The sequence below is a fragment of the Zonotrichia leucophrys genome, chromosome 3 (genome assembly GCF_028769735.1).
Source record: "Zonotrichia leucophrys gambelii isolate GWCS_2022_RI chromosome 3, RI_Zleu_2.0, whole genome shotgun sequence".
Taxonomy (NCBI): Eukaryota; Metazoa; Chordata; class Aves; order Passeriformes; family Passerellidae; genus Zonotrichia; species Zonotrichia leucophrys.
The window spans coordinates 111,120,764-111,955,221 of NC_088172.1; the positions used below are offsets into that span (position 1 = coordinate 111,120,764).

General features: G+C 44.1%; 6 protein-coding genes across 31 annotated transcripts in view; 2 read left to right on the plus strand and 4 right to left on the minus strand.

The window, feature by feature from the left end:
• Positions 1–166,013, minus strand: part of MSRA (methionine sulfoxide reductase A) — a 243,412-nt gene extending 77,399 nt beyond the window's left edge. The window contains exons 1-5 of one of the 2 annotated variants that reach the window (XM_064709948.1): positions 165,847–166,013; positions 76,814–76,882; positions 51,948–52,067; positions 20,827–20,931; positions 5,217–5,323 (exon numbers count right to left, since the gene is read on the minus strand). In XM_064709948.1, the coding sequence (XP_064566018.1) occupies positions 5,217–5,323; positions 20,827–20,931; positions 51,948–52,067; positions 76,814–76,882; positions 165,847–165,988 (543 nt within the window). In that variant the 5' untranslated portion in view covers positions 165,989–166,013. Of the gene's footprint in view, positions 1–5,216; positions 5,324–20,826; positions 20,932–51,947; positions 52,068–76,813; positions 76,883–147,226; positions 148,439–165,846 lie in introns of those variants that run through there. The other variant, XM_064709949.1, reaches the window with a different exon arrangement.
• An 83,532-nt stretch (positions 166,014–249,545) lies between these two features.
• Positions 249,546–375,492, plus strand: KIF13B (kinesin family member 13B). 4 transcript variants are annotated; one of them, XM_064709950.1, is made up of 41 exons: positions 249,546–249,691; positions 261,680–261,773; positions 299,561–299,576; positions 301,010–301,070; positions 302,743–302,835; positions 303,441–303,621; positions 304,017–304,104; positions 305,395–305,529; positions 306,933–307,045; positions 307,489–307,600; positions 311,991–312,203; positions 317,034–317,144; positions 320,151–320,285; positions 322,332–322,462; positions 323,532–323,618; positions 324,256–324,446; positions 325,059–325,269; positions 326,943–327,105; positions 328,088–328,234; positions 328,677–328,826; positions 329,441–329,569; positions 330,978–331,148; positions 332,131–332,288; positions 333,274–333,406; positions 336,297–336,431; positions 339,057–339,086; positions 339,612–339,711; positions 340,020–340,146; positions 341,427–341,482; positions 342,427–342,551; positions 343,650–343,826; positions 345,242–345,334; positions 346,558–346,710; positions 348,045–348,122; positions 348,611–348,664; positions 349,511–349,531; positions 355,880–355,997; positions 356,802–356,935; positions 366,249–366,311; positions 367,752–368,712; positions 371,026–375,492. In XM_064709950.1, the coding sequence occupies exons 1-41, from the start codon at positions 249,637–249,639 to the stop codon at positions 371,307–371,309; spliced, it is 5,787 nt and encodes a 1,928-aa protein (XP_064566020.1). In that variant the 5' UTR covers positions 249,546–249,636; the 3' UTR covers positions 371,310–375,492. The 4 variants fall into 4 exon arrangements, with proteins under 4 accessions (XP_064566020.1, XP_064566023.1, XP_064566022.1 ...); XM_064709952.1 differs by having other exon boundaries at positions 249,582–249,691; positions 299,564–299,576; XM_064709953.1 differs by lacking the exon at positions 349,511–349,531.
• A 2,585-nt stretch (positions 375,493–378,077) lies between these two features.
• HMBOX1 (homeobox containing 1) lies at positions 378,078–501,478 on the minus strand. Of its 12 annotated transcripts, XM_064709965.1 has the most exons (12): positions 499,413–499,577; positions 453,298–453,381; positions 452,108–452,191; positions 439,558–440,037; positions 437,126–437,211; positions 428,822–428,932; positions 420,997–421,150; positions 400,516–400,598; positions 398,241–398,336; positions 396,737–396,831; positions 396,472–396,573; positions 378,078–393,226 (listed from the first exon to the last, which is right to left on the minus strand). In XM_064709965.1, exons 4-12 carry the CDS (start codon positions 440,022–440,024, stop codon positions 393,089–393,091), a joined length of 1,332 nt encoding a protein of 443 aa, XP_064566035.1. In that variant the 5' UTR covers positions 440,025–440,037; positions 452,108–452,191; positions 453,298–453,381; positions 499,413–499,577; the 3' UTR covers positions 378,078–393,088. The 12 variants fall into 12 exon arrangements, with proteins under 12 accessions (XP_064566035.1, XP_064566037.1, XP_064566033.1 ...); XM_064709967.1 differs by lacking the exons at positions 452,108–452,191; positions 499,413–499,577 and adding an exon at positions 501,168–501,478 and having other exon boundaries at positions 396,505–396,573; positions 396,737–396,825; XM_064709963.1 differs by lacking the exons at positions 452,108–452,191; positions 499,413–499,577 and adding an exon at positions 501,168–501,478 and having other exon boundaries at positions 396,737–396,825.
• Positions 501,479–501,691: 213 nt separating this feature from the next.
• INTS9 (integrator complex subunit 9) lies at positions 501,692–564,169 on the plus strand. Its single transcript, XM_064709968.1, has 17 exons — positions 501,692–501,796; positions 506,240–506,367; positions 510,526–510,586; positions 512,720–512,782; positions 516,387–516,526; positions 518,146–518,232; positions 522,305–522,425; positions 524,153–524,287; positions 526,880–526,991; positions 533,286–533,466; positions 535,662–535,722; positions 542,372–542,543; positions 547,219–547,343; positions 550,199–550,366; positions 560,886–560,984; positions 561,910–562,047; positions 562,918–564,169. The coding sequence occupies exons 1-17, from the start codon at positions 501,788–501,790 to the stop codon at positions 563,092–563,094; spliced, it is 1,977 nt and encodes a 658-aa protein (XP_064566038.1). The 5' UTR covers positions 501,692–501,787; the 3' UTR covers positions 563,095–564,169.
• Positions 564,170–567,922: 3,753 nt separating this feature from the next.
• EXTL3 (exostosin like glycosyltransferase 3) lies at positions 567,923–726,456 on the minus strand. Of its 8 annotated transcripts, none has more exons than XM_064709973.1 (9): positions 704,531–704,774; positions 677,722–677,796; positions 645,368–645,492; positions 623,255–623,357; positions 598,567–601,191; positions 576,771–576,898; positions 572,939–573,083; positions 571,990–572,118; positions 567,923–571,097 (listed from the first exon to the last, which is right to left on the minus strand). In XM_064709973.1, the coding sequence occupies exons 5-9, from the start codon at positions 600,712–600,714 to the stop codon at positions 570,888–570,890; spliced, it is 2,760 nt and encodes a 919-aa protein (XP_064566043.1). In that variant the 5' UTR covers positions 600,715–601,191; positions 623,255–623,357; positions 645,368–645,492; positions 677,722–677,796; positions 704,531–704,774; the 3' UTR covers positions 567,923–570,887. The 8 variants fall into 8 exon arrangements, with proteins under 8 accessions (XP_064566043.1, XP_064566044.1, XP_064566041.1 ...); XM_064709974.1 differs by having other exon boundaries at positions 677,722–677,799; XM_064709971.1 differs by lacking the exons at positions 645,368–645,492; positions 704,531–704,774 and adding an exon at positions 726,368–726,456.
• An 8,748-nt stretch (positions 726,457–735,204) lies between these two features.
• FZD3 (frizzled class receptor 3) lies at positions 735,205–833,823 on the minus strand. 4 transcript variants are annotated; one of them, XR_010439710.1, is made up of 7 exons: positions 833,791–833,823; positions 778,751–778,947; positions 775,740–776,757; positions 752,580–752,728; positions 751,126–751,359; positions 736,865–741,615; positions 735,205–736,573 (listed from the first exon to the last, which is right to left on the minus strand). XR_010439710.1 is itself a non-coding variant. In XM_064709978.1 (6 exons), exons 1-6 carry the CDS (start codon positions 833,794–833,796, stop codon positions 741,402–741,404), a joined length of 1,818 nt encoding a protein of 605 aa, XP_064566048.1. In that variant the 5' UTR covers positions 833,797–833,823; the 3' UTR covers positions 736,680–741,401. The 4 variants fall into 4 exon arrangements, 3 of the variants coding, with proteins under 3 accessions (XP_064566048.1, XP_064566049.1, XP_064566050.1); XM_064709978.1 differs by lacking the exon at positions 735,205–736,573 and having other exon boundaries at positions 736,680–741,615; XM_064709979.1 differs by lacking the exons at positions 735,205–736,573; positions 833,791–833,823 and adding an exon at positions 833,670–833,690 and having other exon boundaries at positions 736,680–741,615.
• Positions 833,824–834,458: the final 635 nt, after the last annotated feature.

Sequence of the window (834,458 nt, forward strand, 5' to 3'; positions counted from 1 at the left end):
TCCCCAGGGCTGGAGGTGCCCCAGCAGTGCCAGCACAGGGGACAGCACTGCCCTGCTCTTGCTGCCACCCCAGAGCTGCCACTTTGGCCTCTTGCCCACCTGGGCACCCCTGGCTCATGTCAGCATCACCCCCAGGGCCCTTTCCAGCCCCTCTGCCCCAGCCTGGAGCTGCAGGGGCTGTTGTCACCAAGTGCAGCATCATTCCCCAGCTCTCCCTGTGCCCAGCCATCACCAGTTCTTAACCCAGCCCTGAGGGAACCTGCCCAGGCCATGGCTGCTGGATTTTCCAGGAATAAGCCATGGGAGATGTTGTCAAAGGCCTTGCTGGAGTCCAGGTAGACACATCCACAAGTTCATCCTAACTTCATGCCATTAATGCTTTTATCTTGCTGCCACTGTCTTCAAGAAATAGATTAGGATTAGTTTTGAGAGATTTCCCCAATGTGAGGTGCCCGAATTTTATCAGAGTGGCAAAGTCAAATTTTCTGCAGTTACAGTAACATGAAAAGAGTTCACAAGTGCTCACACAAAACCTCCTCATGCATAGCCAAATGCAGCTTTCTCCAAGAGGCATGAACATACAAAGGGTATCTCTGCAGCACAGAAAAGTGATTACAACCCAAAGAATGGCTCAGCTTATCAGATCAGCTTTGCTTGTCTCCACAAGAGCCACCACCATCAATCAGGAATCAAGTCCTTGCCATTCACAGCAGAGTGAAGCAGAGATAATTTGACACATAAAGCTCTGAATTAGACATAATTTGAAGAGGAGTAAGCAGGTGTTATTTTTTTATTGACTATTGTATTGCTTTAATAAAAACAATCTCATTTTTAAAGAGCTATTTAACTTCTCCCAACCAAAAATCGCCCAGGCAAAGCCTGCTCTGATTTCACACAGCAGTCAGATAAAACACAGATGAAGGTTGTGAATTCCCAGTGCCAGCCATTCCTTCATGGAATTAACCACTCAGAACTGCAGATCCCAGAGGTCTGTAAACAGCCCTGCCTCCAGCTTTGACAAATACAATCCTGACCACTTCACCTCCTTGCAGGTTGCTGCTCTGTCGCAAACATCTTTTATGAAAAATCCTTTCCTTAGGATTTTTCCTCCTGAGAAGTTGCGAGGCCTCAGGAACAAAATGTAAACATTGATTATCTGCTGCTGTGGAATGCCACAGGTGCATCTGTGATTGGTCTCATGTGGTTGTTTCTAATTAATGGCCAATCACAGCCCAGCTGGCTCAGACTCTCTGTCCGAGACACAAGCCTTTGTTATCATTCCTTATTTTTCTATTCTTAGCCAGCCTTCTGATGAAATCCTTCCTTCTATTCTTTTAGTACAGTTTTAATGTTATATATGTATCATAAAATAATAAATCAAGCCTTCTGAAACATGGGGTCAAATCCTCGTCTCTTCCCTCAAACTGAGACCCCTGTGAACATGGTCACACTGCTCCAAAGCTCATTGCTTTTGGAATGCTTTAGGAAACTCCAGCTTTTCAATCTTTTTCCTTAATAACAAATGTAAAGGTCTTTTTCTTGCACCTGAGGGTTTTGCTGGTTTGTTCCCACATCCTATCTCAGAAAGCTGATGGAAGATTCCCAGTGTCTGCTGAAGTGCTGTGCTGCAGGGAATGTTGCATCTTCTGCTAATTCCTTGTGTTTCTGATTCCATGGAATGCATCCACCCAGAACCTGTGCTCTGGAGCCAGGCTGCGAGAGCTGGGGATGTTCACATGAAGAAAAGAAGGATCCAGGGAGAGCTCAGAGCCCTTTCCAGGCCCTAAAGGGGCTCCAGGAGAGCTGGAGAGGGACTGGGGACAAGGGATGGAGGGACAGGACACAGGGAATGGCTTCCCACTGCCAGAAGACAGGGAAAGATGGGATATTGGGGAGGAATTCTTTCCTGTGAGGAGGCCCTGGCACAGGGTACACAGAGAAGCTGTGGCTGCCCCTGGGTCCCTGGAAGTGCCCAAGGCCAGGCTGGACAAGGCTTGGAGCAACCTGGGATAGTGGGAGCTGTCCCTGACCATGGCCCATGGATGATTTTTAAGGTCCATTTTAAATCAAACCATTCTGTAATTCCCTGCAGGGGAGGCACTCAGTGTATTCTCAGAGCCTGACAACCCAGTGCTAGTGCTTGACAAAACAACTGCAAGGTCTGACTCTGAAAAAAAGAAAATAATACAAACTTCTTCCCACCCTGATTTCATTCTCTGGATTACAATTGCCTCGATAATTCATTTGAAAACTAAACCCAGCTGAGCAACTGTCTTGAAAATTGAGTAACCTCAGGTTCACCTGTATTAAAAAACCTCAGCTTCAGGCAAAGCTGTTCATTCACAGTGATTTCACCAAGGCCTGGCCCTCATTTGATGTTTTTCTGATTACAGTTCCATTGTGTCACCGTTTAGCAGCAGCACTATTGTATTACAGTCTGTCACCAGCAGCTGACTGTGACTCCTGCTCTCAGCTCCCTCAGCAGCTCCAGCCCCATGGCTGGATGTGAATTCAGTGCTCTCCTGCCACTTCTCAGCTCTCAAAGCAGCTGCAGGAATCAGCAACAAGTTTCACAATTCAAAATAGATGGATACCTGGGCTCAGGGCACCCGAGGGTCTCCTCACAGCCTGGTAATAAATCTGATTATTGGCACTTAAAACTGAATCCCAGCATCACTGAGGTTGGAAAAGCACTCTGAGATCATCAAATCCAAGCATCTCCTAACACTGCCAAGGCCACCACTGATCCATGTCCCCAAATACCATATCCACAGCTTTTAAATCCCTGTAGGAATGGTGATTCCACCACTGACTTGGGAAACCCATTCCAATGCTTGCTCACCCTTTCTGTGAAGAATTTTTCCCCAATATCCAATCTAGACCCCACCTTGGCACAGCCTGAGGCCATTTCCTCTCATCCTGTCCCTGTTCCCTGGGAGCAGAGCCCAAATCCCCCTGGCTGTCCCCTCCTGTCAGGGAGTTGTGCAGAGCCACAAGGTCCCCCGTGAGCCTCCTTTTCTCCAGGCTGAGCCCCTTCCCAGCTCCCTCAGCCCCTTCCCCAGCTCTGTTCCCTTCCCTGGACACCAGAAGCCAGTTAGGAAAAAAACCCAAACCTCATCTAGCAAGCCCATCATTTTCTGGTTGAAGGCCATTTTTAGGGCTCTTTCAGGCCCTCAGCTCAAACCACATCTAAGAGCACATGCACAATTATTCAGGGAACAAAAAAATAAATGACATTTTGATTTTATTTTTCTTCCTTTTCAGTGCCAAAAAACGCTGGAGTCACCCATGCACACTGCAGTTATTGTAGTATTTGTTAGTCCTTCCTCCCTTGCTGCAGGCAGCACTGCTTATCACGGAAAAAATTGTGCCATTCCCACATTTTTATCCATGATTATCTGGCATGTGTCACTGCCAGAAAAAGCTTGATATTTATTTTAAATTGCTGCAATAATAAGGAAAGTGGCTGTATTACATTTACATTAAAATAATGGAATGCACAGCATTTAATATGAAAAGGGATTCCTGAACAAATTGTTTGCTCAGTGTGTTTCCCACACAGCCATTCCACTGCTCCTGCAATACCCCAGTAGATAATATTGGAGATATTGTTGTTAATAATACATGGGAAACACACATCCCTGAGGAATTTCAGTGCATATTTGCTGGGTTTCCTTAGCTGGCAACACCATCCCTTCCTTCCCCACTTCAGTGCAAAAACAAACTCTACATGTGCTCACTTACAGTTGTGCCTAATTATATAAATGTACTAATTACACACACTTTTCAAAGTAGGTAAATTTTAAATGGTGCCATTAAGGAAATCTATTTGATGATGGAAATTTCTGTAATATCATATTGCAATCTCACACATGGCAATTTTGCTCTCATGTCAGTATTTATTTAATGACAAATAACAGCAGAGGATAATAGAGTTGGGAAAGCAAATTAAAGCTGTAAGATTTGCAGGGTGATGTTGGTCAGCAGATGCGAAAGGAAAGGAATAAAAGGAATTTGGAAAAGCAGTGGATCTGAGGTAAATAATGAGTAAAAAGAAGTTTTAAATGATAAATGTCTTCCAAAACCACCAGATAAACACCTTCAAGAGTGACTTACTCCCATCAGAAACAAATATAAGCACTGAGCACTTCATTAACACACATAGTTATCAGATCTGGAAATCACTTACCTGCAGTCCTGAGCACCTCTCTGCACTCAAAATAATTCCAATTTCAAGTAGGAACCAGTCCTAGGAGCTCACCCAGTCATACCCACACTGGTAAAAAACAATCTGCTGCCTTTTGGGACCTTCTGGCTAATGTAAAAAGAGCTTTTTACTTTAAACATAAAATATATACCAAAACTCCTGATTCTTTAACACAACACGTGTGAGGTGATTGAATAATTAAATATAATGAACACTGATTGTCTTTTGGTACTACTTAAGTTTACTGCCCTGATGTCCCAAGTGAGTGGGGTTTTTTCATATAAATTAGAATAATTTAATATTTTCCTGCTGCAGAATCTGGGTTTTGCAGAGCACTGGGCAGCACCACAGTGCAACAGCACTGCAGGATACTAATCCCTCTGCCTTTACTTAAATAACAAAGTGGCAGGAAAGAGACAGAATCCATTCTCCCCGAAAAACAGGGAAAAATTCAGTGTAAGAAAGGGAATTGGTGGATGTTCTCTCACACAAATCCTTGTGTCACAGCAAACACTCTCAGTAAGTCACAGGCTGTCACACCTCACCCAAGACATTCATGGAAAGGCTTGATAGAAGCATCTCATAAGCATCAGGTGGGTGATCCTGAGTTATCTAGCTCAGTGATTGATCAGCAATGTTCAGGAACTCTTGGATCTGGGATTTTGGGTTCACCCTTCATGGTTTGGGGTCCAGAAAAGCTTGAATAGCTTTAAGTACACAGATTTCTGTTCTGGTGAACCCACATTAAATAAATTTGTAGAAGAGACTCAAAATATCTCTGCACAAGGAGCTATTTCTCTTTCTGCATGGTTATAAAATTACTAACACCAAAAAATGATTCCTAAAACTTGGAATTTAAAGCAACTATGATGCAAGTTGGGCATTGGACTGAGGAGCTGCAACAGCAGCACGGAGCGTGCAATGCGCAGGGAATGATTTTATGTTAACTGGTGACATCTGTGACCTTGTGCTCACAGCTGAAACCACTCCACCCCCTGCCCAGTGTTACCTTCTGATATTCTTCCTTGGACCTCAGGGCAGCTTCCATCTGTTCCTGGGAATAGGTGTAGATGGCCGAGCGGTACTGAGTGCCGACGTCGTTCCCCTGCCGCATCCCTGGGGGAAAACAAGGCAGGGGGATCAGCTTCCCTCCTTCCATGGGGGCTGGGAGAAGTCCAGAACCTCCCCATCCCACAGAATCCCAACATGGGTTGGGTTGGGTTGGCTTGACTTGGATTGGGTTGGCTTGGGTTAGGTTGGGTTGGATTGGGTTGGATTGGGTTGGGTTGGGCTGGATTGGATTGGGTTGGATTGGGTTGGGTTGGGCTGGGTTTGGTAAGGTTGGGTTGGATTGGATTGGGTTGGGTTGAGTTGGGTTGGGCTGGGCTGGGTTGTGTTGGATTGAGTTGGGTTGGGTTGGATTGGCTTGGATTGGGTTTGGTCGGATTGGCTTGGATTGGGCTGGGTTGGGTTGGGTTGGATTGAGTTGGATTGGATTGGGAGAGACCTTAAAGCTCATCCCATTCCAACCCCCTGCCATGGAACACCTCCCAGTAAATTCAGCACAGTTTCTGCCATGCACACTCAGCAGGGAGTTTTAGGGAGTCCAAGTCTTTGGTTAAAGAGTCCTGAAGGGATTCAATGCTGATAACTCTTTTAAATGTCATGGAAACGAAATATGAGCATTTATGGTTTTGTTCCATCACACAATAGTCAAATACAGATGTCAAACCTTAAATAATTAGTCTGCAGTCACTGTAATCATGATGCTCTTAAAAAAACTGATTTTGAACCATGCAAATGGTTACCAAAAATGTTGACTTTATCAAGTGCTTATAATCTTTCTTGTGCTGTGGGAATACAACTTAGTGGGAGAGAGGTACAAAATACTTTTGGAGAAAAATAGTTATTTTTGTGACAGGCTCCCCAGAGAGTTTGTGGACTTCCCATCCCTGAAGGAGTTCAAGACCAGGCTGGATAGGCAATTTTGGCACCAGGATTCTGTGATATTTCTGCTGATATGTGTAACCCCTTCAAAAGGCCCGATGTATGAAGTAGTTCATGTACAAATTTGCAAAATATGGGATGAATTCTCCCTGCAAAGCTACAAAACACTGGGCCAAAGCAGAGAGGTCACAACTGTCCCCTCAGGTGACCAGCCCAGATCTGGTTTGGCACTGCAGTACTGGGAAGCCACTGCTCATTCCCATTCCTATTCCCATTCCCATTCCCATTCCCAGTCTCTACAGCCAGCTTTGCTGTGCACCATTCCCTAAACTCAAACAGCCTCAGAGCAGCTTTAGCATCAAGAATTCTCTGGACATGTGCTTCTGCAGCTGTATTGGCAGCTCTGTTATCGCTGCCTTTCTCCCCTTCTTCCCAATTTTGTGTTCAAGAACCCAACTTTATGCTTTGCTGGAATAAAATGTGTGAATTTTGACTTTTCTTAAGAAACTCCAATTTTTTCACTTCCCCATGTCCATCCAGACCAGCAGACAGAGTCCTCCCAAAAAGCTGCAATCCAAGACAAATTGGAAATCATCAGGATTGGTGTTAGGATTGCCACCAGGCTGCAGAAGCCCCTCTGAGGATTCCCATCAAGTGTCAGGATTGTGGAGATGAAATGGAAAAGGAAATGGATGTCCTGATAGGACAGAGGGTGGAGAAAGAGCCTGTGGTACTGGAGGGAAAAAGATGCCATCAACTCACTACTCCTCATTAAATCATGGATTTATCCCTCTTGGACTCCCCAGGGCAACAAAAAATGATTTAAAGGGAAATACAATAAACAAACAAAAACTGCCTGAAATATTCATGAAAAACAAGACACAAAAATATTTTAAAATATGTATAAGGACAAAAATTCCATTCAATGACCAACAGTTACATGAAAGAATCTAATTCCAAAACATCTTCTGGAGTTTTCTGATGATTTGGGTTATTTTTTAGCTGTTAAAATGTATTATTACAATAAAAGCAATAACAATGTTCTTCATCAATACTTAATAGTGGCAAGTGCCACCAGAGGATATTTTGCTCATTCCTTTGGAAGTTCTTCCAGGGTGGCAGGGAGCTCTGGTAAAGCCAATTTGGGATAAAATGAGGACAGGCCAGGAAAGCTTTAATTTTGCCAGAATATGTTAATGCTGATTGATGCTTGAGCTTAAGCATTAACATTCTGCAAATCTATTTATTGCTTAACAAACTGTTTAACAACCAACTAGGGAGGAGATTACAAAAATCTCTCTAAATGGAGGATCACTACAGAGGGTGCTGATTTCCAGCATGAATTTTGGAGTGCAAGTTTGGTATGAGCTCAAGTGAACATGCTCTGAGTGAAAAAATCAGATTATTTAATATCTGCATGTGCCACCATGACATAATATCTGAGAGCCAGTCAGCTTAATTAATTTATTGAAGAGAAGGTTAAGAGGAGAACTGACTCTAAATTAAAAATACATTTCTAGAGAAGAAAAAAAAAAAAAAAAGAGAAATGAGGCTCTTCAGTCTTGCCAAAGTTGTTCAACTTGGAAGGGCAATTGAAAGTCAAAGTATCCAAAATCCAGGTGGGAAATAAGACAACATCCAAGCAACAAAGAGCATTTATCTCTTGAACAATGCACCTAAAGCCACATTCCACTGCTAAGAGCTTCACTTCTAAGAAATACATTTTCATAGAATCATGAAACAGTTTGGGTTAGGAAGGACCCTAAAGATCACCCAGTGCCATCCCTGCCATGAGCAAAACCTGCCAGTTTAGGGATAGATTTTAGGGTAGCTCCAGGAGATCAATCTTTTCTTCAGGGATAAGAGGGAAATATGTCAGTAGGACCTGAACCTCCCTTTCATTCAGGACTGAGATGAAAAACAGATTCCTTCTTAAAGTTGGAAGATCTAAATTTCTTAAAGAAAATTTATTAACCCTGAGGAATCAGAGAATCCCTGAGGGTGGAAAAGGCCTCAGAGATCACCAAGTCCCACCATCCCCCAGCACTGCCAAGGCCACCCATGTCCCCAAGTGCCACTTCTACATGGATTTTAAATTTCTCCAGGGATGGGGACACCACCCCTGCCCTGGGCAGCTGTGCCAGACCTGGACAACCCTTTCCATAAAGGAATTGTTCTCATCCAGATCTACTTCAGTAATATCAGTGGGGCAAGACAGAGACTGGAAAAGGCCAACCCTGTGTCCCTGACCAGGTGATCAGGAACACATCCAGCACGAAAAGGGACAAACAGACCTCTGAGGAAACAGCCTGGCAGTCACTGGTGAGGCCTGGAAGAAAGAAAATCAGCTGATGTGCCAGGAACAGCCAGAAATCCTCTTGTCAAAGAGGTGCTTTGACAGAGAGGCTGATTTTAGAACAGAGAGAAAAGCAGAGAATTTGTACCTCTCTGGCAAAAGACAAAAATATGTGGGGTTTGGATATGGTTGTGTGGTGCCAAAGTATGAAAAAGTCCAAAATCCAACAGCTCAGATCCTGTGTGAGCATTGAGTTGTCATTGTAAATTCTTCTCTCTGGAGAATCAGAGTAGATGAGGGCATCTGCAGCTCCAAACATGTTCAGATGTTGGGCATGGATCATATTCAGGAATTTCCCTCTGGCTGACCAAAGCATCTCAGCAGAGCTCGGCCCTGACCACTCTGGAGAACATGAAATGTCCTCACTGTGCCAGCAGAGCCCAGAGCACCAATTAACCACAAAAAGCCCCCAGGAGCTGAGCTCTGATGTATATGAAATGGAAACTTGTGTGAGGATGGTGGCTGGAGAGAAGAGGGTTGTGATGAGCTCCCAGATCCTGTCAAAGGAACAGTTCCCAGGTTGAGACTGCCATGGAATAAAAACACATTGCCAAGCTGATATCTGCCCAAGTATAGATAATAGGCAAAGAAATGGCTCTAAAATCCCTTTCTTACCAACACTTTGGTATCTTCTGATGCACCTGGGTAGGAATGATTTAGTTTTGTCTTCTTCACATTCTTTGGCATGAAAGCATTAAATTCTGGCTCTCCTTTGGTTTGAATGACTAGAATATGGACTGGAATATGGAATCCCCATCCCTGGAAGTGCCCAAGGCCAGACTGGACAAGACCTGGAGCAACCTGGGATAGTGGAAGGTGTCTCTGCTCAAGGGCAGGGGCTGGAATGGGATGATCTTTAAGTTCCCTTCCAACCCAAACCATTCTGTGATTCTCTGATTAATAAGAAAACATATTTCCCAGTACTGTTTTTTTTCCTTCAGAAACTGCAAACAAGCAGATTTGTTTCCAAAAAGCCGATGTTTAATACATTACCTACAGAAAGCTAAAGCAAAAGACACTTTATTTCATTGGCTAAATCAAGGAATTATTTCAAAGACTCAATCCTCTAATGACTTGAAAGTAACACTTATACACCACTCCTTATCTTCCTTCCATTTAAAAATAATAAAAAAAAGGTAATGGCATCATCCGTCAACTTTGCTATTCTCGGAGGATCCCAGGCATAATGGAGATAAATGGCTGAGGTCTCTTCAACTCTTCTCTGCCATCCAGTGAAATTTTAAAGGGCAGTTCATAGCTCTTATTTTTATCATAATTTTTCCTGTGATTTATAGACTTTTCTGCAGCTGTCACTTATTTTCTTATACCTGCAGCAACCTGAGATACGGATTGGTCATTTTCTTCTCCCCAATCAATCCTTGCTGAGTTAAGACTAATAAAACTCCTTCTTCCAGCTCATCATATCATTATTTAGTAAAAATCAATGGCACCATGTCAGCCTGGCTTGATGTCATCACTCACTCTAATGATTACATCCATACAGCTTAAAAGTTGCCAGGGGAAAGTAAAACTCTTTATGGCACATGATTAAAGGAGAAAAATGTTAATAGGAAAGAATTTTGTTACAGAGCTGTGCATTGAGAGCTCTGGATGATTTTCAAGGTGCCGTGGTGCAGGAAGTATAAATTAAATAGAAAATAGTTTCTTCAGGAGGTTTAAAAGAATTAATGAGCTTGTACATAATAAAGAGAAGTTTTGCACTGTCAACAAGGTTTAGAAAGTTTTCAACATACACAGTTTTTAGTGTCAAGGAGGAAACTCTGGTTTTGGTCCTTTTTTGTCACTAAAAGATCTTTGAGGTCTTTTCCAACCCAAACCATTCCATGATTCACATTGCAGGGACAATACTGCTCCTCTAACACTTCAAATATTTTATACTTATTTTTAAAAACTAGAAATTCTCCAGGAAGACTTGGTTTAGAAGAAAAGTTCCCTGTATATTCATTATTTATTAATTCCCTCAGATATAACAATGTACCAATGCATTTTTGAATGCTCTTTGACCTTTGAAGGAAGCGCATCATCAACCTGAACCCAGAAAAAAACCCCTCACAGGTTTGCTTTGGATGAGTGCAACAAAGCTCAAGTGTTAACTCAAGTACCACTGGCAGGCAAAAGTGTTAATCCATTTCTAATTATTAATTGAAAATTCATATTTACCTGTAGTGCAAAGAACAGATGAATAGAACAGTGAATTATGCACATAAATCATCCTTAATGGCACTAAACTTATTGTAGGGGACTTTTGCTTTAATCAAACTTGAACTTCACTTTAATCAAAAGTTAAATAATTGGGTTTGGGCAGGATTTTACACATTTTCTGCCATAAATAGGCACTAGGCTTTTTCAGAGGTACTTTCTCTTAAAAACCTATCTGGGGGATGGATGAACCTCAACCTGCTGGTGAAATTCCAGAGGAAACCACCAAGATGCTCCAAAGGCTGGAGCCCCTCTGGATCCAAGCTGGGAGAGCTGGGAATGTCCAGTCTGGAGAAATGAAGGAACCAGGGAGAGCTCAGAGCCCCTTCCAGGGCCTAAAGGGGATCCAGGAGAGCTGGAGAGGGACTTGGGACACGGGATGGAGGGACAGGACACAGGGAATGGCTTCCCACTGCCAGAGGGCAGGGATGGATGGGATATTGGGAAGGAATTCCTGGCTGTGAGGGTGGGGAGGCCCTGTCACAGGTTTCCCAGAGAAGCTGTGGCTGCCCCTGGATCCCTGGCAGTGTCCAAGGCCAGGTTGGACAGAGCTTGGATCAACCTGGGATAGTGGGAAGTTTCCCTGCCCATGGTAGTGGGTGGGATGTGATAGCTTTTAAGATCCCTTCCAACTCAAGACAATTCCACAATTCTATGAATATGGGAAGGGAATGAAATTTTTATGCATATTTATTGGTGAAGCTGGAACTGAGGTTTGGTTTAGGCAACCAAAACTGACCAAACACTGATGCCTCATTTGAGTCAACAGTGTTGTCCAGCTCTTCCCACACCTGTGGCAGCTGAGCCCCTCCATGCCCATGGAAACATCTAAATTTAAGTGGATTTAGCTCAGCCTTTATCCCTCCTGGCTGTGCCGGTGAGACAAGCCTGCTTGGAGATCCTGATAGCCTGCAATCCCCAATAAAATGCATGCAGCAGGGATGTGTGGAAGAGACTGGAGGATATGACAGAGGGCAGAATTGAGCTCCACATTTTCTAACTGCTGGAAAACAGGGATAATACCCAAAAGCAGCTGATATGGTGAAGGTACTTCTGTTTTGGCACCAGAATTGGGCCCTCATTGCTGATTTTCTTCAGGGCTTAACTTTGCTATGATGCTACCAAAAGTTGGACAACAACTGGTGATGGGGAAAAATATAATTAAGAAATGCAGGGATTCAGAGCAGTTACCACATGGGTTCAGCTATGGAATCACACAGATTTGCTGTTGTTTTCTTCATGTGCCTTCTCCTTTCTCTTCATTTATCTGCTGTTCATTAGTGCCTTGCCTCAATTTAGGCATTTGCCAGCACTACGAATCCAAACCCACTCTGATCCACCAGGTGCTGTTGCAATAGTAATAAAAATAATTAGTGATAATAAAAATAATAATGTTGTCATTTGCTTTTATCAGCAGATAAGCTCATGGGACACTGCTCTCTCAAAACACAGACAAGTGTGCTCTTATAAATATGCACAAGGAAATTGCAGGCAGAGAAAAACAGTCATTCATTGAAAATATTGTTGTTCAGAAGAGAGTCAGCTTTGACCTCTTGTACCTAATTATACACGAAAACAAAGATTAAAAGCCTACTAATAATCACCATAAACTATGATTAATGATGCCACGCTTCAGTGCCTCAGATTTCCAGACCCAAGTACAGTAAATTCACTATTATTTGAAGAAGAAAACAATGTTTGGTATCTCTTTGTTTTGACTTCATCTATTGTTTTCCTTGCCTAAGGATTAGGAACAATCCATCAAAAAATTCTGCAGAAAAAGACTTTCTAAGGTTGCCCTCTCCTAATTCTACAAACACATGAAAATTTAGATGCTGTTATTCCCACCACATTCCCTGTTGGCTTCATGGATAGAACCACGGCATCGTGGAATGGACCTTTAAAGATCATCTTGTTCTTATATCACAGAGTCACAGAATATTCTGAGTTGGAAGAGACCCACATGACATTTTATTTTATATTATAAAATAAATATCTTTATTTTATATTTATATATATGTATGTATATAAAATATAATCTCATTTTTCCAGTGTAAACCTCACCTCCCTCAGGTGGATTCATGTTTCCCACAGTGTCAGAGTTTTAATTTTCAGTAGTTCTGGGGGAATGGCCCACACATCCTTGTCAGGTGTAAAATAAAGAACCTAAAAACAGTTGAACGAGGAATTCAGAGCCCAGAAGGACTTTTGCCCTTGAGCCAGAATTGATTCAGCAGCACTCACTTCAAAATGCAAAGTGTTCAGCCCACCTCAGGAAACCACTGCTCTGGTTAATAATCCCCTTCATTAAGAAAGATGCAGGGAAAACATCATCTCCTAAACTGCAAATATAGGTCAGGAAAAGTCTATTCTAATTTATATGGATAAGAAGAGTCTAACGTGCAAATTAGGGCACGGCAGCTGAAATTCCTGGGGATGCAAAACAGCCTAATAACACCAATTTATTTTTAATGCCTGTTTACTCCTGGAGAAACACAAAGAGTGGGAACAACAAAACACAAGATTTCAGTTCAGGAAGGAGATGAAGCTGCATTCTCAAAGTACAACTCTGCCAAAGACTTTGCTACTTTAAAAAACCCCAGACCACAGGTATTTTGGAGGTGGTTTTGGGCAGGGGACTAAATTCATAGCTGGTGAGATGAATCACCATCAATCAACTGTCCCACCACTGGGATTTCATTGGAAAGAGAAGGAATTAGAAGAAGACAACAGAAAGACTCCTATCAAACAACCCAGTTCTACTCTTGAGTGTCCATCCCTGAAGGAACCACCTCACATTTATCTTTATTGTGTCCTGGCACATCGATTTCCATGGCTTTTGTTCATTTATCAACACAGGGCTGTGCTTTATTCGCTTCCTTCAAGAGCCTTCCAGCAATGTCTGTACCACTGATTTAATTAGCATCCTCTTCACTGTATCCTCCGAGTCATTAATGAAAATATTGAGGAGTATTGGACCAAGAATGGCTCCCTGAGGGGCTGGTAATTCTATTTTGAATATATTTAATATGCCTGGTGACAATAGATTTTGTATTTTTACTGGTTTTTGTTACACCTTGTAATAATGCTGAGACCATCAAGGCTCTTTATAACGTTTGAAATACATGACAAAGGTGCTTTAATCTGAGACTCACAAATCTCACTCAAATTATAAAAGGGAAGCGAGTTACAAAAATGTAAAGGCAAAACATAAAAATGAGAGATTCTTTTTTTGCCTTTAATCTCCAAATGGAGTTCCAGGCCTGTAGCAGAATACCAAATGTTGGTTTAGGGTGGCTGCAGCGTTTTTTATGTGTACAGCTGTTCTTCCACTGGTATAAGTAGACACATCTGCTCATTAGCAACACAATGTCATTTCTAGTGTCTAATTTTAATTATTTGCAGATGATAGATTCCTTATGCAATGTCTAAAAAAAGTACAGGCCTTCAAAGCTGGGGAGAAATAAATATCGCCTCTGCAAGCAAACTGGGTCAGCACAACAAAAAGCAGATATTAATCTGGAGAACTCCTGTATCAGCACCAAGGCTAAATGCCAGCATGTTTGGAAGGTCACAGGGAGGAGAAATGGCTCCTACATTTCTTCTTTATCATGGATACACAAGACATATGGACTGAGAGACATTCTGAGCAAGTCTGGCAGGTGATGAGTTTGTTGTAGGACAGATGGTCCTCAACTGCTGGAAAAACATCAGCCCTGCTTACATTTCCTGCACAAACACAGGCAAGATAAGGGCTTGTCCCTGACAGGAAAGGGGGGAATGAGATGCCCTACAATGACTTTGGTTCTCTGGGTATTCACAAAGGATCCACAAGGCTGGAGAGGAAATTCCAGCAGCCCCTGAGCAGCAGTGGCCACAGGTTTGTCCTTCACCCTGTGGTCAGAGTGACCACAACTATGGAGTGCTGGCTTCCTCTCTGCCACTAACTCAAAAATCCAAACAGAAAGGCAGAAGAAATAAAAAATGCTGGGATTTGTGGACAACAGGCACTCAGCACAAGGAATTGTAGCTGTACCTGAGTTGGTTCCTGTGGGCTGGGAATGATGGGGTACTTTTGAGGAATGTGGGGAGCAGAACTACCCAAACAAACAGAAATACCAAAACTGTGCTCAGGAAGGAGCAGAGCTGAAGGAGACAAGTGGATTTTTCATTTCTCCCAAACACATTTTCACAGCATCACAGAATGGTTTGGGTTCAACAGGGCCTTAAAGATTATCTTGTTCCATCTCCTGCCATGGATTGGGACGCTTTCCACTAGACCAGCCTGCTCTTAAAAGAAATTGGCTTTGTTGTCTGCTTGACTTTTGTACAGACCATGAAAGCAAGAAGGAGCCTTTCTTTAAAGTCACCTTGAACTGGCTGAAATCCCTGACAGATAAAGGGCTTCACCCACACACAGGTCAGGAGAATTTCAAGATTAAAGCTCTTTACAGGACTCATATTTGCACCACACCAAACACTCTTCTCTGGTATGAGATTGATTTTTCCAAAGGTCTGGAGAAATAGTTTCTGACACCCCACAAAGAGCAGCCAAACTTCCTGATCTGATGCAACATGACACATTCCTCCCCAACCAGGAGCACAGCAGCAGGGTTTGGAATTGGCTCAGGCACTGCAGGTCAGTGCTGATGCCAGAAGGGTGATCCCACCAGCATCCCTGCTCCTGGCAATTTAAATCCTGGCTGGAAACCACGTTTCACTTCCATTCATGCAGGGTTAATTTACAGCCTGAGCAGAGAACTTTGTGATTGCCAGAGTCAACACAAACAAAGAGCTTGTATCTGGCTGAAAGGTCGGGGAGAGAGGAGAAAATCACCCTTTTTCCTAACAGGGAAGTCAAATATTACTTTACAGAAATTGTGACACTACAGAAGAGGCACAAAACTGATGGGCTGAAAGTCCAAGTCCCTCTGTATGGCCAGCAGGACCATGGTCAGGGTGCAACTTAAAGGAGGCAGTCAAGATTACAATCTAAAAAATCTGGAAAGCTCTGAGGATGGCCTCATTAAAAAAACAAGCAATACACACTTTGCTCTACACCTCTGCAAACATTAAAAAATAAAATTATCTACAAAGATTTTTTGGTAGTATTTTTTGCATATCCCATTCATCCCCCTTTTCTGTATCAATGACAGAGAAACAACATCTCGAGCCCTTACAGAGCCATCCAGAGCAATCCTCTTATAGATCAGCTCATCCCTGGGAGAGCAGGAATGCTGAGCAGGGCACTGGAGGCTGAGCAGAGATGACAGCCATATGCCACTTGGCAGAAGTCAGGGGGTTGTTTGTTGCTTTTTCAGTCTCCCAAATCTAATGAATTATAAAACAGAGCCTAAATTAACAGTCAGGAGGACTTTGTCAGGGCCCCACACTTTGGAGATGCTCATTGGGGAGGATCTCTTTCAACTGTTTGATTTGATCAAAGGTTCTTGCTTTTCAATTGACTTCTGTGCACTCCAGAGCTTCCCTAAACAAGAACCAGGCTCCTTCTCAGGAACAATTTGAATCCCAGTGAGGTGTCAGTCTCTTCTAAAGGACAACTGCTTGGAAAGAAGGAGTTTTTGAATATTAATACACTCATACAATGATGAATGATGGGACTGGTAATCTGTATTCTTCAGCAACCTGGTACCAACTAAACCAATACTGAAAGGTCTTAATCTGCCACAGAATGTACACATTTGATGTTTAATGACATCAGAACAATGAGACAAGTCCATTATCTGTGCTGGGGGTAGAAGAGGTGAAATGGTGTTACCCCAAATTCTGGAAAAAGATAAAACACGCTGAGCTTCTGTATTTTTGAATGAGAGCTGTACTCAAGAAGTTCAGCACTTCCTACATGGGACACTGGATTCACCCAAAGATTGTGCTGGATTTTACAAATAAGAAATCATTTCATTTACTTTCTTAGTCAAAATCTTCTCATTGGCAAACTGAGTCCTGCATTCCCACAAGGCTGCCTGAATAAAACTCACTGTGTGCACACAGCTCAACCACACGGGAGAAAAACATTGCAGGCCAGAGAGGGAACTCTCACTTCCAGTGTCTTTACATAAAGCCACATTTCCCACAATCAGCTAAAAACAGGGAATAGGTACAAATCGAGGCAAAGAAACAATCCCAACTTAGAGATCTTCCACCATCCCCACCCTACAAAACAGAAATTTGACATTGGGACCTTGTGGTTCAGGTTTTTCTCAAATCAAGAAATATGAATGGGGTGTGAAGAGCTTTGCAAAATTCTTGGACTGAGATTAGACCAACAATATCACAGAATCACAGAATCATTTAGGTTGAAAAAGACCTCCAAGACTTCAAAGATTAAGTCCAATCTCCACCTTGACGCCAGCCCAGAGCACTGAGTGCCACGTCCAGTTCTAGTGTTCCATGGGCACTTCCAGGGATGGGGACTCGGACAGGAAGGGGACAGCCCCTTCCAAAGTTTGACAGCCCTTTCCATGAAGAAATTCCTCCGGGTATCCAACCTCCCCTGGTACAGCATTCAGGAACACAAAAATACCCAGGTAAAGCAACCCATGCAAGGCTGGGGCATGCAAAGTCTTCTGAGAACAATTCCATCTTTTCCAGGGGTAAAGTGATGCTCTCACTTTTGGCAAATTATTATGGAAGAACCACAAGGAAATTCTGTTGATCCAAGCTTAGATGAAGGTTTGGGAGTGTTCCCACCGAGCACTGCCATGCCACACAGATGTCTGAGACGGTTGTGAAGTTCTTGGGTATCTCCAGGGCTGGGTGTCACATGGAGACAGGAGCTCATTCCCACAAGAAATTCAGCCACATTAGCACGGCCTCCTGCCTGGGCTAATTAGGTGATGCTTCCCAGCTGCCAGAAATCCAAGAGTGAATCACACATCTGCCACAGCCAGCCTTCTTCTGAAAGCGCAGACTGGAACGGTGCTGAACCTCAGTTGTGTGAGGATATAAAGACATAATGCCATGATTTTACTTTGGTTTAGAGCCAGAAAGAATCACAAATTCAGCTGATGAGTTTATCTGACCTGTTACCAACACTACTACACTTCATCCACATAGCAGTGTGCCCAGATAATGAACTTCAGTCATCCTAAAGCCCTGAAGTCCTTCAGTCCCTGTTCTCAGTAGGCCACAGGCTGAGCCCAACCACTGCCAAAGTCAAGACTACAGACATGGCAAAAGACTGATTAGGTGGGTGTTGTCCAAATTATTTCAGCAGAAATCCATTCCTCATACCTGTAAGATGAAAAATCATAAATTCCTGCCCATCAGTTCCCAGCTCTGGCAATCAGGATGAATCCAAACATATGAGTAAGACACTTGGACCAATTGTCCTGATGTATCAAAACAGCCAGCCCATAAGAGTCATGGAAACCCAGAATGGTTTGGGTTGAAAGGGATCTTAAAAACAATCTCATTCCACCCCCTGCCATGGCCAGGGACACCTTCCACTGTCCCTGGTTGCTCCAAGCCCTGTCCAACCTGGACACTTCCAGGGATCCAGGGGCAGCCACACCTTCTCTGGGCACCCTACGCCAGGGCCTCAGCACCCTCACAGCCAATAATTCCTTGCCATTATCCCATCTAAACCTACTCCATTTCAATTTAAAGCCATTATTCTTTTCCTGTCTCTCCAGACCCTTGTAAATATTCCTCTCCATCTTTCCTGCAGGCTCCCTGTAGGTACTGGAAGGCCTCAATGATTTCACCCGGAAGATTCTCTTCTCCAGGCTGAAAGAAAGAAGCCATCCTCTGGTGATGGCAATTTCTGATAATCCAAAGAAAAAAAGAGCAAGAAAAGATCTAAAACCAAAAACTGGCAGGACAGGAAGAGAAACTCTTTCATAAACTCTACAAGAAAGCCAGGAGGGCCCAGCAGTGTGATTTGAGGGTGGAGATTGTCTTAGAATCACACAATCCTGGAAAGGTTTGGAAGAGACCTTAAAGAACACCTCGTTCCAACCCCCAGCCACAGGAAGGGGCCTTTCTCAAGGCAGAGCTCCAAATTTTTCAGGAATTGTGCAGATGAATTATCCTGAACACAGCTCTAAAGGAGGGGGCTGGAAAGGGAGGCTCATCAATCATCAGCATGGGCCACTGCATTCGACAGATTCACAGGATGCCTTCTCCTGACTGGAATCAAGCCCCTCTTTTAAAATGATGGATTATCCCATCTGAAAGGCTCGAAAGGATGGTGATGGAAAAAAAACTCCAATGTTTAATTACACTGAGGGATGTGAAGCTGCTTCATTCCCAAACTTCAGCTCCCAGCTACTGCAGCTTGCTCTGGTTTATTGGGGTCAGGTGCTCAACCTGTCACAAGGTACCTGCAGGGATGACTTGATCATAAAATCACAGAATATCCTGAGTTGGAAAGGACCCACCAGGATCATTGATCCAATTCCTTGGGGTCTCCCAGGACACCCCAACAATCCCATCCTGTCCCTGAGAACATTGTCCAAACACTCCTGGAGCTCTGGCTGTCCCAGGGCCATGACCACTCCCGGGGAGCTCTTCTAGTGCCCAACCAACCTCTAAAAGAGAATATTTTCCTGATATCCAACCCGCCCCTCCATGACATGGTGTTCTCCCTCTTTCATGTCTCTATTCCCAGCACTGGGGCAGTTTTCTGGGCTCTATATCCTTTTATTTTCCCTCTTCAAATCCCCAGCAATCTTTGCATAGATCCCTGGGATGGCAACAGAGGAACTGCACAAAATGTTCTGATTTCCTGGCCCTGCAGACAGAAAATTCCTGACTCAAGCCCTTTCCATACAGGCAGAAGTTGCAATAACCACTTTGGGCTCAGTGGAAGACACTTAATCCACAATAGTCCCTGGATCCCTCTTTGAGTTTCTCTTTCCTGGGATGGCATCACATTTTGGAGGTATCATCTGCAATTTTTTTGTTCCCAGATGCGGTAACAAGTGGCATAATTACGATGGCTGTTCAAATATTGAAATTAGTTACTTGTGTGCAGCGTTTCTGGGAGATGGGAGAAGGGATGAGGTTTATTGGAACTCTATAAACATGCAAAATGTTTTCTGCACACAGTTTCCCATTTCTGTTTGCACAGATGTGGGTCGTGTCAGCACAAAAACCTCTGCCAAGAAGGATAAATTAAATCCAAAGGTTTGGATAAGGCAGATAGGTAGAATGATCCACTGGTGTCTCTGCACAACATCTCTAACTCCTTTTTGCTCCCTTTTTCTAATCACAAAATATACTCAGTACTGTTGAAAAATGTAAAATCTCAAGTTATGATGAAGGATAAAGGGCCTGGGTAGAAATGAAATGAAGTGAAATGAAATAAAATTTGAAAATAAAATAAAATTAAATTAAATTAAATTAAACTAAATAATAAAATAAGGTAAAATAAAATAAAACCAAAATAAAGCAAAATAAAATAAAATAAAATTTTAAAATAAAATAAAATAAAATAAAATAAAATAAAATAAAATAAAATAAAATAAAATAATAAGGTAAGATAAAACCAAAATAAATCAAAATTTTGGGTTTTTTATTTTTTAAATTAAAAAAAAAATCTTTTTTTTTAATTTTTATTTTGGTTTAAAAAACCAAAATAAAGCAAAATAAAATAAAATAAAATTATAAAATAAAATAAAATAAAATAAATTAATAAGGTAAAATAAAAGCAAAATAAAGCAAAATAAAATAAAGCAAAATAAAACAAAATTTAAAAAATAAGGTAATGTAAAATAAAATAGAATCAAATAATAGAAATTTTGAAAATGCAAAGAAATACACTCCAATTGAAGAGACAAAAGAAATTACAGAATAAATTGTCATAATCAAAGTTGAAGAGAATTTTCCATTGTCTCCCGTGCCACTCTGTGGGAATTTTCCCAGCCCAGGCAGCTGTAAGGGAGGAGGGGCACTCGGAGCTTCTGTGCTCCCATTCTCCCTCTCCCTCTCTTTCTCTGTCAATAAATGTCTGCAATCATATTCCTGAGCTCCAGTGTGATTTCAAGGTTCATCTCTTCCATGCAGCTCAAACACTAATTATCCCAGCTGTAATTAGTAAGATAATTAAATACTGGCTCGCTCATCACTCTACCTTGTGTCGGGTCATGATTCTCCCAGAAGACCTTGAGCAGTTGCTCAAAGCTGATGTTTTGTGGCTCAAACACCACCCGGACGGCCTCGGTGTGCCCAGTTCTGCCTGCAAATTCAAAATAAAATCAGATTTTAGCTGTGACAATTAGCCATGGCATACTCAGGGTTTTGTCTCTGCGATTCCAAGCACGGTCCTTTGGTTTTGTTTCATGTTTTCCTAAAAACACTTGGATTTAGCACCATTTATACCTGATCTTTTTTGCACAATATTATATATTTATGTCAACTCTACTAAATCTGTTTGTTCAGACAGGGCCATCATGAAATAAACTGTGTAGAGAGACAAAGAAAGAAAACAATGATGTTATTACAGCAGTTTGTTAGCTTAAAGGAGAAAAAATTAAAAATTCTAACAAATATATAACAGAAAACCAGCAAAATATTTTAAATATTCTAAATAGAGTATTAAAATATGAAAACTCTTATGTCTAAGCTCTCTTGATTGGATTTTCTTTCCATGTAGATATGGATAACATTATTGATTATTAAATAATTATCATTACTATAAAATTATAGTAATGATAATTTAATAATAAATTATGATTATTAAAATATTGATGATGATAAAAACATACTGATGTTTTTATATCATATTGATGATATAATAATATCACTGGTAATAATATCACTTGGTAGCATTTTTTGCATATCCCATTCATCCCCCTTTTCTGTATCAATGACAATAATATTGATGATGATAAAAACAAATATCAAGGGTGTGTTTACATACAAATAATTCCAAACTGTTTCACAATATCCAACGGGCTCAAAAGTGTCAAAGAAAGCCTGGTGGCTGAACTTCAAATTTCATGACAGCAGAAATACAAGGAAGATTAGCAGATGTTACAGCACTTACAAAAATATTATACTTATATTTCAGTTACACTCTGGACAATTTTTTTCATATCTGACTTGTTTATGACTCACAATATTATTGAAAAATCCAACTTCTGAAGGATCTGGACACATAATTCATTTAAATTTTAATTAATAGTGATATTGATGAGTGCTCAGACTTTGCAGGTGAGAATCCACTGAACAAAGTGCATTTTAGGTTTTATATGTTTTATATTTTATAATTTAAAAATTAGACATTCATGAATGGGGAAAAAATCTCATCCTTCAATTAAATCATAAGAAGTAAATCTCAAAAGAATAAACTGGATCTGCCTTTTAGTGGGGACATATTAAGTTCCTTGATCACATTAGGGAGATTTTTATTTAATTTACACCAGAACAAACTCCAGATTTATTCCACTGATTTCAACAGAACCAAGGAATTCCACAGAGGGTGAATCTGGCCCAGTGCTGGCTCCAGAATGAGCTGTCACCAAACAAGAAAAATCAGATTCTGTAACTGAGGAGAGTTCAGTAGAGGCATGAGGAGAAATCTGACTTCAAAAAAAATAGAGAGAAATAAAAAGGACGCTGGAAAATACTAAAGAGCAACAATGGGGCAAAGTGTGTCAGCACTTTATCAGTTAACAGGGCACCTGAAACAAAACCTAAATGAAGCACAGAGGCCTGGGCCAGCTGATAAAAGGGATTTGAAAGACTGGGATTAAATTTAGTCTGGAATGCAGAGGAGTAAAAGAGGACACATCTGAGATATCTGTAGTCTAGATCTGATAAAATCAAATTCCTCCCTATCTCAACGTAGCAAAGATCTGCTCAGTGAAATGAAAAGAGAATATCCAGATTTCCTGGGAGCTGGAGTGAAGCCAGGTCCCCCTGTCCTGCAGGATGTCCCCAACTGTGACCCAATTTGTCTCTGCCTCTTACAGTCCAGGGAAACATCTCATTACCTGAAGCCAAATTGGGATGGTGGGAAGCAGGAAGGATCACCCATTCAGCTAAATAAATACAATAAAATACAAATAATAACTTAGAGATAATTGGCTTAACAACGAAGCAAAATGGTCTTCAACAAGAACTGATGGCCAGCTTACATCAGGGATGGAATTTATTCCAGATTTCGTGGTTTAATGTCATTGATCAGCAAAAATAATGAATTTGGTGGTGCCCAAATTGGGACTTTTGCTGTAGCTTGAGGAAAAAAAGGAGAGAGCACTACCAGTGGTGTGTCCAGGTTGCCAAAACCAACATCCTTCTCATTAGTCACACAGGCACAGGGCAGGCGTGGCACATCTCTATGGGCACATGTCCTAGGGTGACATTATGAGGCTTGCATCCCCATTTGTATGTTCTGTTTATGCTGGATATTAGGTTCTGTGCCTTCAAGACTGGCTCTGAAGAGCGAATGTTTTGTTTTGGTTTTGTTATCAGCCATTCCTCCACAGCTGGCAGGACACACAGACACGGCAGTACATTGTGCTGCTTTTGCTTTTTGCTTGGCTTTTTGCTTTGCTCTCGCTTTTTGCTTCTGCTCATTAGTTTAGCTAAGCAGTCTGAATTTTTGCCTGGACTGTTTTTCCTTTCCCTTTTCTGGAACCACTCGAACCTGCTCCGGACTGGGGCCTGGCAACACCGAGAGTTTGCACCTTGTGGCCTAGCAGGGCCTACTGTGGCAGCAGCTACCCCAGTGCCAGAGGGACTGATAACAGAGTGACCACCCCCAAGAGAGACTTTCTGAATTTGTCATCTTTTTCAGAGCGGTGAAAGAGTGGTGTCATCTGGTATTGTTCATTTTGTGTGCTGGGGATGCTGTGCCTGTTAAATAAACAGGTTCTTTCCACTTTTCTCCGAGGAATCCTTCCCAAACTGGTTGAGGGGAGGAAGGGCTGTGAGGGTTCACTTTCTGGAGGGGCCCACTGTTGAAGGTTTTCCTCCAAATTTGCCCTAAACCAGGACAGAGTGGCATGGAAGTTTGCAAGGCGAACAGTGGTGTCACACATCTCTGTGGGTGTGGCACAGCAATTTGCACAGCAGTTTGCACAGGCAGGGTTGCAGGTTTCCTCCTGCTTTTGGGGTTTTTAGTTTGTTGTTTGCTGTAGTTTTGTTGGTTGGTTTTGGTTTGGGTTTTTTTTTTTTTTTGGTTTTTTGGGTTTTTTGTTAATAATGATTTTTACATGATTAAAAACTGCAGTTAGTAAAAGTGTATGCAGCCAAATAGAACCCTCCAGAAAGGATGTGTCTGTCCAGACTCCTTCCTGTGCAGAGTGTTTATCAGTGGTAGCAGGGGCCATTCCAGAAAATGCCTTCCTGTGGTGTGAACAGGAAAATGATCTTTTTTTGCTGGTGGCCAAGCTTAGGGAGAAAGTAGAAAGGCTAAGGAGTATCAGGGAAAGTGAAAGGGAAACAGATTGCTGGGGTTCTGCCCTTCCGTCCTTGAGGGAGGCCCACCAGGAGTCAGAGAACTCCCATACCTCCCACAGACGGACATACCTGGTGGATGAAGGGGAGTAGAAATGGTCCCTACTCCAGGAGGTAACAAAAATTCCTCCTGACCTCCATCCCCTTCCCAGGAGCCACTTCAGAATAAGGATGAAGCCCTGGATGAGGAGGGTCAGCCAGATGATGTAGAAGAAAATCATCTGCCCAGGGAGCCCCGCAATTACACTTCATCTATCACATGGATCACCACCTCTGACATCAAAAAGGAAAGAAGGGTAGTTGTGCTGGGTGACTCTGTTCTGAGGGGAACAGAGGGCCCCATATGTCAAACAGACCCATCCCACCGGGAGTTCTGCTGCCTCCCTGAGGCCCAGGTACAGAATATCACTGAGGAACAACCTGGGCTGATCCAGCCCTCTGATTATTAGCCACTGCTGATACTGCAGGCTGGCAGTGATGAGGTTGAAAAGAGGAGCATCAGGACAAGTAAAATGGACTTTAGGGCACTGGGTCAAGTAGTTGATAGGGCAGGAGCACAGGTAGTGTTCTGATAAGTCCCTTTAGTGGACAGAAAAACAATGAAAGGAATTGCAGAGCCCACATTATCAGCACGTGGCTCAGGGGTTGGTGTCATCAGCAGAATTTTGGGTTCTTTGATCATGGGGCAACTTTTACAGCACCTGGCCTGCTGGAACTGGATGGGCTCCAACTTTCTGTTAAGGGCAGAAAGGTTTTAGCTCAAGAACTGCAGAACTCATTGAGTGGGCTTTAAACTAGGTTTGAAGGAGGAAGAGGATGCAGCTGGGCTGTCTGGAAGCAGGCCCAAGGGTGGTAAGCCTGAGTTAGAGGTGAAATCAGTAACCAAGTCTCGGGGCTTTAGCTGGTCACAGTGACCCCGAGATGCATTAGAAAGTCTCTTTTCCCAGCCTGACACTCGAAAAAGGAGGCAGAGCTCTTCAGTTCTCATTCTCAAGGTTTTGTTTATTATTTCTTATCTATAAAATTCTTTTTCCTGGCCTGCCAAGGTCCGCTCATCCAGTCAGACAGAGGCACTCTGACTGCCTTAGGGCGGTGTTATCTTTTTATACTAAAAGCTACGTGTACATTATTTACAATAATTTTCCAATACCTATCACCTATGTTAGACAGTGAGCTTCTACTCTAAACCAATCTAAAAGTGCCAACAGGAGGCCAAGAAGAAGAAGGAGAAAGGCTGGACACGCCCAGATCCCTCCATCTTGCCTCCTGAAGCCCTGTTTTAAAAACCCAAAAAAATCTGTTTTTCACCCCGTGACAAACTAATTATGATTCTACTTAGACTTTCATGGCGTGCAGATCTTCATCTAAGGTTGGTAATTTGCTCCATGGGTCATAATCAAAACCACAGGTGTCTTGGGCTCTGTGCCAGGGTCTCTGAGCCCCCTGACAGGGATTCTGGCAATCCAGGACAGCCAGAGGGATTTCCTGAATTCTGACTACCAAGCAGTGGTGGAGTCCCCATCCCTGGATGTGTTTAAATAAAGAATGGATGTGGCACTCAGTGCCATGGTTTACTTGAGGTGTTAGGGCATGGATTGGACTCGATGATCTTGAAGGTCTCTTCCAACCCAGTGATTCTGTGAATTCTGTGTGTGATTGCACAACTAAAATGAGATTAAAGAGTGGCTTCTGACTTCAGTATTTTTATTTTTTGTAAGCCAATATTAAGCTTATATAAGGTTTTTATCACTCAGGAGTAAATTATTTGTCTAAGATGAACAGGTTTAGACCACAGGAAAGTTTCCTAAAGAACTTAAAAACAACAGAGGTTTTACCTTTCCTCCTGACTGAAACAGCAATTACACCTTGTCAACACAGCCTGCTCCTGCTAATCCAGAAGTTCAAAGGATCAGCCTCCTTTTTTTCCCAGAATAAGGAAATAATGGTGCTCCTCTGAGAACTATAGCCTGACCTCTTGAAAAATATCCTCAGATGTGTGGCTAAGAGACTGTTAGAATAGATTTAAAATCAATATTCACCCTCAGGGGAAAAGAAAGGAAGTAATGCTGCTGGTCCTACCAGATTCACCTCTCATTTTCCTCAAAGCCTTTCCACAATACAGTGGATTTTCTTTCTGTTGTGGCTATTTCTAATAACAATCTTGGCATTGGTGACTTTTTGCATTAGACTTGAGTCTGACTATGAAAATAGAATAATCCCATTTTGTTGATGTCTCACACACTTGGTAAATCCAATGCCAAAAGAACACAGCATCAACCCAGCTCACCACTCCTCTGTATGGTGAAAAAAACAATTGAAATATTTCTAATCAAACCATTTTTGCAAGAGCTCTTAAAAATGGAGAGGCAGCAATCAAAGAGAAACAATAAGCCCACTTGTTCTCCAAAAACCTGCATGCCTTTAACATTCAACAGCCTGACACTGAGGAGCTGCAAGGATTTCAAATGATGTGAGTGGGAGATGTGATTCTCTCAGTGACATGCAGCTCTTCACCTTAGTGCCTCCTTCAGAATTCCTCCTGAAATGTCCACTTATATTGTCAGAGTGTCACGGTGTCCTCAGTTCACCCTCTGCTTTTAATTAGAGGATCTTTAATATCCCACAGCAAAAGTTTGAACGAGCACAGACATTTCTAGAACCCTCAATGTCTGGATCACATTTTTAAATGATTTATGGAATTATAAATATAATTCCAAGTGCTGCTCACTGTGCAAACAGAAACCCTTTCTTGATCAGAGCCATTATCAGATTTCCAGTGCTGGAGCTCGGTTCCTTCAGCTCTGGAAGGGCTTTAACCATTGAAGAACCTCCCAGCAGAAGGGAAGACTTTATTACACTGAGGCAGAAAGGGCTGAGTGCCAAGAGCAGATTGTCTGTTTATCCTGGATCCATTTCCCACTTAGAAAACACGGCCTCTCCCAGAGGATTAACTCCAGCGAGCTCCTTCAGTGGGGATTCCAACCCTGGCAAAAACATCCCCCCGCAAAGAGCAGGAGAAAAAGATGTCTGAGTGACACATTTTCAATTCCTTTCCTCCCTAAGAGCATTTAGACTCTCACCTTCTTAATCATGTCCCAGGTGAGTGCCCAAGCCGAGGGATTAGGGAAGAGAACTCATTCTTTTTAACTGGCTGGATCCAGGGAGCGTTTAATTATCTCTGGGAAAGTGGAGCAGATTCCTAGGGCTGGCTGGAGAGCTCCTCACCTGGGAGTGTCCCAGCAGCCACCTCCACCTGGCCCTGCCTCAGGTGAATTAAATTCTACAGCACAAAAATTCCAAAACTACTCGCTCCTGCTTCGGTTCTGAAATAAAAAAGGGCCTGGCTCTTTTGAGAAATAAGGTCCTGACTCCAGTAAATCACAGAATCCCACAATAGTTTGGGTTGGAAGGGAGCACAGAGATCCTTTTTTCCCATTTATTTGTACTCAGGTCCATTTAACAGCTCTTCATTACAAGAATGGCCCAGAGTCTGAGGAACAGCTTATCCATTACAGCTCCTGCTCCCTGTGTGTTCCACAAAGAGCAGATAATGACTTCTCTCACATTTTCAAAGAGTTCTCAGAAAATATCTCCCTCTTTTCTCACCTCTTCCAGGAATCCCTGAACTGCCCCTGTGCTTGTCACACCAACAACACCAACCTTTTTGGGATCCCAGATTGGGTTTGGGTTGGAAGTGACCTTAAAGATCATCCCATCCCACCCTCTGCCATGGGCAGGGACACCTTCCACCATCCCAGGTTGCTCCAAGCCCCATCCAGCCTGGCCTTGGACACTTCCAGGGATCCAGGAGAAGCCACAGCTTCTCTGGGCACCCTGTGCCAGGGCCATGATGCTAATGTGGAATATAAAGAAACACAATCAAACTGCAGCACTCACCAATTTGGGAGTTAAACCAAACTCTGTTATCCGAAGTCACGGCCCAAGTGAAAACTACTGTTTTGTTTTTGGTAGTATTTAGCAAAATACTACCAAAAAATTGGTCATGGGAAGGTCTGTTGAGCATCTCTTCCTCCAAACCAGCCTGGGAATTTTTATTAAGTCATGGTTATTGCTTCCAAAATTTCCAGCACCTTACTATTAGTTAAATAAACAAACCAAAGGTTCAGCACTAAAATACTGAAAGCCCAAATTTTGGGTGTCCCCTTCCCTTTACATTTTTGCCTTCGAACCAATAAGTATAAAAATACTGGAAATAATCCCAGATTCATAGATTTTTAATAAGGTTGCATTAAAATATTTTTATTTTAATTCCTGCCCCACACTGAAAGAATTTAATGGAACAGACCTTTATTTTGTACTTCTGCACTGGCATTAACATGTGGCTAATTTATTTTACCTCCTTCTTTGTATTTTAAACCACTTTAATGACTTTACCAGCACTGAACTAGGAGATAATGCTTGGTTTATTAACCACTGTGAATTTCTGCTTTGGAAAATATCATTCTTTAACTTCTCAGTGTGATCCACACTCTTTTTTCATCCAGTTTTATCAAAACATGTCAATCCTCTCCAGCAAGAAGCCAATTTATCACTATGGGCTGGCCAGTCCTGCAGTTCTAAATCAAAATAAATTGTTCATAAATTCTAGAAACTTCCCAAAACTTCTGCCTGGACCACAGAAAATCAAGTATTTTTAATACCTACAGAAAGTACCTCATACAGCAGCTATGGTGTGGTGCCTCTGCAGAGAAAATGCTATTAAATTTTGTTTATTTGGTTTATTAGAGGACCGGTGGATTACCCAGTAAGAGGAAATTCATAAAGATAAGAAAATTTGCTGATAAAACAATGAACAGCTATTTCTGGTGCCTTCTAGAATGACTTCATTTTTTACCCCTTAGAAACAAAACCAAGAGAATAAAATTGCCAGTAAAAAATGGGGTTGAACATGTTTTTTTCACAGCAACGTTCATATTTTTCAGTAAACTACTTGAATTAAATTAAGAAAGATTGGCAGTATTCACAAAAAATACTGATTTTTTTTTAAATCTGCCAAACAAAAGTACTAAATGAACCTGTTTCCTATTTGCAAGTATTTAAAATTTCTGTGGCAGAGCTGTAAAAATTTTCACTGTTGTTTGCTAAAAATTCTGTCTGTTCTTTAGCAGCAAGATGGGTTTGATAAATAGAGTATTGATTTGTTTTGCTGAACAGAATATCTGGAAGCAAGACCACTGCTATAAACCCTTTTTATCTGTAAAATGGCTGTACATTGAACAGCCAATAAAAGGAAGAAAATAAATTATATAAACCTGTAGGAAAAAAAGGAGATGATAAAACTTTCCTTATTCACCGTACTTATTATAGGTTATGTTTTTATAGGCTGAATGTCCACACTAAAAGCCTTTAAAGGGGGATTATTTTAGACTCCCCCTGGCCTGGTCCTGCGGATCAGATCCTGTTCCCAGTTGGAATGTGCTCCTAGAAAAGATATTCTGGTTTAATTTCAGCCAAGTGAAGAAAAAATGTCGAAGATGGGTTTATAATTAACACCATGGTCCTATGGAATACAAGGTCTTGTCAGCCAAACTCCATTTCATCCTCCCATGAAATTACAAGTCTGGCTGTAATAAATGTGGGATGTAATAGCATGGATGGAACTTAGGCTTTATTAGTGCATTTGACTTATTACTTCATGACTGATTAAAAAATTAACACTCCCCCATATCGATAGTGCACATGTTAAGTGGATTAAGAATTGTCTAAATGACATCTCTAAAAAAAAAAGGTCCAAAGGGAGCAAGGCCTGAATGACAGCATTTTTATCTCTCCTTTCCAGGGACTGCTACAGAGCCTGTTGCTCTTAAAGCCCTTCATCAGGAATTCCAAAGAAATATAAAGTCTCAATTTATAAATGCTGTGGATAACTCAGATGAGGAGCTGATGGGATGGTCTTACAAAGCCATTTCTTGCTGTGCTGGGGCCACTGAATCAAAAATGTATTAAAGAAGTCAGAGGTAAAATCTCTGCTGCAGGGAAAAAGTGACACACCTGGTACATGCATTTAGGGAACAACCTTTGAGGTAAAGGCAAGGGTGGAAATAAACATGGAATTTCATTGCCACACTGCAATAAAAGGAAATAGGGCCTGAATTGGTATGTCAGAGAGAAAAAGGGTTGTAGGAATGGCTCTGGTGAGATCAACCTTGGCACTAAGAAATCCTGAAAAGTCGTTTCAGTGACAGCCACCAAGTGCCAGATGAATTTACCCTTTCCAAAAGAAACCCCTGGAGGTTTTTAACTCAAGGAGATGAGCATGGAATGGGAAGAGGATGCAAAAGGGGCCTTTAAGAAAGCAATGAAAAGACAGATCAAGAATCAGAGGTAGAGATGGAAACCAGGGAATTCCAAATGGAAACCAGCTTTTAGACATGGATATGGAAAATGGTCCCTGCTCAGTTGCTCCACTGGATCTTGGGTTTCTCCTCTAAACCCATGTCCTATAAAGCACCTCTCCATTTCCTGACATTTTCAAATCAGATCAGATATCCTTCTGGGAGAGACTCTTCAGTCAAATATCAGCTAAACTTAAAGGAAAAAGTGATAGGTCTTGATAAAACAGTAACACAATGAAACATAATGATCTATAATATAAAAATGTCAAATTAAATAATGCAAGGAGCTCTTACCAGCTTTAAAGGCTGGGAATATTTGAGTGAATTTCCCCTTTTTCTTTGTTCATTTGGCTTTAACAAAGCTTTTCTATGCCAAACTCATCTGTGCAAAGAATTGGGACTTTTCCCTTATCTTCTTTTCATCATGGTTGATGAAGAAGACTCTGACCTAACTACGAGTTCTATATCATTTTTATATAGTGGAGTTGAAATCTTTTAGCTATGGAGTTGGGGAAAAAAATCCATATTCTCACATCAAAAAAATTCTCATTTAAAGCCCAAATTTAACCCTTAACTGATACATTCAATGGATGGAGCCTTTATATTCCAATAAATTGCATTTCCTGGCAAATGGGTTATGCAAAGATACTCCCTGGAAGCTGGATGGGGCTTGAAGCCCAGAGAAGCTGTGGCTGTCCCTGAATCCCTGGAAGTGTCCAAGGCCAGGCTGGATGAGGCTTGGATCAACCTGGGACAGTGGAAGGTGTCCCTGCCCATGGCAGGGGATGGCACTGGATGAGCTTTAAGGTCCCTTCCCACCCAAAGCATTCTGTGCTTTTATGCTTAAAATTATCACATTATAGGAAAGATTTAGTGACTGACAATTTCAGATTCTGTGTTTGGGCAGAATTCAGCCTTGAACTGCTGAGTTTAGGCTCCTGTTGGATCTTTTGGGCTGAAAGAACTGTTTCCTCTAGGGAAATACTGAAATGGTTTGGGGTGGGAAGGGACCTTAAAGCTCATCCTGTTCCACCCCCTGCCATGGGTAGGGACAACTTTCACCATCCCAGGTTGATCCAAGCCCCATCCAGCCTGGCCTTGGACACTTCCAGGGATTCAGAGACAGCCTCAGCTTCTCTGGGCACCCTGTGCCAGGGCCTCCTCAACCTCACAGGGAACAATTCCTTCCCAATATCCCATCTAACCCTTCCTCAATAGCCCAAATATTGAGTTTTAACCGTTTGCTTCAATTGTGACTCATTCTGAAGAAGGCAAATGGAAAACAAGAATTCCCTTTTGGCTGGAAAGGGAATGATGTCCCAGGACACAGCAGGAGCAGAAGAGCCAAATCTTCAGAAAAGAATTTTAAGGCATGATTTATTGCCAAAAATGGGTCCAATATCCCAAACCAAAGCCATTCTGGGGGTCTGCTCTTGTACAGAGAAAAGCTTAGATTTCAAAGTCAATAATAAATACATAAACAACATACCTGGATTTAGTAACCCAGCTTCAGTCTAGAAAGGGAATTGCTTTCATGTCAATATAACAGAAAACATGATTGATTTTTTTTTCCTGAAAACTTTACAGCTTTTAGCTTCCAAGCCTCTCTGCCACTGTTATGCAACACAAAGAATTTCCTTAAATAAATGGGTGTAACAGAAAGCAAAGAATAATAGGAATGTGAGGAATATGTCATATGAGAAGAGCTTTGAAAAGTGATAAATGGAAGTAAATATAATACCTGGGAACATCTATTAATAGCAAGCTGAAGAGTTGGAAAATAATAACTATTCTGGAATTTAAAAAACAAGAAATGAGAGTAAGATATTCTAATATTTAATATTTTCTATTAAAACTACAAAAATTGTGGTTTTCTCCTTGTCTCTCTAGAATAAACCCAGTAAGAGAATACTACTTGGAGGAGATCTCTGATTAAAAGGTTTGGTTTCTGAAATGTGACAGTTTTGACTCTTTCTGAAGCTGGAAACTACCAAAGAGCTTAGAAAAAATTGTGCAGATCTTATACCTGAGAACTTTAGACAGAAACCCATAACAACAACAAAAAAAAAATGGAATTTTTTTTATTTACTCTGAAAACTTCTCCTTCATAGACAATTTTTATTAAACTACTCTGACAGCTCTATTATAAACATAAATAAGACAGGGATCATTGTTTCTCTCCTAATTTCCCAAAACAAATCTGCAAAAAGCAGTAGAGGTAACCTGGTTTCTCCAGAGAGCATCAAAGTGCAAAGACAAGGCAACAGAGCAAAGTTTGTGATGATAAACAGACACTGAGAGGGCAAAAAGGGAGCTGGGATGAAAATTTAGAATTAATTTGCACTAGACTAATACTTCTAAGTCCATCAAAATTAATAAAAGAATTCTAGAAAGTTCTAAAAATGCCCAATGCTGAAAAACTCTTTAGGAGAAACTATTAAAGAGATTCAAAAGATAAAATTTTGACAATTTATATATCTAGAACAGCTATAAAACACATAATTAATTTAAATTATATATAATAAATTCATTTGCAGTACTTTCCCTCAAAGAGTTTTAGAAATCCTGATATTTCTTTTAATTATATATTACAGCCATTGCCCCTCTTCAAGTGATATTCCTGCAAGGTTACTGAATGAGGGGGCCAAGAATTTGCCCAGTAGAGATATTGAAAATTGAAGTAAGGTCAGAAACTGGGAAATCAGGAATTTGCAGTCTTGGGTGTGTGGTATGAATGTCTGCCAAGAGCAAAAAAGGAGAGTTCAAATCACAAAAAGTTACAAAATTGGTTGTCTGGTTGATAAAAAGATATTTAAACCACTGAAAACTCTGTTAATCAAAAGAATTTGGAGGCAGAAAACCATCCTGGGAATTCATTTTTGCTTCAGCTCCTTGACTGTAAGTTTATTTTTCCCAACCACCATCACCTTTCCCAAAGGTCCCTGCAGGGAGAAGAATTTGCTCCATTCCCAGCATCATCGGAGGCTCTATTCCAGAATATCCCATTTCTGATGGTGGAGAGAGGAATTCCTCATTCCTGGAACCTGAGCACCAACCCCCACTTAGAGATGAGAAGAATTTTCTGAAGGACTTGTGAGAAACACACTCCACAAAGGCCATTAAGCACAGAACGAGATCAAACACCAGCTGAGAGACTTCTACAGCTGCACAACCCAGGTCTGAGACCAGGTTTAAAAAACAAAGAGGAGTAGATCAATCACAGTCCTTTAATAAATCTTTACAGATATTTCTCCCTTTTTTTGGGGGGGTGGCAACTTTTTAGACATTATTAATTCTCAATTTTAATGAATGGCTCTGCAAAGCTTAACCTCAAGAAGTCATGTAAAATGAATTATTACCATGATTAATTATGCTGGGATAAGCCAATAAGAGCAGCCCTTTTTTCAGCCACTAATACAATTAATTACAATTAGTTCCAGTAAACACTGCAGTGCTCACACAAAACAAAAAGTATTTTTCCTTTTTTTCTTTTGCTAGAATGTAAATATCATCATTCACATTAGACCAGTAAAACCATTTCCCTCCAGTTTAAGCCTAATGAACATTCACTGTATTTGATTATCCATTATTTCTCTTCAACCAGCCCCAAAACAAGAGTTTTCAACTACACATCACTTGTATCCTTTTTATATTCCCATTTAAAGGAAATTATTTCAGCAGAGAAGGGATTTTTAATTCAAGTGAGACTAGTATTCTGTGACATTTACTCCTCCAAAAAGGAATGACCAATTTGGATGACCCAAGAAGACAATGAGAAAAAAAACCCCCTATTGTTAATTTATTAAAAAGCCCAAAAGTCATGGAATTAATATATGGAAATAATCACTGTGCTCTCATTTATGGATTTGTACATCCCTGATACTTGGAGAATTCCTTGGAATTTAGGAACAACAATGCTGGCAAAAGAGGGGTACAAATTTCCTTTCTCAGAGCTAACAAGCCTTGGAGATTTTTTTTTCTTATATTGAAATGAGCTCTGGTTTTGCTGCACTGGAAGATCATGTGGCTAAAAGCTGAGGTTACATAAATCCGACATGGAATAAAATGCAATTTTCTAACACTGAGGGAGAAATGCTTGACATTATTTATCTTCTTAGGATGTAATGGAATCATAGAAGGGTTTGAGTTGGAAGGGAGAATGAAGATTACCTCGTTTCACCCCCTTCCATGGGCAGGCACACTTCCCACCATCCCAGGTTGCTCCAAGTCCAATCCAGCCTGGCCTTGGACACTCCCAGGGATCCAGGGGAAGCCACAGCTTCTCTGGGAAACCACAGCCAGGGCCTCAACACCCTCACAGGGAACAATTCCTTCCCAATATCCCATCCATCCCTGCCCTCTGGCAGTGGGAAGCCATTCCCTGTGTCCTGTCCCTCCATCCCTCGTCCGCACTCCCTCTCCAGCTCTCCTGGATCCCCTTTAGGCACTGGAAGGGGCTCTGAGGCCTCCCTGGATCCTTCTCCTCTCCAGGTGAACCCTCCCAGCTCTCCCAGCCTGGCTCCAGCCCTTGGAGCATCTCCATGGCCTCCTCTGGATTCATCCCAGCAGCTCCACATTTTCTTTTTTCGGCAGGGATAGAGAGCCCAGCAAATGACAACAGCCATATCCCACAAGGTGGAAGGCTCAAGCAGGAAATTTGGAGAACCTCTATCATTAAGAGGACCATCCTGCAGTGCATCCCTTCTGTAACCTCCACCCTGGAGCTGTTCCTGAATTACCCTGATGGCCTGATGAGTGTTGGAGGTGGTCCTGCTTCCCATGAGAACTTGGAGTGAAGACCTCCAACCCCAATCTCCAGGATCCTACTCCTTGACTCTAATTATGGCCACAAATCACAGCTCATTCTCATCGTTCTCCATGTTAAATCAGAAATTTGTTTTAGGTGAATCAGACCAGTCTGAACAAACCAAGAAACTCTGGCATCTTAAATAACTTTAGCCAATTTTAGGAGCGATTTTACTCGCAAATCCACAGTTCTGGGAGCTGTCCCAGGTACTGGTATTCGATCTCTTCATTTGTCAATTGTTGGAATGGTCAATCCATGGTATTGGATCATCCTGTAAATGCCTCTCTCCCTACACACACAGTGTCCAAGGACAGGCTGGACAGGGCTTGGAGCACCCTGGGATAGTAGGAGGTGTCCCTGCCCATGGCAGGGAATGGAATGGGATAAGCTTTAAAGTCCATTGTGGAATTCTGTCATTCTATTCAACGATTTTTTAAAAATAAATGTGTATATATATATATATATAATATTTTTAAAATACTTTTATTATGATTCCATATATAAATTTGCATGGATATAATTCCTGAGTTGGGAAATAAGGCAAGATAAACACGAACCCTCCCCACAAATGGGGTGTAAGTGTGTGAGAGATGGTCCTCCTGCATTATGGGTCATATAAGAGCTCTCACATGCTCCTTCAGTACCTGGCATGGTTCTAGGATCAGAAATGTGTGCAAATAATCATAACAAATTATCCTCTCTTATATTTTATGTCTTCTTAAGCCTTCCAGAAGTCCCAACTCTGCTATGGCCTGGCCCAGCTGTTATCAGTCACATGAGAGACTCTCCTTTACAAATCTTCAGAATTAAAGATGGGATTAAAAATAAAAATAATACAAAAGAAACCCCACCAACATGCATTTAGCAAGCTTATAATAAAAATTAAAAGATACTAATAAATACTGTGCTTATAAGCTGGTCTAAATCTATCCAAAATGCCCCGCAGTGAAGTCTTACATCAGTTATTATTGAAACATTAAATGCTTTTCTTCCAGGCTTCCAGCAATCAATTTAACTTTCAGTCATCTTGTCCCCATATGTGCTGCTCCTGTTGATGAAATGGCTATTAATAAAGGAATAGATGGCTATGAATCAAAGCAAGCTCTACTTAATCACATTAATCCAGAGTATGTTAAAGGCTTCAATTTTCTAAATAATTTTGGGCTTAATGCCTCTGAGATGGGCAGACTGCTCTATTGATGCAGCATCTGGTCCAATTTAAGCTGCATTGTGAAGGAGGAATTGTTAGGCCCTTGCAAAATTAAGGAAGACTGACAGTTTTAGGGATGCAACCAAAACTGCTACGGCTGAGACAAAAGATCCTGCAAGATATTGAAAAAGGGCCCGCGACAATTAAAAGGCAGCCCCTGCTCTGCAAATGCAGCTCCAGTGCTCAGTGAATTGTGTATGATTAACTTACTCCTCCTGATGGGATGAGCACTCCACACACTTCACCAGCGCCGTATTTTCCAGTCATTGAACATCCAACAGCTGCTGCTGTGAAATATGTTCACTTACCCATTACATTGGGATACCAATTAGGGAGGAATTATTTCAAAGGGAATGGCACCACCACCAACACTACCCTTGCAAAAGCAGAAATTTCTGGCTTTGGGATTTTTTTTTCCCCTGCCGAGTGTATTTTTTATTATTATTATTATTACTATTATTTTGTAAATGGAGGAATTCTGCAATGAAATTAGATTTGCCTTGGCTTGTAGCACTGAAATGCTGCTGCATTCAACTCAGATTTTTTTTAAAAAGTATTTTAAATACTTCTAAGGGGAATAAAAACCTTCATTAGAGAACTGGTTTAAAATGTTTTTCAAATATTTCTGTAGGAGAATGAGTTTTAAAACCCAATCTTCATAGAAAGTTGTCAGTGAAGGAGACAACATGGTACAGTCTATCTACATTTTAATATTAAAATGAACATTACATTTGCTATTACATTTTTATAATATTTAATATTAAAATTACAAGAGCTTCAGGGGCAGATATTTTGTCAGTAACTTGATTAGAAATTAAAAGTAAATCCAATGAACTTAGTGAATTTTCACTCCATATGTAAGGAATGAATGAAGCCAGAAAGTCACATTCTGCAGAGCTGTAAAGATCTGTCTGAAACCTTTAATTTAAATGAAAATAATGTTTTAGTTAAATATACAGAGCAGTTAAGGGGCAGACATTGAATGTAGTTTGTAATATTAAATATTGCAAAATATGGACAATTATAAGAAGACTTTATATTACACACTGGAGCATCTACTTCATCTTACAGGATTGGAGAGGAATCAGAACTTTAAAATAGAGCTTAAAATTAAGCAAAATATTCAAATCTATAGTTCCTCTTCAGCTGAATAACATAATTTAGATGCATAAATGTTACCATAATATTTTCTGAAAAATCCTCTTTGCCCAGGATTTCTCTCCTGGGAAGCTGAAAAGCCACAAAGAAAAAGGAAAACGATATTATCTCATTTGCTTCTCCTGTGTTTTGCTGCTTTGGAATGTGGTTGGAGATTGTTTATCCAACATTTGAATTGTTTTTATTTAATGGCCAATCATGGTCAGGCTGTATCGGGACTCTGGAAGGAGTCACGAGTTTTCATTAGTATCTTGTTAAGCCTTCTGTAAGTATCCTTTCTCTATTCTTTAGTATCGTTTTAGTATCGCATTCTTTAATATAATATAATACAATACCATAAAATAATAAATTAGCCTTTAGGAACATGGAGTCAGATTCATCTTTCCTCCCCATGACAGGGGACCCCGAAAATACCACATATAAGCACCAAAATAGATCAGCTAAAATTCTCTATGACTCCAGGAGACAAAACACAACTTCTGAGTTCCTTCCCCTTGCTGCCTGTACTTTCCTCCAACATTCAGTCCCAGAAAAATCCATATATCCATGGATTTCAAAGCCCCTTAGAAGATAAAATAAACTATCTCCCTTTTTTTCATGAGTGAGGACACTGGGCAGGAAAAGATGAAGGTCACCTAAAGTCAGCCTTGGAGCCAGGAATGAAAGGGAATGAGCTGAATCTGCAGGTAACAGCCCTGCTGCCCCTGCTCTGTCTCCCTGATTTTTTAAGATTTTCTGAGCCTTCTGATGTTTACATTCCTGTAATGGACTTTCTCACACACTTTCTGTAAATAACTCATTGTTTTGCATTCTTTTATGGAGGAGGAGAAATCTGATGGTTTGTCCAGTGTTGTTGGAGAGGTGGCACTTTCACCCTCCAATCCACTGGCACTTTTGGAAATCTATAAATGTTGGAGTCAGTAAATAAACTTCCCTTTTTTCACCTTGAGAACAGCAGTTTGTGCATTCACATTGTTTCGTGTCCTAGAGCAACACTGCTCCTCCTCCCATCCTGCTCCAAAGGGCTGCCAGGCAAATTCCAGCAGAAAACCACTGCTGAGGAGCACCAGAGAGGCAGGATCAGCAAAGGGGAGGAAAACAGATCCCAGCATATCCCCTGAGACACCTGTGCTGCCCTGGGAATGGAGTGGGAATGGCTTTGGCTGCAGCCAGGGAGCAGCTCTATTCCTAGGAAAGGTTTCAAAAGGGGTTTTATGACAGCAGGGGAGAGAGGGATTCTGCCCTTCTGTCCTGCTCAGCTGCCTCCAGCCCTGGGATCCAATATCAGAGGGACATGGAGCTGCTGGAACAATCCAGAGGAGGCCACAGAGCTGCTCCAAGGGCTGGAGCCCCTCTGCTCTGGAGCCAGGCTGGGAGAGCTGGGGGTGCTCACCTGGAGAAGAGAAGGATCCAGGGAGAGCTCAGAGCCCCTTCCAGGGCCTAAAGGGGCTCCAGGAGAGCTGGAGAGGGACTGGGACAAGGGATGGAGGGACAGGACACAGGGAATGGCTTCCCACTGCCAGAGGGCAGGGATGGATGGGATATTGGGAAGGAATTTTTCCTTGTGAGGAACAATTCCCTGTGAGGCACATGGGGTGCCCAGAGAAGCTATCGCTGCTCCTGGATCACTGGAATCACCCAAGGCCAGGTTGAACACGGCTTGGACCAAGCTGGGATAGTGGGAGATGTCCCTGCCCATGGCAGGAGGTGGGATGGGATGAGCTTTAAGGTCACTTCCCACCCAAACCATTCTGGGATTGTGGTGTTGGCGTGATAAGCACAGGGGCAGTTCAGGGATTCCTGGAAGTGTTGAGAAAAGAGGGAGTTATTTTCTGAGAACTCTTTGAAAATGTGTGAAAAGTTGTATCTTCTCTTTATGGAACACACAGGGAGCAGGAGCTGTAATGGATAAGTTGTTCCTCAGACTCTGGGCCATTCTTGTAATGAAGAGCTGTTAAATAGGCCTGAGTACAAATAAATAACCACTTGTCGTGCCGCTGATTTATAAAGAACTCATTTCTAGGTGTAATTCTATGGCAACAGCTTTTGTAAGGCACTCTTTGACACTGCAGCAGAGCTCCTGTTTAACAATTCAAATGCAGAAAAGATGGGAATAAAGGAGGCAAAAAGCAACTCCGTGAGATCCCTGCTTGCAGCTCAATTGTTTTGATGAATTCTGCCCTCACACGTTATATGAACATCTCATGTGCAGACAAATCCTGTTTCATGGGAACAATGGGTGTGCATGGAGAAAAGTCTATTATCATATGGAAAATAAAGGAATTAGAGGAGAATCAGAGGCGATAAATAGATGAATATGCAGGGAGACACTTGGCTTTCCACTCAGTTGGTCTGCAGGATTTGCCTTCCATATCTGCTGTGACACTGATTATTCCCTCACTTGGGTGGATCAAAACTGCCTGGCAGAGAAGCAGAAGCAACAAATGCAGTTCTGCTGCAAAGCAGTGCCATTTTTAATTCGCTATTTTATTTTCCAGAGCTGCCTGAAATAGTCATCCCTCAAGCAGGCCATAGAAATGACTCTCTTTATTATGCAAAGTTCCATAAATCTCAACTCCTGTACATGAAAGATACTGCTAATCTTTAGAAACTTTGGGTTGGAGTCTGTAAATTTTTTGGGAAAGACCAGGAAAAGTATTTTGCTCTTCCTAGTTAATAAGTTCTGGAACTGTGGGAGCTGGTAGCAAAATATTGCCAAATTTTGGTGTGACAGCCCTTGGTTCAAACACCTTCCCAGGGAGTTTGCAGTCAGGATCCCAAAGGACTCTCAAAGTAAGAGAATAATCTGTTGGGAGTCTTCTAACTCAAGGTTTAGGGGAAGTGTTCAGGAAGCACATTCCCTACACGTCCTGGTAAAGCCAGGCCACTGCTGAGACCCAAGTGTGAGATTAAAAAATTATAAAATCATCAGGGTTGGAAAAGCCCCTCTGCGATCATGGAGTCCAACTGTTCCCCAACACTGCCAAGGCCACCACTCATCTGTGTCCCCAAGTGCCACATCCACACGGCTTTTAAATCTCCCCAAAGATGGGGACTCCACCACTGCCCTTGGCAGCCCTTTCCAATGCTTGACCACCGTTTCCATGAAGAATTTTTCCTAATAATCATCCTGAACCTTCCCTGGCACAGCTTGAGGCTGTTCCTCTCATCCTGTCCCTGTTCCCTGGGAGCAGAGCCTGACCCCCCTGGCTGTCCCCTCCTGTCAGGAGTTGTGCAGAGCCACAAGGTCCCCCCTGAGCTTCCTTTTCTCCAGGCTGAGCCCCTTTCCAGCTCCCTCAGCCCCTCCTGGTGCTCCAGCCCCTTCCCCAGCTCTGTTCCCTTCCCTGGACACCAAGAGCCAGGTGAGAAGTTTGTTTTCTTCTACTGCTTGGGGCAATCTTGGCAGGGAGGAGAAGAAGAAGAGACAGAAAGGAAAGGTCCTGGAATCCATTCCCAGAGTTAACATCTGGGCTGATGCACCTGGAAGCAGCTTCATGCCAGGTACACTGTGGGAAGCCAAATCTCTGCTTTTCCCTGTGCAAGAATCTCATCTTGTTTGCTTCTATTTCCACATTTTGGATTATTTGGGTTATTTGGATATGGATTCCATTTTCCCCTTTGGATTACATATTGCTGCACATTTAGGAGAAGAAGGAAAAAGGTCTTCTCTCCACCCAAAATCTGACCTAGTTAATACAAACTGGATCCTACTTTCCTTTTGCTTCCCAGCCTAAATTCAGCTCAGACTAAAGACACCAGATCCCAGCCTATACATTTCCATTTAATTTTAGCTTCACCTAAAGACTTCTGACCGGCTCACAAAGGCAGCTGGGACATGAGGGGAGAGCTCATTACACATTGCTCCTGCCTTTGAACACCTCTGAACACCTGCAGAAGGGTTGAGCTGGCCCTGAACACAGAGCAACGAGGCAGGAGAGAAAATGAAACCATTTGTTAAAACAAAATAAATGAAGCGGTGAAAAATAATGGTCCCATCTGCACCTACCACTGGTTCAGGGTCAGCTCTGCTGGAGCCAAAAATTTCAAAGGAGGAGGATGGAATAGAATCCTGACCACCTCCCCCACCATCACCAGCCCATTCAGATAATAATAATAATAATAATAGCAAAAATGTCAATATTTAGCAATCTTGCAATGCTTTGTATCTTCAAAACATTGCAGAAACAGGGCAGGATCAGTGAGAGTGGAACTTTTTTTCCCAAGGTCTGTTTGCTCCTTGGTAGCCACATTTTTATCTTATCATCCTATTAACAGGCTGAGAGAAATTTCTTCCTGATGTAACACCATTAACATCAGCAGAATTATGTCTAGGATCAGTTTGACCCAATTTATTACTTTTTTAGGAGATGATAAGTGTGCTATAATGGTGTTCCATTTGACTTGGAACAAAGAATTTTCACAGCATTCAGCAGAGGGAATGACATGATTAAGCCTTGTGTCCTTTCCAAATAAAAATCTAAGCCATTATAACACAAAAAAAAAAAAAATCAGTAGTGAGAAAAAAATAAAAGAAAAAAAAGAAGTAAACAATGTGTAATTATGACAGTCAGTGATAATTCAAACTTTCAGTTTAGCCCATGGTACCTGTCACCTCTCTGGATGAATAAAGCAAATTTGTGGCCAGGATAAATCAGGATCTCCTTAATCCCAGGTCACGGATCACATTTTTGCTTTCTACAAGACACTGACAGGAGGGTGCAGGGAGTTGGTGTCAGACTCTTCTGGATGAGACAAAACAGCCTCCAGCTGCCTCAGGGAGGTTTAGGCTGGATATTAGAAACAACTTCTTTATGGAAAGGATTATCACATACTGGCTCAGGCTGCCCAAGGCAGGGATGGAGTGACCATCCCTGGAGTGCCCAAACAATGTGTGGATGTGGCACCTGGGGACATGGTTTGCTGGTGCTGCTGGTTGATGGTTGGACTCGATGACAATCAGATTTTTTTCCAAAATTTCCATCTTTACTGATTCCATGAATGGAGACCACCAAGTACCAGCAACAGGAATGCAGCTGTGTTTTTCATGGCTCACAAAATCCCTGAGAGGAACGACCAGCCCAATCCATATCATGTGTCACAGACATCTTTCATGAAAAATCCTTTCCTTGGGATTTTTGCCTCCTGAGAAGCTGAGAGGCCTCAGGAACAAAATGCAAACAATGATTATCTGCTGCTGTGGAATGCAACAGGTAGATCTTTGATTGGTCCATGTTGGTTGTTTCTAATTAATGGCCAATCACAGTCAGCTGGCTCAGACAGAGACCTGAGCCACAAACCTTTGACATCATTCCTTTTTATTCTATTCTTAGCCAGCCTTCTGAAGAAATCCTTTCTTCTATTCTTTTAGTATAGTTTTAATGTGATATATATCATAAAATAATAAATCAAGCCTTCTGAAACATGGAGTCAAATCCTCGTCTCTTCCCTCAACCTGAGACCCCTGTGAACACGGTCACAATCATGCTCCAGTGAAACCCCAGGAACAGCCTGGGAACCCAAGGATAGCAGAATTAAAGCTGATTTCCATTCCCTTCCTCTCTACTCCAACCCAGGCAGTGACATTTCTGTACACACTGAGATCATGGCTTTTCATATTAATTTTAATTCTCCTAAGCTTTGATTTCTCCAACTGTCTGCACAATCTGCTGCCTTTTCTCTCAGTCTAGCACAACACTTTAGGAGTAAAGGACCTTCTTTTTTTCTTCTGCTTTCCCCACCAAGGTCCCAGTCCACACCAAGTCCAGCATTGAGAACATTAAACCCAGTTTTTTAGCATTTTTTCTGCTGCTGCACTCTCTTTGCAGAAAGCAAAGCTTTCCTAGATTTTATGGAAATGTGACATTAGGAGAGAATCACTCGAAGGCATTTCAGCTACAATTAACATTCTTCACTCCTCAGAAAGAAAATAAAAACAGCTCCTAATTGAATCACTTGACTGAGTAAACACTGGATTAAACTGAGAGGGGAAAGGAGTCGACAAAAAAACTGCACTTGGACAAATGTTGGGATTTGGGTTTGTTTTCCCAGTAACATTTGATGTGTGTGGATACACTGTGGGAACACAGATACTGCCACTGCCACAGAGCTTTTCTGGGCTCAGTAACAGGCACAGAAACGTCTCCAGGCAAAGAAACCTCATCATTCCTTCTTGATTCTTCCCAGACAGAGCATTCCGAGGATCCATGGATTTTCAAGGGGTGGTTGGGAATGTCAGTACAGACAAAACACCCCAAAAGGATTGAAAACAAGAGCAGGGCAGTGCAAAGAGTGCACTGAGCTCCTCAGAGCAAAACATTCCTTGTTAAGTACAAGTCTAGGAGGAGTCCTGGCTATGTAGAATAATGGAATTAGAATGGTTTGGGTTGCAAGAGACCGTAAAATTCCCACCCCTACCATGGCTAGGGACACCTTTCACTATCCCAGGGTTGCTCCAAGCCCTGTCCAGCCTGGCCTTGGATGCTGCCAAGGATCCAGAGGCAGCCACAGCTTCTCTGGAAATTACATCCCAGCTACTCAGCACTCTCACAGGGAAGAATTTTTTCTTTCAGTATTATCCCATCTAAACCTGTCACTGCAAACCCACTCCCCCTTGTCCTGTCTCTCCAGGCTCTTGTAAAAATTCCCTCCCCATCTTTCTTGTAGGCTCCCTTCAGGTACTTTCTGAGTGTTTTCCTTTGCTTTTAACAAAGAAGCTGCTTTGGAAGACAAACAGGACAATCCTTCAGCTGATTTTTAAGAGCTCCAAGAGGGTTCCATCCAAGGCAGGCAGCTTCTCCTCCTTTGGAAGGACAAATTTAGGGTCAGCCTGGAGATGTGGACAAAGTGACCAGCCTGAGGTGACCTCATCCAAGTAGAAATCAGGTTTGCTCTGAGTGCTGCAGGAACCAGATCACCTTAAGGACCCTCCCTCATTCACAGTTTGGTAGACTCAGTAAGTGGCTTTGTAGCTTGTTTTCACTTTACAAGCGTCTCCAGAGCAAAAACAAGGAGTACTTCAAGTACAAGAAGTACAAGAAATACAAAAAGTAAGAGACCCCACTGGCTGCCATAACAACAGTGAGCTTGTTGATAACTTCATTTTCACTAACACGCCAAACTGTTCCAGTGCTGGTGGCCACAGTTCACATCACAGTGTTAATCCTGAGTAGATGAATAACAGCAACTATTTGAACTGTTGGGTAAGAAACAACACATCCTGACGGCAGCCTTGTGCATAAGTGATATTTTCAGACCTCCTATGGCAGATCTGTCTTTTTTTCCCCCATTACCTTGTTTTTTCAGCACTTCCCAGCTCACCTATTGCTCTGAGCCCTACTGATGGTATACAGAAGTACAGCACATCACTATGGAATACTCATAAATAAGGGAAGACTATCAGTAAAGGAAATTTTTCCTTCCTCCTCAGAATAAATACTTAATTTCCAGACACGTTGATTTTGAGCTGCCAAGAATTAACCTTTAGCAAAATATCCTTTAACAAGTTCTCTTTGAAACTTCCTGCACGGGCTCAGCACTGGAGTTAATGAACCCCCAATTTCCCCTTCTATTTGTGAATGCCAGGAATAAAATCATATTAAAGAGGTGGATAAACAAATTAATACGGAAAAGGTCATCAGTGATGATTAAAGACTAAATCATTAATACCTGGAAGCTGGGAGGTAAATGAAGACAGAACTTGGTCTGGTTTGGGTGGGAAGGGACCCTAAAGTTGATCCAGGGCCAGCTGACCCTAGCCCAGGCTGTTCCAAGCCCCATCCAGCCCAAGTCAATGCTGATTTCTGCTGCAGTAAATTCTCAGATCAGCTGCATCCTTGGTGTGAATCAGCACAGCAGGTACATTCCAAACAGTCCAATATCCTCCCTTCCTTTTATTCCTTTTCTGAGATTCTATACCCAAGGAATTTCCAGAAAAGTAGCTTAAATAAAAAGGGGATTTGGTGCCCAAGTGAAGGGCAAAATAAACTTTTGAGTGACCCAGTTATCCCAGCAATGGCCAAGGTATTCCTTAAACATCCTGGGGTCAGGAGAAGAGTGATCCACCCTCCCTCCTGCCCCTGTTGTGGGGGATCCAGGTCCCAGACACAATTTTTGGAAAGGGTTTTGAATTTAATGAGCAAAAAGCAGCAGGAGCCTCAGCTGTACCTCAATTATTTTTTGTCAGAAGCATTTTGGGTGCCTTGTGGGTGATCCCTGGGGCTCCGCAGGCAAAGATCTCTGCTGCAGTGTTAAAAAGAATTAACTGAGCCCTACAAATCATTTAAGAGGGGTGCTGCACCCTATTATTGTGGGGAAGTTGGCCACAGATGGAAATGGTGGAACTTCCATCGTTCTGGGTGTTCAAATAAAAATTGGATGAGTCTTTTCCATTGCTTACGCCCAGGACTTCCAACCTGACAGATACAAAGGCATGGATTCTACTTTGCAATGGGTTTTGATGTTTCATCCAGAAGTTTGCAGGTGCCATCCTACGCCTTCTCTAATCCCAGCTCCACCATCTGCCATTTTTTAGTGCACCAAACCTTCTGAAAGGCTTTTGTCTCTCTGCAAAGAATTCACCTGCAATGAATGTGCTCAAATCTTAGCCCAGGAAATCCAGGAACACCCCTGAGCTCTGCCTTTCCCCAAAATCCTTCTCCAAATATCCTTTAGATTGTTGTTGCTGCAGTGCACCACAGCCATGAGGATCCAATGGTTTTGCCTTTCCTTTCACTGGATGGAGTTCTTGTCTTCCTCATGGACCAAATTCTCCTCACCTGGAGGAAGCTGAGGTAAAAATGAGCATCTGCAAAGGTGAGACAGAGCACAACTTCTCTATAAAAATTTACTTATTGAAAGCTGAACTACAACAGCTTGGGCACAGCTGAGCAAATAGAAGTTAAACTCCTGTGGTTTGATAATTTCATTATTCATCCAACACCTAGAAACTGTGCAGGTCACTTGCAGAATTATTCAAAATCTTAATTACCTCTGTGAGACAAGAGTTAATTTCTAAACTTTTCTATGCCGGCACAGGGAGATATTCCATAAAACAAGCAAGTCAGAGGGGGTGATGTTTGCACAGAGTAATTGCAGTGCTCTCCCAATTTCAGGAAAAATACATTATCAAACATATCCACACTGACACCACAGCATTTCAGTCCTGAGTCTGAAAGGAAGGAAGATTTCACCTGGAAGAATGAGCAGCAAAAGAATAGGAACACAACCAAATAAACAAGAAAAGCAGGAAAAACACCAACATGTTCCATCACCTGCTTTAATTCCAGAGTCACGGTCTCCCAAGAGCTGCAGCTTCTCCCTGGTTTTATAGACATGGTTTGGGCTGGAAGAGACCTTAAAATCCATTCCTTTCCACCTCCTCTGCTATGGAAACTATCCCAGGTTGCTCCAAGCCCCATCCAAGTGGCCTTGGACACTTCCAGGGATCCAGGGGCAGCCACAGCTTCTCTGGGCACCCTGTGCCAGGGCCCCACCACCCTGAGAGGGAAGGATTTATTCCCAATATCCACCACCTCTATTAACCACCAGTTCTGGGAGCACAGTTTGAGCACAGCCTAACTGCCTTTGTAGATTATTTTTTCTTAACAAGGTCTCCACAGCAAAAAGAACAAAAAGTAGGAACCCCCCCCCACCAGCCACAACAACAGCACTGAGAGTTTTTACAACACCATTTTCACAGACACAACGTGTTCTGATAGTTAAAAAGAAGCAGCTCCGTGCTGCATCTTCTGTTTTCAGGCCCAGTGACACGGGGAACATCTCAGCCCTGCATGGAATCTCCTGTGAAAATGAAGCTCCTTTGGGAGCTTCCTGCAGGCTCCAGGTCAGAAGATTTTGTCTTTGACTTGCTCTGTAATGGCTCTTTCAACCTCTGGGGCTGCCACATTTTCATCTTGTATATATCTTTAATAAAGCAGGAGACGGGGAAGATGGAAACAACACATCTCAGTGGAATACAATTCAAATAAAGTTGTTAATAATAAATAATATATTTGGAATTTATATTGCTGCTGCTACAACCCAAGCCTGTGATTGTGGGCAATGCTGGAATAAACAGATGAAAGGAGCAGAGGACAGCAGTGAGGCTGTGAGGATTTTAAATTTGCTAAGAGGCACAATCAGGTATCTAAATAATAAATATCACTTAGATTTCTTCAAGCCTGAACCAGACAAGACATTGACCCTGAGAAGTCAAATTCTGAGATGGAAAATGGACTCAGCCTTGATTACAGATGGAGCAGAGCTCCCTCAGCAGAGCTGCTCTCATCCCTTGTGGGCAAGGAGCTTTTTGTTTTTCAGGCAATGGCAAATTTACTTATCATTTTTTTACCATGAAAAACATATATTTATTCTGCCTTTCATTTTTAAATGACAAATCTACAGATTCCATTCCTGCATCCTGGATTTTAAGGTACAATAAAGTTTTCTTGGTCAACTTCTCAGCTGAAAAATAACATGTGTCAGGAGTGTCAGCTTTGAAAATTTGGAGGTAGAGCTGCAGAGGAGCAGGTAAGTGAAATTCAGTGCATCTGTTGGGTTCTTGTTGCCAAGGTTTTATCGTTACAGCAGCATCTGCCATCACCTTTCCAAATTATTTTTGAAGTGAAATTGCTACATTCATTTTATTTCATGACTTAGCAATTCAATGGAGGACAAATTATAGTTTCTAGGGTCATATCAAGGTTTAGATGCACATCCAGGAGGATCCTAGGACGATAATCTCATGATTGCAGAGACACAACTTGTTCCAACTGTTCTAGTTAACAAAAATTACAGATTTTCTACAAAATCCTGTTCTTCAATTTCTACAAAAAATACACAAAACAGTAATTCCCACATTTCATGACATTAACTTTGATTGATGCAGTATTCTGTACTTTGGCTGACCTTTCCTTCCTTTCTCACAGGTGAACTAGGGGGGAAAAAAAAAGGGGAGAGGTGGAGCAATTGGCCAATCCTATCAAGGCACAGATCAAGGGCATGGTGAACACTGAGATTCTTCACAGTCATTAAAATTCCTATATCCTGTTCTTATAAGGATTAAAAAAAAAAAAAAAAAAAGACCAGACAAAGGCACAACAGGAATCTATTCTCTTGACAGCAATTTAATAACAAAAGAAAATGTTCTGAGCCACTCTCATTACTGCTTGGAAACTTTAATCTTGAGGACTCAGTTCCTGTCCATGGAAACCTTCAGATCCCTTTTTACAAGCTGCAGAAAGGGAAGGGAATATTTGTAGTTTAATTATACATTTAAACACTTTGGAGAAGCCAGAGCCACTTTGGAAGAGTGCTGTAGTGTCCAGCTGAAGGGTTCTCCAAGGAATGCAAGGCCATGCCTGAGCATCGGGAGAGTCACAAATTCATCAGAGCTCTGGAGCCAGGCTGGGAGAGCTGGGGGTGCTCACCTGGAGAAGAGAAGGATCCAGGGAGAGCTCAGAGCCCCTTCCAGGGCCTAAAGGGGCTCCAGGAGAGCTGGAGAGGGACTGGGGACAAGGGATGGAGGGACAGGACACAGGGAATGGCTGCACACTGCCAGAGGGCAGGGATGGATGGAATTTGGGAAGGAATTGTTCCCTGTGAGGGTGGTGAGGCCCTGGAATAGAATTCCCAGAGAAGCTGTGGCTGCTCCTGGATCCCTGGAAGTGTCCAAGGCCAGGCTGGATGGGCCTTGGAGACACCAGCCTGATTTAGGTGAGGAACCCAAGTCCAAGAGCTGTGGTGATCTCTGCAATTAAGGGACAATAACTGCAATTTCATCCTCAATTTATGTCTTCTGCAGGACACAGGGAATGGCTTCCCACTGCCACAGGGCAGGGATGGATGGGATTTGGGAAAGAATTCTGGGCTGTGAACCTTGAATAGAACTCCCAGAGAAGCTGTGGCTGCCTCTGGATCCCTGGAAGTGTCCAAGGCCAGGCTGGATGGGGCTTGGAGCAACCTGGGATAGTGGAAGGTGTCCCTGACCAGGGCAAGGGGTGAAAATGGATGAGCTTTAAGGTCCCTTCCCACCCAAAATCATCCCAACATTCCAAGATTCCATGAGCATGATGATCGTTTGTCACAGGACTTTCTTCTGCATTTTTAAGGAAGGGCAAATCCAAGAAGCCAAGAACATTCCAATATTACATTTATTTCTCTATTGCTATCAACAACTCCTGAAAAATTCCCATCAGATTTCCCATTGTTGCCTTTTATATCAACAGTTTATGCACAAATATGTAAAATTAACCCCACATTACCCAGCCAAACCCTCCCCACACCTTTCCATCCTTAAATCACAACATCCCAACCACCACCCTGCTCTGGGCTTGTGGAATTAACTTGGGAAATCACCAGCTGACCACAGGGACAGGAGGTAACAGAGCAAGAAATTAATTTTCCCTTTCTCCACTCTCCTCCATCAGCTATTTAGAAGCCTTCCAGGTGACCTTTGGGAGCCAAGACATTTTAAGGAGAACTGGAAATCCAATATGGAAGAATCAGTCAAAATAATAATTCTTATAGAAGAAGCTGTAGTTTTTCTCAGAAAAACATGGATTTTCTGCTTAGGAGATGTGAAACAACTTCACAGTCAAATATTTTACATAACTCAGAGCAGAAACAAAGTCTGTGTGGCACATTTTTATATTGAATTGTTAACTATTAGAAACTGTGATTTGTGCATGAGAGAAAATGCCTCAGAAAGATGAGAATTGACAAGATTATAAATTGGTTTAATTCACTGAATCTCAGCCTTCTAACTAATATCATACAATAACCAGACATGCTTTATTTTTCTCTACATTCCAGTCACTGAAGATAAACAAAGAAAACAACTGAAAGCAAACCCAAATGACCTGCTCACATGTGAACAGCCTGAACCACAAGCCTATAAACGACCCTGTTTTTAAGGAAATCATCGTTAGCTGCGTATTTTATATGGTAATTGTACATCCCCAGTTTATGAATAACAACAGCAGAGTTCTTCCCTTCTGATTTCAGTGCCACTTGAGCTATGCAGATTTCTAAAAGCTTATGAATATACAGAGCAACAGAATTGTTCTGAACATCTGTAAGCAAAATATGAAAAGATGTTTGGTGCTGAATGAACATCCTGGGTTGTCTAATGCTGGCCAAAAATGGTGTATTTATGTATTAGGAGAACGCACTGAAAATAGCTCCAAATCCTGCACACCCTCCAGAAGGCTTTTTCAGATTGTCCTCTGTATGGCTGTCACCAGAAAATGGAAAAAGAATTTTCCATTCCAATCTAATCAAATTTAATTTCCCTTCCCTTCTCCCATAAAGTGGAAAAATAATTTTCCATTCAACTCAAATTTAATTCCCTTTCCTTTCATTTTCCCTTTCCTTTTCCTTTTACCTTTCCCTTTCATTTTCCCTTTTTTTTCTTTTTCCCTTCCTTTTCCTTTTTTCTTCCCTTCCCTCCCCTTCCCTTCCCTTTCCCTTTCCATTTTTATTTCTATTTCCATTCCATTCCATTCCAATTTAATTCCCTTTCCCTTCCTTTTCCTTTTCCTTTTCCTTTTCCTTTTCCTTTTCCTTTTCCTTTTCCTTTTCCTTTTCCTTTTCCTTCCATTTCTATTTCTATTTCTATTTCCATTCCATTCCACCTCAAATCATCCCTTTTCCCACTTTTCACCATTTCCAGAAAGTTTCTGCCTTTTTGGCTGCCTTGCAGCACCTCTGCACAGGGCTTCAAGTGCCCATTATTTGTCCGTGTCACTTTTCAGACCCTTTCCATGAAGCCCATGTGAGAGTTTGTCACTAAGAACAAGACCCAGTGTCACCATTTGGCATAAAAATGTTAACAAGAAAATAAACCAAAGGAAAACTTCCAAGTGTGTCCAAGAAAGAACAGGATTTTCTCCTCCAGCAGCATTAGGTGGCTACCAGAGTTTCTGTGGTTTAGATCACAGAAAGAAACTGCATTGGAGTTTTGTAGTGCAGAGTAAAAAATAAATGCAAGGGTTTGGCCTGGAAATGACAAGATGCTGTGCACTGAAGTGTGTGAAGAATTAACAGATTATTAATCAGAACAGAATATTTGTTCATACACTGACTCATTAATTATTAGGAGACAGCAATGGGATGAGCATACATAGATTTCAGTACAGTTTGGGATGTAAATCCAACCTCAAATCTCCTCAATCACTGCAGCCACTCATTTCACTCTTCGTTGTCATTCATAATTCAGAAGTCCACTCCTGATCCTTAAAAACCAAAGAGGAAAGACTCACCTGAGCACACCTCCTTGTAGGTAGGGTTTGGGGTATGTCCTCCTGCATAACCCACTTGAGTGGAATACACTCCTTTCTGCCTCCAGAACTTCCTCTCCGCTCCCCAGAAACAGCCCATGCCTGAAGAGGGCACAAAATACACATTGAGAGGTCAAAATCTGCCAATACTCAATCACTCATTTGCATATTAATTGATAGGGGAGGTAGTGGAAGGAACATCTATAGGCTGCTGGTCAAGTGTTGTCCAAGTTTATTTATAGAGTAACTATAAAGAGAAATCCATTCTGCATCAGAGCACAACTCAAGCACAGCCTGATTTATGCTTCTGAATATCAATTTATCACAGAGGACAAACCTTGAAAGGGTTTGAGGGCCCAAACAAGGAGAAATCTCATGCACACACCAAAAAATAGTTTCTTATAAGGCAATTGTGCTGTTTGTGCAGCACCATTTTTACCTGAAGTGATTAGGAAGCTGTCAAAACACAATAATTTGTATTAATGGCAAACATTTATTTAATTTTCTGCTTTCAGGCAGAGGTGGAAGCAATAATGGATTATATTATATGTTATAAAAAGGGAAAAATGCTTCAGCTTAACAATTTATGCACAGAGATATTTGATGTTCAGACAAGATTTTTGTAGTCATTCGCCCCCATGGCCAATTATCAAAGGACATCAGACTGTTTAAGGGTCTAAATTAAAACCTCTTCTGGTTAAAGGAATAAGCACCACCTACACTGACAATTGTCTGATGGCTTAGTTAAATAAATGTTTAAGGGACTATTTATTAAAGTTTTTATTTAGAGTGTCATGGAGATTCCAGTATTGTCAAGTTGGAGCAATGCATTTTTCTTTTCAATTATAACATCCTGTTATTATTCCCTTTCTAAAACAGTTGAAAAAAAGGCAGTAAAAATAAACTAAACATTAAATACACTATTTCTATATACACAGAAATTAGGGATTCATGAGAGTTTTCTCCAGGTAACCCTACAGATATGACAGGGTAAAAGTCATAGAAATGATTCTTCAAAGCACAACCAGAAGAGCAAAGCACCCCTCCTCCAAACTTGATGCCTCACAATGTTCCTTCTTAGAACCTTCAGAAATTACCTTCAAATTTAAGTTTTAATGCACCAAAAAGTACAGAACTGGGATTTCTACTTCTAATTCAGATGCTTAAGCAACCTGCAGCAATTAAATGCCAAGGCTGCTCCTGGAGATCCTGGAAATAGGCAGGAACTCTTGAGGACAATTCCTGCAGAAGATACAAATTGATGATGAAATTGCAGTTATTGTCCCTTAATTGCAGACATAACCAGAGCTCTTGGACTTGGGTTCCTCACCTAAATCAGGCTGGTGTCTCCAAGGCCCATCCAGCCTGGTCCTGAACACTTCCAGGGACCCAGGAGCAGCCACAGCTTCTCTGGGAATTCTATTCCAGGGCCTCACCATCCTCACAGGGAACAATTCCTTCCCAAATTCCATCCATTCCTGCCCTCTGGCAGTGTGCAGCCATTCCCTGTGTCCTGTCCCTCCATCCCTTGTCCCCAGTCCCTCTCCAGCTCTCCTGGAGCCCCTTTAGGCCCTGGAAGGGGCTCTGAGCTCTCCCTGGATCCTTCTCCTCTCCAGGTGAGCACCCCCAGCTCTCCCAGCCTGGCTCCAGAGCAGAGGGGCCATTGGAACTCCCATGGAATTGGGAACACCAAGGCTGTATGAAACTACTTCCAAGGGTGACTTAACTTGTTTTGGGTTTTTTTGCTTAGATCCCAAGACTGGATCTGCATGAGACACATGGAGAATAAACTCCTGCCCAACTCTAATACTTCAGTGCTTTGCATCCTTAATATTCCCAGGGAAATTTGAGTTCCAGCTGCCTAAAATTCCAGCTGTGCCCACAGCAGGTGAGGCTGAGCCTCTCACAGGAGGCAATTTATCAAACTACCACTGGCTGGATAAACACACTGAGGGGAGGCCAAGGAGCAACATCATCCATGCCAAGGAATGGGACAGATCCATATTTTCTTCCACATCATATTAAGAAGACAGCCCAAACTCAGGTTTGAGCTCAGATACAGGCCCAACTCAAAATACAATACAGAAATGCCCATTCTTAGTGTTTTATTTCAGGGATTTTAATGCTCAATAAATCCCTAAGGTTGCTGTTGAAACCCCTGATCACCAGGGCTGTGGCCAATGACCTGATCAATAACTATTATTGGGGATTCTCTCACTGATAACCATCTCTGACCCCTCTTTCCAGGGGCAGGGAAAGAGGCTGAGGCTCTCATAGGAGGCAATTTATCAAACTACCACTGGCTGGACAAACATGCTGAGGGGAGGCCAATGAGCAACATCATCCATGCCAAGGAATGGGACATATCCACATTTTCTTCCACTTCATATTCCTAGGCCAGCACCTGAGTGTGAATGAGAAACCCAAGATTTAGAAGACAACCCAAACTCAGGTTTGAGCTCAGTTACAGGCCCAGCTTGAAATACAAAGCAGAAATGCTCGTTCTTATTTTTTAGAATGTGTTTTATTTCTGGTATTTTAATGCTCAATAAATCCCTGAGGTTGCTGTTGAAATCCCTGATCATCAGGGCTGTAGCCAATGACCTGATCAGTAACAATTATTGGGGATTCTCTCATTGATAATTATCTCTGGCCTGCCTTCCAGGGCAGGGGTGGATTCCTCATCCCTGGTGGGATTTAAAAGTTTTGGGGATGTGGCACTTGGGGACATGGGTCAGTGGTGGCCTTGGCAGTGCTGGGGGATGGTTGGACTTGATCTTGGAGGGCTTTTCCAACCTGAACTATTTTGTGACTCTGTGGATTTCACCAGTGACCTGTGTCCCCATCATGGTTCCTCCATTTTTCCCTCTTCCAGCTGATCCCTGAGTTTATTGTGCCGCCCTTTCCCAGAGAGAGAGGGATTTTATTCTCCTGAAGAACTGCTCTCATCATTTTCTCAAGTGCGCTGCCACCTCACACAAACAATAAATCCTCCCATCCCCGAGAACAGATGAAATTGAAATCTTTGTCATAATAAAACAACCTGCTGGTAAAGAGACATCATTTACAACAATCCAGCACTAAATTGCTTTCCCCAGCATTAATCCATTCATCTGATGTTTGTTATTCTGCTAAAGTGGTGCCACGTTCGACAGAGAAATTGTCATAAGGAGAGAAATATTAACAATAAAATCCCACATAATATTCTGGAATTAGACACGTGAGCTCATGGAGTGCCTGTTTTCCAGAGCATCGGCTGCCTCTAGCCATGGTTAATGTGGACAATTATCACCAAAACAGGGAAATAATTTCAGTTCAAGGTTTCACATGGTCTTGCAGCATAAAAGAAAAGTTTAAGTCCCTTAATTATTACTACTTTAGTAAAGAAACTGAAGAAGTAAATAATTTAAATAATAAATTTAAATAATTAAATAAAACTCTGAGGGGGAAACAAATAAGTAAAAAAAACCAAGGAGGTAAAGAACGATAAAAGCAAAATAAGCCACCCATATTGTAATTTAAAACTCAAAAACATGAATGTGATTTTAAACTATTCATGAAGAGATTTGCATAATCCCCAGTAGTGGGGAAGTGAATGCTGCTTTGGAGTTACAGAGGGAGCTTCTGGAGGCATTCCTAAGAGGAAGAAAAAAAAGAAGGAAACAGGGAAACACTCATGCTTCTAGAAAAAATAAAAAGTCTTATTTGAACATAATGGGTATTGCAGAGGAGTGTTTAAGCACTGAAGACATTTGTCACTTTTTAATTGCTAATTTGCAAAACAAAAACAAGAATAGTGATGGGTTTTGACTGACTCTTAATTGAAATTTCAAAAGGTGTTTTAATTTCTTTTTTTTCTGGTTTTGAACTTCAAACCCAAACAGATTCAGACAGGAATCTTTAAATGTTCAAGCATCCCTATGAAAAAATATTAATCAAACAATTGGGGATTAAATTATAGAATCTATATTCCTTTCCAGCATCCACATCCATTTTCTCCAGCTATTCTCTTTATGGATCCATACTCCTATAGATCCTCTGAACAAGGTTTTTTGTCACCAAGGACCCTGTGTTTCCATAGGCAACCCTGCAATTTGCATATTCTTAATAAATAGCATAAGCTGAAATATTCTTCTAAAATAATGAAAGCAAAGTGCTACTCTGATAAGAGAGATAAGCACTCCGTTTGTAGAGATAAAAAAAATTTGAAATATTCCAAGACAAACAGAGCAGAATGGAAGCCCAAGTGTTAGCAGGGATGAGCAGCTTTATGGATTAACCACATTGACCAGGTCTGCACAGGAGCTTCAACATCCAGGGATTCATTTATTCCCCTAAATGGAGACATTTGGGATCATTTGAGATGCCTGAGGATATCCAGGACATCTGCATGCACAAGGCTGACACAAATGACACAAAATTCAGGAGAGACACGTGAAAGGGCAGGGTAAAAACTCCTGGACATGGCAAATGGAAGTCATGGAATCAGGGAATGGTTTGGGTGGGAAGGGACCTTAGTTCCACCCCCTGCCATGGGCAGGGACATCTTCTACTGTCCCAGGGTGCTCCAAGCCCTGTCCAACCTGGCCTTGGACACTTCCAGGAATCCAGGGGCAGCCACAGCTTCTCTGGGAATTCTATTCCAGGGCCTCACCACCCTCACAGCCAAGAATTCCTTCCCAATATCCCATCTATCCCTGCCCTCTGGCAGTGGGAAGCCATTCCCTGTGTCCTGTCCCTCCATCCCTTGTCCCCAGTCCCTCTCCAGCTCTCCTGGAGCCCCTTTAGGCCCTGGAAGGGGCTCTGAGCTCTCCCTGGATCCTTCTCTTCTCCAGGTGAGCACCCCCAGCTCTCCCAGCCTGGCTCCAGAGGGGCTCCAGCCCTTGGAGCATCTCTGTGGATTCCTCTGGACTCTCTCCAGCAGCTCCACATCCTCCTGATATTGGATATCCCACAGCTTCAGTTGGGTCACACCACAGTGTCCCATTTGCATATTTTAAGGCAGGAGAAACCAGTCCCTACCCCAGACACAGACATTACAAAACCCTGAGAGTCCCTGAATCTGAAGTTGAATCAAATCTCCCTAAATACAGTTATTTGTGTCTGATTTTGTGTCTATTTCTCTTCCACATCCATAAAAAATGACCAGCCTGACAAGCTCAGTAGGACTCTGTGCTGCAGAGATGAGTCCCAGACAAAATTACTAATTCCAAAGTTATCTATCCTCATAATAATGTTCACAGCTTGTAATATTGTTAATTCCTTTTTTGTGTGTACTGTGTACAGAAGCCATCAAAGAGCACCAAAAAACCGACTGGAAAACTTATTTGAAAATTATTCAACATTCCAGACATTTTCCCCCAGTCCCACAAGGAACTCCACAATCTCCAAAGGAAACCTTTCCTCACCTTTGTTCTGATCTCTTCTCCAATGCCTGTTCCTATCATATCTGAATGATCCTTGGTCTCCATGAAGATTCCCTGGTGAAAATTCCTATTTATGATTCCATTATGCAAATGAGCACGGCAGCAGCAAATCTGCATAAGAAGGGTGTTCCTGACCCAAACTCCAGCCTCACAAGCTGCACCCATTCCATGCTAATTAACACCCATTAACTCCAAAGCTGAGTGGAAGCTTCGGGGACCCTCAGCCTCCCATTTATTCCATTTATTTAAAGAAAGCCACAGGGGTGCATTGTGTTCTATGCTGGCCAATTTTCATTTCTTATCATGTACAGATATAAAATGTTTTCATTTGTGCAATATTTTTAATGCCTTTTGTCCTTTATTTTTGTGGAATATCCTTCTCTGGCAGCATCAGGTGCAGACACACCTGACTTCCCACCGACCTTTCCCTCCTGCCAGCTTTATTTCCAAGCCTTCCCTCTCTCCCTGCCTTCCCACAGCAGATCCAACAGGACATCCAGAAGACTCCTTTTTTTTTGTCATATTTTGAAGAATGAATGCATTATTTCCTTGGCATGCCAAGCCTCTCCTGGCCCGCCGCCTGCCATCCCTACACCCACACTCCAAGGCACTTTTCCATGCAGCAGATTAAGGAGCTGTTCCCATGCCAGCAATGCCTCGCTGAGGAAGATGAACTGCAAAGGACACGGATCCTGCTCCTCCTTCTGTTAGCGGGATTTTGGGATGTGTTCCACCAGCTGGGAGGGGTGTGTGGGGTGGATGGAGCGGGGGAAATGTCAGCTTTAAATATAATAAAACGTGCTGGGAGAACAAAGAGCAGAGGAAAACCTCTTCCCAATGCCCAGAGGAGGGGAAAGAGCGGGACAGGATCTTTCCAGACTCTCGTGCCAGGCTCTGCTCGGAGTCCCTGGGAGCAGTGGCTGTGCCAGCTGCTCCAGTGCCACAGGATCCAGCCACAGGCTGCTCCCATACACTGAGGAAGCAAAGGACAGCCAAGAGCACATCCCACCGACTACCTCAGAGCTTCCTGCCCGAGCCAGCATCTCCGGGAGCTGCAGGCACAGCTGCCAGCATCCTGCTTCCCTTGGCCAGAACAGGACTTGGCCCAGATTTTGAATACTATTGATTTTGTTCCCTCTATAAAATCTGGAGAAGGAAATGCTCAGCTGCTTCGACCTGAAATGATTTTATTTTTTTTTTTTTGTTTTATTTCCTCCCCTCCCCATCCCTCCCCAGCTGGAATTGAGCCTCGGCAAGTTCCATCCCTATAGAATAATGCTCATTCCATACATTTCAGTCAAATGCTGAGTGTGATTGGCATTTTCCTCCTTAAAAAAAAACTGTGGAGAGCAGTTGGTACAGCTGATTGATTGAAGACAGTCCAAGTACTGATATTTCTGAGCATGGAGCCAAAGGGATATTGATGCTCTGTGCTCTGAAATCGTGGCAGCCATTAATTCTTAGAGCTCCTCAGGCTGAAGAGGGGACCTTGGCTTCACCAAGGAAGGTCAGGATGAGATCTTGGTGAGCACCATTGTGTTCCCTCCCCAAAAAAGTGGGCAAGGAAGCAGTGATGGGAACCTGCAGATCTCTGGAGGATCTGTTGGGGAGACTCCACAGGAATCCACAGAAATTCACAAATGTTCCAAGGGCTGGAGCCCCTCTGCTCTGGAGCCAGGCTGGGAGAGCTGGGGGTGCTCGCCTGGAGAAGAGAAGGATCCAGGGAGAGCTCAGAGCCCCTTCCAGGGCCTAAAGGGGCTCCAGGAGAGCTGAAGAGGGACTGGGGAAAAGGGATGGAGGGACAGGACACAGGGAATGGCTTCCCACTGCCAGAGGGCAGGATTAGACGGGATTTGGGAAGAAATTCTTGGCTGTGGACCTTGAGTAGAATTTCCAGAGAAGTTGTGGCTGCTCTTGGATCACTGGAAGTGCCCAAGGTTGGGCAGGGCTTGGAGCACCCTGGGGCAGTGGAAGGTGTCCCTGTCCATGGGAACTGGATGATCTCTAAGGTTCCTTCCCACCCAAACTATTCTGTGAGTTTTTGATCTCCCTGTTTGGATAATCAGATAAAAATGTCCTGGGAATCCAGGAGAACATGCAGCATACCCAGGTGACACACAGTCCATGTTCACCTGGCTACAATAATTTTTCTTGACTTTATGTAACTCCATAGCACCAATAATGCCATAGCACCAGGTTTCTAAAATATTCACTTTTGTTCTCTAGAGGGAAATACTCCTGTCCCTTTGGCTCCACTCTGATTGTGGACACAAACCCAAGAGCAAACTGGATCCCAAACCTCTTGGGAAGGGATACAGCTTTGTTGTGCTGTATCCCTCAGACAGAGCTTTGCTGAACACCTTGATACTGTCTGTGCACTTACACAACTCTTATTAAGGCCTTGAAAATCTAAAATTATCAAAGCCATGTCCTCAAGATAAAAATACAGCATGAAACTACCCCAGAGCCTTTGTTCTGAGTTTCTTCAAGTTCTTGTCGAGGATCTGGAAAGAATTCCAGAGTCAGATTGAAATGCACTCTCATCTTTTGCACAGCGCTGAGACACGTAGGGTGCTTTGGAAGCCATCTGGATCCATATAGGATTAATGTTATCAATCAGGATTTAAACAAAATTGTACCACTGATACCCTCAGGGGTTTAACATCCAACAGTCCCTGAATGTCTGAGCAATCACAGAATATTTGAGATCACTGGGAAACAATCAGCTAAGAAATGGTTGGGAGGAATAGGGGGAAAAAACGGTAAAACAGAACAAGTTGAGCTGAAAGAAATGAAACTGCTGATGACAGATGGCATTAAGAGGATGATCTTCCTCGATGAGCGTTGGCTCTAATGCTCCAACAGGGTTGATAAATATGTTGAACAGCTTGCCTGGGGCAAGTCAAACAAAGCCCTGGGCAAGAAATTTAAAATGCAGTTTGCCTAACAGAGCAACTAAAGAGGAATTTCTTGGCTCACCGTTTTGCCAAGATGTGTTCTGTTCACACTGCATGAATTCCCAAGTGAAACTGTTGGGTTTGCTTTTTTTTATTTTTTTTCATAGGAGAAGCAGAAGCCTCATGTTCATTCAAATTAACAAATGCCCAGGAAATTGGCTCCTGCCTGTGGCTGCTGACGTTGGACGCGGGCGTGGGCACGTGTTTGTGTACGGATGGATGTTTGGATAAAAGCTGCACAACAGATTATTGCAAAAGGAAAAGCAGATTATCATCAGAGGGAAGGAATATTTTACTGTCAAGAGAAAAAACTGCCATGTTTTCAGCATGGGAAATGTGTCAGAAGGATGACTTTGGAAAAAAACCCTTGAAGACAACAGCACTCAAACTGGGAAAAGCAATGGGGAGATACAGAAAACGACTTCAAAATGTGTTTATCAAACCCATCCTAAAGCATGTTACAAGTTATAAATAATACAAACTCAACAGGATTCAAACAAAGCTGAAGCCAATATCCAGAATGTTAATAAGGCACAAAGCACAGTTGCTCTGAACTTCCCAGGCAGAACACAAGAGGTTTCATATATTCCTATTTCAATGCAATTTTGAGCTTAACCAGCAGAGAGCAGGGACAGACCCAAGTCAGTGAATCCCAGCACTTCCCAGGGTGGCCTTATTCGCTGCCTCCATATCCTTCCCACCCAAAAAGCAGGGATATTTAAACCATTTTTCTCCTGAAAATCCAGAGAGCTGCTTTCTGGTGACTCCACACAATAAAATTCCATCACCAAAATTCTCTGTCGGAAAACATGCACCTAATTCCCAGAAACTGGAAGATACAGCCTAGCCAAAAAATCATTTTTGGTAACCTGAAAGGTTCTCACCACACACTGGAAGGAGAATATGGAAAAGCAGCAGAGGCCAAACTTTGTGACTTTGAGAACTGGCCCAGAATGTCCCTGTGCCTATGACACTTCCCCAAACCTGGCAGAGCCAGGAGAACATTGGTGCACCTCAACTTCCACCCATGAGCAGCACCTGGACCCTCCAGAAGTTTCCTGTGGATATGAATAATCAGAATCTCAATATTCCACTTTTCAGGAAGAGAAGGAGAACTTATGAGAGTGAAGAAAGCCAAGAGCTTTGTCAGTTCTTCTCTCTCTTTTTCCTTAACCTTGGGAGTTTCTATCACTGCAAATAATCAAGCCTCATATAAATTATAATATATTAAATTTTATTTAAATACTCCACAAGTGAGGTATGAGTGGTACCAAAGCAAAACGAAGAATCCTCTTTGGAAAAATACCAAAGGATCCCAATTACAGGTCTTTGTTAAAAATCTCTTTTTCATGCCTTGCCTGTGACTTTCAAAGGTTGGACTCGATGATCTCAGAGGTCTTTTCCAACCTTATTGATTCTCTGATTTTGTGTCTGTTGAATAAGACAAACGCCAATTGATAAAACTCTGTATTTTCAAACTTTTTCCTTCCTATATTTTCTTGGTTTGTATTTTTCAGTAAAACTTGGGATGAGTCAAGGGAATGGTGACAGCCCCAAGGCTGCCAGAGCTCCAGAAGGGTTTGGACAATGCTCTCAGGAATGCACAGGGTGGGATTGTTGGGGTGTCCTGTGCCAGGTCATTAATTCAGTCAGTGATCCTGGTGGGCCTCTTCCAATTCAGGATATTTCATGATCCTCTGAAGATCAAGCATGAGAGAATAGGAATCAGAAATGTCTAACAATAAATAGATAATTCATCCAAAAAGCAGTTCAATGTCTTATTCCTGAAGGTTTCCATCCTAAAAAATGTATTTGGTCATTGATCATGGAAACATCACGGACCCCAGAATGGTCTAGGTTGGAAAGGACCTTAAAGCTGATCCCATTCCACCCCCCTTCCACTAGACCAGGTCAAGGTCCAGTCCAGTCCATCAATTAGATCAAGTTTCATTCATGAAAATTAACTAAAATCTGTCTACTTGGCTTTGTATAAATCATCAATCCAATCATATTTAGACAGGTGGAGCACTGGGAAAAACGAGATGAGCAGGAGGCTTTGGGAATTCAATGCTGAGCTCAGACTCTAAAAGGCTTTCTCTCTGAAGCTGATTTCCATCATTAGTGGTGTTGCTGTTTTCAAACCCACAGTATTTTCAAACCCACGGCACATAAAGCCTTTGCCACAGATTTGAATTCCACTGTGCTGGGTTTTGGGTACAGACACAGAACAAAAGAGAAATATCCCCAAAAGTTGACTTTTTCTATTTACAGGGTCATTGATATTCCTACGTTCCATAAATATCAAAGAGAACTGTCACAAACTGTAAAATTCAGGAAGGGGAAACCAATAAACACCTGTTTCCTTTCATGTTTGTGGATTTGGGAATGCAGCTGATTGAATGTTTGTGGATGGGATCAACAGGCAGCATTTTCCATGAACAACTGACTGACATCCAAAGCAATATTGCACCACAAATGGATCTGACCTGCAGGAAAGAAGAGCTATCCACAAAGCAGGGACAATCAGTCCTTAAGTGCAAAGTGTTGGGATTGAAATTGCTTCTGTTTCATGTCTAATCCATCAAAGAGTCATCTTGAGGAGTCCTGTAGACACGTGTTGCTTCTAGGCCACAAATATGATGCCTGAAGTGTCCCAAGGATGCAGAAAAAAATGTCAAAAGTTTATGGTCAAAACTCTGATTCCTTGAACTATTTGTTTATTCCTTCTAATTTCTCTTACCAAATAAATTATTTGAGCAATGAAAATGTGATGAATAAAAGCTTCGGAAGTTCTTAACACAGCCCTGAATTGTCCAAAAATGAAATCAAAACTTTTCATGGAATGGTTTGGGTTGGAAGGTACCTTAAAGATCATCCAGTCTCACTCCCTGCCATGGGCAGGGACACCTTCCACTATCCCAGGTTGCTCCAAGCCCCATCCAACCTGGCCTTGGACACTTCCAGGGATCCAGGGGCAGCCACAGCTGCTCTGGGCACCCTGTGCCAAGGCCTCCCTTCCTGGATATAGGATAATTGGATATTAGCAAGGAATCCACCCTCACAGGGAAGAATTCTTTGCTAATATCCAATTTAAATCTGTTCCCTGACAGTTTGGAGCCATTCCCTCTTGTCCTGTTATTCTAGGTCTTATTTCAAAGTCCTTCTCCATCTCTCTTTCAGGTTCCCTTTAGGTACTGGAAGGGGCAAGTAGGTCACCCTAAAGCATCTCTTGTCTAGGCTGAACAATCCCAATCCTCTCAGCCTTTCCCACAGGACAGCTGCTCCATCCCTCTGACCATCCTGGTGTCTCCTCTGGACTTGTTCCAGCATATCCACACCCCTCTGATGTTGGAGCCCAGGGCTGGGGCAGCTCTGCAGGTGGGGTCTCACCTGAGGGGGGCAGGGGGGCAGAATCTCTGCCTCCCCTGAGGTTTCTGGGCTGGGCCATGTCCAGCTCTCACCCAGGTCCCCCAAGTCCTTCTCCCAGGCCTGTTCCATCCCTTCATCCCCAGCCTGGATTGATCCCAGGGGCTGCCCCAACCCAGGTGCAGCACCTTAATCTGAATGAGCACAGCAGAATGAGCCCACAGATTCCGTCACTAATCATGCCTCAACCTGGCCACCCTCCTCTGTTCTTTCAAGAAGAGAGCAGTTTCTCAATATATTATGTTTCCAAAGTCTGTTAGGGATAAAAAGAACCTCTGCTACAATAATGTGCTGAAGAGATTGAGATAGAGCTACACGGTCCTATCATCAAGCTGATTATTTGCTTCATTGCAAAGCATCACATCTTTAGTTCAGCCATTGATTTGAGGCTTTCAAATCATTTTGTGATCTTCCTTCACTCCGAGCATTCCAGCGCTTGGCAGAGATTCATTTTAGATCATCCCCGGTCATTTGCCACACTTTAGTGCTCCACTACTCAAGTAGAACTTGATATACACAGAAAATAAGAGATGTCATCAGGGCTGTGTAATCCATTTCATATAAATCCATCTCTGCAATAACACCGAAGCCTTACCCTTGTCTTGTGAAAATCTCTCTAATCTCCCAAGCCACCTCGGGGAGCTCGAGATAGAGAGAAGCAAAACAAAATATATTCTACTCTTATAAAAGCAAAGAGCCACGTTTTGTTACCAGCAAAATAGGAATCACTTCCAAGGCCTTGCTGCAGAAAATAATAACTTGTTTACAAGGTTTGTTTACTGCAAGGAATAGAAAAATTGACTTTTCTTTCTTTTTTTTTTTTCTGATGACTATTGCTGAGTTAAATGAACTGCCATAGCCACATTCAGCAAAAGTAATCTCATATTCCTTATTATATTCGTAGCCTTAGATTTCAAACAACAACAGAAAGCTGTAGGCATCCTGACAATTATTTAAACCTACAATCTATAATTGCTCAGGAGCAAAAAAATAATTACATTCATATAACAAGCAATTCAACAAGCAGCCCTTTCGTCCTCCTTTCCCCTTAACCCTTTTCCAAACCAATAAATGCCTTCCAAGAGCACCTAGATCATTCAAATGGATCTATTTTGAACCATAGCTGTCCTTAATGGAAATAGGGAAGTTCCAAGAGTTATTTTCTCATCTGTTGCAAGGCAATCCAATGATGGCGAGTTCTTACTTGCAAAAGAGAATAAGTCTTCCTACCCATCTCCAAAAAAAAAAAAACCAAAAAACCCAAAAGATAATTACTCAAGAAAATACCAGAGTAGATTGTTAGAGAAAAACTAATTTATATCCAGAGGGGCAGACAGAGGCCAAATATTAATGTGGTTAGTCATTTGCCCATGTGTGCAGCACAACCATTCCCAAGAAACCTGGACTGGCAGCGTTGGAAATAAAGAAACTATAAAAAACTCCAAGGCAGAGTGGCACCAATGGCTCAGCAAAGGAATTGCCATCATTCACAGCAAAGTCCATGACCTGCAGCTCTCCAGATCCATGATTTCCTTAGACATCCCATAAAAAACCACCCTGTGCCCTCCAGACTGAGCTGAAGGGCTGTGGTAGCACAGTCCTGCTGCAATAAACAGCCCCCCTAACCCTGAGCTGGATTTTGGGGAGCCTCTCCCACAGATCCTTGTGGGAATGTGTTTGGACACCTGCAGCTATCCAACCAGGCTGGGATAACTTGGGATAACTCCACAGTCATGGGGAATGAGCTGTGGTGCTCCAAGATGGAGCTTGATCATTCCATGCTCTGCACCCAGCCCACCTGAGCCCAAGCACATCTCCTGTATCCATGTTGGAACTCAGGACATCCCTCTGGCTGTCCTGGACTGCCAAGACCCCTGCCAGGGGGCTCAGAGACCCTGGCACAGAGCCCAAGATGCTTGAGGTTTTGATTATGACCCATGGAGCAAATTACCAACCTTATATGAAGATCTCCAAGCCATGACATTTAAAGTAGAATGATAGTGAATTTATCACGGGGTGAAAAACAGATTTTTAGGGGTTTTTAGAAAGGGGGTTCAGGGAGACAAGATAGAGGGATCTGGGCATGTCCAGCCTTTCTCCTTCTTCTTCTTGGCCTCCATCTTCTGCTGCGATGTTGGCACTTTTGGATTGGTTTAGAGTAGAAACTCACTGTCTAACATAGGTGATAGGTATTGGGAAGTTATTGTAAATAATGTATACGTAGTTTTTAGTATAAAAAGATAACACCACCCCAGGGGCAGGCAGAGTGCCTTGGACTGTCTTGCTGAGTGGACCTCAGCTGGACAAGAGAAAAAAAATTTATAGAGAAGACACAAAAAACAACCTTGAGACCGAGAACTGAAAAGTTCTGACTCCTTCTTCGACCGCCAGGCTGGGAAGAGAGACTTTCTAAAATATCTTGGGGTCACTCTGACCAGCAAGAGATCCTGAGACATGCCAAGCCACAGACACATTCACAATGAGTTGTTGTCTCATTTACAGCATCATTGTGCAATCAGCCACTTCATGTCCTTTGGAATTTTGGGGATTTTTATGGACATACAGCTTCAAGGCAGATCAGGGACGATTACTGGAATGTTTTATCAAGTTTGTAAAATTTGCCCAGCAGAAAAAGATTCACAAAATACCTTCAAATCATTATTTCTCATGACTATCATGGAATGAAAAGATGGGTTTGGGTTGGAAGGGACCTTAAAAATCATCCAGTCCCAACCCTTTCCATGGGCAGGGACACCTTCCACTATCCCAGGTTGATCCAAGCCCTGTCCAGCCTGGCCTTGGACACTTCCAGAGATCCAGGGGCAGCCACAGCTTCTCTGGGAAACCTGTGCCAGGGTCTCCCCACCCTTCTAGCCAGGAATTCCTTCCAAAATCCCATCTTAATCTACCCACTAGCAGTGGGAAGCCATTCCCTGTGTCCTGTCCCTCCATCCCTTGTCCCAAGTCCCTCTCCAGCTCTCCTGGAGCCCCTTTAAGCACTTCAAGGGGCTCTGAGGTCTCCCTCAAGCCTTCTTTTTCCAGGATACCCAGGATGAATTACTCCCAGATTCACACAGAGGTCTCCAGCAAATTACACAATGGTGTGAAGAGGGAGCCTGTGAGTGACCAAAAACCCTTCTACATCTAAAAAACATGCAGTAAAATGACCTTGGGTTTGTTGGTCTCCAGAAAGCAAAGCAAATTAAAATCTCTTTATCCATCACAGGGATAAACCCCATCCCATTGGGTGAGTCTGAGTGTCGCCATTCTAACACTTAAACCCCTGCACTTGTCTTCTCTTGGATTGTCAGGAAAATCCCAGAGAGTCACCTAAATTAATCCCATCCTGCTGCGCAGCTGGATGTTGGAGTCAGGGATTGTCTGGAGCCTTGGGATTTCCTCACTGGTGCAAATTCAGAGACTGAGGGCGCATGAGGGACAGACACAGTGACAACAACATTCCTCACCACACTTTCCATCCCAGAAGAGTCAAAAACAGCTGGATAATCAATATACAAACAAGGCTCCATGTCACCCCTTTGGACATGAGGAGGACACCCTGCCCTCTCTCCATCCCTGTCTGTAGATGCCATCCCTAATTCCAAACACATTCCAGCTCCATCCCCTCAACTCGAGCACGTGTCTGCTCCTGCATAATTCATTACATGACTCTCAATAATTTTCAGTCAAGGTTCAAGCCGGAATATGTCACACCAGGATTAGATTATTTATGAGCATAATGTTGGATTTAAGCCAATGACACACCAATAAATTTTATCTCCAAGCCTGACATATCTCATGCTGTTTTCCCTGGCTCACAAACAAATAACGACGCCTGTCTCAGAATTACTCGCATTCAACTTAAATCAGATTTTTTTTTTTTGTGGTTAGCTCTTATCTTGCTTGAAAAACTGATCATGTTGTTTCTTTCTTTCAGAGGCTGAAGTGTGATTTTGCCTTCGTTTCCCAAGTGTGTCCTGCACTGAGAACAAAGTTTTTCCAGAAGAAAAATCTGGAATAAGGTGCTGTTTGAGCCTCTAAAAAAGGATGTTCTTACTCTTTTCTAAAGACCAAAGACTTGTGTCACCCAGGAAATACAGAGCCTGTACCAGCCAGCACTAACTGCCATTGAAAATAATCTAATTTTAGCACTACCCAAAATAAAAGAATAAATAATGTTTAATACATAATACATAAATACACATTATATATATGTTTAATACATATATATGTTTAATACATAAATACACATTATATATAAATGTTTATTAATATAAATATTGTTACATAAATATCTATTGAGACAGAAAGGATTCTCTGAGCAATTCTAGGAGCAATTCTTCCCATCCAACCTCATGCAAACTTGGAACAACTGCACTGAAATCTCCACTATTTGTGTTCACATGTGACAAAAGGTGCCCAAGCTCCCATGACAATCACATTCCAGTTCCAATGGAATAAAATTACCTTTAAGGTCCCTTCCAACCCAAACTATTCTGGAATTCTGAGATTCTATTCCAATTAAGCCCTCCACATTTCAGGAGTATTTCTGAGCCAGTATTTTAAAAGTTGGTGAAGGTTTTTGTATCTTTGATCTGGAATAAAGTTATCTAATGATATATTTTTTCAATAACTTCATCAGATGAGAAAAACTCCTGAAAATCAGGAAAATCACTCTAACTTCTCCCAAACTCAATAACTCAGGAGTAAGTAATCCATATTTTTTAATATAGAACCCTCTTTGCTCAGTCTCACATGCCCAGATCTAAGATTTCCAGGCTGTGCCAGCAGCCTTGTGAAGATAAATCCATTAGGATCTGCTGACAACACTTTGTGGATGTCACAATATATCTGAAATTATCAAAACAGCACAATTTTGCCCCTCCAAAAACCCTCATGTATATTTTTTTTCGTGGCTGAACAGAATAAATCATCAGCACTCCACGTGTTTTATTCCATGTCACCACTCTCTTGTGCTTTATTAGCAGAAATCCAAGGATAAATCTGATGGCAAATGTGCCCATCCCAGCACATAAACAAACACATACACAAATATATCTCCTGCAAAGCAGCATCAATCTGATCAGGGCAGCCTCCAGTCATTAACAGGATAATTTACTTCTATTTCCAACTTAAACCAACTCAGAATGATGCCAAGCATATGTTCTCCCTGCTCATTGATATACTCCTATTTATCACAGGCAAGGAATTACTTCTCTGCAAGGCTTTTGCAATTGCTCAAGGTGCTCGTGCTGCCTTTTTAGCATGGGAAATAAAAAAATTAATTAATTTTTTTTAAAATTAAAACCCTAAATAAATACAATATTACTAAATTTTAAAAATTAACATTTAGATAAATAAGAAAATAATTATCTTCTTCAAGAAAATTCCTGCTGTTGGAGATCACTGAGCCATATCCCAGAAGTCATGGAAATTAACTGTGTCTCTTCTACTCTTTTCTGTGGCAATATCCCAGAATTAAAAGGTTGTTTTAAGGTGAACGATGCTGATTAAAAAGCTGCAGTCTGACTTTTAAAAATCCCCAGATCTTCCCTAATGTGCAATAGCCACTCCAAGCAGCAATCCACACAAAGCTGAATTCTTCATTACCTCAAGAAACCTAAATTAACATAAAAAACTCCCTGATGGAGGAGCACAGAGATTGTGTTTGAAGGCCACATTACTTTAGTTTTCTGAAGGAAAAAGAGATGTGGCTCCTTTGAAAGCAAAGGATGTTTTGAAGGGTTGTGTTCATCAAGGACATCTTTCACTTTGTGTTAGGGATATTTTATTGTCCCTTATTAGTGTTTATAAATGTCAGGAAATGTCTTTGGTGAGGACTAAGCAGAGCTGTAGCATTTTGTTTTTATCAGGGTCTCCTTGCCCAGTGCTTTGCCCATTTACATTCCCACAAAGCTGATGCACAACTCCATCAAATCAGAGCAGCAGCATTTAAAGCACAATGTCCAGGATATTCCACAGGACAAGAGAAACTGAGCATTGAGATTTTTTTATTTCATAAGGCCCCAGAGTTAAAATTTTTTTGGTGTTTACCTTATTGTACAACAGGTTCAGGGGTAAATTTTCAGTTCAGGGGTAAATTTTCAGTTCAGGGCTTTTCTGCTTAGGCTTTAAAATCTAAACAAAGAACATTCCCTGGCAATGATTAAAAAAAAAAAAAAACCCTAGAGGTGTGACCAGAAAACCAGAGCACCTCACTTCAGACAAGGTTGTGAGGAAGACGATGATCTGAGGAGAAGAAATTGGGGATGGTGGTGAAGGAAAAACTGGGCACACCCTGAGCCCAGAGTCCCCCATGCCCTGGGCTGGTCCCCCAGTGTGGGCAGCAGGGGAGGGGGGGATTCTGCCCCTCTCAGGGGAAACCCCACCTGCAGAGCTGCCTCCAGTTCTGGGATCCAATATCAGAGGGACATGGAGCTGCTGGAGAGAGTCCAGAGGAGGCCACGGAGATGCTCCAAGGGCTGGAGCCCCTCTGCTCTGGAGCCAGGCTGGGAGAGCTGGGGGTGCTCACCTGGAGAAGAGAAGGATCCAGGGAGAGCTCAGAGCCCCTTCCAGGGCCTAAAGGGGCTCCAGGAGAGCTGGAGAGGGACTGAGGATGAGGGATGGAGGGACAGGACACAGGGAATGGCTGCACACTGCCAGAGGGCAGGGATGGATGGGATATTGGGAAGGAATTCTTCCCTGTGAGGGTGCTGAGGCCCTGGCACAGGGTGCCCAGAGAAGCTGTGGCTGCCCCTGGATCCCTGGAAGTGTCCAAGGCCAGGCTGGATGAGGGTTGGAGCAATCTGGGATAGTGGGAGGTGTCCCTGCCCATGGCAGGAGGTGGAACTGGATGATCTCTAAACTCCCTTCCCACCCAAACCATTCCATGATTCCATGTTTAGGCAGTGGCTGCAATAATGATGAACCAGGGCCACACAGCAGGGGTTGGGAACTGGGCTGAGTTTCAGACCTCTCAAAGAGGCAGCCAAAAGACAAAATCAGTGTCTGGAAGAGAGGAAAGAGGAAAATGAGAACTTAGGGTAGATTTCTTTAAAAAACACACTGGAAAGGTAAGAATGGGTCCCCAGTTTGGTTTAAGAACAGAGCAGTCTCCCTTTAGGCCATTCCCTTTTGTTATGCCCTGATTTCCCAGGCTTTTTCTCTCATTCCAGAGCTGCAGAAATGCTGTGTCCACTTTCCCATCACTATAAAACAGGCAACAAACCAGGACAGCACTAATTCCTGAAAACAGGACAGCATTAATGCCTTAGAACTCTGCAAAGCCAGCCAATTAATACACTTCCTTCTCTTTTCCACATGCTGAAAGAGAATTAACACAAGAGACATGAACCCCTTCTGCAATACATTCCCTCTGGCTCTCAATTTTTCCACAATGTGATCCTTGCACCATGTGATGATATTGCTGTGGATGTTTCTCCTCCATTTGGGTCAGAGCAAACACGCCTGTTTCAAAATCATCAAGTCTTAAATTTTCTTCAGATAGAGATAAAACATCTTCTGATGTGTAGCATTGTTTTAAGTTGTTTTTTTTCTTTCAAAAAAAATTGCTTGTTCTATTTTTACTGTCTACAGAAAAAAAATAAGAAAGAAGGAAAGGGAAAATAAAAAGGTGTTTCTCTTGAGGGTCAAACTTTTGTTCCCTGTGGTTTTCTTTTTCTGGTGAAAAATAGTCATTGAAAACTCAGCTGGACCAAAAGACTTCCTGACACTGGTCCTCCTCTGACACAGCCACCAGCAGCTGTTCCAGGGGGGACAAAAAGAACCCCTGTATGGATTTATCTGTTCTTGAACCCATCATCCCACTTCCAAGGGAAATAATTTTCTTTTAGTTGAGAAGTTGCCCTAATGAGGCCTTTATCCATAGAAACAGAATGGTTTGGGTTGGAAGGACATTAAAACTCATCCTGTTCCAGTCCTTGTCATGGGCAGGGATAAATTCCATCATCCCAGGTTGGTCCAAGCCCTGTCTTGTCACTGTCATATTTTCTGGAAAAATCCCTTCGCCCGGATTTCTTCTCCTGGGAAGCTGAAAAGCCTCAGAGAAAAATGAAAACAATAATTATCTGATTTGCTTCTCCTGTGTTTTGCTGCTTTGGAATGTGGTTGGAGATTGTTTATCCAACAGGTGGTTGCTTGATTGGTTTCATGGGAATTGTTTTTATTTAATGACCAATCATGCTCAGGCTGTGTCGGACTCTGAGGAGTCAGCCATGAGTTTTTAGTTAGTATCTTGTTAAGTCTTCTGTAAGTACCCTTTGTCTATTCTTTAGTATAATATAATATAATATAATATAATATAATATAATATAATATAATATAATATAATATAATATAATATAATATAATATAATATAATATAATAATAAATTAGCCTTCTAAGAACATGGAGTCAGATTCTCAATTCCTCCTTTCGTCCTGGGGACCCAGCAAATACCACACTGTCCAACCTTCATGGGAAGGAGCTGAAGTCCCCAAGAGCAGGGTGTGCTGGAGGACCTCAGTTTTCCAAGAGCCCCAAGGAATAGCTGAGACCTTGCTGGACAATCCTGGGGAACCCTGGTTGAATTTTTAAACAACCTTTAGAAGCAGTGGGAATGCAATTGTGACAGGACACAATAACTCACAATAACTCAGGCAAAACACAACAATAACCCATAACAATTCCATAATCCATGGAATTACTGGAATGTGCTGCTCTCTAATAAGTGCAGAGCAGAAGGTGACCAGGCCTGGATCTGTCTGCGAGCTCCAAAATATCCATAATTAGACCTTATCAGTTCCTTAACATCCTATTTCTGCCTGCACTTTGTTTACATCAAGAAACCAATTATCCCATTACAAGCCAGTCTGTGTCAAGCAAATACAGCTCAATGTGCTCCTACATTCTAAAAGTGTTGTAATTACAAATCTGAGCTATTGCCAGATTTTACTGGAGGTAAATAAGAGCCCTGCTATGCACACAGCATATGCACAATGCTCCCTCTTGGAGAATCAGGTGACATAGAAATCTTAGGGAATACAGAGGTGCTCTGGGATTAACTGGAGTCTTTCAGCAGCAGCTGATAAGGAAAAGGAGTGCTTAAAATTCAACAGAAACCTGATCAGAAACATCTCTGAGCATAATTTACATGCCTATGGCAGGGGGTTGCAATGAGATCTTTAAGGTCCCTTCCAGCCCAAACCATTCCACGATGTTATGATAATGCAAAAGCGCATTTAAAACTGTTTAAAATATGCAAGAGTTACAATGGTGCTGACGAAAAGACTAATTTCTTGAAGTCGTGAATGTTCTGGAGCTTTCAGGCATTTGGGGGTTTTTTACCCCTGGGAAATAAGTTGAATTTAAACCCTAAACTGCTTCTTTTCAAAATATTATCAACCCTCCTTATATATATATTTGGATTTTGAGTTTTGATTAGGTTTGGGGTCAAAATCAGTCTCCTAAGACAAAGAATTTTTAACTGAATATATCCATGGCCATAAAACTTCTAAGGAAACTTTCTGGACAGGCATTCATTGAAGGACTTCTACTTTATCATTCATAACACAAACATGAAGCATTGAGTTCCACTTGTTCCATGGAAACACAGAACCCCAGAATGGTTTGGGTTGGAAGGAGATCACCCAGTTCCAACCCCTGCCTCTGTCCCAGGTAGCTCCGAGTCCCATCCAGCCTGGTCTTGACTCCTGGGCAGCAGTCAAGGAATTTGGGAATAAGGAATTTTTGATGCAGCATTCCAGTGTTTCCAGTCAGGCTGTGCCTGTGCACATCATGTTCCCTTAGTGCTTAAATCCTGGCTGGGAGCTGGATTATGAGGTCACAGGATGGGGAGCATTAAGAGATTTCCATTAAAGAATCACCCTCACCCTTGAAACGTGGCTTTTTTTCCCCACTGCAGAAGCAAGGACACATTTCTTTATCCTGCTGAACAATAGGTGCACCTCCAGCAGCTGGGTGATGCTGAACAGACAACAGGAGAGCTTCGAGATAATTTAAATAATCCTTTGAAACCTGTGAGGTTCTGCTGTAGATGGGAAAGCTGCATGAACAATGCCCTGAGTACATTCACCCTGTCCCTTGATCCAAACAAGCAGTCACACCATCAAATGAATAATGCACCATTAGGAAGAGAATCTTGAGGAGGTTTTGCAGGAGAGGGAGCTGTGGAATGAAATCCAGCTGCGTTTTGTAGCAGGTGGAAGGCTCAGTGTTTACAACCCTGCATTATATTTCATTCTGCTGGTTTATTGGTGCATCTAAAACCATCCAAGCAAGAGGAAAATTCACTGCAAATTGGCTTCTCTACACAACCAACTTTTGGGTTTTGCAGATCTTTTTAAGCAATCACAGGATGGGTCAGGTTAGAAGGGAGCACAGTGGGGTCATCTGGTCCAACTCCCTGCTCCAGCAGGGTCATCCCAGAGCACAGGGCACAGGATTGTGTCCAATGGGTCTGGAATAAAAACCCAGTGAGGGAGACTGGGATAACCCCAGTGAGGGAGACTGGGATAATCCCAGTGAGACAGACTGGAATAATCCCAGTGAGAGAGACTGGGATAACCCCAGTGAGGGAGACTGGGATAATCCAGGTGAGGGAGATGGAATAATCCCAGTGAGGGAGATTGGAATAACCCCAGTGAGGGAGACTGGGATAACCCCAGTGAGGGATAATCCACACCCTCTCTGGGCAGGAAGAAGGATCTCTGCTAATCCTGCTCTTCCCTGTGAATCCCAAGGATTAAAGGATTTTTCTGGAAGAGGGGTATGAAAATCCTGTCTTGGTGAGGTGGAGTCAGAAATTCAACTGGCTCAGGCTCTCTCCTGAGTTTACACAGTCCCAAAATACAAAGAACTTGGTGTCAGCAGGACCAAACATGGATAGGATGAGTAATAATCCCAGGAGAGGAATTCCTAACTGATCGTTTTCTTCTTCTAGTGCTTGTTTTAGAATCAGAGAATCCTGGAATGGTTTCATTTGGAAGGGACCTTAAAGCTCATCCAGCTCCATGGGCAGGGACACCTTCCACTACTCCAGGTTGCTCCAAGCCCCATCCAACCTGGCCTTTCATTCCCATTCACATGGATTGGAGGGAGGAAATTGAACTGCAGATCAATTTTCCCAATCCCATCTCCCCCAGACTGGGATGCCAGCACCAACAAATGCCAGGGATTGTCACCAGAGCTGTGTTTGTGCACTATTCCAGTGCAGGTCTAATAGCAAAAATCAGGATGTGGAAGCTTTCTGTTCCTTCACAGCACAGATGGCACCAGCCTGAGCTTTCACCACTTAAACCCAACACTTGCAATCACAGCCTAGTGGAAAATCTAGGGCAAGTGAAAAACTATGGAAGTTCCCAGCGTTGATAGGAATGTTACAGAGTTCCTCAGGAATGCTTCAAAGTGTGCTGTTTAATTAGATTTTACATTTTTCCAATTAAATTCTGTTGCTTTCTGTGATTTTTTGCAAATTGTGTACAACAATAGAACCAACACCCATCACAAACACTGGAAATCTCATCTGATCGTGACACAGAAAATTAAAAAAAAAAAATTTAAAAAAATGAGCTTATTTTTTAAAAGAAAATATCTAAACAGCACAGACTGCATCAGTATCAGACTGTACCAGAACCCTCTGACCCTAAGAAATTCAAAGAAGAATCTCTAAATCCATCTCAGCCTTGGAGATTAAAAGGTTAAAATCAATTTCCGTTTGCTCCAAAAGAAAATTATGAAACAATCACTCATTCCACCACTCCAATAATTTGTTTATGTTCCCAAAATCCACAGAGAAGGAGACACTGACAAAAAGGCAACACTGGATTGGAGGAACTCTGAGGAGAAGTTGAATAAATCATGTTGGAAATTGAAGGGTGACACCCACAAACCATTTCTCCTCTTCATCCATGAAACTACACCAACATTAATTCCACAGGAAAGATGACACTCACCAAGATTTTTTTGCCATCATCAATTTAAAAGATCATTTTTGGAGTATAAAATTAATGTGTAACAAGGAGTGATTTAATATTTACTTCAGCATCACAGACAGAGAAATATTTAATAGAATATAATACATTTCCTAAGGCATTTTGGACGATCCTGCACATGTTAGTAGAGAAATATATCCTTTGTAAACAACTTAGTTGTATCAAAACAGCATTAGGAAATTTTTCATTCTCTGTAGCAATTAATTTTAATAATAACTGCCATAGAAATCCACTTTTTTTCTTCCCAGTAAATCCCAAAGGCTTGCCTTAAGGACAAACATCAGCACATCCCAAAAAGAGAGCTCTGACAATTCCCAGGTTTGGGTAAAGTCCAGATTTTGGTTGGAAAAGGGTGATTTTGATCCATTTTAGGATGTTTATTACTTCCAGTAGTGATTAATTTCTCTGGAGAAACACCTTTTCAAGTCTTCAAAACAGGCTCAAAGAACGACATTTTCATAGAAAAGAGACAGATAAAGAGAAACCAAACTTTTTCATTTTTCCACCTGCCCCTTCTCCAGCTCTGATGGCTCCTGACAGGAATTCCACAGGAATTCACAATGTCAGGCAGAAACCAGCAGGTTTGGTTTGGGGCATGTAAAAGGTAAAAACCTTCCAAGTCCAGGAGATCCCAAACAGCTGGAGTTCCTTGCATGGTTTAAAGTGTAGAGAATCATGGATCATCTTCCGAATTTTATTTAAACTAATGAATGATCTTTGAGAAATTATCATACATTAAAAAAGCTATTATTTTGGAATTTCTAGGGAGCAAAATACAGGATTTACATTTTCTGTTTGTATAACTGAGGAAAAAAAAACACTTTTAGTGTATTTCTTTATATGTAAATTACATATAAAGGACATCTCCAAAATGCTCAGTGGCTTTAGCTGATGTCAGTGATTGGAAAAAGGCAGGAGCAGCCCAGCCCAGGTTCTGAAACTCAAAGGAGTCAGGCTGAAATTAAGAAATTTGGAATGCAGCAACACCGCAGAGTTTTGAGCTTTTATTTTCAAACTGATGCCTTACCAAACAGAGCCATCTGTGTTCCCTCTGGGAAAGGTTCAACCATTCTGTTCCCATTGACATGATGTTTATCTAGAAGGGAAAAAAAAAAAAACACCACCAAGTTAAAATGTGATAGAGTATTTGCTTTGCATAAAAATCAATTGTTTATTTCTCACAGATCCATTGAAACCTGAACAATTCCTATGGGCAGGGACACCTTCCACTATCCCAGGTTGATCCAAGCCCATCCAACTTGGCCTTGGACACTTCCAGGGATCCAGGGGCAGCCACAGCTTCTCTGGGAAGCCTTTTCCAGGGCCTCCCCACCCTCAAAAGGAACAATTCCTTCCCAATATCCCATCCAACCCTGCCCTCTTGCAGTTCAAAACCTTTTCACTGCCATCCCCACATTGGTTTTTTGCTGCTAAGGCACATTTTAAACAACGGCGGCAAGAAACGAAACTGCCCGAATTCAAAATACAACTTTCTGTTCACAAAACATTTCCCAGGGAGAAAATCAAGATGTTTTCTCAATGCATGCACTGTTTTAATTCCTTTAGTCCTGATGCTGGTGAGGAATAAACCAGGTCAGATAAGGAATGTGGGCTCACTTGTGAATTCTCTGGAAACAACATTTCTCATTAGCAGGGAGGCACATTCCTAATCCCAGCTGGCATCCAACATTTACCAACAGCCAGAGAGAAGGGAAAATCAGGGTCATCTGCAAGTGGAGCAAGAGGTGCCACAAGTCAATTGGTGGCATTTAGGAAAATTGATTGTCCTGTGCCACAGGAGAGAAGCTTTGGGAAGAAAATTGTTGGGAAGCTCCAGAGTGGGAGTAACACGACCAAGGTTTCAACCTCGTTAGCTGTAGCTGCTATTCCCAACATGATCTACGGCCACGGGAGAGGAGTGAACAGTCAGAAAAATTACAGAACATCTTGTAAGATCAAATAAACTAACCCTGCCCTCGCCCTGATAGCTGCCTTCATTTACAGAGTGAGTGACATCCATGATGTATGAAGCAGTTATCATTTCAAATGGCCAGGCTTTCAATATATTAAAATTAAAATTAAACTTTCAGAGGTGAGACAGGCTTGAATGAAAGTAATATTTTCAGAGTTCCCAAGTTGTCTCCCAATGTCTTCATACTTTAATTTCTAAGATCTCAGCCAGATAAAATGATTCATTTTCTTGTCATTCATACTTTGGCTCACTATTTTTTTCCAGTATTTCCTGAACAGATGCATTAAATAGTAAAAAATAAACCCAAAACCCCCCAGATTTAAGTGGGCCTTAACAAAATACACATTCAACCTTAGGAAGAAAGTAACAACACCTAAATAGCAATGTATAACTAACAACAACTCTCCCCAAGGAGAAGTAAAGAATGTCCCAGTTTGGGGCTTTTTACTGAACAGTTTTCAGTAAAAACAGTTTGAATATGTGAAAATATTTTCATTCTCACCTACAAACTGGATTAACTAACTCCAGAAAATCAGGAATAGTTTGGCCCCACAGAACTGGTAAAAAAACAGGACTATCCCTGCAGCTTGCCAACAGAAAGAATAAATTACTTTTCCAAGCTCATTGTCATTCCAGAGACAAGGGATTGCAGTAAGTAGGATAAAACCTGGTGTTACAGAGCCATGGAGAGATTTCCAATGAGCACTGGACTGGCTGTGTGTTCATTTCAGATTTCTGAGGCTGAAAACAGCACATTCCACCCAAATACTGTCAATTTATGGAGGCAATTCATTAATGGGTGCAGAAAGCTGAATTAGAAGGACATGGATCATCAAATCCCAGAATGGTTTGGTCGGAAGGGACCTTAAAGTTCATCCAGTCCCAACTCCTGCCATGGGCAGGGGCACCTTCCACTATCCCAGGCTGCTCCAAGCCCTATCCAAGCTGGCCTGGAACACTTCCAGAGATGTCTCTATATCACTTTTTGTTTAATCTCCTTTATCCTCATGGTTCCCAAGTAAAGTTAAGGAATAGATTCTGACTTTTATTTCATTGATATTCACGCAGTCCAAATTTTCATGAACATAAATTCATGAACAACAACCTCTCAAAACTTCCAAATGCTGCTCCATCATCAACCGCCAAAACTCTAAATTTTCCAAGTTAAGAGAGAGATTCCTGTGACACACTGATGAAAAGAACCAGTAGGAGCTGAAAGCCACACAGATCCTGGAGGACTTGACATTCAGTCTCAGCTTCAGGCAAAGTCTGCTTCAGACAGGTGCAGTGTCTGCCCTGTGCTCCTCAGAATATCTTGATTTTAACAGAAGTAATCCTTCACAGATCCAAAATATATGGAAAGATAATCAAAAGTTGCTTAACAGAGCCTCAGTATTTCTTAGGCATTGCTCAGTTTTTCTGCCTGTCACTGGATGGTTTCTAACATGGTCCTACAATAGCCCTTGGCTGAAGAGTCACTGACTGCAGGTGAAGTTCTGTCTACACATGGATTATCTCAGAATCATGGAATGGTTTGGGAAGGAACCTTAAAGACCATCTAATGATCTAAAAAATCCACCCCCTGCCATGGGCAGGGACACCTTCCACTGTTCCAGGTTGCTCCAAGCCCCATCCAGCCTGGCCTTGGACAATTCCAGGGATCCAGGGGCAGCCACAGCTTCTCTGGGAATTCTATTCCAGGGCCTCACCACCCTCACAGCCAAGAATTCCTTCCCAATATCCCATCTATCCCTGCCCTCTGGCAGTGTGCAGCCATTCCCTGTGTCCTGTCCCTCCATCCCTTGTCCCCAGTCCCTCTCCAGCTCTTCTGGAGCCCCTTTAGGCCCTGGAAGGGGCTCTGAGCTCTCCCTGGATCCTTCTCTTCTCCAGGTGAACTCCCCCAGCTCTCCCAACCTGGCTCCAGAGCAGAGGGGCTCCAGCCCTTGGAGCATCTCCATGGATTCCTCTGGGCTCTCTCCAGCAGCTCCACGTCCTCCTGATATTGGATCCCAGATCTGGAAGCAGCTCTGCAAATGGGGTCCCATGAGGCCAAGCAGAACCATCTTCCTCCCTGCTGCCCTCACCATGAGTCTGTACCACTAAACCACTCAAACAGACAACTTCTTATCTACAAACTATCCAAAAGTTAATTAGTCCAGCTGAAATCACGTTTGATCCAATCCCAGCAATTTATCAGCGTGGACAATTGAGTTCCAATGCCCAGACCTGTTTCTCTGGCACATTTTAATTTGTGAGGATGCATTTTATTTATCCTCCCTGTTCCGTGGGTTGATGTTATCACACCCATGATAGATAAAGTTAACAATGAAATATGTTCAAATGGGAAAGTTCTGTAAAAAATGTTTCCTTTCAAACTACCCTGACTTAGGTTCCAAACAGATTTACAAGCCCAGAGAAATTTAAAGAACTCAGGGTTAAGATACCCCCAGTCATTTAATTTACATCACTCCTCTTTTTGTGGGCCCAAATGAAGATGCTTAAAAATGGTTTGGTTTTCAGAGAATGCTTATCCAGCAGTGAATGAAAATCAGGAATTTTCTGGTCTCAAAATATTCCATCCCTAGCAATCACAGCAAAGATTTGAGAACATTTAAATTCTATTAACAAGAGATTCATATGTTCTTCATATTTGTCTTTTGATTTTTTTTAAGCCATTAGGGAATATTTAGATTACATATCCAAACTTGTTTCATCAGAGCAGCCAGAAAGTTATTATTTTTAAATGAAAACTGAGATTCTTGCATAATCAAATTAATCCAGGAGTAGGGGTCATATTTATACGCAAGGACTGTTAATTTTCCATGGTAAGTACAGCCAGGAATTGAATTGAAAATAGCTGATTAACCAATTACCAGGAGCCTCCTCCATCTCCTAAAGCACAGTCACAGTGGGAACGGGGGAAAGGAGGAGGAAAAGGGAAAAGCAGGGATGGGAACATCCCAAAGCAAATCAGCTGCTACTTGAAGGACTCCCTTCCCCTTTCTTTTTTGCCTTTTCTTACATTTTTCCCACATTTTCCATCACACCACCATGGTGGAGGATTTGGGCTACTGAAGGGTTGGGAATCTGGGAGAAAAAACAGATCAGGGAACATAAGAATTTTCTTAAGCAGTTATAAAAGGATCTCACAGGTTATTATTTCCAGAAGTGGACTATAAGGCATAATATCACTTAATTATATTTCACTCGCTTACTTTAGAAAACAGGGATCTGACCTTGGTTTTGTGCCTGAGTAAAGGAACTGATTCCAGGAACTTCAGGGCTCCAGAATTTCTGTTCACTTTTCACTTATGAAAGCCACAACGTGCCAGTACTTCTGTAAAATAGGTCATTCATTTATAGGCCTAAATTCCTTCAAGCCTGATTTTTTTAAACCTAAGGATGTTTATTTATTTTTTCACTCTTTCCTAACCCAAGAGATATTTCCTTAAAGAAATGGTTTAGTTCTATAAAAAGGTACCTGATATGTGTGCCAAGAGAAGTCAGACACATCTCATGTACCAAATTCTGCTAAAAATGAGGATTTGGTAAATTGTGCAAGGATGGAATTGCCCCAAATCCTCACTAATTCAAACAGAGAGTGAAATAATTCATTTTATTTATATCCATGCCCTCTCCCAAGTTCTCCTGGACACCAGAAAATGCTTTTGGGATGGTCTGCAAAGGACAGAGGGAAAGTTTGGCTGTTAAAGAGAAAGATTGCAGGAAGTGCTTCTGAAGGAATAGGAATTACCTGCTAAATGCCCCCTTTTCCAACCTAAACTAAGACCCTCCCATTTTTCCTTGTTCCTGAAGGTGGAATTCAGATTTCAAATTCTAGGATTTCAAAAACTAAAAAAAAAATGGGGGAAAAAAGGACAGGAAATCAGAGATTCACTGGGGCTCTTGGAGGACTAAAGAGAGGCACACAAGGGGAGAGCTGCTCTCCTTGAGTGGGATGAGATTTTTGATTTATGGCAGAATTTCATCCATAAATCCTTCCTAGCTGGTGATGAAACAGAAGCTCTTCTTTCTTTTCAGGTCTAGTTCAACGAGCAGAACTGTCAGTTCTAAAAGCTCTTGTGCAATAAGAAAAGCTCCTGTCATCTCAGATGAACTCTCAAGTGCTACAGTTCAAACCCCTCTGTCTCCCAAAGGATATTTTCAGCACAGAGACATCGATCCCCAATCCTGGTCATTTATGTCTCCACCTCTGATGAGCCATTTGGATCCTCAGCATTGGCAGAGATGGTGAACAGGATCTGCTGGGTTTCTTTCACCTCTCACTTCTCCAGTTCCATCCTCTCCATCAGGAGAGATCTGCTCATGACAAATTAAAAGGAGAGGTGGCTATGTCACAGCAGTTCAACAATTTGAATTTTGAATTTTTTTGAATTATTTGACCCAAAACTCTTCGTAGTATTGTGGTGCTGTCCTCACATGAGGGATCCTAGCTATTATTTAAAAAAACCTGATATCACTCAATGGAACATTTTCATAAATGTTGTTGAAAAATATGTAAGTTTATTTATCAAAACAGATCAGGAAAGGAAAAGTGGCAGCTGAAACCAGTTTGGAAATGTATTCTGGAGATGATGTCCCACAATGTGACACACTGTGCTCTCTGCATCCAGGCCATCAAACAGATTGGGACACAGGAGCTGACTGATGGCACAGAATGTGATGTGTCCTAGCACAGAGTGTCAGCTCAGCCTCCAAAACACATGGGCTCCTCAGAAAACAGAGGTGCTGCTAAATGAACAAAGGCCAGAGATCACACACTGGGTTTGTTCTGCAGCTCCTGACAGGAAATGGACCAGGAGCAACAGGAAAATGAGATTTTGGACTGAAAATGAATAAATTTCTTAAAGAGAGTGGTGGAGGTGCAGAGGAGGAGAAACAGTGATTGTGAAATTCCCAATCCCCTGGGGTAGAGGTACTGGGGACTGGGGGAATGAATTCATGGCAGCTGGGACAGAGGAGTGGGGTGTGAGATTAAAACATGGGGATCAGGGATATATTAGGGGATAAATAAAGGAAAGTGTCCTGGAAAGTACAGTAACACTTCCTGCTGTTGAGGAGACAAGGTCACAACTATGGAGGGGCTGAGGGAGCTGGGAAAGGGGCTCAGCCTGGAGAAAAGGAGGCTCAGGGGGGACCTTGTGGCTCTGCACAACTCCTGACAGGAGGGGACAGCCAGGGGGGTCAGGCTCTGCTCCCAGGGAACAGGGACAGGGTGAGAGGAAACGGCCTCAAATTGCACCAGCAGAGGTTTAGGTTGGATATTGGGAACAATTCCTTCCTGGAAAGGGCTGTCCTGCCCTGGAAAACCTGCCCAGGACAGGGGTGGATTCCCCATCCCTGGAGGGATTTAAAGGCCCCATGGATGTGGCACTTGGGGACATGGATCAGTGGTGGCCTTGGCTGTCAGGAATGGTTGGACTCAGTGATCTCTGAGGGCTTTTCCAACCCAAACAATTCTGATTGTTGAGATTATGTGACCCATCACAGCCTGATTGTGACCACACATTCTGCTTGATCTGTTCTCTCTGTAGGTGTTGAACTTTGGAAGTTTGGAGTACAAAAATTAGATATTCTTAAACTTGGACCCTTGCACTTGGCTTTCATCTTCCACACTGGATATCTACATCTGAGTATTCAGCCTTGAATCCTCCTGTACTCGGAAAAGAATGAAACATTTGTGTGGTGATTCATTTGGCACAATGTTTTCTTCAGGATAAAACCAATCATACTTAAAAATGTCACTTTCTGAGCACTGATTATAAGGAAAGTAGTGACAAACTTGGATGAATTCCACCTATAACCCTGCAGCAATATCACAGAGATTCGGGATCTGTTCAGGGGAAGGATTAGATGTACCTGTGTGTACACAAATATTTATTAAAATATTGCCCTGACACTGATGGAGATTATGGGTTATGAACCAGAACAAACGTTAACAGTAAAATACATGATCAAAACAGCAAAGGAAACAATGGCAGAGGAAAATAATGACACCAACCAAAAGGAATCTCAGATTGTGTAAGAATCCTGTCTAGAAGGGCTGCCAGATCAGAAAGATAACATAGACAGATATATGAGATACACAAAGTAATCAACTCTTGTGGTATTTCTGAGACTGTGACATCATTTCATTTCCCAAAAGCCTAGCTCATGGAGTTCTGTCATAACACAATGAGCAGTTCTCATTTTTAAAACTTATTCTTTTTAATCTCCTAGAGAAGCTGTGGCTGCCCCATCCCTGGAAGTGCCCAAGGCCAGGTTGGATGGGGTAACACAAAAGAAAATAATGAAAAACCAGACGCCTTCCACTATCCCAAGTTGCTCCAAGCCCTGTCCAGCCTGGCCTTGGACATTTCAGGGATGGGAAGTCGACAACTTCCTAAAATATAAAACTAAAAAGAAAATAGAAGAGCCTTAAAGCTGAAGCAGAACCTATCACTGAGGTATCCACATACCACAGACTATCCAGGCCATCTCTGCCATTCCTGCTTTTCATGGAGCCTCTTATTAGCACAGGAACTGAATGAAGATGATAAAACACAACTGGATTTACTTCACAATTACAGACAACACCTCTCAAAATCCCACTTGAAACCCTTATATTAACCAGCTTGGGTAAGAATGGCATCAGACAGGCTGGAAAACCAAGAGATCCAGACAAAGGATGGTGATAAACAGAGCGTGAGGGAGCGGGAGGAGATGTCCAGCGGGGTGTGGCGAGCAGGGTTGTTAAGCCTGGGTTTGTTTAGCAGCTTTATTAATGATCCCAACCAAGGGGTGAAAAGCACATGAATAAAACATGGCCTGGATGCTCATCTGGAACACGGTGTGTGCACCGTGAAAAATGGGAAGCAGCACAAAGCCCTGGGCAGGAATTCCAGAAAGGAGCACGGAGAGAGGAAAAGCAGCTCCAGGAACACTTTGTTCTCCTATTATGGAATATGAGTTTGCATCTCATAATTCTTGAGGAAAAAAATGTCTACAAAGGGCAGGAACCACCTGAGGGGAGGCCTGAAGATCCATGGGAGAAATAAACTCATAAACTCTGGAAAGCCACGGGCTGGGGTCTGATCTCTGCTGGTCAGTGAATTCCCGGCACTGCTCAGTTCAACTCTCCTCACTTGGGAATCAGCACCAGAAATGTCAAATTCTAGGGAAGCCTCTGCAATGCAAAACAAGGCAGACCTAAAAAATCCCCTCCCAACTGCTTTTAATCCTGTTGTTTATTAACAATTTCCTTTTACAATCCTAATCCTTACCCTGAACAAATCCTGAATCTCTGTGATACTGCTGCAGGGTTATAGGTGGAATTCATCCAAGTTTGTCACTACTTTCCTTATAATCAGTGCTCAGAAAGTGACATTTTTAAGTATGATTGGTTTTATCCTGAAGAAAACAGCATGCCAAATAAATCACCACACAAATGTCTCATTCTTTCCAGAGCACAAGAGGTTAATATTTGTATAAATAACCTCCTAAGTGTGACTTTGGATTTAGACTGCTCCCTTTCTGAGGGCTCACCCTGAGAGCAGTTAAACCTCATGGCACGTAACACTGATGAGCTGGTATTGATTTTTATGTCCATGGCTTCTCAAGATGAGACTCAAGATAATTTTTGCTGGACATTCACACTCATATTCAAAGTGGTAAATACTTTTGAAATTCGTGGCTGGACATGAATTTGTAGACAAAGTGCAGAGATGTGTTGTTTCAAATCTTTAAGTACATATATGGAGATTGGAACTGGACCATCTTCAAAGTCCTTTCCAAACCAAACCCTTCTGGGATTCTACAATGCTATGATATTGAAACTTTACAACAATCCCAGAATACAGGTGATCTTTAAGGTCCCTTCCAACCCAAATCATTCTATAATGAAAGGTACTTTTGGGCAGATTATCCCAGTAAGAAAATAACAGGTTAAAGAACCTCACAACACCATTGGTAAAACATGTCTTGATTCACAAGGCCCTTATTCCAAAGGGTTTGTCCAACTCCCTCTCCAGCTACTTGGAAAAATGTGTTTACTGGGCTAATAAAACCCAGTGGAGGGAATTCAAGAGTCACTCTCTATTAATGAGTTAACATCACTCAGTCACCTACAATTTAATTTTTCTGAGGCCCTGAGATTTTAATTTGGGTAATACTTCTATTAATTACAATGTCTAATAACAATGTCAACTTCAGACATCTGTTAAAAACATGTAATGTTAATTTATTGGAAAATCTCCAGCAGTGCTCAATTAAAATGTTCCCCAGTTAAGGCAATGCATATGATTTGTCATGAAAAGCAAAACGGGATACAGTTAATAAAAATCACAGCAAATTCAAAACAATAAGTTTTGAGTTGCAGATTGACCAAATTCAAGACGCAAAACTTTTTTATTAGGTGGCAGAACAAGAGTTTTAGGAATGGGGATATTCTCACACTGGCTGGGGAGCCTTGCTCTAAATTAGCATCTACAGGAAATACTGAATGGAATTGTGGAATGGTTTGGGTAGGAAGAAACCTTAAAGTTCATCCTCTTCCACCTCCTGCCATGGGCAGGGACACCTTCCTCTATCCCAGGTTCTTCCAAGCCCTGTCCAGCCTGGCCTTGGACACTTCCAGGGATCCAGGGGCAGCCACAGCTTCTCTGAGAATTCTATTCCAGGGCCTCCCCACCCTCACAGGGAACAATTCCTTCCCAATATCCCATCTATCCCTGCCCTCTGCCAGTGGGAAGCCCATCTCCATGCTCTTGTAAACATTCCATCTCCACCTTTCTTTTAGGTTCCCTCCAGGTACTGGCAGGGGCCGCAATTAGGCCACTCTAAAGCTTCTGTTTTCCAGGCTGAACAATCCCAATTCCCTCAATCTTTTTTTCCACTGAACACTGCAGAAAATATGTATCAACCGTCCCTTATCAGATTTTTCCTGCTGCAATTTCAGTTTTACATCACAAGACATTTTTCTGGTTCTCTAAAATATTTAGATTCACTGAGGCCTGTATTTGCCAGGGTAGGTTTTGCCATTTTTAATAGGACTTTGTAGCAGAATTAAACTGAGATGTGAAACACCCAGTCCCTTCCATTCCGTTATCATTCCCTCCCCACACATCCCCACCGCTCCATCCACCCGGATTCACAAATCCACAAATCCATGGCAGCGATGCCCAGCCCCGTTTTAGCCACACATCCCAATTCCCACCATCCCTTAAAGCCCTGCTGCTGTTCCCTTTTGTTAGAATCCAGGAAATTCCTCTGGCTGCCCTAGAAGACTGGAGCCCCTGCCTAGGGGGGCTCAGAGACCTTCGCACAGAGCCCAGGACCCCTGTGCCTTTGATCTTGACCGATAGAAAAACAATTCCCAACCTTTACATGAAGAATTACAAGCCAAGAGAGTTTAAGTAGAATGATAGTGAATTTGTCACGAGGTAAAAAACAGATTTTTAGAGTTTTTTAATGCTCATTTCTATGAATAGCCCCACAAATCGCAGCAGATTTCAGCTGAAAATGAGAATTTATTTTTTTTAGAATGGGGGCTCAAAGTCCCAGGATAGAAGAATTTAGGCGTGTCCTGTCCTTCTTCTTTCTTCTTGTTGGGCTCCATGTTCTGGGTAATGCTAGCACTTTTAGATTGGTTTAGAATAGAAGCTCACTGTCTAACATAGGTGATAGATATTAAGAAGTTATTGTAAATAGTTTACATGTAGTTCTTAGTATAAAAAGGTAACACTGCCCCAAGGATGAGAAGTGTGCACCAACCTAACCTGCCAGACAGACCTACAGCAAGCCAGAGAAAGAATATGATAGATAAGAAATAATAAACAACCTTGAGAACGAGAACAAAAGAATCCTGACTTCTTCTTCAACAGCCGGGCTGGGAAAAAGAAGCTTGTGTGTATCTCAGAGTCGCTCTGACCAGCAGAGATTCTGGGATCCTTTTGCCTGGTGGAGCCGTGGGGAACAGTGTGGTGCTGGTGATAGAGTATCTCCCTCGCACACGTTCCCTCTCCACGGCAGATTATCTGCCCGGAGGTTGCGCCAGGCTCCCGTCAGCTGTCACTGCGCGGATGAGCGCGAACGCTCCAGCGCCTCGTCCCCCCTGGCCCCGCTGACAGTGATAAATGACCAGCCCCAATGCTCAGCTGAGCCTCCCAATCTGCTCCAGCCTTTTTCCTGGTGATTTCCCCCCTCGGCACAGCGAAGGGAAACTGGGAGAGCCAAGCTGGGCTTTGTTGGGAAAAAGGGAATTGTGATTTTGCCACCGGAAGCAGCTCAGAAGGTATTGGCAAAATGAAGGTGTGAATGGTGTTACCAAGCACTGGATTGGGCTTGTGAGGCCAGGTTTTGTCACACAGATGATCTTTAAGGTCCCTTCCAATACAAACCACTCTATAATTCCATAAAGTTGGCCTTTGTTGAGAAATGGGGAATTATGATTTTACTGCCTGCAGCAGCTCAGAAGCTGATTGTAAAATGAAGGTGACAATGGCATTACCAAGCACTGGTTTGAGTTTGTGTGGCCAGGTTTTGTCACACAGATGATCTTTAAGAAGCCTTCCAACCTAAACCATTCTATAATTCCACAAAGTCGGGCTTTGTTGAGAAAAAGGGAATTGTGATTTTACTGCTAGAAGCAGCTCAGAAGCTGATGGCAAAATGAAGGTGAGAATGGTGTTACCAAGCACTGGTTTGCTCACACAGATGGTCTTTAAGGTCCCTTCCAACCTAAACCATTCCATAATTCCACAAAGTCGGGCTTTGTTGACAAAAAGGGAATTGTGATTTTACCGCCTAAAGCAGTTTAGAAGCTGATGGCAAAATGAAGGTGAGAATGGTGTTACCAAGCACTGGTTTGAGTTTGTGTGGCCAGGTTTGGTCACACTGATGAACTTTAAGGTTCCTTCTGAACTAAACCATTCTAGAATTCCACCAATTTGGGCTTCGTTGAGAAAAGAGGAATTGTGATTTTACCGCCTGAAGCAGCTCAGAGGCTGATGGTAAAATGAAGGTGAGAATGGCGTTACCAAGCACTGGTTTGGGCTTGCGCAGCGAGGTTTTGTCACACAGATGATCTTTAAGGTCCTTTCCAATCCAAACCCTTCTATAATTCCACGAAGTTGGCCTTTGTGGGGAATTATGATTTTACTGCCTGAAGCAGCTCAGAAGCTGATGGTAAAATGAAGCTGAGAACGGTGTTACCAAGCACTGGTTTGGTCACACAGATGATCTTTAAGGTCCTTTCCAAGCTAAACCATTCTATAATTCCACAAAGTTGGGCTTTGTTAACAAAAAGAGAATTGGGATTTTATTGACTGAAGCAGCTCAGAAGCTGACGGCAAAATGAAGCTGAGAACGGTGCTACCAAAACCAACCTGGTTTGCATTTGTGCAGCCAGGTTTTGGTTGTACAGGTGATCTTTAAGGTCCGTTCCAACCTAAGCCATTCTATAATTCCACAAAGTCGGGCTTTGTTGAGAAAAGAGGAATTGTGATTTTACTGCCTGAAGCAGCTCAGAAGCTGATGGCAAAATGAAGGTGAGAATGGTGTTACCAAACACTGGTTTGGGTTTGTGTGGCCAGGTTTAGTGGTACAGGTGATCTTTAAGGTCCCTTCCAACCCATATCATTCTATAATTCCATAATTTCATGCAGATTCCAGAGCTTTTCCCCATGTATGTACAGGGCCAGTGGTGCCTGGCCTGGGAGAGAATTGGCCAAATGAACACAACATTTGTTAATGAAATAATTCATTATCGCCAATGTAGCACCTAATTCCACTTTAATTTTACAGAGAATCCAGTAGCCAATGAATCTCACTCCTATGAGGAAGAAAATAACCTCATCAAGCCTCGTAAGGGCTGACTGTGTTATCAGATGGAGTGGATGGGGAAAGGATTTTAATAAAAAGCATTTCTGAAGTGAAATGGGAAGTAATTACCCCAGTTCTAAAAAATTGTTATGACTTCATCATGAGCAGCTGACACAGTTTAAGGCTGATATTCTATTCCTCAGTGATGATAATTGCAAAATAAAATATATCCTAGCCAACAAATTTTTCACTTTTACCTTAAGCCAAATAAATCACTCCAAAATTAAGGATCAAATTCTGTTTCTTTACTGCAGCTGTGACCATCAAAAACCAAACCAGCCACCAACCACTACAGAACTGCACCTACAGGATCCATCCTGAAGGGATGGCTCAGAGTAAACCCCCAGTTCCCATTCTGCACCTTCCCAAGTGTATGAGTGATTTAGGACGGGACGCAAAAGAGGGTTTGAAATGAAGGAGGATGAGTTTGGCTGCTCAGCAAACCTCAGTAGGTGACACAAGCTCTCAGAAGGAGCCAGGGTTCGGCACTGAACCACAGAATCATGGAATTGGATCCACAGAATGTCCTGAGTGGGAAAGGATCGTGAATTCCAGCTCCTGGCCCTGCCCAGGACACCCCAACAATCCCACCCCGTGCCTGGGAGTGTTGCCCAAACACTCCTTGAGCTCTGCCAGCCTTGGAGCCGTGAGCAGAAAACAATTCAGACAATCTAAAATCACATTTCAGCTTTGAACTTCCTCCTGAACAAGGTTTTCTCCCACTCTCTGTGTCTCCATTGGCCGTGGAACAAGAAACATGGGAGATTTTAGCTCTCTCACGCTAAAATTAGCTTCTTTAGGCTAATTTCTATGAATAGCCCCACAAATCGCAGCGGATTTCAGCTGAAAATGAGAATTTATTCTGAAAATCATCAAAATTAACATTTCGACCTGCTATGGCAAGAGAGATAAACAAATAAAGCGTGGAGTGTTGTAGGCTGGAAATTCTAAACATGATTCATCGCATCCTAAAGCCATCAGCTAAAATATTCCAATCATCCCTTGAGGACATTTATCCTGTTGTGATGTGATACAGCCAGGGGTGACTGGCCTGGGGTGAGATTGGCCAAATGAATCCAACATTTTTTATTATTTGTAAAGAAGTGATTTGTCATCTCCAATGCAGCACCGGATTTCATTTCAATTTTCCAGGGAACCCTGTATTCACAGCGAATTTCACTCCTCTGAGGAAGAAAACAATCCCATCAAGCCCAGCAAGGGCTGGCTGTGTTATTATGTGTTAGTAGAACCCCAAAATTTATTATTTTAGTAGATAAAATTCCATAAGTAACAGTGAATCCACTTTCCTTACATAATAGAAATCCAACCTTTCCCTCAATCAAGAAATATAAAGTACTTGTACTCAAATCCACAACCCATTCTTTTTTTCCTAAAAGTTTCCTCCTTCTATTAACAAATAAAGGTATAACCATAAATTAACCAATAAAGGTAATCTATTAACCAATAAAGGTATAACTCGTTTAGAAGTTTCACATTCTTCCCAGTCTCTTTTTGCTCTGAACAATCGTAATAACAGAATTTAAATATTCTGATCTGTCATACACTGAAATTATTGACAAACTGAGCTCATCCTTGTGGTTTCATGACAACCAAAGCAGATTTTTGGGACACAAAAGAGATGTAGGGGATTTTAACAATTTTTTCTTTCCTAAAACAACAAAACTAATGATGGTTTTAGTCCTTTAATGTGTCTTGATTTACCAGAAATAAACACAACAAAGTGCCCTGAGTTTTTAAAGCCTATTTAACAGAAAACCACAACAGTTCTACCACATTTTTACCCTTCTGTTGCTGAAACAGTGACACAAATGTGACTCCAATTTTGCACTGACTTTTCTTGCCTCAGCTGCAACTTCTGGTGCTACAGAATCAAGGATTCTTTTCCACAATGATTCAACAGCTCCCATTGAACTGACGGCAGCTTTTCCGGAGAGCTCAGCACTTAACACTGTAGGATCTTTCCAAAAACTGGCTCCTGGGTATTATTTCAACTGGCATTCAAGGAAAATAATTGGATTTTAAATGGGTTGGTGCACATTTAATCACATAACCAAGAGAACCTTCCTCGTGATGAGGTTCAAGTTTCTTTTTAAGCTACAACTTCTCACAAATTATCCAGGTGCCAAATTTTATGGCAAGCAATTCAAAAGAAAGATCTGAGCCTGGAAGTTAGGGTTCTAAATTTGTGCTATTTTTGGATTTAAACTTTTTTGGAAAGAGGATGAATCTTTATCTTTGTACAAATGGAGATGGAATAGGGTTGAGCTGCTGCCAAAATTCAGACAGCAAGTTTTGCTGGCTCCTGACTATCAAAGATTATGGGGTGATGCCCACAGAAGAAAGGCTCTAAATGACATTACCAGAGCTCAAAAATACCCAGATAATTGGTGAAAAAACCCTATAATTAAGTTTCTCTGACCTTCTCACATTAAAACATTTCCAATAACAATAATTATGTTTTTCTCAACACTTTATAATACCTCTCAAAGTAAGATAATGTTTATTGCTCTAGATCCATAAAACACTCCAAACCCAATTTAACAAGCAGCGAGGGAATAATGAAAATATAATTACTGCCTTTATTAAGTTACTGCTGAACTTTCCCTGGTATTTGAAAATTGGCAACCAAAATTGTGCATTCAATATAAATACACAGAGAGAGGGACAATGATTTATCAGGTAGGGTAATATAAGTTAAAAAACAGTTTTGAGTCAGAAATTACAAGGGATCCTAAAGCTCATCCTGTTCCCTCCTTGCCATGGACAGGGACACCTTCCCCTATCCCAGGCTGATCCAAGCCACTCCAGCTCTTTGCTTACTTGAAGGCAAAGTTTCTCTTCCAAATGAAAAAGTATTCAATTCTCTTTCAGGAAAACCACTTCAAATTTTATTTACTGCAGCCGTGGGATTCTGGAAGCCTTTATTGTGAAGGGTTAGAATCGCACCATAAAAATGGGAACTTGAGGAGAATGACAGGCTCTTTGTTTCTGAAATAATCAGGCTGAGCTTTTTGTGACACTGATGTTCAAAACCATATTTCATATTTCAGGAAAAGACCACAGAAATGGAGTCTCCAAACCAAGCTCTACAGCAAAACACAAAGCATCCTTCCATCTTCCCTATTTTTCTGAATCCTTGCAATCTCAAGATTCTTTCTGAGCTCAGGGTCATGTCTCCATTAATGTTCTACATTATCCTGCAGAGTGGAGCACCATGTTCTCAACTTGATGTGTCAGTTAAATCAAATTATTATTGTTATTATTGTTATTTTATTTAACAATGCCGCAGCAGAACTTTTAATAAAGGACTTTTCATGATGATGAATGAGAAAATTACTTTGGAGGACAATAAAGGAAGCCAGGTCTACACCTTCAATGATACTTGAAAGTTTAAAGACTGGTAGAAAAAGCAGATCTTATTTATCTGAAGAAAAAAAAAAAAAAATTTAAAATACCAGTGGTCACTTTATACAGGTTTTGTTCCTTTAAACCTCCCCAACAATGGCAGGTAAAAAGGTTTAAAAATATCTCAGCCCAAAACACCTGGAATTCTGAAACAACTTGGAACAACATCATCCATGTAATTAATTTTAAACCTTCCTATACCACTATTTAATTACTTTGATACAAAAAAAAAAAAAAAAATATATATAAATTGAGACACTTGTCTTTCAGACTCTAAGTTTTCTGCATTAAACACAGCTTTTCATTATTCCTGATCTAATAAGTCCTATTCTCATCTGGGCTATCAGCAACTCAATAAGTAATTACCATCCACCTTGGGCTGTTCCAGTCCATTAGACCAGTGCTGATGACTCAGTGGAGGCACAAAATGAGGAGCACAGGGGCTGACAAAGGCACAGAAAATAAGGAGAGGAAATGCTGCAGCTGGAACTCCTCCCCATGGCTGGGTTTACTGAGAAACACTCAAATAAAATAACATAAAATTGATATGATCGAAGGTAGACTGAAATGGTGTTGCACAAATAAATATAAAAGCTGTCCTCCCTGATGAGGGGATGTGAGGGCAGGAATTTATTCCTGATCTAAGCATTGGGAATTTACTTCTGCCCAAGAGACACCACTGGAAGCAAATGGCACCGATTCATCTCCACACAGCACAGGCTCTGATCCCTCCCTGAAAACCTGGAGTTACTCCATGGAGTCAAAGAGGTTTGGAAGTTAAATTAAATCTGATTCCTTTCTCACCCAGACCAGTCATTGTGGCCTTCCAGCACCTGATGGGAGCCAACAAAAAACGATGGGGAGGGAATTTTTACAAGAGCCTGGAGTGACAGGACAAGAGGGAATGGCCTCAAATTGAAAGAGACTATGGTTAGATGGAATATTGGGAAGGAATTCCTCTCTGTGAGGGTGGTGAGGCCCAGGCACTGTGGCTGCCTTATCCCTGGAAGTGTCCAAGGCCAGGATGGATAGAGTTTGGAGCAACCACAGAATCACAGAATTGCTGAGGTTAGAAAAGCCCTCTAAGGTCATTGAGTGCAATCCCTATCCCAGCACTGCCAAGGCCATCACTAAGCCCACAGAATCACACAAGTACAGAATCATTTTGTTGAAAAAGGCCTCTGAAATTATCAAGTCCAAACCATTAAAAGTCAAAGGCATTACCCAAAAAATTGCTGCTTCTTCACTACTTGTTGCTCTATGAAAGCAGAGGATGATCACTTAAAATCCTGTTAGGCAAAGGAAGGAGCACGAAGCTGGATTTCTCCACTGAGAGCATCCATGTCCCAAAATTCTTGGGTTAATTTCAGCTTATTCTTGCTTTATGTCCCAAAGTGATACACTTGGGTTTAAATCCATGTCCCCAAGAGCCACATCCACACAATTCTTAAATTCTTCCAGGGATGGGGACTTCACCACTGCCCTGGGCAGCTGAACGCTTTCCATTAAGAAATTGTCACCAATATCCAACCTAAACCTCTCCTGGAACAACTTGAGGCTGTTTCCTCTTGACACAAATTGGGAGGGAAGGTTCCCAGTGGATGTAGGGAGGATTTGAGGGTGGAGCCCTGGAACACTTTGTACAGAGAGATTGTCTGACCCTGCTTTGCCCTGAGACCTCCTGAGGTCCCTCCAGCCTGAGTCAGTCGTGTTCCTACCAGATGATTTGTCCTTCTGAAAAGAGAAATTTCAGGAGATGATTGAGGGGCCACCTCTGTCAGGACAAACAGATTTATAGGCAACATCAAGTATCCAAATAAAACCACTTGGTAATGAACTTCACACCGAGTTTTCAATCCCAGCTCTTAAATTAAAGATTGCCTGACACAGCCCGTACAGGGCTTGTGACTCACAAATTTGTTCCTCACTGGTGTTTATACAAATGAATTAAAATTACATAACTGTCAACAAAACCTTTACAGAGGATTGAGATGGTTCTGCTGACCAGGGTAACAGCACAAAACCCACTTCTAGATAAGGGCCCACAATTAAAGGGACATCCAAACATTGAAATAAAAATGTAGAGTTTCCAAATGCAGGAAAAAATATGCCTGGTTTGTGTGAAGGCTGTTTGTCATTATACAGATAATTTTACATTTGATTTCTCTACTCAGGATGGCTCGTTAGTTTAAGCAAAACGAATGTTCAACATTCATTTTATTGAACTCTGTCTCATCAAATCAAAATCAGAGTTAGAGCAAAAATGCTTTCACTGTAATTGTATTTTTCTGGAACATTCCAATCCAATCTCAGGTTCACAACAGCAGTTAAAGACAGGGTATTTTTAATACCAATATTTCTAACAGATTCCTTTCATCAAAACAATCCTCTGACCATTTGGTCACCTCTGTTCTATCCCCATTTTACAGACAGAAACCCACAGAATTTTACAGGATCAGTCACAGCCACTTTACAGCCTTGCAGATGACACGCACTAGAAAATTTTTAATGAGCTGATCTGTAAGGAAAAATGTCTTTATTAAGATGTGTTGTTCCTCTCTCAGTGGCTAAATGATTGTTTCCAGAAGCAATAATCAGCTACTGATATGAAAGCACCCAGTTAATTAGCAAAGGGTTGTACTATTCAAGGAAGCTGCATTATTCAGTCAACCATAGGAAACAGTTTTATTTTACAATATTATTAAATGCAGCTTTTGAAATTGTTTAGCTGGTAATGCAATTTTTGAAACACGATTTTCACTAGAAAAATATCTCTGTTGGTTAATAACTGCAAAAGAAAACACACAGAGTCTGGCAGCCCCGTTGTTGTGCAACAGGATTATTTCCTTTTATTGCTTTTCATCTTTTAATTATTGTAGTAGAGATTACAATAATCTCTAATAAACAATTATATAAAATTCTTGGACAGTGAACTGAGAATCAAAATGCAATTACATTGCTTTCCCTGTTGTATTTCATGCAGAAAGTGGTGGATAAAGTCTTTCATATCTGACTTTTTGGAACTCCAGCAAACCACTAAAATATTACCTTAGGTGTCAAAGATTGGGAAAGAAACTTGGTTCAATTACATAGAGAGAATGCTCACACAAAGACAAGGGACTGCTTTGTTTGTTTCCTCAAAAAATAAATCCAGATCAATTGAACAGCAGGAAAAGAAGATCTGCAAATTTAAACTATGACATTTATCCAGTCACAGAATAATGGAATGGTTTGGGTTGGAAGAGACCTCAAAGCTCATCCAGTTCCACCCCTTCCACTATCCCAGGGTGCTCCAAGCCCTGTCCAGCCTGGCCTTGGACACTTCCAAGGATCCAGGGACAGCCACAACTTCCCTGGGAAAACCATTCCAGTGTCTCTGATGGAAGCTTCTGGACTGGACCTCACCAGCAGTAAATGAACTTTGTAAGGGGAGATGTGAAGGCACAAAAATAAATCACCAGGACACAAACAGATCATTGATTTCACCACTGCAGGGAGTGACAGCAAAGAGAAAAGGGTGCATTTAAAAGGCAGAAGTGAAAAGTTATCCCAATTTCCTAAAAAGGGGGGGTTGGCAGTGGGACTGACAGATTCTGAGATGGCATAGTTCAACAACAACTTACTGGGGAGTGAAAAAGGAGCAAAACAAAGAAGATGAGCCTGGAGAGAGGTTACAGGAGTCCCATCTCCTCTCTCCTCCCTGCTCATCCAGTCCAGCTGTTTTATATGGATTTCACTAAAAAGAAAGACATGAAAAGATAAGGGAAGTGTAAGAGAAGATTCTCATTAAAAAGTGAGGATGAGGAAAATTTTATTTATTGACTGTAAATTTGGGCTAAGGAAGCAGCAACTTTCAACCACAGCACTTCCAGGCACTAATAAGGATCAATAATGACAAAATGACACTTTGATTACAGCCAACCGAGAGGAAAAAAAGATTTGACACAGTTCATGGCAGCAGGAAAAAGTAGGGACTGGAAAAATGCCAAGCCATTTAATTTAGAGCTTGATTAGGCCACCTTCCCCTTACACTCCTCCACAAACAGCAGAGCAAGATAAGGGGCAAAGCACTCCTTGAACTGGAAGAAGGAGACTTGATTTAATACCAAATTCTGGGAGATTTCCAAATCTGAAATAGGCTGTCAGCTTGTTGATAAGTTATAGAACACCACAAGCAATATTTAGTTTGGGAACTGCTCTCCAAAATTCCTCCTCCTTTAATCTCTCTCCTTGCTTTTCACTAATCCTGCCTCACCACCACCCCAGGCATGCAAGGGTTGTAAGGAGTTTTTTAGGGCCATCACTTCAGCTTTCAGCCAAAAGAGTGGCTCAACAGCAACTCAAGGCATCCTCAGAAGCCTCCAAGTGTTTTCAATTTGCTTCTGTTCAGGGTTTTCTTTTTTAAAAAACTTGATTGATTGTTTGCTTATCACCTCGAGCACATTCAGTGAGTGCTCTCCTCATGCAGGAGAAAAAAAAAGAACAACTGGAAAACTCTTACTCATCCTGCTCCTCTCCAAAAGACCAGGAACAGGCACAAAACCTTTGGAAAGACATTCTGCCAGATGGAAGACAGCAAGTGGCCAGAAACACGGAGTTCAATTATTTGCTGCATTGTTCTCCAGTGATAATTCAGAATTTGGGAGAGCTGCTCAGTGGCTCTGGGCCAAATTAAGCGTCAGCAAAAATCCCACCCTGCTGGGGGAATAACTCAAAGCAGGCAAGAGGCTCACACTGTTGGCACCTATATTTATAAATGTGTATTTAATGTAGTAAAAGAAGAAAAAAAATTAAAGGAAAAAAGCAAGGAATTTACTGAGTTACCCTGCACATTGGAAATATTCAGGCACTTAAATACAGCCTGATGCTATTTTATAGGCCTGAGGTCTCTGAGATACAAAAATGAACAAGAGTGAGAGATTTACAGTGATGTTGTGGTTATTACAGTTCATGGGACACGCGTGGAATTCTACATGCCCAGGAAAATAAGAAAAAGCCACTAGAAAGTGGGAAGGCTTATTGCAGGAAAGTGGCATAAAGACACACTATTAAAAACACCAATTCAATCATATTCAAGCTCAAGAATCACAGAATCATGGAATGGTTTGGGGTGGAAGGGACCTTAAAGATCACCCAGTTCCACCCCCTGACATGAGCAGGGACACATCCCACTATCCCAGGCTGATCCAAATCCATCAAACCTGGCCTTGGACAATTCCAGGGATCCAGGGGCAGCCACAGCTTCCATGGGCACCCTGTGCCATCATCCATCATCATCCTCACAGCCAAGAATTCCTTCCCAAAATCCAATTAAAATTCCCCCTCTTTTAGTTTAAAGAAGATGACCATGAACAAAAAGTCCTGTTTAGAAAGGAAGGATTTGTAAAGATGATTAAATGATAAAATGGGAACATGTGGTCATCCAGACTGATTAATTAGCAGACCATTGCATTACATTCATTTATTAACAGAGTTTTTCCTCTATTAAACCCAGTGGAATATTTATCACAGCCACAAAATGGAATCCATCATCCTTGCCAAGGAGAAGTCCACAGGTAGAGAGTTAGGAATGATGAACAAGGAGGGAAGAGGATGGACAGATCATGGAGTAAATTAATGTACTGGAAATGGACAAGGCTCCAATTACCACAAAAAATATATTAAAAAAAAAAAAAAAACATTATCACCAGCCAGGGGAACAAAGAAGGTAGGGGAAGAAATCCCTCCAAGTTCTCCTCACAATTCAGGAAAAATGCTGCACCAGAAGTTGTTTGTGCCCTCGTGATCCATAACACATCCAGCACAGCCCAGGTCAGGGGGAAAGCTCCAAACCAGAGCCATTAATATTTGTGCTTGATTAGTGGTTTTGATGTTCAAATCAGTACTAAATGTTAACGACTTAATCAGCAACGGAAAGAGATATAATTTGAATTAGTGCTAGATCTTGACAAGGAAACAAATTTATTACAGGGAAATGAAGCGACTCAAGTAAAGAAGTCACAGTTTTTACAACAGAGGACATGAAAGTGTGGGAACTCTAAAGATGCTGAAGTCAGACTTGTAAGATTTGGATTCTGCCCTCAAGTGTCTCACCACCTTTCTGAACTGGGACAGGGCAAACCACTCCAGTTAAACATTTGTAGCTGGTGAAAAGCAGAGGGCAGGACTTGCAAGAGAAGCCCAACTCAGAAATGGAAACCAACGAGCTGCAAACCCAAGGCCTGACCCTGTGAAACTGAACGAAATCACTGCTCCAGTCCAACTGAACTCTGTTATAGGGCACATAAAATCATAACATGGAATGGTCTGGGGGGGAAGGGACCTTTAAAATCATCCAGTCCCACCCCCTTTCCATAGGCAGGGACACTTTCCACCATCTCTGACGGGGTGTCTGAGATCGAGATGACCCTGAGGTGTTGGAAAGTCTCTTTTTCCCAGCCCCACGACTGAAGAGGACAGGATTCCTTGGCTCTCGTTTTCAAGGTTGTTTATTTTCTCTTATCTATTACACTGTCGTTCTCTGACCTGCTGAGGTCTGTCTGGCAGGTTGGGTTGAGGCACAGTGACCAGCTTGGGGCAGTGTTAGTTTTTTTATACTAAAAACTACATGTACATTATTTACAATCATTTTCCAATACCTATCACCTATGTTAGACAGTTTGTCTCTACTCTAAACCCATCCAAAAGTGCCACCATCACAGCAGAAGATGGAGGACAAGAAGGAGAAGGACAGGACATGCCCAGATTCCTCCATTTTTCCCTCTTGAACCCCCATTCTAAAAACCCCAAAATTCTACTTTTTCACCCTGTGATAAATTCACTATCATTCTATTCAAACTCTTGTGGTGTGTAACTCTTCACACAAAGTTGGTAATTGTTTCCATGGGTTAAAATCGAAGGCAGCAGGTGTCTTTGATTCTGTGCCAAGGTCTCTGAGCCTCCTGCCAGGGTCTTGAGCCATCCAGGGCAGCCAGAGGAATATCCCGGGTTCCGACACATCCCAGGCTGGTCCAAGCCCCATCCAACCTGGCCTTGGACAATCCAGGGATTCAGGAGCAGCCACAGCTTCTCTGGACAACCTATGCCAGGGCCTCCCCACCCTCAAAGAGAACAATTCCTTCCCAATATCCCATCAAAATCTACTTTTTCCAGTTTGAAGCCATTCCCCCTTGTCTTGTCCCTCCATTCCTCATCCCAAGTCTCTCTCCAGCTCTCCTGGAGCCCCTTTAGGCCCTGGAAGGGGCTCTGAGCTCTCCCTGGAGCCTTTTCTTCCCCAGGTTGAGCCCCCCAGCTCTCCCAGCCTGGCTCAATAAAATTGATGCACAAAACAAACTCCAGCCAAGCCCATTTATGCCATTACAAATCTCCAGACAGTAATTAGTGATAGAGAAAAACGCTCACCACAGGTACCACTCTGCATTATTTTACAGTGTGTGACACATTAATGCCTCAGCTCACCCTGGGTGAAGGACAAGAAGAACAAAGGGGCTCCTGGAGGTCACAGGATTTGGGCATCCTGCACTAGAGCTGATCCCAAAACATTCCTGTGGAAATCTGGGCTGAGATTCCAGCAGGATGAAAACACTGGAATCTGCTCCATTTCTGCTTAAGCAGAATTTGCTGCACAGGATTGTGCTCAGCAACTGGGATTTAACAAATTAATCACACAGGAAGTCTTAGGTGTAATATCCACCAAGAAAAGGGGCAACACAGGAGGAATAGTTTGCAAAAGGTTGATATTTGCTGACCAAACTTCAATCTCAAGGAGCAAAATATTAGAAATCACTCCTAGAAACCACAATCATTCATTGTGAGGAAAATATGGGAACAAAACACAGGGATTTTCCATCAGGAGCTCAGTGGTAGCTGCAGTGTCCATACACTGATAATTGAGCTTGACCATTGCTCACAGTGGATTTATTTCACATTGCCTATAAAACTTCCATTGATCAAAGAAAAATTTTGTGTTTCATTGTGTCTATACAGTTTTTATAAAAAATTTTCCCATTTCAACATCTCCATCTATTCCATTTTTATAAATATCACATAACTTTAATTCAGCTTCTTCACAGGACATATTTTAAGAAAATAAAGGAATATTTACCCACATTCAGAATAAAAATCTTTACAAAAATTAGAGAGTTCAAATTTGCCCCCCCTATTTTAAAGCAGGAATTTTTCTGTAAATCTTGCCTTACTCAGTGTTAAGTATTCATTTGGATTTCTCAGTCTGGAATTCAAAGCAGAAGCCTCAAAGCTCACTGCTCTCTTCAATCAATCTAAAAACTGTCAAAATCATCTGCTCTGGAGACAGGCTGGGAGAGCTGGGGGTGTCCAGCCTGGAGAAGATGCTCTGGACTTTGTTATTAATTACCACTGACACACATAATTTGCATTTATTCCCTCACATGTGTCAGTATCCCACATTAAATCCCAGAAATTCCCAGCTCAACAACCTTATTTGGAAGATTTTAAACAAATAAAATTTATAACAATAAATAAAAAACAAGCTTCAGGTTTAAGCTGATGAAAATTCCTGCCTTATTGAGGAGACTATTAATTAAGTACAAACACATATCTTAAAGAATTAAGCCATTCTAAGATTCTAATTAATTTTATGGTAATAATTTGCTATGACATCATGGAGTTTCTCTCCATAATTTTTCCCAAGAAAAAGAACAAACAGTAGCACTTGCCAGAGCTTTGGTGAAGGTCGTTATCTTATGGTTTGTTTCATTTTGGTTTTAATTTGTAAAAAGGTTCAATTCTTTGTACACTGTAAATCAAATTAAGGCCTGCCTGGGGACTCATCAGCCCAAGCATCTAATGAAGAAAATACATCAGGGCTGATGCAAATTTATTGGCTGATTTCTGCACAAAGGAAACAACAAAACAGCCAAGAAGAACCACATATTAATGAGGAAGCAGATGATATTTAATTAAATAAATATCCTCGGCACTGCTCCAAGGAATGGCATTACAGGGGTGTTGGATGGCCAAATTCTGAAGCAGGTTACTGAGATTTAAATTACATTGGGTTTTTTGCTACTTATAGAGCAAATGAAGAGTTCCTAGAAATCAAACAAATAAAAGAACAATAACACCACAGGTTCTCTGCTGATGTTTAATTGCTTCCCTGAAAAGAAAAAACCTATTTTTGTTAACGCCACATTGATACTTATTGAAAGCACTTTCATTCCTTCCATGAAAATAATTCATCAGGTTAATTATTCTGTTACTAATGGAATCTCAAATGATACACTGAGAATGGGTTAGAGAATTTCAAGAATTCCTTATTTGGATGACAGGTGGAGGAGGGCTTTGAGGAATAGGTATCCTCTGAAGTGTTTTAGGAACAGCACAGCAATTTAACCCTAACAAAGAACCTGGGCTGGGATGGGGATGAGAGAGAAGATTCATTTCACCTGAGTGAGGCTGAGACACAGCCCCAGCCAAGGTTCCTTCAACTGAACCCATGCAATAGAAGGGGCTGGAACTGGATCACCTCTGAGGTTTCTCCCAACCCAAACCATTCCAGGATTCCATGAAATTTAAATTCTGTTGGTCTCAGAATCTATTTCAGTCTTGGACCCTCAACAGGAAAAAGGTGTAACAGAATCAGGGTCTCCATAATGGAACAAAATACTTGGTATTTTTTGTTCATATGGAATGTGTTTATATTTACTGGGAGGGTTTTGCTATGGTTTTATTTTAATTAGTGAGATGGGGAGGGAATGAAGTTTTAGTGGATGACTAAAATGGTTGGTTCTCCTAGAGGAAAGTGAGGTTTAATAATGGACTTCAACTTAATCCTACTTTAGTCTGAAAGTAAGAACATGATGCAATCTCTACTGATTTTTGATCTGTCCCATTTGGGATCCCAAATCCCTTCCAGATCCCAAACACCATCAACCACCAGTAAAAGCTGACCAGATCTAATGTCACTTGTGCCCCTTTTGGCAGCCAAAAAAGTGAAATTGCCTTCAGTGCAATTGCAGGGAATTCTCTAGAGTATGTCAGGTTTACTCTCACTTTTTAATATATACATTGTGTGATGTCTCCCAATTTTCTGTTTCTCCATTTTCTCTCCCCTTTCATCCCATATCCATTTAGCAAGGGACAAAAATCCACTTTTTATGCTGATGAGCAAACTTTGATTATTACTTTCATCCCTTACATGTTCATTAGCAAATACAAACCCAGACAAACATAAAGGATTCCATAATCTGCAAACAGTCTGTGGTTCAATTCCATACAGGATTTCATTACCCTCAACAAATGAGAGCTGTTAAAAAGTCTGAGCAGAAAAATCATACAGAACTAATATCTATATATCTGCAATATCTACCAGGGAGTTTCTATCACTTCCGTTAAATTATGTAATGCTCTCATCTTCACCATAATTCCAACAATTTTTTTTCCTGGACTGTTACTGAGCTTTGAAGATGTAGCTGACAGGTTTGTCAGCAAAGCAGCGATAGTTTGAATCTTCCCCAAATCACTCTAATAAACCACAGCTGTACTTTGAACTAAAACATCCCATTATCCCTCTTTTTGCAAGATTCATGTTGATTAGTCCTCAACTAAAGGAGAGTGAACGCCTCTTGAACATGTTTTACAGTGAAGAAACAAGCTGTGTGTGCGCATGGGAGATAAAAGGAACGTTCATCTCGGGAAAGTTATCAATAAACTATCTAAAAAAATGCAAATTCTCCCTTTCATTATTATTAATCACTGATTTGGGCCCTCTCTCTTGCTGGGAGCTGAGCAATCTGGCTCCAAGCCAGCAAAGCACTTAAGCATTTTCTTATCCTGCTGCACTGAAGACGATATCACCATTCACACGCTCCAAGTTAAGCCTGTGTAAAACAGAATGTTCAGCCTCGCTCCAGCCTGAGCACCCCAGAACAGTGCAGCTAATGGAATATGGAAATGGGAGAATCAAATCCTAGGCCAGGATGTTCTACAGATTGAAATAATGCTCGTTTTTAAATAGCTCTATTCCTCCAAGATCTGCTCCGTTTCCTCGGGTTGACGGTGTCTGACGGAGGAGAAGGATGGAGGATTACAATTCAAATATTATCTTATCCTATTTATCCCTGTATCCTATAAAACTGTAATTGCTGGGGACTCCGGCCATGGCTGGTGGAGCTCTGGCTGAAATCAGAGTTGCAGCAGGGCTGAAACTCTCCCTGTGTGCTTTTTCCGTGAATGTTGGGAGACTTCAGGACATTCAAGCTTTTGAAAACCTCCATTAAAGAGCTTTTATGAACTCCTGTTGCAGTTTCCATAGAAACAGCTGATCATAATTTCGGGGAGAATATAAAACCTTTTTCAACACATTTGATAGTAATTTTCTCCAAATGACCTCCAGGTAATTAATGTGATGGTTTGACCCCTGCTTTAACATTATTTTCTAAGAAACAAGCTGCAATGCTCCATTAAAAACCTGAATGCATTGTTCATACCAGGCAAAAAAGACCTTGGAAGTTTGGGATCTACTCAGGCAGGGATTGTGTACGTGGCCAGTTCATGTTTCTGGTTCTTTTAAGACGTTTTTCTGATCTTGGGAAAGATCACATTGATGTGATAACCTCTGTGCCTTTGCAGAATTCGCAGTCAGAAACCTTGACTTGAAATCAAACAAAACCAGAGTTGTGCATCTGTCTAAATCCCACAGGGAATCTGTGGTGTCAAACTTCAGGATTTACTGCATGACCTGCACGCAACCTAAAACATTTTGTAGTGGTCACTCTCTATCAGAGCAGTGCTGCCTTTCTGGAAATGCCCCTGCAGCACCAAGAGAATAACTCATTGTTCAGATTTTTCTTTATTTTCTCAAGATGAAAAGCAAATCAAGTCAAAAGTATTTTCCTGTAACGCCAGATACTTAAATGAGCTGGCTGATTTCTGTTTACTTCAAGAATTATTTAGGATTTGGTTCTGACGGTGGACAGAACATTAGATATTCACAATTTTGGAAAAGTCATCAAATCATGGAATGGTCTGGACTGGAAGGGACCTTAAAGCTCATCCAATTCCAACCCCCTGCCATGGGCAGGGACAACTTCCACTGCCCCAGGTTGCTTCAAACCCTGTCCAGCCTGGCCTTGAACCCTTGAACCTTTTTATTGTTCCCAATATTTCACTTTCCCAGATGAAATCTGTTTATCCAATGATATTTCCAGTTCTGCCTACAGTCCTATATTTACTTTTGTTTCCAATTTTGTTTTTAATTCCATAAGAAAATGTAACACATCACCTGTCACTTTTCAGAAATCTCATTCCTGGTTATGCACTCGTGTCTTTTTTTCATCATTTTACACAGAATGGTACCTTTCCTCAAAAATGAGTAAATCTAAAAAAACTCAAAGGAAAAAGTAAAAGACTCAAATTAAAAGGATGCTGCTTTCTGTATAAAAATTTTGCAGTCTTCTCCAAATGGGATTATTTGTAAATGGAATCACAGAATGCCTGGAAAAGGCCTCTCACACCATGGAGTTCAATCAGTATGATCATCAATACATGAAAACCACCAGCTGATCAAAAGTATCCTGACAAATAAATCCATCAGAGCGTGTCCTCAAACAATCTAGGCTATTTTGTGCATTTTTTTAGAGATCTCTGCTGAGGTACAAAATAGACACCCACTGCTTAAGGGAGTGTTAAATCGTGCAGAGCAGAAATCTGTGTCTGACTCAGATCCTTAAATTGTTCAGCTCACGTGGATGTTTTATTTTCCATTGGGTTCTGTTACCATTGGAAACGCTGCTGCTCTCCTGGACAGAAATTTAAAATACAGTTATGATTATTTGCCATGGATCTCAGACACCTCCTAGCTAGCACAGGAGGAATTCTGACATTCCTGACATGGATGATTTCTTTGCTGCTCACTCCAAGAAATGGGAATTCCCTGCATAACATCCCTGGATCATTGCTTTCCACAACCTGAGACAATGTAACTCTATTTATAAGGAATAAAAAGGCATTTGTACAACAAAAGCTACTCTAATTGACTGTTGGGTGGAAAAGGAAGAAAATTTATTTCAATATTTCAGTGGTTTCTCCACAGCTTTCAGGATTTGACCAAAGTTTCCAACTATTCCAACAGGTTCTTCAGGCTCCAGGGTGGAAACCAAGGGTTTTTCCTGACAGTGGCTGTGTGACCCATGGGTGATGCTAAAAGAAACAGAGGTGAATTCCTCCAGAGCTTCTCTCTCACACAGGAGACTTTGGAGTTGTAGTTCCATAAACAAGGAAGAAACCCCTCCCTTTTCTTCTTGGATTCTGCATAACCTTGTAAATGTGCATTTAACCTCATCACTTAGCTGGAAGGCACAACACAATTTTAGTTTTGCAAAGATGCCCTCACTGCTGTCTTCAATCTCTTTTTCTGCCATCTGAATATCCACTGGTTATTTACATCTCTTCCTTCACAATTCTTTTTTCTTTTTAATATTCCACTTCCCTGGAACTTTACACACCAGGAAAATCATTACCTCAATTTTCATGCTCCAGTATTTATTGCCACAGGACACATTGCTGAGTGGGCTGTCCAAAGTCCCCCCTGTCCTCCTCTAAGGGTCAAAAGCTGCTCTGTTTCCCTTGGAAAACTGCAATGGGTGCAAAAGTCCTGTAAGGTGATCCTGCTGCAGAAACTGCTCTGATTCAAAATTTTACTGTCAATAAACTTTCTCTATAAATGTCTTTCTCAAGGGGGAGCAAAATCATGGAAATAGAATGGTTTGGGTGGGAAGGGACCTTAAAGACCATTCCATTCCACCTCCTTCCATGGGCAGGGACACCTTCCACTATCCCAGGCTGCTCCAAGCTCTGTCCAACCTGATCTTGGACATTTCCAGGGATCCAGCAGCTTCTCTGGGCACCCTGTGCCAGGGCCTCCCCACCCTCATAGCCAAGAATTCCTAATTCCCAACATCCCATCCATCCCTGCCCTCCAGCATTTTAAAGCAATTCCCAGTGTCCTGTCCCTCCATCTCTTGTCCCAAGTCCTTCTCCAGATCTCCTGGAGCCCCTTTAGGCACTGGAAGCTGATTCTTTTTAATCTTGATTTATTATTTTCAGTTTTGTAAAGAACTTTTTCTCTCCTTGTTAGTCTTTAAAATGCAAGAGGGAAACTGCATTTCCACTCCACCAGAATTTGTTCAATTTCTTGGCGTGCTTTGCTCAGCTCCAGCTTCTTGAGAAAGAAACCTGACACATGAAATTGAACTTTATATCCCCAAATGATCCTTAACACTGTTCAGGATTTCCAGTAGAAATGTGAAATGCTGAATCTACTGCTCTGTTGTTAAATGAGTGAAAAATTCCCTTCTTCGCAGGCCGTGGACCCTCAGCTTCCCTCAGCTTATTTATTGAGGGGAAACACTTTGAATCCTATTGAAATCTCTGTTGAAATTTTATTCTGCAAAATTCAGTGTATTGGTTGATTACAGACACAGCCAACCCAGTTTGTTTGTGCTATTTTTAAAGGAGTGTCCAAAATAGAACACAGCACTCAAACCAGGCAAGTAGGGCAGAATAATGACCTTATTGGAGGTGTTTGACATTTTTAATAGGATCACATTGCTCACTCTCTGAAATTCCTCAGCTCCTGCAACCGTGAATTCCAAACCTGCAAAATCCAATTTTCTAAGACAATTCCGAGCCCTTTATGTATTTTCTATATACCTCACACAGTTTATTTGCACTTCAGCTGCCATTTCACCACTCTGCATAGCTTTAACACCTCAATCCCTTTTTTCCCTGCTTGCTTCAAGGTTCCTAAAACTTATCTGCAAATTCTCACGAGCGCACTCACTGGAAATTGTATTTTAGATCATCCAGTGATAATCTCTTCTACCATCAAACTGTAGTTGCAGTTTGTATTAAGAACAACTCAAAGAGAAAACTGGATTAAGAACAACTCAAAGCCCCAGTTAGGACACCTGGAGTGTCCTCTGGAAATTTAATGCTTGGTTCACTGCCCTGCTACATTGAATGTTTATTTATTAAGTGAAAAAAGGTCATGGAATAACTTAAATTGGAAAAAACCTCTGAGATCATCAAGTTGAACAATTAAAGGTCAAAAGCATTACCTAAAAAAAAAAGAAAAAGTGTTTTCTTCACTGCTTGGTGATCAAGAGAATCCCTTAGAAAGCAGAGGAAGATAATTTAAAATCCTGTTAGGAAGAAACTGGATTTCTCTCATCTGCTGAGAGCATCCCTGTCCTAAAACTTTTGGGTAAAGTTCAGCTGCTTCCTGCTTTATTATGTTTTCCTAGAGGTGTCCCAAATATGGGACCCCAAAATGGTTGGGTTTAAACCAGTTTTACCCAGTTTCCTTTGCTCAACAGGAATATTCTGGATTATAGAAGTCACAGGAAGTTTTAGAAGTCATAGAGTCACAGGAAATTTTGGGCTGGAAGGGACCCTGAAGCTGATCCAGTTCCACCCCCTGCCATGGGCAGGGACACCTTCCACTGGAGCCGATTGTTCCAAATTCCATCCATAATTTCTTAAATCAGATTTGTTAATGAGACAGAAGAGCTGATTGGCTGCACAGATCCATTTCCACCTCCTTGTTTGTACCCCCATTAATCCCAGCAGGGAAAGCATTCCTTGCCCAGGAGCAGGACAGGGACACCCCCCGATGTCACTGCAGGGCCAAGAGGCACCAACAGCCACTGCAAAGGGAGCTTGGAAAGAACTGCACTTAAACAGCCCCAAATTCAGGTGTCTAACCCTGAGCTGAGTCCATGCCCTGAAGGTGCAGTTTTATCTCAGCAGCTGTTGAGATTTTTGGCAATTCTTCCCCCTCCTATTTCCCACCTACTCCTGTGGGGATCAAGTTGATATTATGCTGTTGCTGCTCATTTTTACACTAATTACTTCAGAAAGAGGTTTGTAAAGTGTCCAATTTCCATTTATTCTTGAGAGCTCCATACTTAACTCCCTTTTGTCTTCTTAGAGACATTCACCATAGTTTACAGGTAAAAATAAGAGGGATACTGATACAAATTCTTATTATTATCCAATCATTTCCCAAAGAGGAAATTATGATTTGCTGGCACTCCTCAAATAATAACTGAGCACACAAATCTTACTTTGCTCAGAGAACAGGTCCTACACAAACACATTTATCCTGCTGTCAGCTGTTTGCCACTCGCTGCCTAATTCTCTCCAGCACTTCTGTTTTCCTAAAGAATATTAAAATATTCAATCATGCCTTAAAAATGAGATGATAGAAACAGCATTATTCAAAATAAATTTTAAAAAAGAAAGCAAAAAAAGAGGCAGATTTGGCAGTATCACCTTGAGGCCACCCTAGGACTGGGACACTTCCAGGGATCCAGGGTGAGCCACAGCTTCTCTGGGATATATAAATCTATAGAAACACACAGATAAATATTCACACACACAAAGAGATAAAGTCCATCTCTAACAAGAATAAATTGATAAATGACAGAAAATTACCATTATTTCTTGATGGTAGATTCCAGAGTTCATTTGATAGTATCATGAGGAACATGATTACTTCACATTTTTTACATTCTTGGATATGATGTAATGTATCCACACATTAATTGGACGTCTGGTCACAATTAGCATGCAATAAATTCCTGATTAGTTGTACTCATTTAGAGGACTTTAATTGGTTTGTTTCCATTGATAAAATGTAATGTGGTTTAAACTCTGTAATTTAGAGGTTGCAGTTAGTTATCATTGATTGGCTCATCAATAGCATTGTCACAAGTGTGGGAGGGCTGCCTTAATTGTGGCTGCAACTCCCATTTCTCAGGAAACAAGTGATGTAACAATTTTCCCTCTGGCTGTGTTAGCACTTCATTTGCTGCTTTTATTAAGTGCTGTGGATTGTAAGATGAGTTTGCATTCTGTCCCTTTTTTTTTTTTTTTTTTTTTTTGTGAAGCACTTGAAATGTCTCACAGCTCTATTCCTGTCATTAATTTCTTGTAAACTTGTAACTCCAGTGCTCAGAGGAAATATTTACCACACCTTCACTGCAGTGAAATGAAAAGTTCACTCAGCACAGGCTGGAAAACTGGCAGCCCTCTAATCACAAATTCTGTTTTGTTTTGAAAGGTTATGTAGGGTTTTCAGGATTCTTCATTGGATTATGACTCTAAAAATGACACTTAGGCATATTTTAAAAATACATCTCTTTAATACCTATCTCTCTACTTCTGCTCTGAGTTCTTTTTGCAATTCCCAATTGAAAATTGATTTCCTCTGTGAATTTACCCTCTTCCATTTATTTTGTTTTTCTCTCTGATTTCAATGGAACAGAAATCTTGCTTAACACTAACTTCAATTATTTGAGATCTATGTTAGTTCAAGACATTCTCATACAACTATTTCAAAGTGTTACTCAGCTAATTGTGAGGGAGTTCATAAAATCACAGAATCGTGGAATAGTTCATAAAATCACAGAATCGTGGGAAGGGACCTCAAAACTCATCTTGTTCCAACCTATCACCATCCCAGGCTGCTCCAAGCCCTGTCCACTCTGGCCTTGGACACTTCCAGGGATCCAGGAGCAGCCACAGCTTCTCTGGGAATTCCATTCCAGGGCCTCACCACCCTCACAGCCAGGAATTCCTTCCCAAATTCCCATCCATCCCTCTGGCAGTGGGAATTTCCTGTGTCCTGTCCCTCCATCCCTTGTCCCAAGTCCCTCTCCAGCTCTCCTGGAGCCCCTTTGGCCACTGGCAGGCCACAATAAGGTCATCCCTGAGCCTTCTCTCTTGCATTTCTTAGTAAGCAAATACGGTGACAATACAATGAGCTTTTGAGGTTGTACCAAAATCCAGCAATAAATCCCCACAACAGCTGTAAAATTCTGATCCAGAATTACCAAATTCACTTTGCAGGCCTGAGAAACAGCAGAGAAACAAACCTTGCTGAGTTATTTCCATTTTTCCCTTCACTCCCACATCAGACAGGCCAGAAGTGACCCCCAAGTTATGACTTAGGACCAAGGAACATTTTAAATGTTCCCTAAACCACCACAGTAAATTTTCAGGTGCTGAGTTTAATGCTTTGGCCTCACGGTCATAACATAGGCCAAGACAGTTTAGAAATTGCAAAATAAATATTCCCCAATGCTGGAAATGTTTCCAGTGGGAGACCATGAGGTTGCATCATTTCATCTGGCTGCCAAGAAGGTTTTGGGAGTCACACAGCAAGGCAAGGGCTGGAGTGGGCCTGGTTCATTCCAGGTCATCAGGAGACTCCCATCAAGGTTCTCATCTCAGTATTCCATACGGAATGGATTCCTGGGATCCATACATCTGAGAACATTCATGCTGGATCTGGCCAAAACCACGTCTGGGTTCCTTTCTTTGATGGTGCTTTAGATGTTTCCCAGTGCAGCAGCACAAGGACATTGTGGAAATCCCCCACAGATCTCTCATTCACAGCTGCACTAAAGGCATCTCCTGGAAGCTGTAGCTGCTGTTTAACAGCTTTTCATTGATTTTTCTTCTCTGAATTTCTCTAACTCCTGGAATTCCCCTCAGCCTTTGCCAGTGAGTTCCACAGGCTGTGTGAGCCACCGAACCAAGAAATTCCCAACCGTCCAATAATGTAAACAGCATTTTCTTGGAGTATGAAGAGACCTCCAAAACAGCAGCTGTCCTAACTGCCTTTTAAAGAATAACCAAGGAATCTGGTTTCAATTTAGGGGTGTTTCAGATGGAATTAGCTGTAATTACCCTGTTCCTCTGCGGCTGATGCAGTTCTATTAAAGTCATGTCCAAGTGCTCAGCCTTTCAAATTAGCAAGATAAAAACACTCCAGTAAGAACTTTCTGCACAGAATGTGTCATCCAGCAAACTCATGATTTGTTGCGGTACAAATCCTTGCTAAGTGCTTGATTTGGATGTCTTGTGCTTCTCACTAAACACTTGGCCACTCAGAAAGAACACGGCCAATTCACATTCCTGTAAATAGAATTTTTATGTCTCACCATGCACAGCTTGGGCTCTCTTCTTGCTGCTCTCAGTTGTCCCAGTGAACCCAAATGGATCTTGACCCACTGCAAACTCCAGGTCAATTGTTTAAAGAATCAGTGAAAACAATTTTTATTTCTTTCCACCCACAAAACAGAGACAGTTACAGCATTGTGCCTGTGACTAATAAAACTCCCATCTTAAGAAAACATTTAAAGGTTAGGCTGCTCAGAGAATGCAAAATGAAAGATTTTCAAACTAAAGGAACAATGTGTGAAATTGTAAACAACAAAAACACAAAGAAGCTTGCCTTACAAAATAGATGATAATACAGATAATCAGAGGAGCCCAAACAGGTACCATGCTTTGAATTATGTGAAAAACTCATAAGAAATGGGTCTATTTTCAATTTCAAAATACAAACATCTTGAGTGTAGAAGAAGCTGTGTAAGGATGGATTAAATAGACACCAATTTCCTTTTGAGATGTCTTTTAAAAAGTTCACAAAGAACGACACCTAACCTGAACCAGGTGACACTTTACCTGTGTGCCCAGGTGGGCAAGAGGCCAAAGGCACCTGGGCTGTGCCAGCTCTGGGGTGGCAGCAGGACCAGGGCAGTGCTGTCCCCTGTGCTGGCACTGCTGGGGACAGTTCTGGGACAAGAGGGACATTGAGGGGCTGGAGGGTGTCCAGGGAAGGGAACAGAGCTGGGGAAGGGGCTGGAGCACCAGGAGGGGCTGAGGGAGCTGGGAAGGGGCTCAGCCTGGAGAAAAGGAGGCTCAGGGGGGACCTTGTGGCTCTGCACAACTCCTGACAGGAGGGGACAGCCAGGGGGGTCGGGCTCTGCTCCCAGGGAACAGGGACAGGATGAGAGGAAACGGCCTCAAGCTGTGACAGGGGAGGTTCAGGTTGGACAACAGAAGAATTTCTTCATGAAAAAGGTGGGAGATATTGGAAGGAGCTTCCCAGGGAGGTGGTGGAGTCCCCATCCCTAGAGGTTTTAATGTCTGAACATGGCACTCAGTGCTTTGGGCTGGTGACAAGGTGGGGATTGCTCACAGGCTGCCCTCGATGGTCTCAGAGCTCTTTTCCAACCTCAATCAATCAGTGAACAGCTTGTTCAGCAACACCAGCTCTGCCTTAGCTCCCCAAACATTTCAGGAGAGTGTATTTATTTATTTCTGTGTTTCTGGTAACTGGAAGGATGGCACTCCAGAACTGCACAGAATTACATCACTCAGTTCCCCTCAGTGGCATCCCTTCCCCCCTCTGGTGCCACTTGATTCTTGACTGAGCTAAAGCACTGAAAAATTAGACTTCATTTCAGTATGCTAATAGCAATCTATCCAAAACAATGTAATCAAGGCCTCATGTGCTCCTATAATTTCATTCTTGACATAAGTCTGACAGCTATTTATTGTTGGAGTGAACTGTGGGGAGGGGAAGAGAAAAATTCCTGTAATTTCCCCTCCCCCCCAAACAACACAACAGCTTTGCAGTTTGAAGCAGGATCTTTGTGAACCACACAAAATGGGAATAATCAGGGGGTTTACATATGTCTTGTCTTAAGCAATCAAGGCCCAGAGTTAACGGAGAGGCACATTCAGATGTGCCAATTCCCAAACTGGCCACCTCTGATGAGCCAGCTGTGAGCTTCAATTGTCACATTATAATTTAGGCAAGGAGGAGGAGGAGGAGGGGGGGAAGAGAAAGGCATCCAGCTCCACACTGGATGAACATAATTATTCACAGCAGGATGCTGCAGAATTAATTTAGCCAATCAGAATTATAGCGGGGGGCTGGGCATTGGCAGCAGAGAATGGGGAAAAAAGGAGAGGAAAGGAGAAAGAAAATCAGGAGAGGGATCAAAACAATGTGACTAACACCTTGCTAATGTTTTGATTGTGCATCCCTCAGTGTACTTGGGATACAGTGAAGTGGAAACAAAACTGTGACATAGATGGGCCTGGCTCTGCAGGGCTGGTTGGAATTGAGAGATGCTGGGAATTTGGTTCATTGGGGGGGGGGGGGGGGGAGCATCAATCTGAGGGGGAGTTTGTCAAATATCACATGAAATGCTACCTGGCTGGATCATACTGATAATGTATTGCCAGATAAAGGCGAGGCTGGACAGGATTTGGAGCAACCTGGGATAGCAGAAGGTGTCCCTGTCCATGGCAGGGGGTGCAACAAGATGAGCTTTAAAGTCCTTTCCAACTCAAATCATTCTGTGATTCCATGATGAACATAAATCTGGGAACAACACTTGCAATTTCACATCCTTCTGGGGCAGAACTTGAGAAACTCTGCCAAAATGCCACTCAAGTAGCAGAGCAGGCAGGAAAACAACCCCCAGCCCAGGCTGTGCCCAAACGACGCGATCCTCCCAATTTCAGCTCAAAATCCACCACGAATTTTGTGATGACAACTTTGGGTTGTGTGAGTGAAAGGAGCTGCCCTGTGGGAGTGAAGAACAGGAGCTCTTCCCTCAGAGAGAAGTGTTTTGTTTAATGATTCCATTAAATTCATCTCAGGCCAACGCTGAGCAATATTGGTCATCACTTCAGCATAAAACCCCTGCTGAGAGGAACAGGGACTTTAACTCTTCTCATATGGTTTTCTGTGAGTTTTGACTGCAATGTTTCATCAATTTACAATTTACCAACAGCTTATGTTTTCGCTTTTTTCGGAAGTTAAATTATATTTTATATTTTTGGCAGCAAAGGAAATAGTAGGATATATTAAAGGAATCAAGCAGAATTGTCTATCTTTAAGCTCTCAGCATCCAAAGAAATATTTCAACCCAGGTCACCATGTGAGTAAATTTAGACGGCAAGAATTCTCCCCATTTCTATTCCCCCTACAGGGAACATATCAGGACCAGGGAATTCACACTCTGACCCTTTGATTCTCCTTTACCTGAAGAAGGATCATAATACCTACACCTGTTTGTCCCTACTCCTGCCAACACCTCTTTGCAGCTGCAAAAACAGAGGGAAGATTGAAAAATAGGGAATATTTTAGATATCCAAACATGGAGTGTTGCATCCTCCATAAAAATAAATCTCTCTGTTTTCAAATTTCTTATGCTTAGATGACTTTAAGCTTTAATTCTCCCTTAAGAGATGCTCAAAGAAGGGCTATGTAGACAACAGATCTCCAGAATACTCAGTTTAGTTCCACTTAAATGAAAAATAAAATTATTATACTGCTAGGCAGACTGCAAGGCTTGGTTTGGGGTTTTTTTTTCCTGGAATTGTACAAGTGTGACAGATGGAACGGAAGCAGAATCCTGGAGTTTCCTGTAAAAGTTAACTCAAGCTTCTGCTCTCTGCTTCTGGTAATGGAGAGGAAAATGCCAGGAAGGTTGGTCAGGTTTTATTTCTGGCGATAATGTTTGATGAACACCACTGTCAACGAGAGCTGTGATTTAATCTGGAAGGATATAAGGCCTTGTGGTAAAAATGGTATAACTACAAATCCTGATTAACAATCACTGCAACAGTAAAATTGGTTCCCATAGCAACGAGAGTGGAATGATACAACAAATGGCAAAGCCACATCGGATAAATTACCCCATGAAATGGCCCTTTTTGGAAGTCATTTGCCTTTCTGCTGCCTTCATCTTTAAGGACTTGCAAATACTACTTTCAATCTCCTGATCCTTGCTGCTCATCCTCTAAATTCCATCATCATTTGTTCTTCTAATAGCCAATGTAAAAGAATAAAATAAAAGTAATAAGAAGACAATATGGTATTTAACTTCTGAAAGCTCTCATGGCAGAGCCTGACAGTTTTTTAAAAATACACATTTCTATATATATTCTAAATTTTCCTCTTTTCATCTGCTCTATGTTTATTTTATGGTATTTCCATAACTTAGCTTCCAAAAGCAAATAGCAATTTCAGATATTTTGCATTTGTAAAACAAAGGACTGCAGCCACCTGCTTTGCAGGCATTGCTTAGGGAGCAAACACGGAACCGAGGAAGAAAATAGAACTTAGAGATGGAACTGGAGATTAGATATTCATCACTTAAAACACTTAGAAAACATCTTTCAATAAGAATGGCCCTTTGAGTTAAAAAATGTGTAGTTCCAGCTGTGTAGCTCATGTAGCCACATCCAGCCTGGCCTTGGACACTTCAGGGATCCAGGGGCAGCCACAGCTTCTCTGGGCACCCTGTGCCAAGGTCAGTTGTACCCTCACAGCCAAGAATTCCTTCTCAATATCCAATCTAACCCTTCTGGCAGTGGGAAGCCATTCCCTGTCCCTCCAGGCCCTTTTCCAAAGTCCCTTGCTGCTCTCTGTCCTGCTGGAGGATGTAGGAAAATGAAATTAAACTCTTCTTGCAGGTGTAAACTAAATAGACAAGGGGCAACAAGGAGAAGCTGAAACAGTGGAAATTCCAACTCAGAACAAGAAAGAATAATAAATTTACCACAAAGCTGGTCAAGGAAGGGTTTAGAAAGACAGAGACCCCCTTGGTTCTCTGAGTGACCAGAAATCCCTTCCATCCAATGTGGTCCTGTTTCCCCTGGGCCAGAGACAGCATTCATCTTCCAAATTATAGTGATCCATCACTCCAACACAGTAATTTTCTGAAAAGAGCTGGAGAAATGAGTCACCCCATAAAACACCAGGATGCCTTGTGAGCTTCACACAGTCAGAAACAAAAACACCAAAACACCAAAACACCAAGCCAGGAGCTGCTTTGGTGCAGTGACCAGGGACAGGACCCAGGGAAAAGCTGGAGCTGTGTCAGGAGGGTTTAGGTTGGATATCAGGGAAAGATTCTTCCCCCAGGTGTTGGAAACTGAAGAGGTTCCCCAGGGAATGGTTACAGCCCAAGGCTGCCAGAGCTCCAGGAGCATTTGGACAACTCTCTCTGGGATGCACAGCGTGGGATTGTTGGGGTTTCTGTGCAGAGTCAAGATTTGGACTGGATGATTCTGGTGGGTCCTTTCCAGCCCAAGACATTCCATGATTCACTTTGTACTTGTTTAAAAGAAAGAGTCAAAATAACCTCTTATACCAGTGGCTTATAAAATCCTTTTATTCCTGATTTCTAGGAGGAGAGCCCTGGACACCTCATCTGCCCAAGGCACCAGGAATATTTCTCTGTCTGCTCTGGGGTGCTCTGACCCCCAGGGCAGCACTGACTTTGACCCTCGTTCATGGAGAAAGTTTCCCAGACTTCAAGATAGACTGGAATCCACAAAAGTGTGAAATAGATTATAGAGAGTAGTGTAGGTGTATCACTTGGTGAGAAATTTAGGTTTTGGGATTTTTAGTTGTGGATGGAAGCAAGATGGAGGGCACAGGATGTTGTCCTGAGTTTCTTCTTCATGCTTCTTCTTATTTCTTCTTCATGGGTTTGGGTGGCATTTTGTAATTGGGCAGAAAAAGAGTCCACATTGTGGGTTCTTTGGGATCAGTTATTGGGTTAAAAGGGAAAATAATCTAGGTGTCAGTTCTTAATTGGATAGTTTAGTCTTAAAAGACCTTGTAACAAGAGACTGTTGGCCGTTTTTTGCCTTCTAATGAAAAGCTGCCGAACTCACAGTAGTGAGACTGTTTTACTGATAAGAAATATTAAACACTTGAGTCTGAACATGAACATGAATTATTGTCTCAAGTCCCTTCAATCCAGACCCAGATAAACCAATGACTGGTACCCCCACAAGTGATATGAAAGGGTTGCCAGAAATCCCTGCTTCCATTTGGATTTCTGTACCTTTCAAGCCGTACAAACCGTTCCTGTCCCCTCAATCCACCCCAAGTTCCTGCAGCACCACCCTCCAGTCCCAGTCCGACAGGAGCTCTCCATGGTGCAGAGTTTACAGGAGAGAATTCAAATAACAGAAGAGTGAAATCACCACATCTCAGCTCTTCAAAGAGGGGGTGAAGAGCAGGGATTCCTGCCTTAGTTTAAATCACAGAATCACAAAATAACTGGGTTGGAAAGGACCTTAAAGGCCACCTAGTTCCAATCCCCCTGCCATGGACAGGGCCACATGATGCAAATTATTTCCCTGAAAATTTGGAGTGAAAACAGAAAAATTTTTCTATAACACACTAAAATGTAATGTTTCAGCATATAAAAACTAATTTAAAAATACAGGTGATAAAGTTGTAGTTCTGAAGTTACCCAAACCTGTATAACCTCATATTTCTCCCTTCAAAGCAGCAGCTACTTGGAGGCAGAATGGAAGTAGAAAATCAGTTTATTATCAACTTCCCAAATATCCTGAGTGCTGAAAATCCAAGAAGCTTTAAGACCTATAAAAGGATCTCACGCAGCACCATGCAGGTATGACAAGAATCAAAGAATCCAGCAGAAAAGAATGCCAGGAAAGAGCAAAAATAGCAGTTTTAAAGAGCTTTAACGATGAGCTGGCACCAAATAAATAAGCCTGAATGGCAATCAAACAATTTTCTGCTTCTTAAGTCTTCAAAATTTACTTTGTCCAGCTATTATTAGAGCTGAATAGGTACGAAAAAAAGAAAGACAAAAGCTTGGGAAGGAGATGTTTGTTGTAGGCTGCTCTGAAAAGCAGCATCACGAACTGAGCTGGAAATGCTCTTTATGACTCTGGGCAGGAGAACTATTCATACAAAACAAAAAAAAAAAAGTAGATTATATATAGATATATATATAGATATATATGTACACATTCAGGTCACTTTATTCAGTGGGGCTATTTAAAGAAGTAGAATATTTTACCAAGGATTTGATCAACAGAATTTATATAGGCTGAAAGCAGCAGCAAAATATCCTCTATTCATTCCTCCAAATGCCATAACTGGAGTAAGCAGTGTGAACTTGGGAAGTAATTCAGATAAATATGAGCATGGAAGTGGCCAAAATAATTCCTCCATCATTGCCTTGAATCTATTTCTGATTCAGTTTTGCAAGGATAACATCAGCACATTTCCACCTGCTCTTCCTGCCTGGGAGAGAACTTCAAGTCTGTTTGCTGAAAGATCCCCTCAGCATGACTTTACAGGTGCTCGTTGAGTAAAATTAATAAAATCAATAAATCATGCATTCAGCTACTTACCTATTGCAATTAACTCAATTTCAGTCCTCAAAATCGTATATTTTTAAGCCCCCAACTGGTTTAAAATGTCAATCACCATATTGAAAGGTCTCTAAGATATACTGGTCCAATTCTAATTAGAATTAAGATGAAATTTTGTGGAATGACTTTGTTGAAGTGAGATTTAATGTTAAAACATTTTCCAGAAAAATAAACATTTATATGCACAACGCAGCACTTTGGAAAAAACTTCAAATACTATAAAAGGAGACAACCCCTTTTTCTAAAAGTTTTACATAAAGAACATAAAAATAATCTTGTAAATGGAGCAGAGTGAATATTTACCACCCCTATGAAACAACAAGGTTTTTCATATGTTTAAAATGTAATCATTTTGCTCTCAGTAGTTACTTAGGCAAAGCAAACAGAATATGCCAGTGAAACAGAAAATTAATATACATCATATTTCTCCATGAAATACAGCATTTCTCCATAATTCCACTGGCTCAAATTTAGAGGCTGATGTACTCAGTAACCCAGAGATTTACCATAAAAGCTTCCTCCATAGAAATATGTGTTTTTAAGAAGCTGCAAATATTGGAGCTTTTTTTAGCAGAAGGGACGAGTTAATCTTCATTCTATTAACACTGACTCTTGGAATCTGAGACAGCATCTTGGTGGGGCATTTAACCTCAGCATTGAGGCAGCCAGAAATCCACAACTGATAAAACCAAAAGTCAAATCAGATCCTTGGTCCTGGCATTTACACTCAGAATTTGTTTTTGAATCATAACTTGAAGACAGGATTATTTATGATGCCATGTCAAAGAGACACAGACCTTTTCATGAGCTAAACCCACATTATTTGATGTCACACTGGGCTTGCCACCTTCTAAACATTCCCATTATCTGGAAATTCCCTTTTTATGGCAGCAGTTACTGAAGTTCAGATGTTTCACCCCTCAGTATCTCAATGTCACTCCTGAGGGGGCACATTTACAGTTTTTATTACAGGAGAAAACGAGTACTTTGTTATTTCTAAATATTGTGGCCTTTCCCTTTTCCCCTCTAATTAGAGGTGGGGGGGGGGAAGGATTTCATTTTTATTGATTCTTTTTAACTGCGTTGCAAACCCTTTATTCCTTTTTTCTTTTTGATATTAACTCCTTACTGATCCAATGTTTTTTTTTACCTCCCTCCTGTAGGAATTTCAACCACAACAGAGTCCCTCCAGACAAGAGGGACATTGAGGGGCAGGAGAGTGTTCAGGGAAGGGAACAGAGCTGGGGAAGGGGCTGGAGCACCAGGAGGGGCTGAGGGAGCTGGAAAGGGGCTCAGCCTGGAGAAAAGGAGGCTCAGGGGGGACCTTGTGGCTCTGCACAACTCCCTGATGTCACAGACATCTTTTTGTGAAAATCCTTTTCTTGGGATTTTTTCTTCCTGAGAAGCTGAGAGGCCTCAGGAACAAAATGTAAACAGTGATTATCTGCTGCTGTGGAAAGCAACAGGTGGATCTGTGATTGGTCTCATGTGGTTGTTCATAATTAATGGCCAACCACAGTCCAGCTGGCTCGGACAGAGAGACTGAGCCAGCTGCCTTTATCATCATTCTTTTCTTTTCTATTCTTAGCTTAGCCAGCCTTCTGAGATGAAACTTTTCCTTCTATTCTTTTTAGTATAGTTTTAATGTAATGTATATCATAAAATAATAAATCAGGCCTTCTGAACATGGAGTCAACATTCTCGTCTCTTCCCTCACCTGAAAACCCCTGTGAACACTGTCACACCTTGACAGGACAAATGACAGGACAAGAGGAAATGACCTCAGGGGAGGTTCAGGTTGGATATCAGGAAAAATTTCTTCATTGAAAATGTGGTCAGGCACTGGACAGGGCAATGCTGGATCCCCATCCCTGGAGGATTTAAAAGACAGGTGGAAGTGGCACTTGGGGACATGGGGCAGTGGTGGGTTAATGTGATGGTGTTCACAGGGGTCCAAGGTTGAGGGAAGAGAGGAGGATCTGACTCCATGTTTCAGAAGGCTTGATTTATTATTTTATGATATATATTATATTCAAACTATACTAAAAGAATAGAAGAAAGTATTTCATCAGAAGGCTGGCTAAGAATAGAATAGGAAAGCATGATAACAAAAGCTTCTGTCTCAGACTCTCTGTCCAAGCCATCTGACTGTGATTGGCCATTAATTACAAACAACCAACATGGGCCAATCACAGATCCACCTGTTGCATTCCACAGCAGCAGATAATCAATGTTTACATTTTGTTCCTGAGGCCTCTCAGCTTCTCAGGAGGAAAAATCCTAAGGAAAGGATTTTCCATAAAAGATGTCTGAGACAGGTTAACAGCTGGATTTGATAATGGATTAGAGGTCCTTTCCAACCTAAAAAATCCTGTGATCCTAGCCTAAATCATCCTTTACTGCCACATGCCTTCAGCTTTAGGGAAAACACCATCAATGAAAACACCAGTATCAGAAAAGGTTCAGGGGACACCTGATCAAACCTCTCCCACCACGTGGCAGAATTCTTACCTACAGAAAATAAAACTGTTTTTCCACCACTCTGTCATTCCCTGGGCCAGCACAGCCACACCAGGACTCAGCAGTATGCTCTGCACAGACAACTTGGCTTTTATGTTCTATTTATAACAATAATGTGGTCGTGATGAGACTTGAGACTCCAGGAGCTGAGAGAAGAAACCTCAGGCAGGGCTTCTGCTTATCCAGAATAAATTCTCATCTTGTTATAGAGGATCTTTGGATGGCTCTTTTGTTATTGCAGAAAGAATCTGACAGTGTTGATAACAACACAACCCTAGATCTTGCAGTGCCTTTGAAAGCTCAGACAGAACCTGTCGGTTCAAAAAGTAACAGAGAAAATCTTCTCCCGACTTTAAATCCCGTAAAGAAATCAACGCCTCCACAAAAATAGAGGAAAATGCCTTGAAAAGGCTTTGAAGGAATAAAGAAGCAGCAAAAAAACCTCAAGAAACAAAATCCTCACTGCTTTTTAGGTGACATACACAAAATCCAGCAGCGCAGGAGCCAAAATGTTAAAATTAGTGCTGGTGCCTGAGAGAACCCTGAGGGAGTTTGCATTAGCACAACAAAAGTTTGCATAGAGCAGCTTTGATGAAGTGAGCAGGCCCTGCTCCGAGCAGGAGATGGAGTTACAAGGGTGTCAAACCCGCTGTGCAGACTCTTCTGATGGTGCCTTTCATGGAACTGAGAAAAAAAACAAATTATTTGCTAACATTTTATAGCCTCCTCGTGGTGGACGAAATGCCACAGTGCAATGAACCAGAGTAGGTCTTCCCAGGTGACAGAACAAAATATTTCCAGGTGTTTAAGGCAGGTAACAGTCACTGATGAATGGTCCTAAATTCATCATGGAAATAAAAAAAGCAAACAAAAATACTAAGGGATAACTGAGATATCCCAGTGCTGTTTGCAGCACTCCCACAGCAATAATCTACAACACCTCTGCCTTACTTCCCAAGCCAAACAGCCAGGTAGAATCCAAGATATTAACAGAGTAATTAAGACCCAGCTACATCATTTCAAGCACTTCCAGTAGAAAAGGATCTTAAATTCAGGGAAAGAATTCTAAGGGTGCAGAGCTGTGCTGAACTTGTCACTGAATTGAAGCTTCTAAAAAACTAGCAGGTAAATTAGAGCCACACAGTTATATTTTAATATAGAAGCACAAGAATGAAGGTGCTCGTATTAAAAACACTGAGTGGAAGGTTCACCACGTGCTCTGAGAGTCAAACATCCCTGATACTCAAATTACTCAAATAATGGAATGGTTTGAGTGGGAAGGGACCCTAAATTTCATCCCATTCCCCTGCTGCCATGGGCAGGGACACCTTCCACCATTCCAGGGTGCTCCAAGCCCCATCCAACCTGGCCTTAGACAATTCCAAGGATCCAGGGGCAGCCACAGGTTCTCTGGGCAACTTTTGCCAGGGCCTCACCACCCTCCCAGCCAAGAATTCCTTCCCAAATTCCTATCTAGCCCTGCCCTCTGGCAGTGGGAAGCCATTCCTTGTGTCCTGTCCCTCCAGCCCTTGTCCAAAATCCCTCTCCAGCGCTCCTGGAGCCCTTTCAGGCCCTGGAAGGGGCTCTGAGCTCTCCCTGGATCCTTCTCAGAATAAACAAAGAGTTGTCCAGCCCTTGCACAACTGCCCAGGGATTCCCCATCCCTGGAGGGATTTAAATCCCAGTGGATGTGGCACTTGGGGACATGGGTCAGTGGTGGCCTTGGCAGTGCTGAGGGAACACTTGGACTCAATGGTCTGAAAGGGCTTTTCCAAACTAAATGATTCCATGATTTTCTGATATTAATTAAATTTCTGTTGGCTGCTCTGGGCCACCAGCAGCATGTCAAGAATCCCTTTGTCCCAGCATTGCTCTATTGAAATAATTAATTCAAGTCATGTTAAAACCCTGAAATCAGGCGCTCAGAAGTTTGGAGATGGCAGAATTATTCCTGTCCACATCCATCCCAGCAATCCTGCTGGGTGTCCCCATGCTGCCACTGACTCCATTATGCCATTCCAATTTTCTGGTAGGATCTCAGCCCTGTTTTGTGACGAAGAACTTACTCTGTGCTTCATTATAAGCCAGCACCTGCCTGTGTGCAAACTCTTTGCAGCTACAACTGATGGTAACCATGGAATTGCTCAGCCGGTGCTGCAGGTCCCAGTCCACCTCCCAACCCTCCAGGTTTTACAGCTCACAAGAGCCACCTTTATCCACCCAGCACAATTAAGCTTTCATAATTTAATGTACAAAAGCAGAGAGTTATTCCAACTGCTTCATTAAAACCTCTGTATTTGTGATAAATCAATAAATAACTGTATTCTATTTATTATTCAAGCTGCTTTATGAACATGTTCCCACGGACTGCCAAGATCAAAGGAAGTTGCCAAAGCTTTTCAGAGCACAGGATGCAAAGTTGGGCTCCACAATTTAATTGGATCATGTGGAAAATGCACAGAAGCTGAAATTCAAGTGATGATCACATTTTATTTTACCAGCAGCACAAGGACTGAGGACAACAGGGACAATATCCATGCCCTTCTTCCTGCACAAGCCTGGAAACCTTGCCAGTCACAACTCCAAGAAATCAAACTGGTTGTTTCTTATTTGTTTTGTGTATGTGGTGATCAATTAAATTGGAAAAAAATGCTACTCATTTTGATTTGACAGAAATTCAGGATTCTGAATGTGAAATGTGCGGTTCAGGGCACTCAGCACACAGAAACTTACTCTGAGAAAGGGAGAAGGGTTTTTTAATGTTAATTAGAGAAAGAAAGAGATTTAGACTCAAAACTGCCAGACAGACTCCTTTGGGAGGACCTGGGACAATACTGAACAACAGGAATTTGGCACCTTCCAGTCCCAGATCCAGAAAATTCATGTATTGAGAGGTGTGCCATGACTCCTGCCAACCATCCCACAACTTCCTTAATGCTCTCTACAAGGCTGGAGGGAATTAATGAGAATTGTCATTGTGTCCTCAGAAAATGACAGACATTACTTCTGCAAATCTCACAAATAAACGCCAAAAAAAATCATAACAGGCACCATCACGGGCTTGAGTCTCATTTTCAGTGTGCAATCACATTTGAAAACCACCCATTTAACAGCAAATGCATAAATACACAAAGTAATCATTTTTATCAGGTAGCTTGCAAGGTATGAGTCTGCATCTTAGACCTGGCTTTCAAATTAACTTGTCATTTTTTTAAATTACAAAGAGTGGTTTCTGCCATAATTTAGTACACCGTGAATGTTGTATCTAAATAAATATTCACTTCCTGTCTAAATAAGAAAATAATGCTTTTCCTATCACATAAAACTAATTATTGGAGTTTTGCATGGCCATTTTTTTCAAAATTGCATTATGAATTATTCATGATGCTGAGTTTAATACAGTTATTTTAATGATAATATCTCATTGAAAAAAGTTTTTGAAGAAGAATTAAACACATCTTTAAACAAAAGAAACAAAGGGTACTGAGTTAAAATCATCCTTTTGGTAGTTTCATGGAGATTAAAGTCACAAGCAAATAGAAACTAGGTCTCTTCAAAACCAGGCAGTTCTTTGGCTCCAGGGTGACACTTCAAATTAAAATGTAACAGCTGAGCTAGGAGACAGTATTTGAGCAGAAAATATTTCCTTGGAAGTACTATATTGGATTGGGCAGGTGAAGAGGATTTGAACTTCCACCTTCAGATTTTTGACCCTTTTTGTACAGTGAGAATGAGGGTGAAATGTGAATTTTGGAGACTCATGCTGAAGGAGGGGGCAAAGAAAGGCCAATACCCTGAATGACAGTTTATTTCACTGCTGTGTGTAGGAAAACCTTTACATGGAAAGCCTGGCTTGGCTTCACACCTTAGAGAGCCACAGAATTCCAGAATGGTTTGGATTACAAGGGATCTTAAAGATCACCTTGCTCCATCTCCTGCCATGAGCAGGAACACCTCCCACTACTCCAGGTTGCTCCAAACCCTGTCCAACCTGGCCTGGAACACTTCCAGGGATGGGTTTTCTATTTATTTGCAAGCTTTGTTCCCTCTACTGTTTCTCACTGATCACAGCTCCTCTCCAAATATCAACTGATGCCTTTTTTTGCTGCCGGAGAAGCAAATGGAGTTTGAGACTGAATTAGACACCACCAGGACACCCTGATCCATGTGACAAGGGCCCCTGGAGCAGAGGAACTGAACTTTCCTGCCCCTGAACCAGAGTGAGCCCTCACTGCTCTGTTCCCCTCAGTTCATGCCATCCTTCCCCCAAATCTCCCTGAGGAACAACAGGGACATGTGGAACAACCTCAGACTCTTTGTCTGGCTCTAACACAGAGCTACAAGCTGGAAGGATTTTTTTACACCTTAGGCAGAAGGAGATGAAGAAGAAATAAGAGAGAAACACGACCAAAATGGCCCAGATATTAAATGTCACAGAATCATGGAATAGTTTGGGTTGGGAGGGACATTAAAGATCATCCAGTGCCAATCCTTGCCATGGGCAGGGACACCTCCCATAGACCAGGTTGCTCCAAGCCCCATCCCAACCTGGCCTTGGACACTTCCAAGGAGAAATCTTCTCTCCTTTGTCTTCTCCAAAGGCTTCCCAGCTTTCTGCAGGATAAATGAACAGTCTTGAAGACATCTCAGCAAAATGATTCCTCCATTAGGCTCCAGTGGCCAAGGAAAGAAGGTTCCCATTCCCCCACGAAGAGGAAAAAGAGGATCAGGTGGTCACACACATTCTCTCCTCCTCCACAGCAGTAATTCAAGCCGGTTTTCTGCAATCAAACTGTCTTAGGGCTTTTTTCTTTTAATAAAAAGCTTTTTTCCCTCAATTTTTCCTGCAGCTGAACATATATAAAAGATCAAGATATGAGGACCACGGATTGTGTGTTATCTTCTGTGTCATTATATCAGATCTGTCTATCAAAGCTCTCCTTCACCTCTCCCCTGCCACAGTTCATTACAAGGACCTGTTCTTTTATGACTAAACGATGGAATAATATTAATCCCTGCCAAATGTAAAAAGGGAGATATGATAGCAGAATTTAATAAAAATACTTTTATTCGCCAAGGTATTTTTCTGCAACTATCAAATGGAATAATAGCACATCTCAAGGCTCCCAAAGAATGGCAGCGTATTTTCCTCAATGAGTTAAAATTTTATCTTCAGCCTCTAGTTGTACAATTCATAAAGGCTGAAGAGTCAAATCATTTTTTTAAAAAAAAGTCAGATGTTCTGATAAACACAACTCATATTGGAAATTATTTTATATTCTCAGTTACTGTTTAATTGTTGTTCTATTAGGAAGGGACCATCTGGGTCACTGAGTCAATCCCATGCTCCCAGCAATACACTGGCCCTTTAATTTATACAGCATTTACATGATTTGCCTCATTACTGCCTTTGGAAAGCCAGTCCAGAACTTGATGTTTGCAATTTTTGGAAATCCTCTTCCAAATTTCAGGTAATCTTATTTTTGGCCAGTATTTATTTACTGCTCTGAACTGAAAAAGGAGGGATTGAAATGAGATGTGAGGAGGAGTTTCTCCCTGTGAGGGTGGTGAGGCCCTGGCACAGAATTCCCAGAGAAGCTGTGGCTGCCCCTGGATCCCTGGGAATCTCCAAGGCCAGGCTGGACAGGGCTTGGAGTTACCTGGGATAGTGGAAGATGTCCCTGCCCATGTCAGGGGGTGGAACTGGATGAGCTTTGAGGTCCCATCCAACCCAAACCATTCCACGATTCTCTGACACCCCAAGCTGATGCGTTAAAAAGGAGAACTTTAAAAGTCATGAAAGATGGCAAAAAGAGGGGAGCTTAAAGGAAAGCCAATTTTTTCCAATAAAAAGTACAGCTATTCAACATCCCTTCTAATATCTTCTCTAAAAAAAAAAAATTATTTATTTCTCCCCTTGGATAATTACTGAGTAATTAATGTGGACCTACAAGGGCATCATCCAAGGGCTTTGCCAACACCCAGCAGAGCAAGGTTACAACTGAGCCTGTCCCTCTTCAACCCCACAACATTTATTTCAATCACCTCTCCATGTGTCCTGCTTGTCAGGGAGAAGCAAGAATGGGGCTCACCCCTGTTTTGGGGGTTAAATTTCCTTGTGTGTGCTTTTCACAGCGTTAAATCTCATGTAGAGCAACTTCGTACAAAGAACCTCCCGGAGCTGAGGATTCATTAGCATTCCAAAGGAAGTTGTTCCAGCAAAGATGATTAAGCAAATACCCCTGCGAGAAGGGGAGAGTTCTTTGAAATGTCTCTCGTGGTTCAAGGCAGCGTCTTGGAAAGTGCAGAACGATTTGTGAACTCCCCAGATCTGCAGCAGGAACAGATTCTCGGTGAGCTCGTCCCCATTCTGACAGGGTTCTTGCTACCCTCATCTAAACCATGATTAGAAACTGGCATTTTTACAGGGACAGAGAAAATCTGTGTGTAAAATGTAAATAAGTACAAAATGCTTTCCCTTAATTAAAAAAATCCTCCTCTGGATGGATGAATAGACTTGTGTGACTTTGTTTTTTAAAAAATGGGTAAAAAAGTCCCTTAAGCCAAGCATGGCATGAAATGGTACAAAGCTGAGAGATCAAGATTTTTCCAGCATTCGAGTTTATCAACAATAACTTTTTAACATCCCCAAAAGCTTGCAGTAACTACAGGTATCAAATGCAAAGGTTATGCCTTCATATGTGCTGCTTCTGCTCTGTTTAAAATACAGTTTGCTTTTAAATGCAGGTTTAAATAATATTTAATATTAATGCTCACAAGCATCCATTATGCAGGGATTGTGCTCTAAGACAGAGTGGAAACATGAAATAAATTAAGCCAAACTTAAAATCCTAATAAAGTCATGAAATTAATCAAATTAATCTCAAAACCCATTTGGGCAGTGAGCAGAAATCAGGAATTAAGGGACTTTATAACCCACTGGTATAAAAGGACATTTAGGAGCTTTTAATCTGGTACAAAGTGAATCACAGAATCACAGAATCCCCTGAGCTGGAAGGGACCCACCAGGATCATCGAGTCCAACCCCTGGCCTTGCACAGGACACCCCAACAATCTTACTTAAAAAGTGTTAAAATACTGAAAAGTACTGAGCAAATAAAGAGGAGTGAATATTTAAAAAAATATATATATAGCTGCAGTTTTCCCAATTACTAAGTGCATGAAATGAATGCATAAGTAGGGAAAAGGAGATTTCTCCATGCACAACCTTTTTTTTTTAATTGACTTCAGCTGCTAAGGCACTACAATTCCAAATCATCAATAATTATGGACATTATATTAAATTTATCTTTATTAAAGAATGATCAATACAACCTGTAACTTTAAAATTATGTGAAATGTATATCTTTTAACTCAAAAAATTCCTAACACAGTAACTCAATGTATTAATAAATAATGTTTGATACACAGTCATAGAATGGTTTGGGTGGAAGGGACCTTAAAGCTCATCCAGTTCCACCTCCTGCCATGGGCAGGGACACCTTCCACTGTCCCAGGTTGATCCAAGCCTGGCCTTGGACACTTCCAGGGGCAGCCACAGCTTCTTTGGGCCAGGGCCCCACCACCCTCACAGCCAAGAATTCCTTCCCAATATCCCATTTCTCCCTGCTCTCTGTCAATTTGAAGCCATCACCCCTTGTTCTGTCACTCCAGGATTTTGTCCAAAGTGTTTCCATCTTTCTTGCAGGCTGCAATAACAGAATTATCACTGACAGACACAAACCAGAGAATATTTTTAGGCAGCACAGCTCATCCTTTGCTGTCCTGGCAGGTACCTCCTGCCACAGACCAAGAGTCATTTTAAACAGAAACTACAGAAAAGGGATTAAAACCTTTTGGTACTTGTGGATGAGGTGAAGCTACTTAAAGACACTTTAACCTGTCACTTCTATATCATAATCATAATCAAAATCAAGGTTTAGCGTGCATTTACAATGCAAGGAACAAGGTGGTCTGGCTTGGCAACCAGGATAAATCCAGGTGTTTATGGAGTCCATGAAGAAATAGATCTGTAGTTAGCAGAGCCTTCACTACACCAAAAGCCAGAGGGAGGCCATTTGTGCTTGAATTTGTGAGCATGAGGAGCATGAATGTTCCTGGGCTGAATAATGAACCTCCCTGGTGCTCTGGGGCTTTGGTTTATGGTTCCTGGAAGCAGCTGCTTTGTATTCAAATGCAGGATTTTATGCAAGCTTTAAAAAAGATACTTTTCACATTTAGTGAAACCTCCTGATATTAAAAATGTGGGCACATCACATGCCCTAATTTGGGGAAGGGACTCATGAAAGAGATAAAATAAAACCTTGCTGCTCATGGATTGTTGGGGGATCTGTTTCCAGCATAGGAGGGTCCTGGGGGTACTGGGAACCCCAGCAAGGGGAGCTGCCTGCTCATGGTGTGGTCAGTGATGAGGAGGGGACATTCCAGCTTCTTTTGGTGGTTTCCTCTCTGCCTCGCGACCTTAAAACCCGTCCCTTTAAAATTCTACATCTCCATCCTGTTACAGACATCTTTTATGAAAAAACCTTTCTTTAGGATTTTTCCTCCTGAGAAGCTGAGAGGCCTCAGGAACAAAATGTAAACATTGATTATCTGCTGCTGTGGAATGCAACAGGTGCATCTGTGATTGATCGTGTGTGGTTGTTTCTAATTAATGGCCAATCCCAGACCAGCTGGCTCGGACAGAGAGTCCAGCCACAAGCCTTTGTCATCATTCTTTCTTTTTTTATTCTTAGCCAGCCTTCTGATGAAATCCTTTCTTCTATTCTTTTAGTATAATTTTAATATAATTTATATCATAAAATAATAAATCAAGCCTTCTGAAACAAGGAGTCAGATCCTCATCTTAAGACCCCTGTGAACACCGTCACACCATCCTGCTTTTCCCAGTTGTGCCACAGCTCCCCTGAAAGCCCCAGGATCTCAGTGCTCACCTGAGTTCTGCAAATCATCCTCCTTTCTTCCCTTCTTCCACTCCTCCATTCAGATTTCCTGGGGCTCCATTCCTAGCCCCTTTTCCAGCTTTCTTACTCCTTTATCACTTTACCTCAGGAGGAATTTCAGGCATTGGAAGGGGCTGCCCAGGGAGGTTTGGAGTCCCCATCCCTGGAGGTGTTGCAGGAAGGGCTGGATGTGGCACTCAGGGACAAGGTGGGGATGGGTCACAGGTTGGACTCAATGGTCTTTGAGCTCTTTTCCAACCTGAATGATCCTGATTCTATAATTCTGCCTCCAATTCTTTATTCTGTCACTGCCAAATTGACCTCCTGACCGTCAGCCAGACCTTTGGTAATATTGTTGCTTCTATTCTTGAAAGAGAAATAATAATTAGCAGATCTTTTAAATTAACATTCTTACCCTTAGTCCATAGAGCCAGGTTAAAGCAGACCCATTTTTTCCTACAAAATATTTTTTATCATTTTTTCATTTTGTCATTGACATTTTGGCCACTAATAACTCCCATAATAGAGACAGCTCAGAAAAAGAAATAAATCTACTTTTACTTTCCACAAATATAACATTTTTGATAGAGAGCCATCTGTATTTAGATGGGTGGGCAACTTCACCTCCACAGACTTCCAGATGACTCTTCCAATCTATATTACCCTACAATGACCCAACACACTGCAAATCTTCACTTTTTAGTTTTCATTTTAAATAAATTATTACCAAAAAAAAAAACCCAAAAAAACCAATTAAAAAAAATCCCCCCCAAAAAACCCCTGCAAATGCTTCACAAGTATTAGCTGTATGTTTTTGAAACAAAAATAGCCACAGCAAGAAAAACTCCACAAAAGGAAAATATTCTTCACAATGGAAGTAGTTAGTACAAGACCAAGATGCCTAAAAATGGGATTAAAACCTTGGAGATTTTCAGAAGTCAATGAACAAGGCCCAAAGTTTGAAGGCTGCCTTGCTCAGAGCAAGGAACTGAAGTACAAAAACTTCCAGAATCCCTGTCTGGAACAGTATGAAAATAATGATATTTTAGTTCATTGTTGTTAGTTTTCAAATTTAAGCAGGATAACAACAATTTTAAATGGACAAAAATACTTCTAGATTTTAAATCTCTCAACATTTTTACTTCTTTTACCTTCCTCACTTGACTGCAGGTATTTCTGAACCCTAAAACACAGAACAGGCCAAGTAGAACTAGAAGTCAGTTCAGAACCTGGCTCTCCAAGAGAAGAGCAACTTCCTAGCATATTTTCCATCCCTATTCCATATCCCCCAGTGGTTCTTCCATGAGTTTGCCCAGTCCCTTTTAGGAATGTGGACACTCACAGCTCACAAAGTACAGGTGAGATTTATGTCCTGTTGTCCTTTACAGCTTTAAAGCCATTCTGTACCAGGCTGATTTTTTTACAAACACTAAACAATAATTAACTGGAAAAGAAAAGCTTTTAGAGAATGTTTTTCCTTAGTCCTAATTCAGTGGGTGGTTTAATATGAAGAGGTGCCTGATCACTTCCCCTGCAGCAGCTGTGCCATTTCCACTCTTCAAAAACCCATTCTCCAAACCTGACACTGGAATTTCTCTCATTAATCGAGCTCAATAAGTCCTCCAAAGCCTTTGGTAAAACAGACACTAGATTACATTAATTAATCATTTAAATTTTCTTCTGATTTTGCTTCGACTGCCACAGGCAGCTCTGCCTCTTCAAAGGTACCTCCAGTGCCAGCACAATAACTACAGTTCAGAAGGGCAGCAGGAGAATTGAAGCCGAGGTACATTAAGGGAAAATTTGAGCCAATTTATTTGCATCATATATCCTACCAATTATTGCTCTAAGTGAAGTTAAAACCCCCTCCTGCTCTGACTTCATTTGCACAAAACAATAAGAAATTAAGGGGTGGGGGTGCAAGAAAGTATTTCATTTTTAAGGGATGCCTCTCTTGAGGATACATAAAGGGAAAATATTTATTAACCTGCATGTCTCAAACCAGGTGATGGCACATGAGGATTCCTCTTTTCTGAATTTAAATTGGTTCTTCATTAGAAACCTTTTCAGAGATTTGCTGCAACCAAAACCAGCAATTCAGCCCTTTAAATGCACAGTAACCTTCTCCTGCTGCTTCCCAAAACTCATCCTCCTACCTGTGCATTCCTCCTAATTCTACTTGTTAGTAAATAATCTCTTTGATAATTGAATATGTTTATCCATTCTACCCAAAATTTAGACACAGTAAAAACAAAAATGCCAGTACAAACTATTAAATAACTGCAAATAATTGTAAATAATACAACACCATTCATCAGTACACACTGTTCATAAAACCCTTTTTGATATTGTTAGTGTTAAACTGATTTACACGGGTAAACTGAGAAAAAATTAGCTTTATTCTATGGTTCAACATGGTTCAGTGGTGGCTTGGCAGTGCTGAGTTAACAGTTGATGATCTCAAAGGTCTTTTCCAACCTGAACCATTCTGTGATTCTCTAATATTCAAGAATCAAAGAGCTTTGTAAAAGTGAAGAGTCATCAGCACCAATCACTTAAATCAAAGACCTGAAAAATTCTCATTTCTTGGGCGATCACACCTGTTACCATTTCACACACAGAACGGCAGACTCTGTGAAGCATCCAAACATCGAGAATTTCTAGAGGTATCATGAATTCCCTCAAAAACAACACTGAGGATCAGACACCCAAAATCCACTGTCACCATCAGGTGGTGAATCCTCAATGTCTGGTCTCAAACAAAATTCAATAGCAGGACACAGTAATTTCCCATTCATGTGTCTGTAACACCCATTTGTAACTGCCTGTATTTATAAAAACCACAAAAAGCAGGGCACAGAATGTCACTGTGAAACCTGTGCTCTGCCTTATTGGCTGAGAAAGAGGAGTGACCCCACCAGGAGTTAATAACCTCCTTGTAATTCAGTCAAGCACAAGAGGTTCTTGCATATGGAGTGTCAAAAAAATAGTGTGAGCTCAGTGTGTGAGGTCACTGAGCTGTCAGGAACAGAAGCAGAGACAAACCAACAAAAAAACAAAAAAATCATGAAGCTGAGGAAAAAAAGAAAAAGGAGAAAAATTCTAATTTAAGGAAATTTAAACATTAGATCCAAGCTGGTCTAGTGGAAGGTGTTCCTGCCCATGGAGGGGGTTTGGAAGGAGGTGATCTTTCAATTCTCTTCCATGATTTTGGGATCCAAGAGAGTCCTGCTGTGCATTTTTCTACTCAAAAAGTGTCAGTATGGACCAGGAACCTCCCCAAAAGCTGATTTGGGTGTTGCTGTAGTGCTCTGTCAGCTGAAGGAGTTTAACAGTGGTCAGACTGACTCAAAATCAGAAAACTCATTTTGGTTCTTCATTAGAAACCTTTTCAGAGATCTGCTGCAACCCAAACCAGCAATTCAGCCCTCAGGAAGTGGGAAAAGACTTAAAAATTTTATGGAAGAGCCCAAAAACGTCAATCAACAATATTTAGGGGTTCAACACCCATCTTGGTGCTAACAAGAGTTATATATTATAGCCTATCACACACAGAAATGTATTCCAGGTGTGATCCTGGGATGGGTCAACCAAGCATGGGCTGAGCTCCTTTCTGTGAAGTATTTGAAAAGTTTGTAAATATTCCCCACCCCATTCTCGCCTCACAGGGGATGTGTGGATTGAGAGGAGCTGACTCCACAAAGCTACTCCACTTACATTTTGAAACATTAAATGGAATCCCACTGGGAAATTAAATGGAAATGTCACCTCTAATACTGGGAGAGCCCCTAAAACCAAACACTTGTGCTTGTCCCACACACACACACAGACCCCAAGGATGGGTTCTCCAACTTTTCCAGAAGTTTCTCCACATGGAGAAACTGCCCAGTTCATCAACTTCTAAAGCAGGAGAATGAGAAGATGGCTCCCACAAGCAGTGAGAACACAGAAAAGCTGTCGGACATGGAAGAAATTCACTGGAACCCATGGCAGCACCTCTTACTTTCAGTCATTGAAGGATGCAGTGTGGAAGGATCACTGAGGGGTGGTATCAGAATGAATCATATGAGACCCCATTTTCTTCATGCAGGAAAAAGTCCATTCTTTATTCTCATAACTCATTTTTATACAATTTTCACAGACCCTGTGTGCAACACCAGTTGGTTAGTAGCTTTCTTGCCAATTACTCTGTTGGTTAGTAAAAGGCATTTTACTTATCCACCAACTCTCTATTCTTAAATTGTTTACAGATTTTCTTCACTGATTCTCATGGGATAGATCTATTGTTATGCAGGTGCCACTCATTTTTCTCCTCAAGAACAGATTGTTCTCCTTCTCAAGTTATTTTCACATGGGAACTTAACTAGCTGCTTATCTGCACTTAGAAGAAGTGACAGGCTAGCTGGTAATCTAGCAGAGCAAGGCCTGGTTTTATGAGGCCTTTCTTTTATAATTCTTTCACCTATCATGACAATGTGGAGGCCAAACTCCCTGCTCACAGTGGAACAAATCCAACATTCAATCCAACTGCTCAGGGTCACCTCCAATCAAGTTTTTGAATTCTCCAAGGCTGGTGATTCACACTCTGACTATGAAGAATATTTTCCTTAATGCAATCACGCCTTTCCCTGTCATGGTTTTGCTGTTCATCAGGAAAACAATTGATAATCACCACTGATGTAGAGCTGGAGGTGTGATAAATCCTCCGTATCAAACACGGCTCAGGAAGCTGCTGGTCACACACAACAGCTTCAGCTTCCAAATTATTTTCAAGCAGAGTGCCCATTGTGTGGAGGCTGATACATAAATAAATCAGGAGTGGTGATGCCAAGCACAAATCATAAATGTGACATCCAAAAATACCCATTCCCTCATTGTGCACTGAGCAAACACCCCTCGAAAAAGACATCAGAACATTATTCACACTCCTCTTCAAGCACACAAATTACAGGTGATGTTACAAATCCCATAATCTTCCAATTTGGACAGGGTCTATCCATTTGGAACTGTGCCTGGCAACACTTCCAACCTGACTGTCCTGCCAGCTTACCTGGAGTTTGGGAAATGTCCTGCCAGCAACCACCTGAGCACGGCTGTGAATGGCTTCTTGTTATTTCAGCTATTTCTGGACTGCTCCTTCCCACTCCCAGAAAGCCTCAGGAAGTGGAAAAATACTTAAAAATTTTATGGAAGAGCCCAAAAAGATCAATCAACAATATTTAGGCGTTTAACAGCCATCTTAGTGCTAACAATGACAATAGCTTGATGAGGTATCAGCCCACATTCCCAGCTCCAGGAAATTCAAATAGGTGCTACCACTGGAGTTCCCTGCTAACATTTATTTATTGCAGGTTTATACATATCAGTGGCTGCAAAAAATGTGGATGTGTGGTAGAAAGTTGAGTAAACTGTGCTTCCCCTTTACTTGGAGAAAATAATTGTGTAACATGCTCATAGAAGAACTCCCAGATTGGAGACTAATGTTCAAGTGCCACAAACTGAGAAAAACTCAGCTTTTATTTGTGAATTCTCAGAAAGCAGGACAAAGCCATGAAGGAAAGGAATGGGGAACGCTGTAAAACACAAAGTACTCCATGAGCAGAGATTTATAATTAATCAACAAGAGGGATGCAGCACTGTTTTACAAGGCAATAATCCAGTCCCATTCCCTGAGGAAAAGCCTTGGAGAATGAAGGCCAAGTAGCTTTTTCAAACAAGGCAACTGGATTATTGCCCCATAAAGCAGCACAGCTCTGTGATTATTACCTTGGTGCTACATGCCCTTTTTAAAATGGTTTTCCCCCATAAATGTTTAAAACCTCCCAAGTAAAAAAGATCAGGGGAAGGGAAAGGAGACGTGGGGTAGAAAGCAACACATTTAATGTTTTGTTCTAATTTCCTGGAAAATACCAAGCACACGACGTTAAAGAAATGCTTTCAATCAGGGTTATTACAAATAGCAGCAATAAATCCTATTAATAAGCAGCATACTAAGATTTTATGTCTCTCTTATTCTTCACATGTTGTTTCCCCTCTCTGTTTGTTCCCTCCCTTTTCCCACTCTTCCAAAAGCAGAAGCATTTTTCTTTATTTACAATTTTTTGTAACATTTCAGTTTCACTTTATATTTGATACACCAACACAAAACAAGGCAGAGACTCAAATATCTCCCAGAATTTTATTAGTAACGGCTGATAAAACTTCAAGCCACAATTAGCCTTTGTCCTATACTAAAAATAAGATTTTTTTGAGAACACAGAGTCTTGTCCCCTTGGCTGAACCCTGCCTTGACCTGTGACAACTCCACGTGTGCTCAGGGTCAAAAATCACTTTTATTTAGAACAGGCATATCCAGGGCAGCCTGTGTACGTCCCATCAGAGCAGTAATGTAACAAAAATTCAATATACCAGCTGAAAAAAATATTCCTGGTCAGAATACTCTGAATACTCCAAGGATGGGCTAAATTCTTCACGTGTGAATTAAAAGCAAAGCACCAGCTCCATTCACAGCACTAAATATGCACAATTCACTCAATGAGAACAGGATCAAAATAAGAAAATTCAGCAGACTCCCTAATTCTTGGTTTCTGAGAATATTTAGACATGTCCCAGCTGCCTCACTAGTCTGACATCTATTCAAGGTACCGGATTTGAAAGAAAATAACAAGTGCAAGTTTTACAAATATTTCCTGTCTAAAGACTTCTTTCTTCCATTTGAAAAACTTTGCAACTCCTCTCATAAAAAATTTCTTTGTAAAGGCAAACAAGCAAAACAAATATGATTTCGACTGATGTTGTTTTGAAAACATTAAATGGAATCCCACTGGGAAATTAAATGGAAATGTCACCTCTAATAATGGGAGAGAAATGATTCATAGGCAGACTCTAACATTTTAAAATATGTTACCTACGTAATTAGAGGAGCCTGATTTTCCAAAGGAGCAGTCTCACACACCTTCCAATAAAATCAAAGCCCAAATACAGGCTGTGAAAGCCACTTTCAACATATGTGCTTCAAATATTTTGTCACAGAGCAGGAATTAAATCTGGGAAGCCCTGGAAGCCTGTTCCTGCCACCTCAGGCATGGAACTCACAGGGTTCCAACTGCTTCAGGAATGTCTTTCTGGAATAGCTGCTGACACCAATGGCAAAATGACAGCTTGGTTTCACAATGTTTGAGCTACACAAAATATCTGTAATCATCTTTGTGACCACTTAAACTTAAGCCATCCCATTAAAGGCACTGGGACTTTGGAATCTGCAACTGCTTCAGCAAAAAAATAATCAGATAAAGAAGGTAACACTTCCCAGGTGGGAAGAGGAGAAGAATGATTTAATTTCACTTACTGGCAAACAAAACAAATTTGTAAAAGCTCAAGTTTTAGGTAATTCAGACAGAAGCTGTGTGGGGATAGCAAATGCCCAAGTCCCATCATTCCAGTCCAATCTCAGTACAACCCGAGTGAGGTGCAAGTTTTGACTCAGCCAAAAGAGAGTTAACAACAAAGAACATTTTCTCCAGGCTCTTCAATTTCATACAAAGCCAATTTTATCTGAAACTGCTAAGCAGTATTCATAGGTTATGAATAAAACTATTTAAAGGGTAATCTAAGGGAGCCTTCCCATCAATATAAAAGCCATTGCACATTATACTGAGTTACTGGAGAAGGATATTTCTCATACTGCTCCCAAAGTGTGATTCCCAAACTAGGAATTGCAGCCTGGAATGTGGGATCTGCAGGTGATGCGTACAAAGCTTGATTTTCAGCTGTATCTCTGACAAGAAGTTTGAAGTCCTTCTCTGACAACCCACAGGAGCGAGGAAAAATCCTTTTTTGTATCATTTATTTTCTTATTGAGGAGCCAGGATTTGGGAGGGGTTTTTTTAATACAGCAAGTGGGGTTTATTTGCAGGAAAAGATGGGAACATTTTCATCAACTGCACTGAATGTCTCATTTCCCCCTTCTGTAACTGCAGCATGTCTTTGGGGTGAAGCACCATGGAATGGTTTGGGGTGGAAGGGACCTCAAAGATCATCCAATCCCAGCCTCTGCCATGGGCAGGGACATCTTCCACTATCCCAGGTTGTTCCAAGCCCCATCTCCAAGGTGGCCTTGGACACTTCCAGGGATGCAGGGGCAGCCACAGCTTCTCTGGGCAACCTCCCCACCCTCACAAGGAAGAATTTCTCCATAATATCTAAGTTGGCTTCACAGCAAAGCCTCACAGCTTCCCAGTAAAAGGATGGAATTTTCCATGCTGCTACCATCTCCAGAGGATCCTTAAGAACAAGAACTTTGAGATGTGAGTGTCTGGTCCAGGAATACAAAAGGCCCCATCTGGACAGAAAATGGCAGGAAAAACTCAGGTGACTCCAGCAAATCCCAAATGAAGCAAATTGTGCAGATGCCCTTCAAGGCAACACAAAGACCAGTGGCGGTCCTGCCTTTCAGTTCATGAATGGTTTTAGGATCACAGGAACTGCACTCCAAGTTTTCCATCAGGTATTTTTGACTTCTGGGCCACACAAGCCTCCCAGTCTCATCCTGAGACACACAAATGACAGATTTTATTTTATTTTATTTTATTTTCACACATCCCTCAGAAAGGTGAGTGAAGGATCAGCATGTCCCTCATTGCAGCAACAAAAGCCAGCCTGAAGCTCAAAAGCACTTTTTAAATCTAGTAACTGCTTTCACTACCTAAATCTATAAACTTTGTACACATAAAAATGACTTGTAACCAAAAAAAAAAAAAACCTGTGTATTTGAGGCAACATGAGAAACTGCAGCTCCCACCACAGGCTTTTAAGGAAATGCTTCACTACAGGGTAGGCAGACAAGGACTTTACACATTTCCTTGGTTTATTTTTAACTATTATAAGTGAAATTAGAATTACTTGCTAGTAAACAATCACAGAGTTTTTGGTCTAAATGTCACCCAGAAACTCAAACTGAAGCAGGTGTACAAACTGAGTTGAATATCAGAATATTTGGAAAAATTATCAGAAAAACAAAAAAATCTTTAAACAAACTTTACAACACCTGATTATAATGCAAAAATGTAAATGGTTTGATTATCTCAAAGAAGAACACAGGCAAAAAGTCTATTACTACATAGATATAGATATAGATATAGATATAGATATAGATATAGATATAGATATAGATATAGATATAGATATACATATACATATACATATACATATACATATACATATACATATACATATACATATACATATACATATACATATTGTATAGATGCATACACACCCCTCTCATCTTTAAAAAATCTTCTACATGAAAGATTAAGTTTAATAAAACACACCAGTAAGCTAAGAATAATTTTTAAAAAATGCATATAAAGACATTGCAGTTACCCAAAACCAAAGGAAAGAAAAATTTCTTGAACATAAAGAAAAATCCAAATATGCTAAAAAATTCCAAGCAAGTAGAGGGTGCAAATAGCTTTAACTGACATGCAGCCATTATACAATAGGATTACTGACTCTTAATATGCTGTCCAAAATTAAATTAATTTAATTGGCTCTGTTCCCTCATACCCCAGGAACACAGGACAAAGATAAAACTCTCTTTCCCTGCCAGCACAGGAGGTTGATCATTTGCTACAAAGCATGGAGGGCAAGGAAAATCAATGCTGCAGAGTAAAAGAACTCTGTGTAACCAACAGATTTCTGTTCCTAACAGCAAAAGAAAAGTGACCATGAAAACTTGTCTGGAGTCACTTCTTGGCAAGACTTCACCTAAAAGCATTTTTTCTCATCCCCCCTTTCTTTACTGGCTTTCCTTCCTCCTACTTCTGTTGTTTTTTGCATTTTTCTCACTATCTCACTAAGTTAATTTTTTTTTTTCATTTTCAAACTACCTTTGGCTGCTGAATACCCAAAAGATTTGTTTCAATGAGCTCCTTGCAAAGGAAGCCACAAAGAAAATCCAAGCCTTGCCACTCCAGGGCACCGGGCTGTGCACTTTCACAATGAGACACGGTCAGGAATATTTTCCAGTAATATCAGGCATAATTCCTGCCAGTGGGATTGTGCCACTACAGTCAAAAAAATTTCCACTTTGATGCAATTTATCAGAGAAAAAAACAATGTTTTTATCATGCTTCTTCTCTTATTCTTTTAATATTCATTTATATGGAAGATCTTTTCATTGCAGTTTAGTGAACTCAACCAAACCATTCCAGTTTCCTCTGGCATTCAGTAAAAGTGTTGTGTCCGTATGAGGGAGACACTTTTCTTGGGATGTGATTAATTCCTAAACTGTGGATCTGAAAGTGCCTGAACCATCAGCCATGGACCAGGGAGGTGCCTCATCCCAGAGGATGGAACAGGTGAGAGGAAATACCGCAGGCAAAATTCTCCACATTTCACAGACAGCTCAAAGGGGACGTCTGCAGTCAGGAGCACTGGGATTGTCTGTGATAATGACAATTCTGAGGACATTTGTCATGCAAGGGACACACAAGTTTCATGTAAAAAAATGACAACAGAGCACAGAAAACACTTCCCTTTTCAAAAATAAAAAAGTAGAGTAAGAAAAAATCCTAAAAGTTCACAAAGAGTGATCAGAGCACAATGAACTTTGTGGCACTACAAGGTCATAAAATCCAGAGATGCTGCTGGATGAAAAAATCCCAGAATGGTTTGGGTCAGGAGAGACCTGAAAGTCCCACTCCCTGCCATGGGCAGGGACATTTTCCATTAACCCAGGCTGCTCCAAACCCTGTTCAAGTGGACTTGGACACTTCCAGGGATCCAGGGGCAGCCACAGCTTCTCTGGGCACCCTGTGCCAGGGCCTCAGCACCCTCACAGCCAGGAATTCCTTCCCAATATCCCATCCATCCCTGTCCTCTGGCAGTGTGCAGCCATTCCCTGTGTCCTGTCCCTCCATCCCTTGTCCCAGTCCCTCTCCAGCTCTCCTGGAGCCCCTTTAGGCCCTGGAAGGGGCTCTGAGCTCTCCCTGGATCCTTCTCCAGGTGAGCACCCCCAGCTCTCCCAGCCTGGCTCCAGAGCAGAGGGGCTCCAGCCACTGGAACATCTTTGTCCTCTTGTCTCCAACCTTTCACACATGTCTGTGTCTTTTTATGCTGCTTTTAGGAGAAAATTATTTAGAAGATTCTGTGGTTTTTTGGGAACTATTCCACCTGCAGCTCCAACAGCTTGGAATTAGATAATGACCAAAAGTGCCCAGCTCTGGCTGCTGACTCTGAGGGAAAACAGGAGTAATGAGTCCCACACATCCACACTGCAGATCCTGATCCTGGCCCAATTCTCTCATGACAGTCTAAAGAGACCATTTCAAGTTAAAAATCTTACAGAGTCACAGCTAAGACCACAAGAAAATGAATTTACAAGTTGTTAATTGGGCATCCATAAAAATATTATCTCTTTTCATCAAGACACATTGGGCAAAGTGCATCACTCTTAAAATTGTTGTCTAAAAAGTTAGAAAGGTTGGAGAGAACTGGAAATAGCTGGGCCTTTACATTAGCATAAACACATCAAATATTCATTACAGCTGAGCACTCATTATGTCAGCAGCTGAATTAAATAACAAGAATAATGTTTCCCAACTATAAAAATAAGTGCCACAACAGTCTCCTGCACCAGAGCAATTTTCAAGAGGACACAGTGAGACAGTGTTGCAGGAACCACATTGTTCCATTTGCTAAAACTGCTTCATTCACTACAAATATATTGGCTTTTAACAGTTCCTTTTCAGATGAATTTCTACCAAAGAGAAAGAATTATGTTCTGCAGCATGTATCCATATGAAAGGAAAAGCATTATACTGGGACAATGGGGTTTATTGCAACAGCAGAATGTATCTTAAATGCAAAATTATACCAACACTATGTGTTTACCAGTTTAATCATAGCTTAAAAAAAATAAATACAGCAGACATTACAAAAACTCATTTATATGAAGTTCTTACACTGGGTGCACAAAAACAGAAAAGTAGAGCCAGAAGTGTAATGGCAGCAGAACAAAACATCTCAAGCCCTTGAAATGCATCACAACTGTGAACAACTAATGGAAAGACTTATAAAATATAAATATAAAGGCACAGATATAAACAAAAGCCATATAAAAGGTAGGTAATAAAGCCATTAGGACAAGGAGGAATAGCTTTAAACCAAAAAAGGGTGGATTTAGATTAAATAGAGGGAAGGAATTGTTCCCTGTGAGGGTGGGGAGGCTCTGGCACAGGGTGCCCAGAGAAGCTGTGGCTGCCCCTGGATCCCTGGAAGCATCCAAGGCCAGGTTGGACAGGGCTTGGAGCACTCTGGGACAGTGGAAAGTGTCCCTGCCCATGGAAAGGGTGACACTGGATGAGTTTAAGGTCCCTTTTAAACCCAAATGATTCCTCACTTCATGATTCCATCATGTCAATGAAAGCAACAAACCTTAACCAAGTAAAGAGGAGATCCTCTCTTTCCTTGAAGTCCTTCCTGCCTTCCCACCTCTATTTTTCAGAAAGAAAAGGGAAAACGAACAAAGATTTCACAGCCAAGGACAGACCAACACAATTCTCTCCAGCTGGGAACAGATTATAATGGAAACTCATGGGCAAACACCAGGCTGGTCTTAGAAATGGGAAAACTGAGGTTACAACAGGTTACAAACGCCCTGGAGAAGATTTTATCAGTGGATATCACCTATAGTTCACTGGAAGACTTCCCAACCTACCCTGTTCAATCATTTCTACCAACAGAGGTCAAAATATATTGAGATTTTTCTGAGTATGCTCCTCCTGAACCTACACATTTTCTCACAGTCTGTCCTCTCCACAGTCTCTGCAGGTGCTTTAATCTGGGATGGAATTTTTATTACCAAAATTTTTATTACCTATGGAAAATGAAAATTTGAATCATCTTAATTAACACTGTACTGTCTGTAGAGTTCTTAGTTTTTACTTTCTGTGCATTAGATGAACAAGAAACAGACTTTATTCCTATTCCTATCTGTAGGACTGGAAAAAACACAGCTCTGGGGCTTCCAAAACAAAACCACACAGAAATCTTTCATGGAGCAAAGCGCTTTTACTCTGTGTTTCCTCTTACACTGCACACTTGGTGTTGTGCTGAGGCGTAAAAGGGATGAAGGTTTGCATGGAAAAATCAATACAATGGAAACCTCTCAGTGCTCAAATCCAAAGTTTGCATTTGGAGAACGAGGACTAAACCCTTGTTATGTGTCAGAAAAAAAGAGGGAACTCTTACATGCATTATCCAAGAAGACGGTCAAAGAAATTTTCAACTTTGATGCAATTTAGCAGATTTAAAAAAAAAAAACATTTCTTTCATGCTTCTTCTCTTATCCTTTTAATATTAATTTATAAGGAAGATCTTTCCATTGTAGTTTAGTGAACTCAACCAAACCATTCCAGTTTCCTCTGGCATTCAGTAAAAGTGTTGTGTCCGTATGAGGGAGACACTTTTCTTGGGATGTGATTAATTCCTAAACTGTGGATCTGGAAGTGTCTGAACAATCAGTCATGGACCAGGGAGCTGCTGGATGTCCCATCCCTGGAAATGTCCAGGGCCAGGCTGGAAGGGACTTGGAGCAACCTGGGATAGTGGAAGGTGTCCCTGCTCAAGATCAGGGACTGGATATTCCCTGATTTCTCTTCTATTAATCTGCTGATTAATAAAATAACAGCACACAGAGCAAACCGTGCTGCAAACACTGTGCATTTCCTATCTTAAAACCCTAAAATTTACTATTACAGAGGTTGTAACTTCAGATAAACCAGAATTTGACACAGGCTGAAGAAGTCAGCAGCAAACAGGAGAAAAGATGACACAAAGATTCTGCTCGATCCTGGCAAACTTAGCAAAAATAGGTGATTAAACAAATGGAAAAGAAAGACAATAATGGGAATTTTTTGTGTGATCTATGATTTATCCCTAAAAACTTTTTCAATTCCATAGCATCCAATAAATATGGAAAAACTGCTGTATTGACTCAGAGGGACAGATGTACGCTGGGCATAACTTATTTATAAAGAAAAATAGTAAAATAGAAAAATAGTGAAAACATGCATATCCATAATTATTAACAGTACAAGTTTCTATTATTTCTACAACAATTTCATTAAGAAAATTATCAGAATCAGTCAGATCCTAAACAACTGTAAGCTATTTCTCATCTATAAATATGTGACAATATAACTTAAAATTACTACAAATTAATATTTTTATATTCTCACCATTTTTTCTTCTATTTTCCAATTATTTATGGTCAATAAAGAGAGTGACTCAAAGGACTGATGGGACAACCGCCCAAATCATCTCCTAAAGGTGTTTATGCCTCCACAATGACTACAAGAGTTACTCAACTCACTTAAATGACATTTTAAGAGTTACAGTGGATGAAATAATATTGACTTTGCTCAAATTTTTTGTGGCATGGATAAAGACTGTGGCTTATATGGAATAAAGAAGTGGAATTCCACCCAAGTCAATCCCACTTTGCCAAGAGGAAACACCTTGGAATGGTGGACTACAAAATAAGCAATTATTCTGGATTAATGGTAAAGAATAAATGGAAAATAGAAAAAGCCTTAAAATATATACATCAAATATAACTTTTGAAATTTTTTTATTAATATCGTTATAGACACTGAGGACACCTCAGCACATGGATTTCTACCATATGCAGAACCTCAAGATAACCTCCCATGGCCATAGGAATGCAAAATAACACCCCAAACCTCTATAAACTGCATTTTAACATTTGTATTATTGTCCTACAACAATTTTTAGGGAGAATCCACAGTCATACTGAGAAATGCTCATCTCTTCCTTGGCCAATAACCACAGGGGTTCAGAGTAAGCGCTGATTTTTTAAAATGCTTTGATATATCAATATTAAAGGCACAAACTAAGCCCATTCCAGGCCCATTTTGATCTCAAACTACTTTGACACTAATTAAAACAGGAGAGTAAACCTTTGTTTATGTCCTGTTAATCACCACAAGTGAAATCAGACATTGGCCCATCACAGTATCAAATGTGATGCTCTAATGTGAAACATGATCTGTGATTTAATAACAAAAATGAACTCAAACCCCAACCACCAACCCTCATCTCCACACTGAAATATGCCACGTTAAGGAACTGCACAATCCAATCTAAAATAGATATTAATGATTCATTAAGAATTAAACACAAATTGTTAATTTATGAAGTTATTAAACCTATCCAATAATTAAGGATCATAGATGAATGGTGGCAATGAATAATCAGATTAAAGTATCCAGAAAAGTCCAGCTGATAAAGAAAATACATAAATACAATAAACCATTACACCAGAAATTCCATTTGCATGCAATCCAACCACTGTTCAGGTTCCAACCATTTAAACCTTGCTATTCCAATTTCATTTTTAAATTACCAAGTTGGGATATTTTCCAAAAAATTAGCACTTAGATGAACTTTCAAAATCAAAGAGTTCATCAGGAAGAAAAATATTTTATTATGTAGGCCAAAAGAAATGTGCAGTGGTGTGTATCTCATTTAGGAACCCAAAATGTACTGATGAGATATTTCAGAGATAAACAGTGTTTCCAGCATTGTAGGAACAGCTCCAAAATAACTTCAGTGAACACAGATGTTGAAATATTTGTACAAATATTTCTCTTTACAAACGCACTGCAAGCACCCACATGTTGATCATGTCTAAAACCTGAATTTATGAAATTATGTAGGTACTTGGGAGAGAAATACGGTTATTTTAATGTATCACTTAGAAATGTAATGGTCATTTTAATATTTCCCTTAGAGGCAGCACCATAAATGTTTTCTGTTGTTTTCTGAGTTTTAGTAGGGGCACCCAGTAAAGATTTGGTCTGGAATGCCACAATTAAAGAAAACAGCAAATGCTTTGATGCTGCACAGGATTTCTGAGAAATAATGGGAATTCCTTCCAGAATTCCCCACGGACAGGCAAACTTAGGGCACTGTTGTGATGCAAACTCAGCCCAGCACATCCCCGTGTCCCCAGGCACATCCCATGGCAATGCCTGCGCAGGAACAACAGACAAGAACCACACAGAGAGCAGAACTCAACTCCTCCAAACACTCCCCTTCCACCCAGGATCCATTTGAAATCCCCCACGGCACACCTATTCCCACACTGAGCTGCTGAGGATATCTTTTAAGGATTTTGAAAGGCAGAATAATAGAATTTTTTTCTTCAAAACTCCCCAAGAAACCCTATTAAAATGTTTCAGTGAACCAAATATTAATCACAACAGCATCTTACCCACTGTTTAACTACAGCATCTTTCAAAAGGCTCACTGATGTAGTAAAAAAAAATCAGACAGATCTTGCTAAGAAACCAATTTAATGTAATATTAAGTAACCCAAGTTCTTGACATCATCAAAAAGGCCAGTTAATTTTAGCAGTCTCACAATCCAAATGCCACAGTTAAAACACAAACACATTCCTATTAAAATCCTCTCCATTAAGGTTGTTTCTTCCCTTCAGCAGGGAAGAATGAGGGAAATGCACTTGTGCAGCATGCCAGGAATTGCACATCTCAGGCTGAACAATCCAGTTTTTAAGGACAGGGTAATACTTACTCCAAGCGAAGCCGATCCATAAAAATCTACGGTTTACAGTTACTCCCTGAAATAATAATGCTGATTGTCACAGCAGCAGGAGGATAATCCCAGCACATCCAGGCCTAATAGGCAGTGTGATCATATTTGCTCCCAGGAAATCAGAAGGCAGGTACCTCTCTCCCTGAAAAACCAGGCACCTTTGCAGAAAACAATGGACTTTTAGGTCCTTCATTTTATTGAAATGGTAAAGCGTCCACGCTTCAGCCATCACTGATTTTTTTAGTCCATTTTCTTTTAATTCCTGAGAAAGGAGCCGATTTTTTTCACTGTTTGCAGCAAACAGGTCCTGTAACTACAAACTGAAGTTTCCGTATCCAGTGCCATCAACTGTGTCATCTTCAAACATCCCTCACTTGGCAGCAGCCGATATTTTTCCATCTCTTGTTGCTTCTAAAAGTAGAAAATTCAGCGATTCCAGAGGCTCTCTAGGAAGATGCACTGAAGGGAATGTTTGAGAGCAGGAGCAGAATAACCATGCTCTGATTTTGCCCTTCAGGCACAGCCTGGGTGTCTTCGGCGTGTCCTGCTGGGTCTTCAGGTTTGTCCCCAAAGGCTGGGACATGGAGCCAGGACAGCACCAAGCAGCAAAAACAAACGTTGTGGCTTTAAGAACGTACTCACTTTTCTATTGAAGTCACAACTTTCTCTCTACTCTTACTTCACTGCTGGGTCAGATGAAATCTTTAAGGAGGTTCCATTAAAAGTTCGTTTCTGTTGAGAGAAACGCCGGAATTCCCGTTCCGAACGTATTCCGAAGGAGGTCAGGTTCGGTTTTAAAGCATGTTTGTGTCGATGAAAAGTTTTTGTTTTGCTGCAAAAAAATGAAAATTCTCCCTTTTATTTACACATTCCCTCTGCAATCTTCCAAGTTACTCGGCTCCCTTACAGTTTAATCAGACATAAGGAAAAAAAAAAAAAATCACCAAATATCGTATTTCCCATATGTACAAACTGACATTGTGGAGGCTCCATTAAAAGCTTTTATTTCTCTGCTCACTGCTAACTGGACGTCATTTAATGTCACCACCACTTCCCAAGAGCCCAAGAGACTTAAAAAGCGACGGAAGTTTGAAAACCAAAAAAAAAAGTTGTGAGTTTTTCTGTACCCCAGGACGGTTTTCTTTCGCGAAGCTCAAGCCGAGACAGCAGACAAAAGAAGCTGATTTGACTGAGCCGTGCCAAGTCTTGCCTTTTTTTCTTCCCTCGCCTCGCTCGCTCTCTCGCTCTCTCGCTCGCTCGCTCCCAGCATGGCAACCTTCCCGAGCAGTCTTGGCGGAGCTCCAGCCTGTGCCAGCCTGTCTGAATCCTTGTTTTCCAAAAAGATGCTCTTTGCGAATCAATTAATAGATTTCCAAACAGGAAACTGTGGGTCAGTAACCAAATCTTGGCACCAACAGCAGCTTCTCCTGCCAAATCGGCTTTATAGATTTCATGGTTGCCTACCTTTTACAATGGATGCAACGTTTGTGCTCCCGGGATCGTGGAGCACTGGAAGCCATTCCCTGTTCTCGCAGGGATAAGAAATCTGCTCGCTAAAAATGTCCGCATGCGACACATGAACAACCTGCAGTAAATCAAGACTCTTTGGAAGGCGGGCGTTATGTGTAATTTTAATAAGCACCAAATACTCCTTAAAATAATGTGTTTTCATTCTCTCCTCCCCAGAATCATGGGAAGGTGCCAGGAGCAGGAGACGTATAGATTTGAATTAAGATCACACTCAGAAAGTCACGCACGTTTTAACTTTATCCGAACTCCAGCTTGAAAACAACCAGTCTTCTCAGTTCCACCATTATTAAAAATCAGCTGAAAACTAATAAGAAATCGGATCCCAGCTCACACACAAAAAATCTCCCCACATCCATAGATCCAATGATGTAATCTGTTAATTCAACAGCTCAAGTTCTTGTGGCAATCAGAGCAGAAATGGCTCAGCATTAACAGTCAACTCTGATGGGAAATTTTCTGATGTGTTGCAAGACTTAAAGGATAGAAAATTATATTTGGAACTTCATTCAAGATATTCTAAATGACAAGAATTCATGTGAGGAAAATTACAGGAATAAACTTTCTTTTATCTTCAAGCTATTTGCCAAGGCAAAATGCCAACTTTTTAAAATACATGCATTACATTAATGAGCTAAATAGAATATTCTGAGGGAAAAAACCTTCCTGAAATGTTTAATTTTCTAAGTTTATTCAACAGGGAGTCTCAGAAGTTACAAGGATCATAGAATGGTTTGGGTAGGACACTAAAGACCATCCAGTTCCACCCCCTGCCATGGCCAGGGACACCTTGCACCATCTCAGGTTGCTCCAAGCCCTGTCCAACCTGGCCTTGGACACTTCCAGGGATCCAGGGGCAGCCACAGCTTCTCTGGACAACCTGTGCCAGGGCCTGCCCACCCTCACAGGAACAATTTCTTCCCCCAGTATCCAAGGAAATCCCTCTGTTTCTAAAGGTTCTGTTCTGTCAGAGATTGGGTGACCTTATCTAATGATTTTTTTAATAAAAACAGGTTCATTCTCTGCCCTTCAGACCTCAGACATCCACACAACGTTCCCCTTGTGTGACTGTAACAGACCCATCCATGTTTTTCCCAGTAGCCTCCCAACTCCAGAAGAAACACCATCAACTTAAAAATCACATTTTTGCCTCAAAATATTGCACGCGCTCTCATTTCCATTTGCACCTTGCATCCTCATGACAGGGCCAACTTGGGAAAAAGCCTGTGTATAATCTTTCTATTTATTTTCTTTGTGCACTTGACAGCAAACTCTAACGTGTCACTCTGCCTTTACTGAAAGACCATCAAGCATCAACACAGGAACAGAAAGATCTCATAGAAATTATTGACAGTGGAATTAACTCTGAAAGGCTACACCACTGCAGCAGTCACTATTAAATGTTCAGCTTTTAATTAGTTTTCCTTCAAAAAATGTACATATTGACAACAGGGGACTTCAGCAATACTAAAAAGATATAAAAAATTCCAATAGAGATGAACTATTTTAACTATTCCTTCATTACTCTTAGTGAAATTTAAGGGAGTAAAAACAAATATATTCCTGAGCAGCAAAATGCTTTCCTGAAAAGAATTTGCTAACAGGATGAAGAGCCTTATTTTATCCCTCAAAATACTGCTCCAAAGGCAGTGGACCCAGCAAAAGTGGATTTCATGTTCAGGAACGAGTCCACTCTTCCTACCTTAAAGCCTTTTGTCCAAGGTGTATTTTACTGCAGCTCTAATTCCCTCTCTAATTCCTAATTCCCTCTCTCTTCTTAAGGACTCCAACTGCACCACTCCACTGGAATTGCTCCCAGCTCCTCTGTGACATCTTCCAAGATGCATCCTCCAGCCCGAGGTGTTGCTATCTCTCAATGGAACTCATTTCCCCTCCTTCACTCCTCCTCCTTCACATAAAGAAGTTTCCAGCCCAATGAATTGAGTGTTGAGTAACCTCCAGACAGGAAGAAAACATAAAACTTTCTCCACACCTTGTTTTGGGGCCATTCTTCATGTTTTCACCATGTTCCCCCCTCAGCTTCTCCAGTTTGCTCTTCTTGTTGTCGTCCACAGTTCTGAAGTCAGCCCTTTCCTTTCCTTTCCTTTCCTTTCCTTTCCTTTCCTTTCCTTTCCTTTCCTTTCCTTTCCTTTCCTTTCCTTTCCTTTCCTTTCCTTTCCTTTCCTTTCCTTTCCTTTCCTTTCCTTTCCTTTCCTTTCCTTTCCTTTCCTTTCCTTTCCTTTCCTTTCCTTTCCTTTCCTTTCCTTTCCTTTCCTTTCCTTTCCTTTCCTTTCCTTTCCTTTCCTTTCCTTTCCTTTCCTTTCCTTTAAATTTCCTTTCCTTTCCTTTAAATTTCCTTTCCTTTCCTTGAAATTTCCTTTCCTTGAAATTTCCTTTCCTTTCCTTTCCTTGAAATTTCCTTTCCTTTCCTTTCCAATTTCCTTGAAATTTCCTTTCCTTGAAATTTCCTTTCCTTGATTCCTTTCCTTTCCTTTCTATTTCCTTTCCTTTCCTTTCCTTGAAATTTCCTTTCCTTTTCCTTTCCTTTCCTTTCCTTTCCTTTCCTTTCCTTTCCTTTCCTTCTTTCCTTCCTTTCCTTTCCTTTCCTTTCTTTCCTTTCCTTTCCTTTCCTTTCCTTTCCTTTTTCCTTTCCTTTCCTTCCTTTCCTTTCCTTTCCTTTCCTTTCCTTTCCTTTCCTTTCCTTTCCTTTTCCTTTCCTTTCCTTTCTTCCTTTCCTTGTTCCTTTCCTTGTTTCCTTTCCTTGATTTCCTTTCTTGAAATTTCCTTTCCTTTCCTTTCCTTTCCTTTGAAATTTCCTTTCCTTTCTTTCCTTTGAAATTTCCTTGAAATTTCCTTTCCTTTCGAATTTCCTTTCCTTGAAATTTCCTTTCCTTTCCTTTCTCTTTCCTTTCCTTTCCTTTCCTTTCCTTTCCTTTCTTTCCTTTCCTTTCTTTCCTTTCCTTTTCCTTTCCTTTCTTTTCCTTTCCTTTCCCTTTCCTTTGCTTTTCCTTTCCTTTTCCTTTCCTTTTCCTTTTCCTTTTCCTTTCCTTTCCCTTTCCTTTCCTTTCCTTTCCTTTCCTTGAAATTTCCTTTCCTTGAAATTTCCTTTCCTTGAAATTTCCTTTCCTTTCCTTGAAATTTCCTTTCCTTGAAATTTCCTTGAAATTTCCTTTCCTTGAAATTTCCTTTCCTTCCTGCACAAAGTCTATGGATTTTCCTTGAAAGGATGCAGTAATCCAGTACTCAGCTTCCATATAACTGGACCTCACACCAGGTTCTGTATTAGTGACTCCATAAAGCGCTTTTCTACCCTCACATGTTTCTCCTGAGCATTCTCCTCTCTCCAGCTGTGCTACTGATGTTTCTTTGATGTTATTCTCTTCCAATGCACAAAATATGGAAAGAGTCAAATTCCTCATCATTCCAAATATTTTTCTATCCATTTCCTGTCCAAATTTGACCACCTTTGATGTTTACTATTACAGAACCACATGAAGCTGTCTCCTTCAACACCATCTATATCCCCATGTTCAGAGAAAAATCCCCAAATTTGTCCTTTTGCAGTATCCCAGCTATCACTGGTCCTTCTTTGAAGAATTAGGAAAAAATTAATATTGATTTGTGCCTTGGTCATCATTCACTTCAAATTTTTTTCCATCTTGGACTTGATGATCTCAGAACTCTTTTCCAGCCTTAATGATTCTGTGATCTTTTATGCATTTTTACCTTCATGGCCCTGGAATTTGTTCATTTAAACTTCTCACACTGAAAGTCTCCTGTTGTCATCACATTCCCTTTTATCCAGGGATTTTTCCATCTCTCTCAAATGCCTCTTTGTCTCCCCAGTGGGGTACACCTGGACACCTGTCCCTGTGCACCTGCGAACTGAGAAGGATTTCCCTCCTCCCAAGTGGAAAACTTCAGAATAGAAGTAGTAACTCATTCATTTAAGCTGTTCTGTTTGGAATACAACCCCAAAAAGTTACTTTCAAATGTCAGGTATAGCTTTTATTTCCATTTTTCTCCTCCTTGCTGGACACCTCAGTGCCATGGGCCAATGAAAGCTGTGTAATGCTTCATCTGGACCACATGACACGAGGTCAGTCTGGCTGTGATGGTCCCCAAAATATTTTATTTTAAAAACAAACACATTGGAATATCTGGTATATCAGGTCTAACTCTATCAGTCTTTCTGCTATTACACTCCTGTTATCATCTGTGGGCATTCCATTAGACATAAGTGAAGCCAATGCCTCTGAGGACAAGCCAGAGGTTTTTTAGGAGTCTAATTTTGGAGCCAGATGCTTTGCTGATTTATTATTGAAGGGTGAAAGTGCATCACGTGACAGGAAAAAGGCTCCTTTTACCTGGGCTGTTCACACAGAGATGATGGCAAAGAATTTCCTATTGACTCTCTACTTTCCTGGGTTTTGTTCTTAAACAGCCAAACACTGGGGAAGCTCTAAGAACATATAAGTGACTGTAGCTGTCACATAGAGACCAATTAAATGAAAAGGAATACTGAGAGAAGGAAAAAATGAAGGAATATTGCAGCCACCCAGAAGAGGCAAGGGAAGACAGTGAGAGCTGAAGTCAACATTTCAAGAATTAACCAAATAAAATGAAAAAAATAATACAAGAACACAAGAATAAAGGCCTATAAATGCATGGAAAACATGGAAAATGAAGGACTAGACCTGCAAGGGCCTCGAGTCCTGCAGATTCCCAAGGTCAGTCAATAAAGTAATCACCTTTGGCAACTTCTTTTGCAGTTTTGCACATCCCCAATTAATTCTGGTCCAGGATGGGCTGAGTCCTCCTGGCAGCTGCCCCCCTACTAGCTGCACTTACCATTTATCATTTTGACACCATCATATATGCCTGACTGTGTTCTTCCCCATGCCATGGAAAACATTAGCCCCAGGAATGGAGAGTTCCAGCCGAATCCAGGTGAAAATCAAAGAAGCGGATCCGCGAGCCCGGTGGGTTTAGGGCTGGCACTGTCCCACTGTGGGGTGGAGTCCTCCAGCTTTGCAAAGTGAATAAATGACAAGACCAAACTCTATGGGAAGCTGTCAACAACTTCCTAAAATCACTGTGGGATTATCCTTCAACTGCTCATCATGTGCTGGCATTCCGCCCCAATTTGAAATTCCAAATCCATGGGTCAATCTCCACTAAATGTGCTCTTCTTCAGTTCTTTTAAGACCAGATGGTTTCCAAACAGAATTTGCATTCCTAGGTTAAAATATTTTCCCATTCTCTCCATCCAGTACCACCCAGAATGCTTCCAATTTAAAGTGTAACATGGATTTTTAAATACCATTGGTACCATTGTTTATTATCTCCTTTTAATTCTCAGGAGAAAAACAGTTACAGGCAGGGATGAGTGGCATTTAAAAAGTGATTGCAGTATGCAACACAAAAAAAAACTGAGGTAGAAATAGTTTTTCTTAATAAAATCCACTTACAGTCAACTTGGGTGGAGTGAAAACAGACTTGTGGCTAGAAATTCTCAAATATCTTCAATTATTATGAAAATGGAGGCTCTAAAAAAATCAAGTAACTAAGAGAATTCATCCAAAATTTGGTCCAGTTAGGCTCTCATAATTCCAGGTATGAGGAATAAGAACATATACTTTGTTTTGCACTAATAAAGGAATTTATTGTAAAATTCAGGTACGAAGTGCTTTGTGTTCAATAATGGAAGTTTCACTAATTCAATATTTTAAATGGTTCTACAGAGATCAGTATCTCAGAATTCCTCATCTTCACCCAGTCATCAGCCCAGAGGGAGCTGGGTTTTCCTCATTTTCCAGTTCCATTATACTTAATACTTTCACAACAGGAGTACCCAGGAATGTCTGGGCACAGGCATCCAAAAGAATAAAATACACATTTGGTGGTTTTTTGCCTCTCATTCAAAAAGTTTGCTTTTACTTATTGTAAATAAATCAAACACTGAGAAGGTTTTAATTGGTGTGTGAATGTTAAACATGAAGATGACTCCTTAAACAAGGACTTGAGGAGAAATGAGTTAATGCAAAAGGGTGAGTGTGGGAGTCTGCAATTCCACACCACCAAGGACTGGATGGAGGGACACTCAAATCCTGCTGATGGCTCCTCCACATCCCATCCTCTGGACTTGTGTCACCAGCCCAGGCACAGCCAACAACATCCAAAACACAAAGTTGTGCCCAACTGTCAACTGGGAATGGTACCAAATCCAGGAATTTCAGAGGAATGTACTGGTTAATCAAGGAAAGGATTAACCTTTCCAAAGAAATCAATATCCAGGATCTCTCCAAGGATTTAAGGATGATCTGAATCATCTCCATGTCCCCAGCCAGGGGCACATTCACAGTCACAGAAACAATCTGCAATTCCCACCCTGGAATGCAGTGTGAAGCTGCATCCAGCTTTTCCTGGGTGGGATGGGATCCTCCTCCAGTAAAAGACAGCATCTTTCAGGTCATTTGAAAAGCAATTTGATGGCTAAGAATGGCACAAGGGACCAGCAAGAAGTGCAGACAACTGGTTAGAGGAACAAATTCATTAAAGACACTCAATGGGAAGATATGAGGTGTGAGGTCATATCCCAAATCCTTTCAGTGCTCAAAACTCAGGTTTTAAACAGGAATTCTGCTCAGCTGCCAACAACATGAGAAGACCTTTCAGAAGCAGAATTTCAGAACTGAATGTGGCAAACAGAAGGGCTGTTGGTCCTGCTGCTCCATTCCAGAGGATGCAGCTGGACTACAGAGCAGTTATACCTATTTATGACTGGATTTATGAAAAATGCTAACAAAGTGGAGGGTCAGAACATCCTAAAACTCTTTTAAAAAGGGATCTTCTCTAAGTTCTGACTTTCTCAAATTAATATCTTAAGAACCAACTATAAATTTATCTCCAAGTCATCTTATGAGTATTTTTTTCTTCATATAAAGACATATTAGAACATATTAGGACATTCTGCTTAAGAATCCATCCTCTACATTTGGTTTGCATGCTCATTTCTTCCTTTTCCTGTTCCATTTCTGAGTGGTAGCTTGGAACATTGTCACTCAAGATCCTACTGAAATGAAGCAAACTTCTACTTTATTAGAAGTTGTCTAAGTGCAACCTCTTCAGCATGAGATTTTATCTCTGCTGCTCCCCAGGACAAGCTCAGTAAGTACAGAATAAGGTTTGCATATCCTTGTTTAGGGTAAGAAGAAGAATCTTTAAGGAAGAACATAAACAAAAAAAGGAAGAAATATAAATAGTCCACATGGACCCCATATATTGTCATATTATCTCTGGTGCATTTATTTTGATTCTGATGATCACACACGAAATCTTATTGCAGTTTGCTAAATCAGCCACTGATTCCCTGACTTGGAATTTTGCCCTTTTTTAAAATGTAAAGTCAACATTTGGGAGGAGCAGATGATAGCAAACATTTTTTCTCCAAGAGGAGCAGATCAGCTGCCAATCTACTGATCCCAATCTCAGTGATCTCCTGAAGTCCCTTCCAGCCTGGATCATCCTGAGATCCCATTCTGCCATACACAGGTACCAGTCCATGCCAGTCCCACCAGGAGCTGTCTGGAGTCATCCCTCTCCTCCCTCAGCTGTTAAGTCATCAATGCCAGACTCCCTCGATTCCTGCTCCCACTTTAGGAGTGCTGGGATGAAATTTTCAGGAGTTGAATGTTTGATGAACCAAAAACTACCTTTCCGAGCCTGGAAATGGTGATGGGCAATGTCAGAAACACAAAGACACTTCCACTGTCTGTCCCTTGCACAACACTGCTCATTCCTCACTGGGTTCCTAAAAGTTTTGAGCCAGAGGCTCAGGCACCAAACCCCTACCCCCAAAGTCCTCAAGTCTAAACAAACTTACTCAAGATGAGGGATTTCTGTCTCATATTGAGGACACTAAAAAAATTTGTTCCTGCTGGAGTTCTGCTTCTCAACCATTCCTAAAATGTGGGCATTCCTTAAAGCATCTCTGGAGGCTCCTACAAAGTCAAATTCCTGACCAACCAAGCCCAAACTACAGTAAAAATACAGGTATTATCTACCTGGCCAAATTTCTCAACAGAAAATAAGATCTTATCTTCAAAATAAAGACCCAAACAATCTCCACTAATTCCAATTTTGCCTTATATGCAACAGGAATTAAATACAAGCAATACATCAGAAACTCCAATAACCATCCCTGGATTGTGATGGGTTTTATTTATCTGATTTGTACTAAGGGCTTATTTATGTGCATTATTTTAATTGTACTGGAAATTTAAATGCAAGTTTCACACCTATCATAAAAATTTGCAACAAAATAAGTGCAATAATCAAATGTATCCATATCACACAAATTCCATACATAATAATTAAAAGATAAGCACGGAAGGATAAAGCAATGCCTATCACATAATAAATTACAAAACAAATAATTAAATGATTGCAAAGTAAAAATAAATTCAATAAAAAGTACATAAACCCGAAGTTAAGGCAATGTACACCACTGTAATTTGAAGGTATAAATTTGACAGGAAGACATTAATTAAACCAGAGAAGCTTTTAAAGCTGAAAAAATTCAAAAGGAAGTATTGTACATCAAAGAAACAGAGAAAGACTAAGACACAGGAATTAGTACCTGAAATATTCAAGCTACCTTAAATCTGCCTTAAGGACTGTTCTGCACTTATGTTCTCTCAAATCAATTAAAGTGAAGTTTTATTATTTACTCCTTGTGTGTTCTGAAGGAACTAAAGATGTGGCACCTCTGCAGCTCCATGTGTAAACAGCTTCACTCTCATTTGGATAACCTGACTTTGGAAATTCATTAATTATTAGCAATTATAAAAATATAAATTAAATATTGAATATTTTGAATTAAATATTAAATTAAATATAAATAAATAAATTAAAAATTAAATATAAATAAAAAATATACAATTAAATATTGTATACCAGCATGAACCAGGAAAATCAAAGAAAGTAAAGGAAAAAACTTTGATTCTGTGAACTGGTGTTTGGTGTAGAGAGTTAAATAAAAATATAGCTTTTGACCCTGGGTAATAAATAAATTTTTAAAAAATTAAAGGCTTTATACTGAATATCAGCTACGTGGACAGGTCATTAATAGCAAAGCCAGGGCTCTGTCTGTGGCTGGTTATCACACAGACACCTCCATGTGAGCTGGTCACTGGACCCTCCTGCAGCCAGTGGAAGGAAACAGCATTTTGGGCACTGTTTCCCTGATTTAAATGTCTTTTGATGAACCAAAAGCACCAGTGCCTGTTCTACCTGTGACAGCCAAACTCTGGATATTCCTGCAGCACCACCCAGCCCCTTCCAGTGCTCTGTCCCACCCAGTTCCTGCTGCAATGGAAAGTTTGCCCCACACTCTCCTACCTGCTATGGAAAGAGAAGCAGTGGGAAACCTAATTCCGTGTTTGTACCTGGGATATTCATTCATTTAATTATGGAGGAACATGTGGGATCCAGGGCACAGCGTTACCTAAATGTGTAGTGCAGTGTCATTCCTGCACCAAAGATAAATGGACAGAATCAGTCAAAGCAGCCAAATGTATCCTAGGATGCTGGGAAGGATGAAAGTTTGACAAGAAAGTCTCACAGATATGTAGATTTTTAAATGTAGAGTCTGATGAAGGAACAGAGATGGAAGCAAGTTTTGATATAGAAGAAAATAATTGCTGAGTCTTACTGGCTAACCAAGGAGACAAAGGGTGTGTTAGTTAGAAGGGGGTTTTATGGCTTAGAGCAAAGGATAAACCCACCTCAAACAAGAAGATGTTTTTACCAAGCAGAAAGAAGCACAGGCAAACAAGGCAGCAAAGGTGCAAGTAGAAAAAAGGTCTCAGAATTTTCCACTGCAAGGAAACTGAATAACAACTTCTAGCTTAAACTGTGATGTACTAACTTTTAGTGATTGAAGAATAATAATATGAATATTGGAATTATAGTAGTTATGATAGGCTATAGATAAAAGTTAAGGTATAGATTGGCTCTACTGTATTAAGATGCTCAGCAAAGAAAAGTATAGAATGCACTGTAACCAAAACCAAAGGGTCTCCAGGCCTGCCTGCAGCTGGAGCACAGCTGTGGGCACAGCTCTGTCACCCACCACCCTGGGCTGCTGTAACCTCTTAGATAGAATAAACTGCATTTTGGAGAGCCCCTGGAGTCCCACATCCCTCATTTCGGTTCTTACACTAGGACTCAAACAAAATCAGATACAATATTCCTAGTCAGGAAAAATAACCTGAGTAAATATAACCTTGTGTTTAACTCTCATAACTGATAGGTTTAACACCCCAAATCTGGCAAATTCACACATTTACAGCCCTTTTCAAAACAGCAGCAACGAGAAACTCCTGCACCCTGCACACCACAACCACCTTCACCCAGGAATAATTATCCCCTTTTATTACACAACTCTGAACGATCCCCTCAGAGCAGCATCCACACACAACCCTCTAGGTAAAGATCCTCTGCATTCCTTTTTCATTTCGGAGAGGGAAATTACAGCACGAGCACGAGAAGCCTCCAGCAAGGCTCATTTGGATGCACGAGGCTGCCAGTTGGGTGAAGTTTCTCCCCATTTAGGCGCTGCTGTCTCCCAGCAACCCGGGCTGTTGCCAGGAGAAGCCCCGGGAGCGCTTCCTCCGCACCCCCCGGCTGTGAGCCGCATGCTAAGCAGAGCTCCAGGAACTCCAGGGACTCGAACAACACATTTTTATTGTTTTCTCCACTTTTTTTGTTGTGTTTTTTGAGGGTGTTTAGTGATGAATGATGTCACCCTTTCTCTCGGGATGCAGTGAGAGGTGATAAGTAAGCACAGGGCGATTCCGTCAAGGTTATTCCACCTCAAAAGCAGCATTTGGCAGCTGGATGTGCAGCTCTGTAAATATATTTCCTGTATGCTTTCCATCTCTCCAGCATCCTCTGTGCCTGTTAACTTCCTCTGTTAACAGGGGTTGCTGTTTCCCAGCTGCCAAGAGCATAAACCACATGCAAACAACAGCAAAAAAAAAAAAAAATCTCTTTATATTGACTTAAATCTTTGCTTCTCCTTGCAGCACCTTCCAAAATGTAAAATGCAACGGGGGGGTTAAAAGCAATTCCTGTTTTTCCAACACAAGCACAATATTTACAGCTGTACAGTTGGCTTGAAAATTAGGTGTTTAGTGTGTGAATATAATTACCTGACAAAGCGCACAAAAAAAATTAGAGAACTGAAAAAAGCCATGATAGGCAGGATTTCCAAGGAAATTCATCCTGGTTGTACCTGTAAAGAAGTTGTAACCACAAATTTGAGAAGTCTTTTCAGATAATAAACAATCACTGGGGTGAGGTGTTTTCTCTGCTGTGCATTCTGCTTTCAATCTTGGCATACACAACAAAATTGTAATGAAATTTAATAATTTATGGAAATTGATGGCTTGAGTGTGTTTGAGGCAAAAACTGTCTCCTAGAATGAAGAAATAAGTAATTAACTCTTCTGAGTTAGAAAGGTAAATTGCAATTTGCAAAGTGCTAAATCACATATGACATTGTTACTCAACACACTCCTGCAATGGAAGTCAAGTCTCACATTTTTTGGCCCATATTTCATAGAATCTCAATAAAAATTGACAACTAATTAATTCATTATGTAGAACTGTACCACATAAACAAAGTGGTGGAAATTTTGAAGAAACAAATCCTTCTAAACCTTAAAGATTAACTTTATTTTGAGGTTTTGTCCTGAGGCATGATCTCAAGAATCTTTATTTTAGACCTAAAATACAGTGATACTGAATTCATGTCTGAAAAAAATTTTGTATTTGCTCATTATTACAAATTCTTTTAACCAGTAAAGGAAATGAACATGAATATTTCTCATTTTATTCCTTATTTTGAGGACATCGTTTAATGGTGAGTGGAAGTACCAGACCATGGAAGTATCAACCAAACCACAGGCCACTGGTTTGACCACAATAATTTCTGTTCAGTGTCTCAAGAATGGTAAAAAAGGACTAACAGGGAGAACATGTGGATCCTCTGTCAAATGACATTTTTAATCAATGTTTTCTTTAAAGAGCGTGATCTGATTCAAGCAAGAATTAATTCATGGCAATGCTGTGCTTTTTTTTCTTTTTTTACATAGAAGGTCAGACTAAAATTCACCATGACCTCCTTCACATTGGTAATTACTGCTCTATTAATCTTTAGCTATAAAGCTAAGAGGCCTAATGGGTTTAGACAATCCTAAGGCTCTCTACCCATGAGCTGGACTTTCTCTGCCTCAAAAAAGTCACTACAAATGTGTAAGAAGATATTCTCTGACATTGTTCATTAGGAACAGTAGGAAAAACATTATTTTCATTTATTACACATTGGTACCTCAGGATATTTAGCAGAAAAAACCTCTATGTGTGTATATATGTGTGTATAAATAAATATATAAATATATATATATATATATATCTCAATGTCTACATTCATAGGCTCCTTGACTACTGCTCCTACCACTGTCATAAAATAAAACAGTTCATTAAATAGTGTAAGCAATAAATCCTCACATACTCAGAAAACACAGCCATGTTTCAGCAGCAATCAAACTAAAATTAACTCTGAGAAGTAGAGTTACACTAGAAAGGTAGGAGCAATAAATAATGTGTGTTTTTACTATAAAGCACAACATCTTATTGCACCATTATACAAGGATATGAAAGAAGTAATTTAAAAAATGAATGCAGATGCTCTATTGCAAGGAAAGAAAACTGCACAACAAACTCTAATTCCCAGATTATGAAATTTGAACAACACCTGATAAACTCAATTTGCTTACAAAAAAAGTAAGTGATGTTTGCTAATGTCTGTGCTCCTTTCAGCTAATGCAAAGCAGTTTATCCAGGTCTAACTGCATGATTTTCTTGGATCCCCAGTGTGCACTAACATCTCTGGAACTTCAGCCTCCCTCCAGATAAACTTTGGGAAGAGCCCGGTGCTCCTCCACAGGGATCTCAGCAGTGGCAGCAGCACTTTTGGGAGCTCTGCTGTGGCAGATGGAGCTGCTGCAGCACAAAGGAGCTCCAAGGATGTTTCATTCCATCAGGATGAGGAGCAGGGAATCAATGGGATCTCCAAGGGACAAGGAGCTGAATGTTCTGCAGCTCTTCACCTAGGAAAGCAAAAGGCTGCTAGCACCACTGAAGGTGAAAAGGATGGACACTGGAAGAACTTCTCCTCAAGTGTCTGCACCCTAAAGCACAGCTTGGCTCACCTGGATGTCCAGGTGTTGGTCACGGACCTCTGATGTGACAAGAATCAGAGACTGGCACAGCACACACAGGTGGAGCAGGGGTCAGAACAGCTTAAGCAGGATGTAGGAATTATCCTTCCTAGCACAGAAAGACTGGATGGGGAGTTGCACTCTACTGAAACACAACTCCTTGAGAGCACAGGGCTCCAGAGGGGAACAGTCCTGACAGGAGCCAGAAGACAGTGGAGATGGGGATCCAGAGGAAGGCTGGAAAGGGACACAGAATTAGCATTTTGTACTTGCAGAACTCTGGCTTATATAGGGAATCACAGAATCACAGAATCCCCTAAGCTGGAAAGGACCCACAAGGACCATTGAGTCCAGTTCCTGCCCAGGACACTCCAACAATCCTGAGAGTGTTGTCCAAACACTCCTGGAGCTCTGACAGCCTTGGGAATGTCACCGTTCCCTGGGGAGCTGTTCCAGTGCCCGACACCCTCGTGGAGAAGAACCTTGCCCTGATATCCAGCCCAAACCTGGCACAGCCCCAGCTGTTCCCTGGGCCTTGGTCACAGAGAGCAGAGATTGGAGAGGTAGAAGCCCCTGGGAGGCTATCACAGGGAGAAAAAGGTTCCTCAAGGTGGTCTGAATTTGGAAAAAAAACTTTCTAAGAGAGTTAAGAAACAAAACATCATGTAGTAAAAGTGAGAACTTCATTAGAAACACACAGCTGCTTAAAGGATTAAAATACAGAGATCAAAAGCAAATAAAGGAGGCAAAGAAAAGCACCACCTCAGCATTTAGGCACAAAATCAGCAAGGCCAGAGCTGGAGTTCAGCCTGGCTGGGGACACAAATGGCAATAAGAAATGAATTCACAAAAATTACAGGAGTAAAAAGAAGCTCAGAAAGAATCAAGGTGTGTTGATGCATACAGGAGACAGCCTGGAAGTGCGTACAGAAAAGACTGAAGTACTCAAAACCTCTTTTGCACAAGTCTGCAGAAACAACAACTGCTCCAAAACCTCTCCAGGCTGCTACAATCAGAAAGAAAAGTACCAAACAACGAGAGGAAAAATGGGTTATGGCTACTTAAAGAAGCTAAATGTGTTTAAATCCAAGGAGCCCCATGGAGTTTTTCCAGAGCTGGGAGGGCAGGTTTGCTGGTGAGGCCATCAGAAATAATGAAAAATCAGATGGATCAGAAATAATGAAAAACCTCAGAGACTGAGGATCTCTGATGATGAGAACTGGGCTACAGTAACAATTCCTTTTAAGAAAGGGGAAAACAGAACTGAGGGGGTACAGGATGCTCAGCTCCAGCTCAATCCCTTGAGATATCATGGAGAATGCTCTCCTAGAAATTATTTCCAATCAGGGAACAAGAAAGTAATCAGGAATAACCAACACATTTACCAAAGGCAAATCATGCTTGTCCAGCTGAGCTGCCCTTTCAGGCTGAAATGATGCCTGTAGCACATGTTGACTTCAGCAGGGTTCTGCCACCCTCTCTCCCAGCATTTGCTGTGGAAGCTGACAAACTCCTGGCTGGAGGAACAGCCTGCAGGTCAAAAACGGGCAGGAGCAGCAGGCTCCAAAGGCAGAGGGATCAATACCTGCACGTCTGGTGGGCAGCAGGTGGCCCCAGGGGCTGGTGCTGGGCCAGAATCATTGGATGGCTGAAACAGCAAAGTGAGTGATGTGACAGGAAACACGCTCAGCAGATCTGAGGGCAGCGTTACACACAGCCAGAGCAGACACAGCAAACAGCAGAGGAGAGCTGGAACAGCTCCAGGTCTGAACCAACAGAAACCTCAGGGAGGTCAACAGCAAGAGCAGGATGATCTCAGAGCTGCTGGGAAGGAGCTGTGCTTCTGCTGGATGCCAGGTTAAATGTGCTCACAGTGCACATTTTCACAGAGAAAGCAAACTGTGGCTCTGGACAGCAGAGAAAAGAAAAATCCCTCTCTTCTGTGCTGTACTGGTAAGAATTCACCTGGAATACCACGTCCAGTTCTAGTTCCTGACTCACAAACAACATTATTAACATGGCAAGGGTCTGCAAGGTCAATCAGCCTTGAGTTGATCATCAGCCTAAATTTTAATTGCCATTCTTTTCTGAGAAATTTACATCTTAATGCTGACAGTTCTCTGGAGGGCCATGCTGTTATTAAATACATAATATCACATTTAGCCACAGAAAAATATTTTTAAAAATTGTATTTACTCTTATCAGGATGCTTTTTCTGCAGCAGGCCAAAATTGTTCTACCTGTGCAGTTACTCAGCATAAAATGAGCTTGGTGTGTCTTCTGTTTTCTCAACAAACAACATGAAGCTGCCACTTCAATCCAGGCAATGTGCTACTGTTGGTGCCATCTCTGGCACTCCTGGTATCACCTCGAGTTCACTGCTGTATTTCCACAAACCCCACCTCTGCACCCCTCCTTTGAGTTCACTTTCTCTGCAGCAGAAATAACAGTCTTCCTGCTACCTTTATTTCACCACTGCCTTCAGCTTTTTACTAAGTATCTATAACATGCAAGATTTTATTATCCTCTTGACCACTGGGTCTATGCCATCATCCATTTATCGTCCTTCCACCAGTACTTATGCACTTAAGGTGTTTAAGTATTATTTATTTTAAGCTCTAAGTTCTCATACTTTGTTAGGGTCCATAGGACCCTGCAGCAGAGATACATATAAATAACACCTTGTTTAACAAACACCTCAAATGTGAAACATCCACTAGTTAGAGGACCTCAGTGCTACTAGAACTCCTCCTGAACAGCACTGACTGTCATCCTGGAACTCCTTCAGTTCCTAGGAGGACTGTCAGAAAGTAAATTCATTAATTCTAGTTTGCTTACCTGACAGCACACATCTACTCAAAGGAGAAAAATAATAGGAAGAACTATTAAGAACTTAAGAGCACTTTGCAAACAGAATCACAAATTTATTTGGGTTGGAAGAGACATTAAAGCTCATCTCAATTTAATTCCCTGCTATGAACAGGGACACTTTGCACTGTCCCAGGTTGTTCCAAGCCCTGTCTAACCTGGCTTTGGACACTTCCAGGGATCCAGGGGTAGTCACAGTTTCTCTGGAAAACCTGTGCCAGGGCCCCACCACCCTCACAGAGAAATATTTCTTCCTAAAACACCCACAGAAGATACAAAGCATCTCATGGTTTTATTTTTAAGTATAATTGTTTAACAAAGGCAGTAACGGCTAAGAAAATCAGTTTAAAACCCTGTTGCTGGCTTCAGTAAAGAATAAAAGAAAAAATTCATATATAGCCAAGAGAAATTATGGAAAAAAACCACAGGATGGTTTGGTTGGAAAAGAATCTTAAACCTCATCCAATTCCATCCCCCTGCCACAGGCAGAGACCCCTTCCACTATCCCAGGTTGCTCCAAGCCCCGTCCAGCCTCGCCTTGGACATTTCCAGTGACGGAGCAGCCACAGCTTCTCTGGGCCAACGAGAGCCGCACTCGCTGGCGACTCCATCAACCCGTCCATTTCTATTCTTACGGCACACAAGAAACGTCACTGCGAGAGCGAACCTCGACACGAACGCCTTCCCAAGGCACATTTTACCCCCTGTCCCTGTCTCCCCTCACGGGACGCGCCCCCCGCCGCCGCCATGTTCCTCCCCACGCCCCCGTCCCGCCCCTCAGCGCGCACGCGCAGCGCCGGCCCCGCCCCGCCGCCGGGGCACCGCGCATGCGCACGCGGAGCGCGGGGAAGGGGCGCGCGGCTGAGGCTGCGGCGGGGACGGGGAAAGAGAGAAGGGAAATGCAGTTCGCACTTACCTGGCACCGCCATGCGCTGGCTCCTGCCGGGCAGCGCTTCGCTCGCCTGCGGCAGGCGGGAGGCCCAGTCGCCCATGCCAAAGGCAGAGCCGTGCAGGGTGCGGAGGAAGAGCAGGAGGTGGAGGCGGTGGCGCGGCAACATCGCCCGCTGGGGGAGATAAGGGAGCCCCGGGGAGGGAGGGGCGGGGAGTGCGCCCCCTACCGAGCAACACGGCCAAGGCAACGCAATTCACCTCACCGCCCTCAGGGAAACGCCTGAGGTGCCCCCAGTGACTCTTTAACCCGAAATGTCCCTTTCCATGGGCTCTGCCCGCTTGTGTGAAAAATGCGTATTTTATTATTGGCTTTCCGCAAATATTCAAATGAATATTACATGTGTTGTGTTAGAAAGTAATGCTGGATTCATTCTCTGAAGTAGTGTGTTAAATATAGTTTTAGGTTATAACAAAATGTTGAAACTATGCTGTGTAGGATACTTTTTTTCTAAAGAAAGGACTTGCACTGAGATAGCAGCCACAGGACACCTAAATCTTTCAGAGAAAGAGAATTTATTACTCCATTATCAGGAGAAATGAACTTCTTCCCACCTTGCTTGGGCAGGATGATGCCATCAGGATTATGAGGAAGAAGTTGAGGATGACCAGACAGAATCCTGTGTTTGAATGGAATTTATGCATCATGTATGAGGTGTACGAATATGCAAGAGGCTGTTGTTTTTAAGGGTTAATCCTTTGTTAATGTGTGTTCTTTTTCGGGCTTATGTTGCCCAGAAAAGGTACCCGGACGTCCGTAACCCTTTGTTTCTATTGTCTCATATTGTCCTAATTCAAATTGTCTAAATTGTTATTACTCTAATTGTATCACTATTTTTATAACCATTTTATTACTATTAAACTTAAAATTTTAAAAACAAGTGATTGGCGTTTTTCACACTGGGAAGCACCTCTGTGGAACGCTGCTTGCTCTGAAGTCTGCCCATGGCGTTGTTCCCAAAGTTTTGGGACCCTCATGGAGTCCATGTTGCCTCCACCTCTTTTCTTCATCTGTGTCACATCCACCCTCTGGCCTGTCCACACTCCCATTTTTAGAGGGAATTTTGCAGACTCATTTAAGAAAACACACTACACATTCCTTTGATGCAGTAATGTGTTTTATTTGTACAATTACCACAGAGTGGTTTGGGTTGGAAGAGGCATTTAAGCTTATTTTGTTCTAATCCCCAATAATATATCTGTATTTAATTTTTTTCCATGTCTTTTCTGGCTGTTAATTTTGACAGCATTCTCCTGTGTAGTGTTTAGCCAATGTACTGTACCGTCCCAACTTTGCAGAGTATTTTTTCACTGAGTATATTTCAGATAACATAAACCTCCCAGGAGAATTTTCTGTACCTTTGTTTGCAATAAAAACACATGAAAAGTGATCAGAGTGTGGGTGCTTGTGTGAAATACCCTCTTTGGCTTTGGGGGTAATACACTGTAAATTCCTACAATCATAGAATCATTTGGGTTGAAAGGGACCTTAAAGTTTATCTCATTCCACCACCTTGCCATGGGCAGGGACACCTCCACCAGACTATACAAGAAACAGGGTATTTATTGATTACAAAATTCATCTGTAGGGGTTTTGAAAAAATTGAGTTGTTGGCTGAATAGACTGAAGATGACTTAAAAAAACAGACTAATGCCTAGTCTGAGAGGAAGGTCAAATAATTCTCTCAAAAAATTGTCTATGACTGATGCAGTTCTATTCAGTTAATAATCAAGCTGGGTTTTGCATGGATACTGCTGAGGCCTGGAATTTAATTCATATATATAAAGGTGTTGGATATTTACAGCAATATTGAGAATTCCCAGGTGCTCTTGAAAGAATCTAGAGCAGTGGGAAAATCATGTTTTAGGAGTCAGGTTTTCTTCAAAATTAAAAATTCAGATAGGAACAGGAGAAACAAAACTGTCCCACCTCAGCTTTTACGTTCCATGTTTTGTGTTTGAAAGGTGAACTAAATCCTCTTTGAGTGCAGGTGGTCCCAGGATTGTAGTCAATTTTTCAAGTTTTTTTACATTAATAAAATTTCTGATTAATAGTAAGTAGAATTACTGAGGTCAGGACTGGAGAGGATCTCAGGTGACCCCAAAAAATACCTTGTAATAACCTGAAGAAAATCCATTGAATAATGAGTGAGTATAGAGATATTTGTGATAAATATATGTGATATTTTGAGAGTACAAGTCAGTAAGAACCAGAAATGCTCAATAACAAAGTGTGAATTTCATTTAAAACGTGATTGCCTAATTAGTTACTCTCTCATTATGGTCCAGGTGTTAATTCCCATCTCTTTCTTTGTAAGAAACCAGTAAAGATGACGACATCCACTGGTTTTACACTGCCCATCTCTTCATTTTCACCACACCCCTCTGCCAACGTGTTCCTAAAAAACGCACTGCTCAGTGTCACGATGGATGGCAATGGAATTTTCCCCTCAGAATTAATGTCTCCACCTGCGAGCTTGAATTTTTTTTGCCTCTAAATGACCAGTTTTGGTTTTATTGCCATCTATCCTGCGTGAACTGAGGGCAATCAGAGGTGAGGGATAGAAAAACAGATTGCTCAGCCTCACAGGTGAAGCTGAGGTGTTCCAGAGCCCTGATGTGCTCCAAAATTCCAGCTGCTGAAAAGCCAGCCTTGCTCCACTCCAGTGATCCTGGCTGAACATGCTGTCCTCGGGTGTCGATATTCTGTATATTCCTCAAATCATGGGTGCCTTTTCCACTGCTTTAATACCTCCAGGAAAAATTGCTTCGTCACCCATCACCCAGTCGAGCTGCTTTGTTCCTCTGCTGAAAGCAGCAGAGGATTGGGATCCAGAGCAGTGACAGCAGGACTGCTGATGCTGGAAAATTACAGCTCTTGGGGGCAGGAATCAGCCTGGCGTTCCCTGTTTGCGTGGCACTTCACGCGCCCTGTCCCTGACTTGTCACTGAATCCCAAGTATTAAATGGTAATAAGCCACCGTGCCACTTAACAAATAAAAAACTGATTTTCACAAGGGTTTAGTGCTTGTTGGCTCCATGGAAACAGAAGACTGTTTAAATTAGATAAATCCCGCTTATATTTCAGGAAAGTGTGGGCTATCCCCTCCTCTTGTTGCAGAGGGTGAGGTCTGGGTGAGAGACTCTGAAAATTACACTCTAACTTTATTTAAAGTTTACTTGTTTTTTTACCTCTCCAAGCAAGCAGTAGAATGTGATTTTTTTTTTATTTATGGTGTATTATGCTTCACACTTAAACATAGACTTTCCATGTACTAACACACTGAATTAAGAAATATATCAGGGAAAAAAGCCTGGGTTATGGCACCTACACAGTGCTTGCATTCCTGTGTAATTATCACAGTATTCCCAGCACAGCAATTTTATGGCAGATGCTAAAAATTTTCCATGAAGATGGAAAAAGAGGAGAGAGAGAGAGAGCAAGAAGAAAAGGGATGTGGGCTTACCTCTCTCCTTTCAGCCAGGGCTTTGCGCAAATTCCTACTCATCCAGTCCTAGGAACTTGCTCAAAATACAAACAATTTTTTTTCCAGGACCTGACATTTCCTATATACAATCCATCAGAGTTAAATTTCCTAGTCTTTGTGGTTTGGAATAGATGCTTTTTTTCCCGTGTAACAAAATCTGCCGTATCTTGAAACTGATAAAGCCCTGTGTGGCCATCTCCGTGGAAAAACAGGGATTGGGAAGGCAGGTTTGTGCTGCAGTGTGCATCTCCTGGAAAAGCAATCTCTTTTTTGTCTGAAAACATGCAGTGAAAGAAGATCCTCCACAGGCTTTAGTGGATTATTCAGTGCTTGATTACTGTTAAAAATATGCAGCTTATTTTTAGGTTGGCTTTGGCTCCCACCCGTCACAGCTTAGCTTATCTTCCCTGGAATGAAGAGATTGCTTTTATCCAGGTTTTGTTATCCAGACTTAGTGCTGCAGGCTGCGGTCATCCCTCAAGGAAAGATAAACAGGAGTCTGGGAGTTCATCACTGTCAAGGATGTTTTCTAATTCTCTTAAGTCATTGCACATCTCTGGATGCTGTTCAGGTTTTCAAGTGACGTATTTCCTGATTTTTTTTCCAGCTTTGATGAAGATGTGAGTAAGGAATTCACCATTCTGGTGCTGCTCAGACCAAGCAAGTGCCAGTATAATCTGGTTTCTTGATTCCTGGTTGGATGTGCCTTGATCTGTCCAAGAGGAGTATTAGACCTTCCAGCCTCACAGATGCATTGCTGTGACTTCCCAAAGGCTCCCAAAGGAATTGATTACCAAAGTATAAAAATATAAAGGTGATTAAGGCAGATATGTAGAAAACTGAATTCTGTACCTAGACCTTGTCACCATTTAAATCACTAATCTAGGCTTGTTCCAATCCCTTGTCTTTGTTGCTATTGCTCCTGCAGCTTCTCCTCAGCTGCTGACAGAAATCATTTTCCCAGCTCTTCTCCATAGCTGATAAAACTGTCAAATAGTGAATCACAGAATCACAGAATATCCTGAGTTGGAAGGGATTCAACAACAATCATCAATCCAGCTCCTGGCCCTGCACAAACATCCCAACAATCCCACTCTGTGCATCCCTGAGAGCATTGTCCAAACACTCCTGGAGCTATGGGAGCCTTGGGAATGTCACCATTCCCTGGGGAGCTGTTCCAGTGCCTGATCACCCTTTGAGGGAAGAACCTAAAGCCCCAAAAGCGGAGAATTGTACCCAGGGTGTGCCTAGGGCTGCTTTGGCCACGGGGCCATGTCTGTGAGTCCAGCATGGCCCTGCCTGTCCTGGCTCCCTGGCTGCTTCTGTTGGGGAATGGCCTCAGGGAATCCCCCTCCAGGACTGCCTGCACTGCTGGCAGTCACTCAGATCTGGGGACTTCTTGGTGCCCTTAGGGGCTTGGTGGCTCTGCTGTGGGGCTCAGCGACGCTTTTGCACCTCTTGGCTGCCATTTCCTGGGGCTCTCTGCACTCCCTTCCCACTGCATGCAGACACAGGTTATGGATGGAATTGTTTTAATGGAAAAGCAGAACAGTGAACAACATCATCTACATCTGAATCGACAGCTACAGCTACATCTACAGCTACAGATACATCTGAATCTACATCTGAATCTATGTCTACAGCTACATCTACATCTAGAGATACAGCTACAGCTACAGCATCAAAAACACCCTGGCTCCATCCCCAAACAATGCGAGCTCTCAAAAAACCTAGTCCCACATTTCTGCTCCAGCTCTGCCCGTGGGAGCTTTGAGCTTGCTGTCAGCTCTGGGCAGAGGGTCCTCATTCTTCTTCTTCCCTCACCTTTCCAGCCTGATGCCATGTGTGGACACACTGCCCTGGGGTGGTGGCATGTCTGTCCCTGCATCCTGCTGTGGCTCCTGATGTTTCCTGCCAGGGGTCCTGCCATGCTCTGTGCTCAGGATGACTTTGGAGCTCTGTTCAGTGAGGGGCACCTTCCCAGGCAGCCAGAGCTGGGGGGTTTTGCACTGGAGCTGGTGCCACCAGTGCCTGCAGAGTCCGTGGGGACATGGGGACAGTCCTGGGGTCACCCAGGGCCTCCAGGGCCTGGCAGAGGAGCTCTCAAAGGTCTGCCCTGGGCAGATGTGGCACAGACAAGGCCAGGGGTGCTGGCCATGCCCTGCTGAGCCCTCAGGCCACAGCTGGCAGGGGCACAGGGCTGCTGGGGGGGCTTGGCAGATCCTGTGGGAGGTCACAGCCCAATCTGGGGGTCAGACACTGAGGGCACTGAGGAGGAGGAGGAGGAAGAGGGCCAGAAGGGCTGGCAATGTCCCCACACTGCATCCCTGGGCTGCTGCACTCGGGATCAGGCCCTCCCTGTGCTGCAGGAGGCCTTGGGGGAGAGCAAGGGCTGCAGGAGCTGGGCCATGGGGGAGCTGCGGCTGCCACAGCGGTGCCACAGAGCTGACAGGACCATGGTCATTCAGGGCCTCTGGCCAGTCTGCTCTGGTGACCGGACACACGTCTGGACTCTGCTCTTTGAACCTCTCCAGGGCTGCAGTGTTGGGGTTCCCACTGTTCTATCACAAAGCCAGGAGTGCTGGGGGTCCCCTTGTCCTGTCCCACCCACAACAGCTCTGCCAGCTCTTGGTGGGGAGAGAAAGGGTGAACCACAGAGCTGGGATTACAGAATATCCTGAGATTTATGGGACCCACCAGGATTATTGATCCAACCCTGGCCCGGCACAGACACCCCAACAATCCCATCCTGTGCATCCCTGAGAGCAGTCCAAATGCTGCTGGAGCCCTGGCAGCCTTGGGAATGTCACCATTCCCTGGGGAGCCTCTTCAGTGCTCAGCATCCTCTGGGGGAGGAACCTTTTCCTGATATCCAACCTAAAGCACCCTGGCGCATCTCCAGCCTATGCCTCAGTTGGTAATGGAGCTGAGGATTGATGCTGATATTATATCACTATAAACACAGCAACCCCATGATGAGTGTCTCATTGCAATCACATTTTGTGACTAGTCAGATAACAAGACCTTTGAAAAAACCCAAATTTTCACCAGGACACACAAGTCATTTTCCCAGTTTTAGCAAAAAAGCCACAAGCTAGTTCTCAAGGGTTTTCAGTCAAGGGCCTCAGAGACTTTAAGTGCCATGGTTCTTTTTGGAAACATGAATTCCTGTATCAACAGCTGTATCTGTTACTCAGAAGGACAGCAAAGATGATAACACAGTTAAGGAGCGATGTGAGATGGTTTCTAGAGAGAGGAGGGAAGATTAATCAGTCTTTCATCCGCCTTCCATTTGGGATCTAGATGAGCATTGAGATAGAGATTAAGCTACATAAATTATCCTAAAAATGGAACTGACATAGAAGAGCCATCAGCACTGTACCTCAGGATAATGCAGTGGTGTGGAGTTTACAGAGGGATGTCAAAAACAATGGCAATTTCATGGAACACAGTCTACCGTATGTGCCAGGCAGAAGACGAAAACACAGGATACAAACAGTCTCTTCACACAGGTTCTTTATTTTTCCATGGCACTATAGCAATGAGGGACAACATGCTGATACAGCACAAGCTCTCTGCAGGGAGAACCTTTGGTTCTCTCTTCCCTTCACTGGAGTTCAAGGTACACTTTTATCACCTCACAACCCCAGGTTGTGGCTGCCCCACCCCTGGAAGTGTCCAAGGCCAGGTTGGATGTGCTTTGGAGCAAACAGGTCTGGTGGGAGGTGTCCCTGCCCATGGCAGGGGTGGAATGGGATGAACTTTAGGGTCCTTTCCAACTGAAGCCATTCCATGACTCTGTGATAGGCACCTGGTGGCCCATCTGCCTGAGGTCAGAATTCACACTTTGCAGCTGGGTACCCCCAGCTTCAGCAGAGATCTCCTTCAACAGCATGGCTTCTCACAGCTCCATGGATTTCCTAGGATTGAATTCCAAGCAGCTGAGGCTTGGCCCTGCAGCTTTCAAATCATGATTTCCCACTGTGGTACAGAATACTCTGTATGTCATTTTCAGAAGAGGACAAATTCCTGGGAGCATCGAGAGGCCAGTGCTGTGCACATCAGGTTAGATGGTCACTGGCAGTGTCCTTGCCTAAAATCTGACATTTTAATGCAGATTTCACCAGTTTGTGTCATCATGACACTGTTCTTTTTTTGTAAAGCTGTAATTTTGGTAAGAAATTTCTCAATAAATATTTTTGATTCAGTTCGCTTTGAGGTTTCTATGGTTTTATCACCCTGAGCTCTGTTTTTGCAGAACTGACTTTATGATTTTTTTTTTTTATTTAACTAGGAAAAATTGAAGACTTTTAAAGAAAATTTTAACCCTATAAAAATATTGCTTATATTACACATTGACTAATAATTCCAAAATAAATTGACTCCTTAGCACAAAATCTTTCACATTCTCCATCCTAAGTAGTATTTTACATTCCCCACTCCAGATTTTCCATATTGATCTCATAGTTCTCAAGATTTCATCCCTCCCTTACTAAAAACCTTTTTTCTTTCTGAATCCCAAATTCCTATTTGCTCAAATATTTGTTTTTAATCACTGAAAGTCCGAAGTCCATTCACAAGCAAGTGGCTGAAGTATGTTAATGACTTTTATTTACTTAAACTACCATTAGTGAAGAAATAAGCATGATATTAAATTATCATTAGTGAAGAGATAAGCGTGAAAACAGATAAACTGTTAACTTTGGGGTAACATTTCACCAAGGCAACTGCTCTGCTAGAGGTACTGGTGGGATTGAGCTGGAAAATACAAGGGGATGGTGAATAACTGGGATTCCTTTGTATCTCCCATAGTAAGGAATGATATTAAAAAAATGTAATCAGTTGTATTTTTTGGTGGAAAATTAGGGATTACACCCATGCTCTGGTGGTGGTTCTAAATGCATTGCCTCAGACTCATCAGTGGGTGCTGGTTTGTGTTCAGCGGCACTGATGACTTTATAAAAACAAATGAGAGAGCTGTTTACGCTGCCCTGATAAAGAAAATAATCTGATTTAATGGTGCTGGTTTCCCAGTTTAAAAATAAAAAAGAAAAAGAAAGAAAAAAGGAAAAGAAAAAAAAAACCAACAACTCCTGTGCTATGTGCTGTAATAAGCTTTTTATAAATGTGCTCATGTGGTGCTGAGCGGAGCCCGCTGTGCCGACACCATAAAACCGAGAGGGAGCTTCATCAGCTCTAAGTGCCATCGTATATTCCCTGCAGCAGCATTCCCCGGGATTAATAAAGTTTGTAAGAAATACACAGGCAAAAGATTAAAAATACATGCGTGATACTACCCGTGGTAATAAAAGCTGATGTTGTTTGGACTGCTTGTTTATTGGCTTGCCCTAGATGAGATGTTTTAAGGTGAATATGATTGAAGAGATGAGCTTTCCCTCAAGGCCCTGCTTTTCCCTGCCCAGCAGCTTCCCAGGGATGCTGGTCCAGGGCTGCTTCCCTGAGCCCTCTCGTGGGCTCCTTCCTCCACTGCAACAGCGCATCCTGCAAACGAGGCATTTACTGATCTCCAAGAAGGTGATCTTTATGGAATGTGAGCTGTCTCCTCATCTCCCTGCCTAAGGAATCATGTAAAAATAAAGCCAAATTAGTATTTCATTAAAGGCATGAGAAATGTTTAGGGTTTCGACCACAAATACCTTGTTTTTGTTGTGGCATCCATCAATAACAGTGATTATGGAATTGCAACACAGGATGCTCTTCTGGGAATAGATCTGCCGCGCAGCCTGTCACTGCTTGGCAAAACGCACTCAGGTGCTGATGGAAATGGAAAGGTTGTGTATTTGAGGTGGTTTCATTGAAAAAATCATAATAAAGTGGATTAAGAGACACCTGAAATGCCTCCTGGCTTTAAACAAAAATATCAGGACAATTTCCTGACAGCATCTGGATCCTTGAGGGAAATTAAATGCCAGGTAATATTCTGTTTGGAAGAAAATAAATTAACATATATATGTAAAATATATCTGATGCCCATTAGATTATCTTTAATCATCCATGGGATGTTGTGGCTTTTGATTCCATTCTTTATTGGAATTGCCACACTGGGTGTTGCTGTGCAGTGCTTGCAGGAAGACACAGGTCCAGATCATTGAGTCACAGAATGGTTTTGTTGGGAAGGGGCCTTAAAGATCATCCAGTCCCACCCCCTGCCATGTGCAGGGACACCTTCCACTATCCCAGGTTTCTCCAAGCCCTGTCCAACCTGACCTTGGACATTTCCAAGCATAAAAGATCCTTAGGTATTTAAGTTTTCCCAGGGAAATCAGTGGGACTTTGTCACCTACTCTGACCTCCAGGAAGTTACATTCCAAATGAGATGGAACATCCCAAAGTGGGGCTCTGAGCAACCTGTTCTAGTGGAAGGTGTCCCTGCCCATGGCTGGGGATTGGACTGGATGACCTTTGAAAAGCTCCTACAACCCAAACTCTTCTATGATCCTGTGAAGGCCATAATGAGCCTGGTGCAGATGTTGCTTATTGAATTTGTTTTTCATTGTGGTGGGGTAGAATTGTGAGGCTGGTTTGGAAACGGACATAAAGAGTATTCAAGTACTGACCATCCACAGAAGAGTGTCACAACAATTGTGGGGTGTAAGGCACCAAAATGAGCCTGAGAGGGTTGGGAACACAGAGGGTTGGACTATTATCAAACCAGATTAGAAAGAGGAATGGAACATGGGAGATTGGAATATGGAGTGCTGCAAAACGGGGCATGACTATTAGGGGCTGTCAACAGCAATATTTTCCCAGACAAAGTGGGCAGAGCGTAACTTGCAACCCATGTCCATGGATTAAGCAAAGGTTGTGACTTTCAGCAGCAATGTGCTTGAACAACCAAGTGTCCTGCAGCTGCTGTGAATAAAAATTCAACATTTGTCGTATCTCAGTAATTGCAATCCCTTGGTACCTTCTATTCTGAGTGTTGGAGGTTATAAATATTGTTGATGACTCAGCATTTGCTTTAGACTTCTTGGGCTTTACCAGCCCTGTTTGCACTCCTTATTCCCGTTGTCACTGTTTGTCAGTGTGAACCTTCACCCAAGTGGAGGAGATTTACAATGAATTCTGGGGGACATTTGTCTTTAGTTCAGCTTACACCAATTTGGACCTTTCTGTTATAAAGATTTCTAAAATTTATTTGCTTTTCATTGGACGATGCAAAAGAGGAACAAGATGATGCTGTTTTTACCTCACTCTGGGAAGGGCATGTTCCTTCAAATATTTTCCAGGATGGCTGGAAGGATACAAAAATCCTGATTTGGGGATGAGCAGTTCTGGCACAAATACCAAGAGACGACACTTCCATCCTTAAAATAAGCCCCCCGACATAAGTGATAATTTAATATACATCATGCCATCTGCTTGCAGAACTGTGCAAGCTGCTCCCAAAGAAGTCAATGGGAAATGAATTTTTCCTATTATTTTAAACATTCTGGGATCAATCTTGATGTCACAAAGGCAGGCAATAGTCACCTTTCCCCAAAGACAAATACAGCTTGTCACTAGAGAGAATAACCACTGCTGCAAACCCACCATTTCTACTCCTCCTCCTCCTCCTCCCCCCTCTGCCCTTCCCAACCCTCGGGATGAAAACACAGAGTGCTCTGCCAGTTAAAAAAGCAGATGGGGAAAGGAGAGGGTTTCAGAGCTACAAAGCACAGGAGCCCTGGCAGCAGCTTTTCCCTTTATCCCCTGTGAGCTTCCATCTTGGAAACTTTTACTGATCTTGACCTGACCTACAGAAATGTGTCAGCAGCATTTGAGGTTGGAGGAAGGACTCATTTCACTGTTTTCCCTTTATTCCAGTTTATACAAAGGGTGGGTCAAGCCTTGCAGATGTATTTTTGTGCGTGGGTCTTCTGCTGCTTTACTGCAGGGTCATTGGAACTTGGAAAGAGAGCACAGGCTCCACTGAGGAGTCTTCTCTTTCTGATGAAATCACAAACGTGTAGAAAAATGGGAGATTGTGGTCGATTCTTCCCTAGCTCCTGGCTGCTGGTGAACCTGCATCTCAGGCATTTGCTCAGATCATCTCTGGATCTTCGGCTATGAAATTATAAATGTTGCCTGCTCATCTCCTTATAGCAAAGGAACTCCCTCCCTCTTTCTTCAGCTCAAGTGTGCAGTTTAGTCAAATTCCCTTCTTCTCTTGTTAATGCAGTTCCAGCACTCCCATCATCCTTATTCCTGTCTGTCATGGGTTGACCCGGAAGGAGTGAGAATTCTGGGAAGCTGTGGTCAAACCAATGAAGGTTTTGGGTTTCATACTGACACCTGGTGTAGCCAGTGGGGTTTGGACACACCTCCGAGAATACACAGGGGTTAAAAGCAGGGCACTGCCCTGGCATTTCCTCTTTTTGGACATCGCGGCCGAGGAGTTCAGACCTCTCTCCCTCGCCCGGCCCGCTGCTGCTGGGCGGGGGAGGGGCCAGCCATGCGGTGAGGCCTGGGGGCCTGGACAGAGATGGTGTTGAGGGGGCTTCGAGGATGGAAGGGTGGGGGAGCCCCAAGAGACATCGGGCAGCCAGCCACCCCCCCCCCCCCCTCTTCCCCCCCCAGGAGAGCAGGAGAGCAGCCAGCGAGAAGGGGGAGGAAGACTGCCCGGCCGCAGCGGCAGCGTGTGGGCAGCGTGCGTGGGAGCCGTCCGACAGACAGAGACTGAAAACTTTTAACCCTTTCTTGCATGATTGGGGCCTTACAAAAATGCTAATCCTCCTCGAAGCTGAATAAGAAGGGAGATGAGAGATAAGATGACTTTGGCCCGGAGTTTGTGGAGATGATTGGATGGGGAGAGATGATTTGGAGTGGCCTTTGGGCTGGACGTTTTCTTGTAGCCATGGACTCAGTTGTTCCTGTGACACAGACTGCATTTAGGGGGAGGCAGTGCCTCAAAACCAGGAGGGTTCATTTGTGAGGACCCCCCGGCCCCAGGGGGTTGGAAATATATGGGGGGGACAGTTGTCCCAAAAGCAGAGACTGTGCCTTTTTGGAGTGAGACAAGGCATCCTTGAAAGACCACCCTAAAAGCAGCTCTGATCCATGCACGGTGGTGAGAGCACTGGGCATGGAAGGAACATGTCACGAGCGGCAAAAGGACTTTTTTTTCCCCGGGCGGTGCCGAAGTGACAGGGAAGCACACGAGGTTCTCAGTGTGTCTCCACGAGAAGCCTATGGAACAAGAAGGACTCCCTTTCCTCTTCATGAACTGCAGTTTGAGTATACTAATGTGTGGGGCCAAGGCTGGGCAGTTGGTATTTTTGAGAGAATGTATTAGATTGGGAAAGTCAGGGAGTGGGGAGGAGGAAAAGTGGTTTTGTAAGGTTTTCAATTTTTTTTTTCTTTTCCTTATAGTCTCTCCCTATGTCCCTGTAGTTTAAGTAATAAAGTGGTCTTTATGTTTAAGTTAGAGCCTGTTTTGCTTATTCCTGGTCACATCTCACAGCAGACACCAGGGTGAGGAATTTTCATGGGGGGCACTGGCTCTGTGCCAGGCTCAAACCATGACTTTTCCAACTTCCCAGCATCCTTTTTGAGGGGAGAGAAAGGAGACACAAGCAGCACAGATTTTTCAAGGTGCAGAGGCACCAAGATCTAGAGACATGCAAAGCAATCCTGGTTGGACATTTTGATGTCTCCACTCAAATAGTAAAAGGGGGATCATGATATGGTTTGGGTTGGAAGGAACCTTAAACCTTTTCCAGTTCCACCCCCTGCCATGGCCAAGGACACCTTCCACTATCCCAGGTTGCTCCAAGCCCCATCCAGAGTGACACTTCCAGGGATCCAGGGCAGTCACAGCTTCTCTGTTACAATTCCAAGCAACTTTCTCTGCCCAGACACTTCAAATTCAAGTTCTTTTGGTGTTCTTTGATCCATCCACTATGGCCTGCGGATCAGAAGTTATTCATTTCACACCCTGCTCCTTTCTTGGCCCTCCACACTGCCTGGCAGGCTTCCTAATCCACTCGTGTTTGTAAAAGGATTGATAATTCAGTCCTTCTCTTAGAAAGTAGTTCTTCAAATCTCTTAGTCTACCTTTTAATAGAATGCCTGCTCTCTATTTTTTCAGTGTTTGAACACGAAGTCTTCTTACTTGTAACAGCCTCCTTCGCTCTGATCTTTAATTACAGTAGCTTTCTTCTGGTCTTTTTAAAAGTCTTTTTTGATACACTCTGAGTATTTTCTCTGAGCCTCTAATATGGTGTCTTTAAACAATATCTCTGCTGCTTGCAAACATTTCACCCCATCGTGGCTCGTACTAATTTCCTTTGAACGAGTCGCCTCATTTTTTGTAGGTCTCCTTTTTAAATCCAGCGCTGTGCTTGGTGATATTTTTGGCTGCCTTGTTCCTATGACTATACTGGAGCTCAGCACATTATGGCTCTTCTCCTACAGAGTCTCTCTTTGATAACACCATAATGATCCCGGGCTGCACAAGGAGTTCTTTCTCCAGTGGCTTAATCTCCAAGGAGTGTTTGTTCACAGGTATCTAAACATTTACCCTCAGTAGCCATTATATTTATCCATTGTACATGAACAAAAAGGTTTCCCCCTTTTATTGCATCTTGTGTACCCACAGTGTCTTTGGGCTCCTCTAGGACACCTCAGGCAGTGGCACTGCCCTGGCCAAGCCATTGAGAAGTAGCTCTGCTGTTGTCCTATTCTTGGCTCATGCCCAAAGAGATCTTCACCAGTTCCCACCGTGTCTTTCTCACCTTTCATCGTACCCTTCACTCCAGAACAAACAATCCTTGGCCGAGATTCAATTTCCAGACAAACACCATCCTTTACACTCACACCAGGGCACTTGTTCAGCCAGGAGGGAGGAGCTGAAGGTCAGGAGAGCATCTTCACAGCTGGGAGCTGGAGTCTGGGCTCACAGCAAGGAAAGGACATTGCCTGGAGGGTGGGAGATGCTGCTTTTAATACACTTCATGTAATGACTCTGAAAATTAGGCTCTGAGCAGCCTGATATAGTGGAAGGTGTCCCTGCCCGTGGCAGGGGGTTGAAAGGGGATGAGCTTTAATGTCCTTTCAAACCCAAACCACTCAGTGATTCCCTGATATTATACCATACATCTTACATAACTTTATATCCTTTTATATCTATATTTGATCCTGTTTTATGTGCATTTGCTCATGTTTTAGGGGACTAAATCTTCCCTCAGCCCTACTTTTTGGAGGGGACTGCCACCAAACCCCAGTGGCATTGTTGATCTGCAGATTCTGGAGCAGCAGGAGGCCCTGCTGGGATCCAGGCATTGTCCTCTGCATCCTGTGAGAGTGGAGCTGCTGGTCTGGGAATGGAGTTGGAAAACATTCCAATGCCAGGAGCTGTGTGTACTTGCTGCAGAGCTCGTACAGGTGTGCTAATGAGAGACTCTGCTCATCACAATCCTGAGACCTTGGAGAATATTAGTAAAAATGCCAATTTGCATGTCTTGGGGTTAATTGAGGAAATCTCCAGTGGAAAAATCTCGCTGTCACTTCGGAAGCCGGTTCTGAATACAAATTGTGTGTCTCCATTGGATATCGCAAAATCTTTTCAACTTCTTTGCAAACCTGTAGGAACAAGGAAAGTTGTTGGCTTTCAGAAGTTTTCCTCAAAATTTCAGACATTTTTTAACTGTTTTGACATTAGCATGGGACTCCTACACCAAGCATGGAGAATATGTGGGATCCTCCACCAAACAAACAAGAAAGAGGCATGAATATTTTCTCAGATATTCCCCAGGCCACGTGTTTTTCGTAGGAAAACACACATTTCTACATGCAAAATACCAGTTCTTTTCAAGTGAGGCAACACACTTACTTTATGCCTGTACTCTAATCCAAGTTTCTTGCATATAAAAATAATTACTGGATGTTTTTATCTTTGCTTGAGCTGAGCAGTTGTTTGACAATATGCAGTTGTCTCATTGAGAAACAGGGAAGCAGAGAACTGCTTCATTCACCTGATCCTGATTAAGAATCAGTGCAGGTTTTTATTATCCTCGGATCACAATGTATTTTCTCATCACCTGGTCTTCCAGGGGGGTTTCTTTCCTTTACAACTGTTTTATTATATGCCATTTTAAGATTACCACCAACAGTGCAAAGCACAACCAGAAATCCTGAATATTTCTCTGTTTAATTGCAAATGTTTTGTGATGCTCTGATCATTCCATCAGCCATTTGGGGATTTTATAAATGTCTTGCTCCACATTATGTCTGTATAATTAACTACTCTTGTTGAAACACCTAATTTTTGGAGGAGTTTATGGAAGAACACAAGGGAGACGCATGGGTTTGATGCTGATTTTAAATGAATTATTCCTCGGTTTTGAAAGTTTGCTTTTAGTAGTTTTGACATTCGGTCTTTCTTTTTTTAAACTAGCATGTCCTATGGAACAAAAAGATAAAAAATTAATTAGAAAAGACAAGAAAAGAGAGCAAAAAGGCCAAATTTTCCCCTCAGCAAAAGTTTTTTAAAACCAAACTCGGTTTCTGAGCGTCCAGCAGAACAGGAAAGTTTTACCAAATTCTTTTCACTTCCCTTTCTCCAGTTTTCCTCGTTTGAGCATTCCGATGGGGCTGTGTGACGCTGCTGATTTCAACATGTCACAAGGGGTGTAATTAAAAGCAGAATTCTGCCTTGATTATGGCTCTGGTACGTGCCCTTCCCAGCAGTTGGAAGATGATGAGCTCTAAAACCATGGAACCATGCAAAGCACTGCTGCATGGATAATGCTGCATGCCGTGGTACGGATGAGTGACGGGACACAAGGACATGGCCTCCAGCTGTGCCAGGGGAGGGTCAGGTGGGACATCAGCAGGAATTTCTTCATGGAGAGGGTGGTCAGGCATTGAAAGGAGCTGCTCAGGGAGGTTTGGAGTCCCCATCCCTGGAGGTGTCCAAGGAATGACTGGAAATGACACATTGGTGTGGGTGACAAGGTGCAGATGGGTCACAGCTTGGACTCAGTGGTCTTGAAGGTCTTTTCCAACCTACATGTGCCCTCATCTGAAGTGGGTTTCTATTTAATGCCGCAGAGGCACCTGTGGGGGCAAAAAATCTTGGGATGAAACCCCAAGGAGGTGCCAGAGCCATGTCTGGGGTCGGCATAATCGCTCCTGTGTTCTCTCTTTAGTGGGTGAGTCCAAATTCTGCAGGCCCAAGAGAAGCTGTGGCTGCCCCTGAATCCCTGGAAGTGTCCCAGGGCAGGCTGGATGGGGCTTGGAGCAGCCTGGGATAGTGGAAGGTGTCCCTGTCCATGGCAGGGGTGGGATGAGATGTCTTTAAGCTCCCTTCCAACCCAAACCACTCTGTGATTGTGTAGAACACCACATCCATGAAGTGGGGACAAGCACACAGTGTTTCTCCTCTTGCAAAGGCAAGGGGTGTTGTGAGGATAAATAAAATTAATTACTGCCTGAAATAGTAAAGATACACACTACATTGGGGAACTGTACAATGAGGACAGGTTTCAAGATCTCTCACAAGCTGCTGAAGGAGAAATAAAAATCTATTTTTTTCACCAGGTTTAACATGGGAAAAGCAACCCAGGCAGTCGCTTTTGAAGAGAAATTAGGAACAAAAGAGAACACATGTGGTAAAATGTTATAATAGTCAGAGCCAGAAGATCCTACTCATTTCCTGTAGGAGGAAAGTCACCAAGAATTGGAGAGGGGAAAGCCCACATGATTAAAGGAAGAACAAGATTGACTTCTCTCTGACTGACAGTCTCTGCATCAGTGCTGTTCTGTTCCAAGACTCCTGTTCCCAAGGTAGTACAATCCAGCCAAAGATAAAGCTGCGGGAAGGCAGAGAGAACATCAAAGATTCGCTTACTGATGGAAGAAAGAGGCAGAAAATTAAATCTCAGGTGGCAAATGAGGTTTCCACCCAGGCTAAGATTGACCAGCAAGACGACCCTAGATATGAGATATGAAATAGCAAGTGCAAGACTGGGGAAAATGGGGTGTTGTGGGTGTGTTTAATGTGTGACACACACAGTTCTGGCAGGGTGTTGAGCTCCATTTCCACCTCTAGTCACAATGTGGATATGAGTTGGATGAAGCCACAGCAAAGCTGCTGCATCCTCAAGTTTTATGGTAAGATGAATCCTTTCAAAGAGACATTTTTCCTTATTTACTCTTTCTTGTGAAATTACTTTAAAGTTTCAATGTTTTTGTGTGTGTGTGTCAAAATCAGCTTATGTAGATATGTTTACATACAGTCAAATAAAAAGATGTGCAAATATTTATATATATAGATACTTGTACTTTCACCCTTCTCTACTTTTATATACAGCTCTATGTGATGAGCCTCACACATGGAACTCATTTCTTTGCCAGACCATAATTTTCTCTGACCACAGACCTGTGAGCAAATTTTCTAGGACCAGAACTAAATTTTCCAGGATCAGAACTGAATTTTCAAAGGAGGCTTGCTATGTCCCAGAACCATAAAGCCGTGAGCAGGAGCTGTCTCAGCACCTTGGTGTGCTGTCTCCTGAGATCTGCAGGAAATCAGGGCTGGGATGAGCAGCACCAGCCTCTGCAGCTTTCCTGTGGCATCAAAAGGGCACTTGTTTTTCCATATCTTATATAGGAGCCTTCCCACTTATAGATTTCACAGTTCAGATACTTGAGACTTTGCTGTCATGAAAAAAAAAATGTGGTTTTCTTTTCAAACTCAACAAATTGGTGCTGTTACAACACATCCAGTAATCAGTAAATTGGTGGGATGGACAAGCAGGTTTGCCCTCACATTTCTTCCTCTCAGGGAGGGAAGCCTTTTAACTCCTTGTGCTGAAGCTGTTGAGATGGGTCTCTAATGGGCCATATGTTCCTGGAGCTGTTGGGAGAGCCCTGTGACCCAGCCCTTGCTCCACCAATTAATCCCTCACCTTCCTTCTCACTGACAAACTAAATGGGAAGGAACAAAGGCCAGGGAATGGCTCAGGCCAGGGAATGGCTCTTTGCCCTGAGGCCAAGTGGTACAACTGAGGTCCCTGTCCCCAAAACAAGGCTGGCCATGTCAACTCCATTCCCTGGGAATGAGCCCTGGCCCTTGGCTGTGCCTGAGGAATTTTTGGGTCAATGTTAGTTGGCACAGACCAAAACTAGGCCAGGGAACGTGCTGACCATTTCTCTGCCCTCACAGCCTTATAGCCCAGCACCACAGGCCTCACCTGGGCCACCATTCCAGGCTAAAGGGCTGTGTTTTCTTCAATTTAATATTCAAATGCCAAATAAAGCTGAAAAGCTTCCAATGAAGAAAGATAATCCACCTACACCCCATCTTGGCATCAAAGCTCTGAAGAGAGATAAGGGCTGAAACTCTTCAGAGAAAGGAGGGCATAAATCCCTGATATCCAACATCCTGCTAGAGAAACCCATTCCCAGAATTAATGAAATAAAACCATCCTCCAATTCTCTAGCTGGTCCTGACTCGCTAAAACCTTCCTACCAAATTGAACCTCTGAAATGGGATTGATGGGGAAAACCTAAAACATGAGCCATGACTGGTTCAGTGCCCAATCTCATAAACTGGAATTAGGAATGGCACATCTAAATAAACCATTAGACTCATGAGATTTACCCAAATCCCTTTGAGAGTCTCATTCACACCTCCCCACCCCAATGAGAGAATCACACAAATATAGACAAGGCATTGCTGGGGGCTGAGGCCTTGTAGAGGGCTCCCATTGCTTGGTGATGGAGCCAGGGTGTTTTTGATATTGTAGCTGTAACTGTAGCTGTAGCTGTAGATGTAGATGTAGATTCAGATGTAGATGTAGATGCAGATGTAGATTGAGATGTAGATGTTGTTCACTGTTCTGCTCTTCCACTAAAACAATTTCATCCATAACCTGTCTGTGTCTGCATGCAGTGGGAGGGGAGTGCAGAGGGCCCCAGGAAATGGCAGCCAAGAGGTGCAAAAGCATCACTGAGCCCCACAGCAGAACCCCAAAAGGCACCAAAGTCCCCAGATCTGAGTGACTGCCAGCACTCAGGGAGTCCTGGAGTGGCACTCTCCCAAGGCCCTTCCCCAGGGGAAGCAGCCCTTTGGAGTGGGAGCCAGGACCACAAGGAGTTTTAATTTGAATATCAAATTTTTTTGTTCACCTCCTACTTTTGCAAATGCTCCATGTTTTTCAAGACTCATTAATCCTAGACCAGTTTGTATTGGAAGAGACCTTTAAGGTCTTCTAGTTCCAACCCAGCCCTCCATGGGGACAGACTCCTGCAGTATCTCTGCAAGTGCAGGTGTTAAAAAGTTCCTTCAAAAATGAAAGTTGGTTTTCTCATGCAAGGAAATAACAAATAGTTCTTGGGAAAAGGTCCCAGGATTATCCTTAAAATTGTGAGATGTGCAATGAAATCATGGGCGGTAGTGACCTCACCTTTCTGCCTGGGTAGGACACTCTGTGTTTTTCATATCCTAAAGGTACAACAGTAAAATATTTCAAAAAGAAAATAAATGTAATGTATTCATAATTGCTAATGTGATTGAGAATGTACATTTAAGAAATGTAATGGCATAAACCTGAAGAAATCTAATTCTGAAAGGAAGCTGTCTAAATTTAGAGTGATGTAGTAATAATTAATCTATTTAGCATTCCATGCTGGTTTCAGCCCCAGGAATGACTAAACAGAGGACTGCCCCCAGCTTAGGAGGGGCAAGGAAAATGGAAGAGATTATTTATATAAAGATATGGGCACTTTTTCTGCCAAGTCAAAACAGATCATCTCTGATCATCTCAAACAGAGATATTTTTTCCAGGTCAGTTTGCACTCTGGGTAAGATGAAAATGCTTTCCAGCAAAGTGAGGGCTAAACTAGATCACTATCCTAGGCTGGTGTCCAAGCCTTGTCCAGACTAAACCTGGACATTTCCAGAGATCCAAGGGCAGCCACAGCTTCTCTGGGAAAGCTGTGCCACGTCCTCACCACCCTCACAGGGAAAAATTTCTTCCCAAATCCCACTTATGGTTTTGTTGGAGGTGTCCCTGCCTGTGCCAGGGGGCCGGAACGAGATGAGCTTTAAGGTCCCTTCCCATCCAAACCATTCTGGGATTCTGTGGAGCATCTCATAAAGGGAATGCGTGAGGGAGATGAACCTGTTCAGCCTCAAGGAGAGAGGATTGAGAGGGGATCTTATCCACACACACAGGGCAGCTCTCTAGAGGATGGGCTCAGCCTCCTTTTGTAGTGTCCAAAAACAGTGCAAGGGGCAATGGACACACAGCAAAACACTCAGAAGTTCCATCTGAATATGGGGAAAAACTTTCTTATTCTGAGGGTGAGGGAGTCTTGGGGCTTCTGCTGGTCAGAGTGACCCTGAGATGCATTAGAAAGTCTCTTTTCCCAGCCCAGCAGTTGAAGAAGGAGTCAGAACTCTTCTGTTCTCGTTCTCAAGGTTGTTTATTGTTTCCTATCTATAAAATTCTTTCTCCTGGACTGTTGAGGTCTGTTCAGCAGGTCAGGCAGAGGCACACTGACGCCCTCAGGGCAGTGTTATCTTTTTATACCAAAAACCACGTGTACATTATTTATAATTACTTCCCAATACCTATCACCTATGTTAGATAGGGAGTTTCTACCTTAAACCAATCCAGAAGTGCCAACATCACAGCAGAAGATGGAGGCCAAGAAGAAGAAGGAGAAAGGCTGGACATGCCCAGATCCCTCCATCTTGCCCCCTGACCCCATATTCTAAAAACCCCAAAATTCTATTTTTAACCCATGACAAACTAATTATTATTCTACTTAGACTTTCATGGCTTGCAGATCCTCATATAAGGTTGGCAATTTTTTCCATGGGCCATAATCAAAATCATAGGTGCCTTGGCCTCTGTGCCAGGGTCTCTGAGCCCCCTGACAGGAGTTCAGGCAATCCAGGACAGCCAGAGGGATGTCCTGAATTCTGACAAGGGAGCACTGGAACAACCTGCCCAGGGAGGTTGTGGAGTCTCCTGCTCTGAAGATATTCCAGAGCCACCTGAATGAGACCCTGTGTGACCAGGGAGGTGGCACTGGGTGGTCTCTAGAAACCTCTGCCAATGCCAACCCTCCTGTGATGCCATGGAGAGGTTCTGCTCTCAGGCCTTAGTCCTGGGGAAGAAAAAACAAAACTACAACAACGACGAAAAATAACCAAAACAAAACCAAGCAAGAAAAAAGAGTCATTGGGATCATGGGACATAAATAGAGACAGAGATAAAATCCATTATCATTTCTGGCCTTTGAATTATGGAAACCATAATATAAGCAATGCAACAGGAAGTTCTTGTTTAATTCAATGGATATCAATGAGTTCTTCTCAACTGAACAGCATCAAATCCCAGTCCTTTTGCTTTCTGTCAAATATTCAGCCTGTTGTTTAGCTATTTTTATTATTATTTTTTGCTTATTATCTTTTCTATTTATTACCTTATTATTCTTATTTATTTTTCCCCCTGTTCCTTATGAAAAACCTGATAACTGTTTTCAAAACCTACTTAAAGTCTGAGCCAAAAAGTTGGTGAAATATTGAAATGTCATACAGATCTCACCGAAACACACACAGCTTCATTCTCCACGAAGCTTGCAGTGAAAAGGAAGCAATTACATTGTAGGATTGAAGACTAAAGCATCACCTGAGTGTCTTGTCACACAGAGCAGGCAATGTGGAGACCCCAGAGGCAGAACTGTCACCTGAATTGAAAGCATTCAGTGTCAAGGGACATTACCCTGAGGGATAGGGGACAAGGGAATTTTTCTCTCTGTGTTGGTCAGACATGTAAAGCTGTGGGGCCCTGGCCCAGGTGTGCAGGAGCTGGTGAATAACAATCAGGCTACACTTGAGCTGTCACGGGCTCTGGGCAAGCTCTCCCCATGAAAATATCCACTGGGAAGGCCCAGGACTGGAACCATATCAGACACTGTGACAGGGAGGTCTCCTGGGGGACTGCCATGCGGGAATGAGCATGATCCTATTGGCCTCTAAAAAGAAAAAGGCTTTGAAATCTAAAATATAATACATATATACATATATTTATATACACATCCACCTCACTCTGTATAAATAATATACACTTTTTTTTTTCACATTAAACCCTTTCTTCATACCCAGCCTGGCCTTCAGGCGCTATAAAGTGATGTGCCAGGGCTGTCTGAGCTCTGCTGGCTGCGGACATGAAGCCACAGGGAGAAGGGAGCAGCAATGAATGCAGCTTCGCTGGAATTACGTAATTACTTTCTTCAAGCTAAAAGTATTTCAAGTGTTTGATTGCCAGTGCTACATAACAATCTGGAGTAATTATATAATTAGCAAGAAATTGCAGCTCCCATTAGGTACTTAGAAGAAGTCAGATTTAGGTTTGATTTTTTAAAAAGGTGGGAAGTTGTGCACATGTGGGTTTTTTGCATAACGATATGACCTCGAAGAAGTGAGGGAGTTGATTTTTTTTTTCCTTTCCATAAAGGAACATTTCAGTGTTCATTGTGAAAGTAGATCAAGTAAGACTTGCTTGAAAAGATTGAGAAATCTAGTGAAATTGGTGATTAAAAAGTTCATTAGGATTAATTGCTTCTAATTGTTACCAGAAAGCTTGCCAGGATAGGTAATATTGGATTTCAATACCCCTCTGAATAGCAAAAGACTTGGATTAGGTCCAGGGACAGTCTTCCTGGGGAGAAGGCCAGAGGGTGGTTAGAGTTGGAAAGGACCTTGGAGATCACCTAATTCCAGCTGCCATTGGACATGGGAGAAGAAACCAGGTCTGGCACCCAGATTGTGGTTGTTCCCCTCTGTTGGGAGCTGCCCTGTGACACAACAGCGTTAGCTGGTACTTCATACCCAGGGCTGGAGAAAAGGGCTATCGCATCCCTGCCATATTGCTGATCCTGTTGTTCAAGTGTTCAGCATTTCATTCATTAAAGCCACTGGAGCCTTGCCATAAATATCAGCCAAATTTCCTCCCGGAGTGAGCTCCTGACTCTTCCAATGGTAAGCAATTTTATACAAAAAGAAAAACCAACATGAGAGGGGGAAAAAATACCTATGCATTTTCCACCCAGATGTGCAAAATGAAGATCCTGCCTAAGTAACCTCTTTTAAAGTCTTGAGCAAGGCCCAGGAGATATAATTGATTTGGATTTTTTAAAAGCCGGTGCCAATTTCATCAGAAAGACGCCTTGTGCAGCTCAAACCCACCGGGAGCCGGCATGAAATAATGGAATGGTTAAGTAACTTATTATGGACAGCAAGGAGAATTTGTAGCAGAAACTGTCGGCATGTCATTCCAGTGCCAGGGCAGAGAAATCAGTTCTAAAATTGATTTCATTTGGTGGTGATGCAAAAACACAGCGGTGCCAGACAAAGGGAGATGGGGCAAGTGGAATATTCCTGTTGCAAAACCGAGCTGCTGAAGGGGGAGAGAGCAGTGAGACAATGGGAGAGGAGGGAAAATGGCTTGAAGAGCTGCATATGAGACTGAAATTATGCTGCAAACTTTGGAAGCTCCGCTGTCACGTGGAAAAGTAATTTAATAGCCAGGCAGACAGAGGACTGAGCCTTGGCTAAATGCAGGGCTGAGCAAGCCTCATTGATTTCCATGGAAGGCAGCAGTGGATGCAGACAGATCCTGCACTGGGGCCACAAAAATAGGGAGCATCCTGGCACAGGGATGGGGTAGGGACCAGCATCTTGTGCCACGTGTGCAGCACCAACCTTTCCCCACCACCAAGCCCCAGCAGTGGGATTGTGCCTGATATAGGATGGGAGCTACTGCTGCTCCCTGCACAGATTTTACAGTCAAAAACGGGGGGGAAAAAGCAATAAATTCTTCCAAGGACAAGGAATTTGATGGTGGAGGTGGCAAAGCGGGGAATGGCTTTGGGAGATAACCGGTGTCACGCCGTAGCCGATGTAAATCCCCGCAGCCGGCTCTGGCCGTTTACACCGTGAGGATCCAGCCCTTTGTTCCCCGCAGACTCCGGGATTAGGGAAAATGAAAAGGATAAAGAACAGCCCTCCTGAAGCTGCGATTCACCCGCACGTTAATGTATGCGCATAAAGGAGCGGCCACCCGGGCCAGGCTGCGCTGAGAAAAGATGCGAAGGTCATTCAGGAGCAGATGTCACCTTAGCAGAAAACAAAGCAGTAAAATGAACAAGCCTCAATGGACCAAATGCCTTTTCAGGCAGGCTCCAGAATCCGTGTTCCAGTAACAGAAATAAATGTACAGGGGGAAAATGTGCGTGTTTGTTTCTTTTCTCTCGCCGCAGTAGAATCACGTCCCCGCGTCTGGGCAGGAGCTACTTGAAATAAAGCTAGAACAACGCTTATCTCTTATCAGCACTCGGGATTTGCAATAATGAAAAGATTTGCATAACAAATGCTTTTTCTCCTTCGGGTTGGGATGGAAGTATTAATTTCCCCTACTTTTCTACCTTTTTTTTTTAAATATATCCACCTTCAAGCCAAAACACAAACCTTTCTACTTTATAACCACTGCCTCAACCCTTGTCTATGCTGACTCTCTCCTGCTGCAGTTTGGGGACTGAAAGAAACCCATTTTTGGCCTCATTTATATCCTTACAGCCTCCTTATGGCTTCTATGCACTTACAGAGAAAATAAAGACAAAAGGCCTCATTCATCCCTCGCGTGGCCCCATTTTACACCCATGCCACTCCGCTCCTTCAGAGCCGGGGAGGTGAGAGAAGGATCCTCCCCGTGCAGTCAATTAATTATGAAGTCAATCAGGAGGTAAATATATGCATTAGCATCGGCGAGGGCTGGAGGGGATCTCTGCTGCTGTATCACAGCGTCTCTCTGCACATCAGCCCGCTCTGCCCTTTGATCATTTATGCTGCAGCCGGGCCCCCTCCTGCGAGCGCGTGTTGGAGCTCCCGAGCTTTGTGCCTCGGTGATGGGAAGGGCTCGGTGCTGCTCTGAGGGCTGGGAGACAGAGGGATGCATGGATGGATGGATGGATGGATGGATGGATGGATGGATGGACGGACATCCAGAGGCTTTCCAGGATGGTGGTCTGTCACTTCAGTTTTTTAAGATTTTCTAAGCCTTCTGATGTTGATATTCTTGTAGCGAACTTTCTCACACATTTTCTGTAAATAACTCATTGTTTTGCATTCCTTTATGGAGGAAGAGAAAGTTGATGGACTGTTAGTCTGTCCAGTGTCATTGGAGAGGTGGCCCTGTCACCCTCCAATCCACTGTCACTCTTAGAAAACTATAAATGTTAGAGTCAGAAATTAAACTTCCTTTTTTCTTCACCTTAAAATCAGCAGTGTAAGCTTGTGTTCTTTTGTGTCCTATAGCGACAGTGGTCAGACTCCTCTTGCCCCAGAGTAGAAAGAAATAGGCTCAGTGAATATTTGACTCATCCCTCCATCCCACTGAGGCCTTTCCGGGACCTTCCCAGACCATGCGCCAACACAGAAGCATGGGAGAGTGATCAACACAGAAAAGTGGGAGAGTGATCCCCTACAGCCAGGCCCTGTCTGAAACTTCATGTGGGTCATGTCAGATCCATGAAGTTCCCCACTCAAGCCACAACTGCTTCTTGAAAATGTCACAATCATATCGATGCATTATTTTTTTACCAGGTTCTTGGAAAAAGTCTTCTTACACTCTTAGAGTGGAACAGCTTTCCTTATATCTAACCCTGAATCTTCATTCTCCAAATAAAGCCTTTTTCTACCAGTCCTTTTACTGGGGAAGAGTTTCATTTGCTTCAGAAGTGCATACACACTGTGCATGCCCTTCTCATGCCTTCATCATTGTATTTCTTGTTTGGTAGCAAAAAAAACCCCGAAACCTTTTTTCTCCCCTTCTCTTTATCTTTATTCCTGCATCAGCAAAAAGTACAATTCAAGTGTCAACCTAAACTGACAAAGCTGAATTACACCTGTAGCCTCCTGCAAAATCATCATTTTACTGACTTTATAACCAAGGCTGGCCAAGCTGACTGCAGGAATTTTGAGCTGTTTTCAACCCCAGGTCACTAAGGAAGAACGTCCATGAGCCTCCTCTGGAAAACTCATTAGAATTTGTAGTATTGATATTGTTTTCCCAAATAATGAGACTGCATTCTGAGATGCCCACAAAATCCAAGATAAAGGCCAGAAGTCAGTGTATCACCCATGTGAACATTACTGTGGAAAAGCATCTATTTCTCCCCAAGAGAGGAAATTAAAAATTTTACCATTCTTTCCAGTTCATTGTGCTGGAACAGTCCATATTAATGATATCCATAGGTCAAAAAGGAAAAGGGGAATGTTTCTTCATTCATGAACATTATGGAAAAAATTTAACAGGCCTTTTATTTATTTCTTTTTCTTTATTTAGGACATTCATGCATGCCATCTCTTATTTCAGGGCACAAGGACTTTTTTAATTAGGGCATAGGCTTTGAAACAAATGCACTTTGGAATTCCTGAAGAAACAAAACCAAAGGATCTCAAACTAAAATGACAAGGAATTAAAAATTTGTATGATTTTCCCCAATTTTGAAATTGTTGGGCCATCACCATCCCTTTTTTTAACTTAAAATAGAATAAACTTTTTTCTTTCCCTAATAGGGTGGTGAATCTCTGCAACATAACAAATAATTGTTGAGTTTTGAAATTCCACACTTAGTTAAAGTCTAATTCAGTATCCAGACACTATTCTGCCATGACAATGTCCATGACTGACTTCCACATTCCTAACTACTAAGGAAAAAAAAGTCAGGTATTTCTATCTCCAGTGTTGGTCATACAAGAAATGATGCCTGTCTCCCTCAATTTCTCCTCTTGACAGTGAAGTGCCAAACAAAAAGCAGGAACAAAAAGGATCAGCATTAAAAGTTAATGCTGTAGGATTCGGCTTTTGTGTCTCACTTACAGGGGAGGAATTACAATGACAGGTGAATTGATCTGGTTTTCCTGCCCCGGGATGGGTGACAAGTTCAGAGAAGTTATGGATAGTCTAAGGATCTTCTTCCAGAAGTCTTCAGAGTAGAATCACAGAATGATTTGTGTTGGAAAAGCCCTCCAAGATCATCCCAGCTGTTAACCCAGCACTGCCAAGCCCACCTAAACTATGTCCTCAAATGCCACATCCAAGTAGCTTTTAAATACTCCCAGGGATGGTTGCAGTTGTGCAGTCTCAATCCTTGGGTATTTTTAAGACCTAACTGGATGAGCAACCTGGTCTAAACCCTTCAGGGCTGATCCTTCTTGGAAAAGGAGGTTGGACCAAAGACTTCATAAATGCCCTTCCAGCCCAAATTCTCCTACAATCAAGCAAGACAACACTTCGTTAATTTTCCTTTTTTAGCTTGAACCCCTCACACTCAAAACTGTCCTCCCCTTTAAACAAGACACTCTGGTACTGGTTGATGACCTGGGATATCCGATTTCATTCCCTACTTCACCTGACTTTCCTAAAGGGTTCTCCATGTCTCCATCTCCATCCGCAGAACAGAGAAATTTCTCTGTCTGCAAAAGGCAGCTGCGAGATTAATTTGTTAGAGATCAACGGGTCCTGAATTCAGTGGTAATAAGGGCCATAAGACAGACAAAATACAGGGTGGGAAAAATCTGACAAGATTTTGATATCTGGTCTAGTTGCCTGGATACTCTCTGCTGGCACAGAAAACTCATGCGCCACAGCCACCGTCACATGGTGTGAGCTCAGAAGTTGATTCACTTCAAGGCAGGAGGAATAAACAGAAAATAAAATGTCTTCCACGATTATTTCAGGGCCAGAACATTAGCAGTTATAAATTGCTCGGGACCTTTAGCTTTCACACCTAAGAGTACCTTGGCTGATGCAGAGGAGCAAAATTGTCTTTTTGCCACGAGGCTTGGGCTTGGAGCAGCCTATGGGTGCGTTGTGTCGGGAGCATGATTTTGGAAAGTGGAGTGTGTTAGACAGTCAAGATCTGCAGCCTACTTCCATATGGCCACATTAATTTCACTGCAACTCTATGGAGAGGAAGATGATGCACCTCCCACCATCCTTGTGGGGGAGAAGCAGTGCTCCTGCCAAGCAGTTTGCACAGGACAATAATTCTGAGCACTGTCCCCTCTGTGAACAGCCCCAAATGGGGCTGCTGAATCCTCCCATCACTTCTCCAAACCACTGCCAGGGCAACCCCTTGTAAATCCAAGAGCCCAGTGGGTTTTTTTCTTCCTGGGCCACAGCAGAGTGAAATGAGAGACATAAAGTAAAATAACTTCCCTTTGCTAAGGAAGGAGACAAAGTGTAACTGTGGTTCTGAAAAAGCTTGAGGAGCTTCCAAAATACAAGGGTTGGAAGTGTAGCCAATTCAGGGAGATCCTTTTAAGGGCATTAAGGGCATTATGATACTGAATCACCAAGAAATGTAAATGTAGATTCAACTTGAAGACCTGTGGTTCTCTCATGGCAAGGAATGAGCCAGAACATATTCTGGAGCACCACCACCATGGAGGCTCCCTGCCAGCTCTAAGTCAGTGTGCATCATCCAAGGAGAGACAGCAGCCTGCTGTAGCCCATGAAAATGCCAGGCTGGGAGTCATTAAAGTTAGGAAAGTCTTTCAGGAAGTGAGTTATTGGCACAACAGTATGGTGCTGTGGGCACTTATCGTGAAGAAATTGCTTCTTCAACATTTATTTTTCCCCTCACATTTCGTTCCATTGGAATTCCTCAGTGAAAAGTTTGATTCCCATCAATGTGGGTCAGAATTTGAAGCTTTAGATTTGAAGTTTCAAGTTCTGGATCCACAATGGAAAGGTCCTGACCCAATCTCTCCCTCTTTGTGGCTGGACAAGAGAGGTGAACAACAGGAATTTGTAACAAAATTGGTTTATTTATTGAATTTACTGGATGGGGCCCTGAACAACCTGATCCAGTGAGTGATATCCCTGCCCGTGGCAGGAGGGGGAACAAGATAAGCTTTAAGGTCCCTTCCAACACAAACCTTCTGTGATTCTTTGATTACAAAGATTCTTTCAGAAGACTTTATGAACATGGCACTTTGACTTGGCTCAAAATTTAGGATCACACAAAGATGAGCCAATTAATCCCAGCAGAGCACCCATAAGTATCACACTGTAGGAAAGGTTTTAAAACTCCAAAGACTGCTCATTTTAATAATTTAAGGGCCACACCTCAAGTGCCAGCTGCCCATCCACAGACCTGGAACACGCCTGCTCTTGGCTGCTCAGCACTACAATTGCAAATGGCCCATTCTGCTGCTTCCCAACATTAGCCCAGTGAGAAATACACAAAAAAAAAAAAAAAGCAAACAAAAAAAAAAAAGGAAAAGAAAAAAAAACACCAAAAACCCCAATATATTTATTTTGCAGAACATCTGAAAAGGCATTTTCTGTTCATTTAACAAACTGTCCAGTGCAAAACCTACAGGCTGGAGGTGCCTGCTGGATGGGGGCTCCTCTGAAATTGCACAGGATTGGCTTTGGCCAAAAATGGCAGGAACTGGAGTGAATCCTTCTGCTTGCTCCCTGGAGTCCCCCCATCACTGGGAGACTTGTCAGTTGTAGATGGATGGACAGAATACTCATATCAAAACCCAAGTTTCAGCCTCTGGAGTTAAACTCACATCCATCTTCCTCAGAGCAAATTAAATCTTTTTTAAACAAAAAAAAAAGCAAAAGGCAACTACTCCTCCAATAAGTTTACTATTTAAACCAGGGGGAGCTTCTCGTGTTAAAGACTCTGGGTTATCACTACCAGAGATAGCAATTAATTTTCTGGAAGACTGCATGACAATAATGCCCAAATCAGTCCTGGCACTTGGTCATGCTGGACAATGTGCTGGTGTTATTAAAAAGCCAATTACCATCAGCTTGTGTTCCAGCTGACAGCAGGAACAACTTGGATGAAGTGGAGTGTTCCAGGGAATCCTGACATCCTTTCACCACTCGTGATAGTTGCAGCTCCCACCCAAGTAATCATTCAGCTGCAAAAGCAACCCTGATTAAAATGTTTATAGAAGCATTTCTGACAGGAAAGGAATTTCATCCTCACCCACTGATAGATGCCTTGTTCCTTTCGCTGAAACGTTCAGCAGCAGCATCACGGGGGTCAGCTTCAATCAGCTAAGATAACTCAGATATTCTTAAATTAAAATCCAGGAGAAAATAGAATATTTCCTCTTGACTTCCACCTGGCAAGTCAAATGAGGACAATAAAATAAATTAAATTTTATGATCAACTTGATTTGTTCTCTCTTGCAGGGGGGAAGGAAGACTCATCTCATGGGTTTTGATAGGAACTGTTACAGAAGTAGACTATAAATATCAAGGATATTTTCCATTTTAGAGATCCCTTTTGAAGAGAAAACACTTCCTAAATTCCTTAACATCTGTGAGTATGGATGGAGAATGCTATGATGGCTGGATCCATATCCTTTCAGGACAACTTCTGAGAAGGAAGAGAGTGTTCTCTCTCATTTTGTTGGTCTGTATTGGATGACCATCCTTATCCTATGACAATCCCCCAAGTCCTGGCTGCACAAAGTTGGGATCTGCAGCCTCTGGCTGACACAGAACATTGCAGGTGGCTTTTACTCCTGTTCTTGAGCACCCCTGGGTGTGTCAGTGCTGCTCAAGCTTGGTTTGTGACCACTGGTGACATTCACAGTGCCAGAACACGTGTCCTTCTGAACAGAATTAACTGCAGTGTTCTGCCAAGCTCTAAGTTGAATAATGATGGTCTGTCCTGCAATTTATCTTTGAGAAACTGAGTTTGGTGTTCTAAAGAAGGGGTTCTTCATCATGAGCATGTGAGATCCCATTTCATGGATGTTCATAGCTACCCTCCCACCACAACAGGCTGGATTTTAGTCTGAGGTTGTGAATCTTTGTGTCCATGACCATGGAATCATAGAATCACAGAATTTAAATCATCTGTGTTGGAAGGAACCCACAAGGATCATCAAAGTCCATCTCCTGGTCCTGCAGAGGACAGGCCCAGCAGTCCCACCACATGCCTTATACAATGGATCACAAATCACCTTCTGAGGCACTTGCTCAGTCCATAAATGCAGGACCAGCTCAAGGTCTGGGAATTGTGAGAGTGTAGGTCTAAGAACAACCTGAAATCCATGGATGACACCTCCCAGGATCATCAGTTTCTCCAGTGACTGCTTTAGGGATGGACTGTCCTGTGGTCTGGGAGGAAGAATTATAGATCCTAATGTCCGCAACTTATTCGCAGAGGACTTCAATGCACTTTCTTTGATTAATACTTGTGAAGGGCTTTCAATAGAGGCCCAGCAAGGGTACAAGGTTTGTGACACTAATCATGGAATCACGGAAGGGTTTGGGTGGGAAGGGACCCTAAAGCTCATCCCATTCCACTGCCTCTCATGGGCAGGGGGACCTTCCACTATCCCAGGTTGCTCCAAGCCCCGTCCAGCCTGGCCTTGATGGCACCAAGGATGGTTATTCTGCCACTTATCTGTTAATTTTGTCTTGAACTTTGATTTTTTTGCCGGGTTTGAGGACACCAGGTGGGAGATGGGCCAGGCCAGACATGCACAGAGATGCTTCTCTTTTATTGTCTGATATTTCCACTCTTCCCATAAACAGGGAGCTCTTGTTTCCTTCCCAAAGAAGATACATCCTACAAGAGGCTATTACAAAGTGCAAGGAATAACTTCTGGTTGTCAGGTTTTCTCCCCTAATTGACTGGCAGAGAAAAATAAAACAGCAGCAGCAACAGCTCCATGCTGTCTTTCTCTTGAGCTTTCCCAAGCACTTTGAAATCCCGAGTGAAATAAACTTCCCAGCCTCTCCTGAGGCAGGTGGGGAAAATAGGAGGGAAGGTGGAAGGGAAATAATTTCCTGAGCTTACCCAATAAATCGAGACATGGTTTCATCTCTCTGGACTCACTGTGATGAGATGGCTACAGGATGGGACACAGCATGGAAATCAGGGTTGGGTTTGCTGGGGAAGACTGAGGAAGATCCCCCTGATGTGAAAAAGAATCTTAATGCTGAAAGTTTATTCCCTGCTTTTTCCCTAATAGTCAAACTGACCTAACTGGGATTTCAGTGCTTTGCTTCCTATTCAAACCTGTAGAAAGGAATAATCACCATTCATCCTCCCTTCTTGTGCCCTCTGGAACTTTCTTAAAGCAAACTCCTTCTCCAGAAGCATCACTTGTTTGCAGGATGCCCTAAAAAGCCGCATTTTCCCCCAAAAAGCATCAAGCACAGAGTGAAGACTGCAGCTCCAGCTCTTTGAAAATCCCAGCTGGGCACAGCCCCAGTGGGGTAGCTGGCTCTGGGGGTGCTGTGTTCCCTGGGGGAGCTGCCATCCCTGACACAGAGCGGGGCATCAGCTGCTCGCCGCATGCCAGGGCTCGACGTGCCGAAAGTGGAGGAGGACGAGCTGCTGCCGCCCTCTGGGAGAGCCGTCAAAACATCTGTGATATTTGGGACCGTTCCAGGGCTGGGGAGTCAGAAGTGGATCCTGGAAATCTGCCTATTATCCTAATGAGGATGTTTCCGTGTCGTGGCAGGGAGGCTGATGCCGGGGAAGGGTTGGTCCAAGTGACCTCCTGCTGTCCCAAAGGGTGGCCCAGCACAAGGGCGTCCCTGTCCTCCCCATCAGGATCGCTTACTGGGTTGTGTCGTGTGTTATTGCCTGTGTAACTTCGGCTCCCAGGAGTGTTTTCCCATTAGGAAAAGGAGGGGGGCTGGAAAAAAAACCAACCAAAAAGCAAACTAGAAGCTTTGCACGGGCTTTTAAGCAAACAAAATGTGGAACATGTGTGTGCACAAGATTTCACACCCACGCACAATTTCCCTTCTAACGTTGCAAATGGCTCGTGCACAAGGACCTGGCGTAATGCAAGGCAGGGAAAAGTGGGAAAAACAAGCGGAAAACAGGGAAAAAGACAAAAAAAAATTCAGTTATTGTTTCATTTTAGGGAAACCATGTAAATTTTCAGCAATGAAAATCAACCCCCATCCTGTTTTGTCTGATGTTTTATCAAGTTGAAAACCCTTCCCATGCTCTACCACAGGGGTACTGTAAAGCAAAAAAAAATTGGGAATAATAATAATAACAACACATCTGGGGTGGCAAAGTGATTTTATTTAGCACTTATTTTCATCAGTCACTCAAGGTTTGCTAAATTCTTTTGGACTTTCAAGTGGGAGTCATAGCCTGGCTCATAGGGCAACAGCCTGAGGAAGATTCTGGATCATGATTAAAAGCTTCCCAAAATTTTATGAATGACAACAGGGAAGAAAAGTCCTGCTATTTCCAGCTTTTTTTTTGAGGGAAAAAAATGATAAATGAAAACCAGTTTCTCTGTGCACATCCAACAGTGCCACTTTGCAGACTTTTCTGAATCCTAAAAATATTCCACTTTATTGGTGGCGTTTTTTGGCCATCATTCTGCATGGCCTTTTTTGTCAGTGAAGGTTTCCCATTGAATGATACATAGAATTTTGGGAAGATACTAGAAATTAGGAAGAAATTCTTCACTATGTGGGTGATGGAACAGGTTGCCCAGAGAAGCTGTGGCTGCCTCTGGGTCCCTGCAAGTGTCCAAGGCCAGGTTGGATAGGCTTGGAGCAGCCTGGGATAGTAGAAGGTGTCCTTGCTCATGGTAGGGGGTGGCACTGATTTAAGGTCCCTTCCAAACCATTCTGGGATTTTATGAAAATTACTTTAAGGCAAAACCACTTGCAGAAAAACATCCCAAATGAAGTCCTGGCCAGGAATCCCACGTGCCTCATCCCTCTGATCTTCTCAGAGCCAATTTCTCCTGATGCTCATTGAGTGTCCGAGTGCTTCCTCCCCACCACGTCAGAAACACAAATGTGAAACACGTGCTCTGCTTCATTAAAAATTATGCTAATGGGAGGCATCATTTAAATTGCTAATACGGTTGGCTGTTTCTAGTAAGACATGACAAACTGTCTGGAAGGAATTTTTGCATTTTTAAAGATCCCCTTTATTCCCAAAGGGAAGCGAGTTGTTTCAGAGGGGAAAATATATATATGTATTTATATACACACACGAGCACGCACACAAACACACACACAAAGACAAACAATTATTATTTTTTTTTGCCTCAACAAAATGCAAGTGCTGCAAATCAGCTTTTCTTTTGTGGGTGCACCTTTTTTAACCACAGTGGCTTTAGGAAAAGGGGTGTTTGGGTGCCACTGCAGCAGGAGCTGCTGGAAGGGTGTCCCTTCAGCACCCCACCACCTCCCCACACCCTGCACGCACCAACTCCTGCTGCAGATTAGCAGCTGCTCTTTGCAAGGAATGCTGATTAGCAGCAGGCAGGGGAGGGAAAAGCCGCAGGGATGGATAAAAGATGAAGCCAGAAGAGCAACCAGGAGTTCTGCTCCCTCCCGGGACTGGTTTGCCTTGGAATAAGTTATTTTTGTGACAGATTGGAGCAAACCCTACAGCAAAGGGGCAGCCTCGTTTTGTCTTCACTGGGCAGGGCAGTGTCTATCCCATTCTTGGGCAGAGTTTTGAGGTGCCTGCATCCCACCAAGAGATATTTGCTCCCCTCAGCAGTGATAGGAGGGAAAACCTGACCCCTGGAAGCGCTCAGGGAGCCCATCCCTGCCTCTGGATTGTGCTGGCGGGAGGGGGACAGATGGCAGCAGGGCCACTGGGGACACCCCCTGCCACACCACCAATCTGCCAGAGGGAAAGGGCTTCCAACAGGGAGCAAAGGAGGACAGGGAAGCACTGGGAGGTGAAGCCAGGAGATAAAGTCAACTGAGGACCTCTGGCAGGCGCAGGTGGCTGTGAGGGACCGCAGCTGAGCTTCTCCAAGGGATCTGGGCACCTTCCACAAACTTCCCAACAGCCCTCCAGCTGCATGGAGCATCTCCACGTGGTGTTTCTGACATCACTGGCCCGACAGAATAACTCTGTTTGCATCCTCCTAATAATAATTTTTTGGTCAATACCTGAATCAGCTCTTGCCCCTCACCTGGGATGAGCTGTCCAGCAGCAGCTCATGAAGAGTCATGGCTTAAATGCTGCTGTTGGTTGTCACTTCATCATTTCAGTGGTAATTAATAAATTTAAGCTTTGATAGGGATGTCAATGAGTTAATTGGTATTTTAGATGACCTTCTGTCACGACTTGAAACTGGCCCAACACATTCTTCTTTCAAAGGCATTTGTGTTGAATGTACCTTGTTCTGTGGGGTTTCCTTTTAATCCTTCAGTTTTATCTGTTTGTCCTTACAGTTCCATATTTAAGAGCAAAAACAGCCTCAATATGTGGGTTTTCCTTGTGCTTCAAGCTCTCCATGCAGATTTGGAAAATTACCTTAGTCCAGATAATTTCACTCTATGCTGCTTGGGGTCTCTTTGGGTTTTTCAGCAGAAATGGGTGCAAAGAGATGTGGATTCAGCGCTGCCCTGAGCTGATGGGAACTGGGCAGGGAACCCAGCTATGGAAGAGCCAGCACAGCCAGAGGAGGTGACTTTCCTCCTTCTGCCAAGGCTGCCAAATCACCTAAAGGTGATATTATCTTAGGAGTACAGGAAAAGTGACCATTGTGCCCATGGACAGACTCTTTGTTTCTGCTCCAGACTCAATTCCAACATCAGCTCCTCTCCCTCTCCCAGTCCTGGCACAATATTATTAACAGCGTGACAACCACAAGGCTGAGCTTGTCTGATTTTTTATCTCACGGTTGTTTTATCTCACCTAAAACCACTGCTTGGCCATTCCTTCTTTTCTTTCTGAAAAATGGCATTTTCACCATTTCTTTTGCCTTTTTACCAACATAACTCATAACTCCAAGGTCCACAGACAAGAGTCCCAATAACCAATATTTACATGTGTCATGGAAAAAATAAAGAAAAAATGAGCAAAAAACAAACCCAAGGAAGGCCAGCGGGCCTGTGCTGCACTTAGCAATGAAGGACACACCGGTTAATTCTGCCTCTGATGGAATATGATTATATCTGGCACACCATACAGAAGAACTGCCCAACAACCAGGCAGCCACTAAATTAAATTCCAAGACTCCAATTGCAACTTTCTCGCTGCACAGCTTCAGGAAATGCAGATGAAGCTCATGATGCAATAAATACCCAACAGCACAGAAAAATGGCTCCTCCAATAACAGGCTGGGATTCCAGGACATTTGTCCTGGTGAAATGAACAGTGCCAGGATCTGCCCCTAATCTGGGTTTGAGGACTATTCCACAAAAACATCAAATCACAGAATAGTTTGGGGTGTAAGGGACCTTTAAGATCAACTAATCCAACCCCCCTGACACAAGCAAGGACATCCTCAGAGCCCCTTGGCTTGGCAAAACTTATCCCAGGCCAAAACCATTCCAGAGTCATGCTGATGATGATTTCTGGGCTCCAAAACACTTCAGATTCTCTATTTCTGACAGATCCTACTTTAAGATGGATATTGGTCCTCGAGGACATGAAGTTTGGGTCTTATATCTGATTTGTAAATAATGGCCTGAGGTAGAAAACAATGGAAACAGAGATTGGATGAGGCAATCCTGGAATATCAACCCGCTTTCTTGGGCCCCTTTTCCTTCCTGGGCATTATCCCATGGGACTGACCCAAAAAGATCCCTAAAGAGACTGAAATTTGCTTTCCTGCAGCCCAGGATAATGCACTTGCTCTGCACCCTCCTTGCTGCCTCAAGGGTCCCCAACTCCACCATTCCATGGTCCAGGCTGCCCTTGAGCTTCGCACATCCCACCAGCCCCTCCTTTTTGATGGGAACAGGTCCAGCCTGGCCCCTCTCCTCCTTGGCTCCTTATCTCTTAGAAGAGGAAGTTGTGGCACTCATTCCAGGAGTGGGATGGATCCAGGTTCCGCTCGTGTGAGCGATGCAGAAAATACGATACACACTTGAGTAAACAGGTGAAAGTACTTTACCTGCCATTTTTCAAGGGAATTTAGTGAAGAAATGTATTTTTTAACATGAAGAGGCTGTTCAGGAAGATCTTGTAGCCTGTTTTTTTTTTTTCATGAGAGAAGAGTGAAGTGTCAGAACCACCTTCAAGGCTCACAACAGGAGCATTGGGAAGATGGGAAATAGTGTTCGGCCCTATAGAAAAGGTCTGTAAAATCCTCTGCTGCAGCCAGAGGTGGAATAAAACACAATTGCTCCAGGCGGAGGTGGTACTCCGAGTTTTATTATTGGGATCTAAAGGATTACCTCAACTGCAGATTTATTTCAGATGTTAGATTGTATCAGCACAAGTTTACACCAAGAGAAGGTCCCAAAGGAGTGGGTCTATACCAGAAAAAAAAATCCATTGCAGGCCTTTAAAAAGGTTTTTAAGGTCATTAAGAGATGTGAACCTCGTCCACTTCTATTCTCTTCTGGTTTGCTGTATTGATATTTGGAATGTGTCTGAAGTTTAAGGCAGGACAAGGGGGAATGGCTTAGATGGGATATTGGGAAGGAATTCCTGGCTGTGAGGGTGTGGAGCCCTGGCACAGGGTGCCCAGAGAAACTGTGGCTGCTCCATCCCTGGAAGTGTCCAAGGCCAGGCTGGATGGAGCCTGGAGCAACCTGGGGCAGTGGGAAGTGTCCCTGCCCATGGCAGGGGATAGGATGAGATGGGCTTTAAGGTCCCTTCCAACCCAAACCTTTCCATGATTCAGTTTTTATACCCATACAGAGCCTGCAGTAACATGGATTCTGCCTCTGATGGAATATGATTATGTCTGGCACACCATACAGAAGAACTGCCCAACAACCAGGCAGCCACTAAATTAAATTCCAAGACTCCAATTGCAACTTTCTCACTGCACAGCTTCAGGAAATGCAGATGAAGCTCATGATGCAATAAATATCCAATAGCACAGGAAAATGGCTCCTCCAATAACAGGCATTGGAAAATCATAGAAGAGTTTGGATTGAAAAGGACCTTTAAAGGTGACCAACCCTCCTGCCATGGACAGGGACACCTTCCACTATCCCTGGTTGCTCCAAGCCCTGGCTTTGGACACTTCAAGGGATGGAGCATCTACCACCTCTCTGGAAAACCTGTGCCAGGGCCTCACCATCCTCACACCCAACAATTCCTTCCCAATATCCCATCTATCCCTGCCCTCTGGCACTGGGAAGCGAGTCCAGGCTGCCCAGGAGAGGGTGGCTAACCCTGAGTGTGTGTGCGGCACGTGGCACCACTCGTCCCTAGCACTGAGTGCACCCTCCTGGCCTCCGTTTTTGTTGTATGTCCCACTAATCCTCCCTCCCAATGCCTCCCCTAATCTCCCCAAGCCTTTCCCCCGTTGGCTGGCACTCCTTAATCCTATTACAGAGATTTCTATTCTAAAAGTTTGGCTGAACCACCCTCCAAGCCCTGCCCAGAGTTTCACCTGGGTTGCTGAGGAAGCCGCCGGCCCTTCGGCCATTCCGGTCCTTTCGGGAATGATGCATTGGAATGCTACCCCTGAAATAAAGCCTAAATCCCCTGTCTCTTCTTTAGCCCTTGCTCAGCACAGCCACTCTCAGAGTTTGTCCTGAGAGACCTCTGGGGAGATCAGGGAAGGCTTGGATTCAGTCATTTTGAGGCTGGTTTAGTGATACTGAGATGGGAAAGAATTGAGGATGAACAGCGATCAGGATCGCTGGGCTCAAAACCCATCCTGGTCTATTAGCACTTTTAGGGTTAGATCCAATTTTTTTGGATGATCCCATTTCCCAGCTTCCCCCCAAAATTGTAGGGAGTCTGACTTCAGCACAGTCACATCATGGAAGGGAAAATGAGATGAGTTCTCATTTGAAATGCAGCCTCCAAATCTCACTTTTTGCTGCCTGCTATGGGATGAGTGATGAAACCTGCACCCACATCTGGTGTAACCCCAAATTTGGGCACATCACACACTGGGTTCACCCTCACATTCACTGTCTGAGCAATTGGGGATATTTTATTTACATTTCAAATAACTCACAGTCACCTGTGTGGGTACAAATCTCATCTAGGTGAGGCTGGTTTGGAGACATGAAGTTTAGCTCCTCATCATCAGCCACTTCTCTTTCATACACTTGATGATGGATAATTCTCAGACCCCCAAAATTTCATTTAAAAAAAAAAAACCTCCATTTGGAGACAATAGCATTTAAGTGTCGTGGCCCTTGCAAATTCCCTCCCCAAAAGCCACTGACTCCTCCCAGCTCTGTGTGCAACAGAAATGAAACATTTACTGCTTGAATTTCTCTGTTTCAGCCAACAATTGATCTCCAGAAATAAACCCCAAAATACTCACCAAATTTTCCTCCCACATTGCCTAATTTTCTGCTGACATTGCTTACTTTTTCGGATTAGTGATACTGAAAATAGTCAAACTTGTAATCACATAATCTAAACAAGACTGGTTTCAGCTCCTCTTCCTATAGATTTACCTTCTGGTCTCTCACTAGGACATGAATTATCACAAGTTTGTGGGCTTTAAAAGTTGGATTTGGTGCTTATTTCACCTCACAGTGGTGTATTCTCGTTACCTCAATCCTTCTTTATGTAAATAAACTGACCAGTGGTTGGGAACTGCTTCCAGAGTTTCTTCCTAAAGCACCAGCAGGGGCATTTTCCAGGATAGCATAAACCAGAGCAAATTTGGGTGAACATTCCTGATGCAATTACAGCAAATCCCACCCTGGCCAAGGCTATGCTATTCCCAGGCACACTAATCCGCCCAACACCAGCTCTCTCCCACTGCTGCAAAATCAAAGGAAAGGTGGAAACCCTCTCCTTCAAGTGTGACCATCACCTGCAAATCTCCTCCAGGTGCCTCCAGGAACCTTCCATGTGATGTGAGCTGTCCCTCCATGCAGAGCCAGGCAGCTTAAAAATAGGCTGAATATATTAAGTGGTCAAATCAGGTTATAAATATTAAACTGTCTCTGCTGCCTGCTGGCGCATTGAGCTCAGCTGAGCCGGCCCAGCGTGGCAGGGGGGGCTTCATTTGCAGGTCTGTGCTCTACGGGGCCACAGCTCAGCTGTGGGGTGGCAGGATCCCAGCAGAACTCCGAGGTAATCACAGCCCTCCCAGAGCCGACTCCTGAATTCCTGCTCCTGTTTGTGGCATTCATCAGGCTTCAGAAGAAAGGAGAGAGCAGGAGCACTCCATCCACTAATGAGCTTCCTCCCTCTCTAATTTCCTCGCTGCTTTATTCTCCTGTCCCACCAGAATCCAGGAGAGCCAAATCTAAGAGCATTTGAAGTGTAAAAAAAGTGTCTTTTGCCATTAAACATGGCTCCATTAGCAGGACAGAAGAGGAGCACCTGGAGAGAAAAGGTCCAAATGCATCTCCCCATCCACAGCAAGCTGGGATAGTGGAAGTTGTCCCTGCCCATGGCAGAGGGTTGGAATGAGATGATATTCAAGGTCCCTTCCAATCCAAACCATTCTGATTCTAGGTTGTGACCCAGCACAGGCAGTAGAACAAATTCCTTCATGTCAACAGCACCACACATATTTTACAGAATTTAAATCCACATTGCAAATGCCTTCCAGACATGCCACAAGTGACCATGCATGGATCCTGGTTGTGGATCACAGACCAGGGACAGAGCATCCAGCATTCTGCAAGATCAAACCTCAGGAGCACTGTGCTTCTGCTCAGAGAAAAAAAATCAAAGTATGATTGAGTTAATTCTAAATCAGCTTGTGTCACAAGCAGCTCTTTGCCTAGATACAGGAAGAAGAACAAGTTATGAGTCTCTTCTGCTTCAGGAACCGGCACTGGTGATTGAATTCTGACAGCCAAACTCGGCATATGGTCACAGAGCATGGAAGAGAAACAAAGAGAAGATATTTTGATTTCATAGAATCACAGAATGGTTTGGGTCTGAAGGGATCTTAAATCTCATCTCATTCCACGCCCTGCCATGGGCAGGGACACCTTGTGCTATCCCACGTTGCTCCAAGCCCTGTCCATCCTGGCCTTGGATACTTCCAGAGATCCAGGGGCAGCCACAGCTGCTCTGAAAAACCTGTACCAGAACCCCCTCATCATAAAAAATGTCTTCCTTCACTCTAGTCTGAATCTCCCCTTTTTCAGTTAGGCTTAGATCATTACCCCCATTTTAGTCAACGCTTTTATTTTCTCCCAGCTCCATCTTCTTCCCACTGGCAGAAGTACCACAAGACACAGGACATGGTTGTGGGAAGAAGAAGCCATGGCTGCCCCATCCCTGGAAGTGTCCAAATCCAGGTTAGACAGGGCTCAGAGCAATCTGGGATAGTGGAAGTTCAGTTCTCCCTTCCCATGGCACAAAGCGGAATGAGATAATCTTGGCATCCCTTCCAACCCAAACCACTCCATCATTCTGTGTCTGTAAGAGCAGCCCCAGCAAATTCACCTTCCATATGTGCCCAAACCCTTCAGGGAAAGCAAAGCACAAGGGTAATCATATGCTGCCCTGGAGGAGGAGTCATTTTGTGTTTCCTAAAGGACTTTCTGGAATATTGGGGTGACACTGGAGAATGAGTCAAAAAAATCTATGTTTTGAAGACTTTGAGGGATTTACAGAGCACTGAGCCACTGGTAAGAGGAGGGTGATCCCCCTGTACAGCAAGATGGCACCAGTGCTTGGAGAAAACATGGGATGCTGTGGAATAAAACCTGGTTGGGGGCTTGCAGGATGTTTCTGCATTAAGGGGAGGGCTGCTTAATGGTAGAATTGAGTGCTGTTATTCAAAGTGTGGCTGTAAATTGGTTAAACAAACAGATCTGCTCTGTTGGGTTGTCTGTGATAGTGAAATCATGATCAACAAACAACTGGTGGAGGAATAAACCTGTTGGGAAGAATTGATGCACCTCACACCAAGGCTGAGCATTCCCAAGCTCCTTCTTGCACCACAAGAATTGATTAGCAGGGAAGGGATTATTGCCAATCCTATAAATCTCAGATTAGACTGTTCAATCCAGCTAAATTATGTCTGTATAACCCTCTTTAGGCACTCTGGAAAAAGTCATGGCTCTGGGATAGATCCTGACATTCCTTTTCAGGCGCTTTAAGGAATCCACGTTACAACTCTTGGTTAGCCCTGGCTGTGCAAGATTTGCCTGATGCATTGGAGATGGTTGTGTACAGATTTTCAGATTTATTCCCAAATGAGCATCAAGCCCCACATGAAGCAAATCCCTCTGCCAAAAAGGTGAGCCTTGAGTTTTGTCTTGAGCTTTGTCTTGAGGAGGCTTCGTGCTCCATCCCCCTGGTTTGGCAGCAGTTTTTTTGTGCTGGGTTCAGCACTCAGGCCCTGGCACAGTGGTGGAAGGACCATTTCTGCCTCACATGGTGGCATCTTACCCCTGAATTTGTCCTTGGGGTGATCAGGCTAAGGGGGTGAGGAAGGCAGCAGAGCACACAGAGCAGTTTGGGGGTCTCCGAGCCATAATCAAAATATAATTTTGTCAAAAATGTGGAAATGCTCCCCTGCAATTTGATTTTCCTCCTCTGGTTAACTGAGCCAAGATGACATTGAAGTGGGAAGTGGAATAAATACACACAAGAAGTCTTTTCACCAAGTTATTTAATTCACCAGAAGGGACACTTAACCATACAGCAGCTCCTTATTTACATCGAACTGCTTTTTATGCATCCTGTAAACATCAGAAGCAATTTCTAATAAATTACAATCCAGGGAGCAGCAAATCAACAATATCACTGAGTTGTTTAAACGAATTCATTACAAAATATATTGCCTTTTTCCCTGTGACTTCATTCAGACTGCACTTGAAAGCATTATTCTCCTGAATTTTTTGTTCAGGATATACATGTGCAAAAATATCTTCAAGCAAGAAGAGATTGTATTTTAAACTTCATTGCCCTTGACCTCAGGTCCTTTTGAGTCTGTTATGTTCCAGCCTCTCTGGCAACACCATCACTGGTGACATCTAACAACAAACAGCCCCAACAGCAGGTCCCAGCTAATTCAAATTGAGATCACAGATTCAGCCATGTAAGAGTCTGAAAAAGAAATCCCTAAAATTTCTATAACCTCTGGGCTTCTCTTTACCAGAAAGGATGTTCTACACAAAGTAATAGGAAAATGTAATATTGTTTGCCAGTTTAATTGGATGTGCTCCTGTTATGAAAGAGATTGGCTCTTGCTGACCATGTATAAAACACAGGATGAGAGCAGATCCTGGCTGTTCAAAGTGACAAAAAAGCCAGCTTTGATTTGAGATGATGTGACAGCGATGGGGACATTTTCTTGGCCTCCATTCCAAGTGCAGGAGGAGGCTTTGAACAGGTTCTTTGGGGTGGACATCACTTGGTGGAGGACAACCCCATCGTCTGCCTGTTTAAAATGAGGTCCAAGGCAGCCCCAACAGCACAATTCCTTTGTGGGAATTTGCTTTGATTTTTGAGGTTAGTGGTGGCGATGCCCTGCATCCCACTGCCCCTGCCCATGCAAAAATCCACTGTGGAAGCACATGGATTTCAGGGATACAACGGAGAGCAGGATAAGAGGCCATAGGGGACTGTTCTCACTCATCCCTCACAGCCCTGACCACTATTTTATTATGAAACCAAGAGCTGGAAGAGCAGAAAAGGGAACCTAGGCAGAGATGGCAAAGCAGCAGGAGGTTCATCTGCGGCAGAAAAGCCTTGTCCCAGCATTCCCACAAAGCTCTTGTAGGCTCCGGGTGGAGTGGTTCGAGTAGCTGCTGTCTGCCTCGCTTTCTCTGCCTTTACTTACGGAAAGCCACGAGAAATATTTCATCCTCTTTGTTGAGACAGTTTCCTTGCACTTAGAGAGGCAGAACAAGTGCATTTATGCTCTCACTCCAGGACTTTGCTGATGGCTGTGAGAGGCAGCTGGGGACCAGGACTGGGCTTGTTACAGCTTCAGAAATTCAGTGCCCGAGTGCCTTTGCTTTGGGTGAGAACGAGGAGAGCTCTGTGCTGCCTGACCTCAGCTCCCCTCCTGAGCTGCCACAGGAACAGGAGAAGGTTTTACTGCCAGGGGAAAGTGGTCTCCAGTTAATTCCCAGCCTCACAGAATCACAGACAGTCCTGAGTTGGAAGGGACCCACCAAGATCATGCAGGACACTCCAACAATCCCAACTGCATCCCTGAGAGTGCTGCCCAAACACTCCTGGAGCTCTGACAGCCTTGGGGCCATTCCCATTCCTTGGGGAGGTGTTCCAGTGCTCAGCCACCCTCTGGGGAAAGAATCTCTCCCTGATATCCAACCCAAACCTTCCCTGACACAGCTCCAGCTGTTCCTCGGCCTTGTTCCTGGTCACAGGGAGCAGAAACTGGAGCTGTCCCTCAGGAGGAGCTGCAGCCCCCGGTGAGGCCTGACCTCTGTCCCCTCTTCTCCAGGCTGAACAAACCAAATTACCTCAGCTGCTCCTCATAAGGCTTCCCCTCCAGGTCTTTCACCATCTCTGTAGCCTATTTTGGATGCCCTCTGACAGCTTTAGATCATTCTTAGTTTGCAGTGCCCAAAACTGCTCGCAGTGTTCAAGGCGAGGCCGCCCCAGTGCAGAGCAGAGTGGGACAATCCCTTTTCTCTCCCTGCTGGTGATGCTGGGCCTGGGACATCCAGGACAGGGATGTCCCTCTTGGCTGCCAGGGCACTGCTGCCCCAGATCCAACCTGCCATGAATCATGGAATGGTTTGGGTGGGAAGGGGCCTTAAACCTCATCCTGTTCCAACCCCCTGCCTTGGGCACCTTCCACTATCCCAGGTTGCTCCAAGCCCTGTTCAGTCTTGCCTTGGATACTTCAAAGGATTGATAAATTACAGGAATAAATAAACCAGTTCCAGAATCTCTTTCCTTGGCCTTGAGGCCTTGTCTTTGGGGTGGAGGAGCTGTCACAACAGGGTGCACGTGCAGTCTCAGCTTTCCCTTGGTGTCCCCAAATTGCTGCTGGTTCAGAGACACCTTGGAGCAGATTTTGGCACTGGGCAACAATATTCCTGAAGTTTGAGGGAGTGAATGAATCCCACCTCACCAGACCTGGGTGTTGTGTAAGCCTTGTTCTTTCACTCTATCAAAGAGCTGAAGCACATTTTGCTATTTTTTCATAAATTAGGCTTTGAAGAATTGTCTAAGAAGGGTTTTTTGTACTCTCTGGTGGGATGCTGTCATCAGCAGGCCTTGCCCATCCTCCATGGAGCTGGTGTCAAAACCTGTCCAGTAGAATCCTTTTTGGTTTCTCCATCCATAAAATGCCTTCACTAACTTCCAAAAGGAGAAAATCCCTGTACTTTGGTGCACCTCTGCAGTCAGCCATGCCAAGATGGAAGATGTTTCCTTGGCTATAATTATATATATATATAATTATATTATAAAATTATTCATTATATAATATATATTAAATAAAATATATAAAATATATATTATATATATTATATTATATTATATTATATATATAATTATATAATAAAAAGTTATTTCCTTGGCCATGGTAAATTGGTGCTCTACTTATCTCTCTGTAAGTACTGGCATCTCCTGAATTTTGGAAAAGGTGCCATTGTTTTTTCTGCCAGTCCTAACAAATGGAGGTCACAGCTGAAAGGCTCAGCCAGGGATACCCCTGGCATAAATGGACAATGGTTTATCCCTTTTTGGAAAGGACATTTTCTCCACAGAGCTGGAATTTGCAGTTTGGGTGGTGACAGGAAGAATGCACCTTGGGGAATTTGGGCTGTAGTGGGAAAAGTATTAACAAATAAAAGCAGATTCTAATTGTGCCTGAAATACCACCTATAAAACCTTATTCAGCTGAAGAAAATGCTGACAGCAGGCATGGGGATGGAACCAACTGCATTTTCTGCACATGAAAATGGGAGAACTTCTGGAAATTGATAAGATTGGGCAATCTGAGCAAGTCCATTTTGGAAACCAAACCCATTAACCTCTGTCTTGGCACAAGGTGGGATTGTTGGGGTGTCTGTGCAGGGCCAGGAGCTGAGAATCGATGATTCTCATGGGTCCCTTGACACTCAGGATATTCCATGATTCTGTGATTCTCTAATAATTACTATGAATTCCTGTGTTCTGTTAATGACCTGGGTATGATGAGCTCAGGAGAGAACCAGATGAGGCTCAGACTTCAGCGCAGGGCTCAGACTGTGAAGATGGAGCTCAGTTCTTGGTGGACTCCCTGGGCCACCCTCATCCAGGTGCTTCTCCTCACACCTTAATTCCGCATATGCAAAATAGAGCTAATTCCCTGTAATTTGCTCAGCGTGTGAGCCTTAATTAACATTTTTAGGAGAAACCCCGGGCAGACCTGGGCTGGGGAAGTGGTTGTTGCCGTATCAGAGCAGGCATCATTCCAGGCCTGGGCCAGCAGCAGGAGCTGGCTGGGATCCAACCTCCCTCTGTGCCCCACGCTCCGGGTTTGTTAACATCCCAATCAATACCACCACGACACAAAATCCACCTTCAACTTTCCAGCTGCACCACGGGCCGTGGGGGTTTTTGTTTTATTTTTTGTTTTCCTTCCCATCTCACACCCTAAATCCTATTTTTCCAGCTCCTTTGAGCCCCGCTGGGAGATATTAAGGTGTTATTATCGTTCCCCGTTGCTGCGGGGGAACGGGGGGAATGCTAACGAGGGAGACGCGTCCTGTCCTCTCCATCAGTTCACCTCTCCCACCGCTGTGAGCTTTTAAAAATAACAAATTGCGGGTTATCCTTCCTTTCTTTGGGAGGGTGACCTTTAGGGTTCGCAATGCACTTCGCCGAGGGATAAAGAAATTTATTTTCCAGGAGAAAAAGGAGAGGAAAGCTGTGATTCTCAAAAATTGGACCTTGAAGAGAGGGGGGAAATAGTATTTTGAGGAGCTTGATAAATTTAAGAGCTGCTGGAATGTGGATTTGTCAGGAGCAGGTCCGTTCTGGCTGGCATGGGAACCAGAGGGATGAGGGATGTGGTCTAAGCAAATATGAGCCTATTAATAATCAATAACTGCTCACAGGACAGAGATGATTCAGGCCAGGTTGGTGTCTAATTGCCATTATTGTTATTCTGGTTTAAACCCCGTTCCTCTCCGCTGCTGCCACCAGTGATCTGAGGCGCTGTATTTTTAATTTGTTCCCAGGCACGGCACAATCCATCACATGCCTGGATCCAAATGCCAGCGCCGGAGCAGCAGAAGCAGAGAAACATTTTTGTTATTTAAGTTACTGTATGCTAAGTTTATGTTGATTGCTCTGAGTATCATCTCCCAAAGTTAACTAGCGTTAAAGTGTTGATAATGTCCCACTTTCGCAATCAGATTTGCATAGTGCACAACGGAGTTTAGCAGGAGGAAAAAAATTAGCTTAAGTGCTGTTTTTCATCAGCCCTGTCAGTCTCACACTGTTTGCTTCATCTGGGTGCACGGGGCGTTTGGTGACAAATGGTTATGACATTTTCCATCTCAGCATTACGTCATTACAGAATCGCTGCCGTCCTCTGGCTCGAGGCTGCGTCCTGGCCTGGCAGAGAGGGAGAAGGGGTGAAAATGGGGGCAGAAAGGCAAGAATTGTCTTTGGGGTTTTTAAAGTATTTTATTATTTACGATTTTCATTTTCTCTGGAAAAAAAAATAATAAAAAATTTCAACCTTTCTCCCTTTCCTCCCCCCTGCTTTAGGCAGCATCCAGGAATATTCCCGTGGGCAAAAGGGAAAGCATCCTGTTCCCGTTGAAGCCAGCGGCAAATCCCTGGATGTGCAGGACCTGGATACAAACAGGGGTGACCTCTCTTTGTTCGGGGTGCAGATCCAGGACCACTCTTCCCAGAGGCCTTTCCTGGCGGACATCCCCCCACCTTCCCATTCAGCCCTGGATAAACGATGGAGAATCAGGCTGGAGATCATCCCTGCGACACCGTTTTATAAAATATAATTCAAACGTTTCCTCCGTGTTAACAGGTCTAAAATAAAATCCCCAGAATGCAGGAATATGTGATATTCATAGCAATTTTGGTTTGGTTTTGTGTTAAACTTCCCCCCCACCGCCATCCCTTACTTTTTATCTTGGTTTAGTACCTAAATTAAGAAGCAATTTATTCAATTTATTCCTACCCTGGATCAGGCAGAAGTTTTCACCTGCATTTTGCGGGGTGTTAGGTGTCAATTCCTCATTTTGGGGCTCTGGTTTCTGTTTCACCCCCTTGCTTTAGGGGTAAATACAGCACTGTTAAAGCCCAGCATTATCCTGGGATGTGTTTTTTAGCCTGAGCCCCCCCTCCATACATTAAGTAATTCATCCTTATTGCCATTAGGAATTCAGATGTTATTTTACGGAGGGGGAAGGGAGGATGGATGTGCAGAGCAGAGCATAGCTTATATTTTACAGATATTCCTTTCTGCTGTGCGAGTCACTGATTTACTCTTGGAAACCTGCTAGAGGAAGGTTTGAGGGACGCTTTATGGGGAAAAAAATAGGGATTTTTGATGTAATTCAGGCTTCTCCCTGCTCCCGTGCAGCTCTCGCTGTCTGGGTGTGCAGAGCCGAATAGGGAACGGCCTCCTTTGCATTAATAATAGTCCAATAAAACCAGACAATATTCCTGCTTAAACGCACTGAGTTATGTAGATCCTAATTCTAGCACATCAGCAAGGAAAGAAAAGCAGATATTTCGTCCTCGCCACAACAAATTCCGTGATACAAATGCGAGCCGACATATGGTAAAAATTGCCTGCAGCCCTGCTGATTTACAGAACTGTTTTCACTCACAGATAATTCATTAAAAATCATTTCATACTGCCTGTATATACATAAAAAATATTTACTTGTGTAAATATCAGTCAGGAAGGTATTGCTTTTTTTTTTTTTTACCTTTTCTCTTTTCTTTTTTATATTATTGACAGCTGATGGGGAGGGGAAAAAACAAATCCAGTGATGTATGATGGACATGGGGGAAAGCAAAGGTATTCCTGGCATCCATCCGTTCATCCTGGATATAGGTCAGGCCTGGGGGTGGGCTGGGACAGCTTTAAATCCGCTACCTGAGCCATCTGCTCCTCCATGCCAGTGGAATCTGCTTTGGGGAAACACACGCTAGGCAGACGTGGATACTGTGGGATACGGCACAAAAGGGACTTTTACCTGATTCAGGGCTCTCTGCTGACCTGTGGAACAATAGGGGAATGCACACCCTGGGAGATGTCGCTGGAAAAACGGGAGCAATGGGATTCCAAGGCCGCTGCTGCTGCTGTGGCAGAGCAGCCTGGAAAATAAAGAGCAAATCCCAGCAAGGCAAAGGGAGTTTTGGGGGTTTAATCCGTTTTTCAAATTGTCCTAAAATAATGGAAGCACCAAACACAAGGGGGACAAATGGTATAATGGGGTTTGTGGCTCCTAAAGATGAGCATTCCAGGTATAACCGAGACAAGCCCTGAAATCTCCCTCCCAGCCCCACATTCTTCCCTCTAAAGCACTACTCAAAATGCTGAACAAGGCTCCAGCCCGACACTGCATCTTCCCCTTTTTCCCTCTGCTTTCTCCAGTAGATTTGCCTAAATACAATGCATGTTTTAAACCTGAAGCTTGGAGACCTTTTGATGATTTTTTTCCCTCTCAATGAAAATTCAGAAATAAATCATGGAGTACAAGAGATTTGGGGTGTTTTGTTTGCTGCAGTTTTTTTCTCTCTACAGCCAGTAGGTGAAACAACATTATTTAAAGTATGGAAGGGAATAAGTACTTGGAAGAGGGATCTGGTCCATCAGCTTTCATCCTCCATAAAACCCAGTGGTAAACAAAGCAATAATATTTGGGGGCTTGGAGAGGGCAGCTCTGGGGAGAGCTGGGATGTTGATTAAGATGGAATGGCTACGTGGGGAAAGGGGGGGATGCTGGAATCGCATCCCACGGCTGCACCCGGCATGGCAGTGAGGGGAGAGAAAGTTTGGGCCCTTTTCCTCTGGAATTTGGTGCCATGTCTCACTCCGTGGAGCTGCTGCATCAATGGGAAGCTTTCCTATCAAGCTGAACCCAAAAGGGAGGGTAAAATCAACTCTCACTTCCCCATCGGAGCGTCTACAGCGCGAAAGCCTCTCCCGCTCTATTTATACGCTGGATAAATCAGTCTCCAGACTGTTACCATAGATAACAGAGTTTTTCTCCTGCTGTTGTCTCTAACAGCTTCTTTTTCCCCCCACTATATTTTGCACGGTTCCTACCTATCACCTCGGTGAGTAATTCCCCTGCTTTAAGTCAAATTACTTGGGGGAGAGACGGGTTTTTAAGGCACAGGGAGATTTTTCATCCCCCTCTCGCCGAATTTCGCTCCCAGTTCTCTGAGTAACCCTGAGAAATCCTGCAGAAAGGGGAGCTATAGGTAACTGCTTCTGATCCTGATACATATTTAACCTTCTCACAGTCTCCAGGAATTAACTATTTAGGAGGTGAGCAGCCGGCGCAGGCGTTGCACCAGGATAACACGGCCAGGCTGGTTCGCAGCAATGCCAAAGCTTCCACAAAAATCCCTAATTCTCACCACGGAGCTTCTGCAGGAGACATTGCCACGGGCTGGGATCTTTATTTGAAATAGATAACTCATTCAATGCTGCAGGTCCCTATTTCGGGGACCGGTGGATGCGGAGTTTCCCCTCCCAGGGATGGGGTGTTAATGGGATTTGTTGCTCCTGGCTGGGGAGCGAGGGGGGTTAATCCCTTTCTCCATGTATATCCCTGCTAAGCTGGTTTAGGTCATGTTTAGAGCTAAGTTTTGTGGTGCAGGCTCTGTCCACCCGTCCATCCCGCATTGCCAGGCACAGGGATGAATCCAGCTGCCATCTTTGCTCCCCTCGCACCTCCCAGCGCTTAACAATTCGAGTGAGCCCAAGAAAGAAATTAAAGGAAAGGTTTAAATTTCACCAAAGTGGTGAAAAACCCTCTAAAGGCTTTTAGAAACCCTACGTTGTCGATCGGGGAAAGCTCCCAGCAAGGCCCAGAGCCCTTTGTTTGCTGCAAGGGGATTTATCCTGGAGTGAGTAGGGAAGGAAAGGGACTTTTTCCCTCCACCTGCAGGGACCCATTCCCCCGACATCACTTCTGCCATCATCCCCAGCAGAGGTGAAGCTGCTTGTGGGGAGGTGGCTCTGGGCATTTGGCATCATTTTCTAAAGCCTTCAAGGAGGCTGCAAAGCGTTAAATAGCCTCACCTGACCTCCTCCAGCAAAGCCAGGCTCTGCATCCTTATTTAGGGACATACATCACCTCCACAGCTTTCCCTCTGGCGCTGGGGGTGGAGCAGAGAAGTGAAATGTCGTGAGAGGAGGGAAAAAAAAAATAAAAAGTAGCTCTGAATCCATCTGAATTTGCCTTGAAACCCCTTTCCCAGCCCAGTGTGGCCGAGCACATCCCGGCCGAGGGCCGGACACATATGCCGTGCCATATGGAGCGGCGCGATCCCAGTCAATCGGATCTTTGGGAGTTTTATCGTTTAATTTCTTAATGTGCTAATAGTGCACAGGGAGGGGATGGATCACCGCTTAAGTCCGAGGATTTATGTTTTTAAGGGAGGGTAATGTATTTCCGAGCGGGCTTTAAATATCCTCGGCCAACGTGACGGGCGGCGGGCAGGAGGGTGAGCTGGAAAAGGGCCTGGAAGAGCCCTCTGAGCTTTAATCCAGCACAGGTTTATAACGTGACATCCAGCCCCGTGTCAGCTGAACTTCAGGCGGAAAATCCCCATGTCCATTTGACAAAGCCATTTTGCCCAGCCCTGGGGGCTCTGAGCCTTGTTCTGGGTCTGTGTCCCCCTGCTGCTCCCATAATTTCCATCCATGGGATCATTCCATTTGAAGCCATGAAGGATGGGTGGCAAAATCTCCCCAAAGCCCCCGATCCTCAGTTTCCCCTCTTAGAGAGAGAATTGCATTTCCTTCCTTCAAATTGCCATTGGGATCAGGGCTTTTGCCGACTCCCAAGGTGCTTTCAGCTCCTCAAACGGAAAGGTCTTACAGAGAGATAAAAAATAAACGTTCATAAAAAACATGCAGAAGTAATTTCAGGGGAGTACTGAAATTGCAACCGTTCACCTCCAACCTGCCACGGAACTCATTTATTTATTTTTAAATAAACCACCTCAGCTCTCCATAAATCTCCGGGGCAGGGAACCAAGGAGGGGATGAATTAGGCATCACCGTGACCCCATCCCGGTCCCCGCTGGGCAGCTGCCTGCGGGGCAGGGACGGATGCTCGCATGGCCCCGTGGCTCCAGCTGCGGTTGGAAGCGTGGCAGTCTCAGAGGGATGCTCTGGCTGTTGGCTTCTGTCAGCCAGACCTTAAAATCTGCGCCGTTAGAGGCCTTATTTGAATTGCAAACGGCTCAAGGGAGGTGTACTGTGGAGTTGCTCTCTCAGGGTAAATAGGGTTTGGGGTTGTTTTTTTCTTTAAGCTAATAATATTGTGTCATGCTTTGAGGGGGGTGACGGTATAAAGGGCAGGCGGAAAGATTTCTGTGGCTGAGCTGGTGGCTCTCCCCAACCATTTTTGACAGCTAATTTCTAGCTTTTCCTTGAAAACTCCTCAGATCTGATGCGTTAAGTGAAATGTCATTAAGGCAATGGGAACACAAACGGTAGGACTGTGAGACAGCACTGAGGGGAAAGGGTAAAGGCTCCCAGAGGTTTCCAGCCACATGTTTTGGACCCCCAATGTGCCCAAGGTTCTTGTGCTTACTCAGAGCTGGACGCTCCTGCCCCTCTCTGAGCACACAGACCCACACTCGGGGTACCAGCCACCTCCTCGCGCTTCCATGCGGGTTTTTCTCAGCAACTTCTAGGCCTCAACAGGAGAGGAAAAAAGGAAAAGAGGAGAGAAGGGATGTGTTTGTGTTCGTGCAGTGGGAAGGGATGGAAGCAAGAGACGTGCGCTGCGACTCGGTGCGGCGCTGGAATGATCTCAGGAGCTGCAGCTTGTGCAGAGAGATCCCAGGAGCGGGCACATGCCCTTGACACCAAATCACCCGGCGAGTAATAAAGGATTTCCTGCCTTCAGAGCCTGCTTGAGCCGGGGTTTTAGCCCAGGTTAGGCTGTGCAGCGCCCTGACAAGGTTACAGGGTCTGACAGGGTGCTCGGCCAGGGCTGGTGTGATGCTGGGAATGTGTAGATATCCCTGGATATAGATGTGTGGATAACCATGGCGTGCGCTCCTCGCCACAAACAAAAACTGCGCTCTTCTCCTTGAAATTCACCTTGAACACGGTGAGATGGGGTGGGTTCGTCGCTTGGTTTAGGTATTATTATTATTATTATTATTATTATTATTATTATTATTATTATTATTGTCTCCCCCCCTTCCTTTTCCCTGACTACTGTCAGCAAGAGAGGCTGCAAAAAAAGCTGAGGAGCCACTGCAGGCTGCGCAGCGCTGGGAGCTGTCAGCCCCACGCCACTGCAGTGATGTCAGCCGCAGCCACAGCCACTGCCACCCCCAGCCCCTGCACACACGCGAGTCGCAAGAAGAAGAATTCATAATTACAGTAGCGTAGCCATGAAACCAGCAGTGCTGGGGGTGAGGGAGGGAGGGGGAGAGAAAGCGAAGCCTCGGCCAAAATTGGTACTTTCTTTTTTTTTTTTTTTAATACCTTTTTTTTTTCCCTCTCTCCCCCTGCAAAGCTGCACCCAGCTCTGCAGCATCCTTTCTCCGCAGCGGGGTTTGGGGGGGCCAGGGCAGGGGGTTCCCCCCCGCAGCCCCCCCAGAGCGGGTGGAGGGTGCGGGGGGCTGCGGGGGGAGCTGGGCAGGGCTGGAGGCTCTTTCCCCGCGGGTCGCTCCTTGTTTTAAAAGGCAGCATTTCTGCGGACAACACCCGGAGCATCTCTGCGGGAGCGGGGCTGGGGGCGAGGGCTGCAGCCGCCTTGTTTGCGGCGCACGGAGTCAGCAGCTGGGTTTTTTTTTTTTTTTTTGGCTGAATAATCCTTTACGGGGAGGGGGTGTGCGGGAAAAAACGGGGGGGGGGTTGAGGGGGGGGGCTGGGGGAGGAGGGAGGGAAAGTGAATCAACATCACCGAAGGAGGACAGCGAGCAAGATTAGGGCTGGCTAATGATAAATGAGAAGGCGCCGCTGACAGCTCCGCGCTCCGCGCAGCGCCCGCCCGGCTGCTCCGCGCTCCCTCCGCACCCTCCGGCCGCCCGCTCCGCTCCCGCCGCCGGCCTGGCTCCAGCCCCCCCTTCCCTTTTCTTTTCTATATATATATTTTTTTATTTATATATATATAATTTTCACCCCCCCCCTTCCGCATAGCGCGGGCGGGGCGCACATCCCACCCCCTGCCTCCCCGAGCATCCTCCGCGGGATTACGCGCCCGGCCGCGCTCCGCACCGGCTGCAGGACGGAGGGACCACGGCGGGGCTGCCGCAGGGGGTATTTCCTTCGCTCCTCTTCTTGGGGGGGGGCGTGTTTGGGTTGGGGTCGGGCCGGGAAAGGGGGGGTTGGATAGACAGGACACCCCTCAGCACCCCACGGGGGAGGGGGGATGCAGTGGGGGCTGCGCTCCCAGCGCCCCCCCCCGCGCCCTTTCTTCCCCCCTGGAGGGCTGGGGCGGGGGGGGATGAAGGATGAAGCCAGGGCGGTTTATCCGTGGGCTCTGCCCGCCCCCCCTTCATCGTACCCGGGTGACCTTTCAAATCAAAGCCCGGCTCGTACCTACCAAGGTGCATTGGGCAGCCAGGGCTGGGGGGTGCTGGGGACGGGGGGGGTGATGCACCCGGGCTCCCCCCCTCCCTCTGCCTTTCCCCCTCCCTCCCTCCTCCCTCCTCCCTCCCTCGCTGCTCCCTCCCTCTCCTCTCTCTGCTGCATTTTGCATGAGCTATCTAGGTCATTAGCATTTTAGCGTATGCAAGACTTGACAAAGCTGATGAGAAGCCAGATGGGCCCCTCTCCTCTTTTTTTTGCACCACTTGGGATCTGAGCGAAAGGATTGACTGCAGCAGGCGAACGGGGGAAGGTTTATTGCGCTCCTCCAGACCCCCCCCCCGCTTATAGCAGCGCGGCGGGGCTCGGGGCAGGCGGCAGAGAGCGGGCAGCGCTGGGCAGAGACGGAGGGCAGGTAACGGGGCCCCCCCGCCGCCCCCCACCCCACAGCTCGGGGCTTCTTTGATTTGATACAAGGGTGGGTTTTTTTCCGACGGGGGGGCTGGGGGGGTGTTAGGTTGGGTTTTGTCCCCCCCCCTCCCCCCCGCCCATGGGGAAGGGCGCGCCGAGCCTCCGCGGGGCGCGGAGAACAAAGGCTGGGCTCCGCGGGGTCCCTCTCCCCCCTCCCTTCCTTCCCTCCTCCCTTTTTCTTCTTTTCTTTTCCCCCGTTTCCCCTTCTCCTTCTCTATATTTTCTTCCTTCCCGAGGAAAGGCCCCTCTCTCCGTGTTCACAGCGGACCTTGATTTAAATGTCCATACAATTAAGGCACGCGGTGAATGCCAAGAACGAGGCTGACCAGCATCGAGGCCGGAGGCGGCTCCGCGGCTCTCCGCACCCGCGGAACCCCCCGCACCCCCTGGCATCCCCCCCTCCATCCCCCGGGCTCGGCCGCGGGGCGCGCAGGCAGCGCTGCGCAGGTGGCACCGCAGCGCGGGGAGGGGGCGGACAGGGATGCGCGGCACGGGATGGGATGCGATGGGATGCGCTGGGATGGGATGGGGACGCACGGCAGCATCACGGGGGCTCTCCGGGGTGAAGGAGAAGCGGGTCCTGGCGAGCACAGGAGCCCGGGGTGTGAAATGCGGAGCTGTCACTCGGGGGTGCCCCGCGGGTGGGCCCCGGGGGGACGCGGCTGCTGCCCCCGGGGCTGCTCCGCTGCCGCCGCTTTGTGCTTTGCCTTTTCTCTCGCCTTTTCTCCGCAGAGCGATGGGGTTTTTCCCTGCTAAAAGCAAGGGCAGGTCTTGGGGTCACCGGGGCTCACGCTGCTCCCCCGGTGGGGGGGGGGGGATGCTGAGGCAAAGCCGCTTTTTTTCTTTATTTTTTTTAAAGCTTTATTATGATTTTTTTTATCCGGTGGCTGTTTGTGTGTTTTTCCCCTCCGCCCTCCCTCTCCTTTTAATCCTTATAATTTAAATCAAAAGTGCCGGGTAGAAGAAGGGGGGAGCGCTGTGTCTGCAGGGCGAGGCCGGGCGTAAATCTCTCGGAGGGATAAACATGTCATTTGTTCCCTTTGTATGGTAATGCTGTCCCCCCCCCCCAGCTGCCCCCCCACCCCCCAGCAGCTGCCCCAGCCATACATCCTCCCTACAAAAGATCCCAATTACCCATCGGCTGCCTCATTATACTCCTTACACAGCCCCGGCGAGAGGCGTGTGTGTGCGAGGAGCCGAGGGGAGGGGGGGGGAGGATGAAGGGGGGGGGCGAGAAACAGCACCTGAATTATTCAGAAAATAAAATAAAATTCAAAAATCTGGAGGCGGCGGGAGGGAGGGATGCTGCGACCCCGCAGGGATGCTGCGACCCCGCGGCCTAACACGGAGCAGGTGCCCCCCAGAGCCTTCTGCAGCACAGGGGCTGCTCCCCCCTCCTCCCCCCGACACGCCATTGGTTTCTTTTTCCCCTTCTTTTTCACGCTTTTATTTTTATTTCGGTTTTTTTTTTTCCCCCCTCCACCCTTGTAAGCCATCCCCACCGCTCTGCTCCCCGCTGGGGCCCTTCACCTCCTTTCCCTTCTCCCATCCCTCTCCTCCCCTCCCTTCTCTTTGCAGCTGGAGGCCGCCCCGCATCCCTTCATCCCGGCCCATCCCAGTGCTCCCAGCAGGTGCCTGGCACTGGGCGAGGACAGGCCTTACTGCAGGGGACAGTCCCCCACCCCTCAGGGCATCTGCAGAGCTGTCCCAAATTCGGGGGGCCCTCGGTGACAGCGCGGGCGGTCCCATCTCTCTTTGCAGCTCCGTGCACAGAGCCTCACCTCTGGAATGGTGCCCTTGGGAACGCTGACAGCAGCCTGGGCTCCCTGGGACGCCTCTTTGCAGCCGCCGAGGGGTTCTGCAGGTATTTGGGGCCATCCTTCCCCCTGGGCTCGCATCCCGGCCGGTGCGGATGCCGCAGGGAGCCCGTCGGGTCGTGCCAATAAAGCTCTTTCCTTGCGGGTTCCTGCATCCTCTCCTTTGTTCCTGGAGGTTTCTCGCCCGTCTCTTTATGGTGGCGGAGGCAGGACCCCCCTGAAGGACCCGCACTCAGCACCAGGTGGGGGATGAATGTTAAAATCTGCCCCAAAATAAAAACCTCAGCCTTGCAATTCGGCAGCCCACGGTCGCCTGCTCAACCCTGGGTGGGCATCGCTGCATCCTGGACCTCCAGGAGGGTCTGAACTGCCAGAGGGCTCCTGTGTAGTGAATAAAAGGGGGGGAAAGAAAGAGATTTGGGGTGCATTCTCTCTGGGATTGCCCCCATCCCAGCAGGCAGATCCCTGCCATGCCGCACTACGTGCAGAGCATCCCTCTGCGGCGCCGCCGGCCCCACAGCGCCTGGCCCTCACAAACAGGATGGATTTTCTTTTAAAGCTGCGGCATGGGAGAGGAAAACAAGACCTAAATAACCCCAAATAAATACACAACCTGTTTTCTGTCTTGTGAAATGGCTGGGATGAAGAGACGCCATCACCACCGTGCATCCATCTGAAGGCCTGGTACCCCCGGCGGGGCCCGGCTGCCTCCCTCGGGCTCAGCCCAGAGGGATGGAGAGGAGGGGGCAGGAGGCTCTTATTAATACTAATCCCAAGAAATATTGCTGTACCCTGAATAAATCAGGTCGGGGGTTCCTGCAAGACCTTTGCCCCCTTGAGATGAGCTGCAGTGCAGCCCCTCCTCTCTGGGGTGGACTTTGGGAAGGGAATTGGCACGGGGGGGGTTGGGGGGGTGGACAGATGCATTTGATTTTTTCACTGAGGGATGGAGGAGGAGGTGGCACGGTTTTATTCCAAGCACGTCAGCTCCCCCCTCCCTCCCCTGTCCCCTCCTTCCTCCCTCCACCCGCAGTCCGATGTAAACATAACGGCAGGGACCTGCCAGGCTCCATCCCCACTTGGATTATGGGGGGAATTAAGCAGCTTTGATTAACACAGCAATGCCCCCAAATAACCTTCAGGCGTCTGGCCCTCAAGGTCGTGCGCTAGAAGGGGCTGGGGACAGAGACCCCAGAGCACCCATACCATGGGCAGAGGGAAGGGGTGGATGGAGAGGATTCGTGGGGAGCAAAGATCTTTCCATCTGCAGTTTTATGCTGTTTTTTTTCTCCCTGCCCACGCCCACCCCTGACCAATTCGCTCGCCATTGCAGCACTGGTTGGGCTGGAGATGCTCTGGCTCCAGCAGGGAGGTGGAATGGAAGATGTGGGAAATTCCTCTGTTTCCCTCATTTCCCAGATCTCTGTTGAGTGCCAGCCCCACTGTTCACCCAGTCCCAAGCAGGATGATGGTCTCCATGTAGAAAGGTCTTTTGCTTCGTATCCCTGCAGCATCCAGCTCCTTTTTTCCGTTTATTTTTATGCCGTGTACCTCCATGAACCAAAAGCCAACACATCTCCTAGCAGCAGCAGTCAAAGTGGGCGTTTTATTGGGAAATCTAATCAGGTTTCGAGGGGAAAATCCTTTCCTAATGTCTCAGCTAAGCAACGAGCTCGATTAAATTGGTTAGACTATAAAAAGGGCCGAGAGTCCCATCTCCTTTTTCCTCCCTGCTCTTCCTGGACAGCGCTGTCATCTCCGCGCTCCACTCCACCGTCTTTAAAGCCCAAACGAGCCTCAATGACACAGGACTCACATGTCATTCCCCGACATCCCCCCCCGCCCCGCCTCCCCCCAGCAACAGAGTCACAAATCATCTCAAACACTCTAAATTTAGCCCGGCAGCGCGACCACGAGCAGGGATTTCAGTGACATCACTACTGGAAATTAAGGGGTCAAACAGGGAGGCTGAGCGTGGCACCCTGAGGAGTGGGGACAGCGCTTCACTGATCCTTCCACACAACGAGGCCACCCTGTCTTGAGACATCTCAAAGCATCCCCTCAACATACATTTCTCCCAGAGTGAGAGCAGGCATTAGATTAATTCCCATCAGGAGCTGTGCTGGAAGGCCCCGATGGATCAGCGCTGCGGAGATGCGCGGTGCAACCGCGAGAACCCCAAGGAGCAAAGCCAGTGATCTTTTCTCCCCCAGAGTGTGGGAGAATGGGGGACCCACATCTCACCCTGGAGCTGGAAGGTGGGTCCAGCACTCCCTGCATGGCTGGGAATGCCAGGCCAATGTTCCCATGGCATTTGCAGAGCTGTGTGTGCTCACGGTCCCCGCTGGTGCTGTGGTTATGGGGCAGGGGTGATGCTGTGGTATTCCAGCGCCTGGAGTGATTCCTGCCTGCTTTGCTCTGCAGAGCCAAAGAAATCACTGCATATGGGGAAAAGGGAGCCAGGGCTGAGTCCTGAGGTGGGAATGGGGCTGATCTCATGCACAAGGTCCCATATTCCAGAGGATGAAGAAAGAACAGAGATTCTGATGGCTGCGCTGCAGTTGTAGGGGCAAATCCTGAGCTCCTCAACGAGATTGGATGGATTCATAAACTCACACAATCACAGGATGGTTTGGGCTGGAAAAGACCTGGAAGAGCATTTCATTCCAACCCCCTGCCATGGGCAGGGACACCTCCCACTATCCCAGATTCCTCCAAATCCTGTCCAGCCTGGCCTTAGGCAATTCCAGGGATCCAGGAGCAGCCACAGCTTCTCTGGGAATTCTATTCCAGGGCCTCCCCACCCTCACAGGGAACAATTCCCTCCCAATATCCCATCTATCCCTGCCCTCTGGCAGTGGGAAGCCATTCCCTGTGTCCTGCCCCTCCATCCCTTGTCCCAAGTCCCTCTCTTGGAGCCCTTTAGCCCCTGGAAGGGATCCTAAGACTTTCCAGTGCCTTCATTTCTCCAGACTGAACAATAAATTACTGCTTGGGGGGCCATAACCAGAGAAGCTGAGATTATATTTTTGGGCACCTGTTACTCACAGCACCTACATCCTTTAGTGGTCAGCAACCCTTCACTTCTGCTGTGTTTTTTTGGCAGCACAAAACGGCTGGAAAATGCTGCCTCTGCCTTTTGAATGTCATGTTCCCCTTGCCCCAGTGGTGAGCACTGAAAAATAAACCAACAAGCCAATGTCTCCTACAGCATAAATTCCTCCTAGAGGCACAAAATATGATGTGGTGGGGAAGAGGGAAGAGGTTAGGGGCTAAAATCTGCTAGAAATCCCTTAAACCACAGCAGCGCACGAGGGTTTCTCTGCTGTTGATGCACACGGCGGCAATTCTGCGAGCATTCACTTATTTTTATGGAGATTTTGCCTTTTCAGACCAAGTGTTTCCGTGTGGCACCAGCTGTAGGGATGAGCTAATGCAAAGCTCAGTCATTTCCCTGCTCACCCAGGCCTTCCTCCGCAGCCACAGAAGCTCTCATCCAGCGAGAGACAAAAGTGATGCGTGTGCATGTGTAATTTCCAATGTCAATGTGTTCAGCCAGGAGTTGGAATCATAGAAGTTATTTCATTTATTACAATCATACATAAAGCCTCTTAGAGCTGCAGACTTGGAATAGGCAATTATGCCCATAGGTTAATAACACGCAGCGATTTGACTGACAACTGGAATTAGATTTAAACACGGCAGAGTGGCAGCTAAAGGCACTTTATTAAAACTGTGGCTGGGGATTTGTTCAAAATACCAGTTGCATACCTTTCCTGGTAAAATATTTATAGGTAGCACCATATTGTGGCCCATTATATTGCATTTTCTTCTCCTTTCCCTCACCACTCTGCTGCACGAGGAATTTCTCTGGTCAGATTTTCCTGGGAGGGAGGGAAATGCCCGGGGTTGGTTCACATGGAGCGATGTGATGGGATGTGATTCACAGTGGGAAAGGGCCCTACAGCAGTGATTAACTCTAGACCTAGGAGGGACCTGGATTTACCTCTCCATCCTCTCTCCTTATCACTCCCCAGTGCAGCATCCTCTTAACGCTGCCCTCATTAGCCCAGAGTTAATGATCCCAACAGCCCAGACAAAACCAGGGTCAGTGACTGATAGAGTCAATAAAATAAATATTGTTTGATTCTGTTGATGCTGGGAGTTTTTCCTGCTACCAGGGGAGATCCTCCTTGTGAGATTAGTTTAGTGTGGGATGGATTACCTGCAACCAGGATGGAGTCCCTGCTCCTGGGGGAATCCTTGAGATCTCCTTGAGATCCAAGTTGGAGAAATGTGTGACAGGAATGACAGGAGAAAACACTTGATCCTGTCTTACGATAAGGGGCTGGGTTAGAGCACAGTATTTCCCATTATTCTTGAAAAAAACCCACTAAATTGCTTTAAAATAATAGCTAAGGACCAACTGGGGCTGGGTCAAGTGAGATCCAAAGGTCTTGTTTCACCCTAACATCAGTCCATCAGTCCAGCTAACCTAAAAATAACAATGAAAATCCCAAAGGCTCTTTGTGTGCCACTTCCTTCACTGGCAGTGAATGGAGAAGAGAGGTGGCACCTGAAATGCCCTTAAAAATAACTCCCAGTTCCCATCTCTTTCTTTCTTGCCTCATTTGTGTGGTGTGAAAAATCTCTGTATCATAAGAGCTGCCTTGCAACCATCCATGGGCCAGGGGTTAAAATTCAGGAGCACTGTATGGGATTCAAGGATTTCTCTTTAAAATTAGCAATGCCAAAATCAGAAGAGAAGAAAGGGCAATACAGTGTCTGGAGAGGGAAAGTTGACAGATTTTAACACACTGAAGGATGGTACAAGTAGATCTCCAAGCTGGTGGCCAAATCCAGCAAGGTTCAAGGAAGATTCTGCATGGATTTAACAGAGGGAAAACTTCCCAGCCAGCGCTTCACTGGCAAACCAGAGTGTACACTCCAGACCCCCAGATTCCCATCCTTCTGCAGCAAAACCTAAGTGCTCAAAATCAGAGTTCAATCCAAAATACTTTCTTTAGTTTCAGGAAAGGGGAAGCTGGAGGTACACTCAGGTGAAAAAGGAGCTTGAATCCACCATTCCATCATCATTCCCTGCCTGGCTCCAGCATATTCCAGATCAGGAGCCATCTTCTGGCTGAAGGTGTCCCAGCTCCTTGCAGGGGGCTGGACTAGGTGACCTTTAAAGGTCCCTTCCACCCCAAACTGTTCTGTGATTCTATGATCCATGGGGTCCCCAGTGGTCCCTGGTCATCAGCATAAGGAATTGGCTCCAGCAAAGCTCTAACTCCAGATTTTGATCCTACAGACCTCTCCTGCCAACCCGGGAGCCCAACCCCAAATTTCAAACCCTCTATTACCCAACAATTAAAATAAAACAAAGTCTGAGAGCACCAGCTATAAAAAGATCATCCCGGTGCTGCTCATGCATTAAATATGAAGGCTCAGATCCTTCCTGCGATGCCATGGCAGGGGAGCAGCTCCCTGCGCTGGGATTACCTGCTCCTGGTGCCTTGACCTTTCCCCAGAGAGCAGCCTGTGGAGCAGGGTCAGCAGTGGCCATGGCACAGGTGGCACCAGCCCCACACACAAACACAACTCCCAGCAGCTTTTTCCAGCAGATTTCCTCAGTGGCAGCTTTGGAGGAGAAAGTGCCAGGAGGTGAAATAACCAGAGGCATGTGAGGGGCACAGACTCAATCTCAGAGCAATCCCCTTTGTTAAAATGCCCACGGGAGAAGAGAACTCCTTTTTAAAAAAATTTTTAAATGTCCTGAAAGATTTATAACCCTTTATGTCAGGTTCTCTCTCCTATCACTAATAACACTCATCCTGGCACAACTTGAAGCCTGGATCAACTTTTAAAGCATAGCAGAGAAAACCTTTGTGATTTAAAGCAAGCATCCAGTCCTTGGCTGCAGCCCAGCCCAATTTCAGGGAGTGTCCCAATGTTTCCAGACATGGAAAGGGGGTTCATGTGTGAAACCCACAAGGGATCAGCTCAAATGAGCCCAGCCAACCTTTGCCCACTCACATCAGTCCCTGCTGCATTGGGTGTAGGTGATTTGTCATCCTCTCAAAGAGATCCTTGTCACCAGCTTGTTTAATTTTACCATTTTATGAAGGTAGAAATATCTGCAGGAATCCATATATATATATTGGAATCCATATATATATATATATATATATATATGGAATATCTCCATATATATATATATCCATATATATATATATATCCATATATATATATCCATATATCTATATCTATATCTATCTAGATATCTAGATAGATAGATCCATATATATGTATCCATCTATCTATCTATCTATCTATCTATCTATATATGTAATATATCCATACATATATTTCTTGTTTTCCCTAAAGCCCCTGGCCCCAAAGGCAAAACTCAGTTCTTAAAAACCTCAGTGTCCAAAAGCTTTGAGGGATGAGCTGAGTTTACTGAAGCAGCTAAAAAAAAAAAATAGAAGGCAAACCCAAAGTACATTAGAAAGAGAACTAAAAATACAATCAAGAAATTGGAAGCAATTTCGTGATCCGGGGGTTTCTTGCTGGGTTTTCTGGGAGTTTGGGGTTGGAGATAATGGCAGTGGGAGTGGAGGGCAGCATGGTTTTATTTCAGGATCAATATCAGGGTGGAGCAAATGGTGTATTTATCTGCGAGGCTGAGAAGATCTAATTGTGCCCTGTTTTGCACTAATGCAGCTCTGTGGCACCACCAGACAGTCCCAGAGTACCCAAAATGTGCTTGTTTTCTATTTCACCCCTGTTTTTTGTTGTGCATCCTGTCCGTCCTGGTCTCACCCCAGTAGTTTTATGGGTTATTTCAAGGATGTCCAGATCTCTGCTCCATCCTTCCTTTATGCCTCAGGGTAAAAAAGGGACCAACATCATCCTGTAGGAGTTCCCACTTGGAAATAAGGTTTTTATTGATGACTTAAAATGGGGGGAGACTTCAAGGGCATACCCAGAGATATCCAGGAGCAGTAATTGCACAAGGAGATGAGGTTCCCAGGGAGACCTAGCCCAGCCCCATGGACATGAAACCACAATTGTCATCTGTGATGAACAACAGAGAGGGGAACGTACAGGAAACAGCAATTAAACCATTAAAGTCTTGGGCAGCTTCCCAGTGACCAACAGTCTTTAGATATATAAATATCTCACATGGCATAAAAGGAGCTTTTCTCTATACCCATTATGTCCCCAGTGACCTTCAAGAGGGACAAGGGGGCTGGGATTGTCACTTTGAACTGGCATCTTCTGCTCCATCTGAGCAGTGACACATCCCTTGGGACAGGGATCTCCTTGTCCCCTACAGCACTGCTTGGAAATCCCAGCATAAAGTAGAAATCCTGTTGAGATCCCAGTTTAAATTATCCTAATTACTACCCAGGTCTGCCTCCTATAAATCCCTGGCTGTGCTGTAGGGAAATAACTGAGCTGGAAGGTGGCAAATGTGCTGCTGTTGCCACATTTCAGTGTTAAAATAGAAGTTTCCATATTTAATGTGAGTGTTTTGTGCTCACGTTTTGTATCACACCCCAAACACCCTGAGAGATCAGCCCCAGAACAGAGGGAGTTTCTGGGCTCCAAATCCTCCTGGCTCCAGTTTACTTTAACAATCAAGCTGAGCAAAATGCAAAATATCTCAATGAAAATTTTGGTCAGTAATTAACAAATGGTTATCCTTTAATTAGCCAAAGGAACAGCCCTGAGACTGAGATTGGAACCAAGATAACCCAGGGAAGAAGATCCATGATCATAAAGACAGCCACAACCTGAGTTTCCATCAGTCAGAAATCATTCTTGGCAGGTGCTGCTTGTTGGGAGAAGAGTTTTGGGGACAGATATCAAGACTGATTGCTCCATTCAGTCTGGATGGGTTTTGTTAACACCACCAACAGCAGATTTAGTGATGTTTACATTGACGTAATCACCCTGGCTTTCCAAAGCCATTCCTGCTTCCATAGGCCTGGATCTGTGGCTCTTGGATGAGCAGTGCCTCACAAACCTCTGGATATTCCCCCTGGGGAGGTTCAGATGTGCTGCTCTATTGGTTCCCAAGCAGGAGGAAATGCTGCCCTGCACCCCCATCTTCCCAAAACCTGCACAACATCCCCCAAGCTGGCCAGAAACCTTCATTGCTGGTGCCAGGTGTGGTGGATGAACCCCAGGAAGGGCTGCAGGGTCATTCCTGCAGGCTGAGCTTGAAGGGGATGGAGAAGGGGAGATGTTGGTGTTGAAGATTGCAACTGCAAGTTGTTTTCTATTACCATCTGTATGGCAGATTACCTTTGTCAAGTGGGCAGTTGGCCTTATCTCTCTCTTTGAGTGACCACATTCACACCTCCCTGGAGGGGACATCTGCTGATAACAGCTATTGAATGTCACTGCATGACTGATAAGAACTACAGCATCCCATTGGGAGATGTGAGCCCAGAGGGAGGAGCCAAGCATTCCTACCCAGATATAATCCAGAAGTTTTTGAGACAAGGGCATGGCTTTCTTCACGGGTTTCCCCAGAGGAACAGCAGCTGTCTCTTCTTCCCCTGGATCTTCAGAGGTAGAATACATCCTTCTCTCCTTCTCCTCAGATCCCCCTTGCTCCAACAGAACCACACCTGATAGTTCAGAAGGACTGTAGTCGCATTTCCAATTGAACTGCTACAATCACCCACGGGGTGTCAGGTTGGGTTCTGACTCTGTCAGTGTTGTTCTAGTGTACTGCATTGTTTATTTTATCTTTTTTTTTTTCATTTTCCCTATCAAAGAACTGTTATTTCCTGCTCCCATATTTTTGCCTGAGAGCCCCTTAATTTAAAATTTATAGCAATTCGGAGGGGTGGGGAGGGTTTACATTCTCAATTTCAGGGAGGCTCCTGCCTTCCTTAGCAGACTCCTGTCCTTCCAAACCAAGACAGTTGGGAGTCCTGCAGCACTCCTCCTTTCCCACCAGGCGTGGAGGCTTCCCCTGCAATTCCTGCTGGAGTGACGCTGCAGCAGAGCACGTCTGCAGGATGATGAAATGCAGAGGGGCCATAATAAGATTTCAAATAAAGCCAGCTTTTCCCCTGGCATGTCTGGTCTGGATAAATCCAAACTGTTGGCAAGGCAAAAGCACCAGGAAGGAGAAGCGTCCTTGACCTGACGAGGCTCTTCCCATTCCCACCCCTCCCTGGGGATGGGGACGGCAAATGTGGCATCACAAATGTTATGAGTAGAAAAGCTGCCCATTTTTTTTAAAAAGTTGCAGAGTTCACAGGTTGGGCCAGTTGCTGCCAGGGTGGAGTTCTGTTTGTTGTTGTCATCACCTGTCGTTTTTTGTTAACTACCTGTCATTGATGGCTAAAAATTCCCCTTTGTGTCAAGTGGTACGTGATGCTTTGGTGAAGAGGAGGGGACATTGGGGTTGGCATGCAAATGACATTAGAGCCAGCATGCAAATAAAGAAGCCCCTCACCAAACCTAGCATAAAACCCCTAAAAACAACAAGCCAACACAAAATTGACAGAGCGAAGTGATGTCTAGATGTGAGGAACAGAATCCAGTGTCCGCTAAGACCCTTTTTACCCCTCACCTTAACCTAAAAAGATATCAGCTAGAAAGACGACCTCGAATGTCAAACCAAAAATGGGGAATCTCCTGATGCTCTCATGAGGATGGAACCCCCAGCTCTGCCTGCAGACCAGCAGACACAGCTGCACTTTTCCTCCCGCTCCGAGTCACTCCTGGAAGCAGCGGCGCCATGAGCACGACCCGTCAGTTCTTCCCATTTTATTAATGGTTTTTAATAAAAGCATTAAAAAGGAGAAAGATCTCCTGCCCTGTTTATTTCAGCAAAGAGCTCAATCCAATGGAGGAGCTGGAATGGCATGGGAGAGGCCAAACCCAACGTGGCACCAGAGGAGGATGCGTTGTGTGTGCTCATTGGAATTATTACCAATATAACCAGATGGGTCGTGCCTGGGCTTGTCTGGCCCTTGCTGCTTGACCAAAAGGTGGCAGCTGTTGTGATTTCATCTCAGAGGCACCTTTGGTTAGCTGGATGCTGCAGCTGGGTGCATGGAGACAAATCCGAGCATGCAGGAGCTCAGATTTACCTTGGCGGATGTTCCAGATTGCAAGGCAAGACCTAATCCATTACCATCTGTAGGGCAGTTGTCTTCTGTCAAGTGGCCAGCTTGCCTTATCTCTCTCTCTGAGTGACCAAAATCACTCCTCCTTCGGGAGGGGGCTTCTGCTGATAACAGGCTATTGAATGTCACTGCATGACTGATAAGAACTACAGCATCCCATTGGGAGATGTGAGCCCAGAGGGAGGAGCCAAGCATTCCTACCTGGATATAATCTGGAGATCCTGGAATACCAACACAGATCCTCCACTGGATTCCCCAGAGGAACAGCAGCTGCCTCTTCCACTGGGTTTTCAGAAGAAGACTACACCCTTTTCTACAGGATCTCTGCTCTAGCAGAACCAGACCTGACACTGCAGGAGGGCTGCAGCCGCAATTCCAATGGGACTGCCACCAACACCCTGACCAACAGAGTGTCAGGTTGGGTTCTGACTCTGGCAGTGTTGTTCTAGTGTACTGCATTGTTATTTTTTTATCCTTTTATTTTTATTTCCTATTAAAGAACTGTTATTTCCTGCTCCCATATTTTTGCCTGAGATCCCCTTAATTTAAAATTTATAGCAATTTGGAGGGGTAGGGAGGGTTTATATTCTCCATTTCAGGGAAGGCTCCAGCCTTCCTTAGTAGACTCCTGTCTTTCCAAACCGAGACAGCAGAGAAGTTTTAAGGCAATGGTGAAGGAAAGCAGTCGGTTCTGCTGGAGGGTTTCTAATCCAGAGCTTTATTCCTGGCCCACAGGCCTCTGAATCCAGCTTCAGCTCCAACAGAACTCCCAACTGCATGGTGTGCTTGCCCTTTTAACCTGGGAGAGAGGGGGAGGATGGGGAACCAGGGACCACCAACCAGGTACAGGGCAGGCAGGTCTCAGGTGAAAGGGACACCTGGATGAGCCAATAGCCCCCAGGGACGGAGAGCATCTTTTGAATCTGCCCAATCACTCCTCTGGAATTTCTGGGTTGATAAAAATGCCCAGCAGGAGTCAGGGTGGAGGAAAGGAAAGGTGGTTGACCCCTGGGGAAGGACCAGGATAACTGAGGCAAGCCATGACATCGCAACAGGGGCTGCTCCCTCTCAGGGCTTCTGTTGGTCACAGTGACCCCGAGATGCGTTAGAAAGTCTCTTTTCCCAGCCCAGCAGTTGAAGAAGGAGAGTCAGAACTCTTCAGTTCTCGTTCTCAAGGTTGTTTATTGTTTCTTATCTATAAAATTCTTTCTCTGGCCTGCCGAGCTCCGTTCAGCAGGTCAGACAGAGGCACACTGATGCCCTCAGGGCAGTGTTATCTTTTTATACTAAAAACTACATGAACAATATTTACAATAATTTCCCAATACCTATCACCTATGTTAGACAGTGAGCTTCTACTCTAAACCAATCCAAAAGTGCCAACGTCACAGCAGAAGATAGAGGCCAAGAAGAAGAAGGAGAAAGGCTGGACATGCCCAGATTCCTCCATCTTGGCCCGTGAACCCCCATTCTAAAAATCTGATGTTCACCGAATCACAGAATCACAGAATAATGAGGTTGGAAGAGACTTCTAAGATCATCAAGTCCAACCTATGCCCTAACACCTCAACTAGAGCATAGCACCAAGTGCCATGTCCAGACTTTTTCTAAACACATCCAGAGATGGTGATTCTACCACCTCCCTGGGAAAAGCATTCCAGTACTTTATTATTCTTTCTGTAAAAAATTTTTTCCTAAAAGAATGGATGGACATATCCAACACCTCGGTCACTCCTGAGGTGTCTCTGCCCCTGGAAGGTTTTTGGGGAGCCAGGCAAGGTCCAGCTCCCACCTTGTACCCTGCCTGACCTTTCCAATCACTTTCCATGACTTATAAGGAGAAAGGGGACAAATTTTTTATTAGGGTTTGTTGCTACAGGATAAGGGGTGATGGTTTTAAAGTAAAAACCAGGTGATTTAGACCAGATATAACAAAGAATTTTTTTATTATGAGGGTGGTGAGGCACTGATAGAGATTTCCCAGAAAGGCAGTAGATCCCCATCCCCATAAACACTTCAAGGCCAGGTTTGATGGGACTTTAAACAACCTGATCTACTTGAAGATGTCCCTGTCCACTGCAGGGGATTGGACTAGATGAGCTTTAAAGGCTCCTTCCAACCCAAACCATTCCATGGCTCTGTGATCACACACCTGGGGGCCAGGGCTGGACCTACAAATGTCCCATTTTGCTCCTGCTGATGGAAATTCTCCCTGTGAGCTAAAGCAGAGGTTCTTCCTGGAATGGCCAGCTCTGTCCATCTCCCAGCTGTTTGCTGCTGCAAAGCTGAGGTTGCTGTTGGCTGGGAGGGGAAGGGTGGGGTTTTCTTTCCCAGGTGGAATCAGGACAAAATGGTACCCACACCGTGGTGTCCTGGTGCTGGTGGTACTCCATGGATGGATGGAGGCTGCTTAGCAGCCCCTCAACACTGGACAGGGAGAGTAGGAGAATGGAAGGGCCACTGCTGCTGCTGTCTGTTGGGGCCACATGTGGAATTCCCCCAGAGCATTTGAGACGTCATTCCCAAAAGTTTCCTGACACTGATGATGGATGTCTCAGTTTAGAAAGACAGGAGTCTGCTAAGGAAGGCAGGAGCCTCCCCTGAAATGGAGAATGTAAACCCTCCCCACCCCTCCAAATTGCTATAAATTTTAAATTAAGGGGCTCTCAGGCAAAAATATGGGATCAGGAAGTAACAGTTCTTTAATAGGGAAGAAAACAAAAAGATAAAAATAACAATGCAGTAAATTAAAACAACACTGCCAGAGTCAGAACCCAACCTGACAACCTGTGGGTCAAGGTGTTGGTAGCAGTCCCATTGGAATTGTGGCTGCAGCCCTCCTGGAGTGTCAGGTGTGGTTCCGTTGGAGCAGGGATCCTGTAGAAAAGGGTGTAGTCTTCCTCTGAAAATCCAGTGGAAGAAAGAGGCAGCTGCTGTTCCTCTGGGAAATTCAGTGGAGAAGTCATGCAGTTATTCTAGGATCTCCAGATTATATCCAGGTAGGAATACTTGGCTCCTCCCTCTGGGCTCACATCTCCCAATGGGATGCTATAGTTCTTATCAGCCATGCAGTGACATTCTGTCTGTTATCAGCAGAAGCCCCCTCCTGAGGGAGGAGTGATTGTGGAAGAGATAAGGCAAACTGCCCACTTGACAAAAAACAACTCCCATACAGATGGTGGTAGAATCCATCTTACCTTGCAGACTGGAACAATGTACTCACAGAGTCATTAAGGTTGGAAAAGCCCTCCATGATCATCAGGTCAAATTATTCCCCCAGCCCTGCCCTGTTCACCACTAAACCACATCCCCAAGTGCCACATTCACACCCTTGGAACAGTGCCAGGGATGGTACTCCCACCACAGCAGTCCAAACCCAGCCGGTCCCAAATTCACCAGCTGTGGGACCCACATGTCATGAGGGGGCAATCCAAGGTCAGCCCCAAAAACAGGTCCTGGGACATCCCAGGGAAATGCAGCCCCTGGTGAAGAGTCATGGTTGGGAAGGACAGCTGGCAGCTCCAGTGCAGAGCAGCACCTGGATAAATGAGCTGATTTGGAGAGGGAATCTTCACAAATCACTCTCAGTCTGTACAGCTTTGCTGGGCTAGATTACAACTTTAAATACAAATCTGAATTTCCTAAAGTTATCCCTAGAGAGCTCTGCTGCTGTAACCTGCAAGGACACAGGCAGGGAAAACTTTCCATACAGCCTGAAGAGCTTAAAACAGGAATGTCTCCATGCCCAGGGAAGTGCTCAGCCATGGATGTTGCCTGCTCCTCCAAGGCCTCCCCAGCCTGGGTTTTTCTAGTTTTGCTTGAGCACTGAAAATCCTCCTCCATTTTCCCCCATGTAGAAGGTGTCTCTCTCTTTCCCAACCCACTGGAGTTTGTACATGAGAATCACATTTCCAGGCTGGCAAGCAGGATCAGATCCGTGCACCTCTGCTGTTCCCTATCCCCACTCTTGGAGACAGAATTCTGGGCTGGATGGACTCCAGCCTCCTCCAGGATATCCAGTCTTAGGATATAAAGGATTCCTTACTGGATGAGGAGCAGCTTCCCTAAGGGTACTGCCCTTTTAATGTCTATTTTAACACCATATCTACATTATTCTGAGGCTGCATGCTCTATACCATGCAGTCCCCTCAGAGTAAACATTTTAATTTTATGGGAATCCCTAGCATTTGTGTTTCTAATCCAGAATTAACATGAATTTATGCCCCTTCAGTCTACAGATTTCTTAAAATATATTTAGCTTTACACACAAACCTTTCCTCTGGTGTTTTTTTCTCTTACAATTTCTCTCTTGAAGAGCACAGGAATACCCTTCTCTCCTTCTCTTCCCTTCCCAGTGTTTTGCAGATTCCCTGATACCCTGCTCTCCTGACTGCTGTCATCAAACTTTTTCTGTCCCTCACCCTCCTGCCACCAAATTATTTTGTCAATTGGTGGCAATTTATTGCTGAGACAATTATTTTTTTGCATTAAAATAGCCATGAAGACACAGTTGTTTGGAATACAGCTGCAAAACCTGTACAATTTTAAGTAATTCAATATTATGTAATTAAATATCACACCACCTCTACCGCCTTGTGCCTCTGTTCAGGGATGGGGTTTGGGTGGGGATGATTTTAAGCTGCAGGATAATGCCCCTGTGCATTTCAACTGCTCTGTTAAACATTGATTCTTATGGGAAATTTGTTTTCCTTTCCATCAAACCACCACAGGAATATTTTTGTTTTTCAGGACTGTTTAGTGGAACTCCTCCCTACTAAAGTTTTCTGTCCTAGATTTGTATTTGGGGCATTTTTTATTTTCAAAATTTTTGTCTTTCTTTTGCTATTTCTATAATTCCATGTAGGGCTACTCTTCATTTGTATTTTTGTACTTTCAATCTCTCTGAATTCCTGCTTCCTGAACATCATCTCCATCAGACAGATTCTCATCCTTTGAACAGAAACACCATTTCCAGTTTACCTTTTTGAGTTTATCTTTACATCACCCACAAAACCACAAACACTGGGAAGGATTTCTCCCCCATGTAGGCTGAAACCTTCTCCTGTTTAATGGGATGTTTTTCTTGGCCAAGCTTCTACTGCAATTTCAAGTAAAAGTTAATGTATATCTCAGCATAAGAATTCAATTTCTATTTTTGGTGTTGATTATATTCTGTATTCTCCAAATTCTCACTTCTAGTTTTAAGGGATGTCCTACCAGCCTTCAGCTGAGGTTTTCAGCTCCAAGTTCCTCTACAGCCTCAGATTCCTTTAGCCCTCCAAACCTGCACATTATTTTCCCAGTCTCAAATTTCTTTTTGGGAACCAAATTTCTGACTTAGAACCAGCACAGTGGTAGTGCCATTAATTCCTTCTCTCAGGAAGAATTTCTTGTCAGGAAAAATTTCTTAATTTCTTCATGGAAAGGGTGGTCAGGCATTGGAACTGCCCAGGGACGTTTGGAGTCCCCATCCCTGGAGGTGCCCAAGGAAGGGCTGGATGTGGCACTCGGTGCTCTGGGCTGGTGACAAGGTGGGGATCAGTCACAGCTTGATGGTCTTGAAGGTCTTTTCCAACCTAAATGCCCCTGGAATTCTGTAAAGAATAGCAGAGATATATGATAAAACCCCAAGTCAAAAGAACCTCCTTGCTTCAAACTCCTCAGAACGAGCATTAAACCTTTTATTGGAGAAAATAACCAGAAACCCATCCCAGGGGGATGAACTGTGGGGGCTCTCAGAGCTCAAATGAACTCAGTGGTTTCCCTGGATGCACAAGCATGGATCAAAATGTTGTTCGTGGGCTGGAGAAGGATCTGTGACTAAAGACATGCCTGGAAGCTTCTGTGCTGAGAAAAGATTTGAAGGGGGTTTGGGCAGGGATGAAAAACCTCCCCTGTGCTTTCATTCAGCTGCTCATCCAGAGAGGAGTTCCCAACAAAAGCCCAGAGCTTGTTTAATGGTTTAACATTCCCCTGAATCCTTGGGAAGCATCTGACACACTGCTTCTGTACAAATAACCACAGCAGCACTGTACAGATGACTTATTTGGTTTCCCAGTGGGTGTGTAAGTAAATTAGCAAAAAATAAATGTCACACGGCAATGACTTACTCTGTTTCTAAAGGCTCTGTTTTACCTCTGGATTTTTGTTTGTTCAACAAGTTCCTAATTAAATTCTGCTTTCTGGCATTCGAGCTGATGTGATGACACAAGATAAAGTTGTTTAGAATTCAAATCTTCCTCGATTTCTCATTGTGGCAAAGGAAGAGATAAGAGCAGTCAGGCCCTGCCTTCCCCTGGCTGTGTGTGGCTGTAACTCCAGCCAAGCAGGAGTTTTTCTCAGTATTCCAAAATCCCTCCTGCTCTCATGGGTTTGTCGCTGCTTTGAGAAGTTCATACACAAAAAATAATGTGTGGGCTCCCCCTTCTGCCTGAGAACATCAGTGTCTGGAAAAGAATCGGGATGATGGAATGGTTTGGGTGGAAGGGAGATTAAATCTCATCTCAGTCCAACCCAGACTCTTTCCACTATTCCAGGTTGATCCAAGCCCTGCCAAACCTGGCCTTGGACACTTCCAGGGATCCAGGAGCATCCACAACTTCACTGTGCCAGGGACTCCTCACCTTCATAGGGAACAATTCCTTCCCAAAATCCCATCCATCCCTGCCCTCTGGCAGTGGGAAGCCACAAAGGAGGGCCAGGATGGGTTCCTGAAGCACCAAGTTCCTGTAAAAGACACCAGGCAGGGCACTGAGCATCTCTGAGCAGCTGGAACAACCTGTTCCCAGAGCCACACACCTCCCTGATAACCAGAAAAAGCAGCTCCACTGATTCCTGGGGTGGTTGGAGAGACAGCAATGAGGATCACTGCAGATCTGCAACCTAAAACATGGAAAAGGTTGTTTGGAATGGGAGTAATTTCCTTTATCAAACTATAAATTAGACCCTCTAAGCCTTCCTGTTCCCCAGAGAGAGATCAGCACCAGCAAAAAGGTGATTTATCCCATGTATCTTTGATACTTATTCCAGAAAAGCAGAATTGTCTTCCAGGTTTTTTTTTTTTTTCCTTCTCTTTCCCACTGCAAAGACAGGGGAGATGATTGATCTCATGGAACCATAAAATCTTTAAGGCTGAAAAATATCATCAATGAGGCCCAGCACCATGGGCACCCCTAAATCACATCCTCAAGTGCCACATCCACACATTTTTGGGACTCTCCCATGGAAGGTGACTCCACCACTGCCCTGGGCAGCCTGTTCCAGTGCTTTACAACCCTTTCTGTGATTGGATTTGTAATTTTTCTTGTATTTTTAGGAGTTGAAGCAGGACAGAAAGGTGCCCTCCTGTTTCTATCTAAACCTTCAGCAAGCTTCAGAGCATCTCTGTAGAAAATACAGAGTGGGAAGCAAACAATCTCATCTATCTAAAATACAATTTAGAACATGGAGACAATGATCTGAAGGCTGGGATTAAAACCAAAACTGACTCAAAGTGGAGATAAAGCACTGGCAGCTCTGGCTATGGAAAGAATTAAAGATTTAGGGAAAGAATCAGTGTGTAAATTCATCATTTCTGCAGAGCAGAGGGCTCAGATATTTCAGTGGTCCCTCCTTGCTCTGGGATATATCATTAAATACAAATTCTGATTTGGGATAAATCTGGGCATGCCCTGACCAGTCTCAAATCCACCACTCCAGTATTTCTGGTTCTGCTGTGAATCAGTATTCTCCTTTTGCAGGGTGATTTGTTTAGCTAATTCATGTGAATATTTCACTTCTGGGTGCCTATTTTAACCCAGGCACTGCCCCAAGGGATGTGCACAGCATCACCCGTGAGCTCAGACGAGTTTTGGGCTGGAAGAGTAAGGGATGGCCCCTTCCTACAGAGCAGAGGTGTCAAAAACTGGCCAAGAAAGGGATGTGCAAAACTGGAAATAAAAGACCTCCTGTGGAAAGCAAGGGGAAAAGTTCCCACCAACTCTTGGTGAACAACACAGCTTTTCCTCTTTTTTTTTTTTTTTTCCACGTTGGTAATTCATGATTTGAGCACAGATTAGCAGTGACTTAGCACAGAGCACATTCAGTGAAATCTTTAATGCAACAGGAGATCCCTGGGATAACTGGAGGCAGTGAAGGTTGGCTGCATCTGGCAAAGCCCTGAGCACATCATTTCCATGAGAAAACACAACAAAACACAACATCTGCATCAGCCCTTGGACTCAGCTCAGCTGAGTCTTCCCGATGCTTCACATTTTGATGATTTTATTTGGCTTTTCCTTATTTTCACCTCACAAGGGAGAGGAAGAAACAGAGAAGCTCAGACTGCTGAGGTTCTATGCTGAGGCTGTGCAAGGATTTCTCTGTGGCCTCAGGGATTTCTGAGCTAAAAATTCTGAAAATTCCCATTTTGTTGCATTTCCACCAGTGCCAATGCTTCGAGAAGGGAAAAGGGAGATGGAGGTGGAGAAGGGAATGGAAAAGAAGGAAAAGCCAAAGGGCAGCCTAGCACAGGAGGACATTTTCATTCCAGAGCCACTTTCTCCAGATGAAATTTGTTGATCCAATATTTGCTGAATGCTGAGAGTTATCTTGAAGCTGTGAAGCTGTTTGACAATGGAAAAAGGAGATTTGGATGTCTGACTGTGTCCAGAGAAGGGAATGAAGCTGGGGAAGGGTCTGGAGCACCAGGAGGGGCTGAGGGAGCTGGAAAGGGGCTCAGCCTGGAGAGAAGGAGGCTCAGGGGGGACCTTGTGGCTCTGCACAACTCCTGACAGGAGGGGACAGCCAGGGAACAGGGACACGATGAGAGGGAGCAGCCTCAAGCTGGGCCAGGGGAGGCTTAAATTGGATATTGGGAACAATTTCTTCCTGGCACAGCTGCCCAGGGCAGTGGTGGAGTCCCCATCCCTGGGGAGGGTTTAAGGCTGTGTGGATGTGGCACCCGGAGACATGTGATGCTCATAATCACGTGGTTTTTGGCATTTTGAAAACACAAAATATTTAGTAACACAAAAGTGATGTTCCTTTCTACCACATTCAAGAGAGAATTTCATTAGTTACACTCAAACATTCCCACATTTTGAGAGATTTCTGCATTTTCTTAATTTTGCAGCCAGCCATGAGTGAGGGATCAGAGCACCAAGATCTCCAACAACCCTCCCCTGCTCCATGTTTCCAATCTGAAACCATCACCCAGCTCCTAAATCCAGCAGCACCAGGGAAGCAGAGAACTGGAAGCAGAGCCAGCATCAAGCTCCAAATATCAGAGCTGGGCTTTATCTTCTCAGTGAACCAAACTGGAGTGCTCAGACCTCAGCCTGAGCTGCCTCTCTTTGCACCTTGAGATATGGACGTTCCTTAGGGAATATGGAATATCACAGCTCTCCCGCACAGAAACATCTCAGGAACTCGGATTTAGGAGCCAAACCATTGCTTTGCTCCATGGGAACATTTCCAGGGGAGTTTGTGACACCAGCTCTGAGCAGGGCTCTGCCAACTCTTGACATTTATTAAAGCCACAGCTCAGTGAGTGATGTAACTACCTGGACATTTCCATTTTCATGTTTAGTAATTCCAAATGAAATTCCAAATAAAGCCCATTTTTCATGAAATATTACAAATTTATCTCTTTTTTAGAACTCTTCTTGTGGTATTTAACCATTCACAGTGCGCTTCAATAACCACTTAGTGAAGGTATTCAGGTTACATCCAGAGTAGCAGTAGAAAAATGCTGTTTCATTGCTAACTGCTGTTTTATTCCTTTTGTCCCACAATTTTTAGTGTGTAATAAACAACATCTAGCAGGCACAAAGTAAAAAAGAGCTCCCAGCTATCTACCTGTCTCTGATAACTTGTTATTTTAAATGAAATAACAATCTTTCGTTATTTTAAATGAAACATGGTTCAAATCCCACCTCATGTCCTAATGACCACAAGGCTGGACAAAACCTGGGAAGGGCTGTGGCAGGATCAGTGGAAATCCAAATTCAGGACACAACCACTAAACTAAGAGAGAAAAAGGGAGCATCGCAATCAGAGCTGATTTTATTTTGCTCCACAGCCACCGGGTGTCACTCTTGCCTGTGGAGTCAGAAAGGAATTTTGGTGGCTGATAAAATCCTTTTTCATCAATAAAATCCTGTGGCTGCACTGGTGACAGCATCACCCCCACTTATCAAAATTTCAAGGTTTCAGAATCGAATCACCAGCTCATTAGATCTGGAGCTGGCCTGGGATGATATTTGTAAAATGCATTAAATAATTTTTACTGTTATTGGTGTAAATGCAGCTGGAAAATTTAGATCTGGGTTTAGACCAGGTGTCAGAGAGAAAGTGATGAGGACAGAATATAAGGATGGGTGAAAAAGCCCAAAAATGTGACTTTTTCAGGTGTCTCCTCTGCAGCAAGAAGGTGATTGAGCAGATGAAGCTGTGACACATTGCAGCCTTTGAAGTCGAGGCAGTTCAGGTCTCACCGATCCTGTACCTCAGAATCAGGAGGAGATAAAGGCTGCAAACATTACACAACTCCCTAAATATGCATTCTTCAGAGTATCGATGACTGCCTTGTGTTGGGGGGGGGTTGCTTTTCTGGGATAACAAACTTGTCTTGCAACAGCTAAACCTGCTCTCCTGCTGAATTTTGTATTTTTTGAGCTCTCTGGAGATTCTCTGTTTTGTCCAAGGACAAAAAAATCTATTTTATTTTCATACAGAAGAAATCCAATGTGGAATCTTTGTCTGAGGAAGGAACCACTCCAATAAAATGCAACATGACAGGTAAAACCAGTTGCTTTGGCATAGGCTGAATCAGCAAACTGAGCTGATAAGGAAAATTAAAATTTTTAGTCAAAAAGAGGAGAAAATTCTAATTAATGTCCTCATTCTACCAGCACATAAATTGCTGATATTACCTGGCCCTGTGTTGAAATCCCACTATTAAAGCACAGCTATAAGGAATTTCCCTTCCATAAACAGGGCATGGATGGGATTTATGGAGAAATCAGAGCCTGGGACTCCCTCTGGTAACATAAGAATATCACGTCCTATAATGCCATAAAATGTATGGCCAAGACTTTAAACTTTGGAATGACTTTTAAAAAGTGGGAGATGTCTATAAAAAGTTTGTTTGGGGGTTTATTCTGTTATATTTTGCTGCAAGAAGACGTCAAGGATTTGTTTATTTATCTGGGGATTCTTTTCACAGTGAGGGCACCAGGTCACACACAAATACCTTTAAACATCTACCTCAGGATCAGTGTAATTCAGAGTTATGGATGGCCTTGGAAATGATCAATCCTTCAAATTTCCAAAGTTCCCATTAAAATAATAAAGCACAGAAAGTGCTGTGCAAGAATCAGGGTGAATCTCCTGAACCTGCTCATTTGTTCAACGTGTTGCATGAGAAATTTCAGCAATTCCTCTGGAAATAAATAAATAAATTTTTATAACAAGCAGAATTCTGACACAACTGATTTGGAAAAATCAGTTTGCTGTTTTATCCAGATTTCTTTTTTTCACCTGTTCTTAATATTGGTTTTCCTTGGCACTTTCTTTAAAGTAGAAATAAATGCATAACATCTTCTGGTTTTGCTTGTACCTCCAAATTTCTACTTCGTTTATACATTCATTTCTTCAGGCTGAAAAGCAAGATAAACCAGAAGACAAAATCAGGTGAAAACTTATTACCCCAGGGACTGGACAACACAAAAATCTCTGAAAAATACACAATAGCATATATATATTATGCTATTATATATATACATATATATATTATTTTTAGGAATAATATATATTATTTTTATAATATAAAATAATATCTTTTATTATTTTATTTTTTAAATGCTTCATCACATATTTTGTGCTGAGGTTCTGATCCCTGCAGGTGCTAAAGAGCTGCTGGATGCATCCCAGGACTGTCCAGAGATGCTGAGATTTTTGCAAAAGTGGTGAGGGCTTCAAAGTTTGACTAAACCCTGCTAAGATCCCCTGGTTTGGTTTCCCAACTCCTGAATGATTTATGGGCACAAAGTAGGTCTACAGCAAATCCATAATTGATGCCTCTCTTTCGGCGCGCAGCCGAACAAATGGAAAAGTGGATTTAAAACGCTCTTGATTTGTTGCTTGTTGAGGTTTGGATGAACGGATATCCAAAGGGCTGTCGTGTTTTTTTGGCTTGCCCGGAGATAAAATTCTTTCTAGATGATCTGAGAGCTGAAATATTCCTTCATCCAGATAAAAGCAGAAACTTCTTCCCTGGCAGGCTGGTGATAACGCACGCCTCAGGCAGAACACAAATAAAATACTTTTTAAATAAAAGTAATCAAATTTAGTTGTTTAAAAAAAGAAAAAAATTAATTTTTAAAAAAGAGATAGAGGACCTGTTTTTTTTTTTTTTTTTTTCTTATCCACATCCCTGTTCCAGCCCTGACACAACCAGGTGGGCACAGCAATAACTGTGGCTCCTCAACCTGATGAAAACAGTGTCGCATTGAGAAACTCGATAAATGAATGGGAGGGACGAGTAGTGCCTCCCCCCGCCAAGGATGTTTTGTTAATTAAATTAGCATTTAAATAGCCAGAGCTAATCTGGGAAGTCAGCCCCTCATTACAGTAACTAGGAAGGGGGAAAGGAGCCGCAGACAATTCCCTACAAGATGGGGTTAAGTTGGCGTTTCACAAACTATTTGCCCGGCCTGTCCCTCCCAAGTGAAAGCTGCCACCCCCCCTCTTTCCTCCCAGCATAATTAGCATGTTCCAGGGCTGTGAATGGAAACAATATCCTCCCTCCAAGCTGTGCCCCTCCAGGGAGATGCTTCCCACAGATTGTGGAGCCCTGAGCCAGGGAAAGGCCTTGTCGAGGAATTCACAGTGGGGTAATTACACCGAGGCAGAGCTTGTGCCAGTGCAAGAGGAGCTGCACTGCTGTAATTCAGCGCAGGAAACAGGGGGAAGCAAAAAGGGAAAGTGCAGAGGCAGGACTTGCAGAAGGAATGAGAATTTATTGCTCCCGAGCATCTTCCCAGAGCGCCGAGCAACAGCATCAAAACTGGGATGGGTGTCTGGACTCTGAGGATGTCTCTGTCTTTGAAGAACTTCACAGAAAATAAATAGCAATGGTTATATGTAAATATCTTTTCTCCTTGGCAATTAGAAGTGAAGGAAGGCTAAAAGAGTGATTTTTCAGATTTTAAAAGGAATTCTTCATTCCGAGTAGAAAACTGGAGCAAAGCTTGCAAGAAGTGTGTGATTGCACTTAAAACGCACCAGGCACCTCTTTGGAACAAATAAAAAAGTGGTGTGTGATCCTTCCCCTAAAAGATTTGCTGCTTAATTTTACCTTAACCAGTGGTGAGTGACACAGGAGAGGAGATGCAGGAGAAGGGCTGGCTTTGGGTGGCACCTGCCATCCCCACATCTGGCCATGGGCTTCCTCCCATTTCTCCAAATCAAATTCCCGAGGTAAAAACCACCCATCCTCCTCCACTCATTGGTGTTCAGCTGGAAAGTGAGGATTAAATTCATTCTCCACGGCCAAAGCACTCGGTTTCAGAAAATCCTTGGTGCGGTTTTGTCGAGGCCCCAGCTGGAAAATACCACAAGAAGTTCAAAGCTGGGTTTCATCCTGTAATTGGATCCTCAAGTTCACAAGTGCAAGGACCAACTGTGCAGGCTCAGAGTGGGATGTCCCCTCTCCCAGGGAGCTGCAGAGATGATGCTTTGCCCTGCTGCAGATAAAAACTCAGTTTTTGCTTCAAGCTTTCACAACTCTGCTTGCTCTGAGCTGTTATTTAATTTTTTTTTTTGTAGCTTTAAGACATCTTCCCAGCCTTCATCTTGCTTGGGATGTTCTTAGGAACGTGGGCATTAATCCCAGCGTGACTTAAATGCCAACTTAATATTTGTTTTCTTTCTGCTTTGACAAGATATTCTTCAGGTCAGAGAGGCATGAAATGATAAATATTGAGTGCAGTTCTTCTGGGCAAAAAGTGCCACCTGACAAAATCTTATCTTGAACCTACTTGGACATGTGTTATTTATTTATTTCTGTCACAAAACCTCGTTCAGTGTTGGGAAGCCAAAGGATTACAACTGTGAATTTTGGAGGGGAGGGAGGTGTTTCTGTCCTTGCTGAAATCTGCCTTTTCAAAACAACATTGAGAGAATCCTTGTTTTGAACTAAAATAGCAGCTGCAAGGGTTTTCAACCATGACCATTTAAATGAGGTTTGGGGGTTTTTTTGCATCTTTGCATTTTAATTTCGTTCTCGGCCTTTGCAATAGGTGGCTGTGGTTGAGCGGTTGAGGGGTCTGGTGAGGATAAATTGTGATATTGTTTGATATTGTTCAGGCTGTGTCTGAATATTCCTGCTGAGGTTTTTACTGAGCTGCCTTTGCTGACACTGAACCCACTGGGGGTTGCTCTGTGAAACCAGACCCAGACGGGACCTGACCCATGGTCTGTACCTTGGGTTGTGGCTCATGATGGTTCTCTGGGATCCTTGGCACAGGAAAAATGTGGAGCTGTTGGAGTAAAACCAGAGAAGGCCACGGAGATGCTCCAGAGGCTGGAGCCCCTGTGCTCTGGAGCTAGGCTGAGAGAACTGGGAATGTGTCAGCCTGGAGAAGGGTCCAGGGAGAGCTCAGAGCCCCTTGCAGGGCCTAAAGGGGCTCCAGGAGAGCTGGAGAGGGACTTGGGACAAGGGATGGAGGGACAGGACACAGGGAATGGCTTCCCAGTGCCAGAGGGTAGGAATAGATGGGAAATTTGGAAGGAATTCCTGGCTGTGAGGGTGGGCAGGCCCTGGCAAAAGGTGTCCAGAGAAGCTGTGGCTGCCCCTGGATCCCTGGAGGTGTCCAAGGCCAGGCTTGGGGATAGTGGAAGGGGCTGGGGTTGGACCAAGATGAGCTTTTAACATCCCCTCCAACACAAACCATCCTATGATTCTGTGATATTTGACATGATATTACTTATAAAGTGATTTCTGATGGACAGAATCCCCATGGAACACAGAGGAAATCCCAAGGTGAGGTGTGTAAGTTCCAGTGGAGATGCTGTTGTCTGCTCAACATGAAATACCTCAGTATTTTCCCCAAAGGAGGGGACTCAGATGTGACGGGCATCCCTTGCAGCATCCCAGGGGTAGAGTGGCAGGGTCTGGGGTGACCTTGATCTCCTTCCACTCTATAAATGCCATTTTGGCTGCACACCCTGACAAATTCCTCTATTCTGAAGGACTCCACATCCAAGCATACAATGCCTGGGCCCCTCTCTTCAATGTGGACATTGAGGGGCTGGAGCATGTCCAGGGAATGGAATGGAGCTGGGGAAGGGGTTGGAGCACCAGGAGGGGCTGAGGGAGCTGGGAAAGGGGCTCAGCCTTGAGCAAAGGAGGCTCAGGGGGGACCTTGTGGCTCTGCACAACTCCCTGACAGGAGGGGACAGCCAGGGGGGTCAGGCTCTGCTCCCAGGGAACAGGGACAGGAGGAGAGGGAACGGCCTCAAGCTGTGCCAGGTTGGTCATTAGATTGGTCATTAGGAAGAATTTCTTCCCAGAAAATCTGGTGCCTGGGAAGTTCCACCTGAACACGAGGAAGAGCTTCTTTCCTGTGCAGTGACCAAGCACTGGAACAGGTTGACGAGAAAGGATGTGGAGTTTCCCTCACTGGTGATGTTCCAGGACTGTCTGGATGCAATCCTGTGCCCTGTGCTCTTGGTTGACCCTGCTTGAGGAGAGAGGTTGGACCAGATGACCCGCTGTGGTCACCATGAAGTTGACCAGTTCTGTGATTCTCTGCTTAGACATTGGCAGGGGCTGCCCAGGAAGGTTTCGGAGTCCCCATCCCTGGAGGTGTCCAAGGAACACCTGGACATGACACTCAGTGCTCTGGTGACAAGGTAGTGATGGATCACAGGTTGCACTCCACATCAATTCCACATTAATTAATTCCGTGATTTAATTAATTCCGTGATTCAGCCAGCCTGCTTCGTTACCAGGCCGGGGGCAGCGGGAAGAACTACATCCCCCAGCGCGCACCGCGGCGGCCCGCCGGGAGCTGAAGGGGCGTGGCCTTGCGCGATGCTCGCTGGGAATTGTAGTCCTTTCGGCATTGGCCCGGCGCGGCACCTCCCTCTCTGGCGCTCCTCCCCGCTCCGGCTCTCCCTCTGCAGACGGAAGCCGGGCAGGGACGGGGGAGCCGGGAAGGCTGGAGCGGCACGATGGGGGATTCCAAAGTGAAGGTGGCGGTGCGTGTCCGCCCCATGAACCGGCGAGGTGAGACTCCTTCTTCTTCCTCAGCATCCCCCTGCCCTGTCCTTCCCGGGGGCGGCGCGGGCCGGGGGTGCCGGTCCTTGGGGACAGGTGTCGGTCGGGACAGGTGTGTCCCAGTGCGGGTGAATCGGTGCGTGTCCGTGTGTCCTTCATTATTTATTTATTAATAGACACAGCCCGGCTCGGCACAGGCGGCTGTGCGGCCGCAGCCGCGCTGTGCTCACCCCCCTCTCCCGATATCTTTTCCCAAACCTGGATTTTTGGCTTTATTTTGTCCCCTCCTCTTCTCCGGGGATCAGCCCTCTCTGCACCTGCTTTACAGCCGGTTCCTGCTGGGACAGCGCTTCCTTCTTCCTGCTTTGCGGATTTGGGGGAAAATGCCTCTTTTTCTGCATTTTGCCCCGTGCTAATTCACCCCGCTGCTCTCCAGCCCTCGGTGCTTTGAGTGGGACGCTGTGAACCAGATGACAGCGGCACAAGGACAAAAAACAAGCAAGAAAATACAGAAGAGGAAGCGAGAATTGACAAGAAACATTTTTTGTTGTTGTTTTTGGGTTGTTGATGGCTTTTTTTTTTTCTTTCCCCTCAACGAAACTTGCCTAAGGGTTATGTTAATCAGACCGTGGTCTGGGCAGCTGTTTAAATGTTTATTACTTGTCTTAATTAGAAAAACTTGCTCTGGATGATGAGGAAGCGAGTATGAAAAGGCAGCTTCATCCAAAGAATGGGAAGGTGAAGAAGGCAGAAATCCAAGAAAGTGTAGGGTGTTTTTTTTTTTTAATCCCACATTCTCACAGGAGTATGCCAATAATTCCTTTTGGGGAAAGGGAATCCAGTGCAGTCGGTTTGGTAGCTGGAGCAAAAAAAAGGAGGGAGAGGGGAAGGCCTTTATTGCCTACATCACCTGACATATCTTTTTAATTCCTTTCTATAAAAAAAAAAAAGGGTTAAAGTGTTAAATACAGTGATTCTGTGCCTGTAAAACGTCAGCAAGGGAATGTTCACTGAGTTCACAAGAGCTCCTGAGTCCCACTTCCAGCACAGGAGATGCAGTTGATCTCTTTACAGTCTGGTGGTTTAGGGAAACTGAGGATATTTTGACCAAAAGTTTTGTTAAAGTTTGAGGTGCCAGTTCTCAAAATTGAGGAGAACCCATCCTTCCAGAGAATAGTTTGGAGGAGATGGAGTGGCAGTGTGGAGGAGCTGGAAGGTGGTGCCTGGTGTCGGTGACAGATTTGGGCTTTCCTCTTGCTCATGTCCCTTTCCTGACATAGATCATTTCCTTGGCTGTGCCCCAGATGTCTCCTGACTCTGCTTGGTGTTCCTCACCCCCAGGATTAGACAATAATTCAGGTTGGAAGGGACCTCTGGAGCACGTCAAATGAGATGAGGTTGCACAGGGCCTCCACCAGTGAAGTTTGGGATCTCCAGGGGTGACTAATGCGCCTCTCCCTCCCACATATATCCTTCATCTGTTCAGCCCTGAGTTTGTCCTCATGTTCCTTTCCAGCCAGGAACTCTGGGGAAGCAGTGGGGGAAGTGAAGGAATCTAGAGAAATCTAGATTGTATCTTGGTATTCTCTTTCATAGAATATCCTGAGTTGGAAGGGACCCACAAATCCAACTTCTGTTTGTCCTTTATTCTGTATAAACTTAAAAATCTTATAGAGAGGATGACTCCTGTCAGGAGTGAGGGACATTTGAGTATCAGTCCTTGATGCTCCTCAGAGAGAAGGGGGGCCTGACTGAATCCCCCACTCTTGGCAGTTTGCTGCTATTAAACATCCTGTTATTTGTGAGTGATGCCTAAATCCATTTAAGTCTAGCCTTAAGATCCATGTAGTTTTCTCCCTCAAACAAAGTGTCCTGGAAGTGTTTTTTGGTTTTTTTTTCCCAGCAGATTATTTGTCACAGTCCAGATGTTTTGGTCAGGTCTAAACAACTGATACCTCCCTATGGTATTTCTGATGCACCTTGAATTTATAGAAACAGTGATACTAAGGCAATAATTTTTCTTACCTTTTTAATGTTAAACTTAAGCATTTGTGTAACTGATTTTCTGAAGAGTCATCAATTTCCAAGACTTTTGTGGCCTTGCTTTTTTTTTTTTTTATTACGTTTTGAGGCAAGAGACAGCTTTCCTGGAAGCTCTTTCATACACATTTTGTTCTGAGCAGTATTTGTATGAACTTCTGGAGCTTTGGACCTGAAGCAAGTATTTGTTTTCTTCAGGATCACGAGTAATGTTCTTTCCTTCCCTCTGTAGCAAAGGGCTTAACATTACAAACCTGTCAGATGGCTGAGACTGTGGAAGGTTAAGCTTTGAAATATTCTTGGTGTTTACTTGTGGTGGTGGTGGTTGTCTTTGGTGTTTGAGTTATGAATTTCTTAAGGCAAGGGTTTATTAGGTTAATAAAAGTGGTGTGCTTAACTGTTAGGAGTTTTTTACAGCTCATAAAAGTATAATGGGTTCCTTGCCTGCATGTGGAAGGGGTTTGTGTATCAAATAATTGGTTATTTATAGCACTCACATTTCAAGGTGTTTGGATTGAGGGTCCTTCTCCATAAACTCAGTTTATAGCACTAATTTTTAGCGAGGGGAATAATTTCTAATTGTACTTGGGTTTGGGTTTGTTTTTTTTTTTTTGCATCCAGGCTACTTTATTTTGAGTCTCTCTTCAAATTAGACCTCAATCCTACTAAGCCTGTGAGGACGTTTTGCTTTTATAAAAATGCTGCTGTGCCCACACGTTCTCAGTGCCACGTCTGAGGTTGGAGGCTCTCCTGGGTGGCAACTGAGGCGTCTTTTTTTACATCCCTGCTGCTTTGCAAACTGGGATCTCGATTAACAGGCTTTTATGAATTAAATAATTCAGTACTGCTCTGTTAGATAAGGCTCCTGGTCTTTTATTTTCTTGGCTCTGTAATTCGCTGAAGTATTTCCTAGTGCACTGCGTTATTCAAATGGGGGTTTGATAACAATCAGGAAGTTCTTTTGCTGTTTTATTTAAGATTTGCAGTGGATTTCCTTTCATAAGTGTCGTGTTTGAACTCTCTTAGCAGATATTCATCATATTTCAGGTAAATGCAAATCTCAAGCCATATCATGAAGCAAAGCAAATGACAGCTGAAGGCTTTTTAATTAAGATTTTTCTGACTGAATGCTTTGTTTTCAGGTGATGTTTGGGTACAGGCAGTACATAAGTACATTAAGTCATTGTGTTTCCTTGTGCTTTTGAATCAGTTCAGTGTCATGTTAATTAATACTGATAAAAGTTGCTCTATTTTAAAAGAACATGACTTATGTTCAAGGATATGGCTGATGCCATTTAAGGCAGTCCAAACTGATCTAACTTGAGTCAATACTTTTTGAACAAAGAAAAGGCAGGAAAGCAACTGCCAGTGTTCTGGCAATGCTGCCATATTAAACTATCCTAGGATTGTAGTGTAAAACCTGCTGTTCCAGTTTAAATATCTGGATTAAACTGTTCTAGAACTGTAGTGTGAGACCTGCAGCTCCAGATTAAATATTTGGATTACACTGTTCTAGAACTGTAGTGTGAGACCTGCAGCTTCAGCTAAAATATTTGGATTAAACTGTTCTAGAACTGTAGTGTAAAACCTGTTTAAACCTCCAGTTTAAATACCTGGATTGTCTGTAAATACACATTCAGGTACCTGTTATGTTTATATGTATATTTATCCAGACTGTCAGTGTTGAAACAGGGATCTTCTCATACTTAGATGCTAAAGTGAGGAAGGAATTTGCTTCTGTATCTGTACAAGCTTCTGATCATTGTGTCAGGTGGTAATTTTAAGTCCTCCTACTCTTTTTGGAGGAGATTTCATTTCCATTTGAAATGTTTTTGGGGTTTGAGGTGAGGACGTGGGAGTTGTTCCCGTGCTCTTGTTTGTTTGTTTTCCCATGGAAATTACAACAGAGACAATTTATCTATAAATTGGAGTTTGTGCAAGTGGATTTATGAGCTTAATTACAGTATCAGAGGGCGTGAAATGGCACCTGTTGTATATCCTGATGGCAATGTGCAAACCACAGGGCTTTTCTTCACCTTTATCCTTGTCATACACGAGTGCCTGGAGTTTGGAATATTTCCTGGTGATGGTTGATAAGCCATAAAACAGTGTTTGGGCTATGCGCAGGATTAACCTTGAGATAAGGTGCCAAATGGGTAAAGGATGCAGAGTTAATGTTTCATCTTGCGAGGCAATTGTATTTTAAGAGCTCCTAAGGTGCTGCAGCCTTACTCCTCCCCACAGCCAGAGACTCCCAGACATCCATCGTGGATGCCACAAAGGAATTTCAGTGCTAATTGCACCTTCCCAGGAATTTTAGTGCTAATTGCACCCTCTGAGCTCCAAGTGCAGGGGGAGGTTCCCTTGCTGCTCTGGTTTCAGGTTGGCTGCTCCTCCTGAAGATCAGATACACCTGGAACAGCTCTGCCTTGGCTTTTGGGCGCTGGGTGGCTGAGCCAACTCCGGCATTTCATGCCTGTTAATAATTCCAGAGTGCTGAACTTCCCTGGGAGCTCACCAGAGTCCCCACACTGATTTATTTACTCTGTCCCTACGAGCCCAGGGGTGTTTGCAGCAGCAGAGCTGGCTGTGAGCAAGGTCCATGTCCAGATCCATGAAGTGCCTTCACTAAAGCTGCTTGGGAAGCTCTTTCCTTGCAGAAAACGAAGCAGCAGAGAATAGAACACATTTTTAAGCATTTGGACAACATGGAATTAACATGAGAGGGCACCTTGCCTCTTCCATGTGCTCGTGAGTTTGAGTTGATTTTCCCCTCATGGACAATCTTTGATAGCATCATGTGCCCTTCCAGATGCACTCTTGCATATTTAATGACCTTTAATTGCTGCAAACTGAAAATTTCATGACTTACATTTGAGCAGTTCATATAACAAGAGAAGCTTGAAAGGTGCCTTCATGTTGGTAGATGTAAAATACAAGAAATTACTCCATTTTTGTCAGAATTTATCACTATGTCTTGCTTTTGCACTCTTTTTTCCATATAAGCCCTCAGCATTATCATGTAGATGGAAGTTATTTTCACATTCACTCATCTCCTCAGTTAGTTTTGCCTTTATTTGTGTTGGCTCCTACGTGGCAAAGAGATAAGTCACTCTTGGGAAACAAATCTTGGCAGGGAAACTTGAGGACTTGTTGTCTTTGAACTGGCTTTCACATTTCTTTTTCAAACAAAAAAACAACAGAAGACCCCAAACAACACCTTCTCTTTTTTGTTTTTTCTTTTTTAGTTGATTGGTGTGATAATCAAATATTTTAATTTACTGTTTAAACATTTCTCAGTTTTTGCTGCTTGTTTTTCCAGACCAAGAAAGTTATGAGAAACCAATTGTGATTTCTTATCCAATGCAACTTGACGGCTCAGGGTACAACATTCCAGGACTAACCTCCAAGGGAATGTTAATCTCCTGAAAATCTACTGGCAATTTAAAATATAAAATTTCTATCGTCTGTCTTCACAGGAGATTATTTGAGCTTTTGTGTTTGGGGCCAATTTTGGTTTATGAGCTTAGGAGGGGCACTTTAAACCTTTCACATTTTATTTGTTATACTTCAGTTGGCTTTTGCAGCTTTTGTGAAGCTCTGCAAGGCCAGTTGTTCTGGTTCCCAGTGACTCTGTAGAACCTGAGGCCCATCTCCAAAGGGTCCTGAGATGGCACTGAAGGTACAGCTGCCCTAAATCTGGTAGTGGGACCAGGAGGAATCTGAGACAACTTTTATTTGGCCTGTCTTGTAACACCAGGTTCATGGCTCGGTATTTGAAAGGGCTGGAATGTTATCAACCTTCTTAAACTAATTTCTTAAATTGAGATGTAATGGAAAAAACTTGATGGAAATCAAAACTCTTGATTCATTGGGAAGTGCTTTCCCTTAATTCATAGAATCATGGAATGGTTTGGGTTACAAGGGACCTTAAACTCATCCTATTCCAGCCTCTGCCATGAGCAGGGACAGTCCCAGGTTGCTCCTAGGGATTGTCCCAAGTGTCCAGCCTTGACTTTGACACTTCCAGGGATCCAGGGGCAGCCACAGCTTCTCTGGGCACCCTGTGCCAGGGCCTCAATTCCTTCCCAATATCCCATCTATCCCTGCCCTCTGGCCATGGGAAGCCATTCCCTGTGTTCTGTCCTTCCATCCCTTGTCCCAAGTCCCTCTCCAGCTCTCTTGTAGCACTTCTAGGCACAGGAAAGTTGCTGCCATCTTATACAATGAGAAAAAATAGGGAATACAAAGTTGAAAATGTGGAGAAATAATTTGTAACAGACCTTTCATCTGCCCTGGCTGTAGTACTAAAAGCTCTTATTACACCATGCACCCCCAAACCATTACTTTAAAACTTTGCATATTCCCTTATTTACTGTATCGTTCTTCACTTTAAGATTATTTCAAGCTGCCCTGCACAAGCCTTCTCTTAGGATCATTTTGTTTGGGTCTGAAATGCAGTGGCCTGCAGTGGGATGGTTTTTAGGGTCATGGCTGAGGAAGATTCAGTGTCACCACATGGCAGTTCAAGTGTTTTTGTTTTGCCACCCAAGTTAGCCTCTGGAGTTGGGTGCACAATTATCCAGCCTCTGTTGTCAGTAGTTGCAGCCAGTCCATGGAAACAGTTCCCTGCCAGATCCATAAGCAAAGACAGGAATTTCCCATCCAGCATTTTCCAAAATACCTCTCTCCCCTTCCTCCAGGATTCACACACACTCCTTGTCTCTGCCCCAAACCTGATTAGTGCAATTCCAAGTGGCACCTTTGCCAGTGTTTCTTAACTGTGTTGTGGAAAATCTGCTGTGGTGAGTTTATCATTACCAGACACGTGACTGCTGTTACAGAGGGATTGGAAATTCTTACCTGTGGTGGGAATGGGCCAGTGCCTGCTGAATCAACCATCCTGGGTTTGCTTTTCCAGCTCTCTCTTGCTTGCTAACTTTTCCATCCTGTTTGAAACTCACTGAATTTCTTAGTGAAAAAGCCCAAAGTGATGGGGAGTTATTTTTATAACACCCACAATGCTTTCATCCAAGGCATAGTAGCGATTTGGGACTTACACAAGTGTGGTTTCAGCTATGATCTACACCGAATCCCAGTTTTAGAAAAGTCATGTGAGGTGTTGAAAAATCAAGGGAATGGGGAAGGAGAGTGGCTTCCTTCAACTCCCACCTTTCAGTTTCACAAGTGAAATCAAAACTCCTCCAAGGAACTCTCTGTGAGCAGCTTGGGCACAACACTCAAACAATTATTCTTACACTCAGCCCAGCTTTGCTTAACACTTGTACTGCTGTGAAATGTAAATGTGGAGAAGTGACTCACATAAGTGTTACCCTTTTATAATGGATGTCACAGCTCTCTTACTCTGAAGCTGTGGAAGAGATTTTCACTCTCTGCAATAAATGGTTCTTGATGTTGAGAGTCTGAGTTTTTATTCTTGACAGAGAAATTAGCTGATTAGTTTCTTGATTTTATGAAGCAAGTGAGTAGTTGATTGTGTTTTCTCAGTAATGACTGAAGCTAGAAGCAAGTTAGCAATAATAATAGGTGAGATTTTCTTTTTGTTTGAGGTGCAAAATTTGAGATAAATCTTTAATGAGCTGCTTCTGACATCTTTTAATTTTACCTTTAATTTCTGAATTTCATGCTGCCTGAAAAAACCACACCTAAATAGTTGAAGAAAATAATACCAAACTCTGTTAAGTGAGTCCTTACTACAGGAGGAATTAATTGGGGCGTTTGGATGTGCATCCTTCTGATCTTATCTTGGTGCATCCCAATTTTGCTTGTTGTTCAGGAGCAGCAAGTACCCAGCTCACCTGGGAGACACTGAAACTAGTAAAAGTAAGGGTGGAGTCCTTGTGTGATCATATCCAAAAGAGCAGGCAGATCATTTGACTATAAGGCCAACCTGCTTTAATGATATTAAAAATGTAATGAGGTGGAAATGATGATGATATAAGTTTCAGTAGTGGCTGATGTAAGATTCATCTCTTGATGAACTGGAAGCATTTAAGAATTTAAAAATTTGCCAAAGAATGTGATGGAGGCAGGATTTGAAGAAAGTGAATGATGTGCTGTTCAAACAGGATTTAAACAGCTGAAAGGAGAGTTTCCATGTGAGCCTTTGGCCAAGGTAACTGGGATAAGCAGCCTTAAGGCTGTCTGGATCCAGACCCAGCTTAGAGGCTCAATATAACTGTTTCTTAGGGGTTTGTTTCATGTGACACCATGAACTGGTAGAGCAGTTCATCTCAGCTGGGACAAGATCTCTCACTGCTCCTCTCTTCCTTCTCCCCACCTGTTTGCATGGCCAAGCTTTCAGTGGGCTGATGGAGCTTTCCATGGGGTCCGGATACATCCATCTTCCATGCTGAGTAGTTTTCTGCTGTTGAAGCAACTTGAGATGAGTTACAGAGGATCTGCTGAGCATGGTAGTGGCAGAAGGTGAGCAACAGGGACAGGAGAAAAGGACTGGAACCTCTCTTTTGAAAATAGCTGCTAGTTTGGCTCCAACACATTTTCCAAAATCATGCTGCACACCAAGGTGAGGAGTTTTAGCATTACCTGTGTGAGAGTGATAATCAAACAAGGTGTGTTGCACAGGACAAATTGGCTTTGAACCTTTTTTCTTGCGACAACATTTGACTGTAAGGAAGTCTTTTATTCTGCCTGTGTGCTTTCTTAAGGTCATTTCACAGAGAGAGGTTTAATGAGCACTGGTAAGATGGAGTTCACTGGGCAGTCATGGATGCAAAGCCTGCCATGGGCGTTCTCTCTCAAGAGCTGCATTTAAAAACGTGGCAGAAAGCATGCTGCTTGCAGACCTTTATGCTTTGCATGGGGCAGGTAAAACCCTTCCTCAGGAGCTGGGAAAAGCAGGTCACTGCAATACAGAGTGTTAATCACTAACCAGCCAGACCAAGATAAAGTGCCTTGTCGGATATGGGACGTACGGAGAACGTGGTTTCATCTGAGCAAGCATGTGTTGCATATTAATGATAGGTAAATTGGCTTTCAGGGTGTGGGGAGAAATTAAAATAAACACTGGCTTCTGGAACTCATCTGGCTCTTCCTCCTGCAGAAGCACAGTGTAATAACAGAGGAGCAGTTTTGCTCAGGAGAGTTGCAGTTTCATGTGGCTGCCTGCTTTGGCCAGTGATCTAGAGTTTTGTTTTGTGTGAGGTAGGAAAAAACTATAACATTTCTTTCCAATTTTCCAGCATTTCAGGGAAGAAACTCCCTCTGATTATTGTGTCACTTACCAGGAGAGAGAAGTCTGCAAGATGCTGTGCAATAAGCACAGCCTGAGAGATTTCCAGACTGAGTTTATAAGGTGCTGTGAGGTGAAAGAGCAACTACAGGTGACTGAGGAGGAAAGAGCAGAGATGAAGGAGGATGAGGATTATAATTAACATGATTAGACACGAGAGTATTTGGGTGATTCAGCTGAGGTGCTGAACCCTGTGTGGAGGTTATTCCCTGTAGCCCCTCGTCATCCTGGCGTGGGAGGGTGTGAACAGTGTGTCATGGCCATCAAAATCAGCACTTGGGAGCCCTTTCCAGGGCCAGTGACACCATTCTTGACCTGCTAACTTAATTTAGTTCTGGCCTTAATTACAATTTGTGCTATCATCTCTAAAATGGTAAAAATAGTCTTGGGAAATTTGTTGGGAAGAAAAAGTTATTCTGTTATTAACAAAGGTTCTGTCTCAGAAGGGTTCTACTGAAAAAAGAGATGACAAAGTTGCATATTTTTCCATAAAATTGTAAAAAAAAAAAGGTTTTTTTGGAATACAGCGATGAGCTTGTCATCTTTGGAGAGTTTCTATGACTTTGTCAAGGGCTGTACGAGTTTTAGGTGTTAAGAGTTCTAGGAGAGTTGATGTCACAGCTTTTTTAAAATAAATTGAAAAGTGGACTTGGTTCATAGTTGGTAATTCCCAAAACAGGTCTGACTCAATTGATTTTTGTTTCTAGAAGCTGTTGTAAATGTTTGTGTGTAGGCCCCATGTCCTGGGTGTCTGTAGCAGTGACTTTGGTCATGACACCCATCAGAATCAGCACTTGGGAGCACTTTCCAGGGCCACTGTCACCATGCAGGGACTTTTTTGTGTCTAGGCTCCAAGTCGTGGGTGTCTGTAGCAGTGACTTTGGGTGTGAACAGTGTGTCATGGCCATCAGAATCAGCAGTTAGGTGCAGTTTCCAGGGCCAGTGTCACCGTGCAGGGCCTTGTTTGTGTGGAGGCCACACGTCCTGGGTGTCTGTAGCAATGACTTTGGGTGTGAACAGTGTGTCATGGCCATCAGAATCAGTATCTGGGAGACCTTTCCAGGGGTGGTGGGAGTAGTGTCACTGTGCAAGGACTTGTTTGTGTGCAGGCTCCACATCTTGGGTGTCTGTAGCAGTGACTTTGGCCATGACACACTGTTCACACCCATTGGAATCAGCACCTGGGAGCCCCTTCCAAGGCCAGTGTCACTGTTCAGGGACATTTTTGTGTGCAGGCCCATTTCCTGGGTGTCTGTAGCAGTGACTTTGGCCATGACACCCATCAGAATCAGCACTTGGGAGCCCTTTCCAGGGCCAGTGCAGGGACTTGTCTGTGTGCAGGCCCCATGTCTGGATATCTGTAGCAGTGACTTTGGGTGTGAACAGTGTGTCATGGCCATCAGAATCAGCACCTGGGAGCCCTTTCCAGGGCCAGTGTCACCATGCAGGGACTTGTTTGTGTGCAGGCCCCATGTCCTGGGTGTCTGTAGCAGTGACTTTGGCCATGACATCCATCAGAATCAGCACCTGGGAGCCCCTTCCAAGGCCAGTGTCACTGTTCAGGGACATTTTTGTGTGCAGGCCCCATGTTCTCAGTGTTTCTAGCAGTGACTTTGGGTATGAACAGTGTGTCATGGCCATTGGAATCAGCACCTGAGTGCCCTTTCTGGGGCCCGTGTCACCGTGCAGGGACATGTTTGTGTGCAGGTGTGCAGGCCCCATGTCCTGGGTGTCTGTAGCAGTGACTTTGGCCATGACATCCATCAGAATCGGCACTTGGGAGCCCTTTCCAGTGTTAGTGTCACCATGCAGGGACATTTTTGTGTCCAGTCCCCATCTCCTGGATGTCTGTAGCAGTGACTTTGGCCATGACGCCCATCAGAATCAGCATTTGGAAGCCCTTTCCAGCGTTAGTGTCACCATGCAGGGACACATTTGTGTCCAGGCCCACATCCTACAGCAGTGACTTTGGTGCAGGCTGTGTGCTTTATCCCATACCTAACTCCATTTGTCACTGGGTGGATACCTTGGACTGCTCTCAGTGTTATCTGAAGCTTTTATTTTCCTTTCCCCGCCTCTACAGCCGAGAATTCTCACACACTCCAAATATCCTCATTACTCATAGTCCACATCCCACTGCCTGATGCCACTTGGGAGAGCTGGACTTGCCTGGAGCCTGTGGGGGAAGGACAAGCCCTTTTCTACGTGCTTGCACCTAAATTATTTTTGATGGGACTTGAATTTCTGTGAGCAGGTGCCCCAGGACTGACAGCTGGCACCGTATCACAGCAGTGGCCGGGGAAAATGTGCTGCAGATGGCAGGGGCAGCTTTCCCTGTGAGGCATTGAGGGAGCAATAAGAAGAGCTGTCAAAGTGGTACCAAGCCTAAATGGTTCTTTTTCCCCAGAAGAAATTTCATACTGCCCTTGTATATGCTGATTGTCCTTCAGTGAAACCCAAATGCTTTTTCTTGCTCTGAAAAGAGTGCTTGCTTTAAAGCTGGACAGGATCCATCCCATCAGAATATCCCTCGAAGTGGAATTTGGCAAAAGTCCTGTTTCTATTCTCTGGCTGATGGGTGGCTGTCAGGCTGCATGAATAAATTTGGTGTCTGGAGGAAGTAATGGTGTATATAATCCCAGTGCTTTAGGAGCAGCACTTGACACTCTCTCATTTCTTTATAGAGCTTGATCTGCATACAAAATGTGTGGTGGATGTGGATGCAAACAAGGTTATTCTTCACCCCGTAAACACCAACCTTTCAAAAGGAGATGCCAGGTAAGATTTTTGAATTGGGAAAGTCAGGTTGCATAAATTAAATATGAGTCTAACAACTAGGAAATGTAGGCCTTGATAGAAGGCTTTTAGTTAAAAAATTATGTATATTCTTTCTGCAGTGTAATTGCCATCATCCATAAAATAAGGCTGATTTTTACCCTGCTGGGAAGTTGCTTTGAAAACCTTGTGCATTTTCTTCCTGCTCTCAACAATGTGTTAGTGGTTAATGAATCCATGAGCTTTCATTTTTTTCTCATGTGCTGCTACGGGACAGGAGAAATTTAAATCTGCAAAACAATTTGAGCAAAGCACAGTTTGTAATTTTGGAATGAAATTAATTTTCGCAGTTGTTTTCTTATAATAGGTCATGGTGTAAGAAGGTGAATGGGAGCATTCTGGAGAGATGTAGCTGTAGGAGTTTCTTGACAGTGGGGCATTCCATGCATCAAAAATCCGTGGAGAAGTTTATGTCAGAACTGGCATTACTCTGTTAAATTACTGTGAAACTGAAAAGTCATGTAGTGAGTGATAGAGTTAAGCTTGTGACTACTTAATTTATTGCTTGATGCAAGGGGAGGAAATGGAAAAAATACATGCATGAAACAAAAGAATGGTGCAGGATAAGGCAAAACCTGATGCTGGATGTCTGCTGTCAATAGTCTGTTTTCTGAGAAGAGGTCTTAAGGGTAACAGGAGAAAAATTCTATGTGTTAAATTAAACACACAAAAAAGCTTTGTTTAAATTTTCATGTGATGCTGAGCTGTGTATCAGGGGTCAGAATTCATTAACTGATCTCTGATCATTTCAACTCCTCAAACCTAAGTGGACAAGGAAAGAGATCATCAGGTGCAGTATTTACCTTCCATTGTCATTAGCTGAAAGATTTATTACAGACAGTGGGACTGGAGCTTTAATAAGTTACTTAAAACCAAACAGGCTGTGTGTGGGGGTGTGTTTTTGTTTGTATCAATATCCTCCTCCTCCAGGAACATGTGCATTGTTCAGCTGCCAAAACCCTTCGTTGATTTGAGCCTTTAAAAACGGCAGGAAATTGCGATTTTTCAGAAGCCAAGTCATCCACAGCTGGATTAAAAACTTTACTCGTAGTTTCTCTAAAACATGGCAATGAAATGCCTGGTTTATAGTCCCTAATATGTGTTTAAAAACGTTCATGGGGCAGCCCCACATCATGCAAATCCTGTCCCTTGGCAGGGGAGGGCTGGGTTGGCAGTGGCTTGAGGTCCCAGACAAGGTGGTGAGCTCAGTGTGAGAAGAATGCTTCATTTGCATCCTCACAAATGGCCATTGCTAATCTAAGCAGGAAGCATAGGAAATTTATCTGGGGGTGATTTCATAGAAGAGGGGAAAGTGGAGGCCCATTAACTGCACTGTGGGTTTGCCTGGACATGGGTGAGACAGCAGATCCCAAAAACACAAGTTGGAGCGGTGTGAGGGTTTGGAACAGGGTCCTTTTGGAGCAGGTTACACCCTTGGGAGGCTGCTGCTGAATTTTCTTGGCTGCTGCAGCTCCATCAGAGGAATCTTAACTATCAGCTCAAGGAAAAGGTTTGTTGTAGCTGCAGTTTTTCTAGGTCTGGGGTTTAATTTATGCTCAGGTTCTGCTTCCGTTTCCAAATCCACCGTCAACTACTTTGCCTTCTGTTACAAAATCAATTTCTTTGGATTTCGGAGTTTTCTGGTGTCTCAAGTGAGCTGAAGGAATTCTGGCAAACCTTTTAACTAAACAGGGAAAAGAGAAGTAATAAATATTGTAAATACACAGTTCAGCTGCTTGTAAAGCAGGGCAAGTTTTGAAACCTCCAGAGCTTTGCTGCATTTCTCGTTGAGGTGCCAGGGCCAATTTAGGAACTGGGAAGAGAATTTTAGAGGCAGAATTCAGTGCTGTCACCTCCCCGCTTGTCATGACTCAGCCTTGCTCAGGCAGGGAGTGACATTTGGAAAAACAACCCATGACTTCTGGATTTAAGCATTTTTTTCCCCACTTCCATCTCCAAGTCTGGGAGATGAGGAGAAAAAATAAATCCCCCAACTTGAAGTGTGTGGGAACTGACTGTTGCATAAGGCAAATTGTGTCCATTAATTGCCACTGAAATATTCCTAGGTCTTCAGAAAAGTGTCTGTAGCTGTTTCAAATTTGGCATTAAAAATTAAGGAATGTTTTGAAAATCCTGGTGATAACTGATGGACCTCAGTTCTTCTTGTCTCTACAAACTGAATATATTATTTATACATTCATCTAGAGACTTGAGGATTAATAAGTACATGTAAAACACTTGCTCTTAAAAAAAGTCTCTTTTCATATGGCTGAAAAAATGTGGTACTCTCCTGTTATTAACCAAGAAATGACCTTTCCTGAGCTGGAGAGAGACAGCAGTTATTTTATTGAGCAATCCTTAGTGCTGTTGTGCAGGTTTCAGTAACTTGATCACGTACAAAAGATCAATTTTAAAATCCATGGGATAACCTCTAGGCTGGGCAGGCTTTGCTATTAACCTTGGGCTGCTGAGGGGGTGGCTTTGGTTGGGTGGTCGTTTCTTGTGTTAAAATTAAAATTATAGTGTGTGGAAATGCTCACCCTTCTCTTCAGCTGCCATCACAAAATTAATTGTGACAGATCTTGGAGTTCTGTCACAAATTTCCCCAAATGACCTCTGTGAATGAAAACCTCCCCTCAAGGATGTGTGAAGCTCCAGGGATTCGCTGTGGATGGATAATGTCATTAGCATGACTTGTCCCCTCTTTTGTTTGCTTTCCTGAGCTGTCTGCTCCCTCTGCTCTCCCTGTTGCAAAGGTCAAGGCTGAAGTTTCTTTATCTACTCGGGATTTACTCCGTGCTGCAAAGATTACTCACAGCATTCTTACCCGGTGGTGGCTGGGGCTTGGAAGAGGGTGTGAACTCATTGTGATTGAAGTGAATAGATAAGTCCTGGGCAACAATTGGAATGTTTATGGGAATTATTTTTTGGAAAATCTCCAAATTGACTCTAATTACTCCAGGTTCGTTTGTAGCCTTTTTTATTTTAACCATCAACTTGCTTGTGGTGTAATTTTACATCTCCCATACAAGACCTGTTAAAAAGATTGATTTATTTTTTTCTGACAGGACAGACAAAGGAGGTTTATTCTGTCTTGCAGACATAACTGTAATTGATGTGTAACTGTTATGAGCTCAGAGATCAGTGGTGTATCAGTCTGGCACAACCCTGTGAATCAGCCGTGGTATTTGTAAGGCAAAGCATTCATTAAATCTGCCCAGCAAACCCTCTGAGCCTTTTTATTAAGAGAAAATGCTTAAAAATGAAACAAGTGCTGACTTCACTGTACTTTTGTTGCAGTTTGTGGTTTCTCTAGCTGCTTTCCCTCTTGTTTTGCAGAACAGAGATTCCAAAGACTGGCACAGGGTAAAAACCTCTTCCAAGGAGTGAGTGCAGCTAACTGGAGCTGACAAGTGTGTTAAACCAGGCTGGTTTTTCCTCTTCAGCTATTGTAATGTCTTTATAATTAGTGCTTTGTAGTAGATGATTCAGTAATTGAGGATCTTTATAAAGATTTGCTTTTAAGGTATCTATTTCTGGATTTAAACCAGTTTACTTTTCTATACCCACACACACAGTTTTTTTGCTCATCAAGTCTTGGTGCTTAAACTCAGTTTGGTTGTTTTTAAGGAGTTCTGGAAATGGCTAAAAAATCTTGAGGATTTTTGTAGCCTTGCAGCAGCTGAGCTCAGTGATTTCTGCTTTGATGAGGAACTGGGTGAAGCCCAAGTATATTTTACATGGGAAAGAATATTTTTAGAAGATTCTTCTGCCATTCCAATTCCTGTTTTCTTTCTGAAACATATGACAGTCCTGAAGAAGGTTATGAGGAGATGGGGCTTGGAGCAATCTGGGATGGTGGAAAATGTCACTGCCCATGGCAGGGGGTTGGAATGGGTTGAGCTTTAAGGTACTTCCAACCCAAACTATGATTCAAGTGGATAATAAATTGCTAATTTCAGGTAGATTATGGACTTCAGGCAGCAGTTGGGTTAAAATGAACAGCCCAGTGTGTTAAAACTTTCCTGAGTTTGTCTTTGGACTGAAGTTTCTTTCTCCTTACAAAGCTGAAGAAGCTTTTAATCCTTTTGAAGAAATGAAGATTAGGACCAATTGAGACAGAATCCTGGCAAAGATTAAAATATTAAGAAAACTCTACCAGAAAACAAGAATTAGGGTCTCAAGAACCAAGCAGCATTAATTCACTCTTTTTGAAGTGTTAGGCACAAAGTGGAGGAACGGTAACAAACACACATGACTTGGAATATAAAAACAAACAAAACCTGGAATGGGGTGTTCTCGCAAGCCCACACAAGCTCCCTGTGCCCTGTGCTAGCCAGGAATCCCGTGCTGGGGAGGCAGGATAAGCCCTGCTTGGCACAGCCTGGGCAGTTACACAATGCTGGCTCTGCCCAGAGCAAGGTGAAGCCGCCTTTCACCTGCCTGGGGTGTGTGGGTGACTCCTTAGCGTGACTCCAGAACTCCCCTTAGAGCTGCTGGAAGCTGGAAATAAGCCACGACTTTGGAGCTCTTGCTGTGGGGAGTGTCAGAGACCTCGAGATCCCTCGATCATGATGGGAAATGCTAATTTTAGTGTGGAGGTGCCTGAGTGGTGAGGTGGTTAAAGTGCACGTAAATTGATTTTTTGTGAGAAAATTATAGATAAGGGAGTGTGTTGGTTGGGGTGAATGCACATTGAGTGGAAAAACAGTTATAAATTAAAAAATACCTCTATGATGTGGCAAAGTATATATATCACATATTTCAGTGAGCTGTACAAGGAATATATGTAATATATTCATTGGAATATATGTAATCTATTCCTTGGAATATATGCAATATATGGAATAATAAGCAAATATGGATATATGGAAATATGAAGCTATTGAATAATATGAAATATGAATATATAAATATGAATATACAAATATTACTATATTAAATAATAAGTAAAAGTCCCAGTTAAAAAAATTGGCAAAACCTGAACATATCATGGTCCTACTTACCTTTGTTCTGTATCTTACAATTTTGCACACAAAAATCCATTTGCCTCACTCACAGAGTACAGATGCCTAGAGAGGAAATGCTGACAGGATTATAGAGATGTTCTTAAATATGTAGATATATAAGAACTGGAAAAGTTGACTGATAGGAGTAACCAGGAAAAATTTACTTTTAAAGAATAACTCATGGCAGCAGGAGCACGCTGGGGTGCAGACTTCACCTCCACCCTAGGAGAGGACATGCTGGATCAGAAAAGGAGGCAAATGTATGAAAGCATTGCTATTTATGGAACTAATCTGCAGAACTCCACACTCCCAAGAAAACAGGCAATTACTGGTAGATAGTCATGGAAAAATGCCCACATTTTCTTGAAAATCACCCAGGATCCTGCCTGATGTTAGGCAAGAACCACTTGGAGAGCTGTCTCATCTCAGGCATCTGTGTCCCCAGCTGTTCCTGCATTTGATAGAGGAGTCTCAGCTGTTGGACACCACCAGAAATGGAATATTGGGCTCGCTGAGACCATTTGCATGCTGTGGTATGGTTGCTATTTGACAGCAAAGCAATTTAAAGGGAGAAATATTATTGTCTTTGAAGATGGGTGAAAGCTAATTGCTGTGCCTTTGCTTCTCCATATCTTTCCTGGCATTGTATTAATTCTGTATAAACCACTCGGGGGTGGGGAAAATTCAGATTACGATGTGTGGAAAGGACACAGAGTTGCATTAAGCAGGGATGGCTCCCCTGGCTGAGGTGTCACATTGGTGCATAAAATTCTGAGTATGAAAAGTTCTGGGTTAGTTATTATTTCAGCATTGTCATCCAGGGAACAGATTTGTGCAATGTTTTCATGTGCAGCAGTGTTCCAGGAAGCTGAGGGGGCAGGGAATGTGTGTGTGTATTCCTGAGGCTGAGAGCTGACATCCAGAAGAAAGGGAAGTCTGCCCCTTTTGACATCCAAACTGGTGGGTTTTGGGCACAGATCAGCTCACAGGAAGTTCATGTTTGCAAAAACAGCACCATGAGATTTTCCTGTACTGCCAGCTTGGCCTCTGTTTTACCCCTGCTCAGCTCTTACTTCAAGCATGAGCTTGTTCTGTAAAATTATAGTTATTTCTGCTGGATTTTATTGGTTACTGAACAGCCTGAAGAAGTTGGAAGAGAAGAGAAAAATAAGAGAAAAATAAGAGAAAAATAAGGCTAATTTGCCATTGACAGAGTCATTTAAATGAGTGAATGAAATTGCTTTTCCAGTCTACTGTCAAAGCTTATTCTGTAGGAAGTGGTATTAAACCTATAATTTGGAGGTGAACTTGTGCTGGGGGAGGTTTAGTTTGGATATTAAGAACAAATTCTTCACTGGGAGGATTTCAAGCATTGGAAGGGGCTGCCCAGAGAAGTGCTGGAGTCCCCATCCCTGGAGGGATTTAAAAGTTGTGTGGATGTGGCACCTGGGGACTTGATGGTTTTAGAGGACTTCTCATAATTTTGTGTGCTAATTAAGGCTAGACTGTCATCTGTTTCTCTCAGAATTATCTTCTGATGTCAAAATTATATGACTAAACACTTCTGATGAGTTTCTGCAGTACGTAGAAATAATTATAAATGTGCTGGGGACAGCAGGAATGGCAACAGGGCTGTGTCACTGCACCTCCCAAGGCTTTGGCTGCACAAAGGAGAAAAGAATTTGCACAAGGAGGTGAAGGCTCACCATATAAACTCCTTATCTCGTGTAAAATTGAGAAGTGGGAGTTCTGCCAGGAGAGAAGGAGGGGTTGCTGTGCTTCCAAGCTGTGCTTTTGAGGAAGTGTTTGCTGCAGCTCACGTGCTTTGACTGAAGGAAAAGTGAAAATCTGAGATAGAAACACTGCATTAATTTTTTCTGATGGATAAAAAGTAAACAGAAGTTTTGAACTGTGCTTGTGTGTGTCAGTGTGCTTAAAACAGACCTGTAACCTATTTTGTATTGTTTAAGTAAATAAATGGTGAGTATTGTGTTAATGATTTCTTTTATAGCTGATTTCCCTTCCCACCAGCTGGGTCACACCTATTTATGTCTACCTTTTTTAATGGCAAACATTGTCATAATTAATTAGCATTATCTGTTATTTGAAAGCTTTGTGCCCATGTGGCAAGTGAAAACTGCTTTAACATGAGCCATATCTTCCTGAAGTGAGAATTTGGGTGGCTGTGTCACTACCGGAATCATCCTTGCCCCCCATATTCCTTGGATGAACATCAAAAATGCCTTTTTTTAATCTTGCTGCTCATTTGACCAAGTTGTTAATAACCTGCTGCATTTGAGGGGAAGAGCAAATAGATGACAAATTCATTTGTTTCACATCATGTGATCTGAAGTACAACCCTCAACTTGTGCTTTATTGATTCTTAATCTCTGGTGCTTTTTCTCCTTAAAACCCCAAACATTTGTAAAGTACCTGCAGCCTTAATTCTTCACTGAATTGAAGGGTTTTGCTGTGCAATCTGTCTGCAGGTTCTGAAGTACTCATGGGATTATTGATCTGCTTGCAGACAGCATTTGGAGGTTGGGGGTGGTAATTGCTCAGCATCCAGGAAAACATTTTTCCTTCAGGAAAACTCTGAGGCTGGCAAAGGGTTTTGGCTGGGATTTCTCTGAGGAATTGACTTCTGCTGCAAACAAAAAATTGTCCCTTCCCAACAGCAGAGCCACTTCCCAGAGCTGGATTGTTTTCCTGAGAAAACCTCAACACAACCAGAAAGCAAAACCAAAACCCCTCTTGGTGCCATGTTGAAGCTATTAATGTGTTTAATATTTGAGTGGAATGCAGCTTTTGTTGAACCATTTATGGCAATTTTGAGGGAACTATCTCAACAGTTTTGGTTTTCAAGCCTACCTGTGTTTGAAGCTTCCAGTAACAGGTTGTTGAAGCTTCAGGGAGACTGTGAAGTTTTGTTTTCTTGACTTGTTAAATCTACAAAACAGACAAATTCTTTTGTTTTAAGAGGAGTCCCTCTCTCTCTCTATATATATATATATCTCACTGTTTTTATACTCAACCAGTTTTGTTCTGCAGATGTTTGAGTTTTAACTCCAAAATCTTGATCTCAGATGAATATAATGAGATCAGAAAGAGATGCAAGAGAGGATATTTCCCATCCTCCAACATGACTGATTAGTAATAATCAGGATAACTTTGTGCTGTACAGCTCTCAGACTCTCTGTTGCAGTCATTTTGATTGTGTCGATGTGTCCCCCAGGCTAATTTGGAATAAGATAATCTGAATGTTCAGGGTTTGATGCTCTCCTAAGAAGGTGGATGATGCCTCATCATATTATCAGTGATTGTATGGTCAACTGGAAGGCACAGGCAGATAATACCATATATTATCTTCTAAATTCCTTGTGTTTTGAAAATGGAATAGAAAAACTGTCAGGGTTTGTTTCCTAAGTTGTATACAGGCTTAGTATGAAAAGTAAAGAAAAGGCGAAACCTCTTAGTGTCTTACAGTGATTGTCCTGAGGAAATTTTAACAGGTTTTTAGAGTTGAGTGAATCAGTTTGAGGTAATTTGTCCTTTTTTTGTTGTGGTAGTGTTAATTTTAGGATGGCACTGTTGCACTTGATGCTGAGGTTTATTCTGATTTTGTCACCAGCTCTGTGAAGTCTGAAATGAAGCTACTGAATGCACAGGAACTTGTTTCTGTGTGTGTTTGTTACAGTAAAATGAGCAAATTGGAACTGCTGTAGCACCTCAAGATTTGGTTCAGTATTTGACATTCTTCTATTTGAATTTCAGTAGATGAGGAAAAACACAACAGGCCTGTTTGTTCTCCTCCTCCTGTGAGGAGAAATCAACAATCAGCATCCTCCAGGTATTTCTGCTTTCTGTTTTTCATGAGCTCTGTGTGCAGGAATGCAGCATCTGCTGCTCTTGCATGGGCAGCACCCTTCCCTCTGTTGGGAATGCTTTTCCTGCCTGGAAAGAAGCTCTGGAAGTCTCGCTGTTTATGGCCTCCTCCTAAAAACAGCACTAAATTTTGTGTGGTTGCAGTTTTAGAGGTACCAAACTCTCTTCCCTTGGTTGTAATGTGCATTCAAATAAGTTGTGTCTTTATCCATTTGTTTTGTGTGGAGCGGGACAGATTCTGGGTATATAAATCTGCCTGTGGGATGAGCACTGCACTCACTGGGAGTATGTGAAATAAAATGATATTTTAATTAGTGCTCAAAAGTTCATGGCAGCCTTGATAAGCATAAGGCTTGATAAGCATATACTGCTTTACAAATCTAATTATCCAGTTGGAGCTCCTTTGAGGAGAGGAGCAGCCAGGGCCATGGTGTTGTTTTTTTTTTTTTTTGCTAAAGGAAGAGGACTGGACATAAAGGATATCAGGAGAGGAAGGATGGACTTCTCTAAGAGTGGTGGCTGCACAAGGGGATTTAAGTTTTGCCTCAGCTCTACCATATGCTTCTTATCTGACTGTGAACTGCAGATTCCTCTCTTCCATTTCAAGCCTCTAAAATAAATCTAGCATTTTTCCCATTTTTTTGGTTGCTATCTAGTCCAAGAAGCGTTTTACTGTGTGGGAGGGTGGCTTTTTATTGGTTTTTGGTTTGTGCTTCTTGTTATTGTTGTCATCTTGTGGTTTTTTTGTGTTAGGGGATTTTTTGGTCTTTTTTTTTTTTTACCCCAGCAAGAATCTTCCTGTGCTGGTATATAATTAATTAGGTCACATCACTCAGTGGGGCCAGAACTCTGGGCATTTATATTTTGGTAGTGACGTAAAGAAACCCTATATCTTAATGTGCATTGTCTGAGGTTCTTAGGCTTACCCACTTTACTTGAATTTTCAGCCTTTTGGAAAGCACAATACCATTCTCTTCCTTTCTCCTCAGGGTTTGTAGCCTCCTGCCAGCGTTTTGTTCTGTCCCTCAGCATTTGTAGCCTTACTGTGCTGATCAGATAAATGAAGTGAAGGAACAGGATATCCACTCAGCTTTATCTGAGCAGTCCTGCAGTGATGAGCACTTCCAGCTCTCTGGATTTTTTAAAGCATTACTTCATGTGTACGTTCATGATCTGAATTTTATTTAGCAAATACAACCACTCAAAAAATAGTAACTAATATGAATAACTCCAACCAAAATTGAGCTCTGATCAAACTGCCAGAGGTCAGGGTTAGATGGGATATTGGGAAGGAATTGTTCCATGTAAGGAGAACCTGGCACAGGGTGCCCAGAGAAGCTGTGGCTGCCCCTGGATCCCTGGAAGTGTCCAAGGCCAGGCTGGACAGGGCTTGGAGAATTTAGAAATTCCATAAATCCCAACTTGGAGGCACCAGGTGCCTGAAATCCTGCACAGATTCAATCCCAATTCTGAGAAGCTGTGGCTTCCCCTGGATCCTTGGAAGTGTCCAAGTCCAGGCTGGACAGGGCTTGGAGCAGCCTGGGATAGTGGAAGGTGTCCCTGCTCATGGCAGGGTTTGAAAGTGATTGATATTTAAGGTCCTTTCCCACCCAAACCATTCTGGAATTCTGTGGCAGTGACATTATCCATTGTTTTATCCTTCCTGCTTTGAAGGTTCTTCTCCCTCCTCCTCTGGGCTCTTAGAATGGTATTTGCCATCACCATATTTCCATTTGGAATGTTTGTATGTCACAGTCCCTATATTTCTGATTTCTTCTCAGAAAATGCACCTGAAGATAATATCTTTGCAAAGTTTGCAGCCATGACACTGTGGAAAGGGAGAATTACAATTTCTGCAGAAACTTCAGAGGTGTGAAGTAAAAACAAAAAAGACCAAAGACAGAGAAAAACCACATGCAGATTTTGTGGCAGAGAAGACAGAAATAGGGATGGTTGTGAGAGGAAGCAATTTTCTGGTTGCTGACACCACATTTGCACCAGCTGAGGCTTACCAGCATCTCTAGTGCAACTCTACAAGTTTCCTTACTTAAACACCTGCCCTAAGCAGCAAAGAGGCTGTGAAGGAACTTCTGCTGAAAGCTCCCACCCTTGCTCTGCTCCTGCCTGTGCAAATCCTCTCTGCAGAGGTTTTATCTCCCTGTCACCACTGAGGTGTCTTCCTGTGCTGCTAAGAGTTTAATTGAATTGCAGGAGGAGCACTGGCAGGCCTCTCACAGGGTTCCCAGTGCAGGAATTATGTGGGATTAGCAGAAGCATGGCAGGTTCACACTGCACAGGAGTGCAAGTGCTACAGAGTAATATCTCAATTCTGGGTGCTGAGTAATTATTGCAGCATGTGGACATAGGTTTGGAATTGGGCACAGTCCTCCATGACCCCATTTCAGGTGATAATTAAGAATTTCATGGTTAAGTAGTGAGCTGTTTTACTTGTGAAGGTGGCACAAGGTGAAACTGGTAGAGTTGAGTTCTGAGAGAGTGTGTGATGGATATCCTGGTAGATGCTCACTCAGCTTTTTGTGAAATGTCAGTCTGTGGAATCACAGAATGGTTTGAGTTGCAAGGGATCTTAAAGCTCATCCCATTCCACCCCCTACCATGGGCAGGACACCTTCCACTATCCCAGACTGATCAAGCCCCATCCAGCCTGGCCTTGGACACTTCCAGGGATCCAGTGCAGACGCAGCTTGTCTAGGCAACCTATGCCAGGGCCTCTCCACCCTCACAGCCAGGAATTCCTTCCCAGTATCCCACTCAAATCTCCCCTTTTCCAGTTTGAAGCCATTCCCTGTGTCCTGTCCCTCCATGCCTTGTCCCCAGTCCCTCTCCAGCTCTCCTGGAGCCCCTTTAGGCCCTGGAAGGGGCTCTGAGCTCTCCCTGGATCCTTCTCTTCTCTGGGTGAGCACCCCCAGCTCTCCCAGCCTGGCTCCAGAGCAGAGGGGCTCCAGCCCTTGGAGCAGCTCTGTGGCCTCCTCTGGACTCTCTCCAGCAGCTCCGTGTCCTCCTTGTGCTGGGTCCCCAGAGCTGGTGCAGTGTCCCAGGTGGGGTCTCACCTGAGCAGGGCAGTGAGGGAGAATCCCCCCCTTCCTCTGCTGCCCACGCTGTGGGTGAGCCCAGGGTAGTGTTGGCTTTCTGGGCCGAGATTGTTGTGCACTCTGTAGCCAAACATTTCCTCATACCTTTATTTTTTTTGTCCTCTAGTTCCTGTTCAGGTTTCTCAGGTGACACTTTCGCAGGTCAGGTCATGCCACCAGCTCCTTTCCAGAGGCCATGGCTCAGTGTGAAAAAAGCCAATCACTTGTTTTAAAATTTTAAAAGTTTCATAGTAATAAAATGGTTATAAAATAGTAATACAATTAGAGTAATAGCAATTTGGACAATTTGAATTAGGACAATATGAGACAAGAGACAAAGTGTTACACATGTCCAGGTACCTTTTTCTGGGCAGCACGAGCCTGAAAAAGGACACACATTAACAAAGGATTAACCCTTAAAAGCAATAACCTGTTGCATATTCATACACTTCATACATGATGCAGAAATTCCATTCAAATACAGGATTCTGTCTGGTCATCCTCAATTTCTTCCTCTGAGTCCTGACAGCGTCTTCAAGGTGGGAAGAAGTTTGTTTCTTCTGATAATGGAGCAATAAATTCTTAATCTCTGCAAGATTCAGGTGTTCTGTGGCTGCTATCTTGCTTTGAGTCCTTTCTTTGAAAAAATTATCCTACATAGCATAGTTTCTATTTTAACATTTTTTATAACCTAAAACTATATTTACCACGCTACTTAAGAGAATGAATCCAGCGTTACTGTCTAACACAACACACATAATATTCATTTGAATATTTGCGAAAAGCCAATCATAAAATGCATGCATTTTTCACAGCTGAGATTCTGTGTGCTGTGTGACAAGCAGAGCAGGGATATCACCTGGATCCCTCGAGGTGAGAGGCAGAGGAGTCCTGGAATGCTTTGGAGTTGCTGTTGGAGTGATGGCAGCTTACTCATGGCACTCTTGGACACTGGGATGTGCCTGTGCAGTCATAGGCTGGAAGGATCCTTTGGAGGTATCTTCTCCATCCCTCCTTCCTCAAGTGCTTCTCCTGGAGTTGTTTGCCCAGGATTATCCCAGATGTTTCTTTACTATCTCCAGGGATCATTTATGTAGCTCTCTGTACATTAATAAAACCATAAGGCATTTGTGCACTGCTGAAGAGTGACCTGGTTCCGAGTGGAATTTGGATTGCACCTGCCTTGCTGAGATGTGGGAACTGAGCTGCCAGAACTCAGTATAAATACCAGCTGTCACTGGATAATTGTGTCCATAATTAATATGTTTGAAAGTGAGAGACAAGTTCATTTTCAAGGCAGAAGTGATGTCAGCAGTTAATTGTAGCTTCATTTGTGAGGCGTTGTTGGCAAGCCACAAGTCTGCACCTTTTGGTAAATTCTATTCAGCAGGAGATCCATCCAGAAACTATAAAAATTAATCACAATTATCTAATGTTCATCTTCAGTAATTATCTTCTAAAGGAAAATTTGATTTATACCTCATGTTGAAGTGGTACCCAAAGAAATTCCAATTCAAGCAGTGCTGGAGGCTTCTTGTGTTATTGACTGCTTTGGTTTGTGTGGACACAACTTCTGCAGGACATCCTTTGTCCTAAAAAATCAAGGATTTAAAAATATTTTTTTCTTTCCTTGAGTCCTTTTTCATTTGGGAAACACCTGAGTTTTGTGGTTAACTCTGGGAGGTTTTTCAGCACATCAGTGATTATAACCTTTAGCAAAACTTGCCAGACATTCTCCAGGTTACCATGGTTTTAAAACAACTTTTTTCCTTACATTTTGGACATTAACTACTTAGATCCTTGAACCTTGACAATACAGATGCTGGCAAAGTGTTTTTTAAATTTGCTGTAATGAAAAACATTGGATAGGAAAAGATTTGAAGAGATTAATTCAGACACTGCAGGTGAGGTAGAAAGATGAGTGTTTAGGAGTTCATGTTCTCTGCTCATGCATGTGCCTTGCTGCAAATTTTGGCAGATACAATTCCAAAGACTTCGCTGGCACTAACAAGTTCTAAAACTGTTGCCAAGTTTATAAAAGTCATTAAACCTCGTTTATTGTCAGGATTAATGCTTAGAAAGAGCTTGATTCCTTCAGGAAAAGTATTGAGATCCATCCTTGCAGAAAAATGAAGTTAATTTTTATCACAAAAGAAAGTAACTTGACAGTTTAGTCTCTCCTGGCATCCTTAGGCCAACAAGAAACTAATTACAGCATAATTGTGATTTCTCCTGCTGTTGTCCCATCTGTGTACAGTGGTTTATAAAATATTATTAAAATGGAAGAAATGGCCATACGTTAAAAATCTTTGCTGTTTTGCAAATGATTGTGCTTGGAATTATGACTGGAGTTTTGGAGCAAGATTTTAATCTGCATTTGCAGGGGAACATAGTGAAAAATAATGAGTTTATAATTAGACTTGAAAAATCTATTTATGGGAACTCAAAAAGGGGGAAAAAATCTTATGCTGAAACAATTACTAAATTTTTAATTATGATTTGAAGGATGTCATTTGAAGACATTTGAAAACCTATTTATAAATCAGATTCTTTTAGAAAACAGTACCAAAGGCAGTATGGAAAATGAGTAATAATGGCAGGAGTACTTGTTCTCCCTTAAAAGGAGATATTCAGTTTATTATTTGAATTCCAAGTCACTGGAGCCTGTTCTTCTGTGAGTCTCTTGCCACTGATGCTTTATAGGGAATCTTTTTCATTGCTAAACCAAGTGAATATACTCAAATTATGGCTTCTCCTATAAGGCTCATTTGTAGCCTTTTTCTATTATTAAATGATAGAAGAAAGAAAATTAAAAAATCAGACCAATGGTGCGTCTGAATTTGGGGGAGGGTTTCCTCTGTCTCTCAAACCTTGTTTAAGGTTTTTGAGTGACAGAAGGGAAGGGACCCCAAAATGTCCTGCAGGGTGACCTCACCCTGTTGCCGTGGTGGTGCCTCTTCCCAGGAAGCACAGTGCCCCAGACAAATCAAACTTGTCCAAAAAGAGAATTATCTGTGCTACAGGATTTGTGCAGAGACCTGTAGTGATCACAAAGGACAAAAAAACGCCCATTGGAAGTGATTTCGGTGCTTTCAAGATGATGCTTGTTCAGGAGGTGCCTTTTTCTCCTTCCCTGTCATCTCCTTTCCCTTTCATCCATCATGTTTGTGATGTACACACATGGATAAGCAAACTGTTGGCTTGATCTGAGTGGAATATATCAAATTATAGAATGGTTTGGCTGGGAAAGGACTTCAAAACTCATCCCATTCCAACTCCAGCACCTTCTACCATCCCAAGCTCCATCCAGCCTGGCTTTGAACACTCCACAGATCCAGGAGCAGCCACAGCTTCCCTGGGCAGCCTCTGCCAGTGTTTTGCCACTTCTGAAGTATTTTGGGGAGCACAGTTCTCATTCCTGTCTGGTCCATCAGTTTGCTGTCCAGAATCAGATGGATTAATGAATTTTTGGGGTTCCAGCCAGCTGTTGAATGCTGCAGAGTAGCTGTAACACCAAACTGGGGTGGTTTGGTCCTGTGCTGGGTCTGAGTAGCACTGTTCCATCTCTGAGCTGCTAATCCAGGGTGTTTAAGGTCAGAAAGGCCAAATCCAGACCTGAGCAATTCTGAGGAGGCATCAAAACTCCCCCAGCATTTTCTGCCCTATTGAGTGAATCTCCCTTTTTAAAGGGCATGCTTTTCCTGGCCTGGTGTTCTTGCCTAGGTGACCACAGCTGCTCTAAATGTTTTATTAATTCTTATTAATATTTTTAAATGCCCATATTTTTATTAATTTATTGTTTTTTATTTATTAATTTTATTAATTTTTAATTAATGCAGAGCCATGAGTTATTTCACCAATAACTTGGAATATTTGATGGAATCAGTGAAGTGAGCACGTGGCAGCTTTGTCTGCTGGCTCACACTTCTCCCTGAAGCCATAAAAGAGCTGCAAGTGCTGGAGTTTTGTTTTAACCCCCTGCAAGGTTTACCTTGCCGTTTATCAAATGAAACAATGCAGCCACAGAGAACTTCAAAGTCTCTTTGTTTCACAGCCATGATCCAGGCAGAGCAGGTTCCTTCCTGTAAACACTCACTCTCCATGGCTCAAAGTCTTTATTTTTAAAAGTATCTTTATTAGGAATCACCTACTGATGCTGTGTCCAGAAGTTTTTCAGTGTTTATGATCCTCCTGTGCTGTGGGAAATTAAACTAATCTTTCCATATTCTTAAAGAGTTGGTCAGGGTGGATTGAAATGAGATTTTTTGTTGATTTTTTTAAATGTTTCCTCATGCTATAACTTTTTATTCCTGGTAGTTAAAGGTAGACCTTGCACACAGTGCATATCATGTTTATCTGATGAATCACTGCTTCAAAATAGCCTATTCCCTTTCATCAGGTTTTTAATTAGCAGTGGTTTAGGATCTGATGCAGATGGAAATATTGTTGATCATCTGAGACTGCTTATTGCAGTGCAAGATTTACTGCTGATAAATCCTGTGGTGTCAGCAACAAAAGTGATGCTGGTTCAACACTGCTCACTTCAGGTAAATAGGGGCAAATTGAATTCTTAGAGATGACAGCTACTTTCTAATAATCTGAGTGATTAATTATTCCTTTTTCTACCTTCTGTCCCACTTGTTTACTGATACTGTCTGCTCATCTCCTGGCACTCAAGGCTTGTGATGCCGTGGAGATTTTGGCTGAGGATCTGTGCTGCTCCCATGTGGGGATCCCTCTTTAGATGGGGCATTAGTGTAGCATTTTCCTTGACAGAAACATGAAGGGCCTGTTGATAGATTTATGCTTTCCATTTAGCTAAAGCAAAAAAACAGAAATAATTTTTATTTTTGCCCTTTGGTACTTCAGAATTGAAAATTAGGTGCTTTTAAATTTTTTTTGCAGTAGTTGTTCTGTGAAAAGGCCATTTTCTGTGCTGTAGCCTTGTGTGTTTGCACTTTGCCATGGTATTTTTCATTCTGGGATTTTATTGAAATAATTCAGTAAAATATCCATTCCCATTATATAAATGTAAGCTGGGAGTATGGAATAGCTCTAGCTGCTTATCTCTTGTTTTTTAATTCTTGATAAGGAGGTCTCATGGCAAGGTTTGTAAGACACCCTAGGATGGGACTGAAGATAAAATGTTGTATTTTGTGTGTAAGATAGTTCTGTCAGCATATATTTGTCACATTACTGAAATTACTTTGTTTTACTGAAATATACCTTCACACCACAGGTTTCAGAGGCTGAGGGATCATAAATAGTGAAGTACTTCATGTTCTGGGGCTACCACAGGACCTCAGTGCTTGATACAAAGTGCTGCCATCACCTTGGGAAACTGTGTTGTGGGAAAGGTGGCATAAAAGCCTAAAACTAGAAGAATAGAAATTGGGAATTTATCTGTATCACTCTTAATGGCAAAGGTTATGGACTGTTGGAACTGGCTGTGACAGGTAACAGTGAGTTCTTGTTGGGAGGAATGAGGAAAAGATTCAGAAGGGAGCAGTGATGGCCAAATGTTGTAATTGTTGAGCTGGTGTTTGCAAGGTCAGGTTGGCTGTGTAACTTTTCTTTCCAGCTTTAATATCGCTGAATATTGAGAGGATATGGTGGCCAGACTTAGTGTGGTGCATGGTTGTGGTGTGAGTTGGGAGGGACTTTAAATCTCATCGAGTTCCACCCCCTGCCATGGTCAGGAACACCTTCCACCATCCCAGGGTGCTCCAAGCCCTGTCCAGCCTGGCCTTGGACACTCCCAGGGATCCAGGGGCAGCCACATCTTCTCTGGGAATTCTATTCCAGGGCCTCTCCACCCTCTTGGGGAGCAATTCCTTCCCAATATCCCACCTAACCCTGCCCTCTGGCAGTGTGCAGCCATTCCCTGTGTCCTGTCCCTCCATCCCTTGTCCCCAGTCTCTCTCCAGCTCTCCTGGAACCCCTTTAGGCTCTGCAGGTTCTGGTTGCCTTGGCAGGAGCAGCTCCATGACCAAACCTCAGATGATGTGGCAGAAAGGAGGAATCATCTGGGATAAGGCAGGGCAATACTTTGGTTTTGGGCTTTAAGAAATACCATCTCCTTCCTCTTCCCTTCTTTCTGAGGGCCTTCAGTGCTGGACAAAATGATTTGTGCTGTGAAATTCTCTTCCTTAGGTTGCCATGAGTGGCAATAAAACATGGAGCAGGGAGGGGGGTGAGAAATACTGAGCTCAGGCTCTGCTGCCAACACAGCCTTGGATGAGTTACTGTTCCCCTTGGTCATATCCATGCAGTGGGAACAATGCAGGAGGCATCAACAGACTTGTGATTCTTTTATTTTGTTCAAAAAATCTAAAAAATAAAGGAAAGCTTCACATTTATTCCATCTGTTTCTCAATGACCTAGTGTGTGTTGATGGCACAGGTAGCTGAGTTAATGTCAGTGAATCAGTGGGCTGATGCATTCAAGAACCCAAAGCCAGCCTGATCTAAGGTTTATAACATTTAAATGTAGATATTTTTTAAATACCATGCTAGTTTGATAAGACATATTTAAGAACATAAAGCAAATAAATTCACTGGGCTTGAAATACTGCCTGCTTCATTGTGTATTGGTAATTGATAGATCTCTGGGCTCATTACTTAAACTAAGCAGGATTATTTTTATTGAATTTTATTTGCATCAAGTGCAGGGATGTTTATGTGTGTACTTGTCCATGGTTTTCTTTCTAATGAAGGGTTGTTTTCCATTAAGGGTTGTGTCATTTGAAAGGTTTTCATGTTGAATTTTTCTTTTAAATGCTCATAAGTCATTGGAAAAAATCACATTTAGCAGTTGAACTTAAAAAAGCAGTTCCATTGGAGAAGAATAAATAGGGGAGGATATTGAGAGATCTGATTTTTTTTCCCCTGGTAATTTCTTTTGGGTTTGCTCAGTGATTTTTAGGCAGGCCAAGTCCTCTGCCTGATTTCTGAAAGGAGCCTTGGACTTGACACAAGCCAGGATCCTTTGAAAGTCTTAACAAAAGAGCTTGAGAGTTTAAAAAATCACTTTCTTGCTATTGGAACCCACTTCAGCTTAAAAATAAAAATAATTCTAGGTATTGCTGATGTTTGTAATGTGCATGGGTTACAAAGGAGCTGTGGGGAATTGCAGCACTGGCAGCCTTTCAAGCAGCCTCTTACAATGCAGCTCTATGCCTGTAACATATTTTCCCTTCCTTTCTTTTTGCAAGTCATGTTTTAAGCACATTTCATTCCCTTTCAACTCTGGAAGGCAAATGTAATGTTTGAAATGCTGTGTTGTACTTGGAGAGGCTGGATTTTCCTCTTATTCTGTGAAACAATAAATGGAAACTTGCCTGTTTGGAATTGCACAACCCAACTCTTCCCCCTGGGAGCATTCAGTCATTAAATTCCTGATGGGAAAATTGAAGTTCAAGGGTAAAAATAGAGGTGTAAGAAGGGAGGTGTGTGCAAGGAAGGGTTTTTTTCAGGTATTTGCTTTTAACACAAAGATATTTTGAAGCTCTTCTGTGTGGGCCAAGTGTTGGAATTTATTCCAGTTCTGATTCTTGAGAGTTAGCAAAAGGACACAGGGTTTTGTAATCAATTCTACCCAAAACCAGGTGGCCCTGGGTGCCTGGGCAGTCAGGTGAGGCTGCATCCCAGTGCTCCAGTCTTGCACAAATGCTGATTTATGGATTGTACTGGGGGGGAGAGAGAAAATGGCACAGAAGCCGCCCCTCCACCCCTTTGATTTGTAATTGTGCCACTTGTACAAAGTGCTTTATTCCCTGGAGATTGATTTCCTGGACACTGTGACCAGCAGTGCTTTGCTGTCACCTAGGGCAGGTTGTCCCCAAGGATAAACAAACCCCCTCTGCTCATCCTAAACACGTTGGAGTAGTCACAGCTCACAAGCTGCTACTGATTAATTAAGCAAAGAAATTGGATGTGACGAGGCTGCAGTGACAGTTCATCATTCAACATCCTGCCTTCACCCTGTGCTTAAAATAGCACCTTAAATTTCTCTATGGCTTTGTTTTTATGGCAGCGGGTTAGGAAATCCTGGATTGCACATTCCAAGAGCTTGGGCAGTTCTAACAAGGGCAGTGCCTGTTCCTGCAGTACCTGTAGAGAGGAATTTTCTCACTGTGCCCTGTTTTCCTGGGGCATCAAGTGACCAAACTGAGTATTCAGCATCTTGTCTGTGTTTGTTGTTATGCTTGGACAGACTCATTCAATCAGCTGCATGAATGAGCATTTAAGGGTTTTATAAGCCAGAGTGGGCAAATTATGGTAATTAGACATCTTGTCTATTTGTTATCCTGGCTGCAGAACAATAATGAGGTTAAAGGGATACTGTCAAGGTGACAAAGGTACCAGACTGTCTTTCCTAAAACCTGTACTTTTTCTGCTGTATATATCTGAATACTTTGATTTTAGAGTGTTCTTTCTGCCTGTATTTAATTTCATGACATTTAGAGGCAGAAACAGTACTAATTTATGGTGTGAAATCCATATCAGCTTCTTATTTCTTGGAGCTTGTCTCTTTTAAATGCTGTCAAATAACTTGACAGTCTCTGAAGTTAATTTTATACAATAGGTCACCTTGTAATGGTTGTAGAAATTCATATCTCACTACTGAATATGGCAAATATACATTTAATATTACAGAAAACTGAATGCAATAGAGAATGGGTAACTCCTTAGGGTATTGCTGCTTAGGAATGCCAGTGTCTTTTATATGAGCTTTGCTGAATGTATTTACATGGCTGAGAATTTGATGCTCATAATCAGAGGTGATTAAACAAACAGAAAAAAAAATGCAACCAGCTAAAAGCCAACCAGTTTAGTAACAAGAAAAGTGGATAAATTAGCTGATATCATATGTTAAAACCAAGCCTGTGTTCAAGGAGAATCAATAGTAGTAGCCAAGGACAGCAAGGGTATCCTGAAGGCTGAATTTTGAGGAACTCACTCAGCTGGAACATGTGATCTGAACTTTACATCAATATTCCTTTGCTTTTTTTTCCTCTTCTGTACTGTGTCAGTTCTTGTATTTAGTTCTTACGGTGTCACAGGTTTTTATCTGAAAGTCTGATACTCATTTTAGACATGTTAAGTTTGGGGGGTTTTTTGTCAAAGTCCTTTCCCTTTAAAAAAAAACAGAACACAAAACAAAACAACTGAGGGAACTGAGGGAAAGGGACTTCTTTTACCCACCACTTTCAGGCTGTGTTTTGGGGAAAACAACTGTTAACAAACTATTTTTTTGCAACACAGACATCATTTAGAGCAGCTGACCTTGGATAGTGTCCCAACCTGCCTGCAAAATAAGGACTTTGCCTTTCTTGTTTCTGTTGGCAGCAGCAGGAGGAGGAGGATGAGGAGGAGGATGGTCTGGTCTGTCTAAAGGAGTGGGTTCCAACCCATGATTTTAGGGCTGGCTGTGGGAGAGAGGCATTCGTGTCCTGCACTGTCACTAAAGGCTCTGCAGAAGGTCTGCTGTCTTTAAATGCAGATTTATTCATTTTACCCTGACAGGCTCTTTAGAAAATTGTGATGGTTTTATTAAGTGGAGGGAGGAAAAGCTGAAAAACATTTGTAGATGGTGTAAGAGCAAGAAAACTTCTCTCTCACTGTGGCTCCAGCCATGGGCTGTGTGAGACAACCAGCAAGAGCAAGGAATGTGGAAAAGGAAAGTGTGTGTGGCTGTTCAGAGTGATTTTATTTTACCCTGCTGCCTGCTCATCTCCCTGATCTCAGCCCTGTGCTCCAGATGAGCACACCAGACTGTGACTCTCAGAGATAATTTTGGCTGTTGATTTTCACCCTCTCCCTGTTCAGAGAGGAAGGATTGACTAAATGTTTGTGTTTTCCCTGGTGCAGCACACTTTCAATTTGTCTTTTTCAATCTCTGCTAGCTGCTGGTGTACAGCAGACTTCTTGGTGAAGTTACCAGTTTGGTGTTTATTATTTTTCCCCTCACTTACTGCTTTTATGACTAAATGATGGTTTGTAGTGGTGGACAATGTGTGAGCTCTGTGCAACAACCAACCCACAAATATTCTGTAGTTTATTTTTAATGAGACTTCTGGTCAATTTTCACACAGTAACTTTTCCTCCCTCTTTGACAGGACTCCTCCTTCCCATTCCCACCCCTACCCCCACCAAAACAGAGGTTGGCCATTAAAGATAATGTTTTCTTTGGCAACTTGTATGTGTGGGTAGGCTTTGTTTTGTAAGGAGCTGTTTGGGGGAGTTACAGCCAGGGAAACATCCCCGTGGAAATGAAGATGGTTAATTTGATCTAAGTGGGCAAACAATTGTAACAAGGAACTGTTGTTATAAAACATTTTTTATGGTAATGGTACAAGCAGAAAGGAGAGGAGCTGACCTTCAAATTCCACGTTATGTTCCAAGTGTGATTGTTGGGTTTTTGCAGTGGCTGTGAAGCTGCTTTGTGACTCTGAGCAATGCAGCCACCAGGGAATCCAGCAGGGCAGTTTGAGAGGAATAATTTATTTCATGATTCTTGTTTTGTTGTTCTATATGAAGAGGTGTGTGTTGAGCATTAGATGTATAATCTTCAATGGACAATTTAATATTTGGCTTCCAGGTTCTTAAAATGGTTTGATGTCTTTTGGATTTAGAAGAATAAAATATGGGTGATTATAAGAGCAGTTGCTTCAGACTGAGAGTAAGCCAGTCCTGTTCATCTGATAAAATTCCATTATCTGCCTGTTCATCAACACAGACACTCATAGCTGCTCTGTGTAATTCAGGATGAGCAGAAGGTATTGTTGAGCACATTTCTAATCCTCAAATTTCATTCAGCATTAGCAAAAATAAAGCATTTCCTGGTGAGATGTGTGTTGAAAATAATTAAAAGAGCTTCTCAAGATACAAGTAGACATCTGCTTTTATTCTTGTTTTAGGGAACTGCTGTGCTCAGTGCTAAATCATGATAATGTCACATAAAGAGCTTTTGCATGTGCTGTCCCATATGAAGCACAGTCAAGCAGGCTACAAGTTGCATCTAAAAGCAAAATACTTTTCAGCCAGAAGAGAGGAGCAGCAGGCAGCCTGGGAGTTCAAAGTTAGAATTCAACAGGAAACATCCTTTGGTTCTGTTCAGTGCACATGAAAAGCCTCACATCCCATCCCTGTTTATGAATACCAGCAACTTGCAGTGTAGCCCGCACTTGCAGGCTAAAAATAACTTCTTTGCAATGCAAACTTGGCATCAGGAGCTGACAAGTTTATTTGGTATCACCTTTAGGTGGTTTTTTTTTTTTCAGGGAAATTAATGGCTCCTTTACTGTGTATGTGAGCTATCACACTTTATTTTCATTAATTTAATCACTGAGACCACAAAATATGAAACTCTTTTCCACATGGCACGTACGAGAATTTGTCTTCCAAATAGATCCTTGGAAAAGGAAAAGAGAAGTTTTAAGTGAAACCAGCTGCCAGCAAGTGTCTGGTGCTGGTGGCTACTGTGGAATGAAAGAACACTGCGAGGAGGTAAACATTAGTTCAAATTTTGGGTGGAGTTGATTTTTTTTTGGTCTTGTTTTTGGTTTTTGCACTTCTAGAATTTCAACTTTCTGCAGAGTGTTGTGCCCCAAATGAGCCAGGCTCACATGGAACACAGGCTGTATTTCCCTCATAAAGAAATGATACAAAATTTGCTATATTTGTGATATTGTAGTGATGGTAGATTAAAGGTTGCAAGAGTGCAGAACTTGCTGAAAGGAGCTTGTAGTGAGGTGGGCTCAGTCTCTCCCAGGGAACAAGTGACAGGATGAGAGGAAATGGCCTCAGATTGTGCCAGGAGAGGTTTAGATTAGACATTAGGAAAAATTTCTTTGTGGAAAGGGTTTTCAAGCATTGGAACATGCTGCCCAGGACAGTGGTGGAATCACCATGCCTGGAAGTGTTCAAAAAAGTCTGGATGTGGCACTTGGGGACATGGTTCAGTGGTGACCATGGTTGACAGCTGGACTTGATGCCCTTAGAGGTCTTCTCTGACCTTTAATATTCTGTAATTCCACATTTAGGTGAAGAATTTAGAAGTGCTAAAAAGAAATTCCTCAGATTCCTACAGGGAAATGTGATTGCTCTTCTTGATTATTAAGGGTTTTTCTCTCTTTAATTAAATTGCTTTTAGACAGAATTATCTGGTGACAGTATTTTTGCAGGGCTGTAATACATGGTCAGTGATGAGAATGGATATATTTTGATATTTTCCTCAATGCCCAAGTATCCAATCACTTGTGGCAGTGGAAATCAGCACAGGGGTCCCAATTTTTAAGTGATGGATTGCTCTGTTCACTAGGACTTCCTATAAAACCACTTTATTATGGTGATGTTCACAGAAAAGCCAAACAATTGTTGTCTTCATCCAGGACGGGCACTGTAGATGTTTTAGTCCAGAAAAAGCTTTGGAGCATTGAAAATACAGCATTAGATCTGTCCTGCAGCTGCAGCAAAGTAATTTTGTATTAGATCTAAGAAGTTTTTTAAAAAGAGGTGGTGAGGCTCTGGCACAGGCTGCCCAGAGAAGCTGTGGCTGCCCCTGGATCCCTGGAAGTGTCCAAGGCCAGGTTGGATGGAGCTTGGAACAGCCTGGAATGGTGGGAGGTGTCCCTGCAGGGTTGAATGAGATGACCTTTAAAAAGTCCCTTCCAAACCATCCTAAAATTCTGTTCTCAGTAACTACATGAGACTCACAGCCCTGGGGCATAATTTCTTGTTATCCAGCTCTGTGATTCCCTGTTCTGTCTGCTATTCTCCCTATTTTCAGCCCCTTTATATTTTCTAAGTGAGGGGAAGGTACTAAAGAGCCACAGAGCTGCATTTGTGCAGCACGGAACACTTGACCATACAATGAACTTTTAATTGGCCTGAACTGAATGTAACCCAGCACATGTGTAATGTCCTGAAAAGGACTTTTTAGAAATATCTACAGCCACAAACAGCTTTTGCTTCAGAAACAGTGTTATGGAAAGGTTTAAGTCTCCTTTTGGGGTGCTTTTTTTGTTTGAGGGAGAGGTGTTGAAAGGGATTTCAAAAGAGAAGGCATGCTGGGGAGATAAACAGCTCTGGGAATAGGAGCAGCGCAGGAAGTGAATCCATGGTGTTGCTTGTGGGAAGCTCTTAGAAGTAATTAGGGATAAGAGTGAGGCAGGAGGAAATCTGGTTGGCAGCTGTGGCACTTTCAGCAGCAGCTCTGACCTTGGCTTGGAGGTGCTTTGAGGCTGCTGGGGGAAGATTTGCTGCCGGAGCTCCTGGGTTTTACCTGAATTCCCTTGGAAAATCTGCCGGCAGCCTGCAGAGTGTGAGTTCTCATCCCATGGGCTAAAGGTCCTGCATCCCTCCTTCACTTCAGGCACTGCAAAAATATGTGATAAAAGTCAGTGATAGACCAGAGGACTCATGTTTGCAATTTTTAGAAGCCTAATCTAATCCTGGAGCACCAGGAGCAGTCTCCCAGAGGTGGGAGTTGCATCCTCCTTCCAACTTTTCCCTGCCCTGCCCTGGGACAACATGAGGGTTGGCAAAAGCCAGTGATTCTCTGGCCAGGATCCAGGCCCAGGAGATTGTTTGGCAGGAAAGTGCACGGTGGGATTTAGTCTGACACAATTTACTTGGCTGAGAGGGATAAGTGATGGTGCACGGTGCGTGTTTCACCTTGTTCAAGATCTGCTGCCAGAGCATGAAATGATAACTTAATCCCTGATTGCTCCTTACAGCCCTGCAGGCCACAGTCTCTGGAAGAATGTTTGTCAGCCAAAAATTAAGTGTAGCTTCACCAAGCCCAGTTTCAGTGCCTTTTCCAGCTAACTCATTTCTGAATTAATTTGGGGCCAGATGGTTTTGCACTCTTGATGTTGTAGCTCCTGCACTTGGTCCCACCAGTCACACTCCTCTGCTAATGCCTGTTCCTGATTCCTATTTTCCCCATCATGAATAAATCAGCAGAAATAATGAACAAACCCTTCAGCAGCTGCCACATTGGTTTTTGGGGTGCTGGGTGTTGATGCAAGTGTTTAGTGAAAGAATTTTTTGTACACAAGAATAACTCATTGCAACAAGAAGTAAAGAATAAAAGCATATTCAAAATTATCTTCCTCATTAGATTCTTCAGGATTATCTGATTGTCCAAATGAGAGCTTAAAGTTGGAACACAATGGGCATGGAAGAGCTCCGGTGCTTTGAAATAGTTCTGGAGTGTGTTGACTCAAGACTAGTTAATAAAGTACACTTAAAAATTATCACAGCCATTTGCTGAGGTGGGAGAGAGAATAGACAAAGCAGATGGGTAGGTTCATCATGTGGCCAAAGGATGCATTTGGGAAATTTAAGGTGCAGAGGATTGCTACAGTGAATCAGCAACACCTGTTTAGGAAGAAATAAATTAAAATATTTAAAGAAGAAATAATTCACTAAGAAATAGTGAATCAGCAAGACCTATTTAGGAAGAAATAATTGGGCTTTCCCCACCAAATAATGAAGGGGTCTCTCTTTCCTTCTCACTCCAAAGGTGTTATTTTTTGTCTGCAGAACAAATTCTCGATGCAGATCTGTTCACTTTAATGCAATTCTAAGTTTAAGCAAATATTTAATTCTGCCTAGAGCACTCTGACATTTTTTTTGCAGCAATCTGGAGCCATTAGCAGGGCAGATACAGGACATGGGAGCTGAGCTGTCATGGTGAAGGCTTGCCTGTAATTTTCATAATATGCTGTATTTTCCCTTTGCTTTTCAGCAAACAGGTCAATTATAGCTTATTTCTCATCCTCATGCTGGGAAGGAAAAACAGCTGATTGCCGTGGTACACTGAGGATAAGGATTGCTTTTCTAGGTCAGCCAGAAGAGAGCTAGGTTCAAAAATGTTACCCTGGAAAACAGTTCTTTCTTGCTTTCTTTGGGACAAAGTTTGTATTTATTTCCTCATGCCAGGTACTCCTGTAATAAGATTTCTGGAGTTAGGTGGGATATTGGGAAGAAATTGGAATAGTAGAATTTTAGAATTGTTTAGGTTGGAAAAGAAATTGGATAGAAATTGGAATAATAGAAATTGGAATGATAGAAATTGGAATAATAGAAATTGGATAGAAATTGGAATAATAGAATTTTAGAATTGTTTAGATTGGAAAAGACCTTTAAAATCATGGAGCCCAACCATTAGCCCAGCAGTGCCAAGCCCACTATTAAAACATGTCCCTAAGCACCAGATCTCTGCATCTGTTAGATCTCTCCAGGGCTGGTGATAAGGATATTGATTGCTGCCTCCTTCCTTATCTCCCTGTTGTCAGTCAGGTTGTCTTAAATGGGTTGGAGGAATATAGACAGCATTGAAAGCTTTGATCAGGGAGGGTACAGAGTCTGTGCTCCTGGGAAGAGCAAAAGGCAGCATGACATCATTCTCTTTTGAGACATATAAACACTCATTTTACTCTAGCTGAATGTTTGAGGCTTCTCATACATGTCAGGTTTTTGTTGAAGTGCTGTTTTTGGGATGCCAGTGCTTTGACAAGCTGCTATTCTCGTTTGCAGCATGGCTCAGATGAGTTGTGCTGTTCTTTCACCTCCCAGGCTCCTTGGATGCTGATGGAGGGTTTGGGTTGAGAGTAGCCAGGTCTTGTAACAGCCTCTGGGTTATCACTGTGATCATGGAATGTGGATGTGCTGAAGTGAGGAATTTCAGGGTTACTGAGTGGTGGAGCCAAGACAAATCTCTTTTTTATGCTAATGACCAACCCTTCTTGCCTACAGCTCTGATCTTCTCCCTCCTCCCCATCCACCATCCATCAGACCAACATCATTTGTGCTTTCCAGTGTGTTTGTATTTTAAATACTGCTTGAATCCCTCATTTGGGGCTGGATCAAAAACAGGCCATGAATAGACTTCACCACATGAAAATAACTCTGTGCTTATCAGGCATCTGGTTCTGGAGGCACCAGAAATCACTCTGAGGTACAAATTTTGGCACTGTGCATGCATCCTCTTCATCAGCTGGAGATCCAATGGTGCTGAAATTGCATCAAGATTCAGAAAGTGACAGGCTGCTGTACCCAGTGAAATTCCCAATCTTGTAAATGCCCTGTGCATGCACAAACAGCACCATTAGGATTGATTTCTTTACAAAATGTGGCCACAGCAATGTTCCCTTTGGAACTGCTGCCACTCTAAACATTTCCTACTTGCTTAATGCCTGGTGGATGTGGTAAAGAAGTTGGAGAACCAATTCCAAAGAGAGGAAGGTGGAAAGTCCTCCTCTCCACTGGAGGACAAGGCAGGCCTGTGGAACCAAAAAAAAGAAAGTGAAGGAAGCAATTTCACTTCTTATTTAGGCCTCAGGACTGTAAGGTGTTTCCCAAGTTGCATTGGTGATTATCTAACACAAATTGCCCGGACAGTTGAGAGATAAATGACTGAAAGTTCTTTGGGAATGTCAAAAAATGTTGACTGTCAAGTGTTATGAGTACAGAGCTGCCTCTTGGTGTTGGTAATTTAGCAGGAGAGTAGATGGGGAATGAGCAAGTACTCAAGAGACACCTCTTCTACACATTTGTGTTTGGAGGGAGCTAGTGCCTATTTAAAAGACATAGAAAAGATTACCAACATTTTCAGAATGCTTTTGGTGAGGCATTTGTTTCCCTGAGTTGAGGAGTCTTTACAGTAATTTTCTTAGAGTGGAATAAATGGTTAATGTGAGGGTGAAGAGCTTGTGGGCTGCTCTGGAGCCTCCATGGCTGTGGACCCCTTTGTACTCCAGCAAATGTCTCATTTTGTTCTTTTTCTCTTCCTTGTTTGAAGCAGAGGGGAGCTGAAGGAGATTTTAGAGAGAAATCCTTCCCTGTCAGGGTGGTGAGGCTCTGGCATGGGTTTCCCAGAGAAGCTGTGGCTGCCCCTGGATCCCTGGAAGTGTCCAAGGCCAGGTTGGACAGGGCTTGGAGCAACCTGGGATAGTGGAAGGTGTCCCTGCCCATGGTAGGGGGGTGGAACTGGATGAGCTTTAAGGTCTCATCCAACCCCAGTTGTTCTGGGATTCTTCTTTCTTCAAAGAATATCGGGTGCCCCCATTTGTATTTAGGCATTTGTGTAGATATCACAGAGTCCATGGAAAAATCTGCTCTCTTTCCAAGTGATTCTGGTCAGTATATTTGTGTTTTCAAGGAAGACAGAAACTCAAACTGGTGTAAGGTAGAGGCTCTAATGAGTTTATGGATTGGATGATGGATCAGCTGGGTGATCTGCCAGAGGTGGAAAACCCAGTCTTGGTGGACCTGAGAGAGTTCTTGAAATACCCTTTCAAGGATTAAATTCCTTTTAGTTCCAATCTTTTGCTTTCCATAGTGCCCAGGGGATCATTCTGGGATTAATCCTGTGTGCCAGTGGCTTAGCTAAAGGTTTTCCTGGATGTGAATGCTGAGTTTGTTGATGCTGTAGAACAAGATTACCATACATTGTATATTTTCCTGTACGTGCTGCTCCACCTGCCATCATTTTCCATTTGGGATCTCCTGGAGGAGTTAAAAAGCTGCCACATCCTAAGGAGGCTCTTTCCCTCCCTCACATGGCTATAGAAAGGTAGCTACAGCCCACTTGATTAAAAAATACTGTAATTAACAATGGTAATTGAAAGTTTGGGGACTGGCTGTTCACCAAACATTCTCTAGAGCACAATAGTATCCTGACATCTGAGTATTTACAAACAAAAGGATAAAGTTGTAATCCCCTTGTCATAACACCAGCTTTATGGGATCCATGCACCGCTTGAATGTGGTCAGGACTAAGCAGATTATTGTACCAACAATACAGAAAATTTAGCTCCCAAGTACAAAATACCCCAAACCCACAAAGCTGCTGCTCAACCAGAGTTCTTGGTGTTTGGGGCTTTTTTTTTTTTTTTACTTTTTTTTTTAAATTGTTTTGAGTGAGCTGGCAAAAATTAGTTTTGTCAGTAGAAACTAAGTAACCGCCAACTACGCCTGGAATGCCTTGGAGCACTGGAGGAATTTTCCAAGGAACAGTGATTACCTTTGTTCCTTTTAGCTACACAAGTTTAGGCTTTGAACTGTGTATGCTCTTTCACAGTTTTTTTTTTCCTTTTTAATGTATTTGGGGATTTTGTTTTAAAGAGGCTGTTTCTGATTGCAAAAAAATCTTTTGCTCAAATAGGGCAGTGTGGTTTTCTCCCGAAGAATTCAGTATTGCTGTGGAAATAAAAATGAGGCTCTGTAAGAAAAATATTAATTGCAGGACATCATCAAAAATTGGAGTTGGATGGACCTCAGCATTTTGATATCACTTGGTCTGAATGTAAAAATGGGGTGAAAATATCTATAAACTGTTAAACAATTCTGAAACCAAACAACCTTAAGCACTTTACAATCTGAAATATTCTGTGAAAATGGATTTCTTAAAATAAGCTTAAAGTGATCAGACTTGATTCAGTTGACTTTTCCTCTCATTGTATATACAGCAAAATGGATTGCAAGTTATATTTGTCTGATACGCAGAAGGAGAGGAAACAGCTTCTCAAAGAATTCTAATTTTTGTTATCTGCTATCATACTGCTGCCTTTTGGTTATATCTGTGTTAGTAAAATCATTAAATCTATTCTCTATATTTTATTTCACCATTGGCTGGTGCTTTTTTATGCCATGAAAGAAATTCTGCAACTGAAATTTAAACAATAAAACTCTGACCATTGCAGTTCTGGCTCTTAAGAATACTTCATTCTGAGTCCTATATTCCTACAGGAAAAAAAAACAAAACCAAAACTCACACAAGCTACCAGTTAAAGGATCTGCTTCAGAAAGATAACTGGGCTCCCAAACTTCAAACAAATCCAAGATCTTCCTGATACTTTTTTTTTTATATATATTTTTTTTGTGGCTCCTTTGCATCTGTTGCAAGGCCTTGAGACTTTCTGGTGCTGGAGCTCTTCAGTAATTCCCACACCACTTATCAGCTTCTTCACTCTAGGAAGGTCCTGCAGTAAAGGATAGGGAAGCTTGGACATCATTCATAAGCCAAATTTGTTCAGAATAAAACACTGGGTTGTTAAATGCCATCTTCTGGTCAGGCAGGTGTCTAATGCTGAGGCAATGAGAGCGCTCCCTTTGAAATTCCACTTCTCACACCCAATATTTGCCCTCTGAGATATGGCCAGGGGACATAAAATTATAGAAAATCCTGAGCCAGAAGGGACCCACCAGGATTATTTATCTAATTTATGGCCCTGCACAGACACCCCAACCATCCCACCCTGTGCATCCCTGGGAGTGCTGTCCAAACACTCCTGGAGCTGTGGCAGCCTTGGGGCTGTGCCCATTCCTTGGGGAGCCTGGCAGTGCCCAAACACCCTTAAGACCCAAAAACCTTGATTGAAGAATGAGATTTCTTGAGAAACCCTTCAGTCCATGAAATCCACTATGTTCTAACCCACTGCTCTTCAAACAGAGCCTCATTTGCTTAGCCAAGCTCAGTGCTGAGGTGTTGGGAATGGGATATTTGATGTTCCTGAGGTGCTCCTGGCTCTGCTGTGCTTGAGTAGGGGAGCTCGTGGCAGGTGAGTGAGAAGGAACAAAGGAAAACATTTTTCCTTCCAGTGGAAAGTATCCAGGGGCACAGGATTGCAGTGGGATGATCTTTAAGGTCCCTTCCAACCCAAACCATTCCGTGATTCCATAAAACACTGTACAGGAGTGTCTTAGGTTACAAGATATGGCTGGGGGTGTGTATTCTGTTTGCCATCTGTTAGAGGTGGGGCAGTTATCTTCTGTTAATTGGGCAGTTTTCTTTATCTCTTCCACAACCAATCCTCCTTCTGGGAAATATCTTCTGCTAATGAAGTGAGTGTCACTGCATGGCTGATGAAATTCCATCATCCCACTGGGAGATGCTCTGCCCAAGGGGAGGAGCCAGGCATTCCTACCTGGATATAATCTGAGTTTGGAACACCACAGGCAGCCTTTTCCACTAGTTTCCCAAAAGAATAAGTTTCTTTTCCACTGAATTCCCAGAAAAAGACCAGGCTCATCTACACCGGCACTAGACCTTCAGAAGAAAACTCCACCCTTCTACAGGATCACTGCCTCAACAGAACCACGTCTATCACTCCAAGAAGACTGCAGCCACCATTTAATCAGACTGCTACCAACACCCTGACCAACATGGTGTCAGGTCCTATTCTGACTCTGTCAATGTTGTTTTGTATTAATACATTTCTATTTTAATTTTTTCCCTAATAAAGAACTGTTATTCCTACTCCCATATCTTTACCTAAGACCCTCTTAATTTCAAAATTACAATAATTCAGAGGGAGGGGGTTTACATTCTCCATTTGAAGGGAAGCTCCTGCCTTCCTGAACAAGCACCAATCTTTTCAAACCAAGACAAGGAGCCACAAAAAATTGTGCTTCAGGGTTTTTCATGCCAGTGCTATTTTGAGCCATACTTAACCAAGGGAAGAAAGGAAGGAAAGATTTGAGGGGATGACAGACTCTGCCCAATGTAACTTTAGTTCTTTGATTTCAGGGAGTATTGGTAAATGATGCTGTTGTGCCTGTCAGAACCTAGGATAGTTATTGTACAGCTTCTACCTGCTACAACTTAATAATAAAATCCCAGAATTCCAGAATGACTGCATCCAAAGAGTAAATTACTGTTATACATCATGTCAACTTTATTTTTAATAATACGATTTTCTTAGGCCAGCTGGGAACATAAAGATGTGGCCTTACAGAGTGATCTCTGGGGGGACACTGACACCTTTTCACTTGTAAAACCCCAAGGAGTTTTTCCCCATCAGTTTCTTTTTCTAGTTGCATTTTTAGCTGCTTTCTAGAGTTCATGCTGGACAGTTTCTGCAGAAGGGCATAAAATAGCACTAATTACACTGGAATTTGGTATGGTTGTTTTTGCAGTGGTTATGGAAGATTGAAAGTGGAAAGCAATAATAATTTCTGCAGAGATTTGCTGAGAGTTTCCTGATTCGTAGTTGGAATTGTTGCCTCTCTTTTTTTCTTTTTTCTAACCCTTAAATTTGTACTATATTTTTGTTAAAGCTTCTGAAAATGACAAAATGTTATTCCATAAATTCCATAAATCCAGCATAGCCTTGTGCCACTTGGCAGCATCACTCTTATGTACAGTTTGGTTGTTGCAGTTGCTGTTGCCATAGGAAATGTTCTTTTTCAAAAAAATGCAGAGAAGAAAACCCATGCCTGGCATGTCAGCTCCTGTCCTAGAGCTTCTGGAGCTCTTTCCCCTGTTTCCTGCCTTGCCACCTCCCACCTTTCTCCTCCCTTTGCCCCATCTGCCAGTTTCTGATTGAGACAAGAAGGGAGATGTGCTGTGACTGATTTAGAGCATGTGCTGATTTGCCAGCTGGCTGCTGTCTCTGAGCTGGGGGGTCAGCCAGACAGGAGAGATAAGGGCTGAGCTCTGCTCTCCTCTCCCCAGCCAGGGTTCACCTCTGCTCCTTTGCTGGGGTGTTTTCCCCCTCAATATTTGCACAATCTGAAATACACTATGGTTACTAAACCTTCCTTCCCCCCTTTTGAACATGGAAAAACTGGGTGTTAATAAAATGCCACTATTAACTATGGTTGAACAGTTTATTGTGTTTGAATATGTAATTTAATTATTCTGTTAAAAAGCTGAAGCAGTAGTTGTATTGCACATGCACTGATGGTCTCAGCTGGGACCTGCTCTGATTTTATTTATATTTTTACATTGTGCTTGAGATCTGTGGAACCACCAGAATTCTCATAGAAAAGCAAGTGTGTCCTCATCAAGAAACTGGATCAGGACACATTTACACTGTGTAAGAGTTTAAACAGAAATTATTACCTAAGCTCCGTGTCTTCATTCACTCTCAAAACAGCAAATATATTCATGGTATCACCAAATTATTTGAGTTGGAAAAGACCTTAAAGATCATCTTGTTGCAATTCTCTGCAGTAAATAAAATACTCTTAAATGTAGGATGTTGTTTTGGAGTAGTCTTCCTCCTTTTTTAATTTTAGAATTAAATTAGATGCATTAGATTCCCTCTACTTCTGTTTGACATTGAACTGAGAAGAGATAAGAGAAGGGAGTAGGCAAATTCCTGTCAGACTGGATACAAGTGAAAACAAGTAGCTGGAAGCATCTCAGTGACATCCTTCAGTGGCTGAAAGATAAAGTTTTCCCTCCCTGCCTCGGATGCTTCTGCTGTATCTGAGATAGATGGGAATTTTTGGCTGTTGGCCGAGGAGCTGCCTGCGCCTCAAATGGCAGCATCCTTGGGGATGGAGAGGGACCTGGGACAAGGGATGGAGGGACAGACACAGGGAATGGCTTCCCACTGCCAGAGGGCAGGGATGGATGGGAATTTGGGAAGGAATTGTTGGGTGTGAGGGTGGGGAGGCCCTGGCACAGGGTGCCCAGAGAAGCTGTGGCTGCTTCATCCCTGGAAGCTTCTCTGTGCCAGGGCCTCCCCACCCTCAAGAGGAACAATTCCTTCCAGATATCTTAACCTACATTTCCCCTCTTCCGGTTTGAACCCATTCTCCCTTGTCCTGTCACTGCAGTTCCTGATGAACGGTCCTTCTCCAGGCTGAACAGCCCAAAATTCCCTGGCCTGTCTCCTTAGGGAAGGTTCTCCAGTCCTCTTATCAACCTCATGGCCTCCTCCGGACTTGCTCCACCAGTTCTGTGTCCTTCCCATGCTGGGGACACCAGAACTGTGTGCAGCATTCCAGGTGGGGCTGGACAAGAGCACAGGGGAAAAGTCACCTCCCTGTTCTTGGCACACAAGGTTCCTGTCATGTTGTGTTGTAGATCCTTCCCTGCTGTGTGGGTGGTGCTGTTCTCAGTATTTACCTTTTCCTCACCTCTGGGATGGACAGGAGCACATGGATATGATCACCCAGTGTGTCCTTGCAGCCACCCAGGCTGCTGTGGGTGCTCTATTTCCCCATCTATTCAATTCCCAAGGGATTTTGCATCAGGCTGAAAATCTTTTCATGGGTTTCTGGGCCCAGCACGCAGCTGCAGCATTAATGGGCTCATGTGTTCACAGCACAGTGATGCAGGCTGCACCCTTAATGCTTTCCTTGGGGAAACATTTGTCCCATTTATTCTCTTTGTGGTCAGAAGTACATGACACAAGCTGCAGCTCTGTGTAGCTGTGCTGTGTCCCAGATGCTGCACTCTGGGTTTTGTGGAGCTTCTGTTCCCTCAAGTTTGGATTAAGCAAGACCCAAGACCTGGGTTTGTGTGTTTGTGCAGCCCTTCAGAAAATGAATTACTTAGCTCAGACTAAAGGTCTTAAGTTAAGCTTGATGATACATAGCCCTGTGTAATCCATAATCTTAAAATTGTATCTGTGATAGAACTTTTCAGATGATACCCTTATGCCTGCTTTAACCCAAATACTCAATAATATGCCCTATATTGAGGGCTGGGCAGATCAGCCGGGTTGTTGCAATATAATCCTGCCTTGGAATTGGGCTGGGGAATGTGAGCAGGGCTGTGTCGCATCTCTGAGTGCTAAACTCAGACTCTGAATCCAGGCTTGCTGCTCCCTTTGTTTTACAAGGAGATTTTTGTAGGAATAGTAATTAACCTGCCCTGTAAGTAGAGCTTCCCTAAGGGCAGTTTCCAGTGAAGTCCTGCAGCAAAGTGCTCCATGAGCATTTCAGAGCACAGAAAGCCATGGAAATGCTCCTGTGTCTCTCTGAGGGGGATCCAGAGGGGCTCTCTGGAGTCTCCTGTATCTGGATCAAAGCCCCACTGAAGGAGATTCCCTCAATAAAATACACCCAGGAGTAACAGCCACGAGCCCACACCAAGCGGGCTGCCAGGATCTTGGGAGAGACTTTATTTCAACTAAGCCAGATGGCAGAGGAAAAGGGGTCATGTTGTCATTGCTGACTTGGATGACCCCGTGACATGGGTTGACCTTGACTTAAATAATCATCCTGCTCTCCCAGGTGCCCATCTTTCCTTTTCTGTCCAACAGATACAGCAGATCCAGGCATGAACAAAAAGGGGTTATGGATTTGTGTAATAAATAATTGGTTTTGAGAGACAATGCTCAGAAATTTGAGAGAAAATGCTCAGACCTTGACTTCAATAATCGTCCTGCTCTCCCAGGTGCCCATCGTTCCTATTCTGTCCAACAGATACAGCAGATCCAGGCAGGAGTAAAAAAGGGTGATGGATTTGTGTAATAAATAATTGGTTTTGAGAGACAATGCTCAGAAATTACTATTTTTAAACTTGCTTCTCAAGCCCTGTGAGCAGCAGGAGCTCTGAGGGGATCCAGAGGGGATCTCTGGCGTCTCCTGTATCTGGATCAAAGCCCCACTGAAGGAGATTCCCTCAATAAAATCCACCCGGGAGTAACAGCCACGAGCCCACACCAAGCTGGCTGCCAGGACCTTGGGAGAGCCTTTATTTCAACTAAGCCAGATGGCAGAGGAAAAGGGGTCATGTTGTCATTGCTGACTTGGATGACCCCGTGACACGGGGTGACCTTGACTTAAATAATTATCCTGCTCTCCCAAGTGCCCGTCGTTCCTGTTTTGTCAAACAGATACAGTAGATCCAGGCACAAGCAAAAAAGGGTGATGGATTTGTAATAAATAATTGGTTTTGAGAGACAATGTTCAGAAATTTGAGAGAAAATGCTCAGACCTTGACTTCAGTAATCATCCTGCTCTCCCAAGTCTCCCGTCATTCCTGTTCTGTCCAACAGATACAGCAGATCCAGGCATGAGCAAAAAGGGTGATGGATTTTTGTAATAAATAATTGGTTTTGAGAGACAAAGCTCATAAATTGCTATTTTTAAACTTGCTTCTCCAGCCCTGTGAGCAGCAGGAGCTCTGAGGGTAATCCTGTATGGCTCCCATGTCTTTCTCCTGCTCTGTTCAAAAGAAATCAGTGTTGCTTGTCACAAGACTTTACTCGTTGCTGATGTCAAGAGTTTCCTAATGCCATTTGGAAGGTCCAGGACAAGGGGAATATCAGTGGTTTGTTGTGTGTTTACTGCTTTCCTCCAGCCTCTGATGTGGGGAGGCTGCATAACCTGCAGTCATCCACTGGGGCCGTGCTGGTATTTTAAAGGTCACTCCAGTAATTTTGTGCTTGCTTAAAAACAAACAAACAAAAACCCCCAAACTTTTAAATTCTGCACATAACAGAGTAGAAGAATTGCTGTTCTCTGCTCATTCTTTTGGGGAAGCAAATGTTTGCTCTGCTGTCCCAGCAACCAGAGAGAGCTGGGTTGGGCAAGCCCAGGGGCTGGGCTCTGAAATTTCCTCTTGAATAACACTCCTGAAGTTCTTGTTCAAGTGGTTTTGGAAATTTTTATGTTACTTGGGTACTTTGTTTTTAAGAGGTAGTGACACCCAGAGAGAGGGAGAGGTGTCACAAGAAAAATAAACCCATGAGAGAACAAGAAAGACATGCAGCGTGAGGAAAATCAGTGGCTTTGAATTTTAAATCAGCTCTGAGCAGAATCTCAAATCATGCCCCTGAAAGGGTTTATAAAATGACTTAGGGTCTGTAAGCAAGGAGAGATCTGAGGAGAGAAATGAACTTTTAATACAGCATTCCATTGATTAATGATAGCACAATTAAGCTGAAATCACTACAGCTAACAGTCCATGTTTCTCTTTTGTCTTTTTTTTTTTTTCTTCCCCTGACCTTGTACCAAATCCTTTCTACTCCTGATGCATTGGAGAACAGCAGAACTCACCCAAAGGTAAGGGCTTTTTATCAGTGTGTGGGAGTTGTCCTATCCCTTGCTCACTCTTGGGTTATCCAAATATTAAAAGCATTTTGCAGAGCTCTGTTGCTGCTCAGCTGCTGAGTAAGAAACTCGAAGCATCTCCTTGCTGCAGAAATGCTCTGTGCAGCCCGTGCCAAGAAATGAGTCAGAGGAACAAATGAGAACATCCACACTCAGCACTGCAGACTCTGAATGGAGGATATTTGTTCTTTGTGGGCTTTTTAAAAAGCATTTTCTGGTATTTGTGTTAAAGGAAACTCATTTTGTTTTTATGGTCCCGTGACTTTGTGCTTGCTCTGAAGACTCTGCCCTGGCAGATCAGGGCTCAGCTCCATGGATGTGCTCAAGCAGCCAGTGATGTTTTATTAAATGTTCTGAAGGCTTGGGATGCTTCAATAATATGTTTAGTTTTAATACACAAGCTGTTGTTTCCTCAGTTAGAGGATATAAAATAACTACTTTATCTCTTGATGCTGGTACTGGAGGGGAAACAATGTAATTTTGAAGATAAATTATGAAAATTTCAAGGATTTTGCTATGTTAAGCATTTTCATAAATGTTGGTAGTCAGCAGTGTAACAGAGCAGGACATCCAAAGGGGAAAGAGCAGTTTCCATTCAGCTTAGAGGGGAAATCCACAGCCTGAGAGCCCCACACTGCACTTCCCTTTTCCTACATCCTACAGAATAAATTCTGTGAATGTAGGTCAGACATTACCCTAATTAATATTTCTCCTTGCAGACACATACCCAGGGGAGCTGTTTTTGCAAACATCTGTCCCAAAATACACATTGTATTATTTCAGGTCATCTTTCAGGACGAAAGGTGCCTGTGGACCTTTTGGTGGATTTATGGCAAAATTGAAAATTTTCTATTAAAAATATTATTGTGCTGCTCTTTTCATGATAAAACTGATTTGCTTTCTATTATTCTTTGCAAATATTAGACTTTGATGACTGCTTTGGTTTGTCATGGAATGTAAATAAATACATACTCCTCTTGTATGGAAAGAGCTCGCTACCCTAAGGCTTGTTTTTAATTTATGCAGACAAGAGGCACGGGGAGATGGGAGGCAGAAAGAGCTAGAGGACATCTGTCAGTTTGCAAAAGAGAAACTCTGGTGAAAAATGCATTGCAAGGATGGGTTTGGAGGGAGAAATTGAGAGGTCCTTGACATCCCCTGGGTTGGCACATGGAGAGTGGGGAGTAGGGCTGGCACAGAAAGGAGCAAATAGAAACAAGGAACAAATAAAAGCATGCAGGAAAATGAAGTGTTTGTTAGGCTTCAAACTCCTGGAAAATAAGGAATTCAGTGGGAATGTGTGTTGAGTTCAGAATGTCAGAATGTGAATAACTTGTTGGATTTGGCTGTAGCTGTTCTGAGGTGTCGTGGTTGTTTCCCTGCAGGTGTTTGCCTATGATCACTGCTTTTGGTCTATGGATGAATCTGTCAAAGAAAAATATGCAGGTAATAATATTTACTGTGGCTTGGCTGTCTCCAAGTGGGAATGATCTGATTAAAATACAGTCCTTGCTGCAGGGCACAGGCCATATGGCGCAAAGTGCTGTCCTTTCTGTGACTGGCTGCTGTCAAAAAAGGGAAAATCTTCAATCATTCCCGTTCCTTTTCTCTAAAGATGACAACAGCAATGGGCACTGCCACCCTTTGCAGTGCAGAGACTGGAGAAACCCAGCACAGTGATGCTTTACTCCTGTTTACAGCTTTATTTAAAATACTGCTCCAACTCCATCATTTTAAATGCATCAAACCCATTTTTTTATTTTGAGGAGCATTGTTATGTGTAATTTCATGTTTTTCAGTGCTGATGGGAGTTTGACATCATAGTAAAACCTAATAAAGGAATATTAATAAAAGCCTAATTTCGTTTAACTTCATGTGAATTCAGATGCTTTAGTGAGAATGTGTAATGTACTCATTAAAAGTTTTCATTAAAGTTTTTTGTGTATTATTTTTATGCATTTTGGCATATAGTTATGGTAAAATATGAACTGTATTTGGACTTATCACTCCTGTAATTTATTCCTTTCACAGTTGTTATCCTTTAAAATTTAGATCAATTGAACTTAATATTTATTTCCTAAAAATCATAAAAAAAATCAAAGACACATACACTTTTTTAAAATTTCTTTAACAAATAACTAATGAATAATAGCCTATCAAGGCTCTAAGAAAAATGTGGCACTTTCAGCCATACAAATTACATAGGAATATTACATATTTTGTTTCTCAAACTAAAGGTGGTGCCTGTATAACTGATATTTTGGTCTGTTATACAGTGGAAGTGTTACCCCAGCTGATCTGTCACAGCTCTTGGTGCTTTTGATGGAGAATTTAGCGTGGATTTGCCTGTAAAGATAGGAATTTAATGAGGGAAAGGAAGAGCTTAAAGGAACATTATTTGCGAGAACTTTTCAGTCCATAAAGTTCTGTCATGCCTTGTTCAGACTTGAGTTTTTCGAGTTATAAAATTAATTCTGAAAATAGATTTTGTTCAAGAAGTTACTACCCAGATATTTTAAGCCTTCTTTCCTCTGCTTGGAAAATTATCCAAAAAATAAATCAAATCAAAGTTCAATTACAAAAGAAATGTTACACCTTACTTTTTGCCAGTACAAAATACTCTGTGAATATCCATATCTTCCACATACTTGTGATTCCTTCTCTGCAAAAATCTCCTCGTGGTATTATCCAATATCATACACAGTAAATTTTCCCAGTGTTCTACTGATTCCCTTGGATTAAAACCAACTGTCTGTCATTAAAATGTACATCTTGAGTATATTTTGAGGAGGTGTCATTCCCCAGCAGATTAAATTCTGCAGTTGGTAACAGATTCTCTGCTGATAAAACTTCTGAGTGTGAACCTTGATAGGATATTTGCTTTAATCACATCCAGGTATATCCATGGTAATCCCAGCCCCTGATTTTGACAGCAGCATAAATCTGGAGCACATCTTCTCCAGATGTGTTGCTTTCCAGGGAGCAAGCCCTGGATGTGATTTAGGCAGCAACAGCAGGAAAACCCTCACAGCTTCTACCTAATTGTCAGAGAATCCAAATTGAGGGACAAAAAGCTCTTTCTGTGTTATAATGTTGGCTTGTGTGTCCTTTTTTCTAGGTCAAGATGTTGTTTTCAAGTGCCTTGGAGAGAATATTCTTCAGAATGCCTTTGAAGGCTACAACGCTTGTATCTTTGCCTATGGGCAAACAGGTGAGTCCCAGAGTAAGGGAGAAATGTTCCCTCCAAAGGTGTTGTGTTCTGGTTCTTTCCACGGCTCTTGTGACATTGTTGGAGGAGAAATACCTTCTAATGTAGATAAGAAATGTTTTCCTCTTTTGTAACATCAGATATGAGGTGGGCAGGACGAGAAGTAAGGTTTTGTTGCTGCTGGCTACCCTTATTTCTCACACTTCATGTGATAATCTTTGGCGTGACCATGATCGTCCTTGAGCTCAGAGCAGTGCTCAGATTTTCTGCCTCTGTGCTTAAAATAGTCTTGAATTGTCATTTTAATGTAATATTTAAAGAATAATATGAAGGGTTTTCTCATTAGTAGCTTGTCATCTGCAGTACGGTTGTATCTACCTAAAAGTTCTCCAGCACTCTAGAGAGCAAAATTTCTTGTTTTCCTTTTTCTTTTAATTAAAATAGTCTTTAGCTCAATGGTGTTTGGGTTGCTTTAAAGCAGAAAATGGAACAAATACCTTTCACTGAAATGCAGAAGAAAAAATTGTAACCTCTTTTATTTGCTATCAATATTCTGCACAGCAGGAAATTTTGTTGCATGTTCTCTAATCACAGCTTCCCTCACACAGGGTCTGGAAAATCCTACACCATGATGGGTACTGCTGATCAGCCTGGATTAATCCCTAGACTTTGCAGTGGACTCTTTGAAAGAGCACAGAAAGAAGAAAACGAAGAGCAGAGTTTCAAAGTGGAAGTATCCTACATGGAGATTTACAATGAGAAAGTCAGAGATCTCCTTGACCCCAAAGGGTGAGGAATTTGTGTGTGAATGGCACTGTAGAACTTGTCCTACACTCTTCCTTTACATAACCAGTTTACCTTAATGGATCCCATCTAAAACATTTGCCTAGGATGGCTTTTGCTGCTTCCTGATCTCAGCATCTCCTCATTATAAATCAAAATAAAGTAGCAAGACTAAAAGCCTGGAGTAAATGTGCCTTTTGTGAAGTGACAACGCTGTCTGTGTCAGCTTTTTATGTGTTATAAAGCTTTTTTTGTGTTTGCATTCTGGCCCTTGCTCTGTGCTTCAGTGGGTATTTGTGAGACCATCCTGTTTGAGAAGTGTCAGTGAGAAATGGACTTTGTGTAAATGTTGTCTTAAGTCAGTCATGTGCTTATAAATCCCTTTTTTTTCCCCCAACCAGAAGCCGTCAGTCATTAAAGGTTAGAGAACACAGTGTTTATGGCCCTTACGTAGATGGCCTATCCAAACTAGCTGTTGCTAGCTACAAGGTAAGGATCAACTTTATGAAAGGCTTATCTTCACATCCTAAAACACCAGGTGCTGTCCCTTAAGCTGGACAGAACTACTAAAATGCTCCTTATCAGTAATCTTAGAGCAAGAGAGCTGCAGATTGTTGTGATGTGATCCCTGGGGAGAGCAGGGCTGAGAGCAGAAACTCCCTTCATCTTGTGCTGCTCAGTAATTCTGGAAGTAATTCAGCTGCTGAATGGAACAGATTTCCTCTCAGCATTAAGATGAGTGCAGACTGTCATGAGAAAGTGTTCTGTGATTAATTACAGGCCCAGGATTAAGCAGAGACAGGCTCTCAGTGCCCCACTGTGTCACTTTTTGCCTGTCATGCTCTACTCAGTAATTTCCCTTCCCAGTAGCACACGCTGGAATTATAAACTAATGGTAGTTTACCCAGTAAATACTTGAGAGCATCACATGAAACTGGTTTGCAGGACAGTAAATGTTTATGTGTGCATTCACAAAATGCCCTGTTTTTTGAGGAGCTTTAACTTACTGTGGTGAAAATGGATAAATATGGGATGGAAACTGTCAGCTTAAGCAAAACATGAAAACAATGCAATTGCAGTTCCTCCAGGTGTTCATCCAGCTCTCCGTGGTGGTTTCTGCTAAGACAGGACACATTTCATGCTTTGCCTTTCCATGTTGCCCAGCAGCTTTTTGTAATCCAGAATTTGGAGTCAGTGGTCTGTGGTGGTCCTTTGTTTGACTGTTTATTTGAGTTGTTTTAGCATCACCCAGCTAGAGATGCAGAAATAGAAGTTTAGCCCAAGACCCTGAGGTTTTAACCATATTACACAATTGCTGTGAAACCCCAAAGCAGGGGAGCTGCACCTCTCTCAAGCATCACAACAGATCAAAGCACTTAATAAACTCTTAAAATTTGGAGGAATATAATGTCCTTTTCAACATGGTTCTGTTTTATAAACCTCTGAGCCTTTTGTCAGTATTCCAGATCCTCAGATCATGACAACTTGAGGCAAAAATGTGACAGGGTTCAAACACAAATTGCTGTTCCTCACTTCTTTCTCTGCTTTTGAGTGTTGCTGTGTGCAGCCAGGTGCATTATTTTTGTTGATAATTTAATGTCTAGGTTGAGGAGTGGGTGAAGTCATGACACTGGAGTTTTTTTCATCACATATTTCTAATTAAACAAATGGGAGGCTTAGCAAGAAAATGCTGTATTTGACCAAGATGAGGTGATTTTTGGAGGTAATTGAAAAAGATGTCAATGCGGATATACTCATGGCTGTGAAAATTGTATTTAGGACATCGAATCCTTGATGTCTGAGGGCAACAAATCTCGGACAGTGGCTGCCACCAACATGAACGAGGAGAGCAGTCGGTCCCACGCAGTCTTCAAGATCATCCTCACCCACACCCTCTATGATGTGCAGTCAGGGGTAAGAAAATCCAGCTGCAAGCTCCAAGTGTCAGCCTGGGATGTGACTCTTGCTTTAATGTATTTCACAGGAAAAGAAACACCTCTTTGGAAGCAGCAGTTTGTAGTACAGGCTAAACATAAAATAGGTGAAAAATAGAAATACACCTGAGTGTACATTTGGTGATCCAAATGGATCTCCTGATGTACACTTGTGGTTATTTAATGCAAATTGATATAAATTACCAACTTGCTAAATTATCAACTTCCTAAATTGAAAAAAAGACTAATTTTCAATATTTTACATTCTATGCCATGAATGCTTTTATGTGTAAATATTCAATATTGGAAAAGCATTTAAAGCTGCAAATATTTTAATTTATGTTGCCTTATACATAAATAAGCCTTGGAGAGGTGCATGAAATACATTATGTCAATATTATTTAATCCCTCACAGAAAATGGTGATAAATTGGAATTGAAAGAAGTATCTTTAAACTTCATTGATAAATTCTGTGCTTGGATAATTCTTTAATGTTTTCAAAGCCTTGGAGAAATTTTGAGTGTCCGCAGAGCAAATCTGAGCCTAAATATTGGAAAGCATAATGAGAATTTGGGCTTTTTTTCATCCTATTTTCTCAGTTTCCACCAATCTTATCCGCACATTTTTCCTTTTGAGAGCTTACTGATTTTAATTATCTTGTTCATTTATGGGGTGCAGCACTTTGTATTTGGGATCCTGGGGTACTAAAGGTGCAGATGCTGCAGAAGAACTTGATGTGAGCAAGCTGTTCCCAAAGACAGTTGGCTTTTCAATTTCAGATTGATTTAGGGAGTTCATGGAGTGTTTCAGAATGTCATTTTGGGTCAAATGAGGTGAAAGGATTTGTAACAAAATGTGCATTACAGGTTTAAATACTCACATAGCTGGGATCGTGTTCCAGGAGGCTGATGAGGATAAAGGAGACTTTGCAATTGTGATAGTTTATGTAAATTATAACATGCTTCTTGTCAGGTTCTTTCCTGGTCACTGAAAAACAGAAGAAAATCTGGTATAAAATCCAAGGATTTTAGGAGACTGTTTTCAAGACTGGATTGTGAACCTCATATCTCTGCTTGTGACTCCCTTGGCATAACTCTGAATTTTTCATGGTTCAGCACTTCATTAGTGTGCTGTCCTCTGGAGATTTCTGAGATATTTGAGGATATCAGAATACCTGGTTTCACAACATCCATGACTTCCCTGTTGTTTCTGAGACAGCAGGTAGTGACTTAGCACAGGGCACTGTTCAAATCCAGCCACTCTCAAAGGGGGTGGAACAAGAGTTTACCCCAAAAATGAAGTTTGATTGCTGTTGTAAAATACATCAAACAGTGTGACTTGATTGAAGTTACTAACAGGGGCTGTTCTCTGGTTCTTCCCCAGACATCAGGTGAGAAGGTGGGCAAGCTCAGCCTGGTGGACTTGGCAGGTAGTGAAAGGGCAACTAAAACTGGTGCTGCAGGAGACAGGCTGAAAGAAGGAAGCAACATTAACAAGTAAGACTTTGAAATAGTTTGTTTTCCTTTTTTCATCATCACTTCCTGCTAAATACAGCCTACTTGTAAAACAGTCTGAAGCTCCTGTAGTCAATTTTCTCCTTTTCTTCTCTGTACAAAGCTCCTGTAGTCAATTTTTCTCCTTCTCTCTATTTCTCCTTCTGACACGCAGTACTCTTAGATATGGGAATAAGATTTCCATCTTTTAAAAGAATATTTGTGCTCCTGCAACTGCCATGAATTTCATTGTGAAGACCTGATTATTAAGACTGAAAATATACTGAAAAAAATAAGAGTGGAGCTTTTGTGAAGAAAGAATGATCAAAATTAAATGAGGAATATTTTCCTCAGAGCATGTTTTCAGAGAGGAAGTCACTGTCTAAATATGCATTTGACTTATGAATATTTACCCTTGTTAATGACTGTTTGTGTTCTCTGGGCAGATCCCTCACAACTCTGGGGCTGGTTATTTCTGCCCTGGCAGATCAGGCTGCTGGCAAGAACAAGAACAAATTTGTTCCATATCGTGATTCTGTGCTCACTTGGTTACTCAAAGTAAGTAAGGATTATTTTTTTAAAATCTTCTTTTTAAAAGTTAAATAAAAGAGAGGAAAGGGGGAGAAGAGTCTTATTGAATGAAATCAAAATTGCGCGCTTTTTGCCTCATTTTCTGGGTTTGATGTTAACCATAATTGTCTTTGGAAAATGAGCTGGATGTAAGCCATTAGTATCTCTGCAGACTAAATATGTGTCTTCTGCTGACCTGCAATGGCCTAAGGATTAAGGAACTTCAAAAATAAAATTAAAAGCAGTGTATATTTTATGGGTCGGTGTAAGTACAGCATCACACACAACCTTGGGGCTAATTTAATTTGGGTTAGTTCTGCATACAGCTGATTTTACATCCTGGTATGCTGAGCTCTGAAGATGTTGATTAAGACAATTACCTTTTTCTAATTGTCTAATTTAATTGTTAAGATATTTTACTTTTGTCAGCAGAGTATAATTGCAGAGCATTATCCCAGTTACAGTCTGAGGAACAGGTCAGGAGACTTCAGAGATGCTGTTCATGTGAAATGAGCAGTTAAATCATTTTCTGAACTGTGCAGGACTCTTATTTGGTCTTTTTTTGGGGGAAAAAGGAGTGTTTCATGATGGCACTTGGATGAACGTGTACAGTCTAAATGAAGAAACCCAAATTGTTAAATATGAGATCTGTATAAGTAAAATTTCTTTTTTTTTCCCTTGTGCTCTGTTTATTTGGTATCCAGCAGCAATTGAGATACTTAATGGTAGGAAGAAATATTCTGAGAAGAAACTGATTTGTGGCATCACCAGCCTTTCTTTGTCCTCTTACTCTTTTGTAGGTGCTCTGGCTATACTTTGTTGTCTTGACTTTCCCCCCTTTTCTTAGCAGTGTTTTTAGGTTGTTTAAATTTCATATCCCTGGGATTTAAGTGCATGGAAAGAAAAAGACAAAGTGACTTGCACATTGTACAGAAGTGTGGAGATTAAAAAAATCACATTTTTCCTTGCAGAGGTTTGAAAACAAATTGAATTCAATGCTTAAATAAAACAAAATCCCTGCTCCTGTAACCTCTTGACACACAAACCTTCATTTTTCTCAGTGCTGCCTTTTGATGGGCCTTTTAGCACGGCTTGTGAAGTTATTTATCCCTAACAGATCTGGACATCAAATAACCACGTAAAAATCTTAATAGCACAACACAGACAGTGTCTGACTAAAACAAGTTCTCACAGCACAGTGTTCTTGCACTGAGGCTTCTTCAGTGTTCAAATACATCTTTACCTCTCTGTATTTACACTGAGTTTTTACTCTTATTTAGAAGAAACAAGTGATGTTTTTGGCTCTCTGCAATTTGCCAACAAAGCCACTGCACTGCTTCACTTCACCCCGGTGCGCTCTGGGTTCCTGATGTGGCTGCAGCAGGGTGGAAACCTCCCTGATGAATTTCCAGCCTTGTTGGAATTAGTTCTGCTGCTCCATTTCTAAACAAATCCAGGGAGCAGACTGCAATTCCTGTTCAGCACCTGTCTGAGGCATTGTGGCCACGGTGCCGCCGGCCGGACGCGGCGCAGGAACGGGAGCCCACTTTTGTTCTGCCTCCTTTCAGGCAAACCCTCTTTGTGTCCAACATCAAGGCTTGGGGGCTTTTAGGGTTTTTTAACAAACAAGCTCTCATTGAAGCTTTGTTTTGAAAGGGGGTACATTTAATTTTTTTTTTTTTTAATTAGAGATCAAAAGAGGGATTTATTCATTTAAAGGGGCCTGTTTGGAGAAGCCATGAGATGGTGGGCTGTTGAATTGCAGTCAAGAGATGAGAATCTTGCCTCCATGTTTCAGAAGGCTGATTTATTATTTTATGATGTATATTATATTAAAAGAAAATGATATATTAAAACTATATTAAAAGAATAGAAGAAAAGATTTCATCAGAAAGCTAGCAAGGAATAGAAAGGAATGATAATAAAATCTTGTGACTGAACAGAGAGTCCGAGACAGCTGGGCTGTGATTGACCATTGATCAAAAACAACCACATGAGACCAAAGATGCACCTGTTGCATTCCACAGCAGCAGATAATCATTGTTTACATTTAATTTCTGAGGCCTCAGCTTCTCAGGCGTAAAGATCCTAATGAAAGGATTTTTCATAAAATTTGTCCATGACAGTGGGCTGAGCTTTCTCCCTGGCTTTTAACTTGTAATTATGATACCAAAGCAGACTAAATGTGTTCTAACTGCAGGAATATCTCTCACACAGTGTCTGTCCACAAATCTGAGAAATCAGTTCGGGAGACCTCAAGATCTGACACTTTTTGCTTAATTTTGTTGAGGATTTTAGACAAAAGTGCCAGGTGAAAAATATCATTGCTTGAACAGTGGCATCAAGTGATGTGCAGGGAGCAAAATAGCTTTGTCAGTTCTGGAACTTCTGGTTTTAATCAAGTTGTATTGGCACAAACATCTTGTTTTCCCATGTTATCAGAAGCCTGATGGCTGCTATTAAAAATACAATTTCTGAGCTCTACATTTTGAATTGTTTTCACAGTAATCTTGCTGCTAGAGGAGAAAAAGCTAGTTAAGTCTTAGAAATAACTTCTTTGTTTACATTCTGTCTCTCTAACACTTGCAAGCCCAGCCTTGCCAGGCTGGTTTACAGACTCTTTTCACTAATGAGAGGCTGATTTGCAATTTTTTCACCTTTCTTGCTTATCATTAAAGAAACCAGTGAAATCAGCACATGGGGTTTATACATAAAACTTTATCAGACAGTCTGGCATTGGGCTTGAATTGCTACCAGAGGGACTTTGCCCAGTTTATAATGGGTGTATTGTGGGTTCTGCTGTATCACTGTTACAGCGTTCTCAGCTGCCTCTGCAGCAGAGCTGCAATTCAAATAATGAATTCATCCTATTTTGGAGCTAATTAGTGCAGTGAGGGACATTCCCAAAGTGCAGACAGTTAAGGTTGGATTTGGAAGGGGAGTACCTGGCCAGCTCCCTGCCAAACTCCAGCTTTTTATGCAGAAAGGGATTGCAGTTGCAGGGTGTCATTCCTAATTTTTGGCCAGGAAATCCCGTGGAATGATTCATTAGTGCTCCTGTTAGTCTTGAAGTTTCAGTTAAAAAAACATTTCTGTGGTACAGAGGGGACCCTCCCAAGCCATGGATTAATTTAGAATAAACACTGGCTAATCCTTGGATGAGGAAAGTCACGGTGAGATCAGTCAGCAAGCTGTTCCTTTTTTACTGATTTCTGTATAAATACACTTACCTGCCTGTGCTGACTGTGTTGAACACTATAAATATACAGAGATTTATGTTTCATATGAGTTCCATGCCCTTTTGCATGACCAGAGACAGCCAAGTGCTGCCAACAGCCTGACTCCTGTCAAACTGGTTTAGGCATCACGCAGCCAAAAGGAGAGTCTTGGGGAAATACTTAAAGGGGCATTTTAATGATTGCTGGGGAAAGCTCCACGTGTGTTTTGGAACTGAAATGGTTTGACAAGCAGCTAATGCAGTCAGATTGTTCTAATGGCAATGCCTGACCTACATTTCATGGGTTATTGAAGACAAAAATTAAGAGCGTGGTTTGTCTCAGAAAAGGATATTGGGTTAAAAACAAACAAACAAACAAAAACCCACCCCAAAATTCCAGACAAACCAGAGAAACCAAACTGCCACACAGAAAAAAAAAATCTGCTGCACAATTTAAACCAGAATATTTTATCTTCATGTATCTATATTTGGCTGAAATTGTAAACCATAATCTTGTGGTCAATAAAAAGACTGAATCCTTCCTTCCTTATTTTCTTCCTTCTTTCATGCCCTTCTTCTCTCTCAACCAAATTCCAGGAGGGTAATTTCTTACATAACTCAGTTTAGATTTGTGAGTTGTGCCAGTGGGAGGAAGGGAAGGGCCCCAGTCTGAAAGTTTATAGGAGTAAAAGCAGCTATATTGTTTATGAACAGATATCTCAGTAATTTATTTCTTGAAGACATCTGTCTCATAGTCTTTAAAATGAGATAATCTGAATTCATCATGTTTTTTCCTGAGCTCCGTCAGTAGCATCTGAGAAGTGAACGCAGTAGTGTTCAGTGTGGTGAACACAGCTGAAGTGTTTACATTTCTGGTTTATAAACCTAAGCAGAAAACAGAGAAAGAAAACTTTGAATCCTTTACCAAGCCCTGTAAAGCCCAAACCAGGGCCTTTTTCTAGTTCCTGTTGAAACTAAAAAAGCCAAGAATGCTGAAATCCAAGAACAACATTTCCCAAATGAGCTTTCAAAACAAACATTGAAAATCACGACCTTTTCTTAACTGGCACGGCTTAAACTCTTAACCCAACAAACCAAAATAAAAATATTGATTCTAAACCAAAATGGTGATTCTAATATTGATTCTCCCAAACCTTCCAGGACAGCCTTGGAGGCAACAGCAAGACGGCCATGGTGGCCACGGTGAGCCCGGCGGCCGACAACTACGACGAGACGCTGTCGACGCTGCGCTACGCGGACAGGGCCAAGAACATCGTCAACCACGCCGTGGTCAACGAGGACCCCAACGCCCGCATCATCCGCGAGCTCCGCGAGGAGGTGGAGAAGCTGCGGGAGCAGCTCACCAAGGCTGAGGTACAAACCTGAGCCTTGCAATTGCAGAGAAAACCCCTGCCCAGGCTTAGCTGGTTCTGTGGTGTTATTATATTGCAAAGGTCCCATATTGTTCTCTCCTTATTTGCAAGAGTTTCGTACCTCCATGAGGTTTCTCATAGGCAGCTCCTCTAAGCACTGGCTCTTCCTTATTCTCACAGTAGCCAACTGACTCCTAAAGTTCCCCTTTTAACCAACCAACCCACTCTTTTATAGCACTCTTCTCATTGGTTACAGCTGTGTTAAAGTCAGGCCTGTTTCTAATCTCTAATAATTGGCTCAGCTGCAGTTTCTTAGGGGTAAGATTACTTTCTATACTACCTTCATTTTCTTATATTCCATCCCCCTACAGCTCTATAGAAGGAATTTGTCCTGGTTTGAAAAGACAGGTGTCTGCTGAGGAAGGCAGGAGTGTCCTTTGAAATGGAAAATGTAAACGCCCTTCCTCCTAATTGTTATGGTTTTGAAATTAAGGGGCTCTCAGGCAAAGATATGGGAGTAGGAATAACAGTTCTTTGTAGTTCTTTACTAGGAAAAATTTTAAAAAATACAAATGCAATAGTACAAAAAGAAAATACTACTGACAGAGTCAGAATATGAACTGACACCCTGTAGAGCTTAGCCAGCTCTACAGAAGGAGTTTGCCTTGTGGAAAAGACACGTGTCTGCTGAGGAAAGCAAGAGCGTCCCTTGAAATGGAAAATGGAAACGCCCTCCCTCTGATTTGTTATGGTTTTGGAATTAAGGGGCTCTCAGGCAAAGAGATGGGAACAGAAATAACAGTTCTTTACTAGGAAAATTAAAAAGAAATACAAATGTAATAGTGCAAAAAGAAAATACTACTGACAGAGTCAGAATACGACCTGACACCCTGTTGGTCAGGGTGTTGGTGTTGGTAGTAGTCCAATTAAATGGTGTCTGCAGCTCTCTTGCAGTGGGATGGGCTTCCTTCTACTCCTGTAGAAGGGTTTAGTTTTCCTCTGAAGATCCAATGGTGGTGTAGATGGGCCTGGTCTTCCTCTGGGAATCCAGTGAAAAAAGCTGCTCCTCTGGGAATCCAGTGGGAAAAGGTTGCCTGTGGCATTCCAAACCTCAGATTATATCCGGGTAGGAATGTTTGGCTCCTCCCTCTGGGTGGAGCATCTCCCAATGGGATGGTGTAATTTTATCAGCCATGCAGTGACACTCAATGGCCAATTAACAGAAGATATTTCCCAGAGGGAGGATTGGTTATGGAAGAGATAAAGAAAAACTGCCCAATTAACAGAAGATAACTGCCTCACCTCTGACAGATGGCAAATAGAATGCACATCCCAGCCATACCTTGTAACCTAAGACAGAATTCCATGAGGGAATGTTGCAGGGCGTCCAGGGAACGCTTCCATCTCCCTTTATATAATTTATTTACATTTTTCTATGTGTCCATCTTGAGACATGGGCATTCATTGAGATGCTGACCACCTTGTTGAGCTTTCTTGGTTATACTCTGTGAAGCAGAGGACATGGAGGCATGGATAGTTCCAGTTAAGACTGGATGATTTTTAGGCAGAGCTCTGCTGATATATTTTAAGAATTCAGCATGGCCACATCCTGTGAGATGTGACTTGAGTTAAATGAAGTTTTCTTGCCTGTTTCCAGCTGTTGAATCTCTCACAGGCCCTAGGCAATATCTCTCTACAACTCCCTGAAGGAAGCTGTAGCCATGTCGGGGTCAGTCTCCTCTCCCAGACAAGCAGTGACAGGATGGGAGGACGCAGCCTTAAGCTGCACCAGGGGAAATTTAGGCTGGACATTAGAAAAAAATGGGAAATTAGGAAAAAATTCTTCATAGAAAGAGTGATTGAACATTGGAATGGGCTGCCCAGGGAGGTGGTGGAGTCACCATCCTTGGAGGTGTTTAAAAAAGACTGGATGTGGCACTCAATGCCATGGATTAATTGATAAGGTGGTGTTTGGTCATAGATTGGACTTGATGATCTCTAGGGTCTCTTCCAACCTATTCTGTGATTCTGCAGTGACATTTCAAGAGAAACATGGTCTAAATGTTAGATGAAGGCCAAGAATTAGTGTAACTCTGAGTTCTGTTTCCAAAGGGACTAACCAGTGGTGATGTAATGCCTGTGGTTTGCAGTTCAGAAAAATTATGATTACAACATTTGCATCATGAGGTATGCAGGGAATGCTGGCTGTGATACTGCAAATGACTTGTGGATTTTGGACTCTTCTCATTTGAGCTGCTTAATGTGCTAAGCATCCACTGTGTGTGGATCAGTTTCTTTAAGGTGTCTCAAGTTATATATCATAATATTAAATATCTAAAAATTCCTCTAAAAATATCAGCCATAGACTTAACAGTGCTCTGAGAGTTGCAAATAATCCCCGTTTGTTTCATTTTTTAGTATTACTCCCAAAATAATGGCAGCCGTCCAAAGTAATGAAGTAGTGTTTCCTAAGGATGAAATAATAAATATTTCATTTCCTAAGTATTAAAATCCCACCCTAGTTGTCATCCCAGTGGCATTGACAAAGAGCAGGGAAAAGCCAGAGCAATTTGCTGTTAAGAGGCTGCACAGTAAAGGTCAAACCCTGCATTCACAGCCTTGTGCTCCTTTCAGTTCATTACATTTGTTGCCCATCTAATTGTTCTTCCAGAAATGTGCATAAATAACTTGCTGAAGTGAACAAAAGCACTGACTCATTATGACAGGTTACATTTTCAAAGCTCATTTCCAGATATAGGAGTTGCCAAGTTGTGGGGTTTGGGTTTTATTTGCCTTTTGGTGTCAGTGTCCTTTTCTCTCCTGAACAACCAGGACAGAGCTTGACAGTTGACTTTCCCTTCACAGAGTATGGAATTATCCTCTTTTCCCCTTTTATAATCCATGCATTTTGATTGTCTTTTTGTTGGAATGAGCATCATGTTTTTATTTGTCTGTGCCAAGACCACCAGCTTGTCCTTCCTGAACCGGGAGTTCACCTGCTTCCAGCAGAGAAGCAGCGTGTGGGTCTGGAACCCATTTTTTTTGAGTTTATTTAGGCATTATAGGCAATGAGGAGAGTTACCCAGGCTATTGTGCAGCTGAAATGTGTGAAAATGTTCACTAATTGTCCAAAGAAGTGGTCAAATTACTCTCAAGGCTCAGATACTTGAGAGTATCTGAGCCTTCATCATTCTGCCCTGGTAGTGTCCACCCCTTTGCCCTGATGATGTTTTTTCTGGTATTGTGAATTTTTGTTTGGGAAGTTGCCTTGGCTTCACTTCCTTCCCTGTGTGGAATTCACAGAATCATGGAGTGGTTTTGGGTTGGAAGGGACCTTAAAGCTCAACCAGTGCCACCCCCTGCCATGGGCAAGGACACCTTCCACCATCCCAGGTTGCTCCAAGCCCTGTCCAGCCTGGCCTTGGACACTTCCAGGGATGCAGGAGAAGCCACAGCTTCTCTGGGCATCCTGTGCCAGGGCCTCACCACCCTCATGGCCAGGAATTCCTTCCCAATATCCCATCTAATCCTCCCCTCTGTCCATGGGAAGCCATTCCCCTTTATCCCTCCAGACCCTTGTCCAAAATCCTTCTCCCTTTTACCCCATATTTGGGTGTTTAAAGCAGAAAAAGCCCACACAGGACACATCAGCTGACAGTTCCTAGACTGTTGTGTCTTGAGGCAGAGGAAACTCCTGTCTTAAAACAGGATTTTCCAATCCTGGCACTTGCTCCATTTCTTGAAGGAACTGCAGTGTAATGAGGCCGCTCTTTGATCTGGATTCCTGTGAGGAGTTTTGGGTTTGTGGTAAGGAAATGTCTGATGCTGGAGGATGATGCTCCCATTGTTTAATTGGCATTGCATAAATGCCAACCAGCCAAACCCATGTTCCTCATCAGCAGTAATGAAATAATGACATGAGGAAGTCCACAGGCTTTTTGAACAAGGTTTGTAGAGGAGGAAATCCCACTATGGAGATGGAAGTTTAAAAGTCATAGAATAGTTTGAGTTGGAAGGGACCTTTTAAAGCTCTTCTAGACCAAGCCCCTGCCACATGGGACACCTTCCACTATCCCAGGGTGCCCCAAGCTCCATCCAGCCTGGACTTGGACACTTCCAGGAATGGGGGGATGCAGATACCCTTTCAGTTTTTGGGGTGTCTGATGGGTAGCTGTGGGAGTATCTCCTTAAGGTAGTCTGTGTTTGGAACATGGGCCTTGGAAAATTTCACCAGACAAAATTAGAGCTGTGGCAAATTATCAAGAAAATGGAATTTCAGAGTCCAGAAACACATTGTAAAGCTTCTTTTGATACTCACCCTGTAAACTGCATGTAGAAATGCAGAGGTGTATAACCAGAAGAGCTGCATTTTTCCTATAGAAAAAATAATACATCAGGCCATTTAAACATGAGCAATAGAAATATTTTGGTGGCATGGCAGTGTACTGAGATGTGAGGTGTCATTTTGAGAGTTTGATAGCCAGAGCAGCAGGATCTTTAAAAACAAAACTGGTTTTAATATGAGTCACTTGAAGTGTAGAGATAAGATTAGTTTCTGTGTGAACATCTTTGTGCAAATCTGCCAGTATAATGTAATTGATGCACATAAACTCCATGTTAACATCTGTACTTGTAACTAATTAAAGAACTTTTGGGTGGATTCTGCTTTTACGTGCAATGTGTGTTTTTAAGACCCCTTTACTTACTGCTTAGTGTGCCTTGAAAAATGAGTCATGTTGCCTTTATTCATTCCCCCGTCTGTGTGGCTGCAGAGGGAAAAAACACAGAGCACAACAAGCTTTTCTTGTTTCATTTGCTTTTATTCCTGCAGGCTATGAAATCGCCAGAGTTAAAAGAACGATTGGAGGAATCAGAAAAGTTGATTCAGGAGATGACCGTGACCTGGGAAGAAAAATTACGAAAAACTGAGGAGATAGCTCAGGTTTGCTGCTTTCTTTCCTCCTTCCCTGCCCCCATTTTTTATGAAAAATAGGTTTGTTTTCTTTGTCTGTCAGTTCATAGAGGTTGTCTGAGTCTCTCCCCACATTTATGGGTAAGTAGGTCAAGCTTGCTGCCCTTTTGAAAAGCTTCACTTAATTCCTGTGATAGATGGGTGCCTCCCAGATTACCACTCCAGTGACAATAATAAATTGTCACTGTATGCAAATGGAGAAGTTATTTAACAAAAAAAATGTAAAATAATCCACGGATGAGAGGATTACAGGGGTTTTTATATTCTTCAGGCAATAAAATTGTTTGTGATGAGGGCATTGAGAGCATTCAGTGCAAGGTTATGGACTGAGTGCCTCAATGCACCAGGCAAAGGGCATTCAGAATGATAAAAAATAGAGCTATCAAGAATCTCTGTATGTTTTAATAGCTCCTAAACTGATATTTAGGGCCTCAGACCATAACTGGAGATGATTACCTTGGAAAAATGATGCAGGTCACCACGGTTGTTGCATGACACTCCTGGTTCTTCCCACACAAATGCTGATGTATATATTTGCAGAGGGGAGCTTTGGAGGGGGAGGATTGTGGGGAGGTGATGAATAGTGTGTAATAAATAAGGGGAGAATGGAGCCTCTGGTACAAAGCCCTCTTGTAGATGCCACAATCCGAATAGACTCTGTTGACTTTGGTTTTAAAGATCCATTGTAAGAAGTGCTGCCTGTGACTGTGAGGGCTTCCTGCCTTTCAGTGCAATTCCTCCCTGTGTATAACGGTGTAAAAAAAATAAAACAAAAAATAATAACAGTAAAAAAATCCTGCTCTTATCCTACACAATAGTTTCTAGGCTTTGAATGTGTGAGGAGGTTGAAAAACTGAAGTAATGGGCTCAGCTCTTCAGACTAAATTTGCCTTGTTGTCTGCTTGAGCTCTCTGCCTTTCTGTCTCTAAATTCCCAGCCTGGTAGGATGTTTCAGAGCTGGGAGTTTCATGAGCCTTGAAAAAGGGATTTTTTTTTCCAGAGGAGGGATGAGGACAAGTGTTTGTGCAGCACAGGCTGTTCCAGGACTGTCTGGAAGCCACTCTGTCACTCCCCTCCTCACCTGGACAGGGGAGTGAAGGTGTAACAGAAGGTTCCTGGGTCCGGATAAGGACAGGGAGAGATAAATCATCCATTACTGTCACAGGCAAAACTGATTTGAATGAGGAAAATGAGTTAATTTGTTACCAATCAGATCAGAGTAGGGTAATGAGAAATAAAAACTAAATCTTAAAACACCTTCTCCCCTCTTCTCCTTTTTTCCCTGGCTCAGCTTCACTCTTGTTTTTATATTTCCTGCCCCCAAGTGGGACAGGGATATAGGGAAAGGGCTGTGCTCTGTTCTCCACATGTTGTATTTGCTGCTTTTTCATCTGTCTCTCAAATTGTGTCAGGGTATAAACAGGAAGGAAGGAGAGATATTTGTAAATCTTTGAGGAAAGGATGATTCCTAATAGACAGCAAGGACCATCAAAGAGTCATCAATAAGAGTTCAAAGTCTTAAACACTAGTCACATAAACAGGCTATTTTTCACATTTTCAGTGAAAAATTTCAGCATTTGACATACTTCTTTTTTTTTCAGCATTTAAGTTAATTAACATTAGCTCTTGAGAAAAAATTAACAGGAACTGGCTCTTTTTCTCTCAGTTAATCCTATGAGATTCACATTGTGGGCCAAGTTCTCCTTAGGGCAACATGTGCTTTATCTCTGCAGATAATGAGGATTTTTGTGAACTTCAGAGCCTGGCACTGGTGATCGGAAGAGAGATCTTTGACATCACTCTGCAGTTTCTCCTCTGTTCTTTGTTTTCTCTCTCTCTCTCACTCACACACATGACTTTCCCTTACAAGGACATCATGTTGGGTTTGTAAGCCTGTGTGGAGACAGGGAACAGAAAATCAAGAGCGAGTTGTGCCATTTATTTGCAATATTAATCTTGATTAGACCTGGTACAACTGAGCAGGGAATGATCCTGAATATTGTGACATAGTCAGTTTTTAAATATAAAGCACACTGATAGGTAAAGATAAACATTCCAGGATTATTCCTACATTATCTAATTTGATTTTTTTAAAAGTCTCAGCAGCACAGGGAAAGCTCTGTAGGTCTCTTGTATGTTTTTTTGCTTATTTCACCCTCTCCTGTTACTGCTTCCCCCAGTAATCCTGTGAGGATTCTCTCATATTTATTTCTAATTTTTTTTGCTGTTGCAGACAGTGAGTCTCAATTCAGTTTCTCTCTGCTCCTGGGAACAATTCTCAATTTTTCTATCCCAGTGGATTTTTTTTTTTAAGAAAAATCCCTTTCTGTTTCTAAGTCAGAAATGTTTAATGTTCCTCTTTCACTGTTCTGGTCTCACCCAAACCCTTCCCTTTGAGAGATGGACATTTTTTGCACAGTAATGCTTTGTTGGGCATTTCTATGAAGTCTTTTGACAAGAACAAAACACCATCCAAAACGCTGCTATTCTTGTTCAGCAGGAAGTGTTCTTTGCATTACTTAAATAGCAGGTTGCCAGTTTTTTGTCATTTTGATTGCTCTGGAACAAAGGATAGACATGGAGCTTGGCTTGGCAAGGATTTAACTTAACTTCTTGCTTTTTAGCTGGAAAGGGAGAATAAAGGGCTCTAGAGATGGCTTTGTGGTAGCATTTTGCTGTTCCAGTGAGGTCATGGAGATGCTCTGCAGTGCTGCAGGAGGCTGCTCCCAGCTGCTTTCATTTCCCACTGGGAATTTGGGAATGTGTGGGACCAAAGCACGGAGCCACAGGAGGAATCACAGATACCCCTGAGCAGATACAGCTGAACCTTCTGTGCCTCACCTGTTGCAGAAGAAAGAATTTCCTGTTCTAGAAGTACCAATCCATCATTTTTGCCTGGTGGCTCCTGCAGATGGGAATGGATTTCAGAATGGTTGGGCATCAATCAGCTCAGTTTTGATGGCTGCTCTCTTCCAGGAACGTCAGAAACAGCTGGAAAGCCTTGGCATATCCCTGCAGTCCTCTGGAATAAAAGTTGGGGATAATAAATGCTTCCTGGTTAATTTGAATGCAGATCCAGCTCTCAATGAACTCCTGGTGTACTATTTAAAGGTAAAAATATATCTTTGTATTTAAAAGTTTTGTCATGTCAGGCCTCTAATTTATTTGGCAGAGGTGTACTTGGAGAGTTCTATAAAACTGTATATCTAAAAATATTAAGATTTTTATAGTACAACCTTTTTATTTCAAAAGTAATTCTTTGATGCACGAGAAAAGTTTGGGGATTTGATGGTTTTGTTTGTTTTGGTTTTCTTTGGCGTTTTGGTGTTTATCTAAAAGAAATTTAGACATGTTGTTTTTGAGAAACTGTCTCCTATTCTGGGATGAGATTTTTTTTTTGGTTGGGGTTTTTTAATGCAAACTTTCACAAGCTTTTACTTTTTATATGAAAAGGGTGTATCAGTAGTCAGCTTCTCTGTGTGTAGTCTAAATTCTGGCTGCTGTCTTCAGTTTATGAAATGCATTTTTAATCCTCTTGGTGCAGCTTGCCAGAAGTGAAAAACAAGTTCTGTTCTGCCTCAGCACTTCTGATGTGCAGTCCCTGTTTCTGATATTAACCATCAAACACATGATGTGACTTTTGGACCCTGTACTGAAATATTTGGGCAGTTTATTGTGGCTTTTACAAACTGTAGATGGAGGACTCAGGAGGAGAAGCAAGGTACAACCATTTTAAAGTCACAACTTGGAGTGGAAATTCTGAAAATTTCACAGCAAACATCAGCAGTTTGAGCTTCACATTAAATCATTCTGTTGCCTTTGAAGTGGGGTAGTAACTCTCAAAACAGCCACAAAATCAGCAATTAAGCTGAAAGATGGTTTTAGTTTAGTCAGTCTTAGGAAATATTTGATCCTCTTTTATATCAGCCATTGTGGCTCTGTGATATCTCAATAGAAACAAGGGAAAACGCTTTTTCCATGTTGTATCTGCTAAAAAAACACATTAAAAAGGAGAAAAGAGCTGAGGTTTTGGGAGAGGTTGACTCTTTCCCAGACAATTTGCACATAAAAGTGCAGAGTGTGACTCAGCTGCTAAATCACTGACAGATACTGGGACAGATCCCACTTTGTCCCAGTGGTCACTGGGGACAAGGACAAGAGTAGGGCAAAGCCTTTGGCCCATCAGTGCCAGAAGGAAAAATCTCAGGTGGTTCTGTGCTCTTTTCCTTTTCTAGGGAAAATTCCCTGGGGTAGATTTTGTCTCCTTCAATTAGTCTTTGTCATTTTTTTAATAACTCAGATTTGTCTTTCTCCTGGGGAATTTTGGTGTAAAAATCCCTGTGCTTTGAAATTATTGTGATAAGATTACTTGCAGGTGTTTTTCCTAAAATCCTGAGATTTAACTCTCTTGTTTCTCAGAATATTTGCCTACTTTCTCTCTAAGCTGTGTGTGCATCAGGTTCTTCAAGTACTGAAGAACGACCTGAACTGACCTGTCTAAACTGTTAAATCTGTTCCTCAAAAATTGCTTGGAGATGCCTGAAAAAGAGATTTCTGTCCCAAAAGGGGGACCCAGCCCTGGCAGTGGTGGAGTCCCCATCCCTGGAGGGATTTAAAAGCCTTGTGCAAGTGGCATTTGGGGACATGGGGCGCTGGTGGCCTTGGCAGTGCTGGGGATGGTTGGATGGTCTTAAAGTGTTTTTTCCAACCTCAGCAATTTGATTTGTGGGCTGATCCTTCATCTTCCAAATGCCCCTCACCTTGAGTATCCAGGATTTTCCTGAGTGTTGCTGATCTAGGTGGAACCTCCATACATAATCGCCATGGATCTGCCACTGAGAGCCTCTCTAAATTCCTGCCTGAAATCCTTTATTCCTTTGGCTTCTACAACATTCTGAGGCACTGGATTCCTCCATTAAATCAAAATTATCTTAATTTTCATGTTTAACTGTTGACTGTAAACTTTCCTGCATGCTCCCTGCTTATTATTGTGAGACAAAGAGTTGATTTTCTTCTCTCCTTCCCTCTAAGGGAAGTATTGAACAGCTGTGAAATTTTGGGACCAGATGATACAACACATCCAGAAGGAGAAAGGGTGAATTAGACCCAGTGAACCTGTGCAATCCATCATTAACATCTGAATTAATTTTTCCCCAGGAGCACACATTAATAGGCTCAGACAACTCTCAGGATATCCAGCTGTGTGGGATGGGAATTCTTCCTGAGCACTGCATCATAGACATCACCCCAGAAGGCCAAGTTATGCTGACCCCTCAAAAAAATACCAGGTGAAGGAATAAAATGCAGCCACAGCTGTTTGATAGTTATCATTTTATCCAGTATTTTATGATTAATTGTGCACAAAGATACTTGGAAAACAAACTTCTCTATCTCCTTCGTGGTAGGAAAAATTCTGCTTTTACATTTTAATTGTCACCTGTTCCTCTGTCAACTCATGTTCCATTCCAGTGGGATTTCTCTCAGGGAGAGTGTTTGCAGCCCAAATTTTTAAAGAGGAGATGAGTAAATTGCATGTGCTTTCAGCAAGTAGATACTCACTGATTTGCAGCTGTGTAGATGTAACTCCTATCAAAATTTGAATTAATTTTCCAGAAGATCTGTTGATATGCAAAGAGCTGCTGAAGCATGTGTTGCTTTATTCAATTAAGTAGCTCTACTTGAGAAGCAGCTGGCATATTCAGATTGATCACAAAATGACATGCGGAGTCAGCATCTCCAATAACTTATTGTTAATACACAAAATTCAAACTTTGCACATTTACCCTGATTTGTGGCTGATCCTGCTTGGAGCAGATTGGACTGGGTGACAGCCTGAGATTCCCTTCAAATTTGAGTTATCCCACAATCCTATTTCCAAACTTAATCTGACTCAGAAACAAAAATAGTTTCTGATTATTTTAATTAGTGAATTTAAGCTGTTCATGTAGCAAAGGTGTCTATTGCCTTATTCAAATATTTCTATTTTGTGTCTGTATTTCAGAGCAGTGTGCAAGTGGTTTTTTTCTAGTGACTGTTTTTTCAGGCTGCTCATTTTTAAACCCTAATTTTATTCCCCAGACACAACTGTAGTAATATCTGTCTAAATGTACTGAACTTCATGAGCTTAGGAGGTCAAAAGAAGCTGAATTTGAGCAAAATATTCCCAGAAAATTCACTGATCTACACAGTGAAACAGCACTAGGTAGATCAGTGAATTTTCTGGGAATATTTTGCCTGTTCACAATCCCTAAATCTCTTCTCCTACCTTTACTTATTGCAGTAATGAAAGTAATACTGGGAGGGGAAAAATGAAACTTCATATAAATATATTTATTTGAGATTTTTGCCTTTTCCCAGGACATTTGTAAATGGCTCTGCTGTCGTGTGTCCCATCCAGCTCCACCATGGAGACAGAATCCTGTGGGGAAACAACCACTTCTTCAGGTAACAGAAGTTATTCCAGGAATTGTAAATTGGCAACCACTTTGTTTTGATTTAAAGTACAAGGAAAGATGAGGATTATAAAAGCAATACTGATGCTAGACTGGTTTTTAATGCTAAATGTTATTACTGTGCTCTCTGTCCCCTGTAGTCCCAGCCATATCTGTGACCTTCCTGTGTCAGACAGGATCACTGGTAGATGTTTTCTGTTCTAGGCTGTGCTTTGAAACCCTCTGAAATACCTCAAAAATCAGTGGATTTGAATGATAATCTAAAATGCCATTGCTTTATTTCATGCTTAAAAGGAGAACCCACATAAAAAAGTGAGCTATCACTTCGTTATTGCCTCTAAATTATTTGGATGTGGAATGACTAAAAAATGTCATGATTATCTGAACTGTGTTATTGGTAGCATGAGGTACTTAATTATGAGAATGTAGAATGGATTAATTAGTTTACCTTCTGCTCCTGTTTTTGCCCTGAGGAAAATTGCACTCACGGGAGATCAATAAAATTTGAAAGGGAAAAAAAATCTTCTGATTTCAAGGCTTTGCTGAATTTTAACAATATTTGAAAGCAACCCTGTGTTTCAGAGCTGAGCAATTTAATAATGATCTAAAAATTTTCCTCTTATTTAAAGGCTGAATTTGCCCAAGAAGAAAAAGAAGGCAGATCATGAGGAAGAGGAGCGGGACAACTCCATGAAGTGCAGCAACAGTGTGGAGCAGCTGGATATAGATGGAGACAATTCCAGTGAGGTGTCCAGTGAGATTAACTTCAGCTATGAGTATGCCCAGATGGAAGTCACCATGAAGGCTCTTGGTAGTAATGGTAAGGAGCCCCAAAAAATTATTTGGAAATGTGTATAAAATATGAGGATAACCACAGACTTTTTCCTTTATAACTTCCTTTTGGAGAATTTTTCTTGTGAATGACTCATCACAGTCATTTTTGTGCTTGAGGAGGGAAAAATAACCATGGCAGACTGTTTGGTTTGGCAGTTCTTGCTGAGGGGAAAGCCAGAAGTGGAATGCTGGTGGAACTGCAGTCTCAAATCAAAGTGTTTTCACTTGGCTGTTTATTTTTCTTGTGTTATGTCTCACTCAGGCATTAACTGCAGTGATTTCTGTCTCTGAAACCATGTTTTTGAGTTTTTGTGGTCTTATGTAGCTGTCCCAGAATGACATTATTTTGGGAAACAGGAAGACATTTTTTTTTTTTTTCCTAACTTGGGCTTTCCCTTTTCTTAATTCTCCTAAATCATCTGCCTTGTGTAAACATTTGTTATGCTTCAGAATTCAGCAGCACTTTTTAAATACACACTGCAACAAAACCAGAGTCTCTTTATCTCTTTACTTGATCCCTGCGCTCCCACCATACATCAAGGATGTTCCTCAGCATGGATTTCACTGCAGTGTTTCTTTATTTTCAAACTCTGCCTAGACCCGATGCAGTCAATCCTGCAAAGCCTGGAGCAGCAGCACGAGGAGGAGAAGAGATCAGCCCTGGAGAGGCAGAGGCTGATGTACGAGCACGAGCTGGAGCAGCTGCGGCGCCGGCTCTCGCCCGAGAAGCAGCATTTCCGCAGCATGGACAGGTTCTCCTTCCACTCCCCCAGTGCCCAGCAGCGCCTCAGGCAGTGGGCAGAGGAGAGGTGGGTACCCCCCTGGGGCCACCAGGGGCGTTCTGTCAAATTTCTGCAGCAAATTTTGGTAAAATTTTCATTGTGCTGCAATTGCGGTGGATTTCTGTGAGGACTCGTGTGGGGGCTTGGGGAGGATACGGCCAAAATGTTCATCTAAAAATCACAGAAGGGACATTAAAGACCATGCAGTTCCACCCTTGCCATGAGGAGGACACTTTCCACTATCCCACTTTGCTCCAAGCCCCATCCAACCTGGCCTTGAACATCTCCAGAATAACCACACCTAAAATAGTAGAAAATATAAGAAATAACGAGTTCCTGCTTTGTTGTTAAGGAGAAGATCTATGCTGATCAGCAGCAAATTTAACTAAAGATGAAGTGATTGGATGAAATTTTGGGGTTTCTATGTGAGTTTGTTCTTTCATGGGTCATGCATGACTCAGCTGCTGGAAAGTTTTTCCTCTTGACTCAGATCCAGCTGTCTGACCTGGGCAGGTTCTGGCAAGCAGAAGCAAATAAAAAAAGGGAGTAAGAGAATGATACAAATAATTTAAATCCAGATCATTGTAAAAACCATTTAATAACCACAGAGGGGTCACTGTCCACTCTGCCTCTTCCTGGGTAATGGCACTGAGGTTATTTACTTCAGCCCCTAAATAATCTTTTCCACTATTGCTGTCAAAAAGAGCAGCTGCAGGAGGAGGATGAAACCCTAAATAAATGAGTGTGGTAAAGACATTGTCATGAAAAATACAGATAGAAAAGCAACTTTGGAATGAAAAAAATATTTCAGCCAGCCTGACAAGGTGCTAGCTGTGTGCCTGGGATGTTTTGTGGCACCAGATTCCTGGGCTGCACAGAATTGCCACTTTCTCTCACACTTGTCAGGAAGGCCAGTGAGCAAGTGGGTTCATGTCTGAATAAACCTTTCTCTGTAACATGGAACGTCCACATCTGTGGTGGGAGAACTCTGGAATGAGCCACACAAAAGCTGCCTGTTCAGCAGATGCATGGAGAAGTGTCCAAAGCCAGCAGCATCCTAATTTTCATATTGCTAAATTCATACAGATAGGGGGGGGATTTTTCCAGTTAAAATGTGATTTCATTAGCCTGATTTTTTGTATTAAAAATACAAATTCTATAAATATAATGATAAAATCATTTTGGTGTGAAGGGACCTGAAAGTCCTTCCAGTCCCACCCCCTTCCATGGGCAGGGACACCTTCCACTATCCCAGGTTGCTCCAAGCCCCATCCAGCCTGGCCTTGGACACTTCCAGGGATCCAGGTGCAGCCACAGCTTCTCTGGGCACCCTGTGCCAGGGCCTCACCACCCTCACAGTCAAAAATTCCTTCCCAGTATCCCATCCATCTGCTTCCCTGTGGCATTGGGAAGCCATTCCCTGTGTCCTGTCCCTCTATCCCTTGTCCCAAGTCCCTCTCCAGCAGTGTCCAGACCTTTGCACAAGTTCTGCTGAAGTCCAGCGCTTGTGAGCATGAGGTTTCTCCTGGGTTTTCTGGAGGGGCTCACCTGTCCAATATTTGTAGCAGCCCCACTTTAATGTCACCTGTCCCTTCCCTCTTTAATCCTCACCCACAAGCTCTCAGTTGCCTCTTCATCCATTTATTTTGCTTTTCATGAACCTCATGATTTTCCCTGTCTCCCCATTCCCATTGTTCCAGGGAAGAAATGCTGACCCACAGCCTGAGGAAGCTGCGAGAGCAGATTGTTAAAGCCAATCTGTATGTGAGAGAAGCCAATTTTATTGGAGAGGAACTGGACAAGAGGACAGAGTACAAAGTGACCCTCCAGATCCCAGCTTCAAGCCTTAATGCCAACAGCAAGGTACAGTCACCCTGACTGAATTAATAGTGAGTTTGTCCCTCAGTGTTCAGATCTCTTTGACTATAATGGTTGAGTTAGTTTTCCACTAATGTGCATTAAATACATCTCTGCTGCATCCTTATCTTATTTTACACCATGAAAATCTTACAATATCCCTTAAAAGATAAATATTTGGGTGCAAGACCTTTCCCCTGGTGTTGAAGTTCCCACTTGTTGTTGTTGCAGAGTGACAAAGTCTCTGCAGGTTGGGCAACATCTGTCGCAAGTGTTTACCATCCCTTTGTGGACATTTGGCTTTGCATCATCCCAGTGAGCTGTGAAAATTCTGCCATCCCCATTATGGAGGGAGGAACTGGAGCAGAGAGGATTTCAATTATTTGTTCCCAGGCATCGTAGAAATTTTGGAAGGAATTTTGGAAGACTTCTGTGTCTCAGGCTGACAGCTGAAGCTGGTGTTATTTCTTGAAGCCAAATCAGTATTTTGGTGATACTCAGACTGTCGTTAGTGCAGCAGATGGATTTTATTCCAGGATTATAATTGTTGTCAGTTGTTTTAGAAGTTTTTCTCGCAGTCTTCTAGAGAAGACACATCCAGAGACAGGATGATAAAGGGGGTTAAGTGTCTGCACTGGTTGAAAGTTGCAGGCATTGGTAATTTTAGCTGGAGCTCCAGGCCTGCTCTAACTCGAGAGTATTTGTGAAATACTTAAATGTTCCCATTTCTAACACTTATGCAAGGTGAAAATCCATGGAAACCAGTGCCTGTAGCTGTGATTACACTGCCCAGTTAAAATGAGCACCAATACACTGTGACAGCTGAACTCAGAGCCTGTCACACTTGGATTTGGCTGCTCAAGCCAGAATAAAAAAAAAAAAGAACAGACTTTTCCCAAAGATATTCTCAAGTCTGTATTAGTTTTAAACTCTTTTTTCACTGTTGTGACACGAATTCCTTCTTGGCATCCCTTTAATTGTTTCACAGAGAGGTGCAATTCTCAGTGAGCCTGCAATCCAGGTGAGGAGGAAAGGGAAAGGCAAACAGATCTGGTCACTGGAAAAGCTGGAAAATCGACTGGTGGATATGAGGGACCTCTACCAGGAGTGGAAAGACTGTGAGGAAGACAATCCAGTAAGTAAAAAGTCCTCCTGTAATTGCATTCCTGTGCATTTTCAGGAGGATTGTTGGGTGGAGGTGGGGAGGGAATATGCAAAGAGCTGAGTTTCCCTGAGGTTTTGCTTTTCCTAGTCCTGAATTGATGCTCAGCATTTCATTAACCCTTATCTTGTCACTCTGATCCCTGCCTGCATGCATCGTTTGGTGAGGGAATGGGGCACACAATAGGAGGCTGCAGGTGACACAACAGCAGTTAATGTTCAGGAATCTGTCAGAGTTAAAGAGGACTTGCTCAGGACAGGCCTTATGCAAAATAAAATTCTTTTCCATTCTTCTTGTGATCTAATCTGGCCTCTTGCTTGAGTCCCTTTTTCTTTCACTGGGCTGGTTGTGCAACACTTGGAGAAGTATTTCCTGGGAGGTTTGGATTCCTGACAGACTCTGGATTTGCTTGCAGGTGATGAGAGCTTATTTCAGGAGAGCTGATCCCTTCTACGATGAGCAGGAGAACCACAGCCTTATTGGAGTAGCCAATGTTTTCCTGGAGTGCCTGTTCTATGATGTGAAGCTTCAATATGCTGTTCCAATCATCAATCAGAAGGGAGAGGTTCGTCATTCTTTAAAATCTAAAATTTAAAATCATTCTTTAATTACAGCCTGTGGATCTCAGTACCAGCACAAAGTAGATAATTTCCAGTTTCATGTACTCAAGATCTTCCCTAACAGTGTGGAATTGTGTAAATCCCATAATATTTTACTGCAGTTTTCAGACAGTTCTCAATCCCAGCAAGGTGATTGTGAAAGGAGAAAGCTTCCTGAGGGAAATAGCCCAAAATAAGTCCTTAGGATGAGCTATAGCTCCACTGGTTTCACTGCCTGCCATCAAGAAAATAAGTTCTTAAATATATTCTGTAAGAACAACTTCAAAGGCAGCAGAGCACACCAGGCAACATTCTCCATGCTCTGCATCAAGTGTGCACTTTGCAGACCCTCCAGAGACTGGTTTGAAGGTGAAATTGTTCCCTAAGTCACCCCAGTGTCTGATTTCTTTATGATTTTTGCAACAAAGGCTTTTTGATCCTTGCTCCACAGTGTTCCTCACATAGTGCAACAAATGCAGAGTGCAGAAAGGAATAAAGTGTTGGTTGCTTACAGCCTGGGAGGGGGTGAGCCTGTCACTGTTTTCTGGCACACAAATAACTCTGGCTCCTGCCCTGCCAGGTTTCAGGCCGTCTCCACGTGGAAGTTGTTCGAGTGAGCGGGGAAATCGATGACAGGCTGGTGGGAGGTGAGGACAGCCCTGACTACTCCAATGAAAATGAAATCCCAGAGAGAAAACTTGTCTGCAGGGTGAGTTCCAGGTGTCTCCCAACCTCTGAGCGGCCTTTTCTCTCCCCATCCTGAGTCAGAAAGAAATTCTTGGCTTCTGGACATTGGATGTCTTCTGTTTGTAACCTTATTTTGCTTCTGGAATGGCTGAAGTAACACAAGATAATTAGTTGGGGTTTGTTCCTTTCATTAATTGCATTAATATGCTAAAGGCCTACCCCAGGAATTTTATTGGAATCCAGAGAAGGTCTTTGTATTAGGATTGGCACTGCAATATCCAATTCAAGAATATCTTGCAGAATCAAGAATCACTGCAGAATCCAAGCAAGAGATGGGAGATAAACTCCCACCATTCTAGGAATCATTATCAATTAATATTTCTGTTTCTCATGATATTTCGTTCTCTAAATATTAAATATTTTGTAAAATATGTACAGTGTGTTTTAACTGTATGTTAAATATTATAATAATATTAATATATATTATTTATTAATGTAATATTACTATTATAATATTAATACTATATTAACTGTGTGTTAATATGTACTCTGTGTGTTAACAGCTTTTATTACTCTTAATAATAAGAATAAAATTAGTAGCAAGTATTTACTAGCAGTTCTGTGATAGTAAAACCACAAGCTACAGATAAGAAAAGAAAGGCAAAAAACATTAGAGGGTCTGGTCCCCAGCCTTGCTGACTTCTGGATAATGTGAACAATTTGGGAGAAATTGTGCTTTTTCACCCCCCACTTTTTATCCTGTTCCATAGAGCTCCAGTGCTTACAAGCAGGATGGGGCATTTTGGCAAAAAATTCCTCCTGCCTAATCATGAAGTTCATACTGCAGAAGTCCAACTCATTTGGTCTTAATTTGACAAATGGAGAATAAAAGTTTATTAAATATATGGTGAATATGATGGCTTTGTTTAGATCAGAATGAGAATTCACAATGTTTTGTTTCTATTTGACCTTGATTTGATGAGAGGACAGGTTAATTTTGCTTTCTTTGGGGTTCATTCTAGGTTATTTCCAGCATTACAGAATAAGAACAAGTAGTATCTTAAACCCAGGATTTTTGGAGCATAAAGGAGCCACTGGAAATATGAGATTTTTATTGTATTCCTCTTCAGTTGCAATGGATTTGGTGCATTTCACCATTAAAAATGAGCAGAATGTCCCTTCCAGGAAATATGAGCCTGGTGACATCTAGTGACTGTCCTCAGCTGCTGCACTCCAAATATTGCCTGCAATGAGTGTCAGTGCAGAAATTTTATTTTGCTAAATTGTTTTTGGTTTGCTGTTCTTATTTTTTTATTTATGTTCTTATTTTTTTTTATCCTTTGCAGTGGAGCATTGTTCTGCCAGGTGATGTTTTTAATTCCATGCCTGATGAATAAGTGCTTTCCATTTCTTTCTCACCTCCTTTCCAGATTAAAATACTTCAAGCTACAGGTTTGCCACAGCACCTGTCCAACTTTGTGTTCTGCAAATACACATTCTGGGATCAAGTGGAGCCAGTTGTTGTTGCACCTGAGGTGGATCCTTCCCAGTCTTCCATCAGCAAGGAGCCTCGGTGCATGGTTGTCTTTGACCACTGCAATGTAATTTCTTTTTCTGTTTTATTCATTTAACTGTAAGGCAGGCAAAAAAAAAAAAACAAAAACAAAAACAAAACCAATTTTAGTTTGTGTAGCAGTTTTATCTGCCTCTTTTCTCACATTTTATTTCATGATGCCCTGATACCATTTTTAATTTCATTATGTTGATACACTAATCTTTTTTTAAATAGGAATTCAAATGTCTTCAGAGTCCATTTAAGTTTGATTCTTCTGCACTGTTCATTTTTACAGAAATCACTGAAGGTGAAGTGGGTTAATAAAGGAAAACATGACTTCATCTGAGAAACTAATATTGGAATTTATCCGCAGTAAAATTCACCTGTGGATGAGGGATATTTATCTGAGGTTACATGATGTCATTAACTGAGGTGATCACTCTAAAGTCTGATGAAATGAAGAGAAATGTCCCAATTCTGGGACATGGGGCTGCTGTGGATGCTGAGGTTGGGTTGTTAGAGGTCAGAACAGACTATTTAGGACAGACTCTTTCTTCCCACTGGCTTTGGAGCAGCTGAGCATTTTATAGAGACATCTAAAGTCAGCTGGATGAATCTCAGCCAAATCAGCCCAGCTGTCATCATGTTCTATCACTTCTTATCACACTGGGCAATTTATTCCTCTTCCCATTTGTGAAATGGATGTAACACCTTCTGATGAGTTTTGATTTTCTGATTCTGAAGCATTGCAGCATATGCTTTGATTTTTTTTCTGAGCCATTGGCTCAGGGCTTGCAACAGCCTGTGGTCATTTTTCAGCTCCTTATAGACTTTAATCTTTGGAAAATCACATTCCTTTGACCTGCCTCCTGATTTTACAGACTGAGCCAACAATTCCTTTCCCCTGGATTGTGTCTTGGGAACCAGGGGGATTTTAATTTTACTAAATGCTTTTATTAAAGTCAAGGCAGTAAAATCTCCCAGCTGAGTCATGTAGTCACAGTTACCAACTGATTTGTCCTTTCCAGGAGGTTTCTGTGAATATTTCTGAAGACTTCATGGAACATCTTTATGATGGTGCTTTGGCCATTGAAGTTTATGGACACAAACAGAGTGGGGACCGAAAAAACCCAGCCCTGTGGGATTTGGGAATAATTCAAGCCAAAACACGCAGCCTTCGGGACAGGTACGTGTGGGAAATGAATCTTTGGTTTGGAATTTGGGAAAAATCACCACCTGAGGTGCTCAGTTTTGAAGCAGATTTGGGTTAAGGAGTCAAATTTCAAATTGAAGGCCACTGGTTGACTCCAGTTCATTCCTGGCCATGAAATGCCATCTCTGTAATGCTGCCACTGGAAAAGTTTTATTCCTTTTTACCTCAATCTGGATAAAAATTCAATATTATGGAAATTCAGACTGCAGGGAGGTGTTTTTTGTTTGCTGGCACCATTTGTTGTCCCCAAAGTAATATTGTAGTAGCATTTTCTTAAATGTGAGTTGTTTTGCCTCTTCAATTAGAAGGCAGCTTTGCATCTTAATTTATTGGCAGTTACTTCTCTTTTTACTTGCAGCTTAATCTTATGTTGACTATTAAGCTGCACATAAGGAAATTTAAAATAAAAGTCAGGGAAATATGGCAAAGAGGAAAAGGGTGCTCTAAAATAGTGGGTTATGTTTGGCAGCTAAGTAGTGAGCACCTCTATCCTTTTTAATTTTTAAGTTCTACAAAAATGGCTGCTTCTTATTAAGCTCTGGGAAGAATTGAGAGAAGGCAGTGATATGAAGGAGGTCAGGAAAGTGCTCTGAATGTTGATGGCTTGTGAGACAATGTCATATTTCATTCTTCTGTCTTCCATCTCAGCCTGATTGCCCTGACAACACTGAGCTTCTCTGGCAGGAGTTGAGACCAGAGCTTAAATGTGGAATTGGGGTTTGTATTGGAATCAGGAAAAGGCTTATTTCTGATGTTTGACTAAAATAGCTGCCAGGAAAATTTAGAAGCTCTGCACAGCTGCTACCTGTGTGCTCACAAATGGTGCATTTATTGCAGCAGTTGTTGCTACTTCAGTCTGCGCTGTAAGCTCAGTGTTTTGATGTTTTAATTCCTTTTTTTGGGGGAAAAAAAAACATCCAAAGAGAAGAAACAACCCAGTCCATGGCTTGTTCTGCAGGTGGAGTGAGGTGACGCGCAAAGTGGAGCTGTGGGTGCAGATCCTGGAGCTCAATGAGAACGGGGAGTACTGCCCAGTGGAGGTGACCCCTGCCAAGGACGTCAGCACAGGAGGCATCTTCCAGCTCAGACAGGTGAGGTGGCACAGGCAGGGCTCCAGCTCTGCCAGAAACACCTGGGGGGCTTTGCCTTGGGTGTCCAAGGAAGTGTCAAGCTGTGGTGCAAAATGTGATGTTGTGGAAAACAGATGTAAAGTGGGAGACTCAGATCAAAGGCCTTCCTGTTACCTTTTTGCTGTGTCCTGTGCCAGCACCTGGCAGAAGGGACATCAGTCTCCTCTGAACTTCATCATTTTTTAAAGAGGTCCAAGAATTCTCTTTTATTTGATCCTTCCAGCCAAGCACTCCTTTGTTCAGGGAAGCGTCTTCCAGCTCAGACAGGTGAGGGTTCCAGCTCTGCCAAAAACACCTGGGGAGCTTTGCCTTGGGTGGCCAAGGTGTCCAAGGAAGTGTCAAGCTTAGGTGCAAAATGTGATGTTGTGGAAAACAGATGTAAAGTGGGAGACAGAGCAAAACTCAGCTTAAAGGTGATCAGAGCTCTCCCTGTTACCTTTTTGCTCTGTCCTGTGCCAGCTCCTGGCAGAAGGGACATCAGACTCCTCTGAATTTCATTATTTTATAAAGAGGTCCAAGAACTTTCTCTGATTTGATCCTTCCAGCCAAGCACTCCTTTGTTCAGGAGTCAGCACAGGAGGCATCTTCCAGCTCAGACAGGTGAGGTGGCACAGGCAGGGTTCCAGCTGTGCCAAAAACACCTGGGGAGCTTTGCCTTGGGTGGCCAAGGTGTCCAAGGAAGTGTCAAGCTTAGGTGCAAAATGTGATGTTGTGGAAAACAGATGTAAAGTGGGAGACTCAGATCAAAGCCCTTCCTGCTACCTTTTTGCTGTGTCCTGTGCCAGCACCTGGCAGAAGGGACGTCAGTCTCCACTGAACTTCATTATTTTATAAAGAAGTCCAAGAATTCTCTTTTATTTGATCCTTCCAGCCAAACACTCCTTTGTTCAGGGAGGCATCTTCCAGCTCAGACAGGTGAGGGTTCCAGCTCTGCCAAAAACACCTGGGGAGCTTTGCTTTCCATAGCCAAGGTGTCCAAGGAAGTGTCAAGCTTAGGTGCAAAATGTGATGTTGTGGAAAACAGATGTAAAGTGGGAGACAGAGCAAAACTCAGCTTAAAGGTGATCAGAGCTCTCCCTGTTACCTTTTTGCTCTGTCCTGTGCCAGCACCTGGCAGAAGGGACATCAGTCTCCTCTGAACTTCATCATTTTTTAAAGAGGTCCAAGAGTTCTCTTTTATTTGATCCTTCCAGCCAAGCACTCCTTTGTTCAGGAGTCAGAATGGGAGGCATCTTCCAGCTCAGACAGGTGAGGTGGCACTGGCAGGGTTCCAGCTCTGCCAAAAACACCTGGAGAGCTTTGCTTTGGGTGGATGAGGAAATGTCAAGCTTTGGTGTAAAATGTGATGTTGTGGAAAACAGATGTAAAGCGGGAGACTCAGCTTAAAGGTCATCAGAACTCTCCCTGTAACGTTTTTGCTCTGTCCTGTGCCAGCACCTGGCAGAAGGGACATCAGTCTCCACTGACCTTCATTATTTTATAAGGAGGTCCAAGAATTCTCTTTTATTTGATCCTTCCAGCCAAACACTCCTTTGTTCAGGGAAGCATCTTCCAGCTCAGACAGGTGAGGGTTCCAGCTGTGCCAAAAACACCTGGGGAGCTTTGCCTTGGGTGGCCAAGGTGTCCAAGGAAGTGTCAAGCTTAGGTGCAAAATGTGATGTTGTGGAAAACAGATGTAAAGTGGGAGACAGAGCAAAACTCAGCTTAGAGGTGATCAGAGCTCTCCCTGTTACCTTTTTGCTCTGTCCTGTGCCAGCTCCTGGCAGAAGAGACATCAGTCTCCACTGAACTTCATTATTTTATAAAGAAGTCCAAGAATTCTCTTTTATTTGATCCTTCCAGCCAAACACTACTTTGTTCAGGGAAGCATCTTCCAGCTCAGACAGGTGAGGGTTCCAGCTGTGCCAAAAACATCTGGAGAGCTTTGCTTTGGGTGGCCAAGGTGTCCAAGGAAGTGTCAAGCTTAGGCACAAAATGTGGAAAACAGATGTAAAGCAGGAGACAGAGCAAAACTCAGCTTAAAGATGGTCAAAATAACCTGTAACCTTTCTGCTCTGTCCTGTGCCCTGTCCTGTGCCAGCACTTGGCAGAAGGGACATCAGTCTCCACTGAACGTCATCATTTTTTAAAGAGGTCCAAGAGTTCTCTTTTGTTTGATCCTTCCAGCCAAGCACTCCTTTGTTCTTTGAATTCTACCTGCTTTAAATTGTTAATGCTTAACTGAGCAGCTCACATTTTTAAAATGATGAGCTATTGATAAGCTGCTGCCCAAAGAACACCAGGAATCAGTAAAAGTTAGATACAGGCTGCTCCTCTGACCTCACCAACTCCTTTGATTTTTATTTTAATTTTCTTTTTTTATTATTTACCTTTTTTCCTCTTACAGTTTTTGTAAAGAGCAGGTGCTTTGCTGCACTGATACCATCAATGAATCAGAATTTTCAGCCAAGGAGAGCAGAGCCAGAAAAAGTTCACTGAAATTCCAGTAGCTCACCAAACTGGACTATTTGCTCTCCCCTTTTATAGGTGGGAAGAAGATCCCATTTTCTACCTTCAAAAGTATTAAATATAAAATCATATGAAGTTATGTTTGAAAACCCTCCAGAAAAATAAACTGGGAAGCTGCTGAATGCTGAACATTTATTTTTCTCTGTAAATTCATAAATTATAACAGGAAGGGGATCTCTTGACCACTGGGTCATTGGGATTGCAGCACTTTGTTCTTCCCAAAAGATAAATATAATTCTCCTTGCCAATGGCTGCCAGTAGAGGTCTCTCTGGAATTAAACTTACAGCACTTTATATTCATTTTTTTTAAAACAAGCATTTCAAATTGTTCTTTTTTGGCCAGGGGCAATCTCGACGAATCCAGGTTGAAGTGAAATCTGTGCAGGAATCTGGGACCTTGCCACTGATGGAGGAATCCATATTATCTGTTGGTGTTGGCTGTGTTCAAATAAAACATGTCAAGTCACAAAATTATCAGGTAAAACTCTGAATATTTACTGTCAGCTATTTCCAGGAGCTGGAAAGCATCAAGGTAATCATTTCCCATGGCAAAAATAACATTTTTAAGATGTTTTGTGTCTCTTCTGGTTTTGGTTGGGATTTTTTCCTGTATTTGAAAGCAGCACAGCCTCAACACACTCAAAGAAGAAAAGAATATGCACATCTTCCTAAAATCCATTAGGGGTTTTTTGTGTAGATTTTACTTCAAATATTAGACATGGAAAGCAATATTAAGTAATTATTCAAAACAAAAATTAATTTAAAGTATTCAAATTAAAAATTCAAATTAAATCAGTGCAACATATATTTGAATAGTGTCAAATTCCAAATGTTAGAATTCCAAATCTTAGAACTACAGGAAGCACTTGTGGCCCACAATAGATGTTGGGCAGTTCTTGGACAGTCTCATACAAACTGCACACCATGTGCATCCCTCTCTTTTTAGGGATTGTCTTCTTGCAGTGCTCCTGTGAGTTTCTGGTGCACTTTGACTTTTTCCCCCTCAACAGATAAATCAGAATTCAGTGACTCCCTGGAGCTGGCAAAGCCAAAATCTGGTGCAGCAGAACAGGTCTCTGAACTTGTTTGATTTGAGACAAGGCCAGCTAAGTGGAAAAGTAGGCGATGTCCCAAAATATTTACCCTATTGACAGTGCATGATCCAATCCATGTCTGCTCCCCTTTTTTTGCTTAATCAGGACAGCTTTTCCTTTGAGCTCTGAAATACTTGGGGGTTTTTGTTGTCTCCTAACCAGGGCAGTCCTTTCCCATTGTGTGTCTGGGGTGCAAAAAGGGGAATTTTTTCCACCTTTCCAGCAGCATCCTGGGCAGATTGTTCCTGTTATTCCCCATGATGCTCCTGCTGCCTGTCCCTGCAGTTTTTCCATCACAGCAGCCCCACATTTCCTTCCCATAAAGCCAGGAAATTCCTGAATGGAGGAAGTTTCTCTCCTAGGACAGCATGATTGATTCTTGCAGTTTTTCCTTGACCCACAGGTGCCCCTTTAGGGAGAATTCCCAGGGGAGCATCCTGTGTGCCTCACCTTATTTATTCCCCAGAGAATTCCTGATCCACTGACCAGTTCCAGACCTATCCCACAGAGCTGGCAGTCCCCAAAATAGTACATTCTATCAAGGAGAAAGACTTCAGCTCAACTTGAGAGAGAGAAACCAGTGAGTTATGCCTGACACTGATAACTCCCATGGGAAAGGGCCATTGAAAATCATATTTTATGAGACCTGTTGCTGACAATAGGCTTTGGACATCAGCACGTGGATTTTTAGTCCCCTCATTATCATTTCTCTTATCTCAGGTAAATCAGGTATCCCTGGAATGTGAAAGATTTTCTAAAGACCTTGAGCTAAGGAAATTCCTCTTCTCTCTGGCTTTTTAATTTTAGCTTAGCTAAGTTTTTGCTTTCATGGTAAAGGTGGAAAAGTAGGCTCTGGTGGCTCGTTTTTGCTTAACTAGCTAAGTAATAACTCCTTGAGGATTGGAGCCCTCATTCCTTTTCCATTCCCTGTGAGGAGGAGGAGCAGTTGTGCTCATTGCAAGTGGCTCTGCTTGGGATGAAGGTCAAGAATTAAAGGTGGGAAAATAATGGGAATAAAAAGTTGAAAGTCTGCATTGTCACTCCTGGTGTGGCTGCTGTTCTAATTCCCCAATAATTGCAGTAGATTTTTGCAGTTCTTCTCCTTTGCAGCAAAGTTACCTCCAATTATTTGGACACATCTCAGTTTTGGGGGCATTTCTGGGCCCCTCATGACAGGAGAGACCCTGAGAGGCTGGAGAGTGTCCAGGGAAGGGAATGGAGCTGGGGAAGGGTTTGGAGCACCAGGAGAGGCTGAGGGAGCTGGGAAAGGAACTCAACCTGGAGAAAAGGAGGCTCAGGAGGGAATTTTCCTCTCTGGAATTCCCTGACAGGAGGGGGCAGCCAGGTGGGATTGGGATTTTTCCCAGGGAACAGGGACAGGATGAGGGGGAACAGCTTTAAATTATGCCAGAGGAGATTCAGGTTGGGTATTAAAAACAATTCCTTGATGGATGGAAAGGGTTGTTCATCCCTGGCACAGCTGCCCAGGGCAGTTGCAGAATCCCCATCCCTGAAAGTGTTAAAAAACCTGTGGATGTGGCACTTGAGGTTCAGTGCTGAGCGTGGTGGTTGATGGTTGGACTCGATTGTCTTAAAAGTCTTTTTCAGCCTTAACAGTTCTGGGATTCTGTACCAGATTCTGTAAGTCTTAGAGGTAAAACAGTATTTTTCTTTGCTGTCCAGGATCAACAAATTTTAAGGTGTTTCTCCTGTTTATTTATTGTATTCCACTTTATTTCAATTATTAAGACTTCTGATAGTTAACATTACTGTGATTTTTTTCCATTATAATTATTGGATTGTTCTGGTTGGTGTTTAGATGAGATGATATCAGTGAATCTTTGGGATGTCAGTGGGTTTTAATTCTGTGACCATTGCTAACCTCAGACTTTTATTTTTATGTCAGACTGTTAATATTGCTTAAAATAGTTACACCTTTTGCATTCACTATGTTTCCTGCTATCAAAAAAATAAAAAATTAATGGCTTTTTTTTTGTGTTTTGGCCTAGGAAGAAGAGGATGAAATGGACAGTTATCAGGTAAAAAATTAAAATTCTCTCCTACAAATGCAGAAGTTTTCAGATTAAAGCATATTAGAGGAAGAACTGAATGTTCTTAGGGATACTCAGGTGTTTTGGGGTTTTTTTAAAAGGACATGAGCACTTGAAAAAAATCATTTTAAGGGCACATTAGCAGATGCCATAAGAGTGGGATGGTGTGGGGTAAGGATGAGTTCCTGACATGAAGACGCTAAACACTGAGGGGATTGGTGAGGAGTGGGGTTTCCAGCTCCAGTGGTTGGTGAGTTTTGGAGTAGTTTGAGGGAAGAGAATTGTGTAAAATGAAGGGGTTTTTTCAGGTGGGTAGCACAGAAAAAAAGCTAAAGAGTTGGCAAGCAAAAATACTTCAAATAAAATCTGGAAAGTTGAAGAGTTTGGATGTGTCTTCTTCTTCTGCTTGGGTGTAGGATGAGCAGAAGGGTTTGTAGAAAATGTGCAAAGCACAATCAGGAAACTTTGGCTTTCCTGGGGCAATATTTAATGTGGTTTTTTTCCCCTTTTTAGGACAGGGATTTGGAGAGGCTCCGTCGGAAGTGGCTGTGTGCCTTAACAAAGCGCCAGGAGTACCTTGATCAGCAGCTGCAGAAACTCGTGGGGAAGCCTGGTAAGGAAAATGCTGCTAAAGGCAAAAGGCTGAGAAATGGGCACACACTTTTCATCTCAATATGTTGTCACATTTAGAAAATATGTCCATGGAGAGTTGGATCTCTGAACTCAGCAGTAATTCGCTTTATTCAGGGGTGAAGTTAAAGTTGGAGAAGCCTCTATGAAATTGTTTTGGGGTGTTTCTTTGTGTGCTGGGTTGTGAACAGAGCAGGTTTATTCTGTCCTGGGGGGTACAAAGTCCCTGCCATGTGCCAGAGGCTCTCAGGGCTGCTCTGCTGTCCTGACTGCCCTCCTGACTCCTTGCAGATAAAACCGAGGACGACGCGGATCGGGAGGCTCAGCTCTTGGAGATGAGGCTGACCCTGACAGAGGAAAGGAATGCTGTGATGGTTCCTTCTGCTGGCAGTGGGATCCCTGGAGCTCCAGCAGAGTGGTAGGAACATCCATTCCCAGAGGAGGGATGTAAAAATGATGCACAGCCCATTCCTGCCTTTGGATTGTGGCCATTTTTTTTTCCTCTCCTCAATCTGGCCTCTGTACCCTGCATGAGGAAAGTTGTTAAAATTAGGCCTCTTGCTTAAATTATTTTATCAGGTTGTGTCTCTGAAATCCAGAAATGCTGTTTGGTAAACGATGCTGTTATTGATCAGGGTGTAATTATAACCTTCTGGAAAAAAGGAATCAATATTTATTACCACTGCACTTGCCATTTAAAAAAATTAGCTAATATGTTAACTACCTAGTTCATTCACTTAAAAGGCTGCCCTCTCATCATAAAACTGCATCTCCAGGAGCATTTTGTTGCACTCCTGGTTTGAGAACAAACTCTGTTTAGTCAGCAAGTGTTCCATGTAATTTTCTGAACATTAAAAATAGTAGAGAGCACTAGACTGAGCCTGCTGTGCTGGATCAGCTGTGAGCAGCAACTGCAGATAAGGATTTGGGGTTGTTTCACCTCAAACTCAACTTCAGTTGCTTGAAACTTCCTGAATATCTTTTCTGAGCAAGCCTCTAACAGTATTTATTGATGGAATTGAATGTCATGGAGTTTGAAGCTGAAGTTTGTTGGAGCTTCTAAAACATTAAGAAAAAAAAAAAAGTTCTTGTTGGAAACACGTAACTTTCACATCAGTGTTTCATTAGGTTTGAAAACAGGGAACTTGCTCCAGGAAGAATCTGGTTTGCACCAGAGGAAATGTTCAGTATGATTCAAGCACTTTATATATTACAAGACTCTTGTTCACTATAAATTCATCAGTTTTGGCTCAAGATGTGTTTTGTAAGAAAGAGTAATAACTGTGTGGAGTGGCAGCATCGGTGTTAGTTTACAAACTTTGAGACTGGCTTTTCTGATGCCCCATTTTCCCTGTCATCACTGAAGTAGAGAGGTTTGCATTTCATGAATGTGTGTGTCAGAGTGAATAAACTTAATTTTGCTATTAGCATTTGGGAGAAAGAAAACACTTCAGAAAGCAGAGGTCAAAGAAGATAATAATTCTAAGAGAGCTGATATAAAAGAAATACTAATTTATTTGAGTCTCTTGGAATCTGCAGCAGTAAATTAAAATAAAAGAGGTTTGCCAAGGTTATCAATGGTCTGGCTAAAGATTGCAGACTGAATGCAATGTCCTGGGGGTTTGGACCACCAGGGACGTGTGCTGGGTAAATCTCTCTTACTTTAAATGCCTCCAGTGTCCCTGTCTTGTATTTTAGGACTCCTGTGGCTGGTATGGAAACCCACATTCCTGTTATATTCCTTGACTTGAATGGTAAGTGGTCCTTAAGATGGCAGAGTAATTTGGAAACAAACTCTGTCCAGCCACTGAGTGATATTTCAGAATTGAAGCAATCTCTTAAAATTAAAAGCCTGGAATGGCAGGTGGATTAATTGGAGAAGTGTCCATTTTTCCTGAAACATATTGTTTAATGTTTTAAAATAAATAATACTATGTATGGAAGGAACCACAGGGTTTTAATAATCCGTTGTTTCAGTGCATCCCAATGCAAGATCCAGTTTGAACAATGTATTTGTCACATGCTCCTACCAAAGATGGGAAGTTGGAACCAAGAAGCCCCAAAAACATCCAGGGAGCAATCAGTTAAATAAATCCTTGATGGGATGTTTAAAAGAGGGTTAACATTTGGGTGAGAGGGGTCAGGTGAGAAGGGGAGGTGACACTCAGCCTGTTGGGAGGAGTCCTGGGCTGCAATCCTCTGGCACTGGTGGTTTGTCCATCTGGGACAGCACATCCATGGATCCAATGGCTTCAGAGAGGAGCTGGTTAATAATTCATGGGCAGGGAGTCCAGCCAGGACAGGCTGAGCTTCTCAAAGCCCAGATTAAGAGTTTGTTTAATCATGATTTAAAATTACTGTGTTTTCTCCTGTTCAACCAGCGGCTTATCTTAACAGCACCATGTATTTAATGCCAAATGAGCTCAGTGCTGAAAGGGGTGTTTGCCACAGGGGGAGATTCCTGCCCTTTATTAGGCACTTTGGAGTCTGTGTCCCCAAATCTTTGTGCACACTTTCTGTATAGAAATTGGATATTTTTTTTTAAGTGGAACAATTCAGCTTTAATTTTGTTGGTGAAGTCTAAGTAGCCATGGTGGGGAGCTGGGGATGAAAATGTGAATTCCTGACTTGCTGATGCTTTTTAAAAGGGGTTATTTCTTTGTGTTTCCTCACCTTCCACATCCCCTCCTGTTTGCAGCTGATGACTTCAGCTCCCAGGATAACCTGGATGACCCAGAGGCAGGAGGCTGGGATGCCACTCTGGTGGCAGAGGAGGAGGAGGAATTCTTTGAGCTGCAGATTGTGAAGCATCACGACAGTGAGGTAAGGGAAGCTGCAGACCAGGGAATTTCAGTCTTTTAATTGTTCTTTTTATATGTCCACATGTGAAAATAATACATCAAATAGGTCATAAAAGTGATAAAGCACTTGTTTCTCCTGTGAGCAACTGTCTTTTCAAGGAATATTCACTGAAAGTATAACCATGATTTGAAAAATAGTAAAACTCAAGGATCTTCCTTCATCCCAAAAACCTGAGATTCAGTTTGTATTTAACAAAGCAAAACCCCTGAGCAAATTAGAGTACAAAAGCCCCAGCTGAAAAACCAAACAATCTTAATTGTTAACATTTTCACCTCTGCATTGTTACACTCATTATCCTCCATTTTGCCACATAATTCATAGTTTCACAATTTTACAATTGTTGGTTTATAATTTCTACTATTAGCTTTAGAATCTCTGACTTATTCCTTACAATTTTGCTCGTATCTCTGAAATTTTTTGTTTTCTAGAGAAGCTTTATTCCTGGTAGTTCTGTTAGGGATTTTTTTTTGTCCTGATTTGTGTTTAGAGCCTGGAAATTTGGCTCTCAGGCCATTTTTCTTATGGCTTGAGGATAAACCATTTAAATCTTCATTAATACTTATATTTTAACATGCAAGAGGAAAAAATTCCAGCTTTTGCTGTATTGTTAGAAAGGCTTCAGCAAAGTTATTTCTCAAATACAGACAGGAGAATTTTGTGGTGTGATGGAAGATTTCCACTGCAATCTCTGTTGCTCTCTGGTTTATCTTAATAAATTAGGCCAAATGGTCCTGCACTTCTGCATATTTTATAATTTATTTGCAATGATCCTGGGTATTCAAAGATCTTTTTTCAAGAGGAAATGTTCCAGAGTTTGAGCAAGTTGGCATTTTTAATCCCAACATCTTCATTTGGCAAACTGATCTTGATTTTTAAATGGCCTCTTCTCAAGTGCAGGGACTTTTTTTCTTCACAGGGAGCGAAACGGAGAAGCCGACTCTCAAAATTTATGTATTATGTATTTTTGCTAATTATGCTTAATTAATTGCGGTTAATTATACACCTAATTATGCTTATTAGAGGATACATTTATTTTTTTTTTCCCCCCCCTTTTTGCAGGTGAAAGCAGAAGCCTCGTGGGACTCCACGGTCCACGACTGCATCCAGCTCAGCAAGGGGACGGCGGCGGAGGAGAGGGTTTACCTGATCGTCAGAGCCACTGTCCAGCTCAGCCACCCTGCAGAGATGCAGCTGGTGCTGCGCAAGCGCATCTGTGTCAACGTCTATGGCAGACAGGTACAGCTCCTGCAGCCCTTCCCACCTGCCAGGACTCACATTCCCTCCTCTCTCCCCCCATCTCAGCCTGGATGGAAGCACCGGATCAGCGGCGTCCAGCGAGGCTTTGAGCTGCCAGGTTGTTTTCCTGGTATCCCTTGTGTTGTGGATGATGACACAGCTTGTTTTTTTAAGGCATCTAAATATGAGAAATTCATTTTTCTCTTAACCACTAAGTGCTTTCTCACTGGAAAAAGAAGATTTAATTTCTCCTGAGCTCAAAATTTGTATTTTGCATAAAGGATCTTCTGTGTTTCCCTAGCCCTAACCATTTATATTTACACCTCCAGGTATTTAGAAATCAGCTAGGAATAGTTGGAGGACAGATCCCTTGTGTTAATTCACCAGAGTTAATCACTCTTGGTCCTTTATGTTTTCCAGCTGGTGCTCTTACAATAATGTGTAGGTAAGAGCAGGGTGTTTGATAAACGGCAGGCAGTGAAGTTGTCATTCCATTTGCAGCATCATGCCCTGAAAATAATATAAATCCTGAGACTGATGGGGGAGGAAGGAGTTTGTTCAGCACTGTCTGGGAATCCAGCCTCCCCTGGCAGTGATAATGACAAAGCAGAAAGCCTGGATTGTTATTCTGGTTGCACATCTGTAGTTAAAATCTGAAGCAAGAGCAAAGGGAAGAGGTGTGGTCACACCCAGAAACCCTGAAGGCAACTCCCAGTGCTGGAAGTAGAACCCCAGTTCTTGGTGCTTCCATCAGGCAGAAGCTTTTTCTCAGCAAGGGAAGAGCAGTGAATTTTTTGTCATGTGGAATGAGAGACTGTATTGAACAGATCAATTGAATGTGCCAATAATCACAATTGGGTGAAGTCTTCATCAATTCTGTTTTCTACAGATTTAGTCAGTGCCATTTTTTTACTTTCATCCGACCCAGAATCTTTGGCTTTCTTCCTGTTTTTCTAAAAACCCCCGTCAATAACCTTTCCTGGGAGTTTGTCTCAGCAGCATCTTTGAATGACTCATCTCTGCATTAATTCAACAGTCCAGTTCTTAACCCTGCAAGGCGCCAAGTCAGCATAAACAATGACCATGCCCCTTAAATCATTCTTCATAACGATCTCTTTGGTCAAGAATTTAATGTCTGTACTTGTCAATATTCAAGACAAGTCACCTAGGGCTCTGTCAGGAAAAAAAAAAAGCACCTCTAAAAGCAGCTGATGCTTGGTGAAACAGTCACCTTGCAAGGAAGGAAGTGACTCCTTCTCTGTATCCACAATAAGCAAGCAAATTATTTTTCCCAAGTTGAAGTCTTTGGCTCTTTATTGGTTAGCCTTTGGAGTTTGGGCTTCTTTCATTGTGAACTGTATTTATTTCAGCTGGGATCTGCTAATCCACATTTTCCTCATGTTTCCTCCCCACAGGGTTTTGCACAGAGTTTCCTCCGAAGAATGTCCCCCCGAAGTTCCATCCCTGGCTGTGGCGTCACTTTTGAGATAGTCTCAAACATTCCAGAGGTGAGGAAGAAACCACAGTGTCTCAAATTGGCCAAGAGCCTCTAATTTTGTGCTTTCCCCCCTCGTTTTGAGCGTGCTGGCTCTTGCTGCTGCCAGCATAAACTGTGGTTTGTAAAAGATGGAGCCTGTTCCTTTACATGCTGTGACTTAGCAGCAGCCTCTGTCTCATCAGTGTCACTGTGGATTTTGTTGAGTGAGCATCTATTTGCTCAGGTCCTTGAAGAGGCAGTTTGAAGAGGGATGGGGGGGGAAAAAGAGGGAGGAAAAATGGGCAGGTGAAGTGCCTGCTGCGGGGAGCACGAGAATCTGTGGAAAAAAATAACAAAGTGGCTTTTTCTCAGTAATGTCTTTATGCAACTCTTGATTCCTGAGCATATTTCCAGTTAGATGCTAATCCTTTCTTTCCAAAGAGATGCTCTATCAGGGCACTTGTGAAAACATTAACACATGAAGAGCCAAAACTCTGATTGCTGCCTGGCTCTTTCATGTTCTGCTGCATTTTGCTCTCTGTGTTGAAATGCTTCTCAAGCAATGTTCTTTTTTTTTTTCTTCTTGCAGCTCACTTGAAATTTTGTTTTCCTCTCAGGTTAGATAACGCCCCAAATGTGCTCAAGCACTTTTTAATTATGAAATATCTGAATGCAGCCCTTTTGCTAATTAATGGCAATGTCTTGCTGTGAGACTCTCAGAAAGAACCCAAAAAGCCTCAAAACAATAACCACGTACAGCTTGAGTTGTCTGTGACAGTGGCAGGAGCACCTGCGCAGGTTGCATGGTACAAGGTGTTTATTTGGATGAGAATCTTAGATTGGGTATTAGGAAGAAATTTAGAATTGGTATTAGGAAGAAATTTAGAATTGGTATTAGGAAGAAATTTAGAATAGATATTAGGAAAAAATCTTTTATCCAAGGGTGGTGAGGCAGTGATTGCCCAGAGAGGTTCTGGACTCCCCATCTATGGAGGTGTCCAAGGCCAGGTTGGACAGAGCTTGGATCAACCTGGGATGGTGGAAAGAGTCCCTGCCCATGGCAGGAGGTGGAATGGGATGAGTTTTAAGGTTTCTTCCAACCCAAACTATTCCATGATTCTCATCTGGCCCCGAGCTTAAGGACAAACTGCGCTGAGCTGGTGCCGTGTGGTTTAAAAATGTGTTTTCTCTGGGAGTGACATGGGAAATTTTGGTTTTATTTTCAAGTTCTGCTCTCTTTTTTTGCCTCCCCAGGATGCTCAAGGGGCTGAGGAGAGGGAGGCACTGGCCAGGATGGCAGCAAACGTGGAAGATGCAGCTTCAGCTGACTCTGAAGCCTACATTGAGAAATACCTGCGGAGCGTCCTGGCCGTGGAGAACATCCTCACCCTGGACCGCCTGCGCCAGGTCTGGCTGCAGCAGGGTGTGCTGAGAACACTGTGTGCCCCCCAAACACCCTCCTGAGCGCACACAAACCACCCAAAAACGCCAAAACCCACCCCAGTGCACACCTCAGCCTCCCAAAGCGGGCCTGTGGCAAAGACCCAGGGGAGCAGAGATGTCCTGGCTCAGCTCCAGCACGGATGGGGATGGGAGTTCCCTGCTCAGGGCTCAGTTCTGGGGGGCCTGGTTTGGTTTTAAGGCTGTTCATTGCTAATTCTGGTTCAGGAAAAGGAGTTGTGGCCTTAGCTTTTGTGGTGGTGTTCACAGGGGTCCCAGGATGAGGGAAGAGATGGGAATGTTGACTCCGTGTTTCAGAAGGCTGGTTTATTATTTTATTATATATATTATATTAAAACTATACTAAAAGAATAGAAGAAAGGGTTTCGTCAGAAGGCTGGCTAAGAATAGAAAAAGAATGAATAACAAAGGCTTGTCTTGTGACTGACCCAGACAGTCCAAACAGCGGGACTGTGATTGGCCATTAATTAGAAACAACCACATGAGACCAATCACAGATGCACCTGTTGCATTCCACAGCAGCAGATAATAATTATATAATTATAATAATATAATTATTGCTTACATTTTGTTCCTGAGGCCTCTCAGCTTCTCAGCAGAAAAAATCCTAAGGAAAGGATTTTTCATAAAACATGTCTGTGGCAAGCTTTTGCTTTCTGAAGCTCTACCAATAGTTTCTGCAATTGCCAGTAGAATTTTTGTCACTTTGCCCACATTCTACTTTGAATTCACCAAAGCTATCCTGCCAATAAAAAAAAGACATTGATTGGGTTAATTTTAAGTACTATAACTTGATCTGGTTATCAGGAAAAATACAGGAGAGAAAAACATTTGTTGAAAATTGTTCTCCTGGATATAAATTATGCAAGCACAAAGAGAAAAGTTATGCAAAGCAAGCTGGAGCTTGTGCCTGCCCACTATAAATTCACAGGGAAGTGTGATGCACTTTAAATATTGAAAGCAAGTTCCTTGTCATTTATAATTAGTTTAAAGGATTAAAATAGGAGCACAGCTAGGAAAGAGAAGTCTCAGTCTTTGCATCTCTGTCATCTCCTAGAATCAAGACTGCAAAATCCTACATGTGCCAATCAGCAAAATACCAGATGTTAAAATTTATCCATTCATAATTTTAGCCGCGTAAACTTTACAGACATCATCCAGTGCCACAAGGCAGCTCAGAAACATTTTACTTGTGTAGACAAAGCTATCCTGGGATGCTCAGAGCTTTAATTCTTGCCAAATACACTTATTTGCTTCGTTTTGCTCTCTGTGACTGCCAGGAAGTTGCTGTAAAGGAGCAGCTGATGGGGAAAGGAAAACTCTACCGCAGGAGCCTGAGCTCCCCCAACGTGAATCGGGTGAGTTCTCCCTGCTGGCATCTCCAGCAGCTCCACTCTTCATTCTCAGGTGCTGGAGTCATGGAATAGAGCAGTGAATTTCCTTCTTTTTGACCCCTCTGTGCTTGTTTTTTTCCCCCTGAACAATGGAGATTTTTCATTTCCTTTCCAAGTTGAAGGGGTTTTTTTTCTCATTTTGTTTAGAAGATTTGAAAACACATTACAAGTATATGCTGAACTTAAGGTTTGTACCAGTGTTGTGCATAAAAATGAGACTTCTTCTACCCAAAATTTGGAAAGAAAACAATTGATAGAACTAGTAATCAAACTAATGACAAATTCTGGCTCCTCCCAGCTCAAGAATTAAATTTTCACCTTTAATTTCTTGGATTTTGTGTCTGCTTTAACCACAAAACTGTTTCTTTTCAGCATTACTAGCCAAGAGGCATAGTTATGAATTTTTTGAAGTTCTTGTTAAGAAATAATTCTGCTTCTTTTAACTCTTCCAGCTTTCTGCAAGCCGCCAGGATTTAGCCCCCCCTTATAACCTGAGCAGTAACAGGGTGAGTATCTGCAGATCTCCTGGGAAAACTGGGGAAAAAAAGGAAATTTCTCTATTCTACCAGTGATTAGGAGCATAAAAGGGAAATATCTGTGAAAAATGGGCCACCCCCCATGTGCTCCTGGATCCTTGGGGCAGAAATAGGTTTGGATGTGCTGCTCTGGGGAAGTTCCCAGCTCTTGTCCCAGCCCCTGTGGGATGCTCAGGAGCATTTTCCAGCTTTAAAACTTCTCCAGAGCTTTCACCTGGGTGGAGGGAAAAATTCTGGGAGAAAGGAAGAGTTTTGGGTCCCTATGTCAGTTCAAGTCCAGCTCTAGAGAGAATAAAGGCTGTGAAGAAAGTTCCTGACCTCCCCGTGGTCCTAAACTTGTGGTGGGTTATAATTCAGCTCATTTTAAACATCTAAAGCCCATCTAAAAACACCACTAGAGACCCAAAGCATTCCTTAAAAGGGTGAAAAATTAAATTTAAGCTTATTTTCCAAATCCTAGATCAACTGAAGGATCTCCTCCTGATAGATATTCTGCCCAGCAAGCATGGAGTCATTTTGAGGGGGAGAATCTGGTGGTGACAAGGCATTTTAATGCATAATGCAGTTGCACAGAATAATAGAATTTTGATGTAGTGCTCCAGCATTGGTTGCTAAATCTGCTACATCTGATCCATGGAGAGAATGCTAAAATATGTGCAGGTGATAAAGTGTTTGTAGCAACTTCTGTCTGGAGAGAACTGTTGGGTGTTTCGATACTGCAAGGTTTTTAAAGCAAAAATTAAAAATTAGGATTCTTAATGATTTCTGTTTTTCTCCTCCCTTCCCCTCAATGATTTCTTTCATTGCATGTTTCAGAGTCCAAAGGTCCCAGCAGAGGTAATGCATTAGGTCCACCTAATGAGTGGGATAATAATTTTTATCTCACTATAAAGTTGATTTTGCTCACTCACACGCTTTCATTTCCTGCTTTGAAGATGCTGCTGGTGGTGCCTCATTTGCATAGCACAGAGCAAACGAGTTTTTTCCATTGAAATGCTGTCATTAATGCAGTGTGAACTGGTACAAAGCAGAGAACTTTTCTCCTTGGGTGCATCTGATGGGTTCTTACAGAGCTGGAGCTGTTCAGTGCCATCTCTCACAGATTTTTTGGACAGGGTGAAGTCGTTGCAGAAATAACTCCCTCTCAGCTGAAAAAAAATAGACATGAAAGCAAGCAAATATCTAAATATCTGCCAGTGAATATTAGCCTGGAGATGGGATAAACATTGAGACTTTCTCTCAAATCTTGCTCAGCCTTTATGGCTTTTGTAGTTCAGTGTGAGCAACTCTTGATTTCTCTGAACAAATGACTTTATAATAATAACTGAGCCAATGGAAAACATGCTTTTCCTTAGTTTTGTGGTAGTGCTCTCAGAGGAATGACCCCGTTTCCCAAGCTTTGGTTAGCTGGAATTGTTGGCAGTGGTTTGCATGAGGTTTTGCAGCTCTTGGCCGTGGCTGTAGTTGCTGCCAGAGACTCTGTGCTGCAGGAATGTGGAGCTGAGGTGGTGGAGCTGCTCCCCTTGCTTGCAGTGAGCTTCAATCCAAGGCACTTGTTCCTCAGGACATGGAGATGGGACCTCCCCGGCTGGGAATTCCTGGTTTTCAAGGGATCTCTGGTTCCAGGCCACGTTGGGCAGGGCTTGGCACAGCCTGGCTTTTAGTGGAAGTGTCCCTGCCCATGGCAGAAAGGGGAATTTAAATTTGGTGATCTTTAAACCCTCCCAACCCAAACTTATTTTGTCATGCCACGATCCAGTTTCAATAAGATAAGCAAAAGCTTTTGTAATCCCAGTGAAACATTTAACAAATCCTTAAATGTCCCTGTAGCACCTGGACATCACAGAGCTCACTGGTGAGATCAGTCCTGTCCAGTTTAGCATAAAGGACCTGAGAAGAGCTTGACAGGCTGAGTTTTGGTTAAGCTGGATGTCTTTGTCCCTTGGTGAGAAATTTGGTGGCAAAGAAGTCTTCTCCAGCAGTCATGGATTGTTATTTTATTGTCATTTTACCAGGAATTGGCTGTTGTTTATTATAATAAGCCAATCCCAAACAGTGATTTAATGTATCACAGGAAAAAGCAGTCACAGGACAGTAACAACACCTGAACTGGGTGCAGAATATTTTGCACATTCCACAATATTCCTTTTCTTAACTTTTATTCCATTTCTTTATTTCTCTCTCCAATTATTGTTCCTTGCATCCCTGCTGCCTTTACCATGGATTTTTAGCTTTGTGGAAAGGGCTCCTGAGTCTCATTCATTCCTCTATGTCAAGCACCATCCATGCTGGTAAAATTTGGGATTTGCTCCATTCTCCATCACTCAGAAGAGCCAGGACTCATTCCCCTGTTAAAAAAAAAAATAAAAAATAATATTCTTGAGTTGAAATAAGCATTAAAGATGGTGTCAACGCAACTACAACAGGCAGCTCAGGAATTTGAAGATTTAAGGCATGCATTAATCTTGGCAGTAAAAACATGGATGGGAGGTCACATCCTCCTGAAGAGCTGGAAAAGTTCTTCTCCAGGACTGGAGCAGAGGTGTGGGATTGGCACATTTTGGGGAATAAAGCACCTTAAAGAGTCTCCCAGTGTGCTGAGAGCACAGAGGTTCCAGGGAGCAGGATGGCTCACACTGAGCTCTGCATTCCTGGGAATTTTTAATTTCTGAATTTACTTCAGAAGAGTTTTATGGACTTTCATGTTGTCAGCAGGACTGACCTGAACCTCTAGGTTCTGTCTGCCTGCTTAAATGAGAAAAAGGCAATTTTTACTCCTGTTGTCACTGCAGATGTGGGGAGAGTGAGATGAGTTTGATTTCTCCTTGCACATCAAGTGGTGCAGGAGTATTGAGTATCTTAGTCTTGATATCAGATACAGGGGGTGAATTTTCATGTTCAAGGGGGCTTTTGTTGGAAATTTATTTTAATTTAATTCAATTTAATTCAGAATTTAAAAACTGAGTTGACTAAACTGGATTAATCAGAGGCACAATGAATGGAAGGCATCTCTGAGGTGTTTCACAGATCAGACTAAATCACATATCAATGAAAAATATCACGAGTTGCTCTTAAAACACCTCTGATAAAAGCATTTTGTCTTGGACAGTTGTCCTTCCTTTCCCAAAGGCCCAGGATTTGTTGCTCAAACTCCAAGTAAGACAAGATGATGTCATTAAACCTTCAGGTTTTTCTGGGAACCAGAGTTTTTTTCAGCAAATTGTGAATTGAACTTGAATAATCCTGCTGTTCATGAGAACAAGTGCCTTTTGTCCCAGCTGTGTGTCCCAGCTGTTTGCTTGTGTCCCAGTGCTCCATGGTCACCTTTTCCCAAACCTTTTCTGAACTGCTGAAATAATAAAAACACAAGAATTATTCATTTCTCTTACCCAGTGGCTGCATTTTAATGGTCTGTCAACTTCAAGGAAAGATTTGTCAGGTAAAGCCTGAGATGACTTAGGTAGTGATCATCCCTACCTGCCCTAAAGGTTTTGTGCATGAAATAAATCCCCTGGGGTTTTTCATGGAGGATGTGTGGAAGAAGGGAAGGCAGAGGAGAAGAAGGAGAAGGTTTTATAAAAATAAACCATTTATAAACAGCATTAAAACACATCAAGGGACGTGCATTCTTCTGGTGGCTACTTGGATTTGTTAAATTAAATCACTTGACCTCTGTTTGGTCACTTGGCAGAGAGCAAATATATTCATGAAATGATGACTCCTCTGGGCAAATGATTTATAAGTTTCCTCTCTTTCTCTCACCACCCTTCTTGAGAGAGAAGAGATTCACAGCACTTAAAAAATTATAATAAGAATAAACTTAAAACTTGTAGTGGTGCACAAAACAACACAGGGGAGTGCTGGATGACATCCAGATAGAAAACCTGGAAACTTCATCAAGTTAATATAGTTTATGATTATTTTTATTTTAGTGAGATTGACATGGGTTATCTTTCAACCCAGTTTAGTAAAATCATTCATGAATTTCCTTTTCCCTCTGCAGAGTAGCTGACACTTCAGTTGTCTGTGGTATTTTCTTTTCCAAATGTTTCTGCACCTGTTGCCCTGACTAACCTAATTTTGATGGTTTGTTGTCATCTCAGAGCTGAGGGTCCCAAATCTGACCTTCAGGCTAAAACTGATCACTCCAAAGCAAATGCAATTCAAAAACCCGACATGCCTTAAGTAAACAACCACACAAATCCTTTTCTCATTCCTGTTCCCAGGACCTTCATTTTATTTCTCCTGGCAAAATACTTAAAATTACATAGAAAATGTGGTCATCTAGTATCAAAGCTGAAGCAAAATTCCTAAAAGATGCTATAAAAAAAAGCCTTTTCCTACAGAAAAAGTCACCAAATGCTGCCATTCTTTCTGTGCAGGATGAATATTCTGAAAGGATTCTGCTAGCTCTTACCTACTCCATTTTTTCAGCATTCCCCAAACAGGGCTAGAAAGTCAAGATATTGCTTGAAACCATTTTGCTCTTGGAACAGTCAGTGAAGGGCACTTCTGACTCAACAGATCATGACTCAGAAAATTATTTAGTTGCTCTTTACCTGCACTGAGTCCCTGTTGTAGTAAGCTACAAAACTCTTGAGTATTTGTAATATTCTTTCTGTTTCTTCTTTTTCTGTGGCCTCCAGGAGCACTTGGGCTTGGTTCAAGATGTGGCACCTTGATCCATCTGTCTTTTTAAGTGGATCACTGTCCCAAGATCCAAAAGGATCACTAATCAAGCTTTATATTCTCCAAAAATGAAGCTTTCAGATGCTTTTCACTCTTCCATAGCTCTTTTTCCTAATCCAGTGCCAACATCAACCAGGCTGATGGCAGACTAAGCCAGGAGGCAACAAAACCAAGATTTCAAGATTATTTTGATTCTTGTGCTATTTGGTCTGAGTCTTCTATTTTTTTATTAATCTCTGCACATGATAAGGCAAGCTGAGAGAAATCTGCACTAACAGAAACATGAAAGCCAAAAAAAAAAAAAAAATTAAAAATAAGAGTTTGGGGATGAGGAATAGGAAAAAAGCATTTTGTGGAATTTTCCAGCCTCAGACATGACTCTTGGATGTGTGTAAGACATAAATGAGTTGCAGGTCAAAGATGATGCTGGAATTGGAGGTTTAAAAGCATGGGCAGAGCAGGAAGCTTCCAAGAAGGGTTTAAACACCAAAGTCCTCAAAACCAGCAGATTAACAAACTCCTGCTGGCCTCCATCAGCTTCACTTCCAGGATGATGCCTCAGTGACCTCAGACACCCATCAGTTATCCCAAATTTGTCTTCCCAGTTATCCCAAATTTGTCTTCCCAGCTGCAGCACCCGGAGCAGGAGGGCTGAGGACAGGTCCTGCTCTGCCCAAGTGAGGTTACTTGCTATTCAAAGCAGGAGCAGCTTCCCTGGGACTGACTTATAGATCCAGATGGAAATGATTCTTGCCCTGGGCTGCTCACCGTGACCTTCAACCCAGTGGAGAAATCTATTCCTCCTATCCTGGCTTATTTATTATTTGTGAAACATTCATGACTTCAAGTTCCAGTTAAGATTAGTTTGGCTGCCTGTCATTATTTTTATGTTCAAGGTCAGATTAATTCCTTGCATCCAGCAGTGGGGAGCTTCTTGAAAAAGCACATTTTCCCCCTCTTCCTCCAGGAAAAAATACACTAAAGTTACGGTCTAGGATGCAGCAGGTCCTTCCATCCCTTGTAACTCCTGCACCTTTTTACTGTGAAAGTATTTCTCTTCCTGTTATGTCTTTCAAAACACAAGCAAAATTCAGGTGTACAATAAAATCCAGATTTTGCACCAACTACAGCACAACTCTTCACCAAAAAAAAAAAGGGATTAAATTTCAGTTTTTATCAGGGATTAGACTTCAGTGGTTTTTTGGCTGCACCATCCTGTCCTTGCAACCTCTGATTGTGGAAAGGTGAAGCTTTGCAAGCTCATCCTGAGAACATTTTGCCACCTGAACAGGACAGCACTTTCCCACAAGACCCTGAGACTTCTTGAAGAGTCTTAGCCTGGACTTTTTTGACCCATAGGCTCATAAATGGGTACTGAGTTGCCTTCAGGTCTTCTATAAATTATCAAAATCAGAAGGAGCTGCTTTGGCAGTTTGATTTTGCATGTGTGCCTCCCTCAGACATTTTCAGGACAACCCTGTGGAATTTTGGTTTCCCTTCCAGCTCTGCACACTCAGTTTGGTGAAGCAAAACCAAGCCCTGTCCTGCATCCACATGAAACTTCAGCAGAGCCACACCCTGGCCAGTCACTTGGAGTAATCACTGCAGGCAAATTTATAAATTATTTTGCCTAGCAAGATAGAAGAATTAATAAAAAATGGATTTGGACACACAGATTCTTGACACTCAAGTGCTGCTGTGAAACAGTGACCTGGGGTTTCTCTCTGTCTTTGTCACTGAGCTGATTTCTGGCTGTGAGGTTGAGAGGAAAGTTCCAAAACCACAGTGGACCTTTGTAAAAGCGAGAGAAATGACCTCTGGTGTGTGGGATCCATGGGAAAACCCAACCAGAGAGCCCTGGGATCTTGGGAAGGCAAAGGAGCTGCTCTTTTCTCTGTCTCTGTTTCTTCCTCATCTGCATCAGGGCTGAAAATAACGTTGTTTGATCTTCAAAACCCTAACCTGTCCTCATCTTCTTTGCCCTTCTGTCCACAGCTTGGATATTCCAACTTTCTCTTTCCCAGAAAACTTTGCAGTGCCACAGTTGCTTCCTCTTGATCTGTTTAACTCCTTCTCCAAGCACAAACATCCAGCCTTTAGGTCTTGTATTTCTTGTCTTGTTTAAAGCTCTGTCCTCACCCTTTTTCCTGGCTCTGCTTCCACTTCTCCTGAGTAGTTACACAAAATATTCAGGAATTTTGGGCAGACAGCACCGTATTATTTTCACCTGGTTGTAACTTCCACAACACAGCAGCACAAGTGAGTGAAATATTACAGCTGTGAGGTCTAGAAATAAAAATAAACTTTTTCTGTGCCTTTGTGCTGAGGGTGCTCATCTTTGCAGGGCTGGGTGTGCCAACTAAAAGCACCTGTGGGGAAGGGTCTTTCCTCAGCTCTGGCACTCTGAGCTTGGCAGAGGGGCTGTGCAGGATTGCTGTGCTCCTGCTCTTGTGCTAGCTTGGAAAAAAAAACTCTTTTTTTTTTTTTCCCCTCTAGGGTCGATGGGAGAGTCAGCAAGATGTGTCCCAAGGTGCCACAAACTCCAGTAGAGGCATTAGTCCATCTCGTACCTCCCTGCCAGGCTCTGGGCAGCAGAACCACTCCCCTGATGCAGGTAAGGCTCTTCTTTAACTCACAAAATTCCCCATATCCAGGTAAGGCTCTTCTTCAGCTCAGAAAGCTCCCCTGGTCCAGGTAAGGGTCCTCCTACAGCTCAGAAACTCCCCTGATCCAGGTGGGGCTCTTCTTCAGCTCACAAAACTCCTCTGATCAGGTAAGGCTCTTCTTCAGCTCAGAAAACTCCCCATATTCAGGTAGGGCTTTTCTTCAGCTCTGAAAGCTCCCCTGATCCAGGTAGGGCTCTTCTTTAGCTCAGAAAATTCCCCTGATCCAGGTAGGGTTTTCTTCAGCTCAATAAACTGCCCTGATCCTGGTAGGGCTCCTCTTTATGTCACAAAACTCCCCTGATCCAGGTAGGGCTCTTCTTTAGCTCACAAAACTGCTGATTTAGGTAAGGGTCCTCCTACAGCTCACAAAACTCCCCTGATCCAGATAAGGTTCTTCTTTATGTCACAAAACTCCCCTCATCCAGGTAGGGCTCTTCTTCAGCTTAGAAAACTCCCCTGATCCAGGTAAAGCTCAGGAAACTTCCCAAATGTGGGATAAAGTCACTGCTAAATAAAGTCCCAGCTCCTGAGTGTCACTACAAGTCAGAGAGTGCTTTACCTTGGCTAATTCTTTGACCACAGAAGTCATCTTAGAAAAGAAGTTTTAAAAGTTAAAGCTTAAGTTAAAACTTCTTTTAAAAAGAAGCTTTTAAATTTTTTTATAGGGGGTTTTAGGTCAGCATTGGGGTTTTTTCCTCCCTTTCTCCAAAGAATAATTCTTTTCATGTATGAATATTTTGTTTTTCCAACAGGTATTGGTAGCCTGGCTGCTTCCTACCTGAATCCTGTCAAGTCCTTGGTGCCTCAGATGCCGAAGCTGCTCAAGTCCCTGTTCCCTGTGAGAGATGAGAAGAAGGGCAGGCAGAGCTCTCCCCTTGCACAGCAGGTAAGGCATTAAATCACCCACAAAATCCAATATTGGTGAGTGCTGCTGGCCTTGCTGGCAGGGAGATGTTTTAGAAAAGTTGTTGCAGAGCAAACCAAGATTTCATCCATTTCCCCTCCATCCTGTCCAGGGCTGGTGGAGCTGCTGGAACTTATTGACACTCACTCAGCCCACTTGGCTTTTTCCAAGTGCCAGCTCCACTCCCAGGGTGATTTATGGGCCTCCCACTCGCAGCAACAATGGTAAAATTTATGAAGGGCACTTAGTGTTGTTTGTGTATTGCCAGGAGGAAAATGTAATTCTATTTTTAATTCCTTATTTCATATCCCCACCCCTCACCCCAGCTCGTGTCACCTTTTACATCTTTCCCTGTGTACTTGGGGCAGTTGCTTTTGTTCATTTTTATCTTTTCCACATGTCAGGGAAGCATTTGATTTCCTTTTTTTCCTTTTGGATGTTGTGCTGAAAGCTCCCACCTGCTCCAGATGTGGCTGCTGTGCTCTGAGCAGAAGTTGATGCACAGTCAAGCTCGCTGGAAAAACACTTTTGTCTTTTAAAAAAAACCACCAGATGAAATAGAGAATCCCATTATAAATCATATAATCTCCTTTATTTATGAGGAATATTTATTTATAAAGGAATATTTCCCTCTAGAGTAAATTTTGAAGGTTTAACAAACTGTTTTGAAGATGAATCTGGAGCCAGATCTGGTGTGAAAGTTTTTGGGATTCCATTCTGTCCGTGCTGGCTCTGCTCTCACCCTCTTCCTTTGCCTGGAGTTCTGGAAGCTCATCTCTTATTAACTCAGACTTTTCTTCACCTCTTGCCATGCAGGCAAACATTTTAAAGAATATCTTCCTCCAAACAATCCCTAAAATCCTTTTTTTTTTTTTTTTTTTTTGTGGATGAATCCAGATCTTTTGTTTGCTACAACAAAACTTGCTGTTACAAGAACATCCCAGGAAGCTGTTTTGGCATAATAGAAATACAGTAAAATATTAAATAGATAGAGCAAAAATAAATCTACTAACACTTAAATATTTTTAAAAGAAATTCCTGGCACATGTAGCACAAATAAGAACGAGGCAGTTTTAAAATATTCTTAGCTTGATTGGGGATTCATTTTACATTTTAATCTCACCTTTTGCTGGGTGCTGAGGCTGGAATTGTACAAGCCCCCTCATCTATGAACTGTAGAGAATTAAAATGAAGGTGGTGACTTTCTTTAAAGGTATTTGGGTATGGAAAGATGCAAATAGGTGCTCTTACAATTGCAGTGAGAGCCTTTCACACCTTCTTGAATCCTCAGTGAATCAGTGAGAGCTGAGAGGAGAAACAAGGCCTAATTTCCTGCCTCTAGTCTAACCACCTGTTCCCACTCCTTTCCTGTTCAAGATCAGTCCTGGATGATTTGTCTAGAAATCAAGTTTTAAACTACAGAGACATCTCTTTAATGAGATTCTAGTTTATGTTATGGATTATTATGGAAAGTCAACCAGGTCATGAAATCAACAATTTTTAATAAGAGGGGAAATGCTATTAATGCTTTGGTTTTTTTTTTTAAATAAGGAGGAGTAGGTGATGTTTCAGTGGTTGCACTGGAGAGCAGCCCAGGGTTTCCATGACCAGTGGGTCTGTGTAATGTAATGAAATGTTAGAATTATTCTCTACTTTCAGGTTTTGCAATGGAACAAATCAGCTGTACCTCCCTGGTTTGAGAGGTTTTACAAATTCCTTGCAGCTCTATCCATAGGGAAATGGGGCTTCTTCACTGCTGTCAGCAATGCCAGGGAATTGTGGAATTTCCTGAGGTGGAGAGATCCACAGGGACCATTGATCCAAGCCCTGGCCCTGCACAGACACCCCAAAAGTCCCATCTTGTCCCCGAGAGCTTTGTCCAAACACTCCTGGAGCTCTGGCAGCTTTGGGAATGTCACATTCCCTGGGGAGCTCTTCCAGTGCCCCAACACCCTCTGGGGAGAAACCTTATCCTAATCCCACCCTAAGGAAAGCTGCACAGAAGAGAGAATAAAAAAAAAACAGAAAGAATTGCCCCAGAATCAGCTCCAGCTTCTTCTGTGCAGCACAAAAAATGAAGAGCTGCCTTTACAGCAAACCTGGCTTTTGAAGATCATCCATATCCCATCCCATAATTTCCAGTGCTGCCTCTTTCTAATGGCCTGAGGATGCAAATGTGGGCAGAGGGGCTGAGCTGGGGGTGGTGATGGGTGGCTGAGGGACACGGGGGGACATGGGGGGCTCAGGGGGTCACCCCAGGCAGGCAGGAGCTGCTGTGGAGCTGGAGAAACTGTGCCACGGAGGGGACACCAAAATTTACCCCTGATAATTTTTCTGAAATCTTTCTGAGCCTCAGGGAATACAGAACAGCACCTCCAGAGCTGTGGGAGAAGGAAATTTCAGTGCACAGTGGCAGGGGAGATAAATGAATGTACAAGGTGGGAGAAAAACCTGTAAGGGAGAGGCACAGCCTGAAGGACTTTTTTGGCTCTAATTGCAAAGGAATCTGACCCTTAACTGGGAACTGCTGGAGTTTTGTTGCTGTAAACAACAATTTGGGAGAGCAAAGTTCAGGAATTGAAATGACAGATGGGATGGAAGGATCTGAATCTTCATTTTCTGGGCTGGGAGCTGAGATATGAGGAGATTCAGGTTGGATTTTGGGAAAAGGTTCTTCCCCCAGAGGGTGTTTGGGCTCTGGAACAGCTCCCCAGGGAATGGTGTCATTCCCAAGGCTGCCAGAGCTCCAGGAGGGTTTGGACAACGCTCTGAGGGGTGCACAGGGTGGGATTGTTGGGGTCTCTGTGCCAGGGGTGGCACTGAGTGATCCCTGTGGGTCCCTGCCAGCTGAGGGTATTCCATGATCCCATGAAAAGCAAATTTCAAATTTCACCAGGACTATTCCAAGTGGGTGTGGTACCAAATCTCTGATCCTGTGCTGGTGAAAAAGGAGATCAGTCCTGATCAGTAATTATAAAAATACACTTTAAAAAATAATTTTAGCAGCTTTTTATTTCAGTCCTGCCCATTGCTTGGAGCAGCATCAGCATTAAAGTGGGCAAGCCTACCCAAAATTCCCTTTACAAAGTGATCTCCCCTTGTTTAGAGTGGTTGCTTGTGCTTCAAAAAAAAAAAAAAAAAAAAGCAGAGACATCCCAGTCAATTCATCCCACCTCCTGCCAGCTGAGGATATTCTGTGATTCCATGAAAAGCAAATTTCCAAGGTGCAGGACTGAACCTTTTCCCAGGTTTGGAGTTGAAGTTAAGTTCACCATGACTGTTCCAAATGGGTGTGGTACCAAATCTCTGATCCTGTGCTGGTAAAAAAGGAGATCAGTTCTCATCAGTAATTATAAAAATTTCACTTTAAAAATTATTTTAGCAGCTTTTTATTTCATAAAATAAAATTGTTTGGAGGAGCATCAACATTAAAGTGGGTGAGCCCACCCAAAGTTACCTTTACAAAGTGATCTCCCCTTGTTTAGAGTGGTTGCTTGTGCTTCAAAAACAAAAAAAAAAAGGCAGAGACATCCCAGTCAAGGTGGTGGCAGTGAACAAAATTGCTGTCTTTGACCTTCTGCTGCAAGTTTAGTAACTAATCTGGAGAATAATGAACCGCAATTAATGAAATCTGCTCTCGTATTCAAGTGTGTTTCTCAGACAGCACATAAAATAATTGAAAGAACTTCCTGCTCTCTAATTAGTTAGATTGAATTAATTTGGCATAATAGGATTCTTTATGTAACTTGCAGAATGGCTTCCGATGAAGCTGTTTATGTACCTAAAAGATTGGGTTCTGATGAAGCTGTTTATATACTTTAAAGTTAGAAAATGCCTCTTTTCTCCTTTATCTGGTGCCTTTGAATTAATTGCTGGTAGTCTGTAAATAATTAAAAAAAAAAATTCAACAATTTAAAGCTTTCTAGATGGCTGGAATTGCTTTTTATTTTCCCAGCCTATTCTTGAAAAAGCTGAGAACCACAGAGTGCAAGATTTGGAGCCCTCTGACCCTCCCTGCTGATGGGGAGAAGCTTAAAATCCTTGTTTAAAATATGCAGGTGGAGGGAGAAGCAGAGTTTCATCTGCCTGTGCTTAATTATATTATGTAGGAATTGAAACTCCTCTTTTTTATTCACATGCTGAGGCTTTCCCAGTGTGCACCAAGCAGAATTCCTCTTCTTTTCCCTTTTGACCCCGTGGCTTTCCAGGAACTGTGTAATCACATTTCAGGGCATCACTGGGTGCTGACATTAAAAATTTACACATTAAATTCCAGTTTCTGGGGGTTTTGGAATTGCTGTGGCAGAAGGAAATTCCTGTGGCCCATTTGGTGAGTGGATTTTGGTCACCTTCCTCTCCAAGAATCTTTTTGGATGCTCAGATGTCTTGAGAGAGAGAGATCTTGAGTCACAGATTTACTTAAAATAAAACAAAAAGAGATAAACTCTTCGAATTTCCATAAAATTCATTTTTGCTTTATGGTGTAGCCACATGGAGAGGGCAGCTGTCACTTCTTTCCCTTCCACCTTCTGATGCAGGCATAGAAATTAATCTTAAAAACTAATGAAATGCAGTTAATGAAAGGCTTTCTAAATAGACAAAACCCTTTTCTGGCAGTCCATTAAAAAATAACAGTTTCATGGATGGGCCTGGTGCACAGTATAATTGCTAGAACTGACATTCCTTAATCAAATGTAAATAATGTGGCCTCAGAGAACCTTCTTTAACATCTTGAAGGCTTTTTTTCCTTCAGAGTTCCAAGTGAAAAAATCATTTGGATGCTGCAGTCAGCAGAGCTCGTGTGTCTCCTTGTGACTCAGTTGTTGGTGTTTTGATTTCTTTCTGAGCTCAGTTTTCCCTGTCATCCTCAAATACAAATAGTTTTTGATGAGAATGAGTGTGGAAAACTGGCTTTGGAAGTTTCAAACCACTCGAATTCCTTTGTAAACTAACTTAAAAATGGAGTATGAATTACTCTTTTAATCTGCCAGGACCTAGAAACGAAGTAATTGAGCTGCATAGGAAATGGTGTGGTTAATTTTGTATAAATTGTACTGGAAGTGGGGAATTCTGATGTCTTATTACAGGCTGAGACATTTCACACAGGGGCTGTGGAATAAGAGGGAGTTGTTTGGGTTAATATTTAAATACAGAGTGTGTTTAGAGAGGGAAATGAGCAAACACAAAAAAAACCCCAACAAATTAACTTGCACTGGATTTCACATCTCCCTGTGGAAGGTGGGAGATTCTATATTTGAGTGATTAATGACTTTGCAATCAATTTTAAAATAATTTTCAAGATGAATATTGTTGGGGCAGGGGCGTACCTTTTAAAAATGGAATCTTTTCTTTTGGGCTGTGTCCTAGGGAATTTGGAATTTTCCCTGCAGTCCCATGCACACCTTGTGGAAATATTTTATCCTGAGTGCTCCAAACTGATTTAAATCTCTGTTTAATGAATTTAAATCTCTGTATTGCTGCAGAAGTTCCCAGTAGCTGCTGTTAAATAGTGATGGGACCATGACAGTGTCAGTGGGAGGGTCCTTGGGCTCAGCCCCTCCTGTCTGGGGGTGGGAAAGCAAAAAGAGCAGTGGAAGTTCGGGATAAAATCCCTTTAGGATTGTATCAACCTTGGCTAAGCCATTCCTGGCATTCACAGGGCGATTCTTGGCTGCACTGGCCTGATTTGTTCTCTTAAATGCCACTGAACTTTCTGCATATTGGGTGTTAATGCTGAGGGATTTTCATCCAAGTGACACCAAATCAAAGGCTTTGCACTGAAGGCATCAGTCACTGCTGCCAGAGGCATTTCACAAAGTGCTTAATGACACAGAAATACCAAATGTGTTTTGCTGAGCTCTTTGAAGAGGTGGCCATTATATAGATGTGGAATATATGGGATAAAAAAATGTTCATTCAGGATTGATGTTGGTGTCTCTGTAACTGGGGAGTGACACACACATGCTTTTGCTCTTCAAGCTCACCAGTGAGGCAGGTTGGGCTCTGCTTTGGTCACCTCAGAGATGGTGCAAAGGGACCTCTCAGTGAGCACAAAATGTCAAAAAAAAAAATCTAAGATTGATAGAATCACCATGGAATCCTGGAATGGTTTGAGTTGGAAGGAACCCTGAAGCTCACCCCGCTCAGGTGAGACCCCGCCTGCAGAGCTGCCCCAGCCCTGGGACCAACAGCAGGAGGATGTGGAGATGCTGGAACAAGTCCAGAGGAGGCCACAGAGCTGCTCCAAGGGCTGGAGCCCCTCTGCTCTGGAGCCAGGCTGGGAGAGCTGGGAGTGCTCACCTGGAGAAGAGAAGGATCCAGGGAGAGCTCAGAGCCCCTTCCAGGGCCTAAAGGGGCTCCAGGAGAGCTGGAGAGGGAGTGGGGACAAGGGATGGAGGGACAGGACAAGGGACACCTTCCACCATCCCAGGTTGCTCCAAGCCCTGTCCAGGCTGGCCTTGGACACTTCCAGAGATCCAGGGGCAGCCACAGCTTCTCTGGGCAACCTCCCCACCCTCACAGGGAACAATTCCTTCCCAATATCCCACCCAAATCTTCACTTTTTTGGTTTGAAGCCATTTCCCCTTGTCCCCAGTCCCTCTCCACCTCTCCTGGAGCCCCTTTAGGCTCTGGAAGGGGCTCTGAGCTCTCCCTGGATCCTTCTCTTCTCCAGGTGAGCACCCCCAGCTGTCCCAGCCTTTATCCCAGGGTAGAGGGGCTCCAGCCCTCGGAGCATCTCTGTGGATTCCTCTGGACTTGTTCCAGCATCTCCACATCCTCCTGCTGTTGTCCCCAGGGCTGGGGCAGCTCTGCAGGTGGGGTCTCACCTGAAAAGGGCAGAATCCCCCCCTCTCCTCCCCTCCTTCCCAAAGTGTGGGACCATCCCATCCCTTGGGGGATTTCTGGGATGTGAGTGCACCCACCTGGGGCATGTGCAGCTTTTTGTGTCCTCATCACCTCCCTGCCCAGAGCAGCAGCTCTTAGGAGAAGACAATCAAAGATGCTTTAAAGGGAAAAGCTTTCATGTTCTCCCTCACCCTTGTGTTTTGTCAGCTTGGTTGAAGAAATTCTGACAGAATCCATCACTGTAAAAGGCTCCTGGATAAATAGATACATCAAGTTTAGCAGCCACTGCTTACAAACATTTAATGATAGAATTTGGCTCTGGATCCAGAAATATTTTTCATCCAGCAGTGTCTTCCCAGATAGTCCCAACACTTTGTTTTCAAATTCCGCAAGAAATTTGACTGCATTTCATCCCACAGGTCTGCTGTGGTGCCCTCTGAGGGGTTCCTGCCCTGCTGCTTCTTGTCAGCACCCCCCTCAGAATTCCTTTTTTCTCCCAGTTTTTCTAAGCTTTGCTTGGCAAATTTTCTGTAGTTTGGAGATCTGTCATCCTCTCAGGAGAACTTGATGAGGAGTGGTTAAAGCCTGATGGTTTCCTTTCTTGTGCTGTGTGATGCCAACTGGATTTTTAGATTTTTGTGGATTTGCAAGTTGTAAGACTGGAGGTTTTGGAGAGATAAAAAACCCAAACAAACATTTTATTTATTTGTTTTAAAAGGAGAAAACGGAATCAAATGAATTTATTTAGCTGCTTTAAGTACTTCTCCTTATTCTAACTCTGAGTGCTTATTTCTGGATAATAAGTCTGGACAAATTTTATAAAACCTAAGCTTTGCAGGGTTTCTTCACTGGTTTATTCTGAGAGATAAAAAACCCAGACAAACATTTTATTTATTTGTTTTAAAGAGATTCAAAGGAACTGATTTAAGTGCTTTCAATACTTCTCCTTATTCTAATTCTGAGTGCTTATTTCTGGATAATAAGGCTGGCCAAATTTTATAAAACTTAAACTTTTCACAGTTTCTTCATAGGTTTATTCTGATCCATCTGCTTGCTGGAGCCCCAGGTCCTGACCCAGTGAGGATCTCAAAATGCACAAACCTGTGCACCCCAAACAGAGCCAGTTTGCCCTGAGCCCTGTTCTAGTGGTGAATTTTCATTTAGCAGGTTTAGGAACAAGCAAAAAACCCTCCTCTCCTGCTTCCTTTTATTGAACTGAAGCTTTAATGTCTTTAAAAAATTTATTTGGTGACCCTCTTGGGGTTTTGTCCATTTTTTTGTCTTTTTATTTTCTACCTTGAAATATTTTGGTTTTTTAATGCCTGGCACAATCTCTGTATAAATAAAAGCTGTTCCTCTCTCCCATGTCTGTTCCTCTTGAGGGTAAGATCAGTCATGTCCCTGCTTTACTGGGCTCGGAAGGGATGCAAGAGAAGGTTCCTCACTCTTCAGCTGGAAGATTTCAGTGAAAATCAGAACTCAGCACAGAACTCAGCCTGTGTGTTTGTACAGAAGGAATCCTTGGGAAAAAAAATAAATAATAAAAGCAGGCAGCTCCCAAATTGTGTAATGTGTCTCCCTTAAGGAGCTCTGCCCCTCAGAGCCTGAACCTGCCCTTGCAGTGCATTATTTAACAGTGCTGAAGAGATTTTTCTGCCTTTTTCTCCTCTCTCCTTCTCTTCATGTTCCCTTTCCTGAGGTTCTCCACTGCTCTGGTGGCTCCTTCCCCTGCTGTGTGACAGCCCAAGCCAGCAGCATAACCTCAGATTTATATCAGTGTCACAATGTGCTGCTCTGCTCTCAGGAGAGGGATTATTTCAAATCTGCAACATAAAAACCTGAATGTGGAGCAAGTGAGGGCCATTCATTGTCAGTGCCAGGAGGAATGTCCTCCTGCAAAAGGGGATGCACAGACCTGGATTCTGCCGTCCTTTTTGTGTTAAAGCCAGTAATGCTCAGGTCCAAACAGAATTTAGAGACTGGAAAAGGAGAAAAAGTTCTGGAGATGAAACCATAGATCCTTAAGGTTGGAAAAAAGCCTTGAAGATCAAGTCCAGCACCACCCCCATGGTCAGGACCAGTTCATGTCCTCAGGTGCCACATCCAGGTGGTTTTGGAACATTTCCAGGGATCCAGGAGCAGCCACAACTTCTCTGGTTAACCTGTGCCAGGGCCTGCCCACCCTCACAGGGAACAATTCTATCCTAATATCTAACCTAAATCTTTTTTAGCTTAAAACCATCCCCTCTGCCTGTGTAAAAAGCCTCTCTCCCTCTTTTTTTTTTTTTTTAACAAACTCCATTTCAGCTACTGAAAGTTTAGTTTTCCATCCTTTCATGACAAAGCTTTGCTTAGGATCCCAAAATTTCAAACGCAAGCCTTAACATTTACCAGTTTGCCAATATTTCATCCTTTCATTGACTGATTCTCTTCATTTCCCTCCCCCCAGGCTGTCCCACGAATTATGGTTCAGCCAGCCAGTCTGGAGGCCAGTGCTGCAAGGATGAAACAGGTGAGCACATCCCAAGATGTGAGGATAAAGTTTTTAATTTCACCTGCCAGAGGTGGCCAAAGCTTCAGCTGTTTAAAACCTGTTGCACTTGTGCTGCTGCCTGGCTGTGAGACAGTGAAATTCTGCTGGGTGTTTCAGGTCCTGCTAAAACCTCCTCTCCTATTCCTGCTTCCACTTTGATATTTGAAAGCATTAGCAGATAATTAGCTGAAATTTAGCTGGTTTGCTGCTTTAAAAAGGAAAATTTCTAGGCTCTGACAGTGTCTATAAGCAGGATGTGGCTGTTCTAAGTGTGGAGCTTAATTCCCCATTTTTGCCATGATACCATGGAAAAACCCTTGCTAAGCTGGAGAGAAAATAGAACCTGTGATCTCCCATTTTCCAGCAGAACTTCAGTCTCCTGAGCAGCACATCAGCTTCCTCCCACTGTGCTTTTATTGTCTTAGAAAACTCTGTGTTATCCAAAGGGAAAATCCAGAGAAAGAGCAAAGCTCCTGAGTCCACATGGACACCACCCTTGCCATAGCAAAGTGAACAATATGGTTGATTTTGAAAAAAACCCTTTTTTTTAAATTACATTTTACTTAGCAAACCTTTGGTTCTGAAATTCTAGTAATCCAGTCAAATCCCCTTTTCTTCAAATGCTGCTTAAGTTTCCAGTGGAAAAGGCATTTTGGGAATAAGCTGAAAATCCTGTGGTTTGGGACACTAGATGGGAGAATCACAAAATTGTGAATAATAAACCAAAATGTTCACCTGAGACAGGATTTGTTCAAATCTTCCCTTTTCCAACCTCTTTTTCCACCCCCCTCTTCCTATTAGCACTCTCCCCCCTCCCTCCTTCCCAAAGAGATTTAGAGACATCCTAATCTTTTAGAGTACATGTGCTGGCAAAAGATATTGATCTATCAGATTTAGTAAACTTTACAGCCAAGAAATACATCACTGAAATGGGCTGTTAATCTCATGAGGTGCAGTTAATTTCATCCTCTGGAAGTGCAAGGTGCTGGTGGCTCTGAGGTGGGAATGGCATTTGGAAATGGGGACAGAAATGACACTTTAGGTGCAGGGGGATGATTTATCCACCCTGAGAGTTAAGCCAAATAACTGTGAGAGACTTATGGATCATGGCTGCTTCCCATTCCATATAAATCCTGCTGTTCAAACAGCAAATGACCACTCCTGTAATATAAATAATTCTTCAGTAAATATTGGGGAGTGTATTTCTTGGGGTTGACACTTCCCTTATTAATGGCAGGAGTGACTGACAATCCTCCCACGCCGGCAGGGCTGACTGGGGATCAGCTTCCATCGTCTGCCCATGGCAGCTACACAGGGATTTAGATAAGCTCAAAGCCTTGCTGCTTGCCAGAGCTCTGGGATCTGTGCTCTGAGCCCAGATATTTTGGATAACGCAGCCCCTCTCCCCCTGTGTTTCAGATGCACCAAGAGGAAGCAGCAAAGCAGGAAACGGTGGCGCAGACGCCTGAGGTGGACAAGAGCGTGGAGAAGACACCCAAAGTGCCTTTGCAGCAGCCCACAGGGGACACCCAGGCCCAGGAGTGCCAGGAGGGCCCTCCCAGCCCCCTGAGTGAAGCCTCCAGTGGGTATTTCTCCCACAGCGTCTCCACAGCCACCCTGTCCGAGGCCCTGGCAGCGGGAAGCGACGCTGGGGCTCAGCCGGGAGCTCCAACACCTGCAGGGAGTGACTGCCCTGCTCCTGCAGGGGCTCAGCTCCCTGCTGATGTGCAGGACAGGGCTCCTGAGAGCTCTGTGGCCACAAAGAGGGAGAGTCCCCCCACCTTCAGCCTTCCAAGTGCTCCCCACAAACAGAGGGACAGCCCTGAAGTGAATGGGAAGTCGTGCACTTCTCCTTGTCCCAGCGAGCAGGGCAGCGATGCCTCTGCAGCCACTGATGCAAAACCTCTTGTCTCTACCTCCACTCCAAAGGAGTCAATATCCAAACCATCAGTGGAGTCAGCCAGGAAAAAGGAAACATCCCCTGGGGCTTCAGAACTGGGGTTTCCCAAAGCTCATCCCGACCAGCCCAGCGCTGCTGCAGCCTCGCCCTTCAGAATCCAGAAGGTGAAAACCTCAGAGCTGAGATCCTTCACCAGCATGCTGGGATCAGACCCCACCAGTTCCCTGGGCACAGAAGAGCAGCAGGAAGGAGAAAAGAGCACCTCCAGTGCCCGTGGACTGAACCACAACGGCTCAGAGACAGCAGAGGAGAAACTGGAGGTGATTTCCGACTCAGAAGATGCCAATGAAATTCCTGAGTGGCTGAAAGAGGGAGAATATGTCACAGTTGGCACCAATAAGACGGGCACTGTCAGGTACATCGGGCCCACAGACTTCCAGGAAGGAACATGGGTTGGTGTGGAGCTGGATTTTCCTGCAGGTAAAGCATCCCCTGGGTCAGGTGGGAAGCAGCTGGTGTGTCCCAGCTGGCAGAGCTCATCCTAAAGCTGCTTTTTTGGGGGGTTTATTACCCTCTGGGGGGTCAATTGCTCATTGCAGGAGGCATTTTGAAAAGGGAAATGTAAAAGGTCTTCCCTGCTGTCATCTTTTTCCAAACCTTCTCTCATTCCCAACCCCTTTGAGATCCCAACCCAAACTATTCTGTGATCCCTGACTGCCCATTTTCAGTCATTTCTTTGGTTTCTCACACTGGAAGTAGGAATCAGGATTCCTTTTCCATGCAGTAGCTGCAGGACAAGCCTTGTGTCCATAGGATTCTTTCCTGGGCTTCTGCTGTGAGGATGAGGGTGTTCAAAGCACAACAGGAGTTGTGGGATTTAGCTCAAAGGGACATTTAGGCCAAATGAGTTGCAAAGTCTCTTAATAGGTATTAAGAGGTAATAGGATTTTATTTTAAAGTAAGCTGTGAAATTGCAGAAGACTATTTCTGTGTGTGTATATATAGAGTATATGTATATAGTGTGTATATATATATATATATAGTGTATATATATACACACACTATATATACACTCTATATAGATACAGATACAGATACAGATATAGATATAGATATAGATATAGATATAGATATAGATATAGATATAGATATAGATACATGTTATATGCACCCCTGTATATGTGAAAAGTAGTAGGAAATAATCATCCCCTGACCACCAGGTCATACAGAGAATTTGAGGTTTCTTCCACCATCTCATTTGTCATCCCTGCCTGACTTTTACCTGTACAGCTGTGGAATTCCCAGAATTTAGGGTTTCCAGGATTTTTTGGACATCCTCTCCAGGACTGGGGGAAGTCAGGGAGTGCCAGTGGAAAATCCAGGAGTGGTGCAGTGAGAAAATTTGGGTTACCCAGGGCATGAAAAACTCCTTATTCCAATCCTCTCAGCCAAGTGCAGCATTCCCAGGCTGGGTGGTGAATCAGCACATCCCAAGCTCCTCCCTGCTGCACATTTGGGGTTGGAGCAGTTCATCCACTGTTTAACACTGTCCAGGATCCAGAAATCCCAAATCTCTCTGTACCCTCCATGTCCTCATCAGAACTGAACTGGGCAGTGACTTCCCAGCTGCTTTCAGAAAACTCTCTGGAGTTTTCCATCCTGGAAAGCAAACTGAAGCTCTTGATCCTTTTGCAAGCTATAGTAGTTCCTCAGTCCTGGGTTTGTGCCTCGTTTAAAAAAATATATATTTACAGATTCATTTCAATTTTGGAAGGTCACCTTCCCTCTGTCAGGCTGCTCCAGTGCTGATTCTGTAACATCCCAGTAAGCAGCAGCTTCCATGGAAAAGTCAGGAGATTTTTGGCCTGCTGAGGACTCAGCTGCTGATGTTGCTGGAAATTTTTTCCCCCCCTTCTGTTTCCACAAGGAACAAGACCCTGATTTGTTGGAACATGGCACATCTGGAACTTCCTTTGGGGATGGTGGTCACAGAGTGGTGTCTTTGTCACACTGCAAACAGGGATAGAACTCCAGGGACATGGAAATCCAAGTCCTGGCCACGTGAGGGTCCCAACGTGCTGATGGTGGAAGGAGGAAGGAAACACCCCAAAAGCCTAAATCATGACTTTGTCATTTAAAGAGCTGTTGGATCTTTCCACCTTCCCTTTATGGATGGGAGCAATCCCTGAACAGTTCCCCTGAGAATTTTAAATGATCTAAAATGAGAAATAGAAAGATCTCAACAGCACCAGCACAGAGAAATTATCCTTCCTGTTCTGTTGAGGGTTTACAACATGGCAGGAGTGACAATCCTCAACTTCAAACACCAGCTCAGAAAGCCAAAATCTCTTTTAAATGTCTGTTTTTCCTTCCTTCCTGGTACTTTGGTAATGGAAATGATTATTTACCACTTTTGGAGAAATTTTAGAGCAAGTGGGAAGGAAGGACAAGGCGGAGTGTCCCATCCAGAGTCACTTCTGGGGTTCAACAGGGAAGTTTTACCTCCATGGTGTATTTTCAGGGAACAGTTGTTCTCCCTCTCTGCACTTTTTCCTTGCCTCCCTCTCTGGAGAATAAAACCCATTTTGTAGGAATAAAACCAATTTTGTAGGAAAATATCCAGCCCTGCTAGGGTGGCCTAGAGAATCTGTGGTTTCCCCATCCCTGAAGTGTCCAAGGCCAGACTGGACAGGTCTTGGAGCACCCTGGGATAATGGAAGGTGCTGGGTTGGAGCAGGATGGGATTTCACCCTTCCCAAACCACTCTGTGACTCCCCGATTCTCTTGTTGCAGGCAAGAACGACGGCTCCATCGGGGGCAAGCAGTATTTCAGGTGTAACCCAGGCTATGGGCTGCTGGTGAAGCCGGGCAGGGTCCGGAGGGCCGCGGGCCCCGCGCGGCGCCGCAGCTCCGGCCTGAGGCTGCAGGGAGCCGAGAACAGGAGGAGCGGGAACTTCTCCGCGTCAGCCTCCAACCTGGCCTCCCTCACAGCCCTGGCCAAGGCAGAGGGAGGATCCACGCTGAGACTGGAGAAGAGCCAGAAGAACGCAGAGAACAGGAAATCCTGGGCAAACTGAGAGATCGCAGCCCAGCAAACGCCCTGGGATGGCAGCCGGGGGAGCCGGTGGCTTCGGGAAGCGAAACCAACCCGTCCCAACTTCCAGTTGGTGGCAAACACTAGTGAAGGGTTTGTTCTCTCTGCTCTGGGTGATTGACATGATAATTCTTTGCCTCGTCGTGGTGCTGGATCCTTCGTTTCCTGTCCCAAATCCCGACGCCTCCGGGGGCAACCGACGGCAGCCGGCGCTGGGTGGGTGTAATGAGCTCCTTCTCTTCCTCCTTTCAGAGGAAAATCGGTCAAACCACAGATTCCCAACAGCCACAAAATCCTCCCCAGGCACCAGTGCTTCCCTGGAAGTGCAGGGCAGTTCCTGAAGAGCCTCCCCACAGCAACAGCTCTGTTGTAATTCCATAAGAGCTGTGTCAGTATCGTGTAATCCGCCGTGAAAGGGCAAGGTGGGAATGATTCCAGACAGGCAGAAGAGTGAAAGCAGAACTTTGTTTGGAGATAAAGAACCCCCAAAGTCCCTTTGTTTAAAGAAGCAGCAGCCCTTGGGTTATGTGGCTGGGCCCAGTGCCTGTTTGGATCACTGCCCCGTTATCCCACTCTCCTGTGGAAAGCAGTGTGGGCTTCCCCGCTGGTTTGTTGGGAATGGGAAAAAGCCCATGGCCAGCTCTATTTTTGATTTTTGATCCATTTAACGTTTGCTCTCACCATGACAGGATCCCCTCTCCCTTGCCCCAGAGTGGCAGGACCTTCTCCTTGGTTTCTCCCTGTGGGCCAAGGGGATTTTTGATTTTTGCAGAGGTGTCAGCACTCAAGTGCTCCCCTGTTCCCACCCAGCCTTTGGAGACGCTCAGAATTTTGCCAAGCAGGGTGTCTCTGCCCTCATAACAGGATCAATCCAGTCTATTTATTTTTATTTATTCTTTTAAAACATGAAATGTTTGCGCTTTACAATCATCCCCCACAGAGGAGCTCTCCCAGCACCATCCCGAGCGCCCATCCAAAGAGGAGGTGCCTCTGTCATCCCCAGAACCTGCCTCTCTTTGGAAAGGGGGAGGTTTGGGCTGGCTTTTATCAAACTTGATTTTATTTGTGGCTGGTTTTTAGCTGCCTGTGGCACAGGGGATCTGTCCCTGTCCGTGTGTCCACGCACGGATCGGCCGACGCTTGTTTTCCTATCAAATCCTGAAAAGCCACAGTTTTTTTTATCCTGAGCTGTTTATATCTTGTTTAGTCATCGTGGGGGGATTGGACAGCCTGAGCAATAGATGTTTTAGCTACGTGGGGACTATTTAGGATGCTAAATTAATGATTAAACTTTAATATCTCTCCAGTCGCTGCCCGTGGGTATCCAAGTGCCTTAAACATCTGGTTCCGAGGTCCAAGGGAAAGCTCCATTGGTATCAAAGGAGATAGGGATGCTTAGTGAAGGAGATAATTATGCTGATTTACTGTAATTAATATCATTTATGCAGAAGGAATAAAATTAAAATAGAAACTAATCTGTAGCAGAAATAAGCGGGCTGGGTTCCGATGCAGCCTGCGTAGAACTGCCAGGGGTTGTGTATCCTTCCAGCTTTTGGTGTAAGTAGTTTCAGTGTCTCCTAAATTTTCCTCAAGAAATCTTAATATAAAATGTACAGAGCAGCTTTTTAAAGATATTTTTAGTGTACAGTTTTCCCTCTTTTTCCCTTTGCACGAAGCTCCTGTCCATCCACGCCACGATGGGGGAGGAATTTGGTAGTAAAGAATTCTGATGCTGAAATCCCAGGTTTTAAAATTCAAACCGGTTTTACGAACACAACCCATACAGTGAAACTCTTCGTTCTGGGGTCTGAGGAGTCTTGCCAATGAAAGACCACCCACTAATTAATTTGATGCCTCTTACACTGCCTTGTTGGTTCCCTGAGCTCCACCCTGACCGTGTTTTTAATTGCACTTTGTTCTGATGTGCTGCCGGAAGAAGCCGACGTGAGGCAGCCCCTCCCCAGAGTTGTGTGTTTTTAGTCTCAGCATTTCAGATACTTGGGTTTAGGGATGTCTTTAAAACTCCTCCATGTTTGCTCCCCTTTGGGGGAGATGCAAAGGGAGGAACCTCCAAGTCCTTTTGGAGCCTCTTTTCTTGTGCTGCTGTCTGGGAATGCAGGATTTCCCCAGGGAAAGGTGTCCAGGCTGCAGGAGAGAAGCTGGGTTGCTGTTCCCTGTTTCTGCTGCTGGTTCTGAACTCCTCTGGCCTGTTTGGGCTGCAGCCCTGGCCGTGGTTTGGTGCTTGCACACCTGATCCGACTGATCCAGGCTGGATTCCCTCTCCTCCCACCCTCAGTTGTGCTGCAGAACCACAGAGAGGGGTGTGAAGGGTGCTTAGAGCAGCCCACACCTGTTGGGATAACTGTGGGATATCCCTCCTGTGGGATAACTGTGAGATATCCCTCCTCTGGGATAACTGTGGGATATCCCTCCTCTGGGATAACTGTGGGACATCCCTCCTGTGGGATAACTGTGGGATATCCCTCCTCTGGGATAACTGTGGGACATCCCTCCTCTGGGATAACTGTGGGATATTGGGATATCCCTCCTCTGGGATAACTGTGGGATATCCCTCCTCTGGGATAACTGTGGGATATCCCTCCTCTGGGATAAATGCTCCTGGAAGCAAATCTGGGGAGATTCCAGGAATCCACTGACATGAGGAGCCCGCGGTGCCTTCGTGGAAGGAGGACCTTGCTCAGAGCTCTCCTGTTTTTCACCGTTTCCCCTGACTTTGGAAACAAAACCTCTCCTCAGATTGCACCCTAAAACCACCCTGATGCAGCACAAGCTCCAGAAAGCCAAAACCATCAAATTTGGCCATGAGGGTGTTCCTGGAGGGTTCCCTGACTCTCTCCTGCTCCCTCACAGCTTTCCTGGGCACGTGGGGTGTTTTCTAAAGGTGTTTTCAGATTTTTGGCACAGTGAGTGCACATTCCTCTACTCAAAGCCATCTGTTACTTCACCCCAGTTAAGCCAAGTGACCAGAAAAGAGGTAAAAATCATCATGGAGGTAATAATATCAATTTTTTACTGATAATATTAGAAAAGCTCTACTCTCAGCCTAAAGGAGGAGGTGCTCTTAACTGGAACCACCCAGCCCTGAGGCTGGTGTGTGAATAGCTATGCAGATTTTTCCAAGATTTTCATGCACTTTATACAGGGAAGAAGGATATTTAATGCAGGAGAGTGTCGTTTGTGTCGAGTGTCTCATCTCCTCTGGTGTCTCTCGGGGGTTCAGTCCTGCTGGCTGCGTCCCTGAATTGTGGGTGGGCCTCAGATTCTTGGGAAATGGTGTTGGTGGGCTGGAAAGGCTCCTTTCCCCCCTGTGTTTGCAGGGCTGGGGGTCCCTCCTCCCCACAGGGTTTCTGTGGCTCCAGGCCAGCCAAGAGGAGGCTGCTCAGAGGGACTTTTTGGGGTTTTCTCAGGCCAAGCCACGCCTTTTTCCTGTGTTAGGTTCAGCTCTTGAGGTGTTTTGCTCTCCATGTCCAAAATCAAGCCTGTTCACCCCAAGGTTCTGGTCCTTTGCTGTTCCATGGTGTTGTTGAGCTGAGGAAAAGGAACAGAAGCAAATTCTGTGTGGTGGCACCGCCCGGGTCCTTGAACAGAGGGGTTTGTCCTTGGCTGGGGTGGAACATCCAACACCATCTCCTGCAAAGGCAGAACCCCCACAGGGGAGGGACCCCACCTGAGCAGGGCCTGGGGGTTGTCCAGCCCTGTCCATGGCGATGCTCCCGCTGGTTCCTCCGGTTCTTTGCACAACATTTCGTTTTCCCAGTGCCTTATCCCAGGGCTGCGGCCTCGGGGTGCCTGGATTTTAGGGAATGAGGTGGTGAGGAACGGTGTGGGCTGGTCACACTTCACAGCACCTCCAGTGGGGTCACCATCAAGTGTCTTGTTCCTCCATGTCCCGTGTCCATCTTTGGTTTCTGCCCTCTCCACCGTTCCCAAGCCGTGATCCCACTGTTGGGTTCCCCGGAGCTCGTGTGGCCCTGCCAGGGTCAGACACTGCAGGGGCTCCGTGTACTTTAAATGAGCTGAAATCCAAAGAGACTTTGTAATGAGCTGTAAAGTTTTTAATTATTTCTGTACCATACTAAATGACTGTAATATTGTATCATACGTGCGATGCCGCCTGCAGGACCTGAATAAACATCTTCTTTAGAGCTGGGATGTCTGTGCTTTATTGTTGCAGTTCGTGGCACCAAAATGTTTAGAATGGGAATAGTTTAGGTTGGAAAAGCTTCCAAAATTGATTCCAGTGGTTCCCCAGCACTGCCAAGGCCACCACTGACCAATGTCCCCAAGTGCCACATCCACGTGGCTTTTAAATCCCTCCAGGGATGGCAATTCCTGCATTCCCTGGGCAGCTGTGGCAGCCTGACCACCCTTTTGGGGAAGATTTTTTTTCCTGATATCCACAGTGGGATGAGGATCCCAAGGACTTTTCTGCCTTGCTCCAGGGACCTGCCACAACCAACCCTGCCCAGGCCTTGGGATGATGAGACCCCCCCCCGTTCAACATTTCATGATGTCCTTGAAACCCTGGCCCTGCCTGGGCCACATCATTTCCTTTCTCTTTGGCACCATTTCTCTCCCAAATACAGCTTCATGTTGGAAACAACAGGCAGGGTTTGACTGGGATTATTTTGTGCAGCTTTTCAGTTTATCTTGGCATTTTTCTAAAGCAACAAACACCGCGTTGATCCCCCCATCCCCACCGAAACTCAGCGAGCAAAGGATATTTTTATCAGCACTGTCTTGCAATCAGCACACGAAAACAGCTTTTTTTTTTCCCTTTAAAGCCACTTCCCTTTTATGTTTTACCTTCTGAAAATAAAAAAAACGCTCTTTGGCTGAAACACAGGAGCTGTTTGAAGCGGCATCACTTTGTTCGAACCTCGCTCTTCCCGGAAGGTGGCTGTGGCACCTTCCCCGCGCTGCCACGTTCTGTTCTGCAGCCAAAGCTGGCTTGAAAAGGCTCCCATCAAAAAGAGCAGGAAAATAATTTTTTAAAAACCTCCAGAACTAACAAAGAACACCTTTTTTTCTCCGTTTTCCTTCAAATTAACGCCGCTTCCATCGGCCTTGCTTGGCTTCAAACGCTTTGCCATGGGAGGCAGCAGCTCCTGGGCTTCACCCTGAGTGGAGAGAGGAGCTGCCCTGCCACGAGCTGGGCACATTTCCAAGGGGGTTTTGCTCACCTTTGGACACCAGCCTGTGAGAAATCATTGGATTTTCCCTGATCAATCTGGTTTCCCGCCAAAGCAGGCACAAAGGGCTGGAAGTGCAGCTTCTTTGCAAAGCACAGACCTCCAAAGTGGATTTATTCCTCTTGGGTTTTTTAAAACATCTCCAAATGGAGCTTTTCTGTATTCCTGGTTTTCAGCTGTGAAGGAGGGAGTGGGCTTCATCCAGCATCCCAGGTGCAGCAGACACCCCTAGAAGTGTTTTTCCCATCTCTGGAAGTGTCCAAGGCCAGATTGGATGGAACTTGGAGCAGCCTGGGACAGTGGAAGGTGTCCCTGCCCTTGGCAAGGGGTGGGGCTGGATGAGCTTTGAGGTCCCTTCCATCCCGAACCATTCTGGGATTCCATGATCCCCAGCCTCCTCCCTCCAGAAAATTCCCTCTGCAAACACAGCAGCTCTGGCAGCTGGTGATGGGGAGGGTTAAGATAAATTTTATCCCCCTCTTTGATGGCTGAGAGGCACAAGGAGCAGTCTGAAAGGTGTTTCCACCCTGAAGTTCATTATGAATCACCTGCACCCCTCCAGAGTTGCCTTCCTGTGTTTTGGGGTGTCCATCCTGAGCAAAGCCCCCACCCACAGCTGCACATCCTGATTTTAACCAGGATGGCAGGACCTGGGCACCATTACACTGAATAAATCAATTCCTGTGGCTTTGTGTCTCCCCTGCCACCCAGCTCAGCTTCCACACCTCCTGCAGGAATTTCTCCCCGTTCTGAGGAAGATTTTCCCACCCACCCCATGAACCCTCTCTGAGCCCCCTGAAGCTGCTCAGCCCCTCCTGCCTGGGGCTCCTCAATAATTCAACATTTTCTGGTGTTACCAGCCACGGGCTGCTCCCTCCCGACCTTCAGCTGCTTCAGCAGGAATTTCATGGTTGGGATGGGGCTCACAGGGCCCTTCCTGAGGCTCTGGGCCCTGCTGGGGGAGGTTCCAGAGGGAAGGGGACATCCCCGAGGACACAACACCTTTGGATGAGCAGCACTTGTACCTGTGACAAACACAACCCCAGCCAAAGGAGGGAAAACTCCACTCTAAACATTTCCTTTGAGTGGAAAGAATCCCAAAAGTTTTCTGGAGTCAGCCCATGGCTCACATTCCAAGTGATTCCACTGCTCCAAATCCACCTCCCCACCACCTTCACCCCTTCCAGAGAGGGAGCGCACAAAGAATCCATTTTCCCCCCAAATAAACCCCACTCTTCTACATTCTCTTTGTTCTCAGGACACCTTTGCAGGTCTCACAGCATCTGCTTTGAGTGCAAAGAGCCCCAAAAAGTCTCAATCCATGGCTCACATTCCAAGTGATTCCACTGCTCCAAATCCATCATCACCGTGCCCACCACCATCATTGTGCCCACCACCTTCATCCCTTCCAGAGGGGGAGTGCACAAAGAATTAATTTTTCCCCAAACAAATCCAAATGTTCTACATTCACTTTGCTCTCGGGACACATTTTTGGTCTCAGACAAGCCCTGCACAAAAAGGATGACAGAAGAAAAGGGTCAGTGTTGAGTTATACGTTTTTATTTTCTAATAGGTACAATACTAAAATAAACACAAATTAAAAAAAAGTTTTATTAAAACAAAACTGTACAAAAAAGCAGTTATACTACATTTTAATTACAGAACAGTCTACTGTCCAAAAGGCACTAATCCAGAATAGGAGATACAATGATACAGGACTCATTTGAACTATTTTAATCAATACAATAGAGCACTTGTTTCTCTGTCCATTCACATACAGAAACAAGGACTTTTGCTACAGTCATTACACATTGTTATAAATATGAGCCCTACGTAGAAAGGTGCAGTATCGCTCTCCCCCGGCCATGGGTCAGCTCTGACAAAGACAGGGATTAAATTAAACAAAAAACCCAAAAGGGCACAAGGGGAGAGGCTGATGGTTCATCCTCACAGCAGCTGCTGCCAGGGGAAGGTGTGATGGATACTGACCCTCACCTGCATTTGGGGTGGAGGCTGGACCAGTTTCCTCAAGGGGCTGTGGTGGGGCTGAAGGTGAAGCTCCATCATCTCCTGCCCCGAGCTCCCCATCAGTTACTGCACTGCATCCTGCTCTATCCAGTCTCCTTTGGCCCTTTGTGATGGATAAACAACAATTCCCAAGCACACCAAGGGCTCTCAGGTTTCCTGCACTGTTCCTTTTCTCCTCACAGGGAGCCACCAGCACCTTGCAGGTAAAGGCAGTGAGTGGGAGAAGAGTTGGGAATGCTCTTCCCAACACTCAGGGCCTTCACTGGCAAGAACAGATGGATCCCTCTCAAGGCTGCTCCAACCTTCCCAAAGAGCCAAAGAGCCCCAAAGCCCCAGGGGTGCAGGGTGGATGCTCCTGAGGGGGCACAGGGGGAGTCACAGCCCATCACTCCCCAGCCCTCCTTCCTGACAGCCAAACCCCATCCAGGAGCAGCCAGTGCGGGAACTCGAGGAGCTTCCTCCATCCCCATGGGGTGGGACTGAGGCTCACCCCTGGCACCACCCCAGCACTTTCTTCCTTCCCACCACGAGGATCTGCTCATCCTCCCTCCCAACCTATCCAATCCATAATTTTTTTTCCCCCAAAATGTCAGGCTGAGGAGCAGCAGCAGACCATGGAAATGTGTTTAGGGAACAACTACGAGCAGAGGAATCAACCAGAACATGAATATTCAACTTCACCACGAAGAGGAGCTGGGAAATGAAACATCTCATCTTTCAGCTGAACGAGCAGCCCTCAAGATCAAGACCAGGGTGGATCTGAAGGGGATGATGATGATGAGGATGATGATGATGAGGGGCATCACCTGACTCGTTCCCTGTGGAGGAAGGAGGTTGGACACACAGCAGGAGAGGGATACTGCACCTTTGGAACAGTGTCATACACATAAGACAAAGACAGGCATCTGGATGTTAACAAAAATAAGTAACAAAGAAATATGATTAAACAAAATCTCTTCTCACATCATCCTATACTACATCCTCCTTCTGCTTAGCAGAAAATTGTACGTACACAAAAATACAAATACACAATTTTGTAGAACAGTCTGATTTTAATATATTTATATATATTTATATTTATATGAGTGGCAGGTTAGTTCATTATATAGAGCTTTTTGCACTTTTGGCTCATATGCAACAAGGCTTTATAAATTCAGCTTTAGCTTTCATTCAGGTTTTATAGCTTCTTGAACATTTGTTTTCACATTTAAAGCAGCATCCAATTTGCAAGAGGAGTTGGTGGTGGCTACAGCAAGGATCAGGTCAAGAGGTTATTTGGGGGCTGGGGGGGAGGAGAATATACATTCCAGTGTGAGTGTGAGTGTGAGTGTGAGTGTGAGTGTGCGCTAGTGCTCATGGAGAACTGCCCAGAGGGTGAGCACACCGCTCCAGGATCCCATGGCTACCCCTTGAGGTAGGCAGGACACCTACAACAGCAGATGAGACACAGGCCCAGCCGGGCAGAGCAGCAGCTGGGGGACAGGAGGAGCGGGCAGGGCAGGGATGGGACACGGGGGACACTGATGGATCTGGGGACACTCAAGTGACAGGAGCCACCCCAGCACAGCCCAGCCAGGAGATGCACGGCTGGCACCAGCCACAGGCTGAGATCACAGTGGGACAAAGTCGAGGCACGCACAGCATTCGGATGTGAGAGCCTCCCCAGCCTTCACTGGGTTTTGCTGTTTCTGTGTGCTCTGGGGTTGCTCCACTGTGCCCTCACTCTGGGCTGCCACACTCACCGACAGCACCCACCTGCTGTCACCAACACCCCTGCAGGGGTCACTCCTCAGGGAATCCTCACTTCCAGAAGGCATCTCGGAGCAGGGCCAAGGGCTGTGTGTGCCACAGAGGGTTTCCATCAGGAAATGTCCCCATTTCCATCAGGACTCCAGCAATGGATTCCCACAGGATCACTGCCTTCTACCAACACCCATCCACTCCCCAGAGGATGAGTTCCTGCCCTCTGCAGGGATGCCCTCACAGCTTTCCTTGCCAACAGTCCCTTCCCACCTCAGATGTTGTCAAAGGGAGAACATTTTGTTGCTAATGAAAAATAAAACATTTATACACGGATTGCTTTCATTTGCTGAACCCTAAAGTGTTACTAAAACTCCTTCATAGTGTTCTGTTACCTCCTCTCACTGTGGTCAGAAGAAATTCTCCTGTAATGAAATATTTTAAACTATCACTGATACCTTTATTCTTTAAACCTACATAAAATTCTCACCTTTACAAAATTATAACCACCTGCCAATAGTTAGGGTTATTTGGACATGTTTAGCAGGTGCCACTATGATAAATGCAGAAATAATTAAGAATATAGGAAGAAACTGCCTTTGGGATTCCAGAGGGGTTCTGGCTGCCCCATCCCTGGAAATGTTCCAGGCCAGGCTGGATGGGGCTTGGAGCAATCTGGGACAGTGGGAGGTGTCCCTGCCCATGGCTGGATGATTTTTAAGGTTCTTTCCAACCCAAACCATTCTGTGATTCCAAAGGAGGTGATTAAAGACGCACATCAGCTTTTTCCACCCAGAGATGGATGTTTATCACGCAGAGCTCTTTGTATCTGCAATCCAAGAGGCAGTTTCCTACTGAATTCCATCCTCTTTGCCACCCACCCCAGATCAGAGATTGCAAACGTTTGGCTGAGGAATGAGATCCCCCCAAAAGACTGAGAACCAAGGGGGGCAGCATGAGGAAAGAACAGGGAGTTTGTCCAGCCAAATTCTGCTGGACCCACTGGAGGGATGTGTGCAGGGAAGCAGGGAGGGCTCTTTTCTCAAGAGGGAAATGAGGTCTAATCCTGTTCCTCCAGCTCACTCTGGAGTCCTGTTCCTCACTTAGGCACTTTTTAAATTGACATTAAGAAAAAAAACCAACTAAAATGAAAGAAGTACTGCACAAATCTCCCACTTCCCGGGCTTTGGGAGGATCATGAAGACCAAGAGGAAGACAGCCAAGGCAATGTGTCAGGAAAATGGTTTTCCCCATGGCCACAGCTGGCTTTGACTCATCACCCTTTGACAGAACTGCTGTGGAACTCAACTGAATGTAAATCTGGGTTTTCAGCCTGTCCCACGGTGCCATCCCATGGGATCTGACTCCCAACGGGACACGGGGCTCTCCAGCCTCAGCCAGCAGCACTGGGGGCAGAAATGCTGCCCAGAACCATCCAGAACTCCAGCACAAAATCAGGGAGGCTTTGATGACATTCACAAAGACATTCCTGGAGCCAACAGCAAGGAAAAAGGGATTCTGCTTTTGGGTTTTTACTGGGTGACAGAATGGGGAATCTGTCCCTCCCGAAAGACCAAACAGGGCTCTGACCCCACAGCAACCAAAAACCAGCTTCAGGTCAGCACAAGGCTCAGGATGACACCCAAATTCACACAAAAACCAAAAAAAAAAGGAACAGAAAATTCAGTGGATAACACTGGAAGATGGGAAGCTCAAAATCCAAACTGTTTTCACTGTAATTTTTCATTTGGAAAAGTGACTTCAAGATTTTCCAATGATTTTTCAAGCTGAAACCAACTTATGAATAATAATAATGATAAGCTCCTCTGGCTGCAGTGAGGGATCCCTAACCCTGGATAAATGAAGTGTCCAAGGGAAGCAGCAGACTCCTGGGAAAGCTGCGCAAATCCAGGCATCCTGTCCCAAACAGCCCCATTACAAACAGGCACCCAAACCAGGAAAATCCACTGCTCCAATGAAGGTTCCATCCAGGAAAATCCAATGCTCCAATGCAGGTTCCAACACAAGCAAGGCAAAATAAATTGGAACAAAAGAAGGCCAGGCTGGATGGAGCAACCTGGGACAGTGGGAGGTGTCCCTGGCCATGGCAGGGGCAGGAACTGGAGGAGCTTTAAGGTCCTTTCCAACCCAAACCATTCCATGATTCTATGAAAAAAAAACATTTCCACCTTGTCCCTATCCCTGTCTCCAACCCCCTGATTTCACAAGGATTGTGCAAGTGAAGAACCTGCTGTAAACTGGCTGAATTTATGAGCTGATTGATTTTTTTTTAACCGGCCAAAGTAGATAAAATTGTTATTTATTTCATATATACTTCAAGTAAGTAATGGATACAGCACCATCTAAAAGGCCAAAGGAAAGGGGAATGTCTCCCAGTAAACAAATCTTCCCAGTAAAAAAAGAAGACAGACCAAGTAATAATAATACTAAAATTAAACTTAAAAATTGCTATTTCTGTGATTTTCTAACCATCCAAACTGCAAGGAGGGAAAGGAGAAGGGTCTGAGAGCTGGGAAACCCTGGAGTAGAAAGTTTGGAAGTTTCTGCCCTACACTGGATTGCTTTTTACAGGGAGGAAACAACATAAATCCCTTACTTGGAGGCTGCAAGGACAACAGCTTCAGATCAGAGCAGGTCGGAAGAGGCAAACCAGGTAAAATGGAATTATTGGGATGTGAAGGAGCTTGCATGAAAGATAAAAGAAATTATTTCTATGAGAAGCACTGAAATCTGGGAAAATAATGTGAAAATAATAATTCAGTGCTGAGAATCAACTTCAGGGGGAAGCAAATGGCTCAGAGCAGTTGAGGAGGGCTGAGCTCAGAGCCCACAGGAATTCCTTCCAGGAATGCAGGCTCCATGCAGGAAATAAGGAGACACCAGTTTAGCAAGAGGGCTTGTGCTGGCTGGGGGATGTTTTGAATCCCTCTGCAAATGGCATTTGTGGAAATCAGCTGCTGAGGCACTGCAGCCCAAAGAAATAATTGTAGTTGATCAAATTTTATTTATGCTGAATTTTTGGGGTAATGGTACAAGATTTTTATTGTATGGAACTGGAACTGGGGCTAGAGACATAAGGCACAACGTGTTCTCTGATGGAAAGTTCTTGCTGCAGAGAACCCCTCCAGAACTCAAATCTCTATAAACTGTTCAATATTCTCAGCAAGTTCTAAAGGTAAAAGACACATTTTATCTCTTTGGAGTCATAGATTTACAATTAAGGCCAGAAGGGACCAGTGACAAGGAGACCCTGAAGGTCGAGTGGCCTCCCACAATCCTGATGCAAACTCCCTATTTCCATCTACTTCCTAAAAAAAATAATAAAAAAACCAAACCCAACCCTAATTGAAAGCGTCTCTCTATTCTGCATCACTCTTTACAAATTTATCACACATATCCAATGGATTTATAAACATTCCCACATCTCAACAGCATTTATTTTCTCCAAGGCCCTGGAGAAAGAGAACTGAGACTTCCAAAGCTCTCCAGAAGAAAGATTTGTGTAAGCAAAGAGCTCTGAAGGAAGGAAGTGCTGAATTGAACTGTTTGAATTGTTCCTGTGTGCCAAGGTGGGAATGTTTGGTTAAACTGAGAGGGAACTCTGCAGGGAAACTTCCAGCACCTTCCAGGGCCTAAAGGGGCTCCAGGAGAGCTGGAGAGGGACTGGGGACAAGGGATGGAGGGACAGGACACAGGGAATGGCTGCACACTGCCAGAGGGCAGGGATGGATGGGATATTGGGAAGGAATTCCTGGCTGGGAAGGTGTGGTTGTGATGAAATTCCCAGAGCAGCTGTGGCTGCCCCTGGATCTCTGGAAGCGTCCAAGGCCAGGTTGGATGGGGCTTGGAGCACCCTGGGATGGTGGAAGGTGTCCCTGCCCATGGCAGGGATGGGATGGGATGGATTTAATGGCCCTTCCCATCCAAACCATTCCAGGATTCTCTGAACGACCTCTGTGAGAAAATGAACACAAGCACAAATTCCAGGGACAGCTCCTAAACCACTTCAATTCTCTCACCAACAAAGATCCCAAGGTGTTTCCCCCTTTCAGGGAGCAGTTCCAGATGCTCTGCAATACCCCAGCAACATCTTGAATTCCTTCACCATTCCAAACCCAAACTCATCCCACTCCACTCCAAACCCTGGAGGTGGAGATGCTCCTGCTGCTGTTTTCACTCCATAATTTCACCAATTCTTTTCAAGCAGCTTGGATGTGTCAGGGACAGCCTGTTGGGCTTGAAAAGATCTGTCCACAATGCATAAAGGAAATGGGAAACCTGGTCAGTGAGGTGATATTTGGAATTCCTGGCTCTGGTTAGCTCCTGAAGGGTTTTTTCCACCCTGTCCCTACAGCCCTGTCAAAGAGAGACAGCAAAAACTTCATCAGCAGGCAGACTTAATAAAAAAAATTCTATCCAGAGTCAAACGTGCTTTGAGGAATGGAATAAATGCTTAATATTCTTAATGGAATATACTGGGTGAGAAATATTAATTAATAATTTACTTTCATTATCTCTTTGCCCTCCTTGAGCGATCTGACGGATAAACTGTGTAAGTAAAATGTATTTTTAAATCTCAAATGATGTCAAATATATCTCAGAAGGCTGAATCCAACCTCTTAATTAAAGAGGTGGGTTATTTAAGCTACATCTGCCATCTTGCCATAACATGGAAGACTTTAATTAGTTAAGGAGAAGGGAGAGGAGGACGGGGAAGCTGAATTGAGGCCAGTGACAGCAGCAAGTGAATATCTAAAAATGTATTTTCTAAAACAGAAGTTGTTCCCATTGGCACTGTGAGTGCAGTGGGAACTGTGCTCGAAGAACTGAAGTACCCACAGCCACAGGTCTGCTCTGAACTGGGATTCACAAGGATTTCAGTGCAAAGAAGCTGAAAAGTAACTGGAAGATTTAAATAAAAGCCTAAGGAAGTCCCTAAATTCTCTCGAGGATTTTTTGGTGATAGGAAGCTGTTAGTTTTACTAAATTTGGCTCAAGAGTCCCTCTAAGCATCTTTACAAGCCAACAAAATGTGGAAACCTGCCTGGTAAGGGGAGAACAGCACTATGGCAAAATCTGGTCAAGAAACTTAAGGGCAGAAATGGAGCACAGGCTCTGCAGTGCTCAGTGGGCAACAGATACTCACAAAAACAGATTTAAAAGGCACAGAACACCCTAGGGCAGATGCTTCTGGAGACTACAGCAACAGATCAGGGGAAAATGATGATATTTTGGGTCACCACCAGATATCCTGGGTGAATGGCAAGGATGGCGTCCAGCAGCTCTCCTGTGGGGGGAATTTTGGGATTTTTTTGAAGGAAAAAGGGGAATTAGCTCCCATCACTACACTGTGTGAGTTGAGAGAGCAGAGTTGGAGGAGAACACAGCAAGAAGTGCTGACAAAGCTTCCAAACAGGGAATGGCAATTTGGAATGGCGCCCAAGATTCCAGGGACATTCCCTGCTCCAAGGAAAACTCAGGATGAGTCCAGTGGAGCTCATGGCTCATCCTCTTCATCTCCTTAAATCCGAAATGAGCCAGAAGAGCTAAACCAGGCCCTGGCAATCTGTCCCCAGGCTGTCACACCACCAAATGTCCTCTTTGTGTCCCAAACTCGCTGGGAGTGACACGCACGCGGAGCAGGAACACAGAACCGGGAGGAGCAGCCTTGCATAGAAACCGAGCTCGCTTCAGTCCCTGCTGCTGTAAGTCACCATTCACCGAGGTCATTATTTAAGTTTACAGAGGAGCTGTGTTCCAAGTGTCACTAATAACACCGGCATTAAAAGAGAATTAGGGGGCGGGAGATCTTCTGTTTTCAATCACAGAAAAGACAGAAATCCTTTTAATCACGGCCATGCCAATCCCCGCAGTTCCAAAGCTGCTAATTACCCGTCAGGGACACCCAGGCATTGAAAGGAGCTGCCATCGCTGTGACTGCCATACTCCCATGCATTTATCCTGCCCATCCCAATTACCCTGGCTGCAGCCTGAAAGGATTCAGCACAAGTGTGCTGGGTGTTTTGATCAGCAGAACACACCCGCTGCCATTGAGCACAGAGGGAATAAATGGCAGAGGGAGGCTTCTGCCAAGGCAGCTGAGGGAGAGATGTTCTGCACATACAGAAACATCAAAGGCCCATCACCAGCCCGCTCCAGCTCAATGGTTTCAGTTCATTCCTGCTCGAGCTCTTGGCTGGAGCACTCCAGACCTCCCTGAAAGAATGGGAAAGAGCTCCACGCTGCAGCCATCAAGCCCAGCGGTTCTTTTCTACATCAGCCTGATTGAAAGGGACATTTAAAATGTTTTGTGAATTATCTCCCCCGTGTTTCAAACGGCAAATTCTTTTCAAGCTCCGTGGCAGTTGGGGCTGCTCCATCCCTGGAAATGTCCAAGGCCATTGGAGCAAGCTGGGATAGTGGAAGGTGTCCCTGTCAATGGCATGGGTGGGACTGGATGCTCTTTAAAATCCCTTCCCACTCAACCCACTCCACAATTCTCTGATATAAACTACAGAACAAACAATTCCGGGCTATTTTTAAGTGACAAAACCTAAGGCCAAGGATAGCAACAAACTCTTTAGTAAAAGAGTTTAAATTTTTGTCCCTCTGCCTCACTGCTGCCACTGAGATAAAACTTCCATTGGTTTGATTTGATTTACGTTTGTTGGACAAAAACCAACATCAAATCACTGTCACCTTACTGACAGTCCTCAAAACACCCAACCACGCTCCTCTAGTTGTAACACATTTCTCACAAAGGAAAAAAAAAAAAGATAATTTCAGTGTATTTTAAATTTGGATTTGTAGCTGCCATCTCTAGAATGCCTCTGGTTTTCATGAATGTGCAACGTCTTTAGTCAGACAGTTTAAACCCCATAAATGTGACAGCAGCAAGAGAGGCAGAAATGAAGGTTTTAGGGCTGTACCAAATCCCTTTTGGCCAATAACTGATCCAATATCCTGAGTAAATATCCCAGCTGCTCAAAAGCCCAAAGGGGAATGTTTTAGGTTGAAATATCTTCTCAGGAACTGCAAGGTATTTTTTTGGTCAGGCCATCAACCTTCCCTTCCAAGGAATCACAGTGAAAACTCCACAAAACTCTATTAAAGTAGCTGGGATCAGGATCCAACCCCTGACTGCTGCTACAAACACACAAAATCCATGGAAGGAACATATATTAAGGTCACTGACATGTAACACAATTTTAAGACCAATCCTGCCAACAAATATTCCTGCCAAAAGCTGCACCAAACCAAAGATTATTGCCTACAAGCTTAAGACTTTGTTCAAAATAATATTGTCAAGTTAAATAACTTCAAAGAGTGCAAGAGCTACTTGAGTGAGAAAACTCACTCAAGTGAGTGAGCAAAAATAAAAGCAAAATTTTAACAAAAAAACCCCTAAAATTTGCTGGTTATCACACAAGGAGTTTGAAAGAAGCTGATGAGCACTGGGAAGTGGGGGCTGCGCCATGATGGAGCTGGAGTGGGAGGAGGAACATTATTATAAATATTAATTAAAATGAGCAGGGATAAATTAAAAAGCAGGGGAGGGGTTGGAAACCACCCCCAGCTGAACGCTCCCAGCTCAGGACTATGGGCAGGGTCTCACAGTGAATTTAGGAATCTGCAAAGGAAAATGTGACTCCAGCTCTGGATTCCAGTTAGGAACATGCACAGGGAACCAACATCCTGCATCAAGGCAGCAACTCTGAGTTTGAAAAATTCTTACTCAATTTTAGTGGGTTTATCTTTATGAAAAATAAAATCTATTTCAACTATCACACTGCTTTTTCTAGAAGTGGCCAACAGCATAAGGAAAGGGGGATCCAAGTGAGCATAATCTGACTTTTTCCCAATCAATTTTCAGCTCTTAATAATCACCAATTTGTGATTTACTGACCCAAAATTTCTGGCTCACCACAGCAGTCACCAGTGGTCTTGAGTTAATCCAAATTTTTCCTGAAATAGGCTCAGCTATGTTGAGTTTCTCACTTGCACTCACAGCAGCAAGACAAAGATAAATCTTCACAAATGAAGGCAAAAACTGATCTACAAATCACAAATGTTACAAAAACATGAAAAAACTTACCAGTCTGACGTTAGGTAATGAAACAAACAGAATAAGTCAAATATCCCTGAAGAACTGTGTAAACAGAGCAAATAATTAACGAAATCTCTAACTTATGGCTTGATTGGAGCCTGGAGCCAGACCCTGCAAATAAAGCTCCCCTCTATTAGTAAACTAGAAAAGATAATTTTTATGAACAGCAAAACAGAAAAAACCCCCAACAAATTACCAGGATTTCTTTAAACAAGTCAACATGTACAAATCAGAACTAGGGAACACCTCAGCCTGAGCAGGTCTGCACAGAATCAGAGAATAATTTAGGTCAGAAAAGAACCTCTGGAGGTCTCTAATCCAACCCTGTCCAGTTGAGTTTTGAGTATCCCCAAGGATGGGAATTTCACTGACTTTCTGGGCCATTTCTAGCACTGAGCATGAAAATACTTCTATTTATACTCATCTGGGATTTTCCTTCATGCAGCTTTAGCCCTCTGCCCCTCAGGGTTTGCTGGGCACCTCTGAGAAGAGCCTGGCTCTGTCTTCTCTGGAATCACAGAATATCCTGAGTTGGAAGGGACCCAAAAGGATCATCAAAGTCCAACTCCTGATCCTGCACTAGGTAAAACTAATTTATTAAGACAGTTAAAACCCAAAATCTGGGATGTCCCCAGAGCCAGCCTGGACAATCCCAGCTCCTGCAATCTCCCACTATGTGACATGTGCTCCAACCCTCCCACCTGCCCCCTCCTGCCCATTCAGTGACTCCAGAACTGATGGACAGAGGGGTCCAAACCCTTTCCATGACCTCCTGAAGGCTCTTAATGAGATTCCTTAATTGCTGCAAGGGTGCACTGCAGACTCACATCCAGCACAGGATTTCACTGTAACCACATGTGTGCCTGCAGAGTATTCAACAGAAAACAAATCTGCTGATTTTTATCAACTCATAAGGCTTTTGCAAATGTTTGGGATCTCATACTTCAGGAAAAAGGGTGGGGGAACTAAAAAAATACCCAACACCAAAACAATCCAGAAAAGAAGTGGAGGTAGAAATTGTTGTTTTAAGAAGACGGTCAGAGACAACAACTCAAGTAAAAGGACTTTATGAGGGACAAAATATCAGCCAGAACTCACTCTAAGAAGGTAAAAGCAATCTGTGACCATCACAGATGAGGAGCTTCTTAAATGAACTTCTTCTCTGTTCACAGAACAAAAAGGTAGCTCAGATCTGCCACCAGAGCCACTTCAAGGGAACAAACTGCAGTGACTCCAGCCTGGCTACAACAAACTGCCACTCCACTGCACTGCTACCCAATGAGGCTTCATTTCCAAGGCAGCCCACAGGCAGAAAGACAAAGACAACTCCCATATTGTGGAAAAAACCCCAAAAGAAAGAATTCCAGGATTCCTGAATTCCAGGACACACACTCCATCGATTCTTTCACTTACTCCAGATCGTCTCGGTACCATCACATCAGCACCTGTCTCATTACAGAAAATTCACCTCAAACCAAAAAGGGACTGACCAGCTGCAAATGGCTCCTTATGAACTTCCAGAATGAAGGGAACGACCTGCCAGGAGCACCTGGGGACAGCTGAGGTGCCACCCCTTCCTCTGAGGTACCACTTGTTCCTCATACCTCCCAATGCCCAAGGAGAAGCTGGAACAGACACACCCCAAACACTGACCCCACAGAACCAAGGGGCTGATGCCCCAAAAATTTGACATTTTCCCTAGTAAGATGACAATGTGGGAAGGTAAAAAACTGGGTGTTTACAGCCCAGGAAGATCTGCCAATCTCCAGTTGCTCACAAGGGACTTTTTACCTGTTTAACCTTCAGAGAAGATGCTGTGTGGGATGTCAGCAGCTTCCTGACAGTGACAAACAGAATTAAGACCAGATTATTCTACATTAGATGGTACAGACACACAATTTCAATGGTGTTACTTTGATCCTGCATCACATGAACCTATAATCAGGATACAGAAGTTATAATGCTATTTTTATTCTTCCCTATTGCTTTAAAAAGGCAAAGCCTCAAACAATGCCTTTTTTTTTTACAGATACTATAGTAAGCAATAAGCAATATTTCTTTTAAAATTGCAGCTGTCCAACAGTTTGAGTCTGTTCTTTTTAAAATGAAACAGCCAGAACAAATGGTGGTGGCAAGCCCAACGTAAAGAGGTCATCGATTATTAAAATCTCCTTACTATAAATCGTGGATGTTGCTTGTCAGCTCAGTGTGTGACTGTGGAATGAATAAGTAGGTAAAATTCCACTAAGGCTCGAGTTTGCTCGATCATTCTGCTGTGCAAAAATAGAAATAAAAGCTCTCCCCATCCTTTCACTCCTAAGTACCAAAACATTCATACAGGCAGTAAGAAAATAACTGCAGTGGAGCAATGGTCACTGATCCAAGTCCTGCCTTTCCTGAGTCCGCCCTGACGCTACTCATGAATTTGCCTACTCAAGAAATGCAATAAAACAGGAAAAAAAGACGGCTTCATTCTGCTCCAGTGATCTGTATCTAAGGAAAGCACATAAATTCTCCAATGAAATCCATAAGTGGAAGTCGAGGCCAAGCCCTACCTATAGATCTTCCAAGGGACAGAGAGGTGGCACGGCGGTGCCCTCTGAGAGCACAGGATCTCCCCAGCACATGGGAAAGCAGTTTGCTCCACAGGGACAGAGGAAAAGCTGAGCTGGAGGGCTCAGCCTGGCTCAAAACCCGCTGAGGAGCCACACTGCAGCCATCACGAACCTCTCTGAGGGTTAAGAGGGAGGAAGGGATGAGAACAAGGCGAGTAACAGGAATTTCCCCTTGCTCCACCTCCAAAGCAGAGGGGAGCAAAGCGAAACCCATCCTTGAGCTGTTTTCCCCTCTTTAGGCTATCCCCACACAAACTGGGAAGATAAAGAGGAACGTGGAGGGAAATGCTATGCAAACTTTTCTATATGTGTCTCCATACAAAAATTTCCGTAGGTTTTGAATTTGTTCTCTGTTAATGTAACACAGCCCTGCCCGTCTCTAACGCTTCTCGTGCTGTTTCCATCCAAACGTTTCCTCTTACCGGCAGCAACATATCATTTTATCAGGATGCCAGGAGATCATTTCCACACAATGCTAGCAGATGTAATTTTCTTAGATGCACACACAGTTCATCATTTAGATACTAGATGACAAGGTGATCGCAGGGTGACTCTGTAATGCAAGTTCGCTGTTTGGTATTTGGAATTCTCAAATGATAAAAAAAAGACTTATCAAATATAAATATCTTTAAGAAAAAAGTAACAAAAGTGCTACATATGATCAAGGAAAACAATTCCATTAGTTCCTGCTACTTAGAGTAGGTTTGCTTTACAAATATTACCACATCCATTATCAGTATGGCTTCCAATTATTAATTAAATTGCTCGTAGCAGTATAGCTTTCTCACACCTTAACAAAGACAGAGTAAAGAGAACACAAAACATTCACACCCCATTTCTCAGGTAAGAGATCCTCCTGCCTTCAAACAAACAAAAGAAGTTCGTATTTAGGAGAATATTTATGCTCTGATGGTTATCTAGCAAAGGTCAGATGTTGAATTCTCCAGTAACCTTTCAGGCTAGTCAGGATGTAGGCATTACTTACACAGGCGTGTAAAAATCCACTCACCCATTTTAGGACCTTAACAACCTTCCTGGAAAACACTGCTTTCGAAAGTGGCAAAGTGGAGAGGGGAGCAGAGCGGGGACAGAAAAGGTGAGAGAGGAGGAATTAAAGGTGAAATTGTTAATGACAGATGGCTAAGAGTCTAGACCTCTTCTGAGCAGGCACTGCCAGCCATGCCAAGAACGAGCAGTGGTTCTGAGAAGTGGACTCTTGTCCATTTAGACATTCAGCTCATTTTTCATTTGATCCCAGGCTGGGCTTCAACCACGGTCGCAGAGGCAGAAGGCAGCACTTCTCCACTAAGCCACGCAGCTTGTGAGAGCAGAGGATGTCTGTGCTGAACATGTGAGCATCAACTGAAATGTGGGAATGTGTTTCCAATGGACATTCTCGGCACAGCACCCGAAAAGTAAACGGAGTCACTGTATGACCAGTGAGGCACGGCTTATTGCAGCTGGAAATCATTTATTCCCATGCTGGAGTGGGGTTTCTAAGTGTTCTTTTTACTCTCTGTTGATACTCCCAGTCTGGTGTCCATCGACCCTGTGCCACTACCTCAGCTTGCATCCTTTCAGTCTCAGGGCAGGGAAAGCGTACGGACTATCGGCTTCAACACCATCTCTAAGGTTATCCAAGATTTTAAGTGTAGCCTAAAGACTTGTAATTGAGGGCTGTCTAAAATACCTGGAAGCACTTTGAATGCTAAGACAGAGCAGCAAGATTTTTTTTTTCTCTTTTTTTTTTCTTTTTTTTGTTTTTTTTTTTTAATTTTACCTTTCTAGCCACTGGGGGCTGGGAGAGGGAGGTTGGTTGGTTGATTGATTATTTATTGGGAATTAATACTGAGAGAGTATATGCAAAGGCTGAGGGCACCATGCCATCTTCACAGAACAAGACCCTAACAGCTAACTGACGTACAAGAAACTGCAAAGTTATACTGTAAGAACACATATTAAGGACTGAGGAAAGTCTGCTAAGGTGCTACGTCTAAAACTAAGTTACTTCTTGCTTTGACCCTCCCCTCTCTTGGCATCAGTCGTCGTCCAGAGCCTCTGTCTTGATCTCGTTGGCTCCTTGCCGGGCCAGCGCCAGGATGGTGTGGTTGACTGCTGCCATCTCCACTGCTAAGGAAATGGGGTCTTGGTGGTCACTATGGCTAGTGCTGTCATCCTGGGAACCATGTGGGAAGGAGCAGAGAGAAGCAGGGTTATTCCACAAGTCCAAAAAAAACACAGCGGAGAAAAAAAAAAATATGCCGAGTGATTGTGGATGGACAGAGCGGGGTCACAATGTGGGTTTAGGAATGGTTTAGGACTGGTTTACAACTGGTTTACAACTGGTTTAGGACTGGTTTCCCTCACTGTGCAGACAAAGGTAAACCAGGCAGGGAGTGGGGGACCCAGCTCTGGAGGAAAATACTGAATTATGAAGACACAAGTGATACACGAGGTAAAATCAGGAAAGCAAATTAGGCCAGGAATCACTGGGCATGGCACAGGTACATGCTTATATCTGGAATATAAAGTTCTGGTTGCCCTGTTAAGGTCATCTATGGCCATGGCAGGGGGTGGAATAAGATGAACTTTAAGGTCTCTTCCAACCCAAACTGTTCTGTGTGTTCTCTGATTCTATTTGATGCCACAACAGAAAAAGAAAAGGCAGAGAAAAGAAAAATCCCAAGGGAAGAAGTTTCCTCGTGAGAAGAAGCTAAACAGAGTCAAGTTCCTCCAGTTTGGGGAAGAAATGGCTGATGGTTAATATGATAAATGCTTATTACAAATAATTGGAAAATAAGAGGACAATTGTCCTTGGTTTTTTATGATTTAATAATCAAAGACACTGGCTGGAATGATAATGTGATCCAATGCAGCAGTGGGAAGCACTGCTCGCTCAGCACAGCTCAGTTCAGGATTCACTGATTTTTACATCAGACAAAAGTAAAAATGGCTTTAAAAGGTGTATGTTTGACAAATCCATGGAAAATTAGTCTGCTACAAATTATGGAAACTCAGGAAGCCTCTTAAAACTACTGACTTCCAGAAGCTGGAAGCTACTAGAATGAAACAATTCCATATACATTAGAAAAGTCTTTTTTCTTTAACTACTACTATTGACCAGAACCATGACACAAACTGAGCCTAAGCCTTGGTCCAAGTCAGCATCCTGTGAAAACACTGAATTCACACAGATATAGGGGAAGAGATGCTAGAAAACTCTTCCAATGCTAAGAAAACCAGTGACTGAAGGGGACTGGAACCACCATAAATCAAGTAGGGAATTTTGGGAAAAATCATGGTGTTTTCCCCTCTTTAAAACAGGGACTAATAATTATCCCCCTGTGATCCTGGATTTTTAAATTATTACCATTTACGGAAAGGAAATGATAAACATTTATCAGTCTCCCAACAGCCTTCAAGTGATGAACTTGTGATTTAAAATTTAAAACATGCAAAGAGCATTTTTAAATTAAGATGATGGGTGGCAAATGTTGAAGGACCAAAAATAAGTCAGGATTTGGTAAAAACCTGAGGTTATTTAGAAGGATTCATTCATTTATAACAAGGGTCTGGTAAATTTTAGGGCCTCTCAGAAATCTTTGTCATGGTACAAATACAGAGCCCTAAAATCTGGGGTTTAGGCACTTTGATAGTATTTAGATGAACTTTGTGGTTTAAAGTTTATTAGAGTTTAGGTGCATCTATGAAAAACAGAATTTCTGGGTTTAACAGCTAAGGGATGTTAAATGGTCATCAGGAAAACTTGCCATTTAATCTGCTTTGCTGCTGATGACTAATTACACCTCATAGAGAGCCCAGATTACTGAGAAATGTCATTTCTAAGGCCTCTCAACAAAGATCTTTAAATTTTAATAACCCATTTATTTCTCTTTTCAAAGTATCCTGGTTAATGCACAGAAGAAAAACATAGTTCAGGAGTCTACATCACGCTCCACCTCAGTGTTCCAGTCCTGTCTGCCTGACAGGGAATCTTCTGGGCTTGGCAGTGGTTTCTAAATATTTTATGGCAGTCACAGAGCAGCTTCTCATCACTGAGAGGCAGAAAAGTTGGTCCCACCAAATTTGCTGGTGCTGACCTACCAAAAGGGTCTCAATCCCCACCAGGAGCAGGGCAGCTGGGGATGCCAGCTCTGCCAGGGATCTGCTGCACTGGGCCAGAGCCAAGTGTGCCAGGGACTCATTCCAGGACACTCAGCTGCTGTTCCACTCCAGCAGCAGCCTCTGCAGAGGGAGAACTCCCAGATTCTCCCAGAAAAGGCAGGGAAAAGTGATCCAGCCCAGCTGTGGGGTAGCACAGAAATATCTCCTCTAAAAAGCAGCAGTGAACTGGTTCCAAACCCTGGAGGTTTGGCCAACACTGGGAAAACTGGGAAGGGGATTCAACACCTGTCAGGAAGGGTCACCAACTTTAGGGTAGGTGAGGGCTCAGAGTGTGGGAAAGGGTATTCTTTTGCTAAGAGGATTTAAAAAAGAAGTTGCTGTCAAGGGTTAAAAATAACCAAGAGAAAGAGAGAACAGGCAAGAATTAAAATGCAAAAGCAAACAAACAAAAAAAAAAAACCAGATAATATGTAAAGAATCCAAATAGTGGCACACTCTTGCAGAACAATATGGAATGGGCCAATTAAAGGTCAAAGCTTAGTAAATCAAATCCTTTCCCCCTACCCTTCACCCTTTGCCTGCCAGTGTCTGAGGGGTGATCCTGAGAAGCTCCTGAAAGGCTCTCCCACAGAGCAGAGGGAGCTCAGGAACTTCCAGGAGGGTGCTCAGAATCCTGCTGGGAAAGGCTGGCACAAGGAATTCTGAAGGCTCCTGGGCAGGGCTCCCTCCTGCTCATGTCTGGGGCTGGGTCAGCAGCTCACAGCAGGGGTGGCCCTGGCTAGAACAGGGCCCTTCATGCAGAGAGAAATCAGAGGTGCAGGAGGTGCCCAGTTTTTCAGGGATAATTGTTGGTGCCTGACACACAGGACTGTGAAAGACCTGTCCACCCCTTCCTGAGGAACGGGAACTCAGAGTGACAGGGAAGGAGAGCGTGGGTATGGCAGGGCTCTGGCTGAGGTGAGCCCTCATGTCCTGCCGTGTCTCAGACATTGTGTGTGGTGTGAGGGGTGTAACTTGCTTGTTTGGAGCAGATCCTCCAGGGGTGGAGAGGTGGCAGGGGTGCCCCTGGCTATAACAGGGCCTTTCATGCAGAAAGAAATCAGAGGTGCAGGAGGTGCCCAGTTTTTCAGGGATAACTGTTGGTGCCTGACACACAGGACTGTGAAAAACCTGTCCATCCCTTCCTGAGGGAGGGGAATTCAGAGCGACAGGGAAGGAGAGCGTGGGTATGGCAGGGCTCTGGCTGAGGTGAGGCTCTCCTCAGACATCGTGTGTGGTGTGAGGGGTGTAACTTGCTTGTTTGGAGCAGATCCTCCTGTCTTCTTCTACCTTCTCTGCTTCTCTGCCTCCCTCGGAACACCGTCCCTCCTCCTCCCCGTTGCGTACTTGCCAAGTGTCCTGTTGTGAGGCAACAAATCCACGTGGGTCAATACTGGGCATTGTCACCCTCTCCCCATCACAGTGACACAAAAGCCAAACAAAACAAGATTTTCAAGAGGCAAAAGGGTTTTTTTAGGTATTTGAGTTCTCCCTGTTTGGGCCATGAGGCTCCAGTGCTCACCTGCTCCGAGTAGTCGTTGCCGTCCACGTCGTCGCTGTTGGAGTGACCTCCTGGACTCTGTACATCTATTCCATGGCTCTCCAGGATTGCTGCTTCTTCGAAAAAAGCAAATGGATCCCTCATTTATCTGATGCATTGGAGAAGTTAAAGTAACTCGGGGGTTTTTTTCCCTTTTTCAGGAAGTTAGAATAACTGGAGGAACAGGGTTAGTTCTTAGCACCTTTCTCTTCACTCTCCAATATTGGGGAATATAGCACAGGTACAAACACTGGTTTGCCTGAAATCCTTCCCTGCCAACTACCAGACCTGTCTGGGAGTAAAAATCCCTGCATTCCAGCCCATCCTAACAGAAATCAGTGTAATTTCTGAGGTATTGGGGTGACAAAGGCATTCCCTGTAAATCTTCCCCCATAGTTTGGACTGGCAGGACTCAAGGGGCTGAGGAATGGCTGAAAATAGATGGGAGAAATTTCTGAAAGCACTTCAGGGATTTGGAAACACAAAAATCCATCTTCCAGTAGGATCCATATATCTAAAGCTCCCCTTGATTCTTTCTGATCTCTTTTCAAACCTCCTCTCCAAACAGTAAGTTTGCTTTATTCCCCCATTCCTTTGAGAAGCCATTTTTACTTGTAGAAAAATAAATTCAGGTAAACTTCAGTAACATGTTAAATGGTGTAATAAGAGGGCATTTTTCTTATTCAGAAATAAGGCAGAACAGTGGAACATTTAAAATAATTAAAAATACTGGAAATATGCAGATACGGATGTCTGTTCACCCAAGTGTTGCAAAAGTAATTCTGCATAATATCTAAGTAAGGGCATCAAACTTTTTATGAATGGCAGGAGTTTGTTGAATCCACAAAATAAAAAAATCACTGAGGTGACTTATTCTCCTTAGAATATCTTATCCACACCAGAGGGTCTCCTTCCTACAAGTTCAGAGTCACTTTTGATTTCCCCACAATCAGCTAAGAACCCACAGGGTTACCTCTGAAGTGACTTTTATTTTTTCCTGATTATTAAAAATTACAAAAAATTTGGCTTTTTTCCAGCCACTTGCCCCTGGGCAAAACCTTGGAATGCTGTCAGGGGCAGAGGTATAACCAGGATAAAAACCACACAAAGTTTGTGAACCTGCCAACATCTTTATCTCCTTTATTTACAATTTGGAGGTTTCGTTTCAGATTTGAGTTTGGATACTCAAAGGAGGGAAATGCAACTCTCCTTCCACCTATAAAATCCTCACTTTGCTTTTTAAAGCTGCTCTTCCAGTAAAACTTTGTAACTGCATCACTTTTTCCTGCACTGATGACAGAATTCTACAAATTACACGTATTTCACAAAAAAAATCTGGAACAGCAAGGGACTCATTTTCATAATTCCTCCACATTTCTCCCTGTGCTGTCAGCACCTCTGGTGTTTTCACTAATTTATTCTTACGTAATTGCCACCTCTCCTGAGCAAACCCCAAGCCCTGCAGGCAGGCTCTGTGATACATTACCAATATTGGCTCTTCTCTTGATCTCCTTCCTCCTGTTGGCAAACCAGTTGTACACTTTGAGGGAGGTAACTCGCTCCAAATCCGACAACTTTTTTCCTAGGAAAGCAACAGGAGGGAAAAATAATAGTTCAGTGGTGTTAAAATAATATTTCAGTGGTGTTACTCAGTGGGTTCCAGAGAAGCTGTGGCTGCCACATCCCTGGGAAGTGTCCAGGAACAGGTTGGACAAGGCTTGGAGCAACCTGGGATAGTGGAGGTGTCCCTGTCCCTGTTCTGGGATTGGAATTTTAGATGAGCTTTGAGGTCCCTGCTCACCCAAACAATTCTGGGATTCTATGGGATAAACCCCTGAAACACAAACAGCACTGGCAAGTTATTATAACTGAGAAAAAACTGAACTTTATCTGGATGACATTCCAGTGTCTAGGTGCTGTGGCACTAACTGCCAGATATCTTCTTTTCTTCTGTTGTTTAAAAATCTGAATTACAGGAGTTTGCAGCTTTAACCAACTCAATCCAGAGCCATGGGAGAATGAAAGGCTGCTTTTCCAGTGTGAGCACAAAACTGAGAATCCAAAAACTGAAATTCCTTCCACAAACCCCATCCCTGGGGCTCCTTCTCTTACTCATGAGGGTACAGTTCACTGTTTTATAACAGCAGCAAAATGAATGAAGAGGTTTTGTGTCACCCTTGCAATCTGCTTTCCTTTCTCTCAGCACCCATCACACCTTCCCAGCTGTACCAGGACACTCGGGATCTTTTGGGAGAACGGGGGTGGATGCTGGAAACTGGATTTTTACATTTAAACCAACAAAATATTCCCAAAAACCAGAAGGCAGTTGTAGAAAACTATGCCTTTATCTGGTCATCAGCATAAATAAGGGAAGACTGGAGGGATTCAATATTCCAAGGACATCCTGGAAACCTCTTCAGTTGCTCTTGACCCTATATAAAATATTCCCCACATCTGCATCCTCAGACCTCTGCAGGCTACACAGGGTTGAGCCCCCCCTGCTTCTGACTCCTTTCCAAAGTTTATTTATTCAGCATACAAAACACCCATGTAATTGCAGCAATCTGCACACTTAAATAAGTTAGGAGAGAGATGAGACAAGTGAAAGAAAGAAAACTCTGGAAATTGATAGCTTGGCTGCTGCCTAATGCTTTGCATCAGCAGCACTGGCAGTATTTTACTGCTCCCTGACATGGCCTTGCAGCACTTTGTTCCAAGTTGCTCCACAAACCAGCAGCACAGCCAGGAATCAAATCCTCAGCTCTCTGGTCCTCTTACCTGATGGATTTTTCAGGGAAAATTTCAGCAGGTATTAGGGAAAAAGTACTTTGCCATGAGAGTGCTCAACATTGTGGAACAGGGGCCTGGAGATGGGAAAATCTCTGGTTTTGGAGGTGCTGAAACTGAACAATCCCATCAGATGAACTCCAGAGGTCACTTCCATTCTAACCTGTCTGACCCTGAGCTATTCTGTGACAGTCCCAGCTCTCCACAACTCCCTGAAAGGATAAAAAGGTGGGGATCCATCTTTTCTCCCAGGGAACAGGGACAGGACGAGAGGAAATGTCCCTCAATGACCTCAAGCTGCACCAAGGATGCTCAGGTTGGATATTGGGAATAATTCCTGTCTGGAAAGGGCTGTCCAGCCCTGCCACAGCTGCCCAGGGGCAAGGGTGGAGTCCCCATCCCTAGAGGAATTTAAAATTCCTGTGGCACTTGAGGACATGGATCAGTGGTGGCCTTGGTTGGACTCAATGATCCCAGAGGCTTTTCCACCCTAAATAATTTTGTGATTCCATGTGCATGACTCACACTTTAGTTGCCTTCTCATTAATTTTTATTCTGGTTGTAAGAAATCTAAAAATATCCAAAACACAAGTTCTGAAATCTATGTAAATGTTTGGTTAGCAAAACTAAGCAAAGGCAGGTGCATCCACTAACACTACACTGAATATTCATGCTCCTCTCCTAAGTATAATTTCTCCAGAAACAGGGAAAATGCAACTTGTTGACCTAAAGATAAGGTCCTGCATTCACACCCAGGTTCTAATCTGAGATCCATGTCTGGAAGCTGTAAAATACTGAAAATAGGAGAGCTGAGCTCCTTCCTCCTCCAAAAACCTGAATTATCAGTCAAAGGTTGATGACCTTGGGGATCTTTTCCAACCCAAATGATTCTGTGATTCTGCAAGCATCAGTCTCAGAACTGAAGATGCTGAAATCTCTTTGTTTTTGGGAAGGACCCCCCAGCAGCTCCTCACCTGGTTTTTGTATAACTGCATTACAGGCGTTGGCAATTTCTTCTCTCTTTGCCTCGTCGGGATATTGATTCTCATTGAAGTAACTGCAAAAGGGGAAAAAAAAAAAAATCAGTTTTTTTCTTAAGAAATCAGAGCATGAAGGTTCCAAAGCAGCTCTACTAAAAGGTGTCAGCTGCTGATTTATGCATCATTCCTCCAAAGGTACCACAGCAAATTTTATGGTAAAGTAACACCAGCCTGCACTTATGTCCACATGGAATGAAGGAAACTTCCCAAATCCCTCAGATAAATGAGCATGATCTCAGAATTTAGAATATTGTACTAGGACACCCAAAAATGTAGACAATTCCATGGATATCAGAGTTAAGATTGTCAAGTGAAGCATCATCTCCAAGACACCACAGGCCTTTGACTTTACTATCATTTATTTATTATTTATCCCCTGACACACTCTCAGCTTAGGCAGAAGGAGCTGTTTAACATTTATTTTGATATATTTGTTAATATATACACATCCATGCATGCTTTTAATATCTGTACTATGCAAAACCCCACAAATACTGCAGAGATAGACGTGGTGTGGAGATGCCATGAAATTACACAGGATGATTTCTACAGTCAGATTGTTTTTTTAAAAACACAATTCAAAATTCTTCAATCTTCCTCAGAACGACACATTGAGTACAGCACGTTTCTAACACTATTTTTTCTGGAATAATTGTGATTTTATTGTACTTTATATGCAGTAAACATCCCATAAAAGTTAAAACTGTTTCCTCTTTTACCTCATTGAACCGTTCTGCAAATTTTAATGAACTGATTTACATTCCACAGAGCTTATCAGATCTGCATTAAAACCAACAAAAAGTCCTGTTTTCTTCAATGGACTCTGCTAATCACACCACAAGCAGGGACTACCACTGTTTTTTTCTGTAGATTATCTATAATATATAATCCTAGGATTTCTTTTATCAGCTTTGATCAGCAGCAGGCCCGGCTGTTGGACAGCTGCTCTGGATTTGAAAAGAAGATATTTATTTCCTTAACTATAGATCATTTGGTAATAGGAGATTCAGGCATATTGAGGCAATTATTATTTTCCATTATTCATCCAGGGGATTGGCCCCAGTTACTTTCTATGGAAATCCAGATTCTGTTCCATACAGGAACTGTTTCTGTCCAAACTTTGAACACTCAGGTTGAATTTTAGGTGCCACTACCTCATCCCCCTGCTCACAGAGTCATTTACAGTCACAGCTATGCCCAAAATTGGGTCCTATTTCAAAGCTGCTGCTCAGTGAGTAACAGAAATCTCACATGAGCTCAGAGAGTTGCACCATTTGTGTATTTCCAGGTGATCTGCTGGGAGAGAGCAAATGGAACCACAGCAATAGCCCAGTCTTCCCCAAATGAAGGGCAGCTCTGCCTTAAACTTCAGTTCAAGTGTTGGAAAAGTTGGGAATTTGTCAAATTAGAGCAAACTAATTGCTGGAATTAAGGTGATTGAGGAATCAAAGGAGGAGTTCCCTGACACAGGCCTGGTGGTTTTGTTCAGCTTTATGAGAATTTAGAATGAACATCAGGCCCTCTGGACATGGTAATTTTTCAAGTGTATTCTCCCCTCTTCCATGTCTATCCCCTTTGTGTGATTCCAGCCTTTGAAGTGATGTGTGTGTCCATCTCAACCTGTAAATTTCAGGTTGAATTTAAGGTGCCACTACCTCATCCCCCTGCTCACAGAGTCATTTACAGTCACAGCTATGCCCAAAATTGGGTCCTATTTCAAAGCTGCTGCTCAGTCAGTAGGAGAAATCTCACATGAGCTCAGAGAGTTGCACCATTTGTGTATTTCCAGGTGATCTCCTAGAAAAGAGCAAATGGAGCCACAGCAATAGCCCAGTCTTCCCCAAATGAAGGGCAGCTCTGCCTTAAACTTCAGTTCAAGTGTTGGAAAAGTTGGGAATTTGTCAAATTAGAGCAAACTAATTGCTGGAATTAAGGTGACTGAAGAATCAAAGGAGGAGTTCCCTGACACAGGCCTGGTGTCTTTGTTCGGCTTTATGAGAATTTAAAATGAACATCAGGCCCTCTGGACATGGTAATTTTTCAAGTGTATTCTCCCCTCTTCCATCCCCTTTGTGTGATTCCAGCCTTTGAAGTGATGTGTGTGTCCATCTCAACCTGTAAATTTCTCTTCAAAGGGGTTGCAGGGTTCTGGACAATGGTGCATTTCTGGGGAATGGAGAGCTTGGAAAACAGAGCAGAAAATGCTTTTCCCAGTAGTTAGTGATGGAAGCAGGAGCTCAGGATGCCAGTTCAGCAGCCCCATGACAATATTTCACTCTCCCACCTACAGAGCACTGCCCTCTGCCCAGAGCCAGGAATCATTTCCTCTTCTGAGCACCCTGAGATAAAGGAACATCAAGAGACCACAGCTGAAAAATGCTGCTCTGTTATTTACATGAACATATTGCCTGCCCTGGAGTCCTAAACAGCACCACATGCACGAAAAAACAACATTCATGGAAGAAATTACAAAATACATAAAATTATCAATCAGGGTGACCTTGAAGTGCCCATTCTTGTTAATTCAAGAAACTGAGACACTAATTAAAGCAGCAAAGACAACACCAGAGCCACCAGTGACCCTTTTCTTGTCACTTAACACTGTCCCTTTCCCAAGACACAGCCGGGCTTTTGCTGCCTCCAACAAATAAAAATATTTTCTACCAACAACAAAACTTCAGCCCATGCTTACATTTCTCTGGGACAACAGGAAATCTCCCTGTGATGGAGCAAACTTCCAGAACTGGACAAGGAATGAGACATCCCTTCTAGCAAATGAGGGAGTTTTGTGTATTCCAATCATTTCTGTGATTCAGAAACTGCTAAAGCAGTAATTCTTATCTCTAAACATTTTACAACTAAGTTATAAATAATTAATTTGCCTGACATTTCTCATCAGTCTGAAACATTTTCTTTAAATTCAAACAGGAATTTCGGATCTTTTCATGTAAAATGTCTAAAAATTTCTACAGGAAAAGTGATTCTCACTAGGAAATGTGAAATTCTTCTCACCCTAAATCTCAATTTATGAAAAAGCATCAAAAATCTCAGTGAGTTCTCACACAGCTGTCCTGGTCCTTTTTGTGGGGATCCCAAAGCCAAGTGGGCACCAGCTGGAAGGGGAACTAGTGGAGCAATTAAAACTCTGTTTCTGCAGCTGGCAGTAATTTGAGAACCTGCCTCTCCTCCCCCTGCTGGACTATTCCTTATCCTCATTAATGATGGGACTTCTCCTTCCCCCACACTTTCATAAACTTGGCCAATCCTCAAATTGTGCGCCCCAAAACTGAATCTTCTCCTCAGCACTCAATCCCAGGACGGTGTGAAGTGAAAAGGACCTGAAAGGTAACTCAGTTCCAACATCCTGCCATGGGCAGGGACACCTGACACCATCCCAGGTTGCTCCAACCCAATCTTGGACATGTCCAGGGATCCAGGGGCAGCCACAGCTTCTCTGGGCAGCCTGTGCCAGGGGAACACTCTCCCAGGGAAGAATTTCTCCCCAAAATCCAACCTAAATCTACTCTCCTTCAGCTTAAAGCCATTCTTGAGGCCATAGTGTTCCTCTCCATGACCACACTGTGCTTTTAGTGGCAAGCTGCTTTATCAGAGCTCATACCCTGAAAGGAAAAGGTCTCACAGCTCCAGGAAACCCAAAATATCCAACCCTAATTGCTGATTTTCCTCCTCAGCATCCAAATCTTCTGTGCATAAACCCTGCATACCAGCACATCACATTTCATCCCCATCCCATCAAGGTCTTGTGACAAAGCACATTTTAAACCTCCCCCCATGTGGCACTTGAGGATCTTGGCTTAGTGGTGAACACAATGCTGGTTGATGATCTTAAAGGTCTTTTTCACCCCTCATGACACCTTGGTTATATGATTCTATGATTCCTGAGAAGATGATGAGAATAATTAAGTTTCCAAGATAAGAAAGCCACGAAAAAAAATTCAAGACTTCATCACTGACTATTTTGTCTGCTCATGTAGAAGTTGTGAAAACACTGTGATTTTTTTGGACTACAGTTCTTCTTGCAGTAAATTAATTATTCTGCCTCTAGTTCTGTTTCTTATCAGCCAGGTACACAGGGAAAGAATGCAAGATGTCTGAAATTCCCTTCACAGCCACAAACCTGTGCACAGTCTGAAAAGTTTCTGAAAGCTACAGATGAAAAATATGAAGCCATATGAACTTAAAAGGAAGGGAAAAAAAAGAAAAGGAGCAGGCACAAGTAACTCCTGCAAAGGCACACTGCTTTCTAGACAAAGGGCAGCTGTCAGCTGAATACCTTCCATGAAGAAACCAAATGATCTCTTTTGTAGAAAATGACAGTGGAGGATTAAAATGAAAAGTGGCCAAATAATTTACATGAGATGAGAATCCATATGATGGTAAAGGATGTAGATATCCTTGAAGCCGTTTCATTTCAATAACACTGAAGCCTAGAAAAATTGCAGATTCAGAGAAACCCTCTTTCTTTCAGGGATAATGTGCTTAGGACAATGATGGAGAGGGAATCCATCTCAGCCCAGGGCTCTGTAATGGAAGGAGAAGTCTCCCCCCAGCTCTGTACCAAGGTGCCCCTCTCTGAATTCCTGCAATAGCTGCCAATCTTTTTTTTTTTTTTTTTCCCTTTCTGTTCTCGAGGCTGAGATATCAGATGCATTAAGCAATGCCTCAGTAGTGCTCCTGATAATCCACAGTGGAAGTTTTGTTGCTTCCTATCAGCTTTGCAGCTGCCAGGGAAGTGTCTGAAATGACAACCACGGAAGGATGGGCGGGGTTGGTGCTTTTCCAGATAAGGAAAGAGATAAAACCCGCCAAAACTGATCAAAAGACCCCAAGTTGAGGAAATGCTTAGTTTACAGCAGGATCTAAGGGTTAAAACTTCCAAGTGTGGGAGTGGAGAGGCTCAAAGGTGTTGCAGGGAACAACTGACAGTGCTGCTGCAGCTGAGTCACTCTCAGGTGAGGTCACTCAGGTATGGGGACACAGATCACCCTCTCTTAAGGATCAGTGACCTTGCAATTAATGGGAGGTAAGAATACACAGATGGATATTCACTGAAGAACAGCAGACGTGCTGCAATCCCTCAATTCATTTCTTTCTGTTTGCATCCCTGGGTTCCGCCTTCCACCCCTGTGAGAGCTTCACCTGCAAGTGAAATATCCTGGCACTCTTTTGGGGCTCCAACTCCTCTCTTGGAGACCAAGAGGTCACAGAAGGGTTTGGGCTGGAGGCAATTATAACACCCTCTATAATTCCCACCCTCTTCCATGGGTTCCCACAACCTTCCACTACCCCAGGTTGCTCCAAGCCCTGTCCAACCTGGCCTTGGACACTTCCAGGAATGGGAGATTCATCTTCCCCAAAACTCAGGCTGCAGTCCAGCTTAACACAATTTAATCACAGAGCAAAGGGAACGATCCCATCCTCTCCTTCATTCCCTTTCTGCAGGAATGCTTTGTGCCCAGCTGCCTCCCTGGTCCAGCTCCCCACGCGTGCCAAGAGCAGCGGTTGTGCAGCCAAGGGAGGCGGGAGGACACGGCTGAAAAGGCAGCTGGGCCCAGCTCCTTCCCAAAGATCCTCTCCCAAGGGATGCTGAAAGCAAAGCCAGAGCCACAGGCTGGGCCACCAGCCCAGAGAGGGATGGAAAAGCAGAACTGTCCAGCTCCCACCCCTGTGGACGAACAGAAGCTTGTACTGTCCCCAGGGATGGAGCTCCCTGCCAAACTCTCTGGTGTCTCAAAATACACGAGGTGAAAGCTGCTCCTTTGGCTCTGATAAGATGCCTGTAATTTCAGCTCCATATCTGGTTTCCCTGCCATGAGTTCCTCTGCTTTCCACTGACAAGGTACAGAAAACACTCCAACGCAGTTACCTATTTATCTCTCATTAGTGCATTTATCACCCCAGTATCACCCAGCAGCCAGAGGTCACTGTTCCAGCCTTTGTGGCTTGTAGCACAACTATTATTCAGGCTGTCAAATCAATGGAAATATTTCTGAAGTCAGTCTGTCATCTGTGCCTGAGATCTTATCTCAGCGTGGCATGAGACAGACTGTCAGAGGAGTGACATTCAGAGCATAATCTCATCAGAAAGTGTAATGACTGGTTTATTTCCCAGTAAATACTGGCCAAGAATATCACTAATGCCACTCTCAGTGAGGTCAGCAGATGACACCACCAGTTTTATCTCCTGATATTTCTACTGATTCCCTAGTAACGACATGGGTGTCAACTAAACCCATGATATAAAGTCATTTTTATTTCTGACAGCAAAATTAAAGCTCAAAGATATCCCCTCCACAGATAAACTCTGATGGGGCTGAGAACTTCCCCCAGTACTGCAAAACATAACCAGGCAAGGATGGGAAGCGCAGTTCTCTGGATGAACTTCAGTTGAGGCATCAGCTCAACCAGACCTAAGCAGCAAAAAAAATTTAAGGAAAAAAAACCACTGACAAACACGATGGCTGCAGCTCTCTGCTGTTTTTTGCACAGCACCATCATTTAGCCAATGGATTCCACAGCTCCATGGAATTACAGGAATGGAGAAACCACTGCAGGACTGTAGCTTGACTTCTCCTACAGCACTGACAAGAGGTCTCTCAGAAATTCTGGAAGCCCAGATCATCTGTCCAACCTACACACATATCCTGTCACACCATAAAAAAATTGGGGATTCATCCAATGCAGAATCTACCATAACTTTATATCACCTTTGGAAACAAACTGTAAAAATCCTCATTTTTAAAAGTCTCTCTCATTCCCCACCTGACCTTTCAGGCCCAGGGTTTGGCCACGCTCTGTCCAGGGACAGCACAGCTTTTAAGCCTCTCACTCTAAGAAATGTTTCATTCTTGGATTTCTTTTCATTGCAAGTGCAAATCTAGAGGAGAGATCTCACCAGCACTAGATCACTTAGAGCACCAGACAGAGAGAAACTGAAATTATTTCACAGCTCAGGACGTGTCTGCATACATAAATTCCAGAGCCATGTCAGCACACATTAAAAACCCTCACACAACAGAGCTGACTCTCAATTCTGGCTTTACAAGTCGCTGTCTAAACTCCAAGAGAGGCATTTCACTGATGTTTCCTAGCAGGAATCTCCTCTGCCACATAGATTAAAATGCCAAAAATACACCTTGCACGGGAGTGGGTAAAGCTGGATGACCTTCAAAGCTGACAGAACAACGAGGTTCTCATTCTTTCAACATCACTTTCTCAGAATTTTGACAGTGGTCTCAAGGACCACAATCCTATCAAGCTATTCATATTATCCTAAAATTTGTTTAGAAACAGAATTAATTGATAATAGCTCTGAAAGCCTTGTACTTGCAAAAGATAATCTGTGCCTCCTAATCTCTAGCACCCTACTGTTGAGATAATTAACAATTGAAAAAAAGAATAGTTAAGACATCCGAGGTGGCGATTTACTCTTCCTTCTAATTGGATTTGGTGATAAGAGCATTTCTGAAATTACACAACAGGCCTCTCCTGAATGGCAAGATTTGGAGTTTGCAGCAATTTGAAACACACACAGGTACTTTTTGCTTAAGGCACCTTGAAGACACTGACAGCTGAGGTTTTGAATATCCTTTAACTTATCCTTAAACTTACTGGCACCACCAGACTCTCAAAGCCAACACAGTTCACTAAATTGTTCATAAAATAAAAGTGGACATTTTTGAAGCCAGCAAGTAACCAACACATCGAGACAAGATAAAGTGAGAATTGTCCTGCTGGTTTGTGCAAGCAAACAGCATCTTCAAAGCTCTTCCTAACAAGGCATCTAAGCATGAATAACAGGATCTCTTGTTCTCTTTTATTTACTTGAAATATTTAAATGGAGACCTCCATGCTGCAGGGATATTTATGTGCATTAAATCCGCTGGACTTTGTGAGTGATAAACAAAACCTTTCTGCAAACAACTGTGAAATAAACATCTCATCTTCAATTTTTTAACGTGCGACGGGGCAAGAGTTATTTATTTCAGTTGTATTTTGGATTATCTGGTCCTCACAAGCAAAGGGTCAAGCCCATGGGTGAAACATCTCCAAGGAGGGATGAGTTCCTGCAGGAATCATTCCTGGCCCACCCACAGGGAAGGGCTGTTCTGCTGCTGCTGACCCACAATTCCAACCAGACAAACTCTAATCAGCACCGAGGGTTTTACACACACCACTCACAGGACAACAGAGGATTCCAAGGCTTTATATGGCAACATAAATTAATAGCAAAACTTGAGTTTTTACATTGCTCAGAACATCTTTGTTTGCTCTCTGGAACAAAATATTCCACTCAGCAGAGCCAGAGCTTGGTTTTCAGCTCATCTGGTTGGGTATTCCTAGAACAGCCTATCCCTGCCTCAAAACTCTGCTTTAGTGGGATGCTCAGCCCTGGATGTGTCACAGACACGTTTTATGAAAATTCCTTTCCTTAGGATTTTTTCTCCTGAGAAGCTGGGAGGCCTCAGAAACAAAATGTAAACAATAATTAAATGTAAACAATGATTATCTGCTGCTGTGGAATGCAACAGGTGCATCTGTGATTGGCCCATGTGGTTGTTTCTAATTAATGGCCAATCACAGCCCAGCTGTCTCAGACTCTTGGTCAGACACAAGCTTTTGTTATCATTCTTTTTCTATTCTTAGCCAGCCTTCTGATGAAATCCTTTCTTCCATTCTTTTGGTATATTTTAATATAATATATACCATAAAATAATAAATCAGCCTTCTAAACATGGAGTCAACATTCTGGTCTCTTCTCTCATCCCGGGACCCCTGTGAGCACCACCAACCACACTGGATGTGTGTAAACAACGTCAGGTGAGCACCAAGGTCCCTCAGGTTCTCCTCACCTCAGCCTCAGTAAGGTTTTAGTTCTTCTGGATGGGAATCTTGGAGCCTCCCTTTGTCCCAGGCCTCCAGGAGAGGAAAAACACTAATAATGAAATTTGGGGTTGATCTTAGTATAAACTGACAGCTCCCAACATCACCACCAGCATTTTCCCTCAAAAATCCACAAGTTTTTATTCTCAGTTTCAGACCACACTTGGTTCAGCTCAGCAGAGCCTCCAGTTGCTGCTGCATTTTCAGAAAATAAAAATTAATTCAGCTAAATGAAAGGATCCTCCAGGACTCCACAGACAAGGCCAATTCCTGCAGCACCTGAAGTTATCCTACACCTGGATATCCAGCACCTAAAGTTAAAATAAAATCTGACTTTGGCCTCTATACATATAATTTTCCTAACACCCAGTATCTCCAAGATTTGGGCCAAAATTGTCATCCCATTAAGTGTTGTACAGCCAGGTAGCAGAAAATGTATTTAATTTTTAAATATCAATCTGTTCTGTACCTTGCACCTAAATACAACACAAGAGATGGACAGAAGCAAAGGAAAATGAGAAATAATGAATGAACCCAGTAATGCCAGTGGATCAAACTACTACAGTGCCAAGACAAACTTGAGGAGGTTCTTCGTAGACAACACAGCAAAAAAGAAGATTTAAGGGACATTTTAAGCCATCAGGGAATTCTGGGGTCTTTAAAGAATATTTCTCAAACCTGGCAGCAGCAACATCTTTTTCTTTATTTGCTAAAGATTGTTCACTGACCATTCACCATCCAGAGGGAAAGAGCTGCATTTATTATCCAACATTTTTTACTATTTTCTTTTTTTTTTTGCCTACAGGATAGCAAATAATTATCTTGTAAATAATAAGCACTAAAGACTCAAAAGATTATTTCATTTACCAACATCCATCATGTTTCATATTTCAAGAGCACTTTTTATACCCAGATCACCAAATCCTTTAAAAGTATTCCGAAATTGTCTTTTTTCACCTTACTCTTTAATATCATTACAAGAATTTACAGGTAGAAGAACAGCAAAGTTAGAAGATACAGAGCCAAGAAACCAGATTAAATCAATCCACAGCTCTTCACTCCAAGATTTGTGCTCCTTGCCCTAAGCCATGGTTTTTGCCATGTGCTTCCTCTTAAATGTCACTGTCACCCTCACTCAGATCAGCCGAGTTTCCTGGGGACAATCCTTTAAACAGTGCTGGTGGTAAAGCTCCAAAAACAACTGAGGAATTGTTGACCAGAAACTAATTATTTTTAGCATTTTTGGACTTTTAGTAAAGTATTCGATAAAGTGACAAATGGGAAATTATTAATGATTTTGGAAAAGACAAAGATTATAATTACTATAAGAATTCTTATTTCGTATTTTTATAAGATCTCATTATCATTATGAGATGGGGTAGAAAGGAAACATCTAACTAAGAAGAGGCTGAAAAAATTAAAATAATGGCACTGAAGCCAACAATCAGGATACTCCTCAAGTATCATCTTTGGAGCATCTCAAAAACAAAACCCATTAATGATCCTGACAGAAAGTCTGCACATGGTGATGAATCTGCTGAGACCAAAGTCAGAAGCCACATCAATACATGGAATTGAAGCACCATAAAAAGTAATAGAGAATCCTAAGGGCAAGAACCAAACAGAAATTTAACCGTGCAGCAGCCAAGGTCACCCACTTTGGGAACAACAACTTCACAGGCACAAAAAGATCATCAGCTGGGAAGATCAGCTCTTGTGAAGTCACTGTGACCAAAAGATACAATGCAACAAAAGCACCAAAAAGGCCAAGCCTGACATAGATGGGGATGCTGCTATTCCCTATCCAGAGAGAAAAACATTATAAAAGGAACTTCTTTGCTGCTGACAGAGTTCCTCACACACAGCAAAGCATTCAAAATGAATTAAAACTTATGTGTGTTCCAAAGAAAAATCAAACAAATAAGAAAGCTGGGTTATCCTCCTGGATAAAAAAAAAAAAAAAACCCAAAAAAACCACCCAAAAGAATAAAAAAATAATGCAGGATGTGGTAATGACTTTTGTGGCTAAAGCCCATATGGTTCTTTGATAGAACATTTTTTCAGGTGCTCCATTTCAACATTTTTAAAGTGCTCCACAGTCTGACCAAGAGCCCATAAATACATGATGCAACAACTTCAGAGTCTGACTTTGGAATTTTCCTCCCTCACTTCTGGTAATGACTCAATGACTCTCTTTATTACTTGTGTAAAGACCTCCCATCTGTTAGTCCATGGCAGGGAATTTCCTCTGGCTCAGGGAGGTAGGGCTGGACTCTGCTCAGAGCTGAGCTGCAGTGAGAGTCAGCAGGAAGGCTCTGCACAGCTCTGGAAAGCAGGAATGGGCAAATCCTATTGTCTGGGATTAAATTTAAATGAAATTAAAATTATAAACCCAGTCTGGGCTGGGTGGTGCTCCTGGATCCTCCCTGCTGACAGGAGCAGCAAAGCCCTGGCTGCAGCAAAGCAGAGTGACAAGGTGCCAGCCTGGTCCGAATTCCTTCTGAACACTCCCCACACCATTCAGGAATTTAATTCTGTCATTCACTTTTGGGTTTTTGTGGTTGAAATGACCCCCAAGGTATTAGAAAGTTGGGGGTTTTTTTCAGCTTTGGGACTGAAGAAGCCAAGATTTGTTGGTTTTGCTTTTCAGGGTTGTTTATTTTTTCTTATTTATTACAATCTTTCTTTAACTTGTTGAGATTTGTTTAGCAGGTTGGGTTGTGGCACAGCCACTGCCCTTGGGGTGGTGTTAATTTTTTATACTATGAATTATGTGTACTTTATTTATAATAATTTTCCAATATTTATTACTTATGGTAGACAGTTTGTCTTTATTTTAAACTAATTAAAAAGTGTCACCATCTTAGCAGAAGAAGGAGGACAAGAAGGAGAAGAACAGGACACGCTCACATTCTTTTATTTTGTTTTTTGAACTTCCATTCTAAAACTTTAAAATTTTATTTTTTCACTTTGTGACAAATTAACTATTATTTTACTCAAATTTTTGTGGCTTGTAAATTTTCACACAAAGTTGGTAATTTTTTCTATGGACCAAAATCGAAGGCACAGGTGTTTTTGACTTTGTGCCAAGGTCTTTGAGTTCTTTGCTAGGGTTTCAAATCACTCAGGGTAGTTAGAGGAATGTCCTGGGTTCACTTCAGGGGGTTTGTTCCATTACACAGGGGTTGGATGAATCCTGCTGGGAGGGGAAACTCTTCCCTCAGCTTGGAGCTGTTCTGGACAGCCCAAACATTAAGAACAACCACATAAAATACAGCCTGAACTTGCCAGGGCCCACTTCACACAGTCTGTGTGACAAGTTTGTCATGGCTTTCCCTGCCTCCAGAATCCACGTTAGAATACCTGAGAAAAGAACAATTTAGCTGACTAATACAAGCTTTTTGTTCCCAATTCCTTCTATGTCCTTTAAACAGGATAATCACAGGAAAAACAACACCATGAAGGACTGAGGCAAATCAAGAAAGCTCCAAGAGACAGAAATCACAGCACCAAGCCTCTATTTTTACACTGTCCTTACAGCAGGCAGCATCTAGAGGTCTCAACATGATTGTAAAGAGCAAGAGGTTCTGTGTATGAACGCAGCACAAGCCCTTGACTCACACAAGTTGTGCCCTAGAACGACTGGCATTAACAGTTACAGTAAATAAAGTTCTGCAAGGAGAATTATTTATACTGGATACAAATAAAGCTGGTATTTTTGAAATTCACAGCAATTAACACTCCCACGACTGAACTTCATTTGTTATCTTGGCATTGAGCAAAGCACTGCACGTGGAAAAGAACAAATTCTAACTCTTCATGTACATGACCAGGTCTAAATCAGTGGTAGTTCTTCAGGAAAGAATATTCCAAGATGAGACACTCTCAGTCAATACACAAAAGTGATCAGCAAAAAAAAAAACAGTTGTTAGGCTGGAGGTCAGAGAACAACAGGACTTGGATTCAGCTGGAATATTTACCCTGGAAATATGGAAATCAGCTCTGCTTGGGTCCCCACTCACCTGCCCCAGGTCACCAGAAATTGAATGTAAGAATAGAAAAGGTCCAGAGAAGAGTGACAATTAATATTATTAGAGGCAAGGGAAGCCTTGGTGTCTGGGAAGAGATAAGAGAGTGACTGTTAAGTTCAGAGAGGAGATAAACGAGCAGCACATTGATAGCAGCACATACACAGAATGATCCTGGATAAATGCAATGTTCTGCCTTATTCTTTCTCATGATACTCATGCCAAAGGGACCTTTGACTTTTTAAACACATTTTAGCATTTAAAATGAAACTAGGTATAATTAGTTCTCCAGAAGTACCCTGAAGACCTTAGCAGGATTTAGAAGGAATTACATATTTATGTGAATAATAAGAACGCCCAGAGCTGCAATAACAGGATTAAAAATACAGGATAGGAGATAAGAGCTTTTGTCCACAGCCACATGGCTGCTGGCCAGGTGTGAGCCAGGCACAGGATGGAGAGCAGAGGTAGAAAGAATGATAAACACCACAACCATCATCAGCTGGGATGAGATCCTGCTTGTCACCTTCATGAGCAGGGGGACAGAACACTGAGGATCGCAACTGCAGCAGAGTATCTGGACCAGAGGAGAGTTCTCATTTCTAAAATGTGGGTTTGCTGCAGCAGCCAGAGCTGTTACAGACCAGACTGACAAAGTTGCATTTTCTAAATGTTGATTTCAGTTATTCTGACCTTGGCAGACACGAGAATTTTATCTGAGGTCTGCTGCAAGGAGCTGCCCCTCCCACAGATCATCTTTTATTATTTTTTAAAAAAGAGAGAGAACACAAAGGATACAAAAAAGCACCTGAGCTCTCTAGAAAGCAAAATAACTCATTAGGTGCTGGATCCCTGAAGAAACCAGAGTCTGGTGAGGCTTTGGACAGACATCCTTGCATTCTATTTTACTGCCTGCAATCTGCCAAACAACTGGGATTTGCTTACAGCTGATTAGAATAGGAAGCTTGTATATTATGCATGTCTGAGAGGGAACAGAGCTTGATCTAATGCAAAATAAGGCAGATCCTGTGTGCCAAGCAGAAAATGGCTGCTCTTGCATTTTATGAAGACACAGAGCAATGACCCTGAGCCAAACCACTTGAACCTTCACACAGCCACATGATCCTGCCTGTGTCTGAATGGTGAAGTGAACTTTGCTGGGTGCCTTTGCAAAGTGCCTTCTCTCAGATCTCGAAGCATTTCAGGAGCACAAACAGCAAAGATCCTAAAAAAACCCCATTCCCTGCATCTCAAAGGATTTAATGAAGTTGAATCTCCCCCTGGAAGTTGCTGACTAACAAACACCTTATGACAGGATTGAAAGAGCTGGAAAAAATATAAAGAAATCACCTGATGTTTCTCTCTGCATTAAGATCAAGTATCTCAGAGCCATCCTGACAGATTTCAGCTGATTTGCTGCTGAGAAATGTTCTGTAGCTGCTGTAGATAACCTGCTTAGTGCTGTGCCATTCCTGAAGTCAGGAAGTTTTTCCTAATGCCAAGAATTAGAGGTAACCCAAGAATTAGAGGCTTTTGGCACTTTTCCCTTGGCTTGACTCATCTCCTAAGCTGGTAGTGGATATTTTACAGCTCAGAACAACCAGTCCCCAAAAGGTTCAAGGACACCTGAGGGTCACAGGGACAGCAGAGATAATTCCCAGCAAACCCAGGAAAGACGAGCAGCATTCCCGAGCCAACCCGTGGCCATGGTTATATTGATGAGAAGCTGCTGTTCTGTTTCTAACAATGTAGCAGCCTAATGGAAGGGGCCAAAGGACATTACTTCCTGCTCTGCTGTCAGCTTGGAAAGGGAGAAACGCAATGAATCCCAAACTTAAATCTCCTCCAAAGCCTTGCACAGGAAACTTAGATCCCCTATGGGGCCGGTATTAAGGTTCTGCTGGAAGACATAACTAAGAGTAATGGGATGAAATTAACTAAGAAAATTTCCTAACTGAATTTCAGGAGCTAATAGAGCTCTCGTGGTCCCCAGGGAAGCCGTGGAAGCCCCGGCGCTCAGGAGAGCTGCAGTAAAAGCGCTTTCACAGTCGGAAGGATTTCTAATAAGGCACGTCAGGCCTCATCTCACTGGGGGCCAGGACCATGCCCAGGGCACTGCCTCAGGATCAGGGTGGGATGTGCCTCTTCCAGGAGGGAAAATCTCCCAGCACAGTGATGGGAATGCAGCAGTGACTGGTCTCGGCATGGACATGACCTTCCTCAGCTTTGGAAGGGAAACAAAACCACAAATGGTTAAATCAGACAGAGCTGGGCAGTGATGCCACTGTAATCATGGAATTACAGAATGGTTTGACTTGGAAAGGGACCTGAAATTTCATCTTGTTACAATTCTGACACCTTCCACTATCCCAGGGTGCTCCAAACCCAGTCCAGCCTGGCCTTGGACACTCCCCAGCTTCTCTGGGCACCCTGTGCCAGGGCCTCACCACCCTCACAGCCAGGAATTCCTTCCCAATATCCCATCCATCCCTGCCCTCTGGCAGTGGGAAGCCATTCCCTGTGTCCTGTCCCTGCATTCCTTGTCCCCAGTCCCTCTCCAGCTCTCCTGGAGCCCCTTTAGGTGTTCCAAGCTTTGCCTAGATTCTTCTCCAGGCTGGAAAGCCCTAATTCTCTCAGAGGAAAGGTGCTCCATCCCTCTAATCCTCATGGACCTAACACTTTCCTGTACCTTGAAAAATCAAAGGACCCCTCTGCCATGATTCCAGTACAACCATGCCTGTAAAGAAACCAGGAACTCACCCAACACAAACCAAACAAAATCAGAACAAAACCAAGCAGATCAAACAACTCCAAACTGATGGAATCATCATCTTTTTGTTAAACTTGCCCTTCCTGGTGCTCCCAGCTGTGCATTCCTGTCCTTTGCCCCAGCACAGCAAGCCAAAACAATTCAGGAAAACGCAGGGGGAAATAAAAAGGATTTATTTTTCCTGAGGCAGGCTGAATTGGCTGCTATTTCCATCAGACAAGAAACATCTCTGGCACAGCCCAGCGTGGCAGGAGCAGGGAAACTGAGGAGGAGGAACTGAGAAGGGTGGCGAGGCAGGGTAACACCTAAGGATGAGCTGGTGACAAAATGTTAATTCAGCTCAGCTGCAGCACGAAACTGTACCCCCCTATCTTGGGAAATCTACACCCATTTCTCTTCTGAATAAAGCCAAGCGAAAACACCTGACTCTCTTTTGCCACCTATGAAACAGGGATGATGGGGATCTATAGCATCTCAGTCTTATTTAATCTAAATGCACCTTTACAAATGAAGCTTCAGAAGCACAGACAAGTGTTAAAATAAAAATCCAGAGCCATAAAATCAAACCAAATAACCCTCAACCAGAAAGCAAAGCCCCTGCTCCCTAGACAAACTGAAATACGTTCAACTGATGAATTATTCATTTTTGTTTAGGGCAGAATTTACAGTTATTTTAATTTAATCTTTTGATAAAGCATATACTTAAAAAACAACACTCAACTCCCCCCCCTCAGTCTTTAACAGCCCCAATGAAAAGTGCCTTAAAATGGGTATAAAATCACTGATTCTGCTGCCAATCTTAGTTATTTTTTTGCCTGAAAAAGAAGATAAACCTCAACTCCAGCTTCCAAGAAGAAAAGCATAAATCACTGTGGGTAAAAAATAATAATAATAAAAAAATAGACTGACAAGACAACACAGCTTCATTAAAAAAAGAGAAAGCCCTAAGGGAAATTTTCAATTTCATACTTCTAATGAGAGGGGTTGAAAAGAAGAAGCAAAGCAGAGAAAAGAAAAAAAAACAAAAAAAACAACACAACATTATCTGTGGGACAAGACGTAACAAAAAAAAGAACACGAAAGTGAACCAGAAAGAAGCTTTCAAGTTTAACCTCAGGTTTGCACAGAAAGGACTCCTGCAGTCTTAGCTGTGCTCCCAAAGGAGGGCAAAGCCACACAACAACCTCGACACACTCAAAACTCAGCATATTCCACGAGCAGGAGGCTCCAGAAGAGAACAGGTCAAGGTTGGCATCAGTAGCACTGCAGTTGTCTGAACCACACCTAGTCTGCAGTTAAATATAGAACTTTACTTTCTGGAACCACTGCTCCTCTTAACCTTCAGAACATAAATATTCAGGGAGATATCTACAGAAAAATAAAAAGTAAAGGGATGAAGAGACCCGAATCTATTGTCCAAAAAAATCTCCGAGCAGGGATTAATAAACTACCCTGGGAGGATTCCAAAAAAGCAGTAAAGGCTGGAGAATTGAATTACAGAAACCACAAGCAGCATCCTGGAAGTCCAGTATAAACCAATTAGTTCATTTAATACACATACCCTGTACTCAGACCCTCAGGTACATCAGACATTTCAGGATATGGCCCTAACTCTAATCTTCATTCTATCAGGTTGGCACCAATATAATAATTAATTGAACTGGAATTTTTTTTTTGTTGAGTTAAATATTTTTTTAAAAAAGAGAAACTGCCCTTCAACCCTCACCCTTCTCATCAGTTCATGGATGAAATCCTGACTGGTGCTTGGTCCTAAGAAAGAAATCCCTCAAAATTTTGCAATCACTTTCAGATTCTTCCCTTGAAGTGCTCTCAGCTGGCTTGACACATGAACTCTCAGCAGCTATGATTTTTACTGACTGAATCCAAGACAAAAGCAAAAGCAGGGGGCACAATTAAGTGATGGAGCAGGTCAACACCCCCATCTTCAGCCAAAAAATATTTATACAGCATCACAGAAGCATTTCAGAGGGAAGGGGGAGTTTTGCAGAGATTCCACTCAGGTCTGGATTCCACCCTCTTATCTAAAGGCATTAAACTAAGGCATCAAAGTTAGTTCTAATTGCAGGAGGCAGCCAGAGAGGACAGAGAGCACAGAGCTCTCCTCTGAGTGCATTAGTGGGATGGAATTGTCTCCTGGATCTCTGTTTCTCCTTCCTGGACAGGTATCAGCCCAAATGAATGAGCACTTTCCTGAGGCTCCCACAGCAGCAGCTCCAAACCAGGAGCCCAAATCCTCGTGTGCACCAACATCAGAGCCAGAAGCTGCAGGACACACAAACTCAGTGCACTGAAAGTTGAATTTCATTAGGGAAAACAGTCCATTAAACTGAGATACCTCCACTTAAGAGTCAAAACTTAATCCTGCAGAGGAAAACGCAAATTACCAGACAAATGGCACCTGCCCACAGGCAATGCCAAACACCATTTTAGTGGCCAAATGCTCATTCCTGACCCCGGGCTATCAGGGAAACCTGATCTGCTCGGGCCAGAGGGGTCTGGTTACCTTCATCCTGCTGCTGTTATGAGTCATATCATGGCCAAGCCTGGAAAACTCCAGTGCCCTGTAAGTGAAACTAGTGATTTTCTTTTCCAAGGGCTCCCAAAAGAGCGTTTTTCTTCCACTCTTTCAAAATTTGTCACATAAACCAGCTCATCCTTACAGCTCAACGAGGCCCATTAAAGCACAACAGTTAAACAACCATATCCCCATTGCTTTATGGCGTAGCTTTATTGCCACACAACACTTTTACTGTGTTCTTGCCTCGAGTAAAACTCCTCAGCTTTGCTTCCCAGTACCCCACACAAGGCTGTGAAAGCCAGCACCCACAGTGACCAAGGGCTTGGCAAATTAATATTAAAAACCAGGATTAAGGCAATGTGGCAGCAGCAGAATAAGGAGAAAACCCAGGCAGCAAAGACCTTACAGAGAACAAGACACAGAGAAAAATATCAAGAAGAATTTCATAAAAAAATTAGATTTCACAACTGGATGATTTCCAGTGTCAAGACCAACTTGATTCTTTCAATACCCAAACCCAAATCTCACACCTTTCTAAAAGATGCACTAAAACACCAGAATTTTAATATCTAGAGTGTCCCAGCAGAGACTGGCTTGAGGAGGAGGTGGATGAGGAAAGGGTGGCTTGCTCAGCTCTCTATCAGCAGTTTCCCCAGCAAAGGAGTCTGAGGCATAATCAGGGTTCAAACAGCAAATAACAGCAGTTACTGCACTTTGGACCAGACAGAAACCAGGAAGAAAAGCAGCCATGCCCAAAAGCAGCCATGCCAAAAGCAGCCATGCCCCAAGACCTCTAACTCCACTCCCAATAAGCATTTCCCACACAGAGGGTTGATCGGGGATGGTGCTGCCCTGAAGGCACACAGAGCTGTGGTGGTTCTGTCCCTCTGCACACACAATCAGGACAGTCAGACAAGCATTTCAAAGTGCTGAAGATCCTGTGCTGCCCCTTGCTCTGCCTCTGTGGAGGGGGACACTAGAAAAACACACCATCAGATCACAGAGCATTGCCTTAGCTGGGTCTAACAAAGCAGAACAGATTTTAAACATTTACATTATTTCCTTTGGGGAAACATCCAGGCAAAGCCAAAAATATCAATGCCAGATAAAATATCAGTGCCAGGGCAGAACAGGCAAACAAACATTTAAGTTACTGGTTCCAGACCTGCAAAGACACAGCAGTGTGTCCAGCCTGTGTTCCTGAGGGAGCTCAGGATTTCAGCCTCAGCTCAGGCAAATGAGGCTCTCCTGCTCCTCATCAGTTCCCAAGACCCCCATGCAAGCAAGAGGAATGGAAAGCATTAAAGAAATGGTAAAAACACATCCTACAAATCTGCTGGCTGAGATCTCACTGGGAATGCAGACCCCAGAGGAGTGTAACACACACAGTCATCCAGTCCTTCCATGGAAAGGAGGCTCCTCACGCTCTCAGAGAGGGAAAAACTCCTCCCAGCCTTTTAGCCCTGGACAGAAATAAACATTCAACCCTAAACTACACTCAAATTCCCCAGCCCTTCTCTACTGTACAGCATTATCCACAAAAGAGACATTCCTGTAAGGAGAGGGAAAGGCAAAGCACGCTCAGGCTCAGAGAGGAGAGCTGGGAGCTCTAATGGTCACCTGCCACTCTGCATATGGATTTGAAAGATCCACTTTGCTCTGTGCTGCTCCCAGCTCCTGTAAGAGGGTTCTAAGAGCCTTTTTGGACCAGGAATCTTCTGCTTATGAGGCAAAGTTCTGCATCCCAAACAATTACAGCCAGTATCCACTTTAAACCACCACGAGGCATCAGGGACACAAGTCAGGAAAGTGGAAAGGAGAAATGCAGAATGGAAAGAGCTTGCAAGACCCTCCCAAGAGAGCCTAGATCAGGATAAGTGGAAAAGTTTCTACAAAAGCACAGAGCTGAACACCAACAAGCTCAGACTGAGCTAAGGACATGATGTACAAAAATAAAGAGCTCCTGCCCAGAGCAGTGTTACAATTTTTTAAACAACACAAGAGGCAAAACAGCTCCTCCCACTCCACCATCACAAATCCAATTCTTACAGGCTTGCACGAGGCTACAACACATCCATGGAAACAACTGCTGGCGTTCACCAGAGCAGGGAAAAGCCCTTTAGAACTTGGCTTTAGGAGCCCCATGTCCAAACCCCCTCAGAGCCAGCACATACCTCTCCATAACAGCCAGGCACTCCTTTCTCCACGTGAACCGACTGCCTCGCCGTAGTCTGAAGGTCCCAGAGGTAGCTGTGACTGGGGGAGGCGTCTGTCTCCATTCTGGCTCTTCTATTGGGATGGGAGCGGGTCTCATGCTTAGTGTAGCCCCTAAGGACAATAAACACTGTGTTTCCCAGAGGGTAAAAAGTCAGGCCCATCCTCTCACTCCTGCTTGTGAAACAAAAAAAGACAGGTGATGAAACCATTCAAAACCACTCAAACTAAAAAAGATATAAAGTATTATCAAAGACACCCTAAAGATACACAAAGTATCTAGAATTCCTATTTCCCAACCTCCAAGACAGAAGGAAATCCAAGGAGCTGATGGGCACTTAGCAAAATCTGTCCTGTCTTTATCAACAGGAAAGAATCACACAGACAGGGTGAGCTGTGCCCCAGATGGGATTCGTGTAGGTTGTGCTGCCACCTGAGCTGTCACAATGTAGGAAACAGCAGTTTCCTTCTATTGGGATGGGAGCAGGTCTCATGCTTAGTGTAGCCCCTAAGGACAATAAACACTGGGTTTCCCAGAGGGTAAAAAGTCAGGCCCATCCTCTCACTCCTGCTCGTGAAAAAAAAAAAGACAAGACAGCTGATGAAACCATTCAAATGGAAAAAAACCATAAAGTATTATCAAAGACACCCTAAAAATACACAAAGCCAGCTAGAATTCCTATTTCCCAACCTCCAGGGTAGAAGGAAATCCAAGGAGCTGATGGGCACTTAGCAAAATCTGTCCTGTCTTCACCAAGAGGAAAAGAATCACACAGACAGGGTGAGCTGTGCCCCAGCTGGGATTCGTGTAGGTTGTGCTGCCACCTGAGCTGTCACAAAGTAGGAAACAGCAGTTTCTATTTAATTATACAGTAGCTTCAAGAAGCAAAATGGAAATTTATACCAAAGGCATTTCAGTGTGTCTGAAGAGCTTGGGAAATACCTGAAGCAGCTCCACCAACAGAAACACACCCTGTGGCCTGGACAAACGTGGGCTCACGAGTGCCAGGGTGCCTGAAAAAGGCACTGAAAGCAAATTAACATCACAACCTTCCTCTCCTGCTCCCCTTCTATGGATGTTTTCTCCTTTCCCTGAGTCTGAGCTGGAGAGCATCAGGCATGAGGCAGGATTTGGCAAGATGCCTTCAGGAAAGGCCCCTTTGAAACTTACCCCTGATCCTTTCCACAACAGCCTCTCAGCTAATAAATCAAGATAAATCAAGACAACACTGGGAGATCGATCTGTCCTACATCCCTTGGTGAGGATGGGAACCTGGGATAGGACACGAGGACAGAAACCAGGGTATGTTCTGAAGGACAGCTTTGTGCTCAGTGACTTCCCCTGCAGGGAAGAGAGAGCTGCTCTAGGGTGCAAAAAATACGAAAGAAATAGAAAAAAAAAGTTGTATGGAAAGATAAAGCACCATTTATATCTCATAAGCTGACAGGAATTCCTGCACGGAGCCAGCCTGGGCAGACCCAGGAGAAGCAGCAGCCCTGCTCACAGGGCTGGGCACACTCAAGAGCAGGGTGTGAAACCCCTCTGGGTGCTCAGGCTCACTCAGAATGGTTGGGATTTAATCATCAAACCACACAGTGTTAGTGCAACCACACTGCTTCTCTAATACACAGAGGAGCGAAAGGGTCAAGGGAACCCAAGAGTTTAACCAATAAACAAATTCCTCGAGCTAAAAAGCAAGAAATGAGCTGTTTAGGCACTTGGCCGTGTTCCTTTTCAGAAATGCACACAGAGTCTTTCCCTCCCTGCCAGGGGCTTGCATCTGTGTTAGGTACTGGAGCCTAAAATAATTTCCAAATGCTCCCCAGGAGGAGTGAGTAGGAAGTGAAGCCCACAATCTCTGCCTTGCACACACAAGGCACGGTGCCTCTCCCTAATTCTCAGCTAACGAGCCTACACAGATTACTTGGTTCCATTGAAACATGAAATATTTCCTATAGTGCCAATTTACTGGGAGGCCATTTCAAGGAGAGCTCCTTATCTAGTCTTTCTGCTACTTGCACAGTTTAGGGGGCTGGGTGGCTATCAAGTTGCCAGGCTTTAAATACACTTCAAAAACTTCTAAAAAAATCAGAAATTACAATTTTACAGAGACAGGGGAGAACAGGAATAGAAATTAGGTTTTCCTGCATTGTGCTAGCAATATACTTTACTCGGCTGAAGATTTGATTTCAGAAAGAGAGTACAGGAGTATCAGTGAAACCTCACATGAAGCCAAGAGGTGCAGAATCCTTCTATTAAATCTGCCTGAGATTTTTCAGACAAAGGTAGAAAAAAAATCTGCATCGAAAGCATAAATTTTCTGCTGCTGCTACAGGTATGTTCACATACTGCATATAATACACTTTTTTTGTTTTAGTAGCCTTCCTAGATCAATTTAGCCATTTCTCTTTTCTATGGGGTAACATCAATATCAGCAGCAGATAAGAGAGGAATATGCTGAGAATTACAAGCAAGTACCCCCACACAGCAAGAGAGGAGGACCTGAATGCATAAAGAGGCCCAAAATGGGCTTGGATGAACATGTGGAAAATGGGAACATGGGATGGTCTGAGCCCCTTGCAAGCCTGAAGGGGCTGCAGGAGAGCTGGGGAGGGACTTGGGACAAGGGATGGAGGGACGGGACACAGGGAATGGCTTCCCACTGCCTGCAGGTAGGAATAGATGGGATATTTAGAAGGAATTCTTGGCTGTGAGGGTGGGGAGGCCCTGGCACAGGGTGCCCAGAGAAGCTGTGGCTGCCCCTGGATCCCTGGAAGTGTCCAAGGCCAGGCTGGACTGGGCTTGGAGCAACCTGAAATAATGGAAGGTGTCCTTGCCCATGGCAGGGGGGTGGAATGAGATTACTTCAAACCCAAATTTATCATTTATGACATGCACATTTGATAAGGAACCTATGGAGCTTTTCCTCATCTCCCTCTCTTCACTGAGCTCCCGTTTATTCTGCTGTTCCAACATTCCATCACAACACTCTCGCCACCCAGCCCCACTTCTTTATAACTTAGCAAGTTCCACCCTAGTCACCAGTTCAGAATCTTTTTTTAAACCCCTCAAACAGCTTTTAAGGAGAAGTGAAACTTCTCTCCTGAGCAGACAGAGTGGAGAAGACGCACTACAAGGTTTTCAGTGTGTGCATCAAACAGCAAGACACCTCTGAGGGGTGCAGAGGTGAAGCGCCTGGGAAGAGCTCCTTTCACACACAGAAATGAAAGGAGACAGCTCTCACTCCCTGCCAGTGCTCAGCACCTTTTCCTACAGCACTGCCTTCTCTCTGTGAATTTTTTGTGTGACTGAGGATGCTGCTGGCAGGTTTGGGGGAGAGGAGGCAGGGGAGGTGCTCTCCAACTGGAATGCAGCTCTCTCCATGCTCCAAATTCCTCCTGGCCAAGGCCTGAATATCCCAGACCCCATCCTGAAGTGAAGGGAGCTGCTCTAAGAGCATCCCAGGCACTCACTGCTCCCCTCCCATGCACTCACTGCTCCCCATCCATCCCATGCACTCACTGCTCTCCATCCATCCCATGCACTCACTGCTCTCCATCCATCCCATGCACTCACTGCTCTCCATCCCATGCACTCACTGCTCCCCATCCATCCCATGCACTCACTGCTCCGGCGTCTCCCGGCCACAAGAAACCATTTCCTGGCAAGTTTTCATTTGCAGCAAGTACCTGCTGTACGTTATCCTGATAAGAACAGATGCCTCACTGTTTTTTTAGCCAGGCTGACCCCAGATCACACAATAAACACCCCTTGGTCAGCGTGAGCCACGCTGGATTGGAACCAGCAGCAGCACAAGGTTCCCTTACAGAGCCCAGGGAGGGGAGGAGAAGGAGCAGAGCAGGGACTGTTTGCTCTGCAGCTCTGTGGAACAGCACATCTCCAACCATCCTTTCCCAGTGAAAACCTTGTGGGACAGCCCCTGATTTTGGGTTGGCTTTTCCTTCACAGCTAAACAAGAACCACTATGAAAATAACACAGCAGAGATGCCGCATCCTGATAATAACTCCCTTTTGTTTTCCCTTTTGTTCAAGGAAGAAGAGCCCATGGTTCTCTCCAAGGTGACCACAGCTGCCTTCCTGTTAGAGAAGAGTGGCAGAAATAAATGCCCACCCTAAATGGCAGCAGTTTGCATCCATCTGTAACTTTAACAGAGCATTTTGAGGTGCCACCTTCAGTTTGCACTACACAGAGGCAAGAGACAAGCTGAAGTTACTCCATCACAAACTTCCCACATTGTCCAACATCCAGTGCCAGGGAAACTAATCAGGCTAACAACTACCAATCTAAAAAAAAATTAAAATATTTATTTAAAACCTTTGGGCCCTGAAAAAATAGTGAGAACATTGCAGCACTATCAGTTTCTGAAATACATAAAATTTATCTATTAGCAGAATGTTCTCAGTCCTCCACAAAACCCAGGACAGACAAGTGGTGCCTGTGTGGAAAAAAAGCTCCATCTAAATGAAAAGCATTCCTATTAATTGGAATAAAGACCTTTTAAACATCAGCATTTAGCATTTACTTCTTCCCTCCAACAAAAAAACTGCCTTTCACCCTAACTGGCAACTCCTTCCAGAAAAATTTACAATCAGTAGCAGGCTGGAATTCACAGCATTGCCATTAACTCTGACATCACTCCTACCAAGAAAACATTGATTAAGACATTTTTTTGAGCAAGATTATTGCATACAGTGGGACAAGTGGGTGTTTTTCTCCTGTTCCATGAGACTCCAAGTCTCCTTTGCAACATTCCAGTCTGGTGCTGTCTGAACACCCACCACACCAAGGACAGGAGAAATGCAGAAACTGCCCAAGCAAACCAGCAGTCAAACCAAGGCAAATAACAAACAGCACATTCAAGAGCTCAAAGCCAGCTGGAAAAGAATGGAAGGGATGGAATTGCTGAGTCTTGTCCATATAGGATCAGTATCTGAACAGCAGCAATGCCCTAAAACTGCCCTAAGGCTCCCCAGCACCAAATCCTTTGGTTGGCAGATGCAGCATTGCCTGTGGATGATTTAAAGAACATTAAAAAAAAAAAAAGAGAAATAAATCTCTTTTGATATAATTGTAAGTCATAATTTGCTTATATAAGCACGGTAAAAGAGAGATGCTGCTGTGAGGAGCTGAAGGCAAGGCAGGGGTGTCACCCACAGGAAAAAAATCTCACCTGTACCCAGGAGATGGGAAAGGGAGATAAAAGGTGAATTCTACAAGTTGCACAGAAAAACTTGCACAGCCAAGGGAAAGTCTGCCAGAGATCTCCAGTCCTTTCCCAAACTATTCTCCCTTCACAGTTTAGAAATTGATTACATCTGCTGTCCCTAGTCCTGCAAAACTGTTTCAGTTTTAGGTTTTCTTTCCATTATTACACAAATTCAGTCCAAAAAATGGATTTACTCTGAAGATCCAGTTTTTCAAGGTAAGGAATTACAGAAATTGGGGAACCAATAGTTCCCAAAAGCCTCACTTTGCCCTCTGATAACTCAAACCTGCAGATCCCTCTGCACACAGACCTGACTTTCTCTCAAAGGACTGAGATTTCCCTCCCAGCAGCTGGAACTGGAAAAGATGGGATGTATGAGAACAAAAAGCCACCCCTTAGTAAGCTAGAAACTAGACAAAAAACCATGGCAGTCATTTCATCTCCCAAGTTTCTTCCAAAGAGGACAATCTTTCACACCCTACAGAGAGTAGGGTGGCATCATTTTTTGGGAAATGATTTCCTCATTTTCTGGCTCTAAAGAGGACACCAAACCCATTACTCTGTCTACTAATCACAGGATACTCTAAGTAGTAGTCAAAACTTCAGCTCCAGATTGGTTTTGTAACAGTGATTTGCATCCAGGATTCTCTGGACAAGGTTGGTACCTCCCTTTACACACTTGTTCATATCCCTGCTAATTATTCTTGGCTACCTGGGCTGACCTGCAATATAACAGATGGCAATAACTCAAAGCAGTGGATTATCCTACAATGAATAAATAAATACATCTCCATTTTCCTCAGGTAGATTTTCCCCACAGCAAGAGGAAAACTGAAGGTTCCTCCCTCTGCTTCAGCCTCTAAAAAGAAACCAAGTGCTGTCTGGTTCTAAAAGGAATTTAAGTGCATCCAAATAGTCCCTGGGCTTAGGCAGAGGAAACAATTTGCCTTTTACACTCCTTGAAAATGCTGTTTAAGATCTCTTATTGGGAAAAAGGTTACACTCAAACAACCACTCTTCAAGGAGTTTTTCCATGTCTAAAGAAAAGCAGAGTTAAAGTTGATTCATTTCAAATTCAGCCACAATCTTCGATGTGGAAAGTTTTCCTTAGACACCTCTCAAGAGCAAAAGGACAAAGATGATGTGAGCTTATAGATATGGGAAAAAAAAGAAGGTAAAGAGGAAGAAGTAAAGATTTTAGAGCCAAGTCGAAAAGGGTTCTGTTATTAGCACAAAATATTATTTCCTAAACAGCTTCGTGTGATACTGCAAATAAAGGATGGAAGGCTGGGAAAAATCCACACAACAGGTTTCATCTGGAGAGGATTTTGGTGGTTTTTACACCTTCCAAAAACTCTCAAGTTTTCTCCATTATTTTGGAGGCAACACTTTTCATGACAGGGAAATGTCAGGGAGTTACTTTGTAGGGTAAAACCTCAGCCTTTCCAAGCAGCTGGCACTGGATGGTTGTACCCAGGAATTCTGGGATCCTCAGCATCACAATTCCAACCAGTGATACTGGTGCAAAAATCAAGGCTTCTTGGCACTTTTACTCTTTAAAACAACTTTAAGAAAAAGAAGCATCAACATGCTTAACAGAAAAAAACAGACTTAGCTGTCCCTCTCAACCCACCCAACTTAAATCTGAATTATTCTCAGGCCAACTGTCAGCTGGAGCCTCTTGATTTTCAGTTTACACACAAAGCACAAGTTTTGAGGCTCTGATTCCCCTGGAATTTTTCTTAATAGAATTCTGGATATTGAAGCCAAGTTCACATTAGAGAGCTGAGTTTTAAATTCCTTAAAACAATTACACAGTTAATTTAATCAAGCCAATGTTTAAAGGAAATTAAACATAAATATTTTGATCTTTACAATAAAACTGTTAAAAGGGAAAAATAAGAACTGTGGTCAAACAAAATCTATGGAGAAGAACAATACAAGGAAATTAATTCAACTGTGATTTTGAAGATTGCTGGTTAGTTAAAGATAATGAGGAGCTTTACTTCTCTTTTTGTATTCAAGATCTATTTTGAGATTTGGAGAAGCAGGTGGGATTTGAAAGACACATCTCCAGCTTATCACTGTAACTATCAACATCCCATCCATGAGCTTGAGATCCAACCCAAAACCCTCTGAAGATCCTCTCTGACAAAGTGTACGGGGTTTTTTGCTGCAACTTTATATTATGCAGCCATTATGAATGGTTTTTATTTGTTCATTCTGAAGAGCCTCAGCTTATATTTCACATTAACTGACTACAACTTCACTGCTGCTGCTGATTCCCAGATTTAGTGAGCGGTGGGAGGGCAGGGCAGGTATCTGTGGCTGAGGAGCTGGACAGACAGCTCTGGATGAGGCAGCTCTGCATCATTTGTTGCAAAGCAAAAAGCAGATTTCTTCCCAAAGAAGAAATGGAAAAAAAAAAAATTAACCTGGTCAAAGCGAGAACCTCTGGAGTACCCCAAACCAAGAAGTGAATTATCAGTGCTAATAAACAAAAGGCTTCCATTCTGTAAATAAACAGCAGGAGATGTTCAGGCTGCATTTGTTTACCAGGATTTGTCTTCTCAAGCTGGTACCATCTGTAAAATGCCCTTTTCTTCTGTTCACTCAGGTCCGACCCCTGCTGCAACAGCCAATGGGAGATCCGGCTCTGACTGATACCTGTGAGAAACCAGAACAGAACAAAAAAGAGAGAAAGAGAACATTTCTTCTTTACCAAACATTTAAAAGTGGTTTATCTACTGATAAAAGGTGGTGTCTTGCAAAGCCCAGTAACCTGGGATGCTTCAATCCCAGAAAAAACAGAGCTGATGCTTCCCTGCTCTGTCCCAAACTGCCTGAATTTCTCCCTGGGATTTTGTTCAACCTCACTCAAGGAACACTCTGGAATCTGCATAATCAGCCCCAAAACAAAGAGGGGAAAAGCTGGGAAGCCAAAGCTATCGTAGACTTGAATTGTCCACACCTTCTCTGATTCTGTGAAATGGGAACAAGTCCCTTCCCCACTATTACATATAAATAATGATTGTTAGGAAATCCTTATCATTCAGTGCTTGAATAAGAACAGAGATAAACACAGAAAACAGTTTATGTGATATAGATCACATCAGCCCAGAAATGGAGCAAACCAACTGTCAGCAGCTGTAAGAACAGCCACAAAACAACCCAGAAAGAGCAGCTGTCTGTCAGCAAAGCAGGAGCCAAGCTCAAGGTACCCAGGCATGATCAGGGACAAAACACTGCAGTTTTTAAAGCAAGAGTTCTAAGGAAACTGTAAGAAGGAGAAAAAAATTCCTAGAAGTTAATACAGTTATTCCCAAACCGGGGAATGAAGGCTCAATGCACGAAGGGCAAAAAATGACCAGCAGAGGAGCTAAATAAAATGAGAGGTTTAGAAGTGCATGAAGAGGTCAGCAATAGGTTCACCTGAAAATGTAAAATATGTAGAGTTTGCTGAGTAACTGAAGCACTACTTCAGAACTCCCTGTGCTTTCCACAAGGCCCTTCAGCTATCAGAACAGGTTAACAACATCCAAACTCTCCTGAGCAGTGAAGTTTTAGGAGGTGCTCCAAGTACCAATATACTGCCAACACCACCTGTGCCACCACCTGCTTGGTGAAATCACCCGGGCAGGTAGAGGCTGGTTTGCACACAGAACCCAAACTACCTCCCCCCTCTAGAGATGCATCAAGGTTTTATAAGCTCTCATCATCATATTTAACTCATGAAAAACGGCCCCCTGTGGTTTTACCACTTCTAAAGTGGGGGTTTATTATGCTTTTTTTTGGTGTGTTGAAGGTAGTTAACTTCAGAATGTCTCAACTTGACTCTCAGGTATCATATTCAGGTGGGTTTGCACCAACCAGATTTTTAACATCACTGGGTTTGTGCTGTTAATTGCTCGTCCTCAAACAGAATTCTGGAGGCTATGAAGTTTTAATTGTCCTGGGGGAAGGGATGGGTGTGTTTGGTTTCAGATACAGCAGAGCTGTGCCCACAAAACAGACCCTGATTTTCCCAGACCCCACTCCCAGAGACTGCCTTGACTTCAACCGACAGAGTTCAGAAACAGCTGGGGCAGCCAAGAAGAGCTGCCTACCCCCAGGGCCCACAGTGGGATCCAAAACTGAGTTTATACTACTGGGGAAGTGGAATTATTCAACCAAACACAGCCCTCAGACCCTGCCAAGTTTACATCAAGTAACTGTGGAAGCACACAAGTTAATAGCAGAAGAAGGCAGTGTAAGTTGATAACACTCCCTGGCCCAAAACAAGGCTCCAGCCTAGCTGAAATCCTGCCATCTGCATGCAGTGCAAAGTCCAAGGTTTGAAAATGTGCAGCTCTTGGCCTATTATGATTTATAAAAGCCATTTCTTGTCCTGGGCTGTGGGACATAAAGGTTTGTGTCTCACTGCTTTTGGCTGCCCTGCTCCCATTAATTAATCACTGGGTAACAGCTCCAGTCATTTACTTGTTGTTTACTACAGTCCACTTACACTCACTGCAGTGAATTAGTGTGTGTTGAGTGTCTGGATAACAACCTAAGATACAAACACAAAGCACTGGTAGATAAAAATTATAAATAGAGATTAAATGTCTGCCATGAGTGGAAAATCTGAATCGTGCTCAAGAGGCTGCCTGACACTGTCACACGTGGCACAGATGTCACCACTCCAGACAATGTGCTCAAGGGCAAGGCACAGCAGCAGCAGGAGCCAAAAAACTCAAGCTGGGTCTTGCCATGTCCACTTTCATGGAATCACAAAAAAAATCTGAGTTGGAAAGACCTTTAAAGGTCATCTGGTCCAACACCCCCTGCAATGAGCTGAGACACCAACTGGATCACGTTGTTCAGAGCCCTGTCCAACCTGATCTTGAATGTTTTTAGGGATGAGGCAGACACCACTTTCCTGACCAACATGTGCCACCTTCATTGTAAAAAGTTTCTTTCCACAAATTATGCACTGTCCCAATGTCCTGAGCTGCATCAAAGTTCCCCCAAACAGAGCTGGATCTGGGCTGGGATCCTTTTTTGGCTGAGCCTGTGACCTACTGCAACTCCTCACAGCTCATAAAGCTGCTTCTGTAAAATGTTTTTAAGGCATAAAATTTATCTGTACCTCAGCAAGGTTGAGGCCCCAAAACTATCCCAACAGCTTGACCAACCCAAGGTCACATGCAAAGTCTTTCAGAAGAATTCATCCAGGATCTGCCAGATCCCAGGGCTGTGGGATCCAAACCCATCCTTAACTCCTTTCATTGTAAAAAACCAACCCCCCAAGTTGTCAGGTCAGAGTTTCTTGCATCTCAAGTGGGTTTCACACAGCTGACTCACAGGACAGTGACCATCAGGACCCTCCTGTCACACTGTCTCCAATCACACTCTGCTTTAGGGAATTGCACTGGCAGGAAAAAAGAAATCGTCCTGCTGCCAGAAACAATTGATGAAATAACTTTTCTGGAGTACTTATATTGATGAAAAAACTTTCTCTAGAGTATTTATATTGATGAAATAACTTCTCTGGAGTACTGAAAACCCAGTTGTGCTGAGGAAATTCACTCTCCAAGTGAAGCAGGGACCTCAAGGAGGGTTGTGGTGCTCTGGGCTCAGCAGGGCCAGGAACACACCTGGTTATGGACACCAGCAATTTTCTCACAGAAAACACTGCAGGAATGTGGTATCCACAAAGGATTATTGCAGCTCAGATGCTGACTGCTCACACTCACACTCACTCCTTCCCACAGCAGCTCACACTTCCCAGTGATAAACAAAATGTGCTCACTCTCCTGGCCAGCCCTGCTGTCTCCTACACAACTGATTAGGGGAGAGTTTCCCCTCCAAAAACATAAAATAAATGGCAAAATACATCATCAAGAGAAGGCCACTGCTATGTGCAGCTCAAATCTGCTCACAACCCTCAACTCTGCTATTCATCAAGTCTTTGGGAACTGGTTTTCACCTTCACTGATAGATCTGTTCAGCAGCTCTGCTTTGCATTTCTTTAATGTTTCTTTCAGGAGAGGTTTTCAGAAGCACCTGGAATACGTCAGAACTGGAGAAGAAAGTTAACTGACTGTGTTTTAATTCTTCACTTTGTAAGCAAGTCCCAGATTCAGAGAACAAGTGCTTGCAAAGGACATCTATCAATTTAGGAGATTAGCACAGCTTGTTTACAGAAAACCTGCAAAGATCAAAATCATAAAAAACAAATCTCTGTGTTGTCAGGAGTATGAAAAAAAAAAACAAACAGGAAGGAAAATGTTTCTCAAAATGCAGCTTCATGCCATTTGAGATGATCAATAATTCAGGAATTTTCTGAATTCTCTTCAGAGGGGAACTAGTTAAGTTTCCCTGTGTATTGGCATTTGCTCAGCATCTCCCTGTGTGTGGGTTCCAAACCTGTGGGGATTTTATTTGTTCCAGCAGTGCTCCAAGGCTGCCCTCCACTGCACGTGTGTTTAGCATAATCTAAAGCCAAGTCTTGGAGATCTCCTATCAATTAAGGCAGAGACAGGAGGACAGGGCTGGGTTGTACAAGCAGAAGAATTGGGAAGGGTACCAGAACTGCACCCTGGAAAGCTCTCTGTTATTTAAAAACAACCCAAAAAATGACTTCTGCATTTTACTGTCGATGGGTTTGGGTTTTTTTTTAATTGTAGCTTGGTTTTAATGTTTTTAAGAACTGAAAAAACTGAATTGAAATTTCTGCTTTGTAACTTCAGGGAAATACGGGTGGTTTTTTTATTCCTTCCCTCCCTATGTGTAAAAAACAGGAAAGGTAATATTTCCAAACCTTGCAGAGGCATCATCCATCAAACCACCTCAGCCCATCTGCAGAGGGCTCATCCCTGTGCTCTCCTCCCTCTCTCCTTTACTGTAGAACAGAAAGACATCAGCTCCTGAAAGTATTTCCCCACCCTCCACCTAACTTTGGAAGCTCAGAGAGCATCTCTGAGAGAAGTTTACATTTCTCTCTCCATCCTCTGCCTCCTCACCATAACCTGGTGCCCAAGCACAATTCTTGTGGCAATTTAAACAAATTCCACATGACTTCAAATTAAATTGGATAAATTTTGGCAGCTCACCTGCCCCACGTGGGGCTGAACCCCCAGCCCTGAGCAGGCTGCAGTGATGTTAAAGGAGCTCCAAACACCAGGAGAGGAAATTCCGCAGGAACTATTATTAGCTCCTGTTTATACTGTCATTTTTCTTATCAGTAGGAGATTATTTATACAGAGCCCAACCCAAGTGCTTCTTGTTTATCTTATTACAGACACCATTAAAAAAGTTTCTATAAAAAGCAGCTCCTGTTTTTAGGACCAGCACTAGTAAGTGTTATGCTAAGTTTCTGCTGCTTATCAATCATTCTTTATTTTCAAGTCACTTTTTAATACCCTGTTACTATTTTCCAACCTGCCCTGTCCTCTCCATACACCAGGCAGCCCTGTAAAATGTCTTACAGGTTTAATTTTTCCTGTCAGATTCATTATCTAAATGACTTTTAGAGTTTCTGGTAATTTTATAAGGATTAGGAGAGCCTCAACATTTTTCTATTGCAACAGCTGACTTTAACCCTCAGCTCTGTGTTCCTCTCTCCTGCATCCTCCCTCTCCATCACTTGCTTACAACAGGAAAAACAAGAAGAAAAGATGTTTACTGATGCAGAACTGCTCTGTAGGACTATGGATTCTGTAAGTGCTATGCAAGGTTAGAATTAAGATGGGAAAAAGGAGAAATGTGTTCCTGAATTCAAGTGTAGTTTGAAGAATTAGCAAAATTGGGCAAAAAAGGAGGTTTTGAGGGGTCACAGCTGCAGCAGAGGTTTCTGCACCAAGGACAGAACATGGCAAATTACAGAATGGGATAAATAAGGTCATAAGGACAGAGGAAACAGAGAATTGGTGGAGGTTGTAAGGAAAAGTTGCCAGCAGAGGTAGCAGAGCCAAGCCACTCTCCTGGACAGAACCAGCCATAAATTTTTCATTTCTTTTTTGCCTCTTCCCAGAGCAGAAGGGAGGAAGACTAAAAGCCAATTTTTCTATTTTCCTCTTGTACAACTAACTTTTTACAGAAAATCTTTATCAGTAAGACTGTAAATCCTGAGCTGATGCCATTTGGGATCACACACTCTGCAAAGCCTCTGCCTATACAAACTGGTTTTTTACTGAACCAGAACTGGTTTCCAGACATTCCTTGGGAGTCTCTTCCCCAGCTGAAAGGGACGTTGGAGGCACCTGAAGAATATTCCAAGTCATCCAGCACTCATCAGGCTGAGACAGCTCTGGAGGGAGAGCCCTGGGATGCTCGGCCCCGGATCTCTGTCCCAAGCTATTTCAGTCACTCCTCACCACTCCCTGCTTTGGGGAGGAAGCTGATGCTCCTCCCTGCTAGAGCTGAGCACTCTTTAATCTGCTTTTTCCAAACATCTCTTTGAGATTTACCATTTCCCTCAGATAAGCCATTACTATGTACTTAGGGGTGGCACGTAAGTGCTACACATCTGCTCACACAAGGCTGGGGGTTGATTTAAAATGAATCAGCTCCCACCCAGCCCAGGGAGGATGACTGGGATGCAAAGATGTACTGGTTTCCCATGGGTTTGGCTCAAAAACAAGATGATAACACAGTGCCTTCAGCTCAGGCCTCATTCTGTCCCACTGACACCCTGCAGTATTTCTCTGGTCCCTCTGTGAGCACACTGTGGGTTGGGTGGGAAGGGTGTGAAATTCAGGCAGCCACGTCTCAAGGGGATGGTTTGGTGTCATTCACTCACAGGAGGAAACAATGAGAGCTCCCAAAAGCTAAATGCCAACTGAATGCCCACTGAAATCCAACAGAACAGGCTCAGGGTGGAAGGAGGGATCAGGTGTGAAGAGACTGGTCTTGCCTTTCCTCCAGCTTCTTGCAGGGCATCAAACACATGCACCAATGAATCAGTTAATTATATTTAGATTCATTCCTTTCATTGACACAGACTTGGATCTGGTGTGGTGATTCTGATTCAATGACCCACAACTGGCCAAAAAAACCCCAAAGATTGGGTCCTTTTGGAAATACTCCTTTTGTGCAGTTTTCCCCTCTTTGCACAAATTCTTTGCAGGGGAAGCCAGCCTGACTTGCTGGGTGCTACACAGAGGTTAATTCAGAGATGGGTTCTTCCAGGACTATATTCAGGCAAGGAATGAACAAAAGCAGGAGAGTGACCCACTACGTACCAAAATTTTAGAGTTCAGGTACAATTTAAGCAACTCAACTTATACATTAATTTTTGAAGTATTTGTGCTAACATCTGGTAAGGCAAAAAACATCCCTTACATTTACACAAATTGTTAATCTCAGGATCTTCAGGATGAAACAGACCAGGGAAAGACAAATGATTTTATCCAGGATCACAGAGGAGTTGGAGACATGGAAAGAATTCCTGGCTCTGTGTCTCAAGCACCAGTTTGTGCTTGCCCACCTCAACTGCTGCCATGTCTGCAAACCCACAGCTCCCAGACAGGTGGATTCCTATGACATTTCAAATCCTGGAAATATCATAAAATAACAACTTTCCTCCTACTGCTTTGGCATTCCCAGACATCTAGGAACCTTAAAAATTATCTATTTCAAGATTTTTATCCAAGCTTGGGTTAAAAAGTTAACAAATCTTAAGAGGTGTAACATGGGATTGAGCTTTCTGAATTTTATCATCAAGTCTTCATCCCAAAGGAAGAGGTGGAGTGAATCCAGAGCAGGGAATGGAGCTGGGGAAGGGGCTGGAGCACCAGGAGGGGCTGAGGGAGCTGGAAAGCGGCTCAGCCTGGAGAAAAGGAGGCTCAGGGGGGACTTTGTGGCTCTGCACAACTCCTGACAGGGAACAAGGGACAGGATGAGAGGGAACAGCCTCAAGCTGTGCCAGGGCAGGTTCAGGTTGGATATTGGGAACAATTCCTGCCTGGAAAGGGCTGTCCAGCCCTGGCACAGCTGCCCAGAGCAGTGCTGGAGTCCCCATCCCTGGAGGGATTTAAATCCCTGTGGATGTGGCACTTGGGGACACGGATCAGTGCTGGCCTTGGCAGTGCTGGGGGAGTGATCAGACTCAATGGTCTTAGAGGGCTTTTCCAACCAAAACGATTCTGAGGCTGCTCCAGGCAAGGCCTGTGAGCCTGGAAGGGGGAAATAACAACACCTCACCCCAGGGAGGAGCAACAGGACTTTGCTACCCTCTCTGGAAAGAAGTGGCACCACTGCAGTGAGCTGACCTGGATGTGAGAGAGAAGGCTCAGGGCAGCCAGAACTGCTCCTCCTCCACGTAAAACCTGAGCTGGTCTGGTCATCCCTCAAAACCTCCCTTTGGATTTTCATTGATGGTGACTCAAATGATGGATAAAACTTCCAACTCTCATCCTCCAACTCCTGGCTGCGGTGGTAGCAGCTATAGCTGTGTCTCCTGACTATTCATATACTTTTTAATATATAAATACACATTTATCTCTCTCTTTCCATACCCAGAGATGCAGATATGCATCTATTTGCCGCACTCAACAACAATTTAAGAATTAAGGAAAACCGTTTTCATTTTAAGATAAGAACTTCAGGCTTTATTATAATGCTGTAAAATAAAATCTGCCAGCACAAGCCACAGGAAAAAAAAAAAAAGGAAAAAAAGTGATTCACTGGGGAAGTTCCATGATGTGCAGGACAATGGGTCTTAAATCAAAGGCATACATTATCATGACTAAGCTGACAGATCTGCACTGCAATGCAGAAAGCCAAGTGATATTCCAACATCTGCACCGTGCTCAGACAGGCAGCTCAGACACAGAGATTCCCAAAATGAGGAAAGGACTCCCCTCCCCGAGCTCTTACCTGTTACCTGTGCAACAACTGCTTGGGAAATTCTCCGGTTGGCGAGGAAGGCTTTGATTTCCTCCTTTATCACACTGCTGTCCCTCCTACCAAAACAAAACAACAACAGGACACACAAAAAGAGGGACAGACCAAAGTGCACCTGCAAGACGCAAAATGTCTTTATTTCCTTTATTTAGGGGACAAGGAGTGGGGAAGGCTGGCATTAAAACAGCCCAAGTGCCTCAGTGCTGGACACTTCTTTTAACAAGTGTCACGTTTGATCAAAGTACCATAGCAGGAGAATGGATGACTCATGTCCCATATAATTCATATTAGGTGCAGCACTGCCATATGGAATGTACAAAGTTTCATTACACAGGGATGAATAAATCTCTCATACCAGCATAAAAACCTCACTCGTAAAAATGAGGCAGAAAAATAAAAAATAAAGGATAGCAGGGGCTGCATGGTTAGTTGCCCAAATGAATATGCATAGACCAACCTCCTCCAGCATCCCAAGAAAAGATCCAAAATTTTGCAGCCTCTGTCCTCACACCCCTGCTTTAGTCCCCTACTTCGTCCAGAGCTCGCACTGAATGAACTGAGGTCTTTGTACCATTTTTACAAGGTCTGCACAGGTAGTTCAGAAGGGGCTAAAACTGTGCTAAAAGCAAATAAATTGAGGCTGCACAAGTACTGTGATACACAGCAAATTTCATTTGCAATAAACTCATACTTTGCCCCTCCTCTTCCTTTCTCCCTTCCTGAGAAGGGCAGGCAATTAAAACCAACCTTTATTAGGCCTTATGAGACATCTCCCTTCCCCTTCTCCCCTCCTGCCCCAGCTGCATTGAAGGCAGACTCAAGCTTGCAAACGTAAATCCAAAATCAACGCTGTGCTGTGGGTTCATTTTTATTTCTGTACCCAACACTCATCATCCATATGCCTGCAAACACAAGCAATTTCAGTTTAAATAAGCACTAAAAGCATTACCTGAGACTCAGTGCACAGGAACCCAAACCTCAGCCATGGGAACTTGGCACTCTGCTGTACTCACCCCCTTCCTGCACAGTTCCATCATCCTGCAGCCGACAGCAAATGAGGTTGATCGGCTTTTCTTACTGCTCATCTCTAACCCTCTCCCCCAAAAGCCACATCTTTCCCTGAAATTTCCAAACTACTTCCAACACATTTCCATTCTGGAGCTTATGGACTCCAGTCCTCCCACAGGTACTTCAGGAATGGTGCAGTTTTTGGGAGGAAAAAAGAATAAATTCCAGCATTATGACCAAAATTGTTTGGAGACATTTGGCCTTTCCTCTTATTTCTTTGTGCTCTCAAAGCCCACTGACTGACTTTCATCCTCAGGAATATAATCCTCTCCTTTCATCTTTGCCATAATGCTGAAAAGAAAGCTGCTAAAAGTAAAGGAAGGTCAGCCCTGAAAAAAAAAACCCACCCCAATGGCTCTCAGAGAAAACTTCTGCTTCTTCTTTATTATTTGTATTTTCCTGCATCCTTCTGCAAATCCCTGCCACAAACTATAAACAAACAGCATGCATCCTCTCCAGATCCCACTGGATATCTAAGTTGGATTCCCTACTCTCCCTCTATATGGAAGGAATTACAATGGGTGTGAAATAGTGGAGAAGGAATCATGTGAATTGATATTTGATCAGAATTCTGAATAAAAGAGTGCTCTAACATCAATCCCAATTTTTGGTACAACACTGGAAAAATGATTTCAACAGTCAGACTGTGGGATTGGGGCTGCCTCCACAAGGCAGGTGAGAGGTTCTGGGACGGTGACCCTTGGAGCACTGGCAGGAACTGCCTGGAGCAGCTCCTGCTCTCCTGATCATCACCAAACCCCATGGAACGATGTGAGCTGGAAGAGACATTCCAGGCCATTTAGTCCAAACCTACTGTGATAAGCAGTGGTATCTTCAACTAGATCAAGTCACTTAGAGCCCTGTCCCACCTGACCTTGAATATTTCCTGGGATGAGACATCCACCACCTCCTTGGACAACCCACGCCAGCATTTTACCACCCTATTTGAGCAATCTTCCAACACAGCCACTCCTGCTGAGTGAGAGGCTCTGGGACGGTGACCCTTGGAGCACTGGCAGGAACAATTGCCTGAAGCAACTGTCTGATGCTCTCCTGATCATCATCATCAAATCATCATCAAATCCTCATGGAATGGTGTGGGTTGGAAGAGACATTCCAGGTCATTTAGTCCAAATCTACTGTGACAAGCAGGGGTATCTTCAACTAGATCAAGTCACTTAGACTTGATCTTCAACTATCAAGCCCTGTCCCACCTGACCTTGAATATTTCCTGGGATGAGACATCCACCACCTCCTTGGACAACCCGTGCCAGCATTTTACCACTCCTGCTGAGGCACTTCCCACCTCCCCACCTTTTACAGAGACCATCACTCACCTCATCAGCTCCTCCACTTTGTCGTCGATGTCCAAGTCCTCCTCGGAAGCCTCGAAGCTGTAGGACCTCTGGGCCAGGCTGTTGGCCAGCGGGTAGCGGGTGGGCGACATCTTCCCGTTGAAGGCAGACAACCTCTCGTTACTCTCCCTCCCGTTCTGATTCGTAGTGCAAGGCTGTGGGGAGGTGTCGTAACTGTTGCTCGGGGACGGCGACATCCCCGAGTGCTGCGTCTGCGTGGAAGCCGTGGCCGTCGAGGACGACGCCGGCACGTTGTTGGTGCTGTTGCCGTAGGAGCCGCCCCCGTAGCCGGATCTTCTCCCGAATTTGTCGCTGTGCTCTTGGTCCAGACGGTCCAAGGTTTCCAGGGCGTGCAGGATCTCATGCCTGGTCATTCCCGTGCGTCTCAGGCGCTGCAGGAGGTCGATCTGCTCTATGGTGAATCTTGGCTCGTCTGTGTAGTGAGACATGGTTTCCAGCAGGCTGGAAAAGAGGGAAAACATAAAATACTTCAGTTCAATAGTTCTACGTGGCACATGGAAGGTGCTTTATAAATTCTGGCAGCTCCAAAATCCACCTCCAACCAACCTCAGCCGGACACCTGCCATAAATGCCAATCTCACTACACAGCAGAAGGGTTCATTTTCCTTGGAGTGCTCCAACAGCATTGCAGACCTCTCCTGACATTCCCCACACCTGCACCAACCCTGCAGTTTGTGCCCTTTTGTGCTCTATGGTGGTGAATCTTGGCTCATCTGTGTAGTGAGACATGGTTTCCAGCAGGCTGGAAATGAGGGAAAACACAAAATACTTCAGTTCAATAGTTCTGTGTGGCACGTGGAAGGTGCTTTATAAATTCTGGCAGCTCCAACATCCACCTCCACACAGCAACTTCAAAATCCACCTCCAACCAACCTCAGCTGGACACCTGCCATGAATGCCAATCTCACTACACAGCAGGAGTGCTCCAACACCATTTCAAACCTCTCCTCACATTCCCCACACCTGCACCAACCCTGCAGTTCGTGCCCTTTTGTGCTCTAGGGTGAATCCTGGCTCATCTGTGTAGTGAGACATGGTTTCCAGCAGGCTGGGAATGAGGGAAAATACAAAATAGTTTGGTTCAATAGTTCTACGTGGCACGTGGAAGGTACTTTATAAATTATGGCAACTTTAAGATACACACACAGCAAAATCCACCTCCAAAATCCACCTCCAACCAACCTCAGCCGGACACCTGCCATGAATGCCAATCTCACTACACAGCAGGAGTGCTCCAACACCATTTCAAACCTCTCCTCACATTCCCCACACCTGCACCAACCCTGCAGTTTGTGCCCTTTTGTACTCTATGGTGGTGAATCTTGGCTCATCTGTGTAGTGAGACATGGTTTCTAGCAGGCTGGAAATGAGGGAAAATACAAAATACTTCAGTTCAATAGTTCTACATGGAAGGTACTTCACAAATTCTGGTGCAAAACTTTAAGACATACACAGAGCAAAATCCACCTCCAACCAACCTCAGCCGGACACCTGCCATGAATGCCAATCTCACTACACAGCAGAAGGGTTCATTTTCCTTGGAGAGCTCCCACAGCATTTCAGACCCCTCCTGACATTCCCCACACCTGCACCAACCCTGCAGTTTGTGCCTTTTTTTTGTTTTTGATAAACCACTGCTACAGAGACTGTGGTTGCTCAGTAATTATGGCTGCAACTTGATCCCAGACAAAATATTGCCCAGTGTTAAGTACCCACCAGACAGGAATCTCAGATTTCTGTGGTGGCCACAGATCTGAGTTTTTCTGGACAAGTTTTCACCAGTTATGACATGAGATTTACGAATCTCTACTCTTTCAAATCTTAACTACAAAGAGTTCGAGTTGCCCTAACTTTTGTTGCTACCTTGAAAAAAAAGAAGATAAAAACACACCCAGCGGAAATTCTAGTGGCCTGTAGGACCCAAGCTGATTTGACTGAAGTTGGATTTCTGAAGTTAGGAACTTTTGAACCTGGAATGTTGTCACAGATTGCCTGCCCTGACAAGGAAAGTGCAGCACATCCAATTACTCCTGAGCTTTCATTTAAAGAAATAAGTCTTCAGCTTTTTCTCCTCTAAAGATTGGCTTCTTAGGCAACTTGACCATCCTGGTGGCTCAACAAAATAATTTTTAACTCCTAAACCTCCCAAGGTGTAACAACAATGAACATTATTTGCTGCAAAGCCCAGAAATGGAAATGAAAAAAATCCCAGTATGCTCCTTTAATCGTGCTTCATTCCTAAGTCTCCTGGCTACAGATCCAAATGTCACACAAACAACAAGATCTCCTCCTTCAGAACTCTAGATCTTGAGAAGAAGGGATGGCAGATGGAGGCCAGGCAGAACTTGGCAAGCAGAATATGGCATTTTCCATCCTTCTCAGGAATCTTCTCGTGAGTCAAGGGTTTATTGCCATTCCTGCAGGAGAGCAGGGTGAAGAGATCGCTCAAACTCCAGGAGACGTGACAGAGCTGATGTACAATCCCTGAGAGCCAGAGCAAAGCACAGCTGAGGGAAAGTCAAGGAAGGATTCCAAGGACCCTGTGAAAGCCAGGAGAGGGATGATGGCTGTCAGGCTGAGAGACCTTCCAGGGCTGCCTATTCCTCCCCACAAATTCTGAGGATGACTCCTTAGGTCCATTTAGAGGACACAGTCCCAAGCTGCATCAGGGAAGGTATAGGTTGGATATTAGGAAGAAATTTTTCACAGAAAGAATAATGAAGTACTGGAATGCTCTTCCCAGGGAGGTTTTAAATCCCCATCTCTGGATGTGTTTAAAAAAAGTCTGGACATGGCACTTGGTGCTATGCTCTAGTTGAGGTGTTAGGGCATAGGCTGGACTCGATGATCTTAGAGGTCTCTTCCAACCTCATTATTCTGTGATTCTGTGATTTCTGCCCTGGCACAGAGAAGTTCCTAGCAGGAGTCATGGAATGACTCGATATCCATAGCTGGGGCTGAAGAACAACACTGAAAACTTGCTTGTTGGAGCAGAGCTGACGTAGAGCTGAAAAGACAAAGCCAGGATGCACAAACCCACAAAAATGGTACTTGCAGCCTGGGAAATACAGAAATGAGAAGAAAATCTCATCTTTGCCCTCTGAGCTCCTTACATTGTTCTGTGGGAGAAGGCAGCAGGAGGACAATGCAAGGGGATGACTCCCATCCAAGAAAATGCCTGTGTGAGAAGACAGACGTTCCACATCCACATCAGCGCTTCAGCCCAACGGGAATGTGCTGTCCTCCAGAAAACTGATTACTGGAAACGTCCAGGCCATTTAAAATTTTCCAAGACAAGCACCCAGACTGTTGAACCACAGGAGGGCACGGCAGGCAATGCAGCAGTCGACCTGCAACTGACTGGAATTGTAACAACCGCAGTTTGGAAGTGGCATCCCAGGCTGAGACCTTCGGAGCTGGGCGGGGAGCGTTTGGAACCAGACGCTGTGTTCCAGGTTCGGCCTCTGGGGGAGGCAGGGCTGCTCCAGCTTCCTCTCCCAGCTTTGGGAGAAGTATCACAAGGATTTACTGACTCATCACAGCCAGCTCTGAGCAGCACCATTTTCAAGCAGAAAAATCTCTTTAAACATCTGGCATTGAGGTGGTTTTCACTGGCTATGCCAGCTCACCCTTCCTCAGGGCAACACCTGGTTTGGGAATTCTTACCAGTGTTTCTAATGTCACCATTTCCCAGATCATTTATCTGTCAATACCAAGTTTCATGTGCTCAGTTTCTGTGTTTGAACTGGAGAATTTAATGAGCCAGAGCCTCCAACCTGAATTACCTCCACTCAAAATTCCTACTTTACAGACTCTCCAACATTTAATACTAAAACATACTTTAAATTATTTAATCATCCATTTATCTCAGACACAGAAACCCAGAACTTTTGTCCTTGGAGCCCCGTGAACTAAAAAACTCCCATCTGACAAAAACAAGACTTTCCAGATGGCTTCAAGAATGTCAAGCAACACAGAATCATGGAATTACAGAATGGTAATTGAAAGGGGCTGTAAAATCATTTAGTTCCACCTTCCACTGTCCCAGGTTGCTCCAAGCCCCATCCAGCCTGGCCTTGGACATTTCCAAGGATGGAGCAGCCACAAATTCTCTGAGAAACTTGTGCCAGGGCCTCAGCATGTCCTGCACCAGTTGGTGGCCATGGCCAGCGATTCTCTCTAAAATTTGGGTGTCATTCCTAATTTGTCTAAAGCGCCAGGGCTCAGCTCCTGGATCTGGGTGCCCAGGCCAAATTAATCTCCTTTAGTGAATTACACACAATGATTTGGTGAATCCTAAGTGTCCTTTAGTGGATTCCAGCTAATGAAGTGCAGAGTTCTCAGATGCAGGGGCAGGGGTTGACCTCTTGTTGCTCGTGGCCATGTGAGGGAAGAGCTCCAGCCTCAATTCCTCAATTTGTCCCTCTTTGACACAGCTGAGCTTGGGCAGGAATTTCAGTTCACAGGGATGCAAAGGCTGCTGGGCAAGGCCACCCTCTGCCCCAGGAATAAAGATATTCAATGATTTCCAACTTGTGTTCTGGAGTCCTGTTCATCAATGGACTTTAAAGCCTTGCAGAAATGAATGTAAGAGTAGCAAACCTAATTAACTCCATGATACTGTGTTTAACACAAGCACTGGAAAAATGTGGACAACTTGAAAAATAACCCAAGCTAAAATCAATTATCTGCTTGTCTGTCCATGCAAAGAATTAGTCCAGCCCTCCAAAACTTTTCAGGCAACTTCTGGGTAATTTTTAAGAGGTAAGAACACCAAAATTCGAGTATCTCCTTGCTGGTCTCACTAATGTCATACAGAGATGCCCAAGTGCCTTGTTTATATTTGCACACTCAGCAAATATTGCACTGACACATCTCATTGGTCTTCTTGATCTGGAACTCCTGTTCCCATCTTCTTGTGCTTTTCTACACAGCCACGAGATCTAGAAATAATGCTCCTGAGGGACTTTCATGATTGAAAACAGCTGCAGGAACTTGGAATTTTCCATTAAAACCCCAAAACAAATATTGCAAAATGTGGTATTATTGAACATGTTCCAACATTGCCAACTATCCACAACTTTTTAATGAATAACTACAGCAAGCATTATTTCAAACTGTTACTCGAGCAGCGCTTTGGTAATTTTCCCTTTTTAAAATATTTTAATAAACTTATCCTGTTTAAAGATCAATTTACAAAGCAGTTAATTAAATCAACCATTTTAGAATCACCCTAATTTCATTCACCTCATTAATGAGTGAATATTCTCCACCACTTCATCCCCCCCCACACTGCAGTAAGAGCCTCTTATCCTCCTGCACTCCTCTGGCTACCTGTAATTCAATTTATTCCCCCCTCTTTTTCCTTGTGAAATACAATCAACTGCAAAAGTAGCAAGGAATAAAATAAGATAGAGACAAGCAGAGTGATTGGGGAGTATAGGAGAAAATCAGGATGGAAAATACTTTTCCTGAGAACAGGACTGTGGACTGACTTTGCTGTAGGCAAACTTTGCTGCCTGTGTAGCAAAATATCCTCTACATCCCATGCTTTACCTGCTGTCAATACACTCACCATTGACAATGGGCTGTCAAATTTCCTTGGGGAGACACCCAAAAAAAGAGAGATAACCAAGGGGGAACAGCTGCAAATTTTTCTCCCTGAAATTTTGCAAGCAAAACCTCTGCAAATTTCTAATTAAGCTCAAAAGTAAAAGTGACCGATTTTTTAACAACTGAATCTTGCCCTTTAAGACAAAGTTTCTTTAGGTTCTGGCAGAAAAAATGTAAGGAGCCTAAAATATCAAACTTATTTACATTCCTTACACTAATCATCCCCCAAAAAGATGGTCCAGTTGTACCATTCTGAAGCATTACAACTTCATGCTCATCTTTCACAGCTCATCCAAAGGCAACCTGAGGTACCTGAGTATCAGACTGAAGGGAGAACTCTAAGGAGGTAAATAAAAAGGAATTTATTTCCAGCCCAAACCCACAGATATAAAATATCCAGCAGGTTCCAACCAGCCCAATGCAGCACCACTTCTACTTTTCTTAGGGGATTTTGTGGAGTGGAGGCTGTTCAGGAGCTGCTCTCACCAGCACTGCCTGTCCCTCTCATTCCATCAAGGTTTATTCAACATCTTTTTTTTTTAATTAATTTCACCCTTTGGATGTTGGATTCCCTCCCCAGTTTGACTGTTCTGTCCAACTGTACCATTCTAAAGCATTAAAATTCATGCTTATCTTTCACAGCTCATCCAAAGGCAACCTGAGGTACCTGAATATCAGACTGAAGGGAGAACTCTAAGGAGGTAAATAAAAAGGAATTTATTTCCAGCCCAAACCCACAGACATAAAATATCCAGCAGGTCCCAACCAGCCCAATGCAGCACCACTCCTCCTCCTTCTGATGGGAGCTGTTCAGCACTGCCTGTCCTTCTCATTCCATGAAGATTTATTTAAACCCATTTTTTTAAATTAATTTCACCCTTTGGATGTGGGGTTCCCTCCCCAGTTTGACTGTTCTGCTCTCCAGTGGGGATATGTGGCCAGAGTGCTTTCCTCCCTTATTTTCCTGCACTGTATAGAGAAAAGTAAGGAAAAACACATCAAGGGTTTCTCACCTACTCTCACAGCCCAAGCCCACGCTGATACAAGAATCATTTACCCAACACTTAACTTTCTAGGTGATGGAGCACAGCAGAATAATCCCATAAAAACAGCTACGAGCTAAGTCCATGTCCAATTGAACTCGCAGAAGTTCAAAGCAATTCAATTACCCGTTTGGGAATAAGGCCAGACAGCAGCCTTAACACCTCTAACACTTGAGAAAATGGCTCTGGACTCTTTAATGATCACAAGAAATCATTTTTTCCACTCTTCTACTCACTGTAGATGAGTAGGAAGCACTCTAGCATCACTGAGGAGATGCTCTTCTGCAGAGGTCCTTCTCCAATTCCCATTAAAATTCACAGCTTTATCTAATAAGCAAAGCTCAGGACTTACAAAACCAGTTGAGCTTTCTGCTGTAAGACCTATATTTGATATAATCTGCATAATATGGATGTGGGCAAGAGCCAAAGTGTTCAGAACAGGATCCTAAGTCTGGTAATTGGTTTAAGAATGATTCTGATCGAGTCCCATCAACTGAGGAGAGCAGGATGGGGAGAGATGCCAACATTTCCCCTTCTCTGACACAGCACAGGGCAGGACACCCCTGCACTGCTCACAGGGACATCCAGCATTTGTCATCTCATTTATTACAGCACCAGCATTTTTCACAACATCACAGGCACCTCCTTGGTGTCACTCACTGCCATCTCACCATTTAAATGGGAGAGCAAAATCACGACATAAATTGTGGCTTTCCAGTTGAAATAGGTTTTTCCAAAGCACACAGCTAAAAAACCCACTTTCTATAACTTGTTAATTAAACCAGAGTTTTAACTACCATTACAGCTGAAAGTTGAACTCCTTAACCTGCCAGATTTTTCTCCTATGTGTCTGTGCATCCACTACTGGTCAGAACTGCAGCCTGAGCAGCTCTGGAGGTGGATGTCCTCCTGATATTAAAAAGGGGCATTAAGGATGGCACTGCTATTTCCAAAGCAATGTAATTTGCTTATCACCCAGCCTGACATTCAAGCACCAAATCCACATGAAGGACTGCTCCAGATGCTTCCTATGAGCACCACTGACTACAAAGAAACTCCACTTGCAGCTGCCCACTCTGAATATTTTAACCCTGTTTTAGGTTATGCAAGCTTGTTTCTTTCTCCACACATATTTATGAGATCCAAGGACCAAGCACAGTTTCACTCAGTCCTTCCTTTCCCACACAGAATTCCGGGCTGGCGTTGGTTGGAAGGGAGCTCAAAGCTCATCTGCCATGGGCAGGGATGGCACTGAGAGATGAGGCTGATCAGGGCCCCATCCAACCCTTCACCCCATCCCAAAGGATGCAGTTGGTTCTTGCAAGACACTCAAAGGAAGGGCTTTCACTGAGCTGCAGCTGTTCCACCAGCAGCACTGACATGTATCACCAAAAAATTCCAGAATCCCAGGATGTTCTGAGTTGGAAGGGACACACAAGGATCAAACCCAGAGGCAAAGACTGTGACCCTTCCAGGACAGCTCTAAGGCACTGCTGGAACAGAATTGGGGCATTTAGGGCACAGCAGTATTCTGAAATTCAAGGTTTGGCTTTTTCTTTTCTTACTGAACAAATGAATCTCCTTCCATTCAGAGGGTGGGGAGGCCCTGGCACAGGTTTCTCAGAGAAGCTGTGGCTGTCCCAGCTGGAAGTGTCCAAGGCCAGGTTGGACAGGGCTTGGAGCAACCCAGGACAGTGAATGGCATCCCTGCCATTGGAATGAGATGATCTTTAAGGTTCCTTGCAACACAAACCATTGTGTGCCTCAATGATTCACAGCAATATAAATATTTCAGAACCACCTAAAACTTTGCACCATATTAAGCAAAGCTGCCTTCAAAACCAGGAGCTGATGCTGTGAATTCTGAGGCATAACAGAGGATTAAGGATCTGACTCATCACTTATGCTCATCAGTTGCAACTCCAGTATTTTCAGAGGAGTTGTATCAGTTTTCAAAAGAGAGAGAGAGAAAAAAAGAAAAAAAAAGAAAAAACCTCAGGCCTGAAGTGCTCATCATGTCAACGAACACAGAGCCATCCTCACCCATACGTTTGCATAATTATCTCCTGCAGTTGCATCTCTGGCTTCTGATTTTCAAAAAAAAAAAAAAAAAAGGCCTCTACTCCCATTCATCCTGATTCACAAACAAAATGTAATTCTTGTAAATGACTGCTCTCATCCCAGGGAAACGAGAGCCTCACTCTGCAGCAAGGAGGGAAATCAGGCTCTGAGCTGAGCCCCAGAGCCCCAGCATCAGCAGCTCTGTTTAGGGATGCAAAACAGCAGCTCTGGAATGCAGAGCTGTGCCACACGCCTTCGATCAAAATGGGGACAATTAATAAGAGCAGCCTGAAACTTCTGAAAATAAATCCGGCGTAATCAAATACTCACCGCTACACAAATTAGAGGAGGCAAGCTGAGAGCAGAATATCAACACATCGTTTCTTCAGGAGGCTTCAAGTTTCTCAGCTGGTTAAAGAGCCCCAAACCCCGACTCACTGTTCTACACAAGCTGCTCTTCCACTTATTGTCTGAAATTCTCTGCTGATAAAATAATTTTAATGGATGCTGGCAGTGAGCAAACCCAGTCGTTTTGCCACTTGGGTGAGTAACTTACTCTGCTTTACATCTCTGGGAAAGAGAGAGAGAACTTGAGATTGATCTTACAAGGCAAAAATATAATATAAATGGCAATTATTGTCATAATCCAAGTCTTACAAAAGGGACTGACCTCTGACTAAGCACAGGGCTGGCAGCCAGATACTTCTGAATTCTACTCAAGGCACGCACTGATTCACGCTGACACCTTATCTGTCTAACCCTAACCTTCCCTACTTCCAAAATCTGGGTTTCCTGCTATTGTTGCAATTCTACAGCAACAAGGCAGGAATTCAAACTCTGAGCCTGGATTCAAGGGCAGAATGAGGGATCAGCAGGACTAACAAACACAGAGAAAAACTGGAGTGGCAGCTGAGTGCTGAACCAGGGCCCAAAGCCCAGACCTGTGCCAAGAGCAAGGAGGAGCTCTTGGGTTTGGGAGCCAGAGACTAAACTTTGGATATATAAACTCTGTAACAGCTCTCAAAGCAGGACTTGTGTGCTTTAGTTACAGTAAATCTCATGGACACACTGAAATAGTGTAATCCATGTGAAGAAACAGTAATTTAAAAAGTCATCAATAAAACTGAGAAGTGGGCCTGCGCTAGAGACCAGACTGACACATCCCTGGAAGTGTCCAAGGCCAGGCTGGATGGGGTTTGGAGCAACCTGGGACAGTGGGAGGTGTCCCTGCCCATGGCAGGGGTGGGACAGGATGAGCTTTAAGGCCCCTTCCAACCCAAACCCAAAACATTCTGTGATTCTACAATAATTCATAACTTTCAGCCATCAAGATCACAGGGTACAGTGCTGTCTTCTGCTTCCTCCATTTCATTTCAAAATTTTACCAATCCTCTATTAAAATGTAGGCAGAGTCACAGAACTCTTCTCCAATAATTCTGCCACCTGGGGTATGTAAACACTCCAATCACAAGATCCCTGTGAGGCAGGCAATAACACTGCACTAATTTTTGTGACCAAGAGCTCCCAGAGAGGGGCTGGACTATGGACAAGTCCAAATGACTCCTCCAAAGTCACTCAGGAATTTTGCAACAAGGCAGAACAAGAGCCTGGCCTAACTCTGAGTCTCTTCTCACCACACACACAGGGTCCATCTGTAGCATTGCACATGACAGAGGGCAGGACAACTTCCAAGCAAAGCCATCACCACAATTTCCACCATCTCTTCCACACATAAAGAAAAAGAGACATTCTCAAGTATTTCAGGACCTTCATTCTCCTTCAGGACCTATCACCAGCACTAACAACTAAAACACTTTCTTAAAAGAGAAATTAATCACTTCAGAAAACTAAAATCCAAACCTAGAAAACAGCTGAACCTCACCTACCTCTCTGCTTTTGTGCTTAACTACAAAGCAAATTATGTTCCACTAGAAAAACAGTTTGCAAGTGCAGTATTACTGGCACAGCCTTAGTGAAGACAGAAATTACACTTGGAGAACTCAGGAACAGATAACAGCGTCTCCTTGAAGAAAATAAATCATAACAGCAAAAATCATGGGCTTCTGGCCACTGCTGCTTCCATACTGGAGTTTTATTTTAGTTAAAAGCACTTCAGAAAGAAATTAATATCCTAATTAATGCTCTTAATTAAGCAACAAACATGTCTTTGTGTAACCCAGACCCAAACCAGGGAAATTTCCTACATGACAGACAAGACCAAGTCTACATTCCACATTGCCAAGGCCACCACTAACCAATGTCCCCAAGTGTCACATCCACACAGCTTTTAAATCCCTCCAGGGAAGGGAATCCCCCACTTCCCTGGGCAGCTGTACCAAACCCTTTTGAGGAAAAAAAACATTCAACGAGAATTTTTTTTAGGTCACTTTTGCTATGAAATAATGAATTAACTCATCTGGTTTATCTTAAAGTGAAACCAAGGACCCAGGCAGAACATTGTTTCAGTTAAAGGAGCTAAAAAAGCCAAATTATCGCTCCCAGAGTCACTCACTATTTACACAATACCTTGTCACTGAAGACAAAAGGAGAAAATCAGCTGAGTTTTCTGTTACCTGAGTTTAATTAACCTGTTCTGTGTCACATTTCAAGGACACTGCACAGGCACAGCTCAGCCTGTGGTGATTTTCTGAGGCACCCTAAGTCCAGTGCCTGCTCTTCAATCTGGGCTGACTTGGTAGAGTTCAGAATCTTGTTCCTTTCTTCCTGGTGTTTTTCCCAAATGATGACAAGGCTTCAATCCAGTCCTTCTCTATCTGCATTATCCACCCTGATTTTCTTTTATTCACTCCCCAGCCTCCCCTGCCACTGCTGGCAGTTAAATTCATGAGCACTGGCCTGGTCATCCAGGTAAATTTGAAGTGATGACAGTGAAACTGTCTGGTTCTATCAGAAATCATACTTTGAGGGATGTAAAACATACTGATAGTTGTAACTCACTATTAACACATATTAATTAATCAATATGGACTACAAAGCTCAAGTAATTACTCCCATTTTTATGGGGAGCCAATAGAGATAAAGTTGTTGGCTACAGGACAGTTTGAGATGAATTCTTAAATCCTGAGAGGCCAAGATCAAGAGTTCTGGGTTCACACCACACCTCAAATCCCCTCCAGCACTGACTCTCATCCTACTAAGGGTAAAATGAGGCAGTGAAATGGTAACTTGCACCCAGGTAACTCCTACTCTTAGGAGTAACCCAACTAATCTCTTAACATAGCAGTTCTGTAACTCTTCAATCTTAATCTTAATCACTATTTAAATTCAAACTTTTAAATTTTTTAAGGCTCCATTTTCTTCTTTCCCCTTCACAATCCCATTTACCCTTTTTTAAAGATATCTGTGGTTTAATCTGGAAACTTTCTATCTAAATGGGTCATCTTGGCCCATTTCCTCTAATTTAACACTCTCTAATCCCCTCCAAATGAATTCCCCCCAGTTTTCCCTCAGTCAAAAATGATTCCCCTCTACTTCTACAGCATCTTCCATGGCCATACTGACTGCACATAAACTGGAATAAATCAAGGAAGCTGCTACTGCTCTGCTGGGAGGTGGCAGCAGAAAACTGCACAGGGGCAGAACATGACTGAAATTGAGCTAAAGCACAGGAAATTCAAGCTATGCAATTCCCAGGCTGGAAATTTCTGACCAAAGCCTGACACAAAGCTGTGAGATGTCCTTGTGCTCACTCCAAGCACAGAGCAGCTCTGAGGTCACCCAGCAAACTCCAAATTACTGGGATAACAAAGATGCCCAGGATGATGTGGCCTTACCTTCAGACTTCTCTCCTGCTGTGAACCAGATCTTTACAATTTCAAGTGGTGATTTTAATACTGAACTCCAACATACTTCCACAGCTAAAAGGAAGAAGAGGAGGTGGCTCAAGGGACTGGCAGCAAAGTAGGAAACCACCAGCAACAGAAAACCACTAATTAATGGCTTTTTGAAATCCATTGGAGTTTGGTTTCCAACACTAAATCCCTGTCAATCACTATTTTTTGCTGTGACTTCTTCTACAGAAGGTTGTGGCTGCACTGTCACTGTCACTATCCCTGCCCAAGGATACATGTTCATCCTTGAAATAATCCATCAAGGAAAATGTGATGGTAGTTCCTTGCTACCTATCCTGCAGAAAAGGTTTCTCTTTCCAGACCTGACAGAAGGAACAATCTGAAATCAAGAGGTCCAAGTATCTCAGGAATCTGATGGCAGGGGATGAGCATTTGGTTGTGCCTGTACCAGGGATATTGTGAACAGCCATGCAGGACTGGCCAGTGACAGCACAGTGCAGGTCAAGCCCTTCCTTTCAGCCTGACAAGCTTCAAAATTTGAATTAATTTGCTTATTTATTGAAGAAACAGCATGGAAACCAATGAAATTGAAGAGATATGACAGAACTGATTTGAAATTCCACAATGAGATTTGGACAATTGGCACTGAAGATAATTGAGTTGCTTGGACCAACACATCCAGGATTAGGTGAGGTGCCCCAGGTTTTCTGTCTCTGCCAGAGGCTACTAAATTGAAGGTGGCTCATCCCTTTCAGCAAGTCTAGAAATTTGAATTAATGGTGTGAAACTCTTTATCCCTCTCATCTGTTCAGTTGCTGTATGGAGATCTCTCCTTTAACACTGATTTTTCTCCGATCAAGACTGATTTTCTAAGAACTGCATCATTTTCCTTCTGTTTTGGTGACAGAAATGCAGAAGTACAAACAATACATGAGCCAGACCAAGTGAGCAATTCAAAGTTTCTACTCCTTAATTTAAATGTCCAGTTATTTTACTATTTCTGGTTTAAATTACTTCCCTGGTTTAAATCTTCCACTAAACCAGTGAAACTCTCTGACTCAGCCAACTGCTCATAATCACTGTAACATTTCTCTGCTTTTTTTAGACAATTTAACAGAAGAACACCACAAAATTACTCTTAATTGTTATGAGTTTCTTCAGCTTGTACTTACACTACTGGAAAAGTTCTGAGCATACTTTACATGAGGATGGGACGTTACAAAGCCTCTTGAGGGTCTTCAGTGTTATTCACCATTCTGGAAGACACAAGGAAAAGATCCAAGAACATTAGAGAGGTTTGGGAGAGGCAAAGGGATCCAATCACATCATTCTGGATAATCTGTCACTAGCCCAGACTCACAGACTTCAATGATTCTTATGGAGAAAGTTGATGTCTGGTGTTGTAATCAGTCCAGAGACAAAAATTTAAATTACAATTGATTTCTTTCGACCACAAGTAAATTAATCTATGCAATCATTTAGCCTTATGACAGTTACCTACCCTTTTAACTCACAAAAGCTATTAAAAGGATTATTTGGCCAACATCCTCAAAGAGCTCAGGAGACAGGTACTGTGTTCTGAGGAGGAATGACCTAATAGAATTTTCCTCAGCTATCACTGCTGATGTCTTTCTCCACAAACTAACACGGACTGAAAGTGCTCCAAAAGTCACACTATTAACCAAGAGGGAAGAGAAAAGCAGGATGTTATATCCAGGCAGAGCTGGGATAGAAAATGAGTGGATACAGCAGCACAGGGAGATGCAGGGGATAATTTTCTTCTGCTCCATCTGTAACATCAGCAATTGTGGATTGCTAATCCATGGAGAGCAGCCATGGATGGACAGATCTTGGCTGTTCTCAGTGGTTAAAAGTGGTCCAGACATTAGAGAATGACTGTTCCTCCCTCAACACCTGGTGAAGATGTTGGGGAAGAACTGCACCTCTCCCAGATGGAGCCCACTGGGCACACAGGGATGCAGAGATGGTTCGGCTGGAAAAGTCCTCTAAGATCACAGAACCCCAGAATGGTTTGGGTTGGAAGGGACCTTAAAGATCATCCTGTCCCTCCCCCTGCCATGGACAGGAACATCCTCCACTATCCCAGGTTGCTCCAAGCCCCATCCAACCCGGGCTTGGACACTTCCAGGGATCCAGGGGCAGCCACAGCTTCTCTGGGAAACGTCTGTCAGGGCCTCCCCACCCTCACAGGGAACAATTCCTTCCCAATATCCCATCCATTCCCTGTGTCCTGTCCCTCCATCCCTTGTCCCAGTCCCTCTCCAGGAGCCCCTTTAGGCCCTGGAAGGGGCTCTGAGCTCTCCCTGGAGCCTTCTCCAGGCTGAACATTCCCAGCTCTCCCAGTGTGGCTCCAGAGGGGATCCAGAACACAGAGCAGCTCCGTGGCCTCCTCTGGTTTCACTCCAACAGCTCCACACCTTCCCATGACTTTCTTCATGCTGAGGACCCCAGAGCTGGACAAAGAATTCTACCTGAGGTCTCACAAAGCAGAGGTCTCACAGAGCACAGGAGGAAAATCACCTCCATCAAGACCATCAAGTCAAATTGTTACCCCAGCACTCCCAAGTGCCACATCCACACAGCTGCTAAATCCCTCCAGAGATGGTGATATCATCTCCTCATGGTTTTTTCCCCCTTTATTCCTCCATAAAGAACCTCATGAACTTTCAGGACCAAAGTTGGGGCTGAATGAGCTTTCCCAGAAGTGGAAGCACTCAGCTTTTGACCACCAGCTTTCCTGGGAGGTTCAAGCCTGTCCATAAGAGCCTTCTCCCACCCAGCTGTGGCCAGGGAAAGCTCTGGGTGTTTCCAGGGAGGGGAGGGGCTGAGGGTTGGCTGCTGCTCTTCCAGAACAACCCACCTGGCCCACGCTGAGGGCCTGAGCTGCCTCTTTCTCTCCAGGAATGAGGTGACCAAGATGAATGGCCCCAGCAGACCCCCAGAGGCCACGTCCAGAGAGAATCACTGACACCCAACCACTGAGGGATGGAAGAGCCCAACACCCAGGTCCCTCCCCGTCAGCCACCCCAAACCTTTCAGAGACACTCCCCCACCAAACCCCTCCTCTGTCCAATCTCTTAACTGCATTTTAAACATATTCCCCCCGAGGCAGTCACAAAAAACATGAGATCATGCTGCTGACTTCTTGCCAAATTTTAATACAGAGAGCTGTTTTGTTTTCCAAAGAGGAACAAATTAGACTTGAATATATACAAACTTTCTGAAGGTCAGAGGGGCTCATGATAAAGAACTGGATTCCTCAGAGAAAGATCTGCTTCCAGGGTGAGGGGTATGGATGTAGCAAAGAAGAAAACCCAGAAAGGAAAAAAAAAATCACCTTCCATCATCATGAAATGCAGGATTAAAAGTAGAACATGAAGAGATGAGATAAGAGAAGCAAAGAAAAGGCTGCTGTAAGTCAGGTTTTGAGATGACAAAGGCAGGAGGATGATATTAGTGATAGCAATGAAAGAGGAAAAAGCTGGTATGGACCTCAGATGTTTTAAGAGAAGAGCCATTAGGATCCAGACCAAATTTGGGACGTGATTAGAGGAGGAAGATGAGCTTTTCCAAGAGACTGCAGATCTGGGAGTGCAGACAGAGGACGACAGGATTTCAGCAGAAATAAACAGCAGAAAATCCATGAGAAAATAGAGATAATTCTCTAGTTTTGTTACATTTAAGTGTCAAGCAGGTTTACTACACTCAGAATTCAACCACAGATGAAGCAAGGAAGGACAGGAGGGCTCAGGTCTGCCTTGGGAGCAGGGCTGGTGAAAGCAAGCCCAGCTCCAGAGAAAGGAGAGGAAGCTGGTGCTTCCTCCGGCCGCTGCCAGCCCCAGCGGCCGCTATTGAAAAGGGGCACAAACAGTCTTTGACTCCACGTTGGTCTAAAGTTCAGTGGCACAGAAATACCTTCCCCACCCCCAGACACATGTGAGAAGTTGCTTCAATGCTTTTGTAGCTTAAGGGCACATCAGGCAGGGAACAAGCAAAGCCTTCACCTAAAATCGGAGTCAAAACAATTCAGTCCTGACCAACATAAATTCCATCAGCAACAAATCCTGACTCTGAACCGTGAGTCAATATCCCTCTTTCCCTCAGCCTCCTTTTAGCACCAAAGCACTCTGAGGCAGGTGTCACCACTCTTTGTGGTGATATGGGAGTAAGAACTCACAAACCTTTGCCCTTTTCGCATTATTCATTAAATAAATTATCTGCTAAGCCAGGGAAAACACAACCAGCTCCCCTTCCTATTTCTGGTTGAGACAATAAAAAAGAAACAGTCACTATTAATATGGAAATCATGGCTGCAGTTGTAGAATCAGATGTAATGAACAATCTTGTCCCCAGCTTAAGTTGCTATAAAGGCAGCTTAAATTTACAATGGATGAGTCTTCATGGCAATCTGTTTTTCAGATATTAAAAATCTCATTTTCTCAGTGCCAAGGACAAGTGGAAGTGTGAAGCACTGGAGTATCAACTCTGCATTTGTCTCACTTGACATGAAATCATTCTCATTTTAGTTCTGATTTTTAATACATTCTTGGGATCCCCTTCAGTTTTCTTCATTTCTCACTGTGTGCAATTAAATGTTTTGAAGTAGAGTTCACCCTGATCCACAACACCCAGCAGAAGCAAGGAGAAAGTCACTTGGTAAAGATGAGGCTGATATCACTTACTTGGGAAGAGAAACTAATTTTCTCTTTTAATTTCTGAGTGACTCACACAGTATAAAAAATTTTTTTAAAAAGCCATCACTTCGTACTTCACTAATACCTTCCTTGGTGAGTTCTTAAAATGGGATTTACAAATAACAAACTAAAAGCTTTTGTCCCTGGGGAAGACAAACATCAACATTTTGACCTAAGTGAAACATGAACAGAGGGGCTGAATTCTTGGCTTAAAGCCACCCAGGGCAGTGTCAGTGGCTGAACACAGCAGAGGCCCCGGCACTGCAATTGTCACACCACTCCTGAAATGCAGAACCACCAAGAAATTCAGCCCTAAGAACAAAGTTCTACCACTGCTGAACAGGCAGCAAAGGCATATCCCCAACTCCATGCATAATTATAAACCAATACTCTCCTAGAAACAGCAAAAATTTTAAAATTTAGGCCTTTTACTCAATGTACAGCTTAAGGTCTGTAGAAATTGTGAGGTCTTCTGGGCAGACCCTGTGCACACGTGTGTACACGTGTCCATGAAGATGTGTTGGGGAGGTTCAGGCTGGACATCAGGAGGAATTTCTTCATGGAAAGGGTTGTTAAACATTGGAATGGGCCCAGGGAGGTGCTGGAGGTGCCCAAGGCACAACTGGATGCATCACTCAATGCTTTAGTCTGGGTGACAAGCATCTGCCAAAGGTGGGAATCATTCCAACTGGATGATTTTGGAGGTGTTTTCCAATCTTAATGATTTTGGATTCAACAGGCTTCTCTACATTGAGGCCAGTGTGAAGTAAAGCTGTTACCTGGTTTAACTTCTGTCCCAGGACATCCTGCCTCAAAACCAGCAAGAGACCAAGGATCCGTCCACTCCAGTTCATTCTGGTGATTAATCACCCTCTCCACTACAAATTCATACTTGATTTCTACTTTGAATGTGTCTGGCTTCACATTCCAGACAGCTCTCCTCTGCCAGCTCCAAGTCCTTTATTCCTGGGAGATGTTCAGACAGGCTCTTATTTACCCAGTGCTTTTCAAAGTCCAGGTACTGCATTTGTATCAAAACTCAAATTCTTCTGGGTACACGCACAAAAGTAGGACTAATGTCCAAAATACTGGAGCTAATCTAGGACTCTCTAGCCCATTTTCCCAAAATAGGCATATTAGGAAAAAAAAATTTAAAAAAAGCTCTGCCATATGACTCAAGGATGTGTTTTATTTGTGCCCTGGGAAGCAAGGCCAGGAACCTTCTCCAGGCACTGCCACCTCCTGAGCACACCCCACGGCTTGGTGACGTGCAGCATCCAGTTCCACGTGGAAATCCTTTTATCCAAGCTCCCTGCTCGAGCAGGGACACCAAAACCAGTTGTTCGGGACCATGTCCTGAGTATCTTCAAAATTTAAGACTTCATTCTCTCTGAGCAACCTGCGTCAGTGAGCGGAAACACTTTTTGTGAACACAAAAAATCCTTGGAAAAAATGCTCAGAAGTCACCTCCAGCCGCTGCTATTTTCATTCTTACTGTGACTGTGTTGTTTACCAAACCTTTCACAGTACAACCCTGGAGCAGGCCATATTTTGGGATTATGGTGAGGGATTGCAGCAGCTCCTTAACAAGTTAACAAGTTTACAATTTTTTTTTTTATGGAATCTTTTTTTCTCTGAACTCTGAGGGGAAAACATTGGCAGAAACCTCTCCCCTTTAGAAAACAAACACCTCATTCTTATGATACAGCCACAGCTTATCATTTATTACAGGTAAACGCAGAAAAGCAAATAAATGATTGCTCCTACAATACGCCCTGCAGCACATTTGCACAGGACAATTAGCCAAGGATCACCGTCAAAACTCTTTCTCCCTTCTTCTCTCTCCCAAATCCCAAGCAGAAGAAACCTCCTTGCCCAGATTTATTGGAATTTCCTAGAGCACGAGGCAGAGGCCAGGCTCCATTTTGAGGCAGACTGGCAACAGATCCCACTTAAGAAAAACTGAGGTCACAAAATCATGAAGTTCCCTAAACTCTAAGGTTTCCAGAAAGGCAGAAATGACCATCAGTGAAAGGACCCTGGAGCTGCACCAGAAGCCCCAGAGTTCCATCAAAGGCAATGCAATCCCAGTAAAAGGATGTCATTTAGTGTTTCTTTGTCCTTAATGGCAACTGGAAATGAAATTCTGTCACCAATCCACCCCTGCAGACCCATGTGAGCAGAGCACCTGGGCTGTACTTTGGTTTTTGCTTACAACTGAGCTTCCAGCCTTAACATCCCAACCTCCTGTATCTCCTGGATTGCTGCATGTTAACCCCTCCAATCATGGCTAAAAATTTGCCTGGAATCAAAGACCAGACTTGAATTGGCTTTTCCAGCTGAAATGACATGTAAATGTCACCAGCAGAAGAATGGCACAAACTCCAGACCAGTAGGGACAGCCAATGACTGCTAAAACTCCATTTCCTGAGGGATCAAACAGGTTCTGAGCCACCTCAGATCACTCTGAGCACTGAAATGGGGGAGGAAGAGTGAATTAGGAACCGCCTGACTCCTACAGAGCTACAAGAGGCAAGACAGGCCCTGGAGTGGAACTGAGATTTAAAACCCCCACATGACACCAGCAGGGTTTGCACCTTGAACTCCAGGTACACTCCAAGGAACACTTCTTCATCCATCCAACAAAACTGATGGATGGGAGACTGCCAAGTCCTTGAGTCCAAACATACAATAAATGAGAGGCTCCTTCAAAAACCATCCAATTAACACTAATTACCTTGGCAGTTTTCTGTGAGGGACACAGGAGCCCTGGACATGCCTAGTCTAGTGAAGTGAGGTGCTGTATTGCCCAGCACAACCTCTGCACGCCATGAATCCACCTCCACTGCAGACTGCTTGTCCCAAAGGGCATTCAGGAGTCCACCAGGAAGAGAACTCAGAGATTCTGTGTGGGAAAGGGTAGGTTCAACAAGGAACACTGCAGAAGACACAACAGCTCCAAGAAATCCACCTGGACAGGAAGGGACCTTCCTTCATCCCTGACTCTCCAGGAACACCTCTGTAGATGCCCCAAACCCTCTTTAGTGGAACTCCAGAAACTGCACATGGCATTGGGTCCTTGACAAAGGGAGATTAATTGCAAGACAAGGACTTTGAAATGTGTTGATTGAATCAAACTTGATTTCCTTTTTATTTGACTTGATTTTAACTTTTCCTGTGCCAGATCAGGGAACTCTTCCAAAAGCTGCATTTTTTTTTTTCATAGAGTGGTCCACCACGCTTGGAATTTGCATTTGCATGGATGTAAAACCCTTGGCAGGGACAGAGAACTGCAACTACACAATCCAGTGAAGATGCTCAATAAAAGAAGCACATTCAGGTGAACTGAGTTCAAGAATCTACACCCAGCTGCTGACCCAAAAAAAGAAACCAGAATTGTATCTGCCATCACTTGTACCAGGAACAAGCAAGAGAAACAAGTCATGCTTCACAATCCTTTATTTTTGCACTGCTGTATGGCACAAGAAAAAGTATTTGGAGGAAAGTGGTATTGCTTGACAATAGCAAATTCACTGCATAAAATTTAAGTATTATCTGTTTTAAAACAGGCTTTGGATTTAAGATCATCATTACTTTTTCCCCAAAAAGCAATGTGATAAAATGCTGTACAAACAATAAACTTGGTTGGAACTTTACAAAATATAAAATGGTGTTCTGAAAAATGCTGTGAGCTCTCAGTTACTTGTAATAAAATAAGAATGCAGCTCTTTTTCACCTCCAAAAAAAAGAAGTCTACATAAAAATTGTGCCATAAAAGGAGGCTGAGAGCAGGGCAGAGTCACCAGGGTCTGGTGGTCATTTCTGCAGGAGGTCACAGGGCACCCAGGGCACCCATCTGTTGTTCACTTCAGAACACAAGGAGTTATCTGAGAATCCTGAGTGTGCCAGGGATGCTGGAGCAGGGCTGGGCTGTGGCAGACATGTCCCCACTGCAGCAGCACAGATCAAACACGTCCCCTCTCCCCGCTCCACCCCGTGCCCTTGTCAACCTGTTGTGCTGAAAATATCGATCTGCGGCTCCACCGTCCTTTTCTGCTTCCCCTCTTCTTCCTCCCAGCTGACCTGGACTTTGATCAGCTTCCCCTCTACAGGAATTATCCATGGCAAGCAAAGAGGCCGATCAAAGTTTCCTTTTTCACAGCTTTGCCAGAAAGCCTGAGGGGCTCTGCCACCCCTGCAGAGGAACACGGAGCAGCAGACACAAGGGAGAGGATGAGCTTGATGAGCTTTTAGTCCAAGGTGAAGCTGTGCTCTGGTGACTTTATACCAGAGACTTCAGCTTGTTTCTACCCAGTGACTCATGGGGACAGAGATGACTTGTCCCTGCACGGGGCAGGGGTGACACTCATTCCATGTGTGACACCCACCCTGCTGAACTGCAGGTGGGAGCTGCTGATGTCCTGACCTGAGCACAGTGTCCTGTCAAAGCCATGTGAAACAAAATACAGATTCCAAAGTTAAGAGCTAGAGAATCATGGAATCACAGGATGGCTTGTTCTGGAAGGGACCTTAAAGCTCATCCAGTGTCATTCTGTGTCATGGGTGGGGACACCTTCCACTATCCCAGGCTGCTCCAAGCCCTGTCCAACCCAGCCTTGGACACCTTCAGGGATCCAGGGACAGCCACAGTTTCTCTGGGAATTCCATCCCAGGGCCTCCCCACCCTCACAGCCAAGAATTCCCTCTCAATATTCCATCCAGGCCTGCCCTCTGGCAGGGGGAAGCAATTCCTTGTGTCCTATCCCTCAGGTTCTTGACCAAATTCCCTCTCCAGTTTCTGCTGGCCCCTTCATACCCCTTGTTAAACGCTTTTCTCCCAAAAATACATAAAATATTCCCAAGCACCTACTAGAAATGGCAGTAACATCCAAGCAAACCTCAGCTGGATGCTCCAGCCACATTCCAAAAGCAAGCACAGTCACTGCCCCTACCTTAGCCCAGACCACACACCCAAATGGAGATCACTCGCCAGCTAAATATTATTCTTTCAAAGGCCTCCTCCTGCTTAACATATTAACAGGATTTATAGGAGTGACTGTCTGGAACACTGCTTAACAATGCTAATAGCAGAGTTCCAAGAAATCAGTAGTTTGGCAATTGCAAATCCAGCAATACACGCTGAAGTATGTGCTCACGCTTGCTAAACCTGTAATCCGAGTTCTCTCTTTTTTTTTTCCCTCCCCATAATAAGTGGTTTAAATTTAGTAGGAATGATTCACTTGCTGCAGGTTCACTTGCTTTATTTCTTTTCCTTTTTTTTTTTTTTTTTTGCACTTGGAATCCATCTTGGATGCCATCAAACAGGAAGGTTGGAGGAGGGAGGCAGAACCTGGCTTTTTAAAGAAAAGCCAATCTATAACACTGAGCATCTTCTGTAATTTTAAGTTAAGTATCTCCATAACTCCAATTTTCTCCTTCAATAAGCAGCAGATGCAGGGCAGACACAGACCCAAGTAGGGATCTAGTGGCGCTTGTGCTATAAAAGCTGAGTCCAGGCTAAAGAATAGACCATTCCCTCTAGTCTTAACAAATACTCCATCCCCAGATGTTCTGCTCCAGCACTGGGATCCCAAAATCCCAAATTACTGAGGTTGAAAAAGGCCTCCAAGTTCATTGAATCCAAGCTGTGACTGAACCCCACCTTGTCACCAGTCCAGAGCACTGAGTGCCACATCCAGCCCTTCCTTGGGCACCTGCAGGGATGGGGACTCCAAACCTCCCTGGCAGACCCTTCCAATGCCTGACCATCCTTTTAAGAAATTCCTAATATCCAATCTAAACCTCCTCTGGCACAACTTGGGGCAATTTCCTCTTGTCCTGTTTTTACCTGAGAGAAGAGACCAATCCCCACCTGGCTGCTCCCTTCTGTCAGGGAGCTGTAGATCCAGCTGGGACCCTCCTGTGCAGTCCAGGCCTTCCTTGGACACCTCCAGGGATGGGGACTCCACACCTCCCTGGCAGATCCTTCCAATGCCTGACCATCCTTTTTAGAAATTGTTCCTAATATCCAATCTAAACCTCCCCTGGCACAGCTTGAGGTAATTTCCTCTTGTCCTGTCTGTTTTTACCTGGGAGAAGAGGCCAATTCCCCTCAGCTGCTCCCTCCTGTCAGGGAGTTGCAGATCCAGCTGGGACCTTCCTGTGTCATTCTCAATCTCACCAAGCTGAGCAGCACCTTTGCTTTGCTTGAGTCAGGCTTGGGGACAAGGAATCATGGCCTCCCAGGATGGTTTGGATTGGAAAGGACCTCAAAACTCATCCCATTCCATCCCCCTGTCAAAGGCAGGGACACCTTCCACTATCCCAGGTTGCTCCAAGCCCCATCCAACCTGGCCTTGGACACTTCCAGGGATCCAGGGGCAGCCACAGCTTCTCTGGGCACCCCGTGCCAGGGCCTCACCGCCCTCACAGGGAAGAATTTCTCCCCAAAACAGAATCCAAACCTACTCTCAGCTTAAAACCATTCCCCTTGTCCTGTGCAGAACTCTGGCAGGTGGCTTTTGACGCATGGAAGGGGCCAGGGAAGGAGAGAGGCAGCAGAGCAGGTGGCAGCTTTGGGACAGCACCAGAGGATTATTACGGCAAAACTCTGCTAAATATATCAGCAGTGCAAAGTAGGTGGGTCAGAACATCCCTCCAAGAGAAATCCAGATTTGGAAGCATAGCCCAAGTGACAAGGTATACGTTCAAAGTAGGTATAAGCACAAACATAAGGGCTTCAAGCAAGAACACTCAGAGGATTTGGAGTTTCCCTTCCCCCCTCACACATACATATTCAGCCAAAAGCACAACACAAGTGTGCAATGGAAAATACTCTTTAGGAAAAAGGCAAGGAAAATAAACGCATGCACAGAGAGGTGAACTGACCTCCAGTCTCAACTGAAACTGTTTAGGAAGCTTCAGACCAAATTTAGACTGAGCTATCGGCCTAAACCCCCTCACCTGTGAGTGGGCTGAGACTCAGCAACTCATCCCATGTGTGACACCAATCCTGTGTATTCCCTGAGCCCTCAGGACTGCCAGAGCGCTATAAACCAAAATACTGATTCTAAAGTCAAGGATTAGAGAACCACAGAATAGTGTGGGACAGAAAGGTTGTTTCAGCTCACCCTTAAACATGACACCTTCCACTATCCCAGGGTGCTCCAAGCCCTGCCCAGCCTGGCCTTGGACACTTCCAGGGATCCAGGGGCAGCCACAGCTTCTGTGGGCACCCTGTGCCAGGGCCTCCCCACCCTCACAGCCAAGAATTTCTCCCTGATATCCAACCTAAACCTACTCTTTCTCAGAAAGAACCATTCAGTAAGATGAGGACAAGAAAGTGAAGTTGTATGATGGAGGCTTCTGAAAAACTGATGAATTTCATTGGGCTGTGACAGAGTTCTGCTGAATCCTCCAACAGGAAATCCAGCTTCAGCTGTGGGTATGTATTGGAAGTGTTGATAAAAGCCAAAATTGCAGAACATTTGGAAATGCATAATTTAGTAGAGGACATTCAGTACGGATTCATAAAAGGAAGGTCATGCCTGACAAATCTGCTGAAATCCTTTTTATTATACGACCAAATCGTTAGGTTAGACAAGAGTGAAACAGTGGACATAAGTTATCAGGATCTCAGGAAAGCATTTGATTTTGTACCACTCAGGCTGATTTACAAAGTCATAAAGTATTGTGCAGGGAGAAGGAATTGAAATGGATTAAAGAACATTTTAGGGATAGGCACAAAGGCAGCAGAGTGAGTGGAAGGAATCTGAAACAGAGAGGTGTAAAGGTCAGGCTGCTGCTAAAGGTATAAGAACAGGCTCTGAGAATTGTAAAACTTCAGCTCAGCTACCACTTGAGAGCCAAGAACAGCTGAATTTGGTGGCAGAACTGCAGAAGGATATTACTAGTGGTAGTAAATTTGGAGGAAATCAGGTGCAGAAACTGGCACTTGCCAAAGTGCTGCACTAACCTGTGGGATTCACCTGTACTAGAGCTGAGGTGTGAAGGGAACTTCTGGCTGGGAATCCACACTCATTTTAAAAAGGATTCAGTAATTTTATGGTCATTAATAAAATCTGCAGCTACGCCTGCTGTGGTAATGATTTGGGTAATTAAATCTGAAGCTTCTGGGAATTAAGCTGATGGCCTGAAAGGGTCAAAAAGAAAACTCCTCTGGTGCTTAATCAGAGGAGCTCTGCAAGCTGGATGGGTGCATTAATTGTCCCGTACTGGCCACAATGTGACACACAAAGCTACATCCAGTGGCTCTCTGGGCTCATCCAGCTCAACTCTCCACAGAAATCACCACGACTTCATTCATGCAGGACACACCAAAAGATACCAGCGTGGCTTTGTTAGCCCCTCTGAGAGAATTTTCCACAGACAAAAAGAACTCCCACTCCTCCTGAGGTTTTCCACAGGCTGCTGGTAATATCTCCTCCTGAAAATTCCCAGTTATTCTCATGGCTGTCACACTGGACACAAGCTCTTTCCTTTTTAAATGAAACTCCTCTGGTGCTTAATCAAAGGAGCTTTGCAAGCTGGATGGGTGCATTAATTGTCCCGTACTGGCCACAATGTGACACACAAAGCTACATCCAGTGGCTCTCTGGGCTCATCCAGCTCAACTCTCCACAGAAATCACCACGACTTCATTCATGCAGGACACACCAAAAGATACCAGCGTGGCTTTGTTAGCCCCTCTGAGAGAATTTTCCACAGACAAAAAGAAATCCCACTCATCCTGAGGTTTTCCACAGGCTGCTGGTAATATCTTCTCCTGAAAACTGCCAATTATTCTCATGGCTGGCAGACTGGACACGAGCTGTGTGGCTTGATGACGATGGAAGGAGTTTTTATCCTTTGTCTTTTCTCCCCTAAGCCAGCAGCAAACCTTTACAACAACGTCCTCGTGAGCTGGGGTAAAATTCCCCCCAGAAAACTGAGCCTCAGCTGCTGCTACTTGGCTCAAGGTCAGCTGAGATAAAGATGAGAACAGAACGTGGATCTTCTGATTCCCACTCCTGTGCCCTGAATTCCAGGCCACAGCGCTGCTGCCGCCACCTGTGGGGACAGCCTTTCAATCTTGAAGGCTGTCAAAAGGCAGCAGCTTTTCTAAGCACTAAAAACCACTTTAAATAAACTTGTTTGAAAAAAAAAAAAAAAAAGTTAGGGGAGAACAGGTGGACTCCTGTGACACCAGAATTCTTCAATGCACAAAGAATCTTTCATCTCACTGTTCTACACGGCACCTTTAAATATTCTTCTACATAAAGGCATGATATGCAAGAGCAAAAGAATAACTGAGAAACAGTAATCCGTAACAGATCAACTGTGCTTTATCTACACAGATTCTGCTTTCATAAAAGCACAGAGGAAAGAGGGGGAAAAAAAAAAGAAAGTACATTCTTATTGTTTTCTGAAGCTTAAAATAACCACAAAGTGAGAAAAATCAAAGCTGTTCCATGGAACAACTAGGGGAAAAAAAAGTCTCACTGAGCATTTGAGAAAGACAGTAAATGGCTGAAGATGGAATTAGAGATTTAGTGAGTGCCGTGGTCACCAAGCTCAGATCCTAAATTTGGTCTGTGCTTAAACCAGGGTGGTTAAATGCAAGGATCTGCTAGAATGTATGTGCCCCATATATAATTACAGCTGTCACTGGCAGCAAAGGCTACAGCTCTGGCTGCCATTACATTCTCCATTGCCACTTGCTAACTTCTCTGAAAACTTTCTTTTTTTCCATCTATAATGCAAGTGGGATGCAGGTAATGTCTGCAGGAAACCTGCTAACTGGGAGCCAGTCAGAAGGTAAAGGGATGGGAAGAACTAGGAACAAATCACCTGTACTCAACACAGGCAGACTTGCCATCAATTTATTCTCAAAGCTGATTGATTATGGAGTTTTTGCACTTCCAGAAACAAGAAGAAAATGCATTATCTACTACAGCTGGTTTATGAACCAAACATCTGAGCTTAGATTAAGCACAAGGTCCAGACTGGTGCCGGGGGAAGCAGCCAAAATAATATCTAAAACCCATCAAGTTATCCCCCACATTCAGATATTTTATATATTGAGCTGGAACACCAATGGGCTGTTGACATCAGATTTGTCCAAACCCACCTTAACTCAACCTGTGTTACCTGCTGGAATGACAATCCACAGAAAAAAACTCTGCAACCAGCCCTGTCTTCCATCATTTCCAAACGCATTTTTCCATTTCCACACCTCACACTGTGTTTCAAAAATCTGGGAAGATTCTTTATATTTGGTAATTCAGACTCCTGGACGGAGATTTGCCTTTATGTAATTTTATTTTAATGTAATTTTAACATAATTTTATGTAATTATGCATTTCTATGTAAACATTTTATTTTCATCCCAAATAAATGGAAGAGTCCCATAAATCTCATCCCATTCAGTTGCACTCTAAAACAAGAGAAGCAGCAATTGGAGACAAACCCATATTTACACAGGCGTCATTCAAATATTAATTAAAGTTACAATAACTGTCAATTAAAATTAGGTGCATGATCTTTCTGTGGTGTGAATGCTTCCATCCCCTGATTTCCAGCTGCTGGGGTACCAAGATGAGCCAGCAGGATCCCTCAACATTTATTTCAAGAGTTGTGGTTGTACCATCAAGGAACTGCATTTTCCCCCTGCAAAACTGGCTGTAAAAAGTAAAATTCAAAAATATCTGTGCAATATCTCCAAAAAAACAATGAGCTGCTGTTAACAAGCTTCCAGTTTTAAGGCAATGAAAGAAAAAGCCCAGTATTTTTAATTCAAACCTGACTTCCACTTTGATTCTGAACTTTTAGTTAAGTTTCCAGGCTTTCTCCAAGTGGATGGATATTGATCAAAAGGACAGCCAAGATGTCCAAAGGTCTTCACCCCAAAATCCAGGTGGGAATGAATTTAAAGCCTTTCCTGTGCACGTTTTAGATCCATCCCCATCATCACCTTATGGTTTTTGTCTGAGCTGGACAGGTACTGACTTGGAAAGTTACTCTTCCTGTCTGAGAACTAAAAATTTTAGTTACTCAAGAGAGGTATCCAAGTTTGGAAATTGGATGTCCACCAGAGGACTGGAGGATATATAAATCAGCACATCAGGCCTAAAATATAAGAGCTACTGTTTAATGCAATATGCCAAAAATAAAATGTGAGTTCCTCTAGACAGTCTGCAACAGGCAATTATCTAAAAAACAATTTTTCACAAAGTTCTGCACATTCCTGCTGACCAACAATTCTGCTGCCAAGCACAGGAGACGGGAGGATGAATTTTTATCTTTTTAGTTAGTTCTAAGAATATTATCCAAAACACTGACTTATATAAAGGGGTACTTTCAACTTCATTTATTACTTGGTTCTTTATGATTCTTCACACCCAGTAAAGAATGGCACACTGGCACACTTATCTTTGTCATCATCCACCCAAGGAGACAATTTGTTAAGTCAGTTTAACCCCTGCTGAAACATGACTTACCACTGAAAGCACAGCCAAATTCAAAGCCTGAGGTCAGTCCTAGAATTTAAACAACTCCTGAAGACATTCCAAAGTTACAGCAGCCAGACTGCTGCAAGCTCCTCTAGGGAACAGAACAGCACAGAAGTCACTGGCTATGAGTTCTCATCTCACAGTCAAAATAGATGGATATTCCTAGACTGATTTTGTATTAAAAAAATAAATCTGATTATCACAGAATACTGAGGTGGTTTGGGTTGGAAGGGACCTTAAAGCTCATTCCATTCCACCCCCTGCCATGGGCAGGGACACCTCCCACTATCCCAGGCTGCTCCAAGCCCTGTCCAGCCTGGCCTTGGACACTCCCAGGGATGGAGAAACCTGTTTTGGCTTTTCCTCTCTTGCTGGCACAAGATTACACATAATGAGCTCTGCAGGAAAGGGGCGATGGAAATACTGAAATACCTGGATCACTGGAAAGGGTTAATAATTTCACAGTGCTGGTTGATGCCCCTGCAGTTCTCACCAAATTTGCAGCAAAAGAACCATTTCAGGATTTGAGAAAGAAAAGGAGAAGTGGGGTAACTGTGACAAGGCTCTTTTTTTAGGATCTCCTTTACAATCCAAAGCAGAAAGTGAAACATCTTAGCCCTTCTCCCACTGTCCTCACAAAGTTCACATTTGTTCTTATTTCAGCTCCAGCTCGTGGAGTCAAATGATCTGAAGTGAAAAAATAAAAGCTGAGAGATGTAAAGTAAATAAATACATCATACCTTCCTGTGTCCTTCACTTTGCCAAGCCCTGACTTAATAAGAATTTATTTGGTATACTTGATGCTGTAAATAACAAGCAGCAGTTAATATCAAAAAACTACTCAGACTTAATACTTTGGAATATAAAGGTCTTGGCAAGAAACCAAACAGGATTGATCTAAAAAATTCTCTTAACCTGTAAAAACTAGTTTGGAGCCACTTTTGCCTGTGACTGAGACTGATCAGGCAAGAACCAGCAAGTGCCTTTGCTGAAAAGACCTCACAGAGAAAGAGCTCTAGAATGAGGGTCAAGAATTATCAGGAAAAATGATAATGGAGAGATTTGGGCAGGGGCAGAGAAACGACACCTGATGGCCCAAATTTTGCCCATCTATAAATCACAAAATCATTTAGACTGGAAAAGACAATCACAGAGACCTCCAAGATTATCACTCCCAACCTGTGACCCATCATGACCTTGTGTGAGCGCCACATCCAGGCCTTCCTTGGACACCTCCAGGGATGGGGAATCCAAGCCCTCTTGGAACTGGGGGAGTTCCAAAGCCTGACAATCCTTTCCACGGAGAAATTCCTCCTGATGTCCAACCTAAACTTCCCCTGGGGCAGCTTGGGGCCGTTTCCTTTCCAGGAAAGCAGAGAACAACTCACACCTGGCTGTCCCCTCCTGTCAGGGAGCTGTGCAGAGCCACAAGGACCCCCCTGAGCCTCCTTTTCTCCAGGATGAACAACCCCAAAAGCTGAAGCCCTGGGTGTGGTTTCAGCCAGCTGAAGGCTGACTTTGTGCAAGGAGTGTTTTTACTGCCATCACAGACTGGTTCCTGGGCTCGTCAGCCAGTCTGACCCTGCAGGATCCAAATTTTGCCAGTCAATCTATAAACCACAAAATCATTTTGATTGGAAAGGATTATCACAGAGACCTCCAAGATTATCACATACAACCTGTGACCCATCATGACCTTGTCACCAGCTCAGAGCACTGAGTGCCACATCCAGGCCTTCCATGGACACCTCCAGGGATGGGGAATCCAAGCCCTCTTGGAACTGGGGGAGTTCCAAAGCCTGACAATTCTTTCCATGGAGAAATTCCTCCTAAACTTCACCTGGGGCAGCCTGAGGCCGTTTCTTCTCCTGTTCCCAACTCACACCCGGCTGTCCCCTCCTGTCAGGGATCTGTGCAGATCCACAAGGACCCCCCTAAGCCTCCTTTTCTCCAGGATGAACAACCCCAAAAACTGAAGCCCTGGGTGTGGTCTCTGCCAGCTGAAGGCTGACTTTGTGCAAGGAGTGTTTTTACTGCCATCACAGACTGGTTCCTGGGCTCGTCAGCCAGTCTGACCCCGCAGGATCCGATGTTCCGAAATGGCCTGGGCACAATTTATGTGCAGCCGTTGAGGAGCGTGGATGCACTGTAAAACATGGAACGGCAGGAAAAGCTCTCTCCACATCCACAAGGAGAAAACTGACACCATAAGTCACCATCCAGTTGGCTGGGGGAGAAAGGGGGATGACACACACACGGCATATAAATGGATGAGATCACAGCCTCAGCGCCCGCTCTAAAGCAATCGAGTAAGACTTGCCCTTAATATTCTTAAAACGTTTTTATTTTTGAAATATAAGACGTGCAAGTGCCCCATTTTTCACTGGCTGAAGCCAAACTTGAAATAACAAAACAGTCCTAAGCAGTTAACGGGCTACAAAACTGCCCCTGATTTCCAGGCAGCGCTGCAGACTTGCAGAGTAACACTGTGTACCCATTAACTCCAAGTCCACAATTTGGCCAGAATTTGTTTTGCTGCATTACAGCCAAATCACTTTTTGTGTCTGTCTTCCTCCTACGTGGGATTGCCTGAGCAGAACAGGATGCCAATGCTGAAAGCACTGACTGTCTCAGACGTTACCATCTCTGATTAAGAAGGCCCTTTTATTGCAGGATCACTTAGACTTTACAGATAACTGTTGCTGCATTGAGATGAAGTTACTGGCAGGAAAAGCTCACGGCAACTCAGGGAACAGCAACCAGAATATTAAGACTCCCCAAGTGAGCTATTTCAGAAGTCCAGCACAGAAATTATTTTCCTAATATCCTTTTCTTGCTGAAAATCAGGTTGACTCTTTCTTGTAAAACATCATTTTCCTCATTTCCCTACAAGAAACCCCCACGTTGGGTTTGCCCAACTCTTGGCAAGCGGGGTGGGTTAGTGAAAGGTTCACTTTAAAGGTCCCCGCTCTTTCCTTCCAATGTGGAATCCTCCCAGAATCCATCTCTCCATCCTTTTACTGCCACATTCTCAGCCTCTACCTGAACTTCACAACATCTTGTTTCCAGTCCTGTTCCTGCCCCACATTCCCATTCTGTTTGGCTTTGCTGGTGCAGCTGAGCAAGAGGAAGTGTGTGCTGCAGCTGGATCTACAGGGGCTGATGAGCAGGGATCAAAGACTGCAGCTCCCACAGCCACGTCTTCAAGGGACCAGACACAAAACACCACCAAGAATCAAGTGTTTCACAGCAATGGACAAGAAATCCTCATTTTTTTATCCAGGCTGGCACATATCCTGAAGGACATCCTTCCACTCTGTTTTACATCTACCACTCTCTGTGTTACAAGTATGGGGAAACAGCTCTTCCCACTTAATTTCCCTTAACCATTTGACATTTCTATTCCATCTCAACTTGTTTTTATTGCAAAGGGATATTCCAACATATAAACCATCTCAGCCACTAACATATGATTTGCAGTCATATATGGATGGAATTTTTTCATTCAAAATCAAAAACCTAATCTAGGATGTAGGACAGAAGCACCCAGAGGTGTAAGGTCATATGGACCATTAACTTCCCCTTTCCAGTTTTACAGATCTGAGCAGCAACAGCATTTTGCATTCCTATAAAGACATTTTGTCCTCATCAGAAAAAAATTAAGTGTTTTCTAACTTATTAAGCAGAGCTTAATATCTGCAAGAGCCTGGTTCCTGCATCACTTTGTCACTTCCAGCAGAAGGCACTTGAGTGATGGCAGGGACAGCTATTTATCACCCCATCACCAAGGAACACAAACAGCAGCAAATGAATGACCTGACAATACAGAACTCAGTGAAACTGAGAGTGACAAAACGTTGGGACCTCACTTTTGCCCTGATTTACAGTGCAGCACCAGGGGGAGGGAGTTTGCTTTAAAGTGCTACAAAAGTCAAAAAGTACAATTAAAAGAATTAATTCTTATTTTCTGGAAGGGGGAAAGGGAGGCCCTGCAGCATCTTCTACCCAAATGCTGGCAAGTTTCAGCAGAGGCTCTGCACTCTAAGCAGCATCACAGGTTTGATACTGTTGAAGATGGGAATTATCAGCTCAACACCTCAAACTGTTGCCTTTTTTTCCTAAACATAAATATTTACACAGTGCTGAGAATGCAGAGTAATAAGCAAAAAGTTAATTACCAAAGGATTTAAGGTGCTTTTTAGAGTTGAGACAAAGCTATCATCATCCCATCAATGTTAACAAAGTGTAATAGAAAATCTAAACAGACCAGGATCTCTTGTCTGCGCTTATTCCATCTCCACTGAAGCTGCTCTTAGGCTGCAGTAAATCTTGTGGCCCAGGAACAAAAAAATACAAGTGTGAAAGAGTTTTGGTTTTAATCACAAGAACACAGAGCAGCATCTGCCTGCCTCGTTCGCTCGGGGAATTTAAACAGTGACCAAACCACTTGAACTCGTCTGTGAGACACACTCTACACTCAAATTAAAAAAATCTGCTGCTGAACTCCTTCAGAGAAGAAATAATAAATTCAATATGTATTCCATAGCTTAGTGCTTTTTTCACCTTGACTACCAAACCAGGATTACATTCACCATCAAAAGAATACTAGGAAACTTCTTGAATTAATATTGGAATTTATAAGGCAAGATGTAAAAAAAAAGGTTTTTAACTGTATTTTAATTTTTTAACAGTTATATTAGAATTTTGATCAACTGGTGCAAAATATGTTATTTAAAATGATATGGAAAATATTTAGCAGCATTAGCTACTGCTGTGTTTTGAAAGGCAAGAAAGGAAGGGAAATAAATCCCAGTCCTGGCAGATGAAAACTACAGCAGAAGCACTGGGAAGGAGAGTCAAGTGCTAAAGCACTTTTGCCCTCTTTGGCAGATATAAGGAATAATTTGTTCATTTATAAATGTAAACGTTACAGAATTTAAATGAGGATTTGTTGAATTATGTACCTGCTTCAGGACATATTCCCACTCCCCTTCCCCTACCAGCTAAGCATTCCTGCTCCTGCCCAAAGAAAGAAATGAAGGAATTAACTTAAGAGCTGTACCTGTTTGTGAATAAACACGCTTCCAATAGTTACCAGCCAATGAAAATCAACCTATCTTTAGGAAAATAATGAAAGTACAATCCCAAAACAAGATTAAAATCAATGATTTAAATCAAAGCTTCCCTCTTGCTGATGTAAATCAAAGTGATTTAAATCACCAGTTTTGATCAATTCACTGATTTGCATAACATTGATCGTTTATCCCTTAAAATGTCATCTAGGGGCCAAAGTTAGCTGGGTATTTCTCTAAATCTCAATTCAACCAGCATAAATAAAGCTTGTGCGTCCTTATTTAAAAATTTATAAAATTCCCTAGCAGGCCTAACATTCCCATTCCTGATGTGCAATCATCTTGGGGCAGCCGAAGTGGTTCAGAAGATGAACGGAGGCGATTCCGCAGCGATCCCGAGCACAGGCAGAGCCACATCCCCCTGCCCATCCCCACACACACACAAACATGCTGATGGGACAAACAAGTGTTTACAAGATCCCTCAGCCCATCAATTCCCTTTAATACAGTTGGGTAGCCAGGGCTTATTGATCTCTGGTGGTAAATTTTCACAGCAGGCTGTTTTCCTGCATTGATCAGGGCAGCAAGGCAGGGATTAACCAAGTGCAGGAGCTCCTTCCCTCCAGGAAAACTGCCTTTGCTGAAGGCACTGCAAAGGTTACTCAGAACTGCTCCAGCCCTGGGAGTGTCCAAGGCCAGGCTGGACAGGGCTTGGAGCACCCTGGGATTTCTGGAATGTGTCCCTGTCCATGCCAGAGAGTGGAACTGGACGAGCTCTAAGGTCCCTCCAACCCAAACCATTCTGTCTGATTCCATTCCTCTCATGAAACCTGGATTTTCCTCCCAGTCCTCCCTGGCTTGCTTTGGTCTTTACTACAAAAACTACTTTTGATTTGTGCAATCCCTCACATCCACCATCATTTTTGTCTCTTTTCCTTCACCCTCAGACTCTTCACATGAATTTCCCAGTCATTCTCATACTGTCCAAACCCTTTCAAATATCAACTCTTCCCCTTGGTTCTGCTTCTGCTTCAAGGTCCAACAAGGAAGGAAATGCTGGAGAAGCTGGAAGGAGGTGAGGGCACAAAGGATGGCAGGATGATGCAGACTGAAGCCAAACAGTTCCTGTGAGGGCTGGAATGGATTTCCCAGAGCAGCTCTGGCTGCCCCTGGGAGTGTCCAAGGCCAGGCTGGACAGGGCTTGGAGCAGCCTGGGATAATGGAAGGTGTCCCTGCCCATGGCACGGGGTGGAATGGGATGAGTTTTAAGGTCCCTTCCAACCCAGCCCCTCTGGCATTCTATGAATTTTCAAGCACAGGAATCTACTAAGAATTCAAACAATGCTCTGCTCGCACATTTTATGCAAAGAACAGCTCTCAAAAACAGAGAATAACCACTGAGTGCTTTTACCTATTTTATTGGCATACACAAAAACACGACTGTCTCGAGTACCAAGCAGGTTTTTTTAAAAGCAAACATTTTAATGCAACAGCACAAAGCCAATAACTCTATCCTGGTCACTTTGATCCAATTACAATACATTTTAAAGTATTACAGTACTTTAAAGATTAAATAGCGCTGCAGCTTCTCCATCTAAAGTTACCATGCTGTAAAGTTCTTGGTTAGAGAAGGCCCAGCCCTGACTGCCTGAGCTTTTCCACTTGGGAGATTCAAAGTGGATTTAGCAGGATTACCAGCATACTTCAGCATTTTTAGGATCAGAGCTTAAATGGTATCTCCAACACACATGTGGGACAAAAAACACAGGAGGAAAAAGAATTCTGTTCCTAAGAAAACCAGGAAGATATTGATCCTAAGCAGCTTTGTGCTTTTTGACTTCACACTAAGAGGGGAGGGATGAAAACAAATACTCTGTGTTTTAGTGAAGGAGTTTTATCAAAATCTATGTTTTCATGATCTATTCAGTTATCACTAATTGGTAAAAAAACCAAAATATGCAATAGGAAATGACAACATTTTTAGATGACAAAACTCAGTTCACACTAAAGGTTCTTTTCTGTTCAACACAAAAAAAACCCAAAAAGACCCAAACTTTATAAATATTAGATTGTTCTGCTGACCTAAAATATCCTTGCTGGACAACCCACCAAAAAACCCCTACCTCAAATCCCTGTGTGTAGCAAACAGCATTTTCCCCATTTTTAAAAAGCAGATGGAGCTTAGCTCCCTTGAGGAGAGCAAACAGCCCAGACCTAAGGAACAGGAGAAGTTAATATCCCAAAAAGAAAGCAGAAGCTGCTCTTATGGCTGTGTACAGACACTTCCTGCCTCAAGATCTTAAAATTTCACTCCCCCAATGCACTCAGAAAACCAGAGTTGTCATAAACTGATGCCCAGATTTGTTTCTCAACCTTTTTTTTTCTTGTTAAACTGCTCACAATTTATTTTTAACTACTGCACAGAAGCTGCATCTGTCGAGGATGCTCTTTTAGCAAGCAGAGCTCCTGCTCAAGAGACTGCAGGGAGACTTGCCTGCCTTGCCTTCAGCAGAGTTAAACCATTTCTAAATAAGAAATTATTTTTCTACACAGTAATTCCAATTTTAACCTTTACAGCTCTGCCACCTGCCAAAATCCCACTGATTTTTTAGGAAAAGGACATGCCCAGAGAAGCTGTCCCATGTCTGGAAGGATCCAAAGCCAGGTTGGACAGGGCTTGGAGCAACCAGGGATAGTGGAAGGTGTCCCTGCCCAAAGAAAAGAGTGAACAGGATGAGTTTTAAGGTCCCTTTCCACCCAAACCATCCCACAATTCCATGATTCCATGCTGCTGCTGCCTGTAATGTGTCACATGAGCACAAAAGGAGGATTCAGAAGTAGATGGTCTATGTTTAACTCACATTTAGAGCCTTTAAAAGTTAAAGGAGTGCAACAAATGATGCCAGGACAAGCATTATCTACAAAGATAAACAAGCTCAAAATAGCCAGCAGAGTGCTGTCAGCCAGGAGCACCAGCCCTGGATGTGGATTCTGGAACAATTCAGGAAGTTCCTTCCCACCAATCTTCCAGAGACTCATCTTAAAAACTTCAGAGCAGGAACAACAAAGAAGCCAAACCAAATCCTGTCATTGAGACAGCTGAAGGCCTTCACACAGACACTGCATTAAGAGCTCACTCTTAGCTCTTAATGTAAAATACTTCAGGTGTTTTTGAAGTCCAGACATGCCATGAACACATTCTCAGCTGTAGGGTCTTTGCCCTCAAGGAAAAATCCCTGGAATACTCAAAGCTGGGCAATACCCAGGGTGTGAGTGTCCAGCAGGGAACATTTCCCCTCTGCAGCTGCAGGACAGCATCAGCTCTCACTGAGGGTGGTGAGGCCCTGGCTCAGACTGCCCAGGGAGGTTATGGAGACTTTGCCCATCCCTGAATTGTTCCAGGCCAGGTTGGACAGGGCTGGATCCCCTCTGCTCTAGAACCAGGCTGGGAAAGCTGGGAATATTAAGCCTGGAGAAGGCTCCACGGAGAGCTCAGAGCCCCTTGCAGGGCCTAAAGGGGCTCCAGGAGAGCTGGAGAGGGACTGGGGACAAGGCATGGAGGGACAGGACACAGGGAATGGCTTCCCACTGCCAGACTGCAGGGATGGATGGGATATTGGGAAGGAATTGTTCCCTGTGAGGGTGAGGAGGCCCCGGCAGAGATTTCCCACACAAGCTGTGGCTGCCCCTGGATCCCTGGGAGTGTCCAAGGCCAGGTTGGACAGGGCTTGGAGCAACCTGGAACAGTGGAAGGTGTCCCTGCCCATGGCAGGGGTTGGCATGGGATAATCCTTCAGGTCCCTTCCAACCCAAACCATTTTATCATCTAATGCCAATTACAAGCTAACGAGACAAAGCAATGTCTGTAGCACATTAAAGAGCCTTTGGAAGCAAAACAGAGTCCTGAACCCCTCCAGGGCCTGCTGGTGGCAAGAGATGTGTGGCTCTGGGCTAGCAGAATTTCCCAAAGGAGAGCTGGACTTCTCCTTACTTCATGTAAGGGCAGGGATGGATGGGATATTGGGAAGGAATTGTTCCCTGTGAGGGTTGGGAGGCCCTGGCACAGGGTGCCCAGAGGAGCTGTGGCTGCCCCTGGATCCCTGGAAGTGTCCAAGGCCAGGCTGGACAGGGCTTGGAGCAGCCTGGGATAAAGGAAGGGGTCCCTGCCCACGGTAGAGGGTGGGACAGGATGAGCTTTAAGGTCCCCTCCACCCCACACCACTCTGTGAATCCATAATTCAATGACTTCCAGTCCTTGGTTCCTCATCCCACTGAAAGGCTGATCTCAGAGGAGCTCCCAAATTTGGGGTATGAGGTCCTGGAGCAGGCACAGCAGTGCTGGGCTGTGTGTTCACCAATCCCCAGCCAGCAGCACGATGCCAATCCCACACCCAGCTCAAAGCTATCCACGGAGCAGGGCTGGGGCTGCTGCCACACGTGCCCTTGACTTCACAAACACAGCTGCAATACTCACAAGCAAAGGTGCATCTGCATCACTGCAGAGTCATGCAGTTTAAAAATAAAAGCTTGAAAATGACTTTCTAAATTGAAATAATTTAAATTAGAAAAACGATTTTAAGATGCGTATTTTGCAAAAATTTTCCAAGGGAGAAAGAAGAATCTCAAGGCAGTGAAGCAGTGGAAGTCACTGGGTAAGCACTGGGAACCAGGGTGTGATGAAGTGCCAACCCATCTTTCAAGCAGAATCCTTGTCTGCAAGTACAAAAGAACAAACATTTTCTTTTCACTTTGCTTATTTAGCTCAGTTCAATGACTGCTGCTTTCAAAGTTGAGAAATCAGCTGGGAATTCAGAAAGCAGGAAAAACAGTTCCTCACTTTTAAATGAGGAATAAAAATAAGGTAAGTTGATGAGCTCTGCCAGATCTATGGTTTTGAAGGACAAGGTAACCAGAAATTAGGTGAAATTTAGCTTAGCAAGACTCACTGCATTTAATAAATGTACTTTAGAAGAAAAGCTCTATTTTGACAGAAGTGTAACACAGCCTTAACATCAAGTAAAACTGCACTTTCAACTGAATTAGTTTCCATCCAAATGGAGCTTGACACGATTTTAAATAGGAATCAGCTGGGAAATAGGCAGGATTAACCATGTTCTAATTCAGCATGTAATAAATGTATAGGAAGCAATGTAATTGCTCAGGTTACATCCTGACACCTGCTACAAACCCCTGAAGTTCTCAGCAAGGCCCAAGAAATACAAGTGCAAAACAAAAGGAAGGATCAATTATTCAAACCAAAGTTTCCTGCCTGCTCTGTAAACCACTTTGATTTGCATCGATCCACGTGCTGCAGTGTTAACTTTGTACAATCCCCACCCTCTGAAGCCACACTCAGGTCCCTGCAACATCCATGGGATGCATTTATTGGAGAAACTGAACTTCTGGGATGGATTTCATGGATCTTATTTACCTGGGAGACAGGTAAATAAATAATAAATTACTGGGAGACAGTCCTACTTCTATCCTGAGCAGCTGAGGAAATGCTGGACAACATGCTCTCGAGTATATTTGAGGAAACAAATGCTTCATTCCTTTGGGAAGAAACATGCAAATTAAAATCAAACCACTTTTTCTGCCACCTTCTAAAAATATGAACTAGAAGGGGTTGGGCAGGAGTTTTGTATCACATGGAATATAAAGGAAATGTGCAAACAGGTGTAAGTTGTTTAGAAATTATTAAACTGGTGTGAGCAAGCAGAGTTGGTCGTTCCCAAGCTAGGAAGTTGCAAAAGCAATGTCAAGAAATTTAGGGGAAAATTTACTCACTGTCAAGAAGCAGAGAAGGTTTTAGTCTAAATCAGGAATATGGCAATTAATACAATTTCTTATCAGATCTATTTGAGATACCAAGATGAAACATCAACACTATCACAAGCCAGAGCTTTCCAACAGCCACACTGGCAAACTCAAAGAGGATGAAAAACTTGAGGTTTTTGGTCAGGAGAGCTGTTTGAGAGGTTTATTTTAAAACCAAGGCCTGGTAATGTGCAACCTCTCCATGCATATCTGACTAAATACAAAGCAGCCTCGAGGAGAAGGAGCTGGGGGTGCCGCTGGATGAGAGGCTGGACAGGGCCCAGGTGGGTGCAGTGACCCCCCAGAGCCCCCCATGTGCTGGGCTGATCCCCCAGAGTGGGCAGCAGGGGAGGGGGGGATTCTGCCCCTCTCTCCCTCTCGGGTGAGACCCCACCTGCAGAGCTGCCCCAGCCCTGGGGCCAACAGCAGGAGGACCTGGAGCTGCTGGAGAGAGTCCAGAGGAGGCCACAGAGATGCTCCAAGGGCTGGAGCCCCTCTGCTCTGGAGCCAGGCTGGGAGAGCTGGGGATGCTCACCTGGAGAGGAGAAGGATCCAGGGAGAGCTCAGAGCCCCTTCCAGGGCCTAAAGGGGCTCCAGAAGAGCTGGAGAGGGACTGGGGACAAGGCATGGAGGGACAGGACACAGGGAATGGCTGCACACTGCCAGAGGGCAGGGATGGATGGGATATTGGGAAGGAATTGTTCCCTGTGAGGGTGGGGAGGCCCTGGCACAGGGTGCCCAGAGAAGCTGTGGCTGCCCCTGGATCCCTGGGAGTGTCCAAGGCCAGGCTGGATGAGCTTGGATCACCCTGGGACAGTGGAAGGTGTCCCTGGCCATGGCAGGGGTTGGAATGGGATGAGCTTTAAGGCCCCTCCCCACCCAAACCATTCCATGACTGCACACCCTTGCAGAGGTGAACCCTGCAGCTCTGCATGCCAAGAGCCACATCTGCAGGGACCCAGGGCAGGCCATGGGGTTTGGGTCCATCCCATAATATCCCAGCTCTGAAATGGCCTGGAGAACTGCAGCACTGTGTTTGCAGGGCATTTTGCAGGGTATTTTCAGGGATGTTCTCCAATGGCCTTGTCTACACAAACTGGAAGGATTAAAGCAGACCTCAGAGCAATTTAAATAAATCTGCACAACCCAAGTGTCACCGTGAGCGCCTCACCAAGCTTCAGCTGAAATTGGTTCCCCATCAGCTTAAATTTGTGTCTCCACACACAGGAGCCCTGCTGAGCACAGGAGGCAACACCCACAAACTGACCTCTAACCACTGCCATGTACAGAAGTAAAAGTGATTTACACCTGATTGTAATTTCACCCAGTGTAAGGTGTGTATATATAAATAAATTTTATGTACATACAAATGCATTTGGGTGTATATAAAATATGCCCAAATACAGGAAAAGAAGCCACCCACTTGTGCTCCAAAACCATCAGCTTCTCCCAGCCATTCCATAAACCTCACAACCAAATCCAGACCTACTTTATGTTTTTATAAAGTCTGCAACTAAACCTTGAAATAAATAAATAATAAAAGGTCATAATTCATCATCCTGACATCAAATCAGCAGACTGGGACTCCAGTATATCAGAGTGATGGATATAGACTTGTTTTAAGGATGGTTTAGTCTGCATTATGCCAGAACATTTATTGTTGCCTTTAAGACTGTTTCCTTTCCAAGATGTTTCAAATAAAAGCAATAGTCTTCTTCTCCCTTAACTGCCTGTCTGAGAATGCACTATTCAGCAAAAACAATTTTCCCCAAAAAATCATGACTAGAGAAGCAACAGGACAGCGAGTGCTAGAAAACACAATTTCTTGTTTTTCCTTATTTTCTCTTGCTTGCCAGGTGATCTAATAACCACTCTTTGATGGATATCACGATTTAAGCCTCTCTAAGGCAAAAATCCTTCCTAATAAATGTCCAACCAGCACGAAATCTCTCCCTCCATCACTTATCACTGCTGACATTTTACTTTGCCACAGAGGGAGGATGCTGGAGCATCCTGGGCCCCACTGTCCCACAAAGGACCACAACCAGTCCTCCCAGTCCAGCTTCCAGCTGCTCCCTTGCTTTTCTCACTCTGCTTTTCATGGGGTGGGATATAAAAAAAAAGCTGTTTTATCTCTCTAAACATAAACTCTGCTCTTGTATCAAATGCTGTTCAATGAATGAATACATACTTTCAGTTCTGATTCATATATACATACATACATACATACACATACATATACACCCACATATATATATATTTATATATATTTCCATCAGCAGATCACAATCCAAACTATTAATTCTCATCTCAGCCTCTGATGATGGCAAAACACATCAACTTTACAGGCACAAAGAGGTCTGACAGCAACCTCACATGTCCTGTCCACCTTGGCTGCTGTGTACAACACTTCTTCCCTTTGCCTTGGGTTAAGATCACATTTCTCAACCTTTAAAAAGTCCAACTTTTTGCAAACAGCTCCATGGGCCACCCTGTATCCCACTAATACTACAAGACACAGCAGATTCATAAAACCACTCACCATTTTAGCCAGAACATTTTCTTAATTACAAATATTGATAAAAACCTGCATTGCTTCTGCTTCTCAGACAATCCCACAACACTGACAGTGCTGCAGAACGTGCCCGGGAGACAGAACATTCACATTTGCTGCAATTATTTCAGGGACCTTTTCCTAACACCTCACAGTCCACCAAGAGACAGCAAGTCAGTACCACCAATATGGGAAGTTGCTGTTTGATCCAGATCTGAATGAGACCCCTTCAGGTTTGATTTCTGCTGTAAATGGTGCTTTGTAAGCACAACTGGTAATCAATTTGGGAAAGAGGAGAAAATGTAAAGGAATAAATTATCATTTCTGCCTGCTTCCCTTGCTCCTCCTGCCCCCATCATGGTTTTACAGCCTTTCTTTGAGCCTGTTTGGGGCAGCAGACAAACCCAGGAGGGAGAGGAGCTGAAAAGCCCCAGCAAAGGGAGGAGAAGGGGCTGCCAGTTCTGTCAGTGCAGAGCTGGGGGATGATCTGTTCTGGGAATTGCCCCCATCTTCTGCTTGCTCCTATCACTCCCCTCCCTGCAGCAAAACTGAATCAAATCTTTGTGAGTTAAAAGGTGCAGGAAGCTGTTCACAGATGTGGAGGTATTTGTTCTTCAAATGAAAAAAAGACAAAATCCCCACAACCCACCCATGTTACAGCAACCCTAGGTCTGCCTGCACCCCAGCTGTGAGAGCACTGTTGTATATCTTCATTATATTTACAAATAGGGCTGGTTTTGTGTCACAGGCTGTCATTTACACTGACCTCCCCTTCTCTCAGCTCCTGCACAGGAGCTCCCTGGCCTGAGTTTGTAAATACAGATCTGTACAAACAGGAATAAATCCACCATCACGCAATATGAGGCCATAATTCCATGGGGAGAAAGCGTGAAAGGAACCCCAGGTAATGGAATTGTTTGTACATATTCACACAAATAATCTCAGCCCTTGTCCTGACACTAATACAAGAACACAAGTCTTATGGAGCTTGAAATCTTCCCCTGGAGAAACAACTTTGCAAAAGCAATGGAAGAAAGCACACTGGGAAGAAAAGGCTGTTTGTAGCTCTGCTTGTTATTTAAACCAGGCTGATTAATCTTTAAGATCCAGCAGCTTTTCAGATTTTTGCCTTTCCTCCCTCCCATATTGTACAGCCTTTAAAGTAACAGCACACCAAGGGCTCAGCTACACCCAGGGCTGTGCACACAAAGCCCAGCAAGTGCAAAAGCAGCAGCAATTCATGTGAGAGCTCAGGGACCACCAGGCAGCCGGGAACAGAAGTGGGACACAAGGAACACAAACCAAAAAAGAACTGGAATGTGTGGATCTCTATGAGATACCTGAGTACAGCAACCACAGCCCTTCAGAAACCATGACATGGCAACAGCACAGAGCCTCAAGCTGTGCCAGGGGAGGGTCAGGTTGGACACCAGGAGGGATTTCCTCATGGAAAGGGTGGTCAGGCACTGGAACTGCCCAGGGAGGTTTGGAGTCCCCATCCCTGGAGGCGCCCAAGCAAGGCCTGGATGTGGCACTCAGAGCTCTGGGCTGGGTGACAAGGTGGGGATCAGTCACAGCTTGGACTCAATCTTTTCAGTCTTTTCCAACCTAAATGATCCTCTGTTTTCAGGTTTTCCAGTTGTCTTCTCCAACTGGAACCATCAGGGTTCATTTCTAAGTTTGCACTTTGAAAATGAGATTGCAGGTCCTGGTAAAATTTGAGATTGACAACCAATATATTCTCAAAGCTAACACATAAAGAAAAGTCTCACTCCAAAAATCTGATAAAAGATGCTAATATTGACAGTTTGCTTTCATATGCAGCAAGGTGGGAATGGAGGGCTAGAAGAAGATATTCAGAGAAGAAATGTGAATGAACAGAAGGCATTTATGAGGAGCCCAGTGCCTGGAGTGTGGCACAAAAGCCAGGCCACCCCTTCCCGAAAACCTCTTGCAGCCCAAAGCCCTGACTGTGGGGTGATCCACCCCATAAGGTGAAATATCTCTAGAAATATTTTCAAGTCTGGGCTTTAAGAAGTGAAAGGTAGTCCAAGGAAGTCCTTGAGCACACCAGTGGGAAACCTAAACCTGGGTTATGGGGAGCACTAAAACAAAAAGCTGTAACAAAACCTCAGCGTGAAGCACAGAAGATTTCAACCAGGAAACAAGGCAAATGCAGCACCTCCCTTTCCCTGAGTTACTTGGGAAATAAAGAATGGAGAGAGAGAATCAGACCTCCATTCGTCACTGGGATATAACTGCACCATGTAAAGGCTGTTTGCCTTTGCTAGAACAAAAAATCCTGCCTAAACTATATAGATGCAATGCATATGTTGCACAAAACCAAGTTTACATAATAAAGAGAATATATATTTGCTTTGATCTCGAGCTGCTCCATAAATTTTTAATAACAGCTGTAAAACAGAAATCTTTGGCTAGAAATCCTCAGCAGCAATGAAATTTAAGCTCCCTACTCATTACAGGTTAAGAAAACTCATTTCCAATCCATTCCTTGTAGAACTGTTACCAACTTCTTACAAGGAGAAATGCAAATGTCATTCTCAGCTATTTATTTGCAGATTACTCTCTTCAGCCTGGCTCTGTCCAAAACAGAGGGATAAGGGACTATTCAATCTGGTTTGTCATCTTTGGTCCTATTAGCAGAGGCTTTGCTAAATTCAGATATCACAATCCTCTCATTTTATATTTCACTGGAAGGATGCCTCAATCTGTTTTTTTTTTTTCTCTACAGAGAAACTGTTAAACCGAAAGTACTAAAAAAATAACTTCTCTACGATGCACCACAAATAGATTACAGTTTCTAGTTCAAGTGCAAGGGGACAAAGAAACCAAAATCTTTTTATATGCAGACATTAAAGTAAAAGCAGGAAACAGACTTAACAACTGGCAAGAAAAAAACATTAACCCTTGTGCTGTCAGTGATGGAACTCACAGAACTTCCTTTGCTTTCAGCTCCTTCCCCCCACACTGAAGAATCACCACTGTTGTACAGCATTTGAAACAGTGTGTTTACACATCCCCTATAAAAAATAACCTTTTAGGTAAATTAGGAGGCTCCAAAATGCACAACTATCAAATACATTATCTAGGGGAAAAATTACAATGAAATAGATATGAAATTCTTTGTTCAAGTCTTACATATATCACTGGATGCAAGGGAAATGTCACACACAGGCAGTTTTTAGGAGGAAGGTTTTTAGAAAACAGTATTTAAAGCCAGGATTTGGGGGTAGAAAGAGAACAGATGATTACAGTGCTGTGTGATAAGATGAGAAAGAGCGAGCTAATGGGATATAAAACTGCATACACTGGAGACAGCTTTACAAGTTAGAGAAATGACAGGCAAATAGCAATCACATCCACACCAAAAAGGCACTGACAGGTCAGAAAAAACCTTCATTTTCTAAAGGACAGCAGACTTAGTCCCTGCGAATGAAGAGTACACAGAGCTGGAGTTAAACAGTAACCGAGAGTCCAGGAGATGTTTGGAGAGTGCCCAAAAGGAGAGAAACCATTCCCTGCCCTTATTCCACAGGGTTTGTGCCACTCTGGACACAGCCAGGTGTGTTCTTCTGGATGGAGATCCATCAGAAATCCCAGCTGTGCCCTGTCAGGGGTGAGCACTTGCAGGGTCCTGCTGGCTCAGAACCTTGGACACTCCCCAGATCACTTCCAGCAAAACTATCATCCCCTATTCCAGTCAGACCATCAAGCTCCATATCCATGTTTTCCCAATTGATTCCATGTGAACCAAGTACCAGAATTATTAAACAGCCCTGTGAACACAATGCTGAGGATGGGAATGGGAAGGACTCAGTACCCAGTTCATGCTTAAAGTGGCACAGGACTGAAAAGGGATTGAAAGAAAAACTCAACAAAAAGAATGGAACAAGCCAAATTGAAAAAAAAAAGGTGACTTAGAAATTAAGGAGACTTTCTCACTAGGAACTGAACTAACAGCTCCAGATCCATCAGAAATCCAAGCTGTGCCCTGCCCTCCCTCCCTGCCAGGGATGAGCACTTGCATGGTTTTGCTGGCTCAGAACTTTGGACACTGCCCTGATCACTTCCAGCAAAACTATCATCCCCTATTCCAGTCCCCTCATCACTTCCAGCAAAACTATCATCCCCTATTCCAGTCAGACCATCAAGTTCCATATCCATGTTTTCCCAACTGATTCCATGTGAACCAAGTACCAGAATTATTAAACAGCCCTGTGAACACATTGCTGAGGATGGGAATGGGAAGGACTCAGTATCCAGCTCACAGAATCTAAATACTGTATTTGTTACTGCTTAACTTGCACTGAACAGGGATGGAAAGAAAAAGACAACAAAAAGAATGGAACAAGCCAAATTTAATAAAAAGGTGACTTAAATTAGAAATTAAGGAGACTTGCTCACTAGGAACTGAACTAACACCTCCAGATCCATCCAAGTTGTGCCCTGCCCTCCCTCCCTGCCAGGGGTGAGCACTTGCAGGGTCTTGCTGGCTCAGAACTTTGGACACTCCCCAGATCACTTCCAGCAAAACTCTCTCTTGTTCCAGTCAGACCATGAAGTTACACATCCATATTCTCCCAAATGATTCCATGTGAACCAAGTACAAAAGTTATTAAACAGCCCTGTGAACACATTGCTGAGGATGGGAATGGGAAGGACTCAGTATCCAGCTCACAGAATCTAAATACTGTATTTGTTCATGCTTAAAGTGGCACTAAACAGGGATTGAAAGAGAAAGAAACAAGTACTGAACAGGGATTGAAAGAAAAAGACAACAAAAAGAATGGAACAAGCCACATTGAAAAAAGAATACAAAAAGGTGACTTAAATTAGAAATTAAGGAGACTTGCTCACTAGGAACTGAACTAACACCTCCCTTCACAAGGGCTACCGGGCCTCCAGGTATGGGACATTCAGCAGGGGAAACACTGCAATGGACATGGCTTGGGATCAAACACATCTGGACCTCCCTTTGAGTGGAAAAGGGGGATACAGAGAATATCCAGAACACCGGCAGCACACAGTGAGGATGGCTGCAAGGATGTGCTGGGGTCAAATGTTCGCCTTGCTCTTCCAGGCTCTCCTCAGCATCCACCACTGCACTATCCAGCCTTGTGCCAGAGATAAGAGAAACTCCTGATCTGACCCCAACATCACATTTCCTCCACCTGATTTTAACTGAACTCAGTTCCTATGCTGAGTTTTGCAATTCTTGCATAAATATTACCTTATAGCTGCCCAAATGCAGAGTTCCAAACCTGCACAGCCCTGTGGTGGTGCAGCTCAGAAGCAGCTCCAGGCAGCACTCTCAGGACATACCCCCTTTATTTTTGTACCATTCTGCCCTGCAGAAACAGAGCAGCAAAGGAGGAGCCTCACTCAATCCTCAATTTCAAAGTTTATAATGTAAAATATCAATTAAACAATTTCATTCTAAGTCTCCCCTGTGCCAGCCATGATGTTCAATCCAGTAAGAGTTGCTTAATGTCTTTAAGAACTACAGTAAAACACTTTAAAAGTTCTCCTTTTCAAAAATAAGGTGAGAGAAAGAACAGGGGACAGGATGAAAAGCACAAGAATGCATCTCCATGAAAATTATCAGTTGAATTTCTCCCTTTGCGAAGACCACAGAATTGCAGAGGTTGGACAGCACCTCTTGAGCTTGTCCAGTCTAACCCCCACCTTAAGTGCAATTTTCCAGTGCAACCTGCTCCAAAAATAACTGTGCAGGAACATGATGATCCACCTGGATTTAGGTTGGTGCTGGGGTAATGACTGGGCTACAAAAATACATTTTCCTGCAAAGCCCAGCAGCCTCAGAGCCCTGGGGTAGGCACGGCCCAGCAGGGTGGATTCTGAAACCTGAGGGAATGTTGCTACATCACTTTTGTTTGGTGGCTGACTAAGGCCAAAACCAAAAAGTCAACTCAAAACTGGGTTCAAGTTAAATTTAGAACTGGGAACTGCGACTGCAAATGATACAGGAATGGATACAAAAGAAAAACCATCAACAATAGCAGGGAAAACAGGCAAAAGGAACTCAAGGTGCAGCACCAAAACACATAATATGCAATTTCTCTGCTTTCTGCAAACACCAGTCACAGTCCAAGACTCTCCTCAGCAGCTGTAAGAGCACAGAACTCACATCCAGCACATCCAAATTAATGCAGGAGAGTTTAGGAGGTCTGCCCAAATAATGTCTCCACACAATTATAGCTCAGAAGTCATAACCCCTCCCTTTAATATTAAAGGAAAAAAGAAATCCCATTTGCAGCCAAAATGTTCTGATAATACTGCAATGGCAGCATGGCCCTGAGCCTGCAGCCTTCTCAGAAATCATTCTCATTAGAAGAAAACTGAAGGATCATCCTCTCCATCCAGTGATTTGCAGGACATGTAACACACCCTGCTCACTGGAAACGAGCACTGTGGAGTTTTTCAGGAGTTTAAGTGTTTCAATCCCATCCCTGAGCAGGTTTTATTTGGAAAAGATGGAGAGCACAAAGCAGAGCTGGGAAGCAGCACCCAGGAAGACACCAGAGGCAAATTTCTGCCATGAGGGGTGGGGGAAAGGCTGCTCACAGTAAATTGTTTTGTCAGATAACTGGAGGGAAGGCCAATGTCTCCTCTGGATGGCTGACAGTAAAAGTCTGTCAGAAGCAAAAACAATGGAGAATTAATTATTCTTAAATGTGAAAGGATCTAGAACTCAGTGATCTGCTAATTAAAAACAAAATAGCCACAATATAGTTCCAGTTCAGTTCTTGTGAGAGCCAACAGAGAGCAATCCCACTGCCTCTAACGTCAGTAAGAGCTTGTTTGAAGGACTCATCCCTTAAAGATATCGAAATTTAATGGAAATTGAAGATATTTAGTACTCATCTACTCCATATTCAAATATCTGAGCTCACACAAAATACACAAGAGAGTCTTCACCAACTCATTGTGTTTCAGCAGTTCTGGAAATCACTGAAAAGTAACTGGCAAACCAACCAAACTTCATTAGTGCAAAGCTGCTACTTGAAGGCAGTTCTGGAGGGGCTCAAAGCAGTGAAATTTTATTTTTGTTTCAGCTGGTCACGCAGTGGGTAAGAAGCAGAAAGCAGCTCTGATGTGCAAGAAGTAGCACAGACAAGCTCTGTGACAGGAAGAAGGAAAGATAAATTGTGACTTTCTGTGAAGATGACAACACTTAAAATTAAATGTCCTTGTCTTAATTTCTGCTCCCACGTAGCCAGTGGGTTGTGTGAGGGACAGAAGAAAACTCAGGTTTCTCCAGCCTACCTTTCCCACAGTGTTTGGCAAATCAGGGAGGGAGTAGAGAATTTTTCCAGATAAATCAGGATCTGCAGGGATCCAGCTGCAGGATCCCCAGCATTTTGTGAGAAGCTCTCTCCTCACAATGTCTACAAACCATCCATCAAAAGATCCACAAAAGACCAAAAAAATTCCCAGAATCATTTGGGTTAGAAAAGACCTCTGAGATCATTGAGCCCAACCTGTGACTGATCCCCACCTTGTCACCGAGTGCCACATCCAGCCCTTCCTGGACACCTCCAGGGATGGGGGCTCCAAACCTCCCTGGGCAGCCCCTTCAATGCCTGAGGGCCCTTTCCATGAGGGAATTCCTCCTGATACTGGAAATGCTGGACCAGCAGCAGGGCTGAAACACAGAGCAGGATGGAAGGGTTCAAACCCACCCTCCCTGAGTGTGGTGTCTCAGTGAGGGCTAAAGGGAGGGCAGCTCTCACAGTTCCAAGATTTGCAATATCCCAATTTGGAGAAGGTGCCCACATCCTTTGCTCCAAGCACTGCACAGCAGCAATTCCTTTAAGGACAAGCAGAGGAGATGGCCATGACAACTCCATGGTCACTGTTTCCCTTTTACCTGCCAGCTCGTGAGTCAGACATCTCTAAATTAGGAGGGACATTAATTGAGGGACATTAATTGAGCTTTTCTCTGAGCCATGGACACCTCAGAGTGACTGACACCACCCTGAACATCACTGGATACCCCGTGGTTGGGGCTTAAATCTTCCCCTAAAGATTTTCCACCAAATTTAAAAAAACCAAAACCCCAAAATCTGAGCTTCATCCTCCAGCCAGGCAAAGGCCTGAAGAGCAGCATACCTGCATTCCAGTTTCCACCCTGGGTTATTAGCCAGACTGTTTATAAAACAATTCTAAAATGCCAGCTTTTATGTATTACAGTTTTATTAATCTTGAATGATACATCATAGGTGCAGGATGCATAAAAGGGTTACAGAAACATGGTTTGCATTTTAAAATGCTTTAGTGAAAACAAATGAATTCTCTTTATTAAATGAATTGAACCTTGCTGTGTCCTCCACGGAAAGATTTCAATATTAGTGAATCTCCTCCCTCATTGTTCTTTTTTCCACCTTATGTTAGGGGAGGAAAACAAGAATTTCAGCATTTACAGCTCCCAAATGGTTTCTCAGTTTTGAATTAAATAGGCTGTGATACGAACACACAGAAATAAAGGAAATATTCTCTATGCACATGCAGAAGAGGCTACTTCTGACAAAAACCAGGTTTGCTGTTTCATCAGACTCTGGTTCCATGTGCTCAGCCAGGAGTGACAACCACCACTCCACTGGTTTGACTTGATCTGAGATACTGGCAGTAGAAATATCATGCTGAGGTTCTGCTGGTGTCCATTACAAGAACAGAGGCATTACAGCAAAAAACTTAGGCTTTAGAAAAAGGCATTTTTATATTTTAACCTATTTAAAAAGAAAACTTTTTTAAACGAAAAAACCAGATTTTGAATTCTGGTTATAAACTCAGGTTTAGGTGTAATTACAAAAAGAGAAGGTAGAGATGCTTCACTGCTGGTTTTATCAGCCAACTTAGCCAGCAATCAGCTTTTATTCTTATCAAAGATACAGATGCATCCATTTGCCATTAAACAGATCTGTTTCCCACTAACTGGACACAGCCTCCAGGCTCCAGATAAGCAGGGAATCTGCCTCCCAGCATCCAAGTACAGGAATTTTAACACCTTCCTGGAGCAGCATTTAAATTGATCATCAGTGTCAACAAATACAATCCAAATGGATTGTCCCAAACCTCTCTGGAAGCAGAGACTCTTTTCTGCTTGCTCAGTGTTTAACACCCTGGAGGGCCAGTCCCAGCATTGCTGCCACTTTAATCTTCATTTTAACTATTTTATGAGTCATTTATACACCAAGGTAACCCACCTAAGCAATCAAATACAACGACCCAAAGAAGATCTGGATCCCAGTTTTCTGTTTTACAACCTCAGAGGGGAACGAAGATAACACCTGAACAAGCTCCACGTTCCAAGCCCAAGGTTTTATGGAGGAAGAGGAGGTTGGAAGGGGAGAGAGGGAGGGATGATCTTTCCATAGCCCTGCAATGCCACAGGAAAGCACCACATTTAATGTAATCAGGCTCTACACTGCAGCCATATGGAAACAATTTCAGTCAATAAACAACTCCTGCAAGAAGACAGCAGAGGAACAGGAAAATCAGATCCTGATTTAACCAGGAGGCAGGAGAGCTGCTGGCTCAGCCCAGAGGCTGCCATGCCATGAAACATCCACATCCACCAGAACTCCACAGCTTTGGGTCCTCACTGTTTGCCTTCCACCCCTCAGAGTGCAGGAGCACAAATGGCCAAGATCTCTCACAGCTTCCTCCCCAGCCTCCAAGATCCTGTGCCTCAGTGCTCTCCCCTTTATTCTCTCCTCAAAGCCTATCACTGTGGCCACTTCCCACCCGATTGCCAGAAGGGAAGCAGACACCCCAAACTTCAGATACTGGCCCAACCTCACTGCAATTTATCTGCCTGGAATTTGCAGGTTTCAAAATAGAGATTTTCTCAGGGAGCAAATCCTTAAAAACACCCAACTTGGAAAAAAAACCAACAAAACCAACCTAAAACACCACACATTTTACTGCTTCCTGTTAGTGGTATTTAAATGAGGTTTGGTTTTAAGATTCCACATTATCCAGGATCCTAAAAACCAATGGCAAAAATACTGCCTCTCCTGCAGAAGACAACATTCCTGTGCACTGCTGATTACAGCTGCAATACCGAGGGAGTAAAAGCTAAATCAGTTTGGGACAGGAAAAGGGAAATTCAAGGGAACAGCCAGCAAGCAAAGGCAGCTGCATTTTTAACAAAAAGCAAGAAGGCACAGTGCTATGAATAAATCAGAATTTCCTTGAGTGTGACAGAGGAGTGACACCAGTATTTATGAGAATAATGCCCATGAACTGAAGGGTAATTCACGAGTATCTTCAGAAGGAGCTGCTTTTAAAGGTGGGAAGTTCATCACTTCCACAATTCCACAGGATCTGGCAGCAGATGCACCACAACCACCCCAAAAACGCTGTCATTTTACACTTGAGGACATCCAGGAAAAAAGGCCTTGGGATGTTTCTCTTAAAAACAAAAGTGCAAGGCTCAAGGTATCTTAAAAAACAAACAAAAAAAATCAAAGTGGAAGTCAGGTTTGAATTAAAAATACTGGGCTTTTCCTTTCATTGCCTTAGAACTGGAAGCTTGTTAACAGCAGCTCATTGTTTTTTTGGAGATATTGCACAGATATTTTTGAATTTTACTTTTTACAGCCAGTTTTGCAGGGGGAAAATGCAGTTCCTTGATGGTACAACCACAACTCTTGAAATAAATTTTGAGGGATCCTGCTGGCTCATCTTGGTACCCCAAGTACCAGTAATGAAAGTAGCATTCTAGTGGAAGGAAAAACCACTGGGCACAGCTTTCTGTTGACTGGGGCAACATGTCTTTATCACATGAAACACCTTCTAATTCACCAGCAATAAAAGATGATTCCCAGCAAATCCATTAGCAGGGAAACATTTAAATCAGCCTCAAACCCATGCACCAAAGAGACCTTTCACCCCAGGCCAGGTGGATGTTTCTATTTCACCAGTGCTCAGGGGATGGAGCAAAGCTGTGACTGGGTATCCATCCAGGCAGAGAACAGGAAAAGCAAAATCTGTGTTTTCCCAGTAAAGAATTACCAGAACAAGGACACCGGTAGTGCCAGTCAGCACGTTTTAATGGCAAATGTCTTGATAAAGGACTAACTTTGTTCTTTTGAGATTACAAATGCAGTTGAGCACGGTCAAGTGCACGCACAGAGCGTGCTCTGGTGCTGGTGGAAACCCACACTGGCTGCTTCATATCCGAGAGCTGTCACTCAGACACTCCTTCATCTACTTCCTGGCATTGCATCATGCTAATTTTTTTTTTTGTCACTAAATTTAAGGTCTGATGCAGTTCAACATTTTTATCACTGCAGATAAAAATCTGTGAGTGACACCAGGACTGTAGCACAACAGGACATTATGAGGAGGAAAGGACAGCAGGAGAAAGGAGGCTGAAAACCTGCCTTAAGTTAGCTCAGGAAAGCCAAACCCATCAGAATACAAAGGCTAATTTATAATCTGAAAAATGCAGACTGTAACTACTAAAAGGCAGACTTTACTCGAGTGAAGAATGTCAGTGCTCAGGCAGAGAGGCTCATGAACAGGATTTCCCTATGCAAAAGGGGCTCCTGGGAACTCTTTCAGTGGCTGTGCAGCAAAAAGGACTAAAAGCACCTCAGAATTTGGTATGGATCAGGCACAGGCTGGAGCAAGAACCTTTTTTGGTCTCCACAATGTTAAAAATAAACGGAGAGCATGAAGAATCACCGGATGATCTGAGTGCTGGAGAAAATGCCTCAGAGTGAGACTTAAAAGCTCAACTCTGCATCCTTATCTATCAAGTAACTTGATTACAGAGTGTAAGTACCTTCATGGCAAGAAAAGTCCTGGATACTAAAGGGCTCTAATCTTGTCAGGAAAATCCTAACAAGAACCAGCGGCACAACTTAGACTAATTCAAATTAGAAATCAGCCTCTTATAACTACCAAGAGAAGTGATGAGCCTGAAATTACCAGTGATGGACACTCAGGGCTGGAAAGCTTTCAAATTGTTTTTAGCCAAACATCATTTACTGGTCTCAGTTTCAGAGTAAATGATTAAAATTTAAAGGCCTGTGATACAAAGCATATAAAACATATCAGGGAAGGCAATTTAATTATCTGTTCTCGCCTTAAATTTTATGAATCTCCAATATGTTAACATCACTCAACTTCTGTGGACCAGGAAATTAAAGAGGGAGGGATAAGTTTCAAGTTCAGCAAGTTCCCTCTTTTTCAGACTTATCACTAAACAGCACCACCCCAGCAAGCAGACAGAGCTCCCATGAAATACAACCAGGGAATGACCAGCTATGATGTCTGGAAGCCACATGTAATGCAATTTAGTTGGGCAAACTCTGATCAGCTACTTACTCCTCCCACCTGGGCCTTGAAAAATCAGTATTAGCTTATACAACCAGTTCTCATTCTGGGTAACCACATTTCTGACATCCTTGTACTCCCAAGAGTAGCAGCACCCATTAATAGCCAGCCAAGAATCTCCACATACTTCTTAAATATAAAAGCATCTCAACAGCCTTGAAAAGATTATTTCTATATTCCACACTGGAAAAGGGGCAAGTTAAAAAGTTTTCCTTGGGTCATAAAATAAAACCTAAGGTAGAGCCTAGAAAGGAAATTTGACTGCCAGGAAGAACTTTCTAAGGCTCGAGCACCACTTCCATGTCAGAGCTGCTGCACACCCAGCTGCCCAAAGCCCCAAACGCTGCCAGTTAAATCACAAAGAGATTTCTGGTGAAAGCTGACATTGTAATCAGAGAATCTGATCATGGCAGAGAAACTGTCCAAAGTAAAGGTCAGAATAAACATCCAAGCAGGAACAGCGCTCGTGTTTGATGAACTCACTAACTCACTGCTTTCTGCTGCCATCAGTGGTACAGAGGCACAGCAAGAACAAAAAGCAGATTCAGGGCTTTCCTCAGAGCTCAGAAGGAACGGGCAGCTCGAAATGCAGGAAATGACTATATGCTGCACTTCCCAATTGATAGGGCAAGGGCTTATCAGAAGAACAAAACTGGCTGTTCACAAGGCCACTGAAAGAGTGGCCTGCACTATTGTTTCAGGGGTAGTTATCCTGCTGCTGAGCTTAAAAATTCTGAGGAAGCGAAAAGAAAAGAAAAAAAGGCTTCTTAAATATTAAGTTCAGAAGTGGGGAGAAGACTGACACCAGGAACTCAGGACAAGCAAGATTCAACTAGGGGCAGAGCCAAACATAATCAACAGAATTTTTATGCCTGGCTTGTAAATTCCTTCCTCAACCCAACATTAAAACCCCATCTACCACCACAGCAGCGAATAGGATTCATGTATATTTAATAAAGCTTAAAAATGCAACTTATACATATGGAGAACAAAAAAATGCCACCTCTGTGCATGAGGTAGGTGTCAAAATTTGTTTCCTTGGGCTGGAAGAAACTCTTCCCTGGAAGCAACACTCCACCCATTGGGCAAATGGAGATTGGAAGCACCACCTGCCACACACACCAAGAGGGATCTTTGTCAAGCCCTGGTACAGAAGTGATTTCGGTATATTCATGTACAACCTGCTGGAAGGGCTCTGCTTGGTAATGAGTTTCAGGCTGGTAATTGCACTGAAACCAAGACGAGATGATGAAGTGAACATTCAGAGTGGAATTCTGTAGGAAAGAGTGAACTGACCTTCCACAGCTCCTGGTTGGCTGCACAGGAAGATAAAGCAGAGCTCACTCTGTCAGGAGCACTACAGCAGTTCCCTGTTTTAAGAGCAGGCTTTAAGTTCAGACTCTGCCTGCAGCTTTGATTTAGAACTGGGAAAGGGAAACCTCCACACTGACAGGGAGAATAACCAGTTATAGATTATTTCTTTTAATTCTTAATAAAGCACATTAAAACAGCAATTGTTCAACCTGCTGGTGTCTGTATTAACATGGGGCTGAAGTAAAACAAGTAACAGACACGCCTGTGCATTCCTGACATAGATCAGAAGTCCAACACCAAAAAACTCCTATTAAATGAAGCAGAAGAAAAGCACTACAAGAAAGGGAATCCCTCACAGTCTTGTGAGAAAGTTTGCTTTTCACCTGATGGGAGGTGGAGTACAATGGATTTAAAAGCAAGAAAAATAACTGAGTAAGTAAGGATGAGACATGTCAAGCCACAGAAGTCAGCGGGATATCCTCCCATCATCATAAAAAAATCATCTCTGGACTTAGATATTCTTAATGACCACCTCAGATGACCAGCAAATAAATTCCTTGCAAGGTTACTGTGTATCAATATATCTCAGATGGAAAGTGCCACAGATGGGGAGGAGACTCCTGTGTTAAAGTGCTGCTGCCTCAGTCCGTGACCTTGCTTGTGTCACTCGGCCCTCATGCCTCAGTTTCTCCATTTGTAAAACACCAATATCCCTGTCAAGCACTTCTAGAGATTTACAAACAGAGGCACAAAGTACTGTTTTGACATGGAACAGCAAAGGAGGGCAGTGGCTCAGCTGAGCGGGAGCCACTGGAGCCGCGCTGCTCCGGCCATGAATCGATGAGCCCTGATCAGGTCGGGCTTTACAACGCTGTCATTGTCACAGCAGTGGCTCTGGGACTGTGGCACCAGCCCTGAGCTCGGCGCTGTCACACAGGCAGCCAGCAACAAACCTCTGCTGAACCCAAGTGCAACAGCAAAGAACAGGAGCTGCCCAAACCCAAGTCACTTTGTAAGGTTGTCAAGGATAAAAGCTTCTCCACCTGCTCATATGAGCACAGGATAACGCTGTGTAAGCGCCCAGTTAAGAGGGGAAGGATACAATCAGGAGCATGTTTAAAGAAAGGGATATATTCACTTGAAATCTGCAGGCACAACACAAAAATAAATGTGTTTCTCACAGTGACAAGATGAAATTTTCGGTTGGTCAGCGACTACAAAGCTGACTCTCTACTTCTGCCTGGGGACCACATGACAGCCTCAAATACGTAAGAACATTTTATCTGCCAACTTGCAATGAAGACCACAGAGTTAATAGTTTGCAACCTCCTTTTCCCCAGAAGATCTTCAGAGTTGAGTAATAAAATTCCTCACATGATTTCAATGAGAGGGTTCACTTGTCAGGGGCTGTTTGGAGATAGTATCATATGTCAGGGAGGTGCTGCTCAGATCAAGTTTTCAAACCTTGTGTTTTCAAGGCTTGACTGAAAATGAAAAAAAAAAACAACCAAAAAAAACTTCAGGTGATAAAGTTTGAAACTGGAGAAAAGAGAAATAATCTCTAGATGTTATTTTCAAAATGTCAAAGCTAGCCAATTAATGAGGGGAGGAAGAAAAACTGATTAAAGCCCTGACAAACCCTTGAGATCACAGACTGATTGCGAGTTCTGCTGCAGACTCCCTGTAGGAACCTGGGCAAGTTGATCCCTCTACACCTTTGTTTGCCACCTGCGAGACAGAAAATAGCATTTTCTTTTCATATCCTGTCATTCTTGCTTGTATTGTTCCCCAAATTAAAAGCATTTGTCAAAACACTTATCTTTAGCATTAACCCTGGGAATTGCATTCACAGCTACCACACAACCCGTTTGCATGACTGAGTGTTCAGATACAAACTCTTAGTACACTTTGCTACCCAGCCATCCTAATTTAACAGGAGTCAGAAGGGAGCTTTAGTCAATACAGGAATGCTAAAATACAGTTTATTACTAATCTTACAAATAAAACCAGCTTTAGGGTTACAAGTTACACTGACCCCTCCTCAAAAAAAAAAAAAAAATCAAATTCTCCTCATTATGTCCTAAAAATCCTGCTGTAATCACAGCATTGGTCTCACTGCATTGATAACCCACAAGATCATATTATCAGCACAGGTATAATTAAAGCCCAATCCCACGAGGACACGTATGCAGAATCCAATCCCGCTCTGTTAAAATCAGTATAACGTGAAATAAACTTCGGGGACTTCAGAATCAAAGCTGCATGAAGTTATCGACAGGAGGAACAAAGGCATCTCATTTTTTGCAGTAAGGTTCTTAAGCTGACAGTATTTTGATTTCAAAATCTAAAACTTTGCAGATGAAAAAGATTTGCTACAAATGCCAATACTGTAGCCTGTCATTCTGTAATGTCCTTAGAAGCTCTGCACAGAAATCACTGTCAAGTACAGGTTGCTTTCTTTAGATTAAAATGTGCTGTTGTTTCCTGAAAATTCACTTGTTTTTAACATATACAACCAAACACCTTCCCAGATCCCTTGGTATAAGGAACAGTACAGCTTCCTCCTTTCTCATGGCTCAGTTTCATTGAAACTCCCAATTCTCCACCCAAAGACCCAAATTTCACCCCTGCCCCACTGACACACAACACAAAAAGAGCAGTCCCAAAAGTTAACAACAGAACGATTTTTGACAGTCATGCTTAGTAAAAACGCGTTTTATTAAAAAGTAGATTGGTGTTAAAAATGAATGTCAGAGCCCCACTCTTTTCCCAAATCCAGACAGCAATGAAAAAACACACCAAACACTCCCATGAACCTATGGATTATCACTATAAAGCAAACACTTTATAATAATTTAGTTTTCAAAACACTGCACAGTTATCAACTTTTAATATCCCTTTGTAAGAGACCCATAAGACCCACACAGAAACTGCCTTAAAAATGAGCTCCCTGCAGCTGACAGCAGCTACAGATTTTACGGAATTATCAGAATCACAATGCTAGAGAAATGCACGTTGTCCAGAAAGGTCAATAAACCCAAGGAGTTGCTTGACACCGCTCAGCGAAGCAGTTCTAGAGAAAACCAGGCCTCATTCACACAGGATTTTCTCCCAGATTTCCTTACCCCTCCTTAAAAATCCTGCCGTTTCACCTAGGGTAGCATTCCTGTAACCCAGCTGGCAGCCTGCATACCACAATGTCGTCTAGACCTGCTCGGAACAGTGGGATGACACAGGAGGAAAAATGCTGATGCCTGTTCTGGTGCTCGGGCTGGTGCTAAGGGAACGAGGGGAGGAAGAACAGGCAGCACGGAGTGAAACACAAGTTCCTTGTTCCCAGCCTCCTGCCCAGGCTCCTCGGGTGATTCTGTCAACCAGACAGAAAAAGTTGTGGCCCTCGCAGGGCTAAAGAATAATCTTCACATAAGGGGAAAAGAACATTCCCAAATCCCAGTTTTCACATGCAGAAACAAACCCTGCCCTTCCCCACACATGCAGATAACAAATGCATCCCTGCACAGACAACATTTTCCATCCCTTTCTTCCTTCTCCCCTGTCTCCATCTCAGAGATGTTTTCTTAGCAATTTGGAAGAGAAATGGTAAAAAGGGAGATGCAAAACACAGAAATAAATTAAGTTTGTTCTCTGCTGTTGATGGCACGATGGGAAGAAAAAAAAATCTTAGGAGTGATAAATCCATATATACCTACTCCAAACTACACCCCACTTCCCAAGGGACACGGTATAATGGTAAATAAGTATAGATGCAGTTCCTACTAATGAGGCAGGGTACAGCAAGGCCAAAGAAAATGCAATCATCTCGGGGAAAAAAACTGCACAGGACTCCTCCTCTCCCATCCATGGAGGAAATCAAATGCCAGCTGCACCATCCCAGGAAGGAAGCAGAGCCTGTACCTGATGAGCCCTGCAGAAATGAGCGAGTCATATCACGGGACCCGAGCAGGCACTTCAGGCTTTCGCCAGCCCACAAAGCGTCTGCAGAGCACAATTCCTCGCTCCGGTATTTTACATGGCATCATTCATGCAAATTGTAGGGATATTTTTCCCCAGCGTTTTCTTTTTTTTTCCTTCCCTCCATCCCCACTAGTTTGAAGCAGGGAGACGTAGGTAGCGTCTCCCAGATCCGCGTTCCCTGGCCATCACTTTAACGCTTTCCTCCCTACAAACTTTAAATCTCCCCAGTTTTTTGTTCACAAACGTTTTGTACTTAAAAGCCACCGAATCACGCTCCCAGTGTTACCTGAACAAACTGAGGCAGACCCGACTCCACGAACATGCTTAAACCTTCATTTCCTCTTCCTTCTTCCTTCCCCACCCCCCAAAACAGCAATTTTTTTTTTGTCCCTAACACGAAAGAACTGGGGAAAAAACAGCACGTCCAACCGAGCCTTTTCCAGACCTATCGCAAAGAACAAAATGCTTCCGAAGAAGTGCTCTGCAAACATACCAAGAGACACTCCACCAACTAGGGAAAAAAAAAAAAAAGAAAAAAAAAAAGAAAGAAAGGAAAGAACCCATCAGACAAAACTGAGGTCGAGGAACTCGGCGGAGTCTGGCTCGGATGTGTATTCTGCACCTAAACACACTCGCATCTTGTTTTGTTTTAAGCCCGAAGCTGAGGCGAACACTCCGGCAGAACGTCCGGCCGCTTCCCCCGACCGCTCCTGCGGTCAAACCGTTCTGACCCAAAACCATCCCGGACACGGGACACGAAAGCATTCACCCACCTCTTCCCAAGAAGTACAAAACAAACAGGCGTCTGACACCCCACCCAAGTTCTCCTCGCACATTTTGGGAATGACTTCCCTCCGGGTCCTCCTCCTCCCCCACCCGTTCCCACGTTAAACTCTCCAGCACACCGACACCCTTCGGGGCTTTCACGCCTTTGCCCTCCCCGAACACCTCCCGAAGCCCCGGGAGGTGCCAGAGAGATCTGAGAGCCGGAGGGGTTCGGCGCACCCCTGGGCCCCGTTCCCCGACCTCCAGCGGCACAAAGCTCCCGAAAAGGAGCCCCCGGAGCCCTCACACAGCCCCAGTCAGGGCAGAGCTCCCCGGCAGAGCGAGGGGGCTCCGTGCCCAGCTCCATCCCCGCAAGTCGGAGCCTCCCTCCTTCCCTCGCCATGCCCGGGGGTCCCCGGGACAGGGAGCGCCGGGGGTCGCACCAGCCCACCCCAAAACTCCGCGGCGAGCAACACCCGAACACCCCAAACCGCAACACCCACCCAGGCTGAGGGGGCTCCGCGGCCGCCACTCCGTGCCCCACACCCGGGAGATGGGAGGAATCAGAATAAATACACAAATGGCAGGAACAGCGAACCCCAAAGGTGCCCTGCCCTCCCGCTGCAGCTTCCCGGGGACACCTTCCTCCTCTTCCTCCTCGTCCCCCGATCCGGGGCACCCGCGGAGCCCCCCAAAGCCGCGGCTCCAACTCTGCCGCCCGTGCTGAGGGGCTGCCCCTGCCCACCCTTGCCCGCCCCCGGCTGCCCCCCTCACGCACATCCCGCTCTCCGGCTCGGAGCGACTCCCGGCGGTGCTGGTGGAGGGGGGACCCCTTCCCGCTGCCCTCCCTCCCTCCAGCCCACCCACCCGCCCGCCCCCTCCCCTCGCCGCCGCCGCCGTTCCCCCCCCGTATCCCCCCTCGACACTCACCTCTGGGTGCTGCCGGCGCCTCCGCCTCACCATGGACCGGCGGGACTGGGGGGGTCCCCCCGCCCGCCCCCGCCCCAGGTTGAGGGGAGATTAACGGGGGGCGCGGAGGGACGAGAACAATAGGGGGGAGGAAATCCCTCAGCCCCCCCACGCCCCCCGAGGACACAGCCCCCTCCCCGCCCGGCGCTCCTCCTGCCGCTCCCTCCTCCTCGCCCGCTCCCTCTCTTTTTTTTTGGGCTTTTTTTTTTTTGGCTCAATCACACCAGACCGACTGTCTTTGTCTGTCTGACAAGCGCCATGTTGATATCAACATCCGAGCCCCCACCTGCTGCAGCTGTGAGACCCTGGGACTTGTAGTTCCCCCCTCCCCAGGGTGACGGGGAGACCCGCGGCGCCGGGACTACAACTCCCAGCGTGCCGCGGGCACGCGGCGCGCCAATGGGGCGGCGGGGCTGCGCTCGGGGCGGACTACAGCTCCCGGCACGCGTCGGGCGGCCATGACGTTATCTAGGGTGGAGGGGAGGCGGGACTACAACGCCCATGATGCCCCGGGGCGCGGCGCGGCGGGGCGGGCAGGAAGGGGGGCAGGATTGTCCCGGTAAATAGAACCGGGGGACGCGATGAAGCTGGTGAGTGCCCGGGGCGGGCGGCCATGAGGGCGGGGAGGGGGCTCGGCCTTTCCCCGGTGGCGGGAGGGCTCCCGAGGTCCCCTCCGGGCTGCGCAGTCTCAGCCTCGCCGGGTGTGAGGGGAAACTGAGGCGCTGGAGGGGGGCCTGAGGGAAAAGATGGGGCAGGAGATGCTGAGGGAGTTGAGGGGGGAGCTGAGCGATAAGGGGGGTGTCTGAGGGATAAGGGGGTGATAGTGGGGCGGGGAGGGGCTGAGGGGTCGGCCCTGAGGTGTGGGGGAAAGCGGGGGTCGGCCCTGACCCGGGTTTGAGGTGTTGGATGGGATCAAATCTTAGTACGATTCTGGAGAAGGAAGAGGAGAAAATGTTTCTCAGCCTTCCTAGCCCTTAACGTGAGTCTGGCGTGGAGCTGTCCCCCTGCACGTGTGGCTTCTGCTGGACTGCAAGGAACGTGAATAAATGCCCATGGTTTGTGATAAAGACGTTTCCTATCTGTAGTGTGATAATGCAGGGAGATGGTAATAAAAAAAAAAAAAATCAGCCTGCAACAGCTTTGCCAACCTTGCTTCTGACAGGGGTTTTGGTTCTGATACTACAGTCTTCTGTCAGAAAGTACATGACCCATGATATTGGTCTCCTCTCTTGAACTGTTTCACTTTCCTGGAGACCTTGGATTCAGGAGCTGCTTTGTTTTCCAGGAAAAATTTCAGTTTCCCATAATGTGCTGCAGTTCTTGGTCTGAAGATGAAAACCCAAGCAGTTTTCAACACACCTGAGCATAATATTTGATTTATTTAATCTGAAGTGACACCATTATTCAATTTAAGATTGTCTCTTGGTTTTGAGACTGAGCAGTGTGTTGTAACAAAGCTTCATAGAAATAAATGTGCAGTTTTAACACTTTTAGAAAACCACTCTCTATGGAAGTGTGTACAATTAAGAGGCAGGTGGTCAAGGAGCTTGATCCTGCTTAATCTTCCCTTTGTGATAAGGATCTGTGCAGGGATGAATATTTCCAGTGGGACAAACACTGCTAAGTCAAATACTTCTGGGTGTGATTGAAGAGGCTGATAGAATTCAGTGGGGAAAAGCAAACTGGAAAATCTCTGTTTAAAGACCCCAGTGGAAATGCAGAGCTCTTTTAATGTTTAGAGTTAGGGACAGAGAGAAGGGAAATACAAACTGTCTGGAGTCTGTACTGAAGCATTTTTAGACCTGTTTTTAAATTCAGGTACTAAGAATTATAAGATGAGATTCTTCACCTGTTTCTCTGGAGATGTGTCTGAATTTGGGGTTGTAAGGAGAGGGGTCAGATGCTTTTTATCCTCTTTTCTCACAGATTTGGGTTGAAATTGGAAGAACAGGGTAGAGGTGAGGGACTAATGGAATGTTCCCTGTCCAAGGCAGAGGGGTTGGGATAAGATGAGCTTCAAGGTCCCTTCCAACCCAAACCACTCTGAAATTCTGACTCCAGGTCTGCTTCAGAATCCAGTGAAAACCTCAGACTCCCACGAACTCAAATGTGCTTTCACTCAGGCAAGCCTCAGTGCTCACTTCCCCCCAGACTTTAAGCTGGCATGTGATACTAATACTGGAGGAATGCACTGCAGGATTTGTTGGCTTCCCTTGGAATTCCAAGCTCTGCCTTTAACCTGCACAGCTCTGAATGGTTTGGAGCTGCAAGTTTGAGCCACCATCTCCCTGCCCTCCATGGAATGGGGTGTCTGTGGAGAACCTGCCTCTCCCAGGCCCTGAGCACCTGGAATGAGCCCCTCAACTTGTGCCCCACTGCCAAACTTCCATCCAGTTTGCAAATCCTGCCAGGAGAGCTGTGAGCTGAGCACATTTATGCCTTTTGTGTGTTTTGTGTCATTTTTTACATGATTTTTGGAGTTAGGAGATGAATCACCTTTGTGTGTTGGCTGCACCAGCCTTTAGCCATAAGGGTATCAAGCAAATCTTGGAATAAAAAAACTTCATTTTAGTCCAGCCAGGAACATGAGTGAAAGCTCTGGATGTGTTTTAAGCAGTAACAAGAATAAACTGTGTGGAAATGATCACATTTATAAAGTGTAGAGACACACATAGTGCAAACACTTCTATTCCTGCATTCCTAATCCAAAATTCTAACAGAGGTGCAGGCCCAGCAATGTCACCTGGATAGAAGATACAAGCTGGATAGAAAATATAAATTGCCTTTTTTATTTTTCTGTCACTTTGTTTGAATCTGGTAGAAAGAATCCATTGACTCCCAGGAATCCATTTACCTCAACATGACAGCCACAGGGAGAGATGATTTTAGCTGCTTTTACAGAAGGAAAAAAGGAAGATTTTCCAGTTAGGTCACAGATGTCAGGGGTGTGATACCACTCATGATTACAAACAAAGGCAAGAAAATATTTTACTGATAAAAGTGGTGATATTTCATTGCCTTTTTTAATTACCAATAGTTTAAAAGCCACAAAAATAGAACTTATTTTTCCCTTCATTTCTTTCTATTTACTTCAATTTACAGCTTCATTTGTCAAAGTTCTGGTCAGGTGAGAACTTAATTTCACGTGAGAGTGTTACATTTGTGAATAAACCAAGTGAATTCCTCACTCCTTCACCTCACTCCCTGGCTTTACATATTTTTTTAAACTTTACTAAAAGAAAGACAAAATGTGCTGTAACCCCTTAATAATTAAGGCTTTGTGAATTTAAAACAAAACTCTCTGTGATATTTTAAATTTAATATTTGAGGCTTAGTCGGTTTTACTATTTAAATACAGTTTAAAGCAGGTTTTTGAGGAATGTATGTAAATAGATTTCTTGAGGGCTGTTAATCCAGACAGTTGCAGTCCTGTGTTAACATTATTGTGAGCAGAGGTAGAAAATGAAATTATTCATCTCCCCTTTTTTTTCCACTTGGTAGAGGGAAGTATAGAACACAAGCTTAAGGGATAAATGACTTAGAAAAAGACCAAGTCTGTTTTTAGTGCAGTGCACGGCCAAACAAGCGATATTTTTCATCTCCATTGACAAAAAACTCGAATTTAAAAGCTCCAATTTGAGCACCTGAGCGTGGCTGCGCTGCCAGATCCCACCCTGGGGAGAGCGGAGATGCAAAATCCCCTGCTCGGAGCAGAGGGACCTTCCCGCGGAGGTGGCCGCGCTCTGCTCAGACCTTTGTCCCTAATCCCGCGTTTGAATCCCGACCTTTGCGTTGTGCTGTCCCTCGAAGCTCCCGCGCCTGGTGCCATGTTTGTCACCGCGGGCAGGGGGTGGCTGCATCTCAGTGATGCTCAAGTGCCCCCTGCATCACCTGCTCGCCGCCTCATTAAGCTTGCAAAGCCTTTGGGGTTTGGATACACAAACGCTTCCATTCAGGTGGGGCTGCGCAGTCCCCTCCTGCTTCCTGTTTGTGTTTAGCGAGACAAAAAGCGAGTGAGAACTTGCCCCAGAGCTGCTGCACCTGTGCAGGGGGTGTTGGGGCAGGTTTCTTACCGAAATAAAAACTTGTGTTCCCGCAGGGCTTCTCTGCCTCCCTGTCCACCTCGAGTCGTTTTCAAATTTTCTAGTTTGGCGTGGAGGACTGAGTTTGGAAGAAGTTGATTTCTTGGGTTTTTGGGGAAAATAGGTGATTGCAAGAAAAAAAAAATATTCTGCACGTGTCCTAAACCAGAGAGAAAAGCTTTGTCATCCACTCAACCCTTGGGATCAGAAAAACTGTCTGAAGAAAATCTGCTCCTTAATACCCTGACATGGGGGGAAATCTCAGTGAACACACAGCTGAGGGACACAGATTGATGGGAAATCATGTTTTAGTTTGGTGTGCAAGGAATGGTGTTTAAAAACAAGGGGAGAAAGGCAGTTTGTGATTTCCATTCAAAGGCAGTTTGTGAATTCCACTCACTGAATCACTGAGGTTGGAAAAGACCTCCACGATCGAGTCCAACCTGTGCCTGACCCCACCTTGTCACTCAGTGCCTCCTCCCATCATTCCTTGGACACCTCCAGGGATGGGGACTCCAAACTTCCCTGGGCAGCCCCTCCCACTCCCTGTCCCCCCTTTCCATGCAGAAATTCCTCCTGATGTCTGACCTGAGCCTCCCCTGGCACAGCTTGAGGCTGTTTCCCCTTGTCATGTCCCTGTTCCCTGGGAGCAGAGCCTGACCCCCCTGGCTGTCCCCTCCTGTCAGGAGTTGTGCAGAGCCACAAGGTCCCCCCTGAGCCTCCTTTTCTCCAGGCTGAGCCCCTTTCCAGCTCCCTCAGCCCCTCCTGGTGCTCCAGCCCCTTCCCCAGCTCTGTTCCCTTCCCAGGACACTCTCCAGCCCCTCAGTGTCCTGGCAGTGAGGGGCCCAGAGCTGACACAGCATTCAAGGTGTGGCTTCAGCAGTGCCCAGCACGCAGGGAAGGGCCATGTTCTGAGAGGTCCTGAGTGACTCCTCCTCATTCTTCTTGCAGTACTGCCTGTCAGGACATCCCACCTTGCCATGCAACGTGCTCAAGTTCAAATCCACCACCATCATGCTGGACTGTGGGCTGGATATGACGTCCACCCTCAACTTCCTCCCCCTGCCTCTGGTCCAGAGGTGAGTTCTGTGGCCTGTCAGCACTTAGTCTGCATCTTCTTGGGTTGCAGTTGGAGTGCTGTGCCTGAAATGGTGTATTGGAAGGAGGGAGGGGATGGGTACAAATGAACAGCATCATCTGATATCATAAATAGACTTTGTTCACTTAAAAATTCTCTTTATCAAAATAACGTCCTTTGGCTCAGTGGACGGAAGACATTTTATGGATTTATTGATTGGTTTTTCTGGATAATTTATTCTAAGCTTCAGTAAAGTATTGCTGCAACTGCTCAGCACAAGTGAGGTCACATATCTGTCATCTTTCTGGCTTCTCCATGCAAGATGAGATAAATGGGGAACTGAGATGGAGCCCAGCAAGTCCTGTTTAACCACCACCTTCTCTGTGTTCTTCAGAGCACAGACTAATGCAAAGAAAAATAGCACTTAGCAGCCCTTGTTAGTTGCCTGCATGGCATAATTGTTCCCTTTTAAAAGTTAAATAAATAAAAGGGCAGTGCAGCTGGGCATGGGATTGGAACAGCAGAGAAACAAAAATAGAGTCTAGAACAGAATCCTGAGGTCTCCTTTCTGTGCCCTGCTGCAAAGTTGTGTTTCCCCAGGTTTTTAGACTAATTTGGGTAGTAAGTTAGGTTGGCATGTTTTGTGTAAATTGAATTAATGACAAAAATTACCAGTTGGAAAGGTGGGAATGAGTCACTCTCAGTGATAGGGAGGAGTAGGAGTTTTCTCAAAAGCCATTTAGTAACTTTGATCCACAAGGAAATAAGTGAGGAACATTCTGGGTTCAGGGAAGGCTTGATTGAGAGGGGGAAAATACAACTGGAAAAGGGAGTTTCCTAAGTGACCTAGTGAGGTTCAAGCACTTTGTCCAGCACTTCCTATGATTTGTTATTTTTTGGAAAGTAGAGGAAAGGAATAGACAATGTGGGCATTGTTCTGCAAGAACCTGGAGTTCAGGATCTGCTGTAGAGAGGCAACAGATGCCTCAGAGGGATCAGTGTGAAAGCCAATTTTTGTCCCATTCCATGGTGTAACTGCTGACTGCACCAACTGGTGCAGTAATAAATTTTGAAAATTTGGGAAATCCAGGTTACAAACAGAATTACCTTGCATTTGCTTTCTCCCACCCTCCCCCTAAAAAAAAAGGAAATTGAGAGAGGAAGAAGTAGCAAAATGAGGTGATTGAACAAAGGCTTAAGAGGTTCTTTAGAGCAGCAGGAATCAGCTTTCCCCTGGGATGTGGCAGCTTTGTGTGCTGATAGCAGACCCTGGGAATGAGCAGCCAAATTGCAGGTCACAACCTGGAATTCCCCAAGCCCCTCCACAATGTCGGCACTAAAATGACTCAAACTCAATAAGAGAGGATGTCAGATCTGACCCCTGATGGCCCAGTGGAACCAGAGCAAACATTTGGATTTAAATCCAATCAATCTTGTCGCTGAGGTGACTGAACACCCCTTAGAGCAAGGATTGGCCTGAGCACATGGACTTGGGCAGGTAATTGATCTCCTCTGCAAACCAGGTGTCCTGCAGAGTTGTGGAAATAAGTCAGAAATGTGAGGAGGAATGTGGCTGCCACTGCAAAGTCCTTATCTCTGTAGTACTCATAGTTGTACCATTTGAGATTAGGAGTCCATTTCCATGGTGTCCAAACACCTCTGAAATTCAAATGTGTGTTACCAACATAACATGGGGGACAGAGAGCTGACATTGTCATCAGATGCAGGTAAGGTGACAGGAAGGACTGACTGCCTGAGGGATTTGAACACAGATCTGGTGTTCTGTCCAGCTGCATCCTCTCAGAACCAGATGTGCTGATTGGAGATGGATGTGAGTGAGACCTTAACCTGAGAGCAGCCATGCTTCTGCCTGCTGTCTTTAGCCAGAGATTCCAGCAGGATCCATGAACCCCTTGGATTCTGCAAATCTCAGTATGTGATCTGCAAAGCTGCCCAAATGTGTGATATTGCAGAGGATCTTTGCTACACAGCTCACTCCTGTGTCATACCTGGCATGGGACCCTCCTTGAGCAAATATTTTGAGAGCCTGTGCTCTAATCTATAAGAGAGGAAAGTGCTGCAGTGTTTGTGGCATTAAAGGCACTGGGTATTTTTTAGAATTCTTTGCTCCTCAAAGCAATGCCAGTGCAAAGGCATTTAATTCCCCCTTGCCCTGGAAATGGCACTCCCTGTTCCCACCAGCCCATTTAGCACGTGCTGAGCACCTGCAGCTGCCCAGCTCTTTGTGCTCCTGTACTTTAAAGGAGGTTTGTCAACTGGAGTTTTCTCCCCTGCACCAAAGTCAAATGCAAAACGGTAAAATGAACATGTGGGAAGCTCTTAACCTTCCCTGTCTAGCCATGACACACTTGCTCACATTATTTATGGGACAGTTCCAGCTAGTTTGGATTAATCAATCACTCTATTACAATGTCACAACGATGGCAGGAGGAGCTGTGTTGCTTCTTGGCTCCAAGGTAAAGAGTCCTTTCTGTCCTGTGTTGCTTGTTCTGCTTTCAGCCACACACAAGACACACCTGACTCTTCACTCCTCAGTGGATGCCAGTTTAGTACAAGTTTAGTGCTCTGTCATCATGAATAAAGCAAAACTTTTGCTAGTTTAAATTATGGGGGATAGGACAAAAAAGTAAAGTTTATTCTGCTCTGCCTCGTGCTGCTGAAACCACAGATGGATCCAGGGATTTGCAAGGCACAAGGCCCTGACCTGACCTTGTGCTGCTGTTGGGACATTGGACTGCAGCCTCCAGGTGGCCCTTCCAGCCAAGCTTCCTGCCCTATCCTCCTGTATCTGTCAGAGTTGTTCCATATCAGAGTGGTTTCTTCTTGACTTTTCCATAACTCTTTTAGACTCACTGCACCAATTCTACTCAGTCTCCAAATTACTGCTCCTAAATTGTGCTTTTGAACAATCCACTGGGCAGCACATTTAGTCACTTCATCTTTTCTGTCATCAGACTTCTTCAGCCTTGCTCTTTATCCTCAGAAGGGAATTGCCCTTCTGGCACAGCTCCTCCATGACAGATCCTTCTGCTCTCACCTCTTACCTCCTGTCTTCACTCCTTGACTCATGGATTTCCCCTTTTCCCTTCCTTGTGACTTACTGGGGTGTCAGAATTTGTTCTTTTATATTGCTGTTAGTCTGAATGCAGCATTCCTCCGAGCCCTTGAATCACTTCCTATTTTCAAGATGTTGAATTTGAAAGTGTTTTTAGGATATAAACATGCCTGTCTGCAGAGCTTAGTGCACAGCACTTGCAAAGTGCATTGCAGCCAGGTTCTGTGTCCAAATCTGAAGTTGTTGAAGGTTTTGGTTTAAGGTGTGTTCAATTCTCTTGTTCACTCAATTATTTTTTTTAATTATTTGTGTAAATAAACTTCAGTCTGGGCAGAGAGTGTGTTTAGAGCTAAGTTGTAGGCTCATACAAAAATCAGATGTCACTGTGAAATAGAAATAAGTCTCTCAGTTATGGTAGCAAGAAATGCTGCAGCCATTACTGCTGTAAACTCAGAATTACAATGTCTACCTTTAAATTCCTTTATTAGCATTTGAAACGATGAAAAAAGGGGCTCAGCAAAACCTCCTTGCCCCTGTGTCCTGTGCAGCTGTTGGTGTGGGTCTGCAGGGTGACACCCAGGCACAAAACCATGGTTTATGTGGATATAAAATCCCAACCTGTGTCTATAAATGACTCAGTCCAGAGCATCAGTCTTTCCCTGCCACTGCTGATGGGAATATTTGTCTGCTGTCCTCTGTCCCAGAACAGTTTTATGGTGCTTTTGTGTTGTTTCGAGCACAGAGTTTGTTGCTGCCCTAACTTGTGTTTATTCATCCACTTTCACCAGCAGCACTGAGCCTTTTAAAAATCCTCACCATAAATGACTAAAAACTCCCTGTGTGCCTTGTCCTCTGATTTATTTTTACTTATAAGTGTCATAATCATGATTTGTAAAAGTCATTTTGGTGAACACTTAACCACAGTGAAACTGTCTGTGTGTTTTACTGGGCCTGTTACTTCCCTCAGACAGGAGTGGTGTTCTCTGCCTGTATGACACCAAGTAGAAGGTCTGTGCTTAGCCACTGATAATAATTCAGTTCATATTGAAATAATTTTTCTTTTTTCTTTCTTTCTTTCCACAGCCCCAGGCTGTCCAAACTTCCTGGCTGGGTTTTAAAAGATGGAAGCATGTTTCTGGACAAGGTACAGGAGTGATGCTTGGGATTTTCTTGCCATGCAAAAAGCCACCTGACAGGTTGGGAGCTGGTGCTGCAGGAGCTGACTCATCCCAAAGGTTTCTCTGTGTACCTCCAGCAGCCAGGATGTCCTTGCAGAGCAGAGAACGTTTTGAAACAAAATGCTAATAGCAACTCTCAGGCTTCAGAGGTAGCCTAGATTATAAAAAAATCTGCTTAAAATGCAGAAGTCGTCAGTGTGAATATTTTTGTATTTCATGAAGCGCCATAAATAATAGTGCTTCGCCTTCTTAGAGTGCCTTTTATTCCACAGTCTCACTTTTCTGACACTGAGGCTTCAGAGCATGCCTATAAATGAGGTTGGTTTCATACTTTTTTCAGGCAGAACTATGGGAAAGGCAATGGTTTGCCTATGGGAGGTCTCTCAGAGAGGAAAAGCGTGGCTTTGGCCTCTGTAATCAACATGTGTTCTGCTGCTGGACATAGCAGGGAGGATATTATCTCCAGCCTCCTGATTCTAAGACACAGAACTTCCTCAGCAACATGAGAGACCCAGAATTGCTCTTTTTTTTTTCCCCCCTCTTTTCATTGCATCAGTTTTGGAGGCAGAATTTATCTGAGGCTTCAACCAAAACTTGGCACTGCAGCGGGCAGCTTGATCTGCCATAAGGGAACAATGAGCACAAAAAATATGTCAGATGTTAGTAAAATAGGCAGATACATTTCAAATGTGGGCAGCAATAGGTACCAGTGGAGAAAATGCTTAATAGACTGTTCTCTGACTATGGGAACATTAAAGCAAACAGTGATAATAGTTGCTTTTGTAGGGGACTTTGAGGTGGACAAAATGGATTGATCTGATTTTTCCAGACAAGGGAGCTGAAGATCATAGATTAAAGACCTGATTTTTCTTCTCATTGGAGACAAAAGAAACTGTGCAGGCAGCATTTCTGTTGGTAAAATAGTACCAGCTCTATTCAGAGCACTTGCTAACTGGCTGTTGCAGGGCTGCAGAGGCTCAGGGGCAGAAATGGAGTTGCTCAGTTTGAATTCCCTGGAATTTGTGTCTCCTGAACCCCAGCTTTGGTGTCAGAGCTCTGGGCTCCAAAGAATGGACAGACTGTCACTGTAGTTTTATTTGGAATATATTTAAATTTCTGGGATGCTGCTGCTGCAGTGTGTGCTCAGGAAAAACCTCCAAACTCAGACAATGGCCATGGAAATCATGTTAAAAATTCAAAGGCAGCTCTCTTAACTTCACCTTGACCACTGTAAGTGCCTGGAATGGTAAATTCTTTGACCCATGCTGGAAAAAGCCAAGGGAAGGAGTCAAAGGGGGGTGTTTTATCATGTGGGGTGGACATTCCTGTTACAGCTCTCACTTTTAAAACTTCAGTCCTGGAGAGGCATTGAAATGTGCTGTGATCTACTTTTAATCATTCTGAACTCCCTTGAGATGAGGTTAGGAGACTTCTGCCACTAGATGTAATTGCTCATTCGTTATTAGTTGGCAGGTGCACTGTAATTATTAAGAATTGGATTCAATCTTTAATTCTGTCACTCTGAAGCTGGCTGAGCCCACTTGCTGTGGGACAGGAGAGAAGGCAGGGTGGGTGGTAGGGAGCCTGTGAGTTGTGCTGTGATAGAGTTGAGAATGTTTTTGTTCCACCCTGAAGAATGTGACTTCTCATGTGACAAAAGTTTTTGATGTCAGCCTTAAAAAAGAGGAAGAAAATAGGGGCTAGAGTTTAACAAAATGTGCCATGTGGAAATTAGATCTCCAAAAGCTGTGCCATCAAAAACTCTGAGATAGGTTTTATAAATTGTATTTAGGTTCTAGTAAGCCAGAAGAGGTTGGATGTTATTTGGAACCAGGGCTCTTTACCTCCCAGAGTGCTCTCTCTGTCCTTCCCAAGGGGGATTTGATCCCTTCAGGTACCAAGCAGCCTCATCTGCCATGAAAGCAATTTTAGCAGATCTGCCTGCACCAAATCATGTCTAGAAGGGGGATAAATGTCCTGTAGTAATGGGCTGGAAATTACCTGTGATAAAGAAAGTGTCTGGAAAATCCAAAATGCGTTGCCTTGGATAACACTGTGTTGCATTTTTGTGTCTCCTCTGTTGGTGTGTTTTTTTACAGGAGCTGAAGGAGTGCTCTGGCCATGTGTTTGTAGACTCTGTGCCTGAGTTCTGCTTGCCAGAGGTGAGTCTGTTCAAAGCCTTACTGAAAAATCTGACTCCATTCAATCACATGGGAGAAACCTGTGAAATTATTATTACCAGGTCCCTGCTAATTTATTAATACTCAGTAAATAACACTGCTAAAACTCTGTGTTGTTAAGGTGCTTTCAAGTTCTATGACACTGGAAAAAGGATGGAAACAACCCTTTTGGAGACATGGAAGGTCTCCTTAAACAAATAATCTGACACAAGAATAAGACTGAACAAATAACCTGACACAAGAATAAGACTGAACTGTCCCTTTTTGTGGCTTTTCAAAGACAGCCAGACTGAGCTGGGCTGGCTGACAGGATCCATGTGCTGATCTAGATGAGGGCAGGGCATGAAGGTGAGGAAAGCTGCTTGTCTCTAACCACAGATGCAGGACATCCCTGGGCAGCCAGCTGTGGTTAGGCCAGGTTGGATTCTGCTGGGCTGCTCTTCTGCCAGCAGCATTTTCAGGTTAAAAACTTTTACATCCTCTTTGAGGGAAGAGCTGGGTCTTCATATCCACGTGCAAGTGGCTGCTCAAGCTGGTTTTTACTGGAATTTCTGGATTTAGAACAAGCAAGCAAGACCATTGAAGATGTTTGGATTACCTGGAATCACCCAGTGGATATGGGGAGTGCTGTAGGAGAAATAAAAATATAAAAAGCTGAGCAGAGAGAGGTGGGGATAAATAATGGAGAGCAGCATGGGAATAGTGTCCCTTTCCTCAGTGTGTTCAGAGGGCAGAATTTTTTTTCTTTCTGCCTGACCTTGCAGAAAACATAAAACACAAAAAAAGCCTTGCAGGAAGCACAAAACACTCCTGGAAGGTTGCTGTCAGCCTGCTGAGGTTCTGGCAATATTGTTCCCATGTGTGGATCCCATGGAACTCACCTCTGGCATCACTCTTGTCATCTTGATTCTTCCCAACAAGTTGGCAGCTCTGGAACTGGCTTTGGCAAGTGGTTCCAACAGATTACAACCATTCCAACTCAGCTGGAATTGTCATAATCCAATCACACCAAAAAAGACCAGCCCAAAACCCTAATAATTCTGGGGTTTTGTGAATTCTGGGTTCTTCTTCTTTTGGTTACTGTTCTGTGAAACTGAGGGATGTGGGAAGCATTTGTGTGTAGAAAGTGCCATTATGGCCCAGATCTTGGGAAGGACAGGGTTTATGTGCTGGATTCTCTTTGGAATGATGATCTGCTGGGGTTTAGGATGCTTCAGCCAGACTTTCTGACTACTTTGGGCTGGAAAATACCCACATGTGTAGCTGTGAATATGACAGACAGGGAGTCACTGCTTCATCTTACTCCTGTTACCACTCACAAAGCTGCTTCCAGGCAGCCCATCCTACAACCAGAACATGACAACCAACTGCACATCACCATTGCAGGAACTTTAAAATTGGCCTCTCAGATGTTTCCCAAAATTCCCAGCAGATGCCACATCTCCTCCATGAACCTTGGGGAGAGATCTGCTGTGACACCCAGCTCACACCTTGAGCTCCCCTGTCTGCAGGAGGTTCAGGAGTCACGGCCAGCTGCAAACAGAGTGGAAATGCTGCTGCTGTTTGGCAACACAGGATAAGAGGGAGCTTGTGTGAAAGAGGCTTTTACTTTATCTCCCTCCATGCCACTTCTTTTGAAGAAACTTGTCTGCAGCAGCAGTTAGCCAGAGAATCTCTGTATCCCTTCCAGAGCACCACTGCCAGAGCAAGCCAAGATTTGGGTCTAATCCAGCAGCCACAAGGTGAGATGAGGCTGTCTCAGCAGCAGAGTACTCTCACACGTGTCAGAGTGCAGGGTGCAGCCCTCTCTGTGCTTGGCACCTTTCTGCTCTCTCACTTCACATGCAAGAAACATTTTTAAGCCTCTTCAGCTCAAAGGCACTTTAGTGAAATCGCTGCAAGCCCCAGGGAAGATTTCACTTTGTTTTGGTTTTGACACCCTTTTCATGCTATCAGTAAATGCTTCTAGGGTGCTGAGATGGGGCATGCTTGAGGTTGGAAAGTGCTGCTGTGCATCCTCCTGATGGCTCTGCTGGGCTGGGATTCAGCTCAGGGCTGGAGCCCCTCTGCTCTGGGGCCAGGCTGGGAGCTGGGGGTGCTCACCTGGAGAGGGGAAGGATCCAGGGAGAGCTCAGAGCCCCTTCCAGTGCCTAAAGGGGCTCCAGGAGAGCTGGAGAGGGACTGGGGACAAGGCATGGAGGGACAGGACACAGGGAATGGCTTCCCACTGCCAGAGAGCAGAGTTAGGTGGGATATTGGGAAGGAATTGTTCCCTGTGAGGGTGGGGAGGCCCTGGCACAGGGTGCCCAGAGAAGCTGTGGCTGCCCCTGGATCCCTGGGAGTGTCCAAGGCCAGGCTGGATGAGGCTTGGAGCACCCTGGGATAGTGGAAGGGTGGAACAGGTTGGTCTTTAAGGGTTCCCAACCTGGATGGAACAGGTTGGTCTTTAAGGAATTTCCCACCCAAACCAGTCCAGAATCTGATCCTGTACAGTCTGGACACAGCTGAAATCTGTCCAAACCAAGGTGTGGACAATCCAAGCTTTGGCAGGAGCAGGCATCAGCAGATGCTTTGATACCTTGCAGGGATGTGTTCCTGCCTGGAAGCCCAGGAAGAGAAAAGGTTCCCTGTCATGGAGCTGAGGGTGATGTTTCACCTCCTGTTCTCAGCTCAGAGATCATTGCTGATCATGGATTGAAACCATGAGTGCTCAGGAGGAGTTAAGCAGCTTGTCACCAGAGCCCTGTGTCAGCCCTCTGCAAAGCAGAGTGACCTACTTTCTTGCCTTTTTTATTCAAATTGCTGGACCAAGCCTTGTAATCAGATAATATGTGCTTGATGAGTGTTGAATTCCATTAGCTGCTCTATAATAACTCAGTTAGAGGTCAGTAATCTTGTAAATTTCTGACTTGACACCATTTGTGTTATAGCATTACCAGTAAATATTTCTAATTAAAATTCTTTTAACAATGTGTGAAATCTTCTTTCACTCTCAGAACTCCTGTCTAAACTGTCACATCAAAACTAATTGAGCCCACCCATCCATTTTGTTGTATCCTGTGAATGGGCTTCATCTCCTGCTGTAGAAAATGTGAATGAGAAAGATGCCAAACATTTACTTTGGGAAAATATGAGGATTATTTTTAAGCATATGAATAAATACAGTCTTCATTCATCTTTTCCTTGGGGTACAGTATGATGTGCTGCATAAAAAAATGAAACACCCTAAATCACTGATGCAGAAATTTTGGTGTCCCTTCTTAAGGAGGTGCATGCATCAATTATTTTATTTGGTAAAAATAATAATCATGGATCTCATAGCAGCAGCCATTTCATCACCTGAAAAACAGAAAAAGCCCAGGACATTATTTCCTTTCCAGGTTGGAGAATGGAATAATTTTAGGGGGCTTTTGAAATAATTCTTGTTAATTTAGAGGCAACATTAATCTTTGCCACAGCTGAGAGATGCTTTTATAAACCAGTTACATTCCTGCAATAAAGTTTAAAAAAAGAGGAGAAGTTTTTCTGCCATTTATTAAACTGCATGAAAGGGTTGCAAGTTGCTTATCTCTGCTCTTGTTTTCAGACTGAACTGCTTGACCTCTCCACAGTGGATGTGATCTTGATCTCCAACTATCACTGCATGATGGCCCTGCCCTACATCACAGAGTACACAGGATTCACTGGAACAGTTTATGCCACCGAGCCCACTGTTCAAATTGGCAGGTAAAAAACCCCTTCAGATTCTCTGCTCCTCTTTCATCACTGCTGAGGAGAAGGTGTAAAGGACAATGTGGGAGAGGAGTGGTGTCTAATGTTCCAAAGAGGCTTTCAGGCAGGAGCTGAACACCAGCCAAGCCCTTAGTGCTGTAAATGTGTTAACTCCATGTTTCCCAACCTCTGGAACCCTCAGCATTTCCAGCAGGTGCTTTGTGTTGAGTCCAGGCCATAGATGTGGGACAGTGGAATTTGAGTGGGCTGAGACGTCTCAGTAATTGCCACATAGGGAACCTCAGACCTTCAAAAACCGTGGATCAAAGAGCTCTCTTGCTCTTCTCTGTTCCCCTTCACCAAAATGAGACTTCCCAATCAGAAAATGGACTTGTTCCCCACAGAAGCTGTGACTGCCCCATCCCTTGAAGTGTTCAAGACCAGGTTGGACAGGACTTAGAGCCTCCAGGTCCAGTGGAAGGTGTCCCTGCACATGGCAGGGGTTGGAACTAAATGATCCTCAAGGTCCCTTCCAACCCAAACCATTCTAGGATTTTATGATTCCATAGAATCTCACCTTCCTCCCCTCCACAGAAAGGAATTCAGGCTGACATCATCTCAAATGACAGCTGAGCTATGTGAGCTCTGAACTCCAGAGAGAAGCACTGAGAGAAATGGCAGAAATAGGAGACTGAGGTAGAAAAAGATCTGACAGTGCAGTCAAAACCAGAACAGTCATCAAACCTGCCAGTTTATTTTTACTAAATTGTCTTGTTGATTGGATGGGTCAACACCAAATGCCGCAGGTGAGGCCTAACTGGAGCTGAGCTCTGTTCCTCTCTCCTGCAGAGCTGCTACATTCAGTAATTAGGAGCCAGATTAGGCCCTCCTATCTGGACTACTCTGGAAGCTCTTCAGGGCAGGAATCTTTGTCCACTGAAGGTCCTGTGCAAACTTCCCATGCCAGAGTAATTCCCCCATTGTGTGAAAGCAAACAGAAACTGAAGGCCCTTGTAGGTGAAAGGAATTGTGTAAATAGGAACGAGTAGTAAACCTCTGGTTTTACTGCTCCAGAGCTGGAGATAACAAGCACAGCCTTGTGGGAGAGTGCACTGGTGTGGTTCTCCCCACCCCAAGTCGTTCCAGATGCTGTCCCTGTGCTCCAAACTTCAAGGGAAAGCCTGCACACAAACACAAATGCTGTTTGGTTTTGGGCAGGGAAATCTGCAGTGACAATTTCCAAGGCTTGACACCTTTTCCTGTCTCAAATCTGCGTTGGCAGATGAGGAGAGCTCGCTCTGACAGCATGCTTGGTTTCCCTAAGTGACAGACAGGCAGCAGCTGAGGAGGTTTTGTTGTGTGTTTTGTCTCATTACTTATCACAAGCAGTCAGTAATGAAGAAATTATCTTGCATTTTCCAAATAGCCCATAACCCAGTGGGCCAGATCCTCCTCTGTTGCAAGCAGATGGAATTGGAAACACTCCTTGGATAAACAGGGCCAGTGCTGGTCATGGCCTCTGTGGGAAGAACCCCTCAGAGTGTTACAACTTCTGTGGTATTTTGGAAAGATTTGGGCCAAAGTTCTCTCCTGTGTGAGAGGAGGCAGCGCTAATTTAGGTTTGATTTTTTCAGGCTCCTGATGGAAGAGCTGGTGAATTCCATTGAACGCGTGCCAAAGGCTCAGTCTGCCTCCATGTGGAAGAACAAGGAGGTGCAGAGGTAAGGAAGGAGCCCCAGGAAAGGTGATTCAAAGCACCAAAGTGTGGGAGTCACTGTGAGGATGGCTCAGCTCCCACCACTTGAGATTTGCTGCTGTGACTCCTTGGGTCGATTATTTCTTTAATCATTTCTGCATGTTGGTTTTCCAACCTCACAAATTTGTTTCTTGGAGAAAGACTTGGAAAGAGCAAAGCTTCCCCTGATCTCTCCTCACACAGTTCAGCTCCATGATGGTAGATAAAACCATCAGATTTTGGTAGTAACATCATAAAAAGTTGTTGAAATGAGGAGACTATTTAAATTTAATGATACTGCATTGGAATAATTTAAATTTAAATGGTATTTTCATTTATGTTTGCTGACATACTAAGAAAGTCAAGACACAGCTGTTGGAGGTCACTGGTGTTACCTTTCTTTCCATCTTTACACCTGAACAGCAGAGGTGGCATTTTTGGCTCTACAAAGCTTAAAACCAAATTAAAATCTGAATAAAAAAGCTTATTTTGCAGCACCATGTCCATTATTCCAGCTATACATCAGAACAAAATGCTCAAAGTTATGAAAACCTATGGAATCTAAAAATTATCCATAGTTTAATAATTGTAGATGATGCTTTCTTGGGAATAAAAACAATTTCAGGTGCACATCATGTTCCTTGAGGAGACAGTTTTGTTTTTAGCACATTTTAAAGATAGGATCGGTTGATTAAAAAGTTATTTTTGAAAGCTGCTTTGTGCATTTTTAATTGATCTCTCTTTTTATACTCCTAAATCTTAAGATGGCTTGATTTAGAAGTTTCCTAAAAGTGAATTATTTCTTACATTAGAAGAATTGCCTTGATATTTCCCAATGTCACAAAGCAAAAATTAAAAATCCAAATTACCACGGTTTTAGCTGTATATTGTGTTCCCCTGCTGAATTTAGGAGCAGTTTTTACATTGTAGCTCTCACTCTTCTGAAGAAGACAAGGAGATGTTAAGTCAGATGTAAAGCAAAACCAAATACACTGAAGTTCAGGAGGAGTTTTAGAATAGTGGGGTTTTTTTTTAAATTTTGGGGTCCACTGGCCTGCCCAGAGCCACTGCTGACACCCAGTGTGTGGGGAGGGAGGACTGGAGCCATTATTCCTGTCACAGCAGGCATGTTTTCTATGCATGCTTTAAAGGAGAATCATATATCTTGCAGCTCATATAATGTCACTTTGCTGGTGGTCGTATTTTAGGAAAAGTGCTGCCTGGCACTTTGCATGCTGCTGATTATTCCAGAGGAGAACACAGAGAGGGAATTTTTGTTCTGATTCAGCTGCTGTAGAAGACTGGAGCCTTTTTTTCCTTGAAGTGGTACTTAAAATACATGTTCCTCTCTCCTATTGCTGGGCATGTCCTCCAAAATTCATAGTTCCATTTTAAAGGGGTAGCAGGGAGGTGGAAGCTATAAACATCAGTTTAATAACATAAATTTGTGTATTATTAACTCTGCTGGTATGAACCAGTGTTATCTTTGAGCTGGAACAAGGGGAGAAATGTGACCTCCCTCTCCACCTCTGCCCCACCTGTGCCCTGAGCTTCCCCCTTCACCTCTGTGTGCATCTGTAAAGCAGCTCCCATCCAGCACAGAGGGCACCCGGGGACTTTAATTAATGTTTGCAAAGTGTTTTGAGATGCCTGGTGACAAGTGTCACGCAGGCGTGAATGGAACTGATTATTAGAGCAAAACATCAACTGATCCCCAAATTAGCACCTGGCTAATGGCACATGCAGCCTTGGACTGACATCCGTTACTTAAGAAAATGTGATCTTGATGAATTGGGATTTTTTTTCCTACTTGGCTGTTGCTAGAACAGAATACTTATTACTTCTGAGTCTAACTTTTAATTTTTCAGGCTGATCAATCCCCATTACTGCTTTACAGTTCAGCTAGTTCTCCTCCAAACAGTTAGTATAAAACACAAAGTATTATCATCTTCATTAGATAAAGCGCTGGAGCATTTTAAATGCAAATACTGTATAAAATATAATAAGTTCATTATAGTGGTTTACATTTTTCCATTATCAGATCCAGTCTGAACTAATTGCTTAGCCTGTTTTATTGCCACTGGCTTTTATTTCAAGTGAGCAGTCTCGTGGAAGCTCTGGAGATGTCAGCCAGGATATCTTTCACACTGAGTGGGATTCAGGGGCTAAAGAGGAAGTTTGCCTTGTGAAAAGCACTTTTCTTGTTGATTTCTTGATTTCTTTTTTGATGGTTTCCCATATCTTTTAAAGTGTTTGAAACAGGCTGTTTCCTGAGGCTGAGCAGGGCAGGGAGAGGCCGTGGCCTGATGTGGTTTGGTGCTGCCATCTTCCTCTCCCTCCAAACAATTCTGGGATTTTACATCATATATTAAATGTCCCCCTTTGCATTGACCAGGAGGGGCTGTCTCCATGCAGATCCCAGGGAAAAATACAAATCCCTGAGTTTTTAAAGGGTGAATTTTGTAGCCTCAACCATGTGGATTGGTGGTACCTCCCCGTTTATGGCAGTCCCAGAGCTGCCCTCACACCTCTGGTTGTTGTGAGGTGATCTCTAACAGGATGTTGCCATGGTGGCAGTAGATTTACTCCAGACCACAAAACATCCTCTGGTAACTCTGTAGGGATTTTAGAAGTGAGATGACAGACTGAATGCACCTGAGGGACCAGCACCTCGTTGTCACTCAGCTTCATGAAGCCACTGGAGACTGGTGCCCCTGGTCTCTGCCAGGGATCAGAGTACTTTCAGTGTAGCCACAGTCAAGGCTAAGAGAAACTTCCTTCAGTCACCAAGGACAATTCCCCACTTTCTCCATTACCTGGAGAAACATTTTCCTCTTCCCAGAAGAGAAGCTCCTGAAAGCCTCCAACACTAAATGCTTCTTATGGTAGGTTAAAGGCTTTTACAGGCAATTTGCTTCAGTGCAGTGGTGGACAACTCTCCACATTGTGTCTCCTTTTGTTGCTTACGACTTCCCAAAAAAGACCTTGAAGGCTTTGTTTGTTTCCTGAAGCACAGGGTGCTTTCAGCCAGCGTGTGCTGGAATTGCAGTTATCGTTCTGGACCTGTGCTGTGGTCTTGGCAAGAGCTGTCTTTAATCCTTTCTTCAGTATCTTAAATTATGGAGGAGTTCACTGACCTAGTAGATATAACAATAAATTAAATTCCTTTAAACAAATTGATCAAAGAAACTTGACCAATTTCCATAAATCTTTGGAAATTGGTTTGAATTAGCCTTTGATTTAGCATTGGTTTAATATACAAAAAAAAAAAAATCCTATTCTTCTTATGCATTTGGCAGCTGTTCTGCTTCCTGCCTCAGTTCATGTTGCTGAGGAAGATTTATTTCCCAGAAGTTAGCCATCCCTCTTCCAGCCTGTGACATTATAGTTCACTTCTTCCCTTGACAACACCGGCCAGCTGACTTGCAGTGTCTGTGAGGAGCAGAATGGATGGATCTCACTTTGGTGTAAAACATCTTAAATACTTCCGTGGAGGGGATTTCAAAGAGCTCTGCAGTGTCAGCTCGTGTGTCCCTGCCAGGGCACTCGGGAGGGAAGTGGGGTTGAAGGCAGGGAAGCTGAGCTGGGCTGCAGGGACATGTGCTCTTGGAAGAGGCCAGTGGCAGAAATCAGGGCAGGGCCATCCCTGCTCGTGGTCTGGTAGCTGTACTTTAATCACCAGATTGTTTCAGATTATTAGGGAATTTTTCAGATTATTATGATATAAAAAATGGACACTGATCTGAGATCCTAGTGCTGGAGGTGCATTTCATGTTGACATCTCAAATCAGCCAGCACTTTTCATCAGGGATGAAAATACTCCAAGAGTTGTGGTAACACCTTGATCACAGCTACTTCTTTGATGCAAGGGCTGGACAGAACAGCAACAGAGATTGGGAAGTGTGGCTTTACTCCTCACTTTGAAGCACCAGGCACACTGAAAATAAAAATTTAAAAGGGTAAAATGAAAGATGTGGAGAATGTAAATGGTTGTAGAAGCTGGTCCAGCACCAGCTGCTGTTCTGGATCCCCACAGAACCTCCCACTGGTGTTCACAGGTTGCTGCCAGCCCCGCTGAAGGATGCAGTGGAGGTGTCCATGTGGAGGAAGTGCTACACCATGCCTGAGGTGAACGCAGCCCTCAGCAAGATCCAGCTGGTGGGCTACTCCCAGAAAATCGTGAGTACCTGGACAGCTGCCCTCAGGGCAACACCAAAACTCCTCAGGGCAACACCAAAACTCCTCAGGACAACACCAACAACTGATCCCCAGCTTTTCCCCTCTAAATCCTGTGTTGGTTGGATCTAGTTACTCTGGCACAGGCAGGCAAGACAGGATTACACAGACTGCCCCTCAGTCTGCCTCCCAGGAAGGGCTCTTGTTTGGTGAAATCAGGGAATATCCATTTGTTTCTTCTCTTCCTTGGGGAGGCCAATTTTAAGGCGGCGTGCCCTCAAATTTGGAGCTGATGGCTGGCCCGCTGAGAGCTGGGAGGATGCAGGGAGTGAATGTATCCTCTCTGTCTCTAAGCCACATCCCCTTCCCAGCTCCCAGCTCCCCAATCTCACTTCTGGGAATCTTTAGAGTGCTTTAGCCTCCACTTTGTTTCATACTGTAAATTAGGGACTGTAAACAAAACCTAATGGTTCAATGTGAACTTCAGAAACTCCTTTCCCAGGGCTTCCAGCTAACAGTTATTGAATGTAATGCTGTTGACTATAATCCAGTGTGGTTTCCAGAATGAACTGAACCCACAGTTCCATAGTCTGCAGATCTCATATGGATTGTTGGCAGCATGTGTGCCATGATCCCTGCTCTTGTTTGGGCTGTGATACCTGGTTTTGCTGCTCAAAGGCCTTAAAAAAAAAATATGGCTTAAAGTAAGTTGTGACTCCTCATTATCCATGGATTGTTTCAGTTAATTTTTGACTGTCCTCACAGTGTGGATGCATCTCCCTTAATTTTAGATGTGTGTATCTCAGCCAATCATTCTTTTGTAGTTACCTCTATTTTTTTCTCTTCCCAAAGCTAACTTTTCAAATAATCAAATTTTAGACCCTTGGCTTGCACACTCTTAGGAATGAAGGCACCCTGCCTTGTTTTTCAAGGCATCCAAATATGAATTGAAATACTGGAAAAATCATTGTATTGCATGAATCAGATGCTTGTTCTATTATTCAGTAACCAGAAGGCAGATCACATTAGGGAGGTTTATTTTCCTTTCTCCAAACAAGTATTCCACATTCCTGGGTACAGATGAAGGAATACAATTCCTAATGACACCTGGAAAGGAGGCAACTGTCAAGTTGCTTACACTGAAACTAAAATGTGGATTGAGTTTGCAGGGTGTTGTTGCTAAATTATGAGCAGGTAGCATTTGAAAAGAAAGAAAGTTAGAAAGCTAGAAAGTTTGAGGTTAAGTTTGTTTTCCACAGTAAAATTTGCAACCCAAGCAGAGTTTTTATATCAATATAGAAGTACTTGTCCTTCCTTCTCTCCTGCTGGCCAATACCAATTTAATTTGACTAAAGGAGAATAGAATCTTCAAAGATGCAAAGCCCCCACAAACTTCTTCAATACAGCAGAGTCAAGCAGAAGATCAAGATCAAGGATCAAGATTGATTCCTTCATTTTGAGGTATTGTTCAGTGTGAACTCAGATGCCATAAAATTCTCATGGAAGAGAGACTTTATTGAGTCCCTGCCTCAGGAAAAGCTTTTTTCAGAGCTTGTGTCCTGCCAGACATGGGTGGGTAAAACCAGCAGGTGTCATTCTCAGCAGCACAGCTTCACAAAGACTTTGAGCAGCAGAACTGCTTTTGAAATTCCTACCACTGATGACAAAATGACCTGTCCTGATTTCTTCTGGGGCTCTCTCAAGTTCATGTCTCTCCCTGTGTGTTTCAGGAGCTGTTTGGTGCTGTGCAGGTCACCCCTCTGAGCTCGGGCTACGCTCTTGGGAGCTCCAATTGGATTATCCAGTCACACTATGAAAAGGTTTCTTATGTTTCAGGATCTTCCCTGCTTACAACACACCCTCAGGTACAGCCCCTGGCTTTCCTTAGTCTTTAGGAGGAACTTTTGCTCCAAAACAAGGGGTTATTCCAGCTGGGATCAGGTTTAAGGTAGAGGCCACTCTAAGGCAACTGTGTTACCAGTGCCTGGACTTAATGGGCATTGATAAGACATACCCTGACAAATGACAGGTATCAATAGTTATGAGGGAAAGATAACTAAAATTCTTTGTTATTCCTGATTTGATGTTCACTTAAAACTGTGGAATTGTCTTTCACTCTAAAGAGGAAATTTTCAATAGAGTTAAACAAAAGAGCATTAGTGACTTAAAAAAAAAAATCCATATTTGACTGAAGAATCTTCACAGACAGTTCACAGACTGCTTTATATCACTTCTGAAACATCCTTCCTTAGGAGGAATGATAGCTCAGTGGCTGCCAACTTTTCCACCCTGCTCTGCTAAGGGCAAAGTCTTTATAGTGCTGTAGATGTAATTTCCAGTAAATTAATTCTCTCTAGATCCATAAATTCTTACTGCAAAGAAAGGCTTGAAGTTTGCAGTGCTGTGCGCTTCAGAAGTTGTCAAAATAGTTAAAAGCATTATTGCAGGAGGTATTTAAAAATAATTTAGAAGATGTGTCAGGTTTTTGATCACTAAGTGATTTCCCCCAAGGTGGGTGTCTGCTGGAGAGCTTTGCTTCTGAGCATCCCTCACTTAAAAGCTTGTTCTCAGCTGAGAAACTACAGTGGATAAATGATCCTTAATAGTGTGCCCATCCTTAGGTGCACAAAATGTATCAGAGCCTCTAAATCCCTGTTTCTCATCAGCCCCATTCCATCCTGGGCTGTGCTCTCATCCCCTCCTGGAGAAGGAGCAGCAGGATTTGATAATGTGTGAATGCAATATTTCTGTGAGGAGAAACTTTGCCCTGTACGAAGTAATTTGGTAGCTGAGAATGTTTTCTCCTCATTGATATGAAAAGAGATTCAGTTTATCAGGTCAGACTTCATCATTTTCCAAAGGTGAACATTTCTCTGGAAGCTTCTGGTAAAATCTCTGGTTTTAAGGAAATTAAGTCTCAGTAGCAGAGAAGGGTGTGAGTGAACTGCTCATGGGCACATCTTTAAAAGGAAATATTTAACAAATAGTTAAAATCCCATTCAGTTTGTACTTTCCTTGTTATTTACCACATCACAGATGTTACCCCATATCATCATTGTCTTGCATTTGCTTCCAGATGCTTTTTGAGGACAATGGATAGTTTTTGTCCTGGGGTTAATCCCTGGGAGCACCAGCACAGGCTGCTGCAATCTGGTGTTTCTGTGTGTGGCTTTTGGGAGCTTCCAACCAACTTCATCATCTCTTTGATGTTTGACAGACAATATGTAATGATAACAGTATCTCAAGTGGCACACAGTCAGAATTGTGAGCAACAAATCATTTCTTCCTCAGGGAGTGAAAAGTTGTTTGTCTGTCCATATGATCATGATGAGAAGTTCATCGTTGAAATTCCCATTTTTTTTAGCAGGGTGTGAAAAAAGTCACTGCATTTTGTTTTAAAATAGGATGTACTTTGAACATATCCAGAGCTGCTTTTGCAGTGAATTGGGATTTAGGCCTGGCACCACTGACTGTTCCCTGTTCTGCTGGCAGATGGTTTCCATTGAAATTTTGTCTCCCCCTCTCCTGAGGCTGGATTGACACCGTTGCCACTGAAGTGGAGAACAGGAGTTGACAGCACAGGTTCAGACATGTCACTAAAAGCCTTTTAAGACATATTCTTTACATTAACCCACAAAAATCAATGCAGGCCCTCTCAGTGCAATGGCATCTGAAATTATGGGGATCTAATATACCATAATCATTATGTACATTATCACAGGCAGATTCCATATTATTTTTTATTACATTATTGGCATTTCATTTTCATGGACACACTGGAGAGAGTCAAAGATTGTGATAAATCTCACGTGTCAGGTCTGATCCTACAAGGGGGTGCACAGTTTCAACTCCTGTCAGAGTTAATATGAAATTCCCCTGCATGTTTAACAGAGCAGGGTCCTTCTCAACTGCTTCAGAATGGCTCTGGGAGCTGTGAGCAGGGGAATTGACCTTACAGTGGTCTTGGGGGCTCAGCAGAGGAAATCTCTTCATCTGTCTCTTCTGGCAGAAATCTTTCCTGATTGGTGAGACTGCAGAGCGTTGTTTATTGAGAGTAAATAACCATAAGATACCACACAGCTGCCAAGCAGTTGCCCACTTTTGCTTAATCAGTAGCTGTGGGAAGGACATCCCAACCCAGAGTGAGGCTCAAAGTTACCTTTTCACCATCTGCAGACAGAGAATTGGATTTTACCTTATCAAGATTGGATCATGCTACATTTTCAGTGTCAAGAATATGTATTTAGTGTCACACTAATATCAAATTTCTGAATATCTACTCTCTGCTTGCTAATGCAGAGAAATGGGTTTGCAGTTTCATTCTGCTTTAATAAAACAAGTTAGTTTTCCACAGATGGAGGAGTGTGAGGTGTAAAATGTTTGGGGACTGTATCCATCATGTCCTGCCTGGAGGAACTCTGCCATTCCTGATTGTATTTCCCTGTCCTCTGTTCCAGCCCATGGACCAGGCTTCCCTTAAGAACAGCGACGTTCTCATCCTGACAGGGCTGACCCAGATCCCCACTGCCAACCCCGATGGAATGGTGGGAGAGTTCTGCAGCAACCTGGGTAGGTCACTGACAGAAATCTCCTGCCTGTTTTATCATCTTATTCATGGCTTTGGGTGGGAAATAATTCTGAGATTCCTGGAATTGAATAAGTTGTCCAGCTATAGCTCCTGGCATAAAACTACCTGTTTAGATTTTACGATGTGCTCTTGGTGTCATTAATACAGTAAGTGCTTGGAGAGACACAAGTTGTACCTAAAATGTTTTGGAATGGAACAGGTATAATGAGATTTAATCACTTGCTGCTCTTGGTTTGCTAAGTATGTCACTTGGCTGCCAACAGGCTATGTGGATATTGTTCCCAGCTGAAATATTACTATTTCCTTCCTGTGGATCAGCCAGAGTAAAGTCTTTATATGCTTTTTTATGACTTTCAGTTTTGAAAACAAGCACATCTGCTTCCCTTCTTACACCTGACTTTTAAATATATCAAAAGCAAACAGCACAATCTCTGTTTAAAAAAAAAAAAAAGTCAAGATATATTTATAGACCCCCAGATATATAAAACCTAATCAGACGCTTTCACAGCTGGAAAAGCTGATAATTGCAAAGCTGTGATATCAGTGTGAATGGCAGCATTTTCCAGCCTGTTTGGAATGTCACATCCAGTGCTGTTCTCTCCTTTTCTCCCCTTCCCCCTGCTCAGTTCCTCTGTGCTCTCATCCTTCTTTCATCAAACCCCTTTTCCATGGCTGTCCTGCTCTATGTTCCCTGTTCTTTCATCAGAGATCTTCCCTTTTTTTAAAATTCACTACTTTTTGCAAATAAAACTAAAAAGCTCGTGATAGAAGGATCCTGACAAAGGTTACCAAAAGACATGAGAAAACTAAATCGGACTAAATTCCCGGTCTGGTGGGGTGGGACCCTGCCCATGGCAGGGGGGTGGAACTGGGTGATCCCTAAGTCCAACCCAAACCACTCAATGCTCCTAAATATCTGTTAATAGAGCACATTTTGGCATTTTATAAGAATGATAATTATGGGTTTTACTAAAGATCCTCTCTGCCAGCATCCTGGCTCCAGCAGGAACTGTGTGCATATGCCTGAAGAAGAGCAGGAGAGCAGGGTGAGATTCTGGGATACTTTGCTCTCATGATCGTTAAGTATTTTTATGTCAGGAATTTCCTGAATTGGATGTGTTTGTGTAGTTAATGATGCCCAGTGGTTTTGTTCAACCTCCCCTTGAAGCTGTGTTAACACCTGTGACCTCCTTTCCTAAACGTGTGTTTTTACATGTGTGTGTTTCACCTGCCTTTTCATTGTTTTTAAACACTGAATTTTATTATGCTGTGAGGTGCCACAGATCAGCTCTGGTGACCTTGTGTTGGTAAATCCAGATGTGCTGCCCTTCTCTGGACCTTCATGGGGGTCACTGTCCCTCTGACAAACAGTGGCACAATCCCCTCCTATGGCACTGAGTAAACAAGAGTGAGACTCTTCATTAAAATGCATTTACAAATTAAAGTCTTCTGTCCGGTTTCTCTCGGCTGTTTGAGGGGCCTGGAATTGCCCGGGGTGGCCTTGGGGCAGCCCGCGTATCGAAGGACGAGAAGAGGCTTCAGTTCTTCTTTCGGTTTTTATGTTTATTAATTGTTTATCTAAAAGATGTTCTTTCAGCCGAACAGAGATCTGCTCAGCAGTCAGCCATGAGCACACTGTGCTGCCCTCCGGGGCAGCCACCTATCTTTATACCCATTGTTACGTGTACAATATTTATCATTTTTCCCCAATACCATTTATTCTCATTGCTGGGTGCACTCTCAGTAATAACCAATCCAAAAGTGCCACCATGGCCAAAGAAGATGGAGGAGAAGAGGAAGAAGAAGAAGGACAGGACACACCCCAATTCCTCCATCTTACTCCTCTAAACCCCCCTGTACATAAATCCTAAACCCTGTGTCTCACCCTCTAATTAACTAATCCCTTCACCATTCACCCCGGTGAAGTCCTCCTATCCTCATCCTGTGTAGGGTCAAAGTGCAGCCACCAGACACTTCTGGCAACATTCCAGGAGTCCCGAGCCCCCCCAGGGTGGTCTCGGTGGCCCGGCACCTCAGGACTGAGATCCTGAGATCCGACAGTCTTCTAGCTGTAGTTGAGCCAAAGCAGAATCCAGAGGTTGACTGTGTATAAATAAACATGTTACATGTGTCAGTGCAGGTGGCTGTTTGTCTGCACAACTTGTTCTGGTTTACAGAAACATTCTGGACTCTTCTCAGGGGTTTGCAGGTCCTCAAACCAGTTTCTGTCTTGAATGAGACAAACTCAGAGAAATGAGAAAATCATTAAAGACCAAAGGAAGATGATAAAATAATGCCATTGTAAGAATCTGGAGATTAGGTGATACTTGCCAAAAACCAGCAATCTGAAGAAATTAAATATTTCTATATTAATGCAGTTTAGGGCTGTCTTTTACATGACACCAGCTATATTTATCTACCCAATATCAAGAAAACAGAAAATCAGTTTTCTTTCAAATATGTAAAGAAGTCCAGAAGCAATGGGTTACTGGGCAAAGCAATTGAGCAGGCAGGCTGAGCACAGTGGTTTTCATCTGTGTTTTCTCACTTCCAAAATATTCAAGGGAGTGCATAAGCAGCTCAGAATATCAAGGTAAAAACTCCAAAGCAGACCAAAATTCACCAAAAATGTGGGTGGGGAGGTACCAGCATGCTTGTGAAGGAGGGATCTGAGGCACAGAAATGGAAGTGTGAAAATTCCACCTCAGTCTGTTTTCATCCCAGAAAATTCCACCTCACTCTCTGTTTTCATCCCAGAAAATTCCACCTCACTCTCTGTTTTCATCCACTTTACCCCAAGCCCCTTTTTCCCTGCTCAGCTCTGCAGCAGCAGCACTCTGCAGCTCAAGGAGAGCAGTTTCATTTCCACATTGCCTTGGGCAGCAGCAGCAAAGCTGCCAGTCTGTCTGTGGGGACAGTTGGTGATATTTTGTGTGAGTGTGAGGCTGTGTGTGTTTATAGAGAGCAGAAAAGAGCACAGTTTGCTTTTTAGGTGCCAGCTCGACCTTGTGGCAGCAGCTGTTGGGAAAGCAAGGATCTCTTTGTGAGTTGTAAATTGAACAACTTGTAATGGAGCTGCTGAAGGAGACTAAATTTGAAATGCCAAGATTATTATACAACTTTTATCAGGAGAGAGCATCCGTCAGTCACCAAGATAAATTGGGCTTTAAACAACTTTCAGATAGATGTGTCCTCTTGCTGACAACTCTGAAAAGTTGTTTTAGTGCTGCAGAGAGCCAGACTGGACCTACTGCTTGTGTGGAAAGCAATATTTTTGGAAAGGTTTTCACCCCTGTTTTGCAGAAGCTGGGAGGTGATGCTTAACCCTTTGTGGATCCCTGGCCTGGTGGGCACCTGGCTGGAATCATTCTCCACTCCCAGGATTGTGATTTTATATCCATTATTGCTCAAAACAGCTCTGCAATTTTGCTGGGGGCAGAAACTCAAGCTGCCATCTCCTCCAAGACTTTACCCTCTGTTATTTCTTCTGTGGCCCTAAAAATCTTAAACTTGTGTTTGTTTTCAGCAGAAAATGTTGAGGTTTCCAGGGAACCAGTGGCTGTGGGGAAGGGAGAGCTGGGAATTCAGGCTGTGTTGGCTTTGGCATGGCCAGGTTTTGGTAGTGTGGGGCTACAGAGCTGGTTTCTGTGAGGGGTTTCCAGAAATTTCCCCCATCCCAGGTGGCTCCAGGATGGACCCACTGCTGGCCAAGGTGGCAGCACGTGTGGGATATCAGAGTGAAGAGGGGAAGGAAATTACTGTGCAGGAGCAGTATCAGCCAGGGAGGAGGAGAGTGAGGATAAGTGAGGAAGAAGAGGCAGGAGCTGCTCCAGGCACCAGAGCTGAGATTCCCAGCCCAGGGAGAGGCAGCAGTGCCCCTGCAGCCCGTGGGGCCCCACAAGGGTGCAGAAATCCACCTGGAGACCCCACACTGGGGCAGGGTCCTGGCCAGGCCTGTGCCCTGTGGAGAGAGGTGAAATAAATTAAACTGATTTCCACAAGTCAAGTCTATTTTGTCCATGGTGATTCTAACTCTCCCCAGAAGCTTTTTGTTACATTTTCTGCCCTTGCCCAGCTGGGTGATAGAGCAGCTTTGGTGGGCACCCAGCCTCCAGCCAGGGCCAAAGCACCACAAAGGAATGGAATTCAGGTTTTTTGTGGCCTGACACATTCTTTTACCTCTGTTCTGCATCCCATCCCTGGCCTGTGCACCATTCCTGCTGCAGTGGGTGTAGGTACTTCCCTCTGCAGAAATTTTGGGGGTGTGATGTCTCTGTGTAAATTCAGGTCTTGGAGCCAGAACCTCAAATTCCACTTCCAGATGGCTTTGAAAATATTCTTAACCTCCTCATTGCTCTCTTCACATCCTTTTTTACAGCTGGGATAGTTTAGATTTGCCCAGGTGAGGGGGATAATGTCACACATTGCTGGGATGTTTGGGAACATCTCAAGTTCTGGACAAATGTGAGCTGTTGCTGCTCATCTCCACAAATATTTGGGTGGTATAGTTTGCAAATGGCCTGGAGAAATAAATCCTCTACCCTGCAGTTGTATTATAAGTGATAAACAAGAGGCCTTTGATCAGCAGTTGTTGATAGCACAGTGTCCGAGGCACTGACTGCTACAAGGAGTAAAACAACCACAAATGCATGTGAAAATTCCTACTAGGCTGTGCATCCCCCTGAACTCCATAAAACTTAAACATTCAGCCAGAAAAAATCTTCCTTGAGGAACATTCTGCTCCATCAAGGGCAAAAAGACCCTTAAAGTGTTAAATCCATACCCCAGCAAAGCTCAGCAGGAAATTGAAGTCAAGGAAGGGATTTGGGGGGATGCAATATTTGTATTTTCAGGCTCTTCCACAGCTTTCTGTGGAATGCTTGGTGCATGCTGTTATTGCTGCACTGCATTTAACAGCAGTGGATGGTTTTACCCCACAGGTGAAATTGCTCACTGAGCTGAACAAAGTATTTCTGCTTTCCCAGAAGGTGCAGTGTTTTTGTAATTCATTCTGCCAAAAGAACACAATGTTTGCTCTGCTTGCTTTTGCTGTTGTGCTCAGATCTGTCTCAATTACAGAATAAACCTGTATTTCCTTTTTCTTCTCCTCATTTTTATCTAGTCTCATGCTGTCTACAAGTTTTAAATTGTTCTTGTTACAGAGAAAGGACAGAAATATTTAGAGATTTTAAAAGGCCAAACATTCCATCACCCATTCCTGGCTCTGAGTGCTGTTTGAAATAACCACACCTTCAGCTTTCCATCTGAAATCCAAGCACTGAACAGCTCACCATGTGCAGTGCTTTTGGCTGAGACCTGGGAGCTGTTGTCCCTCCCCTCTGGAGGCAGCTGGGAGGTGGAGCAGGGTTTATTTCGATGGTGAGGTGGTTTTTGTCTCTCCTTTATCCTCCTGTGCCAGTGCACGGCTGCCCTCTCCTGTCAGGAGTTTTCCTTGTGCCCCCCGTGAAAGGAGTAGAATCACTCCACTTAGCCTGGAAAGGGCAGGAAATAAATGTATGTAATGATCACAGGTTTTCTTCCCAACTCATGTGCATGATGTGTTGTGCTAATTCATGCAAAAGCTGCTTTTTATATAAATTTGGGTGAAAGGAATTTATTAAAAGTTTAAATTCACAGGCAGTGAATTGATTTTTCTCATTGTCTCTCCCCTAGCGATGACAGTCTGGAATGGAGGCAATGTCCTGCTTCCCTGTTAGTTCCAAAGTTCTTCCCAATTCATGTGCATAATGTGTTGTGCTAATTCATGCAAAAGCTGCTTTTTATATAAATTTGGATGAAATATATAGAAGGAAATTTGGATGGAATTTATTAGAAGTTTAAATTCATAAGCAGTGAATTGATTTCTCTCGTCTCTCCCCTAGCAATGACGGTCCGGAATGGAGGCAATGTCCTGGTTCCCTGTTAGTTCCAAAGTTCTTCCCAACTCATGTTCATAATGTGTTGTGCTAATTCATGCAAAAGTTGCTTTTTATATACACTTGGATGAAAGAAATGTATTAAAAGTTTAAATTCACAAGCAGTGAATTGATTTCTCTCGTTGTCTCTCCCCTAGCGATGATGGTCCGGAATGGAGGCAATGTCCTGGTTCCCTGTTACTTCCAAACTTCTTCCCAACTCATGTGCATAGTGTGTTGTGCTAATTCATGCAAAAGCTGCTTTTTATATAAATTTGGATGAAATTTATAGAAGGAAATTTGGATAGAAGTTTAAATTCACAAGCAGTGAACTGATTTCTCTCATTGTCTCTCCCCCAGCAATGACAGTCCGGAATGGAGGCAATGTCCTGGTTCCCTGTTACCCCTCTGGAGTCATCTACGACCTGCTGGAGTGCCTCTATCAGTACATTGACTCTGCAGGACTCTCCAATGTCCCCTTTTATTTCATCTCACCTGTTGCCAACAGCTCCCTGGAGTTCTCCCAGATCTTTGCTGAGTGGTAGGTGTGCCAGGGCAGCACCCTCAGCTGTGGGAAGAGGAGGTGCAGGTTATCTCTACCTGACAGATTCTAAAATAATCCTGGCTAGGATTGTGAACATGTTCCTGGAGTCACCAGGGTGTGTGTGTTTGTGTGGGTGTGTGTGTAAAAATATATTCTATAATTAGGGAAGGATCATTTCCTATAGAATGTACAAACTCAATCTCTGCTTTTTCGTGCTTACCCTAATGAGTAAATTATGTTCCTGACTTGAGTGGGTTTTAGCTGTGCCTGTTTGCAAGTCTTAGCCCCCCCAGATTCTACCATGATGTCCCTGGCTAAGCAAAATAGACTTTTCAGGCTTAATTTTGCTGAGCCATGGCAAGAAAAGGCCAAGAGTGTCCTGGGCTGCACGAGGCAGAGCAGAGCCAGCAGGTCAGGAGAGGAGATCCTGCTCTGCTCAGCACTGCTGAGGCCACATGGACAGTGTTCTGTGGGGTTCTGGTCTCCCCAGTAGCAGAAGGATGTGGGATTTCTGCAATGAGGCCAGCACAGGGCCATGGAGATGAGGGGAGGCTGAGGGAGCTGGGGCTCTCCAGCCTGGAGAGCAGAAAGCTCAGGGGGATTTTATCATTGTGTAGGAACACCTGATAGGATGTAATGAGGATCAGGGCTCAGTCTCTTCAGCAAGGCCCACTTACAGAACAAATTAAAACACGTGAAATTCCATCAGGGTAGAGGATTTAAACTGCCAGAGGGCAGGGTTAGGTGGGATATTGGCAAGAAATTGTTCCCTGTGAGGATGGTGAGCCCTGGCACAGGGTGCCCTGAGAAGCTGTGGCTGCTCCTCCCCTGGAAGTGTCCAAGGCCAGGTTGGATGGGGCTTGGAGCAGCCTGGGATGGTGGAAGGTGTCCATGTCCATGGCAGGGGTTGGAACTGGGTGATCTTTCAGATCCCTTCCAACCCAAACCATTCCATGATTCTGTCAAACACTGCAGCCTCTGTGCACAGAGGTTATGGAGACTTTGCTATGGAGACATCAAAGTCCAGCTGGACACAGTCCTGGATGATCTGCTCTGCTGAGAGTGCTTGAGCAGGGTTGGGCTTGGTGATCTCAGGAGGTTCCTCCCAACCTCAACCATTCTGTGATTCTGAGCCCTGGAAAGGAGAACTCAACCACTTGGAACTCTTTCCACATTCTTACCAATGGAGACATGCTCTGGAATGTTAAATACAATAAGGTAGCTCTTCTCTTCTTCCTCTCCATATTCTGGAGTTCAGGAAAGAAAAGACAGGTCCTGGAAATCTTGTGGGAATTGATCCCCCAGGAGAATTGTAAAGATGGTTGAAATCTGGTAAATTTACATGGAAATGGAGGCAAAGGTTGAACCTCTCTAAAATAAAAGTTTGGGATCAGAACTGTGGTTGATATTCAGGGATTCCAGCTTTTAATTCTACCCCTTACTCAGCTAAAGGAAGTGCCTTGCTCTTAGTATCCCTTAGACTTTATCAAAATTAGTTTGACCCAGGCTCATTTCTTTGTAATAAAGTGCAAGAATGAGCCAGGCAGTGTTTCCCAGAAAAGCCACCAGGACAGTGTCACTGCAGATCATTGTCACGTCACCCAGACCTCTGACAAGCAGCTTTTTTTAGCTGCTGTAATAGGATGAATCAGGAGTCTGGGTAGAGCTCATCAACAGCTCTCAATATCTGTTTTAAAGATAAGTGATTGATGGGAAATGCCAGGTCACTGTGAGCCTTGGGCCGTGGGGAGAGGCAATTTACCAATAATAAATGTGCAGGAAAATTGGATTAGAATGACCAAAAAGACCAAGTCACTGCTGAGAAGTGGGATGAGGCAAGTGGGATTTTTCTGTTGACAGATGATTTGGCTTTGAGATGTGGATGAGGAACCATTGTGGATGCTGAGTTACAGATTTACCTTGAGCAGCAGAGGAGCTGTTCCTGTGTGTACAGAATTACCTTCAGCTGCCCTGCACCATCTCTGTGTGATCCTGCTGTGGCTGAGGTGTTGTGTCCTGTAGGTCTGGGGCCTCCAACCACAAACCCTGGCAGCAGCAGGAGAAATTGGGGATTTTGCACCTGGTGCCTCAGATCCAAACCCGTTTTCTCCAGGAGTGTAACAGTAGATGGCAGCAGATGCTGCAGGATGTGCTGCACCTCTAACTCTGGCTGCTTTCCTTTTCTCTTAAAGGTTGTGTCATAACAAACAAACAAAGGTGTATCTTCCAGAACCTCCTTTTCCCCACGCTGAGGTGAGTTACCATGGTCTTGTTCATTTTCTGGATCACAGTCCACCCACTGTAGCTGTCATTTTTTTAATTTTTCTCATGAACCCTTTTACAGCTATTTAAGTTTTGTTTAATTTTTCATAAAAATGTTTTTTTTTCCTTTGCTTTCTGTGATGAATTTGGGAGCATGGGGGAGGAATGAGTGATGGTGTTCCCTAAACTCCAAAATTACCCTGTTTATTCCAGCCTATCACTTGCACAGGCTGGCCTGGTTCACTCCTTCCCCCACAGAAGGAGATCTGGTGTGGGATGTTTGCTCTTATCAGCTGCAACCACGAGCATTCCCTTTGTCCAAGCAGTTTATTTCCAAGTCTGTGAAACTAAGAGCTGTTATCAGAGACAGCTTAGTCATGCCAGCTCCTTCCTCCCTCACTGAGGCAGGCATCATGTCTGCTGCAGGAGGAACGATATCTTGAAAGAGAGATTTTGATATCAAAATTTAAAGTTTGCAGCACTGAGTGCTGTCTGTGGCAATTTTAAATGAAATTATTAAGTGTTCTAATGAAGCAAAGAGGAGAAGCTTTAGCCAAGCAGACATTAAATAAAACTGATGCCTTCAGAGTTACCTCACACAGCAGGACAGAAAATTCTCCTCTGGGAACAGGCAGCTTTCCCACTGAAGTAAACAAGAGAAGAAAGGAAGAAACAGGACTGAAAATTTTAGCTAAATCCTCCTCCTGTGAGCCACTGAACCACTTGGTACAAGCAGGAACTTGGCTCCTTCAGCTGCTGTGGTCCAGACTGTTTGATGAGAAGTGCAGAGTGGCCATGGCAGGTTTAAGAGCCCAGAAATTCAATGCTTTTACAGACACTGGGTGTTTTTTTTCCTCTTATATATCTCATCCAGGGACTTGTTCTGGAAATTGCCATTACCCATCATATCTATCATCTGTAGGTGCTTCAAAGGTTGTTGGAAGTAGGATCTGACCAGGAGCCCTCACTCTTTCCAGATGCTTGAATGTGTTGCAAGCAGGATGTGCAGTGAATTATGTATAATCTGTTACCAAGAATAATGTGGACTGCAGGGCAAGCCACCTGTTCACCACTTATTTTATAACCAAAAAATTCATTCCCACTGATAAATCAATTCCAAACTCTCTGAGTATGAGGCTCTGCAGCCTTGCTGTGGCTGTGCTTTCTGTCTTGCCCTCCATCCCTCCTTTCTGGGATGTCCTTGTTGATCCACAGTGTCATTGGATTCACTGCCAGCCCATATTCTGATTTACAGTATTCACTGGAACTGGCAGATTGAAGTGGAAACCCATCCAAAAATGAGAATCCAAACATGCAGCTGTCAAAGAATGGATTAATTAACCCATCTTATACAATGGGGTTTTGTGTTTATAAAGTGATAACTCTGTCCTCTGATTCCTGGGACATTTTATATTCTCTGGGGGCCTGTTGATTGTGAGATTTTACTGAATTATTGGAACAGCTTTGCAAGACCTGCTCTGTGTTTCATGTGTAGATCAGGTAATTATGTAGGAAAGGCCTCCCAGCAGTGGATCCCTGCACAGAGGGAGGAATGGGATAGCCCATGGAATATCCTATGGGATGTCCATGCCAAACCCCAGTGCTCAGCACCTTGTGTCCCTTGTTAAACCTCCAAAATCTCCCACCTGACACTCTATTTAATTCACACAGTGTGAAACATCCAGAAAATCTCTTTCCAGCACAATCCTGGGCCTCCACAACCCATCTCCCCCCCAAGCAGGAGCTTTGCTTACTGGCACTTCAGGGGATTTTTAATGAGTATCAGAAGCAGACAGTGAATGATGGTTTCTATCAGAGAGGTTGTTAGTGGAGAATTGCTTGGCTTTTTTCAAAGTAATGCTAGGCTTGTGCAATGTAACCTGTGCTGAAATTGCCCATCATGAAAAGATGTGCTTAACTGCTCAGTTGTTGGAGAAAAATAGGGAATTACTCAGACATGCCTCTTACTTCTTAGGAAGCATTAATAACATGCCTGGCATGATACATCAGAGAGGGACAGGCCAGGAAATAAGCTTCTAATTATCCACAGAACAAGCCCAGCCCAGCATGCTGCTGGTCCTGAAATTTGATGTTCCTGTTAGTTGTATAAACAGCAAGATTTAAAAACAAAGAAGGCAAAAAATCCCCCAAATCCTCGATGTTGTCCCTTGCAGCAGTGAGTTCCAGCAGTGCCTGATGTGTGGTAGAACAGAATAATTCCTTCCTTTAATCAGCTGTGATTGTATTTGGCATTTCACTTAACTATGCCTTTATTGTTGTCACAAGAGGGTAAATAAAAGCATCTTCATTGTCTCTACAATTACTATTTTTATTTCTCCTCACTCTCCACGCTCAGTTGTTTGAAGCTTTTGCATTCTCTCTGCGTGGAAATTTTCCTTTTATGATTTATGTCGCGTGTTTTGAACTCATTCCTTGTTCTGCTCTGCTGAATAAAGCCAGACACATGTTCAGCTCTGCAGAGGACCTAAAACATTTCTCCCTCCTTGTTTAATTCCACTTTAATGGAGCAGTAGATGTTCATCTTGCCTCCTCCTACACAGTCCTGGCACAGTTCTCGTGGTGGCAGTTTGCTTCCTAACCTCAGTCTGAGTGAACAGGGAATGCTTTCCCTCTCTTAGGAGCAAGGAATGTGGGCTGAAGCACTTCAGGTTTATAGGGATGGATTTGAACATCAGTTCATGCTAAAATTAGTGAAAATGGAGTGTCCAGGTTCTTGTTGTGCAGCCTTTTAGTGGTGTACTAACTAAGAGCTTCTTTTTAAAGGCATTTCTGAGGGAAGAGCTGCCCTGACTGCGAAGTCAAAACCTGGAGATCCCAAATATTTGTCAACACAGCTGGCAAGGCAGGGGGAGGCTTTCCCTTCCAAGCCCCTGCATCCATTCTATCCAAGGATCAACTTTCTAAATAGGCTCAGATTGAGGCTCCTCAGTGCCTTGCTAAGTACTGTGGAGCACAAACCAGTAATTTGTTTAGCTTAGATTTGTTATTCTGGTATCCCAGAACCAACGTGTGGTGTCTTATCAAATTCCATATGGGAATGGTAAGATTCCAATCCCAGCACAGCCCCAGATGTGCAATTAGGGTTCTCCTTGATCATTTTAACAGGATCCATGGATTGTTCACTCTGCCCCATCCCTTTGGTGGAGGTGGAGGGTTTGGGTTTATAAAGGAATGGCTCAGTTGTTGGAGCTGAATTGTTCCTCTCCGTTCGATCTGTACATGGACAATTTCAGGCTCTAAGATAAGTGAATCCAGACTCCTCTAAATGTCTGCAACAATAAAATCTGAGAGGTAATTTGTATTGATCAGTATTTGCCAGTGGAGGGAGGATTTGGATTTACTGTGCTCTTATTAAGGATTCTGTTAGCTAGATCTAAGAGAAATGGCTGCAAAACCCCTTTTTTCTGACTCAAAAAAGAGCCAGGGTGGGAGTAATATTGATTTTGTGATTTTAAAAACCACCATTTGTCTTCTTCATCTTTGATTCCCTCCTCCATTTACCAGTTCCTGCATAACACATTTAAATAAATACCTGGAACCAGGTGATTGTGGAATATTATGGTTTGTTTTATAATAAATATTATCATATAGGAGTTCAATGATCCATGGGAGTCCCTTCCAACTCTGGATATTCTGTGATAAAATTAGGCCTCTCTTAGTGTTGATCTGATGGAGTGAGGGAGGTGAAGTAATAAATGCATCTCTCATTTCCTGATAGGAGCCACATCTGTTCCAAATTCTGGATACAGAGCACACACACACACACAGAGTAAATATCTGTGTATTTTGGCTCACTTCAACAAAGGATACACAAAGGCTCTGGAGATTTATCCTGTTTATAGCAGCAGTTGCTGACCCTGTAAATCAAGTGCACAGCTTTAAAGGGAAGCACAGAACCATTTGGGATTTCAGAAAAACGCAGCTCTCACTCTTGATTCAGTACTTTCCCAGCCCCTATCTCTTAAGCTTTCAGTCAATAGTGGTTCTTCCTGTAAAAAGATGCTCTGAATGTTGCTTGTGCTCTCCAGAAAAAGCCCACTGTGGAAATACTGACTGGCTCAATGCCAGGCATTGGGTTTGGCCCAGCTGGAGGTCTGACCATGGCACAGCAAAGTTTACACACCCCATCTCATCTGGAGATAACAAAAAAACCTGCACAAATCATTCCAAACTCAGTCCCCTTAATGAGCTGGGAACTTTTGTTGGACCTGTTTTGCAAGTTCAGCTCCATGTGTTTTTGATGGGGTGATTAGAAGAGACTTTACTGTAGATACTAAAATCTACCAGCTGCTTTCCCCTTGGAGTAAAACATCTCTAAACTTATTTTTGTACTCTTTCCCCCATGCTCTGTCCACCTGTGAGAGTCAGGGATTGTGAGCTGAGCTCTGAAGCCTCACCAGACTCAGCAGAAAAGATCTGGCAAGATAAAAAGAAAAGATGAAAAAAGAATCGTCACCAACGAGCTCCTGAAAACTGGATTAGAGCTCCTGTGTTTCTTTACAAAGCAATAGGAGAGGATTTGAAGCTTCCATAAGGCTTTGAAGAAAATACAGCTTTTATGTTGCTGAGCAGTGAATGCTTGTGGAAGGATGGCAGGGAAATGAGCTGTTCACTGCTTTCCACATCCAGTGCTGCCCTCAAATCTTCCCAAAAATCTGAATGCTGCATGCAAATAAATAGCATTTGAAGGGGCCTGTGAAAGAAGCTGGAACAACAGTTTGTGATTTTTCAGGAGTGTCTTAGGTCAATGCTGGTTGTAGAAATGTCTTTCCCTGACCTATCTGCCTGTCCCTGGAAAAGTTTTCCTCTGGAATGTCACATATCCCATTTAATGCTTGAAATAGAAATCATCCTCCTCTTCCAGTTTACCCGGTTGAAAGTGCTTCTGCAATTTTAGTTTTGGGACACTTGACTTCCCTCAAAAAAAAAAAAACAAACAGAAAAAAGCTTTTTGAGGCCATTTCCTACAAGTTCATTTAAATGTCAGTATTTTATGGATTCAAATTTGTTTTACCCATTGTCTGCTAAACTGCAGTTTTTATTACTGAAGCTAAGTTTAGATTCTAAACCCTGCACTCCAGATGTGTTAATCAGAAATCTTTACCAGTATAATTGCAGGAATGTTTTTGAGATTCAGTGCCTATCAACTGCCAGAGCAGTTATTGGGTGTTTTTTTCCAATTTCCCTCTTGAAGATTAAATGGGAATTAGCTGTTCCTTGTAAACTGCAGAAAATGTAGTCCAGTTTCTACCTCCTCCATGATTCAAGGATCCACGTGGAAATGATCCATGTGCATCTACAGAATTGTGTTATAACCTTGAATTCTGAGGTGCTTGGTAGTGCACAAGTTGCTGAAAATTCTCAGTTTCTCTTCATTTCCATGCAGGAACCTTACATCAGCCATGGTGAAAAGTAACACAGGATATGGGGAAGTGATTTTAAGCTGAAGTGAGGAAGGTTTAGATGAGATATTAGGGAGAAAATAAGAAATTCTTCCCTGTGAGAGTGGGGAGGCCCTGGCAGAGGTGCCCAGAGAAGCTGTGGCTGCTCCATCCCTGGAAGTGTCCAAGGCCAGCTTGGATGGGGCTTGGAGCCCCCTGGGACAGTGGAATGGAGGTGGAACAGGATGAGCTTTAAGATTCTTTCCAACCCAAACCATTCCAGGATTCTATGATTTGTTGAACAGCCCAAGCTCCTTTTGAAACTGGCTCACAAAGGAAGCCCCCTTCCCTCCCTCCCTCCCTCCCTCCCACTCTTTATCTCCATGATCTTTCTCTCATCTATTCAGTCTGTGATTTCATGTGTTAAATTCCTTGCTTTTTAAACTGTATTTACAGTTATTTTCATGCTGGAGATGGATGCATATACCTGCCAAGGAAAAACTTGCAAAATATTGCATGAAAGTGCTTCACAGCCTGGTTGTTAAATTGCTTTTTAAGTTGCACCTTGTTTTGCAGATTAGAAAACAGCGGCAGGAGAAATAAAGCAAAACTCTTTGAAAAGTGCCTTGATAAATAAACTTCTCCATCTTAGTAAAGAAATCTGTTCCACCTGCAGAGCTGATTGCACTGTGTCTGCAAAACATCTTATTGCTCTTAGTTCAGGTTTATTGCTGGTTTCAGAGACAGTTAAGGAAAGGAAAGTCAGTCTGTTCTTTTTCAGCAGCTTTGACTTTGTGTGAACCCTTTAGACCAGGGAAGCTCAACAGCATTCTGCTGAAGGCAAAAGTGCCTGCTACTGCTGTGATGCAAGAAAAGCAGGTTAAACATGAGCCCAGAGCTCTTTGCAGACATGGCAAATAGGAAAAAAGGAGCTTATTGTGAATTTGGCAGCTGAGCACTCTGCTCCCACCAGGGAAGTCGAAGCAGGGAGTGTTTGCAGAGTTTCCACCCTGCTGGTACCAAAGAAGTGAGAGCAGGGATTTGGAGGCCCCATGTTCTGACTTCCTTTCCATAACATTTATGACAGTCATGACTGAATTTGTTGGAAAAATCTAAGGGACTCTCTGATGAGTTAGGAATAAATTGTAGAACATTTATAATCTCATGTAAACAAGCACACTCATGCACAGAGGCATGAAAAGTTGCACTGTCTGGATTTTTTTTTGTTTTTCTTTCAGCTCATTCAGACAAACAAATTGAAACATTATCCCAGCATCCATGGAGACTTCAGCAATGACTTCAAGCAGCCCTGTGTGGTGTTCACTGGGCATCCCTCTCTCAGATTTGGGGACGTGGTGCATTTCATGGAGCTGTGGGGAAAATCCAGCTTGAACACTGTTATATTCACAGGTAAGTAAAATGCTGATATCATTATCAGATTAACAGTTCATGCACTCTGCTTAAGTGTGGCCACATCCTTGGGGCTTTGCTCATTTGTTCTGGGACAGAAGTTTTTCACTTCAGTAGGAGCTTATCTAAATTAAGGCCCCAGGACTGACTGCAGGGACAAATGTAATTATTGTGCCATTTAATTCAGTGTAGCCCTGCAGAGTCAACCTTTGCCATGCAGAGTCTATTCCTGCCACGTCTGAGCAAAATCTTTGTTATGCACAGCAGTAAAATGCCTACAGGAAATTAATTTTTGAATTAAAAGCAGCTGGCTGCAAGTTAAACCCAGGCAAGACCTAATGGATGCTGGTCAGAAAGGAAGAAACTGTTCCAGGAAGAAACTTTTCCTCATCCCTTCTCCTGCCTTTTCATCTTTCAGGGTTTCTGAAGAGGTTTCTGTCCTCTCTGCTGTCCCAGAAGTGTGCACCCCACACAGACCTGGCACAGGGATCTGAGCTCTTCCTGCCTTTGGGCTGAGCTTTGTTCAGGTGGTTTTTGCCTGGCAGACACATTTGTAGCTGAAGGTACAGCTCTGCCTCATTCCCCAGAGGAGCTGTTTCCTTTCTCAGTGCTCAACAGGTCTGTTAAGTTCTTCCACTTCTCTCCATCTGCTTCTAGTGCTGACCCTGATTAAAAATCCTTCAAGGCCTTCCCTGGAGCTGATCAGGTGTATTTGTACCTGATGTGTCACCCTGACAGAGCCCTGCAGTGGGCATTGTCCTCAGCTGAGAAGGCAAACAATCACCCTTTAGGTCCTCACTCCTGATTTTGTGTCTGAGGAGCTCTGAGATAATGGGAGGTGTGCTCTGTATGACCTAGCCAGGTAAAAATTGTGGTGTGGATTTTTGGACAAAGTAATTAGAACTGGGGAGGAGAGCCCTGAGGAACAAATCAAACCTTCTCCCACAGCAAGGGTACAATGGAGTCTCACTGTTAAGTTTATTTTCCTCCAGTTTTTAGTGAATAGGAAAGCTGCTGGAAAGCACAAAACCTGAACAAAAGAGGGCTGGGAAAGGGTTATTTCCTTTTTCTTTTTTTAACTGCAGACTCGAGGCTAGTGACAAGCAAGTCCCTTTCACAATATTGCCACCAAAAAGTGTGACAGTATCACAATTTGGGGATATTTTTAGTGTATAATTAACCCTATTCAGTGGGAGGGGAGATACAAGGGAGTTCCTGCAGGGAACTTAAATCCAGACTGTTTCTGTGAGGGGAAATGGTGCAAGGTACCACAGCACTAAAGGTACAGCTGCTGCAGGGCCCTTCCTTCCTGACCTTTGAGGCAGTTCAGGAGACATGCCCTAATTACAGTAATTGGGTAAAATTGGATATGCATTGTCTGAAAATAGTGAATTTTCCTCCAGTCAGGACTTCAATTAAGCCCGAGTTTGCAGAGCTTTGCTGGGGTGTGTGTTCCATGAATCCCAGGGGAAGCAGTGGCGTTAATCACGTTGTGAATGTGCTGCCCAGGGTGTCAGGAACTGGCCTTTAATGGCAGGAACTCTTCCTCTGTGTCTCCTGTAAGGAGAGGCACTTGACCTTTCTGTGTGAGATCCCAGCCCTTCAGTGAGCTGAGGCAATCGAGCACTTCTGTCAGAGCTGGCCCTGGCAGCTTGTCAAGGCATGGAAATGTCACTCCTGACAGCCTGGGGGTGCAGCAGGTCATGGGCTTGGAGATTCATTCCCACTTTGTGAAACTCCAGTTGAGAGCTGCTTTAGTTGGGTGATCTTGGAGTGCACATTGATTCCAGATGGTTTTGGGGTTTTTTTCTTAAATTCTGTCCATCCATGGCTTTTATGGACTATCATAACTCCAGTGCCTTATGACTGTCTAGTCCTAGGCCTATTTCCTTATGGTTGTCTCAGCTGGAACAAAACACAGAATTTGGGTTTGGCAGTTGGACTTGATGACATTTGTGATTTTTTTCCCAACCTAAATGATTCTATGCCTATAGAAATTATTAGCAGATTAAATTCTCCTGTTCTTAGTACCAGTGAAAATCTGAAGCACCTCCACTGATGCCACTGATTGCCATTATTTAATTACTTTTTGTTTTAAGCTAAAATCTCCTGTGGATCTGAAAGAAGCCCAGTCCATTGGAGCAGTGTGTGAGAGCAGATGATGTTGTAGCTTTTCCTGTGAAAAACTCCTGGTTTCTGGTAATTGGAACCTTTAAACTCCAGACCATCCTGCATTGTTAATGAACACTGCTTGTTCAGTCCACAGGAACCAGTCAATCTCCACCTTTCCAATCTGTAATGTAAAAAAAAAACAATGACAAGAATATAAATTAAAGCAGCCAGCAGCCAGGACCTGGCTGTGAGGGAGCTGTGGTGCTGCTCTGCTGGCTGGTGTCACCTGCAGCCATCACTGCTGGAGCAGTATTGAGGAGATTATTGATTCAAAATATCGAATACCACTGAGCCACAAAGAAATGCTAGGAGAAGACACGGTATAAAGAAGTCTCCTTTAAAAACCAACTCCCTGGGAGATGTTAAAACCAGCTCATGCACGTCACTGCTGTACAGTGGAAGGTTTTATAACTCAGTGTCATGCAGCAGTAAATCAGGAGTCTTGGGGGAGAAGCTAAAGACGTGTAATTCTGTCAGGAAAAGTCAATATGTGTCCTTGACAAGCACTTGCTGCCTCCAGACAGGTGACTTTGGGATTTTGGGTGGTTTCAAAACAGCAGCTCCTGTGTGTCACATGAGTTCCCTGTGAGCCCAGCTCAAGTTGTGTTTTCAACATTCTGAATCTCCTCAGTCCTGTGTTAGGATTCCTTCCCTAGAATTTCTCCCTTTTCCAAGGCTCTCCTGTCCTTATTAGGAGTTCAGAGAGGCTTTGGACTGGATTTTATTTGGGATTCCTAGACCAGAACTCCATGTCTGTACATTGAGAAATGCTGAATAGGTGCTGCCTCAAATCTCTGTGTCCTCCACAACCCCACATGGGATGGAAAACCTCCCTTCTGGTGACTTTTAAACTTAATTTTTACAATTTCACAGCATATCTCTAGCAGAGAACCTCTGCCTGACTTAAGCTTTCTGGTTTCCCCTTATTACTTTTTTAATGCCTTGTCATTTAACCCTAACTGATCATTCTTCAGCTACCAACTTTCTCAGTACTCCTATTTTTACATTTCTATTCATGGCTATTAAACTTAACTGACATAAAATACCATTTTTACATCGATATTTTTAGGCTTTGTTTCATTGCCACCACCACATCTGCTTTTAATACTATGGCGTTTTGCCCAGTGTAATTTTACTTCATGTTTGTGGATTCATGGCTTCGTGTACACGTCCTTGTACAAGGCTCATTTTTTGTTAATATCTCTCACTTTAATGTTCCCAGGCAGCTACTCTGACAATTGCTTTAAACTTGGGGAAATTATCCCTTTGACAGTTCCAAACATTTGTATCATTGCCTGGTGCCATGTTCTGCTCTCTCAGGGTAAACATCCCCACGTGGTGCTCAGTGCTGCTTAGCTGGCAGCAGATTTGGAGATTTTTTAGATTTTTAGGTGAGCAATTAACTTGTCTTTTTGTTGGATGTCACACTGGTGCTGAACTTCCTCTGGTAAGGTTTGAAGGAGATTTTTTTTCCTTTCTGTCTGCATGAGAAATCCAAGCAGTGCTCTGCTCTGCTGCCATGTCAGAGCATCTTAGATGGCTCTTTAAATCTGGACTGGAGGCTTTGAATTTCAGTTTCCTTTAATTTCATCCTTTCAAGTAAAGCAGATCCCAGAGAATTCCTCCAGCCAGGCTTGAACTGCACTTTGCTCTGCCTGGTGTCCTTTGAGGCCCTGTGGTTCAGGATAATCCAGCAGATGAGACTTTTCTTCTCTTTTCCCATTCTGTACTTACCAAACTCATCCCAGTTCCTTTTTTTTCCAGCATTCCCTTTGTTCCATCTATCCCACAATTATCAGGGAGATAGGGATGGCATAATCTTTTCCACATTAGTTGGTGACCCCCAGAATCAAGAGGTTACCTGTATCCTACACTGTGTCACCTGAGATCTACATTTGTCATTCACCAAAAAACATAAGAAAAAAATCTTTTTCTGTGGCATTCTCAATGTTTTATTACTTTCTGTGGGAGTAAAAGCCCATTCAGTGCCTGACTTTTCCCTGGCAAACCTCTAATCCAGTAATAAAAGAACCCTTGGTTTCCCACCAGTCTAAACCTGACTCTTAGATTGAAAAGAATAAATATATATATATTTATAAATCAAGATATCATATTTATGCTGCCTTTTTGTCACACTGAAAACCAACTTGCCATTTGAATCACCTCACAAGACTCAAAATGTCTACATTTTGCCTTCCTTTTCAGGATCTGATTAAAAATAAGAGATGATGGTTTTGTCTTGATTAAATTTGTTCTAAAAATCATGCAATAATGTGTTCAAATGAAATAGTATTGCTCTGTTGCTTGATTAAGGTAAGACTAATTGTGGGCGTAATTTTCATCAAATTAATTGAAAATAATGGGTGGGGGAAGGAGGAAGGGAAGAGAAATCTGTAACAAAATTAACATTGAGCAACAGCTCTGACTAAACTGGAATTAGAGAGGAATTGGGCCATTTTTGTTGTTAATGGGCTTTGAGTGTTTTCAACATTTCTCTTTCCAGAACCTGATTTCTCTTACCTGGATGCTCTGGCTCCCTATCAGCCCTTGGCAATGAAATGTGTTTACTGCCCCATTGACACCAGACTCAACTTTATTCAGGTGTCTAAATTACTCAAAGAAGTCCAGGTAATGAATTTTCTGCTGCCTTTTCTTAGGTTTCTTCACACAGCTGAAATTAAATAAATGAATTGTGAGCACATGTTGCATTAAACAAAAATGGAGACAACACCCAGATCCTTTTCTCCATGAAGAAACCACAGCATTGAGCTCTGCTTTAGGAGAGGTCTAAGAAAAAGAAAGTTCTTGTAGCATCTGCTGTTCCCCCTCCACTCTTTGTGCTTTAGTGGCCCATCCCATTTGTTTCTACTAAAATTTGCTTTCTGACTCATGACATAATTAAAATAATAACCAGATTTTTTTCCTGGCTGAGCATTTCCCTGTGTTCTGTCTTGCTGAACTCTGAAACGCACATTCTCCCAAACCCCCTAACAATGCCTGCATCTCTTTATCTCATTGTTCTGCAGCCTGGCTTGTCCCTGCAAACTCACAGAGCTGCCCCTGCCTGCCTTTGCATAAACATCTCCTTCATGTTGTGCTGTCTCCAGGGCAGCTTTAGAGCCACTGGCTTCTCCTTTGGCTTCCTTCAGCCCTGCAGGGACAACCAGCCTGTTTATGCTTTCTTAACATATTGCTGCAAAACTCCTGGAGTTGTTTGTGCAGCCTTGATTACTGAGGTTTCTGCAGCCCCACATGTTGACATTGGGATGGTCTCCACCACTCTTACCATTTCCTTCCAGTGTATTTGGCAAGGGTTTGGGAGAAAACCCTATTTCATATTTTTATTTTTTCTCTCCTTGTGGAAAGTATGATATCAAAAGTGGCGATAAGACATAAATTCCAGGAGGGTCATCATTTCCAGTTGGCAGAACTGGCTTCTCCTTTTGCTTCCAGTTTGCAGAACTGGCTTCTCCTTTGGCTTCCAGTTTGCAGAACTGGCTTCTCCTTTAGCTTCCAGTTTGCAGAACTGGCTTCTCCTTGTGCTTCCAGTTTGCAGAACTGGCTTCTCCTTTGGCTTCCTTCAACCCTGCAGTGGCAGCCATCCTGTTTATGCTTTCCTAACATATTGCTGGAAGACTCCTGGTGTTGTTTTTGCAGACTTGATCACTGACAGCCAACGTTTCTGCAGCCCCACATGTTGACATTGGGATGGTCTCCACCACTGTTACCATTTCCTTCCAGTTAATCTGGCAAGGATTTGGGAGAAAACCCTATTTCATATTTTTATCTTTTTCTCTCCTTGTGGCAAGTATGATATCAAAGTGGAGACAAGACATAAATTCCGTGTGGGTTGCCACTTCCAGTTTGCAGAACTGGCTCCTCCTTTGGCTTCTCCTTGTGCTTCCAGTTTGCAGAACTGGCTTCTGTTTCTCCAAAGACAAGATGTCTTTGTCCCTTTGCCTTCCAGTTTGCAGAACTGGCTTCTCCTTTGGCTTCCTTCAACCCTGCAGTGACAACCAGCCTGTTTATGCTTTCTTAACATATTGCTGCAAAACTCCAGGAATTGTTTTTGCAGCCTCAATTACAGCCAATGCTTCTGCAGCCCCACATGTTGACATTGGGATGGTCTCCACCACTGTTACCATTTCCTTCCAGTTAATCTGGTGAGGATTTGGGAGAAAACTCTATTTCATATTTTTATGTTTTTCTCTCCTTGTGGCAAGTATGATATCTTGCACAGTGGCAAGACATAAATTCCAAGAAATGGCAATAAGACATAAATTCCAGGAGGGTTGCCGCTTGCAGTCTGCAGAACTGGCTTCTCCTTTGGCTTCTCCTTTGGCTTCCAGTTTGCAGAAGCTTCTCCTTTGGCTTCCTTAAACCCTGCAGTGGTAATCAGCCTGTTCATGCTTCAGGAGTTGTTTCTGCAGCCTTGATTACTGATAGCCAAGTTTCTGCAGCCCCACATGTTGACATTGGGATGGTCTCCACCACTGTTACCATTTCCTTCCAGTTAATCTGGCAAGGATTTGGGAGAAAACCCTATTTCATATTTTTATTTTTTTCTCTCCTTGTGGCAAGTATGATATCAAAGTGGAGACAAGACATAAATTCCGTGTGGGTCGCCACTTCCGGTTTGCAGAACTGGCTCCTCCTTTGGCTTCTCCTTGTGCTTCCAGTTTGCAGAACTGGCTTCTCCTTTGGCTTCCTTCAACCCTGCAGTGACAACCAGCCTGTTTATGCTTTCTTAACATATTGCTGCAAAACTCCAGGAATTGTTTTTGCAGCCTCAATTACAGCCAATGCTTCTGCAGCCCCACATGTTGACATTGGGATGGTCTCCACCACAGTTACCATTTCCTTCCAGTTAATCTGGTGAGGATTTGGGAGAAAACTCTATTTCATATTTTTATTTTTTCTCTCCTTGTGGCAAGTATGATATCTTGCACAGTGTCAAGACATAAATTCCAAGAAGTGGCGATAAGACATAAATTCCAGGAGGGTTGCCGCTTGCAGTCTGCAGAACTGGCTTCTCCTTTGGCTTCTCCTTTGGCTTCCAGTTTGCAGAACTGGCTTCTGTTTCTCCAAAGACAAGATGTCTTTGTCTCTTTGGCTTCCAGTTTGCAGAACTGGCTTCTCCTTTGGTTTCCTTAAACTCTGCAGTGACAACCAGCCTGTTTATGCTTTCTTAACATATTGCTGCAAAACTCCAGGAATTGTTTTTGCAGCCTCAATTACTGACAGCCAACATTTCTGCAGCCCCACATGTTGACATTGGGATGTTAACATTTCCTTCCAGTTAATCTGGGAAGGATTTGGGAGAAAAACCTATTTCATATTTTTATTTTTTCTCTCCTTATGGCAAATATGATATCAAAGTGGCGACAAGACATAAATTCCGGGCGGGTCACCCTGCACGCATCTCCAGCTCCTGGAGCAGTTTCTGGCCATGCTGATGGGAACTCCCCCCTGTTTCCCTGCAGCCCCTGCACGTGGTGTGCCCTGAGCAGTACACACAGCCCCCTCCCACGCAGTCCCACCGCACAGACCTGATGATCGACTGCCAGCCGCCGGCCATGTCCTACCGGCGCGCCGAGGTGCTCACGCTGCCCTACAAGCGCCGCTACGAGAAGATCGAGATCATGCCCGACGTGAGTCCCTGCAGGGGGGTTCCTGCTCACACACAGCCAAATTCCAGCTCAGCAGCCTCTGGGAAGGGGTGGAATGGCTGAGTTGTTGTGGTTGGAAAAGGTCTTTAGGGCATCCAGTTGAGCTGTCAGCCAGCGCCACCGCTGTGGTTGGCCTCCAGTGCCACTTCCAGGGGTGGGGATTCCTCCACTTCCCTTTCCATGGACAATTCCCTCCTGATGTCCAACCTGAGCCTCCCCTGGCACAGCTTGAGGCCGTTCCCTCTCATCCTGTCCCTGTGCCCTGGGAGCAGAGCCCGACCCCCCTGGCTGTCCCCTCCTGTCAGGAGTTGTGCAGAGCCACAAGGTCCCCCCTGAACCTCCTTTTCTCCAGGCTGAGCCCCTTTCCAGCTCCCTCAGCCCCTTCCCCAGCTCTGTTCCCTTCCCTGGACACTCTCCAGCCCCTCAATGTCCTTCTTGTCGTGAAGGACCCAGAGCTGTCCTCAGGACTGGAGATGCAGCCTCAGAACTGAAGGTATTGTCCTTAAGATGTCTTGTGGCTGGAATTTACAGTTGACTCTCTTCATGTAAAGCACATTCTGTCAACTAGAGAGCTTGGAAAGAAGCATTTTTGAGAGATAATTTCATTCTATAAACTAATGGGAACTGAAAAAAAACAACACTGGCTGTCTGAAAGAGCTGTTCAGCCTGGAGAAGAGACCTCAGAGCCCCTTCCAGGGCCTAAAGGGACTCCAGGAGAGCAGGAGAGGGACTGGGGACAAGGGATGGAGGGACAGGACACAGGGAATGGCTTCACACTGGGAAAGGGGAGATTAGGGTGGCATCTTGGGAAGGAATTGTTCCCTGTGAGGGTGGGGAGGGGCTGGGCTGGAATTCCCAGAGAAGCTGTGGCTGCCCCTGGATCCCTGGAAGTGTCCAAGGCCAGGCTGGAGCAGCCTGGGATAGTGGAAGGTGTCAGGATTGGAGTGGGATGAGCTTTAAGGCTCCTTCCAACCCAAACCATTCCATGATTCTGTGATTGTGAGCAGGCAAAAACTGTGCTCAGGTGAGTTGTCCTTTGCAAAATCCCATCCCACAAGACAAACAGTGATCTCTGCCATGTGTGAAGTAACCTCCAGTTTAAATACAAGGAAGTTTTAGGCAGAGCAGTTTGAATTAGTGCCCCAGGACCATGAAAAGGATCCAGAGAATCCAGGAGTTAGTAGCCAGAAATTGTCTTTCTCCTTCCCCAAACTCACCTGCTGTTAGAAATACCCTTCCCATTAAGGATCAGTTTTCAGTCATGGTAAAGAAGCAGTGAAAAGGCTCATTTGTATTCCAACAATTTCCATAAATGGTTAATTCCTCCAGGCTGCAGGAGCCCAGCAGGTTAATGGATTGCTTGTAGCCATCTAAAATGTGGATTACTTATCCCCACAACATCTATTAATGATTTATTAACCCCATAAGTCAAATCCAAATGTACCCATATTACCAAGGGTGACCCATATTCTGACAGACATGAGCTTAAAATATTTTTTTGACAATCCAATCAGCACAAATGTGTCCTTGGATCAAAGGTGACAGTGGCTTTTTGCAAACAGGCATTACTGCCCTTTAGAAACTGGAATATTGAGTGACTTTTCATTGGAGTGTAGCAGGAGGAAGCATCCTTTAGTTGAGCCAAATATGAAGTGCAGAATTGGGAGCCACCCAGTAACAAATCCCTCAGGCAGCCCACAACACCCACTGCCACCATTTCACAGCATTTCTGTGAGGAGCTGCCCAGCCCCACTGCTTGGAGACAAGGAGAGGGCTTTAATTACAAAATATGCTTGGCTGCAGCTCCATCTTGGCATGTATATTTAATTGTTTGGGAAATTTACATATTTATTGGATCCTATTAAACCTAAGACTGGTGAAACTTGGCTTCAGTTCACCAGCATGAAACCAATCCTGAGTTCAGAGTGCAGGGAGCCAGCCTGGGGCTCACAGATTATTCAAATCCCACTGAGGCTTTGGGTTTCCACCTAAACTCTGAGGTGGAGCAGGTGTGAGAGGCTGTCCCTTGTGTCAGCCCCTGAGGGGATTGGATTCCAGCTCTCCTGCCCTTCCCAAAGCTGCAGGGAGGGAGGATGCTCTGCAGGGAATGTGGCATCACCAACCTGGGAACAGCAGCTGGTTTCTGTTGCTCTCACTTTAACTTGGAGAGGTCCAGCAGAAATCTGGAAAAGGGCAGAAATGGCCTTTTTTTCTCCTCGCCTAACAACTAAAATCCAATTATATTCACACAAGTCCTAATTTCAGAGCTATCCACGCTCAGGGAGGAGAAATATCTTGTGATTGTCCATATCCAGGGGTTCTTCAGGCTGATTGTTCAGCCTGGGAAGGCTCTGGAGTGACCTTTCAGCACCTGAAGGGGACTCCAGGAAAGCTGGAGAGGGACCTTGGACGAGGAGTGGAGTGCCAGGACAAGGGGGAATAGCTCCCATTGCCACAGGGCAGGGTTGGGTGGGATATTGGAGATAAATTCTTCCCTGTGAGGGTGGGGAGGCCCTGGAATAGAATTCCCAGAGAAGCTGTGGCTGCCCCTGGATTCCTGGAAGTGACCAAAGTCAGGCTGGATGGGGCCTGGAGTAACCTGGGATAGTGGGAGGTGTCCCTGCCATGGCAGGGGGTGGCACTGGGTGAGATTTAAGGTTCCTCCCAACCCAATCCATTCTGGGATTTCCCTGATTCCAGAACTGCTCTTCACAACTCATTGCAAAAGCTGCTTGGTCTGTGGTGATGCTCCTGAAAAGGCTCCTGAGAGCTTCAGGACTGTTAACAGGATGCCATTCCCCAGCTCCAAGACATGCAAATCATCCTCCAAAAAAAGGATCTTGCTCCTTCTTTTTAAGGGAACTGCATGGTCCTGGTAAAAAATGGATGCAGCTTCCCCTTGTGCTGAGTGGGTTGTGCAAGACAGATTTCAGACATGATGGATGGGGCTCCCTGGTGTGGGAGTATTTGCTGCTTAATGTTCCCTTTTCAGTAGTTTAGGGTTTCTGAATATAGGAATTTCTGTAGTGCAAGGAAAGGACATTTGTTTAATATGGGCTCCCACCAGCCCTGGGGTTCTGTGCAGGCTCAAGTGGCAATTGAAAAGGGCATTTTACAGCTCCTAGAAACCTTGCAGTGGCTTGTTATTTGTCAAAACCATGTTAGCCTGAAATGGAATGATGAAATCCACCCTGGAAAAAATAGTGATTGCTAGATGTGCTGCAGGGCTGGGATTTGTGTGTGAAGTAAACCTGAAAGTCTCATAAAAGAATGGCTGCTACAACGAAATCCTGACCAGGGCCCCCTCCTGACATCCCAGTCCCTTTCCCAGCTCAAAGTTCTGCCTGGATTCTTTGAAAACCAAAGGGTTGCTCAGTGTGGCTCCACTCAGTGCAGGCTGATGCTGTGGTAGAGTGAAATTTCCTTCCCAAAACTTGCAGTGATTCAGACCCTGGCCTGTCAGACTAATGGAAATTTACTTTTTTACTGCTGGGCCTTGTCTATATTTCAATCACCTCAGCAAGGAGCAAAGGCAGGTCAGGCAGGCCTGTTGTATGATAATGAGATTTACACTCACAGCAGCCTTTGTTTGGAGAGAGTTTTTAACAGTCCCAAGGCATCAGGCTGGAATGGCTCTTCCAGGGATTGTGCAAACCTTTACACTTTAAATAATTTCTTCTCAGCATCTGCTTTTCACTTAAAAAAAATAATTATAAAAAAAGACTGCTTCCTGGAAATTGGTTAGGCATTGTCTGCTCGCAGGAGAAAGATGGGAAAATGGAAAACACCTTCTGGAGCAAACAGATAAAATTAAACAGTAGTGTCTGAGCAAATAAAGTGCCTCCAGTTTAATTACAGCTGAACAATGGTGCGGATCACTCGGTGCCTGCAGCTGACACTTCTCTCAGGGCTCTGTGCTCCTCAAATACTCCATTTTGTGTTCTTCAGGACACAGCCCAGTCAGGAGAGTGTCAGTGTCCAAGGCACAGCCTGACACCAAGTGAAATTATCAGAAAATACTGCAGAGAAGAATTAGGAAAATTATTATTTTTCCTAATTCTTCTCCGCAGTGTTTTCTTTCCTAGCCATCATAATTATGGAGGTTTCGTCTTGACTCCTTTTCCTGACTTTTACCTGACCTTTCCAACTTCCTTCTGTGTTTCAGGGACTAAGGAGTTTTGAATTCTGTCCTTCTTCCCACCCTCAGCTCATTTTGGTGACCCCACATTTTCCAGTCTCTGACCTCTGTGTTGCTTTTTCCCTGACTATTCCCCCTGGGTTCAGTGTGCTGTAGCCTCACAAGAAGTAAGTGAAATACAACCTGGTTAAATGAAATGCAACCTGGTTAAATGAAATAGAACCTGTTGAAGTGAAATGGAACCTGTTTAAATGAAATGGAACCTGTTTGCCTCTGCTGCTCAGCCTGTCCCAGCTCACAGCTCACTGCAGAATTGCCTGGGGTCTCTGTCTGAGTTGGACCTCACCTTCTGACATTCCACCAAAACTGCTCTTTCCCAGCTTTTACCAACTTCCCTCACACAAAGCCAGAACCAGTGCTGATAAATGCCCCTGATTTACCTCAGCAGAGCTCAGTGCAGCTTTTATTTTCTCCTTAGAAACGTCTCCCACCTCCCTCTGGTGTCTCTTCTCTCCTGGCCATTCAGCCTGAGAGAGTTCTCCTCCCTCCTCCTCTCTTTTTTTTTTTGTGCTTGGAATGTGTTGTCCTTCATTTCCTTTGCCTTTTTTTGTTGCTGTGCATTTCTGTGGTTGGTCTTACCCACAGGTTGTCCTATTTAGTCAGGTGGAACTCAGATCTGCTTTTCTGCTTCCAGCCTGCCTTTGCCTGCCTGTATTAATGTCTAGGTTTGTTTTTCCTTTCGTTTTTGATGGCTGGCTGTAAGATAACACTTTTCTAGGCAGGCACTCTCTTCCCAGTCAGCTTCAACAACAACATCCCATCCTGACTTGACATTCTGACCCATAAAATGGTTACTATATTTTGAATATTTTGATTTATGCAGTTTTTATGTCTTTCAAATGACTCATCTCTTGCATCTGCAAGCTTTACTGCCTTTACTTTGAAGATATTTCATGTCCTTGCTTCCCCTACCTGTCATTTTTCATTCAAATCCAAGCCTAATTTCTGCTTCTGCTGGTTCTGTTTTCCACCATCCTTTTTTAAGTTCCTCAGACAACTGCTCCCTGCCTGCTCCCAGGCTCCTGGGGAAGAGCTTCATTAAACAGCCATAAATCTCCTTCATTGCACTCCTCAAATACTCCTTAAACTGCTTTTTTGGCACAGGATTGGCAAAACCAGTGGTTAGAGTTAGTGCTGAGTGGTCAGAGTGAGTTCTGGTGCTTGGAATGTCACCCAGAATTATTCCCTGGTGGGTGTCTGGTGTCTTTCTGGTTTGGGGACAAGATTTTGGGGACAAGGGTTTGGGGACAAGGTTCCTCCTGCTGATCTGGAGCCCTGGTCCAGTAGCTGCACATGGAACATGCCCATGGTAAAGAAGAGCTTTAATTAATGAATTAAAGGTGGATTGCACCCCAGGCTTTTTTATTTCTTCAGTGGATGAAAAAGTTTGGGCTCTGTGGAAGCCCAAAGCCAAGATCACTTTTGCAAGTGATAATTGCAAAATCTTTAGATATTCATGGTAGGATTCTTTCTCCACTGAAGTTAATGAGACTTTAAAATCTGCTCCAGAGAGAGCTGTGGGAGACCCCCAGCGAGTGACAGCTCTGTGAACCTGGGGGTAACTCAGCAGCTGAATTAAAACCCTTGGATTGTGTCAAATGTGAGGCTGAAAGCCCAACAGGACCTGACTCAGATCCCACAGATGCCCTTCATTTCTGGGCTCTTCTCTGCTGGAAAAGCCTTTGTTCCTTCAGGTCTCAGAAGCAAAATTCCCCAATTTCCATCCTGCCTGCAGCGTGCCTGTGCCTTGTTCCCTGTGCCTGCTGGTCACAAATCCACAGGCACATTTCAGTTCCCCTTTCACCCCTTGTGTTTGACCCCACATTTTTTTGTCCCTCTGAAGGATCTGATACTTGCACAATTCCTGCTCTTGGCCTCTGGTTTAGCTGTAAAACCAAGGCTGGATCTGTTGGAGACTCCTCCTGTGTCTGACCTGGCTTGGCCATCAGAGCTGCTGGTACTTAAATAATTAATGAATTAGCAATTAAAATACTTTAAAAAATAAGGGATAAGAGGAGGCAAGGAAGTAAGAGGTAAGGGAAATTATCCTTCTCTCCTGACACCACCATCCAAATTTAAGTGACATGGCAAAGACCATGGTTTTCATTATGCTTACAGTACTGACTCTGAGATCCTCCCTGCTTGTGCAAAGGCTGCTGCACAGCCTGGAAGCAATTTTTGTCCTACTGAAGATGCTTTCCTGCACCCAGAAACTGGATTTGGTGTGTGTGAGGAGCAGGGGAGTGGAGGGATGGAGTTTGGGGCAGGTTCTCCATGCAGGTTTTGCTGAGGAGTAGTTACAATAAAAACCTCTGCAGGAGTGACCTCCAGGGCTTTCTCTGAACTCAGGCAGATTTTAAAATCCTTGGGCTTCTCTGATAATTGGCAGGGGATATTTTTTTTTCTCCCATACAAATTCCACCTTATTGAGGGGATCTGGGTGGGAATTACTTCATACCCAGCAAGCTCCAAGGCTGTATTCCATCATTCCCACCTCGAAATGGAAGTGCCCTGAGGGCTCACGTGGCCAGAACCCAGCTGCAGTTACCAGCAGTGTTTATAATGTACCTCCAGAAACTGTAAGATTTCAAATTGCAGAGACTTTTGCCCCTGCTGTTCCCAATAGATGCTGTTCAAGCCCCCACTGTCTCTGATGGCCAAAAACATCCTAATTTCCAGCCTACACATACTCACTGCTGGCCTGCACACATTTATTCCTAACATCATGTTTGGGCATAAATACATTTTCCCTTTTGTTGGTATTTTCCCTGTGGTGTTTATGTAGAATAATCAAATTCTCCCTTTGGCTTTCTTTTTTGCCAGGCTAAACAAGCCAAGATATTTAGTTTCCCCTTACAAGACAGCTCCTCCTGCCTTATTTTACCCTTCAGAATCTCTTACTTGAACTGAAATTACCCACAATTTACAAGTAGTTCAGATGAAATCTTGCCAGGCCCAATGTAAAGTGTGATGGCTCATCTCAGAAAGAATTACCTGATACTTTCTGGGCTGGCATTTACCCTTTTTCATGGCCATGTCACATTTGTGACTCTCCTGGGATGGACTAATAAACCTGAACCCTTCACCTCTGTCCTTTGCAGCAGCTGCCAGCCCACAGCAGAAATTCTCAGTATTAGCCCCATCCTTGGCCTTCGTTTTGTGCTATTGAATTTCATCTTGGTTTTCTCACTCCAATTCTTGTCTTTGAGTTTTTCCTCTCTCACAGCCTGGTCCTGTTTTCTGTTAAAGGTGCCCTACAAACTTCAGTGGGACCTTCTGAACTCCACTCCTCATTCTGTGCTGAGGTCATTAAAAATCTGGGAGTTTCATTAATGGCCCTTCAGGAATTGCAGCAGCAGCCCAGGAGTTCCCTGGGAATCTCTTTCCTTGAACCAGAGCTTTCCCCACCTCAGGGCTGCCAGAGGAATCCTCGGTCTGGGGTTTCCCATCTGCTTCTCTGCTTTGATCCCACCTTTCATGCAGAGTTCCCACATTTATGCATTTGAAAATTTGAGTTTGAAAATCTGGAAAACACATTTAATGATGTAAAAACCCAGCAGGGCCCCTTTCTAAATACACATGCTATAATCTAATGTACACATCAGTGATTTCAGATCCTACAGTTGCAGGGGATTTTAACTGCTGGTCACTTTGCTGTGCTCCTGCTTGTTCTCCACATCCAGCTCACCTCACTCAGCCCAAACTTTGCCTCTCCCTGCTGGGTCAGCCTTCCGGCACCCTCTCCAGTGAAGCCAGAAGAGAAAAATGAAAAGCAAGGAGTTTTGGGAGGTGTTCCAAAAATCTAAGAAGAAATTACTGGAACTAGGATGTTAAAATATTGTTGTACATCCAGCATGTCTGTCCTGGGAGAATCCTCCAGAGAACCAAGACCATGTGGGCTGGAAGTCTGGTGGTGCCCTGATTTTATTCACTGGTTATTCAGCCTCATTTTATTTTTACTGTGAAGTTTCAGGTCCCACCCTCAGGGGTTGTTCAGCCCCTCATTGCCAACAAGAGGATTTTTGGCTGGTCACTGAGGACAACTTAAACCTGGGGAGAGTTGTCCCCATTGAAGTCTTTAGGAGAGTTTTAAGACTGACTTAACCCACGTTGTTCTTTATCAATATCTGTAATTTGGCCAACAGCAGTGTTTGTGCTCGCAGGGTGTGTGTCAAATCCTCTTTTGGGGTGGGAAATGCAACCCTACAGGAAAAACTTCATGGTAAAAATATCTTTCCTCTGCTTTAGCATGGGCAGGCAGCTCTGATCACAGGAGGAGAACATCCCAAGCTGAAAACTAAAATAGTGCACACATCTCCCCCAGATTTCTCCTAAGGCAGTCCAAGTGCTCATCCATGGGCAGGGGACTGATTAATGTGCTGTTAGATCTCAGTGTCCCTGCTTTGGTGGCTTTCCTGGTGCCAGCATGTGACACTGGGCTGGGATAATGACTGGAAGGAAGACTCATTTATTCCTGCTAGGTGGGGGGCTTTTCAATCTCACACACAAAGGCACAACAAGAGGCAGCCACTGCAAGTTGGACAAATTCAACCTTGAAATGAGACACGGCTTCCTGGCTGCCAGGAGAATTAAAGTTTGAAACCATTTGTGAGGGGAAACAGTGGAGTTGCCATAGCTTGGAGTTCAGACAAGACTTGCTGCCTCTGTGAAAAGGATTTCTTTAATGCAGCATTCTGGAGGAGTTCTGTGATTTGTGTGTGCAGGAGGTCACTTGAAAGGAGTGGAGCAGTGCTGCCTGGCCTTGCTGGGTGAATTACTGGATGTGATTAAATGACCTTTTTTGCTTTGGGTCACTGAGTTTCTGTAATAAAAGGATTGGCTGCCACATGGAGAGGGCTGTGAGCTGGGGAGGAAATCAGAATGAATCCCTGTCCTACTGTCCTTCTGACTGTAAATAATCCAAGTGTTCCTATTTAGCCTGTTTAAAACCTGCAGAGATGTTAATAGCAAAATACTTCAGTGGCAGGAGAAGACTTTGGTTCCAAGCCACTCCCTGTTCTTTAAGGATCTTTCTCTTGACAGGATTTGTCGTTCTGCTCTCCATCAGAGCCTGGTTTGTATCGATCCTCCTCAGGAAGGTGCTTGGGATGGAAAGTGCCTTCGACCACTGGGGGGGCAGCAGAACTCACTGCTGCAAGTGCTGCTGGTTTTAGATCCCAGGAGAAATCTGAAGCAATGATTGTCACTATATTTTCATTCTCTTTGCCTTCAACAACAAACCATAAAGGCTGTATTCAAATAGCCTGCTTTAAAGATCTTGAACGGAGTCCCAGAGTAACAGTGAGATGAATTGCTCCATCAAAGTTTGGATTTCTAGGATTCACCACGGCTGAATACAGACAGAATTTAGGGATTTTTAATGCAGCCTGTGTTTTTTCCAACACACCAACTGCTTTATTCCAAAGAGCTGCTCTCAAAATGTTCCTGCAGCTTTAACAGTGGCAGGTGGGATTTGCAGAACTTATTAAAACAACTTTGCCACCATCCAGCCAACAGAAAAACCCTCTCAGTGCTTTCATGGCAATAGGATTGGGCATCCTGGCACCTTGCATTCCCTTGGAGGGGAAAAGGGAATAATTTCCTCCATTCATGAGCACTGTTTTCTGCAGAATTCCTTTGGAAAAGTGGCTGGAAGAGATTCTTCCCAACTGGCAGCTTCCTCTGGTCTCAGCAGGTGCAGCTCTGCCCACTCCAGGCACTGCCTGCAGTGTCAGATCCAAACTCCAAGCCAAAACTAGATTTTGTGTCTTGCAGGGAAGAATTATAAAAAAAAGCAGTGGAAAGGGTTTTGTGCAGCGTTGTTGGAATAATTTCAAACTAATCAACAGTGGGTTGATTGAAAACATTGGGGTTTTAAGGACAGACAGTTCTTATTCCAGATATTCTGCAGTCAGGGACTGAAAGGAAACTCACTTTGATTTTCCATTGTCCATCAGCATCACAAACATAATAATGCTGGATTAGACCACGAGTTGTACTAACTAAAATTATTAATGAAGCAATTGTCTGTTCACACAAGAGTTCTCTGTGTTTATTCTGGTTTTTGAGACCAGCCCTGGTTCCTGCAAACCTCGTGCTGCTCTGCCCATGGTGTGAAATCCATGATTTTGGGAGCTGGAAGGAGGCTGGGCAGGTCCGAGGAGCTCTCAGTCTATCAGTGGCTTTGTGTTTACAGTTCATTAGCCCATGTTTAAAAATACCACACTGCCAATTTATCTCACAGCTGGGTTCATGCACATTTTGAGCTGATCACTTGCTGAACAAAATCTCCTTTTGCTTCAGCTTGCAGATTCCCTCGTGCCCTTGGAGATCAAGCCTGGTATTTCCTTGGCAACAGTTTCTGCTGTGCTGCATACTAAGGACAACAAGCACGTGCTGCAGGTACAGTCTAATGGGAAAGGGAGAAAAATATCCTTAACTCTGGCTTTTCCTGCCATCCAGGAGCCCTCCTGCAGCTCCTTCCCACTGGGGCAGAGCCCTTGGCAGAGGCTTTGCCCTGGCATGTGCAGGTGAGGAATTACACCCAGAGCAGGGAGTGGGATGCAAATAAATCTCTCTGCCCTCTTTTCCTTGGCCACGTGCCTGGCTGAGATGAATGGGGAAGTGAGATAATTCCTGAAGAGAGGCTACAGATCACCCTGCTGCCTTCCAGAGTCAGCAACAGCATCATCAACCTCTCAGGAGCAAGGGTTAGGGGAGAGAGATGGCCTGGGACATCAGGCTGGGGAAGGGACCATCTGCCCTCAGTTTCCCTGGAATTTGTACATCTCTCCTCTCCCTTCCTGCCACCCCCTTCAGGCTGGCCCTGGAATTCCTGGCATGAGTGCCCTGCAGGAGGAGGTGATGTCCAGGGACCTGCCCTGGTCCCCTTTCTCTCAGATCCACGAGCCTGCAGGGCCTCACTGAGCAGCCCTTCCCACGCTTGGGCAGAGAGCCCAGTGTGGAAATGTCAGGGCTGTGAAGGTTGGTGAGGATTTCTGTCACAGCACAGCAAACAGGCTGCCCCCCTCTTCCCAAGCAAACCATGGAAACCCTCAGCAGCTCTGGGAGGTGCTGCAATGGGATTGGTCTGAGGCTGCTGTTGTTCATTTTCTCCCTTCTCCACTCATTCCTGCTGCCAAATAAACTTAGACCTGGGCTTGAAATGCCAGAGTCCTCATAAATGGCTGGAGCTAAGCCACATTCTCATTCCCTGAGTAGTTGCTCACTCTGAATTTCCCTGTTTCCAGCCTGTTGCATCCTTTAGAGGGAAATTTGCCTGTTTCCCAACCTGTTGCATCCTTTTTTTTCCCTTCTCATCCATCAGCTCCCTCCAAAACCTCCCCAGCCTCCTGCCAGCAAGAAGAGGAAGCGGGTGAGTGATGATGTGCCCGAGTGCAAATCTCTGAAGCCTCTGCTGAGTGGCTCCATCCCCATGGACCAGTTTGTGCAGACTCTGGAGAAGGTGAGGAGTCTTTGGTGGGATTGATTCCAGCAGATTTCTGCACATCTCAGAGAGAGGGGAAATCATTTTAGTGCAGCTTGAAATGGAGAAAGGCCAGTGAGTTGCCACAGTGCTCCAGGGTGTCCCTGCACTTCAGAACAGAGGGAATTGTTCCCTGTGGAGCCTTGTCCTGCTGTGCAGGGTTCATGTCAGTGATCCCCTCCTGTTTCCCATGGAAGCAGAGCTTTTGGGTGGGTGATTTGTCTCACAGAACTTTTGGATTCAGCGGCTGAGGGAGTCTCAAAAGCATTTTTAAATTTCCACAAGGTTGTAAGAAGGTGACCAAGTGAAGAACAGATCCTGGAAATGTCTCCAGTGGTGGAGGAGCCTCCTGAGGAAGCTGCACAAATTTGGTTGCTGCTCTGTGGAGTTTTGTTCTCACCTGGCAGGAGATAAAGGATTACAGACTTCCAGTGCCTAAAGGGGCTCCAGGAGAGCTGGAGAGGGATTTAGGACATGGGATGGAGGGACAGGACACAGGGAATGGCTGCACACTCCAGAGGGCAGGGATGGATGGGATATTGGGAAGGAATTGTTCCCTGTGAGGGTGGGGAGGCCCTGGAATAGAATTCCCAGAGCAGCTGTGGCTGCTCCTGGATCCATGGAAGTGTCCAAGGCCAGGCTGGACAGGGCTTGGAGCAGCCTGGGACAGTGGAAGTGTCCCTGCCATGTCAGGGGGTGGCACTGGATGAGATTTAAGGCCCTTCCCAGCCAAACCAATCTGTGATTCCATGAAATTCCCCCTCACCCCTGTGCCTGCTCTCTCCTCTGTCCCAGTTTCCCTGAGCTGTGCTGATTTCCCTCTCTCTCCCTCTCCCGCCCCAAATCCAGCACGGATTCAGCGATGTCAAGGTGGAGGACACGGCCAAGGGCCACATTGTGCTGCTGCAGGAGGCTGAGACCCTGATCCAGCTGGAGGAGGACTCCACCCACATCATCTGTGACAACGATGAGCCCCTGAGGGTCAAACTGAGGGACCTGGTGCTCAAATTCCTGCAGAAGTTTTAGCTCATGGACATCAGGAGGCTCTGCAAGGAGAGAGCCTGGAAAACAGCACAACTTGGAGCTGTCCAAGGAGAAAAAGAGAGAGAATTTTGTGATTCAGAGAGACCAGAAACCACCTTCCCCTTCATGGAGGAGCAAGGGAGTATTTTTTAATACCTATTTTTTAAATCTTATTTTTAAGCTGTTTTGGAATACTTTGGAGGAGATTCCTGTTGTGTAAAATTGGGAGCTGGGAATCTCACAGGAGACAGGAGCTGCAGAGTAAATAACTGGAGTGTTTATTGACACCAGGGTGAGCTGCTGCTCCCCTGTGTCCCTCAGCAGTCTCTGCCCCAGTCCTTCACCTGCCAGAACTCTGTAGGAACATTGAAACAATGGCCTTTTTCCTCCCACTGCTTCTTCCCAATCCCCAGATCCCATTCCCTGCCTCTCCTCCCTTTGTGCCCTTCACAGGCATGAGGAGGGGAGAGCTGGTGAGGCAAAGATTGTACAAATAAAAATGGAAAAAAAGGGGTCTGGTGGACATGGAGAACAGTGGGAAGAGCCTGGCCATTCCCTGCACCAGCAGGGGCACTTTGGAAAAGCTTTTTCCTGTAGGAATTCAAGTGTTTATTGATGCTGCAGCCTCACCTGTTCCATCCACACCTGTCCATGGAGCTCCAGGCCCTTCCCTACGGCTGGTTCCTCCTGGGTTCCTCCATCACCTCAGGAGGACACTCAGGGGAGTCCATAAAGTGGGAAAATTCCTATTGCTCATAAAAAACCTTTTGAGATTTAAGTGCCTCTTGTTTCTACCTTCCAAAAACTTGTCCTTTCAGCCCCTCATCTCAAATCCTGGATGGAATTCTGAGTCATTTATCCAAAGCCATCTGTACTGCAGACCTGGGGAGGCTTTTCCCTCCCCAAATCACTTATTTGGGGCCTCACCTCAGTCAATAGTATTGCTCTTAAAGACAACCCATTTCTCAGATTTACTGCTGTTCATTTTTTATTGGATTGTTTTGTATTTATTTGGTGTTAAAAAATAAAAAGCGGAGTGAGACTGCCCAGGAGGGAGCACATCCTGTGGTTTATAAAAGCCTCTCCATGCCCATTGCACATCCTTGTCCTGACACCTTTGGGAAATGAAGCTGCTCCTCCAGTTCATCCCTTTGAGGAGATGCAGGCAGTGGAAGCAGCTCTGCAATAAAATTTCTGCAGTGTCCACATCCCATCCCGTTCCCAGGAAGGATTTCTGTTGGGTTGGGTGTGCAGATCCCAGCACCCACACCTGTGTCCTGTGTGTGCCATGGCTGTGTGAGGAGTGGTGTCACCAGTGGGAAAAACTTGGGGCACTGGAATAATTAAATCTTCATCAGGATTTGCAGCTTTGCTGCTTTAGCATCACTTGAAAACAAAGAACTGGGGTAATTTCACTTTAATAAACTGCAAAGGGATTATTCCGAACCCAGAGAAGCAGTGGGATAAACTCATCTTTCTGCTGGTTACCTCAGCTCCAGCACTGATCCCACTGCTCACATTCCCTTCCTTTTCACATTCCCAAGGCTTTCCCACCCTCTTCAGGGAGAGAAAGTAAAAATGAAAAGCATTTACATTGTTCTTCCTGTCATTTTGAGCAGGAGAACTTCTCATTGTTCCATCAGCCCAGCAGCTGAGAGTGGATTGTTTTGTTGTATTCAGGTTGTGTGTGCTGGAGAAACAAACATGCTGGGAGGGGAATTCTTTAATGAGAAACCCTGATTAAACTGGAAAAAGAGGTGCTTGTTCCTTCTGCACAGAGAGAGAAGAACAAACAGCATTTCTCCAGGCTGGGTCAGTCCTGCCCAGGGAGCTGCCAGGGGAAGAATACCATGGATGCAATCCAGGCTTTATCCAGAATTTAATGGCCAAAAATAGCAAAGGTTCCTGGCTTCACTGTCCTTCTTCCAGAAGGGAAAATAAATCCCCTTGGCCCCCATGTGGTTCCTTGTGCTGTGGCCATCCCCATTCCCTCCCTGAGCTGTTCCCTTCATTAAACACAATTAGTGGGGTGTGTGGCAAGTGATTAATTCCCAGTGACTTCCCAACCTGTGCTCCCACAGAAATAATGGGGAGGAAAGGTTAAAATCAGATTTCTGCTCTTGGATGGTTTTTATGGAGCAGCTGTTCCTGGGTGGAGAGGAGTTTATTGTGGTTTCACTGCATTAATGTGAAATGAAAATGAAAACAACTGGAGCAGATCAGGTAATGCCAGGCTCAGTCACTGTCACTGGGATCTGTCCCCTCTGTGGGCACCTGGACATGAGGAGCAGAGGGAAACTGGGCCAGGTGCTGGATCTATGCCCCACCAGCAGCTCAGCCCTTGGGAGGAGTGGGAATGAGAGCAGAGGGATTTGGGATTGGCTGCACATCATGGCCTGGGCAGGCTCATGGTGGGAAAGGTGGGATGTGACAGACTCCATTCCCCTGTCACAGGTGAGCTGTCACCTGGGAGCCATGGATTGTGACCCCATCCCTCAAGGATCCATGGATTGTGACCTCATCCCTCAAGGATCCATGGATTGTGACCCCATCCCTCAAGGATCCATCAGCTGTGGCCTCATCCCTTGAGGATCCATGGATTGTTAGTTCATCTCTCGAGGATCCATGAACTATGAATTCAGTGCTTGAGGATCCATCAACTGTGACCCCATCCTTCAAGGATCCATGAATTGTGACCCAGTCCCACAAGGATCCATGGACTATGACCCCAATCCTTGAGGATCCATGGACTATGAACTCATCCCTCAAGGATCCATGAATTGTGACCTCATCCCTTGAGGATCCATGGATTGTGAGTTCATCCCTCAAGAACCCATGAACTATCAACTCATTGTTTGAGGATCCATCAACTGTGACCCCATCCCTTGAGGATCATGGACTGTGACCCCAGTCTTTCAAGGATCCATGAATTGTGACCCAGTCCCACAAGGATCCATAAACTGTGACTTCATCCCTTGAGGATCCATGGATTGTGAGTTCATCCCTCAAGAACCCATGAACTATCAACTCATTGTTTGAGGATCCACCAGCTGTGACCCCATCTCTCAAGGATCCATGAATTGTGACCCCAATCCCTTGAGGATCCGTGAACTGTGACCCTAATCCTTCAAGGACCCATGAATTGTGACCCAGTCCCTCAAGGATCCATCAACTGTGACCCCAATCCCTTGAGGATCCATGAACTGTGACCCCATCCCTCAAGGATCCATGAACTATGACCTCATCCCTTGAGGATCCATGGATTGTGACCCAGTCCCTCAAGGATCCATGGACTGTGACCCCATCCCTTGAGGATCCATGGATTGTGACCCCAGACCCTCAAGGATCCATGGGCTGTGACCTCAGAAGACCATGAAGGGGACAGGTCCTCCCTCAAGGAGCCGTCACCTGGGGCCACTCACCCAGAAGGGTGGCAGCAGGTCCTTTCCTGGCCTCCAGCAGGAGCTGGTGGCTTTCATGGCACTGCTGGGCAGAACGGGAGCAGTTCCAGTGAAATTGCTTTTTATCAAGGAGTGATCATCCAGAAGGGAAAATGGAGGGCACTCTGTAGTGCAGAGGAGTGGAGTGTAAAGCACTTCACCCTGCCCTCCTCTGGGAGCAGGGAATGAATTATTAACAGGATTTATCGCCTCTGTTTCCTCATCCCAGGGCACAAACCCTCACAGAGAAACGGAAATGGAACCGGAGCTTTGGCTCCTCTCACCAAACACAGCAGTTACAGCAGGAAAAAATATTGATCAGGAGATTTTTACCTCAGGAAAAGCCTCAGGAGAAAATGGGCTCCAGCTGAGTCCGTGCCCAAAATGCTGCTGGGCTCATTTGGGAGCCAGACCCCAAACCAAAATCCCACTGCTGCTGCCAGGCCGGGGTCCTGGAGTGGGGAATTCTGTGCCCTGCCCTGCCAGGGAGGGCCCTGCCTGCCTGCAGTGTTCTGGGGAGAAATCACAGGAATTTGGGAGGCTGAGCATCCACCTCCTCCCTCCAGCACTAAAATCCTTTGGGATTTCCCTGAAACCTCTCCTGGAAACAAACCCAAGCACAAAGCAAGCCTAACCCAAGGCAGAAGGGAAGAGAAAGGACACAATTCCCAGTGGGAGCAGCAGCAAGGGCAGGAAGTGAAAGGAGGGGAAAAATGGTAACAGAGGTAAAAAGTGACCACGGAGGAAGCAGCTGCTCAGGAGGGAGGGCAAAACACAAAAGGCAGCAGGAGGGAAGAGAGGAAATCCAGGCACATGCAGGAAATCCTGGGGGATTCCCAGCCCAGCATGGAGGGGATCCCATGGCTCATGGCCCAGCTGGCTCCATTCCTCCCTCTGCTCCTCCCTGCAGGTTTGAAGCTGGGAATCTCTTTACAAACCTCATGGATCCCTTTGGTTCTCCCACCTCAGCCTCCTGCACAGGAGGGACCAGGAGCATCCTTAGCCAGCAGTGCCACAGGAGCTGTCCCCAAAGGTTCTGGGCTCTGAATCCCTGGGATGGGATGGAATGGGATGGCATGGGATGGCATGGCATGGCATGGCATGGCATGGCATGGCATGGCATGGGATGGCCCTGGAAGCCACGCAGGGTCCAGCCCCTCCCATGAGCTTTTCTGGCCCAGCAATGAGCTCACCAGGGCCACGATGGGGTTTAGCTGCAGGCACTGCCATCCCTGAGGAGTTTCCAGCATTCCAGACCAGCTCACCTGCCCCATGGGAACAGAAGCCCAGGAGATGCCTGGTTTGGTTTTGGGGTGTCCCAGGGCCAGGAGCAGCAGCAGCCCCGTGCTGGGCCCCTCTCCCAGCCCCAGCAAAGAGGCACCGAGACGCTCCCAAGTTAAACTCTCCATTTATTGGAACCTTTTACAAAAAACTCAACATTGTGCTCGTGTCGAAGGAGGAGTGTTCCTTGTCTCTCAGTTCCTGTTGGATTTGAAATCCTGGTGCTCACAGCACCGTGGGATTTCACAAGGGGAGGGCAGGGGCCGTGTCACCTCGGTCGTTGCTATTTACAGCGGGAAAGGCCTCGCTCCGTGCCCGGGGGAGCAGCAGAAACTCTGGAACAGGGAACAGGGGCAGCTGCCAAGAGCCCTTCCCGTCTCCTCAGGGCTGGGATGGTGGAGGCCACGGGCCCCAGGAGCTGGGATGGATCATCCAACCAAACCTGAGCTTCGGAGTGACCCTGGGATGCCCTGAAAATCCCGGGAGAACGACGGGTGGGAGCAAGGAAGGATGTTTGGGATGGTGGCACGGGCAGGAGCACTCTCTGGAAAAGCCCCCTCTCCTCCCAGGTGCTGGCATGTCTCAGGAGCAGAGAGCTGGCTGTGAATGCCAATCCTGTACTCCAGGGGTTCCGTGGTGTTTGGGATGATTTGGGATGGAGCTGCAGCAGCTCTGGGAGGGGCAGCACCAGCCCTGTGGGTGGGGAAGATGTTCCTGCTGGCATTTCATTTCCCCACAGAATTCCATCCCTCCCTATGCTGCTGCTGCCCAGGTATCTCCCAGGAGCAGCCTCTTTACCCCTTCATCCCAAATCTTTCCCCTTTAGGGGCACTCAGCAAGGAGGAATTCATCCCATGACAGAGAGATCCCTGCACATCCTGTCCCTGCTCCAGCACAGTGGACAGGGGGACCTTCCCAGTAAAAAAACAGCTTGGGAAAAGGCCAAAGAGAGGGAGGAAGAGCAGCTGGATTTGTTCTGATGATCTCTGATCTCAACTGGCCTCAAATCAAAACTCAGCAAGGGAGAGCAGAATTCCCAGCCTGGGGATCTGACTCCCTGAGCATCCCGAGCCCCAGGACACCCTGGGAATGCCAACACTTCCCATCCCATCCGTGCTCCCCCAGGCTCTCACTGGAATAACATTTCCCTTTGGATTTGGAAAGCTGAAGGCTGCTGAGCAGTGCCTGTGTTTGGATGAAGTTCAGTCCATCCCACATCACTCTGTGCTTCAGGAGGGCTGGGAAGGCAGAGCTGACCCCGGGCCTGGGCTGTGCCTGAGCCACGGCATCGCTGCTAACGAACCCCCACTAATGAGGAAGGAATTAAAGAGCTCAGACCCCTCGGGAATGCTGGAGCTGACACAGCTCCTGACCAGTGCCACATTCAGAGAATCCTTCCAGGGGTTCCAGGGCGTGCAGGAGTCTCCCGTGGCATTTTTAAGGAGACTCTGAGACTTCATGTGCTGCGTTTTGGGCATCTGATGTTAAAACAAAAAGGGAATGGAAAGGGGAAAAACAACATAGGAAAAGATTCCTTGATCCCTTTTGCTGTGGTCAGTGGTGCTGGTGAAGGCTGAGCCGTGGGCTCTGCTGGGAACAGGCTGCTCCTTCCCTCCCCTTCCCACAGAGGAAGTGTCAGTGCTGATAGGAAAGCCTGGGGAGAGCAGATTGGAGAGGCCCCAAGACGTGGTGCAGGAGGAGCATGGACAGAGCTGACCTTGGGGATGAGCCCAGGAGCTGCTGCTGGACCATCCCTGCTCCCACACACCAGAGACACACCAGGATGACATCCAGGGACATCGAGGTGACCACACAATTGCCACCTTCCCACCTACCCAGCAAGAGCTTCTCCAGGCTGCTCACAAACATCTGGGATGTGCTGAGGGTTAACACCACATGAGGGCCAAGCTCTGCCCTTCCCTCCTGTGCTCCCCTCATGTCCAGCTGGGCCTGAGGCTGAGCTCAGGTGGTCACAGTGTGACAGCATTTTGCTCTGGGGGAGAGGAACCAGCTCCAAACCCACGCTGTGAACCTGATCCCAGCAGCATCTGTGTGAGATGGGAAGCTCCTGTTGGGATTAAGCCTCAGACACAGCCCAAAGCCAGGCTGTGAGGATGGGCTGGGGTTAAGGCAGCTGAGCTGAGGCCCACGGCAAACCCGACACAGGCACGGAGCGCTCTGGGATGGGGACGAGGCAGAGTGGGAATTGCAGCCCTGGCACACCCAGGCTGAGCACAGAGAAGGGTCAGAGCCTGCAGGAGCCCTGGCTGTGCTGCAGGTGGATCTTCCCTAAGCCCCAGACACGCTCCCTGTCTTTAGAGGATCAGCAGGACAAGGTGGGAAAGACACTGAGACAGCAGCAACTGAACCCCCTGGGCTGCAGCACGGGAACGGCACAGGGCCAGAGCTGGAGCCAGGCAGGACCATCCAGGACAACCCCACCCCTGTCCAGGGGCTCAGGGTGGGGAGCAGAGCAAAGGGCTCCTCACCTGGTGACACCTGAGAGGCCTCAGCAGCAGCCACAGGGCAAGAGCAGCCAGGATCTGGTGGGTGGGAAGGGCTGTGCCATGGCAGGAAGGGTGGGGACAGCAGTGCTAACAGGAGCTGCCCAAACACCTCCAACCTGGCCTTGCTACAGCACCCTGGGATGGGCTGAAGGGTCCAGAGGGGAAAATGGGGTGGGGAGAGGGGAGGGAAAAGAAAAGAAAACAAAAAAAGCGCCTCACGTGGCAAATCTAAAACACTTTCATTTTAAATAACAATAATTATAATTAAAAAGAATGGCTGCCCTTGGCTAGCGAAGGGGCAGAGCCAGTGGCCAGCGAGCCATTCCTCAGTGTATGATCCATGGGTGTGTCCTCACAGGAGCCACGGGGTCCCATTCCCTGTCCAGGTGTGTCCTCACAGGAGCCACGGGGTCCCATTCCCTGTCCAGGTGAGCCACTTTGGGAAGAGCCCATCCCAATCCAGGCTGGCCCATTTCCCACAGCCTTCTGCACTCACAGCCCACCAAAGCAGCCCCGTGCCGGCCTCTCCTGCCTCAGCTGGGAGCTGGCAGGGTCCAGCTCTCCCATCCTAGATGAACTTGAAGCATTTGGTCTTGTCGTGGGGCAGGCGGGTCTTGAAGAGGACCGAGTCGACGCGGAACTGGGTGTAGAGCAGGGGCATGTACCCGTACACCTTCACAAAGAAGTTGATGCACTTGTGCCGCTCGTGGAAGTGGGAATCGTCGTGGGACAGAGCCTGGGGACAGCCGGGGCAGCGGAAGGTCCAGCGGGAGGTCACCTGCCAGGAGGGACAGAGGTGTCAGTGCCACACTGCCCACAGAGCCCAGCCTGGCACTGCCAGGAGGGACAGAGGTGTCAGTGCCACACTGCCCACAGCCCGGGCACTGCCAGGATGGACAGAGGTGTCAGTGCCACACTGCCCACAGAGCCCAGCCTGGCACTGCCAGGAGGGACAGAGGTGTCAGTGCCACAGCCCAGTCAGGAGGGACAGAGCTGTCAGTGCCACACTGCCCACAGAGCCCAGCCTGGCACTGCCAGGGTACTCGGATACAGAGGGAACCTCAGCATGGGTTGAGTTGGAAGGGAGCTCAGAGCTCATCCAGTCCCACCCCCTGCCATGGTCAGGGACACCTTGCACTGGCCCAGGGTGCTCCAGCCTGGCCTTGGACACTGCCAGGGATCCAGGGGCAGCCACAGCTTCTCTGGGCACCCTGTGCCAGGGCCTCCCCACCCTCACAGGGAACAATTCCTTCCCAAATCCCATCCATCCCTGCCCTCTGGCAGTGTGAAGCCATTCCCTGTGTCCTGTCCTTCCATCCCCTGTCCCCAGTCCCTCTCCAGCTCTCCTGGAGCCCCTTTAGGCCCTGGAAGGGGCTCTGAGCTCTCCCTGGATCCTTTTCTTCTCCAGGTGAACCCCTCCAGCTCTCCCAGCCTGGCTCCAGAGCAGAGATCATCTCTGCCATGGGCAGGGAACCTTTCACCAGGCAGGGAATTCAGTCTGATCAATCCTGTAATGTCAAACCTCACTTCACCTGCTCTGTGGCAGATTCCAAAGGCTGAGCTTTCCCCCTGGAGCTGGATTTCCCTGGAGCAGACACCACCCACTTCCCAAGCAGAGCTTCTGCAGCAGTGCCAGCCCTGGGACAAGGCCCTGGCTGCTGGTGCTTTACCTTGATGGGAGGTTTCCTGGTCAGGTGGGACACCAGGAAGTTCATGGCGATGTCCTCGCAGTTGATGTACTCGTCCACCATGTCCCTGATGGCCTGGGGCATCACGTAGGAGTACAGGTAGGCATAGTACTGCAACGGGAAAGGCTCAGTGTCCCCCAGGTGCTCCAAGGTGACAGTGGCACATGTGGGGTGTGGCTGGCTCAAAACTCAAGGATCGCAGTGGAGACGTTCCCCATAACAGAGTTAATCCCACACTGAGATCCACAGCAGCAGCAAATCCCCCACAGCCACCACCCTCTCCTGGAAGCTCAGGAATGGAGAAATGGAGGTTCCAGCCCCCTCAGATCCTGCTCTGTGCTGCTGTGGATCCACTGGAGATCCTTCCCAGTGCACTCAGGACCAGGTTCTGGTTGTGTTGTTTCAGTTTGGAGAAGGTGAGGGAGAAGGAGCAGAAAGCTCCCCTGTCACAGACATCTTTTATAAAAAATCATTTTTCTTTAGGATTTTTCCTCCTGAGAAGCTGAGAAGCCTCAAGAACAAAATGTAAACAATGGTTATCTGCTGCTGTGGAATGCAGCAAGTAGATTTTTGATTGGCCCATGTTGGTTGTTTCTAATTAATGGCCAATCACAGCCCAGCTGGCTTGGACAGAGAGCCCGAGCCACAAACCTTTGTTATTCATTCCTTCTTATTCTATTCTTAGCCAGCCTTCGGATGAAATCCTTTCTTCTATTCTTTTAGTATAGTTTTAATGTAATACATATCATAAAATAATAACTCAAGCCTTCTGAAACATGGAGTCAGATCCTCGTCTCTTCCCTCGTCCTGAGACCCCTGTGAACACTGTCACACTTCCCCATTTATCCTTAAAAAACCAAAACCCCCCCAAATCTGCAGGCTCAGAGGTGGCTGTGAGCAGGAAGGGGCAGCCCTGGCGGGGAGGTCTCACCTTGTGGAAGAAGGCAGCACCAGTGAGCACCATGGAGAGCTCGCAGGAGTAGTTGGAGTTGTAGAGCCAGGACTGGTGCGGGATGTCCCAGGCGTGGTAGCGGCCCGGGAAGCCCACGATGCGATCCCTGGCCTCCCTCCACACCCTGCAAACACAGAACTGCCCGTCAGACACCGACCTGGGAGCCCACCAGAGCTCCTGAGGGGCTGCAAGGGGTGCAGGGTCTGTACATAAAGGAGTTGGCAACTGCTTATCCAAGGAACACCCAAAGAGCAAAAAGGAAAAGTGTTAAATGTGCTCTTGTCCTACAGCACAGTCTATGCGCAGGGAAAGGGCTCCTAACCCATAAATCAGGGATTCTGTAGCTCATAAGGGCTGTTCTGGAGGTTTAAAAGAAAACTAAAGGCAGAGCAGCCCAGGCTCAGCCTGGGAGGAGCCCAGCATCTCCTGCCTCTTCCCCAAACCGCTGGGACTTTCCATCTCCCAGCAGCTCAGTAAAGCCAAGATTGACCACAGCATCCCAGAATTCCCACTTCTTCCTGGTCAAACCACCACAGCCTCCCTCAAGGAAAGCTTCAAGGCCAGGTTGGACGGGGCTTGGAGCACCTTGGGATAGTGGGAGGTGTCCCTGGCCATGGCAGGGTGGGACTGGATGAGCTTTGAGTTCCCTTCCCACCCAAACCATTCCAGGACTCTGGAAATTCCACAATTCCCTAATTCTGTGAAAAGCTGCTGAGAGCTGAAGGCCCCGGTGTCTCCTGAGGGAAGACCTGGATCTCCAAGGTGCTGGCTCCTCATCCCAAACTGCAGCTCCCTGGGCTCTGGCCCCACAGGAAAACCTCCAGAGCCCTGAGTGCTTCCCTCACCCCGACACGTGCCCACAGTCCAGCCTTGGGAATGAAATCCTGAATTTTGCATGTGGAGCGTGGGATTGCTTAATGCTCTGCTCTCATCTGCAGCTCACGCTCCTGCAGAGAAATCCCCCAGGAGAGCTGCAACACTGGCTGCAATAATTAGGGAAAAAGTCGGTGCCTGATGCCTGAGCTGGGAAACAAAGCCAGCTTGCACAGGCAGGGGTGCTTGGCTTCCTCTGGATCCTTCATTCGCCCTCCCTGCTGCTCAGTGCCCAAGCTGTGACCCCAGACTGCACGGAGAACTCCCCGTGCACACACAAGGGGTTTCCCTTCCTGCCAGGCACAAAACTGGGCACTAAGTGCCATTTTGGCGTTTTTCCCTCATTTGGATGTTTTTCCCACAAGCCCTGTTCTGGGAGAGCTACAGGAGGAAAGCAGAAGATTCCCTGAGCTTTCCTTACACTGATGGAGCACAAACGTGTTTGCTGTTCAGTCCTCCACCCCAATTAATGAAACTCCAAGATAATCCCAAGGAATCAACACCACCAGCAGCTTCCCTGGCTCTGTCCTCCTCCCAGCACAATCCAGGGTGATTGTTTAGAAAAGCTGGAAGTCGAAACCATTTATTCCCTTTCACTTCTCCCACATCTTCGCTTTCCTCCCAGCTCAGCCACAAAAATCAGGATTTCTCTGGAGAATCATTCTGGGGGTGCTCAGAGAGCTGTCTCCAGCTCCCTCCTGAGTGGCAAAAACGATGCTTTTGGCCCCAAAAATCAAAGCCTGGAGCAAAGTTTTGACAAAGCACAGTTGCTGTGGGCAGGGGTTCACTCCAGCAGCTCCTGGGAGTGCGTTAACACAGGGAGGCTTTGTGGGAGCAGGGTGTCTGTAATCAGGGACATGAGTGAGATTAACACAGGGCAATAATGACCTTCATTTGATGCTCTCCAGGGCTAATCAGCAAAACAGAGACCAAAAAGGGGAGAAAACAGCCCAGTTTGGATAAAAAGCCTGGAATGGGGCAGGCAAGGGAAGCCAGGAATCCTGACGCCTCCTCCTGCGCTTTAATCCCTCTCACACCTCATTTCTCATCTCTCTGAAGGAGCCTGGTGGGTTTCCAGGCATTTTGTGCCTTTAAATCCCCCTCCCAAGCAGGTTTTGGTGCCCATCTCCCACCCCCAGGCAGCTGCTGGGTGTTCTCTGATGGGAATGGCAGCTCCTGCTCCTGGTGGCTCCTTGAGGCTCCTTGAGGCTCCTTGAGGCACCCTCAGTCCCCAGCAGCTCCTGGCAGGGAGGAGCTCTGGCTGCAGGAGCTGCAGGAGCAGCTGGCACAAAGCTCCCCAGCAGGAGCCCCCTCATCCCTGTCAGCAGGGAGATTCTGGCAGGGAAAAGTCAGGGGAGAGCTGGAGCTGGAGCAGAGCAGGGTGGGAGTGAGAGCAGCAGAACCTGCCTTTGGTGGGGACATCATCTGCCTTTGGTGGGGACATCATCTGCCTTTGGTGGGGGACATCATCTGCTGAGGGACATCATCTGCTGGGGGACATCATCTGCCTCTGCTAGGGGACATCATCTGCCTTTGGTGGGGACATCATCTGCCTTTGGTGGGGGACATCATCTGCCTTTACTGTGGGACATCATCTGCCTCTGCTAGGGGACATCATCTGCCTTTGCTGAGGACTATCTGCTTGGGGACATCATCTGCCTTTACTGTGAGACATCATCTGCCTCTGCTAGGGGACATCATCTGCCTTTGCTGAGGGACATCTTCTGCCTTTGGTGGGGACATATCTGCTTTTGCTGAGGGACATCATCTGCCTCTGCTGGGAGACATCATCTGCCTTTGGTGGGGGACATCATCTCTGCTGGGGGACATCATCTGCTGTGGGGACATCATCTCCTTGCTAGGGAACATCCTCCCTTGTTCCTGGGGGACATCATCTCCCTTTGCTGAGGGACATCATCTGCCTTTGCCTGCTGTGCCCAAAGAACTGTCACACCCCAGTGTCACACGGAGCAGAGGGTGGCAGCCACCACCACCACCTGAGCATCATCCTGGCCTTGCCTCTGGCTCATGGATGGAGTGAAAGCCTCTTGGATTTGTTTTCCAGGCCCTGCCCACCCTAGCAAACCACAGGCCTTAAAGCCATTTCAGGGCCATTATCAGCGTAGTAAAAACTGAAGAGTTGGGTTAAGAAATGTGGGAAATGGGGTTTCCTCACTGGAATCAGGTTCTTCACCCCATTAATGCCTGTTTCTCCAAGGAGCAGAGCTGGGAAGCCACAGGAAGGGATGTGCCAGCCCCTGGCTGCTCCCTGGGCAGGTCCTGGCCGTGGGGAGGAGCAGTTTGTGGGTAAGGCCCTGTCAGCCCTGACTGTGTCCCTGGCTGCTCTGTGAGCAGGTCCTGGCCGTGGGGAGCAGCAGTTTGTGGGTAAGGCCCTGTCAGCCCTGATTGTGTCCCTGGCTGCTCTGTGAGCAGGCCCTGGCCATGGGGAGCAGCAGTTTGTGGGGAAGGCCCTGTCAGCCCTGACTGTGTCCCTGGCTGCTCCCTGGGCAGGTCCTGGCCATGGGGAGCAGCAGTTTGTGGGTAAGGCCCTGTCAGCCCTGATTGTGTCCCTGGCTGCTCCCTGGGCAGGTCCTGGCCGTGGGGAGCAGCAGTTTGTGGGGAAGGACATGCCAGCCCTGACTGTGTCCCTGGCTGCTCTGTGAGCAGGTCCTGGCCGTGGGGAGCAGCAGTTTGTGGGGAAGGACCTGTCAGCCCTGACTGTGTCCCTGGCTGCTCTGTGAGCAGGTCCTGGCCTGGGAGGAGCAGTTGGGGAAGGCCTGCCAGCCCTGACTTGTCCCTGCTGCTCTGGGCAGGTCCTGGCCTGGGGAGAGCAGTTTGGGGGAAGGGACATGCCAGGGGAGCCCGGGGACTTGTGTCCCTGGCTGCTCTGTGAGCAGGTCCTGGCCGTGGGGAGCAGCAGTTTGCGGGCAGGGCTCACCTGAAGCCGAACATGATCTCGTCGTGGCGCAGGTGGGCGTCGTCGTCGATGGACAGGATGGCCTCGGTCTCGATCTCGTCCCAGGGCAGGAACCGGTTGTTGAGGCTGTTCTTCTCCGTGCGCACCACCTGCAGGGGACAGGGACATCAGGGACATCAGGGACATCAGGGACATTTATGGGGCTGCAGGGGACAAGGTTTGGGGCTGGGGCTGTGGTGGCCCTGATGACTGCAGGTGGCAGTGACATTTACAGGGCTGCAGGGGACAAGGTGAGTCTCGGGTTTGGCATTGCTGGAATGGCTCCCGAGATATTAAAGAGTCTTTTTTCCCAGCCCAGTGACTGAAGAAGTTGAGATTCCTCATCTCCGTTTTTCAAGGTTGTTTATTTGCTCTTATCTCATTCATTGTCTTTCTCCAACCTGCTGAGATCTGCCTGGCAGGTTGGTTCGTGGCACACTGACCACCCTTGTGTTAGCTTTTTATACTAAAGTGTTATCTTTTTATACTAAAAACTACCTGTACTTTATTTACAATAACTTCCCAATACCTATCACCTATGTTAGACAGTGAGCTTCTACTCTAAACCAATCTGTAAGTGTCACCATCACAGCAGAAGATGGAGGCCAAGAAGGAGAAGAAGGACAGGACATGCCCAGATTCCTCCATCTTGCCTCTTGAACCCCCATTCTAAAACCCCAAAATTCTACTTTTCCACCCTGTGACAAATTCACTAACATTCTACTCAAACTCTTGTGGCTTGCAAATCTTCCCACAAAGTTGGTAATTGTTTCCATGGGCTAAAATCAAAGGCACAGGGGTCTGACTCTGTGCCAAGGTCTCTGAGCCTCCTGCCAGGGTCTGGAATCACCCAGGGCAGGCAGAGGAATGTCCTGGGTTCCAGCAGGTGAGGGTTTGGGGCTGGGCTGTGCCAGCTGTGGTGGCCCTGACAACCTGTGACATTTATGGGGCTGCAGGGGACAAGGTGAGAGTTTGGAGGGCTGAGGCTGGCCCTGTGGTGGGTGCAGAGCTGTAATGGCTGGTGGCAGTATTGGCAGGGTGTAAGGATCGCAAAAGAATCTTGATAACATACAAAAGATGTTTATTCAGATTGTTTCAGGTCCCAGCACCCTCACCCAGAGGGGCTGAGTTTGGGTCTGACCCTGGTCTTGGGGCAGCACAAAGGTGAGATCCAGACAGGGAATGGGGAGGAGAGGCTCAGGGCCACAGGAACGGACACAGGAACAGGGGAAGGAGCCAGTGGGGTCTGAGAGCTTTTGAGGGAAGCTTCTTGTGTCTCCCTAAAGCAGGGAATAGCCCCCAGGGTCTCCCCAGTGGCCCTGGATGGGGCGTGCTCCAAAGCCACAGAGTGCTGGCTCAGCCCAGCAGCAGCTCCAGCAATTCCCCCACCCCAGCCACACAGCTGGAAAATCCCACTGAACTTCCCCCTTTTCCAAGAATCATAGAACAGAATGATGGAGCTGGAAGGAGCACACCAGGATCATCCAATCCAATCCCTGCACAGACACCCCAACAATCCCACCCTGTGCATCCCTATGGGCATTGTCCAAATGCTCCTGGCACCTTTGGGAATGTCACATTGGGAATGTCACCATTCCCTGGGGAGATGTTCCAGTGCCTGACACCCTCTGGAGAAGAACATTTTCCTGATATCCAGCCTAACCCTCCCCTGGCACAGTTTCACATCATTCCTGACAGCCCCACCCACCTGGATCCTTTCCCCTGCTGATCCAAAGTCACTCCATCCATCCCACATTTCCCACCCCATTCAATCCCTCCAGTCCTTTCCCTGCCTCTGCTCTGAACAATCTCCATTTAAAAAATTAAGCCCAGCCTGGTGAAAAGACCAAAGCACCACAGCAAGAGAGCTCCATTAAATAAGATCACATCTGATCCCACAGAAAAGCCCACGCTGAAACCATTAACAGGGGAAATATTTGTATCGGGATCTGCGTGACAGCTGGGATGATTAAATTCCCATGGAAAGCCAGACATGGAGCTTTCATCTGCTGACAGCTCCAGGGGGGATGGAAAACTCAGCAGGAACATGTTGAATGCTGCACTGAAGAGCCATCAAAAGCACCAACAATTCACTGCAAGAGAGCAAACTGGGCAGCTCTGGGCTGTGGAAAAGCAGGGCCAGAGCTGAGCCAGCAGCATTCCCACCCCAGGAGCTCTGTGGTTCCATCAGGACATGGAAAAAGCAGGGACAATGTTGAATTCCTGATCCTGCTCCTTCCCAAGGTGGAGAAGCATCACAAAACCCAGCTCAGTGGCTGAAGGGTTTTCCAGAGGCAGCAGATGCTCCCAGGGGCTCCTGCTCTGCCTGGGAACTGCTGGAAAATGGGAGGCAGGGATCGGGGTGGGATGGGGTGAGGAGGGAAGCAGGAGGAGGCAACTCCACACTCCGTGCTCAGCTCTGGGAAGGACCTGGAAATGCTGGAATGGGAAAACTCCAGGGAGAGCTCAGAGCCCCCTCCAGGGCCTGAAGGGGCTCCAGGAGAGCTGGAGAGTGTCACCATCCCATTTTCTGGAAAAATCCCTTTGCCAGGATTTCTTCTCCTGGGAAGCTAAGAAGCCTCAGAGAAAAGGAAAACAACAATTATCTGTTTTGCTTCTCCTGTGTTTTGCTGCTTTGGAATGTGTTTGAACATTGTTTATCCAACAGGTCAGTGTTTGATTGGCTTCATGTGAATTGTTTTGACTCATTGGCCAATCATGGCCAAGCTGTGTCGAGGCTCTGGAAAGAGACATGAGTTTTCTTTAATTTGTTTTTATTATCTTTTAGCCTTCTGTCTGTATATTTTCTGTATTCTTTAGTATATAATATAGCATTTATAATATAATATAGTATATTATATATTATATATTATATATTATATATTATATATTATATATTATATATTATATATTATATATTATATATTATATATTATATATTATATATTATATATTATATATTATATATTATATATTATATATTATATATAGTATTATTTTACATAATATAGTATCATAATATAATAAATTAGCCTTCTAGGAACATGGAGCCAGATGCGTCATTTCCTTCCTTCATCTGGGAACCCCTCAAATACAAGAGGAGAGGGACTGGGGACAGAGGATGGAGGGACAGGACACAGGGAATGGCTGCACACTGCCAGAGGGCAGGGATGGATGGGATATTGGGAAGGAATTCTTGGCTATGAGAGTGGGGAGGCCCTGGAATAGAATTCCCAGAGAAGCTGTGGCTGCCCCTGGATCCCTGGGAGTGTCCAAGGCCAGGTTGGATGAGCTTGGATCAACCTGGGACAGTGCAAGGTGTCCCTGTCCATGGCAGGGGGTGGCATGGGATGATCTTTCAGGTTCCTTCCCTCCCAAACCATTCTGTGATGAATTTCCAGCTTGCTTTGCAATAAACTGTGTGGGATAAAACCCCACCTGCTGTATAAATATGGGTGATCCAACACATGAGGTGATTTAATTTTCTTGGTGTGACTGATCAGGCTGTCTGGAACAGAACAGCTCCCATTTAGTGGTGATGAAGCATCTCCAGAAAGTGCAGAAGACCCTGATCCTGACATTGACCCCGTGCAGCTGGGAGAGGAGGGAGGAGCTGGAGCTGGGCAGGGATAACACGGGAGCAGGTGGAGGAGCTGTTTGAGGGAGGGAAGGGACATTTGGAGCTGGGTAATTTGGCCCTGTGGCACTGATGAATGTCACTGAACCTTGCTCAGATGTGGCAGCCAGGGCTCCCAGGTTTCTCTTGGCTTTCCCTGATGTGAACTTCCCGCTGTCCCTGCATTGTGAAGTGTCCAAGGCCAGGCTGGAGCAGCCTGGGATGGTGGGAGGTGTTCCTGCCCATGGCAGGGGTGGGATGAGATGGGCTTTGAGGTTCCTTCCCACCAAAGATCATTCTGGAATCCTCCAAGTCACCAACATGAACCTGCTGTGAGCCCCAGGGCAGAGGAGCTGGCACTGGGAGAGCTCTGCCAGGAGCTCCCAGCAGAGTGGGAGAATCCCCCTTTTCCCTCCAACACCAACCCTGCTCCTTGGGAATTGTCTCCCCTCAGCTCCCACCCCCTGCCCCGCTGGGTCCCAGCCCCAGAGAGCCCAGAGGTGCCACCTCCAACCCTCTCTCTGTCCTTTTTCAGACTCTCAGGTCTCCATCTCTCCCCCAGCACTGCTTCTCCTGCCTTTCCATCATTTTAATGACCAATTCCGCCACAACTTTGCTCCTTCATGGTCTCGAGCCAAGAGCTCTGTCAAACCCCAAGGACAGATTCCCTCAGCCCTGGGAGCCAGCAGCTCCTTCCCAAGGAGATTCAGGCAGGGAGGAGGGCACAAAATCCGCCAGAGAACAACAAGAGAGACCCCAGAGAACAACAAGAGAGACCCCAGCCCGTCACCAGCCCCACCTCCCCTCACAGCACGGGCTCCAAACCCAGAGCAGAGCACCAGTGGGGGGTCCTGCACCAAATTCCAACTCCTCCAGACTCAAATCCACCCTAGACTCTGCCCTGCTGGCCTTGTTTTGGCTGTTTTTGACTTTTGTTTGGGACTAATTCTCTTTAAAACCCTTTGCCATCAGCTGAAAGGCCCAGAGCTCAAAACCATGAGCAGTTTGCAAAGTTTGGAGACACCTAAAATGCCTCCAAGCACCCAACAGACCACATCAGAAGCTTCTTCTCCTTTTAGAAGGAGAAGAAAATCAGTTAGAAAATCAGTTGCAGGTGATTCAGTCCCACAACCTGGAATTTGTTTGATTTGAGGAGCACAAACCACAAATCCATGACATCCATTTCCTGCCAGCATTTTGTTGCTCACAGACACCCCAAACAAATGGATCTTAAAAAAACCTGAGAGAAAACTAAACCAGAGCATAAATCCAGAGTCTGCCCAGCAATAATGTCCTTTTACCAATACCTTAAAACACATTTTTATACATAAACACACACAAAAAAAAGCAGCAAAATCAATACCTTCCAGCAACCTCCTTGCTGGTGAGGCTTCATGCTTAAGCTTTAACTGAAGTGTCACATATCACTGGATGGTGGAAACACGAGGAATGCCCGTGCCCTTGGAGAAGTTCTGACAGCTCAGCTCAGTGAACTGGATTGATTCCTGGGCAAAGAGCAAACCCTGCAAGAACCTGGGAGCCTCATTGCTCATGTCAGGGGAGAAAAGCCGGGAGGGTGCCCTGAGGAGAGCTGGGTAAACTGGGGAGACACTGAATGAGCTCTCCGGAGAAGGATCTGCTTCCATCTTCGCCAAAAATGAGAGATTCTACCCCAAAAGGGCTGGGGGAAAAATCAGGGTGGGGTGGGGACACCACGAGCTCCCTTTGCTCCACTGAAGAACAGGACTTGGATCCTGTCCATGCAGAAAGGGTCAACTCACCTCCTGGACCAGAAAGGGTTAACTCCTCTCCTGGACCAGAAAGGGTCAACTCACCTCCTGGATCAGAAAGGGTTAACTCACCTCCTGGATCAGGGCTTCTTGGTTTTCCCAGCTTTTCCCCCTCATCTCCTGGATCAGGGGTTCTTGGTTTTCCCAGCTTTTACAGAGAAGGGGCAGCTGAGAGGCTTTTTAAACTGTTTTATTCCATTTTCAGTCTTGCAGAAGGGTGAGACAGAAGAGATGTAAAACTCAACACCATTCCAGCAGAAGCCACCCTATTTCCTGGTTATACCTCAGAAATGTTTCCCAGCTTTTGCCACACAGTGCTGCTAACACTTCCAACACCAATCACCTCTATTTTTACCCCACAATGCATCTTTCACAGTTCTAAATTCTCTAAAATATCTGGTCTTTTTGCAAGGCCATATTTTGAAACTTGTTGAAACTTGTTCCTGGTTCAATCTCTCTCAACAATGTCATCTCTATTCCATGGCCTTCCTAAGGCAGCTCATCTTATCTCAAAGTTTGCACACAGATGTACAAAACTGTGGGCTTTCTGTCAGGAAATTTTGAGAATTATTTTTAATAATTTTGAGAATTATTTATAAATCCATTTCTCACAGTGGGTGACCAGTCTGAGCAGCCCAGGCTTGGAACTTGGCTCCAGAGGTGCCACCATTGCTGATCTTCATCCCATCCTCATCCTCGTTCCCACCTGAGCTGGGTCACTTCCCACCCTCCTTCCTCAAGGCTTCTCCAGCTCTCCCACGTGCACATGTGGGGAAGAAATCAATTAAAAATCAGCCAATCAAGGCTTAATAGAGGTCAGGGTGGGCTCTGTTGGAGGACTTTGGGAGATGGCAAACTCTGGGAAAAGGGAACAAGAAGTTCCAAGTATCCCTGAAGCCGCCCTGTCACATACATTTATTTTCAACTCCTCAATTTTCAACTCTGAATTGGCCAAATCCAGACACGTTTTGATGAAGAAAGTTGCCTGGATTGGCAGCTGAGACCCACAGACTGAGATCCACCAGGGTCCCTCCTCTACACATCAGGCACGAGGGCTGGGATTACTGACAAGGCTCCCGGGAAGGAGGGAAGGGTGTGCAGATCCATAAACTGAATAAATCACATCCTTCATTCCCACTCCTGCTCCCTCTGCAGCCAAGGTGTGAGATCAGACTGGCACCTGCTGCTCTGCAAATGCAGCCAGAGATGGGCACGAGGAACACAACAACTGCGCCTGGTGCCACCAAACAGCATCTCCTGGAAGATGGGTCACTGTTTGGGAGTGAAGCTCTCAGAACGAGTTTGCACCGAGCCAAGCAACAAATGTGGGGTGTGAGACAGGGACAAAGCCTCAGGCTGGGTAAAGAGGAGGAATTTCCTCGTGGAAAGGGTGGTTGGGCATTGGAAGGGGCTGCCAGGGAGGTTTGGGGTCCCCATCCCTGCAGGTGTCCCAGGAAGGGCTGGATGAGGCACTTGGTGACAAGGTGGGGATCGGGCACAGCCTGGACTCGATGGCCCTGAAGGATTTTTCCAGCCTGGAGGATTCTGGGATTCTGATCATTCCAGCCTGAATGATTCTGGGATTCTGATCATTCCAGCCTGAATGATTCTGGGATTCTCTCAACATCCTGGCTCCAGCAGGAATTCTGGCACTGGGCAAGGCTCCACATGGAAACTCCACCCTGAGGTTCCCTTTGCTTTGATCCTGGTGTCTCTGAGCTCATCTCATGGAAGGAGAGAAGAGGCTGAGCCCAGGCAGGCTGGCTCCATGACAAGCAGCCAAGGACAGGCGCCAGGGAGAAGCCAAAGGGGCTCTGTCATCCCCAGAGATGCCACCCAGAATCTCTGCAGCCATTCCCAGCGAGGTGACATTGCAGTAAATCCCACGAGCCCGAGCACGGCCACGTTAAACTCCATTTTCTCAGTGTTTTATCACCGCCTGTTCTGGGCAGGCTGAGCTGGCAGGGTCCCTGTGGCTCTCAGCCCAGCCCTCAAACCTGCCTGGCTGCCCCCACCAAGGACAACCTTGGTTGTGCTCATTGGAGGTTTCCCAGCGCAGCCTCACACCCGCCCTGCCCACGCAGAGCCCTTTCCCTCCTGCCAACCCCAACTCCCACCACCAGAAAACCCTCAGAGGACACAAATCCATCCAGCTCCTGCTGGCCAGCATCCTGCTCTCCAAAGCCAACAGATCCAGGCCTTTGGCTCAGCCGGGAGTTCCTCATTTCATGAGAAATGAAATAATCTGGCCTCACTCGATACAACACGAGGCTCCTCCAGGCACATTGGCAGAGCCTCATGGGCAGGAGGAGATGGGATGCCAGCATGGCATTTCCACCACAGCCAAGCCCCTGGGATGATGCCTTTCCTCCCCAAAACCTCGCTCTTTTTCCCAACACAGACCCAAAAACTCGAGGAAATGAGTCTGGCACAACACAGGGCTCCAGGGCGTTTGTGGCAGCTCTGGATGAGCTGCAAATCCAGCAGGAATTGCTGCCCTGCACTTTGACACTGTGTGAGCAGGGTGTCAAAGCTCCTGCCAGACACACTGCCAGATATCTGAGCAGGCTGGCATTTTGTAGGAAAAAAAAAAAATAGATGTTGTTTTGTGTTTGTGATAATGAATGTTTCAAAAACCTGGGACATGGAGGTGAAATCGCAGATGCACAAAAAGCAGCTCTGAGGTGTTTGGTAGGACAGTGATATTTGGGTGTTACCTCGGGGTTAACACACTCAGATCCTGATAAATCAATAAATGGGAATGGCTGGGACCTCAGCTCCTACAGGCACATCCTGAGGCAGATCCTGGGTCCTGCTGCATCCAGCCAAAGCCACAGGGAATGTGCTCCTCTCGTGACTGGTCTGTCCCCACCAACCCCCCTCACCATTCCCAGCTTTGTTCCAGGGCTGGATGAGTCTCAGGATGTGCTTGGATGGGGCTGTGGCGTCCAAGGGGGACATCACTCCTCACCCATCCCATCGAAATCCTCTGGATTTTCCAAAAATTCAATTTATCTGAGCATCCAGCCCAACCCTGACCCTGCTAGCAGGATGTTTCCTCAGTCATGCACTGCCTGAGGAGCTGTCCCTGCTTTTTACCGTGGTTTCCCCTGGCAATTCTTCACCTTCTTGTTTTCCCCTTTAATCCTGCCTTGTAAAGATGGATTGGGAAGTTCCTGTTATCCCTTTCTCATGTATTAATTATTCCCTGCTCCTTCCTCTTCACCTTGAAACAGCCACAGCCCCTCCTTTATGCCCTGAACCTCCAGCTTTGCTACCTCTGACTTCAAGCATTTTCCAACTCTGAATTAAAAGGATTTATAGACTATTTTAAGACTCATCTCCAGAGGTATCAGAAGGGTATTTAGCTCCAAAGCCATGCAAAGGCAGCGCAGGCTGAATGTAAATTGGCAAAACAGAGGCATTTTAAAAATACTTGTAATTAAATAATGCAACATAAAACCCAGCATAAATTATCCCCTGCTGAGAACAAAACCACACAGGAAGAGACCATGGAAAGGCTTTTTTTGTGATGCTGTGTCCATGCACAGAAAATGTGCAAACACTTGGTCTCCCTTTAAACTGCTCAGCTGAGATCAGTGGGTCGCTCGTCTCCGAGAGGAGCAAACAGCTTGAGATCCAAATAAAACTGATTATTTATTCATTTTCGTGCAGGAGCAGCTGTGCATCTTCCCAGAGAAAGGAGAGGAGAAGGATGCTCCTTTTAACATGAAAGGGATGCAGCAGATACTGATTTTTATTCTCTGTGTGTTGCTGTTAGTGGCTGTGCAATTAGAGATGCACATGGAGCTGCTTGTCCAATTAGATTTATTTTACAATTAATTGTAATTATTTGGCTCAAAGAAGGTCCCTGGGATAACACACTGTCATGTTCCAATACTTCCACTGCTGCAGCTCATTCCCTTCTCCACTTCCCAAAATTCCTGTGTGTGCTTTTCATGAAAGCTCACAGGGAAAAACTGCAGAGTGCAAAGCTCGTGATCCAACTTCCACTGGCAGGTCTGGGACCACGAGCCAGATTTACGAGCTGCTGTTTGCTGGGAAGCCAAAAAAAAGTCATTTCAAGAAGAAAGAGCTCGCTCTTTGGGGAGTTTTGATACTGATAACCCAAATTTTTAGGGTTTTTTGCAGTGGGATGGGCAATTCCCAAAGGTGTCATCATGGAATCACAGAATCATCAAGATGGAGAAATCAAAGGGGATCAAAGCATTGATCCATGATCCACACCCAGCACATCCATGTGTTCTAAAACCACCTCAGGGATGGGGACTGCAGCCCTGCCCCGGGCAGTTCCAATGCCTGACCACCCTTTCCATGGAGAAATTCCTCCTGGTGTCCAACCTGAGCCTCCCCTGGCACAGCTTGAGGCTGTTCCCTCTCCTCCTGTCCCTGTTCCCTGGGAGCAGAGCCTGACCCCCCTGGCTGTCCCCTCCTGTCAGGAGTTGTGCAGAGCCACAAGGTCCCCCCTGAGCCTCCTTTTCTCCAGGCTGAGCCCCTTCCCAGCTCCCTCAGCCCCTCCTGGTGCTCCAGCCCCTTCCCCAGCTCCGTTCCCTTCCCTGGACAGCTCCAGCCCCTCAGTGTCCCTCTTGCCACGACGGTCCCCAAACTGAACCTGGCATTGGAAGTGCCACGTGTGATGTCCTGACAGATGCCACTGTCCTTTCCCAACTCTCTCTCAAGCTGCAGCTGGATGAACCTGGCTGTTTTCACGTGGAAAATCTTGAAAATTCCAATGGAATTCTGCCCAGTCCCAGATGCCAGGGCTGAAACACCCCATGGTGACAATGGATGGCAGCAGGAGTGTCCCCAGCACGGATTCAGCACCAGCAGAACATCTGCACACTGTTATTTGTCAGCTCTCAACTTCATCCTCTGTGCCTCTTCTTCCTCTCCAAATACCCCTTGGCTGCTTTAGTGGCCATTTTAACATCAAAAACGTTGTTCTGATGAAATGGGGACACCTTCCTCACACTGCCTGTACCCAACCCACTCTGCTGATATCAGGTAAAACACAGAGATGCCATTTGGGACCAATGCTGAGACAGAGAGCACACAGAAAGAGGGCAGGCAGCAGCTCCTAACTCCATCCAAAAGGCGCAGTGTTCCTTCCTGGAGCTCAGGGATGAGGGATTCAAACCACTTGTGGGTAGCAAAACCCTCCCAGCCTGGTAAATACCAACAATTCAGGAATGATGTGTGCAGCCAGTGAGCCTGGGGACAGGTCCCACCCTCCTGTTTGACATAACCCAGACCCTGGGATTGAGCAGGAGTTTGGCTGCAGATCCCTGGAGCAGAGAGAGCCTGAGGAGCACATCAGCTTGCAGTGACCCCTGCTCTGAACTGGCTCCCAGCTCCTGGATCTGATTTGGGAATTGCAGGGAAGCTGCCACAAGGAACTGGCTGGGAAAGCCTGGCTTTATTTTGGCCAAAATATTTATTTCCCTGCCTGCCTCACTGTCCCAGTGGAGCACTCAGAGCTGTGTCAGGCCCGGTAGGAGCTCCTTGTTATCCTTGAAGAGCCAAAGGAGAGCCTGGAACAGCCACACAAGAGCTCAAGAACCACTCACAGGCTGCAACTCCCCAGCCAGATTTCAATAAACACTCAAAACCCCAAAACTTGTAAAGTTTGAAAGCTCAGATCTCCCTCAGCTAATTCCTGCACCTGTGATTTCCCTGGACAAGGCACATTGGCAGTGCCCTGATCCCCTCTGAGCAGCCTGGCAGCAAACAGCCTGGGAGCCTGGGGTGGATCTGAGAGGGGCTGCCACATCTCATCTGTGAGACAGGAGATGGAGAAGTCAGGAGGGGGATCAGGAGCACCCCTGAGGTCTCCTGCCCTTGCCAGGACATCAGAGCCAGGCCATGGCACGGGAGGGAATCCAGCAACTTCCATCCTGGAGCCACAGAAACGCTCAGCAGAGAGGCAGGGAAGAGCAGAGTGCTGGGAATGCAAGGGCTGTGATCCCAGGGGATTATTGGAAATGCCTCCTTTCTGCTCACTAAGTGAGGCACAGCTTATCTTTCCACACTTTGCTCTTTGGCTCACAGCCCGGCTGCTTTAATTACCAGAGGCTTTCGTCAGTGCAAATCCTCTGTATTGTTGTGCAATTACTCCTTCAGCAGGTTCCTCCTGGAGATCTGTCAGACAGGATTTCCACCACAGCAGGAAAACAAAACACCTGACAGAGCAGGTGCCATCATTTGTAAATTTGCTCCCATTGGTGCATCTCATTCTTTGGAATGCATCACACCCAAGGATGCTCCGAGATGTTTCCAACATTTCAAAGCTGCTCTGACCCATCCCACAAAGAGCTTCAGTGCAAACATTTGTGTCTGAGGGCATCCAAATGAACATCACAGCCCCACAAAGGGAGGAGGGAATTGGAGTCAGGCTATAACTCACTGAGCAGCTACTAAAAACCTGGAATATAGACTCTGATACAGAAGCAGAGCCATCAAGTTTGCAGGCAGGTTATTGTTTTGATGGGAAGAGGACAGAGGATTTATTAATGTTTATGTGCCTGGGAGCAGCAACCATAAAGCACTCAGGCACAGAAACTCACTTGTGGCTTCCAGGTGGATTCCAGACCAGGAGCCTTCCAGGGATTTCTGAGATGAGAAGGCTGAGATCTCACTGGGGAGGCTCTGGGTGAAATGAAGCTTTGCTGCCACCATGCCTGCCCTCAAATCCACCGTGCAGGGATGAGAGCTCCTTTATGGAACTGTCCCAGTGCCCACACCACAATTCCCAAATTGGATTTTTGTCCTTCATTGTTGCTGTTGTTCCAGGAGCCCAATTCATTGAGAACTGCAATTTCCATCAGCTCCAACAGCTGAGGACAGGGTTGGGATGTCCTCCTGGATGTGGCCAAATAAAGGGAGAGGCATCTTACCCAAATTTTACACAATTTTCCCTCCAGGTGCCAGAGCCAGTCTGGACACCAGGTCTAGACAGGTTTCTATGAATTTCCCTTTGCTCCTTTTTGGAGCAAAATTTCTGGATCCTAGTTGTTGGAATCCTTGGCTAAATCCTGCTTTACCTGGTCCACATCTCACACCGTCATCCTTCTACCCAGAAGAGCAGAGAACTCAAGCCATGGGCAATGTCATGTCCTTCAAACCTTGATTTATCCCAAAGCTTTTAATACTTGCTCCAACAAAATCCAGGAGGAAAAAAAATGCTTCCATCAATACTTAGTGCCAAACACATGGTTGGGATGAATCCAGACTCCCACAAGCCAGTATGGGTTGGGAATTAAGGACCAGCATGTGTTAGAAATTACAGAGATCACATAAATGAGTCACAATTCAAAACAATTCCTTTTATAAATTTCTGATAAAATCAACCTAATTAATACCAGTGGTCTGAAAGCAGTTTGTGTTGTCACCTGCATTTGAGAGCAAGAGGAAAATGAGCGCTGTTGGGAAGAATTATCCAGTTTATGGCTGTCCTGAGGCTTTTCTTGTTCCCTCTCAGCTCTCTCCTGTCACAGGCCAGGATGGGGCTGTCCCTTATCACAGAGATAAGCCAGGCTCCCACAGGCCAGGGCAGCTCAGAGATCAAAGCCATGATCAGGCTGGAAACGGAACTTCCCTGCCCCAAATGCTTTCAGTGTGGGGAACAAAACCCATTTCTGTTCCCTCCACGAAGCTCAAACCCCTCAGAGCTCAGTTCAAATGAGCATTCAGGAACCTGGAGACTTTGCTGAACTATTTGGATGTTAAATTGTGATCTGGGAAGATAAAAGCTTCAGATTTCCCATCTTTCTGGTGTTAGAAAATCTGGGAATAGGTGAAAACAGGATTTCTGTGAATTTATAAGGAGACATACAAGTGGATGTTTCAGTGACCAGGTGTGGCTTTCTCTGTGCCTCAGTTTCCCTCTAGTGCCCTTAGCTCCTTGCTGATGGTGCTTTGGCCAATTTCAGGAGAAGGAAAAAAATCCTCACTTTTCTTCACAGGACTAACACAGATTTTCATTAATTAACTAAAGGCTTTAAATAAATGGAAGTGCCTGATTTTCTGATAGGTTTTAAGATGTCATAAGGAGAAAACGCTCCATCCTTTCTGAGTGCCTGCAGTGAAATAACTGATTCCAAGGATTTTGGAGACAGGACAAAGGGAAAACAAAGTGCAGCCCTTGGCTCTGAATCCAGCTGCTCCATCACCTGCTGTTTCACAGATGAACCTTTTCCAGAAGTCCAGGAAAATCCAGGTGCTGTTTTTGGAGAGGGAACCACTCCATATGCCCAGCAGGGCAGGGAGACCCATCAGGCTTTATCAGCAGCCACAGTTTGATTTCATGAAAATGGGGAAAAAAGCATCCATGGGTTTGATTGATTTTCATTAAAAGCTTTAAATAAATGGAAGTGTCTGATTTTCTCATAGGCTCTAAGATGACATCTCCTCACTGTCATCAGGAGACAGCTCCATCCTTTCTGGGTGCTTGCAGTGAAACAATTCCAGGGATTCTGGAGCCAAGGGGAAAACAAACTGCAGCCCTTGGCTCTGAATCCAGCTGCTCCATCACCTGCTCTCAATGGCTTTTCACAGGAGATGAAATTTTTCCAGAAGCCCAGGGAAATCCAGGTGCTGCTTTTTGGAAAGGGGAGTGCTCCATATGCCCAGCAGGGCAGGGAGACCCATCAGGCTTTATCACCAACCACATGATTTCATGAAAATGGGACAAAAAGCATCCATGGGTTTGATAAGAGAGCAGCATCTGCTTCCTCACCAGGCACAGGTGAGGGAAGGGGAAGGAACTGTGGGGAAAAGGGGAAGGAGAGTGTCCCAAAACCTTGGGACTAAATCATCCCCTTCTCCTTGAGAGCTGCAATGTCTCTGCTGATCGACCCACAGAGCCTGGGGAGGAGCTGGGAGCTCCATCAGACCCTCAGCAACAAGCAGTGATTAAAACCTGTCTCCTGCTTCCCCAACCTCATATCCCAGAGGCACCTTCCTCTCTGTACCCTCCTCATGTCCCTCACAGCTGCCTCTTTGATGTCCCAATGCCCCACGAGGTCCCTCCTGCTCCAGCAAACACAGATTTTCCTTTTTCCTCTCTATTTAATACCCAAAATTCCTGACCTCAGCGAGTCCTGCTCCTGTGCCAGGGGATCCATCCGTGTCCTGTGGCACAACATCAGCTTATGGCCACTCTGGAAGACCAGGCTGTCTTCACAAATAAGGCAGCCTGTGCAGAATGCACAATCAAACGGCTTTGCACAGCACAACTGCTCCACCAGGACAGATAAAAGCCTGGCAAGAAAGGAAATGCAGATACCCAGGCTCTGGGACTTTATGGGAAAGGGATGCCAACACTCAGTTCCATCATAACAAAGTCACACAGGATGAAAAGTAGGTGAGAACAAAAGGAAAAAAAAGGGAGAAAATGCACCCACACACTCCATTCCCCCCCACGCTTGTCCCAGTGCATGGAATAATTTGGGGACATTTGGTATTTCAACAGATCACAACACAAACCCTAAAAGTAGCGAAAAGGCAGCCCTGGAAAATCAGTGTGGTCACAATTCAAACCCTAAAAGTAGCAAAAAGGCAGCCCTGGAAAATCAGTGAGGGTTTTGCTGCTGCCCTGCCCCGATGCCAAAAAAAAAATCCTCACTTTTTTTTTACAGGACTGACACAGATCTGCTGCTTTTGTCCCCAGCACTTGTGACAGAGCTGCTCCAAACAGAGCGAGATGCACAGGCAGCTTTTGTGGTGATGTTTAATGGCTTCAGCACAGGGACTGGCCCCTGGGACACCTTCACATGTGACAAACCCACCCAGTGATGTCCCCAGCAGCATGCAAGGACACTTCCCTCCCTTGATTCTCCTTTCCAATCCAACCACGCTTCCTTCTGGTCACCCACCCCATCAGCTGCACCCTGAGCCAAGGGGATTCGGAGAGCTGGGTTCTATCTGTGGAAAAGCCACCACAAACCAGCACCTGGCACGGGGGAGAATGCAGGGATGGCTCTGGGCAGGAGCAGAGAGGGCTGTGAGGGGCTGGAGTTAATATTCCAAGTGCAAACTCCGAGGAGTCGGCGCTGCTTGTTCATTATCATCCCACAGCCACGCATCGCTGCACCTCTGCTCGGGCTCTGCTGTGACAAGCATCTGCATTTTAGGATTCCCAGGTAAACTAAGCAGCAAATTTGTTCCTTCCTCTGCTGCTACACAACAGACAAAACACGAATGGAGATGGTGAAACTCGCAGGGATTTCAGAACTCGGTTCCCTCCCCGGCAGCTCCGCGGGCAGCAGGTGGTGCTGCAAACCTGACAGCAGCACCCAGCACTGCTGTGGAACATCTCCCTGCCCTCTGAAACTGCTCCCGAGGAGAAACTGAGCCCACACACCTGGGATACACTGCTGGTAATGCTGGTGCACGGAATACAGGCTGCTCAACCCAGGGATGGGGCAAATCTCCTGTGGGAAGTGAGTCGGTGCTAAGAAACAGGGATTTTCTCAGCTGCTTTTGTGTGAATTGTTCCTTCTGGAAATAAACCTGGAGCTCCCCATTCCCACATGCAATCCAGGAGCTCAAAGCAACGTTGGGTTTTTCCTGATTTGGAACACAAGAGCTGTAAGTCAAAGTAAAGCAGGGAAAAGCTGGGACTCACCAAAGAGTTTCTGCAGGTGAGCTGGCCCAGAAAAGCACAAGTCACACCAGCAAGGAAGAGTTTGGTAAATGCTGAATTACCAAGCTGAGCCAGGCCCTGAACTGGCATTTAGGCAAAGCTCCCAGGAAGGAAAAGGGTTGACTGAGATGGTGGTGTTGATCAGCATGGAGGTTTTATTCTCTTTTTAACTCCTGGTCAGCGTGATGATCTCACTCTGGCTCACACACACCACTGCAGCTTATCTCCAGCTGCTTGTTAGTTTGGTGCTGACCTTATCAGAAACCAAGCTCGAGGATCCAGCTGCTTGCTGAAGGACAAGCAGAGAAGCTCAGTGTGCCACTGTGAAAAATGCACGGATTTTATGATTGGCTTCAAATGAATATTATGTGTGTTGTGTTAGAAAGTCATGCTGGATTCATTCTCTTAAGTAGTGTGGTAAATATAATTTTAGGTTATAAAAAATGTTCAAAGAGAAACTGTGCTATGTAGGATACTTTTTTAAAGAAAGGACTTGCAGCAAAATAGCAGCCACAGGACACCTGAATCTTTCAGAGATAAAGAATTTATTGCCCTCTTATCAGAAGAAATGAACTTCTTCCCACCTGAAGGTGCTGTTAGGATTTGGAGGAAGAAGCTGAGGATGAGCAGACAGAATCCTGTGTTTGAATGGAATTTATGCATCATGGATGAGGTGTATGAATATGCAACAGGCTGTTGTTTTTAAGGGTTAATCCTTTGTTAATGTGTGTCCTTTTTCGGGCTTATTTTGCCCAGAAAAGCTACCCCGGACGTCCATAACTCTTTGTTTTTATTGTCTTATATTGTTCTAATTCAAATTGTCCAAATTATTATTACTCTAATTGTATTACTATTTTTATAACCATTTTATTATTATTAAACTCTTAAAATTTTAAAAACAAGTGATTGGTGTTTTTCACAGCCACCTTGGCCACCAGTCTGTCCAGGTTCTGTCCTCCTCCTCCTCAGCAGCATCACCTACAGATCCTGCTCTGCTCCTTAAAATGGAGATATAAAAACCCTTTGAGTTCTTTCTGCTGGAAAGATGTGCAAACCTCAGAGCCAGCACATTCACAGAGCCCAAAGAGAAGGGAAAGTCAGGACAGCATTCCCTGGCCAGCCTGGCCCTGATTAATGAATGCCATGTGCAGCCAAACGGGTCTGCAGGCCCAGCAGCCTCAGGATGAGCCATTTTCCACAGCTGATTCCTTTCTAAACAAGCAGCTGAACGGAATGAGCCCTCCCAGCCAGCCACCAGGCCAGCAGCAAAGGATGTTACACCACTGGAAGTGGCTGCGGGGATCAAAGGCAGAGGTTTATTCTGGAACAAAGCTGGAGGAAGGGATTACTCACTGCTGGCAGCCTCAGGAGCTGGCACTGAACCCGGCCCAAGCGCTCAGAGATGCCTCCAGCAGGAGGAGAAACCAAACTGCTGCAGGGTTTTCCAGCCACCGAGGGCCCTCACAAACCCAGCACAGGGAAGTTCTGGCTGGCACATCTTAGAATGTGAGCAGGGGTTGTGAAAATATTGCTTTGGGCTAAATAGGCTTTAGCCCCAAATCACAGAATCCCAGAATGGTTTGGGTGGGAAAGGACCTTAAGGCTCACCCAGTCAATCACACAAAAAAATTAAATCATTTCATGTGTTGGATCACCCATATTTATACAGCAGGTGGGGTTTTATCCCACACAGTTTATTGCAAAGCAAGCTGGAAATTCAAATCCCAGAATGGTTTGGGTGGGAAAGGACCTTAAAGTTCATTGCATGCCACCCCCTGCCATGGGCAGGGGCACTTTCCACCATCCCAGGCTGCTCCAAACCCCCTCCAGCCTGGCCTGGAATGTTTCCAGGGGTCCAGGGGCAGCCCCAGCTTCTCTGGGCAGCAAAGAATTTCAGCAGTGGCCGTGGTGTGGCTGCTGGAGCTGGCACTGCCACACTCCTGTCCTGGGGAGATCTCCTAAGGCAGTGCTAGAGATACAAACACTTGGGGAAAAGTCAGATTTTGAGCTTGCACAAACAAGATTTCTCACTCACAGCCTTTGGGTTTTGCTGCAATCCCGATTAATGTGAGATGGGAAGAGTTTTTGCAGCTTTAAATGCGAGGGTAAAGTGCCAGCATCTGTTCCAGGGGCAGCCCTGAGTGACTACAAACTACTTCACATTGCACTGGATTTCCACCTACTCACTTCAGGCTGGGGACAGGGACAGAATATTTGATCAGACTTCTGTGCAGCTTAGGAATTTTACTGATGTTTTAGTAAATTATGCCATCTATATTTAAGTCAAAGTATTTTTTTTTTAATCAAATATATTCTGTAGCCCTGTTTATCTCGTTATCCATGAAAGATTCAAAGTTCCAATGCAGCTTTGAGCTTGGCTCTTGATTAATTCCCAGCCCACCAGGGAAAAGAATTCTGCTTGGGAGGACAACCCCAAATCACAGCCAAGCAGAGCAGTTTGCAAACGCTGTTTCAAGGAGCACATCAATAAATCAACACATGGAGGAAGGAGAAGCCCAACTCTCCTTTGGGGAATTCTGCTAGCCCAGAGCCACACATCTCTTGCCACCAGCAGGCCCTGCTGGGGTTCAGGACTCTATTTTGCTTCCAAAGGTTCTTTAATGTGCTACAGACATTGCTCTGTCTCATTAGCTTGTAATTTACATTAAATGATTAAATGGTTTGGGTTGGAAGGGACCTGAAAATCATCCCATGCCAACCCCTGCCATGGGCAGGGACACCTTCCGCTATCCCAGGTTGATCCAAGCCCTGTCCAGCCTGGCCTTGGACACTTCCAGGGATCCAGGGGCAGCCACAGCTTCTCTGGGAAGAAGAGTCTCCCCACCCTCACAGAGAAAAATTCCTTCCCAATATCCCATCCATCCCAGCCCTCTGGCAGTGGGAGCCATTCCCTGTGTCCTGTCCCTCCATCCCTTGTCCCCAGTCCCTCTCCAGCTCTCCTTTAGGCCCTGGAAGGGGCTCTGAGCTCTCCCTGGATCCTTCTCCTCTCCAGGTGAGCACCCCCAGCTCTCCCAGCCTGGCTCCACAGCAGCTCCATGGCCTCCTCTGGACTCACTGGAGCAGCTCCACATCTTCCTGAGCCTGGGTTTTCTTCAGTGACCACCTGGCTTCGGGTGCTTTGATCCTGGCTCACGCTGGCACACGTGTGCTGCTGCTGTGCTGCTGCTCAGTCAGGTGGTGCCTGGACCCACTTCAATCACAGCCCAGACCCACCCTCATCCCCTTCTCTTCTCCCCCTCAGGTTTCCCCACACAGCTCTGTGCTTTGGGACCTGAACACGGAGCAGTTCCTTGCATCCCAAAGTCACTGGGAACGTGTTTGTTACACAGAGATGCAGCAGCACTGGCAGATCTGAGAGAATTGGATATTCCCCATCAAAAGAGCTTTTTTCCCTCATAAGGAAATCAGAATCACAGCTCCTCACTTTCTTCTGACACTGGCACACACTGGCTTGTGTCTCCTGCCAATCCCACACCCCCAGCGACCTCTTCTGACCAGCACACCCCACAGGCTCAAACAGAGCCTCACCTCTGCTCCCAGTGCTCCTGTCACCCTTTCCAGAGCAGACTTTGGGATTTCTCACTGTCTGATGGAGCCCTGGGAAGTTTTCCATCATTGCCACACCAAACCATCCCTGTAGATGAATGGTACAAACTCCCAACAGGGAAGTTTCCATCACTGCCACATCAAACTATCCTTATGGAGGAATGGTACAAACTCCCAACAGGGAAGTTTTCCATCACTGCCACACCTTGTAAAGGAATGGCACAAACTCCCAACAGGGAAATTTTCCATCATTGCCACACCAAACCTTCACAGTCCCAACAGGGAAGTCTTCATCACTGCCATACTAAACCATCTTTGTAGAGGAATGGTACAAACTCACTTCAGGCAAGTTTTCCATCATTGCCACATCAAGCCATCCCTGTAGAGGAATGGTACAAACTCCCAACAGGGAAGTTTTCCATCATTGTCACACCAAACCATCCTTATAGTCCCAACAGGGAAGTTTTCCATCAGTGCCACACCAAACCAGCCTTGGAGAGGAATGCTACAAACTCCCAACAGGATTAAACACCCAGTCTGGAGATGGGCTGAGCAACAAGGGGATGGATGCCTGGAGGCTGCTCAGGGTTAACCCTCCTGTGAGAAATTCCAAATTTGGGCTCTTTTAAAAATTTGGATTTAGAAAAATGGGAAGAAAGCAGAGCCAACACACCCCTTCAGAAAGGACCTGGCAGAAGCTCTGTGTGACCCAGCCACCCCACAGTGTCACCATCCACCTCCCCAAATCAGGCACACAACAATTCCCTCCTCTGGAACCACACAAGTTCCCAAATGTTGGCTCCCAACACCCCCCCAGTGCGTGGCTCGAAGGTGACACAAAGCAACTCGTGTGTGTCAAGTCCCCAAAAAAACCAGCAGGGCTCCAACACAACAGATGTGCAGATGAGAGCCAGGTACAAAAAGCCATTATCTTCCATCAACACAAATGCATTTTTCTTTCACAAATAACACCCATTAGCAGCTCCAAGGAGAACAATCCCCGCTCCGAAGGAGGACGTGGTTTTTTCGGCAGACACAATGCAAAGATTTTGTAGAATTCACAGGTTCAAAAGCACTAATGTGAAAGATTATTTCGCAATTAACCAAGCAATTTTCTCTCCTCATTGTTCCCGGACCATAAGGGTTTTTAAATGTGAGCAGAAGGATTTATTCATCACAATAATAATAAAAGGAAATATTAAATCAATGAATCTCTTTGCATGCAGCATAAAGCTCGCATTGCTATTAAGCTCAGTAGCATCCTGTCACATAAACCACACGCAGTTTGTGTATTTAAGCACCATCTCCCTCTTTTATTTTTCCCTTCCCTAATTTGTAAGGCATTATCCTTCCATTTGTCCTCTAAACACAACCAGATTCAGAGCACTCAGTTCTTGTTAGTAGCTCTCTGCCCTTGCTCTCTTTATGAGGGGAGATTTATATTTAATTTTGATTTTTAACAACGGCCAGTGAAGGAGGTTATGCTGGGATGACAAGGGAGACCTAAAATAAATAAAAATTTGGAGTAGAATTCACTCCTTACAAGTCAATGTCCAAGTGAGTACATTTTTCATGGGTCTGAAAATGAATGTTGACTTTTGAAGGTGTCACTTCTTCAGCTTGGCTGAGGAAAAAAAATAATCAACTCAAATATATGCAAAAGTCAGCTACAACCTTGGGAGCATGGAAGCTCTCACAGTCACGTCAGCCTTGGCTTGTAATTCCTTCTCTGCCATCCCTTGTAATATGAAGTGAGAATTGAGTTTTGAGCTCTTTGCAGTCGACACTAATTCAGCAGGTCCCTCTTTTGTTTTAATAAAAAATTCATCTGGCAAAGTGCAGAAACAGTTACTGCTTAGGAATTTATAAGGTGTCAACTGTCCTCACAGGGAGGCACTTAAAGAGCCTAAGCCAGAAAATTTCCAACGAGCACCAATCTTTAGCTTTAAGCATCAAAATTCACATTAGGCTCCTCAAAAGCAATTTGCGTTCTCTGAGTGCTAAATACCTGGCACCTCTTGTTTTTCTCCACTGATAAAAGTACCCAAAAGAGGTACAGACACCTTCAGCCATCCCCCAGGACTGAAGCTGAGCTGACACAGATGACTCCAACATGCAAACCCCACCACGAATAAGTCTTACCATGATTGGGACGCCAATGTCCGGCCACAAGAGATCCTCGGAGGGAAGCTTGGGAGAGTTCCACACCACCACAACTTTGTTTAAGTAGGGGAGACCATTGAGCCTTTCCAGGGAGTTCATCAGCACTTCCTCCCGCTCGTAAGTCAACATCACCACCGTGAACTGCTCCCGCGGGACGTTGCCACCCAAAGCAGCCTGGAACTCCTTCCCAGAGCCACCTGCTCCTCCACCAATTGGTCGAAATCCAGTCCCAGACCCCAAAAATTTTGCCTCTGATGGTAAAACGGGGTCAAAGGGAGTGTAGGGGAAGAGGTGGAAAGGCCCCGGAGCAGAATTCCAATTCCTGTAGATATCCATCGCGGTGAGGGTGAAATTGCGGAGATATTTGGGAGAGGCGTAGGGCGGCTCTGTTTCCACAGGCCCCAGGTCCAGGTCACCATTGTCTGCCATATTGGGGTCTGTACCAGCAGCTTTGCCAGACCGGTGGGGGATCTCCACGGCGGGCTCTTCTCGGATAGGAGCAGCTGGGATTTGGATTCGAGTCCTTATGATGGCTAAGACTGTGCTGAAGACGTTGTCGGAGGTGGAGAAGTAGGTCTCCCACAAGAAGCGGCCCTGCCTCCTCATGGCAAGGAGGTCGTTGTCAGAAATGCTTCTCAGAAGAAAGTGCACTTCTGTGATACGTGGCTTTGGTATGATTAAGGCTGCCTCGTTCCACCGGATCACATCGTTGTAGGGTAGCTGAACCTGCTCTCCGAGAACCACCGGGATGGCCCCGACTTCCAGAGCCTCAAACAGTCTCATGGTACACCCGGCGGAGATCACTAAACGGGTGTCCCCGGGGGTGATGATCAGTGCAAAAGTAGAAAGCTTCAGTAGCTCTAGTCTGTCTTCCCTTTCTCCACACAGAGCCCACTCAGTGGGCAGACTCGCCTTGGGCTGGTTCTTACACGTGAACTCCACCAGAACAAAGTCCAGCTTGCTGTCCTGAACAGCCTTCAAGGTGGTGATGATCCGGTCGTCGTAGTCGGCCGGGGCGTTGCCTTCGATCTCCTCCTCGAAAGAGCGAACCTCCTGCAAGCTGGAGCGGAGGGACTCGATCTTCTCCCCCTGGAAACTGAACAGGTACTTACGCTTGACCGGCACCTGGGGCGGGATCTCCAGGAAGTTGGGCTCGGACATGGCGTGGACCAGAGGTGACACCACGATGTCAAAGCCCGGTCGATACTGGGCGTCGTAAAAGGTGGACTGGGCGATCATGGCGCGCCCCGTGCTGATGTTGTAAATGAAGTTCTGAGTTTCCGACTTCCTCGACAGATTGATGATGAGATGGTTGTGTCCATCAGTCCTCCAATATGGCAAAGAGTGCAACTGTTGCTCTAGTTCAGTAGGTTTTGGCATTACGGGCTCTTGCATTTCCCCCACTAAAATTATATACACACAAGCAATATTTGCATTTTCAGTAACATAAACATTAGTTCTGACAGTCGCCTCAAAGGCCTGTTTAATTAAAGGGTCTAAGGAACTACCAAAAGGGTAATCGTCACTGTTGTAGACATAGACTGGAAAGCCAGACGTCAGCGGGCAGCGCGAGTAGTCAAAGCAGTTGTGCAGCCTGCAGTTCCTGTTGGATTTCGGCAGGGGGAAGGTGGCATCGTCCTTGTCTGGCAGCAGCCGGATGGGCAAGGAGAGCTTGGGCTGGTTCTGAGCCATCAGCTCTTTGTAGGAATGCTCAGTCTGACTGATGACGTTCTTCAGCTGCAGCAGGTCCTGCTTGGCATTTTCAATGCTCTTCTTGCAGGCCTCGATCTTCAGGTTGAGCTTGGCGATCTCGCTGTTGAGCTCCTGCCGCTTGGCCTCGAGCTGGAGCAGCTCCTCGCTGACCGACTCGCGGATGCGGCACAGGTCCTGCACGTGCTTCACCTCGCACAGCTCGTTGCCGGTGCGCGGGCCGAAGATGCGCTTGCCGGCATCGTCCGCGTCGTCGATGGTGGTCAGGTAGTAGTGGGCGATGAGGGGGAAGAAAACGAGGATGACGAAGAGGGTGAAGCTAAGCCAGGTGAGCCGGATCCGACTGGACCACCTCAACACCCACGGCTGGCCTCCGTTCCCCACTCCCCCATTGCGCAACATCGTATAGCCAGTCATGAGTTCCAAAGTCGCCGCGCGCGCAATCACGTCGGATCAGTAGCCATAACCAAAAGAGTTTTTACAGCGAGTCTCTCGAAGGGAAATGTTATTGTGCCTGCTCAACAAGAAGCCAATGGAAGGGGAATTTCATCTTCTTGCCGTGCCGGCGGCTCTTCCACGGTCGTTTTGCTGCAGGCGCAACTCCTGACCCCGTCAGACTCGACCACTGACCTTCTCGCCCACCCCCAGCCCACCCTTGGTCCGTGGGCAACCTTTGCTGTAAGTGTCACAGCGTTGTCATGGTGACTCAGAGTCACAACTGGCAGGAGAAAAACGCAGTGGGACCGAGCCAAACTCTACCGCTGCTGCCGACATCGTGCATTACCATCCGATGAATATGCAGCGGCAGCAGCCGTGGGGCAGACGGAGCCAGAAGGGACTCGCAGCACTGTCAGTCTCTCTCATCGCTGCTGGGAGGGTGAAGCTCTGCCATTCCTACAAGAGAACAAGCACACAGTCAGGCAACACAACCAAAACGACCCGCTAGTGACCCAAGACATGGTTGGATTTAAAAGCAATTGTCCTCTCTCAAAATTACAACCTCTGGGCTGTCACCTGAGAAGGCGGTGGGATCCATGAGATGGGGACACACACTCTGCTCCTCATTAGGGTTGTGTAGGGCTGCTCCAGACCACACAACCTCCTCAGCTCTGGATCTGGATCCTTGTTTTTCCCACCTCTCCTCACATCCAAGCCAGAGGCGCTGACATATACCTGCTCTCACTGCCCGCCCCGCTGTGATCCCGGGACGCAGCAGTGCTGGGAATTTGCACTGCATAACTGAGTGTAATCGCCATTGTTCTGCTCTGGTGACTAGAGCTGATGAGGAATTTTTAGATGGAGTGTTTTGCTTTCATTTCCTGCTGGAAAATTTTGATTCATTGCATGAGGAAGTTTAAAGGGAACGTACTCGTGTTGGTTACGATTTAACTGGCTGGCTGAGTATGAGGGAATTTCTGGTCAACGCTAGAAAGGTTTACACCGTACATCAAAGCAAAGATGCTGAAGTTAGGATCTGTGGGGAACCTCTTGGGAGAAATTGTTCTTTGTGAGGGTGGCACAGGTTGCCCAGAGAAGCTGTGACTGTCCCTGGATCCCTGGAAATGTCCAAGGCCAGGCTGGACAGGGCTTGGAGCAACCTGGGACCATGGAAGGTGTCCTTGCCCATGGCAGGTGGAACTGGATGAGTTTCAAGGTCCCTTTCCACCCAATCCATTCTGTGACTCTATGAAATTCAGCTCTGAGTCAGCTCTAGGCCAAGAGATTTAAATCTAGGCCACATCAATATGCTGTCACTAGAAAATCTCCCCTTTTATTGGCATCCCCCAAGGTACTGAAGTTTCTGGGATATTCTTTCATACACTGGACTTCCCACAGCACTGATGAATATAGAGCTGGGCTTAGCACCAGCTCCTGCACGGCCTCAAGAGAAGCTCATTCATTTCCGTTTCAATTTTTAATTAGAAGAAAGTCATCCACGCTGGTGACGGTCATTTTTCACTAAATCTATTTAATGCCCTTCTCATCTACTCATCAAGAATTCCCAGAAAGAAGGTGAGGAAGCAAATCTCAGCTGAAAGAGAGATCTGGAAATGGGCCAAAGCAAAAAAAGTTCACCTGAAAGCAGCAGAGAGAAGTCAGGAGGAATTTTCAGTGTTGTACTCAATGCACGTCAGAGAAAATAAAGGGGAAATTTGATTTTAACCATGAAAAATCATCACGAAGAGGGGAAATATGTGGGGTAATAAAGCACAATCCCCAGGGCTATTGTTACACAGCCATTTGTTGTCACTTACTTAACACCCCATGATTAAATGGGATTTCCATCCCCTCCCACCAACGTGACCCACAGCCCAGTTGCACAGCAGAATGCACGCTCAAAACTAAGGCAGATTTTAAATTCATGACATTGGCAAACAACAGCGGCGCAAATCTCAGAAAGCCAGGAGGATAAAGGGGCTAAAAAGTCAGCAAAAGGCTAAATCAGCTTTCTTGGATCTTGGCAGCACACGGCTGTGGGCAGATGGGAGGCTACAACATACAACCAAAGGCAAAAAAAAAAATTAATTTAAAAAAAGGTTTTATTTTATTTTTCTTTCTTTCCCCCCTTTTTCAGGCCCTCTGCAGGAATTGCAGCTCATGCTGGGGGTGTGTGTGCCAGTCCCTGCCATTTCAGGTCTCATGGGGGCTGCAAAGATCCCCCAGTTGCCACCAGTTTTCTGCAAACAGCTGGCCAGGAGATGAGCTGCCCTAATAATGCTTTTCCTGAGAGAAATGCCAAAGCACACACTCACTTGAACACCAGCAAAATCGAAAAATCAGCTTAAATTCAAGGGGAAAACAAGCTTTGCTGGGGTTTTTTATTTGGGGTGCCATGGGGTAAGTGGGGTCAAACACTGCAGGGTGTTGAGGCAAAACAAAAATGAGGATTATAAATGTGGGCATTGCAGTCCCAAAGGTAAGACTGCATCAATATCTTATTCCTTTGTGGTTACTTTGGCTATTTATGAGTCATAATTGGTAATGAAAAGGCAAACTGGACTCCCTAAAATGGCAGCTGGGGTCCTGGAAAAGCCAAATCCATCACCCCACGCCTGATCCTCAGCAGCTGTTCTGCCACAGTGGCTCCTCTGCTCCTTCTCTTCCTTGACACAGAGCAAAATTCATCCTCCTCACCTCAAAATATGGGCTGTGAATTAAAAATATCCGTGTGCTCAGGAGTCTAAAGTTGCCAGTGTGACTCCATTGCTCTCCTGGAAAACACCACAAGGGAAAGAGCAGAGCAGGCTGAGGAGGGATTTAAAATGCACCACACATGGCTTGGGATTAGCTAAAAGTATGGACTGTCAGTATGAAATATGTGCTGGTGATAAAATGAGCACTTTAGACACACTCCTGGACTCTTCTTCACTATTAAGACTTTATTCCTCATCAACTCAATCGAGCCTGAGGTTGTCACACGCTGCCATTAGGACTTATAAAAAAAAAAGACAAAGTAAAAACCCAATCTGTGGTTTTATCAAGAGAAACTTCAGGGCTGTGTTTATCAGCCTTGGGGGAAAAGGCTGCTGATTTCCCATCGTTCCTAAAAAGAAATTTGGGAGGAGGAGAAGCGGGATAGCTGCTGGGCCTTCCAGCCAGCTCATCCCTCTCACTCCCAAGTACTATTTAGCCCTTTAAACTCACCAATTTCCACGCTGAAAACTCTTGTTGATGTTACAGCACAGTGTTGCTGCCTGATGGAGCTGATCACACACAAACAGAAAGAGGAAGGAAGATCTCTCAGGGGATCAGAAGATCAATAATTACCAAAGCCTCTTCCCAAATGCCAACCTGAGTGAATTCTCAGGTTTGCCCACTGCAGATCCTTCTCCCATGAAATTCAACTGCTCAGAGCACATCGTCAAAGCCTGGGCTGCATTCCCAGGCATTCCCAGGCATCCCAGCCTTCCTCAGCTCCACAGCAGGCACTCCCCGTGCCAGTGGAGTTATGGGAATTACTGAGGTTCTCCCTCTTTTTGCATTTCTAGAAATAACCCAGCTGGTCTGATCTGGGAGTGTTCAAAGACTTGAGCACCCCTACTCCTCCCTGCTTACACCTCTGCTATCCATCTCGCTATAAAATTAGGGAAATGCTTCTCCTTTCTCAGCATATCTGTGAACAGAGCCTGGAAAATTTAAACTTGTGGTCCTTCAGAGCTCAGCAGAGCAATGCACAACATGAGGAAGAACAGGACTGCACTGTGGGGAGGAAAATCCACAGGGATCCTCCTGCACCTGTTAAATCAGAGTTCCCAAACTCTCTGTGTGCATCCATACTCATCCTGACTCCCTTTCCTTAAGAAATGAGGGGTCTGCAGTGTTATCATCCACAATTTCTGCTGCTCTCCATGGAGAACAAACCAACCCACCTCTGCCACGCCAGCTCCCTCCTGGCAAACAGAAAAGGACCTCAGGGAGTGTGGAAGTGGCTCCCATGCTTTATCTGGGCTTGGAGAGACACCTTCTACTGCCAAATCTCTCTTTCATCAGCATTAGGAATGAAATCAAAGAGAGAAAACAAAAATACAGCATATTCTCCCCTTCAGAACAGGCTGCAGTGGAAGAAAACGAACCCCAAACAACCCTTCAGCAATGATAACTTTCTATCTGCTGATGCTCTCAAAGGGAAGGATTACATCCAAAATCTCCCAATCACTTTGGGAACAGGAGCAGTTGAACAAGGAGAATAAATCCATCAGGTGTGTGCTTTAAGGTACAGTTGGGTTGGGAGCAGATCCATCAAAGGAGCAGACGGAAAATTCACTCTGAAATTGAAAGCAGCAGTCTTAGGGATCATCCTGAGGGATTTGCAGCATCTCCAGAGCTCACAGGCACAGAGCAATTCCCCCAGGCTGAGATCAATGCTGTTGTATGCACAGGTAAAAGGTTCTGTAATCTGGAAATTCCAGGGATAAACTGCACCCCTGCCTTCAGGGAGTTTTATCCAAAGCAAGGAACATCCTGCACGTTTGCAGCTCCATGCAAAGCCAAACCTGCTCCCAGCCCTGCTCCTCATCCACACGGGCACGTGTGGGGTAAAGGGATCCTGGAAAAATGCTCCAAGAGCCCCTCCATGTGCTCATCCTGGAAAAGTGGGAAACCACATGTGCTGAAGTGGCTTTAAAAGTGGCATTTGAGGAACTTTGAGTTTTCCACCCCAAGTTCTTGAGGAAGAAGAACACTCCCTCCTGCCACCATATCACACAAGTGATGTTCTCTGCCCTCCCAGCTGCAGGGAATGATGAGGGAAAAAGCAGGAAAAGCCAAGAGATCAACACCTGGCTCTGGAGCAGGTGGAATTTTGGGGCTTTGGATCATGGATTGGTTTACACCACACCAGGTCTGGTGGCAACAGACAGGGTTCAGCCATTTCAAAGGGAGACAATGATCATCCTGCAGGAGTTAGGAGGACTCAGGGAAAGAGCTTTAAATAGGATTTGAAGGAGGATTTGAGACCAACAGATATCCAAAACTCACTGGACATTGCCTCAGAAACATCCTGAGGTCCCTTCCCATCTGAATTATTACATGGCTTTGTGTCCAGGCTCCCAGGTGGCAGCAATTCAGAAATGTGAGGAGAAACCTGGAGTTAAGACGTCCTGAGCCTTCTCCCAGCTCCAACACCGCCTCTCTCCAGCCCCCAGGGGAAATCAGGCACCCCCAGGCCTCCACCTCTGTCTCCACCAAGCAAAGGTGACCTCAAACTCTTCAAGGCAGACGAGTGAAGAACTGAGTCTGGCTCTCAGCTCTGTGCTCTCATCTGGGCATTGGGACAAGGTTGTGCTCCAGGAGATGCTGAGTGTTGAGAAAACACAGGAACCTCTCCCCCAAGTGTTGAGAAAACACAGAAATCTCTCCCCCAGGTGCTCACAGGTGCCTGAGCTCTGCCCTCTGCCAAAGGCTGTCCCCTCTCCTTGGCCCAGCTCAGCCCAGTGCTTCACAAACACTCCTTCATTCTGATGAAATCCTGGAGCCAGGAAAACCACATCCTGGTTTTAGAGAGCAGGTAATGGGCAAGGGACAAGGTTGTGCTCCAGGAGATGCTCAGTGTTGAGAAAACACAGAAATCGCTCCCCCAGGTGCTCACAGGTGCCTGAGCTCTGCCCTCTGCCAAAGGCTGCCCCTGCTCCTCAGCCCAGTGCTTCACAAACACTCCTTCATTCTGATGAAATCCTGGAGCCAGGAAAACCACATCCTGGTTTTAGAGAGCAGGTAATGGAGGCGTGGAGAAACAACTTGGCCAAGGTCACTTGAGAAGCTGAGCCAGCTTGGGATTCACTCCACATCTCCTCGTCCTGTCTGCAAGATCATCCATCTTCCCAGCCTGCCTTCTTCAGTGGATTCCTTCTCCACTGCCTTTCTGCTTTTTGCATAATGCATTGTGAAATCTACTTTACATATAGAGCTTTTAGCTCTTAAATTTATTATTTAGTGTTGTTTTCTGGTAATAAAGCAGTCACAGTGTTTTATTTATTCTTCCAGGCTGTACACAAGCACTCCTCCGCTCAAAGGAACATCCAGCATAGGAGCAAATCCTTCTGTGTCCTGTGGGATGGAGTGGCAGAAAATCCTGGATGCAAAGTTCACCCCTCTCCTCTCCAAAGCTCAGAGCAAGGGAGCAGAGGGCAGAGTTTTCCAAGAAAGCTGGAAAATCCCTAAAACCACCGTGGCTGATGTTGCAGCGCTCACCACATTCCCGCTTACAAAGTGCTGAGGATATTTTGGGACGTGGGAAGCAAACCAAGGATGCTCCAGGATGCAGTGGCACAAGCTTTTACTCGCTTCTCAAAGGGATAAATTAGGTGTGGGAGGAAGCAAAGCCTCTCTTTGCTTTTACCTTGCAGTAATTAATGAACAAGAACTCTCTTGAGGTTAAACCACAGCCAAGAGCCGGGCACTCCCCATCACATGAAAGCAGCATGAGGAGGTCAGCTCCAGGAGGGCTGGTTTCCCAAACACTGACTCCACGAGACAGCTCAAATCCTTGGCATTCTCTGTGGTTTCCAGCCCTAGATTGCTCAGGCACGTTATTTTCCCCAAGGCAAAACCACAAAACTCTCTCACCTCCCCTAAAATGCCCTCGTGGCTGCTCCCACAGCAGGAAACAACCACGTGGCAGGTTCAGGCTCCTGCTCCCTGACAGAAGCTCCAGGTCATCATTAAGCACAAATTTAAAAGTTTCATTGTCCTGGGGAAGTTGTAAGGAAAAGGAAATACTGCCTGAAAAGTAGAGAAATACACAGAGAGTTTAATGGCACCTCACTCAGCAGGGTGGGTCTCTGTGGGAAATAATCCATCTGTGGGGGTTTATGAAAGTTTGCCCCTTTCCTGCACACAAGGAATAAATTTCTGGAGACTCAGCAACTCCACTGAGAGGCTCCAACAAACAAGAAATCCCACAGATGGTTTCTTGTGCACCTCAGGGGGCAAGGACTCAGCACTGAGGCCTCACAACCCGGGGACAGCGGGAAGTTCACATCAGGGAAAGCCAAGAGAAACCTGGGAGCCCTGGCTGCCACATCTGAGCAAGGTTCAGTGACATTCATCAGTGCCACAGGGCCAAATTACCCAGCTCCAAATGTCCCTTCCCTCCCTCAAACAGCTCCTCCACCTGCTCCCGTGTTATCCCTGCCCAGCTCCAGCTCCAGCTCCTCTCCCAGCTGCACGGGGTCAATGTCAGGATCAGGGTCTTCTGCATTCTGGAGACCTCATCACATAAATGAGCTGTTTGTCAGACACCCTATCAGTCACACCAAGAAAATTAAATACTCAGTGTTGATCACCATATTATACAGCAGTGGGTTTTCCACCGTTATTGCAAAGCACCCTGGAATCATCACAAATGGTTGGAGGAAGAACCTGAAAATCATCCATGGTCCACCTGCCATGACCAGGGACATCCACTGCCCAGTTATCCAAGTCATCCAACAATGGCCTTGGACACATCCAGTCCAGGCAGCCACAGTTTCTCTGGGATCATCAGGCCACCACCTCGAGGAAAAATTCTTCCCAATACCCAACCACCCTGCCTCTGGCAGTGGACACCATTCCACTGTCCCGTTTCCATCCCTTCCCATCCTCTCCAGCTCTCTGGACCCCTTTAGGCCCTGCAAGGGGCCGAGCTCTCCTGGATCTTCTCTTCCAGGTGCACCCCAGCTCCCCAGCCTGCTCCAGGAAGAGCTCCAGCCCTCTAAATCCCATTATCCCTCTGACAACCTGAACAGCTTGGAGCAACCGACAGTGCATGTTCCTCCGTCCGCAGGGAGTGAACAGATGACTTAAGTCTCCCACCCAAACCATTGTGGGATTCTATAAAACCTAACCAAGGTCCCTGCAGGACACTCCACTCCACAGGACTTGCAGATGTGGCCAAAAACTGCAAAACACCCCAAGAAGACAAAACACAGCACATGAGGTTTGTGTGTGTGTCCCTAAAGGAGTCATTAACCAGCAGCAGAGTGGATGATAGAATAACAGCAGATACCATGGTAATTATTCCTACAAAGCTCCACCACTGCTTGGATTGGATGCTGAATCAGGGATCATTCCAACAGCTGTGCCTCTGCCTGGTCACTGTGGCCATGCTGCCTTCAAGGACCACAAGAACACAACAAAAAACCTCTCTCAAGTGTCCCTGCATGGAAGCCCAACACACTCGCAAAGGCAGGCTTGGCAGATGGAACTGCTGGCAGAGACAACGGGCAAGACTCCACCCAACAGAAGGTAAAAACAACCAAATGAGGCTGCTAGGTAGATGTCCAACAACGAAGTCATTAACCAGCAGCAGAGTGGATGATAGGAGATAAGCAGCAGCACAACCCATGGTAATTAAATTCCTACAAAGCTCCACCACAGCTTGGATTTGGGATGCTGGATCAGGGATCATTCCACACACGCTGTGCTCTGCCTGGTCACTGCTGCCCAGTGCTGCCCTTCCAAGAGACCAGCAAGAAACACAACAAAAGAACCTCTTCTCAAGCTGTCCCTGCCTGGAGAAGCCCAACACACTCGGAAAAGGCAGGAGGGGAGATGGCAAACCTCACTCAGACGTGCATCCAGCGTGGAGACTCCTCCTACCCAGACAGGAAGGTAGAAAATATCCAGAAGATGCTGCAGGGCAGATGTAGCAATAACAGCAGTTAGGAAGGGCAAAGTGACACTGTTCTGTTTATTGGAAGGCTAAGAGAGAGGTCAGGCAAGCAGGGATCCAAGGAACCTGGCCAGAGCTGGAGGTGAAGGAAGGAATTAACTTTTCCCCTGCACAAGGTGGATTCAATCACCGAGCGAGATGAGATGGGTTTTGGAAAGCCACGGGTTATAGAAGTTAAGCTGAGGGTTAGATTGAGCCTGCAGGGAAAGAAATTGATCAATTTAAGACCTACTCATCAAATATTCAATAATGCAGCATCGACCAAAGCAGGTTTCTGCTCTGGAGCAGCATTCTCCTGCCCCACACCTGTGCTTGTGCTTCTGTGGTGGGAAGTGCTTTAGGATCCTCCCAAGCCAGAGGTGATTCCCAGGGCTGGGAACTCAGGGATATTAGGAAAAATACAGCAGGACTCTCAGTTTAAGGGCTGCAAACTTAATGAGCAAACACAGCACTTCTTTTGACCTCAAAATTCACTTTTTAGGATAAAAGAGAGGTCTTGAAAAAAAAAAGCACGATGAAATGCTTCAACCAATGGCACTACTGCATGGAGCCTCTTCCTCAGCATCCCAGAGCAGATGTGCTGCACTCAAAATGTCTTTGTCTATTAAAACTGTGTCAGCTTCAGAGACTCCAAAACTCCCTGTGGCATAAACAGAATTTCTAATGAACAGCTGCAGGATACAGGAGTGGCCGCACAAAATGCAGCTGCTGAGATGGTTTTCCTTGCCCCCCTCTCTCACCAGCCTTTCCCTGCTGTCCAAATCCCACTTCCACCCATTTGGGTCTCTCCTGTCCTCCCTCTCCCACAGCTCTGCTGCCTCACTGTCCCTTCTGCACCCTCCACACATCCCCTGGTCCAAAAGAACCCTCGACCTCTCTCCTGCTGGAGTTTTTGCTGCTGCTTTCCCTGCTCGCACCAAGGAAGTGCAAAAGGGACAAATTAAGGAGAAAATTGTTATCATGACAAACCCTGTAATTCCAGAGAACAAGAGCAATCCTCAGGGAAGGATTTATCCTGAGTAAATTGAAACTCACTAATAGATTTTTTTAGCTGCCACGCTGCCTTCCAGGCCAAGGCACCAAAGCATGGCTCCTTGTGCGAGCTGGGGGAGCATTTTAAAAATGCCTTTGAAACCCAAAACTTGTCAAGCTTAAAGCCTGGTCCAAATGCACTTTCCCAGCTGCTCTCCTGAATTTAATGGTGTCCTCCTAGTTGGAGAAAGAGCTGGAATGATTATTTAGTCAAGTGCTTGTAATGGCCCTGCAATGCTCAGCGTGGGATTTGGAGAAAAATATCTGTGGTGTCAACGTGCCCCCGTGAGTTCTGGGAACAGCAGCACAAATGAAGCTGAATTCTTAATGCTGGATGCCTTCAGTTTTCCATGGGGCTCTCCAGTACCCCATAAAGAGTTTCAGTTCCTTATTTCCAGAACATTCCTACAGAGTTACTGCTTTGGTGAGCTCCATCCCTCAAATCTGAGTGCAAACAGCTGATGGATTCAACAGTTATTGGAAGACTAACAGGTAAGAGCAGATGCCAAAGCCCTGTTTTATCAGAACCCTCTGACAACACTAAAGAGCATCTCAAGCTCAGCAATGTGTCTTTTTAAGGAAATTTTTATTAGCTGGTATCGAACATGAAAGCCAATTAATACCTTGTGGCTTTGAGACAATCTGTCTGCTGCAATCACAGCGAGCCCAAACGCTTCAGCCACGAGTGCTGAGGCTGCTGCTGTCACTGAGCACCTCAAAGCAGCCAAGCTTTTGCAGAGTTTGTGGTTTAACAGCTCCCCTGCACTGGCAGCAGCATTTTCAGGACAGGGCTTTGAATAGTTCACATCACAAATGTGAACTATTCACAATAGTTCCTCTGGGGAAATTCCCAGAGGAACCATGGATATTGTGGATAGCCCTGCACTGTCCAAAGCACAGGGAGGGGGGAACCCAAATGTCAGCAGAGAGGGCACATTTGGGAAGGCTGGAGCTCCTTTTGGCTCCCAAATCCTCCAGGCAGGAATCTCCGACACACAGCAGCTATTTTGGGAGGGAAGAGGGGCCAAATGTCCTCGGAGCAGCTCGAAAAATGGGCCAGAGTGCCAGCACAAGGCTCATGCAGATGAAGGAACTGCTTCCAACACAAGCTGCTGCCTCCCAGCCATCATCCCAAAGATCAGACTGGTTCCAACTCACGGAACTGGTTCCAGCTCACTTCAGGAAAATGGATGGTGAGAGGTGCTAATGGATGAGCAATCCACAGACGCCTCTCCTGGCCATTCCCAGCAGTTATTTTGGACAGGAGAGCCAGCCCCAGCATCTCAAGCTGTGCCATCTCACTCTCATCTCAGTGCTGGAGCCATGAATGGTTCTGATAGCACAAAATGTCCCTGAGGGACAGCAGAGCTCTCTCCCTTTCAGCCTCACACCATCCCAGGCTGGGCAGCGTGTGAGTTCTCCATTGCCACCCCAGGAAACACCTGATGGGCAGCCAGGAGAAGGGGAGCCATTCCCAGAGCTGGGAAAGCTGCTGGCAAACACAGCTCCACTGTGAACGTGCCACAAGGATGGACACGAAGGCACCAGCCTGGAAAAAAAGCCATTGAGATGGGCACAAAATTCACGACTCAATTTGGCCTCTGCAGAGAATCCAAAAAAAATATTAAGGAAGCACCAGGATGGCTGTGTTATATTGGAATAAAACAGTATTAGATCAAGCCAATGATCCATTCACTCCAGCCCCTCAGTCCTCATTTCCAGCCTCTTTGGTGTAAAATAACCATAAATCGGGCATGGAACAGTTTATTCAGGACAATTTCCCCCAAACCATTAACAAATAGGAGTTGTAGGAGCCCTTGAAGAATAACAGCTGTCCACCAAAATACCTTTTTATTTTTGAAGCAATCAATCACAGACATTCTCAATAGTAGAGAGTCTGAACTGTAAAAAAAAAAGGAAAGGGAAAAGGGAAAAGGGAAAGGGGAAGGGGAAGGGAAAGGGAAAGGGAAAGGGGAAGGGGAAGGGAAAGGGAAAGGGAAAGGGAAAGGGAAACACACCAAGCACTCAGTTTCGCAGCTTCCTGCAGCAGCAACTTCCACAGATGAGCTCTGCAAGTTGCCCAGAGAAGCTGTGGCTGCCCCTGGATCCCTGGAAGTGTCCCAGGCCAGGTTGGACGGGGTTTGGAGCAGCCTGGGATAGTGGGAGATGTCCCTGCCCATGGCAAGGGAGTGGAATGGGATGAGCTTTGAGGTTCTTTCACCATTCTGTGATTTTAAGGGATTTCCTTTCACCAGCTTCAAACCCAACACCTCCTAATTTAGTCCCTGCTCCCTTCTCCAGCATCACACACATCCACAGGGATGGGAATGACAGGACTCACACCCAAATCACAGCAGCTCCAAAGGAACAACAGTCCCAAAGTCACCACGGGAACGAGGAGTGCCACCTTACCTTCTCCAAGCTGCCTGACATCCCACCACATGCTCCTCTCTGCACCAGGCAGCACAAATCTCCTCAATCCTGGCAGCCAGCAGAGCTGGCAGGGAAGCAGAAATACAAGGATCCTACTGCCAAGGGATAATTCCAGCACCAATCTGCACTTCTGCTATTGTCTCCCCCTTCCTGATGGACACCCTGGTTCTCCAGAACGCTCCTTTTGTGGAGCAGCCCTCCCTCTCTTTTATCCAGCGTTCCTCTCTAACATCTTTGTTCTGTTCCCATTCCACTCATTTCCCAAATTTGTGCCTAGTTTCCCTTTTTTTTTTTTTTTTAATTGCTCTCAATATGTCACTCTATATTAGTCAACAGCAGATTTATTTAAACGTGTCAATGCTGTTGCTTAGCAGATCTGAGTGTGCTTTACCATTTCAGCCTCCTTCAGAGTCACATGTCCCCCTTCCCAGAGCTCCCCAGCATGTTTGGATCACCAGGAAGTTTGAGGAAAACAAAAATAAGTCTGATTCTAAGCCTGGGAAAACTTCAGGAAAACAAAAAAACACCTCAAAAAAAACAACCAAGAAGAAGAATTCTGCCCCAAAACCCACATGGTTTTATTTCTCTGTTAGGAAGCAGCACCAGGTTCTGGTTTTCTTCCATTTTCTACCTTTTACCCATGAGTTTCAATAGGAGTAATCAGGTAAATGATTATCCAGAGCTTTGGAAAGGGTCTGATACAGAGCCAGTATCAGCTTTCCCCTGCAGCAGCTAATTTTAGGAAATGGCCTTCAAGCACTCTATAAAAGGCTGGGAACACCCAGGTGAGAGCATGTTCTGACCTTTGAAATTAGATTTGGGGCTTTGCTGAGGCGGAGAGAGAAGATAATGAGCACTAAATCCCCCACAGGAGGTTTTCAGCCCGAGCTGCCCACAGCGATGGGGTTGATTTGGCCACTGCCCCCAGATTCCAACCTGCACATTCACACATGAGGGGCTGGAGAGCCCAGAGGCTCCAAACAGCATCAGCCCCACACATAAACTGTGCCACAGCTGTCCCAAAATGCTGATGGAATCGTGGAATCATGGAATCATCAAGGTTGGAAAAGCTCTCTGGGATCACTGAGTCCGAATCACAACTCAGGGCTGCCAAGCCCACCCTAAACCATGTCCTAAACATGACAAAATTATTTATGAAAAGGACTAAGCAAAACCAAGGAAACATCACCCTTCTGCAATCCACTGAAGCAGAACAAGCCCAAACTCCCAGGAGCACCCCAAAACCTGCCCTGTGCCCACCAGCAGATGCCAAATCTGCACATTCACTGAGGGCTCTGACTGTGAGATCACCTCCATGGCTTGGCTCCACTCCAGGTGCATTTCCCACGTTGCCCCCAAGCCAACCTCATCTTCTGCTGTCCCAAAATGCTGATGGAATCACGGAATCACAGAATCATCAAGGTTGGAAAAGCCCTCTGAGATCACCGAGGCCAACTCACAACCTGGTGCTGCCAAGCCCATCCTAAACCATGTCCTAAACATGGCAAAATTATTTATGAAGAGGACTAAGCAAAACCAAGGAAACATCACCCTTCTGATGATGTTCTGCTGAACATCACACAATCCACTGAAGCAGAACAAGCCCAAACTCCCAAGAGCACCCCAAAACCTGCCCTGTGCCCACCAGCAGATGCCAAATCTGCACATCCATCAAGGGCTCTGACTGTGAGATCACCTCCATGGCTTGGCTCCACTCCAGGTGCATTTCCCACGTTGCCCCCAAGCCAACCTCATCTTCTGCCCCAAAACCTCCAGCTCCACCACCCTGCATCCCTCCCATCCAGGCTGCTTTGGAATCCCAGAATCCCAGAGTGGTTTGGGCTGGAAAAGACCTTAAGGCTCATCATTCCAGCGGGGATGCCACTCACTAGATCAGGTTGCTCAGGGCCCCATCCAACCTGGCCTGGGGGGAATTAAATCCCAGGAACTGATGCCATCAACACCATCTCCAGCAGCTGCTAATTCCACATTCAGAGTGCAGAGCACATCCAAGGAATGAGGTTCACAACCTTGGGAACCGATACCACAACCTGAGACAGCCCAGCTGAGGAAGACAAATCCCACAGCAGGACCTGCCAGAACGGCTGCTGATGGGTTTCCAAAAATAACCCAGTCCCCTTTCCATGGTGCCTGATGTCCATTTGCTTACAGCCACCCAAAAATAGCCCTTCCCGCTCGGATCGATGACGGGAGCAGACAGAAGTGAAGGGAGCTCATCACTCCACAAACACAGGGCTAAAGGAGATGAAATACTTTGGAAATGCAGCACAGGGAACAATCCCACTCTGGCCCCGAGACAGCCAGCTGGATGGGCTTAATGATTCTTCTCCAGCACCAGCTGTGATTGAATTTATTTCCATTTGGTGTGATTAAAAAGAAAGAGACAGATAAAAGGGAGAACAAAAAGTCCAAGATTTCAAAAGACACTAAAAATAAAATAGTTTGTGTGCTCTTGGCACCCTACCTTGACAATTTTTATATGTGTCAGCCAAGCTCAATAACCCAAAAGGAAGGCACGAGTCATTTCTAGGTGGGGAAACAAAGGCATGGAAATGTTCAAATACCAATTCAATCATCAATAAAATCAACAGCAGGAAGAGGTTTAAAGGGCAGGAGTTCCTGAGGCACCTGCCTATACCCATGCCCTAAAATCCTTGTGTATTTACTCTTTCTGGAACCATTTTAATTGTCACCATTGCCTGGCAAGTGCAGATGGATGCTGAGGAGTTCAGTGGCTCCTCACCACGAGCTCCAGCCCATTTAGCTGATCAAAGGCTTTGTTCCCACCTCGCGGGGAAAAGGCACTTCCTCAAAATTCCAACGTACAAGTTCAGCAGCAGGAGGCCTGAAATTAATCCCTTTATTTAAACATTAACAACTTATAAGTGTCCCTAAGCAATTGTGAAGGTTTTATTAGAGAAGGCAATGAAAGCTCATGAGCAGCCAAGTCAAGAGGAAGCCAAGGTTACCTGCACTCATTTTCTGAGAATTAACTTTGACAGCACAAACTCACCCTGCAGAGGGTTTAATAAACCCTCTGGAATTCCCTCTGGAATAAAGAGGACAGCAACACCTTGCTGCCAGCTGAAGGCTCTGGGCAGGGATGGATGGAGCAGATCCTCCTGGGATCCATTCCCATGAAGGGCAAGATGATGTGCTGTGGGCAAACTGAACCTCATGGATTTGTCTTCTGAAACCATCCTGGGCAGATGCTGGTTACCCTGACAGCAGCAAGGTTTCTGAATATCCTCCTGTGTGGATATTCAGGTTACTGAGTATTCTCCTGTATATGGATATTCAGGTTACTGAGTATTCTCCTGTGTGGATATTCAGGTTGCTGAGTATCCTCCTCCTGTGTGGATATTCAGTAGGAAAACCAATGACTGGAACAGGAGCCTGGAGAGCTCCAGCCCAGCACTGGACAAAGCCTTGAGCAATCCCAATCTACCTCTGCCATAAGCAGGATATTGAATTAGAGACTTCCAAAGATCCCTTCCAAACTTGTTTGTTCTACAATCCACAGAAATGCCAGAGAGAAGGTGGAAGCCTTTCCTGGAGATATCTGAACTAGATAAAGCTGTAATGGGTAATAAAAATAACTCTTAGTAAGTTTTTCATTGGATGTATGAGCTGGTGGCAGAGGAGCCTCCCAGCACACTGTGCTTCCCTCTGTCCACCATTTACCTCTGGACACAGGAACACATCTCTTCAGTTAAGACATTTTCACTGCTTTCACACTAAAATTCAACGTGTTTTAGTGGTATTGTAGGACTTAATACTTGTAGGAGGTGATAAAACATTCATGAGAGCAACGCTGTGAGATTAAATGGGTTGGGCTGACATTAAAAGACATTTAAGGGACAGCCTTTAAGGATCAGCTCTCTCTGTTCAAGCTCTGCACAAGCATTTCCCCAGATCCTTCTGTGTATCCAACATGCAGGGAAAGGTGTGCACATCCCACCCTGGATCCTGTAGTGGCAGGAAAAAAAGCAAGGATTAGATGCTGTCTGAATTGCAGATATCAGGTTTGGCCTTTTTTTTTTAATGCCTCCCTGTTACTGGAAAGTAACTATTGAGTTTCACCAAAGTCAAAAGCTCCTCTCAGGTTCATTTCCCTTTCAGCTGCTCCAACAACTGCCTTGCCAAAATCCATAGTAGACAAAATCTATAGTTCCTAGGATTCACATTTTGGAATGGCTCCAAATGCAGAGCAAAGGTTTCACCCTTAAGACACTCTAGCAAGGCACACAGCTCTCTCCCTGACTTTGCTGGTCCTGATCCAGATATTAAAAAAAATCCCAAAAAGCACAAGTCAGTATTTTTGCTGACCAGGATTACCTGGCTTAGTATCAGCAGCCTTCAAGGACACGGTCTAACACACGCGAGTGGAAATCACCAGTGCTGGATGCAGCTCCCTTAAATCCTCTAAGCCTCTGCCTCTCTGCTGGAACAGCTAGCTGCTGATAAACTCACTTTCAGACTATTTCCATAAAACTGAAGGTCAGCAAATGATTTGCTAATGAAATCTGTCACATAATTCTCAGCCTGATGCAGAACTCAAGCCAGCTGTGCCGAGCAGGGAGACAGGCAGGGGTCAGTGCCTGCTCCGAGGTGTGACAGGGCTGTGGGGTCACCAGGCCCTGGTGACACGTCCCTCAGAGCCACAGCTTGCAGCAAGCTGTGTTCTGCAGCCTCTCCAAGCCCTGCGCCCACCCATGCAGAGTCTGTCCATGTTGGTGACACGTTCTGGCCTTGGTGCCTCCCTTGGCTCTGCACAATTTGTGCCCATCCAGCAGCTCAGAAGTCGCCCCTTGCCCAGGGTGGCTTTGCAGATGAAGGGTGAGACCTTGCACTGACCAATTCCCAGCATCTGCAATGATCCTGACTCTTTTCAAAGTCACTCTGAAGAAACCCAACAGTCCTGCCCCCAAAAAAGTCTCCAGTCTTGGGAGGTTGTTCTGTTTCCAACCAGAGGAGGGCAACCACACACACTGACAACAGGCAGCATCCTTCTGCCTGATCCACAAAAATGCACTTTATCCCCATTCCCAGCCACCAGAAGAGTTGTTTCATCTTTCCCATTGTGCCTTATTTATGTCTATCCCCTTCCTTGTGATATTTAAAGAGTATTCCCCATACAGGATCACAGAATTACAGAAAGTTTTGGGTTAGAAGGGACCTTAAAAATCATCCAGTGATGATTTTTATCATCCTGCCATGGGCAGGGACACCTTGCACTATCCCAGGCTGATCCAAGCCCCATCCAGGCTGGCCATGGACAGGGATCCAGGAGCAGCCACAGCTTCTCTGAGCACCCTGTGCCAGGGCCTCACCACCTTCTGAGTAAGGAATTTCTTCCTAAAAATCCAACCTAATTCTGCCCCCTGTCAGTTTAAAGCAGCAGAGTGAATTCCCTTGTTAAAGACATCCTGAATTCCTCATTGCTCCTGCTCAGGAGCAGTTCTGCTGGCTGGACCCACAAGCCATCGAGCTTGTCCAAACTGTGTGTGCCACTGACCTAAGGAGAATTCATCAATCCCAACTGGGAGCAAGGAAATGCTTGTGACATGGCTATAAACACAAAGGGAGTGAGGATATTTTCTCCCTCTCACGCACTCCTGCCTGCCCTGCTCACACAAACCCTTCAGAGCCTGCATCAAGCTGCTCTGAGGCTCTCCTGCCAATTTTGAATCATGAGATGGGGGTTAAAGGGTTTGTTCAGGAGAGCAAAACAACCTTAACTTTTCTATCTTGAGGGGGAATATCCTGCAAGTAGCACCATTCCTCAGCACTTAGCTGGAAAACCAGGGAAAGGCAGGAGTTTGTGGGAGAGGCCCCAAACTCTCAGCTCTTCACCCTCTCCCTGTGGACATTTCAACAGCACAAGGCACTGGAGGCACAGGGTGAGACACAGCGATTCACTGAGAACACAAAATTGAAATTCAGCAACCCCATCAACTCTGATTTTTAAGGATATTCACTTCTCCATCATCATCATCATTGTGCTCTGTGGTAAAAGTCACTTTATGAGCTCAGCTAATCTGGGACGCTGTTGCATCATCACCTGATGTTGATAAACAATTACTGAAGGGAAAAGATAAAAAAGAGGCAAACAAATCCATGCTTCTCCCCTGGCCTGGCGTGGTTTTCAGTACCATTATCAGGCACTGATAAAAGGGGAAGAAGGAGCTCTGTGGTTTTGTTTTGGGCTGCTGTGGTCCCATTTTGGGCCTGCTCTCTGGCCCAAATCCAGGGTGTAAGTCAGTCATTGTCATGTTCTTGAGCTTTCTCACCTGCCCAAACACCCAGGCCAGGTCTGACCTGCCTTGGAGGTTTCAGTCCTGGCTGTGCCAACTTGTGGATCAATGGCAGTGCCTGAGGCCACCTCTGGGTGTGAGTGAACAGAGCAGCCCCTCATGTCCCAAACCTGAGCTGTGCTCACATCTGGGAGCAAAACCTGGATTAAAACATCCACTTTTACACCTCTCCATGGCATTCAGTAACAAATAAATCCCACAGCCTGGGGAGGGTTTTTACTCCAGGAGATGCTGAAGTGACAGGAAACTTCCCTGCCTGCCTTTTGTGGGGACAACACAAACCAGCAGAGCAGAAAGACATCCAAAATACCACTTTTCAAAGCAGCAACAGATCTTCCTGTCAAAGGAGAGATTTCACAAGGTGGATTCACGGCAAAACAATCAAGCAAAGCGAGAGACGCGCGACCGTTTCTCTTTTCTGAGCGTGGAAAAGCTTTCAGGAGATTTATAAAATTAAAGCTGCTGCTGTTGAACACCTCAAAGGGAAAGGGAGGGAGAGGAAGTGTTTCCCCCACGCAGCTCCCCAGCAGCAGATTCTGATTGTACTCAGTGGGAAACAAGGAGCACTCCCAGCTCCTTCCCTCCCATGGAGCTCCAGGCAGAGCAGTTTGCAGATTTTGGGTCCTTGCTTTTGTTCCCCATCCTCCCTTTGGATGGAAAGACGGAGGAGAACACAGCAATTAAGGAATTTGAATGCAGGCACATGAAGCAGCAGGATGCTGCTGGTGACATTTGGACCACAAATGAAGTCCCCAAGAGTAATAAACAATCAGGTAAAGAAATCTGGGAAGAAATTACCCAGCACACCTCGTCTTCCTGGCCCCCATGAGATCCATATAAAATGTGTTAATGCATCTGATTATGATCTAAATTATGTACAGAGGCTCCTGCCAAGCACTCTGTGAAGTTTCTTTATTGTTAAGTTGGAAGCTGTTTAAGAAGGGTCCAGTCATCATGTTTCAAATTAGATTTGGGAGGAAAAAAACCAAAATATTCCTATTTTACTGCTGGCTCAGAACATGGGAGAAGGTCAGGATTTGGGGTTTCTGTTTCTATGGGACAGAACAGCAGAAGAGCCACTCTGTTCCCTGTCCTTTACTGTCACCTGAGCTCTGTGCCTTTACTGTACCCACACATCCCAGAGAATCACTGCAGTTTCAGCTTTCTTTCAACATTTATTTTTTTAATTTTAAACATTTTTTCCTGAAAAGGGGGTAAAACACCAAGGTGTTTCCATGGACTCTCTCCACAGGCCCAAAAACTTTGAAAGAAAGGATTTCTGGAGGAGTTCTGCTGAGAAAACACCATGTGAGATTTTCCTCACATCTCTGAGGGTTACCTGAGCTGTCACTTATGTGCTGCTGTCAAAAAAGCTGGTTCTTTCCATAGCAGGACTGGAGCTTTTTGAAAAACAGAGATACACCACTGCCAGGTGTAAATTCAAATTTGAGATACAGCACTGCCAGGTGTAAATTCAAATTTTGGAGAGCACCCATAGTTTCAACAGCCCGACAACTTCAAGAGTGCTGAAAACTCCACCAGCCCAACCTGTGCTTTCCCTTCTGTCTGGCCAAGATTTTGCTCCATGGATCAGCATCTCCTTCCCCTGCAGGGCTGGATTCCCAAGTCAGAGCCAAGGTCACCTTGCTCAGAGCAGCTGGATTTTAAAAGGAGGGTCCCTACAGTTATTAAAAGTCTTCCATCCATTATCTCTGCATTTCCAAGCTCACAGCTGCAGCCACAACTGCATAAATCTGGACTAAGCAGGGTGCTGTGGAAGTGGAATAGGATATAAATAGTTCTTATAGGTTTGTTTTGTTCTATATGTGCATATAAATCATATAAACACACATATAGATATGCCAGATATGTCTGCACCTCATTGAATCATGGAATGATTTGGGCTGGAAAGGAATTTAAAGCTCATCCCATTCCCCCCTGCCATGGGCAGAGACACCTTCCACTGTCCCAGGCTGCTCCAAACCCTGCCCAGCCTGGCCTTGGACACTTCCAGAAATCCAGAGGCAGCCACAGCTTCCCTGGGAACTCTATTCACCTCACCACCACTCTCAGAGTAAAGAATTTCTTCCTAAAATGTCATCTAGCCCTGCAGATCTGCAGGAAGCCAGGGATAAGAACTTCCATTTCTAGCCACCGTGGTAATGCAGTGGTTTAAACACCCAAAAAATGCTTTAATGTAGGATCACAGGCTGGCTCCCAGCCAGGCAGCAGCTCTGCTTTTAAAGGACTATTTATCTCCATAAAACACTTCCTAAACAACGTGCTCAGTGCTTGAAAATAAAGCCTTGCTAAACAACCAGATTTTTAACCTGGAATTCTGCATGTTGGCATTCTCTGCTGCTCCAGGTAAGTCTGATTCCCTTACACAGCATGGTGATTTTTCTTTTCAAGAAGAAAAGGAATTTTCTCTTTCAGTTTAACTCTGAGGCAAGATGGAAGGCCAGAGCCTGGCCTCAAAGCTGTGAGATCTTTTGAACTCCAAGTCAGCAGGCTCTCACAGGAGCTGAGCTCGAGGGCTGCTCTGGAATAAATCAAAAAGGATTTACTCTTTCACTTGAACAAGGCAGGGGGAAAAAAACTCCATAGATGCACAGATATGGGGTTGGGGGTGGGGAGACAGCTACCAGGTTTTTAAAAAAGTAATGAAAAAAGGCAACTTAGGAATGCCATGATGGTTTGATAGTCACAGTCCCATCAGCTGAACACCACCCTGCATGGCTGGATTTCCTGCAGGAAATCACAGGCACACTTGCTAAGCCTGCTGGAAGCAGTTCAGCCCCAAGAATATCCAGAGCAGATGCTCCAAGCACGGCTCCCAAGGACACAGAGCTCCTGGAGAAATCCTCTGACAGGGAGTCACAACAGGGGCTGGGACTGGCCATGTGCCTGTCAGTCTGTCCTTGGAGCTGCAGCTGTGATCCCTTCACAGAGGAGCAGAGCTCATGGCCACAAGGGACCCTGAGAGCACCTCGTGTGCTCTGTGCTGAACCACAGCCCAGCACAGCTCATCCAAGCTCTCCTGAACCAGATTTAGCAGCCAGATTCTGACTGGGGGAACTCTGGTGGCTCCCAGGCACAATCCATGTGCTGGATTGGGCTGGCAGAGCAGCTTTGTGCAGGATGCCACTGCCCCGTGCTGTCCTCGTGTCCCTGTGCCAGCAAATGCCACTCCCTGGCTCCTCTGTTCACTCCTGACACCTCTGCTGGAGCCCAAACTCATCAGTGTGTCTGACAAGACTCCAGAGCCTGAGTTTGCCTGAAGGAGCTCAGCACAGGGCACAGAATCTCATCTCATCCCCTGGCTGCCTCACAGGAGTGAGAAGGAAACTGGGGAAGGAGAAATGTGCTGCTGGCAGCAACTCCATCCTCTGCAGTGAGATTGGAAGGCTCCCAGAGAACCACACACCCCCACCCCAGAGCTGTGATCAGCACCCAAGGACTAATCCTCACACCTTGATTACAAAGAGTTTGGGGACAAGAATCTGCCCAGAGAATGATGCTAAAGAAGAAAAATGTTCAGAGCCCAACTTCCCCCTGAGCTGTGTGCAGGGATTTGGATCCTGAGGCACCCAGACACTGAGCTCAGACCATCAGTGACATTCAACACTGCTTTTAAAATCAGAGTTGAAAAGTGCTGAAACCAGAATATTGTGAAATGCTGCTTCTTCTCCTGCAACTTCTGCCAAATGAATTTGGCTAAAACTTTCAGCAATTAATGGATGATTAAATGAAAGAGCTGATGGCCAAAAAATATGTAAGGAGCTTGATTAAAGCTCTGGGGGTGACACTGTGCTGGTCCTGCCCTATTTTTACAAGCTTTTCTCATCTCAACATTATTCCAACTGGACTATGGGGAGGAGGAGAGGGTTGTTGGAAGGGTGTGAGATGTTTTGGTGAATTATGTTAAAATCCAGCAAGGGAAGAAGCAGCTTAACCCCAGGCATGGGGCAGCCTGACACTGCAGAGCTCCTTTGTGCTTTACCTGCTGTCCCTCAGCTCCTGGGCTCAGACCTGTCCCACATCCCACACCGACTCCTTCTCCACCTCTCCTCTTCCTCCCAGTGCTGATCTCAAGGGTTTCCCTCCTGTTGAACAGAAAAACACAAACAAAACCACACGGAGTCATGAAATAAGTTCTGCATGGCCTCAAGGCATCGTGCAGGAGAGGCATTCTGACACAAACATTCCTTCTGGGCCTCTCCAAACAGGGATTGAGCACCCTGGGGGAGTGGAAGGTGGCCCTGCCCAAGGCAGGGTGTGGAATGAGAGGAGCTTTAAGGTCCCTTCCCTCCCAAACCATTCTGGGATCCTGTGATTTATGACGTGGTCCTAAGCCTGGAAGCTGCCACAAGTTTGACAGTTTGGGCTGCTGGGGAGTAAGGGAGGCTGAAGGGGGAATCAGGCACAAATGAGACCACCTGGAGAAGGGAAATTGCAAATCTAAAAGGGATCAGATGTGGGTCAGCAGCAGCTCCCTGCTCCATCAGCTCTGAGCCCCTTCCAGGCATTCTCAACTTCCTCACTTCACCCAAAATTCCTCCTGTACAACACCTGATAATTGACAGCTCTCACATTACATCCATGGGATCATTTCCCACAAAAATATTAAATAAAGTCATTATCTCCATTGTTCCATAAGTGCCAAGGTCCAAGAGGATCATTGCAAGCCACCCAGCCCGACCTGTTATGTTCCAACCACGAGTTCCACCCACCAAGTCCAGCCTCAAGCCCAGCAATTCCCACCAATTCTTCATCCAGTTTCTCCCCTAGCTCAAATCCTCTCTCAGCCACACCTCTGCTGCAAACAACCCCTCTGATCTCAGCAGACAAACAGACAAAAAAAAAATTACAAGAAAAATAAAATACCTTTTGTAAAGAAAAGCCCAAGGCTCCAGGATTATCCCTCTTGGGTGAAGTCAGTGGCATTTCCCTTTGTTTTAAAACAAAAAGGATCATCCACATCCTGCCTTCATCCTCCCACCCAGCCTCTGGGACAGCAGAGCATCCCAGCCTGCCTGTCCCCACCCTGACTCTCACTGATGTGCTCCACACTCGCAGCCTCTCCCCAGCCCCAGCTCCCAGCAGGGACTCAGGGCTGGTCCTTGGATGCTGCTGCTGCTGCTTATAAAGGCTGCTTCCATCCCCTTCCATCCCTTTCACTTCAGCTGGCAAAACACTTGCAGAGTGCCCACATCTTTGGGATACAAAGAAGGAAACACTTGGTGATGGGAGCTGGTCCCTCCTGGCAGGCTGCAGGTCCTGGCACGGCTCCATCAGCTACACAATGTTTGCAGAAACAGGAGCAGCCAGGACCCTTCCACAGAACCCTCCTTCCTCCCCTGATTGCAGAGTTCCTCCCAGGGATCTCCAGGAGAGTGAAGATGTTTCTCAACAGCCACAGCTGAGGTTTCATCTCAACATGACCTGTGAAATATCCACTCCAAACCACACCCACGCTGCAGCATCTGCACGGCCCTCGCTGCCTCTCCCAGCTCTGGAGATGTTTCATGGCAGGCTTGGAATGCTTACAAAATAAAAATCTGCCATTTTTTTAATTCAAAGCCACCAATTATTGTCCCTGAAACTCTGGTCACTTTGGGCAAAGGAGCCAAGGAATCAGAGCATGTGGCAATGGGATGCCCAAATCCATCAGGCAAACAAACCACACACCTGAGAGTCACAGAATAAAAGGAACCCTGGAGATGTTTCACAGCAAGCTGGCAGTTTACAAAATAAAAATCTGCCTTTTTTTTTCCTTCAAAGCCACCAATTATTGTCCCTGAAACTCTGGTCACTTTGGGCAAAGGAGCCAAGGAATCAGAGCATGTGGCAACGGGATGCCCAAATCCATCAGGCAAACAAATCACACACCTGAGAGTCACAGAATTGTTCGGGTTAGAAGGAACCCTGGAGATGCTTCATGGCAAGCTTGGAATGCTGACAGCTTACAAAATAAAAATCTGCCTTTTTTTCCTTCAAAGCCACCAACTGTTGTCCCTGAAACTCTGGTCACTTTGGGCAAAGGAGCCAAGGAATCAGAGCAAGTGGCAATGGGATGCCCAAATCCCAAACACACCACTCTCCTGAGAGTCACAGAATTGTTCGGGTTAAAAGGAACCCTGGAGATGTTTCATGGCAAGCTTGGAATGCTGACAGCTTACAAAATAAAAATCTGCCTTCTTTTAAATTCAAAGCCACCAATTATTGTCCCTGAAACTCTGGTCACTTGGGGCAAAGGAGCCAAGGAATCAGAGCATGTGGCAATGGGATGGCCAAATCCATCAGGCAAACAAATCACACACCTGAGAGTCACAGAATAAAAGGAATCCTGGAGATGTTTCACAGCAAGCTGGCAGTTTACAAAATAAAAATCTGCCTTTTTTTTTCCTTCAAAGCCACCAATTATTGTCCCTGAAACTCTGGTCACTTTGGGCAAAGGAGCCGAGGAATCAGAGCATGTGGCAATGGGATGCCCAAATCCATCAGGCAAACAAACCACACTCTGAGAGTCACAGAATTGTCTGGGTTAAAAGGAACCCTGGAGATGTTTCATGGTGAGCTTGGAATGCTGACAGCTTACAAAATAAAAATCTGCCTTTTTTAAATTCAAAGCCACCAATTATTTTGAAACTCTGGTCACTTGGGGCAAAGGAGCCAAGGAATCAGAGCATGTGGCAATGGGATGGCCAAATCCCAAACAAACCACTGTTCTGAGAGTCACAGAATTGTCTGGGTTAGAAGGAACCTCAAATATCATCTCATTCAACCCTCTGCCATAGGCAGAGACACCTTCCACTAGAAGAGAGCCTAAGAGTGTTTTTTTAAAAGCCTAATTTTAATGTAAGCTCTGGCAAACATTTATTCTTCATAGAATAAATGCCACTTCATGATTAAAGTGAAGGCCCTTGTCTAATAAACACTCTATAATTAAAATTATGTAAAAATTCCAGCATAAATTAATATTTTACTCTGGTCACTATCATTAAAGCAATAACAGCACCCTAACAGAGGCCCACCCCAAAAAAAAAGTCTGATTTCTCCCTACTCTCCACCACAGAAAAGGTGGCCAGTCTCTGTTCTAACTTCATTTTATATTTTATTAGTTTTTACAAGCCAGCTATGCTGAAGGGCTGCACCAGTAATTTAAACTGCAGTTGTCAGCAGAAGTGAAGGACATTGAGGGATACATTTTATTCCAGCTCTTTTATTGCCTGGCTCCTTGGAGTGATTCAAGCAGCTTAAGGATTTTAGAGGCACTGTCACAACAGTTTCTGGCCCATCTCAAGCTGCTATTTGAGCAAAAAAAAAAGAAAAAAGTCCCCAAAAATTCCAACTTTCAAAGAACTGGCTGGACCAGCAGAAGCTGTTCAAGACTCAGCAACTCCTGAATGTCACCAAATTGTTCCCTCACGGGGACAGGCACTTTCTGCAATGTTATTCCCACTTGGCAGGAGGGGAGGGGGACCCATAAAACAATAAAACAGGGGGGAAATGCTGATTTCTGCAGCTCTGCCAAACCCCAGGAACACACAGAAACTCTTGCCACCATCAGGAGCCAGCAGGGCTCTGTCACATCTGCCGGGACACAGGTGACAAGCTGGAGCACAACAAGGCTGGCACAGACCCAACCCAGGAAAGCCTCCAGGAGTGCTGGCCAGAGGAGAAATGTTCTGAAAATTCCCATCCCAGCAGCACCCCAGGGTTCTGCTGGACTCTTCCCTATGGATGATCAAAAAGCAAATTAATTCCAGCCTGACCAGCCCAGGCTGGTGGGAAATGTTGGTTTTCATCCCCATTGATTGTTCTGCCATGAATCCAGCCATGCCCATCCTTGTGAAATGTCTCCTTTGACAGAAGGATCTGTTGCTGCTTTGAAAAGTGGTATTTTGGATGTCTTTCTGCTCTGCTGGTTTGTGTTGTCCCCACAAAAGGCAGGCAGGGAAGTTCCCTGTCACTTCAGCATCTCCTGGAGTAAAAACCCTCCCCAGGCTGTGGGATTTATTTGTTACTGAATGCCATGGAGAGGTGTAAAAGTGGATGTTTTAATCCAGGTTTTGCTCCCAGATGGGAGCACAGCTCAGGTTTGGGACATGAGGGGCTGCTCTGTTCACTCACACCCAGAGGTGGCCTCAGGCACTGCAGGGCTGGAGGGGAGGAACACAGAGCTGCTGAGGTGTCTGCTGGCTGCTTGCCTGGCACTGCATCCCACATCCCATCAGGGAAACTATCCCAGGAAAACAGGGAAATGCCACTGTCTCTGTTTGGAAAGACAGGAGTCTGCTAAGGAAGGCAGGAGCCTCCCCTGAAATGGAGAATGTAAACTTTCCCCACCCCTCTGAATTGCTATAAATTTTAAATTTAGGGGCTCTCAGGTAAAAATATGGGAGTGGGAAATAACAGTTCTTTAATAGGGAAGAAAATAAAAGGATAAAATAAACAATGCAGTAAATTAAAACAACACTGACAGAGTCAAACACAACCTGACACCCTGTGGGTCAGAGTGTTGGCAGCACAATTGGAAATGTGGCTGCAATCCTCCTGGAGTGTCAGGGGTGGCTCTGCTGGAGCAGGGATCCTTTAGAAAAGGGGGCAGTTGTCACAGACATGTTTTATGAAAAACCCTTTCTTTAGGATTTTTTCTCCTGAGAAGCTGAGAGCCCTCAGGGACAAAATGTAAACATTGATTATCTACTGCTGTGGAATGCAGCAGGTGCATCTCTGATTGGTCTCATGTGGTCGTTTCTAATTAATGGCCAATCACAGCCCAGCCTTTGTTATTCATTCCTTCTTTTTCTATTCTTAGCCAGCCTTCTGATGAAATCTTTTCTTCTATTCTTTTAGTAGAGTTTTAATATAACATATACCATAAAATAATAAATCAAGCTTTCTGAAACGTGGAGTCAGCTCCTCATCTCTTCCCTCATCCTGGGACCCCTGTGAACACGGTCACAGGTATTCTTCCTCCAAAGATCCAGGAGAGGCAGCTGCTGTTCCTCTGGGGAATCCAGAGGAGAATCCATATTGGTATTCCAGGATCTCCAGATTATATCCGGGTAGGAATGCTTGGCTCCTCCCTCTGGGCTCACATCTCCCAATGGGATGCTGTAGTTCTTATCAGCCATGCAGTGACATTCCATAGCTGTTATCAGCAGATGTCCCTCCAAGGGAGGAGTGATTGTGGTCACTCAGAGAGAGAGATAAGGCAAACTGCCCACTTGACAATAGACAGCTGCCAACCAGATGGGGACAGAATCCATCTTGTCTTGCAGTCTGGAACAGCTCCTTTGTGGGAGGGTGGAAGGAACAAGGGCCATTCCAGGGCCATTCCAGGTCACAGGAACAAGGGCCATTCCTGGGCCATTCCAGGCCAAAGGAACAAGGGCCACTCCAGGGCCATTCCAGGGCCATTCCAAGGCCATTCCAGGCCAAAGGAACAAGGGCCATTCCAGGGCCATTCCAGGCCAAAGGAACAAGGGCCATTCCAGGGCCATTCCAGGCCAAAGGAATCAGGGCCATTCCAGGGCCATTCCAGGGCCATTCCTGGGCCATTCCAGGCCAAAGGAACAAGGGCCATTCCAGGGCCATTCCAGGTCACAGGAACAAGGGCCATTCCAGGGCTATTCCTGGGCCATTCCAGGCCAAAGGAACAAGGGCCAATCCAGGGCCATTCCAGGCCACAGGAATCAGGGCCATTCCAGGCCAAAGGAACAAGGGCCAATCCAGGGCCATTCCCGGTCAAAGCTCTGCAGGGCTTTGGGCAGCAGCCAATGGTGGGACTGAGCCTGGTGTCCCCATTGTCCCCCAGGGTGCTGAGCTTTCCTGAGGTCCCCATCTCCTACGCACACACAGCAAGCCATGGATCACACGTGGGTTATCCCAAACCGGCTCTTGGGGTGCTGGCAGAGAGGGAGAGCCAAGGGTGACAATCCTGGAAGGGCTCACAGGGACCTGCACTGATCCTGACTCTGCACAGAGGGGACACTGCAGGACCCCGGTCACTCTGTGCCATGGGCAGAGGAGAGAAATCCTCATCCTGACCCCATCCACCCTGGCCTTGGGCACTGCCAGGGATCCAGGGGCAGCCACAGCTTCTCTGGGCACCCTGTGCCAGGGCCTCCCCACCCTCCCAGCCAGGAATTCCTTCCCAAAATCCCATCCAGCCCTGCCCTCTGGGATATCAGATGATGCCACCCAAGTTTTGGAGCATGGATCATTCTCAGCTGTCCCCTGCTGTGGGTCCCTCCATGTCTCCCTTCAGCACCTGCAGACCTTGTGCCAGGAGAGAGGCCCATGGTTCCCAAAGCTTAAAATCTGTGAGGACAAGCAAAACTTGCAAAGAAACACCTTTTAAGCAGAGGGAAAGTTGGACTTTGGCATTTTAAAGTCTGGGACATGTTTTAATGTATTAAAAAAAGTTTTCCAGGTCACCTTTGATGCAGAGCTGTCTGGAAGGGGGAGGCTGTCAGATGGTGCCTTAGCAAGGGAATATCTGTTCCCTGGGCACGGACTCAGAGCCTTGGGAACCCCCCGTGGCACCTGAATATTCCATGGTTGTGCTCCAAGCCCCACGGACACTCCTTTGATGTGGTGAGCTGCAGCTCCTAAAGGTCTCTGGAGATCACAGGAATCCCTGTGATGGGATGAATTTCGTGGGTAAGGAGCCTTCCATCCTTTGAAACAGAACTTTGCTGTTGTTATTTTTCTAAAGAACATTTTAATTGCTTTTTTTTTTTTTTTTTTCATGGCTGATGCAGAGAGCAGCTGTGCAGAGATGCCCAGGAAGGTTCCTCTGCTCCACAGGGAATCCAGCCCTGCTCTTACACACATGGTCCCTTCCTGGCCTCTCCTGCTTGCTGCTCCAACATAAACAAGACCTACATCCTCCTGGAAATTAAAGCCAGCCTCTCAGACATGCACACAGATCTCCTCCTGCCCCACAGGAAACAGGGATGGAGAATCTGCAGCCCCTGCTCATGGGGGAGGGAACACACAGCACTAAATGGCATCTTGGGATATTTAATGCTCTCAGTTTTATTTCCTCACCTCATCCTGTCACCAGCCAGAGAAATTTGTCCATTTTCCTCTGCTCATCCTCACAGAGTTCAGCAAAAAGCTTTTTCCTTTACTCCTGGTCACAAAAACATCCCAATCTGCTTCCATCTCACTCTTTCCTGACAATTATCTCCACTTGCTTCTCTATTTTCTCTTCTTTCAAGGCTCTTATCCAGGCTGGTATTTTCCTTCCCTCACCTGCCTGCACCACCATTATTTCTCCCACTGTCAGAGGTGCCACTGCAAATCTAAAATTTGGTTTCAGTACAATTATTCAAGCTCATTCTCCTGTATTAATGCAGACAAATATTGCATCCTAATACAGAAATATGCCCAGGAAATAAATCCTGGGATTCTCCAACCTGATGGGGACAGAGCAACACAAGCCCAGATCCACAGCTCTGGAAAGCATTCCTGGCACTCCCACTCCAAGTGCCATTAAGGAGATGCCAAAGTCCAGCAGATGTTTGGACAACACAAAACATTAAATTGAGCTCTGATATTTAAGAACAGAAAAATTTCCCAGGCTAATTCAGGCATCGTGTCCCATAAAAATGGCCAAAAAACCATCAGGGTCCATTAACTGCATTTGCTCCTGAATTGTTTATGCACAGAGGTTACCCAGCACATTAATCCTCCAGAAAAGAAAGTGTAAAGCAGAGCTGGAAATGAAGGAGTGCTTGGGAATCCTGATATTACGAGTGGGATAACACAGGAGGGGTCTGTGGGGGGGAGAAATTCCCACAAAAAACACCAGAGAGCCCCAATTTCCCACAAACAGGGAAATCAAAACCTGTTGTTGCAAGCAGAGAGAAAGTCAAAGATTTTATGATCCTGCTGTGAGAAAGGAATTTTAACAGCCTGGTGAAGGATAAACTGTTAGTTTCTTCCATAAACCTGAACAAAACCAAGTGATTTCCCAGAAACAAATTGGGAAATTATCCTCCCTGGCCCCAAGAGTCAAGTCCAAACCTGCCAAGTTTCTCCTGCCTTGTCCCAATCCTGCCCCTTCACAGACTTTGCTGGGCTGGGTTCAGACTCAGATCCAAATTTAGGCAGCTTGGAGATGCCCTAAAAGCTGCTGAGCCACCAGAAGGGAAAGGGATTTAAGGTGATAATTCACCTTCAGCTGAGCAGGAGGCTGCCAGCACACAAGGCAGGGTGTAACTCAGGCTGGAAATGCTCCACTGAGAGCTCTGTGTGCTCCCAATCTCCCACCCCAGATGCCAAAATTCTCCTTTCATGCCCTCTTGCAGGAGACACAACTCTCAACCTCGACCTTTGGATGGCCAAGTGACCACTGAAATCCCAAAGGGACAAAGATTCCCTTTAAAAATCCCTGAATTCCCTCAGCAAGCTCAAGTTTGAAAACCATAGAAAGGAAAAAAGGAATGCACAGGGATGTCCAAGGTGGAAATGAGGGTGGATAAGGAAAACAGGACATTTACCATGGAACTGTTACTCCCAACATTTATCAACAAGGTGCAACAAGACAAAAGACAATATTTCAGCTGGGTATTAGGAATAATTTCTGCCCCAAAAGAGTTGTCCAGCCCTGGCACAGCTGCCCAGGGCAGTGGTGGATTCCCCATCCCTGGAGGGATTTAGATGCTCTGTGGATGTGACACTTGAGGACATGGATCAGTGGTGGCTTTGGCAATAATCTGAGAGAAGTCTTCCAACCTAAATTATTTCATTTTTAGGACTTACTTTTGAGAGGAAAGAAGGATTTTTTTTCCTTTATCTAACTCAGAAAAACATTATTTAAAAAATCACTTTGCACACACTCCAGAAGCTCAAGACATTCATGTTACTCCCAACATTTATCAACAAGGAGTAACAAGACAAAAGACAATATTTCAGTTGGGTATTAGGAATAATTTCTGCCCCAAAAGAGTTGTCCAGCCCTGGCACAGCTGCCCAGGAATTTAGATTCTGTGTGGATGTGACACTTGGGGACATGGATCAGCGGTGGCTTTGGCAGAGCTGGACTCAATAATCTGAGAGAAGTCTTCCAACCTAAATGATTCCATGATTGGGATTTAATTTAGAGAGGAAAGAAGGAATTTTCCCCTCTTATCTAACTTAGAAAAACTTTATTAAAAAATCACTTTGCTCACACTCCAGAGGCTCAAGACGTTTATATTACTCCTAACATTTATCAACAGGAGCAACAAGACAAAAGACAATATTTCAATTGGGTATTAGGAATAATTTTAGTTGGGTGTTAGGAATAATTTCTTCCCCAAAAGAGTTGTCCAGCCCACTGCCCTGGGGCAGTGGAGGATTCCCCATCCCTGGAGGGATTTAGATGCTGTGTGGATGTGACACTTGGGGACATGGATCAGCGCTGGCTTTGGCAGAGCTGGACTCAAGAATCTTAGAGAAGTTTTCCAACCTAAATGATTCCATGATTGGGACCTAATTTTGAGAGGAAAGAAGGAATTTTTTTTTCCTTTATCTAACTCAGAAAAGCTTTATTTTAAAAATCACTTTGCACACTCCAGAGGCTCAAGACTTTCAGGGATAAAAACTGGACCTTCAAATTAAGGTTCTTGGTTTTCCTTTTCCCCTGGACCAACAGCTGAGGATTTTACAAATCCTTTTCACCTTAAAGCAGCTGAGTGGCACAGAGAATTAGAATGAAGCCAGGGATGCTCAGCAGGGGTAAATGAACTGCTGCAAAGAATAACTCGAGGCACATCAGAATCTGTCTTGGCACAGCTCTTCCTTCTCCAGCAGGAAGAACAGACAGAAGTGGCAACAATCCCCTTCCAGAAAATTCTCCTAAGCTCCCAGCCCACTGCCAAAATCCATTTGAAAGGAACTGATCCAAGCAAGAACTTCCCGGATTTTATGGTGCAAAAACCACCCTCTGTTCCATGAGAGCATTTTGCTTTCACAGCAGAAAATGCGCCTTGAGATTTTTATCTTCAAGAAAGGCGATGGAAACTTCCTTTGCTCGCTGCCACCAAACTGGTGTCACCCTCTCTGGATATCTCAGCATTCCCACAGGTAAAGAAAGAAGAAGTTCAACCTCCAAGGATAAATTCAGAGGCAGCAAATCCATCTCTTCCAGGGAGTTTCATCCCAGCCCACATCCACCTTTCAATGTCCCCTTCCAAGCAGCTTTTCCCAGAGAAGGGATTCAAGTTCTGCTCTCTCTCCTGACCCATAAGCAAAGTGGGAGAGTTTAAAAGTTCAGCTCCAGATATTTTCACCCTGATCCAAAAGCTGCCCTGCTGCTCCTCCTGCAGGATCTCCAGCTTTTCCCACATCTATTTTAACACACAGATATCAGAGCTAATACTTGAACAGCATTTTTTGGTGTAAAAACATCCTTTGTTCCTATTTCCCAGCTCACAGAGATGGCATTAAACACTTGTTTTTTGGGGAACTGAAGCAGATTTGGCTGCTGAGTGCAACCACAAGAACCTTTGCAGAGTTCCTGGAGGGCTGAGCCCTCTGCCCCAGGCACAGCCCACCCTGCTCACTCCAGTTTAAAAATCATCTGGATTGCTCCAAGACACTTTTCATATTCTTGGAACAATTTATTACTCCACTGGTGTTGTGAACTCCACAGATTTTCTTGTTCTCCGCACTTGATGAAAATCACAAGGGCCAGGATGCAGCTACTCCTAAGAGCTCCCATGATCACATTTACAGCTTTATCAAAGCCTTTCCATGACTTTTATTTCCTATTCTGATAAAAAAAGAGCAGAGACAGGGGCTCACAGGACCTTCCTGACAGCTCTGATGCTGCCTGGTCACACAAAGATGGATTTGTTCAGAGCAGCTCACAGAGAACCCACTCCTCCCTACAAGCACAAATTGGACACTCAATTTCTTTTCACTACACACAAGAGAAAATTGATTAAGCACAAGAAGTGGTCCTTAAAAAATGAATCTGCTTATCTGCCCTCTATCAAACAAAAATAACCTGAAAAACTGGCAAATCTGAGTGTTTGCCCAGCAGATAAGACAAATCATCCTTCAGTGACTCTCACATTTCCCTCCTGTTCCCTGGAATTCCTGCAGGCCTTTGTCACCACAGGAGCGATGGGTGGTGCCACCAGCAGTGATGTTTAATTCTGCAACTTCAACACCTGCAAAACCTTTATTAGGGGCTGGGAATCCAGAGCTCTGCCCATTTTGCCACAGGCTCCATCTCAAAGCCATGCAGGTTTTTGTTGGTTTGGTTTGTCACACAGGAGCATCTCCTGCACTGATTCCTGCTGGGTTAACTCAGCATGGGGGACCTGTGTGGTCATCTCAGATGTTGTGCCACAAAAATCTCCTGTATCAGGAAGACAAAATACTCTGTAATGCTTATTTTGCCATGTTTGTTTTTCTTAGAGGTCGCCACCACCTCCACCAAAAGAAAAATAAAGATTTTTATCCCCACTGTCCTCCATGAGGCTCCAAGCCAAGAGCCCAATGCACCATCCCGCCTCCAGCTGGATTCCTACAGAAATACAATTTGTACAACTGTGCTTTCTGGAATCTTCTGAAGCTGTTTCAACCCAAATTTGGCTCTTAAATTGTCACCAACATTCCGCAAGGACAGGAGCCTCAGAGGATGGGCAGCTTCTGCTCATGAGGGGATGCCTCAGATTTTAATATATCACAGAATGGTTTGGGTTGAAAGGGACCCAAAAGCTCATCCAGTTCCACCCCTGGCATGAGCAGAGACACTTTGCACTACCCCAGGTTGCTCCAAACCCCATCCTTAAACACTGTCACATTTACATACAGGGATATTTTATCATCCTCACCACCACACACCTCTATATAAATACATATTTTCACATACCGAGAGGGCAGTCCCACTGAGTTCCCTCATCCCTGCAAAAACTGAATCCAGGCTGTTCAAAACCAGTGCTCTGGGAGGAATATTTCTGCAGAGATTGTTTCCAGCATTCCCCAAAATGACACAGTCCATGGGAACAGTGAGGACAGGATCCAACCCGAGGGTGGAATTCAGTGATGATTAAGAAATACAATTTGTCTCCCTCCTCTCCCTCTTCATTCCCTGCCCTTATTCCCTCATGTTTTCAAACTGGCCCAGCTTTGGTGGATTTTTATGGGAACTGCAAATGAGGCATTTGCCAAATATCCAATCATTGCTCCCAAGTGCAGAGGCACCGTGACTTGAATTGGTCACCCTGCCTTTATTTGTATTTATTTTTAATTGTGAGGAAATGTATTTGCTCAGTCTCATCCCCCAAAACAGCTGAACAGTTTGAATTACACTTCCCAAAAAGCACCAGCGAGCAATTAGCTGGAATGTTCTGTTCTACCTGAAGTTTGGCATGATATGAACAATTGAAAACAGGATTTTCAAACACAGAGAAAGCTTAGGAATGGCACCAATCCCCTCTCCCAAACTAAGAACATCCTCAATCCCCTCTCAGGGCTCCTCACCCACCCTCCTCTGCTGCAATATCCCATTTAGGCTGCCTGCTCCTTTGGAAAAGACCTCAATAGTTTATTTATCCATAAAATAAATACATCAGTGCTGCTTTGCACCCAAAACCATCATGAAGGTTTTGGTTTCACACAGCCACCCCAAAAAGCTTTTTTAAAATTCCCTTTAGATGCCCATGCACAGGCCACCAGGAGGATTTCTGAGCAGGCAGAACATGAATGTGTGTTGTGATCCATTATTCACATTTCCATAATCAGGATTTCACGTTACTCAAAAGCAATTTGATGTTTGGTTTGTTTTGTTTGGGTTTTTTTTTAAGTCTCCAGCAAACCCTGAAGCTGGGGATGAAGAAGAGGAAGGGCAGGTCAAACATTATTTTTACAGGATCCAGACATTATTTTTACATGATCCTTGCCCAATTTTATTTCTCCACAAAAAAAATTCCCTCTCACAAAAATCAGATGGCACCATAACCAAGCCCACCATGAAAAATAAAGAATCAGAAGGGGAAGGGATGGGGCAGGATCCATCTGATGCTGCCACTCTTGTCTCAGCTCATTATTTGAGGCAGCCTGGGCTCCCCATGAGGTCCCACAGAGCACTAATGATTTAATCAAGGGACCTCCCTGGGGCTCAGGGAGATGTTCATGAAAAACAGCAGCAAATCAAAGCCTGGGAAATCAGTGGCACCCTACGGAAAGCTGATGGGATCAGCTGGTAAATCCTTAAGCTGGTAAGTGGTGCCTCGCTCCTGCCTCGTACCAAAAAATTGCTCTGACTAGAGATGGAGGCACAAGGAATGCTAAAAAGACAAAAGTGGGGAGATGGGTTCCAGAAACCTGCAAAAAAACGATTCACACCTTTGGATAGTGCCATGAGGGACAGGACACAGGGAATGGGACAAGGACAGGACACAGGGCAGGGTTAGATGGGATATTGCAGTGACTTGTGAGGGTTCCTCAGGGTGAGAGAGATAGACGAGAACCTTGCTTCATGATCAGAAGGCTGGATTTATTAATATATGATATATAATACATTATGACTATATTAAAAGGAATAGAGAGAAAAGTTGCAGAAGCTGCTAAGCTAAGAATAGAATAGAATCTCAAAACAAGAGAGCTCTCCCTGAATCTGTCCCCAAGCTTGGTCCTGTGATTGGCCCTTAATTGTAAACATGGAACATGAGCCAATCACAGGTGCACCTATTGCATTCCACAGCAGCAGATGATAATTGTTTACATTTGTCTTCTGGGGCCCCAGCTTCCCAGAAGAGGAAAAATCCCAAAGAGAGGATTTTTATGAAAAAATGTCTGTGACAATGGGATATTGGAAGGAATTTTTGGCTGGGAGGGTGGGGAGGCCCCTGGCACAGGGAATGGCTTCCCACAGACACAGGACAAGGTTAGATGGGATATTGGAAGGATTTTTTGGCTGTGAAGGTGAGGATGCCCTGGAACAGGGAATGGCTTCCCACAGACACAGGGGAGGATTAAATGGGATATTTGGAGGGAATTCCTGGCTGGCAGGATGAGGAGGCCCCTAGCACAGGGAATGGCTTCCCACAGACACAGGGCAGGGTTAGATGGGATATTGGGAAGAAATTCTTGCCTTGGAGGGTGGGGAGGCCCCTGACACAGGGAATGGGACAAGGACAGGACACAAGGCAGGGTTAGATGGGATATTGGGAAGGAATTTTCAGCTGGGAGGGTGGGGAGGCCCCTGGCACAGGGAATGGCTTCCCACAGACACAGGGCAGGATTCAATGGGATATTGGAAAGGAATTGTTCCTGGGAGGGTGAGGAGGCCCCTGACACAGGGAATGGGACAAGGACAGGACACAAGGCAGGGATGGATGAAATATTGGGAAGGAATTTTTGGCTGGGAGGTTGGTGAGGCCCTGGCACAGGGAATGGCTTCCCACAGACACAAGGCAGGGTTAGGTGGGATATTGGGAGGGAATTCTTACCTGGGAGAGTGGGGAGGCCCTGGAATAGAATTCCCAGAGAAGCTGTGGCTGCTCCTGGATCCCTGGCAGTGTCCAAGGCCAGGCTGGACTGGGCCTGGAGCAGCCTGGGACAGTGGGATGCATCCCTGCCCAAGGGATGGGATGAGATGACCTCTAAAGTCCCTTCCCACCCAAACCATTCTGGGATTCTGTGTTTCTAATGCAGGAATATTTGTGCACATCCACACAATTTCCAAAGTTCAAGGCACATTTTTTGAGTGATCTCATTTTCAAGCCAAACCGGACAGCAGCGTTACAGTCACCGAGCTCCTCGTGCACACTCAGTGCTGCAAAATCTGCAATGACTTCAAATTCCTAACTATTAACATATTCTCCATATTAATCTCCCCCAAATGATCCATACTGGGAATTTATGTGTGACTCAGTATTAAAATGCAGTGTAACTGTGTCTCTGAGCATGTCATGGAGCTTAAATACAGGCGAGCAGAGGGCATTAAGAGGCTGCTGAGAATCATTTTCTAGTACATTGGAAAGGACAAGCTGTTTTTATGAGTGTGTGTTTTACAGTCTGTTTTTTCAAATTACATCTAAAATAGTTCCCAGATGGAAGTTGTATCACTCCAACCTCAATCTGAGGAATATTTTCTTTTTGAAAATTAGAAATTAAATAAAAAGAGGTGAAACTTCAGAAAATCTGAGTCCACTGAAAGGTCAACAGTGTCTTGTGCTGCTCAGAGAGGACTCAGAGACACGGTGGAAAAAAACCTTGAGACTTTTTTCTGAGAAAAGATTCAAATAATAAGGAAACAGTCCTAAAACAGTAGCATCAAAGTTTGTCCTTAATTCCACAATGAGGGCATCAGACTGTGGCAAATTTCTTTACAAAGCTCCAGGCATCCACGAGGCAGCTGGAGAGAAAAAAAGGATTCCCTTGCCCACCATGTTCTCATCCACTGCCTCCAAGCAGCTCTCCTTGTGCAAATCAGTATTTTCCATTCTTTTTAAGTATCCCATACAGCTGTAACTGGCTCTAACACTCTTCCCAACTCACAGCACTTCCAAAACTGCAACTCAGCTTTTAATGAGCATCAGCAGTGAGTCCAGAGCTGGAGAGGTGACGCTGATCTGGTTTTGCCAAGCAAACTTGGAAACGCAGAGAGCAGGAGAAGAAACCAGGATGTTTGGGGTTGTAGATGAGGATAAAAGTGCAATCAGCACCTGGCATGATTTACAGGTATCATAATACAAATACCCTCAGGTATTTGTGATTTGGTCTGGAGAAATGTTGGAGGAGTTTGATTATAGGACCCCAAGGATGGAAAAATCAACTCCCTTGGCAACTTCCAGCCTGGCTGCTACAGGACAGGAAAGAAAAGGAGTGGAATCATTACAAACATTTGCTTTTTCACAATGCAGAAGGAATAACTCCTGTGCCCTACACACTGAGTGTGAAAAATGCATGTATTTTATGATTGGCTTTTTGCAAATATTCAAATGAATATTAGATGTGTTGTGTTAGAAAGTAATGCTGGATTAATTCTCTTAAGTAGTGTGGTAAATAGAGTTTTAGGTTATAATAAAATGTTAAAATAGAAACTCTGCTATGTAGGATACTTTTTTTAAAGAAGGGCAGATAGAAGCCACAGGACATCCAAATCTTTCAGAGATAAAGAATTTATTGCCCTCTTATCAGAAGAAATGAACTTCTTCCCACCTCAAAGGCGCTGTCAGGATTCACAGGAAGAAGCTGAGGATGAGCAGACAGAATCCTGTGTTTGAATGGAATTTGTGCATCATGGATGAGGTGTATGAATATGCAACAGGCTGTTGTTTTTAAGGGTTAATCCTTTGTTAATGTCTGTTCTTTTTCTGGCTTATTTTGCCCAGAAAAAGGTACCCAGACATCCATAACTCTTTGTTTCTATTGTCTCATATTGTCCTAATTCAAATTGTCCAAATCATTATTACTCTAATTGTATAACTATTTTTATAACCATTTTATTACTATGAAACTTTTAAAATTTCAAAAACAAGTGACTGGCGTTTTTCACACTGAGCATGGTTTACTCTCCCTCCAGCCAGGATGGCCACATCCCTCTCCCAAACCCCTCCTGGGTGTCCTGGCCATACCCCAGGCATGGCTATGCATGGATCAAAGCAGCCCAGCACCCCTCAGCATGTCCCACTCCAGCCCTCTGCCAGAACCAGACCCCTAGGGATGGCCAGGGAGCACAGTGGAAACAAACAGGTGGGATTAGAAAGAAAGGAACTAAAAGCAGTTTCACATTTCCTTCACTCTCATTTGTCACAGACATGTTTTATGAAAAATCCTTTCCTTAGGATTTTGTCTCCTGAGAAGCTGGGAGGCCTCAGGAACAAAATGCGAACATTGATTATCTGCTGCTGTGGAATGCAACAGGTGCATCTGTGATTGGTCTCATGTGGTTGTTTCTAATTAATGGCCAATCACAGCCCAGCTGTTTGGACTGTCTCAGTCAGTCACAAGCCTTTGTTTTCATTCTTTTTCTATTCTTAGCCAGCCTTCTGATGAAATCCTTTCTTCTATTCTTTCAGTATAGTTTTAATATAATATATATCATAAAATACTAAATCAGCCTTCTGAAACATGGAGTCAGATTCTCGTCTCTTCCCTCATCCTGGGACCCCTGCAATCACCATCACTCATTTTCTGTCTGTGGAGCTGATCTCCTACCTTCTAATGCTGTCCTCACTCCAGCTTCTGGTTTCTATCCCAGATTTCTTAAATTCCTCATCCATTACAGAATCATGGAATACCCAGAGCTGGACCACAAGGATCTCAATCCAACCCTGGCCTCGCACAGACCCCCAACAATCCCAACTGTGCATCCCTGAGAGGGTTGTCCAAACTCTCCTGGAGCTCTGGCAGCCTTGGGAATGTCACCATTCCCTGGGCAGCTGTTCCAGTGCCTGACACCCTCTGGGGAAGAACCTTTTCCTAATATCCAATCTAAACCTTCCTGGTTTAGGTTGGATATTCCTGGCTCCAGCCATTCCCTGTGTCCTGCCCCTGCTCACAGAGAGATCAGAGCTGCCCCACAGCTGCCCCTCAGGAGGAATTATCCAGCCACCCTCCCTTCTTTCTGATGTCCTCCCATCCACACCAAATCCCAGCTGACATTACAAATTCTGCTGAGCACAGAGATCCCATTACAGCAAATTACCAAAATGTTGCTCTGCTTTGCAGCTTAGAGAGGATCAAGTTATGCCCCTGCTCACTCCTGTCAGCACCAGCAGGAAAGCTCCACTCTGCCTCACGAGGGACAAAACCATTCTGGACAAAGCAGAGAGCTGGGAGAGAAGAGTTTTGAGGAAAAATGATCTCATAACTGGGTAGAAATAGTGCTGTCAGCAGCAGGCAGACACACCATGCCAGAAGGAGTTATCCTTTCTCCAAACAATTTTAGGCAGCACAGTCAGGAGTGGCAGCACCAGTTTATTCCACGCTTGCTCCCTCCTGAAATCAATTTTCCAGCCACACATCCACGGTTCATGTGGCAAGTGGCCGTGTCTTTGCTGCATTCACAGTTCTGACTCCCCTCAGTCGGAGCAGGGGCTCTCCTGGAGCTGGGATTAAACACAGACATCCATGAGCAGGGATCTTTCCCCTCCCCATGTCACCCACTCTGTTATTTTTCAGAATCACTGAACAGCCTCTTGAAACCCCAGCCTCACGTGAGGTACAGCAAGCACAGCACAAAGAGCAGCTTTCCATATTCATTTCTGCTCCCTGGAAACCCCAGGACACAACAAGAGCAGAATAATAATACCAATTACTGATATTTGCTGCAGTCATTTCAGAGCCAATTAACATAATGAACCTCCATCTCTTTCAGATAAGCAATCTCAGAGCACTCCAGCTAAAGGTGAGGGGCTGGAGCACAGAACAAGAATGTTAAACACAGATTACAGGAATGGAATTGGGAAAGATTTCCACACAGTCCTTCCTCCAAAAATCCACCTCCCAGCCCCTCTCTGCCTCCACACACACACCAAGGAGGACCTGTTGTATTTTTTATCTGTGTTTTGATGGCACACTGAGGGATTAGAGCTGGAAGCTTTCTATGACAAAGCTCCTGAGCCCACCCAAGCCTGGCAGTGAACAATTCAGAGGAAACGAAGGAGAGGAAAAATCAGCAAGTTTTGGGTGAGAAGCAGCACATTCCAGCTGCTGCATGACAGAGAACAGAGAACAGATCCATCCCTCTCACAGGGAACACACCTGGAGCCACGTGTGCTGCTCGCTGCAGGCTGTGTCCTCTGCACAATGTGGCACAGAAACTACAAAGGACCCACGCTTGTCACACATTTGTGACACCTCAAATCATCACAGAACGGTCTGGGTTGGAGGGACCCCAAAGATCATCTTGTCAGAGACTCTTCAAAAAATCGGGCAAGGGGGAATTTCATGGAATCACAGATTGGTTTGGCTGGGAAGGGCCTTAAAGCTCATCCCATGCCACCCCTGGCATGGGCAGGGACACCTCCCACTATCCCAGGTTACTCCAAGGTGTCTCCAACCTGGCCTTGGACACTTCCAGGGATCCAGGGGCAGCCACAGCTTCTCTGGGAATTCTATTCCAGCCCCTCCCCACCCTCAGAGGGAACAATTCCTTCCCAATATCCCATCCATCCCTGCCCTCTGGCAGTGTGCAGCCATTCCCTGTGTCCTGTCCCTCCATCCCTTGTCCCCAGTCCCTCTCCAGCTCTCCTGGAGCCCCTTTAGGCCCTGGAAGGGGCTCTGAGCTCTCCCTGGATCCTTCTCCTCTCCAGGCGAGCACCCCCAGCTCTCCCAGCCTGGCCCCAGAGCAGAGGGGCTCCAGCCCTTGGAGCAGCTCTGTGGCCTCCTCTGGACCCCCTCTAACAGACCCACATCCTTCTTGTGCCAAGCATTCCAGTTCTGGAGGAAGAAAAACATCACACTAACATTCAGCACATTAAAGAGCTTATTTATGCCTTCCCCTGAACATAAATCTCTCTGTTCAATCAGTGTTTGTGGGGTGAACATGAGAATTCACCACGGATGGGGGACAACAGAACTGCTCTGAGCAGGGCAGTGTTTGCTGGAGCTGTCCAAGCCTGTCCATTCAGGACAGCCTGGGTTTCTCCAGAGAGCCCCAGCAGCCCAGGCTGAGCTCACTGTGCCATGGGAAGGACACCTGAGGGTGGCAAAGCTCAGGCCACCAGTGGGAGAACGGGCTGATAAAGCCTCACCACAGTAATGTGGATTTCCTGCATTTGAAGCTGCCAAAACAGTTTCAGTATTTTATTTCTCTTGTTAGAAATTAATGAAAAGTGTGGGTACAGTGCACGAGAAGGAAGAAACACAAGAGAAAAAAAGAGAATGAAATCAGGGTGTATGGCCTCTGCCCAAACTGAATGTGTCTCCTCACCCCCCATTCCTCCTCCAGGACATTTCCCTCCTTTGTTTCCATCTCCACACAATCCTCATTCCATTTCTGAGTTCCTACACATTTGTCCTTCTCTGTATCCTCACAGAAATGCTCCAGGATGCTCCAGGAAATCATCAGGATTTCTTCCTGAGCTTTGTGTAGGGTCACCCCAAAATGCTGATCCTTGCTGAAGCGCTGCACAAGAGACCCACAACACCCACAAAAACCAGGCAGCCCAAGGAGAACACACCATAAACATGAAAGAGCCAAACCATAAACATGAAAGAGCCAAAACACTGGCTGGGCTTTACCCAGACACTTGAAAGGCACAACCTGCCCAGGGGATGGGGGTGGAACTACATCTTTAGGGTCCCTGAAAACCCAAATCCTGTGTTTCCATGATTTCTACTCTTGGGCAGAAAGCTTCCATCATATTTAGTAACCATAAATCTGGCAGTTCCTCAAAAAATATAAAATGTAGACACACAAAATGTGAGTCTAAGCTGGTGAAATGAAGAGAAAAGCTCGTGCTCTGTCACATGGAACCAAAAATCTACCCCATGATCCAGAAGAGGACAAGGACCAAGGATGGGTTTCAATGAGGATCAAATTAACAAATGGATGAAAATAACACGAGGTTTGATTTTCAGACAAGGTCACAGCAGTGCAGTCTGAGTGCTGGAATGGCCACAGCCAGGCTTTGGGTTAAGCTGTGGCTGTCCCACCCCTGGAAGTGTCCCAGGCCCTGCTGGAGCACCCAGGGACAGTGGGAAGTGTCCCTGTCCATGGCAGGGGTGGAATGGGATGAGCTTTGAGGTCCTTCCAACCCAAACCATCTGGGATTCAAGCTCAGGCATCACCTCCAAGCCGTCACATCAAACAGCAAAAGGAGTTTTGATGTTTATTTGGCTACACACTAACAAGGAGCCAGCTGAACATGCCCAGGGCTCTTGGTCACTGCCTTGGTGTACAACCAGAAGCAGCAACTACCAGAAATTTGAGACACCTTAAAGGCACTAATTAGGCTAATTAAGGCAAGAAAGAGCTAAATGGGTGGCCCAGGGCCACAGGAGGCAGCGACCAAGAGGTGTTGAGGAGTTCTGTTCATAGCCCTGTTCCCCAAGCCCTGAGAGAACCCCCACAGACCAATTCACAGGCAGCTGTGGGGTGAGAAAGCTGCAACCAAAACCGACTTCCTCCCCTCTCCCTCCCTCTCTGCCCACAAACACAAGAGTTTCTGATGAGTGATTTCACACAAGATGTACGGCCTGACTTCAACCAGAAAGAAACCACTCACAAATCCCTCACCCCCAGTGCTCAGGGCACCTGAATTCTGCTCCTTTGTGAGTGAGCAAAGCTACAAACAGGAGGATAAAATAAAACTTCCCATGTGCTGCAGCAGCAGGAAGCACTGCCAGGGATCTCCCAGTGCTGAGCCAGGTGAGGCTCTCCTGACCACACAGCTTCCTTGGGAAAGGAACAAAAACAGGATAAAGCTTACAGGGCTCAGGCATGCTGATACTCCCAATTCCCCTGGAGATGGGAATAACTAATTAATCAGGAGTCATGGGATCAAAGTGAGCAGCTAGATATTTTGGGTAAATTTAATTACTTCACCTCCAAATAATCCCAAAGTTCCAGCAACAAGAGATTCCCTTTTTCCAGCATCCCCCACCACAGCAATACTCACACTACCTGTATTCCAGCCCCTCCTGCAGCTCCTGACATCTCCAGCGGCTCCAGATTTCCCTGGGAGAGGTTTCTGGCAGCCTCGCTGGCTTTCAGTGTTAGGATGTAATAAAAAAGGAAATTCATGAATTGTCTGCTGCAATTTGAGGGAGATTTGTGGCCATAGCAACATTACTATAATCTATGCTGCAGGGAACAAAAGCCACTTTGATCACGTTGTTCCCACCCTCCCCACCCCACCCATAAGGCTGGAAAACGCCGTCCAGACACTCCCCAGTCCCCCAAATGTGCTCTCCCACTGGCTGCCCCTGACATGAAATCACTGAAAAGGGGATTTAGAGTGACTCTGGAAGGTTGTGCAGGACATTCAGCATCCACACAGACCATCCCAAGCAACCACCCTCCTCCTGTACTGCTGCAGGAAGGGGACAGTGCCTGCTCTTCCCAGTTACCCACCAGGCATCCCACAGCTCCCAGTGAGGAGCTGAAGGCATTCACTGTGCTGGTAACACAAAATAAACAACTCACCCAGGTTTATTGCTGTCGGTGCCACGTGGCTGCAGGTTCTGTCCCCTCCCTGTCACTCACTACATTCCCTCACTCTGAAATTCATCTTTAGGCTCACACAGCTGCACCCAGGCCTGCAGGCGCTCCTGTAATGCAAATAAAACAAGGATCCAAGGCACTGAGGAATTAATCTAACGAGCTGCCTGCCCTGCTCCCTGTGCTCAGGGCTCCCACAAGGAAGATGCCTCTGGAGAGGCCGGGCTGCCCAGCCAGCTGAAAGCAGAAATTTGTATTAATGCTCTCACTATTTTTAGCTTCACAAATCAGGCAGAGCTGACTTGTGCTTCCTGCCCCCAGCCACAACATCTGGGCTCTTGCTGGTCATTCGGGCTCTTTTTCCCACAAGGCAGAGCCTGGAATGTGGCAAGGTGGAGCTCTGGGAGGGAGGGAGGGGGAAGAGGCAGCAAACTTTCCAAATTAGTCGGGAAAAGCAGAGGGCTGCAGTAATTCCACCGCTGGGATAACTCAGCAGCAGTGATTGCAATCTGCCCACTTCATTTGGCCCTGCAGTTTCTATTAGAGGCACAGCAGGAGGAAATTCTTGTACAGTAGTTAAGGCAAGGGATGGGTGTTGGGTGACTTGGGTTTGGCTCCCAGCTGTGCCCCAGACCCTTCTGCAGAACCTCAGGGAATTCTGCTCCTGTTCCCTGGCTCACAGCATTCCTTGGGAATTCACCAGGGAGCTCATGGGTCACTGAGAGCAGCTGAGAGGAGAAATAAAATCAAAAGCTGCTTCCCGTTCAGCAGGATGTAAAGCGTCTTACAAATTTGTTCTGAGCAAAAGATGTAAGCACTACACAAAACTGATTGATTGGCATCTTCCAACCATCCCAGTTTTACAGGAAGGAAAGGGCACAGCCTTGCTCAGCCATTCCCATAACCCCACGCTACCAGGGAATCTATTTGAGAACATATGTCTTGATAGTCTCCAAAGATGATCTTGGGAGACAGGAAAAATTAATCATCTTGTGCTGGTCTGCCTTCAACTATTTCATAGCTCTGACTGAAATAAAATCTGAGCATGGGAACAAGAAATGCCAGCAACATACAAAAACTCAAACTGGAAACATAAAAAAATTATTTTAAAAAAGGCATTGAACACCAACAAGTTAAACACAATAAAAGAATGAAAGGAAGGAGGAAAGGGTGCTTATTGCTGACCCTTCAGTCATGTAGTGCTGGAGTTTGGGGTTTTTTTGGAAGAGAATATATTCTAGTACATATATTCCAATACAATATATTCCAACACAATATATTCCAATGTATTCCAGGACCTTCTGCTGGTTTTCCACAGCAGGGGTAGTTCTTTGTAAAATGCTCTGAGGTCCTCAAAATGAAGGCCAAAACAATTGAATAATAGAACTTCCAATCCAAAACTCTCCAACTTTGAATTGCCGAGACAATGTATTAACCCCTCACAGGGGCTTCACCACGAGGGAATCAGCATGGGGTAATCTGGAATAAAAGGTTCTGGGAGAAATGGGAACCCCTTGCCAGCATTTTCTCCCATATCCAGACCCAGCAGCAGCACAGGGATCCTGAGTCCCTCAGCACATTTGTGCTATGGGATGAGGGGCTCAGAGCCTCAGCAGAAAGGCAGTGCCACTTTGTGCCGTGGGATGAGGGGCTCAGAGCCTCAGCAGAAAGGCAGAGCCACTTTGTGCTGTATGAGGGCAGCCAGCAGCAAGAAAGGCAGAGCCACTTTGTGCTGTGGGATGAGGGGCTCAGAGCCTCAGCAGAAAGGCAGTGCCACTTTGTGCCGTGGGATGAGGGGCTCAGAAGAAAGGCAGAGCCACTTTGTGCCATGGGATGAGGGGCTCAGAGCCTCAGCAGAAAGGCAGTGCCACTTTGTGCCATGGGATGAGGGGCTCAGAAGAAAGGCAGTGCCACTTTGTGCCATGGGATGAGGGGCTCAGAGCCTCAGAAGAAAGGCAGTGCCACTTTGTGCCATGGGATGAGGGGCTCAGAGCCTCAGCAGAAAGGCAGTGCCACTTTGTGCCATGGGATGAGGGGCTCAGCAGAAAGGCAGTGCCACTCTGTGCCATGGGATGAGGGGCTCAGAGCCTCAGCAGAAAGGCAGTGCCACTTTGTGCCATGGGATGAGGGGCTCAGAAGAAAGGCAGTGCCACTCTGTGCCATGGGATGAGGGGCTCAGAGCCTCAGCAGAAAGGCAGAGCGACTTTGTGCCATGGGATGAGGGGCTCAGCAGAAAGGCAGTGCCACTCTGTGCTGTGGGATGAGGGGCTCAGAGCCTCAGAAGAAAGGCAGTGCCACAGCAGCAGACTGCAGCCATCAGCCTGTGCCAGTCTGAAGGCCAAACACGTAACCCTGACTAAAGCCAGAGGCCAGGGAACAGCCCCAGAGCTCTGCTCCGCTTGCAGGGGGAAGTGTCACGAGCAGCACTGGTGCCACTGACCTACTTATCCCCACAAAAGGGCCACAGAAAAAGGCAACAGCCCCAGCTCCCACAGTGCCAAAGTCCCTCTGGAAAATGCACTGTAAGGAACATAAAGGAGTTATAAGGAGCACAGAACAGGTGGGACCTTCCAAGATTGCTCCAGTTTTCTCAGAAAGAGCTGCTATTTTTGCCACTGTGTTACACAAGGGCAGAGCTGGAGCAAGGCAGCGTTTAGGAAATCCCATTTGCACCTCTGCCTTCCAACAGCAGCTTCTGTCCAATATTCTCCCTAAAGCTAAAACCCTTCTGTAATCTTTCCAGGAGGAAAGGGCAGACAGGCTTCATTTTTTCAGGATGAAAGCTCGCAAAGCTGCAGGAGTGTTTTAAAAAATGGAAATTCCCACTTGCCAATCCAAACACAAACCCACAGACAGGGACGTGGGAATGCTGAGGAGGAAGAGCCCACACAGAGTTCCACAGCTCCAGCCACAGCCATCACCTCAGGGATCCATGGAGTCAGGAAAAAAAGAGCAAAAGAGCCTAAACTCATCCACTTGGCAACTCAGGAACACACCAGATACAAACAGGACACCGGGATGAGCAAAAATCACCACAGAGCCCAAGAATCCTTTCAGGATACCTGGTGAGGTCTCAATCAAATCTGGAGTTATGGCTTTATTTTGAGTCATGGCCAGAAATTCAGTCCTGAAGGAAACCTTGCAAACAGAAAAAAGGTAAAAGAGAACTCCACAGTAACTGAGACAAGGCAACACTGACTAATTTAATTAATTAATCAGTTTAAAAGTGCAGCCAGCAGGACCAGGGCAGTGATGGTCCCTCTGTCCCTGGCACTGCTGAGGCACCTCCAGCCCTGGGGACACTTCTGAGCCCCTCACAGGGACATTGAGGGCTGGAGGGTGTCCAGGGAAGGGAACAGAGCTGGGGAAGGGGCTGGAGCACCAGGAGGGGCTGAGAAAGGAGCTCAGCCTGGAGAAAAGGAGGCTCAGGAGGGCCCTTGTGGCTCTGCACAACTCCTGACAGAAGTCAGGATTTCTCCCAGGGAAGAAGGGAGTTACAAGCACAAGAGTGGGAGCCCAGCAGGTGTCTTGTTTCATTTTCAAGGAAAGAACTTCAGAAAACTCTTCCAATAAAAGTTTCCTGAACAGCAGCCATGGCTTCTGAATCAACACTCGGGGAGCAGATTCCTCCTCTCTCCCAGCTGATGGTGTGATGGCTTCTTCCTTGCCAAACACCTGCTCACCAGAAAGTGAAGCCGAGCACTTTCCAGCCCAAAACAGACTCTGCAAACATGTGAGCCCACCATGCAAATGAGCCATTTGTTCAGGCTCCACACACAGCCCAGCCCTGCTTCCCTGAGCCTGCATGGATCTGCCATGGGCAGCGAGGCACAGCCTTGGTGGCTTGTGGGGGTCACTGAGCCAGGCCTTGGTGGCTCCTGGGGGTCACTGAGCCAGGCCTTGGTGGTTTGTGGGGGTCACTGAGCCAGGCCTTGGTGGCTCCTGGGGGTCACCGAGCCAGGCCTTGGTGGCTCCTGGGGGTCACTGAGCCAGGCCTTGGTGGCTCCTGGGGGTCACTGAACCAGGCCTTGGTGGCTCATGGGGGTCACCGAGCCAGGCCTTGGTGGCTCATGGCGGTCACTGAACCAGGCCTTGGTGGCTCATGGGGGTCACTGAGCCAGGCCTTGGTGGCTTGTGGGGGTCACTGAGCCAGGCCTTGGTGGTCCATGAGGGTCACTGAGCCAGGCCTTGGTGGCTCATGGGGGTCACTGAGACAGGCCTTGGGGTCTCACAGGGGTCACTCCAAATTAGACATGGCCTTGGTGGCTCATGGGGGTCACTAAGCCAGGCCTTGGTAGCTCGTGGGAGTCACTGAGCCAGGCCTTGGTGGTTCATGGGGGTCACTGAGCCAGGCCTTGTGGCTTGTGGAGGTCACTGAGCCAGGCCTTGGTGGCTCCTGGGGATCACTGAGCCAGGCCTTGGTGGCTTATGAGGGTCACTGTGCCAGGCCTTGTGGCTCATGGGGGTCACTGAGCCTGGCCTTGGGGTCTCACAGGGGTCACTCCAAGTTAGACATGGCCTTGGTGGCTCATGGGGGTCACTAAGCCTGGCCTTGGTGATTTGTGGGGGTAACTGAGCCAGGCCTTGGTGGCTCATGGGGGTCACTGAGCCAGGCCTTGGTGGCTCCTGGGGGTCACTGAGCCAGGCCTTGGTGGCTTGTGGGGGTCACTGAGCCAGGCCTTGGTGGCTCCTGGGGGTCACTGAGTCAGGCCTTGGGGTCTCATAGGGGTCACTCCAAGTTAGACATAGCCTTGGTGGCTCATGGGGGTCACTCCAAGTTAGACATGGCCTTGGTGGCTCATGGGGGTCACTGAGCCAGGCCTTGGTGGCTCATGGGAGTCACTCCAATTCAGGGAGACACAGCCTTGGTGGCTTTGGGGGTCACTCCACGTCGGGGAGACATGGCCTTGGTGGCCCGTGGGAGTCACTGAGCCAGGCCTTGGTGGCTTGTGGGGATCACTCCAACTTAGGGAGACACAGTCTTGGTGGCTTTGGGGGTCACTGCAAGTTAGGGAGACATGACCTTGGTGGCCCATGGAGATCATTCTGAGCCAGGCCTTAGTGGCCCATGGGGGTCACTCCAAGTTAGGGAGACATGGCCTTGGTGATTCATGGGGATCATTCCAAATTAGGGAAGCACAGCCTTGGTGGCTCATGGGGATCGCTCTGATTCAGAAAGCATGCCCTTGGTGGCTTATGGGGATCACTCCAACTTAGGGAGACACAGCCTTGGTGGCTCATAGGGATCACTCTGAGCCAGGCCTTGGTGGCTCGTGGGGGTCACTCCAACTTAGGGAGACACGGCCTTGGTGGCCCATGGCAGTCACTCCAAGCCAGGGAGGCAGAACTTGAACCCTGAGAGCTTCACTCAGTCCTGGATTCTTCTAAACCCTCGTGCCTCATCCCATCCCAAAGGCAGAGTCACCACACAGAACAAGCACTACAGAGAGTGCTCATGCAATAAACACTGCCAGAGCCTCCATCCCTGATCTCCTGGAGATGTGACACTCTGGTGATGCTTGGCAGGAGTGCTCCAAGGTGCCACCAAGCCAGGCAGGGACAGGTGGCTCTGCCATTGCCGCCCTGCTGCCTTTAATTCCAACGCTCCATTGCCCACGGCACGGGGGGAGCTCCTGTCTGATTTCAGTTTGTGCCACACACTTCACACAGCACAGACTTCTCCAAAGGCTCTGCTGGGCTTCACACCATCCCAGAATCATTAAGGTTGGAAAAGTTTTCCAAGAGTCCAACTATCAACCAGCATCACCACTAAACCGTGTCCTCAAGTGCCACATCCACACAGAATCACAGAATCACAGAATGATGAGATTGGAAGAGACCTCTAAGATCATCGAGTCCAACCATCAACCATCATCACCAGGGTCACCACTAAACTGTGTCCTCAAGTGCCACATCCACACAGAACCCCAGAATCACAGAATAATGAGGTTGGAAGAGACCTCTAAGATCATCGAGTCCAACCATTGCCCTAACACCTCAACTAGAGCATAGCACCAAGTGCCATGTCCAGTCTTTTTCTAAACACATCCAGAGATGGTGATTCTACCACCTCCCTGGGAAGAGCATTCCAGTGCTTTATTATTCTTTCTGTGAAAAACTTTTTCCTAATATCCAATCTATACCTTCCTTGGCATAGCTTCAGACTGTGTCCTCTGGTTCTGTCAGTGCTGCCCGGTGACAGAACAAGGACACACATTTTTGGTGACACCACCCCTGCTCTGAGCAGCTGTTCCAATGCTTTACAACCCTTTCCATTATTTTTTCCCTCCTCATATCTAACCTAAACATCCCCTGGTGCAGCTTGAGGCCGTTTTCCTTGCACTAAAACATAACCTGGGAAACTTCACAGAAGTAAAAGTTTTGAGGATGGTGGGAATTGGATCAGCTGGGGGTGCTCACCTGGAGAGAAGAAGGATCCAGGGAGAGCTCAGGGCCTAAAGGGGCTCCAGGAGAGCTGGAGAGGGACTGGGGACAAGGGATGGAGGGACAGGACACAGGGAATGGCTTCCCACTGCCAGAGGGCAGGGATGGATGGGATATTGGGAAGGAATTGTTCCCTGTGAGGGTGGGGAGGCCCTGGAATAGAATTCCCAGAGAAGCTGTGGCTGCCCCTGGATCCCTGGAGTGTCCAAGGCCAGGTTGGAAGGCTTGGAGCACCCTGGGATAGTGGAAGGTGCCCTGGCCATGGCAGGGGTTTGAAATGAGATCTTTCAGGTCCCTTCCCACCCCAACCATTCCATGATCCTGTCACAAACAAAGCAGTTTGCTCTTTCAGCTGCATTTTTTTTCTGCAGTATGGCTGCAACAAGAAACAGACACACACAAAAGGCAACTCAAAGGCACTTAGCTGACCTAAATAATGGTAATTTCCTGGAAATTTCACTTAACTACTTGGGAGTTTGCAATACTTCAAGCAATCAACACACGGCACTCCACAGATAAAAGCTGAGGGTTTCACTTCCCCATCTGAAACATCTCTGAGAAGCACCAGCTGTGCAAAGAGAAGAACCACAACACTGAAAACCTCAGATCTCCTTTTGATTTCTTGTTGCTTCTAGAAGGAGGCACTTGCAGCCTGCAGAAGCTGTGAAGAAGCACTAAAGAAATAAAACCAGTTCCTTGCTTCCACTGTCCCAGCCCACAGAGTCCCACATCCTCAGAATGAGACATCCCAGCCAGGAAAGGTGCACATGAATTTAAAAGCTCAGCATCCCTTACAGATCTGGATTAAACATTAAAAGGTAATGTTTTGTTCAAAAAAAGTGAAATTGAAATGGGAATTTCACAGTCACAGCAGACAGGAGAAAAATATCTATTTTATTACACTTTCATGTATTAGCCTCAACTGTGCCTGCTTCTGCCAAGATGAGATGTTTGACATGCCTCAAATATGAATACCTAAGAAGTTTCAATATTTGTCTTGGATTTCTCCTAAAAAAAAACCCCAAAAAAGAAACAAACCAGTTTTTGTAAAGTCTGAAATTGTAGCCATGGGATGAAGAAATAGAGTTAGTGAGGCATCACCTAAGGCAGCCTATTGCTTTTGAATTTCTTTGCTCACCAAGAGAGAGCAGCCTCATTCTCTTTCCCCATAAAGCTTAAACCACGTGGGATTGCATTTTGTAAATTATTTAATGGATTAAAACCACATAAATTGGGAAATATACAGCCAATTCTCTCGCTTTTGGTGCTGATTTTAGCATCTTGTGCTGAGGGAGCACTTGGATGTGCAGATTTCCATCTGCACTGCTGCCCCAGCCACCCTGAGCCACCTCATCACCAGAAATTTGAGTTTTTTGCTGAAATAATTTGGATTTCCAATGGTTTAATTTCATATTAAGGCCTGGGCATGTTGGCAGAGGAGGGAATTTGGCATGTTAGGATAAAGACCAATCATAGAAAGGTCCTGTGTTGTGACAAAATAAAGTTTTGAGGTTCCAGACAGGGCTACAGAGAAAGCCTCTGACACTTTAACACTTTTATAGTCAAATCAGACAAGAAAAATTAGAAAAGGTACAACCCTGCCATGGGAAAACCAATTATTATCAGCAAATTTCATGCCAATATTAGTGTGAATAGAGATGGTCCCAAGAATGTGGTCCATGTGTCCCTCACCTGGAAGGGCTCAGTTCCCTCACAGAGAGGTGACACAAGGAACAATCAGAGGTTAAGTGAATGGGACAGGGACTAAACCCAGGGGCTGTAGCCATAATAGTGAGTTAAACCAAGCCAGAGTGGACCCAAACAGTCCAAGATAAGGATCAGGAAATGGCACAGGCTGGGGAATGTCCTAAAAGGGAGCTGGGACCAGGGTGCTCTGATTTTGGAGTTGGAAATTTAACTGTGGGATCGTGTCCAGGGTATGCCAGGGGACAGGGCAGGAATGTCACAGCTTGGCTGACAGTGACATCCAGAGCTGCTCCCAGAGTCCAGGGAAGGGCCTGAGGATGGGACAATGAGCAGGTAAAGGTTTCTTTGGGGAAAACCCTCCAGGAAAACCCTCCAATGCCCCTGCTCATGGACTTATAGCAGGAACACACCAAATCCTCAGAAGAGAAGATGTGAAGTGGCTTCACCTCCTCCCCAAGGGCAGCAATTGCTCCCCATGGCATCAGAGACATCCAGGGGCTGCCTGGCACCCTCTGATCCCACCACGAGATCAAAGAGCCCTCACTGCAAAGGTCCTGCCAGAGCCACCACCAGGGACTAAAACACTTTATCCTGGAAAAGATCTGAGAAATCTCCTCCTTTGAGCACTTCTGGAGATACTTCAAGCTCTCTCTGTTCTGCATATTCCAGCATCACCCTGAGACACCTCAGCTCCAAGGGAAGCAACTTTGGGCTTCCAGTGAGCCAAAAAATCCTCCTGGCTTAAAGAAAGAAAGAGAAGAGAAGAGAAGAGAAGAGAAGAGAAGAAGAGAAGAGAAGAGAAGAGAAGAGAAGAGAAGAGAAGAGAAGAGAAGAGAAGGAAAGAGAAGAGAAGAGAGAGAAGAGAAGAGAAGAGAGAGAGAGAAGAGAAGAGAAGAGAAAAGAGAGGAGAAGAGAAGAGAAGAGAAGAGAAGAAGAGAAGAGAAGAGAAGAGAAGAGAAAGAGAGAAGAGAAGAGAGAGAGAAGAGAAGAGAGGAGAGAAGAGAAGAGAAGAGAGGAGGGAGAGAGGGAGGAGAGAGGAGGAAGAAGAAGAAGGAGGAGAAGGAGAAGGAGGAAGGAGAAGGAGGAAGGAAGGAAGAAGGAAGGAAGGAAGGAAGGAAGGAGGAAGAGAAGGAAGGAGGAAGGAAGGAAGGAAGGAGGGAAGGAGGAAGGAAGGAAGGAAGGAAGGAAGGAAGGAAGGAAGGAAGGAAGGAAGGAAGGAAGGAAGGAAGGAAGGAAGGAAGGAAGGAAGGAAGGAAGGAAGGAAGGGAGGGAAGGAAGGAGGAAGGAAGGAAGGAAGGGAGGAAGGAAGGAGGAGGGAAGGAAGGGGAGGAGGAGAAGGGAGGAAGGAGGAAGGGAGGAAGGAGGAAGGAGGAGGAGGAAGGAAGGAGAAGGAGGAGAAGGAGAAGGAAGGAGAAGAAGGAAGAAGAAGGGAAAGAAGGAGAAAGGAAGGAAAGGAAGGGAAAGAAGGAAAGAAGAGAAAGAAAGAGAGAGAAAGAAAGAAGAAGAAAAGAAAGAAAAGAAAGAAGAAGAAGAAGAAAGGAAGAGAAAAGAAAAGAAAGACATGAAGCCAATGCTTTTTTTCTTCCCCAAACCTCTCTGAAACCAAGACAAGACTAAGAAGTGCTAAGAGCCAGCACAAAGTCCATCCCTTATCAGTACAGATAACCAAGGGGGCCTTACAGGAGAGCTGGAAAATGACATTTTACACAGACATGGAGTGACAGGACAAGGGGGACAGGCTTTGGGCTGAGAGAGGGCAGATTCCAATGGGATATTGGGGAGGAATTCTTGGCTGTGAGGGTGGGCAGGCCCTGGCACAGAATTCCCAGGGAAGCTGTGGCTGCCCCCGGATCCCTGGGAATGTCCAAGGCCAGGCTGGATGGGGCTTGCAGCAAGCAGGGACAGTGGAAGGTGGAGCAGGATGAACTTTTAGGTTCCTTCCACCCCAAACCAGTCTGGGATTTTACGATTATCCACTGTGCTGAATTCTGTAATCCCTGATGCCAATCATAGCCAAATATCAGGCAGGCAAAATCCAAGCTTTTGAAACAGTCACCACATTTAAGCTTGGTAATTTATTACAATTAAACTGCAGTAGTGCAATTCAAGTGGAAAGGATGATACTCAAGGTAAAATAGCCAAGGTCTAATGTTAAGAGGGGCTTCCACAGAGAGAAATTGTGTTTAATCTGTGCTTGAGAGCAGAGGCAGGTCCCTCTCTCCTGCTCTCACTTCTCCAACGCCATCTGCTCGAGTTCAGCTCAGTGCAAGTGTTCCTCCCCTTGCAGGAACTGGAGAAGGAACAAGATTTAAAAGTCAATACCTACAGAAAAGAACAGCAGCTCGAGATGAGGAAATTGCCTTAAATTTCATTTCTCCCAAGTACCTGCAAAAGCAGCAGCACACCCCTTCACTCGAGCACTTCTTTTCCCTCTTTATCTCTGTTTATTGATTTTACAAGGAAAATCAGCACCAGGGCTTTTGCAGGAAGGATGAATTATGTGTGTGGATTCAAGAGGTTTAAAGCAGACTTGCACTGAAATCTGAGAATCAAATTGGGAGCAAGATTTTTCAGCCTTTATTACATCCACAAGGAAGAAGCATTTTCCATAGGAAAACAGATCCGTGAAAAGCTGCCCAAGCTTTCATTTGGATTCTCCTTAAAACCTTTACATTGCACAGAAATGTTGTTTTCATTAGAGATTTCAGAAAGAATAAAATGAAAAACAAAACCTGACATTTCCTACAAGCATCCAGGGAGCTTTTCTTCTTTACTACTTTACTGTGCCAGAAAAAACCAAAACACTGCTTGCTTTAAAATAAATTTTCAATTAAAACTGCTCTGCGAGACTCAAGCATTTGATTTCTCAGGGAAGGCAGATTTTCCTTGGGGATGGGGTGGATTTGCTGGGCACAACACACACGAGCCCAGGGTCAGTGACAAACAGGGCCCAGAAATGGGGAATAAATCAAAGTAAATCAGAATCCCTTTGAAAACAGCAAGAATCCTTGGGTCCTACCCCAGCTCTGACTTCACTTAGTGAAAATTACTCTATTTTTAAGTAAAAAGATATTAGTCCAAGTCAATTAGTCCAACAATACAAAACCCCTATTTGCAGAAGTGACCTTCTTTCCAATTACCTTAATTTTACCTCTGGAAGTAAATTAAGACAAACCTTCAGGCAAATTTCATTCAGAGCAAGAACTAAATTTCATAAACTTCAAACAATCAAACCTGAGAAGCTGAATTCTCATTAATTTGCCTGTGTATCCAAATGCAGATGAGCCATGAACCTCCCAGCACCCTCAGCCCAACTTTCTGCTCCCAGACTGATGCTGCCCTTCCTGTCAATAATTGTTTTTTTTACCAATTAACCTCCCAGATGGTTGCATTTCCAGAGCTGAGAGTGTTGAGCTGTCTAAAACTCCCAGATCCTGGGAGTGGGAAGCATTACAAGATGCTTCAGGCCATTAAACGTGTGTTGAGTGCTGGAGCCCAGAGCCAGGCATCAAACGAGATAAAAACCTCCAACAAAAGATTTCCAGAGGAGGTTTCTGTTAAAATAAAGTAAAAGATGGGAGGCTGGGGAGTTTGAAATATTAAGGAGTGAGAAATCTGTTTTCCAAGTTCGTTTTAGTGTGTTGACTCTGCTAAGTGAAAAGGGCTGCTTAAAGGGAGTGGATGGAATCAATCATAGCAGTTCAGGGAAAAACGGCCCAGAGGTGGGGGGGGATAATTCAATCGGCTTCAAAAATGCCACTTTGCTCAAAATAAAGAGAAAAGGCCACTGGGGCAGGCAGGCAGTGAAGAGGTGTGACTAGGGATGGATTTCTGAAGACCAGCTAAAGTTCCTGAGACTTCCTTTCCTTTCCTTTTCCTTTGCCTTTCCTTTCTTTTCCTTGAATTTCCTTGAAATTTCCTTTCTTTGAAATTTCCCTTTCCTTTCCTTTCCTTTCCTTTCCTTTCCTTTCCTTTCCTTTCCTTTCCTTTCCTTTCCTTTCCTTTCCTTTCCTTTCCTTTCCTTTCCTTTCCTTTCCTTTCCTTTCCTTTCCTTTCCTTTCCTTTCCTTTCCTTTCCTTTCCTTGAAATTTCCTTTCCTTGAAATTTCCTTTCCTTGAAATTTCCTTTCCTTTCCTTGAAATTTCCTTTCCTTTCCTTGAAATTTCCTTTCCTTGAAATTTCCTTGAAATTTCCTTTCCTTTCCTTGAAATTTCCTTTCCTTGAAATTTCCCATTTTCCTTTCCCATTTTCCTTTCCCATTTTCCTTCCCCTTCCCTTCCCCTTCCCTTCCCTTTCCTTCCCCTTCCCTTCCCTTCCTTCCCTTCCCTTCCCTTCCCTTCCTTCCCTTCCCTTCCTTCCTTCCTTCCTTCCCTTCCCTTCCCTTCCTTCCCTTCCCTTTCCTTTCTCCTTCTTAATCCCTTCCCTTCCCTTCCCTTCCCTTCCCTTCCCTTCCCTTTCTCCAGCCCCAGAAAAGGCTTCCAATGAGACAAAGGGAGAGAAAGGAAAAATCTCTCAAGTGCTGTAATGAAGGAATATGTAAGGAAACAAATGATGACAAACTCGCTTGCTGATCTGATCACCTCTGCTCCAGGAACAGGAGAGCCCCAGAGTGAACAGAAGCTAAAAAAGGAACGTGCACTGATGGCTTGGGGTATTTGGAGAGAGAGGGAATATCTGCCAATGGCACACAAGGCTGTGCTTCTGTGACACCGTTACAATTTCACAGATGTCATTCTGAGCTTTCTTCAGGGGATGAAGCTCTGCTGGAACATCACAAAGTCCCTGAAGGGAGGGAGTGGGAGCCCCATTTTTCAGCAGTAACAGCACAGGATGGCACAGCTGGAGAAGCAGCTTGGTTCCCAGGCCAGGGGCAGAACTCAGTCACTGCCCTGGATGCTCACCCTGCTCCACTCATCCGCAGCTGGGAGGGTCAGGGGGCACAGAGCTGCTCACACCCGGAGCTCAGGGTCACAGAAACAAGCTCTGCTCAAATACTTGCTCTGTTTGCTTTCTGTGAAAAACGCCAATCACTCCTTTTTAAAATTTTAACAGTTTCGTAGTAATAAAATGGTTAGAAAATAGGAATACAATTAGAGTAATAATAATTTGAGTAATTTGGATTAGGACAATATGAGACAAGAGACAAAGAGTTATGGATGTCTGGGTACCTTTTCTGGGCAGCACAAGCCCAAAAAGGACACACCTTAACAAAGGATTAACCCTTAAAAACAACAGCCTGTTGCATATTCATACACCTCATCCATGATGCATCAATTCCATTCAAACACAGGATTCTGTCTGCTCATCCTCAGCTTCTTCCTCTGAATCCTGACAGCGCCTTCGAGGTGGGAAGAAGTTCATTTCTTCTGATAAGAGGGCAATAAATTCTTTATCTCTGAAAGATTCAGGTGTCCTGTGGCTGCTATCTCACTGCGAGTCCTTTCTTTAAAAAAGTATCCTACATAGCACAGTTTCTATTTGAACATTTTTTATAACCTAAAACTCTATTTACCACACTACTTAAGAGAATGAATCCAGCATTACTTTCTAACACAACACATACAATATTCATTTGAATATTTGCAAAAAGCCAATCATAAAATCCATGCATTTTTCACACTTTCTTTTCCTCTTCCAGGTCTCTCCTCACAGCCACTTGTCCTCAGAGCAGCTGTGGCTGCCCCTGGACCCCTGGAAGTGTCCAAGGCCAGTTTGGACGGGGCTTGAAGCACCCTGGGATAGTGGGAGGTGTCCCTGCCCATGGCAGGGGTGGCACTGGATGGGCTTTAAGGTCCCTTCCAACCCAAACCATTCCAGGTTTCTCTGATTCCCCCACCCAGGGTTGCTGGGCAGGAAAATCCAACTTGCTTCAACACCTGCACTGCCACAGGCATCAGACAGGAAAGAGGAAGGGAAAACCCAACCCTTCCAAAACAGGGAAGCAAAACTGACTTCCAAATATCAGGTAACATTTCCTGACTGTGAAAAATGTGTGTATTTTATGATTGGCTTTTCACAAACATGCAAATGAATATTATGTGTGTTGTGTTAGAAAGTAATGCTGGATTCATTCTCTTAAGTAGTGTGGTAAATAGAGTTTTGGGTTATAAAAAATGTTAAAATAGAAACTGTGCTATGTGAGATACTTTTTTTAAAGAAAGGACTCACAGCAGAGAGCAGCCACAGGACACCTGAATCTTTCAGAGATAAAGAATTTATTGCTCCATTATCAGAAGAAATGAACTTCTTCCCGCCTCAAAGGCATTGTCAGGATTCAGAGGAAGAAGTTGAGGATGACCAGACAGAATCCTGTGTTTGAATGGAATTGATGCATCATGGATGAGGTGTATGCATATGCAACAGGTTATTGTTTTTAAGGGTTAATCCTTTGTTAACAGGTGTCCTTTTTCAGGCTTGAAAAAGGTACCCGGACATCCATAACTCTTTGTCTCTGTTGCCTCATATTGTCCTAATTCAAATTGTCCAAATTATTATTACTCTACTGTATTACTATTTTTATAACCATTTTATTACTATGAAACTTTTAAAATTTCAAAAGCAAGTTCACACTGGTATTTCTCAAGAAAACATCAAAAGCTTTGTAGCCCAGAAGGTAACTGGAAAACCTCCCCCAGCTGAGAGCAGCACAGGGAATGCCCCTCCTGGACACCACACACAGCAGGAAAGTGCTGCCATCAGCTCAGTCTCAGCAGCTGCATGAACAGCAAATGATTTTCAAGGTGCTCAGATGGGCTCATCTCAGTTTTTAATCAAAGTTTTTGGTTCAGTCATCACTCACACAAAGATTTTCCATCCCCCCCGAGCCCAAAGCCCAGGAGGCAGTGGGGGATCTCATCCCGGCTCCTGCTGCACTCACCCAGCACATCCCAGTCCCTGGGAGGGAGGGAGTGCATGCACCACGGTCAGATTTATTATCTTTGAAACCACCACTGACACACCTGGCAGAACTCAGAACTATCCTCTGGGAAGATGAAACTTGCCACGTTTGACGTGGGAGTCGCACATCCCTCCTCCCACATCAGAGCCCACGCTGACAAACACAGACACAAATCTTGGGGAAGTCACAGCTCCCCCCACCCTCAGTGGGAACCAGGGCTATTAATTTCAATTTGGAGCATCCAACCCCTCCAGCCAAAAGCAGCAGGCAGAGAGAAAAACCACATCTGCGATTTATGACCTGGAATTTCAGGAAGGGGAAGAGGAGTTCTGGTCCTGCGTTTCATTTTTCTGCCTCTAAAACCCTTGCCAATAACAACAGAATGTCAGCAAGCACCAGCTCCCTTCCCCAAGGAGCAGCACAGGGTGGGACAGAGCCCAGCTCCTTCTCCCACAGCTTTATTCCATGTGAAGGGCAAACAGGAGCAAGGGTTTAAGTGCTAAAGCAAACAGAGGCAGCTTTAACACACAGGCTGATGAAAGAGCCTGTACACAGCTGCTCTTGAAGTCATCGCTTTGTAGTCTTCATTCCCACACACAATTATGAGCTTAGAGGTTCCAAGACTTCAAATGATACTTTGTGCTTCCTTCAAGTATATATATAAAAAAATAGATTTTAGATCTCATATGCTTTTTAAGTCAGGATTAATGAATCCTCACAGAAATATCACAGTTACCTGAGTGATAGACTGTGGGGGGCTCTGATGTGCTTCTGGTTTTGCAAAAAGGCTGAACCTCAACCTGGCTAGGGTTTGGAACCATTAAATTAATAAATTTGTGCTTTCTTCAAGTATATATATAAAAAAATAGATTTTAGATCTCATATGCTTTTTAAGTCAGGATTAATGAATCCTCACAGAAATCACAGCAATGGCCACAGTTACCTGAGTGATGGACTGGGGGGCTCTGATGTGCTTCTGGTTTTGCAGAAATGCTGAATTTCAGCCTGGTGAGGACCTGAAGCCATTAAATTAATAAATTTGTGCTTTCTTCAAGTATATATATATAAAAAAATATATTTTAGATCTCATATGCTTCTTAAGTCAGGATTAATGAATCCTCACAGAAATATCACCGTTACCTGAGTGATAGACTGTGAGGGGCTCTGTGCTTCTGGTTTTGCAGAAAGGCTGAACCTCAACCTGGCTAGGGTTTGGAACCATTAAATTAATAAATTTGTGCTTTCTTCAAGTATATATTTAAAAAATATATTTTAGATCTCATATGCTTTTTAAGTCAGGATTAATGAATCCTCACAGAAATCACAGCAATGGGCACAGTTACCTGAGTGATAGACTGGGGGGCTCTGATGTGCTTCTGGTTTTGCAGAAAGGCTGAATTTCAGCCTGGCTAGGACCTGAAACTATTAAATTAATAGATTTGTGCTTTCTTCAAGTATATATATATATATAATATATATTTTAGATCTCATATGCTTCTTAAGTCAGGATTAATGAATCCTCACAGAAATACCACAGTTACCTGAGTGATAGACTGTGGGGGGCTCTGATGTGCTTCTGGTTTTGCAAAAAGGCTGAACCTCAGCCTGGCTAGGACCTGGAACCATTAAATTAATAATTTTTAGGGGTAATATTACTGCCTTGGAGACTACACATGTACAAGCGTTCCTTTAACAGTAGATTTGAGAAATGTTGATTTTTAAGAGGATTTCACAACGCACTGTTAGTAATAAAGGCAGCATTTGGGAGAACAAAGCTGGAAGTTTTAACTCCCCAAATGATGTGAGTGGGGAACTTGGGAGAACTCGAGTCCAGGGAATGAAGAAATTCATCTGGTTTTTCACATCCACCTTGAAATAAGAAATGACAGTGCATGGGCCAGCAAGCCTCTCTGGAGTGACTGGTGTTTAATAAATTATGGCAGTATTTTAAAAAGAGATACAAGAAAACAAGACAAAAAAAGGACCAAAAGTATTTTAAGAACAGAGAAAAAAAAATAAAAATAAGACAGTTCTACTCCAAGGGCACAGACCAAAAAAAGAGCTACAAACAAGAACTAAACACAAGACACAAATAAGTTTGTGGAAGAAAGGAACAGGTTATTCTCTCCCTCAGATCTGAAGAATACACTGTATTTTACACAGCAATGGGGAGAAGGAGTAGGGGGAAGAGAGTATCAAAATCCAAACAAGTCACAAGGCATCAACAATCCCTTGATGACAGCAGAGTAGTTTTTGTTGGCACAGCTCACGACAGCTGGAGGAATAATTGCGATGCTGAGCGAGGATGCCGAGAATATTTCGCTTCAGAGCCTCAGATGAAAGATGTTATCCACAAGCACTTTGCAAATGTTAATTAAACCCACACAGCCCCTTTTTGGCAGATCAAGGGGTATTTATCCCTCTTTTGCAGAGAGGGGAATGAATATCTCAGGCACTTTTAACTTCAGGTTAAAGCTGCTCTTTGTAGTTAGGAAGTGCCCCACAGAAACACCACTAAAAACACAAATTAACCTTTCTAGTCCAGCACAGCCAGGATGGAGCTGATCCCTCTCACTTCTCTCTAACCACTGCCCCAACAGAAAATTTTTCTGATTCTGCAGAAAAAGCAAACTCTGAGATGAATATGGGCACTACAAATGAGCTTTAAAACAACAGCGACCCTTGGTGAGTTGGGAAAGAAAAAAATTCAAATAAATTCAACTGCTCTTCCTTTGGTGACAGCTTTTCCCAGGCTTAAAATCATGGAATAACCTGAGTTGGAAGGGATTCATAAGGATCATTGATCCAGCTCCTGGCCCTGCACAGACACCCCAATAATCCCCCATTGTCCAAACCCTCCTGGAGCTCCGGCAGTGCAGTGACCTCAGCCCCTCCTTGTAGCTGCTCCCACCATTCCAAACAAGCTTCCTATTCCATAAAACACCATTCCCCAACAGGATGAAACAGTAATAGTGTCAATTTAAGCCAAACCAGTGAGTTAAAGCAGGCAGAACCAGTGGAAATAAAAAGGAGCAGTGAAATCATTACCAAAAAGGACAAAAGAGGCACAAAGTATTTGAGGCACCTGCACTGGCAGGGCAGGAGCACCACTGTGTCACAGACATGTTTTATGAAAAATCTTTTTTTTTTAGGATTTTTTCTTCTTGAGAAGCTGGGAGGCCTCAGGAACAAAATGTAAACATTGATTATCTGCTGCTGTGGAATGCAACAGGTGCATCTGTGATTGGTCTCATGTGGTTGTTTCTAATTAATGGCCAATCACAGTGAGCTGGCTCAGACTCTCTGTCTGAACCACAAACCTTTGTTTTCATTCTTTCTTTTCCTATTCTTAGCCAGCCTTCTGATGAAATCCTTTCTTCTATTCTTTTAGTATAGCTTTAATGTAATATATATAATAAAATAATAAATCAAGCCTTCTGAAACATGGAGTGAGATCCTCGTCTCTTCCCTCATCCGGTCACACCACTGTGTCCTGGAAAAAAGAGCTTTTCCTCAGCAGAAAACCACTCCATTATTTGCTAAATTGACATGGAACATTTGGTATTTAAGAGGGGAAGGGTCAGTTTGTTGGATCTATAAAAGAGTAGCTGAGACATCTGCAAGGTCAGGAAGAAAATGCATAAACACACATGTGAATTAAAACACCAAAACGCACAGTGGTGGTCGATGCCTGTGATCTTACCATGAAAATAAACATATTTGGAGTTCCTTCCTGTTCATAAAACAACAACCCAAACCCCTGAAGCAGCTGATTTAGGATATATTTCAGTAGGAAATACATTTGAGGATGCAGTTGGAAAGGAAACCTGAGAGTGAGGGGAGCATTTTCAAAGGCTGTCCAGCAGAAAGGCTGTGGGACGGGGTCCCTCCCCCAGAGCTCACACTGATCACACACACGGTGTGTCATGGGTTTATAGATCTGTATTTACATTCCATTTGTGTTTTCAGTGTAACCCACGGGGCACAGCACACAACTCACCAGCACCCAGCAGCTCAGGAGAGTGTCCAGGGCTGCAGGCTGCATTCAGAGCAAGCACAGGGCCTGAAAAGCTTTTCCTGGGCTGAAAGGTTTTCCTGGGCTAACCCAGTGCCTCAGCTTGTGGTGGCGCTCACAGGGCTCCCAGGATGAGGGAAGACATGAGAATGTTGACTCTATGTTTCAGAAAGCTATTATTTTATGGTATATATTATATTCAAACTCTACTAAAAGAATAGAAGCAAGGATTTCATCAGAAGGCTGGCTAAGAATAGGAAAAGAAAGAATGAATAACAAAGGCTTGTGACTGACCGAGACAGTCCAAACAACTGGGCTGTGATTGGCCATTAATTAGAAACAACCACATGAGACCAATCCCAGACCCACCTGTTGCATTCCACAGCAGCACATAATCAATGTTTCCATTTTGTTCCTGAGGCCTCTCAGCTTCTCAGGAGACAAAATCCTAAGGAAAGGATTTTTCATAAAGCATGTCTGTGACATCAGCTGCCTTCCTTGGGAGCTTGCACGATCACAGGAATTTTAGGAGCTCAAAGATCTGGCTTGCAGAACCAGGCTGGTAGATGCCACAGCAAAGGGGCCACCACCCTAACTCAGCTTTGTCACTGCCCCACGCAGGTGCCACCATTCCCTCACTGCTAATCCAAGGAACAGGAAGCTCCAAAGAGCCAGGGAAAACCTGAAACCTCCCCAAGGAAAACCTGAAACCTCCCCAGGGAAGGAGGTTGTGCAATTCCAGCATTACCTGTTGGGAAAAAAAGCCAATCACTTGTTTTGAAAGTTTTAAAAAGTTTCATAGTAATAAAATGGTTAGAAAAATAATAATACAATTAGAGTAATAACAATTTGGACAATTTGAATTAGGACAATATGAGACAAAAAAGACAAAGAGTTGTAGATGGTCTGGGTAACTTTTTCTGGGCAAAATAAGCCCAAAAAAGGGCACACATTAACAGAGGATTAACCCTTAAAAACAACAGCCTGTTGCATATTCATACACCTCATCCATGATGCATAAATTCCATTCAAACACAGGGTTCTGTCTGGTCATCCTCAGCTTCTTCCTCTGAATCCCGACAGCGCCTTCCAGCGCCTTCGAGGTGGGAAGAAGTTCATTTCTTCTGATAAGAGGGCAATAAATTAATTTTCTCTGAAAGATTCAGGTGTCCTGTGGCTGCTATCTGCTGTGAGTCCTTTCTTTATGATGGAGCTGCACCCCATGGTCCTCATGAATCCCTTCCAACTCAGGATATTCTTTCTCTGATTCTTTGCCCTCCAGCTCAGAGTTGCTTCTCCAATGTGCTCACTCATGCTACTATTTGCACTAAAATTATATTACAATTTTTTTTTTTTGGTGCAGTTTTTAGCAGCCAAATCAAAGTATTTTGGCCAATAATTCCATCTGCGCCCTCGGCTTCTGGTTACATTAGAACTGCACACAGTGAGGCAGATACTGAGACATTATCAAAGGTGCTGTGCATCCAGAGCAATTCCCACAGAAATGTATTTGCAGCCCACTTCATCTGGATGACAAGGCTGGAACTGGGGCAATTCCAGCTGGGAATTATTGCTGTGTTTAACAGGTGCTGCAATGCAAGGCAGCAGCACTGACCCTGCCTGGCTGCTGCTCTGGGCCCTTTCCCACCCACGTTCTGAAGGGTTTGGGCTGGCTCTGACCTGCTGCCCCTGTGCCAAACCCTCAGGAGAGCTGTGGGGCTCAGCACTGGAGGCTGCAGGAGGGGCAGGGGGCTCCAGGCAAGGGGCAGGGGCCAGCCTTTGTTATTCCACGTTTCCCGATAAGAGACCCAGCACATTTTGGGCCTTCCCACACAAATCCATATTTGTATGGCTGCCAGATCTTTATCACTTCCCCTTTTTGCTTTTTTTTTGGTTGCTTGTTTAGAACTTTGCCCAAGGTTACATTCAGCAAAAGCTGCTCCCTCAAAATACAGCATTAAACCCACTATCACATTAACATCTGGAAATCACATTTAAATCCTTCTTGAAAGCCAATGTTTTGCAAAAGAAAGCCCCAAGTGAGGCAGAAAGCAGAGAAACTTTGCAGCACGTCCCTTTGCAAGTGAAGCATTTTGCAAAGGCCACCTTGCAGCTGTTGTTGTGACCTTCTGGAGATCAATGTCCCCACCTGTGCTCGCCCTGTCCTGGGGGAGCAAACACCACACACACAACAAGCAGCGCTTGGTAGCCTGCAATTTGACACTGGGAATAAACCAGCTCAAAACCTCCTGCATCAAGTACAACCTGCTGCAGGCCCCAGCTCAAAGCCCCCTCTGAAAGGGCTCAGAAAGAGCCCAGCAGCTGTTGAAATAATTCCCTTTTTTCCCCACCCAAATTAATGTTTGGAATCTGCACGTCTCTGACTAAAAGCCACTTTGTAACTCTCACTCACTGCTTGTGGCCTTTTACAATTTTCCTTTGGGGGATCAACACTGCCCTTAAAGGTTGGGGGTTTTTTCACCACCAGAGCATCATCTGTATTTCTTATTTACAGAACCAGACATCATCTGTAATTAATATTTTCAGTAACCCCTCTGCTGGCCCTTCACCTCTGTTATCACCCTGCAGCTGCTCAGGGAGGCCTGACAGGGCCCCTTTCTGCAGCTCCCATGGCCAGCAAATGTTCCAGACAAACAGGAGACCATTCCAGATTATCCCTCACCGGATTTAATGACTCTGGAAAGATCCCCAGGGAAGGATTGTTTACTGCCAACGAGCTCCATTAAGTATCCAACAACATCCATCAAAAAAAACAGCAAAACATTGGGGTTTTAATTATTTTCCAAGCTGGCTGTAGCACACAGAACATCACAGAGCATGTGCCTGCCCACAATTCTCTGCATTCTTTTGGGGACTGTCAGCAAAGACAGGGTGAAAAATGCACGTGTTTTATGATTGGCTTTTTGCAAATATTCAAATGAATATTATGTGTGTTGTGTTAGAAAGTAATGCTGGATTCATTCTCTCAAGTAGTGTGGTAAATAGAGTTTTAGGTTATAAAAAATGTTAAAATAGAAACTGTGCTATGTAAGATACTTTTTTAAAAGAAAGGACTGAGATAGCAGCCACAGGACACCTGAATCTTTCAGAGATAAAGAATTTATTGCCCTCTTATCAGAAGAAATGAACTTCTTCCTGCCTCAAAGGCATTGTCAGGATTCAGAGGAAGAAGCTGAGGATGACCAGACAGAATCCTGTGTTTGAATGGAATTTGTGCATCATGGATGAGGTGTATGAATATGCAACAGGCTGTTGTTTTTAAGGGTTAATCCTTTGTTAATGTGTGTCCTTTTTCAGGCTTATTCTGCCCAGAAAAGGTACCCAGACATCCATAACTCTTTGTCTCTATTGTCTCATATTGTCCTAATCCAAATTGTCCAAATTATTATTACTCTAATTGTATTACTCTACAATAATATTATTATTACTCTAACTGTATTAATATTATTATTATTACTCTAATTGTATTACTATTTTTATAACCATTTTATTACTATGAAACTTTGAAAATTTTAAAAACAAGTGACTGGCGTTTTTCACAGACAGCTACTCCCAGGAGGGGTAACTTTACTCAGGATAACCCAGCAGTAGGAAATCCCTGATTTTTGCCCCACAATGCCAGCAGGGAGGGAGCAGAGTGACTGGGAACACTTTCAGACAGTGACACACTCCTGGCTTCATTTAGGATGTGGTTTTGCCCTGCTGCTCAGCTGATCCCATGGCCTGGTGCTGCTGAAAAGAGGAATCTCCTCCCCAATTTCCAAGCCTGAATCAAGGAGTTAGGCTGGAAGGAAACTGCACTGAGAGGGAAGGGACTGGATCTGTATCAGTGCAAAAAGATCAGTGGGAGCAAAAACCTTTCCTTGCATCACCAGCTTGCCATGAGATCAGTTCAGCCACAATGCACACTCTAAATTTAGAGAGCTTTCTAACTCTAAAGCTGAATCCCACGTCCATTATTCCTCTCCAGCACAAGAATGAGCCGTGCTATTAGAAATGCTTTTATCCCAACGTTGTGCTCTCCACCCTACAGGAGCACACATCAATTGTGGATAAAGTGGTTCAACTTTGGAACGCGGACAAAAACTGAGACAACGCTAATGGTGGTGAAAGACAGCTTGCCTGGGGAGAGAAATGATCAGAGATTTAAGAGGAAAAGGGGGAAAAAAAAAAACCCTACAGATAATTTACCTGTGCTTGGGTCACTGCTCATTAGTGCTCTGAAGAGAATCACTTCACAAGTTATAAATTAGGCTGCTCTTGCCTCACTCCCTTATTATCCAGCTCAGGCAGGGCCGGGAGCCTTTCACACGCACCGGATAATGGGAACACTTACTCTGAATAAAATGAACAGAGGCAAAGAAAAAAAAAAAACCAGGGGCCTTCATTTGGGCAGGAAAAACCATCGGGAGAGCCAGCAGTGGCATTGGGTTTCAGCAGTCACCTCTCTGTCACTCTGCATTTCCTCCTTCTCCGGAGAAGGGAAAACCTCTCCAAAAACAAATTCGGGCTGTGCAGAAATTGTTTTCTCCTGTTGATATTTCCATCTACCCCCTGCTGGTTTGGGATTTCCAACAGACTTTTTAAAAGCTTTCCCCATTCAGGCTGAGCTCGGCTCTTAAGAAGTTTCTGGAGAGATTGTTCATAAAAACTTTTAATTTTGGTTATTAGGCAGAGCTCACTGTTCAACAGCAAGAAGTCAATTTCTGTCTCAATTTTTTTATTCTTTTGTAATCGTGGCTTGGGAAAAAATGCAGCTATAACACTTTTTTAAACATTCATGATTTTTTAGCTGTATAGAAATAAAATGCAGTAGACTAATATACCAGTGATACCTATCAGAGCTGGCAAGGGCGAGATCACTCTTTTCCCACACATCTTCTAATCTCCTGCTTCTATCTCTGATAAAATAAACTCATTATTAAAAAGTGCTTTAGCCTAAAGGTTAAAGGTTGACAAAATCCACAACTTTGGGACAACAAAAGCCAACTTTGACCAGAAAGGCTGAGACAGCTAATTCAGCCCCAAAATTCTGGCAATTTTCCCTCCTTAAAGGACGAGCTGTGCAGCTGCAGCCCCAGCTCCAGCAGCAGCCTGACACTTGGCCTTGCTCTGAGGATTCCATCTCAGAGGCAAAAGCACATGGCCACAAAGACACACTTGGCCAGTGAACCCGGGAGGATCTGTATAAATTAGCTCCCTGGAGACCTGACAAAGGCTCCTTTCCCTCCTCAAAGGCATCAGCCTCACGGTGAGCACTCCAGGCAGAATTAAAAGGACTCTAAATCTGTCCGCAGGGAAAGGCAGCAGCTGGAGCAGCAGGATGAAGCTGAGAGTTCAGGCAGCCCCACACAGGAGGGAAAAGGGAAGAAGCAAATCCTCCTTTCCTTGGGGGCAGTTTCAGTGCACTGCAATCCCCTCCCAGGTTAAATCTCTCCTCCAAAAATGCCACAGGCACAGAGGGCTGAGGCTCTGTGCAACAACTCTGATCCCGTTACACATCCAGCCCCACTCAGCACCAGCTTCCAAAATCTTCCCCCTCTCTTTTCAAATATGCAAAACAAGGGCTGCCAGAGCTGCGGGAGTGTTTGGACAGCGCTCTCAGGGATGCACAGGGTGGGATTGCTGGGGTGTCTGTGCAGGGCCAGGAGCTGCACTGGATGATCCTTGTTGTGATATCAGTCCCTTCCAGCTCAGGATATTCCTCAATTCCAGGTAGGTTTTTTTGCAGCACTACCTAACACCGGTCCAGGCTGAAGCCAGCCTCAGAGGCAGAAGTGAAACCTCCCTGGAGAGGTAAAGCTGCCCCCCTTGCTCACTACTCCGGACCAAGAAAAACTCCTCTTCTAAAATTGTAAGCATCATCTTCACAGCAAGATGCCCGTGCCTTCCATCCACATCAGCCTTTCTGCTGCCTGTGGGAGGCACAGATCTTGGCTTGCTTTTAGCTCCTGAGTCACTTGGGAGCTGGGAACAGAAGGAATAAGAATCCTTCAGTCATCAGCATCACCAGCTAAAAACACCCCGAGAGCAGCAGCAGGTCTGAGAGGCACCGAGTGCAGGAAGCACGTGACAAAAACATCTCCAGCAGTAAAAAATTTAATAACCTTGTTATTAATTCTGAACAAACAACAACACTGATTCCCACTCTTCCTTTGATTTGCAACAGGAGGAGGAAGAAATAAAGTTGTTTAAACAGGAACAGCTGTTACATCAATGCCAGTTTAATGGAGTCTCCAGCATCCTGCTCTCGGGAGAGCCGTCGATGTTTGAGGAGGAGTTCTGCCTTTTCAAGAGGACTTCAGAACCTCAAACACCAACCTGCAGCTAGATTTCCTCCCTAATCAGAAGCCAATTATCCTGCTGAGTGATGACAGAACAATTCACAAAGTAAATCCTTCTCATTTCAGGGCCCTCTGTGATGGAGTTGTGCTGGGAACTTCCTTGCAACAAAAGCAAGGAGGATTTCACTTGTGCTTCCCACAGTTACTCCCAAGGGCCTTGCTCTGAACTGCCAGGTGAACATTCAGTGTAGAAAATCTTCACTGACAATGTGAGCTAATGCACTTTTATCCACAGCAGAAGTTCCCAAGTTTTTATCAAGTCTCAGGAGATCTAGAAAGCATTTACACCCAGCATTTACACCCAGCATTTCCACTCAGTTGTCTCTACAGCTCACTCACAGACCCAAATTTGTGCCACTGCCATTGTTTCTCACTCCCCAGTCACTGCTACAGTAATGCAAACCTCCTGCAGAGTCCTTTTAATCATTTTTAACCACTTTGAAACAGTTTTATTGTACTAAATAATTACTGCAACGTTTTCATATCACAAAGCTGTTTTCAGGCTTTGTTCCTTGCAGGGTTCTCCTCCCAGCACTGTTCCCTTCCCAGGTGTCTGAGGTCAGATAAACTGAAATGAGTTCCAGAGAGGGCTCTCAGTATCTGCTGCTGGGTAAATGAAGCCACAAGTTCATGGAATGGGTTGGGTTGGAAAAGACCTCAAAGCTCATCCTGTTCCACGGGGTGGCTGAGCTTTGTTATTTAACAGTGAAAAGAAACAGCAAGAACAAGAGAAGAATCAGGGAATCTTTAAGGTTGGAAAATCACAAAAATCCAACCATCAACTCAGCACCACCACGTTCACCACTACAGCAGCTCCTCAAGTGCCACATCCACACATTTTCTGAACACTTCCAGGGATGGTGATTCCACCACTGCCCTGGGCAGCCCATTCCAATGCTTGACAACCCTTTCCATGAAGAAATTTCTCCTAATATCCAAACTTAACCTCCCCTGGCACAACCTGAGGCTGTTTCCTCTTACCTGAGGGAAGACCTGACCTCCACCTCTTTACTACAGGGAGTTCTGTGGAGCAAGAAGAGGCCTGGAGAATTGCAGCCCTGCACCAACATCAACCTGGTGGCTTTCACCTCACCTGAGCTCCTTCCCTCTAACCCCGTGTGTGATCCAAGCGCTGGGAGCAGAAATGAAATAAACACACAAACAGTGCCTTTTTCTGCCCAGATGTGAAGCAGCTCCTGGGGGAAGGGAGGAGAGCAGAAGGCAGGCTGCCATTCCAGGCTCAGCAAGCAGGAGCCCTGCAGCACACACTGCTGGCTTTGTGACTGCCACAAAGGCAGCCTGTTCCAGCTCCCTGTCACACATTGTCCCACCCTGCTCTGCTCCAGTTCCAATGGCTGCACTGCATGGAAAAGTCCCCTGGGTGGTGGCACAAGGGGCTGGATTCTCCCAGCTCCACCTCCCCAGCGTGGCTGCATCACCACAGGGATGTCTCCAAACCTCCCCTTGCTCCAGGCTCATCCAGGAGCTTTCCCCTTCATGGAGTCTCTCAGCACAAGGGATTTACCAGGGCAGAGCAAAATTCCACCACACAGCTCAGCATTTTACAGGCCCTTTCCACACTGGCTGTGTTATTCAGGCAATGCACTAAAAAAAGGTGAAATAGAAATAAATAGATGCAGTGTTCCAGTTTGGTCCAGGAAGAGCTGACCCCTCATTCAGGGAGATCAATGTCTGCTGCATTTATACCGTCTAAAGCCAAAAATAATGCTGGAACCACCAGGAGAAACAGCCAATTAAGCTGTTTTTCTCCCAAGCAGATTAAAAATTACTCTCAATTTACTACCTTACTAAACTACAGCTGAAATTATTATAGTAGTAGGCTGGCTGTGGGCTGACAGGATGGCTGTGTGCAGCCTCACATACAGGAGAGGAAAAGAAAGGGCCATTAATATAAATGTATGTATTTATATATAGATACAGATGATATAGATATAGATATAGATATAGATATAGATATAGATATAGATATAGATATAGATATAGATATAGATATAGATATAGATATAGATATATACAAATATTGATATAGATTATATAGATATTACATATAGATATATATAGATATAAATAAATACAAATATATAAATATAGATTATTAGATATTATAGATGTAGATATAGATAGATAGATAGATAGACAGATAGATATAGATATAAATAAATACAAATATAGATATAGATTACATATCTATATATATTTGTATATAAATAAATACAAATATATAGATATAGATTATGATTATATAGATATAGATATAGATATAGATAGATAGATATAATACAAATATATAGATATAGATGATTAGATATTATAGATATAGATAGATATAGATAGATAAATAGATAGATATAGATATAAATAAATACAAATATAGATATAGATTATATATCTCTATATATATTTGTATATAAATAAATACAAATATAGATGTAGATTTAGATGTAGATAGATTAGATATAGATTTGAAAGGAACAAATACTAAAAAACCTCCATCCTTCACCAACAAGCAGGGGCTGGGACGCCCTGAGGAATGATAGAAAATCAACCCAGAGTTTCTGGATGTGTTTCTTTCCCTCTCTCCTCCTTACGGTGTCCCCTGTCCAGGAGGACTCCCCAGCTGCTTGAGGCACAGGTGACACATCTTGGCAGGCCAGGTGAGGCTTTGGGGAGCTTTTGGTGTTTCATTGACAGGTCTGTGCAATGAACTGATTGTGCTGCAGAAATCAGCTGCTTTGGGAGAGAATTGCTACGAGGATTTGGTCCTTTGGGTTCCCTGCGCAGAGCAGAAGCCACAGTGGAGCACAGACAGAGCTGGGAGCTCTTTGGGGCTGAAGGCAGCGGAGAGGAAAGAAGAAAAGCACAGTGGTGGAAGATAAAGCTGAACACTGGGGAAAAACTGCCCTGGATGGTCCAGGAGCTGTGATTCAGCATGGGGAAAACATCCAAGAGCTCTCAGCTGGAAAAGGCCCAGGTTTCCCGGGCTGCCCACAGGGCAGGGCTTCAGTCAGCCCTGGGGAGCCCTGACTCACCTCAGGGCAGCACAAAAGCCACGGATGTGAGTCAGGGCAGATAGAGAAAACCACAGACTTGTCAGCCCCTGGGACTGCAGCCCTGGCGTTAACACTTTAATCACATCACATTCCAGTTCTGCTTTTTGGAAGCCACTAATAAAATAAATATCATTGATGCAGAGCAGAGGAGATGCAGAGCCAGGCCCTGCCCTCGCAGAACCAGCCCCTCTTTGATGACTGATTTATATTTACCTAAACAAGACCAATTCTCCATTTGGATATAATTTCTTAACCAATGCAGAGGGGCAGAGTGTTTAACACCCAGAATGATTCCTGTCATCATTTAGAAGATGCAGTAGACACCAGCAGCCATTTAGTTTCACCAAATTGCTGCAGGATACAAAGATGCATCCCATATCCTGGCTGACAGCTTTAGCAAAAAGCCACACAACCCTGCCAGGGCTCCTTGTTAACAATGTATTGTTCCAGTGACTCAGGGCACTGCAATGCTATCTGGTTTATTCATAGCTTTTCTGACAGAGTTTTTAGATTAGACACACAAATCTCTGCTTTTTAGGAAAATAAATAAAGAAATAAAGAAATAAAAGGCTACGGCTTATTATTACATGGAGCATCAAAATTCCTGTTTTCTCTTCTATGGCTAAATACACAGAGAACTTCAGCAAAAGGACAGGACCTCAAAAACCCAAAGGTTCTTTCAATTTTCTAATAAAAGCACTCAAGAGGAGAAAAAATGACCAAAAAATTGGAAATAGTGAATATAGTAAAGATAGTCAAAAGCATGAAGCATCGGTGTAAGGACCACTGAATCAATTAGGACATTTCAGTCTGGAAAAGAGTCCTTTGACATGGGACACAGTAGGGATTTACAGAATTTTAATGAAAATGACAATTCCCCAAACATGAGCTGGCAGTAGGTGCAGTTACCAAAAGGAAGTCATTCACCACACAAAGTTAAAATCTGAAATGCCTGGACAGAGGCTGAAAGCACAAGAGCTGAATAAACTGATGGGACACGAAGGACATTCCTGCTGGCCATGGCTGGGGACAGGACAGACCCAGCCTCACCCAGCTCAGGTGTTTGTTTGCCCCGTGCTGAGTTTTTAAAAAGTCTCCAGCATCTTCTGAGGGGAGCAGCAGCTGCGAGCAGGGATTCCACCTGAACAGGCAGCACAAACCCTCCCTGCCATGGCCAAGTGCTCCCTCTCCCCCAGCCCCTCTCCACTGTGAGCAGAGCCCCGTGTGAAGCACAGGAAGCATCAGACCCACGCTGCTGTTCACGTGCATGGTGCCACATCCTCACAGGAAGGGGCCTGCTACAAAACTCCTGCACAGCTTGGCTTTGCTGCCAAGCCAGGAAGTCTCAGGAGGTGTTTTGAAGATGATTCTCCCAAAAATATTTTTAGTTTCCAGGCCTAATGCAGTTATTTAGATATTTAGTGTCATGGAGAGAGTTTTGCATCAGAATGACTTGTTGAGGAGTCCCTTGACACACAGGTTCTTTTGCCATTCTGCTCCATGGCAATCACAGACTGTTTCCAGCATCTCCGCTATTCCAGCTCCCTGCCCTTCCCTCAGCTATCTCCTACTGACCTCAATCCATACTTCGTGTTTAATCACAGCCTTCCACCCTAAAAAGGAGTCCAAACATGAAATCCTTGTCTCCTGCATTCATTCCTCTGGGCACCAGCCCCACTAACCCAGAATGGCTCCTGAAGGTCAGTGCAGAACCTGCTGCACACCACAGCAGGGCAGTAACTGTTGCACAGGCCAAATGATGTCCTGGGGTGTGGGAACCCAGAACATCCCTCTGGCTGTCCAGGATGGCCAAAACCCCTGCCAGGGGGCTCAGGGACCCTGGCACAGAGCCCTAAACACCTGGGGGTTTGATTATGACCCATGGAGCAAATTACCAACCTTAGATGAAGATCAGCAAGCCACAACAGTTTAGGTAGAATAATAAGGAAGTTATCACAGGGTGGAAAAGTAGATTTTTGGGGTTTTTGGTGTGGGGGTTCAGGAGGCAAGATGGAGGGATCTGGGCGTGTCCAGCTTTTCTCCTTCTTCTTCCTGGCCTCCATCTTCTGCTGTGATGGTGGCACTTACAGATTGGTTTAGAGTAGAAGCTCACAGTCTAACATAGGTGATAGGTATTGGGAATTGTAAATATTGTACAGGTAGTTTTTAGTATAAAAAGATAACACCGCCCCGGGGGCAGGCAGAGTGCCTGGACTGTCCTGCTGGATGGACCTCAGCTGGACAGGAGAAAGAATTTTATAGACAAGACACAATAAACAACCTTGAGACTGAGAAATGAAGAGCTCTGACTCCTTCTTCAAGCACCAGGCTGGGAAAAGAGACTTTGGAACTCTTCTCAGGGTCACTCTGAAAGCTAGAGATCCCAACACTGGGGGAAAGCTGTGCAGCCCTGGCCTTGTGCACCCTGCACAGCTGTCAGCCTGAGACTCCCTCTCCTTAAGATATGCAAAAGAGAAGGAGAATTCAATGGTATTGACTGACTGCAGCTCCTCGAGTCAGCAGATCTGGCTCAGAGCACAGCCTGGGATCAGAGCTGTCGATGAGAACCCTGGCACAGCGTTGGTCAATACCAGCCTGCTTTGTCCTTCACGTGCCCCCAGTGCTGCTCCCAGTTCTGTGATTCACTGTGGAATTTTTCACAGGAGCTGTGCTCCAGCTGAGGGGAGTCCCTGCTGTGCTTGGCAGAGCACAAACATTTTCAGGATCCAGAAGTACAGAAATGCTGTATTACACAGGAACAGACACCTGAGCCCAGGACCCCCTGCATGTACTGGTTGGGTATGGGAGAAATGAGAAAGCCACAAATAAGTTTGCTTCTCTTTCCCAGACTCACAGGAATTCTCTGCCCTGCTCCCTGGGTACATCCACACCAACCTGATGACACAGCCCAGCCTCTAAATGCATTATTTCATGCCTGACTTTTGTTAACAAACACTTTCAGTTTCAAGATTCATCATCCCACATGATCCTCAGGGAATCACCTGCCAGGACTGTCACAATAAACTCAATTGCTGCAGCTCCCACACTCACCTGCATTTTACAGCCTGTGCTAGAGCATCCTCCTGCCTTTCAGAGGCAATTCCCTATTTCAGTCTGGCCACACCACATGGGCCAAGACATTCCAATTACTCAGAATTTACTAGCTGGAGTATTTACTCCCTCACAGTTGCGAGTTCTAAGATGTTTGCAGGCACCTCATAAAGCACAGGCTCGTTATTACAGCCCATTAACACGCATGCAAGACATTTTAATGTGTAAAAATTCCCCATGAAATAAAGATTTTCTCCTCCACTTTCAGGGCAAACCTGCCATCCTTACCACGGACTGGCCAATGCTTTCCAGTGGTTTATTCCTGCTGTTTTCCACCCACCAGTCCAGCCAAGCCTCATTTGGCTGATTTCATAGCACTCATTCATGAGCAACCCCGGCATGTGCCGTGGCAGGAACCTCATGCACCCTCCTCACTCAGCTCCAGCACCTCCAACAAGGCTGGAAGAGCTCTGGGGAGCATTTCCACTCCTGATCCACACAGGAAGCCTCAGGGGACACCTTTAGAGCTGATTCCCCACAGCCCTGAGCAGAACTGCAGCAGTTCTCTGCTCTGCCACTACTGCAAGTGGGATGAGGACACAATTTACCACTTTAGGTAAAACTGGAGCACAGCTTCTCCCAAAACAAGAGTTAAGCCAAGGAAGCTTGTACTTTTAGGAGAACACTGTCCAAGCATGCAGACTTAATGCTGTGCCCCAGTGGAGGCAATTTGAGGCTGACATCAGGCACCACAGAAAGTTTTATTCCTGAAATATGAGGGTACTCACTGCACACGGTGAGCAGCTGGCAAGCTGGAATCTGTCCCTCTTCTGCAGCCAGCTCTCTACTCATCTGTCTGGAGCCTGCTAGAGAGGAAAAAGAGCTGTAAATATAAAGTAACCAAAAAAATTTTAACAGATTTTTTACATCAGGAAGTGTCAGGGTCTCTGGTTTGTCAGAGTGACCCCGAGAAGAGTTCCAAAGTCTCTTTTCCCAGGCTGGTGGTTGAAGAAGGAGTCAGAGCTCTTCATTTCTCAGTCTCAAGGTTGTTTATGGTATCTTGTCTATAAAATTCTTTCTCCTGTCCAGCTGAGGTCCATCCAGCAGGACAGTTCCAGGCACTCTGCCTCCCCCCAGGGCAGTGTTATCTTTTTATACTAAAAACTACCTGTACAATATTTACAGTGACTTCCCAATACCTATCACCTATGTTAGACAGTGAGCTTCTGCTCTAAACCAATCCAAAAGTGCCACCATCACAGCAGAAGATGGAGGCTGAGAAGAAGCAGAAGGAGAAAGGCTGGACATTCCCAGATTCCTTCACCTTGCCCCCTGAACCCCCATTCTAAAACCTCCAAAATCTACTTTTTCACCTTGTGATAAATTCACTATCATTCTATTTAATTTGTTGTGGCTTGCAAATCTTCATATAAGGTTGGTAATTTGCTCCATGGGTCATAATCAAAACCACAGGTGTTTTGTGCTCTGTGCAACCACAGGGGCATTTTGGGCTCTGTGCCAGGGTCTCTGAGCCCCCTGGCAGGGGTCTGGGTAATCCAGGACAGCCAGAGGGATGTCCTGGGTTCCCAAAAAGAAGCAGGCCAGGTAATCAATGCAAAACAGGCACCCTCCCCTCCCCAGCTCTGAGGTCAGGAACTCACAGCGCCTGCAAAGCTCTCAGGGAGTAAATGCTGTGATGCTTGAAAACAACTGCAGCACCGGCTGCCTCTGGAGGCTGCTGAGGTCACACCTGAGGCAGCCCAGGAGAAAAGCAAAGTATTTCTACATGAGAGCAGCAGCAGAGCTTCCCAAAGGCAGTGAATCACAGCTCTCTGTGACACTCCTGGTCCCCAAAGCACCATTACACACGCAGGGGAACAAATGTTTGTGCAGCCACGGTGCTGAAGGGTTGCATGGGCTCTGATCTGGAGTGCACCAGAGAAGTTCCCTTTAATATATTTGTTGTTTCAACACACTTTATCCCCTTAATGAGGCGCCACTGAAGTTCTGCTTAAACCCATTTTGATTAAGGGAAAGATTATCCATAGAATTGCCAGCCATACGTGTTGGTGTACATCACACACAGACCAACTGTGCTTCAGGGAGACATTAAATCCCCGTTCAATTAATAGAGACACCTCTTCAAATGAGCATTAAATAATTCCCCACAATGTAGCACAACAACTGGCTACTCCAGTAAATTGGAATAGAAATAACTTCCCATCTCTCCTCCAACAAAATCCCAATCAAAGCTCGCCCTTAAAACAAGAGGTCAGTACAGAGGGATGGGGGGGCAGGAATGTTACTACCTCAGTGCTATTGTGTGCTTATATTAAAAGCTCTTCATCAAAAAATTAAATGAAATGGATGCCTTTCGTGTTTATCAATAACAGAGCTAATGGTTTTTATGTAAATGCCATTACTTCCAGCCAGATCTGCGAGAGACTGGAGCCACACAGCCCCATCTCCCCTGCAAGAGACTCCCTTCAGGCAGCCAATCTAAATGCAAATTACAATCAAATGCAAAACCAAGAGTTTTCTGGATGATACTGAACACATAAACCTAGGGACAAAGCAGAGATATTTAAGAGCAGCCCTCCTCTTCTGGAAAGACCTCCTGATCTCACATTGCTTTTCTATCATGAACATCCATAAAAATTAAAGTATAATTTGGTTCTCATTTATAGTCATATTATTTACCAGCTTCTTCCCTTTCTATTGCCTTCAGTGTTAAAAAAATAGGAGTGGAATGTTGTCGCAGACATTTCTTCATAGAAATCCTTTCTTTGGGATTTGTCCATCTTCTGGGAAGCAGAGCCCCAGAAGAAGAATGTAAACAATTGTTATCAGCTGCTGTGAAATGTAGCAGGTGCCCCTGTGATTGGCTCATCTTCCATGTGTACCATTAAAGGCCAATCACAGGAGCAGCTCAGAGACAAATTCCCTGGACACAGAACTTTGTTATTCATTCCTTCTATTCTATTCTTGGCTGGGCTGCTCTCTGCAACTTCTCTTCTTATTCTTTTTAGTATAGTTATAATGTATTATATATCTTATATCAATAAATCCAGCCTTCTGATCAAGAAACAAGATTCTCGTCCTTCTCTCACCACAGTGACCGTCTAAGGTCGCTGTAATAGAATGTTGTCCAGTAGATCTCTGTTTCCCCCACAACAGGAGCATTCCATCAGCAAGGATATTAAATCAGAGCCATAATAAAGCCCCAGTTGGATTTGCCAAGAACAAACTGCACTTCCACATTTTCAGGAGGAAATTTCTTCTCGGAATGGAGCTGTTTTGCAAATCAAGGAAGAAGGTGTTACTAACAGGGTGGTTATTAAGAGGCAGAGACACAAAACTGTTGTCAGCACAGGGAGCACCATGTTCCTGTAGCATCAAAGCTTTTTGAAGAACTCTTAAACCTGACCCCTACCTGGAGCACAGATCCAGCCAGGATTTTGTCAGCACTGATTAAAACAAGGCTCTGATGGCAAACCTGGAAAGAACTAACCATGTGCTGCTTAGCGAGGGGAATGCACAGAGATTAAAACAAAGGGCAACAAGCTGACAGCCCAGCTGTGGCAGAGGCCGCCCGTGAGCCTCGGCAGGGACTGGCTCTGAGCACCACAGGCAGCTCCACACCGAGCTCCATCCCCAGGAGGAGCACAGGTCCTTGGAGGGACGCTGCTAATTAACAGCAGGGCTGAGCTGAGCGCACGCTCGTTACACGGCTGAGGAGCTGAGAGCACTTTGTGTGCGTGCAGGAACACTCACAGAGCAAACCTTGCTAATTAGCATTGATCACTGTGAGACCACTGCTGCAAACAGCTGCATTTTGGGAATCAGCCAGCAAGAAACCCTGCAAAGTGGGGAAGCAGAGGGACAACACAGCCCAGTGGGTGCCTGGTTCATTTCTTTGGGTGTCTGTAATTAAATAATTTATCACTGTGCTCCTGTGACTACCAGTGAATGTGCAGCCTGTCTTGCTAAATCTGAAAGTTTGACTGCCTGTAGAAAGAAATTTTTTAAATTAAAAACCACAGCTCTGACTCTCTGACTACCTTCTCTCAGCAACTTTTCTCATGGGCCAGCATTTCAGAAATCTCATCAACATCTTCTTCATGTTCTGTCTTACAGATCTATTGTTCTATATACAAAACCTCAGGACATCCCTCTGGCTGTCCTGGATTACCCAGACCCCTGCCAGGGGGCTCAGAGACCCTGGCACAGAGCCCAAAACACCTGTGGGTTTGATTATGACCCATGGAAAAATTTACCAACCTTACATGAGGACCTGCAAGCCACAACAGTTTAAGCAGAATGATAGTGAATTTATCACAGGGTAAAAAATAGATTTTTGGGGATTTTAGAATGGGGGTTCAGGAGGCAAGATGGAGGAATCTGGGCATGTCCAGCCTTTCTCCTTCTTCTTCTCAGCCTCCATCTTCTGCTGTGATGTTGGCACTTTTGGATTGGTTTAGAGCAGAAGCTCAGTCTAACATAGGTGATAGGTATTGGGAATACCTAAATAATGTACACATGGTTTTTAGTATAAAAAGATAACACTGCCCTGGGGGCAGGCAGAGTGCCTCTGTCTGACCTGCTGGATGGACCTCGGCAGGACAGGAGAAAGAATTTTATAGATAAGAAACAACAAACAACCTTGAGACCGAGAACTGAAGAGCTCTGACTCCTTCTTCCACCACCAGGCTGGGAAAAGAGATTTTCTAACTCATCTTGGGGTCATTCTGAGCAGCAAGAGATCCCAGGAACCTCTGGATTTCATTCCTGGATCACAGCTTGGAGTTGCTAAGGCTCCCTTCTCCTCCTTCCCTTCCTCCATAAACCTGGTGAGCCAAGTTTGGGGTCCTCTCTAGCAAAAGGATCCTGGGACCCCGACTTGGGCTGTGTCACCTCACTGACCATGCAGGACCAACCCATGAGAAAAGGATGGAGCTGTTCCAAAACCAGCAAATCTCCTTTTCTTCCCCACTCTGGACCAGCTGTGCGAGGCTGGGCGCTGTCAGTGCCAGAACCACTGAGGATTTCAGAGGCAGCCACAGCCGTGTGTGAGCAGAGCCTGATTTCACAGCGTGCTCTGACTTCAGCTGTCAAACCACAGCCACAGGACCTCGGTGAGCAGCTGAGCTGAGCTGAGCTGCTCCTGCAGCAAAGCCATTGCCTCCCAAAGCCCCCAAAGTCAGAGACAGCCACACACCCCCAGCCTCCACCCAAATGCTGCTTTTGGTGGCAAAAAACTTCCAACCATTACTTGAATTTTGCGATTTTGCAGTTTTGCAAAGGCAAGGAGCAAAACTGGAAATATCTCCCTTCCTGAGAGCTCCTCCTTTGCTGTGCAATTCACAACTACACTAAACGTACTCAGCATTACCAATTTTTTTCTCTGCTGTTCCTGCAGCAAAGCCATTGCCTCCCAAAGCCCCCAAAATCAGAGACAACCCAAATGCTGCTGCTCATGGCCTTGACCACTGCCTTAACCAGCAAATGAAGATTTTTTTGGTGGCAAAAAACTTCCAACCATTACTTGAATTTTGCGATTTTGCAGTTTTGCAAAGGCAAGGAGCAAAACTGGAAATATTTCCCTTCCTGGGGGCTCCTGTTCTTTGCTGTACAATTCACAACTACACTAAACTTACTCAGCATTATCATTTTTATTTCTCTGCTGTTCCTGCAGCAAAGCCATTGCCTCCCAAAGCCCCCAAAATCAGAGGCAGCCACACTCCCTGAGCCTCCACCCAAATGCTGCTGCTCATGGCCTTGACCATTGGCTAAACCAGCAAATGAAGATTTTTTGGTGGCAAAAAACTTCCATTACTTGAATTTTGCAATTTTGCAAAGGCAAGGAGCAAAACTGGAAATATTTCCCTTCATAAGAGCTCCTGTTCTTTGCTGTACAATTCACAACTACACTAAACTTACTCAGCATTATCATTTTTATTTCTCCTTTCTGCCATCACACAGCCTCACTTGCTGAAGCCCAGGGTTTTCCCTTTGCAAAGGTTCAGGTTTAAGCACAACAAAACGTCTCTTAAACAGTCTTTTCTTATTTCCTTTTGTCAGAGGCTTCATGCTATGATGAATGTGTAGAAATGCAAAGCAGAAGTCCATAGAAAAAGAAGCCAGTGTGTGAGGTGGTTCTGTCTTATAAAAAAAGAGAGCCAGGACTGACTTACGCCTCATTAAAGAGCTCCAGTCTGCATTTTTATTAGATGCATTTAGACACCAATGGATTTTAAAAAAATAATAAATTAAAAGCAGTTATATTCTTAACATATGGCCCTGGATCAGTCATGTGGAGAGAAACGAAAGTGGGCACAGCAGATCTCCAACACTGGCATGGAAATCATTTTAATGGTGCACATGGCTTATCAAATTTCCAGCAACACCAAACTACACAATGGAGTGACAGAATTCAGCCACTGCAGGGCTGAGTCTTGGCCCCACACATCCCTGTGCTCATCACAGCTGCTCCAGGAGACAGAAGAAGGGAGGAGAGTAATTCCTACTAATGAACACACTCAGGCTAATCATGCAGCATTCATTTTTTGGCGGGGAAACTGAGGCATGGCAGAGGCATTTTCTGCTATAACTCATTTCCAATGACAAATAAACCCCAGACAATATCCCATCTTCACTACCAAGCATCTTTGGCAACCCTGCCTCACACCCTGACACACAGCTCCAAGAGAAAACTTCTTTCCAAACCAAGAGCCAGTGTAGCCAATTCTGGCCTGCACAAAGCACTAATTACTAATGTAAATTATATCTCCCCAGCTTGATGGCAATGATAAACGATGGCCAATCATGTGGGCACAGCAGATCTCCAACATTGGCATGGAAATCATTTTAATGGTGCACATGACTTATCAAATTTCAAGCAACACCAAACTACACAATGGAGTGACAGAATTCAGCCACTGCAGGGCTGAGTCTTGTCCCCACACATCCCTGTGCTCATCACAGCTGCTGCAGGAGATGGCAAAAGGGAGCAGAGTAATCCCTGATAATGAACACACTCAAGCTATCATGCAGCATTCATTTTTTGGTGGGGAAACTGAGGCATGGCAGAGGCATTTTCTGCTATAACTCATTTCCAATCACAAATAAAACACAGACAATATCCCAGCCATCACCTTTCTTCACTACCAAGTGTCTTTGGCAACCCTGCTGTAGCCAAAGTGTCATCCCCTCCTCACACCCTGACACACAGCTCCAAGAGAAAACTTCTTTCCAAACCAAGAGCCAGTGTAGCCAATTCTGGCCTGCACAAAGCACTAATTACTAATGTAAATTATATCTCCCCAGCTTGATGGCAATGATAAACGATGGCCAATCATGTGGGCAGAGGCTGGCACTGAACAAAACAACGAGGCACACCCAGAGCAAGCACGGCTTGCAAACCACTAAACACACATTTGTGTGCTCTACGTGGGCAGCTACTGCTGTCCAGAATATTTTAACAGCAGAAAGTGCACTGGGGAAAGAAAAAACACCACCACAACATAAAAAAACCTGAGTACATTCCTCCTCTTAGTCGGAGCCAAAACTTAAGAAACAAGTAACATAATTACTTCCACACCAGAAGGAAAATAAACCCAAGAACACACAGAGGGAAAGAAACAAAACCTCCAAAGCAGATCTGCAAAATAGTTCAGGGCTTCTGTGCTGGGTAATAATTTCCCAGAGTAAAAACTCCAGGGAAGCCAATTTTGGGGTGATGAACCCACAGCAGCCCCTCCTCTGCCCCCTTCCCCACAGAGCCTGCAGAGTGCGTGCCCAAAATCCTGCACATCCTTCAGCACGTCACCACATCTCATTTTACCTGAAATGCCCTTTTCTGGTGCGGCCAAAGAAAAAAAAACATTTTCCTGCCTTTTTTTGCATCAAGCACAAGAGAGAGCATCAACCCCACCAGGTCCCACCTGTGCCGAGGTGCTGATCCACAGGAAATCCAACATCCCAGGAGGATTCATCCAGCACCGAACCCCAAATCCCGGGGGGCTGGAAGCAAACAGGGGCAGGAGCAGGAGCAGAGCCTCTGTGCTCCATCCAGACAGTGGAAACACGGCTGGGACACACTCACTCTTCACCACTCACTCTTCATGGATAAGTAAAAGCACACTAAGGAGAGCTTTTTTTTTTTTTTTTCCCTCCCTTCACTTTGTTTTAAATGGCTGAAGAATTTCCTCTGTGAATGCTCCCAATTGTGGCTCACCGAGTTATTTTTAAAAGCACAGAACCAGATTTTCAAGGCTCTGAATGAGGAAATGCAAAGCTTTTATTAAGCAATAATAGCCCAGACAATGGTCACAATTTCCCAAGGGTCTGAACACGGCAGCTGACAATGAGCTTTATTCCTGCACAAAAAGCCCTTCACAGGCTCCGAGGGTTTGCTTTGTACGATCCAGGCTCAAGTTAGGGAGTTAAAACAGAAAGCTCTGTGGTCGTTTTCAGTGTGATTTCCTCCAGCAATGCACATCTGAGCACAGACACAAAAATCACTGGGAAAAGGAGCCATGGCCTGTCTCATTCCCATTCCAGCTGGACCTTTCCTTGTGTGAAAAATGAGTATTTTATTATTGGCTTTTTGCAAATATTCAAATGAATATTAGATGTGTTGTGTTAGAAAGTAATGCTGGATTCATTCTCTTGAGTAGTGTGGTAAATAGAGTTTTAGGTTATAAAAAATGTTAAAATAGAAACTATGCCATGTAGGATACTTTTTTTAAAGAAAGGACTTGCAGCAAGATAGCAGCCACAGGACACCTGAATCTTTCAGAGATAAAGAATTTATTGCCCTCTTATCAGAAGAAATGAACTTTTTCCCGCCTCGAAGGCGCTGTCGGGATTCAGAGGAAGAAGCTGAGGATGAGCAGACAGAATCCTGTGTTGGAATGGAATTTGTGCATCATGGATGAGGTGTAGAAGAAGTGAAGAAAGATAGAAATAAAATGCAAACTACAATTAGACAAGGTGAAACAGAATCCTATGGTTCTTTTTTAGATAGATTAACTCAAGCAGTCGAAAAGCAATGTCCAGATGAACAAGCCCGTTCCTAAATTGTTCAAAACCTTGCTTATGTAAATGCTAATGATGAATGTAGAAAAATTATTTTAACTTTGCCTGATCAGACTCCAGCCATTACCCAGATGCTAACAGCTTGCAGTAGACTTATGGGTTCACAAAGTCCTGCAAATTTACAGGTCAATGCTTTGAATATGCATATGAATATGCAACAGGCTGTTGTTTTTAAGGGTTAATCCTTTGTTAATGTGTGTCCTTTTTCGGGCTTGTGCTGCCCAGAAAAGGTACCCGGACATCCATAACTCTTTGTCTGTATTGTCTCATATTGTCCTAATTCAAATTGTCCAAATTATTATTACTCTAATTGTATTACTATTTTATAACCATTTTATTACTATGAAACTTTGAAAATTTTAAAAACAAGTGATTGGCATTTTTCACACTCGGCAGATGGATCCCAGCTGACACACTGGCCAATATTCCCATGGTCAGGAGAGTGAAACAAAGCATTTCAGCTTTCCTCATTGGTACCTGAACCACTCCAAAATGCCTCCCACTAAAATGTCACAGATACTCTTCAAACCTCATACCTGCTACCACGAGGTAAAATCAGATCCACTTGTCACATCAGCTCTTCTTTCTTGCAAGCAGGAGGAAGTTACAACTATGAGGAGTTTGCACAAACCCACCCAGCAGCCAAGGTCTGGCCATTTTCACTCAGCAGTGCTGGCCACCAGCAATTCCCAGCACACCTGGACCTGCTGGACCTGCAGAAAGGGGTGCTAGGAAAAGATGAACTGTGCTACAGAAAGGGGGGTTCTTCTCTGCTGGTTATAAAGCAGACCTCAAGAAAGGAGAGAAAAAAAATGAAATAACTTGATCACTAAGAAAAAAATCCCCACCTAAATGTCTCCTTTCTGCTGTCCTCACCTTCAGCAGAAAAGCAGCTAACACCATAAATTCAGGAGCTCTTGCAACCAAAACAAGTTTATTTTTATCCTCCCAACATCTCTCCTCTTCCCTGTCCCACTGAAAGCACAGTGTGGCCGCACAGCAAACCGAGATTACAACTAAACCCCACAAACAAGAATTGAGCTTAGATTCAATCTGAGCACTGCCCAAACTGCTCTGCACACAGCCAGGACAGACCACAGCCCCCAGGGCTTGTGAAAACACTTCCTAATCTTCTGCACATCTGTCAGGCAGTCCACAACCACGAGAGCTGGTGTGCCCAAAAGGAGAAAATACCCCAAACCCCTTTGGAAACACCTGCAATGCTCCTGGTGCTGGTGCAGCTCCACCACAGCTGCACACCTCTGTGCCTGCTGCTCACACTTCCTGCTCAGAATGCCAGGGGCACTAGAAAATGCTTTCAGGTTTGTCCACAACTTCCTGGAGGAAAGGAAAAGGTGTTTTGAAGATTAATGAAAAATATGCTTTGTCCCTCTTGCTGTTTCCAACCTGGCTGTAATCGGCCATAGGGCAACAGCCTCCACCAAACCATGCTCTGTCTTTTTTACTGTAAACTTCAAGGCCAATGAAATCCCTGAACTTGGCTTAAAATGCTACTGAAAAATAATTGTCAGCTTGTCTGTAAAACATCTGTCCATGTCTGTGTCCAGACAAGTGTCCAGAATTCAGGGTATGTTCAGAAAATGGATGCACTCAAAGACTGAGGATGCCAAAAGCACCCAGACATGGCCATTCAGAGAATTCACAGAAGCACTTTTTGTGCAGCAACATCTGTAAATCAAAGCATATTATTTTCCACCCTCACAATCAAGAGATTTGCTGGATTATCTGGAGCTCTGTCTGATCATGACAGACGAAGCTGTTGAAGCTCACTGCAGCAGCTGAAAGGCACACTCAGGCAGAGAGCCCGAGCAGTGAACTCAGCCCCTCCAGCGCTCACTCCCAATTAGGAAAACTCTCGGTGTGATGAGGAAAGAGCCCCTCAGAGGCAGAGGAGTGGCCACAGGTGACAAATGTGCAGGCCAGCAGAGGGAGGAGCAGGCTGCAGTCCATGAGAAACCAGAGGGGAGACAGCAGAACTTTAAAAGGCAGCTTTGCCAGCGAGCACGGCCTCAATTAACAAGCTGTATTTGCAAGGCCACTCTCCAAAATGCTCCTCAGTATCCAATCATCTAAGCCACGCTAAAGACACGCCATTATAGCACAGAATTGGGGATCAGCTGGCTGAACTAATCCCAGGCAGATGCTCAAAGTGCCAGCAAATAGGTCAGTAATGTATCCCCCAGCATGCAGGGCTCTGGGTGGAACACTCACACCCCACTCCTGCACCTGTGGAAAGGGTTTGGGAGCTTCCTCCCAGCCCCAAATCCATTTATTGAATATTTCATTCTGTGGTTCAGGGGAAGGGAAGCCTTTTCATTGTTACCTTTCCAGGTGATGTTGGGCAACAAGTAATTCACTCAGGTAGGAGCAAAAATGCCTTTGGGCATTACTGACAATTCCAGACTACTACAACCAGAATAGAAATCAGATGTGGAGATTTTATTATAAAACTCTGCAAATTACTTAAATCAAGCCAAAAGGGACAAGGTTAAACTAAGATTCCTTTCTTGCTCTGCCCTCCACATCTGTGGAGTGCACATGACAAAATTAAATACAGCTGTTCACTTTCAGATGCAGCACAAGTCATTTATTAACCTACACAAGGTCCAAACACAAAAGCATGGGCTGAGTTATCCCAGGGACTTTTAAAAACACTGCTCTCAAAAGAGAGTGGAGACAGATCCCATCTTTGGAAAGATTCAGGACTGTGTCTTCCTGAGCCTCTGCTGCCATCAGTGACCTTTACAGTAACACAATAAATATTTTAGCATATAATGAATTTGCTGCATTACATTTGCTCTTTGGGCTATTGAAGATCAGCCAGGAACCAATCGATTGGAGGCACAAAGCTCCCATAAAACTGAAAGTTACAATGGAGCTCTTACTACCTGCAGCAAAGAGAAAAAAGGTGTTGAAAAAAACCCCAAACCAACTCATGAGCTCTCCTTTTACATAAAATTCCATCAGATTCACTGTAGCAGCCCTGAGATCCCTGCAGTCACTCAAGCAGGACTGGCCCCAAAGCTGCATCTTTATTGTTTTGCATTCCAAGATTCATTTCTGCCAGCAGCAAACCTTTCAAAAACAACCTCAAAAACCCCCAAACTTCCCAGGAGTTTGAAGGACAGGCTCTGAAACACGAGGGAAGCTGGTTTAGCTCCAGTTCTGCCATCAGCTCTTGTGGATCACTCGGATCCCTTCAGACACCTCCTTGCAGCTCCATTTCTGTGCCTGCTTGGAGGTGTCAGGGCTTTGTCATTGTGCAGCAGCACCTCAGGCACACGTGGAGCTGCTCACCTGCACAAAGCCAGCAGAAACCAGCACTGCTGGTCTGTGCCAAAACCTCAACCTGCCAGATTGCCTCTTTTTTATTTTTTTGGATCTCATTTTTAGTAGATTTAGAAAAATTATCCCAAGGGTATGGCAAGGGACCAGAATGTGGAAGATCATTTCATGACATCTGTAATAGCACACAGTCAACAACACCACCTCAATTTTTGTCTGATGACCTCACTCATTGGGAAGGGTTTTTATCACCCTCAGTATCTTTGCAAACACTCCCCCTCCCTGTCTCCACCAAGTCTTTCCTCACTGCCATAGAAGCCCAAGGCTCCTCTCTCCTCCCCTAGAGCTGCAGTCAAGGTAAGATCTTCATTTCTTCATTTCCTCTGCCATCTGCAATGAAACTGGCTCCACACCTGTGCCAAACAAGCTGGAATTACACCCTTAATTTCAGCTTAGTCAGCTCACCCTACAGACTAAGTCAATATTTGACAGATATTTAGCAAAGACTACAATTGATTTAAATTCAGCACATTGTGCCCAGCAGAACAGATACAGCAGAGATGAGAGTGTGCTTGGGGGAAAAACACCAGATAATCAGATTTATTTTGGATGGAGACCTCCTGTTATTAAAAAAAAAAAGGGGGGGTTAGGGATAGAAAGCCCAGTCCCAAAGCAAAGCTGCTTCCCGAGAAACACCCAGCATTCCCGGGAGTGAGAACATCTCAGCTTTCAGAGAGGCAGGGTTGCTAAGGCAAGCAAACAAAAGGCTCCTTGTGTGCAGCCCACAGCTCCTCAGCACATCCCAGCACTGCCGGGGCAGCCCATCCACGGAGCTCCAGCTAAACCCAGGCTCCACGGCCAAGCCGTGCCCCTCTGAGCAGCCCTTCAGAGCACTTGGTGTTTTCTGGTGTCTTCCCAGCTGCTCCACAGCTGGCAGGGAGCAGGGAAATTCTGAGGAAAAGGATTTATGTGAAAACAATGCCAAAGAGGAAGGAGTCAAACCAGCAAGAGGAGTGTGGGGAATAAAATTGTAATAAACAGAACAGATCGAGCACAACTCCACCATAAACTGCAAGTGGTTCTCTACTCTTAGTTTTCAACCATGGAAAAAAAGAAACCATCAGCTGCAGGAGAGCCCCTCAGCTTCCCAGCCCTCACAGAATTGTGGTGAGATTCTGAAATCCAGCTGTTTGAAAGCAGCACATGCCAGCAGATCTCAGTGCTGTGAGTCAGATGCTCTCACAGATGGGAGCTCTCCCCCAGGGCAGCGTCAGCACAAGGAGCCCTCAGAGCAGGAAAAGCTGCTGAAGCCACCCCACGTGCCAGGCTGGGTAATGAACCCCCAAACAGGCTCACCCCACACTGGGATGGCTTTTAAAATGAAGCTGCTCCAAGTTTGAAGTTGGCATTTTTTGCTTTTTGATAGAAAAAGCCAGAAAAGATGGAAGCAATTCCTTTAAGTGTCATTTCAATTTCTGGTGTCACATCTTCCCTCCTCCAGCAGCACAGGCAGACACTGCAAATCCTGGATGTCTCCAACCCTGTTCATCCTGCTGCTGGCAAAGCCCTGTGCTTACACCACGAGCCCTGGGAAATGGTGCCAAAACTGAGGATTAAAGGAATAGGTCAGCGAAGAATTCCAATAAACAGAGCATCCCAGGGAGGAGGAGGAGGAGGAGGGGGGAGTGTGATCCAAACCTTCCTCTTCCTCACCAAAGTCCCCTCCTGCCAGCAGACACCAAGCACTGCACAGACCAGAGCTGCCACCAGCAGAGAAAGCTGCTCATGTAATTTTATTTTTTTTGTATGTGTGAAAATGAAGTGTTGTTCCTTGTTTTGTACAAAACTGGCTGGGAGAGGAGAGGCCCAACACCAAGCAAACCCTGCACAGGCAGCCCAAAGCAGCTGCACAACGAGGAGTGTCCCAGCCAGCCGCAGGGACCTTGCAGGGAGTGAATCCTGCCTGGCCAAAGGAACGTGCCTGCAAGGAGACAACAATAAATAACCCTGCATGCAGCTCATCAAAGGGACGGCGCAGGGTTTCCATTCAGTCACAAAGTAAAACTTAAAACCAAAAAGATGCATATCGAGGTTTATAGGTTTTCTCTTGCCCCTGGACAGAGTCTTTGGCTGCAGAAGCTGAAGGAAACCACACAGTGTGGACACACAAATGAACCCTGCATCTGAAAGCAGAAAGAACAAAGCTCTGGTGAATGTGTGTAGGAAATTGGGCAGCCTGACAGATTTCACCCTGGTTTATCCCCTGGCAGATCAGCTGCTGTTTAAACTTGGAGCTTGGGCATTACATCATCTGTTTGCAGGGGAGGGTTTTTTAATTATTTTTTTTTTTTTCAAGCTCAACCATTATTGTATTCACAGCTTGAGGAACATTGCTCATTCCAAACAAACTCAACTGAACGAAGGGGTGGATGAAGCTCTTTGCAGGAGCAGGGAAGCACACACCTAAACTGCTCTGCAAGTTCAAACAGTGAAAGATCTTATCTGGAATTTAGCAGGAAATACAGAGCCCCTCAGGTTTGTCTGTTCGGATCCAAGGATGAAAAACTGAATTTTTCAAGTCAGGATGTGCAAAAGCAGCCTGATGAGGAGGCTGAAATCACTGAGCTCCAGATCATTGTGGCTGGGTCCCATTTGATTCTTTCTGTCATTTCTGTCCCCCGTGGGAACAACTCCAGGGTTCAGTCCTTGGGGACACCACGCTGCCTTGAGGGATCAGCCTGAGGGGAAGGGAAACTCCAGACTGAGCTACTGGACACATTTCTGGCATCTGCTGTCCTGTTCCAGCTCGGACACTCATTCTGAGATTTCATTTTCCCTTGAGAGGTGCTGATGTCCATCAGTGCAATTTCCTCCTCCAGAGCTGGCAGAAGCTGAATTTTGCAGCACCTGCTCCTTGGCAGGGCTCTCCCAGAGCTTCCTTTGGTGTTTTTGGAGGCTCTCACAGCCCCAACAAGTGCAGCTCCAGCAAACACAGAGAGCAAGGGGCTCTCATGTGCAAACCTGAATGCTCACAGATTTCACACAATGTGTTTTTCTGACCCTTCGTTCTCTGAGGGTTGTCAGATTTTAAAGTGGAAAAAAGGCAGAATTTTCAAAAGGGAAAAAAGGAAGAACCATTGGTGTCATCCATGAGAAGAGCAGGTTTCACACAGAGTTGGTGTGGAGCAGGGCCCTCAGATATTGGACATTTTCCTACAAACCAAACCCACAGTGGGCTCTGACCACAACCAGTGGCATTGAGGAATCAGATTTCACAACAGCTCTGCTAAAACTTGGTAAAAAAAATAATTATAATCTTTTTTTTCTTTCCCTAATCCTGGCAAGGTTCTATTATCCAATCACATTACAACCTCTAAAGCTGAAAAAGACAAAAAAAAAAAAAGCAAAATAACACAAACCCAAAGCAAACCCACAAATAAAACCAACCAAAAACCCACAGACCTTTCATCATCATGTCTCAAGACATTCAAAAATACAGCAAGAATTTTCTCCTTAAATTAAGAAATAAATAAATATTTCTTTTGTAATAATACCCAGGATAAGCAATTCTGGCTATAAAAAATCCAGGCAAACAACCACTCCAAAAAGTTTCAAAAACTTCTTCTATAGAACTCCTGTCAAACAGAGCTTAACCTTTAAAAAAGCAAAAAAAAAAAAAAAAAAAAACAGTAATGCACACAGAAAAACAGGCTTTGCTGTCAGAATGTAATTAAAAAACTCAAAACAACTCAATTTTGCTCTGTATCGAGATTGCCAGGAGCTGATCTGGGAGAAAGTCAAGCAAACAAATTTTCTCTCTGAGATTCCAAAAGGTCATTTCAAACAATTACTGAAACCCAGTACTGCAAACAACAAATGCCAGTTCTTTTTGGTTTTTTTCAATTTACAAGATATCTTTACTGCTCCAGTTATTACCTGGGAAGAATAATAATCCCAGGGATCGTGCAGGTGATTAAATAATTGTATGAATTACTAAGGAACCATTAAAATTACATTTCAAAGAGAATTAAGAACTGTTTGTTTCTTCTTCCTCTGCTTTTGCATAACAGTTCCCAAAAAAGTCTCATCTGCAGCTCAGCTTGGGCCAGGATGGAGACATTCCATTGGACAGGAAGTGAGGGACTTTATTAATTTCACTTCTCAAAACAGAAAAGCAGAATTCATCACAAAGAGACATCAGAATAAAAAGTCAGGCAATAAAAAGAAGCCCCAAATTTGTACCCAATACACATTTTTCCAGTTGTCTCACTACCAAGAACCTTCAAAAAGTGGCATTTTCTTCTCTCAGTGCCACTCCAGCCCCACTGACAGGAAGTGCCTGTGTCAGCACAAAGCTCTGCTGAAAAATGAGCATCTGATTCTGGTGACCTTCACAGTCTTATCCAGCAGCCAACTATTCCTGTCCATTCAGCGTGTTCACCTAGAACGAGTTCATTAAATCACCCTCCTGGTCCTGAGCACACCCTGGGGCTGCAGGGGACAGAAAAGGTGCAGGAGGACAAAGGGAGCACACCTGGGGCTGCAGGAACAGAAAAGGTGCAGGAGGGACAAAGGGAGCACACCTGGGGCTGCAGGGAACAGAAAAGGTGCAGGAGGGACAAAGGGAGCACACCTGGGGCTGCAGGAACAGAAAAGGTGCAGAAGGACAAAGGGAGCACACCTGGGGCTGCAGGGAACAGAAAAGGTGCAGGAAGGACAAAGGGAGCACACCTGGGGCTGCAGGGAACAGGAAAGGGACAAGAGGATGAAGGGAGCACACCTGGGGCTGCAGGGAGGACAGAAAAGGGACAGAAGGATGAAGGGAGCACACCTGGGGCTGCAGGAACAGAAAAGGTGCAGGAAGGATAAAGGGAGCACACCTGGGGCTGCAGGAACAGAAAAGGTGCAGGAAGGATGAAGGGAGCACACCTGGGGCTGCAGGAACAGAAAAGGTGCAGAAGGACAAAGGGAGCACACCTGGGGCTGCAGGAACAGAAAAGGTGCAGGAGGACAAAGGGAGCACACCTGGGGCTGCAGGAAGGACAGAAAAGGTGCAGGAGGGACAAAGGGAGCACACCTGGGGCTGCAGGAACAGAAAAGGTGCAGGAGGACGAAGGGAGCACACCTGGGGCTGCAGGGAGGACAGAAAAGGTGCAGGAGGGATAAAGGGAGCACACCTGGGGCTGCAGGAACAGAAAAGGTGCAGAAGGATGAAGGGAGCACACCTGGGGCTGCAGGAACAGAAAAGGTGCAGGAGGGACAAAGGGAGCACACCTGGGGCTGCAGGAACAGAAAAGGTGCAGAAGGATGAAGGGAGCACACCTGGGGCTGCAGGGAACAGAAAAGGTGCAGAAGGATGAAGGGAGCACACCTGGGGCTGCAGGGAACAGAAAAGGTGCAGGAGGGACAAAGGGAGCACACCTGGGGCTGCAGGGAGGACAGAAAAGGTGCAGGAGGATGAAGGGAGCACACCTGGGGCTGCAGGAACAGAAAAGGTGCAGAAGGATGAAGGGAGCACACCTGGGGCTGCAGGAACAGAAAAGGTGCAGGAGGACGAAGGGAGCACACCTGGGGCTGCAGGAACAGAAAAGGTGCAGGAGGACAAAGGGAGCACACCTGGGGCTGCAGGAACAGAAAAGGTGCAGGAGGATGAAGGGAGCACACCTGGGGCTGCAGGAACAGAAAAGGTGCAGGAGGATGAAGGGAGCACACCTGGGGCTGCAGGAACAGAAAAGGTGCAGGAGGACAAAGGGAGCACACCTGGGGCTGCAGGAAGGACAGAAAAGGTGCAGGACAAAGGGAGCACACCTGGGGCTGCAGGAACAGAAAAGGTGCAGGAGGGATGAAGGGAGCACACCTGGGGCTGCAGGGAGGACAGAAGGCCAAAGGAGCACACCTGGGGCTGCAGGGAACAGAAAAGGTGCAGGAGGACAAAGGGAGCACACCTGGGGCTGCAGGAACAGAAAAGGTGCAGGAGGGACAAAGGGAGCACACCTGGGGCTGCAGGAACAGAAAAGGTGCAGGAGGATGAAGGGAGCACACCTGGGGCTGCAGGAACAGAAAAGGTGCAGGAGGACAAAGGGAGCACACCTGGGGCTGCAGGGAGGACAGAAAAGGTGGAGAAGGATGAAGGGAGCACACCTGGGGCTGCAGGGACAGAAAAGGGACAGAAGGATGAAGGGAGCACACCTGGGGCTGCAGGAACAGAAAAGGTGCAGGAGGATGAAGGGAGCACACCTGGGGCTGCAGGAACAGAAAAGGTGCAGGAGGGACAAAGGGAGCACACCTGGGGCTGCAGGAACAGAAAAGGTGCAGGAGGATGAAGGGAGCACACCTGGGGCTGCAGGAACAGAAAAGGTGCAGGAGGACAAAGGGAGCACACCTGGGGCTGCAGGGAGGACAGAAAAGGGGCAGGAGGATGAAGGGAGCACACCTGGGGCTGCAGGAACAGAAAAGGGACAGAAGGATGAAGGGAGCACACCTGGGGCTGCAGGAACAGAAAAGGTGCAGGAGGGACAAAGGGAGCACACCTGGGGCTGCAGGGAGGACAGAAAAGGTGCAGGAGGATGAAGGGAGCACACCTGGGGCTGCAGGGAGGACAGAAGGGTGCTGGGGCAGCTCCCTGACACAGCTCAGTGGCTGTGGCTCTGTCCCACTGCCCATTTCTCACCTGGCATTCCTGTGACTGTCAGGGAAAGGGGCTGGAAAGGTGCTGGGTGGACAAAGGACCTGGGGGAGGTGTCCCACAGGCAGGTGGCCATGAGCCCAGCTGTGCCCAAGGCAGGCAGAGAGGATGGTGGCATCTGAGCTGGCCCAGATCCGGGGTGGCAGCAGGGCCAGGGCAGTGCCCATCCCATGTACTGGCATTACTGGGGCACCTCCAGTGCTGGGGACACTTCTGGGACAAGGACACTGCCCAGGGAAAGGGATGGAGCTGGGGAAGGGGCTGGAGCACCAGGAGGGGCTGAGGGAGCTGGGAAAGGGGCTCAGCCTGGAGAAAAGGAGGCTCTGGGGGAACTTTTCCCTCTCTGGAATTCCCTGATGGGATGGGGAAGGCAGGTAGGATCAGGCCCTGCTCCCAGGAACAGGGACAGGATGAGAGGAATGGCCAGGGCAGGCTCAGGTTGGATAATAAGGAATTTCTTCACTTAAAGGGCTGTCCAGCCCTGGCACAGCTGCCCAGGGCAGGGGTGGAGTCTCCATCCCTGCAGGGATTTAAAAGCCCCGTGGATGTGGCACTTGGGGACACGGGGCAGTGGTGAGGGATGGTTGGACTCCGTGATCTCCAAGTGCTTTTCCAATCTAAACTATTCTCTGATCCTCCTCCAGGGACACTCCAGCATGAAACCAGCCCTTGCCTTGTGCTCCCTGCCACTAAGGGGACTCCCCATCTCCTACCAAAAATCCCTCAAGCAGTTTGCTGTTGGATTTTCAAACTGGGATTTTTCAGACAGGGACTGCAGAGCTGAGAGAGGGAGAGGGACCAAGGCCACCCCTTCAAGCAGCAGCCTGTGAAATCAGCTCACCCATGCCACAAATTTTAAATTTGAAGGTCAGTGTCAACAAGTACCAGGCAGTGCTTCCCTGCCTCACAGGCACTCTGCCATACACGCAGATACTATGGAAACCTTAACCTGTATATCCTGAGCAGGAGGAGGAGGAGGTGACAGAAAAGCTTGGATATAATTCCCTCTCTCCTCAAAAGACTCCACATAAACACACAAACAGCCTGAACAGGGAGATCTCTTGATGCACACACAACAGCTTTTGGTAACCAGGCTAAGAATAGGTACAGGGACAGCAAAGTGCCCAAGTGAGACTCCCCTGCACAGGAACACCGAGCTCACAAGAAGCATTCCCAACACTGCTCCTGCTTTAATCGGTTTGGAGGCGAGGAAATTCACTTTGGTTCTTTCTCTAACACTTGCTCCAGTGCATTTGTCAGGCAGCTGCCCCTGTGTGTCCCAGGGAGAGCTCTGGGACCGGGGCTCGCGTGTCAGCGCACGCAGCCGAGATCAGAGACGGGCACGGAAACAGGAGCCGGATCTGTCTGCACATTCCAGTCACTCCTTCCAAGGCAAAGGAATCACACAGAGACAGGGTCAGGGCAGAGCCTGGCTCATGCTGCTCTCAGCTGCCCATGGAGATGCTCCTGGCACTGCCACCTGAGCAACGGCACCTGGAACACGAGCTCAGTGAAACGCCCAGCGCACACCAAAACTTCCCCAACATCTCGTTTATAATTCTGTAGCTTGGCCTTTCTAATCAAAATCATCACTGTCCCAACAAAGTCATTTCCAGAGAAAGGGCAGGGCTGATCCCTGAGGGATGGAGGGAGATCAGTTGTGTACAAAATCCTTGAGGTACCTGCCAGCTCCAGCTCAATCCTTACTCCTCACTAACTACACCCTTGAGACTCTGGCAAAAGGCTTCCTGCTATTCATCACTGCCACAAGGTGAAAACAGAGGCAGAAAACCCTGGAGGCAAATGCAAGAAACCAACTGCAGGATTTCTTTGAATCTTTTTTTATTACATCTTGATTTTTGTTAAAAATGCTCGGATTCACATCAACAATGACACTTTGAAGATGTTACTAATTTACAGCTTTCCCTGTGAAGAACGGCAGCCTCAAACCTGTTTTAAAGGTAAGGAGTGTAAGAAGTTTGTGGACTATCACAGAGCCCAGCAGCAAAACAAACCAAGATGCTTTTGGGTCCAGCAAATCTGACCTGCTCTGCTGGAAAGGAACAACCTCAGAATCAGCTCCACCTCCTGCTTTTAACAACCACCCCACAAGATCGGTACAAGGACAGCTCTCCCCTTTCTCCAGGTCCTTGTTTTTGTTTCGGGATGCACCCTTGAGAACTTTGCAAGGCAAGGCTTAACAGCTAATTGTCAGCTGCCACAGGAATTAGTGGCACCTTTCCAGGGCATCCATCTCTGGCTGCTTTTCCAATAGCTGGCTCCTCCTCAATGCCCACATTCAAATGATGGCACACAAGGTAGGCGGCAGATTCATTTAGAAGCACCAAGGTCTTCCCAGGAGAGATGCCTAAGGAAAGAAATATCTCAGCTAAACAATGCACGGGTTGGCTTTTTTTCCTTCCTATTTGCTATGGAAGTGCTATCTTTATTAATTATCTGAGAACCATGCTAACCTATTCCCTGACATGTATTATTAGATGTACAATGCATTTCTGGGAGTCAACGGGCTCCTGTATCAAATGATCAGCAAATTACCTCTAATGAGGAAGATAAGATCGTACTGTTCTGACTTCTGCCCACCTTCTGGTCACACATCCCAGCTTTGATGTGTGATGGTTTGGGTTGGGAGGGACCTTAAAGCTCATCCCATTCCACCCCCTGCCATGAGCAGGGACACTTTCCACCATCCCAGGTTGATCCAGCTTATATCAAAGGTTTCCAACCCTGCAAACAGAGAGGGAATTCGGGACTGCTCTGCTTAGACCTTCCAGACCCCTCAGAAAGAAGCTCACAGCATTTCTTTATATATTTAGGCTCTGCTCTCAACTCTGAGGCTCCCCACTTGTTTGGCAGCTTCTCCTCATCACAAGCTCCAACGCTTCCCCGCCAACCTTTTCCAGGCATCATCTGCGTGTCAGCAGCACTCCCCAGCATATCCTCCACTCCCCACCCCACCAACACAACCCAGAACGCACCACTTCCCACTGAGTGCCTCCACGGAGCAGAGCTGCAGCATAATGACTTCCTCGTGCCCGTAATAGAAGCGCTGAGAACGCGCACGGATCGCAGCCCGGGCGCTCCCGCGTTACGCACGGTGCGGAGGAGCTGCATCAGGGGGAAGGTAAAGGAGCTTTTCCCACGTTCACTGACGTGCTCAGCTCCATCAAATGCAGGCCCCAAAGGTTGGAAATGGAGATGTGCTGATGGGACAGTAATGGAGGATGGTGGATGGTTTTGATTGTATTGTTTTTATAAGCAGAGAAGCCAATTTTCAAATTAAGCGTCCAAATTTGAATTCATCATTTCTTTGTCTGGATTTACAAAGCACCCAACCTGTCAAGAAGTGTTCCCTGAGGAAGGCAATGCATGGGCAGAGCAATGCACTTCCTGCTCTGTGGCACTGTGGCATTTAACAAACAGAACTCACTTCCAGGTGAATCCATGGATGCCAAATATCCCAGCACAGATCTGAGATGACTTTGTTACACTGAACAGGAAAACAGAGATTATCAAACAACATCATCCTGAGGCAGATGTTGGAGCCCACACTTGAGGCAAGGCTGGTACCAAAACACAGCAGGAAGGAAAACAAACCTCAGGCTGCCTGCACTGTCACTGTCACTGTCCCTCAGATTAAAGTCACGTGAGAAGGTACCTGGAAGTATTTTGAACCATAAAAGAAAGCATTTCATGAGACAAGACAGGTAAAGGACCAAGCAGCTGGGCACTGTGCAAAGCAGGGGAATAAAAATGTCAAGAAGTGTTCCCTGAGGAAGGCAATGCATGGGCAGAGCAATGCACTTCCTGCTCTGTGGCACTGTGGCCTTAAAACAAATAAAACTCACTTCCAGGTGAATCCATGGATGCCAAATATCCCAGCACAGATCTGAGATGACTTTGTTACACTGAACAGGAAAACAGAGATTATCAAACAACATCATCCTGAGGCAGATGCTGGAGCCCACACTTCAGGCAATGTTGGTATACCAAAACACAACAGGAAGGAAAACAAACCTCAGGCTGCCTGCACTGTCACTGTCACTGTCCTCAGATTAAAGTCACGTGAGAAGGTACCTGGAAGTATTTTGAACCATAAAAGAAAGCATTTCATGAGACAAGACAGGTAAAGGACCAAGCAGCTGGGCACTGTGCAAAGCAGGGGAATAAAAATGTTACTTTTGCACTGGGGAATGTTCTTAACATTTCCTGTTAGAAGAAACTTGAAAGTGTTTCTTAGAATCCATGGGTTAATCCCGTGTTCTGGTACCACTCACAGGCAGACATTTGCATTAGAAAAGTGGCACATTTCCTTAATGCATCAAAATTCACAGGGAAAGGGGAGGGCAGAGGACAGCAGAGCAAACACAGACTCCAGGCAACAAAATTCCAGTCATTTAGGAAGCTGAGTGTAAGAGCAGAAAATCTGAGACTCATTAAGAATATTTGCTTTAAAATAGTCTTTGTGTCCATCAGTGGCTACAGATGAACTGCTGGTTTGGAGGTTCAGGGTTCTGTCCCACACAAAAACAAAAACCCATACAGGATTGATGTGATTGATTTATTAGTGTCAATGTTCTGTATTTCACTCAATTTTACCCTTGAGGAACAGATCATTTGTAGTGTGATTGGTTATGTCAACATAGCCCTGAGAAACCATTATCCATTTACCACAATTAGCAGGGACAGATCATCAAATCCCAGAATGGTTTGGGTTGGGAGGAACCTTAAAGCTCATCCCAATCCACCCCCTGCCATGGGCAGGGACATTTTCCACCATCCCAGGTGGATCCAAGCCTGGCCTTGGACACTTCCAGGGATCCAGGGGCAGCCACAGCTCCTCTGGGAATTCTGTGCCAAGGCCTCACCACCCTCCCAGCAAAGAATTCTTTCCTAAAATCCAACCCAAACCTGCCCTCTTTCATCCCACATGGATTAGTCAGAGCTCTAAACTGGTAACAGGCACCAATTAACAAACAGCAATGACTGCACAGAAACGGGATTTCAATTTGCACTTCAAACCTGGCCCTGCAAGTGCTGCAATAACATCAATTTACCTGGTGGGCCAGGCTTCCTACCCCGGCATCGATGAGCTGCACATTGTTCTGCCTTTATCCTTCCTAAAGAAACCCCAAAACCTCAAACTGGCTTTGCACCTCCTCTCTGGCAGCATCCACCACCACGATTTGCATGTGCTGAGCTGCAAAAGCCAAACTGAAGCACGACAAACCCCAGTGAGCAGCACTTTCAGGTGTTCCCTGAGAAGAAAATTCTGCTTATTTTGCTTGTTGGAGGTTTTGCTTACTAAGAGTAAGACCAAATACTCCACCCTGAGTTAAAATCCCAGTGTTAGGAGCTGCTTCAAAATGTTCACAGTCTGCTCCTTCTCAAAAAATAAAGGTATTCAGCACAGATTGCAGGAAAAATCTCTGGTGATGAGACAGGAGCCAATGACCATGAGGTCCCTTCCAGTTCACTGCTCCTGTGGGGTCTCCAAAGCAGAAGAATTGTCTCTGGAGCAGGAAGCAATTCACAAAGGGCGCCGTGATCTTGGCATCAAACAGGTAACAGCTGTGGTGAGCTGCAGTTCCCAGCCTGGTGAAAACATGACTGTGGGCAGCAGGAGAAATGCCCTGGGAAAACAGGCAAGGCAACTGGGAGAGGTGACAGGAGTCAAAGAGCAAGGAGAAAAAATCAGGCAGTGGAGACTGGAAGGGAAAAACAACAAATACACACAAAATATACACAGCCAGAAGGGGAGAGACACTAAAAACTTAAGCTGAAGGTGTCGTGGCATTTCAAGAATTAATAGCTGTGGGAAGCAGGCTCAGGAAGGGCTCTGGCTCCCCATAAGCAAACAAAACTTGGGAATGCATCAACAACATCAACTCATCAGCTAAACAGTCCCAGAGATGCACAAATATTCAAGGGAAGATGATGATGATGATGATGATGATGATGATGATGATATCATCTTTCCCAGGACATCTGAACAGCACACAAACAAACCTCCAAATTGTTGAGACCCAGCCTAAGTGAAGGCGATTCAACAATCATGTTTTACTTGTTCCCAGCATTTGCTGTTTTTGCTCTGACTTGACAACTGCCAAAATCCATCCTCACGTGTAAACAAACACGAGAGCTAACAGTCCCCACTTGAAAAATCAGAGGATTCCAGAAAACTGCTCTGGACTTCCCTTCTGCAACACAACATCAAGAAGTTCAAGAAGTGTCTGTAACCACAGCTGAGCTGCCGGAAAAATCTGCTCAATGAAGGCAGGCAATTATCCCAGCTCCAGAATCCCTGAACACCCAGCTGAACCCATGCAAAGTTCCATTTCTGGAAGGAGAAATGGAAAAGCAGAGGCATCCCAAAGGCCTGAGTGGGCACAGATAACACTGCATGATAACAACTGGGCTCTCAGATGGAAAGTGAAGTTAAGGGATTTGTCAGGGGGAGATGAATCTCTCTCCCCATCACCACATAATCAGACTGTGGTTCATTTCTGCTGCTATTTCTGCATAGAAACGAGTTTAAGATTACTCAGTACTTGATAAAACCCGCCAACCCACGTTCCAAGATGTTACTATCTCGGATATCAGAGATTTCTCCATGAGAACAGAAATATCTCAGATAATCACCTGCATGTGACACTCCTCTCAGGAAACAAAGTTACTTAATCTTCTTCACACACATGTGAGGCTGGCAGCACAAGAAACCCAGGCACTTTCAAGTTATCATATCACGGTATCAACGCACGCGGTCCATCAGACTCACATAAAAGCAACAAGAGGTCAGAAAGTGGTCAGTGCTTGGATTTTAACACACACACAGCAACAGAACAGCTTATCTAAAGTGCTTCTCAGCATCTCTGTGAGTCCTTAATGCCATTTGAACCATTTCCAGCCCCTTCAGGCTCCAAATTGTTTAGGTTTGGACCACTGTAACGGGGTATTAGCCTGTCAGCATTAAGTTGTTATCACCACACAGGTAAAATTTTTGGTAAAGACCCCAATGTTTTTTGAGCAGGAAGGGACCTCATGTGGGAAAAAATAATAACACAGACCTCAGCTTTAGTAAATAACTCACAGGAGCGCAATACCAGCCACGCTAGGAAGGCCAGAGCGAGGGCAGCCTCGTCCTTGCTGTCCTCACCAGCTCACAAGGCAGAACCCCAGCAAGAACCACAGGGAGCACAACTCAGAGTGGGAGAAATGGGGCTGCACTGGCCAGGGTGGACGTGACGGTCCCTGAAACGCTGGGGATCCACAGACGGGACAAGAAGGTCTCAGGATCCTTGCTGGATGCAGGAGGACGGGCAGGAAGGCTGGAGCCTGTCAGCAGCACCTGAGCACCACAGCCCTCCTGCCATGAGGGTCCCCAGGCTTGTGGGGAGCCCTCCACAGTGTCCCTCACTCTGTGAGACCCCCACAGCGCCCCTCGTGCTGTGAGGGACTCTCACAGCCCACCAGCCATGGGGAGCTCTCCCAGCCTTGCGGGGGTCCCCCCTTGCAGTGTGACATCCCCACAATGCTTCTCATGCCGTGAGGTGAGGGACTCTCCTCACAGCCTCACCAGCCCTAAAGGAACCCCCAGCGCTGATGGAGCTCCCGTACCGTGCCCCCAGCCCTGAGGGACCCCCTCATAGACCTCCATATCTGAGGGACTCCCCTCACAAACCTCCATTCCTGAGGCACCCCCTCACAAACCCCCATTCCTGAGGGACCCCCTGACAAACCCCCAACCCTGAGGCACCCCCTCACAAACCTCCATTCCTGAGGGACCCCCTCACAAACCCCCATCCCTGAGGCACCCCCTCACAAACCTCCATTCCTGAGCGACTCCCTCACACACCCCCAGCCCTGAGGGACCCCCCTCACAAACCCCCATCCCTGACGGACCCCCCTCACAGACCCCCCAGCTCTCAGGAACCTCACCCCACCGTGCCCCCAGCCCTGAGCTACCCCCTCACAAACCTCCATCCCTGAGGGACCCTCTCACAAACGTCCATCCCTGAGGGATCCCCTCACAAACCCCCATTCCTGAGGGACCCCGCTCACACACCCCCAGCTCTCAGGAACCTCTCCCTGACGGATCCTCGCTCATAGCCCCCCCAGCCCTGACGGATCCTCGCTCACAGCCCCTCCACCCCTGAAGGATCCCCGCTCACAGCTCCCTCCACCGCTAAGGGATCCCCGCTCACGGCTCGCCCTGCCTTGAGGGACCCCTCTCGCAGTCCCCCCAGCCCTGAGGGACCCACGCTCAGAGCTCCCCCGGCCCTCAGGGACCCCGCGCCCCCCTCCAGCCCCTCAGGGACGCCCCAGCCGAGCCCCCCCACGCCGCCGCTCCAGGGGGCTTCCCCCGGACTGTACCATTCCCGCCTTACCCGGCCCCACGGGCTGCCGCGGGGGGGGTTCCGGGGGGGGGGGTGTTACCGCTCTCCCACCTTCCTCCCCCTCTCCCCGCGCGTGGTACGGTCCGCTCCTACCTCTCGGCGCCCTCACTTCGCCCTCCCGGCGGAGCCGCGAGTGGCTGGGGGGGGAGCCATAGCCGCTGCCTCGTCTTCCCGCTCCGTCCGCCCTCCCCTGCTCCCCCCCCCCACGGGCCGGACACAGTTGGTTTATTCCGAGAAGCCGGCCGGTCTTCTCCCCTTAAACCGCTGGGTCTCGCACGTCTTCGGCCATTTCCGACCGAACCGGCGGAAGTTGCCGAAGTGGCGGCGGAACTTAACGAAGAGAGGCGGCGATAGCCGAAGCGGGGGCGGAGATAGGCGAAGCGGGGGCGGAGATACCCGAAGGGATGAGGGCGGGGAGCAGCGAGACTCTCGTCTCCGGAATCTGCCGGGAACAGCCGAAGCTTCCCTCAGCTCGGCTCTCGCCACTGCGCACGCGCATTGAGCCCGGGAGCGTTTTCCCGCCGAAAAGGCGGGCGCGCCCCCCCGTCCCTCACACCCTCCGCTCCCCTCATGGAGGAGCCGCCATGTTGGCAGGGGGCGATGCTGCCTCCAAGGGGCAGCCGCAGCTCGGCCCTGTGAGCAAGCAGCTCTGTGTGTCCCCTAAAACCCTGTCAGAGTGTCCCCCTGGAGCTCAGACAGTCCATGCAGTGCTTTGTATCCCCCAAGAACTCTGTGAGGATGCCGCCATGGAGCTCCATCATGCCTCAGCCCTATAGTGATGTGGACACAATGGTTGCCACTGGACCGCTGAGAGACGTCCAGGTGCCTCCTGGTAAAAGGGGTTTGGAAAACAACTGTATTGTGGGAAACTGAGCAGCAGATACTAAAATATCACTATGGTTTGGAGTTTGTTACAAAATAACATCCAGATCCACGCTGGAGGGTTGGCGTGAACAGCGTCAGTGGTTAAACGTTGTGAAGTCACAGAAGCCATGAAAAAATAAGCGAGTACCAAACATAGCATGCAACAGATGGTAACTGAAGCAAAAGAGGGGGAAAAAAGCAATGAAGAAATAAAGGAGGAAGGGGAAAGGCAAGTAACAGTGCCAGCATCTTCTCACAACCAAATCACATCACACGGGTCCAGTCCTCTGTTTATGCATTCTAATTTTATGTATTAGGAGCTCCATGAAAGGCATTTGTATCTATGGCAATCAAATCCCACACCAAAACACACAATATGACAACTTTGGGGGAATTAGAGAGTTTTTCAATGGGGTTTATCTCCAGGAGTAAAGAGGGTTGTGTGTTTCTGGCCAAAAAGCTCCAAGAATCTCAGCTTTAATAAAACATGAGCACTTCAAAGCAGCGAAAAACCACTTTTCCATCACTCTGCACTTTTTAACAGTCATTTACACATGTGTAAAGAATGCAAGGAGAAACTAACTTTTATTCTGAGATGAAAAACCAGCGAGGGGTGAGGCGGGGGCACAGGTCTGCCCTTTGATAAACAATAAAAAATCCAATCTTGCCACAGGGAACACACTGTACCGAAAGGCAGGAATAGGTACTGCAGGTTCAAAGGAGAAACAATCATTTTTATATTTTATCAGGACAAAAATTTAAAAAAGACTATGACTGTGGCACAGTAGAAAGGCTAAATTAACATTCAAATCACTGAACACACCCACGTTGTCCTACCACACACATCTGTTCCCACCGTGCCATGGCTCGGGGGTTTTGTATTCCACCCTGATCTGCTTGGAGCTCTGCAGGAAGAAATAGGGGGACAATCATTCCCTTATTCCCTTCAGGTCCTCACTGAGGAGGAAACACCAGTGGAGAATCACTTCAGGGATAACTCAGGAGAACAATTCCTCTCCCAGCTCCCAAAAGAAAAGCTGTCAGGATCAGTAGTCGGTGTGGCAAGTCTTCCTTTCAGGAAGCACTATCAAGGCTATTACAGATTATACTGACAGAAACACCTTCAGATTTAATCCCCTTTCTCTGTGTGTTTCCCCTTCTTCCTCTTACAGGAATTGGTTTTAAAGAGAAGTTTTTAGCTTCCCTTCTACCAAGTGAAAAATCCACTGCTCCTTTGCCTTCTGCTTATCCCAAAAGAAAAACTACTGTATTCAAATACCCTCATTTCCCACCTTTTCTGCCATCTGGGCTTTTATTTCTCATATACATGTAAAATTTCCACATCAGAAATGGATCCTAAAGGGCAGGGTCTATAATCTATGATTAATAATTATTTAAACAAGAAAATAAGTTGCTGATAAAGTTGCTCAGCACTTTCCTGGCAAGGAAAAGCCGTTCACTCCTATCAGCTTCCAAACCTGTTTTCCCAAAGGCACAGACTCAATTCACACTGCCAATCCTGTTAGAGACTTGGAAACTCCATGGTGACCTTGAGTTGAAGCTGACAGGGTGAAGGACTAAAAACACTAATCCTACTGTAGGGAAACGTGCAAATGTAAAGCAAAGCCACCTAAAAAGCAGCCACAGTTTAGATCTTGGCCTTCTGTTCAACCTTTAGGAATAAATTCTTCCCTGTGAGGGTGGTGAGGCCCTGGAATAGAATTCCCAGAGAAGCTGTGGCTGCCCCATCCCTAGAAATGTCCAAGGCCAGGTTGGAGATGGGGCTTGGAGCAACCTGGGGTGGTGGAAGCTGTCCTTGCCCATGGCAGGGGGTGGCACTGGAGGAGCTTCAAGGTCCCCTCCAACCCAAACCAGAGTGGGATTTGCTGACAGAATGACTTCTTTAGACACCTCTGTATCATTTCAGGCTGGGAACCTCCCTTATATTCATTGCCTTTCAAGTTACTCTGCACTTGGCAGCTGCAGCTGAACACAGTGAATGCCATCACACCTTTGTGTCCTCTCCATGTAAATGGTCCCCACTTCCCCTCTTTTCCTTTCCCCCTCCACATTCCCTCTTCCTCACCCCACTTCCTCCTGAGCATGGCTTGAATCCCGGCGTCTCCAATCTGCTCTAAATTCCATTGAGTCACTGCAGGCAGGTATTCAGGAGTTTCAGAGCCAGCTAATGCACATTTCCATGGCACACTTCCATGGCCTGAAATGAACCCCAGAAAAACATGGAACAACGGTGGCAGGGAGGACCCTGAGCTTCCATCTTTTCCCTGCTGCAATCTTTCTGGTACATCTTTTTTAATCTCTTTCTCCTCCTTTTCCACAGCAGACGGCACCAAGGTCGGACCATCTGCGGGTTTTACAAGTTCCATGGAATGTTTTCAGACCGCACTCTTAACCTCAGACACTCCTATCGGATTTCAGAGGATTCAGCCACTTTTTAGCCCCAGGGTGCTGTAGGTGCTAAATAGATTATCTGCATCTCTCAGCCACTACGGAGCAACTCCACAGCAAAGCTCAGTTTTTAATCCTGCTGAGACTCCGACTGCTTTTGGCCATCAGGTATCCCAGGGCTTCACGGGAGGAACTGTTAATCTGGAATGCTGGCCAAACTCCAGTTTAGGTAATTATATTCTGACAATTTACATTTTCCCTGCAGTTTTTTAATGGATATGGAATTTTTCTTTTCTTCCCTTCCTTTATGACAAAAAAGCAGTGGCCTGGTCGCGCTCCTGCTGTTGGAGCAGCTGCCAGGCTTTGCAGCTTAAGTAGCTGCATTTCAGTGGTAGGTAAAGGCATCTCAGTACAGTTAAATAAAGCCCTTTGAAGACCCCATGGGCACGAGGAGTATTGTGAAATGCACCCCACTGCTGGCCATAAAGCGTGGCAAGGGCTGGGACGTGAAATGAAACACCCAGGAGCAGGATCTCCTGGCAGGAGCAGGAAAGGAAAAGTCAGCACAGGAAGGGACACACAGACCCTTCCCTCCCAAATCCTAATTCTGCTTTGGGCCCGGCGCAGCCCCAGCTGGGATCCAAAGAGCAAACACAATGAACTGGCAGCATCCTGCACACAGGAACCAGCTCCTGACAGCAAAAGAAAATAAGCTTATAAAAGTAGTGGAAGCTTTTGGCAAGATGCTGGAGGACACTGCCTGGTGCTTAAATGGGATGAGGAAAAGAAATGCCTGTTCCCTTGTTAATGAGGGCACAGCTACTGGATTTATTTTACCTGGCTTTGTAAAAGAAGAATCATTGGGCAAGAACTGGAGTAGAAGCTTTTGTTTGGGTGGGATATTATGGGTCACACTCTGAGTATGTCAAATTGTACTGCCACATGCTTGATTAGGGACAAACATTCTAGATAAATTAATTAAATGATTGTATTATCACAGAATCACATAGTGATATGGGTTGGAAGGGACCTTAAAAATCTTGTTCTAACCCTATTACCACAGTGCCTTTTTCATAAAACCATTCATAACCACTCTGAATGGTTATGAATGGTTTTGAAGATCTTTTCTTCAGCTTTCTAAAAGGCTCATTTTCCTATTTCAGCAACAATTCTTTAAGTTCTGATGGATGAAGACAGTGGTGACAAATAAACCATGAGATTCTGGATGGATTCAGACACGTGTAGCTTTCCCTCCTTCCCAGATCACTGTCAACCAAAGGCTGCTACCAGTACTAGGTGAGTATTTTTCACAAGTAGTTTGTTGATTAAAATATGTTTTTCCCCATCCCCAAAATTACCAAAACTTAATTTCAGTGTGATGGATCACTCCTGGTTTTGGGGGAGCTGGACGTGGTGGGAGAGGGTAAAGGTAGAGCAGATCTCCCTCCCCTTGCTCTGTAACAGCTCACAGTAATTCTACACCAATCCAGCATCAAAAGAAATTATCTAAATAGAACTTACCTACAGAAATAATTCTTAAAATCCCATTAAGAAACTTCCATCTTGCAATACTCCTGGAAATTGCATGGACTCTTAGGAAAGATGGAATCCAGAGCAGGAGGCAGCAGCCCAGCCTGGTGACAGCCAAACAAAACTCCAACTGGATCTTGGCAGTGGCTGAGCAATGGCACAAAATACCAGCACTGCCTCTCTCCTCAAGGCTCCTTCCCCCTCCAAACCCTGCTGCACTCAGGAATCAGCTGCATTTCTGGAAAATTCCCTTGAATTCCTGGAGAATTGCAGCTAACCATGCTTCCCCTCAGCACAGATGCTTTGAAGTTTTCCAGAGATACCCAAGGAAGAAGAACATCCAAATACCTACACCAGCCCCAACCTCCACCCTGGAACAGATGGTGGGGTTCTAAATACAGGCACATCTGGTAACCACTGGTATGAAAGAGCTGGCAGGCATCAGCTTATTCTGCTCTACTAAATATTCCATCACTTGAACTGTGTTTAAACAGAAGTTAAAAAGAAACAATCATTTTGCTTGTCTATAACACAATCCCCAAACACCTACACATTGTAACTGTGGCATAGCTCGGCCATTACACTCTTGTCTACCAAAAGCACTTTTTTGTTTTAATTAAGCACTCAGCACTGTCTAAACTTAAATTAAAAGTGACTGCAAACCAAGCAGTTGGGTAAAGTACAAAAGCATCGTTTTCAGCATGAGCTTTGTTGCACCAGACTCGAGGCTGTGATGCTCCAGCATTTCAGCTCACCCTCGAGTCCACCCAATTTGAGGGGCCTTGACAAGGCTGCCAGATTGCTGAGAATCCTTGAGACAACTGGGGGAGCACAGGCTCTGCTCACACAGACCTGTGTGTTTGAGCCAGCTGTTCCATTTCTCCCAAAATGTAAACCAGGGATAATTCTTCCCTGTCAGGAAAACAATCTGTTAGAAATTATCATCATCCTGTAGTAAAGGCAGCTGGGAAATCCTTCTGCAGGTGGCTGGGGAAAACACCCACCCTCAAAATCAGACCTCCAGCCTGCACACTACCCATGGTCACCCCAAATCCACTCCCCAAACTCCACTGAAATAATCTTTTGGGACATTGTTCCACAGTTCTTTCTGTGAGCTGAGTGAATCATCTGTGTTTGCTAAAAATCCAAAGTGATAGCAGGCATAAAACGATCGTTGTGGATTAGAGTCACTGTGGGAGAAGGCTGTAAAAGCCTGTCTGCTGGGATTGTGCTAGAGGTCCACTGGAGACCCCACCACTGGGTTTGGATGTGTGCAGAGAGCTTTTAAAAATGGCTAGAGAGAAAAAGAAATACTCGGAGGAACTGGCTGATAAGGGAGTCTTAAATTGCAGATATAGAAAGAAGAACAAACACCAACAGTGGGGCCCTGTAAATCTGGGATATAAGAGCCAGCAGACCTCAGAACAAAACAGGCACTGAGCAAACCAGAGGTGATTCTGAGGGAGGCTTTTGGCAAATAGTGAGGATGCTGGAATAAAAGCCACTTGTGATCACTCAATTCAAGCCTGTTTTCCACACATTGACTCAGTTTAAGCAAAATAAAAGCAGGTCTGCGAGGTTTTCAGTTTCAAAAAGTTGAGGTAATTAAGCGAGCTAGTTTGAGAGGCTGAATGGCTGAAAGGCTCCGATGAGAAGACCTTGAAACCAAAAAAGAAAAACCATCTGCCATTTACATCCTGAATGGAGAAAGTGAATAAGAAGCACACGTGGGCAGTGAGGAGAACACGCTGGAGATGGGAGATAGTGAGGGTCAAGCCCCCAGGCTGAATAGAGATGCTGCTGCTGAGTGAGGAGAGCACAGGGGTGAAGGGATGGTGAGCTCTGACATCCCACAGCCACGTCTGAAAGTGCCTCTGAAATTCTCCTATAACCACAGACATCCCAAATTTCCAGTGTCCCTCTGGAATCACAGAGACGTCCAGGCAGAATATCCCTAAGGACAGAGGATGGGGACGACAATGGCACACAACACTGGAGAACTGAGCTGAATCAGAACATAAAAAGCACGGAAATCCTGAGCACAAAGTGCCCATGAAATCTAAGTTACACCGTGCTAAAACAGCCTGGCACTGTCTTTGATAAAATAACCATGGCCTCCTGACAAAAAGGCACTAAAGTCTTATTTATTGGGATTTAGTAAAGCAACCAGAAATCTGGGGACTATTTGTAAATGGGGAAAACGGGGATCGATAACGAGAACGCCGGGATCGATAATAAACACTCGTGTGCCTTAAGTGCTGCAGGTTTTTAGAAAGCACCCTACAATGATAAATAACAATAAATAATTGTCAGTGTTTTGAGCACAATCTATTTCAAGGCCTAACTTTACTATACAAAAGGCTTTAAATTTTAAAAAATAGATATCTAAGTAGCACAGGCCTGCTGCCAAAGCTGACCACTAAACTGAGGAAGCAGGTGGCAGCTGCTGCTTTTTCCCAGCTCAGAAGGTACTTCCTCCTTCCCACACTTCACCCAATTCAGTTATTAATGCATTTGAAACAGCAAAATCCACTGCAAGCTGAATCAGAATGAAAATATTTCTTAAAATGTAAACCTTCCATGTTTTTTTTTCATACCTGCAGGATTCTTAAGTGTATTTGCAAAAGCGCAGGACCGGAAATCCAGAGTCTGATCCCTTAATACTGAAGCCAAGCACATTGCATAATCCCATTAATACATTTATCAGGCTCCATCTTCACAGCAATCAGGTTTTTAGCCCTTTACACAATTCCCATTAGAAGGCTCTTCAAGCACCTCCCTGGGTTTGAAGCTATTCTGCTCTTTTCCAGCCTAAACTTTTTCTGAGCCTTTTGTTCTTGTGCCAGAATTGTCATTTAACTTAAATAACTCTTCTCCCTCTCTGGTATTTACACCAGTGTATTTATAGAGGAGGAATCTAATTTCTCTCTGCCTTTTTTTGTCACCACATCACCGTCCAGGTTCCTTTAATCATTTTGGGAGCCAGATTCTCTGTTCTCCAGATCATTTCCAGCAGATGCCCTCAGCTGCTCCTTTTCCAGCTGGAATCAATCTCTCTCCTATGGACAAGGAATGCAGAATGCATTTTCAGCCATGCCTCACTAAAACCTCTTGCAGTGGCATTCGCATTTCTTTGTCACCAGTGGGAATAATTCAGGTGACAAATGTGATCCCAGATGAATCTTTATCATCAGGACATCAGATTTATCCTATGGTTGATTAATACATCCCAATGCCCACACAGAACCCCCAGCTTTCTCTCAGGGTTTGCATTACAAGAACTCACATTTGCTTACAGACAAATGGTCCCAAAGTCAGTCATTCTTCTCCTGGGATCTCCTGGTTTTCCTTTTTTTGATGATACCTCCAAATCCCATTAATTTCTGCTCTATCATTAGTCAATACCTTCATTAACACCAGGCTTGAGACCAGTCCACGAGGAACACTACTGCTAACTTGCCTGCCAATCCTTCTTCAACCATCCTGCCTTTTCTGCCTTTAATGCAGGATTTATTGATGCAAAACAGGAGCAAAATACTTCAATTCTGATTGATTTAAACTCTCTTGCTTTGCATTTTTTGATTTTTTTTTCTTTAATGAAAGGCTTATTTTTGCTTGTGGAGAACAACAAAGGCATATGTCTTCATAAATCAGGCCTTTGCCTGAACTGCCAAGCTGCCCTATTTTTACAGTTGGGCATCTGTAAAAATTAATAAACTATGCAAGTCAACACATTTGATGTTAAAAATGGTAAATGAAGTTTCTTAATGACTAGTCTGACTTTTTCATTGTACTTTGGGTTTATTTCACAAATTTAAAAAACAATGAAAAAGACATGTTGAACTTGTAGTTAAATAAAATTAAGCTAAATATGCTGAATACATAGTTTAAATTAAAACAAACTGGTTTATTGTACAAAGAAATTCTACAACCTATAAATAGAACAAACTTCTACCTATTCAGCATGTCTTCAGGTTTCTAGAACTTGAAACAAAATTAATTTCTATTCTCATGCAAAGGAAGAGCTGATGCGCAAGTAAAATGAAAAGTGGCAAAAACCGCTTGGCTAAACATTTTCTTTAACCTACCTGTCAAGGAGAGGACACTCACACAACCCAAACACAGCCACTGTCCTCCTCCCATCCTTTTTTCTCTCCCCACAAATCCCTGCCTGCAGAGGAACTGCAGAAACTCATGGGCTGACACCACCACAGCAGCCACAGGCAAGGAGGATTTTGGGTGCAAGAGCAGCCAAACAGAGCTCAGGGAGAGGGGCAGAGTGGAGAACAAACATGGGAATCTCTCCTGCAGCTGCTGTGGGCAGGGTTTGACCCAGCTGTGCACAGGCACTGCTACAGGTCAGGAGCTGTCCCAGCAAGCATTACCTCAGTGTCAGCCTTACAAAGTTTCTTCAGCTTCCTCATCAGAGAGGGAAGCAGAGAAAGTGATAACATTGTCCAAATCTTCATTCACCAGGCCTGAGGCACTCTGAGATCCCCCAACACGTGGCAATGTTTTTGTTTAATCAATACCACTATTGGCTCCCTAGAGTGCAAGAGCAAACTGCCATTTGCCCTTCCAATTACAGCAAAAACCACTACATACATAGAGATTTAAATCCAATCAAATTTAAAGACGAAGAAAAATCCTCCCTTTCTCCCACTACCAGTGACAGAACAATGCTATGCTCTGCCTTTTTTTTTTTTTTTTTTTGGTAATTAAAAATAGACTGAACTTTAGGAGTGTTATTGCACTTGAAGCAGTAGAATAAAGTGCATCATAAAAAGATGCCACTGGGATCGGTTAAAGCCAAGAAAATTGAAAACATTTTGAAGGAAGGAAGCCAAAAACACAGAACCAGATTTAAACTTGGCTTGTGCTGTGGCAGGATGCCAGGGGAAGCAGAACCGGCTGGGGGAGCGTGGAGAGGGAAGGCTCCTGCTGCTGCAGCCCATGGATCAGGTGAGATGGGCCAGGTAATGGGGGGCACAGCTGGAACAGCTGGGGGAGACCAGTGAGGCAAAGCCCCCTGCAACCAGCTGGGCTGGGAAACGCTCTCATCACATTAAGCCATGGCATTAATAAACACTGAGCTGTAATCTACCACTTGCAGCCTTCAAAGAGCTCTAAAGCCAGTGACTAATTCTCACAACCACCTCCTTAGGTGCAGGAACTGTTTATAAAGATGAGAACAAAGGCAAAACGCTGAAGTCATTGGCCACAGCTCCTAAAAAGCAATTTTTGAAACCAGAGGAGCACGAGGCTCCCAGTGACACAGCCCCCTCAGTAGGTGGAACTTGCCTCGTGTTTCTTCGACAGCAGGACACATCTACAGCCTACAACACTTGTCCCCAAACCTGAAACTTCACATCTGAAGTTACTCCTGTAATGTGTGAGGCTGATTTTGTATCTTTGTGCAGGCAGGGAACAGCAGAGCAGGAGAAGTAAAATGGGTGAAGTGATGCTAGGATGGAGACCAACAGGAGGTTCTGGGCACTAAACTCACATTTCAGCTTATATGGTTTAAATAAGGAATAAAAGCACCTAGCTATGCCTCCTCACTAAAAGGTTGGTAAATCACAATTCTTAGATTCTCTCCTTCATGTCAGTGTTTCCTCCAGCAAATAAAATTACCTTAAAATTTACAAGAAAGCTTTGAAACAGATTCAGGTTTATGGCAAGCTCTTGGAGAAAAGATGCACAGAGCATCTCTGTTACCAATGCTCAGCTCAGCAGAGATCTCCAGAGGAGACCAGAACTAAAAAATATCTTAACAAAATGCCAGAAACAAGAATAAGTTACTAAAGGGAAAACAAACCCAACACACTTGTGTTTCTAAGCACCTCAACAACGTTATCAATAAGCCCAGATGCAGCCTTTCCACAAAAGCTGCGGTGACAATCGATTCAAATGGATGGCACTTCTGTAATGCCCCTATTTGACTCTCTCGAGCTGAAGCAGATAAAAATTCAAAGATTGGACTTCCTTGGTATTTTTATGTTAATCTGCACAGCTTTAGGGAAATTGTTGCGCCTCGACTCCAATTCACTCCGTGCAGTCAGAGCCATTCAAGTACCTACCAGCAATTTTCATACCCCTCGAAGTCTATCTCATAAACTGTCATCAACCCAATGCATTATCTTGCCTGAAAAAATCTGTCAGGAGCACCAGGCTCCCCCTCGGCTCAGATAAGCAGAGCAGACCTGACTCAGGCTCTTTTTTCATTTCCCCTTTCATCCTGATTTGTATTGTCTCCTTTACAATTTATTTTCCTGTTTAGCACATGATCAGGCAATGTATATGTATAATGAGTGTGCAAGGGACAACGAGAGAAATAAAGTGGTTTTAATCTCCACCTATCCCTCTTTCTAACAGTTCCTTTTGCTTCATCTTTTTGGAGATATTTTAGCATTAAATTCAAATGAACTCTCCCTTTCTTCTGCTTTTGTTGAAAGAAAACAACAGGACACGTGAGAAACCCAGGTGGGAGGAAATGCTTTCCTGATCCGGAGCACTTGGGCTTGCTCAAGCCTTTTGCTGTGTTTCTGCAGAAAGCAGACGAGCAGCTACACCTCACTCCGGGCTACTTTTGCCTAAACTTCCACTGTATTTAAACTGAAAATCGGTTTTATTGCAAATAGAGATGGGCATCCACGGGCCCGAGGTGTGCCAGGGCAGCGAAGGGCCCCGCTCTGGCTCCCGTTTGTGGAGCCCATGAACAGCTGGAAGATTTCCCTCCTTCCCTCCCACCTGAGGACTCTCTGGTATCCAGCTGGAGCTCCACCCCGCCCCGAGGCTCTGTGAGTACCTGGGCTATCCCTCACGCCTGTTTTTCATGAACTTACACAACCTTCATTGCCCTTCAGCCCGGCGTTTCTTAGTCAGGCTTGCCCGGGTTCAGAAGTTGTTGGGGTGGCACAAACATGGGGTGATTGGGTGAGACCGAGGCTCATTTTGTAACAAAACAACGCAGATGTTGGCTTTTGTGTCACAGAGCAGAGATCCCAAGCAGTGAAACAACCTCGAGATTTAGGTGTAACCACGCAGAAAAATCAGTGTTTGGATGAACTTGGCCAAATGTCTAAAATACCACACTGATAAAGAAACCACCAACCCAGATTTTTGGCATCGGCCAGCAGCAGAATGACACTGCCAATGTCCCAGGGCAGCTGATGGCAGCCAGGACCCTCCCAGCAGTCAGAGGTTGCACCACACTCCCAAATGTTTCACCAACGAGCTTGGGGTTGCACCACAGACACAGAACAGAGCTGAGATGGATCCAGGTCCATCCCTTTACTCCAGGCTGCACAAAGTCTCACTTCAGTCATTTTCTTCCATAAGTCCACCCAAGATTCTCCAAGGTTTCTGTTGTGGTGTGTTGCAATATCCTGTTTTACCTTCTCCCTTCCCCCTCGCCCCTCGCTGAGTGTGCCCTGTCAATCAGGCTAACATACCAGCAAGGCGTCGTGTGATAGGTGACCCTAGTACCTTGAGACCCTGCCCCTTCACCTGGTTGGTGACTCACCTGTCCCCTCCCCTTCCCCTGTCCTGAGCTTAAAATGTGAATGAGACCATGCGGCCTTTATTCTGTTACCAGCAGTGGCCCAGTGCAGACGTATCTGTACTCATGGAATAAACATCTGGCTACCTTCTAGCAGAATCCATTCCCTTTCTCTCCACCATCGCCAGAAGCTCTCTCCTGAGGAGAACGGAGTCCTGTCTTGTGCCCCGCTGCACTCTGCCGCCAGCCAAGGTATCTCTGGGGTTAAACACCACAGTGCTGCCTCTGGCCAAGCAGCGAAGGTCAGAACTGGCCTAGGCACCATCTAACTGGTTATATTGGGATACATATTCCAATAGTTTCTGCAGATTGTGGTTGTCAGGCCCAGGTCAGTGACAATCAGGTAGAGCAAAAGCTCTAATTCATCAATCCTTTTAATTCTTTAAGCCTCTCTCCACCACCACTGTGATTATGTTTTCCTTTTAACAAGGCCTTCAAGGCAACAGAAACACAGAAGAGCAAGGAGCAAAAAAGTCCTCAGGTGGTCAAAGATTCATTACAACAGACAGAATCATTCCCTTTATCCTCTCTCCAGCCCCCACTTAATTGAGTAGCCTGATAAATTGATGAATTACAGTGAGATGATCTTGCTGTGATGCCTCTTGCTGATGAATGAAGAATATCCTGCCAGAGTCCCCTGGTTTCAGGTGATGGATTTGAGCCCAGGCTGCAACACAATTCCTTGTGACTGACAAGCTCAGCTATTTGCACTCTTAATCTTGATAATATTTGATTGAATAAATCCAAGGTCATCATTTCCCAGGTGGATAAATTGCTCAAAACATCACCAGCCCTCCAATTACTCCAAACTGCATTAACAAAAAAAGGTGAAGAATATTCACATTAGAGCTGCTGAGATTTCAGCCTCGTGGCTGGGAAATATCTACAACCCAAACCAAAGCTTTGCTGGAGCATGAATGAACAACTGTGGAGTTCCATTTGTCATCCCACAGCCCTTTTCCTGCTGCCCTCAAACCTCAGGGACACAAACCCCTGGGGAGTAACACTGCTCATGTTCAGTCACAGCCCAGCAGATCCTTTCTTTTTTGTGTGAAGTTTGATAGGAAGCAGCTTGGCTGCACTGGAGTGATTTCAAGACGTGGGAAGCTGGGAAAGGATAACTATTAATTGGCATAATTTTCTTTCAGCACATACAAACACTTTCTAATAGGGGGAAACATTAAAACTCCCATACTTGAGCTTTAGTGAATACTTTGGGGGTGCAACCTGATTTTTCCTTCCCATTTTCTTCTTCTTCAAGAGGCAAAAATGGGAGCAAAAGCTTCTGCACCTTGGCTGCACAGAACTTTCACACAGATCTCTGCACAGCATCAGCTGCATCCAAAGATGGTGTGTCATTTGTGAAATATTCCAGTCCTTTATTGTGCAAGCTCCTAATTATTAATGTCTAGGCTCCATGTTTCTGCAGTGAGATTGATGATGTAGCTCAAGGTGGTGGATTTGAACTCATTTTCCCTCAAATCTACAGATGGAAAACCACAGAAGTGCTTTTTATCCCCTCAACTTCGGTAGTCTCTGGTGCAGAAAAACCCCAAGGAACAAACAAGCCCCTCAAAAGAGGAATCTGAGGTGAAAATTATCCTTCTCTGCCTCCACCACCACCACAGTGGCATAAATGTCTTTTAAACAGCTCCACGTGTCCCTTGGGGGCAATCCAGACAGATTTTAGCAAAACTTCACTGTTGTGTCTGTTTTTAGGGGATATAAACTGCATTTTTAGGGGATATAAACTGCCCTAGTGCAGGCCTCCTTCCATCCCACTGAGGCTTTTCAGGCCAGGTGCAGAATGGGGACTGCAGCAGGAACAGAACACAGCTGGAGCCCTGGGATCAGGAGAAAAGAGGCAATGATGCAAAAGGCAGTGACCACACATGACCCTTGTGGAGGGAGCCAGCAGCTGTCCCCGTGGAACAATAGCAGGAAACTGTCACTGAGCTGGCCTGTCACAGAGCTGGGCATGGAAAAGTCCTGCAGGGGAGAGGCAGAGAACTTCTGGGCACAAAGGGTTTCACTCCTTCATGTGATTCCCACAGCAAACTGAAAGGGAAAGATTTTAAGCCTTGAAATTAAGATTGTTTTGGAGGTAAAAGCATGGTTGGAGAGTCAAATGAAGTGAATCCATTTTTTCTCCAAGGACACCATACACTGGAAAAACACATAGAGTGAGCAGCCAGCACCTGGACTGGTGGCACAGGCTGCTCTTACTGGTCTAACAGGGCTTAACACAGACAGCTTGTGCTCCAGAAAATACTCATATTTATACATTCACATACATATGTATGTACATATAGCCATGCTGGTCCATCCAATACAAACAGATAATAAACCTACAACACCTTTTGGCTCCAGGGTGTGGGATTTAAAAAAAATTTAAAAATTTAAAAAACAGCAGTCTGCACGTGCTGCAGCAGAATTTGCATTAAAATCAGCACTGCTGGTCCCAGTGAGTTATAGGGGCTTGCAAGAGGCAGGATAATGGGATTTCACCGTGTTTGGTTCCCTCAGAGGTAACTGCACTCTTATCAGGAGATGCAGATCTGAGGCTCTGACACTGCTCTGATTCATGCTCTGGAATAAAGCAGACATTTGATGGCATCTGCATTGCTGACTCAATTGTGTATCTTCAGTGCTGATCTTGTTGGTGCTGGGAAAAGGGATTGGGAGGGAAAAGTGCTCCTGCTGCCTGCATGCCACGGCTCTGCTGTTTGCCCCAGGGCCCCACTGGTAAAAATAGGTAAATAAAGAAAATAAATGTGTTCCTGCCTCCATCCCACATCCACCAAGGCAAGGCTTTCAGCTGGGTTTCTCCAGCCAAACTTGGCAAAGCAACTTCAAGGAAAAAAGGGAATTCCAACTGCTCTGTTTTCAGAATATATTTGAAATTAAAAGAAAGTAAACCTTGCCCTGTCTTCTCCCTGCACTTTAGTCCCAGCCAGTCTCAGAAAAAGGTGAAAGATAAATATTTTCTTGTTGAGGCTCATTCTACCTCCAAGTGGTTGTTTCCAAAGTCTGGATTTATTTATTTTTTTAAAGTTTCATCTCTGGCACATCTAATTTTCTTCCTTCTGGGGAATAAACACGAAGAGCAGCAGCCCAGCAGGTGATGAAACAGATTCTTCTCCAACTCTACAAGTAGAAAGCTGAGACCAAGAGGGTGACAAGGAAGATAAATGAACACCTTAGAGGATGCTAATCACACATGGGAGTGGTGATTTCCAGCAGCTTCTGCCTCCTCTGGTGCTCTGGCAGCCCTTGGTGAACATTCCCAGCCCCATGTGCCAGACCCAGCACGGGATTGCTGCTCCTGTTCTCTCCTTGCCCTGCCTTCACCACCAGAGCTGTGATGGATGCAGCTCCTCAGCCTCTTCTTCTCACAGAGAGGGGCTGTGGCACCTTCTGTGCTTGAAACTGGGTGATTTAGCAAGAAAGAAAATTTATATAAATTTACAGAATCATACAAACGTGTAGTGGCTTCTGTTGGAAGGGAACTAAAAGTTCATCTCATTCCAACCCCCTGCCATGGACAGAGACACCTTTCACTAGACCAGGTTGCTCCAACATGGTCTTGTGTGGAGGTTCATCCTCATGGCACGACCCAGGATGGGTTATCCATGTTGGATAAGAATAATATGGGAGAGGAAGGACTCTCTGTGCCTCGTGTCCCTCTTGATATTTTACTCATCAAGGGTGCAGACAGGATCTCAGGGGGGTTCAAGGTCCTCTGCTGTCCTGGTGGAGCCACCGTGCAAGAGCCAGAGCCTTCCCCTGGCAGCTCCTCCCAGCCCGGCCCAGCAGAGCCTGCACTCCTGGCACACACACCATCCACGCTGGCTCTGAGACCCCAGGGATGATCCAGCAGGAGACATTGCCCAAGGCCCATCTCAGCTCCCACCCTCCCACATGGCCTGTGGCAATGGCCCCACCAAACCCCAAAGCTGAAGGAGCCAGAGGATTTACAGCAAACCATACACATGTGTAGTGGCTTGTGTATAAGGGAACTAAAAGTTCATCTCGTTCCAACCCCCTGCCATGGACAGAGACACCTTTCACTAGACCAGGTTGCTCCAATGTGGTCCTGTGTGGAGGTTCATCCTCATGCCATGACCCAGGATGGGTTATCCATGTTGGAGAAGGATGACATGGGAGAGGACTCTCTATGCCTCGTGTCCCTCTTGATATTTTACTCTTCAAGGGTGCAACCAGGATCTCAGGGGGGTCAGGCTGAAGGTCCTCTGCTGTCCTGGTGGAGCCACCGTGCAAGAGCCAGAGCCTTTCCCTGGCAGCTCCTCCCAGCCCAGCAGAGCCTGCACTCCTGGCACACACACCATCCACGCTGGCTCTGGGACCTCAGGGATGAGCCAGCAGGAGACATTGCCCAAGGCCCATCTCAGCTCCCACCCTCCCACATTTGGCCCCACCAAACCCAAAGCTGAAGGAGCCAGAGGATTCACAGCACACCAGAACAGGCCTGGGGCTGAGAGCCTCATGCCCAGCGCCAGGGCTGAGCCTCCTCTCCAGGGAAGTCGTGTCTCATCAAGCCTTGGCTGAGCGCTGGCCCAGGCTGGGGCTTGCCCAGCTTCCCAGGGCAGCCTAGCCTGGCTGGTGACTAATTAGCCATGATTAATAATCACCTCTTCCCTCCATCATGGCCCTTCTGCTGGCACCCACTCGTTTGGCACTAAGCCCCTTGGGTTCCTTTCCCTAGGTGACCCCAGTGCTGCACCAAAGGTGGTCAGAACTGCTCCAGAGTCACCAGGGATGGACAAGGAGCCTCTCATCAAACCTCCAAGTTTTTGGGAGCTGCCTCCAACTACAGCAAACAGCCAACCTGTGCATTCCCATTTGGAGATCCACTGAATTTGCCCCATCCCAGTTCATCTCTACTGTTTAATTAATCACAAACAGGAATTCAGGGGAGGGTGGCTGCTCTAGGACAGAACACAGCCATTAAATAAAATATAAACACCTCATCCATACTTAACATTGGGTTTGATCTACACTGTTTTCCTTTCCTTTTTCAAGGTGATTTGCAATTTCTTTGGTTGCATTTTGGGAAGGGGAGGGCTGACTTACTGCATAATCTCATTTTTGATCTATTATTAAATGCCTGCTTTCTTTTTTTCTTTTTTTACCCTTTCTCTAGGAAGCCAGAAGCCCCAGCAGGAATTACAGCCAGAAAGGGAGGTGAACTGTGAAATGAAAGCTGCAAGAGAAAGAATTGCTTGGGCTTTTGTTTGAAATTTTCAGAGTTTTCTGATTTTTGGTTGGAAGAAATCTCAGATTGGCAAACCTAGGCCAGAGCCAGGACTCAGTGGAAGTCTGGGACAGGATCACAGCACATGAGGGCAGTGGCACTCAAGGCAGCCAGGAACATCAGATTTTTTTTGCCATTTTGATACCACCTGAAGGTGGGTCTGTTCCCAAGGCCACGCTGGAGATGCATCAGGGCTGATGAGTGATTTTCATCACCCTTTTTGCCTCCTCCCAGCCCCTGTGCATCGCTGGCAGCGATTCCTCTTTCTGCCCTATTTCAGAACTGAGGAGTTTCTCCGCTTTGGCACCAGGACCCGCTCCCACCTCCCAGCCAGCTGAGTCAAAGGCGAGCCTGGCTTTGCTGCCAGCCCCTGCTGAGAGCTGGATGCTCCCCTTGCCACGGCAGCCACTTGGCTGGCCAGCACACGGTCCCCTTGTGGAGCCACACGGCCAATCTGTGTCCCCCAGCTCCCCCCGATATCTGCAGTGCACAGATCTCGTACAGGGATCAGCCACAGGCACCCCCAGAGAAGGGCAGATCCTCGTTAACATTTCCTTTTAATTGAATTAATTTGTTTAACAATTTCCTGTTAATTTCCTATCATAATAATTGCCTTATTAACTAATAGGAACAAAGCCATCATTTAAACACCAGGAATGTGACTCAGTGACTGTCACAGCCACCAAAGCTATTTTTTGGGAAAATAATAGTTTTTTGAGTGCCTTTGTTTTTAAAGAGTGGCCCATGCAAGCAGCTGAGAGTTTTGCAGCTGAACTGGGCAAGTTCAGACTTATTATGAAGGAAAAAGCATCTCTGGGCCACATTCCATAGAAAACTCTCTGATTTTTCCAAGGGAATAGAGAAAGGGCAGGGATGTGACACAGCCCAGAGAGCAGCTCCATCTCCTTCTGCAACTGGACATCCCAGTTGTGGAAAATCCAGGGGATTTTTGGGGAAGAAACCCAAAAAATGGCACATCTGGAAAGAGCCATCCCTGGTTGGGAGCAGTCAGCAGGTGTGAACATCCATCTGACGACCTCGAGCATCTGAAGGACCACCAGGACCTCTCCTGGTCCTGCTACAAGAACCATAAAACTTCTGCTTGACCATTTCCAGGCAGCTGCTTCCCGAACCCACCAGAGACCAACTACAGATACAATAAAAACCAGTGCTGACATGGGACTGGAAACCCTTTCTCATTCCCCAGGGAGACAGAGAAATAGAAGAAATAAAGGAAACGGTTGTGAACCTTCAGTTCCAGCTCACCCCACAGTCACAAAATCCTTTTTGGGATCCCCAGTGACCAAATCACAGCTGCCACAAAAACTGACGTCAGTGATATGGGAGCAGATGTTCCCTCACCTTCATATTTTTGCTGGATATGAGTGATTCAAGTTTCTGGGCACAAAACCAGTTGGAAAGAGCCTGTTCCCAGAGATGTATGCCTGCTAAAAACACCAGAGCTGGATGCCACTGTGACACGAGGGATGTATGTGCCACCTCCCTTCTCCACCTCCAGCCTGAATCCCATCCTGCCTTCCCTCAAACTCAGCGAAAAGGAGCCAAACCGAAGCAACTGTCTGCATTTGGCTTTATCTGCTACAAAATGTCAAACTCTTCAACGGGAATTGCAACATTTCCATCCTCCCTCCCTCCCTCCAAAGCAGGGAGACTGGTACAAAGCAGCCAAAAATGGATCAGAAAAAAGAAAGCAGCCACAAATGGAGGACCCTCTTGGATGACAAAGGGTCCTGCAGGGAAAAACCCACCTGAGTTTCTCCACATTTTCTTGTGTCACCTCTGAATTTGCTTCCCATGCGTCCATTTACACAAAAATGTGAGTGCACGTGTGGCACGCTGTGGAAATATTATGACTAATGGATGGAACCTGTGCAATGTGTCAAAATCTTCCCTCTCTGCCCATGTAACAGCATTTCACAGGCACTTGAGACATCAGCACCTACATTTAATCTGTTTCCTTGTGAGAAGATGGAATGCATTTAATGAATTACAGTGATTTTATGTCTCACCAGTAAATTCTGCGCTGGCAGGGCAGCAGAGAAGCCACAGGTTCCTCCAGGCCTTTGCTATGGGATCAACAGGCTTGCATCCCCCCTTATTTATTTTAAAAAAGCACATAGAGCACAACACATCATTTCATATTGATTTTTAAATTATTTTTTCCCTGCTAATACCCCATTTCCCCATCTCTGATGGCACTGGACTGCATCTCCTCCTCACTCCAGCACACAAAGTGCCCATCCTGCATTGCTGGTCCCAGCAGGGAGAAAGCTCTTGCCCCAAGGTTTCTCTGGGACCATTTATAGTCTGCTAACAATGATGTGCACCAGCACCTCCACCCCTGAAATCCCCTCAGCTCCTGCTTTGGACAGGATCACTGGGACGCAGCTGAGCTCCTGTGCCCAGACCTTGCCAGGTCTGCAGAAAAACACCTCAGCACCTTCTGCTTTTAGCAGGGATAAAATTATCCATTTATAGTCTCCTAACAAGGATGTGCACCAGCACCTCCACCCCTGAAATCCCCTCAGTTTTGGACAGCCACATTCCCAGGATCACTGGGACACAGCTGGGCTCCTGTGCCCAGACCTGGCCAGGTCTGCAGCAATGGGGACAGGCAGAGAAACACCTCAGCCCCTTCTGCTTTTAGCAGGGATAAAATTATCCATTTATAGTCTCCTAACAAGGATGTGCACCAGCACCTCCACCCCTGAAATCCCCTCAGTTTTGGACAGCCACATTCCCAGGATCACTGGGCTCCTGTGCCCAGACCTGGTCCCATCTGCAGCAATAGGAATGGGCAGAGAAACACCTCAGCACCTTCTGCTTTTAGCAGGGATAAATTTCCCATTTCCCCTCCTTTTCCCTCCCTTGCTGAGCCGCGCTGCCCGCGGAGCCGGCGCATCCCCGGGCGGAGCGGAGCGCAGGGCTCCGGCTGACGCACAGCCCTGCCAGGTCAGCCATGCTCGCACTCTCCACGTCTGCGGCATCTCAGCCTGGAGCAGAAACCCTGCAAAGCCCCTTCCTGCAGCAAGCCAGGCGAGAAGCACACCGAGAAAAGCCCGAGGGAGGCAGAGGACAGAGCAGGGTCCGCGGGGAGCGGGGTTTGCACGAAAGAGCAGAAGTTTCTTTGCTCGGCCACTGAGGCACATTTGAAGGTGAAGGTTGGACGGGGCTGTGGGAAGCCCGGGCTGCCCACAGCGGAGCGGAACACAAAGAAACCCAGCCCCAGCATGATGAAATTCAAGTTTATTTGCTTTAGCTCGGGTCCAGCTTCCCTCGCTGGCTCAGGAGAAATTTCTTTCATGCTGCTCTGTCTGGGAGCTTTCGTGCAAACCAGGTTTTTAACCAACTCAGAACACAACTCCAGAGAGATGGCGAGTCCTGAGCACCCGAGATCCAAGGGACCAGAGCATCCTGACTTCTCCAAGTCCTTTTGCTCTGCTCTGGTTCACATCCCAGACACGGAGTGAACGCGGCCGTAGCTGAACCATGAAGGTTCCACGACCCCGGCGCTGCCGAGATTTCTCTTTAAGGGCAGCCAAACCCATTCCTCTGCTCCCGGGCACCGCTCGCCTCCCCTCTGACCATTCCCGGCTCCCCTCCTGCAGGGATTGCTCCTTGCTCCACAGAAACCCTCCCAAAGCCTCCAATGTTCCCCATGGCCCAAATTGCCAAACTCGAACGCAACTTTCACGGGGGCAGAGCAGCCCCCGCCCGCTGTTCATCGCAGCCGTCACATTAAACAGAATTTATGTTGCACCATCCCGGCGCAGCGGGAGCGGAGCCGCTGCCACCCCGGGGCCACCGGCGCGAGTTTCCCCCAACTTTGGGGACCTGGATAAAAGCCCACTCCCCCCTCCAAGAGGGCAGCTGCCAGGGTTCATCCCAGTGGAAAAACCCCAGTCCCCAAACACCCCCAGCCGCAGGAACACGCTCAGCCCCCGGGACATCTCCATCCCGGGATAGGGGGGGAAAGGAGGAGGAGGAGGAGGATGGTCTCCTCCAAGAGGGACCCAGCCCGGGAGGGGCTGCTGCTGCTCCCCGCCTGAGCCCCTCCTGTGAGGCGGGGAGTGATTATAAAGTAGAATAAAATAAAGAAATAAAATATTTAAATAAATGCGGGGAAAAAAATTAAAATAAAAGCGAAACCAATAAACTCAAATTAAAAAAAAAAAACCAAAAACAGCAGATAAATCCAATAAAATAACATACCATAGAATGAAATGAAATAACACCGTGCGGTCCGAAGCGTGCCGGGAGCGGCGCTTACCTGGCGGAGGGGCCGCGCTGCCCCGCGGAGCTCCGCGCTGTCCCCGCGGCCGCAGCCCGGCGTGCGGAGCCCGCGGAGCCCCCGGCCCCACTCGCTGCATTCTGGGAAGCGGCGCCCAAAAATGGGGGCGCGGTGCCCTCTGGTGGCACCTCCCGCCTGCGGGGTGCCCTCGGGGGGGAAGGGGCGCGGGGGGACCCGCAGGGTGATTTGGGGTTCTAATAGGGTGAGGGTATAAATGTATATCGCTGTGTATGTATACGTGTGGTATATACATGCATATATATATATATATACACACACATATATATATTATATATATTTTATATATTCACATATGTATGTATATGTATGTAATTTCATGGATATCTGGTATGCATATATTTTATTTATTTATTTATTTATTTATTTATATGTTTGTGCCTGTGTAAAAACTTAGAATCCCAGAATGCTTTGCTTTAGAAGGGACCTTAAATATCACAATATTCTACCCCCATGCCATGGGCAGGGACACCTCCCACTATCCCAGGGTGCTCCAAGCCCTGTCCAACCTGGTCTTGGACACTTCCAGGGATCCAGGGGCAGCCACAGCTTCTCTGGGAATTCTGTTCCAGGGCCTCCCCACCCTCAGGGAACAATTCCTTCCCAATATCCCATCCATCCCTGCCCTCTGGCAGTGTGCAGCCATTCCCTGTGTCCTGTCCCTCCATCCCTTGTCCCCAGTCCCTCTCCAGCTCTCCTGGAGCCCCTTTAGGCCCTGGAAGAGGCTCTAAGATCTCTCCAGAACCTTCTTTTCTCTGTGCCCATTCCCAGGCAGAACCCCAACCACCTCTGGAACATAAATGGGAAGCCCTGGTTTGGAGAGGGAGGGGCAGATGTTGGGGCACATCAGCTCTTGGGGTGAAACTCGTGGCTGGAGGTGCGAGGTTCAGAGCATTCCCCTTGTGAGAACTTGTCAGACACACAAATAGAGGCGTCTGTAGTGATAGAAATGTATGGATCGATGGACTGGAAATGTATGGATAGAGGGACTGGAAATGTATGGATTGATGGATTGGAAATGTATGGATAGAGGGACTAGAAATGTATGGATTGATGGACTGGAAATGTATGGATAGAGGGACTGGAAATGTATGGATAGAGGGACTAGAAATGTATGGATTGATGGACTGGAAATGTATGGATTGATGGACTGGAAATGTATGGATTGATGGACTGGAAATGTATAGACTGATGGACTGGAAATGTATGGATAGAGGGACTGGAAATGTATGGATTGATGGATTGGAAATGTATGGACCAATGGACTGGAAATGTATGGATTGATGGACTGGAAATGTATAGATTGATCAATTGGAAATGTATGGATAGAGGGACTGGAAATGTATAGAAATGTATGGATTGATGGACTGGATGTACCCGAGGGTGTTGCAGGAGGATGTGGGGCCAGAGTGCGTTTGGGGACTCTGGGTCACAGCCCCACTCCTCCTCTCCTCTGTGCCCAGGCTGCTTGGAAAGGTAATTAATGCATCTCAGGTGGGTAATTAATTCATCTTGGGTGGATAATTAATGCAGCTCTGTGGCAGAATCACCTAAATATTAACGAGACTTTGTGGCTTGGCCTCCCTGGGTCAGCACTGCTCTGCTGAGCCCAGCTCTGGGATCCTGCTCAGGGGCTGACCAATAACTCAGCAAACCCTGGGGAGAGTGGGATGGTGATCCCAGTGGGATGGTGATCCCAGTGGGATATGATCCTACAGCCAGCCACGGTGGGATCACCCCAAAAATGGGATTAAAGCCCAAATACCACTCTGAAAGTGAGACCTCACAGGCCTTGATCCACATTCCCAGTTTGCACCAAATCCTACTAATGTAATTCCTGGGATTGTTTTCTGACAGGAGAAGCAACTGCAGGTGATGGACAAGACCTGGAAAAGACCCAGCTGTGACAGGAGAGGGGAATTGCTGAGGGACTGTGAGGCGCAGCAATCAGGTGTGTGCACACCTGGAACTCCTCTCTCTCCTTTTCCAGGGCAAGAGAAGCCTCACAGGAAGGACTTGGCTTTCTGATGCCACCTTGTGTCTGCTGCAGACGTGAGGTGACATTTCAGACCCTGCCAGCAGCTCCTTCTGACTCAAAAAGCTTCTTTTTCAACCCAGTTCCCCATTCTGCAGCCTGTGTTCCTGTGATGGCTTCCTACAGGCTCCTGTTTGTTCCCAGGGCAGGGATGTGACTCTGTGCACAATCAGGGGCCCTGTCCCAATCAACATTTGGCCAAATTCTGGGGAGGGCTACAAGTATCCCTCAAATCCCAGGAAATCCTGTGTTTTCCTGGCGTGTCTGTCAAGTCTCATGCCCAGAGCAGCAAAGACTGTTCTGAACAGCTTAAATAAAGCAAAATATGGTGAATGTCCCCAGGGAGTGACCAAGGATGGGATAGGGGCTCCTTTGTGAGAAATTTTGCCTCTAACTGGTTTTCCTGGCACCATTTCCACAGCTCCAGGTGGCAGCTCGGGCACAGATAATCCAATGGAGCACAGTGATGGAATCTGTGGAGATTACAAAGCCTGGAAACATTTCCATGGGACATCCAGGTGCGGTGAGATGGACAGGAAAGAGCAAAGCCAGCAAGGAGCATCTCCTCTCCATCGCCTGCAGCTCCTGGGGTACCTTTTGGGGGGCAAATTTAATCTTTTCCACTCCATTTTAATCAGCTCATCAGCAATGGGCACTGACAGCACACCAGCTAAGAGGTTTATGCCTGTTATTCCCTAAAGATCAGCCTTTGGAATCCAAGAGAGAGAAGTGGCTGCATCTCCAGCTCACTGGAGATTTCCTGCAAAACTGTCTCCCTAAAATGCCCTGCTGCTCCTACTTTATTTATTTGCATGACCCATGGGCCATTTCTTCCTTTCCTTTCCTTTCCTTTCCTTTCCTTTCCTTTCCTTTCCTTTCCTTTCCTTTCCTTTCCTTTCCTTTCCTTTCCTTTCCTTTCCTTTCCTTTCCTTGAAATTTCCTTTCCTTTCCTTTCCTTTCCTTTCCTTTCCTTTCCTTTCCTTTCCTTTGCTTTCCTTTCCTTGAAATTTCTTTCCTTCTTCCTTGAAATTTCCTTCTTCCTTTCTTGAAATTTCCTTTCCTGAAATTTCTTTCCCTTTAAATTTCCTTCCCTTTTCCTTGAAATTTCCTTTCTTCCTTGAATTTCCTTTCCTTTCTGAAATTTCCTTTCCTTCCTTGAAATTTCCTTCTTCCTTTCTTGAAATTTCCTTTCCTTGAAATTTCCTTTCTTCCTTGAAATTTCCTTTCTTTCCTTTCCTTTCTTTCCTTGAAATTTCCTTTCCTTTCCTTCCTTGAAATTTCCTTCTGATTCCTTTCTTGAAATTTCCTTCTTTCCTTGATTTCCTTTCGTGAAATTTCCTTTCCTTTCCTTCAATTTCCTTTCCTTTCCTTTCCTTGAAATTTCCTTTCCTTGAAATTTCCTTTCCTTTCCTTGAAATTTCCTTTCCTTTCCTTGAAATTTCCTTGAAATTTCTTTTCCTTGAAATTTCCTTAAACAACTCCCTCCTCCAGCCCGAGGATCCCATATGGACCCTATAGGACGGGGGAATGCCTTCCCAACAGCCTGGCTGGGGCCATACAGGGTGTGTGGATTTGTACTTGTGCCCTTGGGTGTGTGCACACTTGGGGAGGAACCAAAATAGCAAAACCTGACCCTAAAAATGTCCCGAAAGCTTCTTGTCCCATTTGACACCTGAAGCAGTCTGGGGTACGTGGCCATGGAGGGAGCTGGGCCGTGATGGGGGATTGAAATGTGCTGGGAAATCCTGGGGAGCTGAAACCAAGCTGATCAAGAGATCAGGAGAGAAGCAATCAAAATAACAAGCCAGGTGATGGCAGAGATGGCTCTGCTCCGTTCTCCTGGTGCTCCTTTCGCTGGGGCTGCACCTGGAGGCTGCCTCGGGTGACACCCACAGGGCTCCTTCTGGTCTCGGGGTGGTGGGGAGACACCAAATAATTGTGCACAAAATAACTGCTTCCCCCCAGCCCTCCTAGAGGCCAATTGGTGACAATTAAATTACCCCAGGTCCCCACGGGGGTTTCTCCCGGGTGATGCTGCTCCGTCCCGGGGCTCAGAGGAAAGGACGTGGGACTCCTCCTGCAGGGTCGCTGATGGGACACGGCCATGGCCGGGCCCACATCTCCCTCGGGGCAGGACATGGAACAGAGCAGGGGGCTCTGCGGCCCAGGCACTGCAGGGCACCAGAAAAGTTGGGAAAAGCATAAACCAGCACGAATCTCCCGTTTGCAGCTCCGGGCAGCGCCGAGTTTGATGCGATTTCTGCACATTCCATGATTCTCCAGCTCTCACGGCGTCCCTACAAACCACATTTGCAGGGACATTTCTGGCCTCTGCAGGATCCCAGCTGCAGTGGGATCGAGGGGCTGGCATGGGAACGCCACCCTTTTTCCTGCCGTACCCATGGATGCGTCCCCAGTGCCGCCACCGCCACCTTCCTGCGTGTGGGACGGTGTTCGCAGGGGTCCCGGGATGAGGGGAGAGATGGGAATGTTGACTCCATGTTTGGGAAGGCTTGATTTCTTATTTTATTATGTATATTATATTAAAACTATACTAAAAGAATAGAAGCATCAGAAGGCTGGCTAAGAATAGAAAAAGAATTATAACAAAGGCTCGTGACTGAGACAGTCCGGACAGCTGGGCTGTGATTGGCCATTAATTAGCAACAACCACATGAGACCAATCACAGATGCACCTGTTGCGTTCCACAGCAGCAGATAATCAATGTTTGCATTTTGTTCCTGAGGCCTCCCAGCTTCTCAGGAGAAAAAATCCCAAGGAAACATTTTTCACAAAGCATGTCTGTGTCACTGCGTGCCATCCCTCCGTGCCACTCGTGCCGCCGGTGTCCCCGGAGCACAGGGTGGCACTGTTGCCTTAAAAATCCCGGCTCTGTTCCTCCGGGGACGCCGCTTCTCCGGGCTGGATCTCCGCAGCCGTCCTGGCCCCACGGAGGGACCCCCGTGGGCTCCCCGGGCCGTGCTCGGTGTCCCAGGGTCGCGCTCACACGGGCGGGGATGAGCCCGCGCCTTTCCCTGCGGATTTTCCTCTCCCAGGGCAGCGCAGGGGGCTCTGCCCCGCGGTTTGGGGGCGAAAGCTGCGGCGGATCCTGGCAAACTGCCCCAAGGGCTGATGTGGGGCACTGCCCTGGATCGGCAGCGGGGCTTCTCCCACATCATCCTCCCAAACCTCGAACCATTGTAGGATTCTGCGAGCATCCCAAGCACCAATTCCTCTCCTGAACGAGCACCCCTGCACAGCAGAACATCCTCCCCGCGCCCGGCGCTGCTCCAAGAGCTCTTTTAACAGGACCCCAATTCCCCACTGTCCCGCGATGGAGGAAAACATTTAAGGATGGCTCATCCCTGGGAAAACGGGATGCAGGGGAAACAATTGCTGTCCAACGAGCTCTGATTACAGCGGGAGCGGAGGAGGAGGAGGAGGAGGAGGGGGAGGAGGAAGGGCTCTCCTGATGCCTGGAGCTGCTTGATCTGTATTGGGCACATGATCTCGTGGGACGGTGCAGCTTTTTCTGCCCCTGCACCTCTCCCGATCCGACTTCTCTGACTGATGCAAAGCCCCGGAGGCAGCACTGGGAATTCGATTTTGGATTTACTGCCCCAGGCTGCTCCAGGCAGGATCGGAGATGTCCCTGTGATACCCCCTGTCACTGCCGGGGCTCCTCCCGCCCGGGCTTCCAGCGACGAACAAACAATTTTCATTCCTGCCACTCACAGCTCTTCCAGCGGCAGCTGCTCCGCTCGGGGAGGGAGATCCTGCCCAGCAGCCGGCGGGAGCAGAGGGGTCACGGGCAGTGAGTGACGGGGTCAGGGTTTTTGGGGCGCCCGGGGGTGACCCCGCACCTGTTAAGGGCCGGCACCTCCTCGCTGTGCCGCCGCTGATTTCTCACAGCTCCGGAGCCGTCACTCCAATTAGCGCCCCGGCCCCGCTCCCCGCTGCCGCGCTAACGAGCTCTGGCAGGACCCGCGGGCTCTGCTCGCAGTTAAAGCTCCCGGAGAACGGGGTTAACCCTTCCCCTGCCCGAGCAGCGCTGCTGACACGGTCGGGTCACCCAGCAGCTTTTGTGGAACGAGCAGGTTCTTCGGGATTGCTTTTAGGGAGAAACATTTCGAGTGGAGAAAAGGAGTTGAAAAGTAAAGGTGGTTTCTGGTTTTCACAGAATTGTTTAGGTAGGAAAAGACCTCTGAGATCATCGAGTCCAAGTTCTGGCTGATCCCATGGGGACTCCGCCACCTCCCTGGCGGCCCCTCCAGTGTTTGCTGCCAGGAAATTCCTCCTGATGTCCAACCTGAATCTCTCCTGGCACAGCTTGAGTGCTTCCCCTCATCACTAAAAGTCCAAACTCTTGGTTAGCCCCAGATTTTATTGCTGTTCCAGGAGCCAGCACATCGATGTCCCTGCTGCTCCCTCTGTGCATCGGTGCCATCGTCCCCAAGGGCACCTCGTCCTCAGAGTCTGGGACCACCACGAAATCCCCAAACCCACCCTGCAGAGGAGAACTTGGCAGCTGCTTGCCTCCCAAAAATTCAAGCAGAGGAGCAAGGTTAACTTTTCCCTAGCCCCCCTTTCTGCAGCCAAACAGATGTTCTGTGTCTTTTGGCAGGGGCTGAGCCTTATCAGATCAGAGGGCTTTGAAGGCATCTGGGGGAATGTCGGGGCTCGTCCCTTCTGGCAGATTCCAGGTGGGATTTGGAGCTGGATTATGTTGCAATTCAGGGCCTTAAGGGATTTTTTCAGCACGTTCTCCCAAAGGCAGGAACCCCTTGCACCAGCACTGAACAGGAAGCAGCGGAGGATATGTCTGCACCAGACAGGAATATTAACATATTTATATTTAAAATATTGCATTACAGCAGCTTGGGAAGAGGCTGGCAACCATTTGGCACTGCAGATCCACCCTTCTTCAGCCTTCCCACCATTTCAGGCATCAGGATAGCTCCAAATTGCTGAGCATTCATGCAGCACTCTCCTGGGAGACCCTGGAAATGCTTTAAGCCAGCTCCTGGGATACAGAGGCTTTGGAATGCTGCAGGGGAGGCAGTAAATGGGGGCAGGAAGCAAAGGGGAAGGGGAGATCTCATAAAACTCAAATTCAGGGAGGTGGGTGAGGAGAAAGCAGCTTTCCCCAGCTGGGATGTCCCCGTGGGATGAAGGGGAGCAGGAGAGGCAGTGGGGTATCAGCAGCAGGCCGTGGGTGCAGGGCAGAGGTGGCACAAGGTGCAGGCACTGAAACTGGAGCCTGGGCATCAACCCAAGGTGTCGGGAGTGTTATCACAAAAACCCGTCCGACCGGCAGCCCAGGGCGCTGGATCCCCGCCGGTCACGCTCCAGGGACGGCGGCTTTGTCCCACCGGGCCGGAGCTCCGAGCTGGAATAACTCCTCAAAAATGACTTTTTATAAAACAACCCTTCTATTTCCACCTGTTTTGTTTCAGCCTTTGTTAGCAATGATTTCTTGGAGTAGGTTCAGATTGGATATGAGGAAAGATTCTTCCCTGTGAGGGTGGTGAGGCCCTGGCAGAGGGTGCCCAGAGAAACCCCTGGATCCCTGGAAGTGTCCAAGGCCAGGCTGGACAGGGCTGGGAGCAGCCTGGGACAGTGGAAGGTGTCCCTCCCTCCCCATGGCAGGGGAACAGAATTTAAGATCAATTTAAGGTCCCTTCCCACCCAAACCACTCCACGATCCAATGATTTTTATTATCTTCAGGATTAGTGCATGGCCAGATGCTCTTCTCCCTTCAAACTGGAGAAGAAATGACAAGAGGGGCAGGAGCTGGCAGAGCTGAGGGACAGAGCTGGCCCCAAAGCTGCAACGGGTGTTAAAGTGTGTCAGGGGCGTTAAAGTGTGTCAGGAATTGATCGTGGCTAAAACGCCCCCAGCCCCAATCCCAGCCTGGGGGTCTGACCTGACCTCGGCCTCCTCCAGCTCCTTTTTCCACGCTGCTCCCGCCTCCCTCACCTCCAGCTCCTTAAACCACCTTGGGAGGGCCAAACCAGCTCCAGGTGACTCCGAGCCCGCGTTAACCCCTTCGGACCCGGCACTGAGCACGGATGGGAGACAAACGCTGAGAGCTCCCGTTCCTCATCCCTGCTGGGTTTAGGAGCAGTGGGAATCCCTCGGCTGCAGGAGATCCCATCTGGGGCTGCTTGACTGCAGAGCTGGTCACTCACAGCCCACCGCAGTTTAACTTCAGGGCAGATGGAGCAGAGCAGCAGCTCCTCAAGTTTCATCCCTCTAAGGAGACCCAACCCAGCAGCAGGAATTGGTGAGAGGAGTTATTTTATCAGCAGCCATGCGAGACTCAGCAGACGGCTGCCAACCCAAACCAACCACGGATCCGCCCAAGTGCCAGACAGCTCCTTCACATAAATCACTCATCCTGTCCTCAGCTTGGATTTGGCAACAAAACCCCCCGAACATCGCTGCTGCCAAACCTGTTCGCTGCTCTCTGCTGTGAAACGCCGCGGTTGGAGCGGTCTGTTCTCGTAAAGGGCGGAGCAGCCCAGAGATCTGCGAGAGCTTTGTGTTTGCTGGAAGGGCGCCCGGCGTCCACCAGTGCAGATGCTGGGGGAGATTAAGTCTAGAAAGCCTTTCTTCAAATTCACAGAGTAAAATCTTGCTGGCCAGAGTAAAATCTGATATTTAATTCTTTAACCTTTATATCTCAGCTGCTGCTGTACTGGGGTTTTTAAGGGGGGTAGGATTACACCCATGGGAGAAGAATTGAAAATCTGTTGCCAGAGTTTTTTCCATCGTTTTATTAAAAACTTCCAAAGGTCTAAAATGAAAATGTACACCAACTACAAGGGAACCAATTTGTACACTCACAGTTAAAGTGCTAAAAATTAAACGTTACAAAACCGACACTGGACTACTGTAAACAAGTCTACCAAGAGCCGAGTGCAAGTGGGGTCAGCCACGGGCGGGGACTGCCCCACACATTCCAAGACGTAAAAATCTCCTGGGAGCTCCGTGCCCTCTCCCGGGGAGCTGGGCGCTGTCACAGCACGGGCACCCGACACGGCAGGGCCGAGGGAGGGGCTGCCACAGGCGGTTCATGCACCGAGTTCAGCGGAATCCGGGAAAACGCCGCGCCTGGGGGGAAATCAATCCTGATCCCGTTAGGGAAGAAGCACGAGGGGATGGGGGTAAAGCTTCACATTCATCTGGACATTCTGCTGCTCCAGGAGGCCCTGGGGATGTCCCCTGTGCCCTGCTGTCAGCACACGGAGGGAGCTCCCTGCGGCTCTCCGGGATCCTCAGTGCCCCGGAGCTGGGCTGGGGAATCGGCTGCCCTGGAGGGTGGGCCCTGCTCCGGGCTGGCCTGGCTCCTCCTGAGGGATTTTCCCGTTCCTTCCATCCTTGTGGGCACTGCTCTAGGCTGGCCTGGCTCCTCCTGAGGGATTTTCTCTTTCCTTCCTTCCTTGTGGGCACTGCTCTGGGCTGGCCTGGCCCTTCCTGAGGGGTTTTCCCGTTCCTTCCATCCTTGTGGGCCCTGCTCTGGGCTGGCCTGGCTCTTCCTGAGGGATTTTCCCTTTCCTTCCATCCTTGTGGGCGCTGCTCTAGGGTGGCCTGGCTCTTCCTGAGGGATTTTCCCTTTCCTTCCATCCTTGTGGGCACTGCTCTGGGCTGGCCTGGCTCTTCCTGAGGGATTTTCCCTTTCCTTCCATCCTTGTGGGCACTGCTCTAGGGTGGCCTGGCTCTTCCTGAGGGATTTTCCCTTTCCTTCCATCCTTGTGGGCACCGCTCTAGGGTGGCCTGGCTCCTCCTGAGGGATTTTCCCTCCTTGTGGGCACTGCTCTAGGCTGGCCTGGCTCCTCCTGAGGGATTTTCTCTTTCCTTCCTTCCTTGTGGGTGCTGCTCTAGCCTGGCCTGATTCCTCCTGAGGGGTTTCCTCTCCTTGTGGGCACTGCTCTGGGCTGGCCTGGCTCCTGTCCTTGGGCCCTTCCTGAAGGACTTTCCTTTCTTTCCTTGTGGTCATTGCTCTGGGCTGGCCTGGCTCCTTCTGAGGGATTTTCCCTTTCCTTCCTTCCTTGTGGGCGCTGCTCTGGGCTGGCCTGGCTCTTCCTGAGGGGTTTCCTCTCCTTGTGGGCGCTGCTCTGGGCTGGCCTGGCTCCTCCTGAGGGATTTTCCCTTTCATCCTTGTGGATGCTGCTCTAGGCTGGCCTGGCCCTTCCTGAGGGGCTTCCTCTCCTTGTGGGCACTGCTCTCCTTGTGCCCTTCCTGAGGGATTTTCCCTTTCCTTCCCTCCTTGTGGGCACTGCTCTAGCCTAGCCTGGCTCTCTCATCCTTGTGCCCTTCCTGAAGGATTTTCCCTTCCCTCCGTGTGGGCACTGCTCTGGGCTGGCCTGGCCCTTCCTGAGGGGTTTCCTCTCCGTGTGGGCACTGCTCTGGGCTGGCCTGGCTCTCTCATCCTTGGGCCCTTCCTGAGGGATTTTCCCTTCTTTCCTTGTGGTCATTGCTCTGGGCTGGCCTGGCCCTTCCTGAGGGATTTTCCCTTCTCTCCTTGTGGGCACTGCTCTGGGTGGACCTGGCTCTCATCCTTGTGCCCTTCCTGAGGGGTTTTCCCTTCCCTCCTTGCTGGAACCCCTCGGGAGCAGTGCTGGATTTGGCCATGACTGGATTTCAGCTGCATTTCAGCTCCCAGTGCCACCCTGTGCTCCCCAGGCCCTCCCAGAGTTTAAAGCTGCCAGCACCAAATCTGGGTCTGAGCTGGGAGAAAAGGAGAACACAAACACACAGACACCCAAACGGGGCTGTTTGCTGCTGCTGCTGCTGCTGCTGGGTTGTTTATGCTGTAAAAAAGAGCAGCAGCCTCTTCCATGCAAGGGGACCGCAGCTCAGATCTGGGATATTTCACAGGAGCTGAAGGGGTTAATAAAGAGGGAACACCACAGTCTCAGGGGGATCTGCTGTCAGTGCAGTGGGGTTGGTAAAGCAGGAGATCCCTGGGACACTGGGAATGAGGAGCTGTGCATTTACAGGAAGCTTTGACAGAGCAATTCCACAGAGCAGAGATTTGGGGTTGCAGCCATCGTGTGCACCGGAGGGACAGGGATGGAGTTTGGGGTGAGCTGGGGAAGCCGGGCACTGCCCAGCTCCCTGCCTGCTCCCGGAGAGGGGATCCAGCTCCTGGGGGCTGCAGGGGCCCCACGAGGAGCTGTTCAGCTGCAGGGACACACAGGGAGCCCAGAGCACCTCGGGCATTCCAGGAACGCCCTCCTGGCCAGGGCTTCCAGCTCGGGGGGAATTTAAAGCTTGGCACCAATCCCACACACCAGGAACCCGGGCTGGAGCTCCCACCAGGCAGGAAAACACCCCAAAAACACTCCTGGACTCTTGGTGCCCCTGCCTGAGATGCTGCTGGGGCCACATTCAAACTGGGATGAATTTCAGAGCCCCTGCACACGATGATTTGGGAGCTGCAGCCCCGTGAGCCCCAGCTGGGGAACTGCAGCAGAGCTGGGACATTGTTCCATGGGTGAGGAGGAATTCCCAGTTCCATTGCAGCAGAGCTGGGACATTGTTCCATGGGTGAGGAGGAATTCCCAGTTCCATTGCAGCAGAGCTGGGGCACTGTTCCATGGTCAAGGAGGAATTCCCAGTTCCATTGCAGCAGAGCTGGGACACTGTTCCATGGTCAAGGAGGAATTCCCAGTTCCATTGCAGCAGAGCTGGGGCATTGTTCCATGGGTGAGGGAGGAATTCCCAGTTCCATTGCAGCAGAGCTGGGGCACTGTTCCATGGGTGAGGAGGAATTCCCAGTTCCATTGCAGCAGAGCTGGGGCACTGTTCCATGGGTGAGGAGGAATTCCCAGTTCCATTGCAGCAGAGCTGGGACGTTGTTCCATGGTCAAGGAGGAATTCCCAGTTCCATTGCAGCAGAGCTGGAGCATTGTTCCATGGGTGAGGAGGAATTCCCAGTTCCATTGCAGCAGAGCTGGGATGTTGTTCCATGGGTGAGGAGGAATTCCCAGTTCCATTGCAGCAGAGCTGGGGCACTGTTCCATGGGTGAGGAGGAATTCCCAGTTCCATTGCAGCAGAGCTGGGGCACTGTTCCATGGGTGAGGAGGAATTCCCAATTCCATTCCCAGTTCCAGAGCTGGGACGTTGTGCCATGGGTGAGGAGGAATTCCTCTCTTCCCGGGAGGAATGCTCTGCCAGGAGAGCACAAACTGCTGGCTCAGGTGTTGAAGGTAGAAGGGAGGGGGCAGGGAGGCAGAAATCCCAGCCAGAGCCCCAGTTTGAGTTTAATCCCCTCTCTGGGGTGACAGGAGCCTGTCCCTTTGGGATCAGCCAGGAATCACTCAGATGTTCCCATCTGGAAGCAGGACTGGGATTGAGCCTCACACATTAACAACATCTCCAGCAGGATCCTTCTCCAAGCTCCAACAGTGTTCCCCTCCCTGTCTCTGAACAAGTCAAAGCATTGCTATAATTTATTAAAAAAAAAAATACTGCAAGTTGAGCCAAGAGGATCAACGTAAACCCTTGAGCTTATTTAGTTCAGTTCCAGTGTTTAGGAAAACTCAGCTTATTCAGATTTCTCCCAGATCACCCCTCTGAGGCAGTGAGTCAGGAGGAGCTGGATTGGAAAACAGCAAAGTTTCCATCCACCCCTGGGGCTTCCAGGGAGCTGCAGCTTCCCCTCTTTAAGTCATTCCCAAGGATTTTTCCACACCTTTGGATGTTCAGTTATCCCTGGGCCGGGACTGTCCTTAGGCTGGGACTGTCCTTAGGCCAGGGCTGTCCTTAGGCCAGGACTGTCCTTAGGCCGGGGCTGTCCTTAGGCCGGGGCCGTCCTTAGGCCGGGGCTGTCCTTAGGCCGGGACTGTCCTTAGGCCGGGGCTGTCCTTAGGCCGGGGCTGTCCTTAGGCCAGGGCTGTCCTTAGGCCGGGACTGTCCTTAGGCCAGGACTGTCCTTAGGCCAGGGCTGTCCTTAGGCCAGGGCCATCCTTAGGCCAGGACTGTCCTTAGGCCGGGGCTGTCCTTAGGCCGGGGCTGTCCTTAGGCCGGGGCTGTCCTTAGGCCAGGGCCGTCCTTAGGCCAGGGCCGTCCTTAGGCCGGGGCTGTCCTTAGGCCAGGGCTGTCCTTAGGCCAGGGCTGTCCTTAGGCCGGGGCCGTCCTTAGGCCAGGGCTGTCCTTAGGCCAGGGCTGTCCTTAGGTCAGGGCCATCCTTAGGCTGGAACTGTCCTTAGGCCAGAACTATCCTTAGACCGGGACTGTCCTTAGGCCAGGGCTGTCCTTAGGCCGGGGCTGTCCTTAGGCCGGGACTGTCCTTAGGCCGGGGCCATCCTTAGGCCGGGGCTGTCCTTAGGCCGGGGCTGTCCTTAGGCCAGGGCCATCCTTAGGCTGGGACTGTCCCTGGGCTGGCCCCAGGGCTGTTTGCTGAGCAACCAGGCAAAGCAGAGCCTGCTCTGCCCCAGGGCCCCGGGGGCTGACAACAAAGAGCTTTGTTGTTATTCCACGCTGGGCTCCATCTGCCCTCTCCTCCTGACCCGCTGGAAGCAAGAGAGACAATTTGGGATCAGTCTGGGAGCCTTTGATTCCACAGCACTTGGGTTATGAGCTGCAATTAAAGTGAGTTAATTGTGGAGCAGCTCCTGCCCCGGGGTTGGTGCACAAAGGTTTCTCAAATTGCCTCCAGCAGGTCAGGGAGGGAATCATGGAAGGACAAAGCAAAAATCAGGATTTGTTTCCCAGCAGTGATTACTGAGGTAGGTTTGCAGCCAGCAGTGTTCCCTGTGCTGGATCCATCTCCACAGAAGATGCTCCCCAAGATCTTCAGCACCATCCTTGACTTCTGCCTCCAGTGCATCCCAAGGGAGCCTTTCCACACAAAAAAAGCCCAAACTGAGAATTCCCTGCCATGAATCCGCAGAAGGGGATGGAAACAACCACAGCAGAGGCAGATCTGAACTGGGGATCCTGTCTCCTCCTCAAGGACTGCCCTGGGCTTCCAGCTGCCACATCCTCCTTGTCCCCATCTGGGGGCAGCTCCTGCCTCAGTTTCTCCCACCCATCTCTGAATTCTTGCTCAGCACAGAGAATCCTCCCCAAACCAGCCCTGGCATCACAAGGAAGGTGGGGAATACTTGGATAAACTCCCCTGGTCCCTCTGGCCTCAGCTGCTGGGGTTTGTAAACAGGCTCAGCTCTGGCTGCAGGGACGGGCTCTACATTCCTGCTTGGGGCACAAATTCAGCATTCCTCTGATAATCTTTTTTTTTTAAATAGATCAGGAACAGGCAATCTCAGCTTTTGTACATGACTCTAAAAAATAAATGGCTGAATATTATCTAGATAACTGCTTTTAAAACCCATCTCTTCCTACAGAAATTGTAAACGAGTAGAAAATTTAAATAGTCTTTTGTAAAAAAGCAAGGACAGTACAAGTTATAAAAAAATCGCTCTTCCCTGCCTCTCCCTTCCCCCCACCCTGTGGAAAACCGAGCCTGGGCAGCTCTGGGAAGAGCTGGTGATCCTCGGAGGAGCTTCCTTTCACGCCGGTGGCGTTTCCAGGGTCACCAGCTGGCAGGAATGTCCCTCGGGCAGCGCTGGGCGAGTCCCCTGCAGGGAGGTGCACGGAGGGAGGGATTCCTTCAACCATCGCAGGTTCCCTCAAGTCTCATCAGAACAACTCTCAGCACCACCCCACACCGACACCGAGATCTGGGGGCTGAGCCCACGGAAGGAGGGACACGGAGAGGGGGAGAGAGAAGGAAGGGGGAGATTGTTTTCCACAGAGAATCAGAAATTCAGCAGTCGTGTCCGACGAGGAACAGTTCTCAAATAAATAATTACCTCCAGAGAGGTTCAGAGCACACAACCAGCTTTATACCCAGTGGTTCAAGTCCCGCGCGGAGAGGCCGAGCCCGGCTGAGGCTGAGGCTGAGGCTGAGGATGACTCCGAGCGCTGTCCCCGCGCTGAGGAAGGTCAGGCGCTGGTGCCGTCCTCCTCGATGACGCGGTTCATGCTGGTGCCGTGCGTGATGTGTGTCATTGGGTTGCTGCTGAGGTCCCTGACGCTGCTGTGCCGCGACTGCTCGTTGAGCCGGTGGCAGCTGCTGTGCCGCGAGTGGTCGGTCAGTCGCGACATGCTGCCGTGAGGGAGCCGCTCCTCCACGCCCCTGTAGCTGCAGGGAGTGTACCTGATGGAGGGAAACACAGGGTGATGATCATCAGAGATGTGAAAAATGCATGGATTTTATTATTGGCTTTTTGCAAATATTCAAATGAATATGTGTGTTGTGTTAGAAAGTAATGCTGGATTAAATCTCTTAAGTACTGTGAGTGGTCGGTCAGTCGCGACATGCTGCCGTGAGGGAGCCGCTCCTCCACGCCCCTGTAGCTGCAGGGAGTGTACCTGATGGAGGGAAACACAGGGGAATGAGCATCAGCCATGTGAAAAATGTATATTTCATTATTGGGTTCTCACAAATATTCAAATGAATATTATATATGCTGTGTTAGAAAGTAAATCTGTATTAATTCTCTTAAGCAGTGTGAGTGGTCGGTCAGTCGCGACATGCTGCCGTGAGGGAGCCGCTCCTCCACGCCCCTGTAGCTGCAGGGAGTGTACCTGATGGAGAGAAACACAGAGTGATTGAGCACCATACACATGTGAAAAATGCGTATTGATTGGCTTTTTGCAAATATTCAAATGAGTATTAGATGTGTTCTGTTAGAAAGTAAGGCTGTATTAATTCTCTTAAGTAGTGTGGGAAATATAGTTTTAAGTTATAAAAAATGTTAAAACAGAAACTGTAAGAGCCGAAATGAGGGATGTGGGACTCCAGGGGCTCTCCAAAATGCAGTTTATTGTATCCAAGGTGTTACAGCAGCCCAGGGTGGTGGGTGACAGAGCTGTGCCCACAGCTGTGCTCCAGCTGCAGGCAGGCCTGGAGACCCTTTGGTTTTGGTTGCATTTCATTCTATACTTTTCTTTGCTGAGCATCTTCATACAGTAGAGCCAATCTATACCTTAACTATTATCTACAGCCTATCATCACCACCATAATTACCATATTCATGTTACTATTCTCCAATCACTAAAAGTCAGTACATCACAGTTTAAGCTAGAAGTTGTTTTTCAGTTTCCTTGCAGTGGAAAATTCTGAGACCTTTTTTCTAATTGCAACATTTGCTGCCTTGTTTGCCTGTGCTTCTTTCTGCTTGGTAAAAACATCTTCTTGTTTGGGGTGGGTTTATCCTTTGCTCTCAGTCATAAAAACCCCTTCTAACTAACACACCCTTTGTCTCCTTGGTTAGCCAGTAAGACTCAGCAATTCTTTTCTTCTATATCAAAACTTGCTTCCATCTCTATTCCTTCATCAGACTCTACATTTAAAAATCTTTCTGCTGAATACACAGATCAGTGAGACTTTCTTGTCAAACTTCCATCCTTCCCAACAAGAAACGACGCCATGTAATGTAGCAGCTCCGTGCAGTTGGCCAGGGCCCCATGGAGGGCCGAGGTTTAACCAGAGGAATCGCTGGGTCATGATGAAATAGCAAAATGAGCTCCTGTTTTCTGCCTTTCGCACCCCAGCTTATCTCTGTAACCCCACAGGTCACTGTCCCCCAGCCCCTGCTGTTGGACAAGTTTGGATCCCCCTTTACCCTGCAAAATGGGGCTGGTTTAGCCCATTCTGGTTACAAGAGCCGTCGCTGGAACCCTTCACAGACCCCTCAATAAAACCATCGCTGTGGGACCCCAGGACGATTTTCTTCTCCTCTCTCGTGTCTGCTTCCCCTCTGGCCCACAGGCACCTGAGCAAGCGAAGAGCTGGAATCCTCAGAGAGCTGATAATTGCTAAAGAGCTGAAATCCACTGGGCTTGCTGAGGTGGCCACGGCTCCGAGCGGCCTGGGTGTCCCCAGGAGGGACTGAGCTCTCCGCCTGCTCGGGGGCAAGATCACACCACCAGGCAGTCGGGTTTAATGTAAGATACTTTTTTTAAAGAAAGGACTCAGAGCGAGATAGCAGCCACAGGACACCTAAATCTTTCAGAGAAAATGAATTTATTATCAGAAGAAACAAACTTCTTCCCGCCTCGAAGGCGCTGTCAGGATTCAGAGGAAGAAGCTGAGGATGACCAGACAGAATCCTGTGTTTGAATGGAATTTATGCATCATGGATGAGGTGTATGAATATGCAACAGGCTGTTGTTTTTAAGGGTTAATCCTTTGTTAATGTGTGTCCTTTTCAGGCTTATTTTGCCCAGAAAAGGTACCCAAACATCCTTAACTCTTTGTCTCTATTGTCTCATATTGGACTAATTCAAACTGTCCAAATTATTATTACTCCAATTGTATTACTATTTTTATGACCATTTTATTACTATTAAAATTTTAAAAACAAGCGATGGGCGTTTTTCACGCTGAGCTGCTGGAGGAATGCAAGCAGAGCTCAAGCGAGGAGAGCCATTCCCTGCTCGGCTCCCCAGCCCCGGCAAAGCCTTTCAGCTCCTCACAATGGTCTCACCCCAGGCTGGCTGGTATTGGTAATTAGGGGAGTGAAACGCTCGGTGATTAATTACCCTGGAAACCTTAGCTCCACCTCAACTCAAACCCGTGCCCTTGTTTACTTCAGCAGGGCAGGGGTATGACAGACACAAAACCGCCTGACACACGGACAAAGGCGGCCGGGAAAGTGCTGAGCTGACCTTGGGCAGCTCTGTTTTCCCACAGAGCGCTCCCGTGCAGGAAAACCCGCGCTGGACTCGGCCCCGGGGTGTAATTAATTCACCGAGACCAGCACACACTCTGAAAACATCAGGGCATTTTTTCTCTTTCCAGTCCAGACACTGACACGGAGAGGAGATTGACCAGAACATCCAATTTTAGCAGAATTATGGCCACATGTCTGGCTGGAAGGGGCCTCTCCGATCCCAGGATTTGCCCAGAGAGGCTGTGGACTCCCCACATCTGGAATTGCCTGAGGACAGGCTGGACGGGGCTTGGAGCAACCTGGGACAGTGGGAGGTGTCCCAGGGAAGTGGAACGAGCAGATCTTTAAGCTCCCTTCCCAAAGCATCCATAGTGCCCCGAATTTTTGGAGGACCTATCCTGGACTGCAAGGTAAGTGTGTATTCTATTTGCCACCTGTTAGAGGTGGGGCAGTTATCTTCTGTTAATGGGGCAGTTTTCTTTATCTCTTCCACAACCAATCCTCCCTCCAGGAGATCTCTTCTGTTAATGAGCCATTAATTACTAATTATCTTCTGTTCATGGGCCAGTGAGTGTCCCTGCATGGCTGATAAGATTCCATCATCCCATGGGGAGATGCTCCGCCCAAGGGGAGGAGCCAAACATTCCTACCTGGATCCAATCTCAGATTCTGGGTCACCACCCAAGAGTGGAGCCAAGCATTCCTGCCTGGATCCAACCTGAGATTCTGGGTCACCACCCAAGAGTGGAGCCAAACATTCCTACTTGGATCCAATCTGAGATTCTGGGTCACCACCCAAGAGTGGAGCCAAACATTCCTGCCTGGATCCAATCTGAGATTCTGGGTCACCACCCAGAGAGTGGAGCCAAACATTCCTACCCGGATACAATCTCAGATTCTGGGTCACCACCCAGAGAGTGGAGCCAAACAGAGAGTGGAGCCAAACGTTCCTGCCTGGATCCAATCTGAGATTCTGGGTCACCACCCAAGAGTGGAGCCAAGCATTCCTACCTGGATCCAATCTGAGATTCTGGGTCACCACCCAAGAGTGCAGCCAAGCATTCCTACCTGGATTTAATCTGAGGGTTTGGGACACCAGGGCAGCCTTTTGCACTGCATTCCCAGAGGATCAGCCTTCTCCCCTGCATTCCCAGAGAAGACCAGGCCATTTTCACCACCCCTGCACCTTCAGAGGAGAACTCCCCCCTGTGCAGGATCCCTGCTCCCGCAGAACCACAGCTGGCACTGCAGGAGGGCTGAGCCACCATGGAATGGGACTGTGCCACCAACTCCCTGACCCACAGGGTGCCAGCTCCTGTTCTGACTCTGACAGTGGTTTGTTTTCTTTTTTTGTACCACTGCATTTGGATTTTCAATTTTCCTAGTAAAGAACTGTTACTCTCATTCCCGTATCTTTGCCTGAGAGCCCCTTAATTTCAAAATTATACAAATTCGGAGGGAAAGGGCTTACATTTTCCATTTCCTACCTGGATATAATCTGAGATTTGAAACACCACAGGCAGCTTTTTGCACTGCATTCCCAGAGAAGACCAGGCCATTTTCACCACCCCTGCACCTTCAGAGGAGAACTCCCCCCTTGTGCAGGATCCCTGCTCCCACAGAACCACAGCTGGCACTGCAGGAGGGTTGAGCCACCATGGAATGGGACTGTGCCACCACCCTGTGTCACCATCGTATTTTGTGAAAAATCCCTCTGCCAGGGTTTCTTCTCATGGGAAGCTGAGAAGCCTCAGAGAAAAATGAAAACAATAATTATCTGATTGCTTCTCCTGTGTTTTGCTGCTTTGGAATGTGGTTGGACATTGTTTACCAACTGGTCATTGTTTGATTGGTTTAATGTGAATTGTTTTTACTTAATGACCAATCACAGTCAGGCTGTGTCAAGACTCTGGAGAGTTTTTAGTTGGTATCTTGTTAAGACTTCTGTAAGTATCCTTTCTCTATTCTTTAGTATAGTTCCAATATAGCATAATATGATATAATATAATTAATATAATATAATATTTCTTCTAAGAACATGGAGTCAGATTCATCTTTCCTCCCCACAACAGGGGACCCTGAAAATACCACACACCCTGACCCTTAGAGTGTCAGGTCGGATCCTGACTCTGTCAGTGTTGTTTTGCATTACTGCCTTGTTTGGTTGTTTGGTTTTTTTTTTAATTTTCCTAGTAAAGAACTGTTATTCCTGCTCCCATATCTTTGCCTGACAGCCCTTTAATTTCAAAATTACAATAATTTGTGGGGAGCTGTCCTAGGGTGACATTATGATGCTTGTATCCCCATTTGTGTGTTCTGTTTATGCTGGATATCGTGTTCTGTGCCTTCAAGACTGGCTCTGAAGAGTGAAAGTTTTGTTTTCGTTTCTCATCAGCCGCTCCCCCACGGCTGGTGGGACACAGGGCAGTACATGGTGCTGCTTTTGATTTTTGCTTGGCTTTGATTTTTATTTGGGGAGGCTTTTTGTGTTTCTCTTGCTCTCGCTTTTTGCTTCTGCTCATGAGTTAGTTTAGCTAAACTGTCCGAATTTTTCCCTGGACTGTTTTTCCTTTCCCTTTTTGGAACCACTCGAACCTGCTCTGGACTGGGACCTGGGAACACCGAGAGTTTGCACCTTGTGGCTGCAGCAGCTGCCCCGGCGCCCGAGGGACTGAGAACAGAGCGACCACCCCCCAGAGAGACTTTCTGAGTTTGTCATCTTTTCCGGAGCGGTGACAGAGTGGTGTCATCTGGTATTGTTCGTTTTGTGTGCTGGGGACGCTGTGCCTGTTAAATAAACAGGTTCTGTGTGCTGGGGGTGCTGTGCCTGTCAAATAAACAGGTTCTTTCTGTGTGCTGGGGGTGCTGTGCCTGTCAAATAAACAGGTTCTTTCTGTGTGCTGGGGGTGCTGTGCCTGTCAAATAAACAGGTTCTGTGTGCTGGGGGTGCTGTGCCTGTCAAATAAACAGGTTCTGTGTGCTGGGGGCGCTGTGCCTGTCAAATAAACAGGTTCTGTGTGCTGGGGGTGCTGTGCCTGTCAAATAAACAGGTTATTTCTGTGTGCTGGGGGTGCTGTGCCTGTCAAATAAACAGGTTCTTTCTGTGTGCTGGGGGTCTGTGCCTGTCAAATAAACAGGTTATTTCTGTGTGCTGGGGGCGCTGTGCCTGTCAAATAAACAGGTTCTGTGTGCTGGGGGTGCTGTGCCTGTTAAATAAACAGGTTCTGTGTGCTGGGGGTGCTGTGCCTGTTAAATAAACAGGTTCTTTCTGTGTGCTGGGGGTGCTGTGCCTGTTAAATAAACAGGTTCTGTGTGCTGGGGGTGCTGTGCCTGTCAAATAAACAGGTTCTTTCCACTTCTCTCTGAGAAATCCTTTCCGAAGTGATTGAGGGCCATGTGGGTTTGATTTCTGGAGGGACCCACTTTTGGAGGTTTTCTCCCAAATTTGCCCTAAACCATGTGAAATACCAAGCTGTGATTGGTGTCAGGTACACACAGGCAATGTGTGTATTTGTGATTGTGAGATGTGTGGAAACCAACCATGGGACAGTTATAAATACGAATTCTAATAGTAACTGAGAAAAATAAAGCACGGAAGAAGGCCTTTGAGCCTATCCTTTGTTCACAATTAACCTTTATAAGTCTAAAGTTGATTTAGGAGCATTTGAATTAAAGCTTTAAGGATGCTGCTTCTTGACAGGAACTTTCTGCTTGTAGCTAAGCCTTAAAGAGTTCTGCAATAATAACCTTGTGAAGTACAATTTTAGAATATCGCTTGTAGTAAGGATCTTTGAAACTCTAGCTTTAGAATGTATAAAAAGGAAACGTGCTTATCTCACGCCTTAACAAAACACAGAAAAGCAGCTTGAGAAAGGAAGATGAACATCAACTCGAGGATTTATACTTCGACCAAGGGAAGCTGGACATCACTGTTATGAGATTTACAGTCCTTGCAATTAAAAGTTGGACCCACATCTGGAATCTGGACCTCACCAGATGGGAGACTTCTTCCTTCTTTTGGAAACCTGACCACCACAACGTGGGATATTCCTTTTGGGATGTACATCCTGAGAAAAACTAAATCACAATCGTGTATGGAATTGTGACGTAAAAATTGGGAATAGAAACTGCTGAGAAAGCTTATGAACATATAAATATTATAACTATTTATATAATATATAGTCTATTTTATATAAATATTTATAATATTTATATAGAGACCTGTATTTATATAATAAATACCTATAAATACCTGTACGCCTCAGCTATGGGTGTGCAGTTGGAGGGAAATCTTCCCCCACTGTACCCAGAGCTGCATTGCTCATACTTTACCATATTAATTAATAAATTGATTGATGCTTGAATATTGGCCTGGTCAAGCTTCTCATTTATAACAACCAGGACAGGAGGGGTTTTCCATTTCCCATCTCAGGGGAGGCTCCTGCCTCCCTCAGCAGCCCCCTCTGCTCAAACTGTTATGAGTACAAAAGTTGGCCATTTTTTAAAGGTTGCAGAGTTCACAAGTTAAACCAATTGCTGCCAAGCTGGAGTTCTGACTGTTCCTTGTTAATAATTTCATGTTGTAATCACCTGTTGTTCATAGTTAATTACCTGCTGTTGATGGTTAGCAATCCCCCTTGGTGGAGCATCCCCCTGCTGCCTCCTGGAAGGTGGGACTGTGAGGAGGGGGTGACATCGGGGCTGGCATGCAAATGAGGAAACCCCCCACCAAACCTAGCAGGAAAAACCCCTAAAAACAGCGAGCCACCATGGAATTAAGGGATCAAAGTGATGCCTAGATGTGAGGAATGTTATGAGTAGAAGAGCTGCCCATTTTTTTAAAAGGTTGCAGAGTTCACAGGTTGGGCCAGCTGCTGCCAGGGTGGAGTTCTGTTTGTTGTTGTTGTAATCACCTGTTGTTTTCGTTAACTACCTGTTGTTGATGGTTAAAAATTCCCCCTTTTGTTGAGTGGCACCCTGCTTCTTCCTGGAGGATGGTGAAAAGGAGGGGACATGGGGGTTGGCATGCAAATGACCTCAGAACCAGCATGCAATGGGAGAAACCTCTAACCAAACCTAGCCAAGAACCCCTAAAAACAACGAGCCAACACGGAATTGACGGATCTAAGTGATGTCTAGACGTGAGGAACAGAATCCAGTGTCCACTAAGACCCTTTTTACCCCTCACCCTAACCTAAAGATGTCAGCTAGAAAGAGGACCCCAAATGTCAAACCAAAACAGGGGAATCTCCTGATGCTCTGGTGACGAGGGAACCCCCAGCTCAGCCCACAGACCAGCAGACACAGCTGCACTCTTCCTCCTCCTCCTCCGTGCCACTCCTGGGAGCAGCGGCAGCGTGAGACCCACCGGTTCTCCCCACCCGCGCTGATTTTTACTAAAACCATTAAAAAGGAGAAAGATCTCCTGCCTCTTTACTTCACAGAGGACCTCAAATGTCAAACTGAAAAAGAGGAATCTCCTGATGCCCTCATGAGGACGGAACCCCCAGCTCAGCCCACAGACCAGCGGACACAGCTGCACTCTTCCTCCTCCTCCTCCTCCCTGCCCCTCCTGGCAGCAGCAGCGGAGTGAGACCCACCGGTTCTCCCCACCCGAGCTGATCACTTTTAATAAAAGCATTAAAAAGGAGAAAGGTCTCCTGCCCTATTTCACTCTTCTGTGCCACTCCTGGGAGCAGCAGCAGTGTGAGCACAACCCATCACTTCTCCCACCCGCGCTGATTTTTACTAAAAGCATTCAGAAGCAGAAAGGTCTCCTGCCCTGTTCATTTCACAGAGGACCTCGAATGTCAAACTGAAAAGGGGGAATCTCCTGATGCTCTCATGAGGACGGAACCCCCAGCTCAGCCCACAGACCAGCGGACACAGCTGCACTCTTCCTCCTTCTCCTCCTCCTCCCTGCCCCTCCTGGGAGCAGCAGCAGTGCCATGAGGGCGACCCATCGGTTCTCCCCACCCGAGCTGATCACTTTTAATAAAAGCATTAAAAAGGAGAAAGGTCTCCTGCCCTATTTCACTCTTCTGTGCCACTCCTGGGAGCAGCGGCGGCGTGAGCACAACCCGTCACTTCTCCCACCTGAGCTGATTTTTACTAAAAGCATTTGGAAGCAGAAAGGTCTCCTGCCCTGTTCATTTCACAGAGGACCTCGAACGTCAGACTGAAAAAGAGGAATCTCCTGATGCTCTCATGAGGACGGAACCCCCAGCTCAGCCCACAGACCAGCGGACACAGCTGCACTCCTCCTCCTCCTCCCCCTCTGTGCCACTCCTGGGAGCAGCGGCGGTGTGAGACCCACCGGTTCTCCCCACCCGCACTGATTTTTACTAAAACCATTAAAAAGGAGAAAGATCTCCTGCCTCTTTACTTCACAGAGGACCTCGAATGTCAGACTGAAAAAGAGGAATCTCCTGGTGCTCTCCTGAGGACGGAATGCCCAGCTCTGCCTACAGCCCAGCAGACACAGCTGCACTCTTCCTCCTCCCTGCCACTCCTGGGAGCAGCGGCAGCGTGAGACCTGTCGGTTCTCCCCACCCGCGCTGATTTTTACTAAAACCATTGAAAAGGAGAAAGATCTCCTGCCTCTTTACTTCACAGAGGACCTCGAATGTCAAACTGAAAAAGAGGAATCTCCTGATGCTCTCATGAGGACGGAACCCCCAGCTCAGCCCACAGACCAGCGGACACAGCTGCACTCTTCCTCCTCCTCCTCCTCCCTGCCCCTCCTGGCAGCAGCAGCAGTGCCGTGAGTGCAGACCCATCGGTTCTCCCCACCCGAGCTGATCACTTTTACCAAAACCATTGAAAAGGAGAAAGGTCTCCTGCCCTATTTCACTCTTCTGTGCCCCTCCTGGCAGCAGCAGCAGTGCCATGAGTGCAGACCCATCGGTTCTCCCCACCCGAGCTGATCACTTTTACCAAAACCATTGAAAAGGAGCAGCATCCCCTGCCCTGCTCACTCCAGCCCGTACCGTCCGTCCCGCGAGCGGTGCAGGCTGCCGTGGTAGCTGCTGACTTTGCTGTGCACGCTGCCCGCCTTGCTCCTCTGCTCGTCCAGCACGGCCAGCTGCGTGGACGAGGCGTGCGTGGAGGTGCCCTGCGTGGAGGTGCCCCGCGACTTGCGGATGATGGGCGTGTTGGGGTCCCGCAGCAGCGACTGCGCGAAGTCCGGCTCCTGCAGCACCTGGCGGCTCTCGTTGACGACCCTGAGCGGAGCAATTAGCGGTAATTAGCGCGGGGTGAAAGCGATCACGGCGTTGGCTTGGCCAACAAGAGCATCACTGACATGATCATGTCCCTGTGTGGTTGTTTTAGCCCAGCTGAATCCTTGAAGGATGGACCAAAAGTCACCGAAGGATGGGGGAGTCACCAAAAACTTTCTGCTTTAAAACATCTTAAAGGACATTATATCCCAATATACCCTATAAAAAATATATATTTTTAATAGTAATATAAATATTCTTTAAAATTTAAAACAATAATATAAAATATTATAAGATTTAGAAATTTTATATTTTAATATAATTTATAATTAATAATACTTTATAATATTTATAGAATTTATAAATTTTATTTATATAAAATATCCTAATATTATAGAATTCTCAATATTTATTAGGAATTTTATATTCCTTATATATATATAAGGAAAATATATATATATTCCTTTTATATATATATATATATATATATGTATTCCTAAAATATATATTATATATTAGGAATATATATTATATATTCCTAATATATATAAGATTCCTAATATATATATTCCTAATTATATTATATTCCTAATATATACACATTATATTCCTAATATATTCCTAATATTTATTAGGAATTTCTGCTCTTTTGTCCATGCCCTGAAATATTTTCTAGTCTGCAAATCAGAAATATTTATTAGGAAAGCACCTACCCGCAGCTACCAGAAAATCACAGATTGTCTCCAAATCGATGCCAACCTTAATTTAAATTAATGTCAACCTTACAGAAGCCACAAGAAATTCGTGTTGTCACTTTATCAAGCTGCTCTTCAGCACCAATGCATCAGGAAAATTAAAATTAGAGACAAATGCCTTCAACTGCAGCTACAGTGAGAGGAATCTGAATTTAATTCCAATTTAAAGCTCTGATTCAGCTGGCTAGGTGCACATTTATAAATAAAAAGTTTCCATTCCACCTAAACACCATGAAGTGTTTATTCGACACTTAATTCTTTAAAACATTTTGAAGATGGACAAATGTAGGTTTGATTCTGGGAATAAATATTTAGGGAGAAATCAGGAATTTTTTGAGCTGTTTCCTGTTTTGTCCTTCCTGGCCCCATTCTGAATTGTGACTTTTCCATCCATTCCTGCCTTTGTGTGTGTGAAAACCCAGCCCGGGGCAGCAAGGGAAGGTTTATCTGTAAAAAACCCGTGCTCACTCCTTTTTCCTGCGCCCGTGGAAGAAGCTGGCCCACTCAAAGCAGGTCTTCTTGCTCCCAACCCAGAACACCGAGGGGATGCCAACCACCAAGGCCATCAGGTACTTCATGAGGAACAGAATCAGGTCTGGACGGCTCATCTGGGTGACCTGGGGAGAGAAAAAGAGAGAAAATGAAGGTTCTGCCACCCATCCTGGCTCAGCACGGGGTGTGAACACGGAAATCATCGTGAGGCAAAGCAAACACGGCCAGGGCTCCTCGTTCCTGGCTCTGCCCCGCACAGCAAAGGGCTCGGCTGCTGCCAGGTCCTGGCCTTTATTTGTATCTCTGCTCTTTTGTCGTGCCCTGAATGATCCTGTGCTGCGGTGTGTTTCAAACTTCCGGGTCTGTTGTAGTGTGCTGTTAAGTTTCTTGTGTTATTCCCCCAATTTATGTATTGTTCTCCCCTATTATGTGTAAAATGGTTTTGTTCCCCCAGTTTTTCCCGCCACTGCTACCCTGTCAGATAAGTTGCTATGGTAACCGCTATTCATAGTTGCCGATACGTAATTGCTCCTCCCCTGGTTTCCCTTATAAGTGAAAGTTGTCTCCTCCCTGGGCCCAGTCAATCACCCCCCTCTCCTCCCAGGTTTCGAGAACCTTCTCCTCTCTGGAGGTGGTGGTTGGCTGGGGTCCCAGGACACCTCCTTTACCTTTTGATTATTGGTCTCCATGGAGTGTCAGTTCTGTGAAGTTCATCCCCTCACCTTTCCCGATTGGTTCCGCCTGTACCCACCCCCCTCCTTTATAATCCTGTTTCACCCCCTTTTGAAAAAACTTTTCCCGGTTGGTTTCCCCGCGTTTAGATCCTGCAATACCTTCAATAAACCGACGTTTAACCCCTGGTGAAATGGTCAGCTCCGTTCCTCCCCAATACCAGCGGTGTGAGCCAGTCCGCAGCCAGCACAGCCCGAAGCCATCAGACACCGAAGGGTGCTGGCCAGGAATTGCAGAGGGGCGTCGGCCTTTCGCCCTCAGCTAGCCGGACTCTAAACTTCGGGCCACATATGCCCTCCTCTGCACGGGTCCCTTACCCAGGTGTGCCAAAACCCTTCTCCCCCCCTCTCCCCCTGCTGGGCTGTCAATCAGGGTTAACATTCCAACAAGGCGTCGTGCGGTTGGGCAAGTTCAAAGGATGCCCCTCAGGCCCAGAGGTCATTGGCCTGTCTAGGTGTCCCTTGAGACCCCGCCCCCCCCACCTGGTTGGTGGCTCACCTGTCCCCTCCCCTCCCCCTGAGCTTAAAAGGTGAGTCCGGCCATGCGGTGGGGATTCTGTTGGAGCTCTTCCCAAGATTCAGACCTGCGTCACCATGGAATAAACCTCTGGATATTAAACCCTCCAGCAGAATCCTCTCCTTTTTCTCTCTTCACCTTCGCCTGAAGCCTCTTCCTGAGGTAACGGAGTCCCTGACAAGCCTGGACTTGTTTAGTGCCCAGCTGAAACCACCAGCAAGCTAAAGGTGTCTCTGGGGTGAGACACCACAGCTGCCGCCTTTGGCCCAGCAGCGAGGGTCAGACTGGCCCAGGCACAATCTAACTGGCAATATTGGGATTCATATTCCAACAATCCTGGAATATTTTCTTGTGGGATCTCAGGATCTGAGTCCTGAGATGCCGAGCCACCGAGACCACCCTTGGGGGGCTCGGGAGTCCTGGAATGTTGCCAGAAGTGTCTGGTGGCTGGACTTTGATCCTACACAGGAGACGACACCTGTATGAGGACAGGAGGATTTCACCGGAGTGAATGGTGAAGGGATAAGTTAATTAGAGGGTGAGACACAGGGTTTAGGATTTCTGTACAGGGGGGTTTAGAGAAGTAAGATGGAGGAATTGGGGCGTGTCCTGTCCTTCTTCTTCTTCTTCTTCTCCTCCATCTTCTTTGGTGATGGTGGCACTTTTGGATTGGTTATTACTGAGAGTGCACCGAGTAATAAGAATAAATGGTATTGGGGAAAAATGATAAATATTGTACACGTAACAATGGGTATAAAGATAGGTGGCTGCCCGGAGGGCAGCACAGTGTGCTCATGGCTGACTGCTGAGCAGACCTCTGTTGAGCTGAAAGAACATCTTTTAGATAAACAATTAATAAACATAAAAACCGAAAGAAGAACTGAAGCCTCTTCTCGTCCTTCGATACGCGGGCTGCCCCAAGGCCACTCCGGGCCTTTTCAAGCTCTTCAAACAGCCGAAAACCCGACATTTTCTAGTCTGCGAATCAGAGAGAGTCGTTGCTTTGATGGGATTAACCCACACAGCACCAGGTGCTGGGGCTGCTCTTGGGAAAATGCCGGTGGAGCTTCGTGGATGGTCAGCACCGAGCCTTTGTTCCTTGCAGGGTGTCCTGATCCCTCCCTTGGGAATTCAAGGCTCTGGCCAGGTTCTTATCAACCTGTGTCTTGTTCTTATCAACCCAGCCAAACTTTCTCTCTTCAGGCAGAAAACCCTCACAAAATCAAATTTTCCAGATATTTTCATGCCCAAAGGGTTGGTTTGGAGAAGAAGACAAAGATTTTCCTTCCAGGAAGGTCTGTAGGGTATCAGCAGAACAAACACCAGGGGGTTTCTGGAATTGATAACCTGGCCCAAAAACTGAACCTTCAGGGACAGAGAACTTCCAGAGCAGGCCTGGAAGGGGCACCAAGGTGGGGGGGGAAGGAACAAACTCGTGGTGGGGAGAAATCCTCTGAGCGTCTGTGTGGTGACCGTGGGATTCCAGCAATTCCAGCAAGTGGGAGAGCTGGGATAGGCTGGGAGAGCTGGGGGTGCTCATCTGGAGAGGAGAAGGATCCAGGGAGAGCTCAGAGCCCCTTCCAGGGCCTAAAGGGGCTCCAGGAGAGCTGGAGAGGGACTGGGGACAGGGGATGGAGGGACAGGACACAGCGAATGGCTTCCCACTGCCAGAGGGCAGGGATGGATGGGAGACTGGGAAGGAATTCCTGGCTCTGAGAGTGGGGAGGGGCTGGGCTGGAATTCCAGAGAAGCTGTGGCTGCCCCTGGATCCCTGGGTGTATCCAAGGCCAGGCTGGACAGGGCTTGGAGCACCCTGGGATTTCTGGAATGTGTCCCTGTCCATGCCAGAGAGTGGAACTGGACGAGCTCTAAGGTCCCTCCAACCCAAACCATTCTGTCTGATTCCATTCCTCTCATGAAACCCGGATTCTCCTCCCAGTCCTCCCTGGCTTGCTTTGGTCTTTACTACAAAAACTACTTTTGATTTGTGCAATCCTTCACATCCACCATCATTTTTGTCTCATTCTCTTCACCCTCATACCCTTCACCTGAATTTCCCAGTCATTCTCATACTGTCCAAACCCTTTCAAATATCAACTCTTCCCCTTGGTTCTGCTTCTGCTTCAAGGTCCAACAAGGAAGGAAATGCTGGAGAAGCTGGAAGGAGGTGAGGGCACAAAGGATGGCAGGATGATGCAGACTGAAGCCAAACAGTTCCTGTGAGGGCTGGAATGGATTTCCCAGAGCAGCTCTGGCTGTCCCTGGGAGTGTCCAAGGCCAGGCTGGACAGGGCTTGGAGCAGCCTGGGATGGTGGGAGGTGTCCAGGTTGGATCTGGATGAGTTTTGGTCCCTTCCCAAACCATTCTGTGATTCCATGATCCCAAACACCCCCTGGCCCCTAAATGACTTTACAAGAGTTTCCCTGCTTCTTGTCACAGCTCAGGGAGATTTCCAAACCCCTCGAATTTTCCTACCACCCTGAGAATTTTTATTTTCCCAGGAGACGAGGGTAAGACAAAACACAGAGGACAAACAGCAGAATTATCCTGATCCCAACAGGAATAAACTCAGTGCACAGTGGGATAAGAGAGGCCCACAGATGGCTCAGGGATTGGCAGGAAGGTTTAATTGTGGCTGTTTAATTGGGGGGAGATGCCCAAGAAATCTCCCCACTGCTTTGGGACAGATGGTGACAGCGCTGGAGAAGCCACCAGAGCTCAGCAAGTGACTGAGCAGCCCAATTATAAATTCAAAGTTTTTTCTCCCCAAAATATAAATTCAAAGTCAAATCATGCCCTGTGCCAGGGGGATTTGCCAGAATCCCACCCTGTGATATTCCAGTTAATGCTGAGGGGCAGCACAGGTGTAACCCAGCACATCCAGGTTTCATATTTTGTATTATTGTACCAGGTTTAATATTTTGTATTATTGCACACTTTTAGTCCTGTCACCAGTGGAGATGGAAACAGGAGTGCAGAAATGTCATGAGCATAATTAGGAATGTAATGAGCATAATTAGCAATGTCATGAGCTCGTGTCCAGTCTGTGGCAGAGGGTGACAATCAGAGCTCCCCTGTGATCCCACAGGCCTGTACTGATGTGGAGCACAGGTACAACCTCCAGAACAACACCCTGAGCCAGTTTTTACCCAAAATTATCAATTCAAAGTTTTTTCCCCCCAAAATATAAATTCAAAGTCAAATCATGCCCTGTGCCAGGGGGATTTGCCAGAATCCCACCCTGTGATATTCCAGTTAATGCTGAGGGGCAGCACAGGTGTAACCCAGCACATCCAGGTTTCATATTTTAATAATATTTTGTATTATTGCACTGTTTTAGTCCTGTCACCAGTGGAGATGGGAAATAGGAATGCAGAAATGTCACAAGCATAATTAGAAATGTCATGAGCGTAATCAGGAGATGATTCTGGATTTTTCCATCCACCTCTGCCCCAGGGGTGCTGAAGGGTCTTGGGCACCACTGGAGCCTCCCACAGCATTTCACAGAATTTTGTAGCCAAATTGTGAAATTCCACTCAGAATTCAACAATATTTACCAGTACCCAATAAAAAATTACCCAGAAAAACAAAGCTCTCAAAAATCCACTATATTATATTGTATTATATTGTATTATATTGTATTATATTGAATTATATTGTATTGTATGGTATTATATTATATTATATTATATTATATTATATTATATTATATTATATTATATTATATTATATTATATTATATATTATATATTATATGTTATATGTTATATACAATATATAATAGATAATATATTATGTATATATAATATAATATGTATATACAATATGTATATATACATATATACATATATGTATATATAATATAAATATGTATATATAATATCAATATATAATATATAATATATAATATATTCTTTTATATATTATATATTATATATTATATATTATATATTATATATTATATATTATATATTATATATTATATATTATATATTATATATTATATATTATATATTATATATTATATATTATATATTATATATATTACATATTATATATTATTATTTCATCACTACCTCCTTTGGCACTGAGTGGAATAAATGGCGAAATTCATAATTTCTTAATGAAGGTGACATTCATTCATTTTTATGTTTAATTATTTATATTTCTATTTCATGTCCATGGGGTTAAATCTCCCCAAGCAAAACCTCTGGCCTGAAGGGAATTGAGTTTTGAATTTTTCATCAAGAACAAACCACCAGCTCTGCTCACTGTGTTAATTCCACCAGGATATTACAATAAATCACTCAACAGCAAAAATCTCCTGGCTCAACGCGCTCCTGCTGAGTGCTACAAATAAATCCAAATGAAAAAATTAAAATAAATCCATCCAACAAATCCTCCAGGTGAGAGGGAGCTCGTCCTGCTCTTTGGAAATATGAATTACTAAACATCATCCCACACTTTTCTACAAATTAACACCCAATAAATTCACATTAATGCTGAGTGACTGCACCTGTTTGGAACAAAATTCATCTGCAGACACCAGGTATTTATAATAATTAACAATATTTATAATAATTAACAGCAGAAAAATGAAATTTGGAATTATTCTTTAAGGTTTATTGGGGTAAAAATCAGGTGTTTGAGCCCAAAGGCGCTGGGACAGAAACCAGTGTTAAATCAGCAAAATTGGGCAAAAACTCCCTTGTGTTCATTGCCAAAATTTAGATTTTTTTTCACTGCCCAGCTATTTAGGAAGAGTGAAAAACAGAAATTAATTCACCACACCTGAAATTATGAATTCACCTGGAATATCCAAACTCCATAAGTCGCCTCAGCCTAAATGTAAAATATTTAAATATTTCCCAAAAGTATTAAAAATAAAAAAGTATTAAAAAATAAAAAAAGTATTAAATATTCCCAAAAGATCACCATCTGCTCAGGCACAATTATATATTAGATATAAATCATATATTATCATATAAATTATAAATAAATCAGAAATTTTCCCAGAGAAAAGAGAATTTTGGTGCTGATTTTGTGTTTTCCTCCAGACCTGATCACATTCCTGGGAATGTGAAAGGGATTTGTGCACTCCAGGAACACGAGAATTAAAAAATCTCACGGATTTTCAGAAGTTTTGGGTCAGAAAAGACCCGAAAGCTTCATCCAGTTCCAACCATGGCATCTCCCAGCACCCCAGGCTGCTCCAGGCAACGCTGGACAATTCCAGGGATGGACAAGCCACGAATTCTTGGGAATTCCATTGTTTGGGAATTCCATTCATTCTTTGGGAATTACATTCTTCGGGAATTCCATTCTCTGGGAATTCCATTCTCTGGGAATTCCATTCTTTCTCTGGGAATTCCATTCTTTGGGAATTCCATTCTTTGTGAATTCCATTCTTTCTTTGGGAATTCCATTGTTTGGGAATTCCATTGTTTGGGAATTCCATTCTTTCTTTGGGAATTCCATTCTTTGGGAATTCCATTCTTTGAAAATTCTATTCTTTGGGAATTCCATTCTTTCTCTGGGAATTCCATTCTTTGGGAATTCCATTCTCTGGGAATTCCATTGTTTGGGAATTCCATTCTTTTTGAGATATCCATTCTTTTGGGAATTCCATTCTTTGGGAATTCCATTCTTTCTCTGGGAATTCCATTCTTTGGGAATTCCATTCTTTCTTTGGGAATTCCATTCTTTCTTTGGGAATTCCATTCTTTGGGAATTCCATTCTTTCTCTGGGAATTCCATTCTCTGGGAATTCCATTCTTTGGGAATTCCATTCTTTCTTTGGGAATTCCATTCTTTGGGAATTCCATTCTTTTCTGGGAATTCCATTGTTTGGGAATTCCATTCTTTCTTTGGGAATTCTATTTTTGGGAATTCCATTCTTTCTCTGGGAATTCCATTCTTCAGGAATTCCACTCTCTAGGAATTCTATTCTTTCTTTGGGAATTCCATTCTTTGGGAATTCCACTGTTTGGGAATTCCATTCTCTGGGAATTCCATTATTTGGGAATGCCATTTTTTGATAATTCCATTCTTTGGGAACTCCATTCTTTCTTTGAGATATTCCATTCTTTGGGAATTCCATTCTTTCTCTGGGAATTCCATTCTTTCTCTGGGAATTCCATGTTTGGGAACTCCATTCCAGGGAAGGATTTCCCTGCGGATCTGGGCTCCGAGGAAAAGGAGGAAATGCCGGATCTGGGTGGGAGTGCCACCAGCGCGACGAGAGACGCCTGACTTCACGCCATCCTTCTCCACGTGCTAGGACCTCGCCAGAGATCGACCAATGAAATAAATTCATTTATCCTCCAGCCACATCCTTCCCATCCCATACCAGCCGTTCCTTCTCCCCGTGCTCAGCACATCCAGGAGCTCTGGCCCCGCGCTCGTGTCAGACACAGAGATCGCCAATGAAATAAATTCATTTCTGCACCGTTCCTTCCCTCCCACCCGCCTGCTCAGGCCCATCCAGGAGCTCGGCCCCGCACTCGTGTCGGACGCAGAGATCGCCAATGAAATAAATTCATTTTCCAGCCCATCCTTCCCTCCCACCCGCCGGGCCCCGGCAGAGACGTTTGTCCCTCAGTGAGTCCAGGAATCCTCAGGAAACGTGGAATTTGCTGCGTGCCAAGGAGGAAATGGTGAATCTGAGTCCATGTTCTTAAAGGCTAATTTATTATTGTATAATATTGTATTCTATTAATTATATATCATATAATATAATATCATATATCATATCATATATATCAAAATATTTATATATTATATATTATATTATTAATTATATTATTTATTATATTATATTATATCAATACATCAATAATTAATATTAATATATTACATTATGCTATGTTATATTAAATTATAATATATTAATTATAATATTATTACTTATATATTATGCATTATATAAATATATTAATTATGTATGTTATTATATTATTAAGTTTATTATTATATATTTTTATATAATTATTACTTAAATGTAGTATATTATATGTTATATATATTATTAATTGTATATTATTATATATATTGTAATTAATCAATAATTACTCATTATAATGTATATATTATTATGATTATATTAAAATATATAATATTATTATGTTATATAGTTATGTTATATTATGCTGTATTATATTATGTTATGTTATATTATTATTATATATTATTATTTATTATATTATATTATTAATATATTATTATTAGTATTTTATATATAATATATATATTATTATTTTAGTATTATTAATTATACTTATTATAATTTTATCAATAATGTTAATTATTAATTATATTAATTCATATGTAATTTATATATATATATATATTATATATGCATATGAATAATAATAATCAATATAATATAATATAATATAATGTAATATAATATAATGTAATATAATATAATATAATATAATATAATATAACGTTATGTTATGTTGTTTTATGTTATATTGTATGATACTATATGATATATGATATTATATGATATTAAATGATATGATATGATATTAATCATATTACATGGCCATTAAATAACACCAATTCACCTGCTGGAGAACCAATCTCCACCCACATTCCAAAGCAGCAAACACAGGAGAAGCCAATGAGAAATCTTGGTTCCATTTTTCTCCGCGTTTCCCAGGAGAGGAATTTTCAGGAAATGTGACGGCGACAAGGGAACGCTGTTCCCTCATGCTGGGCAGGTGCTCAAAAAAAGGTTAAAACACCAATTTCCACCTTTCTCCAGGGAAAATCCAGGCTGCTCATTTCCATGTTTATCCAATAATTCCTGAATATTTTCCCCTCCTGCCCCCAGAATGATCAATCAAAGTTCATTAATTTGAATTTCATTGCTTTTTTCCTGACAGGGACCCGCGGCCTCTTAAAATACAAATTAATGAGCACGGGGTGTGTGGGGAAAACCAACCCAGCCCCTGTGCCCTCCTCTGGGGCAAAACCTGCAATTATTTGGTGTTTCCCTCAGGAAAAATGCAATGAAATTCAAATTAACCCCTGCTCTTGGTGAAAATGGGAAAGATTTCAGAAGTGTTTCCATCACTGCCATTGCTCTGGGATTCAGGATTGGATTACGCAATTTGGTTTCCAGTTAACATGGTAGGATTTGTAACTGTAAATTAAATTATATATATAATTATTATTATTATTATTATATACATTACATATATATATAAAACAGCTCATCAAAAAAAACAATGAAATTAATTAATTTTATTAAAATAAAGATGTCAGAAGTTATCACTCATTGTTAAATAATTTGTTATTATTAATTATTTTACTAAATTAAATTATTATTATTATTATTATAAAATCTTGCTTTATTGCTTAAAAAGCAATGAAATTCAAATTAACCCATGCTCTTGTTGAAAATGGGGAAGATTTCAGGATTGTTTCCATTGCTCTGAGATCCAGGATTACACTCACAATTATCTGTTTTCCAGTTAACATGGTAGGATTTGTCACTGTAAATTATTATTACTAAAATCTTGCTTTATTGCTTAAAAAGCAATGAAATTCAAATTAACCCATGCTCTGGTTGAAAATGGGAAAGATTTTGGAACTGTTTCCATCACTGCCATTGGTCTGGGATTCAGGATTGTATTACCCAATTTGGTTTCCAGTTAACATGGTAGGATTTGTCACTGTACATTAAATAATAATAATAATAATAATAATAATTATTATTATTATTATTATATTATTATTATTATTATTATTATTATTATTATTATTATTATTATTATTATTAATATTATATTATTAAAATCTTGCTTTATTGCTTAAAAAGCAATGAAATTCAAATTTACCCATGCTTGTGTTGAAAATGAGAAAGATTTCAGAAGTGTTTCCATCACTGCCATTGCTCTGGGATTCAGGATTGTATTACGCAATTTGGTTTCCAGTTAACATGGTAGGATTTGTCACTGTAAATTAAATAATAATAATAATAATAATAATAATAATAATAATAATTATTATTATTATTATTATTATTATTATTATTATTATTATTATTATTAAAATCTTGCTTCATTGCTTAAAAAAACAATGAAATTCAAATTTACCCATGCTTGTGTTGAAAATGGGAAAGATTTCAGGATTGTTTCCATTGCTCTGAGATCCAGGATTACACTCACCATTTGTTTTCCAGTTAACATGGTAGGATTTGTAACTGTAAATTAAATTATTATTATTATTATTATTATTATTATTATTATTATTATTATTATTATTACTATTATTATTATTATTAAAATCTTGCTTCATTGCTTAAAAAGCAATGAAATTCAAATTTTAACCCTGCTCTTGTTGAAAATGGGAAAGATTTCAGAAGTGTTTCCATCACTGCCATTGCTCTGACAAACTCACAATTTGTTTTCCAGTTAACATGGTAGGATTTGTCACTGAAAATTAAATTATTATTATGATTAAAATCTTGCTTCATTTCTTAAAAAAGCAATGAAATTCAAATTTTAACCCATGATTTTGTTGAAAATGGGAAAGATTTCAGAAGTGTTTCCATCACTGCCATTGCTCTGAGATTCAGGATTGTATTACCCAATTTGTTTTCCAGTTAACATGGTAGGATTTGTCACTGTAAATTAAATTAAATTATTATTATTATTATTATTATTATTATTATTATTATTATTATTATTATTATTATTATTATTATTATTATTATTATTATTAAAATCTTGCTTTATTGCTTAAAGAAACAATGAAATTCAAATTTTAACCCATGCTTTTGTTGAAAATGGGAAAGATTTCAGAAGTGTTTCCATCACTGCCATTGCTCTGACAAACTCACAATTTGTTCTCCAGTCAACATGGTAGGATTTGTCACTGAAAATTAAATTATTATTATTATTATTAAAATCTTGCTTTATTGCTTAAAAAAACAATGAAATTCAAATTAACCCCTGCTCTTGTTGAAAATGGGAAAGATTTCAGGATTGTTTCCATTGCTCTGAGATCCAGGATTACACTCACCATTTGTTTTCCAGTTAACATGGTAGGATTTGTAACTGTAAATTAAATTATTATTATTATTATTATTATTATTATTATTATTATTATTATTATTATTATTATTATTATTATTATTATTATTATTATCTTGCTTTATTGCTTAAAAAAGCAATGAAATTCAAATTAACCCCTGCTCTTGTTGAAAATGGGAAAGATTTCAGAAGTGTTTCCATTGCTCTGAGATCCAGGATTACACTCACAATTTGTTTTCCAGTTAACATGGTAGGATTTGTCACTGTAAATTAAATTATTATTATTATTATTATTATTATTATTATTATTATTATTATTATTATTATAATCTTGCTTTATTGCTTAAAAAAGCAATGAAATTCAAATTAACCCCTGCTCTTGGTGAAAATGGGAAAGATTTCAGAAGTATTTCCATCACTGCCATTGCTCTGACAAACTCACAATTTGTTCTCCAGTCAACATGGTAGGATTTGTCACTGAAAATTAAATTATTATTATTATTATTAAAATCTTGCTTTATTGCATAAAAAGCAATGAAATTCAAATTTTAACACATGCTCTTGTTGAAAATGGGAAAGATTTTGGAATTGTTTCCATTGCTCTGAGATCCAGGATTACACTCACCATTTGTTTTCCAGTTAACATGGTAGGATTTGTCACTGAAAATTAAATTATTATTATTATTATTATTATTATTACTATTATTATTATTATTATTATTATTATTATTATTATTATTATTATTATTATTAAAATCTTGCTTGTTCTGCTTAAAAAGCAATGAAATTCAAATTTTAACCCCTGCTCTTGTTGAAAATGGGAAAGATGTCAGAAGTGTTTCCATCACTGCCATTGCTCTGACAAACTCACAATTTGTTTTCCAGTTAACATGGTAGGATTTGTCACTAAAATTAAATTATTATTATTATTAAAATCTTGCTTCATTGCTTAAAAAAGCAATGAAATTCAAATTAACCCCTGCTCTTGGTGAAAATGGGAAAGATTTTGGAATTGTTTCCATTGCTCTGAGATCCAGGATTACACTCACAATCTATTTTCCAGTTAACATGGTAGGATTTGTCACTGAAAATTAAATTATTATTATTATTATTATTATTATTATTATTATTATTATTATTATCATCATCTTGCGTGTTTTCCTTAACAAGCAATGAAATTCAAATTTTTAACCCAGATTTTTTTTTTATTATTATTATTATTATTATTATTATTAAAATCTTGTGTGTTTTCCTTAAAAAGCAATGAAATTCAAATTTTTAACCCATGATTTTGTTAAAAATGGGAAAGAGCAAAGGGAATCTGATGGAGCAACCTCGATTTCAGAATTGTTTCCAGGATTTCACTCACCATTTGTTTTCCAGTTACCATGGGGAAAAAAATGGAATTTTTGTCCATAAAAATGGAGAAATTCCATCCTGAAATTCCATTTCATTCCTCCCATTCCACCCTGCCGTCTCAAAGGATGTTGAAAATGCTCAGTAAAATAAGAAATTATTATATTATATTATATTATATTATATTATATTATATTATATTATATTATATTATATTATATTATATATTGCTGAATTCTTGAATTAAAATTACAGCAGGTGAGAGGATTTTTAATTCTTTTAGGATTTTAATCTTGATATTAAAACCCTAATTAAAATTGGGATCCAATGTTGTCAGATAACGCATTAAAATTTGTTAAAATTTGAATTTTAAAATTAATTTTGTTAAAAATCTGTTAAAAATTCAGTAGTAACAGGAATAAATTTTAAAATAAAGTAAAATTAAATTAACAATAAAAAATTAAATAAATAATAATTTAAATGAAATAATTAAATTAAATAATAATTTTTAATTTAATAATAATATAATATAATATAATATAATATAATATAATATAATATAATATAATATAATATAATACAATATAATACAATATAATACAATATAATAATAGTAATAGTAATAGTAATAGTAATAGTAATAGTAATATTATTATTATTATTATTATTATTATTATTATTATTATTATTAATAATAATAATAATAATAATAATAATAATAATAATAATAATAATAATAATAATAATAATAATAATAATTTAATAATTTAAATTGAATAATAATAAATAAAAAAATTTAAATAAACACCAGCCAGGGATGGGAGTGAGTGGGTGAAAAAAAAATCTCATTTAAATTTATCCCACAGCAATGGGGGAGGGAAAAAAATGGGAATAAATGGGATTGTCTATTTTTGTTGCAGATAAAAATGATAATTGCAATGACATCATCCTCCAGAATAATTAAATTCTTCCAAACACCAAGGTAATTTTAATTTTTTTTAAGAGGAGATCAGAAGGAAAATAGAGAAGATTTGGAGATAAGCTCAGGAACTGCTTCAAAGAACTCGGTGAAAATTACTTTTAAAGGAAAAATGACTTTAAAATTACTTTTTCACTCAGTGAAATTTACTTTTAAATTACTTTTTCACTCAGTGAAATTTACTTTTCAAAAGAGTTTTGCTCCTCATTCCTGCAGGATGTGAAATAAATTTCTCCATGGGATTCCCAAATTCCAGGAATTTCCATTTTACATTCAATCCTCAACAAATGGGCAAAAATAAATTTCTTTATTTCTTTTCTTTCTGGGATGATTGCAGAGATCCAAGCAAGGCTGGGAAAAATCTAAAAAGTGAATTTAAATGAGTTTATTCGGATTTTTGACTGATATTTCTGATTTCGGGCACCCAAATAGTTCTGGTTTTTATCTGACCAAACTCTCCAATTTGGAATATTTTGAATTTTGGGAACATTTCTCATTTTGGCAATATTTCTGATTCCAGGCAGCCAAATAACAAAATTTCTGGTTCTTATCTGACCAAACTCTTTGCTTAGGGAATTTTCTAATTTCTGATTTTCTATTTGGAATATTTCTAATTTTGGGAATATTTCTGATTTCAGGCAGCCAAATATTTCTGGTTTTATCTGACAAACTCTCCCTTGGGAATATTTGTAATTTTGGGAATATATTTCTACTTTTGGAATATTTCTGATTCCAGGCAGCCAAATAAACAAATTTCTGCTTTTCTACTGACCAAACTCTTTGCTGGAATATTTCTAATTTCTGGGAATATTTTAATTTTGGGAATATTTTAATTTGGGAATATTTCTGATTCCAGGCAGCCAAATATTTCTGGTTTTTATCTGACCAAACTCTCCACTGGGAATATTTGTAATTTTGGAATATTTCTGATTGGAATATTTTTAGGGAATATTTCTGATTCAGGCACCCAAATAACAGATTTCTGGTTTTATCGCACCAAACTCTCGCTGGATATTTCTAATTTGGGAATATTTGTAATTTGGAATCTTCTAATTTGGGAATATTTCTAATTTTGGGAATATTTTAATTTTGGGATGTTAATTGATTTCTAATTAGGGAAATATTTCTGATTTCAAGCAGCCAAATCAACAGAGTTTTCTGGTTCTTATCTGACCAAACTCTTCTGCTTAGGAATATTTTAATTTTGGAATATTTTGTAATTTCAGGACCCAAATTATTTGTTTTTTCTGGAAATACTCTCAATTTGGAATATTTGAATTTTGGGAACATTTCTCAATTTGGAATATTTCTGATTCCAGGCAGCCAAATAAACAAATTTCTGTTTTCATCTGACCAAACTCTTTGCTTGGAATATTTACTTTAATTTGAGAATATTTCTGAAATCAGAAAAATTTCTGATTTTAGGCAGCCAAATTTACCCAGTTCCTGTTTTCATCTGAGCAAACTCTCTGCTTGGGAATATTTCTCATTTTGGGAATATTTCTGATTTCAGGCACCCAAATAAACACAATTTCTGGTTCTTATCTGACCAAACTCTTTGCTAGGGAATATTTCTAATTTCTGGAATATTTCTAATTTCGGGAATATTTCTAATTTTGGGAATATTTCTGATTCCAGGCAGCCAAATATTTCTGGTTTTTATCTGACCAAACTCTCCACTTGGGAATATTTGTAATTTTGGGAATATTTCTACTTTTGGGAATATTTCTAATTAGGGAATATTTCTGATTTCAGGCACCCAAATAAACAGATTTTCTGGTTCTTATCGGACCAAACTCTCTGCTTGGGAATATTTCTAATTTTGGGAATATTTGTAATTTTGGGAATGCTTCTAATTTGGGAATATTTCTAATTTGGGAAATATTTCTGATTTCAAGCAGCCAAATCAACAGAGTTTCTGGTTCTTATCTGACCAAACTCTTTGCTTAGGAATATTTTTAATTTTTGGAATATTTCTGATTTCAGGCACCCAAATATTTCTGGTTTTTATCTGACCAAACTCTCCAATTTGGAATATTTTGAATTTTGGGAACATTTCTCATTTTGGCAATATTTCTGATTCCAGGCAGCCAAATAAACAAAATTTCTGCTTTTCACCTGACCAAACTCTTTGCTTGGGAATATTTCTACTTTTGGAAAATTAGAAATATTTCTGAAATCAGAAAAATTTCTGATTTTAGGCAGCCAAATTTACCCAGTTTCTGGTTTTCATCTGAGCAAACTCTCTGCTTGGGAATATTTCTACTTTTGGGAATATTTCTGATTTCAGGCACCCAAATAAACACAATTTCTGGTTCTTATCTGACCAAACTCTTTGCTAGGGAATATTTCTAATTTCTGGAATATTTCTAATTTTGGGAATATTTCTGATTCCAGGCAGCCAAATATTTCTGGTTTTTATCTGACCAAACTCTCCACTTGGGAATATTTGTAATTTTGGGGATATTTGTAATTTTGGGAATATTTCTGATTTGGGAATATTTCTAATTAGGGAATATTTCTGATTTCAGGCACCCAAATAAACAGAATTTCTGGTTCTTATCTGACCAAACTCTCTGCTAGGGAATATTTCTAATTTTGGGAATATTTCTAATTTTGGGAATATTTCTAATTTTGGGAATATTTCTGATTCCAGGCAGCCATGTGATGACTCAGCCTCTGTTTTAACTGCTTCAGAGCCAAAATGGGGATTTTTAAATGTCCCTCTGCACGCAGCTGGAAAATAGAAATTTGCTGTAAAACCCTCTGGAAATAAAGTTCTTTTAAATTTTATTTATTTATTTTATTTTTTAAAAATAATTTTAATTATTTATTTATTTTTATATTTTCTGTATATATATTTTCTATATTTATATTTCTAAATTTTATATTTTGTATTCCTTTAAATTTAATTATTTAAAATAATTTGCAGAAAATACCTAAGGAATGTAATTCCGAACAAATCTGACATTTTGGCCCAAAATCAGGCAATTAATCCCTAAAATATTTTATTTTCTGAATAAAGCAGGGCAGAGTTTGCTGTCAGGGCTCTCCCTGTGATAACTCAATTAAACCCAACAAATCAATCTCAGTTTCTTGAAAAAAAGCCCCAAAGCTGAAGGGCTGCAGGCTCTGGTTTCCTTCAGGAGAGGCTTTAAATCAGATTTTATACGGATGGAGGAGATGGAAAACCCCCAGGTACCATCAAAAACCCCCAAAACTGCTACAGACCAACAAAAATGACAAAAATCAGTTCAAACTCCAAAATTCCTCACTATAAAAACTTCCAACGACCAAAAATAAACTCATCAAACCCTGATCTTGATGTTGGTTTAAAAAACATCTTTGCACGTTGTGTAGGAGCCACACAGCCCAAAAACTCCAGGAAAAATCACCGAGAGTTGATGGAAATTCTGATTTCCCAGCAACACCCAATAAGGAATTATCCCAATAATTTGAATGTGGCAACAATTTTTTTTTTAATTTTTTAATAGGAACTTTGAGTTTTAATAGAGCTTTGAGTGAGGAACTCAACGAGGAGCTCAGTGAGGAATCTCCACTTCCACCCGGTTCAGTTCCCACACCAATAATTCCACACAGCACCTTTGGATGAGCACACGCGCACCTGTGACAAACAAAAGGAGGGAAAACTCCGCTCTCAGCACCTGCTTTGAGTGCAAAGAGACCCAAAAGGTCTCAACCCATGGCTCACATTCCAAGTGATTCCACTGCTCCAGATCCACCATCATCATGGACACCACCATCACCGTGCCCACCACCTCCATCCCTTCCAGAGGAGGACCACACAAAGAATTAATTTTCCCTCAAGCAAACCCAAATTTTCTACATTCCCTTTGTTCTCAGAATATTTTGCATGGACATGGACACCATGTCCACCAGCGTCTCCTTTGAGTGCAAAGAGCCCCAAAAGGTCTCAGCCCATGGCTCACATTCCAGGTGATTCCACTGCTCCAAATCCACCATCACCGTGCCCACCACCTCCATCCCTTCCAGAAGAGGACCACACAAAGAATTAATTTTCCCTCAAGCAAATCCAGATTTTCCACATTCCCTTTGTTCTCAGGATATTTTGCATGGCCATGGACACCATGTCCACCAGCGTCTGCTTTGAGTGCAAAGAGCCCCAAAAGGTCTCAGCCCATGGCTCACATTCCAGGTGATTCCACTGCTCCAAATCCACCAATCCACCACCTTCGCCCCTTCCAGAGAGGGAGTGCACAAAGAATCCATTCCTTCCCAAATAAATCCAAATTTTCTACATTTTCTTTGTTCTCAGGACACCTTTGCAGGTCTCACAGCACCTGCTTTGAGTGCAAAGAGACCCAAAAGATCTCTGGAATCAACCCATGGCTCACATTCCAGGTGATTCCACTGCTCCAAATCCACCATCATCATGGACACCACCATCATTGTGCCCACCACCTCCATCCTTTCCAGTAGGGGAACGCACAAAGAATCCATTTTTTCCCCCAAATAAATCCAAATTTTCTACATTCTCTTTGTTCTCAGGACACCTTTGCAGGTCTCACAGCATCTGCTTTGAGTGCAAAGAGCCCCAAAAGGTCTCAACCCATGGCTCACATTCCAAGTGATTCCACTGCTCCAAATCCACCATCATCATGGACACCACCATCATTGTGCCCACCACCTCCATCCCTTCCAGAGGGGGAGCACACAAAGAATTAATTTTCCCTCAAGCAAACCCAAATTTTCTACATTCTCTTTGTTCTCAGGATATTTTGCAGCATCTGCTTTGAGTGCAAAGAGCCCCAGAAGGTCCCAACCCACGGCTCACATTCCAGGTGATTCCACTGCTCCAAATCCACCATCACCATGCCCACCACCTCCATCCCTTCCAGAGGGGGAGTGCACAAAGAATCCATTTCTTCCCCAAACAAATCCAAATTTTCTACATTCTCTTTGTTCTCAGGACACCTTTGCAGGTCTCACAGCACCTGCTTTGAGTGGAAAGAGCCCCAGAAGGTCTCTGGAATCTGCCCATGGCTCACATTCCAGGTGATTCCACTGCTCCAAATCCACCATCACCGTGCCCACCACCTCCATCCCTTCCAGTAGGGGAACGCACAAAGAATCCATTTTTCCCCCAAATAAATCCAAATTTTCTACATTCACTTTGTTCTCAGGATACCTTTGCATGGACATGGACACCATGTCCACCAGCGTCTGCTTTGAGTGCAAAGAGCCCCAAAAGGTCTCAACCCATGGCTCACATTCCAGGTGATTCCACTGCTCCAAATCCACCATCATCATGGACACCACCATCACCATTCCCATCACCCCCACCCTTCTGGAGGGGGAGTGCACAAAGAATCCATTCCTTCCCAAATAAATCCAAATTTTCTACATTCTCTTTGTTCTCAGGACACCTTTGCAGGTCTCACAGCACCTGCTTTGAGTGGAAAGAGCCCCAAAAGGTCTCAGCCCATGGCTCACATTCCAGGTGATTCCACTGCTCCAGATCCACCATCATCATGGACACCACCATCACTGTGCCCACCACCTCCATCCCTTCCAGAAGAGGACCACACAAAGAATTAATTTTCCCTCAAGCAAACCCAAATTTTCTACATTCTCTTTGTTCTCAGGATATTTTGCAGCATCTGCTTTGAGTGCAAAGAGCCCCAAAAGGTCTCAGCCCATGGCTCACATTCCAAGTGATTCCACTGCTCCAAATCCACCATCATCGTGCCCACCACCTCCATCCCTTCCAGAGGAGGATCACACAAAGAATCCATTTTCCCTCAAAGAAATCCAGATTTTCTACATTCCCTTTGTTCTCAGGACACCTTTGCATGGACATGGACACCATGTCCACCAGCGTCTGCTTTGAGTGCAAAGAGCCCCAAAAGATCTCAACCCATGGCTCACGTTCTACTGCTCCAAATCCACCATCATCACGGACACCACCATCACCATGGACACCACCTCCATCCCTTCCAGTAGGGGAATGCACAAAGAATCCATTTTTTCCCCCAAATAAATCCAAATTTTCTACATTCTCTTTGCTCTCAGGACACCTTTGCAGGTCTCACAACATCTCCATTGAGTGCCAAGAGACCCAAAGGGTCTCAACCCATGGCTCACATTCCAAGTGATTCCACTGCTCCAAATCCACCATCATCATGGACACCACCATCACCGTGCCCACCACCTCCATCCCTTCCAGAGGGGGAACGCACAAAGAATCCATTTTTCCCCCAAATAAATCCAAATTTTCTACATTCTCTTTGTTCTCAGGATATTTTGCAGCATCTGCTTTGAGTGCAAAGAGCCCCAAAAGGTCTCAACCCATGGCTCACATTCCAGGTGATTCCACTGCTCCAGATCCACCATCATTGTGCCCACCACCTCCATCCCTTCTGGAGGGGGAGTGCACAAAGAATCCATTTTTCCCCCCAAATAAATCCAAATTTTCTACATTCTCTTTGTTCTCAGGATACCTTTGCAGGTCTCACAGCACCTGCTTTGAGTGCAAAGAGCCCCAAAAGGTTTCTGGAATCAAGCCATGGCTCAGATTCCAGGTGATTCCAGTGCTCCAAATCCACCATCATTGTGCCCACCACCTCCATCCCTTCCAGAAGAGGACCGCACAAAGAATTAATTTTCCCTCAAGCAAACCCAAATTTTCTACATTCCCTTTGTTCTCAGGGTACCTTTGCATGGCCATGGACACCATGTCCACCAGCATCTGCTTTGAGTGGAAAGAGCCCCAAAAGGTCTCAGCCCATGGCTCACATTCCAGGTGATTCCACTGCTCCAAATCCACCATCACTGTGCCCACCACCTCCATCCCTTCCAGAGGGGGAGCGCACAAAGAATCCATTTCTTCCCCCAAATAAATCCAAATTTTCTACATTCTCTTTGCTCTCAGGACACCTTTGCAGGTCTCACAGCACCTGCTTTGAGTGCAAAGAGCCCCAAAAGGTCTCAACCCATGGCTCACATTCCAGGTGATTCCACTGCTCCAAATCCACCATCACCATGCCCACCACCTCCATCCCTTCCAGTAGGGGGAGCGACAAAAGAATCCATTTGTCCCCAGACAAACCCCACTTTTACTTCTCTTTGTCTCAGGACACCTTTGCAGGTCTCACAGCATCTCCATTGAGTGCCAAGAGACCCAAAGGGTCTCAACCCATGGCTCACATTCCAAGTGATTCCACTGCTCCAAATCCATCATCATCATGGACACCACCATCACCGTGCCCACCACCTCCATCCCTTCCAGAAGAGGACCACACAAAGAATTAATTTTCCCCAATAAATCCAAATTTTCTACATTCCCTTTGTTCTCAGGATATTTTTGCAGCATCTGCTTTGAGTGCAAAGAGCCCCAAAGGTCTCAACCATGGCTCACATTCCAAGTGATTCCACTGCTCCAGATCCACATCACCATGGACACCACCTCCATCCTTCCAGAGAGGGAGTGCACAAAGAATTAATTTTCCCCAAATAAATCCAAATTTTCTACTTTTCTATGTTCTCAGGATACCTTTGCATGGACATGGACACATTCCGCCAGCACTCTTTGAGTGCCAAAGAGCCCCAAAGGTCTCAACCCATGGATCAACAATTCACTGCTCCAAATCCACCATCATCATGGACACCACCATCACCGTGCCCACCACCTCCATCCCTTCCAGAAGAGGACCGCACAAAGAATTAATTTTCCCTCAAGCAAACCCAAATTTTCTACATTCCCTTTGTTCTCAGGGTACCTTTGCACGACATGAACCATGTCACCGTCTGCTTTGAGTGGAAAGAGCCCCAAAAGGTCTCAACCCATGGCTCACATTCCAGGTGATTCCACTGCTCCAAATCCACCATCACCGTGCCCACCACCTCCATCCCTTCCAGAGGGAGCACACCAAGAATCTGTTTTCCCCCAAGCAAACCCAACTCTTGTACCTTCTCTTTGTTCTCAGGACACATTTCAGGTGTGAAAATGCAAAAAGGGACAACGGAAAGCCAAAAAAGAACGACGGAAAACCAAAAACGATGGCGGAAAACCAAAAAAGGACGGAAGGGTAAAAAAGGATGACAGAAAACCAAAAAGAATGGAAGCTAAAAGAGAGGAACAAAGCAAAAAAGTGCAGAAAGCCAAAAAAGGGCAACAGAAAACAAAAAGATGGTGGAAAGCCGAAAAAAGAACGACGAAGCAAAAGTGAAGAAACCAAAAACGATGGCGGAAAACCAAAAAAGGACGGAAGGGTAAAAAAGGATGACAGAAAACCAAAAAAGATGGTGGAAAGCGAAAAAAGAACGACAGAAAGGCAAAAAAAGGACAACGGAAAACAAAAGCGATGGTGGAAAACCAACGAAAGACGACAGAAAACCAAAAAAGATGGCGGAAAACCAAAATAGGATGACGGAAAACCAGAAAAGGATGGAAAGCTGAAAGAGGAGGACAGAAAGCCAAAAAATGTGGCGGAAAGCCAAAAAAGGGCGACAGAAAACCAAAAAAGATGGTGGAAAGCGAAAAAAGAACGACAGAAAGCCAAAAAAGGATGACAGAAAACCAAAAATGGTGGCGGAAAACCAAAAAAGGACGGAAAGCTAAAAAAGGATGGCAGAAAACCAAAAAAGATGGTGGAAAGCCAAAAAAGAATGACAGAAAACCAAAAAAAGGACAAAGGAAAACCAAAAGAGATGGTGGAAAACCAAAAAAAGACAACAGAAAACCAAAAACGATGGCAGAAAACCAAAAAGGAGACGAAGCAAAAAGGTGGAAAGCTAAAGAGGAGACAGAAAGCCAAAAAATGTGGGGAAACGCAAAAAAGGGCGACAGAAAACCAAAAAGATGGAGAAGCGAAAAAGAAACAAAAGCAAAAAAGGTGACAGAAAACCAAAAATGATGGCGGAAAACCAAAAAAGGCGAAAACGAAAGGTGCAGAAACCAAAAAAGATGGCGAAAAGCCAAAAAAGAATGACAGAAAACCAAAAAATGGACAAAGGAAAACCAAAAGAGATGGTGGAAAACAAAAAGAGACGACAAACAAAATATGGAGAAAACAAAAAGGGTGGAAGTAAAAAGGATGACAGAAAACCAAAAAAGATGGTGGAAAACCAAAAAGGAAAACAGAAAGGCAAAAAAAGACAAGGAAAACAAAAAAAAGACACAGAAAACCAAAAAAGTGGCGGAAAGCAAAAAAGAAGACAGAAGCAAAAAAGGAAACGAAACCAAAAACGATGGTGGAAAACCAAGAAAAACACATAAACAAAAGGTGGCGAAAACCAAAATAGATGACAGAAAACCCGAAATGCATGGAAAGCTGAAAGGAGACACAGACAAAATGTGGAAAGCCAAAAGGCGACAGAAAACCAAAGATGGGAAGCAAACATGGGAAAGCCAAACCAGGACAACAGAAAGCCAAACCAGGACAATGGAAAGCCAAACCAGGACAATGGAAAGCCAAACCAGGCCGATGCAAGGAAGGGTGGCCGCTGATCCGGGGCGCTGCTCACCTGGAAGGGACAGGGGATGTGGTACTCGCGGCAGCGCTCCTGGATCCACGTGGTCTCCCACACGCCCCGGTAGGCCTGCTCGTAGAAGTAGCAGCCGATGACCACCAGCAGGGGCACGAGGTAGAGCACGCTGAAGACGCCGATGCGGATCATGAACTTGACCAGCTTGTCCTGGTTCTCCTTCTCCAGCGGGATCTCGATGCGCACGCGGTTGAGGGAGATGATCCCGGCCAGCAGCAGGGACACGCCCACCACCACGTAGAGGCACAGCGGCGCCAGCACGAAGTAGCGCAGCGCGTCCACGTCGTAGAGCCCCACGAAGCACACGCCGCTGATGTTGTCGCCCTCGATCTTGTTCATGGCCAGCAGGATGATGGTGAGCGTGCCCGGGATGCCCCAGGCGCTGGCGTGGAACAGCAGCGCCTTCTTCTCGATGGCCTCGCTGCCCCACTTGGGCACGGCGGCCAGGAACCAGGTGATGGTGAGGATGACCCACCAGACGCTGCCGGCCATGGTGAAGAAGTAGAGCACCATGAAGAGCATGGTGCAGGCCTTGTTGTGCGAGCCCTGCGTCACCGTGGAGGCCTTGTACTGCGAGGGGCTGGAGGCGTTGCAGGCCACGCGGTCCTCCAGCAGGAAGCCGATGAAGAAGATGAGGGACACCATCATGTAGCAGACGGCGTAGAAGATGATGGGGCGCTCCGGGTAGCGGAAGCGCGTGACGTCGATGAGGAAGGTGAGGAAGGTGAACAGGGTGGCCGAGAGGCAGACGATGGAGATGACGCCGATGAAGTAGCGGGCGAAGGAGAGCTCCTCGCGGCGGAAGTACATGTTGGGGCACGGAGGGGAGCAGTCCCGCACCCTGAGGAAGGAGTAGCCCAGCTCGGGGTCGATTTTCAGCTCCCGGGGACACCAGAAGCCGTAATCCCTCTGCACGGCCATCGGCGCCTCCTCCGTGGGCTCGCCCGCCAGGTTGAGGTCAACCAGGCGAGGGTAGGGCTCGTCGCAGTCCGGGAACCTGGAAAGAGGAGCTTACAAGGAGTCTACTCACAATTTACAAGGACTGGGAGCCTCACTGCACACAGAACTCACAGAGTCACAGGTTGGAAGAGACCTCCAAGATCACTGAGTCCAACACCTCAACTGAACCCTGGCACCCAGTGCCACATCCAGGCCTTGTTAAACACACCCAGGGATGCTGACTCCATAAGCTCCTTGGGCAGAACATTCCAGAACTTCATCATTGTTTCAGTAAAAATCTTTTTCCCAATATCCAACCTATATTTCCCTTGGCACAGCTTCTGTCTCTGGTTCTGTCAGTGCTACCTGAGGAAAGAGCCCAGCCCCACCTGACCACGACCACCTTTCAGGGGCTTGTAGAGAGTGATGAGGTCACCCCTGAGTCTCCTTCTCTCCAGGCTCCCTCAGGGCTCCTCTCAGGGTTTGTGTTCCCAGCCCCTCTCCAGCCTCGCTGTCCCCTCTGGACACGCTCCAGGTCCTCAAGGTCCTTCCCAAGCGGAGGTGCCAGAACTGGACACGGCACTCCAGGCGTACAGGGCAAGGATGATCCCCCTGCTCCTGCTGGCCGCACCATTCCTGACACCAGAACCAGGATTTCTACGTGTGACTTCAGGCAAACCAACTGGAGCGAAACCAGACCATCCAAAAAATGGGGAATCCATCAAATTCTGCACTATTTCGTCACAAACACATCCCACAGTACCATGTTAAAACTTTAAAATAAGTTTAAAAATAAAACAGGTGAGGAGCCAATTTGAGCTTTAAGAATGAAGGTAAGGATGCAAAATCCATCCCAGGAAATCCAAAAATTCAAGCCCACGGCAGCAGGATTTTAAAAACATTTTAAAGCCTTTCCTAAGCAGCTGCACATCAGGCAGGGCACTGAGGTGGTGACACCAAAATTCCAACTAGCACTGCCACCAGTTTTAATAGATTAAAACTATTATGATGAAGATATTTGTGTAGCTGACACCAGCATTAATAAATGGAGTTATGATGAAGATATTTGTGTAGTTGACACCAGCATGAATAAATGGAATTATGATGAAGATATTTGTGTAGCCGACACCAGCATGAATAAATGGAATGATGATGAAGATATTTGTGTAGCTGACACCAGCATTAAAAAATGGAATGATGATGAAGGTATTTGAGCAGTTGACACCAGCATTAGTAAATAGAATGATGATGAAGATGCTTGTGTAAATAATGCTCTGAGATGAAGCTGTTTGTGTAGTTGACAGCAGCATTAATAAATGGAATGATGATGGAGGTGTTTGTGTAAATAAAGCTCTGAGATGAAGATATTTGTGTATTTGACACCAGCATTAATAAATGGAATGATGATGGAGATATTTGTGTAGTTGACGGCAGCATTAATAAATGGAATGATGATGGAGATATTTGTGTAAATAAAGCTCTGACTTTATTTACTATAGGAGGTTCAGGACTGTTGGAGTTTCGAAGGAGAGATTGGAGCAATCCCAGTAACTCAGAAACATCCTCTGACTTATTTAACTAAAATAATTCAAATTGTTTTTCATTCTCTCCAATCCAACTGGAAACTATTTCTTCCTGTTCCTGCTCCTCAGTTTCACTAACTCTTGGAGTCACAAAAAACAATAAAGCATGAAGATCCTGTTTTTAATTCCATGCATGCTCTGTCTCAAACAGCTTGGAACGCCACTGGATCATTTTTCCATAAATTTATTTGTGCAGTGTAAAGCTGAGCGCAGCTGTTTGCAGCTCAGCAAGGGCCAACAGCTTTGAGACTTCCCCCTCATCAAACCCAGCCAGTTTTCAGCTGATCTCCTGGGCAGGAACAGGAACTCATGTCCCACCTCAGGAAAGGCTGCTGGCAAACGGGAAGCAAAACATCCCCGCGTGTGACGGAAAACGTTTAAAACACCTGCTTTTAATGGGCCATAAAACTCCTGGATGGCAGTAATTTTATCCTGAAATAAAAAAAATTTAAAAAGTGTTTTTCCCACCTGGTGCACTCCATATCCTCGGGCCAGGAGACGCCGAACATCTCCATGAGCTTGGAGCACTCGCTGTGGGCGCGCTGGCACAGGCGGCGGCAGGGCAGCGTCACCCGCCCGTACTCCATGCACACCGGCGCGTACAGCGCGCACAGGAACGGCCGGAAATCCCGCGAGCACTCCAGGTTCACCATGGGGTGGAAGGGCTGGCACGAAAAAGAAAAAAAAAAGAGAGAGGATTCAGTAGCTGAAAGCAGAACTTTGGTGGAATATTTTGCTTTTGCCTCATCGCGACCGTAACTGCGACCGCGACCTTCTGGCTGGATGGAACTCGGTGGTTTAGGAAGAGAGAGGACAATGAAAATATTCCCAAGGGACATTTATGTCCTCCACCTGAAGGGCTGGCAAGGAAAATTTAATAAAAAAGAAGAATTCAGTAGCTGCAAGCAGCACTTTGGTGGAATATTTTGCTTCTGTCTCATCATGACCGTAACCGTGATGGCTGTTGGGAGAAATGATCATCAGGACAGAACTCAGGGGTTTTACCAAGACAGGGGACCATGGGGACAATGAAAATATTCCCAAGGGACATTTATATCTTCCGTCTGAAGGGCTGGCAAGGCAAATAAAACATAAGAACTCAGTAGCTGCAAGCAGCACTTTGGTGGAAGATTTCACTTTTGTCTCATCGCAACCATAACCGCCACCACAACCTTCTGGCTGGATGGAACTTGGGGATTTTAGGAAGACAGGGGACCATGGGGACAATGAAAATATTCCCAAGGGACATTTATATCTTCCATCTGAAGGGCTGGCAAGAAAAATTATAAATAAAGGAGAATTCAGAGCTGCAAGCAGCACTTTGGTGGAAGATTTTGCTTTTGCCTCATCGCAACCGTAACCGCGACCTTCTGGCTGGCTGGAACTCGGGGGTTTTAGGAAGAGGGGGTTTCATTTAGGAAAATGAAAATATTCCCCAGGGATATTTATGTCCTCCACCTGAAGGGCTGGCAAGGAAAATTTAATAAAAAAGAAGAATTCAGTAGCTGCAAGCAGCACTTTGGTGGAATATTTTGCTTCTGTCTCATCATGACCGTAACCGCGATGGCTGTTGGGAGAAATGATCATTGGGATGGAACTCGGGGCTTTTAGGAAAACAGAGGACAAGGAAAAATATTCCCAAGGGATATTTAGGTCCTTCATCTGAAGGGCTGGCAAGAAAAATTATAAAGGAGAATTCAGAGCTGCAAGCAGCACTTTGGTGGAAGATTTTGGTTTTGTCTCATCACCACCATAACCACGACCGCGACCTTCTGGCTGGATGGAACTCAGGGGTTTTAGGAAGACAGGGGACCATGGGGACAATGAAAATATTCCCAAACGCTATTTATGTCCTCCATCCAAAGGGCTGGCAAGGAAAATACAAAAAAAAAAGGAGCTGCAAGCAGCACTTTGGTGGAATATTTTGCTTTTGTCTCTATGTGACCTTCTGGCTGTTGGGAGAAATGATCATCGGGACGGAACTCAGGGGTTTTAGGAAGAAAGATGACAATGAAAATATTCCCAAGGGACATTTATATCTTCTATCTGAAAGGCTGGCAAGGAAAATAAAACATAACAATTCAGTAGCTGCAAGCAGCATTTTGGTGGAATATTTTGCTTTTGTTTCATCACCACCATAACCACCACCGCGACCTTCTGGCTGGATGGAACTCAGGGGTTTTAGGAAGAAAGATGACAATGAAAATATTCCCAAGGGACATTTATATCTTCCATCTGGCAAGAAAAATTTTTAAAAAGGAGAATTCAGAGCTGCAAGCAGCACTTTGGTGGAATATTTTGCTTTTGCCTCATCGCAACCGTAACCGCGATGGCTGTTGGGAGAAATGATCACCAGGACAGAACTCAGGGGTTTTACGAAGACAGGGGACCATGGGGACAATGAAAATATTCCCAAGGGACATTTATATCTTCTATCTGAAAGGCTGGCAAGGAAAATAAAACATAACAATTCAGTAGCTGCAAGCAGCATTTTGGTGGAATATTTCACTTTTGTCTCATCGCGACCATAACCGCAACCGCGACCTTGTGGCTGGATGGAACTTGGGGGTTTTAGGAAGACAGGGGACCATGGGGACAATGAAAATATTCCCAAGGGACATTTATATCTTCCATCTGAAGGGCTGGCAAGAAAAATTATAAATAAAGGAGAATTCAGAGCTGCAAGCAGCACTTTGGTGGAATATTTTGCTTTTGTCTCTATGTGACCTTCTGGCTGTTGGTGGAAATGACCATCAGGATGGAACATGGGGCATGAAAATATTCCCATTTTTGTCCTCCATCTGCATCAAAACCAGAGGGAATTGGATGGATGAATCCCCCTGGGGGTGGATTTCAGTTCTCTCATGAAGGTGGATGTGTCTCTCATTCCCGGCCCTCACGTTATTGTCACCACGTTTCTCTCCACAGAGAAAAGCAAGGCACAACTTCCCAAGAAATTTCTGGGATTCACATTCTCTGAACCTCAGAGAAAGACAAAACAATTCAGTTTAGATGTAATGTAATACAGTATAGGATAATATAGTATAATAAAGTAATTAATTAGCCTTCTGATAAGATGGAATCCTCCTCATCATTTCACCCAGACATCAGGCAAAAACATCACCCACACGTTATCCCAGTTATTTAAATTCCCACACAGCCATGGAGCTTCCAGGGCTGTAATCACAGGGAAGTCACAACCAAGATGTCATTTCTTGCCTAAGCACCAGAAAGCACCCTGAAATCACACAAAAATAAAAAAATTCTAAATAAATAACCGGTGTCTCGTGCTCCTGCAGTGCTTTATGGCAGGTTTGGGTGTCAGTGAGAGCGACACTCCTTGGAAGCTCTGAGAGAAAATCTGTCAGAGTTAGGGAAATCCAGCTGGTCTGGAGCATTCCTGAAGGATAAAGAAGGAAAAATGAAGAGGAAAGGGATTTATGTCTGAGAGAAGCTGGTGTGTGGTGATAATCCACGTCACTGTCCAGTGTGGGTTCACTCTGCTCTTGGGTTTTGTGGTTTGTCCTCAAAACTCCCCAAGAATTAATCAATGTTTTATTCCAAATCTCCGTGGCACCCACCACCATCCAAAGCCTCACCATCCCTCTGGATATCAAAGTAAAATCAATAATATTCCTGGGAGAGTGGAATTAGCACTTCCAATTCTGGAATAAAACAAACCCCAGACTGGAAAAACCTCTCCTGATTTATATTTCAAATCACAGCTCAAAGGGAAAAAGCGGTTTCATCAGCAGCTTCATTCTACACAGATTTTTTAGCAAAAAACCCCTTTATTTGTAGAGCAGGGTTTTCCCCACAGCCCAGCAGGATTAAGGAGCAGGAATTGTAATCCTTGGAATTTGCAGCACAATAACAGAAGCACAAATGAACCCACCAGATATAAATACACGTAAATCCTAAATCCTGTTACGAGTGCAGCTGAATGAGGAGGAGCTGCAGAAAGATTAAATCCTCAAGCAGCAATTTCCTGAGAAGTGTTTTAAACCAGTTCAGCATTTTCTTTTGCCAAACTATGGAGCAGAACGGATCTAACAGGAAAAAGGAGGCCAATTCCTGTGAGCAGAGAATACTGGGAATTATAAGGAAAAGTTTCACTTCTGCTTCACCACCTCTCAATCCTTCCCAGAAGTCTCCTTCCCTCTGCAAAAGGAAATTTTGAGAATACAAGACACAACCCTGCTATGGTTTTAATGTGTTTTTTTTTTTAAAAACATCATTATTATTTCCCAAATTGATTAAATTCCCTTAATTTCTCAAACTGAAATTCAGCAATAACTTGCAGGAAGAGCAGGAAGAGCCTCCAGAGTTATGAACCAGGAAAAGGCAGCAGCAGTTTGGGAAATATTTACATTTACAGGCTCAGGTTACTCAAGGAACTCCTTGTGTTTGGTGTACTGAAGTACTTCAGGTTTATTTTTATTTATTTATTTGTGACTATTCATTGTCTACAGCAGAGTTAAATCATTGTTTGGCCACATGGATCCAAGAAATTGATTCCAGAGAGTTCCAACACCTGCCTGGAAAAGCTGCAGGTAAAAGTCTTCACTTGATTGAAAGGGAAAATAAAAATAAAACAAGAATTCCACTTCTATTCCAGTAAACTCAAATTTTAACTTCTCTTCAAAAAGCCTTGAAAATGCAAAAATTAAGCCACAACTTTATGAAAAAGGAGTTTCTGTTTTCATGCCTCTCCCAATCCCAAGGTTTTGCAGCGTTATCAACCAGGAAAAGGCAGCAGCAGTTGGGAAATATTTACATTTACAGGCTCAGGTTACTCAAGGAACTCCTTGTGTTTGGCTGCACGTGTACTTCAGATTTATCTTTATTTATGTATTTATTGGTATTTATTTCTGTATTTTAATTTATGTATTTATTTATGTATTTATTTGTATTTATTGTCTACATCGTTTGGCCACATGGATCCAAGAAATTGATTCCAGAGAGTTCCAACACCTGCCTGGAAAAGCTGCAGGTAAAAGATTTTACTTGATGGGAAGGGAAAATAAAACAAAAACTTCACTTTTATTCCAGTAAACTGGAATTTTAGCTTCCCTTCTCTTCAAAAAGCCTTGAAAATGAGAAAATTAAGCTACAGCTTTATGAAAAGGGAGTTTCTGTTTTCACGCCTGCCCCAATCCCAAGGTTTTGCAGCGTTATCAACCAGGAAAAGGCAGCAGCAGTTGGGAAATATTTACATTTACAGGCTCAGGTTACTCAAGGAACTCCTTCTGTTTGGCTGCACATGTACTTCAGATTTATTTATTATTTATGTATTTATTTGTATTTATTTCTGTATTTTAATTTATGTATTTATTTATGTATTTATTTGTATTTATTGTCTACATCGTTTGGCCACATGGATCCAAGAAATGGATTCCAGGGAGTTCCAACACCTGCCTGGAAAAGCTGCAGGTAAAAGATTTTACTTGATGGGAAGGGAAAATAAAACAAAAACTTCACTTTTATTCCATTAACTGGAATTTTAGCTTCCCTTCTTTACAAAAAGCCTTGAAAATGAGAAAATTAAGCTACAACTTTATGAAAAAGGAGTTCCTGTTTTCATGCCTGCCCCAGTCCCAAGGTTTTGCCTCCTGCCACTGCAAGTTTTCACAGACCTACTCCTAAATTCCAAATTCTCCTGACAATTCCTCCCCTGCTTTGCTCTGATACACCTCCCACTCCATAAAGACGTTCCCAAAGTTCCTTTTTTCCCGGATATTTTGCTTTTGTTAAAAGATGTGTTTGGTTTTGGTGGAGCTGCAGAGCCTGGAGCGTTCAGGGAGAGACCTCCGAGCACCTCAAGGTGCAACCACAGCTCCAGGGAAGGGCCGGGAGAGGAGGAAACTGCCCCGAGCTGTGCCAGGGGAGCTCCAGGATGGAATTCCGAGGGAATTTCCTGATGGAAAAGCTGTGGAACATCAGAATGGGCAGCCCAGGGAGCTCGGGAGGTGTCCAAGGAACAACACCCACAGCTCTGGGCTGGGGACAAGGAGAGGATCCCAAAAATCCTTTCCGGCCTAAACAATCCATGAATCCTTCAAAACTCGGGAATTTTGAAGTGAACTTCAAAATCATGAAGAGGCCGAGCTGGAGAACAGGAATAAAATCCCTCCAACAATTCCTGATAAGACAGAAAAAGAGATTCACTCTCCCTGAGGCAGCATTTGTGCCTGGGGGCAGCTCCATTTGCAGGTACCCCAAAAATGATCCTGTGAACTTTAAAATCATGAAAAAGCCAAGCTGGAGAACAGGTTGGAATTCAGAGGGAATTTCCTGATGGAAAAACTTTTAACCTTGTTGTTAAACTGAGAATGGGCTGCCCAGGGCAGCTCCCTCTGCCAGCACCCCAAAATTGTCTCCAAATTGTGCTCCCCCCTCACAGCTCCCGAGCACCTCAAGGTGCAACCACAGCTCCAGTGAAGGGCCGGGAGAGGAGGAAACTGCCCCGAGCTGTGCCAGGGGAGCTCCAGGATGGAATTCCGAGGGAATTTCCTGATGGAAAAGCTGTGGAACATCAGAATGGGCAGCCCAGGGAGCTCGGGAGGTGTCCAAGGAACAACACCCACAGCTCTCTGGGCTGGGGACAAGGAGAGGATCCCTCTCAGGCTGCACTCGATGATCCCAAAGATCTTTGCCAGCCTAAATAATCCTGGGATCCTTCAAAACTTGGCAAGTTTCAATCTTCAAAACTTGGGAAATTTAGAAGTGAACTTTAAAATCATGAAGAGGCTGAAGAACAGAGAAAGGCTCCTTTGGAGCCCCATCCCTGGAGGTGCCCAACACCCACAGCTCTGGGCTGGGGACAAGGAGAGGATCCCAAAAATCCTTTCCAGTCTAAATAATCCTGGGATCCTGTGAACTTCAAAATCATGAAGAGGCCGAGCTGGAGAACAGGAAAAAAATCCCTCCAACAATTCCTGATAAGACAGAAAAAGAGATTCACTCTCCCTGAGGCAGCTCCCTCTGCCAGCACCCCAAAAATGATCCCGTGAACTTTGAAATCATGAAAAGGCTGAGCTGGAGAACAGGTTGGAATTCCGAGGGAATTTCCTGATGGAAAAGCTGTAAAACACCAGAATGGGCAGCCCAGGGAGCTTTGGAGCCCCCATCCCTGGAGGTATCCAAGGAACAACTCCCACAGCTCGGCTGGGGACAAGGTGAGGATCCCAAAAATCTTTTCCGGCCTAAACAATCCTTGAATCCTTCAAAACTTGGGAATTTTGAAGTGAACTTCAAAATCATGAAGAGGCCGAGCTGGAGAACAGGAATAAAATCCCTCCAACAATTCCTGATAAGACAGAAAAAGAGATTCACTCTCCCTGAGGCAGCATTTGTGCCTGGGGGCAGCTCCATTTGCAGGTACCCCAAAAATGATCCCGTGAACTTTGAAATCATGAAAAGGCCGAGCTGGAGAACAGGTTGGAATTCAGAGGGAATTTTCTGATGGAAAAGCTGTAAAACTTTGCTGTTAAACTGAGAATGGGCTGCCCAGGGCAGCTCCCTCTGCCAGCACCCCAAAAATGATCTCCAAATTGTGCTCCCCCCTCACAGCTCCCGAGCACCTCAAGGTGCAACCACAGCTCCAGGGAAGGGCCGGGAGAGGAGGAAACTGCCCCGAGCTGTGCCAGGGGAGCTCCAGGATGGAATTCCGAGGGAATTTCCTGATGGAAAAGCTGTGGAACATCAGAATGGGCAGCCCAGGGAGCTCGGGAGGTGTCCAAGGAACAACACCCACAGCTCTGGGCTGGGGACAAGGAGAGGATCCCTCACAGGCTGCACTCGATGATCCCAAAGATCTTTGCCAGCCTAAATAATCCTGGGATCCTTCAAAACTTGGCAAGTTTCAATCTTCAAAACTTGAGAAATTTGGAAGTGAACTTCAAAATCACGAAGAGGCTGAAGAACAGGGAAAGGCTCCTTTGGAGCCCCCATCCCTGGAGGTGCCCAACTCTCACAGCTCTGGGCTGGGGACAAGGAGAGGATCCCAAAAATCCTTTCCAGTCTAAATAATCCTGGGATCCTGTGAACTTCAAAGTCATGAAGAGGCCGAGCTGCAGAACAGGAATAAAATCCATCCAACAATTCCTGATAAGACAGAAAAAGAGATTCACTCTCCCTGAGGCAGCTCCCTCTGCCAGCACCCCAAAAATGATCCCGTGAACTTTGAAATCATGAAAAGGCTGAGCTGGAGAACAGGTTGGAATTCAGAGGGAATTTCCTGATGGAAAGGCTGCAAAACATCAGAATGGGCTGCCTAGGGAGCTTTGGAGCCCCCATCCCTGGAGGTATCCAAGGAACAACTCCCACAGCTCTGGGCTGGGGACAAGGAGAGGATCCCTCACAGGCTGCACTCGATGATCCCAAACATCTTTGCCAACCTAAATAATCCTGGGATCCTTCAAAACTTGGCAAGTTTTGATCTTCAAAACTTGGGAAATTTAGAAGTGAACTTTAAAATCATGAAGAGGCTGAGCTGGAGAGCAGGTTGGAATTCCGAGGGAATTTCCTGATGGAAAAGCTTTTAACCTTGTAGTTAAACTGAGAATGGGCTGCCCAGGGCAGCTCCCTCTGCCAGCACCCCAAAATTTATCTCCAGATTTTCTCCCTCCCCTGGCAGCTCCCAGATGAAAGGTCACCTCCGCCCCCTGATGCTGCTGCTCCCCGTTCAGAACGAACCCGGGGAGATGAAAAGATCCCTTTCATGCTCTTGCCCAAGGAGCAGAGCAAGTCGTGACACCGACGGGAACAAAGGGCTCTCTGTTCGTGGGCTGTGCCCCACACAAACCAGCCCCAGAGAAACAAGGAAAGGGCAGGAGGGGCCTGGCAGCCACAGGGATCGCAGTGACTCAGCCCTGGGAAAGCCACGGGAAGGAAGAGATAATAAATAAATAAATAAATAAATGCTCCTTTAGGAAGAGATCGACTCCTCCCGGCCGTGGTTTTGCCACTCGGGTGTTGTGGGAAGGGAGCTCACAGATAAAGTTCACCCTCCGAGGGATGAAAGCCAAAGGAGAGATGGAATGTGGAGATTTTGCCCCACTCCAAAGCATTTTTTTAGCAAATCCTCACTTTTGGTTACAAAGCAAGAGCAGCACTCAAATCATAAATACACCACAGAGTTCCAGTTTCAGCCCTCACAGCACTGAGATAACAAACCCCAAAATTCTTTTATTTCACACAGACATTTGGCTGCTGTTTGGGAAGATTTAAACCGAATTCCTTGGGCGATCTTTCCCCACTCTGTTTGTTTATACATTCAATTCTTTGATCGGAGAAGCGAACAGGAAACATCCCCATCAGCTCAGAGAGGGAAGGAGGGGATTGGAAATCGCTGCTGTGCCTCGGGCACGGCCTCGTCAGCGGCTCTTTGTCCTCCATGCCCGGCCTTTGATGGAGCTCAATGCTCATTAGGGGAAAAAAAATAAAAATAAAAATAAAAATCGGGAATTGCGTCTCAAAGGGCAAAACCTTCCGGGCTGCGCGTCCCGGAGAGTGGGATCGGGTTTGGGTTTTTCTGCACACACAGCTCCGGCTCCCACTTGGGAAAAACAACAATTTTGTTTCGAAAATTTTAAGTTTCATAGCAATAAAATGGTTATAAAAAGAGTAATATAATTAGAGTAATAACAATCTGGATAATTTGAATTAGGACAACAGAGACAAAGAGTTGTGGATGGTCTGGGTAATTTTTCTGGGCAAAATAAGCCCGAAAAAGGACACACATTAACAAAGGATTAACCCTTAAAAACAACAGCCTGTTGCATATTCATACACCTCATACATGATGCACAAATTCCATTCAAACACAGGATTCTGTCTGGGCATCCTCAGCTTCTTCCTCTGAATCCTGACAATGCCTTTGAGGTGGGAAAAAGTTCATTTCTCCTGATAATGGAGCAATAAATTCTTTATCTCTGAAAGATTCAGGTGTCCTGTGGCTGCTATCTCTTTAAAAAAAGTATCCTATCCATAGTTTCTATTTTAACATTTTTTATGACCTAAAACTCTATTTACCACACTACCCAAGAGAATGAATCCAGCGTTACTTTCTAACACAACACACATAATATTCATTTGAATATTTGCAAAAAGCCAATCATAAAATCCACACATTTTTCACACACTGAGCACCTCCTGTCTCTACAAGCACAGTAGATTTCCTTGAGACCCTAAAAGTTTATTTTCCATCCCCCCAGATTGCTGAGAACCCCTGGATTCCCTGGATTCCCTGGAAATGTTTGTTCCAGGTTCACCGAACGGAGCTGCTGGAACAAACCCAGAAAATCCTTCCTGATCCCAAACCCAGCTGCTGCTCCCTAAAGAAAACCCGGGAATGTTCCGGGCAGAGCAGGGAGCAGGATCGGGGGCACAGAGCTGGCACAAAGTCAGGGCAATTCCTGCAGGATTTGGGGCACAGAGCTGGCACAAAGTCAGGGCAATTCCTGCAGGATTTGGGGCACAGAGCTGGCACAAAGTCAGGGCAATTCCTGCAGGATTTGGGGCACAAAGTCAGGGCAATTCCTGCAGGATTTGGGGCACAGAGCTGGCACAAAGTCAGGGCAATTCCTGCCATTTCTGCTTTTCCCCGCCCGTTTTGGATCGTGCCATGAAATCCACGGTGGCAGCGAGGCCCAGGTGTGCAGGAGCGAGTTTGTTTTTGCTGGATCTCACCCAGCTCCCCCGATTTCGTTGTGATTTCTGAAGGCACCAAGCGCCTCTGCCCCAGCCTGCTCCCCGCGCTCAGCGAGCATTCCTGGCTCCGCTCACCGCCCTGCCCGCTGAGGAACCCAGGTGTACATTGAATTTTGGAACCATTTCTGCTTTCTCTCGGTGCTACAAAGCCAGAGGGGCACAGCTCTGGCTGCCTGCTGAGCTTCTCCCCCTTCAGCGTGGAGGAAAGTGATTCCCAGTTTTCTGTAGGAAGCCTTGCAGGGTCCCACAGCTCGTCCCTTGGGAAAATCCCGATGGATTACAGGGTTACACTGACACTGCACTGCTGGGAGGGGGAAAAATCAGATTTTTTACCTGAGCACTAAAAATAAATGTCTGCATTTAAATTTAATGAAATTACTTAAGAAACTCCAACAATAAATAGTTACTTAAGAAACTCCAAAAATAAATAATTTCTTAAGAAACTCCAGCATTTGATGGCCATGAGGATTACACTGACACTGCACTGCTGGGAGGGGGAAAAAAATCAGATTTTTTACCTGAGCACTAAAAATAAATGTCTGCATTTAAATAGTTACTTAAGAAACTCCAGCATCTGATGGCCATGAGGATTACACTGACACTGCACTGTTTTAGGGGTTGGGAAGGGGAAAAAAATCAGATTTTTTAACCTCAGTACCAAAAATAAATGCATTTAAATTTAATTAAATTACTTAGGAAACTCCAACAATAAATAGTTACTTAAGAAACTCCAGCATCTGATGGCAGTGAGGACTGGACTGACACTGCATTGCTGGGAAAGGGGAAAAAAAATCAGATTTTTTTGCCTCAGCACTAAAAATAAATCTCTGCATTTAAATTTAATTAAATTACTTAAGAAACTCCAACAATAAATAGTTACTTAAGAAACTCCAGCATTTGATGGCAATGAGGATTACACTGACACTGCATTGCTGGGAAAGGGGAAAAAAAATCAGATTTTTTTGCCTCAGCACTAAAAATAAATGTCTGCATTTAAATTTAATGAAATTACTTAAGAAACTCCAACAATAAATAGTTACTTAAGAAACTCCAGCATCTGATGGCAATGAGGATTACACTGACACTGCACTGTTTTAGGGGTTGGGAAAGGGGAAAAAATCAGATTTTTTAACCTCAGTACTAAAAATAAATGCATTTAAATTTAATTAAATTACTTAAGAAACTCCAAAAATAAATAATTTCTTAAGAAACTCCAGCATTTGATGGCCATGAGGATTAGACTGACACTGCACTGTTTTAGGGGTTGGGAAAGGGGAAAAAAATCAGATTTTTTAACCTCAGTACTAAAAATAAATGTCTCCATTTAAATTTAATTAAATTACTTAAGAAACTCCAACAATAAATAGTTACTTAAGAAACTCCAGCATCTGATGGCAGTGAGGACTGGACTGACACTGCATTGCTGGGAAAGGGGAAAAAAATCAGATTTGTTTACCTTAGCACTAAAAATAAATGTCTGCATTTAAATAGTTACTTTAAAAACACAAAAAAAAAAGTTATTTAAGAAATTCCAACACCTGATGGCAATGAGGATTAGACTGACACTGCACTGCTTTAGGGGCTGGGAAGGGAAAAAAAACCCAGATTTTTTTACCTGAGCACTAAAAATAAATCTCTGCATTTAAATTTAATTAAATTACTTAAGAAACTCCAACAATAAATAGTTACTTAAGAAACTCCAGCATCTGATGGCAATGAGGATTACACTGACACTGCACTGTTTTAGGGGTTGGGAAAGGGGAAAAAAATCAGATTTTTTAACCTCAGTACTAAAAATAAATGTCTCCATTTAAATTTAATTAAATTACTTAAGAAAGTCCAACAATAAATAATTATTTAAGAAACTCCAACATTTGATGGCAGTGAGGACTGGGCTGGCACTGCACTGCTGGGAAGGGGAAAAAAAAAATCATATTTGTTTACCTTAGCACTGAAAATAAATGTCTAAATTTTAAATTTAATGAAATTACTTAAGAAACCCCAACAATAAAACAAAAGGCCAGCAATTCCTGTGGGTTTAAATGATGTTTTTTCCGTGCTGTGGGGTGAAGGCACTCCCCCTGTTATTCCCTTTATGGCCAATTATTTCACCTGCCTTGCTCTGAGAGGGCAGCAACCATCAGAAACCATCCCAGGCTTTCTGTCTGCAGACAGACAGACAGACAGACAGACAGACAGACAGCCAAGGTAAATTTCTGCAGGAAAAACCAGGAGGGCAAAGATGGAAGTGGTGAAAAAGCAGCCGATGACAATAATCTGTGCCAGCAGCAAAGCCATCTGCTCCTGCTCCTGCTCCTGCTCCTGCTCCTCACACATCTCCTGCTGCAGTTTAAACTCCAAAGCTCCTCTGGAGGCGGCGTCCGTCTGTCCGTCTGTCCGTCTGTCCGTCTGTCCGTCTGCGCTCCTGGGCTGGGGTCTGTGGCTGGGAATGGGGGCGCAGATGGAGCCGTGTCCATCGCAGGCCTGGGGGCAGCTCAGGGGGGTTTGGGCTCCCCCCTTCCCCTCCGTGTGCGGCTGTGGGGGCCTGGGAGGGTTCTGGGGGAGACTACCAGGGAAATAAATCCATAAATAAATCCATGAATAAATCCACAAATAAATCCACAGATAAATCCACAGATAAATCCAGCACCCTCTGGATGGATTTTGGGTACTGTTAAAAGAAGACATTTTGCCTGGCTGAGGAAGAGGCTCTGGGGCAGGAGGGGTAAATGTTGTCAGGATGGTGTTTGCCACAGAAATGGCACATGCCCATCTCCTGCAGGGTGACATTCCCAGTGGGATCCCAGAAATGACAAGGGTGACATTCCCATCTCCTCCAAGGGTGACATTCCCAGTGGGATCCCAGAAATGACAAGGGTGACATCCATGTCCCAGGTGACATCAGTGATCCCAGAAATGACAAGGGTGACATCATCTCCTCAAGGTGACATTCCTGCAGGGGTGACAATCCCAGTGGGATCCCAGAAATGACAAGGGTGACATTCCCATCTCCTCCAAGGGTGACATTCCCAGTGGGATCCCAGAAATATCAAGGGTGACATTCCCAGTGGGATCCCAGAAATGACAAGGGTGACATTCCCATCTCCTGCAGGGTGACATTCCCAGTGGGATCCCAGAAATGACAAGGGTGACATTCCCATCTCCTCCAAGGGTGACATTCCCAGTGGGATCCCAGAAATGACAAGGGTGACATTCCCAGTGGGATCCCAGAAATATCAAGGGTGACATTCCCAGCTCCCCCAAGGGTGACATTCCCAGTGGGATCCCAGAAATGACAAGGGTGACATTCCCATCTCCTCAAGGGTGACATTCCCAGTGGGATCCCAGAAATGACAAGGGTGACATTCCCATCTCCTCCAAGGGTGACATTCCCAGTGGGATCCCAGCCCCCAGGCCTGCTGGGAAAGCTCCAGAGCTGCTGCACCACGGGGAGGGGAAGGAGATTCATGGGGAGACGTGGAGCAACAACAACGACAACAACAACAACAACAACCTTCTTCCTCCTCTCATTCTCCTCCTTCTCCTCTTCTTTCTCCTTCTCCTTCATCTCCTTCTCCCTTTCATTCTCCTTCTCCTTTTCCTTCTCCTCCTCCCTCTCCTTTTCCTTCTCCCTCTCATTCTCTTTCCTCCTCCTCCTTTGTCTCCTCCTTTTCCTTCTCACTCTCCTTCTCCTACTCCTCCTTCTTCTCCTTCTCCCCCTTCTTCTTCACCTCCTTCCCTTTTCCTCCTCCTCCCTCTCCTTCTTCCTCTTCCTTCTCCTTCTCCTCTTCTTCCTCCTTCTCCCCCACCTCCTTTTCCTCTTCCTCTTTCTCCTCCTTCTCCTCATCCTCCTCTTCCTCCTTCTCCCCTTCTCCTTTCCCTCCTCCTCCTCTTTCTCCCTCTCCTTCCTCCTCCTTCTTCTCCTCCTCTTCCTCCCTCTTCTTCTCCCTCCTCTGTTTCTCCTTCCTCCTTCCTCCCTCTCCTTCTCCTCCTCCCTCTTCTTCCTTCTGCTCCTCCTTCTCCCCCTCCTCCATCTCCTTCCTTCTCCTCCTCCTCTTCCTCTTTCTCCCCTTCTCCTTTTCCTCCTCCTCCATCTTTCTTCCTCTCCTTCCTTCTCCTTCTTCTCCTTCTCCTCTTCCTCCCTCTCTTTCTCCTACTTCTCCTCTTCCTCCTTCTCCTTCCTCTTCCTCCATCTCTTTCTCCCTCTCTTTCCTTCTCCTTCTCTCCTTCTTCACCTCCTCTTCCTCTCTTTCTCCTTCTTCTCCTCCTCCCTCTCTTCCTCCTCTTCCTCCTTCTGCTTTTCCTCCTCTTCCTCCCTCTCTTTCTCCTCCTCCTCCTGTCCCAGGGAGGTTGCTTTGGAAAACAGCAGCAGAGAGGAGCCTGGCACCGGCACCTCCCTGCTCCAACATTTCCTTGCTGAGCAAAGGAGGAAAAAACTTTGGTGGGATTTGTTTGGGGATTTGACCCCGACTGGATGGAATTCACAGCCAGATCAGGCTCTTCAGTGCTCAAAATAAAAATATAAAAAAGAAAGGATTTCTACAAATCACAAATGGGATGGAAAATACAGATAATACAGCCAAAAATATCTTCATATTTCTAAATGTTAGTTCAGTATTAGAGCTTCTCTTGGTTTACAAATACTTGTGTTCAAAGCCTTTTGTATTCATATCTAACAAACACTAATAGCTGCAATTGATATATTTTGCCAACAGTTCAGTATTCAAATCCTGTTTGCCTGAATCCACAGGGTTATGTGTTTTTGTCCTGAATCCACGGGGCATCCCGAATCCACAGGGCAATACAGTTTAGTCCCAAATCCATGGGGCATCCCGAATCCACAGGGCAATACAGTTTAGCCCTGAATCACATCGGGGTCACCATTTGTTCTCCTGTATCTCAAGAGTTCTGTTATCATTACATTGCACGGATTCCACACTGCCAGAGTTCCATATCTCTAAATTAATATGTTCATATTTCTAAATGTTAGTTCAGTTTTAGAGTTTTTCTCGGTTTACAAAGTACTGATCTTCAAAGTCTATTGCACTCACATTTAACAAACACTAATAGCTGTAATTGATATATTTTGCCAATAGTTTAGTATTCAAATCCCGTTTCCCCGAATCCACAGGGTTATATGGTCAAATCCTGTTTCCCCAAATCCAAGGGGTTATACGGTCAAATCCTGTTTCCCTGACTCCACGGGTCAATATAGTTTAGCCTCAAATCCACAGGGCATCCCAAATCCACAGGGCAATACAGTTTAGCCCTGAATCACGTCGGGGTCACCATTTGTTGTCCTGTATCTCAAGAGTTCTGTTATCATTACATTGCAAGGGTTCCACACTGCCAGAGTTTCATATCTCTAAATTAATATCTTCATATTTCTCAATGTTAGTTCAGTTTTAGAGCTTTTCTCAGTTTACAAAGTACTTATCTTCAAATCCTTTTGTACTCACATTTAACAAACACTAATAGCTGTAATTGATATATTTTGCCAATAGTTTAATATTCAAATCCCGTTTCCCCGAATCCACAGGGTTATATGGTCAAATCCTGTTTCCCCAAATCCAAGGGGTTATAAGGTCAAATCCTGTTTCCCTGACTCCACAGGTCAGTATAATTCAGCCCTGAATCCACAGGTCAGTATAATTTAGCCCTGAATCACGTCGGGGTCACCATTTGTTATCCTGTATCTCAAGAGTTCTGTTATCATTACATTGCAAGGATTCCACACTGCCAGAGTTCCATATCTCTAAATGAATATCTTCATATTTCTCAATATCAGTTCAGTTTTAGAGCTTTTCTCAGTTTACAAAGTACTGATCTTCAAATCCTTTTGTACTCACATTTAACAAACACTAATAGCTGTAATTGATATATTTTGCCAACAGTTTAGTATTCAAATCCTGTTTGCCTGAATCCACAGGGTTATATGTTTTTGTCCTGAATCCACAGGTCATCCCAAATCCCTGAGTCAATATAATTTAGCCCCAAATCCACGGGGCATCCCGAATCCACAGGGCAATACAGTTTAGCCCTGAATCACGTCGGGGTCACCATTTGTTATCCTGTATCTCAAGAGTTCTGTTATCATTACATTGCAAGGATTCCACACTGCCAGAGTTCCATATCTCTAAATTAATATCTTCATATTTCTCAATATCAGTTGTTTTAGAGCTTTTCTCAGTTTACAAAGTACTGATCTTCAAAGTCTATTGCACTCACATTTAACAAACACTAATAGCTGCAATTGATATATTTTGCCAATAGTTTAATATTCAAATCCCGTTTCCCCGAATCCACAGGGTTATATGGTCAAATCCTGTTTCCCCAAATCCAAGGGGTTATAAGGTCAAATCCTGTTTCCCTGACTCCACAGGTCAGTATAATTTAGCCCTGAATCCACGGGGCATCCCAAATCCACAGGGCAATACAGTTTAGCCCTGAATCACGTCGGGGTCACCATTTGTTATCCTGTATCTCAAGAGTTCTGTTATCATTACATTGCAAGGATTCCACACTGCCAGAGTTCCATATCTCTAAATGAATATGTTCATATTTCTAAATGTTAGTTCAGTTTACAAAGTACTTATCTTCAAATCCTTTTGTACTCACATTTAACAAACACTAAGAGCTGCAATTGATATATTTTGCCAACAGTTCAGTATTCAAATCCTGTTTGCCTGAATCCACAGGGTTATGTGTTTTTGTCCTGAATCCACGGGTCATCCCAAATCCCTGGGTCAATATAGTTTAGCCCCAAATCCACGGGGCATCCCGAATCCACAGGGCAATACAGTTTAGCCCTGAATCACGTCGGGGTCACCATTTGTTATCCTGTATCTCAAGAGTTCTGTTATCATTACATTGCAAGGGTTCCACACTGCCAGAGTTTCTTATCTCTAAATTAATATGTTCATATTTCTCAATGTCAGTTCAGTTTTAGAGCTTTTCTCAGTTTACAAAGTACTGATCTTCAAATCCTTTTGTACTCACATTTAACAAACACTAAGAGCTGTAATTGATATATTTTGCCAATAGTTTAGTATTCAGATCCCGTTTCCCTGAATCCACAGGGTTATATGGTCAAATCCCGTTTCCCCAAATCCATGGGGCATCCCGAATCCACAGGGCAATACAGTTTAGCCCTGAATCACGTCGGGGTCACCATTTGTTCTCCTGTATCTCAAGAGTTCTGTTATCATTACATTGCAAGGATTCCACACTGCCAGAGTTCCATATCTCTAAATGAATATCTTCATATTTCTAAATGTTAGTTCAGTATTAGAGCTTTTCTCAGTTTACAAAGTACTGATCTTCAAAGTCTATTGCACTCACATTTAACAAACACTAATAGCTGTAATTGATATATTTTGCCAATAGTTTAGTATTTAAATCCCATTTCCCCGAATCCACAGGGTTATACGGTCAAATCCTGTTTCCCTGAATCCACAGGGTTATATGTTTTAGTCCCGAATCCACGGGGCTATCCCAAATCCACAGGGCAATACAGTTTAGCCCTGAATCACGTCTGGGTCACCATTTGTTATCCTGTATCTCCAGAGTTCTGTTATCATTACATTGCAAGGATTCCACACTGCCAGAGTTCCATATCTCTAAATGAATATCTTCATATTTCTAAATGTTAGTTCAGTTTTAGAGCTTTTCTCAGTTTACAAAGTACTTATCTTCAAATCCTTTTGTACTCACATTTAACAAACACTAAGAGCTGTAATTGATATATTTTGCCAATAGTTTAATATTCAAATCCTGTTTGCCTGAATCCACAGGGTTATGTGTTTTTGTCCTGAATCCACAGGTCATCCCAAATCCCTGGGTCAATATAGTTTAGCCCCAAATCCACAGGGCAATACAGGTTAGCCCTGAATCACGTCGGGGTCACCATTTGTTATCCTGTATCTCAAGAGTTCTGTTATCATTACATTGCAAGGATTCCACACTGCCAGAGTTCCATATCTCTAAATGAATATCTTCATATTTCACAATGTCAGTTCAGTATTAGAACTTCTCTCAGTTTACAAAGTACTTATCTTCAAATCCTTTTGTACTCACATTTAACAAACACTAATAGCTGTAATTGATATATTTTGCCAATAGTTTAGTATTCAAATCCCGTTTCCCCAAATCCACAGGGTTATATGTTTTTGTCCCAAATCCATGCAGCATCCCAAATTCAGCGTCACATGGTCAAATCCCGTTTCCCTGAATCCACAGGGCTACATGGTCAAATCTTCCAAAAAGCCACATCTACAGCTGGACACAAAAAATGAGGAAATGAGGTGGAATTGGGGGAAAACTTCCCTCTTTAGAAAGAGATTTTCCTTTTCTTTCATGATTACAGTTCTACAGGGCAAAGATTTAAAAATAATTGCAATTGTATCCCAATTTTCCACTGAACTAACGCTGGCTGAATTTATTGGGATTTTTTTTTTAATTTTTCAAAGAAATTGTCCATCCCAATATCAATTTCTTTTACCACAGGCAAGAATTCAATAATTGCAATTGTATCCAATTTTCTACTGAAACTAAACTGGCTAATTTACTGGTTTTTTTTTTTAATTTTTCAATAGATAATTGTGTCCCTTCAATTTTTTAACCGCAAGGAATTGCAAACAGGCCTCTCCATTCATCAGACAACAATACAGGACAAACTTAAGACTGAGAATGCCTCAATTTACTCCAACGGATTAAATGAAAATTAATTTACGCTTCTAAATAGAGGAATTATGATAATTAGTGGTCGCCTTCAATTTTTAACCGTTTTTAAACGACTATTTCTAGCAACCATGTGTGAACACAGCAGCTGTAAATGGAAATTTCAGATTCATCAGGCAACACTCTCCCTTCCATTCAGGGCCAAGTTAATGAGGTCACAGCTGAACGCTGCAGGGGGGAAAGGGGGCAAAGAATTAAAAATAATTGCAATTGTATCCCACTTTTCCACTGGCCAGACAGCTGCTATCCACCAATCCCAAAATCCTGAGGACAAACCCAAGCCCCAGATTTGATTTTTCAGTTAATATTTGACAGGAATTCCCACAGTGCCTTCACTGATTTGTTTCTGCAGCACCTAAAAGGGTTTTTAGTGCTCTCAAATTAGATTAATGAATATTTTGCCCTCAAAAGTCCAGGATTTTCTCCCTGTTGAGGCTGGGAGTTTATTCCCAGCTTTCTTCTGTACCACAGAGTTTTGGGGAAAATCTCTGGAACACTCCCAAGCAGGATGAGGCCAAACAATAATGGGATTAATGAGAGAGAGGGGAGGGAAACAAGGGAAGACAAAAAGATGATGCAACTGCTCTGCAGAGGAGAATTCCAAATTATTTCCCATTAAACAGAATAAAGAAAAGTAAATATCTGTGGATGAGCCCCTTTGAAAGCTTTTTAAAGGGTAAATGGCCTAAAAATGTCAGGATGTGGATGGGATATCCGGTGTGAAAAATGCATGTGTTTTATGATTGGCTTTTTGCAAATATTCAAATGAATATCAGATGTGTTGTGTTGGAAAGTAATGCTGGATTCATTCTCTAAAGTAGTGTGGTAAATAGAGTTTTGGGTTATTAAAAAACATTAAATTTTAATGTTTTTTAAAATAAAAACTAAATTATAAAAGCTAACTAATAAACTAATAACTGAAATAGAAACTAATAATAAAAGCTAACTAATAAAATGTAAGATATTTTCTTTTTTAAAGAAAGGACTCGCACTGAGATAGCAGCCACAGGACACCTGAATCTTTCAGAGATAAAGAAAAAGAATTTATTGCCCTCTTATCAGAAGAAATTAATTTCTTCCCGCCTCGAAGGCGCTGTCAGGATTCAGAAGAAGCTGAGGATGCCCAGACAGAATCCTGTGTTTGAATGGAATTTATGCATCATGGATGAATATGCAATAGGTTATATTTTTTTTTATTTATTTTTATTTTTTTTTTAATTATTTTAAAAGTTAATTCTTCGTTAATGTGTGTCCTTTTTCGGGCTTATTTTGCCCAGAAAAGGTACCCAGACATCCATAACTCTTTGTGTTTATTGTCTCACATTGTCCTAATTCAAATTGTCCAAATTATCATTACTCTAATTGTATTCCTATTTTTATAACCATTTTATTACTATGAAACTTTTAAAATTTTACAAAAAAAGTGATTGAATTTTAAAACCAAGTGATTTTTCCCAGCCTGGAAGGGGGAATGGACACAGAATGGAATCAGTGGGATCAGAATGGAAAAGCAGGAGAGGCTGCCCTGAATTCCTAAAGGAAGATGGCAAAGGCAAGAGCAGTGAGTTTTCTCCCTGAAAAACTGCAAAATCCCCTTTTTTCTGTGCTGTGTGTGGACACCGACCATGGCACAGCCATAAAGATGAATTCTAACAATAACTGAGGAAAATAAAGCATGGAAGAGGCCTTTGAACCGATTTGTTCACAATTAACCTCAGCTGATTTAGGAACATTGAAATTTAAGATTTAAGGATGTTGCTCTTTGCTTGGAGTTAAACCTTAAAGAGTTTGGCAAGAAGAACCTTTTGAAGTAGAATTTTAGAATATTGCACATATAAAAGAAATCTGCTTATCTCAGGCCTTAACAAAGCAGAGAAAAGCAGCTTGAGAAAAGAAAAAACATCAACTCAAAGATTTATAGTTTGGCCCAAAGGAAGCTGGACATCACTGATATCAGATTTATAGTTCTTGAAATTAAAAGGAGGATTCACCAGATAAGATTTGGTTTTGTTTTTTTGGAAACCAGACCACCACCATCTGAAATACTCCTTTCTGAGCTACATCCTGAGAAAAACCAAATAATCACAACAGTGTAGAGAGTTGTGAGGTAAAAATTGGGAATAGAAACTGCTGATAAGTAAAAATTGGGAATAGAGACTGTTAAGAAAGCTTATGAATATATAAATATGAGAAATATTTATATAAGTATATTTTACATCTATTTATAATATTTATATTATATAAATATTTATAATATTTATATAAACACCTGTATTTATAATAAAAACCAATAAATGCCTGTAAGCCCCAACTATGGGTGTGCAGTTGGAGGGAAAACTTCCCCCACTGAACCCATTAATTAATATGGTAAAATATCATTCATCCTTTACCATATTAATTAATAAATTAATTGCTGCTTGAATATTGGCCCAGCCAAGCTTCTCATTTATAACATTTCTTCTTTTGGAAATTGGGTCACCACCACCTAAGATACTCCTGAGAAAAACTAAATCACAACAGTGTATAGAATTGTGATGTAAAAACTGGGAATAGAAACTGCTGAGAAAGCTTATGAATATATAAATATTATAAATATTTATAATATATAAATATATAAATATTTATAATATTTATATAAATATCTGTATTTATATAATAAATACCTGTAAGCCTCAACTCTGGGTGTGCAGTTGGAGGGAAAACTTCCCCCACTAAACCCATTAATTAATATGGTAAAATATCGTTCATCCTTTACCATATTAATTAATAAATTAATTGCTGCTGGAATATTGGCACAGCTAAGATACTCCTGAGAAAAATGAAATCACAACAGTGTATAGAATTGTGATGCAAAAATTGGGAATAGAAACTGCTGAGAAAGCTTATGAATATATAAATATTTATAATATATAAATATATTATAGAAATATTTATAATATTTATATAAATACCCGTATTTATGTAATAACTACCTGCAAGCCTCAGCTATGGGTGTGCAGTTGGAGGGAAAACTTCCCCCACTGAACCCATTAATTAATATCATAAAATATCGTTCATCCTTTACCATATTAATTAATAAATTGATTGCTGCTGGAATATTGGCCCAGCCAAGCTTCTCATTTATAACATTTCTTCTTTTGGAAATCACACTATCACCACCTAAGATACTCCTGAGAAAAATGAAATCACAACAGTGTATAGAATTGTGATGCAAAAATTTGGAATAGAAACTGCTGAGAAAGTGTACGAATATATAAACATTATAAATATTTATAATATATAAATATTTATAATTTATATAAATACCTATATTTATATAATAAATACCTGTAAGCCTCAACTCTGCGTGTGCAGTTGGAGGGAAAACTTCCCCACTAAAATTAATATTAATTAATATCATAAAATATCGTTCATCCTTTACCATATTAATTAATAAATTAATTGCTGCTTGAATATTGGCCCAGCCAAACTTCTTATCTATAACATTTCTTCTTTTGGAAATCACACTATCACCACCTAAGATACTCCAGAGAAAAATGAAATCACAACAGTGTATAGAATTGTGATGCAAAAATTGGGAATACAAACTGCTGAGAAAGCTTATGAATATATAAATATTATAAATATTTATAATATATAAATATACAAATATTTATATAAATACCTGTATTTTTATATAATAAATACCTGTAAGCCTCAGCTATGGGTGTGCAGTTGGAGGGAAAACTTCCCCCACTGAACCCATTAATTAATATCGTAAAATATCGTTCAGCCTTTACCATATTAATTAATAAATTGATTGCTGCTGGAATATTGGCCCAGCCAAACTTCTTATCTATAACATTTCTTCTTTTGGAAATCACACTATCACCACCTAAGATACTCCTGATAAAAACTAAATCACAACAGTGTATAGAATTGTGATGTAAAAACTGGGAATAGAAACTGCTGAGAAAGCTTATGAATATATAAATATTATAAATATTTATAATATATAAATATTTATAATTTATATAAATACCTATATTTATATAATAAATACCTGTAAGCCTCAACTCTGCGTGTGCAGTTGGAGGGAAAACTTCCCCCACTAAAATTAATATTAATTAATATCGTAAAATATCGTTCAGCCTTTACCATATTAATTAATAAATTGATTGCTGCTGGAATATTGGCCCAGCCAAACTTCTTATCTATAACATTTCTTCTTTTGGAAATCACACTATCACCACCTAAGATACTCCTGAGAAAAATGAAATCACAACAGTGTATAGAATTGTGATGCAAAAATTGGGAATAGAAACTGCCGAGAAAGCTTATGAATATATAAATATTATAAATATTTATAATATATAAATATTTATAATTTATATAAATACCTATATTTATATAATAAATACCTGTAAGCCTCAACTCTGGGTGTGCAGTTGGAGGGAAAACTTCCCCCACTGAACCCATTAATTAATATGGTAAAGTATCATTCATCCTTTACCATATTAATTAATAAATTAATTGCTGCTGGAATATTGGCCCAGCCAAGCTTCTCATTTATAACATTTCTTCTTTTGGAAATTGGGTCACCACCACCTAAGATACTCCTGAGAAAAACTAAATCACAACAGTGAATAGAATTGTGATGCAAAAATTGGGAATAGAAACCGCCGAGGAAGCTTATGAATATATAAATATTTATAATATATAAATATATTATGCAAATATTTATAATATTTATATAAATATCTGTATTTATATAATAAATACCTGTAAGCCCCAACTCTGGGTGTGCAGTTGGAGGGAAAACTTCCCCCACTAAAATTAATATTAATTAATATGGTAAAATATCGTTCATCCTTTACCATATTAATTAATAAATTGATTGCTGCTGGAATATTGGCCCAGCCAAGCTTCTCATTTATGGCACCACTGGAGAGGGATGGGGATCCCTGGGCTTGCAAAATTCGGGATGGATTCTGCAGAAAACAAACAAGGTTCCTTCCCCTCCTGGATGTTGAGAATTTTAAATTTTCTGTGCTAAAAACCACAGGCCCACAAAGAACCACGGCATTCAACCAAAGATTTCCAAAATTAATGAATAAAATTGGGATTATGAGTGTGTAGTTGGTTAGAGGTGTGTGATATCACAAATTGGAAAACTCAGAGTTTGGGGTTTAGGATACAGAAATAAAGATTAATCAAAATGGACATTTTAGGGTGGAGACAGGTTATTCTTCTTTACCTTCTTCCAAAATTAATTAATAATTAATAACGAGATTGCGAGTCTGTAGTTGGTTGGAGGGGTGTGATATCACAAATTGGAAAACTCAGAGTTTAGGGTTTAGGATAAAGATTAATCAAAATGGACTTTTTAGAGTGGAGACAGGTTATTCTTCTTTACCTTCTTCCAAAATTAATTAATAATTAATAATGAGATTACGAGTCTGCAGCTGGTTGGAGGTGTGGGATATCACAAATTGGAAAACTCAGAGTTTGGGGTTTAGGATACAGAAATAAAGATTAATCAAAATGGACATTTTAGGGTGGAGACAGGTTATTCTTCTTTACCTTCTTCCAAAATTAATTAATAATTAATAACGAGATTACGAGTCTGTAGTTGGTTAGAGGGGTGGGATATCACAAACTGGAAAACTCAGAGTTTTGGGTTTAAGATACAGAAATAAAGATTAATAAAAATGGACATTTTAGAGTGGAGACAGGTTATTCTTCTTTACCTTCTTCCAAAATTAATTAATAATTAATAACGGGATTACAAGTCTGTAGTTGGTTAGAGGGGTGTGATATCACAAACTGGAAAACTCAGAGTTTTGGGGTTTAGGATAAAGAAAGAAGCAAAATGGACATTTTAGGGTGGAGACAGGTTATTCTTCTTTACCTTCTTCCAAAATTAATTAATAATTAATAACGAGATTGCGAGTCTGTAGTTGGTTGGAGGTGAGAAATATCACAAAGTGGAAAACTCAGAGTTTTGGGTTTAAGATACAGAAATAAAGATTAATCAAAATGGACATTTTAGAGTGGAGACGGGTTATACCTTCTTCCAAAATTAATTAATAATTAATAATGAGATTACGAGCCTGTAGTTGGTTGGACGTGTGTGATATCACAAACTGGAAAACTCAGAGTTTTGGGTTTAAGATACAGAAATAAAGATTAATAAAAATGGACATTTTAGGGTGGAGACAGGTTATTCTTCCAAAATTAATGAATAAAATTGGGATTATGAGCGTGTCATTGGTTAGAGGTGAGAAATATCACAAACTGGAAAACTCAGAGTTTGGGGTTTAAGATACAGAAATAAAGATTAATCAAAATGGACATTTTAGGGTGGAGACAGGTTATTCTTCTTTACCTTCTTCCAAAATTAATTAATAATTAATAATGGGATTACGAGTCTGTAGTTGGTTAGAGGGGTGTGATATCACAAAGTGGAAAACTCAGAGTTTGGGGTTTAAGATACAGAAATAAAGATTAATCAAAATGGACTTTTTAGAGTGGAGACAGGTTATTCTTCTTTACCTTCTTCCAAAATTAATTAATAATTAATAATGAGATTACGAGTCTGCAGCTGGTTGGAGGTGTGGGATATCACAAATTGGAAAACTCAGAGTTTAGGGTTTAGGATAAAGATTAATCAAAATGGACATTTTAGGGTGGAGACGGGTTATTTTTCTTTACCTTCTTCCAAAATTAATTAATAATTAATAACGGGATTACGAGTCTGTAATTGGTTGGAGGGGTGGGATATCACAAACTGGAAAACTCAGAGTTTTGGGTTTAGGATAAAGAAAGAAGCAAAATGGACATTTTAGGGTGGAGACGGGTTATTCTTCCAAAATGAATGAATAAAATTGGGATTATGAGTGTGTCATTGGTTAGAGGTGAGAAATATCACAAATTGGAAAACTCAGAGTTTAGGATTTTAGGATACAGAAATAAAGATTAATCAAAATGGACATTTTAGAGTGGAGACGAGTTGTTCTTCTTTACCTTCTTCCAAAATTAATTAATAATTAATAATGGGATTACGAGTGTGTAGTTGGTTAGAGGGGTGTGATATCACAAAGTGGAAAACTCAGAGTTTAAGGTTTTAAGATACAGAAATAAAGATTAATAAAAATGGACTTTTTAGAGTGGAGACAGGTTATTCTTCTTTATTTTAATTAATTTCTTCCAAAATTAATTAATAATTAATAATGGGATTACGAGTCTGTAGTTGGTTAGAGGGGTGTGATATCACAAAGTGGAAAACTCAGAGTTTGGGGTTTAGGATACAGAAATAAAGATTAATCAAAATGGACATTTTAGGGTGGAGACAGGTTATTCTTCTTTACCTTCTTCCAAAATTAATTAATAATTAATAATGGGATTACAAGTCTGTAGTTGGTTGGAGGTGTGGGGTTTAAGATATAGAAATAAAGATTAATAAAAATGGAGGTTTTAGAGTGGAGACAGGTTATTCTTCTTTACCTTCTTCCAAAATTAATTAATAATTAATAACGAGATTACGAGTCTGTAGTTGGTTAGAGGGGTGTGATATCACAAACTGGAAAACTCAGAGTTTGGGGTTTAGGATACAGAAATAAAGATTAATCAAAATGGACATTTTAGGGTGGAGACGGGTTATTCTTCCAAAATGAATGAATAAAATTGGGATTATGAGTGTGTCATTGGTTAGAGGTGAGAAATATCACAAAGTGGAAAACTCAGAGTTTTGGGGTTTAAGATACAGAAATAAAGATTAATCAAAATGGACTTTTTAGAGTGGAGACGAGTTGTTCTTCTTTATTTTAATTAATTTCTTCCAAAATTAATTAATAATTAATAACGAGATTATGAGTCTGTAATTGGTTAGAGGGGTGTGATATCACAAATTGGAAAACTCAGAGTTTAGGATTTTAGGATACAGAAATAAAGATTAATCAAAATGGGCATTTTAGAGTAGAGACAGGTTGTTCTTCTTTACCTTCTTCCAAAATTAATTAATAATTAACAACGAGATCATGAGTCTGTTGTTGGTTAGAGGTGTGGAATATCACAAACTGGAAAACTCAGAGTTTTGGGTTTAAGATACAGAAATAAAGATTAAGCAAAATGGACATTTTAGGGTGGAGACAGGTTATTTTTCTTTACCTTCTTCCAAAATTAATTAATAATTAATAATTAATAATTAATAACGAGATTACGAGTCTGTAGTTGGTTAGAGGGGTGTGATATCACAAACTGGAAAACTCAGAGTTTGGGGTTTAAGATACAGAAATAAAGATTAAGCAAAATGGAGATTTTTTATTTTTCTTTAACTTTTTCTGCCCCCTTCTTCATGGGTTTGGGTGGTATTTTGTAATTGGGCAAAAAAAATCTGCAGTGTGGACTTGGAAGGACCAATTATGGAGTTAAAGTGAAAATAATCTCATTTCTTAATTAGATAGTTGAATATTAAAAGACCTTATAACAATAAATAGGTAATTATTTTATACCTTACTAATAAAAGACTACAAAACTCACAACAATAAAATTATAATACTAAAAAAAACCACCAATATTGTCTCAAATGCCTTCACTCCTAACCCAAACAAAAATTAAAAAACAAACAGAGAATATTTCTCTGCCTGTCCTGAGAAGCCCAAATCCCCAGGAGAACTCTGCTTTTAACCTTTGATCACGGAGAAAACTTCCAAAACTTTAGGATAAATTAAAATCGACGAGAGTGTGTAAAACAGATGGGAGTGTAATTTATTACAGGGTGAAAAACTCCAGAGTTTGGGGGTGGAAAATTTTTATTTATTTATTTATTTATTTTATTTATTCTTTTATTTCTTATTTCATGGCTTCCTTGAATCCCTGGAACTGCTCCTTGCTGATGGATCACCGATTTATTTATTTATTTATTTATTTATTTATTCTTTTATTACTTATTTCATGGCTTCCTTTCATCCCCGGGAACTGCTCCTTGCTGATGGATCACCCATTTATTTACTTATTTATTTATTTATTCTTTTATTTATTTATTCTTTTATTTCTAATTTCATGGATTCCTCAAATCCCTGGAACTGCTCCTTGCTGATGGATCATTTATTTATTTATTTATTTATTTATTCTTTTATTCTTTTATTTATTTATTCTTTTATTTCTTATTTAATGGATTCCTTGAATCCCTGGAACTGCTCCTTGCTGATGGATCACCAATTTATTTATTTATTTATTTATTTATTTATTCTTTTATTTATTTATTCTTTTATTTCTTATTTCATGGCTTCCTTGAATCCCTGGAACTGCTCCTTGCTGATGGATCACCGATTTATTTATTTATTTATTTATTCTTTTATTTATTTATTCTTTTATTTATTTATTCTTTTATTTCTTATTTCATGGCTTCCTCGAATCCCTGGAACTGCTCCTTGCTGATGGATCGCTGATTTATTTATTTATTTATTTATTTATTTATTTATTTATTCTTTTATTTATTCTTTTATTTATTTATTCTTTTATTTCTTATTTCATGGCTTCCTTTCATCCCCTGGAACTGCTCCTTGCTGATGGATCACCGATTTATTTATTTATTTATTTATTCTTTTATTTATTTATTCTTTTATTTTTTATTTCATGGCTTCCTTTCATCCCTGGAACTGCTCCTTGCTGATGGATCAGCGATTTATTTATTTATTTATTATTTTATTCTTTTATTTATTTATTCTTTTATTTCTTATTTCATGGCTTCCTTGAATCCCTGGAACTGCTCCTTGCTGATGGATCACCGATTTATTTATTTATTTATTTATTTATTTATTCTTTTATTTATTTATTCTTTTATTTATTCTTTTATTTATTTATTCTTTTATTTATTTATTCTTTTATTTCTTATTTCATGGCTTCCTTGAATCCCTGGAACTGCTCCTTGCTGATGGATCACCGATTTATTCATTTATTTATTTATTTATTCTTTTATTTATTTATTCTTTTATTTCTTATTTCATGGCTTCCTTTCATCCCTGGAACTGCTCCTTGCTGATGGATCACCGATTATTTATTTATTTATTTATTATTTTATTTATTCTTTTATTTATTTATTCTTTTATTTATTTATTCTTTTATTCTTTTATTTCTTATTTCATGGCTTCCTTGAATCCCGAGCCCCCTCTGTGACCCTGGCACTGCTGAGAGGCAAAATTGAAATTTTAAAGGCTGGAAGTTTGTAATTCCCAGACAAAAGAGGCAAAATTGAAATTTTGAAGGCTGGAAGTTTGTAATTCCCAGACAAAAGAGGCAAAATTGAAATTTTAAAGGCTGGAAGTTTGTAATTCCCAGAACTCTGCTTTCAACCTTTGATCACGGAGAAAACTTCCAAAACTTTAGGATAAATTAAAATCGACGAGAGTGTGTAAAATAAATGGGAGTGTAATTTATCACAGGGTAAAAAACTCCAGAGTTTGGGGGTGGAAAATTTTTATTTATTTATTCTTTTATTCTTTTATTTATTCTTTTATTTCTTATTTCATGGCTTCCTTTCATCCCTGGAACTGCTCCTTGCTGATGGATCACCGATTTATTTATTTATTCTTTTATTCTTTTATTTCTTATTTCATGGCTTCCTTGAATCCCTGGAACTGCTCCTTGCTGATGGATCGCCGATTTATTTATTTATTCATTTATTTATTCTTTTATTTATTTATTCTTTTATTTCTTATTTCATGGCTTCCTTGAATCCCGAGCCCCCTCTGTGACCCTGGCACTGGTGAGAGGCAAAAATTGAAATTTTGAAGGGCTGGAAGTTTGTAATTCCCAGACAAAAGAGGCAAAATTGAAATTTTGAAAGGCTGGAAGTTTGTAATTCCCAGACAAAAGAGGCAAAATTGAAATTTTGAAGGGCTGGAAGTTTGTAATTCCCAGACAAAAGAGGCAAAATTGAAATTTTAAAGGCTGGAAGTTTGTAATTCCCAGACAAAAGAGGCAAAATTGAAATTTTAGAGGCTGGAAGTTTGTAATTCCCAGACAAAAGAGGCAAAATTGAAATTTGAAAGGCTGGAAGTTTGTAATTCCCAGACAAAAGAGGCAAAATTGAAATTTTGAAGGGCTGGGAGTTTGTAATTCCCAGACAAAAGAAGCCTCCAGCCTCCCGTGGTGCCAGGGAAAAAAGGAGCTGCAGAATTTTCCTTTTTTGTGATGAATGGTTTGCAAAGAAGAGAAAAGAAAATGTCCGAGAGCTCTGCAGTGCCACGAGGTTTGGGATTCCCAAATAATTCCTTTTTCTTGCTGAGATAAAGGACTGGATAATCAGAGAAAAACCTGGAGGCAAAGTGACTTCCCTGTCCTTTATTGCATTTATATCAAACTTTATAATTTCACTCAGATAAAATGTCACCATCCCACGATATTTTTGTTTCTTTGCCTATTTTTTCACCCTTTATTATTGACAACAAGCAGCAAACCTGAAATCCAAGGTCAGACTTGATCACCTCATTGTTATCACCTCTCGTGTTTTAGCCACGAGATTTGGGATTCCCAAATAATTCCTTTTTCTTGCTGAGGTAAAGGACTGGATAATCAGAGAAAAACCTGAAGGCAAAGTGGCTTCCCTGTCCTTTATTGCATTTATATCAAACTTTATAATTTCACTCAGATAAAATGTCACCATCCCACGATATTTTTGTTTCCCTTTTTAAAACCCTTCATTATTGACAACAAGCAGCAAACCTGAAATCCAAGGTCAGACTTTATCACCTCATTGTTATCACCTCTCGTGTTTTAGCCACGAGATTTGGAGGAGAGAATCCCAAATAATTCCTTTTTCTTGCTGAGATAAAGGACTGGATAATCAGAGAAAAACCTGAAGGCAAAGTGACTTCCCTGTCCTTTAACACATTTATATCAAACCTTATAGTTTAACACATTTGGAAAACACTCAGATAAAATGTCACCATCCCATATTTTTATTTTCTTGCCTGTTTTTCGCCCTTCATTATTGGCAACAAGCAGCAAATCTAAAATCCAAGGTCAGACTTTATCACCTCATTGTTATCACCTCTCGTGTTTTAACCACGAGATTTGGAGGAGAGAATCCCAAATAATTCCTTTTTCTTGCTGAGATAAAGGACTGGATAATCAGAGAAAAACCTGAAGGCAAAGTGGCTTCCCTGTCCTTTAATGCATTTATATCAAACTTTATAATTTAACACTCAGATAAAATGTCACCATCCCATATTTTTATTTTCTTGCCTGTTTTTCGCCCTTCATTATTGACAAGAAGCAGCAAATCTAAAATCCAAGGTTTATCACCTCATTATTATCACCTGTGGTGTTTTAGCCACGAGATTTGGAGGAGAGAATCCCAAATAATTCCTTTTTCTTGCTGAGATAAAGGACTGGATAATCAGAGAAAAACCTGAAGGCAAAGTGACTTCCCTGTCCTTTAACACATTTATATCAAACCTTATAGTTTAACACATTTGCAAAACACTCAGATAAAATGTCACCATCCCATATTTTTATTTTCTTGCCTGTTTTTCGCCCTTCATTATTGACAAGAAGCAGCAAATCTAAAATCCAAGGTCAGACTTTATCACCTCATTGTCATCACCTCTCGTGTTTTAGCCACGAGATTTGGAGGAGAGAATCCCAAATAATTCCTTTTTCTTGCTGAGATAAAGGATTGGATAATCAGAGAAAAACCTGAAGGCAAAGTGACTTCCCTGTCCTTTAATGAATTTATATCAAACTTTATAATTTAACACTCAGATAAAATGTCACCATCCCACGATATTTTTGTTTCCTGGTGGTTTTTTTGCCCTTCATTACTGACAAGAAGCAGCAAATCTAAAATCCAAGGTCAGACTTTATCACCTCATTGTTATCACCTCTCGTGTTTTAGCCACGAGATTTGGAGGAGAGAATCCCAAATAATTCCTTTTTCTTGCTGAGATAAAGAAAGATTGGATAATCAGAGAAAAACCTGAAGGCAAAGTGACTTCCCTGTCCTTTAATGCATTTATATCAAACTTTATAATTTAACACTCAGATAAAATGTCACCATCCCACGATATTTTTGTTTCCTTGCCTTTTTTTTCACCCTTTATTATTGGCAACAAGCAGCAAATCTAAAATCCAAGGTCAGACTTTATCACCTCATTGTTATCACCTCTCGTGTTTTAGCCACGAGATTTGGAGGAGAGAATCCCAAATAATTCCTTTTTCTTGCTGAGATAAAGGATTGGATAATCAGAGAAAAACCTGAAGGCAAAGTGACTTCCCTGTCCTTTAATGCATTTATATCAAACTTTATAATTTAACACTCAGATAAAATGTCACCATCCCACGATATTTTTGTTTCCTTTTTTTAAACCCTTTATTATTGGCAACAAGCAGCAAATCTAAAATCCAAGGTCAGACTTTATCACCTCATTGTTATCACCTCTCGTGTTTTAGCCACGAGATTCGGGATTCCCAAATAATTCCTTTTTCTTGCTGAGATAAAGGATTGGATAATCAGAGAAAAACCTGAAGGCAAAGTGGCTTCCCTGTCCTTTAATGAATTTATATCAAACTTTATAATTTAACACTCAGATAAAATGTCACCATCCCACGATATTTTTGTTTCCTGGTGGTTTTTTTGCCCTTCATTACTGACAAGAAGCAGCAAACCTGAAAGCAACTCTCAGGAGATAAATTTGCCATTCTCACAAAGGCAGAATGCAGAGAATTCATTGAAAATCGGATTGAGTTCTTTAAGGAGTGGAAAATACATGATAAAAGTGAGTTTTCAGCGAGAAATGTCAAAAACATCAGGGATGTTTTGGAGCTGTGAGGGGGAGAGGAAAATGAGTGGCTGAGCAGAGCTGTGCCCCTGGAGTTATAAATTGATAAATTGACAAAGAAAGATGTTGAATTTATAAATTGATAAAGATGTTGAATTTATAAATTGATAAAGGAAGATGTTGAATTTATAAATTGATAAAGAAATGTTGAACTGATAAATTGATAAAGAAAGATGTTGAATTTATAAATTGATAGAGATGTTGAATTGATAAATTGATAAAGAAAGCTGTTGAATTTATAAATTGGTAAAGGAAGATGTTGAATTTATAAATTGATAAAGATGTTGAACTGATAAATTGATAAAGACGTTGAATTTATGAATTGATAAAGAAAGATGTTGAACTGATAAATTGATGAAGCAAGATGTTGAATTTATAAATTGATAAAGATGTTGAATTGATAAATTGATAAAGATGTTGAATTTATAAATTGATAAAGAAAGCTGCTGAATTTACAAATTGATAAAGAAAGATGTTGAACTGATAAACTGATGAAGTAAGATGTTGAATTTATAAATTGATAAAGATGTTGAATTGATAAATTGATAAAGAAAGATGTTGAATTGATAAATTGATAAAGATGTTGAATTTATAAATTGATAAAGAAAGATGTTGAACTGATAAATTGATAAAGATGTTGAATTGATAAATTGATAAAGAAATGTTGAACTGATAAATTGATGAAGCAAGATGTTGAATTTATAAATTGATAAAGATGTTGAATTGATAAATTGATAAAGAAAGATGTTGAATTTATAAATTGATAAAGAAAGATGTTGAATTTATAAATTGATAAAGAAAGATGTTGAATTTATAAATTGATAAAGATGTTGAATTGATAAATTGATAAAGACGTTGAATTTATGAATTGATAAAGAAAGATGTTGAATTTACAAATTGATAAAGAAAGATGTTGAACTGATAAATTGACAAAGATGTTGAATTTATAAATTGATAAAGATGCTGAATGGATAAATTGATAAAGAAAGATGCTGAATTTATACATTGATAAAGATGCTGAATGGATAAATTGATAAAGAAAGATGCTGAATTTATACATTGATAAAGATGTTTCTCCTCTCTCAGCACCACGGAAATGCCAATTTTGCCCCCAAACCCGGCACCAGGGAACACGAACAAGTTCCCAAACTCGCAGCCGATAAATCAGTTCGGGGTTTGCACCCTCCCAAAGCCGCGCCCCGAGGATCCGCTCCCGCTGTTCCATTGAAATGCAGCGCCCTTTGTGCTTTTAGATTTCATCCCCGTTTCCATGGCAACCCGCGATGGAGCGGAGGCCCCGGTGTGGGAGGGAGCGCTCAAAGGGCACAGCTGGGCGGGGGTCCCACGGCCGCGCTTTGTCACCGAAAACGGGGTAAAACCACGGGAACGGCTCCAGGGAGGGGCTGAGGGGAAGGGCTGGGGTCCCACAGCCTCCCTGTGTCCCCAAAAATTGTGTAAAACCACGGGAGGGGCTGGGGAAAGGGCTGGGGTCCCACAGCCTCCTGTGTCCCCAAAAACGGGGGATAAAACCACGGGAACGGCTCCAGGGAGGGGCTGAGGGATCCCGGGCTCAGCTGGGCTGGGGTCCCACAGCCCCCCTGTGTCCCCAAAAACGGGGGGGCTCTGCTGGGCTGGGGTCCCACAGCCTCCTGTGTCCCCAAAAACCCCAAAATTGGGTAAAACCACGGGAACGGCTCCAGGGAGGGGCTGGGGAAAGGGCTGGGGTCCCACAGCCCCCCTGTGTCCCCAAAAACGGGATAAAACCACGGGAACGGCTCCAGGGAGGGGCTGGGGGAAGGGCTGGGGTCCCACAGCCCCCCTGTGTCCCCAAAAACCCCAAAATTGGGTAAAACCACGGGAAGGGCTCCAGGGAGGGGCTGAGGGGGATCCCGGCCACAATCCCAGCCCGGGAGGGAAATGTTGCACAAACACAACGGCAGCGGTTTGGGAAGGCTCAAAAATCAACCAAATAAAAGGAAACTCCAAGGGCTGAGGATCCAACTGACCTCTGGTTCTGTGTCCTGATAATTCACCAGGTTGGGGGTGGGAGATTGGGGAAAATGCATTTTATGGCTGGTTTTTGGCAAATATTCAAATTAATATTATGTGTGTTGTGTAGAAAGTAATGCTGGATTCGTGCTCTTAACTAGTGTGGTAAATAGAGTTTAGGATGTGAAAAATGCATGTATTTTATGATTGTTTTTTGCAAATATTCAAATTAATATTATGTGTGTTGTGTTAGAAAGTAATGCTGGATTAATTCTCTTAACTAGTGTGGTAAATAGAGTTTTAGATGTGAAAAATTCGTATTTTATGATTGGTTTTTTGCAAATGTTCAAATGAATATTATGTGTGTTGTGTTAGATAGAAAGTAATGCTGGGTTAATTCTCCTAAGTGTGGTAAATAGAGTTTAGGATGTGAAAAATTCTTATTTATGATTGGCTTTTTGCAAATATTCAAATTAATATTCTGTGTGTTGTGCTAGAAAGTAATGCTGGATTGATTCTCTTAAGTAATGTGGTAAATAGAGTTTTTAAATTATTATTTTAAAAGTTAATCCTTTGTTAATATGTGTCCTTTTTCAGGCTTATTTTGCCCAGAAAAGGTACCCAGACCATCCATAACTCTTTGTGTTTATTATCTCACATTGTCCTAATCCAAATTGTCCAAATTATCATTACTCTAACTGTATTCCCATTTTTATAACCATTTTATTACTATGAAATTTTTCTTTATTGTCTCACATTGTCCTAATCCAAATTGTCCAAATCATTATTACTCTAACTGTATTCCTATTTTTATAACCATTTTATTACTATGAAACTTTTACCATTTCCCAACCAAGCCATTGGTGTTTTTCCCAGAGATCCCAGAGAAACTGGAATTTGGTGAATTTACATTTACCAAACCTGACCAGAAAATTCAATATTTGAATTCTCCCCTGCACTGAGGGCTCTGGAGCTGCTGTGTCACCCACACCTCATCCACAAACCAGGAACTGCTGATAAATAAATTCTTTATTTCTGATAAATTCAGGTGTCTCTTTATAAAAATATCCAACATACACAGTTTCTATTTCAACATTTTTATAACCCAAAACTCTATTTTTACCACACTGCTACAGAGAATGAATCCAGCGCTGCTTTCTAACACAACACATCTGATATTCATTGGAATATTGGCAAAAATGCAAATATAGAATCCATGCATTTTTCACATCCATAAAATAGAAATGTGGCACTTTCTGATAAAAGAGAGAGGGGGAGGAGAAGCTCTATAAAACCACAAATGGCAAAGGAAAATTTGGAAAGGAGAATTTGGTGTGTCCTCACAGGAAAAGCAGGGCATGGAAAAGCAGCACGTGGTTTATTGGAGATAAACACCAAACAAAATTCCCAAAATGTGACATTCTATAGCACCTAAATTTACATTTGCCAAGCTACAACTCAAGTTATTTAATATTAAGGTAAATAACATGAGTTAGAAGTTAATAATAAGTTATTAAAATACTATTAAGTTATTTAATTTATTTAACTACTATTCAGTAATTGACTTCAGTTATTTGACTACTTTGCTATTTAAGTATTCCAAATAAATCCAGGTTCCAGCTTTGCTAATAATTCCTCTTCATTTATTGCTTTCCACCTTTCCTAATTATTCCTCTTTATTTATTGCCCATTTCTGCATTAAAATCACACAAAGATGGGCAGGAATAGCTGGGACCTCATAAAGGGTGAGAGTGCTAAAAGAAAAAACAAAATTCCCAAAATTCAACGTTCTCTGGTACTAAATTTACATTTGCCAAGCTACAACTCAAGTTATTTAATATTAAGGTAAATAACATGAGTTAGAAGTTAATAATAACATAAGTTATTAAAATACCATTAAGTTATTTAATTTATTTTAACTACTATTCAGGTATTTACTTAAATTATTTAACTACTTTGTTATTTAACTATTCCAAATACATCCATGCCTGTTCCACCTTTCCTAATAATTCCTCTTTATTTATTGCCCATTTCTGCATTAAAATCACTCAAAGATGGGCAGGAATAGCTGGGACCTTGTAATAGGTGAGAGTGTTAAAATTCCCAAAATTTCCATTCTCTGGCACCTCAATTGACACTTCCCAAGCTCCAGCTCAATTGGTTTTTTTATTTAACCATTCCAAATAAATCCATGTGTGTTCCTAATAATTCCTCTTTATTTATTGCCCATTTCTGCATAAAATCACACAAAGATGGGCAGGAATAGCTGGGACCTCCCAATGGGCTAAAATTCCCAAATTGTGACATTCTCTGGCATCTAAATTTACATTTACCAAGGTGCAACTCAAGGGCTTTGTTATTCAATTATTCCAAATAAATCCATGTTCCACCTTTCCTAAGAATCCCTCTTTATTTATTGACTATTTTTTACATAAAAACCACACAGAGATGACAAGAAATATCTGTGACCTCATAAAGGGTGAGAGTGCTAAAAGACAAAAAACAAAATTCCCAAATTGTGACATTCTCTGGTACTAAATTTACATTTACCAAGGTGCAACTCAAGTTATTTAATATTAAGGTAAATAACATGAGTTAGAAGTTAATAACAACTTAAGTTATTAAAATACTATTAAGTTATTTAAATTATTTAACTACTATTCAGTAATTGACTTCAGTTATTCGACTACTTTGCTATTTAAGTATTCCAAATAAATCCATGTTCCAGCTTTCCTAATAATTCCTCCTCATTTATTGCCCATTTTCTGCATAAAAATCACTCAAAAATGGGCAGGAATAGCTGGGACCTCATAAAGGCTGAGAGTGCTAAAAGAAAAAACAAAATTCCCAAAATTCAACGTTCTCTGGTACCTAAATTTACATTTGCCAAGCTACAACTCAAGTTATTTAATATTAAGGTAAATAACATGAGTTAGAAGTTAATAATACCTTAAGTTATTAAAATACTATTAAGTTATTTAATTTATTTTAACTACTGTTTAGTTATTTACCTAAATTATTTAACTACTTTGTTATTTAACTATTCCAAATACATCCATGCCTGTTCCACCTTTCCTAATAATCCCTCTTTATTTATTGCCCATTTTCTGCATAAAAATCACTCAAAGATGGGCAGGAATAGCTGGGACCTTGTAATAGGTGAGAGTGCTAAAATTCCCAAAATTTCCATTCTCTGGCACCTAAATTGACACTTCCCAAGCTCCAGCTCAATTGGTTTTTTATTTAACCATTCCAAATAAATCCATGTGTGTTCCTAATTATTCCTCTTTATTTATTGCCCATTTCTGCATTAAAATCACACAAAGATGGGCAGGAATAGCTGGGACCTCCCAATGGGCTAAAATTCCCAAAATGTGACATTCTCTGGCATCTAAATTTACATTTACCAAGCTGCAACTCAAGGGCTTTGTTATTCAATTATTCCAAATAAATCCATGTTCCACCTTTCCTAATAATCCCTCTTTATTTATTACCTATTTTCTGCATAAAAATCACTCAAAGATGGGCAGGAATAGCTGGGACCTCATAAAGGCTGAGAGTGCTAAAAGACAAAAAACAAAATTCCCAAAATTCAACGTTCTCTGGTACTAAATTTACATTTGCCAAGCTACAACTCAAGTTATTTAATATTAAGGTAAATAACATGAGTTAGAAGTTAATAACAACTTAAGTTATTAAAATACTATTAAGTTATTTAATTTATTTTAACTACTATTCAGTAATTGACTTACATTATTTAACTACTTTGTTATTTAACTATTCCAAATACATCCATGCCTGTTCCACCTTTCCTAATTATTCCTCTTTATTTATTGCCTATTTTTTACATAAAAATCACTCAAAGATGGGCAGGAATAGCTGGGACCTCCCAATGGGCTAAAATTCCCAAAATGTGACATTCTCTGGCATCTAAATTTACATTTACCAAGGTGCAACTCAAGGGCTTTGTTATTCAATTATTCCAAATAAATCCATGTTCCACCTTTCCTAATAATCCCTCTTTATTTATTGCCCATTTTCTGCATTAAAATCACACAAAGATGGGAAGAAATATCTGTGACCTCCCAATGGGTGAGAGTGCTAAAAGAAAAAACAAAATTCCCAAAATTCAACGTTCTCTGGTACTAAATTTACATTTACCAAGGTGCAACTCAAGTTATTTAATATTAAGGTAAATAACATGAGTTAGAAGTTAATAACAACTTAAGTTATTAAAATACTATTAAGTAATTTAAATTATTTAACTACTATTAAGTTCTTTACTTCAGTTATTCGACTACTTTGCTATTAAAGTATTCCAAATAAATCCATGTTCCAGCTTTGCTAATAATTCCTCTTCATTTATTGCTTTCCACCTTTCCTAATAATTCCTCTTTATTTATTGCCCATTTCTGCATTAAAATCACACAAAGATGGGCAGGAATAGCTGGGACATCCCAATGGGTGAGAGTGCTAAAAGACAAAAAACAAAATTCCCAAAATTCAACGTTCTCTGGTACTAAATTTACATTTGCCAAGCTGCAACTCCAGTTATTTAATATTAAGGTAAATAACATGAGTTAGAAGTTAATAATAACATAAGTTATTAAAATACTATTAAGTTATTTAATTTATTTTAACTACTATTCAGTAATTGACTTACATTATTTAACTACTTTGTTATTTAACTATTCCAAATACATCCATGCCTGTTCCACCTTTCCTAATAATCCCTCTTTATTTATTGCCCATTTTCTGCATAAAAATTATACAAATATAGGAAGGAATAGCTGGGACCTTGTAATAGGTGAGAGTGTTAAAATTCCCAAAATTTCCATTCTCTGGCACCTCAATTGACACTTCCCAAGCTCCAGCTCAATTGGTTTTTTATTTAACCATTCCAAATAAATCCATGTGTGTTCCTAATTATTCCTCTTTATTTATTGCCCTTTTCTGCATTAAAATCACAGAAAGATGGGAAGAAATATCTGTGACCTCCCAATGGGTGAGAGTGCTAAAAGAAAAAACAAAATTCCCAAAATGTGACATTCTATAGCACCTAAATTTACATTTGCCAAGCTACAACTCAAGTTATTTAATATTAAGGTAAATAACATGAGTTAGAAGTTAATAACAACTTAAGTTATTAAAATACTATTAAGTTATTTAATTTATTTTGACTACTATTCAGTTATTTACTTAAATTATTTAACTACTTTGTTATTTAACTATTCCAAATAAATCCATGCCTGTTCCACCTTTCCTAATAATTCCTCTTTATTTATTGCCCATTTCTGCATAAAAATCACTCAAAGATGGGCAGGAATAGCTGGGACCTCCCAATGGGCTAAAATTCCCAAAATGTGACATTCTCTGGCATCTAAATTTACATTTACCAAGCTGCAACTCAATTATTATTCAATATTCCAAATACATCCATGCCTGTTCCACCTTTCCTAATAATTCCTCTTTATTTATTGCCCATTTTTTACATAAAAATCACACAAAGATGGGAAGAAATATCTGTGACCTCCCAATGGGTGAGAGTGCTAAAAGAAAAAACAAAATTCCCAAAATTCAACGTTCTCTGGTACTAAATTTACATTTGCCAAGCTGCAACTCCAGTTTTTTGTTATTTAACCATTCCAAATAAATCTGTGCATATTCCTAATAATTCCTATTTATTTATTGCCCATTTCTGCATTAAAACCACACAGAGATGACAAGAAATATCCGTGACCTCCCAATGGGTGAGAGTGCTAAAAGAAAAAACAAAATCTGGCATCTAAATTCACATTTACCAAGCTACAGACTCAAGTATTTTTTTATTTAACCATTCCAAATAAATCTGTGCATATTCCTAATAATTCCTCCAAATTTATTGCCTATTTCTGCATTAAAATCACACAAAGATGACAAGGAATATCCGTGACCTCACCATGGGTGAGAGTGCTAAAATTCCCAAAATTCACATTCTCTGGCACCTCAATTGACACTTCCCAAGCTCCAGCTCAATTGGTTTTTTATTTAACCATTCCAAATAAATCCATTTTTTTTCTGTTAATTCCCCCCTCAGGATGAGCACAAGGCAGATCCATCTGCTCCCTGAGCCCAAACCACCCCTGGGATTTCATCTGATTAAAATGTGCAACTCAATCCTTACCAAAAAATCTTCTTTTTTCCCTTCCCCAAAATTGTTTTTTTATCTTGTTGTTGTTATATTTATTGTTTTTTATTTTATTCTCTTATTTATACTTTATTTTTCTATATACTTCTTTATACTTCAATTTATTTAATTCCACTCACTGCCACAATCAGCATTTTAAAAATACTGATTGTGTTTTTAATTATTTATTTAATTTATTTATTATAAATATTATTTAATATTATTATTATTATTATTATTGTTATTGTTATTATTATTATTATTATTATTATTAACCAACATAACAGCCCAAAAATCAGAATTTTTAAATTATTCTTTGGTGAATATGTGTTAGGCAGAGGGGGAAAATTCAGGGTTTTATTTTCATTTTTGGGCACTGGGGATCCCCATTTGATCCCCATTCCCTGGGCGCCCTCAATTTTTGGAATTATCACATTCCCCAAATACAAATCCCTGCACAGAACATAATCAAAAATAGCAGAATAAATATAGCAAAATAAAAAATAGCATAATAAATATAGCAGAATAAAAAATAGCAGAATAAAAATTAGCAGAATAAAAATAGCAGAATAAAAAAATAGCAGAATAAATCTAGCAGAATAAAAAATAGCAGAATAAAAAATAGCAGAATAAATGTAGCAGAATAAAAATAGCAGAATAAAAAATAGCAGAATAAAAAATAGCAGAATAAAAATTAGCAGAATAAAAATAGCAGAATAAAAAATAGCAGAATAAAAAATAGCAGAATAAAAAATAGCAGAATAAAAATAGCAGAATAAAAAATAGCATTCTGTTGGTGACATTTTAAACACATTCTGGGTCTTTGCTAATTAAAAAAAAAATAATTAAAAAATGGACCAAGATTCTAAAAGTGACAAAAACAGGGCTGGCAAGGACACAGAGACTTTGCAGGTCTGGAATTTTCCTCTCTGAGCACCAAAATAAGCAAGAAAAGATTGTGAAATAAAATATGAAATATGAAATAAATCTGAAAAATTCAATGAGCTCAGGTCTGTAGTTGGGTATTTTGTGGTAAATTAATTTGTAAATATTCAAAATATCCGTGAGTGGGGATTGTTTATATCAAAGCCTTGGTTCCCTTCCTCAGCACCAAAATGAGCAAAAATCCACTAAAATATGAAAAATTCAATGTGCAACATTTGTAGTTGGATATTCTGTGGTAAATTAATTTCTAAATATTCAAAATATCAATATTTATATCAAAGCCTTGGTTCCCTTCCACCTCTGCTCTTCCATTTTCTTCCCTCAAATCAACTCCAGGACACCCCAATTTCCCCAATTTCCCCCAATTTTCCCATTTTTCAATTCCTGGCTGATTTTTTCCAGGGAAAATGGGAATGGGGGCAGAGCCAGGATCTCCCTGCCCATGCAGGGGCTGCATTTGGAGCTTTGGCCTCCACTTTAATCCCACAGGAAAATTCAGATTTTGCCTCAGCCATGCCCAAAATGAGCAAAAAAACCACCAAAAATATGAAAAATTAAATGTGTAACATTTGTAGTTGGGTATTTTGTGGTAAATTAATTTCTAAATATTCAGAATATCCGTGAGTGGGGATTATTTATATCAATGGTTTGGTTCCCTTCCACCTCTGCTCTTCCACATTTTTCCCTCAAATCAACTCCAGGACACCCCAATTTCCCCAATTTCCCCCAATTCCCCCAATTTCCCCCAAATTCCCCATTTTTCAATTCCTGGCTGATTTTTTCCAGGGAAAATGGGAATGGGGGCAGAGCCAGGATCTCCCTGCCCATGCAGGGGCTGCATTTGGAGCTTTGGCCTCCACTTTAATCCCAAAGGAAAATTCAGATTTTGCCTCAGCCATGCCCAAAATGAGCAAAAAACCCACTAAAAATATGAAAAATTCAATGTGCAACATCTGTAGTTGGGTGTTTTGTGGTAAATTAATTTGTAAATATTCAAAATATCCGTGACTGAGGGAATTATTTATATCAAAGCCTTGGTTCCCTTCCACCTCTGCTCTTCCATTTTCTTCCCTCAAATCAACTCCAGGACACCCCAATTTCCCCAATTTCCCCCAATTTCCCCCCAAATTTCCCCCAATTTTCCCATTTTTCAATTCCTGGCTGATTTTTTCCAGGGAAAATGGGAATGGGGGCAGAGCCAGGATCTCCCTGCCCATGCAGGGGCTGCATTTGGAGCTTTGGCCTCCACTTTAATCCCAAAGGAAAATTCAGATTTTGCCTCAGCCATGCCCAAAATGAGCAAAAAACCCACTAAAAATATGAAAAATTCAATGTGCAACATCTGTAGTTGGGTGTTTTGTGGTAAATTAATTTGTAAATATTGCAAAAATCTGTGACTGAGGGATTTTTATATCAAAGCCTTGGTTCCCTTCCACCTCTGCTCTTCCATTTTCTTCCCTCAAATCAACTCCAGGACACCCAAATTTCCCCAATTTCCCCAAATTTCCCCAAATTTTCCCCAATTTTCCCCATTTTTCAATTCCTGGCTGATTTTTTCCAGGGAAAATGGGAATGGGGGCAGAGCCAGGATCTCCCTGCCCATGCAGGGGCTGCATTTGGAGCTTTGGCCTCCACTTTAATCCCACAGGAAAATTCAGATTTTTGCCTCAGCCACGTCCTTTAAAACCCCTTTGATCCCCAGCCATGAAAATCAAAGTGAGAGAAAAGAAATGCTGATTTTTTTTTTTTTTTTAGATTATTTAATTCCAAAAGTTTGGAAATCATGAAATGAAATTGTGCCAAAGCTGTCACGGAATGGCTCCACCAAATTCCACTTTTTCTGTTCAAAATGTTTGGCCACAAAAAATGAATTAAGGGAGAAAAACCTCCCGGCCACCATCAGCAAATCCTTCAGGGCTGAAGGAATTATCAAGGGGAAAAAGGACAGGAGAGAAGATTTTTATTATTATTATTATTATTATTATCATTAGTAGTAGTAGTAGTAGTAGTAGATTATTATTATTATAGTAGTAGCAGTAGGTTATTATTATTATTATTATTATTATTATTATTATTATTATTATTATTATTATTATTATCATCACTATAATATAATATAATATAATATAATATAATATAATATAATATAATATAAATTATTTAACATATATTATATTATATTATATTATATTATATTATATTATATTATATTATATTATATTATATTATATTATATTATCTCAATCATTATTATCATTATTATCATTATCATTACTTTCTCTATTATATTGTATATTAATATAATAATATAATATATTATTATATATTAATATATAATACTTATATATTTTATATATCTTATATATAAATATATAATATATTTATATATCTTATATATAAAAATATATAATATATTTATATATATAAATATATTAGATTTATATAATATAATATATATTAAATATATTAATATATTAATTTAATTTATATATTATATTATAAATATTATATATATTATATAAATATATATAATAAATATATATTATATTATAAATATTATATATATTATATTTATATTATTTTATTTATAATATTTAATACTTATAAAATATATAAGTATTATATATTAATATATAATAATATATTATATTATTATATTAATATACAATATAATAGAGAAAGTAATGATAATGATAATAATGATAATACTGATAATAATTAAAATTATAATAATGATAATGATAATAATGATAATGATAATGATGATGATGATGATATTGCTTTTTAAGCAATAAAGCAAGATTTTAATAATAATAATAATAATAATAATAATAATTTGGAGCAATAATAATAAAGATCTGAGAAAACAAGCTCAGCTCCCTGGTGGGGAGAGGAATAATTTGAATTTTCCACCAGCTCAGGATTTATGGGATACACGGAACAGCAGCGCCTCGGGAATGTTTGGGAGGGAAAATTTGGGGAGGGAAAATTTGGGAGAAAAATTTGGGAGGGAAAATTTGGGAAGGAAGGATTTGGGAGGAAGAATTTGGGAGGAAAAGTGTGCGAAGAAAAATTTGGGAGGGAAATTTTGGGAGAGAAAATTTGGGGAAGGAAGATTTGGGAGGGAAGATTTGAGAGGGGAATTTTGTGGGGGAAATTTTTGGGAAGGAAAATTTGGGAGAAAAGTTTTGGGAGGGAAGATTTGGAAGAGAAGATTTGGGAAGGAAGATCTGGGGAGGGAAAATTTGGGAGGGAAATTTGAGGAGGGAAATTTTGGGAGGGAAATTTTGGGAGGGAAGATTTGGGAGGGAATTTTTGGGAAGGAAGTTTAGGGAGGAAAGATTTCGGAGGGGAGTTTTTTGTGGGGGAAATTTTTGGGAAGGAAGATTTGGGGGGAAGATTTGGGAGAGAAGATTTGGGAAGGAAGATCTGGGGAGAGAAAATTTGGGAGGGAAATTGGAGGAGGGAAATTTTGAGAGGGAAATTTTGGGAGGGAAATTTTGGGAGGGAAGATTTGGGAGGGAAGATTTGGAAAAGAAAATTTGGGAAGGGGAGATTTGGGAAGGAATATTTGGGAGGAAAGATTTGGGACAGAAGTTTTAGGGGGGAAGATTTGGGGTGGGAAGATTTGGGAGGGAAATTTTAGGGAGGGAAAATTTGGGAGGAAGATTTGGGGTGGGAAGATTTCGGAGGGAAAATTTGGGAAGGAAATTTTGGGGGGAAGATTTGGGAAGGAAGATTTGGGAGGGAAATTTGGGGTGGGAAGATTTGGGAGGGAAATTTTGGGAGGGAAAATTTGGGAGGGAAAATTTGGGAGGAAAGATTTGGGAGAGAAGATCTGGGAGGGAAATTTTGGGGTTGGAAGATCTGGAAGGGAATATTTGGGAGGGAAGATTTAAAGGGAAGATTTGGGAGAGGAAGATTTGGGAGAGAAGATTTGGGAGGGAAAATTTGAGAGGGAAGATTTGGGAGGGAAATTTGGGAGAGGAATATTTGGGAGAGATTTGGGAGGAAGATTTGGGAGAGGAAGATTTTGGAGGGAACTTTTAGAAGGAATATTTGGGAGGGAAAATTTGGGTAGGAATATTTGTGAGGGAAGTTTGGGGAAGGAATATCTGGGAGGGAAGATTTGGGGTGGGAAGATTTGGGAGGGAAAATTTGGGAAGGAAGATTTGTGAGGGAATATTTGTGAGGGAAGTTTTGGGAGAGAAGATCTGGGAGGGAAATTCTGGGGTTGGAAGATCTGGAAGGGAATATTTGGGAAGGAAGATTTAAAGGGAAGATTTGGGGAAGGAAGATTTGGGAGAGAAGATTTGGGGAGGAAGATTTGGGAGGGAATTTTCAGAAGGAATATTTGGGAGGGAAAATTTGGGTAGGAATATTTGTGAGGGAAGTTTGGGGAAGGAATATCTGGGAGGGAAAATTTGGGTGGGAAGATTTGGGAGGGAAGTTTTGGGAGAGAAGATCTGGGAGGGAAATTTTGGGGTTGGAAGATCTGGAAGGGAATATTTGGGAGGGAAGATTTAAAGGGAAGATTTGGGAGAGAAAATTTGGGAGAGAAGATTTGAGAGGGAAAATTTGAGGGAAGATTTGGGAGGGAAATTTGGGTGGAAGATTTGGGAGAGAAGATTTGGGAGAGAAGATTTGGGAGACGAAGATTTGGGGAAGGAAGATTTGGGGAGGAAGATTTTGGAGGGAACTTTTAGAAGGAATATTTGGGAGGGAAAATTTGGGTAGGAATATTTGGAGGGAAGTTTGGGGAAGGAATATCTGGGAGGGAAGATTTGGGTGGGAAGATTTGGGAGGGAAATTTTGTGGAGGAAATTTTGTGGAGGAAGATTTGGGGGGAAGATTTGGGAGAGGAAAATTTGGGAGGGAAGATTTGGGGGGAAGATTTGAGAAGGAATATTTGGGAGGGAAATTTTGGGAGGGAGGTTTTGAGTAGGAATATTTGAGAGGGAAGATTTGGGAGGGAAAATTTGAGAGGGAAAATTTAGGTAAGAATATTTGGGAGGGAAGATTTGGGAAGAAATATTTGGGGAGGGAAAATTTGGGATGAAAGATTTGGGAGGGAAAATTTGAGAGGGAAAATTTAGGGGTGGGAAGATTTGGAAGGAAGTTTTGGGAGGGAAAATTTGAGGAAGGAATATCTGGGGAGAGAAAATTTGGGAGGGAAAATTTGGGGAGAAAATTTGGGAGGGAAGATTTGGGGATGGAAAATTTGGGGAAAGGTTTTTTGGGAGGAAAGATTTGAGAGGGGAGTTTTGTGAGGGAAATTTTGGGCGGGAAGATTTGGGGAAGGAAAATTTGGGAGGGAAATTTTGGGGAAAATATTTGGCAGGAAAGTTTTGGGAGAGAAGATTTGTGAGGGAAAATTTGTGAGGGAAAATTTGTGAGGGAAATTTTGGGGGAAATATTTGGCAGGAAAGTTTTGGGAGAGAAGATTTGTGAGGGAAAATTTGTGAGGGAAAATTTGTGAGGGAAATTTTGGGGGAAATATTTTGCAGGAAAGTTTTGGGAGGGAAAATTTGTGAGGGAAAATTTGGGGAGAGAAATTTTGGGACAGAAGATTTGGGGAAGGAATATTTGGGAGAGAAATTTTGAGGAAGGAAAATTTGAGAGGGAAGATCTGGGAAGGGGGAATATTTGGGAGAGAAGAATTGAGAGGGAAATTTTGGGAAATTTTGCCAAAAACACCAAAATCCCTCAGGGAATATTTGGGAATAAAATCATTTTCCAATCACCTGAATGCAGCAGCCCTGGCCCAAAACCCTCCTGGATAAATCCCAAATTTATTGGGATACAGGAATTATCCCAAAAACAGGAATTCTCTTTGCCAGGACCGATTCCAGCAGGGAATTTTCACATTCCAGAGGCTGAATAAAACCATTCTTTGTTTTACAAGAAAATTCTCTTTTGGCTCCATTTCACCACAAAATTCTCCCATTTTGCTCCATTTTAAGATAAAATTCACAAATTTTGCAATAAAATTCCCTCGTTTTGCTCAATTTCACACCAAAATTTTCTCATTTTGCTCCAATTTCACAGTAAAATTCTCTCTTTTTTCTCCATTTTACAATAAAATTCACAAATTTTGCTCAATCTCACACCAAAATTCAATGACGTTGCTCTACTTGACATTAAAATTCTTCCATTTTGCTCCATTTTACAAAAAAATTCCCTCACTTTGCTCAATTCCACAATAAAATTCACTCAATTTTACAACAAAATTTTCTCATTTTGCTCCATTTTACATTAAAATTCTCCCATTTTACTCAGTCTCCCACCAAAATTCCCATTTTGCTCCATTTTAAGATAAAATTCCCTCCTTTTCCTGTTTTACAAAATTCCCTTTTTGCTGTTTCCCAATAAAATTCCCTCACTTTGCTCAATTCCACAATAAAATTCCCTCCATTTCACAACAAAATTTTCTATTTTTGCTCCATTTTCCATTAAAATTCTCCCATTTTTCTCCATTTTGCAATAAAATTCTCCCATTTTCCTCAATTTCACCACAAAATTCACCCCACTTTTGCTCCCTATCATAATAAAATTCACTATTTTTGCAATAAAATTCACTATTTTTGCAATAAAATTCCCTCATTTTGCTCCATTTCACACCAAAATTCTCTCATTTTACTCAATTTCACACCAAAATTCTCTCATTTTGCCCAATTTCCCAGTAAAATTCTCTTTTTTTGCTCCATTTTACCAGAAAATTCTCCCATTTTTCTCCATTTTGCAGCAAAATTCCCTCATTTTCTCCATTTTACACTAAAATTCACTCCCTGCTCTATTTCCCACCAAAATTCTCCTTTTGCTCTATTTTGCAAGAAAATTCACCAATTTTACTCAATTTTACCCCAAAATTCACAAATTTTGCACCAAAATTCACAATAAAATTCAGAATTTTTGCTCCATCTCCCACCAAAATTCTCATTTTTCTCCATTTTAAGATAAAATTCCCTCCTTTTCCTGTTTTACAAAATTCCCTTTTTGCTGTTTCCCAATAAAATTCCCTCACTTTGCTCAATTCCACAATAAAATTCCCTCCATTTCACAACAAAATTTTCTATTTTTGCTCCATTTTACATTAAAATTCTCCCATTTTTCTCCATTTTGCAATAAAATTCTCCCATTTTTCTCAATTTCACCCCAAAATTCCCTCCACTTTTGCTCCCTATCATAATAAAATTCACTATTTTTGCAATAAAATTCACTCCTTTTGCTATTTTACAATAAAATTCTCTCATTTTGCTCCATTTCACACCAAAATTTCCTCATTTTGCCCAATTTCCCAGTAAAATTCTCTTTTTTTGCTCCATTTTACCAGAAAATTCTCCCATTTTTCTCCATTTTGCAGCAAAATTCCCTCATTTTCTCCATTTTACACTAAAATTCACTCCCTGCTCTATTTCCCACCAAAATTCTCCTTTTGCTCTATTTTGCAAGAAAATTCACCAATTTTACTCAATTTTACCCCAAAATTCACCAATTTTACTCAATTTTACCCCAAAATTCCCTCATTTTGCACCAAAATTCACAATAAAATTCACAAATTTTGTTCCATTTCACACCAAAATTCTCATTTTGCTCCATTTTACAATAAAATTCCCTCCTTTTCCTGTTTTACAAAATTCCCTTTTTGCTGTTTCCCAATAAAATTCCCTCACTTTGCTCAATTCCACAATAAAATTCCCTCCATTTCACAACAAAATTTTCTATTTTTGCTCCATTTTCCATTAAAATTCTCCCATTTTGCTCCATTTTGCAATAAAATTCTCCCATTTTCCTCAATTTCACCACAAAATTCACCCCACTTTTGCTCCCTATCATAATAAAATTCACTTTTTAATTTTATTTTATAAATAAAATAAAATTTTATTTTATTTTTGCAATAAAATTCCCTCATTTTCCTCCATTTCACACCAAAATTTCCTCATTTTGCCCAATTTCCCAGTAAAATTCTCTTTTTTTGCTCCATTTTACCAGAAAATTCTCCCATTTTTCTCCATTTTGCAGCAAAATTCCCTCATTTTCTCCATTTTACACTAAAATTCACTCCCTGCTCTATTTCGCACCAAAATTCTCCTTTTGCTCTATTTTGCAGGAAAATTCACCAATTTTACTCAATTTTACCCCAAAATTCACCAATTTTACTCAATTTTACCCCAAAATTCACAAATTTTGCACCAAAATTCACAATAAAATTCACAAATTTTGCACCAAAATTCACAATAAAATTCACAATTTTTGCTCCATCTCCCACCAAAATTCTCATTTTTCTCCATTTTAGGATAAAATTCCCTCCTTTTCCTGTTTTACAAAATTCCCTTTTTGCTGTTTCCCAATAAAATTCCCTCACTTTGCTCAATTCCACAATAAAATTCCCTCCATTTCACAACAAAATTTTCTATTTTTGCTCCATTTTCCATTAAAATTCTCCCATTTTGCTCCATTTTGCAATAAAATTCTCCCATTTTCCTCAATTTCACCACAAAATTCACTCCACTTTTGCTCCCTATCATAATAAAATTCACTATTTTTGCAATAAAATTCACTATTTTTGCAATAAAATTCACTATTTTTGCAATAAAATTCTCTCATTTTGCTATTTTACAATAAAATTTTCTCATTTTACTCCATTTCACACCAAAATTTCCTCATTTTGCCCAATTTCCCAGTAAAATTCTCTTTTTTTGCTCCATTTTACCAGAAAATTCTCCCATTTTTCTCCATTTTGCACCAAAATTCCCTCATTTTCTCCATTTTACACTAAAATTCACTCCCTGCTCTATTTCCCACCAAAATTCTCCTTTTGCTCTATTTCGTAAGAAAATTCACCAATTTTACTCAATTTTACCCCAAAATTCTCTCGTTTTGCACCAAAATTCACAATAAAATTCACAAATTTTGCACCAAAATTCACAATAAAATTCACTCGTTTTGCACCAAAATTCACAATAAAATTCACAAATTTTGCACCAAAATTCACAATAAAATTCCCAAATTTTGTTCCATTTCACACCAAAATTCTCCTTTTCCTCCATTTTGCACTAAAATTCATTCATTTCGCAGAAAAATTCCCTCCTTTTACTCAATTTTACCCCAAAATTCTCATTTTTCTCCATTTTAGGATAAAATTCCCTCCTTTTCCTCTTTTACAAAATTCCCTTTTTGCTGTTTCCCAATAAAATTCCCTCACTTTGCTCAATTCCACAATAAAATTCACTCCATTTCACAACAAAATTTTCTATTTTTGCTCCATTTTCCATTAAAATTCTCCCATTTTGCTCCATTTTGCAATAAAATTCTCCCATTTTCCTCAATTTCACCACAAAATTCACTCCACTTTTGCTCCATATCATAATAAAATTCACTATTTTTGCAATAAAATTCACTATTTTTGCAATAAAATTCCCTCATTTTGCTCCATTTTACACCAAAATTTCCTCATTTTGCCCAATTTCCCAGTAAAATTCTCTTTTTTTGCTCCATTTTACGATAAAATTCTCCCATTTTTCTCCATTTTGCAGCAAAATTCCCTCATTTTCTCCATTTTACACTAAAATTCACTCCCTGCTCTATTTCCCACCAAAATTCTCCTTTTGCTCTATTTTGCAGGAAAATTCACCAATTTTACTCAATTTTACCCCAAAATTCTCTCATTTTACTCAATTTTACCCCAAAATTCACCAATTTTACTCAATTTTACCCCAAAATTCTCTCATTTTGCACCAAAATTCACAATAAAATTCACAAATTTTGCACCAAAATTCACAATAAAATTCACAAATTTTGTTCCATTTCACACCAAAATTCTCCCTTTTCCTCCATTTTACACTAAAATTCACCAATTTTACTCAATTTTACCCCAAAATTCTCCCATTTTGCACCAAAATTCACAATAAAATTCACAAATTTTGTTCCATTTCCAAAAATTGAAGGCAAAAAATCTCAATTTTTACAAAATATTAAAAATAAAATTTTTTTTTTTAAAAAACCACATTCAATTCCAAATTATTCCACAGCCAAACCACACAAAGGTAAAATTTTAAATGATCTAAAAATGACAATGAAATTCTGGTTTTTGTGCTGTCAGGAAGAGAATTCAAAGATGAAAAATCTGAATTTTTCTTTCATTTCTCACAGATTTACTCACAAAGGTTCCCAAAAAATAAAAATAAAAATAAAACAAAAATTGCACAAATCCCTCAGGGAATTTTCAGCAAGAAGTTGGTTAATATTCCGAATTTCCATTCAAATATTCTGAATTTCCATCCATTTCAATCCCATCACAAAATCCCTCAATATTCTGAATTTCCATTCAATCTTAGAATACCTCAATATTCTGCATTTCCACTCAAATCCCATCACAAAATCCCTCAATATTCTGAATTTTCATCCATTTACATCACAAAATGCCTCAATATTCTGAATTTCCATTCATTTAAATCTTATAATAGAATACCTCAATATTCTGCATTTCTATTCATTTTAATCCCATCACAAAATCCCTCAATATTCTGAATTTCCATTTTACTCCCATCACAAAATCCCTCAATATTCTGAATTTCCATTCAAATCTCATCACAAAATCCCTCAATATTCTGAATTTCCAATTTAGTCTCATCACAAAATCCCTCAATATTCTGAATTTCCATTCATTTAAATCTTATAATGGAATACTTCAATATTCTGAATTTCCATCCATTTCAGTCCCATCACAAAATCCCTCAATATTCTGAATTTTCATTCATTTGAGTCTTATCAAAAAATCCCTCAATATTCTGAATTTCCAATTTGGTCTCATCACAAAACACCTCAATATTCTGAATTTCCATTCAAGTCCCATCACAAAATCCCTCAATATTCTGAATTTCCATTTTAATCCCATCACAAAATCCCTCAATATTCTGAATTTCCTTTCATTTTAATCCCATCACAAAATCCCTCAATATTCTGAATTTCCATTCAAATCCCATCACAAAATGCCTCAATATTCTGAATTTTCATCCATTTTAGTCCCATCACAAAATCCCTCAATATTCTGAATTTTCATTCATTTGAGTCTTATCAAAAAATCCCTCAATATTCTGAATTTCCATTCAATCTTAGAATACCTCAATATTCTGCATTTCCACTCAAATCTCATCACAAAATCCCTCAATATTCTGAATTTCCATTTTACTCTCATTAAAAAATCCCTCAATATTCTGAATTTCCATTCATTTAAATCTTATAATAGAATACCTCAATATTCTGCATTTCTATTCATTTTAATCCCATCACAAAATCCCTCAATATTCTGAATTTCCTTTCATTTTAATCCCATCACAAAATCCCTCAATATTCTGAATTTCCAATTTAGTCTCATCACAAAATCCCTCAATATTCTGAATTTCCATTCAAATCTCATAATAAAATACATCAATATTCTGAATTTCCATTCTTTTAAATCTTATAATAGAATACCTCAATATTCTGCATTTCTATTCATTTCAATCCCATCACAAAATCCCTCAATATTCTGAATTTCCATTCATTTTAATCCCATCACAAAATCCCTCAATATTCTGAATTTCCATTCATTTAAATCTTATAATAGAATACCTCAATATTCTGAATTTCCATTCATTTTAATCCCATCACAAAATCCCTCAATATTCTGAATTTCCACTCAAATCCCATCACAAAATCCCTCAATATTCTGAATTTCCATTTTACTCTCATCACAAAATTCCTCAAAGTTCTGAATTTCCTTTCATTTTAATCCCATCACAAAATCCCTCAATATTCTGAATTTCCATTCATTTAAATCTTATAATAGAATCCCTCAATATTCTGCATTTCTATTCATTTCAATCCCATCACAAAATCCCTCAATATTCTGCATTTCCATTCAAATCCCATCACAAAATCCCTCAATATTCTGAATTTTCATTCATTTGAGTCTTATCAAAAAATCCCTCAATATTCTGAATTTCCATTCAAGTCCCATCACAAAACCCCTCAATATTCTGAATTTCCATTCATTTAAATCTTATAATAGAATCCCTCAATATTCTGCATTTCTATTCATTTCAATCCCATCACAAAATCCCTCAATATTCTGAATTTCCATCCATTTTAGTCCCATCACAAAATCCCTCAATATTCTGAATTTTCATTCATTTGAGTCTTATCAAAAAATCCCTCAATATTCTGCATTTCCACTCAAATCTCATCACAAAATCCCTCAATATTCTGAATTTCCATTCATTTAAATCTTATAATAGAATACCTCAATATTCTGAATTTTCATCCATTTTAATCCCATCACAAAATCCCTCAATATTCTGAATTTCCATTCATTTTCATCACAAAATCCCTCAATATTCTGAATTTTCATTCATTTGAGTCTTATCAAAAAATCCCTCAATATTCTGCATTTCCACTCAAATCTCATCACAAAATCCCTCAATATTCTGAATTTTCATCCATTTTAATCCCATCACAAAATCCCTCAATATTCTGAATTTCCAATTTAGTCCCATCACAAAATCCCTCAATATTCTGAATTTCCATTCATTTAAATCTTATAATAGAATACCTCAATATTCTGAATTTCCATCCATTTCAGTCCCATCACAAAATCCCTCAATATTCTGAATTTTCATTCATTTGAGTCTTATCAAAAAATCCCTCAATATTCTGCATTTCCACTCAAATCTCATCACAAAATCCCTCAATATTCTGAATTTCCTTTCATTTTAATCCCATCACAAAATCCCTCAATATTCTGAATTTCCACTCAAATCTCATCACAAAATCCCTCAATATTCTGAATTTCCATTCAAGTCCCATCACAAAATCCCTCAATATTCTGAATTTCCATTCAAGTCCCATCACAAAATCCCTCAATATTCTGAATTTCCTTTCATTTTCATCACATTACATATAATACCAAAATAATGACAATTATATAAAAACTAATGAAATAAATGTAATAATTAATAAAATATTGAATTGCCTCCATGGCCAGGGCGGCCGTGTGCTGTCGTTGTGGTTATATCACATATAATATAATAACACAATAATGACAATTATATAAAAACTAATACAATAAATATAATAATTAAGTATTTCATTACCTCCATGGCCAGGGCGGCCGTGTGCTGGTCGTAGTGGTTATATCACATATAATATAATAACAAAATAATGACAATTCCATATAAATGAATTAAATAAATGTAATAATTAATAAAATACTGAATTACCTCCAGGGCGGCCGTGTGCTGGTCGTAGTGCTTATATCACATATAATGTAATAACACAATAATAAATATATATCACATATATATGGTTATAGTGGTTATATCACATGTAATATAATAACACAATAATGACAATGATATAAAAACTAATACAATAAATGTAATAATTAATAACATTTTTAATTACCTCCATGGCCAGGGCGGCCGTGTGCTGGTCCTAGCGGTTATATCACATATAATATAATAACACAATAATGCCAATAATAACACAATAATGACAATTCCATATAAATGAATACAATAAATATAATAATTAAGTTTTTAATTACCTCCATGGCCAGGGCGGCCGTGTGCTGGTCCTAGCAGTTATATCACATATAATATAATAACACAATAATGACAATTCCATATAAATGAATAAAATAAATATAATAATTAAGTATTTCATTACCTCCATGGCCAGGGCGGCCGTGTGCTGGTCGTAGTGGTTATATCACATATAATATAATAACACAATAATGACAATTCCATATAAATGAATAAAA

Bases quoted from the DNA above. Each gene is read 5' to 3' on its own strand.
- INTS9 (XM_064709968.1), top strand. The intron at 522,426-524,152 runs GTGAGTACCTGG...TGTGTGTTTCAG, and splicing joins TGGGCTACTCCCAGAAAATC to GAGCTGTTTGGTGCTGTGCA. The intron at 562,048-562,917 runs GTGAGGAGTCTT...CCCCAAATCCAG, and splicing joins TTGTGCAGACTCTGGAGAAG to CACGGATTCAGCGATGTCAA.
- FZD3 (XM_064709978.1), bottom strand. The intron at 751,360-752,579 runs GTGAGCACGGGT...TGCTCCGCTCAG, and splicing joins CACGGGCGCAGGAAAAAGGA to GGTCGTCAACGAGAGCCGCC. The intron at 741,616-751,125 runs GTACGGGCTGGA...TCCCTCCATCAG, and splicing joins CACCGCTCGCGGGACGGACG to GTACACTCCCTGCAGCTACA.
- KIF13B (XM_064709950.1), top strand. From the start codon at position 249,637: ATGGGGGATTCCAAAGTGAAGGTGGCGGTGCGTGTCCGCCCCATGAAC. The intron at 325,270-326,942 runs GTGGGTACCCCC...CCATTGTTCCAG, and splicing joins AGGCAGTGGGCAGAGGAGAG to GGAAGAAATGCTGACCCACA. The intron at 332,289-333,273 runs GTACGTGTGGGA...CTTGTTCTGCAG, and splicing joins ACACGCAGCCTTCGGGACAG to GTGGAGTGAGGTGACGCGCA.
- HMBOX1 (XM_064709955.1), bottom strand. From the start codon at position 453,320: ATGCTCAGAACTTTTCCAGTAGT. The intron at 398,337-400,515 runs GTGAGGAGCTGC...TTGCTTTCCTAG, and splicing joins TGCAGTTATACAAAAACCAG to GAAAAAAGTTGTCGGATTTG. The intron at 393,227-396,471 runs GCAAGTTACACC...CATGGTTCCCAG, and splicing joins GGAGGATCTGCTCCAAACAA to GATGACAGCACTAGCCATAG.
- EXTL3 (XM_064709976.1), bottom strand. From the start codon at position 600,714: ATGACTGGCTATACGATGTTGCGCAATGGGGGAGTGGGGAACGGAGGC. The intron at 573,084-576,770 runs GTGAGCCCTGCC...CTGTGTTTGCAG, and splicing joins GAGATCATGTTCGGCTTCAG to GGTGTGGAGGGAGGCCAGGG. The intron at 571,098-571,989 runs GTAAAGCACCAG...CCCTCCTGGCAG, and splicing joins CCAGGAAACCTCCCATCAAG to GTGACCTCCCGCTGGACCTT.